Below are 1,129,362 nucleotides of genomic sequence, written 5' to 3'. Positions count from 1 at the left end.
CTTTTGAACATTTACACTGCACCCAATCTTAATCTCTGTTTCCCTCCATCCAAAGGTTGTCTGGCAGAGATCGCTTTTAGTGATAAGACCGCCTTTTGTACCCTAATTAAGTTACATTTTGTTAATTTTATTATTCTGTTTTGGTGTACAAATAAAGTGTATTCTATCTATCTATCTATCTATTATATTTTTTTTCAATGTCCTACTCATAGCACGCCAGGTGTCAGGAGGTTATAAGTATTGCTTTTCGTGCGTTATATGTATATAACTATGTGGTTGACATATCTCTGATGTACCTACACCTAGGTTCTTTCTCTATACATTACGTCTGGTACAGGTTTGTTAGTTTGTTCCGGAATAGTTTTGTTTGAAAATAACAGTTTACGTTTTCTCGCATATACAAACGCTCCTCTAGCGATTTTTGATTATTTTATCCTATCATGAAACTTTTGACAGATAATACTGTATGCGGATGACGACAAAAACCATTTTCGTTCTATTACATTTTCGTTATATCACTATTTTCGTTTACAAAAATTGCAAAACTGTACTCGTAGAGGCCGATCTACACACTTATACAATTAATTATGATTTAATAGTTTGCGTAATATAGGTGTACTTACCTAAACTTGACAATGACATTGAAACTACCTCGCGTTACGTCTGTCTCGCTGGCTGCACATTGGGTTCAAGAGACTAAACTAGTTTTTGGTTCAATCTATACCGGACCTACGTCACTTTAAGCCAGAGCCTCTAGTAAGGATTATGCAATTTATGAAAACGAAAAAAGTTTATGTTTTCTTCTGTGGTGTTACATTATCTGTCAAAAGTTTCATAATAGTTCCCGCTAGATTCGCCACTTTGTATGAGAATAAATGTAAAGTTTCATAGTTTTCTTCAAACTATCAAACTTATTTAACTATACCTATACTAGATGTATACGGTATAGTATACATCTAGTATAGAAAAGAGGTACCTATACAGTATACCTCATACAGTATACCGCAATTAAAATTTGTCAGATTAACTCTGACAAATTTGAATTGCTCAGTTGATTAACGACAGAGCTAGCGCAAATCTAATGCAAATCACTTGGAACTTGGAATGTTTGCAAAATAACCCGACTACAAGAAAAACTACGACAACTACGGGAAAATGGGGGGCAATTCTTATGTATGTACTTACCTATTTGCCGCTGATTGAAATAGATGGGTGGTGTATTTTTTTGTCATCTAGCTGTGGTCAATGGTCATAGACCTTTATTAGTTGTGAATTCAGTATAGATATTTAACTGTGTATAAACCATTCTCGATTCATTCATAGTTACTTACGTTTTCGTACGGATCTTACACCTGTGTAAAGGAGGAAGTAAGATCATTTTACAATGTTTATATTTTGTCAGCCAAAAAACAGTTGTCAGTAGTTACTTGTAGGATTTTATATAAGTTTTTGTGTCACTATTATTTTTATGAAATACCTACCTACCTAACTACCTAACTGTCAGTTTCATTACTCTATCTATCGATAGCTAACAGTTACTATCATACGATTTTGACACATAAAAAGTAGGATTCTGTCTAATCGTATGAAATGTATGAAAGTAACTGTCAGCCATCGATAGACAGAGTGAGAGTTATTGAAACTGGCAGTAAGTTATACAACAACATTGGCAAAAACTGCCAAACAATCAAATAATATTCGCATATAAGTCGACACATCTTCTGTAGGTATGGCGATTATAAGATTTTCGAACATGTGTCCGTTTACGTTGCGTATCGTCAACTGTCACTGTCAAAGTTAGTTCCAAAAGTGAAAGTTAGTTTCTTTTTCCATATTATGTTTGTGTGGTACTTATAGAAAATATTATCGAATTTCCCGCGTAAGCCCGTGATAGGCCTTCTGTTCCATAGATACTATATCAAAGACAGACAAACACATATTGTATTGCCCACACAACGCACAGTTACACAAGTCAAACTTGAAACAGCCCTCTTTTTCAGTCACTATCAAGAAAAAAGTTAGCTCTACACCGCCATCTACATACTACTGATGTAAACTTTTTGCTACGGTGTATAAACGCGTTTTGTAGCTCAGCCATAATATCACATACTATCATTGTAGGAATGTTGAGTCAGTCGGTCTGAAACTTTGTAGTTCCTCACGAATGCAACAGATGTCACTACGTGTTATATTTTTAATATGAATCCATCATAAGTTCCTAATTTTAAAAATTAATTGTCAAATTAATGGTCACCTTTTTTTAACTTTATGGGGCGAGGCGGAAAAAATTGCTTAGAGCCGGGAGAACTTCCTTCACGGGAAAAAAGCTCGACACCTACTTTCATAATGAGTAATAATAATAAATATCTTTATTATTTATTGTCATCCACCGGCTACTTTTCTAGGAATTTGACTAAGTACTGGAACCGAAGCCAAAGGTAATAAGTAATAAGCGTCCACCTTTCGACATCGTATATACGCAACGGACGCATCGCTATTCTTTATATAGAAATTCACACAAGTGCGTCCACTTCATCGGCATTGCCGATACCATTTCTCCACACATTTATTAAAATCCATTTAGTCCGATACGTACGATGCCGTACGGACGCTTACCTTAAAGCTGCACAGGTACAGGCAGGCAAGAATAGTCCAGATATCCAGATAACCTACTGAACCGAATAATCCAGGGGTTACCAACCAGTGCTAAGCTCATTACCACGTGATGCAGCGGATGTAAACATTTGGCCCGCTCATGGGTCATTCACTGCGGGGATATGGATATGCCTCGGCTATATTTAAACGTAAACGATTTAATCTTCGCGTCTGCGCGCTTTCAGGGCATGAATTATAAAGCGTGTGATTCGGGAAGACTTGGATTTCAGATTTTATCAAAAGATAGCAGAATTTATACAACAGACCATTTCTATTCAGGTGTCGTGTAACAGGCTCTACATCCATATCTAAGGTAAGTACCTAATATATACAGGATGTTGCAAAAAGACTAAAGCAAAAGGCGAAAAAGGGTGACACAGCCTAATCGCGAAAATAAAATTCGTTCTCCATAGTAAAAGGTCACGTCACCAACAAAGTTTCTATTCAACACTGAAAGTCGCATAACTTTTGAACTGCTAATCCGATTTTCATGAAACATTGCTAAGAACACTCGGAGTAGTCGGAGTAGGTACTTAACATAACCTATGACCCAAACAAATCGAGAATCGATTCAGCCGTTTCAGGGCTACGCTTCCACAGACAGATACTCACACACAGGCACTTTGAACTTATAACACCCCTCTTTTTCATCGTGGCATAAAAATAGGTTCCAAATAGATGATAGTGAAACGCACGAACCACTAACGTGATAATAATGCATCCTACATACCTTCCTATCACATACCCACTAGATTCAACATAGCTCCCCGATGTCCAGACAGGTCAGTCGGGCAAATTGGTTATAATGCGGATTAAACTGATACGATTCTATTTTCATCACAACAGATCATCGCTAATTGATGTTGATGATCGGAACCAAATTGTTGAATGGAGAGGTGAATTCGATCTAGATATTAACAACTTTAGATTTGGTGCATGGAACATGATATTCCATTTTTTTACACTTGATTGACGATTGATTTAGAAAAAAATTATACCCACAAGTAGGAGCAATTAAAAAGTTCCACGAACCAAATTTTAAATTTACAAACATTAATTTAAAATTTGAAAAAAGAATGAATTTCGTTTTTAGTTAGTAGAATTCTAATACGTTGTTAAATAAATGTAATATATTTACACAACGGATGATGATGACGTAGTTTTTTAATAGATAGAGAATTGTTCCGTGCGGCGGCCTCCAAGACGGAAATCAGCAGGATGATTGCCAACCTTCGCTACGAGACGGCACCAGAAGAAGAAGAAGGAGGAAGGTGTAAGTAGGTATGCAATTTTTATCCCGGAATTCTAGCCAGAAAAGCTCTTACCTAACATTTTTCACTCATGATTTTCTCTCAGATAATAAAAAGTGGTTGAAATCCCGACTGCGGCGGAAAGTTATAGTTTCCGTTGTTTTTGCCAAATTTCTATTTATAGGTACTGGAGGAAATCTGCTCAGCTACATACCTACCTCACATAGACCACACATTTATTTATTTATTTATACTTTTATTGCACAATATACAGAAGTAAATATGTACAATGAGGTGGACTTAATGCTAGAAGCATTTTCTACCAGTCAACCTGCAGGAGGTACCGGGAGCAAATTGTATGGGAGTGCAAAAAAAAAAAACCTTACACGATTTTAGAGAGAGAAAAAAAAAACAAATAAGTCCAACAAATAAATATAAAATCCTGCAACACATCTCGCCTAGGGGGTCACTCTGGTTTACCAATAACTAAGTTTCGGTGCGCTGCTGAGTTAACTAAAACTCTATCTCGTTGCATTTAACATACCTATTGCATGACAACTCTTCACTTTCGTTTTTTCTCAAGCTTAAGTAACCCCCCAGGTTTATTTTCATCCACTTACTGTATTTGATCGCCATACTGTTAACCAAAAAGTCCCCAAAACAACCATAACCTTTAAAACGATGCTTGCCCCGTATGTCCCGTAGTCAATCTGACCCCATCTTTGTGGATACGACCACGGTCGCCATGGGGTCTAGTTCTCATAGACATACATCACTGTTCACCCCCAAAGGACTAAGGGATTATCCTAGTACTTTATTGTACTAACACTGCACTTGTTATTGCTAGATGGACCGCATAGACTTACGCGAATCAAAGAGAGTATGAAAGCTAGCTTTTCTACTCTCTTATCGTGGGATGATCCTGAACGTATTTTATGTACAAAAGATATAACATGGACATTAATTTGGTATTTTTGTGACGGTGCTCTTCTGTTTCTCATTAAAAACTCTCTTTCACTATATTATAAGGATCTATAAGATCTTATAACCATCTGCAAGCATTCGACCCGACTCAGTGTGTATGCACCCTAAAAGTGAACTCAAATCTTTAGGGATTTTAGAGGGGTCGGGATAAAATAGTGTATTGTTATGTTTGTTATTCATCCATTGTGCTTTTTAATACACTTTTTATGCCAACACACGTGTTCAAATTTTGCCATTTGTGATGCTATTAGTTTCCATTCTATTTGAAATTAATTAACTATGTATTTTCTTCTTTTAAATTTTTTAAAATACCTACTTATTGTTAAACTTAATTAAAAAGACGTCTCTCTCACTAATTATGAATTGATAAATCATTGCGTTATTGATAAATCATAAGGTTATAAACATAAAACTGTAGAGTTTCACTAACAATAAACATATTTAGGTACTTATTATAGAGATACATCGATGCAGTTTGATCGTAACGATTTGTCGTAGCGTCTATCTCCACCGTAACATACCTACTCTATAGTTTTTTTTAAAAACGGAAACGTTTCCTTGGTTCTATTAAGGTCGCTTAAAGCTATCTAAAAGATAGATAAGTAGATAGTAGGTATATTCTTTATTTGTACGCACATAAAATAAACTTACATAACTTAAATACTAACACATATGTACAAAAATGGCGGCCTTATCGCTTAAAGCGATTTTTTTAGATTGGATTTTATCAGTGACCGAGCGGAATGGCGGTCATTGAACCTGAGGTACTGAACAATATCCACTTATACAGCATTGTACAAACAACGTCATCATAATATTGCGGAATAGCGTAGTGTTGCAATATCAAACACAATGCAATGGAATTTCAAACATATACTTTGAATCTTGGCTTCGCATACTATGGGTACCTACTTATATGATATGTACCGAAAATATACTTCTGTACAGTCTTAGTCAAAGATACCTGCCTCCTGTCAGAAGCATTGTCACTCTAAGGAGGGTCAGATTTCTTTGTCTCAGACTGTACAGAAGTAGATTTTCGGTATGGCCAACTTCATTAAGTAGCTTTGTGTACTGTTTAGCACCTTAGTCCTTCTACAGGTACATACCTAAGTGCCTTCTCAAGTCACAATTTCTTGATAGTCCACTCTTAACTGGATCGCATTAAGGTGCACATTTAAAACGCAATGTTGTGTGGCTGCAACAGTACAAATTATTTGGACTTTACTCTTTGGATTTTGACTCGACTGCCCTGAAGTCCTATTTTGATAAATAAACAGTTGAATTATTGATGATGTAGGCTCTTATTGCGCGTTGTCATGTGGGCAAAGGTTTTATAAACATTTCTTTTCCGTAGAATTCAAAGAGATTTTAAATTTTCTATTTTATTGTTTAAATTACAACACCTCTATTTACGTTCAAGTAAAATTCTCTAGAGTACATTACACCTACACCGGTTATTCGCCATTAGGTAAAATTATTCTGAATTTTCAAGAATGTTTCTCTCAAAATTACAGCACTTAGGTAATTTCTGTGTCACGCTTTCGGCATCCACTTTTTCTGGTCGAAAGCATTAGGTGCTGCCCATCAATTACTTAGCTTGGACCATGTGTGTGAATACAGGATGTTTTTACCAAGGTAGATACTTATTATGTATAATTTTCATTCATATAGGTAATCTAGAGTAAAGTAAAAAAAGCCTGGATGATGATAGAAAAGAAAAGCGATACGTATAGAAGGACTTTAAAGTAATATTCGATGTCGGATGGTCGATCTTTTTGATTATATGTTGCTTTTACGGTCATAAACCTAAATATTTAGGTATATAATTATACCTATCTAGATAATCGTTAGTAAAGATGTTCGATATAAATATCTTCGTATTACAGACATAGACACTATAATAACGATTCGTATCGGGATTCGGGCATCGCTAAACTGGACCAGCCTATATCATATTATTATGTTGTAAATGTTTGTTTGTGTGTGTGTGTGTATAATCCCACCTGTGCTTGTGAGTAATAAACTCTGCTTAGCCTGGAGGTATAAAGCGGGGGGATTACACAAGAATGCCATAAACACATCTCTTTTGGTCAGTTTCGAAATTCCTTTACTTTTTGTGAAAAAAAGTGTCATTATTATTTGAAAAATGGCCTATTAAACTACGTAGTCTACGTACCGATGTAACTAAACTTAATACTCCCTAATCTTGTATTAAGTATTGCAGGTATGGTTAGCATGATTGATTTGCCATGTAAATTTTGAGATCGTACCAGTATTTCATTGCATTACAAACACATAACACCGCGTTTTTCGGCAAGGGGTTATTCAAAGAAATACCCGTGTTCTTAATAAAGTATCTTATCAATAGATCTAAATACGATTTCATTCTCCAAAGACAGGTAGCAAATTCCTCTCGATTCATCGCCACCAATCTTACAACTGTCCATCTTACCCTGGTCTCCATCTCCCTTCCCATCTCTGGGTATACGGTACAAATAAAATACATTTGTAAGAATGGAAGGGTCAAGTTAGTATGGTCTGATAGCAGGGTAGGTGTCATAACTAATACGTCGAAGGAATTTAAATGAAGGGTTCAGAAAATGTATTCAATAGAATTTCCTTATGTTTCTTCCCGGAGTTGTTTATCAATAGACGCTACCAGTGGAATAGTGAATAACAGAATATTATTTGATTGGTCCGCGTTTGTAGAATGAAACATATTTGAGCCATTTTAGGGATCCGTTGCCAAAAACCAAATAAAATATCCTTGGTAGGTTCTAAGGCTAACTGAGAAAAATATAAATGGTGTAGATAGATAGATAGAAAATTCTTTATTGCACACAAACACAGAAATTACAATACAATATGCACAACATAGACGGTACAAAAGGCGGCCTTTCTATGAGTCATTTCTTCCAGACTACCTCGGAGTTTAGAAATTATACAAAAGAAAATAGGTGTATATGTATATGTAGGTATATAAATATATATGGCAGGCGAGGACGATCGTTTTTTTTCATGAAAATTCCAATTTAAAATATAACTTATTAAAGTACTAAATGTGCTATCACAAAAAACTTTAAACACTGTTTAACAAGTGTTTAAAACGAAATTTGACAGATTTTGTAGGCGTTTGACAGCGCTAAACATCCGTTAAACACTGTCTAAGTTTTTGTGGTAACACCCTAAGGCCAAGATAAATAGACGAAACTAAGACGGAGTCTTAGCTTAAGCACATGCTAAGAACACGAATTCACTAAAATAGACACTACTTGAGCACAGACTATGCCAGTAAGTTCGCACTCTGACTTAGCCGAGTTCGAGTTCACATTTGTCAAGACTTGGCCCTTGCTTAGCATACCCAAGTTGTCACATCTGCCACACTCTCAGGAAATTATTATTCTATGCTCTCAGGCTATCCACAGACCACATTTATACCAAATTTGCTAAAAAACTACGGAATGAAACTATGACCACAGATAAATAAATATACATTTGACGCAGATTTGACATAACAGGTTCTAAGCCTGTGACTTAGCCGAGCAAACGCTATGTAGTGTCTATTTTAGAGAATCATTGCAACTCGACTTAGTTCAGGTGAAGTCGTACTTGGCTAAGCATTAGTTTGAGCAAGTGCTAAGCAACGACTATTTATCTTGGCCTAAATCTCTAACAGCCAGTTTCAATAACTCTATCAAGCTACCAACCGATGACTGGTGGTGGTGTCTCATACTAGTTTGACATGGGCAATGATGATATTGACACGACCTGTCAAAATCGTATGAAAGTTACTACCAGTCATCTGTAGGTAGAGTTATTGAATCTAGCAGTAAAGCCCGTCACAGACTTAGCTATAATATATATTAATATACCGTATAATTGGTGACTTCACAGAAATATATATTATAGCTGAGTGTGCGCCTGCGAAAATGTATAGAAAATATATAGCAATATGCCTAGCTATAAAAAGATTAAGTAATACTTACTTATATACTATAGCAATGGTCCGAATGCTTTAAATCTGACAGTATTCAAATTCAAATTAATTCGGTGTTTTGAACGTAGGGATTTCAAACGTTTAATATATATATAGAACTTTCAATACTACGATGCGTTTCCCCTCTCACCTATTTCCCCATCATCTCAACACTACATATTCCGAAACTTGCTCCAGAAACGAGTCTCCTTCACCTATTTCTGAAAACACGGTTTGACCGTGAAACTAGTGAAACTGTATTTACATTCTCGACACCAAGATACACAAAACGATCTATTATTGAGCCGGCATTAGCCATCTAATCATTAAATCAATACATCTCGTTTTATCGTGGTTAGTCGCTAGTCGCTATGCATTCCCAATGTTAACTACTAATAAATTATACTAAAAACATACACACACACTCACGCCTTGTACTAAATGTACTCCCTTGCGGGGTAGGCAGAGGTGCATTGCTGCACCCACTTTTCGCTAGAGTGTTATGTTAGTCCCAATGTAATAGGGGGCGGGCCTATTGCCATTTTACGGGCACATCCAAGACCCGAGAACATAAATTATACTAAGACACAAAAAAAATATATAGGACACCACTGAGCAAATAATCACTACTTAGGATCTTAGGACACAGGAAAATTCGGGTTCAGCCGGTAGAGAGCTACCCTACAGACATGTTGAACTTATGACACCCCACTTTTTACGTTGGGTGTTAAAAAGAAGATAAGTATCGAAAATGCTGCAAAAGTGGTATAGTATGCCGAGAGAAGATCTTCCTCAATAACAATTTTTGTACGATTTTGTTCTCTACGACTTCATAAGTCATAGAACAAAAGTTGTTCATATAAAACTATAGGTACGGTCAGCTGCATAAGTAGCTATACATTTTTGTACATTGTCAAACTGACTACATAACCAACCGTCAATGTTTGAATAGGCAGCTTGTGAGTTTGACAAGGTATAAAAGTGTTCAGCCACTTATACAGCTGACCGTACCTATCTACCCTTTTTGCAACACCCTGTATTAGCTGGATATCTTCCGCCGTGGTCTCTCAACGAGATGCAGACAGCTTTTCGTTGAGTTTCGTAACCGCTCTAGGTTTGCCAAATTGTGCAACGAGGGTTATGCGTTTGCCAGCACCTGTGTGTGATGTGTGTCCGGCCCGGTGAATCATGTTATAATTATTATGATCATAATTAAGTAAGCATCTGATGATTTTATGAGGTAAGTATTCGGGTTTGTTATGCCTGGTAAGTATCCGATTAAACGAAGTAACCGAAATCTTAATACCTACAATTGGATTTAAGTCATTATTACACTCTTAGTAAGTAGATTTTACATTACCTATAATAATTAATTAAGTAGAGATATGAATAGATCATTATTGTCGATAGATCTAGCTTAAGACTTTGTCCAAAAAATTGCAGAACTTAACTCAACGATAAATACTTTTAAACATCTCGTCACTTATAAATGTTAAAAAACCGGCCAAGTGCGAGTCGGGCTCGCGCACAAAGGGTTCCGTAGCAGCAAATATAATATTACAGTTAAATCAACCTATCTCAAAAACTATAAGAGATACTTTGATCAAACCAAAAATCGTTGAAAGAGTTAATTAGCATGCATCACCTCTATTTTTTTTAGAATTTTATACCCCGTAGTTATAAAAATAGAGGGGGGGGGGACATACTTTTTACGACTTTGAGAGCTGATATCTCAAAAACCGTTCACTTTAAGAAAAATGTTTTTTAGAAAACTTTATATCATTTTAAAAGACCTTTCCATTGATACCCCACACGGGTATGTACATCGAAAAAAAAATTTCATCCCTCAGTTACATGTATGGGGGGCCCCACCCCCAATTCTTTTTTTTACTATTTAGTGTCATATTTTTGTAGCGGTTCATACAACACATATTCCCATCAAATTTAATCACTGTAGTACTTATAGTTTCCGAGTAAATCGGCTGTGACAGACGGACAGACGGACAGACGGACAGACGGACATGACGAAACTATAAGGGTTCCGTTTTTGCCATTTTGGCTACGGAACCCTAAAAATTATCGTTTGTAGAAGATCGTATAGTTGTATTCGTAGATATATCGTAGTGACAAAGAACGCAGTCCAATTAATTTAAACTATTGAAAGGGTTTCCGATTTCTCGCATTCCCTTTCGATCAGTGAACACGAACAACCGTTCAGAAACCTATTGCCACGATCTCAATGAATTAACCAGATTACCCTTCCGAATTAATTAGACACACGTCCGCATCACAATCGCATTATCCACGCAGGCCATGTCTCGAAATACCCCACCCGACTATTGTTTAGACAGAGTTCCAAACGAATCATAAACTTAACTCAACGTTAGTTTTAATTTGAATCAAAATAACATCGGAGTTAGTTTTAGAATCTTGTCGTAGTGAAAATGCAGGGTGCACTAAAATGCACTTTGAGGTATTTTGGATAGGAGCTGCTACAGTTACGTTTTACTCTTTCTTCTGTACGGCTACGTGATAAGTGTGAGGGAGACAGCGATATCAGGTAGATTGCGGCGTCCGCTCGGATTCTCATTCTCACTTTATTTTAGTGCAGTGTTGTTCCACGAGTGAAGGACGGAGGTCGCGCGCGTGTTTTGTTTTCTGTTTTAATTCTCACGTCTAGAAACGTATTTACAAACTTTGCAGCGACGAGTTTAGTTTTCAAACTGTCATTCTAAATTGAAAAACAGTGTCGAGCATCGTTCGGGAACGAGAATTTTCAGTGCTTTCGTATTGTTTGTTTATTTCTGGACGTATTGTCTTAGTTAGTGTTGTGTGTAACCTTGTGTTTTGTTGATTGACGTGCGTTTTTTCGGTGCGAGTTATTTCCGAGCCTATGATGTAATCTGCCTGGAGGTCCCGGGTTCGACCCCCGACCGGGGATGCTGGGTGCCTCCGAGAGAGCGCTATGCACACTTCAATGATGATGGTGAGACATTACAAACATACCTAGTTGTAGTTGATCTAAGTTATTATGTCTAGAACTAGATTTAAACTTCATAGGTAAGGTGATCTAGATAGGTACCTAAGGTATTTGGACACCTAGATACCTAGGTACTTTCTAGAAATAAACGAGCTCACCGAATGGTCAATTTTGCTATCGATTTCGCTTCTAGTTCTAGCAATAATAATCTACCAAATTATACCATTCCACACCTACCAATTTAGATTAATTGGTTAAATACCTACCATTGACCATGTGGGTGAAGGTTAATGTTAAACTGCCTACATACCTATATGTTTGATAGGCACTAGGCAGGTCATCTATCAAATATTCAAATTTTAATATCTTTCCGCATTTATAAACAGAATTAGGTACCTATTTATTTTTTATTACTTTGTATTGGCTATTACAAAACTCACGATCCCGTTATGTTTACAAAACCCGTAGGAGTGAGCTCGTGCTCTAAAAAAAGGTTCGTCTATGTTTACTGCCGCCTTCTACGCTTTGTAGGTAGATACCTAGGTAGGTGGTAGGTATTCCATGTCAACTATTGACAACGATGTGGTAAATAAGTAGGTATGACACTAGAGTTAGAGGGAAGCTAGGTAGGCAAGGTGCCTTAAGGGTGCCTTGCACCTTGCACCAAACGAAATTAAATATATTGCTGTCCTCCTCAGTCAGTCAGTATTTATTTATTTTCTATGGATAAACAACAGTAATAGACTATAAGTAACTTAAATTTAACATAAAAACTATTTTAAGCCTATCACCTTAAAAGTTTATCAGTAAACATTTATTTGTATTAAAAAGATGTGATACTTAAAGTAAGCATACATATATGTATATGTATGACTGTGAAATCAAGAGAGCAATAGAATTAATTTCGTTTAAATGTCTGGTACAAGTCACCTAAATCTTCAAGTTCTCCCGGGTCTCCTTCCAATGACTTAGGCCTAGTCCACCACGCTGGCCAAGTGCGGGTTGGTGGACCCCAACACAAGCAAGCTTGTGCTGAGAGAGTGGTCGGGTAAGTGGGGTACCATACCAAACTGCCAGATGTTTTCAAGCTGCCCGAAGGCCTCTGACTAGGCTTAACGACTACCTACTGCCGAAGCAGCAACCGGGACCCACGGCTTAACGTGCCGTCCGAGACACGGAAGCGTCCAGAAAAGAACCACTTGAATTCGGTCACCCATCCAATGGCTGACCGTGCCATGTGTTGCTTAACCTCAGTGATCAGTTACAATCACTGAAGCCAGCTCGACTACGGACGCTTCACTTTAGCAAACTGCCCCAGTCCACCTAGGTACTATTCCTATTACCTAACTAAGTCTGAAGTCCGGACCAAAGTGGGTTATCTCAAAGAACGCAATATAGGAATAGCTATGCATGTAATAATAAATTACCTACAAATGCATAGGTAGGTAGGTATAGGTACCTAATAGTACCTATTAACATACAAAACAGCATTATCTCGGTGTAACCCATTTTATTAAATTATTACATTGCATACTGTACTGTAAGTTGTAAGCTAATAGTATGTACGGTAAGGTGCAGATAAACCTGACCCCCCTCAGAAGCATTGTTACTATGAGAGGGGGGGTCAGGTTTCTCTGCACTTGACCGTACCTAAGTGTAAGTTATGCAATACGAATAGGTAGGTTACTATTTACTCTTCTTGTCGTGTCGATGGCAACTGTCACACTTCCGCGGCCCAGTGGACCGCCACGTCGTCGTCGTCGAGTTGGCCTTACTTACTACTATTTATACAATACGTATACATGCATAGAGTATAAAGTACGAAGATACATACTTAAGTATACAGCTACCTATGTAGTCTGAATAAGATAGTACATAGGAAAGGAGTACATAGTGCGTGACTTAGACGTAAAATATGAGCTTGCTATACATTTTTGTATTTTGTATACTAGAAATACACTCGTGAGCAATAAAAAGTTCCAGTGGATTGTTACTGGACGAACGGAAATGACTCTGTCTGCAATATTGGAGTACATTTAATCAGATTATTACCAACTGAAAACGTAAATATTTTTTTATATTTGGAATTTTGTGAGAGGAACTTTTTCAATGCTCAGTCCACGATATTTGCAGACTTACCAGTATTAAGATATAAGTTGGTAAGTATACCAACTTATATCTACATTTCCATACAGAGTTCCGTAATATGTTCTGTGGTTCCGTATATATGTATACATGTCTCTGGAACTTTCCTTACAAACTTACAATACTACAGAGGAAGTAATAATACGCCATAACTTTCGGCCACGTTCTTCTCAAAGTTTACCTTCAGTTTGAGTTAGGACTCAATTTCAATTCACATCCAAGTGAATTTCTTAAATGCGCATTTAAAATATTAAATGAAGCTTAAAATCATATTATGATAGGTTTTTTCTAAGCTTATAAACAGAGCAACAGCACCAATTTTAACCTTAGGTAATTTGGAAAATCGATAAAAAAGTCTAAATAGTTGAAGACTAGTCAAATAAGTCTAGTTAACCATTTATCGTGCTGTTCGCATTAGAGCTCATAAAATTTAATTAACACAGTATTTATTTGAAGGTCGTTCTCATGGGTTCATTCAGGTGAATGAATAGTCTCATTTGCTCGCCTACTTGAGGCGGAAGGCAGGTCTAGAATTAGTATAGTAATTAAGTCTTAAATACAAATACCCAAATTAAATATTTTTAATAAAGTATACAGTCAGTACGTGAGTAAATAATAATGTTTTTTGTAGGATTGGACACAATAATTGTATTGTATATCGGAGCAATAAAACAATAAAATAAAATATGAGAAGGGTCCTATCGTGGGAGTGGTAGATAGGAATCAAACTCAGGGAATACACAAGGTTCACTGTATATTTTAGGTTCTACAGACACGTAAATAGCAGTTGAGGTAGTCTTTTGCGTATAACTAATAATTCGCGAAGGGGATGCAAGCGAGCGTGATCCAGCCGGGAATATGGTTTGGCGCCGACTGCCTGCGCGGGCTCCGCTGGCCGGTGGCGCGAGCGGGTGTGCGCGGGGGTGAAGAGTGAGCGCGCGGGACGCGGTATGCGCAGAGAAGCTGCGCGAGAAACGGTGAGGCGGCTGTGGGACGCTAACATTTTGGCGCGCGATTTGATTTCGCGGTAAAATCTAGATAGTGATGTTACATCCTCCCCCTCTAATCCGAACTAAGCGCCCTCGCGTTCGGAGTAGCACACTGAGTAGTCCTGGTCCTCCCCCTAAACTGATCGTCGCCCTCGACGGTGGTGGGGTGGTCTGCACAGGCGTTCTTGATAAGCCTCCCCCTGAACTAGGACAGGCCTGAGGTCATGGTCGAGCCGAACCCGTGGGTCGTGTTTCCTCACAGGGTTGGTATGTGGCCGGGCGTCGCTGGCGTGGTTCGGTATGACTCGCCTGAACCACGTAGGAGTCTGCCTGTGATGGGTAATACTAGGTGGATGAATACCTACCTTCATGCGCGGACCAATGTTATGGCCGGTATTTGTACGAAGCCGGACCGAAGTCTCGAATTTGTAATTTCGTTCGGGTGCGTCGCCGAAAGTCCAAACCCCATGTACTAAGTTGAGTACAATGCCGGCGGTGATGATGGCGTCCCGCCCCAGCGACGTGCGGGTGTTTGAGTCCGGGAACACGAGGAATGAAACTTCGAAAGATCTGCCTTCTATACTTACCTGTGTTGCACCGACCAACGTTCGTTTCAGCTGTCTCGATCCGTCGGCCAGGTACACGGTGTGGAAAGTGTCTTCAAATTTCACCCCCCTCTTGCACATGATGTCATATAGCATGTTGCTCGCTATGCTATGCGTTGCACCTGTGTCGAGCACGGCTGCACCGAGCGCACCGCCAACTTTGATGTTGACCAGTGGGCGCGGGTCGTACTTACCTTGTATTTCGGCGGTTAAAAACTCGTGCTCGCCTCCACTGTTTACTGCATGACCCCGAGGACTCAAGGGAGGGTTACCGGGGGCCGATTCTACAGATTCGCGCTTCTTTGTTCTACAGTAATCGACATGATGACCAAGTCTCCTACAGTATGCACAACGCGGCCGTACTCTGGTAGCGCCGTTCGGGCCAGAGGAGGAGGAGGGCGTCGGTATATTATGTACTGGTAGGTATGTCGGTCTGTCAGTCAATCTATTGTGGCCTATGGAGGGGTTATTTACATTTATACAAGGCGCCGCACTTGGCGGGTTAAAATAATTATGGGTCGCGGCCGAAGGGTTAACATTATTTTGAGTGATATTCGAGGGGTTAAACTTATTAGTATGCGTCAGCGCACACCGAACTGCAAAATGCTCGCGCATGGTCGAGCAAAATGTAGAACGCATACTCGAACATTTACTAGAAAGCTCGAGCATGGTCGAGCATCAAGTTGGGACTTGTATTCAATTTTGAAATGTATGGAATTATCATAAGATTAATTTTTCAATGATTTCACAATATGCTCTGCTCTGCTCTGCTCTTGGTGTGCGCTGAGCCTATTGCGCACCTCGCGTCTCGCCTCTTCAACCGCCCTACACTTAACAATAAGCTCATCAACGCTTGAAGCACCTTCACGGGGAATGCGTTTTCTTAGGTGGTAACTTAACAGTCCATAAATTATGTCTAGCTTAGTGTCTTCTAATAGCTCGTACGGAAGCTGTGCCAAAAGGGCGCGCACTCGCGATATAAACACATCGGACCGCACTTCATTTTGCTCACTAGAGAATATCGCGCGGAACACTTTGTAGGCCGGGAGTGGAGTGCCGTACATGGCGCGCAGGCGCTGCAGGGCCGCGCCCCAGCCGGCGACGGAGGCGCGCACGCCGCGCCACCACACGGCGGCGTCGCCCTCCAGCAGCATGGGCAGCCCGCGCAGCGCGTGCTCGTCCGACACGTTGGCGCACTCCTTGTACACCTGCACCGCGTCGATGAAGGCGTCCAGCTGGTCCGCGCTGCGGCCGGCTCCGTCGAATCTTGCCGTGCACTTGGCGAACGTCCCCGGCGGTGGCGTCTGGTAGTCAGACGCGGTCGCGCGCGCGGGGGGGCTCGCGGCGCCGGGCCCGCGCCGGGCGGGCGGCGTGCAGGTCCGGGGGTCGCTCGACATCCTCTCCAGGAGGACGCGGTTCTTCTCGGCGGCCTCGGCGATGGTATCCAGCAGCACGGAGAGCTGCGCCGCGGTCACGCAGGCGGGCGCGTCGGGCGTAGCGGCGGCCGCGGCGGGGGTAGCGCGCGCCGCAGGGGGGCCGCACGCCGCGTGCTCGTAGGGCGCGCCGGGCGTGGCGGGAGGGTCGCGCACGGTGGGGGCGCGCGCCTCGGGCGCAGGTGGCGCGCCGGGGCGGGTCATCACCGTGGTCTTACCGGTGCAGCAGCGGTCTTCATCGTCGTCAAGGTTGCAACGGCTCGCTCGTCCTTTCTTCGGTGCCATATTGTTCTTCGCAAAAAGACACTCGCGCACACTTACTATACGTATCTCCACTAGTTGGGCGCCACTATGAGAAGGGTCCTATCGTGGGAGTGGTAGATAGGAATCAAACTCAGGGAATACACAAGGTTCACTGTATATTTTAGGTTCTACAGACACGTAAATAGCAGTTGAGGTAGTCTTTTGCGTATAACTAATAATTCGCGAAGGGGATGCAAGCGAGCGTGATCCAGCCGGGAATATGGTTTGGCGCCTGCCGGGAGCTGTAGCGTGATGCGGACCAGGCGGCGTGGGGCCTGCCGGCTGCTGCGCACGCAGCCATTGCTGAGGATTTCGCAACGAAGGTTTGAGTTGATAAGCCGTGAGTAAAATGCTATTATTTACTGCTTTTAAAAGCTCAGCCACTGGTCATAATGCTCCGGCGCTTGGGGTTTTTATCCCACGCAGTAGGGTCCGATTCAATAGTCGTGGTGATGATTGATCACATATTCCGGTCCTACTAGTGGCGCTTGAGCTAGATACTTACATTAATGACCGCTTTTAGTAAAGCATATGTTAATTTTATACAGGAAAAAATTATAAAAATATATTTTTCTACCCTCAATTTCTAATATTTTTAGAAAACAGTTGATAAAAACTTTGCTATTACAATAATGCACTTGATTATAGCTTATGTAAGGCTTTACAAACAGGAGCTTTCCAGGACCATCATAGGATTTTTTTACAGGAAGCACGTGGCTCCGAGTTTCAGTATGTTGGGACATTGTGGCATGTGCGGCGAGTAATGTGATCCGCCGGTACCTACCCGCTGAGGGTAGGCAGGCCGATTCGGTGAAATTGAAGTTTCGTGTAAACTGCACCCGGCCCTGTGCTCCCGCGCTGGCCGCCGTCTCGTGGCACCTGCATCGCAGCGTACACCCGGCCCTGCGCTCCTGCCCTGGCCACCGGTTCGTGCCACCTGCATCGCAGCATACACCCGGCCCTGTGCTCCTGCGCTGGCCGCCGTCTCGTGCCACCTGCATCGCAGCGTACACCCGGTCCTGGCCCTGGCCACCGGTTTGTGGTACCTGCATCGCTGCATAGACCCAGCCATGCACTCCTGCCCTGGCGGCTGTACACCCGGTCCTGGCACTGGCCACCGTTTTGTGCCACCTGCATCGCAGTGTACACCCGGTCCTGGCCCTGGCCACCGGTTTGTGCGACCTGCATCGCTGCATAGACCCAGCCATGCACTCCTGCCCTGGCGGCTGTGTTGTTCCACCTGCATCGCTGCGCACACCTGGCACTCCTGTTCTGGTTGCCAGATCCAAACGCCCCCTGTCTGGGAAGAGATTTTATGCTCAGCGGAAACGCCTGCACTATTGCTAGCACGGTCATCATCGTCATCAGCCATCATTATGAGTGACTTCTCTAGAAGGTATCGAGTAACGTGCGCTATTCATCAGTGATTTTGGCATATGCAGACGAACGTTTACTGCCAAGGTTGGTCATGTTAGCCATACAAGGGCACACCAACGAAGCCTGAGTAACCACCTGCAGTCGCCGTAGCCACATCGGCATGGAGGACGACAAATCGGGTAACGTGCACCGCTTCTAAAAGTGTTATAGCACTTCAATTTGATGCCTCCGCTGAGGTATCCTGTTAAAGCAGCTCTCTTCTGAACTGCCCAAAGTGACCTGTAGACTGCTCCTGGGGATAGTTGTGCAATCAATTTTTTTTTTTTTTTTTTTTTTTTTTTTTTTATTTATTTAGATGTCTTTTCTGAAGAAACTGTCTAATGCAGCTTTTGTTCTAAACTGCCTAAAGATCATTGGACTGCTCATGGGAATGGTGACGCACGGTAAGTACAGGAGCGTTACTCTATACTGATGAGAAACGAACGAACGAGAGCTGTCGTGCAATCGGCACGTTTAATACATACAAACAGATAGAGCGGCTCGCGCCGCAGTGCACTGAAAGTTCGTTTTTCGTCATATAAAGTGACCCCCCAGACACTATCTTTAAGTGTCATGACACATCGGCAGATTCCAGCTTTGAGTCTTTTCTTTTCTCGGCTGTGAGCAAAGTGAATCCCACCGGCGAGTGTTCAACCTAAAAGCACTGAGCTAATTCCTGATTTCGTGAAAGTCGCTGTTGCTATACCATACCGCTTCTCAAGTTACCGAACTTATTATGATCCTACTGTCGGGTGATCATGATCAGAGTGTCATCGCGGTTTCTGAGTGGCACCACATTAGCTGTCTTCCTTATGTCCCAGTGGATTGTGAGTGTGTATCCGAGCTCTTTGTTGAAAAATGCGTGAACCTCCTACGCAGCAGCTGTCTACTATATAGTTGTGTATCGAATAAATCGAGTAACGGTGCTCTTGCACGAGACGACTACCTTTTGGTAAAATTATAACTTCCACTATTCTGGGAACATGCATATACCTACTGTGTATTGTGTAACACATCACGTGTAGCCGCAGCCTTACTCAAATTACTGGGCTAGATAATAAACAATGGCAGTCGTCATTAAATTTCTATGAATTCATCATTTGGAGCACAATTCAAAGGATGAAAGTACCTATTCATGCCTAAACGGCTTCTCAATGAAAATGTATTTTTAATTCGATTCTGGCGCAAACGTTTCATAACTATTTTTCAACACTGTATCTGCTGAAACTTCTTAGACTGACTGGTGCAGACGTGCCGTTTTCACAATTCCATTTTGAGTAATCCTCAACTTTTTTATGGATCTTTCAGTTAGTTACGTAACTAGTTACCAAGTAAAATGTTTGTACTCGCATCTGATTGGAGCTCTCTGGTATATATATCTACTAAGCTAGTACAGAGTTATAACCGGGCAGTGGTGACGTGGCGTCGTGGTAGCTGCTTGATTTATTAGAGTTTGCTGAAAACTTTCAAAATAAGTAATAATTATTAGTCATAACTCTTCGCAGTTCTTTCAGAATGCAATATCAGGTCGCTGAAGTAGGTAACCTTCCTTAGCTGGGTATCAACAACAAGCCTTTTTGTTTTGAAGAATGTCATAGTTATTCACCGTTCCACTGTCATATCGATGTCCAAGGACTTTTTCTTTGGTATAGCTTACTACCTAAGTTTACCTATAGATAGCCGCAAGCTATCTGCTGTTGGCGAACTGTCAGTTCTGATTGATAAGTCAGGGTCGAGGTGGCTCGTCCAACTGTCCATGTTCCCGCCACCATGATTGTTGCTTCCACAGATTAGAGAGTCTATGTTGGCTGTCGTTGCATCAGGTCTGATCAGGTACAACTAACATCTTTTCGTACCATCTTTATTTAATCGAGCTATTTTATTTTGTGTTGTCTTGGTTGACTTAATGGTTTTAAAATTTAACCTACAACAATGTAAGTAGGTACCTAGTGTACCTACTTACGTACCTTTGAAGTTGCAACAAAGCGAAGCCTAAATTAGGGTTTTGGCCGGGACCTACCCTTAGTGTTGACGAACATACCTAAAGGTGACCTTGTTAATGTTTTTCATATGAAGTACTGAACATTTTACTTATCCTGGTGGCATGACTGATCATTTACTTACCCAGTTAAGACATGTTAGCCGGGTTTCATTTATCAACTATTATAATTGTTATTGTTGTGTTAATCAATCGTTATTAATTGATGTCATCTACCAAGGAATGCTGCCAGAGCTCATAATATTCACACCATGATGATACAGAATGATAGTAGCCACAAAATCGGTGCAAAGGCTTATAAAATAACTTTCCTTCCTAGTAGGACTGCACAGGAACTCGTTAACCGCCGAGTTAGTTAGAATACAAAATTAGACTGTGTGTTACTTGTCAATCTAGAATATGAATATGGTGACCTGCATCGTGTTTTGAAAAACTGAATACTTAGTTATCCGCCAGTGTCACAGCCTTCATCTAATCTTTTCCAGTAGCTGATGAGGCTGTGATATTTAGTAAAATTATCTTCCCTTCAAGCACCACTCCTCGTTCCAAGGACTAGATGCCGCGCCAGGTGTTGCAGGTCGTGTCGTCGTACGGGGCTGACTGAGCAGGTCCACGAGGCTCCAGGGTCGGCTGCTGCATTTCTGAGGTCAGTCCAGAATTACATACCCTAGTCAGCATGTGCTGGCCTGAGCCCCAGCGGGCTGGATCGATATTCTACATTTTACAGCTTTTAAATATTGTTGCAAAGTATTTCACTGGTTCCATCCATTCGGCTAGTGTATGTTAAAAATATTGCCTTGACAATAACAAGATTTTGATTAATAATTACTTATAAGTATTGCTTTCGAAGAGGCACTGTGTGTATCCATATGTATAATACCTACCTATATGAATAGGTACATACCTTCCATAACTTTCTGACAAGTCAGGAATAATAAGGAAGTACTTAAGTCTTATGTATACTTATACCTTTCTTTTTAGTATATCTAACTACTACCTAGAAATCTATGCATTATAAATTTATAGATTCAAATATTTATCTACTGATATACTCATCAGTAGCTTATGGGTCACAGTTGGTTTTCTCTCCACCATGCGATAATAAACACATCTCACAATGTTTAACTAGGTTTCAGATAGGCTCAGACTACATAATAGACGCATTTTTCCTGAAATAAAAATGACATATTATGTATCTAGCCTATCTGAAACCTAGTCATTTCTGCATGGTGATATTACAACTGAGGCGCGCGGGCGACTCACTCTATTTATATAGGCACCCGCACCTTGCAAACTAAAGGTGGAGAGAAAAATGGACTTTATTTAACTGTCACTGTGACCCTTATGATGCCGAACACGGAGAAAGTCGAAACGTCATATCTCACAATGTTTAACTAGGTTTCAGATAGGCTAGATACATAATATGTCATTTTTATTTCAGGAAAAATGCGTCTATTGTTGATACTTATTTCCAATGAACGTGACTGTACGAGTACATAAATTAGGTATTTGTGGTGTTTTAAGAAAGTGGGTTTCCTTGCGTTTATTGAAATGGTATTAAATTGTATGCGGTTGTATACATGCAGTAATTTAGTTTGATAAGCCAGTAAAGATTTTCATTCTGTAATAACTAGGTTTTCTTACAAAGTTTTATATTTCCTGATCAAAGTATTAAGTATATTATTATTAACCGTCTGTGCGCTTTCTTTTTCTTTAATGAAATTGTTTGTAATATATTTATGAAATTAATATTATGTTAACTATTCTATGTATAGAATAGTTCGTCAAATATTTTTTAAGGTCTAGAGAAGAAGAACATTGTGAAACTAGACATATGCCCAGTTTCTCACTGGATTATACTGTAAACTTAACCCCAACCTAATATGAAATGAATCGCTGTGATTGGTGGTTCACGTTCTGGTAGATACTCAAACTGTGAGAAACTAGGCCTTACATTCTTGTTAACCTTTTTTTAGCTATGGACATAATCGGTTTCATTTAATACTTATCTACTTAATAATGTTCAAATTAGACCCGTCGTTGTATAAATTTGCTATCGCCGCATTTCTTTTCATGCTCCAAACGATTACATTTCTCCGCAATGGACAACATTTCAAAAAACTAAAGCTGCTATAAATCGAAAACCATTTCGAGATTTAGCTCTAAAGGCCACAAAAAAATGTTTTTGTATTTTTTGGATGTATCATTTTCGAGAAAATCATAAAATAGTAAAAAAGTGCTGATGACGTCATGCATCAGGTGCGATGCATTTTGATGATCAAAGCCTATAGATTTAAAAACAAAGTAACTGTCACTTTCATTTTTGATTGACGTTGACGTTTTATCGTGACGTTGTTGTTTATTTGGGTCATTTTCATTAATTCTGTTCTGACACTTTCTGACTATTTTTTTTATTTATTATTAAGAGATGACCTCTATATAATATGTCCCAGAGCATGCCACCGCCTACACAGCTGAAAAAATGCTTCTGCTTATTTTTTACATGATAAGTACCTACTTTCCATCATTAGAAATATCAAGGTCATTTGAAAATGACCCATTTGTTGGTTGGCATGTAAACAAAGTTTAAATGTCACTTGTCAGTGTCATTTATGTTTTTTTAGAGACTCAGGCAATAGACAAAAATAAAAATTGAGCCTAATATGTGATGTCACTTCCGGTTTTAAAATAATTAACTTTAAAGTTAAAAATAACATGCAAAATGTATGTATATACAAAATAAAAAAATACGGGTCCACTAATTTTCTACAAACTTTCCGAATAACTAATAAAAATATAGGGTAAAGAAAATGAAATGTTGTCCATTAGCGGTGCGCGGTGTCTGATACACTTTACACACAGTCACACATCATCATTATTATCATCATCATCAGACCGTAATCGTCCATTGCTGGACAAAGGCCTCTCCTAAGGAACAATCTCACTCTCTCAACACACTGTCCTCGACCTTCCTCTATGGTCGACTGCCACTTCAGCATGCAGAGATTTTTAGAGCTATACCAGTTACTGGAGTTCTCTTACGTATTCCCAACGAGACATAGAGATCTGAAGGGACACACAAACTTATAATACCACTAGTGCCGGTGGAGGTTAACTGTATTACCTCCTCTCATTCTCGCCTCCACAGCGGGTAGCGAACAGATTTGCTCCAAAAGCGACAAACTTGAAATGGAGCTGATTATTTTTATTACCTTAGGGGAAAAGAACTGCCCATAATTTCGTACAGTCAGGGCATAACACTTAGCACTTCGTAGCATTCTATTGCTTGCGACTTAAGGTTTAAATTCCAGCTGCAGTTTGGTTTGTCGATGGCTTCCACTGTACATATCAAGACCTTGTTCAATAGCCATCCCAAGTAACATTTCATTCGAGCTTAGGTTGTAAGTAATGCCTTTAGGTTTTATAAGGGTTGTGAAAAGGTTAATGCTTTGCTATCTGGTCATATTGAGTACTTGAGAATGATTACTAAGTCCTAAAACTAATTGTTTATTAATACAACCTTGTAGCTGCTGTTAAGAGTTTATATTAACGTTATTTTAACATGTATTTCAGGAGTATATAGTTCTAGGATCTTATAGTTGTCGTAGACTCCTGATTTACTTCTAGAAAAGCTAGCATTAATGCTAAAGTGAGAGCTTAAGGTTAAATTTTTAACCTTGATACAACCATAAAGTTATGGAATATTTAAATTACTTATAAGTATTTTTTAAAACCTATCTTAAACCTTTAGGTTGATAAGAGTTGTCTAGGCAAACAAATTAGGACTACTTGGTGAAAAACAAAAGCATTAAGCACTGGCTATGAGCTAAAGGCATGATTTTAGTCCTACAAGAATATTTTAAAGCTTTAGAGGCATCCTCAAAATATGTTTAATTCTTTTTAGTAATTTCCTAACGGCCGCCATATTTTTTCACTGAAATAAAAAAAAAAACTTACCAAAAAGCTACATTTTAATTAATAAGGGAAAATTCAGTAGCGTTTCCTATACTATTCCAAATATATGTTTTTTTATATAGACAGTACTTTTATTTCTAATATAAATTTACACCAAACATAAAATTTTATCTATTTTTTTTAATTAAAATATCTTCAAATTTATCATTTACAAAAGGCCCGTCACTTATACAGAACTATTATCCGAAAGTATCACAATAAAGTGCTAGTCGCACAAGGTTTTCATATTTCCTGACTTCAGCCTAACTACTTACTATATTTTGTATTAATACAACACTTACAAGTTAGCCATTTTGAGTCTTGGAAAGTGTCAGGTAATGGCGCCATTTATTATAATTATTATAAAATCTTACACACAAACATTTTAAGACCCGAGAGTCCTGGGAAGGCATTACAAATATCCATCAAATATGTTTCAAGTTATAGAAGAGTTACATCCAGAACTAATTTAGAACTTAAAAGCTGTCTTCCAAGGTTATGTTAACGTTAAATTAAGGTTGTGAAGGTTTTATTTAGGTTCTGTGTAAGTTGTTCAAAAGGTTCTGGGTTTGAGCTATAGGTTTTGCTGTAGCTCTCAGAAAGGTTCTAAAACGTGGGCCCTTTTTGCACTCAGGAGGTTAATATAAGGTTAATATAAGGTTATCGAGCCTTCTAAGTCTCACGAGTTGATTTCCATACAAAGGTTCTAGAACCTTTTCAAAACCTTTTTAAAACCAAAAATGTTACTTGGGATAGCCCGGGGGAGATTTCTTATTATAATATAATGCCGCTGCGACACGCCAAAATCGTACTTATTCATTAGGAATTACGGTCGCACTTGGTGTTGTTTTTTAGACACATTATTATTGAATACCTCAGGGGTTTCTTTATATTCGCAGCTGTTAATTGCATTTATCGTCTTTGTATGAAATAGAATGGAATTGCTATAGCAATAACAACGACTGGCGATTACAATCATTTTTCTTTCTTTCAATTGAATCAATTCGTATGAATTTAGTAAGTACCTATTTAAAAACAGGCGGTAATAACACTAATAATATTCAGATATCTAGACTTAACGATAGCAAGATCTAGCTAGTACCTACAATTGATACGTTGGATATTTTTTATCGGTAGATACTAACCTTCTAAAGAAACATGATTTTAATGACATTGACCATGGTCTTTATCTAAACAAAATAAGTTGATCAAATCAAATTATTGTAGCCTTCGTTGGTACTATAATAATACCATTAATATTTAACATTTACTTATGTATTTAGTATTTATACATGACTTAATAAGACCGATACTTATAAACTGTTTGATTTTTAAAAATAAAAGGTTAAATGCAATTTGTGCTGACGTATAAAATCAAGAGAAGCCGACATAGATAGTCATTCAATAACGTTGTCGTTTAGTCATAATGAAAAAAAACTGTGTGTTTCCTTGTAATACTTAGACTTTCCTCCCCACAACCTTTCATTATCAGGGTGATTCTCAAAAAATGGCTCCAAAAGCATAATTTCGTTGGCGCATGTTTTTTTCATGTTGTTTGAATATTATACCCCACATATTGTAGAGGCTTTAGACCTCTTTAGTTATGTCTTATTGGCCCTGAAATCTATCGAGCCGATTAAAAGTTACAGCGATTTTAAACAATTTTGGGCCAATGAAATTAGATTGGCACCAATGAAATTAGAAAACACACCAAAGAAATTATAAAAGGTCCCAAAGAAGTTAGTTTTAAGAACAAAGAATTTTTTTTATTTTTATTCTTATTTTTTTTTTTTTTTTTAAAGTTGAAAATATTTATTCATAAAAACATATAAGTCACAAACATGCATTATATCCACTAGAAGTTTCGTCAAAAAAAAAATTAATAATAATTATAATATACCTACAAATATACTTACTACTTACTTATTATAACTAACTAATCAAAAATACCCCTCCGAGCCACACCCGACCCAAAGGTACCCATGACACTGGCAGCGTTACCACGCTGCACAGCCAGGGATAGCCTCTGCATCAGGTGTGCCCCGGAAGAAGATCCCAGACCACGACTCCTCAAGCGTCTGGTGATTTCCCTTAAGAAGGCCCTGCCCTCTTCTCCCCACACCCCCATCGTCTCCACAGCCAAGGGCACAAACAGAAATTAGAAATTATTTTAAAGAAATTTGTTTTATACGTAGATTGCAAATAATACACAACAAAAGAAAAAATCACGCATATCTTTATTTGTTTTTAACATAATTACCTGATCACGTAAGGGTGCAAGGGTTCTAAACATCCGAATGAACCAATTGCCAACCTCACCTGCCCGTGGTGCACTCTGCTAAATAACAGACGAGGCTCTGGCGACCGGATGATGGCGGTATAACCATCCAAAAACAGCTACTCTAAATCCCATAGGCCGGCGATGGGCAGCAGCGTCACCGGTATAAAAAAGTGTTAAGAGGACGAGGACACGATGACCCTGGAGTCCGGCCACATGTTCTACCATCAGGAGGGCGACCAACTGTCCCAAGGTGGCGTAGGATTCCTCGTCAACAAGACCCTTGTCAACAACGTAGTGGAGATCAGCAGTGTGTCAAATCGGGTAGCGTACCTAGTACTTAAACTAACCGAGAGGTATTCCTTGAAGGTCGTGCAGTTATATGCACCAACCTCGGCACACTCTGACACAGAAGTCGAAGCAGTATACGAGGATATCTCTAGGGCATCACGTGTACTGCTAGGACCCAATACACCGTTGTGATGGGGGACTTCAACGCCCAAGTGGGAGTACAAGAATGCGACGAATCGAGGGTAGGACATCATGGCTTTGGTAGCAGAAACCAGAGAGGGAAAATGCTTGTAGACTTCCTCGAAAGGGAGGGGCTTTCTTTCTGATGAATTCTTTCTTTGAGAATCGGCCCCAGAGGAAGTGGACATGGGCAAGCCCCGATGGTAGGACGAAAAACGAAAAAGACTTCATTATGACTGACAAGCTGCACATTTTCAGATATGTCCCAGTGATCAATAGGTTTAAAACTGGGAGTGATCACCGACTTCTCCGAGGCACTCTGAATATCAACTTCAAGCTGGAGAGGAGATGTCTGGTGAAGTTGACCCTTCGTCCCACACTGCACCAAATTGGAGCTGTCAACACCAGCTTCTAGAGAGGACTACAGTTCTTCAGAAGGGTGACCAAACCCTTCAGAAGGGTGACCAAACCCTTCTGAAGAACTATAGACCGATCTCGCTTTTAAGCCATGTATACAAGCTGTTTTCAAGGCTTATCACGAATGGTCTTGCCCAAAAGTTAGAAGAGTTTCAGCACCCGGAGCAGGCTGGGTTTCAAAAAGGCTTTAGTACAATAGACCACATCCACACAGTAAGGTAGATTATACAGAAGACCGAAGAGTATAATCAGCCTCTGTATCTAGCCTTTGTGGACTATGAAAAAGCCTTCGACTACATCGAGACCTAAGCAGTTTTGGAATCCTTGCAGAGATGCCAAATCGACTGGCGCTATATCGAGGTGTTGAGGTGTCTTTACAATACCGCTACTATTGACTGTCCAAGTACAGGACCACAAGACAAGACCTATCCAACTGAAACGTGGAGTGAGACAGGGGGATGTGATATCTCCGAAACTGTTCACCAATTCACTGGATGTCTTTAAGACGTTGGACTGGAAAGGACATGGCATATGTATAAATGGCGAGTACATGTCACACCTCCGCTTCGCGGACGACATCGTTATTATGGCAGAATCTGTGCAGGAACTTAGCTGGATGCTAAGTGGCCTAAATGCTGCTTCCCGACGTGTAGGCCTCGGTATGAACTTGGACAAGACGAAAGTCATGTACAATGCTCACATGAAACCGGAGCCGGTCGTCGTTGGTGAGGCAACAATCGAAGTTGTGCATGAATATGTCTACCTCGGGCAGACTATTCGGCTAGGCAGAAGCAACTTGGAAAGGGAGGCTGCAAGGCGCATCCAACTGGGTTGGGCTGCATTCGGGAAACTTCGTCACATATTCTCCTCGTCCATTCCTCAGAGCACGAAGACAAAAGTCTTCAACCAGTGCGTCCTGCTAGTGATGACGTATGGTGCTGAGACGTGGTCACTGACGGTAGGACTGGTCCACCGATTTAAAGTCGCTCAGCGTGCTATGGCTCTCCATAGAAACCCCAAGCATAACTCTCTAGTTATGCTTGGGGTTTCTCTGATGGATCGTATCAGAAATGAGGTTATCCGTCAGAAGACTAAGGTTACCAACATAGCTGTCAAAATATGCAACCAGAAGTGGCAGTGGGCTGGTCATATCTGCGGAAGAACCGATAACCGTTGGGGTAGACGAGTTCTCGAGTGGAGACCACGAACAGGCAACCGCAGCGTGGAACGCCCTCCTGCCCACTGGACTGACGACCTTAGGCGGGTAGCCGGTAGTAGTTGGATGAGGAAGGCCGAGAACCGAGTGTTGTGGCGCTCCTTGGGAGAGGCCTATGTCCAGTGGATGATTATTGGCTGATGATGATGATGAGAGAATTAACCATAATAGACATTGAATGAATAAAGTAGCGTTATTAATGGTGTTTCATACTCAATACTAATTTCTTTGTATCAAAACTAATTTCGTTGGCGCAGAATGCCAAAGAAATCCAAAGAAATTATTGCCAACGAAATTAGAAATCATCACTTAAAAATTATTTTTACAGAAAGCTGATGTACAATTGGAACCTCTTATTGATACGTGCATACTGTTTGTATAGACATACGTGGACAAAAATATGTATGCAACAAAAACAAATAATAACATGAAAGTAACAATCGAAGAAATTAGGCACTTACCTGACCAAAAACCGTTATGGCGCAAAAAAAAAAAAAATTCGTCATACTCCGTAAACTTACGCTCCTCTGCTCCTGGTCGAAGATAGTGGGGGACTGAAGGGTGAGGGACGCATGGTGATTATGTCCGGTGATCGTTTAAACGCAGAGTAGGAAGACGTTAAATTATTTGTATTTGTATTTGTTATCGTTACGCCAAAGAAGTTAGTTTTTTTTCTCGGACAAAATTGAATGCGTTATATTTTTGAAAACTAAACCTAAGAGTGAATAGAAACCTAATTTACAATTACCATAAGTATCTGTTATAATGATAATATATAAATCATAAGCTTATTTTACTTTAAAAAGTGAGTTTTTCTTGACCTAAAAATAAAATCAAGTGAAGGACGCGCCAAAGAACTTATGATATTGAGTTTTAAAAAATCATTGTCGCTTTCTTTATAAATGTATGCATTGCATTACTAATGTATAAAAACGGTCACAAGATACATTATTAAAAAAAAAATACATCCTGGTATAAAACTATCAATTTCATGTATTTTATGGCTTGGACATAGCTAAATCGCGTCATTTGAGAATCACCCATCATCACGATATCTATCAGAAATCATAAATGTATTACGTACTTACTAAACAATAGACATACCCTTACTTTAAATTTAAAAAAACCGAAACAAATTATTTTATCATTAAATTCCCTATCTCCGTATTTCACTGAGCAAATATATTTCCAATTTCATAACAAAACGTCGAGTGGTTGTATCGGATAAAATGTAGATAACTGTTGATGCATCGACCTATAATGATAGGGCGTATCTAATATCCACAACCACATACAATACACATAAAAATATGTATGTATTTTATATAAAATCTGATTGTCTTCAGAGTATAGTACATTTTTAGTAGGTACTGTTTTAGTGTAAGTACTCTGTGTATAAATTTCTTTTGACAAAGATTTTAGGATTCATAATTTGACACGAATAGACTTCGCGATAGGGCCTCTCAAGCCACCAAACCTAAACTCAGAGATGTCGAATTAAAAAATATCCGCACCGCACAGGAAAACGTGACCAATCATAACGTTAATTTTCCACGTTCTCTTTTTAATTTTGACAGCTGTAAATTGAAGAATTGTTAGTTCAGAAATGCCATCAGTCTAATTCTAAATTAGTCTATGGATCATGTCGTTAGTTTGTGTATATTATTAATAACGTCTAGTTACAGAACGGAAACCAGAGTAGCTATTCTTAGACCTGTAGCGCTAACTGAAACAGTGAAGCAAGGCGCTCGAGAATTCTTGAAGCTTTCAGAAGCTACAATTGTTTTAACTGGATTAAATAAACTTAAACCACCTTGTTACAATAAAAAACAATATAACTTTATTGAAAGACACACAACATAAATTAGGTACGATACAAAGAAAGAGTAAGCACAGCAGCCTTATCGCTAAAATCGATTTTTTCCAGGCAAGCTTTGGGTGAATGAAAGACTTGTTATAACGTAGACTTAATTAAGTCCTGGTTTATTATTGGCCTTGTCTACTGATATATTTATGTATGATATCTATTTTCTACATACTTATGGCAGAAAACAACCAAAATCGTGCACAAAAGCTAGTGTTATTTCGTATTACCATTACCAGTTTCCTCTTTACATTTTACCTGGGTTTAAAAAAACTTGGATGAGGTAATCGGGAGCGTCGTGGTCCGATAAGGATTGGAGTAGGTAAATATTTTCTAAGATAGCAACAGTGCAAGGACATTCCTTTGATAAGTATTGCCGCTTCGGTCTCTTGCACAAAATCCTTCTTGAAAAAAACAATTTACTCAATAATAAAACAATTTACCCAATATTTATTTCATGTATTGTTTAAAAACATTTAACTAGTTTAGCCCCCGAATCCACACACACACACACGCCTTGTGTGTGCCTAATGTACTCCCTTGCGGGGTAGGCAGAGGTGCATTGCTGCACCCACTTTTCGCCAGAGTTTTATGTTAGTCCTAATGTCCCCGAATCCATAGAGTTTTTTTGTTACTTTAAAATAGGTTTACAAATTACGTTGTGATGTATTTAAACTGACACAAAAAGTCTAAGCTCCTGTGTTTTTCAGTCATTAATTTGTAAACACAAAATATGGTCTTTGAATTTGGGGGTTATTAAATTACCTTTTTACAGCATTTAAGTATTGATTCAAAATCATCTAAGACTACCTATGTTTTCTCTATACGTACCTACCATTCGATATGCATGACGTATGACGCTAAAACAATAAGACAAACCTACACTACAGTCTGTTTTAGAACAATGGCATTGTATCAATCAGCGCCCAATTATCTAAATAAGGTGAACGGATCATCAAGCGATGATTGGACTATTGTGAACGTGTCATAGAGATCATTATTTGTAACATAATTTTTATTAGTTTTTATTGAATAATTTAAAAAATAGAGACTTAATTTTTATTTAAATACTTATGAAGTAGGTACAGTGATTAACAAGCGTAACGCTTTGTCGTCCATAATTAGAATAGAATACTCTTTATTTTGCACCATTAAAGAAAACATTACAATTTCACAACTTATATATAAAAAAGTACAAAAAAGGCGGTCTCATTGCTTAAGGCAATCTCTACCAGACAACCTTTGGATGGAAGAGACAATTTTAACATAATTAATGGGAGTAGAGGTGCAATAATAATTAACTAAAGTACGTACTCACCTCAGTGATTTCTAAACGATATTGATATCGTTGTGGTACAATAGTGGAGGGATTTCATAAAACTTATGAAAAATATTGATTAAAATCCTTTCTTCTGTTCTTGATAAATTTTCTAAAATCTGTGAGATATCTTATAATAAAAATAATAACATTAGCACAAAGTAAACAAACACAATGTTAACCGAGTAAATAAATAAATAAGCTGAGACGTATGTGCGTGCGGCACAATACATAAAAATGTACTTAGGTTACCTAGTTATCCTAGTGGCAATCTATCACTGTCTTAGTTGTCTTACGCTAGTCCTAGACTACTTAGTCACCCTATAATAGCTAGCTACGAAATACTGAGTGGTTTCCTCTGTAGGTTTTATCCCCTTAGCGAAAAATAAGGGATGTTATGTTTTAATGTGTGTAGAAGCTTATAGAAAGTCCTTGCTGTGACCACTTTATAGGTTAAAAGGCTAATGAATCGATTCATAAGGATAGCAACTCTTCATCAGAAAAGGTACACAGTCGTAAACGTGACCTATTTATTTCATAATTAAACCAACTATTCATTTATTTATTTTATATTTATATACACTTTATTGTACACATACACAAGCAAACATAAAAGAGAACAGTTACAAATCAAAACACAAGACGTATACAAAGGCGGGCTTATTGCCAAAAAGCAATTTCTTCCAGCCAACCTACGACTGGGTGAAAGATAAATGACATTAGATCCTTTAACTAACTTGAGTAGGTACAATTAATAATTATCAAACAGAAATTAGCCTATGGTTTAAATCTAAAATTAAATTAACAGTGCATGATTACAACATAAAATAAACATAATATTATAACATATAACTTATATATAAATATATATATATATATAATTCATGTTATAAATAAACCAAAATAGATTAAAATTATGAAATCTGAGCTTACAGTTTATCAACCAACGCAATCAAAGGCATTATAATTATAAGCCAGCGAGTAAAAGTGACTACTAGAAACTATGTCAGAGCGTAGAAAAACTATGCAATCTTGAGATAATAAGCGGTTACACTATGCATTTATGTATGTAATCATTTTCACTGCACCGATGCGTCATTTCACTCTCATTTAAACTGGTCGGGTTGCACGGAGTTTCAGTGGCAATTAAAATAGCATTAGGAGTAATGGGTTTTCGAATTTGGTCGACTTCGAAAATATGTAATTCTATGTTCTACATAAGTTTATATCTTATCACTCATTCATGTTTCTATTTTTTATTTATTTATACTGAAGAACGGATATTGAAGCGATTACAAAGACATAAGTGCATAATCCTCATATAAGGTTTGAATACCATATCTAATAATCATTTATTTATGTAGCCTGTAGAGTGTTCCACTGGACAAAGGTCTCCCTATGGACTTTCCACCGATCCTGTGCCTCATAAATGCACTACAATTTAGTTATTATTGTTTTAGCACTTGTTTCTGTTGCGAAGTTAGCTTTGTTGGACACTAAGTATGTCAATATTGGGTGTATATTGTGTATAATATGACACCGCTGTACGTTAAAGTACGTTTGCCGAGTACACACTGACATTCTAAGAATTAATGTAGTGTTAATTACAAAGGTGTTTAGCCGATTACGGTAAACTGTAATCGGTTACTGTCGAGGTATGGCGGAATGTGTAATACTGTTGTACATACAAACGAAGAGATACGGAAAGGGCGGTCTTATCACTAAAATATACAGGGTGAGTATATCATAGGTGCAAATCCGGAACTATGTTACAGTGCTCTTCATTCTGAACAACTTTTGTTATAATGACTTCCACCGACCTAATGTGCACCTATGAAAGACTCACCCTGTATTTTTTCAAAACAACGTTTATTGTTTTTTTGTAGTTGCGAAGATTTTAATAATAATGCTGAAGGTCTTTATCTAAAACCGTTAGGGATCAGGGAGATTTTTGTTTATTGTAACATATTATGGTGTCGCCACCTGTCTATTGGCACATAAACTTTTATAAATACCTACTTATTGTAGCAGTCATGAAACATAGCCCTAGACTGTATAATTTATATTATTAATTACTTAGGATAGCTACAAGCCGTAGACTGGCGGGAGTCTGCACTGGACAGTCAGAAGTGGCGATCTCTTGTATCGGAGGCCAAGACTCACTTTGGGTCGCTGAGGCAGCGGAGTAAGTAAGTAAGGATATGGTGTCTAAAATCTAGCCTTCGAAATATCTACGTCACAATTCATAAAAGCTTGCCACCTGAATCTGTCCGACTACTTTTTTTTTGCACATAAACATTATTAGATCATAGTAGACCAGCCAGTACGTTTCCTTTCCATTTAAAACTATTATTAAAAACCGGTCATAGAGTAATTCTAAACTATTCGTTAAGCCCATAATTCATAAGCTCAAAGCGCAGGGTGGTTACTCTACCTTAACAAAGTTTAAGTTTCGGAGCGCTGCAGCGCTAACCACGACTCTATCTCGTTGCAACAAAAGAAAGAAAGAAAGAGAAAGAAATAATCATTTATTTAACACACTGGACAATAAAAACAGGAACAAGAAACAAAAAGAATACTACATTTTTTTTATAAAAAAAAAAACAGAAAATAATACAATACAGACAAACAAGGTTGCTGTCCAGAGCGTCAAAAACGGCACCAGCTCAGCATGTGCTATGGCCAAAGAGGCCAAAGCGCTGGTATTCAGCTGGCTTTCAACGCAAGACAAGTATTATTTTTCTGTAATCTAAAGTGACCCCTTGGTGGACGGGAAGTCTGTCTGTCTGTCCTCAATACAACTGAATAATTCTGCAGAACTCGTTTGAACTTATTATGAGTATGCCTCAGCTATTTGTAATTAGGTTAACTAGGATGGGTAGAATCTTACTACTTACGTAAGATATCACATTTTCGTAATAATATTAAAAGCGCCTGGTAGAGAGAATATTCAGAACTGGCTGTTACCGCGAGCTTCGCTTCGCCTTAAAGTTTTCCCGTGGAAATTCCGGGATAAAAAGTAGCCTATGTTCTTTCTCAGGTTCTAGACTATATGTATACCAAATTTCATTCAAACCCGTTCAGTAGTTTAGGCGTGAAAGAGTAACAGACAGACACAGTTACTTTCGCATTTATAATATTATAAAGTTAGGATAAGAGAAATAGAGGGCGAGCTGAATTCATTAACTCTAGAATTCTCTTTCTTTCTAGGCGTGTGCCAAATGATGATTGCGAAATCATCATTATTAATATTATTGCATTAGTAGTTATTAAAATGTTTGACTTTAAAGGCGTGTTAAGCCTATGTTTTGCGTTTCAAAAACTAATATTAATATTTTACTTTCGTATTTGCGGAAAGAGAAAATCGAACACGCATGTAGAGATAATAAACTATTAACAATACGATAGCGAGCCAGGTCATGAGGTCAGCCAATGGCCAGCCAAAATATTTATGTAAATATGACCATGACCCAGATATTGTAAAATGGTCAACAAAAGTCGTATGTATATATATTAAATTGGTTTTATTCCTTCTGTTTGATGTGAAATTTGCACTATTGGACCTAAGTCACCTAAGTTAAGCTCATATGAACTTGAACAAAATTTATAAGTTTTTATTTTATGTGTCAATTAAAGAAGTACAGATAGAGAATCATACAATAAAAATTACCGAATAAAGTAATTTAATTGTGAATTACCGATATTACTTGTTTATATTTCTTTATAGGTATTTTTTTATTATGAAATGTCCTGATACATATAAGGTTCGGTTAGCCGTGTAAAAGTCACCGGTTTAACAAGCAGGTCACATTGACACGATTTAAACGTCTTTCTTGGAAGTTGTGCTGTGATAAACACATTCAAAACGCACGCTAAAGGTACCAATTGGCGGCCGACGACTTGAGTTCGCAGCAGGCGACGACGACGTGTCGCAACGTCAATGGTTTCTATGTATTTCTATGGATGTATCGTCAAGTCGCTACTCGTTAGTAGTCGCATAATGAATCAAATATAAATTTATACATAGATACACGCGAGCAACGAAAGAACGAACTTTTTCATTGACCGTGAGTGTATAGTAAAAGTAAAACACCTAGGTTGCGGCCAGGATGTCACCTTTACGATGCATGCTTACCCTTTTATGGTAAATAATTTTCTAGAAGCAATTGATATAGCCATAGCCATACGCTTCGATGTTATCGCACGTGTCTAGAATTAGCGCTCCATATTCGGTGTTGATGGTGCTACCGTTTGTAGTACATTATAATGCTTATTTCAAGGAGTATCATGATGATTATATTTATTTACAAGTGAAGTTTAAATTTTTCATAGTTTTTTTTTAATTTAATGTTTTTTTTCAACTTGAAATTTTGCTATTGTTAACCTGTTTAAAATGTATGATACATAATATTTGTGTTAGCCCTAGAAAAACATATGCCTATATCAAAAAACCTGTCTAAAATATCGACGTATACCTATGTATAGTGTCGTGTACATATTTAAATTGAAGTATCCAGCTCATGTAGGTAGTAAAATTTATCAGGAATATTGTCTGCTCCCATTTTTTATATCCACTTATAATTCCATATTCCTTACCTAATAATGTTTCTCGGCACGACACTGCATTAACTATTCATCGGGTCATCCAACTGTATTACAGGATTGACCTCCATCGCTGAAAATTTTATACAAGTCCCTTCAGGTGGCTTTTTTAAAGGATTTCGTTGGATATTTCAGCTTTATTTACTTTACAATATTTAAAAAAAATATCTGCCATCTTTGAACGTTGCAAATCCTAACTAATCCGAACTAATATTATAAATGCGAAAGTAACTCTGTCTGTCTGTCTGTTTGTTACTCTTTCATGCCAAAACTATTGAACGGATTTGAATGAAATTTGGTATACAAATGGTCTAGATCCTGAGAAAGAACACGCTACTTTTTATCCCAGAATTCCCGCGGGAAAACATTTTAAGGCGAAGCGAAGCTCGCGGGAACAGCTAGTAACAAATAATTACTACCAGTACCCGCATACAAAAAAAAACATTCATTTACTAGACTTAATTGAAAAAGCGTGGGAAATCTGCGTTATAAGTACAATACAGATACACAAAGATATCTGTAAATCTATTAACGATAGATGTTCTTTAAATACAGTGTTGGCCAATGGTTTGTTGTTATTTTCCCCTAATAAAACTAATGTGCCTTTATCAGGGTCCAATCGAAGAGGTTACTCGGGACATGGACCTGTTGGTACAATTAATATGACCCTATATGTGTCTAGGTTACTAGATTTATAAGAGAGATATACTAACCCCAATCGGAATTCAAATCAAGAATTTGCAAATTCTTGTTCAAATAAAGTTTTAATTTTCTTGCATACATAGTAGCGCCCCTCGTAGAAAATGTCATGAAACTTTTGATAGAAAATATATCCATATGACAGAGGAACACCTAAACTGTTTTCGTAAATTGCAAAACCCGTACTAGAGGCTCAGACAAAAAGTCGCTTAGAGAAAAGTCCACGAGAGGCATTGTGGCAGGCCGCTTTTGCGGTAGCTGAAACCACGGGAATATTTAAGTTATCTTCGTGAAACTTAAGAAATGTTCAACAATTGGCTAATAATGTATTGTTTTTGTTACAGGTGAGTTACTGAACAATCGTACGCTTAGAATTTGACAGTATCTAATTTATGTAAGTCCCTACCTATTGAGGTAGGTTCTTCTTGAAATACATAAAAAAAAATGTAGGCTGAAATTTTCTGATGCGCAATCAATATATTTAATGGTCCAATCTCACAGTCCAAAACGGAAACGTATAGTCCTCGGTGATGCAATCGCGACGATCAATCACAATTTATAGTAGGCCCTTACCGCACTCGGCTGATTCGCCGCGGCCCGTTTACGCTGACCCCCCATCTGTATTGAATGTTATTGGACCGCGGGGTCACGTTTATTGAACGGTATCAGTTGACAATCAAGGCATCGAGTTGACTCGAGGTGGGTATAGGGTGAGTGGCATTCCTTAGCTGTGTTGTTTTGTTTTTAGCGAAATTCAGTTGTTAGGTCTAGGGAGGTTATTAGGTATTTGCCGAACTGCTACATTAGAATTTAAAAATCCATAAGCCGCGTCGCTCCCTTGTCAAACATCTGTCAGATCCATACAAGTTATGTCAGATTTGACAAGCGAGCGACGCTGCTTCAGGATTGTTAATTGCTAATGTTCGGTGGTGGTAACCCAACTGATGTGTCCATCTGTCCACGGTAGGAGCCACCTCGAGTGACGTTTCACGTGGCGCTCTCAGGTCAGTCAGCGACTGACACAAATCTGACTGGCCAATCCTTTTACCACATACGTATGGCGATAAACTTATATTTATTTTATTTTATCAATCAATTATTTTTAATTAATTTAAGTAAATTCAATTATTTATTGCCAATTAATATTATTTTAATAGTGTTTCAATGCAATTATACTTTTAAATGTAAATTATTAAGGTTCTAATTTATACTTAATTTATATTTAATTTGTACTTCTTATAATTTAAATGTAAATTATTAAGGCTTTAATTTTAACAATCTAATTTAATGATTACTTATAATGCATGCTGTATTCGCCTGTTATTGAAGATGCATTTATCATTTAACTACTGTATTTTTATTAAGCATGAATTTAATGTAATCTTTGTTGGCGAATCTTAAATAAATAAAATAAATAAATAAACACTAGTTTAGTTTACTTTTTCAACATCACCACCGTTAATTGGTAGAGAATGCTACCAGCATTAAGTTCGCCTCTGTACCAATAAATTTTGTGCAATAAAGTATAATTATCATTATAGGTCTAGTATATATATATATAGGCAATAGGCCCGCCCCCTATTACATTGGGACTAACATACACTCTGGCGACAAGTGGGTGCAGCAATGCACCTCTGCCTACCCCGCAAGGGAGTACATTAGTACAAGGCGTGAGTGCGTGTGTGTGTGTGTGTGTGTGTGTCTAGTATTTGTCACCGAAACGCTTAAATTAAGTTCATATGATGTATTCAATCTATACATTCTAGAGAATAAACGAATAAACTCGTGGTATACGCTATACGTACCTATATACGTGCATAAGTAAATAATGAAAACAGCTGAATAAAATAATACTCCACACCCGTGATAGTCGAGGGAGTATTTACAACATGTATACTACCGACAGCAATGCCTGAAGGGATGGTAATGAGATTCCGTAATTCCAAACAAGAAGGGTTAGCATTTCTACAACATAGCACAACAGAAAATGTTTTGAGATTTTAACCCACAAACATTCGTCAAAGGGGTCACTTCAGCTACGAAAAGTTATGTTTCGGAGTGGTATTATGCTAACCACGACTTTATCTCGTTGTGGTAAAGGTTCCGATTGCACAAAAGTTCTAGAACGTTCGTTTTTCCGTCAAACTAGAATAAGGAAAAGCTCCGTTTTTGGAGACGGAAGAATTTTCACGTGTAGCCTTCGTTTTAATTTATTTTGTACATTTTAAGATTACATTAGTTGATTGTTGTTGAATAAGAGATTGAAGTAAGAATGGAAATAACTTTTTTTTATATAAAAATTGGTAAAGTGTCGGTTAAGTATGTATGTTAGAAGAATACAGCATCAATTGCCGAATGTAAACTCACCTGTTATACTGCTATATATTATTCCAATCTATACCTAGTCTTCCTAATTCCCAATATCCACTATTTCCCATAACAATAATCAATATCAGCGCCATCTACTGACAGTTCTATCATAAAGCGAATTTCCCCCGAAAATATGGCAGAGAAGAGAGAAACGAGAAAATGTGACCATAATTTAAGATCAAAACGCAGATTGCTATCAGGATTCGTGTCAGCGGTTCTGAGACAGGGGGGTCAATCTATACAGACAAAAAACAAAATTTCGAAGCGCTGCTGCGCGGGCCACGACTCTATCTAGTTGTAACAAAGGTGCCGATTGCACGACAGCTCTCGTTCGTTCGTTTTTCGTCAGTATAGAGTGACCCCCCAGTCCCGGAGTAAACCTGGCTTTATGGTCGCCCTACAATTTTCCTCGTCGGATCTACTTTACTTATTCATACTCGCTTTGCGAAGCTCCCAGTCTTGAATCGTGGGCCAGGAGTTGGCTGGTCAAAAGGGGATGAATTAAAATACATGTAAATTGTATGTAAATATGAGAAAATATCATATATATAACAGTTATTTGGTAGGCAAACATATACATTCCTCGTGATTATATCCAATTCACATACTATTGACATAAAAAAAATATGCAGACTTGCGGCCATCGGAGAGACACCACTTTTCGTAGTACATTTGAAGTCACGTGATAGCTAGACGAACGGTATCACAATTTCGACATGAGTGTAATGCACTTATTAATAATAAAATGGAATGTTTAACAACGTTTGGAGAGTGTTTAGCAAATGTCTAAGTAATTTTAAACGCCTATCATTCCCAACACCGATCAATGCATTCCAGTCATCCAGCTCCCGTTCCATTATGTAGATTGAAGTAGAACCGGGAGCCTCCAAGTTATCGGCCTTACTAATATATAAATGAGGTGTTCTGTTTGTTTGTTGCTCAATCACACTTCAGGCGGGAATTTTAGATCAGGGTTAGGCGAAGGAAGGGTAGCTTATTATTTAGTTTCTCTATTCTGAAATCTCTTTACCAGAAACCTCGCTTGGGTAATTGTATTAGGCAGGCAATTTTCGCGCGCGGTTCTTGGGTCTTATTTACATGGAGGGTAATCATGAGTGGAGATCAGAAGGGCTAGTACGGGGCGCAAGACGCACACGCCAAGACATGACAAAAGTTTTCCATCACAGTCGTGCTCAAAGCCGCGCTATGTGACTGAGCGCGACGCAAAACTTTTGTCACGTCTTGACGTGGGCGTTTTGCGCCCCGTGCTAGGCTAGCAGGAGAATCAAACGTAATGTGGAACGCCCTACAGCTGGACCGAGAGCAGGTAGCTGGTAGTGGTGAGGCGTGGAAAGCCGAGGAAAGATGCTACTGTGGTGGTCGTAGATAGAGGCCTATGTCCAGCAGTGGATGATAGTGACGCTTAGGAAAAATATCCGAGTAACGCCAGAATGCTTTATAAAACTAATGTCCGGTTTCTCACTTATTCATTTATTTATTTATAAACACTTTATTGTATACTAAAGACCGTTACAAAAATAGGACTTAAAAGTAATGTATGTATACAAAGGCGGGCTTATTGCCAAGAAGCAATTTCTTCCAACCAACCTGTGTTTGGTGGAGAACTGAAGTATTTAAATACGAGAAACTCTTTTAACACAGTTTGTATGATAATGCAGCGCTGATATTTTCTGAACTGTCGCTCAGCTAAACTTAATTTCATGCCTTTATATATCTCATGTATCATGTAAGAAACTGGGCATTACTTGCGTTATTTACTCTCCATATGAATGTAGGGAGTGCCTTTGGGAGTTCAGTGTAGTTGAAAAGACTTTATTTTTAGTTTCCTCATTAAAAAACTAGGTGACGGCAGAAAAACACTTTTAGAAGTGGAAAAACTTGTTTTCAGCTCTTAAAACGTTTTCTTCCTTTCCATGAAGGCTTTCAGAGTGTTTTCGTAATTTTGTTTTTTATATTGCGTAATATTATACTGAGTCAATATTACGAAAGATATATTTTTATTTATGAATTTGAATTTATGTGGAGTGAATGAAGATATGACAGAGGATGGGGTAAAATGGCGTGACATGACGCACAAAGCCGACCCTAAATATGGACAAGGCTAGGAAGAAGAAGAAGAAGTAATACAGCCATCTATTGTTTAAAATGCCCCGTAAATAGGCTGACAAATAACTTATTAATCTCTGATTTTTAATTGGAAAGAATTCTGACATTTTATAAGTGATGCTACTAAAAAAGTTCTTTACCGAAAAAATTAAAAATTGCGATCCATTTCTGGGCAATAATTTTTTCTTAATATTTTTATACAAAAAGATAAATCTAAATATTTACTTGCTCAAGTAAACTAATACAAAAATAACAAATATTTCAATATAATAGCTGTTCCCGCGAGCTTCGCTTCGCCTTAATAAGTTTTCCCGTGGGAATTCCGCGATAAAAAGTAACATATGTGTTAATCCAGGGTGTCAGCTAACTTCATTCCAAATTTCATTAAAATCGGTTCAGCCGTTTTGACGTGAAGAAATAACAAACATACACAGATACATACATACATACATACACATATACACTTACAAACTTTCGCATTTATAATATGAAGTAGGATCACGACTCACGACCCATGTATCGAATTAATTTTAATTGCTTTATTTTATTCTTTAGCATGGCATCACTTCCTACTAAATTCAGGGATAATAAACCTTTTTAATCAATTTCAAAAAAAGATTGTCTATTCGGTAAGTACATATAATATGTTCGGTATGTATGTAAGATTATTGGAACTGCACCATATTGACATATGACAATATACGAGTATTAGGGCTAATAAACAAATATTCAAAATTTTATAAATGTTTATGTACCTATGTACGTTTATATGCTTGTTGGTATGTATGTTTGTCCACGCATATCTCCGAAACGATTGATCCGATTGTCACTATTCTTTTTGAGGGTTCCGTACCTCAAAAGGAAAAAAAGGAACCCCTATAAGATCACATTTTGTTGTCACCACCTTTTTTCTCGGAAACGGGTAAGATATCAAGCTGATATTTCGTATAGATGTACATAATTATGATGAAATTAAAAGGAAAACTACCTCAGGTAATTAAGTATACTTGTACGGAACACTCACTGCGCGAGTCCAACTGGCTCAGTCGGGTAAGCGCCCGCTTCTCAAGCAAGAGATGCGGGTTCGAATCTCGGCGCTGACATGTAGGTAACAATGAGTTCTTTGAATTTAAGTACAATGTATACCATCGCTCTTACGGAGAAGGAAAACATCTGTGATCATATGTGAACCCACCAACACCGCAGTGGACCAGCGTGGTGGGAAATGGTCCAAGCTTAGGAAGGCAGTATGGAGATGCTGGAGGCGGGTTCCGCTCATCTGGCATAATCTTTATTGACCAAAACTCATTTCGCATAACTCGTATGGTCTAAACTTTTTTGGTCGAACCATCACTTTGCCAAGACTTATGTGACATAAGGCTCGTTTCGTCTAAAACTCTTTAGGCACAATCTTTAAACACCTAAGTTTCGTTTGCTCAAATTTATGTTCGTCTATACCTATGTATAATCTTGTTTCTCCTAATGTTATCTTAATAAATAATATATTAAGTATGTAGGTAAATCCCCTTTTAATTTGGAGCGCCGCACTTAATAAAATGGATACAGGGACTAAAAAAAATATATTATAGTCTCAGATGTCCAGACTCGTATTGAAAAAGTGTCCAGCCCAAAAAGGTTTGTGATCTCTGATTTGTCTAAAATTGATAACTGTCAGAATTCCGTAAGATTACTAATAACAGTGTAGCAAGTTGAGTTACTCGGTTGACGCATAAATAAAGAGATAGGCTTATCGGAGTTGAGGCAACTTTGTTCATTTATTTCTTCAGTTACACAGTTGTGGAGTGTCAAATAGACGCGAGACTTCTCGCAAAGTTTAGAACTTAGATAGATACTAAGGTACATTGAAGATATTCGAAAGTATACAGGGTGTTGCAAAAAGGGTATACTAAGCCGAAACCTACATGTGCAGCATGGTATATCTAAGCCTGAAGCTAAAATCAGAATTTGAAAATTCGCGAAAAAAAAAATTATTTTCCATACAAACTTTATTTATTTATTTCAACTGGAACACCAGCAGCTTATACAACTAACATTTTACGACGATTTTTAAGACAGACATTAAAATTATAATTTCGTTGTACAAGCCAATTAAAGGTGTACACAACATTCTTAAATTATCAATGACAACTTAAAATAAAAATGTATATAAAATTAACAATTTTTTAAGTTAAATAAAATATATAGTTAAAAGGTTTTTCTAAGTACTAAGTACAGAGATCACAGTATGAACACAAATATTTTTATACTTTAAATCTAAAACAATTAGGTAGGTAAGTACTAAGAACATTTTTGCATACATTGAATTTTTTTCTTAAAACAATAATAGGAATCGTGAAAAATGTCAAGATTATTATCCAATTTGTTGCTATAAATGTTATGAAGATCACATAGCCTATTTACTGGTGAATGTGAGCCTAAATTTGTACGCGGTTTAGGTCCACACATTAGTTTTTTAATTGGGTACCTCGGATATTTGAAAGGAATTGGGAAGGAAATACTCTCAAGAAGATCAGGACAGTCTATAAGATTATTGATAATTTTATAAAGAAATAAAAGGTCGTGGGTTTCTCGTCTATTGCGTAATGATTTCATGTTAAAAAAAGTTAAGCGGTGATCATACGGAGATTTATGAGACACATTAGAGGAGATAAAGGCAAGATGACGGGTAAAGGCTCTCTGTATAGATTCAATACGATGTGAGTTGGCTGCATAAGAAGGACTCCAGGCAGAGGAAGCAAATTCGAGATGACTACGAACTAGGGAATTGTAAAGGATAATCTTAGTGTCAGCTCTAAAGCCTTTACTTTGACGTTTTATAAATCCTAACATTGTTGGTCACGTGACTTTTTACTATGGAAAATGTTTATTTTTTTTCGCGAATTTCCAAATTCTGATGTCAGTTTCGGGCTTAGATATACCATGCTGCACATGTAGGTTTCGGCTTAGTATACCAATTTTGCTACACCCTGTATAACTGGTACGGTCAACATCATTTGGTGGTAATGCACATTTTATCTTGATTTTATGTATAATATAGTAATTTTTATCCTTCTACAGACTCCGATACATCACCATCATCATCATCTATGATCTATCTATACATATAGCTTTCCGCGAGACTTCAATACATAGTTCCTACAATTCATAAGAATACTAAATAACTCCTGTAACCCTAGAATATATTTCCGTTCTGATGTGTTTGCACAAAATTTCGGCTGCTGCAGTCATCCAACAACTTGGAATCGGGATGCCATATTGGAAAGGTCATATTTTACTGCCATATAAAATCTGTACATCTGTTTCTACTGCTATGAGTCTCCCAGTGTTCGGCTATAACTCTTTTGACTGAAGTTTGCAGATTTTAGGATCTCGTCTTTGTATGATATCAAATTTATTTGTACAATCTGTCTTTTATTAACTTACTTTATTTATTTATGTTTTCAGTAAGTAGGTACACTATAATATGAAGTAGTTAGTTACGAACTCTAAAAACATAAATTCTCCTTAATTATTCTAACAAAAAACGGCGATCATTGAAGAAGCAATTAGCATAATAAATATTAAATCGATTATAGATTCATTGATTCTAGTCATTCCACTTTCTCATCGTAAATCTTGCGTTGCTCCACATCACTGGTCTGCGAACATTAGCAAAGATTTTAATGTGTGTTCTTTGTTAATATATGGAGATCAATGTACAGTCAGCTGCATAAGTAGCTATATACTTTTGTACCTTGTCAATCTGTAAGGCCTGGGTCTCCTATTTACGCCGTGGGTCGCGACCAGCGTCACGCCGTAGGCCGCGTCATGATGCTCACTATAGAAATGTACTGATGCGGTCTCCCTCACACGCCGACGTTGGCGCGTAGACATAATGAGCATTGTGACGCGGCCTACGGCGGTGACACTTGACGAGACCTACGGCGTAAATAGGAGACCCGGGCCTAACCGCCTATCCATTCATTGAAACATTGACGGTTCGTCAGTTTGACAAGGTACAGAAGTGTACTTATGCAGCTGACCTACATAATTTTTTATGTGAAGTTAACTCCTAGGGTATTCTATTCTTCTGTAAAGTTTATTTATTATCGACTCCTACAACACGTAAGGTGAGATAAAAAAAAAAATTTAGTCCATAATATTTTTATTTTAAATAGCGACAATAAGATTTTACAATTTTAAACTTGTTTTCTGTACATTGCACGCATGTTGGTATGGCAGGACATTACATAAATGGTGAGAAATCTACGGATGAGGCCTTCTAACTGGCCGTTTCTTCTTCCGAAATAACTAGATCCCTTTCTTTTTCTACTTCCGTGGATTAGTTGTTACCGGGACATGACTCAACGTGGGAAACACAATTTTTTTAAAATAAATTCCTGTACTTTAATATAATTTTATGTCAATGATCACGGATCACGGGTTTGCCAAAAGTATAGATATAGATAAGTTTGGTAACAATATGTATTGATATCATTATTATATCTGTGTAGATTTATCAGCTGTCTAGGATATCCAGGGTTGGATATCCGGGTTTCAGATGTCCCCACATATTGTTATTATAAACACCACTAGAGAGAACTAGGCACAACTTGGCACATCACCTATCTCTTAGAATGAAGGCGGAGCTTATATTTTATGTTATGTTAAATTTTATCATTATTAGATACATTCCCAACGCATTCTCGGTGTTTTATGGTGTTGAATAATTGATCCCGCAAGCCAGTTCGTCATAATTCTTATGTCCGTAGCAGGGTTCGTCGTTTATGTATGAAATAGCGCCGTTACGGAGCAGCCTGGGCTGTAGCTTCATGTTATTTGTTATCTGCTTGTCTTAAGACATTTCTCGTTTTGAATTATTAATTTGCTACTGGAAATGTTTTGGTGGTTTTACCTTAAAGAGTATAAAATAGCGTTTTGTATCTTTATTATAAAAAGTAGGTAAATATTTTCTTGGATTGTGGGTAACACAGTTCATTTCTGAGTCACCGGGTGTAAAAAAGATGGTCTGTGCAGCGATCACAAGATTCGATACTATTTTCGAATCTACACAAACATATGGAAAAAACAAATGTCACTTTTGGAACTGACAAATTTGACAGTGACAGTTGTCGATACTGTTCCTTTTCCATATGTTTGTGTAGTTTCGAAAATGGAATCGAATCCTGTGATAGCGCCTCTGAGGAATACAGCTACAACACCCAAGTAACCAATTAATTTACTGTTGGAAACGGGTTTCTGTATTTTCTACATTAGATAATATACCTACAAGTATAGAATAGCGGGCGTACCAATAATTGCAATCAATATCTTGTACAATCTTGAACTTTGACACCAACGAGAGCTAGAATTGTGTCGACAATTCCATTAAGTATTATTTGTTGTCTCGTATACAGGCTGTTGCAAAAAGGGTAAGTATACTAAGCCAAAAGCAAAATTTCAAAATACGTGAGAGAAATATAGTTTTCTATAGAAACTTAGTTGGTCACGTGATTTTTTACTATGGAGAATGTTTTTTTTCGCGAAAATCTGATTTCAAATTCGGGCTTAGATATGACATGCTGAATATGCTGGTTTCGGCTTAGTACCTATACCCTTTTTGCAACACCCTGTATATCGTCATAGAAACTATGGAATCGGTGAATCCATATTTATAAGCTTCCTTTATCTTTGAAGCTTATTTATTCTATTCTGTGGCGGAAATTGCTTTCGCCGAAATCCTTGGCGGAATCTGGACTTGCTATCACTAACCGCATTATTTCAACGATGTCTCATCAAATCTTCTACTTCTTAGATTGTCGGTAACAAACGGTTTTTATAGAACAAAATTATTTTTCGCCTTAGTACCTATACCCCTTTTCCAACACTTTAATCATGTTGAGAAATGCTAGCCCTGCTACTGAACCAACATCGCGCATTTATCACCAAGCGCATTATTTTACTGTCAAATCTAACGTAAATTGTATGGATCTGACAGATGTTTGACACTATCCTGCATCATTCCTAAGGATTGTGAACCGTTAATTTCGGTGATGGACTGGTGATCACAGTAGCAATTCTGGTATTTGTCACCACAAGTACTAGAACTTGTCACAAACGCTAAGAAGAAGTGCATCTAATAGCTTGTGTGTGGATGCTCGTGTGTGTCTGCGCCGGCGCAGGAACTAGTGACACAGATTCTAAAAGCGGCTGTTCTGTGAAGGGCCTAAATAGCTTCTTATATGTCACGGCCGATTCTATTGAATGGTGCGGTGACATGTTTCGATGAAGTGTAGGAAGACAACAGCTGTAATTTTTGGTGTAGTAATGTATGTGTGTACTTATGATTATTGTAACGAACCAAACACAGCCACTGCTAGACAAGTAGACAATTAGACATAGACTATTAGGAGAATAAACTTTTTTTTTATGCGACAAAAAAAAAACAAAAAAAACACACACTCACGCCTTGTACTAATGTATTCCCTTACGGGGTAGGCAGAGGTGCATTTCTGCACCCACTTTTCGCCAGAGTGTTATGTTAGTCCCAATGTAATAGGGGGCGGGCCTATTGCCACTTTACGGGCACATCCAAGACCCGAGAACAAATATCTGTGTTTAAACAAAATATCTGCCCCAGCCGGGAATCAAACCCGGGACCTTCGGCTCAGTAGTCAGGGTCACTAACCACTACGCCATTCGACATTCCATTTAATGCGACAAGTAAGTACATAATTGATATACGAGTACTTTTGCCTAAGTTAAGTACATATTTTACAGGAAAAAGCTTTTAAATATAGCGATTTCAAGCACAGTGGACAGATTAAAGTGATTAGTATGTCTTACTAGCACTACAATATTTCTAAACCTAAGCACCGAAGTACCAGGGTGTCGCTCTATATGACGGATAACTAAGTTTCGGAACGCTGCTGCGCGAGACACGACTCTATCTCGTTGTATTAAACGTGCCGATTGCACGACAGCACTTGTTCGTTTTCGTCAGTATAGAGTAACCCCATAGTACCGCGGTAACCCGACTCCGTCGTCTGACCTAAAATACGTGAGTACGAAGGTACAGTGACTTGACTGACTGCCGCACTGGCATCATGTAAGTAGGTAGTGTGCATTATACTTGTACCAACTTACACTTCATTACATAGTACTGCGCGTTTGATCAATAGGTTAAGCTGTTCTTAGTAGGGTCATTCCTTGCATGGGTCGCCGTTCAGTGCTTTAAATTCGTTGCTGGTTCGTTAGGAAGTTATCTAAAGCAGATGACAGAAACTATGTCTACTCAGTCTGTGACGGACAAATTTTTTTTCTTCGTTTATAGTTTTAGATATTAATTAATTCACGTGAACATGATCAATAATTGATGATTGATTTATGTTAATTCGCAATACTCCGATGCCCGAAAGGCGAGTGAAACCTGTTGCAGCTGCAAACAATCTCACTTTCGATGTACTTACCAGTCTCGAGAATACTGTGAGAATGGCATGGAAGCGAGAGTGACATGCCCATGTTTATAGAACCCAAACAGGAATAGTTAACGCCATTGGTATGCTTATGCATAGTTAACGATATTAATGAGTACTTATCGGTATTTTGTTATCGAAGAAGCTTAGAGTTTTAATTCAGTCGAGCGAGATAATGTTAAAAAACTATAAGTACTAAACTCTAAAGTTTGCTACAAAAATACTTACCTATACCCTATACATAATTAATACAAACATATTATCTAAGACTGCCTCTGTGATCTAGTGGTAGAAGCTTCGCTTCATGACCCAGAGGTCCCGGGTTCGATTCCCGGGTGGGACCATCAATTTGTGTTTCTAAATTGTGGTTCTAAGTTTGGTTAGGACATAGAAGGCTGATCACCTGATGTCCGAAACAGTGAAACGATCCATGCTGTCGGATGGGCATGTAAAGCAGTCGGTCCTGCGCCTAGCTCTCTCCAATCGTGTCGGTCAATCCGTCCCATTGGGTTATGAGAGTGATGGAACAGAGAGTGCTCCTGTGTACTGCGCACACACTTGGGCACTATAATCTACTCCTGCGTAGATGGCTGATCTCAATTGAGATTGGCCGCTGTGGTCGAAATTCGGACAGGACATCATTATTATTTCATTTAATTCAGGACATTATTATTATCTAAGAAATAAATATTCATTTACCAAATATTTATTGTTGGTGTATTTATGTGGCAAACGAAGCAGTATCAGTATTGAACCAAACATAAATAATAAATTAATACAAAATCATTTTCCTTGTGCAAAGTCATACACATCTCTCGGTGCCCACTGGACAAGCAGCCTCAGGGCTCCATCAGCTGATGCAACAGCCCCTGCGGCGGTGCAGCCTGCCTTCATCAGGACCGGACCGGACCGGACCGGACCCTGGTTGAGTAGCGCCAGCCCTTCGAGGGTAGACGGTCACTTTCCAGTGACATTACGGGTTTGAGGGTTCCGGTGGACAGTGGGAGAAACCATTTCGAAAAGTTATTTGTCATAGATAGGAGTGTCACAAGAATAGGTTTTAAAAATACGCTATTATCTCTACAGTCTTGGAAAATACTATCGAACATTTTGGACATTATAAAATTTTCCAGGATTTCTTTCTGATCCTTCAGCGTAGCAACTAAACGGCGTAGCCATGTCAAAATGTTATACCTAAACTTGGTCTTGCGATAATTAGTAATTTACATTTTCACTTTCCCCCAACTTACCCACTTAAATGCTGCAGTAAAATACTGGTAGATAATTCTTTTAGCATTGAGTCTACCTTTTGTAAACTTATTAATATTTTTGTGCAATAAAGAGTTTAATCAATAAATAAAATGACCATAGTTATCTCTTCCGAAGAAACCTTTACAATCCGCTGTTGCTTAACTTTTTTCCAACCGCCCTTTATGGTCACAGCTCGCTGTCTCGCCAGCCAGTCGTCGGTCCTCAGAACACGCACTCGCCATGGATCATTGGCTGCGCGTGCGCAATCAACGAGAGAGATACTTGCTTCACTTGTTTTTTCATTCGGTTTCACCTACATTCTTATTACGTGGATTGCGCGATCTCTTCGCATGGGAACCGATACGGTGGGGTTACTCTAGGTTGCGAAAAAATGCGAATGAGAGCTGACCCTCTAGTACGGGTTTTGCTATTTATGAAAACGAAAAAAGTTTACGTTTTCTCCTGTCATGTGTACACATTATCTGTCAAAAGTTTCATTATAGTTTCCATTAGAGGCGCCAATTTAGTATGCGAGAAAACATAAACTTTTATAGTTTTCAACAAACTATCAAACCTGTACTAGACCTGCTGACATCCTGGAATGTCATGTGAGTACGTGTAATACAACGAGATAGAGTCTTGTTTCGCAGCGCAGAAACATAGTTTTTCGTAAGCTAAAGTGACCCACCGGGTTGCTTATTGGTGGGAATCTTGGATTGCTCTAGAATAGAATGTTTAATTGATTCCAAAACAGCACACAAAAGAACCTCAGATGGCATGGCAAAATTTGGCATTGTAATAGAGATGAGCGATTCGTTTGTGGATAGCCTTAAATTGAGATAAATATAAGATGTAGACGAAATCGATTATCTGTTACGTAGAAGAAGTAGTAAAAAAATATATGTATACTTACCTACTTTTTTCCAATTAAATCGCTTAACGATCGTCTAATTTCGTCTAACAGTATTACTAAGCTATCGCTATAGGACTTCACTATCTCTTGTCATAAAGGAAATCGAAATTACACCAACCAATTAAAAGTTTATAATAACTAATTAATTACCTTCTCAAGCCCAGGAAATCGAGTGTCTAAAATTAGTTTTGCTCCATTAGTTACTTGGCAATTAGCGATGGAAAATTATCCATTAATAGCTCTATCTATGATAAGGATCTTGCGAAAGTAGGCAGCTCTAGAAAATTTTGCAAAATTATTTCATTATGTACTTAGGTTTTATTTTTTGGTTAAAAGTTAAAAGGGTCTCACGATTTATGCAAATATGTATCTAGGCTTAAATTTCAATTTTACATTAAAAAAGGCTAATATAAGATGACAAAGTTACTTAATTTAGACTTGCTTTACGACTTTTGCAACCAATGTATCATTGAATTAGTATAATTAATTACAAAATGTTAAATAGCCTTACAGAAACCGATGGCAAGTCAATCGATTCACCGACAAAGTATCTACTTAGTAGTAGTAGGTCTCTAGTCACTGGCACCATGGTGTAGGGTACACGTCCGACAGTCGGACACACCTTTGTCTAGTCGAGTAATTTAATAAAAGGGTTCATTGCTCTATTCTTGTCATACTAGCACTACTTGGTATTGTTGCTACTAGGTACTTACTTGAGTTTTTTTTTCTTGTATGTCCGGTTTAGCGGGGGTACTTATGTATGATTGAAGTGTGTAGGGCTATTTTGTAGGACTGTTTGAGTTTTTATGGCATTAGTTTATGTGTTTATATTGTTGTTGTAGGCTGATATTTGTAAGAGGTGAGTTCAAAGTTCAGGAATTTAATGTTTTTTGCCTATCAGATAAAATGTGTATCGTTTGTAAATGAATACTTACGGAATTCATTGGGTACCAGTGAGGTTGTCACCACCGAACATTAGCAATTAACAATTCTAGCTTCGGCGTCGCGTCGCTCTCTTGTAAAATCTGTCGTGACTTGTAATGGATCTGACAGTTGTTTGACAGGCGAGCGAAGCTGCTTATGGATTTCATGTGGATTGTTAATTGCTAATGTGTCGGTGGTGGCACGGTAGCTGTAGGTACTTTCTCATCTGCCCTCGGGGCATGACCTATCCTAACTAATATTATAAATGCGAAAGTAACTGTGTCTGTCTGTCTGTTACTCTTTCACGCCAAAACTACTGAACGGATTTGAATGAAATTTGGTATACATACGGTCTAGACCCTGGGAAAGAACATAGGCTACTTTTTATCCCGGAATTCCCACGGGAATTTTTTTTAACGTGAAGCGAAGCGCGCGGGGACAGCTAGTAAACTATAAACTCACCTCTTTATACCTACGTATCTTACAACTGAAGGAAGCCACTTAAGTTTGCTATTTCTAAACTGAACTCACTTTGTTCACAGGTAAGCCGTGCAGTCTATAGTATATACAAATACCTACAAGTAAAGTAAGTCTTTGGATCGTAGATGAATAATATACGAACGAGATGATGTGTCATAGTTATAGGCTAACAAAGCAAAAAACCGTCCGCATTTTATTGACTGTCTAACCGTTTTAAGTTCAACCTAATGACAACCATTGTTCCAATAAATAAAGTCATAAATCTTCTAACCGAAATAATCTAATTCGAAATTAGAGCTCAGTGGTACAAATAGGGTGTTATTTTGTCGAGACGTTTCTTTTGCACTGACACTCCATCTTGTTCGTACCTATATTGTTTATCTATGAAGAAGTAAGCCTTTGCATGTTCAAAGTCCAAACATCAGATGATTCTCCTTTCATGTTAACAAGGAAGAGGACTTGTGAAGTTTGAAGCTTCGGATTTTCAGATCAAAGGATTGGCCCAATGTTTACTTTGATCACTGATGTAACATTTTGTGCAGTATAAACGTCTTTGTTTGAATTGTTCTGTTAGGTATAATATATTACATGTAGAAGGTAAGTATATGAACTGAGAATTTGTGCAAGTACGGCGGGCCGCAAAGAACCCTGACCCCAGATCAGTAACAATTTCACTCTTAGATGGATCAGGTTTCTGTGCAGACCACTATACAACTAGACATAACTAAGTTATTAATTTAAGAAAAAAAAAAAAACACGCACTCACGCCTTGTACTAGTGTACTCCCTTGCGGGGTAGGCAGAGGTGCATTGCTGCACCCACTTTTCGCCAGAGTGTTATGTTAGTCCCAATGTAATAGGGGGCGGGCCTATTGCCATTTTACGGGCACATCCAAGACCCGAGAACAAATATCTGTGTTTAAACAAATATCTGCTCCAGCCGGGAATCGAACCCGGGACCATCGGCTCAGTAGTCAGGTCACTAACCACTACGCCATTCGGTCGTATTAATTAAAGTAAATAAGAAACCCGAGTTAGATGTAGCCTCTACGTGTAGGTCATAACAACCCATCACATCCCCACTGCTGGGGCACGAGTCTCCCTTCCAATGTAGGAAGGGTTAAGGGCTAGTCCACCACGCTGGCCTACTGCGGGTTGGTGGACCCCAACTCAAGCATGTTTGTGCTGAGAGAGTTGTCGGGAAAGTCGACCGTCATGTTGATGTTGTCGATCTGCCCGAAGGCCTCTGACTAGGCTTAACGACTGCTGCCGAAACAGTAACCGGGACCCACGGCTGAACGTGCCGTCGGAAGCATAGAAGCGCCCAGAAAACAACCACTTGCCAACAATGAGTCGTGCGTGCCATCTGTTGCTTAACTCCAATGATCAGTTACGATCACTGAAGCTAGCTCGACTACGGCCGCTTCCACATCTATTGTAGTGCTATTCGGATATTTCGGATCGGGCCCCACAAGGAGCTCAGCTGCGCCCGAGTAAGATCCATTATGATTAGCGCATTCGTCACGCGGCTCAGTATCAACTGTGTACGTATTCTGTGTTACTTCTGCGATTGTAAGTTGAGTGAGAGATGAGATAGATAGCCTGGTTACACATAGTTATATGATAAGGATTGCGAGGATTCTTTTTCTTTTTTTATGTCATACATTGGGATGAAAACGTCTATCTTAAGGTAAGCGTCCACCTTTCTGAATCTTACTCAGCGGACGCGTTGTCGGATAGCTGATATATCTACCCAAATACATAGATAGATACATATTAAATAAATAAACGACAACCAGACTCAATGGCAAACACAAATGCTCATCACACAGAATTTTGCCCTGGGCGGGATTCTAACCCGCGGCCCCATGCTTCGGAAGCAGTTTCACTACCGCCTTAGCTACGGTGCCGTGAAGTTCGAATAGGGCAGCTAGATACATAGGTACAGAGACAGAGATATTTGGGCGTGATACCACGGTATAACAATATATGACACGTTGATCCATTACTCACTGAGGTTAGAAGTTATTGGATGTGGCAATAGCCAGAAATAAAAATTAACTATGGAAAAAGTTACGCCTTTGGATATAACAAGTTCGCTTGCTATTTGGAATTTACTAGATTGATGTGCTGATTAGTTGGATCAAGGTATCATACCCTGTATCAAATTAAACAAAACTGAACAAATGGCGGTCTTATCTTCAAGACAACCGTTGTAAAACCAGAGCTAAACACAGGAAAAGGGCATTTAGGTGTATACTTAAGAAAATAAATTGTAATAAAAAATATCTTCTTGCATCTAATTCGATACACACGCACAGTTGTCGAAGCATCGAATCGTGCGCAACACATCAAATCTAAGACCCATTGTTACGCTGCCGTAATGTTATTACTGCCTGTCTGTCTGTATCTATCTAACTATCTAATATGGTACGTGCCGCAGAGATATCTGTTTATACAGGGTGTCTCCAATATTTTCAACTGATATTTTTTATATTTTCCGCTACGGTTTATCATATTGTATTAAATTATTACAAGCATTACAAGGATGCGGCCTGATATACAAGCGTGGAAATAGGATTAAATAATTTAGTCATAAAATTAGCTTAAATAGCATAAAAGGTTTACAAAATGCAAGGATCTGCCTAATCTAAATATATTCATCCTCTAGCTCTTTAGACAGATAGATAGATATAAGAATATTCTATCTATCTATCTATCTATCTATCTAAAGAGCTAGAGGCGCAACTTTGTACGCAAGTAAACGTAAACTTTTCTAGTTTTCAACAATCTATCAAATCCTGTACTAGATGTACTTACAGCAGTGGACAGGTGTGGTGTGGTTGTGATTAATGAAAGAGCAATATTGAGATAGCGTGCGAGTCAATAGCACGCTTTGACTAATTTGCTATATTTGTGCGCAAACACAACTTTTACTGTGCAAACGTTTTTATGATAATCATTTACATGTGCGTACGTACCTAGTATGGTAGACTGTTGCCAACAGTTGGCAATAATCTAGTAATTTATATCAAGTAAGTATGTACCTATCAGCTGAAAAAATCGGAAACTACCGAAAAACTAATTATTTTCATTCTAAAAAAGTTTCATTGCAAACTACCCAGGTAAATTTGTCTACATTTAATAGTTTTCCTCCAATGTTAAAAAATCATGGTAGGTATCCAATGTGGTAGGTAATCATGATAGTCGTATAAGATGGCGAGTTACCATATTAGCTAGCACACCTTTTGTATACCAGAAGTAGATAACTGTCAAAATAATATCCCCACTAACTTCGTCTAAGCCAGAATTAATATTCCTACAGAATCTCTAGAGACGAGGTTGTCTCCAAAACATAATTTTAAAACCAACTACCGTGTCCAAGTCCACTAACACTTAGCAAACAAACATACTTTACGCGCTGGCGAAGAAACAAGATCTTAATTTTCCCGGCGACGTTTCCTTTCCCGCGCAAATGTTTCCAAGATGGCCGCGTTATTCCAATATGGCGGGCGAGCGACACGGCTTGGCTCTCAGCTGGTTGGCTAGAGGGTATTCCTGAAGAATGTAGAAGTTTTCTTGTAGAAAAATTAAAAAGTATTTCATTGACGACCGAATGGCGTAGTGGTTAGTGACCCTGACTACTGAGCCGAAGGTCCCGGGTTCGATTCCCGGCTGGGGCAGATATTTGTTTAAATACAGATATTTGTACTCGGGTCTTGGGTGTTGATATTTATATTTAGTATCTATCTATCTATGTATTTGTGTAGATATATCAGCTGTCCGACACCCATAACACAGGTTCTGCCTAGCTTGGGGTCGGATGGCCGTGTGTGAGATGTCCCCACATATTTATTATTATTATTATTATTATTATTGTCTCATCCTAGAAATAGTTTGGTGTATGTACTCGTATGTATGAAGTATGAACAACTTTTTCTGTCTGTTCAGATTCAGAAACACAAATCCCAAAAATATATTTTTTCATACCTTAATGCACAACTACATGAAACCTTGTTCAATCATGATGTGCTTTATAAAATAAATTTAAAAAAATTAAACTGTAACGTATAAGTACTTACATTACACACCTACTTAAATATGTCTAGGCAATAATGTTTTAGGAACAACCCACTTCCTTTAGTGCACGGGAATGGAGCGGAAAACTGTTGTCGTGCTACAAGTAAAACTATTAGTCGAAGACGGAAATTTGTAGTAACGTTAAAAAACTTGCTTCCGCCAATGTCCAATGTCATGGGACAGTAGACAGTTTTTTTATGTTTTAACCCCCTGTGACTTAAAAAGAGATGTGTTATAAGTTTCACGTATTTGTGTGTCTTTGTATCTGTCTGTGGTAACGTAGTTCCGTAACGGCTAAACCGATTTTTTATTTGTTTTTTAGGGTGATTGGTAATATTACCCGTGTTCTTAGCCATGTTTCATGAAAATAGGGTCAGCCGTTTGAAGATTATCAGCTATTTCCTAGTGGATGAGGGGATATGATAAACTTTCTGATTTCGTTTCCAAACTTCGTACCTACCGTCTTACTTCGGGAACTTATTGCTCAACCTATTTCTACCAGACCAGTAGCTAACAACATAAAAATCGGTTTAGTAAGTTTAAATAAAGGTGAAATATAAAAGCTCACACTCAGTAGACTGAGTAAATTTATCTCGATCACGTATCATAGGCTTTTGTATGAGGAGCGTTCAGTAATACTAATCACATTCCAATATTATACGCATGGGAATGCGTTGAACACGTATTCAATGGACAATTTGATTCAGTAACTTTCTTTGTTATTTTTAAAGTAAGTAGCTAAAGGTATACTATTTACTCATCACGACCCATTACGTCCCCACTGCTGGGGCACGGGTCTCCTTCCAATGAAGGAAGGGTTTAGGCCTAGTCCACCACGCTGGCCAAGTGCGGGTTGGTGGACCCCAACACAAGCAAGCTTGTGCTGAGAGAGTTGTCGGGTAAGTGGGCAACCCGACTGTCAGATGTTTTCAAGCCGCCCGAAGGCCTCTGACTAGGCTTAACGACTGCTGCCGAAGCAGCAACCGGGACCCACGGCTTAACGTACCGTCCGAAGCACGGATGCGTCCAGAAAAGCACCACTTGAAATTGGTCACCCATCCAATGGCTGACCGTGTCAGTTGTTGCTTAACCTCAGCGATCAGTTACGATCACTGAGGCCCGCTCGACTACGGACACTTCTTCTTCACTATTTACTATACTATTTACAGTCACCCGGAAAAGACGAGCCTTAAGGTAAGCGTACACCTATCGGTATCGTACGTATCGGAATCGGACCAAACGGATTTTCATAAATATATGGACTTGTGTGAATTTCTATAAAAAATTATACGTACGATACCGAAAGGCGGAAGCTTTCCTCCCTACTTTTGTGTCGTAGTCAAGTCCCTTATTAATTTACACTCTTTCTTGCCAGGCTGTATGTCTATGTATTGAAGTTTCTCCATTTTAGATCCTTTTTAAAATGTACCGGTCCGGTTCAATGTAAAACAGCTGCACTAGATCCACGTCAAGGTTAAACAAAAGAGCTTCCAAATATCTCGGTCAGCGAGTCAATGAATCGATTCACAATCGAATCACGTCTAGAGCTCGAGTGGGTCTCGATTCCTCCCGATGTGCCGGCAATCACCATTTCACATGTTCCTCGCCTGTCTCATTTGAATTGAGAAGGAAACCGTTACTCATTTGACAATAGAAGGTACTGTAAATAAAAAAAATAGTTAATTTCAAATTGGGTGCTATAGATACTCACTCAGTAGTAAAAGCTCGTTCCCTGGCTGAAAATATTAATTTACTAGCCGTCGTCTGTAAACTATACGTATTACCATGTATACTTGATCGGATTTTATAGACGAGAAATATTATTACCCAATTAAATTAAGTAGGTAGTTAGGGTAGACTACGAGAGGAAGCTAAGCTTACCGAAGCGTTCTTCAAAGCGTACTCTGAAGTAATAGGTATTTTTCTTGTTAGGTCCCCAATATTAATTAAATAGGTAAGGTAGGCTTGCAAGAAAAAAACTTGAAACCTTTGTAAGCCTACGTAAGCTTACCTACCTGAATTTTTACGCTTCACTTTCCCGTTTTCGCCAAACTACCTCCGAGCTTCCAATATAGCCACTTACCGTAAAGATTTCTAACGAAAACCTTACAAAAACTCTAGTAATATTTAGTGAAATATGCCATTCAGCGCTGACTATAACTCGGCCATTTTGGGAAGGGACACGGCGGTAACACCCGCTTAAGCCCATCTGACATTTCAAAATGGCGGCGTAGCATGGACGTGAGAGGACTTCCTTATCTTGTGTGGACTCTATAACATTTTATACGCGGGCCGAATTGCCCTTAATGTATGTAAAACCCCTTACAGGGTCACCTATTCACCAAAATTTTTTACAAAGCCCAAGTATTTTCGGGGTTGCCCGACTAAAAAAAGTTCTAATAAGTGAACTTTGTAATTTCATTTGCATTCTAAAACTCCATCTGCTTTACGTTTTATAGCCGTTTAGATTTAAGAGGGGTTTTAAAAGGTTGCGGTTACCTGAGATTTATAATAAGCAAGCTGTTCCCTTAACATTATGCTTAAAAAAGAGCCTTTATATAAGATTTTGGCTTATTGCTTCGTTATTTATGTATCTGCAAAGAAGTAATCTCAAGGAGAGCCATTACTCTAACCCAAGTATTATTTTTTTAAAAAAATTATTAAAAGTATACTTGCATGCAAGTTTGTTATTTTGTCACTCTTTCACGTAAAAACAGCTGGATCAATCTCGATAAAATATGGTATGAAGCTTAAATCCTGTACTAACATACTGAATCATCCTCAATTTCCACGGCAAATTGCTTACGGGTGAAACGAAATAGGAAAAAAAATTTGGTTCAGCCGTATGCACAAGCTTATAACGCCCCTCTTATTTCGTCGGGTTTTCATAAAATAGGCAAAAAAAATATCATCTGTATGTATATTCTCGCGCTGGCAACACATTTTGTTTATTATTAAGGTGCGGCCACACCTGCGGTAGGGATCGGAATGGCGGAATGTCTTTATTCAATAAACGTATACAACTTTATTATTATTCATAGGACGATCGAATTATATGTGTATTGTTAGTGCTTACAACTATTGTGTACACATTGATATTAACTTTTTGTCGCTTTTGTTTTAGTTGTTTGGGCAGATGGTATAGTAACAACGGCAGATGATCAGTGTATTAGGTATATTTTAGAGTGAGCCGTAGCAGAGATCTCAGACAGTTTACACTTGTTGAAGTTATAACACCATTCTTTTTCAGTCATTAAAATTGTTTTAATGGTTAGGTATGTTATGTATGTATACAGCAGATAACTATGTAGTGACGCAAACAATAGCACAGTTTGTTTTAAGTGAATGTAATGGAGCAACAAGGGCACTCTAGGTGTACCTACTCGTGTATTTCCTTATGTCTGCCGTTAAACAGCTAACAAGACCATTAACAATTTATTCTTCGGAGGATTGGCTTTAAGTGTCGAGACATCTTGTCTTCCCCTTCCACGATTTGCAAGTCACTTTACGTAATGTTAATCACCTGTTTCTTCATTATCATCAGATAGGTGACAATCGCCAAATGCTTGTCTAAAGTACCGTCTACCGTCAGCGTCACACACCATACCACATCATCACTTTCATAAGCCGTGGCTGAGATGTCTATTGACGAATGCCAAGGACAGAGACTTCTCTACTGAAATCTTCTTAACAATCAATGATCACCAGCCCAGTAAACTCTTTACAGAAATACAAGAAAGAACAGTATTTAAGTAAACAAAGAGTATAATGTCCCATTGAACGGCACTTATTCACAAAGTGGTAACAATTTTCCTCATTGTCACGAAAATGTCCGTATTGTGTGACAACCTTGCACCTGACACTGATGTCTGATAGCGTGACCATCGCACCATTTAGAGGTGAGCAAATGGTAACTACGTAACACTTTGTAGAACCTCTGTAAGTGGTACTTTATTGAGGCGCCTCAAAATAAGAGTTATACAGTTATTGCCTTTCTTAACACCTATCAGCAGAAAGATGATTTTGACGACTGTATGGAAGTTTATTATATTATGATATTCCTGTAATATTCTTTAATTGCAAAAAAAATAGATTAACGTTTTTTACCTCGTTTTTTACGTCGTGTAAAGCTAAAAATTACCTATATAGATGAAAAAAAAAGTTTCTCAGATATTTATATGTATGTACAGTCCAACTATAAAGTCGTGAATACGGAAGTGGATCCTAACTAATTGTTTAAGATCGTATTTAATCGATCTGTTATATTTATTAAAAGATAAATCCGTTAAAAAACCATAGTCAATCGGTATTTTTTATAATATATGTAAAAGTAAGTAGGTAAATAACTGATGATCATAAAAAGTCTAAGCAAAATCGCACTCTTCAGGACTTTATAGTTTGACTGTAAACATATTTTTTATTCCCACGTTAGTACTTATCAAATTAACATGTTTGATAAATTTTGTATTTTATTTAATAAATGATTCATATGACACAATAAACAATACTTATGTAAGATTTCTTAAGTAAACCCACGGAATGTTCACATGTTAGTTATAGCTTATTTTACGTTTTATTTAAAAAGGTTTTTAATGGAATTACATTAATTTATCGAATTAATCTAATAACTTATTATCCTAATAATAAAGAAAACACATAGTAAGGGGCCGTCCATTAATCACGTGAGGCTCAAAGGGGGGGGGGGAGGGGGTACTGAAAACCTCACGAAACATCACGAGGAGGGAGGGGGGGTTCTAGTTAGACATCACGTGTATTAATTTTTTGTCAAAAATTAGGTATTTCTGAACCGATATTTTGGACGGCGCAAAAATTTTAACGATTTGTAGTATGACCTATATTTTTTCTAGTAAAAAATTGCCTTTTCATAGACTTCCAAAAAAATACACGTGATCCAGGGGGGGGAGGGGGGGGGGTTGGTCCCAAACCTCACCAAATATCACCAGGGGGGAGGGGGGGGTCAAAAAATGAGAAAAACGACCTCACGTGATTAATGGACGGCCCCTAATACTTATTTACAAACTAAAAAAGTCTCAAATTAATTATATTAAAAACAGTAAGTAAATAGTTGTACTATTGGTCATCGGTATCGTCCAAGACTGTGTTATTGCCATAACTATTATAAAAATGTGTTTTAATCGATGGATGCAACAAATGAAATCTTAATGGATGTCAATCTCAATAGTTCCATTAGGTTTAGTGGGTCACCTAGATGCAACAAGCTTTGACTATATTTATCAAGTAGATATTTATCTAACTGAGGTTAACATGCGGTCAACTGGTCAGTAATCACAGACTATTGTTTATTACCTAAGTTTACTCCTACTGTGACTAGTAATAGAATGATTTAATGCACAGATTAAATAACACTTCATTTAGAGCCATTGACCTAGCACAAGTACCTAAACATGCTTAGTAGTGATAGTAACTGGTCATTGAAGTTAAGAATGGCATGGAGATGTATTGGATAGGTGACAGATATTAAGGGCGGATTCGACCAACGTCGAGTAACTTTTTACTCGAGAGTAAACTACCAGTTACTCGCGAGTAAGCAGATTTTGCATTCTACCAAACCTGAAACCAAGATAAGTAGCTTATCCCAAGAATAAAATGTTATACCGCCAAAATTCACCGTGTAACGAGCTTATCCGAGAGTAATTTTGTAGTGGCGGCAGCACATCAGCTGATTAGAAAACCCTCATAATGACATAAACACATCTGTCAAATCATAAACAAAAGTACGTTAAAAGGCAAATTCTCAGAATAACAACAGCGAATAAAATATTAAAACATAAACAATTTCCTACTATTATAACCCATTCAAACTAAGTTGGCATGTCATTTCTATTGCATGCTTTGAAAACGCAGCTATTTTTATTTTAGTTGCAGTATAGTTTCGTTCCTCGTTCATTCAATTAATCATGGTATAACTTGGTAGAATGCAAATGTACTTATCCCAGATATTTACTCGCGTATAAATTTTATTCCGGTATAGTTATTCTCGTGTAACGAGATGTTTGGACGAATCCACCCTAAGTGGTTGTTTTCTGGGTGTTACCATGCTACGGATGGCACGTTAAGTCGTGGGTCCCGGGCGGCAGCAGTCGTTAAGCCTAGTCAGAGGCCTTCGGGCAGCTTGAAAACATCTGACAGTCGGGCTGCCCACTACCGAAAGCTCTCCCAGCACAAACGTACAGCGAAACCGGGATAAGTACGACCTACAAATTAGTCCAGTCGCAGGTACTCCACTTACTCAGTATCTCAGGATGTCCAGGTATTCTTACCTCATGTTATGATTTTTTATGAAATCACGAGATGATTGATAATTTGCTCCAGAAACTTGATTATCTTATGTCATAAAATCATCATGTTTCGTGATCAGATTAATATTCAGATAATTATTCAAATGCACATCAAGTTACCAAAAGAGTCTTATGAAAACGATACCAACAGCCTCTATACATATACCTTAAATGTACCTATACCGAGCATGTATAACAAAGGTATCATGCGTGATGCGTGGTATGTTATTGAACGTGTACGAGATCGTGTTACAGACAGTTTTGTATCAACGTACTTGTGCTCTGGGAATTCGCGAACGTTACAAGTTTAGAGTTACATGTTACAGTTACGAACTTATGGATTCGTTTTATTCCCTTACAAAAAATATCCTTCTATTTTTAAAGGGTTATAGACGTACCATGACTTTGTATGTAAAATACTATTATACGCTAGATACGAGTAGGTACCTGATGGTATGGTATGAAGATAAAAATAACATATCATTTTTGGATATATAGAGTGTTTTTTTTTTCAGGCAATCCGATATCAAAAGCCTATATTTTGTTTCCAAATACCAATTTATTATTCCTGAGTACCTCTAACTTAAACACCTAAAGCCCGGGACTAAAGAAATGATTTATTTAGGTCTTATTTCGTGCCATTGACCCACATTTTCCGGACCAGAAGGCAATATTAAGAGCACCCTTTATTTATTACATTTTCTTTTAAAACAATATCTCGTAAACCACGGGACGTGCTGTCCACGCTATATTACTAGGGGTTCAGGGCGGGGACACACATTTACGTTTAAATTGCTGTTAGCTGAAAGCGTAATACTCGTATCTTATAAATATACCTTTGATGTTATTTTAAACTAGCTGTTCCCCTGAGCTTCGCTTCGCCTTAAAAAGTTTTCCCGTGAGAATTCCGGGATAAAAAGTATCCTATGTTCTTTCTCAGGGTCTAGACCATATGTATACCAAATTTCATTCAAATCCGTTCAGTAGTTTTGGCGTGAAAGAGTAACAGACAGACAGACACAGTTACTTTCGCATTTATAATATTAGTTAGGATTAGGATAGTTAGGATAACTTCCTTTAGTAAAATACAAACGGTTTAAGTACTTATGTTTTACTTGATTCATCTTAAATCTGATATCTGGTATCACTTAAGTTCTGCTCAATGACAATTCAACCAATCACAGCATTTATATGCGGTACATTACCATTACCAGCTAGCGTACAACTTATGGATTGTTAATTGCTAATGCTAATGTGTCGGCGGTGGTAACCCCATGTAATTCCTAGTCCACTTTATTTAAAGTTAATGCACTTTTATTGCACCGTTTTCTGTTAATTTTCATGACTAGCGTTTCTACCGCCACCGCCAGGTTCCATTACGTTGCTAACATTAAACTACATCTTGATTGCCCGAGTATAGTGTAAATGTACCTTTACACCTAATGAAACAGGAAAAAATCCTATTATTTCGGACATAAAGGCCGTTATTACACTATGGCATAAGCCTCGGTAAGAAATAGCAGTGTTGCCAACATTACACAACACACATTGTGTGATTGTGTGGCAGACAATGCTGGATGTACTCTGTGAATTTTACCACCACAAACTGAGTGACAAAAGTTTTAGAATTAAAAATATTGAAGTATTATTGTATGATGGGTTAGTTATAATGACCCTACACATGGGTAAGTACCAGATTATTAATTGGCAAGTAATAATAATACAAAAAATAATGGCAGAGACCTATACCCACTACAGACTTGAAGTAGGCTGAAGAATGAAGATGTTGATGAAATAATAATAAAGTTCTTTTAGAAATGCAATTTTGACGTCAGGTTCAGGGGACAGATATGAACAAAGGTTCCATTCGAGTATGGAAAAGAATACGTTAGGCGTCATCTGTTGTTATTAACTTCGATGTAATATAATAGTTATTCTTAAGCATAATAATATTATTATAGAGAAACGGATTATTCATCTCTTGACAACACTCTGTCACACACAGTCTCACATTTGTTCTAGATTCTGAGTCGACCCTGAGTCACATCCTAATAAGATACGTGTGGGCACCCTGGTCCCTACAGTGCCAATTATTGTATTGTATTGTATGCTAATACACTTACAATTGTTACTGCTGTAACTATAGTTAGCTTTAGTAGGTCGGTATGTCAATTGTTATTAATAATTTAAATCGTAATTTAAGATTCGGTCGCATATGAGTTTATAAGCAGGTCTGTAATTTTATTTCGGTTTCGTAACTGAAACCTTCAGCGTTCTTACAGATTATTGGTGAGACGAGAAACCCATAAACACATCTCTTCCAAAGATTTATAACCACCTTAATAAAACCTGAAAAAATACTAGTACAATAAAAAAAAAACATTAAGTGGCTATACTCCTTACGCTGCAATGTTTTTAAATCGTACAAATTATTATGTCCTTTTTGGTGCTTCAGTAAGATTTCCCCAACTATCTTTTTTACTTCAATATAGTCGCTATTATCTTTTCCTTACGGTTCACACTCTCTTCAAACAAACCAATAAGGGAGGGACAACTGATACTGAATCGAGTGCAGTAGGGCTTCTAAGATATAGGTTAACTCGGGGTGAAATGGAGTAGCGGAGACATACGGCGCCACGTGTGTCTTTGTCTCAGCCTTAGATTAACAATACACGAACTAGATGGAGTGTCGTCTATGTGAAGCGTCCGAGGTCGTGCGGGCTTCAGTGATCATAACTGATCACTGAGGTTAAGCAACAACTGGCACGGTCAGCCATTGGATGGGTGACCGATTTCAAGTGGTTCTTTTCTGGACGCTTCCGTGCTTCGGACGGCACGTTAAGGCATGGGTCCCGGTTGCTGCTTCGGCAGCAGTCGTTAAGACTAGTCAGAGGCATTCGGGTGGCTTGAAAATATCTTGGTTGAAAACACCCGCATTTGGCCAGCGTGGTGGACTAGGCCTAGTCCTTCATTGGAAGGAGACCCGTGCCCCAGCAGTGGGGACGTGATGGGTCGTGATGAATGTTGAAGTGTCAGTGCAAAGAAATGTCTGGGCTAATAACAACCCACTTCTACCACTGATCTCTTATTTTGAATTAGTTCGGTTAGAAGATTTGTGACTTTTTCATTTGGTTTTCATTAGGTTGAACTTGAAACGGCTCGACACTAAACCAAATACGAAAAGTTTTATGCTTTGTTTTTCCATGTAACTCGCCATCTTAATCGTATATTGTTAGTCTAAATGGTCTCAGCATATAAACTAGTGAGATAGCCGGCTTCGTCTTTTATTATTCACAGTTTCAAAATGGCATCCCGTAAAACCTTCCTGTCTTCTCAGAGACTGAAGGAATTGTTTTAAAATAGTGATGGTAACTTTGCTGACTGCAGCTTTGACTATTTTTTTTACCAATGGGACTTTTTTTGACTATTCTACGCGCATTGGGCAGTGGGCACTGTACTCAGTTCATAATTTACACATACTATTATTAGTACCTAGGTACATTATGAGTATAAAGATAATTGTGTTATAGGAAGACCTGACGAAGTTACCCAAAAGCCGCCCAAGCGAAGTTGGTTAATCTCAGTATAGTTATTTTGGAATAAATGTACGTACTTTAAAGGATCTTACAATAATAATTAATTACCCATGCTCTCAACGGCGAACGGCAGAAAAGCACGTTTAATGGCTAGCCCTAAATTAAACTCAAACAAACGTACCTAATAAAAACAAACTGTTTCCATACTCCCGCGACAGAATAAGCGTCTATTTGTAACCTTGTTGCTCTGTGGGAACGAAACTTCCTGTGACGTCACTAGTCACTATATTAGACACATTCATACATCCCACACTGACTGTGAGTGACATTAAGGAGACGCCATTGACAATGCATGTCATTGAGTAGACTTATCATGCGTCATGCGTGCGAGACGTGAATTGGTCGACTGAAACTTTTTGAACTGTATAAAATAGTAATTTGTTTTTGGTTTTATCAATGAAGTAAATATCTATATCTACTCTAAATTTAGGTATGAATTTACCATAGCTAAAAAAATCTTAATTTATCATTCAGTCAATCAGAGACCACGTCATCGAAAAAGTACTTATTTCCTTGTTTCTTTTTCTACTCAGTAGAGTTTTAGCTAATTAAACTGTATCTGTATTTACATTAACAATTTTTTTAAACATTTAAAAAGTGATTAAAATAAAATATGTCATTTCTTAGGTGTTTGACGGCGCCAAACATCTGTCAAATACTGTGTAAGTTTATGTAGTATAACCCAATAAATTTCGCTTGCAGCTTAGTAATTATGTTAATTTGCTCAATCCCTAAATTATCTAGGTAATATTTCCTAGTACTACCATCACGCGTCAGACCTCAAATATTTCAGTGCCTTTATAACTTCCCCTTAAGAAATGCAAATGTGAATAATGCAGCGTACTAATGAGGAATAGATGGTTTCCTGCCATGAGTAGTCATGACGTAGGCTGAGCTTTTTGTCGCGTCTGACCGGATTACGCTAGGGACGATGTGGCGGTGAGAAAGTTAATTTCTTCCTGTTTTGAAAATTTACTCGTACCTAGGTGGATACTGCATTCCACAAAATATGTTCTTGCTAGACATGGATATTTAAAAAACATTTTTTTAAGGAGGTCCATGTTTATGCCTTTAGATACTTACTACAATACGAGTAGGGCATGGCTATTTAAAATTTTCAACGGTTTTAGCCCTGAATCATAATAATTATAATGAATGGGTTAATATTCCAAATTGTTAGATCCACATACCCATAGCCTTGTTAAGGGTTAACTTATGAGACGTCAACTACTTAGTTCTCCACTTGACATCCTCGGTTATCTGGAGGGTTACTCTATACTGACGAAAAACAAACGAACGAGAGCGTGCAATCGGCACGTTTAACACAACGAGATTGAGTCGTGGCTCGCGCAGTAGCGCTCGAAAAGTTCGTTTTTCGTCATATGAAAGAAAGAAAATATATTTATTTCACACACACACACAGAAACAATACAAAAATAAAATAAAACAAATAATAAAAATCTCAAAGTTAAGAGAAAAATGAGCAAGGATGTTGCTTCCCGGTGCTGAAACGGGTTCTAGCTCAGCTCGGCGCTATGGTAAGACATAGCGCTGGTTTTCATATAGAGTGACCCCAGATCCTTGGGGACCTTGACACGTGTCATCTTGGCATTGGCTGGTTCTTGTCACATCGCGGGGACTCCCCGGAGAAATAAGACATTCCATACGAGTCCAATCTATTAACCCTCTTTACCTGTCTGTGGATCAGATGTGGAGTTCTGTATGTACGAAGAAGACGAGGTGAAATGACCTGTCACATTTATGACGCTATTTAAAAAAAACAGATAACTACATACCTAAAGAAAATAAGAACATGCCTTAATTTATTGTTACGGGTACGTAGTACGTTTATATACTTATATAAGTTTTTTGTATTCTCATGTGGCTCAAGCTGTGTGTTACGAATATTAAATAATACAATACAATACAATACAATACAATACTCTTTATTTGCACCAAAATAGAACATACAAAAAAAAAAAACTTAAAAATAAAAACAGTACAAAAAGGCGGCCTTATTGCTTATAGCAATCTCTACCAGACAACCTTTGGATGGAAGAGAGTTATAAAAGAAAATAGAAATAGAATTAGAGGTAACTGAGGTGCAAGTGTATAATACACTACTTAAACACTACATACACTAAATAAATAAATACAGCAAGAAAATAAATAAATAAATACATAATATATATTATTATACCTATACTTACATACAATAATACATAATGATATACAGCAATAATATATTCAACTAAGGCAGTGAATATAGGTAGTGCCTCTTAACCCTTTCTTTGAAGGAAGCTGCAGAAGGTGCACGTCTTATGTCCTCAGGAAGAGCATTCCAGAGCAGTACAGCTGTCACTGTGAAGGAATCGCCGTAAAAATCGGTTTTGTGCGGTGGAACTTCCAGTCGCAAGTTCTGTGCAGACCGAAGTGTGCGAATAATATCGTTAGCAACTCTACATCGCTGGTACAACGCTGATATTCATGTGGAATTATCAAGTGACGCACCCACGCACGTATTTATAAGAACTTGAATACAAAACCACGATGCAAATGTCACCGATTTGGTAAAAACCCTCGTCATTCCCATTTATTTTATCATTCGCCTATTAAGGCCAGACATTGTGAAACAGGCTCTTAATATCTCCCACGAAGAGCAAGTTAATAAGGAATAGGGCTGTTCAAAATCCACATGTGGAGTGTCAATCAGCTGCCACTCGCCCTGTCCTTCCAATCCACCACTAAACAAATCTCACAAGACGTCTCCGGGACAAATTGGATCGTTCAAAATCGGAAACGGTTGGCATAAGAATACGTCTTCAAATTGAAGGGACTTACTAAATCGCTAAATCAGTGGGCACAAGGTGGGTATGTAAACAAATCATAATGTAAGTGGGGTTATTCAGATTTGCAGTTACCTACAATGATTTTTACGATTATAGGTACGTTAGTTAGGGTGGGACATCCTCCAGGCCACTGAATCAAAGGCGTCCTAAGACTTCTAAGACGTTCATCAGTTGGAATTTACACCCAAGACACATTTAGAAAAGCTATTAAGCAAGTAAATAGGAGAAAAAAACTATGATATTATAAATAGTAAACTATTTTGTGGACTCGCGCTATGGGTGTGTTTATGTTCTTCGTGAAATATAGGAGCAGCGTGTTTAGCCAAGAAGGGTGCTCCCACACTCGATCGAACATAAATCTTACAAATTCATTTACCAACTGTATTTGTATGAAATATGAAACGAAAGGTATAGGTGTAAAATGTCAGTAATAATAATAATACTAGTTCTACTATTTTATCTATCTAGTTTGTTTCACAAGGATCACTTTCTGAAATTATTTTTCAGATTAGGCAGTGACAAATTTATTATTTTTAACACATAACTTTTATCCAGTACGGTGAAATAAGGACTACTATCTGCTAATAAAAGTACCTATCAATAATCATCAGAAAGTTAACCATTCATAAACTTTAACATATGCTACCAAAACCAGACGTTACCAAAGTCTGAGTGCCTGCTCAAACGTCCCCTCATCCACCACATGTGGTATGCGGCACTCGCTCCAGTCTGTGCCGACCCTAACGAGGCCAAAATAATAAACGCGTTAGTCAGTTAGTCTGCGAAAACTCCAGCTATGGAGAGCGCGCATTTTGTGTGCGAGAGAAAATATAGCGATCCAACTAGCACGATATAGCGTGCCACTCGCCGCTCTGAAGTGTCATTAAAATAATAACACACGGCTGCGATGCGGTTTTTACAAGTGCAAAAATTACTCAGTGGTTTTTGAACCCGTGGCGGGAAAGAAAATTAGGAGTGAAAATATCGCCGTACCGTTTTTCCTTGGAAAAGTAGAATTAGAAGATATTTTGGATCGGTAATGGTTTTTGAAAAGTGTAGAGCGTAATTTCAGTGTCTAAATTAAGTGACGAACAGAAATAACAGCGGTATTCAGTGCCAATAGCAAACGAGTGGGTGTCCAGAATGTGAATAAAAACACTAAAGTTTTTGTTGTGTTTAAAAAAAACATGGTCGCAGTCGTCGAACCTTCGAAGAGAATAGATAATAGCTTTTTTAGATCGTTTTTGCCCGTAAGTTTTATTTCTTATAGTACCTTTATACCTCCACGTACGTATTACTCTTGCATATGAGTCGAGCTAAGCATCTATTAAAAATAATTCATGAACTGTATTTTTTGCGTTCCACGTAATTATTATACTGTAGGTACAGCAGTCAGTTTCCGAATGGCCATACAAAGATCTAAACGTTCAATTAAATCCCAGAACTGAGAGATGTTTATTAAGGAGCCAATGGTTATCATTGAATTACCTTTCAGAAACCGACCTTAAATACGTAGGTAACGTACGTAGAGTAATTAAATAAGTTATTTGCATCAACCAAGTAAGTAGATATCTACTTACAAATAGTTAAAAAAAAACTATACACCTGGGCTTGGTAGCTCGATCAGCTTGTGCTAGATACCAACAACAGTAATTTATTTATAAGTAGGTACATACATGATAAAAACAAGTCATCTCATTTAATTATTCGGTGGGTTATCTGAGCGCCTCAATCATCTACACGGTCTACGTTCTAAACTACTACTGTACGTCTAGATGTTGTAGATGTAGATTTTTTGCTTGAAGTATTCAAACTGGGCAGTTAACACCAAACATCGATTAACGTCTCGACACTCGAGTATAATCACCTAGTTTTAAGCCTCGTTTAGAACCAAGCTTTGGATTACTTATCTAAAGATAACGATCTATCCTTACTATTATTTAGGCTGAGATTGAAATAATAACGACACTAAACTCACATCTATTATCTACCTGTAATAACCACCTTTCACAAATTTAAACAAAGAGATCAGAAACAGAAATATGATTCACATTTTGATAATTTGCCAAGCGAGCGTCCTTGCGGCATTCGTCTTACGAAACTGTTTAGAACTCATGAAAATATCAACAATTTAAGAGAAATACACCTATCGTTATTATGATCAAGCTATTAAACTAATTTATGTATAAGTTTATATTTTTTGTATTCACTGTGATACTTTTATTTAATCAGTTTTGTACTATATACAGCCCTAAATTTGATGATTGGCCGCATGTCAACCCTTACTTCTTGGATAAAACAACTCTGGCACAAAGTTAACATAAGCTTTCTGTAAATTCCAGGCCGTGAACTCTCCGCCGGTGTCCCACCGCGACCACTCTGCCCCGAGCTACCGCCGCAACGATGACTACGCCGTCATCCACCGAGCCGACCGGCCTCCAGACGAAGAACGGAAGAAAGACAAGAAGTGGTCCTTCGGAAAACTCTTCAGGCGAAAGAAGAAAGACGACGAAAGCCAAACGTCGTCAGAAAGCGACGAGGGCATCAGCAGCAGGTCCAGAAAACCCAAAAAGAAGAAACGCGTTCCGCCAGTTAACAACTTTGATCACATAGTGATTAGGGACACCAGAAGAGCACAGAGTGTGGTCAAAGTGAACCATCGGGACTACAACGATGATGGCGTGCTGTCGGACCCCTCTGCCGGCTTTGTCAACTATCGAACCAGGCTGCCTCAACACGTGTATGCTGATTCCAAAGAGTCCCTATCAAATAAAGATGACATGTCTGGAAGATCGGCTAAGACAACTTTGGAAACCCCTGCGAGAAAAACTAGGAAGGGAAGACTAAAAGCTCGAGTTGAGGCATTGAGGAACAGCATGAGAGGGGACTCGAGCAGTGATGAGGAATCGCTGAAGTCCTCCAATTCATCGTCAATGGTCAGGTTTCGGAGCGACGATTCGTTAATGAGATCTAGGGATAGTTCTTTGAACAAACGATCTAGGAGTGCCAGGAATGAAAGATACGTGAAAAGACTGTCCCGTGATGAAGAGAATCAGCTGAACAAAGAAGCCGAGTTACTGCAGCAAGGGTATACGAAAGCTGAAGTAGAAATGTTGACGCGAACACCCACGAGTCAAAGCAGCGGTTACGGAACATGCAAAAAAGAACAGTCGAACAAAGTTAAACAAGACAACCTATATGCCAATGATATTACTCGACGCCCAATGAAATCGGAATCAATTTCTTCATTCCCATCGACTCAAAGTTACCCTTCATCCATCAACTTTAACGCTATTGTTAACAAAGAACATATTAACTATTCCATTCAGTATCCAAATAATAATTTAAACAGAGAACCTGTTTACGCTAACAATAACAGACAAAGAAGTGTAACCGACCAAAGTGATAAAGACGTGATGTGTGTGAAGTTTCCATTAGGGAATGTTACTAATATTAAAAGGGAAGAGAAAGTGCCCCCTGTGCCACCCCCTCGAGACATGCAAAGGAAAGTCACCACGCCATTGTCCATGTACTATGAGAATAATGCCCCAGCTGCCGACAGAGTCGATGGTAGCACTAAACCGGTTTATGGGGTTCCAAATAATGACTTTGAAAGAGTGATGAGGCGAAGCCAAGACAGAACTATAGGCCACGGACAAAATGGTCTTCGACGACCGATATCAAATTCAGAGGACCATATTGCAATGATGAACAATGAATATTTACAAACCCAATATACAAAAGAACAACCTCGAAGACCTGCCTCTGTCTCCGCTGAACCAAATCACTATGTGCTATACTCAAATACGCCTCCTTGGAGAAAAAATACCGAGAAACCAGAAATAGTTAAACCTCAACCAGTGCAACCTCGATGGGACTACCTGTACTACGCTGACCAAAGCCCGAGGTCCCGCCGACCAATCAGTGTTAAGCCTAGTCAAAATGGTCATGAGAATCAATATCTCAGTGATTCACAAACCTCATTAAACTTACGGCAGAATGTTTATAAAAGACCCCAAAACGCATCTGACTTCTGGAAGAAGTTAGACGATGCCGAAAGGCAGAAAAAGCAACAAAACATGTTTGCCCATTCTAGAAGTAACAGTGATTATACCAGTAATTCCCAGTTCAATAGAAATGTAAATGTGACAAGAAGTTTTGATAAGCCAAGTCAATCGGATTTGCAGAACAGAAACATGGTGAAATCGCGAGATGTAACAGATGGTGCCAATATGTGGAAAGCCACAACCGAGTATAAACGATCAATAACAGTTGAACCCCCGAAAGTAACATCACCGTCTTCAAAAACTCATGTTCGTCATAAATCTGATACATTCTTACCTAATTCATACCAAATACCATCTGATGATGAGAAACATAATACCGAAAGACGAAAATCCACTAACCTTGACGATGCTCTCAATGAACTTGAAGCTATTTACAACAGTTTAGGACTCGGTGATGAAGATTTGTTGGATAGAGCAGAGCGCCGAGAACTAATGAACTCAACACATAATGAACATTACAATGACTGGAACGGTAACGACGATGAAGTACAACTGCGAGGTCAACCCACGACTCCTTTAAGACTAATGGGGAGACGGTCAACGCTACCTGATAAGCTTCAAGACGATATGGCATTCAGAAAGATGAACGGTAAAGACAAATCCATGCAAGCGGGTAAAGATACCCAGTCACAGATAAGCTACATGCTTGCCTCCCCAGTTTATGTGCCATATGCGTCGGATGATGATAAACATTCGGAACGGAATGAGCCCGATGTAGTCTATGACGATGTGGTATACAGAAACATCAAGCAAATGAACAATCGTCTAAAGACTATTGAGCCTCAACCGCCGTTTGGTATACCCGTGGGTCCCGTGTCTCCCGCCCCTCAAAGTGACTATTTACACGCCACTCCTGATAACAAAGGACGATCTAGGTTTATACCGAGAAGATCGCCTGATCTAGTATCCGATGATTTAGCGTACAGAAGTCTTAGAAAAGATAGCAGGCATTTCAATTCCTTTAATGGAGACGAATATATTGGTCCAGTTAATAATAATCATAGTTACAGTGAATATCCTCTTGCCAAAGATCCTACAACGAATCTTAAGAAGAAAAGAGCTGTGAGATCCCTGTCAGCTAACATTTTCACAATGATTCAAAAAGAGATAGATGAAGCCCTTACAAAATCTAAACCACCTTCTTTACAAAAAACGCACAGTAACAGTGACGTCACAAGACGGCTGCGTGAAGTCTTCGAAAACAATGACAACGAACAAGAGCACTATCCTCGCAACAAGGTAAAACAACGACATCATACTGTCAACCTCTTTGTCAATAACATCAACGCACCACCCAGTCATCATTTCGCAAAAGACGATTCATATATTCACAACAACGACAAATACATCGCTAAACCTTCATGTTGTGACAAGTCCAAAAGTTCATCTCCATCAAATCGATCACCTCAAACATCTAAACGGTCTTCAAAGGACGAATTTCAGCAAGTTCTTACAATGCTTGCTCAAGAAGCTATGGACACCAGTAATAAGTTAGGCGTAGCCTTAGCTGAATTAGATAAAAATAGAAACAATAATGAACGGAAATCAGATTTGCAAAGTAAAATATCTGACAGCAGATTGAATTTCCTGAATGTTCTCAAGTCAGGAAACGACATCAACGAACAAATTAAATATGTGAATGTCCATTCTGAAGTTATAAGCGAACCAACGATAGACAAGACTCACACTAAGCACAAACTGGACTGTACAGACAGTAAATCAAAAGCTGAAAAGACAGAAGACAGTCTTATGGTAATATCAGATCAACTACACAAAGTAGAAGATCAATTAAAGCACAGCTTTGAAAAAGAAATAAATTTTGACGATGAAAGCTTAAAACTATCAAACTACATAGCTAAAACTCAAGAACAGTTAAAAGCTCAAGAAACTACAGTAGTGGTACCTGATAGCAAACTAGTTCCTGCGGTGATACCACTGCCTGTGCAAAATGACGCTATTAAGATTGAAAGCATTGACAAAATAATTGAAAGCAATCCTTTCACTAACAAAGTTAATCTTCAAAACACAGCACAAAAATCTGACGAGAAACTTAAAGAGTTAAACGAAATTAATGCATTTAAAGAGCTCAAAGATGGCATATCGGATCTGATAGCTGGTATATCACAAGTGAACGAGAAACTGTTCCTTCCAAAGTCATCTAAACCTGAAACTGAAAGCCAGAACATTAGTAACACTGAAACCCAGAACATTGGTAAGATTGCCACCATTTCCGAAGTTAGCGCTAAACTTAGCGAAGTGACTCAGGAACGTCCTAAAATAGATGATGCACCGCGAGCGTCGGTCAATCTCTCCATTTACGAGGACGATTTAGAAGTTAAGAAAGACAACGCCGACTCGACCGAATACAATTCCTCTGAGGAGCTAGCGACGATATTTAAAATAGAAAACAAAGCTAGAGCCACAGCGAAGGAAACTAACCCAGTAGAAAGTAGTATCAGAACAGAGCTGAGCTCTCCAAAGCTCGTCCAATCGATGAGTCAACAACTGAGAAGGTTCTCAGTAGACCACACCGAGGACAGCCCTAGTCAAAGCAACCAGTTGCCAACTAACATAGTGCCATGGAGGACGAAACGGCACAACTCCCAAAACGAAAACCAAGGTATGTGGCCCATCCTACTGCATGGTGTTCGGATTTCATTCTAACCATTGCATTCCGCTTGTTTCATTTCACTGTTGTTTTGTTTTTATGTTGAGCGGTTTCAGATCGCATCGGTTTGCTCTTCAGCAATTTTACAAATACAAACCATCTTATCAGGACTCCCGCTCGTACTGATTTCTGCGTTCCGATATGCATATTCAAAAGCTAGCGAGAGCTCTGATAAGATGGTTCAAGTAGCCGAGAAGCGTTCTGAAACGAAGTTTTTTTACTAACTTTTGTTTGTATTTATAGTTGGCCTTGTTTCGCTTTGTTTGACAGACACGCAGCGTAAGCGCGAATGGCACGATCGTCCAAGCACGGTGATGCTCGCTTGTTCCTACACCCTGATGGTGACCCAGCACCTGGCTGAACTCGACTGGCTGACTCTGCTCGGGCTAATGCTAGCCATTGTCACTATTATTGCTATGATGTTGATTTGAGATGTAGACGTCGGCGTTCTTTGATCAATACGGTTTCTGCAACTTTTTGATTTTGCCGTATTTTTAAAGGATAGGGGACGATGTTTTTCCTTTAAAGGTTTATGTATATCTTATATGTATAAAACCACGGAAGCATCCGACTAATTAGTGAATATTGATATTATTCTAAAGTCAAAAGTTTTTACTTTACAGTATCTGTAGACTGTATGTAGTATGTATTGATCAAAGGACGACGACTAGTGTTTTGGATGGACACCTCTTATGCTTATAGTTTACACTAGAGTGAATTAACTTTATTTTAGTTTTTATTAATTTTGTAAGCGCTTATTGTTCTTAGATTCAGTTTATTAACTAGTAGGTACCTTATTATCAGAAAACTATTGTTATTCGTAGATTATTTTAAATAAATATTACATTCCATAAGACAAAATATAAGTCTTAATTATTACAAAATTACGGTAATTATTAATTGATTTATTGCAACAATGTATATTATTTTATTTGTAGTAACATTATCTTTTGGTTTTATATTTTTCAAACTTTTTATTTGTATGTGTAATCCTTGTGTAATCAAATCAAGTACTTAATCATTAAAAACTTATTATTATAATGGTTGTCACAAAATCTGGGTATTATCGTCTAAACTTTCCTACATAGGTACGTGATAGGTTAGTTAGTACGTATTATGTACTACAATAAAAAATCCAATTTGCATTGAACACTAATTCGGATAGGACAAAGGTACCTCTACATATTTTACTCTTAGCTTTGTACGTTGTATTATATTATCAATGTTTATACTCACATAATTCAAATTAAAATTGCATGTTTATATTGTTTATGCCTACTGTTGGTAGCTAATGAATAAATAGGTAGCATTATCTAGCTTATACATTTTCCTTATTTTACACTTTATTAGATAGTAGTTACCTGGCAAAAGTTTCATGATAGTTTCCGCTAGAGGCGCCACTTTATATGCAAAAAAATAAATAGTTACTGCAAATTGTTAGAACCCATTGGTCTAAGCACAACCAACTATATGGCGTCCCACGCTACGTTTGCCACAGGAGCGGCTCACACGAGCAATCTACTACTCACCCCGAAGGATAATGGTTCATTTGCAGATAGCATATAAGAATATTTACATACTTACGAGTAGGTACTTTTAGCTACTTTTCTAGAACATTCCTAATAATTGTTTATTCTCTTCTAGGTGTAAACTGAATGCCGTAAATTCTCCTCCGGTCCACTGTGATGTCTTGTTTACCACTTTATTAATTAAATATATTAATTATACTTAATTAAGTTGCTACTCTATGGTGTATTTTTGTAACTGATATTTTCGAATTAACTATTGCAATAAGTGATCAACTGATCATGATCAATCATTATTTTAAATGAACAAATGGTTAATTGTACCTAATCAAATCATGTTTGGAGTTCTTAGTACCTACCTAACTAGGTGCTTTTACATAGTAAATAATATACATTTACTTTTGCAACTTGGTTATTAGGTAGGTACTTCGGTAAGTACTCTATCGCAATTTTTATTAAGTCTTTGATAGTACCAAACTGAACTACATTTTTTTAAATAAATGATGTGGTAATTAATTTATAATAATATGTGTAATTGGCTGTTACTGCACTTACTTTTGCTTACTAGGCTGAAATTCCTAAATAGATTCTATTAGGTACTACCTCCAGAAACATCGAAACTGTCGTAAATGTGAAAAATATGTTAAGTAATATTATCCAATAGTTGTGTTTATTGTATAGAGGCTTCCACTTATTTTAAAAAGAGCGTTATTTATACTTATTTCTAAGTAAAACAAAGTTATAATTTCAAATAAAATGTTTCAGTTTTATGTTGTTTTTTCTTTAGTACCTTATCTGCCTATCACCTTATTTTATTTTATCATCATGACGTGTGATCCTTGCTGGTTTATGGAGCACTAAATATGATCACAACAATCTCATCATCATCATCGGCTCTCCCCATAATCCTTATCCAAATACTTCTTAGTGTGTCTATGATAAATAGTTTAAATACTTACCAGTCTTGACGGCCTAGTGCCCAGGGTAGTTCCGCCAGATGGAAGGTACAGGTTGATATGATACGTCACTTGGGGATGCTCCTTTGCATCCCACTTCGCAGAGTCTAGCTAGATAGGCCTACCTAAGTACTTAGGAAATGATCGGAAATTCTATTTACTTACCTCATTGCTGTCTCCTCATCCTGTCAAGCCAAAACTTGCCATGGGATGGCTCTGATATGATACGATTTGCAGTGCATATCACCCACCTAGTTATCTACTAATAAATAAATAAAATGTAGTACCTAAACAGCCTTTGAACTTTTTTAGTATTTCACACTCTAACGCCATCTAGATTTTTATTAACGAACTTTTAAAATTTAGACTAGAGAATATAAGGATGGGACGAAACACTTGAGAAAACTTTAAGTTAGTTACCATGTCAAACACTAGATGGCATTAAATATTAATTTATGAGCAATGATGTATTTACGGAATATAAGAGAAGATAAAATTATTAAGTTCAGCCCTTTTTATTTTACATACCTTTGTATTTGTTTTACTTCACACAAAAAAATCTAAATTGGATAAATTAATATTATAAAAAATAATGTTTTATGTTGGCTGCATAGCGGCATTTCCTTAGCCTTTACTATTACTCCGAGAATTAAAAACAAAACGTAACTGTCAAATTCCCGTATGATATTCGAGAAAAGTTGATTTTATTTGCAAACGTGTTTTTATTTCGTGTAATTAGATATTTCATTGTAGAATTGCTAGATTTTGAATATTGTGTAATATAAATAGTGTTCTTTAAATCATATTGTTAAAAATAGCGTTTATCTGTGTATTCACGTGCAATTTTGGCGTCAACTTACTTCGTTCCTGTTTACTCGCTGCAACTGTGATTTTCAAAAAGGTAACGGCTTATTTCTACATGATTCATTTTACTAAATGCATGTAACTACTGACTATTATTTTGTTGCTAAACCATTGTGCTATTTCATAGGGGTTGGCCATGCCGTACATTTATTTACGGTCACTCTCAAACTAACTTCTCTAAATCGTCTGAGTCAAACGAATGTTTGTGAATTATTGCAAAAACATGAAATAAATAGTTGCCTTAAAGTTAATCAGAGCATGGCTCATGCCTATTCTGATCTAAATATGTTATTATTGTACAATATCTCCATGTGTCATACATAAGAAGTATGTTTAATCATAATATTTATTATAAACTATTTATAATGTAAATGATACTCTTATGACTACAAGGATGATTGATTTGAGTCATTGTTAATAAACTTTATACTCCTCACACTGTTTTCTGTAGTTATATTCTAATAAAGTAGGGTAGAACAGGTAGATTGAAAAACTTGTGGTCACATAATAATAACCTACCTCTTCTTAAAATTTACACATTACACATTACATTTAATCAATCTACTGAACTTTTATACTTATATGAATATTCTACAATATTGTAATATTCTACTTCAATATCACCAGCCCATAATAAATATTAACTGGTAGAGAATGCTACTGGCTCTAAATTTGCCTTTGTACCAATTTACTTAGTGCAATAAATAAATTAAATATTAACAATCATCCATAGCTACTTCCCAAGGTACACACCTCAGTCCTTTGTCTTCTGTATACATACAAATAATTGTTGGTCCAGAGGACTGGAATAGTGGATGTGTCCCACATAAAGTTATACTGTTTGTGTCCTCTCCTTAAAAACGTTTGCACCCTTATGGTGATCAGTTATTTGGTGGATATGGCCAGCAGTAAGTGACTGATAGAGTTGAACCTTTTCAGAACTGAAATAAAAAAAAATAATGCAACAAATACATACTTACATCAGCATCTCTAACCATGAGCTTGCTTGTGTTGGGGTCCACCAACCTGCACTAGGCCAGCCTGTTGAACTAGGCCTAATACCCTTCCTTTATTGAAAGGAGACCTGTGCCCCAGCACATCATCATGGACATGATGGTTTGTGATAAAATACATACTTACATACCCAAAAAGTTTATTAAGGATTGAGCAGAAAAAACTACTTATTTATTATGCCTTAACCAGTTACATATTATAATGTTCTTTTTAGCATGTGGGTGACAAATGCTAGATCTTGACGCGTGTTACCTTGGTTGATGATTAAACGGTTCAGTCAGATTTTTCAGTTGCCAACTGCCTTAACCAAGTCGAATAAACTCCATCCAATGACCATTCTATAAATACAAGGAATGGGGTCCAGTTATCTATTTTTAGAAGTAGCAGGATACAATGTGACCTCCAATCTCTGTTCTTATTCTGAGCATACATATGAAGATCCATTGGCAAATAAGGAAGTGATACATTTAGAGCAGTTTAGTGTGTGACCTCTGTGCTAGACTATTTTTATCCTTTTTATTATTATGTCTTCAAAATATTCCACTGTTGTTTAGCAATTTGAAAGCCAGGAGCCATGCCAAATTAAAGGTTTCTTCTTACAAACCTACCACAGTTACACTAACATATGCCTGAGAAGCTTGCATAACCCTGAGTATAGATTTCTCAGTGAATGAGTTAAAAGAAACCGTAATGCCTGAATTTTTTGGCAAAATCTGCAAGCTTGTCTGTATGTTATAATTTATTTGTGAAATAGTTCAAGCCAGCTTTCTGACAAAAACAAACTTTATTATACAGGTTGACTGATCAGATTGGGTGCTCCGTGCTACGATGCCACAAGACAGATAGACATGCAGTTCAAACTATAGCTTCCTTTTTTTTGGTAACAAAACTTTTTCTTGCGACTGGTCTAAGTACCTACTTATTGTGGGTGTGGACATTCAGCCTTATCTCTATAGCAGTAGTGACTCGGAGCAATGTTTATAAACGCTATTCTGCGTTATCACTATTATTGTATTTGCCAATGGAAAACCACCAAACATAAAGAGGTATCTAGTCTTTTTTATCATCTAAGCGTTATTCACCAGACGATGTAAAATTACCCTTGAAAGTAATGCAAGTTGTTTATCTTATCTTTAATTTTAGTGCACCAAAGCTTGTTTATGGTACTTAATTATTAATTATGTATGCGATACATAATATTATGATTACTGATTAAATAAGTCTACGGTTATTACCGCATCATGATAAAGCTTTTATATAGCTCTTTCGTTCGATTGCACGATTATATACTCGTTGGCAGATTTTTCTATGATCACTCTCATTATAAGGTGTCATTAATTATCCACGAGTATTATAAACGGCAATTTTAACACGATAGGTAGTACACCAAAAGTACTTAATACATCTTTGTAAAATAAAGCATGATTCCCATAATATTTGATGGATAGATCCTTTTGCCTGGCAAATACAGTTGGTTTTCTCATAAAAACTAAAAAAATACAAATAAAATGTATGAAATTTTGACAGATGTCTTAGGGCTCATGCTATATTTAACAAAGTACCTACGCGCCGAGGCTACACAACACAACGCAGATCTGAAGACCTAGCACGGGGCGCCAGACGCGCGCGTCAAGACGTGACAATAGTTTTCTGTCGCAATCGCTCTCGAAGCCACGCGATGTGAGTGACAAAACTTTTGTCACGTCTTGGCGTGCGCGTCTTTCACCCCATGCTAAAGTCTCCTTTTAATCTCACATACTAAATTGACAGATTCTATACGGTTCATCAACAGTCGATTGTCCCGCCAATAGCACGATCCGACACTTAATCGCGGGACAATCGACCTTTGATGAACAGTTCACAACCTGTCAATTTAGTATATGAGCTTAAAAAACAGACTTTAGGACTTCTGATTCAGGGAAAATACATATGTTTACTCAGCTTATTACCTCGGTACGTGTAAAACATGAAAGTCTGCTGCTACCGTTAATGCTGATATGCTCACTTGGTCATAATCACCGTTGTTGGCTAGCTAATCATTGTTTCTTACGCCATAATACGTTACACTTTATAAATGCATTTTAATGGGACTACATGGTGAGGTGTATGTAGCACTGCGTAGGTACATGTTGTGTATGGCTAATGGCTGGAGAATAACGGTACTGAAGTTAAAAACCCCCAATTATTCTAAACCTCAATAAAATTTTCTAAATTAATTGCTTTACCCCCTTATTACCTTACGCACAAAGCCGACCCTAAATAAGGAAAAGGCTAGGAAAGTAGGAATATACATGAGGAAGGAGTCCACCACCAACACAATTCGATACAGTTTGACTATGTTCAACAATCCTACAGGATCGCTTATCTGTCAAAAATCAGTCAGATCCATACAAATTAATTAGGTATGCCACCCTAGTCGGCGTTGTTTGCTAGAATCTATACTTAAACATACATTTCAGAAGTATATGGGCAACAGACAGACCAACTTATTACACCTCGTATTTCGGTCACGGTGAAGAAAATAGTGAATGATTGCCCCAGTTACTGAAACAGTGTGCAGTGCAATGCTCGATATGATCGTCAAACCGTGACCACCTTACTGATTGATTTTTTCAGTGTATTGTTGTATGCTGCTCGAGCAAACGTGTTTTTGCTGGTAAATTTGATTAGCTTTTATTTTCTGTACTGTTGTGGTAGCATGAGTAATTTAGTAATTTGAATTCGATTCGATAGTATGAAAAAACGTCTTGCCTTCCCCTAGAGACGGAGGATGGTTGCGTGGGGTCTAAATAACTCATTACTTGTGCCGAATAGAATCGAATTATGTACTCAATTTATGTATAAGAATTTTACTACAAGAATTTTATTCATTCAATTTTGAAATCGGTACATCGCCACCACAGGTCCTAGCTTTCATTTCTGTAATACTCAACGACCATAGCTACCGTACCACCACGGACAAAATAGCAATTAACAATCCATAAGCACTCACTGGCCTGTTAAACATCTGTCAGATCCATACAAGTTACGACAGATTTGACATGCGAGCGACGCTTATTATGCGTTGTTAATTGATAATGTTCGGTGGTGGTAACCCCACAGGTCCTAGCTTTCATTTGTGCAATACTCAACGACCACAGGTCCTTACGGATCCTCATTACGATGTCAATGACAACACTGGGGGGTCACTGCAGTTTTGTTTTCCCTTAGATTCAGAGCGCTGCACTAACCACGACTATATCTCTTTGTATTAACTTGCCGATTGCGTGACAATTCTCGGTCGTTTGTTCGTCGATTTAGAGTGACCCCCGGTTGGTCCCGTGGGTAATCAAATGAGTAATGATTGTTGCTTTCACAGCAGCAGCCATGACGGGCCTACGAGCGAGGTGGAAATGAGAGAAATTGTTGTAGCACTCTCTGGGGGATTCAGTGATTGCTGTCACGAAATTGTGGATAGGATTCGTGTATGTGTCCTGTTTCACCCACGGGCAATGAAAAGTTCCACTTACATGCCGTCACCAAATAGCCCCATTTTTAAAAAACATTCCATTGAATTTTTTTACAAAATATTTAGGATCTATTCTATTCAGAGAGGGGGCGAAGTTCCTGTACGTGGCTCTCTCGAGTGGAACGTTTATACATATCCCCTTAAATTCAGCTCAGCCAGCCTAGCTCCCGAGTAAACTGGAGCAGTAAGCCTGGGTGTTGCAATAGCAATATTTAGGATCATTTTTAGTTGGTAATATTCTGATGCGCTGTTTTTAAATGTACATGCTCCTATATTGCAGACGACGCGACGACGCTAACTTTTTACGTCCAGGAGTTGGTGTTATGTCTCAGGAACTTTTTCATAACTCGCGTGTGTATCTTTGTATTTATTGTTATTTGATAGACACTGGTCTTTGGATCTCTCATTTTCAGTTCAATTGGTCGTCAGCAGAATGTTACATTAAATACATATTATTTACATGGGTAGTTATTCCCACATGGTCATTATCGCCAGTGTGGTAAAGTAGGTTAGAGAAAGTTCGCAATAACTCGTGTTGTATCAGTATTTGTGATAACATATCGCACCTACATGTAGAATTTTCTTCACATTTGTTCACAGTTTTTGTGAAGAGATATTTTCGACGGGGGGGCTTTATTTTGCGTCAGATAGTAGGAGACATCTACACACAGTACACAGTGTCATCATAATAATATGAACATTCGTGGAAACTGACGTAATTTGTATGGATCTGACTGATTATTGACAGATAAGTGATGCTGCGTGAAGATAGTTGATTGCTAATGTGTCGGAGGCGGTAAATACCCCGAGCACTAGTTCCGTTCATTAGCCGAGGATACTGTCTCTCCACTCTACTCGGTATAACCCGCGCGAGCTAACTTGGCACCTGACAAGAACCAGAGGTCATGTCAGGTACCCCCGAGCTAGTGAACATGACACCTGGATCTTGTCAGTCAGGTTCCAAGTTAACTATAGGTGTAATCAGGCTATATGACAGCAAATCGTCCGATGTGACATTTCGCATGCAATAGGACCATGATTGTCATTCTGTTCATAATCGTTGGATAAATACAAATGTTATGAGCTCAATTTGCCGATAAAACCAGTCGAGACTCAATACTTAAATACTTTCCACCCATTTGACACCAACTGAGGTTGTTAACCTATTATGATTATCGATGCCAAATGAGTCGAGTACAAATTTATTATTATATCTGTCTATACAATACTAAACATGTATTTGTTGGGTGGTATTGTCAGTGATTCATCTCTTATGCCCACACCGTGTCGGAAACTAGTATTTTATGATAATTAATAGCTGCAAGATCATTTTTAATGCGAACTTAGCTGTATAAGTGGGCGGCACACTTTCTCTATATACGGACATTTCGTCTGCACAATACGGTTTCGGTGGAATCAGGTTTGTGTCAGATATTCGTGAAAAATAAGACCTACCTGATACAAAAGTCGAAAATGGTCTGAAGGAGTTGTCCATCGTTATATTATATTCGCTAATTTCAGAGTAAAAGTAAATGAGACAATACCGTCTGTACCTCCCTACCTCCTAGGTATCGAGTATCGTCTAGCCCAAGATTAGAGTAAGATAGGTACCTTGATTTCATGATGATGACATTCTTTCGCAATTTTCATATTATTTCATGATCTGCGAGAGTTGTAGCAATTATATCTTTTGTTGCGCTTTATTTTCTACTAGCTGTCCCCGCGCGCTTCGCTTCGCCTTAAAAAGTTTTCCCGTGGGAATTCCGGGATAAAAAGTAGCCTATGTTCTTTCCCAGGGTCTAGACCGTATGTATACCAAATTTCATTCAAATCCGTTCAGTAGTTTTGGCGTGAAAGAGTAACAGACAGACAGACAGACAGACAGACAGACAGACAGACACAGTTACTTTCGCATTTATAATATTAGTAAGGATTTAGTTCAATATTACGACCGAATGGCGTAGTGGTTAGTGACCCTGACTACTGAGCCGATGGTCCCGGGTTCGATTCCCGGCTGGGGCAGATATTTGTTTAAACACAGATATTTGTTCTCGGGTCTTGGATGTGCCCGAAAAATGGCAATAGGCCCGCCCCCTATTACATTGGGACTAACATAACACTCTGGCGAAAAGTGGGTGCAGCAATGCACCTCTGCCTACCCCGCAAGGGAGTACATTAGTACAAGGCGTGAGTGCGTGCGTGTGTGTGTGTGTTCAATATTATGATTTTTTTGCGCAAATTCACTGTAGTGTAGGTGTGTGTCCCGTTATCAGCCGCTATCGGCCATCGTGTGTCAACTTATTGTGATTGTGTGTATAAATAGAGTATTTCTTGATTGACAAGTGAACCAGAATGTTATCGCTTATCTAACATAGCCTGGTTTTTCAGATACCCGAGCATTTATCAATATGTAGGTTGCTAAACTGGATTACATATCTCGATCACTCTTTTTCTTGGTCACGTTTACTTATCACGATGATGTGAACATGTTAGTAAACTGAATACTATTCTTTATAAGGAGATGTGTTGATATGATGTTTGTTGTTTTTACTCTCCTCCTTTGTTTTACCATAAATATAAGCTGTTTTTATATCCATAGTTACAATACAATGCAAGATTGAGTCAATCAATGCACAATGTATGTATTCCAGTCACGATAGCCACAATCTCAGAAGTCTTCCATCCCCGTCTCTTCAAATCCCATCTATGCCTCGACAAACTAATCTAAAGCACACTCCTCACATTATACCTACCTAGTAATGGCAGCAATAAAGTCATCGATACCCCTCACAATAAGCGGTGAAGACCTCGCATGGAACCGGCTTCGCTGTCGATGACGTGCGCGGCCGCTGCCCGGCGCTCCGCCTCCAGTCGCCGTCGCGCCGCCACAACAGGTGCTTGCGAGATACTCCTCGCGTTTCTACCACCCTGGTACCGCCGCGCGTACGCGTTTCGATTTCAGTGCGTTTTTTTTGTGGTTAAAGGTTGGTGTTTTATTGTTGTATTTAATTGTTTTAGATGAGCGAAGTGATTTTGGTTTTATTATGTTCTTATTTGTGATGGTGAGAATATGATGTGGAATCATGTAATAATTTAGATATATGACTTACTGTATAACCAAGTCACTATCGCTAAGTATCCTGTATTGAAACGTAGTGAAAAGCGTGTGTCTCTGATCTGATATTCCACTCGGGATTATGGTCAAATTATGACATTCCTAGGTTATATTCGTACTTTACTTCATGCTCTGAGTTAAATAATAATATCTTAACTATAACTAATGTTTTGTAAGTTACCCGCATTTGGCTTTTATCTACATAGTTCCATATCTATTTGGTCTTTCATGAATAACCTATCGAAATAGCCTATCGTGATGATCTGATGACATTCTGAGTTTGGCACAACACCGTTGTTCAAAACGGTGGTTTTCGTTTACGGATAATGGATTTAGATAATTTAATCTTATTCGCCCACAGTGGCAAAACTTTGAAATGTTAGCAAATTTATATAATAATCGTTTTGAATCTTTCAATGTCTACTTAATCTAAATCAGTCCGTTAGCCTTTTTAGAAATGAAGATAGTTTTATCTACAGAAAAGTAATTGCTGTCTTACTAGACACTAGCTAGCTATCCTAGCCTGCAAAAACTAGCCTCGTATATCTTGGAAATAACTTATTTATCTTATTTTATTTACGGTGATGATGTACTTGTGTTTGTTCAGTAATTTATTCGTGGAGACAACGACCAGACAACTCTTTGATAACGTGATTAATATGAAGAATGGCAATGAATGTCGTACGAATAACATAACCGTGGTCAAAAACAATAAGAACTCACCTAAACAACCGTTTAATACATAATATATCATCAACCCATGTAATTTTGTATTTCTGACACGTTCGTTGTTCAGACGTTCCACTTTGGTCCATTTTATTAACCCTCGACGGAGAAAGAAGGGTTGTATAAGTTTAACGTGTTTGAGTATCTGTGTGCATGCATCTGTCTGTGGTAGCTTAGCTACAAAACGGTGGAACTGATTTTCGTTTTATTTTTTAGGGTGATAGGTAATGTTACCCCGAGTGTTCTTAGCCATATTTTATCAAAATCCGCTTTGCTGCTTCAAGAGTTATGCGACTTTAGTGTATAATACTGATTTGGTTAAGCTTGTTTTAGAGCAGTTTTATCAGGGACTAGAATCTGTGACCTACCTTAGACTGACTTACCTAGACTAGGTTCTACCTTCGTCAGGTGTGTCCGAAATGTTCAAATCAGTGCATTCGTTTTGTATCTATAGTTGCCACATAGGGACGTATATGCCCCCATCGGGATTAGTGTTTTTATAAGTTTACCGTAACTGAAAATTAGATAATCTAGCTCCTGAACATGTGCAAAGACGCTTGTATAACTTGATTTTAGGTTTACGTAAAAATACTTCACAACTTTCACTAGAATTTGATGTTTTCAAATAACTGCTTCCTGAAATATAGGTGTAAGTATTAGGTAAATGCACTTTAGAATCATATTTATGTAACGTGTCAGTCGTACAAACTGTACAAAGGTTAATAGTCTGTCTCTAAAATATGTACATAATATTATGTATATTTAAGTTGGTCTCGTATTTATTTTATTGCGAATCTCGTGGATATCTCACAAAAGTTTGTAAATGGCTCCACTCCACAGCTTATTATGCATAATATTGTCTTGATGGTTCAGAGTTGTGTAGGAAATACCAATAACGGTGTGATGATCTAATAAACACTTCAACTTATTCAAAACAAGCAATAACCATCTTTTAAAAAACAAGTGATCTTAGATTATATCTTTAAAAATAACATCTATCATTAGATTTTTTTATTTATAAAATTACGTAACCGAATACTCTCATCTAGTCTCATCACTCAATACGCTCATTAGGCGTGTATTAAAGTAATTATCTTAAAATAACATTCACATTCACACATTTCAATAACTATACAGGGTGTTGCAAAAAGGGCATACTAAGCCGAAATCTACATGTGCAGCATGGAAGAAAAAAGGGAGGGGTTAGTCCAAGAAAACTAGATCTAAACCCTGGATCAAGGAACATAAGTAGAAGAGCAGCCCTGGATTCATAGACACGAATTTCTAGAATGCGGATAAGGCATCCGCATACTGTGCATATTTTCTCAAAATACCTTTTACCTAATTGCCCGAAGTTCCGATGCCAAATAAAGAATAGTGGCTCAATGTCCCGAGCCAAAAAAGCACATCCGAGCGAGCTAGCAATAATTTCTCGAATAATTCAAGCAGGATTCTTCAAGGCAAGTCCACGTAAGCCAGTCTGGGTGCTTTTATTTCTTAAGGCTTAAGGTGAAGCCATGATGGATACGCTATACTCGTCTCATAAATTACGGATAAACAAAATAATTTTGTTTATATTGAGGAAGAATCTTATTGCGGCGATAGATATACGATACAATACAATAGTCTTTATTTGCACCAAAATAGAACAACATACAAAAAAAAACTTAAAAATAAAAACAGTACAAAAAGGCGGCCTTATTGCTTATAGCAATCTCTACCAGACAACCCTTGGATGGAAGAGAGTTATAAAAAAAATAGAAATAGAATTAGAGGTAGCTGAGGTGCAAGTGTATAATACACTACTTAAACACTACATACACAAAATAAATAAATATAGCAAGAATAGATATATATAATATATATCTATTATATATATAGATATATTATAGAGGCGATTGTGGTTAGATGATGATTGTTTTAAAAAAAATTGACGCCTTATGGAGAAATGATTGCGATTGTTTGAATACAATATTATCGAATCGTAAATTCATATGATTTTTCAATTTTGCAGTTAAAAGTAGATTACTATGAAATTAAGTGACGAACAGAACATATACAAAAATCTATAACAGCCCCTTTTCCCTTAGGATTAAAAAACTCAAGTCGCAATGGCATTGTAATCTACTTGACGCATCACCCTTTAAGCAGAATCCACTTTTTTCCTTCCAAAGTGTTGCCAGTGCTGCAAAAAATACAAATAAAAGAAGGTGTCTCCTTAAGGTGCAAATTGGTAGGCGACGACATGAGATTGCAGTAGTCGTGTCGTAGAGTCTTTGTTTCCCATGGGATTAATTCACGGCCGAGTAGTTAGTGACCCTAACTCTCATGCCGAAGGTCCTGGGTTCGATCCCCGGCTGGGGCAGATATTTGTTTAAATGCAGATATTTGTACTTGGTGTTAAACTTAATATTTTTATCTATGTAGACATTATCAGCTGTCCGATACCTATATTACAGGCAGCGCCTAGCTTGGGGTCGGATGGCGGTGAGTGCGATATATCCGCCCATAATATTATTATTTAATTTTAACTAAGCAGCTAGCGACAATTTGTCCTGCAAGCATAATATATAAGACAGTAGTGTCGTTGCGACACGTCCGATGCCGTAGCCTCGTGTCGCTCGCTGCCAATTTGCACCTTAATTTCATACAATACGCGCGGGGTCAATGCGCTCGTTAAAAATCAGGAAAGAAAAATGCGAATTTATCTCGAAGGCTCCGTTTTATTTGCTTTTGACTGTTTTTTGAGGCTGGGTGATGCATGCGACTGTTTTACCCTGTACGGACAGACAATGAAGGTGTTATGAGCATTTAGTATTTGTCTGTCTACGGGCTGGTTCTAAATAGGTCATAATTACCTAAAGTATGGCACACTCTCACAAGTTTGTAATAAAAAAGTTCCTCTTTAACAAAAAAAATACAAAATACCAATTGACACCAATGTGAACACAATATTTATGTTTTTAGTTGGCTATATTCTGATGCGCTGTAAAATGTACTTCAATATTACAGACGGCGTCATTAAGCTAGTCTTTTCCGTTTAGGAGTAGGTGTTTTTGCTATTGTCGCTGGAACTTTTTCATTGCTCGTAAGTGTTTTTATTTTTAATACTAAACTATAAGATGTGTTTGGTCCAGTAACCAGTAACCGTATTGGAGAAATTAACTTGCTGTGGAAAGGTCAAACGGATAACCTTAGAAATCTATAAGTGCCATTGGACGTGTGATAACTTGTCATGCAAATTAGCACCGTTATAGCGATGGCCATTGAGTCCATTCTTGTTCCAACGGTAACGTGATATTCTGTAAGAACTATTAGTCACCGGTACATGTTATTTAGGTAATCGGTGAGTAACCCCGATGGAAAAATTGGGGTGCTTTAAGCTATAAACCTATGCACGTGTGAGCTAAATGGCTACTTTGGCTACCTTATCCAATAGCTATTTTCGCTGGGTTACTATTTCGTAATCTGACCTTACCCTTCGTGTAAAATGTTTAATTTTCTTTCTGTTTGTATTTGGTGTGTGTTTGCAGTGCACTGAATAAACGTTTTCTTTCTTTCTTCTTTATTTCTTTTTAAAGATAAGCGTGCACCTATCGCGGTATCGTACGTATTAAACCAAACTGATTTTCTTATATGTATGAAGAAAAGGCGTCGGCAATGCCGATGAAGTGGACGCACTTGTGCGAATTTCTGTACAAAGAATACTAAATGCGATGCCGAAATGTGGACGCTTACCTTAAATTATTATTATTATTAAATTCTTTATTGCACAAAGTAAATTGGTACAAAGGCGAACTTAATGCTAGCAGCATTTTCTACCAGTTAACCTTTCTTAAGTCGGTGCAGCCTTTCAAAACATACGCGTCCGTTGATTATCGGATTCACCGTCAGGATTCTTTGAATTCTTACAGGCTATTTTTAAAAGGTTATCAATGTAAAGCCCGCATTGGTATCTCAAATTGAAAATCAATTTAATGCATTGAAATGGCCAATAAATATAAAAAAATACAAGGAAAGTCCACAGTCCTGAGACATCGACACTGTGCATATTTGACTGGCGAGCCAATATTTACAATGTAAATTATACCTTAAACTTCGTCGGCTACTCTCGTATACGCCCTTTCTCGCATTCGACAAAATGGTATCGTTCTCAGCATCCTGATTCTATTCAATCTTGTCTTTGAGAATCAAGTTCAATAATTTTATTATACTAATTTGGCTTATGAAATAATCGCAAACAAATTATAGTATAGATAGGACGTATACAATACTATACTGATCAAACTGGTTGGAAATCGTAATTTTCGATGGAAAATAGGAAGTGTTTAGTAGCAGCACGCTCTATAAATGGTTGTTTTCCCCAATTGGACAACTTCGTCTCGAAGTCTCTTCCCGCACTCACAATGTAAATCTGCAGTAAACTCATAATACTTATGGGTTCAGAAAAGCTGATAAAAGTTGGTGTTTTCTTTCCGTTTCGATGACATCATTTGCTTCGGTCTCAGTCGTTACATTAGCATAATGTTTATTTGTTTCGTGTTTCACTGGCGATTCTATCAATATTTATATTATTTATTGATGCATCGTGTTTCGATTGTTTGCCGATAACCTCATTACGGAATTATGTAGGTACTGGTTACGAGTAATCTCTGTTAACAAAACAACATTATTAATTTACTTTCTGTAAGCAAGTTCTTCCAGCGAAAACCACAGTTTTTTACTGGGCCGCAATCATCCTTATCCTTACTAATATTATAAATGCGAAAGTAACTGTGTCTGTCTGTCTGTTACTCTTTCACGCCAAACCTACTGAACAGATTTGAATGAAATTTGGTTTACATATATACGGTCTAGGCTACTTTTTATCCCGGAATTCCCACGGGAAAACTTTTTAACGCGGGAACAGCTAGATTGTTTTATATTTTCACTCATCTTCTTTGCATATCTCTTCCTTCATTAGTTTCACCAGCAGTGGCCAATAGCTAATGGTTTGTATGTAGTAAAGTAAAATTCATTCCCACTAGCCTGAAATCAAAGTAGGTAAATGCATGCTTACAGCCTGTGCAAATAGGAGTTTTCTAAAACACAACAATATAACGACCATATGCGATTCTGTGCGACCAACTAAGGTTAACTACTTCATGACTTCCTAACTATAACCACCCTTAAAGACTAAAGGCGATACGGAACTACTAAACTTTATGGCTAAACAACGGAACAAAGCTATTTAATCTAGTTACAATGTGTTATAGTGCCATAAAGTGTAACCTGCTGTAAAAGCTTTAAAAGCCATTTTTGCATGGTCGAATGTAGATTGAGTTGCAATGGTGCGTTGCCTTTTAAGGCATGCTTACATTGAACAATCAGTTAGCTGGATATTATTATGTTATTATATCGTCAAATAAAACAACAGAAATCCAGTACATATGACTAACGCTGACCATTATCCTCACTAATACTATAAATCCTAACTAATATTATAAATGCGAAAGTAATGTGAAAGGAATGTGTCTGTCTGTCTGTTACTCTTTCACGCCAAAACTACTGAACGGATTTTAATGAAATTTGGTATACATTATGTTCTAGACCCCGAGAAAGAACATAGACTACTTTTTATCCCAGAATTCCCATCACGGGAAAACTTTTTAAGGCGAAGTGAAGCTCGCGGGAACAACTATCCTAATCCTAACTAATATTATAAATGTGAAAGTAACTGTGTCTGTCTGTCTGTCTGTTACTCTTTCACGCCAAAACTACCGAACGGATTAGAATGAAATTTGGTATACATACGGTCTAGACCCTGGGAAAGAACATAGGCTACTTTTTATCCCGGAATTCCCACGGGAAAACTTTTTAAGCCGAAGCGAAGCGCGCGGGAACAGCTAGTATCGAATAAAACCAAAATCACATTAAGTGGCTATGGATTTTGCACACTGTTACTGTTACGCACGTAACGGGCAAAACACATACCTAAAAACATGTTAATAAATAATTGCATGCAATATTTTGACGACTACTGCAACACCCAGGCTTGCTGCTCCAGTTTAATCGGGAGCTAGGCCGGCTGAGCTGAATTTAAGGGGATATGTACAAAGGTTCCTCTCGAGAGAGCCACGTACAGGTGCTTCGCCCCCCTCTGAATAGAATAGGATAGGATGTCTGTGGGATGTCTTGACGACAACTAAGTATCGTTGTAGAATAGGGAAAATAGTTTTCATTCACCACGTTTGATTAGATTATTCTTGCACTGACAAAGTTCTACCTTGGTACCTCTGCATTACTATATCGATGATTTAACAGCCTACTGGGCTAGAAAGATGTACAGGGCCACAAACTTATCTGTTCCGGTGAGAGCTCACGTAAATGTCTAATATTTCTTCATTCTATAAGATTTTATGTTTGCCAGTTGTGGTAATTCGCTCTTGTGGTTTTAATAAACCCATCTAATCTATATCACTATAAAGTTAATTAGTAAGTAATGAGATATGGATCAATTTAGTTCGCTCTCACCGGAACAGATAAGTTTGTCGCACTGTAGGTACCTATTTATAAGCAGTGCGTCACTGACACATGAGCTCAGATATCCGATTGCCACTATTTTTATTTCCCCGCGACCGGTATGGTATGTAACCAGTATTCTATTACTGCACGCGTTTTCATTTTTTATTGTGTCTCTGGCCTGCACTAGTCCGAACCGCTTTTTTAGCATCTGTTTATGGAAAATCTAGTTTGCAGAAAAAGCTAAAAGTGTAATATGCATTGGTAAATCTATTTCGTGCCACGAATGCTATAAAACTATAAAGTCTGTAATAATTAATGTGAAATCCTATAAGAATATTGCTTGCGAGATAGTATGGGAGGTTATTAAGTGCAGGATATTACTTATTATTATTTAAACAAATAGAAAAAATGGCAGTAACTGTAACCTTCAGCGCAAACAAATTATTTCCAATATTATAACGAGCTCACTTTTATTTTCTGCACTAATTGCATCGTCCGATTCGTCCGATTGGCTAAGATTTTTTCCGCTGCAATGTAATGCGGATCTGCGGTTGAGTCGATCGAACGTCGATCGTGAGTGATCAACACCGATTCGTGTGAACTGGAGTGTGAGAGAGAAGCCGACATGTTTTGTCGCTCAACAATGTATTATTGTAGTTTTTCACGGAAGCCAGTAGAAGTACGAATATTCGTAGATACGAACGAAATGGGCGAACTGTCCTCGGTTTTCCGGTAACTCTTAATAGGGCATGGCTTGGCTACTTCAAATTGTTCAATGGCCGCCCATAACTCAATGGGTTTAAATTTCAAAACGATGTGGGATCCAGGTGGTTAAACCAGCGTATGCTCGTTGTCTACCCAAAACAGTCATCCGTTCTTCATCAACAATCATCTGTTATGATTACTACCGACCCATAGCCACTTAAGCTTCTTTAACTACTACATAACTAGGACCACATACCTATAAAGGCAATATAATTGAGCTAGTTCCCTACATTCGTGGGGGTAGTTCCAACTGCATGGTGGTATGTGTGTACTGCGGTATTTCTGCCAAGTTTTTGCCATTAACGGCTCTTTGTGGATTCTTATCGGTGCTCGGGATTTTTGGCTTGCTAGCAGGTTTTGTTCTTTATTATGCGGTGTATTTTTTGTATAGAAACACGGATGTATATGGACGTGATATAGATTTGATGTGTATGTCTGCCATCGTTACTTCAGAATAAATGTTACAAATCCCATGTATGTTTTATAAAAAAACATTTCAGCAGTTCAAAAATAATATGCACAATTCGAAATTTTTACAAAATTGTCGTTGATTGTTAATATTCGTTTCAGTTTAAGAAAATTCTCGCCTAATCTATTGTGCCAACAGGGAGAAGAGATTTAGGCCACAAGTGCTTAAAACTTCGTCAGTAACTTTCCTAGCTCTAACACTGAAGTCTATTCCCCGAGTAAAGCCTTCTACAGGTGCTGCTCGCCTGTTACCTGTTTCTACTCAAGTTAAGATCCCCCAGACACAAGTTGCAAAGCTGTCTAGAATCTAGGATTAGTTATTCAAGGCAGCTGTCCTTACTTACCTTCCCAGCGTAAACATTATTCTCATTTCCTTATTAGAATGCAGGTTTAAAATAGAATTAATTAAAAACGTCTTGGTTCTAGTCTGAAATAAATGACTATTTATTTTATTTTATTTTATTATAGTCTACTTTTGCGTGTAGTTGCATTTTCTAAGCTCGAAGCTCTAGGGTCCATATTTCCTTAAACGATATAAATAATTGCAGGCAACATTTTATTCATAGTACGCTTATCGCATTATGTTTTTACAGATGACACAAAACTCAAACAATGCCTCAAAGTACACTTGTGAGGAAGAGTTTTAAATTAGATTAGGGGCAGCGTCAATGTCAGTTACTATATATATGTACAATGTACATAATATATGTACATAATATGTAGTACAAATAATCCCTTCCTAAGACTTGGCAAGGTCGTTGCCAATGTGCTTCGCTCAGGTGAACTGTAAAATGCAAAAGGCAGTGGTTCTATAGTGTCTAGAGTCTAGACTGCCAGTCTACGGATTGTGCTAGACAGCAGACGATCGTATCGCCACATTGAAAGTCATCTATAGGTGTGAATAAATTACTGCTTTAGAGCTGTCACTTCGAATAGGTCAAGAATGGAAATGGAACTTATTGAAACAAATTAGAAACCGTATAGAGCGGTTACAAACAAAAATAGTATCGTAATGGAGCAATTAACTACCATTACAAGTTCTTAAAACCCGCAAAGTTTTCGTCTGACTCAGCCCCAAGAATATCTATGGAGCCTTGAGAGAATGGCCGTCCAATTATGTTATTAGTCCGAGGTAACGGACCCGATTCGGTAGGCGATGGAACGGTAAACCAACCGGATCGGAACCGATCATCGGAACACGCCTCCGCCGCACGACAATCGCAGGCGCGGATTCGCATCTGGGTTGTATAATTGGCGTGCACGGGCTGATGATTAGCACTCGGATATGTTTATGATTGTGACTCAGAGGGTTCTAAATCTGAGCTGTCTAAATTCTTATAAGTTCTGTCACTTAGCCCCTGTTCCACAATGTCTGGTTAGTGGCTACCTGTGAGATAAAATACATGCTGTCACTTTCTGTTATTATTTTTTTGACAGTGACAGCATGTATTTTATCTCACAGGTAGCCACTAACCAGACATTGTGGAACAAGGCCTTAGGGTAGCAGTGGAATACAAACTGCATTGCTGGTAAATGGTTGAAGGAAGCAATGTCCAGATACCGTTCTGCCATATAACATAAGCGAGACAAGCCCTAAGCAGCGCCGCAATCTGACATTACATTTATAGATCTTGCAGTTGTTTGACAGATTGGTAGCAGTAAATACTGCTGTAGCACTCCCTGAACTTTTATAGTTTTTGCAATCGTTGGACAGATTGGTAGCAGTAAATACTGCTGTGGCACTGGCAAGACCTGCCAGCAGAGTTTATAATGTAGGCTGATAAAGATTGCATAACGAACGCATTGCAGTCATATTCTCACGTCATGTTCTTAGGAGTGTGCCATCAACAATAGAACAAAGGCCCGTCAGCGTTGTCACTCGCCACATCCAAACAATCATTGTTTCCACTCCGCTGCTGTCATCACGAAAACAATTGACGACGAAACGCTTCCGACTTTCACGCGTCTCTCTCCTCTGTTCCAGGTAGTTTAGTGCTGGTCACTGCCAAGTGGATAACCCAGGGATGCTGGGGCAGGTGTTGTTAAGCCTGTGCGTGTCGGGGGGGTGCTGGTGCTCGTGACGTCACGGCATGGACTCCCCAGAGGCCCGCGCGGCCCGGATCGCCAAGTATAAGGAGGAGAGGAGGAAACAGCTGACGGCGCGAACTGCCACGCTCTTCTCGGCCAATGTCACGGAGAGGTTGGTTTTGTTGTGTTGTGTTTTGTTTTACGTGTGGGGTGTAAGGTGCGGGAGCTAAGACACTGGGAATGGAACAGTTGTTGGGAATATGCTCACTAAAAGTTTAAACTGCACTAAAACTTCAAACCTTCCTTTTAACCCCGATGAGATAATAATACGTATAACTATTGTAATTTTGATGATATACGAGTATTTCATTGTTTGCATTTTTCTGGAAGTTATCTTTTCACTTTATTGTGCTCATGTTTTGCTATGCAATAAGTTTCATTGTTATTGATTTCAATCACATACTTTTTAAGACAACATCAATTCATTCATTCCTTTTTCAAATTCCAGACGACCAAGAAAAGCGGGCGACCGCACTCTCTCAGAGGACAACGCTGGCCACATCAAGTCGTCTTCGGAGCTCAACCTCAACATCGGCTCCTCGGCAGTGCCCATCAGAACCACCCGAACCTCGCGCCTGCGAGCCGCCGCCTCCGTACAAGAATCCACCCTCTCGCCCAAGAAAAACAATCGAAGCTCCTCTGTCACCTCACTCATAGATGACCCCAAAAACAAAACACTCCGAACATCCCGAATCATAGACAGAGACAAAAGATCGGGCCGCAGGCAAAGCAGGGAAGAGAAGGAGAACCTAAAGAGCGCATCCACCACGTGCGTTGTTCAAAAAGACATTGGTGCTATTAAAACGAAAACTAAACATTCCATTAATAAGAGTAATTTAGAAAAAGACAAAAGTAAGAATGTAGTCATTAGTCCTAGAGCGAAAGCTGCGTCTCCCGACGATAAAACGAAGGCAGTGAAGAAAGGAATTGTTAGCGATGATAAGAAACCCAAACCTAGACACCCTGTAAGAGTCAACAGCGAGGAATTGTTCAACGATTTGATTTCCGACAAACCATCTACCTCCGAGAACAATGAGATCGAGGATATATTCAACGATTTAGTTAAAGAACAAACCATTAACCCAGTAGAAGATGTAACTGTTGATTTAGTGAACGGTAGTGTGAATGCCGGGCTCAAAAGTGAAGTTCCTAAGATAGAAGAGTTTAAAGTGGAAGTGGCAGCTAGTGGTGAAGTGCCAGTGCAAGAAGGCGGTCTGTTAGGCGTGGTGTGTGTCCGTAAAGTGGAGCGATTCAGTGAGTTGCTCAGTAACCTGTGCTCCCCGTGTGAAGCGGAGTTGCTGTTTGAGGATATTCTGGCAGAGAATGGGCTGAACGGACACGGAGATGGGGTAAGGCATTGAATCATTGTTCTGATACTCTGCTTGAATTTCAGGCCTGTTAGCAAAGTCTGAGTAAGTCAGGTAAGACTACCTGTAAACCTGTGAGAAGAGTTATGAATAAATGATTGAGAGTTGACAAAATTTAAAAAAGTGTTAGGTATCTTGACGATACTTTGTCTGATGTATAAGCTACCTGAATTTAGTCAGATATTGTGAAACAGGCACAAACACATATTACTTGTAGATTTACTGTAACTTTTAATAGTATTACTGTAATTTTAATTAAAAAAATATATTATTATAAACAAACAAAAAACCCGACTGCACGCTAAAAATATGAAAACAAGTCCCAATGTTAATGGAAAGTATCGTAGGCGGGGACCAGCAGAGGGTTCACCATTTATTTAGCTGAATGTTACTTAGAAAACGGCCTTGTGTGGCGGTCAAGTTGGTCCCCATATTTTTGTAATGTGCAAATCAAGCCTACCTTGATATCCCACACGGCATGGTTGGAAAAATATTATTTTTCCGATCATCACGTTATGTCCTCTAGAGGGCGCTATATACATTTTAATGTAACGTCACATAGCCTATAACCATCGCGCTATCAATACGCTTTTAACGATACCTCATACATCAAAATCTACCAAGCCTTTTGCTACTTGATATTGATCTTATCCAGGATTAGTTCTAGCAACAGCCAGCTTGTCATTGTTTACAAAATTGGTCATTAGTTTGTCTTTAATTTTGGTATTTCTAACTTGGACTAGGTAAAGAAACGTATGAACTTATAATAAAATAGTCTATGTTCGTATTATCCACAAACAAATAATGTATCATTAGTACTAGATTGGTCCGTTAGTACATTACAACAACATAGTATATATGTACAATTGTACATCAATAAACATACGTCTCGAGGCTCAACTAACTGTGTTAGCATAGAAACCATACAGAGGCAATTGCATTATGACATTATGACAGATCCATTTGTAGCATTCACATGTTTTTGTGCTAGAGTTAGCATTATGCATATTATAGGAGTTACATTAACGAATTATGTTTTAAAGAGCATCATTAAATAGATATTTAAATGATGATGATGCTATTACAATATTGATGGTAATAAAGGTAATATAAAACTGTATTATGATCTGATTTCTGACCAACTATTTTCGTATTACCTACAATATTTTTGTTTGGCTTTTTCGTGTAGCTAAAACTATCCATTAAAAACATTATGTATATGCCTAATATTACCTACTAACGAGACTAGGCAGATTTGGAAGTAAGCTATTATTTTACTTCGTTTGGTCAAAAAAAATACTTATAATGTCATGTCATGGCCGTGATCGGGCAGAGTCTTATTATAAAAGAAAAAAAAGATTTAATTTTATTATTTGACCATTTTACATAGTGTTGCCCAAATTCAGTCTTGGTCTTGCAGTCTTGGTCTTGTTCTTGCGTTTTTGCAAGACCAAGACCAAGAACAAGACCGCGTATTTTTAGCAAGACCAAGACCAAGACTGACCGTGCAAGACTTGAGCAAGAACAAGACATAGCCTGCAAGACTCTTGCGTCTTGCAGAGCGCTATTTCACTGAGTAGTTAGGTGTAACAGTTCGGTGTATAGGTAAGTACGCTTAGGAATTCTATGAGATGCAAAAAACTGTATCAAAGAAAATGAAAAACTGGACCTATGCGCATTACGACTAATACCATAAACATAGCGAATAAAAAAATATCTATTAAAATCAAAAAGTAAACTTTAATAAATAGTAATAGACTAATAGGTAATTGCAAGACTTGCAAGACTCTTGCTGCAAGACCAAGACCAAGACCAAGACTGGGAGCGCAAGACCAAGACCAAGACCAAGACCAGGTGTATTGGCGCAAGACCAAGACCAAGACCAAGACCAGGTGTATTGGCGCAAGACCAAGACCAAGACTGGCTAAGTCTCGTCTTGTTCTTGCATTTGGGCAACACTAATTTTACATGAAATTTTCTCATTTTCCTCGCAGCATGAATAAATTGGTATCAATTACTTGATAATTGCCCCAGCGGGCCGATAACTGGCCTTAATGAAAACTATTAAACGCTTTTCCGTTAACGGGGAAACGAATGTTAATTGACACCAACGCTTATTGTCTTTCAAGCTTCTGTAAAAAAATGATTCAACGGTATTGTCTGATATTGTTTTTCATTAGGTCTTAAATTTCTAAACATAATTTGGCATGGAAATATGGATCCCACATAGATCGAGATAGTTCTAATCGATTGATCTAAGGATTTGTAGAAATATTGAATACTAGCTGTTCCGGCGAGCTTCGCCTTAAAAAGTTTTCCCGTGGGAATTCTGGGATATAAAGTAGCTTATGTTCTTTCTCTGGGTCTAGAACATATGTATACCAAATTTCATTTAAATCCGTTCAGTAGTATTGGCGGGTGATTCTCAAATGACGCGATTTAGGTATGTCCAAGCCATAAAATACATGAAATTGATAGTTTTATACCAGGATGTATTTTTTTTTTAATAATGTATCTTGTGACCGTTTTTATACATTAGTAATGTAATGCATAAATTTATAAAGAAAGCGACAATGATTTTTTAAAACTCAATATCATAAGTTCTTTGGCGCGTCCTTCACTTGATTTTATTTTTAGGTCAAGAAAAAATCACTTTTTAAAGTAAAATAAGCTTATGATTTATATGTTATCATTATAACAGATACTTATGGTAACTGTAAATTAGGTTTCTATTCACTCTTAGGTTTAGTTTTCAAAAATATAAGGCATTCAATTTTGTCCGAGAAAAAAAACTAACTTCTTTGGTGTAACGATACCGTCTTCCTACTCTGCGTTTAAACGATCACCGGACATAATCACCATGCGTCCCTCACCCTTCAGTCCCCCACTATCTTCGACCAGGAGTAGAGGAGCGTAAGTTTACGGAGTATGACGAAAATTTTTTTTTTTTGCGCCATGACGGGTTTTGGTCAGGTAAGTGCCTAATTTCTTCGATTGTTACTTTCATGCTATTATTTGTTTTTGTTGCATACATATTTTTGTCCACGTATGTCTATTCAAACAGTATGCACGTGTCACTAAGAGGTTCCAATTGTACATCAGCTTTCTGTAAAAATAATTTTTAAGTGATGATTTCTAATTTCGTTGGCAATAATTTCTTTGGATTTCTTTGGCATTCTGCGCCAACGAAATTAGTTTTGATACAAAGAAATTAGTATTGAGTATGAAACACCATTAATAACGCTAACTTTATGCATTCAATGTCTATTATGGTTAATTCTCTCATCATCATCATCAGCCAATAATCATCCAATGGACATAGGCCTCTCCCAAGGAGCGCCACAACACTCGGTTCTCGGCCTTCCTCATCCAACTACTACCGGCTACCCGCCTAAGGTCGTCAGTCCAGCGGGCAGGAGGGCGTCCTACGCTGCGGTTTCATATTTTGACAGCTATGTTGGTAACCTTAGTCCTCTGACGGATAACCTAATTTCTGATACGAACCATCAGGTTTCTATGGAGAGCCATAGCACGCTGAGCGACTTTAAATCGGTGGACCAGTCCTACCGTCAGTTTCCACGTCTCAGCACCATACGTCATCACTAGCTTCTAGCTAGCTAGTCTTCAGGCTCTGAGGAATGGACGAGGAGAATATGTGACGAAGTTTCCCGAATGCAGCCCAACCCAGTTGGATGCGCCTTGCAGCCTCCTTGTCCAAGTTGCTTCTGCCTAGCCGAATAGTCTGCCCAAGGTAGACATATTCATGCACAACTTCGATTGTTGCCTCACCAACGACGACCGGCTCCGGTTTCATGTGAGCATTGTACATGACTTTCGTCTTGTCCAAGTTCATACCGAGGCCTACACGTCGGGAAGCAGCATTTAGGCCACTTAGCATCCAGCTAAGTTCCTGCAGAGATTCTGCCATAATAACGATATCGTCCGCGAAGCGGAGGTGTGACATGTACTCGCCATTTATACATATGCCATGTCATCTCCAGTCCAACGTCTTAAAGACATCCAGTGAATTGGTGAACAGTTTCGGAGATATCACATCCCCCTGTCTCACTCCATGTTTCAGTTGGATAGGTCTTGTCTTGTAGTCCTGTACTTGGACAGTCATAGTAGCGGCATTGTACAGACACCTCAACACCTCGATATAGCGCCAGTCAATTTGGCATCTCTGCAAGGATTCCAAAACTGCTTAGGTCTCGATGTAGTCGAAGGCTTTTTCATAGTCCACAAAGGCTAGATACAGAGGCTGATTATACTCTTCGGTCTTCTGTATAATCTACCTTACTGTGTGGATGTGGTCTATTGTACTAAATCCTTTTTGAAACCCAGCCTGCTCCGGGTGCTGAAACTCGTCTAACTTTTGGGCAAGACCATTCGTGATAACCCTTGAGAACAGCTTGTATACATGGCTTAAAAGCGAGATCGGTCTATAGTTCTTCAGAAGGGTTTGGTCACCCTTCTGAAGAACTGTAGTTCTCTCTAGAAGCTGGTGTTGACAGCTCCAATTTGGTGCAGTGTAGGACGTAGGGTCGACTTCACCAGACATCTCCTCTCCAGCTTTAGTTGATATTCAAAGTGCCTCGGAGAAGTCGGTGATCACTCCCAGTTTTAAACCTATTGATCACTGGGACATCCGCATATGTGCCGCTTGTCAGTCATAATGAAGTCTTTTTCGTTTTTCGTCCTACCATCGGGTCTTGCCCATGTCCACTTCCTCTGAGGCCGATTCTCAAAGAAAGAATTAATCAGAAAGAAAGCCCCTCCCTTTCCACGAAGTCTACAAGCATTTGCCCTCTCTGGTTTCTGATACCAAAGCCATGATGTCCTACCCTCGATTCGTCGCATTCTTGTACTCCCACTTTGGCGTTGAAGTCCCCCATCACAACGGTGTATTGGGTCCTAGCAGTACACGTGATGCCCTAGAGATATACTCGTATATTACTTCGACTTCTGTGTCAGAGTGTCCCGAGGTTGGTGCATATACCTGTACGACCTTCAAGGAATATATACTTCTCGGTTAGTTTAAGTACTAGGTATGCTACCCGACAAGGGTCTTGACGAGGAATCCTACGCCACCTTGGGACAGTTGGTCGCCCTCCTGATGGTAGAACATGTGGCCGGACTCCAGGGTTATCGTGTCCTCGTCCTCTTTACACTTTTTCATACCGGTGACGCTGCTGCCCATCGCCGGCCTATGGGATTTGGTGTAGCTGTTTTTGGATGGTTATACCACCATCATCCGGTCGCCAGAGCCTCATCTGTTATTTAGCAGAGTGCACCACGGGCAGGTGAGGTTGGCAATTGGTTCATTCGGATGTTGATAACCCCTGCACCCTTACGTGATCAGGTAATTATGTTAAAAACAAATAAAGATATGCGTGATTTTTAGTTTTGTTGTGTATTATTTGCAATCTACGTATAAAACTAATTTCTTTAAAGTAATTTCTAATTTCTTTGTTCTTAAAACTAACTTCTTTGGGACCTTTTATAATTTCTTTGGTGTGTTTTCTAATTTCATTGGTGCCAATCTAATTTCATTGGCCCAAAATTGTTTAAAATCGCTGTAACTTTGAATCGGCTCGATAGATTTCAGGGCCAATAAGAGATAACTAAAGAGGTCTAAAGCCTCTTCAATATGTGGGGTATAATATTCAAACAACATGAAAAAAAAAATGCGCCAAAGAAATTATGCTTTTGGAGCCGCTTTTGGAGAATCACCCTGGCGTGAAAGAGTAACAGAGGGTCACGGTTACTTTCGCATTTATAATATTTGTTAGGATTTTTCACTTACTTTTATTTAAGTAATATTATGTGACCCTAATCGCCTGACCCAATTTAAGCTAATGCACTTCTTAAAAGCCATTTTCCAGCTCAGTGTTAAGCGCTCCTCCAAAAGTAGTACTTAAGAGGCAAGGAATTAAGTTCCTTTTATAATGAAAGCCAGAAGTGGGACAAGGATGTTGGTATGAAGTTAAAAGTTAGTTCTGTTTTCCTACTGTGCAGAAAGCTGGAGTTATTAACTTTGTAACTAACGACATCTGTTTTCATTGTTAGGAACTAGTTCTAACCATTTCACTTGTACCTAAGTTTTTATATAAAACAGTGTATTTTTTTGAAATGAAGTGATCTCGTTATTTATCTTCTATCTTTGTAGTGTAACTTTTTTAAAATGATGTATGTAAATAATGAGGTAGCTGTTCTCGAGAGCTTCGCTTCGCCTTAAAAAGTTTTCCCGTGGGAATTCCGGAATAAAAAGTAGGCTATGTTCTTTGTCAGGGTCTAAACCATATACATATTACCAAATTTCATTTAAATCCGTCCAGTAGTTTTGGCGTGAAAGAGTAAGAGACAGACACAGTTACTTTCGCATTTATAAAATTAGTTAGGATTTACTTCTTTGTCGTGTTGATGCAACTTGATGTCTCCCGACCCTTGTTTTTTTCCCAGCCAGAAGTTTGTAACCCTTTTATATCCTGACCATTTTATTTGCTGCCATTACTAACAGTTACGAGTGTCGACTGTCGACTAAATATGGAGTTTGAATACGTATTAATTATCTGCCTACCCCGCAAAGACGTACATTAGTACAAGGTGTGAGTGTTTGTTGTTTGTTGTTATCTGTAGTTTCCAATTTGTCAAAACAACAAAAGCGGAAGTAGCAAACGAAAAAACAACCATTAAAATTAACTCTCTTAAGTCAATGTCAACCGATGACTAACTTTACACATAACAAGTGCTTGTGTCTTACGGCACTTACGATAATAACTCAATTTGCATAACAAGCTCTTGCAATGAGCTTCCCAAATGAGCCTTGCTGCTCTTGACTTAATGCCGTCTGGCGATCGCGGATTCACCTTAACCTTCACCTTTAAGTACGCTTTGTGAAATATATTATAAGCTTCCAGACTTCCGACCGTGGTAGAAATGAAATATGGTAGGAAAGTTTGTATATGCACTCACGACTGTAATCCCGGAAGGGGTAGTCAGAGGTGGCTCACAAGCGAGCCACCCACTTTTCGCAGCACATTTGTACTCACGTGAATCACGTGATACGTTGCGAACCATATCGCCGTTTTGGAATAAGTACAATGCACTTAGGATACACATCTAGAATCTAGATGTGCAGGTTTCCTCACGATGTTTTCCATCACCGTAAGAGCACGTGGTATTATTCTATTGAAAACACAATTGAAAGAATTCATTGGTACAGGCCAGGATTTGAACCCACGGCCTCTCGATTGAGAGGACGAGGCCTTATCCACGCCACCACCGCTCAATTGCGATTGTGATGATGCTGTGATTTGTGCTAAATCTTCGATAGTGTGATTCATTGATTATTAAGAAACTAAGACCCTGTTTCACAATGTCTGGTTAGTGGCTACCTGTGAGATAAAATACATGCTGTCACTCTCTGTTATTATTTTTTTGACAGTGACAGCATGTGTTTTATCTTACAGGTAGCCACTAACCAGACATTGTGAAACAGGCCCTAAATATATTAATTAAATCAGGGCTAAAAATACAGGACGTGAAAAAATTATTATCATATTTTGAAATTGCAGTTTTCTTTTTTTTATAGCCATATTACTGGAACTGGATTTAGAAGGAGATAAATTGAACTCTGCATTTAATCTCATTTATCCATGATTTTGCCTCTTCGAAATGATGTTAGAAGGTAAAAAGTATTGCTTACCAAAAGATTTTTTTTTTATGTGCGTTTTAAAATAAAATTCAATTTACATTTAATTACCAAATTATTTGTATTGACATTTAATTCAATAATTATATGTATTGTGATTTTAATTTCTCGAATAACTTGAATCTCTTGAATTCCCTTTCGGGCCACTAGCCACCCACGTACTGACTGGTGATTCAAAAGTTAATAAAATTTCCTCATTTTCCTTATTCGTAGCTTTCTGAACTGAGAGTGACCTTCGTTGTGTTTTACTTTCATTATTTATACGAATTATTGTATATTTATTTCTCTTCTGATGCGATACCACACACGATTGTAATTAAATCGGTATTTTATTTCGTTTATTGGTCGTTGATAATTTTAATTTAATTAAGTGTATGCGGGTCAAGGGAAAAAGGTCAGTTATACTTTTACTGACAATTTAAATAATCTACGTGTACCGAAGAATGGTAGTTAATTTCATTCAATTTTGATACATAAAAAGTTTCAATCATTTTATATTGAGAGAACAAATCACGAGTAGAATAATAGGGGGCGGGCCTATTGCCATTTTACGGGCACATCCAAGACCCGAGAACAAATATATGTGTTTAAACAAATATCTGCCCCAGCCGGGAATCGAACCCGGGACCTTCGGCTCAGTAGTCAGGGTCACTAACCACTACGCCATTCGGTCGTCAGCTTTCAGAGTTAGTAGAAATAAAATGAAATACACTTATTCAAACGTCGTTTATTTTAACGATAGTCTGAATTATAAGTTATTCCAATAAGGAAAGGCCGCTTGTAGTCTAGCTACCATACTAAAGCATATCTTCATGAAAGAGGAAAACGGGAAACTAAGACTCTGCATAAAAGTATTATAAAATCCAAGGAAACACGAAGTCTCAAGTCACAACATTGTTCACTAGTGCTGTAATTCCCTGAGGTAGGTACAGTAAGGGGCAGATAAACCTGACCCCCCTCAGAAGCATTGTTAGTATGAGAGGGGGTCAGGTTTCTTTGCACCTGACCGTACTATAGGTAGGTCTTCATCCATGCAGCTCCGATATAATGCAACTGGGTCAAGCGCAGCGGTCGGATAAGGCGATGTCGCCAAATTACATGTAAATTATTGGAGAACACTTTTGTCCCACTTCTGATGAAGGTTGTTGTTATCTGTTGGTAGGCTGGTAGTAGGTACATTTACCTACCACCATTTTCCGAGCGGCGCGGCGGAACGAAGCTATGTTTAAAAGCTTCTTTGTTTGAGTATAGTGAGTATTGGTATTTTTTTTAAATAAGTTAAGTTTTTAAATGTTTTTATGACTTTTTATGACAAAACTTTTTTTTAAGTTGTTTCTTTAACTTTATTTGTCCTTAGGGTCTAATTCTTATGTTTCTTTGGTGTATTTAATAAATGAATACGACTGTAAATTAAAAACTCCTTTAATTTCCTCGAGTTTTTCACTATCAGCTACTGCTGAAATTATATCTTGTAATTTTCAGACACTAACTAAATTGTCTTGTCTAGACTATCAGCATCTCTGTTTCGGACAGGCCTTTGTTACTACATGACAGACTCAGTTAAAAAAACTGCTTATTCGTATTCTACCTATATTTATACCTTGTTTCACCAGAAAGACATCTGATACAAATAAAACTACCCTTATTCGATTTTAATAAGGGTCCTGTCAGATATCTTTCCCCGTGAAACAAGGTATAATTTCAAGTAAGATGACAAGACTTATGCCGAGTTGCAGAAATGAACATTAAGCTAATGTCGGCCTTAAATATATGTCTGAATCTTTCTGTCCGTATACTGTCAAAGCAAAGCATCAATACGTTTAATGCCGACACTGACTTAAACTTCCTCTGTGCAAAACTGACAGTGTACTTTGGTTATCTTAAAGCTAAATAATAATCCTTACTAATATTATAAATGCGAAAGTAACTGTGTCTGTCTTTCTGTTACTCTTTCACGCCAAAACTACTGAACGGATTTGAATGCAATTTGGTATACATACGGTCTAGACCCTGGGAAAGAACATAGGCTACTTTTTATCCCGGAATTCCCACGGGAAAACTTTTTAAGGCGAAGCGAAGCGCGCGGGAACAGCTAGTATTAAATAAAAACTAAACATAAATTTGTACCAGAAGTCACCTGGCAAGTTAAACTAATCTAAAGTCACCTAATACCGAACCTAAGTAAGTTGTAAACTAGTCTCAAGTTATAATACACAGGTCACGTTCCACCCCCAATAGGGGGTAGTGTGGGGGTAGTTTACGATCGGGTGAACTGCCGGCAGCACGAGACCGGGGTCTGTTGGGGACTCCTTGGAGGATACAGGAATTGTTGCAGAATTATATGGCATATGATTACGATTATGACTAATAATCCCCTAATTGGTGGTCAGAGGTGAATTACGAGTAATACATCCACTTTTCGTAGTACATTTGTATTCACGTGATAGGTCGCGAGCCGTATCGCCGTTTAGTCCTACGTATAATAAGATAATTGTATCTTAAATAATCGTTTGAATATTACTGTCTTATAGGTAAAAGGCCACACAGACACATAGATCGCCTGCACTCCTCCGATTTTAACACCTTTTTTTAAAGGGCAGTAAAAGAGGAACTACTTTACCTAATGATAAAGTTTATCGTTATCCGTAGCCCGTTATCCTTCCCGCGGTGGAAAATAATATTTCAAAGAATTTCCCCTCGTAATAAAAGCGGTAGGTACCTACTCAATTGCACCACCTTGAGCGTCACAAAACGCAGTGTAACCTCCTTCCTATTTTTACCGCTCCGGCAACCTTCGCCAGACCATCGCCAATTTTGGTAGCGTTCGGTTGCAGCCTCCTTGCATCGGTATTAATCGATTGTTGTTATTCTGAGTATTCTGACATGCGGCCGGCCTCGGCCAGCCGAGCTGTATTTGGTTATGGACCCCTGGTAGCCGCGATGGCATTGCACGACCGATTTAATGATGATGCAGTCACCGGGTCACCACCCTAGTTGAATATTCGACCTTCCGCAGCAATTTGTAATTTGTCTGGTAAAGCGGAACCTCGTTAATTGTTTTGGATGATTAATAATATTTTTTATTGTTGACAGACAGAGTTGGACCAGGGTTTGTCACCCACCCTGGTGGCAGGATCAACCAATCAGTTTTTTTACTCACCTTTTACAATGAAGGTATTTCCAAAAACGCCTAAAAATCATGCATGAAGATCGTCTCCACAGTTTGGAAGAACTGACTCGATAAAACACTATTTTCGTAACGGAATCTAACTAAAGATCTATTCTAATTCGAAGAATTCGGAGTATTAGGACTGGCAGCTGGACCAATAAAGTGCTGTCCAAAATTTCTTCCAAACAATTTGTCTTCCTAAAGTTGATGCTTATTATTCCTCCCGCTAATAAAGTACTAGGGCAAGATAAACGATCAGAACTAAACGTTTCAAATAAATTTAACGTTTCATTTGATTCCGTTATTCCCGTGACCTTTGAAGTTGAAATTCTGAAGCAATTTGTTAGAGTGGAGTCTATTTCTATTCAAAATCAATAGTTTAGTAGAATAGTTAATTCTTCAAATCCAGACATACAAACCAATAATTTTATATACGTCAATTTCCGCATAACACAGTTATCTTCAATGCTGCAGGGCTTGTTAGTATTTTGCACATTTTTTATTGATGAATCTGGTATAGTATTAATTCACACAGCATACTGATTAAGTCAATCAAAGTCTTCAATCTTTGCTTCATCAAGGCATGCAACTATCTCGGCAAACATTTTGTCCAATCTATCAATCGGCTTCTTGATTCACATGTTTGTAGTTGGTTTAACACCAATGTCTACTATGTTTTAACATAGTACTCAAACATTTCCAACTATGTCAAACCATCACAAGCTTTTGGGCATAGTGATCTATGACCACGACTGACCTATAAATATCATCAATTATAAGTAAGAGTTTTACTTATCTGGTTTTTCAGTACAATTTCAAGATTGTATTATATAAATATCATCAATTATAAGTAAGAGTTTTACTTATCTGGTTTTTCAGTACAATTTCAAGATTCTTCTATAGTTCGTCTCTATTACGTTTACCTTGCTGCTTTCATAATGAGGTTCTACAAGTCAAGACGATTTATATAAAAAAGCCGAAAACTCATTTTTCAGAGTCGATGTTGACAGATCGCTCCGTCGCAGAATCCGTGTCTGTTTGGTCGCGTGTGTCAGCATCAAGTTAGCCGCATGGCTGATTAAATACGCGGTTATTAGACGATAAATTCTCAACTGCTTGTTCGCTCATATCTCTGCTTCAACGCTGATTGATCTGTTTGTTTTAACTATCATAGCCGTTTCGGTTTCGTTTAATGTGTTGCAATTATGTTTTTTGAAGGTGTTTTTATTGTAACATCAAAAACAGTGATGATTATGCCCGTGATTTATGTACGGTAATTATGTTATCCCTAGAGTTTATGGAAAGATCAGATGCTTCGAATAATTTATTTATAGATGATATCCTGTGCTTTTTAAGTTCCTCCATTCGCATCAAAGTCTTCTTCAGGTTACGCTATTAATCCAGTCTGAAGTCCTCCATTATGTAAAGCAAGTAATTATGACCCTATTTCTATCAATAACTTTATTGATAACAGATTATCCACCCACAAGCGATCATTGCCAAATAAGTACACACTCTCGCGCCACTCGACCGAGTGAAAGATGGTCATGGCAGTGCCGGCGCGACAGTTGTGTGGTGGTAGCGCGACCGCGAACGCGCCTCGAAAGCGGCCAGTGTTCTCTACTCTATGTTGTTTATGGTTCGGATGTGTTCTCTTTTTGAATTTCAGTTTTGTCGCTTGTTTGGTGCGCTTTTGTTTTTTTTGTGAAGTGATGCAATAATTAATTTGCGGGGTTATTTTCTTTGGTTCTGCTTTGGTTTTAGTGTTTTGGAAAGTGCTCAAGATAGATTCGTCATGGTTATGATGACAGATTGGTGTTATCGAAAATGATTTATTGTTATTAGAAATAACGATTGTATTGTTCTGTCATGTTTGTATAGTTGTTTGTCGCTGATGATTGATTATATTATTTGTTTTTACTCTACTACCTACTCTATTATTTTGTTTTTAAACTGGTAACAGATTTTAGTTACCTTGCTTGCCTTGTAAAAAAACTATTTTTTTCATCGTGACTTCGATCCATAGAAACATTTATTTGCAATTTGCATTCACATAACAAGTGGTTCGTTTTGTCTATCTCTAACCAAGTTACGGTTCGTACATCCCAATTTCTCTTTAATTGTACTCTCTTAGGTTTCCAACGTATATGGAGTTACATTGTATGATGGTCTGCTAGCACTCGGTTCTTTAGTATAGGTAGGTAGCTATTCTTCTTAGAGTGTCTGTGATAAACATGGATCCCTTACCTATTAAACATAGGTACACTCACAAGCAATGAAAAGGTTCCAGTGACAATAGCACCAAATTAATCCTAAACGGAAAAGGCTTGCTAATGTCGCCGCGCCAACCATTACCAACTAAAAAAGTAAAAATACACTCGCGGGCAATAAAAAGGTTCCACTAACAAAATCACCAAATTACTCCTAAACGGAAAAGGCTTAATGGCAGCATAGAAGTACATTTCATTGAGCATCAGGATATTACCAACTTGAAAAATAAGATTTTGTGAATTTTTTTTTACGTTTGTAAAAATTGCCGTCGTTTAGTGTCGGCGTTTTGTGAGTGGAACCTTTTCATTGCCCGTGAGTGTACTTTATTAATTTTTTTATGTTGTCGCGCTGTCGACATTTTGTTAATGGAACGTTTTCATTGCTCGCTAGTATAGTTTTACAGTGATAACGGCTGACTGATTTACCACACTCGACCCATATTTTATTCATTTTCCGATTCAACACCATTGTTATTAAAAGTATGTAAACAAGTATTATTTCTGTCTACAGTTTTCTTATCATAATGAGATACCGTGTGAATCAGGTTAGTGTTATGTTTGTGAAAGGTTACTTTTGTTATTGTTTGTTATGTTAATTCCTGGTAACACTTGTTCATTGTTTCTTTTCTTCTGTAACATTTAAGTTATGTGGGTCTAATTATAGTGTCACAGTTCTAGTAGGGTCACACTGTCTGGTGAAATATTTAGCCGTTCTGTCTAAGAAAAGTTTGGAATTATTTATCTATAGATTCACTTAATTATAATTATCTCTTGCTCTATTCTTAGTTATTACCTACTGGTCTTTGTACTGTGCAGTGGTAACGATAATATCTCGAATCTCGGCTTTGTTGTTAAAGATTTGTTTTATCATTTTATGCAATCATCTACATACATCTACCTTACCTACATTATGTATTATGAAAGGTTTTGATATTTTCCTTCTGTTAAGTTCCTTTCTTAATCCAATGCCTATCTACTGTCTACATACACTACATACATATATCATTATGTTCAATATCGACATTATGTTGATGTTCGCCTATTATTATTTATGAGAGATACATAATAAATCGGTGGTTCTTCTGTAAATGAGACGTGTATTGCGTATCGATTGACAGCGGGTCGCGCGAGTCAGTGACACGGGTCGCGACTCACTGATTCAGAATGATTCGATTGATTGAGTGACTTGCTCGCGGTGTGTTATCAGTTTTGCGGCTAGCTATACGTATTTGTTATATGTTTGGTTATTGTATTTATTTTCTTATGCTATATTAGTTTTTTCGACCAATGGCGTAGTGGTTAGTGATCCTGACTGCCGAAGGTCCCGGGTTCGATTCCCGGCTGGGGCAAATATTTGTTTAAACACAGATATTTGTTCTCGGGTCTTGGATGTGACCGTAAAATGGCAATAGGCCCGCCCTCTATTACATTGGGACTAACATAACACTGGCGAAAAGTGGGTGCAGCAATGCACCTCTGCCTACCCCTCAAGGGAGTACATTAGGGGCCGTCCATTAATCACGTGAGGTCGTTTTTCTCATTTTTTGACCCCCCCCTCCCCCTTGGTGATATTTGGTGAGGTTTGGGACCAACCCCCCCTCCCCCCCCCCCTGGATCACGTGTATTTTTTTGGAAGTCTATGTAAAGGCAATTTTTGACTAGAAAAAATATAGGTCATAACTCATACTACAAATCGTTAAAATTTTTGCGCCGTCCAAAATATCGGTTCAGAAATACCTAATTTTTTACAAAAAATTAATACACGTGATGTCTAACGAGAACCCCCCCTCCCCCTCGTGATGTTTCGTGAGGTTTTCAGTACCCCCTCCCCCCCCCCTTTGAGCCTCACGTGATTAATGGACGGCCCCTTAGTACAAGGCGTGAGTGTGTGTGTTTTTTTTTTTTTAGTTTTTTCTTACTGGCGAACTAGGGCGAACTTTAACCGTTTTGCTAGCAGTGATCTTCATCAGCCAATAGTTCAGTGTCGCACAAAGCCATTTTAACTTCATTATATAATTATTGTAATTTACCTATAGCACTCATAATATTTATTACATGGGTGTATGTAAACTATTCTTGGCTGATTAGAATACCACAAACCTTGGATGTGGGAACTAGAACAACAAACTGACGAGGCCTTCAATATAGATAGTAGATCTGGTCTAGGCTACCTGAAGTACCTGAGACATCCTACGCTGGAAGATATGCTAATGACAACATCACTAATGCCGAGTTGCAGAAAGGATCTTTAGCTCCAATTTCGCAATAGTGAGTTAGAACATAACCAGGGATTATTGCTTGACTTTTGACACATCTGTCAAGAATTTAATATGGAGATGACGTATAATTGATCAACCTTTCCCTGGTTACGATCTAACCGACTATGGAGAAATTGGAGCTTAAGCTATTGTCCATGTCGGCATTAAATCTATGTGTGTCTCTTCTGTCCGTATAGTGTCAAAGCAAGGCAGCAATCATCAAGTACCCTGTTTATTACTGTTGTATCTATGCTATTCTATTCTCTGTGAGGGTGTAAGTACCTGCACCTGGCTCTCTCGAATGAAACCTGCATAACCCCAAGGTCTAAACTGGCTTCCTAAGCTTGGACCATTTCCCACCACGCTGGTCCACTGCGGGTTGGTTGTATCTATTTATCACGTTAGTAGTAGTTTTGGTTCTAGAATCGATCTCGTTTGTAGGTATTTATTTTTGTTATAATTTTAGATTTTCAAGTGTATTGCATCCCAATAAACAATATACTTATTTAAAAAGTTCAAAGTGTAACTCAGTATCTTATGCGCGATCATAAATTACTTGAGTTAACCGTGCGACGGCGGTGGACAAAATGCGGATTTATTTCAAGGATTATAAAATTAAAGTGGTGAGTGAGTTAGTAAAGTTGCATATAGCTTCTTTACATACCTATTATTATGATATAGGTACTTATTTTTATAATAAAGACTGTAATAAACCAAAAATATATCACTTTCCTTAACGGCTTATGGGAGCGTATTTGATGGTTTGAGAGAAAATTACCGGAAGTTACCCCATCAACTTATCGTTGATATCGGATAAATACTATCGTCCAGTCCTCAACAAAACTATACTCAATTAATATTGATATCGCATGTTTCGAACACTTCACATACTTTAAGAATGTCCATTTAACATTGTCGTACCCTAATTAGTGAATTAATGAGCCGTTGATACTAACGCAAAAATTGATTGTAATAGCTTCTATTAGTTTCGGAACAAATCAAACACACACACGCCTAGGCGAGTGCAGCGCATGAGGTAGATACGTACTTTAGATAGGTAGTTATATAAAATCTTAATTAAGAACGAAAATAGCAAAAGTGTAAGTTTACATGCAAACATAATAATCGGCTATAGCGAACACCGCACTACGATACTTATCGGTGTATAATATTCGCGTGCTTAATATTTTTTGTTGACATTCCTATGACTTTCCAATTTGTACGCGATATCGTTACAATTAATTGTGTATTATCAGAAGTTACATTGGGCTCGGCAATTGCAATAAATACACACGTGTATTTATAATTGTAGTTTTTGAAAGGCATATTGTATTTTAGTCAGGTATCAGAAAATTTCATTATATTAAGATAAAGATAAAATACTCTGTATTGCATACAAACAGAAACAGTTTCACAAACAAAGAAAAGAAAATAAATAGTGCAATCGGCGGCCTTATTACTAAAAGTACCTAATCTCTTCCAGACAACCACATTTAATTTCATTACTGTGAAAAAAAATACACAAAATATAATTTCCCATCTGTGTCCCCGTGACCTGACCGTAACCCTTTATAAATAAAGCACGTGGCTCCACCCACCTCAGCTTTCATCCCTCACCTTCAAAGAAGGGTTATTTGGGATCATCTAATGATGTGGTCCTTTATACCCTTGGGCCGGTTCAGGGTTATACGAAGATGGACACTGCCTTTTGGCGAATGACTTACCTGAATGTATATTCAATCTGTTCATTATAATTTAATATCCATGACTTATTCAGAACATGTATTATGTACTTCGTACTTCGGTAGCAAAGAGATATCAAATAATAATGCCTCCAAGACAATTTCCTAGAAAATAAAATAAAGTAGTAAAGGAGCTACGGTTTCCTTTTGATTTCTCTAGTTCGAAGTACATGAAGGTATTGTTTTGTTTTATTGCACGTCATAACGCTTTGAAGACGTGTTGTAAAAGGCTATAAGGGACCGCTAGTGATCGTAAACGGCTGGATTTACTATCAAAAATAGATATGGGTAACCTAAGTAGTATTCAAAGACTGTTTTTTCTGCGACGGCTTTCTTCCTCAAATAAATAGCTAGTGCTGATTTTAACAGCTAATAAACTCACATAAACTTTATTTTCAGGCAGTTTTACTAAAGCAACATAGCGAAAAGTAGTTAGGTGACTTTAATAAATGTTAGTTTATGCCATCTAGATTCAAAGAAATCCGACCCTGAGCATACTCTGAGAAGTGCGAGGTTTCATTTTCCCAGACTGTACCATCTTCCTATTCGTCCGAAAGTCCATCAAAGCGCTAACTGACCAATACCGTTTCTACTTTCCAGCAGTTGAACCAATCAGCGTGCGAGGAGCCGTGCCGCCGTGCGCAACCCTCGCGCGGCACCAGCACTCCGAAGCGAGCCCACACCTGCGCCAGCGATGAAGGTAAGACCTTTTGTGTTTATGCGAGCCTGGTACTTTTTGCAAACGTGTCTCTGTCAGGGCTCAAGGGAGAGATAAAGTGAAATTTGAATTTGCTCCTGTTGGTTTTAACCTACTTAAAAGGAGCAGGTTCTTAATCCATATTATATTTTTAAATTTTATGTAGATAGGTTTTTTGATTGATGTTGATATTTAAAAAAAAAACGAATTTTTAGAATCGCATTTTTTTTAAGTTACTAGGTAGTAAAATATAAAAGGAAACATTAGAAACTAAATGAATACAGCGCGACCCAGTTCCAGGCGATGAATCTGTAAAATATGCAGAACAACGCTAGTAACGCTGGCTTCCTAGTTTATGAAACCTCCAAGGAATTTATAAACTCCTAGTACAGCTACTTTCATATACCAGGCAAGGCAACACAAAAACAATTTTATCACATATTTCATGATCCATAAAGGTTTAAATTGAAAAACAGCTCTGTAGATCTATGTAAGTCCTAGTAGGTGAGAAACAGGTCATTTGCATGAGAAGGAAAATAAGAAGAAACGCACAGAATGGTTGTTTATAATGCTGGCAGCTATATCTACATGTTTATACATACCTTTACTTATTGACTGACCTATTTCAGTTCAATAGAAAAATATTGTGAATTCATTTAAATTGTCATTTAAAGCTATACATAATAATATATTTCTTCATTGCTCCATACTCAGCAATAAGGAAATCGAGCTTACTAGATGTTATGTTAAACTGCTAGAGACATATTTCAGGCCGCTATGTAGCTCATAACTTAAAAACCGGTTTAACATTGAAAGTTTCATGCGGCTGATATTTGAAATATGTATGCTTCCCTGCTTTCAAACAATAAAATGTTACGTGATATGTAGGTATCTTTTAAATAGAAAATTTTTGGTTGAGTCCTTATTAAAATATCAGATATTACTCGGTCTTTTATCATTGTCATTGCTTTCTAATGATTACGGATGGCATTGGCAATGTATTTTCGCCTCCATCCCAATACAACCGGCACAGCCATGCGTTCCTAGTGATTGCTAAACCACACACAAACACCTGGCCCACTACACTCTTATTGGCAATAGATTGGATGCCTTCGATTGAGACGTATGGCTGCCAGCAAACAGCTCCTATGGACATATTGGGTTTTGCTCGTTTGAGCGAAAGCTATTGTGATCCTTTTATTAAATTATACCAACAAAGTGGATATGGATTTGCTAGGAACAAATATATATTAGATTCGTTCGGTGCTGTATTGTTCGCCTGGTAGGTATACCGAAGTTATTCCGGTGTGATGTTCCGACTCTCATAAATATTGCATGCAAATTCAACCATCCAGGGTACTTGAATAAACTTCGAGTTACCTTGCCATTTCGAAATTGCATTTAAATACCTAGTTCAGGAAAACGTGACTCAGTATAATCATGTCATCAATTTTGTCGATTATAGTACAAACCGGTGTACTATTTTTCATTTTGTAGTTTTTTTTACGGGCTGTAAATTACCAACCGTAAGTACGGAAATTTCGTTAGTGATTAATCTAACATAGTACCAACTTAATTACACAGCGATTTCCCAGTTAATTGACACTAAAATTTGCGGAAAGTAATACTTTGAGCTCATAAATTTTCTACCAGGAGATCCGACACACTTAGGAGGTGGTAATAAAACTAGAACAGCGCTGTCCCACATACGGGGCCCGTATCCGTTGACAATATTTTAGCACTAATACAGTACAGCACCTAAATATTTAAGGCGTCTCGAGTCGGCTCTAAAATGCCGAGCTCTCACATATTGCTTCTCTCCTAGTACCTCGTATCGTATGCGCTTAGGTATTATCATGGATGCCTGGTAGAAATCAACGACAATTTTAATTATCTATGTCTCTTGTTTTCTTCATGCCTGGTGGTAATTGAAGTATGTACAAAGGTTTGGTAGAAGAAAGCTACAACGTGACACATTGAATGAAAGAAAACATGGTTAAATAGGCTTCCTCACGCCCTTGCAAATGCAATTTTCCGTAATAGGACTTCCCGCTCGGCAAATTGTTATTTAGTCTGTGTTCATATTATAATTATTATTATGCTTCCCTGGAGGAGCGGGAATATAGCGTGCCCGGGGCAAGGTCCTGACCTTAACCCTGCTTTGCCAAGTGTGTATCATATTATAGCGGGTTGTATAGTAAAAATGAATAAAGCGATATGTCCTTAGAAAACGACCATATAATACGCGCAAAACCACTAAAAAAAGGTTACTTTTTTCTCATTAAAATTATGAAAAGGTATGTCTTACAGATATGTAACTACTTACTACAAAATTAAAAGCCTTCAGATTTTTATTGCACGCTACAACTTTGGAACGTAAACAGTTCGCCATATCTTCTTCTCTCTATATTAGAATAGCATTGGGTATATAATCAAAGGGTATATCAAAGTTTCCTTTGATCTGACTTTTAAGGGCCCGTACAGGGTGACGTGCCGCGCCAATTTTGGGTTTTCAATGCTCTTCACACAGCACACGCAGTGACACGCACACATGTAAGTTTGCACAGTGGGTCGATAAACTTTTACTCGCCAACTTTATTGACAATTATGTTCAAGTACATTTTGGGTGATTTTAGGGTAAGTAAGTATAATTCTTACTTACACTGGTAGGCACCAGGAAAGAGTAGAAATTAATAGGGGTGCCACTTTACTCTATACTCGGAACCCGATTAGCTTTCTTAAACAAATGTGGTATTTACTTGTAGAAAGGTAACTACAAGTATTAAAGTGTAGATAATAAGTTTCGGGCATCCTCCAGCCAACTGAACCCCGACGACAAAGCAAAGTAAATACATAGTGTCGCAAAAGGGCTATACTAAGCCAAAAGGGGATGACTCAAGGGGTCATTCTGAACAACTTTTGTTCTACGCGATTTGCAAATTCGCGAAAAAAAAAAATCGTTTTCCATGGCAAAAAGTCCCATGTCCAACAAAGTTTCTATGAAAAAGGTTTTTTTTTGTTAATTTCCAAAACTCGTAGCGCAAAACTTCAGAATGACCCCCTGTCTTACTCCTTTTTACCCGACTGCCGAAGGAGGAGGGTAATGTTTTTTTATTGTATGTATGTATGTTTGTCTGTTTCTTTGTTCCCTCCTGTAGCCTAAACGGCTTGATAGATTTTGATGTATGAGGTATTGTTAGAAGCGTATTGATGGCGCGATGGTTATAGGCTATGTGACGTTCCATTAAAATGTACATAGCGCCCTCTAGAGGACATAACGTGATGATCGAAAAAATAATAATTCAACTTTGCCGTGTAAGGTATCAAATGAAAGGGCTTGATTTTCACATTACAAAAATATGCATATTGAAGGTATTTAAATAACAACACCAAAATTATTGAAATAAAAAATGATCATGAACTACTGACGTAAAATTTCATAAAATAAAAACAACTAAAAAGTTACAAATAAAAAAATACAATTATAAACAAACGAAAAACCCGACTGTACGCTAAAAACATGAAAACAAGTCCCAATGTTAATGGAAAGTATCGCAGGCGGGGACCAACTTGACCGCCACTCAAGGCCGTTTTCTAAGTAACATTCAGCTAAATGGTGAACCCTCTGCTGGTCCCCGCCTACGATACTTTCCATTAACATTGGGACTTGTTTTCATCTTTTTAGCGTGCAGTCGGGTTTTTTGTTTGTTTATAATTTGTTTAGTACTATATGTATACAGCTTTTTCAATACCTGTAAGTACATTTTTTGGTAGCAGCATAATATTTTTACTTAATTTTAGGGTTTCGAACTTCAAAAGAAAAAAAGCAACCGTTATAGGATCTCTTTGTTGTCCGTCTGTCTGACTGACTGTCTGTCACCGCCCTTTTTCTCAGAAACGGGTAAAGATATCAAGCTGATATTTCGCATAGATGGGGAGTACCCCAAAAAAAATATTATGGTACTCCCTGTCCCACACAAGTAAATTGGGGCTTATATTTTTTCCAGTTATTTTGATGTGTATCCTTTTTTTTCTTTGTTGTTTTGTATGTGTTTCTTTTCTTTAAATCTGTATTTTTTTGTTGTTGTTGCTGTCTATGTGTTGAATAAATGTATCTTTATCTTCAAATCACGCCATCTATCGTTTGTTTTTTTTGTGACATTGACAATTCATTTCATTGACAATTTTACGTTACGAATTTATTTTTATTTTTACATTTTCGTGGAGAACCAACAGCATTTTGTTAATAAATAATAATTACTTATGAACACATAACAACTTGATGCCATTAACAGAATGAACTTAGTAAACCCAGTAAACCTAACACATCCAGAGGAAAAATAAAATCTCTTTCTCTCTCTCTGAAAAACATACTTAATAGCCTAAACTCGATGCTTTTAGCTATTAACATCTTTGAAATAAAATTGAGCCACCACCGTGTTACTGCCCTCATCAGATCCTCACGAGACCATACCTCAACCAGCACCAAGAGACTGTATTTTTGATCCCTAACCTAATGTTCGTGCGTATTGTCATCACTTAGATCCATTCGCTATATTCCTGCTCCTTATCAGACCTTTACGAGACTGTAATGTCACGAGAATATTGCACACTATCTAATTTAATTTAATGTATTGAATATACTGGAAGAATAATGCTTCCTCAATTTCAAATCAAATTATGTTGGTGTCATAAAAGTTGAAAAAGTGCAATGACAACCAATGTGCAGTGATTTTGTATCTGTACACGATAAGATCGCGAGCTGTCAGTGCTGCCTAAACCGACGTGACCCTTCTTTGGAGGCCAGCGGCCAACTGAGTCAAACGTCACTTGTGTTTATGATTTTATAACACAGAAAGCCGCCATAGATATTTGTATGAAGATTTGAGGGAAAAAAATTGCTCAAGTTTGGGATTAATTTACACAAAATAGGTGTGTGTTTATTAAAAAACAAGGTATTTAGCGCCTAGTCCAAGCCTTTGACTTTATAATATGATAAAAATCATATGAAAATACTTAATAATTACGACACAGTTGTTACAATACGGGAGTGTGATTTTCTGGTTTTTCGTCATATTCTGAATTTTATTTACAGTTATCCATAATCATTTACTTGAATTCGAATCATTCAGCACCTAGCTAGACTCTTCGGCTACCTGTGTGATTTTTTTCAAGGCTGTAAAGCATCATTTACTACATAATTCTATGACAATGCCAACCCTCGATTCCCTATTGCTGACCCTTAATTGACCCATAGGATAATCGAATGTGAACGCTACAAGCCGTATATTTTCCAATTAGGGAAAATTCATTATAGTTCTAGATAATTTTCCAATATTCCCAATTTGTGTGGTGCCATTATTACATTTTGTGGTTTTGGTTTAATAATGATTAGATCCTAGGTTTTACAGTGGGCAATTTTGATTGAGGTGAGGCCCTTGAACTTTGACCGAATAAAAATCTGTATTCCGTGTTACATTTTTAATTTACTTAAATGTTTCATTGCTTAGTTCGTGTTTGCAGTTCACCCTTTTTATTAGAAGTTTACCGTTTTACCTATTCATGTTATTCAGTTCAATCTTTTTTGAAAATGTAAATTATTTATATAAATGTTTTAAAACATTCGGCCTGCTAGTGAAGTGAAAAGATAAACTGCAAAGTTCTAACTAGAATTATTATTCTTGATAACTTTATTGTTCACACAGAAAAATACTAAACTGAAGTTGTCTACTACATAATCTTTCACAGGAAAAATATCGTCTAGCTTATAAATATCTGTTTGAACTAGTTTTGATATTTCCCCTTCACTCCCCCTATTCCACTGTTGCGTTGTAGGTACCAGGGCTACATACGATCTAGGAGCCAGTCGGAGCTCTTTGACTGTTCACTTCAAAGCATTGCTTTGCCTTTTCGTGTCCTTTGTAGTGTGAAAATTTAATTGTACAGAGATGAGTAGTGTTTTCTGTTGTCCCGGTTGCTTTTCAATTGTTAACCTCTCTATTGAAAAATTGTCGTATTTAAATCTTTGTTTCTTGTAAATGTAGCCATTTAGTTCCGAAGAGGATGCGAAGATACTTAATTTTGCGTTTGTTATGTTTGTTTTTTTTTTCATTTTCAAAAATGTTCTCAATTTCATTATAGTTTTTGAATTGACTGATCTGATGAATCATGATAATAGGTGAATAATAAGGCTCTCTTCTTTAAGCTTCAGCAATCAAGGCCAATCGAGTAGTCGTGCCCTTTTCTGTATATTGAGATATAACATTTCATTAGGTACTGTGTGACTAATTGTATCTGTATATTTTTTATTTATACGTATTTGCGAGCATTCACATTGCCTCAGTGTTGTTTTAATCCCAATGTACCGACAGCAAATTTAATGCTTGTGTTAGGTTAGGTTAGGTTTGACTGCCATGTCAGGGACAGATCTTTCACCACGATGACCAACGCTAGTCCAGAAGACAAAGCACGGGGCGCTGGTCGCTCATGTCAAGACGTGACAAGAGCACTCGCTCGCTAAGATAAAAAAACATACTTAAATATTAAAGCGTGCTTCATAGTTTTTATTTCAACGAGCTAAGCTACTCGGGGCAATTTTTCCTCTTACCCCGACCGCCGACCATCATTCCCGCCGGCTGACTCACCGCGCCGTTAGCCGGAGTAATGGTGCATAGTAAACACGCCACTTTTACTCAACGACCATTCTTTATAAACGTTCCCTTATACAGGTTTTATAGTCTGAAAAAAAGAAAAAAAGATTAGTTTAGCTTTTTGCGATCTGTCAAAAGTTTCGTGTTAGTTTCCGCTAGAGGCGACACTTTGTATGCCGGAACGAAAGCTTTCATAGTTTTTATGCAAACTGTGTATTCACAAGCACAACCCATACTAGGCCTGCTGGTTATAAGGAGTTTCCTAAATATTACTCACATTTCAATGAATATCTTGCTAGATATAGAAGGCGGTAAACAAATATTCGAAGCACCTCATATAAAAAATACATTATGCCTCGATAGTTTATTTATTTATTCCGGCCAAATGTTTTCGCTCTCGCAATATTTTATGTATTCGTGCGTTGCCCCTATAAGCAATGAATTCACCGCTATTATGTATAAGTAAATATAATCTTTTGTATGGTTTTGGTATATATGTATACCTACAATAAAGCTAATATTAAGTTTCATAGTATAAGAAACCATGTAAAGCCTTCTAACGGTATCCATAGCTAGAAAATAATTTAGAATGTTAATCTTTACCTATTTGATCAAAACAAAATGATACCACTATTATATTCAACAGCAGAACATTTAACAAAAGATAACAGAGAATATTTTTATTTAAAACAAAGAGTTTTCGAAATTGCACAGTATTTTTTCCAATAAACATTTTGCATTCTTAGTTTGCTTTTGTAATAAATGAGATCCTCTTTTCTTCTCTTTATCTCTACCTTTTCCAACATTTTCTCAATGATTCTTAACAAATATAAAAAAAATATTATAAAGCACATCAAAAATATTCTGCTCCGAAATACTCGATTCTCGTAAAGATATTGTAACAATACCGAAATCATTATTATTTTATGTTTATTTATACATTCCCACGTGTTTAATTTTTAGATAGGCATTACTTATTGCGTAGTAAGGTAGGGGTAGTAAAAGTTAAATTTTCAAAGCTCTGAAGAATATAAAAACTAGACTTAGGTCGTAAAATGTTAGTGCTCTAGACACTCTAGGTAATGTGGCGATTTGTAGCATATTGACTACACCTGTAAGTTCAAAAGCACAGTATTATGTCGTGTAGTAAAGACAAAATAAAATATAAGTCTAACTTTAGATGCAGTTTTGATGAATTTAAAATTGAACTTTCAACGAAATATCGAAGTGAACTATCAAGTAGGTATGTACAGTCAGCTAGCTGCTTTAGTAGCTATACACTTTTGAACCTTGTCAAACTCACTAACTGTCTATTCATTCATTCAAACATTGACGTTTTGTTTAGTAGGTATTTTGACAAGGTACAAAAGTGTATAGCTACTAAAGCAGCTGACTGTACCTACTCCACTTGAGTTTTATAAGACAAAAAATGCAATGTCCTACTCTGACTGCCTGATAAAATATAGATCTCAGGGTAAAAAAGCAAAAATATAATAACCGTCACTATAAGGGTGGGTTGCATCAACATCCCGGTTATCGTAATAGTTAAGGTTAAACTTAGCAATGACAGAGTCGTTACAGTTAACATTTTACTGCAACGCGTTGCACCATCAAATCGTCGGTCATTGTTAATGTTATTAGGGTTGCTAATCGTTTGAGACATAATTATCCCCAAAGTTATTGTGGGAAACGTTTTTATGTAGGGCAATACCAAATCTAGCTGTCGGACTGAAGCCGTCACAGAGTACATTGTAGCCGTCATTCTCTGTCAAAGCACTCAAACTCAACATGTCATAGGATCTAAGTCTGTTATTCCTCCAAATATTGACCAAAAGATTATCATCAATAAAACCCGCGACAAAGTAGACTCAGGTTTATTATTAATTAATTCTTAACAAGTTGAAACGAGCAGGTAAACGCAGCGTGGGACGCCCTCCTGCCCGCTGGACTGATGACCTTAGGCGGGTGGCGGGTAGTGGTTGGATGAAGAATAAGGCCGAGGACCGAGTGTTGTGGCGCTCCTTGGGAGAGGCCTATGTCCAGCAGTGGATGATTATTGGCTGATGATGATGATGAAGTTGAAATTAAACAAATTAAAACTAACGATGTAATCTATTGAAATATTTTATTTTTATTAACATTCCTGTTAACTGCATAGACAGGTTCCTCTTCATCAGATGATGAATCATCATTAAAAAAACCTAGCTGGTGGTACAGGGTCTCTCATTTTGTTACATAATATATGTATTATGCAGCTATGGCGTAGCCACTATAATGGGCTGCACTCTTCTTAGTTCTGTCCTTATTTTCATTGATAAATTGCTGTATTTGAGTGATTGCAAAATTTCTGAAAACAAGGTTATTCAATTAAAGAGTTACGTAGGTTACTTTGATATTAGATTGCTGCGCTGGACCGGCAGCCGGCCGGTAGCTGGTAGTGGCTGGATAAGGAAGGCCGAGGGCACAGTGTTGTTTCGCTCCTTGGGAGAGCCCATGGCTAGAAGTGGACACTTATTTGGTGGTGAAGATTATCATTACACCTACAACATAATAATAGGTGCATTGGTACTTACTTCGTCGTTGGAGGCAGTAAGAAAGGTTCTAGTTTTAAAGCCAACACACGAGCCACATTTTTGAGACCTGGAACCTATCCAAGAACGAGTTCTCATCCCAAGTTGCGAATCTATCAGTTCTCTGAAAGTACACCTTTCTGTTAATATTTCGTAAGTTCCGTACTTACTCCACCTCAATCTCAATTTCTGAGGAACTTGTTTCAAGCTCTATTTCACGTTGAAGCGACATGATAAGAATTATTTAATATAAATATTTGTACGTAATACTTTTACTTTGAGGTTATACAATGCGTTTGACAGCTACCTGACTTTAACAAAAGCAGTAACCGGCCAACATTGGGTGGTTATGGTTATCGTTAAAGTTATGACGTCATTTTAACCATAGTTGAATGGTGCAACCAATTTTTCGCTACCGATGCTTTGACAGACGATGTGACGTTTGTAATAGTTAAAGTTAAATGGTGCAACGCACCCTAAGTGACGGTTAAACCCCCATTTTTATCCGACGTTGTCCTCACTGTACAGTTCATGAACTGTAGGTACAGTTCAGCGTGGTTTTACGTTCGAACCACGTGTGCAACTTGCAAACAAACATCGCCTGAGGAATAGCGATCACGGTGAATTTTCTAACAGATTCCAGCGTCTGGCTACTTGCTAAGCAGCCAGGTACACGACGGAATGACATGTAGTTTTTAGAATGTTTTTGTGCAACGGTTGTACGGATCACTGAAATTCAACCGTTGTTATTTGAAAGTGGCAAGCATAACTTCTTTGTATGAATATTGAAAATAATAAAATAAGTACTTACTTTATTATACCATGTATTTTTTGTGACCTTAGCCTAAAAAACTTTCAACCCAGCGGGGGTCTAACCACATTCCATGCTCAAATCCAACTATAATTAGTTAATTACCAACAAAACAAACTCCTATGAACACCAACCTCCTTGGGAGGCGCGTTTTATTTTCGTTATCATTTTACGGGTGTGTTGTACCGACGCGTGCCGGCCAGTCGCGTCGCAGGGGTCGGCGCGCGCGCTTTTTATTCACGCCTCGGAATAATAACTCTCGGCTAAATACGCGGGAACGACCATAGAGGTCGCGGGAGAAAAAAGTTTGACTAGTGTCATAGTGCCGGGAGTATAGAATAGTGCTGGCTGGAAAGAGTTTAGAAGAGAAAAAAAGGATTTGTTGATGAAGCTGCAGAGAAGATTGGGAGACAAAATTTTATGTTCCATTTTTAATAAAGCTAGACTGAACGGATCGTTGAACCAAGACTTCATGGTACTGGCTGCCAAGTCTACGCTGTCTTGACAGAATTTCTAGATATTTCCAAACAAGATTGTGAAATTTCTTTTCCCTCCATTATTCGAATTTCCAATCGAAATTTAAGAAACAACAATGACATTTCTTTTGTTTTTAATCAACGCCGGGTATTTGGATTAAGATTCCCGCGCTTGTGCCAAGTGGATGTGTCAGGTGAATAAGTGCGGATAAAAGTGGACTCTACTGCATCGCATTAAGGGTCAATTGTGCGTGAAACAAGTGGCTTCACTGGTCTTTTCTTTCAAGTCAGTTAATGACCTGTATTCTATACTAGTAATAGAATATCTGTGATTATCATTGATCAGTGACATTAATGACCCCTCGAAGCGTCCGTAGTCGAGCGGGCCTCAGTGATTGTAACTGATCGCTGAGGTTAAGCAACAACTGACACGGTCAGCCATTGGATGGGTGACCAATTTCAAGTGGTGCTTTTCTGGACGCTTCCGTGCTTCGGACGGCACGTTAAGCCGTGGGTCCCGGTTGCTGCTTCGGTAGCAGTCGTTAAGCCTAGTCAGAGGCCTTCGGGCGGCTTGAAAACATCTGACAGTCGGGTTGCCCACTTACCCGACAACTCTCTCAGCACAAGCTTGCTTGTGTTGGGGTCCACCAACCCGCACTTGGCCAGCGTGGTGGACTAGGCCTAAACCCTTCCTTCATTGGAAGGAGACCCGTGCCCCAGCAGTGGGGACGTAATGGGTCGTGATGATTAATGACCCCAGAGACCTTATGTTATAGTGATTATAGTGCTATTATAACCGTAACTGTAGCAATTATACTATGGAAGTGCCATTTGTAGAGGACGGTCCTGTGTTTATTTCGTGGTTGGTATTTCTGCTGCTGATCTGTCGGTGCTACTACCAGATTGGTTCCGTCAGTATAGGTGAGAACCTCCAATATTTAATTGCATCCACGTAAAAAATAACTTCAATGTAATAAAACACATAAGAACAATCTATGTAACGAATAATTTCAGCGGCCGTGAATCGACACAATGACAACTTTAAAGCTGAGCGTCCACTGCCGGCTAAAGTAAGTTAGTTAGCATAGGTGAGACAGTTTTTCATACATATTGTAATGTTTGCCATTGGATCCTGTGCCACAAACTATGGTGCACCTTAAATCATGCCCCGCGTGCCCTTACACCTGAACGCGGGAAGAGCTCGTGACCGCTACCAGCGGTGCAGTATCAGTGGCCCAGTTCTGGGCATGTATTATTTAGCGACTTTGTTGGTTTGTCGTCGACACGATAAGAAGAAGATTGGATCCTGTCGCGTCGATCGAATTGTATTGAATATGTTTGATACAATTCTATTAAATTGTACCTACTAATTACGTACTTTTAAATAATTACAATATTATAACAATTATTCATAACTTTCAAAATCATAAAGAAAGTCATGTTCCGCGGCGAACATCTATAAATAATAGTAATATCCAATAGTTATGTTAGTTCAGACGCCATCTGCTGACATAAATTTATAATGCTTACAATGAGGTCAGCACTGTAATTTGTGTAACTAGTTTATATGTCAGATTTTACTATGCAACAGTAGGAAAATCCAGTGATGAAATTGAGGGTACTATTTGTCTCAAAGGGCTAACCCGCTAAAATGTTTTTTTTAAATTAAAAACTAGCTGTTTTTGTCCGTGTGTTTTGCTCCGGCCTAAAAGGAGAAATCGTTTACCGTAGGAAATCCAGGACAAAATGTAGCCTTTGTTAATCCTGCTTGTCTGCTTCCTGCATACCAATTTATAGAAAGAAAGAAATAGTATATTTGCCTTCAGAATACCTAAAACACATAGAAAAATACATAGCAAACTATACAAATTGGACACACAGCTTTTATATGAAAACTAATAAAATAATAATATTCTATGGTTGTCAATCTGCATGACGTGCACAGTGATAGCGAAATGGTTCATGGTGCTACAACTAGAACAAATTGCCGTCAATAAGAACGCTGACTGTCAAAATATTGACACCTGTTTTATCCCACTCGCACTCGTGCTAATGCCATGCAACTGTCTCATCTCGGCACCAGGGTAACAGCGCCACCATCCAATGACAGGTGGTTCATATAATACGCCCGACGCCTGGAAGTTTAGTTTTAAAACTTGATACGTGGTATACTTACTAAATAATTGAACGCGTTTCATTATCAACGGGGCAATGCTTGTTTTGCGAAGTCATGATTATAAAAATTACGAGTAGGTATTTTCCCGAACACTACCGGTCATAGGCCCTGGTGGAGGGTTATTCTATACTGACGAAAAACGAACGAACGAGTGGCGACGTGCAATGGGCTCGGTTAATACAACGAGATTTATGTAGGGTCGCGGGAAAGCCACTACACTTTTTCCTCAGCTTTCTTCATCCAGTGATTTTCGGCTATACCTATGTCTGAGGTCGTCGATCTAGCGGAGCAGAGGGCGTCCCACGCCACGTATTGCTAAGCAAACCAGTATAAACTAAATATAGACATCGACGTGACCTGCCGCAATTGAACCAGTGGGCCGGATGGGTTATGGCAGTTAACAATTTATTAACGTATTTTCGTTTGACCTGCTCCCGAAAATCGATATCAAATACATACAACATACATAAACATCACGCGGTTTCCTATGTAGTATGTATGTACATAGTCTCTCTCTCTCTCTCAGCCTTCCGTAGTCCACTGTTGGACATAGGCCTCTCCTAACGATCGCCACCCCAAACGGTCACCCGCCATCTGCATCCAGCGGCTTCCCGCTACCTTCCGCAGATCATCAGACCAACGGGTTGGGGGGCGACCGACACGCCGTTTGCCGACACGGGGTCTCCACTCCAGAACCTTTCTACTCCAGCGGTCGTCGGCTCTGCGGGCTACGTGGCCAGCCCATTGCCATTTCAGCGTGCTAATCCTTTTGGCTATGTCGGTAACTTTAGTTCTCCTGCGGATTTCTTCATTACGAATCCTATCTCGCAGGGACACGCCTAACATAGCCCTTTCCATAGCACGCTGAGCAACTCTGAGCTTGTGGATAAGCCCTTTGGTGAAGCACCACGTCTCGGCTCCGTAAGTCATCACTGGCAACACGCACTGATTGAAAACTTTTGTTTTCAGACACTGAGGTATGTTTTCAGTGAAGATGTGTCGTAATTTCCCGAACGCTGCCCATCCGAGTTGGATTCTACGAGCTACCTCTTTATCGAAGTTGGATTTACCTAATCGGATCACTTGTCCTAGGTAGGGATACTGATCAACAACTTCGATGGTGACACCTCCTACAGTTACGGGCGATGATGAAACATGTTCGTTCGACATGACCTTTGTCTTGTCCATGTTCATTTTCAGCCCAACTTGTTTAGAGGCATCATTGAGGTCTGTGAGCATTTCGCCCAACTCCTCCAGCGTTTCCGCCATAATAACTATGTCATCAGCAAATCGTAGATGAGAGATATATTCGCCATTGACGTTAATGCCCAGTCTTTTCCACTCTACAAGCTTAAAAACATCTTCCAGTGCACAGGTGAACAGTTTCGGAGAAATAACATCTCCCTGTCTCACGCCCCTTTGCAACTGGATCGGTTTTGTGCTATGTTCGTGTAATCGAACTGACATTGTGGCAGCATTGTACATACATCTCAACACCTCGATATAGCGATAGTCTATATGGCACCGCTGAAGGGATTGAAGCATCGCCCAGAGCTCAATAGAATCAAAGGCTTTCTCATAGTCCACAAACGCTAGACATAAAGGTAGATTATACTCCTCGGTCTTCTGTATAACCTGCCGAAGCGTGTGTATGTGATCTATGGTACTATAGCCTTTTCGGAACCCGGCTTGTTCGGGTGGCTGGAAGTCGTCGAGTCTTTGCTCGAGACGATTCGTAATAACTCTCGAAAACAGCTTGTACACATGGCTCAGAAGTGCAATGGGTCTATAATTCTTCAATAGGGCTTTGTTGCCTTTCTTGAAGAACAAAGTCACTACACTTCTGCTCCATGCCTCCGGGCTTGTGCCTTCGAGTATGACGGAATTAAACAGCCTCCGAAGTGCTATTAAAATCGGTCTACCGCCGGCTTTCAGAAGTTCTGTCGTTATTCCATCATCTCCCGGAGCTTTGTTGTTTAATTAATCTCGTCTAGACTGACGTCCGGAATATCTTCGGTATAGTGTCGGGTGAGTGGCGCTCGGCTGTCGTGAGCACCGCTGGTAATAGGGTTTTGTGTTGTGGTGTATAACTGTCCGTAGAATCTCTCAATTTCTCCCAGAATTTCGGGCACTGATGAAACGGTGTTGCCAGTGTCGGTCTTCAGTTGGGTCAACAGAGTCTGCCGAACAGATCGATCTCTAGCAAAGACTTTGGAGCCCTTGTTTTGCTCTATTGCGTCTTGAATGCGCTTGCAATTGTAGCGTCTCATATCGCAACGTCTTGCTTTGGCGATCTGTCTGTTTAGACGTCTGTATTCGACCATATCAACTGAAGACTGCAACCTCATTTCTCTCCGTTCTCTTATGAGACTCAGAGTCCCATCTGAGAGTTTTTGAGGTCCTCGGTTGGTTCGGGACGAAAAATATTTCGATCCTACCTCTCGGACAGTTTCCACAAACCTATTGTTTAAATCGTCAACTGTAACGCAATTCTCTAAACATATCAGGCGGTCGCAAAGCTCAGACTGAAAGCTTTCGGGATCCTGGATTTGAGCAGGAGTAGGACGGAGCGTGGACTTCATTAGACGGGAGCGTTCTATTTTGCAGTTTATATTCAAAGTGCCTCTTACGAGTCGGTGATCGCTGCCGGTCTTAACCCTACTGATCACTGAGACATCATTGAATATGTGCTTCTTATCCGTCAATATGAAGTCGATCTCGTTTTTAGTCTTCCCATCGGGGCTAATCCACGTCCACTTCCTTTGTGGCTTCTTCTTGTAGAAGGAGTTCATCATATAGAGGCCCTCCTTCTCCAAGAAGTCAGCCAGCATTTGCCCACGATGGTTCCTGACTCCAAATCCATGTGACCCCACTTTCGTCTCGCCGCCTTCTTGTTTTCCGAGTTTCGCGTTAAAGTCTCCCATCACCACCGTGAAATGAGTAGTGAACATACGCAGGGCAGACGATACGTCTTCATACGCAAGTTCGACCTCATCATCGGTGTGCTTAGATGTGGGTGCGTAAACCTGTATGACCTTCATTGAGTATCGTTTAGATATTCTCAGGATGAGGTACGCAACCCGTGTCGACACACTTCCGATTTCAACGATGTTGTTGACGAGGGACATAGTAACTACAGTATAATTATAGTTATAACCTATTACACGAAACGTTATAATACCTACTAATAATTCAGTTTCTATGTACTTATGTTGTACTTTTTGGATTTATATGAAAACCGACACATTGACGATCGTATGGTGCAGTGTTCACAGTTTGTTTAGTAGGTTTGCAGTTTTTTTTACATTAGCTCTAACCTAAATCTAAACACACACAACACTGGTTGGTACAGCGATGGTCACTTTAGTACACTTGCGAGCAATGAAAAAGTTCCAGTAGTTCCTCGCACAAAATTGCGACATCAAATTACCCCAATTTATAAACACAGTAGTAAATTACATCAATTTTTCAACAAAAAAAAAATTAGTATCCTCTCAAAAGTACTAGGAGTCCATAGCAACCGCACAGCTATGGCAGACAGCTGTGGCATTCATTATACAGTACAATCACAAGTGTACGTTATAATTGGTACATTGTTCCGAGCGAACATGCATCACTACCGGGATAGCGTCGCCAAATGGGTCTTGTGTAAAAATAGCAGGATTACATACATGTTGAGGAGATGTGAAATTTACATTCTTGATTCGATGTTTTTGTTTCAAAGGCTTAGGTGAAGGCGAAGAAAGGACTTCTTGAGAAGTTGTCGTTCCTATGTGGTCGTTATCCCGTGAACTAGTAACAAAAAGCCATCCATCTATACTTACTTTATTTATAATATTAGTAGGATAATGAATGTAAAAAGATGGGTAACGAAGACTTGGTTTTATTTACTTACTAGCTGTTCCCGCGAGCTTCGCTTCGCCTTAAAAAGTTTTCCCGTGGGAACTCCTTAAAAGTTGCCTATGTTCTTTCTCAGGGTCAAGACCATATGTATACCAAATTTCATTCAAATCCGTTCAGTAGTTTTGGCGTGAAAGAGTAACAGACAGACAGACACAGTTACTTTCGCATTTATAATAATAGTAAGGATTACACGTTAGGGTCGGTAGGTTTCCTTATATGGGTGCAGAATCCGTTAAACAATTACGTAGTCTCAGTCATTACTGACACTACCCACTTTTTCCCCATTATCGAGTCTTAACAAAAATTATAAGTTTACATTCATCAATCATTAATAAGCTATTCGTATGTGGCCTCTTTAGAAAATAACTTCCCGTTAAATGGAAAACTCTTTTAGCCGTAAGTGCACTAAATATTGAATGCACTCAGCCAAAAGTGGAATTCCATTTTGATCCTCCTCCGAAATAGGAGCATATTTTAAACTTTAATCAAAAAATTTTGGGAAAAGTTTCCAATTTACTAAGCATCTGCTAGTATTTGACATAGCGTATGCACGCGAGTTGCGCTTCGCCTAAAAAGGTTTTCCAGTGGATATTACTTACCGATTTTTTTCATATCCTGTCACCGTGTTGAAATCCTAATCCTAATATTATAAAATGCGAAAGTAACTGTGTCTGTCGGTTACTCTTTCACGCCAAAACGGATGAACGGATTTGAATGAAATTTGGTATACATATATGGTCTAGTATAGGCTACTTGTTATCCCGGAATTCCCATGGGTAAACTTTTTAGGGTCAAGCAAAGCTCGCGGGAACAGCTAGTATTTTAATACAAAGTATCCTATCTATGTTACACGTTTAATGTATTTTGTACCTGAGCTTACCTAAATATGACTTATATTTCCTAAAAATTTCCACGCAAAAGTTACCCTAAGTAAAAGGACAGACAAACAGATTTTGGCATATAATTTATACATTAGTATGAATTTTCTTAAGAGGAATTCCTGTCCGATCGTCTGTTAAATGACTACGTAATCGACTTAATTAATTCTATGGCGAACAATTTACAAAGTGACTCAATTTAATTACATTTAGCAAATTGTCCATATATTTTTTCTAAAAGCAGTCGATGACCCCAGATCACCTGCACGTAATTGCAGTTCAATGTGTCATTGGAAAAGCTACTTAGTAACCATAGCAATAGGATGTTTATTTAGTTGGTTAGTGTGTTAAACTATAGCCAGCACGCAGTATGACGTCACTGCTTCGATTGATGACCTTCACGGTCGGTCGTTGACCCCTCGGCCACATTGTACGTAGTACAAGAATGGATTTTCGTTCAATACAATTATTAAGTAAGTAGCTACATATGTATTAAGTAACTAAGGTGAAGTATTTTCAGTCATCAACACTATAGTGAATCCTACATTTATTTATGACAATTCTGCATTTTAGATCTATTGTGAAAAGGCACGTTACCAAGTGACAAAGTTAATATTAAGGAGAAGCAACATTTTTTACCACGAATTTCGAAAAGTCGTGGAATAAAAGTTGTTCATAATAACCCCCTGCATCACCCCTTAGTAATCTTAGTATACCGCTTTTCCAACACCCTGTATATTCACGTGATAAAGTGCTATCATTTCTCATTACAGCCATTGTTGTTTTACTGGCAAATATATATTTTTCGGTTGCACTTGTTCATGTTAAATGACTATGATATTGTATTCCCAAATGAAAAAAATCCACTGAAATGGCTATAATTGATAGTTCTTTTCATCCTCGGGTCGTTGACCCGTCTGGCTAATGCATTGTGGCTGAAAATCACTGAAATTCACGCTTTTGCCCGAAAATTTCAATTGAAAAAGAGAAATGAGCCTTTTGTTGGATAAATTAATGTTTTTACAGCTTTCGTTTCGTCAACTCTCATTACTGTTAATACAAGTTCTTAGTGACTTTTTAATTAAATTGGACGTTTAAACTGAACTTGTCTGTCTGTCTGTGTCTGTCGTAGTATAGCTCACAAACGGCTAAACCAATTTTCGATTTGTTTTTTCTTGGTCATAGGTAAGGTGGTCGGGTGTTCTTAGTTATATCAAAGTCGGCTTAGCCGTTCAAAAGTAATGCGACTTTTTTAATTTCGAGGGTTTTTAACGTAGTTTAGGTTAGATATTATTATTTTAACCCCTACTGTTCGTTAATGTGTGGGTGACATTAAAAAGGACTATGGTTTGTCACATTTTAACATAGCGGATCCCCAACATATAATTATTCGCTAAGTGTCTAAGGGCCTGTTTCACAATGTCTGGATAGTGGCTACCTGTGGGATAAAATACATGCTCTCACTGTCTGTAATTATGTTTTAGAGAGTGACTGCATGTATTTTATCCCTATTGTATTTTATATTTTGAAACAGGCCCTAAGTTAAATCGGTATTTTCATTATAATATTTGTTTATCCTCAAATATTCGACCTGATAACATTTACAACCATTCATTCCATGATATAATTTTGAAGACTACGAATAACTTAGTTCAACTCCATACTAATTTATTTTATTGCCCATTATGTAAGCTTTTCATCCCAATTTTTCTGGATTCACGTAATTTATTCGAAATACTTTTTATTAAATTTTAGTATTCAGCCGTTGCGTGCGAAATTGAATCTTATTAGGCTTCTAATACGATAAAATATTCTACTATGAAATTTCGAGAGTTTATTTTATTAATTTGGTTTTTCAGGTACATAAAAAAATACTAATTAAGACCTTAAACGTGCCAAAGCGATAATATAATTTCTTAGGGTTCCCAGGAGATAATCTTTCTTTAAACAGGGTGTTGCAAAAAGGGTGTACTTAGCCGAAAGCTACATGTGCAGCATAGTATATCTAAGCCCGAAACCGAAATCAGAATTTCAAAATTCGCGAATAAATAACATCATTTTCCATAGAAACTATGTTGGTTACATGACTTTTTACTATGGAGAATGACTTTTTTTTTTCGCGACTTCTGATTTCAGATTCGGGCTTAGATTTACCATGCTGCACATGTAGGTTTCGGCTTAGTATACCATTTTTGCAACACCCTGCATACAGGGTGGGATTTTATCAGTGAATGCCCTTTGGCAAGTGAATTTTCCCGTCATAAGGTTGCTCAAATCTCTCCTATGGGACCACAGTACTTAATATACCTTTAACAAGTTCGTTGACTTCTCTCTAACATCCCTTCTCAACTTGTCAAGTGTAAAGCCACCTTTGCTAATTAAAAATTCACGCTTTACAGCATTTTCTACAGTCCTTACCCTTCACGGAAGTCTGTCGCGTAGTACTTAACTTTAAACGGTGCTATTTTACGTCATTCATTAGGGTTTATCAGAGATTTAAAGTAAGTATCTAATTAGCAGTTAAGATTCTCTAAAGTTACCATAATAATAAGGCATTTCCCTTACCTTTCACTCATGAACAAATTAATGGATGCATAGGCTGCATAGCACATCTCTAGAGAAAAACCCTTGCAATCAAACCTCGTTTAAAATTCACATACCGTAAACCACAATTAGCATAGTCTTATCATTTGAGAGTCCACTATCTGTCTGATCCAGCCTCAGACATAGATATCGATCTATTTATACAAGCCAATGGTGACGCCCACTTGTGGTACTCTAAGTGAATGCCTAGGTAGTCTAGGTACGAAGGAAATTTATCAGTGCACGAGCTGATTGATAGAACTGTAAGGATAAAAGATGGAGCTCTAACTTTTCATTCATTCTCTCTATGTAAGGATATGCTAGTAATAAATACAACTTAAGAATTTACATATAATGAAAATATATTTTGAAACGAGAAGAAACAAAAATGATGAGTGATAGTGTGTTTTCTTAAATCAAAATCTATCAGCTGTTTCGTAATTAAGGGTAGGTCTCAGTGTAGCTAGTTCCCTGGGGAAATCTCTTTTATATTGAAGCCGGGCTCGTTTACAGAAGCCTCCAATCACTACTTAGGAACGGGGAAAAATAAAATAATTTCTTTTATTTTTTTACTATTTATGTCGTCACAACTCCAGCTTTTACCGAGTGTTAGTTTTCGTGGTACATACATATATTTATGTATTTATTTAATTCTTTGTTGCACAAATATAAAAAATAAATGTACAAAGGAGGGCTTAATGCTAAGAGCATTTTCTACCAGCCAACCTATCTGAGGTACAGGTAAACTAGTAAAAAGGTGTGCAAAAAGAAAAAAAAAGTATGATGGAGAAAAGAATTAAAAATAAATCAGTCATTGAATAATTAACTAAATATATAATAAAATACATAATCATATAGGTATACATATATAAAAAATATATAATAATATAATATATTAATACATAAAACATATAGATAGGCATATAATACCGCGTACCTAAGTATTGAAGTTTGGAAATGAACCGTGCGTTAGATAACTTTTTAAGTTAAATAGGTAATAATTATCCTCTTATTTCCTTTAGTGGTCGGCCTATTAGAGGTCCATTTTTGTGAAGTGGGTTAATAAAGGCCTCAATATTCACAGTGTTTTGTTTGCTTTGTTTGCCATCCACGTTTTCCTGTTGGGAAAACAGAATCTGTCATTCGTCCCCAAATAAATTATGTATGTGTACGCACAAAGGAATGACACAAAGACACTGTCGTTTCGGTAATGATGTATTTTTTCCCAACTTTCAAGTTGGTACTCCCTGTTCAGTGGAAAAACATGATTTAATTTTGTAAGATACGGTTGCAGCCTGAAATAAATATTAAAATAATTCCGTGTAATCGAAATGTCTGTGTCAAATGGCCCTGTCAATTTCACTTGTCGGATACGCCGCAACGAGTGACGTTATCCTTACGAGTTATCTCCGCACGCAAAACAAATGACTGCACTCAGGTGACATGCCAACTTTTAGCGCGGCGCAAACATTTTGAAACTTGAACATCTTTTTCCTCGATTTTCTTTTTCAGTGCAACAAAACGGCCAGACCAGTCTGCCAGGCGATGCTCTTTTCCCTCACCTGCTTTTGAATTCTGCAGTCAACCCGGCGGCTGTCAGTCGAACCCTAACCGCCGGGCAAAGCGCACGTCTGCTTTCGAATTCATGCGGCTCGTACCCTATAAACTCTCGAAAAGGATTCGTATTTTTAGTCGGACGGAAGTCGCGTGTATTTTTTGAATTAAGAACCGATGTGTGTGTGTGTGTTTCTGTAACGGTTTATTCGGATGTGTTTATCGGAGTTTGGGTATGTCAGTTTGTTTGTTTGTAGTCGCTAATAGGGCACTTGTGGCATATCTTGGCACGGACCGGACGCATTGTTTATAAGGCTGATACTGTGTTTTATCAATATTGACCGCCTTGGTTTACGAAGTTACTGTCTGTTTTGTAATTTTCCTTTACGTTTGTTTTTTCTGCGTTGTTATGACTTATGATGACAATTTGGTGAAATTTTACATTGACTTGCCTCAAGTTGATGGTGAAATAACATGATTTTTCTTTAAAATTATTTTAAATACGACCATTATAAGTTATTGTTTGTCTATCTTAGTTTTGTGTAAATTTTACTTTCACAGTACAGGTTGAAAAGGATTTCATCGGAACGTTTACAGATGATAATTTTCATCATGATAATTTTATCTATCTTGTCGTTATCACAAGTTTTTCGAATTTGAAATCTATATTTATAAAAGCGAAAGGTCACGTATACACTGACGCATCACGAAATCTCAGAAACTACAAGTGCTAGGAGTCTGAAATTTTGTATGGGGGTTCCTTTTAGGACTTCAACACCTAAGAGGGTAAAAAAGGGTGTCAAAGTTTGTATGACACTTCTATAGTTTTTATAGTAGGGTATAGAAATTTTGAAGCTTAGGTACCGTAGAGGTGTAGTCAAAAAAGTTATACTGAAATTCCCACGGGAACGGGAATTAGTAAGAAAATCCTTTTTTATGAAAAGTCTAAACCGATTATGTTAGCCGCTTGAAATTTGGCATGCAAGTACCTTAGTTAACTTATAGCTTACTTACAACAGGATATTGAAAAAATCCCAGGGGAACGGGAGATAGCGGGAAAAACATTTGTGTGAAATAACGATAAATATTCCGTGAAAGTTTGTATGTAGGTTTGTTATACCACCTTAAGCCAAAACTAAAAGGGTAATTGATAAAACTTAAAGCTTATTTTTTTCGCAGAATTCCCACGGGAAAATCTTTTAAGACGAAGCGAAGCTCGCGGGTAATGCCATCTTTTCATATAACAATATAATGCTATTTCTTATATACTCGTAGTGCATTGAGATATTGGAGATCCACACACCAATATAGTACTTATATCAATTTATTTAAAATACTTACTTACCCTAATTTGACGACTTTATCACTAAAAGGGTTTCAGACAACCTGTTTCACTTGGTGAAAAACAAATTATACTTTTATTACGTTCTAACATATTCAATGCACTGTACTGTAATGAATCAATATAAATGTTTTCTTTCTAGATTGTATAGCAATAGTAACTGTGTAATTATTGTGCAAATGTTCACCTGTTTTAATATTTACGATCACAACACAGTTTAGTCAATGACGGTTTAACGAGCATGCACAGTACAATCTTCATATAAGAGTGTTTTTATTTTATTTTATTGGTGCTCAGGTGTAACTCTGTGACTATGTAAAATTAAACATATAAAAATATATTGCTACTAATGAAAAAAAAACTTATTTCTTAGTTATAAATACTAATAATAACTTCGATAATGTTCGGTGGTCCTCTATAAGCGTTTTTGTGTATGAGAATCAACCTTGTGCAATTATAAAACCGAGTAAGTATTTAACTTTAGTTTCAATCGGCACACGGTGTTACGTAGGTGGGATTCTAACTAGAGATTATAGTTGCACAATGTAATCAAGTTACGATCTGAACATGAAGCTTCGTACTCGTGAGCCGGCGCGAAAACAACTTGTGTTAATCAATTGTTTGGAAGAAGATCTGTTATACGTATGTTTGTGTGTATAATTTTACGCAGTGTAATCGCTATTGAATATCTATTTACCTATAAATTAATAAGCTGTAGAAAACCAAATACAAAACTTACTTCGGTTAGTGGTTAAAAGCGTTAAAACGCGGTGAAATAACCAAATTACTAATATATCGAATGGCGTAGTGGTTAGTGGCCCTGACTGCTATTGCGAAGGTCCCGGGTTCGATTCCCTGCTGGGGCAGATATTTGTTTAAAGACAGATATTTGTACTCGGGTCTTGGGTGTTGATATTTATATTTAGTATCTATCTATCTATCTATGTATTTGTGTAGATATATCAGCTGTCCGACACCCATAACACAGGTTCTGCCTAGCTTGGGGTCGGATGTCCGATGTCCCCACATATTTTATTTATATTTATTTATTTATATAATATGTATGTTTTGAAGCTTAAAAGTATTTGAAAAAGTGATCAATCTGTAGCTCTCGCTAAAATAGACAATTGTCAAATATAACCATTTCAAATTATAACCGCCGGTTAAGAAAAAACTACTGCGGTATACCGCCGAAAAGAAACGGTAAGAAAGTCGAGCCTTACCTTAAATTCGTCATCTGTAACAAAATCGTTGCCAAATGTTCGGGTAGACTTTCATAAAAAATATATTTTGTACCTACCCATGCACGCAATTACCCACTGCAGGACATACCTAGGACATAAGCCTCGGCCATCATCATCCACACAATAATTTGGTTACAAGTACCTATAACCTATTGACTATTATGTTAATGAATGAAATAAATTAAAGATGCTTTATGGTTTCCACGAGCAGCGAAATGTGAAAGATTAAGGTGGGTCTACGCTAGACGAACCGAGCACGAGCGGAGCCATTCAGGTTTCGTCGTTCACGGTGTCAAGTGTGGACGTACAACGAACCTACAACGATCACTGTCCTCGAACGCGAAGCAAAACCCTTTGTGTTCGTCAAAAAACCGACAACAGGCGGAACGCAGCCGAGCACGAACGAAATGTTCGCAGCGCGCTCGTTTGAGGCTTGTAGGTCGGTCCACACTATACGAATTGTGTTCGGCTCGTGCTCCGCTCGTGCTCAGTTCGACTAGCGTAGACCCACCTTAAGATTCTATTTTTGAATTTGAATAAATTCCGAACTAGCTGGCTGTTTACAAGAAAAAGCTTTGAGATGCATCCCGGTTGTAAAAAGTTTTCTTTGATTGTAAAATAGCATCCAACATTAAAACTGTCCTTTTCACAGTCATATTTTAATTCCTGTTTTTATTACTATTTTTTTAAACTTGTAATTGGATTTATGCTGTTTATGTTCTTGTCAAAACAAGAAAACAAACAAGGGGTATGCTGAAAACAACAACACAAACAACACACGCACTCACACCTTTACTAATGTACTCCCTTGCGGGGTAGGCAGAGGTGCATTGCTGCACCCACTTTTCGCCAGAGTGTTATGTTAGTCCCAATGTAATAGGGGGCGGGCCTATTGCCATTTTACGGGCACATCCAAGACCCGAGAACAAATATCTGTGTTTAAACAAATATCTGCCCCAGCCGGGAATCGAACCCGGGACCATCGGCTCAGTAGTCAGGTCACTAACCACTGCGCCATTCGGTCGTCGGTCGGGTATGCTGAAAATACCTAAAATATCAACCTTCTATGGGAAACGAACTACACAATATATAATTCCTAAACTTATAAATAACATACCATTGGATCTAAAAAAACAAATCACCATTAAAAACTTAAAAACTAAATTAAAACAAATTATTTCACAAAATAAAAATCTATGGGAAAGTCTTCATTAAAATAAAATTCACTCTGTATAACGCACCTATCTCACTAGCATCAAAGAACTATCTTGCCTTGCAAATTTCACTCGTAATGAGTGGTAATTACAGTCCATAAGGACTATTATTGCCACTCGTAAAACATAACTTGTATCATATTTTTTGTTCTCATTATTTACAACTACCTCACAAAATCAATTATTTATATTTACACCTTTGCACATAATAATTGCTAGTATGGCCGTTGTAAAATAAATATTACCTAAGATTTATAAATCTGTTCCTAGGTTCTATCTTACTTATGCAATAAAATTAGTAATCAGCTACTGACGTACAGTCGGCTGCTTTAGTAGCTGTGCATTTTTGAACCTTGTCAAACTCACTAACTGCCTATTCATTCATTCAAACATTGACCTTTTGTTTAGTAGGTGTTTTTACAGGGTGCGGAAGTGTATGGCTGCAGAATCAGCTGACTGTACCTTATGTCGTTATGAATTGATTTGTATACCTACCTAATAATAAGTTCATTTTTCTATTAATTGTAATCTAGAGGAATGACTAGTGGTCGTACAAACTGTAACAAGTTTCAGTATCACTAGGTTAAGCGATAAATATATTGTAAACTTTTGTAATTAAATAAATAATAATAAAAATGTGTTTGTTGTAAGTTAGCTGTAAGTTTTCCATTAAAATAATAATAATAACAGTATGGAGATAGTCTGAAAAAAAATTGCTACTAAATTCTTAGTGTGTCGGTTACAAACACTACAGTTGTGCTAGGACTTGTCACTGTGGTGTAATTTTTTTCAGTCGGACAGAATAATCAAAGTAAAAATTACCTTATTTGAAGCTACCGCAGGCAAATATATAGGGTAATGCGTTTGCACATTAGGGATGTGTCTGATGGATGTGTGTGATCTTCTTCACCCACACAAAAGATGTTGCGAACAATTTGATAAACGACACGGTATTACAGTTATTTTCAGGATTTCATGATACGCGTTTGGTATCTAAATTACAATAAAAAGAAGTATGAAACAATTAAGTTCTCCTACAATTATTTACATGTGTATTTAATTAATTAGGTATCTTATCGGGACATCGGCTACACCAAATATGCAATAATATGTTTTTTTATTATTTTATTTTACATGTAAGGATTACATTAAGTTAGTTGCTTACGTTATGATTATTTTGACTTTCTCAAGTGACAAACTGTCAAAAACACTTTAGTAGAACATTAGAAATCATTAGCCCGTGTTCTTATTAAAAAACTAATTTTCGTATCAGATTGCTAACTAGGTTGTTATTAGTAGGCAAAGCTTTGCTTGTAAAGGTGATCGCTCTGGGCATTGAACCAATAACCCTGTGTCATTGGACCTATTGCTTTAACCACTGAACTCAGAGGGCTGTAAGAAGATTTCATTTAATTTACTTCGAGTGTTGAAGACTTTAGTCATCACGTCTAGACTGAAGATTAGATAATCTTTAGCTTCTTATTATTTATTTCATAGATGTAGGTATTATGTTTGACTGGCATGTGTGATTAATATTACATATTTTGGATAAGGGAAAACCATGGTTTTACTTACTTCACAAAATGATATGTTTAGGAGCCGAGCTTCAAAAATTTAAAGCGTAGAACCTACACAGAATGATAAAACAGAGTATATAGAAGTGGTACCTACAAATCAGCGTCAAGTTCGAACCCGCATCTCTGGCGTGAGAAGCGGGCGCTTACCCGACTGACGCTGAGTTGCAGAAAGGCACTTTAAGCTAATGTCGCCATTAAATCTATGTATGTCTCTTTCTGTCCGTATACTGTCAAAGCAAGGCAGGTATACATTTAAGGTCATCATTAGCTTAAAGTTCCTGTCTGCAACTCAGCGTGAGCCACCACCGCCGTTTCGCCGTATTTCGTTGTTACAGTGTGTTAAGTTAATGTTCTCTAATTCACGTTTCAAATGGATCACAAAGCGAAACAATCGCTATCAATTGTGCGCCATGTAAACACCAGATGCGGCGGGGTGTAGCCATTTTGTGTTTACTATTGCCCGTTTTACTGTTTTCTTTATGATCGACGTCTGTATTCTGGCAGTCCTCACGATCGTAGCGCGATAGCTAATGGGAAGAAAAAACTTTGGTTGACAAAGACAGCATTATTTATACATTAATAAAGACTAACCAACGTAATCGTAATCTCATAAAAATTTGCTGTCGTCGTCAAAAAAGGTTGACATCATGGTCATAGAAAGTTCTCGATACCACCTCTGCGCTGAAGATTATAATTAACCGCTACTTACTAATATTATAAACTGAAAAGTTTGTGATTATGGACGGATATTTGTATATCTTTCACTGGAAAGTGAAAAACAGTTTGGTCCCGGAATGCTTACGGTTTTTTTTAAAGCGAAGCTAATCTCAGCGGTAATAGCTATAGTAGAGCATAATTTATTTAAAAGACTCACTGAACTTTGTGCAATTCACGATGGTTTTAAAGACCAGAATATGCACATTCATGTTGTTTTCAAAGGCATATTCGGTATAGTAGAGCTTATGTAGCGACTTCGATGTGGATAAAATGTATTTAGTAACCGGATGGTTACTTTATACTGACTAAAAACGACGTTGACGTTGACGTTGTGTTATTGTTTTATATTTTGCCTGTTTTTTTTTGTTTTTTTGCCTCATGTTAAATTTTTATTATTATTTTTTTGGCCTTGTTATCTTGTATATGTATTTCTTTTCTTTAAGTCTGTATTTTTCTTTTTGTTGTTGTTGCTGTCTATGTGTCGAATAAATGTTTCTTTATCTTTATCTTTATCTAAAAACGAACGAACGAGTGCAGTCGTGCAATCGGCACGTTAAATGCACGAGATAGAGTCGTGGCTCGCGCAGCAGCGCTCTAAAACTTAGTTTTTCGTCAATTAGAGTGACCCCAGTGAATTTATGTCCTTCGTTGCATCGTTTATTGTAGGCTGAATATATTTAATGCACGAGGAAATTTCTTCTTAATCGTTAAGATTTATATTGTCATCCTTAGTAATATTATAAATGCGAAAGTAACTGTGTCTGTCTGTTAGGCAGCGTTCCCACTACGCCGGACCGGCAGATCTGCCGAAAACCGGACACCGGACAGAGTGTTCACATTACATCGGATCCCGGAAGAAATTCAGACAGTCCTCAGTTGAATTTGGACCTGCGCGCACAATGGACGACGAAATTGTTGTGTTGTGGTGGTATCTTAATAGAAGGCAAAATAAAAGAAAACATTGGGTACACCCTATTTTTTACGGGAAAGATTTTCCATTCTTTTCATTTTACATCCAGGGGCGAGGGGAGCACGAGCGGGGCGAGCGGGGGCCAGAAACCGGCACAAACTCGTTCACATTACTCCGGGCCCGGTCGTTCTACCGGCAATTCGTAGTGACAAAACGTTCGGTAGAAATGCCGGGCTCGGCAAAAATGCCGGACCCGGGATAATGTGAATAGCTTCATATAAATTGCACAGCCACTAGCTCTTCCGGCAGATTTACCGGCGCGGCAGATCTGCCGGTCCGGCGTAGTGGGAACGCTGCCATTCTCTTTCACGCCAAAACTACTGAACGGATTTGAATGAAATTTGGTAAAAAGTAGCCTATGTTCTTTCTCAAGGTCTTTATCCCGGAATTCCCACCTAGTAATATATATTTTCGGTAAAAAATAGTTTTTTTTAAAGTTTTTGTAAAATTTGTAGGTATAGCGATGCAAATTTTTTGTCGTTAAGTTTTTTAGTTTTCTCTTGTTTTTTTTTTAAATAATTTACAATAAAAAAGACACTAGTCAAACTCGAAATAAAAGTTGAACGTTACAGAGATTATTTGTGAAAATACTGAATATAGCAAATTGAATGATTGTTATAAGTTTTTGTTGGAGTTGCGTATTTCGTTCAGCATAATGATGTCGAAATACGACAGGAAAGTTTTTTATTGTTCTTACGTTCATAGCAATTTTTATTTAATTTCATATAATTTTTTATAAGCTTAGAGAAAACATTTTGTTTCTTCATAATAAGTTGCAATACGGGACCGTATGTTGATCTGGCAGATTGCCTTCAATCTATCCCTCTTAGGGCTGATTTTTCAATGTTCAGATAAGGGTTATCTGTGGAATAATTATGATGCTGTCGCGTCTGAATGTTTGTATTAGATAGTAACAACAACAATTTTATGCGTCAGATAGCGTTTATCTGACCATTGAAAAATCAGCCTTTATTCATAAAAAAGTTACTGGACGCTTTAGCTATTGAACTGTTTTGTCACTCTCTGTCAAAGAACAAATTGTTCGCTGTCTTAGACTATACAGTCTACCTTGATACACTGTTGTAAATGCCTTCTGAAAGTTGAGTTGTAATGTTCAAAGGGCAGATGATATTAATTCGAACATCCAATACCCGAGAGAACATATCGGTATATGTACGTAGGACGATCCTTAAGTTCGTGGTATGGTAAAAACAAATACAGGGTGTTGCAAAAAGGGTATACTAAGCCGAAACCTACATGTGTAGCATGGTATATGGTATATCTAAGCCCGAAACTGAAATCAGAATTTCAAAATTTGCGAAAAAAATAAATTCTCCATAATAAAAAGTCACGTGACCAACAAAGTGTTAGGTATTTACATTTTGTTACAAATATAAACGCAGCTTGTGAGAGGACAACCATTTATTGACAACCGTTGCCATGCCAACCCAAGGCAACCATAAATATATAACATTCCTCCCCACCTAAATAACAAGTATAAAAAAAACAATAACATTATCCCATACTTAACATAAAACTTATAAAAAACTTAACAATTCATCACCCTATTCTTTAACTGAAAACTCATAACGTTATAAATGAAATAATATGACACCCTACCCAGACAAATATTTAAGTAAACAACAAAATTTCAACTAACCAACACTTCTTAATATCTATATACTTATACACATTCCTCCCCTCTTCACAAAAACCTAAAACAAAATAAAACTACTTATCAAAAAATTGTTAAATATGTAGAAGGTTAAACAATAAGATCATAGCCAAAAGTAAACTAAAGTAATAAAAATAAACAAAAATGGTTAACAAAAGTTTGCGCTGAATAGCGCTGCGCACTATATTTTGGCCCGGGCACGCCAACAGCAGGCGCCTCTGTCGCGTCCTTATGTTAGCGCTGTTAGCATGGCCAGGGTGTATACGCGCCGCGCCAGCACAGCCACTTCGCTCTCCTTCTGACACGCCGCGCGCAGTCATCCCTAGCGTGCGTCTCCTACTGCACCTCTGCTGAAGCCGACCCGTACCGGCGCCCGCAGCAGCCGGAGTCCGCCCCGTTGGCCCGGGCACACCTGCCAGGTGTCCCTGCCATATCGCCACGCCACCCACGACGTACACCTCCCAGCGTCTTGCCGCGCCGCCCGCAGCGAGCACGCAGCACCTCCACCGCGCACCTTAGTGACGTTCCTTCCGCGCACCCCAGCCGGGGCTTCCCGCGCGTCTCCTCTCCGCGCACCCCAGCCGGGGCTTCCCGCGCGTCTCCTCTCCGCGCACCCCAGCCGGGGCTTCCCGCGCGTCTCCTCTCCGCGCACCCCAGCCGGGGCTTCCCGCGCGTCTCCTCTCCGCGCACCCCGGCCGGGGCTTCCCGCGCGTCTCCTCTCCGCGCACCCCAGCCGGGGCTTCCCGCGCGTCTCCTCTCCGCGCACCCCAGCCGGGGCTTCCCGCGCGTCTCCTCTCCGCGCACCCCGGCCGGGGCTTCCCGCGCGTCTCCTCTCCGCGCACCCCAGCCGGGGCTTCCCGCGCGTCTCCTCTCCGCGCACCCCAGCGGGGGCTTCCCGCGCGTCTCCTCTCCGCGCACCCCCTTCAAGGGCTTCCCGCGCGTCCTCGTCCTCGTGACCTCCGCGCACCCAGTGCGCGTCTTCGCGCCCCACGCCCGCGAGCCGCGCCGGCCCCTCCCGCTGCGCCGCCCGCCGCGTGTCCCGTGCGCTCCACCCGCACTCCTCGCAGGTCTTGCTCTCCACCTCTCCATCACACCCTCACATAAGCACGCCAACAGCAGGCGCCTCTGTCGCGTCCTTATGTTAGCGCTGTTAGCATGGCCAGGGTGTATACGCGCCGCGCCAGCACAGCCACTTCGCTCTCCTTCTGACACGCCGCGCGCAGTCATCCCTAGCGTGCGTCTCCTACTGCACCTCTGCTGAGGCTGATCCGTGCCGGCGCCCGCAGCAGCCGGAGTCCGCCCCGTTGGCCCGGGCACACCTGCCAGGAATGTTATATATTTATGGTTGCCTTGGGTTGGCATGGCAACGGTTGTCAATAAATGGTTGTCCTCTCACAAGCTGCGTTTATATTTGTAACAAAATGTAAATACCTAACACAAAGTTTATATGGAAAATGATTTATTTTTTTCACGAATTTTGAAATTCTGATTTTAGTTTCGGGCTTAGATATACCATGCTGCACATGTAGGTTTCGGCTTAGTATACCCTTTTTGCAACACCCTGTATAGCACATGTTTGCATCAGTCAGAAATCGAATCCGGGACTTGGGTGGATCGGTCGGCTTACTAACCGCTGTTTCGTTTAACCGCAGTTAATAGTGTCTTGAAATTTTCCAAAATGCCGGCTCTAATTAAAGAGCAAACTGGGTTCTGTGTAAATTCTACAAAATTGGTCTTGTCATTATGTATTTTAAATTCTATTTTCGTCTCTTGGTTTTGTTTGATATTAAGATGGATTCAATCGGGTTGGTGGGTTATGTAATTATGTTCCACTTTGTAGACTCCCGTTTAATATGAAAGTTAAAGGGTTTTCTTGTCTCTCTGTCTTTAAATGAATATGGAGAAAAGGTATTTGCTAAATGTACCATCGCTCTTACGGTGACAGAAAATATCATAAAAAAACGTGCATGAACCTACCAACCCGCAGTGCATAAGCGTACAACCCTGGATTAACATACAGGCTTTTTATCCCGGAATTCCCACGAACTAAATGAATAAATTTAAACCTTATTATACATTGTCATAGTAGCAAATTGTTGTTGTCGAATGAAATTTTTTATTAGATTTTCTGTAGTATCTTCAAGGTGTCCTTCTTGACTTCATGTCCCAACACGTGTCACTCCGCCGCCGATAGAATTGAAACTGCGTAATTTTATTACGACTACCCCCCGCTCGTAAACTCGCATCGGAGGACGCTCATGTATAATAAAATGGATTTTATTACAACCCCTTATGGGGAAGAAATGAGGAAATTGCTATTTTACGGCACGCCGCTTCTTTTTCTCTCTTATCTGCTGACCGAAAACGGAGGATTGTTAGACTAGAGACTAGACCGGCTCTAGTGTTTGTGACTGACACGCTAAGAAGAAGAATACTGACATTATAGCAAAAGAAGTTATAAAGCCCCATCCATACGCTTGCTGTTTGTCACAAACACGGCAAACAGCAAACAAAGTCCCAAACACCAACCACAATCACCGAACACAAACAGCCATCCACATGCTCGGCGAACGCTCATAACATTCCGAACCGGCAAACACGGCGGACGACGAGCTATTACTTTCGGGTTGACATATTTTTATTATATAAATTAAAGCAAGAGAAAGAAAAAAGGAAAATAAGAAGAAAGCAAAGACGATGGTGGGATAATAATAATAATAATAAAAATAATAATAATTTAAAAAAATTAAAAAATGACTTCTTTTTTATTATTATTTTATAGTTTTTAGTTTATTTGCAATAATTTTTAATCAAAAGTAAGATGCAAATGATACCAAAAAGTCCTACTAATCAATACGTATCATTCAAGCCTAAACACGAGGTAGTTGCTATATACCGTTGAGGAGTTCCCTTGACTGCCTTCCGTTTCCATCATCAGATCAGCTCAAGGTCACCATCATATTTTTTTGTTACAAGAACTATATTTATGTTTTTAATTTCATTAGAATCGGTTAATATGTGTCCAAAATGGAAATTCATACCCTGTTTTTACCCCTTTACCCACCCTTAGGGGTGAGATAAAATTCTGAAAAAAAAATGGGACCACCTGGGAGCTCAACCCAATACAAAAAAAAAAGAATTTTCAAAATCGGTTCATAAACGGCGGAGTAATCGGTGAACATACATTAAAAAAAATGCGCGCCAACGAAAAAGTGTAGCAAGTTGATACGTCCGCCTCCCGCAATGCTAGCGCGCATACTGATCGCTGCCAGACGTGTGGATACGTAGCGAACTGTTTGCCGAACATCCTTTGATCTGGCAAGAAAAACCGACACCGATGCCGAACACTGGCGAACACAAACACAAACAGGCAAACAACGACAAACACCCATCCACACGTCAGTGTTTGCTGTTTGCTGTTTGCTGTTTGCCATTGTTCGCCGAGCGTGTGGATGGGGTATAAGACCTTCATAGTTAAATCTTCTTTTCTCGCACATCAAAAATCCACGATCTGCGGCGTATGGCTGTACACGAGTAGCTACCGCATTCATCATGCCACAGTTACTGGCAGTGCGCGCTCCCTTTAAAGCTAAAAGCTTTCATATTTATATTTACAAAGACTACTGAGAACAAAATGCAAAAATATTTTCATTGTTCAAAAGCTAAGGAATACAATTTTCCTCGGAAAGCAATTAGTTACACAACAAGGTGCGGCGATTCGCCTGCAAATTGCAAATGACCGGAGCGACTGACTCATTGCAGTCGCCTTGACCCCCTGTCCTTAGAACTAACGAAATTCCACCACTAGAGACCACACACATCACACAATGAACCTTATAGCCGTAGGTGAAAAGAGTTCGAATAGCAAAGGTTGAAAACCTCCTTGAGTAATGCACCACTGGCAACTGGCCAGTTAAAATACTTTATGAAGACAAACTTATTGAGCTGTCATAGACAGGGAAAAGTTGTAGAATGTCAGAATAATGACTCAATTCTTCACGCACAGACCGCTTTTATAGCATAATCTGTTTCAATTTAAAATAAAACCATTGTTTGAACAAAGATACGTGGCACTTGAAAAGAAGTTCAGTTGTTGAGAAAAATAAAAAGTTCTTGAAACGCAGCACTTAACCTAAAAACCTGACACGAAAGAAAAAGGTGGATGGATACTCCTTAGTGGCTAATTGGCTATACTTTATACTCTTTGGTTACTTGGCAAGGGTGGACCATCGACAGGCCGGAAGTCATCCGTCATTATATATCTCGATACTTTAATATCCGGTAAAATTGCGCCGATGCTAAGATGGATTTCCTTACCACGGCCATCAGCTTTGAACGTTTTTAAATAACATCACTTACAAGTAAATGTAGCATGGGTAGCCTTTCTGCCCACTGGACCAATGCCCTTAGATTGCTGTAGCTTTTTTGTGCGGTTCCTTTCATTATAGAAGAGACCTATGTCCAGTGGAAGGGTGTTGGCTGATACGTTTTATGTATCAGCCATTAAAGATACAATTAAAAAAAGTGAAGTTCTATTTGATAATACTATATTTTTTTCATTCATTCTATAATAATAAGTAGTAATTGTATTCAAAACTATTGCGTAATTATTGTAGTTTTAGCAAAGCAATTAGCCAGGCTACACCTATTGTGATTATAATGATTACTCATCATAAAAAAAAAAAAACATTGCGTGCAGTAAATAACGGTAGCTTTCAGCAAATACAACTTAATTTACTGGTCCGCCATGTATTCTGTCACTCTGTAAATTAAGTGAATCTGCTCTTTTTATTTATTTTCAGCTTTATACTTAGTTTTCAGCTTTTTATATCCTACGCACTTTACCTAATACTAATCGATGGGAACCTTCAATCAATCATTGAAAAAGTTACACCACCAAAATGACAATTATAAAAAATTAGCTGTTCCCACGAGCTTCGCTCCGCCTTTAAAAGTTTTCCCGTGGAAATTCCGGGATAAAAAGTAGCTTATGTTCTTTCTCAGGGTCTAGGACATATGTATACCAAATTTCATTCAAATCCGTTCAGTAGTTTTGGCGTGAAAGATACTCTGACAGACAGACAGACACAGTTACTTTCGTATTTATAATATTAGTAAGGATTGCTCCGGTTTAAGTGTCCCACTGGACATCCAGGAAATGTTAATACAAATAAATATACCCATATTTTTTTTATCCAAATGCAGTTTAGTACAATGTATGTACATTGTACATGTAATGACGTCACTAGAGTGGTTAGTTCACAACTAGGCCGCTGGGTGTCGCCCTACAAACTGTTATGCATTTAACAAGTTAGCTTTTATATCGTGTTTTATTGCATGAGTGTTTTTAAATGAATTATATTATGTGCTGTGGCCCGAGGTAGGCTTTTATATCATATAGCTGTTCCCGCGAGATTCGCTTCGCCTTAATAAGTTTTCCCGTAGGAATTCCGGGATAAAAAGTAGCCTATGTTCTTTCTCAGGGTCTAGTCTAGACCATCTGTATACCAAATTTCATTGAAATCCGTTCAGTAGTTTAGGCGCGAAAGAGCAACAGACAGACAGACACAGTTACTTTCGCATTTCTAATATTAGTTAGGATCATACACAGCCATAATTATCCTGCAAGACTGGACGATTTTTCCTCCACGCCTGGCAGGCGGTTTGGTCATATCATACATCACAAACGATTGAGGAGCATCAAACCAAAAGGCGATTTGTCCAGTGGCAACGCCTCCAAATTATGTGTTAATACCTACACATTGCAATAGAGTTCCAAATGTTGGGAATCGGAAAAAAAGTCTGTACCATAAAATGTCGTATTTATTGGTTACAAAACACGCTTACTCGAAAATATGAAACTACGCAGTTTTCCCTATCAATCACCCGGCTGAGTGATCAATACGTGAGGTAAATAATACGTTATCTATCATGCAAAGTAGAATTCCATTTGCCCATTTAATGGAGAGTTTCACGAAAAGCTTTCATGAAAAAGGCTCAGGTGCTCAACCGAATGGAAGTCATGTTGTAAAGATAAGCCGCTCGTTACACGGGGATTACGACGAGGCTGAATTAATTCGGAATTAACTTTTATTTCACCTGTATAATTGCGAAATGGTATAAGGTCACATTATTGTAGCGTACTTGAAACAGGCTTTGGCCCGCAATAGTACATTGTTACCCTAGGGGTGAAAGCCGCTTGTTTAGTACGCGAAGCGGGGTTTGGCACCTGAGCGTAGCGAGGGCGTTAATAGCTTGTGACGCTAAAAACAAGTTACTGTGCATCATGACTGTAATTTTGGAGATCATAGTCATAGTGAGACTTCGACGAGATTAGGTCTTTTCAAGGACACGTAGAGGTCACGAATATAGTTTTCAAAGCTCCGACAGATACCGTGAAGGTATGCTTGACATGTCAAATTTGTTTGTTTAATACTTTCTCTCAAATTCACAGACCGTATCGTAAATTTACAACAAGGTTAAAATTGTCTTCGAAACACATGAGTTTGACTCCTTACGTCACTCTAAAAGTTGAAATTTGTATATCACAACGCCATCTTTAAACCTATTTTAAAGTGTCAAAATGCTCTATGAATTTAGGGGTTTGTTTGGGTTTGTTTATAAACTTCTTTTTTTCTTACCGAATGTCATCCTGAAAAGACCTCATTGTATCAATTTTGTACATAATTATAAGAACAAAATTCAGCAACTGATATAGGCAATCCTTTTTACACTGCGAAGAAACCTAGAAGAAGCTCAAACATTCGCATGTGTTTGTATTATACTTTCGTTGCTGAAGTTTTAATAAACTTGGGCAAACAGATTATGTTATACAACCTTGTAGTCTATGAATAACTTGCGGGAGTCTGCGAATATAATGTTAAAGATATCAAATCTCGTATTGTGTCTAACTTATTAGCCCGAGGCTTATACAAGTAATAGCAAATAATAATATCATGTTTCTTTTTGTTGTACAAAGACGTAGGATGAGTATCGTTTTGCTTTTGTTTAACTGGGTCAAGGGACTTGAGAAAATATAAGAGCTAGGACTAGGATGGGTGATACTGATACATCGAAAGATAATAGCTCCTATACAGTACGGGGCAAAGAAACCTAACCTCTCATTTGTATTGTAATTTTAATAATCTAGACAAATTATTTGAACACATATTCCAACACGTATAGATATAAAAGGCGGTGTTTCTGTACTTTTACAATGCAATCGACATTCAGAATAATGAGTAATAGTTAGCTTCAGTTAATAATAAAAAAAACTTCATTTCACGTGAACTTTACCTTTTTCACATGACATTAGGAATGTACCTACATGGTACCTAGTACGAGGGCGATACCGAAATGATCGGGAATAGAAAGAAGTACAAAGATATCATAATATTATTTACTTTTATTGTTTTTCAAAGTAGTCTCCGTGACATTCAATGCACTTTTTCATTCGATTAAACCAATCATTGAAACAGTAATTCCAGTCTGAAGTGGATACTGTCAAAACAGCTGATTTGTAAGCTTCGACCGCCTCTTCTGGGCCGCTAAACCGTTGACCACGTAGCATATCTTTAATTCTTGGGAATGTAAAATAATCATTGGGGCTCAGATCAGGGCTATACGGAGGATGGTCGATCAACTCCACGTTTTCCATATTTAAAAACGTTCTTGTTTTGCGAGCGGTATGAGAGCTTGCATTATCGTGGTGAAGGATTATACGACGATTCGGGTTAGTTTTACGAAGTACTCTTACGACTTCCGGTAAACAAACTGTTGTGTACCAATCAGCAGTAACCGTCCTTTGTTCTTGTAATGGAATCGTAGCCACATGGCCAGTTTTCGATACAAACGAAGCGACCATTTTTTTCGACACGCTGCGTGAGCGAATAACTTTTGTTGGCTTGACCTCACCTTCGAAGACCCAAACTGCCGATTGATGTTTTCTTTCGGGCTCATATGAATAAATCCACGATTCATCACCAGAGACGATATTGTAGACAGCATTTGAACTGCCTCCATTGAACCGTTGCAGAGCAGATCGACACCAATTAACACGAGCCGACTTTTGTTCCTCGGTCAAACGGTGGGGCACCCAGCGCGAAACTAACTTCTTGACACCCAGTTCTTCATGTAAAATGGTTTGAATGGCTGTCATACCAATGCTGAGAGAAGCCCGAATCTGCTCGTATGTCACATGTCTATCTTCTTTTATTAACTGGCGTACAGCATCGATGTTATCTTGTGTTACCGCTGTTTTTGGCCGACCAGTAGAAGGGACTGTGGTAAGAGAGGAACGTCCACGGCGAAACTCAGAATACCAACGATATATAGTCGTTTTACTTGGTGCTTCAAGTTTATAAATAGAAACAAGCTCGGCGAGACATTGTTCTTGAGATAAACCTCGACGAAAGTTGTGAAAAATTATTGCACGGAAATGTTCCCGCGTAAGCTCCATTTTTTACACCGACTTGTCAAATTCAAATGGTCAATACTCTTTTATTTTTTACTTTTTTTTCAATTCGAAAATGGAATTATGTTTGAAAAAACACTACATTTGATACACCAAAAAGGTTTCACTCTAATTTATTCCTAAGTATTCTATTCGCGATCTTTTCGGTGTAGCCCTCGTACCTACATGTTTTCTCGAGAGGTCAAAGGAATAAGAAAAGTCACGATAAAATATTGCCATCACTCGGTGTCCAGCTAGGAAAATTGTTTCTCTTGGAAGTCGTAAGGCGAATACCTTATTTTTATGTAATGGTCCTAAACATATAGAAAATATCTCAGTATTGTGCTGAATCAAATAAAGTCATTACAGAAATAAAACTTATCATACCTTCGTTTTTCTCTGTGAACAAACTACGTGATCTTTACTTGATGGGGTATGTACTAGGTACATAGTTTGATCCACATTATGTTATTTATTTTCTATTCAATTTGATTCAACCTCCAATATAAAGTTTCACCCGCCAAGGTGAAGGGGTATAAGCAATGTCGAGCTTCAATCACACCACGTGACAACCCCCGCTGTGGTTACTGGTTAGCCACAACCTTCGACGCACGTGATTGGTCACGCGGCCTGACGTCACGCCCGCTGATTGGTCCAAATAATCGCTCGTTACTAAAAGGCTATGTACGAAAATTGAGCTGACCTTCCGATTTCCCCGGAGTTAATGAAAGGGTTGATTACTGGAATCTGTGTTTTTGTGTACATAACTGAGTACTAGGGCTTTTCCTCCGTTCTTAATTATATTATGTAAAATGAGCAATTTTAATATCTGAGATGGTATTATACGCATTTCCGAGTGATGTTGAAGTAGGTATATGTAAATAATAGGCACTAGACCGATTCACATAAAACCAGCGAGCACATGTCTCCTTATGTAACGTGATTAATGTCAGTGCCTCCCAACAATGGTCCGGCGCGGGCCGTCACACCTCTGCGTGCGAAGTCAGCGACCCGCGCGCACAATGTGCTCACTTCCGCTTCCGGCCCGCGGCGGCCATGATGAGATCAAGTGACGTCATCTGATTGAGGGATAAGAGGTTCGCCAGATTGGAGCGAAATGGGAAAGGTGGATTTGTTTTACGAATAGAGATGATCCGTTTATGAGTCGATATGTGTGTTGGGAGCTGGATAGGGGAGGGATTTATGCAGAGATTGCGAAAATAATGTATTAATTAAATGTCTGTGGTATTTACGTTATTTTTCTATTGTTCCAGGAACTGCCAAATCGAAAACCCGAAGTCCCCCAGACGCAGCTCGCCCCAAGACTGAGACCCCGCAGTCGTCTTCCAGAGTATCTCCTAGATCTACGTTCAATCTGTCACTCGGTATCAAATCCTCACTCATTCCAACCAAAACCCCAGAGCGGCGGAGGAGCAGCGAGTCTGCGAAGCCGAGCGGTATACCGCTGTCCAGGAAGTCGGCAGAAAAGCTTAGACATTCTACATCCCCTGTTAAGCGGGACTTAACCAAGGATGCTACAAAGTCTACAGCCAAACCTAAGGCCGATGTAAACAGAAGTATACAGAAAACTCCAGAAAAAGTCCGAAGTGATCCAGAAACCCGAACCGATAGAGGACGTCGAGCTCAAAAAGATAGTGAAATTGTTAGCGAAAGATATCATAATTCAAAGAAAAGACTGACTAGTTTAGAGAGTAATTCCACGAACGCTAACAATGCTAGAAGAAATTCACCCAAAAAGTCATTGAAAGATAATGAGCCTAGGAAAGAAAGTGATATTGTAGCTGAAAGTAATAGTAGCGAGAAAATGTCAACGCTTCATGAGACTGTTAGACCTCACCCGAGTCGCCTGTCTCAGGACCTGGACAGTCTGGCAGCGCTCACCAAGCAGACACTAGATAGAGTTAACAAATTGTCGAGTAACTTAGCTAGTAATAAGTTAAATCTAGACACATCCGAACCACAGTTTGACGCCCTGTTCGGAAGCACCTCAGAGCAGAACAATGGCAACAGTAACACTGTCAGTAACTGCGGCCTCGGCGAGGAGAAGGCTTTCCAGAGCAGAGGTGTCGATGAACGACTGAAAGACATAGACACGGCGGCTCAGCGGCTCATCGACTTCGAGAAACAAAGTGCAATGTTCTCTGATCTCAGTAACGATACGTCTAGTCAAAATCGTCGTCTTGATACTTCATCGGCGTCCTGTAGTCACACGCCAGTGTCTATCTTGAAACGAAAGTCTATTCATGAAGATGTATCCATTTCTAATCCTATAAATCACGCTATCGCTTCACCCCCAGTCACATTTTCACCCAATGTCATAGAACGTAACTCACGGTCAGACAGTAGACAGCGGCAAGGTATACTTAAAAAACGGAGGAGCCTAGACGAGTCACAGGTTGCACGGAGAAGGTCATGCAGCCCTGAAGTATCGTTTGCTGAAGACGGGTCACCAGACACCAGCAAACCTACGATACTGAAGAACAGAAGGTCATCCCTAGAAGATATCATCAGGAATCATTCCCCAGACAGTCAAATTCAGGGTATCCTCAAGAGGAAAATGAGTCGCGAGGAAGAGCATCCCAACGATGACGTGTCGCAGGGTTCCCCGGAGCCTCACGGGATTCTGAAGCGGAAGTCGAACTCGAGCTCGAGCAGCAGCACGGCGTCGTCGCACGTGTCCATCGCGCAGGCCGTGCTGCTGGCAGCCGCGGGCGGCGCCGAGATCATCGACGACGACAACGCCGTCAGACCCATCCTCAAGAAGAAGAGCTTCTCCGAGGAACGGCCCTGCATGGACCTCAACACGTCAGACACCCCGAGGCCGATACTCAAAAAGAAATCTCTAGAACACGAAGACCACGAATTCGAACTACCCAAGCGACCGATCTTGAAGTTATCAAAGAAGATTGGAGACGACGGTCACTCCTCCAGCTTTGATATGAGCGAAGACGACCGAAGCTCTCGTCGTCCTTCGCTTTTGCGTTCGAGGGCGTCTGACCAGTCTGGTTCAGAGTGCGAGGCGACCGTGCGGCCCATACTGAAGCAGCGCGGCTCCAGCCTCACCAGGGAACGGAGCCAATCGCCGCGCCCACGGCTGTCGTTCTGTGCGGACGACACCGTCGCAGTCGCGGGGTTCAGTAGCGACGCGAGCGACCCGCCGGCCGCCGGCCCGAGCCGCCGAGACGACGCTCCCCACGCGTATCCCAGCGCAGTGCTTCGCCGCAGAAACCAACGGCCAAAAGACAGTGCGCGATCCAAATCCCTAGCTTGCGACGTGAACAACGAGCTACTCTCTATCCTCAACAACCGCAGACTCAAAGTCGAAGAGAGTGTGAACGAGAACCGGGAGGACATAGACCCTGACGGACCGCCTAAAGCGTTCCCTTCCATAGCTTCCAGGATACAGAGCATGGAGAAAGCGTTGACGAAGGACGCGCTGGCACCGAGGGACTCCAAGTTCCGGCAGCGCGGGGAGCGGTACAAGACGCAGCCAATCACAGTCGAGGAGATGCGCTCCATTACGTCAAGGTCAGTACTCACTGTCTCTATTCATAAACAATGCTTTGCAAAAGTCGGAATGTAAAGCTGCGTGCTTATTTAAAGGGCATTTTAATAACAATTTCTAAAGCAGAAACGCTTTTGTTCCTTCTACTTCGTCCCGACATTAACAAGAAGCCTCGGCTACTTGTGTTAATAGCCTCCCGTAGTGCTTCGATCCTCTCTATTACTTTACTTCGTGAAGTTTTCCGACTTGTTTATTGTGAGCGATTTTTCTCTCGTCCGGGTTCCTTAATTTATCGCTTTTCTGGCGGAAAGGTGAGTGAGCTCTGGAGGGTTACTTATAATGATGAAAAACGAACGAACGAGAGCTGTCGTGCAATCGGCACGTTTAATGCAAAGAGATAAAGTCGTGGCTCGCGCAACAGTGCTCCGAAATTTAGTTTTTCGCCAAATAGAGTGACCCCCCGGTATTGAGTTTGGGCGAACATTTGGCGTTCTGCCACTGTTTTGATGACCGAGCCGCGTGGACCGGTCTCAAGCCAAATGTTTTGTGTGAATACAAGTATTCCTTTGCCATTGTTTGAATATGATTGCGCTAATTTCCATTTGAAATTCACGTGGTTTTAGTAGTGGTTTTGTCAATGTTAGATTTCAATGACAGAGTTGCCGATCTGTCTAACTTTGAATAATTTAGTTGGCTTTTCGATCTCAATTATCAATAGCTAAATGTTTTCATTGATATAAGATTCAGTATCCCGATGGTTTATGCTGCATTCAGCTAAAAGCTTTTAAATTGTATAACAGGCAAAATACCTTCGGTGATGTTTTTAATCAATGAAGCATAATGTCATTAATTGAATTTTGCCAATTGCAACACCTGAGATAAAAGACTCTGATCTCTAATTGGCTCGCCAAGTAGATATTGCCAATAAGTATTATTGTAATCAAGTTTGCTTCCGGTTTTATTAGTTAGGTCATTGAGATGAGACCTTTAATAGTTTTGTGGCACACTTCCAAATATACTGTTTCTGTATCACTCAATGAGTAGAAGAGCGATGTAATTTTTCGTAAATTTTATTTAAAAGCTTACTTATGTTGCCATCACGATTATTCATAAAATAAACTTTTAATTTTAAAGCTAACCAACGCAACGTAGCTCGTAAGTAGATATCTAATTATTATAAAAACCTATTTAATCTCTAATGATACATATTTTTTTATAAACTACCTAATCCTGTGTTTGTTTTGTATCACACGATGATCTGACATCATCGTTGCTGGTACAGTTTGATTCATCTTTTTGCCAGACACACTGTAGGTAATGTTTATTTTTGTGTTCGCTTTTCATTAAACTATGAGGGTTTTCTTGTTTGAACTGAACAGTTCATATACTTAGGTACTTACCATAATAGATTGGTCTGTAATCGTTTGGACTTTTTTCGGGAAATCCAACACTATAAATTTAATGAAACATAAAGCAAAATTTTCTCCAATTCGTAGTTTTCAATAGTTCGTGAAAGGCTAAGCCGATATTTACAGCCTCGTTCGAATTGCATTCAGAGAATAACAAACTGTAATTCCGTTAGCTTTCCAAACAAATATGATTCAGGCCTGAATCAGGTCAACGCGGCACAATTATGCCATGTTGTTATTTCGAATCGAAAGTCTAGCTTTTGCTTCGGCAGCTGTTGACAATTTTTCAGTGCTCCGCGCCCCTTGCGGAAATTGAATTTATTAACTTTTTTACACTTTCCGTCTCCAAGTTAGTTTCGCCTTAAAATATCCCGTGGGAATTCTGCCTGATAAACTGTGGTTTCGTATAACTGACCTAATGTATTGTAGTTATAGGTTCCCTAGTAACCCACAGATCCGTATATCGTATAGATTTTATTTGTGTAATAGTGGGAGTTCAATTTTGGTATATATTTCGCCTACTTCCTGCCAGCTGGCAGTCTACTGTTTATTTTATTCATTTGGCCTCCTAAGTAACACAGCAGTATTATTGTTGCCAAATATATTAGATAGATATTCCCTCCATCACAAGTACTGAGCATTCGGGTGATGTTCCATACATTCGTTCTCGTCTCGTCATGGACTTGGTTGATTGCAATAAATTTCCCTGTCCTATTTCCGCCTGCGCCCGCAGCATTAGTCTTGCTAGCGATTAAGATCATTTGCTCGTTGGAGCAGTGTTCTCATGACGGAAATAAGCTCCAGTTAGTGGGTCAACTATTTCGGGCCCGAATCGCTCAGAGATGCAACTGAAGTTTAAGATCCCGATGCTACTACAGCGCTTTGAGGTTAATGGAAATCCCAATGCCCTTCCAGCAAGCTTGAAAGGTCTATTTCTGAGTACTCTACTAGTAATATATTTTAGGAATGGATACAAACACTGATATGGGATAAAACGGCAGATAATTCACACTAAAATACATAGAATTTCGCATCGCTATTAACATTAATTAGCCCTATTCGTGTGATAATTACCGCTAGCCTGGATTTATTACCGCCAATTATGGCCATCGTAATAAACTGGGCGCTGACTCACACCGCGATCGCCGCTAGATCGATCGCGTCGATACTGCGCGCAGACGTCTATATTTACCCGATATTGCCCATGGTGTCAAACTGCCCTAAACCGATAGATCCGCGACGCCAATCCAGATCGCCCATGCAATAACTCATCTGATTCCTCGAAGGCGGCCGGCGAATTCGTTCGTCTCTTTCATATGTACGACCGTGTCTAACGTTAGTGTAATATTTTCTCTTTCAGCTCATTGGATGCGGGCCAAGCGAGTTTCCAAGTGTTCGGCCCCATCGGCAGTAGTTTTCCGAGCCGTCTCGCCGCTGGTTCCTCTGCTCAGAGCGACGCGCAGACCTTGGACTCGCCCCCCTTCGGTGCCAGCTCGTTCGGTGCCAGGCGGTCGCCGGTCAACGGCTTGACCAAGGAGGATAGCTTCGGAGAGGCCACGTTCTTGGACTTTGAGAACGGGGGTGCAATCCTCGAGCGAAGACAGTCCACGCTAGATGAGATAGAGAAGGAAGTGGACCAAGTCTGTGAGGCTCTGGACGAACACAGCCGGGCGTTGGAGGAAGACGAGAGACACCTGGCTGAGGCTGACAACTGGAGTCTCAACGTGTCGTGCGACAGCGGTGTCTACAATCGAGCGTCCTCGCGGGACTCTGGGCCACATTCAGGTCAGTGATCAACCTCCTTGTCGGGTTTCCCGGCTCCAGTACAGTTATAAACTTATTTTTATCCCCGCGCAATGGAACTTCAGTTACGGCCTTTCGACATATTTAGGCAGGCATCGCTGCCAGTGGTAGTGTGTAGCGGCGCGAACAACTTTGTGTTCAAGTTACAGTTTGTTTATGTTGGTGTTTGGTAAATATAGCGCGGGAATGCGCCGCTTTTCATATTGGGACGGGTTTTCTAAATAAACATGGTGTAACCTTGCAGTGGTTCTCGTGATATTTGGGTCAATGTAATGCACGCTTCTTGTCAACGCCACCGCAATTAAGTTTCATACGATGCCGCTTCTATATTTTCCCGTCCTAATTAGGTTTCGTTGTTTTGCTACCTTGTCACGCCATTTAAGTTTTTCGTTATTTGTAACAACAGTAGCATTAAAGTCGCAATAGCCGTAAATACAGCTTTGCAAATCACTTATATTATAGTTACGTACAGCTTTCAGTTTTAATTGCATCTGTTTTCCATCAATCTATTCCCGACCGCCGGATCGTCAATTATGAATACTTTATTACATCATCCGTCATCTGTGTTTCTTTCTGTGTGCGATTCTCTCTCGGTATGGCCTTGTGGCACAGGGGTATAATCGTGACAGTTCTGACATTGCGAAAAAGAGACGCTTAGCTACATTAAGCGTAAGAAAGAAACGTTAAGCTGTAAATGTTTTTTGTCCTTTTTGCTGTGGCGCCTGTTTACGTCAGTTCTCTGTGCCAAACAATGAAACAAATGAAAAATCTGTGCCAAACAAAGGCTGACAGTTACAACAAAATTTTCTAAATGCTATTTATTTTTGATTTGCTAGTGATTTGTGGGTGTTTATTAAGTTTATTAGACTATTATCATCACTTAACGAGTGTGTGACATGGGTGGGTGGATTTTGTTCGGTTGTATAGAGCATATTGAACGAAAACACGATGGAATGATGGATGAGATATATTTTCACATGTAAGTAGATACTATCAAGTTTAACAAGCTTACATTCATCATAGTACTATCTATTGGCTCGATTTTAATATAAAACGATACTAATTTTAATACTGTAAGGTCTTTTAGTATCAGTTTTAAGTAAAAATTACGAGGTACCATATCATAACAAATCACATGGTGTTGCAAGTTATTGAAAATTTATTTTACCCACAAATATTATAGTATGCAAAGAAAATACTAGAAATTGTAACGGACTCGGGTTGGGTTTACAAATGGGGCGCACGAATTCGGTTTTTGTGAAGATTGTATTTTGTAGAAGTCATTCTCCTCTTTCAAATGAGGTGCCTCTCATTGTGAGGAAACGTTCGTTTCTTTTTTTTTCTTCCATGTGTGATTTCTTCTGTATAATATAAAGTTTATTGTATTGATACGAAATACGTGTTTCCTTTAAAAAAAACCCCATCACATATTTGGCCCACGATTATAATGCTCATGCTCATCCATTTATCTCTTTCATAGGTTTCCGACAGAAAAAAAAATATCAAGAAAATGGATAGACATTACCGGTCGCACAAATTGGGAACCAAGGAAACGTACAAAAATTGTGTTCGGCACATTTTGAAGAGGATTGTTTCGATTGGACGAAGACAATGAATTATACAATCCACTCAGTTTGTGTATATTAAATAATTATATTGAAATCAAATAAGTATGAGTAAAGTTTTTTTTCTTATATCGTCGGTTTACAGGAAAAACTCACTAAGGCTGATTTTTCAATATTCAGATAAATGTTATCTGGGTAATACAAACATTGAGAAACATTGAGACGCAACAGCATCAAAATTATTTCCCAGCAAAACTTTTGTCTGGCTATTGAAAAATTAGCCTTTAGTGTCTTTTTCCTATCAACCGACGATATACTCAAGTTTTGTTTTTGTTATTATGATAAGTTAAATTTCCCCATATTTAGGTTTTATTTTTTTGTCGGCAACATCTATGGTTTGAGTGAGAAAGAGAATAGTGCACACGGCGATTGCGAATCTATTTGTAGTTGATCTGAGCCTTGTGGCGACTTCTGCCTCTGTTTTCCTCTAATATGACAGGTGATGGACAGATCCTCGGTGGTATTTTTGTTCTGTCCGAGTGTTATCGATCGGAGAATGGTCTGGCGCTTACATTGTTGTTTTTGTATCGAGATACTGTTTGTATTGGGTAAATAAGTCTGCATGATATTAAAATGAAATTGAATTAAGCGCTATGATATTCTAACTAACATAAACAATTTCGCTGATTAAGTTTGTTATATGTTGGTTTAGACGGCCGAATGGCGTAGTGGTTAGTGACCTGACTACTGAGCCGATGGTCCCGGGTTCGATTCCCGGCTGGGGCAAATATTTGTTTAAACACAGATATTTGTTCTCGGGTCTTGGATGTGCCCGTAAAATGGCAATAGGCCCGCCCCCTATTACATTGGGACTAGCATAACACTCTGGCGAAAAGTGGGTGCAGTAATGCACCTCTGCCTACCCCGCAAGGGAGTACATTAGTACAAGGCGTGAGTGCATGTGTTGTTATGTGTGGTTTAATTCCGGCATCGTATTAAAATGGTGTATCTGTGTTATTAAGGGAACGATTCCTAGTTTATTATTCTTATAATGTATACCTTTAAATATCTTTGTTTAGTTCATTACATAGGTAGAATGTGATTATTCTTTCTATAACTTTTTGTTGTTGTCTACTGCCTTTCTGACGCGAGCTTGGGTGGCTTAAAAGCTAGTAACCCCATAGGAATTTCACATATAGACCCACGCCCACCTTAGAGGCTAAATACGAAAAATTCTACTCGTTACGATAGACGGATAGAACTCTACCTTTACAATACCATTTCACCCACCCCTATCCCAACTTCATAAGTAAAAAAAAAACAATTTTTCATTTTGTTGAATGCCAGTCATTACAACTCCCCTCTTCTCCGCTCCACAGGCGAAGAGCTCGGCCTAATCGAAAGCCTCGACATCAAGGACAACCTCGCCACCAACTGGTCATCCATGGAGCAGCACGCCGGCAACTCCTGGCCATCCACGGAGCAGGGGGCTGAGGGGGTGGGTGATGAGGCGGAGGGGACGGGGGGGTTGGCTCGGAGTGCCAGCGTGGTCGCGCGAGCTAACATGTGGCAGCACCTGCAGCATCAGGCTAAAGGTAAATACCAGGGCTTAAGATTGGGTTACCCTTGACGATAAGCGTGAGGCGTAGTCCTAATAGAAGGTCCTAGAGATGCATTGATCCCTTCTTTGTAGCTTACAGCCTTTAGGTGCCTGTGATTGGCCACTGCAGAACTTCAAGCAGTTCTCTTCTTCTTTACTCACCTGGCGCCTTGTACACAGAGTGTTAGAAATATAATAATATAGTAGCCGAGAGCGGCATGGGGAGAGAGAATAAGGCTCATATAGTGCATTCATGAATGTTTTTTCGTATTCAGTATAGTTCAATATGAGTCATCGCTCGTGACAGAGCGAAACACTGAAAACTATCAATTCTAGGAAATTAACTCCCGTATGAAAATTCTAGCATGAATCACTATATGGTTTCGACCGCAAAACTGAAACACGAAAGGTCGAGGGTCAAATGACGACACAAAATGCTAATGATTCCCAGAACTTTAATGCCACAGTGGCTTACTGCTAAATGTTACGGTGTTGTGGATCAAAAGATAACTGCATTAATTAAGCTATTGATCCATTAGGTATAATTATAACATCGGATAGTAGCCTGTTGTGACTGGATGAATAATGCTAAGCAGTGACAGGTCTGTGGACTGATGATGGATATAATATATTTCAATCTTGTCAATTAGTACCTAATCAGTCTACATTTTCACCATAAGCTAGTTTTACAAAATCTTGAACTAAAATTCATCTTTTTCCTCTAATTTCAGGGACCCCAAAGCCGTTGATTCGCCACAACCGGTCCAAAACGAACACCTCCATAGCCGATCGCTTCAAGACGCAACAGACAGATACGAGTCCAGAACAATCATTCTCTCTCGCTCAGAGCAAGAGCACGGCCAATGTGCTGGACAGGGATGAAGATGGTATGTGTTGTTGCGACTGTTTTGAGTGTGGGGGGTTTGGAGAAATGCTCTTTATGGGTTTTAGAATCATGGGGTGGTTTTAGTTGTCTTATGGGAGAAAATTGTTATAGTAAGAGCTGTCAAAAGGCTTGTAAACTAAATGTATTGGTAAACTATACATAATATAAGCGAGATACCGTTTTTATATAGATGTAGCCTATTACTTTTCACACTGCTGAACAAAGGCAACTACATTGCCTTATATTATTTAGTAGGTACAAATTTAATATAAACCCGCCAATACTGGTGAAAAATAATATTCACAGTTTTAATTATTTATTTCTACATAGATGTTGTACCAGCTTGTTTCTATTATCATTATTTATTATATAAAAGTTAAAAATCTACTTCAATATGTGTAAAAGTTCACAGTTTTGTGTGCGATGATAAAGAGCATTTCTCCAAACTGAATATATAATTTGCATAACGAATTTATGGATTTCGCGTAATTGTTAATGGTAGCAGGAATTGTATTTGTCTTGCAACGTTTTGTATTATCATTTTGAATGTTGAATGGCTGAATGGAGCTTCAATATATTTATACCAGGAAATAATTAAAATGAGAGGATAACCTACAAGAGTGCAATTTTATCAGTTAACCTTCCCGTTGGTAGATGAATGTATGCCGATTTCAAAGTTGGTTGGTCTCATACTGAAAATTGCGTAGTATGATGGGTAAATGCATCCGCTATCGGAAAAGTAATTGATAATATTTCACCCCGTATACATTGTGCTCCATTCAGCTACCGTAACGTTTCAAAGCTTATTTTCTGTGAATATCAAATTATTTGTTGCAATAGAACTTTCAATACCTATTTCGAATGACGATGCTGATGATGATGAAATTCAAATAGTTATACTATACATAAATCTTTCAAGCCTTTAAAAGTATACGTCCGCTTCTTTTGCATGTTCTCTTCACCACACACTGCACTCCACATTGTACATAAATATCGCACAACCCACCAGCCAAACTAGACGAGGATGACCCAGCGAAGCTATCCATCATGGACAAAATGAAGATGTTCAACACGAAACTAACCCACAAGCCGCCGGTAGCTGGCCTGAAGCCGAGAGAAGAAAGGCAAGTTAGAGCGAACAGGCTTAGAACTATGCCGGTCTTAGCCAGCCAAGTCCAACAAGCCATGGAGAACAACGAGAGGTTAACGAAGAGTTTTACACAAGAAGAGGTGCCAAGAAGTTCCGCTTTTCAACTGAAGATGGAGCTGTTTCGGTCTGCGAGTGCCCGGAATACTTCGTTAGAGTATTTGATGAAGCAGAATGCCAAGTATAGGAGTTTAGGTCTGTTTGTTTTGTGTTTGGGCTGCGCTTGAGTTTTTTTTTGTTGGGTGGTTGTTGTAACGGGTACTAATAGGTTTGATTGGAGTTTTGCGTTGTTTTTGGTATGTTGCTGGTAGAGTTTTGGTGAACTTTTTATTGAAATTGATTAAGTACTACCTAAGTATATTACTTGTGAGATTTTTCAATTACTTTTGTGGGTACTAAGTCAAAATTTCGTCCAAACTCTACCAGTAATATAATAACAGGTAAGTTGAAAAGCTGAGTTGTTTTGCATGCACTTTTTATTGGTATTGCAATTGCATGGACCCTTGCATGGTAGAATGCTATTCGTTGTTACAGGAAACCTAATAATAAATTATTACGCTAATAATTATTATGCTATAGTTACTCCTATATTGGTGTTACAGCTAAGTTTTAACTTGGTTGCAATTTTAGGTGTTTTTAAATAACTATGAATTTTATACTAATTTTAAATTACCTACTGTATAAAGAGAGTACATATAACCTTGGGTGGCATGATAAAGGTTTTTCAATATCTATTTTGGGAGAAAACTAACATAAATGCACTATTCCTGCACACTTTCTGTTGTATAAAGTCATGGCAAAATATTGAATATTTTTGATAGTCGCCACACGATTTTATTGTTGTGTTACACTTTAAATAACAAAAACCCCAAACTACTCGCTTCTAAACACCTACCGATTAAGCGTACTGAAAAAACAATTTTCCTTTCAAATTACGTTAGCAGTTTCACGCAATTTTACCCCCAATCACCAGCATACCTCCGAACCAAAAACCCAACCTAACCCCTCCACTTCAAGGTCTAAATCCTCTTATGGTTTACAGACATGGATGACGAGGATACCCCGCCTGAGCGAGCTGAGCGCATGATCACGCCCGAAGTCAGAGGTATACTGAAAGCGGGCGCCACGGCCGTGCCCAAACCCAAGACGCTGGCTAAGGGGGAGAGCTCTGAGGTTTGTGCTATGTTTATGTAGAATATTTAAGTAGATCTACCAAGCGGCATAGCATACATACAGCAACATAGGTATAAGGGCTTGTACACAAAACCGCGTTGCGACGTCACATCGCAAAAACGTGCGACAGTAATCAAGCATTTGCCCTGAAAAACTGTCAAAACAATCGCAGATTTATGTACAAGCCCTAACCCGTATAACAATCTATGACGTCGTTCGGTCTTCACGGATTCCACCAGCACCTTTTTCTGTTCATCCAACGGGAAAGGAACACTTGGTAATAAAACAGTCTACTGTTTGGCTAAATAATCATATCCTTATCATGCTGTTAATAATGTAAGTATTTGTTGCAATTCAAATAGCCAGTATTGCCCCTGTCTATCTGTATCACTTTTTATGTAAGTACCCAATAGTTGTCCTTGTCCAGCTAGTCACGCTAACATCCCCTTCATTTCCAGGGTCTCAAAGACGAAGGCATAGACAGTTCATCGGACGACGAGTCAGCGTCCGCTAGCAGCGTGTCTTCATCAGAGAAAAGTTGTTCATCAACAGAAAGCTCAGATGAAATCCCAGAACAGAAACCCAAGAGATTCGCTCTAGAGACCCCAGAACAAAAACCCCGAAGATTCGCGGCCAGAAAGAGCAATAAACTCAAAAACTCCAGGACCGATTCGGACTTGGCCAAAATGCTGACGCCTAAACCCGAAAACGTGTACCCAAGAAAGGTCCAAGCTATACAGCTACCAGGAGCCAATGAGTTGAAGGAGCGTTTGAGTCAAGCCAAAAACACAGATGTCAAACTGCCGTTTCTGGCTAAACTAGCGAAGAAATCACCAGAGATTCAGAAAGAGAAAGATGACCCGAACAATCCAAGATACAGAAGGTTTATCAAAAAGTTGGATGAGCCAATTCAACTGGGAAAGCTGAGGAGGCCCCCAGAAAAGCTGAATCAGTCCTTTGATAGGATAGAGGATAAGCCACCGACTGTGTTGAAGATTTCTGCGTTGAATCAAGAGGCTAAGAATAAGTTCTTCGGTCTGGAACCTAAGAAGGAGAAGAGTATTGATGAATTGGCAGCTGCTGTCAGAAGGTTTATTCCACCGGTAAGTACATCTGCTGTAGTATCGTAGACCTTTGATTGTTTAGAAGCCATTTTGATTTCCTTTTGTTGTGTTGCCTAGCTAAATTTCACATCTATGGAATGTGTACTATGTCACTGATCATATAACCTAGACTACCCATAAGAGCTATCTACATGAAACGGTAAGGTGTGGGTGAGAGTAGACCGTCTGGTTCTCATTGCCTCATTCAAAGCCTCCTTATAATTTTCAATGTCATGTAACCACCGAATCTATCAATGACAGTGAGGGGGTCGATGCGTATAATATATCTGCCATACTGATACCAATGTCTAGTTTGTATGTCCAGTGACTGTCGAACATCGAAATATGCTTTGCATGGTCCTCCGTTGGACTCCGTACCGAGTAATACAATACAGTCCACGGACCGAAAACAAATGCCTTGTTAGTCTTTACAAAGTAGCGTCATCTTGTGTTCTCCTAACGCACTATTTCCTCCGCCAGGTGAAAGTAACGCCATCTAGTGTTCTTCTAACCCACTACTTCCTCCGCCAGGTGGCCAAGTCGCAGTCGACGGCGGTGTTCGAGGCGGGCTCCGGCAGCGACGGCGAGAGCAGCGGCGGCCGCGAGGTGCGCCAGATCACCACCAGAGTGCGACACAGGTTGGTCAACTAATTTTCATAGAAATTACTACTGATTGATGTTAATAATTCCCGCAAGCTCCGCGTCTACCTTAAAAGTTTTACTCGGGAAATCTAAAAAAAATACCCTTTTAATAATCCAGGGTGGAAGCTTTCTCACATTTTCCCGTGAAAGAGTAACAAACATCCGATTGCGAGTCACCTATAATTTCGCATTTGGTGATGATAGTAGTGAGCATCTCTGTGTAAAACCTATAAATCACGTGATATAATTTGTGTTAGAAAATATTAAGTTCTTACACCCACAGGTATACTAGGTTAGGTAAGTACCTACGTCCAAGAGCTTAAAATTTAAACGTACAGTCATAAAACCTCTATTTGAGCTCGGTACATTATATTTTGTTAGTCAAAAATTAATTGCATAGTCAAAAATCGATAAACTGACAACTTTAATTTCGAATCATCGATCAATTTAAAAAGAAAGCAGGCAAAAAGTTATTGGCTATTAATGGGTACTTCTAGTGATGTTTGTAAAACACTCAGCAGATTGATTGGATAATTGGCTAGCAAATCACTTTGGAAACCAATTTATTTTTAAAATAGATAGATAGACTATCTTATAGTTTATTCTTAGCTGACGTTATACTAATACATCATTATAGTTATTTATAAATTCTTCAATCCGAAGATCGTATGTGTATATTTATTATGTGTTAGTTAGTCGACAAACTAACTAAAGATCGACCGACTCATACAAAATTATACAGAATTAACCGTTAACTCACTAACAAGTTCAGTAAGAAATTGCTAAGTTTATATGCAAACTATATTATTATCACTTAACCATAATCAGTGTCAATTAGAGTTATTCTGCATATATTAACAACATACTTGCTATTTCATAGAAGTCACCGGTTAAGTGAGCATTTATGGGGACAGCTATCCGTTTTCTAACTACCTAGTAATCGCTGGAACGAAAGAAAGTATCAATTATACGATAAAAAGTTAACTTCTGTAAGACTGGTATATTGAGTCCGAAAGTGGAATTACATGGGCAAAGCGAAATTAACGATGATGTTTTCAATTAATGATAGATACTTATATTTAAAAAAAAAAGTTAAATAAATAAAAAATAAAACATAAGATAACTGCTTGATTATAGTATGGTAATGGTTATTATATTGACTTGCCATTTTGAAGCATAGAAATATTTACCGATAGCAAAAGCAACATTTCTTAATATTTACTTGTCAATTTGGTATCCGTGTATTTCTTTCATTATCATCTATCATGATCTATCGATTTCTATATAAAAGTAAAGTAGCACTATCCTGCATACTTAATTAAAACTAACCAAGTCATATAAATTTCCTAATAAAATAATAATTGACTTATCGCGTGCCAAATACAACGTTAGGCAAGTCCCTCAGAATCACTTCCTCATATCCCAAATGCCACAGTTAGCCACGATAAAAGGGTTCCATATACTTCTATCTAGCTTACACAACTCTTAAAGACATCAAACACCCATTAGCAAGCATGCTAAAACCGCGTTATACATTAAAACACATAATAAAAACTACTCCAGTTCAGACCACATGGCCATTTAGTCGATTCACTGACCCAGTGGGCCATAACCATTATGAATTCAACACTTTTAAATATTACTTAATATCACATCACTTAAAAGTGACGTAATACCGTTAACAACCGTGACCACAAAAAAGTTTTGACCAAAAATGGCAATATTCGTTGCGCGGCTCGCCATTTTTAAAAGTAAATGCAAAACAACCTTACCTCTTTGGTATGAAATGTCTTAGTTAGATTATCAATGTAATACCGCCTGTATTGCTTTGTGATAGGAACTACGTTAATAATGTGTTTAAAAATAGAAGTAATGTTTGTATAATTGTCGTTAAAATATAAATGGAAGTGGTAAAGAAACATGAGTGCCGATGATGAGAGCAAATAAGTTATTCAAAAAATCTGTGATAGGTATGGATAGCAATATAAAAAAATGCAGGTGGTATAGTATAAATAAATGAGCGTATGTAATGTAGTTTAATTTCAAAATCAATCTTCGTCAAGGTTCAAACGGTACTTGAAGCTTTATTCCAATCTTTATAGATATTAGTTTCGCTTGACACACATGATGGATGGAAGAGTTTGCCCCATTACCTCTGGACGCCATATTTGAGGCCGGCCATTTTATTTTGATTTACAACATCATAATAACCAGATTATTTGGTGTTCTGATGAGCTACTTTATGCTCTTTTTTAAACCGGTACAAAACACATCGTCATCTAACCAAATTAATGACTTTACTCATCATTCATATCATTTTAAAAACCCACCATACTACACTACTATTTTATCATGTTACATACATGTTATACATAATATAAAGCATCCAAATCAAAACAACTGCAATTTCAGTCAGATAACTTACAGTCAGTCAGCCTTTCTCATCCAGCCAATACTGTGTTTATTCCTATTCTGTATCATAACTTCATAACATTTATTAATTTATTACTTGTCATTGTAGCACTAGGCCAGCGTGGTGGACTAGGCCTAAACCCTTCCTTCATTGGAAGGAGACCCGTGCCCCAGCAGTGATGGGTCGTGATGATGATGATTCATTGTAGATCAAAATTTGTGTAGGTATACTTCTGACTCCCCAATATGTTTATTGTAATACATCGTCATCTCAGTATTTCCCCAACATCTCACAAGTACCGCCTCGTCTCGGCCGGGCGTCGAACCAGTTGTGTCTCTGTGAGAGCTTTCACTGACGTCACTCGGAGGCCTCGATTCTTAATGACTGGCTCGTGTGAGTCATGCTTTATAGTATCGTAGGTACCTATGAAACTGGTGTTCATGCGTTGCTTCGACGGCAAGGTAATTTGTTTTGGTGTTTTGTAAGCTACGACTCAAAAGAGGGGTGTTATATGTTTGACGTATCTGTCTTTAGTAGCGTAGCTCCCAAAGGGCTGAACAGATTTCCGATTTGTTTTTTACGATGATAGCTAATGTTACCCCGAGTGTTCTTAGCCATATTTTATGAAAAATGAAAATCGACTTTGCTTTATTCAAAAAGTTGAATGTCGACGGTTTTTTTTTAACGGTGGTAGGAACTGTGATATATTATGGTTACTATGATTCTGAGCTGAAATAGGTTGTTGTGTTATTGTTGTTATTTATTTATTTTATTATTCTAGAATAGCCATGTATGGATGTGAAATTCTGTGTTAAGATTATTATTTTTATGTATGTTATAAAAAATCTACATGGAATATAGATTGATAAGAACAACCTGTAATCAACAATAGATTTTCTTGAAATGCTTCATGAATTAACGTAAATTTTATAGCGGCAGCGGCGTCTACACTTCACAACATCGTGTTACTAAATTGAGCCATTGAGTAATTACTCAGTTGAAATTCCATAAAACGCAAGAACAATCACGATCACAGAACACTCTACAATCTGTTCTGTGTAACACACAATTGCAGGAAATCGAAAACTATTTCTATTGCCCTGTTATTCTTACATCGGTATTTAATCATTTTTCGGTCAGTGGTTTTGTAAAATGCACTGTATTTTGTAACCTAAATTGGGCACTTTTTTGGTCTATATATTGCCCGTTGTAACAACTACTAGTGGATGCGTCTATTCATCGCGATCTATGATTTTAGATGTAACACAATCTAATTTGGTAAATAGGAATAAAGATTTACCTCACATTTTTACATTATTTACCACGCACCGTACTAAGCCGAAAAAACATTCTTAAAACAATTTGTTATAATTTTTAAACTAAGGTAGTGCTATATTGAATATTATGAAATTAAAAATCCAAATTCAAAACATAATGTTACTAGAGCAAATACGGATTTCTAACAAATGCGACCTTTGTGCACAAAGGTCTCTCCCTCAGCCTTCTCATCCAGCCACTACCGGCTACCTGTCAAGGCCACATATTAGTGAAAAGAAACAATCAAATACCTAATTTAACAATTGTATATTATCCTCGATTAAGATCTCGTCATGCTTTATGAAAATATAGGTTTGTAGGTCTCTCTAATGATAGTAAACCATAGTATTACATGGGTTTCTAATTATATTGACTCTTATTGTTCTAAGAATAAAGTATGTGGGTAGGTGGAAAGGTTTTCATAGTTTGTATAGTGGGTGTCAGTTATGCAATATGGTAATCACTTACATTGCATGTTTTGTATTACAAAGGTTTGATGTAATATTTAAATTGGGAGGCTTTATAGAAATTACCATATCCTTTATGATTGCTTTAACAGAATCATACAGTATACAGTGCGACAAACTTATCTGTTCCGGTGAGAGCGAACTAAATTGATCCATATCTCATTACTTACTAATGAATTGTATATTGTAAAAGATTAGATGGATTTATTAACACCGCAAGAGCGAATTAACAATACGAGCAAACTCAAAATCTTATAGAATTAAGAAATATTAGCCATTTATGTGAGCTGTCACCGGAACAGATACGTTTGTGGCACTGTAGCTTATTATAATATTGTTTTAAAATCTGCTAGCTAAAGTGACAGTGCTTCCGTCATATCTGCCGATGAACCGTTGACCGTTGTGGCAAACATAGCGTTGGACACCCTAATGAGGATCTGGTTTCACCAAAAAGTATGAACATCAAATCATGAACTCCGCTCATGTCTGGTCAATCTGGTAATTGCTCAAAGAGTACAGTTAACACTAACTGCTTACAACAAGATAAGTGCTACATAATCGGACCCCCACTTTCTTGCGCTGACTGTCAATTTGACAGTTTAATCAAGGGGGGCGATTCTCGAATCATCATTTCTTAATCGTATGTTGCATAAGATTTGTTGACTTATGCCGGAAATTAATATGCTATTTCAATACGTTTCACAGCTGTTTAGGTTTGATTTATGTAGGAGTTCCTAGCGTTGAAAGCCTATAAATTTGCAAGGCATGTTGTGGATTACTTTGCTTATATTTCACAATATGTAATGTAGACCTCAGTACAAATTTACAGCGAAAAGTTAGAGATAGAAAAAATGAGAAAATGTTTATATTAAAATCGTGGTGAGAATAGGTCGCCTGTAGGGTCAGTGTCACTTCTGCAGTCGCCAAGGTCCGTAGTGTGATTGAGAATAATGCGATCAAAGAATAGCGCATGTATCATAATCCTGCATATTAATAATGATTTCTTAGCTTTTCATTGTAATTACACTCCGAGGAATTTTAATAAATAAAATTATAAGTGTAGGTAAATTATTTTAATTCTATTACACACAAAACTACCTATTTAGGTAATAATTTTAATATCACAAAGAGGAATATTTGTAAGTACGTTTCTAACGAAAATTTCTATCATTATTATTAATTTTCACTATCCCTGATCAATGTAGGCTACCTTTTATCCCGGAAACCCCATGGGAAACCTTTAAAATGTGGTGTGAAGTAACTGAGTAGAAGCTAGTGATAAATAATCCAGTTAGAAATTAGGTTTGCCTGGCGTAACGGTATCATTTGTAGTATGGCATATTGAGACCTGTGAGTCATTGGTTGATATTATATTATCGATAACATAAATGTAGACTTAGTTCTGCCTCGTTAGTTTGTTTGTAAACACAAAACTGCGTTGTAGCCTTTGATCTTTGAAACTGCGTTGTTTTTAACTGAAGTTTTACTCCTTTTTCAACAATTTCAGGCAATAAATAGTAGATAAAATCGTGCACTGGGGTTACCGTTGTCACGTACGGTTTGCTGTTCGTAGACTTAATTCATGAAAAAATATATTATAATAAGCTTTATAGTCGAGCGGTGGTAGCTCAGTCGGGTAAGCCCGCTTCTCACGCCAGAGATGCGGGTTCGAATCCCGGCGCTGACATGTACCAATGAGTTCTTTTAACTTAAGCACAATGTATACCATCGCTCTTACGGTGAAGGAAAACATCGTGAGGAAACCTGCATATCTAGATCTAGCAAATCTAGATATGTGAACCCACCAACCCGCAGTGGACCAGCGTGGTGGGAAAATGGTCCAAGCTTAGGAAGGCACAACGGTTCCATCCGAGAGAGTCAGGTGCAGGTACTTACACCCCCACAGAGAATAGAATAAAAGCTTTATAGTCTGTCCTTTCCATTAATACAACTAATGCCGCCTCCACACTTCGTATCAATCGCACTGAACTTGATAAGCCACATAAACCGTGAATAGTAGACTACATGGTGCGTTGGGACTTATTCTCTTCCTACAACGCCATATGCAGAAGTAGGAAGCCCGCAGCTTATGACCTAGACTTGTAACTTTACGCCTAAGCCTGTTATGGTTTATGAGACAATGGTGTTGTTTGGATTTGGTTTAGATACTACCTGAAATGGAAAGCGCTAGCCGTAAATCTCTTAAATCGTGAAATATTTAAAAAAACTAGTGTATTTATGTACTTAGAGAGGATAATAATGGCTAACATTTAGTAGATACGGCTAGTATAGACTTCTCTCAATATTAAACAAACATATTGGCTCCAATGCAACTTCGAGACGAGGCCTTAGCCAGACTAATAAAAACTGCGTTCAACTGTGAAGTGTTTTACTTTTACGTGAAATAGCTAAGCGAAAGTTACGGGTCTAGACTCACCCTCTGTCTTATTTACCTGTGTGTCTGGGCATGAAATGAAGCGGGGAAGTATATTACCCCCTTCAAGGGATCAAGGGTCATAAGCATGAGTTTTACGGTTTTTAAGGGTTCGAAATGAGGCTTCTTTTGTTTATTATACCGATGTTTTTATCCTGGGTGATGAGAATGTAAAACTGAAGGTCTTGCGACGAAACACTCTCTCTTCGATTTACGTTATTTCAGTACTTTAATCACTATACCCGACGACAGTTTTTTGTTGTTGTACCTAAATATCAGCAAATTATAGTAGGTATAGCAAACACTATTATGAAATAATATCATACAGTTTATGGATAAACCAATCGAAACTTAACAGACTCTCGTGAGAATAAATAGTTCTGTACTGATTTCCTCTGAGGCTCATATTGATCTAGAACTAAAACTATAGTCCTATACATAGGACGCAGGACACGTCTGCTGCAAGTCTAGACCGAATGCATTTATTTAGACGATTTTTAGCTTTTACCGCTTCGATAAAATGTTGTAGCGAGACGCGACTCGGCACGTATGAGTTGATGTGATGTCGCATACGAAATATGTTTGAATTTTATACCGTTGATATTTTCTTTGGACTTTATGATATCTGAATATTAGATTGGCTATTCCATGGTTTATTTTAGTAAAAACCTCAAAATTGCACCAATACTTTTTGGTAATTTACTTAAGTATTAAAATCAGATCTTTCCTGAGCGATTTTCATAAGAGGACCTTATAAGTTGTAAAGCTAACGAACCCTACAAATGCAATTAAAAGTTTTAACTGTCTAGACGGTGGATATTAAGGAAATCTTATTGTTTATTCCCCGAAGCTACAGTAGGTATGAACCCTCCACCTTATCTCCACTTCCAAATTATAGATCTCTTAGAAGAATTTTACATTGTACACAAGAAACTATCTCAAAATTGCTCTAGCCTAGACGCTGAGATTTACATAAGGAATATAACATGTAGGTACTTACTTATGCTTCAGTTTTTAAGGAAGAATTGACAAGTTGAATAAGTAAAATGTATTTTCCCAACTTTTACTTTTTACTCGGGTTTGGCAATATTATAATTTTCACTGTTTAGAAAGTGGCAATTTCGCGCACCATTGCACTTAAAATTTATAGCAACCTCAACATTTTTCGTATTAGATTATCGCGCCATTGTTACTGCGTATCGAATCAGTACATCCAAAAAGCAGCGCCACAAAATCATCAAACCATAAAGTTTATAAAATCCGAATTTATTACACAATACATGGCGTATCAAATTAGACTTTACGATGTAGATCATAAGAGCGGAAAACACTCTCGATTTCAACAGTGCTGTTAGTTGGTTGCTGTGATCTAGTTCCGATAGTATGAGTTTTACGATACTATTTTATACTTCTCTGTCACGGACCACGGAAAATGTATAGACAGCGCAATAATAATAATAATAACATTTATTTTCAGATAACAAGGTCCATAGTACATGCAATATGTGACTACTCAATTTTACTACTTCAAATTACACCCATAATTATGTTATTAGGTACATACAATACAATCACGCAAAATTATTTAACAAAATTTAACATAAACTGTTCCGGCTGGTAATCCGAAATATAACCATCTTGTATTACAAATTATTTGCTGGCCTTTTGTATTGGAATAGGAGTAATGATAGGTTTATAAATAAATAAGTCTCTCATTGTGTTTTTTCTTAGCGTGTCGGTAAATATTTATACCAGAGCTAGCGTTCGTCACTGAAGTAAAGTTGAGGCGTACAAAACGCATATATGTTCAAACTAGCTGTTCCAGCGCGCTTCGCTTCGCCTTAAAAAGTTTTCCCGTGGGAATTCCGGGATAAAAAGTAGCCTATGTTCTTTCCCAGGGTCTAGACCGTATGTATACCAAATTTCATTCAAATCCGTTCAGTAGTTTTGGCGTGAAAGAGTAACAGACAGACAGACAGACAGACACAGTTACTTTCGCATTTATAATATTAGTTAGGATTCTTTCACCAAAAGGTACTGTCTATACATTTTTCAGAACTACGTACTAAGCTTTCAGTGCTACTGTTTCTAGGTTAAACGTTTTGTGATAACGTTAGAGTTGGCCAATGGACCGCATACATTTCATGCTGATGTCGGTTTTATTTACATTTGATGCGGGTCTGGTACGTTTCGATGCGCCATGTGGTATGATTTGCTGTGTGCACTCATAAAGCATTTACACATGATTGAGCTTCCAAAGTATATTAGCACCATCTCTGTTATATATATATAACACTATGTATGTAATATCTACAAAACAATTCAATGTACCACACAGCAGATAGGTAATCATCACATTCATTTATAAACTCATTCTCTTCCATCCAAAGGTTGTCTGGTAGAGATTGCTATAAAAACAATTAAGCCGCCTCTCTGTACTGTTTATTTAAAATTTGCAGATTCAAAACAAGTTTTTAGAGAATACTGTTGGATTTTTGATATATAGTGCAAAGTTTAAAGCCAATAGTAACATTCAGGTAAATAGTACCGAAGTGCCGCAAGCGATGCCGTACTGTCGATCAGGCGAGTCGATTGTGAGTCGCGGTTCCCACGCCGTCGTGACCTTTCAGAAATACGTCGCCTCACCCCCTCTTCACCGGAGCTTAGATTGACGATATACGGACAAGATGATGTGTCTCATAGAAAAACATTGCAAAAAAATTACCACATTTGTACCAATAATGGTACCATACAATGAGAAGACACGACTGTAACCATGCTCAAGTTGCTTTCGAGTGGCAGCCTGGTGGAAGAAGGAGACCAGGTAGACCCGTGCAGAGCTAGAGAAGGTCCGTGGAGGCGGAAATGAAGAGGGCAGGTCTATCGTGGGCCCAAGTGAAGGAGGCGGCTCAAGATAGGGAAGCGTGGCAAAGAATGTCTGTAGCCCTAAGCTCCACAGGCGAGTAACAGGACTATAAGTAAGTAAGTAAGTACCAATAATAATGAAAACCATTGTACCAATGAATAAAGTCACAATTAATATTCTAACCGAATTCAAAATAAGAGCTCAGTGGTGGAAGTGGGGTGTTATTTGTCGAGACGTTTCTTTAACACCGACACTCTATCTAGTCCGTATTAAAATATCGTTGCACTCTTCACCAGAATGTCGGTAAAAACTCGATCACGACACGACTGTGTCCCGTAGAGCGATGCGTTTCCTATTTTTTTCTTTATTTTTTTCCCACAACCCGCCCTTAATATACTAGTTTGACGGCATTACTAGTTACCCGAAGTTATCTTGGGATTCTTGTGTTTCTTACGTTAATAACGTTCTCAAGTATCGTCTTCGTATGAAAGGATTATATTATAATATTTCTGAGGTACACTGCAACTTTACGAGAGCCAATATATAAACGGTGTGATGAAAATGAAAATGAAAAATGAAAAATATCTTTATTGTAAGAAAGTAGGTACACATTGTGTCCTGGCTCCCAAACTAGGTGATGATTCAGAATGAAATTGAAACCCTACACAGAATAGAAAAGAATATTTTATTTAACCTTAAATTTTACGTTTATTTTTTGAATGTAAATAGTCTACCACTATTTCACAAAGGCACAGTCACTGAAGAAATCGAAGATTAAATGTCAGTTCAAAATGCATGTCTTCCTAGAATTTAGCAACGGCCACGTGTTGCAGACTGTACAAAGGTCATTTGTTGAGCGGTTCTATGGAGGCAGATGGCGGGCTGATGCAATGAGCCTGTTCCAACCGTATAATAATAACATTTAACGCTTCTTGATGTTCTAAATCTAATGTATCAACAACATTCACGTTTTCCTAAGCATCGTCGTTTACCTTTAGTTTAACGTTTAACTTTATCTCATCTCAACCATTCTTATTCTTAGCTTTGGAGCAAGGCATCTTCATTCTCTAGTAGATTATTAATGTAAATACTAAAACCATAATGCACAAGCACAGCGTGTCCATTGTTCCCAGCTAAGTCTTCGATAGCCTTTGTGTACAGACCTTCATTGTTTATTCAATGTGCTCTTGTTATACTTGTAATAGATAGCGGACCTACTTAATCTACAATAGTTGGCTAAACTAATGTTTCATGTTGTCTGCGTTCAACACAGCTTGCATTGTCGTGTCTAGAGCGGTCTTATGCAAGCTATCCGTCAGTATCGCATGCGTTATTTTTTGTAATCGCTACTTTTGTATTGCTAAAGCTATTTAGGTCTAGATGCATAAAAAGTGTCGCAAGTGTGCAAAGGGCCGGTGTGTCAAGATTGCGTCGGTCACGGAAGAGTCTGAGAGCTATTGTTGTCATTGTTCCCCAAACCGACCGCTCCGCTGCCATTCTTGCCGCGGTCGTTACGTCGAACGCTACTTTATTGCCAAATCCGGTTGGGTCACATTAATTCCTGCCGAGCTTTTCAGGTCATACTGTCATTACATTCGGCTATGGCTCAATGTCTATCTGTGACATAATAACAACTGATCGCACGTATCGTTCTACCTGAGCCAGCGACACGCCCAATTTTGTAGCACGCGTGTGGACGCATACGGTGGGCAGCTTTTGTTTTGTTTACGTATCGCACCGTAGTACCCCCGTGTGTAGCTAAGAGCCGTTACAAAGCCTCCGACCCGTTTGAGTAATCGATGTCGATGGTATCGCCGTCTCGGTCGAACCGGTTGAGAACGACAGGGACGGAGTGGCTGCAAGCGACAGAGACGCGAGTGTCGAGGGTTTAGCGGCGGCCGGCGGCGCTCAGCTGTGGTCTCGGCTCAGTCGCGCGCGAACCGTCCGGCGCTTGCCCCGTGTCGACGCGGCCCGCACAACAGCTGATCGCGATCTTAACAACACACATAAACAAATACACAAAGCAAGCTGTTATCATAAAAATGTTGACAGAAGACCGGTAGACCCGCAGGCGGCGTCGGAAGCCACGCGAGCGTACGCGAGAGTTCCGCTGAGGATACAGATCGATATTCCGAATTTGGTCCTGCGACCTCCGCCTCTAAAGGCTGTATTTTGGTGCAATATGTTAAATGGGTGCAATAATGAGTAAATTGTAAGACTGATTTTTAACCGTGTGACTGTTTTATATAATAACAAGTGAGCAACCGCAAGAGTTCGTCTTTCAAGTGCAGTGAACGTGAGAATGGATTTCCGTAATTGATTCCTTGGTCAGGTGCTACGTCTTCGTTGTATTAACCTGTGAGTACCCGCCAGCTACTCTGCATGTGTAATGTTTACACGGGCTTGTTTGCCGTGCTCGGCACACAGTAATGATCTAAGCGTTTAAGCGTCGCGTTACCAAAACATGCAAACGTTTTTTACTCTTATCAACTTCTCGGAAGACTTTGCTATAAAATTCTCGTTTGCAGCGTGTACTCTCTGAGATTTTGGAGCCGATATTGTGTAGTTAGTTATGTTTGTTGTCTCCCCTTGTCCCGTCTGCCTGTCTGCCCCCTCCCCGGAGGGTTGACTGTGAACTTGTGGGGTGCGTTACCCTCTGCAGTGAATGGAGACGCGGCGGCGGTCGACAAACCCTGCCTTTGCGAATCCCTAATTGAATCCTTTGTCGAACGGGATACGTTTTCTTCTAATTCGTGTTATTGATTGAGGGATTATAAGTTAAAATCTGGCCGTAGAAGTACTTAATTGAAATCGACGGCTTTGTCTGCAAAATATGGTATCATAGCTAGTGGAATGCTATTAATTGACCGCAGTAATAATAGTTTAGTTGTCTCGATCTCGATAGAAACGTTGCAATGTTGATAATTATCTCGGCTTGTTATGATACGCGATCGTCATCGTTCCAGTAATTTGTAATTATTCTCGTTAACTGTGATATATTGAGTTGGCAAATTGTATGCAATTTTGTTTCAGCACAACACAGATCAGATCATCTAGCTATCAATCAAATTTTGATGTAAATTGAGTTTCATTCATGTGAGTATTCACTTTCGAGCTCGACTATTTGATTTGGCAAGCCGTTCTCAGCATGTGCTGAATGTCAATTTGCCTCCATTGAGCTGCAGTCAGCACGTGTCGTCACTTTCATCTTATATTCTACGAGGACTTATCCGTTTTCTCGCATTTATATCCACATTTGTTGAGTTTCTCCTTTCGTATGCCAGGAAATGTTGCTTTAGGAAGTGCGTTCGAAAGTGCATTTTCCTTGTAAAGATAACATTTGCATTATTATCTCACTTAGCGTTTCTGGTTAAAATGTTTTCTTAATCGTTTTCGTTGCTTGTATTTTCTTTAACATTTCTTTCAGGTCTATGTTTTACAATATCTTTATTGAAATCGTCGGCGTTTCGTTCACGATTGTTACTATCTGATGGCGTTGCCTTCGTCATGCTCTGCCGGTTGTGCTTATTTTCTTTTTTTTTCTATTAAGTACAATACCATCAACTATCGGTCGATATGAGGTATTATAAAACATACAGATGAAATAAATGTTAATGCCTTCGATGTTTATGTTGCGTATGTAAATTCATGTCGTAATGTGAGTTTATTGATTATGAAATTGATGCTATCCCGGTTCTTATTTTCGGTATTTTCAACATATTTTTGAATAGTATTTGAATAATTTGTTAACCAGTTTGGTTGTATGTCACGTCTAGAATGACCTGCCGTGAACTTGAATGCTTTTTTTGTTAGTTTTCGGGTCGCGCACGTGTTTTGGTGCTATGATAATTTGTTTTCTTCTGTGCTTCTATAGAAGTAGTTAGATTAAAACTTTTTGTACTTAAATTTATATGAAATAGCCTTCAGTTTAGCTACTGTGGTTTAGTAATTTCGTTTGAACTAGCCTGTATCAAGGTCGCATAGATAGTCACGTCTTGACCAAGCCTATAATCTCTTAGTGATTGCCGTTTTTTATAGTCTTGCGTGTTTATTCTTTTTTCAATCACACCCAGTTAGTAGATCACCAAGTATGTTTCTAATTGTAAGTACAGTAAAATAGTTATTTGCTTGAATGATTTTAAATTGTTTACCTTGAATTAGTTTTAATGTAACAATAGTATTTTAAGATCAACGATCATACGCGTGATTTATGATTTATACACCAGCGTCTCGCTTGCCTATCCTTGACAATTCAATTAAAAGGTTACTAACTCTTAAACTAAAGGTTATACTCTCTAAATGTTAACTAAACTACGTTGGTACCTACTTAATATATGGATTGTATGTATAGTTCTTGAAAGAAAAAATCTCAAGTGGCAAAGATGCGTTCCAAAATAAATATTTTTAAAGCTCGTTCGTAGTTGAGTTAATTAGTTGGTGGTGGCTTCCTGTGTTAAAACTAAACATATTTTTAGATTTATTGATTGACGCCGGTGTTGTAGGTTCCTTTGTTAAAGAAATACCTACTTTACTTGGTTGGAAACAAAACGTCCAGGATTGGACTGAAATACTTTTAGGAAAAAAAAAAACGTTTTCCTATTTACTCGTTCATCTAATGTCTAAAAAAAGTCTCCTTCACTATACTTACTTTGTCCTTCAAAAATCAAAATTGCAATATAGATTTCCTTAACAATTTATTTATTAGCAACGGGTAATTAAATAAATTAACATTAACATTGGGACATGTATAATTTCGTTTCGTTAACAAAGTCTTGCACTGTATTTCCATTCGAATACGTCAAACGTATGTTTCTTAATTTTAACACAAGGTTTATTTAAACAGCTGTTATGAAAACTTTTGCTGCGGTCAAAACATTATTTTATGTTGTTAACTCAACAGTGACCCAATAATTTACAGATTAATGATAAGAATATGAGTATTTTTTATTTCTAAACAGCACTTATAATTTGTAATAAAGATTATCAAGGTTATTTGTAATCGTATTTGCTATCGGTTACATAGATACACATAATATCTAGTGTAACATTAAATCGTGAATTTTGTACTTATCCTCATTAGAACCAGAAACCTCTACAGCATCATATTTTTTTATTAAATTCTTTAAATTTTGTAGGTTTTATTTATAAATTTTATTCTTAAATCACAAAACATAAAATTTTACAAGAATTGCTAATTAAATCTTACTTCGGAATATCACAAAGTCGGAGTATCACCTACATTTGTATTTCTTGTTTGTACTAAATGCTGAGTTAAGAATAACATTAACACGCCATTTGTCTCTTATCAGTTTAACCTATTTACAAGTGACTTCGTAATTACAGTCAATCTAACGGCTTATCTAATTCTGACCTAAAAATTACCTTTAACACATACGAATATTGTGACTAGGTTTTGTCACTATGGTGAGAAGATTAGCCAGTCAGATCATCCTACAAGGGATCGATCGTAGTCTGTTCTGACACTTATGCATAATACATGTTACTGCAATGTCTGTACTCTGTACCTTTCAAGTGTTCAAATTAAACCGGAGATCTCTAAAACACGAAGCAGTTAACTACCATGTAAATGTTCATAGCTATGAGACATTACCTTCCAGTGTCTCTCGATAGAAATCTCACATCGCCGCGTAAGGCAAGCGACGTATAAAAGTTCGCCATTATAAACATAACCTCAAAATGGGACCCTTAACATCTATCCGCCTTTATGAAATGAGAGAAAGTGGCTTTCTACGGAGTGACAAAGACAACCAATTGTACTATAGAATTGACCTTAGCCAGTTCACACCAACCAAAATAATAACAGAGAATGTTGTAAAAATAAATTTATATGTGATACGATCCCACCAACAGATAAACATACAGATATACAGACGGTCAGTTTCAACGCAGGACACACCTGTTTTAGAACAGATTAGATTATTTTTTATGTTAATTTCGTCTACTTCTATCTCATGATCAGGAAATGTTTTGTTATTGTGTTTACTAAAAGAAGTCGATTCTATGTCCGAAATTCCCTACTGGTTACACATTCAATTCCTATGTGCTAATGACAATGGCTTTATATTCAAATCTCTAGCTAGGGCGTGACACAATACAGTTATGACATCCGCCTACACTGATTAGAATTATAATTTCTATTGTTTATGTTTATCGGGATTTTTATGATATCTTAAACGGAACTTTCGTCGCCCAATCCTTAACACAACGTTATAAGGTTGTAAGGTATTAATAAAACAATACCTCGTCATTTATTTTCTTCAAATTTCAGAAAGTAAAATTTACTGTTTCTTTTAGAATTTGACAAAGTTTCTTATTTTACTTGGAGAACACCATCATTTGCTCATTTGGTTCAAAAACATTTTGTCCAATCACCATAGAATGGCGTACCTACAATTTTTGTAAGTATGGGTATTATGGTAGCTCAGACCTAGTTCACACGATAGTGCTACATTATGTTAAACAGTTACGTTTTCGCTGCTCTGGTCTACATTTCTTGCGATTTTTAGAATATGGATCCTTTTGTTACTCATTAAGGTTCTAATCGATATCATACGAGTAGTAGCTACTGATGTTCGCCCTAGCATTTATTTATTTACTTTTTCTGATATTACCTTATTTGTTTTATTTTATAGTTTTTTCAGGTGATGTTTTGTTATAGGTATCATTTGTATACCCTGTTCGCGGTGGTAGCTCAGTCGGGTGAGCGCCCGCTTCTCAATCAAAGAGATGCGGGTTCGAATCCCGGCGCTGACATGTACCAATGAGTTCTTTTAACTTAAGTACAATGTATACCATCGCTCTTACGGTGAAGGAAAACATCGTGAGGAAACCTGCATATCTAGATCTAGCACATCTAGATATGTGAACCCACCAACCCGCAGTGGACCAGCGTGGTGGGAAATGGTCCAAGCTTAGGAAGGCAGTTTAGACCTTGGGGATATGCACAAAGGTTCCACTCGAGAGAGCCAGGTGCAGGTACTTACACCCCCACAGAGAAAAGAATAGAATAGAATACCCTGTTCATGAACATGTTGTTATGACTATACTTACTTCAACTATTAGGAGGCTAATCAGAATCTTGAGTTGTGTGCTCGGTAAATATTTTATATTATAATAAGTAAGTACCTACTTATACTTAATTCATAAATATTCAATTGAGTACATTATAATTTAGAACCTTGTACAATCAATCTGAAACCTCATAAATAAAGTAAAAGTACGCTTTGTGACACTGTAGGAGGCAGCTGCCCTTAACATCCTACAACCTGTTTCTAACAAAGCTCGTGAGTCTTATGCCTTTGTAATAGAGCATGGAGTTGAGTTATTTTCGTTGGTAGGTAGTTACTTAGCAAATAACGGTAGTATAGAATAGTTGTCTTGACACAGAGTCACTCCTACACTTGCATAATATTATAAATGTTTTGGATCAAAGAGCATTCCAATTTGTTCGTGTGGTAATAAAAAAAGATTTTTTTTATATATCTTCGTATATCTGATGTGTGAATTTATGTTTCTAGTCACCAAATATACTGAAAATATTAACAAGTTCCAGACGAAATCAATGATTGAGAAAAGTATATAGACGATCAACCAAGCTTTTTGTATATAAACCGGAGTTTAACATAAAAAGACAAGTTGTTATGTAACTCGTATCCCATCTAAGATGCATAACTAATACCTACAAGCGAATCGGTGAGCAGAGATAAATATAATGTTTGCATACATAAATAGGCATAGTAACATGTCGTATTGTTTGTTGCTATGTTATTACATATTCGAATTGCAACTCGCTTTGTTTTATTTTTATTTTGTTCGTTTGTCCCTGTCGTTTTAATTCTCTGTTTGGTCGAAAGTTTTGTTAATCTCTTTTCCCAGTAATTATAATTTATTATTCACCTTAAGTACTGCATGACCTATTTTGCAAATGATTTAACCTGGCTTAGACAAGTTGCATAGATTCGATCACTCCTGTATGTACGTAGGTGTACTAAAAATAATTGCTAATAGTTAAAAGCTGCAACCATCGCACCTGTCTTCACTACCTTATTGCAAAACTGTCGTGTGGGAGCCTCTTACTATTCTGCTATTTCATTAAATTCTATTTCACTGGCTAAAATAACATTTATACCTTTACGATAAAGGTCTTCGCCAGTGCAGAAACCAACTGGTTTTCTTTAAAAGAGGTTAACGGATGTTATGCAATTCTCAAGCCCTTTTTGGTTACTTGTGAAGTGTACAGATTGGTATCAATTTCCCGTGTTACTTTTCCCATGCATGTTGTGTGTGTAAGGCAATTCAGGAAGTATTGCGAATATTGCGTTCGTTCGTTAAGTTCGTTTGACCGATTTAACTGTCTGTGCCGTCTTCCTTATTAGCTTGAGTGCAAGCTTGTTATAGATTATGTGTTTATATTTTCTAGCTTACGTTTGCTATTCGTTTATCTTTAGTATTGTTACGTTTTATCACTACCTTACCTTGTTTCATATCATTATCTACTTTGTTTTACATGTTGCATCATATGTAAATCGTAGTCATAATTTATGTTACGAACCCAATGCATTACAGCCTAAACTGAGATGATTCATAATTTCTTGTACTCAACTCATATATCTAGAATCGCTTATCTGAATAACAGGTTGTTTCTTTTTTCATATTAGCTCGTTAGATTTTATCGTGGTGTTTGCACCAAGCCGTGTAGAGTCGTACTCAGTAAACGATTGCGCAAAGTTTCTAACAGGTTTGTGCGTTGTTGTCATATCTGTTGCATTAATTATAATCTATGATAGGGCGTCTGGCATCGACGCCTCGGGGTGTAATATTAAATGATGAACGCTCATTGGTCAATTTGCTGGTATACATCGACGAAATGAAAATGGGTTTTAAAATGAAAATATTGTCTACTTACTCTTTATTAGACGAAGAAAGTTGGTGAAATCTAGTATAAGAGCGGTAATTTTGCTTTTGTGGTTTTGAAAACTTCATCGTTACGAGATATTTGTAGAATAATCGTTTTATTTAATGGTCATATTAGAGATAGGTTCCTACTTACTTTTTATTTTTCTTTACTTACAAATTGTTTTGTAAACACGATATTTTTTGTTAGAAATAGTCAATATCGGCATGATCTAAACATTAATTTGTTTTCTTCCATCCAAGGCAGTATAGTTATTGCGGCACATGCACTTTGCTATTGCACATTTTAACGAGCCGGCTGCTGATTATATTTCCTACGGCCACTAGTAATATTGCGTCAAGGTTAATGTTGCTAACTAATTTATTGTTTGTTAGCTTCTTGTGTATCTAAATCACACTTGTTACAGGAAAATAAAAAATCAAATAACTGCCAATGAAATATGTGTAGTTGTATACGTTTTATATAGATTTATCTTTGATATTATTTTCTTTAATAGCTTACCCGTTTTGGAATTATTCAGGAATATACCTACTCATCAGAGAAAACACGGGTATTCAATCATACCTTACACAGTTCAAATTTTGATTGGGCTTAAAATTATACGAATGCCTCATCGTTTTGAACTTTGACCTGTTGAGTAAAGGGCGAAAAAAAAGATGTATTATGGGTTAACTAGGTATATAAAATGTACTCTACCTCTACAGAAAAAGACCCCCTCTTTTAAAACCGCTGATGGTGACAACCGTATAGACCCAGATAATGAATACTCATCTGTGGCCACCGAGGTGCTCATCACAGATTATACATGTAGCGTTGCGAGCCAGTGTTCACAGATGTTAATGGGTTCTGTCGAGGAAGATTTATCGCCCTGGTTGATAGGCGATGCGCCAGTATTAGTAGTTGCCGGTAATGGGCTTAGGTTTGCTGTCGTTTTGGTGCTCATTGTAGGCGATTTCAACTTAAATAGCTACTCTTATAATATATGAATTACAAAAATAGCACTGTAAGTTTTTAAGACACCATCAGCCATTATCAGTATTTTAGTGCGTCATTTGTAGATTTGTTACTATTGCACAAATTTTAGCCGCAAAATAGTAGTTTTGAATTTCGAACAGGCAAATTCGAAGTTTGAAATCGACAATCGAACCGCAGCTAATCGGCGTTGCGGGCGATAACGGAAAATGGCCGGGAAATGTCCTGATTGGCCGCCCCACTGCACTATCGGCGTTTGGGTGACGTAGTGTGCCAATTGGTTTTTGAATTTGGAGTTTAGATTTGCAAATGGATTTTAAAACAATAAGGCTGCGTTTACAGTAGGCAACTGTTCGTTTTTTTCACTCCAGTGGGTATTTGGCTTAATTTCTTAGCAGAGAGGCAAACTCTGTGCAGTATTCCAACGATGACATACAGAAGCTTGACCAAGACCTATACAATTAGCCGGTGCAATTAACTGCCTAGTAGGGTAGGCAGGTTGTACGCATTCGGTGCATAACGTCACCTCGTTGCCTACCTCCGCGGGTGGGTGCGCTCGAGAATCGTATAGTTCCCGCTCGGGTGCCTCCGATAACCGCCTGGCGGTTTGGTGACATGCATCGACAGGTTAGAAAGTTTGTCTTTCGCCACGATTGGTGGTAGGTAAATTTTCGCTTTGAATTTTCACATTTTCGTGATTTTTGGGTTCGTCTTCGTAGATTGGTATTTAATTGTATTCAGTGCCAAAGTTTACTGTTTCGATTGCATCTTGGTCTATCTTAATTCTTTGGCATGTTAGCTAGGTAGGTACTCGATATCAAAGACAAACATAAGATAAATAAAGACACATAAGTAAAACAACACCTCGGTTTCTCGGTACGCGGTAAAACTAAGCTTACCATTTTTAAAAGAGGCAGTCTAAAATATAGGTAGAATTAATTCGTTCTAGAGGTAGTGCACAAAGCAACAAAGGTTATGCGACTTGCAATATTAGAAAGCGGTCGACCTACACCGTTCGGTCATAGAGCGGTACGTGAGTTATCGTGCGCGACGCAACGGGCTGCGGTCAGAAGGTGTATCTGAGATTATAGACGCTTCCTATCTGATCCGCAAAGGTCAAAGGATTGAGGTCTTTTAGCGGTTTTACAAGGCTTTAAGTTAAGGCAATGGTTTATGCCCGATGTTATCATTAGTAAGTGGTACTGTCTGACTAGATTGGTATGTAAAAAATCGACTCCTATATAATACAGGGTATCCCGGTTTTAAGTGCACAGAAGAGAGTCACACAACTCATTATTCTTCACGACCTTCACCAGGGACACTCTGTATAACCTGTAACATCCTTAAACAATCCTATAAATAACCTTTCAAGCCACAACACACCCCAAATGTCTTCCCCAAAACAACAGAAAGCATTTAAAAACAAAGTTCCCACCACACGAGGGGCTAAACTTAGCACTTCCCTAATCTTGCCCGAGGCGATACTGAATTAGCTTAACTTGTAAAGTATTTATACACAACCATGAATAGGGGATGCCGTGGCACCCTTCTTAAACTTGCCGTATAGTTATGTAGACCGCTAGTAGGTACCTATAGGTATTTATGCCCCAAGGCATAGCATTAATAGACAATTTATTTGGGACGCACTTATGCACAAAGGAGTACCCGAAAAAATCGTTAACATCATAAAGGAGGCTTATGACGGGTTCAATTGCAGAGTCGTTCATAATGGCAAGCTCACAGAGCCATTCAATGTGACAACCGGAGTCAGACAGGGATGCTTGCTGTCCCCGCTTATCTTTATAGTGGTCATGGATGCAATCATGCTGAAAATCACCCACGAGAAAAATAGAGGGATACCATGGACAGCGTCATCATCACTGGAAGACCTAGACTTCGCGGACGACATCTGCCTACTGAGTAACACCCATGATGATATGCAGCGCAAAATTACAGCCTTGGATAAAACCGCAAACATGGCTGGCCTCAAGATCAGTAGAAAAAAGACAGAAGAAATGCGCGTGTGCAGCGATAAAAACCCACCGCTCCTATTGGAAAACCACCGCATCACCCAGGCTACCGATTTCTGCTATCTTGGAAGCATCATCACCCCTCAGGGAGGAACAGAACGGGATGTCGAAAGTCGCATCAACAAAGCAAGAGGAGCCTTCTCGCAGCTAAAAAGCCTATGGAGGTCGTCCAACATATCTCGTACCACGAAAATCCGCATCTTCAACACAAATGTGAAGACTGTGCTCCTATACGGATGCGAGACGTGGAAGGTCACTAAGGGCATATCACACAAACTCCAGGTCTTCGTCAACAACTGTCTACGAACCATCATACGTAGACACTGGCCGAACACCATCACCAATGTCGAGCTATGGAAGGTTACAAACCAAAAGCCTATAGAGACTATAGACATAGACATCCAAGAGCGGAAATGGCGATGGCTGGGCCACACACTGCGAAGACCTGATGACCATATCCCGAAAGTGGCCCTACAATGGAAACCCCAGGGGGGTTCAAGGCGACCCGGTCGACCAGCTCATACCTGGAAGCGGTCCATATACAGCGAGGCCCAAGAGAAAGGGAAGTCGTGGCCAGAGCTCAACTTGCTGGCCCACGACAGAGAAGCATGGAAGCGCCTGGTGTCAGCCCCAGACTCCTCGGAGGAGTAACGGGATTAAAGAAGAAGAAGGCATATAAATATCAAGGGGAGATAAGATGATCATTAAGAAATTATTCTACGTAGGTACTACTCTTATGACGCAGAAATTGGGAGCGTAAAATCCATAGTACTACAGCAATGCAATGCAAATGTATTGTAAACAGGATGAATTAAAGACATCCCCTTCTAATGAAAAGTTGTTTAATCAGAATCAGTCATAAGGTTTCAGTTGTCCGGAAGACATCTTATTAAACAGACAACCTTTTAATCGAGCGATAACCCCTCTTTATTCCATCGGTAATCGTCCACCTGTACATATTACACTGTAGTCATTGCACTTCATAATCCCCGGTGTCGTTTACAAACATTGACCATGCAAACTGGCTTCTCTCGTTATACCGAGGGAGGCGGTGCATTCCTGTAAAATCTCCTTTTTTGGGGTAGCGTCCTGAATAAATGTTGTTTCTGAAATACGTCCATAACTCATTTATAAACAATATAATGATAAAACAACTCGGCAAATTTCACCATTAAAATAGTTCGGTATTGTAAAAAAATTATTCTCACATCTGTCACTATAAAGAAGAGCAAAATTAGTGCAACCAAATAATATAACTTACACTATGTGCTTGTTATTTTACTTTATGTGGTTTAACTGATCGCGTTATCTATTAAATCAATACTGTAATAATAATCTTCTTCTTCTTTCTCCTGCCCTCTTTCCAGTTCAGCTGGGGTCGGGCCTCCTCGTACTTCGGCGCCAGGATAGTCTATCCCGGGTTGTCGATGTGGTCAGGTTTTGGGCTTTCATCTCCTTTTCGATATTGGACCACCATGTTGCTGGTGGTCGTCCTCTTCCTCTCGATTGACTTGGGATGTGCATGGCTTTCTTTACCGCGTAGTCATCTTCTCGCCTCATAACATACTGTAATAATAATATATCACTGTAATTAATCACAATAACTTGTTGGGAAGTGCCCTGATGTGGCCGTACAAGTGCGAATTAGTTGCACCGCCGATTGCACCTGTGGCTCGGAGCTTCGGCACTGTCATTACTGTACTGTACTTACTTATTATTCAATATCCATTGGGACTACTATGTATATGGAGACGTTAACTTCCAGCGGACAGACGTGTTTTAAGTCACTAAACTCAAAGTTTTAAATTATTTATTTTTAAATCAATCTACTAAATTCAGTGATCACAGAAATATCGGTGGCTCTCTTACTATCTTGAGGAGATTCCCATTTGAGGACGGCGCCATATTGGTTTCTGTATTGCTTCGTCTCTCTCCTTGCTGTGAGTACCTACTTCGTTACTCTATGAAGAAAGCGAAAAATTAAAAACAGTTGGCTGATGTGGATTTGAGCTCGGGTCTCCTGATTGAGGTGCGGGCGTCTTAGCCGTTGAGCCATTTCGACAAGTGAGCGCCGTGGCGAAATAAGCCTACTTAACCTAATAAGGACACTACACGTATAACACGTAGTGAGTCACTGAACCATTAACGAACGACTCGACGTTCAACAACTCGTCAAATACTTAATTATGTTCACCTGTGCTCGCTGCAATAATAGCTGCAATGATGGGGCTAGATGCAGTAACTGTAAGCAATTTCTGGATTTTCCTTGCTCTGGAGTTACAGAGGTCGGATATAGGAAACTAGGTGATAGACAGAAGTCTTGGCGCTGTACTGCCTGCAAAACGTCTGGGAATTCACCGGATATTCCTTCTCCGAAACCTAAGTCAACCGTTACAAATGAATCACTTATGGAAGAGATTAAAAAAATATCCGCAATGGTTGCACCGATACCGCAGTTGGTTCTAGATATGAAGCAAGTAAAGGTGGACATAGCTGAATTGAAAACTTCCGTCGACTTTGCCCACGATTCAGTAAAAAATCTTGAATTAAAATCCAACGCAATTGATCGCCGTGTATCTGAGACGGAGAAAGCGGTAGAGCTGATAACATCTCTACAAACGAAAGTATCAAAACTTCAAAGAGAGATTGATGAGAAGGAGCAATGGTCTCGCTCAAATAATATCGAGTTAAAAGGCATCCCCTACACCAAAACGGAAAACCTGTTCGAGCTTCTTCTAAAACTAGCCAATATATGCGATTTCCAATTAAAGAAGGAGGACATAAACTTTGTTACCCGTATTCGCTCTCGCAGCAGCAACACCGGCCCGAAGTCCATAGTGGCTTGCCTCACGAACCGGTACTTGAAGGAAAACTTCGTCGCGGCCGCGAGAAGTCACCGTGGAATCTCTGCCTCGGACTTGGGATTCGCCAATTGCGCCGATAAGGTGTTTGTTAACGACCATCTCACGGAGAATAACAAATTACTCCTGAACAAGACAAAACTGCTAGCTAGGGAGAAAAATTTTCAATTCGTTTGGGTAAAAAACTGCGCCATCCATGTTCGAAAAAATCCTACATCTCCTATCTTGTTCATCAAAACCGAGACAGATTTAGCCAAAATTTTGTAATTGTATCATTTTTAGGTATATTGTATTTTTTGTACCGTATTTTAATTGTGAGAAACTTTGTACTAATCATAACCAGCTTTTATTGGCTTCATGTTGCTGTGGTGTGCGCCAGTCCTAGAGTTTTCAATTTTTATCCCACAATTATACAGCCGCTTTTCTACTAGCCCTGCCTGTTGCTTGCATATTTTACATATTTTACCCATTAACTTAATCTTACCTTCTCAACTTTAATGCTCTCTAACTCACTAAACTTGTACTTTCAAAACGTAAGGGGTCTTAGGACAAAGACGGATGCATTCTATAGAAATGTACTTATGCACTCCTATGATGTTATTGCAATCTGTGAGAGTTGGCTACCAGAAAATATTCCAGATAGTGAACTGTTTGATGAACGTTATCTTGTCTTTCGACGTGATAGAGATTATGCAAAAACCGGTCAAACATTGGGCGGAGGAGTGATGATGGCGGTTCGTCGTGAGCTTGCTGTTGCACCTAGACCAGAGTGGCATACCTCTGCCGAGGACATCTGGTTGACGATCTCATTCCGGTCAAAACACTCTGAGGTAACTAAAATTAATATATGCACAGTTTATATAATTGATGACACCATGGGAGCAACAGCAAGTGCTCAGCTAACGACTTTCACCAATAACCTTTATGACATTACTACTCAGAACTCGGATGACAATTTTATAATATTGGGTGACTTCAATCAAAGCAATATCGGTTGGTCTATAAATCATGAGTGTCTTGATCTGCAGCCGTCTAACCTATGTGGTGACAGTCAACGTAATTTTGTGGACACACTAAATGCTTGCCTTTTATCACAATATAACCACGTTCCGAATACCAACAACCGAATACTAGATTTAATTATTTCTGACCTACCATTGGATATTTCACATTGCGATGACCCATTGACTAAAGAAGATTCACACCACCCCTCACTAATAATTTCTGCGCCCTACTCTCTACCCAAGATGGCCGAGGTTAAACCTAGACTTAAGTTCTTTTATAATAGTGCTGACTGGGACTCTATAAATTTTGAATTAAATGAAATCGATTGGAATACTGAGATTGTTTCTAGATCCCTAGAAGATGCAGTAAACTTTTTCTATCAGTCAATTTACAATATACGCCTCAAATTTGTACCCTCCAAGGCAATCTCCCCATCAAAATTTCCTCCCTGGTATAGTAAGCCTCTTATTAAAATTTTAAAAGAAAAGTCTAAGTTTTTTAGAAAATATCGTGTTTATGGTAACTTGAGTGACTTACTCACATATACGCTGTTAAAGGAACGTGCAACGAAGTTGGAAACTGAGTGCTATACAGCTTATGTAGCGCGAGCAGAAGAGGCTATATCAATTAACCCTAAGGCCTTCTGGACTTATGTTAAGTCCAAGAATAAGGGGTCATCTTTACCTTCAGCTATGTCTTACAATGGGATAACTGTAGAGTCCACAGATAAAATATGTAGTCTCTTTTCCGACTACTTTAATTCCACTTTTCTCCCTCCAACTAATGCTATTTTTAATAACCACGGCTGTGACTTTTCCTCAGTAAACTCAAGAGATACCCTAAGCTCCATCGAGGTCTCTGAATTGAAACTTCTCAAGCTATTAAAGACTCTCGATATATCAGTCTCGGCTGGACCTGACGATATTCCTCCTTCTTTCGTTTCCAACTGTGCATCAAGCTTAGTTTTACCATTAACTTTACTCTTTAGACGGTCTCTGAGTGAAGGAACAGTTCCTAGTCTATGGAAAATGGCTTTTATTACACCGATTCATAAGAAAGGAAGCAAGTCCAATGTTGAAAATTATAGGCCCATTTCCAAATTATGCGTTATTGCAAAGGTCTTCGAGAAACTAGTGTATGACCAGGTTTACTCCTCTCTAAAATCCTCTTTTTCCACTCATCAGCACGGTTTTCTGCGTGGTAGATCCACAGTATCAAATTTACTGTTATTTAACGAGTTTTTGACGAGGAATATGGATGGAGGTGGTCAAGTGGATTGTATTTATACTGACTACAGTAAGGCTTTCGATAGAATAGACCACTCTTTACTTTTGTGCAAGTTACATAGGTTGGGAATTCATGGCGACCTTTTTCGTTGGTTTTCATCTTACGTTACCCGACGTTCTCAGGCTGTTGCTGTAAACGGATTTTTATCTCCGTTTACTGAAATATCCTCAGGAGTTCCCCAGGGGTCCCTTCTCGGGCCTCTCCTCTTTGTAATCTTCATTAATGACATAACATCTTGCTTTCAGCACTCTCAGCTTTTCCTTTTTGCTGATGATATGAAGATTGCAAAGAGGATCTGTAGCGCAGACGACCAAACTGACTTGCAGTCTGATCTATGTAGATTAGATAGTTATTGCTTGGCCAACAAATTGGATCTTAATGTTTCCAAGTGCTATCTGATCACATTTACTCGCAAAATCCACCCTCTTCAGTTTGGTTACTCGCTGAAAAACACCGATTTAATAAGGGTCAATCAGGTCAGAGATCTGGGAGTTGTTCATGATGAAAAACTCTTATTTGATCATCACATTGATCAACTTATATCGAAGGCTAATAAATCGATGGGGTTCCTAATTAGAATATCTAGGAATTTCACTAAAATCAAAACCATAAAAATAATTTACTGTGCATACGTTCGGAGCATACTCGAGTATGCCTCACAAGTGTGGAATCCTAGGTATCATGAATACATTGACAGGGTCGAAAAAATACAAAAAAGATTTTTACGATACTTGTCCTACAGGACCGGTATAGCTGATCCCAGCTATGATGATCGCTGCAAGCGTCATCACCTACTTCCATTATCCAACCGCCGTCAAATAGCTGATATCATATTCTTTTTAAAAATTATTCACGGCTTAGTAGACAGCCCTGAGTTGCTTTCCTTAATTAAATTTTTCACTCCATCCAAGCAAATTCGTCAGCCGTCTTTGTTCTATGTCCCCCTTGTATCAAGTAACTACAGGCAGAACTCTTTCTTCTGGCGTGTACCTAATCTTTTAAATAATATATTGCGTGACCACAGTGACTTAGACATTTTTATCAATAGCATAGCATCTATTTCCAATGAGCTGGTTTCTGACTACTTTGGTTCTCATAAACCTAGTTAGTTTAATTTAGTTTGATTTCTTTGTAAGTCTTTGTTTTTTGTTTTATAATTTAACTCCCTCTATTTGTTATAAAGTTATGTGTATTTTTTAGATTAAGTCTAATTATAGCTTTAGTTAACTCTCTCTATACTACCTAACTAATCTACCTAGAGGTGGAAACTTGTGAAACATAAGCTACCCTGACATTGTTATCTACAAAATAAATTAGTTAAGTTTTCCTAATATAGTAAAATAAAAATAAATAAAATAAAATAAAATAGGTTCTTATAAAGTTACGTAATTCGGTCGCGGAGCGCTTTGTTAAATTTCATGAAAAATAAACATTGTAAACGTAATTTTCATTTCGATAAAAGTTTATACTTTCATTAAAATATAAAAGTACTCTGTCTTGTTGGAAAAAGCCTCGTTATAGACACGAAAGAACGATGCATCTATTACCTATATCATTATCGGCCACCTACCAAAACCTCTGTTCAGTCCACTGCTGGCGGTAGGTTTAGGCCTATCACAAAGAGCACCACCATATCAAATAGTCCTCGACCTTCATCTTTCAGCCACTGCAGGCTACCTGTAGACATAAGATCTTCGGTTCAGCAGGAGGGCTTCCCACGCCACATTTTATTTTCCCTCAACAGATACAACTAGCCCACTGCTTCTTTAGCTTACAATTTAATTATATATATTGTTGAATGTATTCGATGTAGATAGTTTAGTTTAATGTGCTATTAGAACTAAGAAGTGATAGTGTGTGACTATACAGAAGCGACTGTATGTTTAATTAATGCGAGCACATTTAGTATTAACTCGTTTCCTTATTAGCGTATGCGAGCGAGATAATTATTCACGCTTGTAAAATTTTATTCAGCTACAGTTATAAGTGATGGTTATTTTTAGTACTAATTGCTTGGTTTGTAAACCTTATCAAAATCTTTGAAGAAATTGTGTTATTTTATTAATAAAATTATTGTTTTGTTCCAGGTACGTAACATAAATGTTAGAAGAATTTACGGAAAATGATGTCTATAGCTGCAAGTAATTTGTAAGTAATATCAGAATTTACCACAGTTACTAACAAAAACAAAACTACTAACATTAGTAAGTACTTACGTGTACGCCGTGCGTACCTACGAACTAATCTAACAAATTGCGTCATTTCATACCACTATAGGTTTACAATAGTTTACATCGTATCGATATGTAATACAGTGTAATAAAGCCCATGTAATCGAACAAAAAAAATGCGTCACGAATACTTACATTATCTGTGGTAATGGGTATTCCTATTATGGTTTGTACAAAAAGCTACGGCTCAGCACATGTCACATACCAGCACTGATACTGAGGCAGACGTTGACTCCCGTGAGCTAGGCAAGTGTGTGTTGAGGATAGAGGTGTGGTTCTGTTAGTGAATGTAGGTCTAAGAAAGAGAGATAAGACTGTATGTCCTAAATTCGAAAACCAATACATTATGTAGATTATTAAAATTCTGGTACTTATTTGGTTTCCGAAGTGTAATAGTAATAATGTAGACCATGATGTAGGCAAGCGTGAAAAATCTGAAAAGTATTAGTTTAAAATAATAAAACTATCATTGCAAAACAACCACTTTACATTGCACTCATACCTATTAAACACATATCCACAAGCTATTCCTATCAGTACTTATGACTTTAAGCCAAGGCATAACGCTCATACACTCTGGACCAAATCCAAAAAACAAAGGTTCCAACCTCCTCACCTCCGATCTCTAAAAACCCATTGCACCAGTGAGTACGACACAACACACTCGTAAGTGAGTTATGCGTGAGTAGGCAGCGCGGTCGCGGGGTGCGATTCACATCCACCGTCGACCCGCAGACAAAAACTCGATCGTTTGTCGCACGCACGCAATTTGTCGTGCACGACATGTTTTGTTACGTGTCTACGTAATGTGTCGGTATGTGTGTAATGTTGATGGTTGTGGAATCAATCGTTTTGTGATTAGGTTTGTCGTGTTGGTGATGATGTGTATGAAATTGGGTTGGATGGTGTTGTGTAAATGTTGTTCAGTGTGATTGTTTTTATTAGTTAGGAGGTGTAAGAGCCTATGGTATGTTTAGGTATTTTGGGGCACTGTACTCACTAGTCTGTTTTGTAGTAAATTATCAAAATAATATTTATTTCATGTTTACTATTATTTTGGTTATTAAACACCAAGAAAAAATATTTTTTTTTTGGAAAGCATATATATCAAATATGAGTGACCATATACGAAAATCCCAAAATTTCAAACCTTGAATCAGGTAGTTTTGTCGCTACGCTAGCAGTATAGGAGTGCATTTACACATATTTACATATGCATGTTAATGCACAATTCGTGATGTCCCGTGTTTTGTTATGGGCTTAGTACTTGTAAAGGTAAACGCTGTTAGATAGGTTGGTATGTTGAAAACTGAAGTACCATGGTGCCAGTAATATAAAGGGTGAAATTTTATCTGTTGACTTCCCATTGACAATTAAATATAATTATATACCTGAAATGATCACCGATTTTCTAAAATCATGAAAGAGTGAGAAAAGTGTGTAACGTAAAGTATTATTCCATAGTAAAGATAAATACACCTGGATATTACACACAGAGACAAAACACGGTGAACAAAGCCTCGCCACTACAGCCTCCTGTGGGAGTACCTGTCACCACCACTCACCTGTCGGACGCCCTCCGCCGGCTTCCGACGTGGGACTTCCCCGGTGTGGGGCTTACCCGACTGTATTGATTATGTCAATACTATTGTAGTGGTATCGCTGAATGAATGAATGTCTTTTTATATTGCATTGGTGTCTTCAATATGAGTTGGATAGCATTTGAAGAGGGTCAAATTAGCACCCTTTATGGAAGCTTGGCTGGGAAAGAGGACTGTTATATATGTGTATATATGTATCCTTCAGCGGAGTTCTTTGTTATTTTGACTTAGAAAGTGACTGGACAGAGTTTTCATATAATTTTTGTACCAAAATGTTTAACTATTCCGTTCTAACGTTATTTATAGCTTGATTTTGAACATCCGTCGCGCGTTTTTAACCCCGGCTCCGGTTAGATTACGAACATTACTCGTCATTACAGTTGAATATTAGTTATTAGTTATAAGTTATTACATGTAGAATCGAGATACACCGGAGCGCCAATTTAATGCGTCGCGGTAATCGAAATGTAATCGATCCCATTACGAGAGTTAATACTTGCTGAGATGCGTAATGACTTAATGAACGATGGTTAATGGTTATATAGACCATGTTTAAAATTAGTGTTATAAGTTACTAGAGGTACTCTGTGTGTGGTCGATTCAAAAATACGATTTGTTTGTGTCTTTGAGAGAGTGTTTTTGATATATTTCCTCCTCTGTTAGTGCTACAGAAAAACAACATCCATTCCATCTACTGGCTGCTAGGGTGTATTTTTTTCAGTGACGCTCCCGTTGCTAGATTAATTATGTACCCGAAATTCCGAGCAACTTTCATTGTTAGTTCAGTATGTCGCATACATTGATCTAGCAACGGGGCCGTCACTGATAAACTTCCACCCTACAGTAGATGGTATCTAGGTGCGTGCGAGTGCCTGCACTATAATGGGTTGCGGGTTCGCGTCCGGTCGGCGCATGCGGTGCCGGACTCAGAGATCATGCTGATACTGATGATGATCATTGTTGACTGTTCATTCAATGGGGAATGGCGGATACCGCGTAGTTTTGTGTGTACCTATAGATAGGTAGGTAAATTGAGTAGTAATTGCGGTAATATTAAATTTCGTAATTTTTGTTTAGGTAGACGGATTTTGTGTTGTATGTGAGGTAGGAACCTAAATCAGAGTTAACAGTTGACAATCACAACTTTATTACATGTAAGTATTATAATTTTTGCACATATCTGTTTATTTAAATTAAAGTATCCAGAAATATAAGACATGAAACAACAAAAAACCTTGTTACATTGTAATATACTATCCCTACCGTCATTTTCTGCCTGAAAATACGATACAGTATTTATTTATAGTATAATCCTATCAACAGGAAGTCAAAAATAAACAACGGAAAATGCACACGCAGAGTTATTATCTCGCAAAGCGCAGCCTCCACCGCTGGGGTTTTAATAACCACCCTGTGTACAAAATACAGTATACAGGGTTCATTGTGTGTGGAATTATGTGCCCACTTTGGTTGTATAAAGTTCTGTGGATTTAGTTACTCTACAGGCTGATGAGAAAATGTAGAAGCCTAACTGATGTAAAAATACTTTTAAAGAAGTAATAATGTATTTAATTCCATCCATACAGTGCATTGATAGGATTTGAACAGACATACAAACTTTTATACTTTGGTTTTCATACTTACAAAATACCTCCCTACCTACATGATGTATTTAGATCCTATGTCATTCGATAGTACAGTCCTGCAGTCCGCTTCTTAAGTAGTTATAGCAACGTGTATACACTTTTGTAGCTTGTCATACTAACAAACCGAAAAAGTTTGACTGTATGAATAAGCGAATTGCGCGTTTGACATGGCACAAAAGTGTATACAGCTAGCTGCTTACAAAGCTGATTGTACTTCAGTTTCACTACAGCCTGTATGTAATAAATATATATATGTCGCAGCCGGATCGTATAATCCGCCGTATTACATTACGGCTGGCCGCATTACAACACAGGGCCGCTTTGTAATGCGGCGTATCAACGTTTAGCCGCATTGTCATTTCCATACGTTCTTCAATACGGCGGCCCACGTTTAGCCGCATCGTACTACTACTGAATTGTAGGGTAACCATGTCCATACTAAGCATGACATTACAGGTGAAGGATTTTTGTAATCATAATAGAGTAAATCTATCATATGGACTACCATTAAAGTATCAAAATACTGTTCATGGGCACTACTCGGATTGTAGTATCTTCGGAATTATTATTCTTCATCATCAACATCACTTCTGGACGTAGGCCTCTCCCAAAGCACGCCACTGGATGCGATCTACAGCTTTCCACATCCAATAATAACCAGCCATCTTTCGCAAGTCGTCACCCCATCTAGCCTGAGGGCGTCCCACACTACGTTTGCCTCATTTATATTTTTTGACCCAGTAGTATTATCTGGAAATCCGCCGACCAGCAGAATCCATGGTCACTTTAGCTGATTGATGTGCGTTATAACTTTTGTACGTTTTTCACTGTACCGCATTGATCGGAATAGAAATAATTTAATTTCACGTGGAAATTGATCTTGAAGTACTGTTTACTAGCATATTTAACACGATTTCTTCGTTTTAATCATCATCAAATATCTGTATCCAACACCATTATTGTTGTTATGTCAAGCAGCGCCACGAGTGTTAAAAATCAAAACTAAAATCTTTCAAAGCGGCGGCTAATCTCTCGTCCTATTACATAACGGCCAGCCGTATTGAATGACGTATGATGTCGAATACAATCCGGCGCATTTTCATTCAGCCGTATTCAATACGGCTAAACGTTGATCCGCCGCATTACAAAGCGGCCCTGTCTTGTAATGCGGCTAGCCGTCATGTAATACGGCGGGTTATACGATCCGGCTGCGACATATACATATAGGTGCATATTACAATGCCCATGTATGTAACCCATAGCCCGTGGCACATCATCGTAATGCACAGCGTCTGGCGTAGTGCATCTTCCGGGCCAGTGGGCTGCGCCATCCGCACAATCAAATTATGTCTGGTCTGCACTACACTGACGAGCTATGAAATAGTTCCACCCACTAGCTAAGTTGCTATGTCATTGATAGTAGTGACATGCCTTTTTTAACCGTAGAGCGAATCTACACAAAGCGTTTTAGAATTAGGTACCTAAATTAGTTCTCAAAAGGAGGCCTATCCTATACCGATCCGTGGGCTATACCTAAAGGTCTGATGTGACGCGCTTTGACTTGTAGCTAGCAGTGTAGCTGGTAGTGGCAGAATGAGGAAGATCAAGGACAGGTGTTGTGGGGCTCATTGGGAGAGGTCTATGACTTACTGTGGACAATTACAAGCTGATCATAATTGTGATGAATCTGTCCTTCCGAAGAGGTAGCAGACAGATACACAGCTATAAATTACAAGGGTTCATAACATCAATATGACAATATTCAAGTCCGGCCATAGATCACGGGCGATATCCACGCACTGTTTCAATATCCAACGTTGCGTAAATTGAAACGCTTTCCGATGACAGACGGATGTCCGCCATTTTCAATTTGATGGGTTTTGCGAGCGCTGTCTATGGTCAATGGATTTAATGGTTCATTTCGGTTGGGATTGTTGTTGATTGTAAATTCAACCGATAAAACGGGAGTAGTTATTTCTAACTACAATTTCGCAACAACCACACCTGTCCACGTTCAATTATAAATTTATGACTATAACCTAATTTACCTTGTCTATAATCAAACAATTAAACAGACAGCCTGTATATGTTTAAATTTACATCGAATCACGTTTGTATTTGAATATGGAAGTACGAAAAAAGTTGTAAAAATGGCGGCTACAGGATTCCTCGTGTGCATCCACCGTGCTATATGGAGCGACCTCGTTTTGTCAATCATGTAATAAATCTATCTGGCCACTAATAAAATGTGCGTACTGGCTGGTTGCAATATAAATAGAATTAATTAAAGAAAAATAGGGTAATGAACCTCATTGCAGTAAACTGATAGACCGTTTACAAAGTACGGATTTAAAATAATAGGTTTTTTTGCTATATTTTAAGATATTACTATACCTTTCATTTAAGCACCTATGTAAGTCAGTACATGCATGTAATTATTGGCAGGTAGGTAACTAGGTACATTACATTATATTTTTACGAATTCATTTCCAATCATTTCGAATCGTTTGAATGTCGAATAAAATGCGCAACCGAGCAAACATCGTTCGTCTTTTGAATAGTAACTGACGTTTGAGGAAGACGTTCTTTCTTCACAACCTCCTTTCAGCCGCAACTGCGCCTCCGTGGAGCCTCTAGACTAGACTCTAGACGCTTTTAATCTTTGCATTTCCCACATTTTCAAGATGGCGGCGGTTTTAATCAACGGTTTTTGAAGCTAAGTCACGGCGCTTCCCTACTGAATGAAGTGCTTTTGATATGCTGTTAGTCCTTACGTGCGGAAAAAATCTAAAGATGCTAAATTTTCACAGAAGAAGAAAACATCTTTAAACTCATAGAAGTGCCTGTAAATTTTGGAATAGCAACAAGCCACGCGGCGGCCCAATTTGAAGTTGAAAGGCGTTTCGTATCGCACCCTAATTTTGAATGCAAATACGTCACGTTTTCGGATCTGTAACTCATTTTGGCTCGTAATAACCCCAAGACTGTAATTTTAATTTTATTTGTTTTGATGAAATTACTGTAGGTACTTATATATTTTCCCACATTCTTAGTACACTTTTAATTCAAATAGATAGATGGATAGAATATTATTTATTTGTACACACACAGGAACAGAAATACTACAAATGTAAGTCGGATCAGGTAAAATTTAAAAACGGTTCCTGTCAGTGTTACTATTGTCGTGACTCCAGTAGCATAATCAGCATTTTTCGCGCACTAAGCATTATGCATTTGTGGACTTTCCATTTTGCTCTATGCTTTACAAAAGTCTAAAGTCTAGACTAAAGGGGGGTGTACAAAATGCCGACTCATTGTGTTCAGAGCCACCCATAGCTGGAGCCTCCCCCCCTCTTTATTATTATCGTAAGATTTCGTTTCTCGTATTTGCACAATGTTGCCACAAAAGATTTTTCCCTTCGTCGACATTTTTTTTCGGCCATTCTCCCGTCCTACTGTTTTCCCTGTTAGTTTTATGTTATTTCACGTAATATTTCCCCCTTTTTGCTTTATTTGCATGTTATTACATAGTTTCAGCGGGTTTTCTTTGCGGAAAATAAGATGCGCGTTTAATTTTGTTTTTTTCTTTGTGACTCCGTATAAGGTTGGGCTGTTAATTATAAAAATATTTGCTTTAATAACTTTATGCTAATCGTACCCAGTTACCCCCGTTTACCATCTATCCAGTCATCACCAAATCAACCGTTTCACACACAAAATGGTTTTAATTAAAAGTTAACCCTCTACAGCGGCGGTCGTATTTCCGCCGCCGGCAGACTAGGACACCAACTCAAACTTCCTGCCGCTAGAAACTCTATTTCCGCGTGTCCTGAAAGTTTCAGCGGCCTACTTTACGGTTAACGTACTGTACTGTACTGCACCGCGCGACAACTTATGTTGCACGGGCTAGAGTGTCATAAACTCACAGTTAACTTTGCAATACAAACATTATTGCTAACAACAGCAACAAAAGTTTGTTTAGGCAAGAGTAAGTCTTTGAAATTAAAGAAAAACTTTTACTCTTCTCATTTCATTTAGGGCTATCATTTAAAGAAAAAATATTCCATCTTGTTGTAAAGTTATCGTTGCCAGACTCTACATTTGTGTATAGCCGTGGGCAACTGTATATGAACCGCAAGTTTATTTTAGTAAATGCTAGAATAGCTTTTTTCGTGTTGTGAGGAAAATGCAGGTGTAAATTACGAGTGTGGGAACTTGTTTGGGGTAAACATAAATAGATTTTCACCGCAGCGCGCTACCGCTTAGTTTTTAGCCAAAATTGAAATGAGTTTTTGTTGGTTCTATATTTTGTGTCGAAATAACTCGGCCATGTTGCACATGAGATTACCAGCAGGTTAGGCAGCTTAAAGGGTTTTTAACTGAATGTTTTAGGAGTATATTTTAAAGCTTTCAGAGTTTTAAAATCGGCTTGTGAAATGACTCGATCCTGCCAGCGGAAGATATATAAATATTCTCTCTTAACGATCATGCATTTCTTATCAACTTGACCCGTAACTTCGATGTCCTTATCGACTTTGAAACATCATACCCTCGTCACTTTTTCACCTTTCACTTCCTAAACGGCGTTCTCATTAACAAAACACAATCCTCGATCAATGTCCTTTCAACTAAATCATTACACTGCCATCATTACCACTCCACTGTGTCCTACTACTCTAAACATAAGCGTCATTTTCCACTATGAAAGCTTCAGGACTAACTTGTTATCAGTAACTTATGTCGCGTAGATAATAGAGACGGTATTTCAAAGGCAGTGTTGGCAAGATAAGTTTGTTCAGGCGTCGCTTTTCATCAGCATTGGAGCTTACGATACGTCATCGTGGAGGCTTTAAGGCGACGTCTCGAGCTGTACTGTCGCACGAATGTGAACATTTACATGGAAATGAAGGTTTTTGTTTTAGCGCTGAGTGAATGTAGGTATCGTGGGGAGTTTGAAAAACCGGCCAAGTGCGAGTCGGGCTCGCGCACAAAGGGTTCCGTAGCAGCAAAATTACAGTTAAATCAACCTATCTCAAAAACTATAAGAGATACTTTGATCAAACCAAAAATCGTTGAAAGAGTTAATTAGCATGCATCACCTCTATTTTTTTTAGAATTTTATACCCCGTAGTTATAAAAATAGAGGGGGGGGGACATACTTTTTACGACTTTGAGAGCTGATATCTCAAAAACCGTTCACTTTAAGAAAAATGTTTTTTAGAAAACTTTATATCATTTTAAAAGACCTTTCCATTGATACCCCACACGGGTATGTACATCGAAAAAAAAAATTTCATCCCTCAGTTACATGTATGGGGGGCCCCACCCCCAATTCTTTTTTTTACTATTTAGTGTCATATTTTTGTAGCGGTTCATACAACACATATTCCCATCAAATTTCATCACTGTAGTACTTATAGTTTCCGAGTAAATCGGCTGTGACAGACGGACAGACGGACAGACGGACATGACGAAACTATAAGGGTTCCGTTTTTGCCATTTTGGCTACGGAACCCTAAAAACGTGTTTAATTTGTCTGTCACAGGAGCTGTTTTTGGATGAAATGTTAATATTTTTGTGTTTTCAGTAAGGTAATGTAATTAATTTGAATGCTGTTAGGATTCTTTTTGTTCACTTCCAGTAGGTTCAATGTAAATCTATCGCAATGTATGTGACTCTTGGTTTTTATATCCAGATTTATTTAGTTTGTTCAAGTTTTCCCAGCCATTAGAAGAAGTCTGCATTGATTTTGTATATTTATAGCTGTGTTCACAATTAAGTACTTTTACTATTTATTTGTTTCAAATAGTAACTTCTATTCAATATCCTCTCGTACCTAAATTACTCAAATATAATTATTTTGTCTTAGAATATACCTATAGGTTATACTTAAGTGACAATATCATAACATCACCTTAACTCGCAAGTGTTGCAGAGTAGCATTGTCGCTCCATGCTGCCTCCGCGCGCCGGCAACTTGACGTGCAAGCCTTTTGTGAATATTGCCTGTGCATTACACACTCATACTTACATACAATATACGTAGAAACTTATAAGTACAATACATATTATAACGAAAGTATAGTCCTGGTCCTGGAAGAATGAAAATTCCCGTGTGATAAATAAACAACGTTTAACGGGTGTTTAAAACGGAATGTCGCCTTCTTATTAGGCGTTTGGCAGCATATTAACAGAGTTTAGCATGTGTCTTAAGTTTTGTATGATAAGGAGCCCCCTCTCTTTTATGTTTTTAAACTTAAATGGAGAAATGAGGATTTTTAATTTTTACGAGTTTGCGTTTTGTGATAATATGACTTGATTGGTAAATCTGTGTTTCATTAAAATCTGAAAAGCGCTGTGATATAACATTTAATACTACATGTTTGTATACGTATTCAAAGATTGGCTATTAATAAATACAGCCATTCGTTATTTACCCGTATAATAACGATATCAATGGCTCTCCGCTGCACCGTGCATTATTTTAACTGCGGCACTTATTCTTTCGCCTACAATATCCTGTCATACACATGCCTATTCATAAATACAATCCAAAACCACTCTTATTTCTACAGCGATAAAATACCAAGGGATGAAAGGGCTATTCGCCGACCGGTAGGCCATTTATAATTTCTAACGTCCACAGACGTCTATTATTTGTGCTAACGTCTAATGACGGTAGGGTAACAACGCGACGGGGAAAATCGCGAACTTTCCTGACGATAAACTATACCTCGATTGCCCGGGGGGAGCTAATCGCCGCCGTACACTATCGTAGACTATAGATTATTCTGCTGGATAAATAATAGCTTAGGTTATTATTTATGTGCTGATATGTTATGTATTTCGGAATGTTTCTGGTTTAGTGTGAAAATCGGCTAAATTTTGTTTGAAATCAAAAGAGTTTCATATTTGTTAATTAGATGTGATACGGTATTACGGTATGTCATCAGCTGTTTATAGAAAATGTTATTTATGTTTCCGCGTGGTAAATAATGATAACGCAACTCTTGACTCGAATGAAAGTAAAATTACAATCTATCAGAATTAGTCATCTAGATAAAGAGATAATTAATTGAATTATCAATGAGTTTATCATTGAAACCTTGCTGCTTATCTTTTTTGTACTTATTTTTATAATTAATGCAGTTTGTGTGTTTATTTCGCAGTGTTTACATCTGTAAAAAAATTTAAGTGAATTTATAGTTTCTATTTAGTGTACCTTACAACTATCCACGTTCTTATATTTAATTCTAATATTGCATTTTAAGTAATTTTATTGTTTTCTTTATAACCTACATAATGAGCGGTAGTAAGTAGAAAAGAATATACGCAGTACACGAAAATGCAGCAGAATAAAATAAACCGGAAATATTAGGGTTTCATACATCATACAATATAAACTTATTCTGAATCAGGACATTCTAATTTCTATACATAAGAGTGACCTTTTTTAAATGGGAAACGTACCTAACCACCTAACCAGGTATATCACAAAATCTTCAGTTTATTATCCAAAGTCAACTAAAGTATGTATGTATGGTATTTCCACGATCGTATCACGCTTAATATACATTTGATAAAGACTGTGGTGTGATGTTCATATCATGGTTCATGAAATCATCATCACAGCCCACATTCAGTTTATCCAATAACGCTCCATTTCACTAGATTCAATACGCTTATTGACACAATTGTTATTAATGACACATTTCACATGTGTTGTAATAGTCAGTGGTCCGCGCATAATGTCTCTATTTAACCAATAAATCATGGTTATCTCAGTGAACACATGAGCCAATAAGAGTATCGTGTTTTTCGCTTATTTATTATGAGTATACACTGATAAGGATAAATATTTAATTAGTATTTTGTAGTATAAGTATGATCCAGTTTCTTATCAGAGTTAACTATTCTAAGCATAAACTTAGGTCCTGCTTAGTAACAATTAGCCAATCAGAGCGCTGCATGTTGTATTTAAGTTCTGCTTATGACTTAATAGGTTATGTACCTATAAAGTTGCACTGAGTTTCCAATTTGAAAAAAACTATAAAATTGACCAATGAAAAAGGTCGTATAATAATAATTCTGCCCAATAAAAACTGCCGTAAAATCATAGTGAAATATTTGCGTTGCGGTAAGTGAATGATCGCTGGGCGGCCCGCCCGGCTGGTTTTACTATCGCATTTTCCGCCCAACCGAAAAGCCACGGGCATTTCAGTACCATCAAACTTATACCAGCCTGTAACCCCACACTGTATAAAGTCTATAATCGATTGGCCGCACTGTGCATTTAGTAGATGCGAGTGATATAGATGTATGTATTGGTAAATGTCTGAGTGTACTGCGCGAATCGACTGAATCAGTGCAACAAATGACGATCGAAATATCTTTCGTCTCTATTGGTGTTATAATGTTGGAACGGCATGGTAAATCGAGGTTGATATTTAATTGTAAAAATAGTAGATATTTTGTGCGGTAGGTAGTTTACGAATGGGTATAAATCAAAATATTTTTAGGTACTCAATCAGCATTGTTTATTCAAAGCGTTGAAAAAAATATACCTATTGAGTTGTTTTAGTTCGTTTTTTATTGTTAGCCTTACGATCGTTAGTCCTTTGTTCTATTTGAAGCTTTGAATGGATTCCCATGAAATTAATATCATTAAAAACTAGCTTATTTTAAGACCGAACTTTAATCACAGGTATGAATTAGGTAAGGATTCAGAATATTGCCTTATTTCAAAACCATGCGTTACTTTAAAAAATAGTAATACTTAATTACAAGTCTCTGTAATTCTGTTAAACTTATGAGCTTTTAAAAAAAAATTGCCCTTGTGTGATCCCTTGAATCAAACTCTTATAAAAAGTAACATAACACTAAAAAGGTCCGTGTCAATTAAGCTCTTAATCACATAAATGTAAGCGAGACCGGTGCAGCCTGCGACGGCTTCGTTCAACAAGCTTTCGAAAGCTCCAAACACCTGGGCTTAAAGTTGCATGGCGGCTATGGTTCATTTACTCGATACAAACTCGATGAGAAATAAAATAAAATGAAAAAAATGCTGTGGTTGATTATTATGAATATGAAAAGAAATGAACAGCTAACTTTATTTTATGGGTTTATCTAAAAATCCAAACATTCTATTAACTTAGTAGTTCGCTTTAGTCTTCACATCAGACACTAAACAAATTATCCCATTTCACCCCCCAAAAAATACCCGACTGAAACTCAAACAAAAGCCTGAAAGTCGACAAACCCTAGAGCCGCGGGTACGTTTACCCCGGCCGCCCAGCCGCCCGCCTCAGTCGCTCCTCAGCGCCCCTGACGGTTGGGCGCGGAACTGATAGCGAGACGTAGGCTCTGTGAGAATACCTCGTTTTTGTGTTGTGTTTGCCGGGTGGTTCGATACGGTGCGTATTTTTTGAAGTTTTTTTTGGATTTTTGTGGTTTAGGTACGGTAGTAAAAATAAGAGGTACGTTTAAAAAAAAACAGTCATCCGATTATACTTATATTTATTTATTTAATACTTAATTGCACAAATATATGATCAATTCATTATATATTCAGGAGATTTGATAATAATAATATGCAAAAAATAAAGCTAATTTGAAGGTATATCTTTAAAAGACTGGTATTTACTCGGGTACTGCATCTTTTGTCACAACAAAATTACACAAAAGCTCAATGTCAATAACAAAAGCTCTGTTATCTGTTAACTTAACGTGTTATCGGGAGCTGTTGTTGCCACTTATGAACTTTAATTACTTTGGTCATTAGCGATGCCATGTGTTGTCTTTTGTTAAAAGGATAACCATATTTAGCTGAAAATAGAATTTAACTGTGTATAATTTTTTAACACCGTCTGAGATTAATTGCTTTTTCATTTAAAAGCTTTCATGGTTTTTAAAGTAAAAAATTGTAGTTCCTAATCTGGTACACGAGGACTGGTGCAATATGCTTTTAGCATTATGTCCATCTTTTGTACAATTAGTTATAATTTGGAAATAAAAAAAATATGTTTCAGTAGTCATATCCAAGAATTAACTTTAGACTTATGAAGACGGATTAATAGATCCAAATGTCCCGAATATATGAGTATGATTGTCACCCTTCACAACCCAAATAGGATAAGTTATGTCCCTTTCAATGTCAATAACTCTTTGGACAGTAATATGGTAGTCTATGATGTGATATGGAATCGAATGCTGCCACAGAGTTTTGTCTCCAGTTTATAGAGATGGTAAAAACTGTATACTTTGTCGATAATAATTTGTATTTTTCTTTTGAACTGTGAAATTTGTAAATTATGCATCCGCTGTAGTGTTAAAGGTTTGCAAGACTCGTAATAAAATTATAAATAAAAATAGTAGGGACTGGTCTTTAAAAGGGAGAAATAATATTTATCATTCAGTACCTATTGAGGGTTTATTAAATATACATGTTGATAATTTTATTATCTTTAATACAAATAGGTTTTCCACGTGAGCTTCGCATGGCATTTAAAAGTAACCCGTGGGAATGTCGTGATAAAAAGTAATTTTTCAGGGATAATGTTTTATAATAGTTAAATCATTTTTGAAATGGGCTCAGCGGTTTTGGAGCCATTCTAATCAATACTAACAAAACAAAAAATATATGCTTACTGGTTTCAGAACAATAGCGTTGTTTCACATGATAGCTAATGATTGTATGACTCAGTCACCCGAACGTTTATCGATGCCCGTTTTGTACAACACTAGTGCTACTACAAAGCTTTTGATAATGTAATGATGTACTGTCACTGCCGACACATCTCTCGCTGTCGACAGACGTGACAGTTAATATTAACCTTTTCTATTATATTTATTTATCATTAATTCATGATTTTACAGTGAAAGTGTTTTAGCTCAATGTTGCGTTAAAGAGAATTTTGATAAATCAGTGTTTACCTATGTTTGAGATTAGTTTTTATCTTTGTGGTATTTTGGCGAGTGTTTGTTTATAAAAATGTTATCAATGCAGCCAGTGAACCAGCGGTTGTTCAGTTTTAAGACGTTGAAAGAGAAATTCGAACATGCAAGGTAATTGAAAAATCAGGAATAGAGTACTTACACTACTTACCCTCGTAAGCTAGCCCTCTCTTGTTATGTGTTAGTCTTACACTTTATTGCTGGATAATAGATTAAATTCATTTGAAATCCAAAATACCTTAAGGTTTTCCAGATCACCCATTGTAGGTACAAATTTTCTAACGAAGTGCATTGCTGCTCTCCATTTTAGTACCATTATATTTCGGACACGTCCAAAAACCGAGAACTCTTTGAGCTTTTTGAGATAAATATCTTCCCTGAAATGTAGAATACTTTAGTATTTATCTTCTTAGGATATCTAGCACAAACCCTACTCTACCGTTTTTCACCATGTTGATAGAATTTCCCATTCAGTAGTATCTAAAGTACAGTTTATACGCTTCTTTTGAACATCACTGTCCTCTATTTGAATATTATCCTCCAGTTAATTTATATGTCTGTTTCGTCAATCAACCCGCACTAGGCGCGCGTGGTTGACTAGGCCTAAAACCCTTCCTTCATTGGAGGGAGACCCTAGCCCCAACAGTGGGGACGCGATGGCTTGTTACGATGATTAGTTATTTTCTATGTCTGTTTACATTGAACTTATGTCTCCTTGTTGCAGGCCGGCGGGCGGAGTGCAGCGGAGCGCCACCAATGCAGACATGCCCAACCGCGGCGGCACCATCGCTGAGAGGTAAGCACGTAACCTAGTTTATAATAAAAACACCCTGTGAAGTAGCGTATGTTAAAGATGTTCGTGTATGTCACTGTTCTTACACTATGAAATACCTTGTAGTTGTATGGTGTCATCTGTGATAAATTGTGTCTTCTCTGTAATTTCTGGCAAATTTCTCTCAAAAGTTTGATATTTTAGTAAAACGATCTGAAAAACTGGCATTTCAATCAGTCTATCCGTGTAGGTACCTATAAAAAATACTGCAGTACATATTAATTTAATTATACCTAAATACATTTAGAACACCACAAAATATTTACATGAAAATCTATCATTCGTGAATTTCGAAAGGTTTTTGCCGATGGGATTATGAATATATTTCAATATATCAGTACAACTATGCTTTGTTTACATAGCTAGGTAGATACAGCGGCTATTTCCGCAGCAAATGAACATTTTCCCCGTGATATAACGTTTAATTATTGCATTGACATAATTCAGTAAGCCCGCGCTTCCTGTTAGCACAATGTTGATCCACTGTTGTGCTCTGATAACAAATGTACTTATGTTTGTTTCATTAAAAAATCCTACCATTAGTTACTAACTTGCCTCTCGTTCATTTATTTATCTATTGGATAATTTGATAAATTGAATCATTAGCCGGTTGAATCTTCGTTATTTATAAGTATAGATTATAAAAGGCAAACTAAATTTATCTAAGTACGATTTTAATGTTTTGTTTATTTACTATCAAATTGTTTATTTATCCATTATGTCATACATTTATCTTATTTGTAGTTATTTGCGATATTGTCTAGACATAAAACTTACCCTGTAAGAGTTTACAGTGCGCCACAAAATTATCATAACATTTACAAGTTTTGTAATTCAATAAATAACTTCAGTTCCTGTTCCCAAAACGGTTTCTTTCAATAAAAATTTCTTAAACTGTTATTATTTCGCCTAACACCCAAACTAACCATAGACAATCTGCTCATGTTTTTTCTTCATTATTTCCAGGTTGGCGGCCCTGCAGGCGGCGGGGGCCAACGACTGGCGCGCGCGTGTCTGTCGACTCAGTCCTGAAAAGGAAGACACAAAGGCCATAGAACGAGCTAAGAATCGGATCAATGTAAGTACCTACTTAAATTGTTTTTTATTTCATAAATTGCGTTTTCTTTCTTGATGAAAGAGGTAGGATTCCGGCATTTGGGTCCCGAAATTATTATTGAGTTTACAGCGCCATCTAGTTTTAGAAGCTGGAACTACGTGCTAATAGATGCGCTCCCGAAAAATTTAGACTTTGATGATTGATTTTTACTTATCGTTTTACAGTTTTGATTATCTAACTAAATTCACCCGATCGAAGCATATTATAAGGAGACACATAATATATTTGAATCAGAATAAAAATGTTAGGCAACTAGATACATTATTAGCAGAAAATATGTAGTAGATAGTTAGCTAAACGATAAGTATCGTAAGTTGCCGCCTTGTCAGCGAATCGATAGTAACAGTCCTGCGTTATCAAGGTGAAATGGCAATGTACCGACCCGCGATATCTCTGCCTTGCTTGTAGTCGCATCCATCAATACTTGTCTAGCAGTTTAGCCCTGAAAGTTGGCGATTTATGGCTGTGGGCCCGGCACTCATTAAATTTTACCAATTGGATATTCTTAATAAAAATCCTGAAAGTGATTATCAACCGAGAACTTCAACAATAAGTGAAAGATAACTATTTACGTTCTCGGTATATTTACACCTCAAATAAAAACCGCCATTTATATCGATATCGCCCCATCCATGGTAGGGTGACCTATCCTCACGACACACGCATACATAAACGTACAATACCTCATTTTTTCGAACGGCAGTACCTTTCTAAACTACAGTCACCCTCTATCGCAAATTCTGAAGTGGAGGCACGTGTCAAAGGCTGTACTTTGTTCAGGCGATTGTGGATTTTAAATGCATTACAGTAAGGGTCATGTCAAGAGACTTTTTATGTAAAACTAGGTACAGTGTGGAGTGGAAGCTAACATATGAGGAGGTACTTTTTGTGAAGTGCGCTTGAATATCTGCTTATAATAGTTCTTGTAAATGCACCCTCTTGCACCGCGAGCTTTCGTCTGAGGGTCAAGCCCGAATATACGACACTTAATCTAATCGTGTCGATGAACAGAAGACTAGGGTTTGTCAGTTACCACCGTGGTGAAAGAATTGGCCAGTTAGATTAGCGTCAGTCGCTGACTATCTAGGGTGCTTCAGACGTTTTATTAATAAGGATAAAAATGGCTACTCGAGTGATGTATTCCCTATACGTCACTCGAAGAGGCTTTTAGGACGTCTTATAAACGATATTATAAAAATATAAGTAATTACTTATACCTTTCGTTAACACACTCAACTTCTATTAAATTTATTTATTTCATTAGTCATGCTCTGAAATATGTACCTAATAATTATTAAATAACGTAACAATGCTTTAGGTTGATACTAGGCAGGATGGATATTGAGGTTTAATTAAAACAGATACTTGGAAATAATTGCCACCACTCCTAGGTGATATTTATAAAATATTTAGTTGAATGTGTAGGCCGGGTAAATAAGGAAATTGCGTGACGGTTGTGATATTTCAGCGACCTTGACAAAATGTTGCACGCTACCTGAAAACCAAATAAAAGTATTAATATTGGCTAAATATTTTCAGGCTTTCTTGCAATTTTATTGTATGTACTTACAATTAAATTGAAAATAATATGGAAGTACGTCTACAGCGCAGTTAGAATATTAATTTCATCATAGGATTTTAAGGCTGTTACTAGGGCATATTCCGTAAATTTTTCATCCAACCCTGTTAAGTTACGTGGTACTGGTAAGATATTGCATAAATAAAAAAATAACCGCTCTAAATTATAGCATCTATGCTTTAATTATTATCGCTTAGACTGCTTTTAAATTCGACTATTTAGAAAATACTCCATTTGTATAAAAATATAAGGGTAACTTTTCCCCTTTCAGTGTTAAGGGTAGGACAAGGTTCAGTCTATTTCCATCCCTAATGACCCGGTTATATTTAGACTAAATGCCATCTCATGACCTTTACGCTTTTGTTTTAAGTCTGGAGTGTGTAAGTATCTAGCTATTAGAGCATATTAGAAACCAGCAAAGCTTTTCAACGAAATATATTTTTTTTTACATTGCTGGAAAGAGACTGTACCTTGAGATACTTAATAGAATTAAATGAGAAGTGCTCATGGCTTACGAATTAAATCATTAAATCAAATTAAATCATAGGATAGGATAATGTTTAAGTATAGCTATAGAGCTATACTTAAACATTATATTTCAGTAGGCCATGCATTTCTGACCTACTTATATCATTCTGAGAGGGTACCATCCCAATCAATCTTCCCTTCTGAATTATTTACTAAAAGCAGCCACGAGTCGACGTTATTCGATTCCCAAATCCATTTCCTTATTTCTGGATTGGAGGGGAAAATCAGCTGTTTATTCCATTTTGTTCCCCTCACACACATCATTTACTAGGATGTTGTGTCAACGCCATCTGTGTTTGATCATGGGAATTAAATTACGCGATGGTGGCGCCCGCCTGCCGCTGGCGGATAAATTATGTAACGTGAATTAGTTTATTATTTGTTGTATGAACAACTATAATTTCCACTATGATAATGATCTGAAGATATGAGAATCTCTTGGAGTGAGCTCCTACGTATGATTTTGGTAAGCATACTTATTCTATTTTGGCTTTGTTTAAACGAAAAGGAAATATATTTTCAGGACTAAACATTTTGTCTCTGGAAATTCCACGGGAAACCTCGGAGCTAGTCATTGAGTATGAATGGTCTGGAGACGAAATAGGCAGACGTTCCCCTCTGGCGGGGTGGTAGGCCAAAAAGGCCCACCGATTTATAAAAACTAGTTGCAATCTCAATTTTCACTAAACTCAATCTAGTTGGCAAAGCGTTCGTTTCATAGAAAATGATTTGTTTACATACTAAAATGACTGCTTCAATTCATAGAATATCCGGATTCCGGATTTGATCACAGATTTGGTCATGGTTTATTGTTATTAGCTGTTTCCTAGCAACCAAATAATATCAAAAAAAGGCAATAGTGATGTACCAGTTTGTAGATATGTATTAATCGACAAAAAAGGTCATAGTTGGGAAGCGTCCGTAGTGGAATTGGCTTCAGTAATCGTAACTGATCACTGAGGTTAAGCAACAACTGACACGGTCAGCCATTGGTAGGTACAGCATGAGTTACCGATTTCAAATGGTTTTTTTCTGGATGCTTCCGTGCTTCGGACGGGACGTTAAGCCGTGGGTCCCGGTTGCTGCCTCGGCAGCAGTCGTTAAGCCTAGTCAGAGGCCGCCCGATCTCATTCAAAAACGGCGATACGGCTCGCGACCTATCACGTGAGTATAAATGTACAGCGAAAAGCGGGTGACTTCGTTTATTAATCATTCCTAATTAAATTTAACTATACCTAGTCAATTTGAAATTAGTATTTCTAACCCATGTTCTCGAATTCATCGATAACACTTATCGATAATTGTTACATCCATTGGCAAGAAAAGTGAAGACACTGTGTTCATTATTAAATGTCACTTCACGTAACCCTTATTGCTGGGAATTAAAACTCATAATGATATGTCCCATGAGACATAATCATGGTAAACGGTAAAATTTCCCCCCGCAAAAAATGCCAGACTTTTTTGTATCAAGAAAGATCGCTATGGCGCTTCCCGAGGGTACACCCGAGTCCGCGTTGTTCTATGGAGCTAGTTGGGACTTTGGGACATATGGGGGTCACTCTAAGTAACGAAAAACTTAGTTTCGGAGCGCCGCTGCGCGAGCCCCGACTCTATCTGATTGTAAACGTGCCGATTGCACGACAGCTCATTTTTATTAGTTTTCTGTCAGTATAGAGTAACCCTCCTGAAACCAAACGGCCGTGATTCTGCAGTGCACCAGTGCATGGTAAACTGGTTCCGACGGTTTACACAAGTCTTGGTCAACGTCTAGGCAATAGTACGCACTGCGGAAACACTAGATCCGCTGTTATGCCTGGGTGACACGAGACCTAGGTTTAAAACATAAAAATCTACTTCATTTCTTTTATTGCACAGTATACAAAAGTAATCATGTACAATCAGGTGGACTTAATGCTATAAGCATGTTCTACCAGTCAACCTGGAAGAGGTACAGAGCAAGAGTAGTGAGAAAAATATTAAATTTTAACCACACACTGTCATTACCTACGAAGTTTGTAAATTATTAACGTTTGAAAAAATACTTTGGCCTATGAAAAACACTAAATGGCTTGTTTTTCACCGATTCCAAACTTATAACAACCTTCTTTTCTATTTAAGCCTTTTTGAGCGTATTTGTTCGCCTGACCGGACGGCCTACGGACGAGCATCTAGGCCGCATTTGCCTCGCATTATTTAAAATAGTACCGGCGATGTACACCTTGGCTCCTTTAAAGGCTCTTCGCATAACCCTGACCATACCGGGAGACCGCGGCCGAAGGTCGAAGCCTTACCGGTGACTGACATTTTATATAGTCGGGTTATGTTGTGCAATGTGCATGGTGACAAAATTGTTTGGCTTTGTTGGTAAGGTGTTCTTACGTGGTGGATTTGGCTGATGCTGTATATTATTTTAAATATGTTGCGTAAATCATCCTTCATCCTTCGGAACTATACCTACTAGAAGAGAAGAAGGCACTGGAATGGTGTGATCCAAATGAATTTAAATTATGGGTTATCAATGTAATTATCCTCTGCCAACAAAAGGACTAATAGTTAACCTGATAGTGGACTAGACATAGGTCCTGCTAAAAAGCACCTCAACACTCCGTCCTCAGTATTCCTCATGCAACCAACCCTCGGAAAGCTATAGATCGCATTCAGTGGCGTGCTTTGGGAGAGGCCTTCGTCCAGCAGTGGACTGCTATAGGCTGATAATGATGAACAAACTCTCCATGTTAGTCTTCAAAATATTTCAATAAACAAACCAAAACATTTAACTCCACATGCAACGTGTAACCAGACTCTCGCTAAACCTGTTCCGGTCGTGACTTGTGACGTCACGAAGGCTGCACTTTATCTGCGCGTGAGTCTCTCGCGAGTGCATGTTCTGAGATTTATGGAGTACTTACTACGGAGGCGAGAATGTAAGGCTGCAACGATAGGAGGTCTAAAGGTGTGGAGTATTAGTAATGCAAACAAGTAGAATGGTTGAAGTCACGACTGTTATGTATGAGGTATTTGAAGGAGGCTGATGGCTAGATGTTTGTGGAAATGAAATTAAAATAAAAGATGAAGAAGAAATAAGGTGTTGTGTAAATAGTCAAAATTCTGAAATAATAACAAATTCAAGAAATGATGAAATACAGGATCTTTACCTACCCCAACAAACTTTCAAAGAATACTACACATCATACTAAAGAAACGAAAATAAACAGAAATGACAATTCATTAACCTTAGGCAGATATGCCTTAGAAGCTAATGCCAAAACCCAATTATCTGCCGAGTGCCGACCTAAACCCAAAAACTAACAATAAACGTCCAATGTTAAATATTGTCACCATCAGTCAAACCGTGCCAAAATCATACGCATAATAGTGTATGAAAGTGAGCTAGATAATCATCTAATTATAGCTTTTGGCCCCTGTAGCGATGACTGATGTGTCCATGACAGAAATTCACCTGGAGATTCAGAGAGATGAGATAATATTATGCGTTCGATTATATTAATCTGGAAGTCAAATGTTTAAAGTAGAAAAGACCATTCAATCAATGTTTCTTAATATTTTATTTATTCACATGATCAGAAGAAATTAATTATCAATTAATTTAACATAGCAATTCATTACAGTATATTCTGTAGTATGATAGATATGAAAAGGAAACCAACATTAAACAATTCTTGTGAAATTTACAGAGTGTTTGGTTTCTGTTTCGCATTGTTTAAAAATAATCTGGTATCATTTATTTAATGCATTGCAAATACACGATGTTTTAACATCAATTTAAATTAAACACGAGAGTTTTAATAATAAAAATCCACGTGACGTCAGCCAATTAAAAATATTAACATCTCGCTACAGATTTTAAGTGAAATCTTCAGAATTCACGCTAAGTGCGCCCGATTTGATTGTAATCTATCACATTATTATAAGATTGCTATCCGTTATTATATTTTAAAAAAAGTATTTTCAAGTTATCATCACAACCCACATTACAATTAAAAATAGTGTTGTAGATCTCTATTAAGTATATAAAAAATTACAAAGTTATGTTTATGTTCAACGCAGCATAAAACTATTCAGATCATAACCTTTGTCTTTTCCCTCGCAAGGTCCTCCGTTTCCTGTAATTTAATATTTTTGCAATAAAGAATTAAATAAAGTCATATCTATAAAGCAAAGTCATTTTACCAAGGAATGCTTGCCTTGGCGCGTAAATGTTTCTTTTTGAACTGCGAACAGCCAGGCCGCGGCCAGACGCGCCGGCATCGTCAGTTGTTTTGACGCGCTCTTATCGACCGAGCGCCCGCGCTGCCCACTCGCGAAATTGAAATTCGAACTTAAACATCGAACACGAAACTTTTTCTTTCTTTTATTCTAAACTGCCAGTGTCACGGTATTACTTTTATTCCGCCTTATATGACTTAATTATTTGCAAGTGTGAATATATTCTGGCGCTTCTGAAAAGATTGTCGTCAATCGATTTTGTTTTGTCTAAAAACTGATTCATTGCTCTTTGATTTGCACAAGTGTTTAGTTTGCGCCAATATTTATAATTGGGATCGATGAATTGAGGTTAAATGCTTCTATTATTATTTTCAGTCCCATATTGTTGTATAATCAACAATTTTCAGATGTTCGCTCTTCTTTTATCACTTTATCTTTTTATCTTACAAGGTCAACTTGTTGAAGTTAATATATTTGCGTTATGATAACTTTCTTTTTCTTTGTATGGAACATCGTTATTTTATGTCCTTATAAATAAGGGTCAATAATTTCTAATGTCATCCATTTGTATGCAAGCAGTAGTATCAATCATTAACGTGACTTGTTTCATTATGTCAAGTAAACAGATACTTGTAACTGCTGGGTCGTTTAAATGGTCTTTATCAATTCTGATTTATATGTTAGCCACCTACATTCCTTTCGACGTCGCTTGATTGTCGTATTTATTGAAAATATTTATATACCGGTGTCGTTATTTGTATCAGCAGTTTCCTTTATAGATAGTGCTAAAGGGATACATTAATGATTTATAGTTTGTATTTGACATAGCCATTGTTGTTAAGGAAATTGTTTTGGGACCATAGTTTCAATATTATGCGCATGTGTTCAACCCACACATAACATTGTTATTATGGAATGACTAAGCCCAGTATCTAATGATTTTAAAATATTTATGATTAGCCTGTATGTGGTCAATGGTCATTCATCCCAGGTTTTTGTTATTGTAATAAAAAACCTGTCCTATTTTTTTCCGAAAACCAAAAACCAAATCTAGCGTCACCTCCGAAGATCCTCATTTAAATAATGTCAATTAGTGTTGTTATTTTTTGCCACATTCCTTGTGGGGCTAGAGCAAGTTGTCATATATGGTGGTGGTCGGTACGTGATTGAGGCAGACGGTACGTCGGAACGGCCACTCGGGGAAACCTTTGACTTAATCATCGTTTTGTACGTGTCTGTGATTTTCCCTTTATATGTTCGTTATTATGTTGCAAGTTATTTTGGTAGGGATTATAGCTTTTGGCACGGCTCCTAATGAATTAATTTAGGTTCGGTAAAAGTTTAAGGCTATTTGTGTAAGCAAAATGCCAATAACAGAACGTTTTAAAATGGTTCAGATTCCAATGTTGTTTGTTCGTATATAGGTATATTATCTGTTTTGTTTTTCTTCTGTAGTTGCAATTAGGTTATTAGTATGTTGTTGAAACACTTCGTTATCAGTTGATTGATCGTTTAGTTCCTACACTCATTTGCACATGTAAATTGCTTGAATCATTACACGCACGATCGGCGCCGCCATCCCGCCGCTAATCTAACTCACCGATATACATATTTATTGTTTATTAATCCTTTGTTTTGTTTTGCCATCAAATCTCCATATAATATTATCTCCAATCGAAGGTCGAATTCTTTAAGGTGCGGTCCTACACTGTCAAGGTTGTCGTGTCGGTCGCATATATCGACGATCTTCTCGTAGATAGATGCGTCATTTATTTCTCAACTACAGCTTGCTACTCGAGGAAGCAGTGAGTCACAGTGTGGTCAGATGATAGGCGGTGATTTTGCGTGATTGTGGCAGTACGGTCGAGTACGTCGCCTCTACTACGTCTCCATCAAGTTGTTTGGCGCCAATTACTCTATTTACGAATGTTTTATTCATAGGCATTGCGCAGAGTGCTGTTGGTGTCATATCACAAACCAAGTGTGAATTGTATTGCTAGTAAAAAAGACATTGCAGTACCCGCGACTCCTGGCAAATGGAGCGCGAGATAGGCGCGTAGAGTTACCGAAATCTAGTCAGTGATTGTGATCGGGGCAAAATGCTGCTCGAAGTGGTTATTGGACTCGGTGTGTTCCTGTTTGTGTTTTGGAAATATTTGCGACCCTCAAAACAGGGTAAATTTGCCCAAGAATGCCAACCAGTCGAACAAAAGCCACACAATGTAGAACCAGTCGTGATTCGCGATGTTGCGGAAAATAAAACCATAACACCCGACCCTCCGATTCGGATGGTTGAGTTGGAAAATACTTTGAAAACTTTAGAAGATGAAAGCACGGAAGCTGTTAATTGTTTCGCAACTCCGAAAATTTATGAGAAATATGATTACCAAACTCCACAACGGGATAACAAGCAATTTGAAGAAATAATTTCCCCGAGCGTGCTTTTGGAGAAGCAAGAAAAGTTGTTAAACGAAAAGAATGTTTCAAAAAGGGAGAGTCCACCAAAAGAAAGACTGTCAGCATATTTAGAAAAAACTGTTCTTTGCGACGATAAAATCAATTCAATTATTAATAATTTGTCACTAGGGAAACTTCCCACGAAGTTACCTCTAAAAGAGTCACCGTTTTTGAACGACTTGACAATAACACCGATTGTCCAGGCACAATCAAATAAATTAGAAAATGGAATTCACGAAAATCTAAACAGAATATTCGCACCAAAAGAAAATGGAATAAATAACAGAGATTACAACGACAATCACGTAGACAAGGAAAATAAAGTCAACATTATCCCTAAAGAAGAACAGAAAGATGAACCAGATTGTAAACCTGTAGAACCTGAAAAACCAATACTGAAACATTTTCAGCCAAACCCAGGCTTTCCCGGTGGTCTTAACTTTGGATCTGTCATAGGAGAACTGAAGAACAAGACCAAAAATGGCGGGCTGAAACCAGTGTTCAGGAAGTTCGATATCGATGCTTCGGAAAACATTACTCAGGCATGTTATGTTTGTTTATTTCTATTATATCCGATGTGTGGTCGAATTCTAAACATATACTTTTTGATAATTCAAATTGAAAAAGTCTAAGTACACAAATTCATGTTTATCTTTATATTCTTCAAAGCATATCACCTTATCTTTTATACCAACCATAATAATTAGTAGAGTCTGTTCCAAATTTATTATCTTACTCTTATTCTTACCTAATACATGCACATTATACACCAGTATACTAACAGTGGATCTCAAACTTGGATCTATGATCCGTTTTATTTTCTTACTTGGAAAATTACTTTTTCCAAGAACCTCAAGGTGAAGACACCAGAAAATAAAATAAATATAAAATTGTAATAACAGTACCTAACTATAAAACTACTCGCGTATTTTATGTTGCAATCAAGAAATGTACTAGATTAACTTGCTTACAGCCTTGTAATTGTTTAATGTAAAATTGAGAACTATAGTTTCGAATCAAAACACGTGACGTTACCAGAACTCTGTCGGTCGGAAGTATTGCACATAAAAAAGCGCAGTTATTTCAAGTTTTTTTTCTGTCATTTAATCGTTGACATATATCTGGGGCAGTGCGTTTGATGATATCGGGTTTACGTAATGTTACACCACGAGTGTTGTGATGCATTAGAGCATTGCTACGGGGCTGAGATTCACTTCCTTCCTGGTTTATAGAATAGATCGCTGGTTTTAGTTTCAGTTTTATGTGTTAGCTGTTGTCAAATTAGAAATAATGATTGGCATCATAGACATAAGGCTTCATACCTAGTTAATATCCTTTCCTACATATATAGGGAGACCCGTGCCCCAGCAGTGGGGACGTGATTGTTTTAAATGACGATGATCATCATAGCGTTAAAAAGTGAAACTGTAATTGCCACTGATGACCCAGAAGATTGAGATTCAAAAATATTTTTTTTTCTTTGTCTTAATTCTGTAAAAGCCCAAACTACTACCATACTAAATAATAAGCACTATCCTCTTGTTACAGGAGAACCTCAACTCTGTAGATGAGAAGAAGAAAGATAAAGCCATCATCGAGGACAATGAAGTCAGCGCCAACATCCTCGCCGATCGGCGGACCAAGCTGGAGACCGCTGCGCAGGTTAGTTGTGTTATTCTTCTGAGGAATCGTCTTTGGAAGCGAGGGAACTGTGGCGAGAAAAATCAAAATTTGTTCGTTCCTCGCTTGCAAAGCATGCTTAACAACGTAGTACTGAAACATCTATGTGAAGCTGTAAACCATGCTACATAGCATCTCTGATTGTTATCTCTACCTTTATTTAGCACTTTAAAAAAAAAAACTGTTCAAGTTTTCATCACATGCTTCAAGCTTTCACATGACTTCATGAGGAGTCTAACTTGATAATGTTTGTAATATAATTACCCTTCTTGGTTGCATTTTCACATTCTTGTTGACTGCGCTTGATACAAGCTCATTAAAATCAAATTCAAGGGCTCTATGGTCATTACCCTTTATGTTTGTTTAGTAACTGGCAAATTAAATTATTCGTGACCACTTCCCGCGCCTTGGCCGTGATACATTTTATAAGAAATTTGAATTAAAATGCAATATAAAAACAAATACAGTTAAAGAAAATTTGCTTAACAGCTACTTAGGGTGTTGAGTTGAGTCGTTTGAACCGATGTTCGGAAATTTATTAGTATTTTTTACAATAAAGTTATAGGTAATTCATTGCTACACTTATTCTGACTGCAGTATGTATCTTCATACAAATATTTTCATAGGAAATCCTATAAAAAGCTTCATAGTCAGTTATAAGTTTTATAGCTTAAAAACCTATAAACATAAATGTTAAACGGTGTTTAAGATTTAAATCCTGTAATTGTTTTGACATTTAATTTAATTTCATCGTCAGAACCAATTTATAAATTCTGTAATAAGGACGTTTTCGTCACTTTAATTGTATTGTGAACAGGTCGTAAATTGATTTTCAATAAGCTTTTAAATTATGTGGCCTTACCGTTCACGTTTCAGCCACTTAAATAAGAGTAAGTACGTTATTATAATAATATGTCAGAGGGCAATTAATTCAAAGTATACTTCATTTTAAAGTATCATATCATTATACTGTCATAGTGCTAAGATTTCAACAAAAACATGTATGAAACAATACGAACGAAGGAATACATTGTAAACAACCTAATTACAGTAATTACACATAAAACTAGAAAAAAGTAAGGGTGATTTCCCAATGAACACTATTAAACATACCGACATAAGTATGTACCAATGAGTTCTTGAGAATTTATGCCGTTACGGTGGTGTACTATGTACCTAGTGGGTACAACATTGTGAGGAAATAGGCACACTGCATGTTGTGAAATCTTTCTGCAAAGTCCATTTTGGTCTGTGATCTCTAAAAGCCGTTTTAAATAAATATCAACTAGGTATTGAGTGACCTATTCCCTCCTGTCTCTTTTCAATGAGTAGCATTTTACGAGTATCACTTTAGCAAGTGACAGTGTAATAAAGTTTACAGAGTTTTATTACATTATTATTCAGTTAAACTGTTATATGGATTAAGCTTTAAATTTACATGTTTTTCTCTAAAGTTCATGGTTGCAATGTTCTGGTTAAAATTTACGGAAATAATGACTTCCTGTACAGTTTTAGGTAAACTTATATTTTATTGTTGGTTTTAAATATTTTCTCAGGAAATTTGGTGCGCAAATTAAGTTCCACTTCCGGTTTTTAAAATGCAACGTAGTTTTGATTTTCTTCTTCGAAGTTACGTGACCTTCCAACTTTCTTCATACATCGTCATGACTTGTGTGACTAAGTGACTAAGTGTAAAATGTAAACTATGACCACAGAATGAATCACTAAAGGGAATGCTTCCATAATCAATACATTATGCAGTATACTGTTAGCTTTTGTTCTCGAGTTTAACTTCACTTCAAAGGTTTTCTAGGTAGTACGTACCTCTATAATCAACTCCTGCCCTAAACACATTGACTGCCGTGGATGAAATTTGATTAGGAGATCATCATCAATATCTTCTTCTTAGTGTGTCATACGACAACACTAGAGCTGCTGCGGTCTATGGTTTGTCTGTATGGTGAAAAAATAAGCCAGTCAGAATAGCTTCAGTCGCTGACTGTCCAAGTATAGTTCATACGTCACTCGAGAGAGTGACGTATGAACTATACTCCCTTTCGTGCACCTTATTAACCCGAAAAGGCTCCTTTCATGCAGCCCATTATAATATGATAAATGTAGATTGTACTTTACTGTTAAACTTAAGGGTGAACTTGATCTGAGCGTTTGCCCACGTAAGCTACATTGTAGCTTGGGGCCAATGAGCATGTACCATAAGAATAAAAGATTCTTGAACTGAATTTAAATTATTTTCTCCAGGGTTGGCGCAAGCGAGTGCCTCAGAGCGATGCGTCTCTCTTCACGGTTGCCGGTCGACTGGAGCGCGACAAGGCGTCGTCGCCCGCGCCGCTGACCCCTCCCGCGGCCCCCGCCGCCCCCGCGGTCCCTGCGCTGCCTACACCTAATAAGTTCCGGTGAGTTTGGATGTCATGGGCAGAGAGGATATTGTGAATAGCAGCACAATGTTGGGTCTACAGCAGACTTTCCTGTTTCTTTCTTTCGAGTATAAAAGGGTGTGCAAAACACTCCTTACGTTTCACGATTCTAATAGTCAATCTTTAAGTTTTAAATAAGTATAGACTGGCTTAGCATCATTACCTAGTACCTAATCGACCACTGCTGCACATAAGTCTAAGCACTAATTCTGTGAGATGAGTGAGTTAGCTGCTTGCATTAGTATGTACTTTATTCATGTCGATAAGAGAATTTTCGCTGACCAATTCCCAATTGCCCATGGATTATCTATGTTATGTTACAGAGCACATAATGTGTTCCAATTCATATAGGTACCTAACTTTTCAACTAAAATCCTCAGGTCCCGAAAAGCGCCCGCATCCCCCACAAACGGCCTGGCCCCCAGCCCTCTCCGCTCCGCTCCGCTCGGCTCCGGTCCGCTCCGCTCGGCCTCGTGTGCCGTCGTCAACGCTGCGCTGGTGGAACAGAAGCCTGATGTCATACCGGCCAGGGATGCGTTCAAACGCAGCCAGTCGGTGAACGAGGGATTTAACCGGATCGAAGGATGTGAGTATGGGAAGGATTTCCTAAGGGTCTCTTGTAATGATGCCGTCATATAGCGGACGTATACCCATTTACCTATGTAGGAAACTCCACCATTCTGGTTAGGATAATACACTCACGGGCAATGAAAATGTTCCACTGAGAAAAGCACCAAATTACTCCTAAGCGGAAAAGGCTAGCTTAATAACGCCTTCTGCAACGATAATATATTATTAACATTTAAATTAAATCTTTGAAAAAATTTGGGTCGTTTGGTGTTGGAATGTTTTGAGTGGAACCTTTTCATTGCCCGTGAGTGTATTACGTTACGTATGAGTGATTTATTTGTCAGATGGACGCAATAGCACGAGCTACATTAAGCTAATAATAAAACTATATATTAAAATCGGTCAAACGTGTCATATTAAACTGACTCCGCAATAGATTTAATGAATAGTTTCTAACATTCTAGACAATAGTCCTTTCTGTGCACTGATCATTTCATTTGAACCCCGCACAATGACTGAGCTTTTAATTAAAAATGCCTCAATGCAAATACTTTCCGAAAGGATTCCTCTTCCTAAAGAACGTTAATATATTCCCATTACTAAGACAGCCTTTATGTCCGTACGCCATTATTGTGGTATTTACTGAAAGGCCAAGATGAATATCTTACGAATGAATTGGCACATACATGTAAGTCACCCTTTTTATTGCTACAATGATGAGACTCGTAAATGTTACATGCGAATTATTCGTAGTAAATTTTTCTTTGTTTGTTCTTGGCATTTTTCCAAATGTAGTACACGCATTTGGGTCTTATTTTGGCAATGTATTGTTAGTATTGGTTCTGTTTGATGATTAATATGTTGTTGTATTTTTGGTCGAAAGTGAAATGATTGAGATCAAGGGAGTTTGGGAATAGATTTCCATGTTTTATTTATTAGGCCTTCAGTCACAATATTACAAATATTTATTAATGATACTCATATCAGGAACATGTATGTGTATTATTCCAAACAACTCACATACAATCTACTTTTACACAAACTTGACACATTCATCTCTTTCAATCCATTCATTTAGGTAAAGGATAGTGGTACACACTGCTACATGTATTTAGTTAAAATTATGTTTCCTCCACCGTTTAAAGCTTGCCTTTCATTTATATCTAGACCTGGAGTTTCCGCGAGCTTCGCTTCGCTTCGCCTTAAAAAGTTTTCCTGTTTGAATTCTGCGATAAAAAGCCTTAGCCTATGTGTTAATCCAGGGTGTCAGCGAACTCCATGCCAAATTTAATTAAAATCGGTTCAACCATTTTTACTTGAAGAAGTAACAAACATACACCCACACACTTTTGCCTTTATAGAATTAGTAGGTTATTTTTTTGTGGATGTTTAAATACTAACTTAACCCCCCCTTCCCCCCCACAGCGGACTCCACCCCCGAGCGAGCCGGTGCCGCTGTGCGCGTGCCCCGAGCGGACGACGAGACGTTCCTAGCGTTCTACACGCCCGTTCTGGAACGCGTGACCGTGGATGAAGCGGACGTGGATGTGGATTTGGATGCTATTGACAGTGCCAGTCGACAGCTGTAAGTTTCTCTTTAACCTTCTTTTAATGAGGGTTCTGTACCTCAAAAGGTAAAAATGGAACCCGTATAAGGTCTTTTCGGTGTCTTATGATCCACTTGTCTGTCACGAAGAGACATTCCTAGCGTTCTACACGCCAGTGCTGGAGAGGGTTACCGTGGATGAAGCGGATGTGGATGTGGATCTGGACGCTATTGATAGTAGCAGTCGACAGCTGTAAGTATTCTTAAGCCTGGTTTCTTATCCAAAGACCGAAACGGGACTCTTTTAGGATGAATGTGTTATCCGTGTGTCTGTCAAGGAGTCGTCATCAGTGTTAGAGAGGGCTACTGTGGATGAAGCGGATGTGGATGTGGATTTGGATGCTATTGATAGTGCCAGTCGACAGCTGTAAGTGTGACTCAGTGAATTCTTTTAATTACACCATCTAATGTGGCAGTTGATCGGACGCGATAGACATTGCAGTCGACAGCTGTGAGTGTTGCGCCTGTTTTTGAGGTTACTAACCTAAAAAAGCAAAAATGGATCCCTTACAGGATCACTTTGTTATCCGATTGTCGGTCAAGAGACCTTCCTTTCGAGAAGTGTCAAAATTAACGGCCTGTGGTCTAACCCAGGCCCAGAATAGATGTCACCCCCGAGACGCTTGCTGTGCAGTTGTTATTCTGACTGGCTTTAGGACCTCTAGTGTTTATGACTGACACGGTCAAAAGACGAGATACATCCTCACATGTCCCAACAAATTTATAACTTTTACCTTTCTTATTTCCAGGCTAGCCAACGACTACGCAAAACGCGCCAAACGCTCCCGAAAGCAGGCCGGCTCGCGCAACCCGCTGCGGGCGCTGGCTGCACGCACCGATTTGCGCCACGAGTACCAGCACTCTGTGTGCACTATACAGGGCCAGGACAACAAGGAGAAAGGTGAGGAATTTAGACCGTAGGTGATGCTCTTTAGGTGTACCGAAAACGGAAGGAAAAGGAAGCAAAATGCGAAAGGAAACTGTCATTTTTGATAAAAACTAAAATGGCGGCTCATGTCAATTGAGACAGCTATAACTTCATTAAAATGGCGTCCAGCCCTATCCTTAATCCCTAATGACAGTTAAAGCGTTGGAAAGCCAGCGTTTCTATGGTCACGTATGTAGCAGTAGTAGTTTAACTACATGTAGTGTGACCTACAACACGCGATAGTCCCTACAAGCAGGCGGGCTCGCGCTGTTGAGTGCTGCTTGCTTTTAGGAGACATCTAAAATGTCGTCTGATATCAATTAAGACAGCTGTCATTATTTAAATCTTCATGGTAACAATGTAACTAATATGGCGTCCAGCGCTATCTAAAGACGGTTAATATCGTTTCCGTTTATAGTTCATACCCGTTCACCTTGTGTGACCTACATCATTCGACAGTCCCTGCGAGAGAAAGCTGAGACTGACATTATTAACAAACATATTATGGAGATGCCAACTCGTTGGCTTATGGCTCATATCATAACAATAAAAGCCATCCATACAAAAAACAATGGCAAGTCTACGAACAAAAGTTCATCATATTGTCATTTTAATAATTCTAACAATTTGCCCACAGCCACAACAACACCGAACCACGGCTTGGCAGCGGAAGCCCTAGCGGCTCTGGCCACTAAGGAAGACTTCTCCGCCGTGTCGCTCCGTAGCGCCGCCGCCGCGCCGCTCGCCGCGCCCGCGCCGCTGATGCTGCTGCATGTGAAGGGACGGAGGCGGGTGCAGGTAAAATAGTATACTTACCCCATTCCACGGGGAAAGATATCTGACAGAACCCTTATTACATTCGAATATGGGTAGTTTTTGTTTGTATCAGATTACTTTCCCCATGGAATGGGCCATAGAAAACAAGTACAGGTATCTTGAACAATCCACAAAATAAACTATTTAGGTTGCTTACCTCTTGCGTTGTGTGCGTCAAATCTACTTGTGCACTAGAAATAATGTGTGGAAGACAATTTAGATCCTTTGGACGAGCGGCTGGAATGCGTGAAAACTGAGCGACTCAATTGGTGCGCGCTATATACCACTCGTCAGTTTAAGTGCGATATATATGTTGTTACAAATTTACTCGCTGCTGCTGCATCGGCCTTAATACAAAACTGCAGCTGGGACTCACGTTGTATTCTACAAGGCGTAAACTTACAACCCTATGTGTGAACTTGTATATTGTGTTATAGCTGTAAGTTCTCCAAATGTTACAAAATAAAATAAAAACAATGTTTTTTCCTTTATTTCCACAGACTCGCCTAGTGCAGCCGGTATTCAGCAGCGTGAACCGCGGCGACTGCTTCGTGCTGCTCTCGCCCGAGCAGCTCATGCTGTACGTCGGGCAGTACGCCAACGTCATTGAGAAGTGAGTCACCCGCGAGTCACTTATATGTTAAACAATACGCCAATGTCATTGAGAAGTGAGCCACTGCAGAATACCTAGTGCAGTTTGTGTAGCAGCGTGAACCAGACGAGACAAAGACCTTGCGTCGCGCTCGCTCTGGAAGCCGTGTGATGTGAGACTGTCATTGAGAAATGAGTCACTTGCGTGTCACTGCAGACTCGCCTAGTGCAGTTGGGGGTGTGAGTCACTTGTACCTGCTGTACTGCAGACTGATAGGTCTGTCATCTGTATCCAAGGTCCAATATGACTCAGTCTACACAGGGCTTGAAGTTACCATCATCATGAGCTAATAAGTTCCACAAAACTCTGATTTGGACCTTCCTCATCCAACTACGGGCTACAAAGATCGTCAATCCAGTTAGTAAGACAAGACGTTTTATACCAGTCTTCCTCCAATCGATAAATAGCTGAGGGGTTACCTCTACCGAACATTAGCCATTAACAATCTCGCATGTCCAATCTTAAGTAACTTGTATGGATCTGACAGGCTTTTGACAGGCGAGCGACGCTGCTTATGGATTGTTGATTGCTAATGTGTCGGTGGTGATACGATAGCTGGTCTACCACTCTCTGTCAGATTACAGAATATTATAAACCATCCACTAACAGAAACCTTTTCTGTCCACAGGAACCGAAGCACGGACATCCTAACACACATCCAGAGCACTAAGGACCTCGGATGTAAATGCACATCCGCCGTCATCATCGACGAACAAACCAAAAACTACACCAGCAAACAGTGGAACCAGTTCTGGACGGCCCTAGGCGTCAAGGAAAACGTAGAGAACTACAGACCAGCCGACACTGGCCATCCGGACGAAGATGAGATCTATGAGAACTGTATTATACAGACTAATATGTGCTACGAGGTTATAGATGATGAGTTGGTCCCGATTAAGGAGTATTGGGGACAGGCGCCGAAAATTGCGATGCTTAATCAGTCGAAGGTGATTGTCTTCGATTTTGGGTCGGAAATGTATATTTGGTATGGAAAGAATGTCCCGCTAGAGACTAGGAGGCGAGCGGCGCAGTTGGCACAGGAATTGTTTGATGAAGGATACAATTATGAGGATTGCCACATAAATCCGGTCAACGCAGCCGTATTCCAAGGCGCTAGAGATGAGAATGCAACGACGCCGGTTAAAACATCGAAGACGCGACCAGAATGGGCTATTCTATCCAAAATTTCGCAACACATGGAAACAATATTGTTTAAGGAGAAATTCGTGGATTGGCCCGACTACTCCAGGGTAATCAAAGTGAAACCGCAAGAGAACAAGACTAACAGCCTAGAAATAACCCCGTGTGATGCAGAAGAGATGTGGGCGAATGAATACATAGACCCAGATCTAATTCTAGAGGGCTCGCACGTCGGTCGAGGCACCCACTACTATGACAAAGAGAACATGAGACATTACGACATCAAAACTCGGTCCGTTTGCAAGTGGGTCATACAGGAATTCGACTTCCAAAAGGTGGAAAACGAGGCCGATATACCTGACTTCTACTCCGCAGATAGCTACATCATCCGATGGGAATACATTATTACCGCTACAGGAAGAGAGTTGAATGGAAAGCCGTCTAAACACAACATCACAGGCAGGGATAGATGCGCCTACTTCTGTTGGCAAGGCAGGGATGCGTCGTCCAACGATAAAGGTGCAGCCGCATTGCTAACCGTCGAACTAGACAAAGAAAAGGGCCCTCAAATCCGAGTAGCCCAAGGCAACGAACCACCAGCATTCCTCAACCTCTTCCAAGGGAACTTAACCATCCATCAAGGGAAGAAAAACGCAGACAAAAGCCGATACAAACTCTTCGTGACGAGAGGAAACGTGTCCAACGAAGCTTACCTTCTGCAGGTCCCTTGCTCAGTCCGACAGCTTCGCAGCCGCGGCTCTTTACTACTGGTCGATACTGAAAAAGGCTGCCTCTACATCTGGCACGGCGCCCGAAGCCTCAAACACACTAAGAACATAGCCATTGAACTCGCAAACAAATTGATAGCCCGCGAATCGACCTACCTATTCGGCGCCAAAAAGTCTAACCTCAAAATCACGGAGGTGAAAGAAGGTGATGAGCCGAAAGAGGTTTTGGAGGCTCTAGGCTGTGCCAACAAGCAGTATTACAACTCAGTGTTGAACGGTAAAGACGCGAGTGTGGACGTGACGGCGAGACTGTTCCACTTCACGGATCTGGGCGGGCAGTTCGAAGCGCAAGAGGTGTTGTCCCCTCTGAGGCACGACGGCTTGGTGACACCCTTCCCTTTTGAACAAAAGGAGCTGTACTCCGCTTCGCAACCTGGTGAGTTTATTCATTTTGGGCATATTTTTCTTGGGTTATTCTTTTGTTAGCACTATTTACACTTGTCCAAAATTTATAATGCACATGCAGATCTTCACACCCGAATCATTAAATCGTAAGAGCCTTAAAAAAACACTTGCATTTTGCACCTTGTTAGAAAGAAATAGGAGTCAATATCATCAGTCAATATCACGAAAACAACCAATCTGTCAAAGATTTCTATGCGCATTATCAATTTTGGAGCACTGTATGTGCGTGTGACAGAGACAACTACGTAAAGGGCAATTACCGTTTTTCCTTGTGCTTAGCGATCGTGCTTTAAATTTGTAATTTTTACTTTTCCAGCGGCCGCCAAACGGGTTCGTTATCGACGTCGATAAACTCGTTTAATGAGTTTTCAACCAATCACAGCGCCGTATTTGTGGCCTGTCGAGTATATTGACGTTTATCTTCGTCGATAACGAACCTGTGTAGCAGCCGCAGGGTCGATATATGTACGTACAAGCTGTTCCCGCGAGCTTATACGATTATATGATACGAGCCTATAGTACGATTTACTTCAAATAAATAATGTATTGTTTGTCCCTCAGCCCTATTCCTACTCGACGCGGGCGGCTCGCTGTGGCTGTGGCAGGGCTGGTGGCCGCGCGCCGCCGACGGGGAGCTCGAGTCCAAGGAGATCAACATCGGTACGTTCTTAACTTCATCATCAGCTTAACTTCATCATGTTCTTAACTTAATTAAGCCGAACGTCTACTGCCGGCTAAACTTAGTTAGTTAGTATAGTGGAGCCAGTTTTTCATACATAGTCCATAGTTTGCGGTGGACGCATATATAATATGGAAAACTGACTCAACTATGCGAACTAACTTAGTTTAGCCGGCAGTAGATGTTCGCCTTTATACTTCGAATATAACTCTAGTGACCAGCCATGTAGCTTGTTAAACAGGCTTCTAAAAGCTGAAGTGGCAGTAGGCTGGCTGTATATGCCGAGAACGTATGAGTTCTCTGTTAGACACTACAAACTTTTATGTCTGTTGTGTTAACTACTGGTGTTCCTTATTTAAATAAATAAACAGGCAGTGTAGCCGGTATTTGATGGACGAGGAACTCCCAATACAAGTGATATGGAGCTCCTTGCGAGAGACTTATGTCCAGCAGAGGACAATTGCTGGCCGATGAAGATAATGCTATAAACTTATACACTGCTAAAACGCCACACAAATGGTTACCTATAGTTTTCAATCCATCAATCTAAAAAAGTTAATAATTTAAACTCACTTCCTATAAACACTCCTTGGCACGTGGTCCATAAAACCATAACTAAGAGTAAGTTAGTGTTCCAGCAAAAAATTCTAACCAAACCCCTCATTCAACACAGGAGTGGGAGCATTCGCGGCGCGCTGGCAAGCGATGCGAGCGGCCGCGCTCCGCACCGCCGAAGCATACTACCACGTCTCACGTACACGGTCCACCCTCACCCCAGGGTCCACTGACACCCTGGGGGCAGACGCACCCAGGGTGAATGGAACCCAGGGTACTGCGCAAGTGAAGGTGGTGGCGGCAGGATTGGAGCCGAAAGCGTTCACTGACCTGTTTGATTGTTGGACGGAACATGATGAGGCGGCTGAGGCGAATATTGAGGTTGGTTTTTGTGTTTTTTATGGGTGGTTTGTTAAGTTTGTTTATAGAGATTCTTATGTCCGTTTTCACCCAGAAATGTGTATATGAAGAAACAAAATGAAAATGGCAGCAATACTCGTTCTATAATCACCCTATTCTTACGTCTTACGTCCACGCTGCTTTCTATTCACACTTGTAACATGCGCCATTTTCATATTGTTTCTTTATCCACATCCGTTATAATTATGAATTTTACCACTTATTCTGTAGCTTGATTCCAAGTCACGGAGATAAAAATGCAATTATATAGTTATCAATTCGTATCCTGCAATAAGTAATATGAGTGGGTGGTGTCAAATTATAAATACTTGTATAAAAACTTGGTGGTTGTAGGGTGGGCGGGGTTCCAATATACTTTTTGTACAAAATACCTTCCCTACCTTTACAGATACAAACATCTAGGTACATAAAAAAATATACAGACATAAAACTTGAAAAGGTGTGTCCATATATTAAGCGGCAGCAAACCCGGGCATTTCCACGGTCTTCACCATCTAGTGTGCAATTTCCGACATATCTGGATGCACCTTAATAACACTCTTACCACTGTTTAACTATACCTTCTCTGAATATATGGGGGGTCTCTAGCTTAAAAAAAAACGAAGATTCCAGTTTGGACCTCGTCAAAATCCTGTTGTATAAAACATACCAATCGCATGACAGCTCCTTCTATACCACCACCGATACATTAGTAATCCACAACCCTTAACTGTCCAACATCTGTCAGATCTATGACACAAAAATTATGTCACTCTCAACAGATAAGCAATGGTGCTTAACGATTGTTGATTGCTAATGTGCGGTGGTGATACGATTGCTGTTCGTTTTTTGTAAAGCTAGAGTAAGGCTGTTTACAGAAAGAAAGCTGGAAACTTAGAGGAGCGCTTACTTTTTAATACTTTTCCGAACCAGTTCTGATAAGAGCGAGGAAAAATAAAAAGTAATCCATAGTAAAGTAAGCGCTTTTAAGTATGCAACACAGTGATCACAGGATTCGATACTATTTTCGAATCTACACAAACATATGTGTGTCTGTGATCGCTGCACAGCTTTCTTTATGTACACGGCCCAACTCTCCCCCCCTTCCCTTCCCACCACCCGGTAACGGCCACGCACTGTACAAACACAAACGCACTCCCACAGCACGGGTACAAGTGCGGCGACATCCTCTCCGGCGCGTGCGAGCTGTCGCGCCTGTCGTCTACCTCCGCGCTGGTACCGCTCGCGGCGCTGCAGAGGCGGCCGCTGCCCGACCACGTGGACCCGATGAGGTTGGAGAGGCATCTGGATGAGCACGACTTTCAGGTAGGAGGTTTAGATAAAGCAGCTAAGAAGTGAGGTTTGTGACCGTCTAATTGTCTATAGATAGAAGCGGCGGTGGGTGGTGATTCGGTACGTATATAGCATAAGTAGCTAAGAAGTGAGGTTTGTGACTGTCTATAGATATAAGAGGCGGTGGGTGGTGATTCGGTGCGTATATAACTGTCTTCTAGCTACCTTGACACTATTACTGCTATTACATAGCCGGCGGGACGTGAGCTAGCCGTTAATATTAATACATACATGCAGAATACATGGGTTCAATTTATATGAATTCAATGTTTTAAATTATTCCAATCTACGACAATTCGAATTGATGGAAAGAGACTTGAAACATAATATATTTTGCGAAATGATGCTTCTGTGAAACGGATAGCCCGTTCCGAAAATGTAATGTGTTTTTTTAAATGAACTTTAAAGATATACAAAGTTACTTAATAATGATTCATACACGGTAGACGTGGTATACAGCTATCTCCTACTGATATTCTGTAAATTTCACTGGTGATTGACACAATCTTGTATATCTGTAGATTCTGTAGCACTGACTGAGATAAAATGTATCTACCAAGGACACAGCACTTGAAATATGGTGTGATGATACATTTTGATGTATTTTAATTCTAAGTAATATCGCATACACGAATTTCTTTCGTGGTTACAATATGTACCTATTTGTAAATAGTTAGAAAGGAACGCAAATATAAATAAAGGACCTAGGCCAATAAACGTTATATTCGTTATAAACGTATTTTCTCTAATCACTTAATGCAGGTACCTTAATGGTCTAACCTTCCTCTATTCGATGAAAATAAGTGAGTTACTAAATGATTAATGTGCTTTAACTATAACATGTTTTATTTATTCTCAGGAGGCATTCGGCATGACCAAAGAAGAGTTCGCCGCGCTGCCGCCGTGGAAACAAACTAACATGAAGAAAGAAGTGGGCCTCTTTTGACACTTTTGCCTTACAAGTAACGATATATCTCTATCCCTGTCCCGCCCGCCGCTGTCTCATAAGGGCGGGTGCGACGGCAGTAAGCTGCCCGTATTTTACTACTAAACGTTTTTGTACACTCAACAATATTTCGTACTTTTTTACCGACGACGTTTAAGGATTTGATACCATAGTGTTAAAGCACGCTTTAAATTCATTAGTGATTATTGTAATAGTCTTTTTGTACTAACGGATCATAAACTATGTATTCATAATCGTGATATTTACATTGTAACTTTCAGCGTAGAGCGAGCTAAGTGAAGGGTTTTCGAATGGACTATAATTATGTATTGAGGATTTGTTCAGCGGAATTGCTAGGTGTCCGCCATTTTTCTCATCCACGGCTCTCAAATGTTTGTATATAGTTGTTTTGTTTTTAATTTATTGTTTATTTCTTTCTCTCTATTACGGAATTCGAGTCTGAGCCCAGTTTTAGAATTTAGGACTTCAGTTTGAGTTTAAGAAGAGTCAATGAAAACGTTGGTCCAATTGCTCTATTTGAGCTCTAAAGAAATCTTAATTTTGAAATTGGGTATAAATTTCCGGTAAGCTCATGGGAGCTGTTGAAGAATAAACTAGTTTTTAGACATTTAAGTTTTGTTTTAATCTTGCAAATATTTATTTCGGGCATGTGGATGCGAAAAAACATAAGAGTATAGGTAAAAGTACTTTTTCTAGTGTCATTTTTAGAGAAATTGCCAACATCGTGGTTTTATATTATTCAAGACAAGATATCCAATCAGTGAAAATGTGTACACGGGCAACCTTTGTTGAGCAACTACTTACAACAAATTAGTGGCATTACCCATTCAATTCTCTATACCGACCACTTGATATCAAATAAAAGTTTGACTTACAAATAAATACGACATGTTTAATATGACCCACAGTGTGTTAGTTTAAACAAAGTCTACCATAGTTGCCAGTGTACTGAGAGGTTATTCACGACGGCAAATTGTATTGATCAAGGTTGACTAATGGTTAAAGTTGCTAGTGTTACAATTATACACGTATTTACGCTTTAGGGTAGTTTTATACAGTTCCGATATCAGCTGAGAGCCAAACAGGATATTACTTTGTGATATCGGCAAATCTTCCCGCCGTTGTTATACTTCCAAATGTTGGTCCAACTGTTGGCTCTCAGCTGGAATCCGAACACCAATATCTGAGAAAAATAACACATCACATATCTAATCTACTCATTAGCCATTTTATACTACGCATTACTGTATTTTTATATTGTTTATGTGGTAAAGTTGACCGTCGCGCCATATCGACCTGACATCACTGAGACTGAAGTCCGTTTATTATGGTTTCGTTTGGTTAAATTTAAAAGATTGCGTTTAAGATTACGCCGGCGCTCTTCGCCACAAAGTCTTTGTTTAAAGAGCACTTGAAACCAATTTATATGGCTTCCGTTACGTATAAATTAAAACAATAATTACGCTCTCAAAATGGCGGTAGGTACTTGCGTGACGATCAACAGTGCCACGTTATCGCGATCACCTTAGCTTGGTAGTGAAAATACATTTTTATTGGACTTACTTATGTGACTTAACCTGACACTCCGATGGACTTTTTGTTGCCAAACTTGACTCAATGCGACTCTCAATAAAATGTGGTTTGTACGTTTTATATCCCGACCTTTCTATGTTGTCTACAATTTTAGATGTTTATTTTTTATAATCCTTATTTTAATGTCATTTAGGCTCATTAAATTGTAATGTTAGTATGAATTTTTGAATTGCCAGTATTGAAATGTGGGGTGAACTGCCAATGAGTAGAAAAGTACTTTTTGTTAATGAAAAGTCATTTAGTTATTTCTGAATATTAATCACACGCCATTAACTGTGTAACTTCCACTTCTATATGTCCCGAGCTGCATTTAGGGGCGTCCCGCGCCCTTGGACATAAATTATCTCGAATCCATTGTTTAATGTTTGCTTTGGTTGTGTTACTTATAACTATAATTGAGATTTAATTTTGTATAATAATGGTGTAATAAATTGCTAAAATTTTATTTACAGTGGTCTCATTTCTATCAATTTACCTTTCCCCAACGTTACCGTACGCAAGTCTATGCCACCATAGTAAAGAAACAAATCCAAAATGGCGGCACCCTGCCTAACTTATCGCTCTAAGATGCTTGCCCTACCTGTCATGTCATATAGTGAACCACAGGCGGCCATTTTGGATACCTTTCTAGGGGCGGCCTAAATAAAACAACTGCTCTACCAAATTCATGTTACTTAACATTCTCCTTGAAAGTAGTAGGTAGATATAAAGTAGGATTTAGATTGGAGAACTACCACAAGTAAATAGGTAGGAAAGTACGCATGCATCTAAACCTTACACAAGCCGACTTCTGCAGTTTTCATTGCTTGTGGTTATGAATTGTATAGTAAAAATCATCCTCTTACTAACTTAATTTATTTCCTATCTATATTTACAAAATTGCACGAGAAGATGTTTCAATAAATTAACTTAAAATTACTAGAATTACCACTCAATCAGCGCATTTTCAAATTGGCATTTTTGTTAGAAAATGCATTTGAACCGCTGTCGCTCAAGCGTTGATTCTGAAAAGCTTTTTGAACAGTTTCTTAATCCTGGCTGCGACGTCTTCGTTAATTACCTCTGGGATTTTTTCTTCACTTTCTGGTTCTTCAGTGACTTCCTCTTGGCGTAAAACCTCTTCCGGATCCTCAGTAACTCCATCTTCATCATTCTGTCGCTCTAATTCCTCGATAGCTTCAGTAACGCCTTCGTCTTCTTGCCTCAGAACACTTTCTGGTTCATCTGTCACTCCTTCATTTTCATCTTGTCTTAAAATGTCTTCTGGTGATTCGGTGACACCGTCTGACTCTTCGTCTTGCCTTTCCAGATTTTCTGGTTCTTCTGTCACAGAATCTTCGTTCTCTTCTTGACTTTTGACTTCGTGTGAGTGGTCGTGTTCGTGGCTGTGGTCGTGGTCATGATGCTCATGGTTATCATGATCGTGGTGATGATCATCATGACTATGGTCATGATCGTGATCATGGGTATGTTCATGCTCATCTTCCTCATCATCATGAGCCATGCGCAACAGCCTCTTGAATCTCTCAGGAATTTCAGTTACATCATCTTCTTCTTCTCCCTCATCCTGACGCTCGATTCCTTCGATCGCTTCAGTAGTTCCATCTGCTTCTTCATCTTCTTGACGCTGAAGCTCTGGATCTTCTGTTACGCTGTCTTCATTTTCTTCTTGGCTTTTTTCTTCGTGTGTGTGATCATGGTCGTGGCTGTGGTCGTGGTCGTGATGGTCGTGGTCGTGGTCGTGATGATCGTGATCGTGATGGTCGTGGTCATGATGGTCGTGGTCATGGTCATGATGGTCGTGATCATGATGGTCGTGATCGTGGCTGTGTTCGTGATCATGGTCATCATGGCTATGGTCATGATCATGCTCATGAGTATGCTCATGTTTGCTTTCCTCATCGTCATGTGCCATTCGCCTCATAAACCTCTCAGGAATTTCAGTAACGTTGTCTTCCTCAGTGGCTTCAGTAACACCATCTGCCTCGTCTTGTCTTTCAAGAGTTTCTGATTCCTCAGTCACACCTTCCTCGTCTTGTCTTTCAAGTGGTTCTACTTCTTCTGTCACACTTTCCTCATTTTCTTCTTGTCTTTCATGTTCGTGTGAGTGATCATGATCATGACTGTGCTCATGATCGTGGCCATCTCCATGGTCATGGCTGTGTTCATGGTCATGATCATGACTATGCTCATGATCGTGAGGTTCCTCATCTTCGTCCTCGTCATCATGTGCCATACGCAAAAGCCGCTTGAATCTCGCTGGAATTGCAATTTCAGGCTCTTCAGTTTCACTCTCCGCTTCGACTTCCTGCTCTTGACGAATGTTGAATTTCACGATCAGTTCCTTGTCTTCCCAATCACCTGACCCTTCTTCGTCTGCTGCTACTGTTTCTTGAACTGGCTCTAGCTCAGGTTGCGGTTCTTGTTCTGCTTCTGGCTCAGTTTCTCCCTCAGGCTCAGGGTCAGTTTCCGTTTCTGGCTCAGGCTCTTGCTCAGGTTCTGGCTCAGGCTCAGGTTCTGGCTCAGGCTCAGGTTCTGGTTCCGGTTCTGGTTCTGGCTCCGGTTCTGGCTGGACACATCTCGCCGGGGCTTCAGACCAGTCGCAGATCTGGAAAAGAAATAACAATTGAATCAAAGTACTTGTTTACCTATATTATTCAGGTGTGTCAGCGAAGTGTGAAAATAACAACACAAAGTGGAATTTATTCAGAACACCTCCTATAAAATCTTCTGTGGACTACCACCGAATATTACACTAGCAATTTACAAAATGTACAAAATTTCTTCCAAATTAAAAAAAAAAACTATTTAAATCTGGTTTGCTCCACCAAAGTTTCATTCTACACCCCTTAAAACCTTTGTGGGGTTTTAAGTCACAAAATCACAAACCTGTTCATCCTCATTAAACCAGGTCCCCTCAGGACACTGCATCAAGTAAGCTCGTCCCGTGTAGCACTGATAGTAGTCAGTGCAGGAATCGTCCCGCGCGATGCGAAGGAAGTTCTCCTGGTTGAGGCATAGCGTCTCCGGGTCCTGACGGCTAACGGAGTAGGCGTAGGTGCTGGTCGCGGCCAGCAGACAGAGGAGTGCCGCTGTGGAGATGGGATAAGGATGAAGTTAACTAGTTAGAAGAAGCAACGTGAGTTTAAACGGTGTAAACCTAATAGGGTTAAGATATGAAACCATCCCTTCATTGGAAGGAGACCTGAGGCACGAGCAGTGGGGACGTGATGGGTCGTGATGGATGATGGGGTTTTTTGGTTAAAAAAATCGATGCCTCATACTAAAACATCCAGTGAACGACCAAGAAAATTTACCTTATAGGGAACATAACTTTTTCGCTATTCAGAATTATGCAAGTTTTAAAGTTGCTAAGGATGATCTCCAGCTTTACCCAAAAAAGGTTTACAGGGTCCGAAAAACTACACATTGATATGAAGATGGTTGGGGATTGATTTACGGCTGAGTGTGAAATTTACTAGGGTCAAGTACATGGTTACTTAACACTTGGGAGGAGGGCGAAGAAGATAGGCAAATCATCTACTTACCTTTCATGATGAGTGCAGTCCACTTGACTCGCCCGTGAGTCGGCACAGGAGTGACCTCTTGTCGGACCAAACACACGTTTTATCGACAAGAGGAAAATGTCACACAAATGTCTGATAACGTCAGAAGATAACCGCGAATCAGGCGCAAGATAGTTGGAGATATTGGCTGTCATTTCGTGAAATGTGTCGGTTAAGACGGGGTTTCAGGGTGCGACTAGAAAATAAAATTGACTGGCATATTGGATATAAGAACCTCCATGGGGACATTATAAAAGAGCTGCGCTACTACACAGACTTCTTATCGACGTCGATAAACTCGTAAAATACGACTTAAATACTTCTTTTATCGACGATATAACGAACCTGAGTAGCGGTAGCTAGACCGAAAAAGTTTACGTATAGACATCCTTGTCTAAGGAGGCCTAAAGGTCATAGCTCATTAGAGCCACCCAACTCCAACTCCGCACCCAACAGTGGGCGATAGATGTCTGATGTCATCATCACATATGAATATTGGTTAAAGCGAATAGGTACAGTTGTTATTTTAGTCCTTTATCTAGGTGAGACAATATTCACCACAAAATTAAAAATAATTATAATGTACTTAAGTATAGGTTGAAGTGACTTCAGGGTCTTTAGGTAAGTATACCCAACTCTAGATATCGTCTAATGTTGGGCTAAGCTTATGAATAGATTTGCAAAAAGAAATGAGGTACTTTTGATTGAAAACTTTGATCGAGATTACTCACCTTCTTATATTTGTACCTAGTGGCGAGAAACTTAATACTTGTCAAAGTTTCCGCCTTTTTGGTAGTGCTAGAAGCAAAGTTGCGAACAATACAGTGGTTTTCCTTAGCGACACCATTAAATATTGAAGGTAAGGCAAAAGTTTGTAGGTGTTTCTAAGTACTAAAACAAACATTGTTCTCAAATACAATGGTGTTTCTTCATAGACATTTTTATTTCTAAGAAGTGTCAAAACAGCTAGTATAAAGGTAACTCGAAATAAAGTCTCCGAACGGAGTCCGCGTTTTTCTATGGTCTCCAACTTCAATTTCCAGTAAAATGCCGGCGTCAACACGTCGTACTTTTAGGTCATTTAAGTATAGTTACAAATTCATCAGTGTCAATTCTCGAAAACTCCCATTTGAAAACATTTACTTGCGAACATCAACAATGTACTTAATTTAACGACATTAATAGTAAAAAAATTGTAACCAACAAACTATGAAAAATCTCTCGACAGAATAAGATAACTCTAGAAAGGGCTAGGTTATTTATAGTTGTTTTAATAAGGACTAGAACTACTCTGCTTACTAAAATCTTTGGTTTATGTTGATCAAACAACTGAAAAAGAAACATCCTACCACACTTTACCCTGTAACAAAGGTTAGTTGGTACAAAAGTAGAAAAAGAGCAAGTAAAATGTAACTTATTTTTATTATTAGTTACATTTGTTAATAAGTTATTTTGTATGCTAAAAGACGTCATCCATCCAGACTAAAGAAGCCTTATCAAGGTTATACCTCTTAAATTTTGTAAGTATCTTATTTATTTATAATTCTTTATTGCACAAATATTATAAATTAATATGGGTACCAAGGGTGGACTTAATGCTCAAAGATTTTCTGCCAATCAACCCACAGGTGTCTCAGAAAAATTACAATAACTCATTTAATAGTAGGTACTTATTATTATATACCTATTAAAAAGTATATTTTTGTCGCATTCTTACAAACTAACTCACTGTTTATTTTTTCGTATACTCACTTTAGTCGCGTTTACGAAACTCCCGTTTATCGACAAATTGACGGCAAAACGATCGCAGATCATGTCAGCGAAGACGCAAGAGGGTGACCTTGTATCCGTGAGCGTGAGTGAACCACGCACGCTTCTACTACCGAGGCAACCAAATTACTGACGTGCATTTTAACTGCCTCTATTCCATGATGTAGAAACGTTGCTTCAACATCAGTGCAGCGAGCACAGGATTTGATACTATTTTCGAATCTACACGAAGGGTCACTTTTACCAAACGCTAAACGTATTTAAATCAAATTTTAATGTCACATTTGGAACTAACTTTGCCTTACATTTTGACAGTGACAGTTGACGATACGCAACGTTAACGGAGGATCGAAAATTGTGCTCGCGACTCTGATCTATGGTTTGACGCTCGGGTAGGAAACGGAATTCATCCAAGAGGACATCTGAGGGCAATTCTCTACCACCTGGCACTGAAAGGATTTAAAGGCGGTAGATAATTAATTATTTATTTTAAAATAATAAGTAAACCAACAATTAAATACAACAATTTATAATAATACAATTACCTATTTCAGTCTTGTAAGATTGCTAGTGACTGGAGCTTGAAGTGGCTCAATATTTCGCTATAAGTATAGGTATTTTTGAACTGCTGTACGATTAAGCATAGTTTTTTTTAATAAGTATTATTTTCTTTTAGTGCGAATATAGAGTATTTGTATTGTAATTAGCGCCCCATACGCATATTTAAGCCGGCTTGGTACTAGAGCATTATAGATTATGAATATAATGTCTTTCTTTGCTTTTTTTTTAACCGCTGATCTTAAATATGTAATTTTGAATAATAATAATACCCACCTTATCAAAACGTATCTTTACGTGCTAAGATAAAATATTGTGAAGCCAATAAATCGATAATTCATAGAGTTGTCAATTTGTAGCAGCCTGCGTGATAGATATGATTCGTTTAGTGTTCGCCGTTACAACTCTCTAACGGCGGATAACGACGGCGGAAACTAACGAATTCCGACCGTGGGAGATACTACAAGATAACATGTATCGGTAAGAGAGGTTTTTTCTTCTAGTGCCGTTATTCTGATGATTTCCATCTTGGCAACGGATTATCACAGAGCTGAAACTGTTGAGGTTTTATTAGAATAAAACTCTTCAATTAATTTGAGACTTCTGATAATTACAAATAATAATATTGTATTTAGGTATTTATTTGCTTTTCCCTCAAGTTTTGCTTCGCCATAGATGGTTTGCCCGTGGAGATTTAGCTATCAGATGAGATGAGCAAGGTCTATGCACAGTACATAGAGTGGCACAACTTTTTCAAAGGCATTATTTAGTTATGCGATTCAAATGCTATTGGGATAACTTTTGGAACTGAGTAGCCTTCCAATGGAACACAAATAGCGTTATCATATTGTCCAACCTGTGTCCCCAATAAGAAAGAATAGAATAGAATAGAATAGAATAGAAATCATTTATTTGACACACAGCAAAAAAAAGAAACAAAAATACAGTTACTAAGAACGCATAATGACTTCACTATCTTATAGTAAACCGTCTATATAGGTAAGTGGAACGTTCCATTGTAAAATGTCCTGTAATGTATTATCCTAATACCATATGAATCAGATACTTACTTAATAATAGTGGCCAGCAGTAGCTACATAAATATTTCCTGATAATAACCTACAAATTAAGGCCAGTAATTTTATTTAAATTACCAATTTATTCAGACTGCTAACTTGCTAAATGTCCATTTGGAGACGACTTTAATTACATTTTAATCGGAAAAGCGGATCAGAAAATTACAATTTTATTTCAGTGATGAAAGAATAGTGACGTTAGCCTTTCAGCAGAGGCCATTTTGGGACTTCTGAGAATTGTCGCAGAATCGAAATTATCTTTTTTCTTTAACCTACTGTTAGCATCTGCTCGTATATTGGCGAAAGCATTTAGCTGTAAGTAGGTAGGTTAGTAAGTTAATTTTGTATATGCAGTTTAAAATTTAATCTAAGGCTGTACAAGTCCAAAACACAGCATTTGGCATAATATTTGCGGGAATTTTAGTATCATATTGTGATTTCGTATAGATGCGGAACTAGATGAAATTTGTATACTTAACTAGTAGAGAAAAAGACTACACTAGAAAAAGAAAAGTTAATTAGTAGCAGAACACTCGCAGCGCCACTAAACCTGTAGAAAGCGGAGTTTTTCTACACCGTTACCTTTTAATTTGAGCTTAAATGGAATTAGTTTTAAGTTTAAAAAGTTAGCTAGTTTAGGTACATTGAATACATTTTAGTTTAAAGCTTGAATATCAAGCATATTAAGTAAAAAAGCATGACTATGAATTTACCCACACGTCTCTCCGAATAGCAATCCTCGTTTCGGAGATGAGATTAATTTTGCTCTAGTGATACCGATATGCTTATGGCTCGTCACGACACGACACGTAAGTGTGTTTCCGTCTTAAACATTGCAACGCATGTCGTTTATAATTTCCTTTACCTAGGTATGCTGTATTTTTAACGCCTAGTGACTGGGGTGAACGACTTTACCACGAAGTCCTTGTCTAAAGAAGCCTTTAAAGTCATTGGCGCAATTTTTTTATTGAAAATATTAAAATTTACAAGGTTGTAAAATAAAGAGTTGTTTATGTTGTAAACCAAACTATAGCAAAACTACGCACGTCTCATTGACCTACTTTAGCTGCTAGGCGAAAGTCTGTAACTAGGCAAGTTTTTTTCCAGTTTCTATAATGTGAGTTCCATTTCTAAGAAACCTAGTCGGCTACACAATGGTATGGCGACACTTTTTAATTTTCAGTTTGCAAAGGTGTTCACTGTTTGGTCCTATTTTAACAACCCGTCTTTTCAGGTCAGCTTCAGGGAAGTCACTCTAGAGTTCTGGAGCGCCGTTGCGTTAACCACGAGTCTACCTCGTTGCGTTAAGCTGCGTACACACCGGGCCAACGAACGCCCAACGAACGCCAACGGTTATCCCAACGATGGATATTTATCATACATAATACAGGGCAGATTGCAGAAACGAATGTTGGGCGGGTGTGTACGTAGCTTTAAACGTACCGACGGCGAAACGGCCCTCGTTCGTTCCTTTTTTGTCAAGCTAGAGTAGGTATACCCTGCAGTATCGGAATCTTTCATTTATAAGCTACCATCATACAAAATACAAAAACGTTTATTCATTTGCCAAAAAGTTTATCAGTATACTAAGCTTGACCCCTTCTTTTAAGTACATAAGCACCTGTGCTAGAAGAGGTCACTCTTTCTTAACAAAGTAAACCTTGTTGAATTTTATAAGTAACGATCTAGTTGGTACATCTATGTAAGTAATCGACACCCTGAATATTTTTCACTATGAGGCGCAACTCTGAAATATTGAAAAATATCAACTGCTCAATACAATTTGGGTATTTTAGCACCTATAGTGTTTTTGTTTGTATTTCAGGGTACTTAAGTCTTTTAATGAAGTTGCTTAGGGTAGACTGACCAAATTTTGGGAAGTAGGTACTTAAGTATACCAATTACCAATATAACTAACTCAACGCATGAAGAAAATTTCTAAAGTGGAAACGGCATAAAATCCCCAGAGTTTTTCTACTCTTTCCTCATTACTTCATTAGGATCGTTTAAAAACCGTTTCCATTTGCAATTCAATTAGTATTCCCAACACTATTGGAATATCAAGTATAAATGCGACTGCCTCTAACTAGTGATGTATTTTAGGTAAACTCATATTTAAACTAAACATAAAAATGAAAAAAATTATTATAATTTAAAATACAACATAAAAAAAAGTAAGTACCTAATTTAATATTATAAAAGTGAAAGTTTGTATGGATGGATAGTTGTTTGTTATAACTTAATAATTCGCATAATTTTTATATTGCATATAATATATCCGTTATTCGTATTTCCGTTTCCTGTCTTTGGTAGCGGATAGTAAAGGGAAACGATGCCAACCGGAAGAAAAATTCTGGCTTTACAATCTGAACATCCCTAGTTTCGACATTAGTGGTCGACAATATGGCGCCACTCGACTAGTTATCTAAGATATTACCTCTTCTCTTCTTTATGAGGCAAATATGACATGTTCAATCACTTAGACCTAACTAGTACGGTGCATGCTGAATAATTAGCAACAATAACCGGTAGGAAATGCTTTTAGCATCTGTTTGTTATTGTTTTTTTTATACTGTGCTATAAAATCCTAACTAATATTATAAATGCGAAAGTGTCTGTCTGTATGTCTGTTACTCTTTCACGCCACAACTACTGGACGGATTTGAATGAAATTTGGTATACATATGGATGAGACCCTGAGAAAGAACATAGGCTACTTTTTATCCCGGAATTCCCACGGGAAAACTTTTTAAGGCGAAGCGAAGCTCGCGGGAACAGCTAGTATTAAATAAACAAATGCTTGGACCTCCCGAGTGGCGAATCGTACCTTATATTGATTGATTTTATCCTACAAAAACTACCCTGTGGAATGAGTGGTGTCTGTAATTATAAAAAAGTGAAAAATAAAAATAAAAATTACCAAGTTTAACCCTTTAATCAGTAGGTAGTGGTCGATATATATATATGGCCACCATATGCTTATATTTATGCTTCATTTAAAAAAACTAACGGTACCAAACCAAACATTTTAACTTTTCTACCAATTAAAGGGTAAAATAGTCATTCATTATTCACCTCTTCAAAAATATTATAAAGAATTAAAAAATATTATAAACATTTAAGCTGAAATTTGAAAAGATATTCGAGGAGTTTCTTTCGCCATTAGTTCTCCTTGATGACAGTACCTTAGTGAAATGGCGGAATAATATTATGAATATCGAAAAATTACTGTAAAATTTTACCTCGAATATACAACATTTCATTTGATTCCTCATCACTAGCTTGATGACCACAATATTTCCCAGTGACTCACTGATGACCTCTTATCACTATGGAAATGTACAGCTTTTCTTTTCTTACAATTTTGTGTTAGGTTTTTCCTGTGAAGATATTATTACTGGGTGATAAGAAAGTGCAGATTGAAATACCTAGTTATAGAGTAAGTAGGTAATGTAGGTAATCACGGAAGACTACTGATACAAAACAGATAAAAATCAATCAGATAACAGTACAAAACTTAAAGGAAATCTGAATGAATCTGTTCAATCTATCAATTACCTAGAAATTTGAAACGAAAAACTCTGTTTTAAACAGAAATTAGTCATATCTACGGGTCCATATCTAAAATTCTACTCTGCATACCTACTGCTGACCACAAAAACTTAGACAGTATTTAATAGATGTTTAGCACCTTCAAACACATACAAAATCTGAAAAGTTAAAACAATGCTTAAAGTTTTTGTGATACCTAATACAGAATATATCACGTCAGCCTTCAGCTTTTCACTTCACATTTCACAATCATAACAACAACACCCTTAACAGGTCGTTTTATTTATAGTTTATCCAATAATTGCAGTGGCACTACAATTTTATCACCTCGCTATTGGTACTACGTGGGGGATGCTGTCCTGTTGTCTCCGGGAATTCCATATAGCACCATGCCGTGTGAAGGCGATACACTTGCCCGTAAAATGAAATAGACAGGTCCCTCTCTAAGTCAGCCATTGGATGGGTGACCGATTTAAAGTGGTTCTTTTCTGGACGCTTCCGTGCTTCGGACGGCACGTTAAGCCATGGGTCCCGGTTGCTGCTTCGGCAGCAGTCGTCAAGCCTAGTCAGAGGCCTTCGGGCAGCTTGAAAACATCTGACAGTCGGGTTGCCCACTTACCCGACAACTCTCTCTGGGGTCTCTCTGGGGTCCACCGACCCGCACTAGGCCAGCGTGGTGGACTAGGCCTAAAGCGAACGAACGAGAATCGTCACGTAATCGGCACGCTTAATTCAAAGAGATTGAGCCGTGGTTCGCACTGGAACATTGCCATCGCTCATGAGTGTATTTAAAATACCATATTCATTTTTCTAACCACCTTTGCTGAGCTGGACAAATCTGTCTTGCAGGTCTTGCCAGTTAGCGTGAACACAATGATAGTTAAAATGCCTACGTGCATTGTGAAAGAAGCTGGTATGAAAGTGACAGGTGTATCGCCGCCTTAATGGTTCAACAGGTGGCAAACTGTAGCGAGTAGGACTTCTTAGAGCAGAGGGTAGGCAGACAAATGTATTTCATATAGGTAGCTGAATGGTGACTCTCGCGGCGACGTATCAAAAAACGAGGCTACAATGCCTCAGTGTGCGGTCGCCGCTTTCGACTCAGCACCAGGTAAAAACATTTCAGGAGTAGAACGTCTGCTAAGAATGAAAATATTACAATATCCATATACTTACTTATTTGTTGGTGATGTCGAGAAATAAATAAAAAATCCATGGATTTCTTTCCCCTTGTTGAAAGTTGCCACTCTACAAGTGAAAAAATAAGTTTGGAAAGCTTTATGTTTTCGCTTTAATTAATTACATACATTGTATTATAAAATTTGATATAAGTATGTATCAAAGTATAATATAATTCACCACCATAATACCTTAAAACAATCATAATACCTGTGAATTATGAAATAATATACTTTATTATAATTTAGCTTGAGTAATCCGTATATCCCGTTTTAATTACACAGGGATTAAACTCGTATCCGTGTCTACATCCAACAGAAATGATACCTTTGTATTTACCCCGGTAATGGCCGAATGAGAAAAATTAATATTCAAAAATAAAATTATGTTCCTGATTTATAATTTTATTATACAGTGTAAGGGACATCCTGCTTCTGTCCTCGTTGCGCGGGTACGTTATGGACCTAGACGAACGTGACTTTATCGCGATTGGAGATAAAATATGTATAAAATATGTGTACGGCGCTGTGATTCACTGTGATACGCTGCGGGGCCAGGCTACCTTAAAAGTAATCTTTGTGTATCACTTTCTAAAAACAAACAAACAGCTAGTGAACAGTCAAAAACATTGCAGGACCATCAGAACATGAGCCTACTCCCGACTACGGTTTTACTATGAACGCGATAATTACTAGAATATCATGAAAGTTGAAACATATTATGGAGGAAAGTATTTTGTGTACTTATTGCAAAATCATGGTCTAAGGAAATGTTTCCATCCAACCCGATTTAGGTAGGTATATAAGAAACAAAGAAAAAATATCACTATCACTCGTACTACGCTGTACAAAATTAAAAACAATACTGACAACATTCCCGCGCGTTCCAAAACTTTTCCGCGGGAAACCAGAGACAAGAGTTTTCTTTTTTTTAAACTCTGACTCTCTGACTGCATGATGATATTGCGCAAAGTTTGCCAACCTCTTTGACAGGGGATCTCCTTTGAGAGGGCCGGATCTTGTTCTCAAGGGAGCTCCCACGAAGATATGATCTTTTGAGCCGAGTGACGTCACGACTTTACACCTCTGGTGCTGCTTAGTATTTTTCGAAGCGTGAAATCGAGTGGCTTTTCGTCTTTTTACACTTGTATGTGGGTACTCGAGTTGCAAGTGTTGCAGTTGGAGAAATAAACATTTCACACTGAAAGATGTACGGTGGCCTGCGCCTAAAAGTATACAGGCGGAGTTTTTAAAATAAATCCCTGATGATGAAGGGACCAGCTACATCTGTTATAAATCCGGGGACGTATTGTGTGTGATGTGTATAGCAGTGGTGTTTATGTGGATGTGCTTGAGCAGCATGTGAGCTTGAGATCGCTATTTTAAAAACTCCGCCTGTATACTTTTAGGCGCAGGCCACCGTACCTAGGTATTTTGTTAGAGCTGTGATGGTGTGACGGATTAGATTTCCACTTTCATTCGTGACACCGTGGGTTCGAATCCAGCCATGTATCTACCAATGAATTCTTTAGAAAAAAGGATTGTACATCTAGCTGATGTGTTTTTGAACCCTAAGTGCATTGTACTTATTCCAAAACGGCGATACGTCTCACGGCATACCTATCGCATGAGTGCAAATTTTAATCTTAATGTACACAGCGAAATGCCGGTAACGCTTGCAAGTCACCTTTGACTAGTTACCACTTTGGTGATTACAGTCGTGAGCATGTATGTTTTGCCGTTGAAATAAACTAAACTTTGTGTAAAACATTTAATCATTCAGTGCACAAGTCAACATCGGTCCTACCTGTCTACATTTCCAAGCGTATAGTCTAGAATCTAGAATGTCTAGTTTCTGAAACGAATGTTTATTTTATAAATTTTGGGACCGCATCGGAACAGGTCGTTCAGGTCAGCGACTGATTCTAGACGACGAAGATAACTGCTAAACTAAATAGCTGCTGTTCTATTCTCCTCCATAAAAGAAAATAGCTAACTGTAATTTTCCATTTAGACCTCAACCTAGACATACGTGAGCTTTTCCAATGTCCGTTAACAAAAGTGTAAGTATAATATGATTAATGCATTCAGTAGTCGATGTTCGGAAGTCAACGCTTAATTTTAATACGATACGCCTTTTATGAATATTTTTGAAATTTCGATATTGAGCACAACAAAATGAATATCTTAGTTATAAAATATTATGAGCGTCGTGTTTTAAAATAATAAATGTGTGAGACCTTTGTGGGAATGAATCTAGTTTTACGGTTGCATAATGGTCGCACAACTGTGTTTGTGACATGAGAATCTAAGCTCTTGAGTTGCATCTAATCTGCTGTTCAAATACTGAGACCCGGTGTGAAACTATGCTATGAAACGTGCCAGCAAGATGGTAAACTGGATGTTTTTAGGGTTCCGTAGCCAAAATGGCAAAAACGGAACCCTTATAGTTTCGTCATGTCCGTCTGTCCGTCTGTCCGTCTGTCACAGCCGATTTACTCGGAAACTATAAGTACTACAGTGATGAAATTTGATGGGAATATGTGTTGTATGAACCGCTACAAAAATATGACACTAAATAGTAAAAAAAAAAAATTGGGAGTGGGGCCCCCCATACATGTAACTGAGGGATGAAATTTTTTTTTTCGATGTACATACCCGTGTGGGGTATCAATGGAAAGGTCTTTTAAAATGATATAAAGTTTTCTAAAAAACATTTTTCTTAAAGTGAACGGTTTTTGAGATATCAGCTCTCAAAGTCGTAAAAAGTATGTCCCCCCCCCTCTATTTTTATAACTACGGGGTATAAAATTCTAAAAAAAATTGAGGTGATGCATGCTAATTAACTCTTTCAACGATTTTTGGTTTGATCAAAGTATCTCTTATAGTTTTTGAGATAGGTTGATTTAATTGCTGCTACGGAACCCTTTGTGCGCGAGCCCGACTCGCACTTGGCCGGTTTTTTTATACTTATACTTCGTGTTGTCGGTACGTAGCATAAAGTAAATCAATTAATTGCTGGAAATTGATATCTTATGTCGTTTGATCTATACTTTCAAGGGGCACCCTTATATTATCACGATATAATGTCATTACAGGAAGGTCAACTAATGTAGGATCATCTTAATATAACCGGTCCCTAGCTTACATCCACCCACGGTTACCTTTTAATAACCAGCAAACTTCAAAGTTTGAAGAGAAAGGTCTGGAACCAGGATATCCTGACCCTGCCGGTGGTGACGTAGGGTTCAGAAACGTGGACAGTGACGATTGGACTGCTCCACCGATTTAACGTCGTCCCGTGGCCTGTAGGAAGATATTTGCTCGGAGTTATCTGAATGATCGCATTAGAAATAAGGTAATTTAAGTATGCAAGCTACATAGCTCTTAAAATGTGCAAGCTGAGACAGTGATTCCGAAGAACCGATGACAGATGCGGTGGACGAGGTCTCTAGATGACGAACAGTCTCATTGTAGGTCTCTGAGAGGCCTCCAGACCATGCTGTATACAAGGTGTTGCAAAACGGGTACCTATACGCGGGTATTTCGCGAATTGCCTGTATTTAGCCACGTTGGTAAGGTTATTTCCTGTTTAAAACCACCACACGAGAACGCAAACAGCTACGCATTCTCCGCTCGCTATTGAAACTAAGCAACGAAGCCAAACAAACGTACGGCACAAACTTTTTCAACCTTCATAAAGGTAAAACAAGAAAGGCTATACTTTTTCAATGACGTCCCGTCTGCCCACAGCCTTCGGTTGTGTCCCCATTGTGAGCCGTGATGGAGCGAAAGCCTTACTCTATACCGACAAAAAACTGACCAACGAGAGCTGTCGTGCAATCGGCACGTGTAATACAACTAGATAGAGTCGTGGCTCGAGCAGCAGCGCTCTGAAACTTAGTTTTTCGTCTTATAGAGTGACCCCTCAGTGACAGCGCGTCACAATGAGACCACGGCATTGTGTGAGAACAATCACTTCTTCTGTTACCTACTTACTATCTTGTGTTGCGTACATAGATTAACAATATACCAAAAAGATGTGACTGACCACATTTTGTTACTGTCAAACCGTTTACCGAGAGCCCCCCTTATCCGAACGGAGAGTAGTTTGTAAAAATTGACGTTCATCAGAAAATTTTATATTTTTTGCGATGAATAAAAAATTTTGACTTTTGACTTTGTAGTTCAACCTAATGACAACCATTATACTCGTACCAATAAATAAAGTCATAAATCTTAATTTTCATACTTTCAATTTCCTTCTATGTGGTTGTCTGGAAGAGATTACTTTTAGTAATAAGGCCGCCGATGGTACTATTTTTTTTATTTCTATGTTTGTGAAACTGTTTCTGTTTATCTTATCTTCTAACCAATCTTATTCAAAATAAGAGCTCAGTGGCGGAAGTGGGGTGTTATTTTCTTATGCACTGACACTCCATCTATAGTCCGTATTAAAACATCGTTGGTTGAGTACGTTTATCGAGACACATAGTCTTTTATATGCAACTGGATAAGTAGGGATTGTTTGTTTGTTTTCAGTGCCGCCATGCTCTTTTTATGTTTACGGTTGTTAATGTTGAATGGCAAGCGTGCTTGCTTGTCTATAGTGATTCGCGAGGTTTGGCTAATATTGCAACAAGATATGGCAATTCAATCATGTTTTTTTTGTTGGCTGAAATAAACAAGGCCGAATTATAACACCCCTTTGAAGTGGAGGACAAAATGCATCCATCACAAGCCATGACAGTCACTCTAGTTACGTTATAAGTTACATACATACATATGCTCACGACTGCAACCCCCGAAGGGGTAGTCAGAGGTGACTCGCAAGCGACGTTATAAGTTATAATACCAGTCTAATTAAGTAAATCGACCTAAGCCCTACCCAACAAAAAATCTGCCAATAAGAATGCAGCATTACATAGTCAAGTTCTAATTAACTTGTCTTTAGCATGTGTGAAATGGACAGAAAAAATACTAATATCGGTAAGCAGAACCAGAGGAGAAGCAAAGTGTACGTGTATTTATAAACAAGAAGGTAGATTTTCCTTATTCCAACCCTCGACCTTAACATAGTTAGTCCTAGGACAACAAGACATGTTGGAACCTATCTTCTTATAGTTGATAAACTATGTTTCTACTGGGTGCCGGGTCAACTTTGTATAATACAGGATAGAATAGCAAAATAAGATATTATTAATTAGTTACTAACAACTTATAATATAGAGGTATATCAGTTTAAATCTAAATGGTATTTTTTTATTACTCAACTGATACCTACTCCTTCTTACTTCTATCTCTGAACATTATGAAATCAAACTGAAATAATGAAGTGTTTTATTTTGTCGTTTCACAGTTAAGTTGCCTCTTGCAAGTTCTATAAGTTCTCTGTGGGTGTGCAACAGGCTACACAACTTTAGCTCTATGAAACTGTAAAAGTTTTTCAGACTTCACTCGGATTTCTAGTTTACCTAAGTTCTAGCTGAAACACTACCTAGAATGCCATGCTCTACCTCGTGCACGCGAACGACAGTTTAAGGCCCTGTTTCACAATGTCTGGTTAGTGGCTATCTGTGAGATAAAATACATGCTGTCAGTCTCTGTTATTATTTTTTGACAGTGACAGCATATATTTTACCTCACAGGTAGCCACTAACCAGACATTGTGAAACAAAGCCTAAATCTTTTGTTTTTTTAATAATTTTAATTGAAAACCGTTAAGTAGGTAAGTAATAAAAAGTTTTTATAATACGCTTTTGAAATTACATCTCAGTGTAGGCGTGTCTGGGGTATTATACTGAGTAAGCCGTAAAGGGTGAATCAGTACGGAATTCTGAACAAGTTTGCCTAGAAACAGCCTTTTAAAACATGAAGAAAAAAACATTTCCATACAAAAAATATATATACAGGTGAGTATTTCATAGGTGCACATCTGGAAGTATATTACAGAGCTCTTCATTCTGAACAACTTTTGTTATGATGACCTAGGGATATTCCCGATAAGAAATATCCTCCCCATACCATACACAGTGTCACGTCAACAACCAATTTTTTTATGGGGAAGCATCTTTTTTTTCAAGCTCATTTTAACAAAAGTTGTTCAGAATGAAGAGCTCTGTAACATACTTCCGGATATGCACCTATGAAAGACTCACCCTGTATGTATATTTAAACACGAAGATCATTTATAGTAGGGGTGTTAGGGAGCTCCGTAACCGTAACCTAAACTATCGGATATCCGATATAAAAAATCATCCGTAACCGTAACCGAATCCGAAATGAAAGTTTCGGATAGTATCGGATAGGGGCGGAGCCTAATTGAGACACGTTATGACAAGTTGTTTTGATCGGCCGGCCGCTGCCAGTGCCGACACTGCCGACACACAAGCTGCGCGCATTGTTTGTTTTTTTTCTTCTTTGACAAAGTGTTGGTTGTGTTACGCAATCGATTGAATTTGTATAAAATGCGTCCTAAGTCGAGTGCAGTTTGGTCGTTTTTAATATCCGTAACCGAAACTAACGGATAATCCGAAATAATTTATTATCCGTATCCGTAACCGTATCCGGTATAATAATCATTCCTATATCCGTATCCAATCCGTAACCGAAATTTCATATCTATAACATCCCTAATTTATAGTATAATGGGGATCGAAGTTTTTTCCCGGATTTCCAAGTTTTACAGAATGATGAGTGGATGCCCCCCAGTTTAAGAAGAAAAAGAAGATTTAAAAGTGTAGTTACTTAGTAATATTTTTTAATGTGGCCTTGGTATTTGGGTTAGACCATGGGACCTCATCATATTAAAATAAGAATAAATAAATAATTTCATATTGAAGAAAATACTTTTTTTATAAAGGAATGAGATCACGGTAGGTAAAGGAAATAACTAAAATGAATATTTAAAATTCCATAAGTTTTATTCATAAATATTCCCACGTGAAGAGAAAATACTTCTGAAACTATTCGCACCTGGCCTCTGACTTTAATCTTGTTTTATAACTACTGCCAACCCACTAACCGTCGATAATAACTGCTAGAGGCTTAGCATGGAGCGCACGACAAGGGGTGACAAGATTTTTGCATGCTAAGGGTGCCTTTTTGTCAATTGATATCTTCTGGTATTAGAAATCTCCATTCGCATCTAGACCTAGAAACAAATAAATGACATTTGCGAGCAATGAAAACAATTTGTGAGTGTACATTGATACAAACTTAAGTATTTGATATTGGATTTTGAGATTAGATAAATAGAGTACCTACGCAAGTATCTTAAATACCTAAAGAATTGCATAAAATAGCTTCCGTATTATAGTAGTAATACTCCGTTTATTTCCTGGTTTTCTTCCAATAAATCGCTTCCGTGGCTCCCCATCCGGGATTACATCAAATTAACTTTGAGGCTCACCAAAAGTTCAGGCACTTCCCTTACGGTCTTACAAACTCGCTTTACGTTATGAGCAGTCGTTAAAAGGAATAAATTACCCTGTGAAAATGGATGTGGAAAAAATATTCATCATAGTTTTAAGAACTTTTTTTGACAAACGTTTGGTAATTTCGGTTTGGTTCAATGGACAACATTTCATTTTCTTTACCCTATATTTTTATTAGTTATTCGAAAAGTTTATAGAAAATTAGTGGACCCGTATTTTTTTATTTTGTATATACATAAATTTTTGCATGTTATTTTTAACTTTAAAGTTAATTATTTTAAAACCAGAAGTGAAGTCACATATTAGGCTCAGTTTTTATTTTTGTCTATTGCCTGAGTCTCGAAAAAAAACATAAATGACACCGACAAGTGACATTTAAACTTTGTTTACATGCCAACCAACAAATGGGTCATTTTCAAATGACCTTGATATTTCTGATGATGGAAAGTAGGTACTTATCATGTAAAAAAATAAGCAGAAGCATTTTTTCAGCTGTGTAGGCGGTGGCATGCTCTGGGACATATTATATAGAGGTCATCTCTTAATAATAAATAAAAAAAATAGTCAGAAAGTGTCAGAACAGAATTAATGAAAATGACCCAAATAAACAACAACGTCACGATAAAACGTCAACGTCAATCAAAGATGAAAGTGACAGTTACTTTGTTTTTAAATCTATAGGCTTTGATCATCAAAATGCATCGAACCTGATGCATGACGTCATCAGCACTTTTTTACTATTTTATGATTTTCTCGAAAATGATACATCCAAAAAATACAAAAACATTTTTTTTGTGGTCTTTAAAGCTAAATCTCGAAATGGTTTTCGATTTGTAGCAGCTTTAGTTTTTTGAAATGTTGTCCATTACTGGGTCCTATCACTTGCAAAGTGAACATACAGTAGCGAAATTCCGACACTGGATAAGTAATATTGTTATTACCAGCGCTGTGATAAGTTAATAATAATCATATCATTATGCTGAGTCTGAACCCATTTGCTTACATGATAATTACTTATGTTGCTTATCTATATCTTAACGTCTTTCTGGCTATCTGCTAAATTATACACATAATGTTGTGTGTTTTATTTATCATTACCTAAGTAGGTACCTCATCTTTCCTTGTAACCTATGAATGTAGTGTTCAGTAATAAACTATTTATCTATCTATCTATATTTTATTTATATGTACTGGCTTAGCTGGAGATGAATGTTTTGCTGTGAAGCGGCTGAGATGTAACACCAAAAAAAATACACCGATAAATATCAGGCCTTAAAAAATATTTGCCCGCCCCGGGTTCCTATCCCAATTCCTCGGCACTAAGTAAATATAAGGTAGTTTTTTTATTTAAATTTAGCAACATATTAACAAACATCATTTGGGAAGAGCCCACATTGCTATCTCACTGTCGGTAACAAGAAGAATTTCTTTGAATCTGCGAACCGAGTTCTTTAATTATTTAATCCCTTTGTATCAGATTGTTATGCCTTTGGAAATTTGCGTTTTCCTTTACATTCTACAGATTTTTTTATTCTAAGTACTGATCTTGGTACCTGTGTCGGTTTTTTGCATTACTGATAAAGTTATTTTATTACAAATAACATACATAATAATTATTGTACTTGTAGTCACTGCTTGTGTAGACAAGAATTACAAGTACCTACGTGATAACATGTTCGGTCAGAATCGATCCCAGGACCTATGACATATTATCATCATCATCAGCAGCATCTATAGCAGTCCACTGCTGGACGTAGGCCTCTCGCAAAGCACGCCACTGGATGCGATCTTTATCTTTCCGCATCGTAACCAGCCACCTTTCGCAAGTCGTCACCCCATCTAGCCGGAGGGCGTCCCACACTACGTTTGCCTACGTTTGTATGGCATATCGTAGCCGTATTTATAACATAATTTCCACCACATATCCTTAGCTAAAAAGCGTTAGTAGGCACTCTGCGGGATAGATCAATATTGAACAGAATGTGCGGAGATATTAATTTATTAGATTTATGAGTTTAATTTCATTTCATGGAACATAGATCACAGTGTTTTGTTTTGCTTCGGTTGGTTGGTACAGTACAAATTGTCCTGCGCATGAGTAAACGTATATAGGTAGCCATATTGTGTATGTGACGACTGAATGGCGTAGTGGTTAGTGACCCTGACTACTGAGCCGATGGTCCCGGGTTCGATTCCCGGCTGGGGCAGATATTTGTTTAAACACAGATATTTGTTCTCAGGTCTTGGATGTGCCCGTAAAATGGCAATAGGCCCGCCCCCTATTACATTGGGACTAACATAACACTCTGGCGAAAAGTGGGTGCAGCAATGCACCTCTGCCTACCCCGCAAGGGAGTACATTAGTACAAGGCGTGAGTGCGTGTTTTTTTTTTTTTTTTTTATTGTGTATGTGGGTAACAAAACATATCACTGTTAGGAAACAAATTGGTTAAGTACTTACTTGAACTATTGTCTCTTAACTGAAAATATAATAAACAATACGATTTCTTAACTCTTGGCCCCAAACATGAACTAATAAAAAGCCATGTAATTCAAAATTTATCTTTCATTGTGGGACCTAAACACGAAATCGTGAATCCGTTGCTTATACAGGGTGTTGCAAAAAGGGTATACTAAGCCGAAACCTACATGTGCAGCATGGTATATCTAAGCCCGAAACTGAAATCAGAATTTCAAAATTCGCTATAGTAGGTTTCGGCTTAGTATACCCTTTTTGCAACACCCTGTATACCATCCATAGAAGTCAAAGTCAAAGTCAAGTCAAAGTCAAAATTTTTTATTCATCGTACAAATATAAAATTTTCTGATGAAATAAAATTTTCTGATGAAGTGTAGGTAAGGTATAAACTTACCCTTTATTTTTTGCAAATACAGAGGTTAAACAGATGATTATTTAAAACGATGCCGACATAAGAAAGCGATGAGAAGGCAAATTGCGAATGTAATGAATTTTGTTGTTCTTTTTAAATTTTAAGTCTAATTGGAGTTTCCTCTTTCTTTTGATGAGGGAATGGAGTGAGTACAAGTTTATGAGAATTATAATTTATTCTTACATCCCGGATCTACATAATGGAAAAGGAAAATATAACGTTTTCAGAAATAAAAGTATTTTTTGTATGATATTATACTTAGAGTTGGCTATTGCGGTCTACATTTGGTGTTGATATTCAATTGTAAGGACGCGCGCAATCAAAGCCAAGTATGATGTTAGAATGACGTTTATTGGTAGGGGGAAGTGTTGCCACACTACACCTTCCCCCTTTTCGAAAAAAAAAATGGCATAATACATTTTTTTTAATTAGTTTGTAAACAAATACCTTGGCCATTATTAATTTTGAAAAAATCCAGATTTAATTATAATATTGACAAATTCGGAACACCAAACAATTTTACATCATTTGAACCTATTGAAAAAAAAAATGTATTGAACACGAAACCATTTTTAAATAATATCATTGACATCAGTTTTTTTTTTATATACAGGTAGATATAATGATTTATATACTTAAACTCTAAAAATTACTTTAAGTGTGTACTTTCATGGTAAACAAAATATAATGCCAATAAAACTATGAACAATATTATTATTATTTTTACACTGTTAGTTTTTGTTATGCTTATATTCTATGTTCAAATATCAATATAAAGGTATATAACTTTTCAAATTTTAATATTAGTTTAATAACCTGAACACAATTTCACAAGTAAGTTATATTTGTAGTACACACTTTAGTACAATATTCATATTTAAAAAATAAGTGCAATTCCATTTTGATACATAGCAATAACTATCTATAGCCAAAATTATTATACAGTAAATTATACTTTTGCTTAAAACTAAACATATTATCTTAACATAAAGTAATGTTAAATGAAAAACCAATAAATGAAGAATATTTAACATTATGTATGTTATTACTGTTATTATTATTTGATATCCATCATGTTGAATGAAGGGAGTAATAATCAGAAGCAAGCACAGGTTGAAATATCATATTCTTAAAAATATACGAATGATTATACTTTTGTTTAACTTAAAACTACTTATAACGTACTGTTGACGCATTGTTGACGACTATAAAGACTCGCTTGTTCATAATTTTACTACCCAAAATTAAATGAAGGTATATAGGTATTATTTAAAATCTTTTATTTTTATTACACCTGTATAGCTGTATAGGTAGTAGGTACCCTTAAAATGTATACTCCAAACATATTTTTAGATTTAATATTAAAATTTCAATAAGTATTTATATTAATTATTTCAAGTTATTTAGTTTCAATATTATTAAAACTCTGTATATACTTGTTCTACAAGAAACTCATTTAATGATTATAGAAGGATTTGTCCTTGACTGTACTTGTAAATATATTTAAATGTAAATTATTAGTTTATATGATTTATTTACTACATTATGATTAAAACTTTATCTTATCTTCTTTTTTATATATTAAACTGACGTATGTTATTAATTCAAATCATTATAATGTTTCTTCCTATACATATTTCCTTTTTTAAATACTTCTTTTGACATTTACTATATTTTATTTATTTTGCGTATATTTATCATCATTCATATTCGTTTATTTTCAAAATTACCTTTAATCATTTATTTATACTTTATTTCATTTATTTTGCGTATATATTTCATCATTCATATTCTTTTATTTTCAAAGTCATCTTTTTATTATTTATTTATACTTTTATTTCATTTCACACACATACATTTACGAAAGGTACATATAATTATTTCCACTCTTTGGTGGGCCAGCGCTGGTCTTCATTATTTATTTATATATTTATCTGTAGAGTACGCAAAACAACGAGAGTCGACTCTATAATAATTATAATATAAAAAACACATGTTCCATAAATATTACAAGGGCACATTTAAACTAGCTCTACTCTTAGGCAATTCCAAAATTCTTCACGGAGGGTTCTCGACCGCACTATGATCAGAAATAAGGACGTGACACCTTGTTGTACCCTACCATATGTACCTTCGATGACTTTGCTATTTACTTTTTTATTTATATAAGTCCTCTGACCATACGTAATCGCTAATTATCTAAGTAATTGCGCTCTGTATGTCCCTTACTCGTATTACCTTCTTTATATTACTCATATCCTTTAGAATCCTTCGGCCAATAAAATATTGTTAACGCTTGGGTGATCAGTCCAATTGTTTATCAACGTCTTAGAGACCAACGTATCCTCAACCATACATTTCTCACGTGCACATGAGCTACTGAACCTTCATACATTACCATATATTCTTCATCATTGCTTACTCATAGTCATTTTCACTATAATACATGCATCTTCATTCAATTAACAAAACTAATCAATCCCTAGTCTCAAACGAGTACTAACCAAGCTTTATACATAAACATCGATACCTATACCCTTCGCTTATCTACATACGACGACGACAAGACGATTCGTACCTAATCATCATTTCTTGGAACGAAAAAAAGATCTTTAATACTACATCCAGCCGTGTCTTTGCTCGCAAAATAAACTTTATATTTTACTTATCTTTCTTCTATTACGATTTTGTTTTCTTTTTAAACCATTATGTTTACGTAACAATATCTAATATTATTAATATATTTTTATTCTTTACATTCCAAACTTTATAATTTTTATTTATGGGTAGGTACCTATACTATACCAGTTATATATTTTTCGAAAGTAGTTATAATGTTTTTATTAGTTTACTCAATTTATTTATTATTTATTTATCTATATTCTGTAGTGACGTACGTGTCTTTCCGAGATACTGTACATTTTAATAATACGTATTGAATATTATGTTGATACTGGAACTTCATTATACTATCGGGATATTTAATAGAAAAAATACCAATGCCAAATTCTTAAGTTATTTTAATATGGTGAAATTTGTACTGGTGGTCAGGTTTCTCTGAATCTAACTGTACGTAAGTATTTATTTTTATCATCAGTTTTTATTTTTATAATGTATTTAATTATCTAACGCGTTGAATTTTTGACTACTGCATATTTCGTGATTCTGTTTTAATACTTCCAATGAATGATATCCTAAACGTAGTTACATCCAAAAATTATAACTTTATTTTAGACCTGTTATAACTTTAGCTTAAATGTTGCATCGAGACATGACTTGGTTTCCCAATATGCATGATCATCAGATTCCTCACTGCATGCGCGGCGGATCGAAATACGATATCTGTCGAGCGTGTGACCATTTTTGTGAGAAGTATGTTTTTGTTATATGGATTCGAAGAATAAACTAAGCATCGCTCCAAATCTGTAATTGAACTTTGATACGTGTTTATAAGAATAGGTATAATAGACTTATTGCTATGTTTTCTATGGGATTTTAGTATAAGATAATGGGATAAATGGGAAAAATATTATCGGTTTTAGCGTTACAAAACTATGACACATTACAAGAAAAATACCATATTACGGTTTTTTTTTTTCTCTAATTACCTACTGATAAAATACTGCAGTTTTTTAGTATGGTTAACATACTCGAAGGTACGAAATATTTACGCGGTATTAACTGTATTACTAGAATTAAAATTTGTATTTATTGAATTGCTTATTTACGTACTATTAATTTCATTTGACCAATATCTGGCTCATAGTGGATTATTGAAATAATTGATTTTAATTTTTCTATTTTACTTTTTATTTGATTAAGTATTTATAATTGTAAATTAAGTGCAATAAAATATTTTATTTATTATTTCTTATCTTCGTATCTATAATATTATGTGATTTAATAAATGAATAGCGGTTTAATTTTTAAATGCAAATAATCAATTTAAGTATAGGTAAAAAAAAATGGCTAGTCAAGGAATGTTTTTATAGTATCAAAGTTTTATTTTGAATTTAAGTGATTAAGTAAGTAAATAGGAAATTGTGCAATGCATTGAATTTGTAATTTGGATTATTTTATATTTTAAACAAAAATGTATCTATTTAGGTATATAATTTAATTCATTGTAATTTGATTAGGTTAGCAGTTTGATTTTGAAATTTGAATAGTACTTTGGCGGAATTTAGACATTTTAAATTAAAAAATATTTTCGAACAAATTATAAAAAATAAGGTAAGATTTTCTATTATTATATATTTTATTATTTGGTAATTTTATGAGTTCCATTATTTATCGGTATGAAATCAAAATATTTTTTTTTTTTTGAGATTCAACCCAAAGTCCTTTTTTTTTCGAAGAAATGCAATTTTGCAAGTAGGTACTCTAAACCTGTAAAATAAAATATCCTGAAATGAAATATAATATTATGTAATATAACAATTGACAACATTTCAAATAAAATGCTCACCGATTTTATTTTATTTTCGACGAGATATCACAAATTTAGATGACCCGTATTTTTTTATTTCTTAATATTTCTATGTTTTAATATATTTTTTTGATTTCAAAGTTCAAAATATTTTTAGTATGAGTGACGTCACGTCGAGGCTTGGGATAAAAATATTTTCGTTGCCTGCCTAACCTAAAAAAAAAAAGTTGGATGACATTAACTTGACATGAACAAGGACCAATCAGCTTCAACTTCAACTTTATTTTGTGGCAAGGACCAATCACGTACTTCCGTCATTGACAAGGACACATAAAAGTGACAGACATTTGAGTGATGTTTGTCATTGTCATTGTCAAAGTGACATAACATGTTTTTTTGTTGTTTATGTTTTAGAAGTAAAAGCCCGTTTAATTATTATGCCACATCGTGGTGTCACGAATGATAATTTAGATTTTTATGTTTTTCTCTGAAATAAATCAAAAGAAAAATCGGAAACATTTTTTTTTGTGAATATTAGAGCCATATCTCTAAATGGTTTTCGAATTTCAACTGTATAAAATTTTGAAATGTTGTCAATTGAAAATAAGTATCGACACGTACGATATATGTATGATTTCTAATAAATTTACTACATTCAACTGATGAAATACCTAGTCGTCAACAAGCGTCATTAAACTTCCCAAAGAAAATAAACATGCAACAATTTATAAGTGAATTACTAATATTAATACTTTAGAACTGAATTACTATTTAAGCATTCGAATACTATTTATTCTTACTGAAATATTTATGTATTCATCTTCTACATAAAATTACAAAAATACTTTACTTATATTTTGACAACAATAACTTTACGAATTTAACGAATTTAACTGAAAAAATGTAAATCAACTAAAAAAAAAGAATTTAAATAATTTGCAAACCTGAATTTCTAAGTAATGTCCCGATTTCTCATCTGGGTGGCGCGGCGGTAGAACATGCGGGGGTCCAACTGTGGGCGCGTCCAGCTCCTCGCGTCCCTCTGGGCAGCATCAGGCAGCAGCATCCTCCAGCCTCGCAGCTGTAGCTCGGAGGACATCCTCTGCTACCCGACTCGCACACTCCCAGCGCCTTCTCCTCAGCAGCCAATTTTTCTCCCGGCGCCATCCATGTTTATTTACTTTTGTAGATCAATTTTGGTTTTTAAATTTATTGTTATAAAATTGTGTATGTTTATTTTCTTCTGTATTTTTACTTATGTATTTATTATTATATATTTTTGATTATCCATATTTATCGATTAAACAATTTTATATCTAATTAGTCCATTTTTCACCACTTTCACATTTTAGAGTTTATTATTCATTTTAAATTATATTACGGTAAACGGTCCGCCGGCACTGCCACGGAGGCAGGCCGGCTGGCAAGGTCGCCATGTAAGGACGCGCGCAATCAAAGCCAAGTATGATGTTAGAATGACGTTTATTGGTAGGGGGAAGTGTTGCCACACTACACAATATTTATATAATATCTATGTATTTGTGTAGATATATCAGCTTCCCGATACCCATAACACAGTCTCTGCCTAGCTTGAAGACGGATGTCGGATGGCCGTGTGTGAGATGTCCCCACATATTTATTTATTATATTTTGTAGATATATTTATGTAAAAGAGGGATATTCCATATCTGGCCAGAAAAGTTATCTTAGATTTTATATACATACCCATGTTTCTGATTAAGTAGTATACATTATTTGTGCTATGTATAGGTAACATGTATAACATGGTAATGTGTATTACATTAACAATGTATCGTGGGACGCCCTTGTTCTGGTTTCTCACAGCAGGCAGTAGTGGCTGTGTGAGGTAAGACCGCCATACTGATCATATGTTATAGGGTTGACTGGAAGAGATCGTGTTGAGGCGATAAGTCCGCCCTTTTATACTAGTCTAGTTTGATTACCGCCATCTTTTATTGTAATACGTATTTTGTATACAATAAAGTGTTAAAAAAAACTGTGGTTAGTACTTAGTACATTAAATAAGTACCTATATGTATAAGATCCCTTTCTTACGACGAAAGATGAAGGCGGTAAAATACCTACTTGAAAGAACTTTAATTTATATAGACTTACACAATACCTAATTGCCAACTTAAAAACTTAACAAAGTACTACCAACCCAATAAATTTTTCATTATAAATTACTCAGAAAAAAATATGGTTTAACTGAAACTCGAGCCTAATTTTCAAAGAAACAATGATGGATTCACTCACAAAGAAAATTGCTTAGGATCTTATGGAGCATCAAAAGGACAACAATAAAAAACTTAACATTATTTGAAACCAGAGAGTTTTGAAATTAACTTCTTTAAACTTTTACGAGACGCTTTTCAGATTTAAGACACATTGGTAAGGGTGGGTTGCACCATTTAACTTTAACTATTACAAACGTCAAATCTCTTGGCGAGACAGATCAATCTTCAAGAGATTTGACGACTGTAATAGTTAAAGTTAAATGGTGCAACCCACCCTAAGTACATTAGGTACGCAACTAATATTTTAAAAATCTGTATTGTTTTTATCATCATCATCGCGAGAGTTTCGCGAATTTGGAAATTCTGATTTCAGTTTCGGGCTTAGATATACCATGCTGCACATATAGGTCTCGGCTTAGTATACCCTTTTTGCAACACCCTGTACAATTTGGCGGGGTTTTTCCAACTTGTGTTTCAGGTTATTTTTATTTCGTACTCTCGCCGAACACTATTTAACAAGAAATAATGTTGTGGCGGGTCACTGGATTTATTACCGAAGTGGGGTTCCTTGTCCACAAATGACTGTACTAAGTTACTGCTCTCATTCGTAGCAATATGTTGGTAGCCTTTTGTATTTTTAGACTATGATGGTGCAATTAGCAGGCATTTTACCTAACGGTTACTGTGCTTTGAATGTAGTATAAAAAATATATCAAAAAAGGTAGCTCTCAAAGGTAGGTACTCATTTATAATACTCAAAAAAATATGTATAAATAATAGAAGATTTTAGTACTTACGAGATTCGCTTTGTCTTAAAGGTTTTCCCGTGGGAACTCAGGGATAAAAAGTAGCCTACGTGTAAATTCAGGATGTCAGCTTACTACGAGCCCAATTTCATAAAAATCCAATCCTGCGGTTTTTTCTTTTTTTTCAATCATTATTTAGCCATCGAGTCGTTGTTTTATGTATCTTATACACTAGACTTGCCCACTGCCAGGTATGGATATGGCATTTACGTCATCAACATCATATAAAGTTAATCGCATTAATCTACCATGTAAAAGTTGGGAAGTTATCAGAACTTGGATGTAACAAGTATTGGAATCAATCACTAAGGAACTAACATAGAAGTTGTCGACATCGTGTGGGTAATATGCCGTGAAGGGGTAAAAGTGAACCAAACAAATAGTTGTTTATAAACCTTCACCGAAAAAGGGGAGTTATACGTTTGGTTGCTTAAAACTAAACAGCGTATTGCACTCACGGGCAATGAAAAAGTTCCATTGAGAAAATCTAAATTACTCCATAACTGAAAAAACTAACTAAATTACGCCTTCTGCAATATTTAAGTACATTTAACGGTGCATCAGAATATTAGCAACTAAAAAACGAAAATAATTTGTTCAAATTTCCGATTAAATGTTAATAAAAATTGGGTCATTTGATGTCTGCATTTTGTAAGTGGTACTGTTTCTTTGCCCGTCAGTGTGAATGGTAGTAGAAATCTTTTGGTTTTTTTGAGTTGAATACAACTAGAAGAGTAGAAAGAGATATCAATCTATTGTGATCAGATTATTTATACGCATTGATGAAGACTACTTTTACTATACAAGAAGCTTTGCAAAGGAGTCTGCTTTCTATCCCCATCAACAGATTTGCGCTGCAGGACGATTCTACTAATTACATTATTTCTGTGGCAGGAAGCCAAAATACTGAATTTAAAATCAGTGATATAAGCAAGGAGATAATAAAAATGCTTCATGCACCTTCATAATATTTTGACTGTGAAAAAATTATCGTTAACTCATCGTCTCAAGACCGAGGTGCCACAGTCAGACATAGCAATCATAAGAATTCTTATTTCTTTCCTATACTATGATGGGTAAAAAAGAAAAAAACACATTTAGTACAGCACAAATACACCACATAGGTATACATAAATATATCAAAAGTTGTTTGGAATAACGAGTTGTGTTGTCACTATCTTTCGGATGTGTAGGTATACGTGGGACACCCTGGATCACTTTATTTGTTTATTTATATACACTTTATTGCACAGAAAAAACAAATTTTACACGGAAGCATTTTAAAAACATAGCTAATAGTTTGCGCTCAGAGGCGGACTCATTGTTAAAATGCAATGTATACCAGCCAACCTTTGATTGCTGGTTATCGGTTGTATATGATGTAAGCTCTTAAAATAATAATAAATTTAGGTATGTACTTAAACAATCACAAAAATATTTAAAACTAGCTGTTCCCGCGCGCTTCGCTTCGCCTTAAAAAGTTTTCCCATGGGATTTCCGGGATAAAAATTAGCCTATGTTTTTTCCCAGGGTCTAGACCGTATGTATACCAAATTTCATTCAAATCCGTTCAGTAGTTTTGGCGTGAAAGAGTAACAGACAGACAGACAGACAGACAGACACAGTTACTTTCGCATTTATAATATTATATATTATATATATAGTTAGGATTTACTAGAATGGGCCGTGGAATGTAGAGCGAACAAGCGGTGTACTAATGGCACGCTTGAGAGATGAAATCACAGTTTCGGGCGTTTGGTTATGTTCAGTTGCTGTTCACTTTTGGGACACACATTTTCGACCTGCGTGAAGTTAGCAGCCTAAAGTTAGCAGCCTATGAATATGCGACCAAATTAAGATGGTCACTTCACTCATCCTGTTCTTATTCAATTAAAACGTATGCAAAGGCTTACGTTGTGTATAGTAGTAGTACTATATGCTAATAAAAATTTAATACAAACCAATATTGTCAAAATTAACATAATTCTAACTTATTTAAATTAAAGTCAGCAGCCTAAATGGTCCATTTGTATGGAAACACCTGGAAGTTGTCCAGATGCCAGCATCTCACCTAGTTTATTTTGTGTGTTGTTTCATAAGAAAAGGCTGACAGAAGTTTCATTAACATTGAAAGAGGATAGCAGGGGTAGCCGGGCCACTTTATAACTGATTTTGGTGAAAAATCGTCATTTTGTATGGAGACACCTGGAAGTTGTCCAGATGCCAGCATCTCACCTAGTTTATTTTGTGTGTTGTTTCATAAGAAAAGGCTGACAGAAGTTTCATCAACATTGAAAGAGGATAACAGGGGTAACAGGACGAAAGAATGAAATAAAAAGTTAGCAGCCTAAATGGTGAATTTGTATGGGGGCACCTGGAAGTCGTCCAGATGCCAGCATCTCACCTAGTTTATTTTGTGTATATTCCCATAAACAAAGGCTGATAGAAGTTTCATCAACATTGAAAGAGGATAGCAGGGGTAGCCGGGCCACTTTATAACTGATTTTGGTGGAAAAACGACATTTTGTATGGAGACACCTGGAAGTTGTCCAGATGCCAGCATCTCACCTAGTTTTTTTTGTGTGTTGTTACATAAGAAAAAGCTGACAGAAGTTTCAACAACATTGAAAGAGGATAACTGGGGCAACGGGAAGACAGAATGAAATATAAAGTTAGCAGCCTAAATGGTGACTTTGTATGGGGGCACCTGGAAGTCGTCCAGATGCCAGCATCTCACGAAGTTTATTTTGTGTATATTCCCATAAACAAAGGCTGACAGAAGTTTCATCAACATTGAAAGAGGATAGCAGGGGTAGCCGGGCCACTTTATAACTGATTTTGGTGGAAAAAAGACATTTTGTATGGAGACACCTGGAAGTTGTCCAGATGCCAGCATCTCACCTTGTTTATTTTGTGTGTTGTTGCATAAAAAAAGGCTGACAGAAGTTTCAACAACATTGAAAGAGGATAACAGGGGCAACGGGAAGAAAGAATGAAATATAAAGTTAGCAGCCTAAATGGTGACTTTGTATGGGGGCACCTGGAAGTCGTCCAGATGCCAGCATCTCACCTAGTTTATTTTGTGTATATTCCCATAAACAAAGGCTGACAGAAGTTTCATCAACATTGAAAGAGGATAGCAGGGGTAGCCGGGCCATTTTATAAGTGATTTTGGTGGAAAATCGTCATTTTGTATGGAGACACCTGGAAGTTGTCCAGATGCCAGCATCTCACCTAGTTTATTTTGTGTGTTGTTGCATAAAAAAAGGTTGACAGAAGTTTCAACAACATTGAAAGAGGATAACAGGGGCAACGGGAAGAAAGAATGAAATATAAAGTTAGCAGCCTAAATGGTGACTTTGTATGGGGGCACCTGGAAGTCGTCCAGATGCCAGCATCTCACCTAGTTTATTTTGTGTATATTCCCATAAACAAAGGCTGACAGAAGTTTCATCAACATTGAAAGAGGATAACAGGGGCAACGGGACGAAAGAATGAAATAAAAAGTTAGCAGCCTAAATGGTGAAATTGTATGGGGGCACCTGGAAGTCGTCCAGATGCCAGCATCTCACCTAGTTTATTTTGTGTATATTCCCATAAACAAAGGCTGACAGAAGTTTCATCAACATTGAAAGAGGATAACAGGGGCAACGGGACGAAAGAATGAAATAAAAAGTAAGCAGCCTAAATGGTGAATTTGTATGGGGGCACCTGGAAGTCGTCCAGATGCCAGCATCTCACCTAGTTTATTTTGTGTATATTCTCATAAACAAAGGCTGACAGAAGTTTCATCAACATTGAAAGAGGATAGCAGGGGTAGCCGGGCCATTTTATAACTGATTTTGGTGGAAAATCGTCATTTTGTATGGAGACACCTGGAAGTTGTCCAGATGCCAGCATCTCACCTGGTTTATTTTGTGTGTTGTTTCATAAGAAAAGGCTGACAGAAGTTTCATCAACATTGAAAGAGGACAACAGGGGTAACGGGACGAAAGAATGAAATAAAAAGTTAGCAGCCTAAATGGTGAATTTGTATGGGGGCACCTGGAAGTCGTCCAGATGCCAGCATCTCACCTAGTTTATTTTGTGTATATTCCCATAAGCAAAGGCTGACAGAAGTTTCATCAACATTGAAAGAGGATAGCAGGGGTAGCCGGACCATTTTATAACTGATTTTGGTGGAAAAACGACATTTTGTATGGAGACACCTGGAAGTTGTCCAGATGCCAGCATCTCAACTAGTTTATTTTGTGTGTTGTTGCATAAGTAAAGGTTGAAAGAAGTTTCAACAACATTGAAAGAGGATAACAGGGGCAACGGGAAGAAAGAATGAAATATAAAGTTAGCAGCCTAAATGGTGACTTTGTATGGGGGCACCTGGAAGTCGTCCAGATGCCAGCATCTCACCTAGTTTATTTTGTGTATATTCCCATAAACAAAGGCTGACAGAAGTTTCATCAACATTGAAAGAGGATAGCAGGGGTAGCCGGACCATTTTATAACTGATTTTGGTGGAAAAACGACATTTTGTATGGAGACACCTGGAAGTTGACCAGATGCCAGCATCTCAACTAGTTTATTTTGTGTGTTGTTGCATAAGTAAAGGTTGAAAGAAGTTTCAACAACATTGAAAGAGGATAACAGGGGCAACGGGAAGAAAGAATGAAATATAAAGTTAGCAGCCTAAATGGTGACTTTGTATGGGGGCACCTGGAAGTCGTCCAGGTGCCAGCATCTCACCTAGTTTATTTTGTGTATATTTCCATAAACAAAGGCTGACAGAAGTTTCATCAACATTGAAAGAGGATAACAGGGGCAACGGGACGAAAGAATGAAATAAAAAGTAAGCAGCCTAAATGGTGAATTTGTATGGGGGCACCTGGAAGTCGTCCAGATGCCAGCATCTCACCTAGTTTATTTTGTGTATATTCTCATAAACAAAGGCTGACAGAAGTTTTATCAACATTGAAAGAGGATAGCAGGGGTAGCCGGGCCATTTTATAACTGATTTTGGTGGAAAATCGTCATTTTGTATGGAGACACCTGGAAGTTGTCCAGATGCCAGCATCTCACCTGGTTTATTTTGTGTGTTGTTTCATAAGAAAAGGCTGACAGAAGTTTCATCAACATTGAAAGAGGACAACAGGGGTAACGGGACGAAAGAATGAAATAAAAAGTTAGCAGCCTAAATGGTGAATTTGTATGGGGGCACCTAGAAGTCGTCCAGATGCCAGCATCTCACCTAGTTTATTTTGTGTATATTCCCATAAACAAAGGCTGACAGAAGTTTCATCAACATTGAAAGAGGATAGCAGGGGTAGCCGGACCATTTTATAACTGATTTTGGTGGAAAAACGACATTTTGTATGGAGACACCTGGAAGTTGTCCAGATGCCAGCATCTCAACTAGTTTATTTTGTGTGTTGTTGCATAAGTAAAGGTTGAAAGAAGTTTCAACAACATTGAAAGAGGATAACAGGGGCAACGGGAAGAAAGAATGAAATATAAAGTTAGCAGCCTAAATGGTGACTTTGTATGGGGGCACCTGGAAGTCGTCCAGATGCCAGCATCTCACCTAGTTTATTTTGTGTATATTTCCATAAACAAAGGCTGACAGAAGTTTCATCAACATTGAAAGAGGATAACAGGGGCAACGGGACGAAAGAATGAAATAAAAAGTAAGCAGCCTAAATGGTGAATTTGTATGGGGGCACCTGGAAGTCGTCCAGATGCCAGCATCTCACCTAGTTTATTTTGTGTATATTCTCATAAACAAAGGCTGACAGAAGTTTCATCAACATTGAAAGAGGATAGCAGGGGTAGCCGGGCCATTTTATAACTGATTTTGGTGGAAAATCGTCATTTTGTATGGAGACACCTGGAACTTGTCCAGATGCCAGCATTTCACCTTGTTTATTTTGTGTGTTGTTGCATAAAAAAAGGCTGACAGAAGTTTCATCAACATTGAAAGAGGACAACAGGGGTAACGGGACGAAAGAATGAAATAATTGGAATACTAAAAACATGCTAAAACCAACTTTTAAGTATATCTGGATTCAAAACTCGAATATCTTAGTCAAAAAGAGTGAAAGCGAGAAAAAAATATACAATATTCGCTCAGAAAATGACCTAAAAAAGCTTAATGAGGGCAATAAATAATAAATACCTGTGTGTTCACACTACATGATTATTAATAACATCCACATTCAACGATATAAGTCACATAAACACCGATATATTGTATAATAAATACAACAATACGTTACACTGGAGTAAATATATACAAGAAAATGATAAAATGATAAATATTGTACACTTAAATATTCGATCGCTAAGAAAAAACTTCAATGAATTGTTAGTACTATTACAGCAGTGTCAATACAATGTTGATATAATAATACTTTCGGAAATTAATATAAAATCAGAAGAATTACCTTTATACAGTATAAAAGGATATCATTTACATGCTACTACGAGAAAAAACAAAAAAGGTGGAGGTATAGCTATATATACAAAGGAAAAAATTAACTTCTCAGCAGAGCCTATTGAAAACACTGCCTCGGAACTTATGTATGGAAAACTTAAAACTGGAAAAGAATTGGTGCATATTTTTGCAATTTATAGACCACCTAAAACAAATAGGATACGGTTTCTTAAGGAGCTAAACATAATCTTAAAGCGCATTCCTCCGTCGGAAGATATCTTAATAATTGGGGACACCAATCTGAACATGCTGGGAGACAATCACAATTCAACTATCACAAAGTACAAAAACATGATGTGTGAACGCGGCCTGCAGTGCGGAATTCCAACAACAGAGATAACGCGCGAAGCTGTGGTCGACGGCCGGCTGGAGACTTCGTGCATCGACCATGTGTGGGTGCGCGCGCGTCACGCGCAGCGCATCGACACACACATGCTCACGTGCAAAATGTCCGACCACCATATGATCGGAACTAGTTTCACAGAAGTGCCAAGTGAATATAGCTCATGCTATGGTGTAAATAAAGTGAAAAGTGTCCTAAATAATCAATTAGTGAAAGATAAGTTAGATGAAGTGAATTGGTCAGAATTATTGTCGATTAAGTGCCCGTTAGTGCTGTATGAAAAATTGTCAGGGATTTTTGGAAATATTTATGAGGAATGCAAACAGGACATAACTGTAAGTAGTAAAAGATTATCTCAGCCATGGGTTAGTAAGGAGTTAGGCATTATGTTAGAAAGAAGGGATGAATTATTTAGGATATGGAAATCGACGCCGACAAATATGAATAAGAGATTAGTATATACCTACAAGATATAGAAATAAGGTAAATAAATGTATTGATAAGGAAAAGAATAAGTACAGACAGGGTGAAATTATTAAATGTAATGGGGACTTTAGAAAAATCTGGGCTAATATTAATTTATGGTTAGGAAGAACAAAAGGAAATATAGATAATGTTATATTGAAATATTTGGGGAAAACTGATAGTACTTATAATATTTGTAGTAAGTTTTCTAATGTTTTTACAGAAGAAATAAGCAAAATTAAACACAAGTGTAATAGTAAATTTTTGAATCGTGACTCATACACCAGTCAGAGTAATGTATCTTTTAGGTTTAGAAAGGTTAGTTCATGTAAGGTAGAAAAACTAATCGATGATTTACAATGTAACAAAGCTCCGGGCATCGACCAAATTAGGGTGCAGGATATAAAATATGTAAAATGTCAAATCAGCCAGATATTAGCTAACTTCATAAATATGTGTGCCGTAAAAGGTGTTTACCCTGATACACTCAAAAAGTCACTTATTAGACCTATTTATAAACAGGGTAGCCATCTCGATTACTCGAATTACAGACCGATCGCTATACTGTCCGTAGTAAACAAAATTATGGAGAAAGTGATGATGCAGCAAATAAGTGAATTTCTAGAGCATAATAAAATAATATCTGATACGCAACATGGCTTTAGGAAGGGTCGAAGCACATCCACAGCGCTGGCACAGTTTGCGGATGATGTGAATGAAAGCCTTAACAGTGGTATGCAGGTCATAGCCTTATTTATTGACTTCAAAAAGGCATTCGATTCCCTTGACCATGACCTGCTGCTACGTGCGATGGATGAGTGTGGAATTAGAGGGCCAGTTAACCAGTGGTTTCGAAGTTACCTGTCAAACAGAACTATTTCCACAGTCATCGATGGTACTAGGGGTTCGGAGGCTGAGGTCGAGCTAGGTGTACCAACTGGTTCCGTATACGGCCCAGTTGGATACATCATGCACGTCAACAGTGTCAGCAATGTTGTAGAAAACTGCAAAACATATATGTACGCGGATGATACTTGCTTACTATATTCTTCAAAAAATTTGCAAACTGTCATAGACAAGATACAATCAGACTTTGAAAACATTACTAAATGGGCCCATGACAATGGCATAATAATAAACCTGAGCAAGACCAAATGTGTGCATATATATTCGCCATATAACAAAATAGCCAGAAATATTGATAAATCGGATATAAACATTCTAGGTCATACTTATGAATGCTTGCATAACGGTAAACTCACCTGTAAATGCAATAAAATTGATTTTGTAGACAAGTATAAGTACCTAGGTGTATATATCGATAGCCACATGAGCTGGAAATCACATGTTAACGATGTTTGTAACAAGCTCCGAACAATATTGGGTAAATTTTATCACTTAAGTAAAATATTAAATAGAAGCACCTTATATAGTGTTTATTACGCTCTTGCTGACTCATTGCTGAACTATGGCCTAAGTACATACGGCCGAACATTTAAAACCTATCTCGATCAAATTAAAGAACTACAAATTAGACTGTTAAAATACTTAGTAGACAAAAGAACTAAAAATAATTGTAATAATGAATATGAAAAACTCTTTCTTCTTTGTAAAATATTACCAGTACATAGCAAAGTAAATTACTGTATAGCTATTGAACAATATTATTGTAATGATTATAAAACACTTGTTGTACAAAATTATTTTTCCCGACAAAAAGGTAAACTTTATCAACCAAAACATAAGAACTACTATGGTCAAAGAATTCGAAAATACTTAGTGCCTAAAATATTTAACAGTATACCATTGTTAAAAGAAACCAAAAAGTTAAGTAAATTTGTCATAAAGCAAAAATTAAAAACTATTATGTTGGATTTGTTTAAGAAAGAACTGAATGATGTAGGTATATTATGAATTCGAACTGTTTAGATATAATGTAGTCATTAATATGTTGCATAGCTTAACTAAATTAAAGTAACTATATATTATATGTAGTGTCGCGAATTTATCACCATAAAGTCGAGTCACTAACATGGGTAGATATAGCAGGTAATGTAGATATTTAATGTTTATGTTTAAGAGAGCTCTCTCCGCCAACAAACTATGTGTCTATAGTTTGGCGGATTTATATTGTGTAATTTATGTATGTCATCACGACCCATTACGTCCCCACTGCTGGGGCACGGGTCTCCTTCCAATGAAGGAAGGGTTTAGGCCTAGTCCACCACGCTGGCCAAGTGCGGGTTGGTGGACCCCAACACAAGCAAGCTTGTGCTGAGAGAGTTGTCGGGTAAGTGGGCAACCCGACTGTCAGATGTTTTCAAGCCGCCCGAAGGCCTCTGACTAGGCTTAACGACTGCTACCGAAGCAGCAACCGGGACCCACGGCTTAACGTGCCGTCCGAAGCACGGAAGCGTCCAGAAAAGCACCACTTGAAATTGGTCACCCATCCAATGGCTGACCGTGTCAGTTGTTGCTTAACCACAGCGATCAGTTACGATCACTGAGGCCCGCTCGACTACGGACGGACGCAGGATAGCAGTTATAAAGTGGCCCGGCTACCCCTGCTAACCTCTTTCAATGTTGATAAAACTTCTGTCAGCCTTTGTTTATGGGAATATACACAAAATAAACTAGGTGAGATGCTGGCATCTGGACGACTTCCAGGTGCCCCCATACAAATTCACCATTTAGGCTGCTAACTTTTTATTTCATTCTTTCGTCCCGTTACCCCTGTTATCCTCTTTCAATGTTGATGAAACTTCTGTCAGCTTTTTCTTATGAAACAACACACAAAATAAACTAAGTGAGATGCTGGCATCTGGACAACTTCCAGGTGTCTCCATACAAAATGACGATTTTCCACCAAAATCAGTTATAAAATGGCCCGGCTACCCCTGCTATCCTCTTTCAATGTTGATGAAACTTCTGTCAGCCTTTGTTTATGGGAATATACACAAAATAAACTAGGTGAGATGCTGGCATCTGGACGACTTCCAGGTGCCCCCATACAAATTCACCATTTAGGCTGCTAACTTTTTATTTCATTCTTTCGTCCCGTTACCCTTGTTATCCTCTTTCAATGTTGATGAAACTTCTGTCAGCCTTTTCTTATGAAACAACACACAAAATAAACTAGGTGAGATGCTGGCATCTGGACAACTTCCAGGTGTCTCCATACAAATGGACCATTTAGGCTGCTGACTTTAATTTAAATAAGTTAGAATTATGGTAATTTTGACAATATTGGTTTGTATTAAATTTTTATTAGCATATAGTACTACTACTATACACAACGTAGCCTTTGCATACGTTTTAATTGAATAAGAACAGGATGAGTGAAGTGACCATCTTAATTTGGTCGCATATTCATAGGCTGCTAACTTTAGGCTGCTAACTTCACGCAGGTACATTTTCGTGTGTTTTTGGTGAATGTCGTCAATATGAACGACGTAACTAATGCACTTTAATTATATGTATTTGTAAACCATTATATTGATTATTTTCCATACAGAGAACTAAGTAAATAACGTTTATTAGATTAATTTTGGAAAAAGTGCTACTGTAGTCGGTTCTTCAGAAAAAATGAGAGATTTTATAAGATTCAAAGTAACTATATTATAAAGTCTCTCCTTTTATACTTATAAATAAGTAGGTAGTTTACGAGGAAAGAATCAATGTTCATAAGGTGCCTCCTAAATGCGTCTCCTCTTGATAATAATTAAGAAAATCGTATATCTTTTGTCACATAAAAATAATAATTTACTTCGCAATCATGCGAGTTATGATGATTCTTATAGCTTCTCTTAATGGAGCAGTAACCAGTTATATTAGGTACTACATAATATACCTATACTATATACTGTACAAGTATTTCCATGTTCTTATGTAGGTATGTATAGTTTCACAAAAATATGTGCATGTACTTATTTGCGAATGCTACCGTACTAAATAGTAAATATGTATATTTTGAAATGTAGCAACGAAGGTACACCCGAGTCCGCGTTGTTCTATGCTAACCAATAAAATGGTGACAAAGGTCAAGGTCAACATGCTCACATGGTATGGAGAATATCATTACAACACTTGCCTACCATGATTTGCTGAAGTATCCTTTGGGCGTGACTTATGGGTAGGTTACTTTTTATCCCGGATTTCCCACAGAAACACTTTTTAACTCAAAGCTGGTACTTAACTGTAGAAAAATTAATCAAATTAAACACTGTAACTGAAAAAAATGATAACTGAAAAGATATCGTAAGTCCTAGTTATTTAAGTAGGCATTACCGCAAGCCTTTTTGTCATCATCTATTTGTTACAACCAGAGTGCGTTAATCTCGCGGAGAGGCGGGACCAGGTGGCTGATTCTATGAAACATCCTGTAAAAGAGGACACTACCTTCGGAATGGCTGATATATTTACAAGAAGACACCCTTTTAGCTTCCTCGCAGCGTTCATGGGTAACAAATAGCCTACTTTATGAAAATGTTATCGGTTCCAACCTACCGAATGCGTTGTAAAAACATTCCAAGGTCTAAAGGCTATTTCTGTTTCATAATCAACAGAAAGTATACCCTAATAAGATTATAGTAGGGAACAGCGAAAACTGGTGACGCAAATGACAAATGATAACTACCCTCCATTGTTTTTATTTTAAAGTTGTTTGTCTTTTTACGGAAAAGACTAAGGGCAATATCCCATACTGCCCGGTCTTATTAAATGTCCAGTCTTCTATGATCGATTCTTTTATTTTCAGATAAGGAATGTTGCAATATGGCGCAAGATTAGTGAAGTCCTTGGACTTATACTTTTATTTCCTATACTATTATAAATAAATAATAAGTACTTAGTTAATTATTTATAAGTAGAAAGGTATTTTTATAATAAATATTTTAAATAATACCAAACAATAAATGTACAAAAAAATAGAATGTGACAAAACAAGGGACGACGTATTCCATCCAAAAAAGTTCAAAATTAGAACGAACGGAAAGGGGTAAAAATGCTTTTGTAACAACAACAATGATTTTTTTCTACGTTTTTTGTTGTTGTAAGAATCTAGTTAATTTCCTGTCTTCATTGGAGCGCTGATGATACACAAGTATAGGCAAATTGGGTACTTCCGGTGGCTCTATTCACGACCCGCTTTCGTCCCGCGTTGTGTTCGTATTGATCGATAAAGAATTGACTGAATAATTGGATCACCCATGAATCTTCTGCATGTCATTTACACCATGTAAAAGTGTTTAGGATGAACATTACTATGATCCGAAAAACATTTTGTTTTATGAGCAGCCGTATGCGAAAAACGTGGCACATTCAAAATACTCGATTCGCTACGAAATATATGTACCTACTAAAGACAGTTGCCTCGATTTTCGAAAAGGCAATGGCCCGCTTTGCGTTTATTATAGGCCACTAACTAAACCTTCGTATGATAATAATAAATAAATAAAATAATTTTATTTCAGACTTATTAAATTAATTACAATCAATAGTCCATATGGTGGTTAGTAAACATGATATTATAATGAAATGGTTAATAAATACACAAACACAATAAAACGCACAAAATAACAAAAATATAAAAAGGGGTACACGGCCCGTTTGGACTCTCAGATACCTACACCTGCTAGAAGGCTGTCAACTTGACTGCATGTAGCCTTATCCAGCGCGCCAGCATCGGAGAGTCCCACCGGTCCGCCAACGCATTCAGGATGCCATTGGAGCCGCAGCGCATGCGGCGCCACATGGAGAGGCACCGCGAGCGCATGATCGCCTGGAAGCTGTCCACACGCGCCTCGGCCAGCATGCCGGACGCGCTGCAGAAACGCCGCAGCCCCATCAGAGCCCTGAATGCGTTGTTGTACTGGACACGCAGGTCGCTGTATGCCCGCTTCGTATAGTTCACCCACAGGCTGCAAGTGTAGAAGGACTGGCAGTACGCCTTGAAAAATGTCACCTTCACTTCTTTGGTACACCCTGCAAACCTGCGGGCCAACATATTACATCGGACAGCCAACGACCTGCGCTCCCGTTCTATGTCTAAATTGTCACTTAGGTCTGGAGTGACCCAGTGGCCCAAATATTTGAATTTGTTCACTCTTTGCAGAGGAGCGCCGTTCAACTCGATCTCCTGTTCGAACGGGTATGTCTTATTACCCGCTCTGAATAACATTAGTTCGCTTTTTTTTTCATTATATTTGAGCTCATGAGTCACTGCATATCGTTCACACATACCTACCAATTTCTTCAGTGCACTGACCGAGGGGCTCAGCAGGGCCATGTCATCGGCGTAACTAATGTTATTTACACACACCCCGTCTATGTGACAACCTATTTTGCTGCTGCTGAGCTCCTCGATCAGGTCATTGATGTACAGATTGAAGAGACGGGGAGAGGTCAACCCCCCCTGCCTCACCCCGCACTCCAACCTATACTCATCGGATAATGCATCCGCCCATCGCACATAATTTGTCTGATTATTATACCAAAACATAAGCATACATATTATTTCATTAGGTAAACTGGTTCCTTTCAACTTTTCCCAAAGCTTATTATAGCTAACAAGGTCAAAAGCCTTAGAAAGATCTAGGAAGCAGGAAAAAATAGGTGTTTTCCTAGATGTGTAGTATTGGACAGTTTGTTTGAGAGCCAGGATAGCACTTTCCGTTGAGAGACCCCGCCGAAAACCAAATTGCGCGTCATTCAAATTTATGTGCTTCTCCAGGTGCCGATCAATCAAACTGTCCAACACTTTTGCAATGATAGTCGCTAATGAGATAGGTCTATAGTTAAGCAGATCAGATGAGTCACCTGTTTTGTTTTTAACAATAGGAACGACAGTTGTACGCATTAACTTCTCGGGTACATAAGAATGATTCATACATAGATTAAACAGTAACGCCAGTAGTCTGGGCAGGTGAACCCCCGCATGCCGCAGGTGCTCGATACTGAGGCTGTCATGGCCCGGAGACTTTCCTCTAACCATTTTCGCGATTACAGAAGCTACGTCTTTGGAGGAGAATTTGACGGATACACCTGCGGGCTGTATCTGTTCCTCAGTATCAAGCACCGGCGGCGGCGGTGGCGGCGAGCCGAGCGGTGACGGCACTGTAAAATGGCGCTGAAATACATTAGCGATGTCGCGGGGCTCGTGCACACCCGCCACGCTCACAGGAAGGGACACTCGATTATTTAATTTGTTTGTAGATTTCCAAAATTGACTAAAATTCTTTTTTGAATGGTGTTGCGCAATTATGTCCAGCTTTATTTGTTGCTCATTTTTTTGACACCATTTTAATTTTGATTTGAAAAATTTCCGCGAACTATTCATATTATCATACAAGCATCCACCTGGTGGTTTACCATGTAATAGCCATTCTTGATAACAAAGCCTAGCCTTACTATGAGCGTCGCGTACGTGCTTATTCCAACCAGTTACATAGGTACACTTGCGTTTAATTTTTACATTATAACTGCATTCAGCTGCCTCAGTGAGAATGACTACGATATTATCGTACAATTTATCTATAATAGTTTGATGACCTGTATCATAGCACATTTTATTACAACAATTAGCAATCTCAATGGGAAAATCTATTTCGCGTAGCTTAGAATGACATACATCATGATATTTATCAATTTGCAATAAATCACGTTCACCCCATACTATTTTATTTAATCTGATAATTGGTACAGTAATTTTAGGTTTCAAAAGATTAATATTACAAGTTATCATTAAAGGAAAGTGATCGGACCAGTAATTGTCATATAGAACCGAACAGCTGATTACAGTTAGTTTAGCGGCGTCCGTCACAACACAGTGGTCTAGCCAGCGGTGGGAGCCGTTCAGTTCACTCACGTACGTGTAGGTATCTACCGGGAGCAGTTCAGTGTCGATGCACGACCACGATTGCTCTAAGCAAAAGTCAGTTAACTCTGTAGCAAATAACTCACCGGGATGTGCGTTGTAATCGCCTATCATGAACACAGAATCGATGTTATGACTTTCTATAATAGCATTCATTTCACTTAGGCATTCCGTGAATTCAATTAAATTATCATTTATGTTTGTATGGAAATTCACGCTAACAGTGGAACCTGTTCTTGTGTTATTATACGGCATATACACTGAGAATAATAGCATTTCACGATCACAAAGATTTATTTTAATTGCTATCAAACGTGCACTGTTACACTTCACAACGGTCACGTTGGGGAACTTAGCCTTTCTCCAGAGCAAGGCCACGCCCCCATAGGGCCTGCCTCGAAGTACTCCTGCAGATGTGTCGACCGCCGAGGTGCCGGTGAAAGCAAACGAGTCCTCTAGACTTCCCAGGTAAGCTAGATCATGTGGAAGAAGCCATGTCTCTTGGAGCGCAACTAAATCGGCATTTTGACATAGCCTCTTTATACAGCCAGATGATCTCACGACGTTTTTACAGTTAAAACTTACAATGTTAACCTTGTCCATTATCATTCAGATTTATGGTACCCACAGCATTCTGTTTCCTGTGACTAAACTTGATGAACCGGCGGAAGGCTATTCCCTCAGGCCAAAAATCATCTTGCATGAATATATCAATTTTAGTCTCTGGTACAAATACTTTATATGATTCATAATCTTTCATTAGTTTCATATCCATCCTTTTCACGGTCACATCCAAGTGTGTTTTATTTTGTATGTAGCTGCATATGTCAGCCTCTGACACTCCCTTCGCCACATTGTAAATATACAGCGGACATTTTACTTCAGCTGCTTTAAACTTAGAACTAGCGTCTGAGATTGCAGTCCCTCTGTTTCCCGCAAACCGGTTTTTTAGTTTCTTTTTTTGAACTAAAATCCAATCCTCACTTGGTTGCTCAGATTTCCAATTCCCACCACGTACTATATCAGCGAGAGTTTTATTTGAGTTGATAGCTAGAGTCGAGTTGGGGTTGGTAGCAGTGAGGGGTGGTACTAAGGTGGTAGTCGTTGTAGGCATACTCACTGGCGGCGCATTCGTTGTAGTGATCAGCTGATCCGTCGTATTGGTCGCCTCCACCGCCGCCGCCGCCGCCGGGCGAATCTGTGCTCGGGCGCGGTGCGATGACTCACACGGCCGCACAGCGGTAACGGTCTCGTCACTGCGCGCTGGCGGTGATTCCAATCTACCCTCCTCCACTCCCAAACAAAAGGGCAGATTTTCCGGTGATGAGATAGGGCTATTTTTGGTCTGACTTTCATCTACTACCGGTGAGAGTCCGATAGGTCCACTTGCCTCCATGCTATTCATAAAGTAAGCTCCCCGACGGGTGTTAACATTACTGTAGCTGTAGTTATTTACCGTGGATGATCTTTTTAACGATTCTATATCACTTTTTAACATATCCACCTGTTCAGTCGTAGCGTACTGCTCCTTAATGTTACATATATCCCGCTGCAACATAACCAAATCCTTCAAAATCTTCGTTACGTCGACATGATCGAATGAAATTGGTGGTAGCTTTTGTAATTGAAGTGCCACAAAAGTAGGTATCTCCTCAGGACGTGATGACTTGAGCAGACATATAATATCATCAATGTCTCGCAGCGTTTTACCGTCTCTCTTCCTCGTAATTTTCCGTTTTGCTGAAGGCACAGAGTCAAATAACAGCTTTTTTGCGTCGACAATATCCTTAGCGGAAAATGCACTGATACAAATACGACTGAGGCTCTCCTCATCCATAACATCAAGTTTGTTATTTACAAACGCGAGCACCTCGTTTATCACAATATTGCAATTTGAACATTTTAACAGTTCGGAGGACATTGCCATTATCACTTATCACTTAGCACAGCAATAACCGCTGCGCGCAAAAAAGCGCGGCCGACCGTGGCGAGTGCGCGCGAAGAATGATGTTGTGTGCTGGGAATTGGAATGCTGAGCACAGTCACGCGTGGCATTTCATTACATCGGACGGCCATATTGTCACCGCTTCACCGGTGACTGTCAATGATCAAAGCAAGTTTTAAAACCGCCCGGAAGTATCTGTTCAGAAACTTTGTTAATCGCGCGTGTTGTGGCCGTTGTGACTGTCGCGGGCCCTCGGTATGTCTTATTGAGTGGCGTGTTCAACAATGGACACAAGTATTTGATATTACATTAGTTTAATTTATTGTCACATACATAGCTATTTCCGCAAGCTTCACGTTGCCAAGGTTTTGCCGTGGGAATTTATAGGCTTAAACTCTACTAAGCACATGCCAAAAAATCGTCCAGCTGTTTTCCCGTGAAGCGTCCGTAGTCGAGCTAGCTTCAGTGATCGTAACTGATCCATGAGATTAAGCAACAGATGGCACGGTCATTGGATGGGTGACCGATTTCAAGTGGTTTTTCTTTGGACGCTTCCGTGCTTCGGACGGCACGTTAAGCCGTGGATCCCGGTTACTGTTTCAGCAGCAGTCGTTAAGCCTAGTCAGAGGCTTTCGGGCAGCTTGAAAACTCCGACAGTCGGGTTGCCCACTTATCCGCCAGCGTGGCGAACTAGGCCTGAAATCCTTCCTACATTGGAAGGAGACCCGTGCCCCAACAGTGGGGACTTGATGGGTCGTGAATAGTCGTGATGATGATGACACATTTTTGCTTTTTCAGTGATGATATACAAATTATTCTCTCATAAAAGTATGTACTAATAAGAAGCAAGAATACAAAGCTAATAAGAAGACATTGGTTGTGAGTTGTGAGTAAAAATGAGACACATTCAAAGTATAACTTCACCGCGTGCTGCCGCGGGCGAGGCAACTTGGACGACTGTTCAAAATGCAAATGACGCCACAATTTATGTTTCAGCTTTCATCACAGCCATAAAATACCACAGTGTAAGACCATAGACTTAGTATATACTAAGTCTATGTGTAAGACTGAGGCCCGATTTCACATTTAGAATAATAAGTTGACGTACAAATCTATAAAGTAATGAAAATAAAGAATGCGATTTTGCAAAGTATTTTTATCATTTTCAGTTATAGAGTTACTTACAGTAAGTATATTAAATATCGATTGATAACAGTTTTGTGCTTAAATAAAGGTCTCATTCATCATCATCATCTCAGACATCGATTAAATACCAACTTAAACAATTAGTAGGAATGTATGACGTTGCTTTCTCGTGAGTAAATTAATATACGAGTTATTTTCAGATAAGCCTTATTCTTCCATGGCGAAATATGTTCCTAATTTAGAAAAAATCTGTAGAAGACTATCTCTTACCTGTAGTTGATAATAATATGGCATCGACAGGTAGGCCGGTTATGACTGGAAAATAAAGAGGGCCGTATTTGGTATTAGACAGACACTAGCCTATGTATGTCAAATGTCAATTAATTAGTCTATAACCTATAAACGAGAAATTCAAAAGATACTTACCCTTGTCAGTTTACTATATATGTTGCAAGCATCTGGTTTAATCTCATTTTTGATTGAACCACTAGCCCGTTCATAGGATGGCGCTACTCAATTGTATGACTAGGCCGAACGTTGATTGTAGAAGTTAGCTGGCTTAAAATCAGTCAGGTGGTGAATAAAACAAATATGGCGTCTAACAGCTAATAGCTGACACAAAAAGCACCTATATAGTTAGTTTTTTGGAAATAAATTAGCTTTAAAGTGCGTTATTTGTGTTCAAATAGTGTGACAACATGGATTTACCTATAATTACGCCGCGGGCGGATAGTTTCAAAGAAAAAATTGTTGCGAAACTGGATAATTATGAACAACAATATGAAGGTACGTTTATTGTTAGGTTGTTAGGTACGTAATGTGCCAATAGCTGATTTTCAGCAGGGACCCTTTATGTGACTCACGCATAAAGGGTTCCTGCTGAAAATCAGCGCTGCAGGTACAAGTTGTACTCGTTGTACTTGCAGCAATTGCTGAGCTCGAGGCCTTTTTGGCGCTGCGCTGATGCGCCATCTACACAGGCTGGCCAATATTTAAGTTATTTTTATTTTTTAGGAATTTAGTTTAGTTTTTATTTTTATGTCATTTTTTGTTTTATTAATTTTATAAATAAATAAATAAATATGTGGGGACATCTCACACACGGCCATCCGACCCCAAGCTAGGCAGAACCTGTGTTATGGGTGTCGGACAGCTGATATATCTACACAAATACATAGATAGATAGATACTAAATATAATTATCAACACCCAAGACCCGAGTACAAATATCTGTCTTTAAACAAATATCTGCCCCAGCCGGGAATCGAACCCGGGACCATCGGCTCAGTAGTCAGGTCACTAACCACTACGCCATTCGGTCGTCTGTTTTATATTCAAATTGTATTGTTTTGTTGTATTTTTCGGTGTATTTGTGCAGCACTAAATAAAATCTTTTTCTTTCTTTCTGTTATTGTTTAGTTAATTTGTAGATAAGAGCTTTGTAACATAGTATTTTTGTTGACTCTTGTCTGGTCATGTTCATCCTAACCAGACATTACAAAGTTGCTATACTATATCCCATTCAACGACTCCGCTGAATGACGTTCAGTCAAGACGTCGAACGTTACAATCAACGACTTGACGAGTTGTCCTTTAGTCATACAACTGAATAGCGCCATCCAATGAACGGGTTAGTGGTTCAATCAAAAATAAGATTAAACCAGATGCCTGCGACATATATATCACCTTCTCTGTCTGTCCCTGAGTCAGCCCTTGATTTGTTTCTTCTAATATTCCTATTTTTTTGCTTCAACAACGTTTTAACTTATTTATACTTTTTCGGACTCCATTTTATAAAATGACCGAAACTTACACAAATAATAACTCTATCTATGCCTATTAAAATGGAGGTAATATCACAATTCATATTAATTAACCATTAACCTAATAGAAACCATGAAACATTTCCTGTAGATTAATATTAACTACTAATTGCTATAAACAGAACCACTTCAAATTAAACTAAGTACAATAGAGAACACGAAATGAAATAGTTTAATGTCAATATTAAACTTCTAATTTCAGCAGTTGTATATAATTTCTTGTCATCTTTCAGCCGAAATTAATTTACAAGCAGTAGGTAGAGTTTGAGAGTCTATTCTCCTCCTTAAAATCTGTCGCAAACAAATCACAAACTGTAATTTTCCATGTGGACCTCAAACATACGCGACGTTTTCGAAGGTCCGTCAAAAAAACTTTTATGAAGAACTAGCTGTTCCCGCGAGCTTCGCTTCGCCTTAAAAGAGTTTTCCCGTGAGAATTCCGGGATAAAAAGTAGCCTACTCGTATGTTCTTTCTCAGAATCTAAACCATATGTATACCAAATTTCATTCAAATCTGTTCAGTAGTTTTGACGTGAAAGAGTAACAGACAGACAGACACAGCTACTTTCGTATTTATAATATTAGTTAGGATTTATATGCATTCAGTATGGTGTTCGGGAGTCAACGCTTTTGTTAAATTTTCGATGTTAAAACTGGATGAAGTATGAATTTATTTGCTATATGATGGCGTGAGCGATTTAATAAACGTTTCTAAGACCTTCGTGGGAATGAATCCAGCTTTACGGTTGCATATTGGGCTTACATCCGTGTCTGTGCCATGAGAATCAAAGCTCAGCGTGTGTAGGACGTATAAGGTACAGTGTTGATGTTACTTGGTGTGGCTCTATTCTATATATTCTATTCTCTGTGGGGACTAAGTCACTGCACTCTCAAATAGAACCTTTGTTCATAGGCTTAACCCAATGCCTAAACTCCCTTTCTAAGCTTGGACCATTCTCCACTATGCTAGTCTACTGTGGGTTTATGAGTTCACACATCTAGATATTTTAAATCAACATAGGTACTGACTTATGTATTTAGGTTTCCTTACGATGTTCAGTTATTAAATTCCAAATAAGTCATTGGTGCATGTCAGGAGGGGGGTTGGAAACCGCATCTCTGGCGTGAGAAGCGCGCGCTTACCCGACTGAGCTTAGGCTCTTTTCTTATATGCATAATTAATTAGGGTTTTAACAATAATAAGAAAGTCACATTGTGATACCCGATAGACTTTATTTCAATTGTAACAGTAATCTATTTTCATTATTGGGTATCCAAAACGCTTACATTCATATAGAGTAACTATCTGCAACAAATATCCTATGTATTACATAATATGCTGATACATAGAGCACGTATGTATGTAGAGAAAGTCAATATAAATAGCTGATCTAAATAGTTATTTAAAAATTGACATTTTAATAAAAATACACTTTAATTTTGAATGACCCAGCCTCTTAACTTTTTCTTGGTAAATTATTACTTTTTTTATAATAACAACATAATTAGTAAAAATTAAAAATATATTTACTTAACTTCAAAGACAATTGAATTTTTGACAAAACTTACATTGAAACAATATTATTAAATGTATATAAATAACACTAGTCTTGAATCTCTTAGAATAATACATAATATTAAATATTCTCAATATAATCCAACGGAAAACATAATATTTCTTAAATTTTTTATGTTTGAAATTTAATAGAATTATGATTATAAAGGGTACAGGCAAATTTAATTTTAACCTACACTTTACTTTATAAATATGTCTATGGACAAACGCACAAACGCCTTTGACAGGTAAATATTTACATCCATTTATAACAATTATTTTAAAGACATCTTCATTTTGTTAGAAAGAATCATAATTAGTTGCCCTTGATGCTTAAATTTATACTTTCTTTCCTGATACTGTGTTTTTTAGAACTGCTTTAAATTGGCAGTTAGGAATTTTCAATATAAGTATTTTAATCAAAAATTATTATTTTGTTTTGTAACAGTTTTAATTCTTATAATTTAAAAACAAATACAAAAAACTTAATCGACATGAATATTTTCTTGAATTTATGAGATCAATTTTATATCATATCACAGCATCGTAACAACATTAATAATGAAGTATAATGAAAAGAGATCCGAGTTATTGCATTGAACTCTGACTAACTCATATTGTAGTAACTTAAATCTTAGACGTTCCTTAGTAATTCTTCTGAAGATAGCATCCCGTCCTGTAATAAATAAAATATATTAAAAGAGATATTTTATTTTATTTATTTATTTAAGATTACATTAAATACATTTAGGTTACAAATGAATAGTGCGTCAGAAACCTGTTAGGGTTTATATGCGCACTATGGTTCCTCGACTGAAATATATACATAAATATAGTGCTACAATCAATAGGTAGGTACAATTAATTTCAATTTTATCTTGCGAACAAAACTAGACATAAAAAGCTTATTACTATTACGTGGGTACATGCAAAATCTTTATTTCTCTGGTCATTGCGAGGTGAGCAAAGCATTGGTATGCGTACAGTTGCTATCTATCTTTTATTATACAATAAAGGCTCACAAAGAGATATGATAAAAGTAACTCAACAAGTTAACCAAGATACAGGATGATACATTTTTAGCATGTAAAACAATGTTTAATCTTGTATGATATGTATGTTTAATGTTTTATTGATGAGAAAAAAGTTTTTTTTAAAGTTTCTTTTAAGTTCATGTTGTTAATGCCATTTCTTATATCAGTTGGAATTTGATTAATTAATTTTGGTATTAAGTATTTTGTTGTGCGTTTCCCGTAGAAGTTCGTAATTGGTGGTAATATAAGTTTTTTATTTGTTATTTTTCTAGTTGAGATGGGATGGGACACTGTTTGTTGGAGATCCAAGTTGAAGAAGTTCTCTTTAAGCAGGGCATAGTGTACATTACTATGAACTGGTAAAACTTTACAATGTTGAAATAAACCTTCAGTATCATCTTTGAATTGTTCTTTTATTTTTGGGGGTACCAGCATTTTAAGTATGCGTAGTTGTAATGCGTAAATTCTGTCAAGATAAGTATTAAAGGTTCTTCCGTAGCTAGTTAAGCCATAGAAGATTAGTGATTCTGCGAGCGATTTATAAATATTTAATCTAATTGTGTACGGTATCTTGCTCTTAATTACACCTAGTCTTCCCATGATGCATCGGAGTTTTTCGCAGACGTGATCAATGTGAGCACTCCAGTTTAACCTCTCATCAATAACCAAGCCCAGGTAAGTCTGTTTCTTTTCTTGCTTGATGAATGGGCAGTTGCAGCCGTTTAGATTTTGATGTAAGCAGTTGTGGTTATGGGCTATTAGTTTAATACCTGTTCCAGAACCCTGTACTACGTTATGGCTCGAGTGAATGTGTAGCAGTACTGTTTTATCGGCATTTAATACTAAACCTGCATCATGGGACCACTTACAAATGTTATATGTTATATAATATGGCAGAGCATAACTAAGAAACAATTAAATTATATTGAGAACTATAATATTGCATCAGAAATAAATGGAACTCAAGACACCGACAAAATAGGTACCGACATAGCTCTTAAATTCTATTTATGTTGCGTGGGACGCCCTCCAAACCGCTCTAAGGACTATGTTACATGTAGGTAGATGCCAGTGATTGGACGAAGAAGAATGAATTAATTTAGGCTATTCCTAGTATTGACATGTGGAATCACTAATCAAACAGGGCTTGAGTCCTGATTCCTAAGAAAATCTAATTTGGCCAGCTCTCTCACAGTAAATAAGCTGTAACATGTCTAATACCTAGTCGATAAATTTCCACATTATGCTGATTTAAGTACTACCACAATTTTTTTTTCTTTTTCCATTAATAGCCAATTTCTCCATGGTCGGTTATCTAACAGACATGGATTTATTTATAAATTAAATGTCATCTCCATATAAAATACATGACAGATGTGTCAAAAGTTGACCACTACTCCCTGGTTATGCTCTAACCGAGAATGGAGAAATTGGCACTAAAGCTGTAATTTTTGATAATATAAGCATTGTATTCGATAAAAATAATACTTAAAGTGTTGATATAGCTAAATTAGCTGATATAGATAAAAAAATTTAAAATTTGTGCCATCACAATAGCTTTAAAAAAATATTATAATATTAGCATTTATGCCTACGGCTGAGCCGTAGCAGTTACGCCGTAGCGGCTACGCCGTAGTAGCTACACCGTAGGCCACTAACGAATATAAAGCTCTCTAAAGCTGCGTACAGACCGGCCCAACGACCGCCCAACGAACGCCCAACGATGGATATTTATCACACATAATACAGGGCAGAAAGCAGCAACGAAGGTCAACGAAACCCGTTCGTTAGCGTTCGTTTGGCCGGTCTGTACGCAGCTTAACGAGTATACAGCCACTGGTGATACAGTACCTGGTTGAGGTCAATGAACTTGCGCACCACGGACCGCGCGAAGTCGGGGTTGCTCAGCACCTCGTGCACGAACCACTCCAGGGGAATGCTGAGGAAGTTAATGGTAATGTGAGGACCGTTGCGTTACAAGAGCAGAGAGTTTTACTATAGTCTAGATAAGGCTAGTCAATTAGTACTTTTGTAAATGACATGCTCCCGAAACTGTATGGAAAATATCTGAATTGTATAGGAAATCGAAAAAGTTTATTTCCCAAGGTATGTTTCTTGGGGAAAGTGGTTCAGTTTGACCAGTAGATCGCGTGGTTTCAGTTTGTGGGAGCATGTCATTTACACCCTGTATAGTCTAGGGCTACACGGAAATTTTTAGAGTGAGGTATCACGGGTCTGGTACGGTCAGGTGCAATGAAACCTGACCCCCCTCTCATACTAACAATGCTTCTGAGGGGGGTCAGGTTTATCTGCCCCTAACTGTATACATACATCCGGTTCACGGTGGGCACTAATAGGGCCTCACCCTAATATAAACGCCAAAGATGAAAGATTACTGTAAGTGCTTAAGTTTATTCACGTAACATTTGCAACCCACAAATAAAATTTATAATTTCTAATCTGGATACATAATCTAGACCAAGTTTTAGATAGTTTCCAAGTTATTTCCGAATGTCCTAATATAAATTCTGTTCTAAATTCAGTCTTGGTTAATTTCATAACCACTAATAACATTTTCAGTATCGGCTTGTTTGACATTTTATCCGATATTGTATGTCGCTGTAACAAGGCTGATTATAGCAAAATTTTATTCAATTTCACCCGTGTAGAGACAAATGTATTTCACATATTGTGATGTTTCGGTTGGACCGGGTAACGCAATTAAGCCGGTACCGTCAGCAACGAACAATACACACTGTCATTGTATTCATAGAATTTACAAAGGGTTTAGTAACTGAATTAAGAGCTTCGTAAATCTGTGAGAAACACACGAGTTTAGACTCTTGGTGGAAGTCAAAATGTCAAAATTCGTGTGTCACGTTCTATATTTACCAATATTAAACTACTTAGGTGGAATCTATATATGCCTCCTCGTACATATTATATGTATACTCAGTATTATGTAGGTACTGATAAAATTTCTGATAATATTCATATCTAGTTTAGATATTAATATTATGAGGATTTTTAACAGTCCTTTCTTCAGAGTTTTCTCAAACCCAAGAAGCTACTGTTTCAATATCTACATTTACTACTATTATGTATACCGATGATTAGTAAATAGTTACGTTTCTACGATTTGCTACGAGAGGCGAATTACACTTCTAGATAAAGCTTCACAGATAAAGCTGAAATAAAAGTATTATATCCACTCTTTTTTTCACGGACACTTTCTTGCCTAACAATAATTTCACGTATCGTATAACTTCTGCTATCGGTACCAATAGTCAATTATTAGTTATTAGTGTCCGATGAGGGCACGCTCCGTCGCTTCACTGTCAGTGACAATACCGGCTAATGTGCATAATATTAATTTTGCTGACCATATAGAGGCGTGAAGCCGTTTCCGATATTATTGGGTTGGCTACTCTAGGCCTAATCGCTTTCAAATGGTGTCCGTTTGAATGATGTATTTGGAAATAAGTTATTTTTTATTTCAATTATTATTTTTATATTATTTATAAGCAGCCATGTTATCAAAATCACTTGTTTTTGTAGACATACTTTTTTGATTTCATTTGCTTATATGTTGCCATACAAAATAGGGCAGGTATAAAAATTAAATGCATGCGAATTGAAAACTGCCTCTGTAAAAACAAAGAATAACTTATAATCTGAAAGGAGGTACTTTCATCAATTCTTCCGCTACCATAGACCGAAACACAAACTCATGTTAAAGTTTTAACACCCCTTGACACTCCCAGTTAATTGATAACACAAGTGGGCCCATTCCAATGGGAGTGCCAGGACTAACACGTCGTGAGGCAATTTAAATTCAAGTTCTATGTCTTTGGCGAAGTTCCGGACCATGGCAAATTAAACGATAGCCTTCTGGGATGTGTCGTTACACAGACAACTAGGCACTAGGATAGCTAAGGTATGCATGTTGAGGTAAGACACTAGAATAATATAATATGTTATCTCTGATAGAAACGATTCATGTTGCATTGCTGTAAATCAAAGTACCTAAATATTGGATGGTAAGACATGACATGACCATCAATAGTCAACATTGATCTACTGCTAAAGTTTGGACTAAGGAGCGCCATAATACAATTAAAGAAAAAATATTTATATCAGGCAGTAATCTATAGATGTCTTCCATGTTAGCAAAGTTCCTTTAATAGTCCCAACTGTATTTACATAATAAGGCCACCGATTTAATATATTATCAAAAATATAAAGCACTGTAAGCTACGCGGCACAAATATCAATACAAGCAGTTAATTCAGTTAATGAAACCATGCGTATGTATTTCTTATTCCAAACTTGTACCCTGTATTTTGTATACCCATTAGTATTGGATGAGATATTAATATCAATTTGGTATTTCTGTCACGAATCGTGGGGACGCGAAAAGTCGCTAGCGTGTGATTTTGATACAAGGAAACCGCATTACAATGACAATATTAAAACTTGTGGAAATACGGACAGCCATACACAATGCCAGTATTTTAAAAGTTATAAACGAAAGATAGGTATACATAATAACCTTATTGAAGCCGGATATTTATGAGAAAAAAAACAGAACAGAACAGTTGGATTGCAGACAGGACCCCTGATCTTCCTAACCATTCCAAATCGTAAAGAACTGTTGTTTGCTGTACATTTGTAAGTTTCTATATATTTTCTATATACCTACTCTAATAGAAGGTGTTTCCACACGGAGATATTGTCACAGAAACGTCATCTCGTCGCGATTCTCTCCCTGTGGAGACGCCTTAAGTCATTATTTTCCTTCCAAATAAAATGATCCCTTCGCTGCACATATGGCACTGATATGATGAGGACAGCAATCCGTTGTTTTATTGTTTTGTATTTTGTCTGTATTTTTGTTTTTGTCTCATGTTCTTTTTTTTGTACTTGTTGTTTTTTTATATGTACCTAATTCTTTAAATCTGTATTTTTCTTTTTGTTGTTGTTGCTGTCAGTGTGTCGAATAAATGTATCTTTATCTTTATGATAGAATGGAGTGTACGTTACCTCTCCACGGTCTTGTCATCAGCGTCCACCACTTCGCGCTCCGGGCTCGTCTCCAGGGACTCCCAGAAGTTGTCCAGCCCGTACACTGCCGGAAACAAACACATCATTACTAAGGTTGTCTGGAAGAGATCGCTGTAAGCGATAAGACCGCCTTTTGTAGTCTAATTAAGTTGTCATGTCAAATTGGTAATTATTTCTTGGTGTATACATATTGTACAAATAAAGAGTACTCTATCTATCTTTCATAAGTAATTTTAAAACACTAGAAAGGCGTTAAAGCTTAGGCCCATACTTCACCGAACGGAATTCTCAGCATCGGTGGAGTGTGAGCCTTATCCTTCCGTCGGCCAGTTCTTCCGGTCTGTTTTTTACTTAGTATAGGGTAAATTCTCGGATATACGTTTTCCAGAATCTTCTAGTATACTTATGTGAAAATATTATCGTAACAACCGGATATCACTATCACAAGCGATTCCGACGGCGTACTCGGTATGTTATACCGACTGTCATATTCATATTGTGAGTGTCATTTGAGGTGTCACACACAATGAACTACAAGCAACAACTCATAGCTCTTTATGATAGTATTTTTTAGTACCACAGGTAATAAACTCTGAAAGCAAGTCTTTGAAAGGCACTAATAGCTTTTGCTTTGATGGTATTACATAAATTTCGCAAATGGTTATAGTGCACGTATTATTGCTTAAGTATATGCATTATTGCGTTATCTGAAATTGTTAAGTTACTGAAATTAAAAAATCGATGAATTGGATCCTTAAAAATGACAAAAAATTCTTACAGTATTTACTTAATATTACTTAATTAATCTTATGATTACATATGTAAAACAGTTTGTTATGAATTACTTACGTAAATTAACTACTAATTATACTATTAGTAACTGTTAGTCAATTTCCAAACACAATACATTTAGTAATAAGCTTCCACATAAACCTACTAAGCCTGCAGTACACAAAACCTTCACTAATACTCACAACAAAAGCAGAATTGTTGTGTTGCTATTTCATTTACAACGAACAACTGTTGAGCATAGATAAGCGACACCTATTAACTTGGACATAGCGGTTATAATAGCAGTATCATTAGGTGAGGTGAGTAGTAAAGGCAAGGCGGACAAAGTCATATAAATGTCCCCATTTACAAGAGCGGGACAGACGACGGTGCAAATCATGCTGTCACTGTCTCACACATAATATCAGAGAGTTTCAGCATGATTTTAAAGTCCAACAGGTAACCTGAAATTGTGAAACCTGGAACTTGGTGAAAGTGTATCGCGAACTCTATTTGAAGAACGAGCGAAGCAGTTTTTTAGTTTATAACCATGAAATGTTGATTCAATACCAGTCACCTCGTTCATTTATTATTCAAAATGAATTTGCATTACACCTGCTGAGGTTTATCAATCTGTGTATACCAATAACATATTTTCATAATGATATACATTATGAAAATAAAGTCATTTGTCTAACGGACACTTTAAATCAGCTTAGCAGTAAAATATATCTTTCTGTACGTTATTATTTTCCCGCCATAAAGTCGAGTTATGGCGGAGTTTGTTAAATAAAATACAAGCATTAGCGATAGCCCGCTCTTTAAGATTTCATTCAGTATCTCAGAACAAGCGAGAACTGTTGGCAACTTTGCTAGCTTCCTTTATAATGCAGAGTTTAGAAATAGTTGTGTGTGTACCTACAGGATATTGCAAAATACTATTTTCGTCTAAAAGAGAGCCACATACTTTGTTCGTTTTATAAATACTTTTAAACCTCTTATTGAATATTCAAGCAAACATATTAAATATTCTTCGTGTCATTTTGCATTAAAACAAATAGGTATTTTCCAGTTTATCAGGACTTTTGCACAAAAGCGTTTCAGTATGTAATTTCCCGGTAAAGCTAAGCCCTTTGATTAAACATTGTTGCACATGATCGCATAATATAGCATTCTCTTCCACATTGCTTGTGGTTTTGTGGAGATACTTTTTGCTTAAGTCAATAAGCTTTTGGTCATTCCATTGGTTAATCCATTCCATGATCACAAACCTTCGTCGGTTTGCTCAGTATCGTCTCTTTTGCCAAATCCTCTGGCTATAAGCACTCTTGCTCCCGGGTTGAACGTCTGCCTTTTTCCTTTTAACTCTACGTAGTCTGCCACAAACATAATTTGATTTTAGAACAATTTTAATATCTCAAACCTCTATGGTGCTATTACATTAAAAAGTAGTCTGTGTAACGTAATAATAATGAGTGTTCTCGGGAGCTGATGTACTTGGAGAGAAATATCGGGATGAAATTTCAAATTTCCTGAGTAAGTAAGTGAGGTGAGGATGTTTAATACGCTGTGGGTGGATATTGCATGCCTTTGCTGGGAGTACGGAAGTTATAAATTTTAGTTAATTGAAGATGGTTTGAAGCCGAAAATAATTAGAGTGATATGACCTAACTATACTTGTAATTGTGGGTGTTTTCTTGACGCTTTTGTTATATTAAGTTCATTTCTAGAATCCAAAAGGAAGCACAGACATAATTTTACATCTAGTAGATAAATTCGACTTATTTTTTTTCAGGTTTTGAGTACCGAGATTTCTGCACGATGTTAATTGCATGTCTTGCAACACTGCATTTAATTAAAACCGTAGTTTATGCTCTTCCCTTTGAGAGCTCATAAAAGTTTCGTTCTTCCTTGTTGAAAATTTATCCGTCTAACCCAGGGTGCACTAAATAGCACCTACTTACTAACCGACTTATGTTGTTAGTAGCTGAAAAGGTGTTTTCACAAAGAGAATGCACAAATTCTGCCCACGGAGTTTACAAAAGACCATGTTAATGTTATTTCTGGAAAGTCTAAAAATACGACTAAGAACGGTGACAACTGTAATAAACAATCCTAACTAATATTATAAATGCGAAAGTAACTGTGTCTGTCTGTCTGTCTGTTACTCTTTCACGTAAAAAACTACTGAAGGGATTTGAATGAAATTTGGTATACATAGACCCTGGGAAAGAACATAGGCTACTTTTTATCCCGGAATTCCCACGGGAAAACTTTTTAAGGCGAAGCGAAGCGCGCGGGAACAGCTAGTATGTTATAAAAGGTGTGCTAAATGGGTCACCCCCTTTCAGCTCAGGAGATCATTCTGAAGAACTTTTAGCCTACCATTTTCGAAAAGTTCGGCTAACTATACCGCTTTTGCAACATACTGTGTAAAAAGCAACTATTTATTTATCGATCAAACTATTCTCGTATATTACACATGGCACAACAATATTTTATATTGAAGTATACCAGTGTAACTGAGGGTCACAAAATTGTCCACTTTCAATCATTGAATCTCATTAAAAATACAGCTGAAGGTAAGCATTAAAAAGCACATACATAATTAATGTATTGTAATAATGTTAATATTAGTCTTGTAACTAAATCTACATAGAAGCTGAATATAATGTAAGTATTGTAATAATGTTAATATCAGTCAGGAAACTAAATCTACAAAGAAGCTGAAGCCCACCCTGAATGCTCCTTAACCTCAAAGCTGTTACCTTCATCATCATCATCATCGTCAGCGGGACTTCTCTTGCCAAAGTCGAGGCCCACCATGAGCGAGGTCTTGGGTTTGAATTCCCGACGGGGCACGCGACCGTGCTCTGTGTCATGTAAATGGGTGGATTTCAACAAGTCCCAAAAAATCTTCATTTCCGTGGACTTTTTTATCTTAAGGTTTTTTATATTAGAAAAACGCTTTTATTAAAGTTTTTGTTAATGTTAGTGTTCTTACTAAATGGGTAGCAGATAAGTTAAAAACTGAATGAGATACAGATGGTTAAAAATTTCGTGCCACGGCGATGAAACATGCGTTCACGGCAATGAAACAAGCGTCCACGGCAATGAAACAAAGGCCCACGGCAATGAAACAAACTTCCACGGCAATGAAAGAACTGTATACAATGCAAATGAAAGAATCAATCCACTGCAATTTTTTAAAAAGACTGTGTTGGAAACGCAAACTTAGACAGGTATGTATGGCAGAAATATTTGGATAGATATTGGAACGAAAGAAAGAACGACAGTATGTATAAAAAAATAAGAATATAGTATGGAATTCTCTAAGTAGCATTGTGGGGTCCGTATTGCGACGTATAAAACAAAATGTTTCATTTCACACTTATAACGTTCACAACATATGATAAACTTTACCTATAACATCTATATTTTCATAAGGTATAATATCCAATTAGTAAAATTCTTAAAATATACTATAATATGACATAATCTGTGCTGAATTACACAACACCGGCAAAACACCTAGCCCCAAAATATAAAGATAGCACCTATCTTTATATTTTTCTGACCAACATGTGCACCAAACCGCACCGGTTTGGTGCACATGTTGGTCAGCTAAGCGTCTCCCTACATAGCGCCAATAATAATAACGCAGTCAAAACTCCTTGCACCAAAACCTAAACATAGAGCGTCTCCCCATGTAGCCCCGCTTCGCTTTTGATGAACATGTGCACTTAACCGCTCCTCCTCGCTTTTCTCGTCATCGCACCTATCTTTAGGTTGTGGTGCTAGAGGTTTTGATGATGTTGTGTAATTTAACAGATTATGTGATATGATAGAATATTTTATGAACTTTATGCTAAATCATAGTATATTTTAATTGGTATAATAATATGAAATGTACATGTTATCATCATCAGCCTATAATCATCCAATGCTGGACATAGGCCTCTCCCAAGGAGCGCCACAACACTCGGTCCTCGGTCTTCCGAATCCAGCCACTACCGGCTACCTGCCTAAGCTTGCATATTTTGACAGCTATGATGGTAACCTTAGTCCTCTGACGTATAACCTCTTTTCTGATACCATCCATTAGAGAAACCCCAAGCATAGCTCTCTCCATAGCACGCTGAGTGACTTTAAATCGGTGGACCATTCCCACCATCAGTGTCCACGTATATGCACCATATGTCATAACTGGCAGGGCGCAATGGTTGAAGACTGTTGGATGCGCCTTTCAGCCTTCTTGTCGAAGTTGCTTCTGCCTAGCCGAATAGTCTGCCTCAGGTAGTCATATTATTGCACAACTTTGATAGTTGTTTCACGAACGATCACCGGCTCCGGTTTTATGTGAACATTCTACATGATTTTTGTCTTGCCCAAGTTCATACGGAGGCCTACACGGTGCAAACAGCATTAAGGCCACTTAGCATCCAGCTGAGTTCCTGCAGAGATGTTTGTTCTATTATATTCTATTCTACTATCTGTGGGAGGTGTAAGTACCTGCACCTGGCTCTCTCGAATGGGACCTTTGTGCAATGTGCATATCCCCAAGGTCTAAGCTGCCTTTCTAAGCTTGGACTATTTCCCACCACGCTAGTCCACAGCGGGTTGGTGGGTTCACATATTATCTAGATGTGCTAAATCTATAGGTAGATATGCAGGATTCTTCACGATGTTTTCCTTCACCGTAAGAGTGATGGTATACATTGTATTTAAATTCAAAGGAACACATTGGTACATGTCAGTGCCGGAATTCGCACCCGCATCATTGGCGTGGAAAGCGGGCTCTTACCCGACTGAGCTACCACCGATCTTATTTATACATAACGTTCATTATAATTATGTTGTGATTGTTATTATTAATATAAAATTATATATTTCGTTTTTATACATCGCGATACGCACCCGTTTTAACGCACTGCAAAAAGAGGTAATTTGACTAGTCCTATAGGTAATATCAGTGATCGGTATTACCTGTATTACAGGTAAAAGATTGTAAAGATATGTTACTTTGCCTAATCATACATACCACGGCGATGAAAACATAAGTCACGGAAATGAATAACCTGGCCACGGAAATGAATAACCTAACCACGGCAATGAATACAAATTATTTAACAAGATATGGCAATGAAATTTTTTTCATTGCCGTGGTTTTTTTTTCATTGCCATAGCAAATATTGGCTACGGAAGCCACGGAAATGAAAGCATGGCGATGAAAACCAAGGCATTAAATATAAATAACTAAAAAAGTATTAACTATTCGAAGAAATAAACACTTTATAAGGTAAATATTTTCAAAAAGCTTTCTTTTGAATGCTTATTCTAGAAGACAAACTTAATTTTATAGAAGTTATATCTATCCACGGCAATGAAAGAAAAATTGTCCAGTCCCCAAAAATTTTACTGATTTTCACTATTGCGCAAAAACGCGGGCACCGATGAACCTCCTGCCACGTCGAGCAGTTAGGCGACACTTGTAAGAAACTATTACCGCACTCAGAGGGGCACCCAAGTTCATAGGTAAAACAATATCCTTGATCATGTTTAGGACACGGCGATGAACAGAAGTTCTGGGACACATTAATTTTCACTTACCGTTCGTTATATTCTTTATATATTTCAATAAATGTATTCCGTGACAATACTTTAACTATTAATGTATCAAATGAAACTAAGTTTAACTATCAATACTCAATATTTTTTCATCAATGAAGAATAATACAAAACGTGGTTACGTGGGGACAGACACGGCAATGAAAGATTAGGAGGTTTAATATTTTATTTAAAAATATCCATTAATCCTATTAATACAATATTTAGTGCTACACATAGATAACTATTTCACTTAACTGGAAAAAAATATTAGAAAATTATAACTTGGTTTTTTAGTACCGATTTCATTGATGCCACGCAATTTTTGGCCGCGGGAAATTCACCCAAATGATTGTCATGTAATTACTATAAACTTCTGTCATGTAAATTACTGTAAACTTTTGTCATGGCTAATGTAGGAATAGTTTTTTAAAGTTATTATATTCATAGTTACTAAAATTACAATAATTAAAGAATAATAAGTCAGGAATATGACAAAGTTTACGTAAATTAAGTCACCCCCAACAGATTCATTAGCTAATAACCTCTGTTAACATAACATTGTGACTCTGCAAAAATGATTCCTGAATCTTACAACGACGTTACACGGACACATTGTAACGTGGAGGCTTTGTTCCGTCGCCCTAACAACCTGTCACGGGCATCACTATAGTTGGGCTGTTAACGAGCCTAGCTACAGTATCTAAGAGAGCCTACTTACATACAGTAAATCTTCATATGAGAGTAATGACAGTGAAAAGTGGAATTCTAATATGTATTGTACAATATATGTTTGTACCTAATGTCTTTCGTTTAAGCAGTTTACGTTTGGTATGAATTATGAATAATGCTACATTCTTACTACCTATTTAAAAGAAACTATCTTATAACTTTGGGTAGGTAACCATACTCACTAAGGGCCACTTGCACAAACATATCAAATCTAGATGTGCATGTCGCCCTCAGATCCTAATTTTAATTGTAAATCCCGATTATTTTTTGTTTATACATGCCTGCATAGGTTTTAAAACCGTGTCAAACAATGCTACGTGGAATTCTTATTTTTTAATTAATTGAGCAATATATTATTTATTTAAAACACTAGAATAATGAATATTTTCCTGGCCAGCCAGCCACTTGGCTTGAGTGTCGCCAACACCTTTCAAACCTGTTTAAAAAGGCCCTCCTCCGTGTTCTATTAGTTTCGTCCACTTGTCGTTTTCTTTGAGGTTTTGGAAAGCTATTTCGAACGTTCACAAGTACTCTTGCTTTATTAGGTTACCTCTCTCTTCGCTTAGCTTTCGTTATTGATGACGTAATCAAATTAAGTCGGAGAAAAGAAAAACAATTGATTTTCCATTCATTTGTTTCTTGTCATGATTTTCAAAGTCTTGATAGCCATTTCGCCGTTAAAATTGCGTCTGATATTGAATAATGAATCTGAAATTTCTTCCCAATATTAGCCACTCATACCATAGTATCCCGTTGCGACCCTATCGTGTATGCAATTTAAACTATATCGTAGGTATGAGTAATATAAATTATCAAACACAGAAAAAAATTATATTGTTATAGTACTTATATTAGTCTCTCAAATAAGTATACGGGTCTTATAAACTAAAACACTCATACATATATCTTCGGCCCATACTGATTCGTTCAGCGGTCCTACCACATCTTAGTCTTAGCGTACTTTGTTCCTCTTCCCAAAACACAGAAAAACACATTAGCTTAGGTCTTTTACCCTTTCTGATCCAACCAGAGGGTCAACAACCACAATTTAAACCCAGTATTCCTTCACGAAGAACCATTTCCACTCACAACAAAAGCTTCACAACTTCACAACCCATTTCTGATCCAGTCAGAGGGTTCCAGCAGTCTCGCTGTATACCTAATCTTCACAACCCATTTCTGATTCAGTCAGGGGGCTTCGGCAGTCTTTCTGTATACCTTCGTCTTCTGAGTCTCGTTTCCCGAAGTCCCTGGCGACCCCAACTGAGGGGCTTTTGAAGCGCGGGGTGGCGCGGCCAGACCGCGGTTTCTCTTCGCTGGTGTATTCTACGTCGCCTTTGACCAAGAGTTTTGAATTAAAGGAAAGAGTCTACCTATTGGTATCGTACGTATTGGAGCAAACGGATTGTGTTGATGATGTGGACGCGCTATACCTATTGTCTGATGTTTAAACAAGTATCAAGTTAAATTTATTGTTAAGCACTAACTTTCTTAAAATAGAATATTAATTCGTTTATCAAGAGTGAAGTCTGAATCCACAGACAAACCAGTAAATTGGTTTTGTGGGTCATTAATAATTGTACTGTGTTTTTTATGTTTAATAAATACATTAAAACTGAACTGAGTGGGAATTTCTATACCTACAAAGAATACCGAATGCGATGCGTCCGTTGCGTGCGCTGGCGAAAGGTGGATTAGACTCGAGAGTAAATTATTTATTCTTACAGTATTCTGTACAAGGAATACACCAATATGTATTTAGTTTATGCTATCCCGGAATAAAATGGCTTCCCGGCCAAATACCTATGGCTTCTCGGGCTACAGTGCTCCACGTATCACCCACGGGTTATAATATAAGATATAATAAGGTATACAACATGCCATATTTATTTACCCATGGATTGTTATTGTTTTCATTTCTTGTCTATTTATTGAAATTCTAGTAGTTCTATCGGAGTCTACACTTTGATCCTAAAATTCACAGATATACAAGTTGAAGAATATTTAATCAATGCATACCGACACAAAATATTAAAATATTTACGCTGCCCTCAGCGTATACTTAGCTCTTTTGCTGACTGTACTACGTACCATGATGTTTGGAAACTACGAAATAGAGTAGGTGATGCGAGTGTGTCAGAGGTGTCACAAATTAGACTGGTATATTCTCCCGGGAGATGCAGACCGGGGCATAATTTGAATGCATCTCACTCAGCTTAAACTAATAGGTGAGATGTAATAACACGCTCTTTGTGTAAATAAACATTTGGGTAGAATAATAAAATAACATTGCATGTTATTGTTGTCAGCTCACAGTTTTAATGTATGTAGTTTTTTTTCCTCAGTGGTTTTATTATCCACTGCTGTTCATGGGTTTTGACAAGGTTTTATCTTCAGCATTCTGATCCTGCTTCATTATTATTATCTATGCTGTATAAGAAAGATGATATAAGATTTAAAAAAAAAACCGTACACAGATTGATCCTGACAGTCATACGAGTACCTAAAGCCGCGTACACACCGGGCCAACGAACGCCAACGAACGTTTTTCGTTGGCCTTCGTTTCTGCAATCTGCCCTGTATTATGTATGTTAATATCCATCGTTGGGATAACCGTTGGCGTTCGTTGGGCGTTCGTTGGCCCGGTGTGTACGCGGCTTAAGATAAACTATGTATAGTGCGACAAACTTATCTGTTCCGGTGACAGTTAACTAAATTGGTCCATATCTCATTATTTACTAATAAATTATATATTGATATAGATTAGATGGGTTTATTAAAACTGCAAGAGTAAATTACCATTACGGGAACACTTAACATCTTAAAGAATGAAGAAATATTAGACATTTACGTGAGCTCTCACCGGAACAGATAAGTTTGTGGCACTGTATGTAGATGAAAGAATTTTATACAAACAATAAAAACAATAAGCTTCATATTTTTTTTAAATACAAATATTTTGCTCGTACACAATACATGTATTTCATATCTCTTTTTCTGACCGTACTCGTAAAAAAAATAGGTACAGTAATAAAATTTACGCTCCATCCAACTTTCCGATGATGATGTCAAAATGAGGTGCGGCGACCTTCGTTCTTGAAGAATGTCAAGTTTGATAAGGGATCCTGAAAGAAGGCTTAGCATATTTTCCCCGTAAACCTCTCGCCTCACTAAAGCTGTAGAATGACCTATTGAAATAAATTGTCCCACCCTTTGAAGAAATAAAATGGCCGCGCCAAAATATAGTTTTTGGCAGTCGTATAACTTTACTACCGATGTACCGATGGTCTGAAAGAGCTCGTTATTGAGATAGAATTATTTATTATACTTGCTAAGAGAAATTGTTCACAGACTTCTAGCTTTTTGGCAACCCTAACTTTGGATATCAAATGAAAACGAAGTCTAACAAATTAAGTAGTTTTGTTGTTCGTCCTAGCGTGTCCTATGTTTTACATTTCAATATTAATTTGTACGAGTAGACATTAATTCTATATATTATTATACTTTTCCTCCAGTTACGTTTGTGAATATCTGCAAGTCATCAAGGAAATGTATTATTTTTACGAAAAGACCCAGGAGAGGAAAGAAGTCTTAATAAAGTTGATGAAAATTACAAGGAAAATATGATAATTATTATTATATTAACTGGACATAATTATACCGAACGATTGAAGATACTACAGATGTGTAAGGGACGCCTCTAGCAAACGAAATAAACTTATGTAACTTTTGACAGAAGAACCTCTGATCCTAAACTATTTTCATTTATTTAGCATATCAATAAAAATAAAACTATTTTAATGTGTAGTATTTTTACATCCATATTAACTTAAACAAATTTAGGTATATTTTCATCTAAGGTGCACCGCGTACATAATATTATTATGATGTTTAATTTACGTCAGCATAATAATAACTACTTCACTTCATGAATGATGCACTAAAACTAAAATTTCCTATTTTTTCTAAATAAAGCTACAAACTCACGCTCAGGCCGCGCGGCGGGGCGGTCGCGCTTGCCAAAACCGCGCGCGGTCATCATCTCGACGTTTTTAAACCCGCGCGTGGGACGCTGCTGCTTGGTCCGGGGCAGACGGCCGTCTGGGGCTCCTTCAACGGCCACCAGGCATGCCGCCAGAGCCACCAGGGTCAGTTGCAGGGTTAGATTCATGGCTGGGGAAGAAAGGGGGTGGTTAGATTTTGGATTTAGTAAATGGTACAAGATTTTTTTGGTCAAAAGGGGACAAAGGAATCATCGTGATGGAGAAAATGTGTATAGAAGTTTCTAGACTTAGCTGAAAGGCCAGTAAGACACTCTAGTGAAACAAAGTTTCGAAGTGATAATGACCATGGGTGGCTGTATTTCGGTATCCAACGAACCAATAGATCTGCAATCGGGTGAAATTAATGCCAAATGCATTTTTACCAGTATGTACCCAACACAAAATAATTAAGTGATTAGGTAGGTATGTCACTTTATGAATAGTTTCAGTCAAATAATTAATAAAAACTTATTTTATAAAACAAAAACACGAACCACCGTAATGAAGACACCACCAAAAAAGAGCAACAAACCATAAACAATTTCCTTAGGGACGTGCCAAAATAAAGCGCATGTGTTTTCCCTCAGTGTAAAGTGGCCTGAAACTACTTTCCCGTTATTACAGCTTGTAACTTGCTAACACCCTGTCGTTGCTCATTTTGCTGGTAAATTCAATAAGGACTCACAAAATTGGTGGACAAAAAGGACAAAGTGCGGTGACCGAGTACAGCTATGTGGACTGGGACTAGCGAAATGGCACTTTGGAAACTATTTTCTAAAATAAACCTCTTCTACTTATGTTTATTAGCTAAAGCTATAATTCAGATTGAAGTGCCCTCTCTGAAGTATTATTATACGGGGATAAACTATTATTTAATGCCGTATACAAAAAGATAGCTGATAATTTTCCCAAGCTTATCAGCGCTGGTTCGCCAAAGTATGGAAAAGTAAGCGCTAATAAGTTTCCAGCTTTCTTACGAAAAACGAAGGGGTATCTTTATGTGTATGGCCTACGGCGATTATAATTCTTTTTAATAATAAAAGAACAGGACTTATATGGGATTTTTGTCATGGTGGTGCATAGATTGTTCATTCAGAAGGCGTTAGATGCTGACTGCCTAGCCCTGCCCGTGCCCACTCGAGGCTTTAAAGTTTAAATAGTCTTTAAATGGACTAATCCTCATTTTGGGTGAAATTTTGCCTCTTAGAGTCGTTTAGCTTTTATCTCAATGTTAATTTTGAAAAAATGGATATTTAAATGTCACTTGTAATCATTACAAAATGTTTAAAGGTGATGATTAAAGGTAGGTAGGTATTTAATCAGTAATCAGCTTGTCTAATATATGTTCGCATATTAACTCATTAGACCCTGCTTAATCGACTGATGACCTGAATCGACTTAGGGCCAGTTTTTTGATCCCTAGTTAACTCAACTATTGGTCAAAAATGTCTACCATTAGTTAAAAACCAACAAAAATCGTATGCAGCTGTCATGTTTGACAAGTGACTTGACTAATGGTTAAAGTTGACCACGGATCAAAAAACTCGGCCTTAGTCCTTACTTAGTAAAAGTAACCAAAAAATCATAAAAAAGAAAACCTTTACCTTTTAGTGAAAAAAAAAGTAGTTTTTTTATTGTGACCGATTTCCGGGTTGTGACAGGTTAATGGCTTTCGTTTGCCATTTTGTACTTTTTGAAATACACGTGAAAAAACTTAAAATGCTATACAGGGTGTTAAAAAGGCAATAGTAAAGGCAAAAGAGGAGAATCAGGGAATAATTCAGAACAACTTAAGTTGTTCTACAAGTTTTGATAAATGCTTCTTCAAATATACAAACTTTGTTTCTTACATGACTTTTTACTGGAAGCAGTTTTTATCACGAATAGGTCGGTATCCAAAGTCTGTCTGTATAGTTTAAGGCCGTAATGAGATTCCTCATCAAAGACGTTGATCGTCTGCGATGGTATTACAAACATACGGCTTCATTCGTAAGCCAAAGATAGATCATCCATAGATAGAAGCATTCTATTAATAAATGCAATGTCACACAGCTCCTTGAATAAATTATCGGTCATCTACGAATCTTGTGTCGCTATAAACTCAAATAACTAAAAGTTTCTTAGAATAGAATAGAATATTGCTTTATTTAACACCACATAAATCAGACATACAAAAAAACATACTTATAGACTGAACTAATGTACAATAGGCGGCCTTATCGCTGAGAGCGATCTCTTACAGGCAACCTTATATATTGCGGAAACAAAGTGACAAATTATCACAAATTATCGGGAGCATCACTTTTACCCCTGTATCTGTATAGGCTTATAATGTACCGAACCGTACTCTCCATTATCTACCTATATATCCACTATATCTATAGGCGTGTAATCTACCGTGGCATACATTTCACTGTCTGTACCTCCTGCGAATTGACTGACAGAAAATGTATTTTTTACTTCAATCCTAATCCTAACTAATATTATAAATGCGGAAGTAACTGTGTCTGTCTGTCACTCTTTCACGCCAAAACTACTGAACGGATTTGAATAAAATTTAGTATACATACGGTCTAGACCCTGGGAAAGAACATAGGCTACTTTTTATCCCGGAATTCGCGGGAAAACTTTTTAAGGCGAAGCGAAGCGCGCGGGAACAGCTAGTATTAAATAAATAATCGAATTATATCGTCTCCAAATCTGACTACACCCACTACATTCTACAAGTGAATGATCCAATCAGTACAATATTTGCGAACTCAGAGCCTCTCCATTACCTGAGGAACGTTGGTAATTGTATCAAGCATGGGTTCTTCATCTATTGTTCATTAATAAGATGCCAGTCATTAATAGGTACAGTCAGCGAAAGAGATAATGTGTACTCCCTGCGGAATCATTCTAATGGTTTTTCTACAACCAGTATGTAGATGAAAGAAATCTGTTCATGTTGATTTTAGACGTATGTCCCAAGTGCATTGAAATCATACCTAAATCGTCGATCGTCTATCAATTATCATGTGAGTATAAATTTGAATATAAGTAGGTAATACCTTTTGCGAAAATTGTCCCGCTTGTGAGTCATCTCTGACTAGCTCTTCAGGGATTACAGTCTGAGCATTATATGCATGTACTTAACTATGTTTTCAAACAGTTGAATAATATTGATTGTATTCGGTAACTTTAACCTCACTGGTCGAATATTATGGTTAAATCGTGTCACACTTTCCCTATCTAACCTGACCTGCAGTATTGAACAGCCTGTACCCTATAAATTCAGCATCCAACTCTCTACAAGTCATAATAGTCTTTGTGAAACATTAGTAAGTTACCTAAAACTTGCAGCTGTTTGCTCTTAGCATTCTAGAAGGCTTTCAGGCGCAGAATCGCAACTTCGTCTCGTCTGATATTTCAGACTAATTGCTGAGAGAACGGCCGGAGGGGGGGCTCAAGAATGTATACGATTGCTGGCGGAGTATCTGTAAGTACTGCGATAGACCGTGATCGCTATAAGTGGCACATTTGATTAGATACTAAGGCCCAGTTTCACAATGTCTGGTTAGTGGCTACCTGCCAGATAAAAGACATGCTGTCACTCTCTGTTATTATTTTTTTGACCCACCTCTGTTATTACAATTTTGTCCCACAGGTAACCACTTACCAGACTTTGTGAAACAGGCCCTAAGTATTCGAAATTTGAGTTTTTTACTGTTATCAATTAGTAAGGTGATGACGGCAAGTTCTATAAAGCACTATAGTACTCAATAAAGCAGCTTTTTTCATACACTGATTTGTGAAAGTGGGCATATTCATGTATACCTCTATAACCGACAGTGCAAAGGCCAAAAACACCTTTTTTCCCGGTTCTCCTCTAATACCGGCCTACATTCTGAATTAGACAATCAAATAATTTGACACATCTGACAATGTGTGCTAGTGAGTGGTCACGCTCGCCCCTGACCTACTCTAATGTACCTACAATACAGGGTGTCCCGGCTTAAACTGCACATTAGATAGTAACACACCTAGTCATTCGCCGTCGTCTTCGAATAAAAGTTGTTTAGAATGCCTAGGATACCCTGTATAAGTGCAATTTTGTGGATAAGTGACGAAAGGCTCAGGCTGATTGGACAAATCTTGTTGGGCGGTAAATTGGATGACTTCTGATTGCCATGGCTTGCTAATACCGTGCAACTAAAAGGAGAGACTCACGTAAAACAGAATGTTTAGAGCTTTAGCTTTCGTTTAAAATGTTCCAGTGACCAATAGCATCAAATTACTCCTTTCTAAACGTTAGACTATTTTAATGACGTCTGCAATATTGTAGTTCATTTAACAGTGCATCAAAATGTTACCGACTAAAACGTAATTGTAATTATTGTTTTAATGATTTATTTTTCCTTTTGGAGGAGCTTTTATTGTTTGCGATTGAACCATTTAAAACGGTCAAATACCGCATTAAACTGCTCATTTTAAACCTCTTACTGATTACTGATACCTTGAACAAATATAATTAATACCTACATATACCTACTTAAACTTTGTATTCCCCTACGTGTCTCTGAAAACCAAAATACAGAAAAAAAATACGAGAACAAAAAAATATAAATATTTGCGCTGTGTATTTTTGAAGGCAATCAGAGTTATATCAACTGTAAAGGCGAACTTTTAATTGATATGCCAATGAAGTCTCTTCTGTAACAAGCGTCTGTGCATTTTCGTGATGCCCCGTTTGATCTCAACGTTCAAACTGTAATTTCAACTCAAACTTTTCCTGAATGAAAGCTTTAACCGAAACAAAAAAGCTTCTTACACAGGAGCTTGCACAAGAAAAAGAAATAAATTGACGGTAAAAGGTATTATTATTAGAATAAAAAACATATTACCTTCTGAAATATTTCTGGTGAATGTTCTCTTGTATATTTCTACATTCTGTTGTTTGAATAAATGTTTTTCTTTCTATCTTTCGGTATGGTATAAACGAGAAGTTATATACTGTTTACTAAAGCCTTGTATGGACCGATGTATTTACGTGAATTTGTACGACTCTTCTAAAACCGAGGAATTTCACTACTAATTAGAAAATGTTCATTTATATTAATTTATATTTATATACATTTTCATTCAATTAACAGTAAGTACTTAGTACTTAATTATGAACTTTTAAGAAACTCTTCTTTGGTTTTTTAATTTATAATAGTTAGTAAAATCATGAGCCCCTTTTTTTGCTTTTTGAATATATCAAAATCAAATGATAAGCATATGGTAAGTATCTGTAAGTATATCAGTAGGTAATATTTCAGGTCGAAACTAGAAAAATCACTTTTATAACCGATCCTACGCAAGGATCAATTTACGCGAAATTTTATATCAAGAAAATATATGAGCCTGGAATACTAAACGCGTAAGGGTCAATCTTATTGTAATAAATAGGGTGAGGTGGGATTATTGTCACTACGGACAATGCTTAAAGGAGATGTGTGTGTATATATTTGTTAAACTAAAGAGGATGAAAAAACTTTTGGCGTTTGCCCAGCTGTGGAAAAACAAATAAGAAAAAAGGGGGTTACTTTTCATAGAGTATAATGGCACGTACTGGACTTATAGCGCAGGGCATGATCATCAAATCAATCAGTTAGAATATTAGACGGTACCGTCGCTCAAACGTTGTCTTGATCGTCGTGGGGACCGATCTAACTGACCGGCTAGGAAAAGAGAGAAGATTTTTATCACGTTGGAAATATAAGCTTAATGCAATGTGAAGGTTTAATTTTTCATGTACTAAGTAATTTTGTTTTAAATATGAAATTGCCTGGAACTTTAGGTCTGTAGGAAACTTTTAATACCTGGGCCTTTGCTGTTGTCATTCCATAGACTATGGTATGCCGCTAGCTTTATACCACGATAGGTACTATACTACTGCATTACTGTTATGTCTAGGTACCTATCATGGATATAAGGAGATAAATGACAAATGGTTCTCGTTTTAAAGATCAGCCAATGTGCCTAGCAACACCGTTACAGACTGTATTAAATTAACTAAGACTATCGCAGTGTGTCGATTTTTTCACTTCTCGTTTATTCCACTGTCCACTGTGCCCGTCATCAAATCTCGTCAGGTCTATCAATTTGGTCGCTCGGGTATTATATATTATATGCGATACTATTCAGTAATCGTGCCGATGTGTTTTATTATCAGCCTGTAGTTTTCCGATTCGGCTTTCTTTCTTTCCGCCTTGTTTTTATTTTGATCACATTGTGTAGTATATTCTATTCTATTTTTGTTACTGAACGTCACTGAAAAAGATCATATTGCGACATTATTTTCATGAAAGCAGCCGCCTGAGTGACGTATCGATCGCTGTATTTTATACAATTAAGTACAGTGCTCCAAAATTGATAATGCGCATAGAAATCTTTGACAGATCGGTTGTTTTCGATTATGTGACACATGATATTGACTCCTATTTCTTTCGAACAAGGTGGAAAATGCAAGTATTTTTGTTACGGCTCTTACGATTTAATGATTCGGGTGTGAAGATCTGCAAGTGTACCTATGTCGTTATTCTGACGAGTGCCTTGTGTCTAATACTCAAAGTGAATTTTAACCTTTTTGTAAATTAACAATACCTACGTTCTCTGAATTTGAGGGTAAGAAGATAACATTTTCAAGTTTGTATTTTAATTGAAATGTGATACGATAATTAGTACAAGTCAGAGCGATAAGCCGGAAGTATACATTGTATTGTATTTATACAGCATCGAACAAAGCGTATTAATTATATTATTAACAAAGTCTGTATTGAATTTCAAAAACTTAAATAGAAACAAAGATGAAGATGTAAACAACACTTCAATAAAATCTGAATTTGTTTGAAAAAAATGACCAGCACTTTGATACTACTCGTGTTCTAAGGTACACTTGTCCAAAATTAATAATGCACATGCAGATCTTCACACCCGAATCATTAAATCGTAAAAGCCTTAAAAAACACTTGCATTTTGCACCTTGTTCGAATGAAATAGGAGTCATTATCATGTGTCACATAATCGAAAACAACCGATCTGTCAAAGATTTTTATGCGCATTATCAATTTTGGAGCACTGTACCTACTTCACTTTCACTTTATGGCATGAATGTAATGAAATTTAAGGCCGTTGTTATGTATTCATCACCGTTTATATTTATTTAAAGTATGACTTGAATTTTATTGAAGTTGTGACATGCGTAAATTCGTAATTAATTGAGTCTCCCCAAGTCACGCATTAACTGTATATAACCTACTAGCTGTTCCCGCGAGCTTCGCTTCGCCTTAAAAAGTTTTCCCGTGGGAAATCCAGGATAAAAAGTAGCCTATGTTCTTTCTCAGGGTCTAGACCTTATGTATACCAAATGTTATTCAAATCCGTTCAGTAGTTTTGGCGTGAAAGAGTAACAGACAGACAGACATACACAGTTACTTTCGCATTTTATAATATTAGTTAGGATAGGATATACAGGTTGTTTTAAAAATGGTATGAGTGGTAAGCTGAAAATGGGTGACCAGTTCCTCTTTACCTCTACACTGAGTATAAAGGTATTATGTTGGCACTTTAGCAAATTAAAACGACAATACAAGGTAACCACTAACCCATAGATAAGCCCTCTCTTTCTAATAAATAATTACAATTATAATTTCAAACGACAGGTAGGTACTCGCATTAATTTTAATTACAAATTCCGAAAGTGAACGAACAGTAATTGTCATTATTTGTAATTATTTTTGACACGACACGACGGAGCTTTGCGTGATAGTAAACCCCATGGGGTTTTAAGTCAGTACTGAATTACCTACTCGATAGTAATTAGTAATTACTTACAGAGGGCCTGTTGTGGTATCTGACTCAGGTGAAAAGCATTTAAATTCCCAGAATTCTGATTGGTGGAAATCGTAAGTGTGACATACCTCACCATTTGATTAAATACCTACACTTACAAGCAATCAAAATTCCCATTCACAAAATGGCGACACCAAATTGCATGAATTTTATCAAACATTTATTAATTTGAATTTGAAAATATAGATTTTTTTCCGGAGCAATTTGGTGCTATGTCACTGGAACGTTTTCATTGCTCGTGAGTGTATACTATTAGGGAATGAGGCAGTCAGATAAGACTATACTATAATAGATCATAGTTAAGACTACAAGCATTGATATTTAATAGGTTAATTTCACAAAGTGACAAACTCACCTAAATATCAATGAAACGCAATGGTATATTGCAATTTTCTATGTATAAAAAATGTAATACGGATGTAAATTCTAATGCATAACTAAACTTTATGTAACCGTATCAAAGTACCGCCAGCAGCGCCGCTTAGAGTTTTAATGTAATGTGTATGACAGCCAAGTCAACGTATGCTTTCATAAATTTTATATGAGTACGTAAAGCGAAGGCAAAATTGTGCAACTTTTAATAGGATGAGCAAAATTGCAAAGTTTTAAATTGCAGATGTATAGTAAAAGTGGCCCGTCGGATTTTCGTCTCAACTGTAATTTGGCAAAGTGGTAATTTAACACCCTGTATGTAAAGTTTGGCGTGTTTAGTTTGGTCGGACGATAATTTCCTACTACTCTTCGGATAAACCGAAGTCTATTATAGTTCTATTGATACCCAAGGTACTCTATATCCTACCAAACAAACACGCTGTGAAAAGTTTTTCGTCTTCTATGCATAATTATGTTTTATTTATATATTTTTTGTTTATATAGATTCCCAACCAAAGATTAAAAAAGATAAAAGTCTAGACTAAATATATATGTCAACCTTGTATTTGAACACAATCCCTAACTAAAATTTACAAGCAAGTTAACACGTAAAGCCAAAATAATTCCAGGATTTGGTAATACATTACCTACCGGTAAGCATTAAATCACAGAAAATCCTGGTGAATGGTGTTAAGGTAAATACTATTATATATTACTTACGTATAATTTATATACCTATATAGGTATTTGATGCTAGTTTGATTATACAGGTTTGGCAAAAGTTTTATATTATTATAAAAAGTTGTATAAAATTACCATAGAAAAATAAGCTTTGCTGGTCGCGTGATAGGTACATTTTTTAACGAATTGCCAAAAGTCGTAGAACAAAGGTTGTTCCTCCCCAGAGTCACCCCTTTTCGAGTTAGTAGTTTAGTGCTTAGCTTCTTTCAGTTTTGCATAATAAAACAATCACCAGTATAACACTAGTATCATACAGAATTAGAATGACGGAATACCACTCTTGGGAGTCTGGTCTAGGGACAAGGGTAATAGGGACAAAGCTTTGATAAGCAAGGTAACTGTGGAAAAGACGGACATATTTAAAAAAAAAGAGTTTTAATGAACTATTTGAATCGAGATATGCATTCAAGAACGTTGTACTTACAAAAAGGCTTTCAGTTTTAAGGATATTTTTAAAACGACTACGAATTTTGAATCTTAGAAGGCTTATGAGATTATTTCAGATTATATTAGCAGGTAAGTATAAAAAATATAGAATTCAGAAAAATAATTTTACTGTTACTTAAAAAAAACAGTTTCCGTTTTTTCCGGTGGAGATTATAAAAGATTATGAGGACATTTTGACAAATCTCCTGCTTTTCAAGTTTTTAAAGAGAAATACATAAAATCCTAAATTATAATTGGAATCCTTGGCTTTTAAATCAGTTAAATGTTATAATAATTATAATACATTACAGGTATACAGTATTTCATTGTAGCCATCACTAAAAGACACTTGCTTATATGCAATAAGTACCTATTTCCTGCCATTAAAATAATGTATCATATCGTAGTATTTCTATAGATAGATATATTAATATCTAAATATATATAATAGGGCCGTAGGCTAATTCTAAATTTACCTGAAACTACACATAATGCCTATCTATCGTAGAGAATGCTACTAGCATTAAGTTCGCCTTTGTACAGTATTTTTTATGTGCAATAAAGAATTTATAATAATAATAAAATATTTATTATTTTTAAGATAGGCAGTTTTATAATAGTATTATATTTATATGTTTAATTAGTTTTAGGGTTTAGTATTTTAATTTATTGTTTGTTTAAATAAAAAACCCCTGAAGTGCTAATAAATCTAATATAATAATAATATCGGGTTGATGTAGAAAATTTTACTAATTAACCTGAAATATTATGAAGACAATAAATTATGCCTAATCCACAGTTTTCCGCTTCAATGACGCCTCCAATGAACAAACCAACACCAATTTACTCCAAAAACCGGGGCTTCTCAATCACCGGCTTTACATTTAAATAACCTCGATACAATACACACCTGTTGAGTGGTTCCTTCCATCATTAATAACCTAAACACAAGAAATGCGTAGTCACAGCCTTTTTAGAGCAAAATACCTTTAGTAACTCATTCAGTCTGGATAGCTGGATAGATGCTTACCTTCTAAAGGTAAGCTTCTACTTATCGGTATCGTACGTATCGCACCAAACGGATTGTCATAAATGGATGGAGAAACAGCGTCGGTAATGCAGATGAAGAAGACGCACTTGTGTGAATTTCTATACAAAGAATAGTTATGGTGGAGTGTTATATCCTAAATGTGAAACATACTATTTTGCGAAAATTCCAAATTTGAATAGTGTAATCTTCCTCCGCCACAATATTATTTTGTGTAAGGGTCACTTTTACCAAACGCTAAACGTATTTAAAATTGTATTTAAATCAAATATTAAATACATTTTGTACTAACTGACAGACGTTTGACAGGCTACTAAATACGTTTAGCGTTTGGTGAAATTCCACCAAATAAAGAAGTAGGTAATTCGTCCAGATTTGTTTTGTTTTTAATTATTTAAGGGTGGTGAGGAGTTAACATTTATAAATTATATATACAGGGAAATAAGAATACTATAAAGGGAGGCCTAAACCCTTCCTTCATTGGGAGACCCGTGCCCCAGCAGTGGGGACGTAATGGGTCGTGATGATGATGATGATGATGATGATGATACAGGGAAAAGTGGGTGGCTCCCTGACGAGCTAGGTACCTCTCACACTGCACCTTCGGGTAATAGTTATGTGTAGAAATTATTCATAATTTGGTCTTCTTACAATTTAGTAAGGACTAAACACAATCGATAATCTTTAATTTGTATTTTATAATAGCTTCGGTTATTCGGGTCGGTAGGTATACTGGGCTAATGTTATTAAAGTGATCAATGTTAATCTATCAATGTCATCGTTATTTTGTTTTGTTAAAATAAGTTTATTACTTAACTTAAATTCCAAAAAGTTGTGATAAGCGTTAATAATATAATTGGATTGTTTAAAATGCCAACAGGACAGTTCTGTTTATCCCTCCAATAAAATAAGGATACAAAGCTGAAAAGTACTTCACTTCTTTGATTTATTACATTATTATTTCTCCAACTATTTGTTGCACAAATATTAAATAAGATATCAATGTGCTAAGGGAGTGCTTAATGCTAATAGCATTTTCTACCAGAAATCCTACAGGAGGTACAGAAAAGCCAGTTAAAATATGTGCAAAATAAAAACGTTTTGTTAGGTACCCATAATAGTTTACCAAGTACCAATTGGTGATTTGATTATAATGTATACTTAAATCTAAAATACGTTTTCTTAAAAATACATCGGGTTTACCTAATACTTAGGTAATAGTTAAGTACAATATCCAGAGCAAAATTAACTTGGAAATTTGAACGTTCTAAAACCGTTTAAAGTTACTTTTTTATTTTTGTAACTCGCATAGTTTATTTATAGTTTTGTCACGTATGATGTCGCTACTCGCTAGCATTATATTATTATTGTAGTAGGTACCTACTCTTTCTAAAAAAAAAATCGGTGACGTAGCGTATTCTAATGGCATAGAAGGAATAGAATCCAACAACGAACTTAACTACAGAAACAAGTGCCAACACGGAAAAAGTTTATATACAATTTAAAAGTTAGGTTAGGGCAACAATTATTCCTTGTAATTTCTGTTACTGACGTGGTACGTTTTACTATACAGTGTGATGCAAAAAGGGTATACTAAGCCGAAACCTCCGTGTGCCGCATGTTATATCTAAGCCCAAAAGTCAGAATGTCAAAATAAATGCGAATATTTACATTCTGATTTCATTTTGCACCCTGTATATCGTACATTCATCTGTGTATCGTATGTTCATTCGTTTAGGGAAAAAACATGGGAGATTTTCACCGTTTGCAAAGTTAGCGTTGCCGGAGCCCACGGAAAGTGACGTATTCAATCACTCTGAGTGGGAATAAAACAACACAACTCAATGTGACAAGATTTCAAACACCCCCGCAACACTCTCCAGCATCTTATACAGGGTGTAGGTACACTGTACTACGTATGTAGAGAGACCCGAATCCCTGAGTTGTATACCTACGCGTATTCCCAAAAGTCGTAGAACAAAAGTTGTTCAGATTGACCCTCTGAGTCACCTCATTTCGGCTTGTTACCACTTGATTGTTGGTAGATTAACCACACATTGTGTCACATTGTCGCTAATTTCATTTTAAAACCTAATATAGATAATCAAAATTTGACTCTTTTTGTTTGAGAAAGAAATTCAAAAATTTAGTACTTACCTAAGATAGAGTCAATAAATATACCTACGCACAGGTACAAAATAATGAAGCAATAGAAACCTATTCTGCGGTAGGTAATGAAGCGAAGTTCAGTTAATGTAGTTAATGTGAGTCGGCATTCGCAACGATCTTCAAAGGAGGCGGGAAATAGCATTAGGAACCTCAAATTAACGATACGCCACCACTTTTCGTTTAACTTCCGAGGGCTTATTCTTGCCCTTAACACTACCGACAAACGGTGACCGACTTTATGTAAGAAGAAAATATAGCGTCCTGTGTACGTCCTACAAAAGGCGGCAGGCTTACCAACAAACTAAGTATTTTTTAAAATAGTATGTAAAACAGAAGAAAGGAAAATCGGCTCTATTATCTGTAAGTACTCTTTAATGTTGGTCGTGTAAAAGACCTTGAAATCAGAGTTGCCAAACTGACATTTTCCGTGAAAAGCTTCAACTTTCGGCATCGTACGCAACGGACGCATCGCATTCAGTATTACTTGTATAGACATTCACACAAGTGCGTCCACTTCATCGGCATTGCCGACGCCGTTTCTCCATCTTCTACATTTATGAAAAACCGAAAGGTGAACGCTTACCTTTAGACATACGAGAGGTTTTTGAGGATCTAGTAACAAAACCGTTCAAATAGAGTTCTAGTGCGTTCACTATTCGATCGCATTCTTTCTTCTTATTTTTAAAGTTACGGTGACAAACACGAGGTCGCGTACTACGGTACCTATTAGCTTCAGACCTAGGTATAGGCATGTTAGAGCCCGTACAATAGCACTATTCTTTTGAGACGTGTCGAAGCAATATCTCCATCTCACAATAGGCTGCTCTGGGGCCGACACAACGGGACAAAATAGTACAAAATAGGTACAGATAGCAATAGACATATGTATACTGCGCTGGGGTGGCATACATATCTCTTTCACTGACTGTACCTATAGATAATAATAATAAATAAATAAAACGTTTATTTATGAAAAGTTACAATTGGCCTTATAATATTACATTGTAAAATATTTTATTTGAAATAGGTTTAGTGAGGAAGGACATCGTTATCCAAACTAGGGTAACCTGTATTTTGGGCACAAAGATACAGATACAGAAGCCTACTACACTGTTATTAGTAATCTTACGGAATTCTGACAGTTATCAATTTTAGACAAATCAGAGATCACAAACCTTTTTGGGCTGGGCACTTTTTCAATACGAGTCTGGACATCTGAGACTATAATATATATTTTTTAGTCCCTGTATCCATTTTATTAAGTGCGGCGCTCCAAATTAAAAGGGGATTTACCTACATACTTAATATATTATTTATTAAGATAACATTAGGAGAAACAAGATTATACATAGGTATAGACGAACATAAATTTGAGCAAACGAAACTTAGGTGTTTAAAGATTGTGCCTAAAGAGTTTTAGACGAAACGAGCCTTATGTCACATAAGTCTTGGCAAAGTGATGGTTCGACCAAAAAAGTTTAGACCATACGAGTTATGCGAAATGAGTTTTGGTCAATAAAGATTATGCCAGATGAGCGGAACCCGCCTCCAGCATCTCCATACTGCCTTCCTAAGCTTGGACCATTTCCCACCACGCTGGTCCACTGCGGTGTTGGTGGGTTCACATATGATCACAGATGTTTTCCTTCTCCGTAAGAGCGATGGTATACATTGTACTTAAATTCAAAGAACTCATTGTTACCTACATGTCAGCGCCGAGATTCGAACCCGCATCTCTTGCTTGAGAAGCGGGCGCTTACCCGACTGAGCCAGTTGGACTCGCGCAGTGAGTGTTCCGTACAAGTATACTTAATTACATGAGGTAGTTTTCCTTTTAATTTCATCATAATTATGTACATCTATACGAAATATCAGCTTGATATCTTTACCCGTTTCCGAGAAAAAAGGTGGTGACAACAAAGTGTGATCTTATAAGGGTTCCTTTTTTTCCTTTTGAGGTACGGAACCCTCAAAAAGAATAGTGACAATCGGATCAATCGTTTCTGAGATATGCGTGGACAAACATACATACCAACAAGCATATAAACGTACATAGGTACATAAACATTTATAAAATTTTGAATATTTGTTTATTAACCCTAATACTCGTATATTGTCATATGTCAATATGGTGCAGTTCCAATAATCTTACATACATACCGAACATATATGTACTTACCGAAGAGACAATCTTTTTTTGAAATTGATTAAAAAGGTTTATTATCCCTGAATTTAGTAGGAAGTGATGCCATGCTAAAGAATAAAATAAAGCAATTAAAATTAATTCGATACATGGGTCGTGAGTCGTGATCCTACTTCATATTATAAATGCGAAAGTTTGTAAGTGTATATGTGTATGTATGTATGTATGTATGTGTGTATGTTTGTTATTTCTTCACGTCAAAACGGCTGAACCGATTTTAATGAAATTTGGAATGAAGTTAGCTGACACCCTGGATTAACACATATGTTACTTTTTATCGCGGAATTCCCACGGGAAAACTTATTAAGGCGAAGCGAAGCTCGCGGGAACAGCTATTATATTGAAATATTTGTTATTTTTGTATTAGTTTACTTGAGCAAGTAAATATTTAGATTTATCTTTTTGTATAAAAATATTAAGAAAAAATTATTGCCCAGAAATGGATCGCAATTTTTCATTTTTTCGGTAAAGAACTTTTTTAGTAGCATCACTTATAAAATGTCAGAATTCTTTCCAATTAAAAATCTGAGATTAGTTATTTTGCAATAGGAAGGTTTATTGGAGTATTTGAGCCATCCATTGGAAGCGCTTAAAGACGCAAGTTGTAGTCCCAGCCATTGCAGTTTTTTTTTCGTGTCATTTTTTTTCAGTGTCAGTGACAATCACTAGAGCAGATGGATTTAGGTTTGGTAAAGAGATTAGCCAGTGAGATATACAGGGTGTTGCAAAAAGGGTAGGTATACAAAGCCGAAAGGGAGTGACTCAAAAGGTTTTTTTTCGTGAATTTCCAAAACTCGTAGAAAAAAAAATTGTTTAGAATAATCCCTGAGTTACCCCCTTTCGGACTAGTATACTTTTTGCAACACCCTGTATAAGTCGCCAGTTGCTGGCCGCTCAGGCAGCGCCGGACGTATTTAAGTTTAAGCCTAGTCACAACACTATCAAAGCGTCTATCTAGAAACTATCTTTTTAATAAAAATATTTTTTTAACAACACTCACACTTTGTACTAATGTACTCCCTTGCGGAGTAGGCAAAGGTGCATTGCTGCACCCATTTTTCGCCAGTGTTTATGTTAGTCCCAATGTAATAGGGGGCGGGCCTATTGCCATTTTACGGGCACATCCAAGACCCGAGAACAAATATCTGTGTTTAAACAAATATCTGCCCCAGACGGGAATCGAACCCGGGACCTTCGGCTCAGTAGTCAGGGTCACTAACCACTACGCCATTTGGTCGTCTTTTTAATATTGTTGCAGTCCTATGGCACCCCAGAGGTGCAGAGGGTCTCCACTAACTTTTTAATATAATTCATATAAAAATGTGAAATATAGTAACAAAGGGTGTTTTGTTTCATTGCAACAGTATGTCAAAACGTGGTTCCAAAGCCGACATTACACTGTTATTAGCAAAACTGTCGCACAAAAGAGTGGGCTTTCAGCACAGATTTGTCACACAAAATATAGCGTACGTGATGGCAACGGCGCGGAATATAAAACAAAACTATTTTAACACAAAATAAACCTACATTACGCAAAATTAGAACTACTCGCAAAATGTACAGACTACTACAGACAGGTAAAATGAGAAGTACGCTAAGAGAGCCCGAAGACTGCAGACTTTTAGTCGGCCGATAGTTTGATCGGGATCTTAATCAGTATGGAGATGTATGGTAGAGCGCACATAGGTACAATGATTATGTATCGGCCGATAAAATGTTTGATGGGATTCACGATTACCTTCACTTCAAACTAAAATATCGGCATACTATCGGCCGATGGCTAGATCAGTATGGCGCTCGTCCGCGCGCACGAGAAGATAATATAAATTTTAATAAGCATTTCCTGTCTATTATTTCAGATAAGCCCTTGCATGCGGAGGATACGCGGATTTACAAGTAATTTAAAAATAATCGCATGTGCCATAACCCGTGGTTAACGGCCTTTCCACTATAACTATCTTTGCACAAGTTATTTGAGGGAGTACAGGCATAATTACACTCACGTGCAAAGAAACAGTCCCACTTACAAATGGCCCCAATTTTTTTAATCATTAAATAGGATTTTTTTTCAAAATATTTTCTTTTTTATTTTGTAATGTTCTGATGCGCCGTAAAATGGACTTTAACATTGCAGAAGGCGTCATTAAGTTAGCTTTTTCCGTTTAGGAGTAATTTGGTGATTTTCTCAATGGAACTTTTTCATTGCCCGTGAGTGTACGTTTGAAGAAGACCGAAGAACCCATGATCAATTCCGGATCAGGGTGGTCACTCTAAATGACGCAAATCTAAGTTTCAGAGCGCTCCTAAGCGAGCCAACGACTCTCCCAATTACATTGGGCCTAATGCTAACACTGGCGAAAAGTGCGTGCAGCAATGTACCCCTGCCTACCTCGCTACAGAAAATAGTACCTATAAAGGCGTGACGTGTTTGGTTCAGTCGTGTGTAGGCGCATCCTCATTCCAACTAGATGTAAGCGATTCATTGTGGGTGTGAACAATACGTAAACAAAGTTAGAATGCTAAGACAAAGGCTGTTCTATGAAACTTTCAGGACTCAATGACTACACAAGTGATGTGAACAGAACTTTCCTGCTTTTTAATTCATTCATTTATTGTTGAAGAGTTGTGGGATTCAATACACATCACATGTTCTAAATCTAAGGCTTGGAGCAAACGAACAACCGGCCACAGCAATGTGACGGCCGACTGGTGTAGTGGTTAGTGACCTTAGTGTCCCGGGTTCGATTCCCGGCTGGGGCAGATATTTGTTTAAAGACAGATTTTGTACTCGGGTTTTGGGTGTTGATATTTATATTTAATATGTAGCTACGTGTATCTATGTATTTGTGTAGATATATCAGCTGTCCGATACCCATAACACAGGCTCTGCCTAGCTTGGGGTCGGATGGCCGTGTGTTAGATGTCCCAAATATTTATTTTATTAAATGGTAGCCAGTGACCATGACTTGACACACTTCTTTTTCATACATTTTGTACACATGTTGGCCACACGCTACAGCATGAAAATGAATGAGAAGTCAGGGTCCCTGGCCATCAGTGTCTGTTGTGTTGTAGTCGGTGGTTTCTGAGCTATGCACACGGTAGGTCTGTATGGTAACCCTGGATAGTTTTCTGCATTACTGCATTTACAAAAGCGTTTTACCATAGAATAACAAGTACAGTAGTAATAGTACTAGTACTCGTTATTCTATGGTTTTACGTTTGATTTTAATTTTTTATTGCAGGTAGGTATATTTTAAGTCAAATTGGTACTATTTTAAAAGCTTTTGACCGAGTATTTTCAGACCCAAAATAAACTTTTAAATGCAAACAAAATTAGTTCAGCTTACAAGTGTTTTATGGAATTATTACTCGAGTAAAAGGTTTCTAATTGTAGCTCCGTCGCGGCGGTTAAGTAACCATCTCGAGAACAGTATAATCTAATTACTATGAGGACTCACAAACAACTCTTCGAATATTGAGAAGACTTTTCGGGAAACCAGTAAGGTCAGAGAGTTGACGATCAATTATATAGCGCAATATTGAAAATTGTGCAATATAATTAATCGTCTAGGGTTAAAATTGAAGATTGAGCAAACGTCATTTGGATTCAAAATGCAATTCAATCTTATTGCACAATCAATATATCGCAGAATATTATTATAGGTTTTGAATTTTTGATGTTTATTTATTTGTACAAAACCCTACTTATAACTACAGTCGTTTGCAATAGAAACCAACAATCATGTAAACAAATATGGCGGACTGACATTGACACCGTATTGTTTATGCCCATAGTGATGTCATAGTGTTCTAATTAGATTAAATATATAAGCCATAGACTATAAAATAAAACTGATTATATATAAAAAAAAGTGTTTATTAAAACAAATTAAAATCTTCGTCTTCGTCATCATCACTATCAGAAGTGTCGCCGGTGACCGTAATTATAAATGGAACCACTATGTCATCGCTTGCCATGTCTAAAATGCCGTCGAGCTTTTTCATTTCTTCCTCTTCCTTTTTTCGTTTTGGTTAATTATATTAAGCTCTTGAATTTTTTTTAAATTGTATTCAAATAATATTAAATTAAAATAATTTATTAAATTAAAAATAAAAGATAACTTCAGATTACGAACAACACTAACTTTTCAATGACTTATAGAGTTCGATGAGTAAAAAACTAAGATGACAGCTTGTCAAATACTTCGAAATTTTTACGTTGCAAATGTTTTAACAAATTTAACTTATAAATACAAGTTAAATCGTGTTGAAGATAATGTGAAAACAATGGTGTGTTCGTTGAAATCAGACTATGTTCATAAATTGATCGAAAATGTATGTGATTACGGAGTAATCGTGACAATTTGGTTTGTTTACATGATTGCTGGTTTCCATTGCAAACCACTATAGGTGCTCGCATCCCTCGTCCGACTATGTAAGTAATACTTGAGAATAGTTGAGAATAACAATAATTAAAAAAAATATAATAATTATTCTAGACACGAATCGCATCATTTTAGCTTATATTCTCTTTATTTAATTATTGAGAATATTGACCCACAGTCAGTCTTTATTATATAACTTTTAGTTATTTATACCTGAGGCTATAAAAAAAACAAAATATTTTATTCCTATAAAACTATATCATGTAAGTAGGTACTTAATAATGGTTTAAAAATAACTGTTCTTACGTTATGGTGGAACTAATATTTATTGTAATGGATATTTTTGGAATCCGTTATAAGTACTACGAGCATGCCCAATCTCACATCAGCAGGATTTGTAGTTCCTAAGATATCATGACTCAATGATTTTGTAACTATTTGAGTTACGAAAAATATATAAGTATATTTAAGATAAACAGAATATATTTAATCTTAAATTGAGCCTCTTCTTAGAAGAGATCTACAAAGAAAGAATAAAATAACGTTCTTGTAAAATTGTATTAGGTCGAGGTGTTTACACAGCTATCCTCTGAACTTATCATTATTACGATAAAACTGTGAAAACTTGTTAGACGTAATTTATTTTTAGTTTAAATTAATGTAAGTATTTTTGTCATTCAAGTAAGTAGTTATGTTTTTTTTTAATAAAAAAATATATTTTCTTCTTTGTTTATTGTAATGCGTGAATTTGTTGTAGGTAGGATTAAAATTGTATTGTTTAACCATAAAGTTATTGGAGATATTATAAATTTCGCTCATACCGACTTGAAAATACTTATTTTCTCTTAATTCTGAAATCTGGATATACCAAGTACCTAGTGTTAAAAAACGATAATTTAGTTTAGTCTTATATATTTCATGTTTCGATAAATAATAATAGTTAAACGCCGATCATATTTAAATCTTAATTAAATAGCCATTGAGTGGGTGCCCAACTGCCAGCGATGGACGTCGGTGTTGCGGAAGACCTCATAGAATAGCATTTATTCAAAGTCATTGACTTATATGTATATTACTAGGCCCAACTGTTCTAGAAAATGGCACCCTCACGTTGGCCCTAAAACCTCATAAATCTGTCATAATTTGTAGGAATTCTGGCCAGCGCGCAGGTGTCTTTTCTTTTGACAAAACGTTCTGAAGGGCGTATCCTTCCTTCCTTTCGAAAAAGTAAAGTTTTACAGTTATCTGTTGATTGTCAAGAAGATTATCAGTCTACCACCATTTCACAAAGGCTCAGTCATTGAGAAGAAATATACTTCGATATGCTTGTGCCTAAATGGAAACAAGAGGGACAGGATGGCAAACCGCGGCGGGTGGCACATAAGCTTACGGGTATATATATGCCTTTGCCCAGCAGTAGGACACACCACATGCTACTTAAAAAAACATACCTTAAATTGAAATTGAAATATTGAAATTGAAATAGAACTGAAATAAATCATTTTACCGAATTACTTATCAAATTTCAAGTGCAGAAAAGCAAAATATTGTGGTGTGCATTGCTCTATATGAAACGGGTCACCACCCACCCCTTGTGCTAGCGATGATGGAAATAGATGCATTAGGTGTATACGAGGTATATTCCTACACTTACGTAAGTACGTACATAATATTAGTTATGAAGTTATACATTTTAATTAGTTTAACACATACGTAAATTTACATAATTAGTCCTACTTTCATTTTATGGAAGATCTCCTTTTGATGAAATAAAATTATCGGATTAGTATCGATAGCTAGCACAGAGCTTTAGAATAAAATTGGGACTTCGTATTTTTTTCTTTTAAGGTTGTGTTGTTGTGTGTTTTATCTACTTTGAAGTTTCTCGTAGTTTTGGAACTATAACTACACGTGAAAGTTATCAAAAGAAAACTTTTTCACGATGCCTTTTTCCCGCCAGCCGATCTCACGTGACCACGAATTTCACGGGAAAACTAAAACTGTGAACTTTCATTCTATAATAATATTGTGGAAAATCCACGACCAATATACAGTGCAACTCCTAACAATAAAGAATGCTATTTTGCAAAACTTTTTATCATTATTAAGTATTTAAAAATAAAATACCGCTTAATAATGATTTTTAAAAAAGATTAGTGCTCAAATAAATATGAATGGATCGATTAAATACGGGTTTTAATAATTAGTTAGGATCCAATTCCGTTTTCAGGACTTTCTGTACTTAATTATTGAGGAGAACTGAAGATCGCGGGGAACAGAACTATTTTATTTTTGCAAACAAATTGCAATTTTATTCCTATGTACTTACACTTTTTTATTATTAACCGGTGTTATAAAACCTAATCACACCCATATAGACCCGTATTTAAAAAGTGTCAGCTAAACGCGTACCTAGTTATGAACTTATTCCAAAGTTTCAAACTTTGAATCACCACGACTGTAACCGATATCCTTTTAAAACAAACTAAAAACTTCTTGCAAAGTTGCAACCCTATCCTCCTTGCTAACCGCAACTAGAAAATAATTAAAAAACAAACTCACCTGATTCGAAATTTGAATTCACGAGTAACTTTGCACAATCGCACTGACGCGGTCACAGCGGTGGGAGATGGGACTCGAGTGAGTTCCTGTGGCGGTGCTGCAAGCCTTTATAGGTTCATTGCGAGGGTTGCCGGCCAGTGGTTGGCTGCGAGCCGTGACGCCGCGCCCTATGGCGTAGGCGGGTGGCGGAAGCGTAGGCCGTACGGTGTATGGCCGGTTCTAATGTGTTCCTTTTTTGAATTTGAAATTGTTCGCATTTCGAATCAAGTTCTTTTGGTTTTTTCAAGTTGGCACTTTTAGTTTTAGTTTGCTTGTGTGGGTGATTGTGTGCTGATTTACTGTAGGAGGTTTTGTCTATGACGTAGGTCCAACGTGAGTCCTAAGTACTCCAAAGGCCAAAGGGCTGGAGAGGGCGCTGCCGCTGCCGCCGCCGCCCTAGCTTGTTCGACGTAACTTCTATGTATTAGAGCTAAAAACGACTTGATTTTTTCAGCCTAAGGCAGATGCATGAGTGGTTAGTGACCGATTGGTAGGTATAATAAGACGAAAGAGTGGCTGGAGTTAGAATAGTAAAACCAAAACGGGGGAGTCAGGAGGTCAGTTCGTGGAAAAAAACATGCGTTTTCATGGACACTTTGTTTCTCACGTTATTTTTTATTTATTTATTATTTTTTATCGTATTATATATTATATCGTATATTTTTTTTCACTACAAACTGAATTTATTAAATAAAATTATTTCGGCTATAAGGTCAACCGGGGCCAAGTCGCCTACGGGGCTAATGCCTCGAATCCATTTATCTTCCGAACCACATACTTTAGAACTACTGGAGTCATCTGCTATCTATCTTTGGAACTCAAACTTTTACCACTGACCAATAGATGTCGTATCCGGGGCAATTTTCTTAAATAATCTGCCATTTGAATTTTTTCGCCTCTTTTGGCTTCCTCCGGTTTCCCGACACGTTTTTTTTAATCGTTCCAAATGTGCGTTTCTTTAAAAGAATCTATGTTTCCTAACTGTAAACACTATTATTGTTTAATTGCTTTACATATTGTTTTGATTATTTTATTGAAATAACGTAAGATTCAGACACAATATGCAATAAAAAAATTGTTGGTTTAGTTTTTTTTGGGGTAAATGCCTCTGGGCTGATGGGGTTATTGCCTCTATTGCGGTGCAATAGCCCCATTTCCAGAGGTTCTAAACATTTTGTGTTATAATAAAAGTAGTTTATACACTCACGAGCAATGAAAAACTTCCAGTGACATTAGCACCAAATTACTCCTAAACGAAAAATACTAGTTTAATGACGCCTTCTGCAATATTGAAGAACATTTAACAGCGTATCAGAATTAACATTCTTAGATTGGTAATCCAACTAAAACGTAAATAATTTGAATATATATTAAACTAAATGTTTTAAAAAATTGGCGTCATTTGGTGTCGACATTATGATTTTGTTAACACGGTATATAGAAAATATCATATAATAAATAATAAATAAAAACAAATAGTCATATTAACAGAATGATCCCACTTGTTTTTAAAGCTCTGAATAGTTTTGTAATGATTATCCTTGTAAGAGCAAAATTTCGTCAGACTCTAAAAATGGTATACTTACTGTTCACGACGAAAACCTAGCATAAGATTAGATTAACATGTATAAGTAATAGTTTCGTATAGCATAGTTTATAAGTTGTTATACTTTGATATCATTGGTTGTAAATATTAGAGTTAGGTATCTCACCTTATCAACTATCGGTTGCGTGACCAATTCTGAGTACTTAAGTAGGGTCATTTTGGTACGCAAATTGTCATTCAGGAAACAGAAGCCGAACAATAAAGAACACTGGAAAACCTGAAGGAGACTTTCAAAATACAGTCCACCCCTAACATTGGTCCTACGAGACGGATCAGAAGACATCGAACCTTCGAGAAGCCGGATAAGAAGAAAGAAATTGGCAGACCTACTGAACATTGGTCTATCGAAGAGTCGAAAACGGGAATAAAGAACGAACATGCCGGTTACTAGAAGCCACAGTAGCCGGAAGGAAGAGTCCAGTACCGCCGAATCAAGCACGGTCTGCACGAGCAACACCGCGACGACTATGGGAAGCGGTGCGACTGAGACATACGCCACGACCACGTCGGCGGCGAACGCAAGCGCTACCGGATCAAAGCGCCCTGCGACGCCGCCACCTCGAGACACGAGCGTGGTCACTGTGGTGCGTCAAGTCACATCGCAGCCAGCTACCTTACGGCCCCGGTCACATCACTCCAAAGCCTCCCGCAAGAGATTTCTCGCGGAATTGGAGGCTAGGGAGCTGTTGGCCGAGGCGCAAAAGAAGGAAGCACAAGCCGCCGCCGAACTAGCCAAGGTGAGGCTCATGCGGATACAAGCGGAGGACTCGTCCGACGAGGAAGATGAAGACATCATCGACAAGAGCGAGCGCATCGAGCAGTGGGTGCAGGAGCAATCCTCTACGCCCCCGCCCCCTGCTCTCACTCGCACAGCGGGCCAGGCAAGAGGCTCGTCCCCCGTGAGGGGCCAGACACAGGCCCCTCCCACCCCGTGGATACCGACGAAACCGCCACGGGTCGTCGAGGCGCCGCAGTATGAAGAGCGCGCGCCTCCCGCACGTCAACAAGAAAAGTCGTCGAGTGAAGACGTCACGCAGCTCGCCGCACTATTGAAGAGTTTGCTGAGCGGCGGCGGCTACAGAGAGCCGCCACGGTACATTCAAGAGCTACCTACGTTCAACGGAAACAGCAGCGAGTGGCTACCGTTTCGTGCGGCCTACCAGGAAACTGAGAAGTACTTCACGAAGATAGAAAACGTCGCCCGCCTGAGAAAAAGCCTGCGTGGGGCCGCCCTCGAAGCCGTCAGCTGTCTACTAATCAGCGATCCGAACCCTGTCGTCATTATACAGGGCTTGGAACGACGGTTCGGGCGGCCAGAAGCACTCATACTCAACGAGCTCGACAAAGTGAAGAAACTACCGAAGTTAGCTGAGAGCCCACGTGACCTGTGCATATTTGCAAGCAAGCTGGCCAACATCGTGGCTACGATCGAAGCACTGAAGAAACCGCACTTCCTCTACAACCCGGAGACCGAGCGCACTGTAATCGAGAAGCTCACACCGATTCTTCGTGACAAATGGTACGAGTACAACTTCACGCATCATGGAGAAGAAGCGAACCTGAAGAAGCTCTCTACCTACCTGAACCACGAAGCGGACAAGTGCGGTCCATACGCCGCGCTCGAGCAGATCAACAACAGCGAACCTACACCCGTGAGTGCGAGGGAGAAAGCTGCGAAGAAGACGACAGAACGTACCTACGCCGCCGAGAACACACACAAGGAAGAAGAGGACGGCTGCCCTATGTGCAAACAGGCTCACAAATTACCTGAATGCACTAGGTTCACCGAGAAGACGACTGACGAGCGCTGGGAAATAGCGAAACAGAACAAGGTGTGCTTCCGCTGCCTACGTAGCACACATCGCCGCTTCTCATGTAAAGCGAAGCCCTGCGGTGTCTCCGGCTGCAAACTGAGCCACCACAAGCTCCTGCATCATGAAGCCGCGAAGAAAGAAGAGAAACACGAAGAAGTCACCGCGTCCACGACACAGAAGCCGACCGTCGCAGCGAACAAGAGCGAGCGCCCCCGCGCTTACTTGAAAATAGCGCCCGTGGTACTTACTGGCCCTCACTCCAGTATAGAAACCTACGCACTGTTCGATGAGGGAAGCACCATCACGATGATCGACGTGGACGTGGCCAACTCTCTCGGCCTCGAAGGCCCCACTGATCAGATGTGGGTACAAGGAGTCAGCGGCAAAGAAGTTCGACACTCGAAGAGCAAGAAAGTCGACTTCGCCATACGGGGCAAGCACGCACAAGAAGAGTTCAAGCTTGAAGACGCACGCACAGTCGAGAAGCTCGACTTCATCACTCAGACGGTGAAGAAAGAAGAAGTCGACGACTGCAGCTACCTGAACGATATTCAAGAGGAACTTGCCTACGAGGGGGCATCGCCGAAACTACTCATCGGCCAGGACAACTGGGACTTAATTGTCTCGAGGGAAGTCCGAGACGGCCGCCGTGACCAGCCTGTGGCATCTCGCACACAGCTCGGCTGGGTACTGCACGGCTGCCGCACCACACAGAGCAAACCTGTGAACTTCTGCGGGTACGTCACGTGCGTGGAAGAATCAATGGAGAAAATGATGAAACACTGCTTCGAGCTGGAGTCCCTGGGCATCGAAGCGAGAAAACCGACGACAGATCCAGAAGAGCAAGCCACGAGAAAACTGGAAGAGGAAAGTCGCCGGCTGCCCGATGGTCGCTTCGAAACTCGGTTGCTATGGAAACGAGAAAATGAGAAAATACCTAACAACCGTGAAGACGCACTGAAACGACTCTGCAGCCTCGAACGCAAGTACGACCGTGACCCCGATCTCAAGCAGAAGTATGAAGAGCGCATGGACAATATGCTGAAGTCCGGATATGCCGAGCCCGCCACCACACTCCCGACGCAAGACAGAACGAGGTACCTGCCGCACTTCGCCGTCTGCAACCCCGAGAAGAAGAAGATAAGACTGCTGCACGACGCCGCAGCGAAGTCACATGGACGCAGCCTGAACGACATGCTGCTGACCGGCCCCGACCTGCTTCAGTTGCTTCCTGGGGTGGTCATGCGGTTCAGACAGTATCTCTACGCAGTCAGCGCGGACATCAAGGAGATATTCATGCAGATACGCATCAAGGAGTGCGACAGAGATGCTCTGCGCTTCCCCTGGCGCAGCAACCGGCGGGAGGGTACACCAGACGAGTACCGCATGACGTCTGTCATCTTCGGCGCATCATCGTTACCGTGCACGGCACTCTGCATCAAGAACAGAAACGCCAGAGACTTCGCCGACACGCACCCCGAGGTCATCCGAGCAATTGAGAAGAACCACTACATGGACGACTACCTGCAAAGCTTCACGTCGGTGGAGGAGGTCGACGAGATACATCAACGAGCAGGCTTCGAACTACGCGAATGGGCATCGAACGAGCGACGAGTACTACGCGATCTCATCACCGACGCCGGGACAGCTACGATCGACATCGGCGGGAGCGAAATAGAGAAGACACTCGGCCTCATGTGGCACGTACATGAAGACAATGTCGGCTTTAACACTCATAAGACGCCGGCTGAGGTGCTACGAGGGGACCGTCCGCCGTCGAAACCGCCGCCCGCGGCCTACTGGAGAATGCAACGAGCAGACGGCAGCGTGAAGGTCACACTGGCCAGGGCGAAGAACAGAGTCGCACCAATCAAGCCTACGTCAATATCGCGGCTGGAACTACAGGCTGCGGTACTCGGGAATCGCATCTCGAACACAACTCGATCGGAACACGATTATGAAGACATCACGAGAAGAGTGTTCTGGGGCAACTCACAGACGGTGCTGGCGTGGATACGAGCTGAGCCACGCATATTCAAGACCTTCGTCGCTCACAGGTTCGCTGAAATCGAAGAATCTACGAAGAAAAACGAGTGGGGATGGGTACCTACAGCCGAAAATGTCGCTGATGACGCAACTCGAGCCACGCCGCACGACTTCGACCGGCCCGAGTTACTGCGGCATTCTGAAGAACACTGGCCCACGGAGAACAAGGAACCAGTACCCAAGACCGGCGAGGAAAAGGAGAGCTGCGCCGTCGTGTCGCTCGGACACACGTGGAAGAATGCACGACAGCAGGAGAGCACGACAGCACTGGAGGCAAGCTCAACAGGGGGCAGAGGTGGATGCAGGAGTACCTACCGCTACTCCAACACCGGCGGGAGCCTCACAGCACCGGCAGCCAACCGAAGATCGGCGAACTGGTCATCGTGTGCGACTCCAACAACCCGCGCAACACCTGGCCCCGAGGACGAGTCACAGCTGTCTACCCAGGGAAGGACAATATTGTGCGAGTCGCCGATATCACTACGAGCAACGGGCACGTGCTGCGAGCAACGGACACGTGCTGCGTCGACCAACGAAGAGGATCGTCGTGCTGCCAGTAGAATCGCAAGATAGCGACGGCGGGAGAATGTTCACGACGAAAACCTAGCATAAGATTAGATTAACATGTATAAGTAATAGTTTCGTATAGCATAGTTTATAAGTTGTTATACTTTGATATCATTGGTTGTAAATATTAGAGTTAGGTATCTCACCTTATCAACTATCGGTTGCGTGACCAATTCTGAGTACTTAAGTAGGGTCATTTTGGTACGCAAATTGTCATTCAGGAAACAGAAGCCGAACAATAAAGAACACTGGAAAACCTGAAGGAGACTTTCAAAATACAGTCCACCCCTAACACTTACTAATTTAAAGTTGTGGTTTGATAGCAAATTAGAAAAAAATATGTCCTTGTATGCTTTTATACTGTATTTTAATTTGTCATGTAAGTATTTATACTTTTTAAAGTACAATAAAGTATTCATAAATAAAAGGTTGAGCACCCCTGGAATCTTGGATGGGGTAAATGCCACTACAAGAAATTAGGGTATGTAGGCGCCATAGCCCCGAAAATTTTTGATCAACTAATTCTCCTTAACTAAGCGCAGTATTTAGTTTACAAGCCAATAATTAGCTACGTTAGTAGTAATTCTATAAATTATATCTACTTAAACTTGTAAAAAGCTCTTCCAAGCACAAAAAAAACCGGCCAAGTGCGAGTCGGGCTCGCGCACAAAGGGTTCCGTAGTTAAATCAACCTATCTCAAAAACTATAAGAGATACTTTGATCAAACCAAAAATCGTTGAAAGAGTTAATTAGCATGCATCACCTCTATTTTTTTTAGAATTTTATACCCCGTAGTTATAAAAATAGAGGGGGGGGGACATACTTTTTACGACTTTGAGAGCTGATATCTCAAAAACCGTTCACTTTAAGAAAAATGTTTTTTAGAAAACTTTATATCATTTTAAAAGACCTTTCCATTGATACCCCACACGGGTATGTACATCGAAAAAAAAAATTTCATCCCTCAGTTACATATATGGGGGGCCCCACCCCCAATTCTTTTTTTTACTATTTAGTGTCATATTTTTGTAGCGGTTCATACAACACATATTCCCATCAAATTTCATCACTGTAGTACTTATAGTTTCCGAGTAAATCGGCTGTGACAGACGGACAGACGGACATGACGAAACTATAAGGGTTCCGTTTTTGCCATTTTGGCTACGGAACCCTAAAAAACTAGTGAAAGAGGCATTAGCCCCACTAGGGGTTATTGCGCCTAAAAATCCCATTTTTTGTAGAAACGTCGTTTACACGTAGAAGATATTTAAAATTGCATCAAAATATGAAACTAGATTAAATTTCCTAATATGTATCACAAGTTATAGCTTAATAGGGCGTATAGTCTGATTGTTATGATCAAATGAATTTGAAAGTCAAAGTATTGTGGCGCAATGGCCCCGGTTGACCTTAATACTTTTGCAACCACCTGTAGAAACTGTAAGTACCTATACGTAGTACTGGAAAAGATGTTGTGGCGCTCCTCGGCAGAGGCCTATGTCCAGCAGTGGACAATAATCATGATGAAGATCACCAAAATTTAGCTTTAGTATGAATATTTTAATCTATAGTTAAAATTTATTTACATCTTATGTAGGTAGTAATAAAAATCTTTGAATCCGAAAATACCAGAATATACAACACACAGTTGACTATGAAAAACTTAGTAAGAACATAATTTTTAAATTTTTATGATGTTGATTTAACGTTTAAGAAAAAACAGTTATATTTTTTATATTACTGCGCAGTACTGTACGGACTAAATAATAGGTATTAAGATTAATAATTGAGTATTCCCGCCTAATTAAAATGGTTGAACTCGAGGTATTTCGTACACAGACGCTAATGGGAATGTAATAAGTATACAAAATATGTAGGCTCTACATAATTTATATACCTACCTACAGTTAAATTTGATTAACTTCGTGATATGTTTACTCACTTGGCAATAAATAGGTGAGTAAGTACATAAATTAATTAATACTACGGTTGGTCTTCTAAAGTACTTATACAAGCTGTAGCAATAAGGGTATTCTAAGCCGAAACCTACATGTGCAGCATATATCTGAGCCCGAAACTGAAATCAGGATTTCAAAATTCGCGTTTTTTTTTTAAATTATTTTTCATAGAAACTATGTTGGTCACGTGACCTTTTACTATGGAGAATGACTTTTATTTTTCGTGAATTTTGAAAATTTGATTTCAGTTTAGATATACTATGTTGCACATGTAGGTTTCGGCTTAGTATACCCTTTTTGCAACACCCTGTATACAACAACAAAGAACGGAAAACACAACTCAAATATTTTGAGAATAAATTAAAATGTGGGGACATCTCACACACGGTCATCCGTCCCCAATCTGGATAGGACCTGTAATTATGGATGTAGGACAGCTTTTGGGACAAAATGGGGCAAAAATGCATATAATGAATATACTCACGAGCAAAGAAACAGTTTAATCAGCCTCAATATTTTTTAAAACACAAAATATTTTTTTATTAAGTACTTACACGTTTCACATTGTAAGTTGCTATGAATATATTGTTTTTTTTATTTGTATTTTTATCTTTTACATTATTTTTATTTATTTCATTTTCTATTTCTGTCTGTGTCTCTGTTATATTGGAGGGTTTTGGTCTTATACTCCCGCGGAGACCAGCCGGATTGGGAGTTGTTGATCGTTCTTCATTTTGTTTATTTTTTCTTTCTTTGAGTGTGCTCGAATTGTATGTTTCGATAAAGACTTTGTTTTCATTAGTATGACATGCTGTTTGTGTTTCTGGTTGCTAGCTTTCTACTTGATTAATCATCTCTTTTTCTGTATTTTTCGGTAAATTTAATTTGACTGGGCTTTTTCTTATGTTTGTATCTGGTTTATTAGTTTTTTCATTAGATTTATTTGCATTAAAATTGGATGTGTACGATTTCATACTTTTTTGGGTTTGTGCCGTTGGAGTGGTCTTAGGAAATGTTCTGTTTTTCTTCGACAATGGCTCTTTCACTTTACCACTTGAGAAGCTTGCAGAGGTGTCTAGAGCCTCCGCGTTCTGGCGGGGTGGTGATGGGCTTAAGATAAGCGGTCGTTTTTTGTTACCATGTTCCATTATAATTAGTTTCCCACTCTTAATTACAGCTTTATTTCCTTTCTCTACTTCTTTTTGTAAATTCAATTTCACTGTTTTTCGTTTTTCCATTTCTTTTTTAGTGAAGTCTTGTTTGATGTAGGTACCTGTATTGTCCAATTTATTTTTGTTTTTTAATATTTCAATTTTTTTCCCCAACGTGGTAGTGGCGAATACAATAGGTCTTGTGGTTTTACTGGTGTTTCCAATTCTCCTTACAAATTCTATTTCATTTCGAGAAATTTCCACTTCCAAAGTTGCCGATAGGATTCCCAACAGTAGCGATTCAAGTTCACTGTAAGATTTTTCTTCTTCAGCCACCCCGACCTTGTCTAAAAATGAAAAGTTTATAGAATTAATGCATTGCTTAGAAAATATAAAATACGATATAATCGGTTTGTCCGAAGTGAGAAGAATTGGCTGCAACATTGAAGAATACAACAATTCTATACTGTGCTACAAAGGCGAAACTCAAGGCTTATACGGAGTTGGGTTTCTCATTAAAAAAACACATGAAAGATAATATAAGAAACTTCATTGGTCTGAGCGAAAGAGTGGCTATATTAAAACTTCGGATTGAAAATGATGATTGGAGTATTATCCAGGTGTATGCTCCAACAGAAGATGCAAGTAGAAAAAATGACGATGAGTTGGAAATATTCTATGCAACTTTGGAAAATGCCTTGGCTATCTGTGACAAAAATGTAATGGTCATAGGAGATTTTAACGCAAAAATAGGACACCAAAAAGAACACGAAGACTCAATTATGGGAAAATTCGGCTATGGGAGAAGAAGTGAGAGAGGCGATATTCTTGTTCAGTTTGCACTAGAAAACAATCTCAGCATTATGAACTCCTTTTTCAAGAAAAAACCCAATAAGAAATGGACATGGCAGTCACCCGATGGCAACACAAAAAACGAAGTAGACTTTATACTTACTAATAAACCAAAATTATTTAATGATGTGGACGTCCTTACTTCCATCAAATTTTCTTCTGATCACAGAATGGTTAGAGCCGCTCTATCCTTAAATGAACCAAAAAGTAGTAGAGTTACATACTCAAATGTAAAAAAATGTTGTACGAAAAAAGAAAAAGACATAACTACATACCTCAGACAGCTAGAAGCAAACAAAGAAAAACTAGAGCTACGTGAAAATGATACCGTTCAAAGCTATTATGACAGACTTATCAGAACATTGGAAGAGAGCTTGAGCCTAACAAGAGAGAGTAAGGGAAAAGAAAAAGAACACAAAAGTATATTGTCAGATGAAACCAAAAAACTTATAAAGAGAAGACACGACGTACAACATACGAAACCGAAAACAGCAGAAATTAAAAGGGAGCTTAGTAAATTATACAAAGAAGTAAATAAAAAAATTCGAAAAGATTACCAAACGCATAGAATGGAAACTATAGAAAGACACATGAGAAACACAGGTAGTGTCAAAAGAGCATATAAAGAATTAAATACTCACAAAACATGGATCCCTAGTCTAAAAGGAAATCTTGGCGTCTCAACTGACAGAAAGAGCATACTTGAGATAGCGACCAACTATTACAGTTCTCTTTACTCAGAACCACGTGGAACTAAACCACAACAAAAAGATGTCAGAAACGAAACGGATAATTTTTACGCCATTAATGCACATTTTTCAAAAGAAGACCAAATTCCTTTGTTTGACGAGATAGAAATAATTCAAGAAATTAAAAGACTCAAAGTAGAAAAAAGTCCAGGGCCGGACAATATTGTCAATGAAGCAATAAAAATAGCAGCAACAAAGCTAGCGACACCATTAGCTCATCTATTTAACCTGATTATAAGTACACAATTGGTACCAAGTGAATGGACAAAATCAAACATAATCCTTCTTTACAAAAAAGGAGATCCAAATGATGTGGGAAACTATCGTCCGGTTAGTCTCCTGTCTAGCATATATAAACTGTTTTCAGCTTGTATGCAAAAGAGGCTCAGCCCAAAAATTGATAAGAACCAACCAATAGAACAAGCAGGATTTAGGAAAGGGTTTTCAACAATAGATCATATCCATACCATTGAGCAAATTGTCGAAAAATTTAAGGAGTTTCAAAAGCCTCTGTATCTAGCCTTTATCGACTATAAAAAGGCATTCGATTCAATCCTACATGATTCTATTTGGAAGTCTTTAAATGAAAATGAGATAGAAAGTGAATACATTGAAACTCTAAAATACATGTACGCGCGCTGCACCAGCAATGTCAAGCTAGAAAGAAAAGGACCAGACATAAAAATCGAGAGAGGTGTCAGGCAAGGAGACCCCATTTCACCAAAAATATTCATAGCAGTACTAGAATCAGCAATAAGAGAACTAGACTGGAAAAAGTATGGACTCTACATGCATGGAAAACGCATAAATCATCTAAGGTTTGCTGATGATATCGTCTTAGTATCAGAGAATTTTAATGATTTCGAACAAATGGTAAAGTCTCTAAATGCAGCCAGCAATGCTGTAGGCTTGGAAATGAATCTAAACAAAACTAAACTGATGACAAACGGTTTACAAAGAAACCTAAGTATCGATGGTAATGTGCTGGAATACGTCGATAAATATGTATACCTTGGTAAACAAATATCCTTTAATAACAAAAATAACGAGGAGGAAGTTGACAGAAGAATTAAACTGACGTGGAAAAAGTTTTGGGCCATGAAAGAAATTTTAAAAGGAAACCTACCACTTCATCTGAAGAAAAAAGTAATGGACCAATGTATCTTGCCCTGTCTTACTTACGCATGTCAAACATGGAAATTTACCAAAAGAATTAAAGAAAAAATTCGAACATGTCAGAGGGCTATGGAGAGAAGTATCACGAGAACAAGTAAGCTAAAGAAAATAAGACACAGTGAGATAAGAAAGAAAACAAACTTCATTGATGCTCTTCAATATGCTCGATCCTTAAAATGGAAATGGGCCGGCCACGTCGCAAGACTAGAAGATGGAAGATGGACACTGACAGCTACCACCTGGCCGGGGCCATCAGGCAAGCGCAGACGAGGCAGACCGTATGCCCGCTGGGAAGACGACATTGTAGAGGTTGCTGGTACACAGTGGACTCAATTGGCTCGTGATAGAGAGAGATGGCTACAATTGGAGGAGGCCTTCACCCAATAAAGGGGTTCCTGCAAGCTGCATGAATAGTATTAAGAAATGTTTTTAAAAAATTAATTACGCATAAAAAGAAATTCAATTCAATACCATTAAATTTAATATATGTAATGTGAATGTATTCAAGTAAATTTTATAGAAAATTTATTTTAATTGATTTGTAAGTAAGCATAGAAAATTTATTGTAAGTGTATTTAAATTCATAATTAATTATAACTACTACTTTATGTGTGATAGATTGTTTGTCGGCATGCACGAAATAAAAGGCTTTTTTATTTTTTTATTTTTATTTTATTTATTTATTACTTACACGTTTTTATTTTGGTTATATTCTGGTGAGCTTTTAAATGTAGTTCAATATTGTACACGGCGTCATTAAGCTAGCCTTTTCCGCTTAGGATTAACTTGGTGCTTTTCTCCCTGGAACTTTTTCATTGCCAGTGTGTGTATAATACTTAAATAGTATCAAAAATGTAACAAGTTCTTAAAATACTTCTTTTCTTTCCCTCTTTCGAAACACTAGAACTTCCAAAAGTTTGCAGAACTCGCGAAATCTCCCCTCTAGTTATAACTTTTATCGATAAACCAAGTTTCGTCACTATCAAAGGAAATCGGTAATAAATTAACGGGTGACCTTTTCAAAGGATTACAAGTGTGTTATCAGAGCCGTCGGCCGCGTGGAGACGAAAACCAAAAATACGACAATATTATACAGGATGTTCATTTTTCTTAGCGTGTCGTAACAGTAACAAACATACTAGAGCAGTGGGGCTACCACCAGCGAAACGTAACTTGTATGGATCTGACAGATGTTTCAAAGGCGAGTGACGCTGCTTATGGTTTTTTTATTGCTAATGTGTCGGTGGTGGTACGGCAGCTGGTTTAGGGTTTATTACCGTGAAACGAAGAATACTATTAAGTACTTAATAATAAAATATTCCTAACTCAAATAATATAATTATTAGAAAGTAAATACTTATAAATAATACTTAGTTCTATTCAGTTTGCAGATTTTGAGCCGATTCGTATGCATTCGGCTAAAATTTATAATTCTCTATTTATAAATATTTTATACATAGGGTTAAGATACACGTAGACGTGGTGTATGTATAGGTAATAACGACGTGGTGTTAATGCTTCCGGTTTATGACTTCAGCAAATATTAAAGGAGCTATGACAATAGACTTTAACAGACTGTATGCCAGTTGCCACAGCTAAGAAAGCGTCTATCTTTCGTAGGATAAATGGATTGTTCTACATCACTCCACCTTCGGTCTACGCTGAGAATACTGCATCATGCTGTATAATACGTCTTCCAATAGCCATCTGCGAAATCTCGAGCGTCGGCGGAATTGACGTGACTTGTCTTAGCATACATTTGCCTTGATTATCCTAACTAATATTATAAATGCGAAAGTAACTGTGTCTGTCTGTCTGTCTGTCTGTCTGTCTGTTACTCTTTCACGCCAAAAGTACTGAACGGATTTGAATGAAATTTGGTATAAATATGGTCTAGACCCTGGGAAAGAACATAGGCTACTTTTTATCCCGGAATTCCCACGGGTACAGTTTTTAAGGCGAAGCGAAGCGCGCGGGAACAGCTAGTATTCTATATTTTTATTAGATTTATGTGTTTAGGAGTTTTATAAAACTACTAGCTGTTCCCGCGCGCTTCGCTTCGCCTTAATAAGTTTTTCTGTGGGAAATCCGGGATAAAAAGTAGCCTATGTTCTTTCTCAGGGTCTAGACCACATGTATACCAAATTTCATTCAAATCCGTTCAGTAGCGTGAAAGAGTAACGGAAGACACAGTTACTTTCGCATTTATAATATTAGTTAGGATATTAGTTAGGAATTAGGATGATGGTTTTTTAATGAAGCTTCTAGACAGGGCTTGTCTGTGAATGATGCACTGTATTTCATCAAGTAACCATTAAATTAGTTCAGTAATTTATTATACAACTACCCACACAATTGTGAAAAATAATTATGTGTATTTTAATAATGTTCCAATATTTCTATTTTAATAATGTTCCAATTTATTAACTGTGTTCATGTCATGTATGTAGGTAGTTAGTCCAGTACAAATTTAATGTTTATGTTTTGTATTGTATTGTGTATGTTTGTGAATTAGTGTGAATATAAATGGTATGAATTTGTATGAATTTGAATTTGAAATTCTCGAGTCTCATGTAAGTACCTTCATTTTCTTTCCATCCATTTTCAATTTTCTTTCCATTCCTACTCAATCGGCACGGCTAACGCTGGTCTGGACTATTATATGATATTTTTCTCTATTACTTTTTACAAGCTTCGCCTTAAGACAATAATGGCTTATACACACTATGACAGGGTGTGAGCTTCAAAGAGTAACAAACATCCATACTCACCAAACTTTGTGTTTATAACTTAAGTAGGTTCACTAGGATATGATCATGAAAATTTTCCTGAGTTATTTTACAGTCAGTAGTTGAGTTATTAAAAACTAGTTTCTGATCTAAACTTTTCAAATATATGCTAAAGTTTAATTTCAAACAGAAACTTATACTCGTACGTATGCGCAATTTTATTATGCATCTAAAATAAATGTCAGCATTTCAGTAATAAAAGAGACACCGTTTCATAGATTTCCATTTCAAAGGATGCTGTGAACAAGAGTATGTTGTGTTCCATTTATTTTTAAGTTTTGTCTCTTCACGCTTGACTTTACAGTAAGTATATGAAATCGTTTTCCCTCGGATAGTATAGCTTTACAATGGTGAAGGATATTTTTTAAATCGGTCTTTGTAAACAAACAATGAAAATATATAAATTATGAAGTATAAATATTTCCTGTTTATAATATAGGTGTAGATTTTGCCATTGATCTGCCACCTATTTGCATCCTAACACACTCGCGAGCAATGAAATAGTTCCACTTACAAAATGCCGACTCTAGATACCATTTTTTTTTACACATGTAAAGCTGCGTACAGACTGTGCCAACGAACGCCAACGGTTATCCCAACGATGGATATTTATCATACATAATATAGGGCAGATTGCAGCAACGAAGGTCAACGAAACCCGTTCGTTGGCGTTCGTTGGGCCGGTATGTAGGCAGCTTAATTTAAAAAAAAAACACTCACGCCTTGTACTAATGTACTCCCTTACGGGGTAGGCAGAGGTGCATTGCTGCGCACTTTTCGCCAGAGTGTTTCCAGATAGCAATTTAAACTTGTTTCAGCCTTGCATTAAGTTTGAACTGCCAAATGAGAAGACTTGCAACAAGTCTGACGAAGCAAGTGTGTAAACTTGTGGCAAGTTTAAATCAAACTTTCTAGTTTCCCTTGAACAAACTTGCTGTATTTTTGACACGACAAAACAAATTGGCATAATTATCGGGTTAAAAAGACTGCAATGTCGGCGCATTGTGGCAGGGTGCTGCGTCGACCAGGAGAAACTGACTCTGCTTGCGAGTCGAGAGGGTACACCGGAGTCCGCGTTCTTCTATGGTCGAGGTTGTGACCAGTTATTATAACTTGCTGCCCAACGGTTAGTTTTGAGGCTCTGTATATATAGCAGCGTAGGTAAAAAACTTCGAATGCGCGATGCGATGTAGGATTTCATAGAGAATTGCTTCGTTTCCATACATGTTCCGTGTGTTGCGTTCCGAGCGCCATCTGTTGATTGTGTGTCGAGGTGTCCGCCACATGCTTATTTGAGAGGAATAATAAAGCTCTCTAAATAAAAATAAGAAGAGAAAATTGCAACAGAAAATTAAATCTTTAAACAAATATCTGCCCCAGCCGGGAATCGAACCCGGGACCTTCGGCATAGCAGTCAGGGCCACTATATAACCACTACTTTCACAAGCTTACAGCAAATTTGAAATAAACTTGCCATAGGAAATTCGACGTTGCAAATATATATCACACAAAAAACAAACTTGAAGCAAGCTTATATGTTATCTGGGTTATGTTAGTCCCAATGTAATAGGGGGCGGGCCTATTGCCATTTTACGGGCACATCCAAGACCCGAGAATAAATTTCTGTGTTTAAACAAAATCTGCCCCAGCCGGGATTCGAACCCGGGACCATCGCCTCAGTAGTCAGGGTCACTAACCACTACGCCATTCGGTCGTCATTTAAAATACGTTTTAAGTTGACTTTCCTGAGGTACTTAGGTACTTAGATCGTATAGAAAGTGAAAATATGAGCATGGCAGTGAAAGTGATTCTCGGATATCTGAAGTAATACCAACTTTACTTATTATCTAAGTACTTGATGTGATTATGTTTCTTTATTATCATGTATCTAGAAAAACGTGTTATTTATGTATAATGAAAAAAAGAGTTCATTCTTATTAAAAAAAAAACAATAGTGTTAATTGCATTGAAATAAGTAAAATCTTACCACAAAACAGATAGAAGATAGATGAAATTTCTTAACCTTGTGCATCTTAAATCTTGAAAACCAAAACGCAAAAAAACAAAAACATCATTTCATTTTTAGTCTCGTTACGATGGAAATAAAACTGCTCACGTGACCGCCAAATACTTATGACCTTTTCTCAAATTTTGTACGATTTCCTTGAACTAAGACCCCACGTATTGTGTACAGGGCAATACCATTGAAAACTTTACAGGAAAAAAATTAAAACAACAACAAAATAATAAACAAACAATCCTACACAGTACTTACTTAGCCTTTCATGAGAAAATATTCAACATTGAAACCTGACAAAGTATTAAAAAGGAAAAGTACAACAATGGTCAATTTTCCACTTTCTATTCAGCAGTATTAGAAAAAATTACCCAACCTAACCCAACAACTTGACGAAATGTGGAATGGGTGCAACTTATCCTTGGACTCAACCTTATTTCCTACGTCATAAGTCGACTGATTCCCGCCGTCTCTCGTCTTTTGTTCATTATACTCCATCGTACTTATAGTATAGTAATATTATAAACGCGAAAGTTTGTAAGTATGTATGTATTTTCATAAAATGTGTTTGCACTACACTGATGATGTCCTGGAATAACACATAGGCAAATTTTTATCCCGTAATTCCCACGGGGAAACTGTTTAAGGTGAAACGGAGCTTGCAGGCTAGTATATTAAATATTGTAAAAGGGACACATTTTTCTCTGTATGTCAGTAGTATACGTATGTATATGTATGTTTTGAAACTCAAAACTACTGAACTGATTTCGAAGATTCTCAATGATAATGCTACATTATTCCAGAGGACTAAGTATATTAGTTATGTAATTTTTATGCCGGAATTCAAACGGGAAACCCATAAAAACGGTGCAAAGCTCGTGCGGTAAAGCTAGTTATGAATAAGTAGGTAGGTGGAGAGATCTACAGATGCACTTGATACAAAAATAAAATAAAGCAGACAGGCACTAGAATGTCTAGAATGCCGGGATGAAGTTTGTATTGTGCGCAAATATCAACAAGTATGTGGCATTGCATTTGAGATTTTTATATTCTTATTCCGAGTAGGATCTTTTCATTGTACCCGAGTGTCCATACAAAAAAATAGATAGCAATGGACAAAAAGTATTTTCAGCTGTGTTTCAGCATTGAAATACGAGTAGGTAGTTACCTATCATTTTATTGGCATACCTAGTTAATCAAAAGTTTAACCATGTACCTATTGTAAGTAATAAATAGGCGCTAACCATGTTCTATTCATAATAACGTACTTAATACAATGACGAATTCCTTCGTCATAGACTTAATACGCTTCAAACCATCTGGTAGGTTGCATTTGTCAAAAAGATCGTGTTATTTAACTTACAACCTGTTATATAGTGCCACAAACTTATCTGTTCCGGTGAGAGCGAACTAAATTGGTCCATATAATCTATGTCAATATGAAATTCATTAGTACAGTAAGTAATGAGGTATGGACCAATTTAGTTCGCTCTCACCGGAACAGATAAGTTTGTGGCACTATAACGAGTTGTGACAGTGATGTGGATATTGTGGTATAATCCAATCAAAGAAACATCTATTATTTGCTGCATCCATCTTAGCAGTAGTTATAGTGCCACAATCTTATCTGTTCCGGTGCTGACGTCGCTGTGATTGAATCCAGTGATGCCATCGAATAAATTTTGCCTATTTCTGGTTTAAACGACAATGCATTTCTGCTATTACCTATTGTTATAATTAGGTACATTCATAAGTACTTATAGATAAATCAAAATATAGGGTCGATAGTAAATGAAAGAGGATATAATATATATCAAACGACATTTGTTGTATGGAAATTTTGTCCACGGCGAACAGAAATAAAATTAGTTCTGGTTATGTTCTGATATAGAAGATTAAATCTAGATTAAAATGGTATAGGTAATATATGTGGGTCGTGGGAATAACGAGATACGACTTAAAAAAAACTATTAATTATTATTTTTGAACACTTTATTTTACATTTTATAGAGTAAATAGAAACAAGAGCATACAATTAAAAGAAATTCAGACAGTGTGCAAAGGCTAATTCATCATCATCACGACCCATCACGTCCCCACTGCTGGGGCACGGGTCTCCTTCCAAAGGGTAATTGCCAAAAAGCAATTTCTTTCAGCCAACTCTTGATAGGCTGGGAAAACAATGACTTGTCATAAATCATCATTATTTCGTCTAAAATCGCTGCAGGTGCGAGAAATTCTTCTTGGTATACTGCCTAAGATTTAAAGTATCATGTCATGTCCTCACACCTGTAATCAAAGAAAAATAAAGATTATATACTTTTCATCACGAGTATCACGAACCATCCCGTCCCCACTGCTGGGGCACGGGCCTCTCGGGAAAATATTTAATAAAATTACATGGAGTATATGGGTAAAATTATTCGTCATATTTGGCAACACTAACCTGTAGCCGCTGCAACTCGTTCTCCCACTTTTTCAAACGGAATTAAAGGCGCCTGAATATGTTATTCTTCCTGCATAAAAGCCAATATATATAGTACTACTTTTCTTGCATCACATTACAGCGCTTTTGGCATTATTTCACCCAGAAAATCACAAAACAAATTAAATAACGTAGCGTCAGCCTCTTCGCAGAAATTGACAACTCAAATAACGCACAGAGTATGAAATGACGTTTGACAATGACGTCTCGTTAGTTGCACATTTTGACCACCGGAACAGATAAGATTGTGGCACTATACCTATACGAAAACTTGACAAAAGTTTCGTTTCCATCCGCATCCGGCAATTTTCGTCGTTATTATCCTGAGGCATTCGAGCACGAATCTTGCCAGGGCCAAAGAGGTTGCATACCACATTGCAAGTTGCACTCGAAGACTGGAGCAGATTGAATCCCCACTTGATTGGTAGGTTGAGGCACTGTGCTTCATGCATGAACTTGTATTATGTTACGTGCCTCGAGCTATAATCCTCCAAAATTTAAAGTCAATAGAAACTATTTCTGATGATGCCAAAAAATAGTCGTGAAATAGTCATAAATAGTCGTGTTTTCCAAAAAAATAGTCGTATCATACTTTCGGAGTTAGAGCTATACTTTATGGAGGATTATAGCTGGAGGTCTCCAGCTATAATCCTCCAGCCTCTGCAGAACAAACGGTAAGGCCTATCGACTTGGTTAAGGTCTCAAAAAATAGTCGTGAAATAGTCGTAATGACATGCCAAATTTCAGAAATAGTCGTCAAAAGATAGCAGAGATATAATGGTACTTTGCTGCAGCCCTGGTGGAGGATTATAGCTGGAGGTTTTGAAAATATCGAATATCTTTGGAACTACTATGACTATCGGTTTGAATTATGTCTCAAAAAATAGTCGTGAAATAGTCGCTTCTGTTTATTATAATTTTAAGCTTGATAAAAGCTGTTACATAATGATATCAAATTCTTCATACAAATCAAAGTGGACGAGAATGCCAAAGCGAGCCAGTTCACAAAAATAATAGCACTGAATACAAAAATAAAAGCAATAGCATTGAATTACTCATGTCGAATTTATCTTTAAATCATTTATTTCGTCATACTTTGCATCAATAGTATCTAAACGAATCTTTGGCATGACATTTTATTGCTTTTGCTCCTAGCCTTTACCTTACTGTGTACAGAGAAAACGTATGCCTATACACGCACACATTTATCTCTGTTATCTTGACAAACGATAGCGATGACGACTACGGCGATTTAGTACCTAGGTCAGTTATTGTCATCCCTTACTATCCCGTGATCAGACAAATATTGCTATCCTTGTCTCCTTTCTAACCGGCATGCATCGCACGCATAGAACGCGTGAACGACCGCGTCACCGGTAACATCTTGACAAGCTATAGCAAACCGGTATTTATTACGTCCCTTATGTGACCGCCGCCGCGCGCCGCCACCGGTGATGTTGGGGTTAGTATTTTGCATGTTTTGTTTGATAATTTGTTTACAGTTTAGTGCAAACTATGGTCACGATCGGTGTTATTGTTGGTTGTTAAAATATTGTGAGTGCTCTATACGCAAATGAATATTCAAGATGTTATATTCTAAAAGATATTAGTGGATGCAGATAAGAGTGTTTAGTGAGAGCTATGTTTGAATATTGCAAGTAAGTATCCTTTATACTCAATATCAAAGCAAGCCATCCCATTTTGTTATGCTCAGCTTATTTACTAACATGATTTTTGTTGAAGTAACGTAGCTAAATTATTTTTTAATATCTATGCTTAATATGTATGGGGATTGTTATTCAATTAGCAATTTTACACTATGAGCGAGTAAATTGTGCATACATGCAATCAAAGCATTCATGTACATAATATATCTTAGTAGATACGAAAATATGTGGGTATCATCGATTACCTACATATTATTATGGTAGACCTGGTTAAATATGGATATTTACCCCTCAATAGCAAAAAAAGGCGTTTTAGTTTGTATTTCTGAATGAAACTAGGCAAATAAATATATGTATAAAAAAAATTATGTGTAACCTACCTATAAGCCTAGCCATTATTATTTCAGGTGAAAACACAGCCTATCGATGTAATGCGCGGATAAATTATCATGACTGCATTGATGTAATGCGCTAAAAAACTGCAATGACTCCGAATACATAATTACCAGATAACAAATCCTGGGTAAGAATTTATCACTATTTTCATATATGGTATTGTGCTAGGCCTATACAGTGTTGTGGTGCTGAAGTTGATAAAGTTATAACAGCCAATTTACTTGTCAAAACTCATTTGTACCTATCAGTTACAAGCGACAAAAACGTGTTTCTGAACTAAATACCTATGTAAGTAATTCACACCCTGAGAAATTTCATACAAGTTTCAAACGCACCGTCCGACCAAACCGGTTTTGGACAAAAGCCAAATGGTTTTCTCAGCTATCTCTTTCGCTCAAAAACAATAGAGGTCGGTTATCGGACATATATATTGAAAAAAGCGAATACATTAATGAACAGTATTTCTACTCTACCCTTTTCACACAAAAGTTCGCAGTTTCAAGTTATTGTTGCAATAAGTTACTGATAAGAAATTTTACTCCACTGTTTGCTGTGGTCTCCAAATGACAATAAATTACCAAACAAATAGTCTAGGTGAAATAACGTTATTACTACTCGTATATCATATAAATATGTATATAATATTAATATTAAAAACAAATATTTTTATTAATAAGACGTTAATTTGTCTTATTTTTTTTTCAGCGCAGCTTACGTGTATTTTTCAATAACGTCGCAAGCTACAGTGGCTGTTCATAATTTTTGCAAGTTCTACACCTACAGGATTCAGTTATCTGGGCATTATAGATACCCTATTATCACCTACGAAGTTATTTAGGTATATTTATTAAAACCATTATACAAGGTGTTGCAAAAAGGGTATACTAAGCCGAAAGCTACATGTGCAGCATGGTATATCTAAGCCCGAAACTTAAATCAGAGTTTAAAAATTCGCGAAAAAAATATATCATTTTCCATAGAAAGTTAGTTGGTCACGTGACTTGTTTAATGAATAACTTAAGTATTGATAAAAGTACTTTCGGCCGGTGATTGAAATTAAATGAGTTATATTTCATTATGACAATAACCGTGATTATACTTACCTAAACCTACTAATGAACAATCTGTGATTACTTTTAAATTAAGCTTATTATGATATAGGGCTAGAAAAGAATAATTTTTTAATAGTGAAATAACTACATATTTAAGTTCATACCATGTTTTTTTTTATTGAACTACGTCAATATTATATTATTACTTAGCAATAAACCAACTGTGATTATTAATTAAATTAAATTAAATATGTTTATAGGTAATAGTCAAATAATACTGAGATAAGTGTATGAAACCTAATCTACCTAAAGATTGTTTAATGAATAACTTAAGTATAAATAAAAGTACTTTCGGCCTGTGATTGTAATAAAATGAGTTATATTTCAAACACCCTATTTTATTCTTATCGCTTGAGTGCTACCCTGTACTGCGTCTTCAATAAAACTAATCCCAATTTCACCGGCGGAGGTGGCGGCCACATCAACGCTAATAAAAAAACAAGAACAACACTTTGTGTGATCCCGGGATAGTAAGGGACGTAATAAATACCGCTTTGCTATCGCTTGTCAAGATGCAACCGGTGACACGTTCGCTCACGCGTTCTATGCGTGCGATGCATGCCGGTTAGGAAGGAGACAAGGATAGCTATATTTATCTGATTACGGGATTGTAAGGGATGACAATAACTGACCTAGGTACTACATCGCGGTAGTCGTCATCGCTATCGTTTGTCAAGATAACAGAGATAAATGTGTGCGTGTATAGGCATACATTTTCTCTGTACACAGTAAGGTAAAGGCTAAGAGCAAAAGCAATAAAATGTCATACCAAAGATTGGTTTAGAATTTAGATACTATTGATGCAAAGTATGACGAAATAAATGATTTATAGATAAATTCGACATGAGTACTTCAATGCTACGGTGCTATTATTTTTGTTACTGGCTCGCTTTGGCATTCTCGTCCACTTTGATTTGTATGAAGAATTTGATATCATTATTTAACAGCTTTTATCAAGCTTAAAATTATAATAAATAGAAGCGACTATTTCACGACTATTTTTTGAGACATAATTCAAACCGATAGTCATAGTAGTTCCAAAGATATTCGATATTTTCAAAACCTCCAGCTATAATCCTCCACCAGGGCTGCAGCAAAGTACCATTATATCTCTGCTATCTTTTGACGACTATTTCTGAAATTTGGCATGTCATTACGACTATTTCACGACTATTTTTTGAGACCTTAACCAAGTCGATAGGCCTTACCGTTTGTTCTGCAGAGGCTGGAGGATTATAGCTGGAGACCTCCAGCTATAATCCTCCATAAAGTATAGCTCTAACTCCGAAAGTATGATACGACTATTTTTTTGGAAAAAACGACTATTTATGACTATTTCACGACTATTTTTTGGCATCATCAGAAATAGTTTCTATTGAGTTTAAATTTTGGAGGATTATAGCTGGAGGCACGTATTATGTTTGTTCCGAGTGTTGCTGGCTCTGCTGGCAATACCTTTATGGCTTTTCCGTAACAAAATGTGCCTCAAAGTTCCTAAATAAAATGACTTTATAAAATCACATTTCATTTTCTGTTTTGTTAGGTATTTAAATCTTATATTTAACGGTTGCGCTAGGGGTGGATACTTATCTCCTTTGCTTACTGTTGATACTTATCTATTTCCAATCATAGAATTATAATGTACCTATCTCTACCCCTACTTAACCTTTGTAGGTTTACATTACAAATAGCTTGTATTACAGCTTCATTTATATGGGAAAGGAAGAAATATTATGTCGCGTTTTTGCGATCTGGCCCTCGGGAACCATTTCCGACAACTATGTACTTATATTTGACAAATTTTTCACGCCTCTAGAATATAGCGCAAGCCGGAAAACGAAAAGCAATAAAGAATTTTAGTAGAGGGAGGGAGGAAGTTTTTTTGTATCACTGTAGTAGGTACCCTTTTAACAGGATCCCTTGCAGCTCCCTCAGTATACCTAAGTACTAACTAAACTACATGACTAGTAAGTATAATTATCTAAGTACTTTTTATTTCTACGCACTTTTATTTTTACATGACCTACGTTCTTCCGACAACTAACATTTTTGCTCTCTTCAATGGAGCCCTAATGGCAGCCCGTTCAAAGGGGATGTTCGTACTTCGAATATTACGAAACCGCGTGACTTTTCGAGGCTCCTATTCAAAGGTAAATAACTCATATCTACGTAGGTACTCGCTAGATATGTGCCATATATAGGAGTAGAAACCGCCTGAGCCTATAGGGCTACCTATCATTGTCTCCACAACACCCGAGGTTAACTGGAAGAGAATGCTATTAGCATTTCCATTTTCCTATGTAAAAATTTATTTATTTATAAATGTGCAATAATTTTAATAATTATTATTATCAGCTCGTAAATCGTCCACTGCTTGACATGGCATGGCCTCTCCCAAGAAGCTCAACAACAATCTGTCCTCGGCTTTCCTTATCCATCCACTACCATATAGATTGGTAAAACAAAAAGAAATAAAGCTCCGTCACGTGGTCACGATTAGATTTTATACGAACCAATTATTATAAGATTATTATAGACGGCACGGCCAATATTTGCAAAAGATAAAGAGGTTCCTAATAAAATCATTGGACTCTTAGCAGAGACGCTGACTCATCGCTATAGATAATTTGCTCACCTTTACCCAACGTATTTACTTAGAAATTGTCTCAGTTGTCTATTCGGGTTCGAATCCCGGCGCCGACATGTAGGTACTAATGCGTTCTTTCGAATTTAAGTATACCCTTGCTCTAACGGTGAAGGAAACATTGTGAGTAAACTGGCACATCTAAATTCTAGATGTGCCGGTGTATTTGCTTTGTGGGTCTATCTCCCTAAGTCCGTTGTACTCATTCAAAAACGGACCTATCACGTGAGTACAAAATGAAAAGCGAATGACTTGCGTGCGAGTCACCTCTGACTTCCCTTTCGGGGATTACAGTCGTGAGCATAATGTGCTTTGTAAATAAGTCTGAATACCTAAGTTATCACAATGAGTTCATTCCTAAAAAATAGACTTTTACATAAACAGTCAAAGTTAAGCGGGCTCATAGGATATAGATATTTGCTTCTTTCATTTAAAAACAACACTAACTTGTCTATGGTATAAAAATAATGCCTGAACATCCGGCTACAGTACCAACATTATAAAATTACAAATCGTCTATGGTTACGCTGTCTATGGTGTAAATACTGCGTTTCTATTGGCTGGTTACCGATATTGAAAATGGCGCGGCTTTTGTCACATCCTGTTATGTGTTTTTGGGTGAGTGCATGGCCGCTCTGTTGATTCCGATCCTAATTTTGTCTCCTTCTCAATCTCAGTCGCTGTATTTATGTGATGTTAATGCAATATAATTCGTGATGGTGTTCATAATAAGGCCATGGATTTGATGAAAACGGTAAGAAGTCATTTTATTATGGTTAATCACTTATAATTTGTTTGGCTTTTGTTTCTTGTTTTGGTGATATTGAAACTGGCCATTTCATTAGAATAAATATCTCTTTCCAGAAATTGTGTGCACGTGGGAGGTAAGTTATCATAGTTATCATTGATTAGATGGTGTCCAGTTTCGGGTTTTCACGATAGAATCACTTGTGTGTTGATTTGTCAATACATTTACGGCACCCGGCAACTAGCCACTAACCCGAGCGTTATTACGCCATCTTATCCACCAAAAGTTCCGCATATTTCGCTTTTTTACGATAGAACTAATGAATATCTTACGATGGAGATGATTGTTAGTTGAAAATTATTATAATGGGAGTTGAATTTGGCCAACAGCAGTAGGTATGGCGTTTTTCATGTTGCTTGCACCCCGTTTCTTCATTATCATGACTTGACAAACCACATGTGCATAGTCGAATCCGACGCTAATTTGCACTTAAAACGACGAAATTGTTGGTTCACGATGTCAAAGGATGGTAATTTATAGAAAATACATGTACTTGTGCTTTGTAATATGGATTGAAAGTAGGCCTTCAAATTATAACCTTAAAATTTGACAGTCTTCATGAAGTCCAATGTTCACTGAGTTGCATGGAATGTCATTTGTATACATTTCTCTGGTTGGTTCAACTGCCTTGTAAAGTACCTACAAGAATCACTATTAGTGGATAGGTCAGTAATTACCTAACTTATGTATAATACTTAACATTGTATACAAGTGATATAGGTTGTAAATGACTTATTTGCACTGCTTTATCAAACAATTTCAATCAATTATCCTGTGTTTTTTTGTTGCACAGTTTTGATGAACATATTCATATTTGTTAAGTATTATAAAACTTGTACCAAGTGTACAGTAGAAACAAGAAATTGGTTGGAATTATAGCTAGATTTTGCACTTATACAGTATTTACATAATGATAACTCAAGATCTATAACGGTGGGATGTGTCTATCAAAAACTCTCATATGAGTTATTGAATTTCTAGACAAATTCAATCGTAGCGGGATGAGTAACTTGATAAATTTAAAACTCAGGTAAAAGTGAATGTTGTTCATTTAATGAATAGTGCACTATCATGCAATGTCACCTGCAGACAGAGAGCAGGTGAAAGTAGCTTGTAAGGAATTATCATTTCCAACTGTTTTCAATAAGTAAAATTTACCATATTGCCATCTCTATAATGTACAAATTCAAATGCAATAATTATGTTTGCAACCTTGTATGTTAGAGATTGCTGAACAAAAAATATTATAATACAAACCACATCTGATAAAGATGACCTCTCTAATGAAACATTGACTAAGAATTTTTAAATGTGCAGAATAATAATTATGTAGTTTCATTTGGTCAAGAATGTATTCATTTTACAACCATTAATATTTTTAAATGATTTTCTGTGTTGTATTTAGCCTATCAATTTAGTTTAAACTGAGTGTTATGTGTATTTTTGAGAAATTAATGGAACTTACACTAGACATCCAGTAAAGGTTTTCCTCACTATTTCTGCAGTATAAAGTAAATGGGAATTTGTAGGGCACCAAGGTTGGTAGTTTACTGCTAAGTGGCAACTCTTGTGCCATACAAATTTGTGTTTAGTTTTCAGTGGTTGCATGGTGTACAACTGTAATCCACTGCACATATAATATTCCTCTCTTTGCTTGTCAAATATATTTACTATGACTTTGAACTTACAATATTCATGAATATTCATTGTGTTTAATACAATATGCACATATATTTCAGTAAAAATAAGTAACACTGGTGTATTCAGTGCCAAAACCATTAACTACATGAAATATTCTGATGATAATTTAAGCTGTGAGGCACAGACAAACAATTTTGTGACTGATTCTGATGTTCTTCTAGAGTGCATCTATTCTAAAGTTATTTATATTCAGTCACAGCACATATAAATGTAACAAACGGATCACCTTTCTTCTGTCAACCAGGTGTTCGCAAGCTTTGTTCTTCTGGAAACAAATTATTGTTTGCCTACTGGGAATGAAAATTACTTTAAATCTTACTGCTTCAGTCTATTCCGCATTGTTATATTGAATGTGGTGCATGTAGATGTTGCCTTTACTCCAAAGAGACTAGCATAACCTTTCCTCATGTTTCAGGACTATGAATTCCTAGATTTGTCCGATGTGAAGGAAGCCGACTTGAGCAGCCTGCACAGCGCATTGTTCAAGCTGAATCCCAAAGGATTGGAGGCGGCTGGCAAGGTCCAGTGGCCAGAAACAGCCATTGGTGAGTTATGATTATGCTACTACTCTGGCTAATTATTTATAATTTTGATACTTTGCATATAAAGGGGTTTTTTTGTAGTCAATGTAACATGCATTTGATCTTGAGTGACCATAACAGTTTGTTTTAGGCACTCCCTCCCATCGTTGGGTTGCCTTCTTATTCAACTGGTGAAATTAATAAAGTATCTGTAGTATGACAAGTAAAGTATATGATTATGAAATCATTAATTATCTCTGCACTCTATGGCCCGTCATAATGTGCCCAATCTTAAAGAACTCATTTAATGTCTCTCTCTCTGTAAATGACTCGCTGGGGTGCACAAAAGGAATCTCCGGGAGTGATATATCACCTTTATATACATCCAGTGCACTCGGGGCAGTCAGCAACTGCCATTCACAATGTTACCAATCAGACTGACATGCTAAGAAGTACAGTATAAGCCAGCATATCTAATCCTCTCCATTACGTTTCCAGATATCCCAGGCGGGCTAGTCCGGGCGCGCGCGGTGTCGGGCTCGGTGGACGGCGGCGACGAGATGCCGCCGTCGCCGCCCCGCGCCGCGCCGCCGCCGCCGTACGCGCCGCCGTACCCGCCGCAGCAGTGGCCCGTCGCGCCGCCGCCCAATGTCTATGTTAGCCAGGTTTGTCGCCGATGCGGCTTGTTGTGTGAGTGGTGGACTGCAAGCGAATGTATGAGTAGGCTGGATTGTGGTTTTCATCTATGTGATGCTACACTACAACACGCCACGTCCATTCAAGTAGCAGTGGGCCAAATATTGTAGATTAATTCAGCTGAATGAGTGATTATCGACCTTATCGGTGATAAATGGTGGTTGAGTTAGAAGTCCATCTATTGGCTCATGATGTCAAGGCTTTATGATGCTTGCAGTCATTACGAAGTTGGTATAATAGGTTGGATTACTGTAGTACAATTTCCCTGCTCAGCTTGCATTATTCTTTGGTTTTTCCGACAGAGCATTTGATTTTGATTAAATTTGAGCAACAAACAATATTGCATACTTACTTTCTAGTTATAAATTTGGACTAAAATCATCTTACTTGGGCCTTTCCAGAAAGATACTTTACCCAACCATTTCCCCATTCCAGGTGACGGCGAACGTGAACGTGCACGGCTACATGGGGCAGTACTACCAGCCGCAGCAGTACGGGGACCGCGGGCCGCGCCAGCACCGCCGTGGTCGCGGCAAGCGAGCCCCCTCGCCGCCGCCGCCGCCGCCATACTACGTCCAGTACCCGCATTACTACCCGCCCGCCCCAGCCCAAGGAGCTCCGCTGTATCACCTGCCTGTTTATCAACCTGTGGTGTATCCGTCGTACCCGTATTATTATCCGGAGTACCCCATGCCCGTTGAGGGAGAGGAGAAACCGGAGGAGTATCCCCCAGAAGTGGTGATGGAACAGGAAGCGGTCGACGCGTATTATGCTAACGCGCATTATGCGGGTCCGCCGTACGCGCCGCCTGTTGATGGACCCATGGAGTACATGCCGCCCATGTACCACATGCCGCCGCCGGCGCACCCGCCGCCCCCGCACCACGCTCCCCACCCCCCGCATCACACGCCGCACCAGTTCAACGTGCACGCAAAGAACTTCGTGCTCCCCAACCACAAGCCGTATTCACCACCGGATAAGAGCCAGGAGCAGAAGCCGGCGAGCGTGTCGGCCGCCGTGGCCGTGGAGACGCTGGTCAAGGACATGAAGATCAGCCCAGCATCAGCCAGCCCCAAGCACTCGCCCACGCCGCCCGAGCCCAAGCCGCCCACGCCCGTCGACAAAGCACCTCCAGTCAAAGTGGAGCCCAAGACGGCCTGGACTCCGACCGAGCAGAAACCGGCCGAGGCAGTCGTGACGCAAGCGCCGCCGTCGGCCAAGTCCTTCCCGCCCATCCCCACCACCGCGGCCAACAAGATGGCGCCGCCCGTCAGCAAGGTCACCACCAAGACGCCAGCTCCCTTCTCCGGCGCCAAGCAGCCGCCCAAGCCGGCCGCGCCGCCCGCCGCCGTGCCCGTGCAGCCCGCGTCCACGCCGAAACCGCCCTTCGGCAACCGGCAGAAGCGCGAGGGTCCCCCGCACCGCTCCCCGTCCGCCGACGGCGCCGAGCCCCCGCCGGAGCACGTGAAGCGCGAGCCGCCGCTGCCGCCGAGCAAGGCGCCCATGCCCATCTCCATCACGCTGCACTCCGGCCAGGGCGCGCCCGTCATCGTCACCAACAAGTCTCCCTTCTCGCGCAAGCCGGCTCCGGTAGTGGAGGCCGCGCCCGCGCCGCCCCCGCCCGCGCCCACCGCGTCCGACTTCCCGCCGCCGCCCACCCCGCGCCACCGCGGAGAGCCCGCGCCCCCCGCGCCCGCACCCGTGGCGCCCCCAGCTCCAGGGAAATCCTGGGCCAGTCTCTTCAACAAGTCCTCAAGTATATCCACCGCTCCGGCGCCAGTGCCGGTGGCGCCTGTGCCCGTTGAGGAGCCCTCCAGCCCGACGGCGGTCGTTCCCCCGGTGAACCCGAAGCCTGTAGCTAAAGTGCCCCCATTTGACGCATCACCACTTCAGCAAAACGTGGCAGTAGTGACTGAGAAGGTCGGCCCAGCTGCGGTCAAACCGGCCCCAGTGACAGCCGCGCCGTCGGTGCTGTCGTACTCGGAGAAGACGTCGGTGGGCGCGTCTGGCGCGGCCGCAGGGGTGTCCAAGCCCGCGTCGCCGGCGGGCCCGGAGCCCCGCGAGGTGCCCGTGGTGAAGGACGCTGCGCCGGCCCTGCCCGTGCAGCCCTCGCCCTTCGCTGACGACCCCAACTCGTACAGGATGGGAGGTTAGTATGCCTTACGTTATGTAGTTTTGTACTCAAAGGGTAACAGTAGTGTAGTAACATATTATTATGTATATGGACATAAAAACCGGTAATATTGCTGCAGACAAAAATCTCGAGTACTACGTATCTTTTTAAGAAGTTTAAGCTAAGTGGAAGCTAAAATACTTGCTTATGAAGTTCAAGGTACAACCACGCAAAATATGTAAAGGAACATTCCACAGATCAATAATGAATTCATTAATTATTACCACGAATTTGCATTTTATGTAGATCAAGACCCTGATACATTAATGTCACATCCTTTATGTTGTTGCTAAGTTAAAATATTGAACAATAGTCCGTTCGATTGAATCAGACTCCTCTAGAAATGACAATATTGTATCCTTTCAGTCCCTCATCAGGGATTCAGGGTCCGAAGAAGATACTTCTACAGCGGCCGATTAACCACTAGATATAAGTAATTATTATTACTTTACTAAACACTATCTAATGTTGATCTAATTTGTCTCATAATTTCCATTAATATATTTTCTAAACATATTTTTACATATTTGAAAGAAACCAAGTATACTTTGCAATGATATAAACTGTGCCCAAATTCTTATTGTATCACTATATGTAGAAAGCTAGCTACCAGTGCCAATCAACCTTATACTTTTACCGAACCTGTGCTGAGAAGCCATTTCCATAGAGCCAGTCGCTGGTAACAAGCTTTGTACAGACGCCCTAAGCCCCTCTATCAAGAACTAACCCAACACCACCCCTTATCTTCCAGAGTTCCTGTCCAAATACACGCTCGACAACCGTCCAGTCTCGCTCCTGCCTCGGGGGCTCACCAATCGCTCGAACTATTGCTACGTGAACGCGATATTGCAAGCCCTGATCGCGTGTCCGCCCTTCTACAACATGCTGAAGGCTCTCCCCTACCAGACTAGAAGGGGGAAGTCTAGCACGCCCGTCATTGATGCCATGTGAGTTGTTTAAGTTTTATGGTGAAGTGGAATGGTGAATCGAATGTGATTAGTGTAAAATTGTTGGATGTGGATAGTGTTCTTAGTTTTGTTTCTTCAAATAAGGTGTTTTCGTTCAAAAGCTATTGGCTGAATTCTCATAGAAGTTTATTAAAAAGGAGAGCTTTTATCAAGGCAATAAAAATAACTGTAGGTTGCTATAATTTCAAAAATACATATTATAATGTTTTTAGAAGTTTTGAAGCTCACAATGATGGTACTTTATTTTTCGTCTCTGAACTCATTGTTGACAAACATCACTGAGTGAACTTCGACCACAACCCATACAAAACTATCTTCCAATTCTATCACCCAACTAAACATCCCTTCACCTCCCAGGGTCGAGCTATGCTACGAGTTCACTCCCCTACCCCCCAACGCTCGAGTATCCCGCGCTCGCGGCGCCGAGGCGGCCGGTGCTCTCCCCGTACAAACCGGGCCGCCACTAGACCCCGCCGCCGGGCAGAAGGTGCTCCGGGCTCTCAGACCCTTCCCCGGCTCACAAGAGGGCAGGCAGGAAGATGCGGAGGAGTTCCTTGGGTGCTTGTTGAATGGACTGAATGATGAGATGCTTGAGGTAAGTTGGTTTTGTTATTAGCGTGTGCGCCGACTGCATTATTTGTTACTTTAAGGTGAAATTTGTTGGATTGCCCTTTTACCAAAGATTATTCAGAAATATCAAAAGGTTATCATAAGTAAGCGAAAATTTTGTTTCGAACTCTGCTATTATATGGCATAAACCATTTCCTAAAGAAAATTACATAGACTGTCTTATTGAGCCGCTGCTCACAATGATGCAACATTATTTTTCGTCTCCGAACCCCAATGTGGACACCCACCACTGAGTGAGCTCATACCCCCCTCCCCCCTACCCCACACACCAGTAGCCCCCTGTCTCACACCTCTACTCTTGCAGCTGATGAAGCTGGTGGAGCCCGAGGGCGAGGCGCAGAACGGCGTCGCGCAGGACTCGCCGCCGGAGGACGAGGACGACGATGATGATGAGTGGAAGGTATTGGAGATTGTTTTTTGGACTAGGTTTTGTTGTGATGTAGTAGTGGAATTGTTGGTTAGATTGTAAGATGCGGAAAAGGCCGTAGTGATTGACTTGCTACCGTTTCAAGATGCAGGAGAGAGTAATGGTTATGTACAAATGTTATTCATGCAGTTGATGGGTTCTTACATTTGAGCGTCTAATGTGCCATGTGTTCTTTTAGTTATAAGATTGTACACAAAACAGGGGAAATACTTACTACATTATAAAACAGTATGGCGTGCGCAACTCCTCGTATGAGCGTGTAATTTCGTAGTGAATCGGCGGGCAGTTCTAAGAATAAGGCACCGGCCGATTCCCCTATAGACAAAAACACAGATGAAACCATATCAATTTATTCAACAATCCCCCTTACAACCGCCAAACCCCACCGCATATTTCATAACCATCACGCTTCCAGGTGATGGGCCCCAAGAACAAGGGCGCGGTGGAACGGCGCTGGGCGGCGGGCCGCACGCCGCTGGCCGACATCTTCCGCGGCCGCACGCGCTGTCGCCTGCACAGAGTCGCGCATCATGATGTCACTGATGCTGTGCAGCCGTTCTTTACACTGCAGCTTGATATTGAGGTGAGTGGGATAGATAGATAGATATTGAGATTAGTAAAGAACATAGTGATCATAGCCGCACATGACATAAATGCCTAACATATTTTACATGTCTGTAATCTGTTCCGTCCGGAGGTCCAACCCGCGTCCTCCGCTACCAGAATGTTGAGATTTCGAGTCCGAAAAATGGATATAGATAAAATAGCGTGTTTCTTGATGTTTCGGATTCAACATAATTATCAACTATATTTACCAAGCCCGTCACATATTCTTATTCAATTCCGAATATCTTCAAGTCTTATGTGATAATGATGCTATTATTTTTCGTCTCCGAATTAGCTGAAGCTAAACCATGTGGACAAACCTTACTGAGTAACCCACCCACGCACAACCAATCAGCCTTACATCCAAACCATTCTAACACATCCATCCTTACAATTCCAGCGAGCGAACAGCGTGAAAGACGCTCTAGAGCTCGTGGCGGGTAAGGACACCCTCGAGGGGGTGTCGGACGCCTGGCAGCAGCTGTCCATCGAGCAACTGCCGATTGTGCTGCTGCTGCATCTGAAGTGCTTCCAGTTAGATGCGGAGGGACACACGGCCAAGATTGTGAAGAATATCGACTTCCCTATTGACTTGAAGATTGATCAGAGTGAGTGTTTGTATTTATTATTTTATAGTAGTAAAAATAGTAAATTCCGCCACCTACCTTCCGCAATGGATTTGTCTTAGATAGTCATATTAGAAGATTGAGTGTGACTTGAAATGTTATCCATAATGGGAAAAGAGAAAGGATATCTTTCCTGTTTTAATTACTAATTTGTGGTTGGCAACACGCTTATAAAGACACACAATGATGCAACTTTATTTTTCGTCTCCGAATTAGCCAAAGCTAATCCATGTAGACAACCTATACTGAGTAACCATTCAACACCCATACTTTCCACCCAACACAAACAAACACTGCTGACAAAACCTTTCTCCTATTACAGAGATCATGTCATCCAAGTTGAAGTACGCGCAGAAACAGCGGCAGTACAAGCTGTTCGCAGTGGTGTACCATGAGGGGGTTGAAGCTGTGAAGGGACATTACCTCACAGACACCTACCACGGCCAGGCTGGGTGGATCAGGTGTGTATTTAGATTTCATTCAATGTATGTTATGTATTAGACCTTAGACAGGTAACTGGTATGGCTCCCATTGAACACCTGCGAGTGGGTAGGAGACCTTTTTACGACGGGACATCGTATCATGTTTATATGTGGGAGCCTGTTGTGGCTAGATTTGGAATTTACAATGATGCTATTTTATTTTTCGTCTCTGACTTAGCAAAAGCTAAAACATGGAGACAAACGAAACTGAGTCAAATCTTCCTCTATTTCTCACAACCAATCCACCAGCCGTCACGTCTAACCTCACCCCATTATTTCCAGATACGACGACTCCACAGTGACTCTAGTGAACGACGCTCAAGTGCTGAAGCCTAAAGCTCCGCGCATGCCCTATCTGCTCATGTACAGGAGACAGGACACCCTGCCAGTGCCTCACCGCGCGGCGCCCAAGCCGGAGTGAACGTATGTAGCGCCACAACCACCCGGGAGAAATATACCACATTCGGGTTGAATATACTACATCCGGGATGAGTAGATTACATCAGAGCAGAATATATTGCACCTGAGATGAGTAGATTACATCTGGGCTGACTATGTTACACTCGGGCTGAATATATTACATCTGGGCTGGCTAGATTACAACTAGGCTGAATAGATCACACCCACATGCCACAGGCACTAGGCCCTAGGGACACCAACACTTGGTCCTTTTAAGTATACACAGTATTCTAAAAAGGATTTAAGAGTTAACATGTGCCTGAATTTTTAGCACAACGAAGCGTGTATGTATATGTGTACCATATGTCTGTATATGTTATGGATGGCGTCATTACGGCTATGTATAGGTTGTTTGCTAAATTGGATGTATAAGTGTTACAAGACATTTTTGATTCTGTATGTACAAACTTTTATGTATCATACTTGCTTTAGTTCATGTGACACAAGTTTGGGACTGAATTTTGAATGTAAATAGTTTTGTGCTCACTTCACAGCAAATTTCTTTTTCATTTCGACACTTATACATTGCTATTTACAAATAATTATAGATTCAAATGAATTCTATATAGGCATAGATAGATGTAAAAAATATAGTTTTTAGTGTTAATTGTAAAGTACAAAATTTAAATCATTTTCTGGTTTGGTAAAAAAATATTCGAATATTTATGGTAAACATCCTCTCATCAAATTAATAACCGTATTTATTAACCGATTTCTACCCAGTTCCTTATATTTTTAGGCCTAACAGGTAATATAAGACTTATATTAAGCATGTTAGTAAGTTAATATGTAGCAATTTAAAGTTGGTATCAAATTTATCAAAAATATTGCTTGCCTCATGTGGCTAGATGTATCATAAAACTGGCTGGTAAACATGTGATGGGATTTTAGAAGCAGAAAATGTACAGGGATTTCAGTCCTTGTTTAAAATATATGATTCTATAAATTTATTCGATAGTATAATAATAAATAGGACGCTGGCGTTATAAATTGGCGATTGAGAAATTGTACAACAAATTTAAATGTTTACCAGACGTCCTTTTAGATAATGGCATACCGCGAAATGCTTTGTAAATAACGTGTAGTATATTGTATAAAGTAACTAATATTAACTATTATTCTTACGGTTATTTTCTCTATAAGACAACGGAATTGTGGTGTAATAATTTGAAAAAAAATGTAAAAAAAAGTTTAATTGTTCATTCTAACGATAGTTTTTCACAGTAGCATTTACGATGTTTATTACCGGCGTTTCATGTTACAGTAGGTAAGTGATAAATACATTACATCATTAATGTAATTTATAACTATGTCGGCACTAAACTTTAGTCGCGTCTGACATACATAAAACACTGAAATACATAAGGTATTTGCATTTCTATATTTGTATAATTGGAGTCGCGTGACTGGGGATAATGTAACATGAAAACATGTGGAAAACTGAAGAGTAGGTTCTTCAGATACTCGTATTTGTAATATATTGACGTCTGAACTGTTTTTTATGTTGTGAGCTTTCTCGGTTAAGTATTTGTTTAGGGAGTGTAGCGGAGGGTAGGCAGGTGCCTCGGTGCTGGCGGGTAGGCGACGCGTGTGATAGACTGGGACGTACGAACGAAGGAACGAATGCACTCGTTTACATTACTGTAAAGATTGTTATAACAATATAAGTGTTAAATATAAAAATAATATATATCGCTCCGTTGGTATGTTGTAATCGAAAATGGCTGTTTTTAATATTATTCAAATTCAAAATATATGATTATCTTCTCAATTTCGGGTAGCGACTGTGACAAACACATCTAGCTTTTTTTATAAATAGTGAAAAATTAATTGGAGGAACGTATCACATGTGTAGAAATTAAAATACATTTCGCTTTTACTGTATCTATGATAATAATTATAATAATGTTTGTGTAGATATAGCGACCCTTGTTTTTAAAATAAAATTAATGAATTTGTTTTGTATTGCGCCAAGCTGCAATGTTTTAAAATGATTTAACATTTTGTTGATATTGAATGTTTGATCTCAGCCGCGCGATCAATGGCAGCGGTCGTCGGGCCAGACTCGACATGTGGCCAATTAAATAATTACCAATGCCTTAACGTTTGGATGTAATATTAGCTAAAATATGGGTATTCGGTCGATACTAAAAATAAAAACTATTTTAATAACGAAAAAAACACTCAAAAACACCATTAATTAGATGATATTGATATAATATGCTAGATAAGATTGCACTTGATTAAAAGTATGTGTCCAAAAGAAAATTAGTCGTTATTTAGTCAATGTAATTATGATTAAATGAATCGAAATAGATCTTACTTATATCATTGATTTGATGATACACTTGGTTTACATGACTAAAGTGCTGGCTTTGCTAAAATATTAAAATAACGTTGTGTTTGTTCATTTAATAAGTCGGATTCGGGGTAGTTTGTATGTTAGTTAGTAATTACCGCTTGAGAAATAAGCTTTAGCAACGCCACTATGCGATATTTACACTTATTTTAATATTTTGTCATAATTTTAGCGTGCAAGCACGTCAAGAGAAAATGCGTTTCGCTTTTAAGCTTATTGAATTAATTATAACACCTTTTTTATTTTATTGCGTTAGTTCAGCACAAAAAATGCTTTAAACAAGCATGCGTAAGAGTGAGATGCGGGATGGAGAGTTATATTATTTTTACTTCTTGTTTTTAGTCTACAAATGCTGCCGATCGATATTTTAGTTTGCCTTTTTATTACCATGTTTACTAAGTAGACACCCGAAATATAATTCATGAATACATCTTTAATTTTTGCAATATTTGTAAAATATCTTTAAAAAATAATCGTTGCATCGTCTTGTTCAAGATACAATATTAGATACCTTCGTCTTAGTATAGTTATACTTTACGGCTGTATGTACCACTATATAAAAAACTCTGAAGGCGTTGCATTGATTGTACAATCATATCTTCAGATATTGCAATCATTGCAAATTAAGAATTTATATGTAATTTACTTTGAGTGTTGGTGTAGTTGTTACTATAGATTACTTTAGATTGAGAGTTTATAACGTTCCTGATATGTAATAGTTTTAAAGATGATCAAAACATTTGAGTGAAATCAAAATACGTCGCCTTAGGTTGTATTTCTGTTGGACAATACCGTTATCAAAATCTAAAAGTGCCAATTGACAGATTATGATCTATTGATTTGAACATAAAGGTGATCAATAAATTTTGCCCTTCTCAAAAAAGAGCAAGCTTTGTAACTGCGTACCAGAGCGCATAAAAGGACAAAATGTATTTTGACCATAGATGTATGTATACATGTGTATACGCCCAAAAAATCCCAAATATGAATGTGATCAAAATTTTGTATTTTATGTAATTTTTAATCACTTCTAGTCGCCATTATTTGATTGGTTTTTTAATAGTTACTGTACATCATAAATAGCTATTCCTTGAGGGTTAACGGTAGTTTGTAATTCCTTCAAGTCTACTTTGGCACCATAATATCCTTTAATAGCGTAGTGGCGACCCGTATCTTCGATACAGTCAAATAGTTCAGGCTATATTACTTGGTGCAATCGCTTTTTACGTAGTTTTACCGTTAATGTATATCAAGGCGTTTGGTCCTATGACTCCTATGTAAAGATTCTGCCAAATGAAATACTTATTCGATGCATTTGTTCATGATCCCATTAGTGCAATAGTTGTCTTAATTTTACAGGGTAGCTCTATAGAGTTCTCTCATGAAATAGTAAACGTTAAAGATACCATAAAAATAAGGTTTACATGCACGTGAAAGGTAATTATCCTCTCGGTCAGTATCCATATTTCAGTCAACAAACTGATATCCTTATTTTTGTGATATTCTTTGAGATGATCGGATAATGAAAACATAATAATTAACGAAGAGCTCTATGGTGCACACTCGAATTTACAATGAAACATAAAGCGGTCTACAACTTAGGTTTAACTAGATTACGTGCCTATTACTAATTTTCCTTATTTTTTATAATGAGAGGTAATTTTTAAGTTAGCGTTAATTTCCTAGAGTTAAGATCCAAGGCTGTATTCTCGAGGAGTGTTTTTTTTATTCAATGAAGCGAGGTTTATGTATTTTTTATTTTACCGTATTGGGTTTTTATTTGAATTGTTTAGAGAATAGATACTCCTGTTGGCCTCTACTGGCAATGTTCTTATAAAAAGACAAGATGTAAAGTATAATGTATGGAAAGTGTTTATATCCAGGCTCAGCATCGCCTGTCGGTCCAGCGGCGTGAATTGTTATTTGTATGATGTATGTGTGTATGACTAACTATAAAATAATCCTTTATTTTGGTAACATATTGGTGTTATGAGAAATTTGTGAATAAAATATGGTGTCATTAAGAAAATACGGCATTTTATTTCATATACTGTTGAAGTTATACATAGTTTAATAAATATTGATAATACTTGAATATTAAATCACTTTTCAGTCACCATGTTCTGAAACCACAAAATAAACGTTTTATTTACATCAGTTGTTAAAAATATTCACAATAAAGGGGCCTGAGAGTGTATTAGGTTATTAAATGAATAGTCTTTTTGCGTGCCGGCGGCAAACACTAGGGGCCTTACCACAAAAACTTAGACAGTATTTAACTTGTTAATAAAGTTTTTTGTGGTAGTACAGTAAGTAGCCGTATGTGTCTGGGTCTGCTCGCCGTCAATGAAATGAAAAAATGTATAGAAATGTGATACACATGAACCCTATATTTTTCCGCTTACCCTAATCCGGCACTTGAACAGCACATACAGTATGGAGCACGCGAATATGGGCAGCGAGCACAGAGACACGAGCAGCCAGCCCGCGCGCCGCTCCCAGGTCGAGGCTGACAGGTCCATGTCCGCCATGAACATTATCTGACAGAGGAGCGATGGAAAATATGATAGAAAAATCTGTATTTGCACCAATAAAAGGTGAGTTCTTTCACACAAAGGAGAATACAAACTTAGTTGTGCAAATACTAGATTAATCATATCATCACCATCATCAGGTCCTGGGATCCCTAATCAGGGACATAGGGGGCGAAGCGCAAATAAAGAAACATTATTAAATGTCACTAAGACTTATGGCATCTGGTACTATTCTCACTAATCCAACAGCCGCCTTTTCATATTGTTTCTTTATCTGGGCACACTATTCCCCAATTTCTAACTAATGCTAAACCTATATAAAAAGGGTAGAAAATGAAGTGTGAAACTGGCCTCTAAGTACTACTATGCACCCAAACCCAAATAAATCAACTAACCAACATAACCCACGGACTGACAGCCCAAGAAACCCTAAAGAAGGCCGGCGGGTATTCCCCGACAGCCTCATAGATTCCCTCACAGAACAGCTTCTGTCCGTAGAAGTAGGTCACGGCGAGCGCGGCCACGGCGGCGGCGGCGGGGCGCAGGCGGGAGGCGGGCCAGCGGATGAGGAAGTTCAGGATGTTTATGCCCATCTGGGGGTGGATTAGGGGTTAATGGATAGAGGGGGAAAGCTGTGTAGTAAGTGCAAGTGATTTAGGTAACTAATTGTGAACCATGCTAGTTCTATGGTTTTCTGTATTAAAGCTTTTATATTAGTTAGATCTATTTCATTTTATCTAACTCTTACTATTCTATCTATTTACACGAATTTTATGGTATAGATCGAAACAGAATGATGATGTAGGATGTATCCTATCCTATATAATTCCAAACAAGTTCGGTGTATTCGCCTCTTCAAGGGCCATCTAACCACCTCAGTGTACGTATAGTATCAGATGGTATCAGTTAGCCCACGATGTCTCGTCTCACTGTCGTACATGTCCATCGAATGTTCCTCACGAATCGTCACTATGTAGATGCGAAGGTAGCCCATCCCCACTGCTAATGGATAATCAGCTACCCAAATGTTATCGTTGAGATCCTACATCGCGGTAGCGAAGTTTTACAACTTGCTGTAAAACTTCGCTACCGCGATGCAGGATCTACTTCCACCCACCTCAGTACACAACAGCAGATACCCCACAAGGCAGTGCAAGGTACATGCGAGTAGGAGCGCGGCCCAGCTGTTGTTGCGCATGCAGGCGGCTGAGAGAGACGACATCATGGTTTGGACTAGGAGGGCCTGGGGGAATAGATATAAACATATTTAATTGATTATCCATGTGGTGTTTTAATGAGATTTTTGCGTACTAAGTTGGATCGCAATTTTTTATAATGTAAGCGGCCTTTTATAATACACATGTAGCTCAAGTAACTATACTTATACCTATACTTACTGTCCGGTTAAACGATGCCTTATAAATCTACACTATTATTATAGAGAGGAAACATTTAATTTGTTTGTTTGTATTAAATAGGCTCCGACACATAGACGATAGACGTTATAAAACTTATGTTCTGAAACTAATAAGTATCTTATAACTTATTCTTACCGGAAACCATTTCAAAGGTGATTCAAAGCTAAAATAGCTTAACGTAAGTAGGTATAGATATGCCTAAATGTTTTCAAAGTCATTGGAGACCTTATTATCAATCTCACAATTCTTACCTACTAACTTACCGTGGCAGTGAGCGCCAACACAAACAGCGTGAAGAAGATGAGAGCCGCCCAGAACTGACTGCCGGGCGCGCGCGCCGCCAGGTCCGACCACAGGATGAGGGAGGCTGAGGCTCCTGGTGCGGAGAAGAAGAAAGAAAATATATTAGTTTAGACATCTTCTTGGTGAAATAATCCCTTGATGACAAGCGCGCCAAATCAATGGCGTCGACGTCGAGAGGGATGATAAGTGGGACAGACTTGAACGATCGAAAGACGCATGAACAAGGCAAGAGGATTGAACAATTATTGGCATATCAATTGTTCAGCACTAGAATAACAGCCTATACGTATTATACCAATCACTACACCAGCCAATCCAACTTCATCATCATCATCATCACGACCCATCACGTCCACACTGGGGCGCGGGTATCCTTCCAATTACGAAAGGGTTTTAGGCCAAGTCAATCCCAACTTACCACTTTCCAAATTTACTTTATCATCATAATCCGTCTTCAGAGCCCCGTGTACCGCCCCCAACACCACCGCAGCCAGTATCGTAGACGAGGTGGACGCGACCAGACCCAACACCGACGTCAAATGCAACTGTTGTCTTTGCCCCGGGCAGTAGCCTCCCAACATTATCAGGGTGCCTTGTCCTACTGACATTTGAAGGAGCGAGTATTCTGCCGCCTCTCGCCATAGCTGAAAGAAGAAACGAAAAATTGGTTGAAAAGGGATTAGTTATGACTTATTATCTATCGTAATCCTACTGGGTATAAAAGCAATGCAAAATATCCGTTTGTATCTTTTTATATCGCAGTGGACGTCCTTTATGATGGGTACTGGGTTACAGTACGGATATTTAGGTGCATAGATATGCAGTTCATACCCTACCCAGCTCACTTGTATTTAAACAAACAATTAATTGTTCAGTTTAGCTGATTTGAACTCAAGACTAGACCACCAGCAGTTATTCAATCTGTACCCCATAATCGTGTACGACCCGTTAGTTACCCTTTCGAGCCACCCACGTTATGCTTACTACACCACTTTTTCAACACCCTGTATTCCCATCCCACCCATCACCAGTGGTGATGGGGATGGGTGACTCACCAGTGTAATGTCCATACCTCTACATCCAACAGCTCAGACCAGTTACACTCGTGCATCATCCGGCCGGCGCCCTGCAGACTCATGACTCCCACGGAACAGCACACGAGGGTCAGGTAAGCAAGGGTGTCTTTGAACAGGACCAACTGGAGGGGAATGAATGTGGGTGGTTTTAGGCTTATGAAGGAGGTAGTCTACCGATATATTACCTACTGTTTAGCGTCGGTGTATTGAGGGTTTCTATGTTATTATTGCTAAGTAAGACTGAATTGTTAGAACTTAAACTATATTTTAAATAAAATTCTGTTCTGTGTTTCCTGTAATTTCCATGTTTACTTATTACAAAACCTTAACGAAGTACACTTGTCCAAAATTTATAATGCACATGCAGATCTTCACACCCGAATCATTAAATCGTAAGAGCCTTAAAAAAACACTTGCATTTTACACCTTGTTCGAAAGAAATAGGAGTCAATATCACGTGTCACATAATCGAAAACAACCGATCTGTCAAAGATTTCTATGCGCATTATCAATTTTGGTGCACTGTAGTTGCTCGATGACAAACCCTAGTGGAGCTCTACAGTACTTATCGCCTTGGTGAAAGGATTACCCAGTCAGATTAGTCTTCAGTCGCCCACTGTCCAGGGTCCACGTACCTACCTAGTTAGTTGTAAAAGGTAAATATGTACAGTTACTAGATCACTCGAGGAGGCTCCTCATCCTCAACTCACCTTAGAATAGCTATAGATCTTCTTGAAAGCGATGAAGTATATCAACATCCAGCAGATGGTGTAGTAGACGGCGAGCTCCCACACGATGTTGCCCAGCCCGCCGCCCAGGCCGCTCCGGTCAGGGGCGTTTCGGTGGAGGTTCAGGACGAAGTTGCTGGGGGGAGATGCAAGATGGGTTGTTTAGGTAGTTAGGTAAAGTTGATATTATGACTGGAAGGCTCGTTGGTTTACAGTAATAATAAGACTACTAGGTACTTAATACTTATAGGTAGGCACTAGGTACTTATTATGAAAATGGCGGTGGAAGGTGTAGTTATAAGTACCTACTTCCGCAATGTTACCCTACCCTACCGTACATGAGGTACCTAAGTATAACTACATTTCAATACCGACCGCTACCTGCATGCCGATAGAGGCACCTATTGCTAACGAATGGTGTGACAACTACCTACATATTTCACTAACAATGAAGATGATGTTCCCAATCTACCTAACTACCAAATATCCATGTAACTAATAAGTACCTACCTAACTATCTACCGCACCTATAAACACTAAATAGGTACCACAAACAAAAACTGCCCAAACGACTAATGCAACTAAAAAAACAACTTGCCGTGGCTACCCAAAAACACTAAATACCATAACAACCAAAACAAATCCACATCAAATCAAAATACTAACTAAAAGAAACTCGCAGCAGGCGTATCAGCCCCGGGCGCGGCAGCCCTATGCCGGCCACTGCAAGGGGGCCTCGCCGCCGCCGCGCAGTGCAGCCAGGGCAGGAAGTGGTGGCAGGAGTGGACGAGGTAGTGCAGGCTGTAGGCAGCCACCAGGCTGAGCGGCATGGCCGTGAGGAGGCAGATGCAGAGCGACGTGAAGGAGGTTCCTAGAAGATAGAACAGCAGGGGATAAAGCGCGAAGTGAGTGCTTTCTATGCCGCGCGGCGTACCTAAGCGTAATTGCGTAATCTTAAACTTTCTGGTGTCCTGTGACCCCGTGTTGTCTATCTTGCTATATGCTACTGCTGCTGCTTTAACCTGTATCTAGGTACCTAATTAGTTAACTAGGTAAGTAAATTTAACAGTTTGGCAGCGCTTTAATAGGACTAAAACTATCGGGCCACCAATACAGTATGGTGTATGCTAATTCTAAAGGAGCCTAAGCATCAGGAGCAGTGCAGCCAGGGCAGGAAGTGGTGGCAGGAGTGGACGAGGTAGTGCAGGCTGTAGGCAGCCACCAGGCTGAGCGGCATGGCCGTGAGGAGGCAGATGCAGAGAGAGGTGAATGAGGTTCCTAAAGGTAAAATATCAGTGGATAAAGTGTGCTTTCTAGGCCGCGTGACGTAAGCGTCAGTGCCAGGGGCGTATTTAAAGATTGCGCGCCCTGGGCTCCTGAAGTTTTCCGCCCCATCAAGGAATGAAAGAACACCAAAAAAAGATATTTTTTTTTTCTGTGTACAAAATTCGTAACAAACTTCTTTATTATATCATCGTAATCAATTTTATTAGTTAAATCAGCTTCAATATTCAAAATTGCCAAATTATTCAGCCTTTCTTCGATAAGACTCGATCTTAAATAGTTTTTTATTCTTTTTAAAACTGAAAATGCTAAAAATTCTGCACAATAGTTTGTCACTGCAGTACTAAGAAACTGTGGCGGATTTAGAAATTTGACGCTAGTAAGCCATTCAATTTTTGGCACCCCTTCTGACTTCTGAAATTAAATTCGTTAGTTTAATCCCGTTATTAGTATGATTGTGAACTTAATGATATTTCTATCTGTCTGTCAGTCACCAACTCTTCAGATGTTTCATCAAATCTTTTTTTAAGGTTCCGTCGCTCAAAAGGAAAAAAGGAACCATTATAGGATCACTTTGTTGTCCGTCTGTGTGTCGGTCTGTCTCTCTATCTGTCACCACCCTTTTTCTCAGAAACGGGTTAAGATATCAAGCTGACATTTCGCAAATATATACGTTACGGCCCGAAAAAGTAGTAAAATAAAATATTTAAATTTTTTTTTGGTGTCTACCATACACGGATTTTGGCCAGTTCTGGCCATGTATTATTTAGCGATTTTGTTGGTTTGTCGTCGACACGATAAGAAGAAGAAGAAGAAAGTGGGGATGATTTTTTTTTCGTTGGTGTGGGGTATCCTTGAATAGGTCTTTCAGAAATATTAAAGGTTTGCTCAAACCATTTTTTTATCAGTAATTGGTTTACGAAATATTAAGCATTATTATATTATGTAGGTATTTACATATCATTTTAATATGCAGTTTATAATTACCTATCTCTTGTTTTCACACGTTACCCTTTTTCATATTGTCTATTCCCTATCTATGTGGTTGTCTGGAAGAGATTACTTTTAGTAATAAGGCCGCCGATTGTACTATTTATTTTCTATATTTGTGAAACTGTTTCTTTTGTGTGCAATAAAGAGTATTTTATCTTTTAGCTTCAAAGTGCAAATTTTTGGTAGACTCAAGTGTCCTCCCCCTAAATATTTGGTCCAAAAAATATATATAAAATCACTGATTTAGTACATATGACAAAATTCCACACAACTACCATTACCACCGTTAGCAGTTTCTCCAAATTCGAAAGTATTCCCGCCGCTTCTTGTCGCGTTACAGGCTTTTCAGTAATATCATCTTTGATTCATTTCAAAGTCTGAGTAACTGTGTGCCAAGAATCTCTTAAACAATTAGGTACATTTTTCTTTTATGGCTGACCAACGTCTCAAATTCACTCTATTCAGGGTTTTGCATTTCCCTCTCTACTCATTAATTTAAGCCAGCGTTGTGTCGAATTTACAAAAAAAATAACGTAAATTTCTTGTAGCAGCATGAAAAAGTGACAAACTTCTGAGCATGATTCAGCAGCCGCAGTTGCAGCAATACTTATTATATTACAGTGCGTTTATTTATATATGGATTGTGTACACGTAAATGATTTTTTTTTAAACCTGTAAAGTAGGTTTTTTTATTTGCCGCCCCTCTAAATCTACCGGTCTAGGCACTGGCCTACTTGGTCTATTGGTAAATCTGCTGCCACTGCACTAAGAAATATACGCATCGCAATTTCTATATAAAGAAAATGCCTCTTTTAAATCATTTTTCTTAATTAAAAAAAAAAAAAAAAAAAATTACAAAAAATTCTTTAGTAAGATGCATTCACTTTTGGAGGGATAATGCGTTTGATTTAATTTCCGCTTCAGAAAGTGTACCCAAATTGGATAAAAATATTCTATTCCGACTTCTGTTCCACTACTTCGCCGCCCCAGAGCCTGCGTATAGCAGTCAGTGTAGAGTACCTACCGACCTACATATGTATAAAAACATTGTGGTGATAGATTTGCATAGATCTTCAGAACAAAAAGAAAAGATTTTTCTGGGCAACTAAGTGAGGCAATTTTTTTTCTTTAGATTTCCTTAAAAAAAATAGACTATTCCACCAGTTCAGAAAAGAACAAAGGCCGGCTTTCATATTTTAAATCAAATTTCTTAAGACATGAAATCAACATGTGGAAAGAGGGCCGTTCTGGGCTCACGTCCTAAAATATTGTTCTGTACTTTTTTAATTCTCCAACATAAAGCCCAAGGGCGGCCTACCAGCCGCCCCTGAGCCGTCCTTCGCCGCCTGCCGCCCCGGGCTGTAGCCCTTTTAGCCCTAGGGTAAATACGCCCCTGGTCAGTGCGTAAGCTTAAACTTTCTGGTGTCTTGTGATCGTGTGTTGGCTGTCTTGCTATATGCTACTGCTGCTGTTTTACCCTGTATCTAGTTACCCAGGTAAGTATATTAGATAGTTTTGCAGCGTTTTATTAGAAGTAGAACCATGGAGCCACCTATGTGAAAACGTTTGTGCGGTAGTTCTAAATAAGGGGGCTACAGTTTGGCACATCTTTAGTAGCAGTAGAACCATTGGGCCACCAATGCAGCATGGTGTATGCTAATTCTAAAGGGGACTAAGATGAGCCCAGTGCAGTGCAGCCAGGGCAGGAAGTGGTGGCAGGAGTGGACCAGGTAGTGCAGGCTGTAGGCAGCCACCAGGCTGAGCGGCATGGCCGTGAGGAGGCAGATGCAGAGCGACGTGAAGGAGGTCCCTGGGGAATGGAGTAGGTTTAAGCGCAGCGGTGGACAAAGCGTGCGCACTTTCTCTGCTCTCAGCTCTTTGCTGCGCGGGCGTAATTTAAGCGTAGGTAATTGCGTAAGCCTAAACTTTATGGTGTCTTGTGATCGTGTGTTGTCTGTCTTGCTATACTTATATTACTTATGCTACTGCTGCTGCCATAACCTGTATATTATGCACTTTGACAGCGCAACAAGGAGTAGAACCAACAGCGAGTAGCCAATAGATGATAATAAGTAAGGGGCTAAGATAAGCCGCCGCGCAGTGCAGCCAGGGAAGGAAGTGGTGGCAGGAGTGGACGAGGTAGTGCAGGCTGTAGGCAGCCACCAGGCTGAGCGGCATGGCCGAGAGGAGGCAGATGGAAAGTGATGTGAAGGAGGTTCCTGGAGGGTGGAGCGTGTTTCAGCCGTTTATTTATTTATTTATTTAACATAAGCCGTTGTAGTAACGATCATGCTCAGTCAACAATCAACAATCGCCACTGCTGGGCCTAGGTTTTCATAGGTTGTCGCACTAAGTACTATTCTTTTCCAACCACTATGTTCTAACAGCTTACAGTACTAACAGATTAAGATACTTTTGTAATAGTAGAAAACAGTAGCGCGGCGAAAAAAACGATAATGGAAAGCATAAAGGAAATAAAATATCTTCATGTCACATCAGTAGCGTAGCAAACAAGTCTGGTGACTATTAGTGGCGACCTATGTTGGTTCAACACATTCGTACGAAATCATAAAGTACCTACCTACCAACATAATATAAAGCTCATACTCCCATACCTCTAGCAAGCGGCGAAATGTCCCAGCACTGCACCAGATTCTTCCTCGTCACGGCTCCCACGGCCAGCTCCAGATAAAACAGAGGGAAGGCGACCAGCACACTGAACACCAGGTAGAGTATCAGGAATGGGACATGTCGGGACAAGTCGTCCACGTAGGGGTGCCACCAGAGCTGCGTGATGCTGATGCAGGTGGATACCACTAGCTGGTGATAGGTGATGTGGTTGGACCAGCGGTCTGTGTCCTGGAATGTTTTGAAACTTTAAGTGGGTGATAGACGTACGAGTAAGAACGCGTACTTATTCGTTTGTGAAGTAGGTACCTAGTTACGATCGAAAATACTTCCATCTACTCGTAGTTACGTCCATCACCCATTTCAGGTAACATTAATGTCAGAGCTTGGACGAAGAAGGCACCACAACCACTTAAAGCAGCACCCACGGCATAGAATATTTATTTACGTAGATATAATCTTATACCTAAAGCACGAAGCGTTAATGACATCGCTGCTGTCGTTTATCTACGTGGATAAAGATACCATGCCACAGGGGCCTTGTCACTAAAAATACTTACCTAATACATTTGGAATAGGTAAATTACAATAAGTTTTATCTAAATAATTATGGTTGCTGAAGTTTAGAAATCATTTGGTGGCAGGTTTTTTAGTGTGGCTCACTACTTTAACTGCTGGACTTAAGGCTTTCCCCAGGGAGCACCACTAAACCCTAAGCCCAAACATCACTAAAGGCGCCGCAACAGGCAAGGGTGTAGGTAGATACAAAATTTACTCACAAAATCTTCAGCTCCATAGTCAGAGGGGCCTTCAGAGAAGGTTCCTGTTTTAGTTTTAGACGCAGAAGTAGTCTGGAAGATCAAAACATCAAGTCAGCAAAAATATACTTGTAAATTGTCTAGTAAATTGTAGACCTACCATACTTTCAATATGTTAACGTAATCAATTATGAAATACTCAATACTCAAAAATATTATGTATTTTGTGATAAATAATGCGCTGTATGTATACTTACTGCAGTTTCACTCATTTTATGGTAATATTTCTGAAATAATAATCATTTATGACATGACAACGTTTAGAAACTACAAGATCGGGTTATTATTCTGAGGGCAGAATACAGTTCTGAGAATAATTACATCCTCGGTGTAAAAAAATCAATCCAAAATATTAAAATAAGTATATTGCTATCCGGCTTTAACAAGGACTTTGTATATATATACATTGTATACTTTGTATATATACAGAGTCCTTGGGCTTTAACAATTTACCGTAACGAGGTGACAGCAATATGCAACAATAAATTTAATCTTGAGCTAAATAAATGTCGGTACAGTGGTATACAAGCTAACTTCAATCTGGACCAACATTTACTTAAGTATATCGATCAAATAAATATTAAAGTTACTTAGCTAAATTATATGAATAAGGTAATTTAACAGCAAAACACCGGTTGTTAATATAACAAATCTTATATTTTTCATAATTACAATAATATTACCTAGCTACATATAATCTATACATAGGTAGAATTACCTGACTAACACAAAACTATTTGGATCACAAAAACTAAAAACTAAATATAACTAAGTATGAGTGTATTAGGTGATTCATTGGAATTATTGAATTAACTGATACGTGAGCAAGCAAGCGAGATGGCAATAACTGATTATAACTCTGTCTCAGATTTTAGATTCCCAACTCCAATAAACCACATAATAAGTCAAGCAATAGGTTTTAAACAAAATTACATGAAAGTAAAAAGATAAGAAAAGAAAACGAATCAGGATTTCATTATTTCGAGAACATGTTTTTATATTATAGATTCCTACTAATCCACACTTTATTAACTTAATCCAGAGTAATAATTTATGTCCTAAATTTAAGTTCATTACAATAAAATCAAATCGTGTTGAAGACACATGAAGAGTTCAATTTATTTTTGTAATTGTAGATGGCGTCACTATCGAATTCTTGTGACAAAATAATATGTTGGATGCCCGAGCACAGGATTCGAAACCTCCGTTTACGTTGCGTATCGTCAAATGTCACTGTCAAAAATGTAAGGCAAATTTGTTAGTTCCAAAAGTGGCATTTGTTTTTTCCATGTTAGGCGGAATTTCACCAAACGCTAAACGTATTTAGTAGGCTGTCATACGTCTGTCAGTTAGTACAAAATATATTTAAAATTTGATTTAAATACGTTTAGCGTTTGGTTAAAGCGCCCCTTCGTGTAGATTCGAAAATAGTATCGAATCCTATGCTCGCGCCTCTGATTGGCTAGGCACATATGGTAGAATTCAATCATATTATATTACCACTTAAAGATTATAATATAGAATATGTTATAAAATGTGAAAGGTTATAATTATTATAGGTAAATGTTAACATTTTCTAGTACAATATACAAATGAACCATACAAGAGCTCATATCATAACTAGTCAAGGCAACGTACACTTGAGGTGAAATATAATGCGATAGGTCAATCTTATACATATAGTCGTTTGCAATAGAATCCAACAATCATGTAAACAAATATGGCGGACTGATATTGACAGCGTATTGTTTATGCCCATAGTGATGTCATAGTGTTCTAATTAGATTAAATATATAAGCCATAGACAATAAAATAAAACTGAATATAAATAAAAAAAGTGTTTATTGAAACAAATTTAAATCTTCGTCTTCTTCATCATCACTATCAGAAGTGTCGCCGGTGACCGTAATTATAAGTGGAACCACTGTGTCATCGCTTGCCGTGTTTAAAATGCCGTCGAGCTTTTTCATTTCTTCCTCTTCCTTTTTTCGTTTTGAATAATTATATTAAGCTCTTGAAAAAACATTTTTATTGTATTCAAATAATAATCAATTAAAATAATTTATTAAATTAAAATTAAAAGATAACTTCAGATTACGAACAACACTAACTTTTCAATGATTTATACAGGGTGACTTTTTAATCACTAACGAAATTTTAATATAGCATTCCTTGGTTAAAAATATAACATACGTGTATTTTCTTTCAGTACCTTTCAGTACTAAAATTATAAGATATTGGCACTCAAAGTTTTCTCAAGAAAACCAAGATTCATGGTCACCGTGGGCGAGTAGCGTGAGTAGTGCGTCTGGCCACGCCCACTTGCCCGCGAATCCTAACTAAGCGAAAGTACCTAATTGTGTCTGTCTGTTACTCTTTCACGCCAAAACTACTGAACGGATTTGAATGAAATTTGGTATACAGATGGTCTCGTCCTTGAAAAAGAACATGGGCTACTTTTTATCGCGGATTTCCCACACGAAAACTATTTAAGGCGAAGCCAAGCTCGCGGGAACAGCTAGTTTCAAATAAATTCATAAGTGGCTCAATGATTTTCCCCATACTTTCAAGGGGTTAGAAGGTTAGAACCGTCAAATTGCAATAAAAAATCCAAATCCAAGGGGACCTTACCGCAACACCATAATTAGCACACACTTCTTCAATCACTGTAAGTGATGAACAATTGATGAAGTATCAAATTGTTCGAAGTGGAGTCCCTTCTACACATCTACACAAAGTCTGGCACGTCACAACACTTTCAACTCATTGTATTTTAATTTATTTAACACCACAATGTAATTTTTCACTTCCTCGAAAGCGACAATTATCTTATTTCTGAGGTCTGCGAGATTTTGGGACTCTTCGACATACCTACTCCTACTCTTGGTTAGAATACATTTAGCACACACACACAAACACAACACAAGTCGGCCCGGGGTGCGCGCGCGTCGAAAGAAAAAAGGTTTTTGAGTAAACAGAGACACGTGTGACGCGGCGGTGCGCAGGCGACTGACGTCAGATCGATGACGCATTACCCATTAGCGGCGGCATCCTTTGCAAAATGAAGCTCCGCCCCTTTCTCATGCTAAACGAGAGTTTATTGGTTTATGGCGGCAATAAGGTCTAATTTCGGCTTTGTTTGTATCGTGAGAAACCTATCGCTTTTAACATTTATTGCTCAGTGACTCAGTGACCATATTTTACCAATATTTCGGGATACAAAAAAAATAAATCATGAAAAATTTACCTACTAATTTTTTCATTGAAATCGACTCTATTGTACATACCTAACTCATGGAAAAAATTTCGTTAATGACTAAAAAGTCACCCTGTAGAGTTCGATGAGTAAAAAACTAAGATGACAGCTTGTCAAATACTTCGAAATTTTTACGTTACAAATGTTTTAACAAATTTAACTTATAAATACAAGTTAAATCGTGTTGAAGATAATGTGAAAACAATGGTGCGTTCGTTGAAATCAGACTATGTTCATAATTGATTGTCAAATGTATGTGATTACGAAGTAATCGTGACAATTTGGTTTGTTTACATGATTGTTGGATTCTATTGCAAACGACTATAGTTATTGTGTAAGCACTACAATTTATACTTTTATAGCCTAAATTTATCATCCTAAAATAAAGTGAACAAAACTTCAAACCGTGCTGGCACTAATTTGTGTATGATTTTCTTTATACTTAATACATAATAGATAGCTACTATATAAGCTAATCGCTTGCTTATGCCACCATTCTATTAATTACCAATGCTTTCTTTTGGTACCTTAAAATACAATATACTTACGGGAAGTATTCCAACAAAGTATTTACACAAAATAATAATATTATTCTATAAAGTTTCCCGCTTTAATTGATATAATAGCTTAGTAGGTACATTTAGAACTCAAAACTCGTTTGATAATGCACCATTTCAAATAAAATCGTAAGTCAAGTCAAGGAAAAAAATATGAACCATAACTAAATTAACAATGTATAACCGACATAGTATATTTATGTGTAGCATTCCATAACTTGTGATTATAACGCCCACCATTAAAGAAACAATATTAAAATGGCGGCTGTTCATCAGTGGCAGTAGAAAGGAATATGAACAGGGTGAGATAGCATAGTCGGACGGACTAATATTACTAGAAAGAGCTGTAAGGGTCATGTGGAAAATTATTAAGGCACTTTTACCGTAAAGCATAACATTATGCTGAGGAAATCCATTTCGCTCTGAGTATAAATAGACTAAAGAGCCGAGTTATAATAGGTAATAAAGAGAAAACATCCGACATATTCTAAGGGCCTGTTACCTCATCCTCATAGTGTATAACGGCAAACTATTGAACTATTATATTTATTAAAAGAATTTGTCAAAACGGCTATAATAGCATAAGCAGAGTCAGTATAATTTCAGTATCTAAACAAAAACCTCCTTATTTGCAGCCGGTTACAGAGACAGAATCCAAAAACTCACCTACATAATAGCCTACACTATATCCATCACACGCTGTTACCTACTCTTCTTATCCCTCTTCCTATGTCTATGACACCTCCTCTTAGTCGTGTCCCCCCGACGGGGCGTCGGCTAGGGGGTCCGCAGACAGAACAGGTCGCCGGCTGAGGGCAGTGGCGCTAACCCCCCGCTCACGTCGGGAAGGCGGGACACGTCGGGGAGGTTCTCGATGTGGGATTTCACTTCGGTTTTCACAGCGTAGATCTTTTGCAGCTTTATGTTGTATTCCTGCAGGGGGAAAGTCTGATATTAGCTTGGGCTTGGCGTAATCTTTTCATAATAAAAAGGAGTATTTCACTGAAAATATTTTTTCTATTCTAACCAACATACTTAGCACGGGGCGCAAGACGCGCGTAACAAGACGTGATAAAAGTTTTATGCGACGCAAGTTTTTTTCACGTCTTATTTTGCGCTTCTTGCATCCCGTTCAAGGTATACTGCTTTCCCGAATGAGGAATAAAAACAAGTGAACCACGGCGACTGTACCAACCAGTTAGGACCGGGGAATAGGGGGGGAGACGCCTGTCTGTCATCTGTAATTAGCTTATGACTGCTCACTGCACGTACCTCAAGCCTCGCTTCAGCCTGTCGCGCTAGCTCCCGCTGCGCCTGTGCGAAGTCTCTAAGCATGGAGGCCGCGCGCCGCCGCCGCGCCAGCTCCTCCGCTAGACGCACGTTGTATTCAGCTAGGAGTTCCACTGCTGAGTTGACTACGGCGGAGAGGCTTAGGGCTGACTCCTTGTCTGTGGAGGGGAAAAGGGTAAGATAAAATACTCATACTCGGATCAGAAATAACACAAGGCTTAGTGCTGACGGTTTGTCTGTGTGGAGACGGGTGGAACAAAATGACGGCCCAGGTGGCTTTGCTGGCATTTATGAAAGTAGTATAGTGTTTTTTTAACAAACGAGTTCTAAAATTGTTTTACTGGCAATGAAATGAAATTGTTTATTTTTTCGACGTAGAATATTAGAATTACTTGTCAAAAGTCATAATCTACCACCATTTCACAAAGGCCCTGTCATTAAGGAGGAAAGAAATGGCGAAAGAAACTCCTCGGTTGGGTTGGAACTAACAATGACACGAACCAATGAATTATTTGATGTAGGTATCTACTGCTATTTACAATACCATCGCTCTTGCGGCAAATGATTAATTAATTGTGAGCAAACCTGAGTACATATCTAAGTGTTTGAACCTACCGACATGCAGTGGACCAGCTAGCCTAGCACGATGCGCAAGATAGATAGATAGATAAAGTTTATTTGATCATCTTTCTTACATACAAGGCGCGCACGTCAAGACGTGACGTGATCGCGATGCAAATCTTTTGTCACGTCTTGCGCCCCGTGCTAGCCCTTCTGCAGGGTGGAAATTGGAGCAAGCTAAGGAAGACAGTTTGCACCTAAAGATATCTACTACAAAGCCTAATTGAATGGTAAAATCTGTGGGTTAGGTATTTAACATATTACTTAGGTATTTAAGATACCGAGGCGTTCACTAAAACACTACTGGCCCTTTTTTAACTAAGAAATTAGTGTGCCCAGTGTGTAGCCATAAGAGAACTCAGAAGCTAGTGAGGTTACTTTGGAACGGATATGACGGTAAGGATATAGGACTAGATAGGACTCGACCTTTTAGTGAGTAAAAAAAGTCATAATGCCCAGTTGAATCACATACGAACGACATCATTCACAGATGCCCGTATGTACCAATAGGTATCTATATGTATGATTACAGGGAGCACAGTAGGCAACATTTCTCAAAGGCGACTATGGGAATGTCTAATAGATTTCAAGCCCAAATAGACAACACAGTACTTGATATGAGATACGTAATATTTATTCATGAAGTTGATCGGAAGACGAAATGCGATAAGTACATAATCACTAATCATGAAATCCTGTCTCCGAAAGAAGAATCAGAAAAGTCGTTATTGGAATGAAATCCATCTAAAACCAACTTTGAAGATATTATATCCTTATGGACATTTTAACCAAGATGTATCCTTACGGATATTTTAAAAGTTTACTTTAGAAAATAGCCTAAAAAAGGACAGAAACCAAAATAAATGAAACAAACTATAATCGAAAACCATTTATTTCTTCTAACAAAGACATCTTACAAGTAACACCCCACCCGCAAGCCCTATTGCCTTAGTAATAAAATTTTATTCGTCGAAAAAATATACAATCCTTCACCATTGCCTAACCAAAATTGGAAATCCGGAAAAACAATTTTCACTGACTTTAGAGTATAATGTGAAATACAGGGTGTTGTTTTTGGGGTTCATATTACCTTGGAGTTTGGACAACAGCTGTATTTCAGATACTTCTGGAGGCAAGGAGGCTATCCTCTCTCGGACGGCCTCATCACTCGATGCACTGGACTCCAATTCTTGAAGTGCCTGCACAGATAAACAAGCATATTTTAAGTAAGTCCCTACAGTAACAAATAAAAGTCCATCTTCGTAATTTAACTTTGTAAACAAAATATCTTTGGCACAAGTGTTTTGATAAGTAGTTAGTAACACTGATACATAAATAATGATGTCTCATTAATACCAAACCAGTCTTCTCAGATAATAAATTTTGCTTGGTGTAAAATTAGAAGATATACCTACATTACTTATGAAATTGTACTAAAATAATAAAAACAAACAATTTATGTGTATCTCTGATTGAATTAGCATGCTGAGTGTTCACAGATAGCTATTTTTGTGCTAATATGTGGACATCATAAGGGGCGAACGGTTAACTTTCTCTCAATGCAACCTAACAAACACCATAATTCAGTCGCATTGCAACTTACTTTAATCAACTCCTCAGGCTCTGGAGGGTCACCGGGTGGAGTCTTCGGGCTCAGCAGCGTGTGTGTCTCAATATGTCCGTCAGCCGCCACCTTTGTCTCGCTCTTCCTCCTCTCATGGCGCGGCTTGCTGTCTTCCTTCTTAGCCTTCTTCTCGGAGACCGGCTCCTGGTCTGTGGATTTACGTTTTGTTCCGTTGCTGCTTGGCTTCTTCTCCGGTGCTGGTATGGCATCGTTAGGATCAACTGAAAATGTTCAAGAGATGTAGATTTGCAAGAGAACAGAGTTATTGAATTTGTTGCCAGCTCTGTCAGATTTGTGACTGGTAGCTATACTAACTACTGTGGACAAGTGCCTTGGGATCAAAGTCAAGCCAGGTTATAGTCTCTGATACCCCAATTATCTTCAGTAATGAAAGCCTAGATTATCTCACAGTGTATGCTATATTTCATATTTGTAATGAAAATCAAGGTTTATTTTTACACACCTGCTACTTTAAGCTCCTGTATCTTCTCTGCATCGTACACGCCTCTCTCCTGCCATATGTTCAGTATGCGGTGAAGGGAATGCTTGGTCTTCGCATTGATGCCGGTCTTGGCCATGTGTTTGAGAGCATCTTTGAGGACGATGCCGAACTCCTGCCCGTACTCGGGACCCTTTTTCTTGCTGTTCTGGATCACATCGTTTGCGAGGTAGAGAAATGTGAGCTGCTTGTGGTCTTTTGCTAAAAAATATTTTTTTTATGATACACATGATTTTAAATCCCATATACAGTTATAATGTACCTAATTAAAGACAAAAAGATTAGATATACCTAGGCATTATTCAAGGAGTTAGTTTGTTATACATAGATAGACTGCAAGCGAGTGTTGATAAATTTCGAGTCAACAAACACTCAAATTGCAACATTGTTTGATCGATAAACACTATTCGAAAATGGCTCCACCTACCTATTTAGTGATCTATACAATATCGCTTATGGATATGCATGCCAAATGAGGTATTACAAAGAAAAAATAGTAAAAATAAATCATTTTCTAGGTTACCTTTGAGCAATTCCTTGTGCCAAGTTTTGACCACCGCAGCGTGATGCTTCCTGTGGTGTATGAGCCACAACGACAACGTCTGGATACTTTGTTGGCTAGAATTTAACTCTTGCAGTTTCCGAATCAATGCATTTTCCGTGAATCCTGCCATAATTCACAAAAAACAAAGCACCGAAACAAATACCACTCTCAACATTTGACGTTTACAAAACGAAACGCCATGAAAAGAAAAGAATAGGCGAAGTGAAGTGATGTGAAACGTACCGAAAAATCGATTCAAAGAATCGAGTTGTTCTTGATTTTATTCAGACCGTAATATACTGTGATTTATATTAGGTATGTGGCAGACCCACCATAATGGTAACATATATTATACTAAGTTAAATTTATTTTAGAGCAAGATCTTTCAATAACCGATAGTAATATTAGTAGTATTGACACTCTTTTACGATTAAAAAATATTTAGGTACGTCACTACCATTGTCATTCTAGAAACGCCATGTTTAATATTTTTTAAGTTGTGTTGCGTAGGATGGCTATGAATTTTATATTCGAAAACTTTTAAAAAACATATTTCGATGCAAAAAATAGATGGAGAAATATACCTACCTGAAACAGCAAAATAAATACGCTACTCTGTAGTAGAGATGCCACGAATATTCGGCAACTATTCGGTATTCGGCCTATTCGGCCAGTTTTTTCAGTATTCGGTATTCGGCCGAATAGTGCGTACTATTCGGGCCGAATACCGAATAGTAAATCATGTAAAAAATGACTTGTTATTTTAATCAAAATTGTGTATTTATTTCCAAATCACAACATTTTAGTACTTAAAATTAATCAGTTGTAAGTTGTGCTGGATAAAAACGAGCATTTCAGCATTTGGTAGCCCACGATTGCGCTTTTCATTGTAACCATCCTCAGAAAATAACCTATCACTATAAACGCTACTTCCAGGTGAAGAAAGATAAGTTATTGCAACTCGTTTGCCACAGCATTCTGCCTCCTAATAATTAGCATTTCTCATATAATCTGTAGCGACTTCTTCAAAGCAGTTCCAGGAACAAAAAAAAACAGGTTGTAGCTATCTCAAATCTGATTTCTGCCCAAATCTTGACATAGCGAAGCATTCACCAAAGTATCAAGCTCTCCATTTGTACAATCAGCTGCCTATAGAATATAAAGAGTTGACTGTTCATAAACTATTCAGTAAAAAACTAAAATTGTACCTGTTGAAGAAATGTTACTACCTACTCAGTTGAGGAATTTATAAACGACAAAATTTATAATTAATTAAGCTGTTTTTTTTATCTTTTAAAATTTGTTGTAATCAAAAATATTTATGTTATTTTTAATGTTAAATTCAAATACAATAAGTTAATTGTTTACTGAATAAAGAACTGAACTGAACTGAACTGTAGCGCCGAATATTCGGCGGCCGAATATTCGGCGCTTCGGCCGGCAGCGTCGCCGAATATTCGGTATTCGGTATTCGGCCAATTCACTATTCGTGGCAACACTACTCTGTAGATAAACGGCACTTTTGGGCCACGTTAGGCCGCGCCGCCCCAGTGAGCGCCGCAGTTATCATACAAAAACTTCATACTACTTCATAGTTACAAATCTAGCGTGCCGCCCGCGGCGGCGGCGGCCTAATGCGATTCACGAAAAATACGTCGCTGTGATCGGCGTCGATAACCGACCCGTGCCATGGGGCCTGATTTTGATTTATTGATGCGATAAAAAACGGGTCTAAATATCGGCTTCAAGTCTGTCATGTAAAGTCATTAGTAGGCGTAGCGTAAGCACTACGGTTGATAAAAGTACGTTCGTACCACTACTGTAGTTAGTAGGTAGTACAAGTAAATATTACATTCATATTACCTACAATGTCCTAAAGCGATTCCACATGAATGGGTAGTAGGTACCTACTTGCTTAGGTATAGTATATCAGAGAATTTTGCTGAAAACAGGCTATATTATTCTTTTTTTTTCTTAACTTCTAGTGTCCCATTGCTGGGCAAAGGTCTCTCCCTGAACATTCCACTTATCCCTTTCTTGGGCCTGCTCACACCATTCCGTGTTAAAATTGTCCAAGTCGTCCCGCCATCTCTTTCTTGGTCTGCCTCTGCGCCTGTATTAGTCTGTATTAGTCTTTAATCAATCAATATTTTCAAAGTTCAGCCGAGAAATTTAAATTTTTAAAATAAAGTTACCGACTTATGTAGTTTAAAAACGTTAATAACTATAGTTAATTAAGTTCACTTTTAGCTATAAATTCTCTACCTTCAGTAGTAATTTATATGTAAGTTCCTAGAGGTACGTGGTAACTAAGTAGGTAAAGTACTACTCTTTCTTGAGGTATCGCACTGGAATACCATGTCTGTACTAAATATTTAAAAATATTATAATACTAGTCATAAAATTACTAGGTACCTACGTATGTAGATAATAATACCTATATTGCTAGTTACCAAAGCTACCTAATAAAGTAGGTTAATGTTTGAGAACTAACTTGTTTTTTTCGTTTTGTTTTGTACTTATAGACAAATAACAAAGACATGCAGGAAATTAAGTGCTTTAAAGATGGCTATTACCTAAGCTTTATATTTAATCTCCTAGGTAAGTATTTATATTACGTAAGCATATTATAAAACCGGCCAAGTGCGAGTCGGGCTCGCGCACAAAGGGTTCCGTAGTTAAATCAACCTCTCTCAAAAACTATAAGAGATACTTTGATCAAACCAAAAATCGTTGAAAGAGTTAATTAGCATGCATCACCTCTATTTTTTTTAGAATTTTATACCCCGTAGTTATAAAAATAGAGGGGGGGGGACATACTTTTTACGACTTTGAGAGCTGATATCTCAAAAACCGTTCACTTTAAGAAAAATGTTTTTTAGAAAACTTTATATTATTTTAAAAGACCTTTCCATTGATACCCCACACGGGTATGTACATCGAAAAAAAAAATTTCATCCCTCAGTTACATGTATGGGGGGCCCCACCCCCAATTCTTTTTTTTACTATTTAGTGTCATATTTTTGTAGCGGTTCATACAACACATATTCCCATCAAATTTCATCACTGTAGTACTTATAGTTTCCGAGTAAATCGGCTGTGACAGACGGACAGACGGACAGACGGACAGACGGACATGACGAAACTATAAGGGTTCCGTTTTTGCCATTTTGGCTACGGAACCCTAAAAAGCGTAGTAAACGTAGTGTAACGTGGGACGCCCTCCGGCTAGATGGGGTGACGACTTGCGAAAGGTTACTGGTTATAATTGGATGCGGAAAGCTAAAGATCGCATCCACTGGCGTGCGAGAGGCCTACGTCCAGCAGTGGACTGCTATAGGCTGATGATGATGATAAAAAGCGTAGGCAATATGTGCAGATGCTGGCCTAGGCAGATAGCTTGAGGTTATAGGATAAGGTCTATATTATAGGAACCAATATTCATGGATTAGCCGGATAAGCTGACTAAGCTATTTATGTAGGTAAGTAGGTTGGACATAGGATAAGCTAGCTAGGTAGATATACTTATTTGTTTTAAGTACCTAAGTATATAAATTTATCGTAGGTCAAGCCTTTAGGTAGTACCTTTCTTACATTGGCAATAGGTACCGATTCCCTTAACAACCACTTCGCCAAAATTCATCTATCCTAGTGCAAATTACACACGAAAACAAACTTGCGTGTCGGAGGCATCGACCGGTTTGAGAAGATCGTGTCTTTCTCTTCACCTGTCCGAGGTGCAACGCAGCCTCTCAGTGTAGTTGCGCTACAAGGCTGCCGCGCGCGCGCTCCTTTGCATAACCGCGCGATCGAAAAAAAAACAAAAAGCGCGGCGCGAAATGAAAAATATTCGCATGACTTTTTGAATTATAATATTTTTCATAAATTTGCTATTTGCCTGCCAGAGTGTTAATTTGAAGTTTTATTTTTAAATAGTGTTTGAAAAAGTTTCTATGAAAATGGCGTTTTTCTTCAGCAACAGTTTTTCCAGTGTTCTCCTGTTGTCCTTAGTTTTGGTTGCTAGTGCGCAAAGATCGCCCCACAACCTGCATAATAAGGAAATTGGTAAGTGTAATAATATTTTATTTTTTCGTCTTTCTGCTAAATTAGATTTTTATTCAATCTTGGGTGTACGAGAGATATTATTTTCAAAGTTATAATTTTAAGTAGTTTTTGCCGTTTTCCATAAATAGATTTCAGCATCATTATTTATAGGTTATAAGTAAGTATAGCTAGGATGGTTAGGTACTTACCTATGGAAGTATCGTCTCGATGGTTATTAATGATTCTTCGGTAGATATAGATAGCCCGGCTATAAAAGAGACCCATATAACTAGCTTAAAATATTCTGAATTAATTAAAAAAATATGCATAAGTATTTATTTTATAACCTTAACTAAAAAATTAAATACTTAATCAAATCATCACGAACTGCCTTGAACTACCAAAACTAAATTTAATGATGGCGCTTAATAAATTGATGATTCTGTGCCGGGTGGCACTGGCATTGGATTCGCGACTGAAAAATAATTAATGACTATTAGTTTACGTATCGATAAAAATTAAAAAAAATGTTAAGCATCTTCCTACCAATAAAAGAACATAAAAACTCAAAAGGTCATTCAACATTTTCAACAACAAATGTAAATCTGTTAATTTTGAAAAATCGTGAAAACCTAGCTCTCCTTTTTAGAACCTATGTTGGTCACGTTGGTCTGTTGGTCACGTGAATTTTACTATAACAATGGGTTTAAGTAGTGGATTTTTTTCATCAATTTTTACAATTCTTTGAAACATAAGCTGTTTTAGAATGACGAACTGAGTCACTTTTTTAGGCTAAACATAATACTTTTGCATCCTATATTTGCTTATATCCTTGTTATTGTTACTAAAATTACTTTTTAAAAGCTCCAGCTACAAAACTAAGGCTCCAAATTTGTACCTAGTATATTCCCATAGCATTCATTATAAGTTGACTGCATACAAATGAGACAACAAAGTTTATTCGCACAGATATTTATGACTAGAACACAGGACAGACATATAAATTAGCATCCATCGGATTAGCAGCCAAGGACAGAATTGTGAAATAGAACCTTCATGTATTCAGGACCTATCTACCTACAGAATTTTAATATAGATAATAATGTAATTGCTTGTTGTCATAATACGGTGATAAACTGTTCTAACATTATAGAACTATCTATAAAAATTTAACCAATTTCATTTTATTTTAACAATATCTTTTACATATTTCCGTATGAAGCCGCCAGTTAACTACCATCAGACAATGCACCAGATTTTATGAATTTAGAAAAGTTGGTCAATGATCATTAAAATATGCTTATTACTTAACATAAGTACCTACTTGATCGCACTGTCCCAGTTAGCAACTTTAGTTCTTACCTATTTGATAAATTCATACAAATTACAAATCATGAGTAGGTAACCCACACCCACAACTGATGTAGGTCTATTAATAGGTGCCAGTATTGTTCTTGAACGCATAAAATAACATAATGTGACATTACGAGCAGCATAAAGTTATCTTACTGACGTAATTCCGACATGGTACCGTTCCGCCAGTCATTTTCAATTTAGAATGTTATTTTTCTGCTGTAAGCTGTAACGTAAACAGAAAATAAATTTTCTCAATACCTATGTTATTTATAACCAATTTTAAAAATGATAGCATTTGAATAGGATGGATAGTCTATAATAGATAGATAGAGATATACATTACTTATACTTAGTTATAAAATTAGAGACAGCATTAAAACTATGTAAATAGCTGCACCTATACTTTATTATATACCTTAAATGCTCATTTAGATAGAGTTTTACGTAAACAAAAAAATACTTAAGTATTCTCACAACTCCCAAATTAAATACCCAGCTTTAAAAAATAAAGAGTAGAATGGACCCCATCGTGAGCGAGTGCGTACTTTTACTTTCAGCGAGGTGGGCGCTGCCTGGCTGCGGTAGGATTTCACTTGAAAAGTGACACTTTCGTTGTTACATTTTTAATTTAATTTAAACTTTCCAAAAAGGTATAACCTTTAACATACTTTATCGTTGTACTAAGCGGTAGTTTCACAATAATACCTAATGTGTAGACTCAAATGTGAAATAAAACATGTTTCTGTCACTGACTATTACTACTAAACTTCGTTTTAGAAAAAAAATTTATTTTATATTAAAAAATATTATACATTTCATACGTTAAGTACCTATGTAACAACCACTGATTGAAATTAGCCCATATAGCACCTGATGTTAATAATAATTTAGGCAAAGTACATACACGATACATCATTAACTACACGACACACCATGACTTTGTTAATGGTAATAATCGGCTTACAAACATAAGAGAAGAAGATCTTATTCAATGCAAATTACCAAAAGTACCTACTTATCAAGTAATTTAGAAAGCTGCCACTGTAGTAAGGTAATAATACAGTAACTACTAATCTTCTCGTTATATTAAATCCTATTCTCTATTCATAATAGCGTTTGTGTTGACAGTTTGCAGTGCGCTATTGTTTCTAGAATAAGCTCTTTGACTACTGAAAGGCAAGTTGAGCAAAGCTATAAAAGCACAATTAGATATATCATACTTATGTGTGTAGAGCATGTAGGTACGTAGCGAATAAACTAAAAAAATATGCTACTCAACCGATTTCAAAGATTTATAGAAATAGGTTCTGTATCCAACCATTTCTTGAGTTTATGCCTACGTGCTTAGGTTATGGTTTATCCTGAAATACCCGATATCTATAAGCCACATGAGGATTGGTACAAACTTAATGGATGTATATTTTTATATGAGAGGTACGTAGATAGATTTAATGCCTGTTTAAATATCCAGTTCCACTAGAACTTCTAAGTTTCGGACTCAGCAAAATTTAACTTGCAATACTCGTGACTCGTATTACAATATTGAACGGCGAAAAAAAAGGAATGAGGCACTACTGCTGCTCTAACGAGGAGCTAAATATTATATACCTAGCCTTTAATCAGTGGAAAGCCAGAACAAACATTACAGAATGTGGTCCAAACGGGTTCATTATATTACGAGACCTGCCTTGATCGTGGGTTTTCGATTATTGTTCTGAGCATTGAACTTGTTAAAACGGCCCACTGCAGAAATTGTTTACTTTGATAAGTGTGTGTTGAAATGGCATTTTCTATTTGCTTGCTAATTTTGCTGTAATCTGAGATGAAAATGCTTTCACTTATTGTGTTGTGTTTATATAAAACTACCTAGGTTTTTGATCTACAATTAAGATTTACGTATATAACCTTATTTATTTATTATGGTTCACCGACATTTGTAACTTGAAATAAATTTAACATAACTTATTTTTGGGAAGGGGTTAAAACATAGTTTAGTTTACACTATTAGCACTCCTCCATTGAAAAGGGATGGTCCTCTGACCAAGCTGGGCAGTTGCCCACCAAGCTAAACCGTCCAGCTTAATGTATCATCCGAACAGACACTCCGTATGTACGTCCTATTGTTTAAAGTTTAAACCATTAGGCGGCATTTGAGCCAAATTAAACACAACAAAAGGCATGTACAACTAACAATGTACCTAATTACATTTAATTCGCTAATATTATACAATTCGTTATCCATTGCGCCACTGCCTTGTCTAGAGACCCACGCGATGCAGCTAATAGCTGCCATGTACCTACTTGGATCTATTTGAAGATCGCGCCTCGTTATGGGGTCAATGCCAACTTTTGATGGGTAATTTGCTTGCTCGTTTTGTATACGTTAATGTCATTAGGTACTGTATGTATGGGTGTGAAAAGTGGCAAACGTAAGTAAGCATGTAATATAATTTAAAGCTGGACTTGGGAAGAATGACCTTAGGAGATATACAGCTACCTAATTACCGACCTACCTACATATTTAGATTACCTTATTAGGCTCATAACAAAGGTTTTTTTCAAAGCGCAAGTTTTTTTCTTCCCAATCATGTCGACAATACTTTCCTTATTACCATTTGATAGGTAATTTGTTATAATAATATTTTAAAACCCCTTTTAAATATAGTTCCTATAGTACCGTAAGATATTTCATACTGCAGGGGCTACTCTGCTTCATGAAATATAAAATTTCAAATTTCAGAGAGCTATCATGTAATATCGGTACTTTAAATGCAACGACAACGCAACGGTAGAGTCGGTAGTCGAAAGATCGTAAGTCCGCGCCACCACTAAGGGTCAATTCAGACGTACCACAACCACACCACAGCCACAACTACACCACAACCACGCGATGTGGTCGGGCGTATATTTTGTATTGACAATGAATAATCCAATTCACACGTGCCACATTTTGCCGTTGTTATCGACCACCTGTGTAATACGACCACATCGCAACCACATCGCAACCACATCGCAACCACAACGCAACCACATCGCAACGGCAACGCCGCCACGCGGCGGCGGCACCGCGGCAACCTGTTTTCCATATTAACTGCACACGACGACGTGGTTACCACATCGCAATGACAGCGACAACGCAACCACATCGACATTTTGACAGCGGCTTTTTGCAGTTGCGTTGTGGCAGCGACAAAATGACGATGTGGTTGCGTTGTCGCTGTCATTGCGATGTGGTAACCTCGTCGTCGTGTGCAGTTAATACGGAAAACTGGTTGCCGCGGTGCCGCCGCCGCGTGGCGGCGTTGCCGTTGCGATGTGGTTGCGTTGTGGTTGCGTTGTGGTTGCGATGTGGTTGCGATGTAGTCGTATTACACAGGTGGTCGATAACAACGGCAAAATGTGGCACGTGTGAATTGGATTATTCATTGTCAATACAAAATATACGCCCGACCACATCGCGTGGTTGTGGTGTGGTTGTGGCTGTGGTGTGGTTGTGGTACGTCTGAATTGACCCTAAGTCCGATAGACGCGGCGCTGCACTCACAGATCTCTTTCTATCCGTATACAGCCAATGCAAGGCAGCAATTAGCAAACTCAGTGTATGTGTCAGATAGTATGAATTAGTAGTTTCATCATCACGACCCAGCATGTCCCCACTGCTGGGGCACGGGTCTCCATCCAATGAATGATGAAAAGATTCTCCATCCAATGAAAAGGGTTTTAGGCGTAGTTCACCACGCTGGCCCAGTGCGGGTTGGTGGACAATGGGAAATATTAGTAGTTTAGTTCCCGCTTTTACCATAAGACTTCAGAGGTGCGATCACAGGATTAGCGTTTGGTGAATTCCACCTAACATGGAAAAATCAAATGTCACTTTTGGAACTAGCAAATTTGCCTTACATTTTGACAGTGACAGTTGACGATACGCAACGTAAACGGAGGTTTCGAATCTTATAATCGCTGCACAGTAGCACGGACTCTATACCTCAAATGAAGAGTAGCCCCGCTGTCATCTCACTGTCGACAGATGGCGTGGGCGTCTTTGTTGACTTCCGTAACCCGACAGGTCCCATCGCGAACAGCTCTTAGGCAAAAAAACCTTCTAAGCTCCGGTTACCGCGCCAATAATGGTAATAAAATACTACGGATTTTTCAGTTAGGTTTGTTAGTGTTTTCGTTTTGTGTTTTTTATAGACTGGACTTTGGATGTTCTTCATTTGTTTCATTACCAGCGATCAGCCTAAAAGGGGTATTTTATATTATACTTCATACTTATGTATACCTAAATTGAGTAGTAAGTAGGTATGTATCAACTCTTCTTGCTTATTTTCTTTTAATTTAAGGGTATGCACAGTGAATAGATTGGATTAATAATAGCAATTAATGCATTATATTATCCTAACTAATATTATAAATGCGAAAGTAACTGTGTCGTCTGTCTGTCCGTTCTGTCTGTCTGTTACTCTTTCACGCCAAAACTACTGAACGGATTTGAATGAAATTTGGTATACATACGGTCTAGACCCTGGGAAAGAACATAGACTATATACTTTTTATCCCGGAATTCCCACAAGAAAACTTTTTAAGGCGAAGCGAAGCGCGCGGGAACAGCTTGTACAGAATATAGGCCCTGTATATGATAATTTTTTAGATAAATTTCTCACTTAATTAAGTAAATGTACATAACTACTCGAAAATTCAGCACTGCCTTTCATAATTTAGTACTGTTTTTTTAGTTCTGTTTAACTTGACGTTCTCAGCTGTAACAGGTATTTTTTTGAAAAATCTTATACCTTAATACCTATATTATGAGGCCGCGACTAGGCAAACGTTGTGTGGGACGCCCTCCGGCTAGATGGGGTAACGACTTGCGAAAGGTGGCTGGATATGATTGGATGCGGAAAGCTAAAGATCGCATCCAGTGGCTTGCTTAGGGAGAGGCCTACGTCCAGCAGTGGACTGCTAAGGCTGATGATGATGAACATAAGTATTATTATTATTTTGTACATTTCCGGTCGGTCTCGGCATTTCGGACATCACTTGCGCTTGCGCCGACAACCCGACACCGTCGCGAGAGAAAGTTGCCGCTGCGACGCACAAATACGACGCATTATAATAATTATAATTGCAAATACTTATTACGTTTTGACAACGCATGCACTGTTTAGCTCTTCTCTGTAATATGGAGGCACATAATTACCTTCTTACGTCAGTTTTGATTACGATGAAAGCGATGTAAGGCCTTAGGCTTAGGAATAGGTGTTAGCCTCTTCTTAGGGTGTCTATATATAGGGGTTGGTTTTCGTGTTAGCCAGTCACAGAGAAGTGGCAGACTGTACAGGGTGCACCAGACGTACGAATAGGATAAGTCAATCGCGGAGGATCTTTTCATGAATTTGTTGGCTATTAAAACAAAGGGAACACTAGTAAACAACTTATTTCAAAAAAGAAATACTTATATAAGCTTGTCGGTAGGTCAACTCACAATGCTGTAGCATTCCTTCTACTCCTACTTTTAATTACCTGTCCACACTTTTTATTTACTACTGTATGAATAAAACAGCATTAAAAAGTCAATCACAAGTAAATTATTCTTAAATCTTACCCAATGTGGCTAAGACAAGTTGAAGATTTCCGCAAATAAGACGGCGACCCCGTGGCGTGGCGTTTATGATTCTTTTAATAAATTTATTGCGAGACCAACAATTTATGAGACACCTTTACAATGAGTTTTTTTCGACGATAAAAGTGATTTGTAAAATAAAATATCGGGGCCGATGGTTTATTGACTGACGAATTAAGCGATCTTCTCTTCTTACTTACATTATTTATGTTGTTTTTTTTCTCAATATGACCTATCAAATCATTCACCTTGATTGTCAGAACTTGAGTATAGAAAGCAGCGCTGGGACTTTAATCGAATGAGGAAGTGAATGTTAGCACCCGAAATCTGTTCTCTTCAACCTAAGCTTCCGATATGATGGAGATTTACTTTAGGTACTCTTTTTACTTAGCCTTCCTCATCCAGCACATCTTAGCACGGATATATATAGTTAAGATACATTTATATATAAATTAAATGTTTTATCTGTATCATTACCATCTACTATCTAGAATATTTAGTAATATTTTCATAACTATAGCTAGTAATAGCCTGCGTACTGCTCTAATAGTAATGTTCCAGCCGTCATTAGGTGTAGCAACAGTAGACGTTTCAAGTAAATTATAATATTTATTTCAACCAATTTTGACGAAATCCGATGAGCCTTGAGACACTTTAGATGAATATTTAGAATATGCTGTGGTACGCTGGTGCACTGATCAAACTAAAGCACTAAATGATTTCGGGCGGATCAATTATCTAAATTTAGTTAGGTATCTGTAAGGCAGATTTCATTAACCTCGTAGGTAACAGAGCCAATATAAAAATCAATAAGCTACATAAATGTAAGTAAATGATGATGATACTGAAAACTCAGAGATTATTTCAGGTGAGATCTCTATGATCTGATGATGAATCATCATCAAGTGACAAGCTTTCGACAAGATTCCATATTTCAGCATATAAATTAATATGAATAACCTATTATGTCTGACGCAAGGTACTTGGGCGTTCAAATTTAAACTGTCCTTTGTCCACTTTTACATATTGTACCTGTCCCAATTAAACATAATAGGATAAAATAATAAATTCCACCAAATATGGGTCGGGTTAAATATTTGCAAAAAAATATCATCGTTTTTGGTCATCAATCTTCATATTGCCAGATTAAAAGTTATCATATTCATGCATACAGGATTGCATATGAAGTGCTTGCTTTAAAAAAAGGACACTGATTTACAAATTGGTACCTATCCTGTGAAAACAGGTAGGTATGTAACATATTCATACAGTCTTTATATGGGCATATTAACTGACTAATGTATACCTGTTCAAAAATCGTGAATTCCATACACATGCACAGTCATTCAGGCTGCATGTTCATTATACGATGGATTTATAAGCTTTTGTCTGTGTCTCATGGACCATGGATGAATTTGACGAATGCAAGATAAAAGTTTTTTTATGATTATGAATCTTAATGAAAAATTCATGTAAGTACCTACTCGTCCTTAACTTATAAGTATTGTATTAACATCTTAACACTTTTTTTTGCGATTTACTTAAAAATTTATTTAAATGTGTATTCTTTGTTCGTCTCCACAGGTAAGCCCTTGATTTACTACTGAAAGAAGACTTTAAAGGTTTGTTGTACAAGGATCATTTATTTTTTCAATTCAAACATTTTTGAACCATAGTTGTCATACTTATTCTTTAACAATATCTGCGTATTATATCAATTAAGTAGTTGTATTATTTTATTTAATGTGTAATTTAACCAATTTACCATACTTATTATTATCAAGATATACCTTAGATATAAACAGGCTCTAATATTTATTACTTCGGTTATGCACGAAAGTTATTTTTGTTTCAGTAAATTTCATAAAAAATCAGTATATACCTAGACACAGGTAAAACCTGGGCATTCCCTCCAATACTATCGAATGTTGGAAGACCAACAGTAAAGCAATTTGAATCTGAAAGCAACCAGGTATCTCCCGCAGCCATCGCTGGGGGCTAATTAATCCAGCCTGTTCTAGAATCTAGATTCTAGACCGTACACAGACACTATTACAGGACTATAAGAGCTTGTCCACTCGACTTCGTTCTTCAGAGTCGTGACTAAACAACCTGAGGTGTACAAACTGTTGGATTAATGATACAATATCGGACACACCATACATCATCTTGAGCGAATGCGTGCGATGTTATTAATAAATAACTAATACCACTATAAGTCATATGATATTTACTATGCATGGCTGGTGTGAATAAGGTATTAAAAAGTTAACCCTGTTATTCATAAAATGTTATAGAAAGTTTTTAGCTATTAAACTGTTTTGTCACTCTCTGTCAAAGAAAAAAAAATTCTTACCCACCAACCCGCAGTAGACAAGCTTGGTGGGAAATGTCCCAAGCTTAGGAAGGCAGTTAGATCTTGAGGATATGCACACAGGTTCCATTCGAGAGAGCCAGGTGCAGTTGCTTATACCCCAACAGAGAATAGATATAAGTTTGAGAACCTCAGCCGGTGCTATGCAAATGTAAGAGCTCAATTTACAGCTGCTTCAGTTTTCTAGGTCGATGTATTGGATAGTAACAATTCGTTTAGCTTGTTCGAATATCGACCAATCGGCTTAAAGCTATACCGCATTCGATTTATAGTTACTGATATGGAGCACATTTCTGATGACATACAGGGTGTTGCAAAAAGGGTATACTAAGCCGAAACCTACATGTGCAGCATGTTATATCTAAGCCCGCAACTGAAATCAGAATTTTAAAATTCGCGTAAAAAAAAGTCATTCTCCATAGTAAAAAGTCACGTGACCAACATAGTTACTATGGAAAATGAAATATACTATGCTGCACATGCAGGTATCGGCTTAGTATACCCTTCTTGCAACACCCTGTATAGGTAAGTACAAAGTGGTGAAGGGTCTAAAACACAATTCCCATCGCCCTCTTAGGATTGACTGGCAGTGGTGAATTCGTTACAATATTTCTTTTTTTCCTAAAATATGTAAAAGAATAAATTATTAGGGAGCCTCCATATCGCGAACTTCTATTCTATTCTATTCTATTCTCTGTGGGGGTGTAAGTACCTGCACCTGGCTCTCTTGAGTGGAACCTTTGTGCATATCCCCAAGATCTAAACTGCCTTCCTAAGCTTGGACCATTTCCCACCACGCTGGTCCACTGCGGGTTGGTGGGTTCACATTTCTAGATGTGCTAAATCTAGATATGCAGGTTTCCTCACGATGTTTTCATTCACCGTAAGAGCGATGGTATACATTGTACTTAAGTTAAAATAACTCATTGGTACATGTCAGCGCCGGGATTCGAACCCGCATCTCTTGCGTGAGAAGCGGGCGCTCACCCGACTGAGCTACCACCGCTCACCCGACTGAGCTAGGTACCACCGCTCGAACTTATTGTGGCAACGATTTTTGAGTATATATTAGGTATATTGTTCACAGGTATTTAACACTAATTACTTCGTGAATGTTATTTCGTATTGACTTCGTGATAGGCTTTCTGAACTGATTAAGTACTTACCTACGTAGTTAAAATGTAAAGTAGACTTGCACTTAAATATCAAAAGTATGCGTTTCGGCATTTCGTCAATGGCAATAAAGTAAGTATTATTGTCTTCCTTACTGCCAAATTGACCAATGCGTTTGAGTAACTAGCTAATAAATTGTCAATTATATTGTATAATTCAGGCATCGATTAAATAAAAGTTAAGTAAGTTTTTGCTATTAAGTATTGTCCGATTGCGCTGAAATAACGACGGTTTTTATTACATCTCTGTAATTGGAAATTGTCTTAGGCATATTAAATACAGTTACAAAATTAAATGGTATGCGGACACTTGGTGTCAGAGACTCAGAGTCGCTAGGTCTGAAAATTATGAAATTAATTCAGAATCACATAGAACAACGCGAAAAATAATAATACACTCACGGGCCTTGAAAAGGTTCCACTGAAAAAGCACCAAATTACTCCCTAACGGAAAAAATGTAGCTTAATGACACCTTCTGCAACATTGAAGTACATTTAACAGAGCATCAGGATATTACCAAATAAAAACGATAATATTTTGTTCAAATTTTCAATTCAATGTTTGAAAAATTTTGGGTCGTTTCGCGTCGGCATTTTGTGAGTGGAACTTTTTCATTGCCCGTTAAATCTGTCGCGTCAAATCTCGTGTCACCTAGTGTGAGCATACTCTAAAGGCAAGCGTCCTATCCACATCGGTATCGTACGTATCGGCCAAACGAATTTTTCATAATTGTATAGAGAAACGGCGTCGGCAATGCCGCTGAAGTGGACGCACTTATGTGAATTTCTATACATACTTTGGGCATTCTGCCAGAACATCTACACTGGGCATCTGTGGATCAACTACACCCGGAAGGCGATGAGCACCATGAGGGTGCAGTATAATGACGCATACCGCACCCTCATGAGGCGGCCGCGGTACTGTAGCGCGTCGGGCATGTTCTCTGAGGCGGGAGTGCCTGACTTCTTCGCAGTCCTGAGGTCACGTATAGCGACATTCTGGTCGGGGCTGCGCAGCACTGGGAATGCAATACTGAAAGTGGTAAGTGAGGATTTTAGAAATCCATTCTACAGACACTGGCTCTCTGTTCATCAAGACGCAAATCGAAAATAAAAATGACCTTACCTATTTAATAGGTATATGTTGTATGTTTAAACTGATAATAATTGTAATACTACAATTTAATTTATCTTTGTAAGTACGTTTGTGTTTATATAATGTGTAATATGGGTGTCTAGCCTGAAATAAATGACAATTTATTATTTTATTTATTTTATTATTATACAAAGAATACTGAATGCGTACGATGACGAAAGGTAACCTTAAATGAATCGTTTCGTTGTAATACCTACCGTACCTCTTTACCAAATTTACCCAATAAGGTATCAGACAATTTCGTAGCGAGTGTGCACATGACAATGCTATCGGACGGCCGCAGCCGTGGTCTAATACACAAACGTTTGTTATTTGGAGTCTTAAGAGGAGATTCCACGTACATTATTGGTAAGTTATTTACTTACTTATGAAAGAGATGATTGTAAAAAAAAAACTTTTCACGATCATCTATTGTGATGGTCTGCTGAGAAGAGATGCCACATTATTCAGAATACAGTATTCCTACCTAGTGCTCTCGATAGGATCCCAATAGACACATGTATTGTGTTTCTTGGCCTCTGCCTGCCTTATCCAGTCTGATATCATCTGATGCGCTGTTAAATTGAACCGTTTCCGTTTAGGAGTAATTTGGTGCTATTGGCTTTTGGAACTTTTTCATTGCTCGCTCGCGAGTGTTAGCATAGAAGCTCGAGACTATAAAGTTCTAGCTATTCCCGCGAGCTTCGCTTCGCCTTAAAAAGTTTTTCCGTGGGAATTCCGGGTTAAGAAGTAGCCTATGTTCTTTCTCAGGGTCTAGACTAGACCATATTTCCAAATTTCATTCAAATCCGTTCTGTAGTTTTGGCGTGAAAGAGTAACAGAAAGACAGACAGACACAGTTACTTTCGCATTTATAATATTAGTTTAACATCCCCTTAACTGAGAACAAAGGCTGCTGCGGACATCGTCCATTTACCTTCACCAGGAAGGCTCTACGGCGATATCTGATTGTAGCCTGACGCAACCTGCTCTAGTATCGATGCGTTTACGGCCTAGGGTTCCTAGATACAGTCTACAGAGCCTAGATTTATTAGGGCTCTAAAATTAAAGCCTAAATGCTGCAATTTCTTAGAGTGCGATAGGGAGCTTATTTTATGTTTACATAAAGACTGTGTTCACACACACGAGACCAAGGACTTTGTATATATAGCCTATATATACAAAGTCCTTGCACGCTTGTATTTTATCTATGCACGCACAGATCATAAACGGTAAAAAGCACCTGTCAATATAGTTAAATAACCTAATTACCAAGAGTAGGTAATAAATATAAATAAATAAATAAATTCTCATTACCAGCTACCACCGTAATTCTCTAGCTCTAGACCCTTAAATGTGCGGGGCAGTCGAAGCGTGTTGCACGCCCGTAGTATGTATCCTCCTGACCACTCTGGACAACATACGGCATTGCACCGTATGCATAGAGCAGACCTGCCGCTCCTGTCTCTGTTCGATCTACAACACCTGCGCTTTCATCATCCAAGCCTTCGCCCTCATCCCACTCTGCTTAACAGCCATATGCGCGAATCTATCCAGGTCTTTTTTATGCTCTTGGGACTACTCTTGTCCGTGGTATACAGGATGTGGAGATTTCACGTGTATATTGCTTTTGGTGTTGACAGTATGTTTGTATCTTCAGTTTGTGCACCCACATTATGATAAGTCGCCGATGCTGTATGTTGCTGGGAACTTTTATAATGGGAGTTTAGTGAGATAGACTGGGGAATAAATGTTGGATGTGTTTTTGATTTATTGTGTTTTCGTTTTGGTATGGTATTTAGATACCACAGGAACTGGTAGCTTCATCAAATACTTATAAAAGAAGTTGAAGAAAGTTGTTTTGAAAATAAAGACTAAGCAATATGTTAATTATGTAATTTTATGTGTTTTTAGAATGATATACCTACCTAAATGGCAAGTGAAGGTAAGGTATACTTAATTATGTATGATTCAGTAATCTGAGCAAACCACGTAGGTTTTTACAAATGCTTGAAAATTCAATTGTGCAATGTTAAATAACAAAGAATTTGTTGCAATTGCAATTATTTATTACTAACGATGTTATCAAAAAATTGAAAAAAGAGTGGGCGTATTCACTTGTCTAAAGGCCAATTCACACACTGTTTAGTGCGAGCATAGAGAAAAGAACACTACGTTTTTACATCTGCAAACAACATTTTTATAATTATTATTAAACAATTAAATATTATTTCAGTAGGTATAATAAAAGTCACTGGTAATTTTTGTATGGAGATCCGAATTTGATTTTCGCTAATTTCCAAAACTAGTAGACAAAAGTTGTTCTGATTGATGAGCTGTGCGTACTAATGATAAATAAAAATATCGATATCGATAAAAAAAACATTCATGCACTATTGTTGGTTGTGCTGACCCTCCAGTTATTTTATTAGACTTTAACTTTTTTATACATATAAATAATCTAAATCCTATGCTTTAGCCTTTAATTGTAGCTTACCTTTCCTCATCCAGTGGAAATTTGGCCATGAAAATTCTCTTTTGGCCATCTATACGACCGGCTAGCGGCTCTTAAACCACATATTTCACAAGTTTTATATAACATAATTATTATCAATAATATCAAGCAACACTAATAGTTAGGTACCTCCACACAAACACTGCACTTATCCACAGTAATAATAATATATAAATAACTGTTAAATCTTAATTTATTTATGATTTAAAATTATTTTTCAAACTAAACGATTGACTGACTGCCACTGACAGATGACAAAAGCCAAAGATGTCTATGATTAGCGTAAAAAGTACTCTGTGAGCGGTGGTCGCCATTATTTTTCGTACGCGTTCCATACTTATTTTTTTCCAGACTGTCTTTCGCCAGACTGAGTGCGAGAGTTAAGTAGATGTACATTGCTCGGCTTGTTGTATAGTATTTGCAAAACTTTTGAATCTGCGATACGTACCTAGCAATGTACGACTACTTAACACTCGCACTTAATAGTGTGGCGTAAAGGCGTACTCATTTCAAGACGAGGCGATGCGGTGCGCTAGCCATCATGTGAGACTAAGTACCTAGATAGTAAAAAGTTGGTGACAATAATACAAGTCACCATGATTATACCCATGGCATTCCAATCTTGCTGAAGTATTTTACTTCTAAACATCATATTTGAATTCTCCGTTCTACATAAACATACTGTTCTTCCTTTTTTGATTCGATATCTTCAATATCTAAAGAACAAGTTATTAAGATTACCCCCTTAGGGATAATAGTCGTACATATAGGTACGCTACCAAACAATGGCGCTCCTTGGGAGAAGCCTATGTCCAGCTGTGAAGGATCACGGGCTGATGACGATGATGATGGACCATACAGTTACTTAATATAATTACTAAGTTGCTTATACTTTTTAATGTACTTAACGTTTCTTGCAGCCTACTATGTTCAGTTTGAGGATATAGGATACAAGGCGATACTACTTGCAATTCAAAGCACCTACCAGAAAAAAAAATGATTTCAAAACACCGGAATTTATTTTGACCGCGAAATGCAGAGCTAACATGAATGATGTGCTGCACACCTATCATTATTAGAGAGACTGGCCACTCGTTGCAGAAGGGTCATTCTATATGACGAAAAACTGGGTTTCAGAACGCTGCTGCGCGAGCAACGTCTCTATCTCGTTGTATTAAAGGTGCCGATTGCACGTCAGCTTTCGTTCGTTCGTTTTTCGTCAGTATAGAGTGACCCTCCTGCGCCTCTTGCAGGTCAAGGGACCTTTAAATGTCAGGTGCGTATTAGCAACCGAATAAAATGACGGATTCTCCGTTAGCATGATTGATTGTTTATTATTTAAAAAAGACTAACATGATCAAATTAATTTTTTTAAATTAAATATTTTCGTGAGACTTACATTGGAATGCGTGTAGGATTTTCTGTGACAAGAATTTATTTGCGACATCGCTTAATCTCATTTAACCATTACAGATGTCCTGAATTTATTGTAGCTGTATAAAATTTATGGTTGTGGTATTTGGTATATTTGTCTAATAAATAGCGTCCGATTTGATCATAGAATATGATAAATCGCCACAAATGATGGTCTAGGAATAGTACTTATATAGGTACCTTAAATACGAATTCATTGCGTAGATGCCATGAGTATGAAGATAAAAATGCTATATATATATATATATATATACCATGCTACGTTTGTATGCTGATAATAAATGTAATCTTAAGATGAATAACGATATTGAACAGGGTAAGTCTAGGCCTTGATTTTTATCAGATCAAGATAGAGTTATATTATGCAAGCAGGTATTTACATATTTCTTCATAGAACAAAATAAAATATCAACTACACATTACAATACTATTGTGATAGGCAAATTGGTCTTCTTAATCTTCATACTGCCTGCGGCAATCGGGTTGCATAACAACACCTATGGATAAATGATACTATTGTATATAATGTAGGTACTTTAAAAAAATATTAATAACATAGGTACTTAAGTATGTCTTGAGGAGCCAGATTCAGTGACTACCGGTCTAAATCCAATGGTCCTTTTAGCAAATGGTAACATGTTATCAAACTTACATAACAAGCGCTCACTGCCTAAAACAGAATACATTAGTCAACATAATCGTCAGCCGGTAAGGTGTATCAGATGCTGCAGTTTGGCGCTGAACTTCCATTGTTAGAGAAACACACAGACACACATACATAACTCTTTACAAGCTACTTTTGCGCAACAGTGGTCATTGTCGTAGGAAAGTAGAGCGTAGCGTTAGACCCCTGATGGAAAAAGAGGGGTGATATAAGTCCGATGTGTATCTGTTTGTCAGTGTCTGTGGCAAGATGCTTTAATTTATTTTTAAGCCCCTTACTGAACACCGATACTGAATTAGTATATTGTTTGTAGTCTAAAATTGGTTTTTAGTTTTAGAGGTGACTTTATTCAGGTATTTAAACAGTTTTTTATTTAGCTCGAATCGTACGGTATTTATAATCACGTCTCAATACAAAAACTATTTAAATGTATTTAGTTCATGATTATAATTCTACACTATCCCTAACCGTGATGTGGTCACCTTATAATAATTTCTTAGTGCTTTTAAAGGTATTATTATACTTGAAACCTTTAATGTTACGCTAAACCTTAGATCTTGTCATGCCACGAGATCATCTTTTACGTAATAATTAGTACAACACTTCTCGCCATCCGCTCTTCAAGGAAATGGAATTCTAAATTAAGTATTATAATTCATTTGCATTTTTTCTTTTAATTAGTTAAAAGAACTAGGTTAGTTTTAGGCAACGTGCGTTATTGGATATGCATTCTAAGCATGAAACTTTTGCTATGTCATTCAATAAACAAAGGAAATATTCGGTACTGACTATATTTACCTACTTAGTTATTCACGTAAGAAAATTAAATTTTACTTACATATTTTAATTTTATTATGCCATAATTATTTCAAACACAGCGTCAAAAATAATCAGAAAAAAACTAAATAATATCTTTACAATTAGGTAATATATTATACTTTTATAGTAATGCAAGGGATAATAACTATAGCATTTAAAACAATCTCATATCTTTATATTTATAAGTTTACCTTTGAATGTTAATGTGTGGTCTTTAGAGCATAAAAGAATGGTATACGTCTCACATAATAAGTAAGCCTTAAATAGTATTATTAAGGCTCTCAAGGTAAAAGTTTCATCTGAAGTTGGTGATCTTCGCTTGTCAGCGATTAACCTACATTAATGACGGTTAAATTGACAACCAGACTATTATATAGGTACATATATCTTGTAATAATGGCCTCGCACCTACAACAGTTCAAAATAATTCAGTAGCAGTTTCCCAATTTGGTATAAGTGAAAAAAATTGCAGTATTGGGAAATGGCTGGGCAGTATGCACAAATTTGGTGTAAAAGAAAAATAGATAAAATATTTTAAATTATTATAACCTATATTATAACCTATACAGAAATAAAATATTTTAAATTTATAGAACTTACTTCGTTGAACTCTTTTGTATGGGAAAAATGTAAACACCTATTTTATTATAATATTAGGTCCTTACATATGAAATTGGCGTTTTGTCGTACTGGCCACTTTGATCTCAAATATTACCGTTATGGTTAGGAATTCCAAATTCAAATTCATACAGCTATTTACTCATGCATTTGTGTTTCAAACCCCCTAATTCATTTGTTTTTTCTTCTTTTGTTTTTTTCTTTGTGTCACTCTGTTTACAAAATGGAAAACTTGAAATATCGCGTTATTTACGAGTATGAGTTCCACCGTGGCACCAGTGCTGCAGAAACGGCTCGAAGGATTAATGATGTGTATGGTGACGGTGTCGCAAAAGAAAACACAGTGCGTTTTTGGTTCCAACGTTTTCGTTCTGGAAATTTCGACCTGCAGAACAAGCCTCGTGGACGGCCGGAGACCAAAGTTGATAATGAAGAATTGAAGGCTATTGTGGAAGCGGATCCATCGCAAACCACGTCCGAGTTAGCTGCAGGCTCCGGTGTTAGTGATAAAACTATTCTAATCCACTTGAAGCAAATTGGGAAGGTGAAAAAGCTTGAAAGGTGGGTACCTCATGAATTGAGTGAAGCAAAACGACAAACGCGCGTCGACTGCTGCGTTACGTTACTCAACCGGCACAATAATGAAGGAATTTTAAATCGAATCATTACCTGTGATGAAAAGTGGATCCTCTACGATAATCGGAAGCGCTCATCGCAATGGCTGAAACCTGGCGAACCAGCCAAATCCTGCCCTAAGCGAAAATTGACTAAAAAAAAGTTGCTTGTAAGTGTTTGGTGGACTAGTGCCGGTGTCGTTCACTACAGCTTTCTTAAATCTGGCCAGACGATTACGGCAGATATCGATATTGTCAGCAACTGCAAACCATGATGGAAAAGCTAGCTGCTAAACAACCGAGGCTGGTCAATTGCTCTAGGCCACTGCTACTTCAGGACAACGCTAGACCACACACTGCACAACAGACGGCTACCAAATTAGAGGAGCTTCAATTAGAATGTCTTAGACATCCACCGTACTCTCCGGACCTTGCTCCAACAGATTACCATTTTTTTCGCAATTTGGATAACTACTTGCAAGGAAAAAAATTCAACTCCGATGGGGCAGTCCAAACCGCCTTCAAAGATTTTATTGATTCCCGCCCGAATGGTTTTTTTAGTAAGGGGATCAATGAACTACCTATGAGATGGCAAAAGTGCATACATAGCAATGGTACATACTTTGATTAATTTAATATATTTCAATTAAAAAAAACGACTTTATGTTCCTCCTATAGAAAACGCCAATTTCATATGTAAGGACCTACTATAAATATTTCTAACTTGACTTTGTTCTGAGATTGATGTATCTATAGGTATAGTTATTTTTCATGAAATAAAACATATTTTGTGATATTTTCGGTTAACAGATAAATATCAGGCATCCCTCACAGTTCAAATAACACTTCATCCTAGTTTTCTTATGTAGATAATTAAATCCACATTAATCATTTATAATACTATTATGTATTTTTAAGGTAGAAACGAAAAACAAACATTAATTTTATAATTATCAAAACAGCGGAAGTTGTAAAGAATGTGAAAGGGAGCAAGTAGCTGCACTTTTAAACATTGTAAAACAACTCTCAATAAAATTTCTTCTCTTAAAAGTTCAATTTCCAGTCTGATATCAGTATTTAAAAATGGTATCGCCTCGGAGAATGTAAATAATTATGTAGTCTTGTTCTTGTTGCGATACGGTGGTTTACAAAATAATTATTTTATTTTGCACCTACTTAAAGGTATTTTTTTACGTAGCTTCCTTTTTGACCCACCGCTGCAACTTAGAACTCCAAACGGTAAAACTTTTTCATAAATACTTATCACGAAGCTAAAAGTTAAGTAAATTTTTCTTCTATGTGCATGCAGTCATGTAATTGTGCGTACAACTTTGTAAAGTTGTACATGTACAAATAAATACCTTGTGGATTTTTTACAGACGCAATTCTTTGAATTAAAGTTATTCTAGCTCAGACCATAAATTTTGTTTCTCAATTGCCATTCCATTCATCTGAGTCATTTTTTTGTTTAAATTTTACAAAATGCAGAATGAAAATTTATTACCAATATGTATTTATTTTCATTCTGCATTTTGTAAATTTGTATAAAAATCTAGATTCTAATATATTATGTACAGTTATATTGTGTTTATTCCGCCTATCGTAAACTTTTAAGTTATATTGTATTAAATTAGCTTTTACCTGCCCTGTAATTAAGTATATTTTATTATTACAAAATGCTATGTCCATAATTTGTCAAATTGCCAATCTATATTCGGCAAGAATCATCAAAAGTTAATTGTCCAACAATTAATTTATTCCATGATGAATTTTCAATAGGTATTTTGAAACTATATGAGTATATAGTTTCAAAATATCGCATATTCATTATTTAATTATTTATTTATTAATTAAAATAACTGACTATTTATCAAGAATCTAAAAGGAGTAATGAAATGTCTTCATCATAATTGATATTAAAATTCCATTAAAAACTTAACCCCCTTATTCATAGAAAAGTTACTAAACGTTTTAACTAATAAACTGTTTTGTCCCTCTCCGACAGGGAACAATTTGTTCTTTGACAGAGAGGGACAAAACAGTTTATTAGTTAAAACGTCTTGTAACTTCTCTATGAATAAGGGGGTAAGTTTACAAGTTAGTGTTAATAAAATTTCTACTTACAATAACTTGCGTCAGAATTAATTAAATCATAAATTACACACTTACATAAAAATTCGCTTATTTGTTCATCCAAATTGAAAAATCCAAGATACCTAAGCTAAAATATTTGATATCCACGCTACATACATTATGTACTTATATACTTACATGCTTCAAGCGGTAGCTGCTGCTTGCTTGCTTTATGCCATGCTTTAACATGACCAAGTGTCCTGTCCACTACTGGATCAGATTACTTGAATGCCTGAACCAAGTGCAGTTGTAGTTCTTTCTGATCTAATCAGCTGTTCAGTTCATCGTATACGCAGCGTGAAGCCCTATAAAAAATATTTAAAAAAAACAAAAAAAAATACTAAAATGGGACCACCTGGGAGCTCAACCCAATGCATCAAAAAAATAATTTTCAAAATCGGTCCATAAACGGCGGAGTAATCGGTGAACATACATAAAAAAAAGATCCCGATGAATTGAACCTCCTCCTTTTTTTGAAGTCGGTTAAAAAGATCCACCGCAATTATTTCCATAATGAACTAATAACGTCGACATGATGACACGATGACATGACACATCCAAACGAAGGCGCTTTCTCTCGGAACGCCTCGGAACCGGAATCTCACATTTAAAACGCAATCACAGAAATTATGGACCGAATTCACTCACGTAACAACTGCGCAATGCAAGAGGGACGTTATGTTTGTCTGAATATGTAGGCTAGGGTATGAATATTTCGTGTTTGCCACAGACGCCACAGATATGTGGCCCGTAGAGAAATAGGTACCTGGTATTGGGCCTGATAATCCCTTATTTGACACAGACTTTCTGTCTAGGACTGCCACTACAACTATGCAACGAGGAAATTGCATTGAGGTTCCGAGCTTTTGGTGAGGCCTACGTGCAGCAGTGGACTGCTATAGGCTGATGATGATGAACTACAAGGAGAGACAAAAAGTAGTACAAGCATATATTATAAGGAATGGAGAGTCAAAGAGAAGAGGCAATAACGTTGTCAAAATAGTTCCCTTTTTCGACGAATAAAAGACTTTCGTTCTTGATAATATATGGGCCTCGGCTTTCCTCGTCATACCACTTCTGTGGTACTCCTATAAAAGCTAAAACCAGGTTCCAAGGATTAGTACCTGGAACCGTGGGTATACGTGTATGATACATTCAAAAGATATTTTACTGCGCTAAACATCTATTCAACGTGTGTCTATGTCTGTTTTTATTTCGTATGGCTCAGAGAGTGTACTTTTGTGTTATTACGTATTAGACATATAAGATAGTTTAGTTAGATACTAATTACAGGAGAAAATAGTAGTCGTTCTTTATCACAATTAAACCGTAAGTAAGTAAACTGTTTCTGCACAGTCACTCAGTAGTAGGTTTTATTTTCGCTGGCGTCATTAAAACCTTGAGGATACAACAACACTTTCTGTTTCTTAGAGTAGGTAATTAGCAACGTGGTCTCACTTTCACCTGCCTTTAAAGATACGAATACCTCATCAGATATCTTAGTCCTGACAGACATCTGGATTCCGTCACCACATTCCGATCTGTTGGGCTAATGGCCATGAAGCTATACCATCGCCGTAATGGAATAATGTTCCAGATTCTCGATAATGTACTACTAACTGTGTGTATGTTCGCTAAAGTAACGGGTAAGTTTTCTGCGTGAGAACTTGTTGAGAATTAAAGTTATAGTTCGGGTAGTTAGGTATAAGAGATTTACGATTCTTTCGCTGATATTATTGCTAGGTAATGGGTATATTTTTATTCTAAGTACTTATAGTGTATACTTTTATAAGTCCTCATCATGATTCTAATCAAAAGAACCAATGTAAACAAATTACTATTTATTCATACACTCGAAATTGGAGAGGGACCTGACAAAAAATACAATAGGTACACTCAATTACGACACCCAAAAGTAAAGCCTTTGACTTGTTCTTGAAACATACGATGTTTCTCTTCTAAACTTCTTAAAGTGCTCGAGCCGTTTCTGTCTGTTTCAATGCATGTTAAATAGTTATCAATTGGAGATTCTGATCGTATGTTATTGTTTTCAAGTTTATTTACTATATTATTCTTTATACCTTTGCTGTTTGCATCATTAATTGATTTGTTTTTACTTTTCGTAACAGTAGCCTTTTGATATATTTTTTCAGCATTACTTTTGTTATTTTTTGTGTTTGGTTTTAGGACAATAGTTTTGCTTTCCGTTTTTGGAGCCTTATCATTTCCCCCATCAACAACTGGCTCAACAGCTGATAAGATAGTTTTAGGTTTGTTTGCGGGTTTCTTTTTAGCAGCATTTTGATTGTTCATGAGATAAGACGCATTATTTCCTTTCTTATCTTCTTCTTTCGGTTTTGCTTCAATCCGTTTCCGAGGAGTATCTCGTTCTGCTTTTCTTTTCTCCTCCTCTTCTAGTGTCAATTTGTATATCTTTAGCCGATTCTCCATTCGCACTTTCTCCGAATACCTTTGCAGACTCCTTGCTCGTTCTAATCTTGGCTTTATTTGCTCCATATCTGGTCCTAGACCTCCTAGTTTCACGTATTGGATGGGCAGCACCGTCGTCCGTCTTGCCCTTCTCGGCGGTGGTGTTACTTCAGACACACTTTTTAGATTATTCATTTCAAGCGATTTGCTAGTAACTTCACCATCGTCTAGAGAATTTTCAAAGCTTTCCACGACATGGTGGAGTAGCTTCTCGTAGTATATTTCGTTGTAGGCTTCAGTGTTATAAAAGTCTAAGGCTGAACTATTAGCACACTCACTAACGCTTCCTATATCAGTGTCACCAAACTCTGGAGATATGGACCGTATGTCAGGTTCTTCTTTCCTCGGAGCATTGCGGTGTAATTGCTTCTGAAACATCTCCAAGTATGAAGGTCTTTTGTTTTTGTTTCTGTTGACGAGATACGACACTGATTCTGGGGCATATTTGGAATTTTCACATTTATTACTGTTTTTCAAGGCATGTTGTTTTGGTTTGTTCTTTTTTGGGATTTTTATGAGGACATCGTTCTCGTAGAATGGTACCAAAATAGTTTCAGTAGGCTCTTCTTGTAACTGCACCGGTTTTGTTTTACTCACTACGAGGTCTTGAGATATTTCGAGGCTATCAATGGACATATTGGAATTTGCCATGGTCCGTTTTTCCATGATTCTTGTGAATATGTTTCTATAGTTTCTTGTATCTCTAAATAAATAGGATGACTGCTCCATACTGTCACAAGAATTTATTTTAAGGTTACGTGATGTTGATTTAAGAAAAAAGTTTGGAGTCTATTCACTATGGCTTATTTATTTTGGTCGTTGTTTATGGTACATCCATATTCAAAATAAGAGAGCAAAAAAGGCTCAGCGCGCAGTGGGTCCCTAATAGTTCTCTAATAGGTCTCTAATAGCGTTAGCACGCAACGGACGCATCGCATTCATTAGGTATTATTTTTATAGAAATTCACACAAGTGCGTCCACTTTGTCTGGTCTGATATAAACGATACCGAAAGGTGGACGATTACCTTAACTCGACCGCCTTCTTGCCTGAGGGTGCTAAGAATCGGGTAACCTGATTATGCGAAAGCGCTCATGACATTTAAAAATCCTGGAAATGCTCCGTGAGTGAGCGCTTTCGCATAATCAGGTTACCGGTACAGGTAGATACAGGGATCCCGATTCTCTATGTAAGCACCCTAAAACCGAGAAACCTAAACCGCTTAGCTTACTGAAATTTAGTTAAGTATTCATTTTAACGATTTACGGATAACGATTAATCTACTAACGCAGATTCGACATAGTAAAAGTAAGTTAACTAAGCTATAGCTAGTTAGTTAAACTTCACAACTTACCATTATGAAGTGTTTATATCAGGCTATTATTATTAATGCAATAAATGTAATAATTATATAACCACGTTTTAATTACTACCTACTTTAACTTAATCTTGTTAATTAAATACATCAAACTCTAGATCTCTTAAATTTAATTGTAGTACTAAAATTTAATTATACTACTATCTACTTGGGTAACATACGTACGTGGGCCTACGTTTCGTATAACATTTCTGAGCTAGACCACAGACGTTAAAACTAAACTAAATTAAATAACACCGTCTTGCATTTTTGCACTGTCTTCAGCATCATCATAACGTAATCATCCCCTGCTGTACATAGGTCTATCCGAAGGGGCGCTACAACACTCTATAGATCTACTTCCAAATCCAGCCACTACCGGCTACTTGTCTAAATGTTTTCGGTACAGCGGACGAGGGCGTCCCACGCTACGCTTGTCAGTTTGTAGTCTCCATTCTAGAACTCCTTTGCCCCACCGGACATTGTCTTTTCGGTATATATGGCCGGCTCACTGTCATTGTCTTCAGCTTGCAGATTTTATACATTTACTGAAATATACATAGAACAACGCGGACTCGGGTATGGAAATATATAAAGTTGCGTTTTTCTATTTCAGGCTTGTTCCACTTAGTACAAGATGTCGAAACAGAAAAACACAATTTATAGGTTAAAATACGAGCCAGTAGTAATTTTCAAATTTCCATTGTGTTACTGGCGTTTGGCCAAAGTAAGTGGTCCTGACTCCTGACCTACATACTACATAGCTATGTTGGACATCTATATCGCTTCTTATTTATTAAGCCTGATCACACATAATACACTCATGAGCAATGAAAAAGTTCCACCCATAGAGAAAGTATATCACTATGGTTCACATACATTCACCTGTTTTAAAAACGACAATAGTAACATTTGGTAACATTGCAAAAATGGATGGCCCCTTGAGTCACCCCCTTTCGGCTCCATAACTAAACTATTAGATAAATATATGTAAGTACCTATTTTCAATTTCTGAAATGGCAATCAAAATGAGAAAGTATCGTAAGTATATCAGCGTAAGTTATAGTTGCTCTACAAAATGGTACCTGCGCCGCAGACACGCAATCCGATGCAAATCTCGGCTGATATTCTCCGACCCACTGACTGTGTCTAGTTCAATGACATCGCGCCATCAGATCGATTCCACTATTAAACTACACACACTAGTAGGTTTTGCGTTTCTGATGCAGAGGATCTCTCTGGCTGTACAGCGAGGCAACGCTGCCAGCGCCTTAGGCCCGGGTCTCCTATTTACGCTGTAGTTCGCGTCCAGCGTCACGCCGTAGGCCGCGTCACGATGCTCACTATAGAAATGTACTGAAGCGGTCTCCCTCACACGCTGACGTTTGCGCGTAGATGTAGTGAGCATCGTGACGCGGCCTACGGCGAGACGCTGGATGCGATCTACGGCGCGTAATAGGAGACCCGGGCCTTAGGGAACTTTGCGTCGGATGCGTTCCAGAGCGAAGACACATAGTTTTTTGTTTATAGTTAGGTACTTACCTACAGTTATAAGTTTTTCTTAAGTTTAGAATAAGGTATTATTTATATTGTATTGTGTTGTGTAATAGAACAGTCTCATGATATTTGCCAAATAAAAACCGATATCTCAGTTTTATATGTATTTTGTACAACACAAATAATAATAATAATAATAATAATAATAATAATAATAATAATAATATGTGGGGACATCTCACACACGGCCATCCGACCCCAAGCTAGGCAGAACCTGTGTTATGGGTGTCGGACAGCTGATATATCTACACAAATACATAGATAGATAGATACTAAATAAGCGTAACAGAACTGATTCTTATCATTAAAACAGCTTATAGCTTTTAGTGAATTCTTCCACACAATTCACACGCTAGTTCCTTCATGTGATGAACAATTGCAGAACTCAAAAGATCTAACACAGGACCATTATAATTAAAATAAGCTCTATTTGTCCATACATCAACTTTTTCTTTACTTACTCACGTCAAATTACATTTCGTAACAAGAAAATTGGCTTAACCACTGGCACACCATATCACCACCCCTATTTAGCAGACAGGTCCCGTGAACTCTTGTTCTAAATACCCTGCCCCATCTCCGTCCAACTGGCGAGGCGCCAATATCCGCCCAGTCGGGAGATATCTGTGATATCTGATATCTGACACCGATATACCTGAACCACCCGAGGCTGGTGTGGAGTCAACAACACTTTAACGGCGTTACTAGGGTAAAACATAACATAATACACTCGCGAGCGATGACAAAGTTCTAGTGACCGGCAAATTACTCCTAAACGGAAAAGACTGGCTTATTGACTCCGCGCCGTTTGCAATATTGAAGTACATTTAAAAGCGCATCAGAATATTACCAAAAAATGAAAATATTTTGTCAATTTTTTTATAATACAGGTCAAAACTTTGAAAAAATTTGGGTTGTTTGGTGTTGAAATTTTGGAAGTGAAACTTTTTTATTGCTTGTAAGTTTATGTGTATATTACCTACATGTAGTAAATCAACATTTCATGTCTAGTAAATTTTAAATCTAGAGCAAATAGATACCTACTAAACACATGAAAAAAAAACAATTTTCAATTAACGATTAACCTCCACTCCGGCCGTTAGTTTTGAAGATAGCATCTGACATTTTACACTAACTAGATCCCGTCATTATTTTGAGCATCTTAAAGGTGAGCTGGTATGATAATGTGGACCAGATTGCTTCCATCTTTTGAGGAATAGGTTGTTGAGCATTTGGAATAGGTATACCTATTGGAAAATAATTTAATACCATGCTTTAACATAGGAAAAATCATATTTATGATACAATAGATAATAGATCAATTATAAGTATAACCGCTTCGTACTAAACAGAATTACCTATATTCCATTACGTATACCTCCCTAAAAACGTATTACTCAAGACTGAAGAGTTTTAACTTTCGGAGAGTAAAATGTTAACAGGCATTTAATATTTTTCTTCCTTCAACATCATCATCACCAGCCCATAGGCCCATAGTCATCCACTGCTGGACACAAGCCTCCTTCAAAGGCTCACTTCTTACCAGTCGGTACTTACGTCTATTCTATTCGGAGCTCCGAGATGGCAAACGGAAACAAGGTGGCCAGTTTCTTCGATATAAAGACGTGTTGAAGAGGCACATGAAGAGCTGTAATATAGCACCAGAGAACTGGGAGAAATGCGCCGCCGAGAGGCCTGAATGGAGACGCCGGGTTCAGACAAATGTTTTCACGTTTGAAGAAAAAAGACGTAAAGATCTCGACACTAAGCGAGATCAGCTGAAGGCCCGACCACCTGCGGCTATAACATATAATTATGAGAATGGAGTTTTGAAGTGTGGTATATGCGAACGAACTTTTACCGCCAAGATTGGCTATGTTAGCCACACAAGGGCACACCAGCGAAGCCTAAATAACAAGTAGCAGTCGCCGTAGCCGCATCGGCATGGAAGACATCATTTGTGTAGATATATCAGCTGTCCGATACCCATAACACAGGCTCTTCCTAGCTTGGGGTCGGATGGCCTTGTGTGAGATGTCCCTACATATTATTATTATTATTACCAATTACTCCTCCCAAATGTGTTAATATTTCAGGCAAATCATGACCAATGTCCGTTTTTATTTGCACCGTTTGTTTTCTATTGACAACAAGGTGATACGAATTAAGATGTCGTGCCTAAGTGTTTAGTTTACGAGGCCAAGGCGACTCACACCAACATTGTGGTATGTTAAGATGAGATTATAGGAGATGTTAACAGTAGTTGGGTAATGGAATATGAAATGTCAGGTGATTCAATTAGGAAACAGGTCTTGCTGTAGATTCGTGCGAATATAAGACTTGGATCGATAATTTGGTTAGTAAGTACCTAACACCGATTTATTTAGTGAAGAATACCGTTAGAACCATCATTGATCATAAAATATACAGTATATTACTTGTTTTTCATAATGCAAAACTCAATCTCAAAACAATCTTAAACCATACTGTAATATAATAAAGTCGTGTACGACAATTTATTGTTATGACCTTACAGTATGCAAAATTGTGCACTAGCGATAACATTACTACCGATTCTATACATGAAATATTATAACTGCATACTGAATTTATAACTTCCATGTAGTAACTCTCGATTTGTGTCCACTACATAGCTATAGCGATTATACCAGGATATAAAACCAATATAAAATTGCAACTCAATCATTCCACAATGAATCTTAATCGCCTGAAATAAGACTTATGTATGACTCAGAGTCTTCATCAATAAGATTGCTCAGCAAGGTCCGTCTTGGGTCAAGTTCAAAACGAATACTAGTTTCACTGAAGAAACCGAGTCTTACACAACAAATAGCTACTCTAGAATCTAGATCTTAGCACTAAGATTGTAAAGACCAGATTTCATAAACACCAAGATTACCAAGAGTCGCATCTCTTACATTTTATGCGCGAAGTAAATTTTTATATCGACAAGTAATGTCGTCTCACAACTTTACCAAAAACATCGTTTTAATGAGCTGTTGTCAATAATACTTTTAAATTGTGTTTTTAAGGATGAGTCTTTAATTAAATACTGTAAATAAATACCAGTCATAAATGACAATATTTTTTTGGGCAGAGGAATAAAACCGGACCTAGACTGACCCTTGTGGCACTCCCTTTTTAAAATACCGAACACAGCTATTGCGGAAGCGTTTAACAATAAACGATTATAATTTTATTGGGTATTTTAAACCAATTATTCTTATAAACTGAAGAATAATTGGAGAAAGTGTCCATTCGATTGTAAAAAATAGCCGCTTAAATTGAGACAGTGAATCGATTATTCAGCTAACACGGAGCTAAGACTTGGCCTACTTACGAGCATTTTTAGTAATACGGCTTCCTATTGTATTATAGTGTTAATAGATTTAAAGTAATTGTGTCACTTAATTAATAGGGATCTACTAACTTACGTAATAAATATCGGATAACGGATATCACGATTCACGATTATATTATTATAAATTTATACGACAGGTGTATTATATTGTTTATTATAATGTTTATAAGAATGATTAAAATACAGTTATATTATAAAAATGCCTGGATAAGAATACCGAGGACAGAGTCGAGTCTCTCGTCTTTCATCAAAAAACAAAAAAAAAACCTAGTAGAAGGCGGCTTTTATGCTCATAAAAATCGGGACTAGTCAATTTGGGACGGAAGAGAGGGTTCAAACATAAACCATTTTCAAAATAAATAAATAAAACTTATTTCCTAGAACTATTCCAGGAGAGTATGCAGTAAATATATGGTGAAGCATTCATCATCAGCCAATAATCATCCACTGCTGGACATAGGCCTCTCCCGAGGATGGCCACAACCACAACATTCGGTCCTCGACCTTCCTCACCAACCACTACCGGCTACCCGCCTAAGATCGTCAGTCCAGCGGGCAGGAGGGCGTCCCTCGCTGCGTTTGCCTGTTCGTGGTCTCTTTCTTTCCAAATGTGTGTCTTTCTAATCTTAGTCCTCTGACGGATGACCATGGTGAAGCATTATTACTAAAAGGATACTCAAGCACGTTATATAGTATACTAGCTGTTCCCGCGCGCTTCGCTTCGCCTTAAAAAGTTTTCCCGTGGGAACTCCGGGATAAAAAGTAGCCTATGTTCTTTCCCAGGGTCTAGACCGTATGTATACCAAATTTCATTCAAATCCGTTCAGTAGTTTTGGCGTGAAAGAGTAACAGACAGACAGACAGACAGACACAGTTACTTTCGCATTTATAATATTAGTTAGGATGTGATGCCAATTTATAGTGTAGATTCCCTGAAAATTCACATATCTCTCACTTGTTTAATAGGTTTAACTGCGCATCTGAGCGAAAATCCTAAATCAAATTATGAAGCTTAATAATTAGGTTTCAATGTTATCACAGATATATGCATGACTACCTGGCCGTTGGTTTAAATTAAACCTTCGGGGATATTATCTATCATTTACGATACTAAAAAAAAAAAAAACACGCACTCACGCCTTGTACTAATGTACTCCCTTGCGGGGTAAGCAGATAAATACGATACTATAGTATAGATATAGTTAAGTAGATAGTGGTTTCCAAAGGATTTGTCGTTGAAATGATGACATAATATAGATCTACGAATCTTACTATTGGTGTAACTCTGACTGTTGCATACTTATATTATGTATTACTGAAAAAAGTTTCCATACCATTTTATCCTTTAGTAGAGACAGTCAGAGACACTATAACCACGAATCCGATCGACTCACTAAATTAACTTACCTAAATGTGTTACTACCTCTGTAATAGGAATAAGGCAATCGAAAACATCGCTCTTCCTTCGGCAGTCGGGTAAAAACAAATAAAAATATAAAGACTTATATATAAGTTAGTATATAACCAACAAACTTACCTACATACTACTTTCTTACACAATGATACAATTGATATTTTGAGCAGCTAATAGGTTTCTCTTGTAAAAGAGCATTCCTTCACAACTCCAGTGAAGAGATGAAAGTAAGTCGTGACAGCACAAAATGAGAGCCTTTATATTTTTTATTAACAGGTTTTAAATTGGACACGTTGACTTCGAAGATTTACCAAAAAAATATTTATTATTATATTTATTAGGTTGTATTAGGTACCAATGTAAAATAGGTACTTATAACACACTAGCTGTTCCCGTGCGCTTCGCTTCGCCTTAAAACGTTTTCCCGAGGGAACTCCGGGATAAAAAGTATCCTATGTTATATGTATGTCTAGACTAGACCGTATGTATACCAAATTTCATTCAAATCCATTCAGTAGTTTACTAGTTACTTTCGCATTTTTAATATTAGTTAGGTTTAGATTGTATACCTACATAAATAAGGTAGTACTTATTCTATACTTGTTTACTAATCTTAATCCTTTATTCATTAATTATATGTAACAACTGATTTTATCATAACAAGTAGTTAAGCGAAAACTAAATTGTTTCTTTTAACAATTGACTATTAGTTACTTCTTAATCTTATCACCTTGAACTTGCCAAACGGAAGTATCTATTGAAACAATACAAGGCAAATTACAGGGTGTCCTAATCGCTTTACTGAGGGCCATTTTACAGCCCTATAATTTAATTCAAAACAGCCAGTATACGCCAGTTTCCTTTGCTTGTTGAGGCTTTTTCAAAAGCATTGTTTGGGTAATCTTCTCCTGTTAGTTTCCGTTTAAAGATAGTTCAACCGATAACCATAATAGAAAAAATAAAACGTTAAAATGTAGCTTGCAATAGCTACCTACAAATTTTGAGATAAAAAAAAACTATACTTGCCTCTCTACTTATCTCTCTCTCTCTATTTTTGAAACTAGCCATTCGTTGCTGAAAGCCCATTATCGTTGTCGCGACTCACCCAACCTCTTCTACCCCTTTCCCTCACCACCAAAGAAGGGAGAAACCAGATAAAAATGACATCACACTCCCTATCTCTGTCACTCTTGCCGTCATTTTTATCTGCCTTCTCCTTTCTGCAGGGCACGGCGAGCTGGCGCGACAGAACAACATCACCAGACAGATCCTTGAGGCGTACCTGCAGAAGAAGCTGGGGCTCGGCCAGGCCCCGAGAGCCCCCAGCATTATGGAGATCCTCCCGGTGATGGGTCACCGTGACCTGGACAACAGCAGTGAGGAGGAGGTTCCCGAGTTGTTCCCTGAAGACGATGGGCTCCAGAGCGTGGAGACTGAGCAGCTCGAGTCTATTTATGATGATGATGGCACACGTAAGGGTTTTCTTGTTGTATGGTTGGTTTGAGACTTTCAGCAGATTGTTTTTAGGCGAACTTCAAAATTCGTTTTCGTATAAAGTTGTTAAGAGGGACATAGTGAGTCACCCTTTTGGCATGCTATGTAAATTTTCAACATCCTGTACGTACACATAAACGTACGTCCGGGCAGTTAGCAATTGATGCTAATCAGTCTAACCAAGACTTTCACCACGGGGACCAACCCTAGCCTACCTCAATTTTTTGTCACCGACACGTTAAAAATAACATCACACAATTTGAGTATTAAAATAAAGTAGGTATTGTTTTGAGTTTTTTGCGGGCAATAAAGTTACGCAGACGCTTTTAATAACGAGCATGGGTGTAATAAAATCGTTAACCTTTATGTCGTAAATTATTATGACCTATTCCTACCTACTTTGCAATTTATTTATGACTATGGAATGCATTTGTATGGTCAATAAAATTTTAAAGAACAGCGAACCCTAAATGCAAAACCTAGTGCGTACGCGAACCATTAAAATTTAAAACTCAATTTAGAATACTGATCTCTGATAACTTCTTTTACTTTACTGTTAGCGTTTATAGCTCATTTGTCATCAAATCGGTGTTAGAGGTTTTTCAAATCGATTATTAGGAGCGAACCAACATTGTGCCATGGGAAACCAAATATGTCGTAAATTAGAAGTCAAATATTTGCAGTAAACGCAATGTTAGCAGTCGCCATGAGTGGCCTTCAGCGTATTTGTGTTAAGTTGCACAAGGTGACATATTTGAAGTAAGTAAATAATGCAACTCCGGATCAGGGTACATAATAACTATGTATAATTATCTGTATAGTTATAACAATAAGCATGAATTTCAAGTCCTTATTCAATCAGCCAATCCCTACGCTTCATTCCATACAGTACAGTATAAGTTCTCTCAGGTGGGAAACTGGCCGTTTTCATCGGTTCGCTTCAGGCATAAATGATAAGTGCTGCTGTACAATTATCTGATGATGATGATTTCATTTAAAGTATGATTTAAAAATTCTTGTTGTGTTAATTGTATGTGTATAAAAGCCGTCGGATTACAGTGGATCCATAATATTCTATTTATAGAAATTAAATCAACTGGGATGGTAATCAACTTGGAGAATATCTTTTTAATTTGTCTTAAGTCGGAGAAAAAAACTGGAATTAATAAGTTTATTTAAATCCGCGAACTTATTGTAAGGTCAAAAAACAAGTTCAATCACCTTTAAATTAATGTTTTGATCATAAGACGATTTTATGGATAAACGTCTTGGAGCCATATGGGAGAAGAAATTTCAATGCTAATTCGCTAAATCTAGAAAACAAACAAAAGGAAAAATCTAACATTTAGTTTTTCTATACCCTCAGCAACTGACCTTTTTACGTATTTTTTGGGGTTCCGTACCTGAAGTGTGAGAAAGTAAGGGTTCTAATACTACTAAAAAAATGAAAATAGTATGTCCTATGCATAGACAAATTAGCCATGCTCATGCTCATGTACAGTGTTATAAATACCCCCTCATATCCCAAATATCTGAAGTGCAAGTTTTCTCATTTGTTGTGTTCTCATTCTCGGGGTAGAACGTTGAAATCGGCAGATAACACATAGTTTAGCATTCCTGATCACAATGCTGCCTACTATTTAAATAAAGCGATTAAGACCTGCTAGACGAAAATCTTTTTTTATTCATAGATTTTTATTTGGTTTTAGATAATAGGGAAACCTGTTAAGAAAACGTGTCTGTTGACATCTATTGTTTCATCAGGCAATAATTATAATATATTCTGTCTCTTGTCCTCTAAAATACAAAGGGTTCAAAAGCAAAGTGATCTAGCACCTGCATCTATCTAGACAGGCTAAAAATATAAATGAAATAAAAAAACAAATGAATATTGGCTAAAATCTAGCCAGTCTAGCTAAACATCCTACTAATATTATAAATTCGAAAGATTGTGAGTATGGGTATATGTTTGTTACTTCTTCACGTTAAAACGGCTGAACCGATTTTAATGAAATTTGGTATCTAGTTATCTAACACCCTGGATTAATAAATGGGCTACTTTTTACCGCAGTATTCCCACGGTAAAACTTTTTAAGGCGAAGCGAAGCTCGTGGGATCAGCTAGCTCAAAATAAATGCAACAATGGTATGAAAGCCAAGTACCAGGACCTTATAGACAGACAGAAGCTGACAAAGAGCGGCTTAGCCCGGGGCGGCCGGCGGATGGCTGCAAAACCTGCCATCCCAAGCCTCAACGATTCAGCTTCAACCGCTGCGCCCTGATTCAGCGTCGACAGTGATTGATAACTCGTTGTTTTTATGTTTTTTTCTTCATTGGGCTGGGGACATGTCTGATAGGCAACCTGTAAAAATAAGGCTCAATAATATTCTCCAATAAACAATCTTAAATACTGGCAAATTAATGGCAATAGGTAACTAAAAACAGCAAACGGTTCGTTGATTTTTAAATTCATCCTGAATGTTTCGGTTCGTCAACCTTTTACGAGTTAGGATATTGCCCCCATCTATCAGAAGCCATAAATACAGCTATAATCGTCTATTTGGTAAATTTATTAGCTCGGTTTCATAACGGTACTTTAATTCGCAGTTGGAGATAAATGACAAACGTAGTCTGATAAATATTTTTAGCTGGATCGGGGTTTAATTCGAATAGTAAATGCAGGCAGCGCATGTTACTGTCCAAAATCTCAAATCGTGTGTTTGTGAGTGTTAACAATGATATCTTCTTAAAACGGGTTAGCTGAATACAGTGGATGTGTAGATTGTGCACTAAATAACACTTTTTGTCTATGGTATTACTGTATGAAGTGGGGGTTGTACCTATAGTTAGGGCATTTTGAGCTGTAATTCCGCTAGATAGTTTGGTCCCACTTCTATAGATTATTATGGGATTTCTTTTAGGCTGTAATAAAACTATCAAATTAAATTACTACTGTCACACATAACCTCATAACTTAAATTTCGAATATGGAATACTTATGAAATTTACGCATTCAAAAAATACCTATGAACTTTATGTACAATACCATTTATATAATATATTATCAATATTGGATAAATTTTAGTAGGTATTATTTAAACATCCAAGCAAATTATAAATGTGGACTAAATTCTCATAATCAAAAACAATGGTTTAATAAACAAGCAAAAATAAAAACTAGATAGACACACTCGGATGCTATTGAGGTCGGTAGAATTTTGAACACATTATTATATTTTGTGTTTATTATCTAGAGCACTTCATTTTGAATATGCAAATGAGATTATGTTAGCTTGAGATGTATTATGAACACGACCGTTATATATTATATAGTATTACAGCACCTCATTATACTCATTATATTGCTCCGCTATGCCAGTAAACAAACAATATTCCAATAACAATATATTAAAATTTTTAGTCTGTTGTTCCTTCGTGCAGGCTTTTATAATTATTTACTTCTTTTTCTTTAGACGGAATAATGAAAGCAAAACTTTATTCTCGTTTTTATGACTCAACCCTTAACTTTTTCATTATTGTTTCAGGTAAAAAAAAATATGCCAGCTCAACATACGAGAACGAATTGGACTCACTAAACTACAATCGTAAGATACTCTTCCTGACTTCACCGCTTCTGGGGATGGTGGCACTCAACTAACTTTTATTATTTCTGATTAACTTATGTAATAACGCTACTAACGATGGAATATGGGAGCTTGTCACGTCTTGGTCTCCTTCCAATCTAGGGTTTTAGGCCTAGTCCACCACGCTGTCCTAGTGCGGGTTGGTGGACCGCAACACAAGCAAGCTTGTGCTGATAGAGTTAAGGGTAGGCAGGTAGGCAACCTGACTGTCAGATGTTTTCAAGCTGCCCCAAGGCCTCTGAATAGGCCTAACGACTGCTGCTGCTGACCTTACCGTCATTTTCACACCTGAGAACGTTAAGTTAAACAGAACTTGAGTGTGAAATTCAGCGCTGTGATTGGCTGAGGCAGATTTTCTCTTATAAGAAACTGGGCTTTAAGAAAACAATGCTATTTTGAATAAACTAAAATAATCAAAGATTAGATTATGTGTTATTTTTTTTTTTACCATTTTGCACTTGTAACCTTTGAACAAATTAATTTAAACCAAGAAATGTCGTAGGTATAAGTATGTATTATGTAAACGTATGTAGGTAGGTACTGAACTAAACGAACCGCATAAGCAGTTTATCCATTTTGATGAAGGCTCTGGTTACGGCCAGCGGTCACACCTGATGCACATATGGACTTGAACTCATTTACACATTACAGGTACTCAAGGTACTCGGCGGTTCGTTTAGTTCAGTACCTACCTACATACGTTTACATAATACATACTTATACCTACGACATTTCTTGGTTTAAATTAATTTGTTCAAAGGTTACAAGTGCAAAATGGTAATAAAAAAAATAACACATAATCTAATCTTTGATTATTTTAGTTTATTCAAAATAGCATTGTTTTCTTAAATCTTTTGTTAATAGTGTATGCATTCGTACATAAGTAGGTCTTAATAAAATGGCAAAAATCGACCTTTAAAAGTAGATATCTATAATATTATTTAATATCAAAATACATTTCTATTTCTAGAGAAAAAAAAACAAACCTAAATAAATAAATATAAACTTATCGTAAAATTTTATGTCCAGACACATTTAAAATTGAGATGTTTGCCTTCCAAGGCATCCTCCTTATTTACTTACCTACTAGATCTTGGGTATAAAATATTTAGCAGGTTTATTTTCATCTTGAGCTATTCCAGTCCATCCTTGCGTTTCTGGATTCACACACACACATATATATACAGGATGTAGCAAGCGTTAAAACCTGAAAAGGGGGGTTACTACGACTTTAAATTCGTCAAAACACTCCCCATATATGTTCTTCGGCCGTTGAGAAAATGCATTTTTGACGTATGCTTAAAATTAAAATTCGTAGAACTAAAATTGTTCAGAATGACCCACTGAGTCACCCCCTTTCTGCTTGGTAGGTATACCACTTTGGCAACAATCTGTATTTATAAACTTTATACTGTGTGTGAATCCAGAAATTCAAGGTCAAACGATAGACCGCAAGGTCATGGATGGACTGAAACACCCTGTATGCATATGTTCCACTTATAGGTCCTGTAACTGGGGCATTACTCCGGCCTTGGCCTTCAGAGACTATTGCCATTTGCCATTAAAACTAGTCAGAGTAATGTGATTCACATAAAAAGCCGCCGTGGCTCTCACGTTAGCCATTATGGCTTTTAATACCATACATTAAGGGTGGGCTTCTGGGATGCGAACTACTTACAAATTTATTTTATGTGAAAATATTAAGGAGTATTTCGATTTAAAACAAGGGAGTTATGCTGTTTCCACCTCTAAAGCAATGAGTTTAGGGGCCTAAATAGATTAGGCATGTTATTTCCGCCGGGCCAGAGTAGTGGAACTAGTGGATTAAATTAAATTAAAAACAAAATGAAGGGCCAGAAAAATATTCTGAATGACAAAAAAATCTGAACATAAATAAAAAAGTTCAAGAACCCTATCTACCTATAAAAATAAATTTAAACCTTATGCCAATCAGCTCAAGCAGCCACATGCAAGCATTAGTCACGTTAAAATTATAACACTCCTTTCCGTTTCAGTCGGATAAGTAACGCCTGTTTTGCACTCTACAGGATGATGCAAATAAAATCTGAATTTCAAAATTCGCGAAAAAATATTTAATTTTTCTTAGAAACTTTTTACTAAGGAGAATGAAATATTTTTTTCGCGAATTTTGAAATTCTGATTTATTTTTCGGACTTAGATGTACCATGCTGCACATGTAGGTTTCGGCTTAGTATACCCTTTGTGCAACACCCTGTATATACAATACAGGGTTCATCCACTGGTGCAAAGAACTATGAAGGTCGACGTTGTTCCAATCCTCTTTGTTTATTTGTGAGGATGTAGTTCATTGTTTTTATAAATAGGTGCCGGTACATCGAACATTGCTGTTGAAGATGTTTTTTTCTTAATTGAAGTAGGTATTGGAGATTTTTTAATTGATATCTATACAGAGTGGCACTGTTAGTCATGGTTATGGTCCAAACGAAATGGTGGCCCGATCGCAAGTCAAAATGAAGTAAGTACCTAAGTTTACGAAGTAATTAATATCAATATAGTTACAATTTGAATTTCAATTCAAGTTCGCGATTGGGAGACATAATTAGCAGCTCCAGTTTACCATGGTACTGAAAAAACAAAACACTCACACCTTGTACTAATGTACTCCCTTGTGGGGTAGGCAGAAGTGCATTGCTGCACTCACTTTTCGCCAGTGTTATGTTAGTCCCAATGTAAAAGGGGGCGGGCCTATTGCCATTTTACGGGCACTTCCAAGACCCGAGAACAAATGTCTGTGTTTAAACAAATATCTGCCCCAGCCGGGAATCGAACCCGGGACCTTCGGCTCAGTAGTCAGGGTCACTCACCACTACGCCATTCGGTCGTCAGTTTACCATGGCAATGCCACCAAAAAAACTTTGATAAGGTCAGTTTTTAGCGAAAAACTCTATTTTGTTATTGCAACAAAATAGTTTAGTAGTGATGTTCATCGGTTACCTACATAATAACTGGTTCTAATGACATTACCTACTAATGGTTTAATGACATAACTGATTTAATCATCTGAACAGGTTATTTCAAGAAGTCGTGATTACTTATGATATTTTAATTTGTGTACGTAAAATTTGTATATTTTTTCATTACGATACTTAATTACTGTCTCTTTTAAAATAGATACTTAGTAATTTTTAAGCAGTCAAACATAAAAAGCTCCGTATAGTAAAGTTATTAATGAATTTAAAATCAATAAAAAAACAGGATGCCAAAAGAAAACCAAAAAAATATATCATCACGTCCAATCCAACTTTCTTTTTTATGTCACCTTTTTACAACAATGGTATTCCCCGTTTAAAGCGAATCTCGTTACGTCACCTCTGAATTCGGCCTCTATGGAGGTCGTTCGAAATTTAAAATGTTAATGCCGAAGATGCGATGCGTTTGCGCCACTCTCCGCAACACGCTTGACCGCAGGCATCTGTGGTATGTGTGCACGGCGCGGAACAGTGCTGAGGCTGCTTTGATGTTTTTTGTTGGCAGGATGGTGGTGAAAGTGAAACTTATTTCTTGTAAGTAAGTATTTTGAAATAAAAGTATAATTATTTTACTACATTTGGGAAGAGATATGTCATGTCATGATGAAAAAGAGAAAATGGGATTAAATGGATAACGATGAACTTAGATCTTTATTGCTCTTTAACATTACTCACGGTTCTAATATTATGTTTCATATTACATTTAAATTTAGTTTACATTATCTCTGCAGTGTGATACTCATGAACTGGAGCTATTGCCAAGGCGTATCATCATAATTATTCATAATCGTTTTGATACAAACTATTCAATTCACGATTTCACTATTACAGTCACCGAAGGCTTAACAAAGTCAAGGTCAACTTTGACACACCTACACTAAGCCGGTAAGCTTACTGTACCCGCATGTACACATCTATACAACAGCTTAAAATCTAAAGGTTGCATAAAGCGTCTACATCATTGATATTTGCACCCACTGTAGTCCGGCCGGTACTATCGTAGTGGGTACGCGCCTTTAGGCTGCGCCAGCGACGCGAATACTTTTTTGTTAGTTTTGTTTCCTTTTTTCTAAACGACCTTTTTGGTGATTTGATTAATGAGGTGACAGTGTTATTAGCTTATTGGTTTTTCGTTTGTTTTTGTGACTTATTATAAGTAGGGTATTAAATAAACATAAATTAATGTTTTAATTACTAAATTCTAGCTGTATTTTAAATATAAATTCGTGATAAGTTAGTATTCATATGCGTGCCAAATATGAGTGTTTTTTTAAATATCGAAAGAAATAAGTAAACAATAAAGATTGTGATTTGATTTTCATAACGAGATGGACCAACACAGGTTACGCAAAAAGAAAAAAAACTAATGAACAACCTAATTAGATTAAAAATAGGTTTTAAATTAGCTTATATTATTAGTTTTATAGATATTCATTAAAATACACAATCCTTGAAGGTTGTCCTCGTAACCTTGACTTCAGTGAAAGGATTCCATATCGTTTTTCAGTGCAATACTGAAATAGGTCTTATTTTCTATACAATAAGATCTTAATAATGTTCTCTGGAATGATGTGCAAAAACGAAGCTGATTTTATAGACCATTGACCCTAAAAAAGCTGGTACGTTTTTAATTGATTAAAGCGAATTAATTATATTCTTATGCCGGCCAATCTTCAGTTCTTCATAAGATCATAGAAACCACCATAAATAGTGATTTTCAGAGATTTTGAGAGGTTAAATGCATAAAAAAAGATTATTTATATCAGAATCTCAACTACTTAGCATAGAAAAAAAAAGTTTCGGATTCACGAAAATAACTTGTATCTTCTTTTACGTTGGGCAATTCTTTCGGTACGCTGGACACCCTGTATATTTATTGAACTCTTCTAAAGTGTCGTCAGATATTTGCAATGTATCTATCTAATGTACCAGCCGTTGTAATCTGCTAAACCTTACACAAAACAATTGAACCGGTCATTAACGACGGCACAAATCCACTCGGACCAAACCTTTTCAGAATAAATAAGAGGCAATCAGCCGAAGAGCTGTCTAATTGTCATCCTGCACCTTGACCTTTCGAATATTTCAACCGATCCGTCAATTTGTGGATACAGCTAAGCTAAGGTTGCCAAATCCAAATAATCCAATACTTATCTGACTTGGAAAAAATATTATAATTTGATCAATACCAATTCTATAGGTATCTGAAAATAAAGTCTTCAAAGCGAGTCGGTGACAGACACTACAAATGGAGAAAGGTTTGTCACCACAGTGAAACGCATAGTGCCAATTTATCCATAGTCGGTTATCTAACCGACAGGTATTGATTTATAAATTAAACGTCATCTCCATATAAAATTCATGGCAGATGTGTCAAAAGCCAACCACTACTCCCTGCTGGTTATGCTCCAACTGACTATAGAGAAATTGGCTCTAAAGCTAACGGACACGGCACGGGTTTGTTATCGGCGTCAATAGAGACGTTTAATACACGTTTCCACCAATCACAGCGCTGTATTTATGGCTAATTTCGATAAACCTGGACAAAACCCGTAGTATGGTAAATTGGTAATAGTCAAAATTTTACGTCAACAGGTTAGTTTTAATTTTGTCACTTGATCCAAACCATAGTGTCATAGCTGTTCCAAAAATATTTTAATAATAATTTTCGGAGATTTATCACGTACTTTATTTTAACTGTTAGATCCATCTACTCGTATATGTAACTCCATATCATACATACTAGCATACATTGACAACATGCATCTTACCTAATAAAACCTAACTGGTATAGCTGGACTTCATCTAGGTCCATTATGTCATCATCATTGAGGTTAAAAGCACAATAATCATTGACCATAATCGGACAGATTGAATATGTTTCTAAATTAAAAACCATGGCTAAAAATACATCATTTTAAAGAAATGGGCAGGGTGGATTAACATTCCACTTTTTGACATCATCTTTTTGTTACCTTAAATGAGATCGCAAAAATATACATATACCACATAGTTAAGTGTAAACAAAATACTTTTTAATGTCTACCTCTTCGGTTAAAATAAAGATTTCGTTAGTAAAGTGGCTTGTTCATAGATTTTCCACGAGGAAAAAACAATTGACATTTAAAGAAGATTTCATATGCAGGAATTCTCTGTGATCTTGTCTAGAGTCTTCATAAACCAGTTACCTAGGTGTTTCGTATTTGATTGAAGGAAACGGCAATTTGATCTAAAAACCGATACCGGATGCGCTCGACCGGCGTGGCTGCCTGATCCGATCGGAATATGCTACATGTGGCTATTTAGACATGGCCTTTACCTACCAAGAACCAAGGAGATCACTCTATATGACAAAAAACTATGTTTCGGAGCACTGCTGCGCGAGACACGACTCTTTCTCGTTGTATTAAACGTGCCGATTGCACGACATCTGTCCTTCGTTTTCGTAACCCTCCAGTACCAGATTAATGGGCCATCCAAAGGAGTGCCACGACACTCTTTATATTTGAAGCCTCTAGCATTATATGGTGCTACCGACAAAACTCAACAAACTCGTCCCAATCTAGGGGACTAAGCAGAGGGGACAAAGTGGACTCACGTTTCCTACTCTTCCGATGATTCGGATCCATAGTATACTTGATCCGATCGGTCGTACAAACTGGACTCACTTTTCCTATTCATCCGATGATCCGAACCAATAAAAGTTCACTTGGTCCGATCAGTTGGACCAAGTTTTCAGAGGATTTAATTTCATTGCTATTCCCTTTTTCTGAACACCTAAACTGTGAAATCATAATTTGAGAAGCAACGCATCCCTGAGACGCCCAGTCTATGATTACCGGATGATTACTAAAGTGATTTGATTACAGACCCAGTATGTAATCATTGCCCAGTACTGTTGCAATATTCGCCGCAGTTTAGCTCGTTTAGTTCAGTCCAGATAATCTAGATTATATGAAAAAGTTTAGGAATGTTTTCGGGTCCCTTATACGATAAGTCCGTTTTAAGTAATTTAAACTAGTTTTACCTTCGGGTTAAATCACGTTATATGTATGCAGTAAATTGCAGTATTTGCTATTCCTATGTTTGAATGTATTTATAAATAAAGTTACCGTTTTAAACTCCTAACAATAATGTATTTTTTTTAAACTCTATCGCTATTAACAAAAAACCCAATCGAAATGATCCATTTAAGATTTTCATAACGTCGTGGCCACACACTGACTTACGGTAACAAACGTAGGTACAATACTATTTTAGTCGAGGGTAATTAAAAAGTACGTTTCTGTAATTGGAAATCTATCTAGATACTTAGATGGATTAATTAATAAAATCTTATTACCATTAACATACAAATATCAAGGAAATTAAAATAAAAACCAATAAAGGTCTCATTTAAATAACTTCCTGTCATTAATATTGCAAGGATCTAATCTTCTCTGATCTATATTAAAATTAGCGATTAAGATGATGAATTTGTCATACGACCCTGCCCTTTCTTCTCAAAGCCATAAAGTCCATATCAGCTGACAGATCAAATTAACTGAATGACTGTTATAAAAGGTTAATACTTCATACTCAACCATATACTTAGTTGAATTAAAGCAAGCGAAATGAATGCCACTTTAATACCCAGTCATAGGTCATAATAAATCACAGGTAATCTTTAATTAATATGCAAGTTATCATAAAAACTATTATAAAAATGCATGCAAACCTCGCAAACAATTAAATACCTAGTTAGCATCAAAAAATTACCAATACTTTGTCTAGCGTGGCTACGTCACCTCATTTGTAAACCAGAAAAAACGAGTTACTAATATCTCGAAATATTCGAATTAGTAAATCAAGTCTCTCAGACGATTCACTCACTAGTTATCGATTAGTCGTTTAGAAAAAAAAAGAAGGAAACAAAATAATAAACAATATTATTATTTTAAGTTTAATTCTACCTTCAAGACAGTATTCCAAGAACTTGTAAGTTTCTATCGTGGTTACAACTGAAGTGTGAAATGTGTCGGTTTGAGTTTATTCTCCTTGTGATGTCGGTCGTGTGGGTGGCGGGGGCATGGGGTGCCCACTACCCGACATCTTTAAACAGCATTGGAGGAAAAACAGGTAAAATCTTCATTATTTTCAGCATATTATATTTTATTGATTACGATACACGTTACCTTTTTTCATACTGTCTATTTCCTATCTATGGGGTTGTCTGGAAGAGATTACTTTTAGTAATAAGGCCGCCGATTGTTGATTGTACTACATATTTCTTTTCTATGTTTCTGAAACTGTTTCTGTTTGTGTGAAATAAAGATCATTTTATGTTTTATCTTATCTTTATCTTATAGGTACTGAGTTCTTACATAAGTAAGAACTATCTTTTTTCTTTTTTTTACAATGATGACTATTATGATTACTATATCACTATTACGATTTATTACCCCATCTTTCATAGTCTTTAAATGATTTCCCGGGGGAATTTTGGAATGTCGGATGGGTTTTTGAAATCGGCCCAGTCGTTACGGAGCTTCAAAGAAAAAAACAAATCTTACCTTTTTAATAAATTTTAACGTAGAAAATAGCATCAATATAGTATTTAATAATAATAATACCTATATACCTACTATGTTATACATTATGTATACAGTGAATAAGTAGATTATTTTATAACAAGAATTCAATATTTCAGCTCAACAGGAAAATAGGAATTGGTTGAAGTCTGAAACTCAAGACACTTTAAAAGAAGATGAGTCAGGTAGGTAGGGTAACGTAACGTACCTAGGGACATTTTCGACTACCCCAACTTTGAATGAAGCTATCGCAGCGTACAACTAAGATATCAATGTGAAATTTTCTTTATTCGGTAGGATATATAATCTATTATCACTAGTATTTGTGCTAAAGCTTTAGTGTGGCCAGATTTTATTAAATTAAGATAAAAGTAAAAATGCTTATTTTGACCCAAGGTACGTTACACGTTTGTACCTTGGGACACTGTTTCCTATAGCTTTGTACTATGGAAAATGCAAACTTCTAAATAACGCCTTATATCTCTGCTCTTATTGATTTACTGAATCTCTCTTCTGTCTAGTTTCACTCTGGCACTAATAAGAACAGAGATATAAGGCGTTATTTAGATGTATGCATTTTCGATAGTACAAAGCCATAGGAAACAGTGTCCCAAGGTACAAATTTAATTGTGTCCCAAGGTACAAAAAAGCAATATTTAACCAAAATTTAAATATCTTTATTTTTAATTTAGGAATCTTTCAGATAATTGCCATGTCATAAAATTAAATAACTGAAAAGTTATACGTGACATCCATGTCTTTATTTTGAGCATGCCTCAATGAGATAAAGCAACACAAAAAACTATACAAAAGCTACTTTTGACTCCAAAAAACTTCATATTGTCTTCACCACACACTCGATGCTGGTATGATCACGAGACTCACTAGTTTTGCCAAGCGAGTAAAAAACTATGCCTAGGGTAGAATTTTAATGTGTTTATTTAGCCGGTTTTTAAAATACAATCAATGTCCCGAGGTACAAGCGTCCCAAGGTACGTTACGTTACCCTACTTAATTACTGTAAAGGTACTTACAAAAAGTAAGTAAGTTGTTGTAAATGTAAAAATTAAATTCTTGCAACATCCTTCATTTTCTGTATCTTGTCAAAGTAAAAATTCAGAAATTAAAAAGTAACTACTTTCTTCATTAATTATTGTTGTTGTTACCGAAATAATAAAATAAAATTTTGTTACGACTATGATACAATAAGTACTGTATTCACGTTTATGCACATGACTGTACCTATAGTTATTTGTATTTGGTCCAATAATGTCCCACAGATTTACTTACACTGAATATTCATTCGAATTCGTTAACATGTAGTGTATTCCGCACAGTGCATACAAAATACGGTTTTTTGTGTGTAGTAATAAAAACATATTGTTTTTACATTCATGAAAAGATAACAATGCATTGACTAGGTACTGTGTATCTTTCATAAATCTAATATAATTAGTTAATAAAGTAGATTATTGTCGGTTATGTTAGTTTGCATGAATTTTTAGGTAAGTATTACTTACCTACATTGTTCAGTGAATTTCAATGAGGATACCAAAATAGTCATTATATTGTTACCTTAATTAGTCATTATACATAATTGCATAATATGTATTTACAAATGCATGCGACCGGTAACGTAGAATAATTACCATACGTGGTTATAGCTATTACTGTAATATTCTTAGAGCTAAGTATTTTCTAATTTACCATAAATCATCTAACACTTACCGCAGCCATTGTCTTTGACCGCAGAATGCTAAAATGAAAAGAAAACGTTTATTTATTTGTGTCACTGAGTGTTTCTGGTGAGTCGCTATTTCTGTCGGCATCAGTCATTAAATTCATTAACATTCTTTGTTTGATCATTACTATTTCTTAATTTTGTACAAAAGTGGAGACAGTAATAGTTATTCATTAGGTATTTACTTTTCATAACATACCTTTCATCATCATCAGTCATCACGTCGGTCAGTAGATAGAGATTAAATAATAGAATATAGAGAGAGCGCAGCTTTTATTTAAGTAAGGAGTAAAATTATTATACTTCAAATTCAAAATAACTTCATTGTAATACTACCCGAATTTTGAATTTCTATCTAAAATAAAAGAGTCCAACCATGAGTATGAGCCTCTTGTACACTTATCTGTTATCTGGATTCAGGGCCTCTAGTACGGGTTTTTCAATTTTCGTAAACGGAAAAAGTGTTGGTTTTCTTCTGTCATCAGCATACATTACCTGTCAAAAGTTTCGCTGATAGTTTTCGCTAGAGGCGCCTCTTAGTATGCGAGAAAACGTAAATTTTCATAGTTTTCGACAAACTATCAAACCTGTACTAAATGCTGGTAAAACCTACGAGTATATGACTCATCAGTCATCACTGATGAATTTTAACTTGCTGTTTTTGAAATTTCAAAATATCGTCATAATGTACAACAACTAGATACTGAAACTACCCCATCTTGAATTTTTTAATATCACGTAAACTGAGATATATTAATTTTTTTATAGTTTTGCTAAAAACAGAATAGCAGAGGTTCTAGTTTATTTTTGCAATGGCAAGCTTTGAATCTAGAATTGAATGTCAAGGCCTGGCTTGGTCATTCTGAAAATATTTGTTTCTATGCGTCATCGTCATCGTGCAATAAAATACAAGTACTTTTGTAGACATTCAAATAAATAACTTTAGGTACATTTAGTAGCTAACTCATGTACAGTAGGTATGTGTAGTATTTATAGTTAGACTTGTCTCTATGTAGGGAAAAGTATTTTTTTTTTTTTTAATCTTTATTTATTAAAGAGACTTAGGTCACTTACAATAAACTGTGACCATGTCAGTCTCATCGAGACATACACTATTTAAATAAATGCTAAACTAGGGTTGTCTTAAGTCTAAACAATATTTTACATAACTATACAATATTTTGGCCTCAACAGAACATGGATTTGAAAGGATAGTCTGAAATGCACCAACGTCAATTAGATTGACTCGAAGTTTTCGAAATAACATTGCTCTGTCCGAATTATATTGTTTACATTCTACCAAAAAATGATATAAGTCCTCTATTTTATTTTATTTTATTTTATTTTATTTGTTAGGGATAACAAACAGTTATACATTAAAACTTAGATAGGTATATGATCTTAAATATGTTACATGACAGAATGTATAACCCACAGCGTTATCCACGTATTACTATGTTAAATATTAATTAAATAACAAAAACAACAGTCAGAACAGATGGTGTGTGTAAATTATGAAGTAAGTAAAGTATGTATGCAAATATAATGCAAGTAAGTATTTTGTGTATTACCCCAAATAATATTAATATTAATAATATTATGTATTATTGAAATATTTAAACATCCGTGAATGCAACATTTTTAACAAGTAATATAGCTATTAATGTATATATATATATATGTGTATATTATATTATTACAATGTATAGTAGGTTTATTTATTCATTAGTATTGTTAAGATTGCGCAAGACCTCTTGTTTGTACTTAGAATGTGAGCTCGAGAATATATCAATGCCAAGGAAGAATGTGTTATAGTCATCTACCATTCGGCGCAACGGCGCGCGCAAGCCTGCGTTAGTGTTGCTGCCGGGAGCAGCGAACAGCCTGCGCCGGCGCACCGCGCGCTGCTGCGCCGTACGGGGCACTTCGTATGACAGGAGGCGAGTCAGCTCAGTACAATTATACCTACCGTGACAGATGTTGTACAGCGTCATGGCGGACAGAAGTGTTCTTCTAGACTCAAGACTGGGTAGATTATATAGTTGCATTAATTCGGAGTAAGGTAGTCGTGAACCAGCGCAGCGATAGTGAACAGCTCGTAGAAATTTACGTTGTACTTTTTCAATAATATCTTTATATTTAGCGTAATAAGGATTCCATATTGCAACAGCGTATTCTAGTTGGGACCTAATCAAAGTCTTATAAAGGTAAATATATGTGGAGGGGTGTACGAAGTCTATACTTGATCTCATGACAAACCCGTACATTTTACCTCTACTACTGAACATGCTGAACAATCCGGTGAGCCTACAACTTTCATCATATATTTAAACTTATTTAATGGCAAATGACCTGATCTTAATCTATGGGACAAAACAATCTCATATCTACTTAATTTACACTCAGCAAACCATGGGATTCTGGGAGGTTCAGCTTGTAGCGTTTTGTACCAAACGCCCTTTTCTACAGATTTTGAATCAAAATATTCCTTCCAGTGTTCATGATTCCGATTTTTATATTTTAACAAGAAATCTGAATAATTACTTTTTATATTGTATGTAACACCATCCGATACAGCCATTTTAGCGAGACGGTCAAAAAAAAAGTATTTGAAGTAGCTTGTATTGTAACATATCTTACGAGACAAATTCAAAGAACCCACATTATACAGGATGTTGCAAAAAGGGTATACTAAGCCGAAACCAGCATATGTAGCATGGTATATCTAAGCCTGAAATTGCCCTGAATCTAAAATCAGAATTTCAAAATTCGCGAAAAAAATTATTCATTTTCCATAGAAACTTAGTTGGTCACGTGACTTTTTACTATGGAGAATGAATATTTTTATTCGTGAATTTTGAAATTCTGATTTCAGTTTCGTGCTTAAATATACTATGCTGCACATGCTGGTTTCGGCTTAGTATACCCTTTTTGCAACACCCTCTATTATAAATGTACATTTGATGGCAATAAAATAAGTAAGTACCTATTAGATTTGCTTTGAGTTCAGTAATATAACCACAGCTCTCAATTCTAAGTAGCATGTAATAGTTAGTACCTACATGATCGACAAAATGGCTCGACATTCTCTCAATACAATACAAATGATCAACACTCACTCAATACAATGAGCTACTGAATCAATGCAATTTGATAGTAGTAGTGAGTAATACAGCTTTCTCCAATATTACATACTCTATGTAACTGATAGTATTTTCTTTACATAACATTTGCAATGATTGTAAAATGGGAGGAGCGGTTATCTTCCTAAACACTTTTCCTGTGGTGGATGTTAGTTTTCTATGCAAATAGAAAATAAATTTTAAGTGAAAATATAGGTATATTTTACTCTAGAATTTCTGCAACAGTTGTTTAGAATGACCCCCTGAGTCACCCTTCTCGGCATACAATACCACTATATCATTTCAACACCCCAAAGAAATTTGTTTCCCGACTGGACAAACGATCTTCTGAGAGAAGAAGAAGAAGTCACCCGCTTTTGTCTCACACCACTTTTTCAACACCCTCAGTAAGCAACTTGCTTACTGCAATGCAAAGGCAGGATACCCCTTGCTTACCCAGCATCAGTTACTAAGCAAGTGACTTCTAGTGACTATTCTATGTAGGGGTGTAAGTACCAAGTACCTGCACCTGGCTCTCTCGAGTGGAATCTTTGTGCATATCCCCAAGGTCTAATCTGCCATCCTTAGCTTGGACCGTTTCCCACTACACTGCTCCACTGCGGGTTGGAGGATTCACAAAATCTAGATGTGCTAAATCAAAATATGTAGATTTCCTCACGATGTTTTCCTTTACCGTAAGAGCGATAGTATACATTGTGCTTAAATTCAAAGAACTCCTTGGTACATGTCAGCGGCGGGATTCGAACCCGCATCTCTGGCGTGAGAAGCGGGCGCTCACGCTAGAGCTACCACTACCACCGCTCCCTTGTGCAAGTGCAAGTGACCTCACAAGTCCCCTGGTTTATTGCAGAGTGCTTGAGTTGCTACCACTATTACAACTCTTTGCACAGCACTCTTTGTAGTAAGCAAGTGACCTCACAAACCTGGTGTTGTTGCAGAGTGCTCGAGCTGCGGCTCCGACGACGAGCTCGGAGTCACGCGCTGGACCATGCCGCTGCTGAAGACAGGGGAGAAGAGATACTACCTGGGGATCTTCTTTAAGGTCAGTGCATTGAATATACTATACTATACTATACTATACTGGTGTACAGGACACCTACCGAGTAGAGTGACCGAGACAGTGTTCTCGGCCGAGCATTCGGTTAATTGCGGTCCATTCATTGGTCGAGGATCCGCCGAGGATATTTATTTATTTATTTATTTATAAACACTTTATTGTATAATGATAGACACAGTTACAAAAATGGACTTAAAACTAGTAAGTATATACAGAGGCGGGCTTATTGCCAAGAAGCAATTTCTTCCAACCAACCTTTGTTTGGTGGAAAACTAAAGTTCTTAAACTCCCTTAATACAATAAAAAGCTATAAGTACCTACTTGAATCAATTTAAGCAAAGAAAAAAACAATGTGGAAAGTACCTAAACTAAAACAAACTACAAACTAAAAATACAAACTAACTAAGTACCTATTTAACTTACATAAATAATAATAATACAAATACACATAATACCTAAATGACAAAATAGACTTAATATATATCCGCTATATTTATATAAATACATATATAACTATATAATATAAATACATATTATTTACCAACCTAAGGTTTTATAAAAGTGATCCTTTACGCGCTTTTTAAAGGTAGCAAGTGAAGGTGAAAGTCGCACGGATACTGTCTCGTAACTGTACTCGGTAGGTGTAACAAGGGTATAACCCCTTGCATGGACGGCCTACCAGATGGTATAATTCAATTCAATTCAATTCATTTTATTGCAGATATAAAATCCATAAAAAAGAGTTAGTAACAATGTTAACTTACGCTAATGTTAGTACCTTATGCTAAACACAATAATGATAAATAATAAATAAAAAGTGTAAGTACACAGGTGTAAGCCGGGTACACTACAGAATTCCGAATTACTTTTTTACGAATATGAAAATAACGATTTTCATAATTACGAATTTCATAGTTCCGAATAATTCACAATCCCGAATTTTTAGTTTCCGAATAGCGAAAATCACGAATAGTATAATAAACGAAATTTCAAACAACAGATTTATTAAAATAACGAAAGTCAATTTTCCGAATATTACTATTTCGATGTTTCCAAAGTACGATTTTTTATTATATCGAATTGTTAAAATTACGAATTCCGAAGTTTTAGTATTCCGAAAATACAAATTCCGCAATGTTTCTTAGTGAATAGTCAGTGTTTATTAACAGCATAATCCGTATACAAACAAAAATAAATAAGCTATATTATATGAAACGCTCCGCTCCGCTTCGCTGCGCTCCGCTTTGTTTTTCGATATCTATGTGCACCTAACACGCTCCTCCTCGCTTTGCTCGTCGTCGCACCTATCTTTAGGTTTAGGTCCTAAGCTTTTTAAGATGAAACACCGTAAAAATCCGAGCAATTGTATTGCTTTGTTCTGTAACTTAACAACAAGTACTAAAAATAGTTTACTATTTAACAAAACTTGACAAACTTTGTTTACTCTATATTTGAAACGCTCCGCTCCGCTTCGCTGCGCTCCGCTTTGTTTTTCGATATCTATGTGCACCTAACACGCTCCTCCTCGCTTTGCTCGTCGTCGCACCTATCTTTAGGTTTAGGTTCTAGCGTTTTTAAAGTGCGTATGATTTGCTTTGATTTGTTGTGAAACTTAACAACAAATAGTTTTCTATTTAACAATATGTCTTTTAAGCCGTATGTTAAACGTTCCGCTGCGTTCCGCTTTGTTTTTAGACATCTTTGTGCACCTAACACGCTCCTCCTCGCTTTGCTCGTCGTCGCACCAATTTTTTGGTTTAGGTTCTAAAGTTTTAAAGACGTTTATGCGTTTTTGTCAAAATCACGAATTATCATATTTCCGATCGGGATTTTAAATTTTCGTGATTATAATAAATCGGTATTTTATTTTTCGTATATTAAAGTAATCGTATTTTTTAACGTTCGTATATTTAACAATCGTAATAATAAATATTCGTGATTTTAATATTCGAAATTATAATTTTCGTGATTTTTATAATTCGGTATTTAAAAAAATCGGTATTGCAATATTTCGTAAATTACATATTCGGTGTTATCAAATTCGGAAAAAAGTTTTTCGGAATATTTGGGTGTTCCCGTGTAAGCCTACTCACCGATCCTCCGTCCACCACGGCCGGACATGCAGACTGCACCAGTGGCGCAGGATCGGGGAGTCCCACCTGTCCACCAACGTACCTAGCAAGCTGTTGGAGCTGGCGCGCACTCGCCCGAGCAGAGACGCACACCTTCTCCGTAACACGGCATGGAAGCCATCGGTGTGCGCCTCAGCAAACATGCCGGAAGCGCTACAAAAGCGTCTCAGCCCCAGCAGCACCCTAAATGCGTTGTTATATTGCACGTGATACGTAATGTAATGATAAAGTCTACTTGGTACTATTTGCCCTTTATCTTTCACATCCAAGACCAGAGACAATATATGTCGCCAACCGTCAAATGCTTTATAATTTATGAAATTCTTGAGCTGTTTCAATATTGAACTTTACAAAAGTCTACGGAACAGTCACCGTTACTACCCACTGCGCCATCCGGTCGTCTAAATAAATAAAGACCTTTTTCCTATTTTAAGTTGTTTCTAGGTGCCTCCTCGCGTGAGTTTCGTGACCATCCTTAATAAAGTCAACAGAAAAGCTTCAATTATGGAAAAGCTTTCGAGCCCTTGAATAAACTTTTTATGATGTCATGACAACCATTCGCGTGGTTTTTACAAACTTAATTGGATTGGTGGAAATTTCGTCATTATCGGCAACATCATGTAACATTTTACACACTTTCTGATATCTGAAAGTTTCATAACTAGATCAGATTATGTTTAATACCACCGTATCACACCCCTACATACATAGTTATATGTAAAATAATACTGTACATCACAAGTAAGTACCTACCTAGCTATACGTCAATGTTTGAATACAGTTTGTGATTTGTAATTGTAAGTATTATAAAGTAAGTACAAAAGTATGTGTACTTCCGTTTAGTTTTGGTTAAAAAGTAGAAAATATATATTTAACTTACTTTACAGTACTTTTTACAACCTTTTCTGGTACTGTCAGTCTAATACAGCCCCAGCTTTCTCTCAATTGTCTCGGCCACGCCCGCTGCTTCGGCAGAATGAAGTGCAATTGTATTATTATCAAATACCAATAATTATAGGGCAGCTATAGCTTATAAAAGCACCGTCAAAAACTTTCGACTAGAATATTAGTAAATTAAACTTAAGTTAAAGCTAAAGATCGCATCCAGTGGCGTGCTTTGGAAGAGGCCTACGTCCAGCAGTGGACTGCTATAGGACTGCTGATGATGATGAAACTTAACTTCACAGAAAATAAAAATTTCCGTTAGTCTAATACTTAATAACTATGTATTAGCGTTCCGTACATGGTGTGAAAACAGCAGACCTGTAGGATCATTTTGTTATTTCTGTCCATTATGTATGTCTGTCAAGCAAGACCTCTAAGGGGATATCGTGAAGTCAAAAAGAAGTAACATTTACGAAGTAATTAGTATCAAATTAAATAAATTTTGAATCCAAAACTCGTTGCTAAAACAAATTTGCGAGAGGGCAAGACTACTCAAGACCCTTTATCTTGGGAACTCCTGAACACATATTTTGAAATATAAACCTTATAATGCATCCATTACTTTTGCTTTCAATAAGTGAAAAATTATCAACGCTCGCGCCCACGGGTTCAAATTACTACATGAATCACTTTTAATTTTGTATTGATAGCCGTGTCTGCCTTCAGAAGTGTAGCATTTTATTAATGTCTGCTCTCACTTGCTTTTGTATTCGTTTATTTCTTTTGTTTTGCTGCCGAGATCACAATCGCAATAACGTATGGATGTCTCCTACTTGTTCTGAGTTATGTGTAACATAATTATTAATCAAGAGTTATTTTTACTATTGTGATGGGGCAGACTAAACAACTTTGTACAAAAACACTAACTTTTATTTAGATAAGTAAACAAGATTACAACTCAATTAAATTCACTTTGAACTTTAGGTATTATCAGAAAGAATGCACGGTCCGTGAAGTATTCGCGAACGAAGTACTCCCGTACGCATGCCCTAGCAAGGAGGTAGTTAAGCCGGTCCAGGTAGTTCCAGAGGTGTGGAAGCTACGCCGTACGCAGCACAACTGAACCTCCGTCGGCGGTGGGGCGCCTTATAAGGGCTTCGGTTCGTTCGTTCGCTCACGTCGCCGCGCTCCGAGTTAGCTCACTCATTGCTGCTCGTTCATTCAGTAGTGATGCGCTGATGTTTATGGAGATCGTTACATTCTCCCCCTCTGACTCTGATGGCGTCCCGACGAGGAGTCAGCAGTCTTCTTTGGCCGACCTCTGGGGCGCCCTGTAGTAGGAGCAGCTGAAGCAGTCGGTGGGCAGGTTGTCTTCTTAGGTCGTCCCCTTTTACGGAGTGGTTGTGCTGGTGTAGGTAATGTGTCACCAGCTTCGGGGTCTCCATGGTATGGCGTTAATGCAGTTGAATGATAGATACCAACAATGGAGTCAGCCGTGGATGTTGAAGCAAGTTCGTAGGATGTTGGCCCGTGTTGTCGTCTAATGATATATGGCCCATCTCGTCTTGGTGAGAACTTTGCTGTGATACCTTGGCTCGATTTACTTATTGGATGCAGGTTTACTAGGACAAGGTCTCCGACATTGTAGGCTGGAGACTGTCTTCGCTTCTGGTCCACTCTTGTTTTTCGTACCTCTTCTTTTCCTTCTTGCACTTCCCTAGCTACCTTCAGGGTATCAATGTATTGTAATAACTTAGGTGTGATCTCTGGTATGAAATTTTCAGATAGTAAAATTCCTCTCAAGTCATGTAAGTTATCGTCTGGTGTTCTCAACTCTCGACCAAACGTCATATACGCTGGTGTAAATGAAGTTGAGGTGCAGATAGCCGTATTCATGGCAAATCGAATAGTTGGAAGTTTGTCAGGCCAGTCTCGGTGATTACCGTCCAGTAGAATTGCTAATTGCGTCTTTAGGTCCCTATTCTTCCGTTCGACTGGATTGGCTTCTGGGTGATACACTGGCGTGAAGCCATGTTTTATTTTTAAGCAGTAAGTGAGTTGTTGCATGACTCCACTAATAAATTGAGTCCCGTTATCACTCATGATTCGCCGGGCTATTCCATATCGCAGAAATATCTCATTTAGAAGTACTGTTGCGCAATTCTCTGCAGTTGCTGATTCTAGTGCAAACAACTCAACCCATCGTGTTGCAACATCTTCCACTACCAGTATCCAGGTTTTGTTACAGGCCGAAATCGGTAATGGACCAAACAGATCTACGGAGATAACTTCGAATCTCTGTTTCATTACAGTAGTCTGGAGGAGGCCAGCTGGCTTTTGATTGGATGGCTTATATCTTTGGCAACTTATACAATGTTTCACATAGCTCTCAATGTATTTGCGCATCCCTTGCCAGAAATATCGTTGAGATATTCTTTGGAACGTTTTCTCTGATCCATAATGACCAGCCATTGGATCATCATGATATACTTGAAGAACATTGGCCCATTCATGTTCTGGAACTACGAGTTGAGCATCTTCAGCGTCTGTATCGGGATTGTGTCTGTATAGTAATCCATTATACATCAAGTAGCCCTTGTGACTCCAATATACAGCATTGTCATTGTGATTTGCGTCTTCCAAAGCGTTTATGATTCGTTTGATATTTGAATCTTTTAGCTGTTCTTCTCTGATCTCAGCTGGGCTTCTTGTAGGCATATCGACTGTAACAGAGCAGATTCCACAATCAGCAACGTGGAGATCGTCGCATGGTGGTCGTGACAGGGAGTCGGCAACCACATTCATCTTCCCAGGGGCATATTTAACCGTCAGATCGTATGATTGTAGTTGGAGCGCCCATCTCGCTAGTCGTCCGGATGGGGATCTTAAGTTTATTAGCCACTTCAAGGCTTGATGATCAGTTACTACTGTCACAGGTAATCCCTCCACATATCCACGAAACTTGGATAGTGCCCATATCACAGCCAGTGCTTCTCTTTCAGTGGTTGAGTAATTTCTTTCAGCTGGAGTGAGAAGACGACTGGCGTATTCAACTGGGTGCTCATTTTCACCCTCCCCCTGGACCAACACAGCTCCCAATGCGTAGTTACTTGCATCACTCTTAATGATATAGGGTTTGCTTTCATCAGCTTGTCCGAGTATTGGTGCAGATGTAAGTCGGTGCTTCAAATCTTCATATGCACTTTGCTGTTCTGACCCCCATAACCAAATTGCATTTTTCTTCGTCAGTCTTGTGAGGGGCTCTGCCACTGCAGAGAAATTCATTATGAACCGACGATACCACGAACAAGTTTGTAGAAATGATATCAGGTGCTTCAGGTTCCTAGGTGGTGGTAAGTCTAGGATTGCAGAGATCCTTTCTGGATCCATCTTCAGCCCTTCAGGAGTTATGTAATGACCCAAGTATTTTATAGATTCACAACAGAACCGGCACTTCTTCGAGTTAGCAGTTAGATTATACTCTCGGAATCTGTTAAAGACTTGCTGTAAATCTTCCAGGTGCTGTTCAAAGGAGGCAGAGAACAGGATCAAATCATCCAAATATCCGAGTATCTTCACATTTAGGCTTATTCGGAATCTGTCTATCAACCTCTGGAAGGTGGCAGGTGCATTTCGCAACCCGAACGGCATTCTATTGAATCTGTAAATTCCGAATGGTGTGATGAATGCAGTTTTGTCTTTATCGGTCTCACGTACACCAACTTGCCAATAGCCAGACTTGAGGTCAATTGAGGACATGAAAGGAGTCGGCTTTGCATCATGCAGAAGATCATCTATTCTTGGAATCGGGTATGAATCTGGAGTGGTGATCGAATTTAGGCGTCTATAATCGACACATACTCTAAATTGGCCATCTGGCTTCGGTACCATGACAACTGGTGCAGCCCAGGGTGAAGCGCATGGTTCTATGATCCCTCCTTTCAACATTTCTTCGATTTCTTGTTCCAAGATCTTCCTTCTAGGCGCCGACAATCGGTAAGGTGGAACGGAAATAGGTGCGTTCTCGCCTGTCTCTATTGAGTGTTCAGTGAGTGGTGTAGGATGTCCATTGCTTTTGAAAACATGTTCATTGCTTTTCAGAAGTTCTTCCAACTTGTTCCTTTGATCTTCTTTTAGTCCTACACCAATCTCGGCTACATCAATGGAATCGATCCTTATGTCTGTATCGTCAGGAACAGTAAAGAGAGCCATTGAATTTGGAGACAATGTGGCTTCATCATCAACTGCATTCATCTGAGCATCTCTCATCATGTAGTTCAGACGAGGTGAGTATCCATCAAAAACTTTTGTCCGTTTCGGAGGACTAGACAGGTCGATAGGTATCAACCTATATGGTATGCAGGCAGTCTCTGTTGGAAGGCTAGCATCTTCCATGGGACAGGAGTTTCGTCGGCCTCTATTAACGTCAGTCTTAGAACTTGCTGGTACTACCGCTGCCACTGCTGATACAACTGCTTCTGGAGTATTATTCATCGGTGAAATCAACTCAGGCATTCCGAATTCCTGGAGGTCTACCATGGAGCATTCATTAGTGCTTTGATCGTCAAAGACTGCGAAATCCTCTTTATATAGCTCGTAGACGGTCTCTGGGTCTTCAAGGCAGTGCCAGGTGAACAGTGGCAGATCCAGAATCATCTTTGCATCCTGAATGAACCCTATTCCCAGAAGTGTCTTATTATTCTGAGCATCAGGCAATACATTAAAAGTTGTCGGTACCATATACCCACAGATCTTAACAGTGACTCTCGTAGCTAAAACGGTTTGTTCTTTAGTTAGCCCATCTGCGAGCGTTACCGAAACCAGCTTCTCATTAAATCTGTACCCTTTAGCTTTCAGGCAACAATACAGTTTGTATGATGCGATACTTGACTTCGCACACGTATCAATGTGTGCCACTCCATGCATGTCATCGATGCTGATGTACACAACAGGTCTGGCTCTAGCATCAGTTTCCACATTTACAGCGCAGAAACTGACGTTTTCAATCTTTTCTTTGAGGTCATTTACAGTTGGCTTCTTGCTACTGCACACAGGACAATTGGCGTGTACTACTCCTGGTGCACCACACCCGTAACAGCTGAATTTAGGGCGTGACGGTGATGGAACCTGTGTCACAGCCTCAACGAATTTAGGCGGAATAACCGTATCCTTTTGCATACTCTCAGCCTTTTGCCTCTTTCTACATTCTTCGCCTGTGTGACCCGGGAGACGACAGAAGCCGCAACGTACCTTTGGACGAGGGGTAACCATTGTCTTGAATTTATTCGAGGTACCTTGTTGTCTTTCCATTGAAGTACTTTGTTGTCTTTCTACTAAGTCCCTTTCTACGGATCTTGCTCCTTCCAGTAGTTTGTCGAAGGTGTCAACACGGCTGCGCACCACCCCAGTGCGGATTTCTAGACGCAACAGACCATAAATCATGTCAATTTGTTGTTCTTCGGAATGTCCGGGTTTTGAGGGTAGTTGTGAAAAAAGCATTCGCTTCTTAGCAATGAAATTTTCTGTTGACTGTTGTGCTTGTTGTTTTTCGGACATAATTTCTTGGTATATAATGTATGCAGGTTTCTTCGGTGCAAAAGCATTTCTTATACGAGTCTCAAAGTCACTCCAAGTCTTAACACTATCTTTTATTCCTTGCCACCAAGTAGCAGCTTCACCACGAAGAAGGAGAGGTAAGCCAGTCAAGGCGTCATCGTCAGTGATATTTTCAATTTTTTTGTAAACATTTACTGCAGCTAGGAACGCTTCTAGTTGTTCGGGATCCTTTTCTCCACTGTAGGAATGTGTACACGCTGCTAGGGATCCGCTTCTCTGAGGACGCACCGCCGCTAGTAATTGTGCAAACTGATCCTGACTTAAGTTTGCCATCTTGTGTTTTTCCTTAGGTACTGTAGTTGTAGTCTTCCGTCCTTTACTTGTAATGTAGTAAGCCGGGGAACTCGCCGGCACGTTGGTCGCCAGATTGTGATGGGGCAGACTAAACAACTTTGTACAAAAACACTAACTTTTATTTAGATAAGTAAACAAGATTACAACTCAATTAAATTCACTTTGAACTTTAGGTATTATCAGAAAGAATGCACGGTCCGTGAAGTATTCGCGAACGAAGTACTCCCGTACGCATGCCCTAGCAAGGAGGTAGTTAAGCCGGTCCAGGTAGTTCCAGAGGTGTGGAAGCTACGCCGTACGCAGCACAACTGAACCTCCGTCGGCGGTGGGGCGCCTTATAAGGGCTTCGGTTCGTTCGTTCGCTCACGTCGCCGCGCTCCGAGTTAGCTCACTCATTGCTGCTCGTTCATTCAGTAGTAGTGATGCGCTGATGTTTATGGAGATCGTTACACTATAATAATAAAAATAATAATAATTTATTTCATAGCCAAACTTAAACTTAATTACAAAAACAAAGTTAACAAGCATAGATGTAAGCTATATATAAGCTATATATGCATGAATAATATGTCCCCTGATACTCAAACTAGGTAAAAACCTGTAAGATGAGGATCAGTGGTCACTCACCGATATAGTACACAAAAGTAGTTAGTAACTTATCGAAATAACATTGTTTAGGGTTTTTATCTTTGAAAATCTAATTAAGTAAAAGATTTTAGTTTAAGTTTAACAATTTACAAAGCTAGAGTATTACTATAGTAGTTATTATTACTATAATGAAGAAAATTTTATATCAAGTTCAATTGCATTGAAAATGCTATAAGAAAGTACTAAGTAAGTACATCATAAACGGTGGCTTTTCGGAAATATTGTAACTCAATTCATTTATTTTATTAATCTCGCACATTTGCCCTTGTCTATGACACAGGCCGTGTGAAATCTTTTAACTTGCTACCTAGCTAAATACAATTTTTTGTTGTTATTTTTCAAATTCTTTGGTTAAAGTAGCTAATTAATCATTTTTTCATAAATCATTTCAATTTGAAGTTACTTTTCGTATTTATCGGCCTCCTGCTACACTGAAGGCAGTGCACAGGATATCGTACATACATATAATACGTGTGTAAGTTGTATGTAACCGGCAGCTTCCACAGAATTAGCTTAGAGCGCGACCGAGCGGAAATAACGTGGCGATCCAGCGCTGCAGGGGGGTCACTCCATGTGACGAAAAACTAACTAAGAACTAAGATTCGGAGCCACTACTGTATGTCGTTGTATTAAACGTGCCGATTGCACGACAGCTCTCGTTCGTCAGTTTTTCGTCAGTATAGAGTAACCCTTCTGCAACGCTGCCTCAGCGAGCCGCTGACGACCTGACGATTTAGCAATGATTTCAAAAGGAAGGATACGCCCTTCAGAACATTTTACTCAAACCTTCTTCATACAAGCAAAATAACTGCCATCTGTCATAATTTGTTGGAACTATGTCAGAGCCGAGCTACTTATCCTGACGACGCAACCTTGTACGTGCGTTCATATTTTACCGTCACCGGACAGTAGGTACATAATAATGTGAGTGAGTTGCATGCGGACGTCCGTACAAGGTTGCATCGTGCGGCCATTGTAGACTTTGGTAGTAAAATAATTATCGCTTTAAAATGTGTTTATTTATTTATTAAGGATGATACGATATTCCATATTCCTTTTTGACCTTCGTATCATAGTTTTTGTAGCCTTTCACAACAAAAATAGGCATATTTTCACAAGAAACAAAGACTATCTCTCCGTCACAGACAACTGTCGACTGAGGACCGTTGGCCCTAAAATGTCTATTTTAGGGCCAACGCGCGGGTGCCATTTTCTTATGTGTTTGGGCCTGTCCTTACGCAGTAATATATATGTCAATGCGATTTAGATACTTTAGGAAGGTACTAGGTATAGTAACTGGCTATCTAGTAAGGCACACGTGAAAAAAACACTATGATAAAATATTGGATAACAGCTCCGTTCGGCCGTATAGGTTAATGGCAGCCTTTATGGCAGTCCAGGGTGTACGCTTTCTACATCCTAACTAATATTATAAATGCGAAAGTAACTGTGTCTGTCTGTCTGTCTGTCTGTCTGTCTGTCTGTTACTCTTTCACTCCAAAACTACTGAACGGATTTGAATGAAATTTGGTATACATACGGTCTCGACCCTGGGAAAGAACATAGGCTACTTTTTATCCAGGAATTCCCACGGGAAAACTTTTTAAGGCGAAGCGAAGCGCGCGGGAACAGCTAGTTACCTGTAATAATTGGTTTAGCCGTTTTCCCGTGAAATAGTCACAAAAGTACTCTCCAACTTTCTCGTCTATAATATTAGTAAGCATAAAGAGGATATCGGGTAACAATTGAGTGCAAAAAGCTGAAAATTTAAGACTGAATATAAACCCGGCCTTCGGACAGTGATAAAAATAAAGCGTCTTTTGATGCTACAGCCAATTTACAAGCTCTAAGAAAAATATTTTATGAAAAAAAATAAGTAAGTACTACGTTGGTTTAGTACTTCGGATTCACCATGAGCCATGACTAATTTTGCTATAAAAATATTCGATGATAATTTTTCTCTTTCGATAAGTTACGGATGACCGGATAGCGCAGTGGTTATAGAGTATAGAGGGTTTCAGGTCTAGGATGTGCCCCGAAGGACTTTTTACATAACACTGTCACTGGAGCGTACGTAAACTGTCCCTCACGGAAGTTGGTGAAATTCCTCAACACAACCGCAAGAAAATACCTACTGAGTGAACACAATAAAAATATTTACCTTAAGTGCTAACTGCTAATAGATTGCGATTAAAAATATATATTTTAACAGTCTATTTTTAACCCAAACACTTTAAAACCAAAATTAGCAGTTAGCACATAGAAAATACTAACTACTAATAATCAACTCTAATTACTTACCTACTTATTAAGAAAGCCATCACATCAGGTACCTAAGTAATCAAACTCACGTTGCACAAGTGACAAAACCGCAGGAGCACATTACTTATTCACTTACCTACATTACCTGTGTCTACTCACCTACATACCTACACGGACTCACGCGAGTTGCGTCATACGAGATGTGAGTGAGATTTGTGCGTCTGCTGTCTTTGGAACGTGTCACTCGAGTCGAGTGCATAGAGTAGGGAATATTATAGACAGTTCTTTACGTTATAGAAATCATCTTTATTTAGACCCTATTTAGTTTTAAATATGATAGTTAAGGGAAACAAAATATTTTATTCAAAATAAGGTATATATAACTGTTTGTTCTTTCCAAATGCTATAGTCTATTCATATTATTTATCTTGTTAAATTACCTTGTAAAACACATTTTATTCTATTTTATTTTCGAATTGGTTGGACTTGGGAATCAATCTCGAGAGCTCGTAAAACCGTTATCGAGTGACCGGACAATGCATGCTTTCTTTTTCTTTTATTATTGTGTTGGTTTAATCTAATATTGGTTGAGTGCTCAATTATACCATTCTTATTTCCGGTCCATAAGCAGATACAATGGAAAATAAATAAGAATGAGATGTAGGTAATATCATGTAATATTTATGAATATGTTATGCACTCTCGAATCTAATGTACGGTGGCCTGCGCCTAATAGTATACAGGCGGAGTTTTTAAAATAGCGATCCCTGATGATGAAGGGACCAGCTACATCCTAACTAATATTATAAATGCGAAAGTAACTGTGTCTGTCTGTCTGTCTGTCTGTCTGTTACTCTTTCACGCCAAAACTACTGAACGGATTTGAATGAAATTTGTTATACATACGGTCTAGACCCTGGGAAAGAACATAGGCTACTTTTTATCCCGGAATTCCCACGGGAAAACTTTTTAAGACGAAGCGAAGCGCGCGGGAACAGCTAGTCTGTTATAAATCCGGGGACGTGTTGTGTGTGATGTGTGTAGCAGTGGTGTTTATGTGGATGTGCTTGAGCAACATTTTCTTGAGATCACTATTTTAAAATTCCGCTTGTATACTTTTAGGCGCAGGCCACCGTACCTATTTATGTATAGTTACAATATATGCTATTACATACAGGGTGGAGGTTTATGTGTGACGTTTGTGTCAAAAAAAACTTATAAAGATCGCGTAAATAAAGATATTTTCCCATAATGGAATCATTATATGGGGTAAGTACATTGCCCTGGCAACGGGAACTTCACTGGTAAAAGTGTATCTGTATACATTCCACCACTGCAATGCATTCTTTGCACTGTGTTTCAGCATATACGAAGAATAATAGTTTATGATTGCCATCCATAGAAGTCCTCTGATAGGTTAAAGGCCCTTTCCAAACGTGTAGCATAGTTTCATAACAACAATATTTACGATGCATAAAACTTTTTGACTCTGACTTTAACTTTTTTAACTACCCTATACCATTGAGCTCTGCTCTCAAACAGTCTCAGTCAGTCGAGATTCCTCCACTTTCACTGGACCGGTTGTCGTACTGGTCGACCGACTGATCGACCTACATGCACGTGTTATAGCACTGTTATGTGTGTTGATTGATAAGAGCAGCGATGACGTGACGACTTATGATGAAGGTTCGTCTGCCAAATTTTCAATATAGGGTATAAATGCCTTAAATGCCTCGGCCGGGAATCGAACACGGCGCCTTACTTCCATTGTTTAAATAGATGTCTGCATTAGTTATATTTCGGAGTTAGGTGATTGTGTTATCACTAAAAGAAAAATAAATGTGGTGAATAATATGTATCTGCCTTCTTTAGAAAGGATCTCTACTAATAAATGAAATATAAAGTATAATTATCAAGATAACCGTATCACATATATTATAAGTACATAGCAAGTATAAAGGCAAGGTTATATTATGCAAAGTCAGGAATAGAACTATAATTTTCATTATATACAATAACAAGTTGTCTATGGTACGGCTATTACACACTTTTTTTACTCTATCATAATATTTGACAACTAAATTGGGTCTGAATAAAGATGATTGCTATTACGTTAGATACTTACGTCCATAACAAAAAAGATAATTAAGGTGTATTTCCCCGTGGAATAGGTTATAAGTTATAAGGAACTACAAAAGGTACTTATTTTAAGTGTAAGTATGTATTTATATTAGGTATGCCTAATATAAATGCCTAAGTAAGTAAGTACTAGGTAGGGCGGTAGTTGTCACACCAGTTGCCTAAATTCATCAGCATGATCTATGTTATGTACAAAACTCTTCAAATACTTTCCGCCCTGACTCTGAAACATAGGTACATAATAATATACCTATGTGATGTCGCTTATAAGAGTTATATGCTAACCCTAAGGCTAAGGGTATGTTTAATATGAGTGTAACTAACCTGAAATAAAATACTTTTTATTTTATTTTGATCATATTGTAGTGTGATAAAATTATTTACAAACCTTAAGACATCCAAATGATAGAAGCCAAGAAGTGAAAATTATTTACAACTTACATAACGGAAAGGGGAAAGTTATACCGACCTAATAAAATCATTTGATTTCATTTTAAAATGGAATGTTTACTAGTCATATACGCATTGTCTGTTTGATAGGATTTTTAGAAAGTTGATCATGTTTAATGCAAACATAGTTCAATTAGTATTGGACTAATAGTGAACAATGTTTACAATAAGTGGGTACAGATGAAGACATCACCATCGTCAATTTCTCAATTTCTCCATAGTCGGTTAGAGCATAATAACCAGGGAGTAGTGGTTGACTTTTGACACATCTGTTATGATTTTTATATGGAGATGACGTTTAATTTATAAATCAATCCCTGTCGGTTAGATAACCGACTATCCCTTTCAAACCTGAATGATACGAATGTGCGCTCGATTTTTTAGAAATTCTACTTTAGCATTAAACTTATTTCACCGCGTGGAACCGAAACGCATCGTTTGTGCGTATCGTTGTAAATGGCTAAAAAAATTGTGGTTGATATTTGAAATCAGTTGGCCTGTGACAGGCGAAGAAATTGGCGGCGTTCCTTGAACCTGACAGCGAGCGTGTTTAGAAATAAATGTAATTTTGCTGTTTTAGCTAATTTTCTTCACATATTTTATGCTACATTGTAATATTACAGTCTTATCTTTGTTGTTAGCATAGTAAAGTTTGCACAACACAATGATTCCGTGATCATTTTTGACCGACAAAACTGAAACGCACAAATGTGCGGTTCAGGTTCAAAATGTACAAATGCACAAAATTGCATGAGGTAGTTTTTGTCATAATAATAGTACTCTTCGTTCCATGAACCAGTTCCATGGGGTCCCAGACATTTGGAAGGCGTTCATGGGCCAAATTATTATGAAGGGACCGGTTTGACAAAATTAATCTGTATGAAATGTGACACCAACCGACGATATTCCCTACTTAGACTATAGAAGAAAGCCCAAAGAAACCCCCCAGTTGGTGCTGGACTGTTCTAAGATATGGAGAAAATAAATAAAGGGTTATGGAATGGGTGCTAAATGGACTGGGTAACTGGGACTATGGAAGGACTATGGCTCCTGTCTGACCTATATATTTTGCACATGGATAAAAAGGCAGGGGGTGACTTGCACACACAGCCAATGAACCCCCACCCCCCCAAAACAGTCGCTAGCACATTGCAGTGGCGTAGCAGCAAGGGGGCAACATGACATGAGGTACTAAGGATGGAGAGGGATTCCACAGCTCTCAGAATAATCAAGTTATGGGTGAAGATCTCTATAATACCTTACTGGGTAAAACATCCGTCTTTGAGCATTTCTGCTCTAGCGAAACACCACTCAAACCAGCCAAGCAAGGGGTGGGAGATCCTGTTCCTCTTCAGTGTTCTGGACAACCAGTAAAGGCAAGCCAGAGACGAGGAACAGGGGTTCTCCGTAGAATCTGGTGGGTGGAGTCCCTAATTCCCAACAGCTGGCCAGAACCTGCCCTGCTATTTTATGATTATCATTATTATAATTATTTTCAATATATGCTGAAACTTAAGATTTAAGCTAATAATGATTTATTTTTAGTATTGTACCTTAATATGCACTTCGCTTTCATTTTTCACGCCTTAAATATGTTATTTATGTTTCGGAATTCAAAAATATATTATTATCATTAGAATTTAAAAAATAGTCAAAAAGCTTTAGTTTTTTTAATATTTTTTATAATATTGTTGCAATGATTGATTTAAGAAAGTGTTTAATACATATTTTCTGTTTTTTATTTCAGTCAGTTAAATAGGTATCCTAAGTAAAATATGGTAATGCACAATTGTGTTTTAGTGGTATTGAAACCCAGATAGCACGAACGTGCTATGGCTTTTCCGGGAAAACGGAAAATGCATGATTTTTTTTATTATTTTTTCCTGGTCCTTTTAGGCATAAAAGGCAATATTATGCTAATTTTTTTAACATATGATAGAAAAAAAATCTCAGGTTCGAAAGGGCTATGGAGAAATTGGCACTTAATGTATTTATTTACATCAGAGTTGACCTATTGTCTTACGAGTTACGATAAACTTATATAAATGTTTGGAAGTTTGTAATTGCAAGCCAGTGATCCTTCTTTCTTTGTTTTCTGCTGGTCCTTCAGGGTTGTTGCAGTTCTTGCACATGGATCATTCGAATCGAATGGAGTCTGTGTGCATCCCCACTTAAGGTCTAAACTCCTTTACGATTCTACGCTTACGATGGTGGGAAATAGAGCATTCTGGTCCACTGGGTATTGATACGCTTACACTACTGAGGGTTGCTGGTTTCCTCTCAATGTTTGCATTCACCATTAACGTTGTAACTAGGTACATAACCCAAATAACTAATTATTAATAACACGTCGATTTCGATATCCAGATTGAAACGATTTTTTTGCACACCTTTGTACTAGTTTCTTGTACCTCCTGTAGGTTGGCTGGTAGAATAGCTCTTAGCATTGAGCCTGTACCTTTATTTCTTACTTGCGGTTCCCGCGAGCTTCGCTTCGCCTTAAAAAGCTTTACCAGTAGGACTACCGGTTTAAAAAGTAGTCTATGTGGTTAATCCTAAATATCAGCTAATTACATACTAAATTTCATTAAAATCGATTCAGCCGTTTTGACGTGAAGAGGCAACAAACATACACACACACATTTTCACAAACTATCCCATTTATAATATTAGTAGGATATTATATGCTGTGTGTGATATTATTAAAAGTTAACTGGTAGAAAATGCTGCTAGCATTAAGTTTGCCTTTGTACCAATTTACTTTGTGCAATAAAGAATTTAATAATAATAATGTGCAATAAAGAATTAACTAAAAAACTAACCACCTCCTTCTCTCCATCCTCAGGCGAACTGGTTCAAGGCGCAGCAGTACTGCCGGTTCCACGGCATGCACCTCGCCTCCGTGTCCTCGCAGGAAGAGAACGACAAGCTGGAGAAGTACGTCAAGGACTCCGGTGAGCACTGATTATAGGTTACCCTAGTATAAGGAGGGAGTCGTGACGAGTGGCGTGGCGTATCAACGGCTGTGGAGGGTTACTCTATATGATGATGAAATACGAGCGAATAAAAGGTGTCGTGCAATCGGCACGTTTAATACGACGAGATAGAGACGTGCAGCATCGCTCCGAAACTTAGTTTTTCGTGATATAGAGTAAGCCCCCTGTACCTTTTATACGAGCAGCAATGGAAAAAATAATTGACTGGCTTCCTTCCTAGACGAAATTTAGTGTGTGTAGTGTAGTCGTCGACACAATAAGAAGAAAAACCATAATCATCATCAGCCCGTTAGCCAACTGCCGCTTAACACAGGACTCTTCAAACGCCCAGTGTCGGTCGTTTAGTAGTGTTCTTCAGTTTCTGGCGTCTTTAATATGCATCCGTTTATATTTTTATCTATACACAACCTCTAATGTACCTATGTATTTATTCTATGTAATTATAGAAAATTAGATGACCCTCCGAGTAGACAATATAATGGCAAGAGATCAAAGGATGGCATCAGAGCGCTGTTTGTTTTTCAACTGTCTGAAATCAAACCTAATTAAGTTTTTTCAAAGCTGCATTATTATGGGATTCCTTGGACTTGATTGAACCGGTGAAGTAGAAGAGATATCCTCTTTCTCCCCGTATTTTTATAATACCTTTCGAAAGAGTCTACGGATTAAATTCTTCGAACAAACATAATCCCGGCGATTTTCAGGGTTTAGTTCAAGAAAATGCCTATTGATGACGTAACAAGTTTCTTTTCAATGTGTTGTTATACTTTATACAGGGTTATTGGTAAGTAGACCTGATCCTTTCAGGAGGTGATAGAGGAAGGCATTTCCAGTCGATTATACCCTATAATGCATTGATATATAGATGTTACTAATGCTAAACAAACATAAAAAGTATTGAAATATGGCTAGTTTTTTTTATTTTCGGTTTTAAACATGAAATTTTGGCCAAAATTCAAAAAATCTTTAAATATTAAATATCTTAGAAATGATTAAGTTTCGGATAATGCATTATAGGGTATAATCGACTGGAAATGCCTTCCTCTATCACTTCCTGATAGGATCAGGTCTACTTGCAAATAACCCTGTATAAGTACGTACTTTTTTGTAAAAACCAATAACCTAATAATTATATTGTAGAGACGATAGGAGGGCCTGGCCCTGTAGCATAGGGCGCTGTTAAGACGTGACAAGAGTTCTCCGTCGCGCTCGCTCTTGAGGCTGCGCGATATGAGTGAGCGCGATGCAAAACTCTTGTCACGTCTTAAATGCGCCCCGTACTAGCCCTTCTGCTTTATTTATATGTCACCATGATACAACTTAATGTTACCCACAAAGTATAGGTAAGTATATCCATGGGCGATAGCATTTTGATTTCAATAACTACAAGCGCATTCATTAATAGGATACTAGGATTCCAGTAATTAGCCCACTGCCCCTGAGTTCTCCGGTCGCTGACTCGACAGTTCTGAAACTCGGCTGTGTCTGATTCATGGCAACAAGTTTCACATGATTCATGCACTGCGGACAACATTACCAACTTTCAGCAAATATATCGCTTCAGCTCTTCATATTTATAAGACAACTTTTGTGAGTCTTTTGAGCACTGAGATCATAAATCAAATGTGGATGGCTCTAAACATGTTCTAAACTGCTTTGTAAGTCAATCATTCCAGTTTATAAAGTATGACGTAAAATTTACAGAGCTGTATGGATCGCCTCGTAAAATACATGGCATACTTCCATAAAGTTTGAAAAGTTTCATGACACTGAAAATTTTACGATGTCTAAACTATGTTCAAATTGAGAACAGTTGAAGAGTTGCTACACTTTGGATTTTTCTATTATATCTGTTTTATACGATATACAGGGTGTTGCAAAAAGTGTATATTACGACAAAACCTATATTATATTATACGGTTTTCATCTGACTCCTTAGCATGAATTTTCATCGTAAACGTGAAGTAAAATTTACTCGATGAATTTTATAGGCAAATTTTAGTTCTGCTACCGACCGCCAGGGGCGCTGTTCATATTTTCGTACAAAATCACTCGATGAATTCTACTTCACGTTGACGATGAAAATTCATGCATAAGGTGTCAGAATTGAATATTTTAACAATTGAATGCTCAATCCACTCATTTCCAATTCCAGGTTACGGCCGCGAACACTTCTGGACATCCGGGACAGATCTGGCCGAGGAAGGAAACTTCTTCTGGATGGCCAACGGCAGACCCCTCACCTTCGTCAACTGGAACGCGGGGGAACCCAACAACTTCAGATACGAGAACGGAGAAGAAGAGAACTGCTTGGAACTGTGGAACCGAGATGATAAAGGCCTAAAATGGAACGACTCTCCGTGTTCTTTCGAAACATTCTTCATCTGTGAAGTTAGGTCCGATTGATGGCGTGTGATTGGTCGGTTTAAAGTGTGATATTGTTGCGTGTGCGCTGCATTTGATTTTTATAGTTAAAATGCGATTCTCCTATTCATAAATAGTTACATTACTTTGGGATGTTCGACAGTTTTTTTTTCTGTCAAGGTGTATGATGTGCTGTAATGTATTTATGAATTGGTGTTTTTTTTAGGTAATTGTTTACAGTTAGGTATTAAAACATAACAACAAAAGAGATTGTGAGGTCAGTAAGTAAACTAGGGCGACATATCTGTTATTTATTTTATACACGCTAGGTGTACTTACTTTTAGCAATGGAGTGTAATGTAGGACACTGTAAAGACAAAAAAAAAATACTCATTTTACTATTTCTTTAAACAAACATCACTGCCAGATCATTTTTTATTTTTCGCTATTATTAAAAACAATAAACCTCGTTTTTTGGCGCTTATTATGCGTCTTTAGTCAAATAAACTATAGTTACCTTGGGGGTACATGTAAAAAGTATGGTAAGAACTGATAATAAATAGTTTTTAAGATTATTGGCTGATTTTTATTTTACCAATTTTCCTTCTATTGGGTATACACAAGGTTACTGCCTCGCATTGTATGAACGTGGCCTTAAATAGTACTCATATTCTAGCAGCTAATCCCTTGATCCACCAGACAATAGTCTATGTCTAGCCCATTGGCTCCAATTCCATACAGACGAGGATATTACCATACATACAAGTGAGTCTAGTACTTACAACTGGGCCGGAAAAGTCAGCCTAAGTAATAGGCGTGTCGACAGTATTACATTATCAAAGATTTAATGACTTTAGAGGAAAATACACATTCAAAGGATTTAAAAAACTGATTTAGTTTTATTTAAACAATTGAGATTAATAAGATTTTCAATAAAATAAAAGAGTAAAATACTGCAATCGGCCATTTTGACTGAAACGCCAATCACAGCGCATGACGTCATACTTATGTACGCTTCACTGTGTTTTGATTACCTTACATACTGATTGCGCGTTACGATTGATATATATTTGTTTTTGTGATTTATCGACTTTATAACACGAATCTATCTTTAACAATGGAACCAGGTTTTGTTGAGGCAAACAGTGCAAATTTGCCCAGGATCGATTTATTGATGTTGGGCGAGTTCCTTGCAACAAATAAAGAATTTTGCTCTTCCGAATTGAGAAACGTGAAAACCTCTTTGTAAGTTTTTTTTATTAGTATTTATCTTTAACTCTCTCTCTCTCTCTCTCTCAGCCTTCTGTAGTCCACTGTTGGACATAGGCCTCTCCTAACGATCGCCACCCCAAACGGTCACCCGCCATCTGCATCCAGCGGCTTCCCGCTACCTTCCGCAGATCATCAGACCAACGGGTTGGGGGGCGACCGACACGCCGTTTGCCGACACGGGGTCTCCACTCCAGAACCTTTGTACTCCAGAGGTCGTCGGCTCTGCGGGCTACGTGACTAGCTACGTTATCTTTAACACTAGATATAAATATGACTAAGTAGCAATCAAACTCGTTTTAAACTCGTAGAAGTTTATTTCGCCGAAGAAGTTTGTTTCGTAGAAGTTTGTTTCGCCGTGCAAGCTTTAACCATTTATCTCTTATTATTTTCTTGTATGGGACATGTACAAACACCTTGTTGGGTCTCGTTATTGATGTATTTTGCACTGAGGCACTGCACACCACTTATAAACTTTAGAATTCATTTATAACACAAAAAATACGCAGTGTTTGTTTACTTTGCTGTTGTAAACAAATTTGACGTACGTAAGTGTGACGTCACACACGACGCCATGACACGGCGAGCTGTTTTCGCGCAGTATTTAAAAATGATTATAATAATGGCTTTAAATTTCCAAAATCTTAAGTTTATTACCGAAATAAAGGTTTTGTTGTAATCAATAGATGGTTATCTGCATTACGGAAGAGGATTTCAAAATCTTTCGCCTTGCCTATTAAGTAATCCGTATGAAGCCTAAACGCATCACCACCCTGCCTATTTGAGCATACCGTGACCTAAATCAAAGAAAAACATCTGTAAAACCTAGAATAGAATAGAATACTACTTTATTGACTTAAAAACAATTTACACAAATAATAATTTACAATACAACGCAATAGGCGGCCTTATCGCTAACAGCGATGTCTTCCAGGCAACCTTTGGGTGGAGGAGAGACTTAAAGAATAAATGAAACCTACGTCGTAAGGTAAATTTTCCTTTAAGCAGAATGTAGGAGTTGGATTTACGAAATGGTATTTTCGATCCGATCGCCGGCATCGTTTGAATCGAATCACTTCGATGCATCGATTCCGTATCAGATCGCCTCAGGTCGACTGGAAGGAATGCGCAATAAGCCCGCGCTTCCATGCATATCGCTCGATATACGAACCAAGATTTGTGGATGGCAAGAAATGTTTTGCACGTAATAGTGATAGGAATTCAGTTTGAACACACAGTTACAATAAACTACCTATGTAAACCGCCGAAGCTTTCAGGCTTATCAGTAGTTGGAGCTTATAAAACTTAATCTTTGAATATCTGTGAGTCTATAAATATGTGTTGTGAACAGAAGTAAACATACTAACTACGACTGTTACAAAATAGAAGAGAACGTATTGTACTATTATTCCAGATATTTCAAAATTCAGCAACTGCTGTTATTATGTAAATTAAAAATGGTGTTTCATCATCACCGAGTATAATTTGCCGGGCAGCGCAGCGAAATATCTCGAATTAAGTTGATGTTCGCCGTCCGCTAGTGGTTTATACTCGTTAAAAACCTCATCTGAGTTTAACGCTTAATTTCCCCCACCCCACCTTAGGGGGGTTTACCTCCTTACGACGCCGCCTTGACATGACTGAGCAGTCAGTATGAAAAAGTGAGCTTTACTAAATATTAATGTTTTAACGCGTCCGTAGTCGAGCGGGCCTCAGTGATCGTAACTGATCGCTGAAATTAAGCAACAACTGACACGGTCAGCCATTGGATGGGTGACCAATTTCAAGTGGTGCTTTTCTGGACGCTTCCGTGCTTCGGACGGCACGTTAAGCCGTGGGTCCCGGTTGCTGCTTCGGCAGCAGTCGTTAAGCCTAGTCAGAGGCCTTCGGGCGGCTTGAAAACATCTGACAGTTGGGTTGCCGACTTACCCGACAACTCTCTCAGCACAAGCTTGCTTGTGTTGGGGTCCACCAACCCGCACTTGGCCAGCGTGGTGGACTAGGCCTAAACCCTTCCTTCATTGGAAGGAGACCCGTGCCCCAGCAGTGGGGACGTAATGGGTCGTGATGATGATGAATGTTTTCACGAGTGTGTTTAGTAAGGTGAACTGATCCGACAATTGTTGGGATCAAATTTAGCACCTAACTGCATTTCGTCTAGTTTTGAAACAGTCAGTGAGTAAAAAACAACTTTACAGTAAATCCTAAAAACTGTCTGACATCGGCCTTTGACGAAGAACGACACAATTTTCCCGACGCGCTACCTCACCATTATAACGATCATAAGTATCATATTATAATGTACCTACTAATTTATCCGCCACTTCAGGACACAATACCTGAAGAGGTATACACGTGTTGCAAAAAGGGTATTTTTGAATTTCTAAAAGTCGTAGAACAAAAGTTGATCAGAATGACTCCCTGAGTCACCCCCTTTCGACTTAATCGGGGTATACCCTTTTTGCAACAACTTATAGGTATATCTTGTATTTTTACCTCCGAATCCTCCGCAGTGCCTAAATACTCAAACACGTATGTAGGTGTTTCTGTGTACCGCTTGCCGTGCAGTTTAATTGCTAAACTAATATCGAGCAAGTTTAGTCTGATGTTCGTCGCCACCAACACTGCCTAAGCTGTGCTAAGCCTGGGCGGTTGGCCCAAGATTACACGAGACGGGAAGCTTAACTGTTTAAGGAGGACAAGATTGTTGGGATATTATAAAACCAAGGCAGTAAAAAGTGTATTGAAAAATTCAGGTCAACCTTTAACTTAATTAATATATTGATTTCATAAGTGGGGAAAGCCAATCAAGTTCATTATCTGTATGTTTCTCTGCACTACTAGCAGTAGAAATCCTCCCGATTTCGCAGTCTATGGTGTGATACGCATATGGCATATAAGTATTCCCAGTTTTAAGTGTGAATACATATAACAAAATAAAATGATAAGCAAGTAATAAAGTTCTTCCTACATATTTGGTAAGGGCTTTTTTACGGGGAAGGACGCGGGTGCAGGAAAATCTAGAGCCATATTTTCATAACATAACATACTTATATATAACTCACTTGTGGATACAAATAAATAGTACCTACATATCTAACATTAAGTTGCAAATTGCAATACACCACACCCGCCCCCATGCAGCGAGCAAGCAGTAAATCTCGAGGCACTCAGCGCAGTGGTAGGTAGTTGTTTACAAATTAGGCTCTTTCAGGAGGCGCCCAATTTTCCGCCCCCTGAACGCGAATGGAGCTGAAAAGCAGCTAACGAACGCGATGTTGATAGTGCTGATGTATGCCTGCTGGAAACTTGAAATACTTACACTGTGAATACTGTGATGCATTGCTATTATGCTATACATATGTAATGAAAAATACTGTCACCGTACTCTTTCCTTCAAACTGCTGACTTTGATAATCGTATGGATTATGGGTAAGAATTATTTATTTCCTAAATGTATCTTATTAGGTAGTAGGTATACCTTGTTTTGTATTAACATACTTATTAGAACTTAGAAGGGCCTTGCCTCCTGAAATACAGTTTTGACTATATAGTTCTGGATTATGTGCTCACTTAAAAACACTGTAGGTAACAATATTTTGCTAAATGAATAAATACTTTAAAGTACACTACTTAGATAGATGGATAAATCATTTATTTGTTCCACTTAAACATAACACATAAGTAGTTACAACAAATTAGATAGGTTCAGTAAAATTATGGGAAATGTGTGTGTTGAAGCAGACCAAAAGGGAAGCAACTCAGCGCATATGTTTGCCCTTTGGGACAAACCACTGATTTTCAGTTACCTCCCATGTAGTTTAATTTTCGAGAGCGTCATAGTAGAGCGACTTAGGTAGAGCTGATATTTGATACTGATACACAGTACCTATACGCGCATACCTACACAGTATAAAAACATCGTTTTATACCTTAATACGTAACTAGTACCTAAGTATTAGTACAAACAGAGTCAAGTGGCGTTTAAGTCCTTGTAATAGTTTTCCAATAATTAGTTCAAAGGAAAACGGTTTGCAACTTCCACTTTACAGTGCATCTAAGAAGATTATAGGTACGGACTTAGAGAAGTATAATGTTCCTTGGTACGGACTATACACAAAGGAATTAAGGCTAAGTACTAAGTATGTTTTTTTTTCTAAATTATCTTAACCATAGTTACCTATATTCAGCAGTATAGTGCGACAAACTTATCTGTTCCGGTGACAGTTAACTAAATTGGTCCATATCTCATTATTTACTTATAAATAATACATTTATATAGATTAGATGGGTATATTAAAACCGCAAGGGTAAATTACCATTACGGGAAAACTTTACATCTTAAAGAATGAAGAAATATTAGACATTTTCGTGAGCTCTCACCGGAACAGATAAGTTTGTGGCACTGTAAGTACCAATATAGATATCCATAAATAAATAAGTACCTGAAAGTGATACCTACCGCAATACATTGCACCAACAATCAGCGTAAAAGCAAAGTTCCTCCTTAGGCCATAAAACACAAAACTAGTCCCCATGGAGTGCCTAGATCACGCCTCGCTTCCAACACAATAGTACACACATAGTACAGTGGAAGATGAATAACATTTTAACAATGCAGGAAATGACAAGTATACTTTGTATCTTTATTATAGGGAAAAGGCTGTTTGAGATAATAAAAAATAATCTTGCGTCGTATAAAATACATGCAGTCTATAATACATAGTTTGTGAGTGGACTATAGTGTGTGAGTGACTAAAGTCTAAGCGGTTCGGCGTATATCATTATGAGAAAGAAAAGCGGACCTTATTGGGGTGAGTTTATGAATGGTTTAGGAATATACTTGACTTCAGTTATCATAATTATAGTTTGTATTTATACTCATCTGAGGAGACGACATCATAACCGGGGCATACTGGTGGTCCTACAAATAATTTACAGCCTCTACTGTACTCAGACATGGCTAGAGCTAAACGTTTGACCTAAAAGCTGTAAAAGGGAGGTGTTACCGGCACAACACCGGCACATTACGCACATCACTATTGCATTTACCGGTAAAGCCTTTGAATGGGAGCATTCCGGCCAAGTGCCTTGCGATTCTCGTTTCGCATTTTTTTCGCATTATTATGTAACTTTAGTTATTTGATATTTGATGCTTTATGGTGGTAAGGACCACGGATCTTTTACAATCTGAGGAAAGCTTGTCTAATCAAATTACCCAAAAGTGTTCATGGATAATGGCCCATATCAGAGGCTTAAACTTGCGGAAACTATGCAAAGACAGTAAGAATAAATTTAAATAAAATGTCTATTCATGATACTAATACACTCGCGAGCAATAAAAATTTGACTGTCAAAGTGTACTTCAATATTGTAGATTCCGTTTTTGAGTAATTTTATGCTTTTCTCACTGGAACTTTCTTGCTTGCTTGTGACTCTAGTGATTGTGTATATTGTCATAGTCTCTAATGGGCAAGATGACAGTAAGACAGACATTAAAATATTGTGTTTATCTGATGAAGTTTTAATTTTTTTTTTTCCTTGGTTTTTTTTTTATGAGTATAAGTTTACTTTATATTTCTATGTACACAATACCATCTAAATAACTAATTCTGATGAATGTATTGTGGAAAAAAAACTGAAAATTACTGAGGATTGACGTCACAGCAACGCTGGTGACTGCGTTTTGGTGCGAATTTACAAACGTTTCATAAAAAAAAAAATGTTTTTTTTCAATAATAATTGTATGACTGAAATATTATATTTTTTATAAATATTTAAAATCATTTTCAGAAATTGTCATCTTGCCCATTAATAAAAAGCTACATGTTGCCCGATTCAATGTATTGCATTTGTAATGACATCGCCTGCCCATGTTCCGCGTGAAATGGAATGTCATTTCCCTGTAGAGTCACTGTAGAGTTGTATAACGAGAAATTGCAGAAAATGCAATTTTGATGTCAAGAGACAAAGGACGATATTTGCTTTCAGGAATGTCAAAAACACTTCACCATTTCTAGGTACCAGGATAAGGACCAGACATTGTTGCTGAGCTTTTATGTAACATTTGCAGAAAAATAGGTGTAATTTTTTCATTAAATCGCTATTAATAATGATATAGGTAAATAACATTTCTTAACATTTGGACTCTGTTTAGAAGCTTGAAATCTTTGTTCCTAACCAGTTTGAACGCAGATTTCAATATAAATACAACACATTTGTAAAAAAAAACCTCTTGTTGCAGTGTATTTTTGATAGTCTTCCTGAATAACCCTTTGATGTGTAGGGTCATTTATTCCTGATAACTTGTGTAATGGAATGTCTACCTGCAAGTCCAAATTTTACTATGTTTAAAGGTAATAAGTACTTTAAATATGTGTGTTCTCGTCTGTGGACACAAAGTCAAGTGTTAACAGGCAGTGGCAGGCCGCGGAATAAGTCGAAGCTTTACTCGGATTTGCACAGGATTTGTCGAGCCTCTTTGATGTACAAACGTGTCTGTTTTGAAGCGAATAGGGAAAATGTTTCGTTATGGAAATGATAAATATTATTTTCAGCTAAGTAGGTAGGTGTTTAAAGTAAAAATGAATAAGATTTTGAACTTTACATAAGTAAAAATTACGTTACAGTGGATATTAACTAGGTAATTAACCAAATATTTAGCTGCTACAAGTACGAGACGCAAATACTTAATGCAATCAAAGAAACAGTTTATTTTAATCTCCCAAACCTCTGCGATCAAACAGGCTTATAAACGAGCGTGTAACACACAACAAACAACACATAAACACATGCCCTTTTAATTACGCCACCCTTTTCAAACATTGGGCTTACCCTCCTGTAACGAGACTCGCAAACGCGGTCCCAAATTCGATTATCGGCAGTGAACTTTACTGTCAAATGTCAGAGAACTCGGAAAACCCTTCAGGCTGAGAGTGCCGAAGGTGAAGTATATTGTGTTGTGATCTATTTTTAAAGGTCTACGCTATTTTTGGCGCGACGAAAAATGTAGCATGAAATGAGGAAGAAATTTGGTTTTTATTGGCTTTCTTGTGACTTTATTACGCCTACGAAAGGAAGAGATTCTCGATGTATTGGTTGATAATAAGGTCGGGACATCAAACAAAATAATTATGTGATAAATAGATACATATTCGGAACGATTCGGGTGGTTTACGGTTACAAGACAAATTAAGAATAATTAAGTCCATTTTTACATCTTAGATAATTAATTTATTTGGTACATGTAGTCATAAAATAATATTACTTATATTATTAACATTTAAAGGCATAACATTTATGTATTGAATAGGATTCATTAGATATCCAGAACCTCCCACTGATAATCGTTAGAGTGCACATAAGTATTTAACAGTGGTATGTCTATGTTTGTTCCTTTTAACAGCCAAGCAATATGCTAAGTGCGGTACTTGCCTAGTACTTGCCTAGAGCCTAGATCTAGCCTAGTCTAGCCTGTGGCGCATTGTACCGCTACTGGCACTTACAACCGTATTCATAGTCATCATTTCATGGAGCACCGCATGTTAAGAGCAGCAGGGGTTGGAAAATGTGTCTGTTGTGCCGAGCGTTCTGGGTTCGATCCCTGGCTGGGGTAATATCTGTATTATTCAAATACTTACTCAAATACTTATTAATTTAATGTTGACATAGGCTAGCTCCTTTTGGGCCAAAACACAGGCGAAAATTGGGTGCTGAAATATACTTCTGCCTACCCCGTAACAGAGTACAAGGAGTGAGTGCTTATATGTATATAATATTTATTATATATACGTACTTATATTATTTCAAAGAATGGTAGAGTTAGTATATAAAATAGTAGTAGAGATAGATAGAGATAGATAGAATATTCTTTATTTGTACACACACACATAAAAGAAACTTACAAAACTTAAATACTAACAAATATGTAGTAATAGTAGTTTATAAAGAAGACTCGAATTTAGTTTACTAAAGCCAGTCCACCAGCTAGTCCAGTGAATTGGTCCTCGGACGGACTATGAATACCTACAATACAGGCTGTGCTGGGTGTGAAGTACGTCATCTATACATCCTGTGACGCGACACGTCACAGCTACCCGAGCCTTTTGTAACTACCCGTATAGACATGTGTGTATAGTGTATGTATACTTCTGTATTGTATGAACCAGTCGGACTTCAGTGGAACTGTGTCACTGAAACTCTTTTATTTCTCATGAAGGGAAAGATTTTGGAATGTTTTGCGGTTTTCTTATTGCCTGTGAAATAAATAATGAGGGTTTGTAGTGTGTAATTCTATGTATTATTAGCTCTAAAAGTTAAGTTCACGCTTAGAATATAGAGTTTATTCAAATGAGAAACCGGTCCTATAACTCCAATACCAACATCTGAGTTGAGGGCTTAAAACTTTGGTTTACGGAAGTGGTTTCCACCCACTAAACCATTATATAATATGGTTAGTGAACTGACGGAGCACGAAATATACTGTAACTTCTCTTGTCTTAAGGAAGTTGAAGTCAACGCAACTGCAGTCTTGTATGTACTATTAGGGAATAAGCTAATGCCCAACCTTAAAGCTTAGAATCGCTTGAAGATGCCCGATTGTTTACTACAAACACTAATGCTCGCACGACGAGTTGCGCACGGGAAATCGGGCCTTCATGAGTTTCCTCGATGTTACCTCCAACTTGTAGTTGAACTAACTTGTGACTGTTTCAGGGAAATTATTGTCATTTTGCTCTGAATGCTAAATTTTACTGTCGTACGTATGGAATGATTTAGACGGGGTTTCATAGCTGCAAATTGAATTTAATCTTCGAGTATTACTTATTCTTATTAGGTTTTAGGGTTGCGTGCATCTAATAGTCATAAACCGTCATGAACCACCTTTCTTTCTCATAACTTCATCTTTATACAGATTGCTTTTTATTGTCCTTTAATTATTTATTTTTCCATAAAAATGTCGCATCGACTTCCCTCTTCCGATAGCTAACGCAAATTTAAAAACCACTCCAGACAAAATAAGTTTTCATTTTCAAGACGATCAGTATTACCCGACACATGCTATTCTCTTAAAGACTCCATTTCGTAGGGATTTCGCATTCACGTAACAAACCGTACGCGACCGGTCTGATCCGACGATAATCTACCGCTCAAGCAAACGGCGGCTATTCAGGCAACGACCTGCTCATAACGCGACCTCCGACCTTTCCCCACGACTCCATCATCAGGACCCTATTTGCAGGGCATTTCAGAATACACCCCCAAAAGCGTCTCGTCAAATTACACGAACCCTTGTTTGATCGGTACAGCTTTTTGTAGGTACCTACTAGGTATTTTCGGATACCAATTCCGTTACAGTTTGTCTGTTTGTAATATTTTGTTTGTTTGTATGAATAATTTATCCGCGTCTCCGGCACGGATTCGCGAGTAATGTCCTTGTGTAGCTTCATTCGTATGCATTAGATACACATGCCTGCCATGTAAAGTAGCTGTTACTGACGTAATTAGAATTACATTTTTCAAAATAAAAGAAAGCAAAGTTTTAATTCCCTATATTTGAGAGTGAACCGCCCTTCCGGCATCATGCGATAGAATTGCTACCATGATCTGTGAAGATGTTAAAAGAGAGTCCGCATCCACCTGCAGTGCCACCGAGCTGGTGATGACGTCACCTGCTGCAGCGAGCGGCGGCGGGCGACTGGCGGCGGAGGGCGCGGCGCGGCGGCGTGGGGCCCGCGCATGCGCACTGCGCACTATTAAAAATGAATCCGCGGAGTGCCCCAGTGTCGGCCGCGCCGCCGCCGCGGTCATGGAGCCATGAGCGACCTGCAGGCCACCTTCGAATTCTCCATCGAGCTCTACAAATTCTACAATGTGGACCTCTTCCAGAGAGGGTAAGCGTTCCCAGTGAAGTGATTGTGTCTCTAATCCAGTGGCGAAACAAACTGAAAACACATTTCAGTTCCGCCGCACACGTGGAGTCCCTAATTTATTCGCGTTCAATTTGTGATTTAATTGTGATGAAGGAAAAGTGCTTTGGAAAGTGGTGAAAAAAGTGTCCGGGAAAGCCGGCGGTTTTAATTAACAGCGTGACAGCGATCGATAAATCAAATTCGACAGGCTCGTCGTGAGAGCCAGCCCTCCACCCTCATCAGCCTTTGACATTTGTACACTAGTGTACCTAGCACGAGGGTACACTATGTAGGTACCCTCGTGTGCCCAGTTACATAAGACGGCATCGTAAACAATAGGCTTGCCGTGGGGTGTCGTGTGTCTGGGACCTCTTACCGCCGGGACTAGTCCAGCAAGCCGCTGACACGACGACTGGGACTGACCCGGTCTGACACGGGACGTGATCCGAATATTCATGAATTACAGAAACATTTCATAATATTAATAAACTTTCGTACATTGTAAATAAGACCTCAACGTCAATCAGATGATTTGAGAGGGGGTAGTTAGCACTTCCTAGAATGGATGTACATGCGATATCTCTCAAAGCCTTGTTAACTACAGGTGTAATAAAGGTTTATTAATGTAGGTATTAATAATTATTCCAAATTTCACACAGGTTAGCACAGTGTCCACCAATGCGTATGGTAGTTGCCAGCTACTAGCTGGTAAAATTAGGTTAAATATTTAATCCTTAATTTTGTGTTCCAATTAATTAATTCCCGAAAGGTAGTGTGGTTTAAGGTTTTAATTCATTTAGGTTACTTTTAGATAGCATAGCATGACGTTAACAACAGCTATGAGTTTTTCGTGAGTGAGCGTCTACAAACATGCAAAAGTCGCTGTTTCATGGCGTTCAAATAGGAATTTTCATTTTACACGTGACGACTGCTTGAGTGTCAAAGTTGGTAAAATCAGCGGTTTACCACCGACGAGACGATAATCGAATTGAAATTTGTACTGAAAATTGTCAATTCCCTCTTAACAAATTTCATTAGTTCTCGTATCGCCTCCTACGCGCCGGCTAAAACCACCTTAAGAGTATTTTTGTGGATGAAATACCTTCCACTCTATCCCAAACTTAAACTACGAATAACAATCCCACGTCTGGATTCAAATCTCGGGATCCCAGATCCGGAGTCCACACAATCCCGGCAGCCGCATTCATAACCCCGCTAATCCCACATTATTGCCATTTTGTGTCGGGACTCACGGCTAACTCCTAACCTAATGGAAGTTTAAAATCCACGACAGTTAAAATTTGTATAAAATTGGCACAGTAGTATTTAAGTGGCTGGACCAATTATGATGGAACATTGGCCATAGAACAGTCTCAATCCAGTCAGATCCAATCTGTTTTAGTCGTTTCAGAACGTCAAACCCACAGATACACAGCGACGTAGGTACTCTCTCACGTGAAACGTATGACTGCCCTTTTATAATTATTTATTGGATTATTTGAAATACATAAGTACCAGTATCTATGTCTATGCTATTTTTGTAGTCAAGAAACATCAAAAAATATTCTGTTTAGGTGTCTTCTTCATCCTGAAATGGATGATGGGACGTCTAGTACTTCGTTAGACATTCTAGCCCTGGGCTATAGCGTTTTTCTTCGCTTTCTGAGATGCTGAAGTATTTCAGGTCACTGAGGAGCTATAGACACGTCTAGTGGAGACAGGAGTACATGAATTTCTTTTAAGCATCCTTTGCTTTGTGATTGATATAAAGGTATTCCGAAGAGGTTTTAAATCGATTCAACCTGATCAAACCTTTGGTATATTTTTAAATACACCTATTAGTAGATATGTTTATAAATAATAATATTAGTATATGTTGTGTTTTGTGTGTTCTATCGGATCTAATTATATCCGGTGGACAATCGTGACGGGCCCTATCGCGAGGTTAAAACGAAGTAACATTTACAAAGCAATTAGTTTGGATGAAATTCAATACAATTTGAATCCAAAAATCGTTGTCACAAACAGTTGCAGATGGCGAAACAAGTGAAACTGAAAACAAACAATAAGCGAAATGCAAGAGATCTGGCGAAAGGATCTAATTATAACTTTGTGCAGAACTCGGGAAGTAAATTTAGGATGAATCGTGAAAGTGATGGACAGGTCTCGGTCGAGCTGAGTTTACAAGTTCATCCAAAAATAGAAGCCACGTATCTCTGGTATTCTGTAACTTCAGTAGCACACTAGCGCCACGGGATGTAATGGAACTACGCTAAAAAGTAATGGACCTGAATATTTTTCCGATGATAGCAATTTATATTGCTTCCTAAATTCTAAAAGTAAAGTTGTAAAGCTTCCTAATCAGCAAAGGCATGCATGATATGTCTTTCCTTTATAACTTTCCTGAAAACACGATACTGAAAAGTATAGTGCGACTGTTGGAAAATTGCTCTTAACCTAATCAAGGTCAAACTAGTTAGGTACAATACCTTAATCGCTTTGCACACTTATTGATTGGACAAGGTGGAGTGATGTACAGGGTGCGGTTTTCTATTATGAAATGTCGGGCAGGGTCGTCGCGTGTCGTCATTTTTAGGTCGCAGGTTTGAATCCCGCCGAATGTGACTAATAAATCTGTGTTTTTCACTTCTTGGCCGAAAAAATTATATAAGAGGAGGATAGGCTTTTAAAAACGGAATAGGCTGTACTGATGCTTTTGAAACAGATGGTCTTAAAATGATGTTTGATGGTTTGCTGTTAGATCTGTATTTACAGATCTAACAAACGTATAATTATTTATAATAAATAACTACATAGGTACTAAAAATGTATCGGGGGAAAAAACTTACTATTTCACCAATGTGCGTGTGACCAATATACCTACAACAAAAGGAAATCCTTGGGTGACAGAAATAAATAAATAAAACAATCCATTCTGATTCGCACGCATGCGTTCAATAATAAATGTTAGCGTCGGGAGCCGCTTATTTCGTCAAATATTCACATGCTTTCTAGAACCCTTTGCAAATTTCAACTCTATCGTCCTACGGCAGACCCATCGCTGCCATCGTCTCCCCTAGGGTACCGCGGAGGAAACAATAAAACAATATACAAGACTGAAATATGACATACTATAGCTAAGTGTAAGCTAAAACGCTAGCTTTTCCCGCGAGCTTTGCATGGACCCGGTTTTCCCGTGGGAGTGCGGGATAAAAAGTATCTGTAAAAGTAGCTTCAGGTGTCAGCTTTTTTCATACGAAATTTCATTAAAATTGGATAAGAGGTTTTCTGGTGAAAGATTTTCCTGTAAACTTAATTAAAATTTCTATCAACGCAATGGTATGCCACCATTTTTCTGAGGTAATATTGATAACAATAACCTTTGTACGGATCCCCGCGGGAAAATCGCTCGCATAGTATTATGCCACAGACCTACATATAGGTTTTTTTCTTTTTCTTTTGTTTCCTCTGCAACCAGCCAGCGTGCGGTAGGCCGAGCCAACACGAAGGTCTGAATTTTGGAGCGGACTCTTTCGAACACTTTATGTATTGTCAGGCTAGAAAACTATGGTGTCGTTTTATGATAAACTAAACCTAGATAATCCTTACATAGTATCGAAACTACGCGAAGTTTCGTAGGTAAAGTTAGAATCGAGTTTTGATGAAATCGCTAAAGTTATAGAGTTCCGGCGGTTTTAATTGTTTATCAGGGAAGGCATTGTAATCATGAAGCAGACGGTCTTATTAACTATTTATTTGTATCTGTAGCTACAATACCTATTTACTGAAAGTCTAATTAAACTACATTATCAATGTGTAATAATAATGCAAAAGTATATATGTACATATGGGTATTATAATACATACGTTACTTGAATGGAAACGGGTTGAAACGGATTTCCTCCGATCATCCCCCCCTGAAACGTTTTTCATTTCCTGATTAAGTGTTGATGGAGTCGGAAAATTTCACCCTAAAATAAAGCTATTTTAACTTTTGGTTGAGAGATACCTTTTTATGTGAGTGAGCGTGTCACTGACTGAAATCAAACATAGATTATTCTCTACCAAAAAAAACATGATGTATTTATTTACAGTCAATCAAACAATTTTTTTTATTTTTTTGAACACGGATTTTATTAGTGTTTTTAATCTTTTCCGAGAGCCATGTATACATTTTTTTAGTCAATGTTGGGATGAGCCAGCAATACACAGAGCACATAAATTTTTATTCCAGTATTACCTAATTTATATAGAAAATGATTAACAAAATTTTCCGCTCTTAAGTATTATGTATTAAAATTCCAATTAATAGATTTTAGTTTTACTGAAACAACAAAATAATGATAGCTTACGCAATAATAAAAACACACTTCTATTTCGGAGAAAGCGTAGGCTACTCTAATTACATAAGTAACATTTGATTTCCATAAAATTTTTCTTAATTAAGGAATGTTTCAGTTTAACGCCTACTTACTTAGTTTTATTAGGGTTCCGTAGCCAAAATGGCAAAAACGGAACCCTTATAGTTTCGTCATGTCCGTCTGTCCGTCTGTCCGTCTGTCCGTCTGTCACAGCCGATTTACTCAGAAACTATAAGTACTACAGTGATGAAATTTGATGGGAATATGTGTTGTATGAACCGCTACAAAAATATGACACTAAATAGTAAAAAAAAGAATTGGGGGTGGGGCCCCCCATACATGTAACTGAGGGATGAAATTTTTTTTTTCGATGTACATACCCGTGTGGGGTATCAATGGAAAGGTCTTTTAAAATGATATAAAGTTTTCTAAAAAACATTTTTCTTAAAGTGAACGGTTTTTGAGATATCAGCTCTCAAAGTCGTAAAAAGTATGTCCCCCCCCCTCTATTTTTATAACTACGGGGTATAAAATTCTAAAAAAAATAGAGGTGATGCATGCTAATTAACTCTTTCAACGATTTTTGGTTTGATCAAAGTATCTCTTATAGTTTTTGAGATAGGTTGATTTAACTGTAAATTATATTTGCTGCTACGGAACCCTTTGTGCGCGAGCCCGACTCGCACTTGGCCGGTTTTTTTCTACTCTATATCACGAGCGACTACTTTCTACCTCCCACTCGTAACAGGGGAGTTGATATAGGGTTGACATTATTACTTATGTCATTTTACTATTATTAATGTAATATGATTTATTTTGTGTTTTCATCAAAGTTAGCACTGAAACTTTGAATTTCCCGCTATCATAACTAGTTACTTATAATAATAAATTATAACTCAAAGTATAAAAGGAAAGTTAGTGACATACTTATTAGTATTAAATAAGAGATCGTGCAATTGATTTAACTTTAAGTGTCGTCATACAAAATTATTATTATCATAATTAATATCACGTGCTCTTTTCGTACACGGAAACAACAGGGAGGAAAACTGGTAATTACAATCTCTATGTATAAAATAAATATACACCGGAAATCTGGCTCGCTTGCTCTCATTACCCCTTCGGGTATTACTTACAGTCATCATTCATGTCAAGTATATACTTAAATAGGGATCTACCCCTGCATACAAAAGTCAAAAAAAAAAGTCAAAATTTTTTATTCATCGTACAAATATAAAATTTTCTGATGAACGTCAATTTTTACAAATTACTCTCCGTTCGGATAAGGGGGGGCTCTTTCTGTCTAAGGAGAAGAACGGAGGCAAGAAACTCCTGAGCCATCTTTTCAAAAAAAAACTTAAAACTAGTTGGTATACAATACATATAAGCTTAATTATTATTATTATAATAATATGAGCAGAGCTAACTACTTATCACAGCCATGCATTAACGTCCTCTAAGTAATCATCAATTCTATAATAAGCTTTTTTACTGAGTTTCTCTTTAATGTAACACTTAAACTTATTCTCTGGCATTTGAGCAACTTCTGCTGGAAGCTTATTATAAAATCTAATACAGTACCCTAAAAACGATTTATTAACTTTCGCCAGACGCATCGCTGGAAAAGCCAGCTTATGCTTGTTCCTAGTATTAATGTCATGATTACTGCCAATTGTATCAAAAGTTGAAATATTCTTTCGTACATACATTAAATTGGAAAAAATGAACTGACATGGAACTGTAAGGATGTTAATTTCTTTAAATAGTTCTCTCAATGAATCCCTGGAACCAAGTTTGTATATAGAGCGGATGGCTCTTTTCTGTAATACAAATATAGTCTCAATATCAGCGGCTCTACCCCAAAGCAAAATGCCATACGACAATAAGCTGTGGAAATAACTAAAGTAAACTAATCTGGCGGTTTCAACGTCGGTCAGTTGTCTAATTTTCCGTACAGCAAAAGCTGCCGAGCTCAACCTTCCAGCCAATTTGGCAATGTGAGGTCCCCATTGTAACTTTGAATCTATAGTCATACCAAGAAAGACAGTATCATTAACTACATATTGTTATAACCTTAGTTTTCTTAGTGTTCGTAAAGTTTTCTACAGAATCGCTATGAAAGTGATAAAAACAAACAGTGAAGTTCACAGATAAAACTTCACCTATCATTATCAGCATAATATTATACTCCCGAGCAAAGAAACAGTTCCACTTACAAAATGCTGACACCAAATGGCCCTAATTTTTTCAACATTTAGTAAAAATATTTAAATGTGGGGATAAATAAAAAGTAGTATTTTAATGATGTATCACGTCGTTTAATTTATACCAAACTTAATCGTCTTTACGTCTTTACGTCTTTTCACACTCTGCTTTCACTCTATGCTCCTCTGTTATTCGTCGTCATGGATACTTCACCTTGCGTTCTGTTCCACTCCCACACTCGGCCATCCTGACATTAAGGCTGCCCTCAGCCTTATTCATTACAATAACTGTAAAGTACAAGGTTACACACAATATAAAACATAGCATTATCAAACGTTAAAGATAATCTTCTTATTAAAACAAAAAAAACTAAAAACTTAGCAACTCAAGTTAACAACAATTTAGATTAGTTAGATTTCAACTTAGGGTCTAGACAGAAAAACATAAACAACTATTCAATGCAAACAACATCTTGAAATACCAATTCAAAATACCTATAATACCTGTTTTGTTTAAACACACCTTTTGTAAAGAATATGAGCCTTAGGCCTTCAAGACTTAACCTTACAATCATTACAAAACCTATCTAGATTGACTTTATTTACTGCTCACACATAACTTATTTATTACCATCACTGACTTCTTCATTCATCATCACTATCATACCGACACCAATAGAATATTATGCAATAACAAAACAAAATAAGAACTTACTTACTCTTTATGGTCTGGCCACGGTTTCATGTGGTCTGCAGAGCTAGAAGTACGACCTGGACCTTCGCTGCTGGGATCTAATTTCTCTACATCATACCTGTCATTCCGCTTCACCTTCTTCACTACGTAGGGACCTAGGTACTTAGGTTTCAATTTAAGACACACACCAAATTGAGTCCTCTTAATTGCCACCAAGTCTCCCTCCTTGTACTTGTGACTCTCCTTCCTACCTCTGTCTTTCACCATTTTCCTATTTAACAATCTATAATCTACACAGACTCTGGTGTCCCCGTCTTTCTTCTTAACTAAAACTAAAGGGCTAGCATACTCTGAATAACTCACCTGAATAATGTTGTCGTCCAGCCACTCTCTTACTTGGTTTTCTACTACCTTTTGCTCTGCTAGTGAAATACGTCTCGGCCGCTGAGCCACCGGGATATCATCCTTCAGCACGATCTTCATCTGTATGGGAGCCTCCTTGACCTGTAGGGGCTGGTAGTTCTCTACCATCTCCGTCAGCTGCTCCTTGTACTGGATATCACCAATGTAATCTACAACCACAGAATCGCACGTATAACACCCTACTTGTTTCATCCATTCGTCATCTTTCATACGTAAACTCGCGCGTCCGTCTTCCATAATCAATACCACTCTTCTCAAAAAATCTTGACCAATTATCACATCGTAAGGCAAACAACTTCTATTCACAACATGAAACAATACGTTATTATAATGTTCTTTATCTATATTCATACTTAAAGTGACTTTCCCTAGGGGTTTCACTTCCAATTGTCCGAGTCCCACCAAAGCACTCACATGTCCCTCGTCAAACTTAGGCGAACCTATCAGTTTGTAGTATTCGTCGGTTAACAAGTTAACTTCACTGCCCGTATCTATTAAAGCAGTCATTTTGCAGTCTGAAATTTCAATAGTCTTCATCGGCTTTCGTCTTTCCGTCTGTTTGTTTACATTTACATTTGTATTCGCATCTGTCATCTTGACGTTGACGTCCATACAGTTTGAACTGTCACTGGCTGTCGCTGCTGAATTTTCGTTGTTTGACTCTGTGAACATTGAACGCGTCGGCCCACGCTGAGGTTGCTGCAGACCAGGTCGTCCTCGTCCAAACGCGTCGTTGCTCCGCCAGTTGCCGCTTCCGCCTGGCTGTTGACACTGCGTAGCAATATGTCCAAAGTCGTTGCAGCGGAAACATTTAATACCTCTCTGTCTGTACGGGCAATCTGCTGACATGTGTTGACTCTCTCCACAGTTGTAGCACAGTCGCACGGCCGTCGTCCTGTTGCCTGGCGCGAGTGCAGCTGCTGCGGGGCCTGCGGGTGTAGTTGCAGTAGGTAGACGATTGAAGACCGGTGCCCGTCTTCCGCTCGACTTCTGCCTGATGGTCTCGTACACTTTCAACTTATCTTTCAGATCCCCATAGGTCGTCACGCCGTACAGCATCACCTTATGCAACTCGTCGTCTAGTATTCCGTCCACGATGTATTTTATAGCGACGTAGTCGGGCATCTTGCCTCGCTTGCCGAGCTCTTTCATTAACAGCATGTAGTCTAGGCACGTCTCATTTGCTTTCTTCTTCCGGCTGCTCATTAACTCATGGATCGTCTTGGAATCTACGGTGTCTGGGAACTCCTTGGTGACCGCCGTCTTCAGAGCCTCCCACGTCTTGAAGGGTTTCTCTGAACGCAGCCAGAGTGCCGCCGTACCGGTCAGTGACCTGCGCCCCACGATCAGCCGCTGCAGCTCCGTCCACCCGAAGATCTCGGCGTTGTCATCGACCTCCTGCGCCCACCGTGCTGCGGAATCGGTCTGGTCGCACCCACTGAACTTAGCTACCAGCTCCTCCGTGTACGTGAGCGGTCCTGATGTTCCGACTGCCTCCCCGTCATCTCCCGTCGTCGTCCGTGGCATCTTCTTGTCGTCGTCGTTACGTCTTAAAATGGTTTATGTTCAGACCTGAAGGCGTTGTGATGCGAAGAAAAATTTTCTTGTCAAATTTGCAACTGTCAGTCTTGTTCTTTTCATAAAAATCCGTCTTCATCCGCCGTAATCTCCGAGATTTTTTTAATTTTATTTATCCCGGACGAGCCCCCAATTTGTGGGGATAAATAAAAAGTAGTATTTTAATGATGTATCACGTCGTTTAATTTATACCAAACTTAATCGTCTTTACGTCTTTACGTCTTTTCACACTCTGCTTTCACTCTATGCTCCTCTGTTATTCGTCGTCATGGATACTTCACCTTGCGTTCTGTTCCACTCCCACATAAATATTAGATTTAAATATTTAAAAATAAATAAATATTTTAATATTAGATAAAAAGTGAGATTTTTCCGATTAGGAGTAAGATGGTGCTTTTCTCACTGCAACTTTTTCATTGCTCTTAAGTATATTATGAGCTGAATATAGACTTAATCATAAAGCTGAGTTATGGTGGTAAACACCCGCTGAACGTGATCTTGACTTCATTTGCAGCCGGAGTCTAATATTAACTACTAGTTTAAACAAACGGAGCTTGGTGTGTGAGTGGTACGCAAATTGTTTCACTCACATTATTGTGAAACACATTTTTCAGAGTTGTGGTAGGTACTGATAATCTCGGTTAGTGGGTCCATATAACAGAGTTTATTATTAGTTAGGGTTCCTAAACATACGGGGACTTCTATCTATACATATTTGTTTTTGTTAAATGGACATGGACTCCCACTATGCAGGATCGATTCCCATAGAAAATATTATCGAAGTGCAAAAGGCTACTCTTTATAAATCCTGCGGAATGAAACGTTTGCTCCGTTGCCACCACCTTAGAATCCTCGAGTGAAGTGATAAGCTCACGTGGAAAAGCTAGTGCCTTTAAAATATAACAACAGATAAGGCGATCAAAGATTCCTCTAGGATCGTGACATCCGTCCCCGACCAGTTTCCTGAATGGCTAGCACAGGGCGCAAGACGCACACGCCAAGAAGACTGAAAACTTTTGTCAAGTTGCCCCCCATGCTAGAATGAACCATCGACCTTTGGTATCCTATACTGTAGAACCTACATTTTTCACAGTGTACCTACCGCCTTCACCAACGGAAATGTGCACTTCACGGCTTTTGAAAGTCGGATAGGTAGATATTGTTGTAGAGGGTCAAAGAAAAAAGAGAATGACAGCATGAGCGTATATTACACATAAGTAGGTATATTATGCATGTAGGTAGGTGAGGGTATGCCGGTATGCCACACATTGTACCCAAATCCATAAAAACATCAAACTATCTACTTATCAATATTTTACGGGACATCCTTTACAAATCTAGCCACAAAACATTTTTATTGCTCGTAAAATGTATTTCACTTCAAGAAAACATCTCGATACGATGCTATGACATCACAGAATGTCGAGCGTGTGAATGTGACATATACTACGGGAGTGCGGATACTATTCTCTGTTCGGTTTTAATTTAGAATTGGGTCAGATGGGAAGGAACTGCGAGCGAGCTGCGGTTTGATTGCGTGCAGTGGCGGCCAGATTTATAGAAACACTTTAGTTTTTGACGGTCTTCATTCTAAAGTTCTGTGTAGAGCTTTTTTGTACACGTTGCTTTTTAATTGAGAGTTTTCTAATAGAGTACGATTTACTTATTGGCTTGTTTTACATCATTCACTATTTGCTACGCGAGGAAAACTGAAATCTGGTGAAGAAATGAGTATGTATTGAACTGATACTTTTTGTATTACATTACAAATTATTGCATTAATAACCTAAATATCCCGTTTTTATGGAAGTTTTATAATTAGAAAAAGATTTGTTAATCAAATGGTGACAATATGAAGTACTATGAAGTGAAACAATACTTTCGTACGGAACCTGTCGACCTTCCTCCTACTAAAAGTGCAATCATATTGTGGCAAGTCTCTCTACAAGGCAGTTTCCACATTTTCGCTGTCGATAGCAATCTCACTGGTATTTCCGGCGGAAGATTGAGTTTGAACTCACTTCCGGCCAGGGAGACACTTCCCCCCACAGGATATACAATCTGTCTTACCAACCGAGCTTTGGAATATAAATTAATATGTAGCAATCTTTGCACTCAACCAGAAGCAACAAGCCTAGATAGTACCTAGTCGTAGAATAAATTTCTCATGATTAATAGGTGCCTACCATATAATGTAGATTCCTACATAGGTAGGTACATATAAAAGCACATGCGATAAATTTAGAGAACGACAAGCTTTCTGCTTCGCTTGCCAACAATGTGAAACGTTCCATTAACCCGCTGTACAAATGCTTTTAAAAAACTAGCAAACGGATTGTTTTTCACTAAATACTTAACGATTTTAACTGCCTTTGTTGTGCTGTTATCGTATAAAATTACAAAGCATTTTAATATTGTTTTCGCGTGCAGTTCAATGACTCCTGAGTTAAGTCTTAATTAAAAATATTTTCTTGGGTCGAAGTGTGCGGTACACAATATTGTAGTTACACACGTATAGAGAGCAATTGCGATGTGTTTGAGTTGGAAGAATCGCCGGGGCAGAATGCCTGTGCTCCAGGCTTTCATCTTGCTCCGTTCATCTCAGGACTCGATTAGCCAGAGGCTTTGTGACTTTGCTTGAGACGCTAATTAAGTGTAATGAGTGCACGAAAGGAGCGTCTTCGAGTGTCGTATCTACTGTTCCTATAGTACCTTAAGCAGTCAGCTATTGACGCTTATCTGACTATGGCCAATCCTACCTGTCTAAATATAAACCATTTATGTATCAACCATCTCTACATTCAGTAACCCACTTTTTGGATTGTCGACATTACATATCTCCTAAAACAGAAACATTCCGGTGGCAAATAAAACCTCTTTCAGAGTAAATTTTTTACCTCAGTCAGTATATTTTTGTCTGAAATATTATGGTACCCACACAGCTTTTCACCGCCATCGTAAGCCGACGTAACAATACCACTAACACCCCTTCCCCGTCTCCAGCCTATACCAGGTCCGGGTCGGCCTCCGGGTGTCTCCGAAGGTGCCAGTCCACATCGAGGCCTCAGTCGCGAGCTCCAACGCCGCGGCGCGCGCCGGCCGCCCCGCCGCCGCCGCCGCGCTGGTCGGCGGGCTGGCCGCGTCGAGAGCCTTCCAGATTATGTATAGGAATGAGGAGGTCACGCTGAGGGATGTCGCGCATTTTAGGGCGCATTTGTTGGGTAAGTTTTCCCTGTATAGTTATCGCAACATAGCGGTAATCATCTATGTATTCGGTTCTAGATATTTTAATTCTGCTGTTAGTTTTAATCTAACCTTATGTTAGATCGTTAAAACCCCTGTTACATTGTTATGTAATCAATTATACGTCATCTCCATATAAATTCTTAACTGATATATCAAAAGTCAACCACTAATCCCTTGTTATGATCTAACAGAGTATGGTGAAACTTGGGAGTCTTTAAAAAACCTAAACTGCAACGATTCAAGTAAAGGTGGCATATACAATTTTAATATTGAAATTGTCGGAACCCTAGTGATTATTCAATGTTCAGCTAAGCAATATCGTCTAAATAAGCCGTATTTTAATCAACCCTTCATCTCCACTCCTTCCAGTCGACAGCCGCAACCTCAAAGAGTCCCTCGAGCGAGCGGAATGGAGCCTCGGAGTGGAGCTCTGGTGCTCCGAGGGCGCCCAGTCCGCCACCCTGGCTCCAGTCGCCTGTCGCGTGTTGAAGCTGCACTTCCAACCAGCCCAGGGCCTGCACTACCACCTGCCTGTGCTGTTTGACTACTTCCATCTGGCTTCAGTGTCTATTACTATCCATGCCAGCCTGGTGGCGCTGCATCAGCCGTATATCAAGTGAGTGGGACTTTCGTAACTGCTGAGATTACAGGAAGGGAATTAATGTGAGATGTTGAGAGCACCACTGGACTAGTTTTAAACAGGTATCCATTGGAAAATGCCGATGAAAAAGTTTAGTGTTGGTATATTCGAGAGAGACCTACATAGCTATGTCTAGAACTGGATGGTACAAAACTGATCTCTGTCATGAAAAACTTGTTTGGGTCATCGCCAGATTAAACTGATAATTGACATTAAATTCTTGATAAGGTTCACGAATGCTTACTTTGAACTTTTATCATAATGAAGAGTAATCCAATGTCTCTATTTTTGTATGTCTGAACATAAAGGAAGAGCATCATGCACTACGTTCAAAGCTGGTAAGATAATTATTTCCTTCATAAACATAGATGATGATAGCAGCTTGGCGCTAATAAGTGATATATTGGTAGCACCGCCGTGTAATCAGCTCTAGCCTAGCTTGTAATTGGTCAATTTCTGTAGCTAATTTTCAATCTTTGTAAATTATAGAAGATGGCAATGCAAGCATAGTAAATTAGAGAAGACGTCATTTTACTATCATTCTAAATTAGAGAAGTTGGCTGTCTAGCAGAGCGATCAATATGGCCTATAGACAAAACAACCCTGAAACCAATATCAATTATTTGTAGAGTATTTTTATTATTTGTATTATACAATAGCTCTTCCCGGGCAACGATTATAGATATCGAGACTCCCTCCTAATGACTTATTGTAAGTGAAAAGATTAAATTAGTATTAGAAGATATCCTATAAACCTGCCCAGGTATGATCTACAGCTCCTGAACCATGCCTTCACCCCTAAACCTCATCAAGAATGGTCTACAGCTCCTGAACCATTGCTTCCAGCACGCCCCGGTCCAGCAAGCAGTGGGGCAAGCTGATGAAGGGCGCGGGCGGGTTCAGCGCGCCGGGCGGGCTGGAGCAGGCGCTGTTCGGGTCCAGTGCCAAGTGCACGGGCAGCAACTCCGGGAAGATCGCTCATGCCAGGTAAAGTAGACATGTTATAAGGTGTAGCAATCATGCTCTTTTTTCCCACCGTACACCTGTCGATATCACCTGGGTGACCCGTCGATGTTATAAGGTGCAGCAGTCATGGAATGAGGTACATCAGTTATAAAGGAGGATTCACATAACATTCAATCGTATAAATACCAACACTTTAGATACTATTACGGATACAACATATAATAGATATAACGACCCAAAATTATGGAGTCAATTCATTAGTAATACACATAATAGCTTGAACTTAATACATATAAATATAAGATCTTTAAGAAAAAACTTTAATACATTTTTGGTACTTATAAACCAATGCCAAGAAAAATTAGACCTGATTATCCTTACAGAAGTTAACATAAAAAAAGAGGAGATACCACTATACAGTTTAGACGGCTATGATAATTACTGGAATACAAGAGAAACACGTAAAGGCGGAGGTGTTTTAATTTATGCAAAGAAGGAGTTAAATTTTTCAGCTTCAAACATAAATGGAACAGCATCCGAAGTAATACATGGAAAAATAAATACATCTCAACAAAAAGACATCCACATAATATCGGTATATAGACCGCCTAAAACCAATAAATTAAGATTTACTCAAGAAATACAAAACGTATTGAAGACTATCCCAAAGTTCACCGATGTCATATTTGTGGGAGATACTAACATCGACCTGCTGGATGACAGCATGAGCACAGCTACAGTGAGGTACAAGAACACGCTGTATAGCCACGGACTGGACTGTCTCATCACCGACGTGACGCGGGAGGAGGTCGTGGACGGCCGCCTCACCAGATCCTGCATCGACCACCTGTGGGTGCGCAGCCGCCGACCCGTGCCGGCTGCGCACCTACTCACCACCAAGATCGCCGACCATTATTTGATTGGTGTAACAATATCTAAAAGTGACGACACAATAAATGTCAGTGATAGTGATAAAGGTGATAAGGTAATAATATCAAATAAATTAGTGCGTGAAAAGTTGGATGCTGTTAATTGGGATGAACTTCAAGACTGTAAGTGTCCTTTATTATTATATGAGAAACTTTGCTTAATTTTTGGGTGTATTTATGAAAGTTCAAAGATCAAAGTCCCATTAAGGAGTAGGCGCATTCGACCAGTGTGGATAGATGATAAATTGAACTCAATGTTATGTATGAGAGATGAATTGTTCAGAAAATGGAAATCGAAACCAAACTGTATGAGTATTAGATTAGAGTACACGAAATATAGAAATAAGGTTAGCAAATTAATTAATTTAGCTAAAAATAAGAATAGACAAGAACAACTTAGGAAATTTAATAATGATGCAAAGAAGATATGGTGTAACATAAATAGTTGGTTAGGTAGAGAGAAACCTCGATTAGATGATGTTATTTTGAAATATTTAGGACAAAAGGATAACCTAGAAAATATATGTAGTAATTTTTCTAAAACATTTACTGAAGAAATTCATAATATTAAACATAACTGTGATAAAAAGTTTTTAAAAAGAAATGGATATGTAAATGAGAGTGATGTGTCAATAAGATTTCGAAAAATTTGTGCTTCAGATGTAGAAAAAAATATTGATAACATGAGTAATGAGAAGTCATCCGGCTCGGATGGTATCAGAGTAGAGGATATTAAATACATTAAGAAACGTATAAGTCCTATTCTTGCTATCTTCATAAACCTGAGTGTAAACAAAGGGTGTTATCCAGATGAACTAAAACTGGCTATGATTAGGCCCATATATAAACAAGGTAGCCACTTTGACTACACAAATTATAGACCCATAGCTATTTTGTCCATTATCAATAAGATAACAGAAAAATTAATTATACAGCAAATTAGTAAGTTCCTAGACAATCATAATATTATCTCAAATAGTCAACACGGTTTCCGCCGAGGACGCAGTACGGCGACAGCTCTCAAACTATTTACGGATTACATAAACAATTCATTAGATGAACGAAAACAAGTAGTAGCTCTTTTCATCGATTTCAAAAAGGCTTTTGATACTTTGGACCATTCACAACTTTTGCTGGCGATGAGTGAATGTGGAATACGAGGTCCTTTGAATAGTTGGATAAGGGTATACCTGAAAAATAGATCTATGCAGACCGTGGTAAGTGGTACAAAGGGTGCCAAAGCAAACATAAGGTATGGCGTCCCGACCGGTTCCGTGTACGGGCCGGTTGGGTACATCATGCACGTAAATAGCGTGTGCAATGTAGTTAAACAATGTAAAATGTTCATGTATCCAGACGATACGTGCTTACTATGCGCCCACAATGACTTAGATGTTATCCAAAAATGTATACAAACTGATCTTGAGAACATTGTCAAATGGTCACATGATAATGGCATTATTATTAATCTATCTAAAACTAAATGTATGCACATCTGTTCACCATATAATAGACCTAAAATAAATAAACTACAAATAATTGGCCATTCTTATGAATGTTTACATCGAAGCGGTTCGAATTGTAACTGTTCAGAAATTGAATTTGTAAATCAGTACAAGTACCTGGGACTTATAATAGATAAAAATATGTCATGGAAATCACATATAAATAATGTCTGTTCAAAGTTAAGATCTGTATTGTGTAAGTTGTATCATCTGCGGGGCGTAGTGAACAGAGCTACCATGTACTCCGTTTACTACGCACTCGCAGAGTCGATAATATCATATGGTTTGAGTAGTTATGGGTGCACCTTCCAAAGTTACTTAGATCAAATAAATGCTATACAGAAAAGGCTTATAAAATTATTGGTTGATAATAAAACAAAGAGAAATTGCCGCCCTGACTATGATAAACTATATGGTACATGTAAAATATTACCTGTCCAAGAAAAAGTTAAGTTGTTCATTTTGTTAGAGGAATACAATAGCAGTGAGTTTAAAACCCCCATTTCACATTGCATCAGTACAAGAAAAGTTGTCAACAAAAAGTTGTATGTACCCAAAATATGTAATTATTACGGTTCACGGACCCGAAAGTACTTGGTACCAAAGATTCTTAATGATCTTCCAGACGATGTAAGAAACAATACCTTTACTAAACCTGTATTTAAGAAAAAAGTTATAGTATCCCTATTAGATTCTTTTGTAGCAATGAAAAACTGAGAAAGTGTATCAAATTATGTTAAAGCTATACCTAAACATGTACATGTGTGCCTCTGTTCGCCTAGTTATCTTTCAAATTATATAAGAAGTAGTATATCTATAAACCTAGCTATATAGTAAAAGAACGGTTGCTGCAATCAACAATCCAACAACCCGATAGAAGTTTATATAAATTAGGAAATATAATACATACATACCTACATGCCAATGAACTACAGCGTAGTTTGTTGTTGCATTTGTGGATTGCAGAAACCGGTTCTGTTCTATCCTATTATAAGTGTAGGTACTTATAATAGGATAGAATAGAACTTAGTTTATTAAGTAGTTTATTAGTTAAGTTATATTATGAGTGAGAGCTTATAACTGCCAATAAACTGCTTTGCAGTTTGGCGGTGTATTGTCATTAAATTTTTTTGTGTTTTCTTATGAATAAATAAACTTATCTATCTATCTAGTCTTGTATTCAGAGACACCAGTCATGTAACCCATGACTAAGCAGGAGTAGGCATTACACCTCTATTCATTCAGACGATGTTGGTCCATCAAACGGCAACAAGACCAGCGTGGTGGACTAGGCCTAGAGAACCCTTCCTTTATTGGAAGGAGATCCTAGCCCCAGCGGTGGAGGGTCATGTTTGCGATGATGATGTTGAAGCTTTTTATAGTGAGTATTTTTATCAAGATTAACGTTTAGCGAAGGAATTGACAAGGATTGCATCCATCCTCTAACCAAAATACTTCTAAATGACTGTTATTGATATAGCTTCATCCTTCTCCTACTTCCAGACAAGTCCACGCGGAGGTCTGCGGCATCCTGCTCGGTTCACTAGAAGGCCTCCAGAATGCCCTGTCAGTCTGCGGCTCCACGGGAGCACTCCTGACTCCTGAAGAGACCAGCTCCAACTCCATCGTGGGGGAGGTGGCGCAGCGGCTCAAGGATCTTAGTGAGATGGGCAGGGTGAGTTGAAAGATGTGGAAATCTGGGCGGAAATTTTAAGCACCCGGAGTCATTCGGGAAGTTGAAGAATACCAGCTGCTACCGCAGTAGAACAATGCGGACTTGGCCACCGCTAAAGTAGGTAGTCTGCCATCAATCAACTTGCGTATACTATGGTAAATGGATCGTAAACATTCGGCAGCATAACGAAGGTCCAGTAATACTAACCTGGTTTCGCAATCATAACCCTTACAAAGGCTATGGGAATATCGATCCCATATTCATGATTAAGGTGACTATATAACCCGTTGATTTATTTAAGGGTGAAAAACATTGCTATTCTTCCTGCCTTTGTGGTATGTATTTTGACGTAGGTCTTCGAAAGTATTATCTTTGTATTATGTTATTGTTATTATCATCAAAATATGATCATAAACCTCCCTCACCCCACAGAAGTCCGAAGCGCACGGCGAGGACGAGGAGTGGGCGATGGGCGCCGCGCACGACATCGCGCGCCTCTGTGCCGAGGTCACGCTGCGGTGGCGCGCCTTCCTGCACCACACGACTGACCGACCCCATGTTCATCATGCCTTGGCTGCGAGACACCATGCTTTACGGTAAGATACAATAAAATAGACTAGAATAAGAGAAAGAAGGGAAACGTAGCTGGTTGTCCGGCTAGCGACAGCTGGGAAGAACGATGTTTCTTTAGCTCTGCGATGTGGTATCTTAGTGGTGCTATGTGCTGAGGTGACGCTGCGGTGGCGCGCCTTCCTGCACCACACCACTGACCGACCCCATGTGCACCATGCCTTGGCTGCGAGACATCATGCTTTACGGTAAGATGATGAATGAAGGGAAGAAACGTACCATGGACGATTGTCCGGTTAGTGTGTTGGACCTCTTCGATTCACAAACGATCACGTCCATGTTGAAAGGCTGCGTTTGCTTGAAGTAGTGTAGAGCTATATCGATAGATAAGAGGTCACGCTGCGGTGGCGCGCCTTCCTGCACCACACGACTGACCGACCCCTTGTCCATCATGCCTTGACTGCTAGAGATCATGCTTTAGGGTAAGGAAAAACGGTGACAATGAGAAAGAGAAGGGAGGAAACGTAGATACCTGGTAGGGATGATTGACCGGCTAGCCACAAGAGCGTGCCTGACCTCTTAGATTTGCTCAACGTCCAGAGTGAGAGACTGAGTTTCCTTCAAGCTGTGTAGAGATACGTATGGTAGATATGAGGTGACGCTGTGGTGGCGCGCCTTCCTGCACCACACGACTGATCGACCTCATGTGCATCACGCCTTGGCTGCGAGACACCATGCTTTACGGTAAGGGGAAGATGTGAGATAAAATGTAGGAGAATAAGGGAGCAAACTAAGCTGGTTGTTGTTGCAGTCCTATGGCACCCCAGAGGTGCAGAGGGTCTCCACTAACGTCCGCCACTTCCGCCTATCTTTGGCTGTACTTTTGGCCTCACTCCAGCTTAGTCCAGCGGCTCGAAGCTCGTTTTCGACGCTTCGGCGCCATGTTTGAACAGGGCGTCCCCGGGAGCGCTTGCCATTTGGTGGCCTCCAGTCAAAGGCTATAGTTGCGGCATTCGTAGCTCCTCTCCGTACAGTGTGCCCAATCCATCTCCACTTTCGCTTCGCAATTTCCTTGCCGATGGGAGATTGTCGGCACAGCTTCCACAGATCTTCGTTACGTATTGTCTTCGGCCAGAAAACGCGTAGGATCGACCTGAGGGACTTATTGACGAACACTTGCAGTTTGTTCGTCAGCCCTTTCGTCACTCTCCACGTTTCGCAACCAAAGAGCAATACGGACTTCACGATGGAGTCGAAGAGGGAGATTTTTATCCGCCTTGTGAGCACATTCGAGTCCCAAACAGGTTTGAGCTGGGCAAACGCAGCCTTCGCCTTCTTGATCCTGCTCTCTATATCCTCATCTGCTCCTCCCTGACAGGTGACCGTGCTTCCGAGGTAAGTAAATGCATCGACCGAGTCCAAGCGTTGGTCATCGAGTGTTAAGGCGTCCGAGGTTTTAGCCTTGATACGCATATCGACTGTTTTGCGTCGGTTTATTCGCAGACCCATTACTCTGGCTTCCTCCTGCAGGTGTGCGAGTTTCTCTTGTAATAGGTCGAGAGTTGGCGAAATCAGCACGATGTCGTCCGCGTAGTCTAGGTCCTCTAGGACACCTGAAGCCCAGCTTATACCTCTCGGGATAGCAACCACGTTCCTCATCACATCGTCAAGGAGAATAACAAATAGGAGCGGTGACAGGAGACATCCCTGCTTGACGCCAGCTGAAATGCGTATTGGGGCCCCAAGCTCTTTTTCGTGTACGACCCTACATGTACTGCCCTCGTATAGCGAGCGTATCACTTGGATGATGCAGGCTGGTATGCCTCTGCGTTGTAGACTTGACCACAACGCGGTCCACTTCACTGTGTCGAAGGCTTTTTCGAAGTCTACAAAGGCCAGAAATAGCTCCGACTGCCATTCGACACATTGCTCAATAAGGACCCGTAGGGTGTTGGTGTGGTCAGTGCAGGAGCGTCCAGGGCGAAAGCCAGCCTGCTCATCTCTGAGGGTCACTGCTACTTTCGGCGCGATGCGGTTTAGCAGGATCTTAGCTAAGACTTTGGCGGCAGCGGGCAGTAGCGTGATGCCGCGCCAGTTGTCGCATCGCGATGGGTCCCCCTTTTTTGGAACTTTCACCAGGAGTCCTTGTTTCCACTCAGCGGGTACTTGTCCGCTAACTAAACTAAGCTGGTAGAGGTGAGTATTGTTCGGCTAGCTACAAGAGCGTGTTTGACTTCTTCGATATACTTCACCCCCTTTATGGGTGTGAAACGTGAAAAAGGTTTACTTACCCAATCAAAATATCTTCAACTCCAATCCAACTTCCACTTGCAGCATAAAGCGCTTCGCGGAGTGCTTCTTCGTGCTGGACAACCCGCGGCCCTCGCTGGCCGGCTGCTACGACGGCCACTACCAGTCGTACCAGAGCGTGGGCGAGGCGGCGCCACCCTCACTGCCACTGCTGTAGAGATATAATGTGGATGGATGAATGTACGGATGTGGATGGATTGGATGCTGAATGTAGTGGAGACAGGAAGCATTTAAAAGCGTTGTAATGGTTCTTGGTTCAGTAAAATGCGGATAACTGCCTCCATTGCGCCGATATATTGATGGATGCCTTCGAATGTACGGATGTAGGTGGAATGGATGCTCAATAAAAAGCTTTGTAATGGTTCTTGGTTCAGTAAAATGCGGTTCTTCTTTGTTGTCTTACGTAAAATCATAAGAACACCTCATTTGGAAAAGGCTGATAAGCATTTTCAGCTGTCGATATAGAAATCTGTAACGCTGCAACCAATCAATACAGTCACATCTCCATTCAATGCAACCTCCACTTCCAGCGTAAAGCGCTTCGCGGAGTGCTTCTTCGTGCTGGACAACCCGCGGCACTCGCTGGCCGGCTGCTACGACGGCCACTACCAGTCGTACCAGAGCGTGGGCGAGGCGGCGCGGTGCTCGCGCTACCTGGCGCCGCCCTCACTGCCTCTGTGCAGAGATATAATGTGGATGGATTAATGTACGGGTGTGGATGGATTGGATGCTGAATGGAGCGGAGGCAGGATTAACTAAAAAGCGTTGGTTCTTGGTTCAGTGAAATTCGTTCTTTGTTGTATTAGGTACCTAAACGCATAGGAACACCTCCTTCCAAAAGGCTGAATTAAGCAATTATCTAGAAATTAAAAAAATGCGGTTCTTGGTTGACTTAGGTAAACACATAGGAACAGCTTATTCAAGAAGGCTGATAAGCAGCAGAAACCTTTGCGTCAATCTAGAAATCTGCAACGATGCAATCAATCAACACAGTCACATCTCCATTCAATCCAACCCTCACTTCCAGCATAAAGCGCTTCGCGGAGTGCTTCTTCGTGCTGGACAACCCGCGGCACTCGCTGGCCGGCTGCTACGACGGCCACTACCAATCGTACCAGAGCGTGGGCGAGGCGGCGCGCCGCTCGCGCTACCTGGCGCTGCTGCCGCCGCTGCCGGTGCACTGCATCGCGCTGGATGGGGATCCGCATATCATGCCGATTATATTTGAGGATAGGTGAGGGTTTTTGTGTAATAGTTTTGCTTAGGGATCAATCGTCTGTACAATCAGTAAATAGCTATACACTTTAGTACTTCACCAATCTCAAAAACTGACTATTCATTCATTTATACATAGGTTTGTTAACTAGCTGATCGCTTCTTTTGGTTGACCGATACTCATAGCAGGGCCTTTTTCTTACAGATACCAAGACACTGCAGAATTTGCGAGACGACGGTCAGTTTTGACAACCACCTCAAGCAAATCCGGCAGTGGTAAGTTCAATCCAACAATACCACCATCTCTTATCAATATGCATGCTTATTCAATTCACCAGATTACCCTTTCACAGATCCGTTCCTCAACTCAGACGCGGTGGATGACTGCGCCTGCAGTGTGACGTCACTCATGGACTCCCGAAGACCATCCTCCGAGGCATCGAGAGTCACCCTCACATTACCCAAAACCCTCATGGATGTCCTCGACCCTCAGTTCAGCTCGCAAAAGTCAAACGTCATGCAAGCCACGCTGACCCTCGCGCCCCAAAAGTCAGCTGGCAATTCTCCTAAACGAGCGTTAGTGAAACAAAATCTGGTTGAGCTCAGTAAACCCCAAAATAAACAACTCGAGCTTACCGGCCGGAACAGATACATAGTTCAAAACAATCAAATTAGTGAGATTCAGCTTCCCCCAAACAATTCATTTTCTTCGTGCCCCATTCAGCAAGGACAGCAGATGTCGCGATATTCAGCTTCAACGCTACTGGACATTAACGGCACAAGGTCCAATACCAACGTTTCTCAGATTGGAAAAGAGAAGGCTGAAATTCACGGAGAGTTTCACCAGAGACATCACATCACGAGCGGAGTGAGCACCCTGCCGGCCAGACACAGCAAATCACTCGACCAGCTCCGGATGTCTCAAGTGGCTTCGTTCAACAACGCACAAGCCTTATCCAAGGAAGTCAGAAACGGCTCCAACGTATCCATGAATTACCCCAAGTCCTACGCGCCCCCTCATCAAACCAAGCCCACCACCCTGCCCCGCAGCGTCACTACCACCGCCTACCCCACAAGCACCACCACAAGATGCGCTAAAGGCGACGACTACAGAAGAAACATTAACGAATTCAGAGAAAAGTACAAAAACCCATGCAACCTCAACATGAATCACATGAGCGGTGAAGTATTCCATAACGTAGGCTATAAGTATGATCAAAATGTGGTGAAGGGTCATCCCAATCAAATATACGGTTATGCATTCGGAAATCAGGGTAATATGCAAGTGAATAACCTTATTCGTAATCCTTTAGAGTTTCAAAGAGGCTATAATGTAAATTTACCCCGTCCCATGTTGCCTCCGCGTAATTCTTACCCACCCGTCAGTGGGAAAGCGCAAGTGACTGAACAAAATAGCTTAGTTTCTAATAAACACGTACACAGATCTAATTCTACACACGTGTTTCATCAAAATGTAGAGAATCCAAATATTGATATTGAGGCGGCTCGAAATCAACTAAGACATGAACTGAATTATTATTTACAAAAGGGTGATTGGAGCTACGACTTCAACACTGGAAGTTTAATACAAAATTATCATAAAAAGTCAAGCAAAAGCAGCGATGATAGCGGCTTTGTTATGACCTTAGATAGGAGTAGCGATGGAACGTCAAAATCGACGTACTCAAAAACCCCTCCATCTACTCCGCATTCCACGATGCCTTCGGTACGACATAAAAAGAGTAGATCGAAAGACAAACTTAATCAAAATGGGAAAGATACAGCAAAACTAAATTCTAGTCGAGACTCGTTAAGTAGTCATCATTCAATAAGATCAAGAGATAGTAAATCAGACAGGCATACCTCTAAGTCTGAAAGGAGCACACCTAAATCTGACCGAGGTACACCAAAATCAGGTAAAGGTACTCCTAAATCAGGCTGTATAACACCAAAATCTGGATTAGCAACGCCAAAGTCTGGCAGAACAACTCCTAAATCAGGGATGGCTACACCAAAAAGTGGAAGATCTAGTGGAAAACCTGAAAGACGAAGCAAACACAAAGCTTCGGAGAAAATGACTCAATTGATGTCCGAAGCTGCTTCAACTTCTTCGAGTAATGAAAGCATACCCTTTGAGTTGAGGAGACTAGAAACATCAGCAAGTGTTCCTTACAGCTTGGATCACGGACCTGAGTTACTAAGACACTGCAGAAGTGCTGCTTCAGTTTTAGATGAGCCAAACATTAACACCACATTCGGGTCAGAATCTTTGCCTAACTTAGCACCACCGCCTGCATTCGAATCTCCACCGTTAGATATAGGGGACAAAGATTTCAAAATAATGCCACCTGATGTGTTTAAAAATAAGAATGAGAAGCGAAGTCGAAGTTGTTCGACGTCGAGTCTGAGTGAGCAGAGCGGGTGGGTGTCAAGCGGCCGCAGCTCTGGACCCTCTTCCCCAGATGTGGCAAGTCAATTAAACCAGGAGGTGCCTCCGCCACCCATCAAACCTACAGCAACCAAACCATCGAAACATAAAGACGATGGAAACTACGAAAGAGAATCCCGGAAGAGAGATGATGAAACCATTAAAGAATTTAAGAGGACAATTCTGAACGGAGATCAGTTGAGGGAAAGACTGCTTAAACTTGCTGTAAAAGTAACCCAGAGCAATCCTAATGAGAAAATTGAGTGTTGTGATAAAGCTGTATGTGAAGAATGTACAATATGTAGCGACTCTATATGCACTGATAGCCAATGTGAGTTTAATAAACTTATGCATGATAATGGAATAGATGCTGGATGTAGTTCAGATACTTCCAACTGCTGCTTCTCACAATGCGCAGAAGTAAACGCTGCCAAGTTGAATCAACGGCACAATTCATTCAGCGCTGTTCAATGCAAATCATACAATACTACACCCAAGCATGGATCAGAAGGGACTGTGAAAAAGTCGCAAACCATCAGTGACAACCTCCATCCTTACATCCGTAAGGAAGTACAACCAAAACCCCAGAAGCAGCAGCAGCCGGCAGCCAAATCTAGTACTCTGGACAAAACGAAATTACGTGATCGGATAGAATATACGGAGAAGCTTATCGCTGCTGAAATCCTTAGTTTAGCTGTCGACCGTTCTTGCAAGTCTCATAACGGTAAGAAACCGTCGGGTGCTGTAGGATCCGTACAGAAGTACCACAACAAAGCGAGATCTGAAGTAGACTTGTCTCACTTCAACGACAATGACTACGAGCATCTACCGCCACCTCAGCAATTCCGTGATGCGCCTCCACCGCCTGAACAGTTCAAGGTAACCTTCTATCAATCAGATCATATTCATATTCTTATTGGAACGGTATGCTAATGATGTTGTTTGTCGTTGTTAGCAGGACCCTCCGTCTAAGTCGCCGAAACTGAGTAGGCAGAGTAGTAAAGCATCGACGCCTTCGAAGACGCCGCAGAGACAAGGGCCCTCTCAGCCTCTGCAACTTGATAATCCTCTTTACCATGTTTGTGAAGGTATGTCCATTAGATTAATTGATTTTATTTATATCAGCACGTCCCCAGCGACACCGGTCTCTTTCCAATGAAGGAAGGATTTTAGGCATATTCCACCACGCTGGTCTAGTGCGGGTTGGTGGACCCCAACACTAGCAAGAGAGCTAGGGTGAGATTTTATTTTAATACTATATATGTATATGCAACCATTATTATGCTAATGTGTCTCCTTTGATTGGCTTCAGGTATAATGGAAAGGAGAAAGTTGCGTCCGCATCAGTCGATAAACTCAGCGATCACCCCGACCGCCAGCACTCTCAACAAGAGCCAGAGCACCGGCGAATTGGCAAATAGGAATGAAAACGGTGGGAAAGGTACGTAAAAAAAACTATAAGAAAATTCAATAAGGATTGATAGACCCTGAATCATATATTAACCTAGAATCGTAAATAAACTTATCCGAGTATAATCCATATTTTTAAGAATGCTCTGAATTGTCTGAATACCTGATAGTACATGTAGTATATGTATCAGTACCCACTTATATCTTTCAGAGAAACGAGAGAGCAACCTCGTCAGTATCTTCGGCCTGGCGGAATCAGAGAGACTATTCGTGAAATGCCGTGAGGAGTTCCGGCAGAGCGTCAAGTACCCGGGCGCCATCTACTCGGACTTTCCGCCGCTTGAGAACTCGCTGCCTTACTTCCATATCAGTGACGAGTACAGAATGTTTAACCCTGAAGGTAAGAGAGACCATAAGCTTGATATTTCCATTTCCATTCCCATTCATCATGTTAAGTTGTGCTTGATAGAAGAGATGGCCAAACCCAGCCGTTCATTCACTGGTTCCACTGAGGTTTTAGACAGTTGCTTCTTGCTATCATACACTAGGGCAGCGGTTTCCAATTTAGTTTTTGCGGAACCCAGGTGTTCCATAAGAGTCTCCTCTGGGGTTTGCAAAAATGCAAGAATTAAGATTCAAGGCCTAACCTAAGGTTCTGCAATAAAGGGATCCGTAGAGAAAAATATTAGGGAACCGCTGCACTAGCAAATACCACGCAATCTCCAGACTCAATAAGCGCAGCTCATTAAGCTCTATAAACATGTCTTCACCCAACCTTCTTTTCCCCAGGTCTCCACCTAATAATCTGCGTGCACGGCCTCGACGGCAACGCGGCGGACCTGCGCCTCGTGAAGACGTACCTGGAGCTGGGGCTGCCCGGAGCCAGGCTCGACTTCCTCATGTCCGAGCGGAACCAGGGCGATACGTTCTCGGACTTCGATACAATGACTGATAGGTGAGCAGAGCGAGCTAGTGTGAAAGACAGATAGATAGATCATTCTTAATTGCACACAAACAACATATAAATTACAACACGAAATACACATACATAGACTGTGCAATTGGTGGCCTTATTACTAAGAGTAATTTCTTCCAGACTACCTCGTAGTGTAAGGTTTTTCCTTTTAGCGATCAAAGTCTTCTGAGAGCTCATTAAAGGACAAAGTTGGCGTTATGGTGGCGTACTATCGCACCATCGATTAGAAGAATGGCACACACAACAATGGCATACCCGGTAGTTTCGTGCAGTAAGTACCTGGAGCTGGGGCTGCCCGGCGCCAGGCTCGACTTCCTCATGTCTGAGAGGAACCAGGGCGACACGTTCTCCGACTTCGATACTATGACTGATAGGTGAGGATTAGTTATGTTAGCAGTCGGATTGCCCACTTACCCGACAAGTCTCTCAGCACAAGCTTGCTTGCTTGTGTTGGGGTCCACCAACCCGCACTAAGCCAGCATGGTGAAATACGCCTTAAACCCTTCCTTCATTGGAAGGAGACCCGTGCCGCAGCAGTGGGGCCTTTATGGGTCGTTATAATGATGAAGCAAGACATTAATTCTATAGGTAGACCCATGGCCCTTTTGAGTTTTAAGAATGTGCTAGAAGATATTATATTCAATAAGAAATCTAGTATATATATACCTACATAAATATGTTCTTCTATCTTCAAATGAAAAAATGACTTACCAGTTACCATTTACTAAAATAACGTTGCGTTTTTTCCTCACAATTTCAGACTCGTCCAAGAGATCGTGACCCACATCCAGAACTCCACCGAGCCTGGCCGCATCAGCTTCGTGGGCCACTCACTGGGCACCATTATCATCCGTTCGGCCCTGGCTCGGCCGCAGATGAAGCCGTTCCTGAACAAACTGCACACGTTCCTGTCTCTCAGCGGGCCGCATCTCGGCACGCTGTATAACTCCAGTGGGCTGGTTAATGCTGGTGAGTATTAAGGTTTATGTGTAAACTCTTTGTCTTTGTCTCCAAAAGTGGATGGTCTTTAAGAACCCATAATGGGTAGGGTTGAAAAGTTCTTCGGAAAAGAATGCGAATAGTATAACGTAGTGGGGTACGCTTCTTAGTCTGTTACGTTGACCTTGGAAAAGAAAATGCTAGTAGTTTGTTGAGGACGACCAATGATACCTCTATCATTGGTCCTCCTCTCGTCCTTCTCAATTTAACATTCCAATATCCAGCAATGGAAGTGTTTGACGATGAAGATAACATAGGTCTATTACAATTCACAAGTCTAAATAAAATATTCTGTATTATTTTGCTTTCAGGAATGTGGTTCATGCAGAAATGGAAGAAATCCGGCTCGCTACTCCAACTCTCTCTCAAAGACCAGCCTGACCCGCGTCGCTCCTTCCTCTACCGACTCAGCGAGAGGAGTCAGTTGCACTACTTCAAGCACATCCTGCTGTGTGGCTCGGGGCAAGACAGATACGTCCCTCTTCATTCAGCCCGCCTGGAGCTGTGCAAGGCGGCGGCCAAGGATACGTCGCTGCTCGGGCAGGCGTATAGAGAGATGGTGAGTGTATGTTAAGGATTAGTTTTAACAGCTGTTAAGTTTCCTTGTTACTAAATCATGAGCTCGCGTTACAATATAAAGATTCCCCGTAGGTAACAGACCTTCACGTAGTAGATACTAACTAGAATAATTACTTTATCCAATAAGTTTCTTCTAATCAGATTAATCAGAATATATGCAAATTGCCTTTCCAAGACGTCCTCCTGCTACCGTACCACATTAGCAAGCAACAACGCTCTGTCAAACATTGGTCAGATGCAGACCCTTACAAGTTAAGTAAGATGATTGCCGATGGCTAATTCGGCGGTGATATCCCCGCTATGCTAGTGTTACATAATAATCCACGTCTCTAGCGATAGCGTATATACCCTATCTCTCTTATTCCCTCCATCCAAAGATTTTCTGGCAGAGATCGCTTTTAATGATACGATTGTCTTTAACTTTTTAATTTTTACTTTTTAATTCTTTTTTGGTGTACAAATAAAGTATATTCTATCTATCTATCCCCAGGTCCACAACATGGTATCACCCCTCGCAGCCCGCGCCTCCTCAGTAGCAGTCGTCCGCTACGACGTGCAACACGCTCTACCGCACACCGCCAGCGCTCTCGTCGGCCGAGCAGCGCATATAGCTGCTTTAGACTCCGACCTGTTTATTGAGAAGTTCCTTCTGGTTTCCGCGCTGAAGTACTTTAGGTAATTCTTGGTGGGTTTTGGTTGGGATGGGTTGGTTTATGGTTGGGTTTTGACACAGAACTGCGATGTCACGCTCTAGGCTCAGACCTGTTTATAGAGAAGTTCCTTCTGGTGTCAGCATTGAAGTGGGTGTGGATTGTGGGTTAGGATGAGGGTAGCTGCTCTGGACTCAGACCTGTTCATTGAGAAGTTCCTGCTGGTTTCCGCGCTGAAGTACTTTAGTTAATTCTTGGTGTGGATTGTGGGGTGAGGTTGGTTTGGGGTTGGACACAAAACTGCAATGTCACGCTCTAGACACAGACATGTTTATAGATAAGTTCCTTCTGGTGTCAGCATTGAAGTACTTCAGGTAATTCTGGGTGTGGATTGTGGGATGAGGTTGGTTTGGGTTTGGACACAAAACTGCGAACGCTCTCTGCTGTATCATCTACGAGTGAGAGGAAGATGACAAGACATTTTTGGTTCGTGAAACATCATAACGCCGAGTCACAGTTTCGTATATGGACCCTTATAAAATGTATGTATAATATGCTGTGACTGTTGTTTAATAAGAGTATGGGCTGACCTCTATATTATTATAGAGGCTGTGGGGTTGCTAAAGGAATGTTTTAATGTTACGTCAATGTGCTGAGATGCTGAGATGCGATGGTTTTGAAGAAAAGATTGTGAGTGGAATCAAAATGTAGAATTTCTCGGCTTGTGGCCTTGTGCTTACCGATACATTTTCGTAGTTCAGCAGTTTTAGCAGACGATTAACACACCTAACTCCAATGAAATTAAGTATATTGTTTCGGTGACCACAAGCCTTATTGTGGTGGATTGAAATGGTGTCTTATGCTATGGGTAACTAGAATAAAGAATTGAATTGCGAAATAAGGAATTGGTCTTATCCAGTTTAGCTTCCAAGCACTTGCTAGAATGTACATTTGATGTATAAATTGTCTTTAGGTATATTTGAACGTTAAACACTATGAGGGATCTAGTCATTTGAATATTGAGTACTAGAATATGGTACAGGTTGTCTGTAGTTAGATGTTTTATATTTATTTATATGAATGGTGGTGTAGGTACATAGTTGAATTGAATTTACATTAAATAAACAGAACTTCAGTACTTTTGCGTTCTGTCTAAGGATCTTACAGAGACTGTGTTTTTTTCTTATGAATTGTAATGTACATGTTATTTATTTAAACACATTTACTTTATAAATGCTCAATCTTTCGTAACGAACAAATTTATCACATTATACGAGTATAAGTAACGATAAAAGGTATCTAATTAAAACTACTATACGCTCCTTGTAAAATATCCTCCTTGCATTTGATTTACAGATTTTGTTATATAAAACTAGCATTTTAATGCCTCTTAGTTTATTCGTATTTATATCATCTTTATTTTGAACTCTACTTTTAAGAACCTAATTAAGTAATTAACCTACTTTTTAAATAAAATCGCAGGGCAAATTTAAATTGTAATTTAAAGAATAAATTTTGCTATTTGTACGTAATATTAGTCAAACTATTATAGTTGGGTTAGTCGTATACTATCGTATAGTAAGGGGAAATTCACACCATACCAGCACCAGCCAACACACAGCCCGATTTAACAATTACTTAATATCGTTCATAATTTAATTCGTAAAATAGTTAACTCGTGCTCGTGTGCATAAAAGAGTCTGAGATTTTTATTTAACGCTTACTTACTTACCTACCAACATAAATAAATATCAAGAACCTTCAAATAATTGTAACCCATATAGTTGTTACTTACCTACAGTATCTAAGTTCTATCTAGTCACTGATGAAAAACGTGATATAATTAAAAGAGTAAATAGTGAACTAGATAATTAACTCTTACTAGTCTAAAAGGGGAATCATAATAACTATGTTAAAATATTAATTTAGATTAACATGAAGAATTACTTACATAAAACCACAATTCCGCAAGGGATACCTACCTAAGCTAGGCTGGTCTTTACACCAATTAATATTTAAGGCAATCTAGTTAATGTAGATAAAATAATAGATGTTATTCGTATTCAAAAGTGTAAATGTATCACGTGATCATTATTTTATTTTACCAAAACCCACGATGTTATACCAGAGGTTACACCCGCAAGATTTTTATTGGATGCTAACAAATAATCAATGCAAGACTTTCTGAAAGCTCATAAAAAACATAGATGGCGCTTATAAGGCCTGCCTACAGTGACCACCGCATTTTTTTATTGCAGTAGGCGTCTTATGAAGGCATTAAACACTAGCGCCATCTATGATTAAGTTCTTTTTTGTTTATAAGAGCAGTCAGAAAGTTGAAAGTTAGAGAACTAATGAGTAGATTACACCTAACGAGTACAGTGGCGAGTCAGAGTCCTCGGCCGCGCACTCGGTCACTTGCTAGCCGTTCATTGGTCGAGGATCGGCCGAGGATACTGTCTCACCACTGTACTCGTTAGTTGTAATCGACCCATAAGTATGTTCGTTATTATAACATTATTAACCTCAAATGGCTCGGTGACATACCTACCCACTTGAAGCACTGCTATCTTGGGATCCCCAAATATAATATTGTTTTTCCTTTGATTGACTTGATAGTTCGATACTTTATGAATTAAATATCCACCAAGTCTACCCTCCAATTGTACGAGATCTAGTAAAACAGAGGTCCTATCGGGTCATAGCCTTAATAATATTAATAAATAGGTACTGATAAACTTATTAAATATGACATTACATAGATTTTAGTACTGTAAATTTTTATCGAATGTTAGACTGAATTTTAAAAATATATAGCGATCATTAACATTTGTAGAGCTTAGTTTACGATCTTTTTTCGTACAATTTATGTTCTTTATAATAATCCTTTTTTTGCAGTTACTAGTTAACTACATACTTATATACAAGTATTATTTATTAGAAAATCGAAATATACCGTAGCACAATATTATCTACCTATCTAGGTAATAAACTCATGTAACACCAGCAAATATACAGTAATTTTACTTATACCTAAATTTATGCTCATGCATGTGCATAGAGGCATAAAGGCATTTCATTTAATTGATAGGTATGAAGATATACCTACCATACATTTAATGGAGTATTTTTTTTTGTACATAACTAGGACAAACAGAATTTGTAAAATAATATGAGTAAGTATTACTTATAAAATGGCAATGTGTTGATGTAAACCGTATAGATCTAATAAATAAAGTATCATAAATGGATTTTCATTTCCCCTATTATCACATGCCAATTTGGTTTAATCTACTCGTAACAATAATTTTTGAAAATTTCACCAAAGCGTGTACTTAGGTACTGGTACTATTATAACTACATAAGTATTTATAACTCAATAAGTATATTTTGCAAGTGCCTACGGTGCCGAGACGTGGTCTCTAACTTTAGGCCTCTTGAATAGGCTCGGAGTCACTCAGCGAGCTATGGAAAGGGATATGCTCGGCAGGTCTCTTCGGTAGACGAACCAAAGTAACCGACATAGCTAAGCGAGTCAGTAAGCTGAAGTGGCAGTGGGCCGGACACATTGCTCGAAGGACTGATGGTCGGAAGAGCAGAAGAGTTCTCTAGAAGAGACCACGTGCTGGCAAGCGCAGCGTTGGCGGCCCCCCGCGAGATGGACGGACGATTTAGTCAAGTCCGCGGGGAAGCACTGGATGCGGGCTGCCTCCGATCGGACAAGGTGAAAATCATTAGGAGAGGCCTATGGCTGAGATGATGATGATGATCATATTTTGCAAAGACTATAACTAGGTAAGTGCTTAAGTATATTAAATTGTTATCCAAGGGCTAATGCAACTTAACGCAACTCCCGGACTATTAGAGCCCACGCTACGCTAGGTGCAAAACCCTACGACAAATTGTTAATAAGAAAATAATTTTCCCTAGAGATGAAAAAAACTATTTTCATACTCTTGTCTCAGGCAATTTTATACGATCAACTTTTAGAGCACGAGTGATGAAAATACCCTGACGATTTAAAATCTCAATAGAGTTTTCTTTTTTATAGCGTATGGTAAAAAAAATTAGCGATGTTCGTGCAGAGGGGAACAAAAAACAAAACAAGCATCAATAAAAATGCTTATTCCGAGGAATAGAAACACACAGATTAACAGTCATATTGACAGTTTTGACAGTCATATACTTTTTTTTACTGTTAAGTTGGTATCCATGAACTTTGACAACCACATCCATTCATTTTTGTTTTCTTTCATTCAATTTTCAATTCATTCATTCATCATTCGTGGGTTGGGCGTTGAGTGTGTTGCTGTGTGTTAATTTTAGTGCATATTTTATTTTATGATTTTTCAATATTTATAAAATAAACCTTGTCAAATAAAACTAACTACACCGTTTAATCGTATTTGTGATTTAATATCTATTTATACGGACTTTTGCGTTGCGGAAATGGTGTTATAGTGTGACGATCGGTTTTCGCTGAAATTGTGCTTTTATCAGTAGGAAAATGGGTAAATTACTGAGTTTGCTCTCCCGGGACGATTCAAATTGTTGCTCGTCGCCCCGGTACGACATATTCCTGGACTTCGAGAACGCCGCTCCGACGGATACAGAGCGCGAAGTGTATGAAGATGTTCAGAGAGTTCTTTTAGAATCTGAGGAGATTTTAGAAGAGATACAGTTTTATAAAGGAGCCGGGAGAGAGATACGAGAAGCGATAGCCGACCCGTCCCGGATATCGCAGGAGCGAGCGTGGCGGGTCGTCAAGCCCCTGGTGGAAAAGCTGCTGAGGTGCTACAATCATTCTTTGGAGCTTCAGAGGGTAAGTTGATTTTTTTATTCAATTTAAGTTCATCACTATTATGCTTTGTTTTTTAGTGATCCACTAACGAAATTCTGTAAGTTAGGTACTTTTTTGTTCTGCATACTAAATCCCAATTAAATAAAAGTGATAAAAACTTTACATAGTTTGGTACATAGCAAGAGAATGTTCCTTCCAAGCCTCCTATCTTGGCTTATCAGTTTATGATTAACACTCATTGTCAGCCTGATAAGCTGCTCTCTTTATAGATAACATAATAAACAAACCAAGTTAGTACAATGCAGCCAAAACTGTTAGATTAATACAAAAATTATAGACTATTTTCAGTTAAGTTATTATATTTCTTATAAAAGGTAACCTTTGAAGTCACCCCTACACAGAGTGGCAATGAAAACTTATCACAAGAGTGAGCGCATAACATTTATAGATATTTATAAATAGTGCAGCGAATGCTTGTGCGAGATAGAACCACACTCCGTGTGTCCACCGCAGCGTGACACCTGACAAGCGTGATTATCACTGCACATTGCTGCTCTTGACTCAATACTTTTTCTACATAGCTATCATACCCACTGCTGCGCTGTATCTTTATTAACATTTTACTTGGTAATTACAAGTGTGCTGATAGAATTACTATGAAAACATTGCAAAATATTCATAATCATTATCATCAATCCTCTTATCCCTAATCAGGGACAAGGGGCTTGCAGTATCTTCCTCCATTTGGCTCGGTTTAATGAAAAAACAAAAAAAAAATCTAATCATTTCTGGTATTCTTTTAGTACAGTACACAGTGTACACACCTACAACCCATTATAAATGTGTTCTAACAGTATACAATATACTCCAAATTATTTCCTCACTCAAGGATAATATCTCAGCACCTACATGTAAACATATTAATCACTCTGGTGTTATTAATACAAGCTATTTAAGGACACAGCAATCAGATGCAAGGCCAGAACTGACAATCGACATAATTTGCTCCAATTATACTTGAATATTCTAAGGACCACTTCGTCAGTTTCATCACAGAGCTGTCTTGATATGGTATTGCAGTCTGCATACCAGCACAAAAGTACATTATACCTATATATTTTTTACCATATCTTTTACATTTCAGTATTATATTCATACATTATCTCAGAGGAGTAGGCAACTGATTATTCTAATTCTAATTACTTTTATTTCGAAAAAGCCTCACCTAATATTTATTTATTAAAAAATGGTACACCGACAATAAATTTACAATATCATTATAAAAATACGTGACAGTAGGCTTACTAGGTATAATAAACTGCTTATAAATGTAATAATACTTACCTATAACAAACCTAAGTTGCTAACCGGAACTCCCAAGTCAAGATATCCTGTGGAACAATCGTTGTACCAGTGTCATAGTCATACCAACCCAACCTAACTACAGTTTGAGTTGTAAATATTAGTATTGGGGTGCATGTGAGTACGTGACAATCATCCAATCAAAACAATCATGTGTACACCGTGGGATCCGATAAATAGATGCCACTGCATATACTTTATGGCTATAAAATAGGTATTGTGTATTTGATCAATGGGCACATTCCATTTTATAATTTATACTTACGTAATTTTTGGACTCAGAAATTGTAGAAACAAACGAAAGATATTTATAATCGATCGAACGACCGATTTCTCACATTATTTGTTTATCTAAGAGACCTTTAAAATATAAAACAAAGAATCTTAATATAATCTGATTTAAATCAAATCATTGTGGCCCGCAGTCCACAGCCAACTGCTTACTAAGGCATCTTGAAATTTTAAAAGAAATATTACGACTTCCGACATAACAATGATAAATACCGGTGTCCTAACACCGAATAAGATTTGCTGAATCCTTTAATTAAAAATGTCAGAAAAATTACCGCAATTTTATTCTTCTTTTGTGTGTCCTAAATATACCTTTTTCTTTTGTAAAGCTTAAAAAGAACTGAAGCTGAAGATAACCGGAACCGGTAGCAATTTGCTAGGCTAAAAATTAGTTCTTAAATGACTTCTAGAATTTATGACGTCTTTTGGTGGGGCCGGTCTTGGCCATCATTCAGATCCAAAATAAAGATCTAGATATAGATAAAGAGAAGAGAACTAATTGTATCTTAATATCTACTGCGGCCGGCAATCAAACCAGATACCTTTCTATGCATTTCAGTACGTGTTAACACGAGTCATGACAAAGATCGTAAACTAAACATTCACATGTCATATTATTCAATAATAGAAATAGAAAATGTTAAACCGGAAGTCAAAACATTTCCCGCTAACTCAAACTTTCACGCTTACATTGGCAGCACTGGCTGAACAGAGTTTCCCAATAACCGTAAACTATTTACTGCGAACAATAATAAGGTTGTATATGTAGTGAGATAGGCCAGTTTGTATGCAAACTCGTTTCCTTGTTGGGCCTACTGCAGACTGCAGTGCAGTGCGGCTGTCTGGCACAGCGAATATTACTCACAGTAAGGAAAAGCACGTTTATTTTTTTATTAATTGTGTTTAATTTATTTAGGGGTTTATTTAAACGTACTGTTACTGTGGCCGAAAAAAACGATACTTGGGGTTCTAAAGAGTAACCTGGATAAGTGGAACTTCAAGGCCCAACTAGGGCGTTTTGTATAGTAATTTTCCCCGCTTAATTTTTGAAAAGTTTTAGAAAAAGCTGGGCAACGACGCCAGATGTCCTTTATTCAGATACTACATCAACGAAAACTACCTTACCCTGTTCCGTCGGGGATTAAAGAACTTCACTTCTGTTTGCCCAATAACTTTCGTTTGCCTGTGCTCTCGCCACAGAGCGCTTTATAAGGTCCTGCGGTTGTTGAATGATTCACGGGCCTCCATTATTGCATGTCAATTCACACCTTTGTTTTTTGTTTGATGGAAAATGTGTGCAAGCTGATATTGATAGACAGTATTTGCTATTTGAATTTTTATGCGCGTGTTCGCTCCTATGTATCTAACTACTACTGGCCAGTAAGAAAAAAAACCTATACCATAGACTACGAATAAACATCGACTTATCGGAGGTACCTACTTCTACTATAAGATAAGATAAGATAAGATATTCTTTATTTGCACACAAAAATATGGACAACAATACAAAACTTAATCTAACACATATGTACAAATGGCGGTCTTATCGCTTAAAGCGATTTCTTCCAGACAACCTTTGGGTGGAAGGATATTTAGATGTAAAGAAGGGTAAAGTGTACTAGGAATAAAGAATATACCATAAATATTTAATATACCAATACATACTACCTACAATATATTTACATATATAATTTATATACCTAGCATCATAATATATAATATATAATAAAATACATACCACGTTACTTATATATAATAATAAGCATATTAAAGAGGATATACACTCGCGAGCAACCAAATCGACTCAAGCCTTCACGGCGCACATATACATTGATTTTCCTAAAACGATAAATGGTAAATATAAAAGTGATATGTCATTCGAAAGCTGAAGAATTAGGCTTTCAATTAAGATCAATACCATAAAAAAAAACTAAGCGCAGATTTAATGACGCATTTTAATTGCCCGTCAGTGTTAATTACCTCATTAGGAATCCACGCCTTGCGCTACCTGATCCCGCTATAAAACCTTTCCACATCCGGTGTACCTTATCAGTCGCTTGTTGCAAGTTGACCGGTACACATCTCGTTGCATTGTATTCCTTGTTTTCGCAAACCCATGGATACCACACCAGAAGAAGCTGCTCAAGTTGTTGCCTTGCTGCAACAAGGGTTAAGTCAGCGAGCAGTCGCTGCCCAGCTCCACTTGAGCCAGTCTGCTGTATCCCGAGTATACAGACGGTTCCAAGAGACTGGTGCCTTCAATCGAAGACCAAGAACGGGCCGCCACCGCTGCACTTCAGAGAGAGACGACCGCTTCATTGTCTCAACCTCGCTGCGCAATCGACACCTTACGGGCGTTGATGTGCAGCAAGAACTGAGACGTGTACGACAAGTGGCTGTCAGCGAGTGGACAGTGAGAAGACGCTTGAAGGAAGCCAACTTGACACCAAAAAGACCTGCATCAGGCCCCAAATTGACTGCAGGCCACCGACAAGCGCGTCTTCAGTTTGCTCGAGAGCATCTCGATTGGAGCATTGCGCAATGGCGGTCGGTCCTGTTTACTGATGAGTGCAGAGTGTGTCTGCATGGCAGTGACAGGAGAGGCCGGGTCTACCGGCGTCCGGGGGAACGATTTGCCCAATGTTGTTTCGCTGAAACAGTAGCATATGGCGGCGGTTCCTGCATGATGTGGGCTGGTATTTCTCTAGAGGGAAAAACCGCACTTGTTTTCGTGCCTGGAGGCGGCCGAGGAGGCGGGTTAACAGCTGATCGGTACATCACCGACATTCTACTCGGTCATGTTGTGCCCTATGCAGAATTTGTCGGTGAAGACTTCGTGCTAATGCACGACAATGCCCGCTGCCACACGGCACGAGTCAGTCGGCAGTTTCTGAGAGAGAAGGAATTGCGCACGATGGACTGGCCTGCGCTCAGTCCTGACCTGAATCCCATCGAACACTTATGGGACGAGCTCAAAAGAAGAGTTCGGGCCAGGAATCCAGTCCCTGCAAGCGTGGACGAGCTGAAGACAGCTTTATTAGAGGAGTGGGACGGCATTCCTCAGGAAACTGTCAAAAAGTTGATAAGGTCTATGAGAAACAGGCTGCAGGCTGTAATTAGGGCAAGAGGGGGCAATACAAAGTATTGATTTAAATAAATAAATTTTTATCTTAACATTTTTTGTTTAATTTGTATAATACGATACCCATACCCTTTTTTCCTAAATTCCCGTTTTTCCTACAATTGCGTTCAGACATCATTTATTTCAAAAATGATGAATGGATTTCAATAATAATGATATCAAATTAAAGCTGACATCTTAAGCTTTTAAATGACATATCATTTTTATTATTTCTATTCATAATTTTACTTGTATTAATGTATGTTTGCGCCGTCAAGGCTTGAGTCGATTTGGTTGCTCGCGAGTGTAGTGATCTTCATTCAAGAGCCGAGGAAATGGTCTATACTGTATCATGATTAAGGCCCAGGCCCATAATTTGAATTTTACCATCTTGATCTAACTTTACTGACATGCATGTCGTGAAACTGTAACTTTCTTCAATCTAGCTACACGGGGGTCACTCTAGGTTACGAAGAACGAAGATTCTGAGCGCTGCAGCTTCAAACACGACTCTATCTCGTGTTATTAAACGTACCGATTGAATGGGAGCTTTCCTTCATTTGTTTTTTTGCTAACTCAATCTAGAATAACCCTCTGCCCCAACAGTTATACAGTTTCATAGCTCGTTTTAAAAGCGCACCTTTAGACGCTAAAGTTGAAACATTAATAGAATTACTGCAGTTGAAGTTATCCTTCATTCAGTCTATATTTGTTTCCAGCTGTTGTTTTGCAGCTGTTGTACCGACATAAGCCAGCATTCTTTAATGCACCTTTGCCATGACGTATATTTTTGATAAGATATGGTATACTGCTACAGTGTTTTTGAAGGGTTATTGTTGCTAGCTCGAAAAGTATTAATAGATAAGTACATAGTTATTATACGTACATTACTGTATCTATTAGGTAACTCTGCTGTTAATTTGCACGGTTGTTTTAATTTAACCATATTTTCCTTCTAAACCGGGAAGCTCTTATTTAAATTACAAATTACATAATGTTGCATAACATGCTTGTTGTACATACCATTTATAGGTACTGATGCAATAGCTTCAAAATGCTGATGAATGAGGATTTGCTGATAGACCCCGTGGAGTAAGCATAGGGAGGCCTTTGTCCTTCAGTGGAATACTTTAGAGAAACGATACTTAAACTTGCATACTGGTGGTTTACGGTCAAAGCTGTAGGTAAACGTCTCACATTCGTAACTATTTCTAATTTAAATCGTAAAGGCTTCAAATAAAGGCTCTAAATTCCTAACTAGCTTTGTCCCGTTCGCGTTGCGTTGTACTAACAACCTCACTTTTATTTACAGCCGTAATTTGCCCAGAAAACACTAAAGAAAGAACTTGAAATGTACCCAATGCACCTGCTCTCATGCAACAGGTGTTTATAAACAACATTTTATAATAATGAGTCCAGTTTTAAAAAGGCTTTAGGGTGCTTATCCACTAGTGATGTGCTGTGCTGACTGACTGCTTTTCTATGGATATGCGATATGCGTAACAAGGTAACTTATTGGTCCACAGAGCATGGTACTGATGGTAACATACACTCGCAGTCAATAAAAAAGTTCCACTCTCAAAACTAAAACACCATAAGGTGAATTTTTTTTAAACATTTAATTTAATATTTAGTCTTCTATTTTATAAAGTTAATATAAAGATGTTAATACCATATTTGAACAAAATATTTACGTTTTTAGTTGGTAATATACTGACGCTCTGTTAAAGTTTAGTCCTACAATGATGTCGATTCTGAAGGCAGAAATTCTAAATTTAGAGCTGTCAAAACCTTAATTTCTTTGTTTAAAATTCGACTCTATGATTGTTTCCGTAAATGTCATTTTATGCTAGCTAATTTTTTAGTTTGACAGCATTAAAATTAGAATTTCTGTCTTCAGAATCGACATCAATATTGCAGACAGACTTTTTCTATTTTGGGTTTGATATAATAATACAATAAGAGCTATTTGGTGATATACCACTGGAAAACTATATATTGCGAGTGTATTTCTATCACAGCATTGCAGCAAAGATGCTCTGGTGGATAGGCACCCTTAGCCTTGCCCTCTGGGTAAGGGTATGGGGTGACCTTGCATGGTTTACTATAATAGCTTTTTTGACCCAGTTAACTTAGTCTAAAGTAGGTTAAAAGGAGGAAAGGGCGGGATCGGATGGGCAAACCGTTGCATAGTAAAGAATGTGAGGTAGGTAATCTTATTTTCTATAAAGCATTTTTTATGTTTTTTAGTATAGAGATTAGACACGTCAGTAATTAATTATGTACACTGGGTTACAGCTGCGTCCCTAAAAAAACTTTCCATAATAATTATAAATAACATAGCATATTAAATTGTCACATTATTTACCGTCAAATTACAGTGACCATGATGAGTTAAATTTTGTTGACCATCTAGACACATTTGGTTTTAGCCAGTATAATGGTATTAGTAACCAGTACAGCCGTTTTCTGGATTTAGTAGTGTCAAACAGTGATGTTTCGGTAGAAGAGTGTCAGAGTCCCCTGGTACCATTAGATCCGCATCATAAAGCCTTATGTATTACTTATAAATGTTCTGATTTCAACCCCCTTAAATCACTTCCACGCACTGTGCACCTCTATTCTAAGTCGGACTGGGACTCTATTAACACGGGAATCCAAAATTTCGACTGGAACAAGGCATTTCACGATAAACTATTACATGAGTGTGTTGAAATTTTTTATGACAAATTGTACTCACTACGAGATCAATTTGTACCATCTAAAGTTTTAAAAAGTACATCACATCCACCATGGTATTCACCGGCACTAATAAAAATTCTTAAAGAGAAAAATAAATACTTTTTAAAATTTAAAAACTATGGTAATAAATCGGATTTTAATTCATACTGTATATTACGAAGTAGGGCTAAAATGTTGGAAACCGAATGTTACGACGCTTATATCACCCGAGTTGAGGAGTCAATCAAACTCAACCCAAAAACATTCTGGTCATTCGCAAAATCCAAAGCCAAAACTAACTCCTTGCCCAGTTGTATGACCTTTGAAGGCAACATAACTTCCTCGGGTGATGAAATTTGTAAATTATTCTCGGATTACTTTTATTCCACTTTTCTAGAGCCTGATACACTAAATCCACCTGATTCTCCTGGTGAAGTTGAGAACCTCTACCATGATTGTCATATATCCTCAATTCAACTAGATCAATCAATTATACATAACCATCTCAAAAGACTCGATACCTGTAAGTCCGCCGGTCCTGATAAAATCCCTCCTATTTACTTGGTAAAGTGTGCTGAACAACTTTCGTTTCCCATATACCTCCTCTTTGAAAAGTCACTTAAAGAGGGCAAGGTTCCAGATATTTGGAAAGCAGCTTTTGTGTCACCTATCCATAAAAAGGGGCCAAAAAATGATGTAAAAAACTATCGACCTATTTCCAAGCTTTGCATAATAGCAAAAGTTTTTGAAAAAATTGTACAACGTGACCTTAATGTGGCGCTTAAGACGGTTTTTAAATCTACTCAGCACGGGTTTCTAAGGGGTAGGTCTACGGTTACAAATCTCTTGCTGTATAATGAGTTACTTACGGAAACAATGGACCAAGGTTACCAGGCTGACGTCGTATACACAGATTATAGCAAGGCGTTTGATCGTATTGACCACTCGCTCTTGCTGATCAAGCTCTTCAAGGCGGGAATTCGTGGCAATCTCTTCAGATGGTTTTCGTCTTATGTCAGTAACCGCACCCAGGCTGTCGTGGCCAGTAACTTTCAGTCTGACTGGGTTAAAATACCAAGTGGTGTGCCACAAGGCTCTATATTAGGGCCTTTGCTATTTTTATTGTTTATTTCCGACATTGATTCGTGCTTTAGTAACTCTAGTATTTACATATTTGCAGACGATATGAAAATTGTTAAACCTATTATTAATGAAAATGATATTATATTATTACAAAATGACTTAAATAACCTAGATAAATACTGTAACGACAATAAATTAGATTTAAATCCATCAAAATGTTCTACCATCACCTTCACTAGAAAAAGACAACCTACTTTAACTACTTACTTCTTAAAAGGTCATGCCATCGGAAGAGACAGTAAAATCAAAGACCTTGGTGTAATCCATGACTCGAAGCTGTTGTTTGATGCCCACATTGATGCGATTACGGCTAAAGCAAGCAAGGCTCTTGGATTTATAATGCGGCTTTCAACTAACTTCAAACAGGCAAAAACCTTTAAAATCTTGTACTGCACCTATGTCAGAAGTAACTTAGAGTATGCATCACAGGTGTGGAACCCTAGATATACGGTATACATTGATCGCATCGAACGTATACAAAAAAGGTTCATGAGGTATTTAAGTTATCGTGTTAGGTATCCCTTACAAAACTATAAGGAAGGTTGCCGCCAGTTTCACATTCTACCATTAATAAACCGGCGTGAAATTTGTGATTTATTATTCCTCCTAAGAATTGCCACCAGCCAAATTGATTGTCCTCAATTATTGGAAAAATTAAAATTTTATGTTCCGAATCGTTCCCGTCGCTTCAATCCGACTTTCAGTAACACCACGGTGTCTACCAATTACCGACAGAATTCGTATCTATGGCGTGCTTGCAACAACTTTAACCACGTATCGAATAATTTGGACATTGATATATTTAATACAAGCATTAATAAGGCGAGAAATATTCTAAGTTGTACCTTTTTTGATGTCTAAGAGTTTAGGTATAATATAATTTCACAGTGTAATTGTTATTAAACATCTTTGTATATATACAGTTTAGTACGTTTGATTAGGCGTAGATAATATGTTAATGTACCTACTTTAGTTTGCTACTTTGTATTAGCGTAAATATTATTAAGTTATTTCTATCAGTGGAAACTTGTAAAAGGCCTTTTACTGCTCATTCTATTGTTATACCTTTAAATTGTGCTGTAAGTTTTCCTAAAATAAAATAAATAAAATAAATAAAATAGCTTAGGTTTTTGTTTTACTATAAATACCTTTCATACTCGAACACACGTCGATTGTTGGACAATACTTATGCTCTAATGTATTTTAATATCCTAATCATAACTCATAACAAGACATTATGATAACAGGCCTATTCATTATTTGAAGTACACCCTTATCTTATCATTATCACTTATCTACCAAACTTATAATAATATAGAGGTATTTCACCTCCACTCATCTCTAGCACTCTCTCTGGCTGTGGATAGACATCAAATTATTAAAAAAAGCCTCTACTACGATATTTTCAACCGTAGCATATAATAATGATAACTATTTTTGGACGGCTGAATTAATTTTGATGATGAAGCTGAACACACTTTATTTCATGACCGTAAAAAAATACGTACAAACCGAACCACTACCATTTTCAATTTATAAACTGCGTACATATCTTGTGAGAGCGACCACCGTACAATGCTCCTAGTTATTGAATTAACACCAGTTATCACGTAATTGGTAGATTTGAGCTGTAAATTAAACGCCAGATGCGGCCGCGTGGGTCCATGCGTTATTTATGGAATAAATTTACACCTAACTCTTAAATCGTGAGCAAAATGAGCTAGATTTGAACTGGAAGTTTTGATTTGGGTGTATTCTTGTGTTTTTGTACTTACTGAAATGTTTTGTCGTTAAACGCACGTGCCGCCAAAAATAAATATATAAATAAGTTTCCTATTTTTTGTGTGTTTCATCGTGATTGTGAGTGTTTAGCGGAAATAATTAATCGTATTTCCTTGTAGTTTAGCGACCTAGTAACGTTTAATAAAGGGTGAACCAAATTTGACTTTCCTATATTATGTATAGGACGAACAAAAAATTGTCACATGGAAAATGAAATCTTACCAATTGATCCTAAACTCGAATTTCGATGTACAATTTTACGTTTTGACAAAGCTAAATCTAACATTGGTGCCTCCAGCATCTCCACCTTTGTTTGCATCGTCCGTCAACGCTAACTTCGCCACATCCCGGTCCACCACACCCGGCACACGTCTCCGAGACTGCTTCTCATGAGCGGAGTCCAAGTGGAACCCGGTTAATGGTGCGCGACGGCCGTTGCCTCCGCTTTCCTACGGCGCTTGCATATTGCATAGATCACGGTCTTACACTGTAGGAGCGACGTGACTTGACCATTGCGAGAAGACAAGATTTAGGTCCCAGGGGGTGTAAGGTGTCAGCTGCGAAATGCCATTGGTGCGAGTTGTTTCGCTCGGTTGCCATTCGTGTATTGTGACCACGAGCACCTAATCCTCTCTTATCATTCGTTCATAAAATATGCAACACGGGCAGTTGGACCGAATTGTGTTCTTCTTACATGATTATAGTATTGTAGCTACTTTTTATACGATGTGTTGTAGGATATGTGCTCAGTTGGAAGGGCGTAAGTTGATCGCGAGGGCTTTTGGACTAGGTTTGAATCTTACTACTTACATGTTTAATTTACTATGGCGAAATATTTAATTATGGTGAAATCAAAATTTATAACTATCTTAGTACGTCGGCGTCGTCAGTAGGTAGGTATTATTTGTTAAGTGAAACGAAATATTCAAAATAAGGTATTTACACAGAAACTATATCCGAGAATCAATTAACCGTGGTAGTTTAATTAGTTTAACTTTCATCGGCAGATAGCGGGAGTGTCAACAGTTCAGTCAATATTTGCCAATCAGGTCCAATATCTGTGTTTACTCTATACCAGAGTGCTCAGGGACTGTTAATTAGTATATTTTATCAATGACCATCAAAGGTAAGCGTTCAACTACGGTATAGTACGCAAAGGACGCATCGCATTCAGTATAGAAATTCACTCAAGTGCGTCCACTTCTTATCGATTGCCGGCGCCGTTTCTGCATATATTGATGAAAGTCCGTTTGGTGCGATACGAACGATACCGATACGTGGACGCTTACCTCAAGTGCTCACATCACATAATACGTGTATCGATCTGAGTCGTGAGCACAAGTTTCGATCCTCCGTTAACGTTGCGTATCGTCAACTGTCACTGTCAAAATGTAATGGAAAAAACAAATGCCACTTTTGAAACTAACAAATTTGCCTTACATTTTGACAGTGATATTTGTCGATACGCAACGTAAATTGTGGAGGTTTCGAATCCTGTGCTCGCGGCTCTGACAGATGTTTGAGAGATCGTTTAGGGATTGCCGATTGCTATATGGTATAGATAGGGTAGCAGAACGTCCCATGGTCCACGCTACGTTTGCCGTTTCGTGGCTTCCACTGTCGATCCCCAATTCATGTCGGTTCTTCGGTAGATAACTAAATTAATCAAATTTATGTAATTTTAACCCTTTTTTGTCTCGCACATCCTAAAACTGTGACTGTATGATTCAACGTCACTAAATGTGGGCATGATTCACCATCAGTACAGTATACAGTAGGTATCTACCACAGGAAGTAACAAGTCCAATTAATTTCCACGTAATCTTTTATTAATGTCATGTCTATATCTTGTTGATTAATCTTTGTTCGCGATGCTGCTGATGTAGATTTGAATGATTTTTTAAATTAAGTTTTCAATGAAAGTAGTTTTTTTTAATTTCATTTGTATTAAAAGTAGAGACCTAAATACAATTACAATGGAAGTACTTAGCTACCTACCTTATACGCACAGGCGTAAAATCCAACAAGAAATATTTCCTATGAATCATTCTTCAATGATCAGGTGCAAACAAGTAAGTATCTAATAAAAACGTTTGTATACTTGTTAATACATAATAACTTTATAAAGTATGGTTTGTGAAGCGCAATTTATTCTTTTGTTTGTGAAGTAACTTACTCAGTTCCTTTCCCTAATACAAGTTTGTAGGTTTGTTCATACGGGTACCCTTTTATTTCCCTTGCCAAGCCTTAAACCCGGTACCTTCCCATAAATAAATCAATCGTTGGTCGCACATTCGACGAACATGCAATACATGGCGAACATTGAACCATAACAAGCTAACTAGGCCATCGGCTGTAGGGCCGGCACTGCTATTAACTCATTTCGCAATAGGAAGGAACAATGCTAAATGATAGACTGCCTGTAGGCTGGTACTCTGTGCCGTGCCGCCTCCTTTGAACATAGGATAGGCTAATGGGTAATGGTAATCTAGCTAGGGATGTGCTGTTACGGTATAGTATCGATCTCATGTTGCATCGGTCTTTGTTCTGCGTGTAAAGAGTCTTTAGCATAATATTTATCATGGTAATGGGAATACTTTACTTTTAGGTTTAAAATAATAGTAACTAAAACTTAAAGGTTCGTCATAAATATAGTAACGTATAACTCTGTCGATTAAAATTCTAACCCATGTCTCTTCCTTAAAATTGCGGGACCTGTAATACTTTGAACCGACTTTTAACTACAAAAGTGATATTAAGTAATTTTTGTTGATGATGCAATCTCAAAGTTGCCTTTATCACCAACAGTTGCATCAAATCGGTGACATACAGCTTGGATGATAAATCGTATCCTCTCGGGAAGCAGTCACCAGAGTCACCACAAACGTTGCCATAAACCTACACCATCACACCGCAAACCATCCATAATCCCAGTTTCATTAATAGACGTCAGTGCAATTACGTCGTCGTAATATACACTAATAAACTGAATGAACTAGTACATAAACTAAACTGGGCTGGGTATTTGCAGACTCGTTTATAGCGCTTTGTAGAGATTCTAAATTGGTTCTTGTTCCAGATTTACAGGACATAAAGGAACTTTATCTCACAGTCAATAAATAAGTAATAATATACACCTAACGCAAATTTGACTGGCCTGTTCTTTCACCAGGTTGATAACCCTTAATCATGACATAGCTCAATAGACTTCATAGATTTCCATTTAAAATTCATGGTTGAGGTTCACCAATTCTGAACAGCCAGCTAATGGGAGACCATTACACGGGATTGTCTTACTTGCAATAACAACCTGCATCCTGACATTGTTTAAAAATATTCAGCAATAGGCCTCGGGCTACACTGTGTTTCGTACTCGTTGGGTTGGGTACGACCTATTAGAGTATTCGCCGACGATAATTAGCTCATTCTTTTAAAAACATTTCGATTACACTAGCTCCGATTCTGAAACTAGGACTGCGGTAGCCTCATTCTATTTTGATCAAGTAAAGTACAGCCTGGATCTCTATCTTAGAATACTACAAAGGAGCCATAGAGATGATTTTGAGACCAATTAGGCCAAACAAATTATAGAAATGCCCGACCAGAATTTCAAGTTTCCTTTTCAATTGGATAATGATACCGAAATGGCCTCTTCCCTTTTTTGTCCATTTCTCCCAAATTACTCGTGAAACGATTCTAAGAAAAGAGACTACCTTAAAAAGGGTTCCCATTGTTAAAACCTCTACTGTTGGGACTCTTTCCTTAATCAGCACAGTCTTTGATGAGACGGGAATCGTGGGTATGGGTAGGACAATAGCCAGCAGTAGGATAACTATATACAAGGTAAAGGCTATACAGAGAGGGAACGCTGCCAGCCTCCTCGGAACCATCCCGGGCGACGGCAGCGAACTAAAAGAAATATTCTACCTTTGATAAACTCCTGTTTATTAAGGGTAGAATATTTCCAGGCCCTAAAAGTATTTTATATTATTAGGTATTTTATTTTTATTCGTAAAATATATAAATAGTTTAGTATAAGCAGATAAGGTATATTTAGTCTTCTATTTTATAAAGTTAATATATAGATTTCGATTATAAGGTAAAATTACATAAATATATGCCTCACGTTCAGGTACCTATTAGTACAGTTAACTGCACAAATAAAAATTATTGTACCTAGGAATGTATTTACTTCTAAACTTTATAACCCTTTAACTGACTTGATAAATAAAAAGTCGGCATTCTTTTGTTTGAAAGTTAAACATAGTTGGGTCGTAAATTAGCCGTCCAAAGTTTTGGCCGCGGCATAAATATAACATGTTGATTAACATTCAGGTCGCTTACTGGTGATCCTTTGAGTGAGGACGAGCCAGATATGGTACTTTGAGGGTCGCTATTGGATTACGAGTCATATTTCCTCAGGGAATAAGAAGCTACGCTTCAGAGAGAACTGGACAAAGACGTCTCAATGACCACTAGTCCCACACAATAGATTGAGTTAACAGCGAAAATAATGCAATGTCTGTTCAGGAGATGGGTTTTCAAAGCAAGTTTTTTATTGTTATAATTGAAGATATTTACATAAATATATTGTGTGTAAATGTTTTGTGTGACGCTCCTTAAACATAGAAGTTGATGATTGCTGGCTGATGATGATAAAAATTAAAATCAAAACTACTAAAGCGAATTGGAAAAATATTTCACTATAATATAATAATATTATCTTATGCTACGTAGACTACGTAGTAGAAACCTCTTTAACTGCGAAGCTTGCGCGTAAAGCTCTTATTTTATCATTAGTTCGTATAACATTTATTTGGGGCATATAAGGATACATCAATATTCGATTCACCAATAGATAAAAAATGAAACGTTCGTTGAACGAAACATTCTGTGAGCTAACAGTTAATGAATCTGGTCAACTGGCAGTGAATAACACCAACCCGCACTATGGCGCCGATCCGTGTCCATAGCCCATAGCTCTGATGATGTACCTAACCTGCTCCCCTCTCCCCCCAGGTGGTCCCCCGTCTCCTCGGCTCGCTGGTGGGCAGCGGCATGAGCCCCACGCAGCACCTGGAGCAGCAGCAGGCGCTGGTGAAGCAGTTCGCAGAGATCCTCGAGTTCGTGCTCAAGTTCGACGAGTATAAGGTGCGTGTTGTGTTGTGAGGGACTGTGGGTGTATGTTATGAGTATAGCGCGGGTGTTAAAATTTACTGCATAGGTATTGATGATTGCCTACGAAGCATCACTGATAAGCTACTTTAAAGGCGGTGGATAAGAATTATATACCCAGTTGAACTTGTCGCACAATATCAGGAATGTGTATTAATTTCACCTTCAATGAAAGGTAGTGTATAGTTGGCTACGTACACTCTTACCTATAGGCAGAGGATAGCGACTGCTGTGTCTGGGGATTCTATTCTATCATTGCATCAGTGCAAAACACAAAATATAATAGCAATCATATAGCAATGTAATGTTGTTGCTATCGCCAAATAGTTTCAATAACGAATACCAAGCCTATTTATGGACTTCTTTTTCAACTTTTCCACACATCAGCACCTTGTCTTCACTGTGATCAGCACCCCATACAAGGACGGCATTAAACTGCCAAAATTCAAATAGCTTTCAAACTAGCATCAGCGGTGAATACTAACTAACACTCAGGACTTTCTTGACCGACATTTCATCACGTCAAAGGAAGGAATTGCCAATTAGGATAGTATTTTGGTACCAACAGGATATTATGGCTGGGAGACACATTATGTGGTTAGGTAGGTACATATATCATTATGTTACTGATGGGTGGTCTGAAAGTAGTGAAAACCCGTAATACATATATATTTTTCTTAGGGTGCCATCTCCTATCGGAGCTCGGCATAATTTTGTATGATTTTTATCTCTTGATTTCCATATAATCAGTCTTTTAGATTCTGGACTCAATACACCGTCCCTTTTCGACAGGGTATTTGACCTAATTCTTGAGATTTAATGCATATCAAATTTCATAATCTACATCATGTGTGTTAAATATGTAAATGTATATTAACTTGCACGCTGGCCAACCTTCTATAAATACGTTATCTAATAACATTAAATCCGTTGGTAATGCATGGTATGACCTGGAATCAAAAGCATTTGGCTCAAATGCTCCAGATTTAATCCTGGATCTATGTATAGGTATATTCATTTGCATAAATGTTATATGAAACAGCAAAAAATCTGCATAAAAATTCCCTATAAAATCGGGACTCTTACACGATGATGAATTTAAAGCTGACTTATCTGGTGTTAGTTTTATTATTGTGACTGAAAAAGTGTTCAACATAAAAGCACTATCATTCATTGCCAAGTTATACATAAATGTTTAGCAAAAGTTTACAGTTAATCACATGTAAATATAGATATTATAAATTATCTCGCTTGTTCGCTACGCACTAATAAGTCTAAACCTTCACCAGAAGTAACTGTAGGTAACGCTCATAAAATTGCATAATTAATTAGTAATATGTACGTATAAAACACTCATACTTTGTAACAGATTCATAAAAAGGATTTTTACTTTCTTCTCCATAAGCAATTTCATGCGACAAATTAGTTTTCAGCAAATCTTTGAAACATTTCCAGGAAATTAATAAATCCGCTTCATACCTCTTTAGGTGACTTTCCTTTGTGGAAATTACTAGCTGATCCCGCGAGCTTCGCTTCGCTTCGCCTTAAAAAGTTTTCCTGTGGGAATTCCGGGATAAAAAGTAGCCTTCGTTCTTTCTCAGGGTCTAGACCATATGTATACAAAATTTCATTCAAATCTGTTCAGTAGTTTTGGCGTGAAAGAGTAACAGACAGACATAGTTACTTTCGCATTTATAATATTAGTTAGGATTATTTATACCTACAGTGTCTAAACTTTACTTGTCTCAATAAGCGTGAGTGTAAACTATCCTCGCAAGTAACACACACAATATTTATTACGTATGTCTATTACATTATTCCAGCCCACAATCATCCCACTTCATAAGACGAAGTGTTTATTTATACTTACAGTCGCTGACATCACACTCTCACATCATTGGTTCATTCACAGCTGCCGAAACTATTTTGTAAATATTTTTGCAATAATAATATATACCTACCGAAGATGAGTGCTGAGGTAAACGAATGGAGGTTTATGAAGGGAGACCACGAACAAGCAAGCGTAGCGTGGGATGCCCTCTGGCCCGCTGAACCAACGACATTAGATAGGTAGCCGGTAATAGCTAGATGAGGAAGGGTCCTTGGGAGAAACCTAATTCCAGCAGACGATGATCAAAATGATGTTATAAAAAAAACATACATTCCGAGATTTGTATTCTCAAATACGTTTGCTTTGGAATCCTATATTCCCCAAGTGATAACTGATAACTGTTTATGCAAAGCAAGTAAAGTAACTGAACCCCTTTCGCAACAATATCTGTCAATATTTACGAAACACCTCGAGGTACAGTGGCCGCCATCTCTGCATTACATTCCACTCAAAATCAGCTCTTACGACGCACGAATTGAGAACGGTAGCGCCCAAATCCTTACTCTTAGATTGTCCCCTAATGTTACATTGTACCATCAGGGAAATCCAAGCCTTAATTCAAATCAATTTCCCGTGCGCAACTCTTCGTGCGTGCGTGCGTGTGTTTGTATTGAACACGCAAGCGGACTGCAAGCGACTCTGAGCTCTAAGAATATCGGGCAATTCCCTGACAGTACTTACAGCATGTACTATCATTGTTTTGACTCTCGCTGTTAGCCTGTTAGTAACTTCACTACGGAAGCGTCCGATTGAGAGGTCGGGTTAAACGGCTGAAGGGGTCTTTGAATCAAAATGTTCTGACAATGTCCTTCATGTTCTGTCATGGCCTCTTCACCTTGATTTTCTAGAAAGTAATTCGAAAAAGCCGATTGAATATTATGTAACTATCTATGTGGATCACATATATAATATGTACATTAAGAGTGTAATACTGAGAATCACCAGGGCTATTCAAAAGTTAAGCCCTTATATTTTAAAATGATCAATAGTGCTATTCCGATTCGATTATGTACAAATTAACCTGCAGGAGCCTTAGTTTTTTTTCTAGCGTTTCCAATATTTTCAGTAAAAAGAATCGACAAATGCGCTTTTACTATTTCAATACCGTAAGTCATAGTGTACCGCTGCCATTGCATATCAAGTTTTCGATTGAAATGAAATCAATGAATTCTGCATAATATCCCGTGACCTCTGTGTCATTGTCCCTCGCTACGCCTACAGAGCTATTGATAGTCGGCGGAGCCCTATTCTGGAGACCTGAACGGTTTACAAGAGACTTAGCATCGCTTAACCGTGACCAGTTAGACAGAGGATGAAAGAAACAGAATTGAAATTGAAACGGAATGAATGAGAATTGAATAACATTCTAGGTACTGAATAACATCCTCAATAAACGTAATATAAATACTGAAAGGTATACATGAAATGGATTTTACATTTCGGATATGAATAAAAGCAGTGCTTTCAGTTAACACCGAATCACCATAGTTCGCGAGTCAGAATCAGGGCATCGTTTATCGAAGTCGCGATATGCTAAAACGAAATGTCGATCATAAACATTCAAGTTTATTAGACCCTTTAACCGAAGCTTCCTTTGTAGCGATCTTCGTGAATGCTGTGCTCAAATAAACAAGTGCTTTTCATAAAGCGTTTTCTAAACTGCACTCTTCTGCGCTTCGTTTAAATGTATGTGTCTGGAACTTTTTAACTTTCTTTGTCGTTCTGTTCGATTTTCTCGCCGAGTGCATTTGCAAAGAATGCTTTGCCCAAATATAAAAGTGATTCACACAAGTGACATCCGCACGAAGACGAAATTAGAGACACAGTCAGGTTGGTTCAGGGAAGTGGCTCCATCTGTAAATAAATCGTATAGTACTGGATTAGTGTTTTTTTTCCTCAGTGGTACTGATTACAGAGTGTTTAAAAATATAGTTAGATTCGTAAGCCGAAAGGGGGCCAGGGTGAAATTCCAAGACGTAAAATAGAAGTTGTTCAGATTGACTAGGTAAATTCTTTGCCTTTCGGCTAACTACCTACCACTTTTGCAACACTCTGTATACTCTGTAAATTTCTGTTGAACCTTACCGATACAGTGCATTATTCATCGAATCAACAATCAAATAGATAGGTAATTATAATGGAAAGTCGGCCTTGGCCCGACCTCAGAATAAGGCACTCCTCCAGTGAATCATTCGATTTGCCTAATTCCTAATTTACCGCTTCTAAGTAGGATTTACGAAATCGTCAATAATTCCACAATACCAAGCTTTTCGCTGTGTGATTTTGGTCAATTTATTTTTACATTTTAACATAATATTTGAAGATACTAATACAGAACAGTACAACAACAAATGTTTAAAATGTAATGTACCTATACAGGGTGTTAACTAGAATGCGTTTGAGCGGGAAATGGGGGTTAGTATTAGTCTAACCAAGCACGTTTCTAAGAAAAAAAACATCAGATTCTCGAATATTTATGTTTAAAGTCTAAAGTAAAGTGGAAAGTTTTACCTTAATCAAAAACATGGTCACCCTACACAAACACATAACCAATGAGACATTCGATTGCAAAAGAACACACACTCTAAATTTGTTATCAACTTCACTTTACATAATTTATTTGATGTAACTATTATTGCAATTAATTACACAGTAGGTAATAACAATTATTAAATAAAATTGAAATTATTCATGGTGATTAAGTAATTAATTACATACTAATCAACAATTAAACAGCTGATGTGCATAAAGTTTCATAGATCGTACAGAATATAATTTATGACTTTCTAGGAGCTCAGAACAATAATTAAACCTTTTTACTCAGAATAAGGTAAGCGTTTAGTATTCACCCTTGATACTCACCACGTTTTATTTTTCTTTTATTACCTAAAGATGCGTACAGACCGGCCCAACGAACGCCCACCGATGGACATTTATCATACATAATACAGGGGCAGATTGAGCAACGAAGGTCAACAAAACCTGTTCGTTGGCGTTCGTTTGGCCGGTCTGTACGCAGCTAAAGATAAAAGACCACAATGCATAACAGGATGATAACAGGGTCTACTTCAATTACGAATTGGTTTACTTACACTCGCTCATCTCGATTTGTGTTGTGTACTTGCGATTGAGACGTCTTTGATGACGAATAGTACGGAAATCCTCATAATAAGTATGGCCTCACTTTGAATACCAGTAGAATAATAACAATCTCGCGTATCATAACCATCGAGTATTTATGATAGTCATTACCTTCTCTGTGGATCTAGTCTGTCAGTCAGTCATTGTTGTTTACTTGTTTACAATCATTTTTTACAATTATTACCTAAAAGGGAAAAGGTACCTACAATTCTATCTTTTGATTACCAAGCCTTGTTCCTCATCTCGTTTTATGTTGTGCTGTGCTGGGAATACATGTGACCTATGTTATGAAGCATAAAATGAAACTGTTCTGTATTCATAAAAGATAATTATTGTGTATCAATAAAGTGATACTTATGGAGTAAAATGAAATGTCTACAATGGATTGGGTACTTTGAGTACCCAAAATCTCGGTAGGTACCTTGACGATGTGGCTCCAAGTGTGGTGCTGATGCACGCATACTTTTTTTATTGACCTTGGCTTTGATTTTTAGTGTTTAATGCATGCAAACCTCTGTATGTATGTTCTCTAAACATATTATGTTATGGCTTTTTTTTTCAAATAGGCTATTGCAATAAACACAGTTTAATGGTTGTATAATGTAGGTAGACGTAGACCACCTATTTATTCGTGTAGCCACAAGCCGCAATGCGCCCGCAGACGCGAATACCCTGCAGTTGACAGCCGAGTGGTGACATCTGCAGATATATAGTGCCACAAACTTATCTGTTCCGGTGAGAGTGAACTAAATTGATCCATATCTCATTACTTACTAATTAATTGTATATTGATATAGATTAGATGGGTTTATTAAAACCTCAAGGGCAAATAACCACTACGGGCAAACTTAAAATCTTATAAAATTAAGAAATATTAGACATTTACTTGAACTGTCACCGGAACAGATAAGTTTGTGGCACTATACCTCGATGATATCATCATTATTATGTATAGGTAATCGGAGATATTACTGGTACAGATTGAGAAACGGTTTCTACCAAGGAAATGGCTTTAATTTTATTGAAAGCCTTAGTTTTCATCGTGCATACTTTTTTATGGTAAAATATTCACAGAAATGCAAACTGTAACATCACATTCTACTTTAAGTTTTACTACCTATGTAGGAACTTACCTATAATGGTAACTGTTTCCGCAATTACTTTATTAATTGGTAATTATTTCTATTACTCGTTAGAAGATAAATACATTGCATTTTTTTTATTACAGTCGTGTTTTTTCAGTTTAAATAAATAAATGACTAAAACAACATTGTAGTTAACTACTAAAAATTAAAGGTGTTCTTCACCTATATGTGTTTTGTGTATGTCCTCTAGAGCCTTTCATTTTACTCTGGAATTACTTCATTATTGATTAAAATCCTGCTAATTTATTAATTTATCGGCCTGTTTCAAAATAGCTTAACCTCTGGTTTACCAAAGTAGATTTTTCCCTGTGGAATGTTCGAGCAACATTCCTCACTTGGTATTCGTAATTCTTGCGGCTTCAATCGCTTTGGAATTTTCTCAGCGTAGTTATGTTATGAATTCGCGAATAATGTCGGTTTGTTCATTGAAGACGTTTCAGGCATGTCAGCTCTTTCACTCCATTGTATCATACTTGGAGCACATTTTTGCATGTACTTACACTTGCCATTCCAGACAATCACAGTCAGATACAGAAAACTAAAGTATCATGCATTTTAGGAATAGGAATCTATTTCATAACGTAATTCCATCATATCTAATAACAAAGCTATATTTATGTCCAATTACCTTCCTACCCAGGTATTTATCCAGTAATGGACGATAATGGACTGTATCGCTCGAAATGCTTAAGCATTTTGCACATTGCCTAAAACCAAGTAAAAGTTACGATCTACTGTCCGGGCTAGCTTGACAAAAATAAAACGGACAAGAGCTTTTATCGGTACGATTATAATACTTACAACAAGGTTTTTTACTTATTTAGTGAAAAGTTGCAAAAAATGTACATTGGCCCTAATGGTTCTGATGACGAGAAATTTGGCTAGAACTATTTTATTCATAGTATAGCAGCGCCCTCTGAATATCGGTTTCGTAAGCTACAGTAGCGCTCTCTAACCAGCGTCCCCCGCCCTTCCAGATGAAGGTCAGCCTCAGGGGCCTCTTGCTTTAGCCGAATTCTTTGTACATCTCTCTTGCTCCAACATACATACGCATACAACATGTTTCTCTATCTCGCTGTTCCAGATGAAGATCCCCGCCATCCAGAACGACTTCAGCTACTACCGGCGCAGCGTGTCGCGCGGGGGGCTGATCAGCGCGGACCCGCCGCCCGGGGAGCCCCCGCTGAGCGCAGAGACTGCTAATAGGATGTCGCTGTTCTATGCGCAGGCTACGCCGATGCTTAAGGTGAGGTGGTGAGGAATTAAGCCTTGTATCCACCTGATCATACTCAGGCGAATGAGCGGCTCATTTGATATTTATTTAGAAGATAATAATATAGCTCAGGCGTCTCCACTTGAGCTTCTCGGCCAAATGAGCCGCTCATTCGCCTGAGTATGCTCAAGTGGATACAAGGCTTTAGAAGGAGTTATCAAAGAGAGGGATAGGAAGGGGAGCTCTGAAGGTTTTGAAGACGGTTAAGCAAACTATGACTAGCAAGCTCAATGTTGATAGTAATACTAGGGTTTTTGCCATTAGTAATAGATGAAGGCTTTGTAAGGCTAATAATAATAAAAATAAATAAATACCGACCAACGTTTTCCTCGACATCGCGACTGTGCCATAGCGCATAGCGTCATCAGTCGTCAGCCACGCGCGACTCACGAGCCTTATAGATGATGCATAGAAAGGCACTTACCTTTGGACGCCATATTCCTACAACTCCAACCCCGCAGGTGCTGAGCGAGGCCACATCCCAGTTCGTGAGCGACAACCAGCAGGACCTGGAGAACACCACCGAGACGCTCAGCACCATGGCCAAAGTCTGCCTCAGGATGCTCGAGAACCCGTGAGTATTGCGCATCTAGACTATTTATTTATTTATTTAATTCTTTATTGCACAAATATATAATAAATGCCCAAAATATGGGCTTAATGCTAAGAGCATTTTCTACCAGCCAACCTAAAGGATGTACAGGAAAACAGGTACGATTTGCAAAAAAAAAGTATGTTAGATGAAGGAACTAAAAACTAGACTTAGATAAGATACTTTTAGGGCCCCTTGAGTGCACAAAAGCGGCGGTCGTAGCCGAGTGAAATATAAGCTGCTCCAAATAGTTACTGACTCTATTCTGACTGGCCAATCCTTTCATCGCGGTGCTAGTGCCATATTTGTGTCTATTGCGAATATTGAATCCACTGTTATCAAGTTATTATTTGTTTCAATGCATTCCACAACAGCGGTCACTACTTGCAAATGTTCTTTTTTAGGAGATCAAAGTTATAAACTTTATTTAATTAGACACTGCCTTCTACAGTACCATATTATATAGAATACCAGCGAAATACACTCTCATCTGATCTGACCACAATAATCATACCTAAACGATACACATAAACTATGATCCTATAACCATTACGCATGAGTTACTCAAACATATTCGCTAGCCAGTCATACGAGCCCCATTTACAAGAATACAATCCGGCCTCACACTTCAATCATTCTTCTACGCTCTGCACTAACAAGCCGGCAGACACACGATATCTCGGTAACTCAATATGATACTGTACTGTCGGAGACATGTAGCGTGATGATTGCTATACGGTTATGGTATTAATAGCACAGGAATAAGGGCTAGAGAATTTAGAGTTGGTATGACAACATTGGCTTACTTTGTTGCATTAGCTTTGCTAGGGTGGTTATGATTGTGTACCTATAGTGATTATATGTATAATTATTGTTATGACCTAGAATCTATGCCCTGATCCTAGCATTAGGTAGCTAGGTACAATCATGTCGAAATTGAATCTTATCACTCAAACTAGGATAGAAGTAGAAATGAGTCGGTTTGACAAAATTTGGAATTACACAATATACTTACCTACAATTTGGCAACCTCTGTGCAGGACAAAACGTTTACTCAGATCATCTTTCTTTTAGGGGTCGGGTTTGCTTACCGACATGATGACACTTTATTTATTTTCTTAGAATGCTTTAGTCCAAACAAATTGCTACATTGAATCTCTAAAACACTTAAAAGCCCAATACACTAAGTGCCTATAGTTAGGATTACTTAGTCTCAGTGAAAGCTAAACTGGTTTAAGCCTAGACTACATTTGCGTACCTACCCACCTCTGTGCATCGGAATGCTTTTAGCCGATAAGCTCCGTGAGTAATTGTTACTAGCGCCGCGACAAATAGTCAAGGAGTAGGAGTTTACTTGTGTTAAAGATGCTAAAGACTTTCTTATCGTTCTAGTAGGCACCAAGTAAAATATTCGTATAAGCTGCAGTTAGCTTCTTAAGTTGGCCATCGAGCGTAAAAGAATTTGGGGTATCCCGCTGCTACCCAATATTAGCACTAGAATTTCCATCTATATCTATACTATGAACTATGAGTGACCTAGCTAGGTTGCCTATAAGACTTTTGAAAGGGATCTGAGAACTTTTTCCAGTGACTTCTGTTTCATAGGAGAGTCCTGTGTCTAATAACGAAATTTATGCTACAAAATTATCATGTAGAGCTAAATACAGAGAGGGAATGTTACAAATGACACATGTATAATTGATAAAGCAGACAATTTAATCCAACACCTACTATCGTACATACAAGGGCACATTGTAACTGCAAACAGGCTGTGATTGCCCATTTCCTAACTGAGCGAATGTACATTATGTATGTACGTACGGTGGCCTGCGCCTAAAAGTATACAGGCGGAGTTTTTAAAATAGCGATCTCAAGCTCACATGCTGCTCGGGCACATCCACATAAACACCACTGCTACACACATCACACACAACACGTCCCCGGATTTATAACAGATGTAGCTGGTCCCTTCATCATCAGGGATCGCTATTTTAAAAACTCCGCCTGTATACTTTTAGGCGCAGGCCACCGTACATACATAATAATATACAATGTAAAATTGTACATACATAAACAATCGATGACGACAGAACAGACGTACCATAACAATAGAAGACTCTGTTTGAATGTCAATTTTCTATTTGATAAGCGTCGCGTTTGATGACTTTGCGTTGATTATTTGCTATAAAGATATTAATCATCATCATCACACTAACATCAGCCAATAATCGGACACAATGTTTCACCCAAATAGCACCATAACAGTCAAAATAAAATCAATTTGATGTAAAAGAGATTTATGGCTGTTTTTCTGTAAGACTTGGTCTCATTTTTATACATTGTAATAACTATGAATATTTTTATAGCTGCTATAAATTCACATTTTTAATATGAACGGGAACTGGTGACCCGATAACGCTGAGCAATTTTTACTATCACAATCTTTATTAAATACCTACCAAGCCTCTAACTACCTACACTATCTACAAACGTGGTCTTCATGAATGTATATTTTGCCTTTTTCCTTTACAGGATTGTTCAAAGTAGCCCTTTTGCACACCCTGTATAAATCTTATAACTTCATTAAGGATCACAGTACAGACTACACATTAAAGCGAGAAAAATGCAATAACGTTTAGCAAACCCAATTTCAGGACGAGGACGAATCATGACTTCGATCCAATATGTTAGTTTGAATTCTTCAATATGAGGCCCAAGTTTATACTTCTAAAACTTTTTACTATCAATTTTATAAAAGTAAATAACATCCTCCAAAAAACATATGTTCCCTAGATCACGAAGCAACCTACATGCGCGGGCGCACGTTAACTGCGCTGTAAATCCAGTTACTCTGTAATTTCGTAAACGCCATGTGTCGTTAGAATGTGAATCTGTTTGTTTGTTTTGTTCTACTTGAATTTGGGTTACGAGGGGACTGGATCTGGGACTAGCTTATGTTTTTAGGTGGTTGCGGAAGATTTTTAATGACTGACTAAATGTAAATAGAGAATTAGATAAAGCATACATTTGATAAATCAATGCAAATAAAGTAAAAGTAGGTTTCTACTTGCTTGCAATAAAGTTAAAACAAACATAAATAAGATAAAACTATATTCATTATCTACTACGGGCAAACATCCAGTGTTCAGGCCATTACGTTACAGCATTATGGTAGATATTTTGTACCATAACATTTCTGAACATCATCAGCCAACAATCGTCTACTTCTGGAAACTTCGGTCTCTACCAAGGAGCACCACAACATTCTATCCTTTTCCGCATCCAACTTCTACCGGCTATCTATCTAACGTGGTCTTCTGGTTTACATAATTAGATGATAGATCTTCTTAAAGCTCTTAACTCAGCATAAGGCTACCTGTCCATCAGAGCGGAGCGGGATAGTAGGGCGCTTAATCTCTACTAAACATTCAGCCTATGCCTACTCTAGTGAATAGCCCGCCTAATGCAATGACTGGACCATTTACCTTTACGCTGCTTCTAATCATACCCTATTCTCACTTCCCCAGTAAACTCGTCGCCCAGTTCAGCCGCGAGGAAACCTCCCTACTAGTCCTGCGCGTGATGGTGGGGCTCATCATCCTGTACGACTGGGTGCACCCGGCCGGCGCGTTCTGCCGCGCCTCCTCCGTGGACGTGAAGGGCTGCGTCAAGTTCCTGCAGCAGCAGCCGCCGGCCAAGGCGGAGCCGCTGCTCAACGCGCTCAGGTAGGGGCGGGGGGCGTTGGGGGCTGGTCGAGTCTTTATAGAGGTCTCATGTGGCTGGGTGTGCTGGTCGAGTGTGTAAATAGGTGTCTTAATGACGATGCAGCTACTGCACAAGTATGTATAATATAAGCTGGTTGATACTTAAGGATAGATTGATCTGGAGTTTAGACACATCCGTAAGATTCTATTTTTGCCAGGATTCTTTAGCGGGTCAAGTGTCTAGGTCTCTGGATGGCAACACAACTATTCTGGGACAAACTTCGAAATACTCTGGAGGTTTCTCAGGTAAGAATCTGAGCTGGTAGATAAAGGTAGCTTTCGATTTCAGACACATCCCTAAGGAATCTTATGGATTCGACAGATTCCACTTTCGTCAGGTTCCATGTTAGCTTTCCTCGCCAGTGGCACTGATTTTCTGATAGAGAACCCTACAATCCTCCTAAATATCTAGTGGTAGGTCTAGAATCCCTTAGTATACCCAATCCAGTCACTCGGATCCCTCTCTCCCGGTCCTCCTTGTGACGGTGGGGCTGATCATCCTGTACGACTGGGTGCACCCGGCCGGCGCGTTCTGCCGCGCCTTCTCCGTGGACGTGAAGGGCTGCGTCAAGTTCCTGCAGCAGCAGCCGCCGGCCAAGGCGGAGCCGCTGCTCAACGCGCTCAGGTAGGGGCGGGGGGGCTGGTCGAGTGTGTATGTAGGTCTTATGTGGCTGGAGAGCTGGTCTAGTGTCTTAATATGTCTCTGAATGACAAAACGACCAGACGCATCTAATGCCCAGGTATTAATATGCATTTGAACTGGTAGATATAGGTTGCTTTGGATTTTAGACACATTCTTCTTGGATTCTTTAGCGGGTCAAGTGTCTAGGTCTCTGAATGGCAACGCAACTACCCTGGGACATATTTGAACGGGTAGATATAGGTTGCTTTGGCTTTTAGACACATCCGTAAGATTCCTTTTTCGACAGGATCCCATTTATAGGTACTCTTTTTGGTTCAGTATCATCCTGATTTGAATCTACAACGAGTGTGAGTACCTAAAGACACCAGATTCGACAGATTCTACTTCCATCAGTTTCCATTTTGGCTTTCTCGCCAATGACACCATTTCTCTGAAAGAGAATCCTCGTATCTTAACAATCCTGGCAACCGCTTAAAGCAGGATGCGTTTTAAATATGCTGGTGGTAGACCTAAAATCTCTCAGAAGCTCACTACAGTCACTCGGATCCCTCTCCTGGTCCTCCTTGTGACGGCGGGGCTGATCATCCTGTACGACTGGGTGCACCCGGCCGGCGCGTTCTGCCGCGCCTCCTCCGTGGACGTGAAGGGCTGCGTCAAGTTCCTGCAGCAGCAGCCGCCGGCCAAGGCGGAGCCGCTGCTCAACGCGCTCAGGTAGGGGCGGGGGGGCTGGTCGAGTGTGTATGTAGGTCTTATGTGGCTGGAGAGCTGGTCTAGTGTCTTAATATGTCTCTGAATGACAAAACGACCAGACGCATCTAATGCCCAGGTATTAATATGCATTTGAACTGGTAGATATAGGTTGCTTTGGATTTTAGACACATTCTTCTTGGATTCTTTAGCGGGTCAAGTGTCTAGGTCTCTGAATGGCAACGCAACTACCCTGGGACATATTTGAACGGGTAGATATAGGTTGCTTTGGCTTTTAGACACATCCGTAAGATTCCTTTTTCGACAGGATCCCATTTATAGGTACTCTTTTTGGTTCAGTATCATCCTGATTTGAATCTACAACGAGTGTGAGTACCTAAAGACACCAGATTCGACAGATTCTACTTCCATCAGTTTCCATTTTGGCTTTCTCGCCAATGACACCATTTCTCTGAAAGAGAATCCTCGTATCTTAACAATCCTGGCAACCGCTTAAAGCAGGATGCGTTTTAAATATGCTGGTGGTAGACCTAAAATCTCTCAGAAGCTCACTACAGTCACTCGGATCCCTCTCCTGGTCCTCCTTGTGACGGCGGGGCTGATCATCCTGTACGACTGGGTGCACCCGGCCGGCGCGTTCTGCCGCGCCTCCTCCGTGGACGTGAAGGGCTGCGTCAAGTTCCTGCAGCAGCAGCCGCCGGCCAAGGCGGAGCCGCTGCTCAACGCGCTCAGGTAGGGGCGGGGGGGCTGGGGGGGCTGGTCGAGTGTGTATATAGGTCTCATGTGGCTGGGTAGCTGGTCAAGTGTGTAAATAGGTGTCTTGGTGACGATGCAACTATGACTCAGGTATGTATGTAAGCTGGTAAATACTTAGAGGCTCTGATCCACTGAATTGCGCTTCTATGAATTCTGGGCCTTCCACCAGCATATTTAAAACGGATTTGCTTTAAGCGGTTTGCAAGGATTGTTAAGATTGCGAGGATTCTCTTGCTCTGGATTTTAGACACATCCGTAAGATTGTTCTTTCATCAGGATTCCATTTATGCCCATTTCTGTCGAGGTTCGTCAGGATATGACGAATGTTGGGTAAGATTCTAGATTCGATAGATTTTACGTCTATGACGCATGCCACTCTCCGTTTCGAATTTCGTCAGATCCTTTTGTGCCGTTTCAATCGATCGTTCAAAAAACGTCCGTATAATCACGTGACCAAAATTTCTACCTATAATTACGTATAAGTCATAGTACAATATGGTAATTAGACTAATCAGTCATCCCCCTATAACACTTTTACATCTTCCTCTACGTCTGTAAACTCACCCCTAACCTCCTTCTCCTCCGCAGATACACAACAAAGCACCTGAACCACCAGACGACGCCGAAGAACATAAAGACTCTGCTGGCGGCGTGAGGGCAGCCCTCGGGCCTGGCGTGCTGCTGCGGCGAGTGAGCGGGACGGGGATAGCGCTCGCACTCGCTAGTGTTCAGTGGTAGGCCAATCAGAGCGTGGGGGAAGGGTAGTGACCAATCGCAGCGCTTATGGAGAAATAGGCCCAATCAGAATGTTGCTTGGATAGATAAGAGTAGGTTGAATGGGGATAGACAGTGGGTGACTTTGTTATGGTCCAATAGCTGCGCTGCTTGGATTTGGGTTATAATAAAGTGATCATACTTTTGGTGAGGGTTAGGATGGTTTAAATTCTTGCGAATGTTATTAGATAATGCTCAATAAGGTACTAAGTCTATACCGATAGCAGAGCAAATGCAGTAAATTAAATTTTTAGATGCCAGGATTATGAAACTGGTAATAGTGGATGGATTTAAAAGGTGGTGGATGGAAGAAAGATTTGTCTATGTGTAAGATGTGTGTAAATCGGATAATAGATACATGCAAATTCAATTGGGATTCGATTCTCTGAGCGCTGAGATTGGTTCTCGAATTAATAATTAGGCACAATTTTGTATTGAACACTGAACATTAGTGAGTAAGAGTTGGACGATTAAGTATTCAGTCGTTATTTATATGTTATCTGTAGTTATAATTAACGTATTAATTAACTTTATTTCCAGTTAGCTTTGCGTTCAAATCTAATTGGAAGCGAATAGTCCCTTATAGTCAGTTTTATGTACCTTCGTACTCCTAGGTTATTAATTGTTATTTTAAATTTGCTCTTTATGATATTGCATTTAACATGATGTTATGAGTATTAGAAGAAAACAAACTAAAATAACAGCATCAGTGAGATCCTGAATTCAAACGATACACCGCATACTCTAAATGACTTAATATAATTTCCAACTCTACGTAAACGTTAAATATTCTTTGCTTTAACGATTCTAAAGTTTTGTTGGAAATCTCCCCTCATACCGTCAACTCCCGCATCAGGCTAGGTCTATGGAAAATCCCATATATGGATATTATGGTGTAAATTTACTTATGAATTGTTAGTAAAGTATATCCTAAAGATGTAATGTATTTATAAGACGCGCCTTAATAAGGAAAGATATTATAGCATTGGACCCTTAATTTTGACACAAATATTATTATTACCTATACCCGTATGCGTCCGAATTACTATGAACTTTTAAACATTCAGTAACGATAGTTAATGTACTTATAACAATGAAATTGCCTTGCTTTTTCTACCTAATCTCTTAAGCATGGCTGAATATTTTCCCTAAAGTCAAATACGCGTAGTATTGAGAGAAAACACTTTACGGGAAAATGTTTTAGCTCTACCCAAAAACAAAATGGCTTTACCAGTAGGAAACATTTTATAAGATGTGTAATATTAAGTGCGTTACGATTATGATGATGATGATGATGATGATGGTCACCCACCCAAGACGAGGCTGTAATAGCTGCTGAACCAGAATTATTCGTTTGTAATGAGTGCGGAAAGTAAAACAAACCCAGTGTTACATTTTACGAATTACCCAGATAACCTACATCTCACTCAATATGATATAAGAATTTTAACGACAAATTATTTTGCAACACTTTACATCCTAACAGTCAATGTAAGAGTACCTACCTATTGGATTATTTCAAGACTGATTTATAATGCTCGCTGGGAGGACTTTTCTACTAATTATTTTTGCCGACGGACAATAACCATCCGCACGGTGTAGCGAGATATTTAATATAAGTAATTGTGGATGCTCACAGTAACTGGCAAAAAGACTTAGCAGGATGGCCCCCACTTTTTGTACTATCCACTAACCAACGGTAATGATTATACTATAACTATAAACAATAATGTTAACATATTACGCCTTAGAGAAACCAATAATTTAAGGTATATATGAACATATTAACAAAATTATATTATTTGAATAAGTCACTTTGCCTTTATATCGTAAATATTCGTGTTGAATACTGTTAAAAAGCATATAAGAACACTGCCTTCATGTTATCATAGTAAATAATGTAAAATGAATAGTTGAGAAGTACATAAGATATCAAAAGCTGAAGGGAATTTTCAGCTATCTATGGTACGGTCCTTTCTAATTTAAATTGTTTACAAGAAATATTGTCAAGTAACTAAATGTGACTACAAAATAATGCCTTTTTGTTAAAACTGTGAAATTTTGCGATTATATAACCCAGTGTGTGGCTAGATTTAAAGCAATAACTATCTATAAACAATCAAGCCACACGCAATATAGAAATGTATAGTTACGTATCTTTATTGATATTATTGTATAAATTGGTAAACAAATATTTATTGTTTAAATAGTCAAATGTACCTTTGTTTATCATTTCGCACAAATTCTTCTTATACCTATAGCAATTAATTAAATACCCATACTTACGTAGGTAGTTAGCGAACATAGAGCGAGTTTAATTTATATTTGCACAACTAATTAAAGTAATAAGTAATTAAAAAGTTGTTGTAGCATGTCCTTTATATTGTTAAAATTATGTTACAATTTAATGATGTCGTGTAAGATCGCTTTATACTCAAAATGTATTGCATTTAATAAGGGAATTGATATAGTTGAATATGATCTCTTGAAAACTTTCTCCATTCTATCTATGGCCCAGAGAATTTTAAGAAACTATTTTTGTGAAATTGTACCTACTCTAAAGTATTCCAATTTTGTAATTCCAATTGTGAACTCCAAGTTGAGTATAAGCTTTAGTAATCTTCTAATAATGTAGCTAGTATTAAAAATAGAAGTAAAAATGCTTCATAAATAACTAGAGGTCAACCAATGGGTTTCTTGAGATAACAGTAAATGTAGGTGTAATAATCACTTATTGACCACCAAAAAACCAAATGATAAAATAAATGAACCACCTTGCATGGAAACATATTTATAAGTAACCTTTTGAAATAGCTTTGTCAGAAAGTTACTGTAGATATTTTAACCAGTGTTTGTTTCGCCTTTATGCACTGCAAAGTCCGATAAGCACAATAAAACATACGCTATTTAAAATAAGAATTAATCTAGGACATTTTAACAAGTATAAGTAATTAAATTTTGTATTTAAAGGCGGTTTGTATAATAGTCTTGTACTTTTTAGTTGTTATACATTATTTGTAGTATTATAAACACACCAAAGTTATAATTTAAAAATAATAAACATGATTAGGCTCTTCTATGCTCTTGTTTTTTTATGAATTTGAACCTGTACGAATTTGATAATTCTCTCTTGACTACATTAAGGGCATGTGTGGCTGAATTGCGAAATTAAATCTATTGCTGTCCTGCTCAGTCAAATAATATAACTTGTATTCAGCCTTCAATCTAACTTGTATAAAATAAAAGACATCAAAAACTTACCAAAAAAGTCACATAATTTATTCTTAAAAAATAATATGTACAGGAACACTGGGTGATCACTAGTCGTTGGTGGACCGGTGTAGTTATCCTGCTATTGCTAAATCCTGTTTGTCATTTGATGCCTCTATTTAATTTTTATTACTTGGGTTTGACGCAGAATACATTCTATTCATGGGATTCATTTGGCAGTCAGCGACATCTCACTCATCAATAGAAACTATTCTAGTAGTGACATAGAAAAAGTCATCTTCTGCAACCTCATGCCGTCCACTTCCAAATTGTACCTTCACTGATTCAACAATAGCAGAATAACATAAGCCACAAAGTCTTCAGTGACTAGTTGTGGGCTGGTCGCGGCTTCAGTATGAGCTTGCCGGTTTCATCGCAGGACATGTTGAAGTCGTTCAGCACCGACCTGGTCCGTGCTGTCACAATGCTCGGTGCTATCACCTTGCGATGTACACCGCTCATGAATAGTAGCACTGGGGATGGAATACAATCATACATTATTATTAGACCTTGGTAAGGTAGCTGTTAATGGCTGGATGAGGAAGGCTTGTGATTCTTGTAGTGCTCTTTATGAGAGGCCTATGTCCAGCAGTGGGTGATGATGTGTAAGAGCATGCTATACAAAGAGTTGTGTGGGTTATGGGAAATAGTGGCATATCAGGCAGAGAACCTGATAACTATTTAGGAAAATCATAGGCCACCTGATGTATGCTACACTTCTATTTAAATGACAATTATTAATAAAACTTTCAATAATTGAGATCTTTTAGTTAAAATTATAGGAACTCCAACTTTAAAATTATGTATATGAATGAAACATACCCAGAAACATGGATGTGAAAGCGAAGAAGGGGTGATTCCACAGTGATTGTGTTAGAGACACAACCGGTGTGAGTGGGTCGGTCAGCCAGTGCCAGGCCGCGATGGCTGTACACACAGACACCACTGCTAGCAAAACTGAGGATAGAAGACATCATCTTTAGTATTTATATTGTAAATATGTATTTTTATATCATTCAATATGAATGTGAAACACAAAAGGAGCCTCCCTAAGTGACATTAGTACCTAATACAAGTCCAGCACATCATAGGTTACTCCATATTAAGCAGTAGTGCAATCATTGTTATTGCTGAAATACTAGATGTAAACAATATGGACATACTTCTCCAGCGCATGGTGGCGGGCTGCAGACACGCGATCACCTCCGTGAGCCGCCGCTCGAACGCTTTCAGGTCTGAAACAAAAAAAAATGTGGGTTTCCTTAGAAGGGAAATATTTTTTATGACTAACTAATAATCAAGTAAGGACCTGTCTCATTCATTGGTTTTGCTCAATGTTATTGTTTTCGTCATATACAAATTTACAATTAGTTTGTAGTTATTGAGTTTTAGAGAGTATCATTGAGATTTTTCTGAAAACTACAAGCCAGCTAAGTCAACTTTGCTTTAGTTGGTTCCTGCTGTGACGTTTTCTAATATGGAATCTTTCTCATCTGCTGTCTCAGACGGATTTTGAGATGGTAATGGATTTCTCAAATAAAGCAAAATAAAGAGTAAAATTGAAGTAGAATGATCACGTACCATCACAAGCAGTCTGTTCCAGGGACATCTTGCTAAGAGTGCCTTCTATGTTAATATGTTGACAATGAATTACTAATTAGTTTCACTAATTATTTCCTTTTCATCCCTTGTAAAATAGCGGTCAAAGAACTTCAGGAAAAGAAGAAAAGGAAAATCAGCCAAGAAATGAGAAATTCAAAACATTTGATTTGACAAGTTCACATTTGACAGATTGTCAGTATAGACAGCTGGAATAACCTACTTTGTATGTCCCTGTCTGCTAAATAAACGGACCATGCTCGTGGACAACTAATACTGATAAAAGCGGCTTATTGAAAACTAGCTGTTCCCGCGCGTTTCGCTTCGCCTGAAAAAGTTTTCCCGTGGAAATTCCGGGATAAAAAGTAGCCTATGTTCTTTTCCAGGGTCTAGAACTCTAGACCGTATGTATGTATACCAAATTTCATTCAAATCCGTTCAGTAGTTTTGGCGTGAAAGAGTAACAGACAGACAGACATCAGACAGGTAGACACAGTTACTTTTGCATTTTTAATATTAGTTAGGATTGAATGCTTTCTGCTTCTACACTTCATGTATTACGTATTTCTCGTAGTCTCTATATGAGTACTTAGTTAGTAAATCGCCGAGACGTGAGGTAACTTTATTTTTATGCTGGGTAGACAGGTAGGTACTATATTCTATCACCGCCATTGAGATTTCATCCTGCCCTTCTCATCAGAGAAGTGATTACTTAATTTGTACGGTGGTTCATTAGCACGGACACCGTGTTAACGAACGAAGGTGAAGGCTGATAAGAAACAACCTTTGCCTCGCCATGCTATGAAATTCACAGATTCATAACATGCAGTGACAGAAGCGGCTTGGGTTTTGGATCGAATTATTTCATTCACTTGATTTCATTCACTCACTTCACCCTCCCACTTGCTCCCACTGACTGACCCCCCTCCTCAACCTCATCTTCACCCCTCGCCTCTCCTCCTTCTTGCCGCTAGCTAGGTAGCTAGCCGCTACTACTGCTATTGAATTTTATTTATCTACAAGTTTTGTTGCTAAAATCAAGTGGAAGTGAGAGTGACTGAATAAAACTGAAGGCTACAGGATGTGTTAAGGCGAACGAAGTTATACACATTCATTTACTGAAACATTCTCAACCAACTTTTGATATTTACATGAAGTGATGGCAGAAGAGCCACGGCGGAAAGCCGTAAAAGTGGTCGTATTAGGAGACATCGGACGAAGCCCGCGCATGCAGTATCATGCACTGTCGCTGGCCAACAACGGTCTCAAAGTGGATCTTATCGGTTACGTGGATACTTCGCCTCTACCCGCTTTATTGGAGAACCGGAACATAACTGTCACGAAACTTAACCCTCTTCTCTTCAATGCTGGACCGAAGCTACTGCAATATGTTCTGAAGGCTTTCTGGCAATCTGTGAGCTTGTTTTTGACCCTCTGTGTGACCGGGAAGTGTGACTATCTGCTGTGTCAAAACCCGCCAGCCATCCCCACGCTCCCAATATGCCGATTGTACTGTTTAATCACTAAGACCAAGTTCATAATAGACTGGCACAACTATGCATACTCAATTATGGCCCTGTCTTTATCACCTACACACCCGTTATTGAAGCTGGCTAAGAAAATAGAGCAGTACTTTGGCCAGTCTGCAGATAGCAATCTCTGTGTCACATATGCCATGAAAGAGGACTTGATACAGAATTGGAATATATCGTAAGTTATACCTACTTACTACTTATGAAAAATATAAAAGGGTTGTATGTTTTATTGATTTTATCTTCTCTCTTTACAGAGCAACAGTCCTCTACGACAGGCCACCTAAAATATTCCATCCCATGTCTTTGGAGGAGAAACATGAGTGGTTCCTAAAGATAAGTCAGCAGTACCCTGAGTTTGGGCTCTCTGGGCGGGACCAACTGAACTCTTCGTCCAGGGATGCATCGGACCGGAAGACCGCATTCACTCTGGCTGTTGGCAGAACAGTAGAAGTGAGGAAGGAGAGACCAGGGCTACTGTTCAGCAGTACTAGCTGGACTCCGGATGAGGACTTTGGAGTCCTATTGGAAGCTCTGCAAGGTAATTATACATAAATCCATTCTGGTGTCCCACACCATCTTTGTTACAAGTTCCTTATGATATACCAAAAGAATAAGGTAACTGCAAGCCTTTCATAATCTTTATTTATTGAGGCACACAAAACAGATAACAATGGTTACAAAATTTAAAAAAATACAACTAAACATCTGTTCTACATTGATACCCAAAACATGCATGCACAACATTAATTATTTAGGATGGAACATTACTCATTACATGTGTTCTATGCTATAAGGTAAATACCTACTAATTTTATTAAATAAAACTAAAAATTACTAAGAAGTTGAAATAATTAGAACTAGCTATTCGGGTTAGAGCTCTGAAGGATGCCAATAGATTTTTTATATGTAAAGAATTTGTTATTAAAAATATCAATGTCTTTGTTACTCACAGATAACTCATTATAAAGTCGACACATTTGGAGAATGGGATTAAAGTATGCTATATTGTTTTTACAAGTTGGGACCAGAAATGTTTTAGGATTGCGGGTTCTGTAATAGATGTTAATATTAATCAATGATAGCAGAGTGGGGGAATCTATTCTAGCATGCAAAATCTTGTAAAGGTATATCAAGTCGCTTCGCTCACGGCGCGCTTCGAGTGACACCATTTTGAATTTGGAAAGCCTATCTACATAATTAATACGACCATGATGATACCTATAGCTTAAGGTTCTTAGAAACTTTTTTTGGATACGTTCGATGTTATTGGAATGAATATCATAATAGGGTGACCAAATGACACTCGCATACTCCAGGACGCTTCGGACTAAACAGTTAAATAAGTATATGGAACTGTTAGGGTTTTTGAACTCTTTAGTGGAACGCAATATGAAACCTGAAAGTTTTGCTCCTCTTTTTATAATATGCTTATAGTGAGGTCTAAAAGAAAGTTGATCGTCGAAAAGAACCCCAAGGTCTCTTACCACACTTTTTCGATCAAGAATGTGCCCTGACAGAGTGTAGTTATGTAGGATCTTATTCGTTTTCCTCTTGCTAAAAGTGATAATGGAGCATTTATTCGTGTTAAGGAACATTTTGTTTCGAGAACACCAGGCTTCTACGGTATCAAGATCAGATTGCAGATTCAAACAGTCTCGATCATTATTAACTACGGTAAAGACTTTTAAATCGTCAGCATACATTAGATAGTGGCAATTGAGTTTGTCTACAAGGTCATTGATAAATAATATAAATAGAAGAGGGCCTAGGTGTGATCCCTGTGGCACTCCAGATGAGATGTCTATTGGAGCTGATAGGTATCCTTTAACTGTTACCAATTGGCTCCTTTTAGTTAAATAAGATTTAATCCATCTATACAAGCTTCCGTGAATCCCGTAAGAAGATACCTTAGAGCATAAGATGCGATGGTTAACTTTGTCAAACGCCTTACAGAAATCTGTGTAAACGCTGTCGACTTGGCCGCCTTTAGCAAAACAATCGCATAAGAAGTTTTTGTATTCTAGGAGATTGCTGACCGTTGATCTATTTCGAACAAAGCCATGTTGTTTCTCAGACAATAAAGGCCTTACCTGTGTATATATGTTATCATAGACAAGTGATTCGAAAAGCTTTGCAATACAAGACAGTATACTTATTGATCTATAGTTGTCGCATAGCGATTTATCGCCTTATTTGAAAATAGGGACAACATGGGCGATTTTCCACTGTAACGGAAATACACCACATTTAATAGATTTATTAAAGATGATTGAGAGTGGGATACATAGTTCATCCGCACATGCTTTAACAAATGAGGGTGGTATGCCGTCTGGCCCGGCTCCTTTATTTACATTGAGGGTTTTAATTTTAGTGAGAATGTCGAATTTACTTAACTTAATTTCAGATAAGCTACTGTTACTTGTAGAGGCTTTAGCAGAGAAACTTGTATCAATATTATCTTGATTTAAATCCTTCTCGAAAACGGAACCGAAATAAGAAGAAAATAATTCACCATAAATCTATGTATAAATATTTCATAATCATTAACCAACAATGTTTTACTACTCAGGCATATACTTAATTGATCTTTTGCTTGTTTACTGTTAGAAAATATTTCAGTATCTATTATTATTTCAATACTCTTATAAACCTACTCTAGCAGGCATGCAATCTTAACCAACCTATTATCTTAATTCTAGTGTACGAGACCACCTACCCAATAACAAAGAAACTGCCAAAACTGGTGTGTGTAATCACTGGCAAGGGTCCAATGAAGGAGCACTACATCAGTCAGATCGCCAAGAGGAAGTGGCAACATGTGAAGGTGGTGACTCCTTGGCTGGAGTCAGCTGATTACCCCAAGATGGTGGGCAGTGCGGACCTGGGAGTCTGTCTTCACACTAGCTCCTCGGGACTAGATCTGCCGATGAAGGTTGTGGACATGTTTGGTGCAGGACTGCCTGTTTGCGCGTTTAGTTTTAAATGGTATGTATTACTGTGTATGTTATTAATTTATTACATAATTTTTAATTACCTACCTAATTACCAACATAAATGCACTTATAACTAAAATTAACGCTCTAACAGTGCATATAAATATGTAAAAAGTTTATTGCATGTTGCTAATACTGTTTTGATGGCCTCAGATAAAAGAGCAATATGAAAGGTTATCTAAATAGGATGTGTGGGTTGAAGGTTCTTGATCCCATTAGCCTTTACTTAGTTGCTGCGTATTTAAATCAATTTCATAGAAAATATCTATTACTGTAACTATAAGTGGATTACTGCATTTTGTAACAAATATGTAAGGACATAAATAAATGATAATTATGAGTTATGTTGTTGAATTATTATAACCTCTGTAGTGATGCTGACAGAGGAATAAAACACTACATTAGTGATACACCAATGTAGATATGGACTGCTATTTGTATAGGTATTTAGGTACTTATGTTTCTCATTAAAATGTTATCATTATCACCTGTTTTTAATTTAGTACTAAATGTAATTGTTACTTATCTCCATGTTTGTTGTTTCAGTCTCAATGAACTAGTAGAAGATGGAGTGAATGGCTACACATTCAACACTTCAGATGAGCTCGCCAAACAGATAGTCCGGTGGTTCTCAGACTTCCCCAACAATGCTGAGCAGAACGCCACCGCGGCCAAAATGAGAGAAAGACTGCAAAAGTTCCAGGAATCCAGATGGGAGGACAACTGGAATCTACGAGTCAAAAAGATTTTTGATATGTGATATTTGTTTGTTTATTTAAGTTATATATTGAATGCATTTAGTTTTAGGCCAGTCGTTTTATAATTTGTAAATAAAATGGGATCAATAAACATTCTAATTTTGTGAATACTAGGTATATCTTTCCTTACTCAAACAAAAAATAGAAATAAAAAAACCAAAGTACCATACTTTTATCACTTATAATTAGAAAAATACAATGCTTGTAAAATCAAGCACCTCATCACAAACTTAAACTAATAGTCTTTCGATTTCTTGCTGCACTCCCTGGATCTGGGGCTTCAGCTGGGAGCCCTCGTTGATGGTGATGGAGCAAGCGATGATGGGGCGGGAGACCCCGCAGGCGCGGCCGAGCGCCTGCTTGGACCGGACAAACACATAGGGCACGTTCTTGTCCTCACAGAGCAGTGGGATGTGCAGCACGATCTCCAGCGGCTCAGCGTCGGCCGACATCACAACGAACTCGGAGAGGCCTCGGTTCAAGGTCTTGGTGGCCTCGTTGGCTCCCTTCCGCAGCTGCTTGTAGTTGGCAGCCTGCTGCACCAGGTTCAGGATCTTGGCGGTCAGCGGCGCGTCCGCCAGCGGGTACGCCTTGGGGTTCACGGCGGCTTCCTCACTCTGAAAATACAACGTGCGATGTTATTGTGTGCTACATAACCTCAAAATTTTTGATTGCGGGTGATAATTTCTATACAATACGTGGTGTATGTGTAGCATTAAGGTGTTTTATGGCACGTAAAGACACAAATACGGCTCTTATTGAGAAGATAACTCAAAGGACAAAGAAATTAAATAAAAAACACGTGTTTACTTACCATGTTGTATGTGGATATTTAACCGAGTGTTGACAAAGTACAACCTCTCGGCGAGTTACTCGCTTCACTGAGGACACTAATTTGGGTCTTGGAAACTATTTAATATTTCGTTTTTAAACGAAATATTGAATTTACAACAAAAATTTCGCAGGGAAGCACGGCAAGCGACGCTATCGAACACGCGATTTTGACTTTGACAGTTGACAGATGAAGGTCATAAACACAGACCCCCATTTACTGCACAGATTATCTGCACTGTTTAAAAATCATTCTTCTAAGTTCTATTGCCTCAGTTTGTAGCCCAGAATAATTACGCCATTGCTTTTATTCGCTTATCAAAAATCAAGCATACCCAACCCATACCACCATGGACATGGTCTACCAAGAGTTTTTAAGAATTTCTTCGCGGCTCGCATGTTTTGATTGATGTGTTCTGTGGTTTGATATCATATCGCTCAAAAAACATGACTACCAAAAAAACTCTCGGTTGGGATTCAAACCCGGTACTTACAAAAATATGTCAGATATTTTAATAGAGTAGCTCAATGTCTGACCTGTCTATAAAAACTGCCATATTGCCACATCTACCATACAAAGTCCTTGCAGCTATCCTATTTTATTATCTGTGGGGGAGCGGGTGTAGGTACCGGGCTTTCTCGAATGGAACCTTGGGCATATCCGTTCAAGTTCTAAACTGCCTTCCTAAGCTTGGACCTTATCGACGACCGAATGGCGTAGTGGTTAGTGACCCTGACTACTGAGCCGAAGGTCCCGGGTTCGATTCCCGGCTGGGGCAGATATTTGTTTAAAGACAGATATTTGTACTCGGGTCATGGGTGTTTGATATTTACATTTAGTATCTATCTATCTATGTTTTAGTGTAGATATATCAGCTGTCCGACACCCATAACACAGGTTCTTCCTAGCTTGGGGTCGGATGGCCGTGTGTGAGATGTCCCCACATATTTATTTATTATCCCACAACGATGGTCCACTGCGCTTCAGTTAAGTATCTAAATGTGCTAAATCTAGATATGAAGGTTTTCTCACGATGTATTCCTTCACCGTAAGCGCGATGTTATACATCCTATGAACATGCTGTTTTTCAGTAGGTACCTAGGATTTTAAATTAAACACAGTTGGTGCTAACAGATGATTTATTTAACTTACATTTAACCTATACAAATAATTTCATTATATTCTCAAACAATAAGTACCTGACTCATTAGAACAATATTTAAATCACAAGAAAATAAATTTATCTGCAGCATATTATTATATCTTACCTAAGATTAGTCCTTACACAATGGTCAAAGGTTCTCCATCCATGACACAGCTAACGATAGTAAAAAGATGCCATAAAACAGTCGTGAGATGCATTTTTTCATTAATTTTAATGAAAAATACTACAAATATCAATAGCTACTGGCTGTTGATATTCATAGGCAGTTCTCATCATGGCTGGGGAGTCTAATAATGTCATCAGATTCCTTACATAACTAATTCGGTTTCTTGAAACCTTGGAACTGGTTTCCTTGGTTGAACTGGTTGCCTTGGTTAAATTGGTTTCCTTGGTTAAACTGGTTACCTTGGTTAAACTGGTTTCCTTGGTTAAAGTGGTTGCCTTGATTATGGTTATTGCCATGAGGGTTGCCCTGGTTGTGATGATTACCCTGGTTGTGATGGTTACCATGGTTATTTTGGTTCTGGCTAGATAAGAATGCCAGATGTCCCTTCGGGCACTTGTTGGCATAGTGACCTTTGGTCCCACACTTGTAGCAAGTAACTTCCTCGAGTGGTTTGTGCATCAAGCGGCCGCGTTGCGGTGGTGGCGGGGTTCCTTCCTCAGGGTTATTGTTCTCATTGTTAGTTGCGGGTTTCACATAGCCAAGGGCTCTGTATCTGGCTTCCTCTTGCCTCTGGGCTGCTTCTCTTTGCTGCAATAATAAAATTAAAATATGGTTAGTGTTGTGAGTGTAGGTATTATAACAAGGGGATTTTGCTGTCCCATCTGGACTGTGTATTTCTATGGCCAATACATACATCCATAATGGATTATTTAATGTTAATGGACTTAACACATTCACATAGATAAACTGGCCTGGTTTATTAGAAAGTGAAGCTATGCTTTGCTTGTTGATAAAATGTACTAAAAATTAACATAGAATATCTAGATATATTTCAAAAGGCTTACCGCTTGAGGTATCTTGTTACAAGTGGAAGCTTTATGACCAACTTCAGAGCAGTAATGACAAACAGGCAGTCTCTTGGCATCCTTAGTTTGCTCCTGCGGGGCTGGCAACTCAAACCTGGGATGCATGAACTTGCATTCCTTGCCGTCAGGACAGAATCCTGCAAGGTAGTTGAGACAGAATACTCTTCTCACGTGCCGGTGGCGACAGTGAGGGCCGTGGCGACAGAAACCTCGGTCATACCTGAAAACATTACAGTTGTAACATTTATTAATGTTTGGATTGGTACTGACTATCTATAATATGAGTTTTATACATATACAAAATTATGTATCTTTAGATACAATACAATACATACCATGGACAATCCTTGATCTTGCTTTCAGGGTCTATATGCAGGAACGGGCACTCTTTATTGTGACACGCGTTGAATCTAGCGTAGAAGTAGCACTCGGGCATTTTGGACATGTCATACTCGTGCAGGAACTCGCACTGGTCGCCCTTCTTGCAGAGCCCGCGCAGCCAGTGCTTGCAGACCACCGTGCGATCGCCTCTCACGTGTCTGTAGGGACACTGAGGCCCGTTGCTACAACCCCCCGGCTGACTGTAGAATTCACATACCGCCGCTGTCGACTCTGTAATTAGAGGAAAAAGATCGTGAAATAGATGTTGGGAACACTAAAGGATAGCTTGTTTATAAGTTGAGGTGAAGTTGAACTTACTGTCCATTCCCGGGAAAGGCAGAGGCAGGGCCCCAAATTGCTCTTCCAATGCATAGTCTATATCAAATTTTATGTTTTCCACGCTGGCCACTATCGTCTCCATTGTAAATCATAAATTTGTAGCTTATTTTGTATTCTAAAGGGAAATAAGCAAATAAATCGGCACAATCGGCATTTATTTTAGAAAATTGACAGTTATGTGACACTGACTGACAGCGTGACAGCAGCCAGCATTTTTTTTTCCTGTGTTTCAAATTTAACTTTGTAAATCCCATAGACTACGACGGTAAATCCATAAACGATAGTGGATAGAGTGCAGAAAGAATGAATGAAATCACAAACCACATATAGTTTATTTTCTCTATGCTTATTGTTACAACTGTCAGTGTCAGAATAGGTTATTTTGTGTCCTCTCCAAATATAATGTTTTTCTACTTTTTCTCTTGAATTAATACAGCCAAATCGGTTGATCCACCTTGATATCTACAAGCATGTCTTTCTCCGACATAAAACATGCTATCAGAAAGTATGAGTTTCCCCAGAGCGCCAGAGAAGCGCTTGTTAGAGTCGGTAAGGCTATCAAAACAATCAAATTTGAACTCTGAATATTTGGCAAACTCTCATCATTCTGAACCTTTTCAGAGCAAATGCTCACCGGGCGCGGTGCACCGACTGCCAAGCAGCTAGATGGTGTGATGGACATCATAGCTGAGTTTATATTCTGCGAGTCAGACCGTCGCGGCGGCCGCCGGGGTGCCGGCCTCAACCCCCTGCAAGAATTACAGCTTATTGACGTCATCTGTGACTACCTGTCGGGCAGCATCAGTGAGACCACCAAGAACACAATATTCCTATCCCTCTTTGGAGGCCAGGAGAGTCAGCGGCGGCTGAAGATATTGAGCATCTTGGCCAGCATGGCTGTGTCTGCTTCTAGCACTCCGGTAAATGTCCATTATTTATATTGAAACTACTAACTTCATGCAGCATTTGCTTGTAAACCCTATATATGAATTTTCTACTGTATTATTATATGATTATATTGTAGTAGCAGACTGAACCTAACTTTTAGTTTAAAACCATTGTTCCTCAATCTCCAGATGCTACTAGCAGTAGGAGTGTGGCTGCAGCAGATGGGCTGCTCGTCCCCACAGTCCCTGCAACTCGTGGAGAATGTCATCCGAGACCACTTCCAGCTGAACACATCCAACCAGGCCGCCCTCAACTCTCTGGCCAGCTCTGCCCCACAGTTTGTGGCTAACTTCATCACGGCTGTCACTGAGCTGTACATGAATGATGCTCAGGGCAAAGTCAAGATGCCTCCTAAAAACTTGTTGGAAGTTATTACTGCTTGGGTGAGTGATGAATGAATCTAGTGACAATAAAAATTAGTGCTTAGGGTTGGGTTGTCATCATAAGTATTTAAAGGGTTAGCAAGTTGGATCCATTGCCTTTCCCTTTCTGCCCAGGGTGAATCAAAGTGCCTTGTATAAATGTACAAATAAATTTTAATGCATAAAACTAAGAAGATTGTATATTTGGAATGTCTAGAATTGTGGATATTCAAGCATCATATAGCCAACCTTCAATGATGGAGAGGCACTATAAGAAGAAGAAGCATCATATCACAGCCAAATGATATGGAAAGGGGCAATTAGTAGAGCCATACATAGAAGCTGAAAATAATTTGTTATGATTTGCACCATGAGAGGCATTATATTATAATCCAGCTGCACCATGAATAATTCACACATCAAGATGGTACATACTAACTGCCTAACTTAATTACTTTGATGATTAGTCATGCAGATCATACTGAGTACTACTATAAATCTACTAAGCTATATTTCCCTTCAATTTATCTCCCTCTAACTCCCCCCTCTCTCTCCCCAGGTCCACGCGCACCCGTCGCTCTGCATGTCGGCGCAGCTGTCCCCCGCGCCGCTCCCCGCCGGCGCCATCCCCATGGCGGCCGTCACGCCGCTCGCCGGACTCGTGCACTGGTGTGCGCGCGCGCCGCTTTATGTTGATGAGGGTATAAGCTTTGTTACTTCGCATAAGTGCTCCTCATATATCTGATTCCAGAAATCGACGTCTTCTCTGTGTGGGTCAGTTATATGTATAATATAATCGCATAAGTACATCACTGATGATTTAGGGGTACCACCCCCAGACAATGACGAAAGAAACTGCTATCCTAAGCTTAGACCATTTCCCACTATGCTGATCCACTTCAAGTGGGTGGATCCACACTATGTAGAATTATAGAGACGCAGGCAGGTTACGTGCAATGGTAGGTATGTTATGAAGCATAGAAAAACAACAACATGGCATCATAAATCTAGACATAGTAATAGGCGGTTTTCTTTACTGTTACATAAAATCTTAATACGTCCGATATGCGTAGTGGCGCCCAATAAATATACCTACTAAAATCGAAACCATTCCCATTCCAGATGTAGAAATGGAAGAAGCTCCCACCCCGCCCAAAAAAATCAAAGTGGAAGGCGAGATCGAGCACAAGATGATGAAGACCAATACAACGAAATCCCTCTCTGAGTCGGAACTCTACACAAAGCTCCACCTGGGGGTCCTACACAGCCTGCGCGCGGGGCGGCGCACGCACGGGCCGCCTACTGCCGTCAATGCTCAGCACCTCGCCGCACTGGCGCCCATGCTGCAGGCCTACTCGCAGGGTGCTGGGGTGCCGGTGGGGGGCGATGGGAGGCTGCAGGTTTGTGGGGTTTTAAATTAACCTTTATTTTGTAACTATTTTCTGGACTGAATTTCTAAGTTAACAAAGCTATCCTGAGTAAACGAATTGTATTTCAAAACTCCATTTGTAGATGACATCATTTACTGTATTTGAACTAAAAAACCGGCTTTGGTCATGCATAGCACCATTGTTGTACAAAGACTAGTAGCTATGTTGACACTGAGAATCTATCCAATTTCATAAATTTTCTACCTATGCCTTTACTAAAAGATGTTCTTGTTTGTTAATCAATATACATTTCCTTCCCTCCAGGACTGTCTGGACAGGATAGGGCAGGCGGTGCAGATAGCCCTCGCAAATGGCTGCGTGTACGGCAACATCAGCAGCCTGCTTGCGGTGCTCGACACACTGCCGGAGAACCGCCTGCTCCGGATCATCATCAAGACGCATCAGCAGGCCATTTGACAGATGGTCATGTGAGAGTGAATGGGCTGATTTCAGAAGGACTTAGTGATAGACGGTGCAGTGTTTGGAAGCAGCAAGTGAGGGAGTTATGAATTGGGATATGATATGTAAAAGTGTACAGTACATTGAAAACTGTAAATAAATAGATATTTAAGAATTAAAGAAAAGTATTTATTTTAATTAAAAAGGCTTAAATCTACGGCTTTGTTTAATCTGAGCTATCTTCTTTTTGTCTTCTTCAAACTTCTGTCGCAAGGCAACTATGTGCTTCATCTTTGACTCTCGTATTTGGAAAGTGTAGAAGTTCTTCAACTCTTTTCGTTTCTTTCCTTTCTCTTCTTTAGCCATAATTTTGTTCTCAACTTTTTCTGACCGGGCAAAACTTTGTACTTTGCCTCTCTTGGTGACTGTCACCCAGCCCTCATCATCTTCCTCTTCAAGTTTCTTCTCTTTCTTTTCAGCTTCTTTTGTTTCTGCATCATGCTGTTTCATGAATTCCTCTATTTTCTGTTTCAGCGCTTTAGGTTGGTACACAGAGTTGTTATACTCATCTATCCACTTATTTATACCTAATTTAATTTGATGAGTCTCTGAATTTAGAGGCCGTAAGCAGGTTAGCTTCAGTGCCTTGTCTAATTCAGATACTTTAGAGAACACAATGTAAGCAACTCTGAATGTTGGTAAGTTGGGGTCGGGTACAAATTTATTGACTTTCTTGATGTCTGATAAACTCGGTTTCAGAGCAAATGATACGGAGAGAACTTTCCCAGCCTCACTGAAAGCATTCTTCAGAGATTGCTCATCAACATAAGGTGGCACATTCACAATAAACATAGTTCTGCCTGATGGTTTGTCGGCACTTTGTTCTCTAATAGAGTGTTCCTTGAAGTATATTGTGTGCCCATGCTTGGAATCATCCGATACACTTAATTCTAAAGCTGAAAATTAAAAGTTGGGTTAATTATAATTAAAGTTACATTTATAACTTATAATAGTTTGGTAAGTGATTGATATTTATGAGACAAAGGATGGGTTAGTAACATAATAGAGTACCTTTGAACTCTGGTTTTTGTTTTGTGAACTCTGGTTTTTGTTTTACTGCTTTCATAATGATATTATTTTATAATGATTATATTATTTAACAGTAAATATCTCGCATGTTTATTATTATTTTAGGTTAGAAAGACACAGAATAGGATGAAATGGTTAATGGTAGCATTTGACATTTCAATCAGCATTTCATTTTCTGTATCTGTGAATAAACATCAATAAGGGCGGCGACACACTATCGGACGTAAGTCGCAGACGAGACGTAACCATGGGCTGGCCTTCACTTCAGCTTTCATACGTCCAATAGCGATCTGGCACAAACCGTTCCGTAAGACCGTGCAAACCATGGACTTTGTATAATATAAATTCCTTGGTGCAAACTTATTCAGTCGCGGCTGACAGCCTCGTCCGATAATGTCTCGCCATCTTTAGCAGAATATCCTTATTCTAAGGAATGTAGCGTTTGTTTTTGCGTTGAGCGTTGTGGCCTGTGATTTAAAAACAATGTTTACTAGTCTATGCCGTTTGTGATGACATTTGCAAGTCTCTTGTCTATGGAACATTTCGAGTTGTCTTCTGGCGAGAAAACGTCTGTTTTTGCCAATATTTTGTAAAATATTTACGGCCATGTGTGGTTATATTGCCGCGACCGACGCCTATTATAGTGATGCTACCCACCACTGCAAATAGTAAAGCGAAAACCGTGAAGGGATCGGACATCTCTCACGCTTCAGATCGCGAAGAAATCGGTCAAGAAAACACTACGGATGATAAGGTCAGAGGTTATGTTAGTTCATACGATGCAACCTCGTCATTCGGAGGGCCGCACAAGGATGGCCGGTTCCGGCGGGGCGGGCGGGTCACGGAGTTCCGGCACTCCCGCGGGTCGCGCGGCGGCCGCGGGCGCGGGGGCGCCTTCCCGTCTCGATCCGAGCGAGAGCCCGCCGAAAATTCCTTGTACCACGAACCGCTAGCCCACCCGAACACCGACACTTGGTCGCAAGGAAACTCCACGAATAAATTCTACGAGCGGCCCGAGCTGGCCGTGAGCCTGCCGGAGGACCCTCGCATCTCCAAGCTGCTGCGGCGGCTGTGCGCCGAGCTGCACGTGGACAAGTCGCTGCAGCTCTGCGCCAAGCTGCAGGACGCCGTCATGCTGCCCGAGAACGCGCGCTACATCCGCCGCTCCTATGACATCCTGGTAGAATCCCTCCTCGATGTTCTATACGAAGCCCCTGGACCAGAGACGAAGGAAGCCGCTGCGGTTGTGCTTGGCCGGATTGGCTATGTCATGGGCCTTGACTTCTGCAAACATCTTGAATGGATTGCATCTACGTATTCAGTGCACAACTCATCTATAAAACATCTCCTGATATTGTCGTTTACTGAGACATTCCAACTGGACTATCAAACACCAAACCTGAGTGAATTTGCAGAGATAACACTGGACCGTCTACAAGTGATTATTGAAGGAACTGATTCTGCTGATGTGTTCATGGCTGCCATTAATGCTATGATAGTTATATCCAACTCTTACCCAGAGCATTTTGCGAACCACTTTGTGGACACAGTGGACATACTGGTTGGCTGGCACGTGGACAATGTGCAGCCGAAGAAGATCAAGGAATTTGCTCTACAATCTTTATTCAAGCTGAGCCGCCACTGGCAGGCCGATGTTGGGTTCTCGGTGAACTTGTTGAACCAGTTCATTGAAGACATGGTGGTCTACTCAAATGACCTAGATGGTGAACAGGAAGATAAAGATGAAGTGAATACCCCCGAGGAATGCACTCAGAAGATAACATCTTTTCTCAATGTATTCAACACAGTGGTAAAAAGTCTGGGGAACCTCCTAAATCCCAATGTATCCCAGGCTGTGTCATGGACATTTCTTACAGAAGCCATGACTAAGATCTTACATGTTTTGACAAAAACCCTTGATGAGGAATCAGAAACAGATTTAATATTGGCGGGAAATGAATGTATTGTTCTGTTGCTGGATTACCTACAAACAAAGTCCACTTCAAGTTTGCCAACTATCTTTTCTCTATTGTGCCTGGAAGTTAATCACTATCTGAAAATAAGTGACCAAGTTTGCTTGAGCATTATCAGCCTAATTAATAAGATAATAAAGGAGGTATCATCAAATCTGCCTATTGAATTTATTGTGCAAACTATTGGACCTAACAGCTCATTGCGCAACCTAAGATATTCAGAAAGCCTGCAAGTACTGAATGGAATAGCTTCAGTCTACAGCAACTTATTGAATTTGAAGAATATCCCACTGCTACAAGAAACATACAAATATGTTCTCACAGATATTCAAAACTCCTTTGAAGCAATCATGCCAGATGTCTCCATAATACCAGCAGAATACACAGAGGAGATCAGCCCAGATGACGGTGAGAAAAACATAATATTCTATCTACAGTGCCTATCTGATCTTGCAAATGCCAGTAACTCCATCATCGGCATGTGGGCTCTGCAGCCCAGCATTCTGGAACTGCTGGCCATCAAGATGTGCCCTCACAAGAGTATGCTGATTCAGTTGAGACCAGCCCTTCACTATGCCATACTTTATCTACTGCATTCACATTGCAAGAAGAATAACAACTTCATAGCCTCCAGTGACTTGGTGACCAATACACAACAGAGGGCCAATGATATCTTTGGATTATCTAATCTGAGTCTAGGTGATGTGTCAAGCTCAAGCCCAACTTCAGGTCACCTTGGGATAATCTTGAATATCTTGAGCAGAATATTAGAAAAGAATGCCCCCAATGAAACGGTACAACTGATGCTAAATTGGATAGGTGAAATATTCAACCAACTGGACAAATATTTGCCTATAATAAGTATGTCTAAAAATTTCCTCGTTTTGGTGACCAATATGCTCTCACTTGCCAACAGTTTTGAAGATGATATTGTTACACTGGTTATGAAGAATATACAGATACTGCTGAAAAATAAGAGACTGACATGGAACGTCATAATTTTGAAGAAAGTAGCAGTGTTGTGTTTACTACACATTGATAACAACAATAAAGTGCTCTCCCGATCATGCCTAGAAGTGTTGTTTGAGCTGCCTTGGGATATTGTTCAACTTGAACTGGACAAACAAACCATCAAAGTATTTACAACCCGTAAGATGACCCTTAGCACACTGAATAGTGATACAAAAGTAAATTCATTTAAAGAATTTCTGATGCGCGGCTCGTTCGGAGGACTATCAAGCACGCATTTCAAAATGATTATGAACTGCCTATTACAAGCAGTATTTAATGACAAGACCTTTTTGACTAACGCATTTTTGACGACATGGCCATTACAGGCCACAGATATGGACGAAAACAACCTCATGTTTTTTAGACAGTGCGCAACCAATTTCACATCAACTTGTGTTGGATGGGCGCTCTCAGAACTGGCCCAGACCTGCGTCACATTAAAGCTACGGACGACTTTAGGGAAGCCACAGGAGACATTCATGAAGATTGAGGGAGCACTTAAAGGTGTTGCTCGGGAGACTTCATCACATGAGACAAAATACGTTGCAAACGGCCAGCTGTCGCTGATGCACGTCGTGGTCGTCGAGCAAGTGCGCAGCCGCTGGATCACTGAATTTATGATGTTCTTGGAGAAGTACATTTACAACGCAGCAGACGGGACCGCGACAGTGCTGCCACCGGTCGTGAAGCCGGTGCGGACCTTCTTCCACACAAACTGGCCGACCTGTCGCGACTGGTTCGCTAGAGTACGCCCCGCGGCGCTCGCCGTCAGCCTCTACTCCGGCCATGTCGGAGCCGCCATCTACCACGCTGGCCTGATACTAGAATTGGCTGCTAACTCATCGTCCAACATCGACATTGAAGCTATAACCATGAGTATCGCAAGGTCACTAATAAAGATTAGAGAGCCTGAAGTCATCCACGGTCTTTACATATGGATTAAACAGACGTTCGACAAGAAATTCCTGTGGTTGAAAGCCGCAGCAGAACAGGCTAACTCGAGACATGAGGTGGCCATTGATTTCTATAAGAAGTTACATGGAATGGCTACTAAAGAGGAACAGAATGATGCTGGTGATAGTCCTCAGTTGGACTCGAGAAGTAATAAGTTCATTTGTGATCAAATAATGGACAGTTACAAACATATCCAAAGCTGGGAAGACATGCAAGAATGGAAGGAGCTTGAACAAAACTCAAATAATTCACAATGGGACTCATTCACAGGTTTGAGACAGTTCGATGATGGTGTAGAAATGCCCGAAGAATTGAGTAATTGGGATGTTCTTGATATCGGCGCCAAAGAAATCCCCAAAAATGCATGTTCATACCAAGGATTAATAAATAAGATTGAATCGACTCTTACTTGCACAGCTGTGAACATGTATTACAATGACACTATCGATAAATACGAAGAAATATTATCAACTTGTGATACACTACTAAATTCTAGCTTGCAGGAGTTTTCGCGCTCAAATGCAGTACATTTCCTTAAAGAAATTGCGATTCTTCAATTGGCTAACCATGGTTTAAAGAATATGGTAAAGAACGGAAAAATTGTTGCCAACCCATTCAAACCATCAACCATTAAAGAACACAAATATGACACCGAATTGGAAAACTTGACGAAAATACTGTGGTGGAATCAATACTTCACAAAATTGAATATGAGCGAAGAAAACATCTTTTACACCGAATGCTTACGACTTGACGCAATAAAGATAGCCAGAAAGAATGCAAACACATCAATGGCAAAACGAGAACTTTTAAAGCATTTCAAAAATAATTCATCATTCCAAATGAACCTTGGGAATGTTACAAGCCTGGACGAGTTGAGTGAGGTGTTATTAATGTCCACGAACATATATGACGTCGATATATGGACACTGAACAATGCAACTGCACTCGTTGAACTTTGCAAATTAACGTATGAAAAAGAGGAGACCAAACCTCGTGCTGTAAACCTATGCGCAAGCATTTCTCTCGGATTTTCTCAGAGATTAGCCATGAGTGAACAAAGCTACGAATTGAGAGAGAAAGGAACTAGAATGCTGCTCACTCTGTCCAAGTGGGTTCAAAATGGAAACGAAAAAGCTATGGTCGGCAATTTGGAGTCGCCTCTAAACAAATTGATTGCAGCGCTGCCTGAAATAGGCCTCGTTGATAACAACATATCTGAAAACGTAATACCGATATCGGATTCAGCTGTTGGAAAACTGCTGCAGTTCAGTGTCAACCAAAGTCCAGGACTAGCCAAAGCTTGGGCTAACTTTGCGGCATGGTGCTTCAGATGGGGGAGAAAGATGGTCGAATACAGCTCAAAAACCGGTGAGCAACTAACTGACAATGACAAAGTACAGATTGAGAGTGTGATGATCGGTTGTTCACCACAAGATTTCGAAGCCGTTTGTGAAATACTAACGAAAACAAAAGCGACATGTGACGATGAAGATATAGATTGGAATGAAATCAATACCTCTGAAATGATAGAGAGCCAGCTGCGTACAGTTCCATCACTGAGCAATGCCTTCCCGGAACACTTGGCACTTCTGGTAGACATATGGCGACAGGCACAGAAAAGAGTATTTTCCTACTTCGAACTATCTGCGGATGCCTATTTCAAGTTCCTCCAACTGATATGTGCATCAGATTACATCAATCACAGTGGAGAAAATGCAGTTGTGAGTGCCACTTTGAGATTGTTACGCTTGATTGTGAAACATGCTATGGAGCTACAAACTGTGCTAGAATCTGGGCTGGCTAATACACCTACTCAGCCGTGGAAAGTTATCATTCCTCAACTGTTTTCAAGACTAAATCACCCGGAAACATACGTACGAAAATGCGTTTCAGATTTACTTTGTCGCTTGGCTGAAGATACTCCTCATCTAATTACATTCCCCGCCGTCGTGGGTGCTGTCGAGAATGAAGAGAATGATATAACTGAACTAAGTGCAGCCAGGACATTCCTTTCGAATGAAGCAGAAGATACTGGCCAAGATATATTTGATATTGATGACGCAAATAGCGATAAACCAGTAAATAACGAATTGAATTCCTGTTTCCTGGACATGGTCGAAACACTAGCAAAACAAGCACCAACAACCATTCTGCAAGTTAAACTGCTTGTGAAAGAATTGCACCGCATTAATTTGCTATGGGATGAGCTTTGGCTTGGCACACTGGTCCAACATCACTCAGATTTTACGAAGAAGCTTTCTCAAATGGAGTCAGAAATAACAAAAGTTAAGAATAATGCGCATCTCAGCGCTGAAGAAAAAGAAAAATTGATTAAAGAAAAGAATCGTATACTTATGGAGCCAATAGTTTTTGTTCTTGAACAACTTAATCATGTGACATCCGCAAAGCCAGAAACTCCACACGAGGTATCATTCCAAACGAAATTCCAAGCATTAATAGATGAGGTCATTGACAAGTTAAAGAATCCAGCAAACCCTGAGAAACCACAAGAATCTTGGGCACCCCTCAAGCAGTTACAAGTAAAACTACAACAAAAGGTCAATAAGAGAACATCATACATACTGCGAATGTCTGACATCAGTCCGATTCTGGCTGAACTAAAGAATACAGTAATAACAATGCCAGGAGTGCATACCAACCAAAGAACCGTAAGGGTGACGATAAAATCAGTAGAGAACAACGTCGCTATACTGCCAACAAAGACGCGGCCAAAGAAACTAGTATTCTACGGTTCAAACGGCAAGCCTTACACATACCTCTTCAAAGGGTTAGAAGATCTACACTTAGATGAGAGGATTATGCAACTGCTATCAATCACGAACACCATGATGGCACGTGACTCGGAAAACAACGACAATCAAACATACAGAGCTCGCCATTACTCTGTCATACCACTGGGTCCTCGGTCTGGCCTCATCAGCTGGGTCGACAACGTGACTCCGCTATTCGCTCTGTACAAGCGCTGGCAGAACCGAGAGGCCGCCATGCTGTCGGCCAAGACAAACAAGACAGTGAACGTCCCGCGCCCATCTGAGCTATTCTACAACAAGCTGAACCCTCTGCTGCAAGAAGCGGGCATTCCGACGGAAAACAGAAAAGAATGGCCGGTGGCGACGCTGAAGCAAGTTCTGAAAGAGTTATCAGAAGAAACGCCAAAAGATTTATTATCTCGGGAGTTATGGTGCAGTAGTGTGACTCCAGAGCAGTGGTGGCAGATGACGCGTCGCTACAGTTACTCAGTCGCCGTGATGAGCACGATAGGCTACATAATAGGGCTCGGTGATAGACACTTGGACAATGTGCTAGTGGACTTGACGTCTGGTGAAGTGGTGCACATAGACTACAACGTGTGCTTCGAGAAGGGCAAGACGCTGCGTGTTCCTGAGAAGGTGCCGTTCCGGATGACGCCCAACCTGGTGGCGGCACTCGGGGTTACTGGAGTTGAGGTGAGTGACTTTTACTAACATTTTTTAAAAGATATGTTATCCTAACTAATATTATAAATGCGAAAGTAACTGTGTCTGTCTGTCTGTCTGTCTGTCTGTCTGTCTGTCTGTTACGCTTTCACGCCAAAACTACTAAACGGATTTGAATGAAATTTGGTATACATACGGTCTAGACCCTGGGAAAGAACATAGGCTACTTTCTATCCCGGAATTCCCACGGGAAAACTTTTTAAGGCGTTTTTTATATGTAGATATCTTATTTGTCTCGTCAGGCAACTAAAGACAATCATCATCAGCCGTAATATTCAGGAAACGGTACCCTAGAAACTGAGCCCTAGAGTCTCTACTTCCTACAGTCTCTGTCGGCTTAGTATACAACTTTTGCAACACAGTGTACATACAACAAAAAAAACTTTTTAATATTTATAAAGTGAGTGGTGTTATTTAACACTGAAAAAGTTATAATTTTAATTATTTATTTTAATGTTTTTTTTAATACCTCATGTTTTATAATCCTACGTAATCGTATCGCTGGTTAATCAGACAAATCTGTTATTTAGTAGTTACTTTCAATAATCTAATACGACTAGAATGCGATTTTAATTTAATTTTAACATTCGTTTCTCATTTTTTTCTGATCAAAAATCATGCGGTGCTAACTGAAAAATATAAGTCAGTGAAAGCTTCATTTAGACATGGTAGAACAGGCATTTAGCTTAGTTCCTTCTCGTGCAAATGGGCCATGGTAAATTAAGGGTAAATTATTACCAATTTCCATAGAACATCGCGGTCTCGGTTGTATCCTCCCAATTTCCGTCTCTCGTAATGGACAACATTTCATTTTCTTTACCCCATATTTTTATTAGTTATTCGGAAAGTTTATAGAAAATTAGTGGCCCCGTATTTTTTTATTTTGTATATACATAAATTTTTGCATGTTATTTTTAACTTTAAAGTTAATTATTTTAAAACCGGAAGTGACGTCACATATTAGGCTAAATTTTTATCTTTGTCTATTGCCTGAGTCTCGAAAAAAACATAAATGACACTGACAAGTGACATTTAAACTTTGTTTACATGCCAACCAACAAATGGGTCATTTTCAAATGACCTTGATATTTATAATGATGGAAAGTAGGTACTTATCATGTAAAAAAATAATCAGAAGCATTTTTTCAGCTGTGTAGGCGGTGGCATGCTCTGGGACATATTATATAGAGGACATCTCTTAATAATAAATAAAAAAATAGTCAGAAAGTGTCAGAACAGAATTAATGAAAATGACCCAAATAAACAACAACGTCACGATAAAACGTCAACGTCAATCAAAAATGAAAGTGACAGTTACTTTGTTTTTAAATCTATAGGCTTTGATCATCAAAATGCATCGCACCTGATGCATGACGTCATCAGCACTTTTTACTATTTTATGATTTTCTCAAAAATGATACATCCAAAAAATACAAAAACATTTTTTTTGTGGCCTTTAGAGCTAAATCTCGAAATGGTTTTCGATTTATAGCAGCTTTAGTTTTTTGAAATGTTGTCCATTTTCCTTTTACGAAGGTTCAAGCGCCATCTGTGTATTGAGTTAGGATTGAGCAATCTTCAAGGGCGCATTCCACAGCAACGTTTTTAGTAGTTCCCCTCTATGACCACAGATGGCGTTGTATTGCAAAAATGAATAAGGACAGGATATAAATAAAAAACCATCCTACTTGTTGTAATATATTTCTGAAATACTTGGAACAATGTTTAGCTATCAATTATATCTTTAAATAGTTCATTTTAGCTGATAGAGAATCTCTTTACATTTAAAAATTTCATAAAATGGCAGGAAACTCAAAAATATCTTTTATAAAGCTCTGTATTTAAAATCAACATGAATAATTTACTACATCTGCTTAGTCCATTTAGTTTAAAATATGTGTAAAATTTGGCAAGAATTTACTGCCACAGTATGAAATCAAAATACAATTAAAAAAATAACAATAAAGCTTTTGAAACTTGAGCGTAGAGTCGAACAGGTACCTAAACGCGTTGAAGAAGGGTACCTACAGTTACTACTAACGAGTTATTTCTAAAAGCGTTTCACGTTTCCCACTAAAACGTCTTTGAACGTTCACTTAAACTAGACAGCTTCAGGCTCACTGAGTGTGGGCCGATGCACTGGGGTGGGTCCATCGGGGGCGAACGAGGGGTTCGCGTCCCCACGCTCCGAGTCTATATACCCTGCATTCTCTATGATCCGACACCGGGCCGTATCGGCCTCTCGTTCCACATATAGCAATCTAGCCGGCCTGCCACTGGCGGCTCCACTGGGCGGTGTGGTTCTTGTAATCGACCCTTCTCTCAAAGCCAGCGATCCTCGCTTGCGTTCCGGGCACGGCGATCCTCGGTACTCAGAGGTGTCGGGTCCCTTGCAGCGCAGCAGCTTGCCAAAAGCGGCTCGGAAGCCGGCGTTCTTCCAGGCGTAGATGAGGGGGTTGATGCCGGAGTTGCACATGGCCAGTGATGACGTCAGGCGGTAGGCGATGGGGCTGTGCAGGTGGAACACGGGGAAGGTCTGCGCGCAGGCGACGACCACGAACGGCATCCAGCAGAGAGAGAAGGAGCCCAGGACTAGCAGGACCACCTGGAATGGGAAATTTCTTTGTTACTAGGGGAAATACTTTTTTTTTCATTTTTTGTATCTAAGTAGAAATTTTAGCTTCTCTTTATTTTTTTTGTTTTAAAACGATTTTTCACTTGCGTTACCGGAGTTTTCAAACAGAAACCATTTATGAATTTAAAATTAGCCTACGATTTTTATATCCTGAAATTCGTGAACCGTTTTACGATATTAAATTAAATTTAAAGTTATTTATTTAGCCGCGTAAATATATATGCGTGTTTATTTGTTGATTTGCGTACTCTAACGTTTAAAAAAAACCTACTGTAGTACATAGACGGAGTCTGCTGGGCAGAAATCTCCCTAAATGTTTCATACATCGAGAACATACATCGACTTCATCCTGTCATCTCATTCTACTCTCCCACTGCCTCTACCTGCATTTACTAATTAAACCACGAAGAACCCACCTGTATGCTCTTCCAATCATTAGCTCCAGTAGGGCAGCAAGTATTGGCCCGCATGCGACGCGCGTGGCACGTGGCCTCCCGCCAGATGCGCCAGTACAGGATGAACATCACCATCCAGATGAGGGAGAACATCGGCGCCAGGATGCTCGTGGTGTAGTCCTTGGGTATCACCTGTAATTGACAGGGGATAAGAGTTAGATAGATAGATAGAATACACATTATTTGTACACCAAAAAAGAACAATATATATAACAAGTTGTAACTTAATTAGGGAACAAAAGGCTGTCTTATCACAAAAAGCGATCTTCCAGAAAACCTTTGGATGGACGGAATAAGACATTAAGATTGGGTGCAGTGTACGACTGTACACGTTGAAAAGGAATGTAGTTTCATTACGATTAGAGAAATGACAACTGGGAAAAAAAGTGGTTCATTGAATGTAGTCTCTCTTCATGCAAAAGAAACACTAAGATGTTGCAATTACAACATGTAATCCGATAGACGCTACGTAAAGATTCTTGTCTCGTATAATGTTGTCACGAACTCGTCAATATTGATGAATACTTCACCTCAACTGCGTGTTAAAAGGTCGTGATTTAAAAATTAATTTGCGGATTTACGATCATTATGCGGTGTGTCTACTAAACGTCTGCGCAAACTGTTACCCAATTCAGGTTATTGACGTTATTTCCTGTGATATCATTACATCATTATTATGCCAACATAGAGTTGAGATTTTCCTCGAATATACTTCTACAAAAAGGGTAAACATACCATGTTCATCTCGCACGCGATGCCCTCGTGCCAGTTGTTCCAGAAGATGGGTATGAGGCTGATGCACATGGCGACCGACCACGTGGTGCTCATGAGCAGCCGCGTGATCACCTTCGTCATGTAGCGGCTGTAGTGCAGCGGGTGCACTATCGCCACATACCTGGAATCATACAAGTGCGGGTTAAAGGCTGGGCTTAATCCAGAAATAGAGATAAGTGTTAGACTTGCAAATGCGGCGTGAGACGGCTCTGTCCGTGTGTCTATTGGAAAGTAATCCGACGAAAATAAACCTTAATAGATTCAAGTGAAACCAAGGTGTGGAAATGAAATTGCTCTTAGCATGATTAAAGTGGGTATTCTCTTTATCGGGCGCGGAATAAACTCACCTATCCACCGCAATGGCGATGATGTTGTAAATGGAGGCGAGGCACGCCAGCACGATGAGTATAAACCGCATGAGACACGAGTACTTGATCTTGCCGAAGTCCTCATCGAGGTAGAAAATCATGTGGTAGGGCAGCGTGAGCCCGACCATGAGGTCGGACACGGCCAGGTTGAGCACGAACTGGTTGGACACGAGCGAGGAGAGGCGGCGGCTGAGCGTCACGGCGAGGATGGTGAGCGTGTTGCCGCTGACGATCAGCAGCATGAGCGAGCCGTCCAGGATGCTCCACGCCCAGTAGTTGTACAGGTCCAGGTACTGCGCCTCTACCTCGGTCTCGTTCCACCAGCCGTCGCTCGCGTTCGCCGCCACGTCCATACCATCGCTGGCGGCGGTGGCCAGCGCGCCCCGCTCCGAGCTACTCGGCGTCGTGGCCCCGCACTAAGCACATTGTGTTCAAACCACTTAGCACTCGCGTTTTGTCCGAACTCAATTTTGAAGTTTTAAAGTTTGTACACATGGTTCTTTCCTCACGTCTGGTAGTTTCGCCGTTTAGTGCACCTGTAACAAGGAAATAGGGTTAGGCGGGTTGTGTAAGTGATGTGGCCGGTGTACGTGCGGTGAAGTTCCTTCGTGGTTGCACAGCGGTGCTCAGTATGCAGCGAGGCGACCTCACAAATTACTCGCGTTACTTCGTTTCGTGCGTCTCTAAATCACATTAAGAACTTTTTCAAGAGGTCTTCAGGCGAAAGTCCCGAAGTTGCTTTTAGTTGGCACCCCGGCAGCTTGCGATGAATTATTTATAGTCACTATATGAGAGGCGAGTCTGCAGTGGAATCGATTGCGATGGGATTATGTATCGTGTCTGTGCCTAAATGAGTTATCGCTGGCTGTCGAAGGAGTCGGGGCTAATAAAGTTACTGCCATGACTGTTTTCAAAGTCAGGACCTTGACAATGCCTGGTTTATCGATTAACGAGCTGAAAAATCTGAACCCCTTTGAAGGTTAGATTTAAATATCAGCAGTAATCCCCACAGTCAGATTTATGTCCGCGTGACTTTGGAAGCGGGTTAAATGTGTTTGGAAAGCTTGCCGAGAGCGACCCTATACACCGATGATTGGGGATGATAGGAGTTGAAAGGACAGCTTACGAAACAAATAGGATCGGGCCACACATATTTAATGGACAGAGTGAAAGCTTTCCGACACAACATTTTAATCATTTAAGATTCCGTTAGGGATATCCACGTGCCGCTTAATTTATTTGCATGACTGCGTTATTTTTAGTGATACATAATAGAAACATAATAAGATAAGATATAATATAGCGTTCAACACTGGACTAAAATAAGGACAGGAGCACCCATTTAGTAAACTTAAAGATACGTTTTCTGATGAAATAGTTACATACCTTCTTGTCGTATATCTCTCATTTCATGAAGTAGATACTTCAACCAAAACTGGCAACCGTCAGATGAAATACGTATACACTATTAGCGCAGCCGGCATGAGCAATCTGAATTTCAAATGCGTGCCGCCATTTGTGTGACGGATCTTCGCGTTAATAGCTTACATTAATTTGATAGTGACATATTAATAACACATCCCTTATACGCGTCGGGAGCAATTCACAGTGATTACGAACGTTTATAGCAGATAATGTATGTAAACTACGTGTAGGACCGTTATATCCTCAGTTGTCTGAAGGAGCCTACAGGGAACAGTGATTATTTCATGGCTAGATGTGCTACGATAAGCTAGCACGAATATTATAGAGCGAAGCGAGATATTGTAACAATAACGACCTTTGTGTTTCTAAGTATTTATGAGCGGCTAAGGCAATAAAATTACAGGCGGGCCATTTGCCCTGATTTGGACTTCCATTAATGTAATACTAATTTACGACACAGTTAATGTTCGCTCAATCTTCTAAGCCAAATAAATACTCGTACAATCGATGTAGAAACAACATTTTAGTCGAGGAACTTCTTTGTTTTATTCTATAATCGGCCTTCTTACATATTCTAAACAGACTATCTGTTATGGCCAGACACCAAACAAGGGTAAATACTGAACTTCAATATATTATTCTAGAATAAACATCAGAAATCTCCATCTCGTAAGTGTGTCATCATCGGATATAACCGTTACGAATATATCAACATTAAAATAGCAAACTGACGTATATCCGGACCAGCCTATCAATATAAATGCTAGATCCCGTCTCGGTTAATTTTTAATGAGCGGCTCAAAGCTGACGTTTTGATAAATGAAACGTCAGATGTATAATTCAGCGCATTTCCAATTCCGATGCATTTAGACATCACTTGCTGTCGACGGGACTGTGAAATATGGTCTACCACTGCTACCGGTGACGGCCATTCAGTCAACAACACTATCGGTACCGTTATAGCCATTTCAGGACTAAATTAGGTTAGTCGCACACCGCTGGTATATCACAGATAGTTAGATTGTAAAGGCAAATGCATCGGATTAGATTTCCCGGTGCGTAAGTTATTTACGGCAAATCTGTTGCGCAGTTTCACTATGATACTGATCCAGTTTCGGATTTTAGGTTTAACGTTATTGCACACATGAAAACGGCATAAAAGATTCTTCTATTGCAATTGAAATAAGTCGGTCAATGCATTCGTACAATGCAACTGTGCATCATACTTAGCGATCTACAAAACCTAGTCACATACAGACATGCATTAAAGAATAGAGTCACATAGAGTATTGTGAACGTGAAGCAACTAAATGCCCTTTGGCGCCCAACAATGACACTACTAAAACGGCGACCCAATGACACCACATTAATATTCACAATAACATCCAAGGGATATCTCTAACACGGTCTGACACAGTCGAGCTCGCCCACTGCTGTTGATGCTAACGCCTGAATTAATCAGATGATTGGAAACAAAAGGAGAACTGATGCAGATAATTAGGTAATGTTTAATTTTAGAAACATTTAAACCTAAATTAACTACAGAGTCAATCAAATGCATAGATGCACGGCTCGCGATGAATCGAGTGTTTATAATAGTAAACTCCTTGGTCTCATTGAGGACGTATTTAGAATTTATCGGTAGTAGGTACTTAATCGATTCATGCCATGTCACTGAATCAATAGATCGACCTTTACATAGGCGCCCAGTAGTCGCAGGTTGGGTCTGCCATATTGTTTCGATTGTATTAAGTACAAGTTGGGTTGTACCCCACATGTACATGGATTAATATTTAAGCATCGGTGTGATTAAAACAGGTGGGTTTGCTTAATAGAACTCGTATATAGGTAACGGAAATTAAATACTAAATAACGAATAAGTAGTACCTACTTATATGAGTATAGGTACTAGGTACATGAAGATGATAATTATGCATAATATTATGATAAATCCTTTTATGGATGGATTTGATAATGTTGATTTTTCCCTTTAGAAATTTTTATTTTGAATTTTGGGGTGTTTAAGCATGAGAGTAATGTTCGCTCGGGAACGTAATATACATAGTATACTTAAAAAAATATGTGAATATTTTAGATCCGACTTGGTTGAAGATATTGCATCCGCATCCAGTTTGATTTCCGCAATAATTAGAAGGTCTCTGCATCTCCCGTTATCTTTGTTTGGAGTGGCTCAAACATGTTTACCTTAATATTATTATTTTTAAAGTTGCAAATTGTAACGGTCGTTGACATAGCCTTAAACTACAAAAATAACCTTTGCCTAAATAATTATTACTCACTTCCACGATTTCTTATAAACCATCGTAACATTGAATATTTTCCTTATTTACATAATCATTCGAATAATTCATGTCATGTATAATATTGATTTTACCGATTCGCGCAACTATTTATATTGATGACCATAGAAAAATATTTTTTTATATTCCTGTAGTTTCTCGATTTTATTAACATTAATATGGTTTGCTGAGAAGCCATTTCTAAACGGGTAGCAACCGATAAAGGTAGGATATTATTTGCCGTGAAATAATCAACCTTATTGTTTAACATGACACATTAAATTCGTTATATTTCAGGTACGAAATTAATCAACAATATAATCTTTCCTATACTTACATTGTAATTTCATGCTGCATAAACTATGTCCTAAAGCCCTACATTACGCATCCTTGTGTCGTGTAATTAGGATGTCACGCACATCGCACGCGGCCGATCGACGGTCGTTCTAGAACGTTCTAGATGTAACTCGAGCTCCTGCCCCCGACTAGAACCAGCTACGACATGTCTCGTCCTCGTCTCTGGATGTACCCTCTAAACCCTCTCGTAAAATTGTAACGGTCATTGACATAGCCTTAAACTACAAAAAATAACCTTTGCCTAAATAATTATAACTCACTTCCACGTTTTCTTATTAAGGCATCGTAACATTTGATATTTTCCTTATTTACTTAATCATTCGAATAATTCTTGTCATGTATAATATTGATTTTACCGATTCGCGCAACTATTTATATTGATGACCATAGATTTTTTTTATATTCCTGTAGTTTCTCGATTTTATTAACATTAATATGGTTTGCTGAGAAGCCATTTCTAAAGGGGTAGCAACCGATAAAGGTAGGATATTATTTGCCGTGAAATAATCAACCTTATTGTTTAACATGACACATTAAATTCGTTTAATTTCAGCTACGAAATTAATCAACAATATAACCTTTCCTATACTTACATTGTAATTTCATGCTGCATAAACTATGTCCTAAAGCCCTACATTACGCATCCTTGTGTCGTGTAATTAGGATGTCACGCACATCGCACGCGGCCGATCGACGGTCGTTCTAGAACGTTCTAGATGTAACTCGAGCTCCTACCCCCGACTAGAAGAAGCTACGACATGTCTCGTCCTCGTCTCTGGATGTACCCTCTAAACCCTCTCGTAAAACTTGTAATGCCTTTCACTCTCGCATTTACGTTTTTGTGGACCATTCGAGCAAAATAACTTTTTTCATTTTTACTACATCATCAAATGTCGATGTGGTTTTCAAAGGATCATAAACGTTAGGCTCTGGGGGTATCTCGTTTTGATTCTTCACAGCGTCTCGGGTGTCGCGGCGTCGTTATCCAGACATGAATTTTTGATGGTCACGTTGTTCTATTGTGTTGGTTTTACCGCTTAATTTTATTGATATCTGAGTCAGTTATGACTGTGTCGCTGTTAGAGCGGTCCTTGTTACCAATTGCAACCCGAGCCGTCAGCCGTTACCTTTTAGTTTGACAAAGCCGCCGGCACTCGCGACACGCGTGATCTCTCGCCCGATGTGGGTATTACAATTAAATAGTTTATTGACTGCGGCACCCAGAGGTTAACAGCCTTGCACTGTCAAAAAGGCCGCAATTTTTTCTGTTCCTGCGCCTAATAGTCCGAATGACTTCAGTATTATTGTGCAGATCACTAATTCCGAGTATTTAAAAGTTGCGTAACGTCTATGTGAAGCGTTGCGTGGCGTTGATGACATCTTGATGATGATGCCGCCAATTACTTGTGCATTAATCTGCAATTATATTGCGGATTTGAACATAAGCGCATTAACGTCGAGACATCATGCGCTTTGATGCCCCCTTTTACTTTCAGTGTGTCGACAGCAGACGATTGCACCTAAAGCGGTATTTTTATGCCACGCAAATTCAGTGTCCGTAAGGAAGGAAGCAGTGACGTCATTATTACCGATTCGAATCACGAAGCAGTTTCGACCCAAACCGTGAAGGTCGATCACATTTCTTTGGAGAAAAACTTACGGACATTTTTTTATCGGAAATAGAAATAAATGTTGCCGTTTCAAGAATGACTAGGTGTTAAAACGATAAGTAGACATTGATGTTAATATTGTGAGCTGCTGACCCAGATTATTCCTATGTAATACATAAGAAAAGTAGTTTCCTCATCTATAATACATCACATTTTGATAGTACACCTAACGTACCTATCCTCCTTGTGTGTGAGTCTACGAACACGTCTAGTACCCGTCCTTACACAATAGCAATTCTATAAAAAACTGATTTTTATCGTCTCACAACTTGGAACACATGGCTTCAATCGCCTATATCATCTATATTAATAACACTCTCATCGCGTCAACCCAAATAACTCCGGATCGATGTAAAAACGCTATTTAGATTTTCGCGTATCACAACAAATCGTTTCCTCTATAGCTTTTACTGGAATAAAACCGCCTCGTGCAATTGGTATAGCAGGAAGATAAAAATGAAAAGAAAACGTCGGTTCAATGTTCGTAAAATTTGAGCGATGTGTCTCGTTTTCGATTGGTGTAGCGCAAGAAGTCGACTACACAGAACGGGGGCCATAAAGGGCTTTATCACGTAGAATGTATACTTAAGGGAGTCTCAATGTGAACGTTGCCCCGACGGCAAACAGCCCCGGGACTTGTGGAATTAATGGAAGCAACGCGGCCGTGTCGCCGCCGCCGCGCCCGCTGTTTGAACAACGTCCGCAGCTACACCGGAATGTTATTGTTTCTCTAATACTCTGTACTGTGGGGTTGCCAGTTGCCACCACCGAACATTGGCAATTAACAATCTATAAGCAGCGTCGGTTTTTAAATCTTTCGTAAGTTGTATGGATCGGACAGATGTTTGACAGGCGAGCGATGCTACTTAAGGACTATAAATTGCGAATGTATCGTTAGTGGTACGGTAGATGGCCTTAATAACAACCGTTTTCAATAAATACTAAAGATTTCCACGGTAGGGATTGTTAAAAAATCGATTCAGGAAGTTTTTAGGTAGCGATGCCATGTTCTGTTTGAGTTGCTTTTGGTTCGGTTATTTTAGCGATGCTTGCTTAGGTCTATTTGATTTGTCTTTTGATTGTTTAAATTTGATGTTGTCATCGAAATTTTGAGCTTTTGCGTAAATTTTATATTGATCTTATCACCGATGTTCTTGCCATGGTCAATATTTGTTTGCATTTAATTAAATACAACTTCTGAAGAGGCTGGATATGTTAACACCATGTTTTTTTTCGTTGGTTTAATTTGTATTTTTTTATACGATTGCCATGTTCCCAAAGTGACATACGTACCTAGATTGTTTCATTAGCATACAAGAGCCAGTCGTTCTTTACGCCTCATTTCATTTTATGATTACACAGCCAATTTGTTAGGCCGCCATTCCCTGTCCATCAAACATGTTTATAACAAATTAAATTTGGGTGGTTATCGCTGTCATCAAGTTGTAGTATACAGTATACCTGAACAGGTATGGCCTTGAATTTGATAATAGCCTTAACGTGAGCTTTGTTTCCCCTCGAGGCACTAAAGGTCAGTGTACAAGCAGTTCGAATCAGTGAAGCGATCACAATCCATCCAATCGATCCAATGAGACATCTCCTAATATTAGTTTTAGAAGTTTTCTCGAGGGCGAAATCTCAGCAGATGCTCAGTGCATTGCAAATATTGATATAACAGGAGAGTTACTCTATGTTGACCAAAAATTTACAAACGAGAGCTGTCGTGCAATCGGCTCGTTTAATACAACTAGATAGAGTCGTGGCTCGCGCAGCAGCCCCGAAACTTGGTTTTCCGTCATGTAGAGTGGCCCCAGGGCGGGGGCAGGCACGGCTGGGCAGTATTGACTCCGCATATTGCCTATTTCCCTGTTATTTCGGGGCGGACGCAACAGTTATTGCTTTTCCTATACAAAGTGGAGTGTCTGAAAAGTGATGCTTAACATAACACGTACTTACGAGCACATGACATCATAATTATTGTTTTGCTAGATTTATTAAAGTTACTCTTGTTATTGCTATAATATAATATTTCATCACTGCAGAGTTTGATACACAAAGTTAAGTTCAGAAATAGAATAGCTTTTAGACTGTCGTCGGTTTATCTGAAGCAATGTTTTGCTTCCAATTTCATGGTTTATCTCCACTCCATCTGATTTACGATATGTAGTAGCACGTAATATGTGAACTATAAACTGTTTCTAAACGGAAAACTTATCTACAATACAATAGACTAGTTTCCTAATGTTCAATATTTTAGCCCTCCACGTTGCATGGCGATCTTATTTTCCCATAATTTTCCACAGGAATTAAGTTCGATTCATTTTATTGGACGACAATTCGACTAATTGCACTTTATGAGTTGTAAAACTCCTTGCGATGTCTCGAAACTAATTTACTGCCCGATCTAACTAACTAACAATGGTCGCCATCAAACTGACTTGCAACAGTTGCCATGTTTTGTGTCCTTTCCCATCAATAATGTGTTTCAACTAACATACAAATTGAAAGTCTCAAGTACCTAATAAAAGAGCAATACTAGGAAATGATTTACTCAATTATGGATTATTAGTTCTAATAAAGGTACGTCCATAATGGATTGTAACTGCGGGAAGCTTTTACTCCGCGATCGGTGGCCGATGTGGGCCTTGACTCAGTTTTCCATTTCACCGGCCTTAGTAACTGGAGGGCTACGCTATCTATGCTGACGAAAAACTAACGAAAGAGCTGTCGTGCAATCGGCACGTTTAATACAACAGCTAGAGTCGTGGCTCGCACGGCAGCTCTGAAACTTAGTTTTACGTCATCTAGAGTAACCCCCTGTAGCGTGGAATAAAACACTACATTGTAGGTAGATACCCACATAGATACTGAGTCTACTGTGGAAATTACAAGCCCCATCCGTTGTTATTGGAGATTAACCGAAATCAATGCTATTCATAAACATAGTCTCGGATTTGCATATAAGATGTAGAGTAAACATGTTACGCTTTTATTGTAAACAGGCTTAAGATTGTATAACAATGTCTTCGATTGTTATTTTACTGAATTAATAATGTACGTAAGTCTAATAAGGACAGTGGGGCATGCGGGGCGGGAGGGGGGCACTAGTTGCACCACACACCATGCAACGAAGGTCACATACATTAGTTACTGAAAACAAAAAAAAATACTACAGTAAATACACCAAGGCTGAATTGACCTATTTGGTCGAGCACCATGCTTTTCCCTTCAAACAGGCCATTGTCTGAAGTCGCTCGACTAACACCGATCCATTCTCATCGTGAGCTTTGTGAAACCTAAAGTGTTTCCGATGAAAGAAACAATAGGAAAACTTGGAAATTGAAACAGTGCGTTGGAAAATTCGCGAATCGATCTCGATCGCGGGGTGATAAAGTGCGTATTTTGTAATGGCGTTTCCGCGAGGATTTAAATATATTTAAGTGAAATGGAGCGATTCATCGATAGGTTACGTAAAGAAAGGGCGGCCGTTTGTCGAATATTACGTAAGCTCGTCTGGGGGTTACATTGAAGTGTAAAAGTGGGTGAATAATTCCATGTCTGTGGGCGCCAGGCGGTGGTGTGCTTCGCGAGTCCGTTTCATTTGCATATCGGGAGTCCTCGCGCCTCGGAGCGCTTACATCGCCAGCGTTTAGCTTTAATTATATTTATCCCGCCAACATTGTCTCGGCACTTGCAACTCGCGCTGTTTTTAATTCATTAAAATCCGCTGAATGCTGTCGGTTGCTTTAATTGGAGTTTTCGTTTACAGCAAGATAATCCAGCGACCTTTGCCGCTTTACACGCTGCTCATTAAATTTTATTTACGTTTACCGGCTTTTGTGTAATAACATTCACTAAGATGTACCGTGCTGAAAGGGTTCGCCTGTTCCTAATTATGACACCGTTACTTGTAGTTAAATGAAACTTGAAGTAAACTGCAATATAGTTGAGTTGCTGCAGTACTTGAGCAAACAAATCCATTCTCGAACTGCAAGAGAGCACGGAAAAGTTTAACAAACACGGCGAAGAGTGCAGCGGCGGAGCAGCGGCGGCAATATTTACCTCGGAGGCACTGCCATTGGCAGGGCTTGGTGACACGCACTGTGGCCGCAACCCGCACCATACACTACATGATCCACCACTCTCCGGGGAGTAACTAATTAATCGCACTGCACGAGTTATGATCACTTGGGGCGAACTTTTACTAGCGAAGTGTGTGTCGGTGATAGACGCGGTCGCGCGGCGGCGTCCGGGCGGCGACTGACTCGGCGAGCGCGCCGGGTGCCGGCTCCAACTCCACCACACGGCACATTCTGCCGTGCAACTGTTTCGCTATTCGATTATCCCATTAGAATCTTTGTTGCTTTACATAAAAACACGACCTTTTCTGTATCCCTCGGGGCTCACCCGTGTCACGGTGTCATTTAAACCTGTTTATTTATTTAATCCTGCAAGAGAATAGACCGACTCTGACGGGTAAAAGTGTTCCACAAATTTGCCGATAGCGGCGCCCGCGGAGCCTGCGGGATGCGAACCCGGGATTATCCTGATGAAAACGTCTAACTTTAGTGCTGAATGCGCCATAAATTGTGGCGAAGCGAAGGTTTATTGGAGCTTCGCGCCGCTAACTTTCAGTTGTTTAATGTGAACCTGGAGTCATGTGCAGAAGATTGTTTTCTGTTTGATTGAGATATTGATGACCCCGCCAATGGCTCGTCGAATAGAAGTAATTTCCCGTGTTCATTTTTATGGAATGACAAGGCTATTCGGGTGGGTGTTTTATCTTAATCCCTGGACATTCTCATGACAATAATAGCTAGTTTTTTATAGCCGAAATTGGCCACTTATCTGTGCCGCTTGGGATTACAATATCAGCACTTACGCTCGTAATAGAAATGTGAGCCGTCCGCGTTCCCACGGGACTTAAGCACATTCGTTTGTATTAGCGCCTCTAGTGTTAGCAATGAAGTTTGTGACGGTTGACTACTGTTAATGTAGTCTTCTATTAGTAAATACAAACAGCTGTTAAGTACTTTTATCACTGTATGTAGGTATTCAGCTAGTGTTACAGTGTTAACCCGACACACTGATGACTGTGGGTTATCTCGAGCAGTTGTAAATAAGAGCGAGATTCAATCGGACGGATATTGAATTGAGATAATAAGTAATGGTATCGTTTGGCCATTTCTATGTTTTCAAAGAACAAAGTTCGTTGATCTCCAAGAAAATAGAGTGTGGGGTTACATGTGGACGTGTTTGCTGTGTGTACGATGTATCTATTTCCAGAATTGTATTTAAGTAGGTATTTTATTTTATTGATATATTCAATCGTACAATATTCAATAATGATGTCATTTTTAATTCCACACGTATTGAATCTTTACTTGGCCGGGTAATCCGAGTGAGAAGGCCGTCGTCGTGAATCTTATAAAGGACAAGTGGTGTGTACGGTGGCCTGCGCCTAAAAGTATACAGGCGGAGTTTTTAAAATAGCGATCTCAAGCTCACATGCTGCTCAAGCACATCCACATAAACACCACTGCTACACACATCACACACAACACGTTTCCGGATTTATAACAGATGTAGCTGGTCCCTTCATCATCAGGGATCGCTATTTTAAAAACTCCGCCTGTATACTTTTAGGCGCAGGCCACCGTACATTAACTCTTTCTATCCAAAATAAATATAGAGCTTTAAAACTGCACGACCCACTCCAGAACCGGCTTCCTCTAATTCGATTAGCTAATTTATTCATATAATTTTGCAGTTCCACTGTATATTTTTAGCCTCAGTGCCTAAGTGGCGTTCGGAGTCAAAGGGCACATTAGGCAAATATATTCGGGCCCTGTTTTAGCCCTACACAGTCCAGTGTTTTGAGGTCTGCTGGTTTGTGTGTGACCTAGGTACTCTATTTTTTTTTGCTCAGAGACTTATCTTAATTTCCATGAATATTATTAACATAATATCGTTAATTATGCAAAAGCTGTGCGCTCCGGATTAGAGCTCAGTTAATGGATGGCTCTACACGTGTCCGCGTGTTGTGGACTGAATATACAATGTTTAGTTTTAGTACGTTTAGTATGAACAATATACTGATAAAACCCCTATCGCTGATAGGCTGTCAAGCCATTTCGAAAATAATAAAACTAGATCTGCATCGCCTTTAAATGAACAATTATTATTTAAGTTATTTATAAATTAATTTAACCTTACGTATAATTAAGAAACCTAACGAAATAGGTTCGAGAACGAGTATTTACATGTATTACTAATTTACTATGTATTACTCGTTTGATAAGTAATTTTATGTACTATGTATGTAAGAATACAATAGAATAAAATATAACGTCATTTTCAGATTTCGTTTCCGGTTATAACATGAATAGGGAGGTCGTCCCAGTCTGTTACATGGCACATTGAACAATACATGTGGAAATGATTGTCTTGCACTGGTTCAGCACTAAACTTGGATTCTCTGCGGCGTCTGAAGTGGTCGCATGCGGGTTCTACTAACATCTCCGTGTTGGTCGAGCGAGATTGTTGCCTGTGTGAAGTAGTCAGGTAATATACCTACTTACACAAACATCTAATGTGTGTGCCTACTTTCATTATGCAAAGAAAAATTGTCTATTACCTTTCAATTGTTTTGAAAACTATTTTTTGACCCTTTTTGATGTATGGTTTTCATATTTCGTCATTCGTTTTATCTCTGACGAAATCAAGCGGCATAAAACTGCACTTTACATACCAACACGTCTATGTAAAGTATTTATTTATATACACTTTATTGCACACAAAAAACAAGTAAGTTATGCATATTTTGAAACTGGCAACATTAAATATGAACACGGCAGTGAGTTGCCGACCTAATTAGAGGTGGAAGCGTTACTTCCCCAGGAACAGTGGCCGGCCCTCAACTCGGGAAGCCTAGCAATTTGGAAGTTTGGATGGTTTCCTCCATTCTTCAACTTGCTTCGCCGTATTTGTGCTTTCTTGTGAAATTTTCAATCTCGCCGGTTTTCAGCTAGCTAAATTTTACTGGTGGTTTGTAACTGCGTGTTATTGTGTATTCGTCTGTTATTCTTTGGCAATGGCAATGTTGCTTTGAACCGTAGGATCCGTTTTAAAGGTTTCTATTGGTTTTATAGGATCGGATATAGATCATGTTGTTACTTATTACTTGTCCTATAGTTTTAATACATTATTGAGTGTTTAATTATCATATAATGTCTTCACTTACACACGGGGTCACCTGTTCAACTAAACCGTCTCATGTGTATGTTCTCTCCATCGCGATGGCTAGTTGGTGATCTTCCAACTCCTCGGCTCCTGGATATGTCACCACCACACCTGTCCCCAGCCGGAGCCAAGAAGCGTGCTTACTCATTACCTTTATGCAAAACATCACTTTCTGCATAATCATACACATTTGCACACAGTTAAATTAATTTGTTGATACGTGTTTACTGCGGAGCTGTTGAAATTGGCCTTCGCTCAAAACTCACGGCGTTTGGAGGAAAGTAGGTGTAGTGTTCTTGAAAATGCTAATTATGAGCTGTAATTAAAAAAGGAAAAGAAGTGAAATGGGTTAAAATCATAAGTTCTTTGTGTTGGTCGTGCCCTAGGCAGCTATGAGGCAGCAATTTATGATGAAAATAACACTTTCACATTCATTACAGAAGGTATTGATTCTGTCCCCAATGGCAACTCAGTTTTATAAACAATGCTCTAAGCCACCAAATATTCTTTTTGCGAAACCAGTTTCAAAATACCAAAGTTTTTTCGATATACATAATGAGTTGCAAAATAAGTATTTATCATGAAATATAATTACTTAAGAAGGCAGTCGCGGGCGGTAAAGAAATAATTTTAGATATTTCTAGGCGAATCTATCAAACAGTAACATCATTGATAAAGCCACAGCCACAGTGGCACAGACAGTAGTGGACTCATCGATGGACTTAATAGTAGCTTTGAGAGCGGCACCTGTTCTATTTCGGTTATCGCGTCGATATCGCTTGATGAGCATTATCTCTGTGTTAACATGTCGCGTCCGTTAGCTGCACACGCATACTTCGTACAGTGGAGTGCAGATAAATTGGGTCATCGGAATAAATCCATGTGTAAAACTCTTTATGAATAGAGGTAAAACGCTTCCTCTAAACTTTGTAAAATATAGTGCCCTATACGTTTGATTGATAGATAGTTGTTGAATGGCTGGTAAATAGTTGTTTTGCTAAGAAAAGAAACAAATGTCTAATCAAATATATGGGTTTGACAGCTATCATAGGACTCATGCTATATCTTACAAAGTATAGTACAATATGTGTTGTGGAGAAAGTCCTAGGCAGAACAAAAGCGTAAAATAATAATGAGATGTATAAAAAGTTATGATTTTAATCAAATGAAGTCTGGATACTTTTTTAACTCAAATAATCCATTAGGCATTAAAGATATCGAAATAGATACGCACCACCGTGTACGTGAAGCAGAATAGCTGTAAGCTATTGTCTGAGCATTAATAAGTATGGTAATTCGTTAAAAGCTTCGAGCTCGCGTTTCTCAAGTGCTCTAATAAAAGCACTGCTTTAACGGATTCGTCGCCACTCTGTCACATAAACAACGAAATATCTTAACTTTATTTTTATAAATATATTATATAGGGCCGCCCCCTATTACGTTAGGACTAACATAAACACTGGCGAAAAGTGGGTGCAGCAATGCACCTCTGCCTACCCCGCAAGGGAGAACATTAGTACAAGGTGTGAGTGTTTATATTTTTATATATTTTAATCCGCATGGGTACTAAAATTATATGCATGAAAGTGAAATTAAATAAAGAAATTCGTAATGAGCTGATGAGTGTGTAGTATTTATAGGTTGAAAGATTTAGTGATTAGCGCATTTGTTTGATTTACTTTCCTAATTAGTGTATGAAGCAGTGGCGACATTTTGATGATTTATACCTTATAGTAAATAAATCGTGGCAATTTGGGCTTCACCGCTGTTGTTTATTGTTGTGAAGCGGAATAATAAATAACCTATATAAATATATATGTACTTTATACATAATTTCATGTCGGAAGCACTTCGACTGTCTTCCACTGTACCGCAGCAAGTAAATATTTATAATATTAGCTGTTTCAACATGTCCATTTATCGCTCTCTACAATGTTAGATATCTGGCACTGAACTTTACTATGAATTATATCTTTCAATGAATTGTATCAGCAACGCAAGACTGTAACCTTTATAGTATCTGAACTTGAGTGAGAGAGCAGAGTATGCTTTGGAATAATATGAAGTCATTATTATTAGATACTGTTAAGAATGAAACATGTAGACATGCACGCCTTTGGATGATTTCTCAACTCCCTAGTTGATAAGGTACTATTAAGTGCACAACTGCACATTATTATTATATTTCAATTAATTTTGTTCTAAGTTAACACATGTGTAGATTTCCTCACGATGTTTTCCTTGATCGTGCATAAGAGCAATGTTATCTTTGTAAATAATTTGACAAGATTCCAACCCACATTATTTATTAGAGTCACCGCTCTAACGGGGAATCGAACCCCGATCTCCCTCGAGTGACTTCTTCTCTATATCTACTCACCATAACTGATACACGCGAATGAGTTTGCTGTCTGTATCAATCCTTCGGGCACATAATTATAACACTTCATAAAAAACTGTATCGGCCGGGAAATGAACCCGGTACCTCCAGTAAACCCGGTCCACGCAGCCGTGGAGGCTGTAGCTGTGACGCGTGTAACTTCGGCCGGATCGTATAATATTTACGCCGTCACTGTTTGTTTCGTATCCGAATGACATTATGATTTACAATTTTGCGACCCACTTTCTGTTATTAAATTATTCATTGGCTTGAATATGAAATCAAACAACGACGCTCGTGGAACAATTTTCCAAATTATATTAAGTATTTGTCGATTAAAATAAGAATACAAAAATAGAAGTCAGAGAAAAACTCAGTGCACCGGAAGGCACAGCGCGCAACAATACATCTGGATAGCGAGCGTTTTATAAACTTTTATCATTAATACTTGCATTGCTATGTTCCTAGATGAAGACCTACACAGGCCAGTCTTTAAAATTCCAACATCCTATTGTATTTGTATTTTTAACATCCCAGTAATAGCTATAAAGTAGAACATAGAACAATCCGTCGGCTTAAATAAAAAGACGCATTTTGTAGACTATAAAAACGTAGGACAAAGCCGCCCACATACACAATGAGTACTAGGTACTACTTGAGTACTAGGGACACGTACTCTCCGTGAAATATTGTACGCACGTGATCGAATGAAACTTGCTCTATTTTCGAATCGTTTCTCACGTGAAATTAATGAATTATGTATATTATGTGGTTTAAAAAATGAGATGATGTCTCTTATGTTTCTATTAGGCTATCTGGCTCTTATCTGGAATTTACTTGTTAGGTAGTTATGCGTTTTATACATATATTTCGTTACTAATTTATGACAATATAATAATGAAATTATGCTACTTAATTAAATTAATACATGTTTCAATAAACTTGTAACTTTAGTATCCAATATATTAATTTCTATGTAAATTTTTTTACAGGTAAGTAAAAAAAATTAAAACGAACAGAGCACACAACTCCCGTTTCTGAGGTTTTCTGGTAAGTGTTTTTAAATAACTTCGGGATGACCAATAACTAGTGTATTTATGTAAATTTCCCCTGCGGTTTGTAACTTCCCTGAAACGGCTGTCATTGGATGATGCTTATTTTTATTTGTACCCATTAGTGTATTGAGCAAGTCTGGGAATAGGACGTAGACTGCTTTTCATCCCGAAATTCTGCGAAACTCGTGAACGAAAGCCTATCATTATAATAACTAATAATTTATAGAAATGCCATCGCTATTTCTAAATTAGGGCAATGCCACACGTTGCGTTGCGACGCCCTCCGTCACTTCAACGCATTATGTGGTATATTGTCACTGTCGTTGTAACTTTGAAGAAGGTACCTAAAGTAAATATAAAAGGAATATAGTCAATCTCTAGTAGTTCGGATCTCTTTCCTGTCTTTTCACGTCCACTGTCATTTTATTTCAGTCTTTTGAAATCATTGTTCCATTTCTAATTCCTTTAAGCCAAGTTACAAACTACTTTTATTGTTCATTCATTGTTGAAATTCCGTATCCAAACTTTTACGCCACGGACGTAGAGAGTTACAGACAGATCGATTGCCCTTGAATTTAGTAGTTTGTGCCGAACGGCAAGTTTTATACATGCTGAGATGTCTTTAGATTGAGATAAACAATGTTGTTTCGAGGGAAAGCCAGTTTGTTTGTATCTATTCTTTTATTATGAGTTAGAAACGGGGATGTTTTCAAGTTCGTAGAAACGTAAATTTTTTGTTAAATAAAACATGTTGTATTTCGTGTATAAACCTGTTAGGATAAAAAAAGGTATAGTCAATTCAATCTGTGGAAAAAGAGTGATTGTGATATGTGCTGTTTAAATTTCCCGCTCAGGGGGGTTATTGTACTCACTGTAGGTTACAAAAAACTAAGTTTATCGACTCTCTCACTCCTTCGTTTGTATTTTTGTAATACCCAGAGTATCCCTCCTGTTCCCGCTCCAGTCTATCACCTATCCGTCGCTCTATTTCGTAAACTCTTTACATAAATAGGTAAACTAGTATATAGAGCAGTGTACAAGTAGATGCCCTCATCAAAGTTAGTTTTAGGTAATAGTCGGCACGTGACGTGACTATCGTGCTCGCTACCGTCTGTTCTAGACGTTTGAGAGACTGACTGTGTTTCAACTATTGTACTTACCGAAAATAAATTTTAAACTTCATAATAATAATAATAGACCGTTGAACATAATTATTATATCTTACGTTGATTTTTAAACACACAACTTAGGTACGTTATGTTATTTTCTAGGAGTTTTTTTATATTTTTTTTATAAATAATTGTCGGTAAATATTCCTTAGAATATATCCGAACGCAGTGGCGAAAGAGTCGTTCACACAGTCACATCCAAGAATAGGGAGTGTAAACAACACATTTTCCCATTTATTCCCAACAAAGCGCCGGCGAGCAGCAATCCGAAGATTCGCCCTTCAATATTGACATTGCTGGTGGATCCTGGCACTCTTCCAACACCATGGTGGAAAGGTCAATGGCACCGCACCGCGCCAGGCAACCTAGACCCCCAGTGCCGTCGTGTCTTATGTGTTACGTCACTAATTGAGAGGTCACGCTAAATTGGCGCGTGTGATCTTGAAAATGGGGAGGCATTTGCCTGCGGGTAGGTACGTGGTTGTAGGTTCCTGTAGCATGACGAAGGAAAGGGAGAAAGGTGGATTTGTATATTATTTTCTTATCATGCTTTTCAGGTATTCTATTCGATAGGGTAATTAAACTAGTTAGACTTTTTACAAAATCCATAACTGTCTATACGAAATATAACGAGTAGCACCATCTTGTGGAAAGTATATCGCATACTTTTTTAAAATACTTATTTTGGTAGGAATCTTCTCGTAAATCCTACCTAAATACACGAATGTAAGCAGAAAAAACTAAGAAACAAAACAAACCCAGTCCTGAAATAAAACAAAAACATTTGTGCCCTTGTACAAGAAGTAGTATTTCGCTAATGAGAAGATTCTTTTGCGGAATTTAAGTAAAATTCACTGGCAATAAATCTAACTTTCCGGGCCTTGGCACGTCAGCAGTGTGGCCACCCGCGCGGCGCGAGGCTTGTCCCGTCGGACTTTGTGTTGTGACCCTAAGCTGTGGGCATAGCCATAGACATGGTGCTTTTTCTGTTTGCTGCCATGGTGGCTTAAGTCAAGAGCTTCTAGTTCTCGTTGGAAAACCCTAAGGGAATATATAGCTATAACTATTATTTATCCAGTTTAACCGTGGATTTCTGTAAAAGCATTTTTTGTACGATATCAGTTTCCTTCATGTTTTCCGGTTTTGATGAAACACATGTTTCTGTCGTTGAAAACTAGCCATGCAGTGATCACATAGAAAAATAGCAACAAACGGACCAACAAAAAACATACAATATTTTCGTACAACTTATATCCCTAATAGTTATTGTCAACTTATCAGTCCAAAACTTTAGGCCCAACGGGAACAGGGTAGTTCCCGCTCTTTGTCCAACGAAATGCAGTTGCGGGTGGAGATTACTCGTGTGCGTATCCACGTTATACTTTTATTCTATTTCTCATACAAGTAGGTACACGAGTTTTTCAGCTTACCAAGGTTGCCTATAAGAGATCGCTCTTAGCGATAAGGCCGCGTATTGATCATTGCTCCTTGTTTATAAGTATTCTTTGTATGTTTTGCTATGTAAGGTGACCAATAAAGTTATATTGTATTCTCTATTCTATTCTTACCAATTTTTTTATATCGTACGTCAAGACTCTTATAGTTAAATCGCTAGCTCCGTCTTGGACTTATTACTCGTATAATACATTTTTTTTCGGTGAGGGTTAAAAAAGGTAATTGCGTGGAAGTTGGTAACGAAAGTTTTATTATGATGTTATTTTTATCATTCAGTTATTACATATTTGTGAGAGTGTAATAAAGATAGCTTGGAATAGGTGATAATAATATGTGTTTGCCTCAACTTGAGGTTACCACGGTAAATGAGAAAAATCGCTTTTCCAAACGGTTGTATACATTTATGGCATGTAATAGTTTTACTGCTGAAATGTTAAGTATGCTATAAAACCTTAAATATATTTTAATTTATGTAGGTATTTTGACATTGGAATTTTCGTAAATACTTATAAAATATTAGGTATCTATTTTTCATTAAACTGGTATTTTTTCAAAAAGGCTTAATACAATTCAATTCATTTATTAATAAAATATTACTATTTTTTCAAAAAGGCTTAATACAATTTGTTTATTATAAAACATAAGTAAATGAGAAGTCTTGGGTTCTTCTTGTATAATAGCGTAGTTTAATTAACTTTACACATTTTAGTATCGTTTTACATTTTAGTTGCAAACAATCATTAACAACCGAACAATAGTATTAAGCATAGAGAAGAAAAGATATAGTTTTTTATGGACACAGATTACACTAGTTTCACAGATTAACAGTTTGCACTTATGGCGCGTTTACACGCGTGAACATAGTCCCCCCGGTTGAAGGGATCTTCAATCACTATGCACATCGATTGCACGTCGGCCATTCGTGACTTTGCGTCGGCTCCAGGCATTGCTATCGGAGGTGCTCGCTTGCTGCGTAGCACTGCGGCATTCTTGAGTCTTCTTTCTTCGGAGACGGCAGCGACATTAACGGCCGGCCAATTAGAAAATGTCCAAGAGAAAAAAACTTATGGTCTTAAGGACAAAACGATAGGGGACATAGTCGGCGACTAATAAAAATATTAGTGAAAAAAATAAGAATCCTCAAACGTGAGGTTTGTGTAGCCCATGACTAACGTGACCATTTATTTTTTTTGTCAAAGCGGGACACCTGCGGAATTTCATATCGCACAAAGATACATATATTATCTTTCTTTCTTATCTTCTTATTTTTTCGCTAAGTTTGGTCGGTGCATCAATTGAAAGTTAAATCCCTACGATGAAAGAGTGAAATGTGAAAGAGATGCATGAATGTTGAATTACCATTTTTTATATTAACTAATAATCTTGTAAAGTGTGTATATTTAGGATATTTAAGTACTTATTATGTTTTTATAAATATACCAGACGGGTACACTTCATAAATCCGAATTACTTTTTTACGAATATGTGAAAATTACGATTTTTATATTATGAATTTCATAGTTGTAGTAAATTTAAGTTTCTGAATAGCGAAAATTACGAAAAGTTGATAAACGAAATTTCAAACAACAGATTTATTAAAATTACCAAAGTAAATTTTTCGAATGTTAGTATATAATTTCTATGTTTTAAATGTACGATTTTTTATTATATCGAATTGTTTAAATAACGAATCCCGAAGTTTTAATATTCCGGAAACACAAATCCCCGAATGTAACTTAATTAAGAATTTAACTTTTTTTTTTCTTCGCTGCGCTCCGCTTTGTTTTTCGTCATCTATGTGCACCGAAACGCTCGCTTTGCTCGTCGTCACACCTATCTTTAGGTTTAGGTCCTAAGGTTTTTAAGGTTAAACACCGTAAAAATCCGAGCAAAACAATCGTGTTTTGCTTTGTTGTGTAACTTACAACAAATACTACAAATAGTTTTCAATTTAACAATATTTTACTCTATATTTGAAACGCTCCGCTTTGTTTTTCGATATCTATGTGCTTGTGCACCTAACACGCTCCTCCTCGCTTTGATCGACGTCGCACCTATCTTTAGGTTTTGGTTGTAAAGTTTTTGAAATGTTCATTTTATTTTTGACAAAATCACGAATTATCATATTTTCGGTCCGGATTTGATATTTTCGTGATTATAATAAATCTGTATTTTATTTTTCGTATACTTAATCATAACTAAGTAATCGTATTTTTTAACGTTCGTGTATTTAACAATCGTAATAACAAACCTTCGTGATTATTATATAGGTATATTAGATTTTTATAAATCGATATTTAAAAAAACGTTATTGCAATATTTCGTAAATTAGGTACATATTCGGTGTTTCAAATTCGGCAAAAAAGTTTTTCGGAATTTTTGGGTGTTCTCATACCAGACGCTACAAAATTCTTAAACATACTATGCAACATACTTTGTTTTTTTTAATAATTTAAGTAGTTTAAGTTAAAGTTCTTATCAATATTTTATTTTCACATTCATAAAAGTAATTTGTATTAATTACTTTTATAGAAAACATGTACTCATTTCTTCTTTGTTAGGAATCGGTATTTATCTTCTATATAGTTGTCTCAAGTGATTAAAAGAAAGAAAGGAAATATGGGATGAAGTTACAAAATGTAGGTAATTTAAATTATCGTTTGGTCTGTTTAAGAAAGCGGGACATTTTTGCCCTCGCGGGGGACAGCGGGACGCACAGCTTGAAAGCGGGACTGTCCCGCCCAAAGCGGGACGTATGGTCACGTTACCCATGACCCTTTTAAAGTGGTACTTTGCGGAATAAATTCCAGCGTCTCACAAGTCAACGAAATAAGGAGCGTGAGATAGATAGATAGTATAAAATTGAAGTTGATGGAATCAATTGCCGCAACATTAGATGCTTAAAAAATTTAAAATGTACCTTGTAGAAGTAATAGCAATAGTTTGACAGCTCAATCACTGCCTCGAGATGTACACATTTGTATCTTTGACATACAAAATAGTTAAGTTTAGTTTAAGTTAAGCATAAACAATTGATCTTTGAAATTTGAATTATTAAAACCTACTTAGAATGGAGAAAGGACCAGTCATATGCATATTTATTATAGATGGGAGTTCACATAAACAGTGAAGCTCGATGCATGTTGGATCGTCACAAAAGGCTCGCCTGGGAACATAAAATGTTTAGAATATGGGCTAAATTAGCTTATAAAAAATTCCCAGTGTTTTAATAATAATATCATTAATAATTAGGTACAGTTACGTCCCAATAAAGCTTATGTAGCTATTGTTGATAGCATTTTGAATTGGACTGTACTAGAAATTATAAAAAATATAAGTATATTAGAAAATATAGAAAGTATTGTCTTTTTAGTGATTTCACTGGGCTGACTTTATTTGAAATTAAATAGAAATACCTTAGCTTGTTAATGGTTGCATCTCAACCTAAACCCAAAGTATTGGTGGAATCACTCAAAGTCTCGTTTACATTTAAATTATAATTAGAATTTTTGAAAAACGATGGCAAGTTGGGCCTGAACTTCCTTAAATGTAAGCATGCTGAACTCAGAGTATCTGTAAGAGACTCTAATATGTTTAGGAGTTCAGCTTCGGTGTCATGACACCCAAAATAGTTGTGAAGTTCAGGGTTTAGAACAGCTGATTCAGAACAATGTTCCTGAATAAATGTGGAATAGGCTGTCTTCAGTTCAAGCTGCTTCCTGAAAAGCTTATGTAGGGCGAGTAATCGCTTTTTAGCATTAATATACGATTCACCAAGACACTCGGATGAATCAGGCAGTTTATTACTAAACTGACCATTATCTAGGCGAGTAGTGTTTGTAAGCAAATATTTCTCACAAGCTATCTCGCTGTCACTCAGTAAAGGCTTAGACTGGGGAAGCACTTCGGGCCCCCTGCAGCGGGCAAACTGGTTGTTCAGAGTGACATCCTCCTGCATGTTATGGAGAGAGAGGGAAAAGTTACTTCGCGAATTATAGATAGGTTCACAATTATCAATACACATAGGGCCGGACACGATCCAACCTAATTGTGAACTGCGCAAGTATGGCTTGCCTTTTCCTAATGATTGCTGTTTGTCGCCGACAACATCCCAAAATATATCGCCACCGATGAGAACATCTATTGGCGCTGGGGTGTTAAAACTTGGGTCAGCTAACATTATTTTAGGTGGAAATTTAAATTCTTTTAAATCCACATGGACCTTGGGAAGGTCACCTGTTATTTCCCTTAGGACAGAACATGATAGGGTGACCTTAAAATCCGAATTTGTTGACTGAAATTGGACAATACTGCGTTCACTAACGGAACTGCTGTTGGTATTGCCTATGCCGATTACCTTAATGTTTGTAGGTAAGGCATCCAAACCTAGTGTTTGTTTTAGGGACTCGGTTATAAAACTAGACTGGCTACCTGAGTCCAATAGTGCTCTCACAACGCATTCTTTATTAGTTTTTGGATTTATGACCCGTAGCAGTGCTGTTGACAGAAAAACTAGATTAGTCGGCTGGACGCTGATGTTGACCGCCGTGTCCGCTTGTGCAACAGAAGAGGCGCTCGTTGCTGGCTGTGGAGAAGGTAAAACCTTATGCAGCAGGCTGTTGTGGCGTTTCCTGCATTGCCGGCATGGACCCATGGGGCAGCGGGAGCTATGGTGACCCAAGCGGAGGCAATTCAAACATAATCCCAATTTAGCAGCTTCAGCAATTCGTTGTTCAACAGGCAATGCTAAAAATTTAGGGCAATCATAAATTCTATGAGCTGCCTTGCAAAACGCACATGCAAATGTCGGGTTAGTGTTGTGAGTGGGCTGGGCCGTGCAAGTATAAGTTTTCGCTTGTGATTTGTGAGGCGTTTGTGGCTTAGATTGGTCGAACTTGTTGTGGCTACATGATTCCAGTACATCGGCTCTATCTTTCAGGAACTTGTTAAAAATTGCAAGTGTGGGAGAGTCACTCAAAGTGTTGCGATGCTCTTCCCATTTTAGATTGGTTTGAGAATCAAGTTTTGATGTTATCATATGGATAATCAAAGTGTCCCAACTGTCTGTCGGTTCACCGAGGCTAGCAAGTGCACGCAGGTTCTTGTTAACATTGTCAATCAGCGTACGCAGTGATCTGTCTGACTCACGGTTTAATTTTTCAGTGTTGAAGAGTGAATTTAAATGGTAACTTATCAATTGCCTCTTGTTGTTAAACCGATCACATAGTAAAGACCATGCTTTGTCATAGTTAGACGCTGACATCTCTAAGTTTAATGTGACACGGGCAGCCTCTCCTTCTAGGTAGGAATTAAGGTAGTGGAACTTATGAACGGGTTGTATACTCGGATTCTCATGTATCAGTGATACAAACATGTCCCTAAACTCAAGCCAGTGGTGGAGTGAGCCATCAAACTTTGATATTTGAATTTGTGGAAGTTTAAACGATGGACCTCCAGAAGGCATGCTATTGGATGCATTAGATTTAGGCTTCTCACTGCTTAGGATAAGCTGGGCTTTGGATATAAATTTATAGAAGTCTTGCTCAATAAGTTCCCGCTCATCAAGCTCTGAATCTAATGCATCAGAGTTTAAAATCTCGATCTGACATTGTAAATCATCAAATGTTTTGGCCAATGACTCAATCTTTGCCAATCTTAGTGCAAGCTCATTAAGCTGCTCTGCACTTGGTTCAGTTTTTGATAGTATAGTGTCAAGATAGTTATGAAACTTTGTTAAGCGGCCCTTTACGGAGCTACGCTTGGCAAAAAGTGCCTTTAGCTCTGTCATGCTTGTTTGTTACGATAGCAATAGATTTAAAATAGCAGTGCAGTGCAACTGAATGTACAAAAATAGATAGGTGGTGTCTCACGCTCCTCCTCGGTGACTTGTTACCGCTGACCGCGAAGACTTGACCACAGGATCTGGGGCACTGCTCAACGTAGGCTGACTCTGGGCGGAGGACACTCGTTGTGACGTGCACGAACCTCGCAGGATAGCGGCCCAGCTGAAATTGGTCGGCAGAGCAATGCTGATCACTTGTTGCAAACAAAGAATGCAAAAACTTGGGGGAAAATTGAAAACTAGTGAGACTTATAAAAACTAGGTAAGTTTCTGAAGTAGGAATAGTTACCTACTTTCTTAAAAATAGCAGAAACTTACAGCCTCTAGATAATTCTAAAAGAATTTAGGTATAGCAAACTAGGGAGACTTTAAAACAATAGGTAAGTTTTCTGAAGTATGAATACTTGAAATTAATAGCAGAAAACTTACAAAGTCTCCAGCTAGCTCTGTAAGAACTAGACTGAATATTGAAAACTAGGGAGACTTTAAAAACACTAGGTAAGTCGCTGAAATAGGAATTGGTACCTACTTACTTGAAAATAGCAGCCACACTTACAAAGTCTCCAGCTAGCTCTATGAGAACTAGACTGAAATGAAAACTAGTGAGACTTATGAAAAATAGGTAAGCATCTGAAGTAGGAATCCTACTTGAAAGTAATAGCAGAATATTTACAAGTCTCTAGCTAGTTTTATAAAAAATAGACTACATAATCATCTTATTAGGAAGATGCCATTGTTTGCAGTAGTAGAAAATAGCATAGAAAGTTATTAGGAACTAGAAAGAAGCATTTGTTAGCTTGAAGATAGATAGAATGCTTGAAAATAGAAATTTGGACACTTAACTAATAGGCCAAGCCGATCTGGTGGAGATAGCCACTGCCGCTGCCGTTTGTAGAACTCGAAGATGGTGTGGAGGTCTGCCGCGTAGAATATTCCGGAGTCTCAGACGGCTGCTGCACAGGTGACGCTGCAGTTTTGATGTGTCGGATCGACGTCCTCAATAATCTTGTAGATACCCTGACGTGAAATCTGGACGATACCCTGATGATTGCTCGTTCGTCGGTCGTCGTGATAGCAGGCTGGGTCTTGATCATGATCATTTATAGCGGGAACAATTTGTTTGGCTTCCTTCGAGTTGGGCAAAATGGCGGGATCTTGAGCTTGGCTGCGAATGCGCCGCGTTGTTAATCGGTCATTGCAGAAGTTCTCGTCTTACGGTCGCCAAATTATGTTTATTATAAAACATAAGTAAATGAGAAGTCTTGGGTTCTTCTTGTATAATAGCGTAGTTTAATTAACTTTACACATTTTAGTATCGTTTTACATTTTAGTTGCAAACAATCATTAACAACCGAACAATAGTATTAAGCATAGAGAAGAAAAGATATAGTTTTTTATGGACACAGATTACACTAGTTTCACAGATTAACAGTTTGCACTTATGGCGCGTTTACACGCGTGTACACAATTCAATTAATTTATTTATAAAATATGACTTATAGGCTACATACATTGTTATTCGCATCACATAATTTTATTTAAGTATCATGTTTCCTTGCTAAATTTATCAATTTCAGCAAGAGACCATAGAGTATTGAATATTTATAAGATAGAAGCCACCGCTGCCTCGGACATCCTACAAGGTTATTGGCGCTGAAAACGTATTTATTGTAAAGGATTCTGAAAAAAACAATATAAAGTCATGGTTAAGGTTAATACCTACATAATGATAAATTCAAGGAGTTTTCGATTAATAGGGATCAAATTATTGTATTTTGTCAAGTCATCGACAGTCCTATCGCCTGATTACAAATCCTCATTACTTGTGATAAGCTCACCTATTAATCTGTTTGTATAGACTTCCTAGCGTTACAACATAACATGTGTTCCTTGTATTTTAATATTTCCGCGTGATTTATCTCAGCTAAAACCACAGCAATTTTATAAATCTTGATCACATTATTAATAGAGAATCTATTTATAGACGGTCGTCCTCTTTATTAAGTTGCGAGGATGTTATTTTCGTCTTGAGCACGGGATTATATACTTTATGTGTATGATGTTGTGTACGTAATTGAGTTTTCTGCTACTCCGGAACTTTTATATTGATGCCCCCGACATGGAGATCGACGGGAGGATTACAATGTATTATATTTTATCCACAGATCATCAACATATTTTTATTTATGCTGGTATTTTCTCAAAACGGCAAGCTATAGATAGGTCAAGCGTACAGTCACTACTTATTTTAAAACGGCAATTGGAATTTCCTCCCTTCTGATGAAATTAAAATACTCATTACATAACAAAGGTACGAAGCAATTGTCTAGAAAATTTGAGAACAACGGCCCCTGAAAATTCAAAAGGCGGAATTTCGTGAAATTCAGCACCTGTTCAGCAAAAGCTGTATTAAAGTACAGTTATAGGTCGCCTTGAAAAGGTGTTTGTTTTGTGTGTAAAGGATATATAGGCTGATGAAAAAATAATAAATACTCGTTTTAACTTCTTTCATGCATGCAGCCATGCATTCACGAAAAATCATAACAATTGATGTAACAATCTTTAGGAGCTACAGGTGAAAATAATAAAATATAAGGGACATCCGATTTAGAATGAACAATAAAAATTTAAAAAAGTAGGCTAGGCATAGTGTAGAGTTTTTACAACAGCATGTATAAGTGGAGGCCTGCTCGTCGGCTTCGTTCTGTACACAAGTTGTTCGTTTTGTTTCGTACAGTGCAGACTACAGTACAGTATAAACAGAGTGTACAGTATAATAAACAAAGCGACCCTGTGCTTTTGGTGGGCATTCTAAATAGTGAATAGAGACTAAAAGAGAATAGGGAGCGGCAACAATAGGCTCTGTCAGCAGTGCCTGGTTCGACTCTGAGCACACGCCTGTCATAAGAAAGTTTTCCAACAGATCGTTTCATCAATGAGAAATTAATTTTAACGGATAATTTTACGTCGCGTCGTAAAACCGTGGATATGAAATTACCAACTTTGTTAATAAAGTCTAAATGCGACATAGCTGATGTTTCCCTCATAAAATTGTTGTGGGAAACTTTTATTTCTTTTGGATGTGTGCTTTTTGACACGGGTCATAAAGCGTGAGGCTGCGGGTCGGTTTATGATGAGGCACATTCCTCTGTGTCACATTCCTGACCTTCCATTGTGGAACTAAATAATTAAAATGTCGGCACCTGCGTAGGATTGTGTTTCATCGGAGGTTTGGTCGGAAGGATTCGGTCAAGACTCAGGTTCAATGGAGATTCTTTTGTCTACATTTTATATCAATAGAATATATAAAGAGATCGGGTAGATAACATAAGTATATAATAAATTAGGGTGGAGAGACGGTAGCTCGTAGCAGTTTGATGCATAAATAATTTAATATTCGCAGGGGAGGAGCCTGTTTCAAATCAGGCTATAGTGTGGGACGCCCTCCTCCTAGATGGGATCGACTTGCGAAAGGTGGCTAGTAAGAATTGGATGCGGTAAGCTATAGATAGCAGCCAGTGGAGTGCTTTGGGAGGCCTACGTCCAGCAGTGTCTATAATGAAGAAGACATAAAATAAGTGTAATCAAGAATTACTCACGTTCACGTACATGTTATTTTTAATTAAAAAAAATAGCCTCTTAAAGTAGTTAGGTATGTACATGCATAACTGAAAGGACTTATTAAAATTCCTGTGTCTAAGCGGTTAAGGATAACGTATGCACTAACATTATACAGCAGCCCGCGTATTCTATTTTCATGCTGCTTTCAACTAATTTATAATACAAAAATATTTTCTAGTTTAATAGGTACATTGGAAGTCTATAATGTAAATAATTTGAGTATTTAGGGCCCGCCATTTCATTAACTAATATTCCTCATTTCTGTTGTCGGGTCGGCTCTTTCAAATACTACAGAAGTTTAGGCGAAAACAGGAAGATTTTTGAATCCTTTGACCAAAAGTGTACATTAAAAATATATTATTTTTCAAATTCACAAGAGTACGGCTCTTGTCTTGTGTAAAGACATGATGTAATTCGTAGCAGCTGTTCGTAGCCCGTAGCCTCGTAGCGCGTAGCCGCTACGTCGTAGCCATGTCGTAGCCACACTCGAGACTGTAATATATCTTGGGCACTTTTTGGAACAAGACTTGTGTAATAAAATTCTTCTAACCGTTTTGCAAGGTTTTTTTAATAGTTAATATGCTTTGTAACTGGGTTAAGGATTTGCCTAGGGTTCTGTCCTAGACCTTCCTCATCCAGCGACTACTTACTATTTGTCTAAAGGATATGGTTTCAATGATCTCAGTGGCCTAGGTTATGTCATCTACTTAAATGGTTGGTAATAAAAAAATATGATTCGACAAGGTACCAAAGTGTTAATACATGTTAGTGTACATGACTAATCTTTGGTTTCTACAACAACATATTCTATTATCATAGTGTAGAGGTATTTTTATGATGTTTAAATCGTTGGCCTAAGAAGCGCCGAGGTTCGAACCTCATGTGGAGGTTTCCACTCGGAAGCGTTTTCATTACGGATTTCCGATGAAGAACACTTTTTTTTTCTCGTTCGCCCTTGTGTGTGCATTGTTGAAATTGTTAGGAAAATTCGCCTCGTATTATGTATGATAATGATGAACCTTTTGTGATTAATTTTACCTATATCTGCCTGGCATATTAAGTTATTGTTGTACTTACTCTATGTAATAAATATTATTATGTTCGGTTTGTATGTTATTAAGCAAATAACTGCAGTGTAGAGACTGTAGAGGTAGGTAAATTGAACTAAATTGGAACTAATATTGATTGATTGATGTTGTTATTGGTATGCATTTCAAATATATGTAATAGTAATTCGATCGCGGATGATACAAAAGGGAAAATCCTGAAAAACGGTGGTAAATATTTAAAAACCCCTTGAGTTTGTTTTTAATCCCCCTTTTTCCATTCAAGACCTCGCGGTATCAATATATCTAATCGACATTATATTAATATTATCTCTGGAAAAACACTCCAAACTCACAATAACAGAATGTTGAACTCATTATAGTGGATTATTTGATGTTTACTACGATAATAATACAACATATTTATGCTATGCCGTAAATTTTGGAGTTTAGTTTTGTGTATATGAATAGGTGGACTTATTGTTGTGTGCTGCTCTTCAGCAGAAGTCTAAAGTATGTCGATCGACTCATGATGACGATTATGAAGTATATTATGTCATAGTAACTTGGCTGGCTCAGCTGAAAACAAGAGGACATATACACATTTTATAGCCGGGATCATTAACTTTACCCTCTCCCAGAATAGAATACTATAGAATAACGTGTGTATGTGTTCGTTCTGCCTACACTTGGGTGTATTACCCGATAAGTTATCGCCACAAGTTGGACTGGTCTATTCAAAGAATACTTATCAAAACACGAAAACACACTCAAACACAAAGATCAGTGGTCCCTCGAAAGCGGTGTCGAAGTTAACTCAATCAAAACATTAGAACAGGAAAACGAAACCGCCTTATGGGTCGGAGAAAACTATTTGTACTTGTATATTTATTTGTTATTCACTACTCCGTATACTCGTATGTCCTTCAAAGTTTTCATTTGTATTCAATCAAAGTTTCTTCCAAATGATTATTTTACTAGTTGTATTAAGTACTACGATACGATATGGTGGTAGTACCGAAACCTGTAAAAAGTAAAACAATTGACCAATACCTCATGCCCTCTGTCAGTCACTGATTTCATACTGCATTTCTTCTTGGGGAGGTGCACCTAAAACTACACTCAAACAGCTGGAAGTATCGCAAAGAGCTATACTTAAGATCTGCAGTTTTAAACCGATTATCTATCCAACCAAGCTTCTCTATGAATATTGTCAGGTTTTTACTGTACGGCAGCTGTTTTTGTGTAGTATTATACTGAAACAACACTCAATGTTGCAATACAATCCTAAAATCCTCTCGAGGCGTAGGTGGTTTACGGTATGTAGAAGCTCTTTCAAACCCAAGACTATGTTCATTCACAGATTTTTCAATTTTCTAGGTACACATATATACAATAAAATTAATAAAATTCTTAATATCTACCCAATGAATATTATAGCTGTTAAAAAAACTATAACTCCTTGGATACAGAGTCTAACTTATGACGAGACTGAAGACTTATTGGTTATTCAACAATAAACACGACTTAACAATCGTTTTATAATTAATAATAAACTAGGTAAATACAGGAATCCACATCTTTAACTATTACACACCCTCTCACACACACTCACACACTTACATATTTACACATCGAGAGGACTCACCACATACTTATTTTATTAATATATTTATAGGAATTAATTATTTAACTAGGTAATTAAGCTTAATCAAATCATGTTTATGTTCGTTACGTTTCTCTACTTTGCGTTAACAGATGTCTAATATTATTTAAGATTACTGAGGATAGAGGCGCTGAATGCTGAAATACAGGCCATAAACCTAGTTCAGCATCAGATGCTATGTTTATAACACATTCTTACATATTACTTTAGTATTAATCAACTAGTTAAGAATTTTGTGTAACAAACTAAACTGTTTATCAAATAAATATTTATTATTATTATTATTAATATAGCATTGTTATTTTTTTTCTTTTATATGGTTGATTGCTAACTTGATGTTGAATTCATCCAAACAGATTTACCCCACAATTTTTTGTGCTTTATGCGAGGAATGATTCTTAGCGATTTTTAAGTTTATTTATATTTTATGTGCATATTTCTTCGCAGTCCAGAGCCCAAAGTTGCGGGTGTGCTATGGTAATTCTTATTACCAAGTCAGCAAGAAGTGTTGTATTACTCTTTGAGTTGTACGTATCTTAGCAAGTTCTTTCGCGAACTATTGTCTGAGGGGTTGTGAATTAGCATCAGCTCTCACCACTTCAAGCTTGAAATACTGTGACGCGATTGCATTTTTTATGTTAGGAATACTGATGTAGTAAGGCAGTATTAGGTAATATATCTAAAATGTAATACCGAAAAGTACGTTGCGTTCATGAATATCATAGAAATTTTGTCCCGTAATTCCCACAATAAAACCTCTATTTATTAAATAACTAGCTGTTCCCGCGAGATTCGCTTCGCCTTAAAAAGTTTTCCCGTGGGAATTCCGGGATAAAAAGTGTTCCTATGTTCTTTCTCAGGGTCTAGACCATATGTATACCAAATTTCATCCAAAATTCGTTCAGTATTTTTGGCGTGAAAGAATAACAGACAGACACAGTTACTTTCGCATTCATAATATTAGTTAGGATTAGTTAGGGTAGGAATACTAAGGTTATGCTAAGCTTGGTAAATATATACATATACCTAAATGAAGCCTATTCTAGTGCACACTACCCCGCTCCGGATACAACTCACTCTGTTAAGCTGTAATCTAAGCTACAATCTAGTGAAGTAATTTGCCTTGATTTGCCGTAGCTTCGCTATATTAGTGTTTATTTAGTCTTCAGTCCTTGAGAGTATCAAGGAGTATCGTGTTAGCATGTATCGTGTAAAGTCAGCAGCAAAAGACACTTTTAAAAACTATCGGCAAAACAGTAAAAATTCTAGAATAGTACTCGGAAAGTTACACTTATGTTATGAGTCTGCATAAGTTATGTCGCGCCGAGTTCATATGTTTCAAAAAGTTAGATTTTTTATGGGGTCGACATACACTATTTAAATAAATCCTAAACTAGGGTTGTCTTAAGTCTAAACAATATTTTACATAACTATACAATATTTTGGCCTCAATAGAACATGGATTTGAAAGGATAGTCTGAAATGCACCAACGTCAATTAGATTGACTCGAAGTTTTCGAAATAACATTGCTCTGTCCGAATTATATTGTTTACATTCTACCAAAAAATGATATAAGTCCTCTACTACTGAACATGCTGAACAATCCGGTGAGCCTACAACTTTCATCATATATTTAAACTTATTTAATGGCAAATGACCTGATCTTAATCTATGGGACAAAACAATCTCGTATCTACTTAATTTACACTCAGCAAACCATGGGATTCTGGGAGGTTCAGCTTGTAGCGATTTGTACCAAACGCCCTTTTCTACAGATTTTGAATCAAAATATTCCTTCCAGTGTTCATGATTCCGATTTTTATATTTTAACAAGAAATCTGAATAATTACTTTTTATATTGTATGTAACACCATCCGATACAGCCATTTTAGCGAGACGGTCAGCTTCTTCATTGCTTACTAATCCGATGTGCGAAGGTATCCATTGCAAACGAAAAACTCTATTATTGTTTATTAATTCCTTCATTTTGTTCAGCCGCTGTCACACAATTCACACGTAACCACAACTTGACCATATTTTGTCGCTGCGACGTGGTGTGGTTGTGGTACGTGTGAATTGACGCTTAGGCATAACTCTCTGTTGTGTTATTATATTTTAATTATAAAACCGCCGCTAGTAAATAAGTTACACACTACTGGTTTTTGCCTAGACTACGTCTAATGGAATGAAACAAAAATCCAGCAGTCACCAGCAAATTTTTTGAAATATACCTGTCCTTTATTCAGAATGGAAGAAAACATGCAGTAGGTAATAGTCACGTAATAGTCATATTAATGAGAACCATATTAAACTCATCTGTTTGCCAACTGACACTAATTTCCTTGTAAATGTCTGTGGAGTTATTCGCCTGCGGTTCCCTGTTGCCGAATGAGCGATGCCTCAGTTTCGTCGTCGAAGTTATGTTTCATTCATTATAGTTTGCTGACACATATTCAACTCAGCGGTAACCTTTTAGAATTATATCATCGAGTGATACATTCATAGTGTCCTCTAAAGTTTTCATTACTTTTAACTTTTAATCTGATTAACTCTAAATTGACAACATTTCAAAATTTTATACAGTTGAAATTCGAAAACCATTTAGAGATATGGCTCTAATATTCACAAAAAAAAATGTTTCCGATTTTTCTATTGATTTATTTCAGACAAAAACATAAAAATCTAAATTATCATTCGTGACATCACGATGTGGCATAATAATTAAACGCGCTTTTACTTCTAAAACATGAACAACAAAAAAACATGTTATGTCACTTTGACAATGACAATGACAAACATCACTCAAATGTCTGTCACTTTTATGTGTCCTTGTCAATGACGAAAGTTCGTGATTGGTTCTTGCCACAAAATAAAGTTGAAGTTGAAGTTGATTGGTCCTTGTTCACGTCAAGTTAATGTCATCCAACTTTTTTTTTTAGGTTAGGCAGGCAACGAAAATATTTTTATCCCAAGCCTCGACGTGACGTCACTCATATTATAAATATTTTGAACTTTGAAATTCAAAAAATATATTAAAACATAGAAATATTAAGAAATAAAAAAATACGGGTCATCTAATTTTGTGATATCTCGTCGAAAATAAAATAAAATCGGTGAGCATTTTATTTGAAATGTTGTCAATTCCCGTTGTTTTTGACCAGTGTTAGATTCACCCACTTTGGTACTCATACCATGAGGTTATACATATATATATTATTATTATTATTATCATATTCAGTGTAGACGTATAATAAGCGTGGAATAGATACGCTGCGACACCAGTTAAGCTATTTTAAGTCGACCCCATTGAACCAGTAGACGATTCAGATTCATAATTTATTCATCGTAACGTTTTATAATAATTTTTTGATTGCGGCAGTAAATCTTTCATAAAGACAGGGCACTAAATAAACTTTTTTTCTTCTTCTTTCGCTTGCGTACAGTCGTTAACGCAGTAATAGTTACGTTTCATACGTATGTATGTAAACTTATGGTGGCTACTCTGGCTACGCAAAATAGGTTACCAATTTATCGAGTGCGTTTCTAGCCCAGTAGTTGGTTAAACTCATGTTCGTGACGTAAATTTACGTAGCATTTTCGTGTACCTCTCTGGATATTATATTATTATTTTGTATTTTTATATATTATATTATTTTAATTGTATACCTATTATAGTCATGTATCCTTTGTATAAATTTATATAAGTATTAGAATGTATTTTTATTATATATATTTAGATAATTATTAAGTGACGTTTTCAGTTCTTTCATCTTTCATGTTTATTTATTTATTTTTGCACATCTTTGTACCAGTTTTCCTGTACCTCTTGTAGGTTGGCTGGTAGAAAATGCTCTTAGCATTAAGCCCACCTTTTGTACATTTATTTTATATTTGTGCAATAAAGAATTAAATAAATAAATAAAACGCAAACGTTGTACGTAACGTTAACGTAGTTTACGTTTGTGCATAGCGGACATCTGGTTCTGTAGATAAACTGCCCACATGACATATCCGCCCATGCACTCCGCCCACTCTTCATTTAATTACAGTAAAGGGTTCGGTCAATCTATGCCTAATGTGAACTTGAACTTACTTACGGGATACTCATTCTGATGCAATTTCTAGCTACCCGTAACAGATATTTATATCAATTTGTTGTTATAGAACTAGCGTGGTTGGTAGAATAAGTCGTGTTCAGTTGCAATTCTGACACCGGCTAGGACGGTCGCTTTCTAGCGGCGCCGTCTGTAGCCGACACGTAGTGACTCATTTCCAGAGTGCAACCGCAACATGGCCACCGCCACTAAAGTCTCCGACACCCTCATGGTGAGCGAGCTGCTCGCCTTCGTGCAGAGCAAGCTGGACACGATGGACGTGGTCAGCCTGGAGCAGATCTGCGTCACCAGCTTCAAGGAGGCTGAGTTTGCCGCCGCAAAGAAGCTGCTCGCCGAAACCGCCACCACCGCCGTGCGCCTCGTGCCGCGCCGCGGCGACGGATGTGGCAAGAAAGATCTTCAGGATATCATCCGGGTCTTTCAGGAAACGGATCCGGATAATATCCCTACGTTCGTGGCTCGTGACCTTTACAAGCTGCCGCCGGTGACATTCGATCATGTGGATGTAACCCGGCTGCTAAAGGACATCATCTTGTTAAAGGCCGAAATAGCTGAAATTAGAGGCAAGTTGGAAGCCTCAGAACGTGCCAGCGCGATGCAACGTGAGTCTCCGTCGCCGCGTAATGCTGACTCTGCGATGACCGCGTCGCCGCCTGCGCGTCAAGTGCAAGCGCAGCGGGATCGAGTAACTGCAACTGACACCGATTCGCGGCAGGCAAATGACCCGCCGCCTGCGACCTACGCCGAGCGAACACGTGACACCGCGTGCCCGCTGCGAGCCGCCGCCCCCGCGCCGCCGCGCCCCGCTGCTGCTGCACCCTCCACCACCAGGAGCCAGCAGGAGGCCGCACCCGCGCCCCCCCGCCCTTGCCCCCGCCCCCGCCGCCGCCGTCGAGCTGCGCCGCTTGCTGCACCCCAGGTGACGCTAGCGGCTGCCGGAGCTCCGGCGGCGCCCCCCCGTGCCCCGCGCAACACGATTGCCGACAAGGATGGCTTCATCTTGGTGGAGAAGAGGAGCCCCCGTCGCCGCAACCGCAACAAGCGCGGCACCGCCCCGGCCGCCTGCTCGCTGAAGGCCGCCACGCCCACGGTCGACATCTATGTCTCCCGCGTCCATGCGAATATGGCGCATGATAACATCGTGCGCTATATTAAGGAGAGGAGTGTCGGCCGCACCGAACAGCCAGTCCAGGTGCTGGCGATCGAGAGGCTGCAGTCCGCCAAGCAGACGGACTTCAAGTCGTTCCGTATTCGGATTCCCGCGGCCCAGCAGAAGGTTCTGCTGGATAAAAACTTCTGGCCTGCGGGGATAGTGTTCCGCCGATACAGGGAGGCCAAACAGACTATTAAACCCCCTGATAATAGTGCTAGAGTTTAGTTAGTTTTAGTTTTTATAAGTTTCTAGAGTATATATTAATATTGTTTGATTTATTTTAAAATATATTTGTGTATTTTATACTATGGGCCATTGATGCCTGAAATAAATGGATATTATTATTATTATTATTATGTTGTGTAGTTACCATCACGGGACCATGGGGTCCCGGGCATTTGGAAGGCGTGCATGGGGCCGAAGCCAACACGTAGAGGCCCGTTTGACAACATTAATCTATATGAAATGTGACACCAACCGATGATTTTCCCTGTGTAAACTATGGAAGTAAACCCAAGGAAAACCCCCGGTTAGTGCAGGACTATTGTAGGATATGGAGAAAACTAATACAGGGCTATGAAGTGGGGTGCTAAATGGACTGGGTAACTGGGACTATGGAAGGACTATGGCCCCTGCCTGACCTGTGTTTCACACACGGATAAAAAGGCAGGGGGTGACTCGCACACACATTAAATGGGCCCCCCAAAATAGTCGCTAGCACATTACAGTGACGTAGCAACAAGGGGGCAACATGGCATGAGGTGCTAAGGAAGGAGAGGTATTCCACGGCTCTCAGGACAATCGCGTGATCGGTCAAGATCCCTACAAGCACCTTACTGGGTAATACATCCTTCCTCGAGCATTGCTGCTCTAGCGGTACACCACTCAAGCCAGCCATTGAAGGCAAGCAAGAGGTGGGAGATCCTGTTCCTCGTCAGTGTTCACTCTGGACAACCAATAGAGGCAAGCCAGAGATGAGGAACAGGGATTCTCCCCGGCATCGGGTGGGTGGGGTCGCTAGTGCCCAACAGCTCGCCACAAGCTGCCCTGCCGCAATTAATATTATTATTATTATTAATAGATATACCGGACGAAATCTACTGTTGAAGAAGAGTGCAAACATTTTACATATTTCCGTAACAGGGGGATATTTCTATATAATTATGGTCCTTTCAAAATCTAGTTGCATCTATAGGTAGGATACATAGTCTGATAAGATACATGTTGGAATCTTCAATATAAGTGATGTAAGTCTGGAATTTATCTGTACAAAAAATATATTATTAGCCATTATTTAAATGAGTGAAGCATGAGGAACTAAGCTCTAATAAGATCCGCCAAGATGGCGACGGTTCCGGTTTCGCTCCGACGAAATAAATATAATTGGACATCCGCGGAGACGCGTAATTGCTGAAGGAATACCTGTTAATTGTTGACAATTGTAGCTTAAGTAATTAGCACAATCTTCCCTTTTTTCTAGACTTTAGCTTGCTGACGCCAATTCTGGGTGCTAAAAGAGAAAATGCATTGTTATATACGAGAATATTTCATACAGTCTAAAAATATAATACCAAGGTAGTTTTCAGATCATAGCTACATTTGGAGTGACGCATGAGTCGCTTAAATGATTGTTTATAATGTGCCAATAAATTAAGGACATAATAATAAAGCTTGGTTATCTGTGGTGTTAGTTGAAGCACGCAGTTATCAGTAAATTGATATTTTACTATGTCGCACGCGTCGTCACGTGGTCGCTCTACTGTTTGTCGCGATGCGTTTTGTGTCCAATAAAAAATAAATAATAACCTTTATTTCAGGCTACACGGGTTCGCTGTCGACGTCGATAAACTTGTTTAATACGCGTTCCACCAATCTCAGTGCCGTGGCCGATCACTATATATAGACGTCGATAACGAACCCATGCGGCAGCAGCAGCTACCATAAAACCCCCGAAAGAGATTCAAGATTCTTTGGCGCACAAACAACACAGGTACTGAAAAATCCGTCCAAATGGCACTCGGAGCTGAAAGCACCGATGATCCGTTTGACTGTAACATCATTAAACCGGACATCAGTCGTGATAGTCCGCTGCGATCCAGATGCGATTATCGGAATGTTGATGCCCTGTAATAGGCTGCAAGACACAATTCCAGCGGCCTCCGTCCAATTAAAATGCAAATCAAGATGGCGTCACAAAATGGCGCCTGCGTCCACACTCGCTGGGTGTGCAGATTTAAATTTAAACTATATTTAAAATTGATTTGATACCTTGTCAGTTTATTGGGGAATATGTTTTATGATTATAAATGAATGTAAGTGCTCTAGTACGGGGACCTTAGATAGTAAAGTAAAAAAATATATAACGAGAATCTATTAAGTACTGGCCGCTCAGCCAACATAAAATGAAGTGATTTGGATTGTTCATTTCATTTTAATCCTTTTTACTGCAATCCTTTTTACAGTCTCAGCGTAAACGTTTTATAGTCCTTAGAATTAACAATTGTCGGTATTTAACAGCGCCGCCATTTTGTCAAACTGTTGAAGTTTCTTCAATACTAAGTTAACTGTAAGTGAGTGCTTGTTTCATAAATCATATGAGAGCCTAAGCGAATGTGAGTCGTGTTTGTTAAGGAATAAGTGCGGGGGTTGGAAAGGGTTTACTCTTGTTCTGTTTGCATGTGCAGTGTTGGTAGGAATAAAATGTTGACTTTCTTTTGGCGTAGGAAGCATTGTGACTAGAGCAAATTCACATAGGTGATTCATGACTAAAATGAACGGCTTCTCTTTTATGCATTTTCAAGTTAATCTATGCATTTTCCGTTCCTTATTTTCTGCGGTTACAACAAAACATAATTATAATTTCAGTATAAACCACATTGCAGTAAAGTTGGACAGCAGTGCATCCAGGGTTTGAGCTCTTTGCGGTGGGAGCACAGAGCTCAGAGGCTCAGGGAGTAAGTCCTGGCCAGCTGACTTCGTCCCGTAGAAACAATGCCAAACTACTTATAGTCAACAAAAGAGATTTGGTTTGTATTGATAAAATGTTTTTAGGGCCCTTCATCTTTATAGAGTTTACATAGAACTATAGTGACATCCTTGTTATACCCTGAAGGGCTAGCACACGGCGCACTTAAGACGTGACAAAGGTTCTCCGTCGCGCTTGCTCTTGAGGCTGCGCGACGTGAGATGAGCGCGACGCAAAACTTTTATCCCGTCTTAAATGCGCCCCGTGCTAGCCCTTCTGATGGGTGTAAACCTATGATTTACTACAGTTGCATACCTTTTATCACCTAAAAAAGTTGGTCAATCGACATTGCAGTAGTAGTCACAATGAGGCTCTATTCCCCGGGTCACTGCACCGACAGACAGAAGTCAATTTCATGCGCCGCGATTGTCTTTTGTCTTCACGGAATTGCCTCCAAAGATTAATGTTTCATTGTAACGGTTGAATTCTGACAGTGCCACACGATTGGTTATTGGTTGTAACTTCTATGCGGTTAGTAAAACATCTGAAAGGATAAGTGCCAATTTCTCCATAGTCGGTTATCTAACCGACAGGGACTGATTTATAAATTAAACGTCATCTCCATATAAAATTCATGACAGATGTGTCAAAAGTTAACCACTAACCGAGAATGGAGAAATTGGCACTAAGCTCCAATTTCTCCATAGTCGGTTATCTAACCGACCAGGGATTGGTTAATCAATTATACGTCATCTGCATATAAAATTCTTGACATGTGTCAAAAGTCAACCACTAATACCTGCTCTAACCGATTATGGACAAATTTGCACTAAGGAAGGGAATCATTTTGTCAGGATTATACATGTTGTGATAAAATAAACAACTATGAAAGTTGTCCAAATATGTACACAAGATATAAATGATATTAACTTTGTATCAATACTTCAGCATTCAGTAGTGAAAGGCAGCGGTCTCCATCGCTTCGCAACAAAGGATCATGAATCTGCAACGATTTCGATTGGAAAAGGTAGAGATCCCCTGAATAAGTTACTGCTTTTGTGTCCGCGGCTCGCGATGTGTGGCGCCAATAATGCACCTAGAATTACACTCACGGGCAATGAAAAGTTCCAGCCACAAAATGCCGACAAAAATAACGTGAATTAAAAAATAACTTTTCGGATTTTCGTGCTATGTCACTGGAATCACAGATAACATATACCTGCGGCGAGTATATTAGAAAACTAGTTTAGTATGTACTATCAGACTTACATCTCGGATAGTATGTAATTAACTGAAATAAAAATAGACTGAATTCTTATTGAGCTTCAATACTGTCTTTATTTAATTTACTCATAAAATATGATTTCCAACTCTTCTTCTGCAAAGTTATTTACATAATGGCGTTGGTGGGGGAACTTTCCATGTTTTCTATTATCCTCAAGTTATTATAAACATTGGAGTTTATTTAAAACCATGCCTGAAAGAAAACATGTTGCTTCTCAGAACAAATCTTAATAAACGTTAATTAATGCTTTACGGTTAACGCATTCTGAAAACTTTTCTGGCTACGAATAATGTTTTAGTCTTTTTAATTTTATTCTATGTGTTTTATGTTAACATACAGTTCTTGTACTAATGTAGAGAGCACATTGAATAAGTATAGATTTATCTTAATTTATAATTCAGCTAAAGCACTTAGCCGAAGTATTCACTTATTAGTTGCTTCACCTTAAGAAAACTCATTTCTTAGGCATTTCTTCCACTGGAAATAAATAGGTACATTTGTAAAGATAAATAAGGTTGTTACTTATTTCACGCCCAACGACCGAAAAGTATTTTTTCACACCTAATTTGTACTCAAGTGACATTCCAAGTAAATGAGTTACTGAAATAGCGCTTCTGTAGAGTACTCCGGTAGCTTTCCTATTTAGTTCTTGTATTAATGTTTCTTTCTCGAGCAAACAAGATTTGTCTGGTTAGGGATTATTTAATTTGCCACGAAGACTCTGCGTAGTAATTTGTAGATATTCGGATTAACTGCTACTTCTCACAATCTGCAAGGATATTAGTATCTAGAATCTAGATTATCTGTAGGGTGTTCAAAAAGGTTTTATAGTAAGCTGAATGAAAATGGGTGACTCATGGATCACGCCAATAATTTTATTACTTATTATTTTAAACGATTAAAAAAATTGACGTTGAACTAAAGATCAGAAAGATGAGCTGAGTCAGAGTCACCCCCTCGTAGATTACTAAACAACTTTAGCAACACCCTGTCTTACAAACAAAAACGAAACATCGTTATTGATATTAATTGCATGTTACGGTGGCAACAAGACTTATCGTTCCGCCATCTTTAATCAACTAATAGCTGTCCTGCCATCAATAGCCCGACATATTATCTGTGGCCCCACAGACCAAACACCTCGTCTCCAGACACTGGAGGGTTACTCTATAGAAAGAAAGAAGAAAGAAAGAAAACCTTTATTTGGCTTAGACAGCAATATTAATTTACAAAGAAAGATGCAATGAAATATAAATATAGGTACTTAATCTATTCAATCTAAATTTTTCGCCAGTATAGAGTGACCCCCCTATTCCTATCCCTGAATATCCTCAAGGTCTGACCTTCGCCAGACTTGGCGCGCCGCCAGAGTCTCCGTCCTTCGGGCCGCACTTTCTCTGCTATCGATTGGGCATCATGTGGGTACGGCGCTCCGGGTTAGGAGGCCTGGCGTGAGGGATATTGCGGAGGGGTTAGGGTCATTGTATGATTGAGATATGATACCTAATTATTCTAACTCAAAAATGTATTTGCAAGAGTAGAAAGGGAAGTTGTTATAAAATTTTTAGTCAGTAAGTAACGTTGATGCATAGCCATGGTCGAGTAGTCCTGGGCTCGACGAGTTACTTTGGTGATTAGCTGAAAAAGGACCGATTTAACTTCTATAGCTCACGGCTGCTACTGAGTAACTTACTTCGAATAAAAATAAACATTAAACGGTTCAAATTCAGAAAAGCGATACGATATTATGAAACAAATACGTAACATCCGATACCAGAAAACAAATGTTTGGGTAAATATAAATATTTATAATGTGCGGCAAATATTTGCATCGCCGCAGATTCGATCCCCGGAACAGTCTGTACCGGACGACGCTACATTTGACTAAATAGAATTAAAATTGCTCTGTTGGTATACATCAATATAATTAATAAAATCTTACATTCGTTCCCAACGTTAAATGCAGTATTTATAGGCTAATGTGTTACGGAAAATAGTTTTTTTTATAATCTCATTTATTTTATAAACCATTACGGAAAATAGTTGTTTGAAGAACTTAAACTATTATCGCGCAGACGCACTTCGGTCTATTAAATTATGTAATGCCGTTTACGTTTAAAAGTAGGTATATAGGATCACTTTTATTGTTATATTCTGCTGTCGAACGCTATTAGACAAAAAAAGACAATAGAATTACATAATGCTGTCGATTATTTTTTTATGCTGCCGTATAATTCATTGATACGTAATTTCAGGATTCATGATAGACCTATAATTAAAACTACATTAGGTAATGTTGTTTTATATCTAGTTAACTAACACTGAATTGCAGAAAGGATCTTTAAGTTAATGTCGACATTAAATGTATTGTTGCCTTGATTTGACAGTATACGGACAGAAAGAGACAGACATAGATTTAATGTCGACATTAGCTTAAAGTCCCTTTCTGCAACTCGGCATAAGGCTATTTATTTTAGATTTAAAAAAACTACAACAGATTTTCAAGGATAGCGTGTGACCCAAATGCAGGAATACAATAGTAAAATGGACAATATTTTAGCGCACAAAGCGAAATGAAATTACATTCAAGGCGATTCAAATATATATCTTCCAAACAGCTGCAATTGTCTTCCAAATGCGAAAGTTGTAATGGACCGGTGGTGTTATTGCCGGAACAACTGTTGGCTACTGGTGCTAGTTGTAGTATTAGTGAATAATGTTTCAATACGTAAACTAAGACCCTAGAAAGTGGTATAGGATAATTAAGTGTTATGTATCATCATCAACATCTTTTAAACCTTCTAAGGTGTCTGTGACACACGTAAAAGCTATGTGTTTGATCGGGACCCAGTGCCCTGCTGATGTGGTATCCTAGTATTCCTAGTGTCCTATCGAGGGAGTCCTGGGGTTCCAGTAATGAGAGAGTGGACTGTATTTTTATGATGGTGTATTCTGGTTCACAGTAAGAGCCGCGTTACAATATTTCGGATAGATGTGTTCTGTATGAGATCCAAAAGGTAAGAGCGCGAATTTTGAATGGTTTTGAGTGAAGTTATACAAATGAATGAATGATACAATGCGATACAAATTGAATGAAGTAAATAGTTGAATGAATGATTATTATGAATGATTATGATGACGCGGTGCTCGAACATGCTCCCCGGGTTGAACGCTGTGTTCAAGAAGTTGGCAGCGGGCAGATGTTGTTGTAGGCTCGCTGTATGGTGCCCTTCTTGGTGAGGACGTCGACGACCCTTGTGATGCCATCAGTGCCCGGGTGGACCTTGATGATGCGTCCCAGTGGCCAGAGTAGTGGTGGCATCGTTCTGTCCTTTACTAGGACCAGCGTCCCTTCCATCAACTGCTCTGGAGAAGACCGGTGCCATTTGGTTTTCTGCTGTAGCAAAGACAAGTACTCGTTAGAGAACCGGTTCCAAAAATGTTGTCGTATCTGCTCAACCCGCTGGTATCTTGGCAGCAGCTTTATGTTGACATCTGTGACCTGCGGATGAGGAACTGACATGAGAGACCGTCCAATGAGGAAGTGAGCGGGGGTAAGGGCTGTGAAGTCATTGGAGGGATCTGAAGGGAGCGGTGTTAGGGGACGAGAGTTTAAAATAGCCTCTATTTGACTTAAGCAAGTTGACATCTCCTCATATGTCAAGTGAGCTAGACCTAGAACTCGTCTCAAGTGGAATTTTACTGATTTGACAGCTGCCTCCCACAATCCTCCGAAATGAGGTGTATATGGTGGGATGAAGTTAAATTTGATACCGTCATCAGCAAGTTGGCCAGAGATATCATCAGAGGTATCTCTTAAAAAGCGTTGTAATTCGTTAGAAGCGCCAACAAAGCTGGTTCCCTGGTCGGAGTGAATATTCTGAGGCCGCCCGCGGCGAGCGATAAAACGAGACAGAGCAGCCATGAACGCCTCCTTTGTGAGCTCTGTAACCAGCTCTATGTGAACGGCTTTCACTGCAAGGCAAACAAACACAGCAATGTAACATTTTATTAACCTACAACCTCGACCTTTGCGATCGGCTATCAATATTGGCCCAGCATAGTCAATCGCAGTGTTAAGAAAGGGAAACTGCAAGTGCACTCGAGAATTAGGCAAGTTCCCCATTATGGGTTGTACAGTAGCAGCTTTGAATCTGCAACATTTTGCACACGCTCTAGCAGTACTCTTAGCCAGGTTTCTGCCTCCTAATGGCCAATATGTCTGCCTTACGTTGGCTAAAAGTAACTGTGGGCCGGCGTGGTGGAGACTGATGTGATGTAGCCTGAATAAAATCTTTGTTATGTGATGTTTGCTACATAAAAGAATGGGATGTTTTACATCAAATGAGTAAAATGAATTTTTAAGTCTACCTCCCACACGAATTAAACCATCCTCATCTAAAAATGGAGAAAGAGAAAGTAATCGATTTTTAGCAGGAAGAGACTGATCAGACTGTAATAAGGAATATTCTTCAGGAAACATTTCCTTTTGTGCCATCTTTAAAATCATGACCTTTGAACGTTGTAGTTCTGAAAGGGAAAGATGACCATGCAAGCTTTCTTTTTTGTGACATTTATTTATAAACCTTAGTACGAAGGCTAGGATCCTAACTAGATTTGTAAAACTGGATCTGTTATGAATTAAGTTTGCTATAGGATTAGGAATCTTGTGTGAGTCTTCAGCGTTGGAAAATAAAACTATTTCAGGCAGACTCTGTTCCTTGACGTTAGGCATTACTGGCCAATCACAACATGGTTTTGATAAAAACGAGGGGCCACTCCACCAGAGAGAAGACTCGCCGATAGCATCGGCCCTCACCCCCCGGGAAACTAGATCAGCCGGGTTGTCTTTTGACGGCACATAGCTCCACTTGTGACCGCTGGTACTCTCCTGTATCTCGTACACTCTGTTTCGAACAAACTGTTTGAGTTGGTTTGTCGGAGAAGAGAGCCAGCCTAGAACAATGGTAGAATCAGACCAGAAAAAGCACTGTGCGTTGACCGTCAGAGCGGATTTGACCTTGGTACACAGTCTTGACCCCATTAATGCACCGCTCAGTTCAAGACGAGGAATCGTAGTAGGCTTGATGGGTGCTATCTTATTTTTGGAGACTAATAGGTGAACATCGACTGTGCCATTTTTACCTACCGTCTTAGCATAGATACATGTCCCGTAAGCGCGTTCAGATGCATCAGTAAAGGTATGCAGTTCAATTGAGGAAGGCTCATCGCATAGGATCCAACGTGGTATCCGTAAATTATTGATTTTTGGTAGTGTATCTTCAAATGTGTGCCAAAGATTTTTTATCTCTACTGATACCTCATCATCCCAATCATACTTTGCCGACCATAACTTCCGCATGATGTCCTTTACTTCCATAACGCATGGACCTACAAGACCTAGTGGATCAAAAATTTGATTGATCGTAGAAAGAATGTGTCTTTTTGTTACTTTTGAATTAGGATTATGCTTTAAATTTATGGAAAATAGTAACATATCTTGACTACACGACCAATATAGACCTAAGGTTTTACATGAGGTATTTTCATTTAAGTCTAAGCTTTTATTATTTAAAGGAGTGCCTTTCAAATCCATGACTGTTTGTAATATGTCTGTACTATTAGATTGCCATTTTCTTAAATTTAATTTAGCTGAATCTAGAGTAGAAATTACTTGCTGACATGTATGTTTAAGTTTTTCGATTGAATCATCGCCATCTAAATAGTCGTCAACGTAGAAATTACGTTGGATTGCGTATTTGACCTTGTCATCTTGCACTTGATCAGCCAACGAAACAAGACACTTGGTGGCCAAATATGGCGCTGAGGAACAGCCATACGTCAGAGTGTTGAGGGTGTACGTCTTCAACGGTAAATAAGGCTCGGATCTGTAAATAATTTGCTGTAGAGATCGTTGGGAAGGATTAACTTCAATTGCTCGGTACATTTTCTCTACATCAGCTGTCACGACATATTTATGTTGACGAAAACGCACGAGAATTGAAAATAGGTCGTCTTGAACCGTGGGGCCTATTTTTTGAATATCATTGAAGGATTTACCCGACGTACTAGGCGATTCGTATAACATGGCTAGGCGCCGATTCATGTCTCTAGAAAAACGATTCGAACGCGATCCTGTCTTAAAAGAACACTACACCAAATTTATGCAAGAGTACATTGATCTAGGTCATATGACAGAAAATACCATTAATGTACCACAAGATAACAAGGTATCATATTATATTCCTCATCATGGTTTGTTTCAGCCTAAATGTAGAGTTGTTTTTGATGCTGGAGCGGCTAGTACCGTCTCACCAAACCCAGTTTAGTGCAAATGCGGTCCGTCACGAAGTTGGCGGTGCTGCCGTTGTCCAGCAGAAGCCGTGCCTTGTGTAGTCTTCCGTGACGGTCACCTACCATCACCATCGCTGTGGATAAGAAAACGAACGACGGTTTGGCATCTGTTGTGGAAGTGTCGGTCGATAAAGTTACGTTGTTCTCGACAATTGTAGGTATATGCACTGTTTCCTTATCAGTATGAAGGAGCGTGTTGTGCTTGGAATTGCAATACCTACACCTAGACAACCTACACTTCTTATTAATATGACCAGGCCTAAGGCAATTAAGGCAAACCTTAAGTTCAGTCACCTTACGCACACGTTCATCAACCGTTAATTGACGAAAAGATTGACAGTTGTGCAGGAAATGGTTGTCGTTACACATTGGACAAGTGTATGAGCTATTGTTGTTTTGTGTGTTAACAACAAATGTTTTTGAAAAATTAGGGGCACTTTTTTGAAAATTAGGGGCATTTTTTTGAAATTCAGGCCTACGATTTTGTTTGGTATCTTGTAATGTTTCTAAGAGATCTGCACGGCCTGTAAGGAATTTAGTAAAGTCTTGCAAAGTGGGGGGAATGTTTAATGTATTTCTAAATTGTTCCCACTCACGACTAGTTACGTAATCCAATTTCGTAGACAGTAGGTATATTATTAAAGTGTCCCAATGTGTGACCGGCTGCCCTAAAGTAGACAGGGCGCGGAGGTTTTTGTTTGTTGTATCAATCATATTACGAATAGATTGGCAAGACTCTTTACCTATTTTTTCGATGTTAAATAACGACTGAATATGATTATTCACTAGAAGCCGTTTGTTATCAAACCTATCACATAACAACGACCAAGCCTCACTATAATTTGCACTTGTAAAATCTAAGTTACTTATCACTAACTGCGCACTACCTTGCAACGAACGTCTTAAATAGTGAAACTTGCTTATATCGTCAAGCGAGTCACACTCGTGAATAAGAGACGTAAAAGTATGTTTAAATTCAAGCCAATATTGATAGTCACCAGCAAAGGGAATTAAATCTACTTTAGGTAAGTTAACCAAGTGTTGTCTGTTTGTTGCGCAAGCGTGTGTGTCACAATTAGCTGATACAGGGCCCACCTGGTTGTGCGCAGGGTCGAGCTGGCCCTCCAGCAGGGTGCGCGCCTGCGACACCAGCTCGTAGTACTGGCCCTCGAGCTGGCTCCGCTCGTTGTATCGCTCCTCGGCGTCGTCCGCTAGCTCCTCGAGCTCCAACTGTAATTTGTCGAAGACGGAATATAAGTCTTCGATTTTTTCTAAACGGCACTTTAACTCGTTAGCTTGCAACTTACTTAGCTTATCACTGCTTTTAGCTATATTTAGATAGGTGCTAAACTGTGTCAATTTTGCTTTAACACCGCCACGCTTCTTAATAAGCTCCTTTTCCGTATTCATTGTTAATAGTTAGGAGATATTATATAATAGCAGAGGAACACTAAAAGCAAAGCACTTCTAAACACGTTTAGCCACTGAACAGTTAAAAAATGTACTTTATGAGCTTTAATAATTAGGTTGCTCGTAAGTTAAATTGTAAATATTAAATTATGCACAGCAATTCGCACGACACGTCCAGCGTAAGCAAAATTAATACAGTGGAATGCGGTTTGCGGGGCGCGGGGGGATATGGGATAGATAAGAAACTTGATTATGTCGGCCGCCCGGCTACCTGGCCCATAGAATAGACCTACGCTAACTTTATATGAATTATGCTTGCGTGTTATGCAAGTTAGCTGCTATCTCAATTAGGTACCTAGATATTATATGCGTCATTAATTAAGTATTAGCCAGTAGGTGACAAACTGTACTGGGCATATGAATGAGACAATCCAGCCTAGACAAATAGGGGCTATTTTGAAAAAGATTAATTAGGTTTGATAAAGGATAGGTATAGGATTGGAACGGACTCACAGTATCGTTTCGGCTCCGTAGGCAGGTTGGTTAGGCGCGTGACGTGGCGCGGCCGGCCGGGGTCCAAAGTTCACGCGGCTACTTTGTAGACGTATGCCGCAGTGTGATGCCTTCGTAGGTGACCTAGGCTGCCTAGATGGATGGAGATGACTTTGGAGATGTCCTCTGGGTTGTTTCGCCACGAGGTTGATCTTGCAGCCCAAAGTTCTCGGCCGAAATTCGTCGAAATATCACGTAGAAAGCTGCACGCGACGTCTCCGCAGGTATCCTGGAGGTGTCCTCGGCAAGATGGTACTTGCAGGTGTCCTGGAGGTGTCCTTGACGAAGTCTCTCACGTGGCACGTGGAAGTTGATGACACGGCGGTTACTGGTTGTGTCGAAGGACCATGATCGGGACCCAGTGCCCTGCTGATGTGGTATCCTAGTATTCCTAGTGTCCTATCGAGGGAGTCCTGGGGTTCCAGTAATGAGAGAGTGGACTGTATTTTTATGATGGTGTATTCTGGTTCACAGTAAGAGCCGCGTTACAATATTTCGGATAGATGTGTTCTGTATGAGATCCAAAAGGTAAGAGCGCGAATTTTGAATGGTTTTGAGTGAAGTTATACAAATGAATGAATGATACAATGCGATACAAATTGAATGAAGTAAATAGTTGAATGAATGATTATTATGAATGATTATGATGACGCGGTGCTCGAACAGTGTTTGTTAGACATAATCAGCCCCTGAAAGGATCCGGTCTACTTACCAATAACCCTGTATAAGGAGTATATAATACATCTCTCGGGGAGGCTCCCTTTGAGCACCTCAACCTATAAAAAAGTATACATTCATAAACCTTCGATAAATAAATAAATAATTACTTCAAAAAAGGGACAAAAGTGTGAATATATGTGATATGTTACGGCTAATCTTTGTTGTGAAGATAAACTTAAGCTTACCCGGTTAATATGCAGACACGTAAAATTACCCGTATTAACAAAAATAACCTATACACGATAACCAGCAGACAGTACAAGTGGTGTAGAGAATAGGGCGCTTCCAGCATCGTTGTCTGGATTTATGTGCAGCGAGCCGCAGCGGGCTGCGCGGCGCGATGCGTCTTCCTGACGTGTACCTGGTATACCTACCACCAGGGGGGTCACTCTATACCGGCGAAAAACGAACGAACGAGAGCTGTCGTGTAATTGGCACGTAGACAATGAGATAGAGTCGTGGCTCGCGCAGCAGCGCTCCGAAGCTTCGTTTTTCATAATACAGGGTGAAGCAAAAAGGGTATACTAAGCTTAAAGGGGGTGACTCGGGGGGCTATTCTGAACAACTTTTGGAACATGGGACAATTCACGAAATTAAAAATTCCTTTTCCATAGAAACTTTGTTGGTCACGTGAATGACCCCTAAGTGACCCCTTTTCGGTTTAGTATTCCCTTTTTGCAACACCCTGTATAGAGTGACCCCCCCTGGTGGTATTGCCTGCGCTCATGCCGTTTGTAGATAACTGCCTCTTTGTGAGAACAGGTAAAATTTGTTTGTAGGGGATCGGAATGGATGGTTAGCTTGAGTTTTGTGCTTTGCAATTTAATTGTTCACGAGAGGAATAAGTACATTTAAACTTAATGATAAGGTACATACATCAGTTTTGTAACATATCCTATCTCAAGTACTGCAATGAGTAGATACACGAGGCAGGTAAGGAACACTGACTTTCATTCCCGCGTCAGACTCAATTTGAAAGGGATCGGTAATATTTAGTACCTAATCTAATAAATCCAAACTCAAGTTATCAAAACTTCATCCATTACCATTAAAGTCCTTAATATGCGTTATAAAAAAGTGATTCGTTCTCAATTAAACTGTATACTGTGTGTAATAGAGTTAGTTATAGTTCAGCAGAGTCCAGAGTGCTGCAGTTCATTACAGAGATTTGCATTTTAATTGGAGATGTGCCGCCATGTCCAAATGTTGAAATAAAAAATAAAACTCATTTACACCCAATGACTAGTTTAAGTGTTGCATATTTTATATTTAATTCCATGTAGATTCTAAGGGACTAACCATTTAAAAAAATCTTAGATACATACTAGACGCTGCAAGTAGGCTACCAAACGCCATATAAATGTGTTAAATTTTGATTTAAACAACCATTAAACATGTTTTTTTTAAACCTAGTACTTAAAAGACAACCTGAGGTGTTTACTGGACTGGAATCACTAAATATATTGGGTAAGGCCTGATCTGGAATACTAAGCTAACAATACAAGTTATGATAAGAACCTCAACAATTTCCAAGTTATTCCATAATAAATTTATAGGTACCTACTACAGCTACAGGTGTTGCCAAGTGGTATAGTAAGCTGAAGGAAGGTGACTCAGGGGATCATTCTGAACAAAGGATCATTTTTTTTTTCCCTGGCAACCCTTCGAACCGGGTGTCAAAAAAAACAGCTGATTTAATTTATTTTAATATTACTAAATTTAATGTCTAATTACGTATAAAACTAGTGTTAACTTAAAGAATATAGTGTTATACAGCTGTGCAAATGAAGACAAGCCTTCAAACCCTGAAATAAAACACTTACGGGACTCGGATATTTGAAGCAGCGGCACCTGTCAAAGTTCGAATTTGCCAACGGATATCTATCAGGGGAGTATTGTTAAAATTACATATTTTTACTAGTATTACTCATTTAAAATCATAATCACTAAATTATTTAATCATTATTCATTAGTTTGCTGCATACGTGAAATGTTTTTCACACTTCCTTAACCCACTTTTAGACTTTGTCATTTTCAAACTTTGTTGTTTTCATTTCTAATTTTCAAACTTTCTATTAGCTTTTGTATCCCTTATTCCCTATTCTTACTATATCATAGTCTCCACCTACTTAATTGCTATTAGTACTTCATTGAATAATGATCAAGTGATTGTGTTTTGGCTTAAAGTTTACATAATTCTAAGTCAATAATACCACTGAGTACCTATTCATTAAAGTAACATATTATGCATATTACTCCCTCCCCACCTATAGTTTGTGTTCATGACTACATTGTTTATGATAACTAACAAATAAGTTACCTTTCGATCATTTTTTACAATATACTTACTTAATAATTATTATAACCTATTGGTATCTGGTTTGATCAAGTTATACCTAAAGAGGGTTATTTTGTGTCTTGGATAATCATCTTCTCGGTTCTACCTATCAAGATACTAACGGGTAACCCCGGGTGGTTTCAGATATGTCGAGGATGACAACCCGGAAGGTGCAGAGCCGTGACCTGGAGATCCAGCTGAGGACAGCTTTGGAGGATCTCAAGGCGTCTCGTGACCTCTCAAGCCAACTGATGGCAGAGCGGGAGGACAACGAAAAGGAATTTGATTCCCTTTTGAAAAAGAACACCGACTTAAAGAATGTCATCGCTGAAATGGACATTCAATACCAAGACTTACAAGGCAAATGTGATGAGCTGGAGATTGTACTGAGATCAAACACAGAGTGTCAGGATTTATATGAAGCTGCCTTGACAAAGATCTGCAGCCTGGAGCATCAACTGGCTGAAGCACACACAGAAATCCAGCAAATAAATGAAGCACATGCAAGCGAAGAAACAAATAAGACAATGGCATTGTACGATGAATTAGTCACCCTACATCACACCCCTATGCCAACAATAGACCTCACCACTCCAAGAAAATCAATCAATATCAAAGGTGCAAACAGGCTTAAAAAATATATTAAAATAAATAAATATATTAGAAAGTCTGAGCGAGCATTGAAAAAGCATAAGACGTACCTTCCATTGAAAAAGGATAGAGTGAGACTACAACTACTAGTGAATAAATATGAAGAAGAGATGTCAGACTACAACCAGAAACTCGCAGACAACAACCAAGAGTGCGAGTTCAACATGGCTATGCTACAGTCTAGGCTGGCCACATTGAAGTCTGCCCTAGACCAGAGAACTGTGGAGTATGAAAACCAGCTGCTGGTGCTGAGAAGTGTGGGCTTAGTTCGGGTTGAGATGCTGCCGGAGAAGTCTTCACCTGCTGAAGCCTCCACCGCATCTCCGGAGGCCACCACCACCACCTCGGAGGCCACAAATAGCATCCCGTCGGCCACCACTGAACTCACCACTGGTCTCTCGAGGACCACCACCGGACTCTCGGGGACCACCACCATCCTCCCGGGGGCCACCACCAGACTCCTGGCGGCCACCACCAGCATCCCGTTGGCCACCACTGGACTCACCACTGGTCTCTCGAGGACCACCACCGGACTCTCGGGGACCACCACCATTCTCCCGAGGGCCACCACCAGACTCCTGGCGGCCACCACCAGCCTCCCGACGGCCGCGCCATCCTCAGAGGTCATCCAGAGCGGATCGGCGGCAGCTGATGTTTTTCAGGCCTCCACTAAGAAATTTCATAGGAAACCCACCTATGCTCAGGCAGCTAGTAGAATAGTAGGTAATAAGCAGTTACCTAAGATGTCACCCACTTCCTTGACAAGGCTTACTACAAGTAGTAGCAATTCAAGCGAGGATTACAGCACAGTTATATATTCCGATAGGCTTGGCAAGGATTTCGGGCACATGTTGGGTAATCATGTAAATGGAAAAGTTGTTAATTATTGTTACCCAGAACTTACATTCGGACAAATAGTTGAATTGATTTCAGAGAGGTCACACACTGACAAAACAACTATATTTATTATGGTGGGAAATAGTTTAGGGGTGTCAAAGTCTGACATACATAGAAGTTTTGCTATATTAGAAGGCCTTCCTACAAAACATGTATTTGTTTGTGCATTTCCTTACTCATGCACACTGCCTGACAAATGCAATTATATGACATGTAGCCTCAATAAAACAATGTACAATGCATGTTGTAAATCTGATTGTATCAATTTCTTTGATACTAATTTGTACGTAGATAATTTTAAGTTGACTTGGAACAGTTTATTTTTGTCCTCAAATCAGAAACGACGTCTAGCTACAGAAGTAGCTCATCTTATTAACTCAGTTATAAGCATTATAACGAAGAAAACTTGTGTCCCTATTGACACCGTCAGTAGTAATACTGATAATAGTAATAGTACAGTAGATTTAAATTAGATTCTCAGACAACGGGAGAGCATCATAGCGTTGATATAAAGATTGATTCAGTTCACTGCTCTCTCGGCTCAAAACTATTAAAGGACAAGACATTTAAGAATGAATTTAAATTAGTACATCAGAATATTCAGAGTCTTTCTTCTAAATTGTTAGAAATAGAACTATTTTCGGAAAAATTTAACATTGATTGTTTATGTATCACAGAACATTGGTTAGACGAGAATAAAATGATGTTCCAATTGAAAAATTACAAACTTATAAGCTGTTTTAACAGAAAGTGCAACGAGCATGGCGGGTCACTTATATTTCTTAAAGAAAATTGTAAATGTAAAGAACGAAAGGACATAGTTGCTCTTTCTGTTAAACACCATATAGAAATTTCATGTGCAGAGCTAAACAAGTATATAATAGTATGTACCTACAGGCCACCTACTGGTGATTTCATTACCTTTGAGACTGTCATGGAGGATGTTCTAAGGTTAGCTTCCAATAGTAAAAAGGAAGTAATAGTGTGTGGTGACTTTAATGTTGACCTATTAGGTGACTCTCCTAATAGGTCGAAATTACTGTTACTTTTTAAATCATTTAATCTTTTTAATGTCTTTCTGGAACCAACTAGAATTACATCCACGTCGGCCACTTGTCTAGATAACATATTCTGTAACTGTGAGTTTAAAGACAGTAGTGTGATAAATTGTCTGAGGTCAGACCACAGTGGGCAGACCATTACCTTAGTAAACACTGACAAGACAAATAAAACTAAGGTGAGATGCAGACCGATTACTACAAAGAAAATTGACAATTACTTGAAGAAACTAGACGAAAAACTTCCGAAGGTTAAAGTAGATTGCAATTCTAATGAGATGTATACTAACTTATTTAAGATAATAGCTGATGAGTTTGAGAGTAATTTTGAAACGAAGGAAGTTTTGATAGACAATAAAATTAAATTTTGTGACTGGGCTACAGATGGTATTCGCAAAAGCAGGGCGACATTATATGATCTGTATGAGATGAAAACATTCATACTCCGCCCTGACTTTCAATCTTATGTGAAGAAATATAGCAAAATGTACAAATGTGTCTGTCACTGTGCGAAGACAATTTTTATTAATAACAAGATTAAAGACTCGGCTAACAAATCTAAGGCCATTTGGAATATTATTAATAACGAAACGGGGAAGAATCGAACACGCGAGACTAATTTATCTTTAAAGGTAGGCAATGACATAATAACATCAAATGACGAGGTGGCGAGAGTCTTTGAAGAGTTTTTTACGAACATTCCTTTAGAAACTACTTGCAACCTAGATTCTTCAGCTACATTAGCTGAAACCCTGATGAAGGAGAACGCACCTTCAACCGATAAGGAATTTAAATTCAGATATATTAATACATTAACTATTATAAAAACATTTAAGTCCTTAAATATGAAGAAAACTGAAGACTTGTGGGGAATGTCAGTTAAATTTGTTCTTTCTATTATTAATAAAATCGCCCCAATTTTGGCTAACATTTTTAATAAATGTATCGCTGAAGGTGTGTTCCCAGATCTTATGAAATTGAGTAAAATTATACCTCTGTTCAAGAGTGGGGATATGGAGGACCCTGCAAATTTCAGACCTGTCTCGGTTCTTCCAGTTTTGAGTAAAATATTTGAGAGGGTCATACTCAGTCAGATGCTTTTGCATTTCAATGAAGCTCGATTGTTTCATAGCCAGCAGTATGGTTTTACAAAAGGCAAATCAACAACCGATGCCGGTACTGCGTTAATTAAGCACATATTTGACGCCTGGGAAGACCATCACGATGCTATTGGAGTCTTCTGTGATCTGTCGAAGGCGTTTGATTGTGTAGACCATCAGACTTTAATTTCGAAACTGAGATACTATGGAATAGGAGGAAAGGCTTTAGATTTGATAGCTTCATATTTAGACAAGAGGCAACAAAGGGTCGATATTAACAATACTAAATCACAGGGGGCTCATGTAAAGATAGGCGTCCCTCAAGGATCTATTCTAGGACCATTTTTATTCCTCATTTATATTAATGACTTGCCTTTTATGGTTGAAAAATTGACTAATATAGTTTTATTTGCTGACGATACTTCTTTGCTTTTTAAAGTTAAAAGAAGTGAAAATAATTTTTATGAAATTAATTCTATTCTATCTGACATACACGATTGGTTTACCGTAAATAATCTTTTATTGAATTCTAAGAAAACGAAATGTATTAAATTTACACTGCCGAATGTTAGACAATGCGATACTAACATTATTCTAGATGGGAATAAATTGGACCTAGTTAATGATACTGTCTTTCTTGGTATGACTATAGATTCAAAGTTGCAGTGGGGACCTCACATTGCCAAATTGGCTGGAAGGTTGAGCTCCGCAGCTTTTGCTGTACGGAAAATTAGACAACTGACCGACGTTGAAACCGCCAGATTAGTTTACTTTAGTTATTTCCACAGCTTATTGTCGTATGGCATTTTGCTTTGGGGTAGAGCCGCTGATATTGAAACTATATTTGTATTACAGAAAAGAGCCATCCGCTCTATATACAAACTTGGTTCCAGGGATTCATTGAGAGAACTATTTAAAGAAATTAACATCCTTACAGTTCCATGTCAGTTCATTTTTGCCAATTTAATGTATGTACGAAAGAATATTTCCACTTTTGATACAATTGGCAGTAATCATGACATTAATACTAGGAACAAGCATAAGGTGGCTTTTCCAGCGATGCGTCTGGCGAAAGTTAATAAATCGTTTTTAGGGTACTGTATTAGATTTTATAATAAGCTTCCAACAGAAGTTGCTCAAATGCCAGAGAATAAGTTTAAGTGTTACATTAAAGAGAAACTCAGTAAAAAAGCTTATTATAAAATTGATGATTACTTAGAGGACGTTAATGCATGGCTGTGATAAGTAGTTAGCTCTGCTCATATTATTATAATAATTATTATTAAGCTTATATGTATTGTATACCAACTAGTTTTAAGTCTTTTTTTGAAAAGATGGCTCAGGAGTTTCTTGCCTCCGTTCTTCTCCTTAGACAGAAAGAGCCCCCCCTTATCCGAACGGAGAGTAATTTGTAAAAATTGACGTTCATCAGAAAATTTTATATTTGTACGATGAATAAAAAATTTTGACTTTGACTTTGACTTTGACTTTGACTTGACTTTGACTTTGACTTTGACTTGACAACTACTTTCAACGACTTCTGGATATTCGCTAAACTTTTTGCAACACCCTGTATACTATGCCTAACTAGGTTGTTAATTTACATATGTGTACGTAGTCTGACAACTTATAACAACATCGATATTGAGATTATAAGATAAACAAGCACGAATTATAAACAACTTGTTACCACTTAAACAAGCCTATTAATTCAAATTTAATATACTCGGTGCTCGCCTATTTGAGAATCCCGCCCAAAATACACATCTCAATCAAATATTAACCAATTTTCGTAAGCAATTTTGCGAATAGTTAAGGAATAGGCATGTTCTACTATTGCGACTGCTGTCCCTGTGTTTGATACAATTTAATTGTGACTTGTATGTACCTACAGAGGAAACTCAGTCACTTGCTAATGATTTCAATCCTTACCAAATAAATGTTTTAGTCAAAGTGTTTAATTTTATATTAATTTGCCTGTAAGTTGTGTAGAATACCTTTTTTTTAAGCCTATTTAGATTCCCACTGCTGGGCAAAGGCCTCCCCTTTTTCTGTTGTAGAGTACCTATCTGTGGTTCTACCTTTTTTGGCCTAAGATTTATTTGCCTAATCTCGTATTGCATAGTAACGTTTGGTCAAAGTCTCGTTTCGCCGAAAATCGTATGGCATAAATCTCGATTAGTAAAAAGTTATTTCGCATTATCTTGTTTAGCCTAATAATGATATGGCCAAATCTTGAATAGCCTAATAATAGGTTTATACAAAGTAATAATATTTGTTTGGCTTTAACTTTGACGGAGCGTCTCTCTATAGCGCAAACTGGTGCCTTGTATTGTTTCCGCTGTTTGGAAAACGCTCCGCTCCGCTTCGCTGCGCTCCGCTTTGGTTTTGATGAACATATGCACCTAACACGCTCCTCCTCGCTTTGCTCGTCGTCGCACCTATCTTTAGGTTTCGATCTCATGGGGTCTGTAATAATTATATTGCTCGTTAACTTTAGATTTTTTAATCATTAAATATCGTGATTTTCGGGATGTATGAGAAAAATACCACAATTTGTACATTTACTACATACTTAATACATTATTTATTAAGATAATATTATTAGAAACAACATTATACATAGGTATAGACGAACATAAATTTGAGCAAACGAAACTTAGGTGTTTAAAGATTGTGCCTAAAGAGTTTTAGACGAAACGAGCCTTATGCCACATAAGTCTTGGCAAAGTGATGGTTCGGCCAAAAAAGTTTAGACCACGCGAGTTATGCGAAATGAGTTTTAGTCAATAAAGATTATGCGAGATGAGGGGAACCGCCTATCTGTAAAAAAGTACCATTGTGCTTATCGCGAGTTTCATTTAGTGGAACCGGCTCCGGCGATGCGTAGGCGTCACAAGATACGAGGGTGATCCCTGAAGGTGTTTGTTGGGTTATTTATTAAATCGTTACCGGGATTTGCAAAGTTCACTGCTTTTTGCGTGATCGGAAAGCTTTCCTTATCCACTGTATCAATATTTAGCTTAAGCTTTAAACGAAGTAAACGTTATTTATTATTTAATATTATTCATATTATTTCCAAATCTTAGGTAATTCTTATGTAAATAATGAAGAGAATTTCAAATATTTAACACTTAATTTGAAAAAAAAGTTGGATCCGACATTGTTATGAACCTGATCCTACTGAGTTGAGAACGAAACCAATGAGAAAATTGATGTAGTCATGCTATCATATTAAGGGTAACTAACATGCTTTGCTTAAATTATAACTGACAACAGCATGAATGCAATCTAATGGAAACAAAAATATGTATATGATATTTGTTTAATTACATAATCAAGATTATTAAGACTTTTATAGGTATGCGGACCCATTTAATACCTATATAAGTATCCAATGTACTAGGTATTCTTATTCCGTTACTTCAAACACGAACTGAGCAGCTGTTTGTCACAGACACCGAAGCGTCGAAAACAATGTGAAATTAATTTCTAAACCAGTTCTAGAGTGCCTAGGACAAAGACTCGGCGGGACCTAATTTGAGAATAATTTGGTTGCTTTAGTCCGAAGTTGTCGGCGGCAAAGGGATTAGAGTTCTTTTGTGAGCGGCGGCGGCGGCGGCGGCGGCGGCGGCGGCGGGTTCCGCCCGAGATATTTGTCATTTAAAATTACGCTCGAGAATTCATCGGCGAATGCCGCCGTCCCGGAGATAAACGCTATTGAGAGGGAATTTGTGAGCCGTCGGCTGTTGTTGAAAAACTATTATACATTGTATATGAGTAAATATTAAATTTAATAATAAAAATTAATACAAATACCTAGTGAGGACCAGGTATTTCTTAAAAGTGTCTTCAATCTTAAATATCTGGTTGCAAAGTCATGCATTTTTGGGCAATATTAAACACTGCTGTATAGTTTTAAATTCAAACAATATTCCTACATATTCATGAACCCTGAGGATTTTCTGAGCTTTTTCAGTTTTTACCGCGGCTCGTCCCGGCCGGCCGGATATCTACGCCGGTTCGTATAATTCTGTCGTTAGCTCTTTGTGTTCATTGAGAACAATTAGCCACTCTCATTACATGCGACACTTTATTTTTATAATAATTAGCCGGGGACTTTTTTTACCAAATACTATTGGATTAAATAGGTGGACTACCACCTTATACAGGGTGTTACAAAAAGGGTATACTAAGCCGAAAAGGGGTGGTCGTAGAACAAAAATTGTTCTGAATGACCCCCTGAGTCACCCCCTTTCGTCTTAGTATACCCTTTTGCAACACCCTGTATGTTTTCTTATACATACCGCACCGTTTAACCATTTAAGTATGAGTAATTTATTATACCTATGTCATGCAAGAAAGAAATTCACCTGTTATTTCTCTAACCTACGAAAAGCCAACATAAGTTTTTGTGTACATACACAGGTACTTCGTGTATTGTACTCAGCAGTAATTCAGGACTACGCCGTACGAAGTGAAAGCTGCTATGTATACAGGCTGATTCAGTGCATGCTATTGTCGGCCGTTACCCCCTGTATGTATGTATGTATGTATGTAATTTATTGGTCTACAACTATTGGAGATTGAAATCTGGTTTCGTGTTCTCGAATTCTCGAGTAAAGGTATATAAATATCGTGTAAGCGTGAAGTTATTTGCATTCCTAAACTCAAACCATTAATTTTCAGAAAAAACAAGATGTTGTGAAAGTATTAATATCACGTATGAACATAATCGCAGCGTTTAAAAGTAAAATAAATTACTGACTTCCAACTTTTCCTCGTGAGACGTCATCAAGTTATATTTATCTATCTTGCTAGGTATACTGAAGTACCTAGGTGACCTACAAATATAGATCAATCGAGTATACGTCCATTAGGCCACGCCACGTTTCGATCGGCCAATCATATGTATCATACTGGAATTCACTTTAGGGACCGACCGAAAGTGTAGATGGTAATCTCAATAAGCATGGTCGAGGAATGGATGGTTCCGCAGTATAAGATGCTCGTTTAGATGTTCATTCAATATGTGAGCCTTATATTTTTATGCAATACTGGGTCTAGTTTCCACCCTGTGTAGAGCACTGATCCTTCATTTATTATTTCTTCAGTTTTGCTGAAAAATTAGAGACACAAAAAATATTAGATGAGATTTTGAAATAATCAAATCAAAGGACAAAACGTATTTTTCTTCATTTATATTCTCAATCATGAAAGATAATATTCCATTAACAAGTCAGCGTTACAAACGACTGTATCTTAAGTTTCTTCTCATAGCAACACTCCGATATAGTGTATAGAATAGTCGCTGAGAACCCGCAGTATTGAAATTCAAAGGTTAAACACACAATAATATCTTCTCCTACTGAACTAGAATGTTCTTGTGTCCGACAGGGGTCGTTGACCTCGCCATGTAAACTGTAGCCGATTCGTTTAAACTTTAACGAACCCATTTCATATTCCGCTAGTCGGTATACTCGCTGTCTGATCCCACTATGCAGTTTACATACTTATTTCGAGCTACGTAAGAGTTAGCATTGAAATGCAAGTGTGTGTTTGTCGTTGTATGAACAGGTTTTACAGGAGAAGTTTCACCTGAAAGAGAACGGTTGTATTGTTACAGAAAACGTATGAAAAGCGAATGGAGTTTAGCGAAACTGCCGTTGTGATACGTAATTTAATTTTTTCGATTCATTTTTTGTGGTTCTAACAGCAATACCAATTTTGCCGGACTTTCTTTCATTATCCTTTTACCATGATGCTTTGGAGGTAAAATTTTTGTACAACGGGGTCTCTCAGCCTAACACCAATATCCCTATGAATAGAATACATTAATACCTACAATATGTACTAGGTATATTACACAATAGATGCGGATCTTAATTGTACTTAAATATTAAATCAATTGATCACTGAATCAGAATATTTAAAGTATCTTCATATGGAGAATATGGATGACTTAAAATTCTAATTAATGATTTTTTTACATCCTATGAAGCGCTTGAAAGAGCACATAGAATGTGGAAGTGTAACTTTACTACTCAGAAATAACGGTCGTACGGTTCTCGGAAAATTCGCTATTAAATTAGCGGCTTAACTTTAAACATTCTCTCAGAACTATCATGGGAGCAGAGTTACACAAGTAATCTTGGTGAACGCAGAGTTATGGTTCACAGTTGGGTTCACCTGTACCTAGTAGCACAGAATAATAACTTGTTAGTAGGTACTAGTGGTTAGATAGATGGATAGAATACGCTTTATTTGTACACCAACAAATAATCATAGGAATAACAAATTGCAACTTAATTAGGGTACAAAAGGCGGTCTTATCACTAAAAGTGATCTCTGCGTGACAAACTTTGGATGGTGGGAATAAAAGATAAGATTGGTTAAATTGATGACGAAGTACCTTGTTATATATAAGGTGAAAGTATATGTTAATCAGACGGTCGAATGGCGTAGTGGTTAGTGGCCCTGACTGCTGAGCCGAAGGTCCCGGGTTCGATTCCCGGCTGAGGCAGATATTTGTTTAAAGACAAATATTGTACTCGGGTCTTGGGTGTTAATATTTATATTTAATTATGTATCTATCTATGTATTTGTGTAGATATATCAGCGGTCCGATATCCATAACACAGGCTCTGCCTAGCTTGGGGTTCGGATGGCCGTGTGTGAGATGTCCCCACATATTATTATTATTATTATAATTATAATTGAAGGACTTCAGTCGCTTATTTGCAAAACATATACGTTTTGAATACTATGTATACTTACATTAATTACACAGCTAAATCCCTATTTCAGTTTGAAACTGCCGCAAGCGGACAAAATGCCCGCCCCAATTTCGCACACAGCAAAGCTTTTAAGACCTAACAAATCAGAGCCTGCACTCCCATTTCACGTTAACTAAGCTTTACATAAAGGCCAGCTTGCCGTCTACTGTCTATTGTGTAGCAGTAGCAGCGTCACCGAGTGGTGGCGATGACGCTGCGGGTCGCAGATATACGGTAGTCGCAATGTCAGAGTGCGGCCCCGGCCACAGCCACCTAATGTGTGCTATCGTCGATGGAATCGCCATTCAGCGATTGCAGCCGGCTCGATTCAAACGATTCATCAGCGAGTGAATCGCTCGAATACGACGCGACGGGCGCGCGGGCGCGGGGGCTGGGTGATGTTACAGAATTTTAGGTCCGTATTTTGAGGAAGATTTTTCGGAAGACCTCGTTTGTTTACTCGTATTTATGGTGGAGGTAATCGAGTTGGCTGTTCTAGAAAATTTAGTAACGTTCCGATGTATAAAATTGGGGATGTAAAAGTAGATAGGTGTGTGTGTAGTTGTGTACGGTAAAAATTGATCTTATAGTATTTTCTTGTATCCGAAAAATAATCCTGACAAAATTTAGTCGTGCTTAATAATTCCTATAAGCTTAGGCACAAAGTGGTGATATTCGACAGTTGCCCGGTCCCCCGTCCCCTGATGACGTCACGAGCCGGACACCACCGGACCGCGGGGAGCTGCGGTGGATATCCAGATAATGGATTTTTGATACATTAAATTTTATTTCATGGACGCAATTTGAATATCATGAGCCGTAGTATGATTTTTAACCGTTTTCAGCGGACGCCGGCTGAAACTAACGACGCATTTATAAAGAAAACTGAAAACTTTAAAACGAGCTCAAGATCCCCAACGTTTTCGCGAGCAAATATTTAACTAAGAATTTCCGGTGTAACTGTAAATTAAAAATTATCTCAAATCATCCGTACCCCTCGCTCTAACGCGGTTAAGGGCGGGTAGAAAAGGATAAAAAAGCTTTTCTAATCTTGGCCGCCGCACTTCTCTAGTGGGGCAGTAATTGGCGACGCTACTGCTAAATTGCTTCTAGCGACCGGCAAAAAAACCACCCACACGGCGGCGGGTAAAAAGTACAACAAGCGAGCGAACCGGTGGCGGTGAGCGCCGGATATTTCATGCACCACAAAAGGCGAGACCAAAACACAGGGCTTGGACGAGTAAAAAAAAACCAGTTTACCCCATCCCTGATGAGTCAAGGGCAGGGGTAATCCCGCTAGACACATGGCGGATAATTGGACAGGCGGCACCGGGCCCGGTGACCTTCGCCGACCTTGCGACTCGCCGATTAATGCAAATACGAGCCGAAACGCTGCGTCATTTAGCGTTGATTGAATTTAGTTTGCGATTGTACTTCCTCACTCTATGTAGATTGCTGGCGAACGATTTTAGGGATGTCCGCTCAGTACTTTAATAGAAAAAAAGTCTAATAGAGTTACGTATACGTGGTTCCGTCGGCTCAAAAGCGGTAGAGTAAGCTTTTACGGGTAGCAAAGTGTTTGTTCTGTGAAACGTGACACGTGAGATGTATCAGAGGAGCTTTGCTACCGGATAGTGTTATAACGTCTTGTGAGTCGGTGGCCTTGCCTAATATGCCTCAGCGTATCACATAGATATCTCAATTTGTGAATAAATTTTGTCTAGTATTTCTACAATATATACAGACACGGTAAATCACAACAACAGCATCTTTTGAAAATAAGGCCAACAAGACAAGGACTTCTATTTTTGTAACTCATATACGGAATAACGTTTATAATTTGCTTTTGCCAATTTTTCAACTTTTACCAAGACTTTTGTGCTGTAAAATGTCTATGTGGAAAATAGTTATGTATTTTTCAGTGGCGTCAGCTGACGCTCAGGGACAGACATTTAAAACTTGCACAATCTAACTTTTGCCGCGTTTTCGGGCGGCGGCGATCTGGAAGCTTCCGTCGCTTTGATCTCGGCTGCATTTATCACTTTCCGAAACCTCGCCAGAAACAAAAGTATGTTATTCGTTTGTAGTGTCTGTCTACAACCACGGATGTTCAATATGGTAGGACTGGTGTGAATGCTGATTGAAATAGCTTAGCCGGTAATCGTACACTTCACAAAATATACCTCACTCAAAGATGAACACAACAATATATCCTACGCCTTCCTCATCCATTCACTACGAGGTCGTAAGAATTTTAAGGAAATCGAATCATAAGTAATAAAAGAAAACCTGATGTGAAAATTGGGAGATTAATGCAGTAGGATGCAGTGCTCTAAAGTTGTATCATTCATTGAATCCGTCGCATTGGGTGATGAGAGTGATGGAACAGATATTGCTCTTTTCTACTTCACTCTCTAGGGCGGTATAATAGATAGTTGGTGAATCCCAATGCGGCTGCCACCGTCGCGTTGCCAAAATTTGGTCGTTGGTCCCCGTAACCAACTGTTGGCTTATGCAATCATATCTCACGTACAACATCTATAGTTTCCGTTGAGCTAGATTTGTACAAATTGTTTGAAACAATGTAACACTGTCGGGACATTCCATTAACCATCAATATACCGGTCTACAGCCAACGTCTGCACTACGGCTTCGCACTTTACAACAACAGGCACTAAATCCTGGCAAGTACACCGCGGTGACCACCATTCAGCTAAAACAGAGGACTTTACCAACCAATTTCGAGATTTGATTACTTAATGAGTAGGAAAATATTAGCATTTAAGATTAGCTGTACAGCCCTGAGGTTGGAGAGGTTGTTCCGAATGACTTGTTAATAGCCGATGATCGATTTCAATATTCGATTGGTTTTTCAATTATCCAGTGACCGAACCGGTTATTGTATTAATTGTTCAATCGATTGGGCTTTGTCGTTTCGCCGCAGATGTGCCGTTAATCGACGAGGGATATGTCCGTGATTGGGGCCGTGTTTGCTTTGATGTTTTGGGTTAAATTAATTATGAATGTTGTGTGCGGCATTGTTTTATTAATAAATTATAAATTGCAGCGACATAATATTGCAAAAGTTTACCGGTATGTGCAAAAATTCCGCACTGTGGTTCATTTCATTGGTGAGCCAGTGATGATGTCGCCTTTCACAGTCAAACTTACCTATTCATTGATAGAAAATGCTTTTACCATTAAGTCCACCTGATAAGTACAGAAGCAAACCACTCTGGGGCGTACTTGATGCAGAGAATCACCCTCGCTGTGCAGCGCGGTAACACGAGCCTGCGTAATAGGAACCTTCGAATCGGGTGCGCCTCGGGGTGGTCTTTATTAATGTTAAATAATAACAAAGCATATAAGCTGCTCAATTTAGTTATTTTTTTAAAAATGTATAATAAGAAATGTCCCGAGTATTGTAATCGCGTGGTCACTGTCGGCGTCTCTGCCCCGTGTCTCGTGCAGTGTTTATTGCCCCCCCCCCCCCCGCACTGCTCCCGTCTGTCACTTGTTGTCCGCCATTACCCGTGAGTGTGGCCACCCTACCACTGCTACCACTCCACAAAGGGAATCCAAAAAGAATGTTAAATATTAAAAAGTCCTTTGAGCCAAAAATATCGCGGAGCCTATAGAAAATAAATAAAATAACGGCAGCGCACCGATCTGGCTTTGTAGTTTTTTGTGACGCCCGCTATGATTTTTTTGTTAATTTTGTTAACCTTTGTGTTGCTAATCATCAGAAGCTAGTATTTAAATAAATTTTATCAATTTGAACTTACACAATTTCAATCAAACATCGCTCAGGTATAAAGAGAAACTAACAAGAAGCGGTGTATCGCCGCGACTGTACCCGCGGAGAATACCTCTAGTTGCAAATCGTCACGCAGGGGGGAACGTTTTAGTATTCCCGCAGCCGTACAGACACCCCGGCGAACCAGCGCGAGACCGGAATAACTTGCCCTTCCAACAGAAACACACTATTAGCATTGACAAACTAATATTGAATTAGCCTTACGTAATCTGAAAAAACCAATTCCTCTAAAATATTCACGTATTCGTTTAGGATTACAATCGGCCCCCGGACGCCGATAATTCACGTGGACGCACGGAGTTTGTCAATAGATGGCGCTGCGCTCGACGCTCGATTGGTCCCACGCTGGGCGCCAAAATTTGCTCACATGTAATGTAATATGAAAGTTTCAATTTTACGGAGACGCGTTCGTGTTCTCTCCTGGGAATAGGGAATATGCATAAATTTTTTTATACTTTTATTGGATAGTTTTACATCACTTTATTATAGTAAAAAAAAATTCAACGCCAAAATAAGTAATTTAAGGTATTTTAAAGAAAGTTAAAAAATTACAACCATCACGACCACTTTGAAATTCCCGTCAGGATGGCGGGCTGGTGTGACGTCATAATCTTTGAATATCACGGCTCAGAATAATGAGTCCCGTCAGTCGGCATAGATTTTTTACCTAATCGAGTAATCACAGAGTACTTTTTTTTTTTTTTTTTAAGAAATTGTTATCACTCCACAGACTTTATGTCCGTGCCTTTTGAAGAGTGGTAATTTTTATGAGATAGTTTTTAATTCTTTTATCTACTTTCTACTCGGTAAGGAAGTTTCATTTATATATAGGTATATATATTCTATCTTTTATATATATATTGTTCTTTTTTTTTTTTTCTTTTTTTCCCTTTTTTTTCCACTGCTGGGGGAAAATCCACATGGACACCTGGGAAGAGGACCCAGGTAGTGTCGGGCGTTAACCGACTAAAAACCCCCAGCCGTGTATCTCATTATACAAGAATTATTTTTTTTTTTTTCCTTTTTTTTTCCTTTTTTTTTAAATTAATGGTTTTCAGAGTCACACTTACATTAGTAATGGCAACAAACTTAACAAGGACAGGGCCAATGCCAGCTGTCTTCGGAGAACTTAGTAGACACCTGGCAATGGCTCGGCCCCTCAGTCGTTATAGGTCATGTTTTGCCTGATGTTAGTGTGTGACTCTGTTCTTAAAGATAACTTATTTTAATTGTTAGTTATGATATAATAATCAATAGGTTAGTTATATAAATTATTTTCCCAATTTGACCTATATTTTGCGCTCTTAACCAAAATTATATTTTATGATTTATTCCGCCCCGTTTTGCCTTCTTAACATTTCCCCAGAAAGTGCAATGACCTCTTCGTCTCGATTCTTAACTGCCATTTTTAGATTGTACTCGAGGATGCGTTTCTTTGGCGCTGTTATTGCCGTTTTAGCGAGGTTGCCGATAGCGTCCTCGGTGTCATCCGCATAGTAGGTGCAGGCGGTGGTGTGCCTCGACAGCGCCACTACTGCGTGAGGACTACACAGAGTACTTTGGTATTTTCAACAAACCAATGTTGTCATGGTAATAAACGAAAAAGGAAGTGTATACAGTGTGATCAGTGGCTGTTTCGTAATGGTAATAAAGTGTGACCAGTAAGTGTTTTGTAATGGGAGCTCGTAAATAGCTACTGGTAGCTCTGTTGAAATAGGAGCGCGCAAACCAGAGGACCTTTGTACACTATATTACGCTATTATGGCAATATGAATATAAAGTAATATTTGTATTGTATGTAAGTACTTACTGTAACTTTGGTTCTCAGTAAGAGAGGCTAGGGTTAGTGGGTCATTCTATTCTATTATCTGTGGGGGTGTAAGAACCTGCACCTGGCTCTCTTGAATGGAACCATTGTGCATATCTCAAAGGTCTAAACCCCCTTCCTAAGCTTGGACCATTTCCCACCACGCTGGTCCACTGCGGATTGGTGGATTCACATATCTAAATGTGCTTAATCTAAATATTGAGGTTTCCTCACGATGTTTTCTTTCACATGCTATATGATTATCCCCAAATTTAATAAATTTCTACAAAAATAATAACGTATAACATACATATTATCTTTTATTTATAATAAAAACTTTTCCGCAGCTGGCCACAGTTTACTCGTTCATACTGCGTAATAAATTTAATGTGTACAGTTCTTCTGATTACGAGAATTCTTCCATAACTTAATTTAGAAAAAAATAACAACTTTGGAAATATACTAACGACTGCCATTATAACCTAAAAGTAGAAAGAGCAACTTGTGTCATGTTCATGTCATAATTCTTACAATACAAATTTAATTTTATTGTGTTGCAATATAGAGCATATTTGAGTGGCTCGTTGACTAGCGAATGGCTGTTTACGCCTCATTACAAAAGAACAACTAGTGGCAGCCCATACACTACCAACAAAAAATATAAAAGTCCTAAACTTTGCGAACAAACAAGCATATCAAACAAGAAGTGGAGAGGTTATAGGAGGCTATGATGTATTGGAAGAATTTTTATGTGATCCATCGTATCTGATCACAACGAACATCACAAACACTCGGTGACATTAACATTTCTTTGTTTACACTTGACATTTATTTAACTTCCGCCGTAAACGCAAAGAAGTTATTAATCTGAGATTGTTATATAAAGAATTTTGACGTCACATCCGCCCTAAGAAAATGGGTGACGTTTCTCTGAAGTTAGAATTTACCGAAGTTTTTTTGTACTTTTCAACTTCATTTACTTGCTCAAAAATAAATTATAATCAAAAATATTGATGGAGGCGTAGTTATGAAATAACAAAGTTTATTATAAATAATATTTGACCTTTATTTGAACCTCTTGCATATTCCCTATTGTTGCCTTGTTGAATGTACATAGATGTGTTTTATACAAGTGTATGAATTTCTCGAATCGATTCTGAAAGAGCTGTATAAGGCAAGTAGACTCAATAGCAAGTCTGGTAATAAATTCACGGCATGTAGGTCCCAACTGCCCCGTGTCACATCGGTATCTATGTCTAGTGCTTCAAATCAAGTAGAGTGCTCAGCGCCTAGGACATTCTCCGATAGTCTAGGTCAACACGTAGATCTAGGCGGATACTAAGGTGCCGGTGAAACTTATTGGGTATTGAATTCTTGGAAAGAAACTTTTGAATAAAACCTATTCGTGAGGTGAATTGGGAGTCGGTGAATTGGTCGGCCATTGTAGTACAAAGACGATGTTAATGCTGTTATAACATCCTCGTTAGCAGTTACCATTGGCAATTGTGAAGCGTTTATTTATACTGTAGATTAAAATATCCTAGGATAGGTAACATTATCACTGATAATCTCAAAAATAAATACTGGGGCTCTTTTTAGTGACAAAATAAAATATTACACACTTCCTTATAAAAAACTGTATACTAAAATGAATAATGTATAAAAGTGCAAAGATGAATATTCAATAAGTAAAGCAACAACTCGACAAGCCGGTGTTTGCGCGGAACTTTAATGATGTGCAAAGTTCACTACGCAACGCGCCTCGACTGCGGATCCGGAAATCGCTGTAAGCTATAAAACTATTAACATTATATACAGGATGTTTAAAAGAGTGTAAGCGGAAAAGGGAGTGACTCAGCTCGTCCGGGTCATCTTCGACTTAAGTTAAGTCAAAGATGACCCAGAATGACAGAGGTTTAAAATGCAAAATCTCCACTTCACTAAACCTAGAAACATATTATGTTGGTATATTTTTTTGCGTTATCAATCATAATATTAACCTGCTTATTTTTTGTGGTAATACAGATAATAATAATAAAAAAAAACACAGTAAAATTGTTTCATCAGACCATTCCATGAAATCTTTGAGACCTCTCCAAAATATATTTCCGCTAAAGCAAATAGCTTGCTCATCGGAATCCATTGCGAGTGCGGTCGGTGTCGTATTGCAAGCTTATAAATATTGAGGCGAGGGGGGTAAACACGATGACTGGGGAAGAGGGGGGAGGAAGTCTGCAGCAATTATGAACTAACTATAATTATTAGAACTGACTTTCCTGGCAGATTGCTAGTCAGGACATAACGCTATGTTTGGGACAAGTTCAAGATAATGTTTTCTTGTTTTTTATTTTTATTGATATTTTCTTAAGTAATGGCGCATATTTTTAATACGACATGGGTATTATCGCTACATTAGCGCCGCAACAAATCTTTAATAATGTCTGAAAATGTTCCCTTTCTTCAACTCTGGGCGGCGAACACGAAAAGTTTCGCATCTGACTTGTTAATATTTAAAATATGATTTGCAAGTTTTCCCTTTGTTTGATAAAGTCGATTAGATACAGTTGACTGAACGTTTTTTTTAATATTGTAATTTTTTCATTAACCATTTAGTACTTACATATTTATATTTTGAAGAGCTTCGAGTTTGTTTAAATCCATATACGACCGGTTACCCTGACCTGCCGAAGACTATTCGTTGTCGACATTTTAGGACGTAGCTTCATGCTGCGACTTCATGTCGTCCGAATTTGCACTGCTATTACTTAATATCACTACTTTTATTCTAAAAGATCGGAAAAATATATGATATAAAATGTCATCATCGAATACTAATGCTTCTCCGTGCATTAACAGTGTAACATAAGAAGATGTATTTACAAAGTTCCCTTGTTTGTTTCAGGTGAGTACACAATACGGCGGCCGTGCCCCGGAGTTCAACATTTTGATCTTAAACTTGCCCGATGCTTGAACACGGCTTAATGGTAAATTTTATTTAAAATTCGAAGGTAAGTGAACTTCTACCGTCTGTATGAAATGATGTTATTAATATTTATCAGAATTAATTTGCTCTAAGTTGATTGTCTTATTCTAAGAAAATTAACTTTTGCTGCCTTATCTGAGCAGCCCCATTGTAATTTTAACAATAGGTAGGTATACCTACAATAAAAGCTATATGCTTTTAAATGTTTACATTTAGATACTATATGCGGTCGACTTTTAGAAGTTTTAGAATTGAGCCTCACACAACATATATTTTCCTCCTCCTTTTAATATTTGTGTAAAAGTGTAGACAGCGAAATATACCTATCGTACACGCCAGCCGGCCCCTAGTTCGCCGGACCAGCGGCCGCGTTACACGTGGTGTGTCCACAACATGTAACTCGTCCACAGCACACCCTGTATATACACGGATGTAGGCAGCTCACCACACAGTCGTGTAAGTGTGTAGTGAGAAGGACAGTAAGCACCCTGTACTGGCCGTTACACTGACCAGTTGGAAGAAAAATTTAAATTACGTGGTAGTCCGTAAAAAAATACTGTTGCCAGGAGTTGATATTATCCATTGCTAGTTCTAGCGTAACTTCTAAATTGGTATATTTATTTCTATTTATAGGCACCTAATGTTTTGTACGTTTTTCTGATAGATAAAGTTGTAACGACCTGGGTTTTTCCTCGAACTAATGCGTGGGGACTAAAGGATTGAATAACAATATCTACATTTATACAACGAATAAATTGTCTTCTGTACTCAGGCCTTCAGCCATATACCGACTAGACATTTAAAAGCAAACTTATTTAAAGCATGTATGACGCAACCCAATACTTATTGCATCTACTCGTATGATTCCATAAAATAGTAGATAGAATTTGTGAGTGAACTGTTCGAGTCGTGCATGGCATGCTTTCATACGTTGGTTTTATTGCCTTTTACCGTCAAAGCGACCGGTCGTGCACCTTTGACGTCACATCGCGTGTCCATCAAAATTGACAGCGAATTTACTGAGCAAAGGGCTTTGACATATTTCGCTTGTGCGGTTGCACTTATTTCTCGTGGTACGCTTTCGATTTAGGATTTGATTAAAGTGTCTGTGGCAAATGATAGGCTTTATTTTAAGGTTCCTTTTTATTTTGTCATTTTAACTCTTGAACTAAGGCTATCTGTGACTTGAAAGATTTGAAAGTTATGGAACGATTAAAGTGTAATTGCGAAAACAGCGGTAGGTATTTTTTTTGTCTTTGGGAAGCTTTATCAAGTTTTATTTATTACAGGTCATATTTCATTAAAACCCGTTCAACCATTACAAAATTGATTCCCTATTAATATAATTATTCCTGGGCTATTTTGTGTACACAGAAATCTTGTTACGATCCCGGTTGTGAGAAACTATGGATGAAATTCAGTTACATCTGGAAAAAATGCTTGAATAGACATTTGCTGTGTTTTGATTCGTTTTTGAAAGAACATACCAAATATTCCTTTGAATACTTATATATTTTTATATTCAACGTCAGTATTTTCTTTTACGTGAAGCTAACAACTGAAATGTATACATGGTCGTATAAAAACATCAGAATATTGGATTCAGTATTCCTTTCAAATACATATTAAATGATCTCGTTCAGTGAAAAAGAGTAGAGGACAGATCCAGTTTAATATTTAAGTGGAGTGAACCAGCGAGCGTGGGAGGACCTCGCCTCACACTGAAGCGCATGAGAAGTGAAAGACATATTTAAAAACCGGCCAAGTGCGAGTCGGGCTCGCGCACAAAGGGTTCCGTAGCAGCAAATATAATAAACTTTAAATCAACCTATCTCAAAAACTATAAGAGATACTTTGATCAAACCAAAAATCGTTGAAAGAGTTAATTAGCATGCATCACCTCTATTTTTTTTAGAATTTTATACCCCGTAGTTATAAAAATAGAGGGGGGGGGACATACTTTTTACGACTTTGAGAGCTGATATCTCAAAAACCGTTCACTTTAAGAAAAATGTTTTTTAGAAAACTTTATATCATTTTAAAAGACCTTTCCATTGATACCCCACACGGGTATGTACATCGAAAAAAAAAATTTCATCCCTCAGTTACATGTATGGGGGGCCCCACCCCCAATTCTTTTTTTTACTATTTAGTGTCATATTTTTGTAGCGGTTCATACAACACATATTCCCATCAAATTTCATCACTGTAGTACTTATAGTTTCCGAGTAAATCGGCTGTGACAGACGGACAGACGGACAGACGGACATGACGAAACTATAAGGGTTCCGTTTTTGCCATTTTGGCTACGGAACCCTAAAAAGGGTAGATAGCAATTAGGTTGCTAAGTGTGAAATAGTCATTATGTAGGGGTCGCTGATATTTTGACGAGAATAATGCTATGCATTTTAAAGCCTCTACATGGTGTTTTCTCTCCTGATGTTTACATTTAATATTATAATATATCTATATTGTATTGTAACAATTGTATATTGGTCGTCTTCGAGTGTCCCATCACAAAATTTACCGGACCTGCCGATGACTTCACCAACCTCACCAGCAGCGCTCTGCATATTTAAATAATTGTTGTTTTTAGTGACCTGTATATATTCTTATTTTTCATTAATTTTTTTATGTAACTAGTGATGAAGGACGACCGAATGGCGTAGTGGTTAGTGACCCTGACTACTGAGCCGATGGTCCCGGGTTCGATTCCCGGCTGGGGCAGATATTTGTTTAAACACAGATATTTGTTCTCAGGTCTTGGATGTGCCCGTAAAATGGCAATAGGCCCGCCCCCTATTACATTGGGACTAACATAACACTCTGGCGAAAAGTGGGTGCAGCAATGCATCTCTGCCTACCCCGCAAGGGAGTACATTAGTACAAGGCGTGAGTGCGTGTTTTTTTTTTTTTTTTTTGATGAAAGCCATACGATAAATAATAATTGGTGATTAAAATTGATTTTGTACGTTTCTCTAATACACTCACAGTTCACTTCTCCCTATAGTCTTGTAGAGAGGATGTGATATGCCGGCGACGGGAACGCTTTCAGCTGAGAACTTCGGGCGATTGTCCGCTCCGATTGTTTGTTCGCACCAAATTGAATTCTCGATGCAGTTTTTGATTCCGAGCTTAGAGATCCCAATCGTTGTCTACTGCTAGATTGCTTGCCAGTGAAAGCTGCTTGGAAACCGTTTTTGCCGATATCGTGTCACAGTAACGGTTATAGTTACTGTATTTTATTGATCCAATCCAAACAAGCCTATATTGAGCAGGAAGACCAAAATAGTTTGGTAACCTTGCATATATAAATGCTTCCTGATACCGTTTTAGCCGGCAAAGGCCGGAGAAGATGTTGGGGAGATATAAAAGGTCGGAAGCGGATAAGGCCCGGATCTGCCTCACTCAGATAAGTTTAATTTAAAAAAGCCGCATCGCAAACAATATCTCGTCATAAGAGCTCGAATGTAGCTAGAAATTAGGACGGGAAAGTATCTCGGTGAAGAAGACATCGGTCCCGCGTTCTACCAAATAGTAATAAGAGCGTGTAGTGCATCTGAGTAGTCTGTCGAGTCCGGAGCAAATGTCACGTCCCGGACTGTAATGGCATGTGGCGCTTCCACACGACTCGTCTCCACCCTCGCGTAACTCCACCTCCCTAAGACATAGGAGCTAGTTCAGCGTGTACCTAGACGACACTGTTGGTAATAGCGCACTGGTCGTAAGGGTGGTGGAAATATTACGTTTTATTACTGTACAGCTTGTTACTTAGCCCGCTTCGGTATGTGTAATCGTGTTTGCTGTGTGGTTCCTAGTGCGCAGTGTCGTGTCGTGATTTTAACCATGTTTTTTTTAAGATATCTTTTGGATTTGGAATTACTGTATTAAAAGTACGACCTTAGTCAATAAGTGGACGCGTTTTGGCGCTTCTAGGGATCCTTGATCTCCATCATCACCATCAGTCCGTAATTGTCTGACGGACTGATGGTGATGATGCACTATTATGTAGTCTGAGCCTATCTGAAACCTAGTTAAACATTGGGAGATATGGCGTTTCGACTTTCTCCGTGTTCGGCATCATAAGGGTCACAGTGACAGTTAAATAAAGTCCGTTTTTCTCTCCACCTTTAATTTGCAAGGTGCGGGTGCCTATATAAATAGAGTGAGTCGCCCGCGCGCCTCAGTTGGTTTTTGATTTTTGAAGTGAACACTTCGGCAAAATGGCTCAATGTAGCCACGGTTCTCGTCGGCTTCGCTCCGACGGGGAAAAATATAATATTGAATTTGCGGAGTCCTCGCTACCGGGAGCTGTAGCGTGATGCGGACCAGGCGGCGCGGGGCGCGGCCGCCGCGACACGTGGCGTCGGGGAGCGGGACCTTCCGGCTGCTGCGCACGCAGCCATTGCTGAGGATTTCGCAACGAAGGTTTGAGTTGATAAGCCGTGAGTAAAATGCTATTATATACTGCTTTTAAAAGCTCAGCCACTGGTCATAATTCTCCGGCGCTTGGGGTTTTTATCCCACGCAGTAGGGTCCGATTCAATAGTCGTGGTGATGATTGATCGGTCCTACTAGTGGCGCTTGAGCTAGATACTTACATTAATGACCGCTTTAAGTAAAGCATATGTTAATTTTATACAGGAAAAAATAATAAAAATATATTTTTCTACCCTCAATTTCTAATATTTTTAGAAAACAGTTGATAAAAACTTTGCTATTACAATAATGCACTTGATTATAGCTTATGTAAGGCTTTACAAACAGGAGCTTTCCAGGACCGTCATAGGATTTTTTACAGGAAGCACGTGGCTCCGAGTTTCAGTATGTTGGGGCATTGTGGCATGTGCGGCGAGTAATGTGATCCGCCGGTACCTACCCGCTGAGGGTAGGCAGGACGATTCGGTGAAATTGAAGTTTCGTGTAACCTGCACCCGGCCCTGTGCTCCTGCGCTGGCCGCCGTCTCGTGCCACCTGCATCGCAGCGTACACCCGGTCCTGGCCCTGGCCACCGGTTTGTGGTACCTGCATCGCTGAATAGATCCAGCCATGCACTCCTGCCCTGGCGGCTGTACACCCGGTCCTGGCCCTGGCCACCGTTTTGTGCCACCTGCATCGCAGCGTACACCCGGTCCTGGCCCTGGCCACCGGTTTGTGCTACCTGCATCGCTGCATAGACCCAGCCATGTACTCCTGCCCTGGCGGCTGTTTTGTCCCACCTGCATCGCTGCGCACACCTGGCACTCCTGTTCTGGTTGCCAGATCCAAACGCCCTCTGTCTGGGAAGAGATTTTATGCTCAGCGGAACCGCCTGCACGATTGCTAGCACGGTCATCATCATCATCAGCCATCATTATGAGTGACTTATTTAGAAGGTATCGTGTAACGTGCGCTATTCATCAGTGATTTTGGCATATGCAGACGAACGTTTACTGCCAAGGTTGGTCATGTTAGCCATACAAGGGCACACCAACGAAGCCTGAGTAACCACCTGCAGTCGCCGTAGCCGCATCGGCATGGATGACGACAAATCGGGTAACGTGCACCGCTTCTAAAGGGTTATAGCACTTCAATTTGATGCCTCCGCTGAGGTAGGGTATCTATTAAAGCAGCTTTCTTCTGAACTGCCCCAAGTGACCTGTAGACTGCTCCTGGGGATAGTTGTGCAATAATTTTTTATTTTTTTTTATTTCGATGTATCTGCTGAAGAAACTGTCTAATGCAGCTTTTGTTCTAAACTGCCTAAAGATCATTGGACTGCTCATGGGAATGGTGACGCACGGTAAGTACAGGAGCGTTACTCTATACTGATGAGAAACGAACGAACGAGAGCTGTCGTGCAATCGGCACGTTTAATACATACAAACAGATAGAGCGGCTCGCGCCGCAGTGGGCTGAAAGTTCGTTTTTCGTCATATAAAGTGACCCCCCAGACACTATCTTAAGTGTCATGACACATCGGCAGATTCCAGCTTTGAGTCTTTTCTTTTCTCGGCTGTGAGCAAAGTGAATCCCACCGGCGAGTGTTCAACCTGAAAGCACTGAGCTAATTCCTGATTTCGTGAAAGTCGCTGTTGCTATACCATACCGCTTCACAAGTTACCGAATTTATTATGATCCTACTGTCGGGTGATCATGATCAGAGTGTCATCGCGGTTTCTGAGTGACACCATATAAGCTGTCTTCCTTATGTCCCAGTGGATTGTGAGTGTGTGTCCGAGCTCTTTGTTGAAAAATGCGTGAACCTCCTACGCAGCAGCTGTCTACTAGTTGTGTATCGAATAAATCGAGTAACGGTGCTCTTGCACGAGACGACTACCTTTTGGTAAAATTATAACTTCCACTATTCTGGGAACATGCATATACCTACTGTGTACTGTGTAACACATCACGTGTAGCCGTAGCCCAACTCAATTTACTGGGCTAGATAATAAACAATGGCAGTCGTCATTAAATTTCTATGAATTTCGAAGGTCATCATTTGGAGCACAAGTCAAAGGATGAAATTACCTTATATTCATGCCTAAACGGCTTCTCTAATGAAAATGTATTTTTAATTCGATTCTGGCGCAAACGTTTCATAACTATTTTTCAACACTGTATCTGCTGAAACTACTTAGACTGACTGGTTAAGATGCAGACGTGCCGTTTTCACAATTCCATTTTGAGTAATCTGTTTTAAGGATTTTCAGTTAGTTACGTAACTAGTTACTTAACCAAGTAAAAAATTACTTGTGTCATGCTCGTACTCGCATCTCATTTAGGAGCTCTCTGGCCTCTAGCTGAAGGCTAGAACTGGTATATATATCTACTAAGCTAGTACAGAGTTATAACCGGGCAGCGGTGACGTGGTAGCTGCTTGATTTATTAGAGTTTGCGGAAAACTTTCTAAATAAGTAATAATTATTAGTCATAATATTTACTCTTCACAGTTCTTTCAGAATGCAATACCAGGTCGCTGAAGTAGGTAACTTTCCTTAGCTGGACAACAACAATAAGCCTTTTTGTTTTAAAGAGTGTCACAGTTATTCGCCGTTCCACTGTCATATCGATGTCCAAGGACTTTTTCTTGGGTATAGCTAACTACCTAAGTTTACCTATAGATAGCCGCAAGCTATCTGCTGTTGGCGAACTGTCAGTTCTGATTGATAAGTCAGGCTCGAGGTGGCTCGTCCAACTGTCCATGTTCCTGCCACCATGATTGTTGCTTCCACAGATTAGAGAGTCTATGTTGGCTGTCGTTGCATCAGGTCTGATCAGGTACAACTAACATCTTTACGTACCATCTTTATTTAATCGAGCTATTTTATTTTGTTTTGTCTAGGTTGACTTAATGGTTTCAAAATCGAACCTACAACAATGTAAGTAGGTACCTACCTACGTACCTTTGAAGTTGCAACAAGGCGAAGCCTTAAGGTTTTGGCCGAGACCTGCCCTTAGTGTTGACGAACATACCTAAAGGTGACCTTGTTAATGTTTTTCGTATGAAGTACTGAACATTTTACTTATCCTGGTGGCATGACTGATCATTTACTTACCCAGTTAAGACATGTTAGCCGGGTTTCATTTATCAACTATTATAATTGTTATTGTTGTGTTAATCAATTTTTATTAATTGATGTCATCTACCAAGGAATGCTGCCAGAGCTCATAATATTCACACATGATGATACAGAATGATAGTAGCCCACAAAATCGGTGCAAAGGCTTATAAAATAACTTTCCTTCCTAGTAGGACTGCACAGGAACTCGTTAACCGCCGAGTTAGTTAGAATACAAAATTAGACTGTGTGTTACTTGTCAATCTAGAATATGAATATAGTTACCTGCATCATGTTTTGAAAAACTGAATACTTAGTTATCCGCCAGTGTCACAGCCTTCATCTAATCTTTTCCAGTAGCTGATGAGGCTGAGATATTTAGTAAAATTATCTTCCCTTCAAGCACCACTCCTCGTTCCAAGGACTAGATGCCACGCCAGGTGTTGCAGGCCGTGTCGTCGTACGGGGCTGACTGAGCAGGTCCTCGAGGCTCCAGGGTCGGCTGCTGCATTTCTGAGGTCAGTCCAGAATTACATACCCTAGTCAGCATGTGCTGACCTGAGCCCCAGCGGCCTGGATCGATATTCTACACTTTACAGCTTTTAAATATTGTTGCAAAGTATTTCACTGGTTCCATCCATTCGGCTAGTGTATGTTAAAAATATTGCCTTGACAATAACAAGATTTTGATCAATAATTACTTATAAGTATTGCTTTCGAAGGGCACTGTGTGTATCCATATGTATAAATACCTACCTATATGTATAGGTACATACCTTCCATAACTTTCTGACAAGTCAGGAATAATAAGGCAGTACTTAAGTCTTATGTATACTTATACCTTTCTTTTTAGTATATCTATTACCTAGAAATCTATGCATTATAAATTTATAGATTTAAATATATCTCTACTGATATACTCATCAGTAGCTTATGGGTCACAGTTGGTTTTCTCTCCACCATGCGATAATAAACACATCTCACAATGTTTAACTAGGTTTCAGATAGGCTCAGACTACATAATAGACGCATTTTTCCTGAAATAAAAATGACATATTATGTATCTAGCCTATCTGAAACCTAGTCATTTCTGCATGGTGATATTACAACTGAGGCGCGCGGGCGACTCACTCTATTTATATAGGCACCCGCACCTTGCAAATTAAAGGTGGAGAGAAAAACGGACTTTATTTAACTGTCACTGTGACCCTTATGATGCCGAACACGGAGAAAGTCGAAACGCCATATCTCCCAATGTTTAACTAGGTTTCAGATAGGCTAGATACATAATATGTCATTTTTATTTCAGGAAAAATGCGTCTATTAAAGTTGTTTTTTTCAGTATAACTTTTTTGCGTCATTCTAGTCGTCGAAAGCGCGACATTATAAAAGTTCAGTTTTCTGGCTGATGATAAATCTTATCTACTAAATAGCTTGGATATAATCATGTTTATGAATTTCTTTACATTTAAAACGTATGATCAATAGCTGTATGCAAAGAAATACTCAATTTAAACACAATTGAGCAGACGAGCAAAAACGTAGCGGTATTCCAGTAACGTTTCAATTCTCCCCGACGCAACAGAATTAATAAATATTTGTTGATATGTGCGCGTGCGAATTCTGTATCTGTTTTGATCGTCGGTAAATTATTCATGAGCACGGGCGGCCGGGAACATGTTTGTGGAACTACCCGCAAAAATACATTCAAGGGCAGCAGACAATACAATGATAAGGCTTTGTCTTGTTATGTATTCTGTTTTATAAGCTATTGACTATTCTATTTATATACCTTTGTGTAAAATACCGAGGAGACGAATGTGTTACCTACTACACAATATGAATGATAATTTTTGTTAAACCTAAATAAGCTAAGAGATTTATGGACAAAAAATATAATAACATACATACGAATAGAGAACCTCCTGATTTTTTTTTGAAGTCAATTAAAAATACTCCTTCTATTTACTGTAAGGTTGTGTTCCCCTGAAAGTGTTTTCAGTAGCGGGTCGGCCATAGTTGACCTATAGTTTGGGCTAGTGAAAACGTACACAGTCCATGTGACTGATGCTCATGACCCGTACACACTAATTTCACATGGATGTATACATCTCACTGAGCGTACTGACATAATAATCCCCAATGTAAGCTTGTTTACCAAGAAAGTATCAATTTACCATGTTGTCTTCATTATTACACATAGCGGGCTGACACTGTCCGCATATAAATCAATCCTCGCGATACATATTGCGGGCGGCGGGGCGGGGAGGGGAGGGGTCGGTGTTCCTTCGACGCGCCGCTAATAAATCTGGCTCCCTGGACGCTGGTGACCTTCTGTATTAGTAACATATTCATGTGGCGACACTCTGGTCAGGGCCGTCATTTGTTATTTCATCGCGATCGACTAGGTTAAACTAAAGCTCAACTAGCGCCGCCAATTGAAAAAAACAAAATCAGAAGGTCGAATCGACATCAGCTTCCACATTCTAGTGATAGCTATATGTAATTAGTTTGTGGATATTTACTACAAAGTTCAACTGTGTCTAGATAACTTACATTACAGCTTTGCCCGTACTGCTGGTTGCACGTGTTCTAAGAATTATCAGGGACGAGAGAGAGCAATAACTCATCTGTACTGACATCACTGCCTCTGACATTCAGTCCTTGTAAGCTCCAGACTGATTGCTATAATTATGTATCTGTTCTAAAATTAGACAATCGATCCACATCAAAGTTAATTAGCAAAGTTGGTGCGGTTTGATGAATCGTTTGTCATTTGAAACACATAATATGCATCATGTGATTGTTTTAATTATAGTATACCAAACTACAGACTGTTGTTTGTCAACTGTGTAAATTTAATAAATTACTGGAAACGCTGCATGATTATTAACACTCTATATCTGATGGGTATATAATATGGTATTCTAATGGTGATGGGTTGTGGAAGTTATTTCGGAAGCAGCACATAACGATTGCTTTTCCATTTGCAACAGCATTCGGTACAAAAATATGGATAGTTATTAAAATATCGTATACCGATTAAATATCGATTACGGTTCCGTCAGTCGGCGCAACGCGGCCGGGTCAAGTTTTGTAAACTCAACGAAACTACGCTCTTTTCAGATTCTAGAAATGTGAATTGTTCATTTTAACATCGGCCTGCCTGCTCGAGGCATTCAGCTGCCTTTTGTTCTTGGGAACGCCAAGTTTCTTGTGGATTTATTATGTAAGTATATGAAGAATATGCTTTCACTAGTAGTGAAATATATGGGGCAAATTATTTTTGACCTTAGATTGTTAGCTGGTAGTGTATATAGCCGGAGAGGTTTTGTCCAACAAGGGAAAGTTTGGTATGATTATATGGCAGGTGATTTAAGTGAGTACGGCGTCCTTTTGAATATCTGAAACCGTAAAGTTTCAAAGTGTTTCTTTTATAAGCATTTCAACAGCTTCTCTTCAGCAAAAAACTTTTCGTAGTGTGATTCATTACAAGTGGTCCTAAATCAACTGTCAGCAACACAATCTAACTTTAATAACTTCGCGAAAATGTTAACTCAATTATAAAAGAGTGTCTATTGGACGCAGCTTCTGTTTTCTTCATCAACGCTGCAATATACAATACAGTGACGCTAAGGGAGACAAATCGCATCTCCTGGCCCTATAAACTTGCAAAACTAACCGGCGAGCCTTACAAGCGAAACTAACCGCTATGCCACAAAGCACAAAGGCCTCAACAGACCTGTCACTCCAGTCTGCAGTCTATGCTCTAGTCTGCTATAAATAGGCTATTATTTGTGCTCGCTTATTATTCTGTCTGTGGATCGTAAGGCTGTAGAGATTTGAATAATGTTGGCTAATTTGTCTGCAATGAAGTTAATGCTATGGAATGGGGGAGTAATTTTTAGGTTGTGAGCGCTAATTCGTACCGACATGAGTAGTGCGCGGCTAACTGGGTTTGCTCAGTGCTGTTTCCGATGGGATTGCCTCGCGAATTCACGTGCCTGTTATCAGTGTTTGCGGTTGTGCATTTAGATTGTACAGTTACCCTATTACGTAACAAAAGCGTTGTAGAAAATTCACATTTTTTAAGTTTCGTTTCAATACGTTGGCTTTTGAAACTTGGACACGAACAAGTAGGTATTTTTATTATTCAATAACATTAAATATAACTTTTTTAAAACCATTGGTTATCCAGTAGTACTTACGTGAAAGAGTTAAGTTAATATTCGTTTTTTTGTTTACAGGTTAATTATGCAAACAAACAGTATGAAAACAATTTCAAAACAACTTTTCGAATATATTTTTCCTAACATAGAAACCATGAAGCCTTAACATAATATTACGCAAACACACTTCTTAATTATGAAATTCTCTCTTAAAGAAATTGTTTCACAAAAGAAGTGTTTGTTTCGCTTCGTTTATTTAAGAAACGGTGTTGCGTAACTTGCTAATAAAAGTCCGTGCAAAGAAACGTGTCCTGGACTTTACGCAATCGAAGTTCATTTCGTAGGAAAATTGTTACGTTTAGTTCTGATATACAACTAGTTTAGAAATAGTAGAGGCACGTGTTTGTTACATCATCAAATGCAACCAAATTTTTTATTTAGTATATTAATATACAAATGCAACAACAATAGGGATGCTTCAGGCCATCGATACAAGGTTATGAGAAACAACATGAAACATATACACGAGTATCATCAATTAATATCCATAAGCGAGTAAGACCGCGTCGTGTTGGGCGCAAGGGGGGGTCACTCTATATGACGAAAAACTAAGTTTCGAAGCGTTGCTGCGCGAGCCACTACTCTATCTCATTGTATTAAACGTGTCTATTGCACGTCATGTCTCGTTCGTTAGTTTATCGTCAGTAAAGAGTAACCCTCCTACGAGCAGCCCGGACTGACGCCGCGATCGGTCATCGGTTGCCATTCCGATAACTTGCCCCGCGACCGATTCCGGCAAGCCACTAGATACTGCGAGGCTACCACAACAGAACATTGGCAATTGACAATCCTTGCAGCGTCGCTCGCTTGTCAAATCTGACGTAATCTGAGGGGTCACGTGACAGATGTTTAACAGGCGAGCGATGGTGGATTGTTAATTTGCTAATTTGTCGGTAAAGGTACAGTAGCTAGACTCAAATGGGAGGTGAAGCAGAGGGAAGGTCTTTCCATGTAGCTTTTTAATTCATACACTTTTTGTTGCCTTATGCCACGACCATAGTTGACCGGCTATAGCGGTGACTTTCCAGCTTGATTTTTAACGTGACTAGCTGCACGGCTTCTTTTTTGATGTTTTTGAATGCCTTGGTAATATTGGAATGAACATTAGGGCAGGAGTTCATAAGTTATGCTTCAGCGGTCAACATGTCTTAATCGGAACAGTAATGCTTTAGTTTTACAGAATAGCTAACATGTCGTGCACCAGCTAATATCTAAGTCTAGGCAATAATGTCACTGGAGTAGCGCGAAAGGAATTTAATAACGATAACGATGAATGATAAGTAGTTGATGGAGTGGCCTGCACCAACACCCGCGGGGCAGTGGGGGGCACTGATTAGTCAGAAATAAAGGGTATTTACACTCGCGGGCTATGAAAAAGTTCTACTTACAAAATGTCGACACCAAACACCTAATTATTTCAAACATTTAATTTATAATTTGGGAAAAATATTTACGTTTTTAGTTGTTAATTTTTGTTGCACTGTTAGAATGTACTTCAATATTGTAGACGGCTTCATTGCTATGAAATAGCGGAAAGTAGGCAACATACTTCAGAAGAGCCACATTAAGAGTTTCCAAAAGCGACAAGCGTGTAAGGAGATACTTATCCGCGGGACGCGAATAAAGTACCTTTGTGAGGATGGTGGCACGTGGAGCCCATAGTCTTTGCTTGCCCCTCTGGGAGTCAGGCCTGAGTAGAGAAGTCTATGTGACTGCGTAAAACACTGCACCAAGAAAAAGTTCCACTCAAAATTCCGACCATAAATTACCAATATTTTTAAAAAACATCGAACAAAATATTTACGTTTTAAGATGGTTATATTCTGATGCCCTGTTAAATGTATTTCAATATTGCAGACGGCATAAAGCTAGCCTTTGGCGGAAGGCGCATAAAGTTAGCCTTTGGCGGAAGGCGCATAAAGTTAGCCTTTGGCGGAAGGCGCATAAAGCTAGCCTTTTCCGTTTAGGAGTGATTTGGCGCTTTTGTCACTGGAACTTTTCCATTGCTCGTGACTCGTGAGAGTATTTAAGCCTACGATTATAACGGCTCCGGTATTAATTACCTGGGTAGCGGCGTCTATTGTGTGATTTGTGTGCCCTATTTATATTATCACCATGATATTGAATTCTCAAGATGGCGGAAAGCAATCAAGCGCCAGGGAGGTCGCTCTCTAAGACGAAAAATTAAGTTTCGGAGCGCAGCTGCGCGAGCCACGACTGTATCTCGTTATTTCTTATTTTATTTATTGAATTACAGGTTCATTTCATTCATTCATTTCATTTCATATGGTTCGCAACCTATCACGTGAGTACTTACAAATGTGCTGCGAAAAGTGGGTGGCTCGCTTGTGAGCCACCTCTGACTACCCCTTCGGGGATTACAGTCGAGAATGCATATACATACATATACATATAGAGTAACCCCCCAGCCCCGGGTGACGGCGGCGCATTAATCTACAATAATTGACGCCATTGATCCCCTGGATTGTGTGACGATGGAGGGGATTGTCTTACGATCAAGGGTTATCGGGGAGTCCCGCGTCAAGCTGTGGAGGATGCGGCGAGGATTGAGGGCACTGCAGTACGTGGTGTACTAGATAAGGAATGAAATTTAATCGGGTCATTGTCATTAGAAATACCATATACCTGGTATAAAAACATGTTTATCTATACAAATATATTCATAGTGTCATTCTTCTTCTAGCGAGTAGTAGAAAAGAGTATATTAGTTTTTCCATAACTGCTTCGGGTTTGCTGACTTTGCCATACATTTTAACCCTGCAATTATACGAGAACGACGAAAGTTAAATAATTATTTTTTTGCGCAAATAAATTGCGTTTTGCTATTTTTTTATTGAAAACATATTATAACGTCCCTTAAATATTGTAAATGAACCTTACTCCAGAAACATATAAAATGTAGAAACGTTTACAGTACAGGGCGTATGTGCTTATTATTTTTATGCTCTCATGTGGATGAGGAGTTCACAACGAGATTTATTTATGCTTACACTCTTATTATTGTACACAACAGCGCAATTTTACAACAAACGAGATTGTTAGTAAAGGAAAAGCTGTTAATCGTTCATTATAGTACTAGATTTTAATTGTAAAAAATATATGTTTAACATCTAAGTAATAACTAAGATTGCTATAAATTGTATGTATATAAAAATTAATTCCCGTCAGTGCAGTGGTGATGCCAAAAATTTTAATTACTGTCGAATTTGTGCCTTCAGAATCGACATCATAAATCGTAGACGCTAAACTGGCATCGTCTCGTCATAACACTCATAAGTGTGTTTCTAAGAGCGATGGCGGGTCGTATTGATCCCGGCCTCAATTAGTTGTCATGGTGCCCGCGACAGTATCACTCTATGACGGTATAATCATGTTTCTAGCTATACATATGGATGACTCGTGTTTTCATTGTGCAATAGGTTTTTTCCTCTTAAAATTGATACATAGGTTTTCTAAAACTAGGTTTTCTGTGTAGGTAGGTACTTATGTTTCATCGTAACTATAAGTATGTCAAATCAACAGTACATATTTATGATTTGTAATAAGTATTGGACTCGGCCTTAACCCTTCCTTCATTGGAAGGAGACCCGTGCCCCAGCAGTGGGGACGTAATGGATCGTGATGATGAATAAGTATTGATAAGATAAACTATTCAGTTATTTAATATTATGTATTGGAAGTATGTTTGCCTTTTATTGGATAATTTTCATCAAATATAATATTTCACCATACATACATACGTTCTTAAACAACGTATTGAGAAGGTACTTTGTTTTAAAGTAAATATAATGGAGCCCCGAATGTGTGTCTGAGATTAAATTTAACGTGCGAAGGAAATGGGCTGCTCGGCAGTCTGGCTGCAATTAAAATTTCACGACCTGCTTATTGTGCCTAGTGTACCGAGACTAATGTTGCCCGTCCTCTTAAAAATATTAATAGTATGAGTATTGTGGTAACTATTTATTGTTCTCCCATGAAAGTCACAATTTCGTGTTGTTTGTTAAATTAAACCATATTATGATACTCAATATAACTCTATGTAACAAATAGACAAATAATATTAGTATTTAGTAAGGATTATTTATTGTCGCTACAAGTTGCTACGGTGTCGCTACGAAGTCGCTACGAGTTGCTACGAAGTGGCTACGAGTTGCTACGAATTCGCTACGAGATGCTACGACGTCGCTACGAGATGCTACGAAGTCGTTACGCCTTAATACAAAGCCGCTTCAACAGATAAAACTTTTTGAATTGATAAATTTAATAATACAACGATATGGATACGGCTTTCATCTGAATACTCCAAAAATAACGTTCTGTGTCGTTTTGTGTTACTAGTGGTTTTTTAATATATTTAATAATTAACACTTACAACGCTTTGTTGGCAGACTAGAGCTCCACCTAATACTTAAGTTTAAGGGATTTAAGACCCTCACGTTTATTTTTGTGAGGCCCTTTTGTGCAAGACGAAATGTATAGCAAATAGCTAGTCTAAACTCTTCCATTTAAAAATAAAAATAATAACAATAACACAGTCATACCAAACAAAGCACAAAGCACGCGCCAAACATCCATCGGCCCGGCTATAAAAGGCGCTAAGGGTCGTTATCGCTCGCACAATTCCGGGGGCGTCACACATAAAGCGGTGCAGTAAGTCGTTCCTCGTTACGCGACTGCCGCCTTTGACGACGCCGCCTCCTGAATTATGTATCACGGAGCAACGTGATTCGTCCCCCATTGTACCTGTGTGTTCAATACGGGAGCCTTTGAAAAGCATTTTAAAGGATTATTCCTTCAGTGACATCGTTATAAGAAACGTTGGCTTGTGTAAGAATTAGTTCACTGGTAACAATGCCGATGTTAGGTTCTGTATTGTGTGCGGGAATTGATAAAGAAAGGAAGTTTCAAAGGAATGAGTAGATTAAAATGTATTATATAAAACATTTCTTTTAAATTGTTTACTACTATAATTAATAGAAAATAACATCCTATCCATATGATTACCTCACAATCGAAAGTGAAGTCTACAAGTAAACATATTTTTGAATTTAAAGTATCCTTCAGAGGAGAGGGGAACTTTTTGACCACTTTGCAACATCCTACATTTCTAAACGTGTTTCGGCGCCACATATATTTCACGTATGTGCTGAGTCTCTCCACGGACTACGGAGGCAGTTGCAAGGACGTGTGAGCCTGTTGCACCGCGCTGAGTGAATGCAGCCTACAACACACATAGAGTACGTGCCAAGTGCGAGTGTTGCTACTTGAAGTACCTGTGAAAGTTTCAGATTCACCTGGAGCGGACTCAGGCGGAACGGAGATGTGTGCAGATGACAGATGTAGTTAGATAAGATATTAGTTTACGTGAATTACAAAAACTTACACTATGCTTACTGGATTTTTTAATAGTGTGCCGTATGCACACTTTCTGAAATTTAAATATTCTGTATTCGACTTATAAATACTTATAATTACATTTTACTAAGGGATGATTTTTCAATGGTCAGATAAATGTTATCTGATGAATAAAATTGTTGCTGTCACTGTCTAATACAAACATTCAGTTGCGACAGCACCGGAATTATTCCCCAGATAACTTTTATCTGGGTATTGACAAATCATCCCTAAGGTTTATATAGGTCAGTGACAGAAAGTAAAAAAAACAGTAACTACGAAGAACCAAGCCATCTATTTTAGAGCAAAACCAAAATTACATTTCGTTTGTAGAAGAGTTCCAGACAGGAACCACTTGCCGTCACGGCGGCGACGAGAAATTGGACCTGCTTCGTTCCTACTGTCGAGTAGCGGAGGAGCCTCTTGCGAGCGACAGCGTGCTTTTAGCATTCAACGTAGAGAGAATCATGTTTGTTTTACTGTATTTAGCAAATCAAGGCTACACTGTCGTCGCCATAAATTGATAAAAAATACACTTTCATTTAGCAGTGTGTGCTCGTTGAATATTAATATATGTTAGGAATCCCTTTACGATAACAACAATACTAATAAACAAGTCCTATCTGAGGTCAAAATTGTAGCAGAAAGTTTCCTTGTTATATATCTTGGAAAACATCCAAATCAGTTGTATTTATGTTTTCTTTTTCAAAGAGCAAAGAAGGGATCCTTGTGTTTTGTAAACGCATCTGGCATTGAAGTCAACGCTTTGATATTTACAATAGTTCAAGGTTCCGTAACAATGTCAGGAAATGCTCTAGCTTACGAAAAACTGAGTTATATTATTTATCTCGTTGTATTCAACGTACCTATTTGTTGTGTCTGTCTTCGACTTATTTCTATCCGACCACACGAACAGTTTAGCGCTGGCCTGTATATTAATATGTATGATAATATGCTTTGTTCTAACAACTAGAACCGGTTAAATCTCTCCTTAGCAAAGCGCAACAGAGTCTCGCCACGTCATAAACCATAGCCGGAGTCCCGCCGCGCCTGTAAGCCGCTCGCAACAGCCAACTATAGCTGAGGCTAACTTAGCAGGGTGGGTTCTGCTATTCACACTGTGCTTTTCTAACTCAGGCGGATAAATATGGTCTATTATAATTTATAAATTTGATATGGTGGTGCTTATATCACACAGAGATTCTTCTTTCTTGCCGATGCACCTGACATCGAAGTTTCGTCCGAACAGAACTCTAAAATCCCTTCATATAACATCCAGTATACACATCGAGCTATTGAAAAAATGTCGCCTTACAAGGACCAGCTAAAAACGAGCGCTATGGCCTTTATTGTGTACAGCATGTGCTGAGCTGATGGCTTTTTAGCGCTTCGGACAGCAACCTTCTATGTTGCATTGTATACTTATAACTGTAAAATTCTATTGCTTTATACACTCACAGGCAATGAAAAAGTTCCACTCTCAAAATGCCGATACCAAACGACCCCAATACTTTGAAACATTAATTATAAGTTTGACAAAATATTACCCTTTTTACTTGGTAATATCCTGATGCTCCGGCATTGCAGAAGGCGTCATTAAACTAGCCTTTTCCCTTTTGAATAATTTGGTGTTTTTCTCAGCGGAACCTTTTCATTGCCCGTGAGTGTATTTACAATTCGTTTAGCAGAATGTCCCGTCCCGCTCCACTCCACGCCTCGGCTTTAGCATATTTGGTGCAAGCTCAGCATATTTCGGGCACATCTAGAATAACTAAACAGCACAGTCGAGTCTAACACTATAGCTATATCCAAGTATAGTTCTTATTCGCAGTCTAGCCCCGCTGCAGTGCAAATTTACTAACCCCAGCCTGATAGTAGCATATATTGTATATCAATAAATACTATATAATGAAAATAGGTATAGTATATGATATATATTTGATATTTATAAAATATATATTTGATTGTGGTGACACGATTTATATGATTATGAGTGAATGAAAAAAAATAAGAAACTGATAGAGTCATTAACGACACCATAAGCCGGCTGCACTGTACCTTATCCAGTACTAGCGAGCACAACTGTCTGCTCTAGTCTAGATACATCAAGTCAGCACGTTAACCTTTGTAGTGAAACCGTGTGTATATCAAACAGTTGCTCGACTGCTGCTGGTGAAGTTGTGACTGATGGGCACCACTCACTCAATTACAACTTAACAAGGCACAAAACTAACACAGGCTGTTAGTTTAAGTTTAGAAATTGAACTTTTAAAATTTATATCTTCTTTATCTCCATAATGTAGCTAGTATTTATCACCGACACTCTAAGAAGAAAATCATCATCTTCTTTCTCGCCAGTGTCTTAAACAGTGCTTCCTGTGACGTCTTACCAGGTCTAAAACTATCAAAAGGTTTCAATTGTAAACTGTTTTTATAACCAATTCAGTATAATTTCATAGTTTTCACTATTCAATTACTGCTAAATATTGTAACAATTAAAGCGTTTCATAGGATTTCAATGGATGTCAGTAGTCACTCGCAGTGGCCAAACAAAAAGCGCTGAAACAATGGCCGAATACAACATGAGCCCTGTAAATAACACGCATAGTGACAATAAGCTATTATTAACATAACATTAATAATTTCAAGCACGAACGGGTGGAGGACTTACAAATGAGAGTCGGAATCATTCTGGAAGTTTACATAATACTGTTGCGATATTGAATCCACTTCTGAACGTGATCAATTGATAATGAAGGACCATATTGACGGTCGAATGGCGTAGTGGTTAGTGGCCCTGACTGCTATGCTGAAGGTCCCGGTTTTGATTCCCGGCTGGGGCAGATATTAATTTGTTTAAAGACAGATAAGTATTTGTACTCAGGTCTTGGGTGTTGTTATTTATATTTAATATGTACATATCTATCTATGTATTTGTATATATCAGCTGTCCGATACCCATAACACAGGCTCTGCCTTGCTTGGGGTCGGATGGCCGTGTGTGAGATTTCCCCACATATTATTTATATTACATATTATTTATAAGTATTTGACTGTTGAATGCCTTGGCACCTTATAACGGTTACAACAAAATCTAAATAAATGCTCCAGTCAGTAAAAATTTTATTATTTCTGACTATGACCTGATAAATTTAACAGTGCAGTTACAGTTACATACATGTGATGTGAAAAAATGTGATTGAGCTGTAGAGCATCTGAAACAATATTCTGCTGATTCTGCTGACGATTAAATTCAGATTCACTAACACGAGGACAAGCGCAATGTTATCAAATTGAACGAATAGGTACACAATGAATTCAATTATCACAATCTGAATGATACGCACTTTTAGGTCTTATTATCGAAGTAAACCACCTCACTCCCGTGACCTTATTGTGCTTTTTCCACAGCGTGTGGAAAACTTTGAGCCAGTAAAGGACAAAACGTTAAAAGTGTCGAATTTGGCAGTGAACTGGCAGCCGGGGGGAGGTCAGGACCTTGCGACTCCGACACACTTGTTGTTCGAACTAGCTGGCCACTTACAAGGAGGCGAAAGAAAAACTCAAACTGTTGGTGCTTGGGTGACATGTAGTTGGGTGCATTGTAAAGCAAATCATTTAATAAGAACATAAGTAAATAAGTTACATACCAAATTTTATGAAGTAAGTAATAATAATCACCATACAAAACAAAGCTGGCTCTTATACATACATATTAGGTCCATGACAGCCAAGCACAAGACAAACAAATGTTCTCACCGTTTGTTTGCCCTGGGCGGGATTCGATCCCCGAGCCCCGGAAGCAGTTTCACCCCAGCATGACCTACAGTTACAGTGTCAAAAAACATACTGTACGTATATAGAAATAATAATAAGCCAAAAGCACAAGAGTATACACCCGGATTCCATTGAAAAGAGAACCGTTGATTTAACTTTGTTCAAGATTTAAAATATCGCGAGCTCACAATGAATCAGATCGAGCCTACAAGGCGGTGATAGGCTGCAGGCGCGCCAGTCCTGCTTGAAAAAAAGGTAATTAATTGAAATAATACATTAAAAAATATTATTTCCGTTACAGGTGAGTTTTCAAGTTTTTTTTTAAACTAGCGATTCGCCGTTCCGAACACAGATCATATTTTTTTGTAGCCAATCCTAAAAGCATTTATTTTATTTCAATAGTCAATGAATACTGGCCGTGTGAATGCACATTCGGTCGGCGGATTCATATTCGGAACGGTGTTTAATAAAAATAAACTATCGTTTTTGTTGTCTTTTGTTCGCGGCCAGTGTCCGCCGCGGCTTCTCGCTCGATAAAAAACAAAGCGCGTTCTTTTTCCAAATTGGATTTAATAACTGCCACGAAGCGGCCCTGGTTCATACTCGTGGTGTGTAGATATTCGAATATTATTTTTTCCGTCGCGATGGTATGAATATTTTCTCTCCTTTCGTATATCGGTCGTCTAGTGTCCATACAGGTAGCGTTAATTATATTATTGTCACACCTAATGCTCACTGGACACCAGTCCCACGTAATTGAGATAGTTAGTGTGACGTCACGTGGCGCACAGTAACTTACCATGAAGTAGTGTGCTTGTATGTGTATATTATTTATGTACATAGACCGAACGATGCTGTGTTTGTGTGAAAATGCAACCGGATCAGGTAAACGGTTGGAAGAAGCTACTCTCAAATTAAAACCATTTAAGGGTATCGATACATCTCCATAACATCTAAGGACTGTGTGTACATAATATGTAACAGGATTACAGAAAATAACAAAGGCCAAGTCGGATTCAATTCTTCCAGTTATTTTCCTTCGCATATACCTCGTTAGTGGTGTCTTTTGTTTTGTTATCCGCGATCTCTGCTCTGGAGGGTTACTCTACACTGTAGATAAACGAACGGCTCGTTTAATATAACGAGATAGAGTCGTGGCTCGCACAGGAGTGCTGAAAAACTTAGGTTTTCGTTATACATTGAGTGACCCCCTGCAGACGGCTCGCGAATGCCGCCGCCGCTGCTATGGTCAGCGATCTCGATGGATCGACGATCGCATCCATCGTTTTTACTCCTGCAGGAATAGTGTTAAAAGGTTGTAATGTATAATAGTTTACTTGTAAGACATATATATATATATATGCTTTACATGAATATAAACACGAAAGGAGGCTCATAAGCAAGTTCCTCCTATCTTACGACATTACGTATTTCACAATTATGATGAGGTAAACGTGAAAACAGTTAATTACCATCTGTAAGTACATATTGCTCCACAGGTAGTGCGGTGCCCCCGGGGCGGCAGTCGCTTTGATCTGCAGTTAAATTGACGCTGTTATTCTTTTCCTCTGCGTCCTCATGCGGGTAATAGTCAATTTACTGCCTCGACTTTACTGTGCCGGTGGTGGAAATGACGGTTTGCGTTGGAGGTTTAGTCATAATTTAATACGTATGATGTAGGTAAATATGGAAACTAAAATTAAAATAGGACACCTATGGAAGCGGTGTCTAAACATACTGATAAGTAGACTCATTGTACCTACATTAAAAGTGCATTTTGTATCAGATTTATCTCAAACGTGACATAGTATGTTATGTAATGTTATCTGCAACATCCACTTTGCCATGCATATTATTTATATTAAATATCCTCTTTTTTAGGACTCTTGTTTTCATGAAATATGCTGCCTCATCACAAAAGACCTAAACCCAGCACAGCTGCCACGGCGCACAAACAATAACTCTCTAATTTACTATTGAGAGTCAAAATTTGAATGTCAAGGGTGAAGTTTGTCTTTCTATTATTTAAAATCAACAATTAATCGCCTTTGTTGAACTTGACCAAGTCTATCGGGATTCTGCGAAAGACAAAAATTTACTTTGAGTTTCCTTTGTTAATAGCATCGTCAGGGGCGGGCTACTAAATAAGCTACATTTTACCAGATTATGGTAAAATTATAATAAAGCGTGTTATGTTTTTCATATAATACATAGATATCATAGTATGTATCTTCTTCTCACTACTACACACAAGAGCTAGACTCGGGTAGGTTTCACCCTTGTGAAAATCAGTCAGAATATGTAACATCTGTCTCAGTCTGACCAGGTTGCGACAGACACAACTATACGACTAGAAACACAAGTGAGCAAATGAGAAATTATCAACACTGTCTTGTTTTGTCGCCCGCCACTCGCTGGTCTGCTGGCCCGACGGCGCCGGCGCTGGTAATGACTCCAGCTTCCAGTAACCAGAGACCCTAATGACGACGACGGTCAACTAATTACATCTCCCCAGCAAATCTATTTGAGTTCACAACACTTGGGCACACTTTTAGAACAGTGTGGGTGCGTATTTTAGAAGACAGGTATTGGTTTACGTTGAGAAAATTAAAAGTTAAATTAAATAATTTAAAAAAATCGCTTTTAGTGATAAGACCGCCTTTTTGTACCTATATGTTTGTATATAAGCTTTATAAATTCTGTTCTTGTGTACAAATAAAGAATATTCTATCCTTCAATCTAATAGTTAAGTTAGCATTATGGTGAACCATGTTATCGGTGTAACCTACAGTAAAACCTACCGTATCGTAGGATTCTTGGAAAAATAATAAGTATTGCATACTTTAAACATCATTGAAAATTATTATATTGCAGGTAGGTAGTTTAAAATGATAGAGTATTTGTTAAGTTAATTTTTTTAAAATATATAATTTTGTCAAAATTAATTAGATCACTTGTATATTTAACAAACGGAAGTATTTTAGACGACAAAAACAAATTACCGTATTTTTGTCAACCTAATTTTTTTGTATAAAAGTCTCTGACATTTGAATCAACATAAATTGCCTATTTGAGTTTATTTCAGGACAGTAAATTGAATATAGGATTTTACAATTGCGTGTAATAGGACTCGCTTTATTACATTGTGTTCGTGATTAATATGAAAGAATAACTTTTATTAACAATTAAAAATTCTATTAACATTTTATATGGCTAAAGGCGTTGGCTTAGCCTAATAAAGTTATCTTTAGTGATGCATTACCAACACTACTTTGAAAGTTACTATGCCTAATAGGAAATAGAGCCATAAGCCATGATATAATCATTTGTAGCAATTGCGTCTTTATGCTCACATGGTCATCCATCATTCAATTATACCTACTACTATCCTAACTAATATTATAAATGCGAAAGTAACTGTGTCTGTCTGTCTGTTACTCTTTCACGCCAAAACTACTGAACGGATTTGAATGAAATTTGGCATACAGATGGCAGACCATGGTCTAGAGACCCTGAGAAAGAGGTTACTTTTTTTCGCAGAATTCCGGCGAAGCGAAGCTCGAGGGAACAGCTAGTTCATTATATTAAGGGCCCGTACAGGGTGACGTGCCCCGCCAAATTTGGGTTTTCAATGCTCTTCACACAGCACACGCAGTGACACGCACACATGTAAGTTTGCACAGTGGGTCATAAACTTTTACTCGCCAACTTTATTGACAATTATTTTCAAGTAGTGATTTGAGGGTAAGTATAATTTTTAATTACACTGGTAAGCACCAGGAAAGAGTAGAAATTAATAGGGGTGCCACTTTTCTCCATACTCGGAACCCGATTAGCTTTCTAAACAAATGTAGTATTTACTTACTTGTAGAAAGGTAACTACAGGTATTAAAGTGTAGATACTAAGGGTATACTAAGCCGAAAGGCGATGACTCAACTCAAGGGGTCATTCTGAACAACTTTTGTTCAACGAGTTTTGCAAATTCGCGAAAAAAAATATTCGTTTTCCATGGTAAAAAGTCACGTGTCATCAAAGTTTCTATGAAAAAGTTTTTTTTTTGTTAATTTTTAAAACTCGTAGAACAAAAGTTCAGAATGACCCCCTGTCTCACTTGTTTTTACCCGACTGCCGAAGGAGGAGGGTAATATTTTTCGATTGTATGTTTGTAAGTATATTTTTTGGTAGCAGAATAATATTTTTTCTTACGCAATTTTATTTATTTAGATAATTTCAAAATACAATCATGCAAAAAAATAATAATATGAAAATTCAAACAATAAATAATCCACAATATGCTTCGTCAATATAAAAATAAAAACATAGATTTTTCTGTAATATACATCGTCAAATCACTAGAATAAAAACATCAGCAACGTGCTTCGTCAAAAATATTACATTAAAAATAATAATAAATTCATAATAATAATATATCTAGTAAAATAGGCCACCCCTGGTCGTACCTGGCTCAAATGTACCCATTATACTAGCTGCATTTCCGCGCTGTATTGCCACGGATATCCTTTGAGACAGGTACGACCCGGAGCGACGGTCAAAACCCCTATCTCGCAGTCGTCGGGATATTGCACGAATTAACAACCTGGCCTCAGTTCCCCAAACACCCGTCACCTCAAACGCGACAGGCATAAAAATATACGAAGCTTTTAGGGCATCATATTTGAGGTGTTTCTGTCGCGCGGCTTTTTCTGCGGCAGATCCGGCACTACAAATAGTGTGAGGTAAGTGGGAGGCAGCAAAGGTGCTTACACAGGTAGCGTCCCACAGCATGCATCTTCCCCGCTCCCAGGGAACAAGGGTCAAGCCATCTGGACGTTTGCCATCTGTCCGGCTCAAACCTGGGGGCTCCAGTACACATGGGATGTTTGCAGATACCAATGCCCTTCGGATGATGTCATTTAAGGCGTGATGCCTTGGATACCTGCCAGTACACCTCAAACAATTCAGCCCATGGTATCCCTTAACATCAACTAATGTACCGCAGATGCACCTATGCTGCTCGCAGATATTGCAACCAAGTCTAAGGGCTGCTGCTATCCTTAATGAGTCATCATCCATTAATGTGCCTAACTGAGGTGATGGGAGAGCATGTAACCATGCCCCAGACTCTGGTATCTTTGATGCCTTAATCCTCGCTAAGTCTGCGCCTGAGCTTCTCTTTTCGAGATCTTCAAAAACGATCTGAGCCCGGACGTCATCCCAGCCTCTTTGAGATTTTGGCTGATCAGGTGGATCACAACCAGGACACAAAGCCGACCACGCAGCTAAAGCCTCAACTACAAATGGCAATTGAAACTCATCACCATTAACATTGAGAATGTGAGTGACCAGTTCCACTACCCCGTGAGATGAGGCCAAAAATGCTGCAAGTCCAGTGTCCTTCACCCGTCGTATTCCCAAACCACCATGACGAATGGGTAGTCCCGCCTGGCACCACTGGTCGTCACTCAAGCTGATGTTTAATATTTCCTCAAGGGTACTTTTCAAACAACTGTCAAGCTCAGACACTTCGTTACTGAAATGCCAAACAGGGGCTGTCCTTACTGTGTAAGTAAGTTTTGGCATCGATAAGCAATGTCTAAAAAGAGTCAGTGCAATATGAGCAGGGAGATTATTCAGGTGCGTCTGAGCCAACATAAGGGACCGGATTTTCTCCTCTATGATTCTTGGAATGGCCTCAGGAAATATGGGTGCACCCAACAGAGTAAAAGTTTCTCTGTTTAATTCTTTTATTCCTGGAATCAAGTTATGGAAACGATCTAGACACTCTGTCGATACCTGACCACAATAATAAAGCTCACACTTATCTGTGTTGACTTCAAGGCCTATCTCCTTAAACTTTAAGATAATCTCTTCAATGTCTCTTAAAACGATATCCGGGCTTCCTCCAATTATGCCGTCATCTAAGTACCATATATTTAATGGCGACTTCAGTGAAGAGACAATTTTATGTATTGCCAGGCTAAATATAAGGGGTCCCAATGGGTCACCCTGTTGGACTCCCACCTGAGATGATATGGGAGTAGACTCGAAAAAAAGATTACTGGGCGCAGAATAACACTGGTTCAAAAATGGAAAAAGTGTGGGCACATGCTCTTTGACTTCACCCAGTATTGTATCTCGTTCTACAGTATTAAACGCATTGGAGATATCTAACTTTACTGCGACATGGTCCGTATCATCTCCAGCCATAACGAATGCCCGTGTGGCGTGTATGGCAGCCTCGCAGCCTAATTGGGTACCAAAACCCAGTTGTCGTGGCTGCAGGTATGCAGCCATCCCATCTTTTACAGACCGACAACCCAGTTTTGCAACCAACCGACGAAACAAGTTCCCAACAGCAATTGGTCTAATACCACCATTTTTTTTTGTCAATGCACACAACGATGCTCCGTATAAATAAGGACAAACCTCTAAGTTTAGTAGGCCTTTTAAAAGGAAATTACATAGCCTTGTTAAGGAATCCAATAATTTGCCCCCATTATCACCCGCAGTCAAGGATGTGAGCTCCTTTAGGTGCTCGGGACGTAAACCATCCAAACCTCCGGCAGATCCATTGTAGAAAGAAGCAATTGCATCAGCAACATCTATAGCAGTTACACTAAGCGATATTGAGGACAGGTTTGGCTCTGCTGGCAAAAAGAGAGGGCGTGAAGGCGCAGGATGTTTATTTTTTAAACTGTTTAATGTCTCCTCGTTGACGGGAGCTAAAGAACAGTCTGACATCAACAGTCGAACAGCTCCCCTGAGGTCACCATCATGCACCTTAGTCTCAATAGTTTTATAAACGGAATGTGATCTATGCGGCGCCGAACATTCATCTGTGGATACGGTGACTTCGCCACTAATATTCTCTTTCACTTTTGATGTCAGTGAACGCCGATCACTCTTATCTGGTATCCTTAAGGCAGTAAAAGAAAATGTAAGTAAGGAATACCAATCTTCAGTGCTATTGGACTCAAGGCATTGATCAATCAGCTGAGAAAGTTTACCCGCAGCCAAACTCCGAGCTCCTTTCGGTATATGTTTTAAAATTGGAACATTTTTCTTCAGAGTAGAAATGTTGCCTAATTGTACGGAATTATTGGCAGTGTTAGTGTCAGTTACAGGCTGTATGCTATTGACATTGCCAGAAGTAGACGGCTGAGAAGCCCTATCTCTGTGCATACGGCCTATATGGACATTGAGGCCGTGCGGCACAACAAACTGGCGAGAGGTGTCATGGCAATGAGGGCAAGTCCCCTTTTGTTGGTTACTCATTGTTAATTAAATTCACATTATTATTATTCGTAACACATTACATTACATTTACATTCAGGTATAGCAAATTGATAATAAATTAATCACAATACATATAGATATCATTATTAAAATGTTTAAATATCACAGCAGATTCTTTTTTCAGCAGCTTGCATCGTCAAACTTATTAACTAGACATGCAATAGCATAAAAATTATATAATAATAATAAAAAGGTAAAACTACTAAATAATTCACAACAGGTTTCGTTGGTCAAAAAAAATAATATATAAAATAAAAAAAATAAAAGTAGCTTCACTGGAATCGAACCCCAGCGTGCAGGTCCACACTATGCATACTGGCGACGATACCGAATAGACTGTTCAGTCTATGATGCGCTATTCGAAATTAGTCTATTATTATGAAGTCTTCCGTGCATTTAATTGGGTCGTCAATTTGGAGGTAATTGCACAAAAATATTGCAATAATAGAATTACTTATCGATTTTAATACCATGTCCACAATTCCCTTAGATATTGCAGACTCGCTTATTAGGGACAAACACTGTCACTTCACAGTTAAAACACGGTCGGCACAGTTTCATGATTCAATCATTTTGCTTCGTTAAAATGTAAATTGTGTAGACGCACAATGTTTCACAGTTTTTGCTGCTTCCACCGATTCTGCGACGAAGATAACATTTGCACTGCTTTTCCACGTTATGAACTTCACTTTAAAATAGCACAAGATTGCGAATGCTTGCATTTACTATTTATTTTTGCCAATTTCGTACGGAGCAATGTTTACTAATCAGCGCCCTCTATCGTCAATATCGTATATTTTTTCTTATTTTTAGGGTTTTGTACCTCAAAAGGAAAAAAGCAACCGTTATAAGATCTCTTTGTTGTCCCTCTGTCTGACTGACTGTCTGTCACCGCCCTTTTTCTCAGAAACGGGTAAAGATATCAAGCTGATATTTCGCATAGATATGGGGAGTACCCCAAAAAAATATTGGGGTACTCCCTCTCCCATACAAGTAAATTGGGGCTGATATTTTTTCCGGTTATTTTGATGGTGTAGGTAGGGTATCGTTGAATTGGTCTTTTAATATAATAGATATAAAAAAGGTTGTGTGCGAGGATGGAAACTTTGAATATTTTCTTGATTTTTTTATTATTGATGCAATAACATATAGTATTTTTTTCTGAGTTACCAACCGAAGTCACCCCGTGACAGGGTGACTAGATAGGTACTTCTGCAAATTACGCCATCTATCGTTGGTTTTTTTAGTAACTACTGTCTATAAAAGAAATTCCGTCATTATCAATTTTACGTTACGAATGAATTTAGTAAACCCAGTAAACCTAACTAATCCAGAGGAAACCTAAAATATCTTTCTGTCTCTCTGAAAAACATACTTAATAGCCCAAACTCGATGCTTTTAGCTATTAACATCTTTGAAATAAAATTCAGTCACCACCTTGTTACTGCCCTCATCAGATCCTCACGAGACCATTCCTCAACCAGTACCATGAGACTTAGATCATTTAGATCATCATCATCACTTAGATCCATTCGCTATATTCCTGCTCCTCATCGGACCTTTTACGAGACTGTAATGTCACGCCCACGAACATTGCCCACTATCTGATTTAATTTAATGTATTGAATATAGTGTAAGAATTATGCTTCCTCAATTTCAAATCAAATTATGTTGGTGTCATAAAAGTTGAAAAAGTGCAATGACAACCAATGTGCAGTGATTTTGTATCTGTACACGAAAAGATCGCGAGCTGTCAGTGCTGCCTAAACCGACGTGACCCTTCTTTGGAGGCCACCGGCCGACTGAGTCAAACGTCGCTTGTGTTTATGATTTTATAACACAGAAAGCCGCCATAGATATTTGTATGAAGATTTGAGGGAAAAAAATTGCTCAAGTTTGGGATTAATTTACACAAAATAGGTGTGTGTTCATTAAAAAACAAGGTATTTAGCGCCTAGTCCAAGCATTTATCTTTATAATTTGATAAGAATTATATGAAAATTCTTGATAATTACGACACAGTTGTTACAATACGGGAGTGTGATTTAGTGATTTTTCAGATTTAATTTACAGTTATCCATAAGCATTTACTTAAATTCGAATGATTCAGCACCTAGCTAGACTCTTCGGCTACCTGTGTGATTTTTTTCAAGGCTGTAGAGCATCATTTACTATATAATTCTATGACAATGCCAACCCTAGATTACCTATTGCCGACCCTTAATGAATCATGAATTGAAGAAACTTTATAAAATCAGTGACTCGTTATTCCCAATAAACCAATACAATGTCATTAATGTTTAAAAATGGAACGTCCCACCATGTTGGTAATACGAGCGATCGCCGGATATGGCAGCCGGAAGTGCACCGGCCACCGGAACTCGTGACCACTGACGTTGTTTTATTATTTCAAGTTGGCAGCATATTGGGGAACATCATATTGAACTTGCGAGTTGGTATTGATACTGATTGTTTGAGGTCAATATTTGCAACATGACTTACGATAGGTTCCGGTAGCTCGCTTTGTGAGTATTCTAAAATTAGTTTTGATACAAAAAGATATCAATAAATTTTACGTACCTGAAAATAAATTATTGATTTATCGGTGGCAAATTGTGAATTGAATATTTTATGTAAAATTTCGTAGTTACGAATAAAAATTATGTATGTATTCAGAAAGCTAAGCTAACCTTAAAAATGTATTGTTCCATATGCATGGGCACGCGTCAAACAAAATGTTTTATTTCAAAAGTGCGCTATATGAACATTTTTGTTAAAAATTTTAGCACAAAGGCCTTTTTAGATTTTGTATAGGGATAGAAATATCACTTTTGTTTCATTTTAAGTATACCGTTTTCCTATTTTTTTTAACTTTTAGAATTCATAATGAACTCCGGGGCGAGACTCATAACTGTTTTTTAATTGTGTTATAATTTAAATTTCACAGGATTTAACCTTTTATAAAGTCTATTCCAGATGATGAAGCTGCACACAATCTGAAAATAAAACTATTTTTCAAAACACATGAACTACGTTGCATATGTAAATAGGCCAATCATTTCTTGCCCCCGCATAGCACCAGTGATCTGGTGGCACAAATCCATACTCCAAATGCATAGACAGTTTTCAATCTCCCTGAAATTAGTTTTCAAAGTGACGTCACATCGCATCCAATACATTTCGTAGCAGCCGGCTACGAATCTCGTAGCGCTACGAGAAGCTACGCCGCGCCGTAGCACTGTGATCGCGACATCTACTCACTAGAGAACTTTGTCGAAACAAAGTTGTTCGCACAAATCAGCGACGTGAGAGCAAAGTGTAAAGTTGCTTACTTGTTTAGGGTTCCAACTGGGGTTTCGACCCTATTTGTATCAAAATTTTCCATCTGATTGAGCACGCCTTTGAATGTATGCTTCGATTTGGGTCAGAAGTTTCCAAGAAAACATTCAATTAATCAAGCTCTCAATAATATTAGGTCGTAATAAAACTAGGTGGCTTATCGACACGCAACGTACATAACTTGTAAATTGTTCCAATTTCGTACTAAAAATAAAACATTGGCATTTCTGACCTTGTGATAGAGGCCTTGGAAACAACAAAGGTTTTAGCGTTTAAGTTAGGTTTTACTGCCTCTAATAAAAGTTATCGGTCGGTAGGCCATCTTTTAGTTACATGGGATCAATGGCGTATACGTCAATGTTGTGAACTTAAGTATCAAAGAGGTCATCTAAGAGAGAAAAGGCAACCGATGTAGCTGTTTAAATCTGCAAGCTTAATCAGCGTGATTGCCTGAGCATGGGCAAGGGAGTGAAGTGATGATTCTACTGTGGTCGGTCGGCCTTATGGGTGACCTTGAACTAGGAGCCAGTTATGAAGAAGAGAGTCGGTAGTGAGGTACCGTGTTGTTGTAGTGATCCTTGGCAGAGGTCTACAGGTTGGTGCAAAAAGGGTATACTAAGCCTTAAGACTCAGGGGGTCATTCTGAGCAACTTTTGTTTTACGGGTTTTGGGAATTCGCGAAATTTCGCGATGTTCCTTTTTTCGGCTCTACTAATAACCTATAGTTAGAAGAAACTTACTGCCGAATATAATTATAACAATACCGCTCTCCGCTTTTTTAATATTCGAATGAGTGAGGTTGGAGGCTCGACGGCAGTTCTCATTAAAATTTCATTCTGATCCGAGCTCTTGGCGGAGCCTAAAGAATTCTACGCCATGATTTCCGAACCGCATTCCCTGTGCTTGGAATTTTATGAATGTTAAGTATGTTTGTTTGTTTTTCTTCCTCGATGGCTTGATTTAGTGTTAGGAGGCTGGAAATTTTAATTCTGAATTTAAAAACGTACCAAAAGTGATGTACAATAATGCTAAGATTGTATATTGGTCGACTTTTGCACAGTAAATTGTTCTAATATAGGCACATATATTATGTTCATATAATATTTTAATTTATAAAATTAGGTATTTATTGCACATAAAACGAATCAGTATAAAGGTGAATCTAATTTTAGTAGCATTCTCTACCAGTTAACCTTTTGGTGATGTCGAGAAATTAGCTTGTAATGCTCAAAGTTTTATGTAAGACTGTGGGATTTCCCGTGGTTTTTAACTTTTTACACTCCAGTAGGTACTTGGATCTTATGCAGACTCCTTTGGAACTTTAATCGGGTGTTCTATATACAAAGGTTATCAACGAAAAAGTAAATTAAAACTCAGTCTGCTCATAATGAAGGAGTTTTGGGTCGACGAAATTTAAGTACAGGTACGTGCATATTATATGGATATTCCTTGTTACCCTCACTCCAGAATGGGGACTTCTTAATTTGATATTTCCCACCTGATTTCGCAATCCACTTATTTTATCACGCTAAATCATACATAATTAATTGATTTAATAAAAAATTGCCGACATAAAGGACGTACAAGTTAACCGTAATACGTGTAGTAATAAACCGCATAGGTGTCGCTAGTGTGCCATTGTGGGGCCCGCAGCGGTCGCCAGCGTGAAATGTCATTAAGATCCTCGGCCGAGATACCTCGCAGCCAGGACGGACTTGCATCGCGATGAATAGGAGTCTCGCCTCCCGATGCATTGCAGATCTCCTTTCAGCTATTCAGCTAATCGAAACTTGATTAATTTGACCTCAATGTGAGTGAAAGGCGGGCCTCATTGAATCTAATGTGCTGTGTCATGTATGTTACTACGTGTATTTGGTCACTTACGACTTGTTCTACAACTTTAGGAAATATAAGTATAATATAAGTATATTTTAGTATAAGTAATACATAGAATAATAATGTATTACCCACCCCGTGGCACAAGTAATATATTCTAATCAAACCGCAACCAACACAACATTTTCTTAGAAATACGCCCGTCATTGTGTCAGGTATTGTTATTTTGGGAAAGTTCCTCATCTCCGTAGCTATAGAGACTATAAATCGTCTTCGATATTGTTTCCTATGATTTGTGGAGATCTTTATTGTTATGATATGAAGCAATCCTTCAACTAAATACCTACTCTTTTTTGTGTTCAATAAAATATATTCTTGCTTACTGAAGAAGACTGCCTATCGTATTATTGGTCATCCACAAATATTTATTGTAGTGCAATGTCCTAAAACGGGAACGTCTGATAAAATTCCGCCCTTACGTAATTAAGAATATTCTCACAGTAGCCATTTTCCTCGGCACATAAATTAATTCCCGGCTAGAATGTAGGCAACATTTTGTAGTGACCTTATTCCGGTATTAATAAAAGTTACAGCTTAAGACCCGGAACCGCGGCCTTTGATGCGGTTTCTACCTGCCCGGAGCCTTCACATGCAGAGCCTACACTGAAACTTACTTACAATACTGTACGGTAACTGGGCACCTGTATACAGAATGGGTTCTGCTTATTTTTTTAGTTATGTTATATAGTAATCCTCATTGAAATAAATTTAAATCTTCGTAGGAGAAAACACAGGCAAATAATAAGCGAGCCTTTAGACAGTTTTTTTGTATCGTTGGTCACTAACGTACTTCATGTCAGTATTGAAAATGCTTCCCATCTTATATGCGTGTCGTATATTAAATTTGGATTTCGTGTATTTGGAGGGACCAGTGGAGGTCTTATGGTAATAACAGTAAAGTAATCCTTCAAAGTAATGCGCTTACACGGCAAGTTGTGGAATTAAAATATAATCCTGGCAACACCGGCGGGGATGCGGCACATTAGTGCAAAAACTGCACACCTCAGGCATTGCGGAGAGCGCAAATTAACTTCACTCAAAGAGTATTTTTGTTCATACGGCGGTATTCTATTAGCTAGGTAATATGGCTGCTTTTTGTGTCTATACAGTGATGATTGTATAGGAAAGATGGCTGAAACTCGAATGGTGGTGGGTATAGGTCCCGACTCCCGAGAGGTATTCAGCTAAATGTGATGGCTAGTAATACCATGTAGCTGTTGGAAATGAAATGAAGTTACTTACGACAACGGGCTAATAATATTACTGTTGGACTAATAATTTGAGTTGATGCGTTTTCTGGTATTGATACGTTGATAAGACATAGCCAGCCCTGCAAGTGTCACGTGTCCTGTGCGGTTTCATACTAATTATGTGGTCTAGGTACCATGTCACGAACTATCTGTTATTGCCAGAGTCCATTTGAATGACATGTTCACGTATTATTATTACTAAGTGTAGTGCAACAATTTCTTCCCCTAAACGGATACCTACACTGTATCCGTTTGTGGGTTACTCGAGTGGAAAGTTTTAACGAAGTGTCGTCCCCCGCCGGCCAGGGCTTGAGTAAAAACCCGCGGCTTCAGGTTTCATTGGCAGTTGCTCGTCTAACTTCGACGGATTCACTTAAAACTGCCCGCAAACAGCGGCGGAATTCCGTTTTTAGTCTAAAAGGATGCCGTTAGTTTGTATCAGAAATAAGTCTTTAGTTTATTATTCTGTTATTGGTTAATTATTGAGTAGTTTTTAATATAACATGTTCTACGTATGTTTATTTAACAAACGTACAATAATAATTCTTAAGTTGTATACCAGTTTTTTAATGAATTAATTTTGTTTCAGGTAAGCCTGCAAATGTGTTCTCGGCCTGAGCGGATCGCAAGAGAAACAGGTAAATTATAAGACTTTAGGAGTTTGTCATCGATATCACCCTAGTTCTGAGTATATGGTTACTGTGATTATGCGATCGCGCTTCATAAATTAATTTTATATATTTATTCATACGCGATGTAGTGTAGAATAGCCTAAATGTGTATGCTCTAATGTAGACATAGCATAATAATAAACATTAGAAAGATTCGCAAATGACCATTAAACGGAATGGTGCACTCAGGATTCAGGAGTCAAAAGTACTACGTATCCTGGATTAACCCTTATTACGAGATTTATACATTAATGTTTAAGTCAGACTTCCCGACTGATCACAATTCACAGTATTGTGTCAGGATCCGCCAAGTCCGTTTATCGTCTGTTAAAAAAAGCCTTTTATCCGCAAACAACATGTCCCAAACATGTTGTTTGTTATGCAGGGATTCTATTAGCAAAGATGGTTCGAGATGATAGTATATTAAAGTTGTAAAAATATATTATTTGTTTGTATAATTGTACTTAGTTTATGTAGCCTCCTTTGAAATGACCGATTGCTGAGCGAAGGCCACTTTTGTTGGGTTAACACTCTGGCCACCCCGAGAAAAACCTATCGAGATCAAGAGTTATCTGTATTTCTATCCATTATTATTATATTTTTGTTAAATATTGACTTATGGTACTAGTAATACTCTAAAGTTACCTAGTACAGATTAGAGGTAAACTAGATGATCTGTTGGGAATACGAGTAATAGCCCCGGTAGCCTTAATTAGGGATCAATTAGCGCCTCATGAAGCAGTCCCTTTGACTTGCGCAGCGACTACAGCGGTGAAGGCAAAGCTCAAAAATATCATCATATTACAAACAAATATGCATCCTTTATATTTTTTATATGTACTACACTAGCTGTTTCGCTTCGCCAGTTTTCCCGTGGGATTCCGCGAAAAAGTAGCCTATGTGTTCATGCAGTGTGTCAGCTAACGCCATACCAAATTTCATTAAAATCGGTTCAGCCGTTTTCACGTAATGAAGTAACAAACATACATACAAAATTACACACTTACTCACAAACTTTCGCCTTTATAATATTAGTAGGATTTTCTTAACTAATTACATAATATTGTTGTTACATTAGCCGCCTGATTCACCTCTTTCGGCTTAGTATACTATCCACTTTTGCAACACCTGTATATCTCTACGGAGCCTCGCCTCGTCACGTGAAGTTATCACCCGCCCGCAGTCGCCCCCAGACGTATTCAGGGCATCCCGTGTCGCATTTCACGTCACTTTATTGTATTATTGGCAGGCTGCTCCCAATGCAATGACTCTGCGACTGTTATACAAGTGTCGATAGACAACAGCCATACCGTTATATGTAAACTTTACGCAATTCAGCTGCATACCTATAGATTTTGTCAAGTTGATTGAGTAAGAAATTGTGCTGCAGTCGCGTTTATTCTAAAATTCTTGCTTTATCTGGTAGCAGATTTTCCAATCGATTTAACCAGATGCAGAATCCAACAACAATGGGACGCAATATTGAAAATACGAATACTATGTAAACCAAATTCTGTAGTATTTCTTGATTATATCACTTTATGTACGCGATGGAAATATTGAAAACAGACCGGGGCATTGTACTTAACTGTAGGGTTACTAATAAGTTATGTCTAGCTCTGCCATACCAAACAACACTCTCTGTAGCATAGTATTAAATGATGCGATGGCGTGGCATCGGTCGAATATTTGTAATATTGGTTGGAGTAGCCCTGAAGCTTTGCATGTCGTATGAGATTTTACTGAAACAACTGGAACATATAAAGGTCATGCCTGAAATATACCGCGCCTATGAATCAGCCAATATTTGATGCGCCTTGAAGAACTAAAGCCACCAATGAAAACGTAACACCTATTATAATAACCGTATGCAAAATGTTAATGTAGGAACAGCATAAAACTACCTACTAAGACAAATAAGAAATGACATGCAATCTAGTGTGTTCGTTGTTTTTTGAAAGATTGACTCGTTATACAAACTTTGTCCAAATACATCCATCGCCCCTTAAAGTGTAATTTTTATAGTACCGTCAGCAATAGTAGCGATCGAAGAGATGGATCGCGCCGCTACGCGTGCAATTATTGCCTGATATTGCACCACATTTGTTTTGCTGATGGTCGCTGCCTGTATTTATGGCATCGCGCGTGTGACGTATGTCACTAGATGTAATCTGTCTCAGTGACATTCGAAGGCTATTTTCGATAGGACAAGCTACATCTTTATGTTATACATAAGCAGTAAGGTATACTCATAAATGTGTACAATTGTACATTGAGATACACAAATGCACATGGCTATAAATAATACCGCATATTTTACAATTAAAAGTTTTAATTTGTTTAGTTTATGAATTTATGTAATACTTTATCTTAGCACTGTACCGTTTATTGTGAAATAAATTTAAATGTGTGTCGGAAATTTTAATGCAAAATTCGTTGGTGAATGTTATTTGCTGCGGTCAGTTCGGTTCTCACCCCTATAATAGTTTCGGTCTCTCTGTTTGAACACTAAATACCGCCCGGTATTTTAATTTATAGGCCATTGCATACCTTCTATAATGGAAATGGCTACGGAAGCTCAGTCATTTTAGTACGCTGCGCAATATTAGTTTAGAGTTTTAGACTTATAGGAGTTATAGCTCTGCATGTTTTCTAAATAGATAGAATTCTGCATCCGATTTACAGCTATGAAAACTTATATATCTCTACCGTGGTCCGTGGTATATATATATTCATTCTGCTCAGGTCTGATCACTCACCACCGCCGTTCCCTTCGAGCAATACGGTTCGGTTGTAGCATATTGCTTAATCTCTCTGTTTCGAATTCTGACTCTATAATTTAATTCCTGGAACAGGGATTCGAACGGAAACATTCATATGTTTGGTAAAATACAGGTTATTTTCTATTGAATAATATTTATTATATATTTTTCTAGTAGTCGTCTGAGTATCCAGCTGTTCTCCGGTCTTGGAGCTTATTTTACATACGTACTTGTTTAAAACCCGCGAGTTAAGATTTCTAGGAAGTGAGACTTTGGTCCCGGTATATATTTAATGCTACAGACGTTTGCGGCTTTTAGCGCATCCTCGGTAAAACTGCAAGCTTGCAACATACGAGGCTTGACTCATGTCGACAGTTTATTGTACAAGAAATACCTAGTTTATAAAAAAAACAAGTCTTGGTTTCTCCTTTGTATGTGTAGAGGTGCTGACGGGCATACGCTGCATTACAATTTGACAAATAAAAAAGTAGGTGTAGCTAGATATATATAATATTTAATTATGCTCAAATACTCGATACTTTAAACCTTAAACCACCAACCCGCACTAGGCCAGCGTGGTGGACTAGGCCTAAAACCCTTTCTTCATTGGAAGGAGTGACTTGAATCGTTCCTTCAGATTACTCCAAGTTAAAGATGCCATTGTGTTTTATCTACACTCACGGGCAAAGAAACAGTTCCACTTAAAAAATGAAGACTCCAAATGGACACAATTTTTTTAAATATTTAATAGGAATATTGAACAAAATGTTTACGTTTTTAATTGGTAATATTCTGATGCGATGGAAAAGGCGTCTTCAAGTTAGTTTTTTCCGTGATTTTCTCAATGGAACTTTTTCATTGCCCGTGAGTGTATAAGTGGCACAAGCGTGTCTGCGTGTCTTCACCGCGTGCCGTGCGAAGTGTGTCCGGAATCAATACTGCACGGAGCCTCCACACACTAATAACGACGACACGCGTCCCTTCCGCTAACGAGCGAGACGTTACTGTAGCCCACCTGTGTTGACCTAGGTTAGTTATGTGGTAGACGTAAATATGTATGTACATAAGTATTGGAAAGTTTATTTTGCTAATAATAATATAGACATCCTTTCTGCAGAGTGTTACAAAGGTGCGATGGTATACTAGGTTAAAAGGGGATGACTCATTCTGAACAACTTTTGTCTAGGTATATTTGGCTCTTATTTTTTTTCGCCCTGCAAAAATTCCTGTTCGGGGAGGCTCCTTTCGTACTTCGTCGTGGTTGGTTAGCGGACGCGGCTCCGCTTGTTTGTATGTCGACCGAGTGCGAGTGAATCCAGGTCATGTCGGCGGCTGAATACACATTGTTTATCTGCGGGATTGTCTGTTTGTCTGTTGTGTTCTCCGGAGTGGCTAAATCCTACACCTGTGTTGAGTGCATCGACTATTACGGAGGAAATACGGAGAATTGTGTGGCGTTTCAAATTATTAGAACGTAGTATGCTAGTGCTACATGTTAAGGATAGCTATACATCTTTCGTGTTTAACATTACGGCTTAATTACATTAACTTAATACAAACGAAAATTGGGTGTATCAATGCACCTCTACCTACCCCGTAAGGGAATGCATGCAGTAAAAAGCGTCTGTGTTTATTACACATTGCGGTTACAATAACTTAATTTATAGAGCCCATCTTCGTATCAGCTACGCCTCGTAGGCGCTACGAGATTCGTAGCAGATGTCGTAGCCGCCCCGTAGCACTTCTACGAAAATTTTCTCATCATGAGAAATTGTATATTTTACTCGTCCGCGAGATTACGTCCTAGTTTAGAAATGACATATTATTTGCTTTACATTACTCGACGAGATTGTTTGAGAGATATGGGAATACGGTTCGGTTGAAAAAACCTACGTTTCGAATATTAAATTTTGGCCAAAATACCAAATTGAATAGGCTAAAATGGCACCCAATTATGTACAAAATACAATATATTTAATTGTCGTCATTAAATGGCTCTGTAGCAATGAGAAGTGGGTTTCGCGAGCCCACTGACCGTTCATTTTAAGCTAGTTAGAATTAGAATATGTTTATTTCGGAACACTATCAATTAACATAAAACAAGTAGGGCATTCAAAACAATATTCCCATGACTACGTCATCAGAGCCGTGCTAGTGGCAACAATGGCCGCGGCTGCTCCTGCCACTCTTTGTCCCGCTGCCGCCGCCCACGCAGCTGGCGCTGGGGCTCCGGGCCAGCGGACTGGGGAGATGTACCCACCAGGTAGTGGAGAGAGATAGATATTGGGTGTTAAAATAAGGGTATGGTATACTGGAAGAAGCGGCTCTAGGGGGTCATTCTGAACTACTTTTGAAAATTAGCTATGCCATTTTTGCAACACTCTGTATAATAGGTATAAGTACATATGTGTGGATTAATTTATGTACCTCTTATTTAAATAATAGTTATAATACAATAATTAGTCTAACAAACTATCTTATTTAATCTCTACATCTTCCTTATTCTTACTACCGCATTTCTTTTGTTTTGTGGAAAAAAATATGAAATCCTTCTGCAATGAGAGTGCGTTTTTTATCTGCGGCTGTGCCGTAACCAGGCTATTTGTGTATCTGTGCCTGGGGGGTCACTCTATATGAGAAAAAACGATGCTTCGGAGGCTTGCTGCGCGAGCCACGACTGTATCTCGTGATATTAGGGCCAAAACACATAACCGCGTTGCGGCACCGCGCCGCTAAAATCGGCAGTGTGCGTTGCCTGCCGCGTTTCGGCGTCACGAAAAAGAGCGTTTTAGTACGGTGATCAGTTCTTCTCATTTTTTTATTGTGAATGGACGTATCTCTGGCGCGAAAAGCTATCAAAACTGCATACATTTGAGTAAGTTAGAAGTGGCGACAGACTGGATAGAAACACACTGAATCATGATCAACAAATTCAACAAGTATGAAGTCATAACGCTGGAATTTGAGCCGTCGTTCGTCAGTATAGAGTAACCCTCCAGTGCCTGGCCTGAAAGTGCTTCAGCCATATCTTGTACACTTTGTTACTCTTACTGGGAGCTTTTTATATACGCCGAGATACTATCTTAAAATGTACATTATGTGAGTAGTCTCTCTGTAACAACCTGTTTTTTTGTGTTGTTTTTAAAATTACTTTTCTAATTTAGTCAGTTAGAAACAGGTTTTATTCTTGTTTCAAATGTAATGTAAGCACAACGGTTAGAGTATATTCAATTTTTTTTAATCTAGTTAACATACAACATACATCAGACAGCCTCGCACTCACAATAGCTTTTATGTATTTTGTTTGTTACTTACGATATTAAACTTTTCACTTTACTAGGGCTGAGTGTAAAGAGCAGTACATTAGTCTAACTTCAACAACCTCTCGACAAAATTACTTCTTTCATTACTTACTTCCGAAATAAGTTAACCTCAAGCCAAAAAATACACAATAGTTCAACTATAGATACATAATAATATAATTTAAGATCACTGGAGAGTTAAATGGATCCGTATGTGTATACCTATAAATATTAGATAAAATATATTTAACCTCTTACATCTGAATTTCCTTCGAATCTGAACGGGATGTGCTAAATATTAATGAGATGCTATCTCAACACACATTTATATTTTTTATCTCTATCTGTATTTTTACCAAAAGAACCCTGCTATTTTACTTACTCCAAGTGCGTTAGTATTAAAAAAACGAGAAAGGGTTCGCAATGTAAGAGGTTATACCCCTCGGCCCTCGATATTAACAGAAGCACATAGAAGCGAAAAATATTTTCTTTCTTATACGAGTATATGTTTTTCTTCTGACACATGGCAAAGGCGACACAGTGTTACAGCTAAGAAATGCTGCTTTTTCTCCCTTATAATGTATCTAGAAAATCAAATGTATTTTTTACTGTAATGGTCGCATCTCAAAGGCATTGTTTCGTAATACGATTTGAGTTTCATTGTACGGATTCCGTTTATTATGCCTAGTGTTGTTATGTTTAGCTGTTCTCGTGATTCAATTTAGATTGGAGCAGTTTACAGGCATGTGTGTGTGTGTGTGTGTGTTTGTGTGTCGGCGAAACATGTATGTACATGTGGGACGCCATGTTTACTTTGTTTTATTTAAGGATAATATTATGACATTATTGTTTTCATCGTTACATACTATACATAATGTCTTATGGTATTCGGTTAAATAAAAGGGTATGATGAGATCTAAACCAAATTGACTACAGATAATAATCTCAATAGACTAGTCATGAAAATTAAAAATTGAAAACCAAGAGAACTTTAGGTATATGGTTGTAATGGCTTTCATTCATCATCTAATGGTACTGCTACATTTCCTTGTCTCTTCTGCATCTTAATTCAATGAGACGCAGTGAGATTCATAAAACTTTTCAAATTTAACCTTTGTACGCTTCTGCTTATTTATTTATCCTTTCGAGGAAAATGTTGTGTAAGTAAAAGTAAAAGTAGGTGACGGCCTTATACCATAAAATAACAAGTGCAGTAGGTACTTCTGTTCCTACTTTATGTATTATAAGCATATTTTTCTACTGAAAGTGTTGAATGTTAAATGTCTTCCACTGTACGGAAGCACTGTGTGTGCACCTATTCTTTATTGCTCAGCAATCTCAGCAGTACTGTTGCGGAGCACATAATATTTTGAACATCTTTCTGAATTACGAGTGTAAAATAAAGTTGACAGTTCAGCGGCACGTGGCGCCGCTTAGCTGTCCGCTTCCTCTTTCATATTCTACCGTTGAATGTGAATTGTGGCGACAGACGAGTGCGCACTTACTGCATTAGTAATACGGTATAGTTTATGGCATTAGCTAGGTAGGAATTAGGAGTTATACAATGGATAAAGTATTGTTAAGATGTCATGTAAAAGTTTAAGTAGTGTTTAGTACCTTTTCTGGTATCCTGAGACTAGAGCAATGGGTCCCGGCGGTCGTTTTCCCGGGACTACTAGTGCCTGCCACTGTAGTGAACAGCCTGTATGATGCCTAGTTGAGATGAATTCAACGCAAAAGTTGATATTACAATCATAAATAGTTCGTGTTATTAATAAATCAAGTTTTTTAGCTTTTTCTTGCTGGTATCTAAGAAAATTAAAATATTTCATAAGTCAGTAAGGTGATGTGCAGTAACTACTTTGTTCACAGTCAGCTTGAAATCAGCGTTAAGCTTTAATTATTAATTTAAATATCATTTATTCTCATGTAACAATTGCGCTGTAAACTTCTGAAACCGTATAAGGGCCAAATTCACGGGTTGCATAGAAATCTAAGTTTTACTCGTATTAAACTACGATTTCATTAATCACGATTGCCGCTTTCGTCTAACTGCGTTTAGAGTAACCTGAAATTCATCGGTGATATTTTAATCTCGTTTACGTCACCGGTGTTTCAGCTACAGACGAGCCAGCAACACTGAAATGCGTTTAGTTATTGCGACGCGCCGTACATATTTTTTGGCGTATTTTGATTTCGAGCAATGGAGTAACAAAACGTTTTGACACATTATAAAACAAAAAAAATAATATATGTCGTTGTCAAAGCGTTGTTATTTGCTCAGTGGTTCGTTTATGACGTTTGACAATGACAGCTTTCTATAACTGCGTTTAGCAACGCTAACTGGCCAATTTATAGCAGTTACAGCTGTAACTGCGTTTTGCTCTAATCTTGGTTAATATTGGTCGGTGAAAATCGAAATGAGCGTATAAGCTCGTTTAGAGCATAAACTGCGTTTCCGATCCTCCTAACGACGTTTAATTACTTCGGTGAATTTGGCCCTAAGCAAAACGAATGACACGCTCGGTTAAGGAGTCTACACACCAAACCCGCCGACACAGCCCGGCGGCTTGGTGTCGGCGACCCAAACCCGCCAACCCGCCAACATGTGTCATGGGGCTGTGTCGGTGAGTGTCGGCGGCAAGAAATCAGTACAACTTTTTTAGTACTTGCACGCGCGGGTACGAGTCGCCGACATGATTCTTGAAACAAAGTCGCCGACACCAAGCCGCCGGGCTGAGTCGGCGGGTCGACGGGTTTGGTGTGTAGACTCCCTTATGGAACTAGCGCCTCATCTCTTATCTATCCCAATATTGACTGTGCGGAGTGTAGGCCGGCATGCGGCGGCACGGGCGGTGTGGAGACTGCAGAGACGAGCTTTCACTTGCACCGGGGCTGGTGCCAACTGGGCTTATACTGAAGGCACACGTATAACAACGGTATAGTTGTTGTATTTTGGTATGTTGGACTTTTATTGTAGTGTAGCAAAAGTGATGTCCTTGGCATTACTTACGTAGTGGGTACGTAAAGAAACGCTTTATAATGGTACTTCTGCAGTCGTTAGGTTCGTAATGTATTTTCGAATGTGTGTTCATGAGTCCTTGCAAAATGGTTATAGAAACTAAATATGAAACAAGCCTAGTAAGTCCTTATTAGCTATATGATGCCCGTATGCTCGTAAATACCTTAAACGTTAAAGTATTGAATCTCTAAATACTTACTCGAGTTACAATAAAGATATATTATAATATTTCCTTCAGTCGCAATAAAATTCTAAGAAAACTCAAGAGCTCGTGAAAAATAAGATAGTATTTCTATTTGATGACATTGTTTTACAAGAGTGGAACATTTATAATTCACCAGCGGGGCTGCCGAGTGCATAATGGGCGAGGAAAGATTGTATTTTTAAGGAATCCTTCATCAATTTATTCATCTCTCGACGGTGGCCAGCGCTGGAACAATGTCCAACAGTTTTTATTCTGCTGGTCTCCGACGACAGATTTTTATTACGGAGGAAAATACTGGTTCATGAGTAAATTTCGAAGTACATTTCTTTTTTACGTAACGTTATGGTTATATGGTTGAAGACTGTATTTAACATTCTTCCAGCATATTTTGCTATTGTTATTTAATGTCCGACACACTCACCTATATTGATAAATGTAATAAAGGTTTAGCGCTCCCCGACTAGCTTGAAGGACTACTCCTGCTTGACCAATCACGATGTTTTGGAGAGCTGCAGTTGCTATCGCGTTGCGTTATACATAGGTACATACTACATGACGGCTCTTCAAAACTTCTAATTTCATCAAGCAAGAGAAGCCCCATGAAGTTTATCATTCATCAAGCACCCAAAACTGACTCTTCTATCTACTACAGTGTATTTCAATTGCTTATCTCATTATAGGGCATATTCCGCCTAGCCTGCGAGCACGTCCTACGCTCCATGCGGCGCGGGCGCGAGACCCTGCTGACCCTGCTTGAAGCCTTCATCTACGACCCGCTGGTGGAGTGGGGCGGCGGCGGGGCGCGGGGGCGGCGCGGGGGGCGCCGGGCGCGGGCGGCCCTCGCCATGCTGGCTGTCAGGGGGCTGGAGGTGCGCTGGAGCCTGCAGGACGCCACGTGAGTACATATACACCGCTGGTGGAGACTTCGGCGCAGTTTCTCACTTAGCAGTAGTAGAGTACACCATCCCTAGCATGAATTTATGTCTAGACAATCGCAGCGCTGCATTTCGTACTCAGGGTTTGTTTAACTTAATGTTCTGAATTGTAAAACCGAAAGCGAACTCCAATATTTCAAGATTATTAAGTTAGGACCTGTCCACGTAATTCCTCTTTATCATGTTACTCGAAGCACTCATAATAGCACTCATAAAATAGATATTTCGTAGTGTTGTGATTTAACAGTGTATGTTTATGTATGCACGTATTAATAGAACATACCCTATCTCAGTTAAATATTCATGATTAAAGCTTCATATTCGTAAGACGGAACATAATAATCCATGAATAATATATCCGTGTTTACGCGTAAATGCGGCTGTGGCTGTAACATAAATACTTCCTCTTAAACCTTAATGAGAACCCGCTCGCTACTGAACATAGGCCCATTACTACATATAGGTCCCCTTTATGCTAATCCTAGAGGCATAAGTGTCACTCGAGCGCACGGCACAAGACCAATCAATTATGCCGGAGAATCGTTCCGAATCGGGGTTAAGTTCGTCTTTACTAGTCCTCCTCATAAACTTGCGTAGTTATTAATATTGATGACTGTTTCCAGAGATCAAATCCTCGCAATATTGCCGGAGATAGAAAAGAGCGCCTTAAAATGGCTCGAGGAAAACGAAGCTATTACGTCACTGGAGACGCGTTTGCGCGAGTGTCACCAACAGATGGCGCTGGTGAAGGAGCTCGAGGCTTACGGAGCCTCGCTGCACCAGCACCCGCTGCACGGCATCAGCCAGCAGTACTCCACCTACAAGCAGGCCAAGAACGCCGTCGAGGACTCCATGAAAGCGCTAGTAAAGATCCTCAAAGACTTCGACACGCAGATAGAAGCGTACGTCGCGGCCCATGAAGTCCTCAACGGACCACAACTGATGGAGTGGATCCAAGAGTTCTCTGGAGCCAATGAACCCGAACCGACGTCTATATTCGAACATATAAAAGACTTTCTAACAAACGCTGGACAGAGCACAATGATAACCCAGTGCGAGCAAGCAGAGACGGAGCTGAACCAATGCATGCAGCAAACGGCAGCGCTGCTCAGAAACTGTCTCGACCTCCTGTCACAGTACGTGGCCGTGGCGCAGTACTACCCGCAGTCTCGCACGGAGTACTACCGCATCGTGATGTTCCGCAAGTGGCTGGCGGCCGCGCTGGACAGCCGGTCTCCCGACGTGTGCCGCGAGGTCGCCGCACAGGTCGCCGCGCTCGTCAACGCAGATAACAACAACTCAAATTCCAACACTGCACAGCAAATTGTCGCGTACAATTATAGGCTCCAAGCGGTCTGCGCTGAGGCTAACGCTAATCTAAACAAGGCGTATGAGAGGATGCATCAGGAAGCCAGTCCGGAAGCTATAGCGGTGGCGCAAGAGGCGTATCGTGACGCCAAAGCGAATATAAGCAACTGGGTGCGAACGGAGGAACATGCGGCGTCAGCCTTGGAGTGTGTGGTTATTGGCATGATCTGCAACCTGAATAGGCGATACCTGATGCTGGAGAATGGTGCACAAAGCGCCGGCGATTGCCTCGTGGATCTCACGTCAAGAGATGGGGAATGGTTCTTAGATGACATGCTAGCGTTGTCCAACCAGGCAGTGGAACTCCTATCATTGCTTCCTCTCCAATCAGCATCAGCGGAAGACGCAGCCATGCCGGCAGCTGTCGAATGCGTGCGTAACGTCAACCTGCTATTAGCTGATCTAGTACAACTAAACTACAACTTCAGCACAATAATCTTGCCAGAGACGTTGAAGAAGGTCCACTCGGAGGACCCGTCGACGCTGCAGATGATGAGTGAGCTCAACGCGGTGATTGTCAACACTCCGGTGCCGCTGAATGAGCTGCTGCAGCAGCTTGAGATGCGGATGAGATACCTCGTCATGGATATGGAGGTGAGTCCATAAGTTGCTACATATTTACATCACCAGATTTTGTTAAACAACATAATAAATAGAGCTTAAAGGCTTTATCCAATAAGGAAAAGCCATCTATAAGGAACCGATCAACGCTCTTACCATTGTTCTTATATAGGAAAAAAGTCTGAGTTTTTTTGCGCTTTTTGAGTGTCATATCTATGTCCAACAGTGGACGTATACAGGCTATTATTAATAACATCACATTAGCTTTCTCATTCAAAACAACACCGCATCACATCCATTTCCACCAAACTATTTCTCATCCATCAAGACCCCCAAACCTATACTTCCACTCATAAACAACCTCTTCACCTTGCAGTCGCCAGCGGACACCTCTCAACAAATAGTAGCGGACCTCCGAGCTCGCTACGAAGCCCTTCTCTCCCCCACCCCCCCGGAGTCGGACAGCCAATCAGCGGGCCGCATGCTGCTCATGGGGTTCAACGGCCTGTTCGCCGCGATTGAACTGAGGGCCCGGGAACTGGCGGATTATCTTGCGGCGCCCATACCGGCCGTTTGGAGGAAGATCGATCATATTAGTGACGCTTTGCATATGTCGGTGAGTTGGGATGTTGTATTTCTGACCTATGTGTGTCTGGAGCGTTTCTTTAAAGGTTTATTTATTTGGTAACACCTTACTATTCGCAAAAAACTGCACTAAGGGTTGCTAAATATATTTATAGCCTAAACATTGTGACTGATCCGTAAACGTGTCTTGTTTCACAGGGTAGTTAAAGAGAGTTTTACAAAAAATACTTATGCAAAACTCTTGTCACGTCTTAAATACTACCCCGTACTAGCCCTTCTGATACTTACTTAGTGGCCATGGGATAATCACTTTATTCTAAGTAGGTAGTTACATAGTCGCTTGAGCGTCAGTGAAAAACTAGCCAGACATTAGAACCCAGATACCTAAACGTCTACTCCTGTAACAATAGTTCAGCTACCCTATTCACAGCCCTAAAGTTCGCTCGTTGTGGTATCTTTACGTTCTAAGTAAGATATTGCGAATGTTGTCCGAACTTTTGTGCTGTGAATAGTGTAGAGTAGCTGTTCTACTAATTACTTTTTTCCCCGCCAGGCGGCGCTACACAGCCCCGCTCTCCGCTCGGTGCTAGAAGACATGTTCGTGACGCGCCGCATCCAGGTGGTCGCGGAAGTGTTGTCCATGGCCGCGCAGATGGCCGCCTCGTTCAAGGGAAAAGGGCCGGTCGTGGTGTATGATGACGCGCAGATGTGCAAGCCGGTTAAGAGGTGAGTTTTTGTGTGTGTGTGTGTGTGTGTGTGTGTGTGTGTGTGTGTGTGTGGACGCACCGACCTTGGTGAGTTTTCTTGCGTTTATGCTACATAACTGCGTTGCACTACGTTAAGGATCCAAAGATATCGCAAAGGATCGTTCATGAAAAGTTTATGGCAGCTACTGTCTCACTTAAAGTGGTATGTGCTTGTTCTCTCTTTTAACACTACAAATGGTTGCAGGTTCACGGCGTGCTACGTATCGCGCTCGCTGCTGGGCGCCGGGCCGCGCGCGCTGGCGGCCGTGCCCTGCGTGCTGCTGCGCCGCGCGCCGCTGGACCTCGCCGCCGAGGTGGGGCGCGAGGAGATCGGTGCGTCCACACACACACACACACACACACACACACACACACACACACACACACACACACACACACAGCGCTGGCGGCCGTGCCCTGCGTGCTGCTGCGCCGCGCGCCGCTCGACCTGGCCGCCGAGGTGGGCCGCGAGGAGATCGGTGCGTCCACACACACACACACACACAGCGCTGGCGGCCGTGCCCTGCGTGCTGCTGCGCCGCGCGCCGCTCGACCTGGCCGCCGAGGTGGGCCGCGAGGAGATCGGTGCGTCCACACACACACACACACACAGCGCTGGCGGCCGTGCCCTGCGTGCTGCTGCGCCGCGCGCCGCTCGACCTGGCCGCCGAGGTGGGCCGCGAGGAGATCTGTGCGTCCACACACACACACACACACACACACACAGCGCTGGCGGCCGTGCCCTGCGTGCTGCTGCGCCGCGCGCCGCTCGACCTGGCCGCCGAGGTGGGCCGCGAGGAGATCGGTGCGTCCACACACACACACACACACACACAGCGCTGGCGGCCGTGCCCTGCGTGCTGCAGCGCCACGCGCCGCTCGACCTCGCCGCCGAGGTGGGCCGCGAGGAGGTCGGTGCGTCCACACACACACACACAGACACACACACACACACACACACACACACACACAAACAAACACACACACACACACACACACACACACACACACACACACACACACACACACACACACACACAAACACACACACACACACACACACACACACACAAACACACACACACACACACAGCGCTGGCGGCCGTGCCCTGCGTGCTGCTGCGCCGCGCGCCGCTCGACCTGGCCGCCGAGGTGGGCCGCGAGGAGATCGGTGCGTCCACACACACACACACAGCGCTGGACCTGGCCGCCGAGGTGGGGCGCGAGGAGATCGGTGCGTCCACACACACAAACACACACACACACACACACACAGCGCTGGCGGCCGTGCCCTGCGTGCTTCAACACAGCATGTTTTCACCGAGTGGTCCACCCGCCGTCCGCACGTACATGCGGCTGAGGAGATGCGGTGATGCTGCGTAGTCGATGTAGTGAACGCATACCGAAACAATTTCATAAAAAGAATACTAACCGCACGAGGCGAGGCGGTGCCGAGTTGGATTTTTCTGGCTCTAATGAGCTGAAGCTGAAGTTTATACCTGTCCAGAAAGTATAATGTAATAAATACCTATGCTACCAATATTTCAATCTAAATATGTAGTAAGTCACTCGAAAATGATGAGATTCAGCGAAAATACAGCGAAGTGTAGGTTTACTCGTCACTAATACTAAACCGACTTATAAGATAAACAATTTTCCTAAAGTTGATAGGTACAGATGGCGCTTCAACAATCGCACAGTCAATTAAATGAAAATTTAAAATTATTTCACTGATATTTTACTAGCAATTTTTTTTACACAGCTTTACACTGAACAAACTGCCCCCCATCCAGAAAAGGCCTTCTCATCTGAATTCACATAGTTAGTGTCAACATAAATTCCTAGATGGCGCTGGTGAGTGTGTTTCTACATCGCGGTATGGTTGTGTTTACAGCAGTCATACTATATGGTGCAGTGACATTTTACAGCGACGATATAAGAACCGTTTGAGGACGAGTTCAGAGTGTTGTGATTTTTTGAGTAAGAGAAGGTCTCTTTACTGAGTTCTTTCTCTACATCGTTTGCTAAAATTTATATACTATTATCAAATGTATACTATTATCAAATGTATATTAATAAATTTATAAAAATATAAATCTCTTATTCACTGAGTTTTCGCCACGCTATGAGTAGCCTTTTTTTATCTGTTATTTATGATGCGATCAGTCTAAACTTGGATGTATTGTAATTAATAAAAATAAATTACGGTTGTTTTAGCTCGGTCATTCGGTTTTCTAAAACACTTAACCTAGACTATGCAGATGGCTTGATATCGATAAAATAGTATTTCATTCATTCCACTCATGAGTAACTAAATCAAACTGTGCTGGGCTGGTCTAGATAGCTCTTTTACTGACTGTATATTCCGTGGCGTAAAAACCTGTGAGCAATAAAACATAAGCTGACAAAACCTATGTACTTATATATTATTCTTATTATAAATTAATAATTCCTTCTATCTATCTAAAGCCTTCTATCATCCACTGTTGGGTATATATAGGCCTCCTTTTTTGTACGCCAAATTCTTCCGGTCCTGTGCCGCCCTGGTCCACTGCTTCCCTGCAACCTTGCAGATGTCATCGGATCATTGTTCATCATCACAAGATCACAACCCATCACTTCCTTACTGCTGGGGCACGGGTCTTTTTCCAACGAAGGAAGGAAGGGTTTAAGGCCTAGTCCACCACGCCATGGACCATAATCTAGCAATCTATAATTATCTATCTCATCATCATCATGTCCTCCACACCGTATCCGGCGACGGTGACTCCTGTATGTTCAATCCGGGTTGTTGTTTTGGTGGGCTCTGATGTGACTTGCAAAGCCAAACTTCGTCTTGAAAAATCTAAAAAATATATATCTACAATTGCAGGAGCATCCTGGAGCGTGTCCCTCGAATCGCTCTGCGAGAAGGCCCGCCTCGCCTACCCACATCCGCGCCTGCTGGACCGCGCGGCGTCGCTCGCGGGGGCCGTGGTGGCGGGGGCGGGGGGCGCGGGGGCGGGCGCGCGGGGCGCGGGGGCGGGGGCGCGGCGCGCGCCGGCGGCGGCCGCGGCGGCCATGTGTGTCAGGGCCAGGGTGAAGGCGCATCTGCAGTTGCATAGTCAGGTGGGTGTTGTTGAGATTACACAATGTTTGTTGTCCTTTTTGGCTGATAAGAGTATTTTTTAGAATCATTCATTAGCGAATGAACTGAGGTGCCATATATTGGATATAGCTGTGGGATATTGCACCTGAAGTTCTAAAATGTAGATGTCTTTGATGCGCCTGAAAATAACTGATGTTATAGCAAATACTTTCAACATCTTCATCACCAGACATAACTCATCATACTGCTGGATAGTCCCCGGCATTGAGACCTTCTTACCTCAGTAGTTATTGTTTCTTCAGCAGATAAGTGTCTCGACCGGGCCGTGCCCCGCCCTGGACACGGTGTATGAAGTTCGGCACGGCCGAGCCACTGACAGGACTGAAACTTGCTACAAAAGTGCCCCGGCCCGGTTGAGACACGGTGTAGCGATATAATCATCCTTTACTTGCTGATTTTAACCTAACTTACAACCTTAACCTAACCCCCCTCTACCCCCCAGGTACTAGGCGGCGGCCCGGACCTCATCACCCAGTGCGTGCGCGCCTCGCGGGAGCTGCTCGCGGCCGCGCACAGACTCACCGCGGCGAAGGCCCGAGCGCTCTCGCTAGTTACTGCTGCTCATCAGAGGTTAGTGTGCTACTGTTACCTACCACACCATCATCAGCCAATAATCATCCACTGCTGGACATAGGCCTCTCCCAAGGAGCGCCACAGCACTCGGTCCTCGGCCTTCCTCATCCAACCACTACCGGCTACCCGCCTAAGGTCGTCGGTCCAACGAAAAATGTTAATGACGCCGTCTGTAATATTGAAGTACATTTAACAGTGCATCGGAATATTACCAACTAAAAACGTAAATATTTTAATTAAATTCTAAATTAAATATTATAATTTAGTTCATTTGGTGCTTACATTTTGTAAGTGGAACTATTAATTGCTCTTGACGTGAGTGTAGTTACTATGTAACAGATAGATCATTCACTACCAATATTCCAACACCAACTAAGATAATCTTGAGCCGTGTGTTCTAACTTTCTAACCCCAAGGCAAACATTCGTGTGATGAGCAATTGAGCATTTGTGTTTCCTTAGTGTCTGATTATCGTTTTATAATAATCTTTATGTATTTGCATGTGAACATATACAGGGTGTTGCAAAATTGGTATACTAAGCCGAAACCTACATGTGCAGCATGTTATATCTAAGCCCGAAAATGAAATCAGAATTTGGAAATTCATGTATACATGCTGCACATGTAGGTTTCGGCTTAGTATTCCCTTTTTGCGACACCCTGTATAAACCATATTCCCGCCCACCTAGTTTGGGTTCGGATGGCCGTGTCTATCAAGTACCTACCAACATATTAATTTTTCTATCTCTCCTCCACAGAGTGAAATGGGGCGCAGGCGCCAACCCAGCCCTGAAATCCACCGTCGAAGCTCTAGAGGTATCCTGGCTATCAGCTCGCTCGGCGGCCACGGCGCTGGCGGGGGCGGCGCGGGGCGCGGGGGCGGCGGGGGGCGCGCTGCCGGTCAAGTATAAACATGCTAGGACGGCCACGCAAGCGCTGGCGCATTGGGAGAAGGTATGTTGGTTTTGTTGTTATTTTTGGAGTGCGAATAAAGAGTGTTCTATATATATTTTTGGTAGTAAGAATAGATGGTCAAGTTCTAGTGGTGTAAAAGTTTGATATACTTATAGCATGCGCTCGGATCGTGGCAGAAATGTGAATTAAGAAGCGAAGTTTTTAATTGTATTAACATCCAATGGTACCTATTGGTATAACCCCGTATTTTTTATGTTGAAGAAAACAGAGACGTGAATAGGATTTATATTGTGCAAGAACGTAACTGGTTTTGAGGCTAGTTATTATTTATTTTTATGTGAGAAAAACTCCCTTATGTCCTAGTTCATAGAGCAATATTTCCATCTACCTTTTAAGCATTAAGAGTTGACCGTTATTAAAATATTACCTAATATTATTATTTACTATTTCCAGGCATGCACGCTGGCCCAGAAGTACGCGTTGAACGTGAGCGCCGTGGAGGAGTCGCTCATGGAGATGCTGCACCCGGAGGGCAGCATCGACGCGCACTGGGTCAGTACACAGTATACTACATTCTAAATAGCATGAGATAAGGGTCAAATTAAAGCATTAGGTATGATAACCAATAACGTGCCAAAATTCTCGAGCAGGTCAAATTAAGGCATTAGGTATGATAACCAATACTGAGCCTAAATTCTGAATTTGATTCACAGGTTTTGAAAAAAAATATTTCTCTTTTCCTCCTTAATAAACTCATCTTAAGGCGCTATTATACGCATAACTACCGCCAGTCAGGCAGGTAACTTCTATATTCCAGGCACCAGGGATTAGGAGGGAGGCCCTAAAAATAGGAATTGGAAAGACGAGGGGAATGGCCTTGGCATTTTTTGGAAAAACGCTTACAGACGGAAGTACCTTATGATTTTTTATTGACTAGTGGCGCTAGTGCTGTTATCCTTCATTAATCCTTCCTTACAGGTATCCAACGTATCATGAGACCTCCAAACAATTTTAACAAAATAGTTTTAGTTGCACAAAGATTATTTATTTATTTATTTAATACACATACACATTGTAACATAACAAAATCTGGAACACAAAACCCAAATCGTTATAATAATAATGATTTATTACTCTACTAAACTCTTCCCTCCCCCCCAGGTATCCAACGTATCCTGCCTCCTCCGCGACATGATATCCTCTCTCACCTCGTCTCTCGCCTCGGCGCAGACATCCCGGGCCTCGCTCGCCGCCCCGCCCGTAGAGCTCGCCGCCGCAAGAGCCGCCCGGGCTAATGTGCTGAAGGATTGTAGTGGTCATGTGGTTGTGTTGGCTGGGGAGGTGAGTGTTGTGATTTGTGTCTAAAGAATAAGAAATAAAAAAATTATAATAAGTAACTTGACTGTGTTGAAGCGCATAAATCGCGAAGCATACGAGCTACTGGATTTTTAGGCATAGTAAATGGTTTTTCTGGCGAGAAAAAGCTATGGGATACCGTTGTAAGAATGTGCTGAAGGATTGTAGTGGTCATGTGGTGGTTTTGGCTGGGGAGGTATGTCGTATACTGATGCTCTGTTAGGCTCATTTCACACTGCCGCAGAGTCGAAGCGACGCGACGCGTAAATTATATGCGTAAACGCTGGACTCCAAAAAACAAAATAAAGTCACTTGATAATTAACTTAATAAAATATATATATAATATACTATAATGACACAATAGAGGCGAATATGCTGTAAACATACAGCGCATTATATATTACGCATATAATTTACGCGTCACGTCGCTTCGACTCTGCGGCAGTGTGAGTTGAGCCTTATGTACTTCAAAGTTGCAGAAGGCGTCATTTAGCTAGCTTTTTCCGTTTAGGAGTAATTTTGTGCTTTTCTCAGTGGCACTTTTTCATTGCCCGTGAGTGTATTATAGAGGTAAAACTACTCGAAAAATGTGTTGCTAAAAGCAAATGTCGGGAAAGTTTCGGGCAATTGGGTTTTTAGGGACAAAGAAGGTTGTTATGGTGAGAAAAAGCTACGACATACCTTCGAAATAGTGCCAAGGTCGACACGCATTGGTCTACCAAGAAATATTATTATCGAAGTACCTATAAAATGTATGAAAGTAAGAGAAGTAGCCGGTGCTTTGCTATCCTTGCCCATTGCTGGCTGGAGGACATAAGTCAAACAACGATAAAAAATTATAGCGTTATTTGTACATTATTTAAGTTTTAATCTGCTACATAAATATGTGATTATACCTACTATAAAATTAATCCCCTATTTCACCCCCGCAGGGCACCAACCCAGCATCCGAGTGGCTCTCCCTAGAACAAGAACTTACCGAAGCCCTGAAAGCCTGTAGCGCCGCGGTGTGCTCCGAGGCGGGCGCGCGGGCGGCGCTGGGCGGCGCCGGGAGGGCGCGGGCGCTGCTGCCGCTGCTGACACAGGCACTGTTGGAGTATGTATCTGATAGTCGTTGTTTACTGCTGGATATAGGCTTCTCATAAGTAGTGTCATCGGCCTTCAGGCACTACAGAACAACCCATGATTGGATCCTGGTTTCTACTGGGAAATTTCATCTACCCGAGATCTACCCCAACTGACGAGATTTGTTGGCAGGTTTGTGCCACTTTAGCCCCGATATGGCCTATACTCTTCACCTACCTTGTATACAAGTTGTATACAACTGTTTGTAAACGACGACTTTCTTAGTAGGTATATAAATATAATAGATAGTTCATTTCATACATAGTAGGGAACTAACTGAATGACTGAGTCTACACTACACAGGTTTATAATAAAGTGTATGTTTATTCCAGTTTGCCGAACACGTGGTCGCTGGAGTCGGCGCGCAAGCTGACGCGGCAGAACGCGGTCACCAGCAAGACTAACAACAGACAAGGTAATGTATCTGCATCTCAATACACTATTACAAAAAAGTTAAATACCTAAATTTTTGCCTCTTGTTCTTTTACTCTAACTTCAAAGTTAGGGAAAAAGTGTAGATGACAATGAAATAGCATATATCAATAACGATGCATGCGTTAGAAAGCTCCTGACTTGCACATACCTCCTACACATTTTCAGAATCATTCTCTATGAGCATGTTTGCAAATTTTATATAGCAGTATAGCACATATTACATTCGTGTTGGATAATAATTAGTTTAGTATACCTTAACTTTACCTTTCATCCAGGATCCCCATGGGGTTATTTAATTCGTTGTTTATTTCGTGGCTTAGGTGTAATAGGCTGAAAACCAAGTAGTCCTGTCAATAAATGACCCAAAATGAGGTGTAGAGTGCGTGAGCAGGTAACTAAGCGATTCCTTCAGAAACTTGTTCAGGGGGCTTAGGTTGTTAACATACCAAAAGTCCTGACTCCTAGGTGATGAGCGGGGGGGAGGAGGGGGGGGATAAAGGTACGATTTTTTGGTTTTTAGCTAATATCTCGAAAACGGTGCATCGGAGAGAAATATTTTCAACTAATGAAATGGAGCTCTTAAAATTATCTAAAACTTTTATACCATATGTTTTTTTTCTAATTCCTAAGCGTTTTCGGGCTATTACCCTCGGAAAAAGTTGAAATTTACAAGAAAAATGTATTTATGTCAAAACATTCATAAACATTCCAATATTGCCTAACCTATTCATAAATGAAAAAAATGAATAGAAAAGAAGTTGTAGCTTTTTAAATTTCCTTTTAGAATATATATATGTCGCAGGCAACTGGTTAATCTCCTGTTTGATTGAACCACTAGCCCGTTCATTGGATGGCGCTGTTCAGTTGTATGACTAGGCCGAACGTTGATTGTACAAGCGTCACAAAACGTCCAACTAGTTAGCTGACTTAAAATCAGTCAGGTGGTGAATAAAACAAATATGGCGTCTAACAGCTAACAGCTGACACAAAAAGCACCTATATTGTTAGTTTTTTGCAAATAAATTAGCTTTAAAGTGCGTTATTTGTGTTAAAATAGTGTGACAACATGGATTTACCTATTATTACGCCGCGGGCGGATAGCTTCAAAGATTGTGGCGAAACTGGATAATTATGAACAACAATATGAAGATACGTTTATTGTTATTGTTTAGTTAATTTGTGAGATAAGAGCTTTGTAACATAGTCTTTTTGTTGTCTCTTGTCTGGTGATGTTCACCCTAACCAGACATAACAAAGTTGCTATACTATATCCCATTCAACGACTTCGCTGAATGACGTTCAGTCAAGACGTCGAACGTTACAATCAACGACTTGACGAGTTGTCCTTTAGTCATACAACTGAATAGCGCCATCCAATGAACGGGCTAGTGGTTCAATCAAACAGGAGATTAAACCAGTTGCCTGCGACATATACATATGCTGGTTAATGTCCAACCCACCTAAAGTTACAGCTATTTTACTTACACTTAAGCTTACAAACTCGGTGAGCTATGTCAGTGACTTAAGCAAAATGCAAGTTTAAAATACCTATAACTTTAGGCGGGTTGGACATTAAAACCAAAAAATCGTACCTTTACCACCCCCTCCTCCCCCCCGCTCATCACCTAGGAGTCAGGACTTTTGGTATGTTAACAACCTAAGCCCCCTGAACAAGTTTCTGAAGGAATCTCTTAGTTACCTGCTCACGCACTCTACACCTCATTCCTTGACTGGACTAAAGTGAAACTTTGGCAGCACAATTGAGTGTGCCTTTTAGGTTCTGACCAATTACATTGTCGAGGAGAAAAAATGGCGACTGCTGTGGAATTAGGTAGTCGCTTAGTGCGAATTTCTCCATAGTGGGTTAGAGCATAACCAGGGATTATTGCTTGACTTTTGACACATCTGTCAAGAATTTAATATGAAGATGACGACATAATTGATGAACAAATCCCTTGTTACGATCTAACTGAGAATGGCGAAATTGGGGCTTAGGCCCGGTTTCACCATACTCTGTCAGATCATAACAAGTAACAGGGGTGTTAATGATCTAACAGACTATAGTTCAACATAGGCATTAACTGACAGATATAAGCCGTTATTTTTTACCAAGTAGTAAGCCTAACCCACGTGTGTTTGTATATGTCCAGGGGGCGAGCGCAACGCGCAGGGCGCGGGCGTGTGGCGCCGCGTGCGGCTCAAGCTGGAGGGACGGGACCGCGACCCCGCGCGCCGCCTGCCGCCCAGCGAACAGGTCGGTAACACTCGTGTGAAATTATAAAGCAAATCAGAAAAAGAATTATGAAAATCGGTCCGTAACTGGCGAAGATATCGGTCGGAGATATCTATTATTTATTGACTATAGCTGTTCCCGCGAGCTTCGCTTCGCCTTAAAAAGTTTTCCCGTGGGAATTCCTTGATAAAAAGTAGCCTATGTTCTTTCTCAGGGTCTAGACCATGTGGATACCAAATTTCATTCAGATCCGTTCAGTAGTTTTGGCGTGAAAGAGTAACAGACAGACAGACACAGTTACTTTCGCATTTATAATATTAGTTAGGATAGTATACACTCACAAGCAATGAAAAAGTTCCACTTACAAAATGCCGACACTAAAGGACTACAATTTTTTAAAACATTTAATTTAAAATTTGAACAAACTATTACCGTTTTCAGTTGGTAATATCCTGATGCTCTATTAAATATACTTTTCCGTTTATAAGTAACTAGCTGTGCCCGCGCGCTTCGCTTCGCCTTAAAAAGTTTTCCCGTGGGAATTCCGGGATAAAAAGTATCCTATGTTCTTTCCCGGGGTCTAGACCCTATGTATACCAAAATTCATTCAAATCCGTTCAGTAGTTTTGGCGTGAAAGAGTAACAGACAGACAGACAGACACAGTTATTTTCGCATTTATAATATTAGTTAGGATTTAATGATTTTCTCTTCTGATTGGAACTTTTTCATTGCCCGTGAGTGTAGTTAGCTACAGACATATTGTAATTTGCGTGACTGCAGCGCCGCTGTCTGGTGGCGAACGGCGAAATTAATTGGAAGATTCCTGTGAAAGATACCTCTAACCCTTTTCCCACGACTGCAGTTCTGAATTCGTCACGTCATTGATAAAGTGTGGACAAATCATTTGTGAATATTTAATTATTGATCACTACAACATACTTCAACATTTTATATGGCTGATCTTTTTTCTTTTTTTTTTAATCTCATTTATTTATAGAGGCTTTATTATCAAATGGCTGATTTTAATATTTCTGTTATATTTACTCATTATCTGTGTTTGCATTTGCAGGTGGAATACATAATATCGGAAGCGACGAGCGCGGACAACCTGTGCATGATGTACGAGGGGTGGATGGCCTGGGTATGAGCCGGCCTACTGGCCTAGCCGTCCTCTACTGGCCTCCACTGGCCTCTGCTGGCCTCCCCACGGCCTCTCGCCGCCTCGTGCCCGCCAGCGCCGCCCGGCCCGCGCGCCGCACGAGCAGAAGAACTTATGACTTCAAATATTCAATTAAAAAAACCCCACCACCGGGGCAGAGCATCAGAAACAACTCTCTCGACAAGTTTACCAATCTGGTCTTTGGTATAACAACTTGACCTCGACTTAGGTTCGAAGGATAGCTTTAGGACGATGATTTCAAGTCCGAATAAAAAATAATCGACCGACGCGACATCTGTCGGTCGTCTCGCAAGAGCTAGGTGTATGGCGGAAGTAGTTAAGGTTATGTTTCTGTAACTTCTACTTTTTTTATTATTTTCTCCTCTTTTTATTATTTTACGGTGTTAATGTAACGTATGTATGCTGGTTTCGGGTCGCCCAGTTTGTTGCTATTTTCGATTTTCAATTAATTTTTATATTATGGTAGTTTTCAATAAATTATAGATGTCATTTAAAGTTAGTAATTGTAACAGCTTCCTGTTTAATGTACGTCATGTTTTATGTCGCTTATAAAATTAGACTCAATAGCTAAATTCTCTTTCAAATCACAAAGCAGTTCAGAGTTGACTTCATAAATTAGTTCAATATTGTCATTTGTGCTAATATTTAACCATCATTTTCTTAACCGACGCGACGCTTAAATACACACAACATGAACGTTCATACTTGCACTGTTAGCAACAGGCTGGGCACCTAGGTTTAGATATAATTTGTAGAACTTTACAATACTAAAATATGTCATTGGCGTAGCTTTCTTCATCTTGATGGTAGATTTACGCAACTATGAGACAACATTGCTTTTACCTATAGAGGTCGCTGTCATCACAAAATTTCGGAAAATCCCATAAAAAAAACAAACTATTTCATTAAAAACATAGTAGCATTACTAATAACTCGAATATAAGTCATATTTTCTCAACTTCTCAACCAATCAAAGCCGAAATTATATTATAGCGACAGTGTTTTAAACAACAGTTACCTGCTGTTAGTAAGCTTCAATCTAAATTGACTTCAGTGAATTAAAACCTAATCTTTGACATAGTAATGAATGTTTCAGTAGTAAACCATTGTTTAACGACCACTAATGTCCCATAGCTGCAGATTCCACGTGTGAATGGTGAATGAATGAATGTTACTAAAATTCTCGTTTAATACATTTTGTTAAGCCTTTTTCAGTGTGTGAGAGTGGGAAAGTGATAACGTTTTATGATTCAATTTGGTTAACAGAAATTGACCATAGTAGATGGCAGATACTGCTCAAATTTCTCCATAGTCGGTTAGATCGTAACCAAGGAAAGGTTGATAAATTATACGTCATCTCCATATTAAATTCTTGACAGATGTGTCAAAAGTCAAGCAATAATCCCTGGTTATCCTCTAACCCACAATGGCGAAATTGGCACAAAGTTATAAGTTTGGAAGATTTACACAAAACAATGCTGAAAATGTTAAAGTTGAATCAATCTTTCTTACAGAATGCTATTAGTATATCGATGTCTACAGTTAACCTTAAAATGTGTTCACTCGCATGAATGTATCATTTAATTGCTTAAATAAACGGTGTATGTGTAATTTGTGGTTTTATTTTTATTAAAACTTATAATAAACAGAGAAAATACTTTGTTTTTTTGTAATTTATTTACAATAAGGCAATGCAACAGCACGATTTTTTCTGCAATCAATGGCATAATATATTGAAGTAAAATAACATGAATAGAAGTTTTTAACAATATATATATAAGCTACAGACTAAAACATAATAATTAATAGTTATGGTACTGAAGGAACAATACCTATGTAGAGTAAGTGACCTACCTGAATAAATAGCAGCAAAATCTAACAAAATCCAATGTTACAAAATAATGTTTACATGTGAATTTAACATTTTAAAAAATTTAATTAAATCTTACACATACAATGCAAAGTATACATTTATTTACAAAGAACAGTGAATTTACTACAAAAAATATTGTATAGATTATCTAATATTTATCATACACTAACTTATCACAATTTCATTCAAATAATGCTAAAGATGAACCATTTAATCCTTAATATGGCATTTATACTAAAATTTTACACAATGAATCTACTATAAAGTACAATAATAAAATACCATCAATGATATGAAAAAATAATTTGACTTTTACCATAATTAAACTCAGACTAACTAAAACAATATTTCTAGCAAGTTTAGAAGTTAGATATAGACTATGAATATTATTGCATAACATATTTAGACTATAAATACAATATGTATATTTAAAATTGGCAGTACATTACTAGGATTTATAGACAATATTTATAAGATATCTCTATATGTATGTATATATCTAACGAGTCTCGCTGGTCTCATCCCATGTTCACGTTTCTTTATATTAAATTCTTTATTCTTACATTAATCAGATGCCATTATAATTCGCGTCTTAAATGCACTATTCAAAATTTTCTCCTCATTCAGTATTAAATCCACCATGTCCCTTATACATTACATTAACTAATTTATAACAATAGACAGACAATTTTTTTAGTTAAACTCTAAAATGAAAATGTCTTTGGGTAGGTTAAATCTATCTAGTACGTAGGTATCTACAAAACTAGCAAGTCGAAACAGAAATATCTTAATTACCATAATAGTATCGTTTAGTGACCTTCTTTATTTTAGCAAACAATACGATAGCGAAACAGCAAGTCTAGATGATCATATAACTGAATCTTGAAATCTACACCACCCTACATAGTCTTAACGAAGTGAAATGTTCTGTGTCGGTGGCTATCTAAAATTCAGGCGTTCTTCTGCAAGTTTTCCTTTTAATATTATCTTGAACTTTTTATGTGGAAAATTCCGCAAATTATTCAACCTATCATGAAACTTTTCACAGATAATGTAAGCAGATGACAGAAGAAAACCTAAACTTTTTTGTTTTCGTAAATTTCATAATCCGTACTAGAGGCTCTGTCCGATACCCAATCACACGTTCTGCGTAGTTTAGCTTCGGATGGCCACATTATGTTATGACATCTCCCCACATATTATTACTTAATGATTTCAAAAGGAAGGATGCTTCAGAACATTTTTCCCAATGAAAAACTCACCCGCGCACTGGCCCTAATTCAAAAAAATAATGATAGATATAGGCGAGGGTGCCATGTTCTTGAGCGGTTCGCCCTGTCCTTACGCTAGTAATTTATAAGTCTGACTACATGACTCCTCGGCCCACTCTACATCAAGAAGTCGGCGGCGGGGGCCCCAACAGCTGCAGCTGCTGCTTGTACAGCTGCGTGACGTCCTGCAGGTCGAGGCGGGTCTCGGTGAGTTGTTCTTCTTTCTCGCCGTACATTTGGAGTAGGGCGTCGTATTGCTCTTGCAGCGACTGTGGCAGGGATAAGTGTTATTGATTATGATAATCACCATCATTGGCCCCGACATCTTGATGATATTATTATGGGTAATCATCATCATCATTAGCTACTTCTTGATTAGATGAGTGCAGTGTCAGTTTATTCATTGGGAAGAGGTTTATGCGCTGTTGGAGGTGAGAGCTTTTTCTATGGCTGTAGAGTCCAATTGCAGCTCACGAACCTTAGGGAGACCATCTAGAAATGTCGATGTGCAGGTTTCCTCACGATGTTTTCCTTCGCCGTAAGAACACTTAGCATAATTATTGTAAAATACCTAAATTGAAAATAATTCATTGGTACAAGCCTGGATTTTAGTCAGTTTTTTTTTACCTTGGGGATATGCACAAAGGTTCCACTCGAGAAAGCCAGGTGCAGGTACTGACACCCCCACAAAGAATAGAATAGAATGGGGTCGTTTGGTGTCAACATTTTGTAAGTGTAACTTTTTTATTGCTCACAAGTGTAGATAGTTAGTAAGCATCGTACCTGGAACTCGTCGAACCGCCCCTGCAGCTGGGCCAAGTGGTCCCCCACGGCGCGGCGCTCGCGCTGCAGCCGCGAGATCTGAGCCGACGCCGCGCGGAGCTCGCCTGGGGACAAGCATGCGTATGTTTATTAGTTGTTTTATCTTGTTTAACACTCGGATTAATAATTTTCACTAACATGTAAATTAGAAAATTGTGTGGTTAATATTACGAGCGTAAAATTAACCACACGTGTTTGGCATAATAGTTATAGTAGTAATAGTATATATATATATATATATATATATATGTTTTGTAGGAATACAAATGTAATGACTGTTTGGGGACAAAATAAATAAGCCCCACTTGCGCAGACCTGGGTTAGCGAATTAACTCGGAGATATTTGACATAAGAAGGGTTAGATTATTAATTTGTCTTGCATCGCTGAAATATGAGCGCTAACCTTGGGATAAACTCTTAAATATTTAACCCCCCAATATTGGAGGGTTAAGACGCTAACCCGGCTCACGTCAAAAGAAAAGGTTTTTATCAATATTCTTGTATTCGTTGGAAATGTTTGATTATGATGATTAACTCATCATTCTTATATTTTTCCCCTATCTAGCAAAGTAGCAAATGGTCCCACTTGCGAAATTAAGAGCACGATGGTGTGGTTACATACATATATGCTCACGACTATGACTGTAATGTAGTTACTCAGAGGTGACTCACCCACTTTTCGCTGTACATTTTTGTACTCACGTGATAGGTCGCGAGCCGTATCGCCGCTTTTGAAAGAGTGCAATGCACTTTAGGGTACACATTTAGATCACGATGTTTTTTTCACTGTAAGAGCAATGGTATACATTTTTGGAGATATTGTGTAGAGTAGGTAGAAAATAATACTCAGAGTGGACAGAATAATAATAATTTATTTACAGAAAATAAGCCTACTTATACGCGCGGTGCTAACTTAAATACTCGTGGCGTTGGGAATGCACGGGGACTCGTTCCTTTTCTGCGCTGTCGGAGGCTCTCCTCTCCGAGCTGCCGCGGTGACGGTGGTGGTCGCTGCTGCTGCTTGCTTGAGCTTGCTGAACTGTTATTTTCGGAACTCCCTCTTTGTTTCCAGAAACAGCTCTTTACAGGGCTATGTTTGCTGTTATCTAAAGCACAACTTGCAACCGCGATGTGTTCAATAAAATCAATACTTGCTGTTGTTATTGGTTGAGTATTGCTTGCTGGTACGGTTAGATTGAAGAGAGCTGCTTATGATAAGGTTCTTGAACGTTTTGTGGTAAGTAGAATGTGTGGTAGTAAGTTGCCACACATTGTACTTAAATTCCAAAGAACTCATTGGCATGTCTGCGCTAGGATCCAAACACGCGCATCTTTTGTGTGAGAAGCGAGCGCTTACCCGACTGAACTACCGCCGTTTCTTTTCAATTTTTTATAATTTTCGTAATGTATATCTACAAGGAAATCACAAATATGACACTTTGTAAACAAAATCATAACAAAATACAAATTACTGACAGATTGCGAAAATGGAAATAGAGAGGGATAGTTTTATCCAAAGACGTGAGGTGAAAACGAGATAGAAGACAACGTTTTTTTACGGCAATAGAAACTTGGTCCCTTTCAGCCTGGAACGGGACATAGATTCACAGAGTGCAAAAAGAAACGTCAGGTTAGCTAACTCAGGGTTATTTTCCATTAGCGCAATCAAAAGTCCGGGTTAAAATTTTACAAAGTTAACCCTGAGTTAGTTACCTCTGAGTTTATATTTTTAACCCTGTGATCCACGCAAGTGGGCCTAAATGAATTAACATAACGGGGCGGGGCCAAGTCATCGTCATTTTATCATGGGAAAGAGTAGATAGGGCATATAGCACAGCAATAGTTTACAAACTAGCTTGTAATTTAAACAACTTTAGAGCTATGATGAATAGTGGAATGATGACAACAAACACTTTTAATGCGACTCCAAGTGACCCTCATTTCGTAAACTATTACAACTACAACCCAGCTATGCCCCTACCTTCCCGTCGCTGCAGCAGCGCCATCAGCTCCTCAGTTCCCGACACCATACTTGATCCGGATAGTGGCAACGACGGCTCGCAGCCTTCGTCCTGGAATAGTACCATATAATGAACAGATTAACAAAAAGTTATGAAAGATGGATGGATGAGTAGGACAAATTTAATCGATACATAAACACAAGAAAAAAATAATTGATGTTCGTTAGTCTGCTTAAAACTCGAGAACGGATGAACCGATTAGGCTAATTTTGGTCTTGAAATATTTGTGGAAGTCCGGGGAAGGTTTAAAGTAGGGTAGGGTAGGGTAAGAGGCGGTATGAAGTTCACCGGTCCAGCTAGTAATGAGTAAATAACTCACGGTCCCCCAAAGCGAGTTGGACAGCGTGTCGGACATCACGGAGTGCGGCGGAGACACGTCGCCGCGCGCCGACAACTGCTCCTGGAATTTAAAATGTGTTTTTTTATTTTGTTGTAAAATGTTCTTCTAACGTGTCAGTAAATGCTGGCTAAATTTCCCCGACCAAAAAGAAGCAACTGTGAAGAATTCTGGTTGGCCTGGAGTAAATGTTGCTGGTACAGGTGGAAGGACAGAAGGGACATGATTGTGTTGTAAAATGAATAACATTAACAACAGGGACTCAGGACTCAGGGTCAACTGTGTCACCTGCGTCGTTAGTACAGTCGCTGCACTTACCTGCAGTATAGCGTGTCTCTTCCGCTCGGTGTCCCAGGCGGCTCGTTCGGTCTCGAGCTGCGCTTGTGTTTGCGTCGCGCGCTGCGTTAATTGCGTCACTTGCGTCGTGAGAGAGCTGCGGACTGACTCCAGCTCCACGGATTTACTGGAAACGTCAATACAAACATTTTTATTTAAATTTTAAACACCTTATAATTTAAGCATGGGTATATCAAACATTGGTAGGAAATTAAAACGTGTATGATGGTATACTTCTACAATAGCCTATCGTTACCTTAGCGTGTCGGTGACTAACACTAAAATACGTGTACGGTTTGTCACTGCTGTATATGTCGCAGGCATCTGGTTTAATCTCATTTTTGATTGAACCACTAGCCCGTTCATTGGATGGCGCTACTCAATTGTATGACTAGGCCGAACGTTGATTGTAGAAGCGTCACAAAACGTCCAACTAGTTAGCTGACTTAAAATCAGTCAGGTGGTGAACAAAACAAATATATTATATATTATATATATACTATATATATCCCATTGTTGCTATACTATATCCCATTCAACGACTTCGCTGAATGACGTTCAGTCAAGACGCCGAACGTTACAATCAACGACTTGACGAGTTGTCCTTTAGTCATTCAACTGAATAGCGCCATCCAATGAACGGGCTAGTGGTTCAATCAAACAGGAGATTAAACCAGATGCCTGCGACATATATAAAACGCAGATGCTACGTCTCTCGCGGAGAGAACTTTCGTGCACAAAAGTCTATGATTGAATGAATGATTAGACACTTTTTTAGGTTTGACATGGTACAAAACTGCATAGTTACTAACAAAGTAACATTGTGTTAATGTGTGTGCAGTACTCACGCGTTGAGTTGCTCTTCAACGGCCTGCAACTTGTCGACGTACTCCTGACAATGCTTCGTCAGCTCTTGCAGCCTGTTCTGGACATCTTCTAGCAAACCCTGGAATTTAAGATACATGGAGATCAATGGATAAATTATCTTATATTATAAACGTGAATGTATTTGAGTATATTTGTTACTCTTTCACGGGAAAACCAATTGACAGAGTTTCGTAAAAGTTGGTGTTGAGTGAACTGACACCTTTATTAGGCTACTTTTTATCCGAAATTTGCACAGGAAAACTTTAAGCCGAAGCGTATTTGGGTATGTTCTAAAAGTCGTAAAACAAAAGCCATCAAAACTGACCCCCTCACTTATGCTTCTTATGTATACCACTTTGGCAACACATTGTATTATTACTCAGCATCAGTCCACTGGGAGATAAAATCTGTATTTAAGTATGCACCTGTGATGTGGCGAGCTGGTCTTGTAGAGCTTGGTTCTCCTCTTTGGTAAGTCTTTCTCTTTCTATTGTCTTTGCTAGGGACATCTCTAGTTCAGCTGGAAATAAGCAGTAATCAATTTAAAACATAAAATAATATTTTTATTATGAATCCGTAATAGAGAATATATTTTATATCTTCTTATCTGTGAGGATCGACTATTAACGTGTATGTGTGTCTGTGTATCTATGTCTGGTAGCGTAGCTTTCAAACGTCTAAACCGATTTTCGTTTTGTTTTTTTACGGTCAAAGCTAATGTTACCCAGAGTGTTCGTGGTCATATTTAATCAAAATGGGTTAAGCTGTTCAAAAGTAATGCCTCTTTTAGTGCTGAATTCCGGGGTTTTTAACGTTGGATAGGATTAGAATATGGGGGATTGCACCGCACGCTGTCATACGTATGACAGAATACGAATTACGAGTATGCAGGCGACTCGCGGGAAAATGGCGACCATCCCGCGTGCGTGATGAATACCGCACTTTGTAAAACACACCCTTTCATTGAGTTTACGTTACTTACCAGCCCTCTCCCCTAACGACAGCCCGCTCGCGCTCCAGACTCGCGCGCTGCAGATGAGCCAGCTGCGCCAGCAGCGCGCCCCCCGCGCCCCCCTTCCCCGCGGCGGCCGGGGGGGCGGCGCGAGCGGCACACAGCTCGCTTAATTTCGAGGTTTTTTAACGTTGGTTAGGTTATACAGAATGTTTCAAAAAGCGTTTACTAAGACGCAACCTACGTGTGCAGCATGTTATATCTTAGCCCGGAAATGAGTACCTACGGTCAGCTGCATAAGTAGCTATACACTTTTGTACCTTGTCAAACTACCTACATAACAATCCGTCAATGTTTTAATAGGCAGTTTGTGAGTGTGAAGGTATAAAATTGTACAGCTACTTATGCAGCTGACTGTACAATGAGGTTAACCCTTTTTGCAACACCTGTATTAGAATATCATAAAGTATAGGTATCTTACCAGCCCTCTCCCGCCCCCTAACGACAGCCCGCTCGCGCTCCAGACTCGCCCGCTGCAGGTGAGCCAGCTGCGCCAGCAGCGCGCCCCCCGCGCCCCCCTCCCCCGCGGGGGCCGGGGGGGCGGCGCGCGCGGCCGACAGCTCGCTACGGAGGGCTTCGGTGCGGGCTTGCCAGCGCTTGTCCTCTGGAATTAGGTGAAGGGAGTTTTAGTTTCCATCTCGAAGGCGTGGACCTGTCAGAGTGGAAATCTACACTTCGAGCCCTATGTCCCTGATTAGGGATCCCAGGAACTGATGATGATGATCTCGTGTGGAACAAAATGACTTGAAATTAGGCGGCCGTTTGTGCTATTTCTTTCCTATTTCACCTGACCCAAATCCGTATCATAAGTGTCAAACCTCTCTATGATTTATGTCAAATTGGTTATTATAGGTTCCGCTAAATTCGCCACTTGTCACAAACCGGTAAGCATTCAACTGCAAACGCAAAACGAATTCACGAGTGTAATACCTGCCAAAATAAATATAAACTCCAAAAAAACTCACGAGTGTAAAACCTGTCAAAACGAATTTCCAACCACACTAACCTTGCACCATTTCGCTCCTAAGCTGCTGTAGCTGTGCCTTCAGCACTTCATTCTCTGCCTGAAACCTGTCCCGGTCGCGCTCCGCCGAGCCCAGCGCGTCGCGGCGTCGCTGGAGCTCAGAATAAGAGCGCTGCAGGTCGGACAACTCCTTGCGAGTCGCTTCTAAGGAGGTTTTACTCGTTTCTAGACGCTGCGTCGTGTCGTCTAGTGTCGATTTTGTCTGTGGGTCGGAAATTGGCGGGTTAATTTAACAAGCTACCGTACAAATTAAGATTAATTAAAATATATCTACCCGCATTTTTTTACATTTGTAATGCGAACGAGCAAAATATAACTTTGCTTAGCTATAGTATTAGTAAGTAGATAGGCACATGTTATTGTATGTAAAACAATACTGATAAGCGTGAATGAGCTATGGTTTACCTCTGTATGTATGTATAATTCCCGCACTACATGCCATGCAAATTTTAACTTTAATGTATTAAAATTAGAGTAGTGTTTTGTTACTGCTATGAACAAGTTAGTGTTTAGAGCATTACCTTACTTATTATTAGCTTATTCATATTCATAATTAATGAAACAAAAACCTGAAAGCATTGCCTTACTTATTTCGTTTCCTAGAACTGATTGTTATAAATCGTGTGCGATTCAATTGGTTTAACCAACCTCATTCCGACATTTCTCACAAATCTGTTTATAAATAACACATTCTACAATCTTATCATGTTATCTTTATGTGATTTTAAATACTTAATGTGGGACAATCAATTACAAGTCTAGAGACAACTATGAAACATGTGTTCTTGATGCTATTAGGACATAGTGTATGTCACATACAGAATGACATCATCCAAATAAAAAAATGCTATAGATAAAGGTATACTGCGAATCTTAGGTCTAAGGTACTTTAGTTTTGTACCTCTAACAATCGCCATACAGAGACATTTCAATAAACAAATTGTATGCACAATTGCACACACATTCGTCACATCAAACCTAGCTAGTCACGCTAGAAACCCAACCACCCAAGTAGGTCGTGCACCAAAGAGAAAGTATGCCTACTTCATAACACAAGTAACACTCACCTCATTGAGTTCAGTCTCTAGTTTCTTATTGGCGGTGGTGAGTCGGTAGACCGCCTCGATCTGCGTCACTTCTAGCTCTTCCTTGGCCGCCATCGCTCGCTTCACCCGTTCGAGCTCGTTCGATTGCTCAGCTATTTTGTCTCTGAGGATGTGGAAAGAAGTTTCATGAGTATACATCTTTAGGATGGCTTGCTAGCTAGGACTATGACATGAGTATACTTGGCTGGATTTAATGAGAAGAGATGGACAAGGTGTTTATGGAATTTTGGCCAAGATTGTAAAGCAGTGGTCATAGAACATTATAATGATCAGGATGGCGAAATCTTTAAATTCTAGTTACTATTCCCTCTGATTTTAACAGTCCACCTATAAGGTTACATAAAACATATAGGTTTTTGGAATGCCCTTACATTATATCATCATAACATGATCATAACATTAATTACACTCTCCATTACCTACATGATTATTTCATGGCTGTGGCCATGAAGCTATGAAGTTGAGCTCTAAACTATTAGGTACCTAATTACAATAAAATCATTATTATTCATACTGTTATACCTACATAGCAGTTTTACTCACCGTAAACTCTTGATAACTTGCTCATTGTCTTTCTCTTTCTGTCTCAGTTTCTTTATAATATTGGAATGTTGCAGTTGTTGCCGAGACAGCTTCTCTCCTTCCTCCTGCAGCTGGGATATCATCTCGTCCTTTTCTTTCAATGTGTTCTCTAATTCTAAGAAGTTTTTGCGCGACGCTGTTTCAGACTTCATGGTGTCCAGTTGCTTTCTGTACTGGTCCTAGAATAAAAATGAAAATATAAAATTATGAACAATCTTTTAAACTTTCAGCAAATATTAAAACTGTATCTGTAATTGAAAACATTTTAAAATACCTTTTCTCTAATAGCCTGCTGGAATTTCTTCTCCAAAGCTGATAACCTCTGCGTGTAGTCTTCAGTGATGACATTGATATCCCCCACCTCATGTTTAGCGAGCAGGGACTCCATCTGAGTCTTCAGATCAGCGTTGCTCTCCGCCAGCTCCGCATTGCTCCTGCTGACCTCCATCAGTCTAGTCTCTCTGGCCTCCAGTATCTCAGCCATTTCACACAGCCTCCGCATCAGCTTGTCATTCTCTGAGCCACTGTCATCACTTGTATTGCTCTGTATGGATGCCTGAGATAGCTCCCTATTGTGACCACGGATCTTACTAGCTAATGATTTACCTAAAACTAAGTCTACTAAGTTGGGAGATGTGCTTCCATCCAGTTTAGATTGCTTGAAAGCATACTTGGCAGGACTGCTTCTGCAGAAACTGTGGTTGTCCCCATTTGGACTGGGAATGATTTCTATATCAGATGATGTGGCTGTCTCTACTTCATCTCCAGATGTGTGGCCGGACGTGCGGTCTGAGCCTATTTTGACTAAATCACTCTTAGTACTATCTGAACTGATAGGTGAGGTTCTTTCTTTGGAGCTGATGTCTTTTATTGGTGAGTCTGTGGTCTCTGGCAGTTGGCACTGCTGACTCTCCACATTGACAAACGCTGAGCTCTCTGACTTCAGCATCTCTGCAGATACATTCACATTGTAGAAGGAGGAGGAATCACTGAGCTTCTCTAGCAGATTTTCCTCGGAGTCCACAACCTCTTTCTTTGGCTCCTCAATGTTAGGATCTAGATTGTTAATACTGTCATTATCGGCATTCAATGTCCGGTCCGACCAAGAGCCATCATTGGAGGAGTTTTCACTCATCTGCATCCGGTGTGGCAGCGGCTGGTCTAAATGTATCAGCTCCTTATCATATTTCTTTTGGAATTCAGGTCTTAATGTTCTTGGGAATGGACTAATGGACTTGTCATCATTGTCAAGCACTGTTGGGGCTGTGCACTCAGAGATAGAGTTGTAGGATATGGTGTCCTCATCATCATCAGCTACTAGGCTGACACTGTCGGCTGTTTCTCCACCTTTCTCAGTTCTTTCACCAATGGGTGTGGATTTCTTGTCACTGCCATCATCTGGGGTGAGGTTGGAGGATGATGACTTCTCACTGGCGTAGCTGTCAAAGCCAAGGCATTCAATAGAGCTAGGGCTGACCAGGCTGTCAGGTAATATCTCAACTGATTCTGAATTATGCTTTTGTCCGCTGACACTACTACTGTGTGAAATAGAGTGTACTGAGGCTGCTTCAGAGTCTGGTGTAGTTTTCAGGCTGTGGGACAGTACTTCCACTGAATCTGAGCTGTTTCTACTAGATATTAATGATAATCCTGCTGAGCGGGATGAGCTGCGTCTCTCATCAACTTTAGGAACACTTTCATCGAACTTACTAAACTTATCCTTCTTGTCTAACGCATCAGCACCATCAGACATGACGAGCTGGCTCTTGGAGAACAGGTCGTCCTGGCTGCCGTAGCTGCCATCTGATATGACATTCATGGACTTGGCTTTAGGTGGAGCGGTGATGGCGCCGCTATCCGCCTTCCGATTGTCGAACAGAGACTCGGTGAAGGAACCCCAGACGCTCTGCGCGGCGCCCTTGGACGGGCTCTCGGTGACCACCTCATTTTTCCCCTCGTCTTGAGCACTTTCGGCGCTGACTGTGAGCCCCCAGGAAGCGAAGAAGTCTGTGGATTCCCCGGCGCTTGTCGCGGGAGGCTTGCTGGGCGCCGCGGCCGCCTCGCCCTCCGCCTCGTCGCCGCTCTCGTCCTCCGTAATGTCCAGCGCCTTATCGATGGTCTTCTGAGCCTCTTTCAGGGCTGTTTTTGCAAGATTCGTCAAACCTGACGTGTCGAACCAATTCATTTTGAATGAGCATTAGACACTGTAAATAGCACTGCACACGATCAAATTTTCAGTAGAAATATGAAGAAAAGTTCGGAGATTGATATTAGAGTATCACTGAACACAGGGGAATTTTAAAATAGGATAAAATCACTGAAAAATCTTTGACGTTCACAACACAAACAAGGGCGAATGACGTTTCTCAGTGTCCATTTGTTTTTATTTTTCATTGACCAACTTTTAATTGCATTTTCGTTTTATATTCCTTGAAAAATTATTATAAATAATTTAAACGTAGTCTTTCTGTGGAATTTAGAATAATTCAGATGGAGATTAGTTTTTTACGTCAGCATATAATTTCTGTGTTTGACGTTTACTATCTAAAAAGTACATCAATTGACCTATTCTAGCGGTGGTTGAACTATTGGTTGTTTTCGGCAGTCTTGGCCAAGGCTCCAGTGGCGCAATTGGTTAGCGCACGGTACTTATAAGACAGTGCTCGTGAGTAATGCCGGGGTTGTGAGTTCGAGCCTCACCTGGAGCATCTCTTTTTACATCATGACCTCTTTTACTTTTGTAATTTTGTTTTATTCTCGGAGGATATTTATTGAGTATGAATAGCAACATTCATAATGTGAAAAAGTTCTATATCATAAACTGAGATTAGATTTACCTTTTGCAATGGAACTTTGAGAGTTTTGTAACAGTAGTGTCGCATCGGATGTCGTGTTGAAACGGTTAACCAATATCCAGTTTAGAGTACTACCCAGGGTGCGACGGACATGTAAGGTGAACATTTGGGTAGGCTCTATTCAGGGACCCCCCCGGTTTCAAAATCAATTGATAACTAATTCAAGGAAATTCACAGATAATAAATAGGTAAAAGAAAACAACATAATACAATACATAGTAAACAACAATACCTCTTTATTGAAGATACATATTCATTAAGCGCTATACAATAATTTAAATTACCTACATTATCTTACAATGTGATAAACCTAAGACTTAGTAAAAAACTATAGTAAGGTAAAAACTGGAATCATTCGGGTATTTTGGAATAAAAAACATAGTTAATTAATTATAGGTAAACTTACAATCACAGCACAGAAAATGTGGGACTATATACTTTATTAGTAAAATTAATTCAAAAGGTTCATTTTGGTCGTTAGCTAGCGCCGCCGCCGCCGCCAATGAATGTTTTCTGCCAACAACAAACTCAATCATAGATGGCGTTAGTAGTTTGGTCAGTTTTTAGGATTGCTTTATAATAGTTGGATTTTAAGCTAACACGAATAAAAAATCTTTGCAGTGCCACAACTTAAAACCAGCTATAACTCCCATATTTCTTCAATCTTTCATTAATGACTAATTCTCACATAGCCTACCCCCTAAACCACCCCACTATTGGCCGTTGTGGGGGGCGGCGCGGGGGTGAACATAAACGAGGTGGCATTCTGAAGGAACTGTTTCTTCATGAAGTCCGTAGTGGCAGACTTGAGGTTCTCTTTGGCTCCAAACTTGCACTTGATGTAGCCGTAGAGATTGGCGCCGGTCAGTGTTAGCGCGATTAGCACTAGCAGCTAGAATTGGAAAAATTAAATGGGTTAAATTAATTGACTAAACCGGGAACACACAAGTGTATATCTACTGCCTGTAATGGTTGATAAAATATGAAGATAAAAATGGCGCTCCTTGAGATAGGATTGACGATGATGATGAGTTTATACATGTATTTGTATAGGATGCGGATGTTGCAAATGACTGTTTTGCGAAATTGTTCAATAGATTCCTGGCAATGTCTGGATAATGCATCCCATACATGAAATTGCAGTCGTTAAATACGAGTCGAGAACACATTAATTTCGACTTTATGCCATTTCAACTTTTCCGGTAGTAAACCTGCCTACCTATAAATATTTTATACATTTTTCGACTTGGAGTTTGACTTTCATTGGTCTCAAGTCTCAATTCTTAGGCAACTAAACAACAACGAACAGTAAACACACCATCCACTTAAACTTCAAGCTGAGCAGGCTGATGAAGAGGAAGCCGGTCCAGATGAGCGGGCACAGGATGAGCCCCAGCCAGAACAGGCGCGACTCGTTCTGGTTCACGCGGTTCTGTGACAAGATTAAATGTAAGTACTGATGTTAACGTCTACACTCTACACTGTTGCGATACTCACTGTGCTCTATATGTTGGATAAGTGACGCTGTGAGTTGCAGGAGTTGAATAAAATTGTGTCTTTTACTGTAGGTATCTTGTAATTTTTTGAAGTATTTGTTATACATTATTAATGATCTCTTTTCTCAGATGTTTGCAGCGGAATAGCGTTTTAGAATTGGAAACCTGGATTCCTCAGACAGAGGTCCTGGAATGTGGATCCCATCCTGTAAGGTCCTAGTCTGAATTTTGGAATTGGTGGAATATGCACATCTTCACACTTAACTTAAAGCATGCAATGTGGCTGAATCTGAAGCTACAAAATATCATATAAATTCACAGCTTGAAACGTGATAGCCACATAAAAATACAATGCCATGTCAGTTGGTGATTATAATTTTTGTAACTTCAGATCCGCCACAATGTAAGGACATATATAAAAGCGTACACACATTTACCTGCTTGGACTCGAAGACCCAGTGCGACTTGCCGTCGTCATCCACGTAGTTCCACCAACGCAGCCCCACCAGCAGCCGCCCTGCAACCAATAGGCGTCGACGTTAGTGCAATAACCAATAGGATTCAGAGGTCTTCCTTGCTGTGTATAGCACAGCCAATGGCGTCGCGCCGTTTTGTATTTCTTTTACAAAGCTTATATTTTTGCTGACTGGCTAATCCTTTCAACTCGGTGAAAAACCTTAGCCCAACTCTAATAGAATACTCTTTATTTTGCACTATGGAAGAAATTATTACACACAATAAAAACTTATAAATAAAACAGTACAAAAAAGACATGCTAAGAAGAAGATAACATAAAAATAAAATATTTAACTATTTGTTCCACATAAACGTAACACACATACATATATTATGAAATTGAATGAATGATGCTGAATACTTATACCATTAGATGTGTGGCTATGTCCAAATTTATTTAAACACAATAATAGGGTGAAGTAGTAATGGCCTAACACCACATTCACTCACCAGTAATATTCTTCACAGTCCAGAAGTCGGCGGACAGCAGCAGGATGACGAGCACGAAGCTGGCGATGAAGGAGTCGGAGAACCAGCCGCACAGGATGTACACCACGATGGCCGAGCAGCGGAACACCAGGTGGAAGAACACTATGTACGGGTGGCTGGAATGGATGAAATGTGGGGGGTGGGGGGTTTAATGTGGAATTTTAAACATTGTGATAAAGAATATTGTTTATAAAAATTATCATAATTTAGGAATTAAATGAATCAAAATTGGGAATAAAATTTAATTAAATATCTTGGTGGTTCTTTCACAGGCAAAAGGAGGATCTTATTAAGCTACACACAACTATTATTTGAAATTTCATAGTAAATGTTAATGTTTTAAATGTTATTTTGTAGCCTCAGTGAAGGCTATGATAGAGATGAACTGGAAATGATACAAAAATGGATACTCAATCCATCCAGCTTATGAGACTGTACATAATTTACATAGAATATTAGAATCATGGACCACACCAGTTCACACCACACCAACTTTAATAAACTGGCCTGCAGACCAGACAACAACTCATATCCCTAGTATATTTTTTAGGGTGACTAGCACAAACATCTTAAATCTAGATTTAGTGTTAAATTTCGATTAAAGAATCGTCAATCCATATATGGCATAAATCGTCATTTAACACTAATCTAGATTTAATATTTAGGTGCAAGTCACCCTTAATGTAAACTTACACAAACTGTTTCCCAGCGTTGTCCTCGTCCCCGAAGGCGATGGTGTCGTCCAGCAGCGGCACCTGCGGCACACCTGGCTGTAAGTAGCGTGGACCAACTACATCAACCAAGCCGTGCAAAGCCGACACTCTATGATCTACTTACTAAAGTAAACACTGGCTAAACTAAACTGGGAATTCTAACGCAAAACCTATCGGTTCAAAGATCTAGGTGAGATATATTTGTTTAAATGGGTATGGTAGGTTACTAGTTTAATATTAATGCAAACAAAATCAGCGTTAACGAGAAATACGGAAAAGAAACTGAAAAGTTTTTAGTAATCTGTTGTTACAGTATTTTAGATGTTTACTCATGTTTTCACACAATGTTTTTATAGGATTGTACGTACGGTTGCCGGGTTCATAGTAGCCATTGTATTTTATTCACTTCTATCAATGGATAATACAAGAAAAATAGAAAGAAAATAGCTGAAAATGTACAACAAAACGAATCGTACAAATTGTATTCGTGTTGACGTGTGTCAGTGTCACTTTACAACAGCTGTAGCAAAAACTACTCTGTAGTATTTTTTTAAAGATGCGTTCAAGATTTTGTGTTCCCACAACACATCAACATCGACAGTCACTTGTTCACTTCTAAAGTTTGGTTAAAGTCCTACAACGCTAACATTCAAAAAAGAAAGTTTATTTTTCTATTACTTATATCCTATAATTAATGAAGAAGAATGAGACATAATGGGTGGCACTAGTTTCTGTTGCAATGCAAAGTTGCATTGTTGAACTCTTCTCACATCAAGTCACAAAACCATAGAAGATGGGTAGGTATAAAATAAGGGGTAAACTTAAATGTTCGCGCTGCATAAGTAGGTAGTTCGTTTTTCTCTTTTAGAGAAGTACCTGACTACTTATGTTCCTATATCTTTCTATATATTTTTTTATGCTTCTCCATAGTAAAAATTCGGGTTCCCCTCATCTCGCCTAATCTTTATTGCCCTAAACTCGTTTCGCATAACTCGTAAGGTCTAAACTTTTTTGGTAGAATCATCACTTCGCCAAGACTTATGTGGCATAAGACTCGTTTCGTCTAAAACTCTTTTGGCACAAACTTGAAACACCAAGTCTCGTTTGCTCAAATTGTTCGTTTTTGTATAATCTTGTTGGTCCTAATATTATCTTAATAAATACTATATTAAGTATGTTGTAAATGTACAAATTGTGGTATTCTTCTCCGACATCCCGAAAATCACGATATTGAATGATCAAAATATCGAAAGTGAATGACCATATATTACAAACGCCATTAAACCCCATGGGATCAAAACCTAAAGATAGGTGCGACGACGAGCAAAGCGTGGAGGAGCGTGTTAGGTGCACATTATCGTCAAAAGCAAAGCGGAGCGTTTCCCACATAGCGGCCACAATACAAGGCACCAGTTTGCGCTATGTAGGGAGACGCTCCATCATAGTTAAAGCCAAACGAATATTATTTCTTTGTATAACCTATGCCATAGCATTATTAGGCCATTCAAGATTTGGCCATACCATTATTAGGCTAAACAAGATTATGCGAAATAACTTTTTACTAAAAGAGATTTATGCCATACGATTTTCGGCGAAACGAGACTTTGACCAAACGTTACTATACAATATGAGATTAGGCAAATAAATCTTAGCCCAAAAGAAGTAAGTAGAACCTAAAAATCAAGTGACTATCAAAGTTTCTGGTTATGGTTTATCCTAATTTTTCTATACCTACTTTAGTAGACTTTTGCTACACCTGTAGAACAGTAGATCCCGTCAGGGTAATAGTTAGTGTTCAGTGCTGGAGATCCGCCCCAGAACTTTTTAAATACTTACCTAGTGACGAATGCACCTACATTTATGTACAATAACTACCTACCTTGTTCAAAACATAAGCTTGTTCTAGTTCTAGTAATAGTAGTTAGAAGTTAGAAGATTCTCGTCAGAGAAGAAGATACCTTCTTACTAATGTTCCAGATAAGTACTAACCAGATAAGTACCAGCTTGAGTAGAAGTTTAGTAATCAAGCATCGACGCGTCAATGATATTAAAGAAACAAAACGCAAAATTAGCACTTCAGCAAGTTGACATAACGACAAACACAAAACGTTTCGTTTCGCTGCCAACTTCATTCAAATCCGATCTGTCAAAATTTTGCAGGAAAGTACCGAGGCACATGAGCGCTGTTTACTCACAGAAATTCCACTGTTTTCGGTTCTGAACCCGTGTTCCTCTCATCAAGCAAGTGCCCCTGTAGTGTGTGTTATGATGCGTGTGGGTGGTCCGAGCGTGCGGCGGCCGTGATCGCGTCGGGGCTGGTCATTGCGCAAGCAGCAGGTCGCGATGGGAGCGAAGGCGAGCACGGCCGGGGGCGGCGCGGGCGAGCGGCCGCGGACGTTCAGCACCAGCTCCAGCTCCGAGGTGGTGGCGGGCGGCGGGTTCAGCCTGCTGCGCGCGCTGCCGGGGCTGCTGCCGGCGCCGGACCGGCAGCGCGCGCGCTCGCTGTCCTCCGTGCCCGACCTGCCGGGGCCGGCCGCCGCGCCCGCCGCCGCCGCCGCCGACTCCAACAGCGAGCCCGACGACGCGGCGCCGCGCGTGCTGGCCGCGCACTCCCTGCCCTCGCACATCTGGTCCATCAACGGTCAGTACAATTCTGTCTAAGCTGCTTCTTTAGTCTATGCTCCTCTGTTTGTCTCTGTCAGCAATGTATGATCCCTTTTACCTTAGATCATCCCTGGTTTGGTCTTGTTTGATTAAAATGGAAGATAATGGGATAAGCGCTTTTCCTTTGTCTAAAAAACTTAATCTGATTCAGGTTTTTAGCAGTATAAGACATGAAATATTCAAGCAAAACATCTTTTTGGCTATTAAAATCCTTGAGCGTGATAAAAAATATGTGAAGTGTAGTAAATGTTTCTTTGTTTACATTGCTATTTTTGCACAAGAATCTTATAAGTGCATGTTAGATGTAGTAACTTATCACATTGTGTTTCGGTAAAAGCATTAATGTGGTGTTTCTATAAATTATTTATTTAGGTTTTACAACATAACCAACCACAACACCAATATTTTGATGATTTATTTATGTAAGTTACATAAAGAATGTTGCGCAGTTATCTGTGTCCAGAGATAAAGATGGCGTAATAACATGTTTTGTCATAAAATTTTAGAAAAACTTGTGAATTGAACAAACAAAAATAAAAAAGAACACAATATTATGTGAGCAGATACTTAAAGTAAACATTACTTTTGATTCATTGTCAAGGTTGTTTTAATCTGTGATAGCATTAATGGACATATGGAGTGTAAATTTTTAACATGTAAATACTTTTAGCACACATGTCCATATACCTAGATGACACTAATGCTAAATAATTAAAACAGATAGAATGTTAAAAGCAACTTTAATTCATGCTTCATCATCTGATTTGGTGCTGGAAAGGGGCCTCCCTGCAGCTGTTAGTACTTCGTCAGCAGGTGATGCTAATCTGACCCCTTTGTTCTTTCACCACCACCTTTCTAAAGGTCTGATTTGGTATATCACATAAAAAAGTATAAGTATTGCGAAATTTTAGTAGGTGGCAATTAATATACTATTCAAGTAAGATAAAAAGTACACAACATGATGTGAACTGATATGTTTTTCCTTAAATCAAAGTATGTTTGCTGCAATAGAAACACAGCATGAAAGTTTATCAAATCTTGATAACATTATATCAGCAATATAGTTAAGAAATTATCTTTTAATTTACACCAGCCTGTTAGCAACCATCTTTAAATTGGATAAAATTGCCACTTAGTTTCTAGCAGGGGCTTCCAAATTGCCACTTTGGCAGATTCATTTAGTGTTTATGCCCTTGTCTCGCTTCCATATCATTGGTTAGAGCGAGATAAAGTTATGTGTGTAAACAACTTCAGTACAAATGAGATGTTAGGATTGAATTGTGAATGTTTTGAAAGAATTTTCATGTAAGTACCTAAGTGAAAAAAAACTTAGGTAACTTGCTTTTATATAAAATGTAAATTATTTTTGTACTAATCATAGTTATTATTAATAATATATAATAATAATAATAATAATAATGCGGCAGGGCAGCTTGTGGCGAGCTGTTGGGCATTAGCGACCCCACCCACCCGATGCCGGGGAGAACCCCTGTTCCTCATCTCTGGCTTGCCTTTATTGGTTGTCCGGAGTGAACACTGACGAGGAACAGGATCTCCCACCTCTTGCTTGCCTTCATTGGCTGGCTTGAGTGGTGTACCGCTAGAGCAGAAATGCTCGGAGGAAGGATGTATATCTAGTAAGTGCTTGTAGGGGTCTTGACCGGCATCCGCGATTGCTCTGAGAGCCTTGGTATACCTCTCCACCCTCAGCACCTCATGCCATGTTGCCCCCTTGTTGCTACGTCACTGTTATGTGCTAGCGACTGTTTTGGGGGGCCCATTTAATGTGTGTGCGAGTCACCCCCTGCCTTTTTATCCGTGTGTGAAACATATAGGTCAGGCAGGGGCCATAGTCCTTTCATAGTCCCAGTTACCCAGTCCATTTAGCACCCCCTTCCATAACCCTGTATTAGTTTTCTCCATATCCTTCAATAGTCCTGCACTAACCGGGGATTTTCCTTGGGTTCACTTCTATAGTCTGCACAGGGAAAATCGTTGGTTGGTGTCACATTTCATATAGATTAATGTTGTCAAGCGGGCCTCTACATGTTGGCTTCGGCCCCATGCACGCCTTCCAAATGCCCGGGACCCCATGGTCCCGAGACGGTAACGACACAACATAATAATAATAATAATTCTTTATTGCAGGTGTATACCCATAGTTAAAATTAAAAATACATTAAATTCACAAATAAAATAAAATACAATAAAATGGTCAAATTATAAAATTAAAAATACACAATAAAATATAAAAATAAAAAGCTTTCTACCTAAATAAAACTTATTATTATTATTATTATTGTTTGTATACCTAATGATTTAGTCAATAATTTTTCACTTTTACTCCATGTTTTAATATTAGTTGGTATTACTTGTTTACCCTATCTATTCTATTCTCTATTATTCTAGTATTGTTTACTTTATGACTGACTGACCCCTGATGCAATAAGAATTTACTAAGCATATAATTGTTGCAGCAGAGCGTCTTTCTAAAGACAGTTAGTTATTATTCTGGCCACATCTGTAGCCATCCATTCCGAGAATTCATTTTGTAAATTACAATTTACGACTGTAATTTCACGACACCCCTTGAATCATAAAGCAAATCTCGTGTCGCCGACCGCCTCAGTAAAGGTCTCAAGCACAGTTTATTTTCAAACATGACACTTCCACTATGTATAGCGATAGCGAGCATCGCGACACTCATTCATTACAGCTGATCAATTTTAATCTCATGAGCGAAAAAATCACACCCACGTCGGTTTTCTCCCGAAAGTTTCTCACAGGAAATTAGCCTCTGTTCCTCTGGGCTTACGGTCTGGAGAGAGGTGGGAATTCTATAATAAATCGTGGGGAGTTTTCCGGGTGCGCGGACGCCGGCGCGGCTAGTTGGGTCCCGACCGCCGCGGGAGCCGCATCTGTCGCGATGTACCGCCGCCGCTACCGAGCCACGCTGGGCCTCGGCCTCGGCTCCTCGTTCTCATCCTCCTTCTCCACGACCCTGTCGTTCCGCACCTCGACTCTCACCTCATCACCCACCGCCACAGACTCCGTCAGGTCCGACGCTAAAGCCACCGCTGCCAAGCTGAAGAGCAAGTATGAGAACACCGGGACCGCGCAAGGTGCGTTGTGTGCGAAGCTTTTACTTGGACGATGTACTTACTAACTTTAGTGAACTGGCTGTTGAACAATCCCATTACACAGATGTATTTAATTTAGCAGTTACCGCGAAGCCGAAATAAGTTAAAGCCGTTTTAGATAGAACAATGAACTCCGGAGGGAGGTCGACGGCTAAATTGAATCAGCTAAGGTCCAATTTTACTGGACAACTTAATTTTCGAGGGGTTATTTGAGATATTGGATTAAGTCGCTAATTTATAATTATTCCTTCCTGTAGAAAGTTTTTTCATCTTTCTACTGCAGGCGGAAATTGGGAAAACCTAGGTCTATGAAAATAAATATTGATGTATTAAAATTCTTGATATCTGGCACCGGCACTGCTTTATTATTGCCAGCAAGAAAGGATACGAGTACTTTAAAATAAAGTTATCGTTTATAATATCATCTTGCTTCGGATTATAATATTTCCTCCATCCGTGTTGGGTGGCGCCGCACTGTAGTGTACCTCAATCACAGAAAAGCTTTCCGTTTCAGCGACCTGGCTAATTAGAGGCTGACCTACTTGTCTAAATTAATATTTCACCCGCCACTGCTCCAGTGCAAAAGTCGTAAGTGGGTAATTAGTGTAGCTACATTATTGCTCAGTTAAACTGCTGGCTCTAACATTGTTTAGTATCTATATACCTAGTGCAGGGTATCCTCAGATTCTGATCCTTCAGTGGATTTAACGGACCGGAAAACCGTCTGTTTCCGTCCGTCGTTTGACGTGTGTTTTGAATTGTGTTTATCTGTGTCTGGTCCCGAAAGCGATGTTTTGATGTCGTCCTGTATCAAGTGGATTCTTAGCATTTTTATTTTTTGGTTATTTGGTACCTATCCTAAAGTTATAAATAAACTCGCTTCTTACCAATGTCGAAGGATTTTGAGTGAGGTCCATTCAGGTCACTAGTTCGGTCATGTGTGTAGACAGTTAACGCCACACTAGATATATATTCGAGTACGTTGTATCCATGTTCCTTTCCGAACAATAGTAGGGATGACAGCGCGCACAATACAACACCCTTCTCTCCAGTATTGTGTACGCAAAATGTATCATTCATGCGTCTTTGTTCCTCCCTCTTAGATGCTGCGCCTAACAGTTCTGAAGTTACGTGTTATTTACTTATCTTTCATATTTGTTTATGTAAGGGCTGATTTAATGTTATTTAGGTACTGTTTTGTCGATGACTGAACATATTATCGTAAAACATCGATGCCTACCTAATGTGCGATAAAAAATACTTATCCATAGCATTAATATACTTAATGCTTCCTTCACACAATAAAACATTGTAGATGTTTGTAGATACCTTTCCTTTGTTTATCTTCCTTTACGTCTAGACTGTCTGGAGCGACTAAATGCTTGGTTTCTACTCTATCATATGGCCTGGAGCGTATCCTAAAGTCTCCGTTTTAAAGCTTTCCTATCCTTACTGTGTGACAAATAGTAGTTCCTCTGACAATGATGGCGCCACTGTAGCCGTGTAAGTGCTCCGTCACTTAGTCTTGTCGTGAAGAACAATGCCGCACCCGTTCCGCTTTCTGTAGCCACCGAGCCAGGGAATTAATGTTGCTAGTTGCCCACTTATCGGAGCCAGATTAGTGTTATTAGTTATAGCATAGGTAAATGTTAATGCAGGCAATTTATGTTCTGTTTGCGAGTGACGTCAAGCAGCATAATTGCAATTTCCACTATTGATTCTTAAGAAACGCTGTGCAATCGCGACCGTCTGTTTGGAAACAAAAGCTGTACGAGTATCCTATTCTTTATTTAAAAGCGGGGCGAGACGTGTTGAGTGATGATTGTCTGAAGGAGTCTGTTGTGACGTCACGGGCGAGGACTCGACTGCACCTCGCTTTGTTCGTCACAGACTAAACACCCTACTCTGTGACTCTCGCGCTAATGACCACGCATTACCTTATTCTTTGTGCTTCTACACTACTACGTATAATTTATCGCACAAGCAAAAAGCTCGGCTTCAGCTTTATATACATGTTCGACGTTTCAGTAAAGATCCTAAACTTTGACTTTGCATTTATAGGTCATTGATTTGCGATAAAAGAACTAAACAAAAACGGTCGAATTAATGCCGTCATAAAACTATTTTCAGTCAGTACTCAGTACTTGTCTAGTTTCATGGACTCTTTGTGCTCCAAAGAGTTTATAGATGCGGTGAATGTGTTTTGCTTGTAAACACTCGAAAAAGGTTGACTTGGATAAGTGTATTTTTGTATGAACCCGGAAAACGTAAACCGTGATTGAAGTTCTTCTTCAAAGGACAAGCCTTAATCCATTACGGATAGGATTAACCTCAATTATTTGGGACAGGCCTCCCTTTTGAGGGATTTAATTAATGATAATTATTTCACAAGTTGATCCGATAATGTCTTGAAAATGAATATTATAGCAAATTAAATAGTAACCGCTTTTAAATGGTATTTACTTGACACCTTTTTACATTTGAAACACTTTAAGGCTTACACATTTCATACAATGCTTTAAGCATTTTGTAAAGGACCCAGTTGCACGAATTGATCATGTATGAAAGAACATAATAAAGCACTAAGCTCGCCTGCAAGCATGGCCTGACACTCCGTATAGGGTTTCTAATGGAGAACTCTCCTGAAAAAAGCTTTTAGAAAAGTTGACGGGGATCTAATGTACCTACTAGTGCACCACTAACTTCAACTTATAATTTTTTCATAATTTATTACTAGAAGTCACAAACATGCATAGTATCCCCCACTACAAGCTTCGTCAAGTTTAACTTTTGGGTTTTTCTTTGTGATTTATCGATATTTTCGAGATATTTGTCGAATGGCCACTACAGCGTAAGTAGCTCTGAAAGTAATGTTGTTTCCTGACGAAATTAATATTTCAAGTTTACGATCTCGCGCGGGATCTAGACAGTTTCCTACATTATTTCTGGACGAGACTGCGTCAATTGGTTTATTAAGATTTGGTGTATAATGTTTATCTGACACGCTTTTTTCCGGCGCTGTGTTGCCAAAACATGATATTTGATGGTTGTGTTCGTTTTGTTTATTAGACGGCAGCGGTGGCGTCCATTCTATTCTCATAGGGGGTGAAGTTCCTGTACGTGGCTCTCTCGAGTGGAACCTTTGTACATATCCGGTGGCGTCCATATTTTGTAAAGTTTAGTACTCATCTAGATTCTAAGTTATAAATTTAGAGATTTCGTATTTCTAACTGCTGTTTTTATTAAGTTTAAATTACCTACGTTCTCCACTCGCACCGAGAACATTTTGAAAATCCAGTTCAGTACAGAAAATCCAGTTCAGTTCATAAACATGGTCTGGTTAAAATAGTTAATCGCTGCAAGTCAGAGCAGTAATACGGTTAAATGAAAGTTCTAAAGTTCCACTTATAGCGTCGTAAAATTCACATTTCACAGTATTCAGAAAGAACCAGTGTTTTTATGGCGTTTTCATGTTTTATTCTTAGTTTTATGTTGTATTTTGTGACTTTTCGCACTTTACTTTGATTATTAAAACAACTTTTTTGTATTATTTAACTATAAAGCAGTTTTTGCCAAATAATTTACTAAGCCGTATTTTCGTATTGTTTATCCAGTTTGTAATAAGCAGGTCATTTCCTTTGCTCTTAATGCGTTTCAGATGCTACAATGTGGGTGAAATAATATTTACCAATTTACTTCTTTCCAATGCCCTACTTCTATTTATAATGTATGCTTAAATTATATAAACAATTGAATAGTTTCTCATAATCTTTTGCATAGGTGCCTAGAAACAATGTTATGAATATTTTTTCATGGTATCTACCTACATCTAATAATATTATACTAAAATGCGTTAGCATATTTTTTCTTGGGATTAGCACATTTAAGCCCTCATTTTGATCATATCCTATGCATGTTACATAGCTATGGAATAAAGTGTACTACCTATACGTATCGTATACGACACTGCGTTCAAACCACAGCGTTCGACTATCCGTTCTATTTTAGACGCGAACTCTTTTCTCCCGGCCTTCACTGCGCGTCCACTTTTTTCTTCAATGTCGCATGCGCAGAGACATCCGTGCACAGATGTTTATGCTGGAGGGTTACTCTATCTATACTCATCATCATCATCATCATCAGCCTATAGCAGTCTACTGCTGGACGTAGGCCTCTCCTTCTGCGATCTTTAGCTTTCCGCATGCAATCATATCTATCTCTATAATAACTCTATAATATACTGACGAAAAATCAACGAACGAGAGCTGTCGGCACGTTTAAAACTACGAGATAGAGTCGTGGCTCGCGCAGGGCTCCGAAACTTAGTTTTTCGTCTTATAGAATGACCCTCCTGTTCATCGCCAGACGGACATACTCACTGCATGATATCTAATTGCGTATGTTTCATATCGAAGTAAAAGTAATGTCTCAAAAATAATTTTGTAATATAAAACATTGTTTTTCGAACCGTCGATAAATTTAATTACTTACATTATAAATTATGATACATTCATAGATGCCTACGAAGTATGGTCGGTTCTACAGACTCTTTATGCAAGCTTGTTAAATTTTATTAGTTTCAGCGGTTCAGTCGGAATCTAGAGCGTAGAGACTCAAGGGTGTAATTTTCTTCTTGTGAAAATCTAATCAGCATATTAACCTTATCTAAAGTTAATTAAAAGACATTAAATGTTTCCGCGATTTAGTACATATTTGCATTAATTGTTCGTCTGAATTCGTTGCCAAGTCAAGAATAAGCTCTAGTCCGGTACTAATAGTAATATACCAAGGTACTAAGAACTATCGCATTCGTATAAAATATTGTACTGTGTCAAGTAAACCGGTAAATAGATCCGGTTTTAAAAGTTTCCCTTCTGTATTAAGTCTAAAAAGAAGATTATTTTTTAATTAGTGTGATGTGTTGGTATTATGTAACAACAATGTGAACTTCCAAAATTAATATTTCCAACACAAAACAGTTTCTAGCTAGTACCTAACCGATCTCCCTTTTCTAATAAACACGTGTGTCGGCAATTTCGCAATATCCAATAGGCTGTCGACACACAAATGAGGTGTTTAGCTGGCTCCGAAGTGGCTGGGCGTCCATTCATACACAAAGTGTGAGAGTATTTCAGATTTTGAGCTTAAAGCAACGCGTATAAGGTCGGTGTGTAAATGTTAATAGCTTTGTTTACCCGATTAACAAAGTGCTGTTGATTACGTCGATTCCGTAGCTGTTTGAGTCCCAATATAAAGCTACATTATGTGCAACGATATTTTAATACTGAACTAGATGCAGTGTCGGTGCAAAAGAACAAGAAGGTCGTCTCGGCAAACAACACCCAACTTCTAAAACTGAGCTTTTATTTTGAATTAGTTCGGTTAGAACATTTGTGACTTTATTCATTGGTACAATGGCCAACAGAGGGACATCCCTGCAGCACATACGTAGGCACATTGTAGTAGTAGGTGTCTCATTACGCTGTAGAGAACTTTATTGGCAACATATCAACTCCACGGCTATTGATGTGGGTCGGTTCGATGAACGAACTGTTGTCTAGTTTACGACTCCTCGTCCACCAAAAATACAGGTCATTTTCGAACAAAGCTCTCACCATCCCTTGCTAAAGTGTTTGTCGATTTCAGTCAGCCCCTTCTGACTGTGGCCTTGTTCTGAAACTTGGTAAACGGTTTGTTTTTCGACGTTGCTGAGGTTTCCCGCGACTTACGGTAACGTTGACAACTGTTTTGGCAAAATGGATGTCGTAAACCTTTTGCGTGCGTCAGAAGTTATTACTTATTTCGGAGTTTCTGTCGAAAGGTTCTGGAATACTAGCCAAAATTGGTCTGTTTTTTCGGCCTCAAGCTTCAGTGAAGCTATGAGATCCGTAACCGCATCTAAACAGAGAGATAAAGTTTGATTTGTGTTTCCTCTTCTCTTCTTTGAGGACAGTCTACAATATTGCTACAGTAAGTCTAATATACTCTACTCACATAAAATATCACGGATCGCATTCAAATCCGATATTTCTTGTTAATTTAGTGAAACCAACTGCATATTCATCTAGAAACCCGAACCTGCCTCACACACTATGCCGCAACAAATCAGTCTCAAGGGGGTCACTCTATACTGACGAAATACTAGGTTTCGGATCGCTACTGCGCGTGCCACAGTTCTATCTGTATTAAACGTTCTTATAGCTCTCGTTCATTTGGTTTTCGTCATATAGAGTGACCCCCCAGTTCCCAGCGCAACGCTTCCTCTGCAACTGCTAATGTAATAATAGACATGTTCTCAACCGACGTGCAAGTTGCAGTTCAGGCGAGATCTGAGCCGCAGCCGAGACGTCATGGGCCCGGTTAGTTGCTGTATTGTCGGCCCCGAGTGAATACTGCACAGAACTGGAGTAATGCTGAGTTGCGCGAAGGAACTAAGGTGGAGCTTAAAATCTATTGCTGCCTTGCTTTGACAGCAGCTACCGTACCACACATAATCCCAGCAATTGAAAATTATAAAGCAGCGTCGCTCGCCTGTCAAACATCTGTCAAATCCATACAAGTTACGTCAGCTTTAACAGGCGACCGAAACTGTTTATGGATTGTTTTATTGCATATAAAGACAGAAAGTACTAAACGAGGATTTAAAGTTTTTTTAAAGTAGGTAATTTATTCTGACTGAATCATATTGAAATACGAAAGCTTCCCTGTGTTGTATGGACTCGAGCTAATCTGATTGTCTTGAATGAGTCTTAAGACCTCCTGAAAAGGAAGGTCGACAAGAATATGCAGGGCTTAACGTCAGTTAGTTTTATGTGACACCAAATTATAAGACACTGACTTCCGGAACACCTTGGGATTATCAGCTTCAAGAGCTTATTTCATATTAAATATCTATAGATTTTCGCCCACTTACAAAATAATTATTCGCTTCTTCTTCTGTTTTATGTATTAAGGGTGATTGAAATAATGTCTCAATGTTATGAACAACCCTTCGTCTTCGGTATCCTTATCTAAATAAGGATACCGAAGACGAAGGGTACTGACGGCTGCAAGCTATAATTTAGATTATAGCTTGCAGCCGACAGTACCCAGTTACATGAATAACTGGCGGTATTGCTGTCAACTATTCGGCGTAACTAGAACTGGGTGAGTTTGTCACGAGTAATGTATGTTCGTATTGTGACATAATAACGTTTGAGGGTTTACGTCAGCTGTTGGCAACAGTTATCGACGGGTTCTGGGATGAGAATTTCAATAAGATGAGTTATTTCCGATATTTAATGAATGATAATGAGTAATGTAAGTAAATTCATTTATTTCTGGCGTATTTATTCATATTTCATAAAATTCATATAAAGACCTTTATTTTTAGTAACAATAGTCCTTGTTTTATGTAATAAAAATGCATTAAATGAAACAGTTTTGAATAAATTTCAAGAATCAGAACGCTAACAGATTTTATAGAGATTTTTGGGAAATTCGCAATGCTGGAAATTTTCGCTCGGTATTATCTTTATTTATGGACCTAAGTTCTTTTTCAACTCTAAAACGACAAATGCAGCGGCATATGTGACGTGATGCATTCGGTAGGCAGCACCCTAAATTCTCCTACTCAAACAGTGATATACAACTCCCCCAAAGTGACCTCAAAAACTTTACTCCTCGACAATCCTCTGGTTACACAGCATCTGGATCAAAAGCTGGCTCTAATATGACGTGTGCGGCTCTAGCACTCGACCCAGTGACTCGGCCTAGATCTGGGTCTGGAAATAATGCGTACGCGCAGGTCCCCCTCCCCCCTCCCGCCTATTGGCAGCTGTCGAACTGCAAGCGGGAAGTGACACACTGAGATATTGGCCGTTCCACCCGCAGCATTAATTAACCTTTCCTTTGATATTATCGGGACAAAATTTATTGCGAGTGACTGTTATTTGACACTTTGCGGCTTTCGCCATTTGCAGCTTTGCAGAGTGAAGCACTTTCGCGATGTACTTAGCGATAAGGTTGGATAAATTATTCAGGCAAAAGGTGAATGTGTAACGGCTGTATTTTTAAACATGTTTTGCAAAGTAACCTTTTAAAGAAACTCGAAAATAAAGTTTCTCTGAACTAATAAATTACACTGCAAATGACTGCCGTGACCACCTAATCAAGATTCTGGAAACCATGCCAACTCCAGCCATACATCATTTTGGAGACAATAGCGAAACCACACGTCATATAACGCAAACCCAGCGCAGCCAGGGAGTGCACGGACCCCGGGTTCAGGGCACCAGCCACAGATAAACAACGTCACTGGCAGCCCGCCAACCCAGTAATGACTGCTACAGAGACACGACAATCGCTACACAACTTCCAAATTCAATTCTACAAACTCTATGGTCCAGACAAAGTGGCCAGTATCTTTTGGACAGTTCCAAATTTGAATATGCCATGACTGATGAACTGTCCTTTGTCTCGGTTCTATGATTCTAGGAATGTTGACATCCAGAAATGGATGTTGAGAAAACTCGTGTCTCCTTTGGGACTCTGGGGGTGATCTATAACTATAGTCTGAGCTTTTATCATGTCACATGTTTTCTGATAGCCTAGCAAAAATATGAGTGACGTCAAGCGAAACAATAATATCAGTGTTTTTCATCTTGAACAATGTGAACAGACATTTGGATAATAAATGGGGCAGCTGCTTATTGTTGATTTTGCAAATCGACTTCATAGGAAAGATGACTAGCCCCTGCCAAATGATCTATGTTCCACTCTCTACCAGATAAACTGTCCTCATATATTCAAGCTAATATATTTTGTCATTTTCCTCGGGTTAGTGACCGATCCAACGCATGGTTTATACCTTATACCTGAAGAGGGCAATAGCCCTAAAATAAATTGTTGGACCAATATTAGTGAACCGATCCTCTTGATTGTTAATTAGACGTTAAAAGTCGCATCAAATATATTTTTTTGACCTTGTCTCGTGATCCTGGCGAATCAAAAACGAGTAAAGGAAGTGTTCTCTCGTGACTCGTCGTGTGACTCGTTTGGTCACAAAGATCGCCCCCGCCCACTGCATGTTGTTCCTGTTTGGGCACAAGTGGTGACGGTCGTGATGATATTGCTTTGTTTGGGATCTCTGCTTATTCATCGGGCAGGGATTCTGATTTAGAAACACTTTAAGATTGTACAGATTATGTACTGATGTTTTGGCGATCAATAGAGGATACAGTATATTCGGTCTGCCATTGTTAGTTCAATAAAAGTACCTTGCGGGTAAATGTCAATATCGCTGCAAAATAAAAATAAACTCCCTCGAAACTGTAGTTGGGATTTTCAGTTGCAAATAACCGTTGCGCCGCTGCAGCGTTTTGTCGGTGAAATGTTATAAAAAGCATTCGCGAAGGCCGGTATTGGCGTGTGAGCCGGCGGTATATTTAGCATGCTACTTGAGCCTGTTACCGGCTGGGGGTAAAGCGGAATCTAGATGGCTGGTTATGTCAGCCTTACGGGGTATTTATAGAGGTCGCTTTTGAAAATTTTCAAGCTTTCTTCGTATAGCGTCGATTTGCTGACTTTTTCTGATGAGAATTTGGATTCCAGCATTAATTAAGCTTGACTCGGCTTGTGTATAATTTAAAATTGCTAGGAAGATGTAATTTTTGCTCGGTAACGATTTTTATGCTGTCGCAAAAGTTATTTCTGTAGAACTGGTCGCAGAGCTTGTTCGTGACGTCACGACTCTGCTCATTCATCACGGAGCATTAGGTCATTGGCTGAATATAATTTAAATTGAAAGAAGATATTAATTTTGCAGACGTTTGCGGCAATGTCGGAAATAACTCGGGGGACATAAATATGTCCATTAGGCCACGAATTGTGTTTTGGCAAGGGTCGGCTGGCAACCGACGTCGCATTTTGCAGACAAAATGTAAAGGTCCCGATCCCAATACAATTACGTAGCTCATGGCTGTTTGGTTTGTTTCAGTCAATCGAATTTTCACGCTTTTAGTGACATGTATTACTAATTCCCATCCACCATTACATAATATAACTGTGTATTTTTATTCTCTACGGAAGAATAGAATAGATAGAATAAAGAACAGCACACACGAGACATGTTCGAACATGTTGAAGTAGCATGTCATTTATAAACTGTCAGTTATTGTTGAATTTAATTATGAAATAGCCATTCAATCAAACCTGTTCCACATAGCACATCCATGTTAAATAGGTACCTACTTGTTTTTTTCTCGTATAAAAGTTTGCTCACACTCACACACACACTCACACACACACAACACACTAATAAAAAGTGTCAGAAAATTGTTGGCTACCTTGACTTTCAGTAAAACTACTGTTTGAAGTCAGTGGGGCGGGAATTAATAACAGAAAGTGGGAAATTATCAAAATAATGGAAACCTTGGCAGTGATATCTGGTAATGTCTCGTGTCGTTAATGTCGGATTCGTTTTAGCAGTTTTTTTGTACTCGCCGCAATTAAGCTGATTGAAGAAAGCGGTGGTCGCGGACAGATGAACGGAAAAGCTTTTCACGGTGTCACGTCGTTTCATTTTATCTGCTTGCAGTTTCTAGTTTTAACTTGATTACTTTTATTAGTTTAAATTAACAATTCAGCGAAACAATTTTTTCCACTCGATACAGCTCTATACTTTCATAATTCTATTCAACTATCCTAGGATATGTTTCCCAAACAAGTACCTATGCTTATTGTCACGTTCTTACCAATATTAAGGGACTTCCACCACGAACAGTTACAGCGGTTCCGCTGTAAAGTAAAGGAAATGTTCAGCATGAATTATGGTAATTACGCCAATAGTATTTATGAGTGTCAATGGTAACACTTTTATGTATTTGAATACCTACTTAAACATGGCCTTGAAAATGTGTGCGAATAGCACGTACAACTGAATTTAAATAGTTGACAACTTTATTTGTAGTGGATTGTCCAATCAGGGCCGCCGTGGATAACTGCGTTGTTACAATTTATCCACACAATTTTATTTGCATATTTTACTGGCTTTTTGTAAAGTCAAAAACATTCACATTCACACGTTATTTTGTTCACGAACAATATGCATACTAGGGAAGTATGAGCTTGGGTATAAATTGTGTTTGGTTTCCGTGGTGGCGCTCTGACTTCCAGATTGGGGTAGCGCGGTTTATGTTCGCATCTGTGTTTATGTTTCCGGTTCTAAATTAATGCCTCCAAAGCATAGGTTAGGTTATTATTTATTATGTTCAGAATATAAGACGCTAATCGAGTTATATTTAGACCCGAAAATAAAAGGAGAATCTCACACACCGGTTGAGTGTTAACTTTTGTCGATCATATTATTGAAATATTGAACACTAAATGCACAGAGGTTCTAAATCATTCCAATTAATTTCCTACCCTCGGAATTGAATTAGCCTGGAGTGCATGAAGCTGCACACTGCACAATCAGATACCAGGCGAGCATAACAAAGCAGAACAGAGCACAGCTCATTGATCCGGCAGATATAAACGGCTCTGCTATTTGTCTGCGGGCACCGCCTCCTTTGGGCTTCTTCTCTCCTAGTACACTAGTAGGTACCGCCATTGGAACTGAACGAAACGAATTAATTTTATAGGAGCTTCTGGAATATTACAAAGGCTTTATTAGTTGCTGAGTGTGCTGTTTATATTTGTTGCTCTTTCAGTTGAAAAGTACTGAACGGATTTATATGAAACTTTACTTTTACATCAGAACAAAACAACAAACTTTTTATGGAAAAGGAAAGCTCTCGGGAAAAGCAAATGTGTTAAATATGGTTATATGACCTATTAATTGTACCTATAACATTTAGGTAGAAGAGGAATGCTCTATCAGTTTTAAATTTTGCTTATATTTTGCATGCAAAGATTTTTTTCGATCTTTAAATACATTTTCCTAGAAAATAAAAATATACATTTAGCTTTTTTTGCAGTCTACTAAGTTTCATATTCTTATTACCTCCGAGTAACAATTTTCAATAGGTAATATCTGGCTTCGTGTAATCGATATCCAATTTGTTTTCAAAGGAATATTTTAGTTGGAATACCATTCCGACGTCGTTCTTGTATTGTGTAGAGCTTTCAATTTACTGGGAAAATGCCTCTTATTCAATCGTTTAAAGAAATGTTCGCAAATGACAAAAGTTATTCTTATTTACTGAGTTATTTTTCAGTTTAATAATACTTGTATTGTATTGGTTGGAGTCGAAGTTGAAAATAAATTGTAACTGGTGATTGGAAAAAATATACGGGTTAATTATGGATACTCAGACTCAAAACCGATAGTGATAAAAATAATTAACATATATTAGAAATAATATGCCATATGAAGAGTACCTCTGAAACAATTAAAGCTCATATTACGTTTTCGACCGATAAACACACTCCACAAACTGAAATACTTATAAGAGCTTCTTGATTAATACTATGGAGATGAAAGTGTTGTGACTGCGAGGATACGCTAACGGCTATCTATAAAACTATCTCTGATGCCTTTGTTATGTCGAAAGTGACACCGTGGATTAACACATACGCTACTTTTTACCTGGAAAATCCCACGGGAAAATATTTTCAGGCGAAGCGAAGCTCGTGGGAAAGCAAATACACAGAATTTAAAAAAATACATACGTTAGAGATAGAGATCCCCAAACACATTACATAACATGAGGTTATTGTAAAAAACTAACATAAGCCTTGAAAAGTGTTTTATAAATGTCATTGTTTGCAATAAAGTTGTCTAGAAGCCATGCAGTCTAGAGTCAAATAACAAAACCATTTGGAGGTGGTTTATGTTGTGAAGTATGAACATTATCCATTTCCATGTTTCCCAGAAATATTGTAAATTGATTTGCATGACGTGTATTGGTTGGTGTGACGCCAGGTGACAAACTATTGACCCAATATTTGACTTTGGATGTAATCTTATGCAAATGGACGCGAAAATTAGGACCACTCACCCAACAGTCATAAGAGATTTAAAAAAATCTTTTTAAAAGGTTATTAGTGTTTTCAAAATTTTAATATTATTATCTTTTGTTTTCAGGTAAGTTCTTCAAAAGGCAACTCCAGGCCACATTAAATTTTAAGTCAAAAATCTCAGTCATCACACCATCCTACATATTTTTGCATATGGAATATTGGTGAGTGTAAACAAATAACATATTCAAGTCATGTTTTCAATTACTCCCGAGATTACGTGTTACTCTGCATCTGATATCACTCGACTGCTGCTTGCGACAGGGTGGCAGATTGTCTAATTTACTTTTTACGGAAAAATATATACCTATGTAACTAAGTAAGTGTCGTCGTAGGTTGTATGCTCTATTACAATTACAACAGAGTTTCTATACAGACAGAGCCAGACAAGACTCTTTTCATTTCGTGGATTGTAGTGAGTGGCGGTCAAGGACAATGTAGGACATGTAGGTGTATTGTATAGTCTAGTTGTCACCTCTACCATCACGACAATCTCGTTTTCACTGCTGGAGTACGGGTCTCCTGCCAATGAATGAAGTTCACCACGCTGGCCTAGTGCGAGTTGGTGGACACCTCTACAGCTGTAAAGTGTAACGAACTTCACTGAAAATCTTCTAGGAATGTTAGGTTGACTTTGATTAGAAATGGTCACTATTAAATTTTTCAGCAATTTGAAATTTGGAGGTAGATACTTACACCGGTTGTCATTACTGTATACATAGTGTGTATAGGTACTGTAGTTGATATTTCAGACTTTACTTTTATGGTGTTATGCTAAATACTATAGATACTCTATTGGCTAAGATTTCGGTCAAAGTAAATCCAAAGTTAATAAATTTTCGTTAAGCTCGCGGTCTATTAAGCTTATTGGGAGAACTTTGAGTTTGCTGTAAGTTAAATCCGATAACAAGACATCGCCGCATGTAGAATTGCATATTGAATCGTGGTGCACTGGCAATAACATGCATAATGGATTAACAAGCATTTACGTTTCACAGTTAAGCTTCTTGCGGGTGAATTTCAGTGTTCCATGGCTTTACTGTGAAAGCCATTGTGGAACTTATAATTAGGTGATTACTCGTATACTCCTGTTATTGTGCATACTATATTATTCCTTTGCATACTGCTGGACTGATGTAACTGGTCAATCCAGTCAAATAAAAATAATAATAATATAAAATAAAAATAAAATAAAAATAATATCAATATAAAAATAATAATAATATAAAAATAAAATAAAAATAATATCACTCAAAATAGCAAATTGCCAAGCCCAACTCCAATCACGAAAATGGTAACAAACAAACTTATAAACACTCCGACTAATCAAAACAAAAACAATTTTTTTCGTCCCTCCTCAGTGTAAAGAAAATTATGTTACATGCTTCCATCAAAATATCGCAGGTTTCTTAGGTAAACGTGAACTAGTACAGATATTTCTTAGCGATCTCGACAAAAAAGACATACATACTGACATAATCTGCCTTAGTGAAACATTTATCAAGCAGGGCAGCGAAAGCAATGCTCATCTCTCAGGCTATAAAATGGCGTCATCATACTCACGCAAAACTCAAAAACGGGGCGGAGTTTGTATTTTCGTTAAAAACGAGATTAAAACAAAACAAATTCCAATTCTGAAAGACTTCTCTATCGAGAGATGTTTTGAATGTTGTGGAATAGAGATTCCACAAATTAAATGTATTGTAATCTGTATATACCGTACGCCGTCATCAAATTTAAACACATTCTTCACCCAACTGGAAAGTCTTTTACATAAATTAAACACCAAACGCACAAAAAATATTGTTTTATGCGGGGATTTAAACATTGACATCTTAAAAAATACCAAAGAAACGAAAGAACTAATCGCTTTATTAATAAACCATAATATTGAATTACACATAAAGGAACCTACTCGACAAAAAACTTGTATCGACAACATTGCCAGTAACATCTCTAACATAAAATCATCGCAAACTGTACAAAGCGGTTTGTCTGACCACAACACATGCCAATTGATGACATTTCCTACCGAAACATGCCTACAAGCAAGTAACCATCATTACTATATTAAAAAAGAGACTACAGCCAAGATAACATTGACAAATTCATAAATTGTATAAGCTCAATTTCTTGGTCACACGTATACAAAATTAAAGACGCTGACGAAGCATTTGTAGAGTTCAAAGAAATGTTCCTACTGTTTTACGACCTCTGCTTTCCTATTTTGAAAGTTAAAATAAATACACACCGCAACGGCTTAAAATGGGTCACACCAGGCATAAAACTAGCATGCAAAAAAAGTCGATATCTACGTCATAAGTATTATGAAAGTAAAACAAAAGAAAATAAATGTAAATACTTAACATATTCAAAAACATTAAAAAATGTATTAACAAAGCACAAGTAATGGCCAGTAAAAAACTTATTAACAACTCAAAAAATAAATGTAAGGCAGTTTGGACATTGATAAAAGAAAACAGACAAAATCAACAAAAAAACAATATAGAAAAAATTAATTTAAATAATAAAACATTGACCCACCCACTTGACATAGCTACAGAGTTCAATAAAACATTTATCGATAGCGAAACTAAATCAAAAAACACCAATTTGAAAATAAAACAGAAAACATCTATTCATGACTCTATATACTTAAAACCCTGCGACAGCAAAGAAGTTATGACCATTATAAAAACTCTTAACGTGACCAACTCAGTAGGTCTTGACCAAATTAACACAAAAATTATTAAGTCATGTGCACTCTACTTAGTTGACATACTCTCTTATTTAATAAATTGTTCTCTATCTACGGGCAAATTCCCGACTGCTTTGAAATTTACTGTTGTTAAGCCACTCCATAAAAAAGATGACGAAGCTGACATTAACAACTATCGTCCCATTGCACTTATAAGCATATTGTCTAAAATATACGAAAAAGCAATGGAAGGACGTGTAACAAATTTTTTGTTAAAACATAACACTATAAGAATAGAGCAAAATGGGTTCCAAAAAAATAAATCTACGAGCCTAGCTGGATTCCAACTCATTACTGAAGTGGTAGAGCATATCGATAAAGGAAAGCCAGTAGCTGTTGTATTTTTCGATATGTCTAAGGCGTTCGATTTTGTATCCCACAAAGTGCTCCTAGAAAAATGCGAGAAATATGGGATTAGAGGTATAGCACGCGATTGGCTAAACAGCTACTTATCGGATCGTAAACAAATAGTGCAAATAACAACACTATCGCAAAACAGAGAGCTGGTAGTTCACAGCTCTACACCCGAAACAAATAACTATGGTGTTCCACAGGGAGGGATTTTATCGCCTTTACTATTCCTAATATATATCAATGACTTACCTCAAATCACAAATGATAAGTGTATATTATTCGCAGACGACATTTCCATAGTTATAAAAAATAATGACATTGTTAATTTTGAAAATCATATAAATACTACTATTAATAAGGTGACAAACTGGTTAAGTGCAAACAATCTAAAAGTTAATGAAAACAAAACAAAATATCTACAATTCAGAAACAACAAAATGACAAAACTAAATATGACACTAAAATGTAACGATAAAATTATTGAAAATACAACTTCTACAACATTTTTGGGCATAATCATGGATGAGTTATGTACATGGCTTCCGCATATAGTAAAAGTCTGTAACAAATTAGACCGCTTTGTCTACGCCCTACACAGGCTAAACAAGACCGCTGATAAGTCTACAGCACTTACAGCATATCACGGCTATGTAGCATCAGTTCTGCGGTATGGACTCATACTGTGGGGAAACGCCAGAGACATCAATAGAGTTTTTATTGTACAAAAACGGTGTATAAGGGCCATTTGCAGTGCAGCCCCTAGAGACACTTGCAAACCATTGTTCCAAAACTTGAATATTTTGTCATTGCCGAGTCTCTACATTTACGAAATGGCGTGTTTTGCTCACAAACATAGAACCTTGTTCACATGGTATGATGACATAAAAAAGAATTCTCGTCATCCAAACAAAATAGTGTACCCCCCATGTAGAACAACATTTTGCCAGCGCAGCTGTTACAGAATGTTAATTAAAATATATAATAAATTACCAGCGCCATTGAAGAGTCATCCCCTTATCATATTTAAAAAGAAATTGCATAAATGGCTTGTGAATCAATGTTTCTATTCCATCGAAGAGTACCTTAACTTTAATCATATTTGTATCGAATAACTAATAAAACTATATAATATCGTAAATAACTGTAAATTCTAATACACCTACTTAAGTTTTAATTATGTAAATAATGTCAGTTTAAGATACCTTACATTAAAATTAACATGAATTATAGTGTATAGCTTTGTGACAAATTTTTGCATGCCTTAACAGGTGAATTGTGAGGAACCTATATTATTGTAATGTAAACTCTTTAAACACCTATACTGTACCACTTTTCGTGCAAATAAACCTATTTCATTTCATTTCATTTCATTTCATACCTTATGAAAAAAGTTTTTTTTCGAAAAATTCCTGTTGACCACACCAAAGTCTCCAAGTTTTCTCAAAAGCACCTTAGATTAACAATATACAAACAAGATGGAGGGTCAGTATAAATTAAACGTCTCGACAAATAACAATAACACTAATTCAAAATATAATATATATAAAAGATAAAATACTCTTTATTGCACACAAAAAGAAACAGTATTACAAACATGAACAGAAAATAAATAGCACAATCGGCGGCCTTATTACTAAAAGTAATCTCTTCCAGACAACCAAATTGAAAGGACATAGAAATAATGAAATGAAAAAGGGTAGCGTGTGAAAATAAGAGATATTTATAAACTACATTAATATAAAGTATAAACGATATGTAAATACCTACATATAATAATATATAAAACCTACATAGTTAATATGTAACCTACATAGTTATAATTGTCTGTGCTTATAGAGTTACTCAATATACCGTTTCAGCAAATACATTATTCTTTAAGAAGCTAAATGAGTTGCTAACTGTTGTGTAGTCTGTGGTAGTGTCAGTGACACACAGAGTAATAATCTTTGATACATATATCATCTGTCATCCTGTGATTTTCCCTCTCTTTTAACGCGTGCTTGGCACGACATTGTAACAATTACTTAACATAATATTTTAAATAATAAACAACGTTGTGTTCCTAAACAAAGTGTTTAATTAATAATAAAACATGGCGCAGCCGACGGAGTAACCACTAACCCGTGATGGAAATAAAATCTAACACATCTAACGACGACAATTCTAATATTGAGATGGCAATGGCGGCGGCCGCGATTGAATACCGGATGCCGGCACCCATGGACCTGGAAGTACTGGACAATTTATATCCTCAGTGGCAGCGTTTCAAGCAGAGCTTTAAGATATTCCTTTCTGCAGCTGGACTTGGACAAATTACGGAAACCAGAAAAGCTTCAATTCTGCTAAATTGCATTGGACAGGCAGCTCAAGAGTTGTACTTTAACACATTATTAACAGGCGAAACAGGCGATGATGCGAAGACAAGTACTCTCAAAAGCCAACCCGATGCGAACCCTAAACTCGACGATGTGATAAAAGCATTTGAAGAATATTTCGCGCCGAAGTCTAATGAAGTGATAAATACATTCCATTTCAACAAAAGGTCTCAAGAAGATGGTGAAAGCTTCGATAGTTTCTACACACAAATAAGGAAAATAGCAGCGAATTGCAATTTCGATACGCAACTCAACAGAATGTTACGGGATCGAATTATTGTGGGCATAAGGGACCACAGAACTCAACAGAAATTACTTGAAGTCAAGGAACTCACACTGGACCGAGCCGTGGACATCTGTAGATCAGCAGAGATGTCCAAAGAACATGCCAAGGTGTTAGCCAAGCAGCCAGACTCAGCAGGGGTGGATGCAGTTCAAGCTCGGCAACCATATCGACACTCACAGCAGCGGCAACAGCATGAAAACAAAGCTAAGTATAATGAATTTAAAAATAATAATGTATCTTACTTGTGTAAAAAATGTAACACGAGGCATGGACCTCGTAGTTGTCCTGCCTATGGGGAGATCTGCTCGAACTGCAATAAGCCCAATCATTTTAAAGTAGGTTGTAAGAAGAAGAAAGATGTAAATGTAATTAATAAAGAATACAGTGATGAGAGCAGAGAGGACTTATGACTTGTAAAGGTATGCCACTCTATTAACAATAAGAATAAAGAGTGGACAGAGGCTCTTGTAACTGAAGGAAAAATAATCACTTACAAGTGTGACACAGGAGCACAAGTAAATGTGTTATCTTTATATGATTTAAAGAGAATTGTCAATGATGATAATGTTCAAATGTCTGAGACAACAATAGTATTAGAAGCATTTGGTGGAACACAAATCAGACCTGTAGGGAAACGATGTATAAAAATTTATCATAATGAGGAAATTTTTGAGACTGAGTTCATAATAGTAAACCAAAAAGTACGACCAATATTAGGTTTGAGCTCACTAATAGAACTAGAACTACTTAATAATAATGTAAACACAATTAAAAGTAACGAAGACAAAAATTCAATTATTAATAAGAATGTTGAACTGTTTCAGGGAGTAGGAGAGTTTTCCGAGCCATTGGAGCTACACACTCAGCCTGGTACACGGCCAGTGGTGAGACCCCCACGCCGTATCCCACATGCCATAAAGGAGCGTTTACGGGAGAAGCTGGAGTCGCTGGTGAATCTCCAAATCATTTCTAAAGTTGAGCATCCAAGCAGCTTTGTGAGTAATTTAGTAATAAGAGAAAAAAAGGATGGTACATTAAGAATATGCCTAGATCCAAAAGACCTTAATGAAGCGTTATTGCGAGAATATTATTTAATACCAACATTAGAGGAAATAATACCTAATTTATGTAATAAGAATATATTTTCAGTACTAGATCTCTCAGAAGGTTTTTATAATATAAAATTAACTAAGGAATCCAGTGATCTCTGTACGTTTAATAGTCCCTTTGGTTGTTATAAATTTAACAGGTTACCTTTTGGTCTATCCGTAGCCCCAGAAATATTTCAAAAATACAATGAAAGAGCTTTTGGAGACATTCCAGGTGTAATAATATATTGTGATGACCTGCTTCTCTGTGCTGACAGTGAAGCTGAACATGATGCGATATTAAAACAGGTTTTTGAAAGAGCAAAATTATATAATGTAAAGTTTAATAAAAGAAAATTTCAATATAAGCTAACTGAAGTAAAATATTTTGGTCATATATTTTCTAAAAAAGGCATGAAAATTGATCCTGAAAGAATACAGGCAATTGCAAATATTAAAAGTCCAACTAAAGTAAAAGAGCTGCAAATTTTTCTTGGGATGGTTAACTATTTGCGTAGATTTGTACCCCAATTGGCTGATTTAGCAGCACCACTACAATTACTTTTAAAGAAAAATGTAGAATGGTTATGGAGTGATGTACATGAAGCTGTGTTTAACAAGCTTAAAGAAAAAATTAGTCAAGCCCCAGTTTTACAAAACTTTGATCCCAAGCTTCCAATTGTTATACAATGCGATGCTTCCAAGGATGGCCTTGGATGTTGTTTATTACAGAATGATAAACCGGTGTGTTTTGCTTCTAGAAGTTTAACATCAGCAGAACGTAACTTCTCTCAGATAGAAAAAGAACTATTAAGTGTAGTTTGGGCCACTAGAAAATTTCATTATTATATTTATGGACAGAAATGTATAGTACTAAATGATCATAAACCACTAGAGTCTTTACTTAAAAAACACATACATGAAGTACCATCACCAAGACTACAGCGATTAAAATTGAAATTATTGAGGTATGATCTTGAGTTTAAATATTTAAAAGGAAAATTAATGTATATTGCTGATCTTCTATCACGAGCCTTCACTGAATGTGATGACACTGATGACTCTTATATGCATGAAGTAGTTCACTGTGTAGGCCTTGCTAACTATTTACAATGCACTGAGGAACAAAAGCATGAATTAATAACAGAAACTAGTAAAGATAGCGAGATATCAAAGGTTATAGAATATACTAAATCTGGCTGGCCAGCAAAAATAAAACTACAGCCGGATATAATACAACGTTATTATAAATTAAGATCTGAACTAACTATTGATGAAAATCTGTTATTTTTTAATAATAGACTAATTATACCCAAATCGTTAAGAGTAGACATAATAAAAAAATTACACGAGGGGCATTTAGGCATGACAAAATTAAAACAACTTGCAAGAAAGCTATATTATTGGCCAAAAATTGATGAACAGTTAGAACGGTATGTAAAAAGTTGTTCAGTTTGCCAAATGTATCAGAATAACAATGTTAAAGAGCCACTACTGTCTCATGAAGTCCCAAGTCTACCTTTTTCTAAAATAGGTGTGGATATCATGGAGCTAAAAAATAAAAATTACTTAGTAATGTATGATTATTTCTCTAAATGGCTTGAAATTAAACATATTAACAATAAAACTTCAAAATCAATTATAAACGCTTTAATAGAAGTATTTTGTACACTGGGTATTCCATTAGAGATAGTGTCAGATCATGTTCCCTTTGACTCAAGAGAGGTTAGAGAATTCGCTAGGGAATGGGGTTGTAAATTCACATTTTCAAGCCCAAGATATCCTCAATCAAATGGTATGGCTGAACGTGCTGTCCAAATAGCTAAAAAAATGTTAAAAAAATGTAACGATGACAAATCTGATTACAGATTAGCATTACTTCAGTATAGGTCATCTCCAGTCTGTGGAACGAATTTTTCTCCTGCTGAATTGTTAATGAGTAGGAACTTACGAACTAAGGTGCCTGTTTCTCATACCTACCTAAAGCCAAAGTTAAATAAAAATATTGAGACTGATTTTAATAAGATAAAGTCTAGGAGTAACAGAAATTATAATTGTAATACTAGGATAAAAGCACCATTTATTGTTGGACAAAATATATGGTTTAAGAAAGATGTGAATATTAATAAATGGCTACCAGGTACCATTTATAAATGTAATGATTTTAGGTCATTCGACCTGATAGATTATAATGGAGTTAGATATACTAGAACTTCTTATCATCTTCGACCACAATGATTTGGGGATTCACCAATATAACTACAGTGTAAGCGTTGGCTGAGTGTGCTGCTTGAATGGGTCTATTATCTAACTTTGTATACTTTAGATATAAGCATGAATTAATAACTAATGTACCTACAGATATAACTTTACTTTAGTACTACTATAAATATGTAAACTGTACACTTGGAATTTGTGTTTAATTTTTGATTTAATTAAGTTTAAGTACCTAGTACAAATGTTACTATACATATGTAAACTACACACTTTGAATTTGTGTTTAATTTTTGATTTAATTAAGTTTAAGTACCTAGTACAAATGTTACTATACATATGTAAACTACACACTTTGAATTTGTGTTTAATTTTAGATTTAATTCAGTTTACTTAATTAGTACCTAGTACAAATGTTAAATTAGAACTAGGTATAAACATCTTTGTTGTGTAGTCAACATTTTTTAGTTTATATTAATTTGTTTAGAGAAGGGGGAAGAAAATGTAAAATAGATTATCATATAAATTGTTAACAATTACGTTAAGTTTAAGTGTTACAAACGTAGTGGTTGTATAGTTATTCATTGTTACTAACATTCTATATATTCATAAATATTTTCAGTTTATATTCATTTGTTTGGAAAAGAGAAAGATGTTGTGTAGTCTGTGGTAGTGTCAGTGACACACAGAGTAATAATCTTTGATACATATATCATCTGTCATCCTGTGATTTTCCCTCTCTTTTAACGCGTGCTTGGCACGACATTGTAACAATTACTTAACATAATATTTTAAATAATAAACAACGTTGTGTTCCTAAACAAAGTGTTTAATTAATAATAAAACACTAACAACACTTTGTAATAGCAACAAAAAAAAAGTAATTCTATGTGGTGATTTTAACATCGACATGCTAACAAAAACTAAAACTACGGATACTCTTAAACATATTTTACAAAGTTATAACCTAAAAATTGAAATAAACGAACCTACCCGCCTAGCTAGTGGAACATGCTTAGACAATGTCTTTCATAACATGCGAGGATGTACTAGTAAAGTTGTCGAATTAGCCTTGTCTGATCACTGTGCACAAATTCTTACCTGTCCTGTAAAAAAATCATATACGTTCAAACATTGGTATGTGGTTAAAAGAGATTATAGTGAGGAAAATGTAAAAAAGTTTGAAGAGTACTTAAAATCAATTAGTTTTAATGAAGTCTATGCATCAGATGATGCAAACGAAGCATTTCAAAAATTTTATGAAATTTTCCAACTTTTGTACCTTTTATGTTTTCCTAAAATTAGAGTAAAATTTTCAACCTCTCTCAAACATAAATGGTTATCGAAAGGGTTGAAAAAATGTTCTAGGAGAAAACGAGAACTTCTGTGGAACTATAGACGAAGTCACTCAAAAGAATCAAAGATAAAATTCAAAGAGTATGCCAAGAGGTTTAAAGCCATAATAAAACTAACCCAAAAATCACAAAATAATTATTTTATAAACACTTCTGACAATAAATGCAAAGCTACGTGGAATATCATAAACAAATCCAAGTCAAGAAATATGAAGGAATATATAAACAAAATAAATGATAACGGAAATATACTTACTGACCCACGTGACATATCTCAATCTTTCAATAATTACTTTATTAATCAAATTTCATTAACTGACATAAATATAAATTCTAATAACTCAATAAAATTCAATACAAATAATAATAATTCTAATTCTCTATTCATGAAACCGACAACTCCAGATGAAATATTTACAATAATAAAATCATTAAAAAATACAAAAAGTACAGGCTATGACGAGATTACTACTGATATAATTAAACGTGTTGCCCCTGTTATTGCGCCAGTGCTAAGCCACAGTATCAATATTTGTATAAATGAAGGGACATATCCCGATGAACTAAAAGTTTCAATTATAATACCATTATTTAAGAAAACAGACAAGGAAAATATGAACTACTATAGGCCCATAGCATTGATACCTATATTATCGAAAATTTTTGAAAAGGTGATCTACCAACGATTGAATTCATACATGGAGAAATATGAAATGTTCTCACCAATGCAAATGGGATTTAGAAAAAACAAATCAATAAATAAGGCAATATATGAATTTTTCATGACTGTACTAAATAGCATGGATAAACGTATACCTGTAGCAGCCCTTTACATGGACCTAACAAAGGCTTTTGACTATGTGAATCACGACATTTTACTGAATAAACTAGATAAATACGGAGTGCGAGGAACAGCACAAAATCTAATTAAATCATATCTGACAAATAGAACACAAAAGACCCAAATCAATCGTATATGCACAAAATCTAAAACTGAAACAGCTTACTTCTCAGATAGTAAAGAGAATAGATTAGGCGTCCCACAAGGTAGCGTATTAGGGCCATTACTATTTATCATCTACATCAATGACCTACCTCAAGTTACAGAACACCCAATGGTTCTATTCGCTGATGACAGCACAGTACTATTTAAAGATGATAAAGAATCAAATTATGAAAATAACATAAATAATACTCTTACAGACATAATTCATTGGCTTAATAACAATAAACTATTAATTAATCTGGGCAAAACTAAAATAATGACATTTAAACAACGGATAAATAATAAAACTATTGACATAAAATACAATGATAATAAAATTGAAGAAACAGAAGTGACAAAATTTTTGGGGCTTTATATTGACAGGAACATTACTTGGCAAGCACAAACTGACCACATTTGCTCAAAATTAAACACGTTTTCGTACGCCCTACATAATTTAAGTAAAGTTGTAAGTGAGGGAACAGTAGTTACTGCCTATAAAGGGTATGTAGACTCCATTCTCCGTTATGGAATTATATTCTGGGGTAATGCGACCAACAAAGATTCTGTTTTCAAATCCCAAAAAAGGTGTATTCGCGCAATAGGAAAAATTACAAGCACAGAATCCTGTAAACAATTGTTTAAAAAATACAAAATTCTTACATTTCCCTCTTTGTATATATTAGAAATGGCTATATTTGTGAAATTAAATTTTAATAGTTTCGGTCACTTTAGAAGCCTGCGTTACGGTAGCAAGGTGAGTGCTCCTCGCCATGTTACAGCCTTATATAGGAAAAATATTTTTGGAATGGCTCCCACTATTTTCAACAAGCTACCTAAAGCCATAAGAGATGCACAGGACATCCAACTGTTTAAGACTAAACTTAAAAACTATTTACTGGACAAAATATACTATAGCGTTAACGAATACCTATCCGATACACAATGAGTAAATCGAAATTATAATAATGGACCTAATTATAATTATTTTTGAAATCATTATATTTAATTAATTATTTGTTTCTGCATGACTGCATGATAGATATAATGAAGTACTTACTATACTTATAATATTTGTATGCCATGTTGGCTGATTTACGGTGAAACAATATTTTTGTAATTTTACACCTTACTTCTGACCTGTGAATGACAAATAAATGACTTTGAACTTTGAATAATAAATATATAAAATAACCTATATATTCTATAATAATACATAAATATTATTAAAAATAAATAAATAATTAAATTTATATTATATATATATATATTATTTTGAATTAGTTATGTTAGAAAATGTGTGACTTTATTCATTGGTTGTCATTAGGTTGAACTTAAAACGGTTTCAAAGTAAACCAAATGTGGACAGTTTTTGCCTTGCTTTTGTATGTAACACACCATCTTGTATATTATTAACCTAAGAAAAGCACCGTTATTAAGTTCGATAGCCATCACTCGGAGCGCTGTCTTGTCGCCTATCCACGGCCCTCCTCGTGTTGGCCAAGGTCACAGCCCAGGGCCAAGGTCTCATCGATCGCTGAATGTCAAGGTCAGCCGTCGACGTCACTGAATCGGGGTTAGTGGAGGAACCAAGAATACTTTTCCACCGCTAAGGGAATGGGCACGAGGCGTGTTGTTAGCATTTTAATGGGCTTGTAATGTTACATTGGATTTTGGATTTAGAGTTGGATTTAGAGCTTTGTTGAATGATGACTAGATAACGCTCAAATCAATAATAATAATGTTATATACACTCACGGGCAATGAAAAAGTTCCAGTGAGAAAAGAGTCTAGTTCTGCCATCTGCAATACTGAACTATATATATTTAAAAGCGCACCAGAATATGAGCAACTAAAATCGTAAGCATTTTGTTCAAATTTCCTGTTAAAAGTTGAAAAGAATTGAGGTTATTTAGGGACGGAATTTTCTAAGTGGAACTGTTTCATTGCCCGTGAGTGTATTATAGTTAAATGCTACTAGGTACGGTACATACCTACATAAAGCCCATCTGGATTAGTATGTGTATTTGTTGGCTAGTGGTGATTTTAAAAACGCTGCTATCATCACAGCCATAAGCCACAAATGTAGCGGTGTTACCACGACATCGATTCCTTTAACATACACCTTTCGGATTGCGACAGCAGTGTCATGAAAATATTATTCAATAAGCAAAGCACTATCTCACATAATTATGTCTTCTTATCTCATAACGTAGCAAAAAATCCTTCTCAAACATTCTCAGATATTCTCTGTATGGATTAATATTAGTTAATTCAATATGTGCCTGAGTGCGGCCGTGTCCAGTACAAGACGCGTGTGTTTATTTATTCACCGGCGATAATCCGGCGCGGCTGGGGTTACTCTATATTACGAAAAACTAAGTTTTAGAGCGCTGCTGCGCGAGCCACGACTCTATCTCGTTGTATTAAATGTGTGTGCAGTGTTTAAGTAGTGTATTATACACTTGCACCACAGTTACCTCTAATCCCATTTTTTATAACTCTCTTCCATTCAAAGGTTGTCTGGTAGAGATTGCTATAAGCAATAAGGCCGCCTTTTTGTACTGTTTTTATTTTTATGTTTTTTTTCTGTTTTGGTGCAATTAAAGAAGATTGTATTGTATAGTAAATGTGCCGATTGCACGACAGCAGCTCTCGTTCGTTCGTTTATCGTCAGTATAAAGTGACCCTCCTGCACTCTGGCCGGATTGAGTCTGTCCCTGCAATATTCAGTGAGAGAATGGACTGCGACACACAGAATATGAGGCGACTAATGCATTACACTTAGAGATAGAGAAAAGCGTCTGTGGGGCAGAGAAAAGAGAGTGGATTTTTCTAATGTGCTTCTTTTAGATTACTTACTTTAATCTACACCTGTTTACGAACAGGCACAATAGGTTCCCAACGCTCTGGTAAAGTGTGAAGCTGCCAGTGGCTTTCTTGAAAGCACTATTCTGTAATGTTAGAACATATTAAATAAAACTTCAGGAGGTTTTACAATGACTTTTCTTGTATTTTTTTTAAAATTCTTTCTTTTTGAGTCTAATACATAATAATATTAATATTTTGGGAACGAAGACGTCGACATTCTATCCTTAATTTTTCAGCTAGTTTGTGCTTCCGTTATCCTATCCAAAATTGTGACCAATAGCAGCTGTAACATTCAGTAAGCGGCGAATGCAAGCGGCGCAATCAGCGACACGGCGCGGCGCATGCAATATGCATGGCCAATCAGACGCGCCGTAGGACTGCATGCTTGCTTGGTGAGCCTATATATGCACAATAGAGAGTGGTAGGAGGAAGCATAAGACGTAGAGATGGGTATAGACTGCTTGTTACGCAAGTACCTTCAGTTACATATGCGTAGCATCACGTATATGTAACTGAAGGCCTAGGACGGGGCTCAAGATGCGCACGTCATGACGTGATAACAAAAGTTTTGCGAGTTAGTGCGACGAATTTTTTTTCGGAATTTTTTTGTTACGTGTTGACGTGCGCGTCTTACTACCCGTGCTAGGCTAGCTGGTCACAATACTCACAATATACAAATCGCAATTGCAATTTTATGATCCGAACTTCATTAGATTCGTATCGTTTCCGCGTGCGTAAAACGCTTTATGACTTGTCGCGTTCGTTCTCAGGAAACAAAGCAAATTTAATATGTCTCCTTGTGGTATGCTTCCTAGTCTCGATGTCACAGATAGAGACCTCAACTTCTACAAAAACTCTATTTCGACCGCGACAAAATAGATGTACCTACCTATTCATATTTTATTAGGACATTTTTTAGAAGAAGGCTTGTGCTGTATAATCTGTGAACAGGGTGGAATTTTGTAATGCCACCTGAAGGAGGAGCACTCTTAACAATGTCGATAGCAAGTTTTACACAAAGAAATGTTTCCATTATTTTTAAAAAGAAATAAATCTGCATTAACATTTGTCATCACAAAATTCTACCATGTAAACTTAGGGTGGGTTGCACCATTTAACTTTAACTATTACAAACGTCAAATCTCTTGAAGATTGATCTGTCTCGTCAAGGGATTTGACGTTTGTAATAGTTAAAGTTAAATGGTGCAACCCACCCTTAGTTATACAATATAATTTGTCGTGATATACGCGATCAAATCTCTCCAGGGTGTTATTTTTTAACTGATCAAACACAAACTCCCTGTTGTCTTTCAAACTGTCCCACTGTCGCCGCCGACAGGCGTGGCCTTGTCGCTTGTCGCGCGCTGCATTCTGTTTAATTTTACCACAAGGGGGTCACTCCCTAAATCGACAAATGAACGAGAATTGTCACTCAATCGGAACACTTAACCTCCTGAAACCCAGAGACCAAAAATTTCACAACTTTCAGTTTTCGGCGGCTGCAAACTGCTGCTTTGTCTGAACCCGTCGTGGGTCTCCCCATTATGTCATCGTATGAGGTCTCGGGGTACTCTTTAAACAATAATATAGAGTCATGGTTAGCGCTTTAGAGTTGCTTTTCGAAAGTTTTTCCCGCGCTGCGCTAGCTACGGCTCTATCTCTTTGTATTAATTGTGCCTGTGTGACAACTCTTGATCGTTCTTTCGAGAGTGACCCCCCAGGAACCACAAAAGCTCCCGCTTTGTTTAAAAATAAAGCCCGCCCGTGTCCATCGGCTGCAGTGTGACGGCTCCACAAAGTCCACAACGTCGGTGTTTGCTCGACGCTTGCTAATTGGAATTTGGGCTGTCGATGCCGCGTGAAATATCAGCACGGTGATTTATTGCCCGTAGAGGCTCGGCTTTTAGTTGTTAAAAGGTCTATACGTAAACTGCACAAGTACCTTACTTTGTTAATAAGGTAATTCTCCAAATTTATAGTCTTTTGTCCTGAAAATTCATAGTTTTTTTTTACTTTATAACAGTAATGTTTTCTTCTCATAATCATATCTTAATACGAACCAGACAAGATGACTGTGTCCTTGCCTCCTGGACTAGGTGCTAGTCCTTGATCTCTAAAGACGATTAGTCTTGTCGTGGCACGAGACAAATGCAACATGTTGAAGGGTGCACTCACTTGCTCGGTTGGTGATCTGCTTCTTCTTAGCATGTCGGTGACACACTAGATATGGTCTCCAACAAACCCTTATCGCCATGGTGAAAGAAATTGAGTGATCAAATTAAGTTAGGTACCTACACTTTTGTATATTGTGCAATAAAATATACACTGATTTCGGAAGTCTCAGTAGGTAACTTAGGAGTCAATCCAGTATTTATTGCTGATTAAAATGCCTTCTAAACTTCGGCTGCGGTCGCGGTCGCCGGCTGGCTGGGTCAATGCTCGATTGATGAAGCTAGATTTCAAGGTGTCTTTGTGTTTGCCGATTTTATTGTCTGTATTAGATGATAGTAAATACCTACAGGTTTATTGTTACCGGCTACTGTGGACGCTGGCCGCATAGCTGATGCGGGGCACTTTACCTGCTTTAGCATTAGCAAGGACATTTTTGATTTATTTTTAGCAAATAATTATATCAGTCATTCGATCTGATTTTAATAGACATATCAGAATTCTTAATTTAAATCCTCTCGGCTTAACGGATTACCGGAAGGTCCAGTCAATCTGTTAGGTTATAGGTATCCCTTTCTTTATTGAAAAGTGAACGACCTGAATTGTTGTCCTAAATGTTCATCTTATTCTGATCAATATGCTATGCATTATGATATCCTAGTACCTAGATCTCAACAACAATGCCGAGCCGAAGTCAATACCCTTCCAGGAAGCGCTGTGCAGTCTAGACCGAGGCTAGACCTAGTATTTATGTTTTTCCACTGTCTGGCGTTCGGTCGGGTAACCTTTCCAGCCCCAGGAGGAAAAACCTACGTAGTGAGTAACACAAGTGAGCCCGTAAAATAAAGTATACCCTCATAGATGGCAAACGTACCTATAATGCTCAAAAAAATGTTCAGAATGAGCCCTTATTATACCACTTTGCAACACCTTTTATATCCACAAACATAAACGTGTATCTTATACTGACTATTACGAGGGATTAAATGATACTGCGATAGATTCATGTATTGGTCATCTAGTTAATAATAAGTTTAGAGGCTGTTCTCTCCCAAATCGCTTTTAAAATTTGAGTGGTCTTCATCTTGATGTAATTACATTTCTGGACGTCTCCGAGTCTCAGAAACTGAGGCCATAATCTGAATTTTCCCAACAATTTGTCTTCATTTCTGACCTTTATTGCTTTATATTTTTTGTTTCGTGAAAATCCTCTTATCTTTTAAAATCTAGAAGGTATTTAAATTGTTAGTATTCTAGCAACGCTATATTTATTATTTACACACATACTGAAATCAGTAGAGATTTCAGTCGATCAATATTTTACGCATGCCTTATTGTTTCCCTTTTTCGTGAACACGTTTTTTTTTTCAATTTACTAGTAATTTTTTTAAAATTGGAATATAACTCCTACAAAATATTTCAGTCAGATACAATCCCAGTTTGCGATAGCTGCGGTAGCTGAAAATTTCACAATAAAGAGCCAGAGTCGGGATCCTGACGAAAGCCTAGTTGAAAGTGTACAATTTGCAACCTCACTATTTTATTTTAATGACCAGCTACAGTTGCGAATACAGTAGGTTTTGTTTAAGCTTGACGACATTCAGGATTCAAAAATACAGTCACGATCAATGAAAAGTTTCACACATATCGTCTGATTATGTTATTCTGTTATGATTCTTTCTCCGTCACGGCAGTCCGTCTGTGGAATGATCTCCCTGAGTCAATCAGGAAAGCCCCTTCTCGACCGCTCTTCAAGTCTATGGTTCGTGCTCACTACCTCAGTAAGTTGGGACAGATTAATTAGGCAGTTTTTCTTGTACCCCCTGTTTTTATATATATATATATATATAATATATATTTGTATATATATATATATATATTTATATGTGTATATTTAGGATTTATATATATATTATTATAGGTAGTATTTTAGTATTACTAGGTATAGGGTCATATATATTTATTTACTTAGTTTTAGGGTTAGGTATTATTTTTATTTAGGCACTTCACAATCATATTGATCTTTTTTTTCCGTTTTTGCACACCCGTACTTTTTATCTTTGTACCTCCTGCAGGTTGACTGGCAGAAAATGCTTTTAGCATTAAGTCCACCTGTTGTACATTATTACTATTGTAAATTGTGCAATAAAGAATTAATAAATAAATAAATAAATAAAATGATTGTGATTTTACAAGTCAGTGAATATAAACTCACGAGCCATGAAAAGTTCCAGTGATAATAGCACTAAATTACTGTTTAACGGAAAAGACTAGCTTAATGAAGCCTTCTGCAATTTTGAAGTAGGTACCTACCTACATTTAACAACGTATCAGAATATTAACAACTAATAATGTAATGTATAGTTTTAATAAATTTAGGCCATTTGGTGGTGGCATTTTGTGAGTGGAACTTTTTCATTGCTCGGTGACTCTCGTGAGTATAGTTAAACGTACGATCCCTCTGTATCCGTGGTGACTCTAGAACTAGTCGATGGTTCGTTAGTGTAAGTGCTCTCGGCGGTAGTTGCACGTACTTTTTGTCGACTATTTATTTCCCGTCTGCCCCTCCCCCCGCGCCGCTCCCCCCGCCCCTGCGATACCCTGTCTGCACTCTGCACTGTTTATACGAGACGGTAGCGAGAAAATAATAGGGCAAATATTTTAATCGAGCTCAGCAACTTTTTTCAGTTGAGTTCTTTGTAATTTTCTTAAATTATTTGCAGTGGGAAGATGCAATAATTTGAGTTTAATTTCTATGATGGGATGTGATGTGATAGAATATTGGATGGGATCAATGTCTGTTAAGTAAATGGGATCTCTAGTAATTTGAGATATTTTTAGCCGACTTTGAAAAAAGGAGGAGATTCTCAATTCATCTCTGTATATTTTATGTTATGATGTTTATGTTTGACTGGACCTGATCTGCAAATAAAGATTATATATTTACAAATGCAGTAGAAAGTATAGTTTTCCCTTAGCATTTTCCAAGCGCCTGCGAAAAGTTGAATAGCACGTTTGTAAGAAGTGCGCCTTGTTGCTCAATAGCACTCGCAGGCGTTGTAAGACATGCTGTAGACTTGTAGGATAGTCTTGGAGAGCGGTAGAGAAGATAATACTCAACTTGCATTTGTTTTGTGTACACCCACAATTCCCATTAAAAGAAGTACCTAAATAGTTAATAATTGCATAACTTCATACAATAGATATGTATTACTTTAAGCAAACTTTACAAGTGCCTTTTTGGCATAATTACATCAAAATATGGATACTTAGTTAAGAATTGGACATGTTTGCTTTTTTTTATTTACGCCTTAAATAATTTTCCCACACATGTGTTGGAGTCGTGGCTTTATTGTATACAGTTTGTTTATACAATATACACACATGCGAAGTATTTGCAAGCGAATCCGCGCAAACAAGTCGTGTTTGAATAAAATATGTGAGCATACTAATTTGAACATCGTAGTTCGCTAAATGCATTGTGATGTTAATGTTATATTATTTACATATATGGAGATTTCAAAAAAACATTTAAGCAACGTTCTAAAAATCAAGTTTTATGGGCTATAATAAACCGACAAAATAGGGATACTGGTTATAAATTTTTGTGTACACTGTAAAGATATCATAATTATAGGTAGAAGATGAAAAAACTAAAGAAAACTGCATTGTAAATTCAATACCTAATTAGTTTAATTAATTTTCAATTGCATAATACTCTACCAGAGTAGAAAATATGAAATTCCGACGCAATATTTACTGAAAACACATATGTAGCTTCGTACATAATGCCGGTTTAAACTGGGTCAGTTTGGTACATAAAGCAGGTATGTGGATGCAATAAAGACAATGGCACGGGTGAACATAATGCTTCTATGTATCCATTTTGTTGTTTAAATAGGCCTGAGTTCACAAATAATCGGCTTCCTTACAGTCTATGTTATTTATTATTATTAATTATCACATATAAGCTATAAGTTTGTAACAATTTGGAATGAGCTCACAAAACAACTGAATAAAACGTTAAAGTTTTCTAACTGAAATGGTGAAAGAATAATTATGATAGACTGCCAGCACAACAAACTTTATTGCTCGCTTCAGTTTTGGGACGGCTATGTCGTAGCTTCCTCTTATACCTATTAGAATCCCATCGCTTCCTTATCTAACAGCTTGATTAGTTTGTTTAGTGTATCACTATCAAAGTAATATTAACACACAATGCAATGTTAAATTCAAAATCATTCAACATACACAATCGGTCGCGTTTTTCACAGTAACTCGTTCAACCGTGAAGCGGCATTGTTACTTTAATGACATAATCCAGTAGCTAACCTTCATCCTTGTGTTCAGGAAGACGGGAGGCCGTTGACCCCAGCGGGGCGGTTCTCATCCACACGCCTTTGAAGTCGTTGCTATTAATTCTAACACTCGATTCAAAAGAGTGTTGGCTACAGGGTCCCAATCGCGAAGTCAAAACTAAGTAACATGTAGGAAGTAATTAGTGTCAAATTCAATACAATTTGTATCCGAAAATCGTTGTCAAAACAAGTTCGCGATAGGGAGCCAGGTCTCTTAACTACTCTTTATTACAGAGGACGGGCTAATAAGAGATCTTAATCAGACTCAGTCCCATAATATTATAGGGTGCCATTGCGGGAAAGGTGCAAGTACCCTCGTCCAATGACTACATATAAGGCAGTATAACTAATGTGATGCACGAAAGGCCTCCCTGAGTAACATATCAAATGTTCTTTAGAATATAGAGCACCCTGTGCCTATTTTAGCAACGACGCTATTGTGACTATTTCATAATTTCACCACCGCGACATGATTATAGATTTATTAGAAATAAATAACTGAAAATCAATCAAATGTAATTTCAATATTGGTAAATTAACAAACCAACCCGCTAATCAAATCACACACTAGGTCACGCGTTATCTTAATTAATGGCATGTCGACCAATAGCACTATTATCACGTCGACACACTGTCGTCGACTGAACGACTGTATCGTATCGACCAGCGTAATAAACAAACCTATTAATTAGTGACCCTAGTGGTTCCACTGACAGGCTAATGTTAGTGATAAACACTACGCTAAACGATATCTAGGTATAAACTAGTATATCTAATTAATTAACGACTATAGGCCATTGGTGTCTGTAGAGTTGTACAAGTACATGTTTAATAGTGTATGAATGTGGGGTGGCTGTTATTAAATGTTCTTATGAATAAGTTACTCTTTGCCCATGATTCAGCTTGCGTGCTGAGTTCCGGAAAACCCCGTTTTTATACGGGGTTGGTCACACACCAATTATACATTACTCAACCCCCAATCATTTGAAAAATTAAAATCAATCCTGTTTAAATGTGAGGGTTTACGTATTTTGTTTTTTTTTCTGTGGCTGTTTCTATCACGAGTTTGGCCTCTTTGCTTCGACACTGGCCAGCAATAAATGCAAAAAAGATAAATAAAACAAAGAATAAGCAGTGATGACCTTCCAGTAGAAGTGGCCGGCAACAGGTGTGTGTTGTCGACCGCAGGCAGCTCCTGTTTCCAAGCATCAGACAACAAGGGCAAGTGCCGTGTCTGTAATATCTACTCGACTTCTACTCTTTGTGGAAACATACATTATGTTCGGTGAAGTTGGAAAACTTCGAAAATAGTGAAGTATACATTATGCACTATTCAGTTTTAAAACTAAAACCGCATGTGAATGTGGCTACCGATGGACTTGTCAAACAAAACCTCGTTCATCACGATTTATTTAATGTAAATTTATATCTGCAAGTCACAAAAAGCTCTTATTTATTTACTTTGTAAACGTAAAATAAGCTCCGTGTGAACAGCCATGTTTAATGTCACATCCACGTCTGTCAACTAACCGATATCCGATAGCGGGGTTATCGCCATGACTGATAGCCGATAACCCCAAGTTCGTTGACTCAGTTCAACTTGTCTCCCCACACTAGTGTTTAACACACGATTAACACCTTTATTTCAGATCCCAGAGAGGTTATGTGGAATTGTAAATAAGGGACAAAAGTTGTATGTGAACGGTCCATGTTTTCTGTAGCGTTCTATTCCTGCTGACTACTATTAAATATTTTGAGTAATAGTTTATTATTTTGAATTGTTGATAATGTGCTGACTTTATTAATTCGTGATAAAGTTAAATAGTGTGTTTGTGAAAGAGTAAGTATAGTTTCCTATACATATTATTTATTTAAGTACATATACGAGTAAAATACAGACAGTAGCTATAATTTTCTGACAAATTACAGCTAATTAGAGTCTTCGTCTAATTACAACAGTGCTTAAGCGTAGCTGTGAATGAATTAGTACTTAGTTGCTATGTGAAGTTGATATATACAGTGTAGAACCTAACCAACGTTGAAAACCCCCGACATTCAACACTAAAAGTCACATTACTTTTGAACTGCTCAACCGATTTTCATGAAAATTATGCAAAGGCAGAGGATCTCTGAAGGAAGCCATTGTCACGAATCCTAGTTTAGCCGCGGTAGGGCTGCCACCAATGATATCGTAAGCAGAACATGACACATCTCTAAAAACATTTTTTTCAAGACAACCTTTGGATGGAAGGATATTTATGTTCAAATAGTTATTATACAAGATACCTACCCCCAAACATAACACCGATACTATGAGTTGCCTACAAAATATGAAGTCACAGTACTTACTTACTACTGATTTAAAAATGGATCGATATTATATACAAATCTATTTATTTAGCGGCTTCTAAAGTTTTCATATTAACATCGGGTTGAAATTATTCATTTCCCGGGTGGCAACCCTAACCCGGGCTAGGGCTACCACTTGGAACTAGTTGAAGCCGGGCACTCGCGCGATTGCCCCCCAATGGAACCGCTCCAGTGCTTATGCCGGACTTACACTTGGCTAGAACCGACTGGGGGAAAACTCTTTCTGGTTTTGTTAACTTAGTTGAGGCTTTCAGTAACTTCAGGAGCTGTGTCACTTTAAAGTGCAGAGTTTATAAGATATACGGTGACATTTTATACAACTATAGCTGTTCCCGCGCGCTTCGCTTCGCCTTAAAAAAAATTTCCCGTGGGAATTCCGGGATAAAAAGTGGCCTATGTTCTTTCCCAGGGTCTAGACTATCTGTATATACCAAATTTCATTCAAATCCGTTCAGTAGTTTTGGCGTGAAAGAGTAACAGACAGACAGACAGGCAGACAGACACAGTTACTTTCGCATTTATAATATTAAGTAAGGATAAGCTGGTAGATTGGACGAAAGTCAAAGTAATTTGTTTCATCCTCAAGATCTACCCCCTTATATTCATAAAAAAAGTTAGTGGACGCTTTAGCTATTGAACTGTTTTGTCCCTCTATGTCAAAGAACAATCGGTTCTCTGTACTAACTTTTTATGAATAAGGGGGTTATACTTATACTCTTTGTAATGGCATTTCCGTTTGTAAAAATCTATAATTGGTCAGACAAATTTAGAGTGGTTAGCAATACCTCAGTTATGGCCAGTCATACGGCGCTAAAATTTAGGCCGTAGTGAGTAACTAACCTACCTTGACATGTTGTGTATCGAGACGTCAGTTTTTGCGCGAAAATACATTCATACATTACACCTCGTATATAGTTTAAGTTTGACTGAGTTTAGAATTCACAACCGTACTAATAATCTGTACCTAGGTACTGTTTTAGGACATACCAAATTAATTATTTAAATACAAGTATTATTGTTCCAGAATATGATTTTAGAGTGCAAAATTAATCGGTCGAAATGTAATCTGTCAAAGATAATACCACTATGATAGTAGTGATTATATAATCCAAACCCGGTATCATGATTCATGATAGTGTCATTAGTCATTATGAAAAAGGGCAATAGAAGCTGTACTTTGTATAACAACTTTTTATTTTCTTATTTCTAAAAGTTTTTGAATCAAAGTTGTTGAGAATGACGAGGTCAGTCAATGCTCTTTCAGCGTATTTACTAGTTCTCCAGTAAAGACCACAAACAGGCAAACGTAGCGTGGGACAGCCTCCGGCTCGCTGCACCTTAGTGAGGTAGGCGATGATCAAGTCTGAGGACCGAGTCCTGTGCTCCTTGAGACAGACATATGGTCAGCAGTTGAAGATTACGAGCTGATGATTATAGTCCTCAGCGGGGCATCTAATGCTATTATACATATTCCCTGGTGTGGCTGCACTGGAGCAGCTTCAGGTGGCATGTGGGGCATAGAGGTCGCTCAGTGTCGCACTTATCGGTCACCCCACTGACGCGTGGAATAGCACAGAGGGACCACTTGAGGATTCTCTGAGATGTCTACGAATAGACGGTGCAGAATAATTCTAGTGACTGATTTTGATATGAAACGTAGGCCAAAATGCTTATTAAATCTTATTTACAGTGAAAACATTTTTATGAAAATTAAATGCAAAATTTGAAGATTATTCTCTGTTTGTTTGTGTATGGTCTCCCTAAAGTTGGTGTGTTTTAAAGGGATACTTTGCTGCTTCTTGCAATTATTCTAAATCTGAATATGTGCCAATGGCAGGGATGCCAATGCCTTACTATTATATCCTTACATTGTGAGTTTATTTAAGTCTTCAGTATTAAAGGCATATAATTGTTGTCATACGTGAGACAATCTTTATCACGCCATCACAACCGTAATAAGATTTGATTTCCAAGCGTAACTGATTGAAGATTGTCACGAAGAAGACAATTAAATACTGTTATCTACGTATTATAAAACTGTTACATTGTTATTTCTTCAGAGGCACATTTCTGCACCCACTTTTCATAGTTGTTTAATGACAATCGTAATAAACGTACTAGGAGTGCGCCCAAATTTCAATAGTTCAAACGCATCTAAGACAAATGAACAAACCTCACGATTCTGCGTCACTAATCCTTTGACTAGACCACCCAGTCAATACATCAGTCATCAATATGTAGTACTAAAATTGAAACCTTACTTAAATCATAATTAAATTAACGTACAAACAAAGTACATGTAATTACAATGTACATGAAGTGGCCGCGCTATCATACCCGCAGCGTCGCTCGCTCCAAATCCGAGCTGTCAGTAGCGATTGAGCGTCGTCTCTGTCCGGACGCCATTTTGCAGCGCGCGCGCAGTTTCCCACCAAGTAGGCTGTGTTTGTGCCGTCTCTGTGTTGTGTTCGAAAAGAGAATCATAGTTCAGTGCCGTTGATCTCAGTGCAAGATGGGTCAGGCGTTCGGCACTACGAGCTCCCACAATGGGCACGAGCGGCATTATGCTAGGAAAAATATTGGTGCGTATGTTGTGCTGTGTTTGTTTTGATTCTGTTACGAGTTTTCTTACGGGACTGTTATTGGTATCGAAATTGGCTCTTTGAGGTGGAAATTAGCCGGGTTTTGTGTCGAGTGTTGAAACGTTTATTGTTAGTGTGTATTTGCGGAGCAGTTGTGTAGGTTTGTTTGTAGAACGGCGGATTGGAACAGAAATCCTTGATATTGACGTCAACAGCTTAGCACCTTGCGAAGCCAACTGTATGTCCATTACCAACCTTATTTAAAGGAAATAACAAAGACTTTACAGTGGCCACGATCTATCACCTTTCTCTCAAATTCAGTTACAGAACCATAATAATTAGTATTGTTATAAATATTGAAATTGATAAAAGCTATTTGATTTAACTTATCATTACTAAACTGCTTACACTACCAACATATTTTTGTTATGGAAACTTGCTATAAATTCTTGTTATTAAGAGCAAATAAGTACCTACAACATAAAAGTGTAATCAAACTCATTACAGCAGACATTTAACTGTAAACACGAGCTCGTCAGAAGTTCTTTATTAATTCCACATAATTTTCATTCCAGCATCTCTTTTTCTTGGAAAAAGGGAAAGAGGTATTCAAAAGTTTTCTAATAGTGGTTTTAAATGAAATTAACTTTTAAAACTTTGTAAGTTGAGGGTTTCATTCTCTGAAATTCAATTTCATGACGAAAATAGAGTTTACCATCGATTGCTGACATTCTTGCTCTGTTGCCTAGTTCCTATATGCGACCCTAATTTATTTCCTTATCGTATTCCAATATTATCTTCTATTATACGAACATGTGTAACATGACGCATTGTTTTTTACCATTATAATATTATCTATATTTACAATCAAATGGAAATGTATAGAAAGTTCTAACACATTATATCATCGTTCCTAACTACGCATACACTTTAATCTTTAAGTATAACGCTCGTTCACAACATTTGAATAACAAAGTGTCGCTTGTATTACCTACCTACATACCTATCTTTCTATCTACCTATCTATCTACAGGATCTATAGATGGTTGGATAGCCGCAGTCACTGTGTTTTCTAAGAATACCACCACCGATAGCCATTCACGGGAACCCTTGTGTGGCATATGCCAGCATGCATCTTTAATGAGTTGACGAGAAACAGCTCTACATACTACTGTGTGATAAAAGCATAAGGATTCGAACTTTATGCAATGTTGCAAATTTAGGAGCCACATAATATTACAGGTTGATTGATACGTGGCACTGAATATTAAACAAAATGAAAATACGATAATACCTACATCGAGAGATAGTAAATATACACAAGAAATGGCAAGAAACTCCAAAATCCTAATCCTAACTAATATTATAAATGCGAAAGTAACTGTGTCTGTCTGTCTGTCTGTCTGTTACTCTTTCACGCCAAAACTACTGAACGGATTTGAATGAAATTTGGTATACATATGGTCTAGACCCTGGGAAAGAACATAGGCTACTTTTTATCCCGGAATTCCCACGGGAAAACTTTTTAAGGCGAAGCGAAGCTCGCTCGCTAGTATTAAATAAAATGAAAATACGATAATACCTACATCGAGAGATAGTAAATATACACAAGAAATGGCAAGAAACTCCAAAATACAATATAGACGACACCTATTTACCGGACATATATATGTTCTTATTACATACAATGAGTATAGGTACGTATACATTGATCTAATCGTAAGAACCGGTTCTTAACAACAATTCCTGTTATTATGATGATAATAATATCAGATCAGTAAATAAACCGACTGTCGTTAGTGAAGGATTATCCACCGTCAACTGCAATAACAAGTGCTGCGATGGCGGTCGAATGGCGTAGTGGTTAGTGGCCCTGACTGCTATGCCGAAGGTCCCGGGTTCGATTCCCGGCTGGGGCAGATATTTGTACTCGGGTCTTGGGTGTTGATATTTATATTTAATATGTATCTATCTATGTATTTGTGTAGATATATCAGCTGTCCGATACCCATAACACAGGCTCTGCCTAGCTTGGGGTCGGATGGCCGTGTGTGAAGATGTCCCCACATATTATTATTATTATATTCTAGATTTTATAACTTATTTGGGACGGATTTTAGTCGGAACGATGCTGATGTCAGGTGGGCCATGCATGACAGACTATGAACCATTTGCCAGCCAGTGGGTCATAGGAACAGATACAGATACAATACAATATAAAACATACTATGAATATTATGGAAATTTACTAGTTACAAGTATACACACACACACACACCATTCCCTGAAGTTAAAATTTTATAAATACCTACAATGTTTAATTGAAAATATTATGCTTAGCATGTTATTAGATTGGATTTTATAATAAAAATTGATTGCAAAGTGTTCGGTTTTCTAGATAGAGCTAGACTCTAGACAACATTGTTCTACAGGATGTTGCGAAAAGGACGTGGTTATCAGTAGTTAGGGTGTGTAACTCGTGATTTCTGAACGACTTCATTATACTCAAATAAAAAAGTAGCTCCAATAATGTCTTCTAATGAAGTTTGTATGTTTATTTTCCTCTAATTTGTAAAGTCGATGACGAATGCATTCATCTTTAGCATTAATAATTTAATAATATTTTTTTAATATGTGGGGACATCACACACACGGCCATCCAACCCCAAGCTAGGCCGAACCTGTGTTATGGGTGTCGGACAGCTGATATATTTACACAAATATATAGATAGATAGATACTAATTATAAATATCAACAGCCAAGACCCGAGAACAAATATCTGTGTTTAAACAAATATCTGCCCCAGCCGGGAATCGAACCCGGGACCTTCGGCTCAGCAGTCAGGGTCACTAACCACTACGCCATTCGGCCGCCGATACAATCTACTGAATCTTCGTTGGCAACATCCTGTATGACGTTGCTTTATCTTACTTGTCTAATTTAGATTTATCTTGAGATTGATGATTCTTACTGTTATTGTTGATTTTCATAGATAATGAAGTGGAATTAATAATTATTATAATTCAACCCGGGTGCCTAAGTACTGAGTGCTAATTGCGATTGTTAGTTGCAAGTTGCGGGTAATGGGCGAAGTTAATTGTTTGAATAATTAAAACTATAGCTGATTATTGAAGTTATATACTTTGTTAGTTAAAATACTTGTACTGGTATAGGTACGGGCAATGTCGTGTATTTTTTTATAGAGTGTACAGGTGATACCGTGTGTATGTCTATACATCTACCTAACTATAATTGAAGCCTGTTGGATGAAGACTGGACAAAAGTTAGTCAGCGAAAGTAATTTCTTAAAAAACACATTTAACTTTTAACCCTTATTACACCCAGCTGAATGTGATGATGAATAGAAAATGTATAGGTAGGTACATGTCTTACTTATTAAACAGCTAAGATATTACCCGTGACATGAATATAATTATAGTTCTCGTCTAGGTTAATTTATTTCCCACACTACGTCATCATATTTCTGCGTCAGCCGGATTACAGCCGCTGCGGAAAGACCTGAGAAAATCACAGAAAATCTAGGTCTTTTGTGTCTAGGTCTAGGTTTATTTATGTTGGAAGTACTAAGTTTATTGAATGTTTATCTACAGAAGGATGTGATAAACTAAATAAACAACAAACTGAAGTAGCGTGACTACTATATGTGTATATGTGATAGTTAGATAATAATTTATAAAAAAAAAAAACTAATCTCAATTCAACTATAGTATTGGCGATTATAATTTAAGAACGTATGGTAGATAATTAAAATGTTTACAAAAAACTAAACAGGTTTTCGATAATCGTTGGCACAAAGGATAGCTCAATGACATGATAATAAATCTGCGTGTGGAGTCCTAATCTTTACTCGAGAAATTATTAAGGCCCTGTTTCACAATTTCTGATTAGTGGCTACTCTCTGTTTTTTTTTGACAGTGACAGCATGTATTTTATCTCACAGGTAGCCACTAACCACACATTGTAAAACAGGGCCTATATAAGGCTATTATAATTTTAAGTAGCCTATTTAGTGGGTGTCCTACTGTCCCAGTCCCCCCCATTCTTATTATAAGAAAAACAAACCTAATAAGACTGTAACTTCCTAGTACACAAGCATAGATAGATAGAGAGTCCTCACTCCATACTGCCAGTTATCTACCGATGACTGGTAGTTTACTTTCATATGATTTTGACAGATTGTAAATATTTATGTGTGAAAATAGTGTGAAGGTAACTACCAGGCATCGGTAGATAGAGTTATTGAAACTGGCAGTTAGTTACTAAAGAATCTACCTTAGACAATCGGGTAGTATTAAATTATCTTGGACACCGGTAACAAACAGGCTTTCATACCAAGGCACACCCGTTATTGCTAACATTATTAATTCTCTAAGAAACCGACTAGTTAAGGTTGCGTAGTCGATTTTGATAATGTTATGAATATTGAATAGAACTAATCGAAATATACTTTTTGACCCAAAATTTACTGCGTCTTGGTGACCAGACGACAGACGCACAGTGGTCTCAATTCAACGGCTACCTTAGATTAAGAATATACGATTAATATGGTATGTCACATTCACATACAATAACAAATAAAAAAACTGTCCGTATTTAGTTTAATGTCAAACTGTTTTAGTTAGACGATAACCGTTGTACCAATGAATCTTCTAATCCAAGTAATTCAAATTATGCGAAAGGTGCGTTTTGCGATAGGTACTTTATGCTCCGGAACGGTTATTTGTCGAGATGTTTATTTTACACTGGCACTCCATCTAGTTCTAGCAAAGACCAAGTTCGGCTTCGCAAGCCACGTACGAGCACATGCCAGGAACTGAATAGGTGTCGCCGTCGACGGACACGTCGTGGAGGACATCATCATCAGTTCTAGCAAAACGTCGTTGACGGCTACTTAATATTCGCAATGTTACAATACTCGCATTAGAGTCGCAAGATCGACAGATATTCATGTATGCGTAGCTCTGGTCGACTAGCAATGATGTTTTTGTGCCGGCAGTCAAGGACAGACGCTGACTTGTGGAGTGCGATCGTGGATAACCAACAGACAGGATGTGAGAACACGTGGTCGAAATCTGACGGATTGTGATAATAATATACATGGTTAGGTCGAAACTTAGGTAGTCACAGTACTAGGGTTTTACCAGATATGTGTCAATCCAGGGTTCATAAAAATTGGTTCAGTTTTTTTGTCAATGAGTAACAAACATCCATACATACAAAGTTTCGCATTTGTAATATTACTATATTTTGTAAATTTATATCTTACATTAAATGTGTAAAGAGCTAAATACCTATATTATTAGTAAGAAATGTAGTGAAGAATAAATATAATACCAATTTTCCTCAAAGACTTTGGAAAATTAGATTTAAAATGACATTGTAACAATGTCCTATTTATAACGTTTGTCAACTCCGTCAAGAGATAGTAATGTGGCCCGGTATTTGAACCATTGTGTGCACAGTGGGCCGGCTCCCACCCGCGTCAGGTTTGTCCCACTGTGCGAGTAATAGCCTCTATCTCACCGTAATTAGCTATGGCACTGTTACAATGATCATCATAATGATGATCAAGGAAACTAGGACATTATCTGAGGCTCTTGAAATCATTTCCTCCAGACGTCATGATCTCACAACTTATCTAGTTGTAAGACTACAGGATAAACCTGAAAGAAAGGTTAATAGATTTAAGTGCGACTTTTTCCTACCTTCTGCACATATCGTCATCAGCCTGTAGCAGTCCACCGCTGGACGTAGGTCTCTCCCACTGGATGCGATCTATAGCTTTCCGCATCCAATCATAACCAGCCACCTCTCGCAAATCGCCACCCCATTTAGCCGTAGGGCATCCTACACTACGTTTGCTTAGTCGCGGTCTGCACATTTACTCACCTATAAACGGAAGGAAGACAACAATCACATCATCACAGTATGTGTAGCAGCTAGACCGGTCGAAAGTGAGCAATAGAGCGTGTCTAGCCCACTCGTAGTAGACTCACTTTCACCGCACGAGGTGGCACTACCATGAGCCGGTAAATGCTATTATTTGGTGCTCGTCTCACCGCTCTATGCTGTTGCCTGGGGGTTTATCACCACCGAACATGAGCTAAAAAGCCGAAAATATCTGACGTAAATTGTATGGATCTGACAGATGTTTGACAGGCGAGCAACGCTGCTTATGGATGTTTATTGCGAATGTGTCGGTGGTGGTAGGGTAGCTGCACGTTGTTACATGTGTAAAGTTCCCTGTAACAAGGCATTGTGAGTTTTATTACCGTGTTATACGAGTGTGGGTATATGGAAGTGAAACAAAACAAGGTATAGGTATAATGGTAGTTTGCACTTCCCATGGGCGTAGCTTCAAGACTCCCGACTCAGGCGTCTAGCGATATTAATACTGTAATATCTTGAAAAGATATTTATGTAAAAGTAAGCGAGAGTAAACTGTAAGAAAATAATTGTTGTTAGGACCGAAATTACGGCCCTTTATTATGTTTCAAAGTTATAATTAAAACCTTCGCAAATTTCACGTACAACGCTCTACCTTCGCTCCATAATTTCATATGTTTAGAACTATCGCATCTATATTGGGTTCTAGCAGACACGTTCACAACACTGTTGAACGATAGGCGTTCAAACATAAAACATACAAGGTTAACAATTACAAGTGTTATACACACATAATGTACAAAGCATTGAGTGTTACGTAGATTACATACTACAGACATATCAGGTGAACGTCCTCATACCGAGAACGAATTGTATGTATTTAGATGTGACAAGTGTGGTATCAAGTAGGTACTTGATGTGTGAATATGCCATTGTAATTGTATCTGTGCCACTTATCTTATGATACCACTTCGAGTGCGATTTTAAGTGATATTTTAAGAGTGATAGCACGTTTAATGATTTAGCTGCGTAATTAATGGGACATGACGTGGCGAGGAAATGCAGCTTTGTAGTCTAGCGACTATTTACACATTCAATATTGTGTTAGCCCTTGAGTTTGCATCTGATAAAAAATATAAATTGTCGTAGACATCATTAGAATCGACAACAGTCTATAAAGCAGCATTTTTTCCAAGACTGTCCATGGAGACTACACCCTCGTTATGATTACCTAAATAATTTCAAATAGTGCAGAAAATATTTATTTTAGATACAAATTACATATATCTTCTAGATACCTTTCAATTTGAATAAAAAGCTACGTTGGTACCTAGATGTGAAACTATAAACTATGCAAATAGCATGGCTCGTAAACTTGGAGAGCATTATAACAAAGTTGGGTACAACTTCATATTCATAAACTTACTCCAGTCGGCTCAGCAATATATTATTACTACTAAAGTTTAAGCTGAAAAAGTTAATTCTTTCGAAAGAAAAGTGCAGCACTCGAATTTACCAAGTTCTTAACCAAGTCCATAAGTTTACAACTACTTACTTTTGCTGGTTTTTAGAAAATAAAGAACAAATTTTAAATGTTATTTACATAATCTGTGCGAAGTATATCGTAACAGCCGAGCTCTTTCTATATTTTTTCGGTGTTATGATATGATCACTATGATCAGGCATATTATTATGTACCAGTCATGTGCGGGATCCAAAAAAAGTTGACCCTTCTATGTACGAGTATAACATAGTTTGATAAAAAGATTAAGCTACGTACAACAAGGCGTAGAAGATATATCTGTACCGTTGCCGCGGCTAATGGCTCCAACTTGTGGACTGGCAACAACTCTTCAGAAACAAGTCGCGGGCGCTGAGCTGAATTCGTGATAAGATCACTACTACTTTTGCACGATTTGTCCACTGAATTACAGAGGTTTATTTCTACCCGTGATATAAAAAATAGATGTTTCTAGGAGTGGAAAGGTTCAAAAACTAATGTTTTATTGTTGCAGATTTGACTTCTTTGAGAAAAAACTTCTAAAGTTACGCGTTCTTTTGCTATGCCATTCAGATTAGTATTAGTTCCATGTCCGATTTCTAAGTAGTAAAAACATGTTTTTTTTTTGTTTACAGGTACGTATATCAATTCAAGAATCTTTACATCGGTGCATCGACTTTTAAAAATTCGTTTGTAAGTACTTACTGTTGTTTAAGTGATACTAGCGGCGAATGTATTGGTTCTGGATCTGGAACATTTCACGCACTCGACTGTAATAAAAAAGCTTATCGAATTGGGTTACTCGATCAATCAGATCAATATTCTGTGTCATATCTCTCCTTTATCTTATATACCCATATAAACCAGGTAGCTACTTTCATAATATATTTCGGTGTGATAGCAATGGCTTTAAAATCGATTTCAGTTGTCAATCCTCGAACTATCCAGATATTCGGTCTGTGCATTCAAGCTGCTTATGTTTATGTATTATTACATTGTACAAGTTTTTAAGTACCTACATAGTTCTCAATCGCTTTTCCAACCAGCACTTTTCTGCAAACATCGCACAATCCGCACACCCATCCCAACAACAACAAACATAAGCTCAACAATACGACATTTTGATGGGACAAAATGGTGGACGTTATAAATAAAGCGGGAGACGAGAGTTCTTTGTTCGCGGGTGAGTCACGCTGCGCCTGCGCATGTGTTTACGTACTGTGTGCTGAGGGTGGAGTTTTTTCAGTGGACTTGGCGAAAGGAGCTCGATGTACAATGTACCTAAGCTTGGTTTTTTCTCGATGTCAGAGCTACTCGAAATGAAAATTGCTCTGTATGTTGGATATAGAAGTGTACTGAAATAGTTCAATGATTCAATGCTACTCTGTACTGTTTATAAAGTTTTCAGCCTATATTGTTTTATTTTCTATGACTTTAATTATGGAATTAATAATCATTTCATCAATATTAATCAAAGTAAACTCCTTCAAGGTTACTATCCCATGGTGGAAGCTTGTAGTTCTCATACTGGCCGGGTTATACATCTACACAAACATTGTCGTTTTACTTTCATACGCAATAAATGTAACTCGTTTTAGAGTCGCAAGCTGTAGTTGCAGATATAATGAGCGTTGTGAGATGATGTGCTTCTCAGTTCATTGGTCTCGGCTTGAGTGTCGTATTGCTATAACTTTTACTTTTATTTATTATATTTCTTTCCATGTTTGTGTAGGTATATGGGAAATTTATAATATTTTATCTGTTTTTTTATCAAGTACCTAGTCATAAGCCTTGCCACGCTTAGTAGAACCAACCACGCAGTATTTCTAAATAGTCTAAATACTCGAAAGTGATACTTATAACTTAACCATTCTCAATAAACAATAAGATCCCAATACCGACCGTAAAGGATTTTTAGAATAACCAAACACCCAGTATAAAACCGTTTACGACAAAGAGCGAACTATCCTCATTGCTCAAGCCTCGCCCAAGTGCAGGCAGTGAAGTGTTTTAAAGCTTCAAATAAAACATTGTCAGTGTTTACACTGCACAGTGAGCCGAGTGGTTTGCCTCGACCACGCACAGTGGGTTGAGTGTGGATGGGCGTAGCGGCATTTGTTTAAGTTGACATGATGCGATCGCTCGACGTTTTAATTTGATGCGGGTTAATTAATGCGTGAGTAATTGTGCGGGGTTATGTTGAGTTGGTCTTTACTTGTGTTGTTATGATTGTTGGCTTTCGAGTTTAATTTCAATTTATTTGACCTTAAACATTTGATTTATCAATGCTCGCTTCTTATAATTTGATTGTGTTTGAATCCTTCGATGGACATTTTTTTTCCAATGAATACAGATTGTTGCTAAAGTGGTACGTACTTTATACGTAATTTTTGTAACACCATGTTGTAGGTTCATGGAGAGAAAATTCTGGAAGCGTCTGGTGTCAGAAGAATTAATCAATCGTTATATAGATTTACATTAACGTGATGAAAGGTTTAGCTGAAAGTATTTATAACCATTTCTTGTACGAAAGCATCGAAGTAAATGGCGCTGTTTATAAATAACTTGGCAGGTACGTCTCCCGGCCTTGCCATGAATAGTGGCGCCCTGCAGCCGACTGTAATAGAATGGTGATGAAACGCATAAAACACAGTCGACATGGAATAGTCTTCAGTAATTCGAAGTCCAGTTTCAATAGTTGTGGTACCACTGATCACTGTGTACAGTCGCCGCGGTAGTTACTAGGAGTGAACACGTAACCGTTAAAGACTTATGTACAACTCTTGTAGCCCCTCGTTTACGTAATCTAAAAAAAATCTGCAATGTCCATGAAAAGAAGGAGAAACGACGACAAGTCATGTCGTATTTGACTGTAATGTGCGTTTGGAGGCGCCTCGCACAATCGTACTAGTGATAATATTAAAATGGATTTCGGCAGATTTTGAAACCAGCAGACTCGTATATTGTTGCTACCTGCTGGTACTTAAAATCATTAATTTATTATAGTACAAAGGTTACAACGGCAAAGGTCACCGGTCTCGATTACATTGCCTTAACAGCATTCCGTCTGGGGTATTAAGACTTTATCTTTCACCATATTCCATCTGTAATTAGTGCAGTGTTTGGAAACACCGCCTTTTGTGTCAAAGGTTCTCGGTTCTAGTCTTGATTCCGCACTGTTTGTCTTGTTCTCTGGAACTGGAATAGTATTTAAATGTTAGTATCTAAAGCGTTGTACTATATCGCCTGCCAAGAGGCAACATCTCAACCATAGAACAACGCGGACTCGGCTGTACCCTCTGATCACAACCCATCACGTCCCCACTGTTGGGGCACGGATCTCCTTCAATGACGGAAGTGTTTTAGGCCCCACCACGCTGGCCTAGCGCGGGTTGATGTACATTGTACAACTGCAAAGAGTAACGAGAGTAGTTAAATGTCGCCATTATTGAAGAAGATCCATGTATTCCACCAGTGGACAGTAATACGTCTATGTATATTATTTTTTCCTGAAACCTCAAACAGTAATTGTATTAGAATAGCCAAGTAACATCGGGAAACAATGGAGGTGAATTCATAAACCAGTGCCCCTAGTGCTGTTGTTTAATTAAAAATTAATTTATTTATACAACGTAGTACGGAATACTCTGGACTCGTTGTTGGCGAAGTTGAATCCGTGCGTAGTGGCGACGTGAGTTATTGTATTTCATTAACGCTGTTTACTTGTATTTCTTACACTGACTGTTTTTATTGTAGCTTCGTTACCGTTATTTTATACGAGGTGTTTAAAACGTTACCCTCCCCCTTCGGCAGTCGTAATAGTAACCCCCCCCTCCGCCTTACTATACCACATCCTGTAGGTTTATTAAGAAGGAGGTAGGTACTAACAGTAATTCCAATTTCCGGAGTGTTGATGTTAGATTTGGAAATATTATTTTATTCATAGATTAGACACTGTTTTTTATAGGTATTATTTTGTCCTTAAGATATAAATGGCCATATTGATTGGTATACATTAAATAATTAAATAACCTAACCAACGTTAAAACCCCTTTCTTTCTTTCTTTCTAAATGTTAGTCCCATAAGGCCCAGCGCGGTGCTGAAATCTTCAGTATCAACGATCCTGCGTACTTTGTCCTCAAATGTATGTGGAGCTGCGAATGCCATTTATTATTTATTTATACATTTATTTCAAGAGCCATGTTGTTCGTTTCCGGGATGTTAAGGGTTATTTTCCTTCCTCCTTCAGTTGACGATAAATAATAAGCGAAAATAAACGTTTCCTGCTCGTACTTGTGTTGAGAGCCTTTTGTTGTTCATTCATGTTGTTGATAAGAAAGAGCAACCTTGGTGGATTGATAAAATATAATTCATGTTTTGGTATTAATATTATTATGATTGATAAATAATGATGCAAAAAAAAAAAACTTTAAATTATTTTTGTACGACTTGTAGATAATTTAGGACAATGGTGAGTGTAACAATTTTGAACTATGTTGTGACTTTGCAAATTACCAAAATTTTCAATGACTAGAGTCTTAGAAGCCGGCCTGATATGAATAAAGATGGATGGACGTAGTGAGTGTATGGAGGATTATTATAGGAGGATAAGGAAGGCAGAGAATGTTCTGTGATTGATGTGGCGCTCATTGAGAGGGACCAATGGTTATAAAATAATAATAGTTTAGTAGTTAGTCCACTATCATTACACAGCAGCCAAAATATAAGAAGCAAGAAAACTTTAAACATAACGCTAAACCGTAAATTTACATATTCGAAGCGTCATTCTGAATACCCGCCAGTATTCAGTATAAGTAATCGGTTTAGCTCAGAAACAAACCCAATTTGTGAGCTGCTATTAGTGACGTCACGACGTGACGATAACGACACTTGAGAACGAGTGGCGGGGTCACTCGAGATTGCGAAAAACAGAGTTTCGGAGCGCTGATGAGGTTAACAAGACTCTATCTCGTTGTAATAAACGTACCGATTGTATGAGTTTTTTTTTTTTTTTTTTTTAAAGATTTTATTATCACTCCACAGACTTTATGTCCGTGCCTTTTTGAGAGATCAATATATTGTGAGAGTTTGGTTGTTTTTTGTCTTCATCTTTTAACTACTCACTACTCAATGTGGAAGCTTATAATATATATATTTTATCTTTTATATATATATACCTATATATTATTAATATTTTTTTTTTTTTTGCACTCCTGGAGGAAAATCTACACAGACACCTGGGAAGGGGACCCAGGTAGTGTCGGCCTTTAACCGACTAAAACCCCCAGTTGTGCATTTCTTGTTTTTTTTTTTTTTTTTTTTCTTTGTTTCACACAGTCACACTTACAATTATAATGGCAACAAACATTTGAAGGGTAGGGCCAGTGTCAGCTGTCTTCAGATAACTTAACAGACGCCTGTCAGTGGCCACACACTCCTTTTGTCATCGCTGTTGTGTTCTTAAAACTATCTTAATTTTATTGGTTAGTTCTTATACAGATAATATTAATTCATGATATACTATACAATACCTACATATCAAAACTATACAATACATGCTATATACTATACATAACAAAACTATAAAATACATGCAATACGGTTTGGCCGTCAATATAAAATTAAAATCAAAATTCTCCTATTCCGCTCCATTTTGCGTTGCCAGTTGTATCCTCCTGGAGCGAGATCGAGAGTGACGCTCTCTGGATTTAACAAATTCATAATCATAAGTGTTCTCATGTAATCATGTCAAAATAAATGAAGACGATGTTTTCGTGTTCCCTTTAATTAAATTAATAAATTCCCTTAAAATTTATAAATACCAACATGTAAAACGACCTACAGTACACACATATCTGAGATACCTGAATAATTCTATCTAAACCTCTCCACATGAATTCTAAGAAACATTTCTTCTCAGTGGATATTCTTTCCTGGTAAAGGCCCGCGTCAAATCCCCGCAATGTTTTCAGCGGAAGCCATAGCAATGTGTAACAATAACAAACAGCTGACGCATGCTGAAGCCCCGAGCTCATCCGACAGATTTCCACTCATTCGAGACACTTGAAGGACTGCTACCGTATCACCACCGACACATTAGCAATTAACAATCCATAGCAGGATCGCTCGCCTGTCAAACATATGTCAGATCCATACAAGTTACGTCAGATTTGACAAGCGAGCGACGCTGCTGGATTGATTATTGCTAATGTTGTGGTCGGTGGTGGTAACCCGACTGGTGGTACAGTCAGTCAGTGGTCGGTGACAGTCTGGGAAAGAGAAACAAAACCTCTCTCAGTAGTATTGTTACTGTGAGAGAGAGTCAGGTTTCTCTGAGTGCACCTAGACGACACGCCTCCAAAAATGCTATAGTGTTTAAATCCTCAATATAGTTTCCATAGCCGACTATACATGTAGTCTCAATATTGATGTTGATTCTGAAGGCAGAAATTCTAATTTTAACGCTGTCAAACTAAAAAATTTGCTAGCATAAAATGACATTTACGGAAACAATCATAGAGTCGAATTTTATACAAAGAAATTAAGGTTTTTGACATCGCTAAATTTAAAATTTCTGCCTTCAGAATCGATATCATTATTTCATTAGACCACCATACGTGTGAAGTTTACAATCGGGCAGTCGCTACTCGACTGAGACAAGAGTCTCAAAGTCAAGGTGAACTGTCTAAGCGGATCACCAATATTGGATATTCGCGGGCTGGTGCATGTATGTGCCTGTGCGTGTGTGGACTCACATGTTTACACTACATTTTTTGTTTTTGTTGAAGTTCGTCTACCTTGTATTGAGGCCTGTGATATCATGCGAGACACGGGGAATTATTGAGTGTATTACTTGGGTTAATAATTCAATCCAAACTAATATTATAAATGCGAAAGTAACTGTGTCTGTCTGTCTGTCTGTTACTCTTTCACGCCAAAACTACTGAACGGATTTGAATGAAATTTGGTATACATATGGTATAGACCCTGGGAAAGAACATAGGCTACTTTTTATCCCGGAATTCCCACTGGAAAACTTTTTAAGGCGAAGCAAAGCTCGCGGGAACAGCTAGTTTGTTATAAAGGTTACCTGTGGGATAAAAGTTATAAATCTCTGGCATGATGTAAAACATTTATGTTTTTTTATCCAGACATTGTGAGCCAGACTCTTCATCTAATAAAACCATTCACACGGTTCAAATTCGCAACCCGTCCCACTGTTCTAATATTTAGAAGGAATGTTGAGAGCTCCTCGGCAACCTTCAGTGTTCAATGGCAGTGTTGCCACATTTGTAGAAATGCACGATTTAATCTGAGGAAGTTGCGGGTGGTAGCCGTCGTCACATCCCTAGTGATGCAAGGTGTGCCTATGCCTACCCGGGGGTCGCTCTCTTGCCTACCGTGTTATCGGTAAGCTGTAGGATTATGATAACCTACATTTTAAAACGAAGGCTTTTTATTTGCATATTTAAATACAAATAAGAATTTATAAGCAAATAATTGAGGGCCTTGTGAAATATCGGTAATATTAAACAACGTTTTAGAAAATAGTTTGTAGGTAATTTGTCAAAACCTCGCAAAAGTTACAAGTTTTTGGTCAAAGTAAACTGTGCGAAATGTACGGTAAATTGTGTTAAAATTATACACCATTTGTTCTGCACTGATAATCATGAAATACATATTTTCTTTGAACATAATCTTTTTGAGGTTTACTTGAATATTCTTTTATTATGCAAATGTTAACCTACCTAACATTCTCACTAAACATAAAGTGACTTATTCGTTACCAAGTAGTTCTATTCTGCTCTTAAAAGAATAGTCACGCAAAGTGACGCATATAGAGAGGTATAATTGGGATTTCTGTGACGATGATGACTCTTATCAAATATCATAATACTGTTCGTCAGACAACTGAGGAAACAGCAGTCAGCCGGTCGATGAACTTATACATACTTAACCGTTGTTGTTGTAGACCATTTTTCAGTAGCGGCAACTAAAAGGTGACCTTAGCGTGGGGCGCCCTCATGTCCGCTAGACAATCAGCCGTAGATGATGGCTGGTGGATAGAACACCAAGGAGAGAGTGTGGTGCACTAGTGGACCTGTACATAATATATTAATGTTAGTTGATAATGATGAAATGTTAACTGCCATGATTTTTTTTTTTAAATTTTTAATATCACTCCACAGACTTTATGTCTGTGCCTTTTTGAGAGATCAATATATTGTGAGAGCTTTGTTGTTTTTTTTTCTTCATCTTTTAACTACTCACTACTAACTGCCATGATTGTGACTTGTTTTGTGAAGCGTCAGCACAACAAGTTTTGAACTGTAGTGTTGAGAACCGCTCAAGCGGAACTATTCTTCTTCAAATACAACTTCTACGACGAACGAAATATAAACTGCGTGCATAATATAACAGCGTATCGCTTGGTGAGTCCACCTATGTATCTGATATCTAAATACTTATAAGTTGCGTACGAAACAAATGTATTTCCGTTACCTATTTAGGTATTATCTTTATTATTCACAGTAAATATAATAAATAAAGATAAAAATGGCATTAAACGATTATATTTAGTGTCTAAACCTGGTGATAAGGTCTGTCTGCGAGATCTTGGCCTGCCCCACATGTGTGTTATTGAACTTAGTTGTTCTATTCTCATTGCGTTTTGTTTTTTGCCATTCTCACACTGAACTGTCGTGCGATAGTCTGCGTGTTTGATAACCTGATAACGGTTATCGCGAAACCCAATTTGATAGGTTTCATCAAAGTCTTTTAGATAAATGTATTGTATTTTTATTCTCGTACGATGTAAGTACCTACAAGTCATTTTTACAAATCCTTCTGTAAAAGCGTTTTTACTGGTCTCAGCTTGACTTTTAATGAAAGTTTATTTATCGAGATCCATCTTACAAATTATACCACGAATATAATCAGTTCTGTATAAACCTATCTGTGCACCTAATACGGAACTCAATAGTATTAATAGGTAGAGTATAGTTGGCTTATATGGTTGACTGAGCTGACAGCGAGGAGCTGCCAAGTGGAGGTGTAGACCACGATGATGTGATAACTGTCTACTTTTTGTACAGTGGAATAGGGCATACAATGTTGCAATAATGCAATATGTTCTAACTAAACTCTAATGGCTGGCATAACGGATCAATATCATCAATAATGGAAATGTAATTTTAATAATTTTTCGCTGAAAGTTATGATACAAAATTCAATTGGCTTTGTATAAAGCAAACGAGTATCCGTATGGCTGTTAAAATTAAGAACGGTACCGAAATGTACTCGCGATGCCGAGTGCTGAGCCAGAACCCGACTGTAAATAAAGTAAGTATGTATTACAATTTGAATTTGCATGTGAAAGCGTGTATTGCAACCCACTGTATCCAGCTGTTTTATATATAAACAAACTGGTACCAGTTTTAACGGTATTGCAACATGCTGGTGAAGTAACCGTGTGCTTTACTTTATATACTTGCGAATTTATTTTAGGCACCTTATGCGAAGACTAGATCAAGTATCTTTATAAAGCAGAGCAATCCACTACTGGCCCTGAATCAATCTGAGCAAATCACTTTACGCTCTCTCGTCATTCGCTAGCTAGCATTCGCTAGCTAGCATTCGCTCGACATATCTCGTGTTCTAAGTGAAATATTGTATGTAATAGACGAGATATGTCCTGTTTAAAGATGATGCATTAGAGAAGAGAGCGAAAATTGTCCCTTGGACCGATGCGTCTCAAAGAAAGCGCCAAACTCTGTCCTCGGCCTTTTGTTATTCAGATTCCAGACGCTACCTACCTACATATCCTAGATGTTCCACCGTTCGTATTAACCCCGTATTCATTGCAGTTCATCGATATAGTAGAAATAGGTATAGTCACGGAATGATTACTTCCATATTATGTCCTTGACCTATCTGAAAAATAAATATTTGTGTTTGATTAATATTAATATCAAATTATGTATCAGTAACCTATTTATTTTGTATATTCTCTGTAATTATGTTTGTTTAGCGTTGCCGTTGCGTTTGTTAGTTCAGTACTGTGGTATAAGTTTGTCTTTCTGCTTGGAGAGATAAAAATGTGATGGATCTGCTGTCGCCAAAAACCGATTTCATGTTAGTCCCATAATGATAAATCCGTAAAAAGCAATAACGTTCTAAACTCTGAACTTATTTTTGTTAGATAGAACAGTAATTTTCGATGCTAACCTCAAATTATAACATTACATAAATAGTTATTTAGCGGCTGCGGTAAACTAAAATGTAAGCGCTTCATCTTCGCGGTTGCAAGTTAATGTTAGTATTAGTGTAAATGGTGTTTACGAGCTAAAACAAACACGTCTGTCCGTTTCATGTGTTTGACTGGTCTTTTGGTGTACCTAATTCAGACACTTCTTTTAGTTTACCGCTAAAATATACTGCAGCGAGCGATGGATCTACGAATTCTGCGATGCTTTATTACCAAGAGCAATGCTAAGAATAAGTACTAGAAAATTCACTATAACTTTTTTCCATTTATAATAGAGTAATTTTACGTTTATATCTACAAAAGTTACTGACTGCTATATACGCTACGATTACAATAGAGTTATACATGAGTTGTCCATCCGACACACAATGCGAGGCAACATTGTATATAATACCCATGTACGAGCTAGTCTAGTTACTGCGATATAAAATGGATGTACAATTACGATGTCCAGTCCACGCCGCCGCCGCCTCAAATAACATAAAGACATAATCTGAAGGAAGATCGGGACGATTGAATCTATCACCCAGTTGGTAGAGCTCGGTTGACTGCCCGGTTGTGGCCGAAACTTCGGCTATACATCTATACCTAGTTGATAATACAATGATTTAGACATCGTAAAATATTTTGTATGTGTACTTATCATATCAAAAGTAACCACTGTTCTAAAGTAAGGGCCCTTTTATTAAATACAGGATACTTCAGCATAAGTTTGCTCTAATTTTGTGTTTTTATCAGACAGATTTATACCAACCACTTTTGACTAGGGTACGGTGACAACCGTGGTGAACGGATTAGCCAAAGATTAGCGTCAATAGCTGACTGTCGTTATTCTATAGATCCATTTTACATTTCAGTCGAAAACGCTCATTTCGTGCACCCTGAACTGTATGTATGTTATACCAGTGTTACATATACTGGTATTACATATAACCTTAGTGCATGCGGTCAATTGTTTGTTATGATATGACACAATCGTTACAGGTAATTGCTTGCTTTTGCGAGTCTGAGACAGTTGAAGGTCATCTAACGTTATGAACTTTGTTGCTCCTCAAACATAATATTGTTTTATTTACCATGGTTTTTATTTATTTTTGGCCGAAGATGGTGCATGGTCAGCATGGTGCATGTCTAGTAAGTCATTATGCAATGTATCCTGACTTGACCGTATACTTAGATAATTTATTGCAGCCACTACCTTATACGTATTGGAACTTGTAGAGGTATCGCCTTATAAGAATAATATAGGAGCTTAATTAGCGCTTAGTAGGTTTTTCTTAAACATTAGCACAGTGCGAGATAATTTCCAGCAGGTTTTTACCGTAATATAGTATGGTAGTTTAAAGCTAGCGACTGATATTGAATATTCGCTCGATGTGAATATTCTAACTATTTTTTCTCGAGCTGTATTGTGTGGTTTATCGAGCTACTGCTAATATTCATGTTAATCGCCACCAAAATGATCTAGCTACAGTCTAGTAACTAGACTAGTTGTATCTAACAATTTGTCAGCTAGTGACGTCACATCCCCGCCTCGCTGACACGTCAAGGCGAGGATGATGAACAGTTGATGGTATCTGCCGGTAATCACGGCATGATGCAACCGTGATTGCCTTTGTTGCACTTTTTATAACATAATCAGTCTGCTGGTGTATTTTTTCAAACGATTTTTCCTTGTTGTTTTAGTACCTACTTGGAAAACTTGCGAAAATGCGGCTACGTTTTGCGGCTAAATTACCCTGTAGTGGGACATCCACATCCTATGGGCTACATAAAAATACTATGATGAATGAAGATTTATTAAAAATAATTATATTTCACAAAAGATAGCAATCGCACCACAGCGGTTGTTACGATTCGGAGTGCGCATATGAATGAATAATTCCGTGTTATTCATATGTTCTTAGAATTATACTGCGTAGTGAGAGTGATACATACATATACTGGTACTGATGATTACTGTGTCACGTATAATACAACGCTCATTAGTAGATAAATAGTACAAACATAATCAGTTAATCAGACACGATTTACCAGAGTCAAGATTAGATTAAAAGCTATTTCTATAATAGGTACCTATACAAAAGTAAATATTATTGCTTTCAGAAAAAACTCTAAACTCCTTTTTCTATGATTCCTGTGATCCATTGACTATACAAAGGGGGGTGATTGAGAGGAGTTTATTTCATGCTATGGGTACGTGTATAATATTGTTATGTACACTTGTCCAAAATTAATAATGCACATGCAGATCTTCACACCCGAATCATTAAATTGAAAGAGCCTTAAAAAACACTTGCATTTTGCACCTTGTTCGAAAGAAATAGGAGTCAATATCATGTGTCACATAATCGAAAACAACCGATTTGTCAAAGATTTCTATGCGCATTATCAATTTTGGAGCACTGTATCTGTGTAGATATATCAGCTGTCCGATACCCATATGCTCAGCCTAGTTTGGGGTCGGATGGTCGTGTGTGAGATGTCTCCATATATAATTATTATGTTTAAAAGCCAGATAGGTAGAGTTTCTCCAATATAGGTAATTAAATATTTTAATCTTTGCAATTTTCCCCATCGCTGTGTTGTTGCTATTCGTGAAACTTACGGCTTCTCCGCCCAACACAAACATACAGAAACAAATGTTACCTTTGTAGCTGAACCTCTTCATCATCATCACCGACCTCGCCCGTCTCCTCAGCCACTTTTAACCAACCAGGTAGCGTATGATATGTGTTTGGAAAGGTAAAACTTATTATTAAAATATTGATTATACTATGACATTCATGTACATGTATTAGTCGCTTTATAGCAAAATACACAATACATGCATTATCTTTGTTATTGTACTGTATAATTTACTTTACATCACATAACGTGTTGCATAATGGTAATGAGTAATGAGATATACGCGCTATTTGTAGCTATGACTTTAGGATATTGAAACTGAAGTAAAGTCTATTAAAATCAACAGAATACAATACATAGGTATTTCTGACAATGATCTGGTTTGCATCAAAGACTAAAATGTTTACATGTCAACGTCAAAAAATTTAGCAGGTTTTCTTTGGGTTTTCTGAAGATTATTGAAACTTACTTAAGAAACATTTAGAGGATGTATTGTGTGTTCATATTAAAAAGATTGATCCGTAACGTTTACTTCGTGGTGCTTCTATTAGTACTATACGTGGTGGCTCTTATGACGTGGAGCCGTCCCGTGGAGCGCCCTCCCGACGCCGGCAGCAGCCGCTGGTGCGGCGTGGGACGCCCCCAAGCGCCTCTCATCGGCGACTACATCCGCGGACACCCTCCCGTCAACACCAGCTTGAGGCTGGAGGAACTAAACCTCTACGACTATATCATCATCATACAAGTGCGGCATTCCCTGAAAGACTTGCATCGACTTGTCTACGGTCTCCAAGAAACTCAAGGCATTGGAAGGACTCTGCTAGTGTTTTCGTTGTATTCTGATAATGATGGCATTGTGCAAGCAGTCAACGAAGTCAACTTCACAAAGGTCCTGACGGTCTTCTACCCGTTCAATGACCAGGTCTGTCAAGACTTCTACCCTGGTCCCAGCGACATCTACTGTAGGCAATCAGGCTGCTCAGAATACTCAGCCGGCTTCAGAAACGTCAAGTATTCCCAAAGCAAACTGTTCTGGTGGTGGACCGTTAACTTCGTGTATGAAGTTCTGAACCTTGAGAATAATTACAGCAATAACGTGATACTGCTAGAGGCGGACGACGTGACCGCTCCAGACTTTGTCCTAATGATGGATCATCTAGAAGAACAGGCGCAAGTTGTGGGGCTGAAGCATTCAGTGTACAGCCTAAACTGTCTGGGTGTGACTACTGAAGTGAGCGGGGAGGACGTGGTAGTCGGACCCTTCCTGAGTTTTGACTTCTCTACAGGACTGATGTTGAACATGGACGCGTATGCCGCCATCAGGGCTGCCTCGCATGTCATCTGCCACTACGCTGACTTCGACTGGCGCCACTCTCTCCGCGTGGCGTTGTCTAACTTCACCGTCATCTCCGTGGCGAAGTCTAGGGTTGCTAAATTGGAGGACTACGTTCGTGTTTGGTCGGCTGGTTACAGGGACATGTTCCCGGTTGAGCTGAAGGTGCATAGGTTGGAGCAGGGGCGGCCCCCCTCCCGCGGGGGGTGGTGGGGAGACGTGCGGGACGTCAACCTGTGTCTGCTGATGGAGAGTGTCAGCTCTCTGCATGGAATGTTCCAGGCGCTCGCTGTGGGAGATAGTGACGTCATGGGAAGCAGTGGTGTGGTTTAGATTTTAGAAGTTAAGTGTTACGTGGTGTTAGTTCAGAATATAAAGTTTATTGTGTGTATACTTAGTGAAAAAATGGAGTGTTGATATAATTTCAGGCGTTGTTATTCTGATTTACAATTACTTCATACGATAATAGTTTTGTAAAAGGTAACTTAATCGTCGCAAAATCCATGTTGTAATATTTTTAAAGACACTCTTTTAATATTTTTTTTTTTCAGGTAGGCTTCCGAATATATCTCACATCGTAGCACATACATGTAACTTGTGTGAATACTAGTCAGTATTTTATCTCGATGAATGCGGTAGCATCGCTTGTAAATCTACGTAGGTACTTTTTCTATTAGTCCAGTCAATAAATGACTCAAATGGGGCCTCCTGTCACAGGTTATTACATAGCCTACTAGGTTGGTCTCAGCACTTGATTATAGATTGTGTAAACCATTATTGTTAACGAAATAAACATTTTTGATTTTGATTTTGATTTTTTTTTTGATTTTGAAAATGAGGTGTAGAGTGCGTGAGCAGGTAACTAAGCGATTCCTTCAGAAACTTAGGTTGTTAACATACCAAAAGTCCTGACTCCCAGGTGATGAGCGGGGGGAGGAGGGGGGGATAAAGGTACGATTTTTTGGTTTTTAGCTTATATCTCGAAAACGGTGCATCGGAGAGAAATATTTAAACTAATGAAATGGAGCTCTTATCTAAAATTTTTATATCAAATGTTTTTTTTCTAATTCCTAACCGTTTTTGAGCTATACCCTCAGAAAAAGTTGTAATAAATTACAACTTTCTTGTAAATTTACAAGAAAAAATTATTCATGACAAAACATTCATAAACATTGCATCATATTGCCTAACATATTATTCATAAATGAAAAAAATGAATAGAAAAGAAGTTGTTGTTATTCGATCGACATTTCCGACTTGGAAATTGTGTCAATGCGGATACTTTCTATTTCATTTTTCATATAAGCAAGGTCCTTTAAGAGTCGTGTCACATCTATGTGGTCCATAGAACAACGCGGACTCGGTCGTACCCTCGGGAAGCGTCATAGCGAACTTTCTTGATACAAAAAAGTCTGCCAATTTTTGCGGGGGGAAATTTTACCGTTTACCTTGATTATGTCTCATGGGACATGTCATAATGAGTTTTAATCCGTAGCAATAAGGGTTATGTGAAGAGACATTTACTAATGAACACAGTGTCGTCATTCTTTCTTGCCGTGGATGTAACAATTATCGATAAGCGTTATCGATGAATTCGAGATCATGTGTTGGAAATAATAATTTTAAATTAATTAAATTACGAATGATTAAGTAACATAAATATGAAGCATTTATTTCTATAACTTATGTTTTAAAGTTTTTTCTTGAAATATAGAGTGTAGATCAAATGCTTCCAAAAAGTTAACCATATGATTTACTTGTCAAACTATACAATTTTTTGCTATAGGTACCTACTACTAAAATGGTTTTTCTGCTCCATAGAAACTTGGTTGGATTTTTACATCTTGAATTTCCTGAAAGCGATGACCAAAAAATGTTCAGAATGACCCCTGTCGGCTTACGTTCACCACTTTTGTAATATCTCGTATATCATAGCAATTTTTTGAAAAATAAAATAAACTACTCCTTGTACTGTGACCTTTTTGTCGATAAGCACATATTTACATACCGGTACATCACTATGGCATTTTTCTGACATTGGTTGCTAGACAACGGCTTCAATTCAAATCTTCTATGCAATGAAGCTGTAATTTAGTATGTAAACAAATCATTTTACACGAAACGAACGCTTTGCCAACTAGATTGAGTCTAGTGAAAATTGAGACTGCAACTAGTTTTTATAAATCGGTGGGCCTATCTGGCCCACTACCTCGGCAGAGGGGAACGTCTGCCTATTTCTTCTCCAGACCATTCATACTCAATGATGTGGTCGAAGGTGACAGGGGGCAGTTTATTTAAATCTTGCGCCACAAAGATAGGTTGCTTCGACGGCTCAGTTTCCTTGAAGACTTTTAGGACATCCATGATGTTTTTTTTGCTCTTATCATAACCCTTCCTCTGGAGACACCTCCCACTTTCTGGTAGCGCATTAAATAGCTCCGACTTCCCGTTTTCGATGTCATTTATTACTGAAGTTCGTTGCACATATTTGAATAATACTAAGATTATCTAGCTTGTCAATTATGTTCTGTACGAACGTTAAAAAAAATAAAAACACGCACTCACGCCTTGTACTAATGTACTCCCTTGCGGGGTAGGCAGAGGTGCATTGCTGCACCCACTTTTCGCCACAGTGTTATGTTAGTCCCAATGTAATAGGGGGCGGGCCTATTGCCATTTTACGGGCACATCCAAGACCCGAGACCAAATATCTGTGTTTTAACAAATATCTGCCCCAGCCGGGAATCGAACCCGGGACCATCGGCTCAGTAGTCAGGGTCACTAACCACTACGCCATTCGGTCGTCTAAAACTCGTTAATAATTATAGTTTTTGCCATTTTGCGGGCTAAACTGCGCGCGTCGCATAACGTTTAAAATAATTAATTAGTCGGTAGTCGCGGTACACGTCTTATCAGCGCGGCGGTCGCTGCGAGCTCCAACTTATTATTGAAACTTGCTTGAAAATAAGAAACATTTAGAGGATGTATTGTGTGTTCATATTAAAAAGATTGATCCGTAACATTTACTTCGTGGTGGCTCTGATGACGTGGAGCCGTCCCGTGGAGCGCCCTCCCGACGCTGGCAGCAGCCTCTGGTGCGGCGTGGGACGCCCCCAAGCGCCTCTCATCGGCGACTACATCCGCGGACACCCTCCCGTCAACACCAGCCACTTGAGGCTGGAGGAACTAAACCTCTACGACTACATCATCATCGTACAAGTGCGGCATACCCTGCGAGACTTGCAGCGACTTGTCTACGGCTTACAGGAAACTCAAGGCATTGGAAGGACTCTGCTAGTATTCTCGTTGCATTATGATAATGATGGCATTGTGCAAGCAGTCAACGAAGTCAACTTCACAAAGGTCCTGACGGTCTTCTACCCGTTCAGTGACCAGGTCTGTCAAGATTTCTACCCTGGCCCCAGCGACATCTACTGCAGGCCATCAGGCTGCTCAGAATACTCAGCCGGCTCCAGAAACGCCAAGTATTCCCAAAGCAAACTGTTCTGGTGGTGGACCGTTAACTTCGTGAATGAAGTTCTGAACCTTGAGAATAATTACAGCAATAACGTGATACTGCTAGAGGCGGACGACGTGACCGCTCCAGACTTTGTCCTAATGATGGATCATCTAGAAGAACAGGCGCAAGTTGTGGGGCTGAAGCATTCAGTGTACAGCCTAAACTGTCTGGGTGTGACTACTGAAGTGAGCGGGGAGGACGTGGTAGTCGGACCCTTCCTGAGTTTTGACTTCTCTACAGGACTGATGCTCAACATGGACGCGTATGCCGCCATCAGGGCTGCATCGCATGTCATCTGCCACTACGCTGACTTCGACTGGCGCCACTCTCTCCGCGTGGCGTTGTCTAACTTCACCGTCATCTCCGTGGCGAAGTCTAGGGTTGCTAAATTGGAGGACTACGTTCGTGTTTGGTCGGCTGGTTACAGGGACATGTTCCCGGTTGAGCTGAAGGTGCACAGGCTGGAACAGGGGCGGCCCCCCTCCCGCGGGGGGTGGTGGGGGGACGTGCGGGACGTCAACCTGTGTCTGCTGATGGAGAGTGTCAGCTCTCTGCATGGAATGTTCCAGGCGCTTGCTGTGGGAGATAGTGACGTCACGGGAAGCAGTGGTGTTGTTTAGATTTTAGAAGTTAAGTGTTACGTGGTGGTATATTTCAGAAAATACAGTTTATTGTGTGTATATTTAGTGAATAAATGGTGTGTTGATATAATTTCCGGCGTTGTTATTCTGATTTACAATTGTACTGTAAACGAAAATAGGTTTGTAAAAGGTAACTTAATCGTCACAAAATCCATTTTATAATATTTTCATAGACACTCTTTTGATTTTTATTTTTTTCTTTTCAGGTAAGCTTCCGAATATATCTCACATCATAGCACATACATGAAACTTGTGTGAGTACTATTCAGTATTTTATCTCGATGAATGATGTAGCATCGCCTGTAAATCTACGTAGGTAATTTTTCTATTCTATGTAAATGGGTCACTAATAATTTATGACCGTGGTCATTGACACGTTTACTCACATGTTTATATTCCGATTCATCGTTTAGTGTACCTACCTGCTGAAACATTGAACCTGAGGACACTGGCCTTGCTGAGGTGTCAACGTTACATTTTTGCAAAACATTGTGAAATAGTTTTTGTGTCGAAAGTCTCGCATGGGCCACTAATTCGACTTAAACGAACTGTTTTGTAGCATCAATTCAGAACTCCCGACGAGATCAAATGTCCACATTTCATAAAAACCCCTAAATTTGCATAACGTCCGTGCTCAGATAAAAAAAAACATTTTACTTTAGTATTATGTTTTCACAGTTGTCTGATATATTTGTGTAGGTTTTAATAATATATATGTAAGTGTATTTATTATAATATGAAGGGACATGTATAAAATCATTAATATACTATTGTACTATAGTTATGCATATTTTGTAGGTAGGTTAAAGTAAGATTAAGAAATACTGATAGGTTAAATTTTTGTTAATATTTTATTGTGCTATTAATTGATTGAAAGCGTTAATTTCCTCTTCTCCCAACCTAACAAGGGTTGGCTGGATGAAATTGCTTTTTGGCAATAAGCCCGCCTTTGTACATTGTTAGTTTTCTTTTAATATTCTTCTCCTTTTTTAAATTGTAACTTTATAATGTCATCATCATCATCACGACCCATTACGTCCCCACTGCTGGGGCACGGGTCTCCTTCCATTGAAGGAAGGGTTTAGGCCTAGTCCACCACGCTGGCCAAGTGCGGGTTGGTGGACCCCAACACAAGCAAGCTTGTGCTGAGAGAGTTGTCGGGTAAGTGGGCAACCCGACTGTCAGATGTTTTCAAGCCGCCCGAAGGCCTCTGACTAGGATAACGACTGCTGCCGAAGCAGCAACCGGGACCCACGGCTTAACGTGCCGTCCGAAGCACGGAAGCATCCAGAAAAGCACCACTTGAAATTGGTCACCCATCCCATGGCTGACCGTGTCAGTTGTTGCTTAACCTCAGCGATCAGTTACGATCACTGAAGCCCGGTCGACTACGGACGCTTCGACTTTATAATGTATTGTACATTATTATTTAAGTCTTTATCATTAAAGTGTTTATAAATAAACTTTTTTACCCACATTTTTATTAGGGATTTTTTAACAACATGGTTCATCCATGAACCAACTGCTTCACGTTATACATTAGGTATGTACTCTCATCTCCAAAATACTTGTGCGAAGTGTTGAAACATAATTATGAGAGCACGGTATCCGATTATCCACTTGGAGAGGAAACGTAGCGCCTCAAAGCGACGCTGTAACTGAAGCATGCTTGTTTCCAGTTATTTCTTGTCAAGAGAAGACAAATATGTTATTGTGTAAATTCAGATTTTTTACGATTATTTCAGAATATCTTTGAATATTTTTGTTACAGAGAGTAAGTACTTAGATAAAGCTCACCAAGCAGCGTCCTTCTTTTTCTATATGTAGTAGGAATACGATGTAAAGTTCTTGCCTAATATTTCCGGACGCATTTACATTTTTAATAGCCCAGCGAATAACACAGTTTAAGCCTCTCCCACACATTCGCCGCACATTTTACACGTGATGAGAGTTTCAGTACGGGGCGGCCATTTTCATGACTTTTTGGTAACTTTCCAGACCACTTAAATGTAAGCGATGCACTTAGGGACCAGCTCGGTGCATAATGAGTCTTGTGCTTGTGGTTTCAGATTCGTTTTTCGTGTAAAGTTTAAATGGTGGATCAGCAGTGGCTGGGATTAGTCTGGAGAAGAATGTTGTAAGTAAAATGGTGTAAAAACGTCGGATATGGGTGGAGTATGTAAATGTTAATCATAGTTATAGTATAATCTGTTAGTGCATTTGTTCCAGTTCAGTACCTACATCTACAGTCACAAAACAAATGCTTACACCCTTGTTACACCTACCGATTATTGTGGCGAGACAGTATCATCGGCCGAGCACTCGGTCAATTGCTAGCCGTTCATTGGTCGAGGATATTAACACTTCCTGCTAAGTGTTTTCAACTCGGATACTTTGTATTTCTATAACATCGCCGCCGCCGTGGCACCTCACAACGGGAGATAATCAATTGTTTAATGCAAATGTATTCGACAGAGTTTTTAATTGAATTGTTTTAAGCTAATAGAGCGTCGTCGTGGGCCGGAGAGACTTTCAAGTGGAACTTTTAATATCAAACGGAAACTTTGCAGACATCGCGCTTATTCACTTCGCTTTGGGCCATAAAAATATTAACATGAATATTTGATAGCTACGAGCTTGTTTACTGTTGGTTTAGGAAAATTAATAATGTAGGCAAATGTAAATCAATCGTGAAGTTATTAGAAAAATACCTAGGTAGGTATCTCTCAATTTACATTGTATAGAAAGCAACATACCTCAAAAATGTAATAAATATTGATTAGTAATTATAGTAATTATTCTTTTATCGTCATTCTAGTAGTGTCTAATGTAGGTATGTAAGTATTTGATGAATCCGATAGTAAGTAGTGTATAGGTATGTACAGGCTTTTAAAGATGTATGAATTGAATACCGAGATGTATGTATCTCTTCCACACCAAACAAAGTGAACCCCCAGACAGAGCTACCTTCTGCCATTATAGTACAGTCGCAGTTCACGAGAGTCACGAGACGAACAGACAGGAATTATCTCCTTGATATAGACGTCTGGGACTTCCCCAGCCATTCCACCTCACGCTGAACCAAACTGCATCCTAACACCGGGAAGTAAAGCACACATTCCACTGTCGGCAGACTATTTATTCGGCTAAACCACCTGAGGCGGTTAACGATTTAGTGTTTTACTCGGCAGGTAATATGGTCGGTTTTGGTCCAGTGGTTACAGGGCGCAAGGAACATTTCGGGTTTTGAAAAAGGGGTCTTATTTGCGTATTTTGAGGGTAGTTGTTCGCTCGTGTGTGTGGTGCGGGCGGATCGATGCGGCGCGACGATGCACTTCCGTGGGTATTCGCTTTGTTTAAAGGAAACGTTTTATTGAACGCCGCGAACGAACGTTTATTTATTTGCAGCCGCAAGCTGAGGCTCTCTCCTGAAGGCATTCGCGGTGGCGGCGACAGCTCAATACAGGTTGTCGTATTTTGTTCGGGAAATGCATTTTCTTGAGTGCGAATTGTTTTAAAACTGCTAGGAATTCTTTGCCTATTCCTCTTCACTTTACGTACATAAATAGGGTTGTTGTACATTCGTCACAAATTAAATGGATTTAAAAATAGGCAACCTTATCACCTATGTAGTATGTATTAATCCAGCTTTGTACTCTAACCTAATTTCATCAAAATTGCTTCCGCCTTGTCCCGTGAAAGAGTAACCAACATCAATAGGTACTTACAACATTTCGTGTTTATATTAGTAAGATAAATAATATATCAATTTCTATGCCTTCCCCCCGGGTGACTAACTATAATTTCCTCCATAGCCCCGAAGGGAATGTCAGACGTATCGATATAACATGGGTCCTTTATCGTTCTGTCACAAAATACGTAACGTTATGTGTGGGTAGTATCTGTCACACCCTCAGGGATTCGTGTGTTTTATCAACCTGCCCTGCGATATCGGTCCCTATGTAGGAAAAGATAAGTAAAGTAGTATTTGTCTTACATAAGTGTAAGTATTTATAAGGTGTCTGAATTCTAGAGAAGTCACTAACGGATGGCAATAAGTATACTTATAAATGTTATCGACAACCCGCCTGCCAAGAACAAAATATCTACCCCGGCCGGGGACCAAACCCAGGAAGTCCAATAAACACGGCTCGATAAATTTTACATTCAGTTGAAATATCGTGTTTGATAAATAATATGTTGTATGAATTAGAAATTGTAACGTTTAGCGAGTCCTCGGCAGTTTCACACACTCGAACAGAATCTCGGCCACGCGAGATTAATGGCGACCAATTGTATTGTGTTTACTCGGCGCTCCGACCGGATTCTATTCTACGAAGAGACGGTGTTACTATTCAGAGGTTTCTGAACATTTTAGTGTGGTGATTGGTCAATAAGATCCTCTTAAACTCGCCTGGGAAACTTGTAAAAGTCCACACCTCAGAACTGAATAAAATCATTACCCCCACACCTTATACCAGGATCTAACCGCACCATTGAAACAGCTTCATTCTGTAGAGGTAAACTCTTTTCTTTTTGTTTTTTTTTTTAATATTTTATTTTCCGTTCCTTCCAAAGATTCGCAATGATTATGGTAATACGAGTATCACAGGTAATTTCCTGATATAGAACAGTTCAAATGCACTTTATTTTGTTTTACGACACGCATCTTTGATGAATTGTACCTAATTGTAACCTTCATTAGAACTCCTGGACTTCATAATTATGTTTTCTGTTTTGTTTATCATAAAGGCCGCACACCGTACACATGACGAGACGAGACGCAAGTGTAAGATATGAAACTTCAGTTTCAGCGTCGTAAATCAGTCCGGAATAGCTTGCGTGAGTACACAGACGGAGTGTTTGTTGGTTCTGCCCGAGGCGATCCACAATAGAGTGTAAACAGCCACACATGGACGTGCCACGCCTGGTACACGCTGCCCAGAATACCGTGTCTGAAGTACTAAGGAACATATTATATTTTTGATTTTCACTTAACAGCCACGTTCAAAAACTCTATCAGCCAATTGGTAGATACAGTTTTAGTTGCTTTTGGCACATACAAAGATAAAAAAATCCTACATTAGCTCAATGTTTCTTTCTGCAACTCAGCATACGTTGTACCTAAACACCTAAGGTAGACTAAATATACTGTGACAAAAGACACAAATTTGGAATAATAAACCGGCCAAGTGCGAGTCGGGCTCGCGCACAAAGGGTTCCGTAGCAGCAAAATTACAGTTAAATCAACCTATCTCAAAAACTATAAGAGATACTTTGATCAAACCAAAAATCGTTGAAAGAGTTAATTAGCATGCATCACCTCTATTTTTTTTAGAATTTTATACCCCGTAGTTATAAAAATAGAGGGGGGGGGACATACTTTTTATGACTTTGAGAGCTGATATCTCAAAAACCGTTCACTTTAAGAAAAATGTTTTTTAGAAAACTTTATATCATTTTAAAAGACCTTTCCATTGATACCCCACACGGGTATGTACATCGAAAAAAAAAATTTCATCCCTCAGTTACATGTATGGGGGGCCCCACCCCCAATTCTTTTTTTTACTATTTAGTGTCATATTTTTGTAGCGGTTCATACAACACATATTCCCATCAAATTTCATCACTGTAGTACTTATAGTTTCCGAGTAAATCGGCTGTGACAGACGGACAGACGGACAGACGGACAGACGGACATGACGAAACTATAAGGGTTCCGTTTTTGCCATTTTGGCTACGGAACCCTAATAAAAAGAATATATTTGTTTTTGTAACGTGCGGAATAAAATTCGTATTTGCCATATCACCTGCGCCGGCTCTGGATATTGAATCTTCAGCAGAAGTTCAAAATTGGAATCGAAAGAAATTGCCGCCGTGTTCTTTTATACGAGCGCCAACGCAAAGCTATCTCATTTTAAAATCGCATTCCTTTTGTGTTCGACTTCCAAAGCTGCAGATTACAAAGATTGCAAAGATTCTTAGATGATAACAATCAAAGTTGGGCTGCATGGACCAGCGATTGTGTTGAAAATGTACCGTGTTCAAAGGATAAAAACGTCAAGTAAGTTGACTGCCCCCGTTGCCCCGGACGTGTTTGTCTATTTGATTTTACAGTTTATATCGACTATAAAAACACTGTAAGGAAAACAAAAACAATAATTTGAATGCCATTCGATTTAATTAAGTTAACAATAATGAAGTTATTTGGTCGAGTCTGTTGTATATAATATGTATAGCAATTATTTGCTGTAGTTAAATTCTGAAACCTACACACAGTTCCCCAGTGTAGGGGGGGTGGATCGATGTATCCCCACACTCAGCTAATGACATGTCATTATACTGTGACGCCATCGCAGTCATTCACAAACGCACTCGCAAATTGCAAGCAACGAGTTGACGCTTTTGAACGCAAGCTAGCCTAGCTTTTTCTTCTGTGTATCTTACAGTCAGATATAGTCATAGTTATAAAAGATTTTAAGTAGAACCCGTGAATGACTAAGTGAGACATTTTTATTCACTGCAATATGAATGTTGCAGTTTTTGTTCTTTTATAACCATTACATATCTGTATATGTATGTATTTGTATACTATAAGATATTAGGTGCAAGAGCGGAAAGCTTAGATCGCATCCAGTGGCGTGCTTTGGGAGAGGCCTACATCCAGCCGTGGACTGCAATAGGCAGCAGAATATTAATTTACATATTTGTACCTTTCGCTATAAACCTGTACAGTAGACTCAATAAATAAAGTTAGAAAACAAAATGGAAATTATTCAGTTAGGTTCGCAATTTATCTTCCTGAAAAACGAAGTGTGCGTTCGCTATTTATAAAATGGCTTCAGGCGAGCCAGCCAAAGCTTTCATCGATTAAAATCATTCGTGTGTATTTTTAAATTCATATATTTTTCAAAGCGAGTGATGCACGGTATTTTTTTCAATTTTGGCTTTTTTATTCACTGTCCAATGCGGTTTTATATTTTTATTAATATTTATTTTATACATACATACAATAGCAGTATATTACTTTGATATCAGTTTCCATACATACATGTAGCCAGCTCAACGCATAGAGAGCAAGTTCATGAAACCATCTCATTAAAATCTCATGAATTTCAAGTATACACTCGAGCATACAGTATATTAAGCTCTTGTCAAACGGGGAGACTATCTGTTACTCTCTCCATGCAACTTTGGGTCTTGTTCTACACCCGTTAACGTACATTTTACAGGAAACTCGTGGCCAACATTTCAAGTTAAGACCTACTGCAGTTGTCAAGTTACACGAAAGTTATAGGTTTACATTAGTCTCGAAATAAATACAATTTATTATTATAATAACCGATGTAATGTATTGAGATAGTTTTCATAGTGACTTAAGCCATATTACCAACAGTAATTTAGAGCAGCATTTTTCACTTTGAACAGTCTAAAATTCCCCTAACTGTTGTAGTGAAGTACCAATGATCGCGGCTCGCGGCCTCTCGACTTCAGCAGTAGTTTCCCAGATTTGCCTGCAGTTTTCAGCCGCCGACACAATGCGCTTTCAACAGCGGCTTAGCGACTGAAATGTGAAAAGCTTTCGAGTCATTACCGAGGATTAACGCTGTAAATGCTGAAATGTAAGAGTCAATTTTAACGGATTACGGTGGGAATAAGTTATCCTTGTTTTGCTTTTGCATTTTTTACAATCCTTTGTTTAAGTGTACTTAAATATTTTTTTAATAAAAGCTTTTCGATTAAGGTAAGTCCATTCAAATTTTATATGAAAGTTACTGCCTTGACGAGAAATGTTGAGTAAATAAAATATACATAATATACTAGTACTTCCACATATCTTGCAGTTCAGAATAATCCTTGTGACGAACGAGTTAAGGATGATACTAAGCACAAAGAGTTCTCGCTCAGCTAGTGTTGCTAGCAGTAGAGCCGTCAGACTCTTTTGAACAGTTTTGATAGTTTTAATTCAAATTTCTATTTAACATTTTGCTTCGAGCGCCTTCACAGTTGACTCGCTGCTACGCTTTGTATTTTTATAGCTCGCTATTTACATAATTTACAACTGCATTTATAGCTGTGCACTTTAAATTTTCATATAGTAGTTAGTTAAAATTAGTCATTTGGGACTGACGTGCACTATAGCAATACATACTACATACATGAAACTTATGACAATCTTCGTCCTGACCTGACAGTGGCTTTATTCCTACTTGCTTTATGTTAATTCCTATTTATTCATTAAACTATTTAATGAGAGTGCAGCTTCTAGTAAAGTTTCAGTTCTAATTTAAAACTTCCCTCTTAGTGATGTGTACCGTCTCACTTTACTTGATGTGTTAGTTAGCTAGTCTGTAGTTCGTTACTCTGGGTGCATTATAAAGTGTCGGGCAAAAAGTAAAGTATGTCATGTCGTGAGATAACTTCGTGTCGTGTTCGGGATAAACTTTGTCACTTTCAAGTAGCTCTCTCTCTCTCTCTCTCTCTTTTAACTTACTGTCCTGTTTATTAATTAGTATATTTCACTCGAAAACACACTTGCTCTAATCTAATTCCTTCTGTGGTATGCAAGTAGAATTCCAGCGTTTGGATGATTAGTATAAAAATATGGTTTTAATTATACTGCGCGTTAATGCCCCCATGTAAAGACAAGCTAGGCGCTACGTAAAATTATGTAAAAAAAATATACAAAGTTGTATTTATTTTATTGTTAATTGTATATTTTATTGTTAATTGATTATTTTTATTGTAATCATTACTGTGTAAAAGTTTCCAGCAATCTACTGGGCACTCTACTACTACTCTACTGGGTCGGCAAGTGAGGAAGGTTTCGAACTCTCGATAACGCCGCTAGCTCAGCAAGCTTGCGCTACGCGCGGTCCGGCGTAGCTCGTAGCAACGTTGTAGCGCGCTACGCCGCGCCGTAGCCGCGTAGCTTGGTACAGTAAAACTATAAAGTCCTGAAAACGGAAGTCGATCCTATCTAATTGTTAAAGACCGTATTTAATCAATATATTATATTTATTTAAGGACAAAGCCATTATCAATCGGAATTTTATTTTTATTATGTCTATTTATTAAGTATGTAAGTAAGTAAATAACTGACAATGATAAAAAGTGTTTGCAATATCGCACTCTTTATTGTCAGGACCTTATAGTTTGACTGTAAAATAATCCAGTTTCTATTCATTGAGAAATTCTATCATCAATATTATTATGATTAAGTAATCATCAATTGGTACAGTTATTAGCATAATTTACCAAATGATAAACAACATTTTCGTTACGTGTATACTACGATAGTATTTTTACAGCGTCATGAAATAGATTTCCCTGTTTTAACATTACCTATTTGATTTGAAATTCTCTCCTTATTTTTTATCTCTAGGTATAAATTGCAACATTCGACGCGGAAAGGAATAAAACATCGGTTCAGCGGGCAGCAGCGGCGCCGGCGGAGCGCGGCCGGCGATTGTTTCGACGTAATTTCGCGAAATTAATTGTCGACTCATTGTCACAACTCCCATTGTTTCTCAGCATTTACCTTTTTCTCGTTTAATTGGGTCAGTTGAGTGTGATGGGACTGATGAGCTCGGCTTCGTTTTTATTAGATCTTTTTGTCTTTGAGGAATCTTATTGTTGAAATGATGAATCAATTTCATAATTGTCTTTATTATATTTACCACAACCGGCCAAAAAAGAGTGGTGGTGATAAGTTTGATATTGAAAGTGTATCTAGTTTATTTACAAGTGTCACAGTCGGGAATAATGGTATTTTAGTGAGATCTTTCAAAATCATCCCATTTTGCATGAATGTAATAAAAGTATTAAATTAATAGACGAACCCGAGTGCAAACAATTTATATAATTATATACAAGATTGAATAAATTGGTTTTCTAAAACTACTAACAAGAGCTTTTAACATAAAGCTCCTTGTGTCTCGCTAAATAAAAACTTCTCTTTTGAAAATGTAACTTTTAATCAGCTCTTTGTAAGCTCGGTCCGTGCGAGCTTATTTAATTGAAGAGGAGCTTTTACTATTTCTTAGTCCTTGTAAGGTGGTCTTATAATTAATTTTTAAATTAAATGTTTGGCTAAAATATGATTTTGTTTTGTTTACAGGTATGTGCTGCATCTATTTATTCTGATACTTTGGTTCAGTAAGTTTTATAACATAAACTAAGCGCGTGTTCTACAATACGAATATTCAGTTTCTTAATTAAATATGAAATTTGTATAGTATAATATAAAATATGTATAATTAATTGACATTTTGACATATTTCAACGAGCCCACTACACGGGATAAGTAACGTAAATTACGTCGTCATTAATAATTTATCAACTATAATTAATCAACGTAATAAATTGTCTGAAATCCGTAAGCCGTTAATATTTCAGTATTCATTCCGGACAAGCCTCGTCCTTTCAGCAAATCTCATTTTAATTATTCGGTAACATTCGCAAACATACACACACACATATGCTATGTCGAGACCCATCGAATATATGAAAATTGTGAACATATATACGGCCATTACTGCCTCCATCACACAAAGTCTGTTACAAAAATAAGAGTGGGCGTATTGAATGGCAGATGATACATAGACCTTTACATCTTCAAAGGTTTCGAGTCAGCCATTATTTGATGTATAATGAAAACATACAGGGTATAGCTAGAAATAACCTACCTCAACATTTTTGTTACATTGTCTGAGTTTGAATGTCACACAATAGTCTGAATAACAAAAGTTTCAGATTCTGAAGCTGTAGGTACCGCCAGCTCCTCCTTGCTGTTTGCTGTTGGTTAGAATATCTTTCCACTTAAGTCCGGGGGGGGGGCAATTATCTCTCACTCGACATACTCTGGCACATGACATACCTATCACGAGAGTGAAAATCCAGGGTCTGTACTTTATCTTTAATCAGCGTCGCTTACTTCTCAAATCTGACGTAACTTGTATGGATCTGACATATGTTTGACAAAGGCGAGCGACGCTGCTTATGTATTTGATACTTGCTAATGTGTCGGTGGCGGTACGGCAGCCGGTCACCGGTCAGCCCGGGGCGGCTGCACCGCGGAGGTTGCATGCCTCATCGCTGGAGCGAGCGGGCGTGCGGCCTCCTCGGGTCGCCACGCCAGTCGCCGTCGGGCGCGGGCCACGATCGCTCGTGCCGCCGCCGCCGCCGCCGCCGTAGCGTTCTCTATTCAAATTCGGAGATTCGAAATAATTTAAATATGACCCAGTGACGGTTTAACCCCAGTGCGTTCATGTAGGATTATGGTTGCAGTGCATGTTATTTGTAGTTAAGATTTTAGGAAAATATGAAATGTTTATTTCGTTTTGTGGAACAAGGCGCTTTGATTAAGCGCTCTTGTTTGTACGTTTAAGCTGTGCGATTTGTTATTGTTACAAAATGTGTTGGTTGAGCTAAATTGGATGTGTAGGCATTCGTGAATCATAATCATCCAAATTGTGTATTTGGATGTTAATTTTGTATTCACTCAACAGGTCTTTATCAAAACCATACGTGTACGTAACACGTTTACATAGCATAATAATACATTTAAATACACAAATTGGCTGCAATGGATAAAGCCTTAAATAAGCCTGAACTAAAGGAAGTACTAACGTGAAATTTAATTTACACGTAACACTTTGCATACTGAGTTTGGAAACTCGGTTATTGTGTGCTCTGCTGCCAACATTGCGGACGGATTTTTGAGAAGAAAATATATTCTGGTTCATACATTTTCATGGATATTTATACTTCAGTTAAATGGTCCAGTAATCTATCTTATTTTCATTTATCCAATGAGAGACAATATATGACTAATCATATTTAATTTTGTGCTGAATATGATTGATTATTATTTAATAATAGGTATGTAAAAAGAAATAAAACTTTAAAAATGGAACTGAACAGTCAACCCCAAAAGCAAAACACGATCGCACGATCAAAGAGAGACGTTTCTATCCAGCCATGATTTTGTAGACAAGTGCCAACTACAGCGGTGCAGGAGTGAAGTTATTTCCTCCGCGGAGGCTCTCACAATTTCCGCCCGGCGATACCTCCGGTCTGTGCTGCGAGCCTGGTACTCTCCTCCTCTTAGACAAAACTTTCCTAGAAAAGCATTCTTTTTAGATCTTTAATCTTCTAGATTTTATATTTCAAACGGATTCCCTAGAAGCACGCATTCTTGCTAGACCGCTGAGAGCATTTCTTCCTTACACAAGAATTCCATATACTCGGTTTATTTCCCATTTTTATTTCCTCACAGTCCACATCGCAAGGTCTCCTGGCCTCAAGTGGGTCACCACTTATTTTCCACCGAGTTCTTGCAACACCAATAAGCGGCATATTTTCAAAGACATCCTCCCGGCATTAACGGAGCTAAAATACTTTTGGCCATTCTCCCAATGCAAAGAAAACAAACGATATTCTGCATTCATGAACGAAATTGATTTCAACGGACCATTTATTTTGGCATTCGGACTAAGCTGCTTTACTCTACGAACCGTAATATCCTTCACTGAAACTCTATTTATAAAGAAATACAAATGGAACATCTATGGCGACATTAAAAGGGGTTTTCTGTTCCGTTGTCATTTTTTCTCGTCATAAATCCAACAATTCCAATCTGGCCGCGAACTAACATTTCAGTGTCTTCTTATTTCGGAATTTTCCGGGAACATTTCAATTATTCAGATTGTATTTTTCCTCTCTACTCACGTTAAATTATAATTTATTTTTATATTTTCTGCGTTCGCACAAAATAAGCGGGTACTTACATTAATTGCGGCAAGTATAAGCGGTTATTGGGTCTGACTTAATACGTGAACATTATTTATTGAGCAATACCATAAACAAGGAAAACTAAACCGATATCATAAAACAATAGGTTATTGGCAGCAACCGGGATTTGTCTTCGCGAACTGTGATTCTTTCTCCACCAGTGATTTTCTTCGGGTTTTCGAACAAATACAAAATCACAACGCATCAAATATATCCTACATACAACGGTGTAACGAAAAACAGCGCTCTCGGTGTAATCAGTAAATGTAATTATTAAGAACTACATGCTAATATGTAGTTCCTATTCAGGCACATTAACGAGCTTTTAGTTCGATCGCTGAAAAGGCAACCAACCTTTAGTTAATACCTGTACAATACATGCAGATGATAAATGTGAGCGTCGGCCGCTCACCGCGCTTGCTCGGGCCATAACTTGCGACTGAAGAATTTAATTTTCCACCTTAAAATATTCATTCCTCGGTCGTTCCCGGAGAAAACGAAGCTCAGATATGGAATGATGCATTGTCAGCTGTTCAGAACGCCGCTTCGAGGATTGTACCCTAATATTTATGTTGGGAATGTTATTTATTCCGTACTTTTTCTCTTTCATATCGCAAAATACATCGTGTTGCCGTTTGTCCAAACGAGCTTGTCTTTTTGCGTTGTCGCGTGGAGCGTGTGTCGTAAATGCTCGTAATGAGTAGGTATCAATCTATGTTTATCGTATCCTGTATGTTTTTACGGAAGTGTGCCTTCTGAACATAAAGTATTTTCACCGGAAAAGGTTTAGATACCAATATAATGAAAAGCTACGTAAGCTAACCAGGAAGATATACGTTTGTAATTCTTATAATGGAAAAACTATAACTTTACTATGCTTAATGAATCTATAAATTATGTCCCGTATAGCTGTTACTACGTCGTTAGTACGCGCATTATTAATGCCACTAAAAGCATTCAGTAATATGGTGTAGTAAGCATTAATGCTTTTATGAGTTGTTGGTATGATAGGTTCTTTCGTTAATTAAGACTTAAGTACCTGTACTCGTGTTTTTTCGGCGATGAAAAACACAGTGAGAGAGTCAATCCAAACGATGATATGGTTCATAACTTTTCCATCGCTCACACATACACACCAATACACCTATATCCTGTAATAGCCCATTTTACATACCCAATATCTCCCATATCCGAGATATCACAAATATTGGACTTGTAAAATTAAAGTCGAAGGAAGAGATTCCCTAGAAATGGACATGATTCGAATCATATGCATATTGTAAAATTTACAAGTATTGTGTGTCCTTCAAGTTTTAATTCATAAAAAAGCTATTTAGCTTAGCAATAGTCTAGAACTCATGTAACTTTGTAATGTAATCATGTAATATTCCTATCCTACGTGTGTAATAAAAAAATAAAATAAGGAAAGTGCCGAGGTTAAATATACACCATGTATGATGGGAATCCATAGGTATAGGTATCATGATAGTGGCTAATTTACTGCCGCGCCGATATTATCTGTAATAGCTAGCGGCCACGATCGATATACTCGTACTCATCGCCGTACTAGACACATGGCCATTTGCACGTCTGATATTGTGATATTCAACCTACAATGATCATACAAATAGACTGTTAGAATGATAGACATGTCCTTGATGTCCTACTTATAACACTATCGGCCTTACCACAAAAACTTAGACAGTATCTAACAGATGTTTACCGCTGTCAAACGCCTACAAAATCTGTCAAATTTCGTTTTAAACACTAGTTAAACAGTGTTTAAAGTTTTTTGTGGTAGCACAATATGATTTTAACACACTCTTTCAGCTTTGCTTTGACTTCGAGGTTCACCGAAGATTTTCGACAATCAGAAGTTTTTATAAATGAGGAGTCCGATTTTGAGGCAAATAATTCTGGCCAAAAAATACGTATTTGTGGTATTTATTCTCATAAAACGATGAAATTTAAAAATAACACTCTGATGTTGGTCTTCTCTTTTTAATTAATTTTAGAATTAATGATAACAGCAAAAATCAGTCGAATAATATAATTGTCACTGCAAAAAGGATTCATGAATCACGTTTTTAAAGCTTATATTTTCAAACCTACTTGTATTTGTAAGAAAAGAATCATGGCACCGTCTCAATTTTCCTTTTTTTGTATAACTAAGCACGCAATCTGACAAAAAGGTCCGAACGGAAATAGCTCTATTTGTTAGGACCCTAAATGTAGATTGGTCGCCTTGTAGTCCATCCCAGCTGTTTAATTGGTTCATTTATTTACTCCCTTTTCTTTGTTAAAAGGAAAAAATCCGACTTTTGTTTTGCAAATGATAGATTATTATTTAATTTGATGGCTGATACATAGTCAAGTATATACATTTTCCTGTTACCTTTGTTCCATAAACTCCATAAACTCCACTTATATTTTTCCTTCTGCAACACATCACAATAAAAACCAATTAATGCTAAAGATCTTGTACATTTACTATATATTTTATAACTGTATCCGTATTCGATTTGCCTTTTTCTTTCATATACGTTTAACATGGTATCTACCTATACTATCACCTATTTATTTTATTTTTTACATGAATACTGTACATTGTACATAATGTGGCGTTGATAATGTAAAAACCATCTGCTACTGACAGCCCGAAAGTGCCAGGTAGAGGTGGCTGAAACGGATTCTGAAACTTTGCACGGGCGTAAAGCGACTGTAAAAATTTCACTGAGACATACAGAATAGTATAGTGCCACAAACTTATCTGTTCCGGTGACAGCTCAAATAAATCTCTAATATTTCTTAATTCTATAAGATTTTAAGTTTGCTCGTATTGTTATTTCGCTCTTGCGGTATTAATAAACCCATCTAATGTTTTAAAATATACAATTCATTAGTAAGTAATGAGATATGGATCAATTTAGTTCGCTGTCACCGGAACAGATAAGTTTGTGGCACTATACATAATTACTCATCATCACTGTAAGACTGACGCGCTTGTCTAAAGTGTAAATACACACGATTCTGCGTTGTTATATTTTATAACGAGACATATGATCAGACGAAATGCATTGAGTCGTGCTGTCTCAGGACTACAACAAAATCTAAAATGTAGGTTGATATTTAAAAGGTTTGCGTGTCGTGTTATTTTGGGCAGCTTTTAGCTGTATTCAGTTTACATAAATGATGTATTCATAAAGTTGAAGTATTTATAGCGTTTCGCTGCTAAAGGTTAGGTTTATTTCAAAAGTACTTACTGATTATAAAAGTCTTGCCTTTGCTGTCAACTTTGCTTTGCCAAAAAAGGTATTCCCGTGCCAATTTCGGGTTCCAAAGTGGTCTTGTAAACTTTATTTTAAGTAACGTTATCTAAGAATAGTTTCAGTTCAGTAAATTGATTTTAACATATTATAATACATGTAATATTTACAGAATGTATTGCTGTTGTGTTCCGTGAAGGTACTCGTAGGGCGATTAATTACTCCGGTACTTGGCGTGTTGTGGGAAGCTGGGGGCCACTATATGACGAAAAACTAAGTTTCGGAGCTCAGCTGCGCGAGCCTCGATTCTATCCCGTTAGAGAGTAACCCTCTTGTACCGAGCGGCGTCACTCGGTTCTTTGTGGAAGTTTCACTTCTAATGAGACACGAAGTCCTGAAGCTCTGTGTTATATTATTTTAATTAGAGACCGCTTCGTAAAGACATGCGTATTCTTTGCTACATTATAATGTTTAGGGAGAGAACTATCTGCTCTTTCAACTCGTTCGTACGCACTTGAAACGTTGCGAATCGTAATATGGGAATTATTTAGTACCTATCTCGGATTTATACAGATATCGATCCTATACTTCTTGCCTGAGCGGTATAGGATCTTTAATACAAGACTAGCGTGGTTTACATTTTCCTAATGCTTTTAAAATGTAGTGCGTCGATTCGGCTCGGTGATATTTCAGCTACAGTAATAAGGAAACAAACAAATTACTCCAGTGACCCTGACTGAAAATCTTTACAGTGGCCGTGACCACTTTCTTTACATAGTTGGAAGAAGAATAATTGCCATAATGTCGACCGTTACATTTAACACCTTAGTCCTAAAGAATATAGGTCACTTTTCAAGAAATGTATATATTGTGTTAAGTGGATATTTTAGCAGTAGGTGAGTATTTTTGTCCCAACATGCCGTGATAGTGGGTGATCCAACTTGCTCCAAGCGGGCGAGTAGGCACGATAGATTTGAGTTTGTAACAACGGCAACTTGGCTCGTATAAAACTTTGCCAATTGGTTTTTCTTTATCTCCAGTGATGATTCTGTTTTTGTGTCGAACACAATTGTACTATGTTACTCAAGTGGCCTTACTATTACTATTTATTTGTATAGTCATAATACAATATAAAATCACGGATGGAGTTCTCGCAATACATGAAGTTAAAGGCTAATTTGAATTATCGAAAGCTTTGATTCTTTTGACAAGCGGCAACTCGCTCGGTGGCCGCGAGTACTTCCGATGCCCCTCGTCACGCGATTCAATTTGCCTATCACTTTCAGCGGCGAAACTATAAATTACTCACCCATTTTTATGTTTGGCTACTGTATATGGGTTCTATGTTTAGTAAAAAGTGGGATAGAACTAGGGTTGGTGCTAAAAAAAACATTAAATAAGTAAGTCTTAAATTAATGGGCGGAGCTCAAATCATTACAAGTACATCTGTTAGACAAACTTTAGTTAAATTTCGCAGAGGAATAATGCTAAAACAAATGAATCAACAAAATCAAGTTTTGGGCTACTTTACAACTCTTAGTCGAAGCTAGACTTCAAATAGTCTGTTCGCAAAGTGCCTAGATGTAAAGGTTTCCAGCAATGGGTCTGTTCTCTGACGCAATTGCTAACTGACCTTTTCATTCGTGGTTTTCATCCGTTTAAATAGAAAATGGTTATCATTTCATCCTCTTAATCATCATAAAGTTACTAACATTCACTTCTTTAGATAGGGCCTGACTGTCATCGACCTTCCTCATCCCGTCACTACCTTATAAATATTTGGAACGAACATCCCACGCCACAATTGTCTATTCATGGCCGTCGCTATATTGAATAATTAGATGAGATAAACCTGCCTGTATTTCTTTTTGCCTAATTTGAAAATATTATAATGATGAATAATGGGATCGCTGCCTGAAAAATTATGATCAGAAGCTCTCGGAAATCTCAATTTTATCATAATAAATTCTAATTAGCTTAGTAATATGGTCCACCGAAAAAATATTCAAATTATACCTCCGTATTTGTATATTTTTCAAGCTATACTCGTAAAGTAAACTTAATTTTTTTGTCGAATTGGTTTACAGATCAATCTGTTCATATCGTAGGTATTAAACAAGTCACTGATATGATAATCCAAAACTTTGTAAAACTTACGTCAGCCATTATACTTGCCTATGTAAATAAAACCGTCTGATTCAACACTAATATAGCTTTGTGTGTTTGTGTGTCTGTACGTCACCTATCTAATTAGAGAAGTGCTCTATTTATAGACTTTGCCAACTTAGCCGTTGAGGGTGACTTATATCCGTTTTATGGCAAATTGCGTCATAGTTACACTAACATAGTTAGAACAAAACGAAAATAAATATCTGAAGTGTTTATAATCATATGGCTATGATGTACGATAAAATCAAACTTTATCAAACTCGTAAGCTTTCCCAAAACAACCAAGAAACATTTATGAAAATATCAAACATTCAACAGGTTAACTACAAACAAAAGACTTGTTATTTGATTCCCCAAAGTCGTGTAGTGGGCGGGCGGGGACCCGCAACTGTAGGCAATATGTAAGTCTTCCGCCCACGCCTGGAACTCGACCTGTCGCACGTGGCGGCGAACTAGACGGAATAATCCCGGCTCAGCAAATGAGCCACATAATCCATTTATTGAACTCACTAGCCTCCTCAGTTAAGCAAACCCATACCATGAGTGGACATACGAAATACACCGACGGCCGGCACAGCAATGCAAGGGTTTTTTTTGTTAGCTCGCTTTTAATGCAGCATTTCGGGCGATTCGGGCAATACAACGTTCTGTAAGCTCGCAATACTCATCATCATGAATGGAGCGTGGTTTATAAAGCTTCGCCGATCGCCAATTCCCTCGCTTTATACGTCCGTATTGAAAAGCGATTAGATTCCAATTTCCACACAATCTAATTGGACTATTCACACATTTAAGCGCAGGTACCACTGGCATGTTATATCTACAGGCTTTTCATTAATAATGAACTGATACTATGCTAATAAGCGTCAATTTTCATTAAGCAACCCACAACACAGGCAGCACGGGGCGCGGGGTGGCAGTTGAAAGAGTTCCCCACGGGCCCGGCGCTAATCCGCCTCGTGAATGACGCGCGAGTCACGTGACGTCATCGCCGGCGTGACGTGACGGGCAGTGCTCGTCCGACGGCGGCAGTGGACCCTCACACGCAACTGTTGAACAAGAAAATACTGACCTTTTTAGCGCTGGCCCAGTTGTGTTATATGGCTACGAGCTACGCTGTAGGCTTGTTGTGGCTCGTAGCACATTTTTTTTTTGCGATTTTTTAAATAACTCTTGTGCGCGAGATAAAGACAAGGCCATAAATGAACTACCTACCAGTTACCACCGTACACAATAATCATAAACTAAATAAAACAATGAAGTTAATTGCGTACATGATTATATTAGGCTTCCGAGCCGGGTCATAATTAAAAACGTAATACGACCCAAAGCAAAACCATTAAATAATTTCAACCTCTCCATTAAAACTACCCTCAAGGGCCTTATCCTGGGGTCGAGTGGGAAACTAACGCTTGACCACGCGATCGCAACATCAGCTATACAAGTTCAGTAGGTACCTTCCCTCAGTACCTCTATTCTATACCTCACCCTCAGTGTCTGAACTGAGTCAGTTATAATCGAACCTCCACCGCGGACAGACGTGCGCTTCGGTAGATTTGTTTTTATTATTCACGACCATGTTTAGCGTTTGTTTTGACAGTTGAATCGCTTCTTGAGCCTTGGAGCTCCACCATTGAATTCTTAATTGGTGATTGACAGTGCCGTTTAAAGACTGATTTTTATTGTTCAATTGTTCGGTCGCCACATTTGGGGCTGAACAAAAACAATAGGTTAGTGACTCGTCTACATTTTGGTCACAGAACTTAATTAACTTAACTTACAGGTAATGTTTATATACTGACTATAAAACTGTGTAGGTATCTTACTTAAGTAGAATTTTATACTCGCCCATTTTCTACCTAACATTGTTTACAAACTTCGCGAAAACTTAACTGACTGAACTCTTGAGCAACCACAAAAGTGTTAGTGCGTGTGTCATGATAAGAACCAGTGCTAAACGAGCGTACTCCTCAATCTTCATCATCAGATGGAGTGAGAGCTAACCATGACTTTCATCGTGATATAAAGACCGTGTACCGAGCAGCTAGTGTCCAGCCTATCGTGTGTGGGGGCACGTCGTGTGGGGCACGAGGGGGCACGATGGGCATCATCATCGGCACGTGCGTCCCAGACGCGGAGCCCGACGCCGCGGCCTACGGGGCGCAGCTCCGCCGCCCGCCCAGAAGGATACTCTATGGTAAAGTTTGTGAAATAGTTTGTGTGCCTAAATACGTACCTGTTGGTTTTCATGCAGAATCGCTGATCAAAATGCTGGGAGACTTTGGAGAAAGTAAACTTAGTAGTTGATCTTTGTTTCCCAGTGAAGTTATGATTTCTATTATTTAATAATATTTTCATTTAATGACTACAGATTAATTAAACTATGGCTAAAAGCATATTGCAATTATGTATAGGTACTCTACTCTATTTCTGTATCAACCATATTATTATATTCACAATTATGTTACTGTCAGGATTGAATTGTGTGTGCTGTGCCTGTGTACACACTTGCGATGCGAATGTGATCGATGGTGATTTAGCGTTGCCAGTTATCGACGGTACTGTTTAAATTGATTGTGAAACAACATAATCAACTCGGTTAAAATACATACACACTTTTTACACAAAATAATATTATCCTAACAATACAGTAGTAATGATAATCTGCACCCCTACGCTACGGCAACCTTGGTGGGTCAGTTTAGCTCAGGTTTTGGAGCGCTTCCGTTGCTGCACTACCCACATTAAATTCATTGTTTTTCTAGTTAGATAAACCCTCCAAGAGAGCCTGGTCATAGTACGTTCATGATTTCCACGTCAGGTGTTCCACCACTTCGCCGGTGGTCAGGGTGTCTGCCCTGTCCCTTAGGCATCCCGAGGTAGATGTTCTTGAACTCATCTTCAGTAGTTGTAACAATGGACGGGACATTATTGTTATTGATATTATTGTTTGTGCGTCTAAAGTTATTGATATTATTGTAGGCGCGTCTAAAGTGATTGACATTATTGTTGGCGCATCCAAAGTTTCCACAGCACATGGGCATCCAGCATGGCATATAGTAGCAGTCTGGTTGCTGCGGCAGTGGCGTTGGTGGATACGTAGGCCGCGGTGGCTGCGTCGGCCGTGGCCTCGGTGGTCGCGGTCGCGGGGGTGGCGTAGAGCATTCGGTCTGATGAGGCGGCTGGGTGGATGTTGGTTCTGGGCATACCGGGTGAGGGGGTTGGCAGGTAGTCGTGGGTTCTGGGAACACCAGGGGAGGGGGTTTGCAGGTAGTCGTGGATTCTGGGCATACTGACGGAGGAGGTCGGTGGGTAGGCGGTGCACAGGCTGCAAGTTAAACCGTTTGTTAGGATGGTTTTTACAATGGGTTTCTTGTTGGAAAAAAATATGATTGGCAATAAAAACACTTTATGGTTGGTTCAGTTCGGTTGGCTTCGAAATAAAACAATTTATAATCTGATAATATTAGTCGCATAGCTGGAATAACAGACCGAGGGCAACATTCTTATTTACTAACAATTTGTATCTACACAAATAATTTATAACTCACTGGTACTGGTAGGATAGTCGATCCTCACACACCGTGCCATGTCACAACTCATCCCACCCTGCTGTCGGCGGCCGGACCCGCATTCCTCACACATAGAGCAGTAGATCTTCCTCAGCTCCGGCAGCAGTGGCCGCGGCTGCGAGCAGTGACCACACGCCTCCGGGCAGTCCAGCAGACGTGAAGATGTTACCAGGAGCGCAGACGTACACAGGAGTTGTAGATAGATTGGGGTAGGTGGCATGCTGACGGGGTCTATTGTGGCATCGTGAATATGGTGTTGTGGATTGATGGGCAGTCTTCCATGGTGTTATTGAAAGTGTAGGAGTTACAGTGTGTAGGTAACAATGTGTTTTTATGGACAGCATAAAATGGTATACGTTTTTGTTTTATTGCTGCGCGTTGTTTTAGTGACGGTCTGTTGTTTTAAAAGTGTATTGATTTGTGGAGCGCGTAAGTTACGGTTAACAATAACATTCCAATTCTGCAACAGATCCACTTATACCATTTGTATTGAACGACATCAGCATAAATATTCCACAAAACTAAGAATCGCTTGGCTACGTTTATGTTGATGGAGGATAAACTAGCAGAGATAAACCCAAAGCTGTATTTTCGTCCCTTTTATTCATCCGTCCTTCAGTCAAATTGAAATCCATTTATTTGAATTCGAAGAAATATAATAATACAATTCGTCAAATATCAAATTGATCCAATTCGATAACTCGTGACTAAATTATACCACGTTTAACGTTGTACATCTACGAGCATTTCCATTCCCCCCTGTTCGACGCAGGGCTCTTTTACTGATTTTGTAGCAGAGATGCGCGTGTTTAATAAATGCGTAGATTGTTTCAGCTATGTTAAGTTGTCCCACTGAATTTCGTGGCACTACATTACATCAACATAGCTGTTGTAGGTAGGTACTAATGACTTTATCCTCGTCTGTAAAGCCATAAAGTTACAGTGTAACAAAGTAGATCTATGCCACATGCATCTTACTTTACTCCGACCTATCCCGAGGGTGCCCCCTACACTCCGCTGTATCCAGGAAGCATCCCTCCTCGTGCCAGCTGTAAAGGTCGAGGGTCGAATTCCACATCTTTCCACAAGAGCGAGCATGTTAATTGATTCGCCGCGTCCACTCGACGGGACGAGAGCTGCGGAAGAGCTGAATAAAGGTGGAAACACAGCTAAATGAATTTCAAATTGGGGTTTTTGTAAAACTGAAAGGTTGGATAGAGTTTTTTGCTTTTGTCCGTTTGTTTATGAATTTGGAAACAATGCCTGGAATAGTAGTGTGTTAAAATATGCATTTTTTCAATTATTTGGACAAAAAACTGTTCATAAAAAGTTTGGCATACCCTGCATGAAGCCTGCGTGTGGTCAATGTAGCAGGGTCAAACATTTTTATTTTTGAAAATTTTAGTAGAATGATTGTATACATGTTGTAGTCGTCAGTATAAATTTCCGCTCAACTCGGTTGACTGGACACCGCTTTGACCAGATTGAACTTTGTCAGTCTGTCTCCCATACATGTATTGTATACGTCTGTATAGTGCAGATATAAAAATGTGTATAACTTAGAGACAATAGTAGGTATGAACGGCACACAATATGGCCACGTTCAGATGACAAGCGCTCAACGCGCGTTTTGATGACGCGCGTTTACAACTACATACATTTTAAACCGCGTGACGCGCGTTAGCATGTGTACAGCCTGAATAAAATGTATGTAGTTGTAAACGCGCGTTAACAAAACGCGCGTTGAGCGCTTGTCATCTGAACGTGGCCTATAACAGTTTCATGGTTCAATAGTTTCATACGATAGTGTTTTGTTCTAGTTCAACTTTGCCTTTCAGCTATTGTTTCGTGTCGTTTATTGGATTTCTATTGAAAATAATATGGATACGGACTAGAAACTATTTTGTAATTGATGAAAAACTTGATTCTAGCAATCTATGTATTCTTTATTTATACAAAAAAACAGGATTCTTTTTATGTGGCAAATAAAAAATATACGACCAGCCTTGTGCAATGAAGTCTTCCATATTGACAATAACTAGTGGTTGGGACGCGGCTCACGTCTTCATTATGTACCTGCGCTACGCTCATTTGATGTGACGTGCCCTGTGTGACCACCTACATGCTTACTTCTTAGTTATCTATGTGGTATAAAAGAATATGCGTCCCCTATCTAAATCATAATTTCAGAGTGAGACAGCATAATTTCCATCCAACACATAACTTTTATCGAGACATTTTTGGCCAATATCCTCCGTTTATAAGATGTTGCAAACCCTTCCCTCTCGGATGGAATATAGTTAAGCGACATTCTCATATAATTATCACACACCAGACCAATGTAACCAATATTCAGCAAATACATGATTTGAATTTTATTTCGTGGCTATTCCTGAAAAAACATTATTTCTATGGCTCCAGAATCCTGTCTGTCATAAGCCAAACACAGTGCGGCCCGGTGGCGTATTTGTTGTTATCATGTAAAACTACATGTGATATTTATAGCTATAACTAACATGTGTGTTGTCTGTTTGTTGCAGGCATCAAGTGCCCGGTGTGCAGCAAGTTCGTTCTGCCCGACGACATCGAGTGCCACCTCGTCATGTGCCTCACCAGGCCCAGGCTGTCTTATAACGGTGAGTTCATCTGCATTAGGCTCCCTACGTACAGGCAGGAGGTTTGCTTAGGCGAGTCACCAAGCGAGTTGCTCAGTAAAACGAACGGTCTAGAATCTTCGTGAACGGCCGCACTGATACACGCTAAGCGACTATGCGGCCGGTCGTAAAGATTTGAGAACGTTTACGCTACGTAACTCGCTAGAATCTAGGCGCTAAGCGAGCCTCCTGCCTGTGCGGACGTAGCCTTAGGGATTGTGAAACGTTTACATTTGTAGATACTGATGGTATTTCATGTGATTTCATCGTATCTCGTAACTAGGGTTGGTAAGGACAATCTAATCAAATTAGCGTCAGTTGCTTACTGCTTAAGGTGAGTCGGATGTATGTATGTAAGGATACTTCCTTTCGTCGCTAGAACTTCTGCACCTACAAAGTCATCAGCCATCAATCCTCCTCTGCATTTGCGAATTCGTCTCAAATAACGTTTAAACCTTACCTTCTGAATCAACAGTACCGCACAGTAAACAGAAAATTATACATTCACAATTTGGTACTCACATACTTACCTTATTAATTAGTCAAAACCCTTAGCGAAACCTCAGGTAGGTGTACCTAATTGCATAGAGATACAGGAAATAATAGTAGAGGAATACATTTATTTGTACAAGTACTTCTACGTTTATGAAAGTACCTTCCTAATTGAGGAAAGTGCGTCACTTCGGGTTCAACGAACCTGCACCATCTGTATATTCACACGGCCATTTTAATTCCTTCAAATGGAATTACAGCATTATTTGATAATGTATTATGGACAGTTTTATAATATTTAAGCGAAACGGAAAATAAGGTTAAATCATGACCAAAAGTTACTTTATTATGTTTCCTATGTGTTTTTTTAGTTTCACGAAATCTCAATCACACTGTTTTAGGCAATAGGTCTACATGTCAATCAATGGTTTTAGGTCTATATAAAAAGTGTAAATCTTAATAAATTATGTAGGCGTATTTAGCAGCCAAGTTCATCGTATACCTAACTTTCTACCAACCATAATGCACGCTTGACTTTATTAAACCAACATAAATTTTGCATTTGTGAAATTTATGAAGGATTAATATATAAACAATAGACGTATATACCTACATACCTACTCGTACTAGGTCGGCCACAAAGCTGAAACTGTAAGGATTCATAACAAGAGTCGCTAACTCTTAGTTAGTTTAGTTTTAGTTTAACTTAGAGTTGGTTTCAGCTGCTCACTTCAGCTCAGACTGAGCTTTACCGGCAGATAACTTGTTACTGCTGTCTAAACTCATTTAGATATACTGGCATGTAGCGTAGCGAGGGGTATCTAGCGTATCTTCTTGGTAGAGATCAAACGTTCATGAAATGTAAAGTTTTAATCAGCTTTTAATTACCAAACGTAACGCTTTGGGACTAAGTGCCAATTTCGCCATAGTGGGTTAGAGCATAACCGGGGATTATTGCTTGACTTTTGACACAACTGTCAAGAATTTAATATGGAAATGACGTATAATTAATCAACCTTTCCCTAGTTACGATCTAACTGACTATGGAGAAAATTGGAGCTAAATATCGTTCTGGAATACTGCGATTGAATAATGAATAACCAATATTTCACTATGCAATACCTACTAAATTTCACATAGATGCTTAATAAATATAATTTGGCAGTACTATCATATCAAATTATGTATTTATGTGTGTAATTTATTGAAACATTGTTTTGTGATTGGGAAATTTCCCGTAGTACTCGTACGTATAATGGCTAATAATTTGCATAAACAGATTGAAACATACTCTATGTGATATGTGGTCATTGGCAAATATTATTATCAGCAGTAGGTACTTAGTAGGTTACCTTCCGTTTGAATTTAATGTTGAATTTTTAAAACAAAGGCGTCGTCTGTCAGTTTTATTACGCTACAAGTGGTTTAAGTCGTGACCAGAATGAACGACCGCGGTTAAATTTGTTTATCTTTATAGTCGCCAGTCAACTACAATATAAAATGAATTTTCGTATTATCGATTTTGAGGAAATTGTGTCTCCATTAAAATAAAAGATACCTACTATTTGGTTATGAAGTTTGATTCAGAAGCCGCAAGGCTTCACTATTCACTTTAAAATACTTTAATTTTTAAAATACCGTTTAGGATGCCTTTTCTTTTAGTATTCCTGTATGGAAACATTATGTACTTATTGCTTATTAAACTCAATATAAGTACCTAAATCTTATAAATGAAAGCACAAGGGTTTAAAAAAGAAGATTCTAGAATGCACTCCATTTGGATTGTAGACATCCACAGTCCACCAAGTGTTAGGGTGTGGTCCTATTAGCATTAGTGCGTCGCATCAATGTCAATGGGACATGTCTTATAAACATTGTTATCATAAAGCTCTTCAAGTTTAAAATCATTAAAACAAGTAAATCAGTGCCTAGTGTCCATCAAATTATCACCTACATCAAGATATAACCTCACCTCATCTAGTACCACTGGTGAAATTGAGTTTTAAACTCAAATTTTGGACTATATCCTGAATCAAGGTACACAGTTGGATCTATTGTCTTCATTTCACAGTAAATTTGAATTCAAATTAAGCTTTAACTGCCTTAACAGCAATATTTTTACTCAAACTATTGGTAAACACACACTTCGGAGACCAATCAGCTGTTCACAAATGTCGACGGATAAATGTTGCCAGGCAGAATAAACAGATAAGGCTGTCGCTACACCTGCGATTCATACGACATTTGAGATACGTTCCAATTTATGTACATTGATAAAATTTAGTAGTGCGACTCCTCATTCTGAGCTTTTAGATCACATTGTTGTAGCAAAGATCTCACCAAGTTTATGAATCAACATACAGAGGGCGTTATTGATTGATAGAATAATAATCAATAAGCCGAGATGAATTTCTTAGGAAATATTACCCTTCGTAGGAATCGAAACCGCACACAATCGGACACGGAAGCAAGTAATGATCTCTCAGCAAACCAGACACTAGATGTTACATGCAATAGTCTGACTGATATATCCAGTTCCAATAATACCTGCGACTTATCAGACATGAAAGACCAGATAGAAAAGCTAACAACTGATCTAAATAGCGCGCACAATGAAATTCAATCCCTGATATTGGAAAACAATGAGTTAAAAAATTCTAACCAAGAGATCCTAAGAAAATATGAGTTACTAAAAAAAGTTACGATAACTCCTATAAAAGCGACCCCCCTTAAACAGAAAAAAGCTAAAACAAATGAAACTGCACTTAACCAGGCCACTCAGACTGAGATTGGTCATTTAGATAAATATTTGAATCCAACCATGACAGCAACTTATGCACAAAAATGTAGCATGCTCTCCCTACAAGAACCGATCTCAAAAACCAACTCACCCAAGAACGTGGAAACAAAAACAGGCCAGATCAAAAATACCTCCAAGAAACAGCCTAAGAAGCTGTGCCTAGTAAGCAGTAACAATAAAAACAATATATTGTCAACAACACAAGACATAGTCACATCGAATTTCAAAGTACTGCACTATGTTACTCCAGGCGGCGGAATAAGAGAGCTCCTGACAGGCTTAAATAAAAAAATCGAAAACTATACACTCGACGACTACTGCATTATACTGATTGGTCATCAAGATTTTATAGCCACACAAGATTATATTGGACTTGTCTGCTTCATAAAAGAAACTCTCCAAAAAATTCAGCACACCAATATAGTACTATGCCTACCTACCTACAAATGTAGCGAACACAAAATCCTATTTAACTGGAGGGTAGAGACTTTTAACAAACTACTGTACCTTGACCTAATGAACAATAACTATGCGTTCATGTTAGACTCGAACCTAAAATTACAATACAACGACTCGATGTTCTTCCCATCTATTGGTACCATTAACAACAACGGAATAAAGACAATTCTCACTGCGCTAAAAGAACTCATGATCGAGATTGACGAACTAAATAAAAGTTCCTCAACTGAATTAAATGACAAGATGACTCAGCAACAGAAAACCTCGACACATGAAGAGAGTCAACAGTTTTTTCTCTACTAAATACTTGTACGTTATGCACCAAAACATAGCAGGGCTGAAAAACAAGTCTGACCAACTTTCTGTATGCCTTAACGAACTCTCTCAAAGACAGACAAATGTTGATGTTATGTGTATAACGGAGCACTTCATGGATACCATACAGACGGAAATATTTACAATGCATTCCTTCAATTTGGCAAGCTGCTATAATAGACATGAAGAAAAGCGTGGAGGTGCTTGCATACTAGTAAAAAAAGGGATTCAATATAGAGATATACCTGAAATTGCTAAGCTCTCTGTAAATGGAATCTTTGAATGCTGTGCAGTAGAACTTACTCACTCAAAAACAATTATTGTATGTATATATAGAGTTCCTAAGTCCCGTAACAAAAAGAGCTATCTACAATTATTTTTTGAAAAGTTAGAAAATCTTCTTAAAATTGTTACCAAGAAATCTAAAGAAAATCTTATATTGTGTGGAGATTTTAATATTAACACTCTAGCTAGAAATAATGTAACCTTAGAATTTGAGAGCCTTCTAATGACTTACAATTTAAAATTACAAATCAATCAACCGACAAGACTGAAAAGTGGAACATGTCTCGACAACATTGCAGTATATGAAAGTCATAAACATGTATCTGAGGTTGTAGAGCTAGCTCTGTCAGACCATACGGCACAAATTATTAAACTCCCAGTGAAAAAAACTTTCTTAATAAACCAATGGAAAACGGCTAGGCGTGACTTTAGCTTAGAAAATATACTAAAATTTCAAGAATGTCTACAAAATTATTCATTTTCTAATATTTATTCAGAGGACGACATTAACACAGCATATAATACATTTATTGATGATTTTTCGTTGTTCTATAACTTATGTTTTCCCGTTAACATAAAAACAATAAAAATAAATGGAAAACCAAAATGGGTATCTCGTGGGATTATCAGATGTAGCAAAAGAAAAAGACAATTACTATGGCAATATAGAGTCAATCGTACAGACACTAATAAACTTACACTTGAAAACTATACCAAAAAATTCAAGAAAATTATAAAGCTGACTCAAAGAGCACAGAACTCGCATAGAATTAACACATCGTCAAACAAATCTAGAACTACTTGGGCTATCATCAATGCGTCAAAAAATCAATTACCTAAAGAACCAATCTCTAAGATCAAAGTTGGGGATACATGCATCACAAATCCGCAAACGATAGCGACATGTTTTAATAATCACTTCATTGACAAAATACAATTATCATCCAACTGTCAGCCAAGAGAAAACTTAAATATCTCCACCGTAACAAAATCTATGTTCATGGCACCTTGCCTACCAGTTGACATTATAAGAATAGTAAAATCTCTTAGAAATACAAATAGTGTTGGCCATGACGGAATTGCAACAAAAGTACTAAAATCCGTTGTAGAGTTTATATCTGTACCTCTTAGTTACTTAATAAACTTAAGTATAGAAAGTGGAATATTCCCTGATGCGCTCAAAACTACGATAGTGACGCCAATTCATAAAAAAGGCGACACAGAAACATTGGATTACTACAGACCCATTGCACTGATAAGTATAATAGCAAAAATTTTTGAGAAATATATCAATCTTTGTCTCTATAACTATTTGGAACATAATAATATATTAGCCAGCGTACAGCATGGGTTCCGTAAAAACCACAGAATTGACCAAGCAATTTATAATTTTTTGTATACTGTCATGAAAAACGTAGACAAGACTAATCCATGTTGTGCACTATTTATGGATATGACCCAGGCCTTTGACTGTGTAGAGCATAATATTCTATTAAATAAACTCCATGCTTATGGTATACGAGGCAATATATTAAAACTAATCAAATCTTACCTTTCTGACAGGAAACAAATAACACAAATAACAAAAATAAACATGACATCAAAACTGGTAGAGACCTTTACATCGACTGAAAGAACCATCATCCATGGGGTCCCGCAGGGCAGTATTCTCGGACCATTATTATTTTTAGTTTATATTAATGACCTACCTAAAGTGACTGAGCATAAAATGACATTATTTGCTGATGATAGCACGATAACTATTGAATGTAAAGATAAAAATCAATACGAAAATGACATAAATGATACCCTTAAGGAAATAATTACTTGGTTAAACAAAAATAACTTGTGCGCAAACCTAACTAAAACTAAACTTATGCAATTTAGCCAAAGAATTACGCAAAATCCGCTATACATTCGCTATGATGGCAACGAAATAGAATCTGTTGAAACGACAAAGTTTTTAGGGTTAATAATAGATAAAGCGTTGACATGGAAGCCACACATAGAGGAACTAAATAAAAAACTTAACAAAAATGCATATGCCCTACACAAACTGTCAGACATAGCAAATATTCAGTCATGTTTGACAGCATATCATGGTTTAGTATCCTCGATAATACGCTATGGAATAATCTTTTGGGGTAATTCAACCAACCGAAACATAGCGTTTAAAGGACAGAAAAGGTGTGTCAGGGCTCTGTTTGGACTAAAATCAAGAGAAAGCTGTAAACCATATTTTATTAAACATAAACTGTTAAGTCTTCCCTCAACCTACATATATGAAGTAGCACTATTTGTTAAATCAAATCCCTCACTATTTGAAACAGCAGAAATAAAAAATAAACGGCTACAACGAGATCCAAAGCGACTCTACCTACCCAAATCAAAAACGGCTCTCATGAAGAAAAGCATATTTCTTATGAGTATAAAAATATTTAATAAACTACCGTTAAGAATAAGGAATCTAAACCTAAATACTTTTAAGATTGCACTTAAAAAAATGCTAGTGCAAAAGTGCTATTATGATTTGACAGAGTTTTTAAATGACAAATTCTAAGGTAATTAGCATTTGAATTAATAATTATAGTTGTAATTGTAAGTATAGTTGATATTAATTTATTTTTACTTTTGACATTTCTTTTAACTTTTGACATTACTTGTAAATTTATACTTAATTTTTATATTTTATTGTGAATTTGTATGTTATAAATGAATAACTAAACATGCAGAACTAAAATGATTATGTTACCAACTAAATGTAAATGTATACCTACTCATGTTTAACAAATAAAGAAATCTTATCTTATCTTATCTTATAAAATATATAGAAACCTACGCAGCGACGACGCACGAATGGACCGTCATCCTTACAAATACATAATATATTAAACGACATGTTGTTGTGATTGCAGAGGACGTGCTGAGCGACGCGAAGGGCGAGTGCGTGATCTGCCTGGAGGAGCTGGTGGCGGGCGACACCATCGCGCGCCTGCCCTGCCTCTGCATCTACCACAAGGGGTAAGTCACGAGAACACTTACTGCCAGTTTCAATAACTCGATCTACCGATGACTGGTAGTTACTTTCATACTATTTTGACACATCAAAATTTAAAACATGTCAAAATCGTATGTAAGTTATTAAGTAGGGGAGATTAGTCCAAAACCGGGTATGGGGGTAAAACCGGGACATGTCACTATAGCCACTTAGCAAGTGTCAAATTTTCGCGCGCTTTGCTCACTGCAGTCGGCCATCTTGACGACACTGTCAACAAAAGTTGAAGGACACTCGTGTGCGCTCGTAAAAAATAATTGCAAATCAAGTTTTTAGGGTGTTTTGATCTAATAATTCATGGAATTCATTCATTTACTAAGCGTCGGAACATCCAGGTATGTGGTATTGATTTTTAATCTTGGTTAAACATGTTTTCATGTTTAATAAACACTGCTTAGATTTTTATTGCATTTCGGTTTGTGGTTAGTTTTTTTTTTTTTTTTCTTGCCAGGGTGCTTGGGTCAAAACCGTACGGGGTAATACCGGGTAACCGGGTGGTACCCGGTTTTGTACAAGAATCAATGACTAAGTGTTTAATTATTTTGAAAAATTGCTATTATTACTTCATCACCGTACAAATCGGAAATCGAACAAAATAAGATCACAAAGAATAACAAGACAAATCTTCCGGAATTTAAGATTCTGTTGTTACCGGTGTTAGGGGCAAAGTCGGGTATATAATAATGGTATACCCGGTTTTGGACCAGGCATGGGGTAAAACCGTAAAAAGTTAAGATTTAGAAAAACATTATTATTATTAATTAGAATAGTTTAAACATTGATTTTGTTGAGCAAGACTGTTAATTATAAGGCATAGTAAGCAAATTTTAATAAAGTTGATTAAAACTTCTTAATTTTGATTTTTTATTAATTATTTACCTTAGCGTCCCGGTCTTACCCCACATTCCCCTACCAGTCATCGGTAAATACAGTTATTGTAACTGGCAGTTAAAGGTTGCTACACACATGCCGGCGGCTGTGCTGCCGGGCTGCATTGTATGCCGCCGTGCACAAGGTGGTATAGCCGGCGGCATGTGTGTAGAAGGCTTAATGGGTGTCGGACAACTGATATGTGTTCACAAATACCTACATAGGATAGATTCATATTAATAAATAAACGACTACCCGACACAAGGCACTGGCAAACACATGTGCTGGCTACACGAATATTATTCCTGGAAAAATGACTAAAGAAAAACTCACAGATATAATATGTACTATTTACAAAGAGCTTTATCCAATACCTGCTCGAGTAATATAAAAAGAGATATTTAGCTTTAGGTAGTTATTACATTTATTCTATTTGTACAAAGACTTTTCAGAAAAAGGCACAACTGAAAGCTAATCTTATCTTGAAATCTAGAAAAGTAAAAACGTAGGAATAACGTATTGGCATCTAAAAGGTCGGTCTATTTAGTGATGTGCTTCGTAGGAGTACCTACATATACATTTTACTAGATCTTATTATTTTAACTTCTAAGAATTTATTTTCATGCTCGACGTAATGCAATTATATTATCATTGATCTTTATTTTGCTCAAAAGTTTAATAAGAAATGAATATTTTAAAATTGATTTTATATCGTTATTTTTACAACAACAAATACCTTATTGTTTTGTTGTTTGAATCGAACACATTTCCACTGCACTGAAAGGAGCCGTATACCTATCATAGATATCCCATCTCTTATGATTTTTACATCGCATGACGCGATCTAGCCCAGGGCTTGCTCTCACAAAGGTCTCTATAAAGCCCTGTAAAGCCTGAGAGCTCTGAAGAGCAGCCATGTAGGTCGATAGTCGATAGCAACCTCTTTGACAAATACTTACAGCGTAGCCTTTGTGGGCGAAACTATTGTTGAACAGTTGTGTAGGTCAGTGATATATAGCGGTAGCCAAAATGGTATTGTTGTCTGATTGAATATTTTTAGGAGGGTAGTAATTTGAAATGATTGCCATTACAGCAATATAGTTAACATAAATAATTATAGTGTTTACATCGACTCCCTATAAGCAAATGTTCTTTACAAATGAAACAGACGACGTTTTGTCAAAGGCAACAATTAAACAACCTTTTAACGATGCAGCTGGTTGTTGAGGTGCAAGAATAATAGAACATGGTCTTTTGGTGGTTTTATTTACAATGAATGAGAATAATAGTGTAAAAGTATCTAGCAAAGTCACAATGACATAAACTATAAACAATAAACAATAAAAGGTTCCAAATTCAAACTATATACATGGGGCCTCATAATAAGGCGTCGTGGCGTCGTCAACACAACCCTTCCATAATTAAATCTCACAAAACATTTCCAATGCCCTAACATATTTTATATTTCTGTTTCAGGTGTATAGACCAATGGTTCGAAGTGAACAGATCGTGCCCCGAGCACCCTGGCGACTAGTGCGCCCCCAGCCAGCCGGCCCAGCCAAGCCAAGCTCTGGTCCAGCCAAGCCAAGCCGCCAGCCAGCCCGGCCCAGCCTAGTGCCATGCGCGAGTGATAGTTTTATACAATGAACAGACTTAGCCCACGGGCAGTGTAAATAATGTGCTAGTGACAAGTTTACCATTTAATGAATAATAAACAACTAAATTACAAAGACATTTATTATAGTTATAATAATGGGGAAAATTCTCGGTGGAGTATTAATATTAATGAATATATTATTGTAAATTTTACATCGTTACGGTTTAGTTAAAGTTTGAATTTTATTTGTATTTTTTTCGATTTTGTTTTTTAAATAATAACGTGTATGTATTGTATTATGTATGTATAGGGAGCATGTATGTGTGTGATTGAGACATAAGTAAGAGAGTTCTGTTAGCGTACTGTGATCTTATAGAGCAGTTTACATATCTGTTTATTAAGCTTATGTATAATTATTAATATATGATTTGATCTTTTTCATCTTGATAAATAAAGTTGCTTTGTTTCTAAATTTTCGACGCTAGTTTTTATTGCTTCGTCCAAATTCAAATTCGTATACATATAATTATGTGCCTAATATTACTTTTAAGTCAATATTTGTTGCGGGAGAAAAAAGTATGATTAAACACAAATACCTTAGTTTGTTTGAATAAATTTTATCAAAGGCTTTCGTAAATAAAACATATTACTTTAGATTTTATATTTTCTATTTATTCCTTACATATAATTTACTTAAATTAGGTACTTATTATAGGTAGGTTGATATTTTTATTTAAATTCTGTATTGAGTTTTGAGTCAAGTTGATACTCCCATTACCATATTCCATGATATTTGGCATTTCTACGCAATAGTTGAGGATTCTTAGGGCCTGTTCCACAATGTCTGGTTAGTGGCTACCTGTCGGATAAAATACATGCTGTCACTCTCTGTCATTATTTTTTAGACAGGGACAGTATGTATTTTATCCGACGGGTAGCCACTAACCAGACATTGTGGAACAGGCCCTTAATGTCACTCTGATTGTAACCTGCATAGATTTATAATTAGAGAATTTCTACTAATTCAATATGACCATCCAAAACATTCAACTACTTTTAATGGGTGTGATTTTGACAACCTCTTCACCGCGTTTAACGTGTGTCTAAGTATTGATGGTAAGTTCTTCGGGTCAATAGATAATAGAGTTACTTGTGATATACTTTCACTGAATCGGTAGGGATAGTTGGTAAACAATAGGTGTAATACGTTGGAGTAGAATGTCTATCTCATGAAGGACCTGTGTCTCGGTCCTCGTTGCATCCGCGCACCGCCCCAGCCCATGCCGCCTCCTGGGGAATTAAACAATACGTAAGTATGTTTTAAGAGTAAGTTAATATTCAGTATACATAAACCATAACCAGCCTATAGGTTGAATACTTGGTCACAATGAAACTGAGGTAAGTATCTTACTGACAGATGGTAAATAGAAAACCGAAAGAGGGTTACGACAATGAACAAAACCTATTGAGCTATATTATTATCATGGATCATGGAGAAATAGACTCGACATAAACTTTTAGCCCTAGATATTCTGCAAAATTTGGAACCACAGTCAGTTAAGTATAGTATAATCGGTTACCGACAACAACCATCCAAGACAATGCCATATTATACATTTTCATTTAATAAATGTTCTCGAATTTATGACGAAACATTTACCGAACACACATCAAGAGATTTGAAACACGTATTTATCTGACCCGCCTCAATGCTCGTGTGATTGTGACGTCACGGCCGGGAGGGGTCGTCGACCCGATCGATAGCTGCAGGTGACCTGCATCCCGCTACTGTGTCACTGCCAATTTTAATGTTTCCCGCGCAACGAACATATTCCGGGAGAGACTTTAATTTCATTTGGAGAAAGATATATTTCGTGCTCGGCTCATTGATTTGATGTAGCCCGGGCAAATTAGTAATGCAGTCATGGGATTGGGAGTATAGTGCAAGATGTGAGTGTTTTGTTAAGATAAGTAAGTATATATTAATTGTAAATAATCCACTTAGAACTTAAGAAATATACTAAAGATTATTATTATTATTAAATTCTTCATTGCACAAAGTAAATTGGTACAAAGCCGAACTTAATGCGAGTAGCATTCTCTCCCAGTTAACCTTTGGTGATGTTGAAAAAGGGATTGGCAGATGTCCAGCAGTTCTTTTTCTCTCTCTCTCTTTTTTCGAGCGATATGGTATTTTCGGCATGCTCTAGGCCTCTAGGGAGTCAGCGACTGGCGCCTAAACTGGCTTGCTAATCCTTTAACAACGATGACAAACGCAAGCCTAGGTCTAGTGTGTATTCTATTCAGAGATGAGGCGAAGTTCCTGTACGTGGCTCTAATCTTTGTAGATATCCCCTTAATTTCAGCTCAGCTAGAGTAAATTGGAGCAGCAAGCCTGGGTGTTGCAATAGCTGACGTAGGTCTAGATCACCATCATGCTAAGCTATAGTCGGCAAGTGACTCACCCATCATGTACTGCGAGGCGGGCGGGAAGTGGCCGAAGTGCTGCGCGCCCATGTCCCACGCGCCGCCGCGGCCGCGACTGTGAGGGGAATAACCAGATTTAGTAATGGGAATACAATGTGGAATGAATGGAGAACATTTGTTTTAATACACAGAAACAACTTAGAAATAAAGTAACTACACAGGTTCAGGCAAAAAATATTAATTTTATTTGTTTGTGTGCATTTATTATGACAAATATTACGTCTCGTTAATAAACTAGCGATCATAATACGGCGCGGGGCTGAGTCTTCGATACGGATAAATAAATTATACAAATGTGGACCCGGCTCAAGTTCATCAGTGTGCGAATCACGAATATTGTCGACTCTATCGATACTATCGATAGGTAATTCAATAGGAGTATATTTGTAGTATGCGTTGTAGTGATGTAACGAATGTGTGTTTTTGAACATTCGCGAATGCGATTGCGAATGCGAATATCTGATTTCGATATTCGCGAATGCGAATGCGAATATTCAGTTGGTGTTCAAATTTGGCGCCATTTGTATGTTTTGCTGCTCTAGGCGCATTCCGAATAAAACTAGCAAATAATAGACACAGTTTTTAGGGTTCCGTAGCCAAAATGGCAAAAACGGAACCCTTATAGTTTCGTCATGTCCGTCTGTCCGTCTGTCCGTCTGTCACAGCCGATTTACTCGGAAACTATAAGTACTACAGTGATGAAATTTGATGGGAATATGTGTTGTATGAACCGCTACAAAAATATGACACTAAATAGTAAAAAAAAGAATTGGGGGTGGGGCCCCCCATACATGTAACTGAGGGATGAAATTTTTTTTTTCGATGTACATACCCGTGTGGGGTATCAATGGAAAGGTCTTTTAAAATGATATAAAGTTTTCTAAAAAACATTTTTCTTAAAGTGAACGGTTTTTGAGATATCAGCTCTCAAAGTCGTAAAAAGTATGTCCCCCCCCCTCTATTTTTATAACTACGGGGTATAAAATTCTAAAAAAAATAGAGGTGATGCATGCTAATTAACTCTTTCAACGATTTTTGGTTTGATCAAAGTATCTCTTATAGTTTTTGAGATAGGTTGATTTAAAGTTTATTATATTTGCTGCTACGGAACCCTTTGTGCGCGAGCCCGACTCGCACTTGGCCGGTTTTTTTAAATAAAGTAGCTACACTTTTTGAAGCGTCCGTAGTCGAGCTAGCTTCAGTGATCGTAATTGATCACTGAGGTTAAACAACACACGGTCAGTGATTGGGTGGGTGACCGGTGACCGATTTCAAGTGTTTTTTTTCTGGACGCTTCCTTGCTTCGGACGGCACGTCAAGCCGTGGGTCCCGGTTGCTGCTTCGGCAGCAGTCGTTAAGCCTAGTCAGAGGCCTTCGGGCAGCTTGAAAACATCTGACAGTCGGCTTGTCCACTTAGATACCCGACAACTTTCTCAGCACAAGCTTGCTTGTGTTGGGGTCCACCAACCCGCACTAGGACAGCGTGGTGGACTAGGCCTAAACCCCTTCTTTCATTGGAAGGTGACCCGTGCCCCAGCAGTGGGGACGTAATGGGTCGTGATGATGATGATAATGACAGTAATGGCTAGTTTACACAGTGCGAGCTAGCGTACGAGTCAGCCATCCGAGTAGCTGCACTGCAGTAACTCGCACTGTTTGGACGTAACTTACGAGTAACTCGTACGTGCGAGTTGGTCAGTAGCTCGCATTCGTTACTTCAACATTTTTTGTTTTCACTCGCCTGCTCGCCGGCAGCAACTCGCCCATGACAGCAGCTCGGCCGTCGCTCGCATCGTTTGGACGCGTTCGGCAGTAGCTCGCCAGTGCCAGCCGGACAGTTGTGAGTGGAAACCGTGTTTTTTTGTGTGCTACGCCACGACTTGACTCGCAATGGGACTGGGTGTCGTGTAGACAGCAAAGGCGAGCCGAGCTACTGGCGTACGAGTACACAAACCGAGTAGCTGTCTACTGGCCAGGCAGCAGCTCGCACTGTGTAAACGAGCCTTAACGGTTCTCACACAATATAATAGTACTTAACTGGAACAGGGTAGGATCAGTACTCAGTGTTTCAAAATAGGGTGTGTAAATAAATATATTAATGTGTTTGTGTTTGTATTTAGCCTAACCTAGTATTAAGATTCATTGTTACTAACACTTACTATGGACTATGTGGTCTGATAATAAATATTTATTATTATTATAATAATATGGCTGACAGTGACACTGAACACGATTTCAGTGCGTATCGGAACTTAGTCTCAATTTTGTTCAATCATTCGACAGATTTAACATTATAAATAATACCAAATGATAAAGTAAAGACTGAAAATGTCATTAAGAAGGTTACTTGTAATAAAAAGGTTATAAACGAATGGATTTTGATTTTGTTCACGTACCATTATTTTCAAATAGTTTATTTCTAACTAGCTGTTCCCGCGCGCTTCGCTTCGCCTTAAAAAGTTTTCCCGTGGGAATTCCGGGATAAAAAGTAGCCTATGTTCTTTCCCAGGGTCTAGACCGTACGTATACCAAATTTCATTCAAATCCGTTCAGTAGTTTTGTCGTGAAAGAGTAACAGACAGACAGACAGACAGACACAGTTACTTTCGCATTTATAATATTAGTTAGGATTAATACATGACATTCGCAAAACATTCGCACAAATTTTTGCGAATGCGAATGCGAATGCGAATATCCAAAAATATGCGAATATTCGCGAATGCGAATGCGAATATTCGTTACATCACTAATGCGTTGTATTAGTTTCTAAATTCACACAAATTTTGGTGAACTGCCAATCGAATAACTTATCGACAAGAGTCGTAAATATTCGAGATTGACACAGACTAGGCACCCCGGAGGGCGTCCCACGCTACATGTGTACAACACAATATACTCACAGATGTCGGTAGTGCGGGTGGTGCGGCGTGGCGGAGGCGAAGCGCCCGCGGTCCGACACCGCGATGCCGCGGCGCATGCCCCTGGGACAACAAAAGAGGATTGTTTATATTCATAAATATATTGTGAACTTTACATCTTGTACATGTTGGGTTGGGAGATTTAGGGTGACTTGCACCAATTATTTAAACGCATTTAAATCTATTGCCGTCTTGCTCTGCCGTTTTACTAAAGCAAGCGAGTAATAGAGCAAGCAAGCGAGCATTTAAATACGATGAAATATTTGATGCAAACCACTCCGACAAACACAAAATTCAAATTTTGTGTAGTATATGTCGGTTATTAAGTATATTGAAAGATCTTAGGATACAAAGACGATATGAATGAAGATCGGTAGATATGTGTAAGTAGGGTTAATTGGTAATTTCAGTAACAGCGTGCTTAAACATTCACATGTTTCTTCATCAACAAACATCAGGCTGCAATATCAACATCTGGCCGCTGACGCTGCGCCATATCAAAAAGCTTTTCAGGTTCAACTTTAAAACTTGTTAACTGTGTTAACAATATATTAGCGCCATCTATAAATTAGAAGGTTTAACTACTTAGTTTCCTATGTAAACACAGCGTTATCTCGCAGGCTACTTGCATAGATCGATTATTAAGCATTACTACACTATTAAGTTCCTATACATCCTGCTAGATGGCGCAGTGTCGGAGGTGGTGGTAACATATAAGCCGCTACAGGCGGAGTCTCGGCCTCTTTCCACGGGACCTCGCTGTACAAGCAACAATAAACTAGTATCCAGTATTACCAACACGCGGTTTCCTTCACAACCACGAGTCATCCCCTTCATGTGGTGACCCCTAGTTCTCGAATCTGAGTCGAAAGGAGTGCAATCCCGTGAAGTCGGTCGTTAGAGGGCTGGGGTTTCGTTGCGCGATAGGCGACGGCCCGAGGCATCGGCGACAAAGACAAGCAGATTCGAGCGAACGCGCAAAAATTTCAAGTAAGGAGGAGCAGTGGACAACGGAGAAGCACGCGGAGACACACCAAAGGTTCGTGGGGGCTTGCAAAAACTGCGAGCCAACCCGCGGAGCACCGACACCGCGACGACACGTGGCACGAGGTCTACCGGAGGCAACGAGCACCGCGACGACACGTGGCACGAGGTCTACCAGAGGCAACGAGCACCGCGACGACACGTGGCACGAGGTCTACCGGAGGCAACGAGCACCGCGACGACACGTGGCACGAGGTCTACCAGAGGCAACGAGCACCGCGACGACACGTGGCACGAGGTCTACCAGAGGGAAGGAGCATCAAGACACAAGAAGTCACCTACCGAGGCCGCACGAGGACGGCCACACGCAGCGAGCGACAACAAGAGATAAGTACCTACCATCAGTTTTTTGAGCTAGGCAATTCTCTTCCCGCTAATTACGAATTCAAGATACCTACAGACCTACCTACCGTATATAATTTTTTCGATTGCTAATTTTCTAAATTAAAATGGCAAATTCAGATAAATTAGTTCTAGAAAACTTAGAGTTAAAGGATTTAATTAAGAAGCGCGGCGTCATAAAGGGTAAATTAACCAGTTTTAAGAAGTATGTATCTGGTCTTACAGAAGAATTAAGTGCCGAACAATTATTAGAATTAGATCTTAGGATAACTAGAATGTCACTAGTATTTGAAGAATTCGAGATTGTACAAACTAGAATAGAAACATTGGCCACAGACGTAGACAACCAAATCTCAGAAAGGGAATTATTTGAAGACGGTTATTTTAAGAACGTAGCTCTAGGTAAATCCATACAAAATGTAAATGGTTCCGACCATAACAACACGATCCTGAACCCGTCCAACAATGAAAGTTCTTCGCCGTTAACCGAGGGTAGTCAGTCGATTAAATTTCCAGAAATTTCATTGCCGTCGTTTAACGGTGATAAAACACATTGGGTCGAGTTCAGAGACAGCTTCGACGCTCTTATTAACCAATCGAACTTAAAGTCAATTCAAAAATTTAAGTACCTAAAGAGTTGTTTGACTGACAGCGCACTTGAAGTCGTTAGTTCCCTCGAATATTCCGAAGAAAGTTTTTTGATAGGTTGGCAATTATTATGCGAAAGGTACAACAACCCGAAATCATTAATCAATAATCATTTGAAAGAATTATTTAACATCGATTATGTCCCCACAACTGCCGCAGCTTTAAGAAAATTATCCGATAACATTTCTAAAAACCTTAGAATAATAAGATCACTGAATATTCCAACCGATAACTGGGATATGTTAGTGATATTTTTTCTAAACCAAAAACTCGATAAAAAATTGCAAAGTAAATGGGACAAAGTAGCCAACCGGATCTCTAGAATTGACTCTGGTGAATTGCCTACATTACAGGATTTCCGGACCTTTCTGAAGGACCAAGCGGACCATCTGGAGTCGCTGGACCCTGGCAAGCCTCATGGACCCAGTGACGCCCAAATTATACCCGCGAGGAAGGCCTTCGTAACTACGTCTTCCCACACCGGCACCGCAAGTCCCACGAGTTCAAGGGTAATACCTAAACCTTATACTAGCAATAATCAGTGTCCAAGTTGTAAGGAGGGGCATTATATTAACCAATGCCCAAGATTTCTAGCCCTAAACGAGGTCTCACGCATTCGAGTCGTGAGAAAATTAGGGCTATGTTACAATTGCCTGAGTACGAGACATACACTGCCGACCTGCAGAGCTACCACTTGCAAAATATGTAAAGGTAAGCATCATACGCTTCTACATGTCCAATCATCCAACATTACTCATTCAAACACACACACAAACACACAACTTCAGCCAAATACATATTCGCAACCGAGCGCACAAACACAACCAACTACCCTGTATACCTACGAGTCCAAACCAACTGGATGCGTAGGTACAAACGAATCAAAGTCGATAAATTTGCATACCAATCAAGTAGTCAACACTACGTTATGTCAAACCGATGACAATCTATTACCGAACAAAACAGTGATGTTGTCGACAGCACAAATCAATGTTTTCGATAAAAATAACCAATTACACACATTCCGAGCACTATTAGACTCAGGCTCACAATCAAACTTCATAACGAAACAAGCATACGACAAACTTAACCTACCTACACAACACATAAACATGGAGGTGTTAGGCTTTAACGAAAATAGCACGATAATCGAAAAAAGGTGTAAAATTACATTCGAGTCGAAAGATAACCAATTTACTGGTGAGTTGTCTTGTCTAATTGTACCTACCATCTGTAAGTTACCGTCACAGATCAATGCCACGTCTTTAAAAATCCCACCACGATTCAACTTAGCCGATGACTTCTATCACGAACCAGGTGAAGTCGATATGATAATAGGTGCAGAGTTATTTTTCGAGCTTCTCTGCATAGGACGACACCGCCTGGGAGATGGACAACCGACCCTGCAAAAAACTCGACTCGGCTGGGTGGTCACGGGTTCGATTCCCGGCGCCAGCCCGCCGCCACAGTCAGTAAGGTGTAATTTCGTGTCGAATACACAAATGAAATCGCTATTTGATACAAATGAGTTCGATTCAAGAACCTTACCCAATGATGAGACTATACAGTGTGAGAAAATATTCAATAAGCACACACGCACGTCTGAGGGTAATTTTGTGGTAGATTTACCGTTAAGGTTGCCTATCTCTTCCCTCGGTCAGTCTCGTCCCGCGGTCTATAAAAGATTTATTACATTAGAGTCGAAATTTCAGAAAAACCCCGAATTTAAAGAAAGATATGTCGATTGTATGAGGGATTTGCAAGAAAAGGGCCTTATGATAAAAAATGATGATTTCACTCAACCATGTAATTACCTACCGCAACACGCGGTAATTAATAGCGAAAAGGTTACGACACCACTTAGGGTCGTATTTGATGCCTCCCATAAAACTAGTTCAGGGATGTCATTAAACGATATTCAATTCAAAGGTACAATCAGTCAGGACAAAATAACGAACATTTTGTTAAGATTTCGAAAACACAAATACATCGTTATCGCAGATGTAGCTCAAATGTACAAAAATATATATGTTCGAGAAGACCAACGTCACCTACAATGCATTCTATGGCGTGAAACACAAACTGACCCACTACTCACCTACAAATTAACGAGTCTCAGTTTTGGTCTGAAATGTGCACCGTATATAGCGACGCGGTGCCTGACGCAACTAGCGAACGAAAACAAAGGTGAGTACCCGTTAGCATCCGCCGCGATACAGCATGATTTTTGATGGACGACTACGTTCACGGCGACGACGACGAGCGCAGGCTAGCAGAGACCTCAGTACAGGTCGACCGTATCCTGAGCACAGCTAATTTCAAATTAAGAAAATGGAAATCCAATTCGAAAACCATCTTAAACGAGGTAAGTCACAGTACCACACATGACACATACATAACCACCCCGATAGGTCAAGATAATAATAACACACACAAAGTATTGGGTATTGTATGGGATAATAATGAGGATCGATTAAGTTACAGATTAAAGCGGGAACCAATGTCAAAATCAATAACAAAACGTTACGTTTTATCTATAGCCTCGTCGATATACGACCCGTTAGGTATGTTAGGACCAGTAATTATCATTGCGAAATGTTTCATACATAAACTTTTCAAATTAAAGTTTAATTGGGATGAAAAACTACCGATTCAATTAATTAATGAATGGGAAACATTCTATAACAGTTTGTTTACGTTAGACACACTATCTATTCCAAGGCGAGTCGTTATCAATGATTACATAACCATAGAAATGCACGGATTCTCAGACTCGTCCTTGACCGCTTATGGGGCCGTTATATACATACGATCTATAGATAAACAGGGCAGGATTATGGTTCGATTATTGCGCGCGAAATCGAGAGTTGCGCGTGAGGAAACTATTCCACGATTAGAGCTGCGAGCTGCCTGGCTGTTAGCCGCATTGTCTGACGACGTAAACAATGCGCTTAAATTTAAATGGACGAAACAATACTTCTGGTCAGATTCAAATGTAGTATTAGCATGGATAAAATCACCACTACAAAAATTAAACACATTCGTAAAAAATAAAGTAAATGACATACAAAAAATTACAAACATCGATGATTGGCGTTGGGTCTCTTCTGGTAACAACTCAGCGGATTTGTTATCTAGGGGTCTAGCTGCTGAAAGGTTAGGTAGTAGTTCATTATGGTGGCAGGGGCCCTCCTGGCTTTCCGAGCCCATCGAGAAGTGGCCTACATTTCAACTACCCAAAACGGAAATAACGTTACCCGAAACTGAACAAGAGACACATTGTAATATAAGTACAAACAAGTCAAGCGAGTTAATTACAAACTTAATAAAAAAATATTCTAACTTAAATAAACTCAATCGAGTATTTGTTTACATGCGAAGATTCATTCACAACTCTAGACATCCGAACAATAGAATAGTCGGGGTCTTATCAGTAGATGAAATGCGACATGCGTTGCTCGAATTAATTAGATTTGCACAAACAGAATCGTTCCAAATGGAGTACAAGTTACTAAAAAATAGTAAACAACTACCACAAACATCAAACATATTGTGTTTGAAACCATTTATGGAAAATGGGATTATTCGAGTAGGGGGACGCCTGGAACAGTCCTCATACAATTACGATAAAAAACACCCAATACTTCCACATCACTCACACACACTAACAATTCTTATAATGCGTGGAGAACACATAAGATTAATGCATGCAGGGCCACAGTTATTACTTTCATCTGTCCGCGAGAGATATTGGCCGACACACGGTAAGATCGTCGCTAATAAGGTTGTACGAGAATGTATAACGTGCTTCAGGAACAGTCCGAAGATCTACTCACCGATAATGGGTAATTTACCAAGGTCAAGAGTAACTCCAGCACCGCCCTTCCTCACAACTGGCATTGATTATGCAGGACCCTTTGCGGTGAGGGACAAAAGGGGGCGTGGTTACAGGTCATACAAATGTTACATAGCAATTTTTATTTGTTTTTCGACAAAGGCAATTCACTTAGAGTTAGTTTCAGGTCTAGAAACTCAGCTCTTCCTGTCTGCGCTGCGAAGGTTTACGTCCAGGCGAGGTATACCAAAAACAATAGTGAGTGATAATTCCACTACCTTTCATGGGGCCAATAACGAATTATGTGCAATTTATAAATTTATCGACGAATGTTCGAGCGAAATAATAGCTTCTTGTGCAAATGAGGGAATAAATTGGAAATTTATACCTGTCTACACTCCACACATGGGGGGTTTGTACGAGGCGGCCGTTAAAAGCTGTAAATTTCATCTTAAACGAGTTCTAGGCCAAGCCCTATTAACCTACGAAGAATTTAGTACTATACTTACCCAGGTGGAAGGTATCTTGAACTCTCGTCCGCTCTGCCCTTTACCAAATTCGGATACAGACGAGATATCAGTTTTAACGCCAGCTCATTTCCTGATTGGTAGGACACTTATCTCATTGCCCGACTACGAATATGAAAATGTACCTACAAACCGCTTATCTCACTACCAACAGCTGCAGCAGATCCAATGCGACTTCTGGAGAAGATGGTCAAGAGACTACATAGGACTGCTTCAAGAACGCACGAAATGGAGAAGCTGCAAGGGTGCCGGACTCGACGTGGGTACCATTGTGCTGATCAAAGATGACCGACTGCCGCCCTGCCAGTGGAGGCTGGGACGCATCGTCGGCTGCTGCCCGGGTCGCGACGGCATCACGCGGGTCGCAGAGATGCGCACGGCGCGTGGAATAATCAAGAGAGCATTCAACAATATCTGTCCATTACCGATTACATGTTAAAATGCCTTTTATTGTAACAATCAAATAACTTATAACTAGTTAAATCTCATTTAATACCCGTATAGTTCAGTTTTAACAATTTTGGTCTATTAGTTACCGATAATATGATAGGTTGTGGAATATTTTAGCTTACACATTAAATAAAGGTTAGGCTTCAATATTGTAAATAGTTCGTAGTCGTTAGGATTTAGATTCGAAATTTAAATATTAAAAATACAAATAAGTAACTACTTAATATAAATCTGTTATATTAGTACCATCTAACTATTGAATTAAACGTGCTAATAACATGAGTTTCATTTCCTTAGATAGGTAGGTAATAACAGATAAATAAATTATTATTTGGGCATAAGCGCCATTCGAAAACTACTTAATTAAATCTGTTATATTAGTACCATCTAACTATTGAATTAAACGTGCTAATAACATGAGTTTCATTTCCTTAGATAGGTAGGTAATAACAGATAAATAAATTATTATTTGGGCATAAGCGCCATTCGAAACCAAATACCTAACTAGTTTCTAATTAGAATCTTGGGGCGCAGCATGTTAACTGTGTTAACAATATATTAGCGCCATCTATAAATTAGAAGGTTTAACTACTTAGTTTCCTATGTAAACACAGCGTTATCTCGCAGGCTACTTGCATAGATCGATTATTAAGCATTACTACACTATTAAGTTCCTATACATCCTGCTAGATGGCGCAGTGTCGGAGGTGGTGGTAACATATAAGCCGCTACAGGCGGAGTCTCGGCCTCTTTCCACGGGACCTCGCTGTACAAGCAACAATAAACTAGTATCCAGTATTACCAACACGCGGTTTCCTTCACAACCACGAGTCATCCCCTTCAGTCAACTTTGAAATTGCTACTAGGTTTAGGCGGTCCAAACACTTGCCATGCGGGCGGCTGGTGGTGCTGGACTGGTGTTAGGCTCAGACGGTTCTAACCCTGTCATGCTTGATGATGGGCAAGCGGCTCTGTGTCACACATACCTGGTGTGAGGGCGGGCGGGCGGCGCGGCGGCGGCGCGCGCGGTGAAGTCGTCCACGTGCAGCGAGGGCGGGCGGCTCGTGTTGGGCGGGCGGGAGCGGAACGCGTCCGCTGTCTCGCTGCGGACTCGTGCTACTGACACTGTGGGAGAAAAAATATGTTTAATATTGTGTACCTAAGCTCCTCATCGTCGTCATTTAGAGATGATCTAGCGGTAGACCGCTAGATAATTCTTTTAAGGGCATCATTTGAGATTCAGCAACCAAAGCACATACCAACGGGCTTCAGGAGGATCTAATGACGGCATGGCATCTTTAAGTACTTAGATAAACGTGACTATTTCGCGATCTGCGTCCAACACGACGATGCCATTACTTTACCTACCTACCTACCCCCTACCCTTGATTACGTAGTAGGGCATGCAATACCGCAATACCGGTTTTTTTCAATACCGGTATTGAAAGTTAATACCGGTATTGAAGTAATACCGGAATCGGACATTTTTTAGGCAATAAATCAAGCGATTAAAATATAGTTAGCCTTGTGCTCCTATATACTATGAAAGCGCACTTGTTTTTAACCGTTACATGCGGTTTTTGGCCCTTGGAAACCTACTTGTTGTCCATGCGTCCTAAAATTTTAACTCGAATACTCATTTCTCGTAAAAAATATTACATAATACAGAATTTGATTGCATTTTCTTGTTGTATTTTGCCCTATACGATGTTTAAACAAAATATATGCCATTTATAACAAGGAAGTCTAATACCGGTATTAATACCGGGATCCCGGTATTGAGTTCAAATACCGGAACTCAATACCGGTATTGAAAATATTACCGGTATTGCATGCCCTATTACGTAGGTACTTTTATAATGGTTGAGAATTGGCCACTAGAATATAATAGAACTGCACAACCACAAAAACGTTTAATAGTTTTTCGAATGGTACTTCCCAGCGCCAAACACCTGTGGAACAGTGTCTAAATGTTTTTAGTAACACTCACCGGCAGCGGGCACGTGTGCGGGCGCGCGCGCGGGCGCGGCGGCGCGGTCCACGGCGCCCGCGAGTCGCCGCACGCAGCTCGCCAGCGCCGCCGCGCCGCCCGCCGCCAGGGCTGACACCGCTACCGCCATTATGTCACACGATACCGAGAGACCTATGCTATGCCGCCAGGAACTCTTAAGAGCGAAGGTATGGTTGAAAATTGGCCACCAGAATCACATCAGTGGGTTTGTATGCTTAGATCTTTGAAACTATAGGTAAAATTAATTTTGCTGTGTTTTATTTGATTACACAGACGTATATGACACTATATTCCCCAAGTGTGGCTACTGCGCGTGTCGAAAGGTTGATCATAATTATTGTGATCAACTTTTGGTTCATACATTTAGTTTTGGCTAGCTGTCTGTTTTTATCAGTGTCTAATTTTAGCACGCGTGGTTCTCATAGAAATGAGTGCATTATGTGTGTGTAGCTTAGAGTAATAATGTGTGTAGCATCTAGTCATATAGGTGTGTGGTTACTTAATAGGAAGATTCACGTAGTCTAATAGTATAGTCTATAACACTCACCGGCAGTGGGCACGTGTGCGGGCGCGCGCGCGGGCGCGGCGGCGCGGTCCACGGCGCCCGCGAGTCGCCGCACGCAGCTCGCCAGCGCCACCGCGCCGCCCGCCGCCAGGGCTGACACTGCTACCGCCATTATGTCGCATGATACCGAGAGATATAGGCTATACCGCCAGGAACGCTGCAGCCTGATATAAAGGGCTTCAAAAGCGTAGGTATGCTTAATATTGGCCACCGGAATTACTACATAGTATTAAACATAGTCGCTTCCCACCATGGAAGTAGAAAAAAAGACGGAAGGAATCTCGCTAACTAAAGAAATGCCTCACACCCAAAGTAAGTCAGTTTCATTGTTACTACGAACCCGAAACACACCCATTCACACTCAAAATAAGTCAGTCCGCCGCCGCGTGCCAATCACGTCACACCCAAACACTCTCATGTCGCCGCCATTGCTGTGCTACATTTTTTAGTTTGCGAGATTCCTTCCGTCTTTTTTCTACTTCCATGTAATATGCTTAGATTTTTTAAACTTTACAATGGATTATGCTGTGTTTTCTTAAAATAGAGCGCTATTTAAGAGGAAGGATTATGTGTATAGTATAGTCTATAACACTCACCAGCAGTAGGCACGTGTGCGGGCGCGCGCGCGGGCGCGGCGGCGCGGTCCACGGCGCCCGCGAGTCGCCGCACGCAGCTCGCCAGCGCCGCCGCGCCGCCCGCCGCCAGGGCTGACACTGCTACCGCCATTATGTCGCATGATACCGGGAGACCTATATGCTATACCGCCAGGAACCTTGTGGTTTGATATAAAGAGCTTAAAAAGCTTAGGTATGGTAAATATTCAGCCACCGGAATCACTACATACCTTGTATAAAACACAAGCGCTTCCCACATCTGTCTGCATAATATGCTTAGATCTTTGAAACTTTACAATGGATTCCGCTGTGTTTTCTTAAAATCGAGTGTTGATTACACGGACGCGGACGTAGGTATATGACACTAGATTCCCCAAGTGTACCTACGTACTGCGCGTGTTAAAAGATGATCAACTTTTGGTTCTCATACATTTAGTTTTGGCTAGCTGTCATTATCAGTGTCTAATTTTAGCACGCGTGGTTCTCATAGAAATGAGTGCATGATGTGTGTGTAGCTTAGCGTAATAATGTGTGTAGCATCTAGTCATATAGGTCTGTGGTTGCTTAATAGGAAGGTTCACGTAGTCTACATAGTAGTATAGTCCATAACACTCACCGGCAGTGGGTACGTGTGCGGGCGCGCGCGCGGGCGCGGCGGCGCGGTCCACGGCGCCGGCGAGTCGCCGCACGCAGCTCGCCAGCGCCGCCGCGCCGCCCGCCGCCAGGGCTGACACCGCTACCGCCATTATGTCGCATGATACCTGTGGAGAGAGGGGGTAGGTTAACAAGAGGTAGAGGTAGGTTCTATTCTACGAGGGAGGGTCAATAAGTCCGTGACTTTTATAATTTTATAATAATTTCCCGCCACTTAACTGAAAGAACAACATTGCTCCTGTCAACAGGCAACTGTCAGCTGACATCTGTCAAAATTTGGACAAGTTACGTCACTTGGTTTGTGTTTTACACCCAAACTCAAACTCAAAAAATTTTATTCATCGTAAAAATTGACCACCAATGTCCAAGGAATCAGTTGGGGAGCAAGTGTTCTGGAGGACCTCGATTACGCGGATGACATAGTGTTGATATCGCCAACACTAGCCCAGTTGGAAGGAAAGCTAGAGAAACTACAAACTGCTGCTGGCCAGATGGGCTTGCGAATCAACCGACAAAAAACTGTGGACATGCGCGTAAACCCGACCGAGACCGATCCACTTGTACTGGATAACGAGAGCCTGCAGTCTGTCCCTCGCTTTGTGTACCTTGGCAGCACGATCACAAGCCAGGGTGGGGCAGACGAAGATGTCGCAGCTAGAATAAATAAGGCGAAAGCTGCCTTCGCACAATTAAGATCGGTGTGGGACTCCAACGTACTCAAGCGTCGCGTGAAAATCTCCCTCTTCAACTCCGTGGTGAAGTCGGTTCTGCTGTTCGGTTGTGAAACGTGGAGAGTGACTAAGGGATTGATGAACCAAATACAAGTGTTCGTCAACAAATCCCTGAGGTCGATCCTCCGCATCTTCTGGCCGAACACAATCCGCAACGCTGACCTGTGGAAAGTGTGCAAACAGTCGCCCATAGAGCAAGAAATCGCATTGCGAAAATGGAGATGGATCGGTCACACTATAAGAAGGGGAGCCGATAACATGGCAAGCATCGCTTTCGAGTGGAAACCGCTAGGAGGCCATCGGAGACGCGGTCGCCCCGTGCACACATGGCGGCGCACAGTGGACGGCGAGCTGCGAGCGCAAGGCCTGAGCTGGACGGAGGCCAGAGCGGTTGCTGAGGACAGGACGGCGTGGCGCACTCTCGTGAAGGCCCTCTGTACCACTGGGGTACCTTAGGACGACAACAACAACATCGTAAAAATATAAAATTTTCTGATGAACGACAATTTTTACAAACTACTCTCCGTTCGGATAAGGGGGACTCTTTCTGTCTAAGGAGAAGAACGGAGGCAAGAAACTCCTGAGCCATCTTTTCAAAAAAAGACTTAAAACTAGTTAGTATACAATACTTATAAGCTTGATAATAATTATTATAACAATATGAGCAGAGCTAACTATTTATCACAGCGTTCTTAGCAACTACAGCGTGATTTAAAAACCTAATTGAAAAAACTGAATTTCTTGTGCTCACTAAGCATGATTTTTTACGGAAAAAAACCATCACTGAAACCAAGGCTAAGCTTGATAAAGATTATGGGGACTCTGCACCATCAATATCTATGGTAAAAAGTGGTTTACTGAATTCCGTTTTGGCCATACAAGTACGGAAGATGCCGGACGTTCATGGCACCCAGTTGAGGTCTCTACACCTTAAATGATTGAAAAAATTCACGACATGGTGTTGGCCGATCGGAGATTGAAAGTGAGAGGGATAGTGGAAGCCACAGGGATATCACGTGGCTCAGTGGTTTCAATTTTGAATGATTACTTGGGTATGAAAAAGCATAAGTAGCTATCCACTCTTTTTTTATACACACACACACACACACACGCTACTTATGCCTTATGCAGCTGACCGTATGTCAGTACCCTGATGTCCCCTTGATTTCAGCTCAGCCAGCCTAACTCCCGAGTAGAGGTAGGTTAATAATGATGATAATGATACATCATCAGGGTTAGCTTTTTATGGTCATATGCGTCCTTTTTTTCGCATCCAGCCAAAGACAGGGTTGGGTTGCAAAACAAAATACGATGACAATATTAAATTAATACTTATCAGACTGTAAACAATGATAATGAAAGGTACCCGCATGGTGCTCGATTCAAACACACCTAGATCCCACTTCTAGAATTATATGCTTAGGACATTATGTTATTCTTAGTGCAGATTCATACTACAAAAAAGCTCTAAAGTTAATTGAAACATAACTACACCAACAAAACAAACTTTAACTCACCAGTTCCCCATCATTGACCTCCTCCTCATGATGTCTCGGCGGCACGTCCAGCCAATAGCTACTAGTCAGCCTCTCCTCCGCCCCCGCGCCCCCCGCATGCCCCGCGCGCCCCGCGAACTGCGCCACCAGGGGGTCCGCGGGGGCTGCGGGGGGTGAGGGGGGATCCGCCCCCGCGCGGGGCGACAGCGGGGGCAAGTCGTGGAGGAGAGGGGGGATGAGGGAACAGTTGCTGATGACCTCTTCGTCTATGTTGCGCTCCTGGTAGAAACATGAGAGATGGAAGATGTTAGAATGGGTACAGAGGAGAGAGAAGTTGTGTGGTAAATGTAGAACTGAGAAGTGGAGTAAGGTACGAGTTGGAGAAAATAATAAAATATGTAGATACACATAAACACAACAACAAAACTCACAGTTGTACTTGTGTAGGTCCAGAAAGGCTGTGTTTGCGATGAATGTAACAATTAAAAGTTTATGGCCTATTAATTTGACCGTTTGCACCATCCGGTCACCTCTACAAATGATGTGAATATGATATAAATCAGCAATAAAAAGACAACTCACCTTCAAAATGCTCTCCATAGCCAGCGCCGGATGCGATTCCTCCCCCGGAGTATACCCCACCATGTCGGCCACATCATGCGGAGTCAGAGTAGACCTCCTCCCCACCGCACCCTCGCCCTCCTCCAAACGAAGTATCCTGATCAGGTCCACGTACAGACTCAGACACTCGAGCTTATCCTCCCCGGCCGTTTCTAGAACCCACTTGAAAAACGAGCCCAAAAGATCGCGCTTTTTCGCCGCGAATTTTCGAAACTGTTGGAAGCCGTACTCGTGTTCTGTTAGTACGAAGTATGCTCGAAGGATCGAAGAGGCGACTGAGCAGGTTCTGTTGGGCGACGCGAGGCAGTCGGCAGTCGCGTCTAGTATTGCTGATAACGTTTCTCTGTTCGGTAGCGAATTGGCCACGATTTTCTCTGCGGGTGCGCTTAGGGGTGTCAGCGTGACTTCCGCATCACATAACCCTGCTAGGGCTAATGCGGCAAACTCTTGAGCCGTTGCGTGTTCGTGGGAAGTGTTGGAGAGGCCTAGGACACCGCAAAGGGCGGTTTGAACGTCAGCCGCCTTCGGGCCACCGCTGTTAATAGCATGCAATACGGCACATTTGACCGGCGCGTGCGCAACTAAACATGCCAAGAAACTCAACACCCTCGCTGCGCTGCCATTGGCTGGCTCTCCGGCCTTCAACTCTTTCGTCACCGCTCCTATAGCAGCCCTGGCCACGGTGGCGGCGGTGTTGGGGGCCAAGTCTGCTATTTGTACACACACTCTCCGCAACATGTGGACCACGGGCCGGTAAGTCGACATGCAGATGATCTGGATCATGTCGATCAAGTCATTCGACAGCGCGTGTAAGTGAGCCGACCACAGCCTTCGCTCGTTGAATGCGTCTGCCAACTCTCTTTCTGTGGGTGGTATCTTTGTCTGCATCGGTAGGGGTAGAGGTAGAAGCTCTGAGAAGACCAATAGGCCGGGGACAAAGGTGTAAGGAGCCGTCATAGTGTAGGAAATAACTTCGGAGCACAAGGAAGTCCAAGGTCCTCTTCGTATCGAGTCTCCGTCTTTAGCGTCATCGGCTATCGGTTGTGAATACGCTAAGAGAGCTCTGACAGCCGCTTCGGCCGCTTTGCTGGCTGTTGCGTACCCGACCGACCCTACCGGAAACGTTTTCGCAATCCCATAAGTTTTCAACAACACTGGAGCGGCCGTGAGGTCTCGGAATCTGGAGCCGCGACACCGCACCACTCTGGCCAACATTTCGTCCAACAATCGCAAACATGGCAGCAACATTTGCGCCAACTGAAGCCCTTTTACTGAAGCGAAGAATGCCGTATGCATGCTCGGCTGATCGAAGTGCGTTGCGATTCTATCGAGGATCCCCGCCAAATGTGCCACTCCGTCCAAGGAAAACAGCTGTAGTATGCTGTATTTGTACTTCAGTTCCACGTATTCATCAGTGGACGACTCTGTGGCTACAGTGATGTTGGCATTGTAGTCTGAGATGCAGAAATGCCTCAAGATTCGCAGACACGTCATGAGTTCTCCGGGCAAATCTGGCGCATGCTCCGCGCTTGTCTTAATGATCTCCACACACTCAACCATGTCGTCTCCAGACAATAAGTTAGTCTTTTCAATAGGAGTCAAGTACGGGACCACTTCCTGCAACACGCTTGAAACGCTCGGCTCGAACCTATCATGCTCCCGCGCAACATTCAAAATCCTGGGCCCAAACTTCTTCAAAAACGGCACGTCAGCCGAGAATCTTACTGCTAAAACTATCAGCTCTATCGCATAGCCTTTAGCTGGTGATTTTTGCTTCGGCGGCGAATCCGTCTTGGTTTTCCCTTTCAAATCTCTTTCGAAGACTTCCATGAGGCACTCGGCATTGTCCCCCATGGCTATGACGTCGGGGACGGCGGTTTTGCCGACGGTACCGAAGCTGAGACAGTACAGAGACTGCAATCTATCGATCAGCTCGTTCTCATCGGGCTGGCCCGCCTGGATGTCGCAGATTGACTCCAAATAGTACAAAGATTTGAGTCTGTACGCCAATTCAAGTCCAATGATTTGTAGTTCTGTGTAGTTGCTGGTGTCGTGAAGGTAGACGAAGTCTTCAGCGTTTTGCTGTCCGTACGGTTGCACCAGAATCTTGAATATCAGTTCGCTCAAATCCATGTTTTTGTACAGGAAATTCAATCCATTACGCGAGTGTATGAGTTCGTAGAGGAAATCGTGGATAGGACTCGTCACCACCAAGTTGTTACAGGTTGATGGGGCAGTCAGGAGGTAAAGGCACACTTCCAATATGCGATGGATGTTGAAGAATTCCAGTAAGATTTCGTTGGAACACTCCTTGTTGATTTCAAACTGTGCCGAGACTGGCAGGAACCTCTTGGGCTGTGAGATGTGGAAACATTGCGACCGGTACATGTACAGTATTTCTCCCAGAGAATCCACAATAAAATCAGTTTCTTTTTCCGTCAGTTCCACCTCTTCATCAGGTTTATCTTCTGCTGTGGATTTGTTCATTTTCAGAACTAACTCATGAAGTTTCTCCAACAGTTCGTACATGTTTAGTTTCTTTATCAAAGCACTCACAGAGAACTTGATTCTGGCAAGGGGATTGGTTTGCATTATAGCTAACAGTGCTTGGTAGCCATTTTTCGGTCCACTCTCACTGTCGTCATTTTTACCGAACCTCGGGAAAACGGCTTTCTGCATAAAATGTTCCACAGCCTCCTTAGAGGAAAGCGCAGCATTCAAGCTCTTTAGTATCATCAGTCTAATACTCAGTGCCATGTATTCCTTGGAATACATTTCCAGAAGCTGCATCGGTATATTGATTCCAATACTAAGGAGGATTTTGGTCACTTGTCCGTTGTTTTTGTGGGACAACAATCCTTCAGCTAACCTGATGCCACACTTCATGTGCCTCACTTTGTATGTGGGTTGCTGCTGGGCAAGGGCCGAGTCAAAACTTAATCCTATTTTAGTAAATATTATGAGTAAATTGTAGATGTCATTAAATTCGTCAGGCTCTTCTGCTTTGTCGAGATTTTTAAATATACGAAGGATGATATCGCTGGTCTTGCACAGACTTGTCAGGGATAGAAACAGTTGTTCACACTGGTGCACCCAGTCCTCTCTACTCGCATTGTCTATTTCTGCAAAAGTGCTTGCAAAGAATTTTCCCTTACATGCTTTAGTTAACTCGGATATTTTGAACAGATCAGCATTCGTACTGCATAGCTCTTCAAAACTTGCATTCATAACGTCTTTTACGCCATCTTTCTTTACTGGAGCTACTAGATGTATTTTATTCATATTTTCGTATTGAACCCATTCTGCTTTGAATGGATTATAGTATTTGATGATGTCATCAACGCCGCAGTATTCATTAACATCGTAATCGACGTCCATATACGCCGGCGCTTCCAGATCATCGCAAATGTCTTCATCTGAGAGAATCGGCTCAAACTGCTCAGCATCCATTGATTTCTCATCATCCACGTTTCTCCCTGGAGATTCTATTGGAAGTTTCACAACTGGAGGCGTGTCCACTATTTGCACGGTGACCAGACTTGAATGTTGAGCTTCAATGAACGGTGGATTTTCAGGTTCTTGCGAAGGGCTTCTAATAGACGCCACAGCTTTCTGTCTGTAGCTCTGATGGTAGAACTCGACCCGGGGTATCTGCTTGCCGCTTCTGTCGAACTCTCCCGTCTCCGATCTTATAGAGGTAGTAGGACTGACCTTTCCTTCTCTGGGCGACAGAGGTCTTCGTTCGCCGGGCGGCGTCCGCGGCCGCTTCCGGGGGTCTTCGCGACTCGGGGAGCGACTGCTGTAGCTTGACCCGCGGATCCGGTTGTACGGCGAGTGTCGCTTCTTGTCATACGTGCTTTGCTTCTCGTACGAAGGAGCTCTTCTTTCGTAAGACGATCCTCTTTTGTCGTAGGGAGATAATCTTTTTCTTTCGTAGGACGGCGCTCGCTTGTCGTAAGGTGAGCGTCGTTCGTAGGAGCCAGATCTTTTATCATAGGATCCAGCTCTAGATCTTTCATAGGAGCCATCGCGATGGCGTCTGTAATCATCTTTTTTATACGAAGACCTGTCCCAATCTCGTTCAGAGGACCTTAGTCTGCCGTCGAGGCTTCTGGAGCGCGAGCGAGTGCGGGGGCGGTATTCTCCCTTCACGATGTAGTCGCGGTCCCGACTCCTGGACCGCGAGTGCAGGCGGTCGTGGCGGTCCAGCTCACGACTCCGGTCCCGCAGTCGGGACGACTCCCGGCTGCGTCTGTCCAGCGACCGTCTCCGGCTTCTGCCATCTCTCCTATCCCTGTCCCTGTCTCTGTCATGCTCAGACCGAGGACTCTGTCTGTCTCGCTCGGCACTCAGCCTTCTCTCTTTATCCCACTCGGGACCTTCCATATGATAAGTTCTAGGGTCCTTTGGAGCTTCTGCATCATAGTAATCGGCACGGTACATCTGGTTGTCGTAGCTATCCGGTGGATAGTTTGGAGGGCCGTACACCTCGGGCATGGCTGCGGCCACTTGCCCGGTGTATGTTGGGATGGGGTTGGGTGCCTCTTGGGTCCATTCTACTGGTGGTGGTGGGATGCTGGTCGGTGGGACGGCAGCCACTTCCCGGGGCAGAGCCTGCTTGGGCACCGAGGGAGGTGGGACACTGGTCCCAATAGGTGGGGTTTCCGGGATCACCTGTGTCAGGTTTCCATAGACGGCCAGGGTGATAGTTGTGTATAAACCTGAAATGAGAAAGATTTTTTATTTAGTTACACCTATTTTACTTCAACATACAGTACTCTTTCATACATTTTTTTCTCTCGTTCTTTTTTAGTCCATAATAAACCATCTTCAAAGCTTTAATCTATTCTAGTATTAGGTTTCATTCTTGTTTCAGCACAACAACCATTTGCCTACAAACAATACATGACTGTCTGCAACTTGAGTAGAATACAGTTTTGATTGCAATTATATATTTGTTTTAATGAATAGTCACAAAATAAAGCATAAAAAACCATAACTTTATCTATTTTTACATTTATAATAATACCAGAAATAAATCCGCAACTACTACTGAAAAATCTTTAACTTACCCTCTGAAACTTACATTTTATCATGTGAAACTTGATAACTATTATCAGTAGGTACTTTAAAACACATATTATGGTAGCTTAAAATTATGAGTGCTCTTTTTACCTGACTGCCGAAGGAGGAGGGTAATGTTTTTATTGTTATCTACCCACTAACAACATACAGATTTACATTCCATGTGAACAAAAGAGAAGCATTATGCGATATCTTGGCATTGAGGAACAACTGCCTTACTATGTTAGCTTGTAATCTAGATAATAACAACAACAGTACACACACAATTATTGTTCTCATCATGATGAATTAAAAATAAAATAAAATTCAACAATTACATACCATGAGTTTGTGGGACGCCAGAGGTGTCCCAAAGTATGTTTTCCTGTCTGTGGTCATCACTTGCTCTGAGCTTATACTGCAAAATCCTTTCTTAACAACAATAACAAAAAAATAAAGAACCATAACCTTTTCAAATCTACAACAGCAAACAACAAATTTTGCTGCTTTGCTGAATACTTCGAAACAAACAGTACACAAGACTCACAACAACAACATTAATCATTTATAATACCAGTAGTAAGCGATCTAACCTCTCAACACAAGCCCATCGGTGGGAGTGCGGGTGTCCTCCGGGCCGGCCGCGCACTCCATGTGTATCTGTCCATTCTGGCAGTAGTCGAGGCTGCCCAGCGCCTCGAACGTGGACGCGCCGGGCTTGCTCAGGTCATTCACGAAGAAATCGATGTGGAACTTGGTTGGGTTCGTAGCCCCCAGACGCACCCCGCCGGGGAAATCACCCTCCACGCGCGCGCCCAGCGGGATTATCCGGATCTCACGGACGTAGACTGACTTTGGAAACTGCACCAGGTCTAAATTCAACTCCTGCGGACAGAGAAGAGAAGTAAATAACACTAAATACGACAACAAAAGTAGGACAGCAGCGGTGTTGTTCAACTCACCTCGCTGGTGTCGTGAGAGAATGTGTCGAAGAACAAGAGATCGGGTTGGTCCGATGAAGACATATTGTAGTATTTTGTAAGATTTAAGTCATAATTTGCATTATTTAATAGGAAAACTCGATTATTTTTGTCGCCGCAACACAAAAAGCCAGAACCATAGACAAATTTGATGGTTTTTTTGTACGTCACATTTGACAGTTGACGTTTACCACAGGCCACTTTCTTGGCAGTTATACGAAGAAAACACATTCGCTTCACGATCCTCGGAATATTTCTTTTTACAACAAATTGTACATTTATAGGTAGAATAGAATAGAAACATGCTCCCTGTGTCCGCTCCTCAACTATGTAAAGCATTTGGTAATGAGAAAGCGTGAGACCGGACCACCGATATATCAAAGGACGGATGTTGACAGGGACGCCACAATGTTTCCTACATTGGCTAGCGCAGTTAAAGTAGGTACCTACTCACTATTTTTATCTATTATTAGGTACCTACTTGGTTCTTCCCTTATAAATCAAACGATCGGGAGGGAGATTGAACATGCGAATGAGATAACATATAACCGCAGGTAACATGCACAACCACACATGCTGGACTGCACCAGCAGTTTGTGGTTGTGGAACATGATTGTTTCATCATCATCACAACTCCACCACGCTGGCCTAGTGCGGGTTGATGGACCCCAACAAAAGTGAGCTTGTGCTGAGAGGGTTGTCGGCTAGTGGTCAATGTCACATGTTGTCAAGCTGCACGAAGGCCTCAGACTACATAGAGCTGCCAAAACAGCAACCGGCACCCACGGCTTAACGAGCCGTCTAGCCGTGGGTCTCCGTAAGTAGTTTCCCTTCAGTGCCGGTTTTTTTTTTAGCTAAGTACATATGCTAAGTACTTACTTACTAATTAATAATTATATTTTTATTTGAGTTGAGGCACTTAAGAAGGACAGTATGTACACAAAAACACGGACGTGTTCATCCCTGACCGACACGACTTCAAATTCAGACCTCTACCAAGACCACCTTAATGTTTCAGCCCTTACAAAACCACCTAGATACAGCTGAAAATAGTGTCGGCGATGGTTTAAAATACTAACGTTGCTATTAGTTTTATGTTTTTATTTCAGTACCTATAGTAGGTAATTATCACATTATATTTCCGGTTATTTGTAATTTATGTACTCAGCTATGCTGTAAGAATAACATAAGTACCTACCAACTTACGTATTAAATTTAATAATTAAGTATCTAAACTAATAATCATCTTGCATAACTAGACAAGGAAAAAGCTTAATCCTTATCTGTAAGTGTATTTACCTATCGGTACCTACTCAATCGGAGGTGTTTAGTGTTTTGGTTAGTCCCATATAATTTCTCAGTAGAAAAAGCAGAGGCATTGTGTAGTGATAATGGAGAGGCTTCGCCGCCGCCGCCGCCGCCGCAGCGCGGTCACTAGCTACCTGCCGACAATCAACCACCTGTGAGAACCAGTGTTGCCAGCGAGGGGAGATATACCCAAAAACTGGGGAAAAAGGTTTCGTATTTATGTATGGGAGGGAGAACGACCTATAATTTCATATTTAAAAAAAACTTGTATTAAAAGTAAGTATAAACTAAATGTTTGTGACTTATGTAGTATATTTATATTAGGTACCTATTAAATACGTAGGACGGTAGTAAATACGTACCTAATAAGTGTAGGTAATTAATATTTTTCTTGTGTTAAGTATGTGTATGTGTACATTAACTAAGTATATCTCTATTTGTTTATCCTTTTCTAAAATATAATTTCTCTCCATCTAGGTAGTCACGAATAAATTACTTTTAGTAATAATACCTATACAGTATACACTATGGTACTATACTATATGGTACTTACTGAATATGAGGTAATTTAACACCAAAGAACGCCTTTGTATACGTCCTATGTGTTTTATTAAATTTGTAACTGTTCTTTATATTGTTTTGCTTTTATGTGTACAATAAAGTGTTAAAATAAATAATTTAAAAAATAAGTAAGGCAACCGACATTTAGCTCTTACAATCTTAATGATATCTGCCCAAGAAACATTAAGGTTTTGAGTAGACCAGCCTTAGAGGCGAGAGTGGTTGCTTAAAGAAGGTCGAGGAGGTGACTGGCACTCCTACGGAAATGCATGTGACCAGCAGTTTTTTTTTTCTAACTTTACGGTATGTGCCACCGGTTATGTCTAAATATTATTTAGAAAACTTGCTAATCTAGGCAATAAAGATTACTGAATCACCATAATACAATATAAACTATCTTTGAAAAATTTCCTCTGGTCCCAAAAAGTAGGCTTTAGTGCAAAATGAGGTTTGTTCTTGTTGCAACCCCGCGGCGCCGGCCGGCGGCGGCAGTCATCGCTCGGCGCTCGCTCGGCACAGGCGTGCGGCGCTCACGACAACACGCACCATAGACACGTCACCAAAACTTTCCCAACCGTTATTCATCCGAGTTCTAACTTTCGAACGCTGCCACTTGGATTGCTCTTTTTAGTTTTAAAGTTTCAACATTTCCAGCCAGTGTTTGCCATTTGTTTGTGCAGTGTGTTGTGTTGATGTGTGGAGTGGTGTGAGCTGAAGATGCGGGCCGGCTTAGCCTGCTGGCTGGCACTGGTGCTGGCTGCAGAGGCCGCGGCACAGATCGACACGAGACATCTATCAGGTACCTACGACACCATTTTCTTCTCGTTCTATTTTCAAATCGCATTACAGCGGGAGCGCAAACTTTTTTAATCCCGACAATGCGACCTTTTTTCGCCGTCAAACTGCAATAAAAAGTTGACCGGTACTTTTGTAGGTTGCCAACTAGTTTTGGATGGAAACTTGAAAGTTTTTGAAGAAAGGCTTTTGCCGGTAATGCCTGGTAGAACCGGTAGCTCGTATTTCTAGTTCTGTGGACGCTCGAGCTGGGTTTTAGTGGACGCGACCATGCATAATATTAGCCAACTCGCCTGTTTTCGTGCTAACTTATGTATTTTCTAAGGTTCATTAAACTCCGACACGCTAATAAGAACGTCTTCGTTATAAGCACTGAGTAAATACCTACCTACCTGGGTGGATTTGCGTAGCTGGTGTTAGTAATCTCAAATCTTGATCGATGTAGGTAAATAATTAGGTAGGTAAGTAGTAACTACTTACAAATTTTTCTTAGTGTAATTTTTGTACATAAACCTAACTACTTACATTAAAATAAACAAAGTTATTAATACCTCCTTAAATGACTCGTTTATAATAAAGTTAAACTTATAGATGAAAAGTAGCGCAATGTTTTGAGTCAAGTCGATGTGATGAGCGTTCCACGTCAATGAATGTCTATACAAAAGAATTCAACGGGGGAGCTAAGTTCTATCTAATAGTATTATTAGAAATATTGTTTTGAAAATGTGGTACGTCAAATATCTAACTCAATAAGATAGTTTATATAACTTGCTAAAATACGCTGACCTATAGGTACCTACAATACTATTGGTAATTAAACTATGTAAGGCAGTCGTATATAAAACTAGGTTAAAATAAGTCCTCAGTCAACAATATTGTAATTTATTTACCTTCTTATTTATACTATACACATACATGTAGCAGGTGCTAGGCTACGCAGACTAGGTAGTTAGTACATAGGTACTTCTAGTCAGAGACACCTGTACGTAAGTGAGTAATTATCTACTTTATGGTAGGTAGGTACTTAATTAATTAAGTAATTACATATTTAGTAGACGTCTTGTGTGTCTCTTTTACCTGCACACTAGATTAGTACTTTAGTAGGTTAACCCAGTGTACATACTGATTTACATAGTATACAATGGTAGGTAGGTATGAAAGAAATGGACAGTCTTTAAGTTTAAGTCATGTTCACGTGTATTTATTAAATACAAATGAATACATACTTATATACTTACTTACCTTCTAGAATACTTGAGGCCATCAAACTACTGACTATAAAGAACTCATCAGGCAACCACCAATCCACACTTTTTCTCACATTTATTTATATGCTCAAATGTGTCAGTCGTATCCCTTCAAGCCATCCTTATTTCTTCGGGCATAAAGTCCACAGTCCGCTGACAATAAAGCGGTCACGGCCGGCGTCGAACCGGAAGCAGTCAGTTAAAGAGACGCTGCACTGAAGTGTCGAACAATATGGAGACAACGTGGTGACCTCAGCACTGGGGAAGAGAGAGATGTGACATGCCAGATATGGCCATCATAATGTGTAATACCTATAGCTTTTCTGTCCATAATAATTGGACCGGCTTTCAGTCACCGAAAGAACTATTGGCTTACATTAGCCATGCTAAAGTCAAGATCAAATTATAATTTTGTGATGTATCATAGGGTTTCACCTAACACTTTGGACTCAGATGACTAAATAAGTAGGCACTATTTTGGATTTATACTGCTTTTCATTCGTAAAGTCTTCAATTTTACATGTATAGGAAACTATATGTTACACTAGATAAGTAAATTTATAATAATAGTGCTATGAACAAATTCAGTATTCAATATCAATACATAATCCGTTTTGTGATATTTCCCCTTCAATGGTTCTTCTTCGTTTTCATTGTTCTAATAAGTGGCGATGAAATGATGAGTCTGTTTTATTCACCTTTGTTGACGACACCTCGGGTTTAGAGGACTGGTGTGACGTGTTTGATTCAATTCAACTTTGTTTGTAGTTGTGTACTGTGTAGGTCCAACTTATGGAAAACTAGGAGATAAGCTAATTTAATGTAATGTAAAAAAAACTTCATTAAACATAACTATAATAATTTAATTACAATATCAACAATACGATTTGAGATTGGCCTGAGTCTAGCATTATTACTGCATTCCGATTCATGTTAAAGGATTTCATTTTATAAATACCTACATTAAAATATACCTGCATTTTCATATTCACAGTTCACGCCAATTGAAATTTATGCACACTATGTATTTATTAACATAGCAACCATTTCAGATTGAACCTACAATCTAATCTACTTTACCTAACTGGTAGGTTACCAATAGAAGCAACTGAATCCTAGACATAGAACCTGCATAGAACTAACACTTAAACCAACTCCAAACAGTATCGGCTTGGCATACATTAATTCTATCCCATTGAATACCTGGTTGCTTACATAACCCAGCTATCAAGTACTGTGAAGCCAGCTCTTTCTGTCTCGGGTGTTTAGACAAGGATAGTGATAGGTAATTTTGCGACCAAGTCTCAAAACTGGTCTCTTATTTGCCTTGAACTTGTTTAACCGCTAAGCCACGGCTGTGTTTGAACTCAATACCAGTACCTACCTACTCGCTGCTTACGATAATAGTTCGATATACTCAGTATAATAATAAGGCAGGTTTTAAAAACTGAATTTGCCCTAAGAACTTTTTTTTTTTCGGAGACGTTAACTTCCAGCGGACAGACGTGTTTTATGTTACTAAACTCAAAGTTTTAAATTATTTATTTTTAAATCAATCTACTAAATTCAGTGATCGCAGAAATATCGGTGGCTCTCTTACTATCTTGAGGAGATTCCCATTTGAGGACGGCGCCATATTGGTTTCTGTATTGCTTCGTCTCTCTCCTTGCTGTGAGTACCTACTTCGTTACTCTATGAAGAAAGCGAAAAATTAAAAACAGTTGGCTGATGTGGATTTGAACTCGGGTCTCCTGATTGAGGTGCGGGCGTCCTAGCCGTTGAGCCATTTCGACAAGTGAGCGCCGTGGCGAAATAAGCCTACTCAACCTAACAAAGACACTACACGTATAACACGTAGTGAGTCACTGAACCATTAGCGAACGACTCGACGTTCAACAACTCTTTCAAATACTAATTATGTTCACCTGTGCTCGCTGCAATAATAGCTGCAATGATGGGGCTAGATGCAGTAACTGTAAGCAATTCCTGGATTTTCCTTGCTCTGGAGTTACAGAGGTCGGATATAGGAAACTAGGTGATAGACAGAAGTCTTGGCGCTGTACTGCCTGCAAAACGTCTGGGAATTCACCGGATATTCCTTCTCCGAAACCTAAGTCACCCGTTACAAACGAATCACTCATGGATGAGATTAAAAAAATATCCGCAATGGTTGCACCTATACCGCAGTTGGTTCTAGATATGAAGCAAGTAAAGGTGGACATAGCTGAATTGAAAACTTCCGTCGACTTTGCCCACGATTCAGTAAAAAATCTTGAAATAAAATCTAACGCGATTGATCGCCGTGTATCTGAGACGGAGAAAGCGGTAGAGCTGATAACATCTCTTCAAACGAAAGTATCTAAACTTCAAAGAGAGATTGATGAGAAGGAGCAATGGTCTCGCTCAAATAATATCGAGTTAAAAGGCATCCCCTACACCAAAACCGAAAACCTGTTTGAGCTTCTTCTAAAACTAGCCAATATATGCGATTTCCAATTAAAGAAGGAGGATATAAACTTCGTTACCCGTATTCGCTCTCGCAGCAGCAACACCGGCCCGAAGACCATAGTGGCTTGCCTCACGAACCGGTACTTGAAGGAAAACTTCGTCGCGGCCGCGAGAAGTCACCGTGGAATCTCTGCTTCTGACTTGGGATTCGCCAATTGCGCCGATAAGGTGTTTGTTAACGACCATCTCACGGAGAATAACAAATTACTCCTGAACAAGACAAAACTGCTAGCTAAGGCGAAAAATTTTCAATTCGTTTGGGTAAAAAACTGCGCAATCCATGTTCGAAAAAATCCTACGTCTCCTATCTTGTTCATCAAAACCGAGACAGATTTAGCCAAAATTTTGTAATTGTATCATTTTTATATATTTTAGGTATATTGTATTTTTTGTACCGTATTTTAATTGTGAGAAACTTTGTACTAATCATAACCAGCTTTTATTGGCTTCATGTTGCTGTGGTGTGCGCCAGTCCTAAAGTTTTCAATTTTTTAACCCAAAATTATACAGCCGCTTTTCGACTAGCCCTGCCTGTTGCTTGCTACATATTTTACCCATTAATTTAATCTTACCTTCTCAACTTTAATGCTCTCTAACTCACTAAACTTGTACTTTCAAAACGTAAGGGGTCTTAGGACAAAGACGGATGCATTCTATAGAAATGTACTTATGCACTCCTATGATGTTATTGCAATCTGTGAGAGTTGGCTACCAGAAAATATTCCAGATAGTGAACTGTTTGACGAACGTTATCTTGTCTTTCGACGTGATAGAGATTATGCAAAAACCGGTCAAACATTCTTATCCCCGTTTACTGAAATATCCTCAGGAGTTCCCCAGGGGTCCCTTCTCGGGCCTCTCCTCTTTGTAATCTTCATTAATGACATAACATCTTGCTTTCAGCACTCTCAGCTTTTCCTTTTTGCTGATGATATGAAGATTGCAAAGAGGATCTGTAGCGCAGACGACCAAACTGACTTGCAGTCTGATCTATGTAGATTGGATAGTTATTGCTTGGCCAACAAATTGGATCTTAATGTTTCCAAATGCTATCTGATCACATTTACTCGCAAAATCCGCCCTCTTCAGTTTGGTTACTCGCTGAAAAACACCGATTTAATAAGAGTCAATCAGGTCAGAGATCTGGGAGTTGTTCATGATGAAAAACTCCTATTTGATCATCACATTGATCAACTTATATCGAAGGCTAATAAATCAATGGGGTTCTTAATCAGAATATCTAGAAATTTCACCAAAATCAAAACTATAAAAATAATTTACTGTGCATACGTTCGAAGCATACTCGAGTATGCCTCACAAGTGTGGAATCCTAGGTATCGCGAATATATTGACAGGGTCGAAAAAATACAAAAAAGATTTTTACGATACTTGTCCTACAGGACCGGTATAGCTGATCCCAGCTATGATGATCGCTGCAAGCGTCATCACCTACTTCCATTATCCAACCGCCGTAAAATTGCTGACATCATTTTCTTTTTAAAAATTATTCACGGCTTAGTAGACAGCCCTGAGTTGCTTTCGTTAATTAAATTTTTCACTCCAACCAAGCAAATTCGTCAGCCGTCTTTACTCTATGTTCCCCTTGTATCAAGTAACTACAGGCAGAACTCTTTCTTCTGGCGTGTACCTAATCTCTTAAATAATATATTGCGTGACCACAGTGACATGGACATTTTTATCAATAGCATAGCATCTATTTCCAATGAGCTGGTTTCTGACTACTTTGGTTCTCATAAACCTGGTTAGTTTAATTTAGTTTGATTTCTTTGTTTTTTGTTTTATAATTTAACTCCCTCTTTTTGTTATAAAGTTATGTGTATTTGCGATTAGATTAAGTCTAAGCTTTAGTTAACCCTCCCTATACTACCTAACTAATCTACCTAGAGGTGGAAACTTGTGCAACATAAGCTACCCTGTCATTGTTATCTACTAAATAAATCAGTTAAGTTTTCCTAATATAGTAAAATAAAATAAAATAAATAAACATACTTGTTTAGTTATCCTATGTGAATATACAATCTAAGAAGTTGGAAATACCCTACCTGGTGCGTGGTCAAATAATGTGGTTGGGGGTAGGTATCTCGTTTACGACAATTTATGTCAAGCGACCGGACTATATACCTAATACTTACCAAGTCATATTCCTCGTCCATTTCACTGTCTGCCACAACCTACTAGTTTTATATCCTTCGTAGGTAAATCACGGCTACTCAAGACTAAACTAATTAAGTATCTAAGTATAACACTTATTACTGCGCCGAAATATACTAGCAAGTTTTATAACTATAGTTATGTTTCACCAGCATTCCTGCTCGATGCACGACTACACTCGCGTACAACAACGTGTCTTGCACAACCGGGAAGTGGCGTTACTGCCGTATTCATTAAAAAAAACTGCATCCGACTCACGTCTGATTGGTTTAACTAGTTAGAAAAGTATTCAAACTGGTTCGGTATTTATAAAAAAAGAGTGTTACCCTATGGTATGGACTTAGGTTACCTAGGACTACAACTTCTACAGAAAATATTTAATTTTGGGGTGACAATAAATAATACGTTAATTTTATGAGTGAGACTTCAGTTGACAGGAGTGCATCTTCTCATTATGAGACATACTACTTTGAAATCACAAAAAAGTTACTGCAGTTTCATACTAACGTTAACAAAGCCTAGAGGGGCATAATAATATCCAGAACTGAACGAAAGTAAGTTTTTCATAAAATAACCTTCTTCTAAACCACATAGCTATGTAATCTATGTATACAACATAGAAAAACATACACATAAGAACATGGATGAGATTACTGCAGCGAGAGGAAAGTGCAAGATAATTGTTTGTTGTAGTTGTAGGTATGTATGTGAATTGTGAAATCTGTTTGATGCACTCAGATAATATCTTCTACAGAAAACATTAATTGAATAAGCCATTGTAACTGGATATCTATGTACGACGATCTACTATCTACTACAGACGAGGCTGCTATTGACATCTTTCACTTTAAAGATTCCATATTTTGAATGTTTTCATTATTATAATTATTGAAGGGACTAAGTAAAAATATATTTTTTCGAACGCTAGCCTATGCCGCGGTGCATAATTTATAAGAAATTAATAAAATATAAAAAAAATAAACTATTCACCATTGAACTAGTGCATGTTTATTATTTTTAACTGTTAACAAACCGTGAAGATAACTTAACAACTCATTCGTTACATCAAATGCTTCTAGATAAGATATGTTTTTGCGACTTGAGTGAGACCACAAAGTGAGACGTATGAAAATAATCACACTTTTATTTTACTAATTGACCAGAAATACTTCTATGATTAATCATCGTAATTACAGACGTGATCTACGTAATTAATTAGGTAAGTGGAACGTTTGTTCTAACACTATTATTACATTAGGAATATTATTTCTTCGAATTAGATCATCCAAATTGGAAATTTACCATCAGTCTTAAAAGTTTTTGTAAGAAAGTTAGTAGGTACTATGGTCCCTTCCCAGGTTTCCATAGCCTATTTATTAATAGTTTCCTAATCTGATAACATTTTCAATCAGAAAACAATCAAATAATCAGAACCCAGCAGAGTCAATGTCACTCCACACAAGGCTCCTCGTGCATGGAATGTCAACCACATTACCCCTCCACCGCCGCCGCCTCACCCGGCGACCATAACTCACCGTCATTATGTACATTGACGCACATATTTAGCACATTACCTCTAATGCTTGTCACTACGCAGCAGTGGATGTTAAACTTGTGCGCGTAAACGCTCGCATAGCACACACGGTGGCGGTGTAGGTAGGTCAACGCACTGTACGGTTGGTTGCTTGCAGTAGAAATTGCTCTAACTTAGTTTTTGTGCTTTATTTAGAGTGACAAGGTTGTTAGGACGTTTGGGTGGCGGTGTTGATGCCACCTTATCGCGGCAGGTGTCATCAGGATTAAGGTAAGTCAACATCAACTGTAGACAACTAGCTACCTACATTTTGTTTATAGTTAACTGAAGATGTTACCTATATCTGTTGTACGCCCATATTAACAGAATAATCCGTCTTGCTAACGGCATTAGTATGATAGTCACAAACTCATTAATTAATTAGGCACTTCAGATATTAGTCGGCTGACAGTTGACAGCTTTCGCTCCCTAGTGACATCGCGTGTTATGTCTTGTGCTGATGGATTAGGTACATACTTACCACCAAGGGTAAATAATAATAACATAAAAGCATACCTTCCATACATAAATAAGTAACTAAGCATATAGCTTTCATACAAGAGTACATAGAGTCTATCATTTTGTATTTTTTCAACAAGGGGGAGAATATATGAAGTTCACTTGATATCGAGCTTGACTTTAATAAACCAGAGCTGGTCCATTTATGTGTATCTAGTTCAAATGCAATGACAGCTGGACATTAAACTCAAAAGGCTGCGTCTATTCCCTCACCTACTAACCATAAAAGGTACAAGTCGAGTCTCACCAACAAAAGCAAAAGGTCACGTGGACTGTAACTGTACTGTAATACAAATAATGATTTGTACAGAAACCTAGCACGATCGTGAATTGCGAACGGCATTGATGATTATGCCTTATTGTGATTTAATTTGCAGCCGAGCCGTTGCCAACGCAAACGTACTAAGAAATACAAAAAAACACTATGCTTTAGAACTTGCGTGTTCCCCGTGTTCCAAATCCAAAACCACTGCAAATCACAGTTCATCCGACATCTTGGTTTACAAACGCGAACCAGCCAGCACGTTCTTTTTTCAAACCGGCGAACAACAAAAAGTGCGTTCAAAAGACTGAATGATACTTGTTCGGAGTGTTTGTATACGTCACCTGTGTGCCTGACACGGGCTGGCACCGAGGCGGCCTCCGCGGCGCGCCGCCACCGACCTCCGTGCTGAGAGAAAATCTGCCGTGTCTATGGTTAATAGAGTTCCCGCCAACTGCAAACGTCAGTTTGTCTTGTTTTTCTGTGGGATCTCATTTGTGGCACAAGAAATTGATACTTACGAGCATGAGTTTAAAATATACGTTCATTTGTTTGATACTGTTCTTTTCTTGGTATTAGTTTGCGTACGTTGAGACGAATTAATACTATGCTCATTGAGTTAAGGTAGATTTTGTTACAATGGGGATAAGTGCATTCGCTGAATGACATTGCGCGTCTGTATGCTAGTTATTTTTATGGTTTGTAGGAAATAGTGAGGTGCATGGTTGAAATATGATGGGCTGCAGGTATGCTGGTTATGATAATGTGAGACCCTGAATTATATCATTGCACAATGCTACAGGAAGCTCAATAACAATATTATTTAAATCAATCGATATAAATAATAAGCCTTGCCCTTCGTATTACACAGTACCTGCTTAAGTATGTAGGAATATCGGAAATCACTAGAATATTCGAAAGATCTATAATCTCCGAAGCTTCTCGGATGTCTAAGATAACTATTTGACTACCGTTGTTCAAATATTTACCAAGAAATTGTTACTGGAAGCTATCCGAGCCATCTGTTTACTATCAGTACCTATTGTGAGGCGCCAAACTAGTTAGTACGTTGAAACTTCCTACAGGTTATAACTTAGACATTATAATAATGATCATTACTAGGTAGTCCGCCATCATATTTTTTTAAAGATTTTTTTTCTATAAATTTATACTGTCTGCAACATCATAGTACATAGTCTTGGGCAAAGATACCTGAACCTTAGAGTGGCAATACATTATAACAATACCCAGGTGACCCAGTTATTATGAAGAGGTCATGCATCAAAGCAGAGTGACTCTAGGACTCTGCTATAGAGGACTTGAGAGCACTGGACGTAGCGTCCTGGTGTTTACTGTAGATAGGTACTGTGATGGCCTATACGCAACAAAATAACTAACTTTGCTGCATTTGTAAATTTAACGCAGATTTTTAATGGACTATTTTTTACAAAAATATACTAATTTAAAAGTAGGAATATCAAAAGGTGAATTGAACACCAAAATTCATCATCATCATCAGCCTATAGCAGTCCACTGTTGGACGTAGGCCTCTCCCAAAGCACGCCACTGGATGCGATCTTTAGCTTTCCGCATCCAATCATAACCAGCCACCTTTCGCAAGTCGTCACCCCATCTAGCCGGAGGGCGTCCCACACTACGTTTGCCTAGTCGCGGCCTCCACTCCAGAACACGTTTACTCCATCGGTCATCGGAACACCAAATTTGCAGGGGGTATATTTTATAAATACGAAACAACATAGCAAAAAAAAAAACTATCGTCCCCTGTCTCGTCAAAGTCCAGCTTGCAAGTTCTGCATTGAGGTCGCCGTGAACACGTTCAGCGCCGGCGTCAGCGGCCCACTGACCCAGTTGCTGCTGCCGCATCAGCAACCTTCGAGCTGCACCGGAGATTACTGCTGACGTGTGACGTGTTTCGACTTGGTTGTTTTTATTTACATAGTCTAATGATGGGCGATGACGCTAGGCGTCGCTGCAAAAAAGTTATGTCTGGTATCATTAAAAAACCTAAATTTTAGCCTTCACGTGACGTATTTAAAGCCATCAGTGTATTTTTATTGTGTCTATTATTTTCATTTTTGCACGGTAGGTATTAAATGATAATAGCTAGACTATTTATCTGGTCCCCGCGAGTGCACTCCCGTGGCTTTTCAGTTTCAGTAAGTAGACGCGGCAGTGTGTGCCATCTTTCAGTGCTTTGTTGTTATCAGAGTGGCGCAGTCGGCCCCACTAGGGATGTGCTCTTCGCGGCACTTCCGTGTATCGATCATCTTCTTAGTGTGTCGTGAAAAACACGAGACACTCACTACCATCACCGTGGTGTAAGTCCACTTAGAGTAGTAGCGTCAGTCGCTGAATGCCCAAGGTGCTCCAGACGGATACAAAGTACAGTTGATACGTCAATCAGGGAGGCTCCTTGCGTGCACCACGTGTTTCTATGTTAAACCATAGAATAATGGTTATACCCAAATGAGGATTTTAGCAACTAAATAAAATTGAGGTAGTTATTGAGGCAGGCGGTGGAAACAATTTATGTCTGCTATTTTTTCATTCTCAAAAATACGAATATTCATACCATGGAACCTATTAATATTGATAGGTGAACTTTATTAATAGAAAACTTTTAGAATAAAAACGAGTAATCGAGTATCGATAACATCCCTGGGCATCTCTGCGGCTCGGCTTACATCGGCGCGCGACGGGCGGTAATTAGCTTCAAACTGTTTGTGTGTCAGTATTTTGTTGTGCGCTTGTGTTCTACATCGACGGGACTTCGTTAAATCTTATGTCAAATTAAATTGCTGTCTCCTCGATAGCGTGCAAGATTTAATACAGTCTTGGTCTAGAGTCTAGACTCTAGAGCAATAGCAAAACTATAGTTCTATAGGTACAAGGCATGATTTGATGTGAATGCGTTTTTTTCGTGATCCAGTATGTTCTTATTAAATTATTTCATAAACGTTTTAGCTGCAGGTACTTACCTAAAACAATAGGATCCTGTACAATGTACATTATTGTAACCATGAATGTTTATATCGTAACACTTAATTAATTGTTTTTATGACTTGAAAACGTGATGATGTTATCATAAAATATCACCTTGCAATGGCATTCACGACTTAGCGTAAAATATAGGCACATACGTTATTACTTTATTTTCTTCGTTTGGACAAGTGTAAAGTCGACATGGTTGTGTTACGGAATTAAACTGGAATAGGTACTTAAGTTATGTATTGCGTCTGAAAATAATTAAATCGAACCTTCACGCCTTTTTGTCAAACCAACCATGGATAAGTGCTTATATTAAATACCATGTTCAGCAGCTGAAACACAATTGTGGCAGACGTTCATGTATTAAAAAATATTAAAGAACTCAATAATGTTTTACGATTAAAACTTAACTAGGTACCGCTTTCCACAATCCGATTATTAAAAGCGCAGTTTAAAAACAACAATATTCAATGCTGGCCAACGGCAGCAATTTATGCAACATTTTACTGGCTGGTTTAAAGAATAGCTTACAATATATGTATAATATAGCAAAAAACTATATTTTAACAACATCCGGAGTTCAGAGTAGGCTTCCACCGCAGGGTATCCAGCGGGAAATCTAAGTAAAGTGCTCTATCTAGTCTCTGCCCCGGATTAATGAAATTAGCATAGAGCACGCATAGTTGAGGAGCGCTATACTCCCAACAAACGGAATGCTATCGGGGTTGTTCATTAGCTTATTAGTTTATTACTTTACTTAGTCTGTGGTCGCTACAAGCTACAACTATTCCCTGGCGAGTGTGGAGTTCACTTTAATAAATGTAGTGCTCAGGCTCTAAGAGAGTTTGTTGCTTGTTTTTAGTTTAAAACGGATGTTTCTAGTTAAATTCTTAATTTATCGATCAAACCTTATTAATTACTTCAGCTTAGTTAGTTTCAACGTCATAATAAACTCAATTTTCCGTTCGACAGAGAGCTGGAAACTAGGATGTAGAATAAACATGGCGCAAAATTCGCGAGCATTAACTTTGTTCCTCTTAACTTCGTTACAAAATGTTAATGAACTAGTAATATTGTCCTCTTTCATTGTCCGCAAAGCTCGTAACGCAATCACGGCAGTTTCCTAAGATATTCAGACAGATATAGATAATACAATCTCCCTATATAGTGCACTCCTTGAACCTGAAGACTGTCTACAAAATCTCTTTAAGTCAAATATCTCATTAAATATTCTAACTCAAAATATTCGCAGCATTTACTGCAATTTTTCCTCTCTAGAAGTCCTTTTAAACAGAATCGGCATGGAACTCGATGTCCTAGTTTTGACTGAATGCTGGTTGGAGAGCTACAAACCTCCTCCATTGTTAGAAAACTATACAATATACAAATCAACCGTACTAAGAAATCAAAACGATGGAGTAGCTGTATATGTAAAAACAAGTATTGCATGCACGGTAGAAGAACCTCCATTCGAAGGAGGTAATTGCCTCCTACTTAAAATTGATAAAGATACAGTTATTATAGCTATATATCGGTCACCAGAGTTTAAAAATACCGGAAGTTTCATAATATCGCTAGAAAATATTCTCTGTACCATAAGTGGTACCAAAAATATCATACTAATAGGAGACATTAATATTGATATTAAACCTAGTAATAACGTTGATAAATCCAGTGACAAATATCTTAATTTAATGGCTGAACACGGCTTACTACCGGGACACACTTTTCCTACTAGAATCAATAATTGTATTGACCATGCTATGCTTAAAACGACCTTAGACTCAAGATCATTTGTCTTAGAATCCCTTATCACCGACCACAAACCAGTTATAGTAAGCCTCAACAACAACACACTTAAGCCTGAAAAAAGTGCGTCCAGCACAACTAAAATTGATTATGAAAAAGTTTTGAAACTTCTGGAGACGTCCAACCTTCATGAAATTATGACCTTCACAAATCCTAATACTGCAGCTGATTTCTTAATTTCAAAATTCACTAATGCTATTAAATCAAGTTCCACCACCGTTCATATACCTTGTAAAGTTCGTACTAAGAAACCATGGATCACCCCAGGCTTACTGAGATGTATTAGAAATCGAGACAATATGCATAAAAAATTTAAAAGGGATCCAAATAATCATATATTACAGACTACATACCGTAGGTACAGAAACTTTTGTAATAATTTACTTAAAAAAGTGAAACGAGCACATGAACAATCAGAGTTACAGAAAGCATCTAAAAACCCAAAGAAAACATGGCAAATAATCAAGAACTTAACTAATACGGTAAAAACTAAAACATCTTCAAGTGAATTGCTTAATATTAACGTAAATGGCCCTAAAGCTTCAATAAATGACGTAAATTATTTCTTTAGTGAGGTGGGTAAGAACTTAGCCTCCAAAATATCAGCAGCTCATCATCAGAATCTGAACTCAGATATTCCCATGCAGACTCATTCCCAATCATTTGTTCTTCTGGAAACGGATGTACGGGAAGTTGATATACTGATAGACGGATTGAAGAATGACTGTGCCAAGGGTTGGGATGAAATACCAAGTATCTTAATTAAAAAAGCAAAACATCTTATTATCCACCCCCTTGTACATATTTTTAATTTATGCTTCTCGTCAGGGACCTTTCCTTCGGTCTTTAAGAGGTCAATAATACATCCCATTCATAAGGCAGGAGACAAAGACTCAATAAATAACTACAGGCCGATCTCGGTTCTGCCAGCCCTGTCTAAACTATTGGAGCGGCTTATGAATAACAGACTTACTGACTATCTGGAAAGTAATAAACTTCTTGCCGATTCCCAATTCGGGTTTAGAACAGGCAGATCAACGGATGGGGCGGTGTCAAATTTGTCTCGTTATATTGTTGAAGGCCTTGATCAGCGTAAAAAATGCGTAGGTATCTTCCTGGACCTATCTAAGGCATTTGACACCGTCTCCATTCCGATCCTTATACGAAAAATGGAGAACATAGGCATTCGGGATGTTTCTCTTAAACTTTTTTCAGACTACCTGTCTTCTCGTTTTCAAAGAGTCAGGATTGGTTCTAGCCAAAGCACTGATCTGTCGGTTACTTTCGGAGTTCCCCAGGGAAGCATACTCGGCCCGACCCTCTTCTTGATATACATCAATGAGTTGTGTCGGCATACTCCTCAAAATGGGAAAATATTTTGTTATGCGGATGATACGGCTCTAGTATATTGGGGAGACAGTTGGGAAGAAGTACGCAATAATGCTGAACGTGGACTCCATAAGGTTATGAGATGGTTGCAACTGAACCTGCTTTCTCTAAACATTGACAAAAGTAAATTTCTCTCTTTTTCAATAAAAAGTGACAAAAATAAAAACTTTAAGCTTCGCGCCCATACCTGTGATATGAACAATACTTCCGACTGCTCCTGCATACCAATCGCAAGAGAGCCCTTCGTTAAATACCTCGGAGTCTTAATCGATGACAAATTATCCTGGTCTCCACACATTGATGCCCTGACCATCCGCTCTCGTAAACTGATTTATTTGTTCAAAACTCTTCGCAACGTAGCGTCCCAAGATTTATTAAAAACTGTATATCTTTCTTTGGCACAGTCTATCCTCAACTATTGCATTCTATCATGGGGAAGTGCGTGTAAAACTAAATTGATAAAACTTGAAAGGGCACAGAGATCCATCCTCAAAGTCATGTCATTTAAGCCCTTCCGATTCTCTACTGAACTCTTGTATGACCAGTGCCAACTTCTCTCCATTCGAAAACTGTTTATCTTGCAGTTGGTATCCCAGCAACACTCCACACTTAAATTTGACTCCCAGCTTTATTCAGGAAAGAGACGGAACGACATAATTTGTAAAATGAAAATATGTAAAACCGCCTTTGCCCAACGACATTTTACATTTCTGGGACCACTTATTTACAACCGCATAAATAAGATCCTGGACTTATATCCTAAAACACGTCACGGATGTAAAGCAACCACAAAGCCCTGGCTTTTAAAGCAAAATTATGATATGATCGAATCCCTTCTGCTTACACAAAAATGATTCCGGACTAACTACCTACACACCTACTGTAAATAAAGCTAATACCTACCTGACAATAAACACACGTAATATACATTTAATAGGTACATTGTATGTATAATTAGAATATACCTTTCTTTAAAATAAAATTATTATATTTACCTATACCTAAATCACATCATCATCAGTAACAACTATAAACTATACTCTCTAAAAATGTTAAATTTGAATCATACTGTGTGCTGTGCAAGTTAATGTCTTTGATATCTTGAGCATGTATTCTATTTTTCTCTTTGAAATATTTATGCACTCTGCTTGGCGGACGGCGCTGGAGGCCAAAACTCAGGTCTACACCTATCTTGGTCTTCAACGTTACCCATTATCTCTTGTAAGTTTAAATTTATTATAAATGTAACTTAGTTTGTATGTGTTCTGAGACTTTGTATACTGAATAAATATTTTTTCATTTTTCATTTTCATTTTCATTCCTTTCCTCCGCTCAGCTCCGCTCGGCACGTGGTGATGTGCCTCGTCATATGCGACGCGGGGAAGTCAGCTGTAAACTTTTTTGTCTGAGGTAGGCCTACTGCCACTCGAGAAGTTTCTCATAGAAATTATACGATTGATTCATTTTGGGGAAGTTTTTGTTTTTGTTGGAAATGTGCTGGGACTTTACAAAGCGATAAATAAAAATAGACGTGCCAATTGTTATTATAACCAAAGATAGTTATTAAATAAAGTATTCTTTTAAATTAACTTAATTATTAAGGATTGTAGTTTTGTCACAGCTGAGAACATAAAGTGAACAACAACTTAAGCAGGACTTCACTTAATTTTTGGTAAATTTCACCACATAAGAAACTGGAGCTCTATCACGAAGTAATTAGTGTGAAATGCAAAACAATTTGAATCCGAAAATCATTGTCAAAACAAGTTTGCGATAGCCGAAATTGTGGAAAGTCAGTTAATAAAATGGAATATCTATTTAAAAAGTTTAGGACGGCATCGAGATAGTCTATGGGCGCTTCCGGCCTGCCCCGGACATCTCGTTAACTGGAGGCAGCGGCTGTCTGGCGAGATTCTTTGCATTCAATTAGCTTTTTCGCTAAATTCCAAGTTTGATTTTTCGTGAGATTCACGTTCGATCTGGCTCGTTTGAAAATGGAAGCAAACTTTCTCACTTCGTTTTTAGACGGAAAAAAATTGCATTGTTATGATTATGATAAGCTGATTTACATCGAGTTAGTATGCAAATTGCGGAAAAACATAAATTTAGCTATGTGTTTGGATTCACACAACAAAGCTGCATTCGTCCATTATAGTAAATTTACTGCCGGAACCGGAAGCAGTCCTTCCGGCCGCAGCCACGTGGTTAATGCAGCCTTGATGTCCTCGTGGTGCCGCCACTTTACTGTTGTACAGCTCATATACTTCTGTAACCCTTTTCGGAAGTTTTTCGGAACTAAAACAACAAGTGCTTACTTACAAATATAAACGAAGAGACAGGTTACAGGCAGGACAGGTACATAGGTTGCAAGATAAGTGTACTCTTATATCGGAAATATTTTCTTAGGTAAGTATTTGTGACACAAACGGAAAAATATTTCAAAATTCTAAACATCATCTTGCAAGCATCTCGTCTTATAATATCATAAACCCTCGTAACCTGTATGTATGTATGTAGCGGCGCGTCTGGGGGCGGGAAGCGGAAGCGGCGCCGCGCGAGCGTGCCTAGCTTACTGATCATACAGCACATGGCCATGACCGGGGGTGTAGTGGTTAGTGACTCGGACTGCTATGCAAGATTGTTCTCGGGGCTTGGGTGGTGATAGGATTAGTTAGCGCGAATAGCTTTAGTCGCTGCGTTGTGGGTCACTGGGTGCGACGGATACATAAACAGTCACTGGAGGTAGATTTTGTGCGCCCAATATGTCACTATACTATACTAACAGTGTCGCTTAGACCCTAAATAGGTAGGTGAGTAGATAATTTACATAGATAGATATTATTTATTTGTACCTGCGTAGACGTAGTCATAAACATAATTTATATTATGGTGTACTACGAACAACTGTTCACGTCAATACCAACAAAACAGCAGGCTTTTACTTACTCGTACTTGCAAAGCACATAAGTTATTATAATACCTTTGTGCGGAATGAAACACTTTACCTTATTGAAATGTGTGCCATTATGAAATGAAAATGCGGAAATATCTGTCTATGTTCTGTTGAGTACATATATATTTATATCTGCTCGTAAAGGATGCTGAGTGGAGTAAACATAAGACTTGGATGTGGATTTCAATACATTATTATATTACTTTTAAAGGGTCTATTTTCCTCAATGGCGGAACCGGCTACATGCAGATTTAAACATAAGCAAAGGCGCACACAGCCCGTCCTGCAATGTAATTCTTTTAGAAAATCATCGTAGGCTCATCTTTGAAATCTCAGCAATGTATGACGGCGTTCATCGATTGGCCAACGACCTAAATCTAACCCTAAAACGACTTAACCTTCTTACAGAACCAAGACGCTGTGCATTGTTGAAAATATGACACCAATGTAGGTACCTACCTAAGTAGCAGGTTAATTTATCGATACAATTTAAGTTGAAGTACCTGTAGTATGTCATGTCCATGAATTTATTATAAAGTATTTTACTTATCATTTGCACCGAGTCACCTTGCCACAGTCACGTCATGTCTTCACTTAATTATTTTCGAGGCAGTTTTCCGTTTTTATTGGAAAAATACGTGATTTTCCAGTTGTTAACTTGTCTCTGATAAATACTATTAAGCACCTACTTACATAAAATAACGACGTACATTGTGGTTTGGTCATAATTGAGGAAAAGTACGAGGCTACCTACTTGCACAGTCCAGTGATATTGCACCTATGGAAAGCCATATATCCTTGTGATTCACCAACATCAGCCATTGAACATATTATATCCCTGTCCACAGGGAGCACAGCTCTCTTATATCAGCCTTCCTCATCGAGTATAAGGCTACTTCTATTCTAAATAACAAACTAACAAAGCCCTTGCAAGAAATCAATCATGCACTTTCGAGCAATGAAAAAGTTCCTGTGGCAATAGCACCAAATTACTCCTAAACAGATTTCTGACTACTAGTATTTATAGTGACGCTGTCTGCAATATAGCAGATATCAACAATACAATTTTAACGTAAATATTTTGATCAAAAGTCAAAATCAAATGGGGTCGACATTTTGTATGTGGAACTTTTGCTAATAATTGCTCGTGAGTGTTTCAGAAATTATTATACGAGTCAAACCTATAATAAGTAATATATTTCGTGGTCAAATGAGGAAAATGTTGCATGTCCATCAGAATATGGGTTTTCCACCAATTAGCGAGCTGAGCGTCACCGCATGCGATCTGATTGATTATGTACAATCGAAAGTTAACAATGTGTACGGATTTGCAGACTCTGTTATTGTATTACAATGAAAAGCCGAGCCGTAGGATTTTTTGGATAAAATATTAACGCCATCCACACTATACCAGTAATTATAAAATACTTAATAATATTATTATGTTGCATGAACTATTTCCATTTCGTTTGATTTTGTACATCCCAGTTTCAGTTGAATAGTATTATTATATTATATTTCGATATCAGAATGTTAAGACGTGATTGCACACAATTTTGAGAATTTAAATATGAGCTCGATTCAAAAACAGAAGTGCAAGCCTGGAAGCCGGCAGCGGCAGCGTCTTAGCTGATTGTACAAAGCGCAGCAAAAAGCTCTGACTGTCAAAGTGATCCGACAAAAAGGTTGAAAACTTGAGGAATTCTGAACTCCGCCGGGAGCGAGGAAAGAGGTTTTACTTTCAGTCCCACTTTCATGTTACATTTATATCACTTCTGCCCTGTACCGGGATAGAATACTAAGTTAGATTTGCCGGGAAAATTGTTGTGTAATAATATGTTGACGTCTATTTAATTTCTCCCATAGAACGCTAGCGAACCGGATAAATACGCAAAACAAGAGAACTCCTTAGGAACTTGCAACTAATGCTTTGTGTAGTGAGTATTGTGGCCATTGTGAGTAACTTCAACGTATTCTTACGTAGTTTCTAAGTTCGGCACAACACAATGGAACGGAATTCAGCCAACGCGAATTAATTAAGAAAGAATTAAGGATTCCTTTTATTTCTTTGTCCTTTTTTAACGTATTTTGTTTTTGAATAAATAAACTGAGTTCTCATAAATTCAATTGAATTAATGTGATTAGAATAAGCGTAAAGGGCTTTCCCAAACCAGGTCAATATAAAGGTCACACACACACTATTTGACCACACTTTGAAGAGATGCTTTCATGTGGAAATGGTGACACAACCCTTGTATTATATACATGTACTACATTAAGGCTGTTACTAAGGCAGCTAAACTACAGTGCCGCCAACTGTAAAAAAAAATTAACTTACTTAAGTAAGAGTTTTCCAAAAACGTTCGAGGACAATCTGTTGGTCACGCTAATATAATTTTTAGAACCTTCTTCCTAATATCCTAATATAATAAATAAATAAATAAATATCTACCTCTACGCAAAGAAGTCAGATAATCACACAGATCAAAGCAGACCACCAAGCTATATACTTTGCTTTTATACTAAGCTATATTTTATAGTATCTTGCTTGTGATAGCATAATTAAAATGTTCGCCTCCGTTCAAACTGTAACAATACCAGGTGAAGTGAATTAACGTGAGGAAAGCAGATCATGCATCATTGTCTTATGTTCTACGGACACCTACATTAGCTCATTACTATCGCTTGTCAATAGTGGTTAGAGTAATTGATAGCGTAACACTTCCTGAAACATAAGAGACAGCATCACTTTCTTTCTTTGTTTCTTCATACTTCCAGTGTTCACTGGGCAGTTCAGACGCCTACGGCTACCTGTCTAAGGTTGTCGTACCAGCGGGCCGGAGGGCGTCCCACGCTACGCTTATCTTTTCGATATCTCGTTGACCACATCGGCATATCAATGCTTTGGCATATTATAGCCGACCCTCTGACACTTGAGCTTGTCCATTTTAAGGGCATAACCTGCATTCTGAACAATTAATTCTAATTTTAATTAATCCTTAGTATAATTTTGCTATACCTCCTCATATATTTTAAAGCAGTGTATACTGTGTGTATGTATGTGGCCAGTCACTCGGTCGTGACTGTTCTCAACAATAAGACACGTTCAATACGTTCATAGCGCACTCGTAATGAGATAGATAACTGTGTTTAAACCACGATCTTTGTATTATTCTGCCGTAAAGGTTGTGGTGATGACGCGAAAATCATACGTTCTAGTGTTCTTGCACTTACTATGCCACTTGTACTGTGAATGGATGTGCTTAGAGCAGCATTTAGATAACAGTCAGGAAGTAATGATTGTTATACATTAAGTATGTAGTGGTGAGGGCATTATAACATTTTCCATTATCGCAACGGTTCGTATTAAAAATATCGCCGATATTGTGAGCTAACAACGGCGCCTATCGGGCGACTACTAAGTATGTCGAGAACCCTAGGTTCGATCCCCGACCTTACCGAATCTGTAAGCAGATATTAAAATTTGTAATAAATATAGTTATTAGAATTATTTGTCAGTTAACAAATTATTCTGATAGGACAACATTTACGTAACAGATTAATACGGACATATTAATACCACGATCTGCGCAATCTCTAATTACACGTGTTGAATCCGGTTAGTTAACGAGACCAGCAATAAACACTCCATAAACAATCAGTGGCATTGTTGCTTTATACATAATCACTGATAAATAACACCGCATTATTTATTACAGGCATCACTACTTCTTTCGCTTTTACAATTTATTATGCAATTTTATGTGGGAAACATCTGTCTTATTCATTCTCTTTTATTGGGTTTCCCGTAGCTAGTGCACTTTCAGTTACTATAGCATGTAGGTATATCATCATCATCATCACGACCCATCACGTCCCCACTGCTGTGGCACGGGTCTCCTGAAGGAAAGGTCTTAGGCCTAGTCCAGCACGCTGGCCTAGTGGACTGGTGGGTTGGTGGACCCCAACAAGAGGGCTGTCGGGAAAATAAAGTAAAGTAAAAAAGTAAAGTAAAATAGCATTTATTGCCAAAAACAAATGAAACCTACTACATAAAATACTTAATTCTATAGTAAAAACTAAACACATAACAATTAAGTACTTATAACAAGGACAGTAGGTAACTAGAATTAACATAAGAGTTATAATAAAATAGGTAAGTAGGTACTTCAGTTCTGGCAAATGGCATCATGCTCAGCAATGTCGACTGAAAGCTTGTTTCAGAACGACGCTGTTTTTCAGCATGCTCCAGTTTGTTTAGTTCTTGTAGTTGAATTTAGAAATCAGACAGAGGTGCCTTTTCAAACAAAAAAATAATAGAATAAAAAATATATAAGAAAAAACATCCAGTAAAACAAAACATGGTAGTAACAAAGTAAAAATCTACTAAAAAAAATTAAATAAATAAAAAACAGAATGAACAATAAATTATGCTATCAGGTGTTACAATAGGTTTAGTGCATACTTATACTATAATATATTATGTTCATATAGATAAATTATATAGGTATCATGTGATTAAAGTTATATTTGTTTTTATGTGTTGTGTGTGTATTGTAGGTAAATTGTGCGTATATATGTATATAAACATGTGTAGATGTGATAGATAGATATGTCAAATATTATATAGTGTAGAATCATTATAAATACAATTTTCATATGAAGAGGAAAAAAGGTTTTAGCGGTTATTTATTTTTTAAATATATACTTAGTTGCAGCTACTAAAATTTGTTTTTCTAGAATATGATGCTTCATTTTTCTTTTGAATGTAAGATATGACATTGCTGTTTGTAATGGAGGCGGTATGTTATTCCAGATTTTTGCTGCGGCGTATTTAAAAGATCCTTTAAAGTTCTTGGTTTTGTGCTTTGGGCAGGCCATGACTTTACGGGCTTTACTACGAGTAAATATTTTGTGAGATTGCCCTTGCCACTCAATTTTATTAAATAAGTACAAAGGTTTCTCATTGTGTACCACTTTGTAGACAAGCCCGGCTAGATGCAATTCCCTACGGCCTTCCATTTTCATTATTTTTTATTATTTAAGTACGGCGTAATATGACTTCGTTTGGGAATTTTAAAGCAAAACCGAGCGCACGCATTTTGTACCCGTTGTATAGCGCGACTGGTTTTTTCTAGTAGCCTAGGCCCATATACCGTATCACAATAATTAAAAATCGACAGTATCAGAGCCTCTGTAAGCATGATCCTAACCTCCTCACTGAGATAGTCTCTAATCCCATATAGGACCTTAAGGCGGAAGAAAGCTGTTCTGATCATGCGACTTATGTGTTCCTCGAAGCGCAATTGACTATCCATCAATAAGCCCAAGTTCTTTGCGGAACTTACTCGCTCGACCGTAACACCGTCAATTCTCAAATCAGGTGCGTTTGCTATAATTTGCTCACACTGCCGTTTTGTACCAAGAACAAGATATTTCGACTTTTTTGGATTAAGCACTAGTGCATTATTTTTTGTCCATTGAAAAATATTTTCCAGGTCGTCATTTATAAGCTGAACCGCGTCTCTTGTTTGTTGGTGCTTGAATGAGAAGTATAGCTGTGTGTCGTCCGCGTATAAATGAATTTTGCAGTGTTTTATAATAGTGATGAGATCTGTTGTATATAGAATAAATAAAAGAGGACTTAATATGGATCCTTGAGGGCAGCCTCGTGGCACATTTTTTATTTCAGATTTCTTAAGATCTCCTTTGCTATCTTCAGTAACAACAAATTGTTTCCTATTAGTCAGGAAGGACTTGAACCAGTCGCAAGTTGTGTGAGATATGCCATAGTATGTCATTTTTGCCAAAAGTAGCTCCGCACTGATGCAATCAAACGCACGCGAAAAATCAAGCAAAGCTAAAATACTTCCGTCACCTATATCAGCAGCCGCAATGACATCGTCTGTTACTTCAGCTAGAGCAGTAGCGGTCCCATGCTGTGTACGGAAGCCTGACTGGTTGGCCGGTAGAATAGCCGAGTCCTCCAGAAATTTAGTAAGCTGTGAACAGACCACACGCTCTATGATTTTAGACATGACCGGGAGTATGCTGATGGCTCTTAAATCTTTATATTGTTCTACCGAAGATGATTTCGGTAGTGGCTTGATTTTCGCGACCTTCCAATCCGCAGGGAAGATTTTATCATTTATCGATGCATTAACTATGTAGGTGATGATTGGAAGGGTGACTGACAGGGTCATTCGCAACATTTCAACGGTAATCGTGTCCCAACCAGCGGCAGTAGTGCCTATTGCGTGTATTATTTTTGAAATTTCTTCTTGTTTGCAGTTACGTAGCGCAAAAACTTCTGAGCCCATACGGTTATGTGTGTAAAAATGTAGCAAGTCCTCGTCAATTTTACTGTCTCCCGGTACATCCAGAAAAAAGTTATTAATTTCGCCCGGATGGTTTAGATTTGGTGGGATATCTGGTAAACTAGAATTTCCGAGTATAGAGGTCTTTTTTAGGTAGTTCCACATCTTTTCTGGCTTCTGCTTATTATTATTTACGTAGTAACTGAAAAATGCTACCTTCTCTCGTCTTATGGCACTTGTGACCATATTTTTAAGTTCTTTGTAGTACTCGAAATGGCCTTCTTTTTTGGTACGGTTAGCTCGATGTAATGCTTTATCTCGTAGAGACATCATTAATTTGATAGTATCCGTGAGCCAAGGAGTCGGACTTTCTTTAATTTTAATTTTGCGCAAAGGTGCATGTCGGTCAAAAATTAAATTAATAAAATTACTAAAAATTGTTACCATTTGATCTATATTTTCTGCTGTGTATACATTTCCCCATGCCAGCGAATGGAGATCCTTAAGAAATGCATCCTGTTCTATTTTATGTATGGCCCGTATCCATTTATAAACAGGTATTATTGGTGGTTTTTTTATATTAACTTCACACATCACCAAACCATGGTCACTTAGAAGATGGTTGTGGTGGACACTCACAGACTTACATATATCTCGACTATCCGTTATCACAAGGTCCAATAGAGTTGCAGATCCATTTTTTACTCGAGTTGGTTCCTGAACTAGTTGATACAGATTTTGTTGCTCAAAAAACGATAGCAACTCGGGTGCCGAATCAATGTTGGGCTTAAGTAAATCTACATTAAAATCGGTGAAGAGCAAAACATACTCACAGTATCCGAACATACTTACCGACTCGCTGAGCGCGTCGATGGCGGCACTTGGCGAGAGCCCGGAGCCGGGGCGGTATGCGGTGCCGATGGCGATGCGGCCCGCGCCGCTCACAGTTAGCTCCAGCCACATCTGCTCGAGCGCGGAGGGGGGGTGCGGTTTATTGCGGACCCGCAGTCCGCGACGGATATAGAAACCGACGCCGCCGCCTCTTCTGTCGTTAGGTCGTGGGGTGTTCCTAAGCGTATACCCTGAGATAACTGGAGCATATAGATCCTGCCCACCTTTGGTCCACGTTTCATTTAAAGCTAAAATATCTGGTGCATATCTATCCATCGTTACCTGAAGTTCATCTCGACCAGTGTTTAATGAGCAAACGTTTAATAGGCCTAGTTTTAGATTTGTACTCTTCTTATTCTTCATATTCAGATTTCAAATAATAATGTACAGTATATTTATGGTTTAAAATATGTTGTGATTTTATTTTTATAGTTGTATATAAAATCATTTTATTTAATAAAATAACATAAATATGTATTATGTATTTTGGTGGCCAATTTGTCATAGCATAACTGTCATTTCCATACATCTCCGCACAAATACAATTTTTTAATTTATAGTTAATAACATATTTCGATGTACAATAAGTCAGATAATATAATATAATAGCATAAAAATTATTACACAGATATATAATATATGTCTGATATATGTTTATATGTATAGAGTTGCTTAGTTTACACACCATAGTCAGAATTATAGAACATAGAAAAGAATATAAAATACCAAATAGTCAAACATTTTCCAGATCGTTTTCACATCGAATTTTTAAAATTTTGCTAGTGTCGGTTTTTCGCATTTGTATAACATTGTTCTTAACCCATACATGCTTATAGTCTTTAGCCTTTTGCACAGCACGAGCCTTCGAGTACAGCAGTTTTTTTTTAAGGGTTAAATGTTCATTGACATAAAAACGTCGGGCCGGCGAAGGTAGAGCCAACTGCTCGGTGGAGAGGTCCCGGCGCACGCGCGCGGCGGCCAGCAGCGCGTCCCGCAGGCGGCGCGTGGCCAGCTGCACCACCACGTTCCTGGGCCGGGCGCCGCGGTGGGCGCCGGGCGCGACGCGGTGGGCGCTCCGGATACTCTCCACAGGCACGTCCACTCCCACGAGTTTGCCGATGTTCCGCGTCAATCCGATTAGGTCCTCACCATTAGTTTCTGGTATATTTTGGATTTCAACATTGAATTGTCTTGAATTTTGATCCAAAGCTTCAAAGTTCCGCTCCATTTGGGTAAGATCTTTTTTCAGAAGCTCATTCTCAACTTGAAGGTCATTGAAACCGTCAACCTTTCTTTCCAGAACTTCGAGGCGATTTTCCCATTTGGCCAGCCGCTCAGACATATTTTGCATGTTAATTTGTAATGGTTGTATGATATCACTCATGTGCTGTTTCCACTCTTCACGAAGGGAAGAAAACTTTTTTTCGAAATATTCGATGAATGCCTGGGTGTCGAGATTCACCATAGATGTCGGTATATCGGAGAGTTCAGACTCATTAAGTTTCTTAGGTACGTTTGAAGTTGAAGGAGTGGAAACTTGATCTTGTACTATCATATGACTACTTTTTTTTGACTTGCATGTTTGACATTTCCATTTCATTTTATTCATAGGCAAAATCTTGTTAAATTCTGCTTCAGTCAAACCCCCACAAGAGAAGTGCACTACGTGCTGGCAGCCGTTACATTTAAGATTATTTTTGGTAGTCGTTGGCTGGGAGCAGATGTAGCAATTGTTTCCGCTCATTGTTTCCAGATTACGATGTAATGATTACGATGAAATGGTCAGATGTTTTCAAGCTGCCCGAAGGCCTCTGACTAGAAGGTATATCAAGACCCATAATTTGTTGTAGACTCATTGGTAATTCCTTCATAGACTATTTTGTACAAGTAATACAAATGATAGGTCTTGGTATATATTATAATGCTATAGACCATCGGTACTCAACCTTTTTAATATAAGGGCCACAAACACATTTAAGTCATGGTGTCGCGGGCCGCAAGCAATTTTTTTTTAAAACTATTATAAAGCGATGTAAACTATCGAATAATTATATGAAAAACACATGCATATATACTACTCTGTGTAGTAGTGTATAGTCTAGTATCGGGATTAGATCAATAAAACTAAAAATGATTGCTATGCATCCAAATTTATTTTATCACCTTCAAAGTATGCTCCTTCAGAAACGATACACATACAGAGCAACTAAAAAGTCCTGACAATAAAGAGTGCGATTTTGCTAAGACTTTTTATAATTTTCAGTTATTTTTTTAACACAACATTTACATACATTTTAAGAATAAAATACCAATAGGTACTGGTTTTTTAACGGATTTGTCCTTAAATAAATATAATGGATCGATTAAATACGGTCTTAAACAATTAGTTATAATCCACTTCCGTTATCAGGACTTTATAGTTGTACTGTACGTCATCACAACATTTTTTTTAAACGCTGTTTCCAGAGTTGTGTTTAGAGTACTCGCGGCGAATTTTCCTTTTTGTCTTCTATGGATTGTTAGTTAAAGTCATGTTGACTGTTTTTTTTTACTATCGTTCTTTGACTGTTGTGCCCTCCGAATCCTTGCCAGAAAGTAAAACCGTAGGAAAATAATATAATTTGCGGGTTATGTAGAATTTAATACAGCAAATTAGCCGAAGATGTGTGGAAAAAATTCGAGAAAAGATTTTGCTCCTTTCGCACAAGGATCATCATTGTGAATAATTAATTTTTGAGCAAACACTCAACAAATACCATCGAGCATACACCATATTAACCAGATATGGCTGCAGCTCACGGCTCTAGCTTCTTTTTTTCCTTAACTAAAATTACCACTTCGAGGCACTGTTTTTAATCGTTAGAACACAATAAGGAAAATCGTCGCGAGTACTAAACACAACTCTGAAAACAGCGTTTAAAAAATGTTGTGATAATTAGATAATTCCTTGGCGTATGTGTATCGTTTTTGAAGGAGCAAACTTTGAAGGTGATAAAATAAATTTAGATGAATAACAATAAATTTTTGTTTTATGGATATAATCCCGATACTTTTTACACAGAATGTAACTATGTTCTCTATTATCTCTCATGGCACGCGGGCCACTGATAAAGGCCCGGCGGGCCACATGCGGCCCGCGGGCCGCAGTTTGAGTATAGCTGCTATAGACAGATGTTTCCCTATCACTCTGACTCCTATGACCAAGATGTGATGACGTCCTAAACTCCTACCACGGCCGCAGTGGCATGAGCATCCTGAGTAGGACATAAACAGCAAACATCAAAACAACTAGTATAAGACGCTCCCTGAGAGCAAACGGCATTTTCCAAGTTGGTTTATTTGCAGCAAAGTGCAAATCTTAGCTCCCTGTCGCACCAACATTATCACAGTGTTTAAATGTTTACAGCCCACGTTCAGAACATCTACACTGGTTTAGTTTCAGTGCGATGGGGATGCGACACGAATATGTACAATGTATCGATAGAACTTCTACACTTATGCCTGTAGATTCGTGTTTTGTTATTTACTATACGTTTTTTCCCTAAATACAGACATGACTGAAGACGGGACGCTTATTATACATAAAAATAATGTTAAATAGAAGAATGTTGATTTAATAACAAACTCACACAATTTCATGAAATTTAAAACTTCTACATTTGCTTATTTAGTATGCAGTTCCTCTTAAAAGCTGAGCGTCATCCGGTAGAAGTGTAATTGCTTCATTAATATACCTTTTCTATGCCGTTCATATCGGTAAATTATTCGAGTGGCACATCCTTAATCTGGAACAGAACGAGGCGATGTTTGCGAAGCTATTTCCCGTAAAACACTAGCTGTTTAACTAACTCGGAACTGTTACGTAGGGACCTTTGCAACTGGTTTTCTTCTCGCTAATTATTGAAGTGATAATGTACCCACTTAGGTGAGGTTATGTATAGTTATGTAGCACCCACCTATGTTTATGCTGTGGGAATTCTTTCTAGGTTTTCTGCGTATGATAGCTCTGATTAAAGTAACTGTTATATTGGTAGTGTGTTATTAGGGACCTTAGTAGAAGTAACTGGCCTTGATAATCGGATGCACACATACACATTATCGACATACAATTTGTAACGGCGAGATAGATGACGATCGTATTCGTCCTTATTACTAAGATTGTAAATAATATGATAGCACTTTCAACTAGTGCACTGAAAACAAACATTGATTTAGCAGTTATGCATGTTTATAAAATAATGATAATAATAATAATTTATCTTTTCTTATTTATTTTCAGGTATGTACCAGTCGATTGATGTACCAGTTCAATGAATACACTACACAACGGTTTGTTGTTAAAAACCAGTTTTATGTACATAGTTTAATAGAGACGCGTTTGAACGTAGCACTAAAAGTTCCATAAACTAACTAAACGGTACTTGTATGTTGTACATCCAGGCAGCATTATTGACGTGGCATATTCCAACGTTGTGCGGTGGAAATAAATCAGTAACAACTTGCTGTTAGCGCACAGTCGCTGCCCACAAATCATTGTGTGAAAACGGAATATTTTAAATTAAGAACAGTAGCGATTCCTATTGTACAATGAACATTATGAGCAGATGTCCCCAACATTCGGTTACGCCATCTGCGAGTTATCGCCTCTAGGTTTGTGGTCTTGGCGCCAATTTTAACCGCCTCATTTTAAATTTGGAATATTCATAAATTTTTCCGCATTCCATTTCGGTTGGTAACTGAATTCACATTATTTGTACAGTTTGAAAATAATGCGATTGTTTCTCAACAGTAAAATTTTAGGATGTGGAAATATGTAATTTTGTTTCCGATATTTGATAGAAGTTATCTGAAACAATCAATACCCGTCGTTGTGATGGATGGCCGCCATGTGGCTAACCCCCGTAATCTAACTTTCAGCTGAATTGGGCCTTTTAATTTAATTGCTTTTACAAACTACCCGCCGAGGATTAGCGGGATATTTATTGAATCCGCAAGATAGATATTATCTAGGAAAATACAACATAGGTAGTACGTAATTGATGAAATTTGCAAGTTCTGTTGGATTGTACACACACTGCAATTACAGTTGCTATGCGTAGGTAGATTTTGTACTTGTTTGATATAGGTCACACATTTAACTGTAGTAATTACCTACACTATAGATTTATATCTGCATGTTATACTATCTCTTCCAGCGAGCTTCGCTTTTCCTTAAATCCGTTCAGGAATGACCACATGACCTACGAAAATATTCCCAAATTCTACATAAATACCGAAGTAAAATAAAATTAAGTATATCCTGTTGTATTTTTTATCTCCTTCAGTCATAATTTCCAACCGTTCTAGGAAACAATTATAACATTAAATTTGAAAATCGAAGCTTCTGTTTCGTTTCAAGAGCTATCTTTGACATTCAATATTGTAGTTGTTATTTAAAAGAAGGCTCAATTTCCGTAACGTTTGGTTATCGGAGCTGTGTCGGCTTGAATGGGAGATTTTCTTTTGACGTTTAAAAGTTCCAAAATCGACCAATAATTGGCATCCGGCCTGTCGTTTTTTATGAGCAGCATTCTTCTGAGGAAACGGTAGATGTCATAAATGGTACAAAGCTGTCTTAAACTAGTTAACACTTAATATTATGCATAATATAACAGCTAGTTATCGCATATGGTTGAATTCAAATCCATAGGGTTTTTGTATTGGCTGAAAGGACTGGAATCCATGCCAGCTAAAAAAATGCAGTGCTGTTGAGTATGAAGTTTTACTAGCGACATCTATAATCGGTGGTTCTACCTTTTTTCGCCTAATATTTATTTGCATAATCTCATATTGCATAGTAACGTTTGGTCAAAGTCTCGTTTCGCCGAATCTCGTATGGCATAAATCTCGTTTAGTAAAAAGTTATTACGCATAATCTTGTTAAGCCTAATAATGGTATGGCCAAATCTTGAATAGCCTAATAATGCTAGTGCATAGGTTATACGAACTAATATAATTTGTTTGGCTTTAACTTTGATGGAGCGTCTCCCTGCATAGCGCAAACTGGTACCTTGTACTGTGGCCGCTATGTGGGAAACGCTCCGCTCCGTTTCGCTGCGCTCCGCTTTGCTTTTGACGAAAATGTGCACCTAACACGCTCCTCCTCGCTTTGCTCGTCGTCGCACCTATCTTTAGGTTTCGATGCCATGGGGTTTAGCGGCGTTTGTAATTATTATAATGGTCATCAATCACTTTCGATGTTTTGATCATTCAATATCGTGATTTTCGGGATACAGGAGAAAAATACCACAATTTTTAAATTTACAGCATACTTAAAATAGTATTTATTAAGATAATATTAGGAGAAACAAGATTATATATAATACGAACAATTTGAGCAAACGAGACTGAGGTGTTTCAAGTTTGTGCCAAAAGCGTTTTATGCGAAACGAGTCTTATGCCACATAAGTCTTGGCGAAGTGATGATTCTACCAAAAAAGTTTAGATCTTACGAGTTATGCGAAACGAGTTTAGGGCAATAAAGATTAGGCGAGATGAGGGGAACCCATAATCGGTTTTTGTCTAATGGTTGAAAATCTCCCATTGTAATATTCATTGCGAGTGTCCTCCCCGGGGTCCCACATTTTCCGGGACAAAGTAAACGATGTTACATTTTCAATTTATTTCTTAATGGGGTGTGTCTGAAATTATCAATCGTGCTGAATATGTTCTTATCTTATGATATTAATAAACAAGTATCTAGCCTGTCTTTTAAATATGTGTCTAGAATTGGATATCCAGATATATATTATTTAATTGAATAAAATACCTTTAATATTTTTGATTTCATTGCATTGCATCTTGTATTTTTATTTAAGAAAATAGGACATACGTAACCTTAATTTTTCTACATAACTTTGGTCAGAATCGTCTAAATTCTAACGACTAATAATAATATAGCATCTCCCACCCTCATACAGTAAGCCTCTCACATCGCGGTCCAAAGTTCGCATCCGTGATTCAGAGCCATATTATAACAACAACAAAAAAACGTCTTAAACATTACAGTTTATCTCCATCTTCAATTACCCAATTATTGTGTGTCTCTAGATATGCTCGCTAGTTAGACACGCCGGTCGACAACCGTGGGACACAGGCCCAACCAGAATCATCCGCCATTGTTTTTCGACTATTCAAATGAAACGGTTACTAGCGGGTTTCCAATTAAGTAATGTCGATACTTTCTTGTTACTTAATTTTGCATTTAATTGGTCGTGTCTTTTTTATAGTGTATTGGAATACGATAAAACTGTAAGGGAAAGGCATAAAATGTGATGGCTAGGACATAATGAAGTAGCTTCTTAGCATAGGATCCAATTAAGTTTTATCTGAAGTACATATCTATATAATAATGTACCTACAATACAATATTTGAACCTGCGACATATCTAAACCGTTATTTATACGTGAGTACGAGTAGGTTACACAAAGACAGTATATTCGCGAGTCGCCAGCTACATCGCTTCGCCATTTGTCAATGGGAAAATTTATTGTGAATTCCGAGTTCAATGACCCCGCGTGGCGAGGCTCGAGACGTGACCACCTAACTTAATGTTTATTGTATGATAATTTACACGAGGTTTTTATTCCTCTGAGTCCCCAGCAGACATCAATTAATAAATACCCTTCAGTATTTAACTAAGAAAACAAAGGATTTTTTGTTAGTTAAATTTAATATTTAATCTTAACTTTTGCGTGTCACCAACTCACTGCACTGTGTTCAACCTTCGTGATGTAAAATGTAAATATTTTCTTTCGACCTCTTTTCACTCGCAATAAATAACGATATCAATCATGATCACTGGTTATTCTATTTCACTGGCCGCTTAGAAAATTTCATACGTCAATTTTAAGATAATATTAATGGTATCGGCTATCGGTGTGGTCAAATTGATTTGTTCCGGACTCGTAGTATTGCAAAACCCGAAACGTTAAACATGCATTCGTTTATTTCCACGTACGTGCGTGAGTGAAGTGCGAAAGAGATGGCCAAATATTAGCCGATAGAGTGAGAACAATGGGGACTACCGTTTTTTTGCTCACCAGTTGGCGCCACTGTCGACTGAGGTAAAGAGGTACCATAGCTGTCAAATTTATCAAAGGCGACTTTATCAAATTGGCGCCAAATAAAGCTTATTAATTATAAAATAACTATCATCATATCGAGTTACTATGCCGCAATGTTGTTCAGATCCGTTATATTGGGAAAGAAAAGGAGGACATATGTTACCAAGTGATAAAACTGTTCTAAAACAGTGGCTTGTGAAATAATTATTATCCGATAATCTCGTGTTTGTAAAAATCATTATAACCAATTTCAGAAAGAACATAATGTAAATAAGGATTAGGCATTTAATAAATACACTAAAAATAAAAGAATTACACACTGATTTAACTTTTATTTATCCTCTCCGTTTAAACACACTGCTATACAAAAAATATAACACATTAGTAATCCACACAATGAATGCTGGTTGAGTTGTTAGTTGAAACTTAATAATGGTAGTATAGTATACTAAGTATTCTATTATTTGTGGGGGTGTCAGTACCTGCACCTGGCTCACTCGAATGGAGCCTTTGTCCATGTCCGCCTTAAGGTCTAAACTCCACTCCTAAGCTTGGACCATTTCCTACCACACTGGTCCTCTGCAGGTTGGTGGGTTCGAAAATCTAGATATGCAGGTTTTATCACGATGTTTTCATTCACCGTAAGAGCGATGGTATGTACGGTGGCCTGCGCCTAAAAGTATACAGGCGGCGATTTTAAAATAGCGATCTCAAGCTCACATGCTGCTCAAGCACATCCACATAAACACCACTGCTACACACATCACACACAACACATCCCCGGATTTATAACAGATGTAGCTGGTCCCTTCATCATCAGGGATCGCTATTTTAAAAACTCCGCCTGTATACTTTTAAGCGCAGGCCACCGTACACTGTACATAAATTCCAAAGTAGTTACTCATTGGTGACAATATCTAGATCTGGAGTTTCATTTTTAGTGTTTACACTGCTATACAAAGTTTCTTAAGGCCACTCAACAGTATACACTGAATCATTTTGTTGTATGATGCTGTCCTCTACGTTAACAACCAAGTTACTGTTACGGTCATAGTCTTGGTGTCTGTAAAAAGCAAAAACATAGCTGTTACCTAAGCAAACAAGCATACATTTCGTAAAAAATAAGTTTGTAAACAGTAAACAAACTAACCTCTGAATTAGCTGCTCTTTGAGACCGCTTATTTATGCGCCTCTTTTCCTTAATTCAGCTTTCAAAGCGTGCACATTCATCGATAAATAATCCATATTTGCGATAATTTCGCGAAAGGAGATCACTTTTCAACAGGGAAATGAACGAAAATATAATTTATCACGAAGCCCGCCAAACAAATTATATGAAAAGTAAAATGTCACTTAACCTCAGTCGACACCAGCGCCCCTAGCGGCAAATTCACACGCGTTACTCCCCATTAGCACAATGTGAGTGACCCGAGACAATAGTGGAGAGAAGTAGAGGTACATACTTCAATGGACTTATATTTGGTCACGTGAGGAGGTGGTCGTTGCAATTTTTTTATTTATAGAATATATAGGGTGGACTTAGCTGCATTTAGAATTTGAAAGAGTACATACTTTTCTTAAAAAGGCTAATACTTTAAATAGTACATTGAATTTCTGAAAACAACAAAGAACTTCAGATAACATCCAGAGGATATTCAGAAATGTATTTTTCTCTACCCAATGTTTGACAGTTCCACATGAGATTATTTAGATTATTAGCATAGGTGCAATGCCAGTGGTACATTACATGACGTCACTCTGTACATACAGTTGCTTGTCAATGACCGCTGTCACGTTGACAGACTTGCTAATGTACTTTGCGGAAAATTTACGCGTTTCTTATGTGCATGTCATGTGAGTCTATCAGTATCATCATGATAGTTTATTACTATACCTACCTACTAGTTACATGCAGAATATTATACTACAATGAATTGGCATGTAGGTTGGGCCTCAGAGGATTTATCTTTAAACTGTATTGACTATTCATACTCTTACTCTACGAGGAGCACAGGGTCTCAGCTCCGCTTCTTAATCCTTTAATAATTAAAAACGCAGTTACAAGTTACAACTCTCAAACAATTCTCTTCAAAATATATGCCACTTCAAAATACGAGTATATACCAAAGTGTCCCGAATTCCTGGCCGCAACTACCCGCACTAGCGGCTATATCTTAATAGAGGGTGTTCGTTTCGTCGGTCGTGCAGGCTCATAACCGAGCACCCTGTGGCTGGCGGCGGGCCAGGCCCAGATGGCCAGACTAGTCGTGGGCCGGGAGACGCCGAAGTCTTGCTTAATTCATTGGTCGGTTTAGCGATGTAGCTGGCTGCGAAAATTTAGGACGGTCAGTTGGTGAGCGTCGCTTGATGTTGAGAGATAAAACAAATGCGTTTTAAGTGCAGAATTATGTTTTACTTCTGCCTCGGCTTAAAAGAGTAGTCTGTAGATTCCGGAAACGAAAATTAATTAAGGTAAATGGGAACCTCTCTAATGTCATGAAGCTTATTATCATTATGGACTTGAGCTTCCGTAACTTTATCTACAAATTGTTTCTAACATCAGAGAATAAAAATGTAAGGATGATATTAAAGTGCACTTCTGTAGAGCAATAATAATAATATGCCTAGCAAGCGCTTTGCAGCAATACGGGGTTCGCCCAAAACGATGCACCCAGAGCACTGCGGACTGTCGCGGAAACATTTCTCCAAGTAGCTAGAAACTTTAACGTTATAGCATTTGGAAAGTTATTCAAATAATTAGTTCAAAAGTTGTTAGAACCTACCTACTACCTCTAGTATATGATTTATTCTTAGACCATATTATCTTAAGGAACTAACGAATATGTTCCTATTATCTATTAGTAGCTAGTCTTAACCTAATCCTTCCAGACATGTTTTCACGATAAGAGTCTGTGATTGGTTGTCGTTGTACGAGAGTGCTTCATTATGTGTATGTTTAGCAGCCGAACTGTCATTCAGTCTGTGCCCTGTGCGTACACACGTATCGAGTAAAAGCCGCTTACACAGTGGTCCTGTGCCTGAAATGTAGTTTCAAAAATTGACCCTTGCCCCCTGCATTTCTATCATTTGTTTCTACACATTTGATCGCTAGTGGCGCTAGTTTGTACGAAAGAATAACTATCCAAAAGTTATCCAGACTTATTATTATTATATTTTTTTTTGTAATTGTCGGATCACTCAAAACTATGTTGGTTGTGTCCCGTAGTGGCCCCGGTAGTCCCTAGCCCCGTGTCCCCGCTAGTCCCTGGCGCGCCGCCAGCGCGGGTCGCCGTACATTACACAAATGAGGATATCTTATCGCGAGACAAATATCTGCCATGTTGTCTGAATGCGGCTCGGCGGTGGCTGAGGTGGCGACGCCGGGGATATGGCTACTTGCATGAATGTGTTTATATTGAAATCGGTTAAGATTAAGGCTGTGGTGTCTTCAGTTGCGAACTACGAATCCTTTATTCGTATCGACATACGCATTTCAATATTCATCGTATTTTGCAAAGTAACCTAACATTGCTCCTATACTGCCATGCCATGTCAAAAATATGTATATGATAATATGGAAGTTCTTACTACCTATATTTCTTTATAATAATAATATTATAATTCATTTATTTTCATAAAGTAAAATCCATAAAATGTGTTAGTAACAATGTATACCTATATAACTTTATAAAATCTGTCGGTAGATACCTATGCGACTGCTTTTTCAGAGCATGCATATTTTTGATAAATATCCTATATGGTCATATTTAAATAGATTTAATGTCGACGACCTCCTTAAATTACAAACCTGAATATCAAGTTTTTATTTTAATATCGTTTTATCCATATCACTATCACTATGTTTCGAAGAGTAACGAACGAACCACATTCTTGTTGTGCCAAGTGCTGTGAAGTAGGTCTGAAATCTGAAGGAATATTTTAACTATGTACACATCAAAAATGCAGCAAAAACCCAAACGATGCACTCGAAAGTCTTGGAAAATGAAGAGGTTTTTTACTTTCATTTGCAACAACTTAATTTAATTAAACGAATAATACTAACCTACTTTTTAATGCCGAGCTCAGCTGCATAATTTCTATTAATCACATCATATCGTAATTGTAGTCATTACCATATTAGGCACATTCTGTGTCTCTTTTCAATGGTATTGTTATGGTGTCTCTTTCCCTCTCATGGGGAGGCTCAATAGGAGTGAAAGAGAGAGATGCGGCTGGTGGCGGCGTGCGCGTGCGCAGCAGTCCGTTCACTCGCGCTGGTGCAAGTGAAAAAATACACAGTAAATAAAGGTTTTGCTTATATTTCAGTCAATGACGAAGCCTCCTCCTGAATGTATCCTTAGAACTTTTAAAGTACCCAACAGCTGTTTGTGATGTTTTTAAATAGATGGATATAATGATTATTTCTTAAGTAAATGCACACTTCTTTGTTCTATGAGCATTACCACCATGATCATTTCGTTAGTTAAATAATAATTAAGTACGTTATGCATATTTTGTAGAATACCTACGTAAAAAACGGGTTTCCCTGCAGTTAATGCCAAATCTTGCTTTTTATTAAACACCAACTGAGAGCCTTAGTAACAGTGATAACCTCTTTTTGAGCAAGTTTGTAACTTGGACCACGCAGAGGCACCGTTACTCAGCTTTTGGTCGTCGCTTTTAGTTTGTTTGCTGCTTGTAGGTAATGAGGTCAATTTCTTTAGCGTTTACAAACTTCTTTTGTCGAAAAAAGTTGTCTTCAGACGGCCTTTCTTTTAAGTTTTCTTTTCAGCTAAAAGTACTTTGAAGTTATTTCGTAAAAGACAAAAAATCTAAGATCTCACGAAATGATAACTCGAGAATTAGCTAGAAGTTTACCGCTAGAGAACATTAAATATTTAAAAATACAATAAAATCATCTCCGGTAATAAATCTGCTAAAACCTGAATGTTTTTTAACGGCTGCAGAATGTTCCGTGTTCTAAGTTTGAAAGTGACATTTCGTCGTGACTCGTGATTCGTCCGGAGGATTCGCGGGTCAACGACCCCGCCCGGCGGCCGAGAACTTGACATAGCCTCTTATGGACTTTTACAATATACGTTGCATGTATTTTTTTACACTAAATAAGTTTATACCAGGTTTAATTGGCATTAGATATTTGACGGCGCTGATTTTTTTAAACGTGGGTCTGCTAACTAACTTTCTATATGTATATTTAAATTACATAATTGGTAACTGCCATGTATATAGGTAACCCAACCGCACATTTAACTCTTTGCGTTGTATATTACAATGTTTTTTTTTCTATACGAATGACAAAATTACTTGAGTCTTGGGAAATTCTAGACTACTTACGAAGATAGTAGTATGCAAATATCGCAATCAAAAAGTAAATGTTGATAATGAGATGTGTCACAGTAATTGCACAGCATTCTAGTTGATTTAATGCTTATTTAAACATAACATACTTAACAAATGATTGTTGAATTAGTAGTTACATTGTTACAGTGACCGTTTTAATTAAAGACTAACGTAACATTTACATATAAACAACTAAGCACATAATTATCATGTCAGTTTCAAAGCCATTTAAGAAATGGGGACCTCATCTCATGGGACTTTGGGATAAGACCCAAAGGTTACCTACATATTATTATTAGATCCTACCCTACCTATCTGGTTCTTATCACAGCTCAAGATTAACTATAGGTTCTTAACTTCAATAAAAACCTGCTTGCTGTTCTGTTCATCTGTTCGTTAGTCTCACTAAAACTCTAGAACGGCTAATTATTTGTTTATTTCACTCCGGAAATTCGTCGGAGAAACTTTATACTTAAGGCGAAGCTCACAGACAACAGCTAGTTAACTAATATTCCCTTGTAATTATACCTACATAGTTGTAAACGCCCAATGTGGCACAATACGAGTAAACCCGTCGGGTTGCATGTAATGAAGCCCCTAACACGGCGGTTTGCAGCTAAATACACAATTTAACCGTTATCTGTGGCCATAAGCGCGCCATGCTAGCCCCCTTCATTAGCTATCCGGACTCGAATCTTGACCGTATTTATCGGACACCCACACGCCATCGCAGGGCTAGACTTGGCGGCGGTCACTCTTGTTATGTTCATTAGTTGAAATACCTAGGATTGGCTTTCTCTCTTTATACACTTCAAGAAGTATCTTTCTATGCCCATGAGTATCGATGAATCAAAAGCTTTTTAGCCATGTTTTATCTAAAATTCTTCTAAATTTATCTTCTATCTTTTTACTCCATAAAGCCTTATATAATAAAGCCCTTTTTTACAAAAACCTTAAAATATAGCTTTTTAAATTAAGTTATCTTGTAAGCCGCAATCTACTCTACATCCTTACTAACCCTCGCTGGTGTCAATGTCAGTGTACAGTCGCCGCCACGACGCACACGGCACAATAATCAAACAGCGTGTAAACACGGCTCTCCGCCGGTAATGGCGCAATTACGGCCACAATGCGACACATAATTGCGGCCCGTTTCGGCACAAAGACGGCGAATCTGGACATCTTGAGACAATGAGGCTCCGGCCGCAGACACAATGATGGTTAATTGTGGAGCCGAGTGTCCAGGCCACTGAGGTTATCACTTCAAGGCGGTCCTCTAAATTTTGAGAGTAGAATAGTTCCTAAACCTACAATTCGAATGAAGACATACAACTTATATTTGAATGATACGACTAAAATGTAACTGATACGAATATATGAGACAAGAAATCTAAGCTACAATTTCTCAGAAAGTCTAGGTCCAATAGAATTCTAATAAAATAATAAATACGGTATAAAACTATGAATTTTCCAGGTTGCTAACTTGACTAGTTTAAGCTGGGGCCATATTTCACGCAGATATTGGGCGGCGCTGCCCCGCGCTGCCCCGCGCTGCTATTACTCATACGTACGCTGCTGCGATTGGAAATATCTGTCGTGTCAACTTGTAGCGAAGATAGCGTACACGGAGCCTTAAGCCAGCATAAACTCCAATTTCTCCAGTGTCGGTTAGATCGTAACCAGGGAAAGGTTGATCAATTATACGTCATCTCCATATTAAATTTGACGGATGTGTCAAAATCTAAGCAATAATCCCTGGCTATGCTCTAACCCACTATGGCGAAATTGGTACTTAAACTTATTCACCTACTGTTTAGTGCGATGATAAGTAGATGTACATTTCCGGGTTTGTATGGTGGGTCCAAAGTTATGCAAATGTTGTAAAGAAAACACAGCAATGTACTCGTACATGTACTAGGTAATATTGGTTGGGTTTTTATTACAACACGTACCTGTTAAAATATTAAAATTAAATAAGATTGATATTTTTATGAGTCGGTTAGAAGTTTAGATACTTAATAGTTTCGTCGGATGAGTGTCCGGAACGTCGTATATTTTACCGTTAGCTGCTATTGTTGATGATAACTGTACGTGAGTGTACATTGTACAATGTACATGCATGAACAGTATGTACACGCAACATATATTATTAAATTTAAGTAGGTATATATAAAAGGGTACTTATTTTTACCCGCACTCGTTTTTAAACATCCACTTTAGCTTGGATACTTCTCAACCGTTTTCATTGTATATTTTGTCAGAAATATAATTAGGTACCTTTGCTACAATGTGTGCTACTTGATATCCCGATTAACTACTACATCTACGATAAATCATTTCTGAGAAATAATAAATAGTTAATCTATTGAACGGAAACATCTCTGATCCTAATCGCGATAAATAATTACATTTAAGCGGATATCGACTACCAACGTGACTTGTGTTTCTCTACAATATACTTAATCATAATAATAATATACATATAAAGGGTGTTCCAAAAGTGGTAAAGTGGTATAGTAAGCCGAACGGGGGCGACCTCGGAAGTCTTCCGGAACCACTTTTCTCGACGGATTCTGGAAATTCTGAAAAAAACTACTCCTGGGTGTACCAAAAAGTCACGTGACTTCTAAAGTTTTCATCACTATAACGCATCGCAAGCCGGCACAGGTAATAGAGTCATTACTCGTGTCGGCAAGGAGCGTGGGTCTGTTGTCTTACATTTATCGTTCCGCGCAGTCGGCCGGAATTACTCTTCATTTCCGAACGCTGCACGAGAAGAAACTGAAAGAAGCGGCCACAATAGAGAAGAAACACATTTGAAAAACACATGGAGTATTGAAATAAAACGTAATCCACTGCAAGAGTTACGCCTCCTGCAAGACAGCAGGGTTATTGCCATGTTGCGGCGGGTTGGAGATATCAGCTGAGAACTAAGGCCTTGAAGTCAGGTCCACTAACCACTACAGATAGATATTTTAAATACAAACCGGCATCATAGATACATACATAGACAACATAAAGTATATGTAGTATACAAAAAAAACGATGACTTCAAAGAATGTACTGCGTAGTTTAAAGTATGAACGCCTCTTTACGTAGAACCCTTTCACAGTAAAGAGTAAGGACTTAGCTCGGCGCGTCCTCATCACGGTCTGTCCCATTCATTGAGACAAAGTACCTCAGAAATTATGATTTGTTGAGTACGCGCCGCGAGTACAACGTATTCTTCGCCGCCTTTTCAAATATTAAACGTAATAGTTAAGATTTATTTATAATGGTGCTCGCGATGAAAGTTAGTTTAATGTTGTACGCTGGCTTTAACGAGTTGTGAGGAAATAAAATACGTTTTCGCAATACATAGGCATTATTACGAACTTTACTTACACTTTTGATTTTTTTGGAACTGTAAAAAGTAAAAAATGAAACCAAGGTAATTACTTAGTAATAAACCAATTATGAAAATTTCAGTGGATTACTTTCAAATTCAGTTGCTAAAATTAGTTTTAAGCAATTATTTTGTATTTTATGTATTTTGTAACTTTTATTTTCAATCCTGAAAGCGTGAATTTCATGACTTTCTTGTTACTTTCTAGTCTGAATTAATTGTTTGTGTAATGCCTTCAGCTAAACTTGGCACACATTTACATTTCAGGGGCACAGTTTAGTAATTATACTTCAGTTTTCAAAGTTAATTTTATTGAATTGGCTATTAATAGTATTGAACACTTATTACTTAAAAATAAATAGACGGTAAGCGTAAATCCAATGTAGTTGGGGTATTTATATTTTTTTAGTTAGCTTCCTCACCAAGACGGTCGGTTGTCAAACCTTGTCTCGGAATTAAATGAGTCATCTTCATCCCTTGGTTATCAATGTAGGTACTAATTACCTATTTATTTCTTACCTAGTCTGTACAACATTTTTGTAGGCTCAATTTTTCCAACAAACAGTGAGCTGCAATGCGTCACACCGTTATTAATTGCTATGTAAATATTTGCATCGGAATATTATGCAGTCTTTTGTTCCTGGTTATTAAAGCTGAATAAATCTGGCTGAAAGTTTGTTCAGCCATTGCGCCCGCGGGCCGTGGTGTGCGTATGTACTAGACCGTGCATGTGACTGGCCTGGATGTACTTAGGTACTTCCTATGTACTATTGTACATAGTAGGAAACAGAATAGGTCAAACTCTGCCCCACTTGCGAAAAATCTGATTAAAAAGTTACTTTGAGTCGGATTTTTCTACTGAAAAGTAATAAGCCGACTACGATTATAAAATGTCACAGGGAAATCGGTCAACACTCGTGAATCCAACTGTACCACGGCATTGCAGGACGCGAGGCGCAGATTACCTAACACTCAATTACAGGTTTAACCGACGAACTAAACAATCCGTAAATATACGCACCCGGGCCGGCCCGGTCGTAATTATCCGGTCCGCAATCACCCGGCATTGTCACCGGCCACCCGGTAATCGGATATTGGGCGGTTGAATCGGTTCTACATGATTGTACCTTTAACTCACGCGATTTCGCTTATTTGTAACTGTGCTATTTGAGGAAATTGATATTTATAGCCACTTTATTAATTATAACACTGAAACTGATTGACTTCAATGAAAAACAAGTAAGGCTTTTCTTATCAAAATTGTTTAAGTAATTGTTTTTTATTTATTTCCAGGTAAGAGAGTCGGCCGGAAAGCCTGATTCAGGATCAGAAGCACAAGTATAAGTTTGTATAAACAAACCGTTTCCGTTACAATAACAATCAAAGTTAGAAAATATAAAATGCGTGAAATTTGCTTTTTTGGGTTAAATTTAATTGTTTTTTGTTATTTCTTACTTGCAAATGCTAATTTATGGCATAGCTGATAAGCCGCCGGCTTCACTTTAGAAAATAAATAAAAACTCAATTCAGATTTCAGCGCATTTGTATACTTCCGTTTGTTTAGAGTTGGCGACTGAACACTGAACTGATTTCGATTGTTCATTCGGGGTGAAGAAACTAAGTAGAATAGGCACCTCGTAATCCATACGTGGTCAATACTAGTTCACTATAAAATGTAGGTACAAACACCAACCAAACGGTCACTGTTACAAAGAGAGGAACACCAGACATTAGATACCGGAACCAGAGAATGGGCATCACGTCCTCACTCTACCTTACAAACAACAAAACCAACGTTAAAAAAACACCGACATTCAACACTATAAGTCAAATAACTTTTTAACATCTAAGCTGATTTTGATAAAATATTCCTAAGAACACTCGGGGTAATTTAACCCAAAAAACAAACCGAAAATCATTGCAGACAGATACCTACACAGACACATTCTTACACTTATAACACACCTCTTTTTTCCTATGGGGGGTGAAAACAAACTTTCAGGGCACTGCTGCGCTAACTCTATTCCTTTCTATCTAACTTACCAATGGCCTTGATCTCGTACGTTACTTTTTGTCTATCTAGATTGACCCTTCAGTGAGTGAGGCGTCCGCGGGGTCGAATGATCCCGCAGCCGGGCTATGAGGCGTGCACTACACACTACACACTGGTCGAGTTATGTTACTGCTGGTGGAACAGCTCACCTGCAGTTACGGTTCGAGAGCCTGGCTTATAGGGCTTCCTGTTGTTGAGGGAATTTATCTTTTGTATACGAAGTAACGCCATTTTTGCCCTATTCCGAAAAGGAATGGAAGTTAGTTTGAAATAAAAAAGTAGCTGAATTTTCGTTTACAAAACAATATATAGGTATTCTAATCGGGGCATCCATATGTCTTTTCACAGACACAATATGTATAATACCTCTGTATTTCGGTAGGGTTCAACTTTTTTATTCTGCTCATGCTCATATTATTTTGAATCTCATCAAGATTTCAAAGGTGTTCTTGTAGAAAATTGTGTTTTCTAATCAACCATTTTAATAACACTCTCAAACCTAGTTTACATTCTGATAACAGCCGTACAAGAAGGTTTAATGAGGTATCCGGTATAAACAGCCTTATTTGCATAGCAATATGGGTTAATTTGGTATAGCTGATGATATTTGTTTACAAAACATAATTGTATGAATTTCGGTTTTTGCTGTTTTCCGCTTGTAACTATGTACTATGTTCCTAGTTTTCTACCTTATTGCATAGATAAGCCAGAATATGCCTGTATATAGAGTGATTACATGTAAGTAAGTACCTGATAAAGATAATACAGAGAAAAAACTTAAAATAAATATAATAGCATCGCATTCGGTGTTTACTAACAAAAAATACGATATCTCGTAAAAATGCCTTTCAGTAAATATCACTTTGAAACGTTAACTATTCGTTAAAAGCTTTTTTAACCGACTTGAAAAAGGAGAATGTTCTCAATTCGCTTCAACAGATATTTTTTACGACGAGTCCTCGACTCGATCGCGCCAGAACTGAAGTCTGAATGAACCGCCCGCCATTTTAATTTTAAATGTTACTTCAATTTAATAGCAAGAAGCGTTTAAAAGGAACGTTAAAAACGAAATGAGAAAGAGAGTAGGTATTCGAAGTAGTGCTGTCAGTGGAGCAATGAGATATAAATAAAATTATAATCAACATTCTTAATAAAGAACAGTTTTTATATATTAATTTTAATTTAATAGTTGAACTGTCATTACGTTTTTAGTTTGCATCAGGATCTTTGACAGAAATTAGAGTAAAGCCCGCCAGAGAACGGGATACTACTAACTACTAACCGGATCTACTCGTATAGACAGGCAACTAGGTGCTTACCGAAGGTACATTAAAAATGGATCATCTATGCAAAAGTATGAACATAAAAAGTATGAAATAGTGTAAAAAAATATTCAATGTTTATAATAATTCTTACTGAAGAACTGTGCTTAAAAATATTTTATGAAACTTAATCATATTTTTAATAGCCTAGAATTTAGAAGCGCACATTTCTATGACAGATGACAAAGTCGAAGGCTGACTTTATAACAAAATATTCAGTTTTCTTTTAGATTTAATTATGTTTACCTACTTGTCTATTTCGTTACATCTTTGGTCCTACGAATATAATATTTTTGGGTAAAACTTCAAATTAGATTACCCCTAATTTTTGGTCGGGGATTACTAAATACAATGCTGGTTAAATTTAATGTTATTATAAGAGTTTACTTAGACTCCCTGGAGAGCGGAAATGCACTAAACTGTTAAATTAATTTCAAATGATCCGCATTTAACATAAAATCGCAGTAACTTTTGACTGTAATTTCCTGAATGGGACCGCAAATTAAGGATTGAAATTTTGCTTTTTAAATCTTGCACACTATACACTGGGACTAACTAAACTTCTGCCTACCCAAAGAGGGTTTACCTACATTTTGTACAACTTATATAGGCTGCTGCATAAGTGGTATACCTAAGCCGATATGTAGTGACCGAAATCGTTATTCAAAGTATAGTTTTATATAGCAGATTCTCTGCTCTAAAATCATCTGTATAACAATATATTAGGAACATCGCTAACGTAATGCTTAAGACTACGGTGAGTACTTACTAAGGTAAGAGAAGGCTCAAACACATTAAAGTAGTGGTCAGTGGTGAAGGGCGGGCGATGTAACACCTGAAGGGGAAAGATGTGGTTTTAAACACTTCTTGTAACTCGGCTTAGGCCGGGTCGGGCCCTTTGTAAATTATTGTTCTTCTTGCAAGGATTAGGTAAGTACAGTGGGACTAAACCGCTAAAGATTTATATAAAAAATAATCATATGAAATTTTTATCTAAATAAAAACTAGAGGTAAATTAACGTGTGAGTTAGCCTTATATCCATAAGCATAATCTATGCATAAAAAATAATAGAATACGCTGGAACTATAAATCTATGCATTCTGGTTCTAGAATGGCACTGAAAATATTTATTCTTCCGGATTAAGTCGGCATTAATTCCAACAAGAACTGTACTTACTTGATTTGAGCACGCTATGTACTTAAACCGAAGTTAGAACTAAGTTTAAGTAGTGCGGTGGAGCCGGCTCGCAGCAAAAACTTAACTTGAGCAAAAACTTTGTTCGAGAGAACCCTTGAGTTGTCCGGCTGTTTTATTACATAGTTGGTTAAATAACTGCCTCTATGGCCTAGTCCAGTGAAACCCCTCAAGCTTGGGTTGAATCCCGAACTGAATCAACAAATATCCTTAACTCTGATCCTCAATCAAGTATTCTTAAACAGCAATTAAGCAAATCAATGTTGTCGGAGAAGGATTAGAATTCACATCTCATACGCTAGTTGTAGCGGCGCGGTAACTGAATTACAGCGTCTTGTTCCGGGAAACAGGATCAAAAGGCCAGGGAATTATTAGGAGTTAGATATAACTTTTGCTACATGGACGTATACTTATGTACGTCGGGTTTTTAATAGGCGGTTTGAAGTATCCTTGTTTGTGCTAACGTACATAATATATGTATGTACCTACGTCTTACATACATAGAACCAAAACTGATTTATTTGGTTTGACAAGTTGCATTTATAAATTTAACTACATAATTCAAAAGTCACTTTAATAATTCGTTGGACAAGTAGGTATTTATTAACTTTGCTATTGACACTATTAGCACATAGATCGGGAACATATCAGAAGTGCCACTCGCAAAATGTTCACCAAAGAAGTGTACCCCGATCTATACCGACTCTACTGAGCTGGCGCCCCGGCCGGAAGGGCCTGACGTGATCCCGTCAGCTGTCGGCTCCAGCGCCAGCGCCGGGCTGAGGTGACAGGGACGGTGAATGTGTAGGTTTTGTCACTTCTGCGAATGGGCAAAGAACAACGCAACGGGTGTAGAAAAATTGGAGTTTGGTTCTTTTATCTGTTTATATACGTTTTATGATTCCATTTTATGTTTAACAGTGTGAATGTGTGCACGTAGGTCATGAATGTCAAGGGAGGATAGGTATTTTTTTTACAGGCGAATGCACTTCAGTATTCCCTATACTACCTTAGGTATACGTCGTTTAGGTAAAATAACCTAAAGTACCCAATTTAATGTACTTAAATGCACTAGGTGATTAATTTACTTACCGTATTTGTAATATTTGTAGAACCTGAATACAGCCCTGGACACGTGGCTCGAGTTAGTTAGGATGTGAAGAAAGTGACGTGAACACGGATGATCCCGATGTCGATGTCGCCTGTTCTCGTCTAAAGTTACAAGAATTACGGCATAGTTATTGGATGAAAATGGTAATAAAAGAAAATTACTATTTTGGAGTACTAACACACTTTTCGAGGTGTCCAGGGTCTCTATCGCGAAGTCAAAATGAAATAAGATTTACGAAAAAATTACTGTCAAATTCAATACACTTTGAATCCAAAAATTGTTGTAAAACAAGTTCACGATAGGGAGCCAGTTTTATGCATTTAAAAAGCGATTTACCATCAATGAGTGCACAGTATCTAAGTTTCTCAGAACAGTTTTAATTACGTGCCTACTGAAGTCCGGTCGCACTACTCAATAGGAGTATCTCATTGTATTGCCCTGTTTCGGAGAATCTCATGTTCAGCCGACAAAAGCCAGAGTCAGACACTGACTGACCGACACACAGAATCATGACACCTGGAACTCTAATAGACTCTCATTGCACTCAATATTGCGATGAAGTTATACAGGTGTTGCAGAAGTGGTATAGTAAGCCGAAAGATACTGAATCAGGGAATCATCCTAACTAATATTATGAATGCGAAAGTAACTGTGTCTGTCTGTCTGTTACTCTTTCACGCCAAAACTACTGAACGGATTTAAATTTGGTATACATATGGTCTAGACCCTGAGAAAGAAAATAGGCTACTTTTTATCCTGGAATTCCCACGGGAACACTTTTTAAGGCGAAGCGAAGCGCGCGGGAACTGCTAGTTCTAAATAAAAAGATAAAAAACGAATTTTGGAATTTCGTGAAGAATAAAGTATTGTATTGTATATTATACATTTGCGAGGTTTGTCTGAATCCGGCGCCAAACGGCCGCCCCTCGAACACGGCGGAGCTCTTGAACAATTCCTTTATTTGCCTTCTCAAAAAGACAACATCAAATTAAAGTCCAGAGGAGCGCTAAGAGGGAAATAATTTAGCATTTCGAGTCCTCTTTCTGGCGAGTGGATCAAGAATCAGCGAAGTACCGACGGGACTCCACTCTGGAGATGCTAAAGACTTCACATGGCTCCTAATTGGCGAAGCTTCTTTTAAATGTAAATGGTATTTTTTCGCTTTAATGTTTTGATCTGAATTTTTGTCACCCTGGCGTAAGAGATTATTTTTCGATTAAATTATAATAAGGATATTGTACTGACTGTAACAAAAATGACTTTAAAACTAAAAATAATCACAAATAGCTTGATCTGAAACCGCTGCCTAACATGTAAATAAGTCCATTAACAGTCGAATGACCCGCAATCCTCTTAGCCTCCACCGCCGCCGCCGCCGCCGCCGCCGCCGCCGCCGCCGCCGGTACAAATCCTGAACGGATGCGAATCGTGGGGAAAATGCAAATTGTTTGTCGGTGTCTATGACTAGGCGCAATCTGGACGCAAGCGCGGGGCGCCCTCCGGCTGGCTTAGAGCTCTCAATCACAGACTAATCGTGCAACGGAGAGAAAGATCGGCTCCATTTGAAGAGGGCATCTGTGGCTACCCTTTAATTCATCATTTAGAACAAAGGTACTTAATTCAAAAACAAGTTTTAAGTAAGAAACACAATGTATCACATTTATTGTCCGAGGATTCATTAATATTATTTAGAGTATTCGATATTAATAGCTTGGTCGCAATTTCTTTGCAGCTTGTCTCAGTACATACATACGTCGTATTTCCTTTCCTCGCACATTTCACATTGGATTAAAGTGCTCATGAGGTAGTCATGCATAAACCGGTGATAATAAACTGGCGAACATAAAATAAGGAAAAGAATTTCGTTCGAAACGGAATGAGTGTTCATAGATTCATCGCCAATAATAATATAACGACGCGTCCGCTGCGCAGTTTATTTGTAAAACTTGTGGAGTAAAGACATTTCTTCGTTTTAGGGTTCAATGTGGGATTTTACTATGACAAACGCTCGTTTTCACTCACAATATCACTCGTCTGTGATAATCTACAGTATGATTTTGATAATATTGTTTTTACTTTGTACATAACATAACATTATTTATTCGTTCTATAGAAAACAAATAGGCGACATACAAGTAGGCGTCAATTACATCCTGAAGAAATCCTAGACGTATGAGACTATACAGAACCTCGTAGCGGGCAAAATACCCACGTGTGCTTGAATTTTTCCCATTTTTTCACACTCGACTGCGTTTGGGAAGTCGAAAACAGAAAAGCGATTAAAAACGAACGAACGAACGGGCCCGAGCCGACGGATTAGCTTTTCAATTAGGGCACGTGCTATGTGAGACCATAGACTAAGGAATCATCGGAAGGTATATGTATAAGTTCGGTAGCTTGTGTGATTCGATAATGAGGTAACACAAATTTCAAAGTCTGTATCCTTTTATTTCATACTCGTCCCTGTCGGCATCCTAATTAATACATTTATTCAGCAGCCAATTACTGCTTAAACTAGTGCAATCTCTTTTCTGATTGGCCAAAGCAAATTCTAATTTCAAATCCGTGTTTTATTTACGAATAAACATTCGTTATTGGCTCGCGGGGTCACCGGGCAGCGCTTGTACTCCCATATTTAGTTAGCAATCAGTGCGAAACGTAGTTTTGTTTGACAGTTCGCAGCGCGACTAAAAATAATTGAATGTCAACATGTTTGAATGGGCTCCGTAGTTAGTTAATAGAGGCTAGATTTTTCTGTAGAATATCAGTCTAATCGAGGGTGTGAAATCCTCTCAATCTGAGTTATTTTTGGATTCCGTTCAAATCTGTAGTTGTTTCCTGTTGAGGTGTTTGGCATGAAACTTGCGTCGGAGTTTGGTCTACAGACCTCCGTCAAAGTCATAAGTTTGAGAACTGTAGCCGTCGTCACCGGCTCTCCAACTTTAGCATCTTAATAGTAGCCACGGGGCAGGCGGGGCGGCGCGGGGCGGGCGGGGTAAGGTGCTGCTACTGACAAGAAATGGGTAGTTTGACGAGAATGTTTAGAACATTGATATTGACACCTTAAAATGTCGTCGATTTTGTTGTAAAATGTTTACAAGTCTGTATTTTTTGTATAAAATTGTTGTGCTTTAAAAATTATATATATAAAAAAAAACATAAAATATGGATAAGTAGAGTTAGGTGTATAGAAGTTGTTCCATTTAAAACAAACAATACCCATATGCAATCGTACCTGGGATTGTTCATGGAACTTCATCCCTGTAGGGATAATCCCACAATCTCTATTTTAATTATAACAAAAACGTGACCAATAAGGAAAATAATATGAATGTAACAAAACATTACGTTAAAAATAGTTTTTCTCAGAAGCTCTCGTTGGCATGTTCATAATAGTTCATATGCGCTGAGATTGCACAAAGGTCCCATTAAGCACCTTGCTAGCGATACAGTAACTAAATAGTAGATACGTTGCTTTGACAACTATTCTAGAAATATAAAATAAGATGATAAATAAGCAGTCTAGGATTTAGGAATTACAGTTAAAACCTGTACTCACGTCTATCCGAGGGCCAGAAATTATGGAACCTTCAGGTGGCACGATCTTAATTCTTAACATACTTCTTTCGCTTCCTCTACATTCATAAGTCTCTTCATATACGCTCGAGGGTTTCGGAAACTCCTAATTTGTCTCTTCTTGAGAGAGTTATCGTCATACCTTCGCCTCGGACGTCCCATAAGACATATTAAAGATCTATGGAAAAATCTAACGATGACGCTGAGTTTATATTGTGTAATGAGCTAATAAGTGAGCTAGGTTCTGTTGTGCCAATGTTCAATCTTCGAAAATTATGAATAATCACTTCCATATTTTAAGCCTAAACCAGGCGAAGTCACAGCGTTTTTATCCGGGTATTCCCCCGGTAAAACTTTGCAGTCCGCCGCGAGGTTCGAGCGAACCCTCAAACAGCTTTTATACGGCAACGCGCATCCAATAACGACGTGGCTTGTTAGAAGGTTCTGGAAGAGACCCAGCCAGCTCCTAGTGAAGCGAATAAAGGACATTCTAGTGCTAAAGTGTATCCGTCTTATTGGGGTGTATTCGGAGCGGTTGAGTTAAATCGTAAAGTGAATGTGGATTTGGTCGTGTTTTGTTTGTAAGTTATGTAGCGACCAAACACGGAAATATTTAGTACACAGACAAACAAAAAAAAAACTGTAGGACCGAGGTTCATTTTGCGGTGTTATGTAAATAGTAGAGTTATACACCAGCACACACACTTGGCTGAATTGGCTTACATTACTTATTCTTATTAACGACCGTCTTGTAAAGAGGGTTTTACAAAAAAGGGTAGTTGTTCGGAATGATTCCCAAAGTCACCCCCTTTTTCTGCTTAGTATATCACTTTAGCAACACCCTGTATAGTGAAACTTGATTATAACGTTCTCCAGAATACTGCCGTCTCTCCATGCAGCTCGCGGCCTCGCTCCATCTGGAGCTGAGCCGGATCGGGAGAGGTTTACGTTCTATTGTCATTTCTATTCTCTACTTAACTTACTATGATTCTGTTGTTTAAGCATACGCCGTATTAGTGTGTATGTGGAGGGATCATTCAGCAAGATAAAGTCGGTATAATAATAGCTGCAGAAAATGCTGTGTCCAATTAAGCAATTTACACAATAACATTACAACTTTATACACTTTTTAAACATGCCAAAACTTTGGCTTTTCATGAATAAATTGTGCGCACTTACTCCCGTACTGTGCGAACTTTTTGTTCGCAAAAAGTTTAAAAAGCGCAGTTTCAAAACATGTCGCGAAATATTTCAGAATTGTACTGAAAGGCCATTTATTGAAAATTTAAACGTTGAAGTCAGTATTTAAGTTTTCTGTCTCTGCAAATTGGATTTTAAACTTACCTAATTCCTTACGGAAAGGTCCCCAGTGGCCGTAGGTAGTATTTAAACGATGAAAACGTTTTCAGTTCTAGAATCTTTTCAGCTCGTAAATAATTCCCCGTTCTCGGTATGTCACAATTTTTCATATTTTCAGCCATTTATTGTACCTTGAAGTTATCGTTGTTACAATGGTTTCAGCTGGAAAACTGACCTAGCTTTATAGGAGTCTTCGACTTGATACACGCGGTCTCTATCTATATAGTATTCTTCATGTCATTTACCATCAATAAAATGGTAAACACATGCCGACTGTGTATTCCATCAAATGTTTTCAAAAATCAGTAGGTACGATACGAGGTAAAAGTAGGCAGGCACTTTGTGCATGTCCTTTTCAACATATATAATGTCTTTGCAAGTGTCTCGACTCTTAGCTTAGTAGCCATACCCATTAGTGACATACCTAAAACCATGATACCAGGAGGTCGTCTAGAATACATAATAATAAATTCAATGACAGTGTAGTTGTACAAATAAAGAATATCTACATATCTATCTCACCGACGCCGCAGGGCATGCTATCTCTATCGAGGATGCCATTTGTCGCTAATGCGGCACCCGTGTCGCCCGCCGGCCGTACACATCGACTGCGCTTTCATTCTCATTTCAACTGGGAATTATTGAACCTATTCTGTAGGTGGATAGAAGAAAAACGTGCTGGCGTAATGGATAAGGCCTAGGTCCTCTTATTGCAGATGTACGGCTAAAAGAGGGTGGCTCGCTCGCAAGTCGTCTCCACAGAATCGTGAGCAAATATGGTTTTGAAAAAAGGATTTTGTGTTTATATAATACTCGACGGAAGATTAAGACAATTGGAGGGACGTAGAGACTATAAACTATAAAGATTAGTGACTGAAATATCATCCGGTCAAGCGCTGAATAATTGCAAACATTGAAGCTGGTTTAGAATGTTCAATAGGTACAACATCTATAATAATACTAGTAATGTATGTGGACAGGTTCCGGTAAATTGACACAAAACTATTATAGTTCATTTACACGGACTGATACAGTAAGTCTAAACGTTAAATATTAGATCAGTTTTATCCGCTGTAAAACGTAAAAAATAACAACATATATTCCAGTAAATATAAATAATAAATTCCGTTTGTTTCAGGTACGACACGTGCAATATTCAGAACAGCAGACGACGAGTAAAACAAAATGGATTCGCTTCCGGCTCCGGATGAGAAAACGACGAAACGTAAGATTTCATTACGACGAATGCTTATAACTTCTCGAGATGACATTTTGTTTATTCATAAAAGAGATTGTATTATTTTTGGGTTGTACTATGTACAATGTACATATCGTTATCTTGCATTGATAAGGGCAAGATCAGAGGGCATTGCAGTTTTGGCGGTTAATACGAGTTTCACATATATGCTTGTTAAGTGTTTGTTTCTTAGGATACAAAATTTTAATCTGTACGTTTCGTAAATTACTAAAATATACTTAGCTATCAAATTATGTAAAATCAGTAGGTATAACAGTTAATTAGTTGAATTTCCAAGGAAAATTACAGACACGATCGTTCTTCTAATTTTAGAATCAAGATATTTTCGAAATTTCTTAGTACAGTAAATATCGTACTACTCAACTAGTATATGTAGACTAGTAATTAACGCAAATCATTCGCTTTGACATCAAAGCGGCTAAGTATATTGGTTCTATAAATTTTACTCCTACATTCAAATTGATAGAAATCTAGCATGTGAAGCTTATTTTCACCTGTTTTCATTCCAATTTAATAACCTTTTTCATTTCATCAAATGGGTTAATCTCTCAGTTACAATAATATATACCTTTGCTCTACCTATACGATCTATACTTAAAATATTTTCAACTTAGAACAGAATAATATTCCGTCAAGATTCAAATAAGCATCTAACATCCATTGTATATTTTGTACCTACTTACAATATCGAGACAGATTCTTCAGCGCATGTTTCAGGGCTCGCGTCTCTTCGCGTGAGAAATATCAAAAATGCAGCCTCCTTGTCGTTGCACTACGCATAATGCAAGGGGCTATTCTGCAAAAAAAAAACAACTGAAGTATTAAAAGTAGGCTTTTACATATTGAAAATACCACGTATTGTATCACGTCTTTGTATTTTCACACTCGTAATTGAAACTCCCTGAAAGGTCTCATTTCCTTTTTTATTAAATACTTTTTTCTTGTTTTGCCATTGCCAGTATTAACGTATACATATAGTAGTAGTTTAGTAACGTATTACATATGAAACTAATTATACTTAATCATAATAGAGCAGTATTATCTACAAGGTAGCAAGTAGGTAGCACCTCAGTATACGACGCTTGTATTGAACTCCGCACGGCTGACTGCATGCAATTTCAGTCCTGAAATTAGCTCATCGCAATTGTTATAATTAGCGTATCGCATGAGCTGATTGCGATAAAAATTAATGATGCGTTTGTTTTGACGTGTTTATTGCTATAGGGTATGTTTAGTGGACTTCTGTGTCGTATTATGTATAGTTACATAAGATTAGAATTCGAAATTGAAGCGGAATTTGCGGAAATAACTAATGAGTTACGTGTGAAATAAACAATTAGTCTATTAGGTCAAAAGAAAATACCCATACCATCTATATATTATCTACTAAAAACGATTCCGAAACACATGTTATGTATGGACCTAATAGTTTTTCTTCTATCTGCCAAGAATATGATTTGCTATAGATTGATTTTGCATGAATTTGTACTCCATATGAATCAAAAGAGCATTTTTACCAGTTTTCTTCCGCTTGTATCTAGAATGGCCCTGAGCGCGTTGGTATTGCACACGCGGCGTCCCTCGGGAACTCAGCTGCATCCTTTGTCGACATAACCCAGTCCTTTCGTCCCCTTCTCACACTCTCCCGTGACTCTTACACCACTGCAACAGAGCCTGGTTTGCCTCCACATCGGCGGATCTAGGGGACAAGTTGTGATGAACGGTGACCGGGTATGGATGCAGTGGTTTTTCGATGCGTTATTCATGTCTACGTCCGTTCAAAGGAATAAAGCTACTTACTTAGCAAAGGTTTAAGTGGGCCTGGACCTCTGGATCAAACGAAATCTTCGGATCTGAATTATCGGCGACCTTTATTGCATTCTGTGCGATAAGGAGCTTATTTTTCCTTTTCTTAATTGAATAGTAAATCGAGGGTAGAACACTGTTCACTGAAGTTAATATAGTTTCATAAACATAAAGGTTCAAACTTCAATGCATTGAAGTGAAACTAGATTGTAAATCACGCATTTATCCAAAAGCATATTTTTTTCTTACAGAACATTATACCTATAAGAGTTTAGACCGTAGGAGTACCTAGGAGTAGAATCATAAAATAAATAGTAAGTAAACTCTCACTAAACTATGCCACTGCACTAAGCTACTTAAACTTAATTGGAAAACTCTACTTAGAGGTAAGATTTTTCGAATACTTTCAGCCTGAAGTGGAGCTAAGTTGCGGGGAAACTTGCCCGCATAATGCATTTCAAACTTGCGTGTGTTGCTCTCAACATACTTCAGCCACTTCAGGAAAGAAGATCGATGTATTTACTTAGCCCGTTAACGTAGTATAAAATTACATAAACGAACTGATTTATCGATTTTTAGTATGAGAGCCAGAGTAGTTGCTGAGGACAGAACGGCGTGGCGCACGCTTGTAAAGGCCCTCTGTACCACTGGGGTACCATAGGCCAGCAACAACTACAGTATGAGAGGTTAAACAAGTGATGTAGAATAGAAACCCAGAACATGAAACAGAAAGAGCTCGGGTTAGTAAAATAAATAAAGCGAACCCGTAAAATGGACTAGTAATTGGTCCAATGGCTTCCTTTGCCGTTACTAGCAAATCCACAAAACCTCTCGTCAGTATGCAAAATGCTATAGCCGATGTATTTCATTAAGGCTTTTCCTATGTTTTCAAAAGTAAGATACAATAATGGCGTTGTTATTATTGTATCAACCTTCGGCTTATTTATATGCCATATTTATTGCTTTAATAGCCGCAAAAAAAAGGATTCATGAAGTTTTGTTACGTTGTATACCTATTGGGAATAAATTTAGGGGTTGCGGTCATCATCTTCATCATCAGGTCACAAGACCCAATCCTCACCCTTCCTTGTCCGACGGCCTCCGGCTACTTGTCAAAGGTCCCACGCTCCGTTACCAACATAAATTAATTGAAGTAATAAGTTTTACACTAGTTATTATTCTGTGGTAATACTTTCAACCAGGCCATAGGTGTATTACATGTGATTATTTCTTGACAGTATTTTATTGATAATTAAACAGGAAACATTATTCACAAACCTTCCCGATCTACAAACACTACGGAACCCCGAAACCAATTGAAAGGAAATGAAACCCCGAATAGCCCTGAAAGCCGCCAGCGCTAAAATTAATTATAAACCAATATCAATATAACAATTGTGGACACGAATTAATAGAGTGACTCGTGTGAATCGAGTCGAGAACTCGTATTTATTGTATTCGATTCATTCGTCGGGATTCGGTGGCTAATAAATTTATTCGATTACAATTTGATCGTGAGCGGAATATTTTTGGTTGTTCGTGTCATATTGTAGGCGAGAAGCCTTCCATATCGGCTTACATTATGTACTTAATTAATTATACTACTTTTCTTAAGTTTTACACAAGTTTTGTTAGATTGAACGGCGACGCGACCCCAGCGAGCCGAATTGATTTGGAACGAATACCACAGCCACAATGTGACTTTATGCCCAGGCAAGTGGTTTACAGCCATACTAATATTATTATTTATAACCCCCTTTCGATGGTCGTTGGTCACTTCACTGAAACTGAAATTCACGATATACTATTTTCTTATGTTGTCTTAAACACACAGCCCAGTAGTAATAAGATACAAATTATACTATTACCACTGGGCTATAATTACAATTTATTATCTTATTTAAAGTTAATTTGTACGGTAACAACCACGGACAGTTCGATCAACCTCAGCTTCGTTATGTTCATTGCACTGATTCAACTCATCACAGTGGAGAGGACGGATACCGCACTCGATAATTGGCCAGGATGCGGAGTTCCGTTTTTGAATTTTCGGGGTCTACAGCGAAAAGATGAGTTGTAACCATCATTATTTAAAAAATACAGTTGCAGAAATGATACTACATATGTAGGTATGGTATTAAATTTTAATAAAAATGGAAAATTACAGACACGATCGTTCTTCTAATTTTAGAATCAAGATATTTTCGAAATTTCTTAGTACAGTAAATATCGTACTACTCAACTAGTATATGTAGACTAGTAATTAACGCAAATCATTCGCTTTGACATCAAAGCGGCTAAGTATATTGGTTCTATAAATTTTACTCCTACATTCAAATTGATAGAAATCTAGCATGTGAAGCTTATTTTCACCTGTTTTCATTCCAATTTAATAACCTTTTTCATTTCATCAAATGGGTTAATCTCTCAGTTACAATAATATATACCTTTGCTCTACCTATACGATCTATACTTAAAATATTTTCAACTTAGAACAGAATAATATTCCGTCAAGATTCAAATAAGCATCTAACATCCATTGTATATTTTGTACCTACTTACAATATCGAGACAGATTCTTCAGCGCATGTTTCAGGGCTCGCGTCTCTTCGCGTGAGAAATATCAAAAATGCAGCCTCCTTGTCGTTGCACTACGCATAATGCAAGGGGCTATTCTGCAAAAAAAAAACAACTGAAGTATTAAAAGTAGGCTTTTACATATTGAAAATACCACGTATTGTATCACGTCTTTGTATTTTCACACTCGTAATTGAAACTCCCTGAAAGGTCTCATTTCCTTTTTTATTAAATACTTTTTTCTTGTTTTGCCATTGCCAGTATTAACGTATACATATAGTAGTAGTTTAGTAACGTATTACATATGAAACTAATTATACTTAATCATAATAGAGCAGTATTATCTACAAGGTAGCAAGTAGGTTGCAGGTAGGTATCACAGTATACGACGCTTGTATTGAACTCCGCACGGCTGACTGCATGCAATTTCAGTCCTGAAATTAGCTCATCGCAATTGTTATAATTAGCGTATCGCATGAGCTGATTGCGATAAAAATTAATGATGCGTTTGTTTTGACGTGTTTATTGCTATAGGGTATGTTTAGTGGACTTCTGTGTCGTATTATGTATAGTTACATAAGATTAGAATTCGAAATTGAAGCGGAATTTGCGGAAATAACTAATGAGTTACGTGTGAAATAAACAATTAGTCTATTAGGTCAAAAGAAAATACCCATACCATCTATATATTATCTACTAAAAACGATTCCGAAACACATGTTATGTATGGACCTAATAGTTTTTCTTCTATCTGCCAAGAATATGATTTGCTATAGATTGATTTTGCATGAATTTGTACTCCATATGAATCAAAAGAGCATTTTTACCAGTTTTCTTCCGCTTGTATCTAGAATGGCCCTGAGCGCGTTGGTATTGCACACGCGGCGTCCCTCGGGAACTCAGCTGCATCCTTTGTCGACATAACCCAGTCCTTTCGTCCCCTTCTCACACTCTCCCGTGACTCTTACACCACTGCAACAGAGCCTGGTTTGCCTCCACATCGGCGGATCTAGGGGACAAGTTGTGATGAACGGTGACCGGGTATGGATGCAGTGGTTTTTCGATGCGTTATTCATGTCTACGTCCGTTCAAAGGAATAAAGCTACTTACTTAGCAAAGGTTTAAGTGGGCCTGGACCTCTGGATCAAACGAAATCTTCGGATCTGAATTATCGGCGACCTTTATTGCATTCTGTGCGATAAGGAGCTTATTTTTCCTTTTCTTAATTGAATAGTAAATCGAGGGTAGAACACTGTTCACTGAAGTTAATATAGTTTCATAAACATAAAGGTTCAAACTTCAATGCATTGAAGTGAAACTAGATTGTAAATCACGCATTTATCCAAAAGCATATTTTTTTCTTACAGAACATTATACCTATAAGAGTTTAGACCGTAGGAGTACCTAGGAGTAGAATCATAAAATAAATAGTAAGTAAACTCTCACTAAACTATGCCACTGCACTAAGCTACTTAAACTTAATTGGAAAACTCTACTTAGAGGTAAGATTTTTCGAATACTTTCAGCCTGAAGTGGAGCTAAGTTGCGGGGAAACTTGCCCGCATAATGCATTTCAAACTTGCGTGTGTTGCTCTCAACATACTTCAGCCACTTCAGGAAAGAAGATCGATGTATTTACTTAGCCCGTTAACGTAGTATAAAATTACATAAACGAACTGATTTATCGATTTTTAGTATGAGAGCCAGAGTAGTTGCTGAGGACAGAACGGCGTGGCGCACGCTTGTAAAGGCCCTCTGTACCACTGGGGTACCATAGGCCAGCAACAACTACAGTATGAGAGGTTAAACAAGTGATGTAGAATAGAAACCCAGAACATGAAACAGAAAGAGCTCGGGTTAGTAAAATAAATAAAGCGAACCCGTAAAATGGACTAGTAATTGGTCCAATGGCTTCCTTTGCCGTTACTAGCAAATCCACAAAACCTCTCGTCAGTATGCAAAATGCTATAGCCGATGTATTTCATTAAGGCTTTTCCTATGTTTTCAAAAGTAAGATACAATAATGGCGTTGTTATTATTGTATCAACCTTCGGCTTATTTATATGCCATATTTATTGCTTTAATAGCCGCAAAAAAAAGGATTCATGAAGTTTTGTTACGTTGTATACCTATTGGGAATAAATTTAGGGGTTGCGGTCATCATCTTCATCATCAGGTCACAAGACCCAATCCTCACCCTTCCTTGTCCGACGGCCTCCGGCTACTTGTCAAAGGTCCCACGCTCCGTTACCAACATAAATTAATTGAAGTAATAAGTTTTACACTAGTTATTATTCTGTGGTAATACTTTCAACCAGGCCATAGGTGTATTACATGTGATTATTTCTTGACAGTATTTTATTGATAATTAAACAGGAAACATTATTCACAAACCTTCCCGATCTACAAACACTACGGAACCCCGAAACCAATTGAAAGGAAATGAAACCCCGAATAGCCCTGAAAGCCGCCAGCGCTAAAATTAATTATAAACCAATATCAATATAACAATTGTGGACACGAATTAATAGAGTGACTCGTGTGAATCGAGTCGAGAACTCGTATTTATTGTATTCGATTCATTCGTCGGGATTCGGTGGCTAATAAATTTATTCGATTACAATTTGATCGTGAGCGGAATATTTTTGGTTGTTCGTGTCATATTGTAGGCGAGAAGCCTTCCATATCGGCTTACATTATGTACTTAATTAATTATACTACTTTTCTTAAGTTTTACACAAGTTTTGTTAGATTGAACGGCGACGCGACCCCAGCGAGCCGAATTGATTTGGAACGAATACCACAGCCACAATGTGACTTTATGCCCAGGCAAGTGGTTTACAGCCATACTAATATTATTATTTATAACCCCCTTTCGATGGTCGTTGGTCACTTCACTGAAACTGAAATTCACGATATACTATTTTCTTATGTTGTCTTAAACACACAGCCCAGTAGTAATAAGATACAAATTATACTATTACCACTGGGCTATAATTACAATTTATTATCTTATTTAAAGTTAATTTGTACGGTAACAACCACGGACAGTTCGATCAACCTCAGCTTCGTTATGTTCATTGCACTGATTCAACCAATCACAGTGGAGAGGACGGATACCGCACTCGATAATTGGCCAGGATGCGGAGTTCCGTTTTTGAATTTTCGGGGTCTACAGCGAAAAGATGAGTTGTAACCATCATTATTTAAAAAATACAGTTGCAGAAATGATACTACATATGTAGGTATGGTATTAAATTTTAATAAAAATGGAAAATTTTACTAATGACATAAAAATTTAAACTTTTAGCAATATTATGACAATCCACTTTTTTTTTATTGCTTCCCCTCCATGTGCCGTATCTGGTATTTAAAAAAAAAATGAGTTTTATACCTACTAAGTTTGATGGTAGAATCGATACAGTTTACCCTGAAGTCGCGATATTTTTAATAAGTTTACGTATTTTTGGTGAAAATGTGACCTAGAAAGCTCGGCGTACGAAAAAGACGAACAAAATGTTTCAGCACAACACAGTTTAACGCCACCGACCCCGTAATGAAGTTAAAACACCCGAAATTTACCGAATTTTATGAAAGATAGCTTTAACGATCGATTACAGTGTATTCAAAATACACCTCCAATCGTTGATCTATCCATATTTAAACCGAAGTTAAACAAACCTACACATCAAATTTATAAAGCCCTTTGTTTTGAAAAGCTTTTTGTTTGAAAAGCTTGTAATTTTTTTTAAATACATTAGTTAATTTTTTTTACAGAGTAAATCCCGACTCACGCTTGACTGTTTCAGTATTGTAAACCCGTGAGCGACCGACCGAGGTAACTGCCCTCTCGTTATATAAAATGGTGGAAAGGTTAAATATATTCACACCCCTCGTCAACCAGTGTGTCACAGATCGACTGAATTTTAAACTTTTCGTATGCACAAATTGCTTCTAGTACTTTTTATTAGACAGTAGACGATTGATACATTGATAGGTATTTTAGTTTCGTTATTTAATAAAACAACTGATGAGTTGATACCTTGATACACCGTTTGACACTTCATTTAAGTTTGTCTCGCGGAGTATTAAATTTCAAATTTGTTTTTGAAGCACAAAATAAGTGTTACATTTCTGTCTCTTATTGTTTTGGAGTAGATATTTGATAGGCTTTGTCTACAATCGTGACCCTTCAGAAGTAAATTATTGCATAAATAAAATCTTGAAGGTACTTAATTTTTTTTTACTTCTTCAAGTAAATATTTTAATAATATAGGTTTTAGGGCTGATTTGTCAATGGTCAGATAAGTGCTATCTGAAGAATAAAATTGTTGCTGTCATTGTCTAATACAGACATTCAGATGTGACAGCAACAATTTTATTCCTCAGATAACACTTATCTGACTATTGAAAAATCAGCCCTTAGTCATACGTCAGTCCCACGTTGGGCGCCAGCCTCAAGTGTCCGTATCGACAGATCTCGCCAAAGAGTAATATCCGATAATAACGCGGGGTTTTGATTTATTTCCGCCGGAACTCACATAGCGTCGGTCCGATCGACCTTTTACGCATAATCGGCATTCGGATCGGCCATAAATCTCCCTTATAATTTCACGGAAACTCGTGTTATGACAAAATTAGGGAAAATTGTATGATAATGTTGTTATGATCCCAGTTAGGGAGAGGATTTTTTTAAACGACGTTCCAGTTTCTTCTCCGAGGGGAAATGAGAATTGGAGACAATGTAGCTGGGTGATGTAAAATAAAACTGGCAAGAGACATTTACTGTTGCATAATAATAACTAAGGGGATAAAGGGTAAATGTTGTAAATAAGTTTACCAAAAGTATTTATTATTCTCATTTAAATATTCTTCATTCATAATATAGATAAATACTTTGGCAGGTTGTAGAGATCATTCTACACAAATATTTCACAACCAAAACCCGAGAAGGGCTCGAACACGGGACCTTCGGTACACCAGTCAGAGTCACTCACTACACCATCCATGTTTTTATTAACTGCATGATATTCTCTTCCGCCCTGTGTGCACGGAGGAGGTTGTACCCTGGCACCCTGTGTGTAAGCGGCGAAGGTTGTGTACCCCGGTGGATCGTGTTACACACAGGCTGTGTCTCGTGCTGTAATCGCGGCCAGAACAGTATCTGGTGCGGTATGGCTTTCCTTGGATAACTACATGTGTGCAGCAGTGTAGTGTAAAAATATTAGTAAAAATAACTTTTATCGAAACCGATAAAAAAATCGATGAACTTAAGTTTCTGTTAAGTTAGACGAGTGCGATAGAGATTCAAACGGCAAAATTACTCGTATTGTGTGGATAGAAACATAAATTGCCAGTATAGGTTACCCAAGTGGCTTGCACGGCGCATCCCGCCATGTTGGATTGTTGCAGCCGCGTGGGAACACTTTCACCCGCCGCCGCCGCCGCCGCCGCGTTGCCTCTATTACTCTATTACACACTTTTTTCTCGCCTGCAAAGAGTTCCGTCTCTAAAAAGTTTGTCACTTGATGTGTGATGTTCTTATATTTGTTTAGTAGGTACATCATCATCATCATCAGCCTTCTATCGCCCACTGTTGGGTATAGGCCTCCTTATTTGTACGCCAATTCTTCCGGTCCTGTGCCACTCTGATCCACTGCTTCCCTGCAACCTTGCAGATGTCATCGGACCATCTAGCAGGTGGTCTGCCAACCGCTCTTCGTCCGTCTCTAGGCCACCATTCTGTGACCGCCTTTGTTTGTTTAGTTTATTTATTTTTAATAGTGATTTAACTAAAGGTTTATATCTACTTTTTATCTCAGAATTCCCATGAGATAATCTTATAGAGAAGAGCAAAGCTCGCGGGAAAAGCTACTATTTTCAACAAATAAAAAGTATTTCTATATTTTCTTATCGATACAGATTTCTACAGATGACTATTCATTTGTTCAATTCATCAAAACCTCATTTTGACATTTACTTCATGACGTGAGAAACTTCATTATTGTCTAGTTTGTTAAGTTTCCAAGTATTGTGAGAATAGAATTGATGAGTGCGTGAACAGTCGCTGAGTATATTCGAGATAAAAATCAGACGAAGCTTTGTCTAGTGAATTGTGAAGTACTCGCTGATGCTTAGACTGTATCTAACTGATTAATATAAAGTTCAAGGTATGAACGTACTGATTCTGCAACACTTGGTTATATCTGTAACCGTGGTTGTTATTTGTGCCAGTATGTATACCTACAAAATTTATAAATAGTAAACTATACAATTACTATCATGTCTACCTGTACCTATTACGTACCTATTTGTGAGTAATCATTATTAGCTACTTGTATTCACAAATACGAGGCATTTTTTTCATCAGTGCCCCTGGAAGCATATCGTACCATCATATTATAAATATTCTTAAAACCTTTTTCCTTCCATATCTGTAGGTAGTTTTATACGACGCCGAGGCAGATAACATTTTGTTTACCAACACAATTTGAGAACCTTTCCTCACACTATAACCGGCCTTCAAAAGAAAAGTGTGAATTTATAGTGATGTGTATATATTTCACATTATCATTAACTTTCGCTGTTGGAGCATGTTGTGTCTTCACTGCTACTCTATACTGACGAAAAACGAACGAACGAGAGCTGTCGTGCAATCTGCAGGTTTAATAAAACGAGATAGAGACCGTATATGGCCTTAGTTTTTTTCGGAAATGGAGTGTTTGGGAAGCCCGGTATATTTATGATGAATAATATTTATTTTAGGTTACATATACCATGGATGCCTTCCAATCAGCTGAACACGTTATCGGTTGTGGCTAAGTCCTAGGGAAGGGAATAGGGATCGAAGTCGCAGCTAGCTTGTACTAATAATTCTAGCCTTTAAATGACATGACTAGTAGTATAAACCGCAAATCCCTACCGTATTATTTGATATAAGCAATATAATAAATCACCGGTACCGAACTTACGAAACACAAAGCTCCACCATTCACCCGACCAGTTGCACAACAGATCCGAGCGGCGGTCGTCGACCCCGTGCGTAGTGACTGATGGATCGTGGAGTGTGTGTCACGGTGACAGACAGTCAGACAACAACTATTGTTTTCTGAAGGTTACGGCTTAGGATTCAAATTTATCGTTCACTAAGTTTTTTACCATCATGGTCATCGACTGGTCGCCTGATGGACATAGGTCTCTTCCGAAAGTTCCAAAGCACACAGTCATGATCTAACCTGGGGCCTTTTTGAACTAGCTACGTTTCGAGGCGGTGATTTACCTAGCAATGTTAACAACCTATCAAATTATGTAACCCAACATTGACTCTATCCCAAAAATTGCCACAGGAAAACCTCTTATTTACAAATTATGGAGAATCTTAGCCCTATGTTCAAATGAGAGAACTAACAACGGAGCATAATATGACTAAAACTACATCAATTTAGTAGCTGTAAGTTACGAATATGATACAGTATTACAGTATTAGTCAGACTGAGGCAGCCCGCTGAAGTTCGCAGCAAATTTCCGGTGTTACACTACACGGGGTATACTGTATACTGCTCATCTTCATAAACTGTTCATTCATTGTAGTGTAAGTGTTGCAAGTATGGAGTGTTTTGGTGCTCCTTTTCTTTGGCATATTTATCCAGAAGTGGAGAACTGTTGACTGGTGATGATGATGGAATGTGGGACTTATCATTGATGAATTCTGGGCAATGTCAAGATGCGGCATGATCAATAAAGCATCCGAATTTTATGTAAGCAGTATACAGGGCAATTAAAAATTCGCGAAAAAAAATATCATTCTCCAAAAAAAAAGTCACGTGACCAACAAAGTTTCTATGGAAAATGTCGCGAATTTTGAAATTCTGATTTCAGTTTCGGGCTTAGATATACCATGCTGCACATGTAGGTTTCGGCTTAGTATACCCTTTTTGCAACACCCTGTATACAATATAGGAATTATAACTTAAGTTATTAAATATAATTATAGTCGATGTGGTTTCGTACCTACGTCGAGTTCATTCCTCTGTGTTGGATCACTGATTACATTCACCCTGTATACAACATATTTTATTCAAGATTTGCATAAGATATCCGTTTTAATTTTCTCTGGTAACACTAATGCTCCAGTCTGGATTAGTTTTCTGATTAAAAAGCTGCAAGAAGTATCTTTATAAATGAACTCAACATATTTATCTTGAAACGCTCTTTACTTTAATAGTAATAAACTAGTATATGTAATTATGTATACAGAATACCTATACTTGTCCTATCCTTATTAACATTATGGAAGAAGTACAAAGTATTTTTATTCAGACATTTAAACAAAACCTCAATGCATAATTATTATCAAACCAAATTGCGCCGCTGCACAACTCTTCACCGGAGTTCCGCATAAAAACAAAACACTCTTAATTTGCAAAGTCGGCGAATGTTCCCCGGAGAGCAATAAGTCAGCCGTTAGTTCTACAGTGGATCTACTGTAGCTCGAACAGTACACTCCTTTCCTACAAATTCATTTTGTACAGAGAGGCGCGTGATAAGAGTAATACTTTGGAGATTGTTCTTAGTTCTGAAGTGCGTAGTAGAGTTGATTGGTTTTACAAGTGTGTCCGCCTCGTCTGTACTACTACTTTGTGCAAATATGTCACCAGTACTTATCATCATAATCATAACAAACTGTCCTCTGCTGGATAATCGAAGTTATTTTTTCTAAAAAAAGTTATTTATCAGACTTAAGAATCTCAAAATACGAAGACGATAAGGAAACATGTGTATTTTTCCGTATATCCTCAAACATCCACATATATACTCGTACATGAGATATTTGGCGTTATTGTAGAGCTTGCTTGTTGCTTAATCACTGCTTTAAGCTTAAGCTAATAAGTCTGTGTGTTCGGAGCTTTAAGTCTGCAAGTTTTAGTTCCTAATACCGCGGGCGAGGCGCTGCGATCGCTCTTTTTACTCTGAAAGCAAGAGTGAATGTAATCCGCGCCCTATTGCATCCACTATGAAGTGTACTTGTTAAAAGTAATCAATCTATCGTTGTTTACAATGTAAGGTTAGTAACAAGGGCTACTAGTTGAATAATATTTAGTGCATATTTTTTATGTATTGTTAGGTTTCATCAGCACCATATATCAATATAATATGCCATTGTCTATAGACTTTGTCTTGCATTTAAATTCCAATTTTACGGTTTGATATACATATAACCGGTGGTATTTCAGTGTTTATATGTATGTTATATGTTCAGTATGTATATCTTTTATCTAACCTCTATAAAATGGGGTGTACGAAAGGAGGCGTATCAACTGTAGGTACCTTAAATATTTACAGTAAATAATAAATAAATAAATAAATAAATATGTGGGGACATCTCACACACGGCCATCCGACCCCAAGCTAGGCAGAACCTGTGTTATGGGTGTCGGACAGCTGATATATTTACACAAATACATATATAGATAGATACTAAATATAAATATCAACACCCAAGACCCGAGTACAAATATCTGTATTTAAACAAATATATTATTATGCACATGTAGTGCCCTATGGCCTACTTATTTAATTTATTAAAATACCTAGATACCTAAATACCTAGATACCTAAGTACCTAATATCTTTTGCATTAACTCAAATTCAAAATAATTTGTTAACTTACATTGTATAAAATATAAAAATAACTATTTACAATATTTACAGTTAGTAGTCATAGTCATTGTTTAAAATCATAATAATATAAAGAAACTGGGCAGTCAGCGACTGACAAGTTATCTGACTGTCTATTACTTTCACCCCAATGACAAACCCTAGACCAGCTCTAGTGTTTGTCACAGACACGCTCACAAGAAAACAGCACAAAATGGAAAAGCTAGTGAACAATATGTGATTACTGAAGGCAGGTGCTGCGCCTGACCCCCGGATAAGACGCTCATCTGTCTATTGTCTGAGGCTCTGATAGATACTCCCGTCGCTGTCACTGCAATCGAAACATCGGCCTTCAGTTGACTACATACAATAAAGATACACTCTTTATGCTTTAGCAATACATGCAGTATTTATGCGGTAGTCAAAGATTATTTAAATTTACTATATTGTGAAGTAAACAGGTACAATTAATTATAACCATAGTTTGGAAATACCAGACACAAAGTTGCATTAATCTTTTCACATGTTTTTAGCGTAAGTAATAGTTCTTTAGTATAAAATGTTTGATTTAAATATTTGTCGACTTTGTCTAACCTTGATGACTCAATCTTGTGACACGCTAATTATTTTTAAGGTTTTCTAAACTGTTGCAGTCATCGTGACGATGAAGTGGGAAACAGTTTTCTGTCTGCATTGTTACGATAATATACATTACTGTTTGGTTTCTTAATCAGTTTCGCTTTTGCTACCTATATTCTAAATACCTACTTCTACTTATTTATATTGATTGATAGTCCCGATAGCATCTAATCCACCATGTCTAACCCGAGTGCCCGCACACAGTATCGCGATAGAGACTCAATATGACGCGCGCAGTCACAATGGCGATTGTAGTTTAAATGAAAAGTCTCCTGCAGGCGCGGCTTTGTGCATCTTGTAACAATGTCCTATAACAGCCACCGTATGTGGACATACAGCTATTGGGATTAGAATTTAGTTGTTTGTTTATTGTTTGTATTGTTTATATACTCAGCGTCGGACGCCCTCCTGCCCGCTGGACTGACGACCTTAGGCGGGTAGCCGGTAGTGGTTGGATGAGGAAGGCCGAGGACCGTATGTTGTGGCGCTCCTTGGGAGAGGCATATGTCCAGCAGTGGATGATTATTGGCTGATGATGATGTTTGTTTATTCCTGAATACATTTGAAAGGTCCCACAAAAAGCAGGTTATTTTCAAAGATCCCCTGATAGGTATATCTCGTTATCGTAAATTTTAATAACCATGTGCCTTCTTTACAGTATCCAAAAAGTTAATGTTATTTCAACCGTTTATTTGCTCGTTTACTACAGACGCAGCCTAATGATATCAGGCTTCAAACTGTCAACACTTAAAAGGGAGATCGAGGTATTCATAAAAAAGCAAAGATCCGATGAAGGTCATGGATATTGCTGGATATTGTGCAGGATTGTTTATTTTGTTCGTCTCGTCGTGCGAGCGAGACAGAAATAGTGTCAGAGTAGTAGAACATAATTAGAAATATGAAATATAAAATAGAATAGATATAGATACTATGAAATGAAAAATGAAATAAGGACTGCTGTAGTTTATTATACAAATACATTTTAACGAATTCCATTGTAGTTGAATCATAAGCAGGAGTCAGGACCTAAAACAGCGTAGGGATTCAAGGCTATAATCCTCGTTATTATACAACGCATGACACAGGTAGGTACAATACCTCATAAATAAAAAATACGCAGTTCTTATGTAGGTAGCATATTAAATGGAAATGTTAAATGGTTCTGTCAACTGGCCTTATAAGATGAGTCGAGTCTGTCGTTCTAAGAACTCTGCATTAGTTGTCGACATACATTAAATACATTACAGAAACATTTTATTAGAATCGCTTTATGTAGGGGTACGACAGTGCATACTAAAAATATTAATATTTTTATTAATATTAATAACTAGCTGTTCCCGCGAGATTCGCTTTGCCTTAAAAAGTTTTCCCGTGGGAATTCCGGCTTAAAAAGTAGCCTATGTTTTTCCAAAAGTCTAGACCATATCTGTGCCAAATTTCATTCAAATCCGTTCAGTGAAATCGTTATGGCGTGAAAGAGTAACAGACAGACAGACAGACAGACACAGTTACTTTCGCATTTATAATATTAGTTAGGATAATAGATTATGTTAGAAAAATGAACGTTTTTAACAAAACAAGCAGTGACAGCTTTGTATCCAAGTAGGTACATTTAAGTTACTTTGTGTACCTATCCCGAACTTGTATTGACACTAATTATTTCTTAAAAGTTTTGTTTTTACTTCGCGATAAGGCCCCTGTAATCGAAAGCAATTTTTGTTGTGTACACTGACTGGTGATGTAGAAACGTAATGAATTTCAACAGCTTAAATTAAATGGGTTAAACCGAAATAGTAATTGTAATATTTTTTTTTGTTACAGGTATGTATTCGATAAATGTATCTACGCCACATCAAGTAGCTATCTGCAAAGTAAGATGTTCCTAATACCTATTATAATTTTTGAACCTGGACATTAAATACGTACATACCTATATTTAAAGTTAGTAAAAAAATACAAGAGTTGTTATCTTAATAGGTAAGTACCTACAGAGACTCTCAACTGTTTGATTTATCCAAATACTAAGCTACATTAGTATTATAAATTATCTAGTATTATTAATTTAAAATGCTGAAACTCATTTTTTCTTTGAATTATCTTTTTTACAATTTAGGGTATTTTATCTAAATTCCAAATGTAACGGTAAATTTTTACTTAATTACCCACAATTTTAAAAATACTGACTTTCTCTTATTCCTGTCTTTTAAACTCCGGACAGGTACATAGATATCAGACGAAGGAGTTTGCATTTTTATTCTTCCTCCCTTACCGAGCTTAGATTAGCAATGTACAATATAAGATGGTATGTCACATACAAAAACAAAGCACAAAAAAGTCCGCATTTTGTTTTCTGTCAAACCGTTTTTAGTTCAACCTAATGATATCCATTGTATGTACCAATGAATAAATTCATAAATCTTCTAACCGTTCGGTTCTCTAATGCAAAATTAGAGCTCAGTGGTGGAAGTGGAGTGTTATTTATCGAGACGTTTCTTCTGCACTCCATCTTGTCTTATCATCACGACCCATCACGTCCCCACTGCTGGGGCACGGGTCTACTTCCAATGAAGGGAGAGTTTTAGGCCTGGTCCACCACGCTGGCCAAGTGCGGGTTGGTGGACCTCAACACAAGCATGCTTGTGCTGAGAGAGTTGTCGGGTAAATGGGCAACCCGACTGTCAGATGTTTTCAATATCTTGAATCTCGATATCTTGTCTGCACATTGTTAATCTAAGCTCGTTGCCCAGTCCCTCTGAGTAGGGTCGGGAAGTTTGACGGCGGCCGGCTGCCGTATCTGCGAATAATAAATTATGAATTATTTAAAGCCAAGTCTTTTGTTGGAAGAATCGAGTGAAAGTGTCCCGGACTGAATCTACATTCATTTGCATTCAATTATGTTACTTACCTTGTCGGGATTAGGGACGCGAGGTTCGCGAATATTTACCTACAGCTGTGCAGTAATCGTGCCTGGCTAGGTGTTAAAAGTAGTATGGCTAATGTTGGTTTATATATTTTATTTTTTGACATATTTCCAAGGGCCCATTTGTGTGATAAAAAAATGAAATTAAATAGTTTATGAATTTGTTTCTTGTATCCCAGTTTTTTCATTAAAATTGTGAATATTTGTGTTATCCGATGGATTCATGGCTTTCATTTTGGTGGTGATATCCTGTGGTGCATGTTGCATCTAAACCAGGATTATATCATGTCAGTCTGTGTGTCAACGAATGCCGCGACTCCCGCAAGTTAGATTTGACAGTTTGTTGACTGTTGGGCGACGTGTGTCTCTCTCTCTATGGGGGTGTATCTGTGTGTGTGTGTGTGTGTGTGTGTATGTGTGTGTGTGTGTGTGTGTGTATTTGTGTCTGTCTGTGTGTGTGTGTGTGTGTGTGTGTGTGGCTGCAGTCTGCAGTGTTCCAAAACCCAATATTTATTCGAACGTGCGTTTTGAGGGTATTCTGGATTTTTGTATGGAGAATATTGAAATAGGAAATACAGCTAAGGATTACGAGTGTTTATCAATATTTTTCCATGATAAGTATACATTAATCGCAAAAATATATGTACGTACCCATGTAGGTATATAACAAATATACACACAGAAAATATCAATTTATAAAAATATCTACAGAATTTTATAATGGAAAACGGAATCCACTCCAGTTTTCTTAGAATGCACTATGCAAAATATGATTAAAAACATTGATAAATAAGTCGTTATAAATTGGTTGAATGTTGCAGCGTCTCCGAGACAGAAATTAAATTACTTTGTACACTGAAATGTGATATTACTCTAACTGGAGGAGATGGCATTGCAATTTCTACTTTATTCTCAGATGGAAAAAGTTTTGTTGGAATGAGAAGAGATCTTATAATGCAATAAGACGTATATACGTACTTTAGGTAGGTTTATAACAAGACTATCTCTAAATGCCTTTTGTTTTACAAAAGTTATGCAATCATTTTTTATGGTTACTATTGCATAACTTTTGAAGATGGATTTTTGTTGTTACCTGATTGTTCTAATTTTACAAATATTTTTTATCGTAAGAGTTATCTTAAATATAAAGCAGCCGTTACAAAAGCAGTGTTTATTTTCTTTAAAGTGAATTCTATGAAAGCTACTCCTGAATATTGAAACAAAATTACCTGTCATTTATCATGAAATTATTATTGAAAAATCTTTTCTCGGAACGTAGGTATAATAACGAGATTGATGCTACAAAAGTTACTTTAATTGAATTTGGGTGTATCAATCAATGCCTTTTTCTTTCTTTTCTGTACGAAGTCCATAGATAGATGGATATTTTACAAACACAAGTATTCCTTATTCGTAAAGCGTTCTGTTTACTAAAATGAATAATTAATTAAATACCCAATAATAATTGTATGAAAAATTGAATATCTCTATTTTCCTTATGATCTCAGGCAGCAATTCGGCGCAGTAAGGCCGCACATAACAGGGGACGTCTCTATCTCGTTGTATTAAACGTGTCGATTGCACGACAACTCTCAAGCGTTAGTTTTTCGTCAGTATAGAGTAACCCTCTTGAACATTTATTGCACAAGATCGCCTCAGCTGCGCCGCACGTAATGTGCTTATACTGATAAACTGTGCAAGTACCGCGGGACAACTCGCTAAGTATTTTTAAACTTAAACCGCTCTTGGCGGTTCTGTTGTCATGCCCAAGTTTAGTCTATTGTATACAGTAACCAAGGTATAAAAAACAAATTTAAATTATTTTAATGGTTGAAGTTTACTTATCTAAAATACCTTTAGTATAAGCGTTTTTTCGGTTGACAGACAAGAACTACATTTTCAATTATAGAACAAACAACCATAATTCTTATATAAGTATCCACACAGCTGTGTACAAACACAAACTGTCTCCAAAACTCGTCATAACAATAAAATGTAGCCATTTCGTAATCTGCCGTATCTGCGCAGTTTGTCTGCAGCACAATACGCCGCTCCATGTTACAGTCAAGGCGCGCTACAAAGGCGTCGAGTTGTAAAGATAGCGAGATAATTTACTTACCTGTAACAGCGGGGAATATTAAATTATATCCTGAGCTTTTTGTTTACCAAGAAATAGACACAATTTTAAGAGTAAAGCTCTGTACTTAGACAGAAGGAAATATATCTTATTTATTAACCAATCCTGTCAAGTATAATCGATGTATTACAGCTAAACCTTATGTAGGTAATAATAAATAGCGTTTTTTTACGAAGAAGTAATCTAGACTTTGTTTCTATGTAGTTTACCATGTTTATTTATCTCCATAGCATATAAAATAACATTTTATCTGCGAATATCTATCTAGAAGATCGTCCCATTGACATGCAAAGAACACGTTGAACGCGAGTCTAATCGGCGCGTCTCTAGGCCATCATTTACGAAGCTGCCTAATTCCACGAAACGGCATTTATATTGGATCTTCTACACAATTTATTGTTATGTTTTCGAAGAAAGAAAGTTAATGGCATTGCTAATTTTTGATGCGCGTTTTTGGAATTAATCTTAGTTGTGGAACGTTATTTTTTTCAAGTTAATATCCCTATCTACATACCTCTATTGCAGACTATCAGGTATTTCTTAGTACCTACACACATAATGTGTAATCGCATATTTATTCAGGTTCATTACATTCCATTTATGGTATTTGATTGATTGGCCGACATCACACCCCTGATACAATTGAACTGGTTAAGTTGACGCAATGAACGATCATACGCGCCACATAACATTCATTCACTAAATGATTCATTCAGAATTCTTTGAATTTACTACGCACATTTCACTCCACTTCATAATCAAGCTTATTGCTGGACAATAAGGTGGGGAATGGCTGGAGTGGTGCGCTGAATAGTGTTGTTTAAGTGGAGTTGTCCCCACACAGTGGGCCGGAAGTCCAATCGATTCAATTGGTACCTCACTAGCCCTAGACGTCCGTTGTCATTGACTCATTGACCATTCCACGTCGGCCCGCCGCTGGCCTGGGCTGGACCACATCTACTTTGTTATTGAATTAGAAATATCGATAATGTATAAAGTTATCAAGCCGAAAGTTTACGTAGGTGGAAAAATGTGGTGATTTCAGCTACTACTTACATAAATATGACGCATTGTCGAAAAATATGTGGATGGTTAGTTTTCCTTTCCACCGTCGATATGAAATAACGAGATGTGTTGAGTATACATTTCTTTGTATCGTCCGTGTAAGATCGCGTGAGCCGACCAACAAGAGAAAGTAAAGAGTAGAGCATCTCATGTGCCATCGCACGCTGGTTTCAAAAACATCACGCAGTCTACAACTTCATAATTAATATGTAAAGCAACCTAACTCAAATTAAAACATATTCAAAATGTGACCCAAACAACCCCGTGTCACGAACTTGCAACAGACGCGAAGAATGGCGGGAAAACGGGGCAGAAGCTACAAATTATAACATGTGCGTGGGTTATAAATCAGGGCAGGTGACAGTTTGCTCATTTCAGCTCCAACGCGTGGAGATTGCCTCAGAATGACGCATTCATCATCATCAGGAGCCTGGAGTGTGGAGTTATCTGCCGGGCTCGTCCTCAAAATTATTCACGTTACACAGTAAGCGACTGCGAAAGATGTTAAAAAAGGTATAGGTTAATGCTTTTAGAACTATAAACGATACGGAAAATATTGCAGGAGGAGTTTTGTGGTTAATTATGAATCACTTAATATATTTTGCATACGCATACATGTGACATTCGGTTCTAGTTATCGGTACCTTCAAAGAAATGAACCCAGTATCTTATACTTGGTGCTATTTGTTTACATGTAATTAATCTTCTACATTACCCAATTTATTTAAGGTGGCTAGACACAGTCAGAAGTGATGTTAAGCTTAATGGAACTTCTCTTGCAAAGCAATCTTTAAATATTTTAGCTAAAATGCTAAAACATATTTACTTAAACATTTATGATCGAAACAGACATTTCCGAAGCACATATCCGCAGACATCCCTGCGTCCGTACTCTGTAGTTCGCGGTTTTAATTTAATGTAATTTTCCGGTTTCCGCTAAACCGATAGCCGGCAAGGTTCGCCTCTTACATACCGGTATCAGAGATACTAAGCTTTTATAGCCTTTTGTGCGAGATACTTTTAAAAATAACTTCTTTATAGAACAAGTTAGTTTTTACGAGCCAGCTTTGATGAAAGCTTTTGAGAAAATTGTGTGGTCGAAAAATTTCGGATTTTAGGATTTTAGTAAATTGGAGGATTTGTGGCCGCGACTTTGTTAGTTTAACAACTTGTGATGTTATGAACTTAAGTATGAAGCTTGGGGTTCAGTCTTAACCGGAGTTGGTAGTGGAGATTTCAGGAGGTTCAGCCATGGGATTACTTAAATTGTTTAAATTCCCCGCTATGCTGAAAAAAAAACACGAATAGGTTTATATTTTACTGCTCGAAATCCAATAATAAAATAACTAGTGCTGTGAAATGTGACCACAGACAAACATAAGCACTTGTTACTATCAAAGGAACGCTAAATGCATACTAATTAAATCCCGTCCTACATCTTCCCAACTACAACCGCTTCAAACGTCACAACATTCAACACACACACGTTTCCGCTAACACAAATATGCAGAAACTTGTCCTCACGCCACAGAGTGGGGAAGTATATCTCAAGGTGTTGTACGTACAGTTGTGGACAAACATGTTAATTAGCGGAACTACCCCGAACACCGGCGACCGTCCTGTAGAGTGGTGCAAAGGAAAGCTGTTGGATTTCTATTAACTTCACACGAAATATCGGTTATTAATTAATATTATGGTTAAATATAAGGAATTTAACTTTCTGCGTCCATCTATCGGTATCGTACATCTGGCATCAAACGGATTTACATAAATGTATGGAGAAACGGCGTCGGCAATGCCGATGAAGTGTAATTTGTCGTACTTCTCCCACTTGTGTGAATTTCGATACAAAGAATACCTACTAAATACGATGCGTCCGTTGCGTACGATGCAAAAGGTGAACACTTACCTTGATGGCATCAAACATTTGTCCACAAGTCCCTCGCAACTTGCGCCACCACCTGTGCGATGAGGGATACATCAGCGGCGGCAGATATCCCGGATTATTGCTGCTCTGTGGAACTCACAGATTGGATATTGTACTCGTAATCTGCTCCATAAACTTCTGCTCTGTGTTTCAGTTCGCAGTTAGTTTCATTAAAGTGCAAATGTACAATTATTGTGCATTGCTGTGTCGACGCTTGGGATTAAACTGGAGCGTTCGCGTAAGCTCAATATTAATATGATTTGGATTTCGTGTAAATTATTATGAGCAACTGTGGATTTTTAATGTTTAGAATCCGATGGTAAGTAACCAGTACTAAGCTGCCGCTCTGTATCCGTCTGTCTATCTGTATTTGTTAAGATTAGGACTACCTAAAACTAAAAGTTGAACTCCCCATAATAGTTTCATCTAGTAAAACTATTTACTGACCCCACAAAAGTCCCTTTTGACCAGACATATGTCCTTTTGACCCATCTACCAATCAGGACACGTAATTATGACGGCACAAATGAGCTTAGCCAATCAGCGCTCATTGACGCGGACCGCTGAATCAATTGAAATGTATTGAATTGATTAAATAAAATGATCTGTCGGCTGTGATTATTTCAGTGAATTTGCCTGTAATTATCTGGTGATTGGTGATTGTTGGCTGGTATCGCCGTGGTGGACCAGTGTGGCTGCGGGGAATAAACTTGCAACACGTATTAATACCTATATTTGTATTTGTTTCAGGTAACATATAATAATATGATTAATATCGAAGAGTTCCGTGATGTGTGAGTACTTTATTACTGTTTAACCTTTGATGATTAATTACATAAAACAGCGTCGTAACGCAAGTGTACCTGCTTAATTAATAAATCGATTATGTGTAAAATGGTTTTTAATTTGATTATTAGTACCTAGGTATTTAATTTCATACTTAATTTCAAGCGTCCGTAAAGACATAAACGTGGTAGCTATCCCAATCGCAACGAATATAATTTATTTTCTTAATTTTCAACAACAATTATTTATTTTGTTCTCATTTAGTTTATAACAACACAAACACACTTTTCTGCAGTGGGTACAGTCAGCATAAAAACATAATTACGGTCGGCCCGTGGCTTCGGTCGGCAATCCTAGTTCTTGTAGTCACTTGTGTGCGTCACAGTACAGAATGTTCCAGATTCTTTAAGCCTATAAAACATGGTGTACGCCGGGTTTAGTTTTTGCCACAACTGTGGTGTCTAAGTGATGACCAGCAGTTATTTATGGCAAATTCTATGCGCACACTGAGATTCTGTCCGTTTTGTTTAGTTAGCCTTCAATGGAGCCCCAAGCTGACAACATTTTAAGCTGTATGAATTTAATTTAATGCTACGAACAATCTAAACGGTTTCAATTTAAAATCTTAGTTAACAATTCGCTTCGAAATAAGTTCGAATTCAACTATTGTGAGAGATTCAGGGAAATTTCCTTTCAATTCAATAGCGGAACTCGGGCGTCCCAACACTGAGATAAGTGGTGCCAACTGCAGGAAAACAAAATAAAATTAAAACTGTATCGTCGCCGCAGTGCTGCCACCTTGCGGGCGCGTCTGATCGCTTCTTATTCCCCGGATAGTTCACAACTTTGTCGGCACGTTGCACTTATTCTTAGGAACTTGTTTTAAATGGTGTTTGTCTGAGCACTTTTGTTTGATAGTTTCTTAATGAAATAATTAAACCGTATTATATACAGACTACAGAGAATGTTAAGGAGTTTCTTTGAAGTAAAATGCTATTGTCGATGACATTGTTTACTCGAGCAGCCTCTATTAACTACTTCAAAGAACACCAACCTTAATGCAAACATTAAACCGTAACAACATCACAAAAACAAATGATGTATTTTTCCCAACATCCTTACATTAGCGCCCACCTGTTGCGGTACAGTCGCGGCCACATTCCCTTACTTACCACTACCTATTATATTCACCTTAAGAGTGAATTTCTTACATTTTCCGCAGAATGTAACGTTGGCTAGAGGTACTTTCTCCTCCGTAGTGCCCGAGGCGACTGTACCCCGTGTCGCCGAGTGTACGTCTCATCTGTTACTGTGTCGGCGACACTGCTTTTAATTTAAAAGGCCGTTTGTTGTGTGAATATAATGGTGTTGTTGTGGTTAATGTGCTACATTTAGCAAGTTTGTATTAAAGGTTCGCGGCGAGAGTCCCGTTAGGTGGAGAATCTAATACGAAATAAATATTAGGTACTTACAATAAAATTGATTTATGTCAAGTAGGTCGTGACGTGTTGTTTTGTGATATGTCCAATCTGCCTACCAATCTTGGAGATTATAGCACATTCAACAGTGAATTTGTACAGAATGAAGGTACTTGCCCGCCAGCTTCGTTTCGCCTTTAAAGGTTGATCTATCGAAATTCTGCAGTAAAAAGTTGCCTATATATCGAATCCATGCATAGTAAATTTCATGATCAAATTTCTGTAGTTTACAAATTAGTTTACAGCGAAAATTTTATAAATAAACAAATAAAATGTCTAAAACTAGTTAAAATGCCTGCCCCCTGCAAAATTATAGCAGATTTCACCTGCGAATTATCGGAATGTCCCAGAGCGTTGCCGGCCCCAGCCACGGAGGCTACCGGAGCTCCAGCCACGACTACATGAGATGTCCCTTATGCCCCCAAGACTGCAACGCACGGTACAAAGGTCAGAGAGGTGTGAACATCCACATCGGGAAAACCCACCCCAAGAACCCGCCCTCGCAACCGCTCACCCCACCATCAAACGCGAATACCACCACCCCATCTGACGAACCTTTACACGAGCAGCTGATAAATTTAAAAAAAAGACATCCAGTAGTAAAAAGAATCCCACGGGGTGCCCGCCTAAGCGTGGCAAACAAACTCAGCAGCGTACTTAGACTCGTCATCGATGAAAACTCAATAGATTCGTGGAAATCCCTGTTTTTTTTCACTTACCAAACCCTACATATAGATGAAACCACAAGAAGACACACCTCTCTGACCCAAGCAATAAAAGACAATTGCTCAAACCCGCCTTCCGAAACCAACCAAACAATATTCAGTTACCACCCTAAAGAAAAGTATAAAATAATAGAAACCAAGATAAGTGATGGAGACATAAAAGGTGCAACCCAACTTATGTTCTCCAATGACTCCGTCGCCCCAGACACCCCCGAGACGCTACAAGGCCTACAATCAAAGCACCCGCCACAGCCGCCTTCCGCCCAGCTCCCCGACGCCCCGGCCAGCGACTCCGCCCCGCTGCAGGTGCTCGGAACCGACGTGTACGGGGCCATCATGTCTTTCCGCTGCGGCTCCGCCGGCGGACTGGACGGCCTAAGCCCCCAACACCTGAAAGACCTCCTCGCTAGCACCGGCCAGGCAGGAGAAACCCTGCTGAGCAATTTGACGGCACTTATCAACCTTATGCTAGCGGGGAAGGTCAACACATTAATTGCCCCCCTCATGTACGGCGCCAGACTCTGTGCCCTCAACAAAAAGGATGGGGGCATAAGACCTATCGCCGTTGGCTCCACCCTCAGACGTATAGCTTCCAAAGTCTGCTGCCGTCAAATTCTACCAAAGCTAAGCACCTACCTGCAACCCCTCCAACTCGGCTTCGGCTCCAAGGGAGGATGCGAGGCCGCAGTCCACGCACTGCGGACCTATATCGAACACGACGGTGGCGAGGTTGTCCTCAAAGTCGACATCAAAAACGCATTCAACTCAATAGACAGAGGTACATTCCTAACTGAAATAAAAGAACTCACACCAGAAATATATCCATACCTCTGGCAATGTTATTCATCCCCATCCAATCTCATCTACAATTCAAATCTCATCCACTCCGAAGTCGGCTGCCAACAAGGCGATCCGCTCGGCCCCGCCATCTTCAGCCTCGCCATCCACAAAACGATATCCTCCCTGAAGTCGAAGCTGAACATGTGGTACCTTGACGACGGCACTCTGGGAGGCGAGTCTGACACCGTGCTCGACGACCTCCGTACACTCACGGACAATATGAGGGAAATAGGCCTGGAACTCAACAGCTCTAAGTGCGAAATTTTCATCCCATCTTCACCCCATTTCTTCACATACATATATCCGAAGCGGACTCATTAGCCCCCAATATTAAAATACTAGACGAAACATCTCTGCGCCTCCTCGGAGCTCCTATCCATGAACAGTCAATTAACAACTTCATATCTGAAAAAATTAACTCTTTCACCAATAAAATCCCACACCTCCTCAAAATAAGTAAACACATGGCTTTTCAAATAATCCGGTACTCACTGTTTGTCCCCAACTTCACATACATACTAAGATGCAGCCCCATTTTCAAAAACAAAACAATCCTTTCAGACATAGACAACCTAATACAAAATTCACTCAGTAAAATATTAAACCTACCATTCAGAGACCGCGACTGGCTCCAGGCCTCTCTACCCATCCGTTTCGGCGGCATCGGTGTCAGAAAGGTGTCGGATGTAGCCCTACCCGCCTTCTTGTCTTCAACCCACAGCACACTGGCCTTGTATAATAAAATTATTCACCCATCCTTGGGTGTTTCTGAGGTCTCGTGCTGTGGTGAAGCCAAGGAGGCATGGCAATCGATCTGCCCTGGTGAGGTACTGCCCGAAAACCCGCACTCGCAGCGCCTGTGGGACGAGCCCAAATGCCTGTCTACAGGAAGGCACCTGCTCGAGACGAGCCCCAACAACACAGAGAGGGCAAGACTCCTGGCGACGGCAGAACGCGAGTCAGGCCTCTGGCTCCATGCCCTGCCCTCGCCGAAGGTGGGAACCTTCCTCGACGACAGGTCTTTCCAGACGGCGATCGGCCTTCGGCTTGGCATGAAAATTGTCCAGCCCCATCACTGCCCGTGCGGAGCGGAGGTCAACCAACTTGGCCACCATGGCCTCTCGTGCAGACGCAGTGCCGGCCGCCTGTCCCGCCACGCCGCACTGAACGACATTCTGCGCCGGGCCCTTGTGTCAGTCAACACCCCGGCGGTGCTGGAACCTGCCGGTGTCATCCGCGACGACGGAAAGAGGCCCGACGGGATGTCGCTCATTCCCTGGGCACACGGGAGGTCGCTAGTGTGGGATGCCACGTGCGTCGACACACTGGCGGCGTCACACGTCCCACACACATCCAGGGCGGCGGGAGCGGCGGCTGGTACTGCTGAAAACCTGAAACGGGAGAAATACAGGTCGCTCGTCAGCACATACCTATTTCTCCCGTTTGGCGTTGAAACGATGGGGCCATGGGGTCCGGATGCCAAAAGTTTGGTCAAAGAGATCTCTTCCCGGCTCGCAGACGTCTCAGGGGACAAACGAGCCGGGGCGTACCTCCGCCAGCGCCTGAGTCTGGCGATCCAGCGGGGCAATGTCGCCAGCGTGTTGGGAACCCTCCCACAGGGACCAGGCTTAGAAGGTCTCTTCTACATATAGTTTTAGTTATGTACATAGGTTTAGTTTGTATAATATATAGGTAGTTTAGTTTCAAATTAGTTAAAAATATAGGGAATATAATCTCAAGCCTCCTAGTAACAACATAACAGAGTCCTAATTTCAATATCTTATTGCATTCATTGCTGGTAGTGACATAATCACTTACTTCCACACACCCAGTCCATCCCCAAATGTCTCTGAGGTACTAAGACGCCACTCGTGACGTCATCACATCATACTAATAGTAATGGTGGAACGTTTCAATTACACCTTGTCATAATCTGTGGCCGCGGCTGCAGCCAATGGGACGCGCCGGTTGTGCAACATGGCGGCAAACACAGAGCAGCCACTGACAGATGGGGGGATGAGCTGGATTGTAGTTGCCTCAAGTTGTAGACACGTAATTTTGCTAGTTTAGTAGCTACGCTTTAACTGAATTTGAATTTGTTTTTAAATGACTGTTTCTTAGTCTGATTAGGAGCGAGATGAGAGAGATCTATTAGATGGTCATGTAAATCAGTTAGGATTGTACCTACTACAATTCTATCCAATTATTTTTCCCTCCCGCGGATTTATGAGGGTGATGGGACAGATAAAGCTCTGGTGGTACTGTCTAGGAGCCACTAACAGTGTTTTGATCAAACGTGTACAGAACCGACAATCTCAAATGCATCAGTTTCACTAACCCATCTCCTATCTACTCTGTGGCACAAGCGAATGGCAGAGACGTACGGCGCAGTTCCCGCTGATAGCAGCCGCCTCCAGAATACAAGCAAGCATCTTCAAGACCTGCTTCCAGCCACACACGCTAATATCACACTTATGCATATGGGCATAAAATATAGTTTTACGTGACTGGAAAAGCCATTCTGGTGGGCTATTATGGCAGATAGTATTAGTCCTTTAACCAGACAAGATGTAGTTAAAATATATCACTTTGAATGCCATTTTCTGATACCTAAATACAAAGAAAGGTAAGTAAGTAGAAAAGAAAAATCATTCAATTTCGCTTTATAAAATTCATCCGCATTTTCTCAATAGCTTGTTGTCAATTATCGTGGCGGAGCTTTCACCCGGTTCCGGGAACGGCCGGGCACCCGGCTTGCGACGTCCGGGGCAACATCCCGCGGGAAATAACGGGCCGGGTCGCGTCTCGTTAAACCGTGGGATTACGCCCTATTGCCCCCGTACAATCCGTACATGATCGACAATTTAAAAAGAAATAATGAGATAGTAGTAGTAGGTAGTTGTTCTATGCATAATTTTTATAGGATAGAATCCTATGGAGACATTAATTTTCGTAATTAATATATCGTCAACGCTAACATACACAACATTCTTCTCGCGACTCCACGTAGGTAGGCATATTATGTACTTTCATTCTTAACAACACCCTATTGTATGTAAACTTCCTTCATATATATTTTTCCCTGTAAAGCTTGAAGTTGAGAGCATCACTTAGGAGCTTCTTCACAAATTGGCTTTGTTATGGACTTTCCGGACAATTCCATTAATAATTCTAAAGGGATAAATTAATCGGACTCAGATATGAAATTTATTCATAAAGTTACTACTAAATATTAGATCCTTTACAAGATTTATATAAAACAATGATCATGATATAAAACAATATTATTATGTATTAGTTAATTTAGAAAAAAAAGAGGCAAGGTTTCTAGTTTGGGTGCTGATGCAAAATAATAAATACGTGTAGGATGTATAGTAGGTACAAAAAAACATGTAGCAAAGTAGGTAGGTACCTACTATTAGCCTCTGCAATAAAAGTAATAACAGGTGCATAATAAAAGTGGAACTGATTCGGAAATGTTTTTAATTCGCGTCGTAGAAAAGTGAATGTCGATAGAAAGTGAGTCGCGCGTATTTTTCCGAACTGGAGCGCGGAGACTACTTTTATTGACATCCAACGCCAGGTGTTTTCATTTTATCTGCTCGGACAAAGAAATTATATGGATGAGGTGGATGCCATTTCGCAGATTCGCGGTTCTGCATCTAGATTTATACTACCAATTGTAAAGATGAACGATAGTGTTTGTCTGTTTGTCTGTTTGAGCTTAAAATTAATGTACCTACCAATATGAATGCTAACGCACTTTAATTTTTGTCACTTGATTAAGACTGTTGTTCAGCCTTTCATAATTGTATTAAACTACTCATTAATTTTAATATTATGGTGGGAATCACATGGATGAGACTTGTTTGTTATTGACAACACAAATCACCTACTGCTGAACTTAGATCTCTTCGCTTACAATAAAAAAAATATTGTATAGTGAGTTTTGCACATATAGTAGGTACGTATAATAGCTAAGTATCACGCAAAGGCTTCATTTCTTTTAGTTGAATCTTGAGATGATTCGTCTCGTGTGCACCCGAGCCTTTCTCTTCTACCGCAGCCGGTAATATTTGTTATTAAATAGTAATATACGCAAGCCCATTTCCATTCGTGCCTATATCATTACATTTTCGGCGGAAGCTGACAAATCTCCGTACGGTGAAATTTGTCACGAATTCAATTTCGTAGTTAATGTTCTAGTTGGGAAAAGTTTAAACTAGGTTTGTAGTTTAGTGCTTGTAATTTTCATGATAGTTAATTCGATAAGTAGGTAGTTTGTTGATTGATATCGAATATTTGACATATTTACGAATATTGAGTTGTAAGGCTTCAAATAACATTAATGCCTCTCTCACCATTACCCTACCCCCTGGGCGCCGCATAAACAAACACACAAACATCAATGGACAGACTCAATAGAGGCACATCCCTTTTTGACACAGAGGTTTGTTTACGCACTAGTTATTCATAATCTTAGCTCACTGAAGAAACTGATATTTAAACATAAGATCCCGCATTATATGTGACTCATATCCGACAGCAACAGTGTACTATTATTACGTTTGTGTGTGTGTGTGTGTCTGTCTATGTGTGTGTATGTGTGTAGCAGGATCATGCTGCATCCTTTCTAATTGAATCGCCAGGCGCTCGTCAGCTCACGTCTAGCTCCGCGACTCGAGCGCGTCTAAAGAGCAGATTCTCACGACCGCTGGAGTTGCCATGCTACAGATTAGATCTACCTGAATTCCGTAAAAACATCACATTGCACACTCTTGTTAGGTTTCACTTAGTTGAGAAAAAATATGTAGGTTCTTATAGTGAAGTGGAAAGGATCTATGTTTACTCAGTTTACTAGATCTATGCAACACAAATTAAAATGCCAAACTTATCCTACGAGTAATTCATAACAACGTTTTATTCTTTCGAAACTAGGAATAAGATTAGCTTTTCTAATAAGAACTACAAAGAAACGATGACGATTTTTCAACCCATAAACACCGGAAGCGCCAAAAAAACCCTCCTATTTATCCATAAACTCCCGAAAACGGTCACATCGTATGCGCAGACGCAGCCTCACGCGCGGTCGATGACCCCGGCTAGGAAACGGTACCAAAGCCTTCACCTCTACGCGGTTGTACTTGCCAAGTCTCCACTCTATTCCTTTACAGTTAAGGGTGAGTTTAATGCGGTTTCGGTGGAGAAAGAGACAAAAAATAGTTCATTCATGCGATACGAGGAGCGTGATTGTGAATCTGATTTTTGGATTTGGAAGACGCACGCGATTGGCCGAATGTTTCATTTACTGTGTTGTGCGACTTCTGCGGCATAAAGAGATTGTAAAACTGTCTTTTAGACCCCTATTTATGTAGTGGGAAGACACTTATTTATATGATTCAGAATAACAATAAAGGACAGTATCGGAATCACTAACATTTAGGTACAATCTAAACTACTAAAGACTTACTCCGTTTACCCCTTTCATTTAATTTGTTTCCTCAAATACTGTTAACATTAACACCATTCACCTACTTTAGAGGTACTATCAGATACAAGTGTAGCCACAAGTAGTCGCCTAATGACCCGGAAGTCCATTCTGCGCAGATAGGTCGAGGTTCGAGTCCTTACACGCCATTATTCTTTATTTCACACCTTTGTGGATGTGATGGGAGGTGGAACATGTAAGGGAAACAAGATTTATTGGAATCATGTTTAGCGAGAGAGCTTGATAATAATAAAGGTTAATGGTATTTGGGCGCGGTGGTGTTATGAGGTTGATGAATAGTAGGAATCTGGAATACCTAATAGGTAGTTATCAATTTAATTATAAGAAAGCAATGTTAGCCTCGTGGTTTACAGTCTTTAGTAGATTAATCTTGTAAACTCCACCACCAAAATAAGGTATGTCTGGACAATCTCGTAAAAAAAGGATACTAAACTGAGAGAGTTTTGTTTCACCTATTTCGACTCCGGAACTTATAACCCGCCTTGGTTTTCGTCGGGGGTTCACTCGTCGTATATCGTATCACACTGCTCAGTGATCGACACTCGCTCGGAACAAATAATAAATGTCCGCAATAAATATTATATAAGACAGTGGACACTCCAGCCGGTATCTTCACTACACACTCAAGGATTAATCCGAAAACAATGGCGTAAGTATAAGTGATAGATTAATAGTAATGTGTGTTGTTTCCTAATATTTATTGGCTCAATATTTTATTCGATGACAAAAACATCTTAACCTATACACAGACAAGCAACATAACGCCATTGCTCCGCTAAACGTGAAAGTTGTAACAATTTTTTATAATAGGTACTTAAGTACTTTATATTTTAACGTATTACAGTAAAACCGTACATTGTAAATACTTAAAAATATACGTTGCAAGTCATGTCTCTACATAGTCCGCTCCCTCAACTTACTATGCTAAGCACTTCTGGCAGATTCCTTGTGGCTGTAAAAAAGCTTCTTATAAAGTATACTGTATACTACAGTAGGGTCGACAATGGCGGCGCGATGGGTGAATAAACAACTTTATCAATAACCTCTTCGACACACGCTGAAAGAGCCCTTTGTATCATCCACGCATCAGCCGCCGCCACAAGAATATACACCACGGCTTAAAAATATTATGTACAGATACCAAAAAGGCTCTTAAGCCTTTTCGTGAGCGTGTAAGAAATAGCCGTGAATCTAAACTGAATTGTAAAATTGTTTGTTTAATATCGTACGTAGCTTATCAATGAAATTACCCCGCAAACTAAAAACGCACCAATATTGAATCATCGTCATCAGCAGCCTATAATCGTTCACTGCTGAAAATATACCTCTCCCAAGTAGCGCCACAACATTCCATCCTCGGCCTTACTCTTCAAATTTTTCAGATCCTAACGCGTGTTTTGAAACTATACAAGGCCAGAACGCACCCATAGTGTACTAGCACTGTATAGTTTCAAGTGAAAAAAAAATATATTTTACTTGAAAATATACACGATTTGTGCGTACTAATCGCGTATACTTTCAAGTTGGGATTTACTGAATCGTTCTTGAAAATATACATTGCTATTACGCACATTGCTTGATTGGCGTACTTGTCGCATATAATTTATACCTACATGCTGAATCTGATTTACTTAACTATTTCGGTAAATGTACATGACTACAATTTACTTGTTCTGCCTGTCATACCTATAGAATGTTAATAAATAAAGATGAACAAGCTCTAATTTGATTCATAAATTGATATTTATAGCAATCATACTTGCAAGTAAGAATACTAATATCTTATTATTTATATGAATTATGAGTAATACCTACTAAACTCACGAGCAATGAAAAAGTTCCAGTGACGAAAGCTCCTGAACGGAAAAGACTAGCTTAATGATGCCGCATCAAAATATTGTTATAACCAACTAAAAACAAAAATTTTGATCAAATTCTAAATTAAATGTTTTTAAAAAATTGGGGTCATAATGGTGTTAACTTTTAGCAACTTGGACTTATTCATTGCTTGTGAGTGTAGTCGGTATTACCCTATAGACCTATTATTACAGACATATTTTTCATCAAGTTTTGAATTCACCGTAATTGTCTTTTATGAATTGTTCTACACCCTCTTCTGATATCATTTTTACTATTTACAACAGTTCTACAGTTTAATTTAAATCAATTTACTTATTAACTGTACGATGTGAACAAAAAACATGTTACGAAACGAAAACAATGCCAAGTGCGGGATGATGATGCAATTTTTAGAAAGCAATAGACTTATTACTATTTCGCATAAAAGAAAGAGAGAGCAACAATTCGAAATGGCTATGTATAGTTTCAAGTGCTCGCATTGCCGCTTGGCACTTGAAAATATACACGATTAGTACGCAGTGGTAACTGCTGCAGTATATTTTCAAGCCATAATTTTGGCCCAACTTACTTGAAAATATACGCGATTAGTGCGTAATGGCCTTGTATACTTTCAAGTAAATCATGGCACCATTTTAATTTGAAAATATACGCGAGCAGTCCCAACCTCTGCGTTCTGGCCTTGTATAGTTTCAAAACACGCGATCCTAACCCTATTTACCCAGTTTTCATTGCTATCCGTACCCCCTCCAAACCCCCGCTCGGGCGGGAGCGGAAGGGGGGGGTATAATCAACTGCATCTCCACATTCTGAGGCTCATTCACTTAGCAGGCGTGAAGCCTCCGCCTGGTGCCGGCTCCTATAGGGCCTTCTTCAGGCACTCGGTGAAAGGATGGAGGCAGTAGCGGATTGATGATATGCATGCGGGTTTTTTTTTAAATCTACTGTTATGGGATTGATATACCTACTGTACGTATGTATGTAATCTACTCTGACCATATTTATATCAGAAAAAGAAGAAACATTTTTCTGGGTTTCTCTATTAAGCATATCGAGCAATTTATTTCTCAGATTGTTTTTCTGCTGCTTATACTGCAAATTAAAAATAACTGTCTTGTAAAGCATATAATATAGTATGTATACTGTACTCTTACATGTTAAGACTTTCCCTTATTCCTTCCTCTGCCCATTTTTCCACCTAAAACATTGTCTGATTCTGGCGATTCACCACGCTAATCTCTTCCAACTTGTACCACACGCCACGTCCCCTTTCCAGTTTCCAGTCTCTTTGAGTGTCTCGGTGTCACAGTTTTATGGCACCGTGTCTCTCGACTCAAACCCTGAGCCACTGGGGCTCCGGCCTCTAAACACCGCACCGAGTGCATGGGACCCACGAGTGTGAAGCGTGTCATGCCTGTTTTGCGAATGCACTGCCAAACTGTCTCTACAAAAACCAAAATTAATCAAACCAATGTTTAAAACCCGACATTCCACACTAAAACTCGCATAACTTTTGAACTACTTAACCGATTTTCATGAAACATGGCTATGAATACTCGGAGTAACATTACCTACAAACCTTAAAAAACAAAACGAATATTGGTTCAGCCATTTTGGGAGCTAAGCTGCTACAGACATATTATATAAGTAGACAGACACGTTAAACTTGTAACACCCTTCTTTTTTTTCTGTGTTTCCAAGTTTAGGCACAGAGATCAGACAAATTTAATGTATGTACGTGATATAAAGGTGCATATTAGATGATTATTCAAGAGCATTTCGTTTTCTATACAAATACGAACCAATTGTGCCCCGTCTAATGAATCAAAATAGTCCCAATTTGCCCGGACCGCCCGTCCGCTTGATTAGAGGCTGTGTTTAATGTATGTGCAGTACATACGGGCTATATACATCTGTGTATCTAACAATCACTTAATTGACAATCAACATAGGATTTTATTTAAATACAAAAAAATGTAGCCTGTTCTAAAATATTACTGAAAATACCGAGCTTCAGCTTAGACTTTATACAGGTTTATACTCCCACGAGCTTCGTTTCGCCTTTAAACGTTTTCCCATGGGAATTTAGCGATGAAAAGTAGCCTATGTGTCAGCTAACTTCATATTAAATTTCATTAAAATTAGTAAAGCCGTTTTGATGTGAAGCAGTGACAAACATACACACTCACAAACTTTGGCCTTAATAATATTAGTGAGATGTGTTTATGGTATTCTATACCTTGTATTATGTAATGCCTGAATTTCATTAAAAAAATGGGATTGTTTATCCTATTTTATAGAAAAAAAAAAAAAAAAAAACACGCACTCACGCCTTGTACTAATGTACTCCCTTGCGGGGTAGGCAGAGGTGCATTGCTGCACCCACTTTTCGCCAGAGTGTTATGTTAGTCCCAATGTAATAGGGGGCGGGCCTATTGCCATGTAACGGGCACATCCAAGACCCGAGAACAAATATCTGTGTTTAAACAAATATCTGCCCCAGCCGGGAATCGAACCCGGGACCATCGGCTCAGTAGTCAGGTCACTAACCACTACGCCATTCGGTCGTCTTCGTTTCGTTTTCGTCGTCCTATTTTATAGATAGATAAAATTTTCATTTAAAACCGTTCTAAACAGCTATCAGTAGACATTTCATACGTCAGAGGATGGCAGAAATAATTTAATTACGATTGGGCTCAGTAGTTATTAATATTCCTTCATTTAAATTTCATAAATTTGCAACATCAAATAGCTAATACCTCAATTCTTTTGTATGTAAAATAAATTCGAATGGCAATTACGGTGTTGCTTACAGCTGTGTTTACTCATTATTGAGTCACCAGCAAAGATGCCAGACAAGTTTTAAAACCAATGATATTAAGTTACTTACACCAAATTTGAACTATATGTATTACATATTACTCACATATTTAGTGTAACATATATCAACAAAACTTTGTACCTAGTAATACCTTCAAGTAGCCTAAACCACAAAATCTATAATAACATCACTAGATATTTCATTTCAATCACACCTTATTAAAAAGCATTCCTCTACCCATTCATACAGCATCTAGCTAAAAACATCTCATCCAAAACAAACGAAAAAAAAGCTTGCGCAAAAAGACTCAAAAATTTCCTCTTACGAAACGGTCGCGCACATCCTCAAAGCCAAGGTCAACGTAAAGGAAAAATAAAAAACAAACTTGCGCAGAAAAAAAAAACTCGAACAAACCCAGTATCGTACCCGAGGCTTACGATCGATAGAATAATTTGTAACTGTACTCGCGCGCATTCTTGCCTCGCCTGGCACGGCCTGGCACCGCGCACACAGCCAACCACATGCCATTCCCAACCTTAATCATTAAAGCTAGAAAATTCAAATTCATTCGCTGACGTGCTAACCGGTATATTGACAGATCTCACACATGCATGCAAATGATGAAAATCGAACTCGAAGAATGTCAACTTTTAAATTTAATTTAAAATTCGAACTTGACTCGATGCTTCTAATGACTTGCAATGTCGATAATTCTTCGTGCATCTGATCTTGAACTTTGTCCTCATATTATTAGTGCTTAATTTCATTTGCTTATGGGTTTTCTGTTACACACACTTTGATGTACAGTATTGTGCATTGTGAATAAATCGCGTGTGTGAGTGAGTAAAGCCGTGTTTGTAGAGTTAACTCTACAAGATGATTGATTGAAACGAATTGTGACTTTATATTATTTTCTTTTGTTGCACTGAGCGAGACCGGTTCTCTAAACGGTTATGATTAGTTGTGAAAGATCAGTGGGTCACTTGCATCGCGGTATTTGAAGATCATCACGATATTCTAGTTGCGACTGAGAACTTATTTATCGTACCTAAAGTATCTCACTGCCTCTTGTTATTTATTTAATTATGGGCAATTACTGATTCTGTCGATTCGCGTGTGTATTTAGCTTCATAAGTAAGTAAAATAATTTACCTGAGAACCTGCTAATAAATAATTTCAGCTAATAATTTCAGCCACACAATGAATTTCAGAGGATATTTACAAATATGGGTAGTTAGTTATAGTTAGCGACACACACACACACATATCTATAATATAGTTCTCCGTTATTATAATTGACGACCTTTAAATCCATAATGGCACCTCCTCCGGAATACCTTAACAAAAGCCAACCAGAGCTCAAGGCATTGTCACCAATAATAGTCCGTATTCTACTGTTTAATGCAACTGGCATGACGTATGCATTGCATCGATAAAAAAGTCTGGTTTAGTGCCGTCATGGGCAGGCCACATCCGTTGCCCGTATGCATTTGGAGAGTCACTCTTCGATGCTGCGTCAATCTCGACTTTAGCTCTTTGCATGACAGTAACAATAATAATAATAATAACAAGTACTTTATTTACATGTAAGACCCATTAAAATACAAATACAATAGTAATTCTCCTTCAAGCAATAGTTGACCTCTTACCGGACCATTGGGCCACAGTGAACTAAGTGGCTGCCAGGTAGACCAAGGCAGATAAGTTCCATCATCTTGTGAATGTCGTGATGACTTCCTAATTTCTGATGATCAACCAAGAGTTTACTAACTTACACTGTCTGTCGACAGACAGATTCACTTCCTCCCATGGTTAACCCGTATATCTGTAGCGAGGTTGGTTTGGGTTTACATCCCAACAGTAGAATGTGAACTTTAAGGAGGCAAGGACAAGTTGGGAACAATTAGGGATGAAGTCGGGATGGAATATGCGCATAATTCACCTTCTCTTTGTTAATTAAATCCATGGTTGGAGCTGGCAACACCCGCGGCCGCTCGTTTGTGACGATACCTTGAGATATTGTTCTGGGATTGATAGCAGGAGGTGAATAGAGTTGTGTTTTAATTTTGTCGTCGGCTATGTTGATCATAAACGATGGATTGATTCGAATGCGGTATCTTGGTTAGGAGTGATGAAAGTTAGATAGTAGTATCTTGGTTAGGCTAGGAGTGATGAATGATTTTGTAGATACGCTTAACATAGGGCGTCCTCGGTATATAGGTATATGGGTTTTTGTTTGAACTCTGAGGCCTAGGTAACATCGATTCGCATGAATTTGTAAACCTTATATTATGTACAACCCGCGCAAAGTTTCTAGACACCTGGCCCAAAAATCTACCCCTCCCCCGCTTCCCCGCGCGAGGCCCCGCTCTCGTCCTTTTGTAGCGTCAGCATAAGTCCGTCGCAATTTTATCGAAGAATTATCAGACTATTAACAATAAATATTTTATATCGCATACTTTTTTGTTACGTACTACTTTAACAAGTACCTAGGTATCAACTTGAATACATTATATAAACAAATATTTATACATTTTATTACAATATAACAAAATTCAGGTAAATATGTTTTTCGCATGCGGGTTTTTAGATAACCCATGGAAGTAATAAGTACTTACGTACAACAACCAAAAAAACGAGCCGACCGAGATAGTCAGCACGGAGCCATCCATCGCATTCTATTATTTATAAAATTATTTCCATTAAAATTGCGCAGTATGGCGAGCTTTATAATTAAGCTCGGCTAGAAAAATAGCCGAGCTTCTTAATTATAAAAATTCTGATAGCAAAGAGGAAGAAAATAAATATTTTTGGTAATATCGATATTACTTTTTTTGCACTCAGTACTAAAAACAAATGTCATTTAACCCAGGTGTCTAGTTATCTCGCCCGCCTTGTACATACATAGTAGGTGCATATAATCATATATGTATATGGGTAAACCACTTAGGTATGTAACACCACTGTGACAGCATAATGATGATGAAGGGAACTTAGCGAGTTAAATAAAGGAAGTGGATATTTAATGAGTAAGCTACAACGAGTAGCAATCAAATCTAGTGTATATATGTATAGCTGCATACAGGCTGTTTCAAAAGTGATATACTAAGCATAGTACCTAACTAAAATGTCACGTGACCAACAAAGTATTTATGAAGAATTATAAAACTCGTAGAACAAAAGTTGTTCAGAATGACCCCTTGAGTCACCCTCTTTCGGCGTAGTTGCAGCATCCTGTATAAGGTAAATGTAGAGTTGTTCGGTGCCACCTGACGATGTCACCCGACTGCGTGACGTCACCAACAATGAGTGTTGTGTTATCCTTCCCAAGCACATTGTATTGCAATGGCACCTAAGTACAAGGACTGTCTACGGTATCAATAATATTGTGAAATAGTTAACTATGTAATCAAAATATTAGACTTTGTTAGTAGTATGTACTATGAATATGAAGGGTAAAAAACCTTAAATTTAAAAACATTAAATAAGCGATACGAACGAAAATTTTCAGAAGAAGACACAAGTTTTGCTCTTTAGCTCTTATCTAGTACAGTTAAAATCATCCCTCAAGAATTTAGCTTTTCGAATTACCCTCGAGAGTATACAATAAAGCTATTACTATAATAAGGGATAAAATACTCACTATACAACAACTACCATACATTGATTAAGTAAATATCATGTTATCAGACGGGTGTGTCCACTTTCTAGCAATATCCGGTGCGGCCGCGGCGCCCTAGTTGTGCCCTCGGCCTCCGCGAGGGCCGGCCACTGCTAGCCTAGCACGGGGCACAAGACGCGCACGTCAAGACGTGACAAAAGTTCTCCGTCGCAATCAGGTCTGCTTCCCCAAAATATTGAACTCAAACATAGATTTTTCGATACATAGCTGATAATAAGTATATCAAAACAGCCAAGATTTTGCACCTCTTTTGGAAATACTACGAGTCACGTATTATTGCCATATCCATGTACACATGTTTATATAGTAAACAAACAGCCCCCTGCCTTCCTCAGAGATTGCAATAAGTTCCAGACACATTAAAATCCATTCATCCATAAGCGGAGGCAATAAAGACTGATTTGCTTTGTACGCACAGAGCCGCATAAAGTACAGTTATGATGGCGGCTCTAAATTGCTGGGGTTTTTATGAAACCCTAATGTAATGTAATGTAATGTATATTATATTATCTGGTATTAGATATACTCACGTGGTGGTATACATATATTATTAACGGTGTGTGTAAGTATATGATCCACTACCTAATATAACTATAGTTTAATAACATTATCATTATGATGTACATTTCCGATAACTGTGGATTAACACAAACCATTATATTATTGAAGTAGCTACTACGTTCCTGGAAAGATGCTTATCCCAAATCACATTAATCTCTATATAGGTATGTCCTCACTTCAAATGTAATTGAATTAGAATATAATATAATCATACCCGTAGCTACATTATGTATTTGATATACACTATACATACATAGCAATACCCTAACAAACGTTGCCCTTGCTTGACAACTACATTACCTACCTGTAGCCTGTAGGGTGCTTGACCCAATAATTGACACCTCCGGTTTATTGTACTACAGTAATACGAGATGCCGCCCCGAGCCGCCCTTTATTTGCATGTTCACCTTCTTGTAGGTTGACTTCTGGTTCTGGATGCTTCGGGCCACTGTACAATACAGTCAGTGGTTAAACAAGTTCATTTTACTTTAAGAAGTGCTTATATTCAGTTATAGAATGGTTTCGCGTTAGGCTGTGATGGTCGATACTCGTGAAAATATTCTGTAAAAAAGCTGTAGCTTTTCAGGCTATGTTAATTTTTATCTGGTAATTATAACAATGATATTAAATAATTGGTTATATAGTACATTCATACATTTCTTGATTGTGTATCATTTAGGAATCGTTATTTTAAATCATAAGGAGGACTCTATGCCTGACAATTAGTGTTTTTTTTACTATTATGCTTATAAACTGAAAAATCCTCGTTACTATTATTTACATAAATATTTTATCTACCTTCATTGCCAATGCATTACAATGCAACTATTTATTTAAAATTATCACTGTTACCTACATTGCCATCACCATTGACATTGAAAGTGCCCCTATCTATCTACTGTAGGTAAGCATGATAATTACTGTTATGTACTTCATTCATGAACTTGATTGTTCAACAGCAATATGTGGGCCATTATAGGCTGATGTTACAATAATTTCTCGTATATAAATTCGTTGCCGATAGCGATTAAATAAAAGCAACATACAAGCGAGTTGAGAACCTCCTCCTTTTTTCCAAGTCGGTAAAAGAGAAGCAGTATTGATTGTAGTGTTGTCTATGTAGTGCCTACCATTAAGTTATAAAGGAAGAGCTTGTTATCTAAAGCACAGGTGATGAGCCTAGTTTAGGTAACAATGTAAATTCTTTATTTAATTGTTCAACTTATGTATACTTTACATATTTTTTCTGTCAATAAAGTATATTCATTCATTCATTCATTCATTCATTCATTCATTCATTGACTTATCTAATTAAAACGCATGTATTATTAATTATATCTACGCAGGCGATAACTACACAGATATGACTTTTTTACATTGTCTGACCATATTTAATATATTGTTTCAGGTAATTTCAGGAGTTGAACATTTTCTATCGAAAATAATTTATCTTAAAGTCTGCTTAACCAAGACATGCTGATATGGTATGTAGTTTAGTTAGTTTCGTAACTTCCAAAAAACATACATATTTGTACGGTCAGTACGGTGACAATAAGTCTTGTATTGTATAGTACTAATACAGCGCAGACATTGTTAAAACTTAATACCTCAATAGTATACATATTCCTTGGTGTCATTATTTAACATGTAGTTAATAACATATTCTACGAGATTAATGGGCGAAAACCGCATACTTTTAAGTATAAGTTAAACGTTATTCTAACGTTAATAAGTTAACGTCATTCCGCTCATAATAAATTAAATGGCTAAATACACCTCGTAAAATTGCGCCAAACTTTTCTCTCTATTCTTTTTCGTCAACATAGAGCAACCCTCCGAGGTGACATCGCCGCGGCGTTCAAAGTCAAGGCCGCGCCGCTACAAGGTTAATGCCGAGGCTATATTTTGACGATAAATTAATTTCGTTTGAACACGGTGCTGCTTTTTAAGGTGTAGGAAATTTTGAAGTCATGTGTTAATATTTGTTTATCACTTCAAAAAGGGTGTATGTTGTTAAAGATTATGTTATGGCAGGGTAAATTCCTATGTATTTCTATTAAATTGTTGTGTTGTTGTTATCTGATTCATAGAAAGACTGAAGTCGTAGACTGCGTAGTGTTTTCTTGGAACAGCTGTTTCTCTACAAAGTCACCGTGATCACAACCGTATCACGCCGGTCTACCGCTCTATTCCTTCTGTAATAAAGTCTATTATAGTGACGCAGAAAGGAAAGGTATTGTCAGTGAAAGGGACAGACAGACAGACAGACATTAGTTCCGCTACAGAACTAACGAGGTCTAGTGCAAGGTCACAGCTCTTTGCGTTTTTTATACCTACTAGAAAAAAAATGATTTAATTAATTTAATAATAGTTTCCTGAAGATGAAAGTCACTCAGTTGTATTGAGTTAAAGTATTACATGATTTTCCTTAACAATATACAAGCAGGAATTAGTTTTCAGAAACGATCTTGCTGGATATTAGTATTACGTAAATATTACAGGCTGAAAGCGAGGGTCTGATCCCATTCGCGTATTGAATTCTAACTCATATTGGAAATTACCTGCCGAGCCGAACCTTTGAAAAAACATGCTTAGATTATGTATATTCGGCTCAAAGGGTTTCTGGGTCTAATAAATAAAATTTTGTTTCTATACTGTTTATATTTTGTATTCAAAATAGATTAGGGGCTGTTTGATACATGATTTTAATGTCGAGATTACACCTAGGTACATGCTTAAATAACATTCATGTCTTTGAGTACTAAAGATAATGAAAATTTAATAAGAGCTTAAGAAATTCTCAGCAGTAAAATTGCTTTTGCTTATAAAAAAAAGTTTAAGTATAGATACTTTCAGGCCTGACGCTGTCTTGCTGGACCTGACCTGGAAAGAGCCTTACGATAAATAACTCAGAAGCGAGAGATGAATGTATAATACAAACTGAATTGCTTAAATACATTCACAAAAGTAGGTATTGTTGTTACAAAACATGTGAAAACTGAAAACCTAAACTATTTTCGTCAGTGTTGGTTTACAATCCTTGCACTCTTCGCCCTCGTATCCTAGAACACAGTATCAACGTCCACTGCAGCTCGTCCGAGACGCAAAAACACAATCGGACGCTCCGGCCAGCTGCCTCCGATTTATCTCCAACCCTCGACATGCCGATATGTATCCTGCGTCTGTACGATACGGTCCAGATCCGGCTGATAAGTCGGCTGGCTGTGGAGACAGTTGCAGTTGCCTGTTTGTGACTGCCATACGTACCGCGGTGGTGGCGTAGAGTACAGTGGGGCAGTGAGGTCATGGGGCAGAGGTCACAGGTTGCGTACCTGTTAAGGGCTATTGCTATATTAGAAACTGTGAATTTGCGTCTTTGTTTTAAGTAACATTGGTATGTGAAATATGGTTGGTGCAATATTATGTATGATTTCTATTAGGTACGCCTAGGTACATAAAATCGCTCATGGTACGCTGAAGCAAATTCGTGATCAGTAAAATATACACTTTAGAATAAATAGTGTGCGGTTTCTCTGGCCTGTGAGTACACTGGGCTATTGATGCATGTTGGTGATCGCTCAGTAACAGATGAGTCTTGTGCTAATAAAATTTACGATCAGAATAACGTCCAGCGCTGCGCATATTCGCTGGTTATTAACTGACACCCGCTCGCCAGCGAAATGAGAAAACTCTGAGCGGAAATTAACGAGAAAAGAGGGCACTATAATAATAATCGGATTTCTCAGTTTTACTGCATCTATGATATAGATGCTTTAAATTTAATGTTAAATCTATACCATCTAGGTAGTCTGCGAAGTGAAAACCAACATTCCATCACTTTATGCCTGAGTGATAGGTAGCTTAGCTACCTGCATCCTTCGCTCGGTGGCTAGTGGCTACCTATGTGTGCCAAAAAAATTAAACAAGGTATGAACTATAAATTTTTAATGCAGGTAAGGTTGTCATTTTTAATTTCCCCGCCATGCACATAGCACACGATGCCAGGGAATCCGGCGCGCCACGCCGCGTCGTCTCGGGCCCCTTATTGCACGCCGCCGCCGCTGCACGCCTCGCCCGTGTCATATTATACGCCGTCGTGTCCTCAGATGTACTTATTAAAAAGTTTTTCATACCTCCAGTTGAAAAGTGCTCGCGTTCAGACGGGATTTTATCTCATTCTACCGACCGAGAGATGAAATGCTTCAGTTCCGTTAATGTTATATTAAAAGTGGATTTAAATGGGACATGGACACGTTAACAAATAGTTTGAGATATTTTAGGAAACACTTAAGTTGTTCTATAGAATAATAATGGTTGGATACTACTAATTTCTAATTAAATAACACCTTAATTTTTTAACCGCCGGTGTCAACTCCATAATGAATTTTAGCGGTTTTTCCACTTTCTCTCCCAACTGTTGCTGCACGTTTAATTACGTCTAATGTAAAGAGAAGGCGGTGGAAAAATACGTGAGGAAATGTTCACCTTCCGTACTAGCAGGAAAATGTTATACAGTATATACTTTAAAAAATATACAAGTATAAAAGATAGATAAGATAGAAGGTAGTATGTAGTAGTCATCAGTGAGCGTTTTTCACAAATTTCAGATTTTGTAATGTTGGTATGTTGTGGGGTACATTAACAAGCAGAGGCGATGTGAAGTTCACTCATAAAATTCTACTTCTGTATTTTTATATTAGGTATGTCATCCTGGGGTTTTTAAAGTCCATCCTAGCCGAGGCCCCGATTCGGGTAGAACAATTTTGTGTATTTCGTTGTTTTATTTAAATTGGCCTACTTGGCATTAGGTGTTCAGTGTGCAAGTTCTTAAGGGGATCCCTAAAGCTAAAATGCTAAAGTCGGCTTGATATACTTGATTAGATTGGAAAAACGGTGGCTTCTATCACATTGATAAAAATATATTTTGTAGCAGAGGGTATACTGAACATGTTAGTTGCTTATAAATTGGTGCAGGATTATAATAAGTATGTTAAAAAAAATTGCAAACACACCATGTCTTTTGCCATTTTTTGACTTATTATGAAAAAACCCTCGAAATCAGAGGGCCCATTTTCATGGAATCTTATATGTATGTGTAGGTAATTAAATTCTTAACAAAGTTACCTTAAAGAGTTGGATTTAATGGACCAGAAGTCAACTTTTTTTGCAAAAAACTAATAAATTCCGGTTTAAAAATGATGACACCGTGACAGATTTCAGATTTCTTCAGTCGTCGCCCTGGTGGCGGCCTGTTAGGAGCGATACCCACGCCATTTTATTTTTTATCAAATATTTCACAAAAACTGATTAAATCAACAAATTATGACTACAAGTATTATAATACATATGCATTTGCTATGGAAAGTTAATTTTCTAATCATTTTAGATGCAGAAAAGTCGAAAATTCTTAGAAAACATTTCGCCTTTTCGATTTGTTTACATTTTTTACTATAGAGTTACAGATGCATAGATAAAGGTAAACATTGCACATAATAACACTTATTAGATTCTCCGAATAAGAACTATACGGTCAATGCAGTATGCCAAAGCGCGAGCCTGTTTATATTCTGAGGGGTAATTTATTTTATTTTAACGGTTGTGTATGGTAGGTAAGCTACACAATATACAGGGTGTTGAAAAGTAAGTTCATAATTTGTTTTATTTGAAACCAAAAACCGTAGTTAATTAAAAATATATATATTTTAAGATGTGGTAGTCTGTACACTACAGGTTGTTAAAAATAAGTAAGTATTTTTAAAAATTGAAGATCTAAAATTTACATAATTTTTTAAATCTATTTAACAAGCTTTGCAAAAAAGCGGTTAAGTGCGACTGTATCTCGCCATGAAAAAAATGAAATGTTTACTGTAGCTATGAATTTTATGCGTTACAAGTGGAATAAAATACCGCATAATATTATGTACAACTATGTAAGAGCCTAGTTTTTAAAAAAAAACTCATAAGAAAATATTAAATACACAGGTTTTTTAACCCCTGAAGAAAAATGAGGGGTGTTATAAGTTTAAAGTAAGGGCTGAATTTTTTTTTTAAATTAGGGTGATAGGTAATGTATATTTTTAATGATTTTTTCAAATAGATAAATGTTATACCATTTTTAAATTGCCATAAAATTACCTATAGTTATAGTTATAGAAAAGGGCAGGGCTACCAGTGCCCATTCGCCACTGCAACCTAAAAGATCTATAAATTATGACTCCCCATGCCGAGTCTCACTCTACAGGCCCAGGTCTTTTATAAACCTGATATTACCTATACAGGATGTTGCAAAAAGGGTATACTGTGCCGAAAGGGTTTGACTCAGGGGTTATTCTGAACAACTTTTGTTCTCCAAGTTTTGGAAATTCTCGAAAAATAAATTCGGTCTCTATAGTAAAAAGTCACGTGATCGAATAAGTTTCTATGTAAAAGGTTTTGCTACGTGAATTTTCAAAATTGTAGAAGAAAAGTGGATCAGAATGGCACCTAAATCCACTTTTGGCTAAGCTTTATACCCTTTTTTCAATACCTTGTATAAAATATCGTCAGCGTCACCTTAGATCGTAATCATCGTAACTCCTCGTGACCAAATTTTAGAGGAGACAAAAATACTGTTTTATTTGTAGTTCTAGTTGGCATACTACCCACCTAAAGTTTTTTTTAACTAGCCTAAAAATGATTTGTTTAGACAGTCTATCTTCCTGTTCAACCGCAGCCTGAGTGCCAGTGACTCAATGACTGAGAGGAGGCCATTAGTGCTCCTAAATAAATAAAGCAGGCCTGTAGATTATCTTTCAGTGTACCGACACATCTGATTGCTGTAAGAGCCTGATAAGCTCTTCGAACGAGTCATACCTCTGTGGTGGTACGGTTTCGACCTTTCGGACAGTCAGTTTGGCATCCGAAATGCGGATTCGAATAGTGGGTACAATACTTTGCGTTCGTTCACTGTCGGAGCAGGATAAGAACCACGGGCGAGTTGTTGCGCTGGCTGTTTGCTTAAAAATAGTAACCGCGTTCAACTCTATCCCCTAGAGGGCGAACCTTTAGGGCGGCTCTTGTATACCATCACTTGTCTTCTCTATCTCGTCATCTGCAGAAAATTGACAGAGGTCATACGTGTCTAACAAGTACATTAAGGATGCGAAAAGAGAGGGTTTGTTTTCACTGAAGAAGTTCAGTTGCGGAGTTCCACAGCGGTAGGTCTTGGACCCCTCTGCTGTGGAACTTGGCATACAACGCGGTCCTGCAAATCAAGCTCGCAAACGGCGTTAGCACAGTGCATTTTTCTAATGTCACACAGGTCGTGAGGTAGGCTGAGAGCCTCCTTCGGGGATGACATCCCAATGATTCATTACGAAAAAATTGCTGCAGCTGTGCTCGCCATGCAGTGCATGGGCTACTTCCGAATCTGGGGGGCTGTTGCAAAGGAGTCCGTTGCCTCTATACGGTACGGGTTCCGTGCGATCTATGATCCTTCCGGGAGCACCTGTCTTGTCAAGTCGAAGAGAATGGCTCGTATTCGACGCAACCTGCAGTACTGGTGGGATTGGTTGGAGGGCAGGACAGCAGGAAGCTGCAGCAGCCGTCATGCTGTGATTCGACGCATAGATGCAAAAAAAAGTTGAAAGTAACTTCATGTTAATAAAATTAATATTAGATCTTAATATAACAACATAACATTGCAAAAAAAAATTAACATTGTTGAGTATGTTATTGTAATTTACTAAAGTAGTAATAAAAACAAAGGCTTATTGCATAGTTTTCGTTCACGTTCGCCTACATCGCACGTTGTATATGAGAATAAAGGGTAATTACTAAGTTTTCTTGTTAAAAAATCACGGTTTGGGGTTTAGAGGAAAACAAATGGTAAAATGCGGAATACAGTTTTTTTTTTTCGAATAAAGAGGAAAACATGTGAATTCAAAAAACGTTTCTATTGACACCAAAGAGTACTTTTCGCCGAGAAAAGTGGAGTTACAATGTTTGCGATCTAAAGTGATGATAGAACTAGAACTTATTTTTTCAGTTCACCTGCTGTTGAGTGAAATCGTAATTAGGTAAATGACTCCTTGACATGAAAATAACATTTTTTTTATAATCGTTATTACAAAACCGTTTTTTTTAATACAACAATATTTGTAGGTGTACTTACAGAGAGCAAAAGAGCGCAGCAAGGTGTAAATTTTTTGGTTTTTAAGAAACAAAAATATTATTTCTATCATATCCCAAATACACATAAGTACTTAAAAAAAAAAACACACACTCACGCCTTGTACTAATGTACTCCCTTGCGGGGGTACTTACATGTTATTATTTTTCTGGTGACCTCCCCATATCCCTTTGCCAGCTACGTAACCTTTTGTGACACCCTGTATATGCAGAGTTCTGCAAACTACTGTTCTGCTTTTGAAACACCAAAAAAAAACAGGTCGTCTAACTAAAAGGTCACGTGACCAAAAAAAAATTATATGAAGAAGCGTTTTTTTCACGAATATAAAAAATTACGTAGGATAAAAGTTTTTCAGAGTGACGCCTGAGTAACGCCCTTTCGGCTAACTATACTTTTTTTATTACACGGGGGCAGAGTTTAATACAACACCCTGAACTATTAAACTCTGATAATATTTTCGCGATTTTTTTACATTCTGATTTCATTTCCTGGCTTAGAAATAACATCAATAACATGCTGCACACGTAGGTTTCGGCATAGTATTAAACCCTTTTTGCAACAACCTGTATAAATATCGGCACGGGTACGACTTTATATATAATTAATTATTAAATATTAAAAATACTTTCAAATAAAAATAAATATTTTCGTGTCACAAAACAATATTACTTACTTAGTATATTTTTAACAAAGTGGCATGTCTTCACTTTTATGTTTTCGAGTACTATGTTAAAATTTCATGTCATTGTCCATAGAACGCCCCGCATACCTCAACCCCCCCTCACTAGATTTGACAGATTCTGATTTTCTTCCAGCTTTAGTGACAGCCTTAAGGTCGTTTATCAATAAAAAAAAGTCTTATATTCCTACCTTCATAAAACTTATTTCTCTTACCATTGAAGAATCTTCATCAGTTGTATGCCCGTGGTCGTGACACAGACAATAGCTCATTGCCTTGGGCACACAGTGCATGGCAACTCGCGTGCCTCACCACCGTGTCACGTGACCCACGTGACCCACGAGCGCCGGCGCAATGTCACCGGAACATGTAATTGCTATAATTTACCCCTTAACACATTACAGGCCGTATGATGATAGCGATAGGGGTTAGAATAGTGGTAGTTTTCGTGCGATGTCATGTTATCAGCTCATTAGAATGGTTTATTGTGTGTAATGAGGCGGATTTCATCCGGTTTTTTACCGTGTAAAACATACCTAATTATCCATTTATCTGAAGTTTTCAATGTTATTTTATTGTGAACCGCTGAAAAACCCTGTAGAAACATAGGTAGGTACAGTAAAATCTTGATTCTCTATACTGAACTTATAATTACCTTATAGCTACTTGTACACAACTAAGGGCGCCTACAAATTTACTGAGCAGAATATCTTGCACCATTTATTTTGGGGATACACATTACACACACACACAAGTTAAACCTACAACACCCCATACTCAATCGAGTCCAGAACTAGGAATAAACGTTAAATATGATATTATTTATAAAACAAAGTAGAGCTGTACTACATAGTAATGCGCGCACGTAGCGGCGATAACTCCCCTGTTTATTGAAATACGTGGTCACCAGCCAGCGCCACCACCGGCCAGCGGCTCCGGGGGCAGCATTATTGAAACATTTGTTTTATAATGTATGATGTAACCAAAGCTGAAAGGCACGTATTATTGAAAGAATATACATTATTCTGCGTTTTGTTCTCCAGCCGATGTTATTGACTGCGATGATGTCCATAGAAACTCAGATATAGGACGGGAGTCGAAACGATCACAGCTAAAAATACAACTGTTCTGAGTTTAATATTGTGTCCCTCCCTCCCCGCTTGCACTTAATGAGTCTAGGAGACTCGTTGTATGCACTTATTTTCCCCGATGTTTTGTATTATTAATTTCTCTATGTAGGAAGGTAATAATGCTGAAGATATTTTATAAGCTTAGCAAAGTTTTTTTCATTCAAGACAAATAAATAACAACTGAAATTAATTATTTTTATTGTTACAGGTAAACATCATTATTATACGGCCCTCTAGCAGAGTATACAGGTGAATTATAAATAAGTAGTTACTTAGTTTCAAAATTCAAACTATATCAATCCGAGTATTTTTTCCCATAAATGTATGATTTTACACTTATAATTAACGAGCGTAGGTAGTTATTAAAAAGCAATTTGGAACTAACCACAGATATAGAGTAACCATAGAGTGCCCCAAACATGCCTTCCCCAGTCCAAGATGGCAGAAGTCAACTGTCCCCGCCTTCCCGAGCAAACACGGGGCTAAAACTAACAGAAGTGGCAGTCGAACTGGTCCCGTTATTGTTCCACCTGCCGCTAAATGCTAAACTCTGCTAACACCTCGCTGCCGAGTGCTGCATTAGTTACAACTGGAACGCACACTTCCAAATTCGAATTTTGGACGTAACTATGTGACTTCTGAATCAACATGTAGGATCATTGTTTGATAACTTTTTGGGATCAGCCCGCCAGCCTACTTAACTGTGATTTAAATCTGGTATAATTGTGTGAATACACGACATTTAAGATAGCAACAAGAGATTAAATATGATTAAATATACTTAAGTTGTACAAAGATGTGCATTGTGAAAGGGGATAGTCAGATTGCAACAAAACGCTGGTTTCCTAATAATTTCCAAGTCTTTGTCTCTCCATTCCGCATTTAAGCAGATTTCCCCGTATCTTGCGGCGCCAGCTTAAGCTTAAATTATAGCCAACACCTTTTGTTCCCGTTTTTAATATTCCACTGTTGATCTCTAAAGTCCCGCTTTGTTTATACGAGTGCATTGTATATTGTGTCATACAGGGTGTTGTGAAATAGAATCGTACATACAGAAATGAGTGGGTTGGTGAGCATTACCTAGATCATTCTATCCACAACACCTTTTCTGTGGTAAATAATTAACTAAATTTAAAATTAATAAATTGTAAATTTTTAAAATAAAATGTATATGGAAATATTTGCAACACCCTGTAGACAGAAGGAGGGATGGTCGAGCACGTGGGGGTTTATTTTTGTCTCCGGATACGGAAATGTCCGCAGAAATATGAATACAGTTTATGGGATTAAAGTACGGGATTTCTGTTCTGTAAGTATGGAATGGGTTCTACAAAAGTTTAGACAATAGGTACGTTTGAATTTTGGATGATTAAAGAGAAAGTTTAAATGAAATAATATACAACCTATTTGTGATCTTTTCAAAGCTGAAAAGCTGTCAACAATACTATTATAATATCACATTTTATTTAACGTAAAAAATTACAATTAGAAAATTAGATGCGGAGTTTCACTTTAAAAAGCTCCTAACCTGATAAAGGTTTAGACACGTCGAAACAGTTTTCGTAAAAATAGCTCTTTTACTGGATCACTCGGTAATTCCTGATCAAAGCAGGCAGCTATCACCTCGTTATGTAAAAAAATCGGCGCCTAATATCTAGACGAAAAACCGTTTTCGTAAACAAGTTTTTTATAACGACATATTACAGAAGAGGCCCTTAATTTTTTATGAGACGACGAGATTGCGTAACAAGATCATTACAAACACTTGAATATTGCCGTATATGTATAAAAAATACACTAAGATAAAAAAAAAACAAATGTTTACAAGTTTATTTTAAAACAAAATCCGAGAATACAATATTTCCGAACCCTTTTAACGCTCTCGATGGCGCTCAATTTTTAAACCACCCTCGTCAAGCATCGAACCGGAAACCCTTTCCAATGCGGACCACTTGACCTTCCGCGTGGACCACCGCAGTGGACCCGACCGGGACACGTCCACCGAGTGTCCGCACTCGCAATCAGCATATCCTATTAGAGGCCGGACCCGTCAGCCGCAAGCATTGGACCCTACTTTAATTTACATGGCGGCGACACTTTGCCCGTGAAATTATCCTAGTTTTGCCGAGTTTGAACCCTTCAACTTGTGGGGAAAACCAGTGTAGCTAATATAGGTAGGTACATATGGCTGTTCTAGTAAGTTTACATGTAATTTCAGTGTCAGCAATGCTTATTTGTTGCCTAATCTAATAAGTATCTGTACCTTTGTAACTAGTTTCTGAAAAGGAATTGTGTTGTGGGTTGTTTCATAGTATTATTTCATCAAAATCGGTGCACTGCTCAATAACGCACTGAAGGCTCTGAAGGAGGATTTATCATTCATATACCATACATAAGTACATTGTTTCATGGTTATAGTTATAGAAAAGGGGACGGCAACCAATGCCCATTCGCCACTGCGACCTAAAAGATCTATTGTGACTCCCCTTGCCGAGTCAAATCTCACTCTCCTGGCCCAGGTCTTTTATAAACCTGATGATTTTACCGGGAGGGAGAGACCTGACATCTATGGGGGCTAATTTGTAGCCGTCCAAGATTCTGTTTCTCTTGTGAATGATGCCTCACATTCACAGAAAATATGCATGGGCGTTTCGACCTCTTGTTTCATTGTAGGTACTGTAATAATATATATTATTATTATTTATTAATACAATATTATACTATTTACTAATTTTACCTACCTAAGTGATATAATTTGTAGACCAACGTAATATTTGCATGTCCGTTTCATCTTCCATTACAAAGCTCATTGCCCATGATTAATTAAACCTCATTGTGAATTACTACGCTATTGGTTCCTCATTTTATTTATGTACGTAAGTACTCATTAGTTGTTTTTTCAGCGTGCATGTCCCATGGAGTAATTAATTGCCTTGACGTGGTCAGCGCTGACATAAATTACAGTTTTGCGCATTCGTCCAGTGAGAATTAAAAGATAATACCTATCTCCTGCTGGTGTAATGGGGATGACTCCTCATTTAAGGTGTTCTGGTCTTGGGTTCTATTCTCGCTATTATTGTTACATACAGTATGAAAGATTTATAAGTTATAACGAGCTCTAGTAAAGCGTAGGTGCACCGTCTACCTACGCTTTATAAATCTTAATGTTTATAAATCTTTCGTACTGTATATAAGAATCATTTACCTTAGGCGCAGGCGCAGCTTTGGTTAATTTACTAGTAAACAACGTAACTCATTTAAATTAGAACGTTTCAATAAAGTTATCTCAGATCCGGCTAGAGATTGTGGGACGTGGTCGGGTAACGATGACGAAAGATTTGGCTTTACTTCGTAGGTAATGATTGTTGTATAGCTATCCACCGAAAGAAAACGAGGTCCATAATAAAGTAATACACGTATTTATGTATGTGCTATTTACCTTACGCCATTAGCGTCTTCGAGGAATATAGGTACGGATTCTGAAGGTATCATATTTTTATACAGTTTTACTTTTATCATATTTTTATATCATTTAAAGCGAAATGAAGCTCGCGGGCATAAGCTAGTGCGTCATAGTTGTATGATTATCATCCCTCATAGCCCCATTAGCATATCTGTCCTTGTAGAATGGCACAATTTGGCTCTGAAAACTAACCGTTTAACATCCACATAAAGTGGCGTGACGACCTATTACACCCCCAACTTGGCACTAACTTGTCATGAAGCTTTATTATCAATATAAATTATATTTAATGATCACTGCCCGGTATTCCACGGTAGCGGGAAGGGCCTATGCTATATTAGGTACGTTATGATAGTAAGCTATGATATCAAATATTGTTTAATCTATCCTTCTGGCTGTTACGGTTGTAAATGCAGATTAAAAGGTAGGATGACCATAGCTTGAGAAATATTTTGCTGTGCCTTAATATTTATGAATTTGGTTCTTTTTAAGCTAACTAGGGCCGGTCAGACTAGAATCAGTTGCCCATTGATTAAATTACTTAGCTGACTCAGGATCAAAATCATTATTGCAGTTTTAACTTTAATTAACATAATGATTATGTGTCCTACTTTTTAACCTTAGATACAAAACTGTAGCACGTTGTGCAGAGTATCTACAAGTAGTAGCTTAGCAATAAAGTAAAAAATACTTTACCTATTATTTGTCCTAGCCTGTACATTCCTCATGGTCACCCCTACCAAAGTCAATCTAAATGTTAATGATTGAATTAGGGCAGAGTTGCCGGCTTAGAGGATCACAGCTATCCATCGCGGCTTTAGTTCGTGCTGGAGCTGAACTGATCGCTTTATACGAGGACATGGATTATGATGTATTAATTATGTTGGATTGGTTGCTGGCTTTGATCGATATGCCTATCTAGCAATCTATTACGGTAGATGTGGCATTGAATAAATAAGTAAGTAGTAAAAAAAACATTTCAATTTTATTATGTTCTGGATTAAACTATACATGTATTTTGCACAATTTTCAGTCGATTCTTTATGCAAATGCGGCTGAGCAAGTCATTGGAGTTGCACAGAATAATAGCAACAACGCATTGCAAAAAGCCTTTTAACATTTTTAAACTACGGCGTTGAATAAAATATGCGTCTGAATATAAAAAGACTGGAACACACGCGGGTTTTTTTGTGAAAATTACAGTGAAATGGTGGCGCTCGCCGGCTAATAATGTTACATTCATTCCACCACCAGTGTGCAGCTATGTACAGGGTGTCCACTGCACAGTTATCACTGTTGTTGACCGAACATTAGACAACCAATCAAATTTAGAGGCTGTACATTCGTCAAAACAAAATGGTTGAATTTAATTCCGATATACGTATTTAATTTGCTTTATAGCGCATGTAGGTACAGAACAACATCCTAAAATTGCCAAATTTAGCTCTTTGTTGATAGTACTCGTAGTTTCAAAATACATAAATTGAAAAACTTTCAAAGCGTATTTATGTTTAATAGAAAAATATTTTAATCCTTTCATCTATCTATATTGAAAAAAAATATAGCTACTGAAATTCTAAAAATATTGCAAATGGAATTGTGTTGACTGGGCGAGCTGCTAACAGGGTCTGTATTGTAAATTCAAAAGGTCGAAACCCGAACCATTAGGTACATTCATCGCTTACTTAAAAGCACTACACTACAAAGGTACACACTTTTACTTCTTAAACTGAAAGCTGTTTTAAATCTCGTCGCAAAATCTCAGCGCTGGTATAAGGACAGACATTATTAGCGGAGGAGCGAATAGATCATTGTTAGTTAACTAACCGTATCGAGTTCTGACAAGTTGTGATGGATCGTCGCTGGTCTGGCTGGTCGCGGGGCGGGGGCCAGGCAGGCAGCGGCGGCGGGAGGTGCGCCTCAAAACGGATCATCCGGCATTCAGGCTGCGCTCCAGGAAATATAGAAGCTTTTATTTTATGACATCCTTTCATAGGGTCACATAATTTAAATATCGAGCATTACTTCTTTGGTAATCGTTCCCAGATACTGGGGTCATAAGATCACCCTTTGCGTACGCTTTACCGCTGTTTCCTATCCAAACACAAATTTACGACACTTAGTAGATTGCCAAGAGCAGAAGCAGGTTTCCTTTGAATGCGCAAGTTGCCTGGTTCTATTGATAATCTTCTGTGCTGTTAAATTATGAAGCGTCCACTTTTGGCACGATGTGGCCGCGATCTCTCACTTCGTAGCCACACGGGAAACTCCGCCGTTGTTTACAAATAAGAGCTTCGCAAATAAGCGGCCATCTTTTAAATTGTCTTCTAGGAACACAGCCAGCTGTTCATTATTAAAAGCTACAAAAACAGGATAATAAATAATTGGTCTCGCAAAATATTAGTTAAAGTCTGCCACGACATGTTTTAAAATAATATGATCCATGATTTAAATTGACGGTCACCCGTCAGGGAGGAGCAGATGAGGATATAGAGAGCAGGATCAAGAAGGCGAAGGCTGCGTTTGCCCAGCTCAAACCTGTTTGGGACTCGAATGTGCTCACAAGGCGGATAAAAATCTCCCTCTTCGACTCCATCGTGAAGTCCGTATTGCTCTTTGGTTGCGAAACGTGGAGAGTGACGAAAGGGCTGACGAACAAACTGCAAGTGTTCGTCAATAAGTCCCTAAGGTCGATCCTACGCGTTTTCTGGCCGAAGACAATACGTAACGAAGATCTGTGGAAGCTGTGCCGACAATCTCCCATCGGCAAGGAAATTGCGAAACGAAAGTGGAGATGGATTGGGCACACTGTACGAAGAGGAGCTACGAATGCCGCAACTATAGCCTTTGACTGGAGGCCACCAAATGGCAAGCGCTCCCGGGGACGCCCTGTCCAAACATGGCGCCGAAGCGTCGAAAACGAGTTGCGAGCCGCTGGACTAAGCTGGAGTGAGGCCAAAAGGACAGCCGAAGATAGGCGGAAGTGGCGGACGTTAGTGGAGACCCTCTGCACATCTGGGGTGCCATAGGACTGCAACAACAACAATGATTTAAATTAATAAATGTAGGTGGCTAGTAGCAAAATTAACATATTCTTATAACTCGCTTTGTAACGCTTACTTATACATAAGCCACGGTGGTAACCTCTATACTATAACTTTACTTAGCAAAGCTTTTAGGTACATTAGCATTTAATTGCAACGGCAGTGTCTTGTCACCCTGTAGATGAAGACAATTGTGTAAATGTAGACCACACTGTAGATACGGACCACCCTGTATACACAGCCTTCCTTGCCTAGGTTAGTAGTAGTACCTAACCTACCTGCCTAAATGCATTAGGCACCTACTGTGAGTATATACCTACTACCTTTATGGATAATATTTTAATTTACTTACATAATATCTAAATAGATCTTTAGGTTTGCTAGATACCTAATTTATTAGCTAACTTGAATAATTAGCACGACTGGTCATTATATTTTAGCACTTATTAAATACTAGCTGTTCCCGCGCGCTTCGCTTCGCCTTAAAAAGTTTTCCCGTGGGAATTCCGGGATAAAAAGTAGCCTATGTTCTTTCCCGGGGTCTAGACCGTATGTATACGAAATTTCATTCAAATCCGTTCAGTAGTTTTGGCGTGAAAGAGTAACAGACAGACAGACAGACAGACACAGTTACTTTCGCATTTATAATATTAGTTAGGATTATCATTAAGGTAAGTACTAAGTACCTAATTAATATTTAAGTTGAACATAACGTTTGATAAATGTTAAAAAAAAAAAAAAATAAGTCACTCCAACGATTTTAAGTAATCTCTACTTTTGATCATAATAGGTAAAGTAGGTAATTTCATTTTCACGACATGCTTGCTTACACAAGTAATAAAGTCATTGACTGTTTGTTCCCCACTGGTCCGCTCGTCCTAGATCTAGCGCGACACGCGAGTCCTAGCCTAGGTCTAGGCACTAGCTACACGCCGCACGCTATTTTTACCATAATCTTGTTGAAAGTGTGTCATCTATTGTGTTCTGTTCCCACGAGCGAAGAAACTAAATCTATCACTCGAGGCCCTAAGTATTGTCGAGATCGCTGGACAAAGGAGTTTGCACCTTATCTCCTGGCGATAGCGATGAGTTGTGGTGTTAAGCTTGGATTGGTTAACGGTCTGCTTGTTTTTCTAGCACAGTGAGTGACCATAAAGTGTGTTTAAGGTTCCATTGTAAATTATATCATAATTTACCGTGTATCGCTATCGTGTTTTAAAATATTTAGGTATAAGTTAATTTATTTTGATATCATGCTTATTATAACGAACAAGGTAAGTCAAGTTGGTTGACTTTTTCATGTTACCCCTTACTTACAATATAGTATGACGACCTTATTAAATTTCCACTTGTACCTATATCGCTCTATGCGACTCTTTAATTTTTTGTAGTGGAGAATAGCAACAATTTTAAAATTTAACTTCCCTGGTAAACTGGCTTCTTTTATCTGTATAACTAGGTAACTAACCCAAGCCTGTGTAAGCAGGACGCGAGGTTGTAATAAAGCGCAGTAGCTGGGGGGTCACTCTATACCTATGACGAAAAACTAAGTTTCAGAGCGTTCCTGCGTGAGCCTTGACTCTATCTCGTTGTATTAAACGTGTCGATTACACGACAGTTCTATTAAGTTCGTTTTTCGTCAGTATAGAATAGCCCTCCTGCCCCTACATCTTCATCAGCCGCGATCTTCTCAACTCAATATAAACTTGTTTCTAAACCAATTTGTAGCGGCTTAGCGGACGTGCCGGGTTCGAGTCCCGCCCGGGAGAGGCTCCAGGCTACAACACGCGTTTTTCTTGCTAAGCTCAGCAAACTATCGGGTCATTTTTTTTTTTATTTTTTTAGTATAAATTTACAAGTATCTGCTATTATTACTTTCTTAACTAGAAGGTCGTAGACTAAAGTGAATGAAAGTCTTTAATGAGATATAATAATTATGATGACTAGGTTTTATCGCAAAATTAGTTTCGAGTTAACAGATACATAATTATGTAGGTTTTCCCGTAGAAATTCCGAGATGGAAATTGTTCCCTACATGTCAGTTTTCATTCATCAAATTAGGAATATAAATAATTATTGTTATTTTATTAATAAATTATACTCTATGTCTATGATAATATTCTTATACTTTATCTTTTTCCCAATCAACCTGGCATCAGACACAATGCTTTAAAAATAACAGAGCGTTATTCATTTGCTTTGAACACAACCTAGACGTTCTCATGTTAACAATAACGACATTATATCGCAATAGTTCTTGAGCAAAACGTGTTAATAGTCGGTTATGAAAATGCGTGCGCCGTTCTGCACACAATGGCATTATTCAGTGCATAATGGTTTAGGTTACCTAGGTTTCAAGTTATTCGAAACGACCCTGGAGCCATTACTTGTTTCAAATAATGTGTGAACTTACTGAGATGTTTTAAATAACTTTAAGCTATGATGCAGGTACAAATTTATAATTGTCTTGTGAAAACAAGATAAACACTGAAAAAGTTTCAGTGACATAATATGGGACGGTAATAGCAGGTTTAACTTTTCCATTGCTCGAGTATATTATGTTATTTGATTAACACACACACACACACTCACGCCTTGTACTAATGTACTCCCTTGCGGGGTAGGCAGAGGTGCATTGCTGCACCCACTTTTCGCCAGAGCGTTATGTTAGTCCCAATGTAATAGGGGGCGGGCCTATTGCCATTTTACGGGCACATCCAAGACCCGAGAACAAATATCTGTGTTTAAACAAATATCTGCCCCAGCCGGGAATCGAACCCGGGACCATCGGCTCAGTAGTCAGGGTCACTAACCACTACGCCATTCGGTCGTCCTTATTTGATTAAATTACGATTTTAATGACGATTTGTGATAGAATTTTACTTGGATAACAATGCATTTTAGACAATGATAATGAAGCATTTCATGTAGCACTGTGTACCGAACTCAGCATGTAGCACCGTGTACATAATTATAATTACCTAACGCATAATGAATCCGTTAACAACGTGCGTCGAACACGTTGCACTAAACCCAGTTAACGCCGTTGTAAATAACGATCTATTATATTGTGATGCGACGCACTACAATACTACCTACTGGATGAAATTTAATTCAAGCCATAAGTCGGTAGAGAAAGATGCGGAGGCTAGTAAAGCTGATGAACGAGGTTCGATTTCCGCAGCAGTGTTTGATATTTGTGCTTGTGTGATGGATTAGATATGCCTGAAAAATTGCAATGGAGCCGTCTTCTATTTCATCCAATTACATATTTATGTATTTACTTAGATGGCATTGTGACCATGTAGGGGGTCAGATTTTTCTGGCCCAGACTGTATGTACAATGTACATAGATCGTTACACACATAAATGAACAGAAGTTAGGCGAAGTGTCTGCGTGTTTGCGAAGCTCAAGCTAACTTGTTGCAGCGCATGTCTGTCCACTGACGATGATGGGGCCTGTATTAGGTACTGCACTTTTAGCATTATCAGAACAATTAATAATATCCTATGTAAGGCATAGGTAATTGCTGCAGCTGTTATCAGTTTTTAAAAGGTACGTACACAGCTGAATAAAACTAGATACAGTTTTTATAGTTTGTTGGAAAGTTATACAGTTTTTAGGTATTTCTTAATCCTTTTAGAACCTGGCTGAATCCCTGCATTATCATAGGTACATAATACAGCTTAAAACTGAATAAAATTAGTAAATTCTGTTCATGAATACCATATCAAAGATCAGCGCGCTAAATACCCATTATATTGGACTAACAACTTTATAGAGATGCAAACGCTCCCACATATTAATTACGGCGACACAAAACCAACTGAACTAATCTTGTGTGCACAAGTGGCGACACCTATGCGGGAGAGCCGAAACCCGCGAACAACAAAAACAATTATAATTATCTAGTTAAAATGTACTTAGAGTGGAGTCACAGTCGCAACTTCGTAATACAATTTGTTGTTAGTTCCGCGCCGCCCGCCCAACTTGTGACGTCACTGCGGGCAGTCTCAGTTTCAGAAACTACAGCTCTCGGTTTAGGATTTAGGGCGGGATAGTTTGCGAGCTAGGAAGGTGTGAACTACAGTTTGCTGCAAATTTGTCGGGTGAATTTTGAATTTACCCACAGGTAGTGTTGGAGGGATGAGATTACACATTTAAATTTGATTCTATATATCAGTAAATAAAAAAGACTTTACTATAGGTTTTAGGAGGAAAGCAATATGAAATATCAAGCGCACTACGATGACTGAAATTAGCAGCTAGTATTTACATAATGAAAGTCCTCGGGGAGCGATGTGCGTTATCTAGCTGCTATAGGAATTAAGTCAGGTAGTCTAGAAAGACGTTTTAATCTGAGCTCACGGCTCCCCGGCCGCTAATACTCGGTATGCACGATTTATTCACTGTAGCTCCTACAGTTAAGAAAAAAGCTTAATGAATGCTAGCTAAGTTCTTTTTCTTACTATCTTACTAATATTATTTATTTATTTGAACACTTTATTTCATACACAAACAAACATACGCGAACGTTTATTATACTTAAGTATGGATGTTGGTTATTGTTTAATTTAAAAACTACTAACAATTTCATCAAATTGTATATGACACCCTCGTGTGAAGAGGTGTTGGTGAATAAGACAGAAACACAGGTGCAGAAACACACCTTGTTCACACTCATCACGCAAGATCTCAGAAGAAGTAGGGACAGTAAATAAATAGTCAAAATAGTGTTTATTTAAATTTCAGTCTAGCAACATTTGTATTGTATAACTTCACTCTTATTTCAGTCTTGCAACATTTTCATTGTATAACTTCACTCTAAACTTTCAATCAATCAAAAATTCATTCATTCAATCTTCCTTCAACTTTACGTCAAACACGACATTCTAACGATCATCATTTTCAAGTAAAATAAATTATTATACCAGCATCAACATCAAGAATCTTTCATTGGAAGTACGCACCAAACACAGGCAGGCAGGCAGACATCATCATCAGCCCGAACATTTGGACCTTACTTCGCCGGAACTTGAAGAAAATTGGACCACCCAGCCTGACCACGTGTAAGCGGACCCGGAGCATTGGACAAAGGACCAGGCCACGCCAGCGACGAGCAGCCACAATCAGCCTCATCGCGGTAAGACGTGCCAGCCGAGAACTCCAACCCGATTCCCCTTACCCTTGTGTTAATACCGTACTTCATATCTATTCCAGCCATCCTTGAGCTGTATTGCTGCCATGTTGCTGCAAACTGCGTGCTAGCTTCAAGCACACCATCACACGTCACCAAACTTCATCACATCATCATAACCGTGAGTACCTCAGCTTTCATTACAATACACCAAAATGTTGGGTGCGGATGTGGCTTCAGGCATTTATACCCCATCTAAATCGAGCGACTCTAGCTTGCTAACTCGTAAAAGGGGAGTGCTAAAGGGTAGGCTCACTAATTTAGAAAAATATTTAGATTCATTCACAGGGCTTACTTTAACCTCTGAACAAATAATAGAAATTAAATTAAGAGCACATGGCGCGTCATCATTGCTAAATGAGTTTAATACAGTTCAATCACAAATAGAGGAGCTTAGTGAAGAGCTTACTGACGCGTTACAATATCGGGAAAGCTTTGAAACTAAATATTATAGCTTAATAGCAAAATCACAAAACATAACCTCAATTGATGAGTCCGCTAACAACCCCAGCTGTGCTAACCTATCATCAGTCAAGCTACCAACCATCACATTGCCAAGCTTCAACGGTTCTTATGACAATTGGCTACAATTCAGAGATACCTACCTGTCTTTAGTCCACAATTCCACACAAATTAGTGCAATTCAAAAGTTTCATTATTTGAAATCATCGCTTGAGGGCAGTGCGGGGCTAGTTATTGAATCACTCGAATTCTCAGCTCAAAATTATAGTATAGCATGGGAGTTGCTTACAAATAGGTATGACAACACACAATTACTCATACACAACCACATCAAAGCATTGTTCTCGCTTCAACCTTTGACGAAGGAGTCACCGGCTTGGATAAGAAAGCTCATCGACACAATTATGAAGAACCTTCGTGCTTTAAATACTCTCGGGGAGCCAACAGATTCATGGGACACTCTGATTATTTACATGGTTGTTTCCAAACTAGATGCCGTTACTGAGAGAGAATGGGAACAACATAAAGTATCTACACTGTCACAAGCCGGAGATTCCAAGCCAGGGTTGAAGGTTGATGACCTGCTTCAGTTCCTAGGTCGTAAAGCAGACATGTTAGAAACTGTTATTGTCACACACAAAAACAAACACAGTTATTATAACACTTCACACACTCAAAACACACCCAAGGTTCACTGTAATGTATCTTCATCATCATCATCCAACAAAACGCATCAGGAAAGGAATATACATTACAAACCTTGCCCGGTATGCAATAATAAGCATGCTATTTATTCATGCCAGAGATTCTTAGACATGCCAATCTCAGATAAATACAACATCATTTCACAACACAAAATATGTGTAAACTGTTTGCGTTCTGGACATGCAGTAACTGACTGTCGGTTCGGTCCGTGCAAAAAATGTACAAAGAAACACAATTCAATTCTACACCAGGACGGGTCTAATGGAAGCACACATAACAACACTTCATCGTTAGTCACATTAGATTCAGAAACACATCAATCCCCTGTAGCAACTGAAAACAATTCACACACATTTAACATTAACACAATATGTGAGACGTTAAGCGCACAGTCTCCCATCATAGAACCCGTACTGTTATCAACAGCTGTCATCGAGCTTGTGGATGAACATAATAATTATGTTCAAGCTCGCGCATTACTAGACAGTGGTAGTCAAAGGTGCTTCATCACCAAAGCTTTATGCGACCAATTGAACGCTTCAATAATACAGTCCACTCACACAATCAAGGGTGTAGGTAACGCGGTAACACAAAGCACACAAACCTGTGACATCACTATCAGGTCCTTATCGAGTTCCTATACAGCAGACATCAAATGCTTAGTCCTTCAGACAATATCATCAGATTTACCGTCAACTAGCATTTCAATACAAGAACATAACTTCAAAATACCTGATAACATTCAGTTAGCTGACCCAAAATACTTCATGTCTCAGCCTATCGACATGCTAATAGGTGCCGACTACTTTTGGAATCTACTTGAGGAAGGTAAAATCCGCTTGGCCAATGGCCCCTTCCTTCAGAACACAAAGTTGGGATGGATCATTTCAGGTCCAATTTACAACAGCACACATCATGATTCTCAGGTTCATTGTAACTTCACTTCAGCTGTAAAGAGTCTCGAGGTAGTAGAAAGCGCTTCACAAGACCTACCCGAGATTAAATCACAAACCACGCAGAGTTATCATGCTTCAGATAATAATAACTGGTTTCCATTTGAAAGATATTCCCAATTCAATCGCATGAAACGTTCCTTTGCTTATTTGATGCGCTTCATTCACAACACACGTAATAAAAATAATAAAAGGACAGGCGCGTTAAGTGTAGAAGAATTGAACGAATCTCTAACAAAATTAACAAAAATATCACAACAAGAATCGTTCCCTAGTGTTTATGAAACACTTAGCAAACAAGAAACATTAAAAAATTCACACAACTTATCAAAGTTACATCCTTTTCTTGATGAAAATCACATCATTAGGGTAGGGGGTAGGCTTTTAAACTCAGCTGATTACAGCTATGATAAAAAACATCCCATTTTAACTTCAGGCAAACATCACTTCACTACACTGTTGTTCCGGGACGAGCACCTTCGGCAGCTTCACGCCGCACCGCAGGCCTTGCTATACACCCTACGCGAGACGTGGTGGCCGGTGCGAGGGCGCGATGCCGCCCGCCGGACCGTGCACCGGTGCGCGAGGTGCGCACGTCTACGCGCTAAACCGCTCACGCCCCTTATGGGTAACCTCCCTTCAGAACGCATCAGCCCTGGGTTCGCCTTCATCAATACGGGTGTAGACTACATGGGTCCCGTGTACATTTTAAATAGAAAAGGTAGAGGCGCTCAAACCGTTAAAGCTTATGTTTGCATTTTTGTTTGCATGGCAACTCGCGCAGTAAACCTGGAGTTGGTAGGGGACCTATCAACTGAGGCCTATCTTCTCGCCCTTAAGAGACACATCTCACGCTATTCAAAGCCAAATACAATCTTCAGCGATAATGGTAGAAATTTTGTAGGCCTGATGAACGACTTCACTAAGTTCCTAGGTAAATGTTCCTCGGAAATAATAGATTACGCCACAAGTCAAAACATTAAATTCAGCTTCATTCCGCCTTTTAGCCCAAATTTTGGTGGATTGTGGGAAGCCGGGGTAAAATCATGTAAATATCATTTGAGACGTGTGATAGGTAATTCACATTTAACATACGAAGAGTTCAATACGGTATTGGCACAAATCCAAGCCGTCCTGAATTCCCGTCCTCTAAGTCCTCTGTCCTCAGATCCACACGACTACTATCCTCTTAGTCCAGCTCATTTCTTGGTTGGCCGTCCACTCACTGCTCCGCTCTGCGAGGACGTCAGCAACACTGCCTGCAACCGCCTCACACGCTATCGCCGAGTGGAACAGATCCGTCAGCATTTCTGGTCCAGGTGGTCCAAGGAATACATATCCGAGATGCAGACCAGAACGAAGTGGAAATCAAGACTCGATGACCTGAAGCCAGACACGCTCGTGCTCATCAAGGACGACCAGCTGCCTCCGCTAAAGTGGCACCTGGGTCGCATCATCACCACTGTTCCAGGGAGAGATGGGATCTCCAGGGTAGCAGACATCCGCACTGAGAAGGGTGTCATTCGCCGTGCCTGCTCCAAAATCTGTCCTCTCTGGGAAGAAGATGACTGAGACCAGCGCAACATCCTCGGTTGAAAGACCATCCTTTCAAGGCGGGGGGCATGTTCACACTCATCACGCAAGATCTCAGAAGAAGTAGGGACAGTAAATAAATAGTCAAAATAGTGTTTATTTAAATTTCAGTCTAGCAACATTTGTATTGTATAACTTCACTCTTATTTCAGTCTTGCAACATTTTCATTGTATAACTTCACTCTAAACTTTCAATCAATCAAAAATTCATTCATTCAATCTTCCTTCAACTTTACGTCAAACACGACATTCTAACGATCATCATTTTCAAGTAAAATAAATTATTATACCAGCATCAACATCAAGAATCTTTCATTGGAAGTACGCACCAAACACAGGCAGGCAGGCAGACATCATCATCAGCCCGAACACACCTAGTTTCACTATGTGGGTATTACTTTACATTCCGGCCTAGGAACTAAACAATCCATTTACATGACACACTGGGATCAACGAAGCGTTTGGTTCAACACTAAACAGCTAATCATGCCCACAGATAGTAATGGGATTATCACTGGATGTACTCAGCCTGAATACTTATTCTTAGAACTAATCTCTTGGACTTAATTATCTGAGAATACGAACATTTATGCATTTGCGTCAACATCAATATAGCAAATTAACAACCATATTTGGAAATAACTTGTGACCACGGTCGAAAAGTTAAAATTAAACAGGAAAGTATCGCTTTTAAAATGGCATTAAGTTTTTGTATTTATTTTCGTTGCAATAAAATATAAAATCATCACTAATTGCCTCGGGGAGGTGTTGAGGCATGTAATTGGCGGTCACACACACACACACACACAGTGAAGAGGTTCACATATACACTCATGAGAGATGGAATGACAACGATGATGGCAATGAGAATGAGATAAAATTGTACAATAAAGTGATTTTACGAATATTCTTTAAACCAATAAAATGACGCTGAATATTTAGGAATACAACGTAAATTCTTTTTACATTTATTTAATAAAAGGTATAAACAGGTTTTGATGACACGATTTTAGTTTCAAAACCCGTAACTTTAAGTACATATGACCTTTTCAATGTCTGAAATAAACTGAGTTCAAGTGTCGTCCTGCCTACAGACTGACTTGAAACAGAAACAATTTGGACACAACACGGGCGAGCCAGAAGGGTCACTCTATACTGACGAAAAATTATAGAACGAGAGCTATCGTGCAATCGGCACGTTTAGTACAACGAGACAGAGGGTTGGGCGACTAATGTCTACATGGAATAATGACGAAGTATAATAACGTCGACACCTCATAGTCGAAAAATAATAAAGACTGGTAAGATTTTTGACGAGGTATAAAAATGACGACACAGTCGCCACATTCGATCTAACAACTAGACGTACACATGTGCATACTCCTTGCATATATGTATTTCAAGTAGCTCGCGTAGCAGCGCTCCGAAACTTAGTTTTTCGTCATATAGAGTGACCCTTCAGCACGTGTACCTTTGATCTCCCAGACGCGGATCAATTTCAGACCTTCGTCTACAGCTTTCATTTCAAATCTCCATTGTACACTGATATCTTTGATACTTCACAAGAAGGACTATCATTAACCAGATTTTAATTAACCTGGACTCAAAATATCGAATCAAAGCATCAATACGTCTTTAGAACCAATCTACTGAAAAAAGCGGGTGAAATCCTTAGAAACCAACCAGTCGATGTAGCCTTCATCGGAAACAATCAGAATGCTATTAACCCTATCTTTGTACCCGCGCGGCTGCTGGGGCCTGGAGGGGCCTGGAGGGGGGCGGGGGGTTGATCGGCCATATTTAACATTTAATCGTTAATCGGCGATCAGTAAACGCGTAAGTTAACTGGAATGGCGCTGTTCGTGTTGTGCTGCGTTCAGTCTACTGGGGCGCGGGAAAAGTTAGAAGGTGTATATTATTATCTTTAACTTGTACCTTGTCTCATATACATATTGTATAACGAGTGCCTGTTTAGGGCACATACAATAAACAGTTACTATCCGCAGGTTTTGTTTTACAATAGGTTTGCTCATATTAAATCAAACAAAAGTTTGCTCATATTAAATCATAGAAAAGGAATTTACATTTTGTATTTTGGACAAATAATAGTTCAGTAATTTTCCATTTTCTGAAATCTTAATAAATTTTACCATACATAATATGGCCATTGAAGGCTGATGATTATGATGATGATGATATGGCCATTTAAACTAATTAATAATCTTCTTACTTAACCTGCGCTTATAAATAAATAAATAAAATTACATTTAATTCAAGTTTCCTCCTCCTGAACGCAGCTCCAAGTGTTTCATGGAGCTTACACTCGATAGGTAGTTCGGGACCCTATTGTGGACTCAATCGACTAGCGAGTTGTTTATCGAATGCGATAATACGATAGAGGACTTAATTCGATTGGGAAATGGCGGTGCTCAGTATAATGTGGAGCAAATATGTGAATGTAAATACCATGACTGTGTCTAAATCAATAGATATATTAGTACATACTTAACCTTATATCACAACTATTTTAATATAAAACACGAAGACGGGAAACTAACTTAAAGCGTAGTTAAACTATATGTGAAACCTAACCTATTATGGAGTACTTACACGCAGTCGAATAATTTTCACTTAAATTTTACATGTTTCCTCCAATAGGGGCAATTGATTTCAATTGTATCGGCTGGCCGTACACTGCGTCGGCCATCAATCGTCAGCGCCCTCTAGTGAGCGTATCGCGCGGCTATCGGGAAATTGCGATACAATTCACTGACTGTTAGTCGCTCGTGGGGGTCACTTTAGATTAGGAAATATGAAGTTTCGAAGCGTTACTGCGTTGTACGGCTCTATCTCGTTGACTTCGTCACCACAACCCATAACGTCCCTACTGCTGGGGCACGGGTCTCCTTCCAATGAAGTAAGGTCTTAGTCCTATACTCCTAGTGCGGGTAGGTGGACCGTAATGTACCAATTCCTTGACATCTTGCATTTATTATTTTAGTGTGTAGTTAGAGTAACCCTCCTTCATTGTCGCGACCACTATTGTACACTCGGAAGGGTGGCGCGCCGGCTGAATGTTAATGCTAGAGAAATTCACTTTCTTCAATGAATTTTTGTATAAAACTGTTCATTCCTTTTGTTGTTGATAGCTCCGTGCAAGTTGTACTGAATCAACTTATTTACGATCGATAGGAAGGATATAGGAAAACTTTACTCTCGGAGTTTGCTTCTAGGTGATTAAAATTGAATGTAGGCTGCAAGCACTTTAAGCAGGAAAGACCGAGATCCACTTAAATATAAAACCTCAGTTAACGAATCCAATAAATCTATTAGCAGCAGACTTCTGAAGGAACTTAAACTGGATGTAAAACTTCCTCAGTGGATCCCATTACCGAGTAAAGACAGTTAAAAGAGTGAAGAAGTTTTCAATAAAATAAAAAGTAAGTGGTTTAGTGCAAGTTTCTTGCGGTTTATCTGCTGGCTTGGATCTGATCTGTGGTGCGGCGGCGGCGGCGGCGGCGGCGGCGGCAGGCGGCGACCACTTTGGAGATAGTTTCGTTGACGATTGTCTCTATGCTAAGAAACGGTGTTTAATCTGTAGTATGATGTTATTTTACAAAGTTATGATCGGGCTAGATGGGGTGGCGACTTGAGAAAGGTGGCTGGTAATGATTGGATGCGGAAAGCTATAGATCGCATCTAGTGGCATGCTTTTGCAGAGGCATACGCCCAGCAGTGAACTGATATAGGCTGATAATGATGATAATGATCGAGGCTTACTGAAAAATATGCGGATGTAACGGTTAATCAACATAATATTTTTTGACAACGATCATTTAGCCCACAAAGCACGTAGTTTTTGGGCGAAACGTTCTTTTGGCGAATCATTTTGAGGGCTAACAGTTGTTCATGGGTCAATAGCCACGCCACGCATTTTATCGAGTCTGAAACGGATCATACACAGTCAACTTATTAGGTATTATTCAATGCATATTGTTGTTATGTAAAGTAAGTAGCCCTATCTAATTATTACCGTTCTATTGTTACAGGTACCGTGACATAAGTACGGAATATAAATTGCCAAAATATTAATGCTTTATGTACCTAAGACATTACAAGCATCTTCAACTACGCAAAGTTGGTAAGTGCATTTATTAAAAAAAAAAAAAACACGTAAAACATATACAGGCTGCTGCAAAAAGGGTATACTAATTCGAAAGGGGTCAATTAGGAGATCATTCTAGGCCACTTTTATAGAACAAAAGTGAAGTGAACTTTTGAATATTTTTTGATTTTACATAGTAACCTGTTAGTTTAGTTCTAACAGTTCATTCTAGACTTTCGGAGTAGTACCTATATCACTTTTGCAACTCCTTCTATAACAAAAAAAACTAATAACACCACGTTTTTTATGCGTTAGTTGTTTTAGAACCCACTCTGTGTCGCCTTCTCAGTATCTCAGTCAATTTACATAACACGCTTATGTTTTTATCTCTTCATATTGTAAAACGCTGCGGTTCAGTCGTGAAACTTTTACGAGTAATATTGTGTAGCGGCCATCTTCAGTTTTATCGCCGCCCCCCCCCCCCCCCTCGCCGCCGCCGCCGAAGAGGCAGATTTTTATTTATTTTATTGTTGCGTAAAACAGATACTGAGGGAAACGGATACGCTTGTATGTTTATGAAAGCTGGACAGATTATAATATATTTTATTGCAAGGTTTGTATTGATGACAATATCAGCTACAGTTGCCGTTCGTACAAATATAGGAAAATAATTTCGTTCAAGACTTACGAAATACTTTCTGTATGTGGCCATGTATTAATTTCTGTTGGGTCTGTCTGTTTCAACCAAATTTAACTATTTGGACATTAAACGGAAAAGTTAAAAAAATACGTGCATTCAATTGAAACCTTTTATAAATTTAATCAAAAACACAAGAAATATATTTTTATTAAGATTTTATTCCATAGGTACGTTAACACGCGAGATGACATGGCCTAATGTCGCCATAACTCGTGGTATGTAGATTTTATCACTTTATTTCGCAAAATGAAATGAATCACTGTAGATATAATAAAAATATTCAGCGGCTGTGTGCTTGAGGCATGGTTTTTTATGAAATATCTTTAAACCCTCCTTACAGACAGTATTATTACGAACTAAGGTTAGGTGGACATTGTGTTCTCCGTGCATCATGCTCGAATTCCTAATTTAATAACCTAAGGAATAATATTGAGAGATTTTCCTTATATTTTAACGGTGGATCTACCATAAAACCACGTTAAAGTAAAATTATATAAAAAAGTCTTATAATTATGTACCTACTGACCATGGTATCGTTCTCTGAAATCATTTTATAGTTAAATAACCGTACGCAGTTATGTTCCCCGCCCGCCTCCGATTCTCTTCAGTTACGTTCTATGTCTGACCGTGGCTTTTATCGTGTTGAGCCATCAAGAATTTTCAATGCTATTTTTTATATTTTTGTTGGTTGTTGTTATATGTGATTTGATTGAAAGCTTTTCCGCCGATATCGTTACAAATTTCGTACCCAACGTATTGATGGTTGACTAAAACGTTGTAGATACCAATTTATTTTCATAAGTTCAAATCCATAAAAAATTGAAAACATGTGGTGAAGCATTATTTACACATTTCCTTCTTTACAAAAATATAAATAATCACAAAAATAGAGTATACAGCACTTATCCAAATGTGGATTTTCCCAATTGCTATTTCGTCAATTAAAGATTCAAGGAACAAGACATTTAATATTTAAATTTTCCTCTCAACTGATCGTTTCCCCGCCACATTGAAGGTCCACTATAAGCCGGAGTGGGGGGAGGGGGGGGGGGACTCGCCTCGTAATGAGATGACAGGTTTATTAATTAACTTTGATACTTTGAGCGCCAATGACGCGGTAAATGATTTCAAGTGCTTACTAAATGGCGAGTACATTATTCATTAACTGGTTACACTTAAATGCTCTCAAAATATGCAGTATAGGTATTTAATATTTCAATATGAATTTCAGGAATAAAGCGATGCTGTAATCGTTAATTTACCCTCACACACCTATAACAATTAACCATTATTTATTGCAAAGGTCAAAGAAAGCAAATACCGTTTGTAAGCTGCACCCAGAGACCAGTTAGCGCCCCTCACCCCGCCCCCGCGCCCTGCCGCCCCCGCGCCCCGCTTCAACGTACAACAAGAATACAGGAAAAATACAAATGCCCCGTGGTGTGTTATTGGCTCACTGGCGATATGTCTGGCCGCGTTGTAGCGAGTGTGATGTAGGGCGGGCGGGCAGGTCCCTGGGCGGTGCGGTACAGCCTGAGTCATAGTTTCAGGCTTCTGAGATAAGCGGTAATGTCTACTAATATGTTTTAAGTTATTTATGTAACTTTAAATATATTAAATCCTTACCACCTGTACACTGTAATAACTAAGAAATCAAATGAACGCCTATTGAGTTAAAAAAGTGATAGAAAGTAAAATATAAAAAATAAAACATTAGATGTTGTCAATAATCTCTACAAAACGCCGTAAAAACTGTGTATTAAACTACTGGTACCTCTCCGCTGGTCCACTCGTTCGTATAAAAATGTAAATTGCGTTGTATCCGTCGCGCGGGACCCGGCTACGCTTACAAAAACTACTCTTTAGTAAGTGCGAAATTGCCCCTGGAAAAACTACCGTTATATCATTTTGATGACTACTCGAATGTACTTATGCGCTCTCCCTTGTGGTGTTGATGCTATGTAATGTAATGCCTATAAATTACCGAAAATTAAACAGCTGATCATTACATTTTGGACGCACGACAAGCCATTATTCTAATGCTATTTACGTCTTGCATCTATGCTTTCGCTTCCCCATTAGTAATGTAAGAATCTGCAATACAGCAAGTTATAAAACTATTATACAAAGTAGGAGCAATTAAATTAATACATATCTTTATCAGGTAAGTAATCAAATCTAAACTACCCAGGTCTCAAATATATCTATATAATATAAAGTGTTTTTACATAGTGTGTCAATCGAACCCGTTAACATACTCGCACCCTGGGTGTTTACAGAGTAAACCTTTGAGACGCAAACATTTCTCTTGACACAAACGCTCACGAGCACCCGGCACAATCCCGCCCGCCCTGGCACAATCCCGCCCGCCCCGGCAATCCCGCCCGGACCGACAATCCCGCGTGTGTGGGATTTCCCTGTTACCTCTCTTTGTGTAACGTTTTGTAGGACTTCAAGTGCATATTATAATTTCAAATACACCGACATAGGTATTTTGATATAGTGTTGTATACGTTTGCCACAAGACTAAACCGAACTCTTACCCTCCCTATACCTTTGTATCATATATCTACAATATGTTTTGTTTGCCTCCAGACAAATAGGCAAATAATATTCACGTGGCTTGCCTTTGGTTTGTTTAATTACAGAATAAAGCCCTAATTTGTCTGTATTTGTTGCTGTAAACAGTTCTTGGTGCAGCGTGCTTCGCATTCGTAATGTGGCGGTGGACCCTTTAATTATACCCGTTTTTTCGGAAAGTAATGAGAAGGACTCGTCTCTAACCCAGCCAGGAAGATTACCATCCAGACTTGAGTGTTGGTCATCCTTTTTTATTCCCATTTTAAAATAAGTATGTATACAGCGCTTTTAACGGGTTTCACGTGGGAATTCTGATAGGATCAATAACGGTTGGAGGATTTTTTTATCATGGGCTCAGTAGATGTAACTATTAAGTAGTCAAAGTCAAAGTAAGACGTGAACTCTTGAATTTTTAAGCATGAATTTAATTTTCATACTATAGTTTCATTTTATCCAATAGTACCTAATAATAATATAATATACATTGCAAATCCTACTCTCCTATTTAAATTTAAATCTACTCGTAAAAACTTTGGCTCTCCCAGCTAATTTACTTTGTATGGTTTCGTCTTACACTTTTGAACCTGTAATTAACTAAATTAAAATTCGCCAATTCGCCTTCGCCGGAATACTCACATTCTCAACATGTTATTCAATGTTTTGAATAACCCTTCTTCCCCCCAATATCTCAAATCTAAGTTTTCATTCCTATGTTCCCACGGCCGAGCGTTGAGATCTACAGAGAACAAGATGTTGAGTGTGCCTGATCGTAACGCTGCTTCTTATAGTGACTCGTTTGCTGTGAAGGCGGCGTGTCTTTGGAACACCTTGCCCGTGAACGTACGACTATCACCTTCGCTTGCTACCTTTAAAAAGAGCGTAAAGGATCACTATTATCAGACCTTAGGTTGGAAATTATAATTATGTAAGTAAGTATATGTATGTATTAATATAGCCAGTATATATTAAGTGTATTTTGTCTCTTAGGTATATGTGTATTTATATTATTATTTATGTAGGTTGAATAGGTAGTATAATTCTAGTTTATAAGTTTATTTTGGACATGCTTAATGTAGTCTCAGTTACTTATATGTCTGCATTTACTGTTTTTCTTTTTATTATTGTATAAAAGAGTTTTGTTAAATTTACCTGAGTTTTCCACCAGCCAAGGGTTGGCTGGAAGAAATTGCTTTTTGGCAATAAGCCCGCCTTTGTGTACTAACTTCTTCTTCATTTGTATTTTGTCTGTGTATGTTATTTTTTTTAAGTATGCAATAAAGTGTCTATAAATAAATAAATAAATAAATAAAATTATCTTTGGGGCGAACTGCCAGGCCCAGTCGGGAGCGCACCGGCGGCCAATCTGCATAAATGTAATTACAGGGGCGTAGACCAGACTGCATAAAAATGAGAAATCGTATTCGAAACGCATCCCGTAAACTCACCTTTGTACTGACCATGTGGTGGACCAGATCATTCTCTTTCTCGATTCGCAGAGGTTTTTAATGGTTTACATAGTTAATAGTTATGAAGTATTTGTTATTTTTAGTGTGGGAAATTTGATTCATCTTCGAAGCATCGACCGAAGTCCGTGTATATGATGTTGTTTTGTACACTTTAGATATTCTGCTTTAGACCTATCTTAATTTATACATGTAACTATATAAAAAAAAACATTCATAAAAAAAAAATTGTAAGCATGTATTTATTTGAAAAAACGACTTACTATTTATCACGGCTTTACCTTGCTAAAATATTCCTGTACTAGAAAACCCCGAAACATGGAACAATGATAATAACTTAACCCCGACTATAAATATCTGGTACATGAATGATGTGCACCCTGTATATAGCTGTGTCGGTTTCACAAGACCGCTACCCGTCTCTGTCGACCCTTGTTAATATCACAGATTTGAAGTTATCATTTCCGACGAAATTTTATGGTCAGAACAAGCATTTTTGATGTTTTAGCTTGCCGTAGACATACCCTGCATACTCTTGAATACTACTCTTAATAAACATTCCATATTAAAATTCACCTTCAGTAGGATTCTATTTTTAAATTCACAGTACGTATACATAAGCTTTAAAAATATACAGTTCTTTAATTAGATTTTTCACATCCGACTGTCCTTTGACCGAATCCGTTTCCAGTTCTTTTAAAAATAAATCAGATTGCTCTGAGCATTCGTCTTTTGATGCTTAGTACATAATTATATTGTACAAAACTCACTGAGCAAACATAATACGAGAGGAGGCAATAAAACGATACGAAATCCCATCCAACAGAGAGAGCCGACCAACAAATCCTCTTCGAAACAACTATTTAAAATTACATCTCAGCCAGAAAGTTTAGACTTTAAATATTAAAACATTCTTCTCAATAGTACCATTGAGTCTACGGGAACCTGCTATTCCATTTTGTTCCTTATTTGTTACCACATAAGTGTTGTTTGAAGTGCGCGCCTGATGTTGCGCGTCGTGCTCGTTGGAAGTTGCGAACTGTTCGCGCGCCAATTCCGTCCATTGTTGCGCGGACTGTCCCGCGGCGATCCGTCTTCAGGACAACTTCACGTCTGTCACTAGGCTGGCTAGAATTTAAAATACACTCTGACAAAAAGTACGAACGAAAAGTTTCAAGAAATATAATTACATATACTCTATACTCTTGAAAATTCATGTTCTTTTTAATTTTATACTCGATTATTATGCAATGTCGCTAATAGGTTACGTGTATGTAATGTAGCATTATATTAAAAAATAAAAAATCCAGTGTCCCTCTGTACAGCAGGTCCTCTTATGCGTCGCCGGTACAAGAGACCTCTCGCCACTTCACCTGAAGGGACGGTACTTCAGACTTCTAGCTCCATTTTAAAACTAAGCGAAGCCTCTTTCTTGTGTTTTCATTCTATCTTTGAAACAATCGTTAGTTTTATGTTAAACACGAAAATAAACTTATATTCTTTCCGTGTTAAAATATATTATAATATCTAGGCCAAATTCTTCAGCTTCGTGCAAAAGCAAGCTAGTATTTTCGTTGTCAGTTGTCAAAAAAGTAGCAACCTATGTAACGAGTGCGCCGTCGCGCCGCATCGCTAGCGACTTAGCGTGTGTCGCAGTTCCTAGTTTAACATAACATTTCCATTTTGTTGCAGGTAATGCGCCCGCCACCGTGAGCCGTGAGTCGTGACACCAGCGGCGACAACCAGACAGGAACTAGCCTGCTGACATCATATTTACACACCAAAATGAGGTCATTTTGCATAGTAGGCAAAAATGTTATAGAAAATATACAATATCATGTATTAGGATCCCCGTGTATGGAATTTGAACTATAACTTAGGTAAACATATTTATACTTGCAACCCGAGATAGAAAACATGGGTTAGTATTCTAAAATGTGAGGAACCGCAACAATATGTCACGCAACATCATTCGCACGCGTGTCAGCTCCCGCAGCGCGCCGCGCGACGCCGCTGACTCGCAGAACACACGGCGCAACATTAGAATATTATGTGCGGAATGCTTTCACGTGAAGAGCTGCTTAATGTTACGACTGTGAGGCGAAGAGGTGAGGAGGCGGTTCCCCCGAGAGTAGCTGCAAGTAGCTTCCTGCGTGATAACCGTGGACTACGGAATGTCTAACAATATAGTAGTAGTAGTTGTACTTTGGTGGTACAAGTACAACAAGTTATCTCTGTCCGCGCTGTACCTTGATAGGTAAAATTTAAATACACGGGCAAACAGGTTCTGATAATATATTCATTTTCAGTAATAATAAATTAGAAGCAGTAATGTGCAAAAAGCAGGCGTAAACCAGAAGCAAAGTCTTAACGTCTCCGTTAGAATATTCATTTTATTCATACATTTAAATCCGAAAGCCATTACACAGAGGGAATGTATTTCGTCGTAGCTAAGACAGAGAGGCTTTAAATAATGTATTCGAGATTTTAACTATAGTCTGGCAATTTGTTCCCTTCCCAGAACATAGGTACAGTTTCAACAGGTACAAATTACAAATAACTAAGTACGTTTATTTTCACACTGAAAAGTGTCGTAATCCCATCTATTCCCAATTCTCTGTACCAACAATGTGAACTCGTGTGGACTTCTTAAACAATAATAATTAAAAAGTAATAAAATACATTATTTCCAAAAAAGGGTATTTTTAAATTATCTACATTATTAATGTGGTCTGAAATAATTTATTAAATTATAATCATTTAATCATGCCCTATTCTCTAACTTCTCGGCAAATCGTCACAATGAATGGTGCGCCATCGGCCACTAATCCACGGCTACAGAGCTGATCCCTACTGTGAGCTGGGGATCACTCTATATGACGGAAAACTTAGTTGCGGAGCGCTGCTTCACGAGGCACGACTCTATAGGGTCGATTACACCTAACGAGTACAGTAGTGAGACAGTATCCTCGGCCGATCCTGGACTAATGAACGACTAGCAAGTGACCGAGTGCGCGGCCGAGGACTCTGACTCGCCACTGTACTCAGGTGTAATCGACCCATACCTTGTTTTATTAAACGTGCCGATTGCACGACAGCTGCTCTCGTTCGTTCGTTTTTCGTCAGTATAGAGTAACCCTCCTGTATCAGTCGGAGATTACTCGCAGCTGTGAGTCGGAGAAGATCTCACTTTAAATATTAAGACGGGCTTAGCTCGTCGCGGAGTCAAGACGATTGTGTTTCGTCAACTTTGCTGGAATTCTGCAAGTAGGTAACTTAATGTTTAAAATGAGCATAATAAGGATTTTTGATAAATAATTTAGCGAAGGTTAGGCTTAAACTTGTCTATTATTTGACATGTAGGTATGTTCATTAAGTATATAACATTTCAATTAGTGAATATTTATAAGAATTCCGATCGGTAAATAATTCAGAGTAGAATATCGATAAGTACATTATAAAAAACCGTGCGCCTTATACCCGTGTAAGGCGCACGGTTTTTTTTTTAGGAAAACTAAGTAAATATAATAATCTAAAAAAAAACTAAAGATAACTTAGGTCTTACAATAAATAATAGAATAGCATCCACATTCACTCAACTGCTGGCTTCCAGGGCGCGCGGGGCGCACGAAGGCGCGGCCCTCCAAGCCCTTCGTGAAGAAGTTCAGGTTCCGAGGTACGTCGTAGCGGGCCCTTCGACCTTGTAGCGGGCCCTTCGACCTTGTAGCGGGCCCTTCGACCTTGTAGCGGGCCTTTCGACCTTGCACCCCAGTCACTAACTAAACCATTTTGGCACAGATTCTCATTCAAGTTAATGTATTTAAGCATGAACTTTTAGTCTTGCTCGCGAAATTCCGCGCTGTATTCCTACTTAAGTCATGCTTAACTTCATATTTCCAAGTGAGAAACTGGGCAAAACACCGACTGGCATTTAACTTCGGTTACATTATAGTTGTTTGTACTCGTATAGCGGTAACAAATGAGGTGTAAAAATGCCATTCGAGATGCCGTGTCGTTGTGGTTTTGTTGTGAATGTGATCGAGGCTACACTCGTAGAAACGTGGGGTTTGCTGCTAGTAGTTCCAGGGGTTACTCTCTAAATATAAGACGAACGAAGGAACGAGAATTGTGCCGTTTGCGTGACAATTTCTTGTTGGTTCATTCGCCGGTTTAGAGTGTAACCCCCCAGTGTGTGTTTGGTAGTTTTGTCATTTATAATTTGTGTACTTATCTTAGATTACGGTAAGTACGCGTTTTTAGTTTCTATTCGTAGTATTATACCAGTTTATTTTCTTGATACTAAGTAGCTGAGTTTATAAAAGTAACAGCAAGAGTGATGCTATGGTATATAGTAATTTATAGTTTTTGTGTTCACTTGTGTTGTAGATTGATTACGAGTTTATAATTATGATTTTTTTGTGCTGCTGGAGTGACTTTTTGTGTCTCTATTTTAAATCACAATCTCTAACCTAACATACTTTCGGATAATCTAATAACACTTATTATTCTGGGAAAAATTATCTGGCATTTTCAGCTTACAGTAATTATCGCAATGTACCGTCAGCAGAGGTAAGTCAACAAGAACATCCATACTTCCGCTTGCATATTCAGCAATCGCCTGTAAGTACAGTCAACAAAACAAGTCGGCGTAGCGTCAGCAGCGCAATGTTTGAAGAGTTTGTGTGCATAAACACTTACGCTGCTGACTGTATCGGCGCGATTGGATTTTCCTCTAGACTGGGCCACACCGTTTATGTTTTAAATTATAATGGTGTTGAAAAATACGATAATGATGATATTCACTTTTTAAATTTAATGTTGTATTATTTAGGAAATGACTTGTCTACACAAAATAGACTAGTGGTACAGTCATGATGTGAACCGAACTATTCTGGCAGTTTACAAGCTAAATATAAATTAATACCTAGAACAATTTATAATATAAAATGAAACATTGGTGCTGAAATAATGAAATAACTTGCATATTGATAGATACCATACTCCTCAGAGAATATTACATTATTATTTATTTAACCAAAACCATTCGTTTTATTAGGGTTCCGTAGCCAAAATGGCAAAAACGGAACCCTTATAGTTTCGTCATGTCCGTCTGTCCGTCTGTCCGTCTGTCCGTCTGTCACAGCCGATTTACTCGGAAACTATAAGTACTACAGTGATGAAATTTGATGGGAATATGTGTTGTATGAACCGCTACAAAAATATGACACTAAATAGTAAAAAAAAGAATTGGGGGTGGGGCCCCCCATACATGTAACTGAGGGATGAAATTTTTTTTTTCGATGTACATACCCGTGTGGGGTATCAATGGAAAGGTCTTTTAAAATGATATAAAGTTTTCTAAAAAACATTTTTCTTAAAGTGAACGGTTTTTGAGATATCAGCTCTCAAAGTCGTAAAAAGTATGTCCCCCCCCCCTCTATTTTTATAACTACGGGGTATAAAATTCTAAAAAAAATAGAGGTGATGCATGCTAATTAACTCTTTCAACGATTTTTGGTTTGATCAAAGTATCTCTTATAGTTTTTGAGATAGGTTGATTTAACTGTAATTTTGCTGCTACGGAACCCTTTGTGCGCGAGCCCGACTCGCACTTGGCCGGTTTTTTATCTTCATCATTTAGTACCTTATCGCCCTGAAATAGAGCAACATTTACCCTGTAGGTGGGCAGCGGCGGTGGTTAGTTTCTCTTTGATTCATTTATTAGAAGATATAATATCGTTAAAATTAATGAACGTTAGTAATAGAGGGTCGGGAAATATTAGTGATACATTACATTCATTAACAGATAAGTTGTGCTCGTTCATTTCACCGGAACTCGCTGAAGGAAGAATGTTCCCGCTTTGAAGGAAATACCGTAGAGATTGCATTTCTTATTCGTTAGTTACAACTAGGTACAACTAATGAAATTACAGAAAAGTAAAGGCATGATTGCAATGTGCTTATATTACAGTCTCAAATTACTGAAGTTTATCCCAAGCATAGAAAAAAAATATCACACCGGTGTATACAGTATACGTATAGTCGCTAAAGCAACGCAACCCACCTACGATAAAATCTAATAGAATGGGTAATAGCTAGAGTGTAATCGTATAGTGTCTCGCGTCTGTCTGTCTGTATGTACTTGTATTATCTGTAGATACTGTCCAGAAGCGCAGATGCAAGCACACTCGTAGCTAATGGCCACTCGGAGCGTCTCAGTTATAAATATTGTCATTAAAACGACTCCACTTCGCGAGTGTTTTCTGCACATACGATAGTGCTGCTCAAGGTGTTATTTAATTAAATAGGTAGGTAATAATTATATTCTTGGGCAATACTAGGTGTTATTGTATCAAAGTACTATCGCCTCTCATGAGCTTCGTATCGTAACGATAGCTCCTACTTTATGTAGCTTTCATCTTGCAGGAAAGATTGAAAAGGCGTTTAGGTTCTAAAAAGCCTTTTCATATCTGCCACGGTGGCGTAAAAACTGCGAAATCACGTCTCTCCTCCTTCATCTTCGTAGAGAAGTCAACAAAGGACCATTTTTATAGATCATAAATATTTTCGTCGTATTCTCGTAGATATTTTTATGCTCGTACGAACTAATTCCTCGAGTTTTCGGATTATGTCTATAAAAAGTCCTCTCGTAAAAATATTCTTTGCCTAATCCTAGATTTACGTGAATAATGCCTTTTTTATTGGAGCTTTGATGCTGGGATCAATTGTTCTTATATTAAAATAGTTGGAGAATATACCTACTTCATAGATGTAATGCTTATAAAAATGTTTCAAAAGGTAACTTCAGTATGTTACTATAATATGTGTAAGATATGTTGCGTAAGCTTGTTCTCTATGTGTAGGTACGTAGTTACCGCAGTGGGCCCGACACACGCCAGATATCTAATACTATGTGGAGATTGTCTATTTCTTTGTACTGTTATGATCTTGGTCTGACTTCATGGGGACTGTAGTTAGAAGCAAACTGAGCGATATTTGATTGAGCATGCTATACTTAAAAAGTAAATGTCACATATGCCAACTAAAATAGAATATAAATCAAAGAAACAGATTCGTTTTACCTAGGCGTATTACATGATATTAGCTGCATATTGGTACGATTTAATTTATAGATTATTTTTCGACTGACAAAAATATACTTATTTAAACCATCTAAGTACATCTATTTGGTGCCATAAGACAACTACAAAACATTCGCAATACATACCCACACATGCTGATGGCTAGATTATCCGGGGACGCTCTCCGCTGTCTCTCGTCTGAGAGTCTCTGTATAAACGGAGTGGTGAAACAATCTCGACGACAACAAAATAAATTGCGCGCCCCCCGCCCCGCCGCCCCCTGCGTTGGCGCCCCCCGCCCCCCCGTGGGAATTGTTTTTAAATTTCGTTACGACAAGTTCGCGCACCGCTGCCAGCGCGCGGATGAAATGTGTCGCGACATACTACCAGCCGAGCGCTTAGATTGCTGCTGTGTCTGTGATCTGTTTGAGATGGCCCAGTGTGTTTGACTTCCCTCCCTGAGATAGGTAGGTACTTGTTTAAAATTTTGCTTCGACGTGAAAATCTCATCAGCTGAGGTCGGAAAATAAGATTTGTTACTAGAACCTGTTATCATTATGATGCATATTCCACGCATAATTGCCGCACTTTTCGGATTATCTCGAACTTTTCGCATTTTTAATCAGACCTCGGTGGCCAGTGCTTCCTGCATGTTCCGCCTACAAACATGCTTCCACTGCTGCAACCCTCACATGAGGCGGACACTTGAGCTACAAGTTACGGAAATTAGATGCACTATTCACGAGAACCTATCTTCACTGGCAACAACTCTGACCGTAGCATAAGTAGATTCGACTCTACAGATGTAACTACCTACAAACAAGACTAAATTCCGTAGTTCCAGTTTTAAGCCCACAGGATTCACTGTTTAAATACGAAACACGATTGGATATAGAATGCATTAGAATAATTACAGGAAAATTATGCGAATCCAGTTTTGAATTGGAAACTTTGATACAAAATTATAGAGCAGCAAAATGTGATGGTCGTTAATAATATTTTGAATGAATCAATGTTTGTATCAATCAGTACGGGTATTCTAAAATTCAAATCGTGCATTAATGTATCATAATACTTGTATTGTAATTTATCGTGATCAACATTATACTCATGAGGGTATCCAGCGAAAAAAATAAAATAAAGAGAACTACAGAAAATGTTCATAAGTATAGCAACTAGTACGAACTACGAGTATCTGCATACTATCTCTGAAACTTAAATCTTGGCTTGAAATATGGGGAAACAGAAGCTGTGAAATAAACCAGCCCATTACCACGAGAGCGAGGAGGAAGTGCGTTGCACCACGGGCACCGGAAGCGGAAGTGGTTCGCGCGCGTACTTCCGGCAACATGGCGGCGGCGCGGCGAGCTCGCGCGCTCACTCGACTCGCGGCGCGCGACGCCGGCGGACGTGTCCCGGCACTCCCAGGAAATACTACATTACTCACTACGTGAAGGCAGATTTAAAATGCACGTTTATGCTAGTGTTAAAATATCTACTTTTATAAAAAAAAAATTTAGTTGTAATTTTAACCTACCGCCACCAGAATTCCTCGCATCTCTACCATACAAGTACAATAGGTAATGCATTTCCACTAAGAGCCGTGACCGCTGTTATAATAGTAGAAGGATAAAGTGTACGAGAGTAGCGAGTGGCCAGTTTTATTCCATGCAAACTTTTGTCCATCTCAACAAAGCTTCATGAAACAAAGTAATATTCTAAAAGCCACCAACTTCTCTCGTCGAAATCCCTGCTAAGTACACCAATGATCGCGGCAGTTAGTCGCAGACGTTAATTACCGCTAAGTGTCCGGGTTCCGCAGCGACAGGCATTACAGGGACCGGGGAGAGGCGCATCGCTCTCTCATTTACACTCTCCAAGAAAACGATCCAATTTCATCGAAGATTTTTCGGTAACGGAGTCAAAAGGTCATTTTCATTTGATTGGAAATATTTTTTGCAATTTATCATACCATTGAAAAAGATTTATCAACTGACAGTGCAGAATCCCCTAAAGAAAAGTTTCAATATTTATAAAGAATGATGAATGTGTTGAAAAACTGTGAACGAGGAAAAACTCCTCGCAAACTTGCAAATATAAATAACAATTTCTTCAATACACGGAGATACCGCTATTTGTTAATATAAACTTTAAGAGGATGGACTTTCTTCAAATTTATTCCAGTTTAGGAGCTTTGAGATCCATCCATCTTTATTTCAATCCACTTTGGAGCTAAGCCATCCGTCTAGACTCTAGAGACACCACACCTCCTATCCCCAGGCTCTTAGCATCAATATTCGAGCTAAACCTATGCTTTTGTGGATAATGTCACCATATTGTTGTGCTAACGGATGCATGACACACGGTATACATATTAATAGGGTGGCTACGGGGACAAGCTACATGACTGAATTGCTTAGTGGTTAGTAGTGTTGTCTGGCGTGCCCAGATTCGACTAGTAGGAGGGACAAATATATTAAATTGTAGGTTGTTGGAAGTGTCCCTATAACCTTAGAGTAACATAACAGAGACGAAAATAGAGTCCATACGTGTATATAGTGCTACCCTTACAGAATTACAGAAACTAGACGGCAAAGTGGTAATGTAACGTCATGGGTGCATGGACGGCTGGTCACTTGTTGCTGCCGACAGCTCTGGACATGCTCCCTGGATCAATACCTCGAGGTGCACCGCGCTACGTGAGCCATTGTTGTCATGCACGGTCTATGGGGTAGCGTAATCCGTGTTAGGCCGGTGCGGCCTGGCTTATACAGACGGATTCATTTGTTGCTCTATACTTTTTAGTAGTTCAGTGTGTATAATATAATATAATATAATATAATATACTTTTATTGACAGAAAAAATATGTAAATTATACATAAGTTGAACAATTAAATAAAGAATTTACATTGTTACCTAAACTAGGCTCAAAACCTGTGCTTTAGATAACAAGCTCTTCCTTTATAACTTAATGGTAGGCACTACAAAGAGTATTACAGTGTAGAATGAGTTTATAATATATACATTAATTAGAGAAAGTAATTAAAAACAAAAAACAAAAGTACTAATAATACAAGGACTTACAGTAAAAACGTCCACATAAATTAAATTAATAAAGACTTACATTACTAAATAATATTTATCTGTTTATCTAATTTTCCAAATCGAAAAATCAAAACAATTTCAACACACCCAAACCATACCAAAAGTGACAAGATCAACCGCGGAGGGGGGAAGATAACAATTTTTCCGTTTCGTCATAATCGAGAGAAAATAACCATTTACTTAATCAAAACAGATTTCGCCTCAAAGGAATTACATTTGTAGATGAAGTGTAGCTTATTTGCTAGGTTGTACAGGAAACCAGCTAAGTAACATTGGAATCTGTGCACAAAAAATGTTTTATAACTACAAGTGGAAAATATATTAGATGAGCGACGTGATGAACAAGGTTTATTGAGGGACAGTGGGTTTAAGAAAACGCGTTTATGAGTTCTAAGAATAGTGTTAAAGATGAATAACTTACGAACAGTTAGGACTCCACAATTTTGATAAAGCTCAGTAGTAGAGTACCGCTTTTTCCGAAATGTAGCTACTTTTAAAATTGCTCTTTGAGCACGCTCAAGAGGCAGTAGGTAGGTTTTGAAGGAAGGGTGTGTTGTGTAATGCGTATGTGTCGCGTTAAAAAATATACAGTAGTTGTACTTGCTGGTGGGCCTTTTTATTGTTTTACTAGTACTTCTTTATAACGTAAATAGTTATTCATGCAAAACTTAGCTTTCCGTAATGATCTAAAAATAACTATAAAACTATAAGTTTAAACCAACGGGAACCACAATTCGGCATGTCGCAAATCCAGTTCGGAAGCTGTAACAAGCGTCTGGCTCTTTAACAAGCAGCTGCGGTGTACATCGCTGCGCGCCGATGACCACCACGCGGACTGGCTATACAACACCAGCAATGTATTTATACAGACTGGAGCAATTACAGGACTTTTTAACCGGGGTAAATAATACGAGTAGTTCCCGAGTATTACGTCTCATATGATTTAACTTACTCGATGTTTGTTACTTTGTTAAATAATGTTTAAAATCTGTTACTTTTATAACATGCCTTGTGTCCTTAGTATCTCAGTATCTAATGAAACTCCGTATATTTGTGCTCCAGTCGGCACTGAAGACGTGTGGGTCCCGAGTCGACGAGATACAGGGTGTTGTAGATTTACGTACAATTTGCGAACGGAAACATCTCGCGACTCAATACGTGGACATTTTCATATGCTTAATGGAACAGGCGCGAATGCACACTGCTTTGACGACATTTTTGTAAATATTTTATGCTTTAAGGAACTATTTTTACCCGACTGCCGAAGGAGGAGGGTAATGTTTTTCGATTGTATGTTTGTATGTATGTATGTATGTATGAATGTCTGTTTCTTTGTTCCCTCCTGTAGCCTAAACGACTTGATAAATTTTGATGTATGAGGTATCGTTAGAAGCGTATTGATTGCGCGATGGTTATAGGCTATGTGACGTTACATTCAAATGTATATAGCGCCCTCTAGAGGACAAAAAGTGATGATAGAAAAATATTATTTTTTCAACTATGCCGTGTGGGGTATCAAATGAAAGGGCTTGATTAGCGCATTACAAAAATATGCATATTGTAGGTATTTAAATCACAACACCAAAATTATTGAAATAAAAAATGTTCATAAACTAAAACCCGACTACTGACATGAAATTTCATAAAATAAAAACAACTAAAGAGTTACAAATAAAAAAAATATTATAAATAAAAAAAAAACCGACCGCACGATAAAAAGATGAAAACAAGCCCCAATGTTTATGGAAAGTATCGCAGGCGGGGACCAACCTATCTAGGTAATATTCAGCTAAATGCTGAACCCTCTGCTGGTCCCCGCCTGCGATACTTTCCATTAACATTGGGGCTTGTTTTCATCTTTTTAGCGTGCGGTCGGGTTTTTTGTTTATTTATAATAATTTATTTATTACTATAATATTTGTACATTTATTTTATATCTGTGCAATAAAGAATTAAATAAAAATAAATAAAATAAAAATAATACTGTTCCGTTTTTATACATATCAGAGAACATTCGTAACAAATATAAATAGTAAATATCATAAATCAAATTATATTGAAAAACACAAAAATAGATTAAAGTATGTATGAAATTAATGTTAAGAATGCTACGGTGCGTTATGGAAAATTTAAACTACCTACTTCTTTTCTTTGTTAATATGAAATTGACGAGTAGTTACAAGTACTTAGGTATTTACATTACATTGGATAAATATGCATGTAATACCTTTAAAAATGCAACATGCAAACCCTTCAATATACTTCTACTTCACATAAGCTAAGCATTAGCAACCAAGCCCATGTAACCTCTACAAGAGGTCTCTCATTCCCTGGCCCCAGCCCGCCCAGCGCCGCCGTCACGCCCCGCTCTAATGACAGCCCGCAGCCGCATAGGCCCCAGTGACGTCACGACACACACGAAAGGAATCCACTCGGTCCAGCCGTAGCGTACACCTTTGACTGCTCAGATTGCAGGGTTGGGACTGCCATTGTGATCATCTAGGTGCTATTTATTTACCTCAACGGCAACGCTTGGTAGTTCTTGTAGTAGAGTTTTCTAATTCTGTTATTAATTATAAGTAACCGCCTTTTTTATTATTATTATTTTTATTATTAAACCGTTTATTTCAGCCAACCAAAGAGCCATAATTTGTTAGTCACATTTTTTGCACAAATATATTTTCATTTGTTTTATTCGAATAATTTATTATAGAGCCAACTCAAACACGATAGCATTATGTAAGACTGCTATCTACAATACACCGAGAAATTCCCACAAATCACAGATTCCTGGAGTCGAACAGAAGCACAATGGCAAGTACATAGCATTAGGAGCTTCGTCCACTCCTGAGTGTTGCCAGTTGAAAAATTGCGCCAATCACGCGGCTGTCGGCAACACTGCGCTCCGTTTGGATTCGGAACGTGCACCGATTGATTTATGGCACGAGGTGGGTATTTTGAATTTGGAAGTGGAGCGCGGCGGCTGCGTATTGTTTTCGGCCAGAGCCTGGCGCCCTCCGTGTAGAGGCGATGTTTGTGGCGGGTGTTGCCAGTATTCAGTATTCCTGTGCTCGAATTTGCAACTTCATTGCTCGTGCGCCGGAAATATGAGTGAATGAAATTCTGTGCCTAGTGTGATGTTGACGTGAGCACGAGGATTGCATTCCTAGACTACTACTATGTAGATACTACATTTCAGATTAAAGCTAGACTTGTTAATCATGTTAATGCAAAACCCCTCTTATTTTAACGAGCAGAACATTATAAAAGCGAACGTAACTGCATTATAAAAGCCAGTTGAGTATCTCTGAATAGTTATCGTTAACCGTAACAACCTCTCTAGAGTCGAACCTGGGACCCGCATTAGGCGGCGAGCTCACGATGTTATTATATCCGATTCCTCGCAGCTGCTTCTTTCCACCATCAGAAATATTAAATATCTATAGATCCTATTTTAAGTGGCATAAAGTTGAAAGTTTAACGAATTTTTTGTTCTTCGGTGAGTGGGCCGAGAACTGAGAAGAGTGCACTTAAGGTGTAAGATGAGTCTGTAGCTCGTGAATTTTAATGCAGACTATCATATTATTTGGTATTTTTGCATTTTTTTGTTATTTCAGTCCATCTATATTATATGGGTACACTACATAAATCCGAATTACTTTTTTACGAATATGAAAATAACGATTTTTAAAATTACGAATTTCATAGTTCCGAATAATTCACAATCCCGAATTTCAAGTTTCCGAATAACGAAAATCACGAATAGTCAATAAACGAAATTTCAAACAACATATTTATTAAAATCACGAAAGTCAATTTTCCGAATATTATTATTTCGATGTTTTAAAAGTACGACCTATTATTATAACGAATTGTTAAAATTACGAATCCCGAAGTTTTAATATTCCGAAAATACAAATTCCCGAATGTATCTTAGTTAACAAGAAATAGTTATTAAGAATAGTGTGTTTATTAACAGCATAATCCGTATACAATTTAACAATATTTTTTAAGCTATATTATGTGAAACGCTCCGCTCCGCTTCGCTGCGCTCCGCTTTGTTTTTCGATATCTATGTGCACCTAACACGCTCCTCCTCGCTTTGCTCGTCGTCGCACCTATCTTTAGGTTTTGGGTCTAAGGTTTTTAGACGTTTACGGTTTTTTTTGTCAAAATCACGAATTATCACATTTTCGATCGGGATTTGAATTTTTCGTGATTATAATAAATCGGTATTTTATTTTTCGTATGCTTGAGTAATCGTATTTTTTAACGTTCGTGTATTTGACAATCGTAATAACAAATCTTCGTGATTATAATATTCAAAATTATAATTTACGTGATTTTTAGAATTCGGCATTTAAAAAAATCGGTATTGCAATATTTTGTAAATTACATATTCGGTGTTTTCAAATTCGGAAAAAAAAATTTTCGGAATATTTGGGTGTTCCCATATTATATAGATTACCAAATACCAATATCCCTAATTAACAAAATTACATCATGAATCAATGCTAGAACAAACCTAAGCCACCAAAGATACAATCACATTACGGCTGATAAACACTTATTCATCTAATGAGATGTTATTCTTCCTATTTGACGAATATCCCACGAAACAAGATTACATTTCAATGCAAGTAAACAAATGAAAATCTAGGTTCTCGCAAGCAAATATGATCTCTGTCGACCTGTAATTAAGAGTTACTGCACAGTACACAGGATGTAGTGAAATTTATGAGTTGTTCTGTCAATCTGAGCAGTTCGTTCGTCCGTTCATCGCTGTGTTGAATAAAAGATGGCGGCCATTCTCGAAGGGAGGCTAACGAGGCGGGAAATGGCTGGGGATTGAGGTAAGTAGTGGTCATCCTGAATGCGATGTATATCTTTCAATTCTATTCAAGGGCTGTTCAGTGATTGAAGGAAACACCCACTTAAGTGGAGTGGATTTTGTTTTCCCACACTAGTTGTTGTCTAGTAGCCTGCAAATTGATTGTATTTCTATCTAGTTGTTTCAGTAGAAAATAAAACGGAAAGCTTTTAAAATAAAATCTGCATACATCATATTTTCAAGATTGGCGCCCAACGTGGAACCACGGCCCGTGTTTGGGCGCCAAAGTTTATTATTATCCATAAAGAACAAGCACGAAATCAATCTAACAAGAGGCAATCCTCCCGGAGGCTCAATAACGATCAGCACCAACATCTGCTAGTTTTACTGCCGCCTGTAGGCGTTTTATTGGCTGTTTATATCTCTTGACGTTTAACGTCGACGCGGCATGTCGCGCGGCGGGGGCGACGTGTCGTGACGAGCGACACGCCCGGACATGACACGGGTCCAACTTTTCAGCTGTAACGTGTCCGCCATCTTTGATGTCATTGTTATAGTTGTGATTCTGGCAGATAACACGCTGTCTGACTCAATTGTATCTTTATTCTCATATTTTGTCGAAATCCCATTACAACGTTATTTTTTGTAACAGAACGCAAGCGTTGAATAACGTGGGAATATTCCTGTATTTTTCATTTGTTTTTAACCGACACTCGTAGCGTTCTATAAACAAAAAGAGCCGCACATAGAATAGACACTCAAACAAAGCTACACACCAGACGCAGCAGCCGGGGAGCGCGCGAAGGTTTTATGCAATTTGGAAATTGATTTTCCTTTTAGACGGAGTGTTCGAGTGATCGCGCAGTCTTTTGTCTCTTGAAGAGTAAATCCGGTTTACGAGCCATAAACAGAATGTGCTCGCGAGCAGACAGTGATAGGGACTGTGGTGTAGTGGCTTGAAAGCGGAGTTACTGTGCAGGGAAATAAACACGGAGACAGTAAAAAAACGTTTTAAATGCATTTTATAGGCTACCGATTTTCTTTGGTTTTTTTAAGTGTTAACGTAAACATCGCTGCCGTTTTTTATTCTTCAATTTAGAACTGAAAACGTAACAGTGCAATAAAAAAGTTCTTGACTTTGAAAGTTTCATCGAAATAACTCAATGCTCACGCTTTTACCTGAATTCACTGGCCCTTTGAGCAGAATGTACAAGCTCTTGCCAACTGAGCTTCGTCCCGGGGCGGCGGCGGCGGCGGGAGGGGGGGGGGGGACACAGACACAATTAGTCGCGCTCTGGACGGAGATATTTTAATTTTATACGAAATGACAAGCGCGGAGACTTCGCAGAATAAACTATTTAAATAAACTCCTGAAACAAAATGTCCCTGAAACAAAACGCAAGTGTACGGTAAGTGGACACGTTTGTGCCACTAGAGCTCGTTATCGCATAACAAGGTTGACTCCCCGCAAGGACCCCGCTTGTTACCGCGCCCGTAACTGCCACACCATTCCGCCCTTTATCGTCTCGCAGCTTGTTTACAGGCTATTACGGCGATTTTATACGGCGATCGTTAAATAAAATAGCTCTTAAAATGTAATGGAAGGCTACATTTTAATTTTCTAATGCGTCGCCTTTTTCACTGTCGTTTAAAAGTTTAAATGAGGGAAGAATCCTGTTTTTATGCGTTGTTTTTACGAGTTAGTGTTTTAGACTTTTTACGAGCTAAGTAACTAGCTAAATCTAGTCCATCTAAACACTCGGGTCCAGTTGTCGAGATGGCCGGTATTTAAATCTTTGCCATATTTTTCACAAAAGAGGCGTTTGGATATTTTTTTAGTTTCTATTATAAGATTTATAAGTATATGAAATTCGGTGTCAATGATGAAGTGACTGGCTGTAGGTAAATTAATTGCTTAACGAAACTTAATCTACAAAAAAACCTGGTATATTTTTGCGTGTCCCAGTCTCGAAACCCAATTTTATGTTATTTTTGCAATTATTATTCATGGATATATTTCGGAGTTATAAAATAAACGGATATAAGTTTGTTGTAGCACCCGTTTGCTACGAGCTACGCGCTACGGCGCGGCGTAGCAAAGTGCTACAAAGATGTTGTAGCCGAGCTGAAAACTTTTCTTCTTTTCCTTGTAACGTAATGAATGACAGTGACCAGACTGACTAATGATGTGTATTGTATGAAAAGTATGTTCTATGTACATAATAAGAGTGAATGTTTTATTTTGTTAGTTGTATTTTAAGATCGTTCCAAAACATACTGTTATTTATATAAGTATTATTTTCTTTTACTGTAAACATTTTTAAAGCCAATGTCAAGGTAGTCTATTATATAACTTTCATCAGTTGAGGCTCTTTTAAGGTAACATGATGACTGCACTCTAGATTGCATAAAACTATGATCTAGGTTTTTTTTATATAATATGCACTTCTTAATATGCATCTGATCTGACTATCGCGATGTTCAGTCTGGTATACTTTATTTCACAAAAACAAAAAAAAATAACAGAAGTAGTGGCATCTCTGGCTTATTCATGTTGACCAATCTTCCTCAGATTGAATGACTCCTGAAGTTTGACTGAAAATTCAATGATTACTGTTGAACGTTTGACGGCAACATCATTAACAAAATATAATAACGAGGAGTGCTTCACATTAATTGACATAAGTACTGATATATACAAATGATTTTTTTTTTTATTATAATTATTATACAATACATGATAAAATATTAATCCCTAAAACTAACTATTATAAAATGAAAATTAAACTAAAAAGAAGATGCTGGCCAGATCGCTGCCACTGTCGGGTAGGGTACCCAAGACGCTGGCCGCGTTACCTCGCTGTATGGCGATGCTTATCCTTTGAGCGAGGTACGAGCCAGCCCTAGGGTCCCTTGTGACTTCTTTGAGCCTGCTGCCAATTTCTTTTACCAGCCGACGCGCCTCCGGTCCCCACGGCCCTAGGGTTTCGACTCCGAAAGGCACAAACATGTACCCCTCTCCTAGGGATGCAAATGTATAATACTGATATAGTACTGATATAATAATGTTAGTACATAATTAAGATAATGATGTCAATTTTAAAGGCACAATTTTTTATTTAAGCGATGTTAAACTATATTTTACTCCAGTGACTCAGAAGAGAAGTCTAAACTGTGGACAAGTTATCTCTATGAAGGATTCTATACCTAGAGGGTTCTAACGAGCGCTTATTAAAATAGATGTCACAGTCTGTCGGCGAGCTGGTCTCTAACCGCAATTGGAAAGAGTTGATATTTCCACAGAGAGCCTCGGTATTTATCATTTAGTTAGCTAGGAGTATACCGGGAAAACCCTAGCTTCAATACTCTACTGAGCGAAGAATTAAATAAACTAACGTTACTTTATGTTACCGGCAAAGCCAGTGAGTTTCTTACACGTGGTACACTTATCTTGCTTATCTTACTTTTGTCTGGATGTATAAGTATTTTTCATGTGTTACTTACTTAAGTAGTTATGATATCAAATTATATTGGGTGCTTAAGTTATTATTTTACATGTGATTTTCTACTCCTTTTCTTCTTTCATAACCTAACTTTTAATTATTTACCTATTAAAACCTGATAAATTCGCCTCCTACTGTTGATTGTTCCTATTATACACTTACGAGCAATGAAAAAGTTCCAGTGACATATGGAACAATCTACACGATAAGAAGAAGATGGAACATTCATTAACACTTAACATTAATGGCACGGGGAACTTTTTCATTGCTCGTCATTCTATGTAGGTATAAGTGTTTTTTTTGGGTTGTCTGTCTGAAATGTCTTACTTTGTTAAGACAATCTCTAATTTCTTTCGTGTGTATCTATCTCCATTACATCTTCGCTGACTAACCTCCATCTCTGTTGCAGGGGACACGATATGTCCGTCGGGCATGTTCCGCTGCCCCGAGGGCAAGTGCATCCCGTCGCTGTGGGTGTGCAACTACCAGCGGGACTGCGAGAAGGGGGAGGATGAGTTCCAGGCCTGTCGTGAGTACCACCACTTGTTCTACATAGTTGTATACTACACTCACGGGCAGTGAAATGGTTCCACTTACAAAATACCGACACTAAATACCCTTCTTTACCAAAACTTTAAAATATCAACAAAATATTTTTATTTTTAGTTGTTAATATCCTAATGTGCTTCTAAATGTACTTCATTATTTGTAAAGGGCGGGTTTGAAAACGACAGCTTCATCAAGCTAGCCTTTTCCGTTTAGAAGGAATTTGGTGCTATTGTCACTGGAACGATTTCATTTCCTCGCGAGTGTACTAGTTTTTCTTCTAAGCGAGTCGGTGACAAACACAAGCTATAGCTTAAGGTTTGTCACTGTGGTCAGATTAGCGCCTGTCGCTGGCTGCTCAGGATGCGCCGGATGTATATAATAAGGAACGGGTGATACTTCAGTCAGGGAAAAGATTGGCTTCCTCTTCTCAAGCTGACCGTAAGAGACCAATATTTTTTAATCTTTGTGGATAGCTATAATAATCACTCATTCACGTTTAGAATCACCGACGATATATCAGATGACATGAACAGCATAGAGAGGACATAATGAGGCTGACAGAGCCGTCGGGTGAACAGTAATGACAATTACCAGCTGAATCACAAACCGCCCGCAACGTATCTGACGGCGGGAAATGAGAAATTAACCTCTATACTCGTGTTTAACTCTATAATTTAAATGCTATTTTAGGTCCACTATATTATACCTATTTGAATTCATGATTTGTCCGTTTCGGATGATCGTTTGTGTGAGCTGCATACCTGCTGGACGGTACTTAGTTTACTAAATCATATGAGCTAACTAACAATCAACATAACTAGGCACAAAATGTATGGATTTGAAGCTATTTAACGTCAAGAACAAAAATATGGTTTCACAAAAGTTAAATGCTTTTGAAATATGTTACAGTAAGTAAGTAATAATTGCAGTTTAATTTTAATATTAATTTTATAGAAACGTTTTTTTTTCTTTTAATAATACATACCTCTCAAAATCGTCCGTTAATATACTCAAAACACATTCATCAAATCGCTAAATTCGCAATCACAAACGACAGTGCTAATGACTACTAATGCTAAATGAAGCGGTTTTCCTCTCTACCTGGTCATCAATCTATAATTTCGCACTGCTTCACAGCTTAGTAAACTAAGTATATATCACCACAGAAACGCGTGCGTGTAGTTTTACTGTTCTTTACATTCAGATTATTTTAAAAATTAGTCAGTATGTAAAAAATTTCAAACGTTTATTCTAATTCATGTGACTGTAAAAATTTCCTTACCTGCTATTCCCAGAGTTTTCAAATCATAATGAAAGCCTGCACTTGTTGCTCCGCCTATAATCACAGAATATTACGTGCTATCTTGCCTCGATTCATCTGCATTCGCAGCAGTAGATGCTATGTCACTAGTAGATGCTCTGTGTACAAACATGCTTCAGGGAACTCAGTGACAGGCGCAGGATTAACTAAATTGCACGTTCCATCGGCGGAATCTGAGATACCAGCATATCATGGGATTTGTATCCGTTTATCGACAGTAGGAAATGTGTATGTATGTTGCTAGATATTGAATTGTGATCGAAATGTTCAATACGTAGGTACATAAGTATTGCTTGTTTTATTTTAACTAGTTCCTTACAACAATTATATTAACTATTTTGTGAGAGCCTTAAATTTTATTAAATGAATTCAAACTACATCTAAAAATATATTTCATCTAGCCGTTTGTTTATATATCTCGAAGAGCGTTCATTTATATTAATTAGTGTTGAAAATGTTCTCACACAAACTACTGACAGTTTGGGTCTACAATTATTATTCAAACTAAATATAGACATGTTAGTTTAGTTGTTTACGACCTTTTCATTATTAAATTAGCCCTCTCATACTCGAATTATTTATTTATAACTATTAACATGTTTTAACCTTGAAGATCGGACTTATTTCCTGCAATAGATAACCTGACTTAGACTCGTTTCAATAAACCTATACCTAAGCGTATCATAAAATAATATATAAACTTATATCTGATATATTTCCTTTAATTGACTCAATTCCATCGTCGATGTATCAAGTAAATACTAATGCTGTGTATCAAACCTAATCAAACTTAGATACCGGATTAGTGTTTGAAGTAGTTTCTAGGTTTGAACTTTAGTTAGTTCTAGTCTTTAAGTTGTATAGTTGAGTAATTGGATGTTTGCTATTGAGCCAACGTTGTAGTTAACATTCTGGGAAGATCTGAGGAATAGTTCAGTCATATTTGGGAGAGGTTTGCTCTGTGCGTGACGGCTGCTTGGTGCATAATTTAGTTGATTTAAAATAGTTCTATCATAATAATCATTCATTCAGTTTATGCTTTTGACTGTGGCATAAATATCAGTAAAAAAATAATAAGTACTTATTATTGCAATGCTGCTCTGCCTACCCCGCCAAGTCTGAGTGTTTATACAATATCTATGTTAATAATTCAAGTTTCAGTAAAATTTCATTACTAACTTCAACAGAAACTTCATTAATGCACAACTGCATGAACCTGACTTTTTAGAAAAGGCTTATTGAAATTTGATCCAAATTTATCATGTAAAATAAATACACAATCCTATTTGCATTTCATCACTGCTATTAAAACAATTTCAGCTTTCAGCGAAATTAAATTATTCATAAACTGGTAATATGTCACGGTCAACGTATCGGAAAACGAGCTAATCATTCATTTAAATGAATATCAGTGATTCCGGACTCATCACATCGATACGAGTGAACGGCCCCGCTGGAACTATTAGCTGTATAGCGGGGGTCATCGCCTCATCGCTCGCGCCTAAAACCTGATCGAGCCGAGTACTAAATTTTTCATTCGTTAAATAAAAATAAAGCAACACGGTTGTTATCGAACAATACTCGCAGCGCCGCGGCCCGGGGCCGGGGGACAATGGCGACGGCACAAAGATACATCCGCTGCAGCTACAGCGCTAGTAGCGCTACACAGCGCAGCGCTTTTTACGCTGAAAAACAAAAAGAGCCATCGATGGACGTCTATAAAGAATCGCTTTTACGACGCGCCGATCTAATACTAACGTTTTACTGGAAAATAGCCATTTTTAAAATGAACTTTTTTCCCCAGATGAAAAATGCTTTGATGTATTAGAGCACAAAAACTGGCCCGTAGTTTCAGTTTTGCGTTTCATTACGAGATCCTCCGCTGAGCTTCTGTTCCGTACTATTCATTTTTGTGTCCGCTATTGTTGGTGTTTAAATGCCTCACTACACTATTTAAATACCACAGAGTTAGTTGTGTGCTTTAATCGAAACAAAAGAATTTGTTTTCTCTTCTTTACACCTACCTGCTACTAAGATTCAGTGACGTATATTGACATGACAATGCGTCACGTGTCACTGGCAAGCCGCATCATCCCTGACATCACAATGCTAGTGATATGAAAGCGAAATTTCATTTTCTTGCAGCTTGCTTACTTGTATTGTGATTGTTAAGGTGTAATGGTTCCCGGATTGTTAACGTATACTGTGGTTAGAATATCTATATCTCATACAGTACTAATAGTACAAATCACCTTATTGACAAAGCCCTTGACTAACTCTAGTATTTGTCATCCTATTACAGTAGGTACTAATAGTACTCTAGTGTTGGTCACCGACAGAGTCAATAAGAAATAAAGGCCTTATGTATATAATCATAAAAAAGCCTGAGTATAATGCTCATAGGTACAAAGCCTGAAAAATAACCCGTATAGTGCATAGGTAGGTCATGGCTACCGCCCACCGACTCATCCAACCTTAAAAAGGGAGATCAACTTCACGGGAACACTGCAACTTCACAAAAACCGTAATTGAGGGACCGAAAACTTTAGGGTTCCGCACTCAAACAAAAAAAACTCTTGTCGCAACTTCGCTCTTTATGTTTGCCGAAAGTCCTCAACAAGTTGGATACATTTCACGTACGTAACGAGTCAACTGGCGTGTTCCGTGTGATGCCTCGCGCGGGCCTGTTCATGCCGACTACAACTTGTGCTGAGTGGGTTATAATTGGTGTTGAAGAACTAGGGCATATTCGTACACAACTACTTGTGCCTGTGATCTGTGCGGGGCCGGCCGAGGCGGTTCGCGATACTTCCTTAACGCTCTTTCACATATATCTTACGGCTTACGCTTTGTGTGAAACATATCGGTATTTTTCATCAAAATGTTTGCAAGCATGTTTGAATCCCTCACTCACACATCACGTCGTGACACGTCGCGCAACGTCCGGCGCGCGGCGTGACGCATGTCGCGCGCGCTATGTTGAACGTTGCTGTTCTGAGAGTGATGACGTCATTTTTCTCGTGCAGATTTCCCGTGAGTAAATCCAATATGGCGGGCTAAGCCGATGCCGACCCGCGCGTCATGTCAGGAGTTTTTCTCTTCTACTACTAAAGTTAAAACGATGATATAATATCTCTTTTATCCTATACATATAAGGAAACCTTGATATTCCTCAAGTATAGTGCTAATAATTATAAATTCTCATAGCATTTAAATTGACTACAAAAACTAGGCTAAGTTGCAATTTCTTAGAAAATCATTCGTGTCCGCAATATCCCTTAGGAACTGGTTCTGGCAGAATTATCAGCGCTATATATATATATACACACTTATATATGTAGCACATGCTGAGTCTGAACCATTTCGCTATCACTGTGCACGACATGGAGATTGGCAACCATAAAATATTGTTTATTTATTTAATGTATAAGCTGTGTACCTACCTAATTTGTATTGTTATGTGATTTTCCATGTTGTGTATTCTTGAAGGCGAATAAACTATTTCTTTCTTTCTTTCTTTCAATATAGTTCAGAAGACGTGTGATGCAGGTTAAAAAAAAAATGACGACAGAAAGGCGGCAACACGTTGGATTAAGATTAATCATTGCATCTAGTCGATTGAATATCACTACAAAGTTTTCACACCACAGTGCCATAAGTAAATTAGTAGAATGTAGCCCTCTAGTTGGTCTAGCTACACACACAGGGTGCGTTCACTAATAGCCTCCATCATTTTTGTGCACTAGTCGTTTAAAACGTTAGAGTGAGTGAGTGCCAGGCGCAGCGACATTTTCAGGACTTGATGAAAACTAGAATTGCTCACTTTATTTTGTTTTCAACTTTTGCATGAACTTTAGTACTTTTAAAGTTCATAAAATGTTAAGCTGCGTTCGTTGTTGTTGTAGTTATGACACTCTACTTTGTATATCATTAACCATTAAGAAGCATGGGGTTTTGGGTCGATTCGATATTAGCTCTTGGGCCAGAGAGGTCGCTGAAAAATAGTATAAGGTCCGCCTCCAATCACCCTCGGCCATCATAACATAAACTACAGGGAAACATTAGATGCAGCAATTTCTGTTTTAGTGAGAGTGTGTGAATACTCCGTATAAAATGATGTTTAACTGTCCTAATCGATCTTCGACAAATATCATAAAACGATTTAAAAAAAAATCATAACTATGAAAATACTTAGGGTGGGTTGCACCATTTAACTTTAACTATTACAAACGTCAAATCTCTTGAAGATTGATCTCTCTCGTCAAGGGATTTGACGTTTGTAATAGTTAAAGTTAAATGGTGTAACCCACCCTTAATAAAAACAGATACGAGACACATATACTTCATCCCTCTTCAGTCACAAATCTAAACCTCTCGATATTGTATGAACTCCTGGTGATGTCGGCTGGTGCTGGGCGTGACGTGGCGTCATCGTAGCGTCGTCGAGGAGTCATCACTGATGGATGGATGAGGGACGAGGGTCCTCGCGGCTCGAGGGCTCTTCAGCCGCGGCTAATGTAAGGTCGCTAGTTATCAGTGGACTAGTAGACAGTGGGTCTATCAGTGACCTCGGTGGAATTTTATGTGACCTCTAATTGTCTGCAAAGTTGTAATTGATCAATTCGGGTAAACATTTACTAACTCTGGAACGAAAATACTCGATATTTAATTGTACGTTTTTCGTCGTGTTCATAAGATTATTGACAAAACTCTACCCTGCATTCAAACATACGTACATATTTATCTATAAGTAGTTATTAATTATGTACTTGACTTAATTAGTGGTGATTAATTTGATTATGGATTCACGTCAATCATCTATCACTATTCCGTTAAATTAGTTATAAGGTATAACGAGAGCTTATAAAATTCCATTAGAACCTAATTAGGATTTCAATACGTCTTATTTTTCAAATTTTAATTAGTGCCAAAATCTCTGTTATGTACCTACTACCTATTAATAATTGTCTCTCTTATTGAAGTCAATCGACTCTTACCATGAGCACTCCGGTATTCAACCGGCTCTAACCTCTGTATTCCAATGGCCTTTGCACTCCTTTGAACGGCTCTAACATGTATTATCCCTGTATTCCTAAAGCTCTAGCATAATTATATATTCCTGTTTTACAAAGGCTCTAAGCTGAATATTCCTGTATTCCAACAACACTAACTTATGGTAGCAGTATACCCTTGTGTTCCAACGACTCTAACCTGTGTCTCCCCATATTCCAGCGCCGCCCGAGTGCGAGCCGGGCCAGCTGTCGTGCGGCCAGTACGTGTGGAACAAGACGTACTGCATCGCACCACACTACCGCTGCGACATGCACGTCGACTGCGTGGACGGCACCGACGAGGCGGACTGCAGTGAGTATAGCTGGCTCTGTCTGTCTTGAGGTATTTGTGTGTTGCCTTCTCTCTCTCGTGAGGTGTGGAACAAGACGCACTACCGCTGCGACATGCACGTCGACTGCGTGGACGGCACCGACGAGGCGGACTGCAGTGAGTATAGCTGGCTCTGTCTGTCTTGAGGTACTTGTGTGTTGCCTTCTCTCTCTCGTGAGGTGTGGAACAAGACGCACTACCGCTGCGACATGCACGTCGACTGCGTGGACGGCACCGACGAGGCGGACTGCAGTGAGTATAGCTGGCTCTGTCTGTCTTGAGGTATTTGTGTGTTGCCTTCTCTCTCTCGTGAGGTGTGGAACAAGACGCACTACCGCTGCGACATGCACGTCGACTGCGTGGACGGCACCGACGAGGCGGACTGCAGTGAGTATAGCTGGCTCTGTCTGTCTTGAGGTACTTGTGTGTTGCCTTCTCTCTCGTGAGGTGTGGATGGCACTGGAGAGGCAAAGTGAAGGGAGGACGAGAGCTTCGACCTTTGATCTTTTAAACCTAGGAAAGCCTACCTAATACTAGACTATTAGATATAGCCCTTCACCCAAAGGTAGTGGTCACACCTGAAGCTACATTTTTTTTTAATTAATTGAGTTTCTAAAAAATCAATTAAGAGCCAAATTGGGTACGAAAAAGATGTATAATATGGATGTAATAAATGGAATACCATTTATGCCATATTTCTCCAATAAATAATGTAATTGAATGAAATGACTTACTAAAATGAACACAACACATTTCCACGAAGTTCGTAAGTCCTCAGAAGCTTTTTCAATGTAACAAAAAATAAATCCATCATGATGATATTTACTTGAAAAGTAAACAAGAAGTGTTTCCGCGAAAGAGATGGAAGAAAACGCAATTTCCGCGCCATTAAAAGTTTCCCACTTGTTGAAGAGTTGGCCGACTGTACTACATGCAGCCGGTCGCCGGAGACCCCCGCAGTTCAAGGACTCGTGCCGGCTGCGGGGTCAAGGGCTAATGGTCCGAGACTTGGGATTTGTTCGAGTGTGGTTTTTGTGCGTAGAAGGGGTTGCAATTGAAAAAGTTTGTTAAGTATATAAAGAACGTACACTTAAGTATATTAATAGAAAGTTAACAAGTTAGAATCTTTCGTGGTTTCTAAAAGTAGATATTTTATATCGTCATTATAACTACTCGTAAGTATAACTTCAACTGCAAACAAGATATTTTTCACACTCATTTGCTACGCCCCGCGCCGTAGCACTGAAAGCGCTACGAGAGTCTACGCCGTAGCGCCGCGCCGCGCGTATTTAAATACTTGCGTATTCACGTTACATCAAAAATGGTTTAAATTCAATTACTCCGATTCCGGTATGGCATTGACATAGGTTTCAGGTGAATTTATTACTTTAAAACCGCTTTTAATATATTTTAACCATTCGGGAAACGATTATAGCAGCTTTTATACAGATTTAATTACAAAAGGCTTACTGGTGTACTTTTATTTATAAAGTGATTTGTGTCAACCCATTTTATATATCCCCAGAAGATACCAAAGCAGAGCTTCATAGCTGTATGTGTGTTGCTGTAACTTACACCGTGTAAGGCCGCAAACTACATCTAAAACATTAACAGCCTCACGCCACGCGCCATAAACTGGGCTGCCCACATGACGTGTGAGTAGATCCTCGTTGAGCGATATCCTCCGCTGATTACCAGGGCAGCAAGGCAAGCGAGTAGTTCAGTTAAAAATGCAGTGATCCATGCCCCCGCGCCCGCACCCTCCCCCCGCGCTCGTCTCAGCCAATCCCATTCCCTAAGATTGGAATGTTCTCACTACAACTCACTGGAGACTTGACGGTATTCTGGGTGATGGGGTGGTGTCAGAGCGGTTCTGTTTCATTTTTGGTGCGATAAAGTTACAGAAGTATATTATTAGTTTTTGTTGATTTGTAAAGCAAGCCTGATTTTGAAAATTGGGTTCCCGTGTTGAAATGATTAGCCGGGCAGATTAGTTGGATATCATAATACATTTGTTATCATCCGAACATTATTATTTACTACAAATAAAAGGCACACTGAATTAATTTTATTGTTAAAGTATTCTCACACGATCATTCAATCTACCTATTTTTGTACAAAAGTTTCAAAGTAGACTAGTGAGCGAAGTATCTAAACTTGCATAAAAAGTAATTGAATCATAAATCGGGAATACGCCGCTCGTGAAAGTTTCCGATTGGCTGCAAATCTCACGAGCAGCTTCAGTGGCAACATCCTCACGAGAATACATACATTTATATGTTTACTATAACAATATAGTATGTAGGTTATAATAGAGTAGGTATGATTTGAACTAGACACTTAGTTTATCTGTAAGAAATATTTGTTACCTAAGTTAACACCTATTAAATAAAAGAAGTCAAAATAACTTACCCTCCCGGCCAGGAAATCCCTTCTGAAATGCTTGTCATCATTCTTAAGATCTAGATAGACTGGGCTCTTGGTCCTAGCTCCGATCTAGACTAAGCTGGCTATGATAGACTCGGCTCAGGGTCCTAGCTTAGCCCACTGTATACACTTGATAGATGAACTAGACTGCTGCAGCTGAAAATGCAGATATTATTTTAATATCGTTATATTCGTTTTCGATATTCAATAGGAATACGTAGGTAACTATGTATATTTTAATCTAGCCTGTAGTGTTCTGCTGGATTACAGCACTAAAACGTTGCGTACAAAAAATTCAAAATATCCGCTTCCAACGATTCTATAATTTAGTGAAAAAAGTTGATGAATATTCATCAATGGAATTGATTCAATGAAACTCATCAGCCGCCTCCGCCGCCTAAACTAAAACTGCTGAAAACTTTCGCTGAAAAACTGGGCAAGTTTTCGCAAATTTGCATGTAATCTAGGCGCGCAGGCAAAAAGAGCCTCTTGCAACTGCATACGTAATGGACGCGGAATTTTACTGTTTTGGGCAAAAACTCAATTGTTTATGTATGAGGACCATGATACTGGCATAGTATTCGCTAGTATTTGCAACTACTACTACTTATGTGCTAAATACTAAATCATACGAATATTTTGTAATGACTCAAATTTAATATTATAGTTTTAAAATTATGCATATCCTGTTAGAGTCCAACTACACATTTACAAAACATTTAAATTGATACATGTAAAATCTTCTCAGTGCCCAATCTAATCCGAAAACTTTCCTAAACTAGTAAATGCAAAACACACGTCACCCTAATATTAACATAATATTAATATTTCGCTTTGCTTCGCTTCATGACCCAGAGGTCCTGGGTTCGATTCCCGGGTGGGACCATCAATTTGTGTTTCTAAATTGTGGTTCTAAGTTTGGTTAGGACATAGAAGGCTGATCACCTGTTGTCCGAAACAGTGAAACGATCCATGCTGTCGGATGGGCATGTAAAGCAGTCGGTCCTGCGCCTAGCTCTCTCCAGTCGTGTCGGTCAATCCGTCCCATTGGGCTATGAGAGTGATGGAACAGAGAGTGCTCCTGTGTACTGCGCACACACTTGGGCACTATAATCTACTCCTGCGTAGATGGCTGATCTCAATTGAGATTGGCCGCCGTAGCCGAAATTCGGCTAGGAGGACATTAACATAATATTATTTGATATGAATATCGTTCAGACTCCCCCGTGGGACGCCCTGTGATCTAGTATGCCGTGTGTGGGTGTGTGTGGGCGACGACGTTACTCGCTCATTAGCCTGCGGTTACAGCTCATCACGACTCATGACTAAATGCTCAAGGCTCATCAGTTTATATCTGTAGTGAAAATATACTTACAGGATTTGATACGGTCGCCGTTGGTGAGGCAACAATCGAAGTTGTGCAAGAATATGTCTACCTCGGGCAGACTATTCAACTAGGCAGAAGCATCTTCGACAAGGAGGCTGCAAGGCGCATCCAACTGGGTTGGGCTGCATTCGGGAAACTTCGTCACATATTCTCCTCGGCCATTCCTCAGAGCCTGAAGACAAAAGTCTTCAACCAGTGCGTCCTGCCAGTGATGACGTATGGTGCAGAGACGTGGACACTGACGGTAGGACTGGTCCACCGATTTAAAGTCGCTCAGCGTGCTATGGAGAGAGCTATGCTTGGGGTTTCTCTGATGGATCGTATCAGAAATGAGGTTATCCGTCAGAGGACTAAGGTTACCGACATAGCTGTCAAAATATGCAAGCTGAAGTGGCAGTGGGCTGGTCATATCTGCCGAAGAACCGATAACCGTTGGGGTAGACAAGTTCTCGAGTGGAGACCACGAACAGGCAAACGCAGCGTGGGACGCCCTCCTGCCCGCTGGACTGACGACCTTAGGCGGGTGGCGGGTAGTGGTTGGATGAGGAAGGCCGAGGACCGAGTGTTGTGGCGCTCCTTGGGAGAGGCCTATGTCCAGCAGTGGATGATTATTGGCTGATGATGAGGATTTGATATGTACCAAACATACCTCTATACATAGCGGTTATTACACCTACCAAAGCGTCACAAATGTACATTTCGCGTGCAGATAATCATAATCGCACCAAACTAAAGAAGTATACACACTTGATAGTGTACATGTTAATCATCTGTGGAGATGGGTGGTTACACTGTGTGTGCAGCCGCCCGGCGGTCACCGGGCCGATTCCGGCCCACCGGACACCGGGCGAGTGAGCACGTACCTTTATGCTTTACTTTGTACAAACTGTAACTAACAAACTATATTGACCATCAAACGTTTGATAAATTCGTTTTAGCCTTTGTATAAAAAATACACGTGAATGCACAGCTATGTTTATTCTGGTGATGAAATTGATACCTTTGGCTCCCTCTGCCTACTGTTAGGTATCAGCATCGGATAATCAGTTTCATTTATTTTAGCACCCATTAGCTAAATGGTGTTTTCAGGAATCAGGATGGATGATAAAAAATATTCTTTTGAAATTCGTCTGCTTTGAGTTGAGTGGCTTTGACTAATGCGTCGTTCACCTAGTTTAACTAGATGTGTCACAAGTAGGGTTATACGAGTAATTGCCTGGTTTGTACCTAATTAATGAGTTTATTTTGTTTCCATGTAAAAAGTCCATAGTATACATGCGTTAGTTAATACTTGTCTTTAATATTTTCTTAATACTTTAGTACCAAGAAAAAGGGTTTTCATGGGTATAAAATAGCTAAAGCACCCTTCACACTGGACATGGCCGCGGCGCATCGACCCGGTGCGGCCGCAATCACACCGGCGGCGCTAATTTCAAGGAATTTCATTATGAGACCTGCCCGCGTGGCTCTCACCCGACTGGACTTCAGGACGTGAAAACAATGCCTTTTACGACCTTTAAATAGAAATCAATTAAATTTCAAATGTCCAAGATTGTGTGGGTGGGTATTACAGGAAATATTTACGTCATTACCTAAATTACTTTTTGGGTTAACCCTTCGGGCGCTTTACGGACACACAGTAGCTGTAGGATTATTTGCGTTTTTTACCCGACTACGGCGAAGCGAAAAGGAGGGTTATATCCGTCTCTCAATAGCTAAAGTTATACCACAAGGTGCTGCTCACTGTTGATTATAAATCGATGTTAAAGAACACATTAACCTCCATTTCTCCTGCAACTGCAAATAATATGTACCTAACAACCAGTTTATCAACAGCAACTTAATGCTGGCATCTCTCCCTTACACCACTGATATCCTATCATCTTCTGTTTCAGCATACCGCAAGTGTCAGACAGACGACTTCCAGTGCGGCGTGGAGAGCGGCGGGCCGGGCAAGGCGGCGTCGCAGGGACCCTGCATACCTAAAGAGAAGAGATGCGATGGGTAAGCACCTTTACCACACACGACACATGCGATTGAATACTTGTGTATTGCTCCAAATGTAAATCGAGACGGTCTGGGTCAGTAATCAACATACACAACGACATGTGGGTAGGTAGGATAGCTGATACCCTGGATTAACACATAGGCTACTTTTATCGCGGAATTCCCACGGAAAACCTTTTTAAGCCGAAGCGAAGCTCGCGCGAACAGCTAGTACCTACATAATATAGAAGAATTAAGAACCTCCTTTTTTCGAAGTCAGTTAAAAAGAGGTATACCGATATACTATATTATTTATTGCCTCGTGTAAACCTCTCATTGATTTCGTTCAACTTCTAAAAAGTTGTAGGTAAAGTTTAGGGACAAAGGGTCTTTTTGTATATAAAAATCTGTTCAACTTTCGTTTACGAAACCTAGATGTTTCATTTTATTTTTAGACAACATTCTAAATGTGATGCTGGATGAAATAAAACCCTTTTTTCCAGGTCATTAGTTGTGAAAGCAAATGGTGGAAGAGTTTCGCCGCATTCATACGATTTTGTTATGATTTTACTTCGTCCGCTCTAATGAGGATAATTTTCTTGAATAGCTGAACATCAGCTGAAATAATATTATGTTGTGTCCCGGAATACTCCAGAGGAGTCTTTTAGTGTAAAACGTTTATGTTTCCACATGTTTTATACACTTGGGACTTATTGGGATCACTACCTTTACAACCTCTAAAACCAATGTACAGTAAAAGTGGGTGTTTTGAGTCACCTTTGACTACACATTTGGGGATTACAGTTGTGATCATATTATTATTTGAAACATATAGTTGTGTATCAACGCTACTTTGTTTAGATTATCTTTAACTCTCACACATGACAAGTCACAGCTATTTCCCATATAACCAACCTAGACGACCGAATGGTGTAGTGGTTAGTGATCCTGACTGCTATTCCGAAGTCCGGGTTTCGTCTCCGGTCCCGGGTTTGATCTCCGGTTGGGGCAGATATATTTCTTTAAAGACAGATATTTATACTCGAGTTTTGGGTGTTAATATGTAACTATATGTATTATGTATGTGTGTAGATATATCAGCTGTCCGACACCCATATTACAGGCTCTACCTAGTTTGGGGTCAGATGGCCGTGCGTGAGATGTCCCTACATATTATTACCTCTCTAATTCCCTCCTCGTCCTCAGCTACCTAGACTGTCGCACACGTTGTTCCCCAGCTTAGGTTACCAGGTAGATAGTTGAGGTATCTACCTACCCTCTCTAGGTAAACCTAACCCTCCCCTCCTCGTCCGCAGCTACCTAGACTGCCGCACAGGAGCAGACGAGCGCGACTGCCCGGGCGCGCCGCTGTCCTGCCGGCTCGACCAGTTCCGCTGCGCCGCCGGGGACAAGTGTGTGGACGCGAGCACCAAGTGCGACCACAAGGACGACTGCGGGGACAACTCGGATGAGGCGCATTGTAGTGAGTATTGGTGTGGCTGGCGGAAGAGGAGGTTGTAGACAGGATTTGTCCCTCACTTTTGGTAGTGAACGCCTTATGTACAAAGAATAAAAAATCGCGTTCTTCCAAGTTTTATAGAATTCTGAATCCTTATTCTGAGAGTGGTTAATGTGTCTGACCTTCTTTAAAAGGTGGATTATTTTATTTGTAAAGAGGTAGGTTGAAAATCTCATTTTGTCTATGGTTTAAAAAAACAAAACTTGCCGCCATTTTGTTCATGTTTTGTTTTTTGTTTTGTTTACATTGTGAAACCTTTACCACGCACTATAGAAAATTAATAAAATGCAATGGCAATATCCATTAAAAGATAATTATTTTACTATAGTTTTTATCCATAGTTATATAATTTACCTACCACGACTCAGATACCAAAACCACCCCAATCTCACCCAAACATAACCTCAAACCCGCAGGTTTCCCGCCATGCCACATCGGTCAGTTCCGCTGCAGCAACGCGCTGTGCATCCCCGCGTCGTACCACTGCGACGGCTACAAGGACTGCGCCGACGGCTCCGACGAGGCCAACTGCACTGCTATAGCCTGTCCTGATAACAGGTTAGTTGAATATGCTTCTTGTAGTGTCAGTAACAAACTATGACGTGGACTATCATTTAGTCACGGTGGTGAAAGGATAATAGCCCTTCACCACCTTCACTTTTAGAGAAATGTTCCTTGGATTACTCAGATAAATTGCCAATCGCTGACTTCCCAGGTGCACCGGAAGTATATTACGTACAGTTGATAAGTCACTTGGGGACACATTTTTTCTACTATTTCAATGATACATTTCAATGATAGCGCGATCCTCGTAATATCAGTCGATATCACAGCGATCTTCGAATAACACAGTCCAGATAATACCGTTGTTGTAAAATTTTGTATATTTATCAACAAATTGTTTTTTCAGATACCTATGCCCGCGCGGCGGCCCCGGGGGCACTCACAAGTGTATCGCGCGCTCACAGCTCTGCGATGGAAAAAGGGATTGCGAGGATAATGCTGACGAGGAAACTGCCTGTTGTAAGTATATGGATGTATAACTTACAAGAAAAAAAATTGGGTCCTCTGTTTTTATGTGCCTGAAAAGTACTATAAACTCAGAAGTAGACCACCAGCTGCCATACACTACCACTACTCCAATGGCATGTAGCCAGTGCAACCGCACGTTCACAGCCAAGATCGGCTACATAAGTCATATGGGGGCACACGACCGACGCCCTCCCCAGCCGTAACAGTCGCCGTGACCGAACCCGGTCGGACAGAATCATCACTTTGTAAAAAATAGCAACAGTCCAATGACGTTTGATTGATACATACTTATGCCTCGTGAATAAAGTTAATTTTCCCTTGAAAAACGACAAATTATGTTAGATCATTAACACCCCTGTTACATTGTAATGTCATCAATTATACGTCATCTCCATATTAACTTCTTGACATTATGTTTAAAAAGTCAACAACTAATCCCTGGTTATGATCAAACCGACTATGGCAAAATTGGGGCTAAATGTTTGGATTTCACAGCGGCTATAGCGCTTATGCTAGATTTTACAAAGCATAGACGTACCCATTTTGTATTTAGAATATCAATTGTTTTACGATAGCTTCCGCCACTCGTCACCAATCTCTAACCCCTCCCCCCACAGCAACCGCCTCCTGCCCGGCGCTCTCCTGCCAGTACAAGTGCGTGGCGTCGCCGGCGGGCGGCGCGTGCGCGTGCGCGGCGGGGCTGGCCCTCGCGCCCGACAACCGCACGTGTGTCGACCGCGACGAGTGCAAGGACTGGGGGCTTTGCCACCAGCTCTGTGTTAATACTCCTGGATGTGAGTATTGTTGTGATGTAATAGTCGATAGAATCGAATAAGTTTTGATTGGTTACCAAAGTAGAAAAAGTGCCTGAGATGAGGTAGATAAAGGAAAACGTAGAAAATGCTGGATTGCGAAAAAGAAAATGTTACCGACTGAGAGAATGACAGTATGGAATGTCAGAGGATAGGGCAAATGCCTAACAAGACGCATAAAATAAAACTTAAATAAGTTCTTAGTCTTAAAAAAGAAGGAAACCCTTAAATACCCTGTCTTTCCATCTTCTCTATAGACAGCTTCTACTGGCTATCTGTGGAACGTCGTTGATTCAGCAAGTCATGCCCCCTATTCTTTGCCCCCTATTAAATAGCGCTCCAATCTGTATAATAATTATGTTCACTTTATACACCCCGTAGCCTACAAATGCCTGTGCGCGCCCGGCTACACTCTGGTCGACGGCAAACGCTGTGTGGCGGGCGAGGCCGCGGCTCCGGCGCTCCTCCTGGCTCACGAGAAGGCGGTGCTGAGGATGGACCTGCACGGGCGCGCGCCCGCCCCCCTGGCTAATGCTACGTCGGCGGCAGGACTGGATTATCATTTTAGGAGGAATTTGCTGTTCTGGTCCGATTTGAAGACAAGAAAGGTATGTTATAATAACAGTGTACCTAAACATGGCCTTAGCGTCTTATGTATGACCAATCATATGCAATCGTGTATTCTTAGTACTTCGTCGTTTCCCTGAATGAAGTATAGTTAGTTAATTCTAGGTTTTACAGTAAATAGTAATATTTGGGTCAGAACATAGGTAGATTTTAAGCAAGATTAATTACTCATTTTAGAATTATTTTTAATATTCGTATATTTTAACACTCCAAGGCACAATAAACCTTCTCTATAGGTTACCTGTCCCGTATTAAAATTAGTAGTTTTTAGTTGACTTTCGTCAAGAATGTATTCATTTTACGACGAATACTAAATTTCTTTCTAACAGTGCATACTTGTATTTCTATAAAATATATCTCCCCACCACCAGATCCACATCCAGCAGATGAGCACGCCGCCCGGGGTGCAATCCTACAGCAACTCGGACATCACAGTCCCCGGCTCGTGGGCCCCCGTGGCCCTCGCCGTGGACTGGGTGGGCGACAAGCTATATGTGGCCGACGCCATCGGACAGAAGATCGACGTGTTTGAACTAGATGGACGAGGGCACGCCGTGGTGTTGGGGTCCAACTTGACGAATCCGGCCGATATTGCGCTCGATCCGACGTTGGGACTGATGTTTGTTGCTGATAGCAGTCAGGTGAGATATAGAACTGTTAAGAAATGTTATTAAGTTATTGTCAAAAACAGATCACAGAATGATGCTCAATGTTTTTCTTCTTTCCAGATAATAAGAGCAAACATGGACGGCACCCACTCGAAAGCCATAGTTTTAGAAGCCACATACAAAGCGTCGGGTATAGCAGTAGACATAATCGCACGGCGAGTGTTCTGGTGTGACTCACTGCTCGACTACATAGAATCCGTAGATTACGATGGAAACCACCGTTTCCTGGTTCTGAGAGGACAACAGGTTCCCAGCCCTTCAAGGCTGGCTCTGTTTGAAGACAGAGTGTACTGGTCTGACGGCACCAAGCAGGGCATCAGCTCTGTGAACAAATACGAGGGATCCTCCAGCATCCAAGCCATCTACAAGATGAAAGACATCAGAGACCCCAAAGCTATAACTGTGATACACTCCCTGAAGCAGACGTCAGTCAACAACCCTTGCGGCAACAACAACGGAGGATGCTCACAAATGTGCATAGTTACTGCGCTACAGAATGGAGGTCTAGGATACCGATGCGCCTGTAACATCGGCTACAAGCTACAAGCTGATTTGAGAAACTGTGACATAGTGAAAGAGTTCCTTATGTACTCGCAACAGAGGTTCATTAAAGGGAAGGTGTTAGACCCGGTGATAGAAGGGTTCAGCGAGGCGATCCTGCCGGTGGTTTCGCGGCGCGCGCGCTTCGTGGGGCTCGACTTCGACGCGCGCGACGAACACATCTACTACTCGGATGTGCTTCAGGACGTCATCTTCCGCGTGCACCGGAACGGAACCACCCGGGAGATAGTACTGGCCTCACAGAACGAGGGAGTTGAAGGGCTGGCAGTCGACTGGGTCTCCAAAAACTTGTACTACATAGATTCTAGGAAAGGAACGCTTAATGTTCTGTCGACGAGAAACGTAGCTTTTAAGAGAACGCTGCTGAAGGACTTAAAGAGGCCTCGCGCGATCGTGGTGCATCCCAACAAGGGTTATATTTTCTTCTCCGAGTGGGATCGTCCAGCGAACATCAGCCGAGCGAATACAGACGGAACCGGACTATTAGTATTCGAGAACGTCACATTGGGATGGCCCAACGGTTTATCCATAGATTTCATAGAAGACCGAGTGTACTGGTGCGATGCTTTACTAGACCATGTTCAACACGCCAAGCTCGACGGAACCGACGTCAAGACTGTCAACTCTAGGCTGATAAGGCATCCATTCTCCATCGTGATCCACAAAGAGTTCATGTACATAACGGACTGGAGGTTAGACGCCATTGTGCGCCTTCACAAACTGACAGGCGAGCAGGAGGACATCATGGTGCGCGAGCCGCAGACAAACCGCCTGTACGGGGTCAAGGTCTACAGCGACGAGATCCAAAAGATCGACCCTATGCAACCCTGCTCTAGAAACAACGGGAACTGCCAGAAACTCTGCTTTGCGGTCCCTCGGAACAACACAGAGTTGTTAACAGTGAAGTGTGGATGTCCGTATGGGGAGAAATTATCAGGAGATGGTACAAGCTGCGTGGCAGACCCGGGGGCCGAGCCGCCGCTGCAGGCGTGCCCGCACTCCTGGGACTTCACCTGCAACAACCAGCGCTGCATACCGAAGAGCTGGGTCTGCGACGGAGACGACGACTGTCTGGACAATAGTGATGAGGAACAGAACTGTACTAGTAAGTGGAATTGGTTTTTATTGCTCTGCAACTATTCTCATATGTTGGGATACTCCTAATTATCTCCTCATATTATTCCTCTATAATTATCTCCTCATATTCCAAGATTTCTCGTGGCATAAGTTTCCTATACTCTCCTAAAATCCATTCTCTATGACAATACAATCCATTAGCAAAGATTATATTATATTGTCTTCTTTTCATTTTACATCTCTTAACAGCTTTGCTCTTGTTCTAGTAGTTCTAGCCACCATGGTCTATCAGCTCTTCCATTTATTCTCTCATCTTTATGTGTTGACCATGAATCTAGCCACTGAAGTCTGCCAGTTCTTCCATTTCATCACTCATCTATCTACCTTCACCACGGCCCCCACTGACCCCCCCTCCCCCCGCAGAGAGCACGTGCAGCGCGTCGGAGTTCATGTGCAAGTCGGGGCGCTGCATCCCCGCCACGTTCAAGTGTGACTCGGAGAACGACTGCGGAGACTTCTCCGACGAGACCGGCTGCGTCAACGTCACCTGCTCCACCTCGCAGTTCCAGGTATAATACCTGTTTAGTATTCTGTGTACAAAAGAGACTTAATTGCTTAATGGATGCGCTGAAGACACTTTTTAGATGTCCCTTTGCTTTTGCTGTAACCATCAACTTCATTAAACGGTTTCCTATGCCAAAAGACTGTTCAAAAATCAATAATAAAAATCAGTCATAATAATAAATGTGTGTATCATAAAATCGGACTTAGGTACCGTTCGGTGAAGATTATTGCTGCAGTTGATCATTATCTTTCCCGGGCGCAAATGGCAGGGCCTATGGACTTAGTAAATTTTTAAAAATATAGTCCTGCAATAGTCCGGACCACATCAAAAACTTCCAGCTATAATTCTCACTTGAATTAAATAAGCGCAAACTCGCATTACAAGTGCTTTATTCTCCTCAGTTCCTTTTCAAGAAATAGTTCATTCGCTGTTTGTTACACGTTATTCAACAAATAAAACATGTAAGTATTTGTTTCTTCCAGTGCGACAACGGCCGCTGCGTGCCCAACACGTGGAAGTGCGACTCGGAGAACGACTGCGGCGACGGCTCCGACGAGGGCACGCACTGCGCAGAGAAGACTTGCGCTTACTTCCAGGTATCGTGGACTTTACTTAGCTTTCCTGGCGAGTGAGGAGTGAAATAATCATCCAAAAGCATAGTGTCTAGCGAGCTGCAACATAACTAATTGCCTTCAATCTTCTCACCTAGCCACTTCCGGCCGGCGGCCACCACCGTCACTTTGGCTGGAGGATGTCACAAGTAGTCACAGCCTACGTTTCTATCTAATTATATTCTACCAGATATACTGGAACCATAGGTTATACAGAGCCAACCGAAATCGATGATCTTTACTATGAACTGCTGTTGAAGCTTTTGGTGGTCTTTATTATGTATAACTGCTCAATATAGCATTATAGATGGTGACCCCAAAGAAATGCAAGTGGGATACCAGGTGCTACCTTCCTTCACTTACGTGGCTAGAGCTCAACTTGTTGCCATTGCCACCGCCAGAAAAGGATGGTAGCACCTGGTGTCCTAAAAATTTACCTCATCAACCAATAACCCCCTCTCTTCCCCCCAGTTCACGTGTCCCCGCACGGGCCACTGCATCCCGGCGTCGTGGGTGTGCGACGGCGACGACGACTGCTTCGACAAGCAGGACGAGGCCGACTGCCCGCCCGTCGCCTGCCTCGCCAGCCAGTTCAAGTGCGCCGACCTCAAGCAGTGCGTGCAGGTACGTACCTCTGAAATATAGATGTGTAGGTTGCCTCACGTTAAAATTATTACCAGATTTCGCACACGAGACCTTAAAGAGGTCTATCCGTCACGCTGCTACAAGAGGTAGGTGTAGGTTATTCTGTAAACAATCGTCGTAGGCACAACAAAACATTCATTTGATTCAAAACATTCATTTGATGAATTTCTTGCAGACTAATTTGCATTCTATGCGTTTTAGGATGGTGTCTAGCGTGGTAAAGTATAAGGTAGAGAAATCTGACCCTTCTCAGAAGCATTGTTACTATGAGAGGGAAATGCAGAGAAACCTGACCCAGGTTTCTCTGCACATAACACATCTATTAGGTGGGTAGCATCCATCCGGATGTCACTCTTGGAAATTGAAGGTCTTACAAATAGCTAATACCCAAAACCCCATTTCCCCCACCCCAGGAGGCGTACAAATGCGACGGCATCCCGGACTGCAACGACGGCAGCGACGAGGCGGGCTGCCCCTCGCTGGCGCCGCACCAGTGCTCCGCCGACAAGCAGTTCCAGTGCAAGGCGTCGAATATATGCATACCGAGGACCTGGTATTGTGACGGTGAGTTGGCACAATGGACATGTGATACACTTGCCACTTAAAAAGTGGCTATTTCTAATGGTGCTATTCTTGTCTCTGAGGCGATTTGTCAGGGAAACCTGAAGGTAATTCCTCAGTGTCTGTAAAAATACGCATCCTGCGGATAATGGAAAATATGGTAGAGAAACGTCTTCCAGTGCTTGCTGAGATAAACTCCAGTCCAACAACCAGTGCCCACGTACACGTTTCTACATATCATCACCGGTCTGACGCATTCATTGAAGACCTTTGTTGTCAGAAATAACAATGTCTGATAGGTATTTATGACGTATAAAAATATTATTTAAAATACATTTACACTTACTACAACTTAGTAATTACTTCTAAATGACCTTTTAAACATACCCGAAACCCCTCACTCCCTAGGCACCCCCGACTGCGAGGACCTCTCCGACGAGCCGGCCTCGTGCGGCACCACGGAGTGCGCGCCGAACTTCTTCAAGTGCCACAACGGACGCTGCGTGTTCAAGGCCTACGTGTGCGATGGCAATGATGATTGTGGGGATAACTCTGATGAGGGGCTGGAGCATGCGTGCAAGTCGCCGCCATTCAGGTAACTATTAGGGCTTATAACTTATTAGAAAAACGTTTATGAGAAGTGATCTTAGAAGGGATAGCATTTAAGGAGATGGAGATTGAAAGAGAAAGGGAATGGGACTGATTGGGGGGACTTTTGATTAGATATGAGTTATTTATAAAACACCATGACGAGATCAAAAGTTCAGTAAATGAAAAAAGGCTGAGCGACAAGAATCCTTTACAGGACATGTTTAGCGGTTGAGTAAAGCCTCCTAGAACTTCTGCTTGTACACAGGCTAACAACATAACGAGGCATTCTTATAAAATAAACATAAATGAAAATATTGCAGATGTCCATCGGGAGAGTGGCAGTGCCCGGAGGTGACTGGTCGCTGCGTGAACCTCACGCAAGTGTGCGACGGCAAGCCCGACTGCCCCAACGGAGCTGATGAAGGTATAATATCCTCCTTCTTCCGTCCTTACATTATTTTCAGGCAAAGTTTCTATACAAGATCTCTCAAGTGGAACCTATGTAAACGTTCTCTAGCTTTCAGTTCTATACTGGTACAAACTACAGTAAAAGAGCCTTACAATGATGTCGATTCTGAAGGCAGAAATTCTAATTTTAACGCTGTCAAACAAAAAAAAAAGTTAGTACAAAATGAGATTTCAGGCAACAGTCATAGAGTCGAATTTTAAACAAAGAATTTAAGGTTTTGACAGCATTAAAATTAGAATTTCCGCCTTCAGAATCGACATCATTAAATAATCAATACTTACAAATTTAACTCACACAAACACATCACATCAAACAAAACACGAACATCTTGTCAGGTTCAAGCTGCGACTTCGCGGAGTGCCAGCACCAGTCGGGGCTCTGCTCCAACGAGTGCAAGCAGACTCCCTCGGGCCCGCTGTGCCTGTGTCCTCCAGGCGAGGAGCTAGAGGAGGATGGTGTCACCTGTCGCGACGTGGACGAGTGTGTCCCGCCAGGACTGTGCTCTCAGGAGTGCCACAACGTCAAGAGGTCTTACCACTGCAGCTGTGTGGATGGGTACATGCTAGCGCCAGACAAACACTCCTGTAAAGCGAATAATCATTCTAGTGCGTTCTTGATCATTTCAAATAGGCACTCGATTTTGGTGGCTGATCTTAATGAGCAGGGATTGGAGAGGGTGCCGATTAATGTGGAGAATGTTGTAGCGACTGCGTCCAATATGCACACTGGAACGATATTCTGGTCTGATATGAAATTGAAGAAGATATCTCGGTTAGACAGAGGCAGCGAACCTCAAGTTATAATTTCGACTGGTTTGGATCTAGTTGAGGGACTGGCATATGACTGGGTTGGTGGCAACATCTACTGGCTGGACAGCAAACTCAACACCATCGAAGTAGCCAAGGAAGATGGTACAGCCCGAACTGCTTTACTCAGCGGTAACATCACTCAGCCTCGAGGAATGTGCCTGGACCCCGCTCCTAACGCCAGATGGCTCTTCTGGACCGACTGGGGAGAGAACCCCAGAATCGAAAGAGTCGGCATGGACGGAACCCACAGACAAGCCATCATCAACACCAAGATCTACTGGCCCAACGGTCTGACCCTAGACACGGCCACACAAAGGGTTTACTTTGCAGACTCCAAGCTAGACTTCATAGACTTCTGCTACTACAACGGCACTGGAAGACAGCAAGTGTTAGCCGGGAGCCACTACCTCCTGCACCCGCATTCGCTCACACTATTCGAGGACACACTATACTGGACGGACCGTCAGTTGAACCGTGTTCTCTCGGCGCACAAGTTCAAGGGTTCGAACCAGACGGTGGTGTCGCACCTGATCTCGCAGCCGCTGTCGATCCACGTGCACCATCCGTCGCTTCAGCCGCAGTACAGTTCACCCTGCAAGCCGGACTCCTGCCAGCACCTGTGTCTGCTGAGTCCCAATAATACCCTGGGGTACAGCTGCCTCTGCAAGCCCGGCTTCAAGCTTCTGCCTGACGGGAAGTGTGTTGAAGGTAAGGTTTTAATAATATTTATTCATCATAAGTATTTATTTAATTTTGAATGTGAATATTAGATATCCCTTTCTTATTGTGTCTGCACTTTTGACTTTGCTAATCAATATTTTTGTCAAATTTCAGAGGAAACAGCCTACCTTATGGTACTGAAGGGATCGCAGATCATTGACCTGTCTACTGATGGATCAGGCCGAGCCGGCCAGCTGGCTTCCGTCGTTGGAGTTCAAGGTAAAATAAACTTTAATTGTGTACTTTTACCAATTAGAGTGTTATTTTTACCGATAAGGTTTATTAAAATGCGTTTTTGTTCTGCCAGGTGGTGTCCAACTAGACTACGACCGTCAAGGCCACATGCTGTACTGGCTGCAATCCATCTCTGGAGACAGCGCCGATGACGAGAACTGCACAATCTACACCATGCCTTACGGCGGAGGGAATAAGGTCGAGTTTACCGGACAGGACACAGGCATGGTGGGGGCTCCATCGAGCATCGCATTTGATTGGCTGGGACGGAACCTCTACATAGCCAATAGGGTGGCCAGCAATATTGAACTGATCCGGGTCGACAGTAAAGTCAAGTACCGCACTATAGTGCTGGCTAATGACGGGAATAGATCATCACTGGCTAAACCGAAGGGACTGTGTTTGGATCCTACCGAAGGGTAAGTTTAATTTCATTGGAGTTTAAAGTATTTTCATTTCATTCAAGTTTTTACGAATAATATCTTCTTGCCTAGCTTTTAGTGGCCTTACTATGCTGTCCTATCCTATATAATGTACCTACTTACTGAAAAGATGTTTTAAATAAAGATCTGATAAAGAATTTGGTAAGATAATGAAAAATAGGTACCTAATAAACTAATGCTAATACCTTTTCATTGCAGAAAGATGTACTGGTCAGACGAGGGCGGGTACGGAGTACCAGCAAAGATCGGCAAAGCCAACATGGACGGCACCGGCGCCGTGGTCTTAGTCGACGGCATCGAGCGGCCCGAGGCCATCACCATCGACCTGGACAAGAAGGTGGTCTACTTCAGCACGCAGTTCCCGGCCAGTGTGGTCAGTGTGGGGACTGACGGCAGCGACCGCCGCACCGTGCTCAGCGAGGCCAACGACATCTCATACCCCAAGTCCATCGCCGTGCTAGACTCACGACTGTATTTATTGGATCCTAGGCATGAAAAGATCATCAAGGTAGACTTGCCGAACGGCGATAACCTCAAAACGATTATGGACAATGAGAGTGATCTGAAATCGCTGACGATATTCCAGAAGAGGAAGATGATCCACCACCCGTGTACTAACAGCAACGGGGGCTGCGAACAGATCTGTATCCCGAGCGACGTCGGGTCTAGAGTGTGCGCGTGTTCCATCGGCTACAGGAAAGAGAATGAGGTTAACTGTGTACCTTACAAGACATTTGCTGTTGTGTCTCAACTGGACCTCATCAGGGGCTACAGTATAGACAGCAGCGCAGAAGCCATGGTGCCTATCACAGGCCAGGGCCACCACATTCTACACATCGATGTACACTTCGCAGAGAACTTCATCTACTGGGTGGAGTTCAACCGCGGCTACTGGAACGGCATCTTCAGGATCCGGCCCAACGGCACGGCTCTTCAGCACGTGGTGAAGGACGGCATCGGCAGCAACGGCGTGCGCGGGCTCGCCGTGGACTGGGTCGCCGGGAACCTCTACTTCACCAACGTGTTCCCGCATGAAAACTACGTTGAAATGTGCTGGCTGGACGGCTCACACAGGAAAGTTCTGGTCAAGACCACCATGGATGCGCCTAGAGAGTTGGCAGTGAATCCCCTAAAAAGGCTGCTGTACTGGATCGATTATGGTCAATATCCAAGAATCGGAAAGGCGTACCTTGATGGAAGCAACTGGCAGACGCTGGTGAGCTCGGGGATATCGAACCCGAGGGACCTCACCATCGACATGTTGTCGCACGACGTCTACTGGGTGGACTCCAAACTCGATCAAATCCAGAAGATCTCGTACAACGGAGGAAACAGACAACTGATCCGGTCCAACCTGCCCAACCCGATGGGCATCGCCATCCACACCACCAGCGTGTACTGGGTCGACAGGAACTTACAAACTATCTACAGAGCTTCCAAACTACCAGGAAACATGTCGCTACCGGAGAAAGTACGAACCAACCTTCCGAAGTTGAGGGATATAGTGATCTTCGACATCAACAACCAGCCCACGGACGAGGGCAACCTGTGCCGGAAGCTCGGCAACGGCGGCTGCGACCAGCTCTGCTTCAGCTACCCGCCTGAGGCCAACAAGGGCGTCACCCACCGCTGTGACTGCGCCACTGGAACTATATCCGCCACTAACCCAAGGAAATGTGACGTGGTAGATGAGTACCTCGTGTTCACTACCAGGACCGAGATCCGAGCTGTAAACTTAGATCCTAAATCAACCGGAATACCTTTCAAGCCCATCGGAAACTTGACTAATGTGGTCGGAGTGGAATTCGATTACGCTGATAATAAATTGTTCTTTACACAAATCCGTCCGTGGGCGCGGATCGCGTGGATGTCGGCCAACAACCCTGACCCCGCCGGGATCCAGAACATCATCAACAAGGGCATCAACCCCGAGGGCATCTCGTACGACTGGACACAGAAGAAGGTGTACTGGACCGACAGCTCCAACAACTCAATCTACGCTATGAACCTGGACGGAACTGAACTTGTGATGATTGCTCGAGTGGAGCGACCGCGAGCTATCGTCGTGGATCCTTGCAACGGAACCCTGTACTACACGGACTGGGGGCGCTTCGGAACCTCCGGAAAGATCTACCGAACCACCATGGCCGGCTCGTTGAAGAAGGCCATCATCGACAAAGACTTGTCACAGCCGAGCGGCCTGACCATTGACTTTGACGAGAACATGTTGTACTGGACCGACGCCGTCCGCGAAAAGATCGAGAGATCCAAAATGGACGGGTCAGACCGAGAAGTCCTCATTTCAGCCACAATCTATCCATTCGCTATCACCGTATTCAGAAACTACATCTACTGGACGGATCTACAGCTTCGCGGAGTATACCGAGCAGAGAAGCATACTGGTGCCAACATGGTGGAGATGGTGAAAAGACTCGAGGATTCTCCGAGGGATATCCACGTGTACAGCACGGGGCGGCAGCAGTGCCAGACCAACCCCTGCAAGATCAGCAACGGCGGCTGCGCCCAGTCCTGCCACCCCGCGCCCAACAACACCGCCGAGTGCAGATGCGATGACAACACTAAACTGGTCAACGAAGGTCGCATGTGTGTCTCCAAGAACGTCACCTGTGATGCTAGTAAATTTTCGTGTGCAAACGGCAAGTGCATCAGCCGCATGTGGTCGTGCGACGGCGACGACGACTGCGGCGACGGGTCGGACGAGGACCGCAACTACTGCGCCTACCACTCCTGCTCGCCCAACGAGTTCCGCTGCAACAACGGCCGCTGCATCTTCAAGTCGTGGAAGTGCGACCACGAGAACGACTGCAAGGACGGGTCGGACGAGGAGGGCTGCGAGTACCCGCCGTGCGCCGCCGGCGAGTTCACGTGTCTCAACCAGCGCTGCATCCCCGCGGCGCAGCTCTGCAACGGCGTCAACGACTGCAAGGACAACGTGACGTCCGACGAGACGCACGAGCGCTGCCCGCGCAACACCACCTGCCCCGCCACGCACCTCAAGTGCGAGAAGACCAACATCTGCGTGGAGCCGTACTGGCTGTGCGACGGCGACAACGACTGCGGCGACAACTCGGACGAGGACCCGCTGCACTGCGCGCGCCGCACGTGCCCGCAGAACTCGTTCCGCTGCCCCAACCACCGCTGCGTGCCCGCCACGTGGTACTGCGACGGCGACGACGACTGCGGCGACGCGGCCGACGAGCCGCCCGAGTACTGCCGATCCGAGGGCCGCACCTGCTTCGGCGACCTGTTCACGTGCGACAACGGCAACTGCGTGCCGCGCATCTACATCTGCGACGGCGACAACGACTGCCTGGACGGCAGCGACGAGGACGCGCGCCACCAGTGCGACGAGCGCCGCTGCGACCCCGACACGGAGTTCACGTGCGCCGAGAACAAGGCGTGGGGCCGCGCGCAGTGCATCCCGCGCAAGTGGCTGTGCGACGGCGACCCCGACTGCGTGGACGGCGCCGACGAGAACTCCACGCTGCACCACTGCGCCGCGCCCGCGCCCTGCCAGGACGACCAGTTCACGTGCACCAACGGCCGCTGCGTCAACCGCGGCTGGGTGTGCGACCACGACAACGACTGCGGCGACGGCTCCGACGAGGGCAAGCACTGCAACACGCAGTACAAGCAGTGCGGCGACCAGGAGTTCCAGTGCCAGAACTTCAAGTGCATCCGCAACCACTTCCGCTGCGACGGCGAGGACGACTGCGGCGACCGCTCTGACGAGGTCGCCTGCAACAAGACCGCCGCCGCCTGCCCCGCCGGACAGTTCAAGTGCAACAACGAGCAGTGCATCGACGCGCGCCTCGTGTGCAACAAGGTGTCCGACTGCAGCGACGACTCGGACGAGCCGGCGCACTGTCACGTGGACGAGTGCGCCAAGCTGGAGGCCAACCAGTGCGGCCACAAGTGCGTGGACACGCTAACGGGCTACTACTGCGACTGCAACGCCGGCTACCGGCTGCAGGCGGACGGCAAGGCGTGCGCGGACGTGGACGAGTGCGTGGCCGCGCCCGCGTGCTCGCAGGCCTGCGCCAACACGCCCGGCTCCTACTACTGCAAGTGCGACGAGCGCTACTACGAGCGCGAGCCCGACGAGCACACGTGCAAGCGCCGCGACAACACCACCGCCTGGCTCATCTTCACCAACAAGTACTACGTGCGCAACATGTCCACGGACGCGGCGCTGTACAACCTCGTGCACCAGGACCTTATGAATGTCGTCGCCATCGACTTCGATATCAAGGAACAGAAGATGTACTTCGCCGATGTTTCAGCCAAAACCATCTACAGGTCGGACTACGCGGACCCCAACCCGACGAAGGAGGTGGTGATCCGCCACGACTCGCACGGACTTGAAGGCATCGCCGTGGACTGGATCGGACGCAAGCTGTACTGGCTCGATCGACACTCCAAGAACTTGGACGTCTCGGAATTAGACGGAACCCGAAGGAAGACTCTTAAAACTGGCATCGCCGACCCGCGGGCCATCATCGTGCACCCCGGCACCGGCTACCTGTACTACACGTCGTGGCACCTGCAGGCCTATATCGGCAAGATGGGCATGGACGGGACCAACTTCACTGTGATACTGAACTGGGAGGACGACATCGCGTGGCCCAACGCGCTCACTATTGACTACTTCACGGACCGCATCTACTGGGCCGACGCACATCTCGACTACATCGCCTCCGCCGATTTAGAGGGCAGACACAGGCACGTCGTACTATCTGGCACTAAAGTCCCTCATGTATTCGCTCTGAGCTTGTTCGATGACGACATCTACTGGACCGACTGGAACTTGAAGGCAATCAGCAAGGCAAAGAAACACTCGGGAGAAAACCTGACGCTTCTGCGAAACACGACGCACAGACCTTACGACATCCACATCGTGCATCCGCTGCGACAGCTGCCCTACACGAACCCGTGCGGGACTAACAACGGCGGATGCTCGCATCTGTGTCTGATAGCTCCTCCACACGAGTCCAGCTACCTGAACATTGAAGGGTACGGCGAGGAGGGCGCCACCACGTACAAGTGCGCATGTCCCAACCAGTTCTACCTGGCGCGCGACATGAAGACGTGTGTCGCCAACTGCACGGACGGGCAGCACCGCTGCGGCGGCCGCGACGAGAAGTGCATCCCGTGGTTCTGGAAGTGCGACGGCGAGAAGGACTGCGCCGACGGGTCGGACGAGCCCGCCTCCTGCCCCGCGCGCCACTGCCGCGCCGGCAGCTTCCAGTGCGACAACACCAACTGCACGCCCGCCGCCACCATCTGCGACGGCAGCGACGACTGCGGCGACGGCAGCGATGAGGCGCAGTGCGCGCACGCCTGCCCGCTGCTCGAGTTCAAGTGCCGCGGCAGCGGGCGCTGCGTGCTGGACTCGTGGCGCTGCGACGGCGACGCCGACTGCAAGGACGGCAGCGACGAGGACCCGGCCACGTGCCACCGCCGCACCTGCGACCCCGACTCCGAGTTCTCCTGCAAGAACGGCCGCTGCATCCCCAAGCTGTGGATGTGCGACTTCGACAACGACTGCGGCGACGACTCGGACGAGCCCGCGTACATGTGCCGCCAGCGCAACTGCACCACGGGCTGGCGGCGCTGCCCCGGCCGCAGCAACTACCGCTGCATCCCGCAGTGGCTGTTCTGCGACGGCAAGGACGACTGCCGCGACGGCAGCGACGAGCTCCCGGAGCACTGCCCGGCGTGCGCCGCCGGCGACCACGCGTGCGACAACCGCCGCTGCGTGCCGCGCCAGTGGCTGTGCGACTTCACGGACGACTGCGGCGACGGCAGCGACGAGTCGGAGGCGCTGTGCCGCCACCGCTACCGCGACTGCTCCGAGTCCGAGTTCAAGTGCGGCAACGGCAAGTGCGTGTCTTCGCGCTGGCGCTGCGACCACGAGGACGACTGCGGCGACAACAGCGACGAGCTGCAGTGCGGCGGCTTCAGCTGCAAGAACGGCACGTTCCAGTGCGCGTCGGGCCACTGCGTCGCCGCCTACTTCCGCTGCGACGGCGACCGCGACTGCCGCGACCTGTCGGACGAGATCGGTTGCCCGCCGCGCTTCCCCGGCGGCCGCTACTGCCCCGAGAACAGGTTCGTTACTATCATTATTATTTTTGATTTATGGCTTTTACTGTGAAGGAATAGTCATAAAAGTATGTCTTAAGCGGCGGCACTTGTAGTTGTGATTTTTTTTTTGTTTACGGCTCTTAATTAGATATATTTTCCCAGATTTCAGTGCGGCAACAACCTGTGCGTGTCGCAGGCGGACCTGTGCGACGGCGCCGACGACTGCGGCGACGGCAGCGACGAGGCGCCGGCGCTGTGCACCGACTTCAACTGCGACTCGCTGCGGCGGTTCCAGTGCGACAACCACCGCTGTGTGCCCAGGTCAGTGATAGTACCACTGTGGCTAAGGGTTACATGCACTAAGTGTTAAAGTGTTAAATCTAGATTCGACTTAAGAAACGTCATCCTTACTAATATTATAAATGTGAAAGTAACTGTGTCTGTCTGTCTGTCTGTCTGTCTGTCTGTCTGTCTGTCTGTTACTCTTTCACGACAAAACTACTGAACGGATTTGAATGAAATTTGGTATACATATGGTATAGACCCTGGGAAAGAACATAGGCTACTTTTTATCCCGGAATTCCCACGGGAAAACTTTTTAAGGCGAAGCGTAGCTCGCGGGGACAGCTATTCCATATAAATTTATGGCATAAATCGAGATTTAACACTTAATCTAGATTTAATATGTTGGTGCAAGTGGCCCTAAGTGACTAAAATCATGAAGAGACAACTCTCCAGCTCTCCACTAGGCTAAAGACTGCAAAAAAGGTCTAAGTACCTATATACATGAATAATGTTCAGACTGTAATGATCTATTCGAATATAATATTGTTATGGATATGGATGTCAAATATATGTTAGTGGTATGGGCATTATCCTAACTAATATTATAATAGGCGACCGAATGGCGTAGTGGTTAGTGACCCTGACTACTGAGCCGATGGTCCCGGGTTCGATTCTCGGCTGGGGCAGATATTTGTTTAAACACAGATATTTGTTCTCGGGTCTTGGATGTGCCCGTAAAATGGCAATAGGCCCGCCCCCTATTACATTGGGACTAACATAACACTCTGGCGAAAAGTGGGTGCAGCGATGCACCTCTGCCTACCCCGCAAGGGAGTACATTAGTACAAGGCGTGAGTGCGTGTTTTTTTTTTTTTTTTTTAATATTATAAATGCGAAAGTAACTGTGTGTGTCTGTCTGTTACTCTTTCACGCCAAAACTACTGAACGGATTTGAATGAAATTTGGTATACATACGGTCTTGACCCTGAGAAAGAACATAGGCTACTTTTTATCTCGGAATTCTCACTGGAAAACTTTTTAAGGCGAAGCGAAGCGCGCGGGAACAGCTATTGGATAATAATTACAGATTGACATGGCTAGAACTCACATCTTTCTGCTTAGCTAAAGGCTGACCAAACACCTGAAGTCTGAACTTCTTTTATTAATCACATGACAAATTATACATTTATTTACATAAATTTTTCCCCCCCCAGGAACCAAGTATGCGACGGCACAGACAACTGCGGCGACGGGTCCGACGAGAACAACATGACGCTGTGCGCCTCGCGCGGCCGCGTGTGCGACCCCTACACGCAGTACCAGTGCGCGAATAGACATTGTGTGGAGCGGACACAATTGTGTGACCTGGCTGATGATTGTGGAGACGCCAGTGATGAGAGAGGGTGCCATCATACGCATACCTGCGACCTTAGTGACAAAGGTGAGGGTATAGGGTTGCTTATAGGTACATTGCTAGGAAACGATAGGTTTCAAAAACTAGTCTAGTCAACATTAAGACTTATAGAAGGTTGTTCAGCCGACACGTAGTACCAGTGCGCCAATAGACATTGTGTAGAGCGGACCCAGCTTTGTGACCTGGCTGATGACTGTGGAGACGCCAGTGATGAGAGGGGATGTCATCATACGCATACCTGCGACCTTAGTGATAAAGGTGAGGGTGTAGACTTGCTTATAGGTACATTACTAGGAAGCGATAGGTTTCATAAATCTAAAATGTGGCCTCCAGATTATTCGATGTAAAGAGATACTTAGAAAGCTGAGCATGCTACTGAATGCATTGGTTGACCATGACATCTGAAAGGTTTTTTCCACTCGACCCCTCATTGGAAGTTAAGAATGCCACATCCACTATACAGTTACTTTTTATTTTATTTATTTATTTACAAAAATACTAGTAACCTAACTAGTAATAAGTTACTAGTTAGGACTAGAGCTAGGAATGCACCTATACAGTGCATAGACTGTTTTTTCATCACACATTTCCACATTCCACTTCATCCGCAGGAGGTTGCGAGCACTTCTGCACCAACCTGACCCTGCCCGCCCTGACGCCGGGCGCGGCCGTCCCCGCCCCCGGCTCGGGCGGGTACATCTGCTCCTGCTTCCACGGCTGGATCATCTCGCCCACGGACAAGAAGAAGTGCATAGACGTGGATGAATGTGCCACCGGCACGCATCGCTGTTCGCAGCTCTGTAGCAACTTGAATGGAAGCTTTAGCTGCAGCTGTCGGGATGGTTTCAGGTAACTGCGCTGTTTTGATTCATTTTTTTCAGTACATAAATATCAAACGGTACCAAGTGGCACCAGTAATTTATTTATCTATCTATTTATTTACTAAATTTGTCCCAATTGTTTAATTTTAATTGGCTACCTACGGCCACATGTTCTTCTTGCCAACGAAAGTGGTGACCCCGATGTGATCGGATATGGAAACGTAATCGTAATAAAAATGCAGTAGGAACTATAAATCTCACGAGGGATCTTAACTGATGTAGTAAAAGTAGCTTTACTGAACATGTCTTTCCCATTCCAGATTGGCGGACAGCCTGTCGGGCGTGTGCAAGAGCACCGAAGGCGACGTGGTCCTCATGTTCGCGAACGGGCCCGAGATCCGCGCCTTCGTGCAGGACAAGAACGAGGAGTTCAACGTCATCGGCGCCGAGAAGCGCATCGAGGCCATCGACTACGACCCCACGAACGAAATGGTCTTCTGGGCCGACAGCTACGACAAGACCATCAAACGCTCCTACATGGTCAATGCCCTCAATGGACAGGTTAAGAGCGGGTTCGCTCAGGACCTCAACATGAAGGGAAATGCGAAGCCGACAGCTATTGCTGTGGACTACAGTGGAGAGAACTTATACTGGACGGAAACAGACCGCGCTGGATCCAAGCCGCGAGGCCGCGTCATGGTCGCCAAGACCGATGGAAGATACAGACGAGCCATCGTCTCCGCCGGCATTGAATCACCAACTTCCCTAGTCCTGGACCCGCAAATGGGAAGAATGTTCTGGTCAGACGCCGGTTCCGCTCCTAAAATCGAGATCTGCTGGATGGACGGCTCCAAGCGACGCCCGCTAATCACCGAGAACATCCGACACCCGACTGGCTTAGCCATAGACTATGGAATGGACCACGCGGTGTACTGGGCCGACTCCAAGCTCAATACCATCGAGATGATGAAGCAGGACGGGTCGGGCCGGAAGGTGGTCCTCAAGGGGGACATCCTGAAGCACCCGATATCCCTGGATGTGTTTGAGTCGTCGCTCTACTGGGTCACGAGAGAGTCCGGGGAGTTAGTGCGGCAAGACAAGTTCGGACGGGGAGTGCCGTTTGTCATCTCGAAGGATCTCGTCAACCCGTCTGCTGTTAAAGGTAAATTGTTATTCATTGTTTGATTAGAGTTGTATATATTATTTATCTATCTATTGTGGCGAGCTGATTTACCGTTTTAACCTCTGAGGTGGGCCATTATACGGAGGGAAATAGTGTTTCTTGTTGTTGAGCTGATACATTTTATGTACTCACTGCGATGTCTGGTAAATAGCAGGCCGTTAGATGTGAATATACTTAATATGTGATTAGCCATGTATTCACCACGCCACGGCGAGGCATGTCTCGAGTTTTCTAGAACGCGATCCAATGCTCGGTTTGTACACCGAGCATTGGATCGCGTTCCCGCGGCGATACGCGGCTATTTACTTACTTTTTATAGCTATGGATGAATCCGACTGGCTTTGTGTAGGTAAATACTAAGAAAGCCTCTTCACCTAAAACTGCAAATCAATTTCCAAATGTCCTTCCCCCCAGTATACCACCCGCTCCGCTACAACACCAGTGTCCCGGCGGCGCGGTGCGGCGCGTGCCCGGCGCTGTGCCTGCGCGTGCCCGGCGGCGCGCGCTGCGTGTGCGACGGCGCCGCGCCCGCCAAGCGCGCGCACGACACGCCCTGCGAGCAGCGTATGTACTACATAGACATAATGGAAGATACGAACGATAATGGAATGTCCTTGCTGCAATAGGCGAATAACGGTCGAGCGGTATATGACGACGCTCGCTACCTGCCAATCATTCGCAAATCTGACTGGCCAATCCTTTCACCACGGAGACAAATCATTGTCTAGTGTTTGTTACTGACATCAACATACACAATTCTTCCTTTTCTTTGTGCGCCTCTCTACTGCTAATGGTTGGCGGTCAGCTCTGCATATACTCCTCTTTCTATTCTTCGCCAATCACAACAGGTGTTACACTACAACTATTAAAGTATAATCTATCTGTACCCAGTGCCTAACCAGTCTTCTATCCCACAGCTGTAGAACGTCCCCGCCCGCTCCCCCGAGTCTGCCCATGCGAGAACGGCGGCTCCTGCGTGGAGTCCTCCACAGCTGAAGGCGGCGTGGAGTGCCGCTGCCCCGCGCCGCTGCAGCCGCCGCACTGCACGCTGGCCGCCGCCGCGTCCGGCGCGCCGCCCGCTGCTGCGGTCCTAGTGCCTGTGTTGTTGGTGTTAGTGATAGCACTGGGAGGCGCGGCCGCGTGGTTCGTCATTAGGAAGCGACCCTTGTGAGTACTTACTTTATCTATTATCATTATAGTAGCTACAATAGGCACGGCGTATGAGGCTCCTTCAGTTGCTGCCGTCCTGGTACCCAAATACGGCTGGTGCTGGCTATTTCTGGTCACACACTGTAGTTTATCAACTATGGTGACGGGCGCTAAGCCCGCGGCTGCCGTGTTGGTGCCGGTGTTGTTGGTGCTGGTGATAGCGCTGGGAGGCGCGGCTGCGTGGTTCGTCATTAGGAAGCGACCTTTGTGAGTATATCTGATGCTTGTCTGTGTCTTGTTTGTTGTGGTACATCCTGGAGGGAGCTTCTGTAACGGCTCCTACTCTAGTACCTGTGTTAGTGTTGTTTCTTATAATTGTTATCTAGCAAACGTATGTGGTACGCCTTACAGCCCACTGGACCGAGAACCTAAGACCGAATGTGGTTGGATGAGGAAAGAATGTTGTTATCTATTCTTCCAAATATTATTACCCTTATTAACGTTACCCTTTAATTCTCCTTACAGCGGCAAAGGCGGCGGCCTCGGCAGCCTGGCCTCATCCCAGAGCGTGTCCTTCCGCCAGGGCTCCAACGTGGAGTTCGGCGGGCCGGGCGGCGAGCCCGCATACACGCTAGAAGAGACCAGGAAGGGACGGGACTTCAGCAACCCCATGTACGAGGCCGTCACGCGCGCCGCCGCCGCGGGTAGTCCCGAGCCGCCTATACGTGAGTTGTCATGTCCTAGTACTTTTATGCGTAACAGTTGGCAGGTCAATAAATATTAGAGCTGCTATAATTATTGTTAGTAAATTATAGTAAAGTTTTCGTCATATTATCTACGCAAAGCGTTGGATGCAGAAAACGTTGCGTTAATAGTGTGGATGTTTTTTGCTTGGCGTATAGGGGAGACATACTAGAGTTTAATAGTATAATGTCCCTATGTAAATCAGTAGGCTTAGTACCTACAAATTTTGTGTTCAGTTTTATATTCGTTTCCGCCAGAGGCGCCACATTGTATACAAAACAACACTAACTCCCACAATCCACTTCCTCTAACCCGCTGTTCTACCCACAGCGGGCATCTACGAAGTGCCGGACGAGCTGAAAGCGTCCGTCCAATCAGCAGTCATCTCCCCCTCATCTACCGAGACTCGTGGCACAGCGCCAGGCAAGCGGCCGCGCGCGCTGGACCCGGCCGCCGACACCACGGCCGACACCGCCGCGCTCGTCAAGGAAGACCGAGACTGCTAGCACACGGACTATGTTTACAACTTGCTCTAGAACCGTCTGTGCAGACTAGCGAGTGAGTGTCGAGGAGATACTGTAGTTAGGGAACCGTTCACCGTCAAGCTACCGTGCCACCACTGACAGATTAACGATCGACGGTCTTTAGGCAGCATCGCTTACCTCTCAGATACGGTCAGCTGCATAAGTCGTTATACACTTCTGTAGCTTGTCAAACTGACGAACCGTCAATATTTCCATGAATGGATAGGCGGTTTCAGATTGACAAGGTACAAAAGTGTATAGCTACTTATGCAGCTGACTGTACGTTACGTCAGATTTGACAGATAACGATAAGAGATGCTGTTTAATTATTGTTGATTGCTGATGTGCGGTGGTGGTAAAAGTTGTTGAAACGACTGTGGTGGCGGTTGATAGGTAAACAGATTGTATGTTAGTAGCGTTGGTTGTTACTATGAATGACTTAAAGTCTGTAAATCTGTTTAAAAGTGTTGTTTTAGTTGTAGGTTATTTAGTGAACACTATCAGACTGGAGATTGAATGTGAATTTCAATGAATACAAATTCTGGTAATAATAGAATTGTGTTCCAAAAGATGACATATTTTGTCCATCAAATTGGAAAGTATCATTTTATTGATGCATTCTTGAAGGACGTAATACCTTGAATATGAATTATAACTACTGCTTCCAGAGACTTCCTGTATCTGGCTTGAGGTGAATTCAATTAAACGTGAGTGCACAGTTGCTTGGTTTTTATAGGTAATGATTGGGGCATTAATGTATTTTCAAATTCGAAATTTCGTTTTATTTTTTAACTTTACTGACCAAATGACTTTGCACTCAAGTTCAGTGTAGCTGATAGTTTTTACTGGTTTTAAAATATGGACGTAAATCAAAAAATATATAACATTTCAATGGGACTGTCAAATAAATATATAAGTTTGTTAAAACTAAGTATGAAACTTTAACATCTTTTTCGTAAAAGTAAATGCAGGTTAATTATTTTTTTCTTTCTAGATTAAGGCTGTCTCTTTTGAGAACATATTGTTTTACTTTCTATTTATTTTTATGATCTTTTTTATTTCTATCTAGTATTTCCGACATCACAATGTATCATGTCCCGGCTAGCCCGGGCGTACTTATGTGTATTCATCTAGCTAGGTATTCCGTTCATTTCATTTCTTAATACCTAGGTAGGGACATAAATCGTTGTAAAATAGTTACAGTTCCAAATTAAAATAAAACCATATCAATAGGTGATATAAAAGTTGAACTATAGGTAGGTATTTTGATAGAGAGAGACGCACGATCCACGGAGTGCGAGGCAGATATTGCATTCCTTCCTGTAACATAGCTCAATGTAATTATTAGCGACTGCTGTGAACGCATAACTAATACTTATTCTTATACATTCCAAAAATAACTGTATAAATGACTGTAGTTAGGAGCTCGTGGTGTTACGCGATATTGTTCCTTATGGCTGTGCCACTTGCAACCGGTATTGTATGTACCTACTTACTGCTTTATAGGGTGAAGGTACCTAAGGTTGTCGGTGACAGGCCACAAAGTTCAGTGTAAGTAAGTACATAAAACTAGGAATTGTTTTTGTCGTCTTCAAAATGTTTCGGTCTTCTATGATTTGACAATAAGTAATATGAAGTATATAATAGAGAGTTATTTATTTATTTCGGTTTAAGATGTATGTAAAAATATTGCAATGTTGTGTTTTATATAATTGTCTGATAAGGTGGTAAATTTTTAGTTTGTTTTAAATGGAATTCACTGACAATTGCCATAAATGTGTGAGATAGTGTTTCTGTTGTTTTAATGTTTAATGAATATTCTTCAGTTTGTTTAATAGATATCCTCTATGTATTGTAAATATGTGCGTTCAGACCTTGTCATGTACATTTATAATATATATACATAATTATAAAAAATAATTGAAGATAATGTTTTACAATTTACATTCTATTTAGCATGTATTAAAATGCATTGCTAACAATCGTATAAATACCTATATTACATCACATTATGAAATTTTATAAAGTAACAAATAGATTTTATGTAATGAGAATGAGAATTGAATATAATGTAAAAAGTATAGAGATGTCAATATTATTAATACATGCATTACCTATATACCTACGATAAGGAAGATGAAAATATTTTTGTATCGGGATTATTAAGTATTTTATTAGAAATTGTCTGACATAAGTTAAAATATTGTGTAAAATAAAATAAATGAATGAAAATGATGCCTTTTAATTCTTCACCTATTATCTCAGAGATACAGAGACGTGCGAATGAGTAAAGCAGGGTCTAGTGTAGGTCTCATCGTTCACCGTAGCACTGAATTTCATTGAACTAACGATAAAGTTTAAAACTTTACGACAATAAAGAGGCTAGCAGAAAGGACATTGTATACAAAGTCCTTGGCTAGCAGTTATATATTATATCTGAGCTCATATCACAGGCTCACGTGGCAATACGCTAACGTGGCAATACGCTAGCGTTGCACGATACTACACAAACATAAAATAGAACAGCGCCAACGTAGTCACTTTTGGAACTAATAATTTTTACTTACATTTTGACAGTGGCAGTACAGTAAAGTTGACGCTGAGCAACGAAACGGAGGAGAAAATCTTAAAATCGCTGCACAGTTGTGCTATCAGACCCCTTAGGATGAATTTTCATCGTGAACGTGATGTGAAATTAGTCGATGAATTTTGTAGGGAAATTTTAGTTCTGCTACCGACCGCCAGGGGCGCTGTTCATATTTGCATACAAAATTACTCGATAAATTCTACTTCACGTTCACGATGAAAATTCATGCTAAGGGGTCAGCTTCGCTATCAGTAGGTATATATTACTAGCGACATCTCTGATTCAAAGCAAAAATGCAAGTTCCCAGCAAACGTCAAAAACTTTCGGTCTTGGTTTATGAAGTGACTGCTTATTCTTGTGATGTTATTAGTTACTACTAGATGGCGTGCCAAATGTTAACAAAACAAAATAATGTTGCCACATACAACATAATTTAATCGAGTAAAGATGAATATAAAATAATCGATTTATATAATGATTAATGTTTTTTAAAAACCAATTTTACCTAGTAAATTAAGTAAAATTATGCTAAACAGGATTATTCACCGATAAAAATTAGATAGACCTACCAATAAGATAGATAAGTATAACAGTAAGAATAACATTGACATTTTTTGTCCAACTTTCTAAAAACGTTCTATCTTAATAAAATTAAAAACTTCAATGCTGTTTCATTTTAATTATCTTACAACTTATTTAAATAACTACACATAGTTAGATTATAAATAGATAATCTTCTTTTCGTGGTTCCTTCTGTATCTGTGACTGATAAGCCTAGATAATTTAATAAGTACCTAGGTAGAAACTTATCTACCTACTAGCTAGATCTATTATAAATTGTTAATTTGAAAAGCGACAAATTTAAATTTCAGCACTTTCAAAAGCTTGAACTAGCTATTTGTTGAAAGTATATTTTACGTTAGCAGAGTAAATCTTTAATCGAGAATTAATCGAATAAAATTATCTTCGACATGGAGATAAATGGTAAATAAATAGGTACCTACTATTGCAGCCGATTCTGAATGCCTAAAGCACTGTACGAACCTATTTTTTTAAAATATAAAAATAGGTTTTACGGCTTTAAAATAACCCAAGTACCTACTTCACTACATACAAAAACCACGTTTCCTAGTGTTTTTTATGTTTTCAGAATATAATAAATATATTATTTAACTAAGATACCTATTTAGGAACTTTTATGCACCTAGGTATAGGTAAGGCATGTCTAATAGGCACTTAACTAACAGTGACCTAACTCGCGTACCTTATAAAAAAAACGTAAGAACGTAACATTTCAGTTAGTTCACAGGATAATAATATAATGAACCAATCAAAATTACCAAGCTGTCTGTAAAATTTTCAGGAAGTAAGAACCTATTGCAGTTTCAGGTAGAACAGCATAGCAACCTCTGTCCCATTTCACTTTCAGTCAGCTGTTTCGTGGAATGTTGCCAATTTCAAGACAAATATCTCCGCCAATATTGTTATATAACTTAGTGAACAAATAATAAATTCTTCGTGTGATTCTCGTCAGTTAATATTACAATAGCATCGTAGTAGATAAGAGTGGTTTCAACACACGCTTAAGGTTTGTTTTGCCATCTTCTAACCTCATTTGTCAGGTCAGTCAGTGATAACGATATCGATCATCCATCACAAATAGTCCACTCTGTGACGTCATAATCGATATAATTCAAGCGTGAATCGAATCTTTATCGATCATGCTTTTTAATACACCACTATCTTTTGGTGGAGGTGGGTTTGATATCATTTTAATTTAATTAAAATCGTAGAATTCTGAATTAAACAGTAAACCATAATTCATGAAATATTCAAATTAAATTATTTGTTAGGTTTAGAGCTACGGACGCGCTGAGTGGAGTCAAGAAAAGTGTAGAAAGAAGTGATATTGATTAGGAGAATGTCGACCATGACAACGAAGTTGATAAGCCGACCGGCAGTTGTCAGTCGGCTGTTGTGTGGCGCGCGGAGTCCGCTGCGAATTGAACGTACGCTCGCTGCACACAAACAAGACCCCAACATGGCTGAGAACAAGGCGGTGACCATGGAGAACATCAACCCGAACATCCTGCGGTTGGAGTACGCCGTGCGCGGCCCGCTCGTCATCCGCGCCGCCGAGATCGAGAAGGAACTCGAGAAGGTACGTCCAGCGCCGCCGCCGTCACCCTCCCCATGATCTCACGTGTCCTATCAGACTTTGACTAGGTCCAGGAAGCTGCCCTGGCCACTTATATTGTGCGCCATATGGTGGCAACACAGGGGGTCACATGAGGGTCAACATTAGATTCTTCTGTAGGTCAGCTGACTCTGTTGTGAAATTTGTTTGGTTATATCACTACAATCATGGTAAATTTAAAGTTGCACAACTAGAGCACCCATTAGCACACACATTTAATACTATTCAGACCATGAATTACTTCCTGCCAGTCAACTGACAATGTTTGGTGGAGAATAGGTCCAACATTCTGAACTGTTCCTCACACAGTGTGATAATTATTCAGATGATGATGTGTGTTTAGCTCGGGAATGCTAATTAGAAATGGCAAGTTATGGAAGGTGATAAAAAGTTGTTATTATTGATTATCACGGGAGAAGGCAGTCAGGAACTTAACTATAGGAGGTTTTTCATTGCGGTATATGGTTATGTGATTACTTTTACTGTCATCCTTTAAATTTTACCAAGTATTTTAAACAGAAACACTCACAATCATTACTACTTTGTGTTACATGAATCAAAGCACTGGTATGCAACTAGTATTATGGAAGGCAATGCAAAGGTGCTATGGGCTTACTGTATTAACTTTTAATTGAGTTAAAATTACATGTTGTTATTATTTGTAAAAGTTTTTATTTTATTTTACTTTTCATTACAAATTCTCCGTGGCAACATCTATCAAATACTGTAGATAATCTTATCTTTGCACTCTCTAGATTTGGACGGTTCGCTAAACTGTTTACACAAGATATATTAATAGCCCAATGTTTACTGTTCCTATAACTGCTGTATGTTCAAGGTTGGTCATTTCCAAGATTTACTGCTTTTGTTAGAGTGCATTTCCATGGAAATACTCCAGGAAATTATTCAAAACTTTGTAAGTACTTATAACACCAGCTAGGTCAGCTAAAGTGCTCAAATCATACTATTGATGAATAGGTATTATTAAACAAATTATGGTAGATGAGTTCCTAAGTGCCACCAAGGGTATGATTCTTGCTGGTCCAGTAATGGGAAATTGTTGATGAAATATGTTATTTTAATTAGATTCAACTACAATATACTTAATCAGTATTCAGTATACATTTGGAACAATCTTGTAAACTTAGCACAGTCTATTGTCATTTGTTGAGTGGTTATCCTTAGTGAAGGCCGCCGCTAATCAGTATGGATGGATTGTAATTAGCTTTACAATAAAAATACTTGTTTACATTAACTTCTAAGCTTGTTGTGACAGACACTGAATTAAGGTTTTTCACCATGGTAAAAGGATTAGGCATTCAGTTGAAGATAGCTTGAAATGGAATGGATAATAAATCCATTATTTTTTATCATTTATCAAGCTTGTTGATGTGATAATGCATGTAGCTCGATATCTCAGAGGAGATAACTATCATGTAATAATGTATAATTATGGTGTACCTAGAGTACCTACCTATCTGAAGTGAAATAAGTACTTACAGCAATTTAAAAGTAAACATAATAATTAACCATATTTTTTCCCGATGGCTGGTAATGATAATTATAAGTTGCTTTATACAACCAAATCTCCCTTCAGTTAAAATTTTATGTATCACAGCAGGCAGGAGTTCTTATTAATAAATAACATAATTTTCCATAAGAACAATACCCTTCTATGCCAATATTAGCACTGATTACTGCATACTACAACAGATACTTATCTACGAACACTAGACGACATCAACATACTCCCACCTAGGTACTGAAAGTAGATGCATTAATAGTTTATCATTAGACTAACTGTTTACAACATATTAACACACCTTCATATAACTATGTCTACCGCAAGAGCGAATTAACAATACGAGCAAACTTAATATGTTATAAAATCAAGAAACATTAGACATTTATGTGAGCTGTCACCGGAACAGATAAGTTTGTGGCACTGTACATAGAGGTATCTACAGCAGTCCCTTACTAACCCTGTATGTGGTACGTTTCAGGGCGCGCGCAAGCCGTTCAGCAAAGTGATCAAAGCCAACATCGGAGATGCACACGCCATGGGACAGGTGCCCATCACCTTCATCAGACAGGTACGAACACCAACTACCCAGGGAAAAGGATGTAGCATACTTATGATTCGTCTGAGACAAATCTGACTGGCCAATCCTATCAGCTAAGGTCAGGAGACAAGCCCTTGTCTAGCTATTGTGTTTGTCACAACGAAAGAGTCGTATTACGAGATACAAGAAATTAACATGAATACCTACAAAGTATTAGTCATAATCATAATATAAGCTGCACTGGGTGGAAATGGTATCTGATACAGAATCATACACATGTCGGTACCTACTTAGCATCAGACTATTATTTTATTACGATGTAAGTATCACCGATCAAACCACTATGTACTAGTACTACATAGTAAACAATGTTACGTAACACATAATGTAGCTACACTGCTACACTTGTTTAAATGTATGAAGTAATAATACGATAATTTATAAGAAATATGTCTGTAACCGCACTGCGAATTGCGAAATATTATGTAACTTCTTGACTTTAAAATACAGGCAAAGGTAACCTTGACCGAAACCTTACTATTACTATCCGCGAAGAAACAGCTAAATAAATAAAACTTGCCATTATAAGTAGACTCACTAATGGCTAAAAATTTTAAAACATTATTTATCCTGTTTTATGGTCGCATTTTTATCATAATTATATTTCAACTCTCAAATTCATCTTCTATGAAAATTGCCTCCACTTTGGTATTTTGTGAAAAAACAACAAATATTTCCATCATGATATCGAGTTTCTTATCTCTGTAGTTCACGGTCAAGTGGAAACACTTATGAATGTGAAATTACCTCGCGAATTTCGTAATGTTAATCAGTTATTATTTACAAACATTATAGGTAATTATTGCGGTCAAGGCGGCTTTTCTTTCATGAGACCAAAAGAAAATTCAACGTGTTTTCTGAATGTAAAGAACACTAACACATAGTCACACAACACAAACTTTGCCGTATAAAACATAGCCACCATCGGGCAAGTTAAGTTCTTGCGATGCGGCCCATCACTTGCTAGATCCTCAACACAACAGTAACTCATGGCTGGTGCGTATATTGCTTACGTTCTTGCGATACGGCCCATCACTAGCTAGACTCTCAATACAAACAGCAACTCATGGCTGTTGTGTGTCAATTCCAGGTGCTGGCGTGCGTGACGTACCCAGATCTCATCGACAAGGCTGACTTCCCCCCAGATGTTAAGAAGCGCGCCCGTGACATACTCGGCGCTTGCGGGTAGGTCTACATCACATATACATCTAAATACGAATTTGAAAACCGGTCAGATTATAAGACTCATTAGAGAATCATAGTCCTTCTGCTGTTCTAAACCATTACCTTCGTTCAACTGATGGTGTAGCTGGCAGATAGACAGTCTGCCCAAGCTTCTAGGTCAGTTTCTTGGCCACTGTCCCGGTGCTGCTTTCTTCTACGTGTCATATTAGTAAATTACTTTTAATCGCAACACTTCTTTATTAAATATTTTTTTATTTTTATTTGGAAAGATACCTTTAAATACAGAGATATAAACATTAGAATATGTATCATATGAGTTAATAATATACGAGGGCGGGTCAATAAGTCCGTGACTTTTATAATTTCCCGCCACTTAACTGAAAGAACAACATTGCTCCTGTCAACAGGCAACTGTCAACTGACATCTGTCAAAATTTGGACCAGTTACGTCACTTGGTTTGTGTTTTACACCCGTTCTTAGCAACTACCGCGTGATTTAAAAACATAATGGAAAAACCTGAATTTCGTGTGCTCACTAAGCATGATTTTTTGCGGAAAAAAACCATCACTGAAACCAAGGCTAAGCTTGATAAAGATTATGGGGACTCTGCACCATCAATATCTATGGTAAAAAGGGGTTTACTGAATTCCGTTCTGGCCGTACAAGTACGGAAGATGCCGGACGTCCATGGCACCCAGTTGAGGTCTCTACACCTGAAATGATTGAAAAAATTCACGACATGGTGTTGGCCGATCGGAGATTGAAAGTGAGAGGGATAGTGGAAGCCACAGGGATATCACGTGAATCAGTGGTTTCAATTTTGAATGATCACTTGGGTATGAAAAAGCTTTCCGCAAGATGGGTGCCGCGTTTGCTCACAAACGCAATCGAATGACAAAACTTCGCAGGAGTGTTTGGCGTTGTTCAACCGAAATTCAGACGAGTTTTTGCGCCGTTTTGTAACCGTGGACGAAACGTGGATCCACCACAACACACCAGAGACCAAACAGCAGTCTAAACAGTGGGTTTCTCGGGGTGAATCGGCGCCAAAGAAGGCCAAGGTGGGTATTTTGATGACCTCGTGAAATCTTATTTTTTGGAAGGGATAAAAAAATTGCTGAAACTTTGGACAAGGTGTATAGAGCTCAAAGGAGACTACGTTGAATAATAAAAAATAAAATTATCCAAAAACCAGTATTTTCTTCAAAAAGTCACGGACTTATTGACCCGCCCTCGTATTTTATGTCAAATGGTATGGTACCCTCCCATTTTTCTTTAACTATAACACTATCAGTCCCCTGTCTGTTTTCCGTATGGCCGTGTTATTGAATATTAACATTCTATTCTTTCCATCCCCAGTGGCGGGTCCATCGGTTCGTACACAGCCTCGCACGGCATCGAGCAGATCCGGCAGCACGTGGCGGAGTACATCGAGCGCCGCGACTGCCACCCCGCTCGCTGGCAGGTAAGGCCATGTCTAGCAATGATACTCAATACTCAATCTTTTATTGCATCCATAAGTAATTGTTGATTTAAAAAGGAAGGATACGCCCGTCAGAACGTTTTGTCAAAAGAAAATGGCACCCGTGCGTTGGCCCTAATTACCTATGCTCCAATCATCATCATCATCACGACCCATCACGTTCCCACTGCTGGGGCACGGGTCTCCTTCCAATGAAGGAAGGGTTTAGGCCTAGTCCTATGGTCCCTATTGCAAGACAAATACGAGGGGTAGGTTAGGTAGTCCAACAAAAATAATTTATTGATGGCCGCAGGCCACCTAATTCGGTAGTACGAGTTGTGATGTATCTGATTTCACTGCGAACTTTAAGCACTCCCCTGGATGGTCTAGTCTACTAGTTACCCCTAGATGGATTACTACTTTATAGTCGCAGTTATTTAATGTATGTATGCTATAGCTGTACAATTTTGTACCTTGTCAAACTTACAAACTGTCTATTCAATCATTAACGGTTTATTATGTAGATAGTTCAACAAGTGTATAGCTACTGATGCAGTGTACATGGTTTCACAGGACATCTGCCTGAGCGCCGGCGCCTCCACGGGCATCAAGAACGTGTTGCAGCTGCTCTGCAACCACCTCGACGGGAAGCCCTCCGGTAAGGCCTCGATCATTGGTACTTACATGCACTCTAGTTGCCTTCAGGTAGATACATTGAATGTGACAGAAAGAGCCCCCCTTATCCGAACGGAGAGTAGTTTGTAAAAATTGACGTTCATCAGAATTTTTTATAGTTTTACGATGAATAAAAATATTTGACTTTGACTTTGTGAAGTGATTGCCGAATGTGAAGCAAACAGGCCTCAGGACGGTCTTAGCTACATGCAAGCATGCAACCAACCTACAGTGGGTCGTAGTACCACTCGCTATGTAAGGAACGGATGGCTCAGCTACTAAAGATTAACGAAAGGGATTGCCTTGTGTCGAAGGAGCGTTATCCACAGAAACATATTGGAGTTGTGATAATATATTCGATGTCTTAGCTGGTAAGTTCGCTACAAAAAATATTGCGTATTCATCTTTCCATTCTATACATTTTCTTCTAGGTATCTGTTTGACGATTGGTTTCGTACCTAAGAGGTGCCATTTGTATCTAAAACTATATAGTGTGGTCACTATATTTAATTATTAGTACCTATCCATCAATAATTCAGTCTATATTAAAGTAATAAACTTTATGTAATAAACCTTTCTCTCATTCCAGGCGTGATGATCCCGATCCCGCAGTACCCGCTGTACTCGGCCTCGCTGGCGGAGTACGGACTCACACAGGTAATATAATGTTTGTTCATGAAAGGAAAGTAAAAACTAAATTACAAAAATAAACTTGATTTAGACTTCAAAAGTATATACATAGACTTATAAAACATTGTAATTTGTTTTTGTGTAAGATATTGGCATATGCTTATGAACTATATGGAGTGTCATGTCTGTGCAAAAGAAACGTCTCGACAAATAACACCTTACTTTCCAAGTGTGCTCTTATTTTCATTCAGTTTGGTTAGAACATTTGCGACTTCCATCATTGATACAATAGTTGTCATTACGTGAAACTTGAATCATTTCTCTCAGTTTGACAGCGTTTACCTTAATTTCTGCACTTGACACTCCATCTACCTCACATCATTTATCATCCACCCTACTCTCACATGTCTCACTCCCAGGTGGGCTACTACCTGATATGCCTCACATCTATTATCAACCATCTTGCTCACCCATATCTCACTCCTTAGGTGGGCTACTACCTGCAGGGCGATCACGAAAAACAGAGCTAACGTATAGAATCGAATGCGAGTGCGACAACTGTCAATTCGATAGGTAAAAAGTGTTCGAAAGTGCTGTCAAGTTGACACTAGTCGCACTCGCATTCGATTCTATATTTTTCGTGATCGCCCTGCAGATCTACTTCATATCATTCATCAACCACCCTACTCACACAACACATATCTCACTCCCCAGGTGGACTACTACCTGATCTATAATACAATACACTATACACAATTTACTCCCTGTACCTCCTGCAGGTTGACTGGTAGAAAATGCTTTTAGCATTAAGTCCACCTGATTGTACATAATTACTTTTGTATATTGTGCAATGAAGAACAAATAAATAAATAAATCTACTTCATATCATTTATCCACCATCTCCTCACACAACACATGCCTCACTCCTTAGGTGGGCTACTACGTGATCTACCTCACATCTATTACCAACCTATTCTATTCTGGTAGGGGGTGAAGTTCCTGTACGTGGCTCTCTCGAGTGGAACCTTTGTACATATCCCCTTGATTTCAGCTCAGCCAGCCTAGCTCCCGCGTAAACTGGAGTAGCAAACCTGGGTGTTGCAATAGCTGAGGTAGGCGCTCTGTTGGTCCAAGAATAGATAATCTTGTTTCTGTAGTAGGTGGACAAGCTAACAGAATATGTTCAACCGTCTCATCTACTTCCTTACATGTCCTACATAAGGGACTAGTTGAGTTTCCTATGGTATATAAGTGTTTTACTTATATACCATAGGTAACTACCTCACATCATTTATCCACAGTAACACGTGTCTCACTCCGTAGGTGGGCTATTACCTGGACGAGGCGGCGCAGTGGGGGCTGGCGTTAGACGAGTTGGAACGCAGCTACAAGGAGGCTCAGAAGGACTGCAATGTACGCGCGCTGGTGGTCATCAACCCGGGGAACCCTACCGGACAGGTAATGGGATTAGATTGCTATACTAGGCAGGATAGTTACCTAAACTGTTAAACAAACAATTTGGATTTTGGTTGTGCCCTAAAAATTTAAGACTCGTCTCAAGCTCGCCTCTTATTACATTATTTTTAAAAGGCACTACCTAGCATACATAATTTTATCAATCTATCTACGACGACGAAATAAATGCCTTTTTATTTCTTTCTTTCTTTCTATCTGATGATGGTTATTCCTTTAACTCCATAAGGAGGATAGGGCGTTAAGGCTGTCACTAAAGCTGGAAGAAAATCAGAATCTGTCAAATCTAGTGAGGGGGGGTTGAGGTATGCGGGGCGTTCTACGGACAATGACATGAAATTTTAACATAGTACTCGAAAACATAAAAGTGAAGACATGCCACTTTGTTAAAAATATACTAAGTAAGTAATATTGTTTTGTGATACGAAAATATTTATTTTTATTTGAAAGTATTTTTAATATTTAATAATTAATTATATATAAAGTTGTACCCGTGCCGATATTTATACAGGTTGTTGCAAAAAGGGTTTAATACTATGCCGAAACCTACGTGTGCAGTATGTTATTGATGTTATTTCTAAGCCAGGAAATGAAATCAGAATGTAAAAAAATCGCGAAAATATTATCAGAGTTTAATAGTTCAGGGTGTTGTATTAAACTCTGCCCCCGTGTAATAAAAAAAGTATAGTTAGCCGAAAGGGCGTTACTCAGGCGTCACTCTGAAAAACTTTTATCCTACGTAATTTTTTATATTCATGAAAAAAACGCTTCTTCATATAATTTTTTTTTGGTCACGTGACCTTTTAGTTAGACGACCTGTTTTTTTTTGGTGTTTCAAAAGCAGAACAGTAGTTTGCAGAACTCTGCATATACAGGGTGTCACAAAAGGTTACGTAGCTGGCAAAGGGATATGGGGAGGTCACCAGAAAAATAATAACATGTAAGTACCCCCGCAAGGGAGTACATTAGTACAAGGCGAGAGTGTGTATTTTTTTTTTAAGTACTTATGTGTATTTGGGATATGATAGAAATAATATTTTTGTTTCTTAAAAACCAAAAAAATTACACCTTGCTGCGCTCTTTTGCTCACTGTAAGTACACCTACAAATATTGCTGTATTAAAAAAAACGGTTTTGTTATAACGATTATAAAAAAAAAGTTATTTTCATGTCAAGGAGTCATTTACCTAATTACGATTTCACTCAACAGCAGGTGAACTGAAAAAATAAGTTCTAGTTCTATCATCACTTTAGATCGCAAACATTGTAACTCCACTTTTCTCGGCGAAAAGTACTCTTTGGTGTCAATAGAAACGTTTTTTGAATTCACATGTTTTCCTCTTTATTCGAAAAAAAAATACTGTATTCCGCATTTTACCATTTGTTTTCCTCTAAACCCCAAACCGTGATTTTTAAACAAGAAAACTTAGTAATTATACCCTTTATTCTCATATACAACGTGCGATGTAGGCGAACGTGAACGAAAACTATGCAATAAGCCTTTGTTTTTATTACTACTTTAGTAAATTACAATAACATACTCAACAATGTTAATTTTTTTTTGCAATGTTATGTTGTTAAATTAAGATCTAATATTTTATTAACATGAAGTTACTTTCAACTTTCTTTTGCATCTATGCGTCGAATCACAGCATGACGGCTGCTGCAGCTTCCTGCTGTCCTGTCCTCCAACCAATCCCACCAGTACTGCAGGTTGCGTCGAATACGAGCCATTCTCTTCGACTTGACAAGACAGGTGCTCCCGGAAGGATCATAGATCGCACGGAACCCGTACCGTATAGAGGCAACGGACTCCTTTGCAACAGCCCCCCAGATTCGGAAGTAGCCCATGCACTGCATGGCGAGCACAGCTGCAGCAATTTTTCGTAATGAATCATTGGGATGTCATCCCCGAAGGAGGCTCTCAGCCTCACGACCTGTGTGACATTAGAAAAATGCACTGTGCTAAAGCCGTTTGCGAGCTTGATTTGCAGGACCGCGTTGTATGCCAAGTTCCACAGCAGAGAGGTCCAAGACCTACCGCTGTGGAACTCCGCAACTGAACTTCTTCAGTGAAAACAAACCCTCTCTTTTCGCATCCTTAATGTACTTGTTAGACACGTATGACCTCTGTCAATTTTCTGCAGATGACGAGATAGAGAAGACAAGTGATGGTATACAAGAGCCGCCCTAAAGGTTCGCCCTCTAGGGGATAGAGTTGAACGCGGTTACTATTTTTAAGCAAACAGCCAGCGCAACAACTCGCCCGTGGTTCTTATCCTGCTCCGACAGTGAACGAACGCAAAGTATTGTACCCACTATTCGAATCCGCATTTCGGATGCCAAACTGACTGTCCGAAAGGTCGAAACCGTACCACCACAGAGGTATGACTCGTTCGAAGAGCTTATCAGGCTCTTACAGCAATCAGATGTGTCGGTACACTGAAAGATAATCTACAGGCCTGCTTTATTTATTTAGGAGCACTAATGGCCTCCTTTCAGTCATTGAGTCACTGGCACTCAGGCTGCGGTTGAACAGGAAGATAGACTGTCTAAACAAATCATTTTTAGGCTAGTTAAAAAAAACTTTAGGTGGGTAGTATGCCAACTAGAACTACAAATAAAACAGTATTTTTGTCTCCTCTAAAATTTGGTCACGAGGAGTTACGATGATTACGATCTAAGGTGACGCTGACGATATTTTATACAAGGTATTGAAAAAAGGGTATAAAGCTTAGCCAAAAGTGGATTTAGGTGCCATTCTGATCCACTTTTCTTCTACAATTTTGAAAATTCACGTAGCAAAACCTTTTACATAGAAACTTATTCGATCACGTGACTTTTTACTATAGAGACCGAATTTATTTTTCGAGAATTTCCAAAACTTGGAGAACAAAAGTTGTTCAGAATAACCCCTGAGTCAAACCCTTTCGGCACAGTATACCCTTTTTGCAACATCCTGTATAGGTAATATCAGGTTTATAAAAGACCTGGGCCTGTAGAGTGAGACTCGGCATGGGGAGTCATAATTTATAGATCTTTTAGGTTGCAGTGGCGAATGGGCACTGGTAGCCCTGCCCTTTTCTATAACTATAACTATAGGTAATTTTATGGCAATTTAAAAATGGTATAACATTTATCTATTTGAAAAAATCATTAAAAATATACATTACCTATCACCGTAATTTAAAAAAAAAATTCAGCCCTTACTTTAAACTTATAACACCCCTCTATTTCCTTCAGGGGTTAAAAAACCTGTGTATTTAATATTTTCTTATGAGTTTTTTTTTAAAACTAGGCTCTTACATAGTTGTACATAATATTATGCGGTATTTTATTCCACTTGTAACGCATAAAATTCATAGCTACAGTAAACATTTCATTTTTTTCATGGCGAGATACAGTCGCACTTAACCGCTTTTTTGCAAAGCTTGTTAAATAGATTTAAAAAATTATGTAAATTTTAGATCTTCAATTTTTTAAAAATACTTACTTATTTTTAACAACCTGTAGTGTACAGACTACAGACTACCACATCTTAAAATATATATATTTTTAATTAACTACGGTTTTTGGTTTCAAATAAAACAAATTATGAACTTACTTTTCAACACCCTGTATATTGTGTAGCTTACCTACCATACACAACCGTTAAAATAAAATAAATTACCCCTCAGAATATAAACAGGCTCGCGCTTTGGCATACTGCATTGACCGTATAGTTCTTATTCGGAGAATCTAATAAGTGTCATTATGTGCAATGTTTACCTTTATCTATGCATCTGTAACTCTATAGTAAAAAATGTAAACAAATCGAAAAGGCGAAATGTTTTCTAAGAATTTTCGGCTTTTCTGCATCTAAAATGATTAGAAAATTAACTTTCCATAGCAAATGCATATGTATTATAATACTTGTAGTCATAATTTGTTGATTTAATCAGTTTTTGTGAAATATTTGATAAAAAATAAAATGGCGTGGGTATCGCTCCTAACAGGCCGCCACCAGGGCGACGACTGAAGAAATCTGAAATCTGTCACGGTGTCATCATTTTTAAACCGGAATTTATTAGTTTTTTGCAAAAAAAGTTGACTTCTGGTCCATTAAATCCAACTCTTTAAGGTAACTTTGTTAAGAATTTAATTACCTACACATACATATAAGATTCCATGAAAATGGGCCCTCTGATTTCGAGGGTTTTTTCATAATAAGTCAAAAAATGGCAAAAGACATGGTGTGTTTGCAATTTTTTTTAACATACTTATTATAATCCTGCACCAATTTATAAGCAACTAACATGTTCAGTATACCCTCTGCTACAAAATATATTTTTATCAATGTGATAGAAGCCACCGTTTTTCCAATCTAATCAAGTATATCAAGCCGACTTTAGCATTTTAGCTTTAGGGATCCCCTTAACAGTTTTTTTTCCAGTATCTGTCCTAGGCTCTTTCCTTGGTTACATCCCTGGAGATTTCGACGGAATTGAGGTCACTGAGATTGCATTTCCAAGTTATTCCAGTTGTCCTTTTGCGTCTTCTACCCTACACTCTTACCATCTATTTAAACACTGGTGTCAATAAGTGATTTTCATTTTGATTTGGACTGTTGATTATACAATATACTTTAAATGCATAAACCAATTTTAACATCTTATGCGACATGTTGTTTATGGTTTTAAATAAATGAAATGAAAATACTGACCGCCCTCCCCCCTCCCCCCGCAGGTGCTGACCCGCTCCAACATCGAGTCCATCATCAAGTTCGCGCACGCGCACCGCCTGCTCGTGTTCGCCGACGAGGTGTACCAGGACAACGTGTACGCAGAGGGCAGCCAGTTCCACTCCTTCAAGAAGGTACACTTGTCCAAAATTAATAATGCACATGCAGATCTTCACACCCGAATCATGAAATCGTAAGAGCCTTAAAGAAACACTTGCATTTTGCACCTTGTTCGAAAGAAATAGGAGTCGATATCATGTGTCACATAATCGAAAACAACCGATCTGTCAAAGATTTCTATGCGCATTATCAATTTTGGAGCACTGTAGGTCTTTATTCACTCAATACTAAAGCCCCCATTCATTATACGCACCGCGGGCCGAGCGCCGAACTGTACCAATCCGTGGACAAATCCGTCATCACCTACACACTACACGAGCCTTGCACAAAGAACATAATCTATTTCCCTCGCGGCGCTCTCGTCTTCAGACCAGATTTGTCCGCGGATTTATCGCTGGTGATTGGTGCGCCCGTGAATGGGAGCCTTAACAGTAGTGGTTGTATAGGCTGTCTAAAGCTTTGTCAAACGTCAGAGCGCTAACTTGGCGCTGCGCTATGACGCTAAGATGCGCTGTACTACTATGGTAAAATACCGTAAAACAGAGCACCAGCGCTAGCAGTACACATCGCAACGCGGCCTCAAGTTAGCGCTCTGACGCGGGCTAGTAATGCGCTCTGTTTGACAAATAATATAATATAATAATATGTGGGGACATCTCACACTCGGTCATCCGACCAAGCTAGGCAGAACCTGTGTTATGGGTGTCGGAAAACTGATGTATCTACACAAATACATAGATAGATACATACTAAATATAAATATCAACAACCAAGACCCGAGTACAAATATCTGTCTTTAAACAAATATTGGCCCCAGCCGGGAATCGAACCCGGGACCTTCGGTATAGCAGTCAGGGTCACTAACCACTACGCCATTCAGCCGTAATGTCCATTGTGGAAAATTTTACAACAATAGTTTTACGAGCTTTACGGCAGGCTGATGGTAGACATGGCCTCCAAACCGGTTATTCATAAATATGGCTAGCCGTGTTGGTGTTGTAACCGCCAAATATTTGCAAAATCTTTCCATTCGAACTATAAATAAATAAATAAATCAATATATTATATTTGGGGACATCTCACACACGACCATCCGACCCCAAGCTAGGCAGAACCTGTGTTATGGATATATCTACACAATACATACACAACTTTTAACTCGAATCTCCATTCCAGGTGCTCCGCGAACTCGGCGAGCCCTACTCCTCCACCCTGGAACTAGCCTCCTTCATGTCCATCAGCAAGGGCTACATGGGCGAGTGCGGGCTGCGCGGCGGCTGGGCCGAGCTGGTGAACCTGGCGCCGCCCGTGCAGGCGCAGCTGTACAAGTGTGTCAGCGCCATGCTGTGTCCCAGCGCGCTGGGGCAGGCCGCCATCGACTGTGTGGTCAGTACATATATACATGTTCCACTTACTTACATACGCAACGGATCCCTAGTACGGATGAAGATGTACATAAGTAGTACAGGCTGCTATAGACTGTGTGGTGAGTACATTTATAGATGTTCCACTTACATACATAGGCAACAAATCACTATTACAGAAGAAGATTGCCTGCGCCTAAAAGTATACAGGCGGAGTTTTTAAAATAGCAATCTCAAGCTCACATGCTGCTCAAGCACATCCACATAAACACCACTGCTACACACATCACACACAACACGTCCCCGGATTTATAACAGATGTAGCTGGTCCCTTCATCATCAGGATCGCAGGTACATAAGTAGTACAGGCTGCTATAGACTGCGTGGTGAGTATATTGGAGCTGGAGGGTCATTGTCTTAATTGACGTACGAACGAGAATCCACGCTTAATACAACGAGCCGTGGTTACCGCAATCGAAGCGGCTTAGGAGAAACTATACTGCAGCAAAAGTGACCAGTCGTCGTGGCTAAGGTGCCATTTTAGAAGGTTATAGGTGCTAATTTTATTGTTTGGATACGTAGCCGGCGACGTGGCCATATCGTCCCGGTGAAGGAGGGCACTAATGTTCTGTTACTATTATTTTCACATTTAAAAACGTCTTTAAATTTTAAAGACGACCGAATGGCGTAGTGGTTAGTGTCCCTGACTACTGAGCCGATGGTCCCGGGTTCGATTCCCGGCTGGGGCAGATATTTGTTTAAACACAGATATTTTGTTCTCGGGTCTTGGATGTGCCCGTAAAATGGCTATTACATTTGGCCTAATATAACACTCTGGCGAAAAGTGGGTGCAGCAATGCACCTCTGCTAACAGTACATTAGTACAAGGCGTGAGTGCGGGTTTTTTTTTTTAAACGTGTATTTTTTTTTAAAACTTCCTTTTCTTCCCCAGGCCAAACCGCCGATGCCGGGCGAGCCGTCCTACGAGCAGTGGGCGCGCGAGAAGGCGAACGTGCTGTCTTCACTGCGAGAACGCGCCACACTCATCGCGGACACATTCAACCAGATGGAGGGGTTCAAGTGTAATGTCGTGCAGGTCAGTGTGTGTAGTGTATGTCGGGAGAGAGATTAGTGGCGCTACGGACTGTTATTACAGAAGCTCAGTCAAATTCAATAAGTCATATCTGCTGAACGGTTTCTTATTTTTAGGGTAGACGTTTATGGGTTACTGTTATGGCAAAATGAGGGAAGCTGGGATGTTGCTACTTAGTCAGCAACCAAAATACTCGACTGCTGAAGATAGGCATCTTTTAAGGACCACAGATGTTCTTAATAGAGGTCTATGTTCAGCAGTGCAGCGTTTCCTCATGGGAACGTTTCCCGGCTCCGTATGTAACGTTTCGGGGCACCGGACGATCCTATAGTACAAACTGCGCTTTCATATCCGTAATCTCAACTGCATACTATCTCCAGAAGAAGCATACTAACTGCAACGCTATATGTTCCAGGGCGCGATGTACGCGTTCCCTAGCTTCGAGCTGCCGCCGCGTGCGCTGGAGGCCGCCAAGGCCGCCGGGAAGGAGCCCGACGTGTTCTACGCATTCGAGCTGCTGGAGCAGACCGGTGAGAACACTTGTACATCCCGAGTCTGTCCGCTGCGTTGATCATGATGCATGGCATTAATTGTGACTCAATCTTGACGACCGAATGCTTGACTGAATCGATTCGCAGTCGGCGCAAATATTTATTTAAAGACAGATATTTATACTCAGGTCTTGGTGCTAATATGTATACAATATATATCTGCTGCTGTCCGTTACTCATATTACAGACTCTGTCTATGTCTGTCGATGGCCCGAGTTCGAGCCGACAAACTCTGCCTGTATTGCCAAAGATCTCCGGTCGGGATCCCAGCCGATGTACTTATTTGTATGAAGACATATTTCTTTCTCCTTGTTCCATCCGTGTGCCTTCGAAAAGTGTTATTGATGAACACTCAGTACCAAGACTTTAGATATACTTAAAGTAAACATTGTTTGGCAGGTATCTGCGTGGTCCCCGGCAGCGGGTTCGGGCAGCGGCCCGGCACGTTCCACTTCCGCACCACCATCCTGCCGCAGCCCGAGCTGCTCAAGCAGATGCTGGACTCCTTCAAGCAGTTCCACCAGGCCTTCACCGCCAAGTACGCGTAACCACCGCGCCCCACCACGAGACACTGGCAGAATCAACCACACACCAGACACTAGCAGAATCAAACACATGCGATTAGCGGACACTAGCAGAATCAACAAATGACAGTAGCAAAGCCACCTACACCTAGCATGTGCGCAAGAGCAATTCTTCTCGAATGTTTCTGTTCAACTGCATTATGAAGTTAAATTACAAGTTGCATAGTCAATTAGTTGAATGAAAATTAAAAAGTTATAGTTGAGGGCTTAAATTGTGACTAATTTGGTTTTTGATAGTAAAAATTGCGCAAATAAAGCCAGCGTTTCTAACCGATATAGTTTAGATGTTGGTAAATGTATGTTGATTTATTTAGAATATATTTTAATTAAGTATTACACTATCCTGTCATAGAGACCAAGCTATATTTTAGCAAAAAGTAATAAATTGTCTGAGCAAGTAAAGTGACTAGATTGAATCAAGTGGTTGACATTATGGATTTAGCATATAATTACTTTAAAAGGTACAACTTTTATACCTACTTGCCTAAATTAGGTGTGTAAAAGATAACTTTCTCTGTATATATCTGTAACATATAAACATTGAAATTGGAAATTATACTCGAGTATTGTATGTGTCTAGTCTATCGTGCCATTTTGATAATCTTCAACACATTTGAAATTAATAACTTATAATAATTGTATCTACACCGGTGGACTCTACCATCATTCAGTCAGAAATGGGCCACACTTTGTAAACTTTATTAAAAGTAGTGTAAAGTTTTGATCTAAGTTATTAAATTAAAGAGCCTGTGATTTTTTGGTTAAATATAAAATTTATTTTTAATAATATTTATAGTTATGTATTCAATACAATTTGTTATATCCTGGATACCCTCATTTATTCAGCATTTTGTTTATATAAAAGTCACTTGAGTTAAGATTTATACTTTGTTTTGTGGCATTCCCTTTATATAGGATGTTAAATATTTGTGAGATTGTATTGGATAATGGTATTTATAAGTCGTTGTTACGACGTTTGTTACACATCAATATACCTGGCATGTTGCAGCTACACTCTCTTGTTTCATTTCTACTACTATTGCAGCATCTATTACCTAAGTTATACATTATCAGGTAGTCGCACAGCTTGCTATATTATGATAATAGAATAGACTGACCGCCGAAGAGTGGTAGTTGTGGGACAATTTAAAGGGCTTTTGGGGGTTTCTTAGAAAGTACCTAAATAGTATTCTATTCTGTGTAGGGTAACGTAACGTACCTAGGGACATTTTCGACTACCCCAACTTTGAATGAAGCTATCGCAGCGTACAACTAAGATATTAATGTGAAATTTTCTTTATTCGGTAGGATATATAATCTATTATCACTAGTATTTGTGCTAAAGCTTTAGTGTGGCCAGATTTTATTAAATTAAGATAAAAGTAAAAAGGCTTGTTTTGACCCAAGGTACGTTACACGTTTGTACCTTGGGACACTGTTTCCTATAGCTTTGTACTATGGAAAATGCAAACTTCTAAATAACGTCTTATATCTCTGTTCTTATTGATTTACTGCATCTCTCTTCTGTCTAGTTTCACTCTGGCACTAATAAGAACAGAGATATAAGGCGTTATTTAAATGTTTGCATTTTCCATAGTACAAAGCCATAGGAAACAGTGTCCCAAGGTACAAATTTAATCGTGTCCCAAGGTACAAAAAAGCAATATTTAACCAAAATTTAAATATCTTTATTTTTAATTAATAGGAATCTTTCAGATAATTGCCAGTCATAAAATTAAATAACTGAAAAGTTATACGTGACATCCATGTCTTTATTTTGAGCATGCCTCAATGAGATAAAGCAACACAAAAAACTATACAAAAGCTACTTTTGACTCCAAAAAACTTCATATTGTCTTCAACACACACTCGATGCTGGTATGATCACGAGACTCACTAGTTTTGCCAAGCGAGTAAAATACTATACCTAGGGTAGAATTTTAATGTGTTTATTTAGCCGGTTTTTAAAATACAATCAATGTCCCGAGGTACAAGCGTCCCAAGGTACGTTACGTTACCCTACATAAGTATGACCAATATGAATTTACACAAAAAATGTGTTACTTTTGGTTTAATTTTGGGTAACGATTACACAAAAGGATGTTGCGTTTATTTTCTGATACATTTGTCAATTTTGGAGGCCTTACCCTTAAAATCCATTGGCTGACCTCAAAAGAGCCATAAAAGTAAATAAACGATATACTAGAACTTCGTCAACAAGATCTCCCTATTACCTATTTTGTTGTGTTATTCTGTCTGGACTCGGATTTATTACTCTGCTAGTTATAAAAGTGTTTTCACATTCATGAAAGGAATTGTTATTTATCTCGCCGCCATTGCTTCCAGCTTCACTCGCTCTAACTTACACAGAGATAACAACTTGCGAGGGGAATCGTTCGAGTCTACTTGACAAACAGCTTTCTAGTAACTGTTTAGGTAAGTACTAAAGGACATAAGTAAACCTTTATGTTCATAAAAAAGATTCAGAAGGCTTCTATTATTCAAGGTTGGATCTTTACAATCTTTCAATGACCGTCACGAGACTCACCCCGATTTTTCATACACACGACACTAACTGTATTCTAAATAAAATAAGATTGTATGTAAAATACGAGATACGATCGCCATACTCCGTAGTTAATTACTTATTAAGTACAAGTAACGATAGCCTATCGATACCTATTTACTGCTGCTAAACAAATTCGATGGCCCCATACGGGAATCGAACCGGGTCCAGCCTTGAACATCGTTTCAATCTTCAGCGGTTTAAAAGTAAAATACTGATTTTTGTCGTGATTTTTTTAAGTTCAGCTACTACGAGTATTATCGATAGGTCAACTAAAGCAGGTACTTATATTTATGAAAGTGTTGTGCCTACAGAAAGTTGTGTGTCACATCTCGAGGGATAAACAGATAGGGGAGACGCGGCGGCGGCGGCGGCGCGGCGGGTGACTTGTGTGTTTCTTTATTACGCAACTTTTCACAACGACTTCTCACCAGATTCCGGGAAAGGGTTACACACACACACACACACACACACACACACACACAAACACACAGTGACTACAAGTTACAAGTACACGACTGTTGTTTGGCAGAAACTTTGTGAAATGTTGTTACAGAAAGCTTACGTTATGAGTTTTGTTTGATGCAGTTTATGACGATGATAATGGGACCTTAATGTGTTATAAATGCCCCGAAAATTGTTATGCTAATTGAGATATACTTACTTACAACATTATAGTTTATAGTCCTGGGACTGGTTGTATGTACCCTTTGATTAATATAATCAAAGTATGTACCCAATCAAGAAACAAACCTATGTATACTTAACTTAACTTATGTATACTTATGTATACTTAGCATCTTGTAAATAAACACTCTACTATTTCGCCGATATTTCTTGTGTTCAAATAGGATAGATAAATCCGGTAGGTAGGTACTTATGCTGTTTAGATAAAGTCAATTTCTGGGCAGAGCCGGGATAAGGGTCTGATATGATACAATTTATCCGCCATGTGATGTGGATCAATCCGTCGTCCGTCCGCGTCGGTACTCGGCCTACAGGAAGGGTCGTTGTGGACATAAAAACATATTTTCGTTTGTCTCGCCCGGTATAGGGTGGCTACCCTATACGTACAAAGAAAAAATAGGTTTTATAGTTTACCGTTAGGAGCGAAGGTTTTACGTTTCTCTTTGATATTTATATCTGTTTTATAATGATCTCAGACAAAATTATGATTAAACAGAGGATATTATATTATAGCCTCATAATCGTTTTACATTTTAATCATTCCGTCTTCCCTAGAGAAGCTGCTCTACATTGCATATCGACAACTCTTTAATAAGTACTTAAAGAATCTTAGTAAATACAATTACTATCTAAGTATTATCAAAAGAGTATTGGACACTATGGGACATAACAATCTAAGCTCAGTCATGTAAATAAAAGCCTTGAATCTGAATCTTAATTAACCAAGGTAACCTAGGAAAGACAAGACAAAATACTTATACAGCAAAATCACGTAAGTCGCGTCTCGTACATGTAACTTCCAAAGCTACCCAGTTCCTCACGGCTGACAGTGGCAGCCGGGCCGCCCACGACGAGGGGCGTAAGATTTAGGGCTCTGTGTACAGCCGGGGCGGCGGCGGCGGCGGCGGGGACACACAACACATCACCGTCGCAACTGCCACTTCACTCACTCGCCGAATAACATTTACAATTTTACCAACATGCCGACGCACCGGCTTGTTTACGACGAGTGTGCTCATGTTTACTAAAGTCTTCTTTTCAGTTGCTTTCTCAGACATGAGATAAGTGTAATGTAGCCAAATAGCAGAAACGGTACTCTTATACCTATTCTTCATGTCTATAGGTCTACCCGTCCCACACGTCCCGTATGTCATAGCCGCTTCTGTCTTCAATTCTCAACCTAACGCCTCTCGAGGCTGTATCATTAGGACATTGTTACCCGGGGGATGAAGAGGGTTGGATCTCGCAGACAATCGCCCCAAGGTTTTCGAGCATTTTCAGGTTTGATCTTGTTACATTTCCAGTAGACCCAAAGTGATGGATATTTTCGATGAACAAACTTTCGACGAACAGTGTGTGGCGGCACGCCACGTCCCATCACTAGCGGAGGCTACACCCATCACTACGCGCGCCACCACTCCAGGCGTGCGAGGGGCATGCAAGCGGTGCGGGTGTGCCGCGGCCGAGGGGCGAGGAACCGGGCCCCAGTCGACCGGCGCCCGCGCCAGTGCTACGCAAATCGCTCCCCGCGCAAGACCTATGTCGCTTCGCCGCTCCGCCGCCTTGCTTATTACGCGCTTAGCTTATGCTTATAATAATATATTTAAGTTGTAAATACTTTGAAGAAACGAACATTATACGTTTATATGTGGAGTTCGCGTTTAATTGGACATCCCAAGTAGTCAGGAACCCACATCTGGTGACCTCCGAATAAAGTTACGCGCTCGCGAAATAAAATGGCCCGGCCTACGACGTACGAAGCTATACCGCCCCAGCGACCAGAGGACAGCAACGACGCCTTTCAAGACTCCGCCCCGATGCCCGGCGCGTCGGTGGACCGCGTGGCGGTACGCCTGCCGCCATTTTGGTCCGAAGATCCCGATGCTGGTTTGCACAAGCTGAGGCGCAATTTCAGCTGTCCGGCATCAAGGAGGATTCTACTAAATTTAATCTCGTTGTTACGCAACTTGACAACAGGTATGCCCGAGAGGTTAAAGAATTAATTAAGAAGCCGCCTGCTAATGACAAATACGAAAAGCTGAAGCAACAATTAACTAAGAGAGTATCTGTTTCACGGGAGCTTCAAATAAGCCAGTTAATGGCAGGAGAGGAATTAGGTGATAGGAAACCATCTCAGTTCTTACGACACCTTCAGACATTGGCCGACGGAGGAGTTTCTGAGGAATTTTTAAGAGGAATGTGGGCCAACAGGTTACCTACGCACGTGCAGGCAATTATAATATCACAGTCCGGCACCTTAGAAGAAGTAGCCGAGCTGGCCGACAAAATTTGTGAGATTTCGCCGCCATCAACATTACAGGTCGCATCCACGTCAGGATTACAGGGTGCAGGATCAGGATGTGCACCGCCAGTACCTATAAATAATTTTGATGCTCTGTTACAGCGATTAGATACCATGATCACGGCGCGGATTGAATCTGCTCTTTCGCAGCAAATTGCGCAGCTCTCCATACAAGATGGCCGCCACCGCGCACCCTTCCGCCACGTGGCAGCCAGGCCAAGGAACAGGAGCCGCAGCCGTAGCAGAAGCCGTGTCGCAGGTATATGTTGGTACCACAATATTTTCGGCGATAAAGCACAGAAATGCACCAAGCCATGCAACTTCCGTTCGGGAAACAAACACGACAGTCAATAAATGCGGCGAGCGACTGTCGAGCAACCAGCCGCCTGTTTGTCACGGATAGGAAATCAAAGGTTCAGTATTTAATTGATACCGGCTCAGATCTCTGCGTACTGCCACGTCGGTTTCTTCGGCGATCGGGGACTCCAACCGACTACAGTCTCACAGCTGCAAATGGTACTATCATTAATACATATGGCACTCTGAAAATACACCTGGACCTTGGACTACGGCGTGATTTCGTGTGGAACTTCGTCGTCGCAAGTGTGGACAAGCCGATTATCGGTGCCGATTTCCTCGCTCATTATGGCCTACTTATTGATTGCAGGAACAGTCGATTACTAGACAGCGTGACTTCACTTTCCTCGCCAGGATCGATGGGACAGTGCCACGTGCCGAGCATCAAAGCCATATCCGGTAACAGTGAGTACCACAACCTGTTAGCCAAGTACCCCACACTTACAAAGCCATCTGGTGTGCAGCGAGAAGTCAAACATTCGACAGTCCACTTCATCCGTACTTTACCAGGCCCTCCAGTCTTCTGCAGACCGCGCCGTCTCGCGCCTGATAGGTTGAGGATAGCAAAAACTCAGTTCGAGGAGATGATAAGAGATGGTACCGCTCGCCAATCAGACTCACCATGGGCATCCGCACTACACCTGGCACCTAAGAAAGACGGCTGGAGACCCTGTGGAGATTACCGTGCCCTCAATGCACGTACAGTACCAGACAGGTATCCGATCAGGCACATTGAGGACTATTCCAGCAGGCTCGCAGGATGTTCTGTATTCACCAAAATCGACCTCATAAAGGCATATAATCAGATTCCAGTTTTTCCAGCTGATATTCCGAAGACAGCGATCACAACACCCTTCGGCATGTTCGAATTCCCATTTATGTCATTTGGGCTTCGAAATGCCGCACAGACATTTCAGAGATTTCTCGATGAGGTGCTCCGAGGCCTAGATTGCTGCTATTCGTATATCGATGATATTCTGGTCTTTTCCAGAAGTAAACAGGAACACCTGGAACACCTGGAAGCAGTCTTCGAGAGATTGAACAAATACGGCTTGCTAATCAACGAAAACAAATGCTGTTTCGGCGTCAAAGAGGTAACGTTTCTTGGCTATACAATCTCCGAAGCTGGCACCCGACCAATGGACGACAAGATCCAGGTGATCCAAGACTTTCCACCTCCAAAAACCGTGAACGGGTTACGAAGGTTTCTGGGAATGCTTAATTTCTACAGGCGTTTCATTCGCAACGCAGCTGAAGATCAAGCCCCATTACACGACATGCTAGCAGGACCAAAGCTCAAAGGTTCGCAGCCGCTCACCTGGACCACAGGCACTCTTCAGGCCTTCGAGAAGTGTAAGCAAAGCATCATAAATTCTACGCTTCTAGCTCATCCCATATTGAACGCACCGCTCGCCCTCGTGACTGATGCCTCAAGCTCATCCCTAGGCTCGGTGCTCCAACAGCTGGTCGATGAGGAGTGGCAGCCGCTAGCTTTCTTTTCCAAGAAGATGAACAGAGCTCAGCGAAACTACAGCGCATATGACCGAGAGTTACTGGCTATTTATGAAAGCGTCAAACATTTCCGCCATATGGTCGAAGGAAGGCATTTCGTGGTATACACTGATCATAAACCCATAACATTCGCTTTTCAACAGAAAGACCGCCACTGCTCACCGAGACAGTTCAACCACTTGGACTACGTTTCGCAGTTTACGACTGACATCCGGCATATCCCTGGTAAAGAAAACCTGACCGCCGACACTCTCTCGCGCATAGAAGGTATTTCCATTCCACCAGATTTTGCTACACTGGCACATGCACAGCAGGGCGATACAGAATTGCAGGATCTGCTCCAGAATAGATCTTCATCCCTGAAATTGGAGAAAGTACCAGTGCCAGGTAGTATGGTCTCACTTTACTGCGATGTCTCGCTATCAAGGCCTCGCCCATTTGTACCAAAGGACTTACGTCAACAAATTTTCAACTCGTGCCACTCCATGAGTCACCCTGGAAGCAGAAGTACAACGAAGCTGATCACAGAAAGGTTTGTCTGGCCCTCCGTGCGCAAGGATTGTCGTGCCTGGGTCAAAACCTGTGAAGCCTGCCAACAGTGTAAAGTTAGCCGACACACATCTTCTCCACTGGCAGACTTCAAATTAACAGGAGAGCGATTTAGCCACATACATATTGACCTCATTGGCCCTCTCCCATCATCCAACGACTACAAATACTGCCTAACAATGATTGACCGATTCACCAGGTGGCCGGAGGTACTCCCCTTGAAGGACATAACAGCAGAAACCGTTGCTAAAGGATTGTGTGAAGCCTGGATCTCACGTTATGGTTGTCCCCAGATTATTACCAGCGACCAGGGCCGGCAGTTCACCTCACACCTGTTCAAGGCCTTGACAGATCTCTGCGGCACACAGCTGCGACACACAACCGCTTACCACCCTGCTGCAAACGGCATGATTGAGCGGCTGCATCGCACCCTGAAGGCTGCAATCATGGCGCACGGCGAACAGCGTTGGACTGACGCACTCCCAATGGTTCTCCTGGGTCTCCGAACGGCCTGGAAAGAAGACCTCAAATGTTCTGCCGCTGACCTGCTGTATGGTGAGCCATTGAGGATTCCCGGTGAGTTACTCAAAGCTCCTAAGACTCCTCCAGCAAACCCACAAGATTTCGTCTCCCAGTTGAGAGAGCACTTAGCACATCTCCGACCACAACCTGTGTCCAGGCATGGCTCACATTCAGTCTTTGTCCATAAAGACCTGCAGACATCTACCCATGTTTTTCTAAGAAAAGATGCCATGCGTAGTGCCTTAGAACCACCATACACTGGACCACATCGCGTCATATCAAGAACAAACAAGACCGTCACTGTAGAATTATTTAAAAGAGGACCAGTGACCGTCTCCATTGATCGTTGCAAACCCGCTTACATACAAGCTGAAGATTGCAACCCATCACCTGCATCATCGTCACCGCCGCCACAAACTAAAACTACTCGTTCTGGGCGCGTGGTAAAATTTACCGATTTCTATTCCGCAGGACAATAATTCTCCGAAGGGGGTGATGTGGCGGCACGCCACGTCCCATCACTAGCGGAGGCTACACCCATCACTACGCGCGCCACCACTCCAGGCGTGCGAGGGGCATGCAAGCGGTGCGGGTGTGCCGCGGCCGAGGGGCGAGGAACCGGGCCCCAGTCGACCGGCGCCCGCGCCAGTGCTACGCAAATCGCTCCCCGCGCAAGACCTATGTCGCTTCGCCGCTCCGCCGCCTTGCTTATTACGCGCTTAGCTTATGCTTATAATAATATATTTAAGTTGTAAATACTTTGAAGAAACGAACATTATACGTTTATATGTGGAGTTCGCGTTTAATTGGACATCCCAAGTAGTCAGGAACCCACAAGTGATTTCGACGAACCGTGTTATCGGAGAAGAGTAATTCGGAAAACGATTCGGAGCTCGTTCCAGCAGCCCAACGGCCTCGCCAGCGCCTGACCAGGGGCCCTATCGCGAAGTCAAACGAAATAGTTAACTTTTACGAAGTAATTAGTTAATATGTCAAATTCAATACACTTTGAGTCAAAACTAGTTCGCGATAGGTATACAGTAGTTATTTACGTCGTCATCATGTCACATCCAGTCACAGATAATGTAATAGGGATCTTTTTTTTGTTCTGAAATATTAAAATTTGCTGGAATTCCCAGATGATGCCATTCAGAACCGGTAAGTTCAACCCACTTGTAAAATTGGCTGCCTAATCCGCCTTGCATCGGACAGTTGGCTAATAGTACACGCGGGACTCCATTCTACTAACTAACAATGGAGATATTATTATTATTTGAGTAGGTATACCTACACGCAAATACCTAAATGTAGGCACTTACCTATTTATATATACCTATATTATATAATCCCTGATTAGATCTTTCCGAACAAGCCAACAACCATGGCTTATTCTGAAAATTCGAACTTACGAGTAACTAAGTACCCACTGCACCATAAAATTCTCCACACCCTCTTAAATAAATGCTTCTAGCTTTAGCTATTCAGAATCATTTATAAAGGCAACTGATTAACTTTTGAGCGACGGCAGATCGAGACCCGTTCGGGAAGATTAGGTAAGTACACTTTGCTTTTTTTTACCACAATAAAAAGTGCCCACGTGCACAAAAAATTTAAAAAAAGAATGTTCAAAAGTTTGGATAGCATCAGTGGCTTAGTAATTTAACATAACATTTAGTTGTAAGTATAATTTAAAATTAGTTAGCGGACGGGAGTCGTGATGGCATCTCTCCACGCCTGTAGGCCGGCGGGCGGCGGCGGCTCATTTCACCAGGTAAACGGTTCTTTAGGCCGCGGTTGCAGTGGCGGGGTGAGGGGGCGAATACACGAGATCATAATATTACTGTTATAGGTACTTTGTTCCTTAACGACGACGATGATGCCTAGACTGATTGATGATTGCGAGGGGTATGGTAGCCCGAAAGTCGGGGGGTTATTCTGAATGACTTTTAAAATACTTTTGATATGAATACACTTAGAGCCGAGCCACCAGCCACCACCACCACGTGCCGTATCTACTCCAACTCATAGCAAGGGCCACACACCAACACATTGATTATGAATGATCACCCGAGTCCGCGTTGTTTTATGCACTAACATTATAATGTCGAGATAGATGTTGCGTAAACTGTATAAGAAGAAAATACCGAGACGCAATCAAATTAAAACATATATACCTACATACATACATACGTATGCACTCATAACTGTAATCCCCGAAGGGGTAGTCAGAGGTGACTCACAAGCGAGCCACCCACTTTTTGCAGCACATTTGTACTCACGTGAACCATATCGCCGTTTTGGAATAATTACAATGCACTTAAAATCTACATGTGCAGGTTTCCTCACGATGTTTTCCATCACCGTAATTATTATTGTACTAAAACTCCTTAATTGAAAACACAATTGAAAGAATTCATTGGTACAGGCCAGTATTTGAACCCCATCGACCAAAGTTGAACCCACGGCCTCTCGATTGAGAGGACGAGGTCTTATCCATTACGCCACCATCGCTCTGATACTCAGATATTCGCCCGTGATATTCAGACTGCCTATTGGTAATCAGATTCGCTTTCACCATAGCACCTGCCTTATGTCCTACGAAGCCGCGAAGCAAAACAAGTTTCAGCTACCCCCCGCACCCCGCGCCCGCCCCGCACCCCCGCGCCCGCCCTGCCCCGCCCGCCCTGACGGCGGCGGCGGCAAGATTGCCGGCAATTGCATCCGCCCTAGAGTTTACTGAGCCTCATACATACACGCCACCAACCTGCGAAACATTCGCAAAAAATACGTTAATTTTTAGTGATCATACATAAGTATCTACGGCCACGTTCTACAGATTTAAAGCCTCTTTCGCAATTAACTGTTACAATCATAATGTATTGTTTCTCTTCAAATGTTAGCTTCAATTTCTTTTTAAATGTTTCTGAAGACAATTTTCCTTATTCGTTTTCGTTCCCTTTTGTTTTGGATTGCTTGTTTTAAGCAAAAAGATTTCAAATACAAAATTAGGATGCCTCTTAAGAAATTACAAAAGGTCACCTATTTACGGCACTGCCGCTTCTCATTAGGACGAGGCAGGAGACACAACATCCACACCCGGACTGCGCGGGGGCGGAGCGGGGGTAGTGCGGAGCGGGGGCGGACAATCACTCACAAACCTCTCATCAATCAGCCAAAGGTAGAGAACTGTTAAGAACCATTCAATTACATGATAAGGTATGATTCCTTCTGTTAAATACGAGAGTAAAAGACGGCTGCTCGATTGACACTGACCTTTATTTCAACTAACGGTGTTAGTGAAGCGGTGACGTAGCACGCGCCTTATCTATTACTAGGTATAAGTACTTACATACCTAATATCCCTCCACCAAAGCTTACAACTAAGTATAATAATATTTAAAGGCTTGCAAAAACTAGAATAATTTCCTATAGTCAACTCTAGGTATATCTCTTAATCCTAATCTAGTACGGGAAGGCACAGGTTCGCGTGTTTCCTCATCGGGGGAGCGCGGCCGCTCCGGGGACTGGTGTGGAGTGGTGAACTCGACATCATCTGTCGGTGCCTCCTGGTGAAGAGCGGAGGCCGATGCCCCGGGCTCTGTGCTAGGACTATTAAAGTGTCCAACCAACTCTTCCCCTTCTCTAAACGAAAACTGCGTGTTGTCATTATGCAGGCTAAAATCGTAATGTTCGTTTAGAGATTGCCCTTTATACTTAAAAATCTGATTTTTATGTTTCTTTACTAAATTTTTGTCAACTGAATCCCTCACAAGATAAATAATCTTGCCCAGCTTTTCCACTATTGTTCCTCTTTTCCAAATGAATTTATTATTGTTTAAATGCTTCTTGTACATGACGTCATCGCCAGCGATAAAGTCCTTCCTAAGTGTACCACCTCGATATTTATTCTGTAAGCACTGTTTTTCATAAACTGTATTAGTTAAATTATTTGTCGGGGGCGGTGACGGTGGAAAAATGAGATCGAGTCTCGATTTCAGTTCCCTGTTAAATACTAATGAAGCTGGAGATTGCCCTGTTGTGGTATGCACCGAATTGCGGTAATCAAAAAGATACCTAAGCAACCTATTATTTATACTTTCCGCATTACGACCCTGTAGCAAAGAACATTTTATGCCCTTTTTTACAACTTTGACGAAACTTTCGGCTTGGCCGTTACTAGCCGGGTGGTATGGCGGAGAAGTGAGATGTTGAATTCCGTTTAGTTTACAAAAGTTTTTAAAACAATCTGATGTCATGGCCGTGCCGTTATCACTGACCAGAGTTGAGGGTATCCCGTAGTGTGACATAAAATCACACAACTTATTTACCAAATTGGATGACGTAACATTATTCTTCATGTCATAGCATTCGACCCATTTAGAATAGGCATCGACAATTACTAAAAACATCCTGTTATCGATTGGACCGAGAAAATCTAAATGAATTCTATCAAACGCTTGTTTCGGGTATGGCCATGAAACAATAGGTGAGCGCGGCGGCGCTGGCCGTAAACAAACACAAATGCTACATTCTCCTATCATTTTATCTATGGCTTCATCGACTTTAGGAAACCAAAATTTGGATCGTGCCAATGCTTTCGTCTTAACGATGCCTAGATGTGAGGTATGCAGTTCGTCTAAAATTTTCGAACGTAAAACTTCCGGCAATACCACCTTATGCCCTCGTAATAACACACCATTTTCGAACGAAAGTTGAAGCCTGCACAGGTAATACGGTTTCAAACTCTGGTCTGAAACTTTTTTTGGCCAGCCCTCCTGCACGTAAGTAACAACTTTACGTAGCACTGTATCACGTCCAGTCTCAATTGATAAAATCTTGTGAGTAACTGGCAAGCTACCATCTATGACAAAATTTACATAAGCGGTAGTCTCTTGTTGCGTGGCCCCGAGGCCGAGCGACGACTTGCTATCGTCACGTGCACAACCCGGTTCTAAGGGCGCTCGTGATAAGAAATCTGCGCTATTATGTGCGCTGCGCACATATTCAATTTTGTAATTGTACGCAGATAAAAAAATTGCATATCTTTGCAGGCGGTTTGCTGAAACCTCCGGCACTCCGTGGTTTGGTCCAAAAATTGCAACTAGGGGCTTGTGGTCCGTTCGTAGAGTAAATGGCTCCGATCTCGCATATAAAAATTGGTGAAACCTACGTATTCCAAAAATTATGGCCGTTGCCTCTTTTTGAATTTGAGAGTACTTTTTCTCTGCCGAATTTAGAGTGCGGGAGGCGTAAGCCACAGGACGTTCCAGACCGTCTTCCCCTATTTGAGAAAGAATTGACCCTAACCCAAAATTTGACGCGTCTACTGTCAAAATTATGTGAGCATTAACGTTAAAATGAGCTAATGTTTTTTCCGAAGATAACTCATTTTTTATTGCACAGAAAGCCGTGTCATGTTCTTTTAACCACGACCATTTCTTATCTTTTTTTAGTAAATCGTACAGAGGCGCGAGCACGGAGGATGCATTTGGTACGAAATTACGATAGTAATTAACTAGTCCTAAAAATGATTGTAACTGATTTACATTTTTAGGAGTGGGCGCCTCCTTAATCGCTTTAACTTTATCAGGAGATTTCCTAATGCCGTTTTTATCGATGATATAGCCCAAATACGATACCTCATCCTTAAAAAACTCACACTTATCATAGCGTAAGGTCAGTCCTGCGTCCTTGAAACTTTGTAAAACGCGTCTGAGTCTTTCCATGTGTTCCTGCCTGTCTTTACCCGTTATCAATACGTCATCTAAAAAGGTTAATACCCCCTCGTGCCCAAGAATGCTCTCCATTACCTTTTGAAATATAGCTGGTGCTGAAGAAAGCCCAAAAACTAAACGCTTGTATTTGAAAAGCCCTTTGTGCGTATTAATGCATCTTACATTTTTATCATCTTCAATAATGCATTGGTTATAGGCGGATTTCATATCCAACTTTGAGAATTGAACCCCACCATGCAATTTAGTGAAAAGCTCTTGAACTGTTGGTAATGGGTATTTTTCAATTAACAATTGTTTATTTAGGGTTTGCGAATAGTCCGCACATAGCCGAACTGAACCATCCGACTTTAGTACCGGGACAATGGGTGACGCGTATTCCGAAAACTTTACAGGTTCAATGATCTCAGACTCAACTAACCTATCAATTTCCTTATCTAACCTCTCTCTCAATGCAAAAGGTACCGGTCTCGCCTTTATAAATCTCGGTTTCGCATCTTCCTTCAAGTGCAATTTTATTTTATATTTATTAAAACAGCCGAGGCGGTCTGAAAATAAATCCGAATATGTATGAATTAGCTGTTGGAGTTCGTTATCACCTAAACTAGAAAGCTCACAGTACTTTATTGAAGATAATTGAAGTTCGAATGCTGAAATGAAATCACGGCCTAGTATCGGTGGCCCTCCGTTTTTAATTATGAAAACTTCAAAGTTAATTGTTTTGTTCTCGTAAGTTATAGGCAAACTAACACACCCTAAACATTTAAGTTGGTTTCCTGAATAACTCAAAAGGTTTTTGTTTGTTTGCCGCAATGGTACATCACTGAAACACGAATTATAAGTTACATCAGAGATGGCCGTTACGGAAGAACCGCTGTCAATCTCAAACTTCATTAGCTTATCTTTAATCAGTACAGTTTCTGACATAGGAGTACCGTTTCGACAACGAATATTATACAAGTACTCACCGTCATCGCCCTCGCTTACATTGTCTTCGCCGACATAATTTACTTTATTACACATTTTGCGTAGGTGACCTTTAGAATTGCACTTTTTGCACTTGTACCTAGCGAACCGGCACTCGCTAGTTTTGTGGTTTTTGCGTCCACACACTGCACATTTCACTCGATCTGTGTCGGGTTGCGATTTCGACACTCCTTCTATTTTAAATAGAACGTCGCCGCCGCCGCTGGTCCCCGCTGGTGCACTCGCCGCCGCCGCCGCGCGCGCGCACCGCACGCTCTCCGCCTGGTCCACCGCCGCTGACAATGTCAGTTCCTTTATGTCCAAGGTGAAGATTTTCTCGCGTTCAGGTCCCGCTGCCATGCCCATCACGAATTTATCGAGTAAGGCGTCCTCTAAATGTTTAAAGTTACAATGAGCGGCGAGGCCTCTTAAACGGACCGCCCATTGTGCGTACGACTCCCCCTGCTGTTGGGACGCGGCGTAGAATTTACTCCTTTCAGCAAATCCGCACCGTTTTGGTATGAAATGGGCGTCCAACACATCAATAATGTTTTGGAAGCTCACTTTGTCCAACGTATTGGGTAAAACCAAATTACTCGCCAATTTGAAGGAATCGTCTGTGAGTGCACTCAACAATATGGCGCGCCTCTTAACTCCCGATTTATCGGATTCTTCATTTATTCCATTTGCCAGGAAAAACTGCTCCAGTCTACTCTTAAACGTAGACCAATCCTGTTGTTGGTGGTCGAAACTGGAAATATTTCCGACAAACGGAGAAAATGCTGCACACATTGTCCACACAAATTATGTTAATCTTTGAGGGTAGGTACGCGTCCCGTCGCCACTGTTAAATACGAGAGTAAAAGACGGCTGCTCGATTGACACTGACCTTTATTTCAACTAACGGTGTTAGTGAAGCGGTGACGTAGCACGCGCCTTATCTATTACTAGGTATAAGTACTTACATACCTAATACCTTCCTTTCTACTAATTGGCAGTTATGAAAACATTTACCTATACTGATAGGTTGTTGTAATTGGAGGGTCGGCAGACTAAAGTACATAAGTCATAATTCATTTTCACTTAAGTTTTTACAGGAACAACAAAAAACATAATAAAAATAAATGTATTTGGAATTTAATAATTTATTTATTACACTTTCATTGTTAAACATGAAATACATTTGATGAACATAAATAACTATAAAAAATAAGTCAAAAGCAGACTTTGAGTGACTTATGTGATACGTATTATTTACTAACTACACCTTAGATATGACTTAAGTGATTAGGCCTAGTGAAGTGTTGCTTTTATTTCAGATAATAATATTAATCATACACTCACAGAAGAGATGTGTGTGTGTGTATGATTAATAATTATCTAATTATTGAACTCTTCTTCACTACTGAAAACATCTGGGAGTGTGTTCCGAGCTGTTTCAGAAGAGGGCAAATTATTGTAAAACTAAGAAATATCATCTTTTTTCTCTTTGAATATAGGTTTGTTGGACATCAATGGTATAGCATCGGGCACTATCTTCTCTTCAGATTCATAGTCTCGAAATCACTATTTCGGTCTAAGGTATTCTTGAACAAAATAATCATCATCAGCCTATAGCAGTCCACTGCTGGACGTAGGCCTCTCCCAAAGCACGCCACTGGATGCGAAGTCGTCACCCCATCTAGCCGGTAGACGTCCCACACTACGTTTGCCTTGTCGCGGCCTCCAGTCCAGAACACGTTTACCCCATCAGTCATCGGTTCTTCGACAGATGCGACCAGCCCACTGCCACTTAAGCTTACTAACTCGGTGTGCTAAGTCGGTGACTTTAGTTCTCTGTCGGATTACTTACGTTCCGGATGCAATCTTTCAGAGAGACTCCAAGCATCTCTCTCTCTCTCTCGCATTAGCTCTTTCCATTGCTCGCTGAGTGACCTTCAGTTTGTGAACCAGTTCCACTGTTAGTGTCCACGTTTCAGCCCCATAGGTGATAACCGGTAGGACACACTAATCCAAGACGTTTTCGTCTTGAGACTTTGTGGTATGGGCGACGAGAAGACTTGACGAAGTTTGCCAAATGCTGCCCAGCCCAACTGTATTCTTCTATTGACCTCTGATTGGAAGTTGTTTCTACCCAGCTGCATATTGTTGAACAACTTCTAGGGTCATGCCATCAACGGTTATTGGACACGGTAAAACGTGGTTATTATACATAACCTTAGTTTTATCCATGTTCATCTCGAGGCCAACCTGGCGTGAAGCTTTGAATAGGCTGTTCAGCATTTGTTGAAGTTCCTGCAGATTCGGCTATAATGACGATGTCGTCGGCAAATCGAAGGTGCAAGATGTTTTTGCCGTTGATGTTTATGCCTTGTCCTTTCAAGTCCAGCGTTTTAAAGACATCGACCAAAGCATTGCTGAACAGCTTCGGGGAAATTACGTCTTGTCTGCTGTTTTATTTTCTTTTCTTACATTTCATTCTACATCCTGTCTGAGCCTGGAACCTTCTTTCAGGAATCTCTTTGCATTTTAATGTTTTGTAACTTTGGCCTGTACTACGCATTTTTTTCTATTGTTTCAACACACGCAAGCTTAAACCAGCAACGGCAGGTGGTTCATTTGTATTTTCTAAGTCTGGAGTCCTAGAAGAACTATAATTTGTAACATTTTCAGTTCTATGTGTTCCTGTTTTCGACTAGACCGGTTCGTTGACAAATAAAAAGTCGGGGTCAGCTATAGAATCATCTGAATCTTCGTACCTGATCTCAACTCCTCTGAATGTGTTTGATGTGTATGGTACTGGCTCCATGTATGGGTCATTGGTTGATCCCATTGCTTGAGAAGTCATCACCACACTTATGGTGCCTTCGTTTTCCTTTTGATTTTTACCGTGTATAAAGTATTAGACAAACTAAGCATAATCAATTTCAATTAATAAGTATTTATGAAAATATGCATGAGTTTATACTTTATACATGTCGCAGGCATCTGGTTTAATCTCCTGTTTGATTGAACTGCTAGCCCGTTCATTGGATGACGCTGCTTAGTTGCGCAAGTTCCACTAGCTTTTTTCTTCTTCCTAAATTCATTTTTAACAATAATTCACTTCACACAATATGAACGATTAAACGTACTGTTTAAAATAGAATCAAAGTTAAGACTGAAGCAAAATAACACTTATATCCTACAGGATTGTAATAAAAAATATCGTGTAGGCCGTAACCACTTGTAGACCACCCGTAGTTGACTGCTGTTCATCAAAATTCTTTGAAGATATATTTTTTATTTAGTGGGTAGTAAGACACTTGAGAAACGGTGTTAAAATTATTAGGTACCTTATAACATAAGTCGTTCCTTATCGGCACAACGTGACTGTGGAGTGTTTGTTCCTTTTCACATAAGTTTACTTATGTTGTTTAGCCTGATTACAAATTGGTAGCTTTCAAAATGTTCATAAGGAACAATTTGAGACTTAGCTACTTATAATAGTGATTTGACATGTGTGTTTTAGTCCAGCTATGAGTCGAGCCAAAATAATGCCCCTGGCGATTAACAAAAAATATAGGAAAAAATGACTTATGTGCTTTAGTCTGCGGGCCCTTCAATTAATGGTCCTATTTTTGTGCACAACCAATCATAGGCTGCGGTGTTATATGAGTAAAACGTGGTTCCCCTAACGCCATTGAATTGGAAGTCGAGTCATGTTTGTCGTCCTGTTTGCCTCCACTGTCCTGCCGCGCCACCGCCGCCGTCGCCGCCGCCGCCGCGGCCTGTCTCCGCACAATGCCGCTTCCTGCTGCAGTGGGAAACTCTTGCAGCATAAACAATCCCGCCACTGACTGCAACATTTCAATTCAATTTATATTATGTCGCTGAAGTTTGCTTACAAAATTGACTATCGTTTAATACGAAAACGACGAAGAAACAAACATGTTTAACGTGTATCACTGCTATTTCAATAAACTTTGAGTAGCCAACGACCATGTTTTCCTCAGTGTTCCCCCCGACAGCTAGTTAGGTAACGTATATTCAAGCCGGAGCCGGAGCTGCTCACAGAATCGATTTGGCAAAGAACCTGCAACTCGGCAGCGGATACGTGATAGAGATCGCTCCCTTTGTGCCGCTGATGAATGGGCCACAGACAGACACACACACACACTGGCGCAGCGGGCTGTGTAAGAGAAAATGTGCTTTGAACATGAGGAAATTAGGGGGATACAGCCAGGATATTTATCATAAACTTCAATGGCGTATTACGGTAATATCAGCAGGTATCTTTTTGCCATTTCATCTATGTAAGCTTGTCTGATGAATTTTGCATATTTTCCCAAATCACGTTCCCTTATGAAAATTCAATTTTACTTATACCTACCTACCTTAAGATGAAAGTAGGTTAAGATGATGCCAAATATTGGGGTCTAAAACTTTACCACCGCCGCTATGTGATGTTATTGACGCTTTAAAGTTATACCAAGTTTTGTTTAGATAACAAATCTATTCCAATCCTATTGGCAACGCTTGAAATATCTATTTCCTATTTGGAGTGGCTCCGCCGCCGCCGCCGCCGCCGCCGCCGCCGCGGGCACAGAGCTCGCGTCAGCCTTGAAAAATGCACAAAATGCGCTGCAAACGGAAATTGTATTTTTAGCGCCCCCGCGCGCGGCCAGGGCCCCAAGTCTACTAAATGCATTAGAGTATAATTGTATGTCGATTGTATGTCGACAGCGCAAAATTACACATTTGGCAGTCTTGTATTTTTTAAGACCATAGTGTCAGCTCGATGGAAGTTGGATGGAAGCCACTCATAATACATTGAACAACACGCTAGTCCACTGACAAGTGCCACACCGATATCGTCTCTCGGGTGACAATTTGCGTAGTCCACTATTTATTGACGTTTCCGTCAGTTGCTTCATTACGGTTTATCTGTCAAAAATTACCATTCTGAGGCCATTGAGCAGATACACCTAATATACACGTATTATTCAGATGTTGTCATAATGGATCGGAATTATAATTTAAATTTGCGGTGGGAAATGCTAATATTAGCAGACAGAGTGGACAGAGGTCGGCGGGAGTTGAAGGAGCGGCGTCGAAATCGCGCCTTCATGAGCCGGAATGTCGATTCTCTCGTGAGTTTGCCGGACTCGGAGTTTGTGAGGACATTTCGCCTCAGTAAGCATGTGGTGAAGGAGATTGCCGCGGATTTAACTCCCCTGATAGCCAAAGAACGCAGGAAAGATGGTATATCTATGAAGGTTTGGAGCCGTCTATAATTTGGCAAAAAATTGTTCTGAACTGGATGGTAGAAGACTATCTAATACTTAGGTATACTTATTATACGTTTCAGATACTCATTGCATTATTCTCTTAGCCATATTTTTAACATACTCCGAAAAAAGGAGCAGGTTCTCAATAAAGTTTTAAAATCTTGAATCTTATAAGCTTATTAATTATAAAATAACTATCATCATATCGAGTTACTATCCCGCATTGTTGTGCAGATCCGTTATGTTCGGAAAGAAAAGGAGGACATATGTTACCAAGTAATAAAACTGTTCTAAAACAGTGGCTTGTGAAATAATTATTATCCGACAATCTCGTGTTTGTGAAAATCATTATAACCAATTTCAGAAAGAACATAATGTAAATATGGATTAGGCATTTAATAAATACAATAAAAATAAAAGAGTTACACACTGATTTAACTTTTATTTATCCTTTCCGTTTAAACACACTGCTATACAAAAAATATAACACATTAGTAATCCACACAATGAATGCTGGTTGAGTTGTTAGTTGAAACTAAATAATGGTAGTATAGTATACTAAGTATTCTATTATTTGTGAGGGTGTCAGTACCTGCACCTAGCTCACTCGAATGGAGCCTTTGTGCATATCGCCTTAAGGTCTAAACTCCACTCCTAAGCTTGGACCATTTCCTACCACGCTGGTCCTCTGCACGTTTGTGGGTTCGAAAATCTAGATATGCAGGTTTTATCACGATGTTTTCATTCACAGTAAGAGCGATGGTATGTACGGTGGCCTGCGCCTAAAAGTATACAGGCGGAGATTTTAAAATAGCGATCTCAAGCTCACATGCTGCTCAAGCACATCCACATAAACACCACTGCTACACACATCACACACAACACGTCCCCGGATTTATAACAGATGTAGCTGGTCCCTTCATCATCAGGGATCGCTATTTTAAAAACTCCGCCTGTATACTTTTAGGCGCAGGCCACCGTACACTGTGCATAAATTCCAAAGTAGTTACTCATTGGTGACAATATCTAGATCTGGAGTTTAATTTTTAGTGTTCACACTGCTATACAAAGTTTCTGAAGGCCACTCAACAGTATACACTGAATCATTTTGTTGTATGATGCTGTCCTCTACGTTTCCAACCAAGTTACTGTTACGGTCATAGTCTTGGTGTCTGTAAAAAGAAAAAACATAACTGTTATCTAAGCAAACAAGCATACATTTGGTAAAAAATAAGTTTGTAAACAGTAAACAAACTAACCTCCGAATTAGGTGCTCTTTGAGACCGCTTATTTATGCGCCTCTTTTCCTTAATTCAGCTTTCAAAGCGTGCACAACTGCACATTCATCGATAAATAATCCATATTTGCGATAATTTCGCGAAGAGATCACTTTTCAACAGGGAAATGAACGAATTCGTCTGTATGTTTTTTTATCCACAACTAACAGAGAAAACCGAAACAAAACAAAACGATACAATGTTAAAGTTGACATAAGAAACAAAACCAAATATATTACCTACTCTGTGTAACAAACAGATCGACACGACAATAGAGTTTTTTTTTTTGCCTATGGTCTTAATTATACAGCCAGCGAGGCTATTTTCTATCTCGTTGATAACTCTCTTCACCGTGATCTTACTGTCAAAAAGCAAATTTTGACACTATTCGTATTGTGTATGTTCGGTTGGGGTCGTATAATGACGTCATAGTAGGTATGGGCTTCAATACCCACCGGCCGCCATCTTGTTAAAATTTTGTATGCGAATATTTTATCGAAACCCGAGATTGGTATTTTGTATCGGATAGTTGGAATCATAAGTACTAATTTGGGCTGGCCAACCGTCTTGTCTTGGGCAACTAGTAAATAGTAGCTTTTAAACCATAGAGTCACCATAGAATGTAGAAAATAACGTTTTTTTTATTGTGACGCTGAAGTCTTCTTGTTCTTATGATCTTGAACTGTCTTGAACAAAATAATATTTCTTTGATGTTTGTTTTGTGAATCTTGCAAATTTTTGGTCTTCCATAATTAGTAAATAGTAAGTAATTAGTTAGAAGAAAATTATTTCAGTACGTATTTGTTTTTTTTCAGTAAGTATAGGTACCTAACTGTTGTTTTAAAATTGGTTTCAGGGGACTCTGGTTATGCTCTACGGCCATGGATATTAACACCTATCCTCAATGCAGCTGTAGGATCCCCAGAAGAACACTACACTGATCTACACTGCCGTGTCAGAAATACTGTGGAGCGGTGCATTGGGGCCCTTAAAACACGCTGGAGATGTTTGCTGGCACACCGTGTGCAGTAAATGACTGTTGTGTACTACACAATATAGCAAATGCACACAATATACCAGTGACGACAACTTGCCTGCTGCTGATAACATTCGGGTGCAGCATATTGGTAACGTGGCTAATGGTGCTTCTGATGCAGATGCAGGGCGCATGAGGGCCAACCTTGTCCAGAGGCTGTGAATTTCAAGGAACTAAAATAACCTGACTCTAATAGGCTGATTTTTGCTGTATATGTATAATTTAGTAATAAAAAACACAATTTATATTAATGGCTTTTATTTTTTATTTTAAATCACATAACTTCCTATCACATTTTGCTTCTACCAGTCTTACTATAATCATTATTAAAATATTTTTTCTACTTTAACCTTGTTTAAGTTATGATTGCACATTGCCACTTTACATGTGAATGCCCATCAGAATTTTTGACCAGTTTTTGTAACTCCAGACCCAATTGAATATAATTCATATAATTGTAATGCTGCACTGTCCCATAGCCAACGTGCTGATTGTATGCCTAGTGGGCCGGGAGGGTACCGGCCAACAGCAAGGTCTTTATGTCTTTCAACGAACTCCAACAAAATGTCCATTTGTCGATCTGAGACTTTTCTTAAAGGCGCCATCCTGGAAATAAAATACAATATTAATGTCCTATTCAATCTTTTTTCTTGGCACATGATATGCCTCACAAAAATATTACTAACAAGCACAACCTGCACAAATGTGAAGATTATTTAATGGCTCAGTGATCAATCTACTTTTAATAACTGAGTTCCCAGTCCAAGTGTTAGATCTCAATCATCGACTTATATTACTAGCGTATCGTACTAGAAATCATTGATATCAATGCTTTTATTAAGAACAATAAATGTTCATTTTTCACGACTTTGTAAAAATTTCCCATATTTCGTTCGTGTGTATGACTAAGTTTAAAATTTTAATAGTAATACGTTAATTATGTACTTACCTTTGATATAATGAACAATTAAAACACAGGATTCAGGTAATTATAAAAAAAAACACACACCAAAATCAATCTCTGTTTTGGATGGTTCCTTGTAGTTTGTTTTGACAATCATTTGACAATAGCTTCCAGTATCGCCATTTTTCTAAATAATGCGGCAAATTAAAGATTTGATAAATACAGTAGTCGTAGTTTGAAGTGAAATGAAGTTTTCATTTAGTCGGCTAACCAAATCACAGAATATTTTCACAAAAATTTTGCAACCTCTAGTGTATCGATAAATCTCATACCCACTATTCGTTTAGTGATCATGACCGAGATAGCCGATGCCAAAAGATGGTCAGAAACCCATAATAGATTTATACGGTTGGAAATCGCGAGTCCATGACACCCGAGATAGAAAATCACCCAGCAGTTTAATATATGAAAAATGTATTTAAATGCCATAACACGTCTTTTATTGATTTTAAAAAGCATCGAATCAGATAAAACAGTTATACTTTTAAATAAATAGTGTGAAAAATCTTCAAATTAAGCCCAAGTCGGACGATCCGTGCATGCTGGCTTTACAATTCTAACAAAAGCGGCAACACTGATAATATGCCAAGATGACGTCACGATCACTCTGTGTCAATAGCATTTATATTTTATCGAGACTGGCCGTGAGTCGTAGGGACTACCGTTTTTGGGCCAATCACAATGGAGTCTCTATTGAGTCTCTATAGGATATCTGCATTGATATTTTTTATAACCAATAGCAGACTTGAGGCCCAGATTCCCGGCAGTGTTTGCCGCCCCGTCGACGCGGGGCGCCAACACCGCCTCGCCTACAATTACTGGCATAGTTCGCCTGCTGGTATTTGCATAGCTATGTATGTGTCGACGGTGCATTTTTCAGTGCTACGGGCTGTTTGCATCCAGCACATGCCTACTACGTGACGTGCGCTGGCTTGTTATAGGTACCCAGTTTTATTGTGTTAGACGAATGGTTTTTCACACCGCTGTGGCCACGCATTTAAAAATGAAAATAATTATTTATAGCTTTATTTTTTTACAAAATTTCACTCTTTAAGTATAATAATTTACAAAGGTTAATAATAAATCTTAGACAGTATGACCCTGTATGTCTCTATAAAGAAAATTTAAACTTTAAATTTACTAAAGTAGTTGGCACATACAGTTTAATTTATACCTAGGAATATTTTATTAGTTTAATTGGCAACGGATGACAGGGATAGTTATTGTTTTTTTTTTAATATAGTTATTTTGAATTATGAAATTCCCGACTAAAACTACGCAAAGCAAAGCTCGAGGGCTACAGCTATCCTGAAGTTTCCAATTACATGCAAGTGAAATAAATAAGGGATTAAAATATGTGAGTATTTTCTGTGCCACAAGGCCTGCGCGTGACGGTACGGCAGTTGTGTGTGTGTGTCGCATTGTACGGCAAATTGCATTCTACATAAATATCGACGACAAGTTAAATACCACTTTATGATTTATTTTATTTAATGTTTTACCTTGCGTCTCGTTAAATGCTGATGACTTTATTATAAGGTAACACGTCCCTATACCACGGTATTCAAAATGACGTCCATGCTATCGAGTTATATTTATTGTCATGATTATTACTCATTTTAATAAGTTTGCATACACAAAGGGTAAACCAATGCCAAGTTATTCATTACTAAGTACATAATTCATTCATACTGTGCATTATGTGGTATGTTAATTATTATAGACACATTAACAACCTGGACTCGAGATTACCTTCCTATATGGACGTATACCTATACGAGCATTGACATATTATAATATTACAAGCGTACTGTATATTGTGTACGCGTATAATACACATAGCATATCAGTGATAACGGGCCGAGTCGCATGAATAGGAAGCGCTCTAAATAATGTTTGCTGTCATATTTGTCAATTGTCGCAATTATATTTGATTTGACTATTATGTCATTGTGTCGCACGTTTAGCGCAGCGACATTGATTGAGGATCCGCTACACATTCATTACAATTGATTCACTGGAAGTGATTCATATTATACTGCGTGCTGCAACCAGTAGTATTGTGAGACAAAACTTATCGAATTTCTGAGTATGGTATAAGAATTTCGACACAATGATTTCTTAGTAAAACTTTTCAGTCAACCATATTATGTGTACAGAGAATAGGGAAGCCCTTAGCAAGTTGTTTGATTTGAAGCCGAGCGGCGCCCGACTTCACCAACTTTACTAATAGTTAAAGCTCGGATAAGCTAACTTAGCTAGTTGTGACAACTGAGACCAGCACTTACTACAGCTTTCGAAGTTTCCGCCACTGAAAGTGAAAATTTAAACAGGATTAGTATCTACATGTCCCGGAGTTACAAGTAGCGACCCGTGAATTAAGTGAAGCCGTCATTAGCCTTTAGGTCGGGTTCGGAACAAACATTCATTATTTTATGGCGAGCCCTCCGCCGGCGTGTGAAGACCTTGACCTGCGTCATTACGACTCTTTATGGCCTCTTTATAGTCCTCATAAAACAATGAAATGGCTAAACTGACTCGGCTATTTATTGCCGCCGCTTCCGGTTTCCTCTCAAATTATATAATTTACTCCGAGCTCGGCCGCCGACTGATTCCCCTGTATAAATTATTCTAATCTTGTAATGAGAAAACTTTTGTTTACGAAGTGTTATCCCGTTCTTTTGACCCCGCGGGATGAGCCGGTCGCGTTTTGACATCTAATTGTAGATTTAACGAGGTTTTACGCAGACACATTATAAATTTACTGAATAAGTTTTGAGTGAGGTCGAGCTAGAGAGATCTGATAACATTTTAATACAGTTCAAGTTGTGCTGTTGAAATTATACCTATTGAATGACATTATTAATTCACATGATATGATATTGTGCAAAGCAATCAGTGTAAAGTTAAATACTTAATATGCACCATAATAATAATTATGATGAAGGCATAATTATGAAAATATCAATATCGTAATAATAAGTAATGCTATTGATCCATGTGATATGCAGTCTCTAAGTACCTTTATTTAGTACCTATTTATTGGCACTATATTTACCTATGATGATTTAGATTACTACTAATCTACTATGTCTAATTAGGTGTTAATCTCTTAACAAGTACTAATGTGAATATGCATCAGGTAAGTATCTATGGAAACTAGCAATCTTATGGCAAAAAAAGATTTCAAAGATAAATAATGACGACCCTTTCCTTTTTTGTATTTTAAGCCGTCCCAAGGGAAGTCATGGATTTACCTTCACTTATTTGAACTTTAATCTCAAATCTGTAAAGACAAAGTATTTTTGTGAAAGTAGGGATACTCGCAACAAAATCATTTAATATAATCACGGAATATGAACAACACACATTTAAAAGTAATAAGATCTGAAAATAAATCTAGGATCGAATTTTATTATGTTACTCTGTAATTTTTATTTAATAATAATTTCCTCCAACTAGTCAATACCTGCAGCATTCAATAATTATTTCCGTCCACTTCTCCGCGCCCCGGAGGCCTCATGGCGGTCAATAGGGCAGTAAATTTGCCGTCCAATCCAGTATCAGGCAGCATAACGTATCGGGGCGATGGGCCTGTAAGGTTACTCTATACTGGCGAAAAACGAACTAACGAGAGCTGTTGTGTATTCGGCACGTTTGATACAACGAGATAGAGGCGTGGCTCGGTCTGAAACGTAGTTTTTCGTTGTATAGAGTGACCCCCCTGGCTGGTCCCTGCAGATTCCAAGCGCATCCTTTAATTAGCGTCGCTTGGAGCGCGGCCAGCCCGCGGCGGCGGCGGCGGCGGCGGCGCGGCGAGGCAAGAGGAGCGACGGTGCAGTCTCAGGACACGGCAGGTTGTAAGTCCTGGCTTTACACTCGATGTACTGTGTTCATTCATTTAGGGTTTATCGTTGAACTGGACATTTTGGTACCGGATATTTTTGGTTACAACAACACTAGTAATTGATGGTAAATAAATACTTAGAACTCGATTTTAGGAGCTTGTTTGCCCATGAATAATGAATGTACCCCAAGGGGTTCGGGGTTGATAAATGTTGAATTAAAATCAGATTTGACTTAATGATCGTAATTTCCTGGCTCAAATCGAGTGGCGAAAAAACTCGATCAGGGACCGATAATTTGGCAATTTGCTTCCGCGGAAACCAACGCTCAACCATCATCTTGTTGGGTACAGCGTTGGTAATCGAGTATTTTCAAGTTGCAGAGTCATAATGATAAGTAAATGGATAAACTGAAAAATATATAAGAATTTTACTTAAATACTTAGGTATGTATATATAAACAAAATGCTGCTATGATGTGACTAAAACAGAGCTCGGGACAAAGCTAAGAAATACCTACCTACTCAACTCATACATGTATACATATTATACTATGGTGTAAGGAGATTCTGGATTTTTATTAATCCAAAAATAAAACAGGAAGTTTGTGTACTCATTTACAATTCACGCTATCATTTATTAAAAGCGTTTCATTGTGCTATAAACTTCCAGCAGTTATGAACAAAATCATAAAACCGGAACCGGGTAGGTACCTGAATTTTTCATAAAACAAAATAAAGCAACAAAACGCAGCGCGAACTACACTTTTAAACCGTCATGATAATATGGAGGAGACGATAAATGGGTTATATTTTAAAGCCTCCGATATTGGGCAAGGAGCAGGCGCGTCTAGTGATGGATGTATCCGGCCGCCCGGGTGCACCGGCCGGATCACCGCGCGGTTATCCGGGGGCCGCGGGGGCACGCGGGGACCGGGGGGAGGGCGGGGCCGTGCGGGGCGCGGGGGATGATGGATCACGCTGTCGGATTATCGGCCTTCCATCATACAACGTCTTACTGCATTACTGCCTCAACAAATTGTGGCCTTAAGTTTCTGTTCGGGAGGAAAACTATTGAGTGATTTGCCTATTGTATGGTGTTGTGGCCCAATACATCATCAGGATAATGTTCTGTGTGCCTCAGCTGATCGTGTATTGATTAGAATCAGGAAAATATAATTGTATCCTATCAATACACCACACCACTGCGCGAGCTCAAAGCGGACAACTGGCGAGAATTTGCGCAGAACAGAGAGAAGTGGCGTCTTGTGGTAGCGGAAGCCAAGATTCACTTTGGGAGACCATCAAGAAGAAGAAGAAGAATACACCACACAGGCACACACCCTACCACCACAAAACCAGGCATTCGCTTTTCGGTTTATGGTAGATACCAAATCATATGTCTCCGAGAATATGAAATTCTACCTAGAGTCTAGTTGCGCAGCACCACGTTGTCCCTAACTCTACGAGCACTACTTAAATATAGTGTGGGTACATGAACTCATTCAACGTTTAACTGAATTTCGTGATCCAGTCAGTGCGTGCGAGCGACGGAGCCCGCGGCTCGACGGATCATTTCTACTGTTATGGAAATATCATTTTCCCAATTTCCGCCGCTTTGTTATTAAATTTGTAGCCTCAGAGTGGGAGTTATTGCTTTATTAAACACTTGATGTTGATCGAGCGACGTTACACAATGGCGGTTAATATTCTGAGATACGGATAAGATTGATCGGTAGTAATTATTCGTTTCAAATGTGAAATAAATGGACGCTCAGACAGATCACAAAATAAACACTTACACGTAAACATAAATTCCTATCTTGTATATTGATGTGTATCAGTCTTCTACCAGTTAAATGCGTAAAACGGTCACAGCGTGGATTAAGTGCTTCAAAGCGGCCGCACTTGACATAATTGTTGTGTAACCAAACCGCGGCGAGTTCTGCTGATAAGTCTGATAACCGGATTATCCGCCGGCGTCGCGGGGCGCGGGGGGCGCGGGGGCGCGGGGGGCGCGGGGGCGCGGGGCGCGGGGCGAGGCAACAGCCGCCGACTGTCCAACAGGAGCCTGTGTTTGTCCCGCGACCACAGACCCATCACACTCACTTTTATTGCCCTTAATTAAAATGTTGCCAGCGAAAACAAATCTAATTTTACTAATTTGGTCTTTTCACGTCACTGCGATACGAATCGGACCTCAAAGAGAGGAGCGTTTAATTTTCTGTGGTGACTTTAAACTTAAACTGAGTTTACAGATAAAGAGGAGGCGATGTAGGGCAGGGGGGGGGGTCGAGGCTCGTTACACACGGGGGGGATCAGCGGGACAAATGACGGTACTGTTAAGAAAGCCTCGTTTTGGTACAAAGTTTTAAGTTTTAAGCGAATATTGACGACGCGCCGCGCAACTTGCGAGCAAATTGATTGCCTTTTGTTTCTTGATTGTCCTTCAAAGTCACCATTGTCGGCAATGAAGACAATATTTAAATTTCTAAACAAGTCTTTATTCTACAAAATACTCTTATTAGGGATGTTTCCGTGACATGATTTGAAGAAGACGGTAAGAAAACCAGAATAATGTTTTTCACTAAAATACTTAGTAGATCTTATTATCTAGTATGTATAAATATGACCCTAATACAAACACGTAAATTAGTGTGATATCATATTTCAGGTCACTGTAACAACCTTCAGCGCTCCCCGACAAGCCGCTTGTAATAAACTAACGTTACAGCTTCCTTGCTACGCCGTAACGCTACGCGCTACGAGCCGGCTACGAGGCGCTACGAGAGTTACGTCGGTGGGCGCGCGCCAGGTTGTGGCAAGGTGGCGCCCCGTGTCGCGGTGACTGGAAGAAAATAGTTTTCACCTGAGTACCCAACTATTATTATTTGAGTATTGAACTATTTATTATGCGTTACTCATGAGTTGAGTTAAGAGCGAGTTGGAGTAAAAGAAGACGTAGTGACCAAAATTGAAAAGGGAATGTTGAGATGGTTTGGTCACATTGAAAGGATGGATGAAAGAAGACTGACGAAAGAAATTTATTGTGCGGAGATGAATGGTTGTGTCGGTAGAGGACGTCCTAGGCGAAAGTATGTCGACCAGATAGGCGACATACTCAAGAAGAGCCAAATTAGGAGTTTCCGAAACCGACATGCGTGTACGAAGAGACTAATGAATGTGGAGGAAGCGAAAGAAGTATGTCAGGATCGTGGCACGTGGAGATCCATAGTCTCTGCCTACCCCTCTGGGAGACAGGCGTGAGTATATGTATGTATGTACGTTACTCATAACTTACTTAACATTAATTATGAACTTACTTAGAAATAAGGAATTTATGAGCCTGCAGGCTGCTGATGATGCGCTGAAGCAAAAGTCAAGGATATTATTTTTGATTTATACAGGTATCTCTGTTTTAATAAAGAAATCTGAATAAAGCTATATAAGTATTGTATGTAGGTCTGTATGTATTGTACACCTCTAGCTCAGAGGAGAGGCTTAATCTTCAGTGTGTTAGCAAACTTCGCCTGTAAACTAAAAAAGGTCGTTTATCAGCAACTTATGATTTCATTGGATAAATCCAGCGGGACTATTTGCACAGAAATGCGTAAAACAATTTGACTAAAAGGTTTATTAGCAATGAACAAACTTTAGATCAAATCTCGAAATGTCTGTGTACTGTTGGAAAATACAAAACAACTTCGGTTCATTAACAATATTGTTTTTCCGCAATAAAAGAAACTCAAGAATAGTCGAGGGCTGTCGAGATCCCCACACCTGGGGCGCTTTTATCTCGAGGGGATAAGGTTCAGCCTGCGACTTATCACGTCAGGCACGTCCCTGAAGATTCAGATGAAAAGTATCCAAGTGAGCCCCTATCTCCGGGGCCGAAGCGCTAGTTTGCAACGGCGGTGAGTCGCGGCACGGGCAGTGAGTCCCCGCGATTAATACAATACTGCGGGATGTCTGGATGTACACTCGGCAGAAGAAGGAATTTAAAAGTTTTTTGGTATTTTTCTCGGAATCCTTTCCTTTCCAGTGACTGGCGAGGAATAATTTAGTCTCTACGCTTGAAATAAGGTTTTATAAATGACAAGTTTACCTTTAATTTGATTCTGTTGTTAGCCATCATTTTCAGATAAATATCAGATATACTTACACATTTACTCCTAAAAAAGTAGTAAAGATTTTTACTCTAAAAATAAACGAGAAATGCCGTTTGTATGCAAAAAATCTTTTTTACTGCATTAAAATTTCACGTGTACAGACTAAACTAGAAAAGTTCAGCTCATTCCCCCCCCCCTGCCCTCCCGTGCCCCCCCAGGGCGGGGCGACGTGTAATGCTATTTATTCTACACTATTTTTATAAGCAGAATAGTAGCGAAATGGCGACAGCCAATTTTGTACACAATAAAATTGTTGTTGGTTATTTTTTATTATTTTCGGCTCGCAGGATTATAAATGTATCGAGTCGTGTCACTGTCTATAGATAGTCTTACCATTTTGGTTTATAATCTATCTCACGAGATTATGAATTGGCGAATCACAATAATTATCAAATAATCATTGTGAACCACATGAATACATACATTTTCAGTAGATCATCTATGTGAAGAAAACAGTTAAATTGACAACTGGCGCTTACAGAAAGCCAGTTAAAAAATATAACCTAGAAGACTGCAAAATGCTCAGCTAGGTCACACAGAAGCTGGTGGTAGCAATCGGAGTGATGGGCGCCCCAGTTCGCGGCGTCCACAATGGACATGGAATATGCATCCCGCTCACTCGGATATGGCCTCGTATGAATTTCGCAAAACTGTTAGAATGTAGAGTCGAGAGGCAAGAAAGAGCCTTCTTTATCTGATATTCATAGTTACGTCGGGCCGACGGCGCGTGGCGGGTACGCTAGCCACGCCACTCTACTATTCTTATTACATAATATTAAACTGTGACGTAAGGGTACCTAATTAATAAATTAGTTAATAGCATTTTGCGTAAACGTAGTTCCCGAACAACGACGTTTGCCTTTTTTTGCAAAAAAAAATCTCTTTCCGAGCGGCCAACTTGCAGTTGAGTTCACGTGCACGCCAACGAGCGGAAAACGGTGCTACGAACTACACGCTACCAGCTACGAACTGGGTATAGTGGCGAAATACACCTTTCTTCATGGCGTCTCTACCATACCCGTGGACTGATTTGACGGCGGAGGCAGGCGCCACGACCGAATAATATTTGTATTCATTCCTTCCTGCCTCCCCCGCCCGCCCCCGCCCCCGCCCGCCCCGCAGGCCGGGGGGGCACTCCTGCATTCATGGAGCAGCCAGACTTGCATTTAGATAGAAAATATCACGCGCCTCGTAAATAATACTCGTCCGCCGCGAACCCGTGACGTCACGCCGCCGGCAGCGCAGGCTGCTGCAGGCCGACTCATCGACAATCAGACACATTTGTATGTTGTCATTAGTCACAAAGATTTCAATTTGCAAAGCGATCGGATAAGTTGCCATTTTTTAAAATTGCAATAACTATTATGGAAAATGTAATCGAATAAAATACATTAATTTAATCCTTGAGTGCCCTTGTTAATAATTTCACCGTCCATCTTATTAATCCAATAAATATAACATGCAACTTAACAGAAACAATAATCCGTCGAAATGAAAACTGATAAATGAGAAATAAATGTTTAATTAAAATTGTGTGACAGCAAACAGGCAGCGACGGGAACCAGTTTACATTCGTATTCATATTTAATCTCACAAAATGTCGCGTTAAATGAAAATATTGGATCCGCGGCGACCACTCGGCCACGCTGTATCAACGTGTACTTATGAGTTGTTGAGTAATAACAATAAATAATTACTTGTAGCTTATTTCAGTAATTATTTTATATTTGAAACGCAAACTATCCATACTAATTAGGTGCAATGTTAATTTAATTCACATGTACATGTACACAATTAAATTTATTCTACGTAAAGTACAAAATCTCAAAAAGTATAAAAAATATAGCTTAGGAAAAGTTCACTTAGTCTGCGGGTGAGAATTCCTTGAGTGGCAACGCTGAGGCTGCCTCCATTCAACGTGAGATAAAAACACGAGAGTGTGAAAAATGCAGTGGAAAGTTTCATTTTGCGGCCGCGAGTTCAACAGAATCTCTCAGGAATTGTGGAGATCCAGTCTGCGGATTTGAATTTACATAACTTTACCGTGTTATATGGATAAGTACATGTGCATTATGTACTCGCACAATCTTGGATGTATGTTACTCATTTAGTAAATTCTGATTTCGGCTTAAAATAGTTATAACTGATCCACGACTGGACAAAGTTGAAGAATTGCATTTAAGGACAATATCCGTTGATATTTAAATAAGTAAAAAATACGTATTTAAAGAGTTTTTTCTATCTCGCCACTTAAGAACCAATAGACAAAAAGACAGTATGAGTACATAGATCTCTACAACATCGTTAATAGTAATGTTAATTTTAGTACCAAAATGGTTAGTTTCTGAATAAAATAGTTTTATCTCTGAGAATAGTGTGCATGTGTGTGTGCGTTGAGATAATGATCTGTGCCGGATGTAAACAAGCGGCTTCCGTTATATTTATTATCCTGTTTTCTCTGGCATTTCTCGTGAGTGCTATATTTCTGTTGTTATTTCCTTCCTACAATAAAGCACGGGTCATTGGGCCTCTGACCTACATCCTGCAAGTTACGGTTTTATAATATTTGGCGAAATAATCTTGTAATAGTACTTAGTAAAATATTAGAGTACTCACATGTGTGTAGCACCTAGGTAATCAGATGTGATACCTGGGTCAAGAGAAACAATGACATAATTGATGTAGGTACCATTTACCTAGGTAGATACAGATTAATAATGATTTTAGTATTAATAATATTATTAAAACATAAAAAAATATCAGTAGTACTTACTTTTATTTAAATGCAATACGTGTACACCTTCCTCTTTTTTACTCCATAAGTCTTTCATTCACCCAAAGGTTTTCTGGAAGAGATCGCTTTAAGCGATAAGGCCGCCTATTGTACTTACTCCTTTTTTTGTTATTTAATAATATGTTGTGTGTTTTTTCAATAAAGTTATATTGTATTGTAAGTACACAATCATAATCAACTAGCTGTTCCCGCGCGCTTCGTTTCGCCTTAAAAAGTTTTCCCGTGGGAATTCCGGGATAAAAAGTAGCCTATGTTCTTTCCCAGGGTCTAGAACGTATGTATACCAAATTTCATTCAAATCCGTTCAGTAGTTTTGGCGTGAAAGAGTAACAGACAGACAGACAGACACAGTTACTTTCGCATTTATAATATTAGTTAGGAATAGTTAGGAATTGTAATGTCTTCAGTAAGATATTGTCTTTCAGGTCGATACATTCATCCTACACGGTGGTCGGATAACCGATCGCTGTTACTAATAAATCAATGTTGTTTTGTTTCTACAAGTTCGTTGTGTTGTAGCGAGCTTCCTCCGACGGTTTATGGCGGCCATTCGTCTGTTTCTGTCTTGTGTTTACAGAAACTGCTTATATTGCACTTTTCCAGAGAACAAGTAGGTTGCAAGAATAGCTAACAGCAAGCCACTTCACTATTTATGAGACTGCATTGCATATACTCATGTCGTTTAGTAATCAATTCATCAATCGCAGAATGGTAACTAAGACCATGTTGATAACGTGAAGATTAGATCTACACAAATGAAGTTTTGTGTTGTTAAATGTATAAAATGTATAAGTTTCACAATCTCCCCATAAATAGGTACTTACATGTAGTGTTGCCCAAATGCAAGAACAAGACGAGACTTAGCCAGTCTTGGTCTTGGTCTTGCGCCAATACACCTGGTCTTGGTCTTGGTCTTGGTCTTGCGCCAATACACCTGGTCTTGGTCTTGGTCTTGGTCTTGCGCTCCCAGTCTTGGTCTTGGTCTTGGTCTTGCAGCAAGAGTCTTGCAAGTCTTGCAATTACCTATTAGTCTATTACTATTTATTAAAGTTTACTTTTTGATTTTAATAGATATTTTTTTATTCGCTATGTTTATGGTATTAGTCGTAATGCGCATAGGTCCAGTTTTTCATTTACTTTGATACAGTTTTTTGCATCTCATAGAATTCCTAAGCGTACTTACCTATACACCGAACTGTTACACCTAACTACTCAGTGAAATAGCGCTCTGCAAGACGCAAGAGTCTTGCAGGCTATGTCTTGTTCTTGCTCAAGTCTTGCACGGTCAGTCTTGGTCTTGGTCTTGCTAAAAATACGCGGTCTTGTTCTTGGTCTTGGTCTTGCAAAAACGCAAGAACAAGACCAAGACTGCAAGACCAAGACTGAATTTGGGCAACACTACTTACATGAGGTAGCTATAGAGCCGGCGGGCAGAGCTGATAGCGGACGTTATTAATGACGCGGCGCCCTCGCCCGGGCCCCGAGCAGCACCCATCAGATGTGTGTTACTATATACCTAATATACTTTATAATGTATGTAAGTATGTGTATGGTATGATCACTTTTATCACGGAACGTTGGTTAAGAGGGGCTGCGCGTTTTCACTCACGATACAACTGTAGAACGGCATCGCCACAATTAAGCACCCATAGATACGCCTAGGAGCTCTAACGCTATGTGAATCCCTTCTCAAAGAGACCGCTAGAACCGTGTCACACTGAAGACGGAATGATCGGTGCACATGAGCTATATAAATGCAGTTAGCCGTTCCTTTGACAGGGTCCTGTGGCCTCGGGCGCTGCCCCACCTTATTACAGCGCTCTCCCAAGCGGATTATCTTGAGGGCTTTAATATAACATAATTTAATATTACATCTAAAAGTTTAAGTTTTATACTTATTTAAATTATTAATATTTAATTTATCTAAAATAGGTTCTTACTCATGAGTACGAAAACAGTATAGAGTTTAGAAGAAAGGAGAAAGGCTGTTTTCTCAAGTCCTAACAGCAAGACGAATGCCGCTGTCGCTCAATGCCTATGCAGTTAAAAGTCTGTTTACTCCTGGTGGAGGATTTTTGATGAGAAAGATTTTTGGTTATTAACCACCCTTATCTATTGATTACGATTCACGATTCAATAAAGAATATCTACTGAAAAATAAGTTGATAGTTCGAGTGCTGCGCTATTTCACCCGGCGCTGAGCCGCCATTAGCTCTCGTAATGAATATCTTAATGTCCGTCTGTGCTGAATGGCACTCGCACTCGGCCTGACCATCTTAACAACCTCATCTCGATGATTGGCACAACCCGTCTCATGACGTCTAATTATCGATATCGATATGTGACGAAACTACCCCATCACTACTTGCTGCATCACGACGGGCGCGCGGACACAGCGTGACCATCATGAGTCATGCGCGTGATCGCGTCGCCGGCCGCCGCAGCTCGCACTGCTTATGTTCGCAGCCGCACTTTTAACAACTACCTACTTACCGTAAACTTCTAATCTTAAAAGTTATCGGTCTAGTATTTGATACCTATCTAATGCTATATTTATTTTATGCAATTAAATAGCTTTTGTTGTCACTTAATGCTATGATTAATTCACAAATAAGTATATATTTGTTATATTGTCATTTGTTAGGGTAGGTTATATACCTACTTATTCTTATCGTGTATAAGTTCCTGTTTTTTTTTTATTATATACCTACCTATCTTAAAAATGTGCATTTACTATAGCTCGACAACTTCGTGCGCGACCCTCCTTGCGGGGTGACAGACGCGGAGAGGACGAGGTACCCAAGACGACAGCGGGTAGCGGGTGAGGTAGCGGGGAAGGACAACGCGTGCACTGCACGTCATTATTGCGGCAGTCTCGGCCGAGCAGTCGAGGCAGCCACATGTGTTGTAAAATCTGTCACAATCTGAGTTCGACGCACATGAGATCACTGATCCTGAGACCATTAGTCTTAGGATGAGTGTTGAGGCCAGAACCGCCACAATCCTTGGAATATTTACCTTTTGAATTTTAATAATCATATTATTATTATCTATGATTCGTCAATAAAATAACGTCAAAAACCACAAATCGTACATTTTCGCAAATAGATTAAATCGCGTTATTAAGCTATGCCGATATGAGTTCAAGAAGATTTTGAGTTTACCTTACTTTATAATTAGGTTTACTAAATTCATTCGATTAATCAAAACGTCAAATTGTCACTTGAAATGTTGGCAGTTTGGGTGGAATCTGTGGACGGTGCATATTAAAAAATAAAAAGGTAAGGTGGGTAGTCGGCTGAGCAGGGACGGACTGTCATTCTGATTTAAATTATTGAACGGGTCGGCTGTGCACCTTCCGAAGGGATCACCACGTTTCGCTATCAAATTTAAGTATCAAGTGCATCCTCGTGTATTTTGTAAGATTGATCGGTAATTCCGAATAAATCGAGTGTGTACTACCTATCTGTGCCTTTATTTCTGGGGTGTGATGATGAATGGCGATACCAACGACCTGGCTGATCGAATCATGGACCAACCACTGCTAGCTGGTGCCCACTCCCCGACAACTATATAATCATCGGGAGTTTTCTGTAGAACCGTGTGCCGAATCTTGGTTTGGTCGAGGTTTGGTATAATGCAAAATCTGCTTACTCCCGAGTAGTAGTTTACTCGTGAGTAAAAAGTTACTCGAGCTTGGTCGAAACCACCCTAAATAATGAAACTAGTTTTAAGAACCTTTTTATTGATCAACATAATTTACTCTTACATTACGTCACAAATAGTGACACGTTATCGCGAGATTTATCCGGGCACAGTTTTCTCCGTGTGTACTCGTGTTCTAAAATGTCGTGCTACCTCGCCCCCGCCACTTCTTTCACCCCGCAAGGAGGGTCGCGCACGAACTTGTCAAGCTATAATATGTTGTATAGTTTTTTTTTTAATCTCACAGCTGATGTTACTTAATTAATCCCACATTTATTCATATGTTTCAATAGATTGTAAGTCTTGTAAACGTTATTATCTTAAGATTGTTTAGCCTAGGATTAATGTACACTGGGTTGTTAAATAATTGTGTAAGTTTATGAAAATAAAGACCTTTTAAAACAAACAAACAAACACTCGCACTCGGCACCAGACAGGCCATTATAAAACTACCATCATTTATTTATATCAATTTTATAACTCCTTCCTTTCTTCATAATACTTAACAACTTTTTGCTATATAGTTTAGCTATTTAAGTATAATAAGCTAATTTTATTTCAGTTAGGTACTAGAATACCTGAGACCACTTTCCACTATTATGAAAGAAAATAAGAGAAAATTCTATAAAAAACTTAGATAAGTAGTACAAGTAGGTAAATATTGCAATATCATTGACGTAAGTACTTATATAAAATAAAAATAAAAAGGATAATATTAAGAGCTTACTTCTAATAGCAATCTCCATAAAATAATTTCCAAAGACTAACCACGAACGATTTACCTTTTCAATCGAAACAAACCAAACACACTTGATTCCGGCTAATAAACTTCAATTGCTAAAGTGCCAATAAAAAGAATCCTTTCTCTCGAGGAGAGTGATGATAATTGTGTCCAATAAAATGTTTATTAGAGCGAGGAGCGGTGCGGTCGCCGCGCAATTATTGACGTGAGGGCTTTTTACTACATATACCTACTTGAAAGAACGAAGGAGAGTTATCAGCAATCAATCTTCTTCTCAGTAAAAAACACTCTAGGTAGGATATCGTTTATCACCAAGGATGAGCCAGTCAGATTAAGCGTCGATCGCTGACCACCTGACCACAGGGCGCGAAGGATATAGAGGTTTAACAGGAACACGCGTATCGTCACTCGATTTGGCTCGACGAGGCTCCGAGCACCCATGCAATCGTTATGAGTGCGGAACTCTATTTTTGTAAACTAGAGTGACCTTAGCGGTGGCGGAGGCTACTCCGGGTACATGAGCATTACATATGCCTTTCCAAATAAACTCTCTTATTGGTCTTTATCCTTCTCATGTCTCTACTGATTAATTGTATATAAAGAGACGACGGCAAGCAGGAAGGCTACCTGTCGTGTCCATTCAACACCTATCTATTCAGTCCTCTTGTCTCATTTCTGTGGAGCGTAGTGTCGCAGTAGGGGCGCGGGGCGCGGGCAGTGAGCCGCCGCGTTATTTACATCGGCCCTCCACCGCAGCGGCGCGGGGGGCGGGGGGGGATGGAACCGCTGTCAGTCAGCAGGTCACGTGCACAGAATTATTTATCCTTGAATCTATAGGTATATATATCTGATTTCATACGGTAGTCTTTTCAGAAAATGTATCCCTCTTTCACGGCTCTATAATTAACACTTGTACAAACAGAATTTTATGAAACACAAGTAAGCAAACGAATCGCAATTAGCAGTTGACGGCAGCTGGCGGGCGGAGGCGCGGGTGGAGGCTAGTCTCACTCAGTTACACTGCAGTAAGCGGATTACTGCGCCGCCGGGCCAGCAGCGACTAGGCAGCAACAGGACAAGCGGATGTGTTGATGTGCGAGCAGCTTTATTTCGGGTTATCAGATCATCTCTTAAAAAGCTTATATTTGGTGAAAGTTTCAGTTACTTATTGCTGCCTAATATTTACAATAACATATGCCTATGGTACGAAAATCTTTTTGTTACGGAAGAGCGTGGACCCCTAACACAGGTGTATTTACACTTAATAGAGGGTCGCAACCATAAAATGTTTTTTGTACTTACCGTTTTTGTTAAAGAAATAAAATATTTTTCATTTCATTTTCATTGCTTGTTCTTCTAAAAAAAAAAAAAAACACGCACTCACGCCTTGTACTAATGTACTCCCTTGCGGGGTAGGCAGAGGTGCATTGCTACACCCACTTTTCTCCAGAGTGTTATGTTAGTCCCAATGTAATAGGGGGCGGGCCTATTGCCATTTTACGGGCACATCCAAGACCTGAGAACAAATATCTGTGTTTAAACAAATATCTGCACCAGCCGGGAATCGAACCCGGGACCATCGGCTCAGTAGTCAGGGTCACTAACCACGGTCGTCTTGTTCTTCTACTGTAAACTTATTCTATAAATACTTTTATTTTATGTAGGTAAAAGTCCTTCGAGTAATAATGATTAACTAACTTCGATTAAAATTTGGAACAATAAGAAATACACACACACAGCAGTCGGTTCCAGTCGACACTGCCCGCCGCTGCCGTTCGGGTTCGGGTGGTATGTAATAGAACGAATTAAATTATCTTTACGAGTTTTCTAAAAGCTCTGAAAGCAGTCCGTAATTCCGAGATAATCCCTCTATGTACACTTGGAGCCCCACATTCGCTGAAAACGTTAATCTTACGTTAATCTTGAGACTTCCATTTTTCTTATTCCGCAATTCTTAGAATTCCATTCACTTGTGTTGATCGGAGATTACGTAAAGCCGCGGAAGGCGCTACGACTCCGTGACGTAATATTGCGGAGAGGACGAGTCTGGAGGAGCCGGGACGAGCCGGGACGAGCCGGGGCGAGCAAGTGCTGACCTCAAAGACAAATCAAACCGATCCTCAATAGCGAATATTTAGGTCACAGTTGCAGCCGGGCTAGAAGATAAACCTGGATCAATTCAGACCATTGAACCTTAAACCACGTAGGTACCTACACTAACTACGACAGGCAGACAGGTCTCCTTTATAATATTAAAGTTCTTTCTACACATTAAACCATAATGAAGTTTTGCCTTTTACAGTAATTCTACGCCATGCAAAGAATAAAGTGACCGAGCTAACTATGAGAACACACGCGGGCAAGTGAGGGACTCGCACGTCGGCGACGTCTCTCCGACCACATTATGAGCATATTTAGCTAAATTAAAAACAAACATGGCGCCTTAGTGACGTCACACGCCTCGCCCGCCACGACACGGGATTTAATTTAACTTCCAAATTAAACAAGGTACGAAGACAAAGCGATTAATACGAACGTGTTCATTTTCAAATGAGCTCACAAATTCACAAGCAGCGGTTTTAAAATTAAATCTCGGAAAAGTTTTAATTTAGTTTGTTGTGGAGTGATGGGCCGGCGGGGAAATCTGCACAACACTAGCGACACGGCGCGACGGCAACTAGCAACACGCCGCGACGGGCGGCGGCGGCGGCGGCGGCGAGCTACGCCGAGCTACATCATGTGACGTCATCATTTGTCTTGTTGCGCTCACGTGGTTATGATAAATGGAACAGTTATGTCCCCAGAGACGCTTATTATGTAAGTAAGTATGTAGCTACTAACTGCTGTGGTTGAGGCTGTGAATGTAAATTTGTGTCTTCCGTTTCCGGGCGCTGCATTGCCGCCCTGACTTCTAGTGACCAGGCTCACAAAGCGTGGGACGCCCTCCGGCCTACTGGGGGACGGAAGAGGACAGAGTATTCTGGCGTATATTGTTAATCTAGGGCGTATGTCCAGCAGTGGCCAAATAAGGACATTATGAATGATATTCATCTTAGATTCAGCTGCCTCAGTTTCTCTATTTTAATTTACAGTAGGTATATACTAGCAGTTCTATTTGTTAAATTTTGTTGTTTACCGTTTGAACTAAAAATACCCTCTGCAAATGATTTAAGACTGAAGGACTTTCAATACCTGGATATTTAATAACTGAAAGTATAATGGTCACATAGCAGTTGCAGGTATTTTCATTGCTAGGCTGGTGCGTGCAGGCGGCGGCGGCGACGGCGCACAGTATAATGCCATATTCCCCGCATTATTACATTTTCCGCGCACTTTTCTTGCAGAAAACACATTTGTTTCTTATTGTTGCGTCACGTGAAATCTCTTTCTCGATTAAAGTATAATGCGTTGATGGCGTGCCAGGACTCCTGCCGGCTACAACTTTATTTCTTGTGCCCGGCCACGGCGGGATACATTACGAGTTTTTGCAGTTAATCTGCGCCCGGGGCCGCGGGAGAAACCTCCGTCGTTATTCGGAGCAACGAGGCGTCTCGCGCTGCGGCGAGCTGTAGGCGAGCTCGTGTATGCAGGGTGGAGCTTTATCAGTGACGTCACAGTTACCAGCTCAATGTACCCGATATACTCAAACAGTTAGAAACAAACGAAGTAATTAATGTCAAATTCAATACATTTGAATTCGAAAATGATCGTCAAAACAAATTCGCGGTAGAGGAGGTACGAGAACATCACTGACAAAACGTAACCCTTAATACATAGATACCTATAGTAAGTAATGTTGCTGGCTGGGTGAGCTTGGAAAACCGATCGTTAATCGTTACTCGCTTGTAAACGATAGGTACACTTACCTCGCGCCAACTTGCTTACATATTTATAACGTCATTACTTGTTGCCGGAACCGGAAGCCCATTGAGGACCGCACGGAGCAGGTTGCAGGGGGCTTGCAGGCTGCAGGAGGCTTGCAGGGACACGCGGCGGCGATGGATCCACTGCAGGCTCATGTGCAGGGGTAAGTAATACGAGGTATAAAATCGAATAGTATAATATTGACAAGGTATACGCCCATATTATATATATTTATTAAGTATAACGTTCACTGTGTATAACAAACGGAAGGTATAATTACTAAATACATAATTTCGTAAAGGATAACGTTCAAAAAGTATAATTTCAATTGATATATCGATTAAAATGTATAACGTTCATAATATATAACGTTTATAACATATATTATTCAACGGATATAATATCATTATGTACTTATAATGAAAAAATAATAATATTGGAGCTATGTTGGGAGACGCTCCGCTCCGCTTCGCTGCGCTCCGCTTTGCTTTTAGCGAACATGTGCACCTAACACGCTCCTCCTCGCTTTGCTCGTCGTCGCACCTATCTTTAGGTTTCGGTACTAGGGGTTTTCACAGCGTTATTATTATTTGAAGTTATGTTGGGGGACGCTCCGCTCCGCTTCGCTGCGCTCCGCTTTGGTTTCGACGAACATGTGCACTCATGTGCGTTTATTTCTTCCAAATAAATAACTTACATATTAGTAAATAACTTCATAATTTAATTGTAAATTCCCTTTTTAAATATCGACTTTATCGATACTTTATCTTCGGCGTCGATAATTCTTCAAATTATCGACGCGTTCCCATCCCTAGACAGCGAAGCGGTCTTTTGTTCTTGTCCCCACCTCTCGCCGCAGCCCCACTCGGTGACCACTGGCTCTCGATCATTCGTCCACGGGCTACGGCATCGACTGCGCGTGACCCTACCTCACGGCAGTCCTCTAGGTGCCTAGCCCGCTCTAAAGTGTCGAATGACCTAGACTTTACCAGTGATATCGTGTGCGTGTCTTCCCCAATATTGGGTAAGTGTGATCAGACTTGCTTAGCTCATTTTAGGAACCTATTTGTGCTTTAAACGTTTACTTATTGTGTTTTAAACTGTTAATTTAAATGTGTCTAACTTAGCTTCCATTTTATTTTATTCGCTGCTTACGCCGCTTACGAGTTAGCAAATAGTTAACGTAACTACATAACGTAACAACATTGAAAGGCATTCTATTACATCAAAATAGTACTTTTTTACAAGAAATATAAGCAATGTATGTTAATGGTTAGAAATTAAGTACCTACTCACCAGTATAAAACGCTGCTCTTTCATAAACATCGCACCTGCAGCACTAATACTTCTCCAGCCTCATTCTCCGCCAAACATCGTAGGTAAACGGTGTAAATCATCTGTCTAGCTTCGCTGCGAATGGTTTTATTCATTTTCACTTCGTGAACAAACTCAACAATCCACAAAACTCCAAAATTAAGCAAAATTTGATTTGTTTATACAGGAACAGGGCGAGTTTGACATTCAAACCATAGAAACAGACCACAAATCACAAGTTTTTTTTTATTGCCAGGTTTAAATCTGTTTAGTTCCAAAAACATTAATCTCTACTCTTTTGTGTTCAGCTATACCTACTTGTTTAGTTTTAAGAAAATGTTGCTATGCCCTGCAGGGAGCTATGTTAAGGATACTTATATGTACATAGATTTAAGAACAGTGTAACACCAACATAGTTGCAATGAATAAATGATTATGATTATGACTACTTACTAACTGCGCACTTATAGCAGTCAAGATGGCGGATATGCAATTACGCATTATCATTTAGATGTTTCATCAGCTTTCCTGTTTCTTTTATTTTATCTTTTTGAATACGCTAGCTTGCCTAGATGCATTAAATACTTTTATCAAAATTATGCTGCAGCTAGTCTACCGCTTTCGGCCTTTCTTAATAATTTCTATATTATCTTTAATTTATGTTAGGTATTCCGTTCTGGTTTCCACTGCCGCCTCAATCAAGTTAGATTAGGTACTCTGCTGTAGGTTTTGATGACGGTATGTGGAACCTAGATGATAACTGTGAACTGATGCGTTGGATTTCCATCTTTTCCAGGGTCCAAGGTCCACGCTACTACTCCAAGGTCCACGCTACTACTCCAAGGTCCACGCTTACATCCACGGTACGGTTTACCGACTACACGGATCTACGGCTGATTCTACGGCTCGCCCCTCTACGTGCTGGTTCAGCAACCCCCTACCTCCGTGTTGCTGACCACGCCGCGCAGCCGAGCTACACGCCACGCGCACGCTACGGCCACGTGACCTGCCTGCCTACCTACCTGGCCACTGGAGAAGAGGACTTCCACGCCGGTCGCGTTATCGGGATTCCACGCCGATACTCTTCGACTCAGGGGAGTCCCTATCCGTGCCAACTGAAAACTGACTGATCGTGTAGTGTAGGCCTAACCCACACTTGACCTCTTAAATAAATTTGTGTCAAGCTGAACCCTGGCTTTCTCATTTCACCTCTCCCGTTAGCAAGCCATTTTTCATAAGCGCGACATTGTAGCTGCAGGGAATATTTTGATGTTGATTTCTGAGATACATTGTTGTAGAAATTAATAGCCACAGTAATAATCACCGCGCGAACCGTACGGACGTGTTTAAGTTAATTGAACTCAGTAAAAAATGACGTCTTCGGTGTTAAAGTGTACAAACTGCAATATTGTAATCAATGAATTGCTGGCCTTTGTTCAAAATAAGGTAGAAATAATGGATGACGTGAGTTTGGAATCAATATGTAAAACATCTTTTAATGAAGAAGAAATTATAAATGCCAAGAATTTACTGTTTCAATCAGTGTCGCAACGAAAAAAGAAGAGAAAAGGGGGACAAAAAACAAGTAAGAATATAAATGATATTATTATTTTGATGAGAGAAACCGAGCCTGAGGATATGCCTATTTTTGTAGCTCGCGATCTTCTAAAACTTCCTCCAGTTACCTTCGATCACATAGACGTAACGAGACTTTTAAAAGATATAGTAAATATACAAAGTGAACTAAAAACAATTCAAGAACAATGCATGACTAACATGGAATATGCAACTGTTGACGAATTGCGGCAGTTAAAATTTGAAATAGACTTGTTGAAGAACAATAGCAATCGTACAACGCATTTTGAACCTAATGTGAATATGAAAAGGGGAGCTTACCGGATGCACGACAGCTTTGGCTTTAACAGTGGTCCAATGGGCATGATTATAGGTAACGAAACAGATATACCTATAGGCTTACAACATGACCACTCTGAGTCACCGAGTAATAAAATAACGTCGCCGACATACGCAAATATTACACAAAATAAATCGGCCGTGTCATCTCATGCTAGTTCACCGCGTAAGTACACACGCGAAACCGGTCCGTCCGCTACGGATTCTTTGCCAGTAACGTCGTCTGTACAGAGGCAAGTATCTGAGTCGCAATCATCCGACCAAAATAATAATACCCACCGAGCGTCTGCTATAGATAACACAGCGGGGGACGTTTCTAGTAATCTAAAAATCTGTAACCAAGTTAATGATGAAGGTTGGACAGTTGTACAAAGAAATAAACCCAAAACGGAGAATCGTTTTGTAGGTATGAAAGGAAAGGCCGCTATTCAAGGAAAATTTAAGGCAGCTGAAATTAAAATTCCCTTTTATATTTATAATGTACACAAAGATGTCTGTAGTGATGATATTTCGGAGTATGTATTACAAAAAACAGAAACATCAATTCAGCCGGAAAAAAATAAAATGAAACTAGCGAAAAACTATGAGGCGTATAAATTTTACATACCTAAACATAAGCTGGATATTTTTATGGATGAAAATTTGTGGCCAGAAGGGATTTCCTATCGCAGGTTTGTTACTTACAGACCGCTTGGTGGGATTAGTGGAACTGAGACTGAAGTAAATGAAAAAACCAAATATAATGGAAAAAACTAAAAATATTGCGCGATTATTCAGTTTTAACTGTAAGAATATTAAATCTTCGGTAGATTGCGTTAGAACCTTGTGCCAGCAGGCAGATGTAATCGCATTGCAAGAGACCTGGTTATATCCGTACGACATTTCATTTCTCGACGGAATACACAATGATTTTAGCTACACGGGTAAATCAGCAATAGATATAAGCAAAGGAATACTAAGAGGCAGGCCGCACGGGGGAGTTGCGATACTGTGGAGGAAGGATCTATTCAGTTCCGTCTCAGTTTTGCAATGTGTAAGTGATCGGCTTACGGCTATAAAAGTGAGAATGAGTGACCGGGAAGTCATAATTATTTGTGTTTATATGCCTACTGATAGTACGGAGAATTTTGTGGATTTTTGTGAGTGTATGAGTGAGATTGCAGCAATAGTTGAGAACAGTAATGTGGAATCGTGTTACATTCTTGGGGATTTCAATGCACACCCCGGTGAACCTTTTTATAAAGATATGTATAACTACTGTTCTGACAATCAATGGATATGTGCTGACGTAAAGATGCTACCCCCTACTACATTCACTTTTGTAAGCGAAGCTCATGGCACGAGGAGGTGGCTCGACCACTGCTTGGTCACTCAGGCAGCCTGGACCTCTATTGTTGGTTGTAAAGTACATTATGACATGTATTGGTCGGACCACTTTCCTATTGAAATAAAATGTGATTTAACTGTAATTAAAATTCCTATCACTGTAAATGCTACCAGTAGAGTGAGGTGGGGGGAAAGGACTGCTGCTCAAATAGAAAAATATAATAGATTGTGCACTGATAGTTTACACGACAATTAGACTTTCCTGTAGAATTGAGAAACTGTTGTGATAATTTGTGTAATAACGCTAGTCATAAAACATTTATAGATAATCTGTACAATAATATTATCACTGCTCTAACCGAGGCATCCATAGCCACTCATGAGCAGGGTGGGTCCAGGAGGGGTGGCTACGTAACGGGATGGAATAAATATGTCAAAGATGCACACGGGGAAGCCCGGCTGAGGTTTCAGATCTGGCTGTTGAACGGAAAACCATCATCAGGTCTAATATATAATGCCATGGTAGAGTCTAAAAGAGTCTTTAAACAAAAACTGAAGTTTTGTAAAGCTAATAAAGAACAAATTCAGATGGATATTTTAGCCTCTCACCACCAAAAAAAAGATTTCCGTACCTTTTGGAAAAAGACAAATAGGTTGAGCCCAAGTCCCGGTTTACCCGTGAGCATACAGGGCATCAATGATCCTCGTGACATTGCAAATCTGTTTATGTATCATTTTAAGTTGGATCCTCCTGCTTTGCGTAGTCAGCCAGTGCTCGATGTTGAGGAAAGTCAAGCTAAACCTCTGCTAAAGATCTCAGGTAAAGATGTTGAGACGGTTATTAAAAACATGAGGCGAGGCAAGTCACCGGGGCATGACGACCTGAGCATCGAGCACCTGCAGCACGCTGGAGTGCATGTGAACAGAGTGCTGGCCATGTTTTTCAATATATGTATAAGACACGGATATCTACCGGAACAATTAATGAAAACCGTAGTGATTCCTATTGTAAAAAACAAAACAGGCGACCTAGCTGATAAAAGTAATTATCGTCCTATATCACTAGCTACAGTAGTTTCGAAGGTACTTGACGGTTTGCTTGAGCGGCAGCTCAGTGGACGGGTGAAGTTACATGACGCGCAGTTTGGCTTCAGACCCGGGTTGTCCACAGAGAGTGCAATATGTGCGCTCAAGCATACCGTTAGGTACTACACGGACAGACGCACTCCAGTCTATGCGGCATTCCTGGACCTGTCAAAGGCCTTTGACTTAGTGTCATATGATAAGCTGTGGTTGAAGTTGCAGGAGCTGAAATTACCATCTGAGGTGATTAATATTTTTAGATATTGGTACTCTAACCAATCCAACGTAGTTAAGTGGGCCAATACGTATTCAGATGAGTACATACTGAAATGTGGAGTAAGACAAGGAGGTTTGAGCTCGCCTGCACTTTTTAATATTTATATTGATCAACTGATTGTTGAGCTCAGTAACACCACGTCTGGATGCTCTATAGACGGTCTTAGGCCTTGGTCTCCTATTTACTCCGTAAGTCGCGTCAAGTGTCACCGCCGTAGGCCGCGTCACAATGCTCATTATGTCTACGCGCCAACGTCGGCGTGTGAGGGAGACCGCATCAGTACATTTCTATAGAGAGCATCATGACGCGGCCTACGGCGTGACGCTGGACGCGATCTACGGCGTAAATAGGAGACCAAGGCCTTATGATCAACAACATAAGTTACGCGGACGACATGGTGTTGCTGAGCCCATCAATAAGTGCTCTCAGAAAGCTCCTGTGCATTTGTGAAAAATATGCTGAAAGTCACGGGTTACAATATAATGTAAGAAAGAGTGAGCTGCTGGTGTTCCGGGCGGGACGACGAAGTCCTACATCTGTACCGCCCGTAAGATTGTGTGGCTCCACCATGAAGAGAGTCACAGAATTTAGATATCTCGGTCACCTGGTGAACGAGGATCTTCATGACGATGCAGACATAGAGAGGGAGCGTAGGGCGCTGTCAGTTAGATGTAATATGGTAGCTCGCAGGTTTGCTCGGTGTAACAGAGAAGTCAAAGTGTCACTCTTCAAGGCATACTGCCAAACATTTTACACCTGTAGCCTGTGGGTGAAGTACACACAGAAAGCTTACAGCGCCCTGCGCGTGCAATACAACAACTCGTTCAGAATACTGTTGCGGCTCCCCAGGTTCTGCAGCGCGTCAGCGATGTTCGCCGACTCCCGCACGGACGGCTTCCACGCGATACTGCGCAAGAGAGCAGCATCCATGATGCAGCGTATCCGATGCAGCTCCAACAGTATTCTGAACACACTCTGCAATCGTTATGATTCCCCGATATGGCAGCACTGGGTGGCCTTGCATGTTTAATTTTAAGTTTCTACCTATGTTGTTTTTTACCTTGTTTTAGTCATTTAATATTTGTTTGTTGTTCTTTGTTTTTTGTACCTGTCTTACTAATATTTATATTTTAAGAAATTTATGTAACTAACTTTTTATGGACTTACAGTCTGCAATAAATGATTTAATAAAAATAATAATATTAATAAAATATCTCTATTAATAAGTATAATAAGACATTATTGAAACAGGCGGTGGCGGCGAGGCAGACGGCCGGCGTAGCGGGATATTTTAATTGGTTTTCGGCGGTTTTGGTTGTTATTGCCTTGGTTCGGGGTGAGAATATAAATTGTTTTTTTTTTTAAGTGAACATCTTTATCTAATACGTGTAATTTTATCGAATGCATGTAGTACTTACTTTGGTATCTACGCCAATCGCACCAAACTACCAATATTATGTAAACATGACGTAATAAATTTGTGTCTGAGATCTTCGCAGCTGAATTTAATGGCAGCGAGGTGCCAATAAAGTTGTGATTGTACCTGCTCCCCCCCCGCACCCCGCACCCCGCGGACGTGCCCCCCCCCGCGACGTGCTTCACAAACATCGGCCGAGAGCTGAAGAATTGCCAACTTAATGCCGGGAACTCGAGTTGCAGAACTTGATCTGAGGAATTATTGATACCGGTTGAGATTTATAGTTTGAGAACACGTAGTTTTGTTGCCGTGTTCTTCAATTCTTACTATATATTTCATTTTTTACGTAGTTTCATAGTAAAAGTATATGTATACGAGTGTCAGCCCATCCATCACACCGTTTCTCTCCGCGCGGTGTCAGCGAAGTCGCCTCCATACCATTTGTGCATCTCATTCGTCATTCACACGCTCGTATTACATATTCATCCTTACAGGCACTTCCATTCCATACACATCTCCTTTGTACAGCGTGCCATATGAAGGATGAAAGCAGCTGTTCGATATTCGGCCGTAGTGCGCAAGAGTTAGGGGCGGGGGCTGCAGGTGCTTCAATATGCAGGCTAATAGCGCGGCCCGCTCCGCCACTCCGGTGATTGTGGCCGCGAGTCAACAGATGGCGTTGTTTGCACTATTAGGCCGAGGCGGCGGCGGCGGCGGCGGCATTGTGTGGGCTTGTTTCTCCTTACATTATTTCAGGATGGTATTTTTGCTGCTAAAAGCCTGAACCTTTTCACTTGTCGAAGGTGTATTAAATAGGATCATATGGTTTCATATAAAACTACTACAAACACACACTCATGGGCAATGAAAAAGTTTCACTGAAAAAATGCTGACACCTTACAACCTCACTTTTATCAAACATGTAATTAAAAATTTGGACAAAATATTAATATTTTTAGTAGTAAGATCCTAATTCACTGTTCCAGAAGGCGTAATTAAGCTAGATAGATTAATTTGGTGCTTTTCTCAATATAACCTTTTCATTGCCCGTGAGTGTACTTAAGGATTGATTTGAATCAATATGTTTTTACCTTACATAATTTTATTATGATCCTAATTTGTTTTTTTCTACCTGGGCTCTATTTATAACTCTCCTTATATAAAAAATCCAGCACCCAAGTGGCCTGGTATTGCGTGGCAGCCCTGAGTCCCTGACACAGTGACATTTATTATGAATATAATGATTATTCTGAGCATACGCTTGCGCCGCGGGGCCCCTGGTCACAGGGTCATGCCTGATTCACAACTAGGATTATAAAAAGAACTTTAAGGGTGAATTTCCCGCGGCCAAAAATTGCGTGGCATCAATGAAATCGGCACTAAAAAACCAAGTTATAATTTTCTAATATTTTTTTCCGGTTAAGTGAAATAGTTATCTAAGTGTAGCACAAAATATTTTATTAATAGGATTAATGGATATTTAAAAAAAAATTATTAAACCCCCAAATCTTTCATTGCCGTGTCTGTCCCCACGTTACCACGTTTTGTATTATTCTTCATTGATGAAAAAATATTGAGTATTGATAGTTAAACTTAGTTTCATTTGATACATTAATAGTTAAAGTATTGTCACGGAATACATTTATTGAAATATATAAAGAATATAACGAACGGTAAGTGAAAATTCATGTGTCCCAGAACTTCTGTTCATCGCCGTGTCCTAAACATGATCAAGGCTATTGTTTTACCTATGAACTTGGGTGCCCCCCTCAGTGCGCTAATCGTTTCTTACAAGTGTCGCCTAACTGCTCGACGTGGAAGGAGGTACATCGGTGCGCGCGTTTTTGCGCTATAGTGAAAATCAGTAAAAATTTTGGGGACTGGACATTTTTTCTTTCATTGCCGTGGATAGATATAACTTCTATAAAATTTAGTTTGTCTTCTAGAGTAAGCATTCAAAAGAAAGCTTTTTGAAAATATTTACCTTATAAAGTGTTTATTTCTTCGAATAGTTAATACTTTTTTAGTTATTTATATTTAATGCCTTGATTTTCATCGCCATGCTTTCATTTCCGTGGCTTCCGTGGCCAATATTTGCTATGGCAATGAAAAAAAAACCACGGCAATGAAAAAAATTTCATTGCCATGTCTTGTAAAATAATTTGTATTAATTGCCGTGGTTATGTTATTCATTTCCGTGGCCAAGTTATTCATTTCCGTGACTTATGTTTTCATCGCCGTGGTATGTATGACTAGGCAAAGTAACATATCTTTTACCTGTAATACAGGTAATACCGATCACTGACATTACCTACAGAACTAGTCAAATTACCTCTTTTTGCAGTGCGTTAAAACGGGTGCGTATCGCGATGTATAAAAACGAAATATATAATTTTACATTAATAATAACAATCACAACATAATTATAATGAACCTTATGTATAAATAAGACCGGTGGTAGCTCAGTCGGGTAAGCGCCCGCTTCCCACTCCAATAATGCGGGTGCGAATTCCAGTGCTGACATGTACCAATGTGTTCCTTTGAATTTAAATACAATGTATACCATCGCTCTTACGGTGAAGGAAAACATCGTGAAGAACCCTGCATATCTACCTATAGATTTAGCACATCTAGATAATATGTGAACCCACCAACTCGCTGTGGACCAGCGTGGTGGGAAATGGTCCAAGCTTAGAAAGGCAGCAGCTTAGACCTTGGGGATATGCACATTGCACAAAGGTCCCATTCGAGAGAGCCAGGTGCAGGTACTTACACCTCCCACGGATAGTAGAATAGAATATAATAGAACATACATCCCTGCAGGAACTCATCTGGATGCTAAGTGGCCTTAATGCTGCTTGCAACGTGCAGGCCTCCGTATGAACTTGGGCAAGACAAAAGTTATGTAGAATGTTCACATAAAACCGGAGCCGGTGATCGTTCGTGAGACAACTATCGAAGTTGTGCAATAATATGACTACCTGAGGCAGACTATTCGGCTAGGCAGAAGCAACTTCGACAAGGAGGTTGAAAGGCGCATCCAACAGTCTTCAACCATTGCGCCCTGCCAGTTATGACATATGGTGCAGAGGGTTCTACCTTTTTTGGCCTAAGATTTATTTGCCCAATCTCGTATTGCATAGTAACGATTGGTCAAAGTCTCGTTTCGCCGAAAATTGTATGGCATAAATCTCGTTTAGTAAAAAGTTATTTCGCATAATCTTATTTAGCCTAATAACGGTATGGTCAAATCTCAAATAGCCTAACAATACTATGGCATAGTTTATAAAAACTACTAATATTCATTTGGCTTTAACTTTGACGAAGCGTCTCCCTATATAGCGCAAACTGGTGCCTTGCATAAGGTATTTAATTTTCCGCTATGTGGGTAACGCTCCGCTCCTCTTCACTGCGCCCCGCTTTGTTTTCGACGAACATGTGCACCTAACACGCTCCTCCTCGCTTTGCTCGTCGCCGCACCTACCTTTAGGTTTCGATCCCATGGGGTTTAATGGTGATTGTAATAATTATAATGGTCATTTACTTTCGATATTTTGATCATTCAATATCGTGATTTTCGGGATGTAGGAGAAAAATACCACAATTTGTACATTTAAAACATACTGAATATAGTATTTATTAAGATAATATTAGGAGAAACAAGATTATACCAATACGAACAATTTGAGCAAACGAGACTTAGATGTTTCAAGTTTGTGCCAAAAGAGTTTTAGACGAAACGAGTCTTATGCCACATAAGTCTTGGCAAAGTGATGATTCTACCAAAAAAGTTTAGACCTTACGAGTTATGCGAAATGAGTTTAGGATAATAAAGATTAGGCGAGATGAGAGGAACCCGGTGCAGAGACCTGGACACTGATGGTGGGACTGGTCCACCGATTTAAAGTCACTCAGCGTGCTATGGAGAGAGCTATGCTTGGGGTTTCTCTAATGGATGGTGTCAGAAAAGAAGTTATACGTCAGAGGACTAAGGTTACCAACATAGCTGTCAAAATATGCAAGTATAGGCAGGTAGCCGGTCGGTAGTGGCTGGATTCGGAAGACCGAGGACCGAGTGTTGTGGCGCTCCTTGGGAGAGGCCTATGTCCAGCATTGGATGATTATAGGCTGATGATGACAACATGTACATTTCATATTATTATACCCATTAAAATATACTATGATTTAGCATAAAGTTCATAAAATATTCTATCATATCACATAATGTGTGTTAAATTACACAACACCATCAAAACCTCTAGCACCACAACCTAAAGATTGGTGCGATGACGAGAAAAGCGAGGAGGAGCGGTTAAGTGCACATGTTCAGCAAAAGCGAAGCGGGGCTACAAGGGGGAGACGCTCTATGTTTAGGTTATGGTGCAAGGAGTTTTGACTGCGTTATTATTATTGGCGCTATGTAGAGAGACGCTTAGCTGACCAACATGTGCACCTAACCGCACCTATGTTTATATTTTGGTGGTAGGTGTTTTGCCGGTGTTTTGTAATTCAGCACAGAGAATACATGTCATATTATAGTATATTTTATGAATTTTACATAAAATGAACAGTATACATATTGGGTATTATACCTTATAAAAATATAGATGTTATATATAATATATATGTGTATACATTAGTATATATTTAGGATTTATATGTATTGTATAGTATTTTGGTATTAGTAGGTTTAGGGTCATATATATATTTATTTACTTAGTTTTAGGGTTTAGGTATTATTTTATTTTAGGAACTCCACAATCATAATTATGTTTTGATCTTTTTTTTTCTTTTTTGCACACCCGTACTTTTTGATCCTTGTACCTCCTGCAGGTTGACTGGCAGAAAATGCTTTTAGCATTAAGTCCACTTAATTTTACATTATTACGATTGTAAATTGTGCAATAAAGTATAAATAAATAAAAAAATAGGAAAGGTTTATTATATGTTGTGAACGTTATTAGTGTGAAATGAAACATTTTGTTTTATACGTCGCAATACGGACCCCACAATGCTACTTAGAGAATTCCATACTATATTCTTATTTTTTATACATACTGTCGTTCTTTCTTTCGTTCCAATATCTATCCAAATATTTCTGCCATACATGCCTGTCTAAGTTTGCGTTTCCCTCACAGTCTTTTTTTAAAAATTGCAGTGGATTGATTCTTTCATTTCCATTGTATACATTTCTTTCATTGCCGTGGAAATTTTGTTTCATTGCCGTGGGCCTTTCTTTCATTGCTGTGGACGCTTGTTTCATTGCCGTGAACGCATGTTTCATCGCCGTGGCACGAAATTTTTAATCATCCGTATCTCGTTAAGTTTTTAACTTATCTGCTACCCATTTAGTAAGAACACTAACATTAACAAAAACTTTAATAAAAGCGTTTTTCTAATATAAAAAACCTTAAGATAAAAAAGTCCACGGAAATGAAGATTTTTTAGGACTTGTTGAAATCCACCCCTAAGTTTATCGATTTATATTCTTGTCAAGGACTGTATTGGCGAAGTGCAAGTGACCTAGTTGCAAGAAAATAGATTATATCCGTGTGTATTTTTCTGTTATTCTATTAATTGAGTGACATTGCAATTATTTTTTTTTGCACACCTTTAACTTAATTTCTCCTGTACTTCCTGTGGGTTGACTGGTAGAAAATGTTTTTAGCATTAAGTCCACCCTGTGTACACTTATTTATATATTTGTGCAATAAAGGATTAAATAATAATAATAATAATTTATGTAGAATCTAGACACAACAGAAGTGCGCCACTTATGTATTTAAATGTAAGTTTTTAATCACGACAATTTCATAATTTATTTACAAACATAGTAATTCATACATAGGCTCACGATAGTAATCCTCAAAGGGTAAGTCAGTTGAGTCACCCGCTGTTTATTTGTACTCACGTGATAGGTCGCGAGTCGTATCGCCATGTATTTAGTTTAAACACTATAAATATCATCATCAATAGATCGTAGTTCCTCGTAGTCAAAGAAACTGCTGAACAGACCAGAAGAAACTGCCTTTCTATAATACCTAGGTGTTACTAACTGTAAGTAATTCTATCGCATCATTTATGATGTGGCCTCTTTCTTTCCGGTAGACAGATAATAAAAGCAGAATCCAAACACAACATAAATATTTGACGCCACTTCGTATACTTGTTGGCTTTTACAACTTTCGTCTGAATATTTAATTCCTTCAAAGTCATATAAACTTGTTAAAAGTCATATAAACTTCGTCTCATCTTCACTCGCCAAAGAATAACTTTAACAGATTTTAGAGGCTGTTAAAAGAAACTCACTTCAAATATGAAATAAAATATGATGTAATTATACCTTTATAACTATATAACCTATAAAAGATATATAAGGATAACTTAATTAGCCTGATGATAGTTTATGAGCCCCGTTCCTAAGATTTATCAATTTGAAATGTGTTTTTTGTTCATTAAAATCGTATTACGAGTAACATTAAAATATAGTAGAACGCTACGCCAATGCTACGGCTCGGCGGCGTAGCAAAATTGGCGTAGCATCACCGTAGCAAAATTTGCGTAGCATCACCGTAGCAACATTGTCGTAGCATCATCGTAGCAACATTGACGTAGCAATAATATCGTAGCAAAATTACTATAGCTTCGTGTTGTAGCAGCTTAGAGATAGCTCGTCATACATAAGTTTTAATTATTTAAATTATATACTTGTATGTTAATAAAATAAAATAATCCACCGTACATGATCCGTGCGCCCTCATCGACAAATAACCGTAGACCGTAGACAGACTAGAGACAGACAGACAGACCGAGGACACGACAGACGATATATTCACTTGTACTGTCGCGGAATCATGGCGCATGCACAGAACTTAAAGATCACAAGTGGACAGCTCCACGTACATAGTTTGATGCTAGATGCGTCTGTCTGTAATGCATGCGTGCGTGTGTGTGTGTGTGTCTAGCGTCGTGTGGTGTGTTCATGTGTTTGTAATCTGTTAATTTGCTGTAGTGCATGTTCTGAGGTTTGAACCCGTTTGACTCATAAATTATAATTGATTGATTCGATGTCGGATGTTGATTGATGGTATTAACTTGGATTCAATATTTACTTGTTTATTATTTAATAAAAATGGTTTGAATTGCACTGTTCCGAGAAATTTAACTACTGAGGACACACTATTCCGAAAAGTCCTAAATAAAAACATGAAAGTAGATATTCCTTATACCTCCATAAAATCCCCAGCGATAATTATAGAAATCGTATTGATCGTATTCTTGGACGTATTTCATGAAAAAGCAGCTCTAGCTATAGCACTCGAGCCTTTTTTTACTTCACACACATGTGTGATCCAATCAAATTAAGTATATAATATTATTATAGAAGATAGGGAAACAAAAACGAACCTAACCTACCCAAAATGTTGTATCAACGTCTTTTCTCTTTTAACATATAAAATGTTATTGTGTCATAAAAAGTTGAACGCCGGAGTCCAATTTGGCACAAACACTGGCCACAGACATGCAGGGCCATTCCGCCGGATTACTGCGGGCCGTCGCATTGTGAACCGTCAATTGACGGGGTAAGAGCTACGTTAGAACGGGCTGGATAAACGATTGGGCGATTAATGTTGTTTGACGGGTGCGAGGAGCATCTCGCCGTGTCTCTGTTATTAAGTAATTAGTCTCGGCCGGGATCAGGATCGCCCGATATTGATCAAGTTTTTATTAGACTTTTGAAATTGGATGCGAGCGTCGGGTTAGGATACCTATATAATTGCTGCAGTGTGAAAACTTATTTGTGTGCACTGCAAGCTGAATGTTACTACAGTTGTCATGTCTGTCTTTGTACTTTAGGTAGATTTATTTTACGGTGTCGGTGACAAAGACTAGAGCTGGTCAAGGGTGTTATACACATAAAAACATATAATAAGAATAGATAAATAAGATAGGTTTTACTCACGTCGGAGGTCCAGGACTCGGCGTGGGGGCCCCCTCGAAGATGAAATTTATTTATTTATTTATTTATTTAGGAAAATCAACAGCGTTACAATGGTACAAATACAAGGTAAAAACATAACAGTAAGGCCAATTACAGATTTCCTCTAATATTACTGTACTTATATATTATGTGTAGAAGTTAGTTTTATTATTAATTTTAATTTAACAAATTAGTGTAGGTACTGCGTGCCTAGGTTTTACATCTTATTCTTTTAATTACTAGTTACAAACATAGGTTAGGTAATCCGAAGCAATCTTGATTATCACTCACAAAATTCACTTTGTCTTTTTATAATATAGTAAACAAATATAACGTCTAATGGCAGCTGCTAATATTTAACCGATATTTCCCAAATTCACAATTATTCCGATAATCGCAACTATGCCGAATTACAACGGCAGAACCACACGAAGAAGACTGACGACTGCTGACATCTTGTCAAACTTAAATTAACCTACCGTACAAAAAAGAGTAGATTGATTCCAATATACCCACATACTTACAAATATTAAAGGTGGTCGAATGTAATGTAGGGATTTTCACCGTATTTTAAGGATTGAACAATTTAAAGAGCGGTGGTAGCTCAGTCGGGTAAGCGCCCGCTTCTCACGCCAGAGATGCGGGTTCGAATCCCGGCGCTGACATGTACCATTGAGTTCATTTCTGAATTTAAGTACAATGTATACCATCGCTCTTACGGTGAAGGAAAACATCGTAAGGAAACCTGCATATCTAGATTTAACACATCTAGATATGTGAACCCACCAACTCGCAGTGGACCAGCGTGGTGGGAAATGGTCCAAGCTTAGGAAGGCAGTTTAGACCTTGGGGATATGCACAAAGGTTCCACTCGAGAGAGCCAGGTGCAGGTACTGATACCCCCACAGAGAATAGAATAGAATAGAAGGATTGAACAGTTACATTCCTTGTTAGTCGTTAGTCGCAGACTGCTCAGGGCGCGCCAGACGTATATACTTAAGGTTCCTTATTGACTTGAAAGTAATCGGTATCTCGTAATATTAGTATAATCTGATTTTAGAAACACACAATTATCCTATTGTAATATCAATCTAACGATTCCTCAAGCACTCTCCGCTACACCCCCCCCCGCCGCGCGGCGTGACCTCGCCTCCCCGCCCCCGCCCCGCCCCTGCCCCCGCGCGGCTCACAACTTCTCAATTTACCCGGCCGGGTGTTTGCTAATGAACGCTATTGAATCATCCGCGATGCGCCCCGAGTACCCACCAGCCGAATAGAGATGAGTTCACTGCTTGTTTTACCAGCTGCTTGTATTTAAAGCCTGCTCACAGTTCTCCTGCCAACTCAATCCCGGTCCGACTGAAAGAAACTCATTTATTCCTAGCTAAAACACGAAAACTTGCCAACGCACTTACCTCCTAAAACAAAACCAGAAGATCTAACTTTAAATAAATAATTCAGTAGGAATCAGGACATCAATTTAAAGAACTAGCAATAAAATTCAGTGCTTTAAATCCTAAGAGGCCATCTTTTGCTCGAAGTTGAGACAAATGGGCGGCGGCGGAGGAGCGAATCTTTCACTTTGTTTTTACTACTTCGAGCGACTCCGACACATCTTTGAAATAAATGTCCGACCACTTCCCGAATAAATTAGATAATTGGAAGACACGTACGTACTACCTGCTAGATATACTTGGTATTTCCCTTGCAAGAGAACAGAGGAAAAGGGTGTATGTACTTAGTATCCAATCACCTAATTATCCTCACCATATCACTCCATTCCCCGGTGCGTGGAAGGATGATTTTTCGATAAAAGCTGAAAACGATAACAAAGGAAAACCCTTCTTCGATTAATCTTTTTTGAGGAAAATACCTTTTGTTCGGAAACCGATGAGTTTAGCAGTTCCCCACAGCCAGGCCGGGAGCCGGCACAAGGGCCTCTTGTGCTACCTTCATCTATTAATAATAAACGTTCCTTGTAAAAAAGCTTCAACGCCGTCCCTACCCTACGGGATATTGCAAAGTGGTAAGTATGGCCAAATTGAGCATGCGATGAAATTAGTACTTTTTCAAGATTTAGCAAAAATAAAAATAAAAACTATTGTAATTTTTAAATTTTATAAGTATATAAACTTACAACGTGAAAAAGTGAAAGCTCCTGGTCCAAGACTCATAACATGTTATTCTCGAAGATCTGTTACGCGATAGGTATTTCCCCGCGGGTCCCACTATATAGCAGATAGCCACACAAGCACTGGCCACACCGGGGACTATCGGCTCGTTGATGGCCACACTGCCTGCGTGGCGGCAAACTGCCCACTTCCGGTTATTGTCTATGCGCCATTTCCTAATCTAACGACGTGGGGGTATCCGGTGTAACTTAGTGTATGGGGTATGGGTAATATTATTAACACAATATTTTGGTTATATTTTCATACATACGTTTACATTTCTTACATTAAAGTGCAATGTATTCAATTATTATATTGCTTACATTTTAAAAGTTACTTTAGAATATGATGCTTAGTAGACAACTAGACAGGCCATTTATTAAATGCATATCGGATATCCCTCCAGCTCACACTGACACTGAACTCATAATGTGATGATCTCGCAGCCGAGTGTTTTAACAAGTTCTTCCTAGTTGTCGTCCTAGTTCAATATAATTACTTAAACAAACAATAAAGCTTGATTAAACTGTCATGTTGAGGGCGTAGATAATAAAGACATCGTCGAAGTTATAACTACACAAGTTGTTTCGCAACTAGCGCGTATGTAGAACGTGTGGGCCGTGGGACGCCCCCGCCGCCGCCGCCGCCGCCGCCGGGCGCTAGCAACGAACACGGCAAATCACATTTATTGTGATTTTTTGTTAATTGATCATTTTTATAATGCTAAGTAGGTAAATAATTATGTAAGGAAATGAGAAAATAAACAAGAGGTACAGGAAAACCAGTAGAATGTTGCAAAAAAGAAGAAAGAGCTTAATACAGACAAGTCACTTGATGATTAAAACACTATAAAAATAAAATTAACATGACAATTAATTAATAATAATCGTTAACAGTACTTAATTTAGATGCGTGTGTTGTGTATTGAAATAGGTAGGTATACATGTTCATTGGAAAATGTCAAGTAGTGAAGTAAGTACTACAACACACGCGATGAATGGAAAATTCGCCATTCGCCCCGACCCTGAACATTTCCACACAATTATTAACACCCAAAACATTAATTGGAGGACCCATAATGGAATTCAATTTCACGGTGTGTTGCTGCTGAGTGTGATCCATCTCACGGTCGGGAGTCGAACCCGGGACCACAAACACAGGCACCCCTATTGAACACAATTCTGTCGAGAAAATGTAAGTGATTATAGGTTTCGTATGAGCTAACCAAACCCAAAATAACAAAATTTACTTACGGAAATTCATAGTGTGAAGTGAATGTGTTTTTTTTTATTAGTTTTGTTAGATTAATAGAGCTGAGTATGAGTTGTAATAACAAAAATACCACCACACATTCTCAACCGCCACTCACGTATGAACAAGTGCCACACACACACACACACACACACACATACACGAGCCCCCACAAACACCTGCTACCGTGTCGACAAATTTCGGTGTCGGTTTATGTCGACTTTGCTCCACGTCCGAAACTTTTGCCTCGCGCAGCCTTCAACACCAATATTGTGAGAACATAAACCAGCTCTGAGACCACAGAATGTCATAGCAGATGATATTAACCACACTTGAAACAAATAAATATACACATTGTCAATCTCATGTAGAACGATATTTCGTGATGGACTAGAGCACCCAGCGGTCAGGATAATTAAAATACAAATAACACAAATGAGTAACACTAACAACAAGTCTGTCCGTCCTCTGGCTCTTTTTTCTCTTTTATTTTCGTTTTGCGAAAAGTGACAGTACGAAAAAAAAACAAAGCAAGCAGTATACAGTACAAACAGCAGAGGACTCAAAATAGAACCCTGAGGGCAGCCTCTAGGTACTGTCTGCATTTTTGATCCCTGTATGTTGCCGTCCTCATCAACTGTTTCTACGTACTGCGTTCTTTCGGACAAGTATGATCGAAACCACTCACAGGTTGTCGAGGAAATGCCGTAATAGCTCATTTTTGAAAGGAGCAGACCAGTATCAATACAGTCGAAAGCTCTAGAAAAGTCCAAAAGAACCAAAATACTACCCTTCCCTGTATCTGACTCAGTTATTATATCATCAGTTACATGAGCTAGAGCCGTCTCTGTACCATGATTGCTTCGGAAACCAGATTGCATGCTGGGTAGGATATGTTGAGTCTCTAAGTATAGGGTTAACTGTTTGCAAACTACTTTTTCAATTACCTTTGACAGAACTGGTAGAACACTGATTGGCCGTAGGTCTTTGTACTCTTCAACGGTGATATTCTTCGGTAGAGGTCTTACTTTAGCTGCCTTCCATGCGGTGGGAAAGGTTTTAAGCGCTATGGATTTATTGACAATAAAGGTAATTATGGGCAGTGTTATCGAGAGCGTTAACCGAATCATCTCTGCCGAAAGAGTATCTGTTCCAGTTGCATTTGTCTCTATGGATTTTAGTATGGCCGCCACTTGCTCGTCAGTGCATATTTCAATTTTAAATTCTGAACTATTTGTAGAATATTTATTATTTTTAAAATAGTCAAACGTATTTTGGTCAATAGTTAGGTTACAAGGAACGTTGAGAAAAAAGTTATTAATTTGGTTCGGGTTATTTAAATGTTTTGGAATAGATGGTAGACTGGGTTTACTTAGATTTGTTGAGTTCTTTAAGTGACTCCACATCTTTTTCGGATTATGTATATTCTATTCTATTCTATTCTATTCTCTGTGGGGGTGTAAGTACCTGCACCTGGCTCTCTCGAGTGGAACCTTTGTGCATATCCCCAAGGTCTAAACTGCCTTCCTAAGCTTGGACCATTTCCCACCACGCTGGTCCACTGCGGGTTGGTGGGTTCACATATCTAGATGTGCTAAATCTAGATATGCAGGTTTCCTCACGATGTTTTCCTTCACCGTAAGAGCGATGGTATACATTGTACTTAAGTTAAAAGAACTCATTGGTACATGTCAGCGCCGGGATTCGAACCCGCATCTCTTGCTTGAGAAGCGGGCGCTTACCCGACTGAGCTACCACCGCTCCCGAACGATTATGTATATTATTATTTATGTAAAAATCGTAATAAGCCTTTTTTTCCCTTTTAATTGAACTGTGTACTAAATTTCTTAAATCTTTGTAGTATTGTCGGTGATGATCCAATTTTGTTGAAATTGCCTTAACCAGTGCCTCATCTCTGTGATGCATCATGATCTTTATAACGTCTGTGATCCACGGTAGTGGTTTATTTCTTATGCGAATCTTTTTAAGAGGAGCATGTTTGTCGAACAGGTAAAGCATTAATTCATTGAAGCGGTTAATTCAAGATTCAAGATTCAAGATTCAAGATATATTTATTTGCATAAACACAGGTTAGTTACATTCATCTTATGTATAGGTTAGGACATGCCATGCTTTGCCATGAGGCGTACAAATAGAGAGGAGGCGTCATAGTCATAATTTTATAAATTTTACACAAATTAATTAAGAATTAATATTTTAATTACAGTTTTATATTTTTAATTAAGTTAGGTTTCAATAGTTTCAATTATGCCAAAAAATTATATAAAACACCAATTATCAAAAACAATTAAATTAATTAAAAAAATAATAATAATAGTAAAAGTACCTAATTATCAGACCTGCCAGCATACATAAATTTATCATTAGATATTGTCTGTGAAAAACTCGTTTAGATTATAATAGTTCCTTTCAAGTAAAAATTTATTTAGTTCTCTTTTGAAATGAAATAGGTTTTCAATGTCACGTAGAGCCTTTGGTAATTTATTGAAGATCTTTGGTCCCATACCAAGTATACTCCTGCTAAACACGGCTGTTTTACGAGGCATAGCTTTTAATAGGTTATTGTGACGCCTGTTATTGATTTTGTCAAAGTCCTTATAATTGTTTCTTATAAAAACTGATACTTCGTATATATAAAGGCAAGGAAATGTCAAAATTTTTAATTTTTTGTAATACTCCTTGCAACTGTCCGTTTTGCGCAATTTACAAATGGAGCGTAGGCATCTTTTTTGAGCTTTAAAAACGTTTTCTCTGTCTGTAGAGTTTCCCCAGAATATGATCCCATACCTTAATGTTGTTAATCATATCGTCAACTTCTTCTATTCTAGTAATATCCCACCAGGGCAATGAGTGTAGATCAGAAAAAAAGTTATCAGGCAGAATTTTATTTAATGACCTAGTAACAATAAAGTGCGGAGTATCTTTAGGTTTTTTAATTAAGAGCTCAACGGTCACCGTAGCGTGGTCACTTAAATCTTTATTATGACAAACAGTGACGTTACGACATATCTCAGGACTGTCTGTGATAATTAAGTCGAGGAGTGTGGCGGTTGAGTCAGTAACTCTGGTTGGTTCTTGCACAAGTTGGTATAAATTTTGCTGGTCTAGAAATGACAACAATTCTGGGGCTGGATTTTTTTCCGGCAATAGCAAATCAACATTGAAATCAGTCAAAATGAAAATATGGTTGTATTGATTAAAGGTACTCACCGCCTCACTGAGGGCATCGATTGCACAACCTGTCTTCAGTCCCGATTCGGGCCGGTACGCAGTACCTACTGCCACGCGACCCGCGCCGGGCACCGTCACCTCAAGCCACATCTGCTCCAGATCTGATAGCGGATGCTGTTTTTTTCGCGCCTGAATTCCTTGACGGATATAGAACCCCACTCCACCTCCACCCTTTCCCTTAGGTCGCGGGGCAAGCTTAAGAGTATAACCTGAAATTTTTGGAGCACAAAAATCCTGTCCTTCTTTCAACCAGGTTTCATTAAGCGCGAGTATATCAGGTTTATGTTTTTCAACCGTTACTATCAGCTCGTGTTGTCCAGTATTTAGTGACCTAACATTTAAAAGTGCTAGTTTCAAGTGTCTGTCCTTCTTTTTAGTCATCGTATATGAACTTGGAATAGCCATAAACTATAGCAACGCACAAAAGACAAAACCATAAGACATAAATACAATGCATATAATATATGTAATAATTTATTAAAATGGATAAAAGATAAAATCGGTATAAAAATAGATCAATTGAGTAAAAAATAAATAACAGACTATAATTAATTATTACTGAGTTGGATGAACAAAAGTAAAAAAGGTCGAAATTTATTGGTACAACGTTCAAATAATGTTTTTTAACCACTTTTGTGAATAATTTACACACATTTAAATTAAAATTACAGTAAAACAGATTTAGTGAATATAGAAAAATAAGAAGTAACACGATTAAAACAAAATAAAAACAATACATCTCGTTACACAATACTTCTGCATTATAGGTATGTACGTACGCAACCATTATTATCTCTGTAGCCATTATCAATGCAGTGCGAAACACATCACAGATACAGTTAAACACACAAACAAGTCCTGTATATATTATAAAAAATAATAAGAATTTAGGTTTTAAAATAAGCAGTAACATCAACATATTTATAAGAGGGGAAATGTACAGCATAAAAATTATCTAAAAACACTAAACTAAGCTTAAAGTTCTTTTAGGACCGTAGCATCCTTTATATATATAGTACCGGAAGTTTCCTTATCGTCCTTTTTGACAAAAACCCTTCCATATTTTGCCCAAACGTGTTTGTAGTTAAGTTCTCTAGCTGCTTTCCTAGCCAACGCGAACAGGTGCTTGCATTCGGGCGCAAGGTGCTCGGCCACATACACTCGTGTAGGCGCGCCAGGCACCCCGAGGTGCGTGGAGGTGAGCGGCGTGGCGCGGTGCTCTCGGTTGTAGGCTTTGAATGCAGTCAGAATAGTGTCACGCTGCCGCTCCGAGGACAGGGTCACGAGAATGTTGCGAGGCCTCTCCGCTGACTTTTCTAGCTTAGAGACTCTACGAGTAGATTTCACTTCAGCATCAGTAATAGAAACATTAATTTCTTTGCCCAATTTGTTGACTATCTCAAATAGATTCTCAGCTTTGTTCTCCGGCACGCACTGTATTTCTAAATTTTGACTTCGTGAAGACTTTTCCAGTGAGACAAGACGTCGCTCTAAGTTACGCATTTCTGAACTCATTTTAAGGTTTTCAGATTCCAAATCTTTTATAGTAGTCTTTGCCACGTTCAGCTCCTTTCTTAAATCACACTGCTCGGAAGATAGGAAATCAGTTGTAGCTGTGAATTCTGACTTTAAATTCTCGATAGCGGTATTTATTTCGCTCTTAATAGTTACTCTTATATCGTTGGCCAAGGAGACTCTGAATGACTCGAAGAGGCCGTTTATTTGGTCATAAGTGATGGGTGCGGACTGTGAATGCTGTGTTGTGTTCGCGACTTCTTGGGAGGGCTCCTCATCGCATGACATGCCAAGAGACGGAGCATGAACTTGTCGGACGGGCGTGTTGTCTTTATTATTGCGACGAGTTACGTTAATGCAGGCCGGACATTTCCAAGTATTCAGTAGGCTGGTTTTATTTTGCATATAATGAGCTGTTGTCATATTTACACATGCATGGTGATATATACGCCTACAGGCTTTGCATTTAAGTAGTTCTGTATTGTTTACTTCTAGGCGACAGGCTATGCAATTCATTGTAAATCAGTTTGATTGTGCTTATTTTTAACAGAGCTTTTCGAATAATAAATTTATCGTTATCGCCTGTGGCAGTGGAGAGGGCGGGGGATGAACGAAGGGTGGAAATATTATTGTCCTAGCTGAGTAGTAATCAAGGAGCACGCAGTGTTTGAAGTTGTGGTACTTAGCTATTCGCGTCTCTTCAGGCACTCAGGAGCCGCTTGTATTCGTGCGGTAGTGAGAGAAAAAGTACTTAGGTAATTAACCTTTGCAAAATAATTTTGATTTATCTACACTTAAATCACGCACAGTATAGTTTCAAGACACTTGTTCAGCTCAAACTTTGATTACTGAATGTACTATTTCAGTTCAGTAGTGAAATCACAGAATTTAAAACCACTTTTCTGAATCAAATATTGGGAACAAACAACTTAGCTGTGTTTTCGAATTACTTATTAATTCACCGTAATAACACTTTCACTGATGGCTTTTGTACCAAGAACAATAGTGCACTTAAGTTTGATACTGAAAGTTAATTTATTTTGTAGCTATTGAATTTATAATACGGAGCGTTCAGAACTATTTGTTTACGAAAAGGCGCCACCTGGCGGAAAAAAAAAAAGTTTCTGCAAGGGCCACGTTGTATAACTAAAGATGCTCCGACACTAAATGGTAGTATATAAAAGCTACTCTATGCGGTGGCTACTCTATGCGGTGGGTGCTCTGTGCGGCGGGTACTCTCTGTGTCGGGGTACTCTCTGTGTCGGGGTACTCTGTATACGCTCGTTTAATTGCTCCTTTGAGCTTTGTCTCTACGATGCACTTTCAAACCGCTTTGCTTAATTCCGAATCAAAAGCCACTTTACTTACTTACTTTGTTTTATCTTTGTACGGTTTGTTTAACATTATCCAAAGTGCAAACAATGGTTAGTTAAATTTACCTTGGATATATTTAAGCTTTGCTTTTTAGGCAAATTAGTCCAGAATAAGTAATGTAAGGAAATTTGTGTCAGCATTTTTATCGGAACGATTCTAATTTGGTTTTTCGTTTAAAAGCAATCTGGAGTGCTTTTAATAGTTAGTAATCTGGTTATCTAGGCCTCGAGCCGCCACATGCAATCGCACATTCGTGGAAGTTTACAACTGGCTATTTGCAGTAAGTGGCCGCGGGTCGATGCCGACCTGGTTTCAGCCGAGTCCTGAAATAACGAGGTATTCCGGGAAACGGAAGTGATTGCTGGACTCACTTCTACAGGTATAAAAAATGTAATTGTGGTGGTGGAGCCTCACGGTATATCTACAGTTATAATATCTACAGACTTTAATCCTAATCCTAACTAATATTATAAATGCGAAAGTAACTGTGTCTGTCTGTCTGTCTGTTACTCTTTCACGCCAAAACTACTGAACGGATTTGAATGAAATTTGGTATACTCGTACATACGGTCTAGACCCTGGGAAAGAACATAGGCTACTTTTTATCCCGGAATTCCCACGGGAAAACTTTTTAAGGCATTAATAGTAAATTACATCTGCAACAAATATTTATTTATATCTTTCAAAGATTTCCCACAATAACAAAATATTTTATCAAAATTTATATAGATTTCGTATAACACAAAACGTATAAATCAAAGGATTTATTCATCTCGCTGTTTCGTAATGACACAGCGTTGTTATCTTTATATCTGTTCCGCTCCAGTGATTTTAAGACTCATATTCTCATTGAAATGAAGAATTTACGTGAGCGTGTACGAGTATGTACAGTGAGATGAGAGTTTACGTAAATATTACGTATTTCAACATTTATATTGCAAAAAATTATAAAATTATACTCTGAAGTTTGATCTTAATAATTATGGGTGGTCTGAAAAGTTTCCGACCTAACATAGATACAAGATTTTTTTTCTTAAAATTTATTTTTATTCTTCTACATAGTCTCTCATATAGTAATTAGGCGGCACCAAAACTCGGATTTATTGCGCCTAAACTGCGCCAACAGAGCATTGGAAATGTTCATTCGAACACGTCGTTGGTCTGAACGTTAGCAAACGCGGCAGCCAACGCGCGGGCAGCCTTCTCATGCCTAAATCTTGATTTAATATGTGACAAACACGTTCTCTGGACATTTTCATTGCCTCTGCTATGTCTCTCACTTTAATTCGGCGGTCGTCTAACACCATTTGGTGAACTTTAGCGATGTTATCGTCAGTAGTTGCAGTTTTTGGACGTCCCGAACGTTCATCATCTCCGAAGCTCTTACGGCCACGTTTAAATTCGGCTGCCCAAAATTTTACGGTGGTAAATGACGGTGAAGAGTCCCCGTACACAGAATCTAACTCATCTTTGATTTGCGTAGGGGCATTCCCTTTCAAAAACAAATATTTTAAGACAACTCGATACTCGATTTTTTCCATTTTCACAGAAATGCTCACATCGACTCACTCAAACGACTGTAAAATAAAAACCGGGCGTCAAAAATGGCTGAAACTTTGAGGTGTTGCTGTCGAAAGATGCACAATTACATTCCCTGACTTTAATTGATGTGTGCTACCATCTTCACGTTGAGGTCGGAAACTTTTCAGACCACCTACGTACAGGTGAAAGATACCTAATTATATGAATATGGGATCGATCCATTGGTAAAATATTATTCATCTATTATTATTCATATAGTATGTAGGGGTACATTATAACTTTTAAGGAATGTAGAGGCCACAGGCCAACGTTACTGTAACGTTTTGAATTACTTAATTGACTCAAATGTATGAAATAAAATTGGTAACTGCTCAATTAATGAATATCACATAATTCCGACATTTTGTTAATCATGTTACTGAAATTGTTTTCCACAAATGTATTTACGTTTGAACCAATTTATCGCTTTGACTGTTCAATTTGCTATGTTTGTTATATTTAACTGTGCGGGTGTTTGTTTCATACACTGGAAATATCCGTAATTCCGCTGAATTTTATAACACTATGTTGACCTGTTTAAATTAAAATTGAAGAGATTTGGACGGAATTTCCTATAATTGTATATTTATTATTTCATGATTAATTTACAGTTATATCTTACTGTAAGCTACACGAAGTTTCTACGTTATGAAACTAAGGTTTTATTTACTTTAATTTTTTATTCCTAATTAAATTATAAACATGATGGCATTTGAAATTATTGATGTTTTAAATAGTGTTAATTTATTATCACTGAGGTGCACAAAGGAACTTTAAGCTAATGTCGGCATTAAATCTGTTGCTGCCTTGCTTTGACAGTATACGGACCGAAGGAGACAAAAATATGTAGATTTAATGCCGAAGTTAGCTTAACGTTCCTTTATTCAACTTGTTATAAATAAAACAGAAATTGGAACAATACAAAAATTGCAAGTATACGATAAGACATCGGCACCACATAGGTTGCAACAGCTACTAACAATGTGTAATGTCATGAAAATGAAAGTTACGTCACAATTCGATCATTTAACTTTGGTTTCCTATCTCACTATGTATTGTATAATTTTAGCTTAGATAAATGGTACACTATCGTTTAGCCACCCGCGCGGTGCAGTACTTTATACTCCATACATGACGAGTATTGTGACTGTTTCCTGTTACTGGCTGTAAAGTTCCGTGCACACAATACCCCGTATGTCCCGTATCAGGTAATAGCCGGAGCGGCGCCGGCGGCGGCGGTGTTGCGGACGTGAAGGAAGTCGGAATGAGATGGGAACTCATTTAGTTTAGAGGGTTTTATTGTATTGCTTTATGTTTGCGGTTGTATAATGGAAATATTTATTCAATACGATGAATATCAAATCTTCTTATTGTGAGCATTATGATTAACATCAGTCACTTATCAAATAAAAATAATCATAATTATTACGTATAGTATATTACATATAGTATAGTCTGTTCAAGGTTCTGCAATCCCTCCCTGGCATTGCTGCCCTCTCCCCTGCCGTGGTGCCCTGGTACCCTGACGGCCCTAATGCGCTCATGGCCACGCTGCCCTGTGCCCTGCCGCCCTGGAGCCGCCCTGGAGCCGCCCTGGAGCCGCCCTGGTGCCGCGGGGTCCGTGTCGCGTCTCCTCGCTCACAATTAGTATCGATTATCTGCACCCGATGTGTTAGTCTGCCAAGTGCACGCCTGGCACAGTCATGTACACTGCCTACAGATAGTATAACACTATTTTATACAATTAAAGTAACAATTAATATGAATATACCTATGTAGGAATTAAATATGATGTTAGGTATTTAATCCACTTTATTATATACAGGTTAAAATAAAATCAAAGAAATATCGACATCGTCTTTTCGTCTTTACGTCTTTCACTGTCTTTCACTCTCTTCATGTACTCTATGCTTCTCTGTTATTCGTCGTCATGGATACTTCATCTTGCGTTCTGTTCCACTCCCACATATATATTCATATTAACAATAAATATGAATATATATTCATATTAATTGGTGTGTTACTATTTTCGTAACATGTAATAACTGTTTATATTTATATGTAAAAATAAATAAATATCTATGTTAAAAAACTACTTCACTGTTACCTCATTATAACATCCTGCCAAAAATATTGGTATAGATAAATAAAATATAATAATATCTTTCCCAATTTTGCTCCCCTGATATCTGCCGTAAAATTTGTACCTTGCAGTAACGATACTGTTCCCTAGCACTCCTGGCAAGGCCGCTCCCCCCCCCCCCCCTGCGCCCCGCGCCCGCCCCCGCGCGACGTGACCGCAATATCTCCCCGGCTCTGTGCGCCTGGTAGCTGCGAGCCCGGGGCAGGGACACGCGCGACGTCACTAATACGAATACTTAGATAAGAACATACAATATAAAATCATAAAATAGGTACCCTAACTTCATTTTATTCCTCTTAAAATAATACACAACTTATATGTATTATTTTATACTATGGCGAAGAAAGACAGTTTGATACAGAATATACCCAACATGTGTGGAAGTATAACGAAGGGCTGAAGTTACTCCAGAATTCGCGATTGCTCTAAGGAACAAGTCATCTAGTAAAGGTTACAACAAAATGTAGTTGGATCTTACAAATAACAGTGCTACAAATATAACCAAAAACGACTTGGGTATATCAGTCATACATAAATAAAGGTTTCAGTATCAAAAAAAAAACATTAATTCCAAGGAACTTTTTCAAACGAATTGCTACAAAAGCTGTGAATAAGCTTTTGACAAAAAAGAAAATACTCATGATTTGTTAAAAATATCAATTGTATATTAAAAAAAAATACGGAATCATTGAAAATCCAGCCTGAAAAGACCCGGATCGATGCAAAATACTCGTATTTTGTGAAGTTAATGCGTTCAGTTGTGATTAAATTGGCAATTTAGTTTCCATTATGAGGATTTTGATGGCTTGTGATTTTCAATAATGCTTAAATTAAGAATTTAACTAAGCAATACCAGCGAATGAGTGTTCGATCGATCATTCTTTGATTACTAAAGAGTAATCAAAGAATGATCGATCGAACACTCATAGGAATTTAAAATTTAGTTAGGCTAAAGAGCCTAACTAAATTTTAATCCTTTTCAACAAGATTTATTGCTTTAGAAAAAAATGAATAAACCTTAAATGCTAATTCCAACATGTCAACACTTAGTTAATTAATCCAACATTTTACAGCCTATGGTACCATATATATATAAGTCAATGCTTGTACTTAATTTTACTTACATTAAAGTAAAAAACAATACAAAAGAGATACACTTACGAAGATAAGCTTTGTTGTTTCCGCGGAATAAAGCCTGAAACAACAGACACAAAGAGCGTATCACTGTAAGGAGCTTCCCTTAAAAGGTTGTGATGAATAAACGAGACGACAATAGAATAGTAATGTAACGGAGGCGCGATGACGTCACGACACTAGGCGCACCCCGCGAGTCCCGCCATCCCTCTAGCGAACTCTACATACTACAAGAATGCAATAAATAAATAAGCTCGTGTAACTGCTGTTCTATTCTCAAGCGTGCTAGTTGGAGAAACACAACCTATTTGCTGTTCATTTATTTTGTTCGTGCAAAATAAAGTGCATTTCAATAAATTACAAAGATGAAGACAGCTGTATAATACGCGCCCGCCAGAGTTATGTGCCTCACCGGAACTATCGTTTGCAACCCGATTTCGACCGTACTGCCTAGGAATGAAAGTTGAGGATCCCTTATTTTGTGCAAGTTAAAGTTTTAGTTGCAGTAAAATGTGTATTGTAGTGTAAGTAGGAACTGTCGGCGCCATCACTGCAGGAACAACGCCGCGGCCGTCGATAGAACCTCGCCGCGGCTCGAAGTGGTTCCAGGTGACAGTGGGCGATGGCACAGTGAAAGTGTGGGTAATGGGCACCGCAACACTATCGTGTTGAGAGCCCACTTCTTCTAGACCAATGCTTAATGTTACTACATTCACTTTGGTTTTATTGCCTGTACTCATGGTTATTTCATCAATTGAGAAAACATTTCATTAAATTACTTAGTTAAATCATTACTAACGTTTAAATAACTATTCGCTTCCTTATACATTGAGAGTCAATTCTAAAACCTTCACCCTTCAAATACCTCAATTTTCCGGCGCGGCCTCCGTTCACAGTTCAGCGACGACGCGATCTGATTGTGCAAACAAACGACGGAGCACAATGCGGCCCGACGACGCCCGATGACGCCCGACGACGCCCGACGACGCTCGGCGGCCATATCTTAATTACCCTATAATGAGAGCGGCCGAGGAGCGCAACTTATTCTATTATCCTGTTGGGGCACTCACATGGGCCCATGAGTCCCGGGCGCGGACCCATCGGGCCGCGGCGTTGGGAGACACTGAGATGTTGGGCGCTTGGAGTAGTGCAATGAATAACGCGTCGTGTCTTAACTGTATTAAACTCTCTTTATTCAGTAAAATAGTAACATATATGAAGATTCTGGAATGCGCTATGACGTAGACATGTCAATAAAGTCTAGTTTGGCTATCTATTAAATAGAAGGTATGCGACTTGTGACGTATGTTGTTTAGAGATAGTATTACAAATATTTATGGAATGCATTGTACTACGTCACATGCTACACCACCCCCCTAATTTTGAGTAAAAATATTGCAAATATTTTTTAAAATTACACAGACAATGAAAAATGCAATTACAACATAGGTACTTACTACTACTAAAGGTTAAATAATTATTTAATAGTTAAGGATTACATGGTTTTGGATTACATAATAAAATATTCTAAAGATACATTTCGGTTAAATAAAAGTAAGTTCACTTAGTAAGTAATTTCAAATGATTACATGTTAATTTTTTTATAGTTAACAATTTTTTTTTTTTTTTTTAATTTTGGTAAACATAACAGTTATCTAATAACATAATAGAGTACTGCACTTGACCTTTGAATAGATTCCTGTCTCCAAATATGGATTATGATTTGATTTAACTTACAACAGGCAAGATGCAACTATGCAAGATGAAATATGATACGCTGGAATTTATTGATGATGCGAACAAATGTTTTTATTGTAACAATGATTTTGAATACAATTAAATTAATTCCAAGTTAAACAGATAATTTAAATTAAACATAGATAGATAGATATCTAGTATTTATGCCAAATAAAGTACATTATTATTAAATATTAGAACCACATTGTTGACGACTTATTAAAAAAAATACAGTATTACATTAAAGGTTGTCATAACTTTTTCGTTATATTGATATTCTTCAGTATTTATGATTCACTCAGGTATTTTATATTTT

The 1,129,362-nt window shown here is 38.8% G+C and overlaps 35 protein-coding genes, 3 long non-coding RNA genes and 1 other non-coding gene across 67 annotated transcripts; 20 read left to right on the top strand and 19 right to left on the bottom strand.

The window, feature by feature from the left end:
* The first annotated feature begins 11,470 nt into the window (after positions 1–11,470).
* Positions 11,471–78,972, top strand: LOC105386255. Of its 3 annotated transcripts, none has more exons than XM_011556776.3 (3): positions 11,471–11,854; positions 72,284–76,628; positions 76,947–78,033. In XM_011556776.3, exons 1-3 carry the CDS (start codon positions 11,834–11,836, stop codon positions 77,105–77,107), a joined length of 4,527 nt encoding a protein of 1,508 aa, XP_011555078.3. In that variant the 5' UTR covers positions 11,471–11,833; the 3' UTR covers positions 77,108–78,033. The 3 variants fall into 3 exon arrangements, with proteins under 3 accessions (XP_011555078.3, XP_011555076.3, XP_011555074.3); XM_011556774.3 differs by lacking the exons at positions 11,471–11,854; positions 76,947–78,033 and adding exons at positions 70,711–71,191; positions 78,321–78,972; XM_011556772.3 differs by lacking the exon at positions 11,471–11,854 and adding an exon at positions 70,711–71,191.
* An 848-nt stretch (positions 78,973–79,820) lies between these two features.
* On the top strand, positions 79,821–241,844 carry LOC105386276 (serine/arginine repetitive matrix protein 2). Of its 5 annotated transcripts, none has more exons than XM_048631529.1 (26): positions 79,821–80,059; positions 98,107–98,322; positions 98,659–99,559; positions 117,334–117,430; positions 157,494–159,768; positions 162,515–162,939; positions 165,902–166,117; positions 166,854–167,009; positions 168,018–168,350; positions 169,198–169,328; positions 169,787–170,431; positions 170,963–171,069; positions 214,815–214,886; positions 215,889–216,000; positions 226,382–226,495; positions 228,773–228,927; positions 229,329–229,534; positions 230,944–231,103; positions 231,874–232,025; positions 232,690–232,850; positions 233,369–233,481; positions 234,149–235,824; positions 236,415–236,513; positions 237,206–237,468; positions 238,651–238,812; positions 239,699–241,844. In XM_048631529.1, the coding sequence occupies exons 2-26, from the start codon at positions 98,213–98,215 to the stop codon at positions 239,783–239,785; spliced, it is 8,928 nt and encodes a 2,975-aa protein (XP_048487486.1). In that variant the 5' UTR covers positions 79,821–80,059; positions 98,107–98,212; the 3' UTR covers positions 239,786–241,844. The 5 variants fall into 5 exon arrangements, with proteins under 5 accessions (XP_048487486.1, XP_048487485.1, XP_048487487.1 ...); XM_048631528.1 differs by having other exon boundaries at positions 117,331–117,430; XM_048631530.1 differs by lacking the exon at positions 168,018–168,350 and having other exon boundaries at positions 117,331–117,430.
* A 394-nt stretch (positions 241,845–242,238) lies between these two features.
* Positions 242,239–245,100, bottom strand: LOC105391662 (sarcoplasmic reticulum histidine-rich calcium-binding protein). The gene is made up of 3 exons (XM_011563182.3): positions 244,948–245,100; positions 244,289–244,491; positions 242,239–244,007 (listed from the first exon to the last, which is right to left on the bottom strand). The coding sequence occupies exons 1-3, from the start codon at positions 244,952–244,954 to the stop codon at positions 242,391–242,393; spliced, it is 1,827 nt and encodes a 608-aa protein (XP_011561484.3). The 5' UTR covers positions 244,955–245,100; the 3' UTR covers positions 242,239–242,390.
* Positions 245,101–292,902: 47,802 nt separating this feature from the next.
* On the bottom strand, positions 292,903–331,713 carry LOC105391671 (allatotropins). 2 transcript variants are annotated; one of them, XM_038119121.2, is made up of 7 exons: positions 331,589–331,713; positions 309,749–309,934; positions 306,980–307,096; positions 300,694–300,798; positions 298,631–298,715; positions 295,439–295,526; positions 292,903–293,229 (listed from the first exon to the last, which is right to left on the bottom strand). In XM_038119121.2, the coding sequence occupies exons 2-7, from the start codon at positions 309,930–309,932 to the stop codon at positions 293,188–293,190; spliced, it is 621 nt and encodes a 206-aa protein (XP_037975049.2). In that variant the 5' UTR covers positions 309,933–309,934; positions 331,589–331,713; the 3' UTR covers positions 292,903–293,187. The 2 variants fall into 2 exon arrangements, with proteins under 2 accessions (XP_037975049.2, XP_037975052.2); XM_038119124.2 differs by lacking the exon at positions 300,694–300,798.
* Positions 331,714–333,610: 1,897 nt separating this feature from the next.
* On the top strand, positions 333,611–337,653 carry LOC125490997. The gene is made up of 2 exons (XM_048631740.1): positions 333,611–337,366; positions 337,432–337,653. The coding sequence occupies exons 1-2, from the start codon at positions 333,611–333,613 to the stop codon at positions 337,651–337,653; spliced, it is 3,978 nt and encodes a 1,325-aa protein (XP_048487697.1).
* Positions 337,654–357,233: 19,580 nt separating this feature from the next.
* LOC105385128 (proline-rich extensin-like protein EPR1) lies at positions 357,234–371,142 on the top strand. 4 transcript variants are annotated; one of them, XM_048631522.1, is made up of 12 exons: positions 357,245–357,411; positions 357,522–357,541; positions 359,582–359,711; positions 360,186–360,352; positions 360,819–362,532; positions 363,308–363,503; positions 363,882–364,119; positions 364,459–364,554; positions 364,997–365,164; positions 365,588–365,795; positions 366,136–366,274; positions 366,578–371,142. In XM_048631522.1, exons 4-12 carry the CDS (start codon positions 360,248–360,250, stop codon positions 366,714–366,716), a joined length of 3,003 nt encoding a protein of 1,000 aa, XP_048487479.1. In that variant the 5' UTR covers positions 357,245–357,411; positions 357,522–357,541; positions 359,582–359,711; positions 360,186–360,247; the 3' UTR covers positions 366,717–371,142. The 4 variants fall into 4 exon arrangements, with proteins under 4 accessions (XP_048487478.1, XP_048487477.1, XP_048487476.1 ...); XM_048631521.1 differs by lacking the exon at positions 357,522–357,541 and having other exon boundaries at positions 357,234–357,411; positions 365,012–365,164; XM_048631520.1 differs by lacking the exon at positions 357,522–357,541 and having other exon boundaries at positions 357,236–357,411; positions 360,186–360,343.
* On the bottom strand, positions 370,872–381,142 carry LOC105383635 (sodium-dependent noradrenaline transporter). Its single transcript, XM_048631739.1, has 13 exons — positions 381,093–381,142; positions 380,857–380,928; positions 380,065–380,308; positions 379,123–379,259; positions 375,839–376,194; positions 375,155–375,308; positions 374,441–374,566; positions 373,787–374,012; positions 373,329–373,441; positions 372,765–372,890; positions 372,043–372,240; positions 371,519–371,653; positions 370,872–371,236 (listed from the first exon to the last, which is right to left on the bottom strand). Exons 1-13 carry the CDS (start codon positions 381,105–381,107, stop codon positions 371,216–371,218), a joined length of 1,923 nt encoding a protein of 640 aa, XP_048487696.1. The 5' UTR covers positions 381,108–381,142; the 3' UTR covers positions 370,872–371,215.
* A 4,169-nt stretch (positions 381,143–385,311) lies between these two features.
* Positions 385,312–389,489, bottom strand: LOC105383613 (regulation of nuclear pre-mRNA domain-containing protein 1B). The gene is made up of 6 exons (XM_011553694.3): positions 389,266–389,489; positions 388,707–388,943; positions 388,223–388,464; positions 387,710–387,818; positions 385,981–386,156; positions 385,312–385,641 (listed from the first exon to the last, which is right to left on the bottom strand). The coding sequence occupies exons 1-6, from the start codon at positions 389,414–389,416 to the stop codon at positions 385,486–385,488; spliced, it is 1,071 nt and encodes a 356-aa protein (XP_011551996.3). The 5' UTR covers positions 389,417–389,489; the 3' UTR covers positions 385,312–385,485.
* A 3,543-nt stretch (positions 389,490–393,032) lies between these two features.
* On the top strand, positions 393,033–464,007 carry LOC105383612 (C-type lectin 37Db). 5 transcript variants are annotated; one of them, XM_011553692.3, is made up of 6 exons: positions 393,033–393,351; positions 425,213–425,458; positions 429,026–429,085; positions 443,528–443,631; positions 460,918–461,026; positions 463,224–464,007. In XM_011553692.3, exons 1-6 carry the CDS (start codon positions 393,240–393,242, stop codon positions 463,472–463,474), a joined length of 882 nt encoding a protein of 293 aa, XP_011551994.3. In that variant the 5' UTR covers positions 393,033–393,239; the 3' UTR covers positions 463,475–464,007. The 5 variants fall into 5 exon arrangements, with proteins under 5 accessions (XP_011551994.3, XP_048487509.1, XP_048487508.1 ...); XM_048631552.1 differs by lacking the exons at positions 393,033–393,351; positions 425,213–425,458; positions 429,026–429,085 and adding exons at positions 433,083–433,182; positions 437,095–437,253; positions 437,825–437,890; XM_048631551.1 differs by lacking the exons at positions 393,033–393,351; positions 425,213–425,458; positions 429,026–429,085 and adding exons at positions 433,124–433,183; positions 437,077–437,253; positions 437,825–437,890.
* On the bottom strand, positions 415,614–417,071 carry LOC125490969. The gene has a single exon (XM_048631549.1). The coding sequence runs from the start codon at positions 417,004–417,006 to the stop codon at positions 415,684–415,686; it is 1,323 nt and encodes a 440-aa protein (XP_048487506.1). The 5' UTR covers positions 417,007–417,071; the 3' UTR covers positions 415,614–415,683.
* LOC125490970 lies at positions 440,472–442,037 on the bottom strand. Its single transcript, XR_007268015.1, has 2 exons — positions 441,719–442,037; positions 440,472–440,764 (listed from the first exon to the last, which is right to left on the bottom strand). It is a non-coding gene; the product is annotated as an uncharacterized LOC125490970 (long non-coding RNA).
* A 10,467-nt stretch (positions 464,008–474,474) lies between the features above and the next one.
* On the top strand, positions 474,475–503,999 carry LOC105383633. The gene is made up of 17 exons (XM_048631598.1): positions 474,475–474,594; positions 486,876–487,093; positions 487,488–487,734; positions 488,067–488,096; positions 488,605–488,745; positions 492,662–492,833; positions 493,266–493,429; positions 496,741–496,947; positions 497,134–497,204; positions 497,282–500,240; positions 500,311–500,444; positions 500,669–500,797; positions 500,978–501,166; positions 501,556–501,721; positions 502,503–502,711; positions 503,053–503,300; positions 503,811–503,999. The coding sequence occupies exons 1-17, from the start codon at positions 474,518–474,520 to the stop codon at positions 503,997–503,999; spliced, it is 5,550 nt and encodes a 1,849-aa protein (XP_048487555.1). The 5' UTR covers positions 474,475–474,517.
* LOC125490974 lies at positions 481,270–483,885 on the bottom strand. The gene is made up of 2 exons (XM_048631597.1): positions 481,737–483,885; positions 481,270–481,607 (listed from the first exon to the last, which is right to left on the bottom strand). The coding sequence occupies exon 1, from the start codon at positions 483,819–483,821 to the stop codon at positions 481,893–481,895; it is 1,929 nt and encodes a 642-aa protein (XP_048487554.1). The 5' UTR covers positions 483,822–483,885; the 3' UTR covers positions 481,270–481,607; positions 481,737–481,892.
* Positions 504,000–508,238: 4,239 nt separating the features above from the next.
* Positions 508,239–539,235, top strand: LOC105383610 (CYFIP-related Rac1 interactor B). Its single transcript, XM_048631559.1, has 6 exons — positions 508,239–508,792; positions 524,211–524,342; positions 531,628–531,789; positions 532,278–532,390; positions 535,936–536,133; positions 538,868–539,235. The coding sequence occupies exons 1-6, from the start codon at positions 508,478–508,480 to the stop codon at positions 538,932–538,934; spliced, it is 987 nt and encodes a 328-aa protein (XP_048487516.1). The 5' UTR covers positions 508,239–508,477; the 3' UTR covers positions 538,935–539,235.
* Positions 539,236–542,307: 3,072 nt separating this feature from the next.
* Positions 542,308–544,117, bottom strand: LOC105383609 (nuclear envelope phosphatase-regulatory subunit 1). Its single transcript, XM_011553689.3, has 4 exons — positions 543,905–544,117; positions 543,487–543,558; positions 543,146–543,280; positions 542,308–542,796 (listed from the first exon to the last, which is right to left on the bottom strand). Exons 1-4 carry the CDS (start codon positions 543,930–543,932, stop codon positions 542,651–542,653), a joined length of 381 nt encoding a protein of 126 aa, XP_011551991.1. The 5' UTR covers positions 543,933–544,117; the 3' UTR covers positions 542,308–542,650.
* Positions 544,118–544,881: 764 nt separating this feature from the next.
* LOC105383608 (chitobiosyldiphosphodolichol beta-mannosyltransferase) lies at positions 544,882–549,316 on the top strand. Its single transcript, XM_011553687.3, has 4 exons — positions 544,882–545,632; positions 545,712–545,995; positions 548,157–548,442; positions 548,997–549,316. The coding sequence occupies exons 1-4, from the start codon at positions 545,082–545,084 to the stop codon at positions 549,208–549,210; spliced, it is 1,335 nt and encodes a 444-aa protein (XP_011551989.3). The 5' UTR covers positions 544,882–545,081; the 3' UTR covers positions 549,211–549,316.
* A 58-nt stretch (positions 549,317–549,374) lies between these two features.
* On the bottom strand, positions 549,375–550,227 carry LOC105383607 (NHP2-like protein 1). The gene is made up of 2 exons (XM_011553686.3): positions 550,023–550,227; positions 549,375–549,825 (listed from the first exon to the last, which is right to left on the bottom strand). The coding sequence occupies exons 1-2, from the start codon at positions 550,023–550,025 to the stop codon at positions 549,439–549,441; spliced, it is 390 nt and encodes a 129-aa protein (XP_011551988.1). The 5' UTR covers positions 550,026–550,227; the 3' UTR covers positions 549,375–549,438.
* Positions 550,228–551,161: 934 nt separating this feature from the next.
* On the bottom strand, positions 551,162–553,140 carry LOC105383606 (cleavage and polyadenylation specificity factor subunit 4). Its single transcript, XM_038120311.2, has 4 exons — positions 552,937–553,140; positions 552,573–552,849; positions 552,217–552,457; positions 551,162–551,959 (listed from the first exon to the last, which is right to left on the bottom strand). The coding sequence occupies exons 1-4, from the start codon at positions 553,037–553,039 to the stop codon at positions 551,522–551,524; spliced, it is 1,059 nt and encodes a 352-aa protein (XP_037976239.2). The 5' UTR covers positions 553,040–553,140; the 3' UTR covers positions 551,162–551,521.
* A 183-nt stretch (positions 553,141–553,323) lies between these two features.
* Positions 553,324–556,252, top strand: LOC105385847 (integrator complex subunit 15). Its single transcript, XM_048631692.1, has 6 exons — positions 553,324–553,506; positions 553,579–553,877; positions 554,034–554,288; positions 554,827–554,968; positions 555,390–555,667; positions 555,962–556,252. Exons 1-6 carry the CDS (start codon positions 553,428–553,430, stop codon positions 556,112–556,114), a joined length of 1,206 nt encoding a protein of 401 aa, XP_048487649.1. The 5' UTR covers positions 553,324–553,427; the 3' UTR covers positions 556,115–556,252.
* Positions 556,253–556,263: 11 nt separating this feature from the next.
* On the bottom strand, positions 556,264–557,327 carry LOC105385846 (ribosomal RNA-processing protein 7 homolog A). Its single transcript, XM_011556290.3, has 2 exons — positions 557,168–557,327; positions 556,264–557,052 (listed from the first exon to the last, which is right to left on the bottom strand). The coding sequence occupies exons 1-2, from the start codon at positions 557,220–557,222 to the stop codon at positions 556,295–556,297; spliced, it is 813 nt and encodes a 270-aa protein (XP_011554592.3). The 5' UTR covers positions 557,223–557,327; the 3' UTR covers positions 556,264–556,294.
* A 348-nt stretch (positions 557,328–557,675) lies between these two features.
* On the top strand, positions 557,676–685,673 carry LOC125490996 (serine/threonine-protein kinase SMG1; the record flags this gene model as incomplete). The annotated part of the gene is made up of 2 exons (XM_048631738.1): positions 557,676–564,593; positions 685,452–685,673. Coding segments are annotated over 2 exons (7,137 nt in total), but the record flags the coding sequence as incomplete, so codon positions are not given.
* LOC105385844 (5-hydroxytryptamine receptor 1A) lies at positions 566,309–578,891 on the bottom strand. The gene is made up of 5 exons (XM_011556289.3): positions 578,670–578,891; positions 568,835–569,391; positions 568,449–568,608; positions 567,675–567,845; positions 566,309–567,228 (listed from the first exon to the last, which is right to left on the bottom strand). Exons 2-5 carry the CDS (start codon positions 569,206–569,208, stop codon positions 566,725–566,727), a joined length of 1,209 nt encoding a protein of 402 aa, XP_011554591.1. The 5' UTR covers positions 569,209–569,391; positions 578,670–578,891; the 3' UTR covers positions 566,309–566,724.
* LOC125490972 (translation initiation factor IF-2-like) lies at positions 604,272–605,699 on the top strand. The gene has a single exon (XM_048631565.1). It carries the CDS (start codon positions 604,375–604,377, stop codon positions 605,575–605,577), a length of 1,203 nt encoding a protein of 400 aa, XP_048487522.1. The 5' UTR covers positions 604,272–604,374; the 3' UTR covers positions 605,578–605,699.
* Positions 612,533–617,415, bottom strand: LOC125490971. The gene is made up of 3 exons (XM_048631564.1): positions 617,264–617,415; positions 617,052–617,186; positions 612,533–613,577 (listed from the first exon to the last, which is right to left on the bottom strand). Exons 1-3 carry the CDS (start codon positions 617,364–617,366, stop codon positions 612,781–612,783), a joined length of 1,035 nt encoding a protein of 344 aa, XP_048487521.1. The 5' UTR covers positions 617,367–617,415; the 3' UTR covers positions 612,533–612,780.
* A 618-nt stretch (positions 685,674–686,291) lies between the features above and the next one.
* On the top strand, positions 686,292–694,967 carry LOC125488516 (serine/threonine-protein kinase SMG1-like). Its single transcript, XM_048631737.1, has 9 exons — positions 686,292–687,668; positions 688,012–688,251; positions 688,774–688,946; positions 689,172–689,299; positions 691,839–692,074; positions 692,557–692,684; positions 693,446–693,641; positions 694,056–694,154; positions 694,764–694,967. Exons 1-9 carry the CDS (start codon positions 686,316–686,318, stop codon positions 694,965–694,967), a joined length of 2,757 nt encoding a protein of 918 aa, XP_048487694.1. The 5' UTR covers positions 686,292–686,315.
* An 88-nt stretch (positions 694,968–695,055) lies between these two features.
* On the top strand, positions 695,056–700,045 carry LOC105385860 (serine/threonine-protein kinase SMG1). Its single transcript, XM_048631566.1, has 5 exons — positions 695,056–695,154; positions 695,892–696,055; positions 696,417–696,499; positions 698,670–698,773; positions 699,823–700,045. The coding sequence occupies exons 1-5, from the start codon at positions 695,089–695,091 to the stop codon at positions 699,898–699,900; spliced, it is 495 nt and encodes a 164-aa protein (XP_048487523.1). The 5' UTR covers positions 695,056–695,088; the 3' UTR covers positions 699,901–700,045.
* Positions 700,046–703,134: 3,089 nt separating this feature from the next.
* LOC105385842 (TATA element modulatory factor) lies at positions 703,135–713,675 on the bottom strand. Its single transcript, XM_048631562.1, has 12 exons — positions 711,459–713,675; positions 711,146–711,363; positions 710,564–710,705; positions 709,479–709,698; positions 708,894–709,076; positions 707,886–707,980; positions 707,442–707,539; positions 706,576–706,720; positions 706,240–706,320; positions 705,881–705,971; positions 703,861–703,964; positions 703,135–703,346 (listed from the first exon to the last, which is right to left on the bottom strand). The coding sequence occupies exons 1-12, from the start codon at positions 713,367–713,369 to the stop codon at positions 703,200–703,202; spliced, it is 3,435 nt and encodes a 1,144-aa protein (XP_048487519.1). The 5' UTR covers positions 713,370–713,675; the 3' UTR covers positions 703,135–703,199.
* A 125-nt stretch (positions 713,676–713,800) lies between these two features.
* On the top strand, positions 713,801–713,892 carry Trnai-uau. The gene is given in 2 exon segments: positions 713,801–713,838; positions 713,857–713,892. It is a non-coding gene; the product is annotated as a tRNA-Ile (tRNA).
* An 826-nt stretch (positions 713,893–714,718) lies between these two features.
* On the bottom strand, positions 714,719–717,782 carry LOC105393331 (uncharacterized Golgi apparatus membrane protein-like protein CG5021). Of its 4 annotated transcripts, none has more exons than XM_038120542.2 (6): positions 717,622–717,782; positions 717,234–717,310; positions 716,502–716,656; positions 715,967–716,052; positions 715,358–715,471; positions 714,719–714,931 (listed from the first exon to the last, which is right to left on the bottom strand). In XM_038120542.2, exons 1-6 carry the CDS (start codon positions 717,643–717,645, stop codon positions 714,740–714,742), a joined length of 648 nt encoding a protein of 215 aa, XP_037976470.1. In that variant the 5' UTR covers positions 717,646–717,782; the 3' UTR covers positions 714,719–714,739. The 4 variants fall into 4 exon arrangements, with proteins under 4 accessions (XP_037976470.1, XP_037976476.1, XP_037976483.1 ...); XM_038120548.2 differs by having other exon boundaries at positions 715,973–716,052; positions 717,622–717,781; XM_038120555.2 differs by having other exon boundaries at positions 717,234–717,295; positions 717,622–717,755.
* A 1,593-nt stretch (positions 717,783–719,375) lies between these two features.
* LOC105387449 (E3 ubiquitin-protein ligase znrf2) lies at positions 719,376–822,425 on the top strand. Of its 2 annotated transcripts, none has more exons than XM_038118045.2 (4): positions 719,376–719,894; positions 811,963–812,058; positions 819,343–819,448; positions 821,829–822,425. In XM_038118045.2, the coding sequence occupies exons 1-4, from the start codon at positions 719,597–719,599 to the stop codon at positions 821,884–821,886; spliced, it is 558 nt and encodes a 185-aa protein (XP_037973973.2). In that variant the 5' UTR covers positions 719,376–719,596; the 3' UTR covers positions 821,887–822,425. The 2 variants fall into 2 exon arrangements, with proteins under 2 accessions (XP_037973973.2, XP_048487690.1); XM_048631733.1 differs by lacking the exon at positions 719,376–719,894 and adding an exon at positions 722,803–723,039.
* LOC105387461 (alpha-1,6-mannosyl-glycoprotein 2-beta-N-acetylglucosaminyltransferase) lies at positions 782,575–787,949 on the top strand. Its single transcript, XM_048631732.1, has 2 exons — positions 782,575–784,116; positions 787,827–787,949. The coding sequence occupies exon 1, from the start codon at positions 782,614–782,616 to the stop codon at positions 783,790–783,792; it is 1,179 nt and encodes a 392-aa protein (XP_048487689.1). The 5' UTR covers positions 782,575–782,613; the 3' UTR covers positions 783,793–784,116; positions 787,827–787,949.
* Positions 822,426–822,938: 513 nt separating the features above from the next.
* Positions 822,939–847,077, bottom strand: LOC105387462 (protein virilizer). Of its 4 annotated transcripts, XM_048631494.1 has the most exons (10): positions 846,919–847,077; positions 846,550–846,841; positions 840,854–845,613; positions 840,469–840,550; positions 840,293–840,381; positions 838,007–838,151; positions 835,187–835,325; positions 827,337–827,417; positions 824,415–824,491; positions 822,939–823,239 (listed from the first exon to the last, which is right to left on the bottom strand). In XM_048631494.1, the coding sequence occupies exons 1-10, from the start codon at positions 846,979–846,981 to the stop codon at positions 823,172–823,174; spliced, it is 5,796 nt and encodes a 1,931-aa protein (XP_048487451.1). In that variant the 5' UTR covers positions 846,982–847,077; the 3' UTR covers positions 822,939–823,171. The 4 variants fall into 4 exon arrangements, with proteins under 4 accessions (XP_048487451.1, XP_048487448.1, XP_048487449.1 ...); XM_048631491.1 differs by having other exon boundaries at positions 840,293–840,550; XM_048631492.1 differs by lacking the exon at positions 838,007–838,151 and adding an exon at positions 837,373–837,518 and having other exon boundaries at positions 840,294–840,550.
* Positions 827,881–835,005, top strand: LOC119692992. Of its 6 annotated transcripts, none has more exons than XR_007267999.1 (3): positions 827,881–828,194; positions 829,742–829,897; positions 833,411–835,005. XR_007267999.1 is itself a non-coding variant. In XM_048631497.1 (2 exons), the coding sequence occupies exons 1-2, from the start codon at positions 828,848–828,850 to the stop codon at positions 833,414–833,416; spliced, it is 1,056 nt and encodes a 351-aa protein (XP_048487454.1). In that variant the 5' UTR covers positions 828,206–828,847; the 3' UTR covers positions 833,417–835,005. The 6 variants fall into 6 exon arrangements, 3 of the variants coding, with proteins under 3 accessions (XP_048487454.1, XP_048487453.1, XP_048487452.1); XR_007267998.1 differs by lacking the exon at positions 827,881–828,194 and adding an exon at positions 828,206–828,729; XR_007267997.1 differs by lacking the exon at positions 827,881–828,194 and having other exon boundaries at positions 828,206–829,897; positions 833,411–833,481; positions 833,905–835,005.
* Positions 847,078–849,289: 2,212 nt separating the features above from the next.
* Positions 849,290–1,034,040, top strand: LOC105387463 (low-density lipoprotein receptor-related protein 2). The gene is made up of 29 exons (XM_048631639.1): positions 849,290–849,604; positions 997,140–997,259; positions 1,003,833–1,003,964; positions 1,009,692–1,009,800; positions 1,011,099–1,011,265; positions 1,011,718–1,011,859; positions 1,012,212–1,012,324; positions 1,012,951–1,013,127; positions 1,013,527–1,013,753; positions 1,014,144–1,014,413; positions 1,014,501–1,016,106; positions 1,016,502–1,016,647; positions 1,017,126–1,017,239; positions 1,017,726–1,017,878; positions 1,018,313–1,018,463; positions 1,018,869–1,019,055; positions 1,019,372–1,019,475; positions 1,019,856–1,021,037; positions 1,021,164–1,021,268; positions 1,021,357–1,021,702; positions 1,021,925–1,027,858; positions 1,027,997–1,028,155; positions 1,029,334–1,029,560; positions 1,030,145–1,030,382; positions 1,030,675–1,031,516; positions 1,031,952–1,032,101; positions 1,032,455–1,032,704; positions 1,033,212–1,033,411; positions 1,033,761–1,034,040. Exons 1-29 carry the CDS (start codon positions 849,523–849,525, stop codon positions 1,033,934–1,033,936), a joined length of 13,809 nt encoding a protein of 4,602 aa, XP_048487596.1. The 5' UTR covers positions 849,290–849,522; the 3' UTR covers positions 1,033,937–1,034,040.
* A 3,930-nt stretch (positions 1,034,041–1,037,970) lies between these two features.
* Positions 1,037,971–1,055,248, top strand: LOC105387451 (alanine aminotransferase 1). 3 transcript variants are annotated; one of them, XM_048631648.1, is made up of 14 exons: positions 1,037,971–1,038,129; positions 1,038,395–1,038,702; positions 1,040,742–1,040,831; positions 1,041,952–1,042,046; positions 1,043,407–1,043,512; positions 1,044,083–1,044,167; positions 1,044,774–1,044,841; positions 1,045,234–1,045,245; positions 1,046,150–1,046,272; positions 1,051,012–1,051,140; positions 1,052,303–1,052,512; positions 1,053,443–1,053,586; positions 1,053,999–1,054,113; positions 1,054,534–1,055,248. In XM_048631648.1, exons 2-14 carry the CDS (start codon positions 1,038,463–1,038,465, stop codon positions 1,054,680–1,054,682), a joined length of 1,566 nt encoding a protein of 521 aa, XP_048487605.1. In that variant the 5' UTR covers positions 1,037,971–1,038,129; positions 1,038,395–1,038,462; the 3' UTR covers positions 1,054,683–1,055,248. The 3 variants fall into 3 exon arrangements, with proteins under 3 accessions (XP_048487605.1, XP_048487604.1, XP_048487606.1); XM_048631647.1 differs by lacking the exon at positions 1,045,234–1,045,245 and having other exon boundaries at positions 1,046,138–1,046,272; XM_048631649.1 differs by lacking the exons at positions 1,037,971–1,038,129; positions 1,045,234–1,045,245 and adding an exon at positions 1,038,155–1,038,296 and having other exon boundaries at positions 1,046,138–1,046,272.
* An 11,746-nt stretch (positions 1,055,249–1,066,994) lies between these two features.
* Positions 1,066,995–1,070,874, bottom strand: LOC125491019. The gene is made up of 2 exons (XM_048631821.1): positions 1,069,914–1,070,874; positions 1,066,995–1,067,130 (listed from the first exon to the last, which is right to left on the bottom strand). Exons 1-2 carry the CDS (start codon positions 1,070,701–1,070,703, stop codon positions 1,067,117–1,067,119), a joined length of 804 nt encoding a protein of 267 aa, XP_048487778.1. The 5' UTR covers positions 1,070,704–1,070,874; the 3' UTR covers positions 1,066,995–1,067,116.
* A 7,023-nt stretch (positions 1,070,875–1,077,897) lies between these two features.
* Positions 1,077,898–1,078,857, bottom strand: LOC125491025. The gene is made up of 2 exons (XR_007268055.1): positions 1,078,444–1,078,857; positions 1,077,898–1,078,100 (listed from the first exon to the last, which is right to left on the bottom strand). It is a non-coding gene; the product is annotated as an uncharacterized LOC125491025 (long non-coding RNA).
* Positions 1,078,858–1,098,266: 19,409 nt separating this feature from the next.
* Positions 1,098,267–1,100,076, top strand: LOC125490981. The gene is made up of 2 exons (XR_007268033.1): positions 1,098,267–1,098,600; positions 1,099,687–1,100,076. It is a non-coding gene; the product is annotated as an uncharacterized LOC125490981 (long non-coding RNA).
* Positions 1,100,077–1,120,537: 20,461 nt separating this feature from the next.
* On the bottom strand, positions 1,120,538–1,121,365 carry LOC105382779. The gene has a single exon (XM_048631736.1). The coding sequence runs from the start codon at positions 1,121,363–1,121,365 to the stop codon at positions 1,120,538–1,120,540; it is 828 nt and encodes a 275-aa protein (XP_048487693.1).
* Between the last annotated feature and the right edge of the window lie 7,997 nt (positions 1,121,366–1,129,362).

The sequence above is a fragment of the Plutella xylostella genome, chromosome 29 (genome assembly GCF_932276165.1).
Source record: "Plutella xylostella chromosome 29, ilPluXylo3.1, whole genome shotgun sequence".
NCBI classification, from domain to species: Eukaryota; Metazoa; Arthropoda; class Insecta; order Lepidoptera; family Plutellidae; genus Plutella; species Plutella xylostella.
The sequence above is the reverse complement of the archived record's forward strand: the minus strand, read 5'-3'. Positions and strand labels throughout refer to the sequence as shown.

Bases quoted from the DNA above. Each gene is read 5' to 3' on its own strand.
- LOC105386255 (XM_011556772.3), top strand. From the start codon at position 71,129: ATGGTCGCAGTCGTCGAACCTTCGAAGAGAATAGATAATAGCTTTTTT. The intron at 71,192-72,283 runs GTAAGTTTTATT...TGTAAATTCCAG, and splicing joins TTTTTAGATCGTTTTTGCCC to GCCGTGAACTCTCCGCCGGT. The intron at 76,629-76,946 runs GTATGTGGCCCA...TTTGTTTGACAG, and splicing joins CTCCCAAAACGAAAACCAAG to ACACGCAGCGTAAGCGCGAA.
- LOC105386276 (XM_048631528.1), top strand. From the start codon at position 98,213: ATGGACTCCCCAGAGGCCCGCGCGGCCCGGATCGCCAAGTATAAGGAG. The intron at 168,351-169,197 runs GTCTGTTTGTTT...TATGGTTTACAG, and splicing joins TGCCAAGTATAGGAGTTTAG to ACATGGATGACGAGGATACC. The intron at 235,825-236,414 runs GTGAGTTTATTC...TTTGTCCCTCAG, and splicing joins GTACTCCGCTTCGCAACCTG to CCCTATTCCTACTCGACGCG.
- LOC105391662 (XM_011563182.3), bottom strand. The intron at 244,008-244,288 runs GTTTGTGATTTT...TTTCTTTTCCAG, and splicing joins GGTTTAATGAGGATGAACAG to ATCTGCGACTGGTCTGAAGC.
- LOC105391671 (XM_038119121.2), bottom strand. From the start codon at position 309,932: ATGAATCTAACCCTGCAACTGACCCTGGTGGCTCTGGCGGCATGCCTG. The intron at 307,097-309,748 runs GTGAGTTTGTAG...TCTTGGTCAAAG, and splicing joins CCCCGCCGCGCGGCCTGAGC to GCGACGTAGAATACACCAGC. The intron at 300,799-306,979 runs GTATACAGAAAG...TGTTTGTGGCAG, and splicing joins ACGAGACTCAGAAGACGAAG to ACTACGTAGAGTTAAAAGGA.
- LOC125490997 (XM_048631740.1), top strand. From the start codon at position 333,611: ATGCCGGTTACTAGAAGCCACAGTAGCCGGAAGGAAGAGTCCAGTACC. The intron at 337,367-337,431 runs GCAAGCTCAACA...CACCGGCGGGAG, and splicing joins AGAGCACGACAGCACTGGAG to CCTCACAGCACCGGCAGCCA.
- LOC105385128 (XM_048631519.1), top strand. The intron at 360,353-360,818 runs GTTTGTCGCCGA...TCCCCATTCCAG, and splicing joins CCAATGTCTATGTTAGCCAG to GTGACGGCGAACGTGAACGT. The intron at 365,796-366,135 runs GTGAGTGTTTGT...CTCCTATTACAG, and splicing joins TGACTTGAAGATTGATCAGA to AGATCATGTCATCCAAGTTG.
- LOC105383635 (XM_048631739.1), bottom strand. The intron at 376,195-379,122 runs GTCCCCTTTAGA...ACCTAGATACAG, and splicing joins ACTGCACTGGGCTCATCTTA to GTTAAAGCAGCAGCAGTAGC. The intron at 372,891-373,328 runs GTAAGTTAGTAG...CTATTCCCCCAG, and splicing joins TGTTGGCGCTCACTGCCACG to GCCCTCCTAGTCCAAACCAT.
- LOC105383613 (XM_011553694.3), bottom strand. From the start codon at position 389,416: ATGGCAGGATTCACGGAAAATGCATTGATTCGGAAACTGCAAGAGTTA. The intron at 388,944-389,265 runs GTAACCTAGAAA...AATATTTTTTAG, and splicing joins GCACAAGGAATTGCTCAAAG to CAAAAGACCACAAGCAGCTC. The intron at 388,465-388,706 runs GTGTGTAAAAAT...GAACATTTTCAG, and splicing joins ACAGGAGCTTAAAGTAGCAG to TTGATCCTAACGATGCCATA.
- LOC105383612 (XM_011553692.3), top strand. From the start codon at position 393,240: ATGAAAATGGCGTTTTTCTTCAGCAACAGTTTTTCCAGTGTTCTCCTG. The intron at 425,459-429,025 runs GTAAGGGTTTTC...TTATTGTTTCAG, and splicing joins TTATGATGATGATGGCACAC to GTAAAAAAAAATATGCCAGC. The intron at 429,086-443,527 runs GTAAGATACTCT...GTGTTGTTGCAG, and splicing joins GGACTCACTAAACTACAATC to AGTGCTCGAGCTGCGGCTCC.
- LOC125490969 (XM_048631549.1), bottom strand. From the start codon at position 417,006: ATGGAGCAGTCATCCTATTTATTTAGAGATACAAGAAACTATAGAAAC.
- LOC105383633 (XM_048631598.1), top strand. From the start codon at position 474,518: ATGAGCGACCTGCAGGCCACCTTCGAATTCTCCATCGAGCTCTACAAA. The intron at 492,834-493,265 runs GTGAGTTGAAAG...CTCACCCCACAG, and splicing joins ATCTTAGTGAGATGGGCAGG to AAGTCCGAAGCGCACGGCGA. The intron at 500,798-500,977 runs GTACGTAAAAAA...TATATCTTTCAG, and splicing joins GAATGAAAACGGTGGGAAAG to AGAAACGAGAGAGCAACCTC.
- LOC125490974 (XM_048631597.1), bottom strand. From the start codon at position 483,821: ATGCCACGGACGACGACGGGAGATGACGGGGAGGCAGTCGGAACATCA.
- LOC105383610 (XM_048631559.1), top strand. From the start codon at position 508,478: ATGGGTAAATTACTGAGTTTGCTCTCCCGGGACGATTCAAATTGTTGC. The intron at 508,793-524,210 runs GTAAGTTGATTT...CTCTCCCCCCAG, and splicing joins ATTCTTTGGAGCTTCAGAGG to GTGGTCCCCCGTCTCCTCGG. The intron at 532,391-535,935 runs GTGAGTATTGCG...TCACTTCCCCAG, and splicing joins CTCAGGATGCTCGAGAACCC to TAAACTCGTCGCCCAGTTCA.
- LOC105383609 (XM_011553689.3), bottom strand. From the start codon at position 543,932: ATGTCCCTGGAACAGACTGCTTGTGATG. The intron at 543,281-543,486 runs GTATGTCCATAT...TTCTATCCTCAG, and splicing joins CGCCACCATGCGCTGGAGAA to TTTTGCTAGCAGTGGTGTCT. The intron at 542,797-543,145 runs GTATGTTTCATT...TTCCATCCCCAG, and splicing joins TTTCACATCCATGTTTCTGG to TGCTACTATTCATGAGCGGT.
- LOC105383608 (XM_011553687.3), top strand. From the start codon at position 545,082: ATGGCAGAAGAGCCACGGCGGAAAGCCGTAAAAGTGGTCGTATTAGGA. The intron at 545,996-548,156 runs GTAATTATACAT...TCTTAATTCTAG, and splicing joins CCTATTGGAAGCTCTGCAAG to TGTACGAGACCACCTACCCA. The intron at 548,443-548,996 runs GTATGTATTACT...TTGTTGTTTCAG, and splicing joins TGCGCGTTTAGTTTTAAATG to TCTCAATGAACTAGTAGAAG.
- LOC105383606 (XM_038120311.2), bottom strand. From the start codon at position 553,039: ATGGAGACGATAGTGGCCAGCGTGGAAAACATAAAATTTGATATAGAC. The intron at 552,850-552,936 runs GTAAGTTCAACT...CTCTAATTACAG, and splicing joins GCCTTTCCCGGGAATGGACA to AGTCGACAGCGGCGGTATGT. The intron at 552,458-552,572 runs GTATGTATTGTA...TAATGTTTTCAG, and splicing joins AAGATCAAGGATTGTCCATG to GTATGACCGAGGTTTCTGTC.
- LOC105385847 (XM_048631692.1), top strand. From the start codon at position 553,428: ATGTCTTTCTCCGACATAAAACATGCTATCAGAAAGTATGAGTTTCCC. The intron at 553,878-554,033 runs GTAAATGTCCAT...CTCAATCTCCAG, and splicing joins TGTCTGCTTCTAGCACTCCG to ATGCTACTAGCAGTAGGAGT. The intron at 554,289-554,826 runs GTGAGTGATGAA...CTCTCTCCCCAG, and splicing joins TGGAAGTTATTACTGCTTGG to GTCCACGCGCACCCGTCGCT.
- LOC105385846 (XM_011556290.3), bottom strand. From the start codon at position 557,222: ATGAAAGCAGTAAAACAAAAACCAGAGTTCACAAAACAAAAACCAGAG. The intron at 557,053-557,167 runs GTACTCTATTAT...TTTAATTTTCAG, and splicing joins ACAAAAACCAGAGTTCAAAG to CTTTAGAATTAAGTGTATCG.
- LOC105385844 (XM_011556289.3), bottom strand. From the start codon at position 569,208: ATGGACGTGGCGGCGAACGCGAGCGACGGCTGGTGGAACGAGACCGAG. The intron at 568,609-568,834 runs GTGAGTTTATTC...GTATGATTCCAG, and splicing joins ATCGCCATTGCGGTGGATAG to GTATGTGGCGATAGTGCACC. The intron at 567,229-567,674 runs GTGGGTTCTTCG...TTCCCATTCCAG, and splicing joins ATGATTGGAAGAGCATACAG to GTGGTCCTGCTAGTCCTGGG.
- LOC125490972 (XM_048631565.1), top strand. From the start codon at position 604,375: ATGGCCACCGCCACTAAAGTCTCCGACACCCTCATGGTGAGCGAGCTG.
- LOC125490971 (XM_048631564.1), bottom strand. From the start codon at position 617,366: ATGAATACGGAAAAGGAGCTTATTAAGAAGCGTGGCGGTGTTAAAGCA. The intron at 617,187-617,263 runs GTAAGTTGCAAG...GACAAATTACAG, and splicing joins TAAAAGCAGTGATAAGCTAA to TTGGAGCTCGAGGAGCTAGC. The intron at 613,578-617,051 runs GTGGGCCCTGTA...TTTGCCTTGCAG, and splicing joins TCGACCCTGCGCACAACCAG to TGAAAGCCGTTCACATAGAG.
- LOC125488516 (XM_048631737.1), top strand. From the start codon at position 686,316: ATGACTGTTTCCAGAGATCAAATCCTCGCAATATTGCCGGAGATAGAA. The intron at 687,669-688,011 runs GTGAGTCCATAA...TTCACCTTGCAG, and splicing joins ACCTCGTCATGGATATGGAG to TCGCCAGCGGACACCTCTCA. The intron at 694,155-694,763 runs GTCAGTACACAG...CCTCCCCCCCAG, and splicing joins GCAGCATCGACGCGCACTGG to GTATCCAACGTATCCTGCCT.
- LOC105385860 (XM_048631566.1), top strand. From the start codon at position 695,089: ATGGGATACCGTTGTAAGAATGTGCTGAAGGATTGTAGTGGTCATGTG. The intron at 696,056-696,416 runs GTATGTATCTGA...TGTTTATTCCAG, and splicing joins CTGACACAGGCACTGTTGGA to TTTGCCGAACACGTGGTCGC. The intron at 696,500-698,669 runs GTAATGTATCTG...GTATATGTCCAG, and splicing joins CAAGACTAACAACAGACAAG to GGGGCGAGCGCAACGCGCAG.
- LOC105385842 (XM_048631562.1), bottom strand. From the start codon at position 713,369: ATGAATTGGTTCGACACGTCAGGTTTGACGAATCTTGCAAAAACAGCC. The intron at 707,981-708,893 runs GTAAGATACCTA...GCTTATTTCCAG, and splicing joins TAGGGGGCGGGAGAGGGCTG to CTGAACTAGAGATGTCCCTA. The intron at 706,721-707,441 runs GTGAGTACTGCA...TGACGTTTCCAG, and splicing joins GTTGAAGAGCAACTCAACGC to TAAATCCGTGGAGCTGGAGT.
- LOC105393331 (XM_038120542.2), bottom strand. From the start codon at position 717,645: ATGGCTACTATGAACCCGGCAACC. The intron at 715,472-715,966 runs GTGTGTACGCTT...ATCTTGTCACAG, and splicing joins TCGAGTCCAAGCAGGTAAAT to AACCGCGTGAACCAGAACGA. The intron at 714,932-715,357 runs GTGTGTTTACTG...TTCCAATTCTAG, and splicing joins GCTTGAAGTTTAAGTGGATG to CTGCTAGTGCTAATCGCGCT.
- LOC105387449 (XM_038118045.2), top strand. From the start codon at position 719,597: ATGGGAGCGAAGGCGAGCACGGCCGGGGGCGGCGCGGGCGAGCGGCCG. The intron at 812,059-819,342 runs GTGAGTTCATCT...TTGTGATTGCAG, and splicing joins GCCCAGGCTGTCTTATAACG to AGGACGTGCTGAGCGACGCG. The intron at 819,449-821,828 runs GTAAGTCACGAG...TTTCTGTTTCAG, and splicing joins CTCTGCATCTACCACAAGGG to GTGTATAGACCAATGGTTCG.
- LOC105387461 (XM_048631732.1), top strand. From the start codon at position 782,614: ATGTATTGTGTGTTCATATTAAAAAGATTGATCCGTAACGTTTACTTC.
- LOC119692992 (XM_048631495.1), top strand. From the start codon at position 831,889: ATGTCAAAATCAATAACAAAACGTTACGTTTTATCTATAGCCTCGTCG. The intron at 833,482-833,904 runs GTGAGTGATAAT...CACTACCAACAG, and splicing joins GAGGTATACCAAAAACAATA to CTGCAGCAGATCCAATGCGA.
- LOC105387462 (XM_048631491.1), bottom strand. From the start codon at position 846,981: ATGTCTTCATCGGACCAACCCGATCTCTTGTTCTTCGACACATTCTCT. The intron at 838,152-840,292 runs GTGAGTTAAAGT...CTCTCTCCACAG, and splicing joins AGGTCAATGATGGGGAACTG to GTATCATGCGACATAATGGC. The intron at 835,326-838,006 runs GTGAGTGTTATG...TTTCTCCCACAG, and splicing joins CGCACACGTACCCACTGCCG to TGTCAGTAGCACGAGTCCGC.
- LOC105387463 (XM_048631639.1), top strand. From the start codon at position 849,523: ATGCGGGCCGGCTTAGCCTGCTGGCTGGCACTGGTGCTGGCTGCAGAG. The intron at 1,019,056-1,019,371 runs GTAACTATTAGG...AAAATATTGCAG, and splicing joins TGCAAGTCGCCGCCATTCAG to ATGTCCATCGGGAGAGTGGC. The intron at 1,027,859-1,027,996 runs GTTCGTTACTAT...ATATTTTCCCAG, and splicing joins CGCTACTGCCCCGAGAACAG to ATTTCAGTGCGGCAACAACC.
- LOC105387451 (XM_048631647.1), top strand. From the start codon at position 1,038,463: ATGTCGACCATGACAACGAAGTTGATAAGCCGACCGGCAGTTGTCAGT. The intron at 1,042,047-1,043,406 runs GTAGGTCTACAT...TTCCATCCCCAG, and splicing joins GACATACTCGGCGCTTGCGG to TGGCGGGTCCATCGGTTCGT. The intron at 1,053,587-1,053,998 runs GTCAGTGTGTGT...TATATGTTCCAG, and splicing joins TCAAGTGTAATGTCGTGCAG to GGCGCGATGTACGCGTTCCC.
- LOC125491019 (XM_048631821.1), bottom strand. From the start codon at position 1,070,703: ATGTGTGCAGCATTTTCTCCGTTTGTCGGAAATATTTCCAGTTTCGAC.
- LOC105382779 (XM_048631736.1), bottom strand. From the start codon at position 1,121,365: ATGTCATGCGATGAGGAGCCCTCCCAAGAAGTCGCGAACACAACACAG.